The 1,153,433-nt window shown below is 40.7% G+C and overlaps 7 protein-coding genes across 23 annotated transcripts; 5 read left to right on the top strand and 2 right to left on the bottom strand.

Annotated features, from left to right (window-relative positions):
- The first annotated feature begins 189,428 nt into the window (after positions 1-189,428).
- On the top strand, positions 189,429-214,125 carry katnbl1 (katanin p80 subunit B-like 1). 4 transcript variants are annotated; one of them, XM_048537224.2, is made up of 10 exons: positions 189,429-189,667; positions 199,510-199,643; positions 203,273-203,316; positions 204,590-204,866; positions 208,646-208,761; positions 208,991-209,041; positions 209,121-209,210; positions 210,788-210,892; positions 211,704-211,890; positions 213,471-214,125. In XM_048537224.2, exons 2-9 carry the CDS (start codon positions 199,524-199,526, stop codon positions 211,840-211,842), a joined length of 942 nt encoding a protein of 313 aa, XP_048393181.1. In that variant the 5' UTR covers positions 189,429-189,667; positions 199,510-199,523; the 3' UTR covers positions 211,843-211,890; positions 213,471-214,125. The 4 variants fall into 4 exon arrangements, 3 of the variants coding, with proteins under 3 accessions (XP_048393181.1, XP_048393182.1, XP_048393183.1); XR_007248234.2 differs by having other exon boundaries at positions 189,430-189,667; positions 211,699-211,890; XM_048537225.2 differs by lacking the exon at positions 211,704-211,890 and adding an exon at positions 211,539-211,632 and having other exon boundaries at positions 189,433-189,667.
- Positions 214,126-220,011: 5,886 nt separating this feature from the next.
- emc7b (ER membrane protein complex subunit 7b) lies at positions 220,012-230,721 on the top strand. The gene is made up of 5 exons (XM_048537227.2): positions 220,012-220,254; positions 223,834-223,953; positions 226,452-226,590; positions 229,094-229,174; positions 230,091-230,721. Exons 1-5 carry the CDS (start codon positions 220,055-220,057, stop codon positions 230,235-230,237), a joined length of 687 nt encoding a protein of 228 aa, XP_048393184.1. The 5' UTR covers positions 220,012-220,054; the 3' UTR covers positions 230,238-230,721.
- An 8,736-nt stretch (positions 230,722-239,457) lies between these two features.
- zgc:194887 (uncharacterized protein LOC571819 homolog) lies at positions 239,458-246,725 on the top strand. 2 transcript variants are annotated; one of them, XM_048537489.2, is made up of 3 exons: positions 239,458-240,432; positions 241,118-241,313; positions 242,249-246,725. In XM_048537489.2, exons 2-3 carry the CDS (start codon positions 241,163-241,165, stop codon positions 242,941-242,943), a joined length of 846 nt encoding a protein of 281 aa, XP_048393446.1. In that variant the 5' UTR covers positions 239,458-240,432; positions 241,118-241,162; the 3' UTR covers positions 242,944-246,725. The 2 variants fall into 2 exon arrangements, with proteins under 2 accessions (XP_048393446.1, XP_048393445.1); XM_048537488.2 differs by having other exon boundaries at positions 239,483-240,432; positions 241,133-241,313; positions 242,249-246,724.
- Positions 245,570-298,225, bottom strand: LOC125455448 (uncharacterized). 7 transcript variants are annotated; one of them, XR_009446246.1, is made up of 6 exons: positions 297,650-298,225; positions 293,322-293,395; positions 253,243-253,317; positions 252,147-252,349; positions 246,537-247,415; positions 245,570-246,115 (listed from the first exon to the last, which is right to left on the bottom strand). XR_009446246.1 is itself a non-coding variant. In XM_059649218.1 (6 exons), exons 1-6 carry the CDS (start codon positions 297,767-297,769, stop codon positions 246,941-246,943), a joined length of 564 nt encoding a protein of 187 aa, XP_059505201.1. In that variant the 5' UTR covers positions 297,770-298,225; the 3' UTR covers positions 245,570-246,940. The 7 variants fall into 7 exon arrangements, 6 of the variants coding, with proteins under 6 accessions (XP_059505201.1, XP_059505200.1, XP_048393439.1 ...); XM_059649218.1 differs by having other exon boundaries at positions 245,570-246,958; positions 247,342-247,415; XM_059649217.1 differs by having other exon boundaries at positions 245,570-246,958; positions 247,350-247,415.
- On the top strand, positions 279,579-355,036 carry aven (apoptosis, caspase activation inhibitor). Its single transcript, XM_048537487.2, has 6 exons — positions 279,579-279,968; positions 282,778-282,943; positions 336,963-337,033; positions 349,028-349,123; positions 350,436-350,784; positions 351,371-355,036. The coding sequence occupies exons 1-6, from the start codon at positions 279,768-279,770 to the stop codon at positions 351,481-351,483; spliced, it is 996 nt and encodes a 331-aa protein (XP_048393444.1). The 5' UTR covers positions 279,579-279,767; the 3' UTR covers positions 351,484-355,036.
- ryr3 (ryanodine receptor 3) lies at positions 351,787-721,213 on the bottom strand. Of its 4 annotated transcripts, XM_059649213.1 has the most exons (105): positions 721,101-721,213; positions 658,252-658,371; positions 647,315-647,422; positions 640,133-640,183; positions 638,262-638,276; positions 633,268-633,342; positions 630,743-630,821; positions 626,782-626,894; positions 626,222-626,321; positions 625,832-625,928; positions 621,679-621,753; positions 619,924-620,080; positions 617,442-617,606; positions 613,661-613,782; positions 610,332-610,506; positions 607,991-608,126; positions 606,390-606,485; positions 600,198-600,316; positions 593,010-593,143; positions 591,835-592,076; positions 586,955-587,147; positions 578,861-579,077; positions 577,325-577,429; positions 572,448-572,551; positions 572,248-572,331; positions 568,825-568,984; positions 564,540-564,687; positions 558,935-559,140; positions 553,782-553,956; positions 550,999-551,207; positions 548,751-548,965; positions 546,142-546,211; positions 544,004-544,164; positions 542,371-542,536; positions 539,878-539,964; positions 538,457-538,683; positions 534,721-535,528; positions 531,132-531,332; positions 525,554-525,656; positions 520,711-520,848; positions 517,542-517,815; positions 514,815-514,929; positions 512,090-512,222; positions 511,200-511,303; positions 508,425-508,560; positions 505,019-505,199; positions 501,055-501,157; positions 500,703-500,823; positions 495,994-496,163; positions 495,005-495,225; positions 491,435-491,525; positions 489,692-489,832; positions 486,959-487,122; positions 484,015-484,093; positions 479,797-479,886; positions 477,875-478,012; positions 476,641-476,706; positions 472,203-472,278; positions 470,649-470,772; positions 467,738-467,853; positions 464,638-464,705; positions 461,174-461,295; positions 459,832-459,881; positions 457,727-457,787; positions 457,377-457,615; positions 454,089-454,170; positions 448,424-448,554; positions 445,234-445,548; positions 443,299-443,539; positions 437,900-437,987; positions 435,752-435,844; positions 430,113-430,283; positions 429,444-429,503; positions 428,070-428,201; positions 425,245-425,357; positions 423,455-423,551; positions 417,216-417,322; positions 416,182-416,233; positions 414,429-414,485; positions 411,718-411,817; positions 411,377-411,456; positions 410,986-411,062; positions 406,662-406,735; positions 405,777-405,794; positions 404,965-405,045; positions 399,295-399,383; positions 398,299-398,427; positions 394,899-395,003; positions 392,951-393,032; positions 391,119-392,428; positions 390,957-391,006; positions 390,692-390,860; positions 386,870-386,956; positions 384,921-385,097; positions 382,018-382,148; positions 377,453-377,495; positions 376,502-376,629; positions 374,358-374,418; positions 371,757-371,903; positions 367,891-368,025; positions 365,390-365,546; positions 364,063-364,127; positions 363,588-363,688; positions 359,431-359,482; positions 351,787-352,721 (listed from the first exon to the last, which is right to left on the bottom strand). In XM_059649213.1, exons 1-105 carry the CDS (start codon positions 721,146-721,148, stop codon positions 352,626-352,628), a joined length of 14,670 nt encoding a protein of 4,889 aa, XP_059505196.1. In that variant the 5' UTR covers positions 721,149-721,213; the 3' UTR covers positions 351,787-352,625. The 4 variants fall into 4 exon arrangements, with proteins under 4 accessions (XP_059505196.1, XP_059505197.1, XP_059505198.1 ...); XM_059649214.1 differs by lacking the exons at positions 423,455-423,551; positions 638,262-638,276 and adding an exon at positions 424,377-424,476; XM_059649215.1 differs by lacking the exons at positions 423,455-423,551; positions 638,262-638,276; positions 640,133-640,183 and adding an exon at positions 424,377-424,476.
- A 42,717-nt stretch (positions 721,214-763,930) lies between these two features.
- On the top strand, positions 763,931-1,153,158 carry fmn1 (formin 1). 4 transcript variants are annotated; one of them, XM_048537804.2, is made up of 20 exons: positions 763,937-764,035; positions 771,488-771,539; positions 783,681-785,755; positions 799,601-799,767; positions 826,810-826,924; positions 849,104-849,165; positions 935,522-936,303; positions 942,885-943,035; positions 966,575-966,662; positions 972,215-972,276; positions 988,064-988,152; positions 994,171-994,300; positions 996,383-996,529; positions 1,005,161-1,005,220; positions 1,007,023-1,007,143; positions 1,030,394-1,030,486; positions 1,059,380-1,059,431; positions 1,095,636-1,095,785; positions 1,137,398-1,137,479; positions 1,148,405-1,153,158. In XM_048537804.2, the coding sequence occupies exons 3-20, from the start codon at positions 783,805-783,807 to the stop codon at positions 1,148,447-1,148,449; spliced, it is 4,347 nt and encodes a 1,448-aa protein (XP_048393761.1). In that variant the 5' UTR covers positions 763,937-764,035; positions 771,488-771,539; positions 783,681-783,804; the 3' UTR covers positions 1,148,450-1,153,158. The 4 variants fall into 4 exon arrangements, with proteins under 4 accessions (XP_048393760.1, XP_048393762.1, XP_048393761.1 ...); XM_048537803.2 differs by lacking the exon at positions 771,488-771,539 and having other exon boundaries at positions 763,931-764,035; XM_048537805.2 differs by lacking the exons at positions 771,488-771,539; positions 1,095,636-1,095,785 and having other exon boundaries at positions 763,931-764,035.
- Positions 1,153,159-1,153,433: the final 275 nt, after the last annotated feature.

Raw genomic sequence — 1,153,433 nt, 5'->3', positions numbered from 1 at the left:
ACGAGGAAAGGTTGAGAGAGCTAGGGATTTTCTCTTTAGAACGATGAAGAATGAGAGGTGACTTGGTAGAGGTGTACAAAATGATCAGAGGTATAGATAGAGTAGACAGCCAGAGACATTTTCCTAGGGTGGAGGTAACTTTTACAAGGGGACATAGTTTTAAAGTGAGTGGAGGTAGATATCAGGGAGACATCAGAGGTAGGTTCTTTACTCAGAGAGTGGTAGGGGCGTGGAATGCATTGCCAAAGAGGGTAGTGGAGTCAGCCTTATTAGGGGCATTTAAGCGGCTATTGGATAGGCATGTGGATGAGGTATGTATAAGGTAGCAATGGAGGTTAGATTGACCGTAGGTTTCGGGTAGAAGTTTGGCACAACATTGTGGGCTGAAGGGCCTGTACTGTGCTGTACTGTTCCATGCTCTGTTATAGAAATGGGACAAAACTCCTCAAGCTGTAAGTAATGAATATTGCAAATGTTATTTATGATTGTAAATGTATATTGTATAATGCAACATTTCTGAAAGACTTCATGTGGAAAATGGATTAATTCCACCCAGGCTGATGATTTCACACATTCTTCAGTTGGAGAAAAAGTGCATTTGTATGAGGTTGCAATAACATTGACATGACAAACCTGGCTCCAGGTAATTGAAATTAGTATTCAATGTTAATTTTCCCAATTGTTTCACACAGCAATCCACAATTTGTTATGCAAGATAAATGTCTCTTCTTGTGATGGACTCAATATTGGTCTGTAATCTTGCACTGATGATATCCAGGTGCTCAGATTAGCAGAAAGACGAAACGGTTGTGATGATCTATCTCAACCACTAGCCACCAGTGGTTGGTAACCTGAAGAAATGAATGGCATGCAAATTCCACTTAGAACTGAAGAAAATACCAATGCAGACTAGTGGTATTATCACTTGTAAAACATGCTGCTTTAAAAAGCAACAGTCAATCAGCAACTGAAAATGTAAAAACCAACATGCAGTAAGCAGCAGTCATGGGAGTAGCAGTAGGGTAAAAACCAAACTCTGGAAGAAGATCTTTTCACTCTATTTCCTTCTCTATCTGGACTTTGTTCTATTTTTGTAAAGCTTCTCCCCTTTTTTCCCCTTTTCAGGGATATCTAACTTTACTTCTACAGCCTTCAATTGCTCCCTGATCAGCTTTCCTCTCTCTGCTTTTTCCCCCAGCATAGATAACCTCGAATCTTTTCCCACCTCTGACATATTAGGTAAGAGGAACAAGGAAATCTGAGTCGGCTTTACCATAATGCGACCTCAAGGGAGAGAGAGAGACACACACAGGCCTGAAGATCCATTTACGAGGCTGCACACTTTAATTTTGGTCATGAAAAGGCAAATTTAACAGATTGAATGAAAGAGCATAATAGAAGCCAAAAGTTTGAACGACTTAGAGAATCAGTACACTCAAAATTTAGACCATGAATTTGTCAGAAACATTTATTAAGGTTACAGTCAGAGATGTTCAGTTTAAAAGTTGTGCAGGAGATGTGCTTTATATGTCAGGTCATGGAAGACTTAAATGCAATGATTTTACCCAGGGGTGATGTGGTAAATCCCCCATCTTGGCTGCAAAACATGGGAAAGCCATCCAGAAGGTGTAGAACTCTGTTTTGATGCTTCATAAAAAGAATGCCACTACCAAACAGGACAGTTATTTAATATCATTTGAAACTTGAAAAAAGTAATATAACAAGTAATTGCTAGTTGACAGAATTTAAAAATTTATTGGAAGAAATATGTACAATATGCTTAAAACTTGAATTGGCTTTAAGACAACAGACTTCATTTAATGCAAGAATACAAACTGGAAGCTTAACTATAAGATGTTGCAGATTTAAATCAGCTTTAGAGAAATAAGCAAAATAAACACTTTAAGAAGAAATGGAAGCAGAAATAATCATTATTTGGTTCAATTACCAACACTCCTACACTGCATTTGGTGATGCTCCAACTCTGGGAAGAAATGGACTCTGAATCACAAACCTTCATGTCCACCATCCAATTATAGATGGTGAGCCCCTTCCTGAGGTCACAGCAAGCACTACCAGCAGTCCCACTAGCAGAGATGGGTGCTGCATTTTAGGTGGGGTCGACAAGGGTGCCTCTATCCTGGGGCATTCTCTGAAGATAACTATGCGCACAACTGGACCGGATCACTACTATGGAGGGAGAAGTCTTGTGGATCCAATGGGACAGGTAAAACTGTAGGAGGCCTGCTCAGTGGTATTATGCCCATCAAATTCATATGCAGGAACCAGGAAGTTCACCCTACCTTCACTAAAGTAATGAATATTTTCTTTTTGAATCCATTCCCAATCACAAAGCAACCAAAGTGCACAATAGAAAAGGATGAAATCAGATGTGCATTTTGCTGGATAAATTGTCCTGTGTGTCTATGAAAGGGCCAGAGGTGAAAGTCTATTCACCTGGCTTAAAATGCAGTGCTATGCAAATTGCCTTGATTCTCCATGGCCACCATCACCGCTATATGCATGGCCCACAGCATTGTCTACCCCTACGTAATTAATGAAGCTGGTGTTGTGCTGCTTGAAGGGGCTCTGGATAACAATTTTCTCACCCTTTTATTCAGGTACAGTACAAAATAAATTGATTGTCATCAAAAAATAAAGAAAAATGCATGTCATTGAATAGCATCTACTCTTCTGACTTAGCACTTTTGCTCATGATTGGACTTCAAAATTGCCTGGGCTAATTATGATTGTGAAGTTAGGTAATCTGATCTGATATCACCCAAAACTACACAATCAAAGAATCTTTAACATAAATGGCACAAATACAATTAGTTTAAGGCATAAACCTTCATTAAAAGTCTTCAGGTAGAAATTATTAAAACTCAATAGAAGAGATAGTTGCTTTAAGATTATTAATTACAGCAACATTGAGGATATAGCCTCAGGAATTTCATCAATATCTACAAATGTATTTTCTGTAGAGAGTTAAATTGGTCACTAATATGCAATGTTGCATAATACTTGTCTTTGTGTTTATTGGTGTGGTGCTGTTTCTTGACCAGACCCTTCAAATGAATACTTTTGTACATATTCTAGATTGGTGTCAGTAAGGAAAAGAAATAAAAATGAACGTATTTAAAGAGGATTTCTTAGAATGTTTTAGATCATGTACTGTTCATCCCTAACACTCCCCCACTCCTTGAAGCCACGGTCTTCTTCCAACCACCACCACAAAAATTACCTGTACCATATGTTCCTCTCCCAAATGCAAACTTTTCAACAGGTCTGGAGTTGGAAGTTAAAGTACAGGGCTCAAAGTAACCTGTTAGAAGCAGATCAAAGGATGCAAGCCAGACTAAATAAGGTGGCATGTGAACGAGTTTTTTTCTCATTTTTCACGTGGACAAAGTGGAAATTGAGTGAAGTATGTGAATCTTGTTTGCACTGCTTAGTTCCTGAATGTAAAGAAAGCTTGTGTCTTCTATGAGGAGAGATTGGACTTCGTTTGTTTTCATTTGAATATCGGAGGCCGAGGGGCAACCTGATAGAAGTTTACAAAATTATGAGAGATATAAATAGAATGGACAGTTGGAGTCTTTTTCCCAGGGCAGAAATGTCAATTACTAAGGGACATAAATTTGAGATAAAAAGTGGGGGCAGGAGTTTAAAGGAGGTATGAGATGCAATTTTTTACACAGAGGGTGATAAGTGCCTGGAATGCACTGCCAGAAGAAGTGGTAGAAGCAGACAATGTTTAAGAGGCATCTTGACAGATCTCTGGATAGGCAGGGAAGACAAGGTATGGATCATGCAGAGGCAAAAAGTTTAGTGTAGAAACGCAGCATGTGTCAGCACAGTCTGAGTGGGCTGAAGGGCCTGTTCCTGTGCTGCGCTGAATTATCTTGATCAACTGGGTGTGGAAGGGATGTTTCCTCATGTGTGTACAAAACTTGGTGACCCAGTTTTAACATTAGGGCCTGCCTTTTAGGTCAGAGACAAGGGGATTTTCTTTTATTTTCAGAGCATGTGGAATTGGAACTCTCTACTTCAAAAGGCAGTGGAGATGAGGTCATTGAATATTTTTAAGACAGAGGTGGACAGATTCTTGTTAGGAAAGGGAATGGGAGGTTATCAGGGACAGATAAGAATGTGAAATTTGGAACACAACCAGAACATCCATGATCTTATTGAATAGTGGAGCAGGTTTGAAGGACCAAATGGCCCACTTCTGTTCCTAATTTGTATGTTCATATATCTGTAAAATAAGCTTAACAATTTGCACTAGATGCTTGCTCAATATTGTGTTTCATAGTCATCCTTTTGAAACCTGAGTAAGTAGGAACAACTGAGAAAGTCACAATATTCTTGCTAAAACAGTAAGGCTTCAACTTGTTTCAAATTACACTGCTGTATATTTAAACATTGGACACAGTCTTGAAACTAAGAAACTGGCAAACTCAGCAGTGGAGTAACTGACCAAAAGATTACCTGCATTAGACCTTAAACTTGTAACAGTTAAGTTAGTAATTGATTTTCTTGGTGAAATGGTGACAGAAGCATATAATATTGAGAATTGCCAGGAATGTTATACAAAAGGAAGTTAAACTTTCCACAGACAAAGTTGAAATGTAGAATTTCTTTTCACAAACCATTATTATGACGGTGCCATATGATCATGAGATACTTCTGAATGTGAGAGGCCTTTACGTTCACTTTTGTTCACCCACCCAGAATAACTTAAACATCCTCCTCACTTTTTTGCTAAATATTTTTCAGATTTTCATTCCTTTATCAAGGTAGTTATCTCATGTCCTGAAGACTCTGTTTGAAAACTCTCTTTGATTAAGCAAAGTAGACAGACATAACAGATCAATGACCAGAATAAATATTAATTGGTAAAATAATGTTTATCATGTGAAAAAAACAAGTAAATGTGGAAAACTAAATAAAAGAGATGAAACATAGTCTTTAAAAATTAAATTTTGAAATTAAATGTTATTCTTCAATAAGAAGCCGCAGATGTTATATCATTACACTTTATAATGCAACGCGTTTTCTTTTCAGCAAAGTTTACAAAATTGCGCTACCAAAGTGGTTGGAATTACTTTCGTTTTTCATATGATGTCAACGTTTCTACTGTATGAACTGAACAATTTCAAAATGATAAGTCCTCGTGATATTTTCTCCAAAGACTTAATTACAGTCAAATGTAGAGCAGACTTCATTAAAATGCCACACCAGCCTAATAATTTACAAAATCACTGGTGCTATAAATCAAACTAGAGACCTTTAAAAATCCATTTTATCTATGAATTTTCTGGGACAGCGAGTTATTTATCCTGCAGTGTGTTTTTAGGTTCAGTATTATTTCTTACTTTGGCCAATATTTTGGTGCAGTCACAGAGGTACATCAATTTAACTTGTTTTTGGGGTCAGAGCCAATGCTTAGATGTCTTTCAGGACATGTCCCGAAGTGGGAAAACTGGAGACTTCAAGATAATTTTGGCTGGACTTAAAATTATCATTGGCTCTGGGGCCAAAGAGACGGCTGTAGAATTGGCTGTGATCCATGAAGTTGACACTATGGAGCCAAATTACAGCTCAGTTGAGTTAGACTACTTTACAGGTTTAAATGACCCTCTCCCATGACAGCTCTGTAACCCAGTAATATGGTGTTTAGGAGTCAGCCTCAGTATTAGTTGGAGTTGCTTGTCTTAGGACACTGGAAGGAAAGCAGTACAGAATCAAAAATATTATACTCAATAAACTGGTTGTAAACTATAATTTATGAGCTTGACTGAAATGTTTCCTTCTCTTTGTTGCTTTTTTTTGTCCATTGAAACAAACTAAACAGGAGCAGAAGTAAAACATTCAGTCCGTTGAGTTTGCTCTGCCATTCAATGAGATCATGATTGATCTGTTTGAGTCTTGAACTCCATGTTTCCATTTTGACCTTGTAACTTTTCAATCCCCTGCCTAAAGCGAATCTATCCACTGTTATATTAAAAATTCTCAATTGTCTTCTAAGGCAGAGCATTCTGAAGTGACACAAACTTCTGGGTGAAAAATATGCTTCTCATCTCTGTCATAGTTTATTTTGAGTCATTTATGGTTTTAGTGAGTGTAGTTTGCTTTTCTCCTAATCACCCTCCACCACGTGAATGACTTATTTCTTAGGTATTTTAAACGTGTCAGATACCTCAGCGAGTGCTGTTACTTTTGTGTTATTAAGTCACAGATTCAAAGGGCCAATAAGAGATATAATCTAGGCCAACACTCCCGTGCAGCAGCGAAGCAGTGCCACCTTTTTGTAGCTGTTGCCTTTTGGATGGGTCATTAAATGGGAATGCTTCCAGGTAAAAGTATTTCATGGTACAATTTGAAGGAACTGATTAATTCTCCTTGTGCCCTGGTCAACATTTCCCCTTCGACCAACAGCACGTCACGTAATTATTAAGCCATCTACTGAACCTTGTTGTGTACGGTTTAATTGCTGCATACCACAGTAGTGATGACATTGCTGAAGTAATTAATTAGTTGTGAAGTATTTAGCACAAATTCAAAGTTACTCACTTAGTGATGCTTCTTGCAGTGCTAAAGAAGCCTAACTGCAGAGTTGTAGCATAGTGTGCAAGCTTAATGCATGATTCATGTGTCACGTTTAACTGTTCAGTGTCTCATTATGAGAGTCTGGTGATCAATCTATACTCACAGTCCTTTATTGGTTGAGCCTGGATGCCCATAAGACCATAAGGCATAGGAGTGGAAGTAAGGCCATTCGGCCCATCAAGTCCACTCCGCCATTTAAATCATGGCTGATGGGCATTTCAACTCCACTTCCCTGCACTCTCCCCTTAGCCCTTGGTTCCTTGTGAGATCAAGAATCTGTCAATCTCTGCCTTGAAGGCATCCAATGTCCCAGCCTCCACTGCACACTGTGGCAATGAATTCCACAGGCTCACCACTCTCTGGCTGAAGAAATGTCATCTCATTTCAGTTTTAAATTTACCCCCTCTAATTTTAAGTCTGTGCCCACAGGTCCTAGTCTCCCCGCCTAACAGAAACAACTCCCCAGCGTCCACCGCTTCTAAGCCATACATTATCTTGTAAGTTTCTATTAGATCTCCCCTCAACCTTCTAAACTCTAATGAGTACAATCCCAGGATCCTTGGCCGTTCATCATACGCTAAACCTACCATTCCAGGGATCATCCGTGTGAATCTCCGCTGGACACGCTCCAGGGCTAGTATGTCCTTCCTGAGGTGTGGGGCCCAAAATTGGACACAGTATTCTAAATGGGGCCTAACTAGAGCTTTATAAAGCCTCAGAAGCACATCGCTGCTTTTATATTCCACTCAGAGATAAGTCGACAGACACAGCAGAAGCAACTTGAACCTGAGTGTAGACAGTTTGTGACTACAGAAATATTTGAAGTCTTTTGGAAAAAAAAACCTATGGCAGAATTGGAAATCAGTGTCATCTTCGCATCAGTGTCATCTTCAGAGAGGTATATCTCCACACAGTGGAGTCAACTGGAGTGATGAATGTAGGTACATCTCCTGCATGTGCTGGAAATTATTGGAACATGTAATATTATGTTGTCACTGATGTCAACAGTTTTGCTACAACAGGGCAATAAAATTATCTAACAGTTTTGTAGGTAAAGCCTCCACTTATCATTCCCAAAACATTTGAAAATGTTTAATAAAAAGAGCATTAAGTAACAATTTGGACCCTTTTTAGAAGTTATTTAAAATACCAAATCAAGTTGTCCTACTCTAACCAGTCGATACAAGAGAGGACATAAATGGTTGAGCAAGAGTTGTTTGATGATTGAATAACCTGCCACCTTTTGCAGCAAGATACCCAAGGTTCCCACAACTACAGAATGGCTTCCCAGCATAAATCGACAGCTTCAGGAAATATGGGGAGAAATCTGAAACTTTGAAACTTACTAGACAGTAAGGTTCTCCAAAAGCTCTGAGGCTTATTGAAATAATCAAACAAAATCTACGTCAGATGTTAATGTGGCATTATAGATGACAGCTTGTCCTCTCTTAACTTATTTTGCTTCAAAGGAAACAATTCCCATAAATTTGCCATGATGAGGAGGTGCCAACTTTGGGCCGGCTTAATTTCCTTGCACTTTGTTAAGACAAAGGAATAGAGGGGTTTGTTGACAGGGTTAGAAGGCAAAAGATGGGAGAAGGCTCAAGGAGTGTATAAAGACTGGCCCAATTATCAGAAATCCCTAAATGATGATTACTGCAAAGTATGGACACAGTCGGTCTTGTAAGTAAGTTTTCTTCTTATCCAGTGTTTTACAACACAAAATAGATCACCATTATTGCAAAACAAAAGATCATGGAAACTCAAATGCTACCAAGTGTAGCTTATGGTTAAAATCCTGCAATAGTTTGCACATGGTTGGACAAGTTGCATACAAATTCTGCCAAAAAAAAATGAAAACATAACCTCAGGGATACTCAAGCTGCACTGTATGAAGCTTAGCAATTCCTGCAATAATACATTGCCATTGAAACAGACTTGAAAGGAGACAGCCTGTATAATTCTAATAGTTGCTTATGTGAGGAGGCTAGTTTTGCAAAAGAAAGTAATAAATACCCAGTCATAGCTCATGCATGTCACAAAGATCAGTTTGGTAGCCAAGCAAGATCTTAAGGTTCCTCTGAGTCAAGCTGGAGGGAACTAGGCATGTTTGCTTCTCAAAGTTTTATACAACTTGGGCAACTACTGAGATTTTCTCTCTTCTGATTCTGAAAAAAAAACAAACTCTTGAGGAAAGAAGTCTTCTCTCCATCTTTGCCTTTCAGATCATCGTCAGCTGCAGATAGCTAAGAGCTGAACTCTTCAAGAGGAGGTGTAGATCTCCAAGACATGGGTAGTGCCTCAGACAGATCCAAATTTAATATTTAATCTTAGTATGTTGATCTGGATCTATTTATGGCCATGAAGCCATTCATTAGGCAGCCATCTGGAAGAAGTTATTCATTTTTCCCGTTTGATTGCTTACTGTTCCTTTTGCGTGAATTATGTCTTTCATCTGCAATAGTCTGAATCTATCTGCAGCGCCTCAAATTATTTTGTTGGGAATTGTCAGGGTTTTATTGAACCACACCTTTGTCCTCTTCAAATTTACATAATCAGAGTTCCTGGTAAGTTTTTATGCAGGGGAGTGAACAGCGTCAATGAGAAAGCATGGATGGTGAGAGTTAGCAGGAACTAACAAAATCCATTAGGCCAGAGTGTGAGCTGACTGCCAGTGCTGATGATGGTGGCAAAGAGGCAAGGTGCAGTGCTCAACATGAATGTAACCTCTTTGAACAAACAAAGAGATCTCCTGATGGGAAAATAAACTGGTCTAGTCAGTGGTAGGGTGAGGTCATGAAAATGACAGCTGGAATAAATGAGAACAGTTAATCATTGGGTTTTTGAATAATCTGGAAAAAATGCAAAATATTTGATACAATGGCTGTTCTGCGAAGCTACAGATGGGACTACAGCGAAGAGGAAGTGAGATATGGGTATAGGCGGGCAGACAGTTTAAAACAAAATTGAATGCTTTTGAAATAAATGACCATTTTTATCAAGAAACATGCATCAACATTTACCGAAATTAAATTCCCCTTTGACTAATATTACTCTGACACAGTTTTCCTTTCTGCAATGTTTCATTAACGTCTCATGGAGAAATAGATCAAAGAATGTTTTATGCTAACTTTCTTGTCCATATCTCTCTATGATATTACAAATAGTGAGGGGAGGATTCAATGGTGCAATTTGATTTGTTTTGTGAAATGTGGGCATCACTGGCAGAGTCAACAGTTTTCTCGTTGACGCTGTTCACTCCCCTGCATAAAAACTTCGCAGGAATTCTGGTTACGTAAATTTGAAGAGGACAAAGGTGTGGTTCAATAAAACCCTGACAATTCCCAACAAAATAATTTGAGGTGTTGCAGATGGATTCAGACTATTGCAGACAAAAGACATAATTCACGCAAAAGGAACAGTAAGCAATCAAACGGGAAAAATGAATAACTTCTTCCAGATGGCTGCTGCCCATTTCCAGTTGCCCTTGAATTATTGTGCCATTTCTAAATCAATCACATCGCTGTCGATCAGGAGTCATATGTAGGCCTGATCGGGTGAGGACAGCAGATTTCCTTCCTTAAATGGCATAGATGAACCAAATAGCTTTCTACAATAATTATGGTAGTTGCCATGGTCACCATTACTGAGACTCGATTTCAATTCCACCAGATGCAATGATGAGATTTCAATCTCATGCCCCCAGAGCATTGGCTGACGTCTCCGTATTTGTACGACCAGTAATATTATTGTTGGTACCACCACCTTCTCAATGGGGAAGCTCATTTACAGGACTTGGATTATCTAAGACTATGTCTAATATCTTGAATTCAGGTTACTAAATGGAGAACACATCCCCAAAACTTAAAAATATTACAATATGGGCATCAAGCACACATTGTAGGCACCTCATTCAGTGTCATTTGGGAAGGGGTTGCGTTTGCTGTTGGCAATCAGAAAGCGTAATTTTCCATACTTTATGGAGAAACGATTAATTCCTGGTGAGTGCTTAAGAATGACAAATCTACCTTTAAATTGAAGCGAGAATACAAGTCAAAACTCTATGCCTTAAGTTAGCAGCACTTCATTCTGAATGTGTTGCAGAATGTGAACGTTTGCTATGGCAGGAGAGAAGACAGTTTAGAGGACTCCAGAAAAGTGAATTGTAACAGAATGTAGGCAATAATTATGAAACATACAAATGTCAAATTATTACCTCCATGTTAAACAGTGTATAAATTAGACAGCAACTTTAATTTTTGAAATTCAAGGGCTTTCCCCAACAACAGAAACTCCTAAAGTCTTAACTGTACATAAAATTTAATTACCCTTCTTTGAAATCCAGACCAAGTTTTTATCATTAGAATAACAATTGTAATTCATCATGTCCTATTTGTAAGAACCGTTCTCTTGGATAATTACTGTGATGGGACCACAGATGTGCTACACTAAATGACGAAGAGAAAGTGGAGTTTGTTATCTGGACTATGTCAGAGTAATTACTTTTCCATTTGGTGCATAATTGACAAATCTGACCTGGATGATAAATCTTAAAGTGGGAATAGTTTACCATCATTCCATGTCGAATTCCATGATACCAAACTGTGCTTGGCTTGGTCAATTAATTAAGTTAAGCGCCAGGTAATTGTTTAGTAGGCGCCTGGTGGTACGCAAGGGGAATACAGTAAAAGCAACAGTCTGAAAGTTTTGAAAATAACTGGGCAAGTAGGGAATGCAATTATAGTAAATTGCAGACAATTGGATATAATTTCCACATGAAAATCACAATTAAAATGTGAATTTGCCAAGTGAATATTACAGTCAAGTTATTAAATGCACAGTATTATGAATGGTTGTTATAAGGTTTGTTCAGGTTTTTTTTATCCCCCTCTTATACTTCTGAAGTTAGTGCCATATTTGACGGTTTTATTCTCCATACTGAGTGCTAGTGACATTGGGTGTGTTGCTGTTCGGATGGTCAGTGCAGACTTAACGGACCAATTGGCTGGAGGATCTGTAGGGATTCATTGATTCTTCATCGCAATTAGATTTCAGACTACAGTATACGTAAAGACACACTTGGTAATATTAAGATTCAATCTTTAAAGGACAGTGGCAATGCATGACAACTTCTGCAGATTTAACAAAACCAGGCTATTTCATACAAGACAGGGCTAGATACTGTCAACAGTCAGGCAGCATTTGTGGAGAGATCTGAAAAATTTACATCTTGGAGAGGACTTGCTCCTTAATCCAAGCAGTATGTAAAATCAGACCAAATTACAGATGTAAAAATAAATTAGAGGAAGAATCTTAAAGGGCTCTCTGCGACATGAGATATGACTGAGAAATCTGTGAGAATCACATGAGAAGTCGGACGTGTACAATCTGGAAGTTGGGTCTAACTCATTCAAACAGATTTCCATGCTTCGAGGCAGGATTCGCACAAGGAAGCAGTGAGCTGCTTACTGAGAGATTATTTAGCCTCATTAGCTGCACATCCTTTCTCATTAATGTGCAATTTCTTATCATTTGCCACAAGGAAAGTAGACATCACAATTCCCGACATGCAAGTCAGAGTGAGTACCTGGTGGCTCCAGCTCACTGCCCAGTCTTCCAGAGCACCACGTTGGAAACCTGGCAACAATATTCAGGATACGGGTCAGGGTACCTGCTGTACTCATCCCAACCATGGCACGTGGTTGCCCGTCAGGACTTGTTGGGATCTTTCTGATTCAATCAAAGGACATTGCTGTATTTTTGAGCTGCAACTTTAGGCATTCTGACCATTTAACATTAAAATGAAAATGCAAAGACACTTTCCTTGCACGAGTGGGCATCCAACTCACAGAAAGGGCCAGGCTGCACCTCAGGGCTGTTTATTCGTTCTCATGGCACTCGTTCCCTTTGAGACCAACTGGATGCTTACAGGGATCACTGCCTTGCCTTGCCCTTTTTGCTGGCTCCTCGCCCACGATGAGGAGAGAATCCTGACCCTGACCACCTGGGTGGCCGACTGACAGTGCCCAAGCCTTTTGTCTAATATTGGAGCTACTGTTGGTGCGGTACTGGAATTTTGCCCCCTCCACAACCCTGGCATCCAGGCTCTGAGTACTTCTGTTTTGCCTTGCTGCTTAGCACAGATACTAAGTTTGAAGCTTTTGTGGTTGCCAGTCAATTTCAAGGTAGATGGCCTTCAACCAGGGCGTCCCAGCACCAAGCCAACAGCAGCCTTCAATATCAGAACAAAGGCTTTGGCCCAAACAGTTGGCGACTCAGGGTGGTCAGGGTCAAGGTTCTCTCCTCCTACGGAGTAAGGAGCTAAATGTTGGGCAGTCCATCATCCCTCTTGGCGCTTTCTTTCCCATTGTGAGCTGTTACCTCTAAGAATGAGAGAAAGCTAGGAACTGAGTGAGCTGAAGATGTGTGACACCTTCAGGTGTGATAGTACTGGTGCACCTGGGGCAAAAGTTGGCGAGTTGTCCAAAGTGAATGAGTAAACAGCACAGCAGTTAGGAGTGTGGGGCTGTCGGGTGAGTGACAAAGTGAGGGAAGATGTTGTGATGCTGAGAGTGGTAGAGAATGAGTCATGGTAAGATGTAGGTGAAGTAGCAGCGATAAATCAAATATGAGGTAGCAGGGAGAAGATAATGGTATTTACACTGGCCAAGTAGAGGCAACAGGTTCCCTATATCTGCCAAGGTCAGGGCAAATACCATGAACTATGCATGGTAGCTCCAGTATTATAATCCTTTGCCAGGTGCACACAATGTTAAAGATGGTGCAGGTGCCAGGGATGCCAATCTATTCTGTGACATCCCAGCAGAAATGAGTTCCTTTGGGTATGGAGGGTGGTGGGATCTAGCTAGCTGAAGATGAGAAGGAAGCCATAGCGATGGGATAGGTTGCTGCTGAAGTCAGATTGAGACAATAGTGTAAGGAAATGCATCAGGCCTCACAAAAAGACACTCTATGAAATTGGCACTTAGATAAAAAAAAATACAGCTACTAATTTTTGGTGATGAACATAATCAATATTTCAGAAATATTTAGGTTCCTGATTAGTAAGGGGATCAAATGATATGGGAAGCAGGCAGGAGAATGGGGTTGAGAAACGGATCAGCCATGATAAAATTACAGATCAAATTCAAAGAGGCAATTGGCCTGATTCTGGTCCTACATCTTATGGTCTTCTGGTTTAATAGACTATGAAACATAAGGTCTTGCTTTCTTCTTGATATTTATCAATGATTTCTCTTTAGTTAAGTATCGCCTACCTTGTTCCTATTCCTATTCGAAAATCAGACAGTTTCACAAATTTTCCTGCAAATATGCTATTTCTATCAATTATGATTTTCAAAATTACTTCAGTGAGGTGACTCATTAAAATTTTAATTCTACAATGACCGAGCTGCAGTATTTTGAGTTTCTTGGATAATTCAACAAATAATAAATGTCTCAATTTACCTGGAATGTTTCCTTTGTTTCATAATGCTTCGTAAATTTCTATTGTCACTTCTGAAGCTATTTCTTCAACGATTTTCAAATATTCTTTATTACATCAGCTATGCCTGGAGCTTTTCCTATGTTCATCAATTCCAAAGGATTCTACATGTCTAAGATCATAACATTTGTTCCGTTGTTAGCCTTTGAATCTTGAGTTCTTCCTTGATTTGGGCCATTTTACGTGTAAATCATCTATATACCCTGTCCATTAATTGATACTGCATCAAACAATATTACTCCTAGAAACAATATAACGCTACTTGTCACTTATTCAACCACAATTTGTTAATATTTCTTTCACTTTACCAGAATGTTTATCTTCATTGCATGGGTCACCTTACTTCCATCTTTGCCATAATTTTCCTCTACCACCCACAACACACACCATTACATTTCCAAATTCCTGCTTGTGAAGACAATGAACTCAAAATATTTCAAAGGAATACTGATCCCCAGGTGCATTACAATGCTGCACATTAGTTTATTTGGTATTCACATTTGGCTGACAACTCCAGAATTTATGAAGACAAAGCCTCAAAAACCAAACAATCAAGGCTACTATTGAATGATAACTGAAATCATCCAGATTTAATTTCTATGTAAACAATATTTTATGAATAACACGTTATAATTTATTTCATTATAACTAGTTTCATTGGTTTATGATGTCTGGACAAGTCAAATTCCTTTTTTATCAGCTTAGATCAAAAAGTTTTACTGGTGCATTGGGAATTATATTCTATCTGTCCATAAAGATCATGAAACAGTGATCTGACCAATTATTAATTACACATATCGTTGCTCAACATGTTTCTGATAGCCCAATGATAGGGGTGGGCAAAATTGTACATGCAGATTCCATTTTATCATCTTGTGTGCACCAAGTTCTGAATATTTGTAGCAAAATTACAATCCACTCAGGAATTAGCTTGGCCTTATGAAGCCTACTCTTAGATGTAGTTGACTGTAGATAGTTGTTTTTTAACATTATTCTATAGTTGGAACTGAAGTGAAGATTTACTGTAATAATTAATAAAATATGCAGAAAGACCCAGTGAGAAAGTTATTAGTTTCTTCAAAATGCTGCTTCATATTCTTCCAGTTGACTACAAGACCCAGGTGAAATTGTTAATAGTCAGTTGAACGGATTTATAGGATGAATTTACCAACCCCAGTATCTTCATTGTACAAATTCATACCAGAGCTTCTTGTGGTAAGCTTTTAAATTTTGTTCAATTATAATGTTTCCATTGGATGACTCAAATCAACAGTATTGTTCTATTATGCAATAGTACTTAAATGGTTCTTCCAGTTAAATCATAAAACAAGTAATTACCAATATTTAGAACAATTTACAGCAAAAGATTCTCTAAGATTCATTGTTTTGTTACTCATAATCCAATCTAAAATAAAAGTAAAACCTGAGTAACTGTGAACAACTTCAAATGAGACAGGAATTATTTTAAGGATGTGTTCATGCATAATGCATAACATAATGTATTTATCCAGGGAATTCAGAAGTGTATCATGTATAACATAATGAATAAATGTATAATATTGATTTGATAGTTATAACTAGTCATTCAAGAACTGGTATGTTCATTAAGCATACTTTTGTTAAAGGCATGCTTGCTTTCCACCAGAGACATACAGTGAAGGATATGTAAACATTAGAAGTGGCGCAGCAAAGGTCCATTGAATAGTTCCAAGGATAAGGAAATTCAGTTACATTAAAACATAACAAATAGATCCAGCAGGTTAATTCTTTATTCTTTTGCTTGCTGCTGTGCCATAAAGTATCTTCCATTGGACTTTTAATCTCATAGGCTTCAATACAATTTTCTCTTCAGTAAAATAGGAGTCTTCACCTCAGAAATGTATGTGTTATTTCGTGCAAGCAGGTATGGCCTGCACTGCTTATGCATGTCCACAGACAACATTCAAGTCTTGTAGTCTTTCAAATCGCCAACTTTAAGTACATTTAAGTCATCATTGGACAAGCATATGGACGTACATGGAATAGTGTAGGTTAGATGGGCTTCAGATCGGTTTGACAGGTCGGCACAACATCGAGGGCCGAAGGGCCTGTACTGTGCTGTAATGTTCTATCTTCTGCAGTTCTTTCTTTTATTCCTGCTATATTATATCCTGAAGCATGCAAGTTTGGCCTTATATGGTGGATGTTTTGGTGGTTTAATCAGTTGCTGAGAGTCTGCAGCTAAAATTAAATTTTATGGCTTGTGTCATACACCCAATAAATACATGTGCAGTTGTAATAACATGTTATGCATAGTGCTGTCAATAATGCTCTTCAGTGATGTTTTCCAATAGTTTGTGACCAGGTAGATGATGAACATACATTGTTATAAAAATTTCTTTCACAATAGCTAACATCTGTGCATAATTGTCCTGTACTTTAGTCATTTCTTAGGAAGTAATTATATCATTCAGCCTTTCAAATAGATCATGGCTGATATGTACCTCAATTCCATTGGCCTGGCTTTGTTCCATTTTTTCTGGTAACCTTAACTAATGTAGTCTTAAAGTTCCAATGGTTTCAACGTTCCAAACCATTTTAGGGATAGAGTTTCATTTTACCACTACTCTTTGTATGTCCTGAAAGTTTCCTTCATAGGGAGAAGATGGTGCGATAACAATGTCACTAGATTAATCAGCCAAAGGCCCTGCACTAACACTAATTCCATGGCAAATAGTGGAATTTGAAAAGTTGCCATACATAGCTGGTTTCAGCAATAGTTGACCAGGGAAACTAGAATTATTGATACACAAACCCATCTAGTTCATTAATATCCTTTGGGGAAGGAAATTTGCCACCTTCATGGTTAAAACAAAGCTGGTCAACAGAAAATTCAGTCATAAGCTAAGGGAAAGTTGTGAAAACTAGTGATAGGCCCCAGGATTTCATCTTTTAATGGAATGAGAGGTGAAAGACTAAAAAGCTAACAAAACGAGAGAAAGTTGATTCTTAAAATAAATTGATAAGAAATATCAACACAAACTGCAAGACCTGCAACGGGTGCATGGAAAGAAACAGAGCAGTGAAAGTGAGTACGGGACCCCCTTGGAGCTTTACACGGAGGAGTTAATAACAGGAAATAGGAAAATGACAGATAATTTAATCCAAAACTTTGAATTAGTCTTTCCGGTGAAGGACATGATAAACATCCCAAAGATAACCGATAAGTAAAGGACAAGAAATGGGAGGAAAAGCCTTGTAACAGTCTTTACCATGAGGGACAAAGTATTTGACAAACAAATAGGAGTGAAAGCAGGCAAGCTCTAGGAGCTGATGACCGACATCCAATGGTTTTATAGGAAGTGACAATGGCATTATGGAGGCATTGGTTGAAATATTCCAGACTTCACTGGTTTTTGGAAAGGTTCCAGTGGATTGGAAAATCAACAATGTGACATCCCTGTTTAAGAAGGGTAGGAGACAGAAAACAATGTGACATCCCTGTTTAAGTAGGTTAGGAGACAGAAAACAGGTAACTCAGAATAGCTAAACACAACTACACAAAGTTAACATCATTTTATGAAAGGGAAACCATTTTCGGAAATTTTTTAGAGTTCTTTGAGGAATTAACGAGCAGAGTTGATAAAAGAAAACTGGTAGATGTAGTGTATTTTGATTTCCAGAAATTATTCAACCAGCTGTCATATAGATGGTTTCTGCACAAGGCAGGGGCTCATAGTTATTAACATTGATTGAGGATTGGTTAATACACAGACGACAGAGTCAGGATATATAGGCATTTTTCAGGTCAGAAAGGCATACCTAGAGGAGTGCCACAAGGATCCATTCTTTGGCCTCAATTATTTATCATCTATTTTAGTGACATAGAGGTAGGGGCAGACTGTAATGTATCCAAATTTGTAAATCCAAAACTACATGGGAGGGCATGACCTGTTGAAGATATAAAGTTACCTGAAAGGTGATAATGGACAAGCTGAGTGAGTGGCAAAATTGTAGCATTTGGAGTTTGAGGTTGGCAAGTGTGAAATCGTGCACTTTGGCAGGAAAAGTCAAAGAACAGACCATTATTTAAATAGACAGAGGTTCCAAAGTACAACATAGATTCAATTATGTGTAGTTACATGAAGTGATAAAGAAGGCAAATGGAATTTTGATCTTTATTGTTTAGGATTTGGAGTTTAAAATTTGGGAAATCTCATTGCAATGGTACATGGAATCAATGAGACCATATCTAAGTATTGTGTACAGTTTTAATTATTATATTTAAAACAAAAGTATCTTGACATTGAAAGATACTCATCAGACTGGCTCCAGGGCTGAAAGAGTTTGCCATATCAAGAATGGTTCAGTCTTTATTAAGATAAAAACAAGTTACTGCAGATTCTGGAAATGTGAAATAAAAATGAGTGCTACAGAACGTCAACGGTCTGATAGCATCTGTACAGAGAGAAATAGATTTAATATTTCAAATCCAACATGATTCTTCTTTGGACTCTTTGGACTCCTGAAGAACAGACAAATTGCCCTCAAAATGTTACCACTGTTTCTCTCTCCACAAATGTTGCCAGCCTTGTTTAGTTTTCCTTTCCCTTAAAAACCTTTATTCATTAGAGTTTAGAAGAATGAGGAGCAGCCTTATTGAAACATAGTATTTGGGTTAGATGTTAAGAAGGTCTTTCCCATAGTGGGAAAGTTTTGAATGAGGAGACATATTTACAAAATAAGGGAAAGCTCATATTAATCTGAGATGCAAAGGATATTTGTCTTTCAGAGGGTAGCGAATGTCTAAAATTCTTCAGCCCAGAGTTGTGGAGGTTAGATCTTTGAAAGTATTTAAAAGGGAAGTAACTAGGTATATCAAGGAGGAGGGCTATGAGGAGCTGACATGGAAAAGGAGTTGAATCTAGAAGCACATTAACCATGACATTAGAATAACGGGGCAGGGTCAAGGAACAGAATGGGCTATTCCTGCTCTTATTTCTTATGTTCTTATTTAGCCTGGCCTACATGTGATTCCAGATCCACAGCAATGTGATAGAGTCTTAACTGCCCTCTGAAATGGCCGAGCAAACAATTAGGGATTGCCAACATTAGCCCACTTTGGGTGAGCCGACATAAAAATGACCTATTTACTTTTGTCCTGGAGTCTCCCACCAGAGGAAATAGCACCTTGCTCCATTGAAATCTGTTATCATATAAAAAGTTTGATATCTGCTGACATTGTTTTAACAAGTAAACACCGCTACTCTGGTTAACACTATATTTCTGCATGTTGCCAATCTTGGAGCCCAGCTTACTGTGACCTGATTGAGTGACATAACTTCAGAATGCTGCCTTCCTCCTTTTTACTCCACTGGCACAGGGATATTAGCAATTTCAGCAACTAAATGAAAGAAAGGGACAAGAATTAGGGTTTTGTGTCACAGCAAACAGAACAGACAGCAGTAAGCATGTGCTGAAAGCAACTGCTGTTTGTCATGCAGAGTCTATAGTGTGATATAGGAGTGAGAAAAGAAAAATAAGGAAAGCTGTGAAGAGACCCCAAGTCATATAATACTTTGTAAACTCTGCTGACATTGTTAAACATCTTTTTGAATATGACGGTTTTGTTCTGTGAACTAAAATCCTGATAATAACCTCAGTTATTTCTTCCTATTGGCAACTCAGATGCTACTGGGAGTACAGAGGTGTCCCTCATCTTGTACACTACCAGAACGAAGACATCAGAAAAGCTGAGAGCCCAAGCAACAGATTTTCTAGCCTTCCCTCTGTTCATAAGCAATCCTTTATATCTGCACCCACAGTGTACCTCCCATTAAAGGGTGCTAACTATCTACAACTATAACTGGGGAGGCAATGGTCTAGTGGTATTATCTTTGTGCTGTTAATCAGGAGACCTGGATAAATTTCTCGAAACCCAGGTTTGAATCCCACCATGACGGATGGTGGGATTTGAAGTCAATATAGATATCTGGAATTAAGAATCTAATGATGACCATAAATCCATTGTTGAATGTCAGGAGAAAAAAACCATCTGGTTCGTTAGTGTCTTTAGTGAAGGAAACTTCCATCCTTACCTGGTCTGGCCTACATGTGACTTCAGACCCACAGCAATGTGGTTGACTCTGAACAATGAGGGATGCTGCCAAGCCACCAATGCTGTCATCCTGTAAATGAGTAGAAGGACTATACACGCACACAGATAAAACATCAGAGGCTTCCAATTGCTCATATTTCTAAGAACAAGCTTGCAGGCTCCCCCATGACAATGAACTGTATCACAACCAGCATTGTCATTTTCACAAATCCATTTCTTTTGGTGCAATAAAATTTCTAGGCCACAAAGTCACTATTTCAATCGGGTTCACATGTTTCAATTAATTGGAATTGCCTTCACGTAATGATAGAAACTAAAGGGCATACCATGTCTCCTGACATGAGGAAAACATCTTTACTTACTTCAAGAAGAATGTATCTGACTGTTCTCCAGAATTCTAACTATTTCTTACTCACAGATCTCCCTTTAATTAACTTGACTTCCTCACAGTCTTTCTGTTGTTTCACTGCTCTTTACGGTTCTCCCTTCACAGATAGATAGAAGACTATTGCAACAGTATGAGTGTGAAGTATTCTCTGTTGTAGGAGACAACAAATTGCTTAATGTCTAGTCCTTGGGAAAATATAAAACTTCCATTTACACTCTTTCTTCTGGGAACTTTTATACTAGACTTGTGGAAATCAATTTGACTAGAAAGATGAAATGTTGTCACAAATAGTGAGTTTGTTTACTGTTGATGCTCACTGTGTTTGATGGGTTAAACCTGACTGTGGACTCAGGGATAAGTAAATTACTTTTGAAAGAGCTAAAAGCCACAACTGAAACATAGATTAGACTTTTTAAAACATTTTGAATCCATGCTGATGCTGGAACTGTTGTGGAAGGGAATCTGTGATAGTGTTAATAGTCTAAATTCTTTTCAGTAGCTATTAACTGTAGCAAAACACTCCAAACTGTCTGATTAAATGGGTATTTCAGAGGCTTCCAGGCAAAAGGGCATTGCGTAACAGGAAATTGAACTTTCCAGGCAATTCCTTCTAAATCTGTTCCATCAAAGATTTGGTAGAGCCCCAGGTAACTATCAATTCTCTCTGCCCACCTATGCTGCGGAAACTACTGCCTGGTCATTGTAAAATCCATGCCATGGTATCACACTTCCCTCTCGCTAGCTGGACGAAGTACCACAGCAGGAAGGAAGCAGCAGCCAACCAGCGAAGACATCATGTTCAGAGATAGTAAGAACTGCAGATGCTATGCATTCAGTTGTGCATAGCAAACTGATTGAAGCTAGCATCAGCCTATCTGCATAGTTGTGCTGGATGTCCCCAGTGTACATGTTATAACCCTCACCAAAATGGTCTCCAGCATGTCTCACACCAGCGACACCCAGGTACTGCAAATGCCATTTTCAAGATGTAATGTGACATTGAAAGAAAAGTTGCAAAGGAACTAGGTTTTGCAGCCCTAACCTGCTGAATAGCACCATGAGATGGTCCAAGCTGAGGTGTGTCATTCAGGTAACCCTTATGCTGTAAAAGATAATCAATGTTCACGTAAAAACAAGTCATAATACTGACCAGTGCTTCAGTTGAACACTTAAATTTATTGACTTGTGTTTAAGAGAAAATTCTACTGGGTCTCAAAACACACTGTATACATGGACCTCCCCGCTGTGTAGGATACTTGTGATTAATGAATATTCTCTGCAGACGTTTGTTCTCACCAAACTTCTTCAGAATGGCAAGTTGCCAATCAAAGCTAAATTTCTGATTGTGTCATTGAATGGGGGTGTTTTGACAATCAACAAGCTAATGGAAGCTGTGACTCAATATTTGCATCTCACTTCAGTTCCCAAATGTGTGAGCTGCTGCCACAGAGCGGGACTTTTTCAGCGTTAAGTCTGCCAGTGCCTGTGTGGCCTGAGACACTAGTATTGGTTGAAGAAACTGAACCAAAACCCCTATAATGAAACGAAACAAAAAGTGCTATCTTCGCAATCATATCAGTTATGAGTCTATCCGGAAACACAAAATGATTGAATTCAAGAATCTTTCTCTGTTCACAGACCATATGATACAGATTAGAAACTGGGGGTGGAATCTTACAGCAGTCTGAATGCTGTGGGATATGGTGAGATTTGTGGCAGAATGGGACTGCATGGCTGGTGAAGACTACCTTGATGTTGGGAGCATCTTATTCAATCCTTTATGCTTTTGCTGAGTGCCAATCAAGCTAAATATCAATAAATCTTGGCTTAGGAGTCAGAGTACCTGGAACTTCAGCTAGCTATTTGTTCCATGTTACACTGGGCACCAACAGGCCAAGGCATGATCCATGGGTATCAACTACATGCATCTGCATCCACACAAGCATCCTAAGAACTCTCACAGCCCACTTCTAAACCACTTTTGCATTTCAATGCTACACATCATTCTGCACCAGCAATTCTCATTGTGATGCTAGAGCAGGGACACGATGCATTGTACACGGACTAAGCAGGTTGCATTTCCAATCTGTTTGCTCATTGTCATGGCATTCATTCACTTGGAATCTATCTGGAAGCTCACAGCAAGCCTGACTTGCATTGCCTGGCTTGGCCTTTGGTTGCTTTTCCCCTTCAGCCAGAGCTACCTAGATCATATTACTTTTGTCTTGCCTTGCCACTTGTCAGAGACACCAAACAAAGAAATTGGCCATGGTTGTCAGCAATAAAGCCAAGAGGAAGATACTTCAATCAGAGGTCTTGGCTCAGTATGTCATGAGCAGCCTCTGATACCAGTCCAGAGTTGGGAGACAATCATCCACTCAGAACAGTCAGAATCAGCATCCTCTCCACAGAAGGAGTAGGGGGCCAAATGTTGGGCAGCCCACTACCTGTCTTGGTTCCCATTGCCTTTTTGGTGGCTGTGGGAGAGCAGATATTCTAGAAGAAGGAAGTGGGCTGGTGCAGCTAGGGAAGTGTCCCAAGCGAGCGAGTAGGCAACACAGAAGGCATTGGGGTGGTTGAGAACAAGAGAGGGAAAATAGTCAGAGTGGTAGAGTTTGGGCCTGAGTGGGAACTGAGATCAATAGCAGAGAAAAAGAAATGTGAAGTATAGAGGAGAAGATGACATTTACCACAGTAGAATTGAGAAGGGCATTGACCCTCCTTCTAAAGTGCTAGACATTGCTGTAGTTGGCTGAGATTGCTCTAACCTTGGGACAAGCTCGCATGGTTCAGTGGTGTGGTCTCTAATGCTGGTCCTTGGGGAAGGTGATGTCCTGCCCTCCACTACCCAATCCAGCAGGAAATCCAGGATCTTGCTTGCAAAGTGGGCATTGATATCCCCCCTGCCTACTAGAGCAAATGCCTGGAACAGTTTCAGACTGACAGCGCTTGTCCAGTGGCAAAATGAGCTTTGACAATAGCATGGGTGCAAACAATACCATTCTTTCAGCCGATATCCAGAGAGTTGTCCCAGCAATGGTGCATGGTAAGAGGAAGATAGAATCAAACATGAGGGCTATCACTTCGATGTAAGTATATTGATAAGGTATGGTGAGAAATACAACTGTGCCTTGTGGTGAGAGCGCCTCCAAGCTCTTGACACAACTCACCAAGGAAAACATAAAATTCAGTTTAATGGATTTGAAATCTTGCGTGGAATTTTCTTACTTTTAGTTAACATGTTTTGTCAAGTGAAATTCATGATGGCTGGTCTGTCATGGCTCAGAATGGCTTTTCTTATGCAATCTTCTACTGTCCAGCTCAGTAATTGCACGTCACAACACTTTGGTTCCATGTGTGCTGAGCTCTGTATAGCAAAGATGTAGGGAATGGTTTCTGAGCCTTACTCAAAGGCTAACTAGAGTTGTCCAGGCATTGTAACCTCATCTTACCAAGGCTCATAACCTGTTCCTCTATGACTCTGGTGGGAAGCATCAGTAGCATTGTCTCTTAATTCTGCACCAGTCTGATGATATCACGAAGGTATTGTGAACCGTATTAAGAGACGATAACATTTGTGTATGAGCAGCAATCCCTGTGTGGGCTGGAAGGAAACAGTAACCTGTGAATTCTCTAATGTGTGACCACTATGGCAGCTGCCAGTATATCTGCTGCAGACCTCCAAGATTTGGCATCAATGGTTACAGAGAGGTTGGACACTGCTGCAGTGGGAGTCTTTTCTGTAGATGACCTCCCAGCAATTTGGGAGCAGTCTGTAGCACCCTGCAACCAGGGAAGCCAGCAATGGTAGAGAATCCCTCTGTCTGAGCTGCTCACTCTTCTTGTCATGGGGGCAGGGTATTAACAGCTGTGACGGAGAGAAAATGACACTGGTGACAAAACATTTAAGGGTTGAGGACTGGGTGATACTAATTGGATCCTCAGATGCTCCTTGAAACAAACCACTGGTGTAAAAATTCCGGGCAGCTGTGACCTTGACCTAAGGGGAAAGAAGACCTCCCAGTCCTTCTGAGCACAGTTCCGGCTCCGGAAGAAGACATAGTTTGATGAGGATGGCCTAGGCGTCCCTTAGTCTTCACGTGCACTGTCATTCCGAGAGATGTAGAAAATGACAGTATGCCAAGTACATTTTCATTATCATGCAACTCCTCTACCTCCTTGCTGGATCTTCCCCAGCTGCTCCTCCCTCTCGAGGCTCTGTGGAAATTGCTAGAGCTCACAGTTCTTGCTGGACTTGCTTCCTACTTGTAATTGCTGCCAGCTTCTTTTGCTGCCTTCACATTTGAAGCATCACCTCGAGGACTCCAGCCAAGGAAATGCCCATCTCAGATGATGAGCAGGTCAGCCATGGGGAAGACCAGACAGATAGCACAACTTTTCAAAAGAAATTCACGAGCCCTCATCTTCATCACAATGAAGCCTCATGTCTTGCTGTCCCACAGAGTGGCTTGAAGTGCTTTTCAAGGAGGTCAATGTTACACTTTCATAAGGAGCAAAGAGGTATATGACCTTATTTGAATATTTACTGCACAACCAAAGTTTTCAGGCTACATTGTAAGAATAGTAGTTTCAGAGTAAGCCAACAGGACAGCTTTCCCTGCAGAAAGAAAAGCACCCTTACATGTCACAGATCATGACTGCATATTTACATTTCTGTGCGTGGATCTGGTTTAGCTCAGTTGGCTGAATGGTTGGTGTGTGATGTTGTCAGCAAGGGTCCAATTCCTGTACCAATGAGGTTTCCCTCTCAAGGACTTTCCTGTTGCCTTAGGCATGGTGACCCTCAGGTTAAATCACACCAGTCATCTGTCTGTGAGAGATAATGGGAACTGCAGATGCTGGAGAATTCCAAGATAATAAAATGTGAGGCTGGATGAACACAGCAGGCCAAGCAGCATCTCAGGAGCACAAAAGCTGACGTTTCGGGCCTAGACCCTTCATCAGAGAGGGGGATGGGGAGAGGGAACTGGAATAAATAGGGAGAGAGGGGGAGGCGGACCGAAGATGGAGAGTAAAGAAGATAGGTGGAGAGAGTATAGGTGGGGAGGTAGGGAGGGGATAGGTCAGTCCAGGGAAGACGGACAGGTCAAGGAGGTGGGATGAGGTTAGTAGGTAGCTGGGGGTGCGGCTTGGGGTGGGAGGAAGGGATGGGTGAGAGGAAGAGCCGGTTAGGGAGGCAGAGACAGGTTGGACTGGTTTTGGGATGCAGTGGGTGGGGGGGAAGAGCTGGGCTGGTTGTGTGGTGCAGTGGGGGGAGGGGTCATCTGTCTGTAATGGGAGAGCAGTGCTGTGGTCTGGTAAGGCTATAGTGACTTTGATATGACAGCTGTAAAACACTGTCCTCCTCTCTGAGCTATGGAATAGCTGTTTCTGATACAAGAAGCTCAAATTATGCTTTTAAATACATTTAAGACCATAAGACATAGGAGTGGGAGTTAGACCATTCAGCCCATTGAGTCCACTCTGCCATTTAAATCATGGCTGATGGACATTTCAACTCCACTTCCCTGCACTCTCCCGTAGCCCTTGATTCCTTGTGAGATCAAGAATTTATCAATCTCTGCCCTGAAGACATTTAATGTCCCGGCCTCCACTGCACTCCATGGCAATGAATTCCACAGGCCCACCACTCTCTGGCTGAAGAAATGTCTCCTCATTTCCGTTAAAAATTTACCCCCTCTAATTCTAAGGCTGTGCCCACGGGTTCTAGTCTCCCCGCCTAACGGAAACAGCTTCCCTGAGTCCACCCCTTCTAAGCCATACATTATCTCGTAAGTTTCTATTAGATCTCCCCTCAACCTTCTAAACTCCAATGAATACAATCCCAGGATCCATAGCCGTTCATCGTACGTTGAACCTGTTTGTTTGATTGCATGTGCTTAGCTGACATGACAAGAAAGCAATTAGTGCGCACAATGTGATGGTCATGTTTGTTTGAAGTTTTTCTTCTTAATGTGCATTCTTGCACAATGACTCACAACCTGCTGCTGAATTGCAAATTGAAGTAAATGGGTGGCACTAGTGAATCACTGCGGTCATGATCGCTGCAGTTGCCTTTAGCAGGGCATCATATCATTAACGTTTTATCATGCCCCTAAGGAAGAACTGGTAACGTACTTCACCCAAATTGCCCAAAAATATCAGCCATTTTGGGCACAATTGACTTTTGATGTGAGATGGCAAATTTCCAAGTTGGGTGTTTTGTGAGTAAATTTCAGGTTGAATCTGGAATGCAAAATGCTTCCCAATCTTTCACAATCCCTGTTGTGTTTCTGTTGCTGTGGCCTCCATAATCTTCCAGCCTCCTCCCACCTCCATTTCTGTTGGCCACTTTATATAACTATCAATGTCCCAAGCCCATGGCTTTGTAATTTGCCATACTTTTGTTTGCCCTATATGCTCATCTTGCAGAGACCAGTGTATCCAGAACCTATATAAACCCCATTCCCAGATTTTCTTGGTCCTCCTATGCTATAGATGATCTTACACTTCTGGAAAGAATTTCCCCCTTTCCTTTAGCGACCTAGTCCAATGAACTGCAACCCCAGAATAGAACTTGCTGATGACATAAAGATACTAGGGAAGTAAATTGTGAAGAAGATATTTGAAATTGCAAAGAGAAATGTTAAGCAAAAAGTTGGCAGATGGAATTTAATATAGGAAAACATTAACTTGTTCACTGTGACAACAAGTATAGAAAAGCAATGCATTACTGAAATGGACAGAGATTGCTGAGCTCTATGATACAGTGGGATCTGGGTGTCTTGGCACAATGAGTCATAGAGTTATACAGCTTGGCCCAACTTGTCCATGCCAACCAGTTATCCCAAATTAGTCCCATTTGCCATTCCTCCAACTCCTTACTTTCACATCCCCATTTAGATTCTTTTTAAATGTTGTAATTGTACCAGCCTCCACCACTTGCTTTAGGCAGCTTATTCCATACATGCACCACCCTCTGGGTGAAAAGGTTCTCCCTTCGGTCCCTTTCAAATCTTTCCCTCTCACCTTAAACTTATGCCCTCTAGTTTTGGACTCCATCCCCCACCACAAGGAAAAGATCTTGTCTATTTACCCTATCCATGTCCTTCATGATTTTATAGGTCACCCCTCAGCCTCTGATGGGAAAATATCCCCAAGCATTTTCAGGCTCTCCTGATAGCTCAAACCCTCCAAACCCGGCAACATCCTTGAAAATTTTTTCTGCACCCATTCAAGTTTAACAACATCTTTCCTATAGCAGGGAGACCAGACTGGATGCAGTATTCCAAAAGTGTCTTAACCAATGCCCTGTACAACCGCAACATGACCTAACTCCTGTACTCAATGCACTGAAATCACAAAACGGTTAGTGTCGCAAACAAGTAGGAATGTAAATAAAATATTATTTATCACAAGGAAAATGGTATATCAAAGTGAGGATCTATGCTACAGCTGTTCAAGACATTACTAAGTCTACATCTAGAATACTGTCTACAAGTTGGTTATCTTATTGAAGAAACGATATAATTGCAATAGAAGCGGTCCACAGAAGATTCACTTGCTGATTCCTGGGATCAAGGCGTTATCTTATGACAAAACGTTCACAGGTTGGTTCTCTAGAAGAATAAAGAGACAATCTTATGGAACATATGATCCTGAGGGGACTTGAAATTATGAATTCTGAAAGGATATCTCACATTTTAGTACAGACTAGAACGAGGGAACACAGTTTAAAAATAAGATGTCTCCCATTTAAGTTGGAGATGAATTTTTCCCCCTCAGAGGATCAAGGGTTTGTTGAACTCTATTGTCTAGGCAGTGAGGAATTCAAAGTCATTGAACATTTTAAGAAAAGTTAGGTGAATTCTCGACTAAGTAGGAAGACTAAGGTTTCTGGGGTGGATGAAAATGTGAAGTGAAAGTCACAATCAGACAACTCTAAATTTATCAAATGACGTAGCAGGCTTAAGGGGCTGAATGGCCTACTCCTATTCCTAATTCATATGCCCCTATGCCTGCAATATTTTCTATGAAGTAGAAGTTGAGCAGCTGAATCTTATATTGCTTTTCTGTTTCAAAGGCCTGAATTTTTGCCATCAAGTTGGGAGAGTGAAGTCAGGGAAAAATACCCAAACTGGCAGGAAATGTGCAGAAAATGTTCTAATTTTCATTTCAGGCTGTTAGGTGTTAGCAGGAGTTGGAGCTGCTAAGCCCCTAAATGTTACAGAGGCAGCCACAGGAGAGGGGAGGAAGTAGACTGTGAGAACGCAGAGACAGTGTGAACTGCCAATGCTAGAGTCTGAGATAACAAGGTATGGAGCTGGAGGAACACAGCAGGTCAAGCAGCGTCGCAGGAGCAGGAACAGGAAAGCTGGTGTTTCGGGCCAGAACCCATATTCAGAAGTCATTTTTGAAGAAGAGTCCCAACCCGAGACATCAGCTTTCCTGCTCCTCTGATGCAGGCTGTAAGAACTGCTGGCCTCAGTGCTCAAAGATTGCAACCCAACTACAAAAAAAGATGAATGGGATGAAAAGTTGCCCTCCTGCTCATTATAGACCACTCCCTCACACAATCCCCCATTCCCCATACACAAAGTCTATAAACCATCCATGCCACATGCTCCTATCCATGCCCACAGCCCTTTTTAGCTTCAGTGGATCTGATATGTAGATGATGCCTGTGTGATTATTTAACATGCAAAACAAGAAGAAACCCACCAACACATAAACAACATCCTTATTGGAATAAAATTCACAAAAGAAGAAGAGAACAACAACTGATTACCCTTCCCGGACATAATGGTAGAATGCAAAAGCATCACGGAACTCCAGGCTAGTGTATATAGAAAGACCACATACGGACCAGATACTTAATTACTCTAGAAACCACACCAATGCCCATAAAAGGAGCTACACCAGGACACTATTTAAATGAGCCACAACACACTGCAGCAACCCCAAAACTATGCAAAGCAGGACAGATCTATATGGTGTCTTCAACGGGAATGGATACCTGAAAAGCACAATCTGCAGTTACTTCCGAGACAGACCGCAATAGGAAGACACAACACTACCAGACTCACTGAGCACCCTACCATACATCAAGGACTTTTATAGAGATAATCACAAGACTACTCAGATCCCTAGGTATCAGAGTAGCCCACAAACCTATGACAGCTACTTACGAACATAAAGGATCCCATACCTAAGACCAGCTAAACTGGGGTGATGTTCAAAATACCATGTAAGAACTGTGAAAAACACTACATATGCAAACCGTAAGAAAATTGGCAATATGTATATATGAACACCAACTAGCCACCAAGAGACATGACCAATCCTCACTTCTTTCACTGCACACGGACAACAAGGGACACAAATGCGGCTGGGCCAATGCATCCATAATGGCACAAGCCAAACAGAGACATGCCAGGGATTTCCTGGAGACCTGGTGTTCCAACCGGAACTCCATCAACAAGCATTGAATTAGACACTGTGTACCAACCACTGAGAAACATAACCGGAAGCAATATCAACCACCCCAATAAACCGAGGCATATAAATAACAAGCGGGATAGAACACCGATGCTTCACCCAGAGGTGCACTGATGATGCTACTGAGCAGGGAGATAAAATATTTGCAACCGAAACCACTGGCTCAGCTAGCATGTCCACAATCTTAGAACTTTTTGTTTTTGCCTAATTTTGTCTCTTTCCATATTGATACTCATTCTAACACGATCTGCAAAATGTTCATGTTTTGTAATTTTACCTATGAGCCTGGCTTCACTTCTTAACACTAAGGCTTTTTTTAGGCTTGTAACACACTGCCAAAAAATGTTCTTTTGAACATAGTTCAAGAATTTTTTGCTCTCTGTGCCTTTCACAGTTTTTTAATCCAGTTGATATTTGGGTAGTTGAAATCTTCAATTATTACTACCTTTTTGTTTTTATACTCAGAAATTTACCAATATATTTGCTTCTGTAATTCTCTTTCACCATTAATGGTGTATAATACATATCTAGCAGTATGGCATTTCCTAATGGTTCAGAGGTCCTGCCTTTCAATCTCCATCCTCACTCCCTGAAATATACTTTCAGGATCATTGATATCAACGTGGAACTCAACCTTTAGCTGATCACTATCCTTCAAAACAATGCCCTATAGCTTATCCTTAACAATTTTTACACTGACAGCAATGCCCGAATGACCCCAAAATATTAGAATCCTTTTACAGTATTACTGTTCCATTTATCTCATTTTAACTACTTGATCCCTAATAAAAACAAGTGTTTTAATTTGTAAACTCACATCGAAGATTTATAAGTACTCAGCACTGTCAATCAAGCCATGAACTGACGGACACTCCACTACGATAATTTTAAGTTGAAAAATCAGTATTGCAGCACACGTTTCTATAACGATGACCCTGAGACTTGTTTCAATAATCAGATTGAAATTACAAGGACTTATTTCTAACTGAACACCTTTAAATTTAAAGGCCAAGAGATTTAAATGCCTCACAACTTCACAGTCGCACTGTTTACAAGCATTTATATCTACTTTTAACAATCTCAAAGAGAAATTGGCCTCTTCCAAAGGTTCCATGAACTTCCCCCTTAGTGTACCAAAGTCCCCAAAGAACATGGTTAGTTCAGACACTCTTCTGAGAGGCAATTTTCAAACATCCCACTCACGGCAACTGGATCTAATTGAAGATAGCTGCATTGTTTACATTTCCAGTTGCCTCCATTAACCACAAATGTGGAAATTTCTCCTCACATTTGGTCCCACCTCACCCCCATCACCCTGATAAAAATGGTGGGTGCTGTATTCAGAGGTGGAACTTCAGGGATCGAGACACTGGTGGACATTTCAGATAAGCCTGTGACCATTTCTATTGTTTTGGAAATTCAGGTCCTAGAACATGAAAACGACTGTAAGGTAGGCCCAAAATCCCCATCAGTTGTTGGACATACCATGGACGTAAAAACCTTCTGAAGGGAGAAGTTATGGGAGTTATAGTATACTGGATTAAAGTCACTGAGGCTCCAGGAACCATGGGCTGCAACTGAGCCAGGAAAAGACTGGCTGGAACAGACTGGGGAATATACAAGCCCAGGGGCAAATGTCTGGTACAGGGGTTAGCTAAGCAAAACCAAAGAAAACCAACCTCCCCGCCCCCCAATTCATGCCTCAGCTAAAACAATGCAAGCCAGTCTACAGGAAATATGCAACCCCAACAATTCCAGACCCTTTGGAGCCTACACAGATATTAACCCATTCAATTCCCAATCAGTGCTCAGGACAAAGGTACTGAACATTCATTGCATTATATGCAAACCTGTTTCACATTGGAACCTTCACACCATTACGCGAACTGAACAGATACCCATCCAAAGGAAATGCCGGCCATTCCAAACCCATCAAAATCATTCTTTTCATTCAAAAAATGATTGTCACCCACTCCAGCACTCAGCAAACCTTTTCAGCCCAGAAAAGAGGAACAATAGTTCACAGATTTGGTGGGAGATAAGGGGGGGCCTGCGGTGGGATTTTACTGGAGACCCCAAGCCCAGCACAAGAGAGAAAGTGAAGTGGAAGGGGCAGCAAAATGCAAAGGAAAAAGGAGAGAGAAGCAAGAAAAGAGAGCAAGAATCCTCGCTGTGACTAGGGAACCAGTACAGCGAGACCAATACAATGAGACCAACTACTGAAAACTAACTGTGAACATCCACTCGACATCCGGAGGTGACTGAAGGCATCCCGAGATGCCACACACCAACCGGGGCAACACTAGCGACATTCTCCACCAGTCGCATCAATAACCCACTCACAAAACCACCAGGAGGAGGAGAAAAATCAGGGTAGTCATCACGCTGGTCCCATACGTTCAACCACATTGACAGACTCCACCTGACTGACTATTATCAGTACCTGCGGCCCTTCACAGTGTCCCAGCTACGGTAAGTGACTAGGGACAGAGCCAGTCAAAATCGCGGTTTTCGCACCAGAGGTCAGCTTAAGGTCATTGAGGCTTCTAACCCAGCTGGGCTAGTCATGGACAGGGGAGTGGGGTTTGGGGTACCTCTAAGGAAGGGAAGTAGATTAGAACAGGTAACTATCTCTCTCTCTTCCCCTATTAGTATAGCAACAATCACCCATTGTATTTATTTTACCCACTGCATTAATTAACTGGGAGACAGTCTCAGTCAGAGAGAGGGGCAGGGTTTCAGTTTGAAATTCATTTTCTTGCCTTGTAAATATATCAATTCTGCTTGTTTGTTCAATAAAATCGGAGTTTTATTGGCCTCTGAAACATCTGCCTCCTCTGTTTTTCCACCACACCATATTGTACACATAAGCCCAGTGTCAGAATCAGGGAGCTGGTAATCCATGAACCAGGCAGGTCTCCCTACTCAGCAAAAGGATAAGAAATGATTTCTTATCAGAGGAAAACCTTAGAAGAATTTTACGTCTCCTCAAATAGAGAATTAACATATTGAATATCAGCACAAGCTTTTCTATGTGATTGCAGAGATGTTTGATGAAGTAGAAAAAAATGCTCATCAGGCTCTTTTAGTTTAGTTAAGGAGTTTATTCATGAGATGATTACAGGTGTGCCAGGTTCCCAAACTGAAGTATATTATAAGTTGTATCATTCTTTTCAGAACATCGAGTGCAACATATAGCATCTTGGACCTTAGTGAAGCCTGCAATGTAGGATAAAGCTAATGAACTCTAGTTTGGCTGCAATAAATCTGAAGCAAATGGCGCAGTGGCTCAGCAGTTAGCACTGTTGTCTCACCGTGCCAGGTATTTGGGTTCGGTCCCACCCTCAGGTGACTGTCTCTGAGGATTTTTGCGCATTCTGTTTGTGTCTACATGGGTTTCCACAGGGTGCTCTGGTTTTCTCCCACAGTCCAAACATCTGGGTTAGGTGCTAAATTACCTGTGGTGTCCAGAGATGTTTAGGTTGGGCGAATTAGCTACGGGAAACGTAGGGTTACAGGGGTAGGGGGTTGGGTCTGGGTGGGATGCGCTTTGGTGTGACAGTGTGGACTTGTTGGCCTGAATGGTCTGCTCCCATGCTGTAGGGATTCTATCATTGCACTTGGTACTTTTTTATGATCACTAAAACAGACTATTTAACATCTGTGACAAATAGTTTTCTGCAAAAGTGGTTTTTTTGTGTCAGATAGTGGTAGTGCAGCCTGGTTTTTATATAGCTACTTTTATGATAAGTAAAACATCCTACTTTTTCAAAGTTTCAGACTTCTGTATCAATGTTCAAGTGCATGTGTGTGTGTATATGCCACAAAAAAGCGAACTTCAGGCAGAAGCAATAAACTCAATATAGACACAGTGTCTTTTTTGATTTCCAGCTGATTTTTAGAGTTTTGTGCCTTTGGTTTATGTATAATCCATTTTATTATAAACTGTGAGGGTAATATTTAATGTCTGAAGAGAGAGAGGCCAGCAAAAAGCTAAAGCTGACTGCAGCTCAAAGGCAAGAGTTTGAAATTCCAAAGCATTCAGTACATTTTCTAATCTTTGCTAATTACCCTGACTGAGTTCAATGTATCAAAGTTCCATAATACCAGTGGAATTATATACTGCATAAAATATTCCAATTTTTTTTGTTTCTGTCATTAAGATCTACATGGCTCCCAGGTAAATAACAGCCTGAATTTAAAATCCTTATTTTTGTTTTCAAAATCCCTCCATGGCCTCTTCTCCAGTGTTACAGCCCTCCAATATGTCTATGCCTTTTGGCTTATGGTCTCTTTCCAGCCTATTGGCATCCTCCTATCTATTGAAGATGATGGCCATGCAAAAATTAATTCATTTCAATTAGGGTAACTTCATTTTGTGCAGCTTTGCTGATGATTGAAGAGGCCAATCCTTCGCAGAAAATGTCGTTATTTGTTTTCCCCTATCAGCAGCTAGTGACTTCTGAGTGGAATATAAAGATACGGTCTCTGTAGTATTCCTGAATATAATCGCTCTAGTGTACCCAACCATGCTTTCAGCTGCCTTCACCATAAATCCAGGGAATTCTCCTCCCTCTCCCACGTCTAAGCCTCTCCATCTCTCCATCTTTCTTTCCTCTTTGAAAAAGCTTCTTAAAAACTTGTCATATTAACCAATTTTTTTTGTCATCTTGCCATAGTATGAGGCCATCACTTTTTTTTTATAATGTCCAGTGAAGTGTCTTGAGATATTCCATTGTGTTAAAGGTGGTACGTAAGTACTAGCTGTTATTGCTGTTTTTAAAAGTTTCAACCACATTATTTACGTGATACCTATCTATCTCTGACTTTGTTGCTTTTAATTTTGTTTATCTCACATAGCCACCAATCTGGATGGAAACTCTAATCCTGTTTGGGCTATTTAATTTTCAGTTCCTGCTTTCAGATTTCATAAACTCTGGCAAATCTATTCCCTGATTCTCATCTGTATTGCTTTCAACTCAAGGTCCTGACCTTGTTCCTTCTCCATCTACTTTTCTTATAACAATGTGCTAGAAATTTCTAACATTTCCCAAATGTGATTACCCAATTAATTGAGAACAGAAAAGAAAACATCCAGCATGCAGGTTAGAGCAACGTTACAAAGCATAACTTTTAAAACAAGGCTAGAAAACAGAGAGGTACTATTCCAGATTATAGTCAACTTGCAATTAATGTTGACCAAGATGCGCCTGAGATTATTCAACTTTAGAATCCTTATAGTGTAGTAGGGGACCAATCAGCCCATTGTGTCTATCCTGACCCTCCAGAGAGCATTCCACCCAAACCCACTCCCCTACCCTATCTGCTTAATCTCATGCTTAGCATGGCTAATCCATCTAGCCTGCATATCCCTGGACAATTTAGCATGGCCAATATGTCTAACCTGCAAATATTTGGACTGTGGCAGGAAGCCTGATCACCTGATGGAAACTCACACAGACAAAGGAAGAACATGCAAACTTCACACAGATGGTCACCCAAGACATGAATTGACACTGGGCCCCTGGCACAGTTAGGCAGCAGTGCTAACCACCGTGCCAACTGCATCATTTGTGTTGCTGATAGTTGCACCTGAACATGACAAATAGAATTTTAAACAATGCTCAAAGTCAAAATTAGAAAGTCTTGCTGGAAATTTTAGTTTGAAGCAAAAAGTAGTATTTAAGCGGTTAAAAATTATGTTTCAATCCACATGTATTTAAGTCCATGTGTGTCCTCATAGGAGCTGTGGTAAGACATAACCAAAATATATCATCTCCATATGTCTGATCACATCCCTATGATTCTCACACCCTTTGGGAAAAATACATCCAATTCAGAATTTTGAAAACAGTTCCAGTTACAAGAATGTCGATCCAAAAGCTTATTCTCTTCAAATACAAATGTGTAGCCAGAAAAAAATTATCAGACTCCTGTGAAACACAAGACTTCACCCACTAATGGCTACAAATTGATCATTAGGTCAGGTCTTTTTGTCAAACTCTTTAGATATCCAATGGGCTTGAACAACATCCTGTATTAATAACACTATACAACCCAAACACAAAGTGTTCTGTTATAAAGCAGTAACACTTAGTTGCTGTTGGCAGTGTCCGTGACAACTCTGTAGATTTTTTTTAAATTCTAGCGCCTTTTCTTGAACAAGACTGATTTTCTTGTACAAAAACCTCAATAATCTTAATGTGGAGAAAATGTAAGACCCTTGATTGATCCAGGAAATGGATGATATATCTGCCACTTTGGTTCCAAAAGCTTGTGGTAAAAGGGTTCCTTGACCCACACTCCCCACAACAGAGCATGTTGGAAACTCGGAAGACTCAACAGAATTTTATCAATGACTTTTTAACCCACACACCTATATTTTTACCTGACCTCTGGGCTTTCCACCGATTATTCAGAAAAGCTTACAAGGATGTTGCCAGGGTTGGAGGGTTCAAGCTATAGGGAGAGGCCGAATAGGCTGAGGCTATTTTCCCTGGAACATTGGAGGCTGGGGGTGAGCTTATAGCAGTTTATAAGATCATGAAGTACATAAATAGGGTGAATAGCCAAGGTCTTTTCGCGAGGGTAGCGGAGTCCAAAACTATTTGGCATAGGTTTAAGGTGAGAGGGGAAAGGTTTAAGATGGACCTAAGAGGCAACTTTTTCGCACAGAGGGTAGTGCATGTGTGGAATGAGCTGCCAGAGGGCGTGGTGGAGGATGATACAATTATAGCATTTAAAAGGCATCTAAAATGATACATGAATGGGAAGGGTCTGGAGTAATGTGGGCCAAATGCTGGTAAATGGGAGTAGATTAATTGGGGATATGCAGTCAGCATGGACAAGGTGGATTGAAGGGTCTGTTTCCATTTTGTACAGCTCTATGAGTGCATGGCTCTAATGGGATGAAGCCACTGTGATCAATTTGAACTCAATTATTTAATCGATGTAGATGATTGATTTAGTTATTCATTTAGTGGGGCTCATGTGAGGATCGGAATTGGAGTTTGATAGAGTTTGTCTATTGCTAAAAAGTAAACCATGTTGCTGAAGCTTTTGTCTCACACTCATCGGACAAATGCAAGAAAGCCAAATTTCGAATGATCATAACATTTCAGATGTATTAAAAATTACAACTCTTTGACGGTTAGCATTTTTGCATTTGTTCTGATGAGTTTAAGATGAAAAGCATTGCAACATGCCCCATTTTACAGCATTTTTAAATTCTGTACTATCAGAATATTACATCTTAATGATATAAGATATTTTAGACTGGCCCTAGGCTGCAGAAACCGAGGCTCAATTTTAAGTCAGCACCATGCTTCAATGTTGTATCTGTGGATATGCTGCTAAAGACTGTGAGGGCCATCAGGAAGATTTTGATCCCTACAGATGGGAGACAGTGGGTTGCCTCAGAAAACAAGCAGGCATTGTTGAGAGCTATAATGTTAGTTAGCATGGTGTGTCAGTCACCGATATAATGCCACTCACCTCATGATTGGCAGGATTCCAATCCGGAAATGACTGAAGAACTATAATTCAGGCATCTTACTTGAGAGAAATGATTAGCAATCTTGTGAACTCATTTGTACAACTTATTTCTTTGCCCATCATTAATAACTTGCTCTTGAAATTTACCCCTGTTCCAGCGTAAACCATTGGTTTTCCTTTATCTTTCTGACACCCTAAGTTTTACTTTTGACCTTTAGTTTTGAATTTCTTTAATATTCCGGTTTATATGCACAATTCTCTCAAACATACCTTAGTTATGCAGGGATCCTTGCCAGTGGATCATTTACAATTCAATCTCCTGCCTTCACAAGTTAAGGAAAAATACATTTAAAGGAGGCAGTGGCCCAATCATAAAGCTATTAAACATTTTCTTTGTAATTCTGACATTAAATGCATGAAACATAATTTGTCTGTCATTTATTAAAGCCTGGCACCTTTGACAGAAGTTGTCCTTTACAAAAATAGCAGCTAAATTTAGTTGAATTGTGTCATCTTACTTTAGAAGAATATTAATATGTGTCACCTCTTTGCACAGTTCCGGGGAAAAATTTCATCTTCAGCCGAGAGCTGCTGTAGTCCCCTTGTCAGAATCAGCAGAGTGGATGCTGACGTATAAGGTCAGATTGCTGTCAAGGCAGCCCTGCTCATGGTTGAGGACCACACTGGAAAAGGAACTTGCACAAAGGGTGTCACAGCTGTCCAATAATCTGTACTTCAAAACATTACCATGAATGATAGGGGTATGGAAAGTGGCAGTGGCTCCATAAAGTATGAGCCTGATGTCCTCCTATTGAAATATAGCACTTGTCCACCAACCACTGTCACTTCATTAGTGTTGATATTGTTATCAGACTGCTCACACTGCAAGGTTTCCATGTTGATCTTCATTGCACAAGAAGTTGGGCGTTGAAAGGGTAGTGTTCAGGTGTGGAGATCTACAGTGCAGAGAACCCAGATAAAGTCAAGAGACAAATGGAAATGAAAAAGTCTTTGAAATGTTAAACAAACAGGCAGCAAATTTTGTTAGAAATAGGCCACGATTCAAAATGGCTCACTGGTTAGCACTGCAGCCTCCCAGCACCAGGGATCTGGGTTTGATTCCACTGTTGGACGAATGTCTGTGTGGAGCTTGCACATTCTCCCTGTGTCTGCGTAGGTTCCCTCCACGTGCTCCAGTTTCCTCCCACACTCCAAAGGTGTGCAGACTAGGTAGATTGGCCATGTTAAATTGCCCATAGTGTTCAGGGATGTGTAGATTAGGTGGGTTATAGGGGGGTGGGTCTGGATGGGATGCTCTGATGGTTGATGTGGGCTTGTGGGGCCAAAAGGTCTGTTTCCATACTGTAGGGATTCTATAAATTATAATTCTATGAAATGACAAATGATAAAATATATTAATTGATTATTATTATACTGTTAGTTTCCTAATTGTGGTAGCTCTGAAAGTGGGTATCGGTGGGTAAGTGAAAGTAGGGATTGAAAGATGGAACACGGCTTCAAGAGTTAGGTCAATGCTGTCAATGGTGGGTTTCTGAAAGCTGAATTCAGGGAGCTGGGTGATGGAGAAAACACTTACACTCAACGGTGGTCATTGTAATCAGTAAAAAGGCAAAGGAAACGGAAGTATAGCTTTACTCTAAGAATAACTACTGACCATGTTCAAAAGTAGACATGTCAAGTAATGTTAAATCACATGGAACTGGAGTTTGGTTTTCAGAGCTCCAAGTATTTTGTCCTCTCTTACTATGCTCTGTGTATGTAGCCAAGAAACACACATTCAGTGGAACCTGTTCCTGTACACTCAGAGTGTCTCTAATTACTACAGTCCACAGTCAGGATGGGGTGTTTGAATGTATCATGGGTTACAGGAACAAACAAAACTTGGAGAAAGATAATTAGAAAGGTCTGGACCAGAATGGAAATAGGAATTGTCATGATTGAAGGCAGAAGGAGGAAATGGTATGTGATTAGAAGCGGTAATAGGTCTCCAAGCAATGGAGGGAGGTTCATGGTTAACAGAGCTTGGGAAGTGGAAACGTTATTTTGGGCGAGAGAAGTGTGACTGGGGAAAGAGTGACGGATATTGCACCATGAAGAGGATTTGACGCAAGAGACTTCCATCTCCTCCTCCCTCTTGCAATATATGGACCTGCTCTGAATGCCTTTGCTTATATACATTTTCAAATTCATTCAATGGCTTGTGGGCATCGCTGGCAGGATCAACATATATTGTACCCACCTCTAATTGCCCTGGAGAAGGTGATGGTGAGCCATCTAATTGAACCCACAGTGCTCATAGGAAGAAAATTCCAAGATTTTGAACACAAAGAAATGAAAGTGTGCTGCTATAGTTCCAAGTTAGATCCTGGGTGAGCTGCTGCAATACATCTTGTACATGGAAACACACTGTTCACTGTGTGTTGATGGTGAAGAGAGTGACCATTGAAGGCGGTGGATGGGGTGCCAATCAACTGGGTGGCTTTGTTGCACATGGTGTCAAAATTCTTCATTGCTGTTGGCGCAGTTTTGCATTACACTCCTGACTTGAACCTTGTCAGCAGTGGATAACTTCAAAGTGCCAGGTGTTGAATTACCTGCCTCAGAATTCTCAGTCTCTAATGTATCCTTGTAGCCACATTATTTTTATGGTTGGACCAGTCCAGTTTCAGATTAATGGTAACCCCCCAGGATGTTGATAATAAGGGTTCAGTAAAACTTATGACATTGAATCAATTCGCAATGGCTCGATTCTTGTTGGAGATGATCATTGCCTGGCACATACGTGGCATAAATTTTTATTTATCTTCACTCATCAGATACGGTCATTGCCCATTCTTAGTTGCCCTTGAGAAGTTGGTGGTGAGCTGCATTTTGATGTAGGTACACCCACAGTGTTGTTAGGGACGGAGTTCTGGAATTTTGACGCAGTGCCACTGAAGAAATGGCAATATGTTTCCAAGCCTGGATGGTAAGTGGCTTGGAGGAAGACTTGCAGGATTGCTGCTTGTCACCTCAAGGCTAGATAGTGTCAGGTCTTGCTGCATTTGGATATGGACTGCTTCAGTATTTGAGCAGTTTTGAATGGTGTTAGCATTGTGAATCTGCAGCAAACATCCCCACTTCTAATGATGGAGCTAAGGTGAATAATGATGGCCCTTGGGTGTGCCTCTTAGAATAGTCTATGCAATATCATTAAGACAATCAGCATTGGCATTAATTTATTAACAACATGAAAGTGTGTATAAAAATTTCTGCCAAGTCTACCTTCTCTTTCTGCTGTGCAAGAAAGGGAGACAAGAAAAAATGATAAAATCAGTATTACCAGTAGTTGTGATCAGAGATAATGCCAACTGCAGATGCTGGAGAATCCGAGATAACAAAGTGTGAAGCCGGATGAACAGCAGCAGGAGCATCTCAAGCAGCATCTCCAGTGGTTGTGATTTCTTTGTTTCATTGAAGCTTGAGTTATCCGCTACTCTAGGCAACCAGAATGTCAGATCAAGACGTTCCAGGAGACCATAACATATTTCATCCAGTTGCACATTTGAAATTAATGAATTCCTAAAATTTAACTGGCACATTATTAAACTCAACCAACATTAGTTTACTCACATGCAGAACTTTATTGCTTCACAAGCCCCAGAATGTAGGCAAGTTGAAATAAAAGAAGCTCTGTGCCATTTTTGCTCATAAAATGAATGAAATATACTTAAAACTGAGGTTTCTTCTTAAAAAAAAGCTTCTTCTGTTTAAGAAAAAAATGTTTCTTTGGAATTAGTGCAGAGATGTGTTCTGCCTTTCCAGTGTAAGCTGTCACTCTCCGGCATACCAGTTGTACAAACAGAATATCACACATTCCACAATTTATGGAATAGAGGTGACAAAAACCACACAGCAAGTTTCATTCAGTGTGTACAATCTTAAATCTCCCATGTGAGGACAAGCAGCAGACTGCTATTGCCCTTAGCCTATCATATATTTACATTGACATTTTTTTTCTGCAGCTGATGATCTATATCTACCTGCTATTCACTTCACCACAGAATATAGTATTACATTTATCATTCCTGGTATGTTTTGCTGAAAAGTCTTGCATTGCATGTGCTGGTTTATTCCAGCCAGTGCCAGCCCAGACGGTACACCCAGAGATCTATGCTGCTGCAGTGACATCTCAAGCGAACTCAAACATATTAACAAAGCAAAATAAAACAACATGAACCAGGACCAATACGTTCAGGACTTGCAAGGTGCAGATCTTGTACAATGTATTAAGGATAAATTAATATATCGTTACCATTGGTCATTTTGAATCATGGGCCATTTCTTACAAAATGTGACTACCTGCTTATTTAATATTTAAAGGTCTTTTTCCTTCCCACTTGTCTCTTGCCTTTTTTTTGTCTGTCAATTGAATAGTGAATGCCATATTAAAATATCTTTCCAAGTATTTTTCCAAATGCAAATTTCAAAAGAAAATGAGGTCAAATTCATAAAAAATATCTAGCACTAGAAATGTGAAATGGAAAGTGAAACATGTGAAAAGAAATTTGCGGAAGTGTGAGCAAAGAGCAGTGTAGCAGGACCAGTTTGAAAGTTCTTTCAAAGAGCTAGTACAGGGACACTGGGCCAAATGGTCTTCTTTGGTGTTGTAGATTCTACTAAATGCTCACTGGAATACAGACTGACTCAAGCATTGTCCACTGAAGGGCTTTTCTCAATGCATTCCTCATCATGCATTGTCAAGGTCTAATTGCTGTTTGCTGTGCTCTGCACAACTTTGTGTCCAAGGTGAGGTTTAGAATAGCAGGAGGGCTGATTCACAGAGAGCAGCTCATCCATAAACTTCTCAGTGGAGAAGGACAAGAAAGAAGGAAAAACCTAGTGAAGTCATGCAGTGCCAGCTGCTTGCCCTGGCAACTGGAATGGTAAACATTCAAATGTAGGCTGCAGGGGTCTGATGTCAGGAATGCAAGCACATGTGACACCACCAAACGTCACCACCAAACGCCACCTCCATTCTCCTCCCATCCAATGCATGAATAGAAAACATTACTTTTAAAAAGCAGCCATCCATTGCATATCCTGTGATAGTCTCTGTCAATTCATGGCTCCCAAGTAAGTTAAAATGAAACTTGCAATGTGGCAATCAGATTGGGCAAGATAGGAAGCCAGTGAAATCTAATAAATTTGTTGTAATTGTACTGAAAATTAGAAACATCTTTATATAGTTATGCCTGTCCATATTAAACACTGTAAAGCTATTGCCTTCCAATGACAACCATTCCTACAGGGACATACCCTGTGTTTCCATTAGAGGTAAAGGCAGGCTACTGAGAACCTTGCAGGAATGCTTGTTGAGCAACGCTTTGAGTTTTGGAACACCGGAACTGAAGACTCATAGAGTCATACAGCACGGAAACAGGTTCTTCAGTCTAACCAGTCCATGCAAACTATAATCCCAAACTAAACTAGCCCCACCTGCTTGCGCTTGGCCCATATCCTCCAAATATCTCTTATTGATGCATTTATTTGAATATCTTTTAAACATTGTGACCATAACTGCATCGACTACTTCCTCTGGATCTTCATTCCACACACGAATCACTTTTTCTGTAAAATAAATTACCGCCCATGTCTTTTTTAAATCTTTCTCCTCTCATCTTAAAAATATGTCCTCTAGTCATGAAATCCCCCACTGTAGGGAAAAGACACCTTATCTACACCCGTCATAATTCTATAAACTACTATAAGGTCACTCCTCAATCTCTCACGCTCCAGTGAAAGTCCCAGCCTTTCCCTGTAAATGAAACTGTCTATTTCCGAAAAATCCTGGTAAATCTCTTCTGAAACCTAACCAGCTTAGTAATATCCTTCCTAAAGCACAGCAACCAGAACTGGACTCAGTACTCCAGAAGAGGCTTCAAAACTATCCTGTATAACCTCAGTATAACATCCCAACTCCTATACTCAAAGTCTGAGTAGTGAAGGCATTATGATATGTGACAGCACATCAGCTATTGGCTTTGGAGGGACAATATACAGTGCTCAAAGGATAAGAGGTAGAAACACTTTAACAGAGTCTCCATATCCATGTCTTCAAGTTTCATCACCCTTCTCATAGTTCAACTGTACTTATTACTACCATTCTTCTGGAGACCACTATGGTACAATGAAGCATTTAGGACCAAGGTTAAACTACCAGACATCCTATTCTATTTTAGGGGCTAGACATATTGGCACCAAGTATGTGCAAAGTCAAGGCCTCACAGGCTCATTTAATTGACATGTTCCAAGTTTGCAGCATTGACCATGTTAATAATGTTGCACTTCATTACGATATGGGAAGATAATTAGTTTATTAAAAAAAGTTGAGAAGGTGCCAATTTGTGATAATGATACATGTGAAATAATCAATTACAGTTGCTTACATAATTGTGCCAATTATTAAAACAAAAGTAATATATAAAATAATAACAGGACTGAGCAATTATCAGCATTACAGTATACCAATAATTGCAAAACATTGCAAAAGTCTCCCTAATTGACAGAATAGTCATAAAAAGTTTATTAGCATTCTGCACTGTATTAACATTTATCTATCACAGAGATTTTCTGTTTTTCAGCAAGGAAATACATACTTATGTCAGAGTAGTTTACACAATAGCTCAGTTTAGTGCTTGACTCCGAACATTTTTAAGCTTGTTCACACACTGTTTAATAAGTCAACAGTATCACTGTGCTCCTTGTTGAGTTGAGTTCGTCCATTCTGTCTGCAGTATGGTCAATGTGCTTTGAATGTTTGTTACTGCATCCTACATTCGTTGCTGTTCCTCAATGATTCTTCCATTAATCATTGGTTGTAGGGTATAATATCTGTGTGTAACTGAGAAGAGCTTAGTGTTATATGGAACACCACAACACTCAAGCAACCTTGCAAGAATGTCATGGAGCTGCAAATTATTGATGATAAATATCACAGAATGAATGGAGTTAGAACACTCTGAAAGAACTCCGGAGGCCACACCAGACTACACTTGAACTTTCTTATCTCCTAATGACAATCTTGGGGCAAATATATGTGAACACACAAAGGTAGATTAATCCTTACCGAAAGGAACTATGGACAGAAATCTTCTCATATTTTGGCAATGTGTCATTTCATCAAGACTCAACAATTACAACATTTAAAAGGCATCTGGCTGGCTTTATGAACAGGAAGGGTTTGGAGGGATAGGTGCCAAATGCTGGCAAATGTTCAGCATGGACAAGTTTGACTGAACGGTCTGTTTCCATGCTGTACAGCTCTATCACTCTGATTCATGGAGGGTTTCTCTCTGTGAGGCCTAGTGAGCTTATTCATACAATTGTCCCAATCTCACCTCATTCACTACCTACTCCATTCCTAAGGGGCTCCTCATGTCTAATGCTAAGCCAATTCCCACCAATCATTGTAGCTAGAAGTACTCACCACAATGAGGATGTCCTGTCAGAGTCCAGTATCCTTAACATTAGCACCATATTTAAAAAGCTGAGTACACCTAGTTAACTACAGGAATTCCAGAGCTGTCTTGCATGACTGCATACAGTTTCTTAGACACCTTTGCAGAGAAGGTTACATTGGCACCCCACTTAACAGGTAATGACCTGGAGGCCTTGGTGGGAGGGTGACATAAAGGAGGACCTTCCTCTTCTCTGATTAGGCTGTATCACCAGACATTGCCAGCTTGGACCAATGTCACCACCTGGATCAGTGCAGTCTCCACAGTTCAGAGGAATGCCCAGAAATGCCGCATGAAAGTCATTTACCTTCACTGCTTTGTGAGTCTAAATGCCACCATTTCCTCTCTGCTACCTCACACTTACATTATCTCAATTACTGTACTCAGTTCTCACCATGGTTCATGCTCTACACTCGCAATATTGAATGCAGAGACATCCATATCCAGAAAAACAACTAAGAAGCATTGCTGTGCAACTGTGTCATTCCCTCCACTGCAAGTGTGACCATAACTGGCTATAACTTCTCCTCTCTGGTTGTGATACATCTCTGTCTTGTGTCTTCTGGGTACAAGTTGTTCTAAAAGGCATCCTCTCCACAATCTCTGAGGAAGACAGCACTGATGCCTCAGATGAAGTGCCAACAAGACTACCTTAACTAGCTCGGATACTGACACCTCAGTGGGCATTTTATCTATACTAGAGGAGGGAGGGCATGTTGGGGAGTACATCACTGCCAAGTCTCTGCAGCTGGTCAAGGGAGAAATGCCACCAGGTGATTGGCACTGGGAGGACTTGCTGCAAACCAGACATAGCTTCAGCCCCAAGCTGGAGAGCATGGAGTTGGCAATTAGGGACTCCATACAAATACACCAGCAAACAGGAGCTCCTGGCAGGTTTGTCTTTAGGCACTGGGTTTGCAGCAGTATCAACAGGACCCTGTTGCCTTAGGTTGGCTGCCTCCGTGGTTAGACTCGCAGCTTTGCTGAAGAGCCAAGCCCTCAGAGCCTCTGAGGCTGCTAGACATTTGAATGATTCTGCACTTCTCAGCACTAACAGCAAGGCAACAGGCAGGAAAAGGGATATGTCCTCAGTGCGGATAAAGTGCTGTGCTCCAATCATCCTATTTCTTGTTCACATTGTTATCTAAATAAAACAATGGCCAACTGACTTGGTACTTCATCACTTATCTGCACCAAACTATATACAGTTCCCAGTGGAGAATTCCAGATACTTGCAAATCAATATGTCCAGACATATTATGACACACATGTAGAGCAGTTGAACCAGGTTCAGAGGTAGGAACACTGCCACTGTACTGCAAGAACCCTTGGTTGAAGATTCCATTCCCACTTCTCTTATCCCATTACCTAGCTCCTCAAAGAGTTAGTGGGCCATTACTTGGAGACAAATTATGTCCTGACTTCATACAATGCAGCATCACTTTGAAAATTGCCGGGTGTCTGAGAAGCATTGAGATTCAGAGATTTCCAAAATGTGATTTTTAAATTATGTTCACAATTATTCTTGGCTCCACCAGCAACTGAAGTGCAGGCCTCATATTTAACCTTGAGTTACCCCACCCTGAGCAGGGAAATCTGAGCCACTTAGTGAAAATACAATCATCTGTCATATTGTCTCTAGCAAAGAGCAAGTATCTGCTGTATAAGTGTGAGTCTTGTGATGTTGCTCCCTCAGAATCAGCTCTATGGAGGATTTATTACCTGAGAGGTCCCTGGGTAACTGCTTCACAGATATATAGCCTATGAGGGATCTAAGAAATGAATGGGTTCTGGCAAGATAAAAGTCATAGAACCATAGTATTGTCTGTATTAGTTCCCAAAAAGGCTACCCAGCAAATCTATCTCCCCAGACCTTTCTCCCTAACCCTCAAAATTCATCTTTTTAAATATATATCCAGTTCTTTTTTGAAACTTATGACTCCATTTCCACCGCCCTTTCATGCAGCACATTCTGAATCCTAACAACTCTCTGAGAAAAGAAGTTTCTCATGATCTCACTCCTAGCTATCTTGCTGAAGATCTTGAAATTGTGACCCCAAGTTACTCACATAACAACTTGAGAAAACGAAATATCTTGCTGCACTTAGTCAAAATTGTTTATAACTTTGAATGCCTCATTAATGTCACCTCCTAATTTTCTCTGCTCCAAAGAGAATACATCTAATTTCCCCAATCTTTCCTTGTATCTAAAATGCTGCATTCCTGGTATCATTCAAGTTAATCTCTCCAGGGCTTAACGTCCTTCCTTCAATAAGGTACCCTGAACTAAATGCAATATTCTAAATGTGATCTAATGACTTCCTCGCTATTATACTCTATGCCTCCATTTATAAACCCAATGATTCTATAAGCTGTCTTAATGACTATTTCAACTTGCCTAGCCACCTTCAGAGGATTATGCATGTGAACCCCGAAGTCCCTCTGCTGCTGTCTTGTTGTACTATTGACCCTGTATTGTCTCTCTCTTCTAACACAACTTATTACTTCACATTTCTCTGCATTTAAATTCATCTGCCAGGTGTCTGCACATTTGGCCAATTTATTACTGTCTGTTTGAAGTTGCTCAGCAGCATCCTCACAATTCACTAGTCTCCTTGCTTAGTATCATTTGCAAAATTAGAGACTTTGTCCTCAACACCCATCTCCAAATAACTTATGTAAATCAAAAAAAGCAAGCAGCCCAACAGCAATCCCTGGGGAACGTCACTTCCAACTCATCTCCAGTCTGATAAATGTTTATCTACACCTCCCCTCTGTTTCTTATCTTTTAGTCAATTTATAATCTGTGCCACTAAAGACCCATCAAATTCAAACATTTCTAACTTGCTAACCAACCTGCCATGTGGCACCATATCAAATGCTTTCTGAAAGTATGAATAGTACCTACTGATTGTAAAGAGAATGGTCCATTCACAGGGCCATGGAGTCACAGAGTCATACACAGAAACAGACCCTTTGCTTTCCCAAACTAAACTAGTCCTATTTGCCTGTGTTTGGCATTATCCCTCCCAACATTTCCTGTTCATGTACTTGTACAAATGTCTTTCAAATGTTGTAACTATACCTGTATCTACCATTTCCTCTGGCAGTTCATTCCACATACTAACCACCCTCAGTGTGAAAAAGTTGCCCCTCAGGTTCCTTATGAATCTTTCCTCTCTTGCCTTAAAAATATGCCCTCTAGTTTTGAACTCTCCTACCCCTAGGGAGATCAACTCAATATGACAGGGAACAGCACCAATTACTGAGCCAGCGTGGAGACAGTAGGAAGGTGACATGTGGGTCACTGATATTTGATTCTGTCAACAGATAGCAGGATCATCTACTCCCTCCACTGTGGCTCAGTGGTTAGTACGGCTACCTAACAGTGCTAGGGACCTGGGTTCAATTCCACCCGTGGGTGACTGTCTAGATTCTGTGTCTGGGTTGGTTTCTTTCAGGTGTTCTGGCTTACTCACACAGTTCAAAGCAGTGCAAGCTAGATGGATTGGGCATGCTAAATTGCCCCATAGTGCCCAGGGATGTGTAGGCTAGGTGGATTAGCCATGGAAAATGCAGTGTTACTGGGGATAGGGTAGATGGGTGGATCTGGGCAGATGGTCTTTGAAGGATTAATGTTTGATGGGCTGAATGGCCTGCTTTCACTCTATAGGGGTTCTATGATTCTAGGTGTTTCCTTCCTCCTCCTGTTAAGGAAGGTTATTTCTTTGGGCTCCTCATGGCAGGCAGCATTCCACCAAGGCAAGCATCACCCACATGGTTCCATATTTCCAGCAAATGATACATTATTGTCCTGACTCTCTATTCATTGCAGGTTTCATTGTGAAAGTCTGAAGGCGAGTGAAAGTGGAACATTCAACAGTGACCACAAAATGCAGGCCATTTTTTAAAAAATGTTGTCTCCAAAATAATTCAAAGCTTCATTAAAGCTTGCTGGGAAACCATACAATCAAAAGCAACAAACAGGCTCCTATTGATGATGTACATGTGGCTCTTCTGGGAGCTTGACCTTTCATCAACTTTGTATCTTGTGCAACTGCAGATTTAAAAAATCTGCTGAGTAACAATGTCACAACAATGCAATTAACACACTGTATCATGCCAAGTATTTCAAGCTCAGCAACCCCTAGTCAATAAATTTGAATCAAGAGCTTCATCAGAAATATGTGAGAATTTCTCTGCCTACTCTCAGGCAAACCACCAATTGTTCAGTGGTCAAGTTCCATTATATTTTTGACTGGATCAGGCACTGTCCTTTAATCCACCTCCCTTTCTGCTTTTCAAAAATGTTCATCAATTACTCCAACTGAATGACACCCCTGACTATTTAACGTTTTTTTTGTTGAAATAGGAGTTCATTTTTTCCTTAACAAAAATAGTGTGCGTCTCAGTTAGCGATCAGCAGGAGACTATGCTTACATTCTGTCAGAATGGGAAAATTACCTCACTGCCATGGGTCTCTTGGGTCTTTGCGGAGGCCTGGAAAATATACATTTTTGAATGTGTAGACTTTGCTGCATCTCGGAGAAATCCTTTCAGGATGTTTACAATAGAAATTAAATAAAAACACAAATATGGTATTTAATCATTTCTAATCTACACAGTGAAGGCTTCATGTACCGAAGATAAATGAGTCAAATCCATCTCCTGGAGCTGAAAGGAATCTTGGCAGTCCTCATCAAGACACATTTGAAATTGCTGTTTTATGGAGGGAGGGAATGGGAAGTGAATCGTCTCTGAACATTTCCTTTTCTGCATAAATGGATCCAGTATTGACGTTATTAAGCGCCTGGACCTCCCACTTGATGGCAACTTCACAAATCTAGGTATTCTTTGGAAGGGATGTTGGTTGTGCTCGAACATCTAGAAAGGAAAAGTTTTGTTTTCAGTTTTATGTTTGCCTCTGCCATCACTTTAAACTCACAGTGCAAAAACCATTTAGATTGTGGTTTCACCTCATTTCCATGGTAGCCTAACATTAACCAACCTTCAGAGTATTCACTTTACATTAATAATGTATTTAGTCAAAGATTAAGCATTTTGTTTCTGAAGTAGCTGAACAGCTTGGGATCTCACATGTGTAGAATCATAATTAGGTGCACCATATAATATATTACAAAAACAGAAACTTCTGGAAAAGCTCAGCAGGTCTGGTAACATCTGTGGAGAGAAATCACAATCCTGAGCAAGTTCACTGGATGCAAAACATTAACTCTGATTCCTGCCCATTAAATCCTCCCATATTATTTATTCGATTTATACAGCAGCAGGTTTGAATTGCATACAATTCTATCACTTGCAATGACAAAGTTTGGTGCTGTTTTCTGGTTTGACTGAAATAGTTCTCAGATTTTAGAAGGACAAGAGCAGCAGATGTATGGGAACACCATCACTTCCAAGTTCTCCTCCAAGTCACCCACCATCCTGACCTGGAAATATATCGCCGGTCCTTTACTGTCGCTGAGTCAAAATCCTGGAATTCCCTCCCTAATAGCATTGTGGGTCAGCCCACAGCAGGAGGACAGCAGCGGTTCAAGAAGGCAGCTCACAACCACCTTGTCAAGGACAACCAGGGATAGGCAAGGAATGCTGACCAGCCAGCAACGCCCACACCCACAAAAATGAATAGAAATAAAAAAGGCTAATTGCAAATGGGACAGTTTGGAAATGTGCAAATAAAGGAAAGCAACAAATCCAGCTTAAGGAAAGGGGATTAGTAAACTCAGGATTGAGGTAAAAGATGGAAAGGGTTAGATAATAGTGGTGTGAACTTCTGTCTGCAGACAGCTAAGGATGGAAAAAGACAGTAATTCATCTATTGTGGGGAGTGGGACATGACTTAAACCAGAAAATTTTATAAGAAATTAAGAAAACAAATTAGAGATAGTATGAACTGCCGATGATGGAGTCAGGGATAACAGTGTGGAGCTGGAGGAACACAGCAGGCCAGGCAGTATCAGAGGAACAGGAAAGCTGACAGTTTGGGATGGGACCCTTCTTCAGAAAGGGGAGGAGGGGAATAGAGTTCTGAAATAAATAGAGAGAGGAGGGGTAGGGATGGGGAAGGTAGGTGGGCTGGTGATAGGTGAGTGAAGGTAGGGAGCGGTGGGGATTGGCCAGTGAGTTATGAGGAGTGGATAGGTGGGAGAGAAGATGGACAGGTCAAGTAGGCAGGGATGAGAGAGGCTAGGGAAGGAGGATGGGATGGCGATAAGTGTATAAGGATATACCAGTTACAGTAAGAAATGGAGAGACTGAGAATCCATAGATCGATATCCTGATGAAGAATATTAGTTTTGGGACATGAAAATGACTGATATTCCTGTCGGACCAATGAAACCACCTGATTGGAAAATTAGTAACTCTGAGGCATTACTGTTGATGCCTGCTTACATTTGCAGTTAAGAATCCCATCAGGTCCACAAACAGAGATAATGGGAACTGCAGATGCTGGAGAATTCCAAGATAATAAAATGTGAGGCTGGATGAACACAGCAGGCCAAGCAGCATCTCAGGAGCACAAAAGCTGACATTTCGGGCCTAGACCCTTCATCAGAGAGGGGGATGGGGAGAGGGAACTGGAATAAATAGGGAGAGAGGGGGAGGCGGACCGAAGATGGAGAGTAAACACAAGTCCTCCTCCTGGACACCACCCCCAGGCCTCCTACCCTCCCTCGACCTCTTCATCTCCAACTGCCGTCGAGACATTAACGGCCTCAACCTCTCCACCCCTCTCACACACTCCAACCTCTCCCCCGCAGAACGGGCAGCCCTCCGCTCCCTCCGCTCCAACCCCAACCTCACCCTCAAACCCGCAGACAAGGATGGCGCAGTGGTAGTATGGCGCACTGACCTCTACATCGCCGAGGCCAGACGCCAACTCTCCGACACCACCTCCTACCGCCTCCTCGATCATGACCCCACACCCGAGCACCAAACCATCATCTCAAACACCATTCACGACTTCATCACCTCAGGGGACCTCCCACCCACAGCCTCCAACCTCATTGTTCCCCAACCCCGCACGGCCCGTTTCTATCTCCTTCCCAAAATCCACAAACCTGCCTGCCCTGGTCGATCCATCGTCTCAGCCTGCTCCTGCCCCACCGAACTCATCTCCACCTATCTGGACTCCATTTTCTCCCCTTTGGTCCAGGAACTCCCCACCTACGTCCGTGACACCACCCACGCCCTCTACCTACTCCAGGACTTCCAATTCCCTGGCCCCCAACACCTCATATTCACCATGGACGTCCAGTCCCTGTACACCTGCATTCCGCATGGAGATGGCCTCAAGGCCCTCCGCTTCTTCCTGTCCCTCAGGCCCGACCAGTCCCCCTCCACCGACACTCTCATCCGCCTAGCTGAACTCGTCCTCACACTCAACAACTTCTCTTTTGACTCCTCCCACTTCCTACAGACTAAGGGGGTGGCCATGGGCACCTGTATGGGCCCCAGCTATGCCTGCCTCTTTGTAGGTTACATGGAACAGTCCCTCTTCTGCACCTACACAGGCCCCAAACCCCACCTCTTCCTCCGGTACATTGATGACTGTATCGGCGCCGCCTCTTGCTCCCTAGAGGAGCTCGAACAGTTCATCCACTTCACCAACACCTTCCACCCCAACCTTCAGTTCACCTGGGCCATCTCCAGCACATCCCTCACCTTCCTGGACCTCTCAGTCTCCATCTCAGGCAACCAGCTTGTAACTGATGTCCATTTCAAGCCCACCGACTCCCACAGCTACCTAGAATACACCTCCTCCCACCCACCCTCCTGCAAAAATTCCATCCCCTATTCCCAATTCCTCCGCCTCCGCCGCATCTGCTCCCACGATAAGACATTCCACTCCCGCACATCCCAGATGTCCAAGTTCTTTAAGGACCGCAACTTTCCACCCACAGTGATCGAGAACGCCCTTGACCGCGTCTCCCGTATTTCCCACAACACATCCCTCACACCCCGCCCCCGCCACAACCGCCCCAAGAGGATCCCCCTCGTTCTCACACACCACCCTACCAACCTCCGGATACAACGCATTATCCTCCGAGACTTCCGCCATTTACAATCCGACCCCACCACCCAAGACATTTTTCCATCCCCTCCCCTGTCTGCTTTCCGGAGAGACCACTCTCTCCGTGACTCCCTTGTTCGCTCCACACTGCCCTCCAACCCCACCACACCCGGCACCTTCCCCTGCAACCGCAGGAAATGCTACACTTGTCCCCACACCTCCTCCCTCACCCCCATCCCAGGCCCCAAGATGACATTCCACATTAAGCAGAGGTTCACCTGCACATCTGCCAATGTGGTATACTTCTTCCACTGTACCCGGTGCGGCTTCCTCTACATTGGGGAAACCAAGCGGAGCCTTGGGGACCGCTTTGCAGAACACCTCCGCTCAGTTCGCAACAAACAACTGCACCTCCCAGTCGCAAACCATTTCCACTCCCCCTCCCATTCTCTAGATGACATGTCCATCATGGGCCTCCTGCACTGCCACAATGATGCCACCCGAAGGTTGCAGGAACAGCAACTCATATTCCGCCTGGGAACCCTGCAGCCATATGGTATCAATGTGGACTTCACCAGTTTCAAAATCTCCCCTTCCCCTACTGCATCCCTAAACCAACCCAGTTCGTCCCCTCCCCCCACTGTACCACACAACCAGCCCAGCTCTTCCCCCCCACCCACTGCATCCCAAAACCAGTCCAACCTGTCTCTGCCTCCCTAACCAGCTCTTCCTCTCACCCATCCCTTCCTCCCACCCCAAGCCGCACCCCCAGCTACCTACTAACCTCATCCCACCTCCTTGACCTGTCCGTCTTCCCTGGACTGACCTATCCCCTCCCTACCTCCCCACCTATACTCTCTCCACCTATCTTCTTTACTCTCCATCTTCGGTCTGCCTCCCCCTCTCTCCCTATTTATTCCAGTTCCCTCTCCCCATCCCCCTCTCTGATGAACGGTCTAGGCCCGAAATGTCAGCTTTTGTGCTCCTGAGATGCTGCTTGGCCTGCTGTGTTCATCCAACCTCACATTTTATTATCTTGGTCCACAAACATTTTCATTCTTATATTGTTCATGGCTTGCATTTGCTTCATGAGATGATCTTTTTACCAGCTTTGAATATTTTTTCTCTCTTGCACCTATATGTTCTAATCTTCAACTTTACCCATCAGATCAATAAATGGAAATGTTAATTTTGTTAAGGAGACGTGTTGCTGTTTGAATCTGAATCCTTAGACTGCAAACTTGTAATGGCCTTGACCCCTTTTGCATTGAAGTCAGGAGGGATCTGGACCATTTATCAATGTGACACTGCTGGTAATACTTCAAAGTGAAATCTTGTTCTGTTTGCTGATTACGCTGAAGCCCTGCAGCAGAGCATCACACCTTGGGTTCCATTTACATCTGGTTTTATGGGCTTATTTTAAATTTTAATCAGCAACCATTAAACATGGAGAGGCAAATACTTGCAAAAACCCATATCATGTTCATTGTTCATCAATGTGAGGCTCCCAGATGATGAAGAAGATAAGCTCCAGTTGCCTCACTTATTTTTTGGTTCTTGGTAATGGGAATCTCTTTAAAACATTTTCACACCATTGTAGCATTTAAAGACATTGTCTTCATGGGAAACAAATGCAGCAAAATTTGCCAAGCTGATTAAAGACGTTAAAAAACTCGGAGAAATACTTGTTACAGAAAGGATATTATTAAGCTGGAAAGAGTCCAGAGGAGATTTACCAGGGTTTTGTCGTGAATGGAAGCGGAGAGGGTGTTCTTTCACTGGAGGATAGGAGGTTGGAGGGTGACCTTATAGAGGTTTATTAAATCATGAAGGCCTTACGTAAGATGAATGGCAGGTATCTTTTACCCAAGATGGAGGATTTTAAGGCCGGGGGTGTATTTTTACAGTGTGAGGAGAAAGACATGAGAGCACTCTTTTTACACAGAGTGGTTCATGTGTAGAATGAACTTTCAGAGGAAGTGTTAGATGCGGGTACAGTTACAACATTTAAAAGCATCTACATAAGGACATGAATAAGAAGTGTTTGGAAGCATATGGGCCAAGCGCAGGCAGATGGGAATAGTTTAGGTTGGGATTGTTGTTTGCATGGACTAGTTTGACTGAAATGTCTATTTCTGTGCTGTATGACTCTATGGCACCAGGGTCCATGATTTCTCTCCTGGACTGTACTGAGATTAATTGAATTTAAATTTCACCAGCTGCTGTAGTGGGATTTGAATCCATACTCTCACTATCTCTGCCAAGTATTAGTCTGGTTCGCAACATTATTAATCTAGTGAGATTACCATTATGCTACTATGTCTCAAAAGGGGTAAACGTATTTCAGTCCTTTTTTTAAGTATTCTGCTTCAACCAAATAGTGGGATGAGTGTGAATTTCGGAGGCTGTGGTGACTTAGAGAGTAGGAAAACAAACAACAAATGAAAGAATTAATGTGGGAAATGAAAAACAAACAGTAGCAAGAGGGGTCAGAAAATATGGATCTAAGAGCAAATCAACAGATAAGACTAAAAGTTACATAAGTAATAAGAGAACAAAACTTAAAGCATTGTATTTGAATGCATGTAGTATTGGCTGCAGAAAGATACAGATTGGTATCTGAATATTGAAGGTATGTGAAGCAAGATAGGAAAGTGTGGAGAAGAGGCTCCATTAGTTAAAGATATTAACACAATAGGGAGGGAATGACCTAAATACAGAAAACCAGGGTTTAGAAGCAGTCTAGGCAGAGATGAGGAATGATAAAGGCAAGAGTTCACTTGTGGAACTTGCACAAGGCCCCCTCACAGCAATCATATGATACAACAGGGTTTCAAGGAAGAAATAATTGGAAATTGCGAAAGGTTAAAGCAGTTATCATAGGATGAGTTTTATCTATGTATTGAGGGAAAAATCAAATGGGTAAAGGTAGTCGTGAGGAGGAATTTACTGAATGTTTGTGGGAAATTTTTGGACCAGCATTTAATGGCATCAATCAGACAGGAGGTTGTACAAGACCAGTTTTGACCAATGGGATAGGATTATTTACTGAGCTCGCAGCGAAAGCACCTGGATAGCAGTGACCATTATATGATCACGTTTGCCTACTATTTCAGGGAGAGAAGTCTGGGTCCAACACTAGTATTTTGCATTTATACAAGATGGCATTTACTGACACCGACGCATGCACAGATAACGGGGGATGTGGCCGATAGGATAGGACGATTTAGTTGGGGAGATTGAGATGGGGGAGGAAGAATTCCGGTCTGGAAGGAGGGGAAGAGATCAAGAGGGGAGCTGTGGGGTTTGGAAGAAGGAAAGATTGGGACCGAGAGAAGTGGAGATGAGAGATTCAAAGGAGCCAGGAAGAGGGAGGGAAGCAGAAGGGGATTAGGACCTAGGAGAGAACCACAGAAGATTTGGGTGCACCTTCAAATTTAAGCTAACCCTAATTCAGAGGTAGTATCTCAAAAAATAATATTCTGGAAGAGAGCCAGGGAGATCACAGAAGAACAGAGACAGAGGGGTGAGAGAACCTCCTGGCTCTTGGGCCCTAGTTGTACACCAACCCCCCCCCTCTGGCCCGAGGTCTTCTTCCATTATCACTTGTGTCTGGCATCCCACTCCCTACTACCAAATCCCAGTTCAAAATTGCATGCCTCCCAGTATGAGCACTGTGCCATATTTACACAGAATGCTACTCATAAAGTCTAAGTGATGACATTAGTGTTTCGAACAATGCTCATGCGCATTCTTAAATGAGCACACATGACAGTTACTTGCAGCTGCTGGTGTTAGTAAAGATTGTCTTTAAGTAAGAGCAATTTTGAAGCTATGAAAGCAGAGCTAGCAAAAGTGAACTGGCAATTTAAGTTGAGGCAGAGGCAAACATTTAAGGGGATATTCTGAGAGTGCAGAATAGATACGTTGCAACAAACAAGAACTGTTCCAAAGGATGGGCCTGCAATTCAATGGTTATCCAAAAAAGTCAAGGAATGTGTCAAACTCAAACAAAAGACAGAAATTGTGCAGAGATATATGGCAAGTCCAAAGACTCTATCGAACATAAAAAACAGCGAAAAATTACTGGAAGATTAATAAGGAGAGAAAAATTACAGTATGGTAGAAAGTTAACTAAAACTGTAAAACAAATAGGGAAGTTCCTTCAGATACTTTTAAAAAAGAAGTGAGTTAACAAAGTGAGTGTGAGTCCTATAAAAATGAATGTGGGGAATTAATAATGGAGGGCAAAGAGATGGAGGATGAATTACATCACTCTTCACTAGAGAAGGTACAAGTAACATCCTGGAAATAGCTGGAAATTTAAACAGAGGGAGGAACTCAAGAAAATCACAACTTTCAGGAAAATACTACTGAGTAAATTGTTGGAACTGTGATTTGACAATTACCTGGCTCCAGACAAATGTCATCTTAGAATCTTAAAAGAAGTAGCTAGTGAGAAAGTTGGTGAGTTAGCTTTAATTTTCCAAAAATTCTTAGATTTGGAGGAAATTCATTTAGCTTAAAGTGGCTAGTGTCACTCCTGTACTCGGAAAGGGAGGGAGTCAGTAAATGGGAAGCTACAGGACAGATAGCTGGGCATCTGTAATGGGGAATAAGTCAGAAACTTATCAAAGATATTATAACAGGGCAGTTGGATGAGTTCAAGGCATAATCAGGCAGAGCCCAATGGTTCTGTCAAAGGGAAATCACTTCTAATTAATTTGTTGGAGTTCTTTGACAAAGTAAATTGTGCTGTGGGTAAAGGGGGACTGGTGAATATACTATAAGTAGATTCCCAGAAGGCGTTCGTTAAGGTGCCACCTTAAAATCAAAACTCATGTTATGGTGGGTTAACATATTGGCATGGATAAAAGACTGGCTGGTTAACAGGAAGCAGGGAGTATGAACAAATCGATCTTTTTCAGGCAAGGATGATGTCATAATTGATGTGTCACAGGGGTTGGTGTTGGGGGCTCAACTCCTTACAATTTATATAAATGATTTGGATGAATGGATCAAAGGTACAATAGCGCAATTTGCTGATGACATTGAAAAGGAGGAAAGTGATTAATGAAGAGGACTCTACAACTATGACGCTACAAAGAGAAAGGCAAAAGATCTGCGGATGTTGTCAATCAGGAACAAGAACAGAAGTTGCTGGAAAATCTCAGCAGGTCTGTCAGAATCTGTGAAGAGAAAAATCAGAGTTAACACTTCGGGTCCAGTGACCCTTCCTCATTAACTCTGATATTTTCTTCACAGAATCTACGAAGGGATATGATTTAGTGACTGAACAAGGATCTGCTAAATGGAGCATCATGTGGGAAAGTGCAAACATCCATTTTGGCAAAAAAAATCTTATAAACAATGAATTTTATCCAAATGATAAGATATTGCTGAGCTTTGAGATCTGAGTGCCCTTGTGCATGATTGGCAGAAGGTGAGTATGCAGGTTTAGCAAATAATCAGCAAATGCTATGGTTTATTTGAGTGGAGTTGAATGCAAGATTAGGAAGGTTATGCTTCAGTTATACAGAGCATTGATGAGACTGCACCTGGAGTAATATGTACAGCATTAGTCACCAGACATATGGAAATGACATTAAAGCAAGTCAGAGAAAATTTACTAGATTAATATGTGGAATGAATGATAGGCGTGTATCCTATGAAGTTCAGAAGAGCCAGAGGTAACAGCATTGAACCACGTAAGATCCTGACGGAACTTGACTGAGTGGATGTAGGAAGGATGTTTCCTCTTGTGAGAGAATCTAGAACTATCAGTCACAGTTTAAAATAAGAAGTAGCCCATATAAGACAGTGATGAGGAGAAATAATTTCTCTCAGACTTATGAGTCATTGGAATTCCCTTCCTCAAAAGGCAGTGGATGGAGACTCTTTAAATATTTTTAAGGCCAAGGTGCATAGATTGGTGGTTACCAAGGGGATGAAAGATTATCAGGGACATGCAAGAACGTAGAGTTGAGGTTAAAATCAGATCAGTTGTGATCTTATTGAATGGTGGAGCAGACTCAAAGCGCAGAGTGGCCTACTCTTGTTCCTTATTCACATGTCTGTAAGTTTCCATTCCAATACCTTATTTATTCCTATTGTTTCTTTCCATTCGGTTGGATTTCGTTACCTTAGAGTTATCCTTATATATCATTGAGCTTATGTTCATTCTAAAGCAAGTATCTACATCCACACAACCTAGCGAAATTCAAGTTAAAAGGAAAACGCAAAACCAACCTTCGCCATCACTTTGTCTAAACAGCTACTGTTGATTTGCATCACGCCTTTTCATTTTGCCGATATCTCTTTATCAAATCGATGACAGTGAAATAAATGTTAAGTTTTCAATGGCAACAGTATTGAGCTGGAGGAGCACAGCAGGCTAGGCAGCATCAGAGGAGCAGGAAAGTTGACATTTCGGGTTGGGACCCTTCTGCAGGAATGGGGAGGGGCAAGGGGGCTGGGAAATAAATAGAGAGAGGAGGGGTGGGTCTGGGGAATGTAGGTGGAATGGTGGTAGGTGAGTGCAGGTAGGGAGTGGTGGAGATTGGTCAGTGGCATGGGCAGATTGATAGGAGAGAAGATGGACAGGTTGTGTCAGGTCAATAAAGTAGGGATGAGAGGGAGGCTTGGACATGGGATGAGTCCAGGGGTAGAGAGATTTTAACTTTGGTGGATTCCATGTCTAGACCATCGGGCTACAGGCTCCCGAGGTGGAATATGAGGTGTTGCTCCTCTAGTTTGCGGGTGATGTCATTGTGACACTGGAGGAGGCCCAGAATGGACATGTTGCCCAGGAAGTTGCAGGGGGGAGTAAAAAAAAGTCTGCTTTCTGTATGTGATAAACGGCTGCACCTCCTGGTCACCAACCATTTTAACTCCCTCTTCAAATAAAGAATATATATAAAAAAAGGATGCAATTTAGGTAAAAATTGCACATATATTTGTTCCTTTTTGCCAAAAGGTAATCGCTTTTGACCCTTTCCTAGAATTTAAATGTTCCATGTCCCTTAAGTCTTCTCTGTGCTTATTTGGCCCTTGTCCGAATGGCTGCTCACTTCTCCTCCAGACTAATTAATGCGAAGAGGAAAAGATTTGCGGCTTGGTTCAGGAACTAGTGATAAAGGTCCAACTGGGAAATTGTGAGTTCTTACCTGCCAAATGAATCTCTATTTTTAATATGAGAGTGAATAGGGATTTATTAATTTGCAACTAAGTCATTTACATGTGAATTTTTGATGTCCCTGCTGGGGCAAATATCATTGAGGAGTGGTATTCTGAATCCATCAGACAAAGAAGAACTAATGGCTTCTGTTTCAGTCTGTTGCTTCATTCCAAAAATGACAGGAATATTAGGCTTCAGACTAGCAAATGAGATGGTTTTCTTGATAATGAAATCAAGAATGATAAAAGGTATCACTATCCATATTGGCAAAGGTAAATATACATCATAGCACTTCAGTTCATATTGTTTTAGAAGTTAATGGTTCTATAAGAATGAATGTCGGAGGATCTTGAAAGTTCCACCAAAATTGAAAATATACATGGGACAAGGCGCAACATTTCAGGATCTCATGGAGTACAGACCTATATCGACAGGCCTGCACCTCGTCTTAGTAACAGCATCAAACAAATTAATGTCATTTACATCTATCTGTTAACATGCAATAAGCTACATCTTCATTAAGCTGAGAGCCTTGTACACCAATGGGTGTTCTTCTACCACTGTTAAGCAAGTAGGCCCTTTAAACCTGTCAAGTGGAATGGTGCAGCATCTGTCTAGCCACAAATACCACATGTACACTATCTTGCATTCTAATCTCTTGTGAATAAAGTGTGAGAGTTTTCAGTGTTTCCACCAAGTTTTGTGTATTCAGCATTGATGCAGTATTAAAGTTATTAAATTGTGACAGGAAAAGTCTTTAAACCTTGCTAATTCTTTAGCTGAGGTGGCTTCCTTTAGGAAATGCTTGGCCACCGCGTTGGGAATCCCCCTGAGCTGTTACTGAAATAATAAATGAAAGGAAAATACAGCCCTCCCAGAGCACCACATTTTAGTAAACCTGTCAAGGAGCTAACTTAAATTACCCAACCTGACTCTCCTTGACATTATAAATATTATGAGGAACAAGTATGTTTCAACATTGCAGCCTTCTCCTCAGTACACCAGAGAGATTAATGTGCTCCCCTCTGGAGCCACATTTTTAGAATGCTGAATGGTAAACTGAATTAAGAATGTGTCCTCAGTGCCAATAGTGGTGCCACTCATTTGGCTTTGGATCAGCTGTCTGGGTTTTGACAGTACTGTCAACAACCTTGCCAGACAAGCAAGCCAGGATCATTTTTTTCAAATGAAACTTTTTTTTTTATCCTTCGGTGTCTCGTGATGTAGAAATGTTAGCTATTCAAGTTTTTAATTAATTTTAATCAACAACAAAGAAAATATTATGCCTTGAGTCTGCAATTCAACTCCTTCGTAGCACTAACATCTTCCTTGTTCAATTAGAGGTATACACTTACCAGGAACGTCATTGTGTAAGATTGTGAAACCCTCAAAAATGCATGTTTGCAAATTCATGGTGGTTAGCATGTCATTGCTGGAAAGGACAGGATCCGAGATTGCTACAAAACCCTCTGTCAAATTAGAGCCGGACTCATCCATACTCCGTGCCAATGGCAACAAGCTCTGTGTTCTGGCTTCCCAATACACGAGTCATCCCTGCGCAGATGTCCATTGCATTTTCTTGTTAGCAGTGACTCATTGGAAAAATATATTGTCCAAACGAAGCCTTTAGCTGTTGACATCCTCAAATTATCCTGAAAGAACATCCCTGGTTTGTTACTGTCCAAAATGGTGATGGCTAATTGAGGAAGGCTCCAAACATGTTTCATTTTGAACGCACAGGCGAAGTCAAGGTGTTGGAGAGAGAACAAACCCACCAACAACTCAGCTACCTGACCTTCCAAGCATCACTTGTCCTTCAAGTAACAGAGTCTGTATATTGGACCTGTTAACCATCTCTGAACCTTATTGAACTGGATTGGGAGCAAGTCATCCTCAATTCTGACGGTCTACCTAAGAAGAAAAGGTATTAGCAAATTAAAAAACTGCAAAACATTGAGAAAAGAATGGCTTGTATTTAAAAAAAATTTTTTTCAACCAATTATCACTTTTTAAGGTGTTTTACTAGGGAAATATGACAGTCAATTTGCACACAACTAACTCCCACAAACATGATTGTATATCTGTTAGTAAACATGTACAACAGATGCTCGGTTTCTTGTTGAGACAGATATTTGTAAGTTTATTAGCAACTAACTATGTAGTCTAAAATCGGACTTACTTATGGTTTTGATTCTATGATTACTCATATTACCAGCACGTTATATATGTAGTTGACTGACCAACTACATGCATACCTGACTGACAAACTATACAGAGCAAGAAACATCTTAAAATAAAGCATTCTATGTCATGATTTAATTTAAACATCTTAAAGCTATTCTCTCTCAGAGCTGTACAATAATACAACAATAACAATGACCAGATAATCTGATTTTGAAATGCTGATTGGCAAGGACACAGAGAATAACTCTCCTGTTCATCTCCAAAGTAATGTCATGGGATCTTTCATTTTTACACACATAGGCTGATATGTTGTTGGTTTAGCATCTCACCCAAAGACAGCATTTCTGACAGTACAGTGCATTTTGGTACTACTTTGGAATGTCAGCCCTCATACTTGTGCTTAAGCCCTGGAGTGGAAATTGATCTTGGAGCCTTGTGACTCAGAGGTAAAAACATCAACTGGAAACAGGCTTTGTACTCCAGTATATCCTGTTTTAATAATTACACTTACAATAATATATTGTTTTGTCTCCAGGCTGGTTATTTAAATTTGAATCATAAAGCTTTCACCTCTTTTGAAATGCTCAATGTCCTGACCCCCAGTAAGAAATTCCTAGCACAGTTAAATATAGCCCTGGAGTATTCACTGGTGATTATTAATGATTATGGCCGAGATTGTGGTCCACCTTCACATGTTAGCTCATAGATTTCTTTATATTCCAGATATATTGTCACACTTTGTCTGATTAACTTTGATTCAAGATGTCTGTAAAGGATAAGCAGTGTGTGTACACTAGCTTGACTGTATCAAGGAAGTTTCATATTAGAATTACAGAATCACAGAGTTCAGTTACAGCACAGAAAGAGGCATTTTGGCCCATGATGCCTGCATTGGAATTGCTATAACTTTAGCCTGAAGACTTCACCTGGTCCTGTAACTACTTTCTACATTGCCAGTCTGGTGACGTAACCTTGACTCATAGGCCTGCAAATGAAGCATCGTAAAGTGAAAAGGTGGGTGCATATAACCTGACTAATATTGACCAGTTTTCAGTAAGCCTTTTCGGGAACAGGAGTCAGGTAGGTTCAACACAATTTATTGAATACTTTATCAAAAAAGACCCAATGTTTATCAGACTCTCCTATTGTACTTTAACTATACTTTATCAAACTCTATTAATCCATTCTCAGGGTTCCAGTAAATAGTTCTAAATCTGAAAGTAAGCTGTCTAAAATTAACATGACATATCTACTTCTAACATGTTCTTGTGAGGATTTGTTACACCCTATCCATTGCTCCCTGTCACTGTATTTGAGCTTTTTGTCTGAAAGGACTGGTAATCCCCATTCAGTAAGGCTGGGACAGGCAGTTCCTCAGTCGTTGAGGGTTGGCTAATGTTTCAGGATCTGCAGTTGGTGATTTGGGCTTTCCCTCTTATCTAGGACTGGCTCTGGTCTTTTAGGTCATCTCACTGAGATTGTCTCTCTGGAGATGCTGTTGAAGTAGCCACAAAAAGTAGAGAGACCTGGGGCTCCAAATTACCCTTTTTCACCCTCTTCGCTTCCTTCTCAAAGATTTTGTGGTGTGTGTCCAACAGAAATTGGCAGGAAAACCCAATGAGGTGACTACTTCGGAGGTCACAGGACATGGTTTTGAACCTTCAACTGCAAAGTGCTGTCCTGTAATGATTTGCCACTTCCCTCCTACAGAGGTCAGTGCCACATAGTCTGTGTAGCATTCTTCTAACAAAGCAGGTTCACTGGAGTGGAAACAACAGGTTGTTCTGAAACAATGTAGTCACGAACACTTGTGGCCAGGCAGTACCAGGTCTGTTTGGTTTCAACGGGAAGTTGTTTGTCCAAAGTCTAGCTGCATGAATATTATTTGTTCCAGGTCTGCAGTTTGAAAATTGCTTAGTCCACCTACGTTTAAATTGGCTTCCATATTTTGAGATTTTATCTATGCTCATGAGAAAAAAAGAATGTTTCTATAACAATCCTGGATGTCATGGGTAACCAGACCACAGCAGGAAGAAAACTCCCACCCATTGGTCCCATGGCAAATATTTGAAAGAACTATCCAATTTCTATTTTCACATGACTCTGAATGTTTTTTTTTCCTTTTTATGTTTATGCCCAATTTAGGATTCTCACAGCATACTGGGCAGCAGGTCCCTCCTCTGAGCCGTAAGCCCTGCGTTCACGTTCCACTCCTGGGCTTTATGACCAAGGATGGTACGTTCATCATGCGGACAAGCAGGTATAAACTTGTAAATCCTTCCAACAAATGGGGAAGAGCAGGAGAGTTCCTGGTGAGCCATGAAATGAGACAAACTGGAGCCTGTATCATTATGATCTATGGATCCTAGCCACAATATGTTGGAAGTGTACGTTGCTACAATAAATTGGACTTCTTTGGGAGTTGTGGTTTTGTGATTGACTCTGTTAGTTGGACAACTGACATTCAATCCGATTTTAGCTGAGATGGTTTTGGGGCCAGTCTCCTCACCTTCTTCAAGGCAGTTTATGGGTTGGACCTGTCTTTGGGCAGAGAACTCAAGAAAAAGACAAATATCTGATTTCCTTTTAGAAATATTTGGAGAGAGTGGGGGAAAAAGCACTTCGTTTACTAAAGTCCTTCAGAGGGAAAAAATCTACTATATTTACTTGGTTTGGCTTATATGTGACTCCCAACAGTACGTTTGACTCTTCAATGCTCTCTGAACTGATCTAGCAAGTGACTGAGTTGTACCAAGCCAATTATATCATAATGCAATTACAATTACACAATTATATTGTGGAATCTCTCTTTTTATTTGGAATATCAAAATTTAATGGGAACACTCTGTGCTTCTTTCATTCAGAATTCTTGGTGGTGACCAAAGTCCACAATGCAGAATATCACCAAAGTTGTAAAATAGCAGAATTTGAGGTACCGCTGACAGTAGTAATGGGGTGGTGCAAAGCTTGGATTTTACACCACCAGTGTCCTTTCCACTTCAGAAGGTGATGGCTTGATTTATTCTATGCTTCAGGTTAATACTGCTACTCGTGTAGTTAGGTACCTTTCTTTAATATGCTGGGATTGTGGCTGTCAACACATACATTTAGGCATAAAGTCATACAGGATGGAAAGAAATCCTTCGGTGTAACCAGTCCATGCCAAGCATAATCCCAAACCAAAATAGTCTTACTTGCCTGCACTTGGCCCATATTTCTTCGAACATTTCCTATTCAAGTACTTATCCAAATATCTTTTAAAGGATGTTGCCAAGGTTGGAGGGTTTTGAGTTATAGGGAGAGCTGAATAGGCTGGGGCTATTTTCCCTGGAGTCTCGGAGATCATGGGGTTTTTCAAATCATAAGGGACATGAATTGGGCGAATAGCCAAGGTCTTTTCCCCAGGGGAGGGGAGACCAAAACTGGAGGGCACAGTTTTAAAGTGAGAGGGGAAAGATTTAAAAAGGACCAAAGGGGCAACTTTTTCATCCAGAAGGCAGTGCATATATGGAATGAGCTGCTAGAAGAGGTGATGGAGGCTGGTACAATTATAGCATTTAAAAGTCATCTGTATGGGTATATTGAATAAGTTTAGAGGAATATGGGCCAAATGCTGGCAAATGTGACTAGATTAATGTTAGCATGGATGAGTTGGACTGAAGGGTCTGTTTCCCATGTTGTACATCTCTATGACACACTCTAACTGTAAACACATCCACCACTTCCTCGGAAGTTCATTCTACACACGGATCTTTTTCAAATCTTTCTCCGCCCACCTTAAAAATATGCCCCAGTCTTAAAATCCCCCACCCTAGGGAAAAGACACCTGCCATTCACCTTATTTATATCCCTCACCATTTTATAATATAATAATAAGATCACCCCACAATCTCCTACGTTCCAATGAAAAAAGTCCCAATCTACCCAGCCTTTCCTTATGATTCATACCCTCCATTTCTGGCAACATCCTGGCAGATCTTTTCTGAACACTCTCCAGCTTAATAATATCTTTCCTGCAGCACCTTCCTGGAGAACTGCACACAGTACTCCAGAAGAGGTTTCACCAACATCCTGTACAGCTTCAACACGACATTCCAACTCATATTGTCAAAGGTCTGAGCAATGAAGGCAAATGTGCTAACCACTTTCCTCACCACCCTGTCTACATGTGACACAAACTTGAAAGAATCATGTACCTAAACTCCTAGGTATCTCAGTTCTACAACACTAACCAAGGCACTACTTTTAATCATGTAAGTCCTGCCTAAATTTATTTTCACCAAAATATAATTTCTAGTATTTATCCAAAATAAACTCTATCAAATAATCGTGGACCTATTTAACTAATTGTTCACAAGCACTTTGCAATCTTAGATAGCCTTCTTCACCATCCACTATGACACCAATTTTGTGTCATCTGTAAACTTACTAAATATGCCTTCTGCATTGTCATCTAAATCATTTATATAAATGGCAAACAAAAGCACCGATCCCTGTGGAACACTACTCGTAACAGGCTTCAGGTCCAGCAACCAACCCTCAACCCCCACTCACTGTCGCCTACTGATAAGTCAGTTTTGTACCCAATTTGCAAGCTCACCCTGAATTCCATATGATATACCTTTACTAATTAGTCTACCATGCAGAACCTTGTCAAAGGCTTTTCTAAAGTCCAAGTAAATAATGCCTACCATTCTACCCTCATCAATCTTCTTGGTTACTTCCTCAAAAAACTCAATCAAGTTGTGAGACATGATTTCCTTGGCACAAAACCATGCTAACTATCCCTAATCACACTTTGTCTCTCTAAATGCATATAAATCCTACCTTTCAGAATCATCGCCAATAGCTTACCAACCACTGAGGTCAAGCTTACAAGTCAATAATTGCCAGGCTTCTCCTGACATCCCTTCTTAAACAAAGGCACAACATTAGTCATTCATAGTTATAGATGGTACAAAATCTTCTGCAAGGAGCCCTGTAACTTCCTCCCTAACATCGCATAACATCTTGAAAGACACTGGATCAGCTCCCAGAGACTTACCCACCTTTATACTTTTAAAACCCCTACACTTCCTCTTCCGTAACGTGAACTGTTTTCAAACCAACAATATTTATTTCCCTGAGTTCTCTCGCCCCCCCAGTTCTTTTTCTACAATAAAAACTGATGCAAAATATTTGTTCAAAGTCTCTCCCATCTCCTGAAAGATGGCCTTTTTGATCACTAAGATGCATTAATCTTTCTAGTTGCTGTCTTGCTCTCAGTGTATTTGCAGAATCTCTTTGGATTGTTCTTAACATCATCTGCCAAGGATGTTCCATATTCTCTTCTTGCCTTCCTGATCTCCCTCTTAAGAATGGCCCCACACTATTCTAGAGATTCATTTGAACCGGTTGTCTATATCTAAATTGTGACTTTTTTTATTCTTGACTAGAACAAATATCCTCAATATCTTTATTCATCCATTGTTCTCCAATTCTATCAGCTTTATCTTTCACTCAAACAGGTACATAATGACTCTGAACTCTCATTATCATACTTTTGAAAGCTTCCTACTTGTCACTTGCCTCTTTACCTGGCATTAAAATTTGCTTTATCCAAGTAAAAACTTTAATGTTAATGGAAGGCTTATCCTTTTCCCCAGTTTTTTATAAAAACTAAAAGAATTATGATCACTAGACCCAAAATGTTCCCCTACTAACACCTCAGACTCTTGCTTTGCCTTATTACCCAAGAGAATATCAAGGTTTGCTCCTTCTCTCTAGGAATATTTGCACAGTGATAATTGGGGGTGGGAGAGGGGGATGGCCCAAGGTTGCAGCTAAAGTACAATCCCATTAAGGTGATTGTCCCTTTCTTACTTCTAATTTCAATCCATATATTTTCACAATTTTTCAGAAATAACTTCTTTAGATCCAGTAGTAATGTTTTCCTGAATTAAAAGTGCGTCCCTTCCACTTCTGGAACACTGTAACACTCAATAAATTGCAGGTCAGTAAGCATGGATCTCTGATGCAATGTCAAAATCCTTTCCCTTTGCAAGCTGCTTCTCGTCTGATGTCATCTCTCTTATTGATGTCAGAACCACATCTACTTTGTATATTCTATTAAATCACATGATTTACCAGTTTAGAGACAATGGTATGTGGTAAACATCAGGGGGTATCCTTGCCCATTTTTGACTTGAGATCTAATGGGGTCCAGAGCCAATGTTGAGGACTCCCAGAGCAACATGCTCCCAAGGTGCAGCTACCCCTGTTAGTGAGATTGGACATACCCAGGAATGTTGATTGTGGTGACTGGAACTTTGTCTGTAAGGAATGATTGCTTGACCATGACCGTGTCCAGGCTATTGGTTGGCTAATCAGTGGAATATACCTCCCAATTTTGGCACAAGGCTCCAGATGTTAGTAAGGAGAACTTTGCAGGACTACCAGGGTTAGGTACACCATTGTCATTTCTGGCCCCAAAAGTCAATGCTGGGTGACTTGTGTGACTTCATCCCTTTCAGACTTTTCTCTATGCAGTTGATACAGCTGGGTAGCTTGCTAGACCAGTTCAGAGGGCATTGAAAAGTCAAACATGTTGTTGTGGGAGTGGAATCACATGTAGGCCAGACTGGGTAAAAACAGCAGATTTCCTCCCATGAAGGACATTAGTGAGCCAGATGAGTTTTTATATCAGTCCAACAGTTTCGTGATCATCATTACTGAGGCATGAATTTAGTTCAGATTAATCAGTAAATTTAAAACCCCCCAGAAATGAGCAATTTGGCATGGCCACTGAGCCTGCACATCTTTGGACAGTGAGAGGAAACCGGAACACCAGGAGGAAACCCTTGTTGGTATTTCAGATCATGGGCAGGATTTTTCAGAAGGCAGGTTTTAAAAAAAAATCTTTAATAGGTTAAGGGTATCACGGGCAAGGCCAACACTTTTAGTCCATCCTTTATTGCTGTTGAGTGTCCGTGAACATTGTAGAATATATTTAAAAGCCGATTGCATTACAGTGGGCCTGTAAGCCAGACTGGGAAATACAGATTTTCTTCCCTAAGGAAATTTACTAACCAAATATAATTTTATGACATGGAACATAGGACGCAGAACAGTACAGCACAGTGCAGGCCCTTCAGCCCACGATGTTGTGCCGAACTTTTACGCTAATCCTAAGGTCTATCTAACCTCCACCCCGACCTTATACTGTTACCCATATCCTATCTAATAGCCGCTTAAATGCCCCTAATGAGGCTGACTCCACTACACTCTCTGGCAATGCATTCCATGCCCCAACCACTCTTTGTGTAACCTACCTCTGATGTCTCCCCTATATCTACTTCCACTCACTTTAAAACTATATCCCCTTGTAAAAGCTACTTCCACCCTAGGAAAAAGTCTCTGGCTGTCTACTCTATTTATACCTCTGATCATTTTGGACACCTGTATCAAGTCACCTCTCATCCTTCATTGTTCTAAAGAGAAAAGCGGTAGCTCTCTCAACCTTTCCTCGTAAGGCCGTCCCTCAATTCCAGGCAACATCCTGGTAAATATCCTCTGTATATTTTCCAATGCTTCCACATCTTTCCTGTAATGAGTTGACCAGAAATGGACACAATACTCCAGATGTGGCCGAACCAGGCTATTGTATAGCTGGAGCATAATTTCACGGCCCTTGAACTCATCCCACTATTAATGAAAGCCAACACACCGCATGTTTTCTTAACAACTCTATCCACCTGGGTGGCAGCTTTCAGGGAACTGTGGGCATCAACCCCAAGATCCCTCTACTCCTCCTTACTGCCTAGAATCTTTCCGTTAACCCTATATTCTGCTTTCAAGTTTGTCCTTCCAAAAGGAATCACCTCACACTTTTCAGGGTTAAACTCCATCTGCCACTTCTCAACCCAGCTCTGCATCCTATCAATGTCCCTTTGTAACCTAGAACAGCCCTCTGCACTGTCCACAACGCGACCCACCTTCGTATCATCTGCAAACTTGCTAATCCAGCCTTCCACTCCTTCATCTAAATCATTTGCAAAAATCACAAATAGAAGGGTACCCAGAACAGATCCTTGTGGTACACCACTTGTAACTGAGCACCATGTTGAATATTTTCCATCCACTACCACCTTTTGTCTTCTAAGGGTCAACCAATTTTGAATCCAATCTGCCACATTTCCCCCTATCCCATGCCTCCTTACCTTCTGCATGAGCTTCCCATGGGGAACCTTATGAAACACCTTACTTAAATCCATGTATATCTCATCCACTGCTTTACCTTCATCCACCTGTTTGGTCACCTCTTCAAAGAATTCAATAAGGTTTGTGAGGCATGATCAACCCCTCACAAATCCATGCTGTTAACACGAATCAAACTGTGACTTTCCAAGTGATCATAAATCCTGTCTCTCAGAGCCATTTCCAATAATTTGCCCACCACTGACATAAGACTAACCAGACTGTAATTTCTGGGGTTATCCCTATTCCCTTTTTTGAACAAGGGAATGACGTTTACCTCTCTCAAATCTTCCAGCACTGTATCCGTGGACAATGAGGATGAAAAGATCATCGCCAAAGGCCCTGTGATCTCTTCCCTTACTTCCCATAGAATCCTTGGATAAATCACATCAGGCCTGGGGATCTTATCCGTCTTCAACTTCCTCAAAATTCCTAGCACATCTTCCTTACCAACATTGACCTCCTCTAGCCTTCTCAGTCTGTTTCACACTGCCTTCCTCTACAACTAGGTCCCTCTCACTTGTGAGTACCGAAGAAAAGTATTCATTAAGGATCTGTCCTATCTCTTTAGGCTCCGTGCACAAATTCCCTTTACAATCATTGATCGACCCTACTCTTTCTCTGGTAATTCTCTTATTCCTCACTGAGGTGTAAAAAGCCTTAGAGTCTTCCTTGATCCTATCTGCCAAGGCTTTTTCATGCCCCCTTATAGCTCTCCTCAGCCCTATCTTCAGCTCCTTCCTGGATAACTTGTATCCCTCTAGAGCCTTTCCCAATCCTTGTTTCCTAAACCTTACGTAAGCATCCTTCTTCCTCTTAGCCAGTCATTTGACCTCTCTTGAGAACGTAGGCTCCCTCACTTGACCACATCTTCCCTGCCTGCTAGAGATAAACATATCAAGCACACGCAGCGTGCAGTCCTTAAACAATCTCTACATTTCAATAGTGCCCTTCCCTGACAGCATCTGGTTGCAATTTATGTTACCCAGTTTTTGCCTAACAGAATTGTAATTACCCTTCCTCCGATTATAAACCTTGCCCTGCTGTACGTACCTATTCTTTTCCATGACTGTTGTAAAAGTAACAGAGTTATAATCACTACCGGCAAAATGCTCTCTTACTAACAGGTCTAACACTTGGCCCGGTTCATTGCCAAGCACCAAATCCAAAGTGGCCTCTCCTCGTGTTGGTCTATCTACATACTGTGTCAGGAATCCTCCTGAATGCACTGGACAAAATCTGTTCCATCTGAACTATTACAGCGAAAATGTTTCTAATCAATTTTTGACTACGACCCTGTGACTTCTGCACCTTTCCAGTATCTGCCTCCCAATCCACTCCTCCACTTCTCTACAACTATTAGGGGTCTGTAAGAAAAAACCCCAACTAAATGACTGCTCCTTTCTTGTTCCTGACCTCAACCCAACTGACTCTGTTGACATATCATTCACAAGCTGCCTTTCAGTAGCTGCTATATTGGCCCTGACTAGCAATGCCACTCCCTCACCTCTTTTTCCACCCTCCCTATTTCTTTTAAAGCATCTAAATCCCGGAACTTCCAATAACCATTCCTCTGCCTGAATTACCCACATTTCTGTAATGGCCACATCGTAATTCCAAGTACCACCCACGCTCTACGTTCATCCGCCTCATTTCTGATACCTCTAGCAAAGAAGTATACACACCTCAAACCATCTCTGTGTCCACAACTACGCTCCATTGGCCATATTTCTTCATAAGCAACCTCACTCACCATTGTGTCTGTTGGAAGGCTAAATACCTCATCCTCTGAATTACAAATTTGGTTCCCGACCCCCCATCAATCTATTTTAAACCATCCCACATAGCTCGAGCTAACCTCCCTCTCAGGATATTTGTGCATTTCCAGTTCAGGTGCAACCCATCCTTACTGCACTGGTCCCACCTTCTCCAGAACATGCTCCAATTATCCACATAATGGAACTCCTACACCAGCCCTGTAACCACGTGTTTAGCTGCACTCTCTCCCTATTTCTTACCTCATTGTCCTCTGGCACTGAGTTAACTATCCTGTTTGTCCTGGACTCCAACTTCCAACCTAATTCCCTGGACTCGTTTTTCACATTCTCTATCCTTTTTCTACCCATGTCATTGGTACCGATGTGTACCATGACTGCTGGTTGTTCACCTTCCCCCTTAAGGATCTTGCAGACATGATCCGAGATACCACAGACCCTGGCACCCGGGAGGCAACATACCATCCGTTCATCTCTTTCACATCCACAGAACCGCCTGTCTGTGCCTCTTACTATCGAATCCCCCACTGCAATTGCTTTCCTATTGCCCCCCCTTCCCTTCTGTGCCACAGGGTTGGGCTCAGTGCCAGAGACCTGTCCGCTATGGCCTTCCCCTGGAAGGTCGACACCCCCCACCCCCAACAGTATCCAAAATGGTATACTTATTATTGAGGGGAATGGCCACAGGGGATCACTGCACTGTCTACCTGTTCCCTTTCCCCTTCCTGACAGTCACCCAGCTACCTTTTTCTTGTACCTTGGGTGTGACTACCTCCTTATAACACCTCTTCATTACCCCCACTGCCTCCTGAATGATCCAGAGTTCATCCAGCTCCAGCTCCAGTTCCCTAACGCGGTTTGTGAGGTGCTGGAGTTGGATTAACTTCTCGAAGGTGAATTCAGAGGGGACATCAGCAGTGACCCTTAGCTCCGACATCCTGCAAGAGGAGTATGCAGCTGTCCTAGCTTCCATTCCCTCTGATCTAGATTTCCAGAAGAATTAAAAAGCCTTACCTTACCAACCCTCCGCACAGTCTTTTTTTTTGGTTAGAGGAGGATGATGGGTGGGAGACGCTACGCATGTAGCCAATGCCCGAATATATCAGTTCCTTCCTGGCTCATGTTCTCTCCACACACCCACCGCTGCAAACGAGAGAGCCACTGCTGCACAAGGTAAATTTTTGTACTGGAGAAAAAATGTTGTTGACAAAATGATAGTCAAAGGGATTTTGAAGCCAACGTTAGATTTAAATTCCATTAGTATAAATTGAAATCAAGTTCTGACCTCAACATTTTTGTTAAATACCCTTGACCTGTAAAATTTCAATCCGGTCAATGCCACTGTGCCACTGTGCTGCCCCTTTGGTGGCATAGATTGTGTTGATCGAATCTGTAGAATTAAAATGGAAAAATAACCTTGTAACATTATTGATTTGTAAAGCAGACTGAAAATCTGTAGAATATTTTCCTTTGAAGGAATTATTCAGCTCTCATAATTTTCCTGCTAATATTTCCTTTCAGTACCTGTGCGAGTGATAACTCGAACCCACTTCAACAACATTTAATCAACACCCACAAATGCTATTTGGAAACATGAGCCAACTATTTCAAAGGTAAGTACTATTTGGAGACAAATATGCATAAAGAAATCATACAAACCATTCCCTCAGGAGAAAGGGATTATACAAACTGTTGGCCAAACATCTGGTGAATATAAAGATGCAGAGAACTTGGAACCAAATGAAAACTGAGGCTTGGAAATGCTTTATAATGTCAAATTTGAGACAGGCGATCACAACATTGTAAAATCAAATAATTAATTTAGAACTGTTGGCATAAGTACTATGAAACTCATATCATCTTTGACTCAAGACATGCATGTCAAGAATTTTTTTTCCCCATTTATTTGTGTTGTCTGAAGGGAACAGATAGAGCTGGAAGACAAATTCTAAAACGTGGGAAAGAGTTCTAATGCTGAGGCACAAAAATGAAATAACATCATAATCCCTATTCCTCTGCTTCTGTTCCTTTACCACCTTTAAAAGCCTCAGAAACTTGGAATTCTGAGACAACTCTCCAGGGCATGCTGAAGGCCCAACTTAGGAGTGGGCTGCTCTTTGGTCACCTGGATGTGCTGCTCCAACAAGAAGCTCAATAGCAGCCAGGACAAGGCAGAGCAGTTGATTAGCACTCCATCCATTAACAGTTTCTCGACCACCAGCACACAGTGGCAGCTGTGTGAACTGTCTACAGGGTGCACTGCAATAACTCACTGAACCTCCTTTGGCAGCACCCTCCAAACCAATTACCTCAACAAGCTACAAAAACAAGGGCAGTAGGTGCATGGAAACATTAACTCTCCAAGACACGGGTCTTGGAATTATATCTCTGTTTCTTCATTGTTACTGAGTCAAAGCCCAGAACTCCCTCCATGGCAGCGCTATGGGTACTATTATGCCATATGGACTACGACAGTCAAGATGCAGCTCAGTACCAACTTCCCAAAGGCAGTTAGGGATGGGCAATAAATGTAAATGTGGTAAGCAACACCTATGTCACATGCAAGAATCAGGTGTTCACCACACTTAGCAGTTCATGCCCTCAAACAACAATGGTGTGACACAGGCAGCATGTTCCGTGGATTTATTCTTGGCTTAATAAATAGACATCTCCAAAAATGACATATTAAATCAATTAGGTCTTTACAAAGAGTTAAAATTTCAACCATTTCAATTTTGTTAGTCTAATTAAGCCAATCTTTACATCCAAGTCTCTGCTAAATCCCACATCTAACTTTATCCCGGGAGATGGTTTATTCTGTTCTTCAGAAGCTGGGCCAAAGAAAAGCAGGAAATATAATTGTACATATTTTAGAAATCAGATCAATATTCTACATAAAACATAAAACTCAGTTACGACTCCCTTACTCAAGAGATTTGAAAATAAAATTGGAAACGTTGCAAAAATCATAAGGAGCTTTGTTCTCTACTCAAAATGACAAGATTATTTAGTCACCAACTGATGCAAATAGAAATCTCCATCTGAACCATCATTTACTTGTCAGGGAAAATTCTACATAGCATCTTCATGTTGCTGAGTGGTTCCAGTTAGCTAAGATTGGTATGGGATTCACTTCTAACACAAATGAACTGAGAAGAAGCATCTAGATTTTGTTTATTTTGCATGATCAATTTTGAAAGCATGATGTCAATACTTTTCTTAAGTTTGTCCAGCTGGCTGAATTGCCTCAATTCACATATGTCACCATGTTTATTCCCTATTCTCAGTGTGCAGATTGACGGACAATAACTTTTACCAAATTAGATGCAATATTGTAAAAATAGAGATGCCTATGCTGTAACTATTGCTGTATTTGGCATTCAAAGAACATTAACTTAATTATAGATCATGAGGGACATGACAGATGTTGAGGTTAGGGATAGATGTTTGCTTACTCTTGGTCAAGTTGACATAAGGAGGGAGGAAGTGTTGGGGATCCTAAAAGACATTAAGGTGGACAAGTCCCCAGGTCTGGATGGGATCTATCGCAGGTTGCTGAGGGAAGTGGGAGAGGAAATAGCCGGGGCCTTAACAGATATGTTTGCAGCATCCTTAGACACGGGTGAGGTCCCAGAGGACTGGAGACTTGCTAATGTTGTCCCTTTGTTTAAGAAGGGCAGCAAGGATAATCCAGGTAATTATCAACCAGTGAGCCTGACGTCAGTGGTAGGGAAGCTACTGGAGAAGATACTGAGGGATAGGATCTATTCCCATTGGGAAGAAAATGGGCTTATCAGTGATAGGCAACATGGTTATTGTACATGGAAGGTCATGTCTTACCAACTTAATAGAATTCTTTGAGGACGTGACAAAGTTGATTGATGTGGGACAGGCTGCAGATGTCATATACATGGACTTCAGTAAGGTGTTTGAAAAGGTTCCCCATGGCAGGCTGATGGAGAAAGTGAAGTCACATGGGGTCCAGGGTGTGCTAGCTAGATGGATAAAAAACTGGCTAGGCAACAGGATACAGAGAGTACTAGTAGAAGGGAATTTCTCAAATTGGAGACCTGTGACCAGTGGTGTTCCACAGGGATCTGTACTGGGACAACTGTTGTTTGTGATATATGTAAATGATCTGGAGGAAGGTGTAGGTGGTCTGATCAGCAAGTTTGCGGATGACACTAAGATTGGTGGAGTAGCTGATAGTGAAGGGAACTGTCAGAGATTACAGCAGAATATAGATAAACTGGAGATTTGGGCAGATAAATGGCAGATGGAATTCAATCCGGGCAAATGCGAGGTGATGCATTTTGGAAGATCAAATTCAAGGGCGAACTATACAATAAATGGAAAAGTTGTAGGGAAAATTGATGAACAGAAAGATCTGGTGTTCAGGTCCATTGTTCCCTGAAGGTGACAATGCAGGTCATTAGGGTGGTCAAGAAGGCATATGGCATGCTTTCCTTCATTGGACGAGGTATTGAGTACAAGAGTTGGCAGGTCATGTTCAGTTGTATAGGACTTTGGTTCGGCCACATTTGGAGTACTGTGTACAGTTCTGGTCGCCACATTAACAAAAGGATGTGGATGCTTTGGAGAGGGTGCAGAGGAGGTTCACCAGGATGTTGCCTGGCATGGAGGGTGCTAGCTATGAAGAGAGGTTGAATAGATTAGTATTATTTTCATTCGAAAGACGGAAATTGAGGCGGGACCTGATTGAGGTCTACAAAGTCATGAGGGGTATAGACTGGGTGGATAGCAAGAAGCTTTTTCCCAGAGTGGGAGATTCAATTACTAGGGGTCATGAGTTCAAAGTGAGAGGAGGAAAGTTTAAGGGAGATATGCGTGGAAAGTTCTTTACACAGAGGGTGGTGGGCGCCTGGAACGCTTTGCCAGCGGAGGTGGTAGACGCAGACACGTTGGCGTCTTTTTAAGATATATTTGGACAGGTACATGGATGGACAGGGAGCAAATGGACACAGACCGTTAGAAAATAGATGCCAGGTTAGACAGAGGATCTTGATCAGCGCAGGCTTGGAGGGCTGAGGGGCCTATTCCTGTGCTGTAATTTTCTTTATTCTTTGTTCAAGCATACACAATACTGTCTTTTTCTCACAACAGTAGCACACTCTGCCAGTTCTCTGGGTCGCCACAGATGCTGCCATTTCAAATATCAGCCCTTAAATAATGCAATGGAACCAGCAAAACTTCCAGATGTGTCTACTGCTGGTGGAATATAGGAATCATGTTCAAAATGGATTTGCAGTTGATAGTTACGTTTACTTTAACATTTCATTGAGCAATACGAGGTATAGACAAGTTATGAAAAGGATAGAAAGTGTACAAAATAAATTGCAAAACACCAATTTAAAACCTATTAAAATGGAAAGCTGAATTCCTAATTTCCATATAGCTGAATTATTTTCTGTGTATTATCTTTTTATCATTGCCTGAGTATACTTGCGGCGATAAATAGTAAACAATCTAATTCTGAAGAAGGGTCAGTGGAACTGAAATGTTAACTCTGCTTTCTCTCTGCCAGGCCTGTTGAGATTTCTCCAGCAATTCCAGTTTTTCCTTCAGATTTCCAGCATCCACAGCTGTTTGTTCTATTACATTTATATAAGATCTTTTACAATCTTAGAATGCTCCAAAACTCTCCAGATTTGGAAGTATGTGTTTGAAATATGTCCGTTGGAATAATGTTGGAAATACACAGGCTACATAGTTCCACAAAGAAAAATAGTGACCATCTGAACTGTAAAACGTAACCCCCATCAGTGCAATGCTCCCTTAGTACACACTGAAAGCAGCCTAGATTCTACATTGAAATTTCTGGCCTGCAACTAAAAAGCCACATCCTTCCAACTCCAGATCAGCCGTAACTGACACCGTAATATTGCTTCATATTCTTTCTATATATTGTTTCTCTGTAGTGATTTTATAATTTCTCATCCCTTGTTTGTTTTCTTGTTTTTCCACCAACTGAAAAGGTAGCCAGCCAAGACCACAGAATTATCCAGACCTTATATCCTGTATCAACTCAAATCACGATTTTGGGCAGAAAGCGATTCCCTATTTTGGAATTTTCAATCTCAACAGTGTCACTGGGAGATGTGTGGAGAAAAGTTATTTATTGTGCTGTTCTGAGTCTTCATTGCTGCTGGCTCACTGGTGCTTGTCTGTGACTTTTGAAATGGCATAAACATGCCTTCTCAACCATATAGGTGTCAATGTAAGATGGAGAGAAGCTTTGTTTTTTTAAAAAAACAGTCACGTAAAGTGAACAGTAGTATCTTCAGATTGACACGATCATCATCATTGCATTAATTTAAGTATTTTGGAGTGTTTAAAAACACAGAACCTGTATTGTGCAGGAAAAGAGGAAAATTATATCAGATCATCATCACCTGAGGTATACACTCCATAAACAAATAGTTTCACTGTCAGTGACAAAATTATCTACAAAATACTTTAATATAATATTGTATTTAGACATTGTTAATGTAGGGCACTCTGCCAAATCACATACAACACATTTCTCTGTCTGACCTGAATGATATGTTACTCTTGAACATGCTCAACTGTGGCTCAAGGGACATCTCAACATTGAAACGTAGCTTCTACAAAATGTCAGTAGCACATGACACAAATCTAAGAGCAAATATTTTATGCAGAATCATTGATGGCGGTACAAAATGTCAGCGCCTTCCAAATTTGGGATTCTCTGCACCTTTGAAGCTCAGTACAAAATATTGGAAATAGTTGGTAGAAATCAGTCAGAAACTCACCTGAAGTTAGTTGAAGATCCCGTTAAATGGCATTGGAGATGTGGGGGAGGAAGAACTATTCCCCTTATCCTTTTATGGGAGAGGCCATAGCTCCAAGTGGCCACAGTAACAGTTCTCACTCTCCCTGTCATTATCCCTCTCAAAGCAACATCTGACACTGGCTGCATCAGAAATGTGTCTGTGCAGAAGGACACTATTCTAGAATTAAATCCCAACAGCCATAATGCCCAACTAATAGGTGCGAGGGGTCTTATAGCAGAGCAATAGTGTCCCTACCTCTGAGCCAGTAAGGCCCAGGTTCACATCCTGCCTGCTCCAGAGTGTGTTTTTTTCCATCTCTGAGCAGATTGATTCAAAAATATCTGAACAGAACTGAATTTTATTGCCAAAAACCTGGGGCATTATCACTGTCTTTGTGTGATTTGATAATGAATGAATAGTTAAGGCAGCAATTGCAACAAGGGTCCAGGTCATCTGTAGCTACAGTCTTGAAATCACAAAATTGTCTACCTTTCTAGAATTTTATCACAAAGACATGAAATGTGGTTTAATTTTTTTTTCATTTAATGATGTCTATTATAGAAGGCATCAAACAGCTAAAGTAGTTAATGTCTTTGATGTAGGTAGACTATTACGTTAAATGGTACAAATTGTATTAGAATCATATAGGTTTATTGAATTATTCATTAATAGCTAATTAACTTGAAAGAACCAGTTTGTTCATAAATGATTAGGTAGATTGTACAAACCCAGAATCAGTGGACACCTTACGAGTTAAACAAATAGATTGCAAGACACTTCCCTTGATGAAATTTAAAATAAATATTGTCCAATGTAATTTGCAAGCCGAAAAATTTTCCTTCAAAAAGAAATACTTCTACAGAAGCAACAATACATTATTTTTAATTCAATGTTAGTATTCTCACTACAAATTTCCAGAAAGAAAGATGTTTTTACGGCAGTTTTAAATTGGCCGGATTCTACAAGATACAGATGAGTTTTGCGTCTAACGTAAATTAGTGTTTGCCACTCATCCTGACACGCTGTGCACTCATTAAATGTAATTGTCTTTTGAGTTTGAAAAAAATAAAATCTGCCATGGAAGAATAATGCACAGATTTGAGAGAAAACAGCCACTAAAAGCAGCTGTATTAATAATTTAGGCTGAAATGTTCATAATTTGTAAGGTCCAAAGTAGTGCAGGGGTAGAAGAGGTGTCAAGTTCGATAAATGTTTCGGTCATGAATGACTTGAAGATTTGACTATTTTTAGTCCTACTCCTGCTCACCTCTGAACTATTAAATAATTCTCCATTGGAAATTACATTCATATGCTTTTGTCTGTAAAGAAAACCTGCCACAATGTGTGTAATGATTCTTGGCCATTTGCAAAACCAATGAAACAGAATGAAAGGTCACTAATCAGAAGCATGCATGCTGAATTAAGAAGGATCCAGAGTTTAGTGCCTGATCATTGTCAGATACCAGCAAGACAGGAGCTGATGCAGCAAGATCAAGTGGTAGGTCCTTGTATGGTTGCCTCAATCCCATGTCCACAAAAGTCAGTCTGTTAATGTAACTCATTGTGCTGAAATGTACACGTACTTTTAAGGTTGTGTCATCTTAAACTGTTTATCGCTACCCAAATGAGACAGGAAATGACGCACAATCTCACGCTGACAAAAAAAATCGGCAGTCCTACAGGTCAGCCATATCTAAAAGCCTCAAAACTACCATTATTCCTTTGTAGTCTTAGCTTCAAATGAAGGACCTACGTTGTTGTTTTACCAATCTTTTGTAACAAATAGAAGAACATAGCATTCCTACAGAAGATTGAAAGTAAACTGAAAGTCCATGCATCTAAATTTCCACTGGGGCAATCTGGACTTCCTATTATAGCTTTAGCAAGAAATGGTGCCATTTACTTAAACTGATGCTGTTTCTCCTGGGTTCCATTGCTGTGTTGTGGTAGTTACAACAGGGATTCCTGAAAATTCAGCACTATCCCGGAAAATTCAACACTGGTATTTGTCAATTCCTTCTGCAGTTTATATAAATGCCAATCAACTTGGCTATCAAGTTTCTCTTCACATGAGATGTTTCAAATATTGGCAAAAATCATCTTGATGAACAGGAAGCAAAGAAACACTTATTTAAAAAAACTGAGGCCAAAGCAAACAACCCAAAGAAATGAGATAGCAAGGTGCAGAGCTGGATGAACACAGCAGACCAAGTAGTATCAGAGAAGCTGGAAAGCTGATGTTTCGGGCTGAGACCCAAAGTCACTTTGATTTTAGAATTCCTATTGTGTGCATAGTCCTAATTAAACTAGCTGACAGGAAGTTAAAAGTTTGAATCCAGCCCTCTTTGTATTGACTCATTCTTAATTTAAAGGCAACTTATGCAGAGTTTCAAATCAGGTGAAATACTAAGAGGTGTAGAATTAAAAATCATTTGGAACAATGGATCAACTTCAGTTCTGGGTCATACCTTAGAAAGGAGTCAAAGGCATTGGACAAAGTGCAAAATTGTGAAGAACACATTTGAGAATGATTCCATGGTTGAGGAACTTCAGTTATACAGATGGATTGGAGAAATTGGAATTGTTTCCCTTGGAAAAGATCAAGAGGAGATTTGGTGGCATATCTAAAATCAGGAGGGTCAGAAAGACTATCGAGAACCAGAGGGATGAGATTTAAGGTAAATGGCAAAAGAAGCAACGGCAATATGAGGAATAACTATTTAATTTAGCAAGTATTAGAAGTTAAAACCTAAATGCACAAAAGTACGGTGAGAACAGGTTCAATCAAGGGGAGGGTAGATTAGGTGGAAAACCTCACAACCTTTAAAAAGTACTTGAATAAATCCTCGGAGTGACATTACATCAAGGCTGTAGGCCTTATGCAGGACAGTGGGACTAGTGTAGTATATTTTTGTTGGTACAGATTTGATGGGCTGAAGAGCCTCTACAGTTGTATGATTCTATGATTTTATGAAAGCATTTAAGAGGGAATTGAATTAAAAAGGAAGAATATGCAAGGTTATAGGGAGGAAACAAGGGGATGGCAGTAGGCACTTCATTCCCTTGGAGAGCTGGCACAGACCCAATGGCTAAATGGCCTCCTTTTGTGCTCTAATAATTCTGTGATTCTGTTAGTGTATTCATCAATTTGTAAATCTCAGCTTTGTTGTGTGTATGAATAAATACATGAACTTGTTTGTGTTTCCTACGATGTACCTTATCACGGCACCACGTCAGTGAGCTGAAAATGACACTGGCTAAAACTTGGCACAGTTTGAAGTGAAACAGCTGCTGGTTACAGTATAAATGGGGCTATATAGGACATAAAAGTCAAAATAACTTCAGACACATTCTTATTTACTTAAAAAGCAGTTTTAAGTCAACCTTTTATTTTCGATCCTCTAACCGAACCATCAGTCAGCACCAGAGTGGCTTCCAAAGTCAACGCTCAAACTTTGCAAGAATGATTAAACTTACCAAATAGATGCCCTCTACTCTGAATCATACCAGCACCTTTTAACAAGAGCACATTTTGTAGATGTGAAGAAGGCTTTTGAAATTTTATCTAATAACACACATTTAACAAACTTTTCTACTCCTACGTTTAGGTCTAAATTTGATTTTTTTTCAGCTAAGTATCTAAAAGCAAACTTTTCTGAGGCAATTGCAGCAAGGTGTCTAACTTAGAATTTTTGCTGAATTCCCCTCAATGAAATTCACAAAAATATATTTATGAGCTTGCACATTCACTAATCGGGATTGACAAATTTAGTTGACTTCTTTTCTAAACCTTTAACTTCATAGCAGCAACATGTTGCATCTTTTCTGCAGAACAACTATCTATCACTTTTTAAGTTTATCTTAAATATCATAAAATTCCTACAGTGTGGAAAGAGGCTGTTCAGCCTATTGAATCTACACTGACCCCCTAAAGAATAACACACCCACACCCAAATCCATCCCCTTACCCTATCCCTATAGCCCCACATTTTACTATGGCTAATCCACCTAGCCTACATACTCCTGGACACAATGGACAAATTGGCATTGTTAATCCACCTACCTGGTCATCTTTGGACTGTGGGAGGAAATCTAAGCACCCAGGAAATGGGGAGAACATGCAGATTCCTCAGTATGATGTCCTCAGTTCAACTGTCTTCATTTACTTTTTTAAGATATTCACTTGTAGGAAGTGCGCATCACCGGCTGGCCAGCATTTATTGCCCATCCCTACTTGCCTTTGAACTGAGTGGCTTGCTAGGCCATTTCAGATGGCAATTGAGAGCTAACCACCTTGCAATGGATCTGGAGTTACATGTAGACCAGGCCAGGTGAAGATAACAGATTTCCTTCCCTGAAAGACATAAGTGAACCAGAAGGAGTTTTCAGACATTCGACAATGGTTTCGTGGTCATCAGCAGATTTTTAATTCCAGATTATTTTTGAATTCAAATTTCATTATCTGCCATGGTGAGGCTCAAACCCAGGTCCCCAGAACATTAGCTGAGTTTCTAGATTAATAGTCTCGCAATAATACCACTTGGCCATCGCATCCACTCATCTCCTATACTTTTTATGAGTGAATTTCGATCCAACATAAGGTCAACATTGGGAAAATTAACTCATGATTGCATAGTGTTCAGCTCTATTCAACTCTTTAAATAATGAAACAATCCACATCCAGATGCAGCAAAAGCTGTTAAGTGGTAGGTGAGAGTAACATTGCAAAAGTGCCAGGCATTGACTCCTCATTAACCACCATTGCTGAATCCCCTATGATCAACATCATGAGGAATACCATTGGCTAGAAATATAACGTTAATTGCCAAGTAAGCACTGTGGTAACAACAGTGGGTGAGAAGCTGGAAAATCTGCAGCAAGTAATTCACCTTTGGATTCCCAAACTCTGTCCACCATCCACATGCTTGTCAGAGAGTGATGGAATATTCCCCTTTGCCTGCATTAAAGCAATGCCAACAATGCTCAAGAAGTTAAGTCATAGAGAACAAAACAGCCAGCATAATTGGTGCCACATCCATCACATTCACTCCCCCCACTACTGGCACACTATGGTTGTGGTGTATGCTCTAGTGTATAGTATCTGGGGGAAAGTGCACTGCAAAAACTCAACAAGGTTCCTTCAACAGCATCTTTCACAACAATCACTACCACCCAAAACAAGGGCAGCAGGTACATATGATCACCAGCAGCACATTCCCTTCCAAGCCACACATCCTGGGTTAGAAATATATCGCTACTACCTCATTATCTTTCGGCCTAAAATGCAAGGACTCCTTTCCAAATGGAACTGTGATTTGATATGATCTGGCTTGTTTGTTTTTCAATTGTCACATGTACCTGGATACAGTGAAAAGTGTTGCTTTCTGTGCCATTCAGGTAAATCAGACCTATAAATGTGTACATCAGGGTTATAAAAGAAAATACAGAATGTAATGTTACAGCTGCACAGAAGGTGCAGAAAAAGATCAAATCTAATACATGAAAGATTCATTCATAAGTCTAGTAACAGTCGGGAAGAAGCTGCTCTTGAATCTGCTAATATGTGTTTTCAAACTTTTGTTATCTTCGGCCTGATAGAAAATGGTGCAAGAGAGTATAACTGGGGTGGGAGGGGCCTTTGATTATGTAGGCTGCCTTCCCAATGCAATGAGAAGTGTAGAGAGTCGATGGAAGGAAGGCTGGTTTTTGTTACGGACTCGGCTATATTCACAGCTCTCTGTAATGTCGTGTTGTCTTGGGCAGAGCAACAACCATACAAAGCTGTGATGCATCTGGATGATGCACTCTATAGTGAATCCACAAAAAATGTTAAGAGTTATTGTGTACATGGTGAACTTCTTTAACCTTCTGAGGAAGTAGCGATGTTGTTGTTTCAGAGATAGCAGGAACTGCAGACGCTGGAGGATCTGAGATAACAGGGTGTAGAGCTGGATGAGCACAGCAGGCTAAGCAGGCCAAGAGGAGCAGGAAGACTGATGTTTCGAGCCTAGACCCTTCTTCAGAAAATGTTGTTGTGTTCTCTTGACTGTAGTGTTGATGTGAATAGATCAGTACAGATAGTTAGTGATATTTATTTCGAGGAACTTGAAACTCTTGGCCACTTCCACATTCGTACAATTGACTTTGACAGGAGCATGCCCTCCACTCCACTTCCTGAAGTTAATGATCAGCTCCTTCATTTTGCTGACATTGAGGCAAAGATTCTGGTTTTTACACCATGCCACTAAGGTCTCTTTCCCTATCCTGTATTCTGTCTTGTCATTTTGAGATCCAACCCACCATGGTGGTGTCATCAGCAAATTGTATGTGGAGCTGGAGGTGAATTTTGTCAAACAGTCATGCGTATATAAGGAATACAGTAAGGGACTGAGTACGCAGGCTCACATGACACTGATGTTGAGGATTATTGTTGAGGAGGTATCGTTGCTTATCCTTATTGTGATCTTCAGGCCAAGAAGTCAACGATTCTGTTGCAGAGAAGGGAAGACAGTCTAACTGTCAGAGATTGGAGATGAGTTTAGTTTAAATTATGGTATTAAAGGTGGAACTAAAATCAATAAGTAGAAGTCTGACATAGATGTCCTTGTATTCCAGTTGTTCCGGGGATGAGTGCATGCTCAGAGAAATAGCATCTGCTATGGGCCTATTGCAATGGACTATAGTGGATCAAGTTAATCTGGGAGACTGGAGTTGATGTGAGCCATTCCTAATCTCTCAAAGCACTTCATAATGATGGATTTTAGAGCCATTGGGCTGTGGTCATTAAGACATATTGCCTGATTTTTCTTTGGCACCAGGATGGGAGTGATCTTCTTGAAGCAGATGGGAACCTCATATGGTAGTAGGAAACGTTAAATATGTCTACAAACACTTCCACCAGATGGTCTGTGCAGGATCTGAGGCCACGGCCAGGAACATTCTCCGAGCCAGTCACTTTCTTTGATTCACTTGTCAAGTCCATTCACATCATGGACTGCAGTGGTTCTTCAAGCTTGTTCTTCAAGGGTAATTAGGGGAGTCCAATAAATTCTGCCCTTCGCTGCAATACCCAAATCCTGTGAATAAGGAAAAAGAATATAGAGCAAGTAAAGAGTCGTGTTGCCTTGGAGATGACTAAGGAAGAACTTGAGAAGGCTATGAGGCGACAATTTGCTGAAGCTATTTATTAGTTTTAAATAAAGCAACAAGATAACAAACTTCAATTGATTTCATTCAAGTATACAAATATTATCATCAAGATTTAAATTAGAAACATCAAAAAATTAATTCAATTTTTCTTTATTTAAATGTATATTAATTATGATGGTTTCCTCTTGTTTACTTCCTTCTTCTCATTGTTTTGGTCAATGAATATTTTGATACCGTATTTTACTTTGCACAGTAATAATCCGTTGTGCTTGTTTTTAAAATTTGCTTTGGATAATAACGTGTTAACACAAGTTGTCAAGTTCACTGAAAGGTAATGTTATAAACAGACAGTTCATCATCCCAGTGTGATATAGGCCAGACATATTCTTGAACTGTTGGTATCTAGTTTGCATGAAAGTTCCTCAAAGCCTTTTGATGTGAGATTTTAAAAAGTAAATAAATGTGACCACTAACTTTGACAACTATATGGTTGATTTTGCTCATACTTTAAAGTTATGATTTTGTGGTCACTTAAGATCATGGTGCTATATACCAGTGGGGTTCAAAGGCACTTTTCTTCTGTGTTCTCCAATGAACAATGCCCATTTCTTTCACCAGAGATTTACAACTTGTAAGTAACTCAAGAATTTCTAGACTGAAGACAAGAAAGGAAGAAACCAAGGAAGTAATTTCTGCACATCTGGGGCTTTTGAATATAGCCACTTCATTATTATTTTACCCCTCCATGTCTGATACTGACTGAACTGCAAAAGGAATGAAGAAAATCTGCATGAGGCCGGTACATATAGGGGAAAAAAAATTGAGGGCTCTTGACGTGCAATGGTAGTTTCTCTACCTATGAAGTAAGAAGCCCAGGTTCACATCCCACATGTTCCAGGAATATGTAATAACATCTCTAAACAGGTTGGGCAGTGTCCATAACAATGCAATATAGTTGAGGGAACTTTCAGGTATCTCACTGCATTTCATCATTATTGCATTCTTCCTAATTTTTTTTTTCTTTATTCATTCACAGGATGAGGGAGTCACTGGCTAGGCAGTATTTATGCCCATTAATTGCCCAGAGGGCAGTTAAGAGTCAATCACATTGCTGCATGTCTGGATTTATATGTAGGCCAGATCAGGTAAGGATGGCAGTTTCCTTCCCTAAAGGACATTAGTGAACCAAGTGGGTTTTTGCAACAATCAGTTCATGGTCATCATTAGATTCTCAATTCCAGATTTTTTGTCAATTATTGAATTCAATTTCCACCATCTGCTGTGGTGGGATTCGAACCTGGGCCCCCAGAATTTTAGATAACAAGGTGTGGAGTTGGATGAATACAGCAGGCCAAGCAGCATCTTAGGAGCAGGAAAGCTGATGTTTCGGGGCCTGAAATATGTTCATCCAACTCCACACCTTGTTATCTCGGATTCTCCAGCATCTGCAGTTCCTATTATCTCCCCCCAAGAATGTTATCAGGGTCCCTGGATTGACAGTCCAGCAATAATAGCACTAGGCCATTGCCTCCCCTTTATTTGCTAATTGACTCCCCTTGCTAATTATATACCAACAATGAATTGTGGTTTTCTTTTTTAGCCATTAAACTGTTTGTAGGAACATTTTCAGGTATTGTTGAAAGTAGCTTTAAGCACTGTTGTATGTATGTTTGCTGCAATCTATCAATGCCAGTATACGATTGTTATGGAAGAATTCCACATTGATCGTTTCAAAATCTATAATATGGGACTGACAAACTGAGAAATCTTCAAAGTTGTGGCTAAAGATTATTAAATTTGATTGACATGAATGTAATTATGCCTAAATCACAATTTCCTCGTATTGTTTTAGTTCTAAAGCCAGACAATGATCTTCTATACCAGCATTTAATAAACAATCTCACTTTTACACGAGAAGCAAGTTCTTATGGAGGTGTTGAGTGTCTTAGCTGCCAAAGAGAGAGCAGGAATATCCACTCAGACATTTGTGCAGAGCGCCCTCCCTGGAGATCAAGGATCCTAGAGGCAGAGGTCCTGCCCAACAAAAGCTACCAACCAATTTGTGCCAGCTCTGTTAAATGGCAGCGTCAACTGGAGATGAGGTGGTCACTCCTGAACAACATCCATCTGATGCCTAGGATTGTCCCTGGAAGCCCCATGCTAGAATTGAATGGTATTGGGAAGCAGGTCATTGGGTGAGGCTTGTGAGAGGATGGGGTAGTTTGGAATGGTGATAGACAGCAGCAAGGGCAGGAGGTAACTCTCAGTATGCCTCTCCTTCCGATGCTAAATTTCTCAATCAGACATTGCGTGTTTTGAATGAGGGAAACCCACTACTTCCTATCTCAGGACATTACAAAAAACATCCCCAGGCCTCAGTTGACAGATGGATGGGAAGACCACCCATGAATGCAGTCCACATCTTGATATTTGAGGGAGATAATGGGAATGTGTTCAGATCCACAACTGCCATCCTTCTGCCTGATTAAATGCATTTGCACTGTCAATGTGGTATTGTGAAAGAATAATCATGAATGACAAATGTGTTGGCATTCTTTAAGGATATAACTAGCAAGCTTGAAAAAGGGAAACTGATAGATGTAGTGCATTTGCAATTCCAAAAAGCATTCAATTATGTGTCACATTCAAGGTTTTTGCACAAAACAGAAGCTCATGGTATCGATGGTATTGTATTAAAATGGGTTGAGGATTGGTAAACAACAGAAGACAGACAGTCAGGTATAATGGGACTTTTTCAGGTTATAACTACTGGAGAACCCTTAGGACCAGCCCCAGAACCTCAATTATTTACTATCTGTATTAATTACTTGCAGGACGGTCAGATTGTAATTTATCCAAATTTGCTGTTAATGCATAAATAGTTAGGAGGGCACGTTGCAGTGAGGATATAAGGATCTGCAAAGTGATATGGATAAGTTGAGTGAGTGGCAAAAACTTGAAATTTGAAGCTTACTGATGGAAGCATCAAAAGGCAGACTACAATTTAAATGGAGAGGGACACCAAATAAATGCACAACACAGAGAGGTCTGCGTGTTCTTGTGCATGGAACACCAGACGTTAACATGCAGGCTATTAAGAAGGCAAATGGAACTTTATTGTTCAGGGATTGGAGTTTAAAATAGAGAAGTCTTGTTACAGCCTTTCAAGGCATTGGTGAGGCTGCAATTGGAGAATTGTGTGCAGGTTTGATCCCTCCATTTAAGAAAGGATATGCTATCATTGGAATCTATTCAGAACAGACTGGGATATCTGGGATGGTAGAGTTTCAGGAACCGGAAAACAGGCTAGGTCTTTATTCATTAGAGTTCAGAAGAATGACGGATAATCTAATTGAAGCATACAAGATTCTGAGGGGGCTCGATAAAGTAGGTTAAGATGATGCTTCTGGATGCAAGGGAAATTTGAACTGGGGATATAGTTAGAGAAGACGGCAGCACTCATTTAAAACTGAGCTGCAAAGGAACTTTTTCTCCAACTGCGTAGTGACTTTCTGGAAAGTTCTACCCAGAGACTTGCAAAGGCTAGATCACCAGAATTATTTAAAGAGGAGGCAGATTGTTTTCTGAAATTCTGGGGAGTTTTATACCAGTTTGGATAAAAGAGGAACTGAGGCATGTGACAAATCAGCCATGGTCTTGTTGGATAGTGGGGCAAGCAAGAGAGGCCAATTGGCCTACCCCTCCTCCTATTTTGGATTTCCTGTGTTCTTATAGGGAGGCACAGGATTCTGACTGTGATTACTATATCAAGCACAACTGTGCTCACTGTCCTCTTATGCCTTGTGATGATGTGTGAAATTGGGAATTGGACCATGCTCAAAGTCTCCACCTGACCAATCACAGGAGACATAATATCTTTATTGACTGCATGTTATTATATCTGCATTTTAAAATATTACACATGGATACACATGATATTGTCAGCATTTCCTCACTAAAGAGCATAATTGTCCACTTCGGAGATTCTGTATCACTGATCATGGCTTCCTTGCATGGCTGATGAGCCCAATGCTGGAGCAGCATCTCTGATCACAAATTTCACAGGTATTTCTGGGAGCTGGAGTCAGTCCTTGGCATTGAAATCATGTGATTCCTTTCCCCAGTTCCTTTATCTTATTTCCTCTTGCGGACAGATGTTCTTGAAGAATTGTGTCCCTTCACACGAGATGGTTTCTCCTGATTGAGGGTCTCCCATATGTTGACATCTATGTTGTATTTCTTAAGGGGGGTCTTCAGGGCGTCTTTGAAATGCATCCTTTGTGCTCGTCTTGTTCAAGCACTTTCCTTGAGCCGGGAGAAAATGATTGCTCTAGCAGTTGGAACTCAGACATTCTAAGTGCATGACCGACCCAGCAGAGCTGAATTTGAATGTTTGTGGCCTCGATGCTAGTGCTATTAGATTAGATTAGATTCGATTCCCTACAGTGTGGAAACAGGCCCTTTGGCCCAACAAGTCCACACCACCCTTTGAAGTGTCCCAGCCAGAACCATCCCCCTATAACCCACACACACCCCTGAGCACTATGGGCAATTTAGCATGGCCACTCCACCTAGCCTGCACATCTTTGGACTGTGGGAGGAAACCCACGCAGACACGGGGAGAATGTGCAAACTCCACACAGACAGTCGCCCGAGGCTGGAATCGAACCCAGGTCCCTGGCACTGTAAGGCTGCAGTGCTAACCACTGAGCCACCGTGCTGCCCAGATGGAGTGCCTATTCTTATTAGGTGTTTCATGGGCGTTGATGTCAGTATACCTATCTGCCCAGCTGATGCAGAGAATCTGTCTTAAACAGCATTGATGGTACTTCTTAAGTGTGTTATGGTTTCAACTATTCATACTCTATGCTTCGGAGCCATATAGAAGAGTCATGCGGATGACTGTGTTATACACAAGAACTTGGTATCAGAGCAGATAGTATGGTCAACAAAGACTCTCATTCTTAGGCATTCAAAGGTAGCACTTGAGGGGGATCCTTGTGGGAAAGTGGCTGTGGCTTTATTGAAGGCTTCATCATCAGTGGTTCCGGTCTGTTCCTCCTGCCAGCAGTTTTAGCACCGGCCATAGCGGTGGCAGCATGGTGATTCCATTCAGTTCCTCATGGCTGCGGCAGCAACGTGATAGCTCTAGGCGGTGACTGAATTGGCAAGAGCTTAAGCCTTGGGGTCTTGGTGCGTCCAGTCTGGCCGCTCCTTGCTATGGCAGCAATGCAGTGGCTTCCTTGCCAGCTTCAGTCGTGGCAACGTGGTGGGTCTGGTTTGGAAATTCTTGCTTTGGCAGCCTTGGGGCGGCTGCAATGGTGCTCTCCCATTGCCACACCAGGTCACTGTGAAGGGAAGAAAAGATTAACTTTGTCCGAAATTTGTCTCAATTGTTCCATTTAATAATTTATATAATTAAAATTGTGCCAAATAATTTTGGTGACTCATACACATCTTACTGTATTTTCATAAATACAAGTGCCAATAAATTTCTATTCTATTCTATTTTATTCTATTGTATTCTGTTATATTCTCAGCCTTAAGTGAGAGAAAGCTTTCCAGGCAGGAGAAATGTTACTGTTTGGAGCAATTTCTCCATTGATCTTAATGGCCGATGAACCACAACTTGCCCTGGGATGGGTTGATAGAGGATTTGATCTTCCCAAGGTTGGGACTGAGACCAACCCTTCAGTATGCTTCTGCCAAGGCAATAAGTGCTGGTTGAACATTTCGTTGCAAGAGAGCACAGATGACATTGTGATCCACGTACTGAAGTTCCACAGGTAGGTTGGAGTCATTTTCTCTGGAATTTCAAGTTGTTGAAGTTGAAGAGTGTTCTGTCCATCCCGCGGATCAAATCACAACCATCAAGAAGCTTGTTCTTGACAAATTGAGGAATAATGGTGATGAAGATTGACGGCCAATATCAATCAGTGCTACTATGTCAAAGACTGCAAGCAAATGGAGAAAGATGATAAATACTAGTGAAACATGGCTATAGTCACGTAGGACGTTCTTATCGGCTTTTGAAAGAACAATTTCAGTACCACAGTAGGTATAGGGACTGATTGGATGGTTCACATATGGAGGCTGACATAAGGGTTGGGGAGGAGGGTGTAACATCTGACAGAGGGCATCATGCTTCTAGCCAACACACTCTAGTAGGAGCTTTGCTGGTGGCAGGGATAGTCACACTGCATGGCAAGTCTCTCAGGTTTACCCTGGCACAGCTTGTGGCCAACAGAAGATCCCAATGGTACTTTTTCCCTCCAGGTTGCAGAGCTCAGGATCCACCTTGCTGAAGCAAGTTAATATTGAACCAGTTCAGGAGTGCCTTTCAGTGGGAAGGTGGGCCTCATTCTAAATTTCAGCTGGAGTGCCCAGGTCAATACCAATCCATAAGAACAAAGAACAAAGAAAATTACAGCACAGGAACAGGTCCTTTGGCCCTACAAACTTGTGCCAGTCCAGATCGTCTATTTAAATCTGTTGCTTATTGTCCAAGGATCTATATCCCTCTGCTCCTTGCCTATTCATGTATCTGTCCACATATATCTTAAATTACGCTTTCGTGCCCGCCTTAACCACCTCCGCTGGCAATGCAATCTAGGCACCCACCACCCTCTGTGTAAAGAACTTTCCACACATATCTCTCCTAAACTTTCCCCCTCTCACCTTGACATTGTGACCCCTAGTATTTGAGACCCCACTCTGGGAAAAAGCTTCTTGCTATCCACCCTGTCTATACCTCTCATGATTTTGTACACCTCAATGAGGTCAACCCTCAACCTCCATCTTTCTAATGTAAATAATCCTAATCTACTCAACGTCTCCTCATAGCTAGCGCCCTCCATACCAGGCAACATTCTGGTGAGCCTCCTCTGCACCCTCTCCAAAGCGTCCACATCCTTTTGGTAATGTGGGGACAAGAACTGTACATCGTATTCCAAATGTGGTTGAACCAAAGTCCTATACAACTGTAACATGACCTGCCAACTCTTGTACTCAATGCCCTGTCTGATGAACGAAAGCATGCCGTACGCCTTCTTGACCACTCAATCGACCTGCATTGCCACCTTCAGGGTACTGTGGATATGAGCGCTCAGATATCTCTGTGCATTAATTTTCCCCAGGGCTTTTCCAGTCCACCTGAGTTGCAAAAAGGTTGGAGACTAGTTTGGGAGGTCCCAAAGAAGGACATTGGAGATGGCCCGTATTTGGAGGGACCTTGAGGTCAAGGTAGGTAGTTTGAGCAGTTCGATGATGATGACACACCAAAGAACCATTAGCAATATTGTCTAATCTAAGGTGCTAAGAAGCTGAGGGGTAACAGTCTTGTGAAAAAATATTGAAGAAGGGAGGAGAAAGGTCACATGTGCTAAGCAACCACATGATGAGACAGAGGATACACGCTAGAAAAAGAAGCAAGTGCCTTGCTACATTTCAGGACATGTTTGGCCTAAGTGAACTAGGAGAAGGTAAGGAAATACAAGAGGCAACCGATCAAATGCTCTCTATATTAGTGACAGAGAAGTTAATGAATTGCTTGCTGTTCTAGTCAGCCTTTTGCACATCAAGTTACCTGTCAAAGATGCAGTTGTCCATGAGGATATTAGTAGAAATCACCATCACCCGCTCTGTATGGAACATGAAGTCCCATCTTCACAATACAGACATCCTCCATCATGTTGTGCGGCACCACAACTATGCTAAATAGGATAGAAACAGAACAGATCTGGCGGCTGAAAGATGAGCATTCAGGAAGCACTCTGGGTATAAGTGGCAACAGAAATGCATTCAGGCACAAGCTGTTATGCTTCAGCTCTACCACTACCATTTTTGAACAGTTCAACCATTGTTCAAAGAGGAGAGCAGGTCAGATGCAGAAGCACACAATCAACCTGGTGAAGCTATATTACTGATTTCCAGATATTAGATACTGGAAGTAGAATGTGATAGAACTAATTAACAAACTCTGAAGACAATGTATCAGAATGAAGCTGTGCAGTCCTGAACATCCAGTTGGAAGACCGTAGGCAATTGTACAGCTAATGGAAGGAGGAGGCTCGATTTATACTTTATGCTCAGCACTGGAAAAGTCCAGCAAGAGAGTGCACAAGATGTGACTAAAGAATTTGCAGTCGTCTTCAGTCAGGCATGGTAATTCAGTTTGGCCTCCCCCAGAAGTACTTAGCATAAGAAACTCTATCTTCTGTCAAATAATAACTTCATGAGACATTTGGATGTGCCTGAGTACATTAGATACAGCAAAAAGTACGGGATCTGACAACATCCCAATTGTAGTGTTGAAAATTTGAACTCTAAAACTGACAGTACCTCAATCTAGAAAAACTGTTCCAGTGCAGCTATGATACAGACATCCACCTGATGAAATGAAAAATTACCTGGGTATGTCCTGTCTACAATGTAAGGATTAAGTCAACCTCATCAATTACTGTCCCCTCAGTTAATTCCCTATCAGCAAAGTGATGGAAGATACTGTCAAACATTACCAAAGGCAGCTACTGTTTACCAATGCTCATGTGTGTTCCACTAAGACCATTCAACTCTAGATCTCAATAAAGGCTTGGAGTGAATATAGACAGAAGGACTTAATTTCAATGAGTTGAGGTCAAAGTAACTTCCGTACCGCCAAAGCAGCATTTGACCAAGGGTGATACCATGGAACCCAAGTAAAATTGTCATTGGGAATCAGGGAGCTCATTGGAATGATACTCATTCAGTCGAGTTCAGGATATTCCATCAGGGTCATAATTTGTAGATAGTGGGCAGTTTTTGGGAAGTCAGAAAGTGAGTTACTTAGTTAAGAATTCCCAGCTCTGATTGCTCTCACAATGACAGAGCTCATATTTCAACGGTTTCCTGACCCTCAAATCTCAGAATGCTGAAATTGAAGCTATCAGTAGCTCAGATTTGACCTCTCCTTCTGTTGTGACATGAGTTTGACAGCTTTCCAGGCATTAGAAAACTCTGCAGCCATATGGACGTTACAATAACTGCCAGGTACTGTCAGATTCTTTTCTAGCACTGTTTATGGGTCGGGAGGGAGTACAGAGTTTACCCCACACACATCACCCCGCCAGTTCCCATGGCAAAAATGTTAACAACACCACACCTCAATCAAATTCCTTCCCAATGTTCTCCAAAGTCCTCATCCCCTAGTCCCCTGTCACCTCCAAAGACCTGCATTTTCTTTCGGCATTCTATGACCTCCTCCAATCTGAGCTCACAAATCAATGGCCTACTCATCCCTAATCTCCCTGTCATTGGTTTTCCCTCCCCTACAATTCCCAGCTGGGGCCCTGATATCAGGAAGACCTGTCGGAAACCCACTCTTTCAGGCTTTTGTTCGACACTATTGCTTCCCAACCGTTTTGTTAATGTTGGAATCTTACTCCCTAATGATTTTAGAGCTTTCTGAACCCTTCTACCAGCCTGCGCCACTTTATTTTCAACCATATTCAAATTAACTTGCAATTTATGTATCCATTCAGCAAGTTTTGTAAATTTGTTCTATGTTTTTATAGAACATATAACACAGGAGAGCACAGCACAGTACAGGCCGTTTGGCCCATGATGTTGTGCTGATCTATTAACCGACTCTAAGATCAAACTACCCTGTGTACACTACATTTTACTATCCTCCACGTGCCTATCCAAGAGTCGCTTAAATGTCTCTGTTGTATTTGGCTCCAACACAACCGCTGACCGTGCATTCCACGAACCCACCACTCTCTGTGTAAAGAAGCTATCTCTGACATCTCCTCTATACCTTCCTTCAATCGCCTTTAAATTACGCCCCCTTGTAATAGTCATTTCCGCTGTGGGAAAAAGTCTCTGACTATCCACTCTATTAATGCCTCTCATCATCTTTACATCACTATCAAGCCAACTCTCATCTGTCTTCATTCCAATGAGAAAAGACCTAGCTCCCACAAACTTTTCTAATTAGACCTGCCCTCCAGGCCAGGCAGCATCCTGCTAAATTTCTTCCGCTCTCTCTCTAAAGCTGCCACATCTCCCTATAATGAGGCGACCAGAACTGAACACAATATTCTAAGTTAATAAAATGTGAGGCTGGATGAACACAGCAGGCCAAGCAGCATCTCAGGAGCACAAAAGCTGACATTTCGGGCCTAGACCCTTCATCAGAGAGGGGGATGGGGTGAGGGTTCTGGAATAAATAGGGAGAGAGGGGGAGGCAGACCGAAGATGGAGAGAAAAGAAGATAGGTGGAGAGAGTATAGGTGGGGAGGTAGGGAGGGGATAGGTCAGTCCAGGGAAGACGGACAGGTCAAGGAGGTGGGATGAGGTTAGTAGGTAGATGGGGGTGCGGCTTGGGGTGGGAGGAAGGGATGGGTGAGAGGAAGAACAGGTTAGGGAGGCAGAGACAGGTTGGACTGGTTTTGGGATGCAGTGGGTGGAGGGGAAGAGCTGGGCTGGTTGTGTGGTGCAGTGGGGGGAGGGGACGAACTGGGCTGGTTTAGGGATGCAGTAGGGGAAGGGGAGATTTTGAAACTGGTGAAGTCCACATTGATACCATATGGCTGCAGGGTTCCCAGGCGGAATATGAGTTGCTGTTCCTGCAACCTTCGGGTGGCATCATTGTGGCACTGCAGGAGGCCCATGATGGACATGTCATCTAAAGAATGGGAGGGGGAGTGGAAATGGTTTGCGACTGGGAGGTGCAGTTGTTTGTTGCGAACCGAGCGGAGGTGTTCTGCAAAGCGGTCTCCAAGCCTCCGCTTGGTTTCCCCAATGTAGAGGAAGTCACACCGGGTACAGTGGATGCAATATACCACATTGGCAGATGTGCAGGTGAACATCTGCTTAATGTGGAATGTCATCTTGGGGCCTGGGATAGGGGTGAGGGAGGAGGTGTGGGGGCAAGTGTAGCATTTCCTGCGGTTGCAGGGGAAGGTGCCGGGTGTGGTGGGGTTAGAGGGCAGTGTGGAGCGAACAAGGGAGTCACGGAGAGAGTGGTCTCTCCGGAAAGCAGACAGGGGTGGGGATGGAAAAATGTCTTGGGTGGTGGGGTCGGATTGTAGATGGCGGAAGTGTCGGAGGATGATGCGTTGTATCCGGAGGTTGGTGGGGTGGTGTGTGAGAACGAGGGGGATCATCTTTGGGCGGTTGTGGCGGGGGCGGGGTGTGAGGGATGTGTTGCAGGAAATGCGGGAGACGCGGTTAAGGGCGTTCTCGATCACGGTGGGGGGAAAGTTGCGGTCCTTGAAGAACTTGGACATCTGGGATGTGTGGGAGTGGAATGTCTTGTCGTGGGAGCAGATGCGGCGGAGGCGGCGGAATTGGGAATAGGGGATGGAATTTTTGCAGGAGGGTGGGTGGGAGGAGGTGTATTCTAGGTAGCTGTGGGAGTCGGTGGGCTTGAAATGGATATCAGTTACAAGCTGGTTGCCTGAGATGGAGACTGAGAGGTCCAGGAAGGTGAGGGATGTGCTGGAGATGGCCCAGGTGAACTGAAGGTTGGGGTGGAAGGTGTTGGTGAAGTGGATGAACTGTTCGAGCTCCTCTGGGGAGCAAGAGGCGGCGCCGATACAGTCATCAATGTACAGGAGGAAGAGGTGGGGTTTGGGGCCTGTGTAGGTGCGGAAGAGGGACTGTTCCACGTAACCTACAAAGAGGCAGGCATAGCTGGGGCCCATGCGGGTGCCCATGGCCACCCCCTTAGTCTATAGGAAGTGGGAGGAGTCAAAAGAGAAGTTGTTGAGGGTGAGAACGAGTTCGGCTAGGCGGATGAGGGTGTCGGTGGAGGGGGACTGGTCGGGCCTGCGGGACAGGAAGAAGCGGAGGGCCTTGAGGCCATCTGCATGCAGAATGCAGGTGTCTCGGAACCGCCCAAAGAGGATCCCCCTCGTTCTCACACACCACCCCACCAACCTCCGGATACAACGCATCATCCTCCACACTTCCCCCATCTACAATCCGACCCCACCACCCAAGACATTTTTCCATCCCCTCCCCTGTCTGCTTTCCGGAGAGACCACTCTCTCCATGACTCCCTTGTTCGCTCCACACTGCCCTCTAACCCCACCACACCCGGCACCTTCCCCTGCAACCGCAGGAAATGCTACACTTGCCCCCACACCTCCTCCCTCACCCCTATCCCAGGCCCCAAGATGGCATTCCACATCAAGCAGATGTTCACCTGCACATCTGCCAATGTGGTATACTGCATCCACTGTACCCGGTGTGGCTTCCTCTACATTGGGGAAACCAAGCGGAGGCTTGGAGACCGCTTTGCAGAACACCTCCACTCGGTTCGCAATAAACAACTGCACCTCCCAGTCGCAAACCATTTCCACTCCCCCTCCCATTCTTTAGATGACATGTCCATCATGGGCCTCCTGCAGTGCCACAATGATGCCACCCGAAGGTTGCAGGAACAGCAACTCATATTCCGCCTGGGAACCCTGCAGCCTAATGGTATCAATGTGGACTTCACCAGTTTCAAAATCTCCCCTTCCCCAACTGCATCCCTAAACCAGCCCAGCTCTTCCCCTCCACCCACTGCATCCCAAAACCAATCCAACCTGTCTCTGCCTCCCTAACCGGCTCTTCCTCTCACCCATCCCTTCCTCCCACCCCAAGCCGCACCCCCATCTACCTACTAACCTCATCCCACCTCCTTGACCTGTCCGTCTTCCCTGGACTGACCTATCCCCTCCCTACCTCCCCACCTATACTCTCTCCACCTTCGGTCTGCCTCCCCCTCTCTCCCTATTTATTCCAGAACCCTCACCCCATCCCCCTCTCTGATGAAGGGTCTAGGCCCGAAACGTCAGCTTTTGTGCTCCTGAGATGCTGCTTGGCCTGCTGTGTTCATCCAGCCTCACATTTCATTATCTTGGATTCTCCAGCATCTGCAGTTCCTATTATCTCTGATACAATATTCTAAGTGTGGTCTAATCAGGGTTTTATACATCTGCATCATAGCCCCGCAGCTCTTAAACTCAATTCCCCTGTCAATGAAAGCCAACACACCATATGCCTTCTTTACAACCCTATCAACTTGGGTGGCAGCTTTGAGGGATGTATGGACATGGACCCCAAGATCCCTCTGTTCCTCCACACTGCTGAGAATCCTGCCATGAACCCTGTATTCTGCATTCAAATTTGACCTCCCAAAATAAACCACTTCACACTTTTCTGGGTTTAATTCCATCTGCCACTTCTTTGCCCAGCTCTGTATCTTGGCAATGTCCTGTTGCAACCAACAACAGCCCTCCACACCCTTCACAACTCCACCAACCTTAGTTCCATCGGCAAACTTACTAAACCATCCTTCCACTTTCTCATCCTAGCCATTTATAAAGATCACAAAGAGCAGAGGTTCCAGAACAGATCCCTGCAGAACACCACTCGTCACTGAGCTCCAGGTTGAATACTTTCCATACTCTACCACCCTCTATCTTCTATTGGACTGCCAATTCTGTATCCAGACAGCCAAATTTCTATGGATCTCATGCCTCCTTACTTTCTAAATGAGCCTACCATGAGGAACCTTATCGAATGCCTTGCTAAAATCTATATAGACCACATCCACTGCTCTACCTTCGTCAATGTATTTTGTCACATCTTCAAAGAATTCAATAAGACTTGTGAGGCATGATCTGCCCCTCACAAAGCGGTGCTGACTGTCTCGAATCAAACTGTTCTTTTCCAAATAATCATAAATGCTACCTCCCAGAATCCTCTCCAATAATTTGCCCACTACAGAAGTAAGACTGACTGATCTGAAATTCCCAGGATTATCCTTATTCCCTATCTTCCACAGTGGAATAACATTTACCACCCTCCAATACATTTATTGTAGTGTTCTTTAGTATCAACTAGATGTCCCAGTTAATTATCTTTTGCAAATTTCAATATTGTTCCTCTGATTCTGAAGTCTGAATCATTTATGTTGTAGTGAGCAATCCAGCTCCCAATAGTGATACCTGTAGAAGACCACTGCCCAGCTGCTGCTGATTTGAATGACTATCTTTAATCTCTACTCATTATTTTCTCTTTAGTAGAACATTTGCTAACCATTCTGCAACATTGTCCCATATGTCCACATGCTCTAAACTTAGCTCTATATAAAGGTCTTTTGAAACTTTAATTGTATCACATTTGCTGCATTATATTTGCCTACTTTTGAAGAATTCACGAAGATTGGTCAAGTATGAATTCCTATCTTGAAATCTGCACTATTTGTTATATGTTCAGCACTGAGAGCTTTTTTTTTTCTGTTGCACCTTTGAGTAAAGATTTTCTTGTCTTTCTTATTACTAGGCTTAAGTTAACTATCATTCCCTGGATGTGTTCCATCTCCCTTCTTAAATATACAAGTAATATTAAGAGTATAGGTGCTACTGTGAACCCTGTGAACACATCTTGAATTTTGTAGAATGAATTGAAATGAATTTGAAAATAAAACTGAGCAACTGGAGCTGATATTTTTTGCTGACTGATCACTTTTAACATAAATGCAAATTATTTTGCCTATGGCAAAATGTTAACTACTTAACCTTTCAGTCACCAATCCAATAGCTTAATACATTCTGTCATTAGCTGTGATAAGATATAACACATCCACTGCTAAACACTATAATATCTTTCTAAAAAAAATTATGAGATAATGATAATTCATAGTGTGGCATTTGAAATGCTTTATTAGTTATATTAGCATTTTAAGTCTTCTCTAAACTATTTTAGCTTTTTTAATGTGATAACATATTGCATAATGATTATTTATTACTGATGTCATGGTCATTCCTAGCCTGAGTGGTAAGCATCAAGCTGATGATTTAGACAAAATTGGCTTGATTCCCAATTGACAATTTATCAGGTTTAAGGAAGTCAGTGCATCAATCAAAATGGATGGTCTTTCAATTCTGTGTTTTTGGGTATGTTATCATAACTTAGCTTTCAAATATAGCAGCTCCCATTTATAACTTAAATATGGAGCAATTACACAACATTGACTGTTCTTGAAGCCTGGTCACCTCAGGACAACAACTTGAATCTACAGATGGAGCAGCGTCATTTCTGAATTTAATTACCCATGCTATTTCCAAACTACATAAAACCAAAAAAATGACTATTTTTGTCACAGTAACCTCATTATATGTTTTCACTCTACAGGCCTGGATCACATCTGCTTTTCTACGGTCAACTGAAATTAAAAAATCATTTCATATCTTTTAAATGTATGGCTGAACACATCATGCAACCAGTTTGTGCAAGTGAAAATTAGATCACTATGCCCTGACCACTGCAATCGCTCACCCATAAGTGCCATTGAATTATGCAGAAAAAACTGACAAAAATGATGATAGTTTGTACATTAAAAATAAAAAATGTTCCATTTACAGTAACAATTTACTATTCCAATCAGTCTGGAAGTTAGGTTAGTCCAGCTGGCAGATGTGGACACTTTCACTGCTGCTCTTTGGCAGAGCTATCGAGTACATGTCTAAAGGATGTGTTAAATCCTTTACCCAGCCAGCATGCCAACCTTTCAAAGAGTGAGACTCACCCTGGGAGTTCACTCGAGAGCAGGTGTCAGATGAGACTTTAATTTTTGTTGGATCTCCAATTCAGAGTGGAACAATCTGGCACAACAGCCACTGCACCACCCACATGATGTAATGCTGGAATAAGTAAATAGTTTCGGAAGCAGCATTCCCCTCAGACTCCATTTAACTGGTATTATTTTGATTTAGCAGACATGTTCTATATTCCTCAGTGCACACTTTACAGGGAGCCACTCCGCATTGGGCAATAGTGGAATCTCCCGACATTTTAATGGTGCAATTTCAATTCACATTCCGTCCCGTTGAAGTTTCTGTGTCAAGACAAGGATAAATTAAAATAGCAGTTGAAAGCAGCAAAGCAGAACTTTCTTAAGTTTTCAAGTTTTTAAACTGGAATAATTCGGCACATTTTTTCTTCTTTGATTGGTGGTGTACTTTAGCAAAGCAAGGTGCCGATCTATGCATCTGCATACAAATCCATTTCCTTTTTTATACTTTGGGCTTAGTGGCTGGAGACTCTTTGCAAAACAGTGTCGACAAGCAAAGCATTAAAATGAACATTTTCACATTTATCTGGCTGTTATTTATAGTTGGTTTAAACTGAATTAACTTCAATGCGTACCTTTCACTGTAAATACATTCTTGGTTTTGCTCTTAGGGCTTGCAACATGTGTCAGTAGCACACCCAAGTGGTTATTCATAAGTTAAAAACATATTTTTCCTCTCTAAATGAATTTGATATTTTTTAAAAGGCTGAATAAAAAAGAAGTGGTAAAATATATTTTGCATAACATGTTGCAGCTTTGAAATATTACCAAGTAGTGGGACAGATATCAGCAATAATTTATGTTAGTTCACTGTAATATATTAAATACATATTTATGCTGAAAGCCACATGAGATTAGTGTCTCACAATATAAAACAGTCCTTATTGAAATTACTGACACATATTGTATTGATAAGGAACTCAGAAGTCATGGAGCATGCTAATTGTATTGAAATACACTGAATTCCAGAGACAAGAATCATCCTCCAACATTTTCGACACCTACAATCGGACCCCATCACCAAAAAGGTATTCCCCCCCCCCCCATTGACTTCTGTCTGCTTTCTGCAGGGACTGTTCACTCTGTGACTCCTTCATCTGCTCCACACTCCCTGCCAATCCTTCCACCACACTCAGTACCTTTCCCTGCAACCACAGGAAGTACTACACCTGCCCCGACACCACTCCTCTCACATCTGTCCAAAGCCCCAAACGATCCTTTCAGATCTGGCAGGGATTCACTTGCACTTCATTGAACCACATCTACTGTATTCGTTCTCCCAATATGGACTCTTATATACTAGGGAGATAATACACAGACTCAGGGACAGGTTTGCAGAGCATCTCCACTCTGCATACACCAACCATCTGACTTTCCACTTTAACTCCCCGACGTTCCACTTTAACTCCCCCTCCCACTTCCCTGGTGACATGACCATCTTTGGCCTCTTCCACTGTCACAGTGAGGCCAAACATAAACTGGAGGAACAATGCTTCACAACGACAATTACCCACTACCTGTATCCACCTATCTCCATCTCACCTTCCTCCTGGCCTCACCCCCTCTACTTATTTCTGGGCTTCCCTCCCCTTTCCCCAGTCCTGAAGAAAGGTACACCAGTGGTAGATAGGTTAATGAGTGCATATTTAAGGTGATAAAAGCCAAAAAAAAATCTGCTTTGTCCTTGATAATGTCAAATCCTGAAGCGTTTTTGGAACTGCACTCATCTAAGCAAGTGAAGAGGATTCCATTGTTAAACTAATTGTGTTTATAAATCATGGAAATGCGTTAGGAATATCAGAAGGAGAGCCATTTGCTACAAAATACTCAGTGTCACAGCTGCCATGTCAGCCATAAAGATTGCTAATTTGAGTTTCTGGGCAACCCTAGTCTTGAAAGTCAAGACGAATTACGCTTACTCTCATGAAAGAAAATCGTTACTTCGAACATCTGTGATTGAAATGTCACTTGATACTTAACTATCCAATTAGTTATTGTCCAGATCTTGCTGCATGAAGACAAAGACTATTTAATCTCATGAATAAATTACAACTAGAGCTAAACACTATGCAATCATCAGTGAACAAACGTATATCTGTGTTATGATGGAACAAGGTAATTTTTGAAACAATTGGAGATGATAAGACTTAGAGTGCAATCCTGAGCAACACCCTCAACAATGTCATGGGTTTGATATGTATACTTTCTACCAACCACCACCATCATCCTTTGTGTTAGGTATTATTTTAGCCAATCAAGACTTTGTCCCCAACCCCGCCATTGATGTCTATGTAACCAAAGCTCATCAGTGCCATCTTGCCAAATGTTGCCTTGAGGTCAAAGAGCAGTTATTTTACCTTATCTCTGGGATTCAGATCCATATTGGACAGAGGCTATAATGAACTCTGGACTGAGCAATTCTGGAAGAATCTAGACAAAGCAACATTAAATTCATGTCATTTTAAAACTTTTTTGATGTTTATTTTCCATTCCATTGCCTCTCTGATATCTGGGAGTAGACTGTTAGGGTGATAATTATCTGTCTTTGAACCTTTCTGTCTGCTTTATAGTAAATGCGCATATTACTCAGGAAAATGTCAGTATTGCAGAAAGAAAGAAAAGAACTTTCATTTAAATTGCTTGTTCACAACCATTGAATGCTTCAAAGTATTTCATTGGTGTGAAGTCACTATTGTATTGTAGGTAATACAGCAATCAATTTAAGCCCAACAAGCTCCTACAAATAGTAATGGCTGAATAATCTATTGATCAAGTGGTAAACATTGGTCCAAACACTGGACCTTTTTTTTAAACTTTAAAATGATGCCATATGATCTTTTACATCCATTAAAGAGGGCAGGTAGGACTTCGGTATAACTTTGCAACTGAAAGATCTCTCTTCCGATGGAGCTGTATTAGTTTTACACTGGATTGACTCTTTCTTTTGTGTGCTCACTTTCTGGAGTGGTATTTGAATTTGGACCTCCTTGCTGTACTATAATAGCTGGGCTAGATGTCTAATGATGAAGCACAGCTCTTTGTTACTGCAGTTGGATGTTGTTGGAGCCTGTGATCTTCTTGTGCTGGTGCACACAACTGTTATTTGATAACACACGGGATGACTCAAATTCTCTAAACACTGGTACTTGTGCTGGAATGGGAGTGGAAGATTGGGGGCCTGGATGACCTCACATGGAAATCTTTAAGGATCATCCGATGTGTATTTTTGTTGGGGTAAAGATGGCTACAAATGGTCCAATCTGCATTTTGCACTCATGAGCTGGCTTTCACGATCACTGAGGGCAAGGATGTCCATACTTTGGTGCTTAATTATCCACCGCTATTTTGGGTCTGGATATGACAAAGCATTTAGATCTAATTGCAATCTATTAATATTCTGGATCAGAATTGAAAAGTTAAGGACTGCTCTGTGATGCAATAGCATTTGGATAACCAAGCAAAATTCACTGTCAAGGCTCATACATCAACAACTCATAACCTGCTCAAGGTACCAGAGGTGCCAATGAGTTACCACAAAAATGCTCTACAATAGAGTAAAAGCAGTTGCTTATTTGTGTACTGGAAATCTATTCCAACACAGCTCAGAACAGATGCAAATTATATTAAAAATGAGCCATTTATACATCTGTAATTCATTGAGGTTATTGACAAGTCACAATATTGCAAGCAAAGGAAAAACGTAACTTCACTTTTTTCATGAAGGTGCCTCTTAAAGTTCCATAATTGTTGCCGTCAGAAGCAGATGTCTAAGTCAATTTGTATGAATATCGTTGAAAATAAAGACTCTTTGAATGAAACCACTACTATTGTTTTTGATTCATAAACTGACAAATACACAGAATAATGATTTCTTCTGACTGCACAAATTAAATAAATTAAAGATAAACAGATTGGTGGTTGAAGAATCATATTGAAGAACTGTCATCAGAATCTGCCTGAATTGTTTCTCTGTTAGAATCAGGGGTGTGGTTCTGAAGGGCTTGACTTTTATACTCCTGTTATAGCTTCTGAAGGGTAGTTATCTACCGTATGGTTTCAGAAAATAAATGAAAATTTGACAAAGAGATAACATTTATTACATATAGCCATGTGTGGTCCAAATAATCATTAAGTAACATTTTAACCAGAGCTGATTCTTAATGGCCCCAATTCAAGTCTCCCACAGATACATGTACATTCAACTGTCACAGCCTTGCTCTCAGCTACACAGCTCAACACAAGATGGGGATTATTTTCTACTCAATGATAATATATATATGCCTAGGGGGTAAGGAAGAGAAACTCTACCCATTGCTTCATTTGAAGAATGTCTTGGCCCAGAGCACTCTACATCAAACACCAAACTTGAATATTTCAGAGCTTAACCTCAAAGTACAATATCAAACCTTCACCGATGCATGAACTTAGCAGCCAACATCTTAAATCAGCCGTTTAACTGCTTTTCAACTTCAGAAAATAATTAAAATTACATTTTAAAATAGCAGCTACAGATACTTAAGATAACAGTTATCAAACTGTTTCCGCAAAACTTTCTCACATTTTACGCAAGCACTCACTTCCTCTTCACTCACTTTACTTTTTCATACTTTCCTCACACTCAGTCTCTACTTTTCATACTTACTTTCTATTTTCTCACACTCTCCTACTGTTTCCTTTCTCACACCTACTCATTTCCTTTCACACATTCTTCAACTTGTTTACACTCAACATTTCATTTTCTCACTTAGACTCTGCTCCCTCACAATCACTCATTCTCCATTTTCCATTTTCCATTTTCCTCATATCCACCACCCAATTTTTCCCTCCCTGGAGGTAGCAAAGAAGATTGGAGGATGGGGAATTAATGAGGTGAGTTGGTCTTAGGGAGATATTTGTACTAGTCTTCCCAGGTCAGTTATTAACTGCTGGGTGAGAAAGTCCATTGGTGACCTTCTCAATTTACCAGCAACTAAAGACCTTGAATGTTTAATTCAAAGCCATTAAGTTCCTCAACTCAACAATGCCCTATCTGCCTTCTCACCAGTGAGAAACATGCCCACTGGGTTGGAGGGGCTGCCATTTTAACCCTCATCCATGGCCAATCAGGGACAAGGATGGATGTATTTATGGATAACACTCTGCAGATGGGGATTGTGAATTTCCTTGGTCTTGTCAGTTTCCCACTTCACTACTACTTATTTGTCTTGCACACACTGAGCTTTTCAGACATTCACTTTCTCACTTTTTTTAAAATCATGAACTCATTCATAAACATATGCAAAAAGTCAACTTCGGGATTAAATTTGATTTCTATGTTGAGTATGTTTTATTCACTGCCCTAAATACAGTGACCATTCCTGCAATATATCACTCCTCTAGAATTGCAATTGTTATACATAGATCTAAAATGGTTAATACTGAGAAGTCCCATAGCATCACCAATTATGATGCTGTCATATAGACTTGAGGGCAGAAGAGTTTATAATCTCAAGGATGTGAGACCTAATGTTCAAATGGACCTAATGGACCTAATGTTCCTGTTCAAATCCTCTTGTAACAATGTCCATAGCATTGAGAGGGGTAATGTTTGAAGGAGTTGTGAGGGACAAGTTTTTTTTTACGGAGAGAACGGTAGGTGCCTGGAGCATGCTGCTTGGGGTGATGGTGGAAGCAGATATAAAAGGGTTTGTTTAAGGGACTTTGAGATAAACATATGAATATGCCAGTAATGGGGCAGGCAGAAGGGATTCGTTTAATTTGATATCATGTTTGGCATAACATCGTGGACTGAAGGGCCCATTCCTGTGCTGTACTGTTCTATGTTCAATATGTTCTATAATATAAATACAACATGTAACTATCAACCGCTTCAAGCCTTTCTTTAAAGACCCTCTCCTTTAATCATTTTTATGCCCATTGACTCTGTTCTGAACCACTGACTCCACTGCCAAAGGTTTTAACGTTTATGTGCAAGCCAAGTTTCCTGAGATATCTTATTGTTTACAATGAGTACTGTATAAATATGTACTTTTTCTTTGAAATATGCATCCATGGCAGGGTAACCAAGACTTCAATCTGTTCCGTGTTCCTTCCTGTCCTCAAACTGACCGTGCAGCAGAAATAAAGACAAATATCCTCAATAAGATCATATCATTAAAAGGCTGCAAAGTAAAGTTGCAGAAACAAATCCAAACAGAAGCTACAGGCAGAGCAATATGATGTGGCCTCACCATGGTATTGGCACTCCTGGTATTCAACAACTAATCCTCAGGCTTCATGTGAAAATAGTTTAACATTTAACTCTGCAACTTCACTTTCAATCTGATCTTTTTGCTAAAAGAAGCACATGATAGAGTTGATTTTAAGGAACTGGTGGTTTATATATCGGACAAATAATTATCTTTGATAGTTTTCCCACCTTCCACAAAAGTTGCCTGAGCTGTCAAATTTAACCTAGTTTTCCAGTAATCAACGTATATTATCGTGTATGAATTTTTCATGTGTTAATTCATTCAAGTAACCACCTTTAAAACATATTAGAAGTGAATACATTTTTAAAGCACCAAATGTGAACTGTGTATAAAATTACTTGTATGCATATTTGGCTGTGTGAGGAATTTGCAAAAACATGCAGAAGAAATATACAATCTTTCAATATTTGGCATCAAAATGGATCTTGTGGCCAGTAAAAGTACATCTGGGAGTATCGTATAGCTGTTAACAGACTTGCACACAGTGAGGCATTGTACAAAGAGCTAAGGCATCTTTGACTAAACAGAACACTATTCATATTGAATGGAGAAAGTAGAATTTCAGAACAGCTGAAAACAAGTTCATTGTTGAATCAGACACCTTAGAGTTTAAAACATGTCCAAGTAGATTGGATTTTAAATATTTCACCAGTATCTGTTTGAGAAATTATTTGTTTCATGATGTAAAAAATGTCCATGTTCATTTGTTTTTAAAGAACTGAACTAATGGGACGTAAGCAATGCAATTAGTTATAAAGGGGAAAAGCTATGAGTATATGGATGTAACTTGATCAAATTAATCCTATGTTAAATGCTCACCAAGTTACATTGTAAGCTTTCTGAATGTAATGGATCTAGTATTGAGAATGTCTGCTGAGCACGTCACAAAAGCTCCCTTGCAGTCTGGTCACTTTTTTTTCCTGCCATTGAGAGTGTTTAAGATACAAACAACTTGCAAAATGTAGAATAAGCAGCCACGGGATGTACCAGGACAGACAGAAGCTGACCCACATTTCAAAGTGAGACAAAATACTAGAAGAGAATAACATATGATAAGTTCAGTGTTAAGGAAAGACATGAAACAGAATTATGGGTGGCAAAATGTTCCCAGGCAGACACTCTTTTTCTAGAAATAGGTTGGACTCTTCTTTGCCCATCATGATTTTGCTCTTGCAGAGAGCCAGCACAGACACAAAGGGAAGAATAACCTCCTTCTTTTATTCCCATATTACTAAGATAAATCCTTTGCGGCTTCCCATGGATATTGATATTAATTTCCTGAGAGATAAACTTGGAGTTAGCCAGTGAATGAGGAGTTATTTGACATCATGCAAAATCAGACAAGCAGTTTGATTATTTAGAATTGGCACAAGTGTAGTTTCCTTTCGCCAGCCAGAAACATATGAATGTTCAATATGAGGTGTTTGGGGACTGCACAGGTAGCGACAGCTGGCAAAGGAGGCTGTGTCTATGTAGGGAAGGGAATGCAGCAGAGCTGAAGGGCCAGAATGAAAAGACATTTTTCAAATAAACAGAGAAGCAGTTAAATCAAGTTAATTTGTATACATGGCAGGGAAATCAGAGTTAAGCAGATTGTTGCTGGAAAGGGAGTCAAGGGTTATAGGCAAGTAAGTGAAGTTAAGACTACTACAGGAGAGGTGGTGGCCTAGTGGTATTGCTGCTGGACTGTTAATCCTGAGACTCAGGTAACATTCTGTGGGGTCCAGGTTCTAAATCCCACCACAGCAGATGGAATTTGAATTCAATAAAATATTAGGACCTAAAAATCTAATGATGATCATGAATCAATTGTCAAAATAAAAACTCACCCGGTTCACTAATGTCCTTTAGGGAAGGAAACTGCCATTCTTACCTGGTCTGGCCTACATGTGACTCCAGGCCTACAGCAATATGTTTGACTTTGAACTGCCTGCTGGGCAATTAGGGATGGACAATAAACACTGCCTAGCCAGTGATGTCCTCATCCTATTAATGAATAAAAATACTATCACTGCCCAAGCAGGCTGAATGGCCTATTTCTGCTACTATTTTGTATGATTTTACAAACCCATATTTTGTCTATCTACAAAGAATCCATTCTCATTCCTTCTCCTTTTTTAAAATACCAGTTGATTCAAATTACACATATTTTGTTTCATTTTGTAGCTTTATGAGTCGAATATTAAAGATACTCACTTTCAGATCTAGGTTCAGTACAAGTTGCAAATGACTGTGTCTTCTTTGTAATCTCAAAGATTAAGTAAATATCCAGCATGTCCCAGAGCACAGGGGTAAAGGCCAGTCTTCCTCCACAAGATTCTTGAGTTGGCTACCTCTGATCTTTTGGGCTTTAGTGTAATATAGTCTGACCTTGATCTCACCAAAAATCCTTGCAGGGAATGCATTGAAGCCAAAGTAAACGTAAAGCTAATTTATAATGCAATGTGTCAAGCCAATATTATAAGGATAGCCACTGAAAAAATTCCTCCTCTGCAAAATTTCTTTTTCTTCCTATATTCCCCCAGTTAATTTGTATTAATTAGAGAATGTATTATTCATTTAATCCTTTATACCATTGATACAACAGATTAAATAGTTTTCATGGAAAGACATCATCTGATAAGTGTGTGCCTGAGTTCCTGTAAAATGGCTTGGGCAATATTAAAATCACAATATGATTGCAAGTTTGCGTTGTTGAGGGGTGATTAAAAATGTCTACTTTTAAAATAAATGGTTGGCTCCTTTCTTTCTGTTGTGTTACTTCCCTGCTGTCAAGATCCATCATTTCAAAAGTTTGGGAAGTACAAGCCACAGGTTTGTTGGCAGTTATCATTGGTATCCCATGATTCACCAAAGCGGCGTGGAAGTGCAGAGTGATGCAGAACCAAAAGGCATCGCACCTCGGACGGAGTCCTCTCAGTCGCTTCAGTTCACATCAGCTCTCCATCAAACAATCCAGTCAGGCCCATTGGCTCAAGTGCCCTGCAGCTGTCTCAAGAGCCCTACAACTTTATACCACTTATCTTCAGATTTCACACGCTGCATTGTGTAAATGTGCGATTTGTGCACTTGTCTTATCAAGTCTTGTTACAGAAATAAACAAATAGTTTTTAAAAAGCCATGTCGGAAAATGGTAACTTCAGGAATTTCTTCCTGTTCCTCATTGCTGCAACTGTGTAAATGGGTTATGGTGGTATTTTTAATGGCACACACTATGTCCTGTATTATTTCCCTCAACCATCTGTTCAAATTCCTTTTGAACTTATTGATATTTTCTACTTCCACTACCCTCATGGGCACCAAATTTCAGTTGATTCCTACTCACTTATTTAAATCATTCATCTTCTTCAAAGTCAATCTTCTCCCTGTAATCGCAGACCCTAAAAATAAAGATTTCAGTTCCCAAATCTATTTATGATCAGCCTCGAGGAACAGCTTTTCTGTGCCTATCTTACCTAAACCTGTTATAATCTTATACAACTCTGTCAAATCCCCTTTATTCTCTGATGTTCCAAAGGGGAACATACTCAGCTTCTTCAATTAAAAATTGTAAATAAAATGCCCCACCTCTGGAATCATTCTGGTAAATCTCCACACATTCTCAAGGGCCTTCCCACACTTCCGATGAGTGGTGATCTGAACAAATGCAATGCCTTAGATGTGGTCTAACCAGAGATTTGTAAAGTTTCAGAGTACCTTCCCTGCTTTACTATTTGATGTCTTTATTCATGAAGCCCAAGATCCGAAATTTGTTACAACTGCTATCTCGATATGCCATAACCACTTTAAAGAATCATAAATATGAACAACCATCCCTTACAATTACTAGAACTGTGCCATTATATCCATATTACCTCTCTTTTTGTCTTCTGGCAATTTGAATTACCTTATATTTCTCTGCATCAAATTTTATCTGCCCCTTGTCAGCCTACTCGGCTAGACTACCAATGTCTTGTTGCGCTCATTTGATGGTATCCTGTCTGCCTGTCACATTTCCAAGTTTAGTAACAACGATAAATTGCAATATTTTGCCCTGTATCCCAATATCCATCCCAATACATCAAAAAATGATGTGATCCTTGCAGAAAATTATTACCATTCTGAAATCTGAAAAATAACCATTTCAAACAATTCATTCTCTTCTATTCTAATTCCTTTTTCCATTGATTCAAGCTAAATTCTGTCAATCTATCCTTGCTCTTTTGCTAGGTTCAAGATGGTGCAAACTACTACTTCACGAGGACATGTCTTGCAGCCTGGTTGATAATTGGTTGCACTCATTCAGTGATGTTTCCCCAACCTGAATATGAATCAATATCATGAATGCAAGCACTCTATGATGTAAAGTCTTCAATGAGATGGTGTCATGTGGAGTTACATACTGTAGGCTAATGCTGAATGGGAGCCTCACCATACCACACTGCCCCTGTTCTCAATATCATTGGCTAGATCAGAAAAAGTTCTTATTCAGCAGTTCTGAAGTATATCAGAGAACAAAAAGTAGTAGGACCTAAGCTCGGCAAAAGTATTCCCCTCTTAACTCTTACAATTATAAGAACAAGAGTAGGTCATTCAGCCCATTGAGCTACTCAGTCATTTTAGATCGTAGCTGATCATCTCTTCAGTGTCATTTTCCCCATATTATCTTTATATCCTTTATACCATTAGCCTGCAGAAACCTATCAATGTTTATCTTGAACCAACTCAATGATTGACCTCGCAAGACCCTGTGGAATGGCCAATTATAAAGATTCAAAATCCCCTGAATGAAGAATTCCATCCTCATCTCTGCCTTAAATTATCTGCTTTTATCCTGAAAGTACATCACTGGTTCTAATTCTAATGCCTCCATTGCAGTCCCCTGTAGCAAGTAAATTTGACCTAAGATAAGGAAACACAAACTGTAAAAATACAATGGTTCATATAACTTCAGCAAGTCATCTTTATATGTGTCCTGAAACTGTCATGACCTGAATGCTAATGTACTGTTTGCCTTTCTAGTTGCCTGCTGTACCTGCATGTGAGCTTTTAGTAACTCAAATACAATGACACCCTAATCATGGGAGGAAATTGGTCCTCCCATTCAAAGCACTCATATAAATTGCGAACAGTGCCGACCTCGCACTATCCCATGCAGTGCCCAATAGCAACAGCGTACTATCCCAAGAATGATTCGCCCATTCCTACCATTTGCTGTCTGTGTATTAATCAATTCTCAAAGCTAACTAAAATATTCCCCCAAACCCGAGCATTCTAATTTTATGTACTTACTTCCTGTTGGCGACCTTATGATAAAAAGCCTCTGCAAATTCAAGCCACGGCGTGGGAGAGGGGATTAGCACTAATGTCTCACAGTGCTAGGGACCTGGGTTTGATTCCAGCATTGGCAATTGACTGTGTGGAGTTTGCACGTTTTCCCGATGTTTGCATGGATTTCTGCTGGGTGCTCTGACTTCCTCCCACATTCAAAATGTGCGCAGATTAGGTGGATTTGCATTACTAAATTGTTCATAGTGCCCAGGGATGTATAGGCTAGCTTGACTAGTAATGATAAATATGGTATTATAGGAACAGATCTGGCTGGGATGACCTTTGGAGGATCAGTGCATATGTGATGGACTGAATGGCCTGTTTCCACACTGTAAAGATTCTGTGTTCATTGTTCATTTTTGTCTCTGCAACAAGTAATTTCCTCAAAATAATTTCCTTTCAAAAGTCCATGTTGACTCTACCCAATTATACCGTTCTTTTCTAAATGTCTATATATCTCATCCTTTCTCCATCTCCCTCTTCTTCCCTTCTTGAACAGTACAGTTACACTTAATACAGCAGGAACCGTTGCACAATTGTCAAGTAGAATCACCAATACATTTGGTGTGTCTATTAGAATTAGCCTTTGTTGTCACATGCACTCAAAGGAGTGCAGTTAAAAGTTTGTAATGTTGTCTCTCGGTGCCATCTTCGGTACGGGGTACTTCAGTACAGGGTACTTTAGTAAGTGTTACAGATTTAAGAGAACCATAAATTAAAGTTCAGCATAAGAATAAAAGATAAAGAAGCTTTCTTTTAAAAAGTACTAGCACAATAGTCTTTTCACAAAGTCCATGCTAGCTTTCAGACCACCAGGCCAAGTGTATAAGAAATATTGGGCATCTATCCTGGATGCTTCGCTTGCATTCTCCAAGGGACTCGCTGCTGTCCCTGCATTGGCCTCTGCTCCATGGGGCCTGTCTTCATGCGAAGCTGTACTGAGACTTGCCTTTGGGTTTCACCTGGACTTACTGCCTCCCACATCAACCTGATCTGGGACTTGCCGCTGGCACTTACCTGGACGGACTGCCTCCATGGTGGCCTGGCCTGGACCTTGCCTTCAGGACTCGCCTGGGCTTACCACCTCCCATGCCAGCCTGGCATGGTCCTTGCCTGTGCTGGCCTGGCCTGGGCCTCATTTCTGGGAGTCACCCTGACTCTCTGCCTCCCACACCAGCTTGGCCTGGGCCTCACTTTTGGGACTTGCCTAGACTTGTTGTCCCCATGCCGGTCTCCTTCTGTCTCCATTATTTGGCATTGGTAAATAAAAGCTGCAAGTTTGAGAAACAAGGAAAGAAATAAAGGAAAAGAACAGATGGAGCGGAGCACCTCCGCTGGGCAGTCTCACTCTGCCACCATTTTGTTACTTCCTTCAACACTGTGGGATGAACTGGTGAAGGAGATTTATCAACCCTCAATCCAGCTAATTGTTCAAGTACTACTACTCTACTAATTTATTTTAGTTCTTCACCAACACAAGTTCCTTGATTCCTAATATTTCTGAGAGTTCTCTGTATGTATTTTTTATGTGAAAACTGATTACAAGTTACTATTTATTTTCTCCACAATTTCCCTGTTCTTCATAATAAATTCTCTCATCCCCACCTGTAATGGGGCCAAATATTGATTACTTTTACAATCTGCCTTGATGTTCCTCACTAGCCTGCACTCATATTGGCATTTCCTTTTGCTTTTTAGTTTCTTTTATTAGGTTCTGAATTGCTCCCAATCCTGAGGTTTACTGCTTTTTCTGACAATCTTATGAAATTATTTCTTTGATCGAGTGCAATTTTTAAATTCTTTCTTTAACCATTGTCACATTACCTTTCAGTTTGTACTAGTGAGTAATGTTTTAAACTTTGTAGTATTTATTTAAACACTAAGAACAAAGAACAAAGACAATTAGAGCACAGGAAAAGGCCCTTTGGACCTCCAAGCCTGCACCGATCCAGATTCTCTATCTAATCCAAGGATCTGTATCCCTCTGCTCCCTGCCCATTCATGTATCTGTCTACATACATCTTAAATGATTCTATCATGCCTGCCTCTATCACCTCTGCTAGCAACGCGTTCCAGATGCCCACCATCCTCGGTGTAAAGAACTTTCCACACATATGTCCCTTAAACTCTTTCCCTCTCACCTTGAAATCATGACCCCTAGTAATTGAGTCCCCACTCTGGGAAAAAGCTTCTTGCTATCCACCCTGTCTATATCTCCCAGGATTTTGTAAACCTCAATCAGGTCCCCCCTCAACCTCCGTCTTTCTAATGTAAATAATCCTAATCTACTCAACCTCTCTTCATAGCTAGCACCCTCCATTCCAGGTAACATCCTGGTGAACCTAGAGATAGTGGGAACTCAGATGCTGGAGAGTCCGAGATAACAAAGTGTGGAGCTGAATGAACACGGTAGGCCAAGCAGCATCTTAGGAGTACAAAAGCTGACGTTTCGGGCCTAGACCCTTCAGCCTCGAAACGTCAGCTTTTGTCGTCCTAAGATGCTGCTTGGCCTGCTGTGTTCATCCAGCTCCACACTTTGTTATCCTGGTGAACCTCCTCAGCACCCTCTCCAAAGCATCCACATCCTTTTGGTGATGTGGCAACCAGAACTGTATGCAGTATTCCAGGTGTGGTCAAACCAAAGTCCTATACAACTGGAACATGACCTGCCAACTCTTGTACTCAGTACCCCATCCAATGAAGGAAAGCATGCTATAGGCCTTCTTAACCACTCTATTGACCCACCTTGCAACCTTAAGGGTACATTGAACCTGAACATCCAGATCTCTCTGTGCATCCCTACCCACCATCAAACCCTTTAGTATATCTTCGCAATCAATTGTGGCGTCTCGTTCCTCATTTTCCTAGCTTCCTTAGCTCAGGAACAAGAGTCTTGTTTCAGTATGAGCGAGATTACATCTGAATTTCATTTAAAATCCTGTCACATTATATTCACTGTTCTCAAGATCTCATTTACATCAAATTTATTCATTATTCCTCTCTCAGTACAGAACACCAAATCCAAAATCGCTTGATTTTTGGTAGGCTCAATATATTGTTCCACATACCTATGTTTTACACGCTACATAAATTTATTCTGCGCAGCATTAGTGCTGACTTGATTAACCCAGGCTACGGGGAGGTTTCACTGGCTAGTCCAACATTTATTGCCTATCTCTATGTTATCAAATCTCCAACAGCAGGTGAAGACCTTGAGGGTAGATACCAAGTAGGTGAACAAATAAACAACAATTATCCTCAAGCATACAACTCCTAGAGCTTTGACTGACTAAGATTCCAGCATGGGTGATTCTCCGCAGAGCTCAGACCCTTGTTTTAATTCACTCATGGGATGTGGCTGGCTGGGCTAGCTTTTATTGTACATCCCTAGTTGCCCTTGAGAAGGTGGTTGTGAGTTGCACTCTTGAACCATGGCAGTCTATGTGCAGTTGGTAAACACACATTGCTATTAGGGAGGGAATTCCAAGATTTTTACCCAGTGACATTGAAGGTATGGCAATATGTTTTCAAGTCAGGATGATGAGTAGCTTGGAGGGGAGCTTGCAGGTAGCAGTATCCCCATGTATCTGCCGTACCTTTGACCTTCTAGACTGAAGAGGCATAGGTTTAGGGGTACCGTCTTGGAAGCTTTGGTGACTTTGTGCCATACGTCGTGTAGATGATACAAACTACTTCTACTGAGCATGATTATTGGAGGGAATGGATATTTGTGGATGTGGTGCAAATCAAATGGGCTGCTTTGTCCAAGATAACACTTCACGAGTGCTTTTGGAGCTCCAAATATCCAAATATAACTGGGGACTATTCTGTTAAACTTCTGGCTTGTGCCTGGCCAATGGTAGACTGCTTTGTTGGAGTCAGAGGTGAGGTGGCCACTGCACAGTTCCCAGCCTTTGACCTGCCCTTATGTCCATGATATTTATATGGCCAGTGAAGTTCAGTTTCTGGTCAATATTAACTGAAATAAGATAGCCATGAAAATGGGAAGGTGTCAGCACTGATAAGGGTCTGAGAAGATCTTGAGCAAATGATGGATATCATCCTAAGCCTTACCACTTTCCCAGATCAGTTGATGCAAGAAGAGAATTCTTCCATTAATGCCCAATCAAACACTCTAGCTATCATGATGCAATTGAACATGCTCATCACTTAACTGCTTAGTAAATGGTCAATGTACCATGTGTGTGTTCACCAAGAAAGCAGTTTTCAAGCAGCTCAGTATGAAATTAAACTGGCAGCAGCAGGGGGCGATGGTTAGGGAGGACAGCTTGAATAGTCAAACAGATTCCCTTGAAAAAGAGAATGTTTTGGGGAGGATGTCTGATGGGAAGAATGAACTGACAAAGCATTCCTCATTTGAATATAAAGCATAGGCTTCATTCCAAGCATCAGTTGTAAATACTTTTTTAAAATTAATTTCCTTCATATTTATAATGACCTGATGTAAGTGGAACAAAGTATCTTTGTTTCATGATTTCTGGGCATTCCACATGTCCATATCCCATATTAGATTTCTGGATTGTCGGCAGGATTCCACAGTGCAGACATTGAGTCTTGATGGCTGAAGTTGACTGATACCTGGATGAAGCTGCTCTGCAATCATGGGAAGCTCAAGTATTGGCTGAAGGAATTGGACCTTTAGACCAAATCAAGGTGGCAACTCGCATGTGCATTCCATTGATGCTATGAGGAAGGAAGCAAAACTCATGGTTAGATATTGTACTTGCCAAAGACCTGAAACACTCAATGACTGAAAACTGCATTGAGGACGATTAGCTGGTTCTGACATCCAGGGTCCTTAATGTGAGTGAGCAGGTGGCATTTGACATGTAACTACTGTACTGAAATGTCTGTCATTAAATACTGGGAAAAGATACAGATGTTCAAAGAGGTCAACAACGGAGTGGTGAAATTGAATACTGAGCAGGTAAGCTCAAACAGTTGTGCTGGATCCTCTATCAGCTAGTGGCAATAGTAGGAGAAGACTGCTGGAATAGTCCAACAGACAAATTGGTGTCTTTGGAAGAGGATACCTCACAGCAAAAAAGGAGCAGATAGATGCATTACTCAACCTACTGTAAAACACAGGCTGAATGCCATTGAATGCAATAAATACCCCCTTATGTAACTTTAATTTCCCTTCATGATGGTAATGGAACTGATACTTATTGAGTCATAGCATGGAAACCGACCCATTCTTCCATCCAGTCCGTGCTGAACATGATCCCAAACTAAGCTAGTCCCACCTGCCTGCTCCTGACCCATAACCCTCGAAACCTTTCCTATTCATGTACTTATCCAAATGTCTTTTAAACATTGTAATTGTAGCCACGTCTACCACTCCCTCAAGAAGTTCATTCCACATGCGGACCACCCCCTGTAAAAAAAAGGACTCTCATGCCTTTTTTATATCTTTCTGCTCTCATCTTAAAAATGTACCCCTAGTCTTGAAATCCCCCAAACTAGGGAAATGACAACTACTATTAACCCTGTCTATATGTCTCATTATTTTATAAACTTCTATCAGGTCATTTCTCAACCTCTTATCCTCCAGTGAGAAAAAAGTCAGAACCTTTCCTTATAATCAAACCTTCCATACCCAGCAACATCCTGGTAAATTTCTTCTAAACCCTCTCTTGCTTGAGAATATCCTTCTGACAACTGGGTAAACTGAACTTGGCATAGAATTCCAGAAGGGGGCTGTTGTGAAATATAGGATTCTTGTTTCATATTTTTGAACTTTCTATATATTTTCTATCTATATTCTATTTCATGCTAGACCTTGTTTTCCCTGAAAAGGTGATAGTGAGCTGCATTGTTGAATGTTTGCAGTCGATTTTAGGAACAGAAACAAAAGTAGACCATTCAGACCATCAAGCCCACCCTGCCATTCAATACGACCATGGCTGATCAAACACTTCAATGCCTTTTTCATTCTCAAAGACTGACCTTCCACAGCTTTCTGGGGCACAGAATTCCACAGATTCACACAATTCTGAGTTAAAAACATTTTCCTCACCTGGGACGTATGTGACATCCTCATTATTTTAAAATGGTATTCCCTAATTCGAGATTCCTCAACAAGTGGAGTCAGCTTCCCTGCTTCTGTTCTGACTACTCCTTTAGGTATTTTGTTAGTTTGCTCTGGGAACATCCATATTGCCGGTAGGGAAGGAATTCCAGGATTTTAACCCAGTGACAGTGAAGGAACAGAGATATATTTCCGAGTCAGGATGGTGTGTGTTTGGAGAGGAATTTACAGATGGTAGAGTTCCCAGGTATCTGTTGCCTTTGTCTTTCTATATGGAAGTGGTTTTGGGTTTGGAAGGTACTGCCCAGAAACTGTGGTGAATTTCTGCAGTGCATTTTGTAAATGGTACTCACAGTTGCTGCCGAACACTGGTTGTGGAGGGAATGAATGTTTATGGTTGTGATGCTTTGTCTTGGATGGTGTCAAGTTTTTTGAGTGTTGTAAATCAAAAACAAAAATAGATATTGCTGGAAAAGCTTAGCAAGCCTGGCAGTATTTGTGCAGAGAAATCCAAGTTAATGTTTTGGGCCAAGTTCTGAGGAAGGATCACGCAACCTGAAATGTTAACTCTGATTTCTGTCCAAAGATACTGCCAGACCTGCTGAAAATTACAGTAATTTATTGAGTGTTCTTGGAGCTGCACTCAAACAGGCATGTTGGGAGTATTCCATCACACTCCTGTCTTGTGGACAGGCTTTGGGAAATCAAGAGATGAGTTCCTTGCTGCAGCATTCCTATCCTTTGACCTACTCTTGTACACATGGTATCTATACATCTAGTTCAGCTCTGTTTCTGGTCAATAGTAACTCTCAAGATAATAATAGTGGAAATTTCAGCGATGGTAATGCCATTGAATGCCCAGTGAGGATTGCTTGTGTGGCATGAAAGTTACTTGCCACTTGTCAATCTAAGCTTGACATCATTCAGGTCTTGTTGCATTTAAACATGGACTGTTTCAATATCTGAAAAATCGTGAATGGTGCTGAATATTGTACAATCATCGGTGAACATCCCCACTGCTGACCTTATGATGGAGGAAACTGATGACAGCTTTGTTGCAAGAATACTCCTCATTTCTAACCTGATTCATTGAACAATTGAACAATTCTCCTCCCTCATCATGGGAGCAGGAATAGCCTAGGGTGTAAAAAAGGGTTGTACAATTTAAAGCAGAAGAAAGGTAAGTCTGAAAATTATTGCACATGTATTTCCTATATAACTATCTTCCTTTTTTAAAAAAACTTATTTTCAGCCCCACTCTGAGCTTTCCAATCAGGGAAATTTTCAACTTGCCTAGATTCAATCCATTAGTATTAGATACAGAATATTATAAATACTGATATATATTATATATAGATTATACATATATAATTAGTATCAGATTTATTTCCATGCAACCTGAGGGACCAATATTCTGATCGGAATCCTGGGTCAGTGTTGATCTGTGGTTACCATGTAGTGAATTCAAGTGACAAAGTAAGCTGTCCCAAAGAAACAGAATGCAGCTTGCACTTAGAAATCCCCATCAGACTGTTTCAGATTCCAGCTAAATCTTTGGGATGGGAGACATAAGACAAGGTGGCATTCTTTTGAAAGAGAGCTGAAAGGAAAATCAGTTTAAAAGTCATGACAGATTGCCGACATGAAGTTCCTTCATGTTTAGTTTTTTTCCCAACGAAAGAATGAACATCCACACTCAGCACTCGTTGCCTGTCAGTAACACCATACATCTCAGATTTTTATGATAGTTCATTATCACAAAAAAAACCTGCTTATTTACAGCATACTCAATGAGCCAAATGGTGTCCTGTGCTGAAATGACTATTTGACTCTCTACCTGGAACATTTAATTTCTTCCGATACTTATTCACAAATTTTGCAGTAATATGTTCCTCAAACTGTTTTGGAATATTTGATCACAGAATCTGCAGTCTCTGAAATAATCAGCACCAATCAGAGCTCGCAACCAAAAAAACCCCAAAGAACTGTGGATGCTGGAAGCCAGAAACAAAATCGGAAATAGTTTGAGAAACTCAGCAAATCTGGCAGCATGTGTGGACAGTAAGCAGAGTTAACATTTTAGGTTCAGTGATCCTTCTTTAAGATTGATTGTACCTAGGAAAAGATCAATGTTTCATATTAATCCATTACGTTAAAATTGAAGTCAGTAGCTGTCATATGTTCATTTCCTAAATAAAAGTTTTTGTTTACTCTTGCCCCCATATCAACGTATAGACCAATCTTTTGCTGCCAGGTTTGCTGAGTTTTTCCAGCAATTTTTGTTTTTGTTTCAGAGTGCTTCCTGATATTATACATAACTGCAGAAAGCATTGCTATAGATAATAAAATGTGAGGCCGGATGAGCACAGCAGGCCCAGCAGCATCTCAGGAGCACAAAAGCTGACGTTTCGGGCCTAGACCCTTCATCTCTGATGAAGGGTCTAGGCCCGAAACGTCAGCTTTTGTGCTCCTGAGATGCTGCTGGGCCTGCTGTGTTCATCCAGCCTCACATTTTATTATCTTGGATTCTCCAGCATCTGCAGTTCCCATTATCACCAAAGCATTGCTATATGTGGCTTGGCAAATAATTCTCGAAAAAAGAAGAAACAAATGGTGCAGAAATGCCAAGTACTTTCTGACTGTGCAAAAAAAAATCATGGCACTGACAGGATCCCTGCTGTGCAGAAAGAGGCCATTTGTCCCATTGAGTCTGTACTGAATCTAAGATTTGAACTCAGGTCCCTGATGCTGTGAGGCAGCAGTGCTAACCACTAAGCCACTGTGCTGCTCTATCATGGCCTCATTCCTGTCAAGGTCAACTGTTGAAATTAAAAATATCCGCGCCTTACATTGAGATTTCAATATTATTTTTTTTAAAAAGTGTATATGATAGCTACTGAGTTTGACTTTGACCTAATAACATAAAATTATCCCATTAATATTATCAGTGGCTTGAGAGCCCAGTCAGATCACATTTGGAAGCCCCCTGCATTGATCTATTGCAGGCCTTTTACAGAAAGACAAGAATGTTTGTCTTTTTAACTTTATTTCTCATTCTTCTATCTTGTATTAACTGTAACGTAATGTAACTTTTCTTTCTTTATTTCTCTATTTTGAAGCTAAGGTTTGTATCTAGGTGCCAAGGTGTGGGGCGACATTGTATAGTTTTCAATGTACTCCTATACTTCTGTATTTGAGCCGATGTGACAATAAACCAAATTCTGACTTTAATTCTAATCTTGAAAGTAAATTGACAACCCATTTTCTATCTCCTCTGATATTTATTTCCATTAGCTTCAAGGACAGCTAGAAAGGGGTCACTGATTTGCTGTTACCCTTCTTATATAATATTGCTCAAATTCAAAATCTACCACAGTGCCTTTATTGTATTTTTGGGCATTAATATTATTTTTCATTATTTCAGTTTCCAAACAGTGAATCAGTATTCAGGTTAAACTGTATACATTCATTGAAGACAGATGTTGGTCAGTCGTCAAACTTTCTCTGACCCAAAGATTGGAAACGGAAGGGGATGATAACTTTCAGCCGTGCTGGAGCACCATGTTGATCTTTAATCAGATGCAGGTTACTTATTGTTTTTCCATGTAAACGAAAAACAGCATTAAGTAAGAGTGACTGCTGCATCCCAGCATTGCAGCATTAAATTATTCCTTCTTCTTGAACAACAAAAGGCTGACATTGCCACAATATATAGTACTCTAAAAATATAGACAGTTAAGGTCACCTTGCTTTTACGTCCAATTCTGTATTTATAACATTTTGACTGTTTCGTCTCCTTATTAAACCTGCAGTAAATCTTTTGAGTTGTCATTGATTAAGTTGGTAACCTTTGTGCATTCCTAACTTTTCAATGGCTATTTTTTGTTCACTATTATAAATAACTGTGCTAAATTTTCTTCCCATTTCAAATATCTCATTTAAAAATCCATAAATTTGCAATGCAAACACAGGAGCTAGCCAATCACATTCCAGCAAAATAACATGCTCAAACATGAAACTGTTGTGACAATTCCTGATCCAAACACATGCCCTTAAAGTTTACCATGAAAGAGTCCAATAGTCCAAAAGAAGAATCACTAAGTTACCAATAAACTTCCCTGTTTCCCCCCCAATCTGTGACCCTACCATCTTTGTCCATTCAATTTTGATCTCAACCGGGTCTCTGAACAATTTGGAATCAAGATAGACCCAATCCTTTGATATCAATACCTTGCCAATAATAGCCTTACATTGTGAGGGTTTGAAACCCAATCTTAAGTACTTCCCATAATGCATCCACAGCCTAACAACTAGTTCCCAATATTTGAATATCTTGGTCATACATATAATTGCCAAAACAGTGCTATAGTTTCTAGGGAGCACAAGTCAGCAGAAGCTGTCGTGCCTGAGCTGATGAATGGAATTATCGCTCATGTAAAGACACCAACAGTATTTCCAACCAAAAATTCTCTTATTCAGTATGTCTTGTGCCCATGTATGTTCATTGCCACGTATTCCAAGTGTACACACTTTATAGTTTCTTTAATAGAGAGTGAAATGCCAGGACTTGAGTTTTGGCTATGTATTTTTATAATTGAGAGAAACATCAATTGTACAACCTCAATTGCAATAGGTGGTTCTAGAGAACAAAATGTCCTCTAATTTATTGGAGTTAATCAAATTGACAATGGGGGAGTATGAATGTATATCATTCTTTGTTTTTCTTTGGTTCTGGTAAAACATTCCTTGTTTTTGACTTAAGCAGAGCTTGTCGGCCTGCATGACATCCTATTCTATCCAGGACTTAGCACTGATTACAAAAGGAATAATAATTAACTACATCAGAGATAGTAGGAACTGCAGATGCTGGAGAATCTGAGATAACAAGGTGTAGAGCTGGATGAAAACAGCTGGCCAAGCAGCATCAGAGGAGCAGGAAGGCTGACGTTTTGAGCCTAGACCCTTCTTCTGAAGAAGGGTCTCGGCCCAAAATGTCAGCCTTCCTGCTCCTCTGATGCTGCTTAGCCTGCTGTGTTCATCCAGCTCTACACCTTGTTATTCAAAAATTAACTACTGCCAGCTATTGGCAATTCAGCCATGAATGCTGAATGTATTCTCATGGCCAAATAGCTCTATGAACATGTATCTTAACTGAAAGCACTTACAAGCTATTATTCAGTAATCAAAACTATAAATTGGAACATAAAGATTCCAACATATCCTAGTATCATGCAAGAAATAAAGTTTTTTATTGCATAGCATAAAGGAATTTGGCTTGCAGAAGTCATTAGGCCCATCATGTTCCTGCCAGACAAAACTATCCAGCCTCATCCCACAATTCAGGTTTTGGCCTGTTGCCTTGTAGGATATGATACTGCAAGCATTTATAGAAGCATTTTTTAAAAGTGGTAAACAAGTCTCCCTCCATGTCCCATTCAGCCATATAAAACTCTTGGACTTTGGGTGAAATAAAATCTCGCTTCATCCTCGAATAATCCTCCCTTTTAGTGGATCCAATCAAAGGCCCCAGTATTGTCTCTCACTGGTGACGAAATAAGATCTTTAGTTTCGACTCTACCTGGACTGTTCATAATTTTTGCACTACAATTAAATCTCATAGTTACTTGAATCTCAAAGAAAACAACCCTTTCAACCTAATTCAACTGCAGAGAGAAAAGTTTACATAAAATCTGTTACACCAAGTTTGGAAATGGGCTTCACTCGAGAGAGAGAGAGAGAGAGAGAGAGAGAGAGAGTGAGAGTATGCTACATCCCAGAAGTAGCTGCAGCTCATGAAACAAAAGGAAAGGAGGAGCTCAAGAAAATTATAGTTACCAGGGAAGAGGTATTGTTGCAATTGCATAGTGGCGAGTCCCCAGATTCTGACGAACTTCATTATAGGGTCTAAAAAGAGATGGACAGTGAATTATTTGTTGTGTTACATTTTTCAAAAATTTCCTAAGTTCAGAGAAGGTTTCATCAGTTTGAAAGACAATGGATGTAACTTCTTTATTCAAAAAGTGAGGGAGACCGTAAGCAAGAACCTATAGGGCAGTTAGTTTAATATCTGACACAGGGGAAATTGCCAGAAGCTACTATTAAATACAAAATAGCAAAGAACTTAAAAAAGTTCGAGGTAATCAAGCAGAGTCAACATAGATTTGTGAATGGATTTAACCAATTTATTGGAGTTCATTAAAGAAGTAACATGTGATGGAAGTAAATGCAAACTAGTGGATTTGCTGTGCATAGCTCTCCGAGAGCATTTGATAAATTCCCACGTCCAAGATAATGCAGAATTTAAGACTCATGTTGTCGGGGGAAACAAATCATCACAAATAGAAGATTGGGCATCTGCCACAAACCAGAGAGTAACCACAAATGGATCTTATTCTGGTTGGCAAGACTCAATAAGTGAGGTGCCAGAGGGAACAGTGCTGGAACCTCAACTTTTTCCAATCTTTATAAATCTGTTGAATGAAGGAACCATAGGTGTGGCTGCTAAATTTACTGATGACACAAATACAGGTAGAAAAGTCAGTTGTGAAGACTGCAAAAGTAGGTCACAAATGGATACAAGATAATAAAATGTGAGGCTGGATGAACACAGCAGGCCCAGCAGCATCTCAGGAGCACAAAAGCTGACGTTTCGGGCCGAGACCCTTCATCAGAGAGGGGGATTTGGTGAGGGTTCTGGAATAAATAGGGGGAGAGGGGGAGGCGGACCAAAGATGGAGAGAAAAAAAGATAGGTGGAGAGGAGAGTATAGGTGGGGAGGTAGGGAGGGGATAGGTCAGTCCAGGGAAGACGGACAGGTCAAGGAGGTGGGATGAGGTTAGTAGGTAGGAAATGGAGGTGCGGCTTGGGGTGGGAGGAAGGGATGGGTGAGAGGAAGAACAGGTTAGGGAGGCAGAGACAGGCTGGGCTGGTTTTGGGATGCAGTGGGTGGAGGGGAAGAGATGGGCTGGTTGTGTGGTGCAGTAGGGGGAGGGGACGAACTGGGCTGGTTTTGGGACGCAGTAGGGGAAGGGGAGATTTTGAAGCTGGTGAAGTCCACATTGATACCATTGGGCTGCAGGGCTCCCAAGCGGAATATGAGTTGCTGTTCCTGCAACTTTCGGGTGGCATCATTGTGGCACTGTAGGAGGCCCATGATGGACATGTCATCTAAAGAATGTGAGGGGGAGTGGAAATGGTTCGCGGCTGGGAGGTGCAGTTGTTTATTGTGAACCGAGTGTAGGTGTTCTGCAAAGGGTCCCGAAGCCTTCAATGTAGAGGAGGCCACAAAGAGAACAGTGGATACTGTATGCCACATTAGCAGATGTGCAGGTGAACATCTCCTTGATATGGAAATTCATCTTGGGGCCTGGGTTGGGGGTGAGGGGGGAGGTGTGGGGGCAAGTGTAGCACTTCCTGCAGTTGCAGGGGAAAGTGCCGGGTGTGGTGGGGTTGGAGGGGAATGTGGAGTGGACAAGGGTGTCATGGAGAGAGTGGTCCCTCCAGAAAGCAGATAAGGGTGGGGAGGGAAAAAAGTCTTTGGTGGTGGGGTCAGATACCCCTCCCCCACTCAATGGTCGAGAACACCCTCGACTGTGTCGACCACATTTCCCATAATTCATCCCTCACACCTCATCCCCGCAATAACCACCAAAAGAGAGTCCCCCTCGTCCTCACATACCACCCCACCAACCTCCGGATACAACGCATCATCCTCTGACACTTCCGCCACCTACAATCTGACCCCACCACCAAAGGCATTTTCCCATCCCCACCCTTGTCTGCTTTCCGGGGAGACCTCTCTCTCCGGGACTCCCTTGTCCACTCCACACTGCCCTCCAACCCCACTACACCCGGCACCTTCCCCTGCAACCGCAGGAAATGCTACACTTGCCCCCACACCTCCTCCCTCACCCTCATCCCAGGCCCCAAGATGACTTTCCATATCAAGCAGATATTCACTTGCACATCTGCCAATGTGATATACTGCATCCACTGTACCCGGTGTGGCTTCCTCTACATTGGGGAAACCAAGTGGAGGCTTGGGGACTGCTTTGCAGAACACCTCCGCTCGGTTTGCAGGAAACAACTGCACCTCAGAGTCGCAAACCATTTTAACTCCCCCTCCCATTCCTTAGACGACATATCCATCCTGGGCCTCCTGCAGTGCCATAATGATGCCATCCAAAGGTTGCAGGAACAGCAACTCATATTCTGCTTGGGAACCCTACAGCACAATGATATTAATGTGGATTTCACAAGCTTCAAAATCTCCCCTCCCCCTCCCGCATCCCAAAACCAGCCCAGCCTGTCTCCGCCTCCCTAACCTGTTCTTCTTCTCACCTCTACTCTCCTCCCACCTCAAGCAGCACCTCCATTTCCTACCTACTAACCTCATCCCACCCCCTTGACCTGTCCATTCTCCCTGGACTGACCTATCCCCTCCCTACCTCCCCACCTGTACTGTCCTCTCCACCTATCTTCTCCTCTATCCATTTTCGGTCCACCTCCCCCCTCTCCCTATTTATTTCAGAACCCTCTCCTCATCGCCCTTTTCTGATGGACGGTCTAGGCCCAAAACGTCAGCTCTTTTGCATTTAGATAGAGTAGGATTGGTCAAATTAATACAAGTGAATAAAGCAGGATCACAATTACCCTTTCGCTATTTTAAAACCATTGATTTCACTTTATTTTACATTCTGAACTCTAAATTGTCAGTCCTTTTAGGTCATTCAGATTATGTAGTATTTCTTGCGAAAAGTGGCAAACCTCTTTCAACACGGCTGTTCCAATCACCGGAAGATGATCAGAGATGGCCAAGAGTAATCATGCTGCTAATTTTACTGCATTATTTGCAAGCTTCTGTTTGTTTTCCCTGGATTCCCTCCTGATGTAACAGGCAAAGATTTCTGTCATATTGAATTACTTAAATTTGATTAATTAAATGTAATAAAATATGGGATCTGTGTTAGAAACTAATAGTTTGTGGTTTAGGCTTGAATGAGGAATGGGTGAGGTGAGGGCTTGATGGACATTAGAACATAGAACATTGAACAGTACAGCAGAGTGCAGGCCCTTTGGCCCACAATGTTGTGCTGACCTATAATCCTACTAAGATCAATCTACCATACATACTCTTTATTTTACTATCCTCCTTGTGCCTGTCCAAGAGTCGATTAAACATCTCTAAACATCTGACTCCACTACCACTGCCGGCAGCGCATTCCACACACGCACCACTTTCTGCATAAAGAACCTACTTCTGAAATCTCCTGTTTACTTTCCTCCAATCACATTTAAATTATGCCCCCTCATAATAGTCATTTCCGCCCTGGGAAAAGTCTCTAACTATCCACTCTATCTCTGCCTCTCATCATCTTTACACCACTATCAAATCACCTCTCATCCTTCTTGACTCCAATGAGAAAAGCACTGGCTCCCTCAAGCTTTTGCCATAAGACCTGCCCTCCAGTCCAGGCAGCACCCCGGTAAATGTCCTCTGCACCCTCTCTAAAGCTTCAACATCTTTCCTATAATGAGGTGACCAGAACTGAACAAAATATTCCAATTGTGGTTTAACCAGAGTTTTGTAGAGCTGCAGTATAACCTCATGACTCTTAAACTCAATTCCTCTGCCAATGAAAGCCAACACACCATGTGCCTTCTTAACAACCCTATCAACTTGGGTGGCAGCTTTGAGGAATCTATGGACATGGACCCCAAGATCCCTTTGACCCTCCCCACTGCCGAGAATCCTGCCACTAACCCTGTATTCTGCATTCACACTTGACCTTCCAAAATGAACCACTTTATATTTTTCTGGTATGAATTCCATCTGCCACTTCTGTGCCCAGCTCTGCACCCTGTCAATGTTCCATGGCAACCTACAAAAGCCCTCCACACTGTCCACAACTCCACCAACCTTAGTCCCATTGGCAAACTTACTAACGCACCCTTCCACTTTCTCATCCAAGCCATTTATAAAGATCACAAAGAGCAGAGGTTCCAGAACAGATCTCTGTGGAACACCACTGGTCACCAAGCTCCAGGCTGAATACTTTCCATACACTACCACCCGCTGTCTTTGATTGGACTGCCAATTCTGTATCCAAGATAATAAAATGTGAGGCTGGATGAACACAGCAGGCCCAGCAGCATCTCAGGAGCACAAAAGCTGACGTTTCGGGCCTAGACCCTTCATCAGAGAGGGGGATGGAGTGAGGGTTCTGAAATAAATAGGGAGAGAGGGGGAGGCGGACCGAAGATGGAGAGAAAAGAAGATAGGTGGAGAGAGTATAGGTGGGGAGGTAGGGAGGGGATAGGTCAGTTCAGGGAAGACGGACAGGTCAAGGAGGTGGGATGAGGTTAGTAGGTAGATGGGGGTGCGGCTTGGGGTGGGAGGAAGGGATGGGTGAGAGGAAGAACAGGTTAAGGAGGCAGAAACAGGTTGGACTGGTTTTGGGATGCAGTGGGTGGAGGGGAAGAGCTGGGCTGGTTGTGTGGTGCAGTGGGGGGAGGGGACGAACTGGGCTGGTTTAGGGATGCGGTGGGGGAAGGGGAGATTTTGAAACTGGTGAAGTCCACATTGATACCATTAGGCTGCAGGGTTCCCGTCCCCCCACTCCTCCAGTGGACAGTGCGGACGCAAAGATCATCGCCAAAGGGTCAATAAGCTCTTCCCTTGCTTCCTGAATTAACCTTGGGAATATCCTGTATGGCCCAGGGGAATTATCTATCCTCATGTTTTTCAAAATTTCTAGCACATCCTCCTTCTGAACATCACCTGTTCGAGCATATCTGCCTGTTTCATGCTGTCCTCACAAACGTCAAAGTCCCTCTCACTGGTGAATACTGAAGCAAAGTATTCATTAAGGGCCTCCCTTACCTCCTCTGACTCCGCACACAAGTTTCCTCCACTATCCCTGATTAGCTCTCCCCTCATTCTGGCCATCCTCTTGTTCCTCGCATAAGCATAGAACGCCTTGAGGTTTTCCTTGATCCTACCTGTCAGGTTTTTTCAGAACCCCTCCTAGCTCTCGTACATCCATTCTTTAGTTCTTTCCTGGCTACCTTGTCTACCTTGAGAACCCTGCCCAATCCTTGCTTCCTCAACCTTTAGAAAGCTTACTTCTACCTTTTCACTAGGTGTATAAATTAAAATGGTATTGGACACTTCTTCATGACTTGTAATGTCTGTAGGTTTAGCCATTGCTGCAGTCTGTGCCACCTACAAGAACAAATGCAGCTACATGGGGACATCACCTGAAAGTTCTGCTCCAAACTACATATCATCCTGACTTGGAACTGTAACAATACACCTTCATTGTCACTAGGTCAGTATCCTGGAACTTCCTTTCCTTACAGCTCTATGGATGTAACTAACTGCTGTGTGTTGAAAAAGCATCTTAACACTCACTTCTTAAGGGTAATTGGGGGTGGCCAATAAATGCATGAATGTGTAATGAACATAATAATCAAAGTAAGCTTATATTCTTTCATTTTAATTATTTTCAAGATTGTTCATAGTCCTTATTTCAAAGTCTGTTATGCTGATGTTACACTGTGAACAGAACTGATAGGAAGATTCATTTTGGTCACAGCAATATACAACACCTTCCTTGAATATCAAATAGTGTCTAGCTAACCAGCAAAATGAAATCTCTATGATACAGGCATTACTAAATTGTCTTTCAGCTTAGAATCAAGCTTTTACCCAATATGTTAAGTTAGCATTCATACCTTTGATAATGCAGGGATACCTTTTGGAAGGGGGAGAAAATGCTTTTCTGACAATGTTTTTGGCTAAACTAGCATTCCTTGTTGAAATGCAATAAAGGTATTTGTGTGGAGCACTAGCAAAGTGTTTCTTCATACATGAAGATCTTGTGGAAAAACTGTGGCTGGTTGTTTAAAAATTGTCTAATGACACTACACTTCATTCTGAGCCTAAGTAGCAGAGTGAAAACCATTGAGAAGAACGATGCTGTTTCCATGCAGTGAGTATGTTTACAACAGGCAGTTTCTGATGCTGCCAAGCAGCTATCTTCAAGTAACTAGTTAGTTGACAGAGATTTGAAAGCTGCCCAGATACCCACTGATAACTTACCATTGCAGCACCAGGGAGGTGGTTATCTTAACAGACTGAAGATTTGGGAATAAGTAATTCAAAGAAAAGCCACATTTAAAACCACAACAATATTCCAAATGTTCTTGAAGATTTTGTGTTTTTGTTGGAGAAATGTATTTAAGTTTATTAAATTTATTTGCAATTTATTTAAGTTAATTACGTGGGTATTGCCTCCAGCAAGGTATTTTGCCTAATGCAATAAGGCTTATATTATCCCATTGTAACACAAGGCTTGCACACATGATCAGCCCAAAGATCATGAGGCAGGGATTCTTTATTCCACTGGCATCAAGTCACTACAACCATGAAAAAAAATTATGGTCAGTTTAGAAAATAATTACAACATTTGCATGGAATGAAGGAGAAGTCTGCATAGGATTGGGGAAGCATTCATCTGTTTGCTTCTTCTTCCCACAAAGCCTCATTCCCCAAAGACACCTTTTTTTTCCCAGGGATGGTCTGTTTGACTACTTCAGTCATCCTTCTTCACCCACACCACTTGCATATTTTCTTGCATCTTCAAACTGAGCAAATGGTAAGAATTGGGGTGGTATCCAGCATTTAGTTGAGAAGAACTCTTCTGTCTCTATTTTGTACTGGTCTCTTCCAAGGGATCCAAGCTCTGTGGTGGATCACACACTCTGGTGTCCAGATTGTCAGGCGTCCAGGAGTTTGCAAGGGCCTACTACTTTGTTTGCTCCCTCTCCCGAAAGGCCTCCAGTGCACCGCTTTCCAGGGTGGAAGTAGACCTCTCCACACAGGATATGTCCCCTGAATTCACAACACACAGCTCACTTCAGGATTCCACATCGTCATTTGACTCCACTTCACTTGAGGCATCATGCACCAATATTTCAAGCTCTGCAATGCTGTCTTGCAACAAGGACATTAAACAGATTCCCGGCCTCAAGCAACTCCACTCTGCAAACCATTTTCCAAGGCTGACCTTAGCTATAGGTTCAACAAAATAGATGTGATTACCTGTATCCAGCTGCTTGATGTTTTGTGGTTCAGGGTCCCATACATCCTGCATGTTATTTTGGCCCCTTATATTCCAACTTTAGATAAGTATCCTTCTGCCAGCTTAGTAGTCTACCCACTCAGCCTTGCAACCTTTCAGTATATTTTCTTCTTTGTGCTTCTCTCAGTCCTATTGAACAGCATCTTATCTGCTACGATTTGATGATTGTTCTGTAGAATCCTGCTGAACACACCAGAAATGTCATGTAAGATTTGAACATGCAGGAGGCCCAAAGACCGTGAAGCAGCAGTTCTTTATTCCACTAGTATCAGATCATTACAAATATGATGGAAAATACAGGTTAAAAAAAGGAAGCACTTCCATGAAATGGAGTTCATAGTTAACATTGGGATGATGAATCTTTTGTCTGTATGCTCTTCTTTCTATGAGGCCTAATTGCCCAAAACACTCATTTTTCCAGTGTGTGTCCATTTCACTACTCCCACCTGTTGCTGATGGCCTCAGTATTACAGTTTGAGCTCCTCTGTTCAGTGCTTTCCCTCACCATCACCACCTGCTTCTGGAGGTTCCGTTATTCAGGAACTTAAGAAATTGGGTATATGTATCATGGCGCTGAAGAATCCAACAGACTTTATTACAGCTAGGTGTTGTATACAGCCATTATATTCACAGGCACCTATAGTTCGGGCAACTATAAAGGGGGTGGATAACAATAGACAGCAGCATGCTTCCACAAGTGTGAAGCCTCAGATGGTCCCGGTTGAGGTGAAGTTTGCGATTTATACCTGTTGGTTACATGCTTTGATACAGTGTGGTATCATGAGTATTTCTCTTAAAATTACACTGGCATACTGACTGAGAAACACAACTGAATGTTGAGGAGAGGTCATTTTTCATCTTTGCGTCAGGCAGCCATTTCCATAGAAAACTACCAGATACTTGCAGTTTAAAATTCCCTCAGTACTAGCCAACTGAAAACTACTACAGGTGAGATGCCCATGTGCCATTAATTTTGCTGAAATTCCCCGTCCTTTTCAACTGAGAGTTCTTGCCCAGATATTACTGAATTGATTTGATTTGATTTGTTGTAGTCACATGTACCTAAGTACAGTGAAAAGATTTTTTTTGTAAGCAGTACATGCAAATCGTATTAAGCAAGAACATACAGATGATAGGGTGCTTAGACACAGTGAGGCATACAGATTACATTGCGCAGAAGACGTGTGAAGCAAGATCAGCATTAACAAGGCTAACAAGGTGTAGAGCTGGATGAACACAGCAGGCCAAGCAGCATCAGAGGAGCAGGAAGGCTGACGTTTCAGGCGTAGACCCTTCTTCAGAAAATTTTCTGAAAGATTTTTCTGAAGATGGGTCGAGGCCTAAAACGTCAGCCTTCCTGCTCCTCTGATGCTGCTTGGCCTATTGTGTTTATCCAGCTCTACACCTTGTTATGTCAGATTCTCCAACATCTGCAGTTCCTACTATCTCTGAAACAGCATTAACAGGATCAGCATTATTTGAAGTTAGAGTCCATTCTTCAGTCTAATTACGGAAGGTTGGAAGCTGTTCTTGAACCAGTGTTCAATTCTGTATCTTTTGTCTGATGGAAGAGGTTGTAGGTGAGGATTATTGAGGTGGGAGGGGTCTTTGATAATGTTGACCGCCTTTCCATAGCGGTGAGAAGTATAAATGGATTCCATAGATGGGTGGTTGGCTTCTGTGATGATCTGGGCTGAACACACAACATTCCATAGTTTCTTATGCTCCTGGGCAGTGCAGTTGCTGTACCAGACCATTATGCAGACATTATGCTTTCTATGATGCATCTGTAAAGGTTATGGACATATCAAATTTCCTAAACCACCTGTGGACGAAGAGGCATCATTGTGCCTTTTTGACTGGTACATCTATGTAGGAAATCCAGGATAGGTTAGCACCCTAGGAACTTGATGCTCTCAACACTCCCAATCTTTGGTCTGTTGATGTAGATGGGAGTGTGTCCTCCTCTTTTCTTTCCGAAGTCAATGATCAGTTGTTTTGTTTTGCTGACATTGGGAGAAAGGTTGTTATCACAACACCATGACAACTAGCCCTCTATCTCTTTCCTGTATTTTAACACATCATTGTTTGATATTCATTCTATCACAGAAGTGTCATCAGCAAATTTGCATTTAGCATTCATTTGGAATTTGGCCACACAGTCGTGAGTGTACAGGGAGAATGCATCCGTGGGGGTGCTCCAATGTTGAGGTTATTGTAGAAGATGTACAGTTGTCCATCTTCACTGATTTCCGTCTATGCAGATGCAGAAGGCAGAACCAAGACCTAGGTTTTGGAGTTTTGAGATCAGTCTGGAGGCCATTATGGTGGTGAAGGCAGAGCTGTAGTTGATAAGTCCAGATATTCCAGGGATGAGTGGAGGGCTTGGGAAGTGGCATCCGCTTGTCATCCACTATAAGGGATCGAGGCAGGCTAGGAGGCTTGTGTTGATGTAGGCCATGAACAACCTCTCAAAGAACTCCATGATTATGGAGGTCAGAGCCACTGAGTGGTAGTCATTAAGCCAAGTTGCACATACTTTCTCTGTACTGGGATGATGGTGGTCTTCTTGAAGCAGGTGGGGACATTGGCTTGCAGGAGGGAGAAGCTGAAGATGTCAGTGAATACCTCTGCCAGCTGGTCCACACAGGGTTTAAGTGCATGGCCAGGGACATTGTCCTGGCCTATTGATTTCTTGGGTTGACTGTCAAGAAGATTGATCTGATATCTGCAGGGTGATAGAGGGAATAGGTGAGTCCTGAGCTGTTGGGACAGGTGACACCATTCCACTAGCCTTCTACTCAAACTGGGCATAGAAAGCTCTGAGTGCATCAGCGAGGGAAGTGTTTTTGTCTACTATTTTGCTCTGCTTCATTTTGTATCCTGTTGTTTAGGTGCTGTTGAAGGTGGTGGCAGGCGTCCATTTGGTTGGTTTGGGCCTCTAACTTGGTCCAGTACTATCTATTGGTATCCCTAATGGCTTTGCAAAGGTCATATCTGGATTTTCTAGGCCTAGGTTGTCTGGCTTGAATGCTGCATGCCTGGCCTTTAGTAGGCAATGGATTTCCCGGTTCAACCAAGGTTGCTGGTTGGGGAACACCAGAATTGGCTTTGGCATGGAGTCCTTGGGACATTCCATCTATGCATTTGCATCCTATGTGATTTTAGATGGATTATACTATTCATTTTTTACTTAAATTAGTGTTGACTTCAATCTTTCGAACACAATCTGGAGTCCACTAACAGAATATATACTTAAAGGTTTACAATTCTGAACTAATTTTCTCACGAAAACTTGCTCAGTTCACTATTAAGATGATAAAATGTGAGGCTGGATAAACACAGCAGGCCAAGTAGCATCTCAGGAGCACAAAAGCTGACGTTTCGGGCCTAGACCCTTCATCCTCTGATGAAGGGTCTAGGCCCGAAACGTCAGCTTTTGTGCTCCTGAGATGCTGCTTGGCCTGCTGTGTTCATCCAGCCTCACATTTTATCATCTTGAATTCTCCAGCATCTGCAGTTCCCATTATCTCAGTTCACTATTAAGTTTGTCCATGCTAACATCTTAGTTGCTTCATCTTTCCGCATGAATTGCATACATTCAGTGCCCTTTACAAGAAGTAGCAATACATGATTTTTTTCATTTTTCTTACTTGATATGAAGTTGTTCCCATGCTTTACGTTGTTGTGACCCAATCATTTTTAAGGATTAGAATATTGGTTTCCTTCAGGATATTTGAATAAGTCAATAGGATGTTTTTTCTAGTCTTCTTTAATGCAATTATGCACAGTTTCTTTCTTTCACACCAATGTCTAGCTTCAAATGTTTGAGCTGCAGACATCTGACCCATAAGTGTATCTTTCCTTTTTGTAATATGTTGACCAGGCTTACACTCACAATACACCTGATATGTACCCGTGAACGGTCGAGGCCCAAATCGTCAGCTTTTGTGCTCCTGAGATGCTGCTTGGCCTGCTGTGTTCATCCACCTCCACACTTTGTTATCATGTACCTGTAAGGATTCCTTTATCTATTGGCCCTGATGTGTCACTCATGGATGTACCAACAAATCAGCAAAAAGATGTAGTCTGGAATCCTGTTGTGTGAATCTTAACTCAAGCCAAAGATGCTTGTGTCAGTTTGGATATACAGTAAGATCAATAGGTCAAATTTTCTGAAGAGTGGCAAACTCATGCAAATTTTAAAATAAAATTGTCATGCAGAACTGTCAGAGAAAGGAAAGCCATGTTCCCTTTTCACAGCAGTCAGCTACTGAATGGGCCTACCTTTGGACAGAGTACACATAAATGAATGAATACGTGTATTCCTGGAATTGAAATTGCATTTTCAATTTAACTGAAATGTTAAAAATCTAAGTTTCTTGGTATGTTATTTTCTTTAAGCAAGCTGTTAAAACAGGTTAATTGCTTATGCAGTGTATGACGGGCAGTAAAAGACATTATTGTGGGACATATGTGAAAGAAAGACATTCCTACTAAATGTGTTTTTCCAAAATAAACCAGAAAAGTAGTTTAGATATTTGCTTGTGATTATTGCAGGTGCTTCACAAGTTCTTTGAGATTCTGATGTATGCCTCATTTGATTCCTGCTGAAATACATTAATGTACATTAAATCCCTTAAAATTATGAAATGCTCCGAATCAGTGTGGTAATTTTCATTCCATCTCTACTCATTCCAAAGCATGTAACATAGGTGTCAAATAATGTCAGGTAAATAAATCAGGTACCACAAGCCTGTGTTTCCTCATTTAGCGTTTCAAAGTCCAACTCTCAGAGGCTTGTGTGACTTTGATGGATGTATAGATATGTGTTTTTTAATGCTGCCATCGATGTGGAGAACTGAGGTTACAATAACTTTAAAGTGTGCAATATCCCAGCTATGTCACTCTATCATGCGCTGACGTGGTATGTGTTCTGCTAAGTTTCAATCTACATTGCATGCATTCAGTGCTAGTGTAAATCAGTGCTCTGCAATATAAATACAAGAGCAGCCCAGGGGATTTTCTTACTAGTACCAAAGGCTTTTGGAGTTGCCAAAGCCACCCTTGTCATTGGCAAAAATACTGCAAAGTGGGGAGGAAAAAGAAACAGGAAAATGTTTAAATAATCATAAAAGCATATGCCAAAAATACCACATCTAATCAAGGCCTAATTACAAAATGTGGGCTACCAAGCATCTCTCTTTCCAATTACCTGCAAACAATCTTAGATCTGCTGCTTAAACTACTTGCCCAGATTAACAGATTTAAAACAAATTCAAAAGTTGATTTATTATTTTAGAACATTCAAGTGAAAGTTGTGTTTCTACCTTTGAAGTTAAAGTTAGAGACTAAAATTCACAACAAAAATGTAGCCCAGTTCAGCCCAAAAAGGCGATGACGTTTCAGTGATAATGGGAACTGCAGATGCTGGAGAATCCAAGATAACAAAGTGTGGAGCTGGATGAAGACAGCAGGCCAAGCAGCATCTCAGGAGCACAAAAGCTGACGTCTTGCACCTAGGCCCTTCATCAGATGGGGATGGGGCGAGGGCACTGGAATAAATAGGGAGAGAGGGGGAGGCGGACCGAAGATGGAGAGAAAACAAGATAGGTAGAGAGGAGAGTATAAGTGAGGAGGTAGGGAGGGGATAGGTGAGTCCAGGGAAGATGGACAGGTCAAGGAGGCGGGATGAGGTGGTAGATAGGAAATGGAGGTGTGGCTTGAGGTGGGAGGAAGGGATAGGTGAGAGGAAGAACAGGTTAGGGAAGCGGAGACAGGCTGGGCTGGCTTTGTGATGCAGTGGGGGGAGGGGATAAACTAGGCTGGCTTTGGGATGCAGTGGGGGAAGGGGAGATTTTGAAGCTTGTGAAGTCCACATTGATACCATTAGGCTGCAGAGTTCCCAAGCGGAATATGAGTTGCTGTTCCTGCAACCTTCGGGTGGCATCATTGTGGCACTGCAGGAGGTCCATGATGGACATGTCGTCCGAGGAATGGGAGGGGGAGTTGAAGTGGTTCGCACCTGGGAGGTGCAGTTGTTTATTGCGAACCGAGCAGAGGTGTTCTGCAAAGCAGTCCCCAAGCCTCCGCTTGGTTTCCCCAATGTAGAGGAAGCCACACCAGGTACAATGGATACAGTATACCATATTGGCAGATGTGCAGGTGAACATCTGCTTGATATGGAAGATCATCTTGGGGCCTGGGATAGGGGTGAGGGAGGAGGTGTGGGGGCAAGTGTAACACTTCCTGCAGTTGCAGGGGAAGGTGCAGGGTGTGGTGGGGTTGGAGGGCAGTGTGGAGCGGACAAGGGAGTCGCGGAGAGCGTGGTCTCTCCGGAAGGCAGACAGGGGTGGGGATGGAAAAATAGCTTGGGTGGTGGGGTCGGATTGTAGATGGCGGAAGTGCCGGAGGATGATACGTTGTATCCAGATGTTGGTGGGGTGGTATGTGAGAATGAGGGTGATCCTCTGGGGGCGGTTGTGCAAGGGCAGGGTGTGAGGGATGTGTTGCGGGAAATGCGGGAGACGCAGTCAAGGGCGTTCTCGACCACTGTGGGGGGGAAAGTTGCGGTCCTTGAAGAACTTGGACATCTGGGATGTGCGGGAGTGGAATGCCTCATCCTGGGAGCAGAATGCGGCGGAGGTGGAGGAATTGGGAATGGGGGATGGAATTTTTGCAGGAGGGTGGGTGGGAGGAGGTGTATTCTAGGTAGCTGTGGGAGTCAGTGGGCTTGAAATGGACATCAGTTTCTAGCTGGTTACCTGAGATGGAGACTGAGAGGTCCAGGAAGGTGAGGGATGTGTTGGAGATGGCCCAGGTGAGCTTGAGGTTGGGGTGGAAGGTATTGGTAAAGTGGATGATCTGTTCGAGCTCCTCTGGGGAGCAAGTGGCGGCGCCGATACAGTCATCAATGTAACGGAGGAAGAGGTAGGGTTTGGGGCCTGTGTAGGTGCTGAAGAGGAACTGTTCCACGTAACCTACAAAGAGGCAGGCGTAGCTTGGGCCCATGCGGGTACCCATGGCCACCCCCACCACCCAAGCTATTTTTCCATCCCCACCCTTTGGGTGCAGTGCAACGTAATGTACAAATGAACAGGTTTTTATTTATCTTTTGTGATTGAAAACTGCCATCTACCATCATCAATGACCTTCATGGCATTGCCCAATCCATTCAGTTCCTTATAAAGCAGAACACCTTCATCACAAGGGTTAGGATCCTTACCACAGATCCAAAATAGACATTGTATTGGTACCAAAGGCTGCAGACTCCCTGGAAAATCTAGGAACTCACTACAACATCTCCTAAAGTACTCCACAGTATTTCCTGAGAGTTTACAGTAACAAAGATAAGTATAAATCAACTTATTTGCAAGATTGATGTTTGGCCTGATTATATAATGCTAGAGGTAAGTAGCTCTTGCATGTTCACAAATGTCCTTAGCTGAGTAATTGAATGGAGCCTGTGGTCCAAGTTGTTAGAATTGCAAATATGGAGTTCAAAAGTTTGTTATGTTTTGGGACTGACTGTTTACAGTAAAATAGAGTAGTGAATCGGGTCATGTGTACCGTCAGTCTTGTTTGATCTTGAGCCTGCTTGGCTTGGTTGTTGTGGGGCCAGTGAGGGCCAGTTTGATTTACTGGAAAGGAGATGCAAGATATTTTCACCTTTGGACAAGAATAAGGGTAGTCTTGATTACTCTAGGTAGACTGTTAATCCCCAAGTTTCACAATAGAGTGTTAGGAATATATGGTTTTGTAAACAGCAAGCTGCTTATTTAATTTCTGGGCCAAAGTGATAGCTAATTAGCATTCTACATGTATACAAAGCCATATGTTATGGGAATGGTCATTGAGAGGGCAAAAATCCACCCATTATAGCATTGGGTAACTGGGCTTTTCATGTAATATCCCTGAACCTCATAGGCCATTAATGGCCATGTCTTCATCTCCTTTGGTTCTAAGTTCTGAGACTTCCATCCCAAACCACCTCTGTTCCTAACTTTTCTCCTGTAAGGCAATTGCTAAGGCCTACTACTTTAATCAAACTTCTGCACATCTGTCCAAATCATTTTAATGCTACAATTTGCATTACAACTCTACTTCAAAGTATCTCAGGAAGTCCCCATAATTTCAGGAGAGGACAGAATGAAACTGGAGTTTGATGAAAGATTTATGGTGCTCCAACTTGCTCCTTACAAAAGACTTTTTCTGTGAATCAGGTCTTTTCTATCTTCTGGGTGATTTTTTTTTCCTTTAGTAGCTAAACTAGTTGAACAATGAACTGGAAGAATACTACAAGTAGTGTTAAATTAAAATGGCCCAGATTTTCCTGGAATGAGCCAAGTTAGTCAGAATTGTTCCTTTACGGCATTGTTTAAAATTATTTTGTTCTGCAACGCACTGGAAATGTGAGCTAATGACAGCACAGCAAAGACAATGAACATTGGAGTGGTGGGAACAGGGTTCGGGTGGAATTGTGAATGATGGCACCAATGTTGTATCCCCTTAATCAATGAAATTTAAGAATCTACAAAATGCATTGGAATAACTAAATACGAAGATGAATTAGAGTTAATCATCGGATGCTGAAGGGTGACACTGTAGAGATTTGTAAAATCATGAGGGCCATGGATAGGGTGAATAGCCAAGGTCTTTTCCCCAGGGTAGGGGAGTCCAAAACTAGACAGCATAGGTTTAAGGTGAGACGGGAAAGATTTAAAAGGGATCCAAGGGCAACATTTTCATGCAGAAGGTGGTGTGTGTCTGGAATGAACTGACAGAGGAAGAGGTGGAGGCTGGTACAATTAGAAATTTAAAAGGCTTCTGGATGGATAATTCAACAGGAAGGGTTCAGCAGGGTCTGGCCAAATGTTGGTAAATGGGAAAAGATTAGGATATCTGGTCGACATGGACGAATTGAACTGATGGGTCTATTTCCATGCTGTGCAACTCTATGACTCTAAGTCAAGAGAAGGGCATTTCAGGCCTGAAGTAGCTCAGTTCAATATCACAACATCGTACACTATTGCTCATTGTGAAACTTAAACCCCCATTGTATTCCATAGCTGAATTTGAATAGCATCCTCAGAAGTCGCTTCACAAATTGTCTATCCAATCTTCTTAAATAGTTAGAAGTTTTTTTGATTTTACCTGTAAACCTTTCACTTCTGTTCAAAGGTGTTCTTCAGCTTATCTGAAGCTCACTTAGGCAGGGATTTAAGGTGAAACATATGATCCTGATTCAGTCTTGACGATAATGCCTTTTTTTGATCATTCACAGAGTGTGCAATGTTACAGATCACTAGCTGGCTAAGCAAACATACTATTCATAGCAGAACAGGTGATCCCCTGGCTACAATCATAATTAACACAGCCCCTTTTATACACACCCTACTCATTTTGACTTCTTTCATCCCCATCTTCATCACTACAACATCACATCTCTTTCACTCTATCGGTGTTATATTCCGAATTTCTCATTTTTCACAGTACTTCTTACCAATGCAGGATGATATTCTTCTTCTCACTCCTGTTTAAGTCTTTTTGTTTGCTTCTCTCATCCTTTGTCTCTCTTCCTTCTCTTTTCTTCTATAAAAGCCTACGTCTTCTAGACTTCAGTTAATCAGAGGCCAGATATGTCTCCAAATGTAATAATCAGAGCCCCCAGAAAATCCCAACGCATTTATTCCCCAAGAACTGTCAGGGATTTTTAAACTTCTAATGGGCAATTACCCTGTGTCTGGAACCCTCTGAATTAGAGACAGAGACTTCAGAGACGTTGAATATCTTAGCTGAATACCTAACCGGGTATTGATAAAGACTGATGAAAACTATTTCTGACTCCTGGGTAATGGTATAACTGACCCCCTTCCCTGATTCCCTGACCCTCGAACTCCTGTTGACCCCTTGGCTCCTCTGCATATCTTTGATCCCATGTCCAATCTTTCATTTTCTTTTGATCCCTACTGACTTCCCAACAAACCCCTGATCCCTTATCATCCTCAACACTGTAAGTCACCCTAACATTTCCTAAGACACAAACACCATCAGCCCTCCAATACTTCCCTGAATCCCAACATCCCACAGCCATGCCTCCTTACCCACCTTGCCCAACTTGCCATCCTACCCATTGGTCTAACTTGCTGCCCTTCTCATCTGATTAACCAGTTTGCCCTTCCATCTATCCACACTGCCATTAGAGATTAACGTGAAGAATTGTAATTCACTGGGTTGATTGCAGTGCCTGATGTGGCTCAAGAATTGTTTGATAGACAGGAAACAAAAAGTAGAAATTTCTGAGTATACTTTTCTGAGTAAATGCAGTGACAAGTCGGGTACTGCAGGGAACAGTACTTGGACCGGCTATTCATAATATATAGTAAAGGTTCAGAAGAGGGAACTAAAAACATCTCCAAGTTTGTAGATGAGAGAAAGCCAGGAGGCTAAACTGTGAATAGGATGCAAAGATGCTTCAGTGTGATTTGGACAAGTTGAGTGATTGGACAAATACACAGCAGAATGTAGTATCATTGAATAAATGTGAGGTTATCCATTTTGGTAGCTAAAACAAGAAGGCGGATTATTATCTGAATAGTGATCGATTGGGAAAGGGGGAGGTGCAGCAAGGCTCGGATGTTCTTGCATACCATTTGCTGAAAGTAAGCATTCAGGTGCAGTGGACAGTAAAGAAAGCAAATGGTATGTTGACCTTTCTAATGGGAGGATTTGAGTACAGGATAGTGCCTTGGTGAAAACACACCTGGAATTTTATATGCGATTTTGGTTTATTTATCTAAGGAAGGATAATCTGGCTACTGAGGCAATGCAATAAAGGCTTACCAGACTGATTCCAGAGAATGCAAAAGCGATGCCTGAAGACAGACTGAATTTGTTTAATCTATGTTCATTGGAGTTCAGAAGAATGAAGAGTGACGAGAAGTCTCATAGAAGGCTATAAAATTCTAAAATTATCAGATGTGGTAATGCAGAAAGAATGTTCCTGATGACAGGAATCAGTCTGAAGATACAGAGCAGGCCATTTACGACTGGGATGAGGAGCAATTTCTTTACTCAGAGAGTGGAGAACCTATGGAATTCTTTGCAAAGGAAAATAGTTGAGGCCAAAGCATTGAGTGTTAGATTTAGTTCTTAAGCCGAAAGGGATCAAAGGGTATGGGAGAAAGTGGGTACAGGCATGAAGTTGGATGATCAGCCACTATCATGTTGAATAGCAGGCAGGCTCAAAAGGTCTACTCCTGCTCCTACTTCCTATGTTTCTACCTTTTGTATGTTGATATTAATTATCATGTCAGTTGCAGCTTTTCGTGAGTGTTGGCTTGCCTTATTAGATAATAAGATACTAATGATTGTAAAATCTTCCGATTGTCTACTAATTTGTGTGGTTAAAAATATAGAAAGCTTGTGCATCATCTGAAATTTAGCTTAGTTGACTCTGAACCTCATGGATATGTTTCTGTTTATGAATCTCCTTTACACTCTCTTTGCTGTCAAGGTTGCTGGTCACCATGGTTTTGTTCTAGGATCTGAGCTCGGCCTTTGGGCCTTGACCAGTTTTCCTGCACATGTGTGCCCAATGTTCTTTGGGGCCACATACTTCGTAGATATCAAGAAAAGCAGGACAGGTTTTGGAAGGTGCAAAAACACGCATCTGTTATAAATTTTATTGTTTACTATGGTTTGCAGACATAGTAGAAGTGTTGGCAGCCCTCATTGTTATCAGCCTGCCAATGTTGCTTCATACTTGTGTTGATGATCATGTAATTCTTTATTCATTCACAGGATGAGGGCATCATTGACTCGGCAGCATCTATTGTCTGTCCCTCAAAGCCCAGAGGGCAGATAAGAGTCAACCATGTTGCTGTCGGTCTGGAGTTACATGTAGGCCAAACCAGTTAAGGATAGCAGTTTTCTTCCCTAAAGGATATTAGTGATGCAAAATCAACACTGGATTTATGGTCATCATTAGATTCTTTATTCCAGTATTTGAATAAGCCCAAATCTTTGCAGAAAGGTGCGACTTTTCACTCAATAGCAGTCATGGCACTGGCAGTATTTCCAATGGCTGTCCAGGTAGGATGGCCCTTGATCTCACTAGACTACACACAGCCCTGCCAGGCTTAACCTGGTGGACCATCGCATGGCAAGGTACCTGTCAGCAAGATGTAGTCCTTGAGTGATCACATAAGGGAGCCAATAGAATCCTAGACAGAAAGCTACGACCATCTTGAATTTAATAGGTGGGAGTTAGCAAAGTCTAAGGGACTCAAGTAGCATATATTCACTTGGCTCCTTGCATCTGAGCAGGGGAATAAAATTCTTCCCATAAAGTGCAGGATAAGTTGAAGAACTTGCTAAAATTGTACATGATCTTTGGTTTTATACAGGAAGCATAAAACTATTCATGAAAATGAGGAGCTTTTCACAAATTTACATTTAATACAAAATCTCAAAGATCTTCAAAATCATGAGTGGGCTTGATGGGGCCAGTGGGTCGTTCATGTGTAGAACGAAATTCCTGAGGAAGTGGTGGATGTGGATACAGTTGCAACATTTAAAAGACATTTGGATAAGTACATGAACATGAAAAGGGATATGGGCCAGGATCAGACAGGTGGGACTAATTTATTTTGGGATTATATTCAGCATGGACTGTTTGGACTGAAGGGTCTGTTTCCATGCTGTATGATTGGGGCCGTAACAAAAAAGCATAAATCTAAGATTACTAAATAATTCCATGAATAATTTAGAAGCTTTTCTTATTATTATCCGAAAGAATTTTAGGGCAGAGAAATGTCAAAAAAATTGGGAGAAGGTCACGGCTCTTTCAAAGATATAATTGGCTAATTAACTTCAGCCTATTCTCTGAAAGGTTTTGTACTTCAAATACTGTCCACCTCTTCAATAATGCCCTCAGATATCAGCCTAGATCATAAAGTCAAAATCCAGAATGACTCAGGGAAGCAGTATTTTCTTATTGAGATACCCACCTATTTGTTTTTTTCTCAAACGTTTGATCAATTTCTACTCCTATTTCTACCTGTGGCTTTGTAACTTTACTACCACACAGCCAGGAAACCCCCCAGGATATACTTCCTATTTGGAGCGGCACGGTGGCTCGGTGGTTAGCACTGCAGCCTCACAGCGCCAGGGACCCGGGTTTGATTCCCGCCTCGGGCGACTGTACGTGTAGAGTTTGCACATTCTCCCCGTGTCTGTGTGGGTTTCCTTCGGGTGCTCCGGTTTCCTCCCACAGTCCAAAGATGTGTAGGTTAGGTAGATTGGCCATGCTAAATTGCCCGTAGTGTTGAGGGTTGTGTGGGTTATAGGGGGATGGGTCTGGGTGGGATGCTTCAAGGGGCGGTGTGGACTTGTTGGGCTGAAGGGCCTGTTTCCACACTGTAGGGAATCTAATCTAATCTAATCTAATCTAATATGTCTGTTGCTTGATTTTCCATAGGCTTTTCAACCACATGAGTCATCGCTCACACCTGTGATCAGGCTATATCATTAGCAAGGATAAACTGCATTCTGAGAAGTGAGCATTTCTCTGTACTCCTAGCACCAGTTCTCCACTTTTCACCAGACCCTCCACCCTCACTTTATATAATGGAACACTGCTCTTCTCACTACGAATTCCAAATATTATTACTTTTTTGACATTAGTCTTTTTGAATCATGAATCTTCTTATCTCTCACCATCAAAGATTGACTTGCTCCCATCTCTCTTAAAATCTTGATTTCCTTAGCTACTCCTCCTGGCACACATAAGCAAAACTTATCCATGCAAGGAACTTATTAAAAAAGACCTGACCCTTTCTTCTCAACCAAACCTTGAGCGGGCTGTACATTCTTTGCAGCTTTTTAGTTTTTACTGCACTTACCTTTACCACTCCAACAAATCTCAGATTATCCTATTTTCCCACATCTGTCTTCCCAGCGCTTTTTCTAAACCACCAATACTGAGACTTCATGTGGCCGGCTTTATTACAGTGGAAACACGTGAGCTTTTTACTTCTCTTTCCCCTCCATGGGTTTCCTCTTGACCCTACAGTAATAATCTTTTCTATCTTCAGTAAGATTTCCTTTTCCCTTTACAGCTGAGGATTTCTCTTTTCGCCAATTTTTATCTCATAGATTGATATCGATGTTAGAAGCCAAACTTTCATTGATGAACCAATTCATAATCATTAGCCATTTCATCTGATAATCTTGCAGTTTTAATTGTCTGATATTCCAGATGCATTCTCACTAATCTAGGAAGTGAATTTTTGAACTCTAAAATAATTTTCTCTCTAACAGCATTGTATGTTTGATCTATTTTCGATGTACCATTCTACCTGTCAAAATTACTCTGTTTGATCATTTGAAACGATACATATATTTAATCAAGTTCCCTTCTTAGATTCCTAAAATGTTGTCTGTAGGCTTCTGGCACCAGTTCATATGCACTTAAGATGGCTTTGATCACCTCTCCAGATATCTTCTTGTTTAGGTCAACAACACCTACATTATCACCGGCCATTTCATTTGTTTAGCTACTTTCTCAAATGAAATGAGAAAGGTCTCTACATCCTTCTCGTCAAGCTTAGGCAACACTTGGACATATTTGAACAGATCCCCACCAAACCTTTGGCTTTGTAGGGATAGCTCTCCATTACCATTCTCATCATGACTCCTACCTTTCACCTCTACTGTCACCATTTTAAGTCAACTTTGAGTTTTCAGTTTTAACCTCCAAAGTTCAAGAACACTCTGTTTCTCCCTTTCTTCTGCCTTAGAAAGTTTGGGCCTTTCTTCCCTTTCATGTTTGTTCTGCCAGTGCTATCCTCTCTTTTCCTTTTCCGCTGCTTTCAATCATAATTCAAACTGTTTCATTTCCTTTTCGTGTTTAACTGTTTTATTTGCAATTGAATTTTAGCCATTTCCAACAATTCCAATGGCATTCCCAGTAATTGTAAATGCTGAGCTATTGCTATAATTATCTCCCTTTTTCACTCAGGCAAATTCAACCTCATCGGCAGCTGGCCTGCCAATTCCAAAAGCGTTGCCATGCTCACTTTTGATAAAATTCCTTGTGACTTCTTCCGCACCCAATAAATTCTTAGTGACTTATTATGCAAGGCACACCTCTATTTACACCAACCAAATACGACTCCCGAAATAAACACCTATACTCACCACTCACTGCCTTAATCTTAAACCCAACCTGGAATTAGAGATTTTGATCTTTCCAAGAGCCCCCATTTTGTTATGATCCCAAGAGTTCAAAATGATCCTGGCCTCAAAATATTCCTCTTTGCAAAGCCAGAAGAAGCCATTCAGTGTAAAGGGGTGTCAATGAGAATAAACAGGGAAGAAAAAGTTAAAATTATGACAATTTGCTGCTCACAGCCTTATTGCTAACCTCACACCAGGAGGGTGAAGACTTCATTGAAAACCAGCAGTCAAGTTCTGAATGTGTAATTTTGTTTCCAATGCTGCTTTTATTTCTTGCCAAGAGGCAATTGGGTTAAGAAAATAGCTAGAAAGTTAAATCTTGACATTTTTGAAAGATTTTATTGCATGCCAATCAGAACAAGAGAGGGGTCTCCAGCAAGAAGACCTTGGCCCATCCCTGGACACCTCCACTGCCCCAAATTCCAAACATTGTCCCTCTCCAATGCACTCACCGGACCACCTTTCACATACCTTCTCACTGTGAATGCCCTCTTTATGTTTATCAAGGTCAAAGGGAGGCCAGGCCTATAAAATGATCCTAGCCTCACAATATGGTGGCTGATTTGTTGACCTCTCAACCAGAGAGAAAATTTGGCATCTATATATCTCTATTTCATTAAAGCTCTTTGGAATGAGGAGACTGTCACTGGGAGCATAGGACTCACTTTGCTTTCATGTGTTTTAAAAGAGCCTCGTTTTTATTTTTTTTATTATACTGGCAAGGAAAGCCATTTGGTTTAGGATAACTATTTTTGTAATGATTGCCAGTCCTGCATATGCCTAAACATTGACACGCTACTGCCTCACCTGGAGAGACGCTAAACTGGCAACATAGCTGATGATACTCTGATTCTGTAATCAGAGCCAAGGATCTCTGTTAAAATCTATCATTGAGTTTCAGGCAGCGTTATCCCAAAAAAAGAATAAAAATCTTTGACCTGCATCAAATTTCATTTCTTACAGAGGAATGACAAATTGCTATGAAGACTGAACGGTGGAAATGCATTGCATTATTTTTGGTTGAGGAATAAAAGATTGTAGAATGTTAAATTATTCCAGAGATTTCCCAAATGGTGCGTTAAGATTGTGGTTAATTCAATCCATGTGTACAGCATATTTTTGAGCAACATCCTCCCTGTTATGTTTTTATTGGCTGCCCAGATATTTTGCATGATTGCAAACTTGCTTTCCTATCGTTATTCCATGGAATAAAGGCTATTACTTTAATACTATTGCTCTGAATAATTTACATTTTAATGATTTTTTATATGAAGTTACCCTTGTCTCACAGTCATTGAAGAATTGTAGACTAAACATTTGGTGAAAATGACACTGTTGTATAAGTTAGAACTTAATGCATTTCTGTGGTTACCATGAAGGAGTACCTGCCAGCTGCCAAACTCTCCAGATGTAATTTAAAGGTGAATGAGAATTTTCAACATGAAGGAACTGCTTTGCTGAATGAAAAATAAATTCTAATAGTGAATGGAAACAGGTAATATTTTACCTGCATCGATCAAGAACCAAAATTACACAGATGGAGCGCGAGCAATGAATTGACAACAGTGACGTGATCAGATTTTTAACTGATAATAGCAGTTTGCTCTTTTAAGACAGATTTTTCACTAACATACCTGCTCCGGCAAATTAATCCAAACATTAATTTTGCTTTTCCTAATGAGAATTGGATGGGTGTTAAAGGATGATCGGGTATGTTGTGTAGACTAATTATGCAAAAAGGATCTATTAAACATAGGATTACTTTTTCAGACCTGCTGAGTTTTTCCAGCACTTCCTGCTTTTATTCTGTATGACGAAGTATAGTACATGATTTACTAAGGGGATAAATGTTGACTGCTATTCTGTGTCTCCCCATGGGTATGAAGGAATCTCTTACTTGCTGATCCTGAAACAATTTGAATCATTTCGACTACTTGCATTATCCAAACGTGAGAAGGCATATTGAGTAGAAGAAATAAATATTTCTGATATCCTTGCAATATATGACTAAGTGGCATAACTACATCGAAAAGCAGCATTGCAATACGTGCAACACCATGACAAAAACTTGTCATAGCTCCTGAGGCAATTTTTCTCCCTGGTCAAGTAAATAACTGAATATTGAAAATGACATTCCATTCACTAAAGTAGAAACTGACTTTATACAGTGCCTGAATTTCCTCAAAGAGATCTGTGAACTCACATTGCCTGTCGGCCAAGGTGTTCAATTTACTTTTAGATTCCCTGCAGAAGTTACTCTTCAAATAGTTGTTTTTAAATTTATGTTTGAACAATTAAATGACAAGAGACCAAGACTCACCTGTAGAGTACAGCAATCTTTTCATTTCTTGATGTGGTCACAAAAAAATCATTAATTTGATTTCACTTTAGTTACTAAAAGCAAAATGTAAATTTATATCTAGCAACACCATGCATGCATCTTCAAAACTCTGGGAATGCTGCTGGCAAGGGAGATTGTCAGGGGGAATAATGATTTCAGTGGGATACCTATAGGCCCAATGTTACAATGTTGAAGAAACTATGTTAGCTGTATCCCAAGGTTCTGATATGTGTATAGTTCAGCGGGCTGAACTATTTCTCTTTATTAGGATAGGATATTCATTAATTTATGTTCATGGACCCCATTATGGAATAGGTAGAATACAAATTATTCAGACCTTGACTCAGAAGGGAAGTCAGCTCTCTCTTGTTGAGCACCAGTACTGACTTTGAACAAAAGCAAATACCTTCAATTTATGCAAAATTGGATTTCTTGAAGTCATGATCCTACTGACCACATCAACACCAGAGCCAAATCTAAGATCAGCCAAAATAACCCAGAGGGGACTGCCATGCCAAACTCATAGAAGAGATCAAGGTATCAATGAGAGAAATGAAGATGGGGTCACTGGCCTATTCAGTCATTCTGTCATTGCTAAGTACTTTTGGGTGAAGCCAGCTTTAAGTGCTGGATTGAATAGTACAGAGTGGAAGCACTGTTTGCTGTTTTATTTTTATTTGTTTACTTTAATTTGTTCTTTTGGCTCTAGTTAAGGAGCAAAACTCAAGGCAAGTTGAGAACGCTAGAACTAGGTTAGCTGAACACAATAACTAATCCCTGAAAACTGGAGGTTAATGCCTTCCTTTAAGATTACTTTGGATGTGAGTGAGGTATTTGATATGACAGAATAATTTGATTGGGTCGAAAGGAATGCTAATAATAGCCTTCACTTTCCATCCCAAATTCAAGGCCTTAAAAGGGGTGACAATTCCTCACTTCAAGGATTATCGCAGATAGAGGCAGTGTCATGACATGCAGGAAGCCAGAATCAAAGCAAACCTGAGTGAGATTTCTTCTTGGCTCCTGGCTTGGGGGAGGGTATCCCTTAGTCAAAGGCATTTAGTGTCTGATCAAGACGCCCAGCATCCAGACAAGGATGCCCACTGACTGCTATCCTCTGCACTTGGCTCCTTTTTATACGCCTCTCACTCTGATTCTCACCCTCTTATTCTCCTTCTCTGTTTCTCCTCCTCTGATTCTTATCCTCGTTCTCATCCTCCATTTCAGCCTCTCTGTTTCAGCCCCTCAGTTTCTCATCCTCTGTATCTCACCCTCAATGTCTCCCCCTCCATGTTACACCCTCTGTCTCTCCCGCTCTTTGTCTGCCCCTCCATTTCTCCACCTTCACCTCTCCCCGTCAGTGTCTCCCCCTTAGTGTCTCATTCTCTGTTTCTCATTCACTGTTCTGCGTATTATTTTTATTTTCCTTTTCTCAGCCACTCTGCTTCTAATCTTTTGTTTCCAATCGTCTGATTCCCATCCTTTGATTCTCACCCTGTGTTTCTGCCTATCTGTTTCTCATCCTCTGTTTATCATTATCTATTTTTTTCATCTTCTGTTTCTCAACCTTGTTTTTCGTCCTCTGTTTTCATCCTCTTTTTCTCACCGTCACTTTCTCATCGTCTTTTTCTCCCACTGGCTATCTCCCAATCTCTTTCTTACACTCTTTTGATTCCTCTGTTTATCCCCCTCTGTTTTTCACCCTCTCTTTCTCACACTCTTTTTCTCATCCTCCCTTTCTCCCATTCTGTTCCTCTGAATGTGTTACTCAATGTGTTCCTCCTAATGTTTCTCCGCCTCTGTTTTTCATCCTCTGTTTCTCATTACTGATTCCCATTCTCTGATTCTCATCTGCTGTTTCTTGTCCACTATTTCTCACCCTCTGTATCTCATACTCTGTTTAAGACCATCTGTATTACTCTCTGTTCCTGGCCATCTATTTCTCCTCTCCTGTTTCTCCTCTGTTTCTCATCCTCTGCTTTTCATGCTGTGTTTCCGCCCTGCTCTTTCCGCCCCACTGTTTACATCTTTTCGTTCTCATCCATTGTTTCAGCCAATCGGTTTATCATTCAATGTTTCTAGTCATCTCTTTCTCCTCCTGTTTCTCCTCCTCTGTTTCTCTCCCTCTGACTCTCATCCTCTTATTCTCACCCTCCGTTTCAGCTACTCTTTCTTATCCTCTGTTTATCATCCTCTGATCCTCATCTTCTGTGTTGGTCCCTCCGTGTCTCCCCCTCTGTGATTCCCCCGCCGTATCTCCCACACCGTGTCTCCCATTCTGTGTCTCCTCCTCTGTGTCTCATTCACTGTTTCTCATATTCCTTTAGTACACCTCTTTTTGAAGCCAATCTATTTCTAATCCTCTGTTTCCAATCGTCTGGTTCCCATCCTATGATTCTCATTCTCTGTTTTGCATCCTGTGTTTCTACTCCTGTTTCTCAGCCTCTGTTTCTCTTTTTTTTCTCATTTTGAGTATCTCAACCTCTGTTCCTCCCTCTGTGTTTCTGACCCTCTGTTTCTGCCCTTCTATTTCTCACCCTCTATTTCTCAAACTGTAATTCTCATACTCTATTCCACATACTCTTTCTCATACACTGTTTGTCACCACCTGTTTCTCATCATCTGTTTCTCATCCCTGGCTTATCATACTCTATTTCACATCCTCTGTTTCTCATCCTGTTTCTTATCCTTTGTTTCTCACCCTCGGTTTTTCATCCTCCATGTCTCTCTCTCTCCATATGTCCCCCTTTGTTTCTCCCCCACCGCGTCTCATTCTTTATTTCTCATTCACTGTTTCGCATATTCTTTTTATATGCCTCTTTTTCAGCCAATCTGTTTCTAATCTTTTCTTTCCAATCATCTGATTCCTATCCTATGATTCTCATTCTCTGTTTTGCATCCTTTGTTTCTTGTCTACTGTTTCTCCCTCTCTGATTCTCATCCTCCATTTCTCCTTCCTTGTTTTGTATCCTCTGTTTTCTCATGCTCTGTTTCTCATACACTGTTTCTCATACTCTGTTTCTGCCCCTCTGTTTCTAATCCTTTTTTTAACATGGCTGTTTTGCACCCTCTGTTTCTCCCACTCCCTTTCTCCGAGTGTGGGACAGATTCTGTTTCTCCCCCTCTCTTTCTCCCCCTCTGTTCCTCCCCCTCTGTTCTTCATCCTCTGTTTCTCATTACCTGATTCTCATTCTCTCATTCTCATTTGTTGTTTCTTGTCCACTGTTTGTCCTCCTCTGTTTCTCATCCTCTGTTTAAGCCCATCTGTTTCTGTTTCTGGCCATCTGTTGCTCCTCCACTGCTTCTCCTCCCCTGTTTTTTCCCACCCCTGCCTCTCCTCCCATTTCTCTTATAGTGTTTCTCATCGTCTGATTCTCATGCTGTGTTTCTGCAATGCTCTTTCTGCCCTTTTGTTTCTACTCCTTTGATTCTCATCTATTGTTTCTGTCCATCTGTTTATCATTCAATTTTTCTGGTTGTCTGTTTCTCCTACTTTTTCTCCTTTGTTTCTCCACCTCTGTTTCTCTCCCTCTGACTCTCATCCTCTGATTCTCATCTTCTGTTTCTGCTACTCTGTTTCTTATCCTCTGTTTATCATTCTCTGTTTCGGCCTCTCTGTGTCTCCCCCTCTGTGTCTTCCCTTCCATGTTTCTCCCTCTGCGAATCTCCCTCCTTGTTTCCCCTGCCGTATCTCCCACACCGTGTCTCCCATTCTGTGTCTCATTCACTGTTTCTCATTCACTATTTCTCATATTCATTTTATACTCCTCTTTTTCAGCCAATCTGTTTCTAATCCTTTGTTTCCAATCATCTGATTTCCATCCTATGATTCTCATTCTCTGTTTTGCACCATCTGTTTCTACTACTGTTTCTCACCCTCTGCTTCTCATCATTTGTTCTCATTTTGTGTATCTCCACCTCAGTTTCTACAACTCTGTATCTACAACCTCTGTTTCTCATCTCTGTTTCTCCTCTTTGGTTTCTCCCCCCCTGTTTCGTCCCTGCTGTTTCACATCCTCTGTTTCTCACCCTGTTTCTTATCATTTTTTTCTCATTTTGTGAATCTCAACCTGTGTTTCTCAACCTCTGTTTCTCCCATCTGTTCCTCCCATCTGTTTCTGCCCTGTTTCTAATTTTTTTTTACATTGCCTGTTCTTCATCCTCTGTTTCTCTCATTCTGTTTCTCATTCTCTGTTTATCCCCTTCTGTTTCTATGCCTCTGTTTCTTGTACTCTGCTCTCATTCTCCGTTTCTCATGCTCTGTTTTCTCCACTATTTCTCCCATTCTGTTCCTCCGACTCTGTTACTCACTCTCTGTTTCGCATTCTGTTTTTCTCACCCTCTGTTTCTCCACCTCTGTTTGTCATCCTGTATTTCTACCCATCTGTTTCTTGCCCTCAGTTTCTGCCCATTCGTTTCTCATTCTGTGTTTCTCATCCTCTGTTTCTCAGCCTCTTTTTCTCAATCTGTTTCTCCCCCTTTTTTTCAATTCCTCTGATTTTCCCTTAATATTTATCATCTACAGTTTTCTCATTCTGTGTTTCTCTTCCTCTGTTTCTCTTCGTCTGTTTCATGTACTGTGTTTCTCATCCTCTGTGTTTGCTTGCCTGTTCCTCATTTTCTGTTTCTAACCCTCTGATTCTCTCACTCAGTTTCTCATCATCTTGTTATCCCTCCCCACTTTCTATACCTCTGTCACTCATTCTCTGTTTTACAATCTATGTTTCTCATCCTATGTTTCTCCAACACTGTTTCTCTGAATCTGTTGCTCATCCTCTGTTAATAATCCTTTGTTTCTCCCCATGTGTATTGCATCCTCAGTTTCTCCGCTTGCTGTCTCACCCTCTGTTTCTCCACCTCTATTTCACATTCTCAGTTTCTCATTCTCTGTTGCTAATCCTGTGTTTCTCATCCTCAGTTTATCATTCTCTCTTTCTCGTCCTGTTTCTCATCCTCTGTTTCTGCCCGTCTGTTTCTTACCCTCTCTTTCATTGTCTGTTTTCTCATTCTTTATTCCTCATACACTGTTTCACATCCTCTGATACTACCCCTCTGTTTGCAATCATCTGTAATTTCTGCCCGACTTTCTCATCCTCTGTCTCTGTCCATCAGTTTCTAGTCTACAGTTTTTCCTAGTCTGTTTCTCCGCTGTTTCTAATTCTCTGATTTTCACTGTCAGTTTCTACTACTCTGTTTCTCATCCTCAGTTTCTCGTTCTCTGTTCATGCCCATCTGTTTCTCAACATCTGTTTCTCCTCCTCTGATTCTCATCCGCACTTTCTTCCACTCTGTTTCTTATCCTCTATTTCACCTTCTCTGTTTCTATCCCTCTGTTAATCATCCTCACTTCTCATTCTCTGTTTCTACAACCTCTGTTTCTCATCTCTGTTTCTCCTCTTTGGTTTCTACAGTTCTGTTTCGTCCCCTCTGTTTCACACCCTCTTTCTCATTCTCTATTTCTCACTCTCTGTTTCTGTCCATCTGTGTCAACCCCTCTGTTTTAAACCCTCTGCTTCAGGCCTTCTGTTTCAGCCACTGTTTCTCGGACTCTGCTTCTCACATTCTATTTCATCCCCATTGATTCAGACCCTCTTTTCTCACACTCTGTTTCTTGCACTCTGTTTCAGCCCCTCTGTTTCAGCTCCTCTGTTTCTCACACTCTGTTTCAGCTCCTATTTCCACCCTTCTTTATCTTGCTCTTGGTTTATCACCCTGTATTTCTCACACTCTGTTTAAACCCCTCTGTTTCAGCCTCTCTGTTTCTTGCACTCTGTTTCTCACACTCTGTTTCAGCCCCCCTGTTTCAGACCCTCTGTTTCTTGCAATATGTTTCTCGCACTCTGTTTCAGCCCCTCAGTTTCCATCCTTCTTTATCTCGCATTTTGTTTCTCACTCTGTATTTCTCACACTCTGTTTAAGCCCCTCTCTTTCAGCGGCTCTGTTTCTCGCATTCTGTTTCAGCCCCTCTGTTTCTGGTCCTCTGTTTCTCACACTCTGTTTCTCAGTCTATTTCTTGCTCTCTGTTGCAGCTCCTCTGTTTCAGCCACACTGTTTCTTGTACTCTGCTTCTTGCACTCTGTTTCATCCCCTCCATTTGAGCCCTTCTTTATCTCACCTCTATTTCTCGCTCGGTTTCTTGAACTCTATTTAAGCCCCTCAGTCACTCACACTCTGTTCCTCGCACCCTGTTTCAGTCCCTCTGTTTTAGCAACTCTGTTTCTCACACTCTATTTCAGCCCCTTTGTTTCAGCCACTCTGTATCTTCCCCTTTGTTTCTTATCTGTATCTCTCGTTCTTCGTTTACCATTCTCTGCTTCTGTCCCTCTGTTTCTCATCCTCTATTTGATATCCACCATTTCTCATTCTGATTATAAACCATTGTTTCTTACCCTCTGTTTCTCATCCTCTGTTTCATAAAAACTGCTTCTGACACCGTTTCTCTTCCTCTGAATGTCACTCTTCGTTTCTCATGGTCTTTCTCATCCTCTGTTTCTCATCCTCTGTTTTTCAACTTCTGTTTCTCATCTTCTGTTTCTCTTTCTCTGTTTCTCCTTTTTGGTTTCACACACCTCTGTTTCTCCCACTCTTTTTCTCATCCTGTTACTCATTCTGTGTTTCTTATTCTCTGCTTCTGTCCTCTGTTTCTCCTCAAATGTTTATCATACTCATTTTCATTCTTTGTTTCAACTCATCTTTTCTGCCTCTCTATTTCTCATCCTTTGCTTCTCATCCTCGCTTTCTGCCTCTGTCCTTCACATCCTTTGTTTCTCATTTTCTCTTCCTGCCACTCTCATCCTCTGCGTATCTTTCTCCTCTGTTTCTCCTCATCTGTTAATAACCCTGCTTTTCATTCTCTGTTTCAACTCAGTTTTACCACCTCTCTGGTTCCCATCCTCAGTTTCTGCAACTGTCCTTTTCATTCTCTACTTCTCATCCTCTGTTTATGCTACTCAGTTTCTCATACACTGTTTTGGCCCCTCGGGTTTCCTATATTCTGTTTCTTAGACACTATGCCTCACTCTCTGTTTCTCATTCTCTGAGTCTCATTCTCCATCTCTCATCCTCTGTTTCTGCCTATCTGTTCCTCATACTCTGTTTCACCTCCTCGGGTTCTACTCCTCTGTTTCTCATGCTCAGATTTTCCTCGTCTGTTTCTGCTACTCTCTTTCTCCCCATCTGTAACTCAACATCTGTTTCTCATTCACTGTTTCTCATATTCTGTTTATACACTTCTTTTTCAGATAGTCTGTTTCTAATCCTCTCTTCCCAATTGCCTAATACCCATCCTCTGATTCTCATTACAGGATGCATTTCTGAAGAAGGGCCTAGGCCTGAAACGACAGCCTTCCTGCTCCTCTGATGATGCTTGGCCTACTGTGTTCATCCAGCTCTACACCTTGTTATCTCAGATTCTCCAGCATCTGCAGTTCCTACTATCTCTAATTCTCATTCTTTGTTTTGCATCCTGTTTCTACTCCTCTGTTTCTCACCATCTCTTTCTAATTCTTTGTATTTCATCCTCTATCTCAAACTCTGATTCTGAACCTCTGTTTTTCCCCATCTGTTTCTCTTACTTGTTTCAGAATCTCAGTTTCCCATTTTCTGTTTCTGCCACTCCGTTTCTAATTCACTGTGTCTCTAACTGTGTTTCTCATCCATTGTTTAAAATCATCTGTTTCTCACCATGTGTTTCTCATCCTCAGCTTCTCCCCCTCTGTTTCACATCATCAGATTCACATTCTCTGTTTCTCATTGTCTCTTTCTGCCACTCTGTTTCTCATCTTCTGCTTCTCGCCTGTTTCCACCACTCTGTTTCTCATCCTCTGTTTCTTCCACTCTGTTTGCCATCCTCTGTTTGTAATTCTCCATTTCTGCCAGTCTATATTTCTCACCGGAAGATTCTCATCCTCAGTTTTTTGCCACTCTCTTTCTCCTTCTTTCTTGCAGCTGCTCTGTTTCTCTTCATCAGTTTGTCATCCCCTATTTTTCATCCTCTGTTACAACTAATATTTACTGTGTCTCTGGTTCTCATCCTCTGTTTCTGCAGCTGTCCTTTTCAATCTCTACTTTTCATCCTTTGTTTCTGCCACTCTGTATCTCATACTCTGTTTTAGCCTCTAGGTTTCCCATATTCAGTTTCTCAAACTCTATGTCTCACACTCTGTTTCTCATTCTTTGTGTCTCAATCTCTGTTTCTCATTCTCTGTTTATCATCATTCCTTTCTCATCCTCTGTCTCTGCTCATCTGTTTCTCATCTTCACTTTCTCGTCATCTGGTTCTCATTCTCTGTTTCACCTTCTCGCTTTCTATTCCACTGATTCTCATGCTCTGAAATTTCATCATCTGTTTGTGATACTCTCTTTCTCCCCCTGTGTATCCTCTGTTTCTCATTTTCAGTTTTTCATATTCTGTTTATACACATCTTTTTCAAACCTGTTTATAAACCGTTTTTTTCCAATCGCCAATTCCCATTCTCTGATTCGCATTCTCAGTTTTGCATTTTCTGTTTCTACTCCTCTGTTTCTCAACCTCTCTTTCTCATCCTTTGTACATCATATTAAGTATCTCAAACTCTGATTCTCAACCTTTGTTTCTCCACCTCTGTTTCTCCTACTCTGTTTCTGCCTCTGTTTCCCACTCCCTTTTTCCTACCACATCTGTTTCTCACCATGTTTCTCATTCTCTGAGTCTCATTCTCTCTTTCTCATGTTCTGTTTCTCTTGCTCTGCTTCTCATTCTCTGGTTCTGCCCCCTTTTTCTAATTCATTGTGTCCCTTACTGTATTTCTCATCCTTTGTTTCTTATCATCTGTTTCTCACCATGTGTTTCTCATCATCTGTTTCTCACCATGTGTTTCTCATCTTCGGTTTCTCCCCCTCTTGTCTCCCCCTCTGTTTCTCCCCCTCTGATTTACATCATCAAATTTGCATTCTGTGTTTCTCATTGATTCTTTCCACCACTCCATTTCTCATTCTCTGTTTTTCCCACTCTATCTGTCATCCCCTATTGATAATTCTCCATTTCTGCCAGCATATATTTCTCATCCTAAGTTTCTCATCCTCAGTTTCTGCCACTCGCTTTCTCCTTCTTTGTATCAGACACTCTGTTTCTCCTCATCTGCTTATCATCCTGGTTTTCATTCTTTCTTTCACCCATCTTTTCTGCCTCTTTGATTCTCACCCTCTGTTTCTTCCACTCTGTTTCTTATGCTGTGTTTTGGCCTCTAGGTTTCCCTTATTCTGTTTCTCAAACTCAAGAAGGTTCTAGGCCCAAAACATCCGCATTCCTGCTCCTCTGATGCTGCTTGACCTGCTGTGTTCATCCAGCTCTACACCTTGTTATGTCTATGTCTCACCTTCTGTTTCTCATTCTCTGAGTCTCATCCTTTCTTTCTCATCCTTTCTTTCTCATTCTCTGTTTCTGCCCGTCTGTTTCTCATACTCATTTTCACCTCCTCGAGTTCGACTCCTCTGCTTCACCCCCTCGGGTTCTGATTTGATTAGGTTAGATTCCCTACAGCGTGGCAACAGGCCCTTTGGCCCAACAAGTCCACACTGCCCCTTGAAACATCCCACCCAGACCCATCCCTCTATAACCCACACACCCCTGAACACTACAGGTAAATTTTAGCATGACCTATCCGCCTAACCTGCACATCTTTGGACTGTGGGAGGAAACCGGAGCACCCGGAGGAAACCCACGCTGACATGGGGAGAATGTGCAAACTCCACACAGACAGTTCTGCTCTTCTGTTTCTCATGCTCTGATTATCCCCGCCTGTTTCTTCTACTCTCTCTCTCCCCGTCTGTTTCTCATCCTCTGTTTCTCATTCACTGTTTCCCATATTCTGTGTATAGACTTCTGTTCCAGCTACTCTGTTTCTTATTCTCTCGTTCCAATCACCTGATTCCCATCCACTGATTCTCATTCTCTGTTTCTCATCCTCTGTTTCTCCTCCTCCTGTTTCTCACCTTCTCTTTCTCATCCTTTATATCTCGCCCTCATACCTCAAACTTGTTTCTTAACCTCTGTTTCTCTCCCTCTGTTTCTCCTACTCTGTTTCAGCCTCTTTGTTTCACATTCTCTGTTTCTGCCACACTGTGTCTCACATTGTTTCTCATTCTCTGCATGTTATTCTCTATTTTTTATGCTCTGTTTCTCATGCTTTGGCTCTCACCCTCTGTTTCTGCCCCTCTCTTTCTAATTCACTGTGTCACCCACTGTGTTTTCCATACTTTGTTTCTTATCATCTGTTTCTGCCCATTTGTTTATCACTCTCTGGTTTTGGTCAGCTGTTTCTCATTCTCCGTTTCTCCTCCTCTGTTTCTCCCCATGTCTTTCTCATCCTTGGTTTCGCCCCTTCTTGTCTCCCCCTCTGTTTCTCCTCCTCTGCTTCATATCATCGGATTCTCATTCTCTGTTTCTGCATTGGTCCTTCTCATCCTTTGTTTCTCATTGTCTCTTTCTGCCACTCAGTTTCTCATCCTCTGTTTCTCTCCTCTGTGTCTGCCACTCTGTTTCTCACCATCTGTTTCTTCCACTCTATTTGCCATCCTCTGTAATTTGCTATTTCTGCCAGCCTATATTTCTCACCCTGTGTTTCTCATCCTTTGTTTCTCATTGTCTCTTTCTGCCACTCAGTTTCTCATCCTCTGTTTCTCTCCTCTGTGTCTGCCACTCTGTTTCTCACCTTCTGTTTCTTCCACTCTATTTGTCATCCTCTGTAATTTGCTATTTCTGCCAGCCTATATTTCTCACCCTGTATTTCTCATCCTTGGTTTCTGCCACTGTCTTTCTCCTTCCTTCTTCCAGCCATTCTCTTTCTCTTCATCTGTTTATCATCTTGTTTTTCATCTCTGTTTCTCCTCATCTTTTCTGCCTGTCTGGTTCTCATCATCTGTTTCTACAACTGTACTTTTTATTCTCTATGTCTCATCCACTGTTTCTGCCACTCTGTTTCTACACTTCTGTTTATCACACTCTTTTTCTCATTGTCTGTTTCTCCCATTCTGTTTCTCCCCCTCTGTTTCATTCCCTCTGTATCTTATCCTCTGTTTCTCATTGTGTGTTTTTAATACTCTGCATTGGTCCCCCTGTTTTGCTACCTCTGTTTCTCATATGTAGTTTCACATACTTTTTCTCAACCTCTGTTTCTCATCCTCTGCTTCTCTTGTCTTCCTCTCACACTCTGTTTCTCCCCCTCTGTTTCTCCACATTCTGTTTATCAACATCAGTTTTTCATTCTCAGTTTCTTATCCTCTGCTTCTGTCCCTCTGTTTCTCCTCCTCTGCTTCTGCCCCTCTGTTACTGTTACTCTATTGCTCCTCCTTTTTGCAAATGCTACCTCTTTCCTTCTGCTTCTCATTCTCTATTTCTCATTCTCTGTTACTGCCACTCTGTTTCTTGTCCACTGTTTCTCATTCTCTTTTTCTCAACCTTGATTTCTTCCCCATTGTTTCTGCCCCTCTGTTTCGCACCCACTGTTTCTGGCTCTTTATTGTTTCTATACTGTTTCTCCCCCTCTTTTTCTCACACTGTTTCTCACCCTCTGTTTCTCATTCTCTGTTTCTCATTCTATTTTTCATCCTGTTTCTCTCCCTTTTTTGTCCCCCTCTGTTCCTTCTGATCTGTTTCTCATCCACTGTTTCTCATTTTCCATTTCTCATCCCCAGTTTCTCACCCTCTGTTTCTCTTCCTCTGTTTTACATCCTCTGTTTCTCGTTTTCTGTTTCTGCCATTCTATTTCTCACCCTCTGTTTCTGGCTCTGTTGTTCCTCTCCTGTTTCTCCCCCTGTTTTTCTGACACTGTTTCTCACCCTATGTTTCTCATTCTGTTTTTTCATCCTCTGTTTCTGTCCCTTTTCTTACGCCGTCTGTTTCTCCTGCACTTTTTACATCCTCTGTTTCTGCACCTATGGTTTTCATCCACTGTTTCTCATATTCTGTTTATCCACCTCTGTTTCAAATCTGCTGGTTTCTCATTCTCTGTTTCTCATCCCCTGTTTCTGCTACCCTTGTTTTGCAAATGCTATTTCTCACTCTCTGCTTCTAATCTTTCAAATCTCACTCTATTTTTCCCATGACCTCTTTCTCATTCTCTATGTCTGATCCTCTGCATCTGCCCCACTGTTTCTACCCCTCTTTTTCACACCCTGTTTTTTATTCTGTTTCGCATCCTCTGTTATGTCCCTCTGTTTCTCATCCTCTGTTTCTCATCCCCTCTATCTCATCCTCTGTTTCTCATGCTCTGTTTATGCATCTGTCCTTCTCATCCTTTGTTTCTCATTGTCTCTTTCTGCCACTCTTTTTCTCTTCCTCTGTTTCTGCCATTCTGATTCTACACCTGTCTGTCAAGCTCTCTTTCTCATTCTCTGCTTCTACCATTCTCTTTCTCCCACTCTGTTTCATCTCCTCTGTATCTTATCCTCAGTTTCTCATTTTGTGTTTCTCATCCTCTGCTTCTGTCCCTCTGTTTCACATCCTCTGTTTCACATCCACTGTTTCTCATACTGCTTCTAAACCTCTGTTTCTCGTCCTCTACTTCCCATCCCCTGCTTCTCCTGTTCTGTTTCTCCCCCTGTGGCTCTCATCTCTTTTTCTCATTCTCTGTTTCTCATTCTCTGCTTCTGTCTCTTTGTTTCTCATCCTCTGGTTGACATCCATTGTTTTTCATCCTGTTTCTCAATCTGTTTCTTATCCTCTGTTTCTGCTACTCTGTTTCTCTTCCTCTGTTTTGCAAACACCATTTATCACCTGTTTCTCATTCTCTGAATCCCATCCTTTGTTTCTCATGCTCCCTTTCTCATATTCTATTTCTCCTCCTCTGTTTTTAGTCTTTTATTTCTCATTCTTTGTTTCTCCCACTCTGATTCACCCCAATCTGTTTCTCCCCTTTTCTCACCCTGTGTTTCTCCTCCTCTGCTTTTGTCTTTCTGTTTCTCATTTTCAGTTTGAACCATTGTTTCTCATCCTCACTATCTCATACTCTGTTTCTCATCATCTGTTTATGCATTTGTCCTTTGCATCCTGTTTCTCACTGTCGCTTTCTGACACACTGTTTCTCATCCTTTTTCTCAACTCTGTTTCTGCCTGTTTCTCATCCCGTTTCTTCCATTCTATTTGTCATCCTTTGTTTGTAATTATCTCTTTCTGCCAGCCCATATTTCTCACCCTGCATTTCTCATCCTCAGTTTCTTCCACTCGCTTTCTCCTTCTTTATTTCAACCACTCTGTTTCTCCTCATCTGTTTATCATCTTGTTTTTCATTCTCTCTTTCTCCTCATCTTTTCTGCCTCTCTGGTTATCATCCTCTTTTTCTGCAACTGTCCTTTTCATTCTCTACTTGTCATCCTCTGTTTCTGCCACTCTGTTTAACAAACTCTGTTTCTCATTGTCTTTTTCTCACATTCTGTTTCTCCCCCTCTGTTTCATCCTCAAGTATCTAATCCCCTGTTTCTCATTCTGTGTTTCTCATCCGCTGTTTCTCAACCTCTGTTCCTCATCCTCTGCCTCTGCCTCTTACCCTCTGCTTCTCACCCTCTGTTTCTGGCTGTCTGTTGTTCCTGTATTGTTTCTCCCTTTCTTTTTCTCACTCTCTGTTTCTCATTCTATTTTTTCATCCTCTGTTTCTCTCCTTTTCTTGTCTCCCTCTGTACCTCCCCATCTGCTTCTCATCCACTGTTTTCCATTTTCCATTTCTCACCCCTGGTTTCTCATCTTTTGTTTCTCTTCCTCTGTTTCTCATTTTCTGTTTCTGTCCCTCTGTTTCTCCCCGACTTTTTACATCCTCTGTTTCTGCACCTGTTTCTCATTCACTGTTTCTCATATTCTGTTTATCCACCTCTTTTCTAATCCTCTGTTTCTCATTCTGTGTTTCTCATCCTGTTTCTCCTCCCGTTTTTCTCTCTGTTTCTTCCCCTCTGTTTCTGCTACTCTGTTGCTCCTCCAATGTTTCATAAATGCTGCTTCTGTCCCTCTGTTTCTCATTCTCTACTTCTCATTCTCTGTTACTGCCACGCTGTTTCTGGTCCTCTGTTTCTCATCCTATTTCTCACTCTGTTTCTCATTTCATTTTTTCATCCTCTATTTCTCTCCTTTTTTGTCTCCCTCTGTTCCTCCCCATCGGTTTCTCTTCCACGGTTTCTCATTTTCCCATTCAAACTCCTGGTTTATCATCCTTTGTTTCTCTTCTTCTGTTTCTCATTCTCTGTTTCACATTTTCTGTTTCTGTCCCACTGTTACTCCTCAACTTTTTACATTCTCTGTTTTTGCACCTATGTTTCTCATTCACTGTTACTCATACTCTGTTTATCCACCTTTGTTTCCCAACCTCTGTTTCCCATCCTGTGGCTTCTCATGCACTATTTCTCATCCTCTGTTTCTGTTACTCTGTTGCACCTCCTCTATTTCACAGATGTTGCTTCTGGCCCTCTGTTTCTCATTCTCTGTTACTGCCACTGTGTTTCTTGTCCTCTGTTTCTCATCCTCTGTTTCTCAAACTCTGTTTCGTCCCCACTGTTTCTCCCCTTCCCCCCTTTCTCGTTCTTTGTTTCTCATTCTCTTTTTCTTATTCTTTGTTTCTGTCCCTTTCTGTCTCCCCCTCTGTTCAAGCCATCTGTTTTTCATCTTCTGCTTCTCATTTTCCATTTCTCACCTCCGGTTTCTCTTACTTTCTCTTCCTCTGTTTCTTATCCTGTGTTTCTCATTTTCTATTTATGCCCCTCTGTAACCCCACCACCCCCTGACTTTTTACATCGTCTGTTTCTGCACCTATGTTTCTCATTCACTGTTTCCCATACTCTGTTTATCCACCCCTGCTTCTCATCCTGTGTTTCAGATACTCTGTTTCGCAAATGTTGTGTCTCATGCTCTGTTTCTCCTCCTTCTAATCTCATCCTCTATTTCTTATGTTCTCTTTCTCATCCTCTATGTCTGATCCTCTATTTCAGCCCTATTGTTTTTACCCCTCTGTTTCTCATTCTGTTTCTCATCCTCTGTTACTGCCACTCTGTTTCTGCCCCACTGTTTCTCATCCTTTTTTCTGGTTCTCTGTTTCTCCTCCTCTGCTTCTCCCCTGCTGTTTCTCATCCTCTATTTCTCATTCTTTGTTTCGCATTCTCTGTTTGACATCCACGGTTTCTTATCCTGTTTCTCAACCTGTTTCTTATCCTGTTTCGCAAACACTGTTTTACACACTATGTTTCTCATCCAGTGAATCTCATCCTTTGTTTCTCATGCTCTCTTTCTCCCCGTTTCCCATTTTTTGTTTCTCATTCTCTGTTTCTCCCACTCTGTTTCACCCCCATCTGTTTCTACCCCTCTTTTTCTCACCCTGTTTCTCATCCTCAGGTTGTGTCATTCTGTTTCTCATCATTTGTTTCTCATCTTCTGTTTCTGATCACAATTTCTGTTCCTCTGTTTCTCGTTTTCTGTTTCTCAACCTGTTTTTCATCTCCTCTTTCTCTTCATCTGTTTCTGCCTCTTTGTTTCTCATCCTTTTTCTGTAACTTTGCTTGTCATCCTGTCTCTTATCCTCTGTTCCTGTCTCTTTGTTTCTCATTCTCTGTTTCTATCAGCCTATATTTCTCACTCTTTGTTTCTCATCCTCTATTTTCCCCACTCTCTTTCGCCCTATCTCTTTCTGTCACTCTGTTACTCCTCATCTGTCTCCCACCCTACGTTTCACATCATTAGTGTCTCAATCTGTTTCTCATCCTATGTTTCTACCATTTTTTTCTCGCCATCTGTTTCTGTCACTCTATTGTTCAACACTTGTTTATCATCCTCTATTTCTCATACTATCTTTCTCCCCATCTGTTTCTGCCTCTCTTTTTACAATCCTCTGTTTCTGCAACTGTGCTTCTCATTCTCTGTTTCTTTTCATCTGTTCCTGCCTATCATCCTCTGTTTCTGCCACTTGGTTTATCATCCTCTTTCTCATCCTCTGGTTCTTCCACTCTGTTTGTCAACCTCTGTTTCTGCTACACTGTTTCTCCTCATCTATTACTGCTACTCTGTTTTTTCTCATCCTCTGTCTTTCATCCTGTTTCTTATTCTCTCCTCTCTCTGCTTGATCCTTACTTTCCTGTCCCTCCCTTCCTTTCTCCCATCGCTCTCACCCCCCACCACTCCTCCCACTAGTCTCACCCTTCTGCCCACTTCCTTATTATCCTCTCTCCCTTCCACATGTCCCTCCATTCTTTCTGCCCCTTGGGCTCTCCTCCCTACTCCGCTCCCTCTCTCCTCTGTACTGACTCAGCTCCCTCACCCCGATCTCCTTCTGTCCTCCTTGACCTCCTTCTCTGAGAGCTGTGCTTCTGTCAGTGAATGTTCTTGTTGCTCAGTAGGTAAGTCAAATGCCTGGGTTCATTCTCCCCCGTAAAACAGTTTCACCCCCCACCTGTCAGAGTGGCATGGGAAAGGTTAGAGAACCATTAACATCTGTTGAGCTGCAGATATACACCATGGACGTTCCACTGCCACATGCTCCAGCAGCAGGAGCAGCTCCAACACCAGTGCAAGCTTCCTTCTGTCCAGCTGCATGACCACTATAAGGCAGGAGGGATAGCCCCGAGTGCTCAGGCCTCAGAAGGGTCAGACTCCGTTGGCAGCTTTATGTAGATATCTGCATCTTCATGGTGTCAGCCTGCCCTCCCAGAGGAGTCAGTGCCCATGCATTGCCAGGGCCCAACAACATGTTAGTCATTGGGGGCCCATTCCCAACTCCATTTATATAGGTTTACTGTGAGAGATGAGAGGTCATAAAGTAAGAGTGAGTGCAAATTGTTGGCTACTCGAATGTTGAAGTGAAGTACCTGAATAGAGGAATGAGCAGAGCTGCAAGATGTGTTGTCCTTTTAATATGCTTCGTGGTCTCCAGGTTAAAGGGCCCACACTGCTGCCCACCTTTAAATACTGCCTCCTTGGGTGAAGAAACTGTCATCATCCTTCCATTCATGAGAAAGCTCACCTCACTGCAGCCTCATGGATCTGAAGCAAACATCCAGGTAAAAGTGAGGCGTCCACAGCTCACCTCACCATTCCTCTAAATGCTGCGGTCTGTCAAAATCTCTGAGCTGGTAAGCTTCTCTGCAATATGCTACAGTTTCTGTGATTTAAAAAAACCTGACAAATTAGTCACAATACAGTTCCTATCCTTTGTAGTATTTCAAGAAGCCTAATGGTGAGTACTTAATTGGTATCCAATGGCAAAGAAAACCAGGACCCCCCCCCCCCCCCCCAACACCAAACCCCTCCAACATTCACTGTGTAGAAAAATTACAAGTCTGGATTGAAATTTTACTTTTATTTACTTGGGATTCAAAATAGTGAACTTGACTGATCCAGTTAGCAAACAAACTCAGCTGTCCCAAAATCTGCAGTGAAACAAAGGTGGCAACATTCATTCTATTCTTCCAATATTTCGTTCTGGTCAGCAGAAAATATCCAATTAAATTTCCTCATGTCAGGCAATAATTCATGTCAGAGCTTGACAAATAAAACTTGGGTAATGGAGTGCTAGCCTTCACATTTCAATCAACATCATTAAAGTAAGTGACTTAGTCCTTGTCATCATTGTACATATGGAGCTTCGCTCTGTACAAACTGTCTAATTGATTTCTCTACAAGACAACTGTGCTACATTAATTTGTAGAAAAATATTGTAATTTCTGGCATCATGAAAGTTACTATTCAAAGTGAGAACTTTCTTGATTACATTGACACTAATAGCCTTCAGAAACAGCAGTAGTCGTGTTTTTCAGAAATGCAGAGAAAAGATAAAGAGTTATATTTTGCGTTCTATGACCAATGCTGTGAAGGATCTCACTGCCATGTTAATCCCTATCATTTGATTTAAATTAGTTTCCCCAGGTGCTCGTGTTATGTCTAAGCAAGGATATAAACAGCAGCTTAGTGCCAGTATTACATATAGTTCTGGATTATTGTCATGAATGTAACATTGGTTTAATCTGCAAACTGAACTGTACCTTACAAAGTAAAGATTCAAATAGTTTGTGCTTCAAAGACTCCATTGATAATGACCTTTGATAATGATAATTATGATTGACGTATGAGGATTTTTTTTTGCCAATGCTAAATCAGTGGAAAAAGTATCTAATCTCATTCTTATACCAAAGACATTCACAGCTGTCATGGCCACTCCTACATTCACATGAATGGAACTGAGCCAACTCTGCACCAGTGAAAGTTGTTAAAGGAATTCTTCTCAATCGGGTATAAGATAAAAAAAACTTAGGAATGTAAGAACCTTTTCAGAGATATATCTGAAAATGCAAAGTACTCTCACACACATAACACATCCCCCATCGATATAAACAACATCCTGTTACCTACAGGCTCCATTCCTGTACCAATCTCAATTTTGGCATTCTATTGCCCAAGGATACAGTTCATAATTTCCTACAAATGTTGAAACAAATGTGTAACCACTTTGCAAAGTAATGAAAGCCAAACTCCTACCTTAACCACAAACTATCTACCTTTCTCCCTCCCAGGAACCTCCACATTTGGCTCTTCTATTTTGGTTGCATCTGGATGATATGCATTATCTTATTTACAAGTTCACATGAACTTTTTACACTATCCAGTTCTGAATCCGCGCTGCATGTACAATTGCCTGAGTGAGTTACGTTGCAGATATAAGAACACCCATTTGTTATTGAAGGGAGGTCTTGCTTTCTGTAGTCATCATATCACAGTTCTTAGTCTGTTGAAGTGAATCCTAAAGATGTCACCCATGAGGCTGATAACTGTTGTTAATCTTGCAGGCTACTTTTCATCATCCACTGAAATGGGTCATATGTAATACCAAAATGTAGTCAGTTAAAGCAATATCTCCACAATGGTGCAATAAAAGTCATAAGTAAGGATTCACAAGGGCCACTTATCTCCAGACCTCATTACAATCTTGGCCCAAAGGAGCTGAGCAATAAGACTGAGGAACACTAGTATAATTGAAGTCAATGGGAATCGGGTGGAAAGTTCTCCCCTAATTATACTAGGACAGGAAATGAGGGGTGCAGTGGTAACATTCCCATATCTGAGCCAAGATACACAGGCTCAAAACCCACCTGCTCCAGTGGTGCATAATAATAAGTGTTAATAGATTTAAGGGAAATTAGGGCTCTTGTGGCCCCTAATCCTGGGCCACATGCAGTCACAAATGGGGGTTTTGGGCAATTAAACAACACATATCCACATCCTCAACAATAAGGGAGCCCAACAAATTAGTATAAAAGACAAGGTTGAAGCATTTGCACACGAGTGGATGATCCATCTCAACCACATCCAACCAACTCAATTCACTCTATGTAATGTCAAGAAACAGTTGAAAGTAATGAAAACTGCAAAGTCAATAGTCCTTGACAACAGTCTGGCAATAGTACTGAACACTTGTGCTCCAGAACTCTGTGCCTTTTGTAAGCTGTTCCACTACAGCTACAACACTGGCATCTATCCTGTAACGCAGAAATTAAAAATATACGGCTTGTCCACAAAAACCAGGACAAATTCAACCCAACCAATTGTTGCCCCATCAGTTTACTCCGAATCATTAGCTAAGCAATGGAATGGGCCAGTCCTATCAAGCAGATCATCCTCAGCAAAGATCCTACTAACTGACATTCAGTTTGTATTCCATAACACCTACTCAACTCTTGGCTTTGTTACAGTCTAGGTAAGACATTGACAAAATAGTTGTTTGCTAAGGGCGCACTGAGTGTGACTGCCCTTGATATCAAGGCAACATTTGATCACATATAATGTCAAGGACTCCTAACAAAGTTGGAGTCAATGGGAATCAGGGTAAAACTCTACCAGTTAAAGTCATGCATTGCACAAAGCAAGATATTTGTGATTATTGGAAGCCTATCATCTTAGTCCATAAATATTGATGTCAGAGTGCCTCAGGGTTGCGAACTGGCCCAACCATCTTCAACTTTATCAGTAACCTTCCCTCCATTATAAGGTCAGAGGTGGAGATGCTCACTAATGTTTGCATAATGTTCAGTATTACTTGCAATTCCTCAGACAGTGAGCTGTCCAAGGCCATATGCAGCAAGATCGGGAAAATACCTAGGATTCAGCAATCATGGCAAGTAAGTTTAGCACCATAACAAGTGCCAGTAAATAGCCAACTCAAACAACAGAGAATCCAACTGTTGCATTCCTGAGATTCAATGTACTGACCATCATTCCATCTTCCACTATCAACATCATGAGAGTTATCATTGGCCAGAAACTGAGCTGGATGAGCTAGCCAAATATTGTGCTAAAAAAGCAAGTCAGAGACTGGGAATCCGACTGGGAATTCTTCAGCAAGTAATTCACCACCTCATTCCTGAAAGCCTGTTCACTATCTAGAAAGTTCAAGTCAGGAATGTGATGGCATACTTCTCACTTGCCAGGATGAGTCCAGTTTCATCAATGTTCAAGACGTTCGACACAAGTGAGGACAAAGCAGCTTGCTTGATCAGTTGGCTACCACTTCTACATTCGCTCCCTTTACCACCAATGCAAAGAGTAGCAGCGTGGACCAATTATGAAATGCTTTCAGGAACTTCAACAGGACCTCCTAAACTCCGCACCTCTAGCACCTAGAAGGTCAAGACAAGCATTTACATGGGAACATCAGCTCCGGAAAGATCTTTTCCAAGACAGATACCATGCTGATTTGGAACTATAAAGTCATTACTTCACTGTCACTGAGTCAAAATCATCTTAACCATGTTGTTGGTGTACCTAGACATCAAGTATTTCACTAGTTGAAGAAGGCATCTCACAAATGCATTCTCTATGGCAATAAGGGTGGACAATAAATGCTAGTTGAGTTAGGCACCCCTACATCTTATGAATGAACAGAAAAAGGAGACTGTACATTCCATGCTAGACCAATGAGAGCTTTTACCTTGCACATTTTGATTTCATTAGCCACGATATGACATGAATCATATGAATCATATGAGTCCTGCAGTTGGAGTAGCAGGAATGGAGTTGATTCTACATAGAGACTAAACATTGGAGAAAAGATCTCCAATCTTTTGGGCATTATTGAGGATTGAGAAAGACTGAGAAAGTCAGTGAGACTTTGTAATATGGATGTAGTGATGATCATGATTCTAGCTCTGTGCCTGAAAGAGTTGCATTCAAGGAAAGTAAAAGAAAGATAGATAAAATTTATTAACTCTGCTGCCGTAATCCTTCTGATTTTCAAATATTGATGCTGTTGATGACCTGTGCCCTAAATTTTCACACTTCACATTTACATTGCATTCAAGATTCAGGTGTAAGAGGTCTATGTTAATCTGTATTCTAGTCATTATATTTCAACTATCCTTTAGCGCTGGAGAGAATTGATGATTAAGTTCCACCACATTAAGTTTTAAAATTGGGTATAGTCTAGGTTGATGTGTGCCATTGAGCAAATAGTATTCAGATTGAGGGGGTGCCTCAGAAAGTGGCAGAGGGTCTGATGAAGGGTCTAGGCCCGAAATGTCAGCTTTTGTGCTCCTGAGATGCTGCTAGGCCTGCTCTGTTCATCCAGCTCCACACTTTGTCATCTTAAATATATTAAGATTTTTGTTCCATTCTTAGTCGCATTTCCCATGAGCACTGCATAGCAGAGCTAGCATAACTGAAAGGTGCATTTATAATGTGGTGAAAGATGTTGATGGTCAGCCTGTAAATCCTTCTACAATTTTATGGTAGGCAGTAAGATGGTTTCATGGTAAGCCACACTGTAGTAGGCAACAGCAAATCACTGCAGTATTTAATCAAAGCGAATCAGGGTAGATGGCAGTCTAGGATCATTAATGTCCTCTTAGGGCAACAAAGTATTGCAAGGGACTTAATAAAGGATAAAGGAGGACATTGAGGTGGCGAGGCACAAATAAGTACAATTAATAGAAAATTAGAGATGTCTTTTTTTAAAGAAACTTTAGAGGGGAGAGCAAAAATATTGGTATTATAAATCTCAAACATTTGTGTGTATCCTTATGTTTTGTGGCTCTTACATAGAAAAAAGAATGAGGTCATTCAACTCTGAAGCCTCATCCACCTTTGAATTAAATCATGGCTGATCTGTACCTTAATGTTACTTGAGTCATTTTACACTTATAATGTAAACATTTCAAGTTCAGTCATGAAGATTTCAAGTGACTGAGCCTTTTCGGACACAGAGTTCCAGATTACAACTTCACAATTTCTCTTTTGAATGGCTTGGCTTTAATTTTAATACGTTTGTTCTTTATATGCACATTTTATCTCTTATTCCATTACTTGTACAGCGTTAGGAACTAATCATTACAAGAATGTACATGCAGGAGCTACATTTACTGCAGTCAGGTGCTGAGAAATAATATAGAGGACCTCAGCTACATTGAGAACTTCAATAAATAAACTCAGTTAAACTTTTTTGAGTCTAATAGTCTGAATACTTCAAATATCTAGGAACAAGGAGATATAACATGGTGGCAGTCGGCATCAGTATTTAAAAACACAAATATCAACAAATTTAATGCTGAGGTAAATAGAATAAATCTTACATTTTTTGGCTATGTTTGAGTTGAATCAAGTTTTTTGGAGGTTTTGTGGCCATGAGACTTTGAGAGATTTCTCAATTTATCTTACCAAATTTGCCTCATTAATTGCATACAGTTACTATGCACCGTTACCAGAACAATTAAATACTCAATGCCTATCCCACTGCAGCATTGGCATCCAGTGTCCCTGCACCACCTTTTAACATGTGCTGTGCCCCCAGATGAATCCTGGCATTCCAAAGCTGCTCTGCTCAGTTAAGAACAATCTAAGGTCAGTGAGCATGACACGATCAAATTCAGCCTGTAGTTTAAAGGGAGAAGTCTGAATGAGATGCAATGCTAGTACAATTGAATAAAATTAACTACGTAGACATAAGGGAGGAGCTAGCCAGAGCATGAGTCATAACAATGTCAAAACCTTGTTAATGAAATTTATAATTCAAATTTACTCTGTGTAAATGATTCATCAGATATTGAAATACTCATTTTATTAAGTGAAGAAACAAACTCATGTAACCTGATAAACAGTGTCCACAGCAATGTAAGGTAACAAGCTTCTTAGCTCTGAGTTAATGCGAACTGCAAATGCTGGAGAATCTGAGATAACAAAGTGTGAAGCTGGATGAACACAGCAGGCCAAGCAGCATCTTAGGAGCACAAAAGCTTCATACTTTGTTATCTAAGCTTCTTAGCTCTAGCTGATTGAGAGGTGTTCATTGGCTGGATGGGTAGATTTACTATGATAGCTGTATAAGTACTTAATGTTTATTGCATGTTTTATGTAGTTGGAATTTATGACAAAACTTCCTTTTCCACCCTTGTATTTAGGAAAAATATAACTTTTTAACGTTTGTTCTTTGGCCAGTGTCTGCAACTTATTTTCTTGTTAAGACTGAAATCCCAAATTTATAACTCCTATTATCAAATGCCTGCAATCTTCCATCCCAAAACTTGAACAGTAAAGTTATCCTAGAAACAGAAATTTTTAACAAGTATGGACAAAATTGGGGGGAGGAGTTTGCATATGCAATGTATCACTGTTTGGTGTATGCTCCAATAAACACATTTCATTCTCAGTATCTCAAATTCACCATTTCTGATCAAAATGTCCTATATGATGTAACTTTTTACTTATCTTTGAACTGGACTGTAGTTGAACATAATGCTGTTGATACTCACAAACTGAGTGAGACAGAGGGGAAGAAAAAATGACAGGGCATTGAGTAGTTCATAAATTGCTGTACGTCCATTATGTATTTTACATTTACATTTTATACTTACACTTGACTTACACTGAAGGGATTTTTAAAATTATTTTCTATATCACACAAAAAAGATTTTTCTCATGTAAAAAACGAAAGTCAATTACCTGCAGCACACAGGCAACAAAATGACCTTTATTGACAACCAACTCGGAGAGGGTAAACATAGTGGAAGATTGTCAGAAATCGCAGAGAAATGGCACAAACTGCCTTATGCTATTTTGACATCTGAGTGACCATACTCTCAAACTGATCTTTGATTATATTTCAAAAAAAAGGTCATCAGTTAATGATTTGTTGGTACTGCAACCTACAAATTAAAAGGTCTTTCCAAATTGCAAAATGACTTGACAAAATATGAGTTAAACTCAACCCGAGCTTGTGCTTGCCAGTTTTCGTGTTATAACTATTAGAAAGAGATTAATTGTCACCTCAGTTATGTGAGCTAAACCATTCTTCACTGCATGGTAGACAGGGAGTAAAACCTGAAACAAATTTTAGCTATGTTGAATTGACTCTCATATCCAACACATGTCTTTACCATCAACTCAGTGGATTTTGTTTTGAAGATGACTGAAGTAACTTTCTTCTAAATTGCTCAACACATTCTTTGGCAGAAAGGCACTTTTATTAGGATTTAACTGCCTAAAGGCAGGTAATTTTGGATGTCATCAAATTTTGGAGTGGGGCAGTTCACACGAAGGAATGTGGAGAACCTGAAACCCAATTCTTCCTGCACCCAAACTGTTTAACATTTTCTGGAAAAAGCTTTTTCCTCAGTACCTGATTTTAATGAATGAACTGGCCAAAACTGTCACCTGTAGTCACTATTCAGTCCTTCACCAGTATACACAAACAGCATATAGTTATGGTAGTATGCATTTGATAGACTGCAATTGAATAGCAACAGAAAATAAACTATTACAGGCAATTTTAACTCTGTGACCATCCCTTATTAGCAGGATAGGTTAGCGTCATCTTTGTCTTTTGTCATTACATTGCCATAATAATAGAAAATCAAAATAAAGGGGAACAAATACTTCTACTGTATAAGAGAGTGCTGAATGGCTGGAAAGTAGACTCTGATTGGTAAAGATGCTGCCATGAAGAGGCCACAAGTTAATGATGATTGACAGTTAACTGCCGAACTCTGTTTCAATGTTAAAAAAGGCAGATTAACTCTGATTGATCAAAAACTTTCCTTGTAAAATGAACCAGGCTGTTATACATTTAGTTGCATTTAAACAGGTGTATTTTATGCATGTGTTTGTTCTATTTGCAAGAACAGGCCACTATTTACTGTTATGTGTAGCTTCCAGTATACACAAGCACATCACACTCCAAACTTCCAATAATAGATGTCTTTTCTCAGCAGTACTTGGATTCAAAACCATTCAGTGGCCTCAAGATAGAGGTACCCTGGCATCACCTCTCCTACAATTAGTGATTGTAGAATTGCATTAATCTTCAAAAAGACCAATCAGCAATGTTCACTCAATGCCTTTTACAGGCATCTGTGATATGCTAACATCTCTTCAATATGGAGCAACATTTATAAAATGAAAAATATAGCATTTCTGACTATTTTAAATTTTTAAAAGTAAGTTAACTACGCATAATCATCATTACACTTTGAAGCAACAGGTCTTCCCATTTCAAAAGACAGTATCTACGCTCATGGTCAACCGCGTAAAAACTATCAAGCAAACTAGGAAGAGATAATGGGAACTGCAGATGCTGAAGAATCCAAGATAATAAAGTGTGAAGCTGGATGAACACAGCAGACCAAGCAGCATCTCAGGAGCACAAAAGCTGACGTTTCGGGCCTAGACCCTGATGAACAGTCTAGGCCCAAAACGTCAGCTTTCGTGCTTCTGAGATGCTGCTTGGCCTGCTGTGTTCATCCAGCTTCACACTCTATTATCAAGCAAACTAGGAAGCTCTTTCAACTCTGGCTGCTTTTTCCCCCTGGAGGATGAAATTACTGCTGGTAGCATCAATGGCAGAAGAAATTAATGCTGTGTGGGTTTTGGGCAAGTCTAGAGAAATAGGATGTGAAATCATAAGAAACAATCTGGGCTCTGCTCAACAACTCACCGTAAGACTACGTCAGGGGACACATATGCATCTTGTCATTTTTGTGGTAGGTTATGTTACACACCACGGCATTGTATCATTGTTGTGTCAGCCCCCTGTCATCACATTACAATGTTTTTCTCTCATAGCTACTGTGAATTAAAAGCTATGTTGCAGGTTGTTTTTCTAATGCGTTGATTTATTAAGTGTAATTCCTCTCCCCTCCCTCAGAGCTATGGATATTGGGGACAAGAAGTTCCACACTTTGGGTATATTTTCTAGCGCTCAGTGCAAGAATGAGAGCAGTTTTGTGATCATGGTATGCTGGAGCATTTCAATGCCTAACCTTTCCATAGTAGTTTACAGCCACCTTGTGGAATTTAATGGGATTTTTTTCATAAAATGCTTTCCTTGATGTAAGCAAGAAATTCAAAAATGTCTTAACCAACTTAACTAAGAGTTATAGAGTTGTAGAGATGTACAGTACAGAAAAAGATCCTTCGGTCCAACTTGTCCATGCTAACCAGATATTCCATTTGCTAGCATTTGGTCCAAATCCCTCTAAACTCTTTCCATTCATGTATCCATGTTGAAATTGTACCAGCCTCCATCACTTCGTCTGACAGTTCATTTTATACACCCACTACCCTCTGCATGAATAAGTGCCCCTTAGGGTCCTTTTAAATCTCTCCCCTTGCACCTTAAATATATGCCCTGGGGAACAGACCTTGACTATTCATCTTATCCATGCTCCTCATGATTTTACAAACCTTTATAAAGTATCCCCTCAGCTCCAGGGAATATACCATCAGCGTATTCAGCCTCTCCCTATCACTCAAGCTCTTCAACCCTGGCAACATCCTTGTAAATTTTTTCTGAAGCCTTTCAAGTATAATTCAAAGGCTGCTAGCAATATTCCTCTCATCTGATGCTGGCTCAATTCTCCCATTCACCATAGGCATGGCTACTCATCATTGTCGGGACATAGTGGCATCCCTGGAACTGGTGCCTTACTTAGAATTTAGTTGTATACCCAGTCAAATGTTGTTAGTCCAGACTGCCCTGCACAATTGAAGCCATTCACCCTAGGTATGGGAAACAAAGGGAAATTGGTGCCCATCTTGTGGACAGGGACCTGAAAGTGGCATCACAGGTAGACAAGGTGGTGAAGAAGGCATTCGACACATATTGTTCAGAACATTGAGTATAGGAGTTGGGATATCATATTGTAGCTATACAAGACATTGGTGAGGTTACATTTGGAATACCACTTACAATTCTGGTCACCCTGCTCTTGCGAAGATGGCATTAAACTAGAAAGGGCATAGAAAATATTTGCAAGGAAGTTTCCTGAACTGGAGGGCTTGAGTTATAAGGAGAGCTTGGGTAGGCTGGGATGTATTTCTTCTAGAGGGTCAGAGGATTAGAGGTGATATTATGAGGTTTATCAAGCCATGGCGGGCATAGATAAGGTGAATAGCCAAAGTCTTTTCCCAAGTGTAGGGGAGTCCAGAACTAGATGGCATAGGTTTAAGGTGAAAGGGGAAAGATTTAAAAGGGACCTGAGGGATAACTTTTCCATACAGGGGGTGGTGCAAATATGGAATGAGCTGCCAGAAGAAGTGTAGATGCAGGTATAGTTACAACATCTAAAAGACATTTAGACAGGTACATTAATAGGAAAGGTTCAGAAGTATATAGCCAAGCACAGGCATATGGCACTAGTTGAGTTTAGGATACCCAGTCAGCGTGGACAAGTTGGACCGAAGATTCTGTTTGCTATGACTCTATGACCTGGAGATCCTGTAAGATGGGCTGATTCAGACGAAAGTTGTCCTCTTCCCCCAGTACTGACAAAGGAAGCCAAAATACCTGGCGGCATGGCCGAAGGTGGTTATCTGGGTCAGTGCAATGTCATTAGTATGATGGTAAGCCCAGCCATGCAGGAAGAAGATTGATGAACTTCTCTGCTCCTCCAGGTAAGTACCACTACCTGCTCTTGATGACTTCACTCACTCTCTCTCTGCTACTGCACTCACCTCCCACCAAGGCACAAGTGACTCTACTACACTCATTGTCGATGCAACATCCTCTCACACTTGTTCTCACCAACCCCTATATTACTAACTCTGCCTGCCCTACATGCAACCCCTGCATTCACTGGGACAGCTCATCACCTTTTCCAAACTGAGATAACAAGGTGCAGAGCTGAATGAACACAGCAGGCCAAGCAGCATCATCGGAGCACGAAAGCTGACGCTTTGGGCCTAGACACTTTTTCAGAAATGGGGGAGGGGATGGGAATTCTTAAATAAATAGGGAGAGAGGGGAGACAGATAGAAGATGGATAGAGGGGAAGATAGGTGGAGTGGAGACAGTCCAGTCAAAGAAGCAGCGATAGGGCCAGTAAAGGTGAGTGTAGGTGGGGAAGTAGGGAGGGGATCGGTCAGTCCAGAGAGGATGGACAGGTCAAGGGAGCCAGATGACGTTAGTAGGTAGGAGAAGGGGGTGGGGCTTGAGGTGGGGCATTGGGGATAGGTGGTAGGAAGCACAGGTTACAGAGGTGGGGACGAGCTGGGCTGGTTTTGGGATGTGGCTGGAGGAGGGGAGATTTTGAAGCTTGTGAAGTCCACATTGATACCATTGGGCTGCAAGGTTCCCAAGTGAAATATGTGTTGCTGCTCTTGCAACCTTCAGGTAGCATCGATGTGACAGTGCAGGAGGCCCAGAATGGACATGTCGTCTAAGGAAAGAGAGGGGGAGTTGAAATGGTTCCCGACTGGGAGATACAGTTGTTTCATGCGAACCGAGCGTGTTCTGCAAGCGGTCGCCAAGCCTCCGCTTGGTTTCCCAGATGTAGAGGCCACATCTGGAACAGTGGATGCAATATACCACATTAGCAGATATGCAGGTAACACCTGCTTGATGTGGAAAGTCTTCTTGGGGACTGGGTTGGGGGTGAGGGGGGAGGTGTGGGGGCAGGTGTAGCACTTCCTGCAGTTGCAGGGAAAAATGCCAGGTGAGATGGGGCTGGAGGGGAGTGTGGAGCGGACAAGGGAGTCACAGAGAGAGTGGTCCCTCCGGAAAGCAGATAAGGGTGGGGAGGGAAAAATGTCTTTGGTGATGGGGTCGGATTGAAGATGGCGGAAGTTTTGGAGGATGATTTGTTGGATCCGGACATTGGTGGGGTGGTACGTGAGGATGAGGGGAATTCTGTTTTGATTTTTATTGCAGGGAGGGAGTGTGAGGGATGAGTTGTGGGAAATGCGGGAGACACTGTCCAGGGCGTTCTCGACCACTTTGGGTGGGGGGGCAGGGGGGGAGTTGCGGTCCTTGAAGAGTGAGGACATCTGGGACGTGTGCGAGTGGAATGCCTCATCCTGGGAGCAGATTTGGCAGAGGCGGAGGAATTGGGAATAGGGGATGGCATTTTTGCAGGAAGGTGGGTGGGAGGAGGTGTATTCTAGGTAGCTGTGGGAGTCGGTGGGCTTGAAATGGATATCAGTTTCTAGGTGGTTGTCGGAGATGGAGTCAGAAAGGTCCAGGAAGGAGATGGAGGTAGTAGAAATGGTCCAGGTGAGCTTAAGGTTGGGGTGGAAGGTGTTGGTGAAGTGGATGAACTGTTCAAGCTCCTCTTGGGAGCACGAGGTGGCGCCGATACAGTCATCAGTGTAATGGAGGAAGAGATGGGGTTTAGGGCCAGTGTAGGTGCGGAAGAGGGACTGTTCCACATAACCTACAAAGACACAGGCATAGTTTGGGCCCATGCAGGTACCCACGGCCACCCCCTTTGTCTGTAGGAAGTGGGAGGAATTGAAAGAGAAGTTGTTGAGGGTGAGGACGAGTTCGGCTAAGTGAATGAGGGTGTCAGTGGAGTGGGACTGATCGGGCCTGTGGGACAGGAAGAAGCGGAGTGCCTTTAAGCCATCTGTATGGGGAATGCAGGTATACAGGGATTGGACATCCTTGGTAAAGATGAGGTGTTGGGGACCAGGGAATTGGAAGTTCTGGAGGATGTGGATGGTCTGAGTGGTGTCACGGACGTAGGAAGGGAGTTCCTGGACCAAGGGGGAGAAAATGGAGTCCAGATAGGTGGAGATAAGTTCAGTGGGCAGGAGCAGGCGGAGACAATGGGTCGATCAGGGCAGTCAGGTTTGTGGATTTTCACTTGGGAACTCTGCAGCCCAATGGTATCAATGTGAGCATCACAAGCTTCAAAATCTCCCCTCCCCCTACCGCATCCCAAAACCACCTCAGCTCGTCCCCACCTCCCTAACCTGTCCTTCCTCCCATCTATCCCCTCGTGCCACCTCAAGCCCCACCCCTATCTCCTACCTACTAACTTCCTCCCACACCCTTGACCTGTCCATCCTCCCTAGACTAACTGATCTCCTCCCTACATCCCCACCTATATTCACCTTTACAGGCTCCATCCCCACCTCTTTGACCTGTCTGTCTCCTCTCCACCTATCTTCTCCTCTATCCATCTTCTATCCGCCGCCCTCTCTCTCCTTACTCATTTCAGAACCCCCTTCCCCTCCCCCATTTCTGAAGAAGGCTCTAGGTCCGCAACGTCAGCTTTTCGGTTCCTATGATGCTGCTTGGCCTGCTATGTTCATCCAGCTCCCACCTTGTTATCTCAGATTCTCCAGCATCTGCAGTTCCTACTATCTCTGAAACCTTCCCCAAACTGCAGCTGAGCAAAAAGCTCTTGTCTCACTCAGTCCCTCCTTTTCTCTCTTTCCAACTGAAGATGTCCTCTAAAACAGCCAAACATGCCAGGCAAGTGGTGGGGTGCTGGGTATTCATCCCCTCACCTTCTGACGGAACCTGCTCCTGTAGAAATGTTGACAACTTCATGTTCCAGTAAACAAGTAAGGAGCTTCACTTACAGCTATACTACTCTCCCAACACCCTCACTATAAATTTATTATTAATATGCCATACCTCTTCCATTGGGACATGGCACATTCTCTTTTTAGTCTCCTGCAAGCACCAGTGGAACATCCATGGTGGTTGCAGTCAATAAACCAGCACTTATGACACTTATGACATATGCTCCACCACTCAGTTGTCTCAGAGGAAGCACCAATAAAGCACTCTTCAGGGGCCCAGGTACTGACACATAGATGGTTACGTTATCTATATTAGAGTCAAGAGCACCTACTAGTGTATGATTTACTGCCATGTGTCCATTCCTGACTTCAGGAGAAACACCCAGGTTACTAGCAGAGAACTGCCAGAGACCAGGCACTTGCTCAAGACCAGATGGAGAGGAGTCTCCTGCTGTTGGCAATTATACCTTCATACATGCACACCAGCAGATACAGGAGCAGCATACGGGTTTGTGAGGACACTGGGCAACCTAACACAAATGGCACAATGTGATTGGGATACACAAAGGCCCCTTAGACATCTCCTCTCAGGACACTGCAGACATGGCCGTACCTTCCAACTCCAATTATCCTGTCACCCTCTGATCTATGAGAGGTCAAACTGAGAGGCTGAACCTGCCTCTGGCAGGACTCATTCAACATCTCTGAGATCTCAAGCCAACAACATTCCCAGCATCACTTGACCAAACATTCAAGGCCAATGGGCTCTGTTGTAGGGCAGATTTCCTCTACCCCAGCTGCAAAACCAAGAATGCACTGTGACATAGTGGAAGGGAAAGAAAGAAGAAAACTTGAGCGCACAGAGGTGACACAGTCACATGATATTGTTTTCACATTTCACCATCAGCTGTGTGTGGGATTCTCTGTCTAGCTGCAACTACAGCACTGAGGGTACAGACCCACGCATCCTTAGCACCCACAATGTTCCATGGTCCAAGGTGTGAGGTAAGCAGCTCCAGCACTATTTGCAGGCTGTGGGTAGCTGGACTGTATGTTTCTTGGGAAACAAACTAGGCTATTACAACTCAGGTGAAAGTGGAATTCATTCGTTATTGTGCAGATGTCATGAGGGGTGAATGCAGCAAGGATTGGACTGCACTCTGCAGTTCAGTATTTAACGCTTGCAAAGCAGTCATACCGAGATACACATGGAAAAGGAGACAGCAAGAACTACCAATGCTGGAGTCAGAAATAACACAGCGTGCAGCTGGAGGAACATGGCAGGTCAGGCAGCATCAGAGGAGTGTCCTGACCCAAAACATCAGCTTTCCTGCTCCTCTGATGCTGCCTGGCCTGCTGGGTTCCTTCAGCTCCTCATTGTGTTATACCTAACTGTTCTAATCTCATTTACCAGCATGTGGTCCATAGCTTTACATGTCTTGACATCGCAAGTGTACATCTAACTACTTCTTCAAAGTTATGATGGTTTCAGTCTCTACCACCCTTATGGGTGAAAAGGTTTCTCCTCACATCTCCTCAAACCTTCTGCCTCTTACCTTAAACCTGTGCCGTTGGTCATTAATCCCTCTTGAGTTTATTCATATCTGTCCTATCAATGCCCCTCATTATCTTATGTAACTCAATCTTGTCCCCTTTCGATCTCCTCTGATCTAAGAAACAAACTCTCTTCACAGCTGAAACTATGCTTAGTCTATGGGTATCTGTGTAATGATGTTGCGCCCACAGAATGAAGCATTTCCACCACCCCCACCCTTACAGCCATTTTCAGTTCCATTTCAAACTTGTTGTTTACAGCATGATGGAAGGAAGCAGCGTCAAACCTTGGCCAGTGAGTGTCAGATTCAGGCACTCTTTTATAGAATCCCTTTTGTGTGGAAACAGGCTATTTGGCCCAACAAGTCCGCACCACCCCTCCAAACAGCACCCACCCACACCCGTGCTCCTACAACCCTGTATTTCCCATGTCTAATCCACCTAACTTACACACCTCTGGACACTACAGGCAATTTAGCATGGCCAATCCACCTAACCTGCACATCTTTGGACTGCGGGAGGAAACAGGAGCACCTAGCGGAAACCCATGCAGACATGGGGAGAATGTGCAAACTCCACACAGACGGTCGCCCGAGGATGGAATTGAACCCTGGGTCCCTGGTGTTGTGAGGCAGCAGTGCTAACCACTGAGCCACCGTGCCACCCCACTCTGTCTTGGCGAATCCCCAAATTTATACATCTCTTTCCCGATAGCCCTCTCTGTCAACCCCAAAGACTTTGCACTTGCCAGAGTCCCCATTCAATCTGTCTGTCTGAGTTTTCATCTGCTCATTTTGCCCTCTCAGCAACACTCCCGGCTAGTAGCTTGGCACGTACCAATGAATGGATTCTGTTTCAGAAAGCTGCTGCCACATATAGACCTCAGAGATCTATGTAACAGCAAAGTAAAATACAAGAAAGCTTGCCACCCAGTCTCAGGCATAACAAATATGCAGAACAAACATTGTTCCTGCAGACACCTGGATGCTGCTTACTCAATGACGTCCCCACCCTGACATGCTCCCTTTCCCTCTATCACCTCCCTGCCTTATATATTGAGTTGTTACTCCCTTCAGTACCTGTCTTTATATCCCAACATTCTGACTTAAATCTAATATCCTGAGCCTTATTCCCATAGCAGGGGCCTCTGATAAACCCTTTGACTTTTAGTGGATGAACACCCAGAACTGATCATAACCCACCTTTATTGAATGCTTTAGCTGGGCAACCCTGAACAATGAGTGACCAGACCTGTGACTGATATCTATACAGCTCCATAACTGTGCTCCCTTGACTCCTAGGACAGGTCGCACTGAACCCAGAGGGTTGACTATGGCCCAATCCCAGTCTGCAGAAGTACTCCGACTGCCCACCTGACCGAGCCAAGCCGCTGGACTAATATTTGCAGCCACCCTCGATTTACGGTGCTCCAACCTACCACCCGCAAACTGAAGGGTGTCTCTCCTGGGCTTGACAGACAACCACCCCATTGTAACACAACAGCCTTCCTGCACATGTAAGCAGATATTTCCCAAATCAAACTGTTCATCAATGCTAGTACACACTTCTGAAGCAGATGTGTTTTGGAACAGAGGTAGGATAGTACTACATCTGTGAAGACAAAAAACCGAGTTAATGCATCAAGTCCAATACCTATTTGTCTTATTGCCTTCAACTACTAGTACTTAACACTCATCAACAGAACTGGGTTCTTGTGGTGCAGTGGTAATGTTCTTGCCTTTGGGCTAGGAGATTGTGGTTCAAGTTCCCACCTGCTCAGGAGGTGGTGTCAAAACATGTCTGGACAGGTTGATTCAAAATTATTACCATCAACAGAACTTATCAGTTACTAACAATAAGCACCAAAAGAAATTGTGACTCATCCAGTACTGAGTGTTGGGCAAGTGATCTGACAGCACAACGGTAGTAAAGAGCTATCACTGATTTACAGTAATCTTTCTTTCAACCAGCACTCTTGATAAACTGGCAAGAAATATATACCTCAAATACCGCGATCTATTGCAAAGTCTGAGAATTTAGGCCGGGAAAAAAAAATTATGTTTCGAATACTTACTATGTGTTTTTACATTGAATTGAGCAGGGGTGTTGATGTTTTTACATAGATTCTTTGAGGTACATTGATGTCCTGAAACTTCGCTTGGTCAAGATTTACTGCAGTGATGTGTCCCTCTTGATTATCCAGAATATTTGATCAATGGCCACAGTCCTCATCCTACATGTGCCAGTTAAATAAAGTTTGCTGAACTTGTTAAAGTTGGCCCTTAGTCACTGGATCATATCTCCAAGACATCCCATATAGATGAGGATGGAGGGCATATAACTTTGGAAGGAAACCAGAGACAACATTGCTGGGTGGGAAGAAAAGCCATTGATGGAGGTGCAGTCAAATAAGTGGAACCCGAGCAAATTTTCAGATTATCATGATTTGTTGTATTGTCTTAATACCTTGGTGACTGAATGATATGACCTTCATATGAATGAGCTGTAAGAATAGTTAAAGTATGACTTTGAGAAACCATAGCAGACAGCAGCCTAAACATCTTCAGCAGCAGCAGCATCTATTTGCCGTATGTTCAATCAGGCCTCCTTCTATCTTGCCCTTCCTTCAGAACATCACAATAAGTCATCCTATTGATCTGCCATAGATAATGAAATGTGACGCTGGATGAACACAGCAGGCCCAGCAGCATCTCAGGAGCACAAAAGCTGACGTTTCGGGCCTAGACCCTTCATCAGAGATCTGCCAGTCAGGCCATACCTGAGAAAATGTTGGAGAATCTCAGCCTGTCCAGCACAACTGAGTTAATTCATCAAGTCCAATATGACTTCCTCAAAACAGAACTTCTGAGTTTCTCCAGCATTTTCACATTTTATTCCAGTAAGCAAATGTTGTGCTTTCAGTCGTGCAACATAGGAATTATTTTCTGAAGAATAAACATGTTAGTTTCATAACCATGGGAGTTTAGAAGAATGAGAATGCAAGTCATAAAACCATGAGATGACCGGATAAGGTAGATACTGGGAGGGAGTTTTGTCAAGGAGACAAAAATAAGGGAGAACAGTTTAAGAGAGAAGCTTAAAACAGAGATGAGAAGATATCTTTTCTCTTAGAGGCTTGTTGGAGTATGGAATGTGTCACCCCAAAAACTGAGTTCTCAAATGTATTCAAAGTTGAGTTTAATAGAATTTTGATCAGCAGGAGAGTCAAGATTATACAGGACAGACAGCAAAGTGGAGCTGACACCAAAAACAAAGCAGTTGTAATTTATTGAATGGCAAAAAAGTTTGAGGAGCCAAATGGTCCTCTTCCATTCCTGGGCCCTATGTCCGTACAGCTTCTATTCTTCACTGTGTAAACTAATGAAGGGAATCAGTCCATGGCTAAAGCCTGTGAGATGTGGAACGACTGAGAACTTTCTGGAAAGCTCACCTCAGATGCTGGACGTCAATCTGTTGCACTTGCTCTGGGGGTCGGGAATAACGTGACCTGACTTTTCAGCAGTGGGATGATTTGAATGATTTGCATTTGAGAAATTTTCAGACCCACGTGAACATTGACCTTTCTGTCATGCTCTTCACCCCAGTGTCTTGGATGTCTTCAAGCCACTTCCGGCCTCACATGATAGGATTGGTACTGACGGAGAAAGACAGATGAAGGGTGTACCTTTAAGGGATCACTTACAGTGGGTAGAAACAAAAGTGTTTTTTTGATCCTGGAGAATTTCTAATCTTTGAAATTGTCTTTACCAGAGAGCAGTGGAGGCTGGGTCAATGATTATGTGCACGGCTGAGTTAGAGGTTTATTTTCAATTCATTCATGAGGGCATTGCTGGACAGACCAGCATTCATTGTTCATTCCTAATTGCTCACACAGCAGTTAAGAGTCAACTACATCGCTGCACGTCTGGAGTCACACGTAGGCCAGACAAGATAAGGATGGCAGTTTCCTTCCCTAAAGGGCATTAGTGAACCAGATGGGTTTTTCCCACAATCGATAATGGATTCAGGATCCTCATTAGACTCTTTAAATGAGATATTGAACTTGAATTCCACCATCTGCTGTGATGGAATTTGAGCCCGGGTCCCCAGATCACTACCTGGTTTTGATCCATGTGAGAGTCAGAGGTTATGGCCAAATTTCAAGAAAGTACAGGTAAGGCCACAGTCAGAGTAGACATGATTTTATTGATTGGTAGAGCAGATTTGATCAGCCAAATGGCTGAATCATGTTCCAGTTCCTTATGCTGTTGTAGCTTACTGTAGCAAGATTTCAATATCTTCTCGATCACATGCTTTTAAGTTACTGTCAACATTTAAAGGCATAGGGATGCTCAGACCTCTCTCTCCTGGGTTGCATGCATTGGTTGTCTCTGGTAAAGTTCATTCAGGTACAGGCAATTCCTGTGCATTTCTGAAATGGACTGCCTCTCTCACATTGGAGTGAAAAGGAAACAGAAAATTAGCTCCAGATTCTATCCTTAATGTAGTATTTTTTTAAAATTCATTCATGGGATGTGGAAATTGTTCTTTCGTCAACACTTAGTTCTAATCCCTGGTGGCCTTTGAAAAGGTGGTGGTGAGTTGCCTTCTTGAACTGTTGCTGTTTGGTTTGGGGGTTAGGCTGTCTCCTAGACTTCTGCAGGGTACTGCACCAGAAATGTGTAGCTGTGGAGTTTAGCCTCTGCACCAGGCCCTGTGGTCACTGGCATCACTATCAGCCAGGTCCAAGACAGACAACCCAGGTATGTGGCAGTGAAGTGCAAGATGCTGTATGTCTCACGTTTGGGGTCAGTTTGGGTAGGTTCAGAGGAGCTTGACAGCTACCAGAACTAGGACACGGCTCAGTGAATGATAAAGGGTACTTTTATCATCCTGATATTTGTTGGGAGTAGGGGATGGGGTAGTGTGGATAGTAGCACGGCGGCTGTATTGTGGAGCTCGGCCACAGTGGGAGGTAGGGTTGCCATATCCCCTGGGTTGAAGTCTCCAAGAATTAAAGCTTAACTTCCTGAACACTGCCAGGCAGTGGAAAACATTACTGTGGCTTTAAGAACTGATCTTTCCTCTCTTAACATTGGTATATTAACGATAGAAATATTGGGAAAGGGAAAAACAGGCCTGTACGTGTGGGATGGTTAGAGGACACTCCAGGAATGGGAAAGTTAGCAGTCCTGGTTAGAGGAACAGCCAGATGTTGATATTGCATTTGAGAAGGTGAGTGAACTGCTGATTCTCTGGGGGCCTGATGCTGCAGGAGTGAATCAGCTGAAATGGAAAGAGCTAAGGATTGGGAGCCGCAGAGAGCAACCAAGGCCCATAATCAATTCCTGGACAGCCAGTGAGAGGAACTTGAGGGAGAATCCAGAGGACAAGCATCGTCTGACCCGCAGTGAAATCTCCCTGAGACTGAACACAGCCTAGAGACCATTTGTGGATGATAGGGTAATCTGGCTGAAGTATTTGAAGGAAACTGAAAACAGTAGTGCAACAGCACATGTATTTGCAAGAATCTACAAATACAATGCAGATGTAATGTTGGTAAATGAGGGGTTATCACATGTGAGGTAGCAAAAACAGAAAATATTATTATCTGAATGGTGATAGATTTGGAAACAGGCTGGGGTGGGTGGGGGGGGGAAGCTGTGCAATGATACCTGGGTAAATACATCAGTTGCTGAAAGTACACATGCAGGTGCAGCAGGAAATGAAAAAGGCAAATGGTATGTTGGATTCACAGCAAAATAATTCAAGTTACAGGAGCAGGAACAGACATGAGTTGCTTCAATTGTGTAGGGTCTTGGTGAGATTACTCCTGGAGTATTGTGAGCAGTTGTGGTCTCCTTATCTGAAAAAGGATGCTCTGGCTATGGGATGCTACTGCAATAAAAGTTCACCAGGCAGATTCTTGGGATAATGCGTTTGACATTGAAGGAGGACGGCATCAGTTAACCCTATATTCACTGGCAATCAGAACAATCTGCCCCGGCGTTCTCAAGGCCCAGTTCTCTTTCACTCCAACACAGACCTGATTTGCCTTTATCCACCTTCCCCTGCATTCCTGAATACCCAGTTCCTCACCAGTGGATCAGACTCCCCTGCCTGGGGACCCAACAAACAGCCCTCAGAACAGACCTATTATTGACTTCCCACTGACCTTGTGTAACAACTACATCACTTGCTTGGCCCCTTTGCCACCTTGCTCCTTACCCCCTACTTACTTGGCATACTAAACATCTGGCACCCTACTTACTTGCCATCCTACCCCCCACCCCTTCCTATTTGACATTCCACATCACTTCGCAGCCTACTTCACCCACCTCTCTACTGCATCACGCACCAACAGCGTCCTACACCATACCCACTTGACACCTTAACTTCACACGGGAAGTACTTGATCTTTGACATCAGCTCTCAAAGTGACTGTGATTGTGGGCTTTTCAATGCCAAATTACATCTTACTGTTGTGAAATGTGGGCATGGAATTCCTTTTCCTGGGCGAGACAGCTACTCCTCAGTAAATTCCGCTCACACGTTTTCCAAGAGCTTGTCCCACAATTACACCACTTGTTTTGCTGACTGTTATCATTTAAACAGCAGGAACGCTCCTATCAGGAGTTGGGGTAGGCGTTGCATTGGCCTCGTGCATTCTTAACGCTCCGGCTGGGAGGACTCTGCCATCCCGGCATGCCGTGGGCCCGAGTTGGCACGGTCCTCCGGCTGGGATCACACAGCCGTCCCGGCATGCCGTGGGCCCAGTCCTCCGGTTGGGAGGTTTCAGCCGTCCCGGCATGCTGAGGGCCTGTTTTGAATGGCGAAGGTTCAGGGAAAGGGAGAGAAGACCGGTGCGGCCTGTTAGCGCCTGAAAGGGGAGAGGAGGGGCAAATTCTAATCGCTTGCACTCCCACTGAAATGTTGTAAAATGTCCTGGTAAGTGGCCCCCTTGCTGTCCGTGGTGGCAGGAGACTCGGCTCGGGGCCTCACACTTGGACAGTTTCTGCTGGTTGGGACTTTGGGGTGGGGTGGATTGACATTAATTTTAAAAAGAGGGCTGTGTTTCTCTGCAATTCAAAATTATTTGCTAAGAAGCTCTTAAACCAGTTCCAACTAACTGCCCGCGTACTCGTAATCAATGCAAGACAACTCGTCGTTAACAATTAAAACTCAAACCACGACCTTTTATGTGACTTTATGGTTAATTTTATAAATTCTGAAAACGCTTGTTTGGTTTCAAAAATTGGGGATGGGACTCTTCATCTCGTTTTTATCCTGAAAGACGCGACGGATCTTATTGGAAAATCTAGCTTCGTTTGGATCCATTTTGTTTGCCTGGCTAGGAGTGGCATGAAGGGAAATCTGTTTAAAAAGGGTAAAGTTGTCAAAACCGCATTTTGTGGAATTGGTTGGCAGGCAGATTTTTACTGTATGACAACTGGTGATTTATTTATAGCTGCTGCGAATGTTAACTTGCAAAGCTACCTTACTATTTGAACAAGCAAATCTGTTCAGTTTTTGAACCTGGCCTCGTTTTAAGTGTGAAGTTGTTACTTCCTCGGAATCCTGTTTTGTGGGATGCCTTGAGTTTTGAATGATGTGAATGGACAGCACTGAATGGTGAGACCTGCCGATAATGGTGGCTAAATAAACCTACTGTATCAATAGAATGTTCTGTACCATAAGACTATGAAGCAGATTCTATGATTTTTCATTCTTTTTTTTTCAAAACACTTGATAAAAGAGGATTAGGATTTCTAAAAACTTTTTATTTTACTTGGGACATTTGTGAATGTACCTGGTAGAAAATCACAGCATGGTTCAGATTGGTGATATTGTTGGAATTATAGCAAAAAATATTCATGCTGATCAAGACTGTCAAAAATATTGAATGGTCATTAATCCCATTGAAATGTTATACAGTTGTACAACAATATTTCATTTGTCTGCTTCAGAGTCTCATTGAGCTTTTTTGCATTAACATTTTATAGGAGAGAGTTATTTAAATTCTTCCTGTACCTGTGATTTCTAAACATCAGGAAGGCAACATCTCCAAACCACTTCATTTATGGCCAAGTAATATCAATAAACAAAGTGTTTGTGTAGATGTAAATTAATTATTACTTGTCACTAATAAGTGACATTGCATTAATGAACTTTAATACTTGAACTGCTGTCAGGTCTAGACAGTGAGTTTTAAGAGAGGGTTTCCTGATTTTTAATGTCTTCCACTGACTTGAGCACATCTTGAGCTACACTGACATCATTCGCAATAATGTGAAAAGAACACACAAAACCTAACCTTGTATGTAATACTATTTAAAATGATGTCTGAATCCTGAGTTCTTGTAACATCTTCCTAATGGTTAAAGAAATAAATTCATACCACATTGTAATTACTGTAATTGAAAATTGCAGATGTTCCAAGATGATTGCAATATTATTGATTTTAAATTCTCTTAATGTTTTTAAGAATCCTTTCTTAACCCCTGTTTTGTTTGAATCATTATGTTAACTTCAAGAGTAATTTAAAAACTGGGGAATGTACTAAGTGTACAATAAAGCAGGATTCAGAGCTTGGCTACATACTACTATGTGACAAATTTCCACTTTAAGATCTTTTTCAGTATGCTATTTTTTTGGTTTCTCTTTCCTGGTTTTGAGTGTTTCGCATCTGTTCAATTGTTTTACTAGATACAGTAGTTCTTAATGCAAATCAAAATACTGTCATTTCTGGTAATACTCTGGTCTCACAACAGACCAGTATCCGGGAGAAGTCATTACAAGCGATACACTATGACCCAGGAAGAAAAATGGAGAGGGAAAGAATGATGGAATGGGAGAAAACCAAAAAAAAAGTTTAAATTATACATTCCTAAATTCTTAAATATTTAGGACCTTAAGCAATGTGCCTTATTACTGACAGTAGTTAATTGTCAGTATCGGGGAGCGTTTACAGTTATAAATAACACTTAGTATGCTGTTGACCTATAATGGACTTGATAAAAGACAAATTTTACTACATCTGTAAAGGGTCTTGGTAAAACCACATCTCTGAATATATTTCATATATAGTAGGAACTGACGATGCTGGAGAATCTGAGATTCCTGCTCCTCTGATGCTGCTTGGCCTGCTGTGTTCATCCAGCTTCACACCAAGGTATATGAAATATATACAGTTAGGTCTGTTTATTCGGAAGATATACAATTATGTTAGAAGCAATTCAGAGGTCCACTTGACTCATTTCGCAGAAGAAAGATTGAATAGATTGGGCTGTACCCATTGGAGTCTAGATGATTCAGAGATGATCTTATTGACACGATACTGAGGGCAATTAATGAAGTGGATGCTGGGAGGATATTTCCTGATACGGGTGAAGCTAGTATTAGGGGGCCACAGTTTAAAACTAAGAGGACGCCCTTTTAAGTTCGGGGAAAATGTTTTTTCTGTTGGATGTGGAACACTCTTCTGGAGAAAGCAGTGGAGGCTTGCACTGAGGCTAGTCAAAGTGGGTTAAACAGATTTTAGATCAACAGTGCAATTGAGGATTATAGGAGCAGGCTGGAAAGTGGAGTTTAGGCCATAATCAGATCAGCGATGACCTTACTTAATAGTTGGGCATGTAGTTGCAGTACTGAAGCAGTGCAAGTTCAAATGCATTAATCAGGACAATATCCAGGCTTGGGCTGAAAAGTGGCAAGTAACTTTCATGCCATATAAATGCCAGGCAATAACCACCTAACCACCATCCCTTGAAGTTCAATCATTTTACCATTTACTGAATCCCCCACAGTCAATAAGCTTGGGGCTACCACTGACCAGAAACTCAACTGAACTGCCCACATAAACACAGTGGCTACAAGAGTAGGTCAGGATTGAGGCATACTGCAGCAAGTAACTGATCTCCTGACTCCCAAAGCCTGTCTACCATTTACACGGCACAAGTCAGGATGTGATGGAGAACTCCCACATGCGTGGATGAGTAGAACTCGAACAACATTCAAGAAATTTGATACCAAATGGAACACAGTGGCCAGCTTGATAGTTACCACATCCACTCCCTCCGTAACTAATGCATCTCTTAAATAGTACTGCTGCTCCTGAGCAGTACGGCAGGTTGCCAACGATCCTTGCCACCTTCTAAATCCACGACAGCTTCTGTCTGGAAGTACAAGGTCAGCAGATGGAGTTGTTGGTTTGGTGTCCCAAGCTGACTGGTTTTCATTCAGACATTTCATGTCACCCCCTTCTAGGTGACATCGTTGATGCTGTGTAGTCTCCTTTTTGAAGTTTTTTTTTCCCGGGTCCTTAATGATTGCTCAACATCCATCATTTCCTTGAATATAGGATCTCTTCCAGACTTGCTGGGACCAATTCCCAGGTGTTGACCTCCTTACTAGCCAAAGTCTGCCATCTGTTTAAACAAAATGCTGTTCGCAGGGCAGCTGTGCCTCTTCAAACCCATTGAATCAAGAATCAGCCTACAGTTAACCTCCAAGTCTGCCATCCCAAATAAGCAAAAAAGTTTGTTTAGTCTGTTCGTTTCCTTTTACCAGGCTGTTTCCCAAAGTCCACTCGTCATTAGTTCCAATCAAAGTTAGTAAAGTAATAGCAGTAAAAATAATGAAAAAGCAGAAAGGTTCCAATGTTGCAAAATTCTGGAACTACATTTAATTCCAATGTTCAGTCTAAAGTTGAACAACAACTTGTGCACGATCTGCATGAGAGCATTCGAACTTTTGAGTTGCTGCATGGCCACAGCGGGGATGAAGGTTTTAAAGCGGCTGCATACTTGATCAAATCACTTGAGTAATCTTTTGAAAAAACAAAGAGGCTCCGTTGTTTGGCATGCCTAAATTAGCTTTAGGCAAATTTTTTTAAGGTAATTGTTCATAAACTTTTTTTTTGTTTTTGTTAACCTATTTTTCTAATCAACCTGTTCAGAGATGTTATTATACACCTCTGCTGCAGGTGGGATTTGTGGTTCGGAGATAGGGGCACCCAGTTGCATGGCAAGATTCATCCAGTGTTAAACTTACCTAATATGGTACCTTTTGAATATATTGTCAAGTATAGCAGACTGTTAAATTTATTGTCCTGTGATGCCACTGAGTAACAACTAAAATAAATGATGCAACATTGCAAGCAGAATTACTGTGCAAAATATGATAAGCTGTTGATGCATTTCTATAGGCCTTCATTTGTGGCTTATATGTATCAATAGTTCCTGAAATAACACCTGATAGTTTTGAAGGAAGCACTGTATGTTAATTAAAAAGGAAGTCTCAGGTGACACTGTTTAATTTGAGTTTAATTGGAGAGGAACTGCATATTCAAGAATAGTGATTGAGTATGTTTTTGATTTTAAAATCATAGATTTATATTATTTAAAAATCAAGGAAATCCAGATGCTGGAAATGTAAAACAAGTGTTGCAGAAACTCTGGCACCATCTGTGCAGAGAAAACAGAAATAAAGCGTTGAGTCCAGTGACACTTCGTCAGACCTGAAAATAGCTGGGATGTGGTGGAGGTTAAATAGAGCACCTGAAGATGAAACTGAGAAAGAGTGAAAAGGGATAGTCAAACAAAGAGATTACTCTTGGCCAACCAAGAGAAATTCTGGGTCAGGTGCTGATGAGACATGTAAATGGTTGAAACTGGCTGTACTGGGAGCAGCCCACACAGAACAGGATTTAAGGGTGTGAGGACAGGTCGTGAACATGGGTGGGTGGTTCTGAAATGTTGACATGGGAATATAGTGCTATATTGAAGTGGAAGGTGACCAGAAAGTCAGTCATTTTTACCACCAAAGTGATCACCCACTCTCCATTTCATCTTCCCAGTGTAAAGGAGGCCACATTGGAGGAATGAATACAGAGACTGGATTGAATGAAGAGCAGGCAAATCACTGCTTCACCTGGAACATGTATCTTGGATCTTGGGTCATTGGGAAATAAATGGACAAGTGCTGCATCTTCTATGATTGTATGGGCAGGTGCTGTACAGGTGTTGGGAGTGACTAAGGTGTCCTGGTGGGAATGGCCTCTGCAGAATGCTGACGGGAGAGAGGGAATATGTGTCCCATAGTGGAATCTCACTGGAGTTGGTGGAAACCAACTATGATACAGAGGCAACGTAGGCAGGTGAGAGGGGAACAAAATGCTGAGGGGAGTGCAGAAAATGAATAAGGCACACAAGGCAACACAGTGGTGGGGAACCCTTGACTGAGGAAAAGGGTGTTGTTTTTTTTTTTTGTTGGTTATAATTCAGGGCAATGGAACAGATGGAAAATTGGAAACCTGAGTGTGAGTGGGAGGAGGGGTGGAGCTGGTGTATTGTTATCTTGAGCATACAAATAGCAAACAGATGGACTAGAGGGCGTCTGAAACTGTTGAAAAGACTTAAATTTGTGCAGTGCTTTTCATACCAGCAGCTGTCTCAAAGTGCTTCAAAACATTTGGAGCCCTTTTTTAATATGGGGAACAACAACACCCATTTGTGCTTTGCCAATCCCACAGATTATATGATAACAACCAACTAATCTGAATTTGGCATGTTGATTGAGGGATAATTATTAGCTATTGGGAATAACTGCCCTGTTCCTCTTCAGAATAGTACCATGGGATCTTTTGCATGACCAGGTCAGGGGGCATGATTTGATGTCTCAACCAAAAATTGTAGTGCGTTAACTGCCAACTTCTTTACTTTTTATATTTCAACCTTGAAATGGCACTTGAACCCATAATCTTGTGACTCCGGCAGGAGCATTGCTGACTGAGCTGTAGCTGATGCTTATCTGGGAACAGCCAAGAATGTGGCCTGGAAATAACAAAGTTCAGGATATATGCTGAGCAGAAATTTGTAAAAAAGTCTGAAAGTGTTTTTACAATGAAATAAATTTCATAAAATCTGTCTGAACAAATATTACCAGCTCCTAATTTATCCATTTCAGCCTGGCTCCAAGCTTTGCAAGTCTACCTCCTTGAACGAAGTTCTGCATCTCCACTTTTATCAGTTCATCTGCCTGAATAAAGAACAATGGATTTCTTTTAAGATCTTCCCCTTCGTGCTCAGGACCTTCATCATCTTGCCCCATCTCACCATAATCACTTCCTTGAGCAATTAATTCACATAAGACTTGAGAGCAGAATTAGGTTATCCAGCCCACCATGTCTGCTACTTCAGTCAGATCCTGGCTGATCTGTTAATCCTGAACTGCACTTCCCTGCCATTCCCTATAACGTATGATTCCATTACTGATGTAAAATCTGTCTATCTCAGCCTACAGATTTAATGACCCAACCTCAACAACCTTCTGCAATAAAGAATTTCACAGATTCTCAACTCTCCAAGAGAAGAAATTCAACCTTCATTTTGTCTTAAATGTACAATGTGACAATACTACAACTTTAAGAGGTGTATTTTTGTCATTTTTTAAAAGATAAATGAAGAAAAATTGCGGCAGTTGGCGAAGGGTGGTCTCCTGAAAGTCAATAAAGTAAACAGCTTGTGAATTCTTGGGTTTTTTAAAGTTCGAACAATAAAAGCAGCCAGAATGGATGGGGTCAAGCTCCTACAGAACCAGGATTTTTAGTCGTAGCTTGCTTCAGTTGCTCGGGGTCTTGAAACAAGATGTGGAAGCTCTTTAATTCTGTGTTACAGCTAAAAGCTGGGGTTATTTCACTGCAACATTTGAGATAATCTATTTTACTGAATTTGCCTTTGCCAAGGGTGTGTTTATGGGATGTTACTATATCAGAACAGCTAATTAGTGGCCAATGTATATTATTTTGTTAACCATTTTCAATAGTTATAGTTAAGCCAATTATTTTCACTTTATTTTCTGTATTTTAACAGTAGTGTAAAAATCGTGTGTTTTGCTTAAAGTCAAGTAGGTTGACCAATGGGATTGCATCTAGAGTGCAAAACTTTACACTTAGCCTAGACCCTAACGTTTTCTTGTTTTTAAAGAGGTACATTCTAAATATATTTTTGAGGGGATTTGGTGTGGTCCAAACAGCATCTCCAATCTAAGATAATGCCCTCTGGCCTGAGGTTCGGCGAAGGGAAACAATCTTTCTACATCTATCCTGTCAAGCTCCTTTTTTTTCTTGTGAAACTTGTATGTTTCAATAAGGTCACCTTTCATTCCTCAAAATTGCAATGAGTTCAGCCCAAAGTACTCAACCTCCCTGCATAAGAACCCCTTTGATACCTGGTATCAGCCTAGTGAATCTTCTCTGGACTGCCTCCAGTCCCTCTCTGTGTATTTCTTTGGATAGCAGACCAAACCATTCACATTATTCCAGCTATGGTCTGACTATCACCTTGTAATGTTTTAGCAAAACAAATTGAGAATCCCCTAAAACCTCTTCTGTGGCTTTTCTCTATTTTAATTTATGTTTCTGTGTATTAAATAATCAGCTCCTCTGTTCTTCCTGGCAAAGTGCATAATCTCACACTTTCCCACCTTCTATTCCATCTGCAAAGTCTTTGCCCACTCACTTAACATGCCTGTACCTGTCTTCAGATTCATTGTGTCACTGTCATCTCCATGCCTTCATGTATTTTTGTCAGCCGCAGACTTGGGCTACAGTACATTCATTTTCCATGTGTCTGTGCGTGCAATGCCTCCCTTATCCATACTCTGACTTAGTTAACTAATCATCGATCCATGCTAACATACTACCTACAATACCCTGGTCTGTTCTAACTGCCTTATCAAGCAGCTTCTAAAAACCTAAATATTTCAGATCTATCGCTCTCCTAATAAATTGGTCAGTCATGCTGACTGTATTTGATCAAATACAATGTGGTTCTAAACACTGTGCTATTACATCCTTTTATAGTAGATTCTAACGACAATGTTTTGCTGAAAGAGTTGTCTCATTAAGTATCAACATATTTCTGTAGGTGATGTAACAATAATTTTGTTGTTTTATTAGATGTAGTAATTTTCCACTATGAGCTTCTTTCTTTCTGAGGAGTTTTCAGGCCACTATACATCATTAACATGAGAAGAGGAAAAAATTAAAAGTTCTTTCTTTTGAGTACTGTGATAAATTTCCACCACTCCATTTGACACAATTCACAACATTGATACGGTTCCGCATGGCAAACTAATTAATAAAATTGTAACATGGGATTCAGGGTGTGCTTGCCAATGGGATACAACATTGTCTTTGTGGTAGGAGACAGCTGGAGGTTCGTTTTTGGGCTGAAGAGGCCTGTGACCAGTGGTGTTCCATGGGTATTGGTACTGAGTCCACTTTTGTTTGTCATTTATATGAATGATTTAGATGGGAAGACAAAAGGCATGGTTTGTCAGTTTGTAAGTAAAGTTGGAGGTATAGTGAACAATGAAGAAGGTTGTCTAAAATTGCAGAGGTCATAAGTGGGCTAATGAGTGGTAGATGGAGTTTAATTTGGATAAATGTGAGGTATTGTATTTTGATAAAACAAACAAGGGAATAACTTGTACAGTTAATGAGAGAACCCTGGGAAGTATGGTAAACCAAAGAGACCTAAGGGTTCAGGTGTATAATACTTCAAAATTTGCATCACAGACGGCCAGGGTAGTTAAGGCATTTAGCATTCTTGCCTTCATTGCTCAGACCTTTGCGTATAGGTGTTGGGACATCATGTTGAAGTTGTTCAGGATTTTAGTGAGGCCTTTTCTGGAGACTGTGTGTGCAGTTGTGGGAAGGATATTACTACACTATGGAGAGGGTTCAAAAAGATTTACCATAATGTTGCTGGGAATGGAGGGTTTGACTTACAGGCTGGCATTTTTTTCATGGGAGCATGAGAGTTTGAGAGGTGACCTTGTTGAGGTTTATAAAAATCATGAGGGTCACAAGGTGAATACCAGAGGTTGTTTCCCTGAGGGGGGAGGGGCATTCATTTAAGATGAGAAGAGGAAAAAATTTAAAAAGAACGTGGGGGCAACTTCTTTTTTCCCCACACAGGGGGTGGCTCGTGTGCAGAATATACTGCCAGGTGGATGCGCGTACAGTTACAACATCTAAAAGACATTTGGAAAAGTATGTGAATGGGAGAGATTTGGAGGGACGTGGGCCCAGCGCAGACAGGTAGCGGTAGCTTACTTTGGGAGCAAAGTTTGCATGAATTAGTTTGCTTGAAGGGTCTGTTTCCATGTTGCATGATGACTTGCAACTCTATTTTCCCAATAATAGATGTTAAGCTAACTGGCTTATAGTTCTGTTTTTCTTTTTGTCTTCATCACTATTTATTTTATGTACCTTCTGCTTCTGGCATGGAAATTCTGTGTCTTTCATTTGCTTCCCTTGTCATCTGTGGCTTATCCTCCAATTGCTTTGGTCTGTTCAATAGAAAGCCTCTCCTGTATCCCTTTGCTATTCCTTCTGTAAGCTCAATTTTTGCTGCTTCGTCCTACTGCTTTTTTTGCCTTATGTAGTTTTCATGCAATTTTCTTATGTAAGAGATGCTATAGAAATGCAAAGTATACTCACTTCCACATTTATATTGCAATATAAGGAAAACAGCTTTCAGATTGTAGTTATTTTCCTGAGAAGATAATAGCCTATTCACCACTACTTGACATCCAGTGGACTGAGAAATTCAAACTTGAAACCGTTTGATGTCTATGGGGAAAAAAACATTTTCTCTGAATCTGAGGCAAAGCTGAAGAAGGACTGTGGGAAGTTAATTTTGGCAAACCGTGAAAGCTGAGTAGTTTGATGTCTTGCTGTTGTTTCGATCAATCAAAAATAATTTCATCTTTTTTGATTCTAGGATTGCAAGTGATTATGGCATCTAGACATAAAAATGTCAAGCAAGGTGTATTATTTGGCGTGGAAGATGAACTCATTGAAGGAAGACAACTTGGTAAAAGGGTGCATCCTAATTGTAATGAGACTATGAGAAAGGTCAGCAGAAAATATTTGTAGAGTTTTGTTGTGAAATGTGTGCTACCTCAAAGTTTTTACAGCTTCAGATTTTGTGCCAGCTGTTTGTGAATGGCCACTTTTTGACCAAAGTGATTGACATTTCTATCAGACTTTCTTAGTCTTTAGGAAGTGTAAGTGGAAAACCCCATATTGCTATGTATAGACATGCTTTGTGCTATCTCCCTTCTTGAATCTGCCTTTAGCCCATTTCTGTTAGTACCCTGGCCCTTTTGCAGTTACCCATAATGATAAAACCTCACTTTTTTTCCTAATCTTGCAAGAACTTCCTAATGAGACTATGTTCATGAAGCTAGCTAATTCTGAAGCTATGCCTGATTGTGAAAAAGACCTGGAGGACATATTGGAAATTGGATGTGTATTTGAGGTTTAGTGAATTAAATCATTTGCCTTCAAAACAGAAGAAGGGAATAAACTGTTAGACAAAGCTGAATATTGATGTATCTAATCAGTTCTCCTCTGGGTAATAAGAAAGTTTAAGTGAGCATGCCTCAGTCTTGATCTCCTAAGACTCTCAAGTACAGTTCCTTTCAATTATAAAATTAAGAGGAGAAACCGGGAAACTATTGATGTATTAGTATAATTCCAGTTGTGGGGATGTTGCGAGATTCTGAAATTAGGGGAGCAGTAACTAAACTCTTGGACAAATATGAACCGATGGAGGGAGCCAGCATGAAATTGTGAAGGAGCATCACATCTGTCTAAAGTAATTTGTTTGTTTATTTATTTTAAGGTTTCTAATATGTTAAATGACAAGATGTCTACGGCTGTTACTTAATGGACTTCCAAAAGACTTTGAGAGACTTGGATTATGTATGATGAGTATTTTTTTTTCCATTTGGAAAGCTATAATTAGTGCTACCACACAATGTTCTGCACTGGACCTCAGACTTTTAATATTTTAATTGTACCACAGAGAAGTAGTGAGCCAGATTTGTTGGTGACACTAATTAGGGTGTTGCAGGTGGGAACAGAACACTTTTTAAGGAATATTGATAAGTGATGGCTCACAATAGGAGTTCAATATGGGTAACTGCATGGTGATCTATTTGATTTTAGAAAATCTTTTTTTGTGTGGGTACTAACAAATCCCTAATGGTATTGAATTTAGTGCAAAATATTGCGGTTGCTTGAAATGCTCAGCAAGTCTGGGAGCATTTGTGGTTAGAGGAACAGTTGCTATTTCAGTTCATTTTGACTTTTTTACAGAAAGTATGACAAGTTAGAGATGTATGCTTTACCCGCCTGAAAAGATTAGGGAAAGAGTTGGGAAATGATCAGAAGGGAAGAGCGGAAGATTTAAGTGGCAAAAAGATTAGTGGTGCAAGGCCAATGGGATTAATAATGGTATAAGGAAAGAAATATACTTGTACCTGGAGCAGTTGTAAATGATGAAAAGAGGAACAGCTGTCAGCCGAAACGAAGGAGTGAATGAAATACCAAAATCAAAAAGGACATGAAACAAAATGGGTGCAGAGCTTGTAGTCAAAATCTTAAACTTGATTTCACGTCCCAAAGTCTGTAAGGAGAAAGATAATGTACTATTCTTCAAAATTCCATTAAACTTCATTGGAACACTGCAGGAAGCTGACAGCAAAGATGTTAGTGTGGGAGCATGGTGGAGAATTAAAGTGAAGGCAGGCCAGAATTTACATGCAATTTTAATTTTGTAGAGTCTTCCTGACTGTCGTGTAGCCATCCAGCATAATGTCATTTTCCAACTCTTGTTCCATAGACTTGTCATACAATCATTAAATGCACATTCAAGTATTTTTAAATATTATGAGGATTCTTGCTACCAAATTTTCAGAAATTATGTTGCCCCTAGTTTCCATGTTTCTCTGACTCAGGGCTTGAGAGTAACAGGTTTCCTATCTTGGGGCCACACACGGCACTCATTGCTTAACTGTAAGATTATCTTTCACTCACCATTCAGTTGCCTTCTGACACTTTGCCCATTCGGTGATTTGCCAAAACCAAAATGAATGTCAATGAATCGGCCACCACTCCTTATCCCTACACCCAAGAGCGCAGGTTCCAAAAGAAAGGTTCCTGAATAGACTGAGAGATTTGTGACAAACCGCAAACTGGCTAATCTGGTTTCAGATTCACAATGCATAGCCAATAATAAACAAACCTTTGTCTAAATAGTTAAAGTCCATGGCTGTTACAGATCTTGTGAAGTCACTCTTTTAAAGTATATCATTTATAAGAATCTACAATGAGTTATGTATAATAAGTATTTAAAGATCTTGAAACAGGACACTGAATTGACCACCCACTCACTTCCATGTATTTTTGTCTGAGTAATTACTTAAGTATTGATATTAATTGTGTCTAGAATGTATACTTTTTTTGTTTACTATTTGTCATGCTCATTCATATCCCAATCACAGCAGACATAAAAATAAACTGCTGGAAATCCTCAACAGGTCGACTGGCAGCTGTTGAGGGGGAAAACTGAGTTAATGTTTCAGATCAATGCCCTTTCATTGTAATAACTAGAAGAATGCTTTTGTTTTTTAAATTTATATCTTAACGTATTATGCAGTGGTTTTTGTCATCTAATTCTGGCAGTGTTTTGAAACAGCAAGATACATGCAAAATGATGAGAATTTATTTGATTTGGATCATTAAAGGGTTATGATGCAGAAGAGACCATTGAGCCCCAATGTTTTTAGATACTTTCCAATCGACCCATTTAGAAATACTGCTACACCTCTAAAGCAATTGAAATTTGAACTCAGACCAGCTGGCTGAGGTAGAGTCAGTATCACCATACTACATAAGCCCAACCCCAACTTGTTTTATGTTCAATCTTTAAGTTGTGTGGCTCATCTTATTCCTTCGTCTTTATCCCCTAGTCCTCCAGTAGTTTTTGCTTCAGCTAATTATTCAATTCCCTTTTGAAAACCAGGTTGAAATCATCTGTCTTGCCCCACGCCCTTAATTGCACATTTCTTTGTTCTTTTGCATGGTGTTTTTGGAAGGAAGGATTGATATTAGACAAATATAATCAAAGGGTGCGTTCAAAAATTTACTTTGCTGAATTTTTATTGATAGCATAATCCGAACAAGTTCTCTGATTATCTTCTTATTAAATATTGGAGTGCACTTTCAATAAAGTATAGGAGTACAGGTCTATAAAATCTGTTAATCTGCTTTGTATGTGTTAGTGACATATCTTAAATAAAAATGCGTGCTTGCACATCCAATTCTGCAAGTATTTTATGGACATTTTATCTGCAAAACCCAGTAGTTTAATAAGTGCTATATATTTAGTATTCCACTGGATCAAAACATTTAATTAAATTTAAAACAGAAATATTCCTACTTTCAGACAGTTACTTTTTTTAAAATCTGCTAACCTATTTGAACCTCACGTTTAAGTATTTGGAAAAGTTCAACCTCTGGATAACTAATTCTTGGAAGATGCTGGATAGGTGTTGCTGTATTTTGTTTTTAGTGATCTGTTATTGCAAAATTATTACCATTTTATTTTCCAATAAGTGAAATGGTCACAAACCTATTTGAGAAAGCTATTGCCAGAAATATAGCAATTTATAATCACTTTTTTCTTTTCATACCAGGTTAGGGTCCTGGAATGCAAAGAGGTGACTCCTAAAGTTAGAAGGTGAGATCAGTCTTTGACTAAACTTGTTTGTATGACAACGCTTGATTGTTAATCCACATACTTCACTAGACTTGCTTTAATTGATAAGTTTTTTTTTATTTGGCAGATTGTTGAATATGTTGCAAATTGATTTAGAACAGGGTCTGCTGCAAACTCCATCTATTTTCATAGTTAAACCTCATTGTAATAGCATAGTGAGTTGCTACAGCTGAACAAGTCTGAGTGGGCAACTTGTCGACTCGGGGCAGGTGTGTGGAAAAAGACTGATTTCTCTGCAGAGAGAAATCCAACTTGTTATTAAATTCAGGTTATGCTAGCATTCCATATATTTCTGGAATGGGGATGTAGTAAAGAATTCTTTAGGGGAAATAGGGAGACAAGTCACATTCTTCTCAAACCCCTCAAAAAAAAACTGAAAAGACGGTGTTTCTGTTGTGGTATCCCTACTTCCTGCAGCCAGTATCTAAAGATTCTTCAGTGAATAAAATGCTACATGTATTTCACCCAATGGGCGATTTAAAATTTAATTCTGATGCTAAATGGATCTTAGAATATTGTTCAAGATATTTTGAGGTTGTCACAATTAGAAGTTAGAAAGTACAGAAGACAGATCCAAAAGCAGAAGCTAAAAGTTTTTGTTTTCAAGTCCATCTTAATGTCCATTTCAACACACTCACTCTCCATTTGACTATAAGAAAGTCAAATGATTCAAAAACAAAATTGTTAGAATTTAGCAGTTCAGACAGCATCCCTAGTAGAAAGTGTTGACTAACATAACATTGCCTGCTGATCAGTTGAATAGCCAGTTACTAAGATTGCAGAACTAAAATAAAATGAGTAAGCTCCATCCATACTATTGCATATCTCATCACTGATTCTGAACTGGAAGTCATTCAGGAGCTTATAACCTTAATTGTCTCTTGTTCACAAATATTTTAGAAACTTTTAGAATCATAGCATTTTCCAGTACAGAAGACCATTCGACTCATTGTGTCTGTACACTGTCCCAAAAGAGTGATGCAACTAGTCCCACTCTCCAGCCCTATCTCCATAGCCCTCAGCAATGCCAAACAATGTTTATTGTGTCCTGTATGGAACTCTGCATATCTCTCGGTTCATGAGATGGAATAGTGAGTTGTGAGCTTCTGTTCCTTTGTTCTTAATAACACAGAAGCACAATAGAGACAACTGCAGTGCATTTTTTTTCTCTGCTTAGTGAAAATAGATTTGCTGGGTGCAAATATGCCTACAACAACTGGATTTATCTCAACAGATTATCTACTGGACAAACAAAGAAAACATTGCACAGAACATCCAAAACGACGTGCTGTAAAAAGAAGACTAGACGTAGAGTCCAAAGTATCGTGGGCAACGGGAAACAGCATCCAAACCTTTGGAGCTGTGACATGGCAAATAAAGAAAATGAAGTGGTCTGTTCAGGAGCTGTACCTAAATTATGCAATGACAATCGCAGCTCACAGCTGAACTCCAGTGATTCGTCTGCTTCACAGACTAGTACTTCTGTTACATATGCAGATTATTTTGCACAGGTAGGGTGTCATCAGTTCTCTGTTGCTAAGACTTAATTGAGTGTTTTGTTTCTTCTCAATGAAACTGAAAATGTCTGACTTAGTTGTGAGAGAACCACTTTTATTTCACCTTGTATTTATCCAGGTCCCTTTTTAAAATAATATTTGAAGTTATTTTTAATACAGTTTTGGACATGCACATTCCAGATCACCGTGATCCACCAAGCTCCTGAGTTAATTTGCCTGCTACCTTTACACTTTTTTTTTTTCCTCTGTTTACAAACTTATCTACTATAGGAAACAACTTCTATTTAACTATTTGGTCAAATCTTCTTGTGATTTTAGTCACCCTATTAAGCCTTCCTTTAAACAGCTCCTCTTTGAGGACAGTAGCTCAAATTTCTATTCTCTCCATATAGACCAGAAAGTGATTCTGCTTGACTCCTTTTTGAATCATACCCAGAATTTGACATGATGCTGCAACTGGGACTTACCCAATCAATTATAGCAGTGTAGCATGAATAGTGTATTTGTTTTTACAGTCCAAACCTGTCCTATCACACTGAAAAATCTGTGTGCATGTTCCCCCCCCAGACATCTTTATCTGAACCCTAATTGCTGTTTCTTTCATTTACCTCCAGTACTTTTCAATTGCCTTTTAAGTTGTTTATTCAAACAGACAATATGGTTTCACATACGCTTTATCCAAATAAACCCAATATATATAAGGGACTGGCATTTATTTTCACTTTTTAGCAAAGTTAAAACTTCTGAGACGTTTCCTTGGCATGTTACCAAACTGAATTTGACAGAAAGCCAAACTGAAATTAAGATAGGTGACCAAAAGCTTAATCAGAGATTTCAATCTGTCTTAAAGCATGAGAAAGGTAGGAATGTTCAGATAAAAATTTAGAATTTAAGCTCTAGGCATTTGACAGAATAGCTACTGATAGAATCACTCACAATTCACATTATTATTGCTTCACTAAGTTTGGAGTATTGCTGAGATCCGGGAAGGCTACAAGATTGTGTGTATGTTTGGGACAGGCAAGGATAGTTGGCAGGGGGTTGACTGGAGGTAGGATAAGGTCAGGCCACTGTTGTTATTTGAATACAAAGTTACAATATGAAACATTAGTGTAGATCGGCAGTCACAGATGAACAGAATTTGGGTTGAGTTAGGATTTAGGCTGCAAACATTTGGATTAAATAACTGGGTTTCAGCAGAAGAGGCAGTTACTTTCCATTTCAGCATTCGTTTGAAGGGGCCTTCTTACAGAGTAGTGGTAGCATCTCTACTCCAGGACTGTGTTCAAATCCCACCTGCTCCAAAGGAGTGTAATAACATCTCTGAACAGATTGAATAGGAAAATAGGTCATTAAAATTTATATAATGCTAGAAGTTAACCACTTTCTCGCAGCAGTGAAGTAATTTATTCTCTAGGTTATAAAGACATGACCCACAGTTTGTTTCAGTAGCTGGTAGGTTGAGATACAGGAGGAAAATCAAATGGCATGCATTTTGAAATGGAGATAATGGGAACTGCAGATGCTGGAGAATCCAAGATAACAAAGTGTGAAGCTGGATGAACACAGCAGGCCAAGCAGCATTCTAGGAGCACAAAAACTGACGTTTCAGGCCTAGACCCTTCTTCAGAGAGAGGGATGGGAGAGGGTTCTGAAATAAATAGGGAGAGAGGGGGAGGCGGACCAAAGATGGATAGAGGAGAAGATAGGTGGAGAGGACAGTATAGGTGGGGAGGTAGGGAGAGGATAGGTCAGTCCGGGGAGGACGACATGTATTACAGGAGAGTTGCAGTGGGAGAGAGATTCCCTGAGGTTGATTCTCTCTCCCACTGCAACTCTCCTGTAATACCTGTCCGTCCTCCCCGGACTGACCTATCCCCTCCCTACCTCCCCACCTGGTACTATCCTCTCCACCTATCTTCTCCTCTATCCATCTTCGGTCCGCCTCCCCCTCTCTCCCTATTTATTTCAGAACCCTCTCCCCCTCCCCCTTTCTGATGAAGGGTCTAAGCCCGAAACATCAGCTTTTCTGCTCCTAAGATGCTGCTTGGCTTGTTGTGTTCATCCAGCTTCACACTTTGTTATCTTGCATTTTGAAATAGTTTTACTGATGAAGAGAATTTGTATTCAGAATCTCAGCCGTATCTTGACTGACTGGACTTCATTCCTCTTCTCTGATTGAACTTAGTAGCTAGGAAGCTGTTTGTAGCAAGGCCTCAAGACCATGGCTGTTGTCTTCCTACTGTTTAGCACTCCAGGTGTCAGTGCTGTGGGAGCACTGCATTTGACTGAGTCCCTTTTGGATGAGAAGTTAAATTGAAATCCCAGTCTGCTTTCTCTGTTCAATGTGACAAATCTGCCCATTAGTATTTCAAACAAAAACAAGGGAGTTCTGCTCTGTTTTGGACTCCCTATCTCTCAATCAACAAAAAAAACTTGTTGTGGTCATTTATCACATTGTAATTTCTGGTTGCTTGTTTTACACATGTTATGTACATCATTTTTCTACCTTGCAACAGTGACCGCTTCAAAAAGTAGTAAAGCACTTTGAGCAGGGCATGGAAGGTTCTGTGTGACTGTGATGTCATTGTTCTGATCAGCAACTTCTACTGATCCACTACTGAATATCAGATGCACATCAATGGCAAGTCAAAGGCACGGAAAGAGTTGAGAAAAATGGCAGTGGTAAACCTTGCAAAAAAATGTACATTAGAGTCTAGCTTATCATTGCAGTATATCCTGATCATTCTGTCATCCAGCATCAACACATTTGCCTGAAAAGGAGTCACTAGAAGAGATTCACCCAGTGTTTCTCCAACAGAAGCCAGTCATAAAGTTCCTGTTGTTGCTAGACACAATTGAGCTACTGTCCAAAAGGGGTACTTTGGTGGCTTTGAGTTAGTACCATATTAGTGCATTTATCAACAGTTATCAGGAGGACCTGAATTTGGTCTTTTTGATTACGTTTATTTTAATATTAATGGTTTTTGTACAAGCCACGTCAGTATTTTCTATTCCATAGTTTACCCTAAACCAAGAGGTGGTAAATAGCTGATTTCTGTCTTACTAATCTGAATTTCTTTGTGGCTCTCTCCCCGATCCAGCTAGAGACTTTGTATGCCAGTTTAGTGTCATTTACTTAAGTTTTACTGCTGTCAAAAGTGACAGGACCATCTTAGAACGAATGCTTCTTCAACAAATACTAACTGGGTCAAAGAGGCAGATGTGGCCAGCATCCTTTTTGGCTGAACAGCTTTTATTTTGTTTGTTTCCATTGGGCACTAATTTGATTTTTTTTTAAAATAGCTATTTTTTGTATAGTGAAGTCTAATTTGTAGCTTCCTGAACATTGGTATGAATATTTTACAGTTGCTTCTTGCGGTATCTGTGGTATAAGTAAATAGGTATTTCCAACAGTGATTAATCATCAGTTAATATGTATTGCATGTGTCATGCAGGAAGGAGGAAGTAACAAAGCTTCAAGGCAATTAAGATTTTTAAAAAAGGTATTAATACCAAGTGCTTAAAATATTATTTGTTATTCCTCTTGGGTAACTTCGCAGAGGAGTGTTTCAGTGTCTCCATTAATATAGCGATTATGGAGACTGTTAAGCCGCTTGTTAAATTCTACTGTGTATACCTAGCCTTGAAACCAATGGAAATACTGCAAGAATTTGGGAGCCATGGAAAGTATTAAAGTGTGGTCAGCAACAAAGAAATTAACTGCTTTTAACACCTAACTCTTTTTCTCTTTCGCTATGTTAATACCACAGATTTCTAAGGATCATGCTACAATGACACAAGTACTATTTGGTAGAAACTTAAGACTGAACGTAGCTCTGACATTCTGGCAGAAAAGTGCAAGTGAGCTGGTAGCTTATCTGGTCAGGTAATAATCATATTTAATTGATCTTTAGCATTGTGCTAAATCAATTTTATGTAAATCAGTGTTATAAATTCTATCATAAACTTTGTTATTACAATATCGGTAAACTGAACACAATCTGCATTGGAACGGTAGAAATCTTCCACTTTATTTGTTGCCATGCATCGTTACTTTTCAATAATTTGTCTTAATTCTCATGTGATATGATGTTGAATCTTTCTGTCATCTGCAGGATACATGACATTGCTGTTACTGCAGATTGTCTACCAGTGCTTACGAAAAGGTAATATTAAAATAACTTGTTTTCCATCTAAAGTTAATATTTTATCAAATATTCTTTTAATATTTTTTTTTGCTTATAGTCTGGAGGAAGAGAAACAAAGCATCTCCGTAGGTTGTTGTGTTGACCTCTTACCACTAGCGCAGGAGTTATTAAGAAGCAGATATGAAGAGTAAGTATAATGAAATTACAGAAGCTACTTTACAGTATTTTGGGAGCCTAATGTCCTAGATCACAGTGAGTAATTCTATTGGATATTGTATGTGCAATTGAAAGAAAGCCAGACCAGTAGATGAGGAGAAAGAATTGGAGGGTTTCCGTTCTGGAATTAGAAGGGAAGATAGGAAGAACTTTGAGTAGGACAAAAACTGTATCACCTCCTCCCACCTCAAGCCGCACCCCCATTTCCTTCCTACCTAACCTCATTCCACCCCCTTGACTGCTCCGTCCTCCCCGGACTGACCTATCCCCTGCCTACCTCCCCCATCTATACTCACCTCTACTGGCTCCATCCCTGCCCCTTTTTAACTTGTTTGTCTTCTCTCCACCTAACTTCTCCTCTATCCATCTTCGATCCGCCTTCCCCCCACCCCTATTTATTTCAGAACCCCCCCCACCCCCCTCACCTTTTCTGATGAAGGGTCTAGGGGCCTGAAATGTCAGCTTTTGTGCTCCTAAGATGCTACCTGACCTGCTGTGTTCATCCAGCTCCACACTTCGTTATCTTGGATTCTCCAGCGTCTGCTGTTCCCATTATCTCTCACTCATTGGCCTCGTTCTGTCCTTTGTGGCCTTTTTTGTGCTGCCCTCTAATTTTTTGGTGGTTATTTGAGAAATTTAGTTTGTACTGCTTTAAAAGTGGTATACGAGTAATAAGTCCTCTCGATGGCCTTTTGAGCACTGCATCTCAAATTGGGCAATGGGAAAAGCAGCTTAAGCAGGAAACAAAAAATTTGCAGTTAAGGCATATCTCCAGCTCAATAAAAAGATTTATTAGGTTACATTTCAAATCCCAACTGTAATTGTTTTTAAAAGGTTAAAAGATTTATCTCCTACATCTTTGTTTATTCTGCTATTGCTTCACTTTTTTAGATGTAAACCAGAGATTAATGGAACTGAAATTGGTTTGAATTGGTTTTTGAAGGAATATTGGATTTGTTGTCATTTTGTTTATAGGCTGAGTATGGAACTGGGGTGATAGGGGCATGAAATCTGTATAAAATTTGAGTTAGTTGCCATTTTGGATCAAGACTACTGGAAATGGCCTCAGCTGAAACTGAGCTCAGATTATCATGTGAATGATGGGGTCCGATGAATTTGAAGATGGCTTGAGATTTTGTGCTGTGTAGGCTGAGCTTCCAAGTTGGGTTGGGCTAGGTTTTGGCTTCGTGGTTGTATTCAGACTTCTTATTTTAAACATCTAAATCTCATGGTCCTTCCTCATAGACGTGGAACTTGCCCCTCATGTTTGCACTAGGATTAAATCTGTTAACTGCTGGCTTGGTCTTGTTATGCAAAATGAGAAAGATAGGGCCCGCAATTTGTTTTTAATAAGAGTTTTTTTTTAAATATCTGTTGCACGCAAATGCAATAAAACGCACTTGATCCAGCGTGCCTGATACATCATAACAATTGGAAAGCTCAGGCTCAACATCCTGTTGCAATCACATCACAGGGTTCGTTGCATAGATTTGTATTTGTTTATGGCATGTTGTATTAAACCTATATAAAGGTTTTCAAATATTGCAGATATCTGATTGTTGGTTTAAACTGGCTCCGAGCTGTCCTTAAACAATGGTGGCCAGAGCTATCTGCAAATACTGCAAATAATGATGAAACTCATGTAGCAGATAGGTAAGTGAAATCATATTTTACTTGTTAATAAATGTGCAAACTTGTGTTTTAAATATCCCCAAAATGATTGAATGGGATTTTCCTTTATAGGATGTAATAGCAATTTCTCTTGGCCAACTAAAGAAATAAGCTATCTCATAACTCTCGTTTAACCGTAGATCAAAAATCTTTCGATTCAGTCTAGAAAATACATTGACCCTGCCCCTCCTGCTGTTGCTTATTGTCCTTATTCCCACTCCATTCCTTAAATGTCAAATAAATGTCAACCTTCAGTTATGTTGACTGCAATTATATGTAATCAGTTTATAATGTAGAGTCAGGACACAAATGATTGTATTAATCACTGATAATCTGCTTTTTCTTCTGCAGTATTTTTCTGACGCAAGTTAACATGCTGAAGTTATGTCTAGTTCAATCGCTTTGCCTAGTTTTATTGTGCAAAATAAGTGAAATGGTTACGACCATGCAAAATGAAGAGTGCTACAAAAATAAAAAGTGATTCAAGTTGAGATGTAGTTACATTTCATATTTTTTAAAGTTTAGTATTTCCTAAACTGTTGAACCCTGAAATTATTTTCCAAGCATTTTGAAATCTTAATATTAGTATTTGAAATATTAATATTAGTCTTTAAAATACTTATTCTAGAAACATTAAGGTTTTGAAAGATCAGTTACGGCAATTACGGGAGCAAGGCTTTCATTTATCTTCAGTTCCAGGGTATACTGGAAAAGTAGCTAAGGTAGGAACTGTTTAATCATTTCTTCCCTTAATCACTCAATTCTTTTGTTTCCACTCATCTGAAAAGTAAAGGCCTACATTTTGCAATCGGGGGCAAAGGATTCTCTTTCCAAGTAGCCTTGCTGTTAGCTGTCGGCAAGCCTCTGCTGAACTTTTAAGTGGCATCTTGCATCTTTTGAAGTCATTTTTTGCACATCAACCTCTCTTGTAGACTGGTTTCTGAACTGGGAAAGAAATGGCAAGACTCTTGAACCTTGAGGTATGCCCTAAACCAGGAACTCATAAGTGCAATTTAATTTTGCATGCTTAAAAAACATCTGGTGAGAGAGGTTAGGATTAAAAGAGTGTGTGCAACAAGAAACACTGCAAAAGTAGACAAATATTTTTCTCTTAAATTCCAACACTAAATCCCGAAGGAAAGAATCTCTGAACGTGTAAAACTTCCATTGCCACTGAATCGTTATGACTTACTACATTAAAAATTCACCTCAGCCAGAATACACCAGCATTATCTCTCCTTACCCCTCTACAGCCCTGTCCAATCTTTACTTCCTCAACCTTAAGCTTCCTGCCTCTTGACGAGATGTTCCACATGTCTTATCGACCAAGGTTCCTTATGTCGAACTGAAATCATTTGCTAAAAGATTGTGCCAAATTTCTTTTTTTAAAAAAAAAAGCTACTTCCATTTTCATCAGCTTGAAATCTTGTCCTCCTCTGTCCATACTTAGAAAAAAATTCAAAAGAACTTCACGTATTCGCATTTTGTATTTCAAAGTAACGAGAAATTACGTGTTCAGAATTTGCTCAGTGGTTAACACTGTTGCCTCGCGGTCCCGGGGATCTGGGTTCATTTCCACCTTCAAGTGAGTGTCTGTGTGCAATTTGTGCTTTCTCCCCATGTCTGCATGGGTTTCCTCCCACAGTCCAAAGATGTGCAAGTTAGGTGATTGGGCAATTTAGCATGACTATTGTGTCCAGGAGTATACCAGCGAGATGGGTTAGCCATGGGAAATAGGGTAGGGGGATGAGTCTCGATGGTTGGTCTGAACAGAATGGGCCGAATGGCATTTGAAAGAAGTTGTCATCATTGTTACAGATTTTCATTCTCTTTTATTGTCCCAAAATATGACTTCACCTGTTACATGAGTCCATACCAATGACCTATCCATGTTGATCGTTAATGTCGCTTCCTAGCAATTGATATTGGGTTACGTACATCTTATTTAATTGTCTTTCTTTTTCTTTTTCCAATGAAAATGGACAAACATTTAACTGCTCAACATAGAATGCCTGATATGGTAGCATACTTTTTTGGTTGCAATGCCTTATGCCTTCAGACATTTCCATTGGAATGACATTTTGACAGCTGTCGGGCATTGAGACTAAAGTTTTTATTTTAAATTAATTGGGCTTTTCATATCTAAATTATTTAATGCAGTTCTGAGGCTATAGTGACAAAAATTTCAAAGTTTGTTATCAAAATAGTTAGTTTTGTTTAATGATCAATCCTCCATAGGTTGTGTGAGAAATTGTACCTGTCAGATGTATTGTTCGACAGCAGTTGTGAAAAAGCTTTCTTCCAATCGAACAAGTATTATAAAATAGACAAGGTTTCAGTTGTTTAGAAGTCCTTTTCACTATTTTGCTATGATTCCTAATAATGACATTTGTGAATTGCTGATGTAGATAATCAAACTTTGTATTTTGGTGATGTGCAGCAACTTCCCAATCTTTTAATTTTGGATAGAATGCATGGTTTGTTGTTTCAATCTAATAATAACAAGCCTTGACTCATAATAGGAATGTTTTAACAAGCTGTATTTTTTTTGTTTCTGCAGAGTGTGGGAACCTACCTGGAGCAATTGTACTAAATATCTTCAGCATCCAGGGAGCTTCATTTTTCAAGTACTATCAGCAGTTAAAAGCTGCTTTGCAACATCATTTCAACCTCCTTATTTGTTTAAAATATTTGGGAGACCAGCACTGCAGAAAGTGATCAAAGTAGGCTCAGTACAAAATTGGTTGCAAAATATGTTCTAAAACCACTATTGAACCCAATGAAGCTACTTCACATTGAAGTGGTTTATTTGCCAAGCGGCATATACTCGACTCTGTGAGCTGATGATGTGACACTGTTTTGCATTCCAGATTCATGTAGCCTAACTTGACCAGAAGGTCTGTGTTCTTCAAACTGTCTGACTAGTGCCAATCATCTGCACTGAAATGCTGCTTCAGTGCTCTTGGACACTAAGAATGTATTTTCTGTATATTTGATTCAAGGTTGTAAAGTTTCATATGGCCATGCAACAATGATAAGTTATAATTTCAGTAAAGAAAGCACCATAGTAGAGCATGCAGCTGTTTACTAATATCAGTAAGGTGACATTAACAAAATGTGCATAGCACTGTATTCTTTTAATTGAAACATTAAAGTAGATATTTCTTGTGACTTTGCACTTAAATAAAAAATGCTATGTCTCTACATAGTACTCACCGATGACTTGTGCATCAATTTCTTTTTAGTGAGGTTATTCAATGAAATGTGGTTTGGATTGGATTGCTGATTTTTTTTTGCAATTTTCCTTTTTGCCTTCCTGTTGAAAAGAAAATGCATTTAAATACCCACTATAAGTAAGTGTTTAACAATACTGTTGCAAAAATGTGAAGTGATTAACACAGGACTGGTAATGGTACAACTTGGTTTGGATCTTTTTGCGAGATGGCTAACATTTCTTGGTCCAGATTGAATCCATGAACGATGATAGGGCAGGTTATAAATAAGAATATCAAAAAAGCAGAAAATGGTTCCTGACAGTACCAAACATCTTAGCTTTAATTTTATGTCATCCCAATCTGGACTTTTCCAAATGTGGGAGCATTTTCTCTGTCTACCTTCACGACACTGTTTACTGATCTTAAACATTTCAGTTGACTCCCCCTTCTTTTCACATTGTAAAGAAATATCTGACATCACCGTTTTTTAAATGTATGAAAGTAGAAGGAATAGAAAGTTTGAAGCTTTTACAGGACAGATATCAGGATATTGTTCACTAAGAAAATAACTTGCATTTATATAGTGCCTTTCTTATGCAATCTGCCTGCAAAACACTTCATTAAATGTATCAAAGTGTTTTTGAAGTATCAGCATTGTTGTTGTGCCGGGAAAGAGCAGCCATTTTGAACATAAGCAAGATGCGACAACAGTGTAATAGTCAGACAATTTGTTGGTTGAGGGATAAGATGGAGAACTTCCTTGCACTCTTAGAAATTGTGCTACAGAATCTGTTATATCCACCTGAGGGTGTAAGCTGTACCTCCATTTAATTACTCATTCAGAAGATGATAGCTCTTCAGCAGTGTACTCTTTTGTATCGCACAAAGTGCCATTCTAGGCTATGTGTTTAAGTCTCTGGAGTGAGATTTGGACTTCTGATTCTGTGATCAATGCATCAAATACATTCTCAGATGTAGTACGACTGGCAAACGTCTTAGAATAATTTAAAAACTGAGGGTTGTGAATGTTTTGAGTTATTCTGGATGGGCAAAACTAAGGTAGTCCAATGCTACTGAATGGGATCAGGCAACTTGTGCCTGCATGTATACTTACCCTTAAAAAGTAGTAAAAGGTGGTTGAGAAAGGAAATAGAATATTAAAAATATTAAGGCAAAAAACACTGGATCAAGAGCAATGTAAGCACAATTTTGTGGGGTTTTTGTTTTGCACCTTTTGTAGCATTGGTAGGTACAGAACTGACCCTGAAGGAATTTGACATGTCTTGGAGGAGGAAGCTGAGTCTTGTTACAAGGAGTTAATGGTTAATTGCTTTCTCCTTATTTCTTATGCATGCCTTTCTACTTCATGAGGACTTTGCAGAGGACATATCCTCAACTACTGTTTTCAGGTAGATGTCGAGGCTGACTGGTGTTGAATCCAAATAATTTCCCCTCCCTTTAGTTTTCTCTACATGAATTACAGGTGCAGTCTGGCAGCTATATTATTCAGGACTGAGGCCAGTAATGATACTATCAAGCAAATCTTCATGATTTAGCAAACACAGATACATTTTGTACCTTTCCTATTCTCTCAGAGCTTCCAAATGGTTCCAGATGTGTGCTCTTTGGTTGCTTGCCAATTCTAAATGGATTGCACCTTGCAAAAAAAGCTAACCACTCATAACAAGTTTAAAAACAACATCACTTATAACCACTGATATGGTTGAGGTGGCTAGCATAGATGCTGTGAAACATATGGAATAATGGTTGCTTTGATACAGCAAGGAGGAGTTGGGCAGATGTGCCTAAGGAACGTCAACATTAGGATGGATCAGTTGGAGCAAAGATGGTCTATTGATGCAATGTACGTTCTGTACTATTTGTACCATTTTGTCTTTCATATTCCAAGCTGTCTAGTCTGATAATATTCAAATTTACCACAGCATCAGATTTTACTTTCGGATCTAACTTTGTACAGTACTGCTTAAGTAAATGATTCAATCAGCTAAATTTTGGTACGGCTATACTTCTGTTTTTTTTTCTGAAAAGCAACATGTAATCAAGAAACTTAGTTGGAAATAAGATTTTAGCTGGATGCATATTTTGCCAAACTCAAACCCATTAGTCAGTGTTTACTGTTATGACTATTATTGGAGTCTGAAACAAATTCTGCGTAGTTGTGTAATTTATATTTGTAGCCCAATATTTAAATTTGAAATGTCTCAAATTTGGAAAAGGCTATTTTTCTTGTGTACTTCAAATTCCTATATAATTTGATGAAATGACTTTTGTAGGTTCATATACTATAGAATATTCAAGCTTTTTTGAAATGACAAAGATGAGATGATATTCTGACTCTGGAAGAAACAAGAATAAATAGCCCAAGAAGAGTTCAGATAACACAAATAATGGCAACTGACTTTGGGAGAGTTGATCAGTCAACATTAGAGCGAGTGGAAAAAATTAACTGATCTCACTAATATAGCGAAATAACAAATTTATCTGCTTGTGAAATAGTGCCTCTGCTCAACTCTTTCGTGTGACATGCGTTTTAATAAGTGGGAAGCTGAACAAGAGTTTGCCTATAAGTTAACCAAGTGTGAAGCTGGATGAACACAGCAGGCCAAGCAGCATCTGTGTTCCTGAGATGCTGCTTGGCCTGCTGTGTTCATTCAGCTTCACACTTGGTTATCTTGGTTTCTCCAGCATCTGCAGTTCCCATTATCTTTGCCCATAAGTTGGTTGTTTCATCATTGGTAAAATAGTTTTACTACAGCAGCATCTTCAAAAAGTTCTGTAGAGTGGTTAGTTTTGGCTGAATATTCGCAAGCAATTTTAAAGAAAATAAATTCTAGATAGTTGAGCTGAGTTGTTCTGAATGTTTTACAAAATGAGATGTTTCATCACTGATGGGACATAGTACAAAACATTCATCATTCTACCAGATCTGATGTACAAATCTCAGGCTCACCCAAACAATAATCATAGATCATGGAGTTGTACAGCACGGAAACAGATCCTCCTGTCCATGCCAACCAAGTTTCCCAAAGTAAACTAGTCCCACTTGCCTGCATTTGATCCATATTCCCTCTAAACTTTCCTATTCATGTAACTGCCCATTTGTCTTTTAAACATTGTAATTGTGCCTGCATCTACCGCTTCCTCTGGCAATTCATTCTACCCTCAATGTGAAAAGGTTGCCCCTCAGGTCCCTTTTTAAGGTGAAAGGAGAGAGATTTTTTAAAAATGCCCCCTAGTTTTGAGCTCCCCCACCCTAGGAAAAAGTCTTTTGTAATCACATTTTCTATGTCTGTCATGATTTTACGAATCTCCTTAAGGTCACCCCTCAACCTCCTACACACCAGTGAAATAAGTCCCAACCTATCCTTACAACTCAAATCCCCTAGTCCTGGCAACATCCTGATAAATCTTTTCTGTACCATCCAATTTATAGTAATATCCTTCCTTGAGCAGGCACACTGTAAAGCAAAATTGACTCCATAAAAGTTGCATTACGTGCTCCTATTTTATAAGTGTTAAACTCATGATATATTCATGATTCTGCCCTGTAGTTTGCATAGAGTGTAAACTGGTTATGCCCCTTTATCAATACATAGCAAATTGTAGTATTCTGTGCAGTAAGTATCTTCAATTGTGTGATGTTAACATAAATTGAATTGTCAATCAAGAAGATTTTTTTAAAGCTAAAGGTGTACATGTTAGTGATAACTATGCTGCATTTATTGCAAAAAGATTTGCTGACGTTGTTTACAATAAAGACATTAATGTTATAAATATTTAGAGTACTTCAATGATCTGTTTAATGCCTATGAATGGACTGCAATACCAAACAATTAGTAAAGCTCCTCTTGAATATAGTCATTGGTTCTTTAATTAACAGCTTTGTTCCAAAAGGATCACTTAATTTTTGTGTAAAAAAAACTGGATGTGTGTAGCCTAGTTATATTTCTAAGGTGCTGTGAATTGTTGCTAGAGGAGGTGAAATAGTTTCACGTTTTAGGGATTCACTGGCATGTATGGATCAAATTATCTGCATCAGATGTGGCTGTGTGCCAATGAGTTTTGTTAGATTTGATGTTTGTTTTTGGAACCATTCAAAATAAACCTTGAGTTGTACTGTAAATAACTTGCATCAAGTTGGGTGCCTTGAAACCAGTAAGCATCTTGGTATCAAGCAGTCCTTTGTGTGATTCTTTCTTAGTACTTTTTGAAAATCTAGATTCACACCAAGAATCCTTCTGTGGGATAATATAAAATGAGTGGTCACAGATTTAGGCAAAGGTTGGCAGATGTAAAATTTGAGATGAAGATGAATTACTTATCTCAAATGCTCATGAATCTGTGTAATTCACTATGCAAGAGTGCAATGTACTCCAAGACACTGAATAAATTTGAGGATGTAGACAGATTTTTTTTTTAAATTTTAACTGGTTTGAATGATATGAGAACCAGGCAGGAAAGTAGACTTGAGGCTGAGATAAAGTCACTCGTGATCATGTTTAATGATGGAGAAGGCTTGAGGGCTGAATTGTTTATTCCTGCTCCTAGTTTTTAACTAACCACACTTCATTCATTAACATTCTAACTTCAAATAGTAAAGTTAGTAGGATGTTACCTTGTTAACATAACTTTTCATTAGAAGAAAACGAGTTTATCAATATATTCAGACAAATCGAAATCCCCAAGATTTCACAAGAAATCTGTAATTCTCCTGTCTTTTGTTGAACAACCTACAACTATCAAACAATACAAGCCTATTTGAGAGAATTGCTTTGTTTTGGTAAAACTTGTCAATGCAAATGAAAATATTAGTTTATCAGTTAAATGAAAATTTTTTTTTTTAAAAAAACCTAATCATTAAACAGACAGTAGAATTGACCAGGAACGTGAGGGACTTCAAAAAAAAGGCAAGGTTAAATTAACATTGCTTGCCTGGTGAAATATCCAGTACTAAAACCTTAATAGGATGTGTTTTGCTAACAAGGCTAGTATTTGTCCCTTATCCCTAATTGCCTGGACACGAAGGTGATGAACTGCCCTCTTGAACCATCAGTCTACAGTTGCTGTAGAACTGCTTTCTCATTGAACCACTGTAGTCATCTCTAAGCTCACTTTCTCAGATGGAGGTACACCCACAATGTTGATGAGGGAGTGGTCAGAGCTAATGGAAACTGCAGATGCTGGAGAATCTGAGATAATAAAGTGTGGAGTTGGATGAACACAGCAGGCCAAGCAGCTCCTGCTGTGTTCATCCAGCTCCACACTAGGTTATCTCTTGATGAGGGAGTGTATGGTTTTTGACTTAGTGACATTTGGGAAGTGAGCCTTAAGGAATTCAACAGGCTCGCAGACTAGTGTGGTTTCCAATTCCACAACTACCCTGTACAAATCAGAATTTGTGGGGGTTGAGGGCCTATTCACGTTCAGGCATTTAGGAGCATAATGTTTTAACTCTGGCCCTGCTGTTTCAGAGAATTGTTCTTTTTATTGTTACGTGCTTAGGAATAAAAGTATAGGAATTCAGTGAGAAATGTTCAATGTCACCATGACATCATCTTGGGTACAAAGAACCTAGTTACAAATCTTAAATAATGAAAAAATGCTACTTGTTCTATATTCTACTTCCTAGCATAAAATTGGAAAATAAAGAAATACAGGAGCGCTATCTTGTTTTGTGTGGTGTGTATTTCTTGTATATACCCGTATAAAATAAATGAATAAATCCTGTCTGTTGAGCATAGTTGCATATATTTGGAAGATGTCATAATGACTTGTATCTCGCATCTTCACTGGGTGTAAATGCAGCTTGACGATGATTGACAGCTCAGACTGATTTTGGAATTTAGTGCAGGCGGGGCTCTGGGGTCACGGTTGAAAGGTGAGAGTTCACATCCTTCCTGCTGAAAGGATGATGGCGGTGGAGGTTGTTGTCTGCCGGTTCTTTTGTTTCCTGCTGGCTCTCAGAGTGGGCGCCGGCTCAGAAGCAGAGGGTGTCGGAGAGAAGTTCAAAATCGAGGGTCGGGCGGTGGTACCCGGCGTCAGGCCGCAGGATTGGATCCACACGGCGCGGGTGTTGGTGGAGGGAGAGGAGCACGTCGGCTTCTTCAAGTAAGGAGAGGCCTGGGGACTGGGTCCAGAGCTGGGGCCTTACCTGCTGTGCCGTGGTTTTGTCGATAAGGCCTCGACCCGAGCAGCCTGGGCGGGGGAGGGAGCAGGATCCGGATTGGATTTTATGCAACTTCTTTCACCACCTCAGGAAGACCCATCAGACAGAACTTATATTTGCATACCGCCTTCCACGATCACCGGGCGATTTAAAGTGTTTGGACAGTCAGTAAGAAGTCTTTGAAGTGTGATATTGTTAGAGTAGAGGAATTGCAGCAGTCATTTTGAGCTTCCCCAGTGATTGAGAGGTTAACGTTGGCATTAACTTATCTGCTCTTTCTTGAAATAGTACTGCAGGAACTTTACCACCCAGCCGAGCAATCAGATTAACCTCCGTTTAGTTTCTCATGAAAGGTGGCACCTCTGATAGTACAGTGCAGCACTTGTTCTGAGCACATAGCACTGTCAGCTTTGAGGTGTCTTCAAGCTGTGGGAAGTGGGCCTTGAACCTTATGACTCAAAAGGTTTCTTCCTAGGCAATCCCTCAAAACCAAAGATGACTTTCTTCCAAGATAATAAAGTGTGAAGCTGGATGAACACAGCAGGCCAAGCAGCATCTCAGGAGCACAAAAGCTGACGTTTCGGGCCTAGACCCTTCTTCAGAGAAGGGGATGGGGTGAGGGTTCTGGAATAAATAGGGAGAGAGGGGGAGGCGGACTGAAGATGGAGAGAAAAGAAGATAGGTGGAGAGGAGAGCATAGGTGGTCCGCATCCCAAAACCAGCCCAGTTCGTTCCCTTCCCCCCCCCCCCCCCCCCCACTGCTTCCCAAAACCAGCCCAGCCTGTCTCTGTCTCCCTAACCTGTTCTTCCTCTCACCCATCCCTTCCTCCCACCCCAAGCTGCACCTCCATTTCCTACCTACTAACCTCATCCCACCTCCTTGACCTGTCCGTCTTCCCTGGACTGACCTAATCCCTCCCTACCTCCCCACCTATCTTCTTTTCTCTCCATCTTTGGTCCGCCTCCCCCTCTCCATATTTATTCCAGAACCCTCACCCCATCCCCCTCTCTGATGAAGGGTCTAGGCCCGAAACGTCAGCTTTTGTGCTCCTGAGATGCTGCTTGGCCTGCTGTGTCCATCCAGCTTCACACTTTATTATCTTGGATTCTCCAGCATCTGCAGTTCCCATTATCTCTGATGACTTTCTTCCACTTTGGGGTTATGGGTCCTGATGTGATGGAATAGCCTAGTGCTGGATCTGCACATTTTGTGGCAGGTGATGTTTTTAAAAATAAAAAGGTGGAGTGAGGTGCTAAGTTTTTTTTTAAACAGCCAATTTATGCTAATTGCACTTGAAGTGCATCTGGGCCTGAATAAGATTTGAGATACTGATGCCTGATGGGCTTAGAACCCACGTCTTAGAAAACACTCTACAGTATATTAACCCATACCTTAGATTACTTGTCCGTTAAGTCAAACAAGAAAAAAAGACTTGGAGCCATTTTTCGAGCTCTCAGTATGTCCCAAAGAACTTTACAAACAATTAACTCTTTAGAAATTTAGCAACTATTGTGATTAAGGAAATATTGGCACACAGCAACTTCCCATTATCAATTATGTGAGAAATGACCTAGATAATCTGGGTGAATATTAGTCAAGGCACTAGAGATAACTTGCACATGGCTTTCAAAACTATGGCCGTGAGATATTTTTTGTGTCTGTTTCAGACAATGGATTAGGCTTCAGTTCAGTGTCTCATCTGAAAAGTGATGCCCCCAACAATGTATGTCTGTGATGAACTGAAACATCCACTTTTAGTTCATGGTTTTGGGTTGGGATGTAAATCCACAGTCATCTTACTCAAACAACATACATTCTGAAGTACCCCTACTGTTGAGCAGGTAAGACAGAAGAGAATGGTGTTTCTCTCCAGTGGCTCAGTGGGGAACAGGTTTACTAAAAGATTCAGTGGCACTATTTCATAATAATGGGTGAGCCATATCTACTGTTCAAATTATTACACATCCTGCTATATCACGAAAATTAATGACCTTGTTGTTATATTGTTGTTTATGGGGTCTTGCTCTGTGTGAATTGGATGCAGTGTTGCCGACACTGCAACAGTGATTAAACTTTGAAAATAATTCACTGCCTGTTATGCACTTTAAGATGCCTGGTGGTCTGTACTTATACACAAGTCTTCCTTTTTTTTGTTGTGGAATGGACAGCACTGTGGCCAAGTGTTGAATAGATCTTTTAACTTCAATAAAACGTTGGGCTATTTATAAATCTGTTTATTCCTCTTATTCTCATGGTTAATCCTTTATTGTTAGATATTTCCATTGTTCCGTCATCTACCTCAGCTGGTCTGTGTGGGCAGATTCAGAGCGTTGGTTGTGTTAGTTATGCAAATTTCTCACCTGATGCCCAAGCAGCTGCATTTTACAGAGGAGGTTGTTGTGTTGAGATCTGGATGTAATGAAACCAGTTATTGCCTTCCTATTGTCATTTGACTTGAAAGTCACAACTCATTTCAGACTAAAGATTAACATTAGGACTTTTTGATTTACTACCGTGCCAGCTACTGAAGAATGCTAATTAGTTTATTTTGACAGGACATTATTACCAATAATTTGGCTGCCATTTTACATGATCAAACCTAAATTTAGATATGTTTTGATGCATTAAGCATCTTAAAAGTTTGATACAATTATGCTATTTGGCCTATTGTATTGGTTAACCTGGGCCAATTTTGTGTTTATCTATTTCCTTGCCTTCTATTTATTTAAAATACATTAATTACCTTTTCAAGTATCTCACTTCTTAGTTTGCCACAAGTATCTAAAGACTTTTGCTTTATTATTGTTTAAAAAATAATTCTCACAGGGACAGCAGACAAGGAAGATTAGTTTAATCTGTAAGCATAGGGGCTCTTAGCTCATCTGCATGGTTGAGTTATTCATGAAGTATTAACAAACAATGGGTTAAAGTTTATGACTACATTGTATTAGAAAGAATCTTTGGCAAAATGGAAAAGTGGCTTGAAATGACTGTGGACTAAAATAATCATGGTGAATAGTATACAAAATAAATTTGGAAGTAAATCAATATTCTTCTGACACCCCACCCAAAATGAACTGTAGCCCTTAGGGTATCCAGGTGTATTTTAAAATAGTTCTCCAGAATTTGTGACTCAGTTGTTATTTCCTCAAGGTAAAATTGGGTTTAAAGAAATTATTTGTACTTACCATTTATTATCACCTAGCCCAAGTCTCAGTTGCCTGTTTTTTGAGGTGGAAAGGCCTGAATTTCTCTAATCTTTTCCCCAAAATCTAGTCTTCTCGCATTGCTATTGATCTTATCACCTTGTTCCGTACTTCTTTCAAAGCATGGTTGTTTCCTTTTTGCGTTCTGTGGTGACTCAGCATGTTAAGCAGCAAGTTCACTAATGTAATTGACCTCTTTCTACTTTATACTCAGTTATTCTGCTGTACATTGTTGCTGATAGTTACTTTTGGAGTATGCATGTGCTGTTTAATAAGCTGATGTTTTGAAGGAGCCTATACTTTTCACTTTACAGGACAGATGGAACTTTCACTGTAAATGATGTTCCTTCTGGTTCATATGTCGTGGAAATAGTATCACCAGCCTATCGCTTTGAACCTGTGCGAGTGGACATAACCTCCAAAGGTAAAATCAGGTAAGACTAAACTAATAATTAACTGAAGCATTTTTATTTTTAGTTCATTTGAAATTGCTTCTTGCAAGGCTTGCATTTTTTGATGTTCAGTTGTATTACCTCACATTACAGTAACTTTTCTTTGTTTCATATTCTTAAAGTGTGTGTGAATCCATTATTGAGACAGTTACTAAGATCTATCAAAAGGTTGGGCCATTTCAAAGGGTTGTAATTCTCTTTGCTCATGAACAGTTCTCACTCTTTGCCAGAAGTATCTCAATTCAGTGCCGTGCCATGTCTGCTTCATCTTCAAGAAACTCCCAAGGTAGAGAAATTTCTGTTGTCAGAATTCTGCCTTCTGCCTGGCCAGGAGTTGAGCAGTTACTCAGCTGCTTCATGCTGATTGTGTCCTCAGTCAGATTACCTGTCTGTGATTGGCCTCTGCTGCTCTCTATCACAATAGGAAAGTCAATCCAATTGGTGGCAGATACAGCAGAGAGGAACTGAGCGACAGTTCCCTCCACCACTGGGTCATCCACTGCCACCTCTACTGTGAGAGTCACTGCGGCTGGATGAGTTGGGAGACTGAGGCAGGGCTAGAGCTGGAGGGAAGATAGGGGTCAAATGCTGGACTAGTACCAGTGTGGCGACAGAGTTGGGGCGGAAGGCCAGAAGAACGGAAGCAAACTGCAGGACTGAAGAGAGGCTGGGGCTCGTACAGGAGTCAAAGGGATTGATAGTGGTTGTTATGGGTGGGAGGATTGTGAGAAGAACGCTGATTTCAACAGACTGGGTCCAAAAGTGGAGTATCAAAACCTATTTGAAGTTTCACAAATTTTTAGTCAGCCGTTTGGCTCAGGAGTTGGGTGGCTGGAAATATATAGAGAAACTTTGCATTTAAATGGGATATTTTAGTATTTGTTAATGTGTATTTTCTCACTTTTATATCTAATGTTGCCAACTTAGATTACATGCAAGTTCTGTTAACTGCCTCCTGTTAAAACAGTTCATGCCTGTTTAGTTTCCCTTCTCTTGTCAATTATTTACCCGTCTTTGAACTTGAATTTGTTCAAAAGCTGAATGCTTTTATATCTGGGTAATATAACGATTCTTGGTGAAATGTCAGCCAAACTGCGTTTAGATGAAGCAGTAATGGCAGTTGTCACACAGCCTACTCAAGCATGGATTTGAAGGGTCTACGTACATCCCAATTAAGAGTGTAATGGCTGGATCCAAGACCTGAAGTCTGGGCCTTGATAGTTCTTCTCCATCTTGTCAATCAATGTTTTGTCAAATTTTAGGTTTGAGTTTAACTTATAAAATGTTTCTCACTGTAATTCCACCCACCTGAAATAGCTTAGAAGTATTTCCATTTTTTTAATCAGATCATGAAAAGTGCTGCAATAATGTGATACCTTGTCAAAATTCTAGATGGTGGAGAGAGCAGAGGAGAGAATAGGTGGGATGCTGAGTGGGAAAAGAGACCACAAATGAGCAGGTTTTTGTTGGGTGGGAAGGCAGGTATAAGTGAGTGCAGTATTGAATGTGAACATAGAGCATGAGTGTCTGTTGAGAAGGGAGGTTGTAGTGATGTGAGATTTACACTTGGGTAATGAGTAACAGACTTTCACAAACATACGTACAGATCATGATTGAGCATCTTATTGTGATCCCTACTAACCTGTATACTTACTTTAACATTCTAAGGTGTACTTTCTTTACAGAGGGAAAATGTGTGTGTATTGGATCTGATTACAATGTGTGCATCTAGGTTAGGGGCAAGGACTTCTGAGTCTTCTACCTCCATGGTTCATGAAGAATTTAGCAGAAACATACCTGAGTATATTAAATAAGACCATTTTTACAATGCATTTTAAAATTATAGGTTTTCATTTATTTTATGATCTATTACTCACGCTAATTACATATAAAATGCATTACTGCTGTTTACTTTTGCTGCTGCCTAGAGTCGTGTTACTTTAGGAACTAAGTATACTTTAGAATGTTGATCTAAGTATAGCCACTGAGCATGCAAAAGGAGTTAAGTCAGCAAGACCTCAGATCAAAAATGCATCCATAGCTTTGACAAGAATAAACGTAAACAAAGGAAGGAAGGATATTTTAATCCACTTCAAAGCCTAATAATTTCACTCACCTGAAATAGCTTTGAAGTATTTGTATTTTTCCTCAAATCATGAGAAGTGCTACAATAACATGATACCTTGTCAAAAAAAGTCAGACTGCTCATCTTTGGTCATTAATTTTCAGACTACTTTGTCTTTTTCTGCTGTTGCCCCAGAAACCTGTGAAGGGTCTTAGGCTGTTTCATTATATTAAAGGAACTTTATAAATATAAAAGTCATTGTTGCTACCATGTCTGAATAATGTGATTAGTGATATTTGAAAGTTTTAATACTACTTGGCTTTGTGTTTGATTAAGGAAAAATTTTCAGGTAACTTCTGGTCATCAAGTTGTTCTACTCGTGAATAACTTTTTTTAAAAATTGTTTTCTTACAAGAGCAAGGCATGTGAACTATTTAAAGGCATCTGAAGTTATTAGGTTGCCATATCCCATACAAATCAAATCGTCTGGCCCTCCGCCATATTTTCTGAAGAGAGAAACATGGGGCTGGACAGATTTCCTCATGAATCCTATGGTAAGTGTTTGTGAATTGTATAACTATAATTTTAGCCCTTTTCTGTAAAGTACGTAGTGTAAATGTAACTATTGACTGGGGTGGGGGAGAGTAAACATGGCACTTTGCCAGAACTTTTCATCTTGTAGTCATCAAGGCAATTCAGAAGAAATTGTCCCTGCAATCAGTCTAGTTGACAACCAGTTAGCACTCTTCATTCATAAACATTGTTTTCCTTTTACATTGATATTTCTTGCAAATTGTCCTGATGGGTGCAGGATGAAAAGCTTTGACAAAATGCCCTTTTTTTATTTGTTCATAGTTTTCTACTTGGAAATCATTCTAAATTGTTGAAAAAAAAGTTCTGCATTTTTGCTTAATTTCCCCGTGACTGGCCAGCATTTATTGCGGTTGAAGGTGGTGGTGAGCTACCTCTTTGAACTGCAACAGTCCGCGCATAATGCATTCCATCATGCGGAACATAATGTCAGCATATTTGTTCCATGTATTTGGGTATGTATTATAAATAAGTTTAAACACCCAGTAGGAGGGAAAAAAATAGTCTGCGATTTGTGTGACTTTCTCTGAGATCTTGCAATATTCCTCAATGATAAATCTGTAAGCATCCTAACCAATAATTGCCTGTTGTTGAAACCTGTCAGGACAAATCAACTTGTCATGAGTTTCATTGTTTGTAGCAAGCTGTTATATCTGATTTGTGTATAATACTGGAGTGTTGCAATTTCAGGTAATTTGAGTCACCTGCTTGAAGGAGATTCTCAAACATTGTCAAATATTATACCAGACTGTTTAAATCTTGGCTTGGTGGTTAACAGTTGCTTTTAAAGTTTACAGGTATTATTTGCGTTCTAATTGATACAGCCTACTGTGGAAGGAGCGAGAGCTACTTTCAGCACAGCATCACCAATGCAATACCTTAATTATACTGAGATAGCAAGGTGCAGAGCTGAATGAGCACAGCAGGCCAAGCAGCATCAGAGGAGCAGGAAGGCAGATGTTTCGGGAGGCCCTCTGATGCTGCTTGGCCAGCTGTGTTCATCCAGCTCTACACCTTGCTATCACAGATTCTCCAGCATCTGCAGTTCCTACTATCTCTGAGACATTAATTATACTGTACACTTTCTTCAGTGAAAGTAGTTGAACAAGTCCCCCAATTAATGAAGCAGAGCCAGTATACAGATTGGCAGCAATGCTGAAGCAATCTCTGCTACACAACAGTATCTTCATAACTAAGCTATCTTCCGAGAAAGGTTTGTACATGCTAGGGCTGTTGTCTTTATCAGAATAATTTATGCTGAAATGCAAATACTTAATGCAGCATAATTTAACCTTGGAAATCAAAATCTAATGGCTAACTCAATTCATGCATATCATTAAATTTTGAATATTTATGCATGGAAACTCAATTTTTTTTAAAAGGTTGGTTCACATCTATTTTCTGTAGGGTGAATTGTGAAGAGGGAAAAAGAGAGGGAGTTTCTCCATATCCTTTAATTCTCATTCAATATTTTCAAGAGATGGTTTGCTAAATTGAATTTTGAAATCCCCACATCTAGGGGGTATTTTGAATGGTGTTGCATGGACATACACTGTTGTCATTTTACTTCTGAAAAAGTATCTTTTTCCCTTTTTTAATCTACCAGTTACTTATGTTGTAGATACCTGGCTTTGATGGTTGCGATGTTCTATATGCTTCATATTGTAAATTTACACATGTAATTTCCAGGAGCATAAATAAAAGCTGGCTAAGGCTGTATGGTCCTCAAACCTGCCTACCAAACCCAATATCCTTTGATTTGCTTGAGGTCCAGGAATCAATCTATCATTTCCTTTGAGCATCCACTCTCTTTCGTTTGAGATATGGACCCTCCTGTTCAGATGGTTTTCCCCTGTTGTAAGGTTGCTGTCAGATTCCACTGAGGCCGTTGCTTCCACACATGTCAAGGGATACTCCACTGGTGGAAAAATGCCAGCAATCATGCAAAAACACCTCCCAAACTAGGGCCCTAATCATTTTTATTAGTTGGTTGCTTCTGTAGTGTGGTCCACAGGTCTGGATCCTCTCACTTGTCCTGGGAAACATTGGCAGTGGGAAGTCGTCCTAAAGGAGCTCCAAACTATTTTCCTGCCCCCAGGCTCAACCCTATGTCCAAGACACTGGGAAAATCCAACTCTGTGTTCCCAACTGTTTATATGCCACCCTCCATCACCAAACTCAGATGCATTAGTCACTCCCTTCACCTAAGTCATGAATATAAATTGTAAATTGCTAATGCCCCAACACTGATGCTTGCAACACCTCAGCAGCAGTAGTCTGAAAACTTAAAAAATATACTTTTGGCTCGTCCATCTATACTAATGTATTATTTCCACATCAAGAGCCAGGAAGATACCTTGTGCAACAAAATATCTGAATAGTCTTTACTTTAAACTGCGCTGAATATTCACCTATAACCTAATTTGAGGTGATGTTTTTACAGTTTGATTGTTGCATTTTGTACAGGTCATGATGATGATTCTTCCTTTGCTAATCATCCTCCTGTTGCCTAAAGTGGTCAACACAAATGACCCTGAGATGAGGCGGGTACGTATACAGAGTTAAACTTGAAAAATCAATAATAACAGGAATTTTTTCCCAGTATGTTTTTCATCAAAGCGAATGATATCCACTACTTCTTTGTTTTAAAATTAGTGGAAATAAGTTTCACCTTGGTTGTGCTAAATCACAAAATGTTCAGACATATTACAAATGAATTTCGAAGAACTGATCCTGTTGCATTGTGTTAAATGAAAACTTTACTTGCATTTCGAGTGAAATAATAGAGTATACTTAGGTCATTGGGCACAGAACAAACTTCATATTAATTACTTTACATTAGCTAACTTAAGACCAATGCAAAATCAGGAGGATTTTTAAAGAACCATTTTGAGAATTCCACTTGTATTATGGAGTTACACAATCATCTGTGTTGCTTAACATAAGGTTTAACTTGAAAGAAGTTGCTGTCTAAAGAAAATCTGGCTTTTAATGTTGTAGATGGTTCTTCCTACTCACTTTATCTTATAGTGAAAGTTGTGCTGCCTGATTCATTCTGTCTTTGATATTGTTCCAAATGACCAATGCAGCTAGGAAATTAATATCCAGTCAGGCCAGTTTGTTTTACTCAAATGTAATCATAGGAACGAGAGTTCATTTTCCAAATCAATAGTTGAAACTGAAGTAAAAGAACGTTACTAACTGGATTTGTTACTCATGTTTTATATTTAAGGGGTAAAAAAGTGCATCTGTTTTAACTTTTGAAAATGTTTATATTGGTATACTCTAAATATTGGTTGCTCAAATACACAGTTTGAGAGTGTCTCAAACTCAAATAGCTTTTGTGTCTAACTGGTATCTGGTGCTTTTAAAAGCTCCACTTTATGATGAAAATGTTATATGAATGTAGAAGTGAGATACATCCTGCAGCGTCATCACAAAACATGTCTGCATTCTATTCTAGGAGATGGAGCAGTCCATGAACATGCTAAACCCAAACCATGAATTGCCAGATGTTTCAGAGTTCATGACCCGCCTTTTCTCTTCCAAGTCATCTAAATCTGGAAGTGGCAGCAAGGCTGGCAAAAGTGGTGCTCTGAAAAGGAGGTAGTCTTTCCTTCACCAAGTCATTCAAGGTTATTACGTGCACAAAATACCAGTTTATGCTCTTTCTAAGAAAATTGAAATCGCCAGTAGATAAAATACTGAAAGCTTCTTACAAAGAAAAGTAAAATTTGAAAAGAAGCATACTTGGCTTCTTGAAGGCAATGGGCTTGGTATTTATGTATATATGGAAACATCAAAACTTCTGTGTGCTTGCAGTGATTAGTGTATTCTGGAGACTTTCTTATTTAATTGAGTGTAACTCCGAATAATATTCCAGTTTATTTACTGCCACTTTTGGTAAGTATTTTTTAATACATTCACAGTTGTTCAAGAGATTAAAGTAATATAAAACCAAAATTGTTCAAATCTCTGTTCAATTTCTCAAGCATGAGGCAATGCTATGTCTCAAATTAATGAAAATATATTCAAGATAACTTGTTCTGAGCTATGTATATTTCAAGTGCGCACAATAAAGTAATACAAATAAACCGTATCTCAGTCATTCTTAATAAGACCAAATTTCAACATTAACAAGAACTTTGTGAACAATATTTAGGAGTTTCTACTCCTCATACTTTTGTCTTAGGCAAATTCTCAACATCTCACGAAGCTGATTATAACTGAGCATGATTATTCAGGTCAGTCTATCTAAGTCATTTTTACATTAAAACTTGCAGTTTCCTTGAAAAGCATTTCAGTCGAACAATTTATTTACTCTTCCCTTCTAGCTGAGGACCGTTGTGGAGATTAATTATTGCAGAAGGTAAAAAATGTTGATAGGGTTAAAATTTTTTTTGTTTGTGTTTGTTTCCACTTGTAGCTGTGGTTTAAATTGTAGCAGTGCATTGAGCTGAATATTTCCTACTCCTATTGGCATCCCGTACATCTCTGTATAATATTGATGCTTCAAGCATTTTAATCATTCCTAATATGTTTATATTTGTATGTTTTCTTACCCATTACAGATGTGTATAATTCTGACATGGAGCAGTTATTTTCATTTTACAGGTTATTTGCTTATGTTTTGTCAATTATAGTTAATGCCAGCAAACTTATTAACTGAAGCCTGTAAATAATACTCAAACAAAGCTTCGTTGCAGTAGTAATTTGTATTGCCAAAATCATAAAACAAAATTAATCCAAAACTTTATTTAAGGAGACCTCTTTTTGAATTTAAATAATTTTTGTGAAGGTTGTTTTGGTACATTTTATGAACAATAAATGTTTTTGAGCTCTGTGTAAAATCAAGAATGATAGGTGTAACGAAGAAAAAACATAACACATTGGTGTTTAATGCAGAACCTTTTTAAACAGCATACCCTGTAAATGGCTCAACTAAATCAAAATTTCGACAGTGCTGCCAGCTTGTTCAGCTAGCTGATATGACCCTGAGAAGCTTAAGTTTAAGGTTTCTCACATACATGCAGACATTGAACATTCAAAGGGCACTTAAAAATGCACAGTATTCTTTTCTGTAAATTCATTTTCTTGTAGAATTTTGTAAATTGTCAGGTTGTAAGTCAATTAATAAGCTAGAAGTTTAAGCTGGCATCCAAAACACAATCAACAGCTTGGATGTTTTGCTGTTTGTTTTTTGGTAGGCGCGTAGTAAATCCCCATTGTTTCTTTGAAACCAAATGCACTAAAAAAAATTGCACTTGGTTGATTTGCTGCGGTGTGTATCTGTCATTTGTAATAGGATCAAATCACAGTAAGTACTCAATATCACATTCCAGGAATGGTTTCAAATCAGCTGCAAATGTAGTCGATAATTTGGTAATTGCACACAATAATTTGAAGTCCGAATTTGCTGGTTACAAGACTTAGATGGTGTGGCATTATTTCAGACTTGCTTAACATAGTAACACTTCTGTTATATCAAGCAGTTGTTCCAACAGGAGATTCTTGCACATTTCTTTTCAAATATTTATGAAACTCTGCAAATATTGACACATACCTGGCCACAGATAGTAAGAACTGCCGATGCTTGAATCGGAGCTAACCGTGTGGAGCTGGAGGAACACACCAGGCCGAGCAGCATTGGAGGCATAGGAAAGTTGACATTTCAGGTTGGGACCCTTCTTCAGAAATGGCCCGGAAACGCCAACTTTCCTACTCCAGTGATGCTGACATACCTGGCCACCTCCATCCTAATGGTAGGAAGGATAGCACTTGCTGTCCGCTAGAAAATTTGTCATTTGCAGGCACCTTTTTAATAAATCTAAAAGAAACACTGAACAAGCTATAATGAGAAATTGTGAGACTGTACTCATAGCAGATGATAGTGGCTTTTGCTCATTTGAAGGGACACAACTTTTTTAGTTTGTTCCCAATCCCACACGATTGTAAGCCATGAGAGTGTATTAAACATGTGTTTGGGTAAAATCTTGATTTTTAATGCAGTAGTATTAAATGGATGTCCTTTACATCTTTGCTATTTGATTGAATTACAGAATACATTCAGTATCATATTTTCTACACTTTCCCAAGCCTTGCGTCTAACACAACCAAGTTTTAAATCACTGCATATAACCATGGTATTTGTAACTGATAGCTTGCTGTTTGGTGTAATGTTTATTGAAATCCTATTCATTTGACCAGTAAAAGTTGATGGAAATAAAAATCATAATAGATATGAAGCAGCACCTCCCACTCTTATTTCTTTATTCATTCACTGGATGAAGACGTTGTTGGGCTAGGCAGCAGTTATTGCACAGAAAGCAGTTAAGAGTCAACCATATTGCTGTGGGTCTGTGAGTCACATATAGGCCTGACAAGGTTAGGATGTCACTTTCCTTCCCTAAAGGAACATTAGTGAACCAGATGAATTTTTCCCCTAACAAGCGACAATGGATTCATAGTAATCATTAGATTCTTAATTCCAGATATTTATTGAATTCAAATTCCACCATCTGCCATGGCAGGATTCGAACTCTGGTCCCCAGAACGTTATCTCTGCCTCTGGATTAACAGTCTAGCAATAATACCACTCGGCCATCAATCTCCTGTGGTAAACAAAATACCTTTACATGTCCATTACTTCTGTTTGAAATTTCCCTTGATTTATTTTCAAAATTACCAGGATGTTTTCATATCACTGACAAAATGGCAGGAAATGCTTTTCAGTGTAACTTTCCAATTTTTCACTTAATTATTTTCAAATAAAATCCACAAATAAACATTCTAAGATGCTCACTGGGAAAACTAATATTGTCTTGCAGACACAGTCAACATTCACACTTATGTGACTTGTATTTCAATACTACCTATCTAACCATAATTGAATGTAATTATTTTGGAAATTGATGTATTAAGTGAAACTGCAGGTTAGTTCTAATTCATGCTATTTTATAAATGCAAAAATGTATTCATGGCGTTCCTTCAGAAAGATTTTTTGTATACTTCAGCAAATTGTTAAAAGACTCAATGCCTTTTGCATTATATTTTCTGTGCAATTAACGTAAATGTTTATCTAACTACTGAAGAGTTGTTCCACATCTGGAATCCATAACTGAATGAGACAGGAGAATTATTTTTCAGATGCATGAGCTGAAATGTGACAAACTCCTGTTCACCTCTATATTCAGATACATGACCTGAAATATTTAGCTTCGTGTTATAATTGCACAAATGGTTATTATCTGTTAATTTAGTGAATAATTGCCTCCCCTCGACTTTTGTCACCTCTTTACACAAAGGTAGATTTTGAATTTTTTAATCTATTGTATGGATTATGATGTCACTGGGCAAGGCCGGCACTGTGGCTGTCCCCATTTACCCTTGAACTGTGTGACTTCTTCAACCATTTAAGAGTCCAACTACATTCCTGTAGAATTGAAATCACATGGTAATGATGGTAGATTTTAGGGTGGTGTGGTGGCTCACTGGCCAGCACTGCTTCCTGACGGTGCCAGAGACTCTAGTTCAAAATCTGTATGGAGTTTGCATGCCCTCCCAATATTTGTATGGGTTTCCAGGGGTGATGTGTTGCTTCCTGCAGTCCAGAGGTGTGCAAGTTAGGTGAATTGGCCATGCTAAATTGATTATAGTGTTCAGCAATGTGCAGGCTAGGGGGATGAACCGTAGAAAATACAGGAATTGTGTAGGGGGCTAGGTCTGGGTAGGATGCTGTTTGAATGGTCAGTGCAGACTTGATAGGTTGAATGGCCTCTTTCTACACTGTGTAGGGATTCTCTGGTTTACATGTTAGATTTTCCTCCTTAAAGGACGTTGTGAACCAGGTCAATTTTTCACAACAACAATTAGTGATTTTGTGATCACTATCAGACTAGCTTTATGTGAAACATTTCTATTGAATTTAAGCTCCATTAGCTGTCAGTGGGATTTGCATTTACATTGGCAAAAATTCCAGTGACATTATATTACTGGCAGCCCTAAATTAACAGAAACAAATGCTGACCAAATGTATATGAATAGGCAGTGCCTGCTGGTGAGGTGTTCATTTAGGAGGTGTCACACACTAGCTTTGTCATTTAATCACCTCCTGTTAATGTGGCATACTTTCAGACTAGACACTGGATAACAAGCAAAACCAGGAAACTGATTATTCCTCTGTAGATTATCTGTTGATCAAATTTGCACTGAATTTAGCTATGGCATCAAGCCAGGGCTTTCCCAGTCTAACATAACAAAGTGGGAAGCTGGATGAACACAGCAGGCCAAGCAGCATCTCAGGAGCACAAAAGATGCTGCTTGGCCTGCTGTGTTCATCCAGCCCCACACTTTATTATCTTGAATTCTCCAGCATCTGCAGTTCCCATTATCTCTGATCACACTTTCCCAGTCTATACTGTTTTACCATTGCTGACTGTCTCCACTGGCTGAGGTCCTGGCACAGGGGAAAACCAAAATAATATCTTTAGTTATTGCAGTCATTGTTAAACTTTCCTTGAATTAGAAGGGAATCCAGTACAAGTCTACAATTACTGCCTCTTCCACTTCTTGGTGCCTTCATGACTGAATGTTCCCCATTTTAGTTTAAATGTCAGATCAAATTTAATGGGCCAAATGGCCTAAATCTGCTCATATCTAGTCTTATGGTTTATCCAGTCTTCTTTCCCATTCTTTGGCAAGGATGTTTTTTCTTTGAAAAGAAATCCTAATAATGGGACACATTGTGGGGCTGGGGGAACATAACAGACCAGGCAGCATCACAGCAGCAGGAAAGTTGACATTTTGGCTCAGGACCCTTCTTCAGAAGGGCCTTCTTTTCTGTGTTCTTCCAGCTCCACACTATTATCTCTGACTCCAGCATCAACAGTTCTTACTGTCTCCTAATAATGAGACGTGTCTTAAGGGTCAGTCATTGCCTATCCCCGCCTGCGCGTGAAAAGAGTCTTGTCAGAGAAAGTGCTAATCAAGTATTTAAGCAATGGCCTAATGATCCTCTTGGCCAATCAAATCCTGCAGTAGTAATGTGCCACCCACCTGAAGCTACTGGCCAATCAGAAGTCAGCAACCACTGTGAGGCGCAGCACTATGTCAAGGCTAAGGCTGTTGGCTACATGGCAGTGCAGAAGACTGAGACCAGCAGAAGGGTAAGAAATTTTGGAGGTAGATGTATCACAGTGGGGGTTTTGGGAGGACACCTAGATCCCAATGGAGGTGATTAGCTTTCAGCAGACACTGTTCAGTCTACCCAAACCATGTTCTCCATCACCCCAGACTGGAGCAAATCAAGAACATCCAGAACCCAATGACAGGCCACTCCTGCAGAGCTGCCGTTTCTGTTGCCTAAACCAATAAGAATAATCAGATCAATAAACGGTTCAAATACATAACAAAGTGGCCATTAATGTACCAACCAACCAAGGAATTCTGACCTAGAACTTAGTGGCAGGAAGGAGGAGGTAAGTATCTCCTGGTGCCAAACTTCTGCACCACCTCCCCCACCCCCCCCCCCCCCCCGCCCCCACCAAACACCCAAATTATTTGCCTTTCCATCATTTTTCCAACTAGTTCTAGAGAGGGAGGAAATTCCACCCTTTATTTCACTTTTTTTTTACCTGATTTGACATTTAATGAAAACATTTTGGTCACCACTCCCTGTTTCAGACACTGTGTTATCCATTAACAACTCTTCAGCCTGATTTAGATGTTCTTGTTGGTTACTGTTGTTTCCCTGGTCATGCAGACATAGAGGTCTGTATCTTTACGGTAGTTGGCTGGCAGGAACCTTCAATTCAGGAAAGTCTATAATGGAGTGGAACAGTGATAATGGGAACTGCAGATGCTGGAGAATTCCAAGATAATAAAATGTGAGGCTGGACGAACACAGCAGGCCCAGCAGCATCTCAGGAGCACAAAAGCTGACGTTTCGGGCCTAGACCCTTCATCAGAGAGGGGGATGGGGAGAGGGAACTGGAATAAATAGGGAGAGAGGGGGAGGCGGACCGAAGATGGAGAGTAAAGAAGATAGGTGGAGAGAGTGTAGGTGGGGAGGTAGGGAGGGGATAGGTCAGTCCAGGGAAGACGGACAGGTCAAGGAGGTGGGATGAGGTTAGTAGGTAGCTGGGGGTGAGGCTTGGGGTGGGAGGAAGGGATGGGTGAGAGGAAGAACCGGTTAGGGAGGCAGAGACAGGTTGGACTGGTTTTGGGATGCAGTGGGTGGGGGGGAAGAGCTGGGCTGGTTGTGTGGTGCAGTAGGAGGAGGGGACGAACTGGGCTGGTTTTGGGATGCGGTGGGAGAAGGGGAGATTTTGAAGCTGGTGAAGTCCACATTGATACCATTGGGCTGCAGGGTTCCCAAGCAGAATATGAGTTGCTGTTCCTGCAACCTTCGGGTGGCATCATTGTGGCACTGCAGGAGGCCCATGATGGACATGTCATCTAGAGAATGGGAGGGGGAGTGGAAATGGTTCATGACTGGGAGGTGCAGTTTGTTTGTTCATTGCATTTTGCGAAATCTAGCCTGATGTTAGCAGCCAAAGCATTATCTCTAACTGTAGGCTTCATCTGATGATTTCTTATTGCGAAGGTGAACTCTTATAAACTATAAACCTATCAATTATTGCACAATGACCTTTATTGAGGGAAACACTCCTGGTAGGCATTTAACAATCCTTAAATGTTTTTGGTCTGTGTTAAACACCTAGTCTTAAGAACATTGTTAAACCTTGTTCTAAACTTCATACATACCCACGTAGATTAGTAAGTCCCAGATGGCCGCCTAGAAATTTGTTTAGTAGTAGTGAGTTTCCTAAGTCTCGGGTCCCACTATCTGCCTGGGAACAGAAAAGTGTACCACCATCGCCCCCGCCATCCGTTCAAATAGCTCCACTCTCACAGAGCAGCAAGACCAACATAAAGGTTAAGAATTCTCAGTGTGGAAGTCAATAAGTACCTGGAGACTTCAGCTTGCATCCATTTGAAGGAGACTCACTATACAATAGCATCTCCGGATATGATTGTGGGTGCTTTCCCACTCTTCCCCCTCATGGCATACTTTTGATCCATTTACAGGACTCTTCTGTGTTCCATTGCTGTACCTTGGCCTAAATTTGTCATGCAGCACCAAGGACACTATGTGATCAAGAATATGCACCTAACTCATGGCCTGGACCAAGCTGTATCTCTAGGTTGTTCACTTGCTCCCTTAGCACTCACTCTGAGTCTATCTGAATGTTCACAGCATTTCAGTATTGCCTTGCCTCTCAGCCAGAGATACCTGGCTCAATGTACTGCTCTATGGCCATGCAATTTAGCACAAACTCAAAGCCAGAAACTTGTCATCAACAGTCCTCCGTTAAGTGAAGGGAAGTAACATTCTGTTAGAGGCTGCCAGTGTACTAAATTTATGAACAGCCTCTGATATAAGTCCATGGGCTTAGGTGTGCTAAGTCAGCCACTTAGCAAGGTCAGAGTCAGGATCATCTCCAGATAAACAGCAAGAACCCGAATCCCATATTGTGGTCTGCTTTCATCCTGAATGAGAGGAAGTAGGAACTAAACAGATGAAAGTGGTTGGCACAGCTATTACTTTTAGTGCAATAGGGAGGTGTTCCAAGTAGGGTAGCAGGCAGTGCAGAGGGTATGCAGGGCTAGTGGTGCTAAGGGTTCAGGTGGATAACAGTAGGCAGGGATAATGTTGTGGGACAATAGTGAGAATAGTGTGCCATGAGCCTTAGTGCGATGTGACTACACTAGCAGGGAATGAGCATAAGATATCAGAGAGAAGATTGTGGCACTTATACCTGCAGTATGGGGAAGGTCATTAACCTCTTTCTTATGTTGCTGTGCATTCCTCCAGACAGCAGAGGCTGCACTGACCCAGGTGGTAACCTCATACCAGACTGGTATGGTCTGGATTCATGGCCTCTATTGCTGGTCCTGGGGAAAGAAAAATTCCTACCTTTATACCATCCTGTCCACCAGGTTATCCCTGGGATGGAGATTGGCAACATGAGGCTACAGTCAGAAAAGGGTGATACTGCAGGGGAAGAAAATTTTGTGAGGTGAATTTGGTAAGACAGGGTGGGAAAATTATCCACGAAGTACAATGAAACTTCACTGAAATGGTCACTAAAAATGACATTTAAAAGAAAAAGCCTCAGTGCAAAGATACTGAAGTCCAAGGCTTCTCACGTTCACCGTGTGTAAACTTAACTTTTGACCAATACAACAAGATTTATGAGCTAATAGAACATAACCCCCAAAATAGGGTTGATTTGTGAAATTCCCAGCTAACTGGAAATACCCACCACATGCATAACCCTGCGTTATTGAGAAAACACCTCTTCGCAGAAAGGAAGATGCATTCACTATCACCACTGCCTTCAACCTTCCTGCTGCTAAGCCTATGTTCTATATTCCCCTCTTGCTCCTCCACGCCATGTTTCTCACATCTCCTGCACACGGTCTCCATGCAAATTTCTCCCCTAGTCCTGCCTCCTTGCTCACTCATTTCTAATCATCCCCCTGCATTTTAATCTGGATCTGAGTACTGCACTTGGTTTTGCCTCAATCTTTGTAAACCTGCAGAAGATTGATTAGTAACCATTAGTACTAAAATATGTCACCAATGCCTAATATTGAGAGCTTTACAAGATGTCACTGATGGGCTGTATATTTCAAACATTTTTGACATTATTTCAATTTAACTAGAACGAAATATGCTTGATATTATAGAATCTGATTATTACTGATAAGAAAGATGTGTTGCATTTCAGGACAAACACAAGAACGTCAACCTGAAAAAATTATACTTCAGGAGATAGGGATGTTGATTGGTTGATAACTTGATTGTGAGGACGTTGCTATAGAGAAAATAATGGGAGCTACAGTAACGTTTCTCTTTCTACTCATATCACTGAGCAGAAAGCTGTAAGTTCAAGCATCACTTCTAGTACTTCAGCATAAAATTTAGGTTAACACTCTAGTATTGTAGAAAGGGAGCATTGCGCTGTAGGAGCTTTTGCCTCTCAGATGGAACATTAATCTGATGCTTCATCTGCCCTTTCAAATGGATAGAAAAGGCCTCATTACACTGTACAAAGAGCTACACGTTATGTTCTCTATGGGAACTTGGTCAACATTTATTCTTATCAGCACCTTAACAATGAATGGAAGTGTTACACAATCACATGAGAAATCCAGGGCAAGACCTATCTCAAGTTGGGAACAAATCACTGCTAGTTTCTGGATATTGAACTGAGATTCTCACCAGTCAATGGAGACTTCTCTATTAAAAGGGATTATTGCTTGTTAATGACTTTATTAACTGTAGAGCTTCACAGTAATGTACAGCTTTTTATTGCAAATGGACACCAACATCACCAAATAACACATGTTCAGTGCTGTTCACTGAGCCACATAGTGAATCATTATATGCCACGTCAATGAATATGTTTCAGAAGTGTTTTGTCAGCTGTTAAGTGCTTTGAAATTTCTGAGATTGTGAAATGTATTATATAAAAGCCAATTACTTTCTTAAATGTAGTTCAAAGTGTATAGATAAGAGCATTTGTTGAAATCCTGCAAGCTGTCAGCGCTGGGATTCAGTAACTGATAGAAGCTTGGAGTTGAGAACTTGTTGCACATTGGACTGAAGTATCAGCACCTGCCAAAGTTCAGAGAGATATCGTGGAAACAAGGATAGCTGTGTTGTTTGAGAAATAATCTTTCTGCTAACCTGAGATTTGTCTGCATTGTATCAACTTGATTTACTTAATTTTTGAAAGGTAAGACAGAAGCATTTTTGCAGATTTTCGTTGGAATGATTATTTTGTTCAGAGCTATAATAAGGCCAGCATAGAAAGGTAATCCTTGAAATAATCAGTGTCCCATTAAATGCCATGCATAGAACATAATTCCTAACAGAAGTGTGATTTATAATTTGTTTGTATCTGAGATTGTTACATATATTCTGATCTAGATTCTTCTGTTTACCTGCAATTAATCATTTGATTCACAGTCTACCAGCTGAAAGCTCCGAATAAAAAGTGAATAATTATTAATTATCATTAATACCTTTCATACCTAAATTTGCCAAATGGATTAATTCATTTGCATTGTTGACTGCTCAATTAACTGTACCAGAAAATGTTCATTACTAGTTCATGGATTTTGTGATGTAGCCGGGGCAATATCAATTGTTCTTTCTTCTCCCAGGATTGGTATGGTAATCCATGAAGTTCCACAGAGGAACTTTAGCCAGAATTGCAGAAATTCATCAGAGCTCTAGTAGTCTAATTAGAGTGACAGGTAATTTCTAGACTCCACTTGTAACCATCTGGTGGTGAGGCCAAAGTTGTTACATGAGCTGTTAACAGCTCAAACTTCAAGTGAAAAGATAGTAAAAGGAAATGGCATGAATGGGAAAGCCTTTAATTCACCAACAAGTAGAATATTTGACACAAAACTCAGGTGTTTTCTTTTCAGTTTCCAAATTGACTGAAACAAATCACAGCCATGAATGTATGGAGCTTTCTCAACTGTATTCTACTTATGTTACTGAAGTGCACCATTTTGACAAGTGCGGAACTATCTGTGGAACTGAAAAATGCCCATCTACTAACTTCAAAGGATTATGCTCATATCATCAATATGAAACAAGAAGGTGGTAAGTTTAAATTAACTTTCAGTCGAAAGTACTGTGAATATCATTGTGTGTCAATTGAAAGTAAAAGCACTGGCTATGCTGATCATTATATCCTGTATGTCATTTTTACCACAGAAAAGTAACTTGTGACGACAATATACAGCATGATTGCAGATCAGGCTTTTATTGGCATGTTATTTTATCATTAACAAAGCCCCTAAGGATTAGCCAATAGGAAAATAAATTACTGATAATAAATTAATTTGTTTGTATGAGCTTATGTTAAGGGATTGAGCCGAAGAGGGTTCAGAAGAGATTTACCATGATGATGCTGGGAATGGAGGGTTTGAGTTATAAGGAGAGGCTAGATAGGCTGGGACGTTTTTCACTGGAGCATGGGAGGTCGAGAGTTGGTCTTGTAGAGGTTTGTAAAATAATGAGTGATATAAATAAGGTGAATGGCAGGTGTCTTTTCTCTCACATGGGAGATTTCAAGACCAGGGTACATATCTTTAAGGTGAGAGGAGAAAGATTTTGAGAAAAGACATGAGGGTCCATTTTCTTTAAACCCAGGGAGTGGTTCGTGTGTGGAATGAACTTCCAGAGGAAGTGGTGGATGAGGGTACAGTAACAACATCTAAAAGACTTTTAGATAAGCATATGAACAAGAAATGTTTGGAGGGGTATGGGCCAAGCGCAGGCAGATGAGATTGTATAGTTTTGGACTATGGTTGGCGTGGACTGGTTGGACTGAAAGGTTTGTATCCATGCTGTATGACTCTATATGTTAGAATAAATTCTTTAAAATGAGCTTTAATAGAATTAGAGAATGATATAGCAGAGAATTCCTTACTTACAAGAAATTTTCTTTGTTTTTGCATCTCTTGCACTTATTTTACAATGTGAAATTGTAAAACTGCGTTACTATGCTAAACAGATGTCTCTGTTTTATGTAGGTTTTCCAAATGATTGTTACGAAATTTTTCAACAATCAGAAGGTAAGGCTAAAGATGGCCTTTATATCATTCAACTAATGAAGGATTTTCTAGTTGTGTATTGTGACATGCACAGTGCAGAAGGCGGCTGGACAGTGGTCCAGCACATCACTGCCAATACTTCCTTGGATTTTGACAGAACATGGCAAGACTACAAGCAAGGATTTGGGTTGGTTAATGGCAATCATTGGCTGGGCAATGAACTCATGCACAGGCTTACTAGCAAGCCGGGAGCATACAAATTGGGAATAAAGCTAATTGGCATGAATGGTGAAATGAAATGGGGAGAATATGACCCATTCCTTATTGAACGTGAAGAAGCCAAGTACAAAATTAGGCTTGGTCTTTATCAAGGAACAGCAGCTGATGCTTTGACACAAGATACAGAAGCGTATATCCATGATAACCAAAAATTCACCACAAAAGATAGTGACAATGACAACTACTTTCAGAACTGTGCTAAACTAGAGCTCAATGGAATTTCAGGTGGAGGATGGTGGTACAATGCCTGTGCTGGAGCCAACCTGAACAGAAGAAATATTCTATACTGGCAAAATGATTGCAATAAAGAAAATCTGTGCAAGTATGCATGGATGATGGTAAAACCTAATAACAAGCAAGGTAAATGTAGTGATAGCTCACATGATGAACTATAATTTTGGCATATTAAGCAAAACTGCAAATCAAGCCAAATTATACTTTAAATTGTCATATTTTCCCTAAATAAATGTTGCATTTAAGTGCCATTTGCTGTAAAATTGCTAACAAATACATACCCAGTGCAATTTGAACCAACAGTTTATTTATTACACCTCTTGCTTACATGTATAAACTAAGTTTTATGGAAAAAATTGATAAATCCTATTCAAGACGTGACCCAGATTAAGTGGATCAGTGGGTCTGAACATGGGTTGTTTCATTTTTGGGAATATGATTCAAATTCAGCTCAGGTGAAGGGACAGATTTCTTTGTTGGATGTCTGTAACTAAATTACATTTGCAATGTTTCTGAGAAAGACCATCTGGCTGCCTAATATTCAAAGCTAACATGGCAAGAGGAGTGAGTTCAGGTTGACTTTGGGGTTAGAGCATGTTGTTGAGCAGAGTGAACTTTATCTCCAGGTTAACAGAGCATGTGTGATGTTGATGCTGGTTGGAAAAGGGAATATGAATACTTCTTAACAAGTTCAAAACTTCACCAGCACAAAGAAATAAATAAATTTCAGAATCAAATGCAAATACTGACTGTGAAATCCAGTGTTCATGACCCATATAGAAAAATAAAACAAGCTGAAGTAACCAAAGCAGAGGTTTTTCAAAATGCAATTCAAGGTCTCCACAATCTTTGCTGTATTTTCAGAACTGGATTCTTCTCAGTTGTACAACCTGTATCTCATCGTTTAATTAACACTTTTGAAGGACAAGCATTTTTTTAAATTGGTGAAGAGTTGAATTCAAATTAAAAATCTATTTGTTTAAGTTTCTTCAAGAATAATTGGAGCTGTATTACATTTATCCTTTCTGTTTTGGCTTCTAAATCTCCCCTGAAATGGTAACACTATTAATATCACTATCCTGTACTGAATCTGTATTTACAATCCATCAATAAAATCTCTGAAGGACACCCATTCTATTGTATTACATTTAAGATTGGTTTAGTGAGGATCTTGTTGTATGATTCATTAAGAACAGTGAAGTGAGCTGTTGATACATGATTCCCCCATTGTACAGACAATATGCAAAGACCTTCTGATCTTAAATTTTACTACTATTGAAGCCATTTGTTCAGCGACCTTTCCTCATGCCTCTTCCCTCAGCACATGCCCACTATGTCAAATATGGCTTCCCTGCAGTTGCCTTGAACCCCCTTCACAGTCTCATTTCTCTTTTACCTCCAACTGTGCCTTCTCCAGAATAATTTCATCCAGCACAAGCTCCCTTGACCTCTTTCTCAGTAAAGTACCAATCTTTCAACTTCCCTTGTTAGACACTATGTTAGCTGAAGTTATAATTGGCTCCTTCTCCTTAGGAACCGCACCCATTTCTTTCAACTATTCTTCAAGAGAAAATAAGAGCAAGTCTTTTAGTGTCGTAGTAGTATCCCTACTTCTGAACTAGAGATTTAAGTCCCACTTCAAGCATCATAGTGCTCCAAACAAATTGATCATCACCATATGCATATGGTAGGCAGCAAGAGTCGGAGAATTTTCACATCTGCCAGGACAACAACTCCCCACATTAAAAGACTCCACTGTTGCCATGAGCAAGAATCATCCTCATTCCAAGTGACTACTGCACAGACATACAAAAGACAATGTAAGAGCAAAGTACTGCAGGTGCTGGAATCTGTACTGAAAACACAAAGTGCTGGAGATCACAGAAGGTAAGGTGGCACCCATAGGGAGAAAGCAAGCCAACAGTTCAAGTCTAGACGACTCTTCATCAGACCTGACATGAAGTGTGGAAAGGGCAGCATTCATGTAATAGTGGTGGGGGAGAGAGGATGTTGATAGTTCAGATTAAATGATCAGAATGTGAGAACAGCAGAGCAATGGTGTGTCTAATCACCAGACTGGAAAGATCACAGGACCACTGGACAGGCGGTGGGGAGAAGGTGAGAGAATATATGGTGTCAGAGAATGTTACATGCAAAGCTAAAAGAAAGAAAAAGAATGGGTTCACAAAATACAATATTCAATTCTATGTCTTGACAAGGTATCATTTCATCTCCAAATTCTAAGTAGGAAGGTAGATGACTGACGTGTATAAAAATGTTTCCATGGGCAGTTTCAATATTGTAAGGCTCAATCGCGGTAACGTTCACTTTTGAGTGAAGTGGGCAGATGGTGACCGGTGCCAATGCCCACTTTGCTGCTTGGCTGAATATCTCAAATGGTTGTGTCATAACTATAGGGAAACTATGAGCTCCTTATATTATTGTTGGCATCTAACCTGCATGTACAATGGAAATACAACAATTAGTTTTATTACATTTGCAACTTGGACCAAGAGAGAAACTAACAGGATAAGATTGTGCCTGTACTTATGAGTAGCATTCCAGCTGGACCCAGAAGCTCGGTGAAAATTGTGATGCTGTTTTGTTATGGTCTTTCAGTTGTATAGCCCACTGGGAAACATTCAGGAGTTCATGTATATTGAGTGCCTAATTGGATGTAATATCATTCATTCTTGAATTATACGCTGATGTAAATTAGTATCAACAGGAGGCGAATAAAGCAATTAAATTGTTCTGTAACCCTTTCTAATTACATGAACAAATGCATAAATTGCAAAAACAAATTTATTTGTAGATTGTACACACATCACTATGAACCAGGCAGATTATTAAACTTTGTTGGCATCTGTATGAAACACTTATGGTGAAATAATTGCTTTAATCAACACAATAATGTACAAGCAGTTACATACCCACTGAATGTTTGTAATGCCAACATTTTTCAAATAAAATCCATCCATTCAATTTGTAAATGAGTTCAACATTAATAGACAAATTGTGGATCAATTACTTAGGTATCCAACAAAAAACTTCATATGAGGGCTAAACATTCATTATAATAGTTAGCATGTAAGTAGACCACTCTCACCATATATGTACATATATATATAGTTGCAGACTCTTCAAACATAGCTGGTAAGTTAAAAAAACTGTCCAGAAATTTGGAAAAGTACAGGCTTAATACAAATACAATTTCCACTGACCAAATAAGTCACAAGTATCCTAAATTTGATTACATTTTTTGTTATGTGCATGTTTCTATTCTTCTTGATTGTGGAAACCATTAGATGTGTGTAAGAGAGCACTCCCATGCTGCAGAAATAAAATTACTCTAGTTTAATATTTGTGCAACAGAAGTAAAATAATAATTTATGCAATTCATGAAATGAGAATGAATATTAAAATCTTTATTCTGTGACAAATCCTTGCTAAAATACCTCTAGGTTGACAACCTTTCCAAGTATAAATGATTTCTCAGTTGAACGGAGTTCAGTTAAAACTTTCAGGATTCCCAACATCATCATATCCTTCGTAACTCAACAAAGTACATAATGGCAACAGGAGAATGTGCTTTGTATCAAGCAAAAGCATTGGTATCAAGGGCAAAAACAGAACATCTGGGAAAGGGTCAGCTTGATTTGGAGTAAGACAACACACTTTCAATGAGCAATTTTACAAAGTTATAAACAGGATGGTCAAGTGCTATCTAAGTACGGAATAAATATATTCTTACTTTGTCACCACCAATATTTTTTGTGCTCATGAAACTGAGGAATCATCTTGCTGAAGAATGACATATTCTGCATTTCTGGCACCATCACATCAACGAGGTCCTTCTGCTGGCCAGATGTAAAGTTAAGCTTGTTCTATGTGGCTTAAGAATTGCTGTATCAGGAGACCATCCATTTGGTATCAATGGGATCTTTTACATATTCCACACCAGCCATCGGTATGAATTTTTTTTTCCCTGAAAGGCAGTGTTGATTTCTAAGTTACATGAAATCAACAAGAACGTTATGTGTGGATCCAATGCTGAGTCGAAACTGGATTGGTTTTACTCAGTGTAAGTTTAGTGCATTATCCAAAAAAAAGTAGGATAATTTTGTCCTTTCTCAGACTTGAACTTGAAGATGATTCTCAGAAGTGAAAAGACAGCTGTGATATTTTGGTTACAGAAGGGAATTAGAAAATAGTTACTTTGCATATTATTCTTGAAAAGTAAAAACATGAATTTTTGTTAAAGTAAAAAGACAAAATGTGGCTGAAGTCTTAATATATTGTTTTCCCATTGATTGTAATAAATAACTAATTCATTCCTTAAAAAATTAGACTCTTACTGAACAATTCTGCATGTGATAATCTTAAATGGCTTATTAATTGTGCTCACAATGTATCTTACTTATGCTCATTGGAAGCTATATATATTTATATACAGGAACCTATCCCCTGCAGGCAGGATGAATTTGTCCAGACATTGTATATTTGTTTGAATTAAACAATAACAACAATAACAACAATGCCTCAACTAATAGACTCACCAACCAACCATAAATATTTTCTTGTGCTGTATAAATTGTTGCTCCCACTGAAATGTGACATTCTTGTGTTTGTCCTGATGAACACAAAATAAAAAGTTTCAACACCACACTTCTTTTCAGCAAGACTCAAATTCCGTACAACAAGTTACTAATGGTCAGGAGTTGGCAAGCATCTTGCACTCAATATGCTAAGAAATTCCTGAACTTGAATGTTTTCTAGGAGTGATCTTGCAGCTATCCTCTTTGGTTGTGAACAGAGCCAAATTTAAAAAGTGTTAGAGAATGTGGCAGAACATACTGGTAATGAGTGCACATTTTGGGAATGAGTTAGATTATTTAAATCAAGCAAGGTGTGACACACTGATATGCAAAGTATGGCATATACGTTGCTTTTGTATAAATATATAAAGAGAAAACCAATTGAATTAAGTGAGTTTGATCAAAACTGTTGAGTTGCTTGTTCACTTACTGTGAAATAAATTCATTTTAACATTTTGTTTCTGGCCACATCTGCCTTGATGTTTCTTCATCTGGCTTCAAAGCACTTGGAGAGGCACATGAGGAAATGTGTAAAACATACAAATACCTGGTTTCAACCACAAAAGTCTAATATTGCCACCCCCTTGGGTTATGTGTCCTAAGGTACTCAGCAATGTGAGACTACAATGGTATGCATGAGGCATCACATCCACTATGGGTGATAACTACCATTTAAGATGAAAGGTATCTACAGCAGACGCTAAACTTGTACCAACCTAATTCTAGCACTCTGTACAATTGAATCCCGAGCTTAATCACTTAGGTTCAGGGATAAAAGTTGCATTCCAAAAGAGTACCATTTTTGTACTTGTAGAATACCTACTAATTCTGCTCACCACTAACATTTTTGGAGAACTTCACTCCTTTTCTTAATTTCTCCTGGTTACATAGTCTGTAAATGTGGAGACTGGTAACAGTGGCATCTTCCTATATTTTTCTTGGAGCAGTCTGAGCATCCATTTGTGATACGATGTTTCATCTCCTCTCTTTTTATCATTCTACTTCCTTCCTAGCAGGTGTTCTCTTTCTCTTCATCATTTATCTCAAAAGGAATTGTTATGAATATTCATCCCCTAACTGAAGAATCAGGTAAGAGCCCATGTTGCATCTCTTTTTGACTTGTATTAATGACTGTTCCAATATAGAGAGCAGAAAGCCCTGGGTTCATTTCCTGGAAGTGATGAGTTTGCTGATTTTGGTCTCAGTGACAAGAAGAGTATTGCAATTGACCTCAATACCCCTCGGTTAAAAAGAAAGACTTATATTTATATTGTAATTCTCAGAACATCAGGATGTTCCAATGTCCCTTTATTAAAAAAAATGTGAAATGCAGTCGCTGTTAAATGTTGGAAACCTGACACGTCCTCCACCTCCTCCAGAACTTCCAATTCCCCAGACCCCAACGCCTCATCTTTACCATGGAAGTCCAGTCCCCATACACCTGCATTCCCCATACAGAGGGCCTAAGGGCCCTCCGCTTCTTCCAGTCCCACAGGCCCGACCAGTCCCCCTCCACCGACATCCTCATCCACTTAGCCAAACTCGTCCTCACCTTCAACAACTTCTCTTTCAATTCTTCCCACTTCCTACAGACAAAGGGGGTGGTCATGGGTACCCACATGGGCCCAAGCTTTACCTGCCTCTTTGTAGGTTACGTGGAACAATCCCTCTTCCGTACCTACGCTGGCCCTAAACCCCACCTCTTCCTCCGTTACATTGAAGACTGTATCGGTGCCGCCTTGTGCTTCCACGAAGAGCTTGAACAGTTCATTCACTTCACCAGCACCTTCCACCAAACCTTAAGTTCACCTGGACCATCTCTGACACCTGTCTCTCCTTCCTGGACACCTCTGTCTCCATCTCCGACAACCACCTAGAAACCGATATCTATTTCAGGCCCACCAACTCCCACAGCTACCTAGAATACACCTCTGCCCACCCACCTTCCTGCAAAAATGCCATCCCATATTCCCAATTCCTTCACCTCCACCGCATCTGCTCTCAGGATGAGGCATTCCACTCCCGTACATCTCAGATGTCCTCATTTTTCAAGGGCCACAACTTCCCCCGGCTCAGTGGTTGAGAACGCCCTCGACTGTGTCTCCCACATTTCCTGCAACTCATCCCTCACACCCCCTTCTTGCAATAAAAACAAACCAAAACAGAATCCCCCTCGTCCTCACATACCACCCCACCAACCTGCGGATCCCCAACGCATCATCCTCCAACATTTCCACCATCTGCAATCCGGCCCCACCACCAAAGACATTTTTCCCTCTCCACCCTTATCTGCTTTCCAGAGGGACCACTCTCTCCATGACTCCCTTGTCCGCTCCACACTCCCCTCCAGCTCCAACACACCCGGCACTTTTCCCTGCAACCACAGAAAGTGCTACACCTCCCCCCTCACCCCCATCCCAGCCCCCAAGAAGACTTCCCACATCAAGCAGATGTTCACCTGTGCATCTGTTAATGTGGTATACTGCTGTACCCATTGTGGCTTCCTCTATATTGGGGAAACCAAGTGAAGGATTGCAGACCACTTTGCAGAACACCTATGCTTGGTTCGCACTAAACAACTGTACCTCCCAGTCACGAACCATTTCAACTCCCCTTCCCTTTCTGCAGATGACATGTCCATCATGGGCCTCCTACAGTGCCACAACGATGCTACCCGAATGTTGCAGGAACAGCAACTCATATTCCGCTTGGGAATCCTGCAGCCTAATGGTATCAATGTGTACTTCACAAGCTTCAAAATCTCCCGTCCCCCCCACCGCACCCCAAAACCAGCCCAGCTCATCCCCGCCTCCCAAACCTGTCCTTCCTTCCACCTATTCCCCTCCTCGCAACTCAAGCCCCACCCCCACCTCCTACCTACTAACCTCATCCCGCCCCTTGACCTGTCCATCCTCCCCGGACTGACCTATCCCCTCCCTAACTCACCACCTACACTCACCTTTACCGGCTCCATCCCCGCCTCTTTGACTGGTCTGTCTCCTCTCCACCTACCTTCTCCTTTATCCATCGTCTATCCGCCTCCCCCTCTCTCCCTATTTATTTCAGAGCCTCCTCCCCCTCCCCCATTTCTGAAGAAGGGTCTAGGCCCAAAATGTCAGCTTTCCTGCTCCTATGATGCTGCTTGGCCTGCTGTGTTATTTCAGCCAATTTGAACATAGCATGGCCCTACTCATACCAATGACCAGACTAATTGCATTTTATATCAATCAAGATAAACATTGTCCAAGACACTGGAAAAAAATACCAGTTCTCTTTCATAAAGTGCCATCTTTTATGTTATGGGAGTGTCCTTGTTATACTCACTCTACCAAGAGTGCTCCACAGCCTTTGGTTCTGCACTGACATCTCAACTAGATTATGTGCTCAAGGCTGTGGTGAAGGATTGAATATCCAGGAGCATTTTGTTTAAGGGATAAGAATGCTACCACTGAGCCACAGCTGACACGGAAGGGAAAGTCACCTCGAGTTTCCATTCCTGATTGCTAATCTAATAACCCCGGCTGGAAAGATCAGTTGTCTGGGTATTTGGTAAATGAAATGGCTACTGTTCCCCTTCTTTCCAAAGTTCTAAAAGCCTACTGACAGTTACAAATGCAGCTGAAGATTGCACATTGAGCCACAGGTAGCTGTGAAAGAATGTCTGATGGGAGTGACTGTGTTTCAAGACAGGAGGGCAAAAAAAAAGAGGGCGCAAGAAACTAGCTAAAACCTGGAAGGGCTGTCCAGCAAAGGTGAACTAAGCAATTTCCTGAGTATACTCCACTATGATACAATTTATAGCAAATAATTTTAGCGCTGAGGGTTTCATTTAATTGTTATTCTCATAGTGAAGTGTTTGCAAATGTGACATGCAAACTACTTGTGAATACTGAGCCCCAACAAATGGTACACGGTTATCACTGCCATTTTGGCACACTTTGCTTGAAATAAAACTACCACAGGAAAACCTGATTCATTTGTCGTGAGTTTTTATTGGCGTTCATGCTGGCCTGTTCCATTTCCATTCCCCACAAAACAAAAACTAATTATGTCTAGACTGTTATTTCAATTCTGGTTCTGACTTAGCAAACATAAAACCCTGCCATTAATCATGAAGTGCTGCTGATCACATTTTTTATAAAATGAATTGCATGTTTCAAATTAAATGTCGATTTTACTCTCTCATAAACATGCTGTGGTTTACTTGTTGGCAGCTAAGTATTGACTGTGGCAGCCTAATTTCTCTTCACTTCTCTTCCCCTTCCATTGAAATAATAACAACAGTTTGAATGTTTTACGAAATGTTTTGTTGCACAAAGCATAGCACATTGGGTTAACTGTACTGTTGACGTAGCACAGCCAGTATCCAAGATGCCACAATGACAATGGGATACAATTTGAACAGAATGTTGAGACTAATACCATAATGTTATAAGGTGTCCAAGTGATGATGAAAGCTAGTAGGATAGCACTAAGAGTCTGCGCAGCCTTTTTTTCCTTGACCAGAACCAACCGTTTTCTTTTGGTGATCTGGATACCAAGATTTTGGTCAAGATTTTTAATAGCTCGGCCTTCTGAGTGAGCAGATGAACAAGGCCTTACTTTTCCTTCTGTGCACTCATGGCTTGCATCTGGAGTTGATGAGAAACTTCGGTTTTTAACAGTCAATTTACTACATTTGTAAGAAATGTATTTTTTATCACTCTTTTTTGGAGAGGACATCAAAATATCTTGATTTTCATAATCACTTATTATAGAATGCTTACCAAAGATCATCTTTGTGTCATCTTCATCACCACATACATCATTCTGATTTTGCTCTTGAGACCCTGAGCTGTCTGATGTTGTGGTAAGCTTTTCGTCATCGCCTAATGCCGGGCAATGAACAACAGATCCTGTTTGGTTACTGCTTAACCATTCCTCTATGACGTTTGGTGTAGGCATGGACTTTAGAGTCACTGTTGTGCTCCTGTTTGAAGAAGACCATGAAACTTGGCATCTTTCCCTGTTTGAAAGCTTTTGTCCTTCACAACTAAAACAAGATTTCAAAAGAGTCTTTTTGGAACGCACAACTTCATTTTCAGACCCCAAATTAGTTCCTTGAAGCTCTGCCAGATCCTTAGTGCGCCTCTCTGTCTCTTTATAGATACGGCAATATAATATTGTCATCACGGACACAGGAATATAGAAAGCCGCTATTGCAGTACTAAAAGTAATAATGGGCTCAGATAAAAATTGTATCTGGCACTCATTTGGGTGCACTGTCCTTTCTCCAACCAGGTACTGCCAGCATACAATTGCTGGTGCCCATAATACAAAAGATATTAACCAAGCGAGTCCAATCATTATGCCAGCCCTTTTAGGTGTACGCTTAGCCCTATATGTCAAGGGACGCGTAATTGAGAAATATCTGTCAAAGCTAATGAGGAGTAAATTCATGACAGAAGCATTACTAGCTACATAATCTAATGCGAGCCACAAATCACACATCAAGTTTCCCAGCGACCAGTAACCCATTAGAATATAAGAAGTGTAGAGATTCATTGAAAACACTCCAATGATGAGATCAGCACAAGCCAGACTTAACAAATAATAATTGTTCACAGTCTTAAGTTGGCTGTTCACTTTGAATGAGACAATGACTAAAATGTTACCAATTATAGTTATAAAGCTTACAATTGCTGTAATGGTGGCAATTGATACTACTTTCAAAAGACTGCGTCCCTCCTCTTGATTGGAGATATTGCCATCTAGAGACGTATTCTTTAAAAGATCTAATCCCATGATTTCAGGAATGGGAGTTTACATTTAGAGTAAACAATGAGCATTTTGCTTCAATCTGCTAAATAATAGATCTCATACCCATGACATGAACTGGGGCTTATAATGGAGCGATTTCTTCTGTAGGTGTCTTTTCTGTTTGCCACATTGGTTCTTCTGAAAAATAAAAGAAAATGATTACTAACATTGTTTCCTTTCACAACCCATAATCTAAGACTCTAAGATCAAAACAGTAGAAGCAGAAGTACACCATTCAGCCCATTGATGTCTGCTTTACCATTCAATGAGGTCATAGCTGTTCTGATAATCCTCAACTCCACTTTCCTGCCTTTTCCCTATAACCTTTGATGCACTTACTGATAACAGGCCTGTCTGTCTCAGCCTTTAGTACACTTAATGATCCAGGCTCAATTGTCTTCTGTGGTAAAAAAAGTTCCACAGACTCACAAACCTATGATAGAAGATTTTTTTCCCCATCCCTGGTTAAATGCATGACCTCTAATTCTGAGATTATGCCATATGGTCCTAAACTTTTGCACAAAGGGGCTGAAATCCCTGGTAAGTCCTCCATCAGTATACTTCAATAGGGCTGTCGCTCATTCTTCCAAATTCTAATGAATATAGGCCCAATCTACTCAACCTTTTCTCGTAAGACAGTCCATCAGTACCTGGTACGAACCTTGTAAATCTTTTCCAGACTGCTTCCAATGCCAGTACATCTTTTCTCAGATAAGGGGCTCCAAATTGTTCACAATACTTTAGCTTCTGGGTTGACCAAAGCTTTGTCAATTTTGGTAAAACCTCCCATTTTATATTTCATTCCCTTTGAAATAAAGGCCCATGTTCCTTTTGCCTCCCCTATTATGTGGATGCAAACTATTTGTGATTCCTCAATACAAACTCCCAACCCTTCCTTTCTGTAGTCTTTCTCCATTTAAATAATGTTCAGCTCCTCTATTCTTCCTGCCAAAATGCATAATCTTTCAATGCCCTAAATTATATCCATCTGCTAATTTTTTTGCCCACTCACAATCTGTCCATACCCCTTCACAGATTTTTCACTTCATCCTCACCACTTGCATTCCTACTTTTTTTTGTGTCATCCACACCAATGTGGCTACAGTACATTCACTTCTGTCATCCAAATCGTTAATATATTTATGTAATTGTGGCCCCAGGACCAATTCCTGTATCACTCCACTAGTTACAGGTTGACATCCTGAAAAATGCCCCCTTATCCCAACTCTTTGTTATCTGTTAGTTAGCCAATCCTCTATCAATGCTAATATACTACCTTAGCATCATTAGCTGTTTTCTTATTAAGTGGCCAAATGTGTATTACATTGTCAAATATTTTCTAAAAATTCAAACGTATCCACTGCTTCCCCTTTACCTATTGTGTCTGTTACTTCCTCAAAGAATGATAGTAAATTTGTCAGACACCATTTCCCTTTCATGAAGCCATGCTGACTCTGCTTCATCATATTATGTATTTTGAAACATTCTGTTTTACACCCTCTATAATAGACTTGAGCATTTTCTCAAAAACAGATGTTAAGATCATTTGTTTTTCAGTATCCACTACTGTCTTAGATAGTCACTTGTGGTTCAATTATTTTGAATAGCCTGACTGCTTAAAAAGTAAGGGTCGGAAAGCTTATGGTCTTTACCTTTAAGTCAGGAGCTCTGATGGCCATGACAGGTGTATTCATAATGTGGCCAAACAGTAGCAATCAAAGTGTCCTTCTTGCTCTGAAAAACTTCCAGAGAAAGAAAATAAACTAAAGTAACTAAGACAAGTTAAAACACATTTTAGGTCCTTTTTCTTTATCCAGCCCAAGTCTATAAGTGGTCCTGGAACTAGTAATTCAAATGTCTGATATTTTATCAATGAACAAATGCAAAGGAATACAAAATATTTGATACAACATTATGTAAAACTGTTCCTTGGAGTTGAACACATTCCAGAAATATTGCCTTGCCACAGATAATGCAAGAAAATATCCCCCTTCAGAAAGAGAAAATAAAACATGCCCGGAAGTTGATCATACCATGAAAAAGCATTGTATTATAATAGAGTTTCTACTTTGTTTACAATCTTGAACTGCTTAGCTAGAAATGCCCGTGATTGTGATTTATGTTGGTCATAGAAGTCAGTTGAATTTTTCAGTATTATATTACCCATGTCTCACTGTTATGTTATGGGAGCTGACACAGGTATCACCGCATCATGTACAGATACCTCGCTGAAGATAAAAAGGTCATCATTGTATCTACAAGACATCATGAGGTCAGAATATATCTGGATAATAGTGGTGGGCAGGTACAAAGAAAAGACACCCAGACACTACATCATATCACTTAACACACTCTAAAGCTTGGTCTAGCCTTTGCAGATGTGCAGAGACATAATGGCGAACAATCCCTGCCTAAGGCCTTTCAGTCATAATACACCAAGGGGCTAGGAACTGTAGAATTCCACTGACTGTATATCTGATAAGGAATCTGCATTGTCACAATCAGTAGTATAAAAATTATATCGAAGTGCCTCAGGGCCGCGTAAAGGAAAGTTTCTTTCTATTGCTCTTCCTGTAATTTTCAATTTATAATCATAAATGTAAGGTGTATTACAATTGAATTGACACTCCTAAGATTAAACGTGCTGTGTTGTGGGAGTTGGGAGTTACATTTAGTTATTATATGGCAACAAAATATCTAAATATACTCCTTGGAATAGGTGTAGCTTCTGTTGGAACTATATAATTCATTTTGATACTCATATACAAATGAATGTAAAAGAATATTTGAGGATTTTTACCTACTTACATTACAGACACTTTGCACATGTTTTTAAGTATTACTCACTGTGTACGTACTGTATTAGTTTCATTTAACTTTGCAGTCTATTTTTAAAAGTAAGTAGCTATTTTAAAGTAACAACAGCCACGGTAGAGCATATTGCCCATTGGGTCACCAAAAACCAGATAGTTATTTGAAAGTGAATGATCTAATCAGATACAGTCAATCAGGTAAATATTTGATTTAATTAGAATGTCAATCAAAATTATCAAAATTCGAGACAATGAGCTATTCGTGCTCTCTAGCTGGAAGAATGGGCATCCGGAAATAACTGTGCATTGCTCCCTAGCTGAAAGGATGGACATCAGGAAATGACCTAGCCAGTCAGAATCTAAGTTATGTACTGTCTGGACCAATTAGACTTCAGGCATACCATTGGTACTTCCGTGATTGTGGTTTCTAAAGAGTTAACAAGACCTTGATCCAATAGTAGGCTGTGAAAAAAGCAGAAGGAAAACAGAACAAGAATTTTGGAAAAGAAGTACCCTAACCAACCAAGGATCAGTATTCCATTGTGAACCTGATAGCTCCACTGCCTTGTTAAGGATCACATTCACTGTACTTGTTTGATTGCTCAATACATTTGCAAATTTTGTCCAAACACACTCATAGCTGGAGTGTTTCTGTATTTGGTCAGACATGGAGTCTTACAAATGAGGATTTCAGAATTTTATAGTATGAAGTTAAGTCGAATTTTATTTAACTTCCTTTAAAAATTTGATGAATAAAAGTATATTTCTAGAAAAAAAAGTCTTTGTAAATAATTCATGTACCAGTAACCTCACAGTTAAATCGTGACTGTTTTCTCACATTTTCCAATGGAGATCACTGGAGAAATGGCTGCAGAGAACATCACTGTACAATGGAATGCAGCAATATGGATGATCTTTTGGCTTAATGGTTGTGCCTCCTGGTTCTGTGTTGAAAAATTAATGTTCAAGCCTATTCCCAGCCTATTCAAGCCTATCATAAAAGGAGTGTTCATGACATGGTCAAATAAATTGGGACAGATCTTCTGATGAAATAACAGCACCAGTGAGCTGCACATCCGCTGCTGTATCCATTGGAAATTCAAATGTATATACACACAAACATTCCACTTTCCTGGGAAGTGTAGCCTAGAAGAATATGTGAATATTTCTGACACTAAGGTTGGTTTTGAAGACTTGGGCTTGCTGCACAATGCCCACTCTAGAATTGTTAAACACTCTAATTTCTGGTGTACCTTAGTGATCAAGAGCAAGGCTCAGCTTAACTAGCTTCTGATCTGAGCTTCGCTCATTCACTCAACAAATTAAAATCTTTGAGGTCTTCATACACTTCCCTGGATGTTGCAGCTAATGTAGAAATAAAACAAAGGTACTTGTTCTATGTGCTCATATAGATGGCTGCATTGAAGCATTGCTGTTAAAGCAATTAGGGCGGCACAGTGGCACAGTGGTTTGCACTGCTGCCTCACAGCACCAGGGACCCAGGACTGATTCCAGACTCGGGTGATGTCTGTGTGGAGTTGTTCTCCCCCTGTCTGCTTGGGTTTCCTCTGGGTGCTCTGGCTTCCTTGCTCAGTCCAAAGATGTGCAGGGTAGGTGGATTGGCCATGCTAAAATTGTCCATAGTGTTTAGGGAGGTGTAGATTAGGTGGTTATAGAGGATGGGTCTGGGTGGGATGTTCTGAGGTTTGGTGTGGACTTATTGGGCCAAAGGGCCTGTTTCCACACTGTAGGGATTCTAATTCTAATTCTAGTTCTAATACAGGAAGACTCAACTAAAGTGATGCAACAAGATCTGGGGTGGAGAGTTGTGGGGAGTGATAGGAGGGTTGCAATGATCTTCATGGTCAACTACATTTACTCCATAATTATTGCTAACCAAAACATCTAGGCATGGGCTACAGGAGTTAATTATCCTGCAAATTCTTCTGACATGACCATGGAAACTTTGTTAGCCATGTCTGAGGCAGAGTGGCGCCTCTCAATCTATTATTCTTTGTGTCTCTGTAGTGGCAAGAGGTACTGAATGGAGAGATGCTCTCAATGGAATGCAACTTGTCGCAGATGGACACAACTAAGCACTGACAACATTTTGCACTTGAGCTCCCTATGATTACAAATATCACATCATAAATTACATTTACACCTGAGGAATGAATTGTAAAATAAAAATTGTTTTTTCTTTATTTATGAGTTGTGGGTGTCACTGGCAGGAGCAACAGTTATTGCCCATCCCTAATTACCCTTGAGTAGATGGTAGTGAGTTGCCTTTTTGACATGCTGCGGTTTTTCAGCAGTTGCATTTAGACATGGGCTACTTCAGGGTCTGAGGAATCGCGAATAGTGCTGACATTGTTGAACATCCCCACTTTTGACCTTATGATGGAAGGAAGGTCTTTGATGAAACAGCTGAAGGTGGTTGGGCATAGGACACTACCCTGTGGAACTCCTGTTGAAATGTCCTGGAGCTAGGATGCTTGACCTCCAACTATCACGACCATTGTCCTACGTGCCGGGTATGATTCCAACCCAAAAGATTTTCTCCATTTCCCATTAGCTCTAGTTTTGCTTGTGTTCCTTCATGCCATATGGTCACATAATATCTTGATGTCAAAGGCAATTAGTCTCATCTTTTTCTGGAATTTAGCTCTTTTGTCCATGTTTAACCCAAGACTGTAATGAGTCAGAAGCTGAGCTGCCCTGGCAGAAGTCAAACTGGGTATCACTCAGCAGGTTATTGCAGAGCAGATGCTGTTTGGTAGTGCTGTTGATGACACCTGCCATCACTTTAATAATAGTCAAGAGTAGACTGATGGATAATTGGCGGGGTTAGATTTTATGTACAGGACATACCTAGGGAATATTCCTCATTGTCATGTACATGTCGGTGTTGTAGTTAAAATGGAAGTGCTTGGTTATTGGTGCAGCAAATTTTGGAGCATAAGTCTTCAGTACTATTGCCAGAATGTTATTAGGGCCCATTGCCGTTGCACTGTTCAGTGTCTCCAACCTTTTCTCACTAACACATGGAGTGAATCAAATTAACTGAAGACTGACATTGCGATGCTGGGGGATGCCAAGATGGATCATTTATTTGGCACTTCTGCCTGAAAATAGTTGTGAATGATTCAGACTTGTCTTTTGCGCCAATGTACCGGGCTCCCCAGTCATAGAGCCATAGAGGTGTACAGCACAGGAACAGACACTTCAGCCCAACTCGTCCATGCTGACCAGGTTTCCCAAACTGAACCGGTCTCATTCGTGTAAACCTTTCTTGCCCACGTACCTGTTCAAATGTCTTTTAAATGTTGTAATTGTACTTGCCTCTGTCACTTTCTCTGGCAGCTTGCTCATATATGCACCGCTCTGTGAGAAAAAGGTTGCCCCTCAGGTCCCTCTTAAATCTTTCCCCTTTCACCTTATATCTAAGTCCTTTAGTTTTGGACTTGCCTAGCCTGGGGAAAATACCTCAGCTATTCACCTTATCTATGCCCCTCATGATTTTATAAACCTCTATAAGATGCTCTGTATAAATTTACCAATACTCCTTAGAGAGCATCTTTGAAATACAACCACCACCATCTAGAAGGACAGAGGGAGCAGATGGATAGGAATAGCTATAAGTTCCACTCCAGGTCCATGCCATCTTGCGTAGGAAAAGTATTGCTGTTCCTTCACTGAACAGACTCAAAATCCTGACACTCCTTCCCTAATCGCACCGTGGGTATACCCATATCCAAGGACTCCAGTGGTACACAAAGCCACCTCAGCACACTTTCTGAACAAGAGTAATGATGGGAAATAAATGCAAGTCTAACCAGTGAAGTCCACATCCCATGAAAGAATAAAAAGAAAACCCACAGGTGGCTCCTTTTATTCTATTTTCATTTTGAAGTCACTAGCTGACAAACTGGACAGGGGTCAAGAGATATTGCAATGCTTCAGCCAGGTCGATCAAAATAGTTTTTAACGAAGTACACAATTACTGTACATTCACCGTCACATTCAATCAATGGCACTGCCTAAGTACTAACATTTTGAATGGAACAAATTATTTCATGTCTTTCAAGACAAGTTTGCGACTCTTCATAAAATGCTGGTTCATAAATGCTGGCTGAATGCATGAATCTTATGAACTGTAATCATATGCATTTTACCTACAAAAATCCTTTTTTTCATTTTGGCAGTTGAACTGTGAGATAGAAAGATGGGAAAGTGACTGTAAACTTAAATTAATTTTCCGAGTGGTTAAATAGGCAAGTGTACAATTTACTATAGTATTCTGACAAACCAGGAAATCTTTGATGCAATCCTTGGTTTGTGAGCTTTAACAAATCTTAGCTAGATAACAGCAAAGAGGTCACAGTTGATGCTAGTCACAGAAAGACACAAGAATCATAAGAGTTTTTCAGTTTCCGGAGCTTCCTTCACCATTCAGTAAAGATCATGTCTAATCTGAACATTGCCTCAACTTACTTTCCGATCTGAGTCACCTCTCTACCCCTCTTTATAATGCTCAACTCTCTCGGCTCTTTGTCAGTCAAGAATCAAACCAATCCAGTTTCCACTGTTCTCGGGAGAACACAATTCTGCAGAATAAAGATAAAGTTGCCATAGTCCTCAAGATAGTAGGCCTGTTTTCTCATTACAGAGATGACTGGTAGTAGTTTAACCTAGGGGTCACTACATCTAAGGTGAGGACAGAAGTTGAGAAGGAGATTACTTCAGTGGTAGCTTTATCCAGTGTGGGAACTGAATCCTCGCTGTTGGCATCATTGTGCATCACAAAACATCATTTAACCAAATGAACTAAGTGGCGCCTTAGCAAAGTAACAGCCTTCACTGAGGTAGGGTACATTTGAGGAAACCCGTATCCCAATAAGTTGTCTAACTGTCTCCCACCGTTCATGACTAGATGTGGCAGAACTTCAGATCTTAGAGCTGACCCATTGTTTGTGAAATCACCTAGCTCTGTCTATCACTTGTTACATGTGTTTGGCTGCGAGTAGTCCTGTTTTGTAGCTTCACCAGTTTGACATCTCATTTTTACTTATTCCTCTTGCTGTTCCTGACATGCCCTGCTGCACTTTTCATTGAACCAGGGTTGAATCATAGCATGTCTAGAGTGTGGAAAGACACTATTCTGTCCATCGAGTCTGGACTGACCCTCTGAAGAGCATGACACCCAGACTCCAAAGCCTATCCCTGTAACCCCACATTTAGCATGGCCCATCCACCTAAATTACACATCTTTGGACTCAGAGGAAACCCACGCAGACACAGGGACAATATGGAATTGAACCTGGGTCCCAGGTGCTGTGAAACTACTGAGCCTATGTGTTGCCCACGGCTTGATCCCATGGCTTATTGGTAATCGTTATTGATTAGGTCCAGGGGTTAGTTTATGTAAAATTAGTAAAACACATGACAGTCAATTCTGCTATAATGTGATAATTGTGTTCCTGCACAACGCCACATTATAGAAAATTTCACTGTAGAATTAATGGGGCCGGTGGGATAAGTGGGGTTAGGGCTGACCACCACAAAATATCACTCAAAATCGCTCAAAGATCATGTATAAGTTTAACATAAAGGTTGGCGCAGCTTGAATAAATGTTTAATTCATATCTAACACTAAAATAAAAGTAAATTTAACACCTTATCTTGAAAAAATGTCAAAGATAACTTGAAGGGGGAGGAGGTTTTGAGGTTGCTCTGTTGTTAATGCAAGTGGCTGACGATCATCATCATTATCATCATCATCATCACCTGTAGGTGCAGTTGTGGTTGCGGGGTGAGGGCGAAAAATAATTAATCCAGAAGTGCATGGCTGTCGTTCATTGTTTTCTGACTATTTCTTGGGGATTGGCTTTTATCACCGGGCACTTCCTGCCAATATTCTTGTCACTTGTCCTCGCATTTTAATGGGTAACATGGCAAAATTTGAAAAGAAGAACAGAGTACTGTAACCTCTCACAGAAGTATCGATGATCATGTGATGCTAGCACAGAGGCACTAACATTGTACATGCTCAGGGCAAAGCCTGCAAAACAATCATGTGATGTTAATACAGACTCACTGGAATTGCATTATAGCCAACACAAGTTTGTGTTTTAGAAATAGCATTCCATGATTTGTCAATTGTGGTATAGCCAACTCGCATTGCCAGAACACGCGTTATAGAGAACCCCTGTACAAGTAATGAGCAGGCATTACTGCGTAATGTCATTACAACTGATTTCTGTGGTATATACAGCTGGCAGACCAAAAGCAAAGTAATTTCCAAGTGGATTTCCACATTGTATACAAGTAGCACGTGGAGACCTTGAAGGGATCACTTTTATAGGTATTATATACAGAATCAGAACCTACCTTGCCGTCTCCAGAAAAGATAAAATGGACAACCCCAGCTGTTCCCAGAAGGCACCCTTGTGTTAACAGCTTGTGCAAGCAAAATAACCTCAGCTGCAGACTTTTTGGGCAATCCATGAATAATCATTTTCTCCTAAGTTTAAGTATCACTTTGCCACAGTACTTTTAACATAACATTTGCTGCATTTTTCATTTTTTTGTTTCTCCCCAGGTTTGTGTGTGTGTGTGTGTGTGTGTGTGTGTGTGTGTGTGTGTGTGTGTGTGTGTGTATCTTTGTTTGAAAAAGTTTTAATTGCAATAAACTAGTTAATATTGATATAATTAACAATATCAGTTAAATAAAAACTTTGGAATGACCAATGGGAAAATGAATTAGTGCAGCCCTCCAATCTCGGTTGCAATAACAGTATACGTAAACTGTGTGGGAGGTAGGTCAGGAAACTCACATCCTAAAAGAATTGAATAGAATTGGTTACATTCAAACCTGAGCATTCAAAATGCTGCACTTATTGACAAATTATTGTTAGCCCAAAGATATTCTTTTGAATGATTGTTACGCTATATCTATTCAATGATAGTTTATTATGCTCAAAGGATCCTGCAAATTAGACTTAAAATTTTAGGTTTGACTTTTAGAAAGGCCCCCCCTGCTTCAAATGTCTCTTCAGATCAGCTGGAGTGACAGTCATGATAATTAATTACTTTTAACAATGATTAAGGGATACACAACATCGAAACATTTAACAGGTTGCATATGGCCGGGAAGCTTCGGCTAGAGTCTGCTTAACTGGCACAATTTCTGCTCCAGTTGTAATTCTTTTTCAAATGACACTTTTATCATTTTTCGGTCAGATCACAACATGGAATTCTTGTTCAAAGCAACAATAAAGTTGCTGGAAAAGCTCAGCAGGCCTGGCAGCTTCTATGAAGAAAAAATCAGAGTTAATGTTTTGTCTCCAGTGAAACGTTACTGTTCTGAGGAAGTTCTGAGGAAGGATCACTGGACCCGAAACCTTGCCTCTATTTTTTTCTGCACAGATGCTGCCAGACCTGCTGATCTTTTCCAGCAACTTTGTTTTTGCTCCTGATTTACAGCATCCATAGTTCTTTTAGTTCTTACAGAATTCTTGTTAGTGCTATAGTTTAACAGGGTACGACATCTGAATATTCAATTACTGGAAAATTTCTTCTCATTTTGATGATAAAAGAGATGAAGGGAGTAATACTGTTCCCATACTTGGAGCATACAAAAGGTATAGGTCAATATCCCCTTACAACCTGCTCTTCCATTCATTTAAATCATGGCTGATCTGTACCTCAACTCCATTTATCAAGTACATCCTTTATCTTTCAAAAATTTGTCAATTAATACTAAAGAAGAGGCTACAACAACAATACCTGAATTTCAGAACTCTCATATAGGTGTGCTAGGCCACCTCTGTAATAAATATTAGAAATGTACAGGCCTGATTTACCTTCCTCTGAACAAAAAAATGTTGAACCAGAAGAAAATGTCTGTTCCGCAATGGGTGGGACTTTTGTCTCAAGACTGCATGCAGATGCATCATTGATTTCGTTTCAAATGGAGGATTGGGCAAAAACGCATGCCACCAACACTCATGGGTTATAGAGTCAAAGAACATGCAACAGTACAGGCCTTTCAGCCCACAATGTTGTGCCGAACTTCTAACCTAAATCTAAGATCCTTCTAACCTCCACCCCTACCTTATACTATCATCCATTTGGCTATCCAATTGCTGCTTAAATGCCCCTAATGAGGCCGACTCCACTACCCTCTCCGGCAATGCATTCCATGCCCCAACCACTCTCTGAGGCATATGGGGAGTATTCCATCCAACTTGTGGGTGGCGGAGAGGGTCTAGGAGTGAGTTACCTTGTTACTTCTTTGCTTTTAAGATGGCAAAACGATACTGTGGTGAAAAACTGGAGATGTGTCATCTGGCTTAAAAATGCCAAATGTTATTGTATATGGCCAAATGCATGGGAGCAAGTATTTGTCCTCACTCATTTGAGATGTTATGAGGCATAGGCTGGATGGGTGGCCATTCAGAAATAATTTAGAAAAGGATCACAATCGTTTCTGAAGACTGTAGGAATGTTGGAGCTCCAAAAGCATGAATGCGAACATACTTTGTTTTCTTCACTGTTCCAGTCCTGTTGACAGATATTTGACCAGTCACAAGAGATATGACAAGAACAGCCATTAGGCAATTCAACCCAATGCTTCAAACTCTTGCGATGACATCACAACTCCACACAGGGTTAGCACAAAATATTCTATTTTGAGAACCAAATCCTTCTCTATGGTCAAGGCAGAACTCTATCACAAAAATGGACAAAGCGCCTATGAGACATGATTGACAACAATAATAAAATTGACAAAAAAGACGTGCTTTTACCATACCTTGACATAAAATAAACATGAATTTCATAGAGGCATTATCAAAACTATGTATGCTGAGACAAGGAGTGTGATGTTAGAAAGGTCAAACAGATGACTTTTAAGGAGGAAAAAGAAATGCAGGAACTGTAATACAGTGGTAGCATCCCTAACTCTGGGTGAGAACATTTGAAATCAAATTTTACGTGCTCCTGGAGATGAACATGTTTGGATCAGTGATAATGGGAACTGCAGATGCTGGAGAATCCAAGATAATAAAACGTGAGGCTGGATGAACACAGCAGGCCCAGCAGCATCTCAGGAGCACAAAAGCTGACGTTTCGGGCCTAGACTGATGATGAAGGGTCTAGGCCCGAAACATCAGCTTTTGTGCTCCTGAGATGCTGCTGGGCCTGCTGTGTTCATCCAGCCTCACATTTTATTATGTTTGGATCAGTTTGATTTCAAACTGACTATGAGAAATGCCAGTGAATTGGATCCCAGTGTCTGGTTGCCAAAGTAGGGTGAAAGGATAGAAGACACATCAAAGTCAATTTGGACAGGTAATCCATAGGCTATTGCTCAAGCTTGGAGGTCATCAGGCCATCTGAATTCTCTTCCAATCAATCTATCTTTCCCATACATTTCTCTTTCTAACCAGTCAAAAAGACCAAACTATGACTGAAAGGATTGCATCCATTTCACACAGACATCTTCCAAACTTTCTGCTCTTACAACATCTTTATCTTTCAGAAATAACAAAGTATGTTTTTGACATTGGACAGTTTCATGCCAACCCCAACTAATAATTGATGTTTTGTAATGTAACATACATGTACAATGTAGACAATTTAACTCTAAAAAAATTTAAATAAACTTCACACAAACAAAAGACAGAATAACTGAATATGACTTTTTTTAAAAAAAGCAGATGAAAATGGAAACAAAGAAAACAACTTTAATTGAATGCATTGCCATGTAATGCTTGAAGTAATCACAATGGTGCTTTTAAAATATTAATGTTAGTTTTTTTAATGCTAATGCTCATAAAAACATGACACAGACAAAACTTGTCAAATCTCAAGAGTAAAAGTTGCTCAGTTTTTTTCCCCCAATGTTTTCTATTATGTTCTTGCTATTACGTTTATGGGTTGAGGAAGGGTCACTGGACCGAAAACCTTAACTCTGATTTCTCTTCAAAGATGCAGCCAGACCTCCTGAGCTTTTCCAGCAACTTCTGTTTTTGTTTGCAATAGCCTTGATTTGATCCAGACTGCTAGAACTGCAGATTTCCCAATATGTGCAGGAACTCCATGTCTTTAAAGTTGGTGATAATTTGATCGGGATATGTTCATATTTCCTTGCTGTTCCTCCTAGTTTACATGTTGCTTGCCTCCCAATTTGCTGCACTATTTGCGGATTGGTGATGTCTGGACATTTCTGTTAATAGATTGTGTTGTGTTGCTGGTGACCTGTTGATCTGTGTGCTGTGATGATCCCTCTTTTGTGAGTGGTCTGCTTAGGGATTGTCTGGGGCTCAATCACTTCTACCGGGTTACAATAACCACCAGCACCCTCTCTAACCACAAATCCACTTGGGGTTATTTGTGAGCCATGCTGAATCCTCCCAGTTTAATTGCTATTCCTGGTCCTACCTCCATCTTTCTCTAAATCCCAGAGTACTTTGTTGATGTGCCCTTGGGTTTACATATTGCCGTTATCTCTATCCTGAATTTCAAAGACATTTTCAATATTATTCAAGCATAAAATCAGGGCCGTGTTTTGTGTTACCAGTCAACAGATGTTCCCATTGCATAATTAATGAGTATAAATTCATAATCAGAATTCATCTTTTCTAGTTGCCTGCTTGTCCAATTGCTTTCCTCTTGATTAACAGATAACAAGTTGAGGGCAAATGGCAAATTACACTTGAGCACAATACAGGTCGAATGGAAAATTAACTGAAACCTGAGGAAAGCAATTTTGATCCTTAAGACTACTGCAGCTTTTATCAGCATGGACTGCAGCCAAGAATAATTTTTGAGCAAGTTTCTATCGACCCTGGACAGAGTCTGACTTATTCTGGACTGGGGCATCAGGCGATTTAGCCCATACGCCCCTCGCACACCACCCCCCCCCACCCACCCCCACAGGACGCAGCTATGTGCCATTATCACAGAGATAGCATGGGTAAAATTGGAAGATGCAGTCAAGGATACTGAGATAATAACCACATCCCCAAATATTATACAATCAAAGAGGTATTTCTGAGAAGCTTTGTCTGAGGACAATGATGATCTGCAGAATGGTGGTTGTAATGAGATCCGTGGGGTGGACCTCATAGAATATAAGTTCCCTGATTGCAGCTGTAAACCTGGTCCAATCAGAGATCCCTGGCTGACAGATATAAACAGGAATGTCAGAGGTTCTGTTCACTCTGAAAGCAGACTCTAAGGAAGCCAGACTTGTGCCAAGTACTACGCCCTTGTAAATAAAGGATGACTTGGTGACGGGATACCGGCTTCTTTGGAGTTATTTCATGTAGCGATATTTATCTTCTTAGTCAGCCCTGTCTGTGACTATGAAGGGCATAACCACAAACAAAGTTTACAGCTCTAGGCAATAATTCAGGCAACCATGGTGATCTGTGTAATTGCACTCAGAGTGCCATTCAGGCTCATATTTGTCAGGTGACCGCTGCACCTTCCTACAGAGCCAAAGAACAGCTCTAATTTGGAATCACAGCAAGCCAGCATCAAGACCAGATTCTCCATTTCGATAACATTGCTGGTTATCCCAAGGATACAATTAATGCCATTTGCCTTAATCCCTCACATATCCAATAATTACTGTATACATTACTTCCAACTGTATCTCTATGATCCTATATTTAAAGAATGGCCTCAGTTCAGTTAATAACATTCCTGTCTCAGGTGGATCAAAAAGTCATGGGCTTTCTTCTACTCCAGACAGTTGACTGCGCTGTTGCAAGTGTTGTCTAATGAAGGAGACGTTGATTTGAAATCTCTTGCAAATAAACAGAAAAGTTCTCATGACATTATTTTAAAAAAGACAGGGAGTTCTTCAGTGACTTGGTCAATATTTATCCTTTATCCAACACCTTAAGAAAGATGATTGTTTGGCTATTAATTTCATTGTTATTTCTGGGATCTAAATATGTGTGAGTTGATCGTTACATTCTCTGTTTGACAACCAGTAACTGCATATTGGAATGCAGAGAAATATAGGGAGAGAGAAGTAACTGGTTGGCTATTAAGTTCTTGGGATGTCCAAGGATCAGAAGCAAGGCTTTATATACACAAAGATAGTGGGAACTGCAGATGCTGGAGAATCCAAGATAACAAAGTGTGAAGCCGGATGAACACAGCAGGCCAAACAGCATCTCAGGAGCACAAAAGCTGACCTTCCGGGCCCAGACCCTTCATCAGAGAGGGGGATGGGGAGAGGGTTCTAGAATAAATGGGGAGAGAGGGGGAGGCGGACTGAAGATGGAGAGAAAAGAAGATAGGTGGAGAGGAGAGAATAGGTGGGGAGGTAGGGAGGGGATAGGTCAGTTCAGGGAAGCCAGACAGGTCAAGGAGGTGGAATGAGGTTAGTAGGTAGGAAATAGAGGTGCGGACGAAGGGATGGGTGAGAGGAAGAACAGGTTAGGGAGGCGGAGACAGGCTGGGCTGGTTTTGGGATGCAGTGGGGGGTGGGGAGATTTTGAAGCTTGTGAAGTCCACATTGATACAATTGGGCTGCAGGGTTCCCAAGCGGAATATGAGTTGGTGATCCTGCAACCTTCATTTGGCATCATTGTGTCACTGCAGGAGGCCCATGATGGGAGGGGGAGTTAAAATGGTTCACGACTGGGAGGTGCAGTTGCTTATTGCGAACCGAGCGGAGGTGTTCCACAAAGCGGTCCCCAAGCTTCGGCTTGGTTTCCCCAGTGTAGAGAAAGCCACACCGGGTACAATGGATACAATATACCACATTGGCAGATGTGCAGGTGAACCTCTGCTTAATATGGAAAGTCATCTTGGGGCCTGGGATAGGGGTGAGGGAGGAGGTGTGGGGGCAAGTGTAGCACCTCCTGCGGTTGCAGGGGAAGGTGCTGGGTGTGGTGGGGTTGGAGGGGAGTGTGGAGCGAACAAGGGAGTCACGGGGAGAGTGGTCTCTCCGGAAGGCAGACAAGGGTGGGGATGGAAAAATGTCTTGGGTGGTGGGGTCAGATTGTAGATGGCGCAAGTGTCGGAGGATGATGCGTTGTATCCGGAGGTTGGTGGGGTGGTATGTGAGAACGAGGGGGATCCTCTGGGGGCGTTTGTGGCGGGGGCGGGGTGTGAGGGATGCGTTGCGGGAAATGCAGAGGACGCGGTCAAGGGCATTCTCAACCACTGCGGGGGGAAAGTTGCGGTCCTGGAAGAACTGGGACATCTGGGATGTGTGGGAGTGGAATGCCTCATCCTGGGAGCAGATGCGGCGGAGGCGGAGGAATTGGGAGTAGAGGATGGAATTTTTGCAGGAGGGTGGGTGGGAGGAGGTGTATTCTTGCTATGTATTAGAACATAGAACATAGAACATAGAATATTACAGCACAGTACAGGCCCTTCGGACCTCGATGTTGTGCCGACCTGTCATACCGAACTCAAGTCCATCTAACCTACACTATTCCATGTACGTCCATATGCTTATCCAATGACGACTTAAATGTACCTAAAGTTGGCAAATCTACTACCGTTGCAGGCAAAGCATTCCATTCCCTTACCACTCTCTGAGTAAAGAAACTACCTCTGACATCTGTCCTATATCTTTCACTCCTCAATTTAAAGCTATGCCCCCTCGTGCTCGCCATCACCATCCTAGGAATCCTACCCTGACATACAGCTCACATTAAAACAATTACACCTCAGACCAACATTCCTGCTGTGTTCAGTAATCTCTCCCTGTCTGTTCTTCAGGCCTTATTGGCCTTCGTCTGTAACTCCTTGGTCATTTTTCTTGCTGACCTACTGCTCTGCTTCCCACCCCCCATCATGCTAGTTTAAACTGCCCGAGTGACACTAGCAAACCTCCCTGCTGGGATATTGGTCCTTCTTCAGTCATTCTTCTACAGGTCCCTCCTTCCCTGGAAGAGATGCCAATGTTCCAGATAACTGAAGCCCTCCCCACTATAACAGCTGTTTAGCCACATATTTAACTGTGCAGTGTTCCTACTTGTAGCTTCACTGGGACATTGCATGGGGAGAAATCCTGAGATTACAACACTGGAAGTCCTGTTTTTCAACTTCTTACCTAACTCCCTGAACTCCTTTTGTAACACCTTATGTTTCTTTCTGCCTATGTTGTTAGTACCAACATGGATCATGACCTCTAACTCACTCTCCCCTTTCAGAATATCCTCTGACCACTCAGAAACATCCTTTACCCTGGAATCAGGGAGGCAACACGTCTTCCTGGAGTCTCGCATGTGGCCACAGAAATGCCTATCTGTGCCCTGACTAGAGAGTCCCCTAAGCTACCCCTCACCTACACGTCGATCCTCTCAGTTCTATGAAAATGTCAATGTGGTGCCACCGATCTGGCTGTTGCTCCTGCTTTCCCCTGAGAGGTTATTTTTCCCCCAACAAAATCCAACACCACATCCCTGTTTGAGGGGGAATGGCCAGTGGGTCTCCTGCACTACCTGCCCACACTCACTCATCTTCCTGGTGTTTAGCCAGTATTCTAGGAACCTGTTCTTCCTCTCACCCATCCCTTCCTCCCACCCCAAGCCGCACCTCCATTTCCTACCTACTAACCTCATCCCACCTCCTTGACCTGTCTGTCTTCCCTGAACTGACCTATCCCCTCCCTACCTCCCCACCTATACTCTCCTCTCCACCTATCTTCTTTTCTATCCATCTTCAGTCCGCCTCCCCCTCTCTCCCTATTTATTCCAGTTCCCTCTCCCCATCCTCTTCTCTGATGAAGGTTCTAGGCCCGAAACGTCAGCTTTTGTGCTCCTGAGATACTGCTTGGCCTGCTGTGTTCATCCAGCTTCACACTTTGTTATCTGTATATACACAAGCTTTTTTCTTTCTATTCATTTGCAATTGCTGTTAGTTCCAATTGCATTTGTGTTTCTGTATGAATCTTGACTGTGTTCAGGTTTCTGCCAGATCTTAACATATATGCTTGTCCTGCACAGTCTTTTATATAGGTTTGGGTCTTTATTGTCTGTATCTCTGTACTGATTCACCTTCTAAATGGGATTCCTCTCAGCTCTCTCTCCATCTCTGTTACTGTACTAAGCCCTCTATTATTCCTTGACTGTTACTCTGCATGTGTCTAGGTATTGTATTTATGGGTTGCTTCCAAAGCTGTGTCAATCTGTGCTTCTGTAATGATCTTTCTTATGTTTAAGGTTGTTACTATCTCTAACTGCATCAATACACTTGAATTGTTCCCTTTTTGGTTTCCAGATTGCTGGTGGAACTATTTCTACCTGTAACTCTGTGCTGTTTTCTTATGTTCGAGGAGTCCCACTCTCATCATTACTATCTCCTGGCTTTGTGGTTTGCTGTTAGTTTTGTGTTTCCATGCTTATCTTTCCCTGTGTTTGAAGCAGTTGCTGCTTTATTGGTGTCTGCGACTCCCCGTTGTTGCCCTTTATTGTGCTACTTTCATCTGTTTTTTGCTGTGTTTTGGCTTTGCTTGTAGACTGTTGCTGGCTGTATCTCTAGCCGTGGCTCTATTAAATTGTGCTTTGTTTTACTGTAGCTGCTAGCTCTTTCTCAATTACGAGATACAAAATGAAACAGTGTAAGAAAGCAGACTAAGACACATCCTTCCCTGGCACGGTCAGTGCCTTCTGTGCTTGGTTTGAGCAGAATACCGCCGACATGGCGACATCTGCCCCGACAGCCCCTGATACACCTGTTCTCTCTGTCACCACTTCAGAAGTCAGATCAGTCTTCCTGGGAGTCAACCCAAGGAAAGCAATAGGCCCATATGGTGTCCATGGCCGAGCACTCAGGTCCTGTTTGGACCGACAGGTGGAGGTATTCACTGACACCTTCAATCTCTCTAAGAATTTGAGAAAATTTGTAGCTCAGGTTGTGGATAAGATTGTAGACTTCCTTGCCATATCCCTAGCCCTTTACTCATCCCTGAAAGATTTGGCCTCTGTAATGTTTCATTTAGATAGGCCAAACTGGAAGAAAATTGACAATAAGGATACATGAACACCAACTAGCCATCAAGAGACATGACAAATTCCAACTGGTTTTGATACACACAAAGAAGGACACAAATTCCACTGGGACACTTCCATACTAGCACAAGCCAAACAGAGATAAGCCAGGGAATTCCTCGAGGCACGGCATTCCGACCAGAAATTCCATTGTCTCCTCCAGACTGATCCCAAAACTGCACGACCTTGGTCTCGGCTCTGCCCTCTGCAACTGGATCCTCAGCTTTCTGACACTAGGCTGCAATCAGTGATGATAGGTAATGGCACCTCCTCCACAATAACATTCTACGCTGGAGCGCCCCAAGGACGCATCCTCAGCTCCCTTCTGTATTTTCGGTACGCCTACGACTGCGTTTCCAAATTCTGAACGAATGCTACTTACGAGTTCGCTGACAACACCACCGTGGTGGGACGGATATCTAACAAGTCAAAATACAGAAGAGAGAGAGAGGGCTTGGTGACATGGTGCAATGAAAACCATCTGTCTCTCAAAGTTGGCAGAACTAAAGAACTGATCATTGACTTCTGAAAGAAAGGAGGAGAATGCACCCCCATCTACATCAATAGAGCTGAGTTTGAGAGTGATGAGCATCAAGTTCTTTGGAGTAATGATAACCAACGACATGTCCTGGACTTCCCACGTAAATGCGACAGTCAAGAAGGCACAACGCCTCTTCTTTAGGTGGCTCAGGAAATTTAGCATGTTCGCAAGGTCCTCCACCAACTTTTACAGATGCATCATTGAAAGCATACTGTCCAGGTGCACAATGGCCTGATATGGCAACTGCTCTGCCTAGGACCATAAGAAATTACAAAAGGTGGTGTGCACAGCCCAGACCATCATGGAAGCCAACCTTCTATCCATGGACTCTATTTACATGGCTCGCTGATTTAGAAACGTGGCCAATATGATCAAAGACCAATCGCACCCTAGTGATGATCTCCTACAACCCCTTCCCATCAGACAGAAGATAACAGAAGCCTGAACACATGCATGAGCAGGTTCAGAAACAGCTTCTTTTGGCCGTTATCAATCTATTTAATGGATTCTAGCCTCAAGTAATGTAACCTGCACTGTAACCTGTGTGCCTCTAAGGGTTTTGATCTGTTCATCCTTTGCTTGCTATGATCTGTCTGTATTGCTTGTGTATTGCTTTTCACTGTATTTCGGTACATGTGATAATTGATCAATCAATCAATCATATCCATTACACAAAGCAAAATGAACTATAGATGCTGAAGATCTGAAACAAATACAGAAATTCCTGGAAAATTTCAGCAGATCTGGCAGCATTGGGGAGAGAAAGCAAAGTTAATGCCTCAGGTCCAGTGACCTTTCTTCAGATCACACCTCTGGTTTTAGGTCAGTCATACCCATATTGTGGTATATGTGCTGATCAATCTTCTACCTCTCTTCGTTCTTCCTCCTTTCCTCTACTTTGTGTTTTATCTTTTTTTGTCTCCACCTTAATGTCTCCTATTGTTTCCTGTCCCTCTGCTTTTTCTTCCCATCTCTGTCTTTTTTTGTCTCCATCATTATCTCTGTGTCCTTTTTTCCTTCTCTCCCTGTCTTTTTTTTTGTTTTCTCTCTGCCTCTGCCTTTCTCTGTTTTCTCTCTCCTCTTCCTCCTTTTCTCTGTTTTCATTCCTTCTCAATTATTCTGTTCAGTTTTCTCTCCTCTTTCTCTCTCCCTTTATCTCTTTCCTGGTCACTGTGTCCTTTCATTCTTTCTCACTGTGTTTTCGCTCTCTTCCTCACTATGTTCTGTTTTGGGCCCCATATCTCAGGAGGGATGTACTAGCCTGGAGCAGGTTCAGGGGAGGTTCATGAGAATGGTCCCAGGAATGAAAACCTTAACATATGAGAATTGTTTGAGGACTCTGGGGCAATACTCATTGGAATTTAGAAGGATGAGGGGGATCTAACTGAAACTTACAGAATACTGAATGACCTGGACAGAGTGGATGTTGGGAAGATGCTTCCATTTGTAGGAGAGATGAGAGCACAGCCTTAGAGTAAAGGGAAGACCTAGTATGAAGATAAGGAGAAACCTCTTCAGCCCAGAGGCTGTGGAGGCCTAATCATTGAGTACATGTAAGACTGAGATAGATAGATTCTTGATTATCAAGGGGGATCAAGGGTTATGGGGAGAAAGCGAGAGGATGGGGTTGTGGAACTTATCAGCCATGATTGGATGGCAGAGCAGACTCAATGGGCCGAATGGCCTAATTTCTGCTCCTCTGTCTTATGATTTTATGTTCTCTTTCACTCCTTCTCTGTGCTTTCTCTCTCTCTCTGTAGTTCCTGCCTTTCACTGCGTTCTATTTGTCTATGTGTTCTCTTTCTCTCGCCATGCTCTTTCTGTCTGTCTCCCTCTCAGAGTGTCTTCCTCTTTCTCTGTGTTCTCCATCATTGTGTTCTCTCTTTCTCACTCTGCCCCCTCTTTTTCGCACTGTTCTCCTTTTGTGCATTCTCTTTCTGATCTCTCTCCCTCACCTTTTTTCTCCTTCTCACGGTGTCCTATCTCTCTGTGTGTTTTCTCTATCTCCCTCCATTCTTTCTCTCTTTCACTTTGGTCTCTCCCACTTTGTCTTTTTTTTCTCAGTGTTCTCTTTCCTTTACTCTCATTCTCCCTCAGTTTATTTTTTGTCTCATTGTGGTCCATCTGTGTGTTCTGTCCCTCTCATCCTATTTTTTTTCATTGTTCTCCTTCTGTCTGTGTTCTCTCTCATCCTCTCTTCTGTATTTTCTTTCTGTCACTGTATTTTTCTCTGTATGTAGTTCTCCGTCTCTCAGATCTCTCTCCCTTCCACTGTTTATTCTGTCTCTTTGACTGTGTTTTCTCTGTGCCCCAGTTATCTTCTCATTGTCTTCTCACTCTCAGTGGGTTCTCTCTGTGTGCATGTTCTCGGTGCTTCATGTTTTTTTCTCTCATTGTATTCTCAATTTCACTGTGTTTGCCTTTGCTTCACAATTTTTCTCTCCCTCATTGTGTTCTCATGCTCAGAGTTCTCTCTGTGCCTCAGTCTTTCCTCTCATTGTGTTCTCACTGTCACTGTACCTCACATTTTCTCCTCTCTCTCATTGAGCTCTCACTGTCACAGTATTCTCACTGTCACTGTGTTTGCTCTGTGCCTCACAATTTTTATCTCTCTCATTGTGCTCTCACACTCAGTGTTCTCACGCTGAGTGTTCTCTGTCACTGAGTATTTTTCGCTCTCATTGTGTTCTCACTGTCAGTGTTCTCACGTTCAGTGTTCTCACTGTCACTGTGTTCTCACTACCACAGTGTTCTCACTGTCAGTGTTCTCACGCTCACTGTGTTCTCACTGTCACTGTTCTCTCTGTGACTCAGTATTTTTCTCCCTCTCACCGTGTTCTCTCTGTGACTCAGTATTTTTCTCTCTCTGTGTTCTCACGCTCACTGTGTTCTCACTGTGACACAGTGTTTCTCTCCCTCTCAGTGTTCTCTCTGTGACTCAGTGTTTCTTCTCTCTCTCACTGTGTTCTCTCTGTGGCTCAGTATTTTTCTCTCACTCACTGTGCTCTCTCTGTGACTCAGTGTTTCTCTCCCTCTCACTGTGTTCTCTCTGTGACTCAGTGTTTCTCTCTCTCTCACTGTGCTCGCTCTGTGACTCAGTGTTTTTCTCTCTCTCATTGTGTTCTCCCTGTGACTCAGTGTTTCTCTCCCTCTCACTGTGCTCTGTCTGTGACTCAGTGTTTCTCTCTCTCACGGTGTCCTCACTGTGACTCAGTGTTTCTCTCTCTCTCACTGTGCTCGCTCTGTGACTCAGTATTTTTCTCTCTCTCACTGTGTTCTCTCTGTGACTCAGTGTTTCTCTCTCTCTCTGTGTTTCTCTGTGACTCAGTATTTCTCTCTCTCTCACTGTGTTCTCTCTGTGACTCAGTGTTTCTCTCTCTCACACTGTGTTCTCTCTGTGACTCAGTGTTTCTCTCTCTCTGTGTTCTCTCTGTGACTCAGTGTTTCTCTCTCTCTCACTGTGTTCTCTCTGTGACTCAGTGTTTCTCTCTCTCTCACTGTGTTCTCTCTGTGACTCAGTGTTTCTCTCTCTCTGTGTTCTCTCTGTGACTCTGTTTCTCTCTCTCACGGTGTCCTCACTGTGACTCAGTGTTTTTCTCTCTCTCTCACTGTGCTCGCTCTGTGACTCAGTATTTTTCTCTCTCACTGTGTTCTCTCTGTGACTCAGTGTTTCTCTCTCTCTCTGTGTTTCTCTGTGACTCAGTGTTTCTCTCTCTCTCACTGTGTTCTCTCTGTGACTCAGTGTTTCTCCCTCTCTCACTGTGTTCTCTCTGTGACTGTGTTTCTCTCTCTGTATGTTCTCTCTGTGACTCAGGGTTTCTCTCTCTCTCACTGTGTTCTCTCTGTGACTCAGTGTTTCTCCCTCTCTCACTCTGTTCTCTCTGTGACTCAGTGTTTCTCTCTCTCTCACTGTGTTCTCTCTGTGACTCAGTGTTTCTCTCTCTCTGTGACTCAGTGTTTCTCTCTCTCTCACTGTGTTCTCTCTGTGACTCAGTGTTTCTCTCTCTCTCACGGTGTCCTCTCTGTGACTCAGTGTTTCTCTCTCTCTCACTGTGCTCGCTCTTTGACTCAGTGTTTTTCTCTCTCTCATTGTGTTCTCTCTGTGACTCAGTGTTTCTCTCTCACTGTGTTCTCCCTGTGACTCAGTGTTTCTCTCCCTCTCACTGTGCTCTCTCTGTGACTCAGTGTTTCTCTCTCTCACTGTGACTCAGTGTTTCTCTCTCTCTCACCGTGTTCTCTCTGTGACTCAGTGTTTCTCTCTCTCTCTGTGACTCAGTATTTCTTTCCCTCTCAGTGTTCTCTCTGTGACTCAGTGTTTCTCTCCCTCTCACTGTGTTCTCTCTGTGACTCAGTGTTTCTCCCTCTCTCACTGTGTTCTCTCTGTGACTCAGTGTTTCTCTCTCTCTCACTGTGTTCTCTCTGTGACTCAGTGTTTCTCTCTCTCTGTGACTCAGTGTTTCTCTCTCTCTCACTGTGTTCTCTCTGTGACTCAGTGTTTCTCTCTCTCACGGTGTCCTCTCTGTGACACAGTGTTTCTCTCTCTCTCACTGTGCTCGCTGTTTGACTCAGTGTTTTTCTCTCTCTCATTGTGTTCTCTCTGTGACTCAGTGTTTCTCTCTCACTGTGTTCTCCCTGTGACACAGTGTTTCTCTCCCTCTCACTGTGCTCTCTCTGTGACTCAGTGTTTCTCTCTCTCACTGTGACTCAGTGTTTCTCTCTCACTGTGTTCTCTCTGTGACTCAGTGTTTCTCTCTCTCTCTGTGACTCAGTGTTTCTCTCCCTCTGTGTTCTCTCTGTGACTCAGTGTTTCTCTCTCTCTCACTGTGTTCTCTCTGTGACTCAGTGTTTCTCTCTCTCTCTCAGTGTTCTCTCTGTGACTCAGTGTTTCTCTCTCTCTCTCAGTGTTCTCTCTGTGGCTCAGTGTTTCTCTCCCTCTCAGTGTTCTCTCTGTGACTCAGTGTTTCTATCCCTCTCAGTGTTCTCTCTGTGACTCAGTGTTTCTCTCTCTCTGTGTTCTCTCTGTGACTCAGTGTTTCTGTCTCTGTGCTCTCTCTGTGACTCAGTGTTTCTCTCTCTCTCTCTGTGTTCTCTCTGTGACTCAGTGTTTCTCTCTTTCACTGTGTTCTCTCTGTGACTCAGTGTTTCTCTCTCTCTGTGTTCTCTCTGTGACTCAGTGTGTGTGTCTCTCTCTCTCTGTTCTCTGTGACTCAGTGTTTCTCTCTCTCTCTGTGTTCTCTCTGTGACTCAGTTTCTCTCTCTCTCACTGTGTTCTCTCTGTGACTCAGTGTTTCTCCCTCTCTCACTGTGTTCTCTCTGTGACTGTGTTTCTCTCTCTGTGTGTTCTCTCTGTGACTCAGTGTTTCTCTCTCTCTCACTGTGTTCTCTCTGTGACTCAGTGTTTCTCTCTCTCTCACTGTGTTCTCTCTGTGACTCAGTGTTTCTCTCTCTCTCACTGTGTTCTCTCTGTGACTCAGTGTTTCTCTCTCTCTGTGACTCTGTGTTTCTCTCTCTCTCACTGTGTTCTCTCTGTGACTCAGTGTTTCTCTCTCTCACGGTGTCCTCTCTGTGACTCAGTGTTTCTCTCTCTCTCACTGTGCTCGCTCTTTGACTCAGTGTTTTTCTCTCTCTCATTGTGTTCTCTCTGTGACTCAGTGTTTCTCTCTCACTGTGTTCTCCCTGTGACTCAGTGTTTCCCTCCCTCTCACTGTGCTGTCTCTGTGACTCAGTGTTTCTCTCTCACACGGTGTCCTCACTGTGACTCAGTGTTTCTCTCTCTCTCACTGTGTTCTCTCTGTGACTCAGTGTTTCTCTCTCTCTCTCTGTGACTCAGTGTTTCTCTCCCTCTCAGTGTTCTCTCTGTGACTCAGTGTTTCTCTCTCTCTCACTGTGTTCTCTCTGTGACTCAGTGTTTCTCTCTCCCTCTCAGTGTTCTCTCTGTGACTCAGTGTTTCTCTCCCTCTGTGTTCTCTCTGTGACTCAGTGTTTCTCTCTCTCTCTGTGTTCTCACTGTGACAGTGTTTCTCTCTCTCTGTTCTCTCTGTGACTCAGTGTTTCTCTCTCTCTCACTGTGTTCTCTCTGTGACTCAGTGTTTCTCTCTCTCTCACTGTGTTCTCTCTGTGACCTCTCTGTGACTCAGTGTTTCTCTCTCTCTCACTGTGTTCTCTCTGTGACTCCGTGTTTCTCTCTCTCTCACTGTGTTCTCTCTGTGACTCCGTGTTTCTCTCTCTCTCACTGTGTTCTCTCTGTGACTCAGTGTTTCTCTCTCTCTCACTGTGTTCTCTCTGTGACTCAGTGTTTCTCTCTCACTGTGTTCTCTCTGTGACTCAGTGTTTCTCTCTCTCTCACTGTGTTCTCTCTGTGACTCAGTGTTTCTCTCTCTCTCACTGTGTTCTCTCTGTGACTCAGTGTTTCTCTCTCACTGTGTTCTCTCTGTGACTCAGTGTTTCTCTCCCTCTGTGTTCTCTCTGTGACTCAGTGTTTCTCTCTCTCTCTGTGTTCTCACTGTGACAGTGTTTCTCTCTCTCTGTTCTCTCTGTGACTCAGTGTTTCTCTCTCTCTCACTGTGTTCTCTCTGTGACTCAGTGTTTCTCTCTCTCTCACTGTGTTCTCTCTGTGACTCAGTGTTTCTCTCTCTCTCACTGTGTTCTCTCTGTGACTCAGTGTTTCTCTCTCACTGTGTTCTCTCTGTGACTCAGTGTTTCTCTCTCTCTCACTGTGTTCTCTCTGTGACTCAGTGTTTCTCTCTCACTGTGTTCTCTCTGTGACTCAGTGTTTCTCTCCCTCTGTGTTCTCTCTGTGACTCAGTGTTTCTCTCTCTCTCTGTGTTCTCACTGTGACAGTGTTTCTCTCTCTCTGTTCTCTCTGTGACTCAGTGTTTCTCTCTCTCTCACTGTGTTCTCTCTGTGACTCAGTGTTTCTCTCTCTCTCACTGTGTTCTCTCTGTGACTCCGTGTTTCTCTCTCTCTCACTGTGTTCTCTCTGTGACTCCGTGTTTCTCTCTCTCTCACTGTGTTCTCTCTGTGACTCAGTGTTTCTCTCTCTCTCACTGTGTTCTCTCTGTGACTCAGTGTTTCTCTCTCACTGTGTTCTCTCTGTGACTCAGTGTTTCTCGCTCTCTCTGTGTGTTCTCACTTTGCGCGTGCTCTCTCCCTCACACTGTTTTACTCTCTGACAGTATCCTCTCCCCTTCCCATCAAGTCTTGGGGATGGAGCATCCTGTCCGAGTCGAGCGAGGTCGCGGCGGTGGCGGTCGCCGTGGAGGAAGGGGCCGGGGCCGGGGCCGGGGCCGGGGGCGAGGAGCTCGTGGTTTCGGGGAGCGGCAGTCGGAGCGGAGCTGGCGGGGATCCCGAGGTCGGGCCCAGACCCATACCCGAGACGGCGAGCTTCCGGAGTGGCGGCAGCAGCAGGTACAGGCCTAGGGGAAGGGAGTGGGCCTCGGCCTCGGCCTCGGGTAACCATTCTCCTTCATACGGAGCGAGGTGAACTGGGCTTAGGTTCCCAGTGTGGTGCAACAATCATTTGTATTTATATAGCGCCTGGCATAAAATATACAGGTTCCCTACTACCTCATAGAAACAGTCATAAAACAAAGCACAAACCAAATGATGAAATAATTTATCACAAAGACACGAAAGTAGCTGTGATAGAATTTAGAAAATACACTTCCACAAATATGGAATGAATAGACAATGAGATAGATTTCTTCCTCTATAGAACGCAAGTCGTTTATAAACATGGAATTAATTACTTTTTCAATCTGAAAATATAAAGGTTTTCATGCAGAATGCAAAGGACATTTCATTTTTATTCTGTTAAGGGGGCATGCATTTTTTGATGTGTTGTCATTGCTGTGCTGAAATGTTTATAAGTGTGCAGGCCTATTATTTATTCCTTTTCATTTGATAATTGTTTTTAACCATGCTGTACATTAGTATTATTTGTTTTATTTGCATGGTCATCCGTACTGATGATAATTCTCCATCTTTATAACAATGATACCAAGTCACATAAAATATTATCTCAAGATAATTAAATGTCAGTTGTTTGAAGAGGTAAGTTTTAAAGAACGTATTAATTGAGGAAAGCAGTAGAGAGACAGAACATAGAACATAGAACATTACAGCACAGTACAGGCCCTTCGGCCCTCGATGTTGTGCTGACCTGTCATACCAATCTGAAGCCCATCTAACCTACACTATTACATGTACGTTCATGAAGGAAGAAACTCGACAACTTAAGGAGCTGAAGGTACAGCCAAAAACAAAGATGTGATTAAAATTGGGTTTGTGCAAGAGTCCAAAATTAGAGGACCAGAAAAACTCTGACTTAGAAATTAGTCCAGAGTGTGCCCTTGTATGTGAATAGCTAAATGTCAGCAAACACAGCAAATAATTAGGAAGACATTTGAAAGGGGAGGCAATGGCCTGGTTGTACTGTCACTGGACAGTTAATCCAGAGACCCAGATCATGTTCTGAGGACCTGGGTTTGAATAGCACCACTGCAAATGGGGGAATTTGAATTCAATAAACACATCTGGAATTAAGAGTCTAATGATGGCCATGAATCATTTTCAATTATCGGAAAAACCCATCTGGTTCACTAATGTCCTTCAAAGAAGGAAACTACCATCCTTACCTAGTCTTGACTGTATGAGACTCCAGACCCGAACAATGTGGTTGGCCCTGAACTGCCCTCTGGGCAATTATGGATGGGTAATAAATGCTGCCTGGCCAGCGACACCCTCATCCCATTAATAAATAAAGAGAAAAAGAGAAATGTTGGCCCCTATTGCAAGGGGAATGAAATATAAAAGTACTGATGTCTTATGCCAGTTGTACAATAATAGTAAGACTGCACCAGGAGACTGCGATAAAAGCAAAATACTCTGAATGTTGGATATCTGAAATAATAACAACATGCTAGAAATATTCCAGTCAGGCAGCAGCTGCAAAGAGAATGGAGTTAACATTTTGAGTCAAGTATGGGTTTTGCAGAGAATTCAAGCAGAGCTATATTTGACTTGAAAATTTAACTCTGGCAACATCTGTGGTGAGAGTAACAGACCTGAATATTTCCAGCACTTTCTGTTTTTATTCTTAAAGTATTGGATACAGTTTTGGTCTTTATTTTAGGTCCATGTAAAAGTGAACCTAATATAAAATGTTGCAGGTGATTTTTGACCTAAAAACCCTTGTTATTTCATATTTTCACCTTGAGTATAAATTGACTCTAGTTTTTGACAAATTTTTTTAACAAAAAATAATAACATGTAGTTTTTCTGAAAATTAACATATTGTAACTGACATGATAGTTCACAAGCTCCAGTTAACTCCAGGAAGAATGTTTGGTGTGCAGTCTGTTGAATGTAAAATCACGATTTATGGTTTAATTTCTTTAGTACAATTTTATCTTCTTGTCAATGCACTTGATTTAGAGCTCTTTAGAAAATCCAGTTTCCATTAAGACATCAGTGATGCCTGAAACTGGACATTTTGTCCTCTTGCTGGCCAAAGAGTGTACAATAAACCCTTTTACCATTGACTAAGCTCCAGAAACTGTGTATGTTGTCAACATTCATTCATGATCTCTTCAAATTGATGGAATATTATATTGGCAATTGCATAGTCCAAGCAACATTATTCTGAATTTTCTTAAATAAGGTTACAGAAATATGTATAGCAGGTACAGTGTTTAGTGAAAGTGAAAGGCACATTGTTTATATTTCTATGCTGTCCAAATGTGGCATAACAATTGTCTTGTATATATCTATGGTGGTTTCAGAGTGTACAGATGCCAGATACATTAGGCTGTGAAGTTTAAAGTGACCCTCATGAAATTTTGTGAATTTCCAGTCCTTCACCTTGCAAGGGCTATTGTGCGAAGATTGTGGGTGGCTATGTACTAAATTTGTGTTAGATAAGTATTCATGTTCAGAGTCTACAAACTAATCCCATCCTATTATTCATGGTAGGCAGTGATAACAATGATGTCCCTTTGCCTGTAAGGGATTGAAGTAGCCCATATGGTTACATTGTAGTATTGAGCATAGATTATGAAATTGAACAAGATTGATTAAGCAAAAATATACATATAAAATACATGCAAAGAGATAGTAACAAGAGTCCTTGGCAGAACACAAGTATGTTACATGTTGGATATTGAATCTGTTAATTCAGTAAGGATTATATATCATAAACATTTTTTTTATTTGAAAGGATGAGGATGCCATTGGCATAAAAGAAGATTATGATCAACCAAATGAATTTTCTAGAAGACAAATAGTTTCAAATTGGGACAGATACAAAACTGAAGAAAAGGAGCCTGATGAAGGTGGTGAATCTTTGCGAGGTACAGATTTCAATGTGCTGCTGAGTTCTGCAGGTAGGACATCATTGATCTTCAAAGTGTGCAGAAATAGCGCCTAACAACGTTTAAACTTTAATCTCAAAAAGACATTCTGCTTAATTTGAAATGTGATCCTCAATCCTTCCTTTTAGTACAGAATAGTAGAAGTGAAAGATTAGTGAGTTGAAGCATCAATTTCTGCTCACATCTAAGGAATATTAGTATATCTGGTACACAAACACTCTTAACCATTCCTTACCATATCTGGTTTGACCATGCCAAGCACACCGCACTGTACATTACTCCAGAATAATCATGCAAATAATCCTTGGCTTCTTTATTGCGCTACCGATTATCTGATTAAAAAAGTTTCTGTTGACCACTCCACTCTCACCCACACATTGAGGGAGAAACATGTGGGCTCTTTGTTGCTAAGATTGAAACCATCCATTCAGTTGCTTCTTTTGCAGTCCCTCCTTTCCCAAGTGGCAAATCTGGTTAATGTACAAGAACTGATTGTACTACTTGAAGAAGAGACAAACAATGATCCAGTGTCTTGGCCAACATTCTGACTGTAACTAATATGGGCCAAGAAAAAAAGCTAAAGTTGGTTGCTTCATTTCACAGCTTAATAAGTCTTCTCAAACTTGGATATTTGTAACTCTTTGTCTTTTTATACATTTTCTTTGCTTCGCTGTACACTTAGCAGTTTCCAGGTTATTGAAGACAGGAATTCTTCATGTGTCACAAGTATATTGATCAATTGTTTCCATTCTACCTTCTGCCCCTTTTATTCAAATACTTGTGTATTTATGTCAAAAACATGTCAAGATCTCATTCTCTCTTTTCAGATGCTAATAGAAGTACTGCAGGATTTTCTATTTTCATTTTACATTTCAAGCGTTTGGATTTTTTAAAATTCATGATTACTACAATTAAGTCTTCAGATGTAGATGTAAAACTATATGCATAGATTGTCAAGAGGAGAGTATCAGCTTGTCAGCTGATATGGTTACATTAAAGTTAATGACAAACGACATATGTCATTTTAAGTGAAAAAGAAATTTATTTACATTCAGCCAAGCAACTTACTCACAAATGGGTGCCCTTTAGCTGGGGAAAAGGTCTTGGGGTAGGCATCAAACAATTATTAAATGTTCAGGAGCAATGCGAGATTGCTATAGGAAAAGTAAATAGGATTTTTGGCAATCCTGCTAAGTGCATAAAGTTCAAAACTAAGAGCGCAATATTTAAGCAAATAAGGATTAGATGCTCTGGCATTTGGAGTATTGTGTTTAGTTTTGGCCCACAGTGTTCTGTTTGACAGCCATGACCTTTTCTAGCTTGTCTTATGGGAGTTGGGGAAGGATTTGCTGAAATAGTTTCGCTTGTCTGTGTTGGGTTAAGGTTACCAGCTGTTAGGAAGGATGACACATGATTTTGCACTCTGCTGAGTAGTATGAGGCTGGCAAGCGTCATATCCCACCACGTTAAGGAGGTTCAGTTAAAAACTTATAAAATTGGATGCAGGCTATTAAAATGGCCACTTCCAATCATGTAATCTGTGGCACGCTGAGCTTTAGGCAGCCCTAATTTTCAAGCGGATGCCCAAATTAAGCATGAACATCTGTAACCGTTTGAGGACTATATATATCTTTCTGTTTGAGGATGACTCAGTTCAAAACGACTGCAGAGGTTCACCTAGCTTGTTGCTCTGCTTTCACCTTAGACAAAAGGAAACACTAAAGCTCTACATGTGTAAGGTAAATATGAATAAAACCTATCAACCGTCTACTGTATCTACCAGCCTTCTACTGGTGTGTCATCCCTAGTGCCTCACTGTGTCAAATGCCACATTGTATTTGGAATCAACATATATGTCACGTTTTCCGTTTGGAGTAAGACCTTTGAACAAGTCAAGTCACATGATAAGGGAAGCATTTTTATAATCTGCTTTTGAGTCATCTAGAAGCTATTTTGCAGACAGAGTTCCAGTGAGAGCCAAGAAAATAGCTGCAAGACATCTAAGCACCCAAGGTAAGAAACACCATGCCTTGAAAGTGGGGGACAAGGAGAAAGAATCTGACCAATCTATCCAAACCTACTAAGAATCCTATTTATCAGATATTCACGTCAACAGTAAAGCATTAACTCCATCTAAGAAACTGCAGACCTGTGTGAACTATAAGCTGTAACTATATTTTACCATCATCTATATTTAATCTTTGTGAGTATGTAGACAGCTGAGTGAAACATTGCGTTAAATCCAGGGTAAATGTTAGATCATTAAAAAAAGCTCTCAAAAAGCTTTTTGCTGGACTTAATGAATTGGTACTCACTTTGAAGGGGCAAAAGCATATTTCTTGTATACCTGGGCAGTAAAAGAGAACACATGCATTCTGACTGTGACAGAAGCCTGTTGCTTTTTAGTTCATTTTTTTTTTGCTGCTGGAATCAATTATAGCCAAAGAATGCATGTGTTAGCCTTCTAATAAACGCTTTGCAGGAGGAACTCCATCTGATTTCCTTCTAGCCCCTGGTGTCAATCCCCAGCAATGAGACCAGTTTGTAAGTTCCATTTGCTGCTCCAACTAAAAGCAGCTGTCACAATGAAATAGAGATGGCAAATATTTAAGCTTAATGAAGTGTCTGGGCAATTTCATTTAATTTCACATATAACACAGTATGATCTGGAGCAGTAAAGCAGGCCAGGCAGCATCAGAGGAGCAAGAAAGTTACCGTTTCGGGTTGTCCCCCTTCTTCAGATGCTGCCTGGCCTGCTGTGTTCCTCCAGCTCCACATTGTGCAATCTTTGACTGTAGCATTGGCACTTCTTACTATCTCATTTAATTACAGATACCTTTTATAGAAAAATTGTCTATCAGCTCTCCCAGTGATTGTGGTGTAACCGGGGCAGCAATAGCTTGTATCTGCTTTTGCAGTTAAGCACAGATATCCAGAGGTTCTATCTGATGCACTCATCTCCACACAAACTACACTATGTCACCACATTGTTGATAAACTTGCACTGGAATCATGTAAAACTGTGCATTTGCAGTATTTAGCCATGATTTAGCAACCAATCGTGACAGAAAAAGTTATGGCTGCTGAAGGAGTGACTGTATATCTCTAGCTCAGGCTGATTTATGATATGGAAAGAACTTTGCAGATGAAGATCCTCCCAATATTTATACAAGTCCACACTTATACATCTTGGTTTATCTTTCCCTTGCCTGTTTAAAATTATTCAATCGGATGGGTTGAAGGGACACGCTGTTGTTTTCTGTGTTCACATAGCTCCCAGATCCCCTATGGAGGATGTTGCGCTGTCTCAGATTCCCAATGACCGTAGCTTGGATTCAAAGGAGTACAAATGTCTCTGGAACACTGGGATTATTAAGATTGACAAGCACTACTAGGTTATGCTGGTCATAAAGTGTAGCTTTTGTGTGACTAAGTATCTTTCTGAAAGAATTCATTTCTGTCCTTAACAGGATTCCTCTCTTCCATCGGATTTTGTTTTCTGTAAATAATTGTTTATGGACAATTTTGAAGAGGGAATGTTTTAAAAACACTCCAAGAAAGAATGAACAATCCTGATGGTAGTTTTCAATTGTAATTGAACTTTATAATATAAATGCCTCTTGCTATGTCCAATGTTACTCCCTCCATATCCATCTCACCAATTTTACATTGTTATTAGATTGTTTAGGTTGGCTTAACTTTATACAATTGTTCAGGATCTTTACACTGCTTATTTTGTTACCAAAAAGAGAGAATACAATAATAAGATTAAAATATTCATGATAAAAAAGAAATACAGGTATCAAAGGAAGCAACAAAACAGGTGATGCAGTAGAGGAGATAATGGGGACTGTAGATGCTGGAGAATCCGAGATAACAAAGTGTGGAGCTGGAGGAACACAGCAGGCCAAGCAGCATCTTAAGAGCACAAAAACTGACGTTTCCGGCCTAGACCCTTCATCAGAAAAGGGGGAGGGGGAGAGGGTTCTGAAATAAATAGGGAGAGAGGGGGAAGGGGATCGAAGATGGATAGAGGAGAAGATAGGTGGTGAGGAGACAATCGAGTTAAAGGGATGGGGATGGAGCCAGTGGAGGTGAGCGTAGGTGGGGAGGTAGCGAGGGGATAGGTCAGCCCGGGGAGGACGGACAGGTCAAGGAGGCAGGATGAGGTTAGTAGGTAGGAAATGGGGGTGCGGCTTGAGGTGGGAGGAGGGGATAGGTGAGAGGAAGAACAGGTTAGGGAGGAGGGGACGAGCTGGACTGGTTTTGGGATTTAGTAGGGGGAGGGAATATTTTGAAGCTTGTGAAATCCACATTGATACCATTGGGCTGCGGACTGTTTTGCAGAACACCTTCGCTCGGTTCGCAATAAACTGAACCTCCCAGTTGCGAACCATTTCAGCTCCCCCTCCCGTTCCTTAGACATGTCCATCTAGGGCCTCCTGCAGTGCCACAATGATGCCACGCGAAGGTTGCAGCAACAGCAACTCATATTCCACTTGGGAACCCTGCAGCCCAATGGTATCAATGTGGACTTCACCAGCTTCAAAATCTCCCCTTCCCCCACTGCATCCCAAAACCAGCCCAGCTCGTCCCTGCCTCTGTAACCTGTTCTTCCTCTCACTTATCCCCTCTTCCCACCTCAAGCTGCACCTCCATTTCCTACCTACTAACCTCATCCTGCCCCCTTGACCTATCTGTCCTCCCCAGACTGACCTATTCCCTCCCTACCTCCCCACCTACACTCTCCTCCAGTGGCTCCATCCCCGCCCCTTTAACTTGTCTGTCTCCTCTATCCATCTTCGATCCGCCTCCCCCTCTCTCCCTATTTATTTCAGAACCCTCTCCCCCGCCCCATTTTCTGATGAAGGGTCTAGGCCCGAAACGTCAGCTTCTGTGCTCCTAAGATGTTACTTGGCCTGCTGTGTTCATCCAGCCCCACACCTTGTAATCTCCGGTGATGCAGTATGTCGCTGTACTGCATTAAGGAGTGGTGATGCCATGTCTATGAGTTTTCCTACAATCCTCACCTGATCCAGAGGTTAAATGGTGCCCTCTGGAGGTTATTTGTCAGTTAAATCATAAGATTAATCATACTGCTGTCCTATTCAAATTGTATCAAGTATCTGGTTTACAAGAAAATAAGCTTGTGATACAACAAAGAGGAAAGCAAGAGAAGAATCAAATGGAGTTAAAAGGTGAGATTAGGAGATAGAACATAGAACAGTACAGCACAGAACAGGCCCTTCAGCCCACAATGTTGTGCCGACCATTGATCCTCATGTACGCACCCTCAAATTTCTGTGACCATATGCATGTCCAGCAGTCTCTTAAATGACCCCAATGACCTTGCATCCACAACTGCTGCTGGCAACGCATTCCATGCTCTCTCAACTCTCTGTGTAAAGAACCGGCCTCTGACATCCCCTCTATACTTCCAACAACCAGCTTAAAACTATGACCCCTCGTGCTAGCCATTTCTGCCCTGGGAAATAGTCTCTGGCTATCAACTCTATCTATGCCTCTCATTATCTTGTATACCTCAATGAGGTCCCCTCTCCTCCTCCTTTTCTCCAATGAAAAGAGACCGAGCTCAGTCAACCTCTCTTCATAAGATAAGCCCTCCAGTCCAGGCAGCATCCTGGTAAACCTCCTCTGAACCCTCTCCAAAGCATCCACATCTTTCCTATAATAGGGCGACCAGAACTGGACGCAGTATTCCAAGTGCGGTCTAACCAAAGTTTTATAGAGCTGCAACAAGATCTCACGACTCTTAAACTCAATCCCCCTGTTAATGAAAGCCAAAACACCATATGCTTTCTTAACAACCCTGTCCACTTGGGTGGCCATTTTAAGGGATCTATGTATCTGCACACCAAGATCCCTCTGTTCCTCCACACTGCCAAGAATCCTATCCTTAATCCTGTACTCGGCTTTCAAATTCGACTTTCCAAAATGCATCACCTCGCATTTATCCAGGTTGAACTCCATCTGCCACCTCTCAGCCCATCTCTGCATCCTGTCAATGTCCCGCTGCAGCCTACAACAGCCCTCTATACTGTCAACAACACCTCCGACCTTTGTGTCGTCTGCAAACTTGCTGACCCATCCTCCAATCCCCTCATCCAAGTCATTACTAAAAATTACAAACAGTAGAGGCCCAAGGACAGAGCCCTGTGGAACCCCACTCACCACTGACTTCCAGGCAGAATATTTTCCTTCTACTACCACTCGCTGTCTTCTGTTGGCCAGCCAATTCTGTATCCAAGCAGCTAAGTTCCCCTGTATCCCATTCCTCCTGACCTTCTGTATGAGCCTACCATGGGGAACCTTATCAAATGCCTTACTAAAGTCCATACACACCACATCCACAGCTCGACCCTCATCAACTTTTCTAGTCACATCCTCAAAAAACTCGATAAGGTTTGTGAGGCATGACCTACCCCTCACAAAGCCGTGTTGACTGTATTTGATCAAGCCATGCTCTTCCATATGGCCATAAATCCTATCCCTCACAATCCTTTCTAACACCTTGCAGACGACAGACGTGAGACTTACTGGTCTGTAATTGCCGGGGATTTCCCTATTTCCTTTCTTGAAGAGAGGAATTACATTTGCCTCTCTCCAGTCCTCAGGTACGACTCCAGTGGAGAGCGAGGATGCAAAGATCTTCGCAAATGGCGAAGCAATTTCATTTCTTGCTTCCCAAAGCAGCCGAGGACAAATCTGGTCCGGGCCTGGCGAGTTGTCAATCTTAATGTTTGACAAAATTTTCAGCACATCAGCTTCCTGTATCTCTATCCATTCCAGCATACACACTTGCTCTTCAAAGGTTTCATTCGCTACAAAGTTCGTTTCTTTCGTAAAGACAGAAGCAAAAAACTCATTAAGGGCTTCCCCTACCTCCTCAGACTCCACACACAAGTTCCCTATGCTATCCCTGATCGGCCCTACTCTTTCTTTGACCATTCTCTTATTCCTCACATAAGTGTAAAATGCCTTTGTGTTTTCCCTGATTCCTTCTGCCAAGCCTTTCTCGTGCCCCCTCCTGGCTCTCCTCAGACCATTTTTCAGCTCCTTCCTTGCCTGCGTGTAATCCTCTCTAGCTGAACTTGACCCTAGCTTCCTCCACCTTATGTAAGCTACCTTCTTCCTTTTCACAAGAAGCTCCACCGCTCTCGTCATCCAAGGTTCCTTTATCTTACCCCTTCTTGCCTGTCTCAGAGGGACATATTTACTCATCACTCGCAACAACTGTTCCTTAAACAGTCTCCACATGTCTATAGTGCCCTTACCATGGAACAATTGCTCCCAGTCCATGCTTCCTAACTCATGTCTAATCGCATCATAGTTAAGATAAAAGAACAAAGTTTGAAATTAATTGATCCTAAGAATCAAAATAATTAAACAGGTATAAAAGAATTACATTAGAATATTTAAATTTTGTAATACTCATATTGTGTTACAATCTAAATGAAATAAGAGCAGAACTCTGCTTAACATATTTAAATGACTGCAGCACTGTGTTTAGTTAGCTGCAAATATCTCTCATGTAACGCTATCATAGAATCAAAGAATCCCTACAGTGTGGAAACAGGCCCTTCGGCCCACCAAGTACACACCAACCCGCTGAGCATCCCACCCAGACCCATCCCCCTATAACCCACCTAATCTACACATCCCTGGACACTATGGGCAATTTAGCAGGCCATTTGACCTAGTCTGCACATCTTTGGACTGTGGGAGGAAACTGGAGCAGTTGGAGGCAACCGACGCAGACATGGGAAGAATGTGCAAACTCCACAAAGACAGTTGCTTGAGGGTGTAATTGAACCTGGATTCCTGGTGCTGCGAGGCCACAGTGCAAACTGCTGAGCTACCATGCAGCCCACAATGGTTAAAGTAATGTATTCCTGGGATGTGGGCATCGCTGAAAAGACGAGCATTCATTACCCATCCCTAATTGACATTGAGAATGTACTGTTGAGCCACCTAATTGATCCATTAAAGTCCTTGACGTAAAGGGTCACTCAGAGCCTGAGAGAATCAGCCCAGATTTTAACTCTGACAGTGAAGGAAGACAATTATGTTCAAATGGTAGGATAGCGGTGACTTGGAAGGGGATAGTGTATTTGTCATCTTTGCTCTTCTAGGTGGTAGAGGTTGCAAGTTGGAAGGTGTTGTCAAGGAAATCTTGGTATGGTGCACACTGTTGCTATGGCGTGCCCGTGCTGGAGGAAGTGAATGTTTGAGATGGTTTATCAGTCAGTAGGCTACATTACCCGGATAGAGTGTTGAGCTTCTTCGAAGTTGGAAGCCAGTGGAAAATATTCTATTGCCTTCCTGAGGTTTGTAGTTTGTGTTGCCAAACATTTTGATGGTTGACAGTGGTTGGCATTTTACGTCAGAGGTGTTGGAAATATTTCTGTATCAAATTAACTTGGTATCACTATATTACCCATCATCAAATGGTGTTTCAGAAAACTGTGTATAGCTTGTGAAGAGTTCTAGACAAAAGCTTTCCCTACTTGGCAGGGTGGCTCGTGACTCACATATTTCCTTTCAATACAGGCTAAACATTTTTTACTGAATAGCTCTAGAACAAGTGAAGATGAATCATGGCACTAGTCATAGAGTCCTGTATTGGTTAGAGATCATGGTGACAAAACACCAAGGTGATAAGAAGGATGGGATGAGAGTTCTTGTAAAGAAATTAGGTACATTCATGTTGCTAATTATGATTGGGTAGAGACTGTTAATTTTGGAGGAAATCTGATTAATGGAGAGCACAGTAGCCCCCAAAAATGGAAAATCCTCCTACAGCTCCAAGTGTACATCACACAAACACTAAAGTGTTTGCTATCATGAACATCATGAAAAATAATCTTTTTGTTATTTCTTGTCATGTGTTGATATTACTCAATTGATATTGATCACGTATGTACTATTTGTAAGCTCAGTTTGTCATTTTATTTTAAGTGAGTCTGAGATACATTGTAAGACTGATAATATTGTGATACTGCCCTGTCTGTTTGATAATTGAAGTGTAGCTAATGTGGTAGAGTATCTTTCAATGTAATGCTGTTAGTGGCCTGGATCGTCTGAAGAGCTACAGTCATTTTTGGATTGCCACTCAAACGCTCCTGCGTCTGGACGCAGTTCTGCATTTTTGGATTCCAAGCTTGCCTTCTCCAGGAATACAACATGTACAGTCCATCAAAAAAATACTGCAGCTCTGTAACATGGTGGGGGAGGTGATGGCAGACTGGACATGCCCTGTATGATATTATTGAATATGTGATTGGATAAATGAATGGGTACATTTCTTGGATGTGCAACATCTGTGTATACGGTGACAGGTGGTTAATGGTTAGTTGGATTAGGAGTGTAGTCAGGTCTTGGGCATGATTACCAGATCTGGTGTAGTAGTGTGATGTGGAATTGGGGCCCACTAGTCATATCAGGAGTTAGGACAGGGAGTTAATCAGGCTGGGTTGGTGGAGCAAAAGAGCAGAAGTAGTTGGATTATGGTGGGTAGACAAGTCTGTTTGGCAGGGTAGTTAGATTGAGCTGTGATGGCTGGTCAGGGGTTTGTGAAGGACAGTTGGGTCAGTAAAGTTAACATGGGTGTCAGACCAACACTGGGGTTGAGTTGGGTCATAGTCTGAGCACTGGGGAGTTGGTGCATCATGATGATTATTTGAGGAATTCAGTTCTGTAGTTACCCAGCAGATAAACTAGGATTTTTCAGTCTTAACATTTGCTGGCTATTCAGTTAAGTACATCAAAATTCTCTTTGATTTTAACACTGAATCAGAGACTGTTATACAGAGCTCTAGAGCAAGGAATTACCCTTTGGAGGTTCAAAAGCCCAAGGCAATTCCTATGGAGGGTAGTGCATCGTGACCTTGCAAGGTCCTAATGTGCATCTTGGCTTGTCTGTCAGATCCGTGCAATCAAGTTAGTCTCTGTCCATTAGAATAAATAGATCAGTTTATCTAATTCCTTAGCCTTCACTCTAGTAATGTAGAACGGAACGTCAGTAGTGCTGAAAAAATAGGTACTGATGAAACTTTTCATCTTGCACTCCTCAGGACCATTTCAAAAATGCCTAATTTTAAACTTACACAGCAAGAATTGAAAAGTGAGAAGTCAATTAAAAAGCAACTACAAATGAATTGAAAGTGCAGGATTCCATCTATACCAGATTTGTGCTCTGAGCATCTACCTATAGAGTAATGAGGTTGTGAGGCATGGAAAGCACCTGAACTGCTTCCACCTCTGCTACCTCAGGTGAAAATTGGGATCTCCTAACAAGACAGTTTGCAGGCATTTCAATAACATGCATTATGGCAAGCTGGCTATCAGCATGAGATGCTGGTTCACTCACGTCAATGTTAGAAGGATGTCTTCAGCTGAGAATTCAAGTTGTCTGGGAATGGTGTTCGTGAAGGAAAGTCCTTGCTGCAGATTGGTGCACAGAGAGAGGCAGTCAGAAAGGGTGTGGAAAAAGCAGAGGACCGAAGAAATGGTATGAAAAAGAGAGCCCAGCAAGGAGAAAACATGGCAGTTGATTTTGAGCCAATGTTCTTTCTGTGCCACCTGCCGAGGGAACTGCCACTTATAAATCAGTCTCTATAATCACACATGATGTTTAATCCACAAGTGATTTATATCCTTTGCAGCCTGTGTGAATTGATGGTTTGTAAGGTTGCAACACTAGCGAAATACTATTCATGGTTAATCCAAGATCAAAAAACTAAAAATAATCCACTTACAACACGCTAGTTACTTTGCACAATAGTGAATTAAAATTCTCAAAAACGTGCCATTTGGTTCGTCTCTTATAATTTGCTTATTGCAAGTTGCCAATGGGAATTGGTTATGGTATCACACATGTTCTGTCATACAAATACACAAAAAATTTGTATAAAAGAATTTACATTTATATAATATGTATTACATCCTTATGTTGTTCCAAACTGTTTTACAACACTAGAATACCTCAAAAGCTCCATCTATGTGTTTAGATAGGTAAATGTGGCAGGCAATTTATGTACCAGGTCCCTTTTAAAAATGTTTGCATTAGTCTGTCTTTGGTAATGATGGTTGGGAAAGGAAAATTGGCCATGACATGTGGGAAAGCTTCCTGCTTCTCCTTAAGGAGTCCCATGCAGTCTTTTGCGTTGAAGTACTGCAGGCCAATGGGGCCTTGGTTTTAGTGTGCCATTCAAAGGACAATCCTCAATAACTCGCACCAATTTTAAGGAACTTTACCTGGAAATCTGAGGCAGAAATAAACAACAGGTGGAGTCACCGGATTAAGAGTCACTTCATGCAAAACGTTAGCTCTCCTTTTGTGCCACTGATGTCCTAGATGTGCTGACTTTCTCCAGCAGTTTCTGTTTTTGTTTCAAACATCCAACATTTGCAGTTCTTTGTCTTATTATAACAGACAAAGAATGCTATCCTGTAATATGATACACAGTGTTTCTCAAATAATTAAGCTATATTCGGCCTCAGAAGTAAGTGTGTTGATCCTGTTTGCAGTATTGTAATTCTGTTTCAACCAATTTTTCTCAGTTGCTTAAACTTCACTAATTCGGGGCATTTATTTACATTTTTTAAAAATGCAGGACCAGTTGCCACATCTTTCATGTCAGTTTTACTGCATCATTGACTCTCATCCTGTCACTTTGCTTGCTTTCCTTCCAAATTCTCCTTCATGGTCATTCAGTTCCTACTCAATCAATCTACTGAACTTGCAATCCCATGTTTGTTCTTTATCTTTAGCTACTGAGTTGTAAATGTAATCAGGCCGTTCTGATGTCCCTCAATTTTATATGTGACTTTCAGATCATAAGCAAATGCACACTGCATGTGACAAATGAAGCGATTTACAGGCTGTGTGGTATCATGTCTTTAGTGTGATTACTGCATGTTATTTCCTGTGTAAGCATTTGCTTTCAGGTTGACAGATTTTAACCAAATAAGTACAGCCTGTGCTTGGGCACCATGTCTCTTGGTCATAGCTAGTGTTGATAGCATAGTAGTTTGTCACCAATTATGGTTATTTTAAAATAGTAGTGATTTGTGGTGCATAGATGGTTGAAGAACCACAAATAAAGCTGCATGTAGTTCTAATGCTTCACAAAGAATAATTGTCTGCAAAATCATATGAAACAATTTGAATTTCTGCAGTGTTCTTTGTACGCTGTTTCAGTACACTTTCCGGGAGACAAAAGCAGGATTAAAGAGAAGGCTGTCGAAAATATCTGGATATCAACGCAGGTAGAATCTTAAAATACAAAAGTGTTAACTGCACAACCTCTAATGCTTGTGTGGGCTTTTTGTAATATTTGTCCAATTTAGTACTGCACCTCCGGATTTTTCCCATAATCATACAAGTTAATCCTATTCCAAATATATTTCCAGTTGCCTTTGAAATTACCTATGAAATGTGATTCCATCACCCTTTCAGGTACGATGTTGCAGATCTTAACAGCCTTCTAAATGAAGATATTTCTCCTTATTTTCCCTCTATTACCAATTATTTTAGACCGTAGACTTTGGTTCCCCAGTCCACTTCAGGAGCTTACAAAGGGCAAAGACATAGTAGTTAAAGGAATGAAAAGTCATTCATGTCACAAGGTTGCCATTCAGGTATGATTGACTAGACACAGACAACAGAGATCGAAGACAGGCAAGATCATGAAGTGATTTGAAAACAAGTACAGGAGTCTAACTGATTAATTAAATCTGGAAAATGAATGATTTGGATGTGAGTCTTTTATTAGCACTAGGGAGAGATAGAAAGGTAGCAATTAACATTGTATTGAAATAAAATATTTATAAAATGCTTGCTATAAACATTCAGTGTCATTCAAGTGCTGTGTTGAGCTTGCACAGAGAAGAAAATCAGTCCCAACACAATGATACTAAATGTGTGAAAATGTTATCTTTCTATTTTCTCTTCTATTGCATTACAGTAATGATTTCTTTCCGGTTGCTTTCAAAAGTGACAATTGAAGGATTTAATCCTTTTAAAGTATCCGAAATCCTTAGATTTTTCAATCTTCCCTCCTCTTGTATTTTCCATCCCTTCATGGAGCTAATGACTTAGTTTATGTAGTAGCTCTCACATTCTTCTGGACGTATAGCTAAATGATTGTGCTTCATACTTAAACCTGGACAAGAATATCAGGAGTATACTTGAAAGTAGATCTCTTCCACCTATGCACAGGTGCCCATGTCCAGAAGATGGCACACTGCAGTCAACAGGAAGAGGATACACTGGCCAGTTTCTTTTCATTGTGTTTTCTCAGTATTGCTGTGACTAAGATCAGTTGTTTCAACATAAAGCAGAGAACAAAGCAAACAGATTCTTATTATGTAGAGCTCAGTGCTGTCCACGCAATGCACTTGCTCCTGAGCTATTGAGCAAATATGCCTCATAATCTTTTTAAGCCACTCCAGTTTGAGTACAAGGTTGTATTTCATTAAGCCAAAGCTGTAGTAATGCTCAATTTGCATTTTTGGAGTTCATTCAGTTTAAATTATCCCATACCTTGAAGCAATGAGTTGTTTTAAAGAACTTTTAGAAATAGTCAACAAAATCTAACTCTTCTCTCTCACTGCAATCAGGCATTTCTGATATCCCTCAATTTTATATGTGTATTTTGATATTTCACTTCAGTATAAGATAGAGGATGGACCATGGAATTGCTGTAGGCATTTCTGAGGGACTAGAATAAAATTGCATTGACCGTTAGGGCAGTCAAGCAAAATCAGCAAGGAAAGGGAAAGGTATATAAACCAGCTGAATGTGTCAGGAAGGCATCATGAATATTTTGGTTCATTTTCTTCACTGACATGCATGAACAGCACCAATTATTTGTCTCATCTAGAACCGTTGTTTTTCAAACAATACTTTTCATTGTACCTTGGTACATATGACAGTAATAAATCAAATCAAACCTTCTACCTTTCATCATGAATAATAAAAAATAGACAGTATTAGTGTGTTTTAAAAGGATGGCAAAATTTAAGTTACAGGGTGAGTATTTCTGACGACAAGCTTTGCATACTTAACATGAAAAATTTTAAGAATAAGGCACCTCTGTATAATGTTCTAGTCTTAGCTGTATGCTAGGTTATATTTTCCTCTACAAATTTGAAAGTTTTATTAATGTCCACACTGTAATATGCCGTGCTGTGATAACAGAGAATTGGGATGTCTAAATGCCGCTTTCCATATAAACTAGGCTTTATAACTTAAAAATGTGTGATAATTATTTTGTAATGGGGTGGTCACTGAGCACAGAATTTTGCTAATTACCTAATGCGCTTAGTTGTAATGGTTACTTTATAGATTAATTTAAATGTGGCATTAAGTGTATACCCTTTGACTTAAATTAATTTTACCTCAAAAAACTTTTCCAAGCAGTTGACAGTATGCTTCTGTTTTCTACTTATTTTTCAGAATACAATATAATACAAAGTATTAAATAGCAAGAGTTTATTGTGTATGAGCAAGACAGGGCTGGTTTGAAATTAGGAATTAAAAAACAAATGCAAAATTTTTAAAATGCTATGGTGCTGGTTAAAAACACCATAATGCAACATACTATATGATAAATAAGTATGTTAAGAATACCATCCTTGCAAGTATTCTTTTATAAAATATATAATGATTTGTATAACAAAGAACCTACTTACAAAGTAGCAGGAAACATTCATACAGCATCTTCTCTGATCAGCCTCCTTCAATGCGAAATGCAGATTCAATAACAGAGTCGGAAGGTAGAGGCTAAACACAGGGCTGTAGTGGTATACCATCTGTCATCCTCTCTCCACCTCCCAAATCCATATATTATCAGATTATTTTTATAGATGATTTCCTTCTTCGTAAACTCTTTGCTCCTTTTGTTTTCATTTTTACTATTCACAACATCAGTTCAGACTATTCCCTCAGATCCTGCGTTGGATAACAGCCTTGACAGGTAGAAAATTAAAAGCTGTTACTTGTATTTACACCACAAGGCCAGATCAACTGACCTGAAACAATTCCAAGGTTCATGACAATCTTTTAAAAAGTCACCTATTGCAGCAGCTCACGTGCTACACTTTCCAGACCCTGTTTGCTCTATTGGTTACCATTGTCTTTAGCAATTAAAGCCTGATTCTCATCAGCACACCAGATCCAACCACACGGCTCTGTGGAAGTTTACAGCTTTGCATTTTCAGTTTGAAGAGACAGAACGGAATGGAGATGCATGTGCACCATGTTCACTGTTGCAGCTTCCATCAAGTACGTTTGTATAATATTTGGTCATGTGAAAAATGAAAAAAAAAGTCTTAAAAGGGCTAGATGTTTCTCAGCCTCTGGCATCAAGACCCTGCTGATATGAGCTGTTCAGTTCAGGCAATGATGGATGCTTTCGTACATAATAAACCAAGTAAATGCTGTGTCTGAAAGATAGCAATGTCTGCTAAACAGCAAAGCAACTAATATAGGTACAGATTTTTTTCCCTTTGTTTGGCCTTGAAACAATCTTTTGTAAAGAATTAATTTAAATTGTAGTTGGCAGACCTAACATTGTTTATTTTTAAACATTTCCCTCTTATAATTTTGAGACTTTTTATGGTGTTTCTGCTCTACCATTTATAATTGAATATATCAGTTTTTGACTGTTATTAAATTCAGGTATTAAGTGAAAATAATCATTTAGAAATGGCACAAGGCATCATCTGTCTCTCTCTCTCCCCCACCCCCCGCCGCACTTGTCCTGACTGCACTAGATGATCTGCAGCCAGTGTTAAGATGGCTGATTGGAGTTGAGAGTGCTAGGGATGTTTTTCTAGGAAATAGTTCTAAAACATAAGTCAAACTTAAAATTATCTCATCATTTACTTTTGCACAGAGCTGTGGCGACATATGGCTTAGATTCATTTAAGTTCTGTTACTTGATCATACAATGGATTAATATCCAATCATGCATTATGATAATCAGAATCACTTTCATGTTTGAGATTCAAATAAGTTGACTTCTTGTTTTTACACTATAAGAATGTACTTAATGTGAGAAAGGTAAGTTTACTTCTGTAGTTGCATCCTGAGTTAGTTGACTATATTTTGGAAGAAGCCCGAATTCAGTTAAATCTAAACTTACAGTTGTACACAGAAACTAGTTTCAATGCATTAAAAGTGAGCATCTGTCCCCAAACATATTATGCCACAGCTGAGCAGACACTGTAAATTTGGAAGGGGAACTGTGATACCCAGAGGTTGCTGAACTTAAAAGGCAGTTAGCTGGGCAATATTGAGTTTTTTTAATTCCCTTTGCCACACCTGCTCTGAGCATTGCCTTCTACTCGGTTCTAGTGAAGCTCAGCAGAAGGTAGACAAACAGTATCTTGTATTTCAGCTCGGCACTTTGCAGTGGTTTCGACTGAGCATTGTTTTCAACAACTTCAGTCGGTAACCAATACCGTATTGTTGGACGGCAGGCGCAGTCAATTGTTCAATTTTGCGTAAGTCCTCTAACCTTCTTGTTTCCTTGCCTTTTTGCTTCCACTTCCTTTTGTCTTGCACCACTCTCCAGTTTGCTACTTAGTCATTTCTGCCTTCCACCGTTTGGCATATCTCTCCTTTAGTTCTTTTTCTCTCCCCCCCCCCCCCCCCCCCCCCCACATTCCCTTTCTCTACCTTTGTGCTTGTTTAAAAATGTTTGCACTTCTAACTTTGTCCAGTTTTCATGACCGCTCATTCACCTGAAATGTTGTGTTTGTTTCTCTGCCCACAGGTGCTATCTGATCTGCTGAGTATTTACTGTTGTTATTTCAGATTTTATGCGTCTGAAATATTTGCTTTTGCAGAAGAGTGAGTTTCATTAGAGCGATCTGGGAGGTCAAATTGATTTTTTTTTAGGAGAGATTAGGGAAATTTAATAACAATTTCAGTGTGCATTACAGATCACATTGAGGAATCTTCGGAACTGTGCCTATAATTGACTTGATAACTTTATTGAATAGTGTGATAGAATAATATTCAAAACAGTTGCAGTCAATGTTCACCACAAATATTCAGTTTTCAGTTGGAGAAAAGCAATGGAAAATAGGGATATGAAGGTCAATGGGCCAAAGACTCAATTTATAGTCTAAAGGTCAGTTTGAGTCTAAGGAAGAGGATCAAAGAGTTAGGGGTGAATACTTGAAGAAACTGAGTAGCTTAAAATATCTGAGGTTACTGTTTACAGAAGATCAAAGTATAACAATGGAAATTAAGCAATTTATTGGCTTAGAATGGGATAATTGGAAGAAAGAAATGTTGTGTTATATTCTAGAAAATTATCACCAAATTCAAAAGCAAGAATCTTTTACACAGTTATGAGACTGGTCTTGTTAAACCAAATTGAGGGTGGAACAAAAAGAGAGGAATAATGATTAGATCCTAATTGGATGTGTATACTGAGATGGATATGTGGAGTAATGAGAAAGGATAATAACAGGAACTGCTGCATCAGGGGATCAGTCAGAATTGTGAGACTATCTAAGAAAATGCCTGAGAAGAAATTGAAGTGGTATGGTCCCCTGTTGTGGAGAGAGATGATGTGTGTGGTGAGTGCTGGAGATGGGACTAGCAGGATAAAGGAGAAGAGGAAGCCTTAAGATCAGACAGAAAGGTGCAGAGGCAAGTGTAAATGTCATGGCATTGGGAAAAAAAATGGATGACTGAAAGGAGGAACTGGAGAATGGTGACCAATTGACATTGTGGCAACTCCAAGAGAATTGAGAAGAAATTGTAAAAGAAAGGAAGATTCAGTTTTGAGCTCACATTCAAACAGTGTGATTTTCTAAAATAGGTTAATTTTTATTATTTATTATTTAAGTTTTTGCCACCATCTTTTTCCACATCACTTGCTTGTCAGTGTTTGCAGCTGGCTTTTCAAAAACCTTATAGATTCAATGAATTTGGAGCAGTGGCTGGTTGAAGGCACATGACATGGATAACTACTTCAGCTTCCAGCAGTAAAGTGCCAGGAACGTTTAATATCAAACTGAGTACTAGAAAGAGATTTTGGATTTGGCAGAGGTCATTTTTGAATTTAATGCCCTTATACTTCTGGCTGTGGAATGTCTCCTGCTTAGTGTACTAGGTAGTAGAAATCATAGACACCTTTCGTGCCCTCCCACAGGCACTTCACACCCATACACTGTCGTTTTCTTTCTTTATCCACCATGGAATGTAGCAATTGAAGAAATGCATGGAGAGATTATTTTCTTCAAAAGAAATTATCCATTGATGAAAGGCTGCAAAAGGGCAAGAAAATTTGTGCTGGGATCCATGTCATAGTGAATTGAATATTTAGGGCTCTTGAGAGGGCTTTCAGCTAATTAAATGGGGGGGATGTCTAGGGTGGGAGGATATGTAGGCCACAAAGAAAAAGGATGTGGTGACATTGCAGGGCAGTTAGCATGATAATGAAATCCAGAGTTGACAGAGTGTACTAACATAAGAAAGCAGCAAAAATAGGGTCATAGGGCTGGGTCTGGGGGGAGGAAAGGGTGGTGAGAGAATGGGGGGGTTGGTTTTGGGGAGGAATTGGGCAAGATTTAAAAGCCAACAAAAGATGACAAAAAAATTGTGGGCAAAAATAACTAAATGAGGCTAAACAAAAAAAGTAATGAAAGGTCAATAAGGACTTCTTTTAAAGAAACAAATGGAAAACAGAGACTAAAACTAACATAGCCCCCTCAGAGAAGGAGGTTGGGGAAATAATAATGGGAAACCAGAAGATAGAAGAGGAGTTGAATAAATACTCTGCATCAGTTTTCATGGCGTTAGAAAAATACAAAATCAAGGAGCCTAGCTGGGGTGGGTTGGGTGGAATGTATGCAAGGAAAACTTACTGGGGAAAATAATGGGGCTAAAGGCTGACAAGTTCCCTGCAACTGATGAGTTGCATCTTAAGATTTAAATAGCAGTAGCTATGGAGATAGTAGATGCATTGGTAGTAATGATCTCAGAATTCTTAGCTTCTGGAAAAGCCCCAGAGGATTGGAAAACTGCAAATGTGTCCTCTTTATTCGAAATGGAAAGGAGACAAAAAAAAGTAGCTTAGCATCTGTCATTGGGAAAATGTTAATGTCTGTCATAAATGTTGTAATAGCAGAGCATTTAGAAATGTATAATATCATCAAGTAGAGTCAGCATGGCTTCATGAATAAGAAATCATGTCTGACAAATTTATTACTGTTTTTTGAGAAGGTAACTGTAGTGTTTGTAATGTGGTCAGTTAGCTGGACCTCATGGAATATGAGTGCTGTAATTTGGGCTGTCAATCTGGTCCAACCAGGCAGCCCTGGCAGACATTAAAAAGTTGTGTCAAAAATACTGATATTCTTGTACTTGACTTTGTATGAGGCAGTACTATAATCAAGGCGTGTTTGTGTGTAAATAATGGGATACCAGTGTCTGTGGGGTTATTTCAGTGACAAACAGGCTAGATAAAGGGAGACAAGTAAACTTAATATGTTTCCATTTCCAAACAGCATTTGATTCAGATATTGCACAGAAGGCAAATTAATAAGGTGGTTTGGAGGTAGTTTGGAGGCATTGATAGAAAATTTGTTAACTTGGAGGAAAGAGAGAGTTGGGATAGAGGGGATATTTTCAGGATGAAAATCTGTAACTAGTGGAGTGCCACAGGGATCAGTGTTGAGACCAGAGTTATTTACAATATATATTAATGATTTGGATGAGGACATAATTGTCTTATTACTGAGTTCACAAATGTCACAAAAATAGGTGGGAAGGCAAACAATGAGAATGACGTACAGAATCTGCAGATGGATATATTAACATGTTGTGTGAGTAGGCAAAAACATGAAAGCTGGAATATCATGTGGGATAATGAGACATCTTGCACTTTGGCAGGAAGAGCTGAGTTTTATTTAAATGGAGAAAGACTGCAGAAAACTGCAACGCAGAGGGATGTGGGATTTGTATGCCTAAATCACAAAAAGCTAGCATCGAAGTTCAGTGGGAGGGAAAAAGGACTATTGGCGTTTATATCATTTGAAGTGGAGTATGCAAATAGGGAAATAGCTGAACCTATACAAGACACTCATCAGAGCATAATAGGAAGACTGTGACAAATTATGGAGTCCTTAATTAAGCAAAGATCTAATGACATTGAAGCAATCCAGATAAGATTTTCTTGGCTGATCCTAGGAATGGAAGGATTGTTTCATAGAGTGAAGCTGAATAGGTTTGGCTTGTACTCATTGGAGTTTAGAAGAATGAGATGCTACCTGATAGAAACAGGCAAGATTCTTAGTGGGCTGGACAGATTGATGAGGCAAGAATGTTTTCCACTTATGGGAGAATCCAGGACCAGGGGCAGAATCACAAATAAAGGAGTTGTCCGTTTCAGATGGAGATGAGGACGAATCTTTATCTCTGACAGTAGTGAATCTGTGGAATTCTTTTACCCCTTTGCGCTGTTGAGGTTTGGTCATGAAGTATATTCAGGACTGAGTTAGAGAAATTTTTAATCTGTAAAGGGTCATGGCGATAAGGCAGGAATCTAGAGTCGAGGATTATAAGGTAGAACAGACTCACTGAGCAGAATGGCCAACTTGTCCTACATCTTATGGTTTGTATGTTCTCGTTTTATTTTACAAATAAATAAACCTGTAAATCCCCATGTAGTGATCAGAACTGGGTGGACCTCATTGACTATGAGATCCTTGATTGGGTTTGTTAACCTGGGCCAATCAGGAAGCCCTAATTGACAGATATAACCAGCACGTGAGATTTTGTATTAACACTGAATGAGATGCTGAGAGACCCTTAGGTATTTGGGATTAATGATGTAACTTTGCAGAAGTGCCTATTAGCTGAAGCTCAGCTAGATTCAAACAAGCACTACAACTGGCTTTGTCATCAGAAAATGCGGCAAGTGGAGCATGGGAGTCACAAGACATCTCAATAGAAGTGGAAACCCTCAGCTGTCCAACTGAGCATGGGGAGCACCACTTCACATGGTTCCATGGAGTAGACTAATTAGTAAAGATATATCACATAGGATTTGGAGTGAGCTTGCCAATTGGATACAAAATTGGCTTAACGGCAGGAGACAGAGCGATAGTGGAGGATTGTTTTTTGAACTGAAGGCCTGTGACTGGCGGTCTTCCACAGGGTTTGATGCAGAGTCCACTTTTGTTTGTCGTTTACATAAATGATTTAGATAAGAATGTAGAAGACATGGTTAGTAAGTTTGCAGATGACACCAACATTGGTGATATAGTGGACAGTGAAGAAGGTTATCTGAGATTACAAAGACATCTAGATCAATTGAGTCAATGGGAGGTATTGCGTTTTGGTAAAACAAACAAGGGCAGGACTTATACAATTAAACATAGGGCCCTGGGTACTGTTATAGAACAAAGAAACCTGGGGGTTCAGGTACATAATTCTTTCAAGTTTATACACATATAGATGGGGTGCTTAAGAAGGTGTTTAGCATGCTTGTTTTCATTGCTCAGACCTTTCAATATAGAAGTTGGGATGTCCTGTTGAGGTTGTACAGGATCATGGTGAGGTCTCTTCATGAGTCTAATTCTTATCGCCCTATTTCAGGAAAAATATTGTTAAGCTGGAGAGGGTTCTGAAGGGAGCCAGGATGTTGCCAGTAATGGATAGTTTGAGTCATACGGCTAGATAGCTTGGATGTTTTTCACTGAAGCGTAGGATTTTCAGGGGTCACTTTATGAAAGGTGACTTTATAAGATTGTCAGGGGTATACATAGGTTAATGATAAGGGATGGAGGATTTCAATACTGGGGGTATATTTTTAAGGTGAGAGGAGAAAGATTTAAATATGACAAGGGGTGGGTTTTTTTTGACAGAGTGGCTCATGTATGGAATGAACTTCCAGTGGAAGTGGTGGATCCCTATACAGTTATGATGTTTAAAAGACATTTAGATAAGTACATGAATAAGAAATGAATAAGATATGGATGAAGCACGGGCAGATGGTACTAGTTTAGTTTGAGTTGTCTGGTCAGTCCAAAGGGTTTGTTTCCATGTGTGACTATGACTCTGAAACAGTAGGTTGCACTCAGAGGTACATGACTATATTTAAAACAATAAAACAAGGTAATTTTTTTAATGCAGTTATTACCTTAATAAAGTGTACGAGTACTATTAATCTTATTAAATAAGCAGAAACCTCATACAAATGCATTGTAATACCTCTTACAAACTTTTTAGCTGTGAGAACTTTTGCAATACTTCCGTAAATGGGAATTATTTGAATACAGAATACATAATAATCAGTTTTTTCAAAAATGAAACCAGATTTAAGAAAAAATACTCGAGCCTTGATGTGACCTGGCTATTATGCTCGTATTCACGTTATAGAACATAGAACAGTACAGCACAGGCCTTTCGGCCCATGATGTTGTACCAACCTATTATCCTACTATAAGATAAAACTACCATGCATACCCTTCATTTTACTATCATCCATGTGCCTATCCAAGAGTTGTTTAAATGTTCCTCATGTATTTGACACTGGGGACATTATATGATATCTATAATTTCTATCTTAATTAATAAAAGCTTGCATCCAAGATACTTTCCATCAGTCATTAGAATAACTTGCCGCCTCCAGAGTCTGAAGGACCTTTTGGTGAGGGTCCACTTGTTTCATTCTGTATCTCAGTGTGCAACTTGCTAATTTGCCTTTTCTATGTTGTGGGAATGACATTTGCATGGTGCAAGGCTGAAATAGAACTGTCAAAATAAATTTATTCTAGCATAGTTCAGCATTGCTCATGCCTCTTTGATAATATTGCTTGTTTTGTCTGCATCTCTAGTTTGTGTGCTGGCTATGATTTTTTTTCATTATTTGGCTGGTAATTGGTCTGTTTTTTGTTTGACCCAGGCTTTTTGAAATGTATTTTACAGCAATCAGAATTAAAAGAGTACATGTGCTGGATAAGTCCATTTAATATTATGCATAGGATATTTAACATTGTTTCATAAGTTGTGATGAAGGTTCATAATTTATTATTAATCTTTGGAAATTTGGATATGAAAGTGGACAGAACCACATATAGTTTTAAGTTTGATATTATTTCTATGTTGTGTGGGTTAGGAAGGCAAAGACTTGATTTCATTTTGAGTTCTGAGAGTGATGACTAAATGGGCGTCTGGAAATGTGTTTATGTGCATTTAAATGAGACGTTAACAAAAAATTGGGCTATTCCAGCGTTAATGTGACCTATGACACAGGGAGATGACAGTAGAAACTGAGAATGAAGGTTAATCTAGAAGATTAGTGAGAGCATAGATTTCTTTCAGTTAGAAACAGAACATCCAAAAGCTTGTAAGAGCAGCAGTGCAATTTAGCAATGTTCAGAAGTCTGAGGAAGAGAAAAGGTGTCCTGACTAGTTTACTGCCACTAAGAACTCCAGAAACAAGGCTGTGAAAGAGAATTTAAGGAATCTATGTTAAGAACTAAGTGAGCTATGTTGGCATAAACCTTCACCATCTCATACCTTCCAAACCAGTTCTGTGGAAGGTTCACCAGGCCCGAAACATGAATTGATTTTTCTTCACGGATGCTGCCAGACCTGCTAAGCTTTTCCGGGCAACTTTGGCTTTTGTTCTTTCCAAACCCATGTCAGGCTTGTAGTATTGTTTGCTTGCCTGTCTGCTTTTTATTTCCAGGCCTGCCACTTACCTTTTTTAAATTGTTTTTTCCATGTGTTAATTTTATCACCTTACCTTCTTTTGGCGGTTTTTGTTTTTTGAGGCGTGTTTTGGGCGGCTTCTGTGGTGACAGTGGTTGTTCCTCGTGGCCATTGCAGCCATGTCGTTGGTGGCCTGCTTCAACGTCTTTGGCGGCACAGCCCAGGATTCCATCAGTCTGGCTTGGTGACAATTTCGGTTCACCATCCGGCGGCCCAGGATTCCTTTGGGCAACTTCTGTGACGTCTTTTGGCCTGGGATCAGAGAGGCTTAGGGAGTCTGTGGAGTCTTGTGGCATAGATGGGCTGCTTTGGTCGCAGCCTTTGGCCCGGTATTCCAGTGGTCCAGCGTGGCAGGCTTCCACTTCAGCAGTGGCTTTGTTAGCTTTGTATGGTACTGTCTTAGAGTCCCTACAGTGTGGAAGCAGGCCGTTTGGTCCAACAAGTCCACACCACCCCTCCAAGAGCATCCCACCCAGGCCCATTCCCCTCCCCCTGCATTTTCCATGTCGAACCCACCTAACCTAAATTACCCTGGACACTACGGGGCGAATTAACATGGCCAATCCACCTAACCTGCACACCTTTGGAATATGGGAGGAAACCGGAGCACCTCGGAGGAAGCCCACGCAGACACAGGGAGAATGTGCAAACTCCATTACAGACAGTCACCCAAGGGTGGAATCGAACCCAGGTTCCTGGTGCTGTGAGGCAACAGTGCTAACCACCAGGAGATGTGAATTGAACTAAGATGAACTTTTTCTTAATTTTTTGTGTTTCTTTTCATAGCTATGCCATCTGTTACTAAAACAGGTGGCGCCAAATGGCGACTTAACCACTTTTTACTTTCCTTTGCAAAAAATACAAGTGACAATAAATTACTATTCTATCCGATATAGCACTACCTCCTCGCAGGACCTCCAACAATCACAGTGTTGTTGCCACCTTAGCAGCATTCTCCTGTCGTGCAATATAGACTTTGGTTATCCCCTTAAATTGCTATTCTTGTGAATTATCCTGGTATGTGCAAGACAGAAAGCTTTGACAAAATGTGTCTTATTCTAGCAATACTCAAGTTCTGTACTACCAAACAATAATGAACATGAGTATGTTAGCTGGTTGCTTGGCAGATCTGTGAGATAATTTTCCCAACTGTGAAACAATTAATGAGGAAAATACTGGATCGATTATGCTAGATCCTTGTGTCAAAATCCATGCCCAGATTGGTGATGGGTGGTTCCGTTTAGTTTTATTATACTTTACTATACTTTGTTGTTGAAGATTGATATAACTGAATGGCTTGCTCACATGTTAATGAACTAGATTGATTTACCAACAGTCAAAAGTTGCATGGTAGCCATGGTAAGTAAGATTTTCATATAGTTTCTAATTACTCTGTTCAGAGTCGTTATTACACCCCAGGTACGACTTGGAACCAGCTTAGTGATAGGGACACTATCACTGCACCACAATGGGCCTGTATTAGTCTTTTAATTACCTGAATTCAAAGTTCCCAGTTGCTGTGATGGGGTTTGAACTCATACCTTTTAACCATTAATCCAGGCCTCAGAAATACAAGGCCAGGCCTATATGAATCATTGTGTGCCATGTCTGATTGACCATCCCTGGTTGCTGTTGAAGAAAATGTGGATCTGCAAGATCTTCATAAAGCATCAAGTAAAAGGAAGTCTGATCTCTGCTTTAAAAATGTGCATTTGTCAAAGGCATAATTTATTGAGTGGTTTGAAAGAGTTCCGTCACCAGTAAGGTGCCACAGATATGTTCTGATTTGAACTGGAACGATCAAATATAGCACATGTCAGCATCAATTTCGTTTAGAACTCATTTTGCTTCCATCAGAGTACTCTTTCCTCAAAAATTCTTTGCTTAAGCCACATTCACATATACTGAATAGAATGAATAGCAGTTATACTTTCTGGACACATTCTTGGTAAAATTTACAATCTATTTTGACATGAAGCATTGCACTAATTAATTTTTCAGTCAGTTGTCATCACTTGTTATCTATGGATGCCACTAAATCTCTGCATCATGCGCTATATTCTGCCAGCTTAGATACTTTTCTGTACAGCGTCACTTTTCCTTTTCAGTTCTTGAGTATGACCCACCATTTTACCTGTAGGAATCCAAGTTATTTAACTCCACTCCCCAACCCAACTGACTCCAAGTTTGTTCTGTGGTTAAGTTGGTAGCACTCTTGTTTCAGAATTGCAAGGTTCCACATTCAAGTTGCACTGCAGAGTGTGAGCATAGAAACCAAAGCAGATGCTCCAGTGCAATGCTGAGGGAGTGCTGTGCTGTCAGAGGTCCTGTCTTTTGGATGCTATTAAACTAAGCCCAAATATCTGCTTCAGTGGGTAGTAAAGATTACATGGCTCTATTCCTATTTTGAAGAAGAGGAGTGGAGTTCCTCCTAGTGTCCTGACTAGTATATATCCCTCAAACTACATCACAAAAACAAATGATCTAGTCCTTATTTCATTGCTGCTTGTGGGCAGGTTTTTGCACAAGTTCACAGGTGGTAATCATGCATTTCAAAAAGTACTTTGTTTACTGTAATGCTGTTTGAGACATCTGGTGGTCATGAGAGGACCGTGTTTCCGTTTTTTCCAGAGTGTACTAATCTTGAACTGTAATGCCTGTCAATTGCAACCACCTAGCTGTAACTCATGTAGTTACCACATAGAATGATGTCTTTAGTTAACATCTAAAAAAATTGGCTTTAATTTTGTGATTGCTTATTATTACTAGTACTAACAATAAATTAGCACTCTGTATTAGTAGCAAACTGCATATTTTATGTCTAGCTAGCAGTTATAATTAATCTGTCTAACATCCATAAGCTTGACTTAATATTTAATGAACTCTTAATTCCCTTGCTATTTGTTGTTGAACTAAAAGAAATATTAATTCTCTGGCTTCTGTAACTATTATTTCTGTGTTAGTGCATCTTAGGAACCAATCAGTGCATTCAGTTAATTGAAAGCTATGCTCTTAATTGCTCCAATTTGGTAGTGTTTAGATTACTGATGTAGGGGCAAGTTTACTTGGTTTGTTCCTCCTAAAAATGTATGATGAAATAAGTGGCAAATAATAGTTAAAATTAGTCATTTATATTTGTTAATGTTAATTTGTTGTCATTATAGAAGACTTTGTACTTCACAACTAAATTCTATTCACAAGCTTCCCTGAACCTTTTTTTTAGCACTGTTCTCTGCTAGTTTTGAAACCTCTGGCCTGCCGATGAAGCCTGTATATGTTGAAATTATGATGTTTCAGTTGTTGTGCTACTTCCAGTTTTATGTATCCACTGGGAGTAGACCAGTTGAAACAAGTCTTAAATGTCATTTTTTTCATGATCTGTGCTCAAAGTCAAAATAGGCTATAAAGCGCTTTGATCTGTAAAAACTGATTTACGAATATTGCAATAAAAGTTTATGAAAAACAATCAAATTAAAAGAAGGTTCTCTGGAAGCTGTCTGACATCTGCTTGCGTAATTAAACAGATGTCATGGCAGAAGTAAGATAAGTGAGAGAGGCTTCTGTGGTCCAGTCTGGAAATTTGTCAGGTCTGCTTTTGCATGCGTACACAACCTGCCGGATACAAGTGTCATCAGTAATGTTTATTTGTTCACATTGTATAATTTCCCTGTTCCTCGTTATGTTCATTACCAAAGGTCTTACAATTTCTCAATTGCCTTGTTGAGAATATATTTGTCTTTATTATTGGTTGGAAGAAATTAAATTTAATAGCTGGGAAGTGGTGAAGAAATATTGTAATACAGAATAGAAGTGTGGCCCAGGGTTTAATATACTCATCCATGATGGAGTGCACAGAGTAATAATAGTTATGAAATTATAATTTCTGAATTATTTGTAAATTTAATCAGCACTTATTAGCATATAAACTGTATATATAAGATTGCCAGTTCTCCTTGGATACATTTATCTGAAAAAAAGTTTGCCCGTATTTGATTTTTTAAACTTTCTCCTGACGTGCCATATAGGAATTTGCCTTAGGGCAGTAGGTCTCAAACCTTTATTCTTCTGTAATGCATTTTAGTGTTCCACCATTGGTGTTACCAGATGCTGGCAAGGGACAAGTCACGGAACTGGTTGACAGTTAAAACGTCAGGCATGCAAGCAGAAAAATCTACTATTCTACGTCCACTATTTTCAGGCTGTAATGGTGTTAGTAATTGGGCTTCAGACTTTGTTGACAACACAGTGGGGAGCTGGAGGAACACAGCAGGCCAGGCAACATCAGAGAAACAAGAAAACTGACATTTTGGGTCAGGACCGTTCAGAAATGGGGAGATGGAAGAGAGCTCAGAAGTAGAGAGAGGAATGGTGGGCAAGGTAGGTGGGGTGGTGATAGATGAGTCCAAATAGGCAATGGTGGGGGTTGGTCGGTGAGGTGGGTGGAGCGGATAGGTGGGAGAGAAGACGAACAGGTCTGCTGTGTTCCTCCGGCACCATACTGTGTTATCTCAGACTCCAGCATCGACAGTTCTTACTATCTCTTCAGAGTTCGTAGAGTTGTCTTAGAATTATACAGTACAATGAATCATACAGTGCGGAAAAGCCTTTTAGCCCAATAAAACAGCTCTGAATCCTTCCCTTTCCAACACTTGGCCTAAAGCCTTGATTTCATGACATTTCAGGAGCTCATCCAAATACTACTTAAGATTGTGAGGCTTCCCGCCTCATTACAGGACACAAGCAAAAATAAATCTCTCTCAGTTAAAGGGGCCTGTCAGCTGATACCAAGAATATAAAATCTCAATCAGTGCTCCATAATCACCCTTAATGCTTTGGAGCTCATGACCTCAATTTCTCAACCCCACTGGGAATCACAGCTCACAATTTGGGAGCCCTTGCTTTCAGAATTTATTCTGAACATCTGAATTGTAATAGTCAGGAAGCACGTAGATAAAGTTATGATTTATTTATCGATTGTTACCTAATATCAAGAAAGGTACAGTGAAAAGTGTTTTGTCACCACAATCTGATGCCACTTTCAGTTACAAGAAATAAATTACATAAGTAGAGTTCATCTTCTGTACAATGGGTCTTCCAACAGAGCGACTGGGCTTCTGCTGGGTGTCCTGGGCCTCTAGGCCTACCACAACCAAGAGTCCCTGCTCCAGTCACAGCCTCTGCCATAGCAACTCAGACCGGGCACCACACCACCACAGATGATGACATGCTGAGTCCACGCTCCAGGCCTGTTGCGGTCGGGAGTCTTGCTCTGGGCATTGCCACGCCGCAGAAGATGAAGAAAAGATAAAAAGAGAAAGATAGAGACAAGAAAGGTGAGAAAAAGAAGTATGTTCTGGCCTGGAGTGGACAGTCTCAGGAACCTGAATGCTACCCACTGTGCCAACGCTAGCAGCTTGGAGACAGTTGTTTTAAATTGTTCTGAGATCTTGTGTGTACTAGTAATGTGCTATTTTTAGTTAGGGCAGGAGTATTATACCATTGAACTTTAGCACATCTAAAGTTGCATAGTTCAGTGAACTCAACCTCAGTGCTGGGATTGCACCCGATGAGAATCTCTGACTGGTCCGGACTTCTGACCCTGAGGTTCCTTGAGTAGATAGGGAGGTTACCCTCAGGAGTAATATTACATTTCTTTCTTTACACTGCTCTCTCATCAAACCATTCATGCCATATCTCCTTTAATGCAGTAACTTCCAGCAGAAGCTTTGAAATGTCAATATCCTAGTGCAATATATTTTCACAATAGTTTCGGATAATTCACTCCACAGGCTAAATGGTTGAAAAACACTTGCTAAAAATCCATTCGACTGAGAAGAATAGTTCACTACAGTAGGCACTTTAGGTTGCCCAGTTTTAAGCAGTTTCATTTCATTATTATGAAATTAATAGTGCCAGTATATGGGTTTGGTGTCAAGATGTTCAATTTAACATCAGTTTGCAGTAGGTGTGACCTAGAGTCACATGGCCTGATAGGCACCATTTTGGAGCAAGTGCAAGGAGAGTTGTTGGAGCACCTTCAAAGCAGTAGCATTTTTTAAAAACAGATGTAGCACAGTTTTTGTATGACAGTAATATATTCCCACAAGAGCTGAAGACTGGACTGCTCATTTTCAGTCCAGTGACCCTGTATTCCTATATTATGTTTGGTGCCCCAGTGTTCTTGCTGGGGACTATGTAGTGGGTAAGGTAGATACACTATTTTAAAGTCTGAGTGGCATTTGCTCCACGTAAAATCACTTTCCTTGTCTCAGAGCTTGTTTGGACAGAAAACTCAGGGTTCAGCTCTTGCATTTTAGGAACTTGACTCTGATAGAGTCCTAAGTGTGACTGTTCTTCATCTTTGCAGCATGGTATTTTGGAAGCGAGAGAGAGAGAGAGGTGCTGAAGTTAAAGCAGAGACATAATTTTTAAATTATTTTAGATTGTTTATTTCAGACATACGATTTGGCATTTTGATCATTTGAATCACTTTGAAACCTGTCAAAAACACACAACAGATTAAGCTATTGAGTCTACTGTGAAAAAAGAAAACAGCAATGAGATTGAATGGTTTTAAAACACTTAGAAAGATGCGGATAAGCAGTTCTTATTGGCATAGTATTTGCGCTACTGTCTGTGACATTGAGGATAATTATGGGAATTGTGATAAAATCAAAGTGTTCATAGTATGTACGTTTAAATTCTGGAAGGGTAAGATGGACGAGAAAGAGATCATGGAGAATGTGGAAAGACACTTGACAGTCTGGTTTCAAGACCGAAACCAGTGCCATACAGAATAAACATCTCCAAAGAGGTGAAGATAGCATCAGATTTAAACCTGCCAAAAACTTCCTGACTGTTCTGCTGGTAAGAATACTACAGGAGGTTTCAGACTTTAAGCCCTTAGTAGCACACCATTTGGAGACACCAAGGGCTTTGAGAGGTTACACCAAGGAACATCTGCATGTCAGTTGGTATTTTCATAAGAAAGCCTGGCTGGTGTTGTTATTCAAGAATGGATCTCTCTGTACGCAATTCCTGCTTGGATGGACTAGTTAAGCCATTAATTTTTATATTATTATGAAAATATCATTATTTCTTAGACTAGATGATGCCAGGGTCATCATATCAATCTTGATCACGTTGGCAAATGTAAATGTGATTTCCCTGCCACCTAAGATGACATAATTGCTTTGGCACATAGAACAGGAAGTAATAACATTCGAGGCAAACTACTGCACCTCCTCCCAGCTCATCAATGCTGCAGATGATATGAATGTGTTTAGGATTTTTGCAGTGTCTGCAGCATCCTCAGAAGTATCATTTCATATTAATGGAATGAAAGTACATCATTGCGTTTGATTACTGTGTGGCAGAAAGCATGGCGTGAATGTGTCAGTGATGAAGGAGAATCTCAGGACAGTGTTCCCAAAGTTCACTTGCAGATCGTCAATGTGGCAAGACATGTTGACTTAAATAAAAATGAGGTGTGGGAATTGCCTTCCTGTCACGAAGAGGAATTGTCCAATGAAAATTACAGCACGAAGGGAAATTTTTTTTAAAAATGTACAGATTAGAGTTCTTTGGTTGTTTTTGAGGTGTAAGATTTTAAACTGAGGTGAAAGTTAGCCAGCTGATTTTTTTTGGATGCAGTCAGCAGTAGCAAGTGTTGCAAACACAGGGCGTTAGAGAAACTCAGCAGTTCTGGCACATTTGTGAAGAGAGAAACAGAGCTGACGTTTTGAGTTCAGTTTTATTTTTAAAACTTATGATTCCCTATCGTTCACTTTTCTTGTGCATGTCACCATTGAATATATCAGGAGGCAGTGGCATAGTGGTAATATCACTGGGCTACTAACCCAGAACCTGAGGCTTATGTTCTGGGGACATGGGTTTGTATCACATCATGGCAAATGGTGAAATGTGAATTCAGTGAAAAAAAATGGAACAGTTTCTGTGGGAACAGGGTGCCATTTCTTTAGAAAGTGGAGTGGAGACAGTAGTTTCACTTTCAGCAATTGCCAAAGTTCTCAGAACATTCTTTAAGATACTGGTTCCAGTTCTTTTGCGTGGATCTATCTATGACGACAACCATGTGTTTATCCAGTACTTCACATTTGTTCATGTCTTCTTTAGGCTGTAATAGGATTAAATGGGTATGGATTGTAAGGAGTCCTTCATTTTGCATTCTTGCCTTCAAGAGCAAATAATTGGTTTCGTCACCACCTTCATAAGGTGGTTTTGCACTTTTATTTAATTTGGTTTTTCTCCAGCCAAATTTGCAACCGTCTGAATCATTTTGAAGTTTTAAAACTCGTATTCTCACAAATAGAGAGTAGGCCGTCTTAACAATACTATTAACTTATACCTTTATTGAATTTGCTTGTGCATGTTACCATTGAATATATTAGGATGGACAATAAATGCTGACCCAGACAATAACATCCACATGCCACGAATGGTTTAAAAACAAATGTTGCCACAACCCATTCAGGCAGTGCATTCCAGATCACAATAACATGCTGAGAAAAGGGGCACCGCGGTAACACAGTGATTAGCACTGCTGTATCACAACGCCAGGTCCCAGTTTGATTCCACCCTTTGGTGACTGTATGTGTGGAGTTTGCACATTCTCCCTGTGTCTGTGTGGGTTTCCTCTGGGTGCTCCGGTTTTCTCCCACAGACAGAAGATGTGCAAGTGAGGTGGATTGGCCATGCTAAATTGCCCTGTACTGGCCAAGGCTGTGAAGGCTAGCTGGAGTAGACGTGGTGAATATGGGATTATGGACATGGGGTGGGTTTTGATGGGATGTGCTTTGTAGGGTTGTTGCAGACTTGATGGACCAAAAGGCCTCTTTCTGTACTGCACTGATTCTATGATTTTATGAAAATATTCTCTCATATAACATCTGGTGCTTTTGCCATGAATCTGCGATTGCTAGTAATCAATCATTCTGTCGCTTGAAACGGTACCTTTTTATTTACCTTAATAAAAACATTCATGATTGAATCTAAAGAGAATGTTTCCATTTCTGCAGTCTGTTTGCATTCTGAAAACTTGTGATTGAAATCTGTTCAGTTCTAGAATGCTGGAAAGGATTTACTTCCATCCAGAGTAGAGATACTGTGTTCAGGGTAACATGGACACAGTCCTTGTCTCCCTCAAAAGCAGTTGGTTATAGGTAAAAAATGCTAGCGACTCTGGCATTTCATGAAAGAATAAAACAAAATACAAATATCTGATTGCTTTTAAACGAGAAAAACACAACTTCAGGTCATACTCAGAAATCAGTCATGTAACATTTATAGTGAGGAACATTCCCTTGGATGCAGTACTATGTATGGATGCAGATGGTACCTTTGTCAAGACTATGAACCTGTAGGGAAGCCCCTGATCTTGTATCACAGCATGGTGCAGTTAAGCGTGTGGGAATTTTGCCTCCTGCTTTTGGCATGAATTGTGTTGTGAGCAATGTATGGGCCTGTAGCTAGTATCCTGCAGATGTCAAGAGGTCAAATCTGTGTGGTCTTGGCAACAGTGCAAAATCCTAACCTAAACGTAGCAATGTGCCTACTTTGTATTTTTGCCTCGTCGAATATGGATTGTTCTTAAAATTCACTGTGCTAAAATCTGACCTTTTGGACTGCAATTTAAGTCTGGTTATTTTCTTTAAACTAAATTGTTAATTGGTTTCACTGACAAAGGTGAGTCTAGAAACTAAAGGGGGGTTGTGAAATTGCTATTTTACTATCCACTAATAAGATCCTATGAAAATCTTATTTACTTTCAAGTTGTTTTATAATGTGAGCTTTGATGAGTCAAGGTTGGCAGAATTTTAATTTACAAGGACAGAAGGAAAATAAATGCAGGAGCAAGTTCAATCCACAAAATCGTGGGCATGTCAGAAAAACAGGTTTTTTTAAGTAATTCATCGGATGTAGCGCTACTGGGCTAGGTCAACATTTATTGACTATCTCTAATTGGCCTTGGGAAGCTTCCTAGTGCTGCGTAGTATGTTGCGTTAGGTGGTGTAGGTGGTTGTGATGGTAGTGGATGCATCCACACAACTGTTAAGGAGGGACTATCAGAGATAATGGGAACTGCAGATGCTGGAGAATCCGAGATAACAAAGTGTGGAGCTGGATGAACACAGCAGGCCAAGCAGCATCTTAGGAGCATAAAAGCTGATGTTTCAGGCCTAGACCTTTCATCAGAAAAGGGGGAGGGAAGAGGGTTCTGAAATAAATAGGGAGGGGGAGAGAGGCGGATCAAAGATGGATAGGGGAGAAAATAGGTGGAGAGGAGACAGACAAGTTAACGGGGCGGGGATGGAGCCAGTAGAGGTGAGTGTAGGTGGGGAGGTAGGGAGGGGATAGGTCAGTCTGGGGAGGACGGACAGGTCAAGCGGACGGGATGAGGCTCCCCGGACTGACCTGTGAAATGTGAAACAAGTGTATCAAAAGAAACCTTACAGGTGGCAGGCAAAACAGCAGTCTTGTTTTGATGTTGTGAAAACGAGTTTTAATTTGGTCAATTAATTTAAACGGAGCACCTAGATACAGAAAGCCAGTTGAATTTACATTTGATGGTGTTGACAACCTGAAACCCATCATATTACAAGAATGTAATTATTTTATTATGGGTATAAAAGTCAAGCGCATCATTTGGAAAAGCAGAGAGAGCCGATTGCCATCTGAAAGAGAGATAACTGCTACCTGCCAGAGTTAGCAACGTTCAGTTCTCAAAGAAAGCCCATCTAATTAACCAAAGGTACCACGGTATTTTAGCTCAAAGTCCTCATTGAAGAAATTATTGAGATAAAACATTCCTGACAGCAGAATTGACGGAAGAAAGGCCGTTTGTGAAGAAAGCGGGGATGACAGAATATTCCAGAAGACAGTCTGTGCAAACTTGGAGAGATTAAGCTATAATTTATTACTTATTATTAATTGGGTTTATATTAGTGGGACTTATTAAAACAGTATTCCAGTAGAATTTAGACCAGTTGGGGAGTATATAGTAGTCTGGAGGGGTATTGTCAGTTTGTTAGCAATTTTGTTCATTTGTTCATTGTTGGGTTAAATAAATAAATTGTTTCTTGTGACTTGTAAGAGGGAGATCAAGGGTTTTCTTTCTTTTAACCACTCTTTTAATAGATTACAAGAGGAAAGGCGAGCTTCTCTGCGTGTTTAGTGGGGTAATTATTGGACGGGAAACCCATCTCATGCCATAACAGATAGGGGATTGTGTTTTTGTTTCATTATCAGAGGAGTTTGCCCATTCTCTGTCGTAACAACATGAATTAGCGACTTTGAATTGAGTGAGCTTTGAACCATTCTAAGCTAAAGTGTACTGTTTATAATTCTTTGTTCAAAGTTATTTGTCTTAAATGCATACAGACGTTTTTGAAAAGGTGGAATTTCTCATGATTGACTTTTTCTGTAATAGTTGTATCACTGCTGACATGATTCAAAATACTTATGTAATGCTGAGGCAGGTAACCAATGGAATGGCTCTGTACTGTTTTTCAAATTGATGTGCATCACAACTTCAACAGTTAATAATTCCAACAGTTATGTCCCTGCATCATTTGGTAACTGAATGTTTCAAGTTCATTGTTACGTAGAAACTGTTAAGTGTGGTCCATTGTGTGAAAGTTTAAAAGAATGTTTGTGGGTAACTGTACAATAGAATTTATTAAAATCCTTCAGGCTAAACCTGTGGACTGTTTCACTGATAGTTTGTATTGTGCGTGCAAACCTGATATTACTAAAAAACAGGAAATGCTGGAACATTCTGGATCATGTGGCATCAGTGGCAAGAGAAATAGAGATCCATAATGTTTGAGATCAATGATCTCTAGATACTCCATCCAGTAGCTTCCACAAAAATCAAAACTGATACCCCAGGTTGTTCTGCCAGAGCACTGAACTTTCAAAGTGCTAAGTTTTAGGTGAGATGTTAAATCAGGGCCCCATCTGTCTTCTCAGATGAATGTAAAAAAATCATTTGGCCATAACTTTGAAGAAGAGCAGAGGAGTTATCCCTAACGTCCATTTATCTCTCAATCAACAGTGTATCCAGATGTTATCACATTGCTGCATGTGGGAGCTTGCTGTGTACAAATTGGCTGCCACATTTTCCTATACAATAACAATGATTATACTTCAAAAAGTACTTCACTGACTGTAAAGCTTATTTGGCTGAGGAAGGGTTACTGGACCCAAAACGTTAACTCTGCTTTTTTTCTTCTCAGATGCTGCTAGGCCTGTTGAGCTTTTTCAGCAACTTCTGTTTTTGTTCCTTATTTACAGTATCCACAGTTCTTTGGGTTTTTATTAAGCTTATTTCGCTGTGTGGTCATTGTGTAAGATGACACATAAAGCTCTTTCTCTATAAAGACTGCCTATCCAGCTGTACATCCAGCATTTCCTGTTTATATTTTAATGTTCGCCATTCAAAGTACTTTAGTTTTGGCCTGATATTAAGAACTATTTTTATTTTTATAAGAATGAAGATCGCCTACATCACATTGCTAACGATTTAATATCAATAGGCAAGACAAAGCAAATGTTTTATAATATAGTACGAGTTATTCGATTTTGAGGTCAGACTCATAGAAGAAACTACATAATATTGTGATATGCAAAATATTTAAAATCTTAAATTCTCACTTACTTCTTCCCACCAGCCACCACCCCCCCATAAATAACATTATTGCCACACACCGTATGTTACATTCTGTATTCACTGGGTAAGGTGTGTTATAGTAAATCACCACAAGTTACTTTTAATTTGGTTACTTATTAAGAAATCTCACATATAAACAAGCACTGAAACAATAATTTAAACTTTATGGCATGTAGCAACCAAAATAGGATACCACCAGTAAGCAAGTTAAGCCTCACACCTCAATTTAGCTATTAATCGTGAAATGTAGCTACGATTACAACCTACAGTATCTGTCTCTGGATGCCACAAGGGTTTGATCCTTGTACAGTGTTGTTATTTCTAGTTCTGCCTAGGGAGAATTCTGGAGTTGCTTTCTTATACAATTTTACAACCTTCAGGTTCAAGATATGATATCATTGATTGTTTTAGATTCTTTCATCTACAGTATTGCAATTGTGCAGCTTTCTTGTCAGAAACAGCTTCCTCGTTACATTTGGAATTCTCTGTTTGAGGACACAGCTTTCCTGTAATTAACTCCTTAAATTCTTCTGTAGGGGAATCATTTGGTCTTGTGGCATAAAGCATCCACTTATCAAGTAGATGTTGTAAGGTTTTTGTTCATGTAGCTTTGACTCTGTTTTTGAGGCATGGCTAATAATTGCTTTCAATTCCTATGTAAGTTTGCCTTTACCCTTTACAGTTTATTCCAGATGGAAGTATTGTTTTTCTTTCAATCTATGATCAATTATTAAAGTTCTGAAGTTCACACTATCACAGGTGATACATATAGTATGGAGTTATATACACTGAAAGTGTACATGTGTGAATGTCTGGTGGAGTTTAGGTCCAGCTCCAATGCCCTTCAATGTTGAATAGCATGTTAGTTTTTTTGAAGCTGAAGGGCAGGTACAGGAGCAAAATACCAAACACAGCTGAAACCTGGACATGGATAAGAACTAGTATGCTTGGGAAAGGTGAAAGTTAGGGTAAAAGAACGTAAATGTTGAATGATAGAACCACCTTAACTGTGACTTCAGAAAATGGGTTTATTGCTGCTGTTCCAGCGAGATGTTCATACAAACGTCCAAAGTGGGCACACACCTGAGATTTATTTTCTAGAGGGTCTAGGGCACACTCTGTAACTTCATTTTCAAGTTGCCTCATTTTCTGCTGCTTATTCTACTTCATTTGGGGTGGCATGCAGATCCCAAGGAGGCGACTTGAGATTAACATGTGCCGACATTTGCAAAAGCCAAAGAGTACGTGCTTCCCAACAAATATTTAAATGCTGCTTTACTTGTACAACACCTGCAAACAGCTTCGGTTACACACCCACATTTATCTCTATTCTCTTTTGATCAGTCCATTTTTTACGTGCATTTATTTACTACTGGTGACAATCATTGATTTAAACCAATGACTAACTTGCTTCATGCAAATTACAGCAGATAAACCACCAACACACTTTTTATATTTTACATCAAACAGCTGTTTTGTGCTAGTGAGGCTTTTTACAAAGAACATAGGTGCAGTAAATTACTATTCTGCTGATGTCTGAGATTATTGTAGCTTGGTTTTAGAGCTCAATGAATCCTACTTGAGGGTTACTTCTAAATGAAGCCAAAAGAGATGCTTAGCCGATCTGTGTGGACTTGTGGTGGCATCACTCAGTCAGAGTCTGTCTTATTGCACCGAGATGTAGCCTGTAGTCTTATTTTAAAGAGGTTCACTGTCAGTTCAAATATATAACATTTGGAAGAGGCACAACGACCCTGTTCAGCTGGGTGACATAGATAATAAATGCTTGATCTAACTGCAGGTTACTTGTTCATTATTGTTGACATCTCTGAATTTCCATGTTTCCCAAGTAATTACTCCTCAGTTGTACAGAAAAGCAAGACTTGTATTTATATAGAGCCTTTGAGGACTGCATAAGATATGAAGACCTTTATAGCCAATTAGGATTCTATTGAAGAAGAATAACTTTTGTAAATTAGTAAATTTGGTGACCTCTTTGCAAATACCAAAGTCCCAGTAGTAGCAATGTGATAATGTCAACATTTTTTTTTTAACTGATGCTGAGATCTTGAATCCATCTGAGGGGGAAGACAGTACTTCTCCCTAACATCTTAACTGAAAGCTAGCATCTCTGATAATGTAGCATTCACAGGAACATCGGTCTAAATTTTGTGTTGAAGTCTCCTGAATGGAATACAATTCAAAAGGTTTTATTTAAGAGGTGAGACCGCTGCTAACTAAGCCATGGTTAATAACTAGTTGTACAACTAACATCAGAAGGAGTGTTTGTTTGATGTAATTGCTTAAAGGAACTAAACAGAAGATCTGCATGAAGATCTATACAAAACTGTTGGCCTTTTAGAAGAAGTCTTCTTTGTCCGTTATCTGCTGATAAGATCATAAGACATTGGTGCCCAAGTAAACCATTCAACCCATCGAGTTTCGAGTCTGTTTTGACATTTGGTGAAATCATGGCTAATCCGATAACGACTTTCCTACCTTACTGTTACAATTTTTGCTTGAATCACATGGCACTTTTGCACAGTGATGTTGTCATTCTTTCAGTTTGTGAAGCACGAGATAAATGAAGACTCTCCCCATGGCCAGTATACTTGCTCAGTAATTTCTGATACTCAACTGAAAACTTATCCCTTGCATTGATCACTTTTTGTGCAAGGAAGAATTTATTGACATCAGTTTTAATCTGCACCTGTATTCCCTTGTACTTTCCCCAATTTCAGCACATTTACAACCAGATATACATTTTCAACAGATCCCTGAAGATGGCAGAACAAGTTAATAAGATGGTTAAGAATGCACATGGAGCACTAGCCTTCATCAGTTGAGGCATAGATTACAAAAGCAGAGGTTATGTTGGGTATGCATAAAACTTTGGCTGGGTCACAGCTGGAGTATTAGTTGTCACTCTACAAGGATGTGATTGTACCGGACATGATGCAGAGGAGATTCACCTGGATGTTCTTTGGGTTGGAGCACTTTAGCCATGATGAGAGGCTGGTGAGGCTCGTTTTTTTTTCTTTAGAGATGAGGGTGCACCTGGTTAGGGTTAAGGTGAATAAGATTATGACGGATATGGACAGGGTGAATTGAAGGGTCAATAACAAAGGGGTGTAATTTTAAGGTTAAGGGGAGGAGATTTGGAGGGCATTTAAGGAAAATCTTTTTCACCCACAGGGTGTTGGAAAACTGGAATGCACTGCCTGAGAGGGCAATAGAGCAAGGAAACCTCACAGTCTTCAGACAGTACGAGGATGAGTGCTTGAATTGTCATAACATTCAAGGCTGTGGACCAAACAATGGAAAATGGGATTAGTATAGATAGGTTAGTGCAATGTCGATCAGCCAAAAGACCACTTCTGAGCTCCAAGGTTATGACAAAAGTTGAATATTTTAAAAAAAGAGATTGGTTTCCTGGTGATGTTGTTCAGGTTTTTGGGAGAAACTCAATTTCTATCCTAAGCTTCCATCTAGTGCTTAATTTTCTGTCAAAGCTGAATCAGTTTGTATGTCTAAAATGTTCCCAATTTTTACCTCATCAGTCAACCTCATGTGATACGTACCTTCAGATATTTGCAGACATGTGATAATATGGTGTTCCTAAGTTATTCACTCCCTTGATGGCAGTTCCATTTTATATGTTGACGTTGAATGAAACAGACCATTTTTAGGAGAACCAGCCTACTTTTTGGAAGGATCTAAATCAAGGCAGGCAGTGAACATGAACATACACAGAAAGTATGTCACTAGTGTTCAGTGACCCGCTCGTATGAGGAGGGGCATGCCCTGCCACCTTTTCTGTTGTACAGCATATCATGTGTCAATGCTAAATCTATAGTAGGGTGACTTAACATACTGCTAAGGCATGGGGTGACCATTTACCAATAGCTGGCAGGCTTCTGCAGGCCGAAAATTCACTTGCATAGCTCATCCTGCTATAAACGAAAACTGAGCTTAGATGATCACTGCTTTAGTTCTTTTGTCCTTTGTCATAGAATACCGCTGAAACTAACAGCCAGTTAAAAATGTTTTTGACATGACTGAATACACAGCACTGACAAAGATAGGGTCCTGCTGGACCCACCCCATCCCAGTACCCCCTGCCTTTCCTACGACTAATCCACCTAGTCTGCTCATCCTGGACACAATGGGCAATTTAGCATGGCCATTCCACCTAACCTTCACATCTTTGGATTGTGAGAGGAAACTGAAGCACCTGGGGGAAACCCACACAGATTTAGGGAGAACATGCAAACTCCACACAACCAATCACCTAAGGGTAGAATCTGTGAGGCAGCAGTCCTAACCACTGAGCCGCTGTGCTGACCATAGACAAGGTCCCTGATGTCATGTGATAGGGCAGGTCACAGGGACCATCTGCACACACACTAGGATATCCATCCTTGCATTCTATATGTGCTGCTGGTTCAGAGTTTGGGCAAGGAGAGGCAGAGGCTGGGGTCCTTGTGGGAGTAGAAACAAAGTCAAGGAGTGGGAGCACAGGGAGGTTTGCACTGGGATCAAGCAGGGAGAGAGAGATGTATTGTGGAGCCAGCCCCCATTTTCCATTTTGTGCATTAGTTTTTATAAATAGATTATTAAAAATGTGGTGAACCTTTCTAAATGTACACTTCTTGCAGTGCCACCTTTGAGACTGGCAGCTACATTCTGTTGCTTACCAATAACATCAGCTTTCTCAATTTGCTTACCTTTTTTAGCACCTATGGGTGCCACTTACAAGAATCACGGCCTAAAAAAAAGAAATTGTGATTTCACATGACAGAAGGTAGGTAATCTGTTGTTTGGAAATTCACAAGGTGGGAGCAAGAAGCTTAAGTTATCTGGGGGCGGTGCAGAAAAACTGAGTGAGTGTGAGTGTCAAGGAGCAAGGTAGAAAGAAACTAAACTTATTGGCAGCTCAAGGGAGAGTTCTGACAAGTGAGCTTCTTTTTCATAAGCATACCATAAGCCTTCAGTTTAGTTAGTCCAAGATCATGGCAAGGATTTTCAAACACAATTACTGCCCCATCAATCTACTGTCAGACATCAGTAAAGTGATGCAAGGTGTCATCAACAATGCTATCAAAGAGCTCCTGCTCAGCAGTAACCCGTGCACTGATGCCTACTTTGAGTTCCACCAGGGCCACTCAGCTCCTGACCTCATTGCATCCTTGGTTCAATCATAGAGAAAAAAGCTGAATTCCAGAAGTGAGGTGAGAGTGATAGGCTTTGATGTCAAGGGCACATTTGATGGAGTGATGGCATCTAGGAGCCTTGGCCAAACTGGAATCAATGGGTATCAGACGGCAGAGTCTCTGCTGGATAGAGTCTTCCCAGGCACGTGGAAAGATGGTTGTGGTTGTTGGAGGTTAGTCATCCCAGCTGCAGGACATCTTTGCAGGAGTTCCTTGGGGTAGTGGGCCCAACCATCTTCAGCTGCTTCATCATTGACCACCCTCCATCATAAGGCCAGAAGTGGAGATGTTCACCAATGATTCTACAATGTTTTGTACCATTTGTGACTCAAAGAACAAAGAAAATTACAGGACAATTCCATCAGCCCTCCAAGCCTGCGCCGACCCAGATCCTCTATCTAAACCTGTCACCTATTTTCCAAGGATTTGTATCCCCCTGCTCCCTCCCATTGATGTATCTGTCTACACACATCTTAATCATGCCTGTCTCTACCACCTTCACTGGCAGTATGTTCCAGGTACCCACCACCGTCTGCGTAAAGAACTTTCTATGCATATCTCCCTTAAATTTTTCACCTCTCACCTTTAAATCGTGACCCCTAGTAATTGAGTCCCACACTCTGGGGGAAAAAGCTTCTTGTTATCCACCCTGTCTATACCCCTCATGATTTTGTAGACCTCAATCAGATCCCCCTCAACCTCTGCCTTTCTAATGTAAATAATCCTAATCTACTCACCCTCTCTTCATAGCTAGCGCCCTCCATACCAGGCAACATCCTGGTGAAGCTCCTCTGCACCCTCTCCAAAGCATCCACTTCATTTTGGTAATGTGGTGACCAGAACTGTCTGCAGTATTCCAAATGTGGCCAGACCAAAGTCCAATGCAACAAGACCTGCTAACTCTTGTACTCAATACCCTATCCGATGAATGAAAGCATGCTGTATGCCTTCTTGACCACTCTATTGACCTGCATTGCCACCTTCAGGGTACAATGGACCTGAACACCCAGATCTCTCTGTATATCAATTTTCCCTAGGTCTTTTCCATTTACAACATAGTTCGCTCTTGAATTGGATCTTCAATCTTGGATCTTCAAGTACTGAAGCAGTCTGTGTTCCAAGGCAGTAAGACCTGGACAATATCCAGCTTGACCTGACAAGTGGCAAGTAACATTTGCATCAGCAAAATGGCTGGCAATGACCATGCCCAATAAGAGACCATTTAACCACTGTCCCTTGACATTCAGTGGTGTTACCATCACTGACTCCCTTACTATCAAAATCCTGAGGGTTACCATCAACCAGAAACTCAACTGAACTTGCCATATAAATACACTAACTGCAAGAGCAGGTCAGAGACTAGAAATACTGCAGTGAGTAATTCCCCTCTTGACTCCCCAAAGCCTGCCCTCATCTAGAAGGCACAAACCAGGACTGTGATGAAGTACTCACCATTTGCCCAGATGAGATCAGCTTCAACAACACTCAAGAAGCTTGACATCATCTAGGACAAAATAGCCCACTTCGTTGGCACTGCTGTGAAGTGAAAAACTCCAGGTAAGTATTACAATGACAACGCACTTTTCTTTTAAGTCAACGCTCAGAAATTAATCTCCGTCTATATAGATAAATTGTTCTGCAGCTTGTGACAAGGAAAAGGTAATCTACATTCTGAATTGCCACTTGCTGGGCAATTTCTGCTACTTCACCACCCACCTTGTAAAAACCATAACATCTCTGAATTTCATAAAGTTGCTGCATTTTTATTTTCAGTGACAATTAAACAATGCAGAAATATGAGTTTGCACTTAATCTGGTAAAAACCCTTTTTGAAGTGATTTATACTTCTGCAATTCTTATTAACCTCTCCAACATCAGGGAAAAAAAATCAAACTTTGGAGTTTTATTTTCCCCGGCCATTACAGTATTTTTAGAGATTATTAACATTTAAACATAACATTATAGGATTGTTATTTTCTTTCCTATCTATTTTCTTTTGTTAAGCCAGTATATTAAAAGATATTAGCCAAAGGCAGCTATATGGAGTTGAGCCACAAATCAGCCACGATCTCATTGCATGATAGAATAGGCTTGAAGGGCTGAATGGCCTCCTCTGTTTCTGTGTTCTTTGTCTTAATTTGGTCCTTCCTTTCTTTATTTCACCTGGCACATTTAACTTTAAATTCACCAACTTCTTTACATCTTATCTCTGGCTTTTTTTCCCTCAATCCTTAAATCTCACTGACTAAGGAGATACACTACTGATCCCAGATACCCTATTGTCACACAGATTGCAACATTTTTAAGCTGAGCAGTGACATAGTAAGGGGGCATTACTCAATAAAATCTGTGATATTATTAAATGCTTGTGTGCTATGCATTGCAAGAGTTGATGTATTTCTTTTAAACTCTGAAGCTTAGCAAGCACAACAGGAAATATGACATGAAATGTCTTATAAAGGCTGTTTTGCTTAATTGAAAAGAAAATGAGGTTGGTTGAACCCTGACTCCTTTAAATGGGATAATTTCTCTTGTATTTTTTTGTTATTCACATTATAATAGATTATTTTTAAATAGATATTTTAAATACATAGATACCTAGAGAATCGCCTGAAGCTGTAATATTCCTGTATGTTTTATGTGAGTAATAACAGAATTATAAAAAACATTTTGCCTTTCTATACAAATTGGGTCAAAGAACTTCTTGATATGATAAATTATTGCTCAGTGTTTAGAGTGTAGACAGATTTTAGGAGATTTTGGATGGATGGAAATTTTGTACATGAGTGTTTGTCCTTGGAGTTTCTCAACTGCATTCAACTGTTGTGATGATTAGCTTGAAGAAAAACTAAAGCTTTCATTTTATGTACAATGGTAACATGGTTACTAAAAACGCAGCATGCCGGAAGAAAAAGGCCTGTAGTGCAATTGATTTACTCCACTCTGTGGATGGGTACACTGCACAGCAGACAGCCAGCTGTCAGTGACAGGCATTGTGTTTGTAGAGCATGTCATTCTTCTGCAAATGTCCTTGGCATCTCTTTGTATGGAGTGGTACATAAATAATTAGTACAATGACAAGTCAGCACTGTAAAGCTGTCCTTGCTCAATTTAAAGTTTAATGTTAAGAAGTATTGCTTGTTCCAAATCATCTTTGTGAGCTGTTTGGATGTGTTCAAGGGCCTTTTAAATAGGTCAGGGCAAGTAAAATAACGTTGATTTTTGCTGTAACCTGTGGCACTAATCGTGGATGTTGTAGTTAGGAGAGGAGAATCATAACTGGTATAGTTCATATACATTTCAGGATGTGCATCTGAATTGCACACTTTCATGAAACCTTTGCTATGAAACCCAATAGTGAACCTTATTTGATTACTTGGATTTTTCCTTCCCAATTTACTTGGACTGGACATTGTATCATCTCCAGCCTTTATTGTTAACTAAGATTCAGTGGACAAATGCAACCGGTAATAACTACTCCATCAATTACTCCTGATCGTCAGCAAAGTGATAGGAGGGGTTGTATATTTTGTTATCAAGTGATAGTTGTAAAGCCCTGATCTTACTGTGCTCAGTTAGGGTTTTGCCAGGCCTACTCAAGTCCTGCCCTTATTACAGCCTTGGTCCAAGAGTGCACAAAAGAGCTCAACTTGGATTGCGTGTGGTGAGAGTGATGACCCTTGACATCAAGGCAAGATTTGACCAAGTACAGCATCCAGGAGCCCTTGCAAAACTAGAATTAATGGGGATGAGGAATAAAGCTCTTTGTTAGTTGGAGTCATACCCGGCACAAAGAAAGATGCTTGTGGTTGTTCGAAGTCAGTCATCTCGATTCAATGATATAATTGCAGGAGTTTCTCAAGGTGGTGTCCCAAATGTAACCATCTTCAGCTACTTCACCAATGACCTTCCATCAATAGTGAGTTCAAACATGGAGATGCTCACTGATGATTGCATAATTTTTTGCACCTTTTGCAACTCCTCAGACATTTGAAGCAGTCCATAAATGCAGCAAGACCCGGACAATACCCCAATATTGGCTGATAAGTGGCAAATGACATTCATACTAGGGAATGACTATCTTGAACATTGCCACTGGATGTTGAGTTGCATTATGATCACTGAAATCCCCATATCAATATTGTATGTGGTACATTTGACGAGCACTGATATGGTCCAGCCATATAAGTACTATTTCCACAAGTACAGGTCAAAAACTAGGAATCCTGCAGCAACTAACTTCCCTTTTGACTCCAGTGTCTTTGAAGCACAAGTCAAGAGTGTGATGGAATATTCTCCATTTGTCTGGGTGGGTACAACTCCTGCAACACATACCAAGACAAAGCATCCCATTAATTGGCACCGTGCCCATCACCTTCTATATTTACTCTCTTCATCACCAACATACAGTGGCAGCTTTTGTACCATCTGCAAGATGTATTGCAGTAGTTCACCAAGGCTTCTCCAGCAGCACCATCCAAATCTGCCAACCTTCCCATCTAGGAAAAACAAAGGCAGCAGATGCCTAGGGACAGCACCATCTGTAAGAACCTCCTCAAACCATACACACCATCCTGACTTGGAACTATATTGCCATTTCTCCCTAACCACTCTGTATCAGCTCTTCAGGACTGCAGTTTCAAAGAAGGCTGCCCACCACACTTACTTATTTACGGGCAATTAGGAATGGGTATTTAATATTGGATTAGACAGTGACAGCCATATCCTATGAATGAATTTTAAAAAACGGTAGCCATCCTCTGAGATCTCCAACTTCACTAGAATCCTAACTTTAGCTGACTTGTTTCAGTCCACTGGAGACAATAAAAGCTATCATCCTTAAGACTCTGTGCCCTTTGCCAAGCTGTTGCACTACAGTTAAAACATTGCCTAATAAAGTAGAAAATTGTCTGTGTATGTCTTGACCACAAAAAACAGGGCAAACATAATGCTGTCGATAGCTATCCAATAGGTAAACAGTCAATCATCAGGAAATGATGGAAAGTGTTGTTGAAATATCAGCAAATGGTTCTTGCTGAACAGTTACCTGCAAGGCCCGTTTCGGGTCTGCCAGGACTATGAGACTTTATTGCAGTCTTGCCTGACTCGGGCCAAAATTACTAAATTTCGGAGGTGAGATGACAGCCATCAACATTGACGTCAACGCAGCATTGTGGTACCAATGTGGTACCTGCAGAACTGAAATCAGTGGGAAGTTTCAACTGCATATAGTTATACCAAGCATTGGACAAAAAGTTGTAATTGTTGGAGGCCAATTATCTCAGCCGCAACATGCTATTGAAGGAGTTTCTCAGTTTGATGTCCTACGCTCAATCATTTTCAGTGTATTCATGAATGACCTTGCAGCCATTAGCAGGTCAGAGGAGGGACATTCACTGATGATTGCACAGTCTTCAATTTCATTTAAAAATACGCATGGTGAAGCAATAGGTGATTAAATGTAACAAATCTAGACAACGTTCAAGCTTTTCTGATAAGTGGCAAATAACATCAGTGCCACGCAAGTGTTAGACAATGTCTATCTTCAACAAGAGAGAATCTGACTGCCTACTTTCACCATTCAATACTATTTCCATTGCTGAATCCCCAACTATCAACATCCTGAATGTTACCATTGACCAGAAACAGAATTGGACCAGATACACATATTCTGTAGGAGCAGATTAGAACTTGATTCAAGTGTAGCAATTCACTCGGCTCCTGACTCTTCAGATCCTTTAAACACAAGACACAGGCCAGGAATGTGGCCGAATTATCTTCCACTTCATTGGATGCATGTAGTTCCATAGGACTCAATAAATTAAAAAAAAGACCTGGAGCAACAGTTATTCCTGAAAATGAATGTCAAAATGAATCAGTTTCCCAGTGATCTGAACATGGATTTTGAACAAGTGGATAAATCAATGATATATTAAACTTAATATGTTTGTATTTTGCTCTGAGTTTGCTTTGAGGAGAAACAGAACCACCAACTGCAGGATGAATTGTGTATAAGTAGGTAAAAGTGAAACGGAAAGATATCTTATGTATGATAATTGATTTGGTGCTTGACGCATCAATTCAACAGGACAGAAATAATCAAAGTGAACAGAACAGCTAAATCAATTGAAAGTAGGTTCAAAGATCTGTATTGAAACTGTAAACAGTCTGGCTTACTTTCTCAATTTTTGTCATAATGACATAAAGAAAACAGATAAGCGATGGAGCAGTGTGGCATAAATTCCCCCTGGCTCACACCAGAAAATTGAAATAAGTAGAGGCCAAGAAAGCAGAACTCTTTAGTCTTAAGAGGTTAGTGAGACGGAACATTCCTTCATTCTCCCTTGGGATAAGGGCATTGCTGGCCCATCCTTTAATGGCCTTGAACTGAACTTCTTGGTCAAATTAGGTGATAGTTAAGCATCAATTACATGTAGGTCAGACAGGTTATAGACAAGAGATTTCCTTCATTAAATGGCATTGGTGAATCAACTGGGTTGTTTATGATAATTGCGGTCATTTAATGGTCACCATTCCTGAGACCAGCCCCTGATTCCAGATTTTATTACTTACAGTGAATCATATTCCATTATGATTCCATTTTTAATTAGAGGCTTGATACAATGAACAAAGAACAAACAACAAAGAAGATTATAGTACTGGAACAAGCCCTTCGGCCTTCCAAGCCTACACTAACATGCTGCCTGTCACAACTAAAACTCTGTACCCTTCTAGGAACCATATCCCTCTATTCCCATCCTGTTCATGTATTTGTCAAGATACCCTTTAAAAGTCACTACTGCACTGACTTCTGTTGCCTCCCCCAGCTGTGAGTTCCAGGCACGCATGACCCTGTGTGTTTAAAAAAAAACTTGCCTTTATACATCACCTTTAAACCTTGCCCCTTGCACCTTAAACCTATGGCCCCTGGTAACTGACTCTTCCACCCTGGGGAAAAAGCTTCTGACTGTCCATTCTGTCCTAGCCCTTCATAATCTTGTAGACTTCTACCAGGTCGACCCTCAACTTCCGTCATTCCATTGAGAACGGCCCAAGTATCTCCAACATCTCATAGCTAATGCCCTGCATACCAGGCAACATCCTGGTAAGTCTTTTCTGTACCCTGTCTAAAGCCTTCGGTAGTGTGGCAACCAGAATTGAACACAATATTCCAAATGCGGCCTAAGATTCTGTAAAGCTGCAACATTACTTGCCAATTTTTAAACTAAATTCCATGGCCGATGAAGGCACGCATGCCATATGCCTGTTGACGACCTTCTTCACCTGCATTGCCACTTTCAGTGACCTGTGGAAGTCCAGATCCCGCTGCCTGTCAGTGCTCTTGAGGGTTCTGCCATTTACTGTATATTTTCCATCTGGATTAGACCTTCCAAAATGCATTACCTCACATTTTTCCGGATTAAACTCCATCTGCCATCTCTCTGCCCAAGTCACCAACCGATCAATATCCAGCTGTATCCTTGGATGATCCTGATTGCTGTCCGCAATTCCACCAACCTTTGTGTCATCGACAAACATACTGATCAGACCAGTTACATTTTCCTCCAGATCATTTATATATATTACAAATAGTAAAAGTCCCGACACTGATCCCTGAGGAACATCACTTGTCACAGCCTCTCATTCGGAAACACAGCATTCCACTGCTATCCCCTGTGTTCTGTGTTCAAGCCAGATTTTATCCATCTGCAAGCTCACCTCTGACCCCGTGTGACTTTACATTCTGTATCAGCCTGCCATGAGGGACCTTGTCAAAGGCCTTGCTGAAGTCCATGCAGACAACACCCACTACCCTACCCACATCGATCATCTTTGTCACTTCTTCAAAAAACTCAACCAAGTTAGCGAGGCACAACCTCCCCTTCACAAAACCATGTTGCATGTCGTTAATATGCCCTTTTATTTCTAAGTGGGTATAAGTCCTGTCTCGAAGAATCCTCTTCTGTAATTTCCCTACCATTGATGCAATGTTCACTGGCCTGTAATTAGCTGGATTATCCTTGCCACCCTTCTTAAACAAAGGAACAGTACTGGCTATTCTCCAATCTTTTGGGACTTCTCCTGTAGCCAGCAAGGATACAAAGATTCCCCTCAAGGCCCCGGTACTTTCTTCCCTTGCCTCTCTCGATATTCTGGGGTATATCCCTTCAGGCCCTAGGGACTTGAATACCTTAATGTTTTTCAAGACCCCAGTGTCTCTTGCCTTTTGATTTCAAATGACCCAAACTGTACACCCCCTCCCCCAGTATCATTGTGCACCAGGTCCTTCTCTATGGTGAATACTGATGCAAAGTACTCATTCAATACCTCGCCCATTTCCTCTGGCTCCACACATAAATTCCCTTCCCTGTCCTTGAGGAGGCCGACCCTCTCCCTGGCTACCCTCTTGCTCTTTTATATATGTATGAAAAAACCTTGGGATTTTCCTTAATCCTGTTGGCCAGTGACTTTGCATGACTCCTTTTGACACTCCTTACTCCTTGCTTAAGTTTCTTTCGACTTTCCTTGTATTCCACCCTTTGTGTGTTCCCAGCCTTCTAGCCTGATAAATGCTACCTTTTTCTTTTTGATTAGGATCACAATATCTGTCGTTATCCCTGGTTCCATAAACTTACCATACTTCTCCTTCATCCTCACAGGAATGTGCCAGTCTTGAGTTCCCAGCAACTTACGCTTGAAAGTCTCCCACATACCAGATGTTGATTTGCCCTCAAACATCCGCCTCTAATCTATTTTCATCGGTTCCTGACTAATATTGTTGTTATTAGTCTTCTGCCAATTTAGCACCTTCACCTGACAACTGCACCTATCTTTATCCATCAGTGTCTTAAACGTACTGAACTTGTGATCACTGTTCCTGAGCTGCTTCCCTACGGAGATGTTGTCCGCCTGGCCAGGTTCATTCCCCAGTACTGAGTCCAGTACGGCTCCTTTCCTAGTTGGACTATCTACATAATGTTTCAAGAAGCCCTCCTGGATGCTCCTTACAAACCCCCTGCCCCATCCACGCACCAAGCACTAAGCGAGTCCCAGTCAATTTAGAGGAAGTTAAAATCACCCACTACAACAACCTTGTTAATATTACATATTGCCAAAATCTGCCTAACATATCTGTTCTTCTATCTCCCAGTTACTGTTGGGAGGCCTATTGTGATTGCACCCTCCCTGTTCCTGAGCTCTACCTAGGGCCTGAAGGGATATACCCCAGAATATAGCCAGAATCATGGGGAAATTTCCACTTTGATTAACATGATAGGACTTTTCAGATCCACTTAAGAGGGCACACAAGATCCTGGTTTATCATTCCTCTCCAAAAGACATCGAACTGCTGACACTACAGAACTCTCACAATACTGAATTGAAAAATCAGCCTAGTTTTACGTGTTCCAGTCTGTTGTTTGAATTTGGCTAAAACTCATGATCTGAATTACTGACAGTATGGTTGAGTTCACTCTCAACCATTATAAGTGTCCTCAGCTTAAAAAGTTAAGATCATATTAATTATTTCTTTCATTTGTCTGCATGTTCTTACAAAATAGGAATAGCATGAATTCCAAATTATCATGCAGGCTGACATGTCATTAAACTCATTAATTAAATGGCAGGGTGTCGGTTTAAATCTGAGTTTGACAAAAGAGTTATTAGGAGTTTTTTGTGTTGTGCCTTTTATTATTTTCATGTGTTAGATGGTAGAATTTACAAATGTATCAAACTTTGAAACATTAAAAATGTAAGCAGAATCAACATGACTTTATAAAATAGCAAAAAGCATTAACACTACTTAACAGCCATAAAATTCACAGAAACTACAAAGAAGAAAGCTCCTGCATCACATACATTTGCTAACTGAATGTATATTTTACAATTATTAATAATTATTTTTCCCATCTGCACCATCGTAATTCCTTTGGGGTTGGGTCAAGAAGGTGGGTAAACAGCAAGTAGTCTTATATACAATTTAAATGATTTCTGTTCTCCAAGTTCTTGCTATTGAGTACAAAAGGCTGGAATAGCTTAACAGCAGAACATTCAACCAGACATCATCTGATGAAGGGTCTAGGCCCAAAACATCAGCTTTTGTGCTCCTGAGATGCTGCTTGGCCTGCTGTGTTCATCCAGCTTCACACTTTGTTATCTTGGATTCTCCAGCATCTGCAGTTCCCATTATCTCTATCATGTTTTCACTGCAGAGTTTTCTTATGACGTTGTTTTGTCCGATTCTTAGAGTCTGGTGTTTGTACACCAGGTTTTAGCATTTACAATGTTAAGTACACTTCTTATCTCAGCAGCAACCTTGCAGGTTGACAATAAGCTGGTTCCACCAGTATAATGCCCGGCCAAGGAAGGCAGATTTAGCAGTTGAAGTACCAGAGGCTGGCTCACGAATACCATTGTCCAAGAATCTGAACAACACCAATATAAAATGTATGAACTGATTTTTAACAGCAGACAATGTGCAAATACGTAAGCCAGTATTTCAAGTCTATTTAACACAAACAGAAGTTGCTGGGAAAGCTCAGCAGGTCTGGCAGCTTCTGTGAAGAAAAAAAGCAGAGTTAATGTTTCAGTTCCGGTGACCCTTCCTCAGAAGCTGTTCTTAGATGCTGCCAGACCTGCTGGGCTTTTCCAGCAACTTCTATTTTTGTTCCTGATTCACAGCATCTACAGTTCTTCCAGTTTTTTTTTCAAATCTGTTCCCTTTCACAAGGGTCTATTACGCTGACAGCTCAGGTCATAGAATCACTAATGATCTGGCACTTTAAATATCTAAATCAGCTGGATCATATTTCAACTTCCTTCAGTGTTTAGTACACCCAATTCATACAGGCAGGCACACACTCTGGTTTAAGAAGCAGTTCATATCTTTTGAGCTCAGACAAATAATAAGCACGGTCATGTTAGCCCACAGTACATTTTCTTTACATTCATTCATGCAAAGGTTATCATTGGCAAGGCCAGCATTTGATGCTCATCCCTATTTAACAAACCACACAGCTCTGGGTCTGAAGTCATATGAGGACGAGACCAGGCAAGGGCAGAAGATGTCCATCCGTAAACATCTTTGACAAATTAGAGGCATTTAACAAATGTAAACTGATGACAGTCTCTTGTTTCACTATGAATAGCTTTCAATTTCAGATATAATAATTTAATTTAAATTCCACCAGCTGTGCTGAATTTCAACCCACACTCTAACAGCATTAGCCAGGGCCTCTGGATTATGAATCCAGTAAAATTACCATTTCATTACAGGCCCAGACATGAAATGTGCTACTTCAGTGAGACTGTTTCGATACTAGTTGTGCCCAACATTCAGCACATCTCATTGCGTTACTTGTTAAGGAGAATATCACAACTGTACTGCGAGAGGACACCTCAGATGGCTCATAGCGAGGCAATCCTTCTTCCAACTGCACTTTATCGGCTTTTCTAATAATTTATCCATGCTATTTACTGGACCTAGATATGGATAAATTGGCTCTGTGATTTCTCAATAAATATACAACAGTGATTAAATTTCATCGGCTGAGAAACACTTTAGGACAAGATGTGAAAAGTGCAGTACAATATGCAAGCATTCTGTTATTCATCATATGCTATTTTGAACCTTTATCTTTAGAGCATTGGCATTCTGAGCCAAATAAAAAACATATTCTTTAACTGTAAACGTTTAGGAAAGCAACATTGCAGAGTTATAGAATTTGTACTGATTATACATTATTATAGTCAGTTAACTCTGTTACCTGGATAGCTAGTTTGTAATGCAGAGTTACGATAACAGTGTGCATTTAGTTCCCACACTGGCTGAGGTGAACGTGAAGGATTTTCCTTCACCACTCTCCCTTTACCTGTGGCATGGCGATCCTCAGGTTAAAGCATCACTCTCTCTAATAAGAGAACTGCTGTTTGGTCCTCTGGGACTTACAGCAACTTAACTTTTATTTAACCATTTCTGTAGTGTTATGTGAGATCAGTAATACTGTTACTCTTATGTTGAAAACCAAAAAATAATTGGACAGATATCTTCTGTTTGCATGCAGTGTTTAAAATTAAAGACTTGTATTTACTTAGTGTCTTACACAACCTCAGAGTATGTCAAAGCAGTTACATCCAATAATATATTTCTGAAATGTAGTTATTGTATGTAGGAAACTTAACTGTCTAACAAGCTCCCATAACCAACAATGTGATAATTTCCGTATCCTCTTTAAATGTTGAAAATGTCAAATGGTGAAATAGCTGTTTTACCTTTGGTATATTAATATTTTTACAAATAGAAACATAGCTGTGTTTGTCAGACTTTGGTGCAAATAAATTTAATTTTGTGTTTCAAACCAGGTGACTCGTTTGCACAGTTTCGGTTTGCTGAGGAAAAAGAGTGGGAAATAGAGGGGACTTCTAGTAAACAGGTAAGTTTTTGCAAACTTGTCCAGTAGAATTATTTTGCCATAGATCTTTAGCATCCTAGAAATTGCAACATCATAGATGAGGCAAACCCATGACTAATTATACAGGTGCACTGCAATTTAGAAATATCCTGTATGTACTCAAATACCATTTCTTGTCAATGCCCATTTCTCCAAATAAAAAGCAGACAATTTTCATGGAATTTGATATTTGTTATTCTTCTGCCCACTTTGACTCAAGTCACATCTAGGCCTTGTTGTGACATTTTCCTGATTCACATTGTAAACTGCATCTTCTATTTTGGCAAAATCATTCAGGGGTGTGAGGGCTATAGGGGAATGGGTCAGGGTGGGATGCTTCAAGGGGCGGTGTGGACTTGTGGGGCTGAAGGGCCTGTTTCCACACTGTAGGGAATCTAATCTAATCTAAAATCAAACTGCAAAACAGAAGTTTGAAGATGAGCATAAATCTGGTGATTTGTATACCTAACAAAAAAATAGGGAAACAAAAGTGATTTTTCTCACTTTCCCTAGTATAGTATATAATTAATTTCTGTAAATTTGGACCTCTTGACTTAATGTCGTGGCTCAAAACAATATGGATTTGATCTGCCCGTGCAGTAGCGTAGAAATATTAGTGTACAGGAGTCTTATGGCATTCCAGTAATTCAACTGTTCAAACTGTCGACAATTAAAATTTACTTATAAGGGGTCATAGAGTTGTACAGCATGGGAGCAGACCCTTTGGTCCAACTTGACCAGACATCCCAATCTGACCTAGTCCCATTTGCCAGCATTTGTCTTATGTCCCTGTAAACTGTTCATATATACATCCAAATGCCTATTAAGAGTTAAAAAGTGTTGTAACCGTATCTGTCTCCACCATTTCCCCTCAGAACTTGTTCCATACACGCTCCACCCTCTGCCCTTCTGATCCTTTCTAAATCTTTTCCCTCTCACCTTAAACCTATGTCGTCTTGTTTCGGACTCCCCCACCCCAGGAAAAAGACTCTGGCTATTCACCCATACCTGTCCTGATTTTATAAACCTCGATAAGGCCACCCCTCAGTCTCTGATATCACTAGGAAACAAGCCCCAGCCTATTCAGCCTCTCCCTGTAGCTGAAATCCACTAGTCCCAACAACATCCTTGTAAATCTTTTCTGCACCCTCTCAAGTTTAACAACATCCTTCCCATAGAAGGGCGACCAGAATTGTACACAGTATTCTAAAAGTGGCCTCACCAATGTCCTGTACAGCCTCAACATGACATCCCAACTCTTATACTCTGTTCTGACCAATGAAGGCAAGTGTGCCAAATGTACTCTTCACCACCCTGTCTACCCACTTTAAAGGAACTATGTACCTGCACCCGTAGGTCGCTTTGTTCAGCAACACTCCCCATTAACTGTATAAGTCCAGCCCTGGTTTGCCTTACCAAAATTCAGCACCTCTCATTTATCTAAATTAAACTCCAACTGCCACCTCTCAGTATATTGGCTCATTTGATCAAGATCTTGTTGTACTCTGAGATAATATTCTCCATCCATGACACCACCTATTTTGGTGTTATCTAACCATAAATGACAAAAAGCAGTGGGCCCAGCACTGATCCTTGTGGTATACCACTGGTCACAGGCGTCCAGCCCGAGAAACAACCCTCTGCCACTACCTTCTGCTTTCTATCTTCAAACCAATTTTGTATCCAATTAAAAAGCTTCCCCTGGATGTCATGTGTTCTAACCTTACTAACCAGTCAAATATTTTGCTGAAGTCCATATAGACAATGTCTGCAACTGTTCCCTAGCTTCCCACAAAGTTCTAGGAAACACGTGATCAGGTCCCAGGAATTTATCTACTTTTATACATTTTAAGATCTCCTGCACTTCCTCTTCTATAATATGAATTCTGTACTTAAATAATAAAATCAATCAGCTGTCAATAGGCTCTCCAGAGAAGAACATTTGATGTTGGCAGTAATTTTCTATAACAATGGCACTGTGTGCAGCTGTTTCATTAACATGAAATAATGCAGCATTTTTTAATTAACTTTTCACCATTTTGTCTTTCCCCTCTCCTCTCTTTGAAGGCATTGAGCATTCTCTGGCTTCATCGATATTAGTTCCCACTAATATGAGTCACTTAGCTGTTCCTTGTTTTTAGTCTAGGGAGTGATTGTCATCAGTCTGTTCAAGAAGTATCATAGCTCAGCTGAATACAATCTTCATTTCATATCTGTTCTCAGTAGGAGTCATGTCAAAGCAAGAAGTTAGTCTGTTTTTCACTTCCCAATGTAGAACTATTGTAATTAATAGCAAAAGGTCTTGATGCCACCTTAGCAGAGAATGATTTAAAAAGACCACCAGGATTGAAGCTTTTTTGTGTGCTTGAGCCAGCCAGACACTGAAGAACACAAGTATATAATGTTACTATTACCATTATGCAACTTTCTGGTACCCTAATGAGGAAGTATGTCAACACACATTATGGTTAAATTGAAGTATCAAGAATCTCATAGCTGAGGCAAGAGATTTTAATGTAGAACACAATTATCTTTCCATAGAGTAAGTTGAGGGTCACTTCTGAAATTTTGCCTTTTCTTCTCCCATTTTCTTCGCCTTCAGTCAAGTGGGGGGGCTCATAATTTAAATCAAAGACAGGTTGTTCTTTAGTGTTCCCTACATGGCAAACAATATTTTTACCAGTAATGATACATATATTTAATTTCAAAAAGGAGAAAAGATGGCATATCTTTGGCTGAGTATGAAACCTAAGGTTTTAAAGTGCAGTGGAGGGGTTTTTGATTTCTTGAACATGAAATGAATTGGCATTTGCACTTCAACAGCTTTCAAAATTGTTTTATTTTCTTGTTTTTAAAAGCAAAGTGGATTATCTCATAGGATCCCTACAGTGAGGAAGCAGGCCATTTGGTCCATCAGTTCCACACACAGACCCTCTGAAGAGCATCCCACCCAGCTTACGCTCTATCCAATCCCTGTAACCCTGAATTCCCCATGATTAATCCAGCTAGCTGCCACATCCCTGGACACTATGGGCAATTTAGCATGGCCAAGCCACCTAATCTGCGGGAGGAAATCCATTCCAAACACACACAGAATGTGCAAACTCCACATAGGCAGTCTCCCAAGAGTGGAATTGAACCTGGGTCCCTGGTGCTGTGAGGTAGCAGTTCTAACCACTGAGCCACCGTGCCACCCCTGAATTCTCAGCAGCACCTCTGCACAGAAATTATTTCAGGCCATCTGTACATGACAAAAGGTGTGCTTTAGATTGATGTTACCTGTTAGTATAGAAAGCAGTTCATCTGTTTTCTGTACCAGGAGGAAGAATAGTTTTTTGTGTCTCACCATAGCTTTAGTTTGTTTCTACTTATGTTTCCTAGTTTAATTGGTTTAAACCAAATTTCATAAATTATGTCAGAACATCATTATGAAAACATGAGATTCTTCAATTTATTTTACATGCTAATTAGTTGTGGAAATCACTGAATAGAGCGGCATTTACTTCCCAGCCCTAATTACTTGAAGGAATAGTGTCACCATGCTGCTGTGCAGCCCACCATTCTGTTATGAGGGAATTTCCAGAATTTTGGCCCAATGACAGTGAAGGAATAATGATTATTGCTTCAAGTAAAGATTTTGTGTTACTTGGAGGGGAACTTGTACGTGGTGGAGTTCCCATATATCTGCCTTGGTCTTTGTAGCTGGTAGAGGTCACAGGTTTAAATAGGTACCGTCGAAGGAGTCTTGGTGAGTTTCTGTGGTGTGTCTTGTGGGTGGTACACACTGCTGCCATTGTGCATCAGTGGTGGATAAAGTATCTGTCAAGCCAGCAGCTAAGCCCTGGATGATGTGGAGCTGCACTCATCCATGCAAGTGGAAGATATTCCATTATATTCCTGACTTGTGCCTGGTAGGTATTGGATAGACATTGAAGAATTTTGAGGCGAATTGCCTTCTTCAGAATTCCTCTCTGAGCGGCTCTTCCAGCCACAGTATTTGTCTGATCTAGTTTAATTACAGATCAGAGTAACCGCCAGGGTATTAATATCCCAGGATTCAGCAATTGTAATTCCATTTCATGTCAGTGGGAAATACTTAAATTCTCTGTTGTTGGATGGTCATTGCATGGCACGTTTGTCACGTAAATGTTAATTGCTCAACTTGAATCTAGTCCATGTCTTGCTGCGTATGGACAGGGATTGCTTCAGTGTCTGAGGACTTGAGAGTAGAGATAAACATTATGCAGTGAACATCCTTTTGACCTCATGAATGGAGGAAAAATCATTGTTGAAGTCATAGCTGAAGACAGTCAGGCATAGGACACTATTCTGAAGACCTTCTACAGTGATGTCTTTTCACTAAAATGATTAACCTGCAACAATCACACTGATCTTCCTTTGTAGTTTTCTACCGAATTCCTGTGGATTTTAGTTTTGCTTGGGCTCTTTATACCACACCAGATCAAATGCTGCCTTGATGTCAAGGGCACTCACTCTCACCTCACCTCACTACTGGAATTGAACTGGTTTGCCCATGCTTGGATTAAAACAGTAGTGAGTTCAGGCACTGAGTAATCTTAGAAGAATCCAAACTGAGAGCCAGTGAGCAGATTTTTGCTGATAAGTGCTGTTCGATAGCACTGTCAATGACAGCTTTCATCACCTTGTTGATAGAGAATGCACTGATGGGGTGGTAATTGGTCAGGTTGGATTTGTCCTTTTGTTGTGAACAGGACATAACTGGGTAATTTTACACATGACCAGATAGATGTTGCAGCTATCCAGGTGCAGCATGGCTAGGGGCATAGCTAATTATGGAGTGCATGTTGTCAGTTATCTGTGTCCATTGGCTTTCCAATATCCAGTGCCCTCTTAATGTAAGGTAGGATAACTGAATTGGATGAAGATTGGCATCTGTGGTCATGGGATTTCAGGTGGAGAACTGGAGGAATCATCCACTTGGCACTTCTAGATTGAATTTGGTTGTAAATAGTTCAGCTCTCTTATGCAATGGTTTGTTGGGCTCCAGCATCATCAAGGATAGGGATATATCCGAAGTCACCTTCAACAGTTAATTGTTTAATTGATCACCACCATTCATAGCTAGATATTAGTAGGGCTGTGGATTTTGAATCTGATCCATTGGTTATAAGATCACTTAGCTGTTTATACAGCATACATTGTTTGGCATACAACTAGCTCTGTGTTGTAGTTTCACCAGGATGACACCTCAGTTTTAGCTACGTTCATTGTTGTCCGTACTTGATGATGAAGTGAGGGCTATCCTGCGCCATTGAAGTGGAGTACAGTTCTGTTTTTGCAGATGGCCCACTGCCTCTTATTAGTGCCCCAATTTTGAATTATTAGGTCTATTCAAAATCTATCCCATTTAGTACAGTGATAGCACTGCACGACAAGATGATGCGTATGTAGGGATTAATCTTCATGGCTACAGTGTGTGATAAACGTTTCGGCATTAGGTAGATTGAGGATGAAACAAGTATGTTTTTCATTCTCAATGGTTCCTCATTGCCTGTTGCAGAGTCTGCCTGGCAGCTATCTCCTTGAGGACTCAGGCAGCTGAGTCAATAGGGTGCTATGCAGCCACTCTGAATGGGGAACTATTTTCCATCATTAAGATTACATTCTGTTCCCTTACCAACCTCAGTGCTGCATCCAGGTGAAGTTTAACATGGAGTAATACTGATTTATCACTTCAGAGAGAAGGGTAGTAGGTGATTATCAGCAGAAAGTTTCCTTGCCCACATTTCACCTGATGCCATCTGCATAGGGCCCTAAATCAGTGTTGTGTATTCCTAAGGCAACTACATCCTGACTGTCTTTATCACTGTGTCACCTCTGATGGATCTGGCCTATTGTTGAGACAGAACATAGACAGGAATGGTGATGGTTTTGTCTGGGATGTTTTCTGAAAGATATGATTATTGTCAAGCTGTTTTTTGACTGGTATGTGGGACAGCTCTCCAAATTTTGGCATATGCCCTCAGATATTTGGAAAGTTAAAATCTAATCAAGTACAGTCAGCATGGCTTTATGAAGGGGAAATCATGTATGACTAATTTATTAGAGTTTTCCAAGGAAGTCTGAACGAGACTGGATAAAGGGGAAACCAGCGGATATGTTGTATTTGGACTTTCAGAAAGTGTTCAACAAGAAATCTCACAAAAGGCAAAGTATAAGATAAGAAACCACGGTGTTGGATGACATGTATTGGCATGGATAGAGAATTGGCTAGTGGGCGGGAAGGAAACGGTGAGTGGGGATAAAGGGTTCTTTTTCAGATTGGCTTCCACAGGAATCAGGGAATGCAACTGTTTACAACGTATAAAAATGATTTGGAGGAAGAAATCAAATGTACTGTAGCCAAATAACACAAATATTCGTGGAAAAGCAAGTTGTGAGAAGGATATAAACAGTCTCAGAAGAAAAGGGTGCCCGTTTAAGTCTCAGATGAAGAGGAATTGTTTCTCTCAGTGGGTTCAGGTTCTTTGGGTGGCAAGAAGGGAGCTGTTCAATCTGTGCGCCTAGACATGCACATGGACAGCAGTGAATTGAGGGGAATGTAGCTTCGGTTATTTTATTTTTTTATGGATTAGGATTATTCCACGGCACAACATTGTGGGCCAAAGGGCCTGTACTGTGCTGTATTTTTCTATGTTCTATGTTCCTGTCCCCACAGACCTCATGTCTCCCTACCTCGAATTGGTCTTTTTTCCACTGATCCAGTCCCTGCCCATAACCTTCGTGTTAGGTTTTGTCAAAATCAATTCAGGCCAACAAGATCAGTTGGTTTGGCCACATCCAGTTTTATAAAAAATTGCTGTGATATTTAAAGGGACTTTGCATCTGTGAGCAGTTAGTTTGAGCTCTCTTCCAGCCATTGCTGCATCGGAGCCCACTAGTTTAAAACTTTGGGAAGCCCTGCCTTCGAAGGTACGCTGGAGGCTTAATATTTTTTTCCAACCTTATTCTGGAGATCCATATTAAAACTATGAACTGCTGCAGGCCCTCCTAACCCAACCTCCCGATTGCCTGCTTTCATGTGCTTTTCTGGCACCCTTCAGCATGTGCTTGAACCAGCTAACCTTGCTAGCACCTTGTGTGCGGTCTCGTGGCCACAGATGGTGCCCACTGTTCACAGTTATGTCCTTATGAGGCTGTTGTCTAAGATAGCACAGTCGTACCACAAATTTCATTAAGCAAACAATGTATTCGGATCATATCTCAGTTCAGGTGTCACGCACTTATAGGCCCAAGGGTTTCTTGTGGTATTCTTGTTCGATTGCTTGGCTTTGGTTGTAGAATTTGGAGAGTAACAAATCAAGAAAAGGTGACAATTTCCTGTCAAACCTTGGTGACAAACAGTTAGAGATGCAACCTGCTCCCTTTACCAATAAAGGTAACTATAAAAGCAGTAAGATAAAAATTACGCTGCTAATCTGAAACATTAATATTTTGCAAATGCATTCTTTAATTGAAAGATAGTCACTGGACAAACTCAACTGACTACTTTTAAGAATGGCAGCTGTTCAGGTAAGCTATGGCATTGACGTTCAGCTTTTCTGTTAATGATGTATAGGATGCAGATGTTTGCAAAACTTATATATAGGGTATTAAAAAATATAATTTGACAAATGTGTGCCTATACAGAGAGTTGTGGAAATATATATGGGTGCTGCAGACTGTGCTCAAGTCTTGAAAGCTCAAGTAATTATTAAAGAATACAGATGTTGGTACTTTCCTGTGTAGCCTACTGTGTATTGTGTAAATGCTATAGTTGAGCTTACATAATGAAACCTTTTGAGCTGTAGAGTCCTCTTGACACAGAAAGAGACCACAAGAGGGGCTAAAGGTAGACAAGTCTCCTAGCCCAGATGAAATGCATCCCAGGGTATTAAAACAGGTGATGGGGGAAATAGCAAATGCACTAGTAATTATTTACCAAAATTCATTTGACTCTGGGGTGGTTCCCGCAGATTGGAAAACAGCCAATGTGATGCCACTGTTTAAAAAAGGAAGTAGACAAAAAGCAGGTAATTATAGTCCAGTTAGCTTAACTTCGGTAGTAGGGAAAATGCTTGGATCTATCATTAAGGAAGAATTTGCAAGATATCTGGACATAAATTGTCCCATTGGAAACACCCAGCATGGGTTCCTGAAGGATGGGTCATGTTTAACTAATTTGGTGGAAGTCTTTGAGGACATTATTTGCATAGTGGACAATGGGGAACCCATGGATGTGATGTATCTGGATTTCCAGAACGCATTTGACAAGGTGCCACGCCAAAGGCTGCTACATAGGATAAAGTTGCACGGGTATTACAGGTAATGTATTAGCATGGATAGAGGATTGGTTGACCAGTAGAAAGCAAAGAGTAGGAGTAAATGGGTGTTTTTCTGGTTGGCGATCAGTGGCTAGTGGTGTGCCTGAGGGATCAGTGTTGGGACCTAAATTGTTCACAATTTACATAGGTGATTTGGAGTTGGGGACTACCTGTGGTGTGTCAAAATTTGCAGATGGCACTAAGGTGAGTGGTCAGTGTGCAGAAAACCCTGAAAGACGGCAGAGGGATATAGATAGTATAAGTGAGTGGGCAAAGGTCTGGCAGATGGAGTATAATGTTAATAAATGTGAGGTCATCCATTTTGGTAGGAATAACAGCAAAATGGACAATGTTTTAAATGGTAAAAAAATTGCAGCATGCTGCTGTGCAGAGGGACTTGGGTGCCCTTGTGCATGAATCACTGAAAGTAGGATTACAGGTGCAGCGGGCAATTAAAAAGGGAAATGGAATTTTGTCTGCCATTGTTAGAGAGATGGAGTTTAAAAACAGAGAGGCTATGCTGCTGCTGTATAGGATCCTGGTGAGGCCACACCTGGAGTACTGTGTGCAGTTTTGGTCTTCTTACTTGAGAAGAGATATACTAGCACTGGAGGGGGTGCAGAGGAGATTTACTCAGTTGATTCCAGAGTTGAGAGGGTTGGATTATGAGGAGAAACTGAATAGACTGGGATTACACTCATTGGAATTCAGAAGAATGATTAGATTGGATTAGATTCCCTACAGTGTGGAAACAGGCCCTTTGGCCCAACAAGTCCACACCGCCCCTTGCAGCATCCCACCCAGACCCATCCCCCAATAACCCACACACACCCCTGAACACTATGGGCAATTTAGCATGGCCAATCCACCTAGTCAGCACATCTTTGGACTGTGGGAGGAAACCAGAGCACCTGGAGGAAACCCACGCAGACACGGGGAGAATGTGCAACCTCCACACAGACAGTTACCTGAGGCTGGAATCAAACCCAGGTACCTGGTGCTGTGAGGCTGAAGTGCTAACCACTGAGCCACTGTATATCTTTTAGAAACATATAAGATTATGAAGGCAATAGATAAGTTGGAGGTAGGGAAGTTGTTTCCCCTAGCAGGTGAAACTAGAACTAGAGGACATTGCCTCAAAATAAAGGGAAGCAGATGTAGGACTGAGATCAGGAGGAACTTCTTCACCTAAAGGGTTGTGAATCTGTGGAATTCCCTGCCCAGTGAAGCGGTTGAAGCTACCTCACTGAATGTTTTTAAGGCAAAGTTAGATAAATTTTTGAACAGTAAAGGAATTAAGGGTTATGGTGAGTGGGTGGGTAAGAGGATGCTGAGTCTCAAATAGATCAGCCATGATCTTATTAAATGGCAGGGCAGGCACGAGGGGCCAGATGGCCTACTCCTGCTCCCAGTTCTTACGTTGTTACGCCTCTTATTTATATGTGGCTTCAAAAGTTTTTACTACATATCATATGATGGTTTGCAGCAACCTGTACTACTGAAAGTAGAAATAAATATGGTTACTAAGAGTCACAAATTGTCAAACTTTACTCTTAAACTGACCAACTTTAAGGCAAGTTGAGAACAGGAAAGTGTTATTTACCATTCCGTTAACTTCCAGCTCAGTTTGTCTGGCTTTTTGTGAAGGTTCATAACCTATACTGGGATATGGTTCCACAGCCAGCAAAAAGGCTTTGTACCAAAACCATATTTTGAATTGGACAACTCTGGGTTCAAAACTCACTGTCACTTGACATCTGTGTGCATTTCAAGCAAGATTCATTTAATCTTCAGGCGTTGGGTTTCGTGACCATATTTTGCTATTTGGTGGGTTCAATTACATGGTCCTGAATACTGTTTTGGCTGAAAGCAAACATACTATATATTGCAGGTACATCCTGAGTTGAACAGCTTGGTGCCAAATCACATGCTGTATTCATCCATAGAATCAATTTCAGGAACATATTATTTTGTTCTAACCAGTTGAGACAACTTGCTCTTAGCAGTGAGTCAGTGCTTTTTACCATTAAAATTGGAAGGTATATGTCTTTCTATGTAAGCAATTAGGTCGTCTTGAGCGAAAAACATGCATCAGCTACCCACCTCGAGATAAATAATAAAGACATGACATTGCAATACATGACCTTTGTGCAGTCTTGTGAGCCCTCACACGTGTAGAAGATAAGAGAGGATAATGTCCCATAGAAAAGGAGGGAAAATCGTGTACAGTTTTGTGCCCTTTGGCTGTTTGATCCTGAGACCACACTGATTAGTTTTGTTTTATTATGGAGCTCATCAGCAGTAGTGCTTATTCTGGTGTACTTTTAAGTTCTTCATTCCTAATGCTACTTTTCAGTCAGTACAATCCAGTTAGGTGTTCTTCTCTTGAGAAGTCTGTATTCTTGTTTGGCCTGTGTTCAGTATTACATTCTTCAACCTGTTTCCCCAAAGAACTCCTTAAGATTTAAATTACTTATATTTTCTATATCTGCTGAGGTAATTGTGACCAGGCTCAATAGTTGCAGGTAATATTCCATCTCCAATATTGAAGATTCTCATAATAGTGAATATGAGATAAGATGTGAGGATTTTTCATATGTTCCATGAAGACTGACTGATTCCATTGTCCTTGGCAAAAATGTTAACTTTAACTCAGACTGTAATACAATCAGTTTCGTGGGACTTGTCCTGCTATTTAGATCAGGTCAGTGCTTTGGTTTTTCTATACTGCAGTTTCCATTTTCGATATCCAAGTTTGCGTTGGCTATTGGAATTCAAAGATCAATTATCTGTCTTTTATATAGTCATGGCAATTTTAAGTGCCAACCTGTCTTAAGTTTTTAGTAATTTTTCATGGCTTTTTATGAGGAAGGCTTGGCTGAAGAGTCCAGACCAATAAAAGCATGAGCTCCTCAAGGGACTCCAGTTTGAAAGTGAATTGTTGATTTGGCTTAATTGGATCTTTAAGTAGTTATAGTAAGTTCTGTTTACTGATCTCTTTTGTCACTTTTTATTTGGATAAGGTTAAGAAGTGTTTGGAGCCTTTGTTCTTGATACTTTAACTGTCGATCTGTAGGAAGAGCAAGTTTTTTTTAATATGTGTGTTAACACTCACAAAGAAGGGAAGAGACATGAATTGAACAGTGGGTGTAAAGGGATCATCAGTTGGCATAGGGAGCATGGGGGCAACATTGTGCTCTGAGTTAGAATGGAGGGGCATGCAGTTGGCATGAGTAAGACCTTTTGAATTTAGCTTTCAACAGATTCTCAAATTGATGCATAGTCATAAGAGAGTCTGGTCTGATACCAGACATGCAGTGTACACGTTCACTACTAATATCCTTATGTTGTGCCAGTGACAATTAGGGGTGTTGGGAATGCTGGCTGCAAAGCCAGGGGCGTTACCCCTGACACTTTTAAATGGCTCCATGGTATTTCTGATGGAAAAAAACCCTGGACTGTGTTTTAGTACAATAATTCAACCATTATCCTTTTTAAATGTACTGTGTTGTATTGCTGTTTTCGTAGAGATAAATTTAATTTCTCTTCAGACAATCCATTGGAAACATTGTAATGCATATATTCTCCCTGCTTAATTCCTAATGCACCAATGTCCTGTTGTGCATTTCAGCTGTCACCTTTGTTTGTTGACTGCCAATCTCTGGCTCAATCCCTTCAAGAACTCCCCCTCTACCTTAGACTGAATGTGGAAGCTGAGCTGGTGCAGGTAGGATTCCTTTATTAAATCCATCTACAGAATAGAACAGTTGATTGAGAATTTTGTTTGTAGCCAAATTTCAAACATTTAAGTCAGTTGCTAGGAGATGTTTAAGAGCTGTGATAAATATCCTCCTCAGAATTCCCGCCCACAAGCAAGGAAACTGAAATCAGCAACTGAATTGTATGATTGATAGAAATCATTCTATTGTTTTTTGGGTTTCGAGGAGCATGTTTTACTTAATTGCCTCATTGGTTTTATGGAGTTTTACAACACACTGCTCACTTATTATGAATATCCGTTTGGCTTATAAAGATCATGACCTCTTGCTGTTTATCAGGTACTATAAGGTTGAATGATTTGTACCTTTTAGTTGATGACAGAATATGTAATGAATTGGAATTAGATCTTTGGAGAATTATCAAATGTTCCTACACAGAAGGCACTACTAAATTAGTTATACTTCCTCTGTTCTTTCCCCGTAACCAGATTCCTTTATTCAGTTTCCTTATGATCTAGAGTGGCAGAAACAGAGTTGTCACTTTCACATTTTGTGTTTCTTTTCCCCCTTTGTGTCACCTCCGGTTCTTTCATAAATTATTTTAAATCTGCGTCCACTGGATGAGTAAATCTCATTTGTATCCTGTCCAAGCCCTCAGTATCCTTTTTGAAGTATGTGTAGAATTGGCCACATAACTCCAGTTTGAACTTGGACAGTCCCTTATAAAAATCTAGCATGAACTTCTTGTTTTTATATTCTAAGCATCTATTCAAAAAGTTAAGGATCTCATGAACCTCTTCTACTTGTCATGGCAAACTCAAGATATATATGTACATTTCCTGAGTTTCTTTCTATCATATTGTCTTCATGAAATCCCTCTATTTTATCAGTAAAATAAATGAAGGTGATTTGGCTTTTACTAATGTATATTGTTATCTCAAAGTCGTCCTCATTTGAAATACCTATATTTATGTTTATTCTTGATGGTATTTCCAATACTATCCATTACGTAGGGAAAAGTGGAAGATCGTATAACAGCCTCCACATCACCCATGTATACTTCTCTCAATAATCTAGGTTGCCTCCCATCTGGCCCAAGTAACTCTTATACTTCTGGACGCTGCTAAAATTTTAAGTATGTTCTCTATTGTAGAAAGAAATGTGTGTGTGTGTATATATATAAAGTAAAAATACTGAAAAGTGTGAGATTTGTAGTTATCAAACACCAAATTTTTTCATGTCAAAATTTCTTAAACAATAAATTGTTTAGTCACATTGGCAAATTCAGTCTCTTACTTCTGTTGTTTTCTTCAAATTTAGATCACTCTACCTGCTGAGCTACCACAAGTGAGACTGAAGGGTTTGCATGATGGCCCAAGTAAATTTAGAGCACAAGCAGCACCTCCCAAGGGAGCTGTTAGTACCATGCCACTAAATGCAGTGGCAGAAGATCCAGGCAAACATACCTTCAATGTCACACTTAACTCTGCAATACAAGTACCTAAGAGTGCCCCTTCTGCATCTCAGCAAACACCAGATAAGCTAGACGAGGAGCTGGATATTTTACTTCAATTAGGGACACCTGCCAGTAAAAGTGCGGGTGATTTCCTTAATATAGCTCAAAATGCAGAAATTGTTTGTGATGCTGAAACAGTTACAACTTCAGCTGGTAAGTAAAAGCTTTTTTATTAAAATGAAGGAAATAATTGATATTGACCTTTTACTTAAATAGCATGTTTATATCTAATTTGGCATGTTTTCTATAGCACTCATCAAACTAAATTGTATTAACTAATTGAACATAAGATAACTAAATATATAATTACTGCAGATAAATGTAGCAATTTCATATTATCCAAGGGGGATATGAACACAGACCTTCCTCGAATATCAAAGAAACATAGATGCTGCTCAAATATAATGATCGTGGGAGCATAATAAAAACTGGGGTCTAGGGCCAACCTCATGAACCAGCAGATAACAAGGAGTAAGTGCAGTCGCGGTTACACTTTATGAAGTTAGAATTAATTGCTCCTGACATAAAAGAGGCTACATTTAAAATTGTAGAGTGGTAATATTGTGCATAAAACAAGGTGCTCTTTCTTCAACTGTCAGTTACCGCTAGAATGTACTAATGCTACACATTTTTCTTAACTTGGAGGTTGGTTCACCTGTGTGTTACCAGAGAAGCCAATTTGTATTTTACATGTGGACTTGTTGCTGCAATAAAGCACTATTTCTTTCCTATTAAACAGACTCCTCAGATACCGAAGTGGTAGACAACACAAATTCGCGACTAGCAGAAACGGCTAAGAAGCTTGACCCTGAAGAAGAACTGGAAGATTGGTTAGATAGCATGATATCATGATTAGAGTTTTGCAAGTAAAAGAAAATTAAAAGTACAATAACAACAGTGGCATCTTAACTTCCTGCAGCATTTATTCCAACTGCATTTCATTGCTGACAAGCTAAATACATATTTTTAAAAATGTGTGAAATGTTGGTGTAAATGTTTACCCCCAATGAAATTCTGTTGAATAGCTTAGATTTAGTGACAGAGTTCTAACTAATTACATGTAAAAAGATTGCAGAGTCAAGGCGTAATGAAAACTGTTGAAAACAGGCCTTTTTTTCCGTAAAGAGTTAATTCACACATTAATCACACGACTCATTTTAAGAATTTTGTTTACTTTGAAAATCTTTTTTATATAATCCATTTTCAACAACCTTGAGTCTGCACTCAGGGCCAAACATTTTCATCCCAACCAATGAAAGCAGAAGTGCTGTTGGTAATCAGTTAAAAAGAGGTAATCCTGTAAAAGGATATATTATTGAATTTAATTTGTTTTATTTCACAACTGTGCATCACATTGCAAACGGTCAGCACTGACCAATTCACTCGTGCCAAATGATTTGAAATTGAAGTTTTAAGGAAAAGTGTACAGACAGCCAATGCACATATAATATTAAGTGTTACAGAATTACAGAATTACATGTCTTATCCAGTAACAACTTTGTAAATTATCAGCTCAGCTGCTGCTGTGTAAGCAGAATGAGAACAAGCTTAAGGTCATACAGCACACGATAAGACTTGACATTGTGAACAGGAGAATAAATTCTAAGGTAGCTTTTCTGACGAGCATAAACTAAAAAACAGAACATTCACATTGTTGCATAGCTTTGGCTTATAGGTAAGGCACTTTTTTCTGCATATTTTCTTACAGTTTTAACCCTTGTTATACTTGTTGGTCTGTTTGTTCAGTTAACCAAAGTCACAGCAAAGGTTTATTTAAAGTCTGGTTATAACACTTCCAATTCTGATAAGTGTTGCACTTTCAGTGCTTAATGGTGAATATCACTGCATTTTAAGACAGTTGTATTTTTAATACCTTTCACATTTATTCTCATTTTGCCTCAACAATAAGTACCTGCTTACTTCATTTTCCATTCATATATTCAAGTAAACCTTTATGTGATCAGTCAGTAAATAAATTCAAGAAATGTTTCCATTTATCCAAGCTGATCCTCATACTGTTTGCGGAAACAGTCTCCAGCAGGGAAAAAGTCCCAGCAGCGTTCCTGGTACATCTTCCACACAAAAGATTCCTTAAATTGATGGGCAGAAAATTATGAATAAAGTTATTTGTAAATCATACTTGCAAAAATTAGACAGTTTTACAGTGCTTTATCCTGTCCATTCAAGTCTGCTGGCTCAGTAACAGCAATCTAAACAATGAGCGAGTCAGAAGGATCATGGCCACTCCAGAATGTGAGACATATTCTAAGTTGATTTTTCTATCCACTTTGAAAGTGTGCTATCTTATCAAAGGTGTGGCATTGACTGCCCCCAAGGCACTATATAAAGAGTGAGCACCTGCAGTCATGACCACCATTTATCTCTAACTGATTGTTTTGCACATGTTTGTTAGTTACCAAATTGCTGTTGTGGGACAGTGCTGTGTATAAAATGACTAACCCTGCCTGCGAACATTCGAAAAGAAACAGTTCAAGTATTTTGAGAGACCTTGAGGAAATGGTTGTAGTGTTTATGCCACACAAGTGTCAGTCAATGACCACCTTCAGCAAGAGAGAAACTAAGCATCTCCTTTTGATGTTCAATGGCATTACCATTGCTGAATCCCCTACTCGCAACATCGTGGGAACTACCATTGACCGAAATTTGAACTACGTCAGCCAGAAAGCTACAAGAACAGTTTGGAGACTGAGGATTCTGTGGTGAGTAACTCAATTCCGGACTCGACCATCTACTTGCCTGGATGATTGCAGCCCAACAGCCAAGAAGCTTGACACCGTTCAAGTCAAAGCAGCCTGCTTCATTGGTGCCACATCCATCAACGACGCTGGTGGCAGCAGTTCCACAGCATCAGTGGCAAGTTCTCCGAGCCACTCAGTATTCTGCAGTAAATCTGCATTTCTGTTCCTTCACTGTCAGTGGGTCGGAATCCTGGAACCTTGTCGCTAAGAGCACTGCTGTGGTGGTTTTAAGAATGGGCTAAACAGTGATATGTACATACCTGTGAATGAATTTTTCAAACTCCCAAATTATTTTTAAAGCTTTTCTTTGGAGTGTACTCTGTATTTAGAGTTTCAAATTGTGCTAATATCAGAATTATTTTAAGTACATGTTCACGACTGGATGCTGTGCACAAATGTGAATTATAGTTACGAAAAGGACCCTCTATTGTACAAAAGGAAGTAATTGTATCACCACTATGCAATGCTGTTGACTACCAGACTACTACAACTGGTCTTCACCTGACCATTGTTATTACACTACAGCAGAAATTCTTGTTTCACAGACATTTCCTTACCCTGCTGGGTAACACCACCAGTGCAGCCTCCAATGAAGCACTGTTGTATTTTCCCACCTGTTATTTCAACTCTGGTGTCCATTGAGTTGGATAACCTCACTTCTGGTTTTCCTTTGCAGTCAAGCATATATGTCGATGGCTTTCTTAGTGGAGAACCAGGCCTCCGGGAATTCTCATGCTTGTCTCTCTTTGGCCTGTTCTAGGATCCTGGTGCTGTTCCAAATCGAACAGAGTCAAGGGAATTCCTTCAGGTCTGGTTTTCCACTAAGAAGGCCATCAACAAACACAGGACCCTAGATATATGTATACAGCAAAAGAAAACCAGAAGTGAGGTAATCCAACTCAACAGACACCGGAGTTTAAGTACCAGGCGGGAAAACACAACGACAATTCATTGGAGGTTGCACTGCTAATGTTACCCAGCAGGGTAATGAAACGTCTGCGGAACAATGAACCAGCTCGATGAGTCAACTGGCTACAGCATCATAACCCGAGCTACAAATCTACTGAAAAACTTTCTCTAATGATCTTTTATATCTGTAAAATGTGAGTTTTCTAATACCCACCTGGTCAGCCTTCATAGTGTAGCCTTGTTCAACTTAGGGGGCCAAAGTTCTGCTGCCCATGTCTTAACTCATCATGTCCTTTCAACCCTTCACCTCTTTGCTCACTGACATATATTGTCTCTTAGTTAAGCAACACCTTGATATTAAAGTTTTCACCTCAGTTTCCAAATGATTTGATAGTGCACCTTCCCATCCCACACTCCATCTCTAAACATTTCCAGCCCTACACTCCTCATGAGATATCTGTGGTCCCTCGTTCATGCATCCTGACACCATGTCAAATTTTATCACTATACTATTAGAGGTTCAGCTCAAAACTTTGGAATTCGCTCCTTTTATTTCTCGTTCCTTCTTTAAGACGCTCCATAAAACCAACTTCTTTGACCAGGTTTGTGCCCATCTACCCGAATTTTGCCTTAGGTGGTGCAAAGTTTTGTTTGTGTTTGCAATATGTTCTGATATAAAGTTTCTTGGAATGTTTTACTATGTTAATACACCATATAAATAAAATATTGGTAAAATACTTGAAGTAATGTAAACTATCTTCTAGTGATTAAATTGTGATAAATGTGGCGTTGTGATTCTAGAGAAGTGCAGTTGGAGGGAAGTGATATGACTGCAAATGAAGAAAGAACTAGCTGCCTTATTGATTACTGACACCTTGTCCTGAAAATATGATCCTCTTATTCTAGACTCGGCAGGGGGAACCTACACATCTGGCCTCAAAAAAAGGCTATTTGCCTTCAGTGAGAACCCCTGGCACAGAGTCAGTCCCTGCTGCTCAGAAGGGAAGGGGAAGAGGAGCAGAGCAGTAGTCATTGGGGACAGATAGGAGGTTCTATGGGGATACGAGAGACTCATGGTTGGTGTGTTGCCTCCCAGGTGCAAGGGTGGGTGATGTCTCTGATCGTGTTTTTGGGATCCTTAAGGGGGAGAGGGAGCAGCCCCAAGTCGTGGTCCACATTGGCACCAACGACATAGGTAGGAAGAGAGATGGGGATTTAAGGCAGAAATTCAGGGAGCTAGGATGGAAGCTGAGAGCTAGGATGAACAGAGTTGTTGTCTCTGGTTTGTTGCCCATGCCATGTGCTAGTGAGGCGAGGAATAGGAAGAGAGAGGAGTTGAACACGTGGCTAGAGGGAGGGTTTTGGATTCTTGGATAATTGGGGCTCTTTCTGGGGTAGGTGGGACCTCTACAAGCAAGATGGTCTTCAGCTGAACCAGAGGGGTACCGATATCCTGGGGGGAAAATTTGTGAAGGCTATTCGGGTGGGTTTAAACTAATTCAGCAGGGGGATGGGAACCAAAATTGTAGTTCGAGTATAGAAAAGGTTGAGAGTAGGGAGGTCCGAGAAAGTTTCAGGGACGCAAGATGGCATCAGCAAGCAAGAAGTTGGTTTGAAGTGTGTCTACTTCAACGCCAGGAGCATCCGGAATAAGGTGGGTGAACTTGCAGCATGAGTTAGTACCTGGGACTTCGCTGTCATGGCCATTTCGGAGATATGGATAGAGCAGGGACAGGAATGGTTGTTGCAGATTCCAGGATTTAGATGTTTCAGTAAGAACAGAGAAGATGGTAAAAGGCGGGGGGAGGTGTGGCATTGTTGGTCAAGGACAGTATTATAGTTGCAGAAAGGATGTTTGGGGACTCGTCAACTGAGGTCGTATGGGCTGAGGTTAGAAACAGGAAAGGAGAGGTCACCCTGCTGGGAGTTTTCTATAGGCCTCCGAATAGTTCCAGATATGTAGAGGGAAGATAGCAAAGATGATTCGCGATAGGAGTGAGAGAGACAGGGTAGTTGTCATGGGGGACTTCAACTTTCCAAATATTGACCGGGGCCACTATAGTTCGAGTATATAGATGGGTCAGTTTTTGGCCAGTGTGGGCAGGAGGGCTTCCTGACACAGTATGTAGATAGGCCAACAAGGGGCAAAGCCACACGTGATTTGGTACTGGGTAATGAGCCCGGCCAGGTGTTAGATTTGGAAGTAGGTGAGCACTTTGGTGATAGCGATCACAATTCTGTTATGTTTACTTTAGTGATGGAAAGGGATACGTGTATACCACTGGGCAAGAGTTATAGCTGGGGGAAAGGCAATTATGATGAGATTAGGAAAGATTTAGGGAGCATAGGATGGGGAAGGAAACTGCAGGGGATGGGCACATTAGAAATGTGGAGCTTCTTCAAGGAAAAGCTCCTGTGTGTTCTAGATAAGTACGTACCTGTCAGGCAGGGAGGAAGCTGCAGAGCGCGGGAGCCGTGGTTTACGAAGGAGGTGGAATCTCTGGTCAAGAGGAGGAAGAAGGCTTATGTAAGGATGAAATGTGAAGGCTGAGTTAGGGCGCTTAAGGGCTACAAGGGAGCCAGGAGGAGACATGAGAATTTGTTGGTGGATAGGATCAGGGTAAACCCTAAGGCTTTCTACAGGTATTTAAGGAATAAAAGAATGACGAAAGTAAGATTAGGGCCAGTCAAGGATAGTAGTGGTAGGTTTTTTGTGGAGTCAGAGGAGATAGGGAAAGCGCTAAATGAATATTTTTCAACAGTATTCACTCTAGAAAACGACAATGTTGTCAAGGAGAATACTGAGATACAGGCTACTGGTCTAGGTGGGATTGAGGTTCACAAGGAAGAGGTATTAGAAATCCTACAGAGGGTGAAGATAGATAAGTCCCCTGGGCCAGATGGCATTTATCCTAGGATCCTTTGGGAAGCCAGGGAGAAGATTGCTGAGCCTTTGGCATTGATCTTTAACTCATCTTTGTCTACAGGAATAGTGCCAGATGACTGGAGGATAGCAAATGTGGTTCCCCTGTGCAAGAAGGGGAGTAGAGACAACCCTGGTAATTATAGACCAGTGAGCCTTACCTCAGTTGTTGGTAAAGTGTTGGAAAAGGTTATAAGGGATAGGATTTATAATCATGTAGAAAAGAATAAATTGAGTAAGTACGGTTTTGTGAAGGGAAGGTCGTGCCTCACGAACCTTTATTGAGTTCTTTGAGAAGGTGACCAAACAGGTAGATGAGAATAAACCAGTTGATGTGTATATGGATTTCAGCAAGGCGTTCGATAAGGTTCCCTGCAGTAGGCTATTGTACAAAATGTGGAGGAAAGGAATTGTGGGAGATATAGCAGTTTGGATCGGAAATTGGCTTGCTGAAAGAAGTCAGAGGGTGATAGTTGATGGGAAATGTTCATCCTGGAGACCAGTTACTAGTGGTGTACCGCAAGGGTCTGTGTTGGGTCCACTGCTGTTTGTCATTTTTATAAATTACCTGGATGAAGGCATAGAAGGATGGGTTGGTAAATTTGCAGACGACACTAAGGTCGCTGGAGTTGTGGATAGTGATGAAGGATGCTGTAGGTTGCAGAGAGACATAGATAAGCTGCAGAGCTGCGCAGAGAGGTGGCAAACGGAGTTTAATGCAGACAAGTGTGAGGTGATGCACTTCGGTAGGAGTAACCGGAAGGCAAAGTACTGGGCTAATGGTAAGATTCTTAGCAGTGTAGATGAGCAGAGAGATCTCGGTGTCCATGTACACAGATCCTTGAAAGTTGCCACCCAGGTTGACAGGGCTGTTAAGAAGGCACAGTGTTTTAGCTTTTATTAATAGAGGGATCGAGTTCCGGAACCAAGAGGTTATGCTGCAGCTGTACAAAACTCTGGTGCGGCCGCACTTGGAGTATCGTGTGCAGTTCTGGTCACTGCATTATAAGAAGGATGTGGAAGCTTTGGAAAGGGTGCAGAGGAGATTTACTACGATGTTGCCTGGTCTAGAGGGAGGCCTTACGAGGAAAGGCTGAGGGACTTGAGGCTGTTTTCATTAAAGAGAAGAAGGTTGAGCGGTGACTTAATTGAAACATATAAAATAATCAGAGGGTTAGATAGGGAGAGCCTTTTTCCTAGGATGGTGACGGCGAGCACGAGGGTGCTTAGCTTTAAATTGAGGGGTGAAAGATAATAGGACAGATGTCAGGGGTAGTTTCTTAACTCAGTAGTAAGGGAATGAAACGCTTTGCCTGCAACGGTAGTAGATTCGCCAACTTTAGGTACATTTACGTTGTCATTGGATGAGCATATGGACGTACATGGAATAGTGTAGGTTAGATGGGCTTCAAATCGGTATGACAGGTCGGCACAACATCGAGGGCTGAAGGGCCTGTACTGTGCTGTAATGTTCTATTCTTCTGCACTCCACAGAATGTAGGCCCGTTCAACTTGATCTGTCCCCATAGTACATCATTCCAATCCCAGAAACCAATTTAGTGAAAATAATGTGCACCCCTTTATGATAAGTATACCCTTTGAAAAGTAAGGACACGAAAATAACATTGCAGTTCTGATATTTCCAATTCCCACCATGAATTTCTTACTCTAAGTCTTTATTACAAAGGGGTTGGCATATAGGATACATTTAATTTATTACTTGCATTTTAAAACTTTCTGATTGGTGTACAGACACTCAACTTTCTCTGAATACCAACACTTAGAAGTGTCTGTTTGTCACTCCAATACAACCTTTGTGTTTTCTTCACAACTTACTTTCACACTAGGTCACTCTATTAATGTTACTCATGATCCCTTCTTCTAAGTGATTAAAATACAGATAGCCAAAGAACTGATCTATGTAGCATTCCGTTAGTTATAATCCTCAAAGATTCCAACAGGTTTGTCAAAAACTAATTTCCTTTCATAAAGCCATCTTGACTCTGCATAATTACTATGATTTTGGAACAGTTGTTAACATATGCTTAGTAACAGACTCTAGTTTTGTGTCCTTTATTCAATGCTCACTGTATGGGTACTGATGTTGAAACCCATTACAGCCTCAAGTATATCCTTTCTATTGCATGATTGAACAAACAAAAATTAACAGTTGTTTTTCGGATTCATTTTCATGATATTGCTCCTTACCTGACCAGTGTGTTCAGTCTCATCTTTGTTTATGAGGTACATCATGAAGAACCTGACAAACAGAAAACGCTTGTAAGTCTCAGTTAAATTACCATCTGCTTCTGACGTAACAATTGTTCAATATCATGAAAGGAATCTTTCAAGAGAACTCAGGGCAGGATTAAATATCACCATTTAGTATTTTGATATTTTATGGTCATAAAATTACCATCTTTTCTGCAGATGCAAGGTATTGTCAAGATAGGCAATCTCAGGTTAAGGGATGTTGACCAGTTACATTTACAACTCTACTACATTTGACATACACAAGGCCTTTCTCGAGGAATAGTAGTGAGGACTTTTTGCCATCCAGTCCCTTAGCAATATTCGGGAAAAGTGCATATGAAGTTGCTATCTCTGTTGTCACCAGTTTACTCCATACATATAAAAGGTACTGTTGCATGGTAAAGGATGTTTTTCTTCTAGTATCCAGATGCAAAGCTACCTAGTGTTATCAGCCATTCCTAAAAAATGCCCTAACTTACCCAAACTTACTAGCTTTCCTGTCTAGTGTCTTGGCCAAATCCTGTCCTAATTTCCTCCAAACTTTAAATGTTTTCAACTTCTCCTTGGCAAGCTTGCTAGAAGTAGCTATTGATTGGACATGAAGACTGTTTGAAAATCCGCACAAATTAAATGCTAAAGTAACTTCAGTTATTTCACATAGGTCTCAAAATACTGTCATATGCAATTCAACGTTGTGAGTATGAAACACTATAGGCTGTATATATCTGTAAGGTAAATATCCCTGCACGCATTATTCTTTGGAGCAGGTGCTGGAATGCACAGTTATCTTCCTACCATAAATAATAAGATTTATAGGAATTTGGATGAAATCAGCAAGATCTTGGGTCAGTGGAGAGATTTTATTTTGGTCTGTACATTACAAATATTTTATGATGTACGTCACAAAGAACCTGACAAACAGAAAACACTTGTAAGGCTCAGTTAAATTACTGTTTGCTTCTGATGTCACAATCGTTCAGTATCATGGCCTACCCATTACAATGCATTTACTTTTGCACCCAGCCCTTGCAAGAAAACATCATCCAATTGAGTTACAGCTGCACTTTCAAAATCCCTATTATCTAACCTTTGATCTTTTGTCCCACAACATTTTTGCAGCCGCTGATCCTCACCTTCACTTTATGTCCATATGAAATATGAGCAGGAGTAAACTATTCAGCCCCTCCAAGCAGGCCTGCCATTCAATAAGTTCATGGTCAATCTGTCTCCTCGCAGCACCCATCTCTCTGATGCTTCAGAATGTACCTTCTTGCTCTTTAAATACTTTTAGTATTCGAGACTCTAAATCTGGGACAGAGAATTCTAGGCATTCATTCACTAACTTCTGGGAGAAGAAATTCCTTTGCATGTCAGTTTTGAATGAGCGTTCCCTTAATTTGTAAGTATATCCTCTGGCTCAAAATGCCAGAGGAATTATATTTTTCCAGTTGCGGAACTATTTACCTGTCAAGCCCACTCAGAACTTTGTATGCTTCATTTTTCTAAACTCTTCTTACTAAAACTGTTCAGCTGTACTTTGTAAGTCAACCCCTTCATCTCTGGACTCACCTCAGTAAATACCTTGTGAACTGCCCCTAATTTCAGAATATCTTTTTTTAAAAATACAGATATTAAAACCGTACACAGTTATCCAGATGCAGCCTCAACAACACAGTACACAGTTATGACAAGATTTTCTTATTTTTAAACTATGACCCCCTAACAATAAAGGCCAATATTCCATTTACAGATTAGGTTCGATTACCCGCAGTGTGGAAACAGGCCCTTCAGGCCAACAAGTCCATACCGCCCCTTGAAGCATCCCACCCAGACCCATCCCCTTATAACCGACACACCCCTGAACACTACGGGCAATTTAGCATGGCCAATTCACCTAGCCTGCACATCTTTGGACTATGGGAGGAAACACATGCAGACACGGGAGAAAGTGCAAACTCCACACAGTCGCCTAAGGGTGGAATCGAACCCAGGTCCCTGGCACTGTGAGACTGTAGTGCTAACCACTGAGCCACCGTGCTGCCCTTAAGTATTTGCTGCACCTGTGTGCTAACTTCTTATGTTCTGTGGACAAGGGCACCCAGATTCCTCTGTGCTGTACTTCATTTCGAGTTTCTCTCTCTCTCTCCATTTAAACAATAGTCTGCCCTTTCATTCATCTGATCAAAATGTATGTAACCTCACACTTTCTGCATTACAGTCCATCTGTCAAGTTTTTGTCCATGTTGGAAGTGAGAAAGGTCAGAAAATGGTCAGGGGTGGTGGTGGCAGGTTAATAGGAGATAGAGTGGTCAAGGCTTATTTGGAGGAAAGAACTTCCAGGTTCTTGGAATTTGTTGCATATTAAGAAACTGGCAAGTGGCCGACCATTTCTAGATAACTCAGAACAGCAGTTCTGCAAGAACATCTGAGTAACGCAAGGAAGGATATGGGTCAAAGAGAGAGTGCCTTCATTGGCACATACAGTAGGGACCTGCTGTCGTTATATAAATTCAATAATTCTATGAAAATTGCCATTTAATGAGATAACTGTTTTCTTAAGAAACAGGAACTGGAATATGTGCCAGTCATAAATATTAGTGCTAAGCTGAATTCAGCCCAAGCTCCCCCAAACAATAAGATAACAAAGTGTGTAGCTGGATGAACACAGCAGGCCAAGCAACATCTCAGGAGCACAAAAGCTGACGTTTCAGGCCTAGACCCTTCTCTCTGATGAAGGGTCTAGGCCTGAAACGTCAGCTTTTGTGTTCCTGAGATGCTGCTTGGCCTGCTGTGTTCATCCAGATACACACTTTGTTATCTTGGATTCTCCAGCATTTGCAGTTCCCATTATCTCCCCCAAACACTAAGTTCACTGCACTTTCTGTTTCCTCTCAGTTTGGTTCATGTTAAAACTTGCTGGCAAAACCAACATGTGAAGTCTAAACACAGATTGGCACAAATGCAGCCTTCCTGTTGTCACCTTTACATATAATTGGGCACCAATTCTAAGTTCAAACAAGAGAGAGAGGATAATTGTCATAGTTTTGAGAGGCTTTTCATGAATATAGGGGAATTCTAGCAGTACCTAAGTGTTACTGATGTTACTATCAATTAGTGACGAGGTCAAGTTCTTCTCTTTGTCAACTGATCCCTGACCTTTAGGTTCCCCTCATTCTTGCCCTCAATTTCTTACCTGCTGACAGATGGCCCTGTGGAAACACCTCATATTATAGTGACTGGTGTCGAAACCGTGGGCAATAATATTCAACTGCAGGGAATCTACAACACCTAGAAGGACAGGAGCAGAAAGTACCTGGGACAAAAACCATCTACAAATCATTGTTCTCCTGCTTCACAGTCCTTTCATGGTCAGTGGATCAAACTCGTTGAATTCCCAATAACACTTAGCCTTTTGCAGGTAAAAGAGCATTTCCACCACTAACTTCCCAGAGGCAACTATAAATCAGGCAACTATAAATCAGGCAACTATAAATCAGGCAACAATTGCCAGCCAAGACAGTGATTGCCATTGGTGAGAAGGAAAAGAATGCAATAATGTTTTTAATGCAACACAATCTAAACTCCCAAGAATGCTTCCAGGCTGAGTATCCCATTTACAAACGCAAAATATAGCGGGTGCTGGGAATCTGAAATAGAACCAGAGAATGCTGGAATTACTCAGCAGGTCTGACAGCATCTGTGGAATGTGAAACAGTTAATATTTCTGGCCAATGACCTTTCATCATAATTCCTGGCAGTCCTATCTCAGAGTGACACGTTGAGAGAAGTTGGTGATTTCTGGAAATGCTAAAACCTTTACAGAATGGAATGTTAAATCATATAGATCCTTACCTAAATGGAACAAAAGTTCCCAGCTTCTAATATTCTACTTTGAATCGTCAGAGTCACCATGTGCAATTAGTCTTTTTTTTGAGCAATAAGTTGTTGGATCTCAAAATAATTCATTTTTAAAGCAATCTCATTCCTTAGGTATGATTCCAGTTATGAAAGTAAGATGAAAGCGAACCTAACCTGAATTTAATTTACAATGATTTTTATATACATCTTACATACACAGTTCATACATGCAGAATAAACAAATGAATACTCACAAGTAGTTTGCAAGGTTGTGTTCTTGTAAAGTGTGTATCTCAAAACCATGTGGTATAGTGTCAAAGTAATCGTTGCCGATTCCACAAATAAAGCATTTGGTCTGAGAATCAATAAAAGAACAGCCTATTTGAATCAGTACCTTAACTCCTTTTCAATATAAATAATAATTAGCATTTCTTTAACTTCTGAGGGACCCATTCTCATTTGGTGGGTATCTAACATTTCAGTAAATACTGACTGTCATGGTATCAGTACAATACAAGATCATGAGGAACAACAAGTTAATTTGCCAATATTCATTGAACTGCGCACTTCAGCACAGGAAAAAAAACATATTGAAGCAGAGGGTTGGTGGATGGTCAGAAGCCTGTCACAGTGTGGAATCCTGCTCAAGATTGGTATTTGAATCTATAGATTTGAGGTACAGAAAATGGGAGTCAATATTGATTCAATGAAATGGGAATAAAAACAGACCTCCATGTCTTCTCGCACTTGCTCCTGTTGGTCTCTCAGCTCACCAAAAGCATCAATAATCAAACCTAACCAGAGCAGAAAGAGTTAGTGTGAGCAATATTTCAGCAGTTTGCATTTTTCGCTACATTGTTACTGAAGTCTCATGCATACACATAATTGAATGTGCTGGGATATTACCAATATTATGATTTTTTAAAAAGATTCAAACCTTCTTGATCCAATTATTTAATTTTTGAACCATAGTTTAATATCCTTCTAGTCCTTTTAAACAATTTATCTACTTTTAATTATCAAACACACCTGTCCATGAATTATGCAATTCTAGGACAAATATCAAGAAAGATGTAGCGAGCATTTTAATTAATATACTCCCTTGATGATAAGTAGGATCACTGATTCATTTGGATGTTCACTTACCTATGTACCTATACCATTTAACATTTTATTTATTTGTTTACATATAAATAACTTAATGCAGATGTCATCAGATTGAGTTTTTCTACGTTTTATTATAAATAGTCAATACTAACAAACTTACAAAGTGTTACAACAGCACAAAAACAGGCTATCCACTCAAAATATCTATGCTGGCATTTATGCTTGACCCAAGCCTCCTGCCATCCTTCTTCATCAAACCCGAGGGACTTATGCTTGTATTCCTTTCTTCCTCAAGTGCTTCCCTAATTTCTCTGTAAATGCACCAACTTTATTCACCACAACTTCTACATATTGTAACCAGGATCTTTTCTTGAATTCCCTCTTGAGTTTATTAGTGATTATCTTATATAGTCTGTAGTTCTGGTATTGTCTTCAAATGGAAAGACTCTCTTCATGTCAACTCTATCAGATCTTTTCATGATGTTACAAACAACCTTTCATCAGGTCACCCCTCAGTCTTTCTCTTCTGAGAAAAAGAACATGGCTTTTGAATCATTCCTAATTGGTATAATTCCAGCAATTTTATGGTTTATTCCAGTAATTTTCTTTGTTACACCCTTTGCATTACCTCCATACTTGTAGATTGATGCTCCTCAGACTATATAAAAGCAATTTTCTTTCTCTGTAATGGAGAGAGATGCCTATGGTCCTTTGTGGACTCTTGCTAATTATGTATGTTCTTTTCATTATATGGAGATATATAAACTATGATATATTCTAAATGTAGACAACCAAGAGAATATCTAGAAGGTACTGGAACATAGGTCTCAAATTTTGAATATTTATCACATTTGGCATGTAAATCAGAAATTAAAAAGTGAATAGCCCAGAAGCTTTTGTATGAAAGAATGTATTAAAAATAAGATTTCTTCATGGTAAGAAGACATACCCTGAATAATGGCTAGTAGGATGACAATAACAAAGAAGAAGAATGTGATGTCAAAGATAATTCGATACATTTCAAAAGGATCTCCAGCAGGATCTTCAATTTCATCTCCAATGCCACCTCCAGCTCTGACACCCACATACATATGAAACAAGTAGCACTGAAAACCAAAGACAACAATATGTTACATATTGTCAGAGATTGAAATGTGTTACCAAGACAGGAAGCATTGAATTATGACTGGAAGGTAGAAAATGAGTCATTCACCATTCAATAAGTACCGCAGCAACAAGGTTCTTTAAAGATTTTTTTTAACTAATTAGTTGATGCTGGCTGGCATTCTAAGTTATCTTTACTGTTTCTGGGTTGGGGATGTGGGATTCTACCCTGATTGATTGATTGTTTTCCAGTGATCATCTGATGTATGAGGGTAGGATCAGTCTTATTTGCGATGTCCCATATGATTAAAGGCATACTGACACTTTGTGTCTAGCAGCTGGATACTATAGATCTTTGAGGTCTGTTTTCAGCTCAGAGGCATGTAAAATAGAATGCCAAGAACACCACTTTCCCAAACACCTCCATAACAGAGGGTAAGCAGGTCCCAAAATTGGTAAATTATCTACATATGAACAATTAATGTCTGTTAAGCTTCTATAAGCTCAGCCAACGTATCTGTCATGACATAATATGTTTGGTGTGGGCAAGTGAGTAACAGTGGGCAGGCTGTTACAATTATTTTAAAATATGGAGTACGATCTTCAAAGCCCCTGTCCTGTATACATCAAGTACACCGTACCACCCCCCAGAAGAAAGTACAGTAAACTCCTCAGTATCCAGTAATGGGGGCTGCTGGTTACGTGAATGGACAGGATCACTGATAAAGTCTGTCAGTGTGATTTCATCAAAAGGAGAGATAGAGAAAGGCAACATAATGATCAGTTCACAGAGTGAGGAAACTACTCCCATCAATAGCCAGGTGCGTGAAAATTTCAGATAACAGGGACTTTAATCTTGGTGGAAATGTTTTGGTTACAGGGATTGACATATGGAGTTCTGGGTAGAAATTTGGGGGCAACAACATATTCAAGAACTTTAGAGAGGGGATTTGGAGATGGGGCAGTACTTTTGCAAGGAGTCATGTGTTGATTTTACTTGAGGAGAGGGATGATGCCAGATTTAAAGCCCAGCACTGGAGCAGGGGAATCATTAATAGTATGAGCCAACATGGGAAGTAGGAAGGGAAGTCGGTAGGTCACCAGGTTTGTGGGAGTAGAATTGAGAGAACTGGAAGTGGTTTTCACAGGATAAGCTTGAATGGGACTTGAGGGGTATCAGTGGTTTATGAGACAGAGATACAAAGGAGACAAGATAGAGGAGAAGGGGTGAGGAAGATGGCTTGCAGTAAAGCAGTTAGAAATTCAGGGCCTAATGATATTTTCTGTGATCTGGCAATCAATGCTAAAATTACTTGGCTGACAAATCATTTTAAGTTTGTTTGTCTTGAACTTAAGTGACCAGAGAAAAGAGTAGTGCATGGGGAATGACCTGGATGAGAGTATGGGACTTGGAGGTTGAAGCTGGAGTTCAGGCTATGCTTAAGCAATTTCATGAATGTCAAGCAGAACAGAGGGCCAAAGGGGTAACCTGAACAAGGAGAAAAATGGCAAGAGCAGAACTCAGGTTGTTCGTCACAAACAGGTAACATTGAATTACCTTGATGAGCCTTTCAGAGGATGCAAAGAAGGGCTAAGGAGGAATCAGTGAGCTTATGTAAGAGGCAGTCAAGTCTGCAACTGCAGCCAGAGTATAGGAAGTATGAAAACTATTGAAAGATTGGGGGAAAAGATTTGGTATCAAGGAGGGAGACAAATTAAAGGAGGGATGACAACAGGAGAAGAGTAGTTGACCTGGAGGGGCTTTGTGGAAGAAAAGGGAGAAAAAAAATGGAAACAGAAGTTTAGTATTCCAGAGTGGGAGTTAAAATGTGCATGTGACTGCTCACAGGTAAATCCAGGTTATGTAGCAATGGAGCTACTAAGTTGTGCTTTAGTTGGAAGTACTCTCTTCTGAAAATGTGGCACTTGAAAATGTCAAATGTTCTTATGGTCTAAGTTTCTTTGGATGATCTGTTGTGAAACGTGCTACATAAATTCAAGTCTTTCTTTAAACCAATAGAAGGCTTAATCAGATTAAATAATAACAATATTCTTTATAATTCAATAATGAATTGGTAGCCACTTGAGGAAGACCTTCAAGAAGTTGTATCAGAGATAATGGGAACTGCAGATGCTGGAGATTCCAAGATAATAAAATGTGAGGCTGGATGAACACAGCAAGAAGTTGTTCTGTTATAAACACAAAGATGAACTGTGCCACTCTATGCATCACAGATAAGTGAGCAAATTAACGTAACTCTTTGTTCTGACTACACAGATATTACATTGCTGGAATTGGATTTCTATGGAATGTTCACCACCCTGACAAAGTGCACAAATAAATACCGTCATCATATCATCGCATTTCATGTCTGGTTCATCTTCATCCTCACTCTTGTTGTAGAATTTGCGGAAGAAATTGAAAGCAACCACTGTGTACAGGTACACCACGACAGCCAGGAGGCCAACAGTCAGCACAAGCTGCACAAAACAAGAAGCAATGTTTTCAAATGAAGGAATGCCAGTTTTCTCTAGGTACTTGACTAAATCAAGAGGAAAGGCTCAACTTGAATTTGGTCAGAACTTTAATTTAATGTACATGCAGAAATATACATTCTGTATCACATAATACACCTTCTCTTCCATGCTCTACATTTGGGCAAGTACTCATTTTCGAAAGTCAGCCTCCACAGTCAGACTTAACATTCATTATGGAAAGGGACAAAAAGAGAGCAGGAGTACAAGTTGTAAATTGGGGATGGGGAGGCAAACCTTACAAAGTTTACAGATGATTTGGAAAGATGGACTGGACACAGATACCTAAAGGAAAATCAGTTACAAATCAGTGGGTAGCATTCCACTGCAAGGTGCTATGGGTGCAGTGTAGTAGACATGTACAGACACACACAGAAAAAGTGGTGCTGCCAAATCTAGGGTCCCCTAAAGAAAGAGAAGTATACCTGGCAAAGACAAATCAGGGAATCAAATCACAATTTGAAAAACTGTAACTTTCTCAGAAGCTTAATGGAGTATAAAAATATGTAGTGCTCAGTCAGAAAGCAAAGAGAAGATGTGCAAATATATTCAGGAACAAAAACAAAGTTGCTGAAAAAGCTCAGCAGGTCTGGCAGCATCTGTGAAGGAAAAAAACAGAGTGAACGTTTCGGGTCCAGTGACCTTTCCTGAGAACTGAAGAACCTTTTCCTTCACAGGAACTGAGCAACTTTTTCTTTCACAGTTGCTGCCAGACCTGCTGAGCTTTTCCAGAAACTTAGTTTTTGTTCCTGATTTACAGGATCCACAACTCTTTCAGCTTTCACCATGTAAAATTAAGGAAAATCCAAAGATATTTTATCAGTATATTAAGAGCAAGTGGATGACCACAGTGAAGTTTGGGTCTGTAGGCGATGTATGCAGTAACTCATACATGGATGCAGAACATGTGAGCAAGGTTCTAAATGAGTATTTTGTGTCTGTCTTGACAAAGGACGGGGATGATGCAGGCATTCTAGTTAAAGAGGAGGATTGTGAAAATAAGCATAATGAGAAGGGAGGAACTAAGAGAGTTTGCAAACATTTATTCAAAAGGTTGTGAGGTATAGGCCGGTCAGTCTGCAGATTCTGGCCCAATGCTAGCACATCCTTCCTTAAATATGGGGCCCCAAACTGCTCACAGTAATCCAAATGCAGTCTGACCAGAGTCTTACACAGCCTCTGCTCTCGTATCTTAGCCTCTTGTAATGAATGCTCACATTTGCATTTGTCAACAGAACCTGCAAGCTAACCTTGAACTAGGATTCTGAAATCCATTTATGCTTCAGTTTCTGAAGCTTGTCACATTTAGAAAATCGTCTACCAACGTGTAGTCTCACAGCTTCCCTAAGCAGAGAGATCAATTATCGTAGGCCACAGATTTAAGGTGATTGCCAGAAGGATTAGAGGGGTCATGAAGAAAACGTTTTTTTCGCCAGACAGTGTTTGGTTTCAGGAAATTGGTTTCCGGTTAAAGTGGAAAGCATCAATGTGTTTACATGGAATCTTGATCTACATCTGAAGCATTGTTACCTGCAAGGCTATGGATCATGTGTAGGGAAAGTAAGTGTGATGAAATGGATAGCTAGTTTATTCAGCTGGCACTGACACATGAAGCTGAATGGCCTCTTTCTGTGCTGTAACATCTCTATGTTTATAAGATCTATTAAAGGAAAAACAATGAAGTAGATATAAACTGTGTTTTCCCAAAAACAACTATCCCTCCATCAGCAGTACTTTTTAGGCTGGAAAGAAATATGCAGTGGCATCCCTATACTCAGTATGGAAGCTGTTTTCTTCATGATGTATATTAAATGACCTGAATTTGGGTACACAGAATACAACTTCAAAGTTCGCAGATGGAACACAACTCAATAGTGTACAATATGTAGGACTGTTGCAGACTTCAGATGTCATCAAGTGGCGAAATGACCAGCAAAACGCCAAATAACGTACTGCAGAGGAGTGACGGATGAAGCTTTTTACAAAAAATGAATTCAAGGCAGCAATATAAACAAAATGGAGAAATTTAAAGGGATGCAGGAACAGAGAGAGCTAAATGTTTATGGATTGAAATCTTTAATGGTTGTAGAACAAGGTTACAAAATAAATAACTTTGTCCTGGGCTTTATAAACTTAAACGAAAGAGCACAAGAACAAGTTATGCTAAACCTTCATAAATCACTACTTAGACACAAATTTCAGTATTGTGTTCATTCCCAACATCACACTTTAAAAAGGATATCAATCTTTGTAAAAGGAGATTACAACGGATATTAACTAGAATAGTACCAAGGATAGGGATATTCGGTTAAATACAGTGAATGGAGATACTGAGCTTGTTCTTCTTGGAGAAGTTGAGGTTAAGGAGATTAAACAGAGGTATTCAAAGTTATTAAGGTTTTGAAAACATAAACATGGACAAAATGCTTCTGTTGACAGAAGAGATAGCTGTTGTAAGATATAGAACAAGATATAGAACCAGAATTAGACTATTCAGCTCAGAGTCTGCTCTGCCATTTGATCATGGCTGATATGTTTTTTCAGCTCCATTTTCTTGCCTTCTCCTATAACCTTTTATCTCCTTACTAATCAAGGACCTAACTATCTCTGTCTTAATGTGGCCTCCACGACGGTCTGCAACAAGGAGATGGCTGAAGAAATTCCTCTTCATCTCAATTCTAAAGGTTTGTCCCTTCACTCTGAGGCTGTGCCCTCATACTCTAGTCTCCCCACTACTAGAAACTTCTTCTCCATGGCCAATCTGTACAGGCTTCAGTATCCTGTAAGTTTCAATGAGATCTCACTCATCCTTTAACCTCCATTGGGGACAGACCAAGAGTCCCCTCCCACTCCTCACATGACAAGCCCTTCATTCCAGGGATTATTCTTATAAACCTCCTCTGAACTCACTCTAACACCAGCACATCCTTCCTTAGATACATTTTAATGATTCTAAACAATTTGGTGAAGTATGAAACTCGATGTTTGTTATGCTGCATTCTGCGAATAAACCTAACTTTTATCTGCTTCTGACCAGTGTCTCAACAGTCCTTTATCTAAGCTCACTGAACATTTAAGTATTTGCCCATCATCTGCATATTGTAACAAAATAAAAAACATACTGTTACTATCAGCAACTGGCACAAACAGCTGAATGGCCTTCTTCAACGCTGTTTTTTTCCATAATCAAAATATGGAACAGCCTCCCAGATACAGAAGTGAAGATGAATAATCATACATTCATAGAATTCCTACTGCGTGAAAGCAGGCCACTTGGCCCATTGAGTCAACACTGACCCTCCAAAGAGCATCCACATACCCTGCACATCCTGGACACTGGGCAATTTAGCATGGCTAATCCACCTAAACTGCACAAATTTGGACTGTGGGAGGAAACCGGAACACCTGGAGGAAAACCAAAGAGACACAGGGAGAATGTGCAAACTCCATACAGTCGTGTGATGGTAGAATCAAACCTGGGTCCCTCGCGTTGTGAGGCAGCAGTGCCAACCACTAAGTCACTGTGCTTCCCTCAAATCTCAAATACCTTTGCAACTGTTAGAATCTGCAATAGATAGGAGTCCATACACTTTCTGGGTAAATGAACTAATTTGGACAGAATGCCTTTCTCGCAACTTGAGGCAAACCAGGTGACATGATTTTTCTGAAGTTCTTACCTGCTTGCCATTGTGAGTTACAGATGATAATATGGTACGGAGTGTTTTAAATCCCATAGCAATATCCAATAAGTGAGCAGCAAAGAAGAAGTTGTTGAAGTGACCCAAAATGGACATGGAGGTGTACCACGCCAGGTACAAGAATGACTATAAATAGAAAATATAAAATTAAATATTGGCTAAATTACAAAATTTTGCAAGCATCAATTGCCATAAGTAAATTATTTTCATTTGCATAAAGTTACAAAAAAATTCCTACAACTTGGATATAAGACACGATTTGCTGTCTAAGGAAATGCTAACATTAACTTGCTATCACATTTCAATCCTTGGCAATTGCAAGGAAATAACAGTTCCTTGGGTCACAGCTGTATTTTCTTGCCAGACGTGTGGAACACAAATAGGTCAGTTTCTATATCTTTCTGAAGTCAGGAACTAGGGTGATGAATCACCAAATCTTTGTTTTCTTCCCTCAGTAAATCTAAATTTTTCAACTAGAAATTGACCCACAAAATTTTGCTATCATCAGGAAGTGATTGAATTTGAACACCATTTAGATGTTGACCCAGCTACAGTGAGACAACAACAAGATAGTTCCAAGTCAGGATGGTGAATGACTTAAAGTGGAATTTGCAGGTGATGATTTTCTCATGAGGCAGCGTCTCTTGTGTTTCAAAGTTACTGAGGTTGTCTACTCTGAAGATTCTGCCAGAGCCCAGTGAGTTAATGCAGTTAATCCTGTAGATGATACACTCTGTGGCCACCGAGCATTGGTGGCATATATCATGAACATTTATGTTGGTAGGTGGGTCAAGCGGGGGATTTCTCCTGGATGGTATTCGAGCTTGCGGAGTGTGGTTGGGACTGAACGCATCCAAACAAGTGATTAGCATTCTATCACTCTGAATTGTGACTGATAAATGATGGACTGGCACTGGGGGCACAGAAGGTTAGTTACTCAAAATCAATTCCTAGCCTTTGACTTGCACTTTTAGCAAATGTTATATGGTTAGTCCAGTTCAGTTTCGGTCAATGGTAACCACGACTATGTTGACAGTGGGGATTTAGCAATGGTGATGTCATTGAATGTCAAGGAGCAATGATCTGTTTCTTTTTTTGCTGGGCATTGTCATTGACACTTGTGTGACATGAATGCTACTTGCTACTTAGCATCAAAGCCTAGATGTGGTCATGGTGTGCTGTATACGGATATAGAATGCTTTAATACCTGAGGAGCTGTGAACATGTTGAACAGTGTACAGCCATCAGCAATTCTTCCCACATGACCTTATAATGGAGGAAAGGGAACTGATGAAACAGCTGCAGATGGCTAGGACAAGGACCCTGAAGAACTCTTACAGTAATGTTCTGGCTCTAAGATGACTAAAATCATGCATTTTTTTTTGTGCCAGACAAGGTTCCAACTAACGGTTAACTTCTCCCAATTCCCACTGGGTCCAGTTTTGTTCAGGATCCTTGTTGCTATGCACTGTCAAATGCCACCTTAATGTTAAAGACTGTCACTTTCACCTCACATCCAGAATTCAACTCTTTTGTCCACATTCGCCAACTTTAAGGGCATTTAAATGATCATTGGATAAACATATGGATGATAATGGAATAGTGTAGGTTAGATGGGCTTCAGATTGGTTTCACAGGTCGGTGCAACATTGAGGGCCGAAGGCCCGTATTGTGCTGTAATGTTCTATGTGCTATATTGTATGTTCTATGTTTGGACCAAGGCAATAAAGAGCACAGGAGCTGATTGCCCCTAGAGGAAGCCAAGTTGAGTATCAGTGAACAAGTTATTCCTTTGCAAGTGCTGCTTGGATAATACTATTGACAAACCTTTTCCTCACTTTGCTGGTGATTGAGAGCAAACTGATAGGGCAGTTATTGGTCAGGCTCAATTTGTCTTGGTTTTTGTGAGCAGGACATATTTGGGCAATCTTCCTCATTGCTGGGCTGATGCCAATATTATAGCTTCAAACCTGTGGAGAATTGGCCTTCTCCTAAATGGATTAAATTCCATTTTGTAAACTCTCCTGAAGGTTACACACTGTCAAATAATATATCAATGTCACTCTCAGCTGACTTCTTGAATTCAACTCCACTGTTCAAATTTGGAATAAGATATGATGAGGTCAGGAGCCAAGTAGCCCTGGTGGAGCTGAAACTGTGCATTGGTGAGCAGGTTATTGCTGAGCCAGTGCTCTTTATCATACTGCAGATGATATATTCTGATATTTTTCTAATAGGGTAGTATTTGGCAGATTTGACTTGTTCTGTCTGTTGTGGAGGGGACTTACTCCAATGTAATTTTCCATATTATTGGGTAGACGCCAATATTGTCCCTGTACTAGGTTAGCCTGTTAAGGTTGCAGTTAGATCTGGAGCACAAGTCATTAGCACTACAGCTATGATGTTGTCACAGTTTTTTTGCATTCAGTTTGTAAAGAGAATTAAAAAAAAACATTATATTCAGACTTATACATAAGTATTTTGACTCACTAAGTGGGAAAGGTGAGCGTATATAGAAATATATATGCTTATGTCATATATACTCATGTCAAATGAGTGATTGCATTTATTTCAACTTACATTGTCAGTGAAGACAACTCCAAGCTTCCAGATGTGATACTTTATATCAATAGAACTCAACCTACAAAAATAAAATGACTACTTTTAATGATCAAACGTATTTTGAATTTTGATCAAATTGTAAATTTTCTTTGAAGAGAAACATTTTCTGTTTTCATGGTGACTCCAGATAGGGCACAGGGCATCTTTTCGCTTCCCCACACATTAAATTAATCTTCATCATTAATCCATAATACTAATTGCTATAAATGTGATCTGTACTGCTGCTGGGGTAAATTTCTGATGTAGGACATCTGGTACAGTTTCTTACAATGGCCATTCCTAACAGCAATCGATCATGGAAGACAGCACAGTCATACACAGTTTTAAGATTATTAAAATTCACATCTGGTGTTAAGATATCAGAACTACTGGTTGGAGATTGCCTGGGAGCAAGAACAGAAGGTAGCTTTCCCCAGCCTTGAAGCCACACTGAGTTAGACCTCACTGTGAAAATAGTAGTGAGACTAATGCTATTAATGCACAAAACTGACAGCTACTTCAAGCTGCAAATGCATGGTTAAACATAATAATCTGAAAGCTGCTGTTAGATATGGAACACTTTGAACAAAAGTGACAGTCCACTGACTGGTTCCGCATTTGAATCATACGACTCCTGTACTTATACATTAAACTTGCCAGAAAGCTTAAGGTTTTTTTTCCAGCCTAAATATCCTTCGCATAATAGTAGTGTACTATGAAATAAATTTCTCTGGTACTGAAAATTACCTTCTTTACATGGAGAGTCTGGTTCCTTCTGCTTTGAATTATTGTACGTTTTTAAAAATGGAATGATGCTTTGTGACTTTTTAAATCTAATTTTTGTTAAATCACTGGTCAATTCTACTATAAATATCTTTTTAGCGAATTACAGAATGGTCACAGCACAGAAAGAGACCACATGACTCATCAAGTCTACATTGGCTCCCTGCCAGTGCAGTTTAACTTATCCTACACCATTCCTTTATTTCCATTGCATAGCATTTTTGTTTTTATTTTAGGCGCTTATGTAAATCCATAATGGAAAGCCATTATTAAAAGCCATAATGGAATCAGAGTCCATAATGCTCTCTGACAGTGCAGTATAGATCCTATATTCATTGCATAATGAAGTTTATCTTTGTGTCACCTTCGGTTCCTTTATCACTCGTCTAAAATTTGTGTCCTCTAATTCTCAACCTGTTACCACTGGAAACAATTTATCTTGATTTGCTCTGTCCCAGAACCCTCAACTTTACTGTCAAATCTCCTCTGAACCCTCTCTCTGCTAAGGAAACTAACTCTAAGCTTCTTCAATCTATTCATATAATTGAAACTTGCCACCCTCCAATCAATTCTCATAAATCTTTTATAGAACCCTGTAAAGTCATCCTGACATACAATGGCCAAAATTGGCACAATACTCCAATGAGGCTGAATCAGTATTTAACAAGTTAATCACAATTTCTTTCTGTTCTGCGTCTTTTATTTTATTTTGGTTCCATAGAGTCACACAACACTTAAACAGTCCCTTTGGTTCAACCAGTCCAGGCCAGTCCCTGCTTTTATAATTACTTCACTATTCAAGCTGGTGCTCTCTGGATGACACTGTCTGTTGTTCCTTGATACCTCTTTAGCCTGATTGTAGTTGCATCTCCTGTTCTCACAGGCCCTGGATGTGCTGTAGAGTACATTGCACTGTTTGCGCCTCCGGCTGACACAAACCTGCCTCGCAAAACTTATGGGAAGTCTAAAAGCAAGTGCAAGTCTAATACTACTGCTCACAAAAAAGAATCCCATAATAATTGATCCCAGGCTGCCTGGATCCATTAGTTCAACACAGTAGCATGGGACAACTGAAATGCACCAGTCAGTTTGACTTCACTTTAGGATAAGATTATGGAATGATTAAAAAAAACTCCCTTCATACAACTTTTCCATGTGCTTAAAACAAACTGAAAATAAAGTACCTTAATGCATCTCTCCATTTATCACATTTGGACAGATTTCCCACATTATTTGAAAGATAAATTAGGAGAACAGTCTATTTGTTCTGTATGCTAAATCACTTTTTGGATTTCTTCTCCATGAGTTAAGAGTTACAAATGGCAACAGATATCACTTACCACGATATTAGTGTTGCTTCTTGCTCTGGGGGCTTTTTGATGGGACTAAAATCTAACGCACTTCTGTCCACGCCCAAGAGCTCAGCAATACGTTCAACCCCATAAAGATCGCCATATTTGTTAATAACCTAATTAAAACAAAAAAGTCATACAGCTACACTGAAACATCCTCATGATAAATTCAACAAACCTACAGAAACTATTACAATTAAAATTGTAAGTGTCCTAGTTCACTTCATAATGTGGTGGAACAGGCCTGTTGAATACAAAATAAAAATTGGAGAAGGTGAATAATTTCACTGATGAAGAGCAAGGAAAATAAGAATAAGAAAGGTCCTCAGATGGAAGGAAAAAGATTAAGTTGCCAGCTGAATCAATGTGGAGAAGTTGAAGACAAAGAGGCCAAAGGATGTTGAACAGAGTTTGCAGTAAAAATAATGGCGAAGATTTCAGTGCTCATCTTTATTAACGTGTAAATTCAACAGTGATGTTGAGCAACCACCTATATCTAACTAAAGTGTATGTCGGCAAGTTATTCTTGGAGTGTTCTGCTCATTCAGCAGCTGCACTATGCTAGTATCTCACTGAGACAATGGGCTCTAATATACATTGGTCAAACAGAAATTGTATGCTATTACGATAATGCATGTTAAAATCATTTGAAATGTTAGGGATTGTCCATTCTAGTGTAAATAAATTGTTAATGGACTATGAATTACTATCAAACAACACACCAATACTATTTTTTGTTTTACATTTACATGGGGACATTTTCCAGCAGAATTTAAATGTCTTTGGAAATGTTACAAAATGCAGTCTTGTTTCTGAATTTTTTCTCATTATTCTCCCTCAATGTTTATTTCATGTTTAGTTTGATGTTGAATTCATTGTTATCATTGACATTTTCTGGTTCAGACTCTGCTTGCCTCAGTTAACAACTTAAATACTTACCTTTCTTTTAACAAACTTGTCCCAATAATTGTTAGGGAAGGATCTGTAACAGTTGTAGGAACATTTGTTAGAGAGAGATCAAAGACATTAAAACCTACTGACTTATTCTTTATATGTTTAAATTAAATAGATATAAATTACAATTAATCATGATGAATGTTAAAGTTTAAACAGTGGCAGACAGCATACGATATGGAACTGATTGCCTATCACAGACCCAATGGAGTGTAAGTAAAAGGAAAACAGATGGACTGCATAATGGTTGACCAACCTGATGTCACTAAGAATTACATACACCATCTTAACGCAGGTGATTATCTATCATAGATTCTACGCTTACCTATCATTAGACATTACTGGTGAAAATAAACCAACTTTTCCAAATCTCCAAGCATTCTCTTTACACAAAATCATTCTCTTGACTCACTTCATCGGTCATGAAAACTTTATCGTCTTCAGGAGCACTTCTGAGGAAAAGAAGTCCCCATTTCTCATCACCATGGAATACACAATCTCATAAGGGAAAATTATGGCTAATGCTTACAGGCTTGCAACTAAAGAAAAGTTCCATAAAACTTGCATTTAGCTTAGTTCCTCCCAAACAGAATGATTATTGAGAGGAAAAGGTTGGAATTTCTGATCTTGTAGTTCACACTCTTGAGTGACATTTGCATTGACATTTGTAAAATAACCTTGGGGCAATGTACTTGGGGAGGATCGACACCTACGAGTGACAATAAAATTGATGAAATAACAAGGTGTAGAGCTGGATGAACACAGCAGGCCAGCCTGCATCAGAGGAGAAGAAAAGCTGACGTTCCAGGCCTAGACCTTTCTTCAGAAATGGGGGAATGGAAGGAGATTCTAAAATAAATAGGGAGAGAGGGGGAGGCGAATAGAAGATGGATAAAGGAGAAGATAGGTGGAGAGGAGACAGACAGGTCAAAGAGGCGGGGGTGGAGCCAGTAAAGGTGAGTGAAGGTGGAGAGTTATGGAGGGGATAAGTCAGTCCATGAGGATGGACAGGTCAAGGGGTTGGGATGAGGCTGGTAGGTAGGAGATGGGGGTGGGGAGAGAGGTGGGAGGCAGGGATAGGTGGAAGAAAGGACAGGTTAGGGACATTGGGACAAGCTGGTGTGGTTTTGGGATGTGGTAGGGGGAGGAGAGATTTTGAAGCACATGAAATCCACATTGATACCATTGGGCTTCAGGGATCCCAAGCGAAATATGAGGTGCAGTGCCTGCAACCTACGGGTGGCATCATTCTGGCACTGCAGGAGGCCCAGGATGGACATGTCGTCTAAGGAATGGGAGAGGGAGTTGAAATGGTTCACGACTGAGAGGTGCAGTTGTTTAGTGCAAACTGAGCAGAGGTGTTCCGTAGAATGGTCCCTAAGCCTCCATTTGGTTTTCCTGATATAGAGGAAGCCACATCTGGAACAGCGGATACGGTATACCACATTAGCAGGTATGCAGATGAACATCTCCTTGATGTGGAATGTGTTCTTGGGGCCTGGGATGGGGGTGAGGGAGGAGATGTAGCACGTCCTGTGGTTGCAGGGAAAAGTGCCGGGTGTGGTGGGGCTGGAGAGGAGTGTGGAGCAGACAAGGGAGTCACGGAGAATGTGGACTCTCCGGAAAGCAGGTAAGGGTGGAGAGGGAAAAATGTCTTTGGTGGTGGGGTCGGATTGCAGATGGCAGACGTGTCGGAGGATGATGCATTGGATCTGGATGTTGGTGGGGTGGTATGTGTGGATGAGGGGGATTCTGTTTTGGTTGTTACTACGGGAAGGGGGTGTGAGGGAGGAATTGCGGGAAATGTGGGAGACAAGGTCGAGGGCGTTCTCGATCACTGAGGGGTGGAAGCTGCTGCCTGGACCAGTCCCCCTCCGCTGACACCCTCATCCGCTTAGCTGAACTCGTCCTCACCCTCAACAACTTCTCTTTCAATTACTCCCACTTCCTACAGACAAAGGGGGTGGCCATAGGTACCTGCATGGGCCCAAGCTATGCCTGCCTCTTTGTAGGTTATGTGGAACAATCCCTCTTCTGCAGCTACACTGGCCCTAAAGCCCACCTCTTCCTCCATTACATTGATGACTGTATTTGCGCCACGTCGTGCTCCCATGCGAGCTCGAACAGTTCATCTACTTCACCAACAACTTTCACCCCAACCTCAAGTTCACCTGCATCATCTCTGACACCTCTCTCTCCTTCCTGGACCTCTCTGTCTCCATCTCTGGCATCCACCTAGAAACTGATATCCATTTCAAGCCAACCAACTCCCATCCCCTATTCCCAATTCCTTCACCTCTGCCACATCTGCTCCCAGGATGAGGCATTCCACTCCCGAACACCTCAGATGTCCTCATTTTCAAGGACCACAATGTCCCCCCACTCAGTGGTCGAGAACGCCCTCATTTCCCGCAACTTATCCCTCACAGCACGTCCCCGCAATAACAACCAAAGCAAAATCCCCTTCGTCCTCACGTACCACCCACCAACCTCCAGATTCAACACATCATCCTCCGACACTTCCACCATCTGCAATCCAACACCACCGCCAAAGACAATTATCCCTCCCCACCCGTATCTGCTTTCTGGAGGGACCACTCTCTGTGACTCCCTTGTCCGCTCCACACTCCCCTCCAGTCCATCACACCTGGCACTTTCCCCCACAACCACAGGAAGTGCGACACCTGCCCCTACACCTACCCCGTCAACCCCCTCCCAGGCCCCAAGAAGACATTCCACATCAAGCAGATCTCCACCTGCACACCTGCTAATGTGGTATACTGCGTCCCCTGTGCCAGATGTGGCCTCCTCCACACCGGGGAAACCAAGCGGAGGCTTGGGGACCGCTTTGCAGAACACCTACGCTCAGTTTGCACTAAACAACTGCACCTCCCAGTGGTGAACCATTTCAACTCCCCCTCTCATTCCTTAGAGGACATGTCCATTCTGGGCCTCCTGCAGTGCCACAACGATGCCACCCGAAGTTTGCAGGAACAGCACCTCATATTTCGCTTGGGAACCCTGCAGCCCAATGGTATTAAATGTGGACTTCACAAGCTTCAAAATCTCTCCTCCCTCAATCGCATCCCAAACCCAGTCCAGCTTGTCCCCACCTCCCTAGCCTGTCCTTCCTCCCCCCCTCCCTTCCTTCCACCTCAAACCCCACTCCCATCTCCGAACCTACTAGCCTCATCAAGATCCCTCTACATGGACTGACCTATCCCCTCCCTAACTGCCCACCTTCACTCACCTTTACTGGCTCCACCCCGCCTCTTTGTCCTGTCTGTCTCATCTCCACATACCTTCTGCTTTATCCATCTTCTATCCGCCTCCCCCCTCTCCCTATTTATTTCGGAATCCCCTTCCCCTCACCCATTTCTGAAGAAGGGTCTAGGCCCGGAACATCAGCCTTCCTGCTCTTCTGATGCTGGTTGGCCTGCTGTGTTCATCCAGCTCTACAGCCTGTTATCTCAGATTCTCCAGCATCTGCAGTTCCTACTATCTCTGAAACAATACAATAGATCTCAGTATTTCAAACAATATCCATAATATGCAGCTAGACATCACAAACGTGGCACATTTTTGGTGGAAATATCACCAGATTGAACACCTTCAAAAATAACTAATATAAAATAATAGTCAAGTGGAACTGAGTACAAAAAAAATTGGATATTGCTTTTAGAAGCTAGTTTTAGGCCTTGCTCACAACTGTGATGATTTATTTTGTTTTATAGTGGTATGGTTAGCAATAGTAGAAGTTGGATATATTTACCATAGCTGAATGCACAAGACATGAAACTGCACTTATAACTAAATGTTGTAGTATGGGAGTTCGACCAGCACCAGAGTTGCTTCCTGCTCTCACCACTATTAGCAGATGACAAGGAGAGGTCAGGAGGGAAATTCAGATGGTGCATCTTATCAAGCTGCTCTTTTCCAGTTGTTGAGTGAGGTTACTGATAGAGATCAGTCGCAGGTTACCTTTCTATTATTGTGAACATGTGCAATCCAAAGAGAGCAAAAATAAGAGGGATAATAAAATGTGAGGCTGGATGAACACAGCAGGCCAAGCAGCATCTCAGGAGCACAAAAGCTGACGTTAAGGGTCTAGGCCCGAAACGTCAGCTTTTGTGCTCCTGAGATGCTGCTTGGCCTGCTGTGTTCATCCAGCCTCACATTTTATTATCTTGGAATCTCCAGCATCTGCAGTTCCCATTATCTCTAAAAATAAGAGGGAGGTTGTTTTTAAATAATGGAAAGACTCTTCCTAATTTAGAGATTTTTTTTTAATGCTGCTTGCATGACAGCAGTGATTTCAATAAGCAGTTCAATGTTTGTAAAACTCTTTGAAACTGCCTGTGATCAAAATGTATCATATAAGTGCAAGTCATTTATTTTTAAAATGATTGTTGAACTCAAATGATTGTTGAAGGCTGTGACAAAACTAAGCTAACCTGCTTCAGAACAGCAGTCTGTGGAACTAAAAGTTGACTGTGTTTTGAGCACAGGTACAAATGCATTATTTGAGCGAAATATTTGTTTTTACATACGGTGTGTTGATGACGAGACGATCCCATTGTCCTTTAATGTCATCGTCAGACGGCTGCTCGGTGATGTACAGACCATCAAACTCCAGCTTCCGGGCAATCTCCTTTTCACGTTTGAAGACCACAAGGGGAACCTTTGAACACATTAGCCAAGAAAATCAGCTCTAGCATTCTGGGGAGTGTAAAGAAATTAATGTAACATCAATGCTTTAGTGTCAGCTTCAAACGTTACTGGTTAACCACATAACCTACGGCTGTTTACATTTGGATAGCAAAAGGCATTCTTTGGTCATCAACTGAAACTGTTGGGGTGGTTTTAATGGTGTCCATCCCATGGCAGGAAACACAGCAGCTGGGACCCACTAATTGCCAGAGGGACCTCACATTTGTCTCGCCATGGAGGCAAACCCTGATTGAGTTAGTGTTCAGGCAGAAGACAGGAAGGGCTGAAATGCGATACTGGACTCATCACTGACAAATAAACTCCACAACATTGTAGCAGCCCAGGGATTAGCTGTGGGCAACAGGCTTTTCCGAACCCTTGGAAGTCTACCCAGCAACTTCCTCGGAGGGCACTGGAGGGAAGGGGGTAATTGTTGATAGTCCTTTGTAATTAGGCACTGTTCAATGGGAAGGTGGGGTGGTTGCTGAAAGACAAACACCCCTCCCACCCCACCCTTGTCCATGATTTTCTGTCACCGCTGCTCCATAATCCACATTCCATTTGAAGTTACCTTTGTTTTGGGGAGCCATGCTGACTCTGAGCCTCTGCTGGGTGCGTTACTGGCAACGAAATGTTCCCAGCTTCTGATGGGACAACAACTCTTGGCAAAAGGGACCTATTCTGCCAGGGAACCTCAATTGCCAGAGAGGCCCAAGAGGCTGAACGGCATGTTTCTGTCAGGTCTCCCGCAATGAACTGACAGAGATACCAATCAACCTGACAAATCCTAGTCAACACTGCTGAATCAACAAATGGACTTCGCGTAATGCCTTCGTATTTGCATCGCGTATTTAGAGCATTATCAGGCATCAACTGAACCAAGCTACAGAAGAAAGCATGAGCAAGGTGACCAAAAGCTTGAGTAATGAGGTAAATTCAAGGAACATCTCAAAGGAGCAGAGAAGACAGAGACACACATGGATATGTAAAGTGATTTTGGGCAAGAGTTCCAGAATTTAGAGCCTGGAGAGCTGAAAGAGAGATTACAAATAAGGGGATGAATGAAGTGCAAATAGACAAGAACCTGGGTTTGCACAACATAGTTGCCAGAGCTGAAGAGTTTTCCAGAAAAAGAGAGAGATGAGGCCATAAGAGATTCGAATACAATGACAAGGCTTTTCATACTGAGGCACTCACAGATTGGAAGCAAAGTCAGTCAGCAAGCACAGGGGTGTTGACTGAATGGGACTGGGGTCAAAGTTTAGGGGGAGATGTGAAATTTCTGTAAGAAGACAGAATGGAGAATTACCAGGAGAGAAATTGAATAGTTAAACCTAGAAGGTTTTCAGCATCAGGTGAACTGAGGCAGGAAAAGTGACGATGATAGCTTGGTGAAGGTTGTAGGCAGCCTTTGTACTGGAGAGGATAGGGCGTTGGTAAGTCAGTTCAGGATCAAATAAACTGTTAAGGTTGTAAACAATCTGGTTCAGTTTGTGGGTGTGGGTTGGGGTCAACGGATAGGAAACAGAACATTCAACGACCAAAGATATGTCATCATACTGATGTTTAATTGGAGAAAACTTTGGTTTGTCTCCAACTGGATGATGGACAAATGAACAGTCTGCCGACGAAGGTAGTGAAGGGGTAAAGAAATGATGTGGAGAGGCAGAGCCATGTGCTGTCAGCATACAGACAGAACATGCCTTTTTAGCTTAAGTCACCTCAAAGCAACACATTTGATGTCAAATAGGAATGAACAAAGGACGGCTCCTTGATGAAAATCCAGAAGGAACAATGCCAGAGTGTAAAGAAGAATCTTTGCAGGAATAAATGAACCCTATACAATTCAATAATGGAACAAAAACAACATATTTGGATATTATCATCTTAGTACACTTGCATTTCTTTTGTATTTACACATTTTAAACAGTGACCAATTTTGCTTCAAATCATAGAATGATAGGAACTGTAGAATTAGAGAGAGATTTAGGGATCTATGCATACAAAGAATATTAAAGTGCAGCAACCAGGCTCAACAAAACAACCAAGATAACAAAGTGTGAGGCTGGATGAACGCAGCAGGCCAAGCAGCATCTTAGGAGCACAAAAGCTGACGTCTCGTGCCTAGACCCTGGGTCCGAAACGTCAGCTTTTGTGCTCCTGAGATGCTGCTTGGCCTGCTGCTGTTCATCCAGCTTCACACTTTGTTATCTCGGATTCTCCAGCATCTGCAGTTCCCATTATCTCTGACAACAAAACAACCAACCTGACTAACGGAATGCTAGTCTCGATATCGAGAGAACTAAAATATAAAGGTACAAAATCTTATTGCAATTGAACAAAGCCCTGGCTAGACGCTAGCTGGAGTACTCTGTGCTGTTCTGAACAGCACACTTTTGAAAGGGCATAATGACTTGGAAGGAGTTCGAGATCAGTGCAGATTCACCAGGCCTTCACAAATTAAATTATGAGGAGAGACTCCATACACCAGGCATGTATTCCTTAACTATAAGAGGCATATAGATTATTTAATAATTTTGAAAGGATAGATAGGAACCATGGGAGACTCTATGACAAAGAATACAAAATGATTTCAGAATAACCTGATTGTTAAAATGAGTTAATTTTATCAATAGTGAGCCTGAAAATTTGAATGGCTGCAGCACTTCAAGAAATGATGTGAAGTGCTAAGTCTCTGAGCTGCATAGACTTCTTAAAGTGGGAGAGTTTGAAAGTACTATACCTTCAATATGTAGTACCCTATGATGCAAAGCATTGAGATGATGGTATGAATAATGGCAAGGAGTGTTAGTGTTGGGGCCATGTATCCAGTAGTCTCCTGTAACACGTAGTAATCTACATTATCATCATTCCAGAAACTAAAATCTCCCTCCTCATCATCTTCTGGAGGCTCAGTCACCTGAAAGTAAAACAAAAACAATAGAACACTTCTGGAACAATATATATTATGTATTTCATGGTAAAACAAACATTTAAAACACACTTTCAACTTCCTATTTTTATTCAAGACTGACCATTTCAGAAATAAACTACAATGGATAAAAAAATAGCTCTGACCAGAACTATTGAGAAGTTCATTTTACTTTTTTCGACTTTACGCTTCATTTTGAAAATTATCAGAACTGCAATGTATTTTTCTTTGAGTTACTATTCAAATTTGATTCTGAAATTGTTAAAAGGGTTAATTTTGGATGTGGACTAGAGTTTTGACACCATGATTTGAACTTACAGCTACACTTCCCTTGGACTGAGCTGAACATTCAGTGTGTTACAAAAGCCTTTTAATTAAGAGCAGTTAACTGGCTGCTTATGAACGATTCCTGAGATCAACTGTTTTAAGCTGATAGTGCCAAATGTCTGTAAGTTTCAATTCATAAAAACATAAAGTCAAGTGTGACAAAATGGCATCTAAGATACTCATCCAAAGCCAGGAAACACTTATTCAGTCATGAACATTTTTCCACATTTCCCAAGCAATACCAAATGCATCTCCCATTGCTCTTGGAGGGGAAAGAACACAAATAGGTCTCCCATTTGTAAAATCCTCAATATCTTCTCAATAGTTACCAAACATTTAAAAGTTGTCTCTGAGACCACTACTACCCTATAGTGAAAGAAACATTTTTCTTCAGTGTTTAATGCTGATGAAATTAATATTATTCTATTGTTTTGAGCCAAGATTTCTTCCTTCCTTCAATCATATTATTTAAAGACCACCATCTCCTCTCCACTCCTTAAGCATTTTTCCTGGGTTAATGGTTAAAGACTCAATATGTACAATTCAATTAGCAATGAGTTTCACAATCATCATGAACTTGTGAAGTAGATAAATTTTGTTTCTTTTTCAACTTTTTTTTCCTCCTATGAGTCAATGATGAGGCCAGATCGATGTTTCACTTCCACTCAACATTTTATGTCTCAAATTACTCACCTGACCATGGAAAAGTATTTAAGTCCTGCATAATTCATTAAAACTTCAAGTTGAAATTTCTGCTACAATTCTGATAAACATGTAATTTAGAAAATTATCTCCACTTCTAATAATCCACATTTTAATTTTTAAAATAGAAATGTTAATTGTTATTATAAGTAGCAATTTGAAATTCTATATACTTCTTTGAATTAAGCAACGTCAAATTATGAGGAATAACTTGAATTTAGCTTATACCAATATTGGATTGGGTTCTGCATCAAACCTGGCCCCAACTGGATCTGACCCTTGACCTCCACGTGCTGCACTTCAGCCATTTTTCTGTCATACCTAGAGGTAATACACATATTTCAGAATTCTAAATTCTTGTCTCGTTTTCTTGGACTGACCCTTTGGAAGCCTAAAGATCTAATAGAAGATTTTTTTTCCTGTAGAAATTGAGAGATTTACATAGCCAATCCCAATCATCTCCCTTTAATTGGACATGAATAAACCTTTTCTGTTCTTTGTGTTTGAATTTTCACCAGAATTTGGCAAATCTCCTCACAAATACCATTTATCTTAATTGATACGAACTTCCTTAATATCTATTGCAGAGAAACTTGGTACTGCTGCACACAGTAAGGAACTGTTATCTTGTCCTCCTCTATACTTGTGTCATTGCTTGCGGTGAATAAATTAGCATGTATTACAAAATTACATTATCAAAAGGAAAATAAAGTTCACACTCTTTGCAGTACCTTGTAGAAGAGCAGAATGAAATTGATAGCAAATGCCACAAATAGAGCCAACAATCTCAGGTTGTAGAAATTCCTGGCTAAATAATTCTGAAACAAGAATGATAAATTTGTGATATACCATTATGCACTCAGAGTCTCAGGCCAATTTAACTTGATGTTTTAACGTGACTTCTATTTTATCGCATTTCAATAATTATTTTGAAGAACTTCTATCAATATTGTAAAAACATTTATACTGAAGATCAACTTCTCTACCAGCTAAATCCATTTCAAATCATGGGAGTATCTTCAGATTCTTACTGATGGACAGGAGGGGTGGTGGATAGTGGATGGATCCATATTCTACAGTTAGCAGGTGTTTGAAGATGGCTCAGCAGTTTATTCAGCTTGTCTTCAATCAGTGAAATTAAGTCTTCAATCACCATGACATTCAGCTGGCAACCTGTCACTGTCTGCAAATAAAAGGTAGTGCACATAGGAGCAGAAGTTGGCCATTCAGTCTCTTGAGCCTGTTCCATCACTTCATGAGATGATGGCCTAACTCCATATACCTGCCTTTGGCCACCATCTTTAACACCTTTGTGTTTAAACAAAACAATAAGGTCTTTAAATTGAAGGCAGTAGGGAAAAATTACAGCAAGCACAATGTGATAGATCAATGGTGTTTGCTTCAAGTTAGGATGCAGAAAGTAAGTTTTTTTTTATTTGAGGTCAAGTCTAAGGTGAGTGGAAGCTGGGCAATATTGAAAAAGTACAATCTAGGATTAACAGAAACTTATCATAGAACATAGAACATAGAACATTACAGCACAGTACAGGCCCTTCGGCCCTCGATGTTGTGCCGACCTGTCATACCGATCTCAAGCCCATCTAACTTACACTATTCCATGTACGTCCACATGCTTATCCAATGACGACTTAAATGTACCTAAATTTGGTGAATCTACTACCGTTGCAGGCAAAGCATTCCATTCCCTTACTACTCTCTGAGTAAAGAAACTACCTCTGACATCTGTCCTATATCTTTCACCCCTCAATTTAAAGCTATGCCCCCTCGTGCTCACCGTCACCATCCTAGGAAAAGGGCTCTCCCTATCCACCCTATCTAACCCCCTGATTATTTTATATGTTTCAATTAAGTCACCTCTCAATCTTCTTCTCTCTAATGAAAACAGCCTCAAGTCCCTCAGCCTTTCCTCGTAAGACCTTCCCTCCATTCCAGGCAACATCCTAGTAAATCTCCTCTGCACCCTTTCCAAAGCTTCCACATCCTTCTTATAATGCGGTGACCAGAACTGTACACAATACTCCAAGTGCGGCCGCACCAGAGTTTTGTACAGCTTCACCATAGCCTCTTGGTTCCGAAACTCGATCCCTCTATTAATAATAATATTAATAACTCCATAGGATCATGGCAGATCTTTTCATGAACTCAGCCTCACTTAGCCACCTGCTCACCATACAAACTTTCTATGTTTAGAAGAATTAAGAAAACGAAGATGTCTTAATGCTATCGTTTATAACTAGGTATTTTGAACACTCACATTTGCTCCGTCCTTTTTCCAAGCCTTTTCCTGATAAGAGTATCAAACTTGGAATTTGTTAATTCTGTAGGAACCACTGAGTACCCCACAGTCCCTAAAGACTATATTAAATCTGCTCAAGGTCTGCTCGAACTTAAAGATTAATTTCTCATCTTTTGACAATGAACACCTCAGTCCTTTGTCCTACCTAGACTACACCTCCTCCCACCCACCCTCCTGCAAAAATTCCATTCCCTATTCCCAATTCCTCCGCCTCCGCCTTGTTCTTGCAAAAAAGAGAATTCCTTCTACTTGAAGAATAAATGCAACTCAATTCAGTAGTTGTAATCAAAATCATTCTCTGGGGACATCAGCAGATTTTTACCACTATTATCTGAACAGGAGGAATGTGTAACATTGCAGAGAGGAGGAGGGGGAATGGCAGTAACTCTCATTGTTCATTTCAGGGAGGTGCCCAAACACAATTAGCTTATTGGCCATCAGGACAGATTACCTAAAGATGCTGGGAGCATGGTTCTGAGGTGGCTCAGCAAAATCTTGACAGGAGCATATTAACAATATGAGGCAGAAACTAGGCTTATGGCAGCATCGTTCCTCCTCCATTCCGGGTAAGAAACCTAGTTATCAGGTGCAAGATTTTCTCAGTGTTGCTGACACAGGTCTGGACTGGCTCCTCAACCAGTACTTGCAGTCACCCAAACCACTTTATCTGGAGGTAAAAGATGGACCGTGTATGCAGGAACACCTTGTACAAAGCTCAGGATAAGTGGAGAATTGATATACCTAATGCTGCCATCACATCCTGATGGCCCCCTTTTTGTGTGGCTGCACCAAGCTGTGCATAGCTCCTCAGTAGGCAAAGGCTAAGTGGCAGTACATACTGAGGTTTTATCTGTGCCCGGTGTTACGAAGGAGGGTGGGGCCTCAGCACTGTGGAACACTCCAAGTAGTTGGACCATTCTATATCACCTGCTCTGCGTGGAAAAATTTGCAAAGAAAAACCCCTTTGACCACAAGTCCATCAGGACAGCACATAGGTTTCATTTTCCACAGGTCTTAAGAACACTGTCCGGTGGTTCCCTGAGCAGACTGTCAATATCATTTGGTAGACTGCCTCATCACCATAACTTTACACAAGCAACAAGACATTGCTTAGCTGGTGGTAAGCAGGGCACTACCCATTAGATCCTATATGCATGTATGGTCTCTGTTTACTACCACACTTTGCCCTCAAAGAGGTTGCAGGGGATATACAGACTGTCATATAGCTCCTTCTGGAATGCGCTTTGCACAGAAGGCCTGGAGAGAGATACAGTGGTTTATAAAAATTTGAAATCAAGCAGCTCTGTGATGCAGGGCTCTGTGCTTTACGGCCTATTCCCTGGGACACACACCAAGACAAATATTGTTATCCAGGCGCAGTCAATCAACTCAGAGAAAGACATTCCTTGGTCTATTCAAAACTTGTTGGTTTTCCAGGGCAAGGAGTTGACCTCAACTGACTGATGCAGACTGGCACATTCTAAGAACAAGAAGTCTGAGCTGAGGGATGCACTAAGGCTTGGGGAAGCTGTACCCTATGTGCAGTTGACAAAGAATACCTTCTAAGGCCTTACTGATGAAGTATAATGAGAGTCTTTTCAATCATCTGACCCTCTTGTTGCCCCAATGTGTGTAACTACTTTGCAACTGCAATGTATACAACTGCAGGGAAATCAAATTCCAATTTTGATTTTCTTTATCTGCAAAGACTATGTGGAACTGCTGTGAATATGAAGTTTTTTTTGTGAATAAAGTATACATTTGCAATTTAAAATATTAACTGAATGGTCACCCCCTGTGCAGTATCAATCCGGTGAATCTGAGGTCACTGGGCAGCACGGTGGCTCAGTCGTTCACATTAACGCCTCACAGTGCTAGGGATGTGGGTTTGATTTCAGCATCGGGCAACTGTCTGTGTGAAGTTTGGACATTCTCCCTGTGTCTATGTGGGTTTCTTCCCACATCACAAAGATGTGCAGGTTAGGTAGATTTGGCCTTATGCAGGGTTATAGGGGGTGGTCTGGGTGGGATGCTCTTCGGAAATGGTGGGCTGAATGTCCTACTCCTACACTGTAGGGATTCTATAATTTACTCAACTCCAGTATTAGTACCTAGTTTCTTAATACTGCTGCATTTAATAAAGAGAAAGTGACCAAAATTTAAGCTGGAAGTAATTTTCTTTATCGTATATTAAAGTACTGAATGCACAATATAAAAGCACAGGCTAGATACATACCAGAATCTTGGTTTGATAAATTTCCAGTCCCTCCCAGAAATTTGCCAAGAATGCCTCAGGCTGCTTCTTTTTCTGTCCACGGCGTTGCTTCCTTTCCTTTTGTTCTTTTCCCTCACTTTCAGCTGGCTGTTCCTCTTTAGCTTTGTCCTTCTTCTCACCATCCTCTGTGCTATCAAGGCAAGAGCACACCAGGAATCACTTACCTGGCAATAACTGATATTTGAACTGAAATTCTTTGCATCGATATTTTGCAAGCGAAACTTACTCAGCCTTCTCAGCCTCTGCTTTATTCTCAGCTTTACTCTTTTGTTCAATCTTGAAATTCAACAGAAAGCACAAAAAAAACATTCAGGCTGCAAGTTTTCAGAAAGTTTGAATATTTTGAAGTCGAAAGCTTTTTGGTATAAGAAATACTTTTACAACTTACCTGTGCTTTCTTCTGTTGCCGCAATGCTTTCTCAATACTAGGAGAGCTGTCTGCTCCTATGATTTCTGAGACATCACCAAGTCCTCCATACAGATCGCTCGCTGTTTTGCCTCCTTTTTTTGTACCTATACCAAATGCATCTGGCATCATGTCTGCTTCATTTTTCTCACCTTGAACTACAGTCTCAAGCTCTGTAGTAACACTTGCCTCAGGAATTTCAGCTCTTTCTGACTCTGCCACATCTCCGTGAATTCCAAGTTGTGTTGGATCAGGCATACTTGCTAAAAGATCTGTAACAGTGATGTTTTTGGCACCTTCAACCAAGCCACCACCAAACATAGCACTCCATACAATCTGGAAAAGTCCTTGGACTACATTAAAAACAAAGAACACAAGGCTAGTCAACAACATCCAGAAAAAGAAGAAAAATGCCATTAGTAACTCCATGGTTGTCAATCGCTTAATTTTTTTGTAGTGCCTTCTGATATTTTTAAATGTAAAAATGCAGAAAAACTTAAACAATCTGGTTTTGAAATCATGATAAGCTGCTGCAAAAGCACTGGAGGATTCAAGAACCTCTTCATCGCTCTCCTCTTCAGTTGGCTTAGGTTCATCTTCTTCATCATCGGCTCGCTCAGCTGAATCAGGCTCAGAGATTTCAGATGCTAGTTGCATTTCAAATATGGTGTCCTCACAAAAATTCACAAAGAGTTCCATTTTTTCTGATTCCCCTCCTTCATTCACAACATCGAAGATAAACTGCCTTTTGGATTCTTTGACTTGAGGTTTCTCCCATTGCGTTCTACTCGATTCACTGATTTCAAAGTAGACCCTTTCTATGCGCTTTGCAGCACCCATAATCTCAATGCGCCCTAAATAGGGTTCAAAATATGTGAGCACACTTTGTGCTGGTTGTAAAAGGGTCGCCAGGCGGCTGTCATTCGGCATATGTTCAGATAAGTTAGTCAGTAATACAACTACGTTAAAACCAATGTCCTTGGCTGGTTCATGGAATCGATCAATAAACTCTATGTAGTTAAACATATCATTTTCATCGGCTTCAACACAAGACAGTAGAAATTCTATTTCAGGTTGTGTGTATTTCTTCTGACTCTCTAAAGCCTTCTGAAATTCCTTTTTGGACATTATTCCTTTACCATCTGGGTCATAGACTTTGAAAGTATCAGAATTGGTTATCTCTTTTAATTTCAGAAACATATCAAAGAATTTCAGAATCATTTCCACATTGCTGGAAGACTCAACCAGCGTATCCACCATTTGTTTGCCTATCGTTCCATTTACGACATTACCTACAATTGGAGAGAACAGCACAATAAATTTAAATAGACACAAACACAAAGTTTGAATGGACTAATTCCTGAAACAAAGCATTTAAAATTTGAAATCAATAAGTCAATTTATGAGAAATGTTCTATCCATTAAAAATATGAAAATTATATAATTATATTTAAAAATAAATGCACTTTTCTGAGTATTTTTTCTAGGTATAGCTCATCCACATTCAAATAATTACCCAAAATAATTTAAACTGAAAACAGAGACTATGACAAACTTGTGTACCTTCAATTTGGGTGGCAATCATTAATAGAGTAGAATGACAATTTTTATAATCCCACAGCTATTGTTTTACTTGAATGGTTACATTTAGTGTAGCATCCTAATTTGCTGTGGAACTGGATGTACTTTCAGATGTAAAACATAAGAAATGCAAAAAATTGGCAGGAAATAGTACTTACAGCAATGGCTAAACATGCTACTAGTATTGGACCAGATGCTAACTAAATCTCTAAAACGTGCAAAAAAAAATTAACCTTCTAGCAGTGACAACAGCATCACCACCATATCCTTCTGGAGATCCAACAATTGTTTCAGCAATTCAATCTGGCTGGAATCCTACAATCCAAAAGTAAACATTTTACTTTTTAATTCATCTATTTTTATGTAAAGGGAATGAAACAAGCCTTCAGCTAGTTAGTTATCTTTTGTAATGGGATTTGACACTTGGAAAGGCCGAAAGAGGAGAAGAATTGCTTAGAAGCTAAAATTTATCAAAATATTTCAAGATCATAATGTTTTAACATACAAAAACATTTAAGCACTGGATGGAGATTATGTTAAATGACTGTAAAATGCTTTCTGCAAGAGGAGTCAAAACAATCTTAGCAAAATATGAATGTAAATTCCTTCGCTGTACAAAAATATCAAATTAGGTCAAAAGGAATTTCAATGCTGTGCCATAAGGATCTCTTGCCTTGTTACCTTAAAACAACCTACAATTAGAACAGTCAACGAAACCCATGGGTTGGAGAAATAAGGACCTTCAGAGATTTAACTATCGTGGAGGTGGGGGATGGTATTAATGGGGAGTGGTGGTGATGACGGGAGGCTGGGAACGGGCTAATGGTAGAGCTAAAACTCCCCCAGATGTTTCCATTGAGCACATTTGTGACAATGTTTTCCCATGCTGTCTGGAACAGTAAACTGTTCATGGAGTAATTGTGGTGAAATATTTGCCCATGCTGCACTTCAAATGTCAACTACTCTCCAAAATCACACTTCCTCATTTCACAAAATTTACTTCAAGTCTGAATAAAATCGTCTATCTTTCGTTTAGCTGTTATTATAAGCCCTGACTCTTATTCATAAATCAGACACATTTTACAAGTGAACTCACCACTTTGTGCGTTTTGCAACCCAGTTGAAGCATTTGGAAGCGGGAAGCCAGGGAAAAAGACTTTAAGATCAACAAGAACTAACTCAACAGAATTTATGGACAAAGACTACTGTTGCATCTGGGGACTACCTCAGTACTGGGCAGCACACCAAGTTTAACTCGTCATTGACATTTTTCTGTAGCAGTTTGACACAACTGAGATACAAACTGAGTTTGACACAAGGGTGTCAACTCTCACCCAAGCCCTCACACACTTCAGTGCCTTGTTAGGCCACTTCAGAGCCAAGTTCAAGCAACACTTTCCCTCTAATCAGGACAATCCCAAGGAACTTATTTGATTGGTACAACATCTGAATCTCTCTACTATAGGGTTACATAGAAATGCTGTCAATTCCATAAAGGATAGATATTAAATTTGGCAACTGGAAAAAAATGAACAGTTATATATAGATGCTGTGACACAGCACTGATTTACTTTTATGCTGGATCCAAAACATTTGGTGTTAATCCTCACAAAATTCACTGGATTAAAAGTCCCCCTGCATTCTTAATTGTTGTCATAAATGACGAATATGATGAATTTGCAACATAACTGACAATGGTCCCTTGCTGATCTAAAGACTTTTGGATTAGATCAGACCATATTAACCAGGAACAACCAAGACTTAATTTCAGGTCCTTGCTGAATTAATCATTATCTGATGGCTTTTTATTCCATATCAGCTCACTCAAGGTTCCCTGAAATTATAATGCAGCAAGGACTCTGTTTGCACATTATACTGATGTCAAGTTTTTAAAAATAGAAATATCGTAGTCCACTTTAGTATTCAGTAACAGAATATCTGACAACACTCATCATCATCTTATCATCCCCAAATTTTAAAATAAAAACACACAAATTGTGGGCTTTGTTACAGGACAGCTCAGTGTCATGTTTCATGTATTTAACAGATGTGAGCTGAAAGAAAAAAGTTTGTATGTGCAGCACTTTTAACTCCTAGTTAAGTGGAAATCCTACAGTTACATGCAATTTTAGCCTATTTTGCAGTATTACTGTGTTTATCAGTGATGTAGTGGGAACATACCTGAGAAAGCTTCATTTGCATATTAGCAAAGACATGAAGGAACCCAACCACTGCATCCCAGAGCCTGCTGTGAGCTAGACTCTGCTGGTTACCAATGCAAGGGCCCTACACAAGCAAAATCAGATGGATATATATCAGAACAGGAGGCCGATGACAAAACTTGAAGCATTTTTGGATGTGTTACTTTATTCATTACTTTGCTTCTCGCTGATTACATTACACACCTTAAACACTGAAGAATGCAAAATAAAAATCCAGATTTTTGTAGTTATAGAAATACGCTGAACATGCGGAAGTGAAGTGCAGTGAATACATTAAAATGACAACGCAAAAGCAGACCAGTCAGTCCAAACAGGACTTGAACCTGCAGCTCTGGCTCAGAGGCATTCACCGTGCCTCAAGGCCTCCGTCCATATTATTTTTGCTATTATTTAGCATGTTAGAAAAGTTATTTGCTGGTTGGGAAACATGTCCTTAAGATGTGATAGATGTTATAGAAATGTTTCTTTTTATTTCTTTCTGTAATTCAAACAGAAGCTAACCTTAAAAACAATCTTCTTCAGAAACCAATACGTAGGTGTCAGTGTATATACCTTTAGTAAGCTTTATGGTTCACTAGTCAGCACTCTTCTTAAGAGTTCAAAGATTTTGGATTCCTGTCCTGTCCAGAGTTCTGAGAACTAAACTGAGACTAATGTTCCAGTGCAGTGGTACATTTTCTAAGGTACTAGCTTTTGGATAAGATTAAGTGAAGTTCATCATCCCTCTTGGGTGGATGTTGAAGACCTCATGACATTCATTCACTGAAGAACAAGGAGTTCTTTGCTCAAGAATAACAACACTCAAGAAGCTTGACAGCATCCAGAACAAAGTAGCCCACTTGACAGGCACTACATCCACAAGCATCCACTTCCTCCCACTACTGAGGCTCAGTATCAGCAGTGTGTATCATCCGCAAGATGCACTGCAGAAATTCACCAAAGATCCTTAGATAGCACTTATCATCTAAAAGGACAAGGGCAGCAGACACATGGGAGCACAACCAATTGCAAGCTCCAATCCAGCCCATCACCATCTTGATTTGAAAATACGTTACTGTTCCTTTACTGGCACTGGGTCAAAATCCTAGAATTTCCTCCCAATGGCACTGAGGGTCAACTTACAGTATATGGAAGCAGCTCAAGGCAGCAGCTCACTACCACCTTTCAAAGGAAACCAAGGACGGGAAAGAAATACTGCTCAACCAGTAACTCGTGAGTAAATGAGACAAAAAAAGTGCACTCCTCAGCGAAAATCACCAGAAGCGGCTTATCTGGTCCTTCTCACATGGCTGACTGTACAACCTTACGATGTAAAAATTGCTGCATCGACACCTTTCAGACAGTACAACTGTCACTTAAAAGTGCTGCATCATGCACATGGTGCTTTGAAACATCCTGAGGTCAAGAAAAGTGCCATTTACATGCAAGTGTTTCCAATGTCATGTTTCAAAACATGATTTTCTAAAGGAAATCGATCTAATTTAAACAAATCAATATTATCTTTTCTCTGTGTGAAGATGATCTTCTTGTCTTTTGTTTTAAATTTCACACACATAATCTTCTTATCTACACTCCTTTCTTCCACCCCGGTTCTTCGCTATTGCATAAAGCCTGTTTCTGTTTGCCATATCCTTTCATAACTTGAAACATGTCGATGACAAGCACCTCTGTGAACTGCAATTTTCTAATTAAAAATACAACGTTATTAAGTTTTCCTTTGTATTTGTATTTCCTACTATCAGACAGCATCCCAGCGAATCCATAACGTGTCTTCAGGTTCAGAGCACAATGCAACACATCTTAATTTAAATGAGGCCTGAAGGTTTTGCCAAGATTCACCATAAGATCCTGCCTTTCAGAGTCAATTTTTCATGTTAAAACTTAGAACTCTCTCAGATTATCTTTCACAGCCTCAGTGGACATGGACCAGCAATAACCTTTGCTTTTCCATATTGCAATTCCAACTGGAGTACATATATTGTTGTTCCACCACACCTGAATTAAGGTTTCTGAATAAGGAGTATATTAGACTCAATTCTTATCTTTGAATCAAAGAATTAAATAAATTGAACAATAATATGACCTTGATTACATAGGCAGGTACTTGAAAGCAGTAACTTTCAAGAGTTTCAAAGTAGAATTAGGCTGGGAGTTGTATTCATGGTGAACTGGGAGGCCATCCAGCCCACTGTATGATTGGCACAGATTAAATTAATCAAATAGCAAATGGTTTGGCAAGAATTTCTACAATTCTGATTCCAAATGTCAGGTCTGTAAGGTGTGAAAGCAAAGTGCCATCCAATGTACGTACATGTAAAGTGTTGAGCATAGTATTCATGAAACCAAGGCTCCAATCAGCTGGTGTTCTGTCAAACTGTACAGTCACTGCTTGACTGGCTGATCAGATGATCCATTTGCCTTGGTGATCCACACAAACATTTGTTCGTGCCTCTGATTGTTCCAATCACGTATAACTCATCAAGTTTCAGCATTCCACAATCTCCCCACAAATATGGGGCTGAATTTTACTGCTCCCCAGGGGGATGTACGCAGACATGGGTGGCGCACACAAAATGCTGTGGGCACCATGTCTGTTGTCCACCTGCTGCAATTTTACCAGCAATAGGGTGAATGTGGTGGGGTAGGCCTCCCACTTGTGGCAAATTAGTAAAGTGTGGAGCTGGATGAACACAGCAGGCCAAGCTGTATCTTAGGAACACAAAAGCTGACGTTTTGGGCCTTCAGTTTTTCTGATGAAGGGTCTAGGCCCGAAACGTCAGCTTTTGTGCTCCTAAGATGCTGCTTGGCCTGCTGTGTTCATCCAGCTCCGCACTTTGTTATCTCGGATTCACCAGCATCTGCAGTTCCCATTATCTCTGTGGCTAATTAATGCCCACTTATGGGCCTTATTGGTTAAATTACAGTGGTGGCACAATGGGCAGAGATGATCATGCCAAACCTCCCACCTGGCAGCTTTCTCTGCACAGGCTGGTGGGAAATAAGGAGAATGCATATCAGAGGGACTCCCCCAACATCACTAAAAGTCTAACATCCATCCCCTCATCACCAGTTGCACTTCTCTACCAAGCTTGTCTACCCATATCCCCCCATTTCACTTGCAGTGGATTGTCAACTTGACAAGACCCCCAGATGTACTTTGTCTCCAGGCTCCATGCAGTGCACCTTTCTGCACCAATGTTCTCCTGATGGCACTGCTAATACTGGAAAGCTGCAACCTCTGATTTTCTAACCTGGGTGGCAGTGACAATAGCGCCCTGGTACATTCAGCCCATGGAATTAGTCTGATACTTAACGAGCTTTTTTTTTGCAGGACATGTGTAAGGAAGTTAAAGTTTTACCTGAATATACTCAGTAAGTGAGTTGAAGATTTGTTTGGCTACAGCTAATGCTTTTGAGAAATTGCGCTGGCCTTGTCCGTCCATGACATCTTTTCCTGAGTAATACCAATAGAAATCACTGATTGACTCCTGGAATTTAACAAGAGATGAGTTGTATCAGCTTTCTTTCTGGATTACAATTTAATATAACATTTCTGAATTCTCTTAATATTGAGTGAGTAGTGTTAAAATGCTCAGAATTTTGTCCATTTCTGTTCCTTTCTCTGGGCATGAATTTTGTTTGCTTTTGTTTTACATAGTGACATATGCTAAAAATCAAGTTTCTCATTCAAGAGGACACAGCACAGTCACAAGAATGGGTGCATGGATTTCCAATTCTCTTACAGCTCTTAGGAGCAGGAAAGCATTTGAATACAGAAAACCCAATCAAACAGCCAACTACAGTTCTGCACAATGAACAACTAAATACAGCAACAATCCTTAAAATAAGTTCTACCTTTTTCTACTAGACTGCATTCTTGGATAGTTTTTAGTTTTTAATTTCCCCTGATAGAGATCCATAATATTATAATGGGTTGGATGAGTGTTCTGCACTTATAGAGAAGTTCACTTGTCTCTAATAACCAAATTTAAAAGATGGTTGTGCATTAGTTACAGTTAGAAAGTCAACGGATTAACAAATGACAATCAAGAAATTATTTGTTCTAGGGTACAAACAGTTAATAAGTTTAACTTATTAGTTTTAATTTGGTATAATGGACCTTGAATATTGCTGAAAAAATGGTGCCAAAGCTTTTTCAGTATTGGCTTGCCAACTAATCAGCACCCTTTTCTCATGTGTATAAATCGTTGCTCCCTTTGAAATTTGATATTCTTTTCATCAGTCCTGATGAATGCAAGATAAACGCTTTGACAGAACAACTTTTTTCAGTAACACTTGAATTAACCAGTTTGTTCTAAATTTCACAAAAATTCATTGTATTATTTTGGTATTACCTGAAGGCGTAGCAGGTAGTCAACAGTGCTGATAATGATATTCACTGTTGTCGTGTTTCCTATTTGAGTTCTCAAATAATTCTGGAAATCTACAATTTAAAATAAAAATCTTTAATGAATCAGAGAATATATAATTGTGCTTTGAAAAATTGCATAGAAAATAGTGAATGAGTTTGTGTCCAATTTCATTGTTGAAGTATGAAAACATGATGATTGTTAATGAGGGCTCAACATGCCCTTCATTAGATTAATAGGCAAGAGAGTTGAACAAATTTTCCTCATGAATGGAAATTCATCTGATGGAGGTACTGCTTTCTAGCCCAAAATAAGAACATTATTTTATTATTAATGGCATATTTTCATTTTTCTTTCTGTGCAGCATTCCTGATGTTCACCCCCAAACTTAAGAACTTGATAAAGACACAACCCTATTTGAGACCTACACATTTTAATTATCCTTATGTTAAGACTCTCTGAGATTGGATAAGAGAAATGGCCTTTTAAGTTTTATTTGCAAAGCTATTTAGATTATCTCACCAGCAATACTTCCTGATAATGGATTGCTTTGCTCTGGAAATAGTGGATGAATGTGTACGCACTCCAGGGATTAGTCCATTGTACCTTCATGTTTTTAATTCAATATGAGATTGGTCATTTTATTTGGCATTACAAGGTTAATTTCTTCTGTTCCAGGTTGAGCTTCAGAAGAGAATGAAAAATATATCTTTGGCAACCTTCAAGAGTTAATGTCATTGAAACGAGAGCTTCTGAATTGATGGTAGTAACCTGACATCCCTAAAGGGAGTAGATTTGCACCGATGCTAACTCTACCATTTCATAAGTCAAGAGGTGGACTCTTAAAATAATCAAGAAGCTTGGTTTAAAAAATGAGTTCTCTTCTTTTTCCAAAAACATGAGCAAATATAGATTAATATTTGGTTTATAATTCTCATTAATGGCTTCTTTAATCTCAGATGTGAGCTCTTTACAAAATTACATTACTGCATCTGAAAATGCTTTCCATTATTACCTTTCTAACTTACCAGAACGTAAGAACGTAAGAAATAGAATTAGTAAGAGACCATCTGGCCCATTGAGCCTGCTTTGCCATTCAGTAAGATATTGGCTGATCTTGTCGTGGTCTCGCCATAACCCTTAATTCTTTTACTGTTCAAAAACCTATCCATCTTTGCTTTAAAAACATTCAATGAGGTAGCCTCAACTGCTTCACTAGGCAGAGAATTCCACATAATCACCACCTCTTTTGTAAAGAAGTTCATCAAATTAATCCGAAATCTACTCCTCCTCAGTTTGAGCCTGCCCCCAAGGCAGGTGAAAGTAGAACATGAAAGCAACCTTCCTGCTCCTACTTTATCTATTCTCCTTATAATTTTATATGTTTCCATCAGATCCCTGAAGCTGGAGCCTGAGGTTCCAACAGCTATGTTAGTCCCTGAAGTTGCTTAGATTTGGTATGTTAAATTTGAATTTGTTCTCTATTTAACCTCAATAGCAATTTTTAATCCTATGGATTAATTACCACTTGTTTTTATTAATCCCAATAGCAGTGTTGCTATAATCTTTGCACTTAGATTGTGGATTGATGACTGCTTTAATCACAGCAATGTCCTGAGACCTCATATAGTTAAACTTCACAGTATTTGATAATAGCTACTAGCATGTTGATGAGTTGTTAGCTTACCATTTATGGTGCTGCACGAAACAATTGTGAATTGATTGCTGTTTTAATCACAGTAACAATATGTGGCTCCCTAATGGATGCACTACTGTGATTCAGGCTCCAGGTTAAGGCACAAGTAGCAGGCAGTTTCAAGCGTGATAGGTTTCATTTTGCAAACTTGGCAACGCAATGTACTTTGCCACGTCCCACCCCTGGTTTCTCTGCAAGATTCTTTAGAATCTGGGCCACTTAGGAGCATGAGTGAACTGTGTTTAGAGTCCTAAACCAAGTGTGCATATGCAGAAGGACAGTTAACATGCCAAGATTTCAGCCCTTTCTTGCAACATCATAAATGACATTGAGTTAGACTTAAAAATTTCTTCTTTCATGCCAAAAATTTCATGCATGGGTTAGAGTTAAGCTTTGCTTAACATGAGAAATTACTATTTTAAAACATTTCAACCTGTGAAAAGGAAATTTATATTATTTTTATTTATTAAATTCTTTTGTGAAAATAATAAATCATGCTGAAAAAGGGATAATGTCTCATAATATAGGTGCATCATATTAACACTGATAGGGGATTCACCACCAGGAATCAGAGACTGCACACACAATGTGTAATTTTCAGATTAGCAAGATATGAAAAGTAGAGTGCAACAGAGATCGATATTCAGGAGTTAACTATTTACAACTTAACTCAATGAGTTGGTTGAAGGTATCAAATTATTGGTCTTTAAATTTGCTGATGAAACACAGATAGGTCAGGGATTAGTTTGCTAAAAGAACATAATAAGGAGGTTAAATGAATGGGTAAAAGTTTAGCAGATGGCACATAATGTGGGTAAATGTGAAGTTCTCCACTTTGGCAGAAGGAATAGAAACTCGGTATATTGTATTGATAGAAAGAGGTTGCAGAACTGAGGTATGGAGGAATTTAGGTGTCCTGCTACATTGAACAACAAAATGTTAGTAGGAGGATATAGCAAGTGATTAAAAAGGCAAATAGAATATAAAAGTAGGAACACTTTTCTCGAGCTGGGTAGGGCATAGTGAGACCACATCTGGAGTACTATGCACCATTTTGGTTACTTCTTTTTAAGAAAATATATCAATTGATTAGGAACAGTTCAGGGAAGGTTCATTTGACTGATACCCAGGATGGGAGGGATGGTTTTTTTTGAGGAAAAAGTGGGGCAGGCTGGACATGTAACCATTGGAGCATATAAACAATGAGAGATGTGAATCATTCAAGATCTCGAAGGGCGGATGTTGAGAGGATGTTTCTTCTTTTGGGGACAGTAGGGCTAAGGGGCACAGTTTAAAAATAATGGATTTTCCTCATTTAAGATGGGGATGAGGAGAAATGTTTACTTACGCACAGCTATGAGTCTATGAAACACTCTTCACTAGGGAGTGGAGGAGGCAGGGTCATTGAATGTTTTTAAGGAAGAGCTAGCTAACTTGTTGGCTATCATGGCAGTCAAAGGGTAAGAGGGGGCAGAGAGAGTATACAGTTGAGACCACGATCAGATCAGGCAAGATCTTATTGAATGATGGAGCAGAGTCAATGGGTGAACGGCCACCTACTGTTCCTAATTTGTATATGAACCAAGTTGTCTTGAGCCTGTGCTCTTCTGGTTTTACCAGAGTAGGGACAGGTGCTGGCCAGCCAATGTGTGCTGAGGTGGTGGGACCCTCACGTACATATGGTATGGAGGCTGTGTCTTTAAGGTTTTCACCAGAACAAATGAAAGACTATTGACTTTAAACACGAACAGTGTTTTTCTCCACAGATGCTACCTGACCTAATGAGTGTTCCCAGCATCTTCTGTTTCATTTCATACATTATACTAAATTAGTACAGTTTTAATTGCTTGGTAATAGAAAACTTGAGTCCTGCTGAAGAAAACAGTCACGCTGCATAAGTGTTTTGTCTTGCACTCATCATTACAAACACAAAAATAAGAAAACTTAAAAATTCTTAGCAATTACTGTTCCTTTTGCCATTTGATATTTGTGCATCTGCCCTGATGAGGCTTGATGAAAAGTTATCATTTAATTAATTGACTGATTTTAGAATTAGCATGAACACTAGACAATAAATGCAATGCAAATTCATCACCAACGGTTATGTCATCAAAATGGAAAAAGCCTGTGCTAAGGTTAATTAGCAGACAATTAGGAGACGGAAGGTGTTTGCTAACCACAGATCCTGTTCAGCTCCTGATGTTTGGAATGGGAGTTATGGGACATTTAGTTATATGGACCTTTTTATAGTTCTGTTTTTGGCAGAACAGAATTGCCTTTGCGTTTCTCAGTCTGAAGGGTCACTGATCCAGACAGTTACAGATGAACATATAAGTAGAAGAAGTGAAAAATGAACTATGCCTAACCTCCAAATGATATTCAATTTTCTACAGGTATTTATACACTATTTTTTGAAAGGAGCTTATTAAATAATTTTACTGGGAGCCACTTCCACAGATACGCCTCAAAGTGGAGGAACTAATCTAAGATTTAGCTTTGCTTCAGGCCTGTTAACGTTTAATCTGTGCTTTCAATCAATGTCAAAAGACTGGCTCGCAGCTAAACCATTTATGCTTCATAGCATTTAACTGACTTGCATCACGTCTCCCTCAGTCTTCTTTCCTCCAATGATGCTCAGTTCTTTAGAACTGCAAATTCAAAGTCTCAGATCATTTCTTGGTGTTTTTTCGATGATATTTAATAAATTACCGTGCTTTTGAAAATATAATTTTTAAAAATGCATCTAATATCAATGACCAGTGATCCACATCAAATTAGAATAATTTGATACAACTAACTAAAATGCTCAAAATGTATAATATTTGAGCAGTTTATTTGATAATGATTGATTAGAAACTATGCAAAGGATTAATAAACAGATCTGAGTCTTCTATATATTTTGTTTCATTAATAATACTTCCCACGTAGACAGGTTTTATCATTTGTCCTTTTCGTTTATCATATTATATACATATTCTCCTCTTCATCTGTCCTGACAGCATTGATTCCTTTCTGGGTACGCTCCTTGTGAGATGAATGCCTGTAGACACTTTTCTTAACTGACTTTCTTGTGTCACGACAGGAGTTATCTGCAGGCTACCCAACTACATGAGGTGCAACATGATCCCGTCTTCAGACGGTATAAATCGTTTTCAGATGTGCTCCAGGAAACAGAGTATGAGAGAAATATTTGCATGTCCTTGGATAGGGATTAGCAGCAGGAGCATGTGCTGATGTTACCTTGCCCCTCAAGAATGCCAGGACCATCCAGAGCATTTATTAATTAATAAGGCTGGCATTAATTAATGCAGTGTAATCCCAGGAATTTCCTAATCAGTGTAATTCAGCTACTTTGTCAATTATTTTTAGTTTATCTGTTTGGATGTCGTGGTAGGTAGCACGTGAACTAGGGCTTTCTGCCCAATAAGAGCTTCTCAGTGATCTTGTTAAACCAGGCAAGCCATTAAAGGAGACAATCTTACATCTACATGATATATTAAGTTCCATTGGCTATCCCTTACTCGTCTGCTTAGTCTTTACTCTCATTTGTCAACAAGTCATAACATATGTCATCATTGGTAGATTTTGTAACATAGCAAGAAATACTCTGCATTAAATCACTACTTAATACTGCGAAGAGCAAGTATCTCTCAAAGAAATGGAAGGAAAGCAGAATGTACCACACTAGTGTGGAATATCATTGCATGATTGTAGCACATAGTAAACCACATTCTTGTATAATTGGAAATAAATATATTACCATTCAAAATTAATCAACTTTGGCATGAACTCTGAGAAAAGAACAGTAACTTAAAGCATTATTGCACTAACTCAAAGTCATCCTTACTGTGAACAAATAAAGATAGCATGAAAATTATATTTCTCTTTTGTGTTCTTTCTTTTAAAATTGCGTTATGAAGGTCACTGTGATGAACTTCAGATGCCAGAACTAAACTCACCATCGTTATGTCCCTCACATAACAGTTGCAAAAACCGAAACAAATCCCGAGTAAATTCATCATTTTGTAATACTTTGTCACCTGAGAATATTAAAGAAAGTGATCGCACATGGTGAAAGAAATGCTAGCATTTGGTATGCCATTACAGAAATCAAATATAATCAGTATTTAGTAAATCATGGAAGTTAACAATCTCACACAGCTCTAAAACAAGCTCATCCCACATTACACCATTTTAATGTGTTTTGCATTGGTCTTCAAATAACACAAAATTTCACAAAGTAAATTTATGGCAAGACATTGTTGTCAGACTAATTTTTTCACAACAAAAATTTATTTTACAATCAGGTTTCTTGCACATTCTCACACAAGCTTAACTTATAATGATTTATGTAGTCATTGTCTGGATAACAATAAAAACACAAATGCAATGTTAATGCAAATATAAATTTTGTATTTTGATGCTTTTCAAAAAGAAGCATGTAAGTGTTATAGAATGCATACAAAGGTTTTTAAATCAAAAACAAAATATTATTTAAAGAACATATAACCTTTGTATTCAACTTTATTTTTAAGTGCATTCTTCATCAGTAACTACTGTTCCAAGAATTCTAACATACAAATACTTCCAAATGTTATCTTAAATGCAAGCCACACAATAAGCAATTTTAATGGACCAGAAAAAAAACCCTATATTTGTACTTCCATTGACCTATCATGGACCAAGCATATCCATGATTAATATATTTTTTTCTAGTCCACATTTTGTCAGTTGTGCCATTCAAAAATAAGTATTCAAACCATGTATTTACCATATTCACGAACAATAACTGTGGACCAATGATTTTAGGATTCAAGGTAGAGGAGAAGAATGCGAGGAAATAGTTTATTAATGAAGCATTTAAAGAAAAAAAAACTATCGAAAAAATGATGAATTCCAAAGACCAAAATATTAAATCAGCAATGAACACACAATTTTGAAATAATAAGAATCAATAACAGAATGTATTTTTAGGAAATAACAGGCTGAATTTCAGTTGCAGTATCCTGAACCTCGTGCTGAATCCCATTTCAGGATCCTGAAAGTGATTGTGGTGGAATCCTGAAGGAAATTTCCAAGGTGCCAGCTAACAGGTAACTCCATCTAGAAGCCCCTGAAGCTCTGAGCAGCTGACAGCTCCAGCGGGAGAGATGTACTGTGGTGCTGGAGGTGGTGCCTTAGGATGGAAGTGCCCTCTGTAAGCTTGCAAATCGATCAGAATATACCATGACTAAAATGACTGAGGCATTAGTGCAGAGAGGGATGTGCTTTCACAAGTTGGTTTGTGCTGTGCTCCATGCGGCCCAGAGGATTTATTCTGGACTATCACTAGGTGGTCACCGTTGTTGCATCTATAGGCTCCAGTCACACTGGGGCTATCTAGATGGCAAGCAAAAAAACTCCTCAATTATCTGTCCACTGCTGGTGAACAGTCAGCCAACATCCCTTCAGATGCCACCTCCATGAAAATAGACGGGATGTGGTAACATACCAGCAGACAAGAATGGTGGCTGCTAGCTAGAAGCTGCTGGTGCATCTGCCTCCAAATGTGCCTTAGCCTTGGGAAGAAAATTCCCATAGTGTTTAAAAACTATGTACTTGTACAAAACAACCTTGATTACTGTTGGAGTGAAAAGATAAAAGATGCCAATCTTACGTGTTCCATCTTCAGTCACCATTCCCAAACCTTCTGCTTTGTTTTGCCTCTCAAAAGCATTCAAGTCAAGGACGCTGAAAGAGCAAGAAGGAAAGAAATGAAACTTGTACATTTCTCACCCATCACTGATGGTTTAGGAAATATGTAAGTAAGACTGCTTCATCAGTAATACGCAACTTTTCATCGTATTAAGGACCCTGAATAAAGGATTTTTTAAAAATACATTGTGTGAGCTGTTTGTGTTGACAAAAAACCCTGTTATTGTGGCTCATCACAAACTGTTCTTGAACAGATGGTGCTGAGTCATAACTCGTGACTGATTTAGAATAGAAAAGTTTTCCACCCTTCTCAAACCACAAGGACATCCCTTTGGGCCACTAGGACTCATTTTATTGGTCTTCATTGCATAAGTTAACACCAGGCTGATGTGAATTAGCACATTATTTGTTCTCAGTGAGTGAGTATCTGGGAGTTGTTTAAAAGCCAAACACATTGTTGACACAGATAAACTGAGAGCAAGTTTCCTTCTCTTGAATCGACCATCTTTACAACCAGTTTTACGACTTTTATAACATTTCTGAACTTTATTAAACTGAATTGAAATTCTCACGTAGTGAAATTTGAATCCACGTTTTCCAAATTATCGACCAAGGTCTCTGGATTGGGTTGAGTGGACTGTTTCCACACTTTGGGTTTCTATGAACATCATAATAATGCCACTATTATATCTGTATTAGTGAGATGCGACAGTACAATTAAAGTAAAATAATGTGAGTCTGTGGGTTGCATTTCTATGTATATTCTCCTGCTTTGGTTCCACAATGGAACAATGGAAACCCCAAGGAGACCTCTGACATTTTTACTTTTGAGAGCCTTATAGAAACACACTTTTATTTCGGCTACATGAATTCTCATCTTTTCAATCGTGCCACATTTCCCAAATTTCTTGCCATGCCCACGTTATTCAAATGCTAGAAAATATTCCACCCCTACCATTTACTTTTAACTTTGATTGGAATGCAGTCTTAGTAACAATCGGAAGGAAAGAGACTCATTGCTCAGAAAGAAAAGCCTATTGGACTATTGGCTTTGTTGCTAGTCAGTCAGTGAGCTAAGGTCAAGCCATTTCAAATCAGGAAAGTACAGATATAGTCTTGAATCTATTATGAAGCTGTGAAATGTTGTGCAGTATAGTTTAGGTTACCACTCTGTCGATACTAATGCCAACTTTGTCAATACCAACGCCAACTACGTCGAAGCTTGTCCTAAAATAAGTGCCTTGCATTACTTTTGACTCAACTCATGACTTAAGAGTAATGAAATGTGAGGCTGGATGAACACAGCAGGCCCAGCAGCATCTCAGGAGCACAAAAGCTGACGTTTCGGGCCCAGACCCTTCATTAGAGAGGGGGATGGGGTGAGGGTTCTGGAATAAATAGGGAGCGAGGGGGAGGCGGACCGAAGATGGAGAGAAAAGAAGATAGGTGGAGAGGACAGTATAGGTGGGGAGGTAGGGAGGGGATAGGTCAGTCCAGGGAAGACGGACAGGTCAAGGAGGTGGGATGAGGTTAGTAGGTAGGAGATGGAGGTGTGGCTTGGGGTGGGAGGAAGGGATGGGTGAGAGGAAGAACAGGTTAGGGTTGGTTTTGGGATGCGGTGGGGGAAGGGGAGATTATTCCCCCACCGCATCCCAAAACCAGCCCAGTTCGTCCCCTCCCCCCAATGCACCACACAACCAGCCCAGCTCTTCCCCTCTACCCACTGCATCCCAAAACCAGTCCAACCTGTCTCTGCCTCCCTAACCTGTTCTTCCTCTCACCCATCCCTTCCTCCCACCCCAAGCCACACCTCCATCTCCCACCTACTAACCTTATCCCACCTCCTTGACCTGTCCGTCTTCCCTGGACTGACCTATCCCCTCCCTACCTCCCCACCTATACTCTCCTCTCCACCTATCTTCTTTTCTCTCCATCTTCGGTCCGCCTCCCCCTCTCTCCCTATTTATTCCAGAACCCTCACCCCATCCCCCTCGCTGATGAAGGGTCTAGGCCCGAAACGTCAGCTTTTGTGCTCCTGAGATGCTGCTGGGCCTGCTGTGTTCAAACAGCCTCACATTTCATTATCTTGGATTCTCCAGCATCTGCAGTTCCCATTATCATGACTTAAGAGTGCAGGGTCTCCATCTCTTGTGGCCAAGCTTGTGTGTTGGAGTGGACCCTCCAGTTTTGCTGAACATAGCATTAAGCATAAAAGGGCACACTGCCATTGCATGAAGCATTTGGTTACAGGAAATGTCTTTGGACCATTAGTGCAGACAATGAAAGTTCAGATTTCAGTGGTTTCAACATTTTAAAGCTGAAAACAGAGAAACTCGTCCTCACCCTCAACAACTTCTCTTTCGATTCCTCCCACTTCCTACAGACTAAGGGGGCGGCCATGGGCCCCAGCTAAGCCTGCCTCTTTGTAGGTTACGTGGAACAGTCCCTCTTCCGCACCTACACAGGCCCCAAACCCCACCTCTTCCTCCATTACATTGATGACTGTATCGGCGCCGCCTCTTGCTCCCCAGAGGAGCTCGAACAGTTCATCCACTTCACCAACACCTTCCACTCCAACCTTCAGTTCACCTCCAGCACATCCCTCACCTTCCTGGACCTCTCAGTCTCCATCGCAGGCAACCAGCTTGTAACTGATGTCCATTTCAAGCCCACCGACTCCCACAGATACCTAGAATACACCTCCTCCCACCCACCCTCCTGCAAAAAAAATTCCATCCCCTATTCCCAATTCCTCCGCCTCTGCCGCATCTGCTCCCACGATGAGGCATTCCACTCCCGCACATCCCAGATGTCCAAGTTCTTCAAGGACCGCAATTTACCCCACACAGTGGTCGAGAACGCCCTTGACCACGTCTCCCGCATTTCCCGCCACACATCCCTCACACCCCGCCCCCGCCACAACCGCCCAAAGAGGATCCCCCTCGTTCTCACACACCACCCCACCAACCTCCGGATACAACGCATCATCCTTCGACACTTCCGCCATCTACAATCCGACCCCACCACCCAAGACATTTTTCCATCCCCACCCTTGTCTGCTTTCCGGAGAGACCACTCTCTCCGTGACTCCCTTGTTCGCTCCACACTGCCCTCCAACCCCACCACACCCGGCACCTTCCCCTGCAACCGCAGGAAATGCTACACTTGCCCCCACACCTCCTCCCTCACCCCTATCCCAGGCCCCAAGATGACTTTCCATATTAAGCAGAGGTTCACCTGCACATCTGCCAATGTGGTATACTGCATCCACTGTACCCGGTGTGGCCTCCTCTACATTGGGGAAACCAAGCGGAGGCTTGGGGGCCGCTTTGCAGAACACCTCCGCTAGGTTCGCAACAAACAACTGCACCTCCCAGTCGCAAACCATTTCCACTCCCCCTCCCATTCTTTAGATGACATGTCCATCATGGGCCTCCTGCAGTGCCACAATGATGCCACCCGAAGGTTGCAGGAACAGCAACTCATATTCCGCTTGGGAACCCTGCAGCCCAATGGTATCAATGTGGACTTCACCAGCTTCAAAATCTCCCCTTCCCCCACCGCATCCCAAAGCCAGCCCAGTTCGTCCCCTCCCCCCACCTCACCACACAAGCAGCCCAGCTCTTCCCCTCCACCCACTGCATCCCAAAACCAGTCCAACCTGTCTCTGCCTCCCTAACCTGTTCTTCCTCTCACCCATCCCTTCCTCCCACCCCAAGCCGCACCTCCATCTCCTACCTACTAACCTCATCCCACCTCCTTGACCTGTCCGTCTTCCCTGGACTGACCTATCCCCTCCCTACCTCCCCACCTATACTCTCCTCTCTACCTATCTTCTTTTCTCTCCATCTTCGGTCCGCCTCCCCCTCGCTCCCTATTTATTCCAGAGCCCTCACCCCATCCCCCTCTCTGATGAAGGTTCTAGGCCCGAAACGTCAGCTTTTGTGCTCCTGAGATGCTGCTGGGCCTGCTGTGTTAACATCAGCTTTTATGCTCCTGAGATGCTGCTGGGCCTGCTGTGTTCATCCAGCCTCACATTTTATTATGTTGTAAAAACCCAGCTGGTTTACTAATGCTCTTTGAGAGTGCAGGCCTGGTATTCTTAACCATTCTGACCTTCCGGGGCCTCTGCTATCATACCAACACATTTAACTTTTAACATGGGCTTATGAAATGTGTGAATGAGCATGACAATACATAGAACAGTACAGCTGATTACATATCAAAGGCAGGAGCTTAAAAGCCCACCCAACACCATACAGATTATTGAAACTATTTTTTTTGACCTGCAAAAGCGCATTAATCCAGACAGACTTCTGAAAAAACCACTTTCTTTCTTCTCCTTCAAATAGTCCAACATTATCTGAAGAATAGAAAATGTATTACTTTAGTATTTGCTAGGATCAAATTTATGTAGAAGTATTAGCAATTAAATGAAGTCATCTCTATAGAAGTTGCTCAGTAAATTTCATTAATAATTTCTTAGAATGATTGTTACAAACATTCACAGTGTAACATGCTTTAGGATAAGCATTGTATAGTTGACATTAATTTTTAAAAAATACATAAGGAAAAGAATACTGTATGTTTGAAAGTTAAAAACAAACTTGTAAAGGATTAATACATTAGTCAAGTAAAGCTGATGCATGTATTATAATGTTAAGTAAACCCATTTACCCGTTGGACATCTGCATTACCACCATTCAGAATAGCAATACCAAGCTTTAAAGTTGTTGTCACCATCTTGCCTAATACACCTGTTAAACAGTTAAAATAGTAATATGCATGTCAAAACCAAGGAATAGTAGGATAAAGTAACACACTAAATCACAAGATTGGCATAAAATGCTACTTGGCTACTTTTGCACTTTAGTTATAAAATCTAATCAAAGTACAGTAATATTCTCAACTGGTTCAGTAAAGTCATCAATACAGCAGATAATTGGGCTACATTTTTTAGCAAATGGTGGGAAGTGGATATTCAAGCCTAGTGTAATATCCTGGTGGCTGTACACTACCTTTACTGGCACTAATCACTTGCAAAACCATTTCAGCTGCTGCTCGCTGGTGAAGCCTTGCCTGTTGATAAAGCGTCATCTGTTTCTCCATTTCCTTTTCCTTGTGGAACACACAATGCAAACAGTTTTAATGGAGAAACCAGGCAGTTATCATTTCATGTATCTAGAATACATTGTCTTTACAGAACATTTCAGCGTACAATTTGACTTAATACGCTCTAAAACAGAAACACTACAAAATAATAGTATAGTGGGTTCTCGATTATGAACATCTGACTTACGAGGGCACACACTTACCACTGCACGTATTTTACGTACACAATTCCATACGGGGTGTAATTTTTTAAAAATTTACATATAAATGTTTCCAGTACTTACAAACCAATACTTTATACTGTCCTGCATGGTGTTCAGCCTTTTGATCGGACTCATTCGCAACCCAAGGACCACCTGTACTTAAATATTTATGCCATGCCAAGTAAAATGGAGGTATTACGTGATTTAGATATGAAATAAAAAGGGATTTTCACAATGCCTGTCAGACCTTTCTTCTATCTGAAACAAGTGCTGAGGAAAAATGTAAAAACAAAAAACCCTCCAGTGTGGAAGCAGAATATTCAGCCCATGATGCCGACACCAACACTCCGAAGAGCATCCCATTCAGACCATACTCGCAACCCCCTACCTTAACCCTGTAACCCTGCATCTCCCTTGGCTAATCCACCTAGCCTGTACATTTCTGGAACTTACGGGCAATTTAGCATGGCCAATCCACCTAACCTGCACATCTTTGGACTGTGGGCCGAAACCGGAGAACCCAGAGAAAAAAATAACAGACACAAGGAGAACATGCAAACTCCACACAGGCAGTCACCCATGGCTGGAATCAAACCTGGATCCCTGGCACTGTGAGGCAGCAGTGGTAGCCACTGAGCCACCATGCCACCCACAATCAATACATTCACACGTATTGCATCAAAGCATAAGGAACCAAATCCCTTCAGGCAGCTCCTCTAAATGACAATTGCCAAACCAAAAAATGTTTCAGGAGCTCAACAGGCATTTTGGAGTCTTTTAATCATCCCATTCCAGCCACAGAAGTGGTCAGGGCAACATGGAATGGGAGGACATGAAAACTGTTAATGAGCTGCATTTGACAATACAACACTAAATTGATAACTTGTTTTATTTTTGTAAAAGAAAGTTTGAAGAACACTATTTTTCAAATAATTCTGCAGCATCACTTTTATTGCAACCAATAAAATATAAAATAGTTAGCAAATCTTTATCTTCAATTGGAACCTTTTCCATTTTCTGCTGCAGTTTGGGACCATAATGCACATGATATTGTTCAGAGCAGAACTGTGCACAAGGAAATGTGGAGCAATTCAACTATTTTGGAAATAGTATAAATGGGGTGACATCTAACTATCTGCTGAAGTACACACTTCTCAAATTTTCAATTCCAGTAACTTTAACATACTCATTAATCAGGAGAAGTGTATCAGTGGGAACTTCCTATAGCATGTAAGCTAATCTGATGTCACCTCATTTCACTATCAGTGGAAGTGAATATTTATCTCAATAAGTAGTGACTTGAGACAATGCTGTGAGGTTATTTTGACCTTTCACTTGTAGACAGGCTGTAGGGCAGGGGTGCCGAGTTGGCTAGTTAAGTTGAGTAAACAGCTAAAAAGCCTTTGTGTTTTCTGTTAAAAGCCCTGAAAGGATGTGACCAGCTCTCACAGATTAGGATTTCTGGGTTTTGGTTTATCAGTAGCAACAAAAGTTGTTGAGTTCTCAACAGAATTGGAAGCTTTTCTAAAAGTCTCTGAGCTGCTACTCTCCCTGAATTTTCTCGACTATTTTTTCCCGCTAGATTGGAGAACTCCATGTGAGAATCTGTGTCTGATTTTACCTTTTTGCCCAGGAGTTCATTTATGGGATGTTACTATATTCGAGCAGTTAATTAGTAATAATTACTAATTATCTGTTATTCGGTTAAGTTTTCCAATAGAGTCAAGTTAATCTAAGTTCCTCTCATTTTGATTGTATTTTTAACTATGGTGTTTAAACAAAATGTGTTTTGCTTAACATCAAGTAGTTTGACCTGTTGCATTGCATTTGGAATATGGCACTTCACATTCTCCTTTAAAACTAAGAAAAAAAGTTAAGGCCCTAGACTACCTTCTTAAAATATTTTGAGGGGGTACGATTCTGGTCCATTACAAATTGAACTGGAACTGTAAAGAGAGAGAATCCTAGGTTCATATAACTGTGGGTTTCACAAAAAAAACAAAGATCTGGAGGTGGGAATTTAAAAGTTCATTACTTGGGTCCAGGTGGAAAAAGAAATTGTACAACAGCTGATATAGGCAGTTAGTTATGTCTATGTATGTGTTATATAACATATTAATTTCACAAACTGATTAATATTAAAAAGTGACAGGTGATATTTTATGGAAAAATCTGAATTCAATTCCTTCACTTTTTTTTCTAATAAATGCTTTGCATAAAAAGTCAGTGTAACTACAGAGATAGGTAGCTTAGAGGAGATGCAGCAGGTAGCATGCTTCTGTCCTAGAAGCTCTGGGTTTGAGTCCAAGATGTCTATTAGTAGCCTCACGACGATGGAATGCCATTTTATTCAATTTATTCTGGAAAGCATAAAGTTAAGCTCCAGTTTTGAAACTTTTCTTTAATCAACTTACTTCAAAGGATTTTTCTTTTTCTTCGTCTTCCTCCTCTTCCTCAGCAACTTGGCAGCTCTAATTATTGAACCAGACATGAAAGTGTTAGGCTCACATGGTCTTTTCTTATAATCGAGATTTACCCAGCATTTTTGTTAAGCATTGTGATTTTTTAAAATTAATTTCGAAGGATGACGACATCACTGGCTAGCATTTATTGCCCATTCCTGATTGCCAAGAGGCCTTAAGAGTCACCTACATTGCCCGGTCTGGAATCACATGTAGGCCAGACCAGGTAAGGATGACAGATTTCCCTCCCTAAAGGACATTAGTGAACCAGATGGTTTTTTCCAACAATCAACAATAGATTCCCGGTCATTATAAGACTCTCAATTCCAGATTTTTATTGAATTCAAATTCTACCATCTGCTGTGGTGGGTGTTGACAAAGTTTAATAGTCTAATGATAATACTGTTCGGCCACTGCCTCACCTAATGTTTTCATAGACTAATATTTGCAAGGAGCAGGAAGTATTTCCTTCACAATCCTCACCAATTCTACCCTACAAAAGCAAAGATAGGGGGACAAGTATGCTCACAGTGCTGTGATCTGCCCCTTCCTAATGCTCAAAATACATAGGACAGAGGGTGAATCTCCAAAAGCCCTCAGATTTTGTCTGGAAAATTCACTTGACATCAACCAATTGGAGAGAAGTCACCCTATAAGTAAAATGGAAGGAAGCTTCTCCCCCAATCACAGATTTTTTTCTCCCCATGTTTGCTGTTTGTGGGTCAACTAATGAATCCTTCAGCAGCAGATGCAAGGATAAACCACTCTGTGGTTGTAAGAGTGGTGGGCAGCTATGTATATAGGTACTGGCTGAGCAGGGGTCATCAAGCCGGGGGAGGGTCTGATTGGGAGAGAAAGGGAGACTTTAAAAGGCAGTGATGCAGGCTGCAAGAGCTGGGAGGATTGAAGGAGGAGTTGTGGTGATGGTAATGGTGGTGAAGTGAGACATAAGGCAGGCTGCCAAGGCAAGGGGAGAGAGAAAGCAGCTGCAAAGAAGGGACAGCAGTTTCAATTCTGACAACAAATTTACACTGGGTTGGAATGATAAAAAAAAACTTGAAGGCACTGAGATAACAAAGTACTTTCCAATAAATGTGATACTCCTAAGGCTGCATTTGTTCAGGAGCTAATCAATGGGGAACTGTGTAGTGGATATTATTACAGCAAACATTGTAACAATTTTAAAATCCAAATCTGACGTTGAGGTCTGAGATCAGTAAAAGGGGTAGTAACTATCCATTTAAAATATTCTAGTTTGGGATTACAAGCTGTGACCTCACCAGTCTATGGAAGATATTTTCTGGATGTTGGCTTTTATTTATATAGCGAAATGTGTCAGCTCCTTTGGAAAAAAATATTGTGCCAACCTCTGCTCGCTTTCTTGAGCCAATTCGAATACTGTTGCATATAGAAAGTTAATGTCCTCTTTGTGTGTTGTGACTTTACATTTAATAGCGTAGATAATTATGAAGGACATTGATGAATGCTTCCAATTCTGCCAATTTCATATATATCAACAGAAATACAGAAGGAAATGTTACTGTGTGACTGCATCAACTAATAAAAGGCTTAATGAGAATGAAAGGTTGCCCCAAGACCAAAAGGTAGCCCATGAAATCAAAACATAGCTCTCAAGAGGGAAACCTAGGGGAAAAGGAAATAATTACTTTGCGCCTGGCCCTGCACCATTCTCCAGCTCACTTACCTTTGCCATCATGTCTGCATATGCGAGGTACAAAGGGTCATCTTCAATAGCACTGCGAAAGGTGATTTGAAAGCATTTAATCTGGAGAACTGAAGTTTTATTTTTATTTTGTTTACCTAAAATTCCTGACAAAAGCAATCCAATTGTATAAAATGCAATTTGGGATCAATGTTTTTTTTAATTGATCAACCATCAACTATGGTTTGCTCTGTTTTTTGATCAGGATAAACTCTGGCAATGAATGTGAAGGTTTAAGATAAAGACTACTTTCAGTACAAAGTGATAACTGTCTTCATCTCAACAGTAGCTGGTATAAAAATTTAAGCATCTCTCCATTTCTACCCTCATGATGATGAGATGTCTACATCTTTGCTTGTCTTAAGAACTGTTCCAGTGACACAGATTTTTGAAGTGGTTTGGGTACATCGTGAAGCAGGTTCAAAACCTGAAATAGAACCATTAGCAAGTGAGCATCACCACTTATTCAGAGGAATTTCTGGATCTAGGTGTGTCCAATCAAGACTTCACCTTATGTCATCCGAAGGAATGCCTAAGCTTGAATGGAGTGAAGGAAAAAGAGATGGACATGTAAATTAAGGGTTAATTGGCTGTGTGGGTTATATAAATATAAATATAGGGAGCTTATAATCAGTGCAGCATGAATTTTACAGAGTGTCATCATTTGAAATAAAGCTTGCAAAATGTGGATTTGGACTGTTTACAGTTTTCTTCTGCTTTACAGCATTCAATTCTGGAACAAAGGCTGGAAAGGTATTGCTCTGAATAAACTAGGAACCTCAACAAGTAAGCTTAAACTGTCTTGGAACAACTTGTAAAGGAATCCAGAGAACAGAAGGCTTTGAACCCTTTACAATCTCGAGCAACAGTGGCTTGTCTAACATGGCTGATGATTTAGTACATCTGCAAAACAAAGAATACTCCCCATTTACTTCATTCTTACCCAGTGATTTAGCAAGGAATATTAGATTGGCAGCAACAACTTACACAAAAATGCAAGGATATGCTGATTTTACCTTCGTTCAGTGAGGGCACTGCGGCTGAAGTGAAGTATAAGCTGATGAAGTGGATCTGGTTTCTTGTCAGATACTTCTTCCTCTTCTTCTGATATTTTAGGAGATTTCTAAGCACATTTAAAGACTTGTTTTAAATCAATGGACACAAGACCAAGTAATTAAAAGGTGAGTTGTACAGTCTTATAGAATGTCCAAAAGAAGAACAATCACATTTTGCATCTGAATGCCTTCATAAGTCATTAGTTTAAAAGTTAGACTGTTTACCTAATTAGATGGCAGTTAATAAATTACATGGCCCTGCACCACAAATTTTCTCTCCACTCTTAGTTTTAGTTTAGCACATGAAGCATATTAGATCATTGTCACAGGAGTCCAAAGATGTTTTATTAGTTTGAACAACAAACCTTTTTTGAAAGTCATGCTCATATATTAATGGCACAGCAGCAGTTTAATTTAAAACATACTATGACAACATTAATGAAAGAGCATAGTATGGGTAAGGAACAATACTTGAGATAAATTACAATAATATGAAAACAGCTCAGTCAATTTTGACCTTCAAAATTCAGTGAACTTTAGACTGGCAGAAGAAGTCCTTGACCTGAAATTAAATTGCCAAGTTCTTGGATGTGGGACAAAAATGATCAATCAGGAGAAGATTAATTCTCCTGCCAAATGGTGGAAACCAAGCTGCTAATTATACATGCCAGGTTTAATTTCATGTAAAAATTAAAACTGAACAATCTATGTAACTCTTTAGTGTCAATTAGCAACTAGCTACAGAGGAACACTGATAAAAGTATGAAAGTGGATAGCTGTCCAAGCTCTTAGTTTTTGTTTTCATTCTTCCATGGGACGTGGCTTTGCTGGCAAAGTCAGTATTTGCAGCCCGGGCCTAATTGCCTGTTATGTAAATTATTTTCATTTCACCAAAATGTACTTGTTCTCCCACCACCTCCCAGCCAAAGGTTCGCAGTGCTAGGACCCTGATCAGCATGCCTTTGAACAATGGATTCTCCTGCCATCACTCTGGAAGGCCACAAACCTGCCAGGGTTTGCCTGTCATGCTCCTTGCATGATTAGACATTATCTATTTCTGGGTCAGTACCAGCTGTGGTAGAATTAGGTCCTTAACTGGACCTATGTGCAACAGATTTAATCAGGATGGGGACAGGAAGGGGATGGGTGTTCCCCGTTCAGCCTCCTGCCAATTGCATACACATCTCTCAACAGCGAACATGAGGGATGGCACAAAATGCTACACTACTGTGCAGAAGTCATTATCTGCAATTAGCAGAAAAAAAATCTACATTTCAGAAATAAATTCTACTGTTATGACATACTCGAATTACTTGCATTTGTTTCCTTTTATATCTTGTATCAAAATATTTCATCTTTGAACAGTCAGGAAAGTAGGCTGATTTGATTTTAGGATGCAAACATCACCAAGCAGTGCATAATATGTAGACAAACAGGAGGCTGGAAGAAAACAGTGAGCCAGGCAGCATCTGGAAGAAAGGAAATGTCACATTCTGGGTATTACCCTTCTTCAGGACTGAATGTGGGGATAGGGGGAGCTGCAGATTATGAGGGTGGGGAGGGGGGTAGCAGTATGGTGGTGATAGGTGGACACTGGTAGCCGGTACAATCTGGTTGGTCGATGGGAGGGTTGAATCTAGTTGGTGGCTGGAAGTGAGGGCCAGAAGGTGGAATGGAAGGGAGGAAGTGGGGCTGGAAAGGCAGCCATGGGATGGATGGCAAGGTTATTTGAAATTAGAGAATTTAATAATAAGCCCCCCAGTCTGTAGGGTACTTAGAGCGAAGATTAGATTAGATTAGATTAGATTCCCTACAGTGTGAAAACAGGTCCTTCAGCCCAACAAGTTCACACCACCTCCGACACATCCCGCCCAGACCCATTCCCCTATAACCCACACACCCCTGAAGACTACAGGAAATTTAACATGGTTGAACCACCTAGCCTGCACATCTTTGGACTGTGGGAGGAAATCGGATCGCCCAGAGGAAACCCACGCAGGCACGGGGAGAATGCGCAAACTCCACACAGACATTCGCCCAAGGCTCGAATCGAACCTGGGTCCCTGGCACTGTGAGGCTGCAGTGCTAACCACTGAGCCAACGTGCTGCACCTAAAATAAGCAAAGATAAGGTGTTGTTCCTCAAATTTGTGTGCTGCGTTGCTGCAACATGGAGGATGCCGAGGATGGAGATGTTGGAGTGGGAGTTGGGGGTGGGGAAACGGGTGCAGAGTTGAAATGGGCAGTGACAGAGAAATTAGGCTGGCCATAACGAGCCAGGTGAAGATGCTTGACGAAATGATCACCCAGTATATGTTTGGACTGACTGATATAGAGGAGACCACATCGGGAGCACCGGATGCAATAGACTAGGTTGGAAGAGATGCAGATTAAATTCTATCTCACCTGGAAGAACTGGCTGAATGGTCTGGATGGAGGCGAGGGAGGTGACCTGTGGGCAGGTACTGCAACTTTTACAGTTACAGTGGAAGGCAGTGGGTGGGTTGGAGTGGTTGGTGGGGAATGTGGTATGAACTAAGGAGTGGCAAATGGAGTGGTCCTTTTGGAATGCAGAGAGGGCAGGGAGTGGAAGATGTTCTGGGTGGTAGGGTCCAATTGTAGTTGGTGGAAGTGTTTGAGGATGATATGTTGGATATGGAGGCTGGTGGAGTGGGAAGTGAGGACAATGGGGACCCTGCCTTTATTCTGTTTGGAGCGGGGGTGGTGGTTAAGGACTGTGGAGTGGGGAATGGAGGAAGCACAGTGAAGGGCCGTCTGGATGACAGAGGGGGAGAAAGAGCATTGTTTGAAAAAGACGGACATCTGGGATGCTTGGGAACAGAACGTCTCCTCATCAGAGCAGATGGGGTGGAGATGGTGGAATTTGGAAAACTGTATGGAGTGTTTGCAAGATACAGGGTGGGATGAGGTGTAACTTTGATAGCTATAGGAGTCTGTGTGTTTACAGTAAATGTCAGTCTGTAAACTGTTGCAGAAATGGAGGTTAAGAAAGGGGAGGTAAGTGTCTGAGATAGACCAAGTGAATTTGAGGGTTCAGTGGATGTTGTTAGTGAAGTCGATGAACTGTTCCAGTTCACCCTGGCTGCAGGATGCAGCACCGATGCAGTCATCGATGTAACGGTGGAAGAGTTGGGGTACCATACTGGTGTACATATTGAGGAGACACTGTTTGACATAACAGACAAACAGGCAGGTATAGCTGCATTTGGAGAAAGTGGGAAGAATTGAAGGAAAAGTTACAAGTTGAGGGCTAGTCCCGCGAGTCCTAAGAAGTGGGTATTGGTGTGGGGGTATCCGGATGGGTCTGTTGGAGAAGAAAAAAGTGAGGGCCTTTCCACTTTCCACTCCATTAGCCTCCATATCCAACATATCATCCTCAAACACTTCCACCAACTACAATTGGACCCTATCACCCAGAACATCTTCCACTCCCTGGCCCTCTCTGCCTTTCAAAAGGATAATTCCATTTGCTACTTCTTAATTCATACCACATGTCCTTGTGGGATATGGCCATGAATCGGGATTGCACGTCCATAAAAAAGATGAAGTGCTGGAGGCCAGGGAACTGGAAGTTTCCAAAGAGGTGGATGGTGTGGTTTGGTCCCAGGTGGAAGTGACAAGAGCCTGGATCAAGTAAGAGAGAATGGAGTCGAGGTAGGAAGTGATGAGTTCTGTGGGGCAGGAACATGCACAGACAATGGGTTGGCTGGGGTAGTTGGGCTTTGGATCTTGGGGAATATGGCAGGACTGGGCAGTGCAGGGCTGGGGGACTATAAGGCTGGAGGTAGTGGAGGGGAGGTAACTGGAAGTGATGAGGTCATGGATTGTGTGGGAGACAGTGGCTTGATGGGCCATGGTGGGGTCGCAGTTAAGAGAGACATGGTGTTGGAGAGATGACATTTGGCCTCTGCGACTTGAGGTCCATCTTCCAGACTAACAGCCCCCTGCCTTTGTCAGCAGGTTAGGTAGTGAAACAGGGATCGTTACGGAGAGACTGGAGTGCTGCATGTTCAGACAGGTTGGAATGGCTTGCGCCACACTCACCAGCAACCACTTCAACCTGACTGATATCTTCTCCTGTTACCGTAAAAGATGCAATACCAGTCCACACACCTCCTCTCTCACCTTCATACAAGGCCCTAAACAGTCCTCCCAAGAGAAACAGAATTCACCGGAATCTCCTCCAACCTAGTGCATTGCATCCGGTACTCCCGATGTGGTCTTCTCTACATCAGTGAGACCAAATGTGAACTGGGCGACCATTTTGCCAAGCATCTTCACTTAGCCCACTATGGCCAGCCTAAACTTGCGGTCAGTGCCCATTTCAACTCCCCACCCCAACTATCCCTCCAACACGTCTGTCCTCAGCCTCCTCCAGTGTCTCAGCAACTCAGAACGCAAATTTGAGGAACACCACCTGTCCTTTTCACCAGATGTTGCCTGGCTCGCTGTGTTTTTCCAGCCTCCTGTTTGTCTACCTCGAATTCCAGCATCTGCAGATTTTTTGTCTCTACCGAAGTACATAATATGAACTGCTCTGTTATGCCATTGACAAATGAAGTAGCAATCAACCTTAAAAAAAGATTTGAATAACAAATAACCTGTATCCTTATTCTTTCAACTTCAGCAAACCCATAGCACAAAATGCAAACACCGCCTAGCAATAAATACAGTGCATTTCAAATAAATTTGGGATTCTATAAAACTACATAACTCAACAAAAATATGATAAGCTTGTTACAAGGCTCCTACACAATGTTTGTGAAAGGATATTTGACAAAATATTTGCACTTCTGTCATATTTAGTGATATAACCTTAGCCAGTCAGAGCCTTATAACGTACTTGGGCAATCTGTTACTACATATTTAATACATGCAACAGCAGTTGTATAATGCACGTCAACATTCAGCGCCATGGATTCTCCCTCATTTAATTTAATGCATCTCGATGATGTTTGGGAAGTAATGGAAATACTGCACCATCAACATTCACAACAGTTTCAGGGTTTGGTTACTCTCATGACCTCTTTCAGGGAGAAGTGATATTTGTTTACTAGTTAAAGCCGATAAAAAGCTGGAAACTGTTTAGTTGTCCAAAATCTTCATTTTTAAAAAATTTTTTCATTGGACATGGGCATCAGTGGCAATACTATTTGTTACCGATCCCCAATTGTTAATTAGTGGACTGCTTGGGCTTTTCACTCAGTAGTTAAGAACCAGCCACGTTAAAATGAAAATCACATGCCACCCACAGCAGATACGAATGACAGATTTCAACACATAAATCTGGAATTGATAGCAAGTCTTGGTAATAGTGACCATGAATTAACATTGTCAATTGTTGTAAACACCCAACTAGTTCACTGAGCCCTTTGGGGAAGAAAAACTGTTATCCTTTCTTATTCCAGCCTTTATGTGACTTGAAAACCCACAAAAATGTGGTTGGCTCTTAACTGCCTTCCAGGGCAATTAGGGGAGAGCAATAAAAGATATAAATTTTGGAACAGAAATTTTGTTTTAAGTAGAAAGTAAATGGTATGAGTAGAAAAGTAAAAATTGCCATAGTCTTACCAGACCTTACGGCTGCTGTCTCACGACAGAAAGAGAGATGATTGGTAATGGTTTAACCTGGGGGTCACCATACCTCAGCTGAGAGATGAGGCTGAAAATGAGAATCCTTCAAGGCAACCTCAGGCAACGTGGGAAATGAACCCACACTGCTGGTGTCACTCTTTCACAAATCAGCCATCCAGCCATTTGAGCTAACTGGCTCAAATACAAGCACCACACAGTTTCTGGTTTCTGAATTAGGAACAGAGGGAGATCTTTCCATCCATTTGCAGCCTTGATAGTACATGCTAAAACAGCAGCAGTTAAGTATCATCTAATGATCGCTTGCTTAATACATTATCTGCACCAAACACAAGCTGATGACAGCTAAAGCCAATCCATCTTACATCAAGCTTGAAAGTGCCTGCCATTCACCAGAGCTAAGTCCCATTCCAGTTTCCCATGAAAAACAGCAGCAAAATATTTTCAGCCTCAATCCTGCCTAATATAACTGATATTGAGAAAATTTGTATATATTTTATTTAGCTTGGCAACAGCATGTCTTGTAGAATGCAGCATGGCCACTTGTACTGGAACTGGAAACCAGTCACAAAAGAGGCCAGTACTTACAGCTAAATCCTCAATTAGTTTCTCCTCAAATGTGTACTCCTCTGTCTCTATCCATGATTTCTGATAACTCTGAAGGAAGAGGTTAACAGCACGATGCCTAGGAAGCGGGAGGGTATAGTAAGATCAGGAGGAGTAGGAGGTGAGACACAGTTTTTTTTAGTAGATTAAGGGAGACTGTATTATTTAAAATAACAGATAAAAACCATTAGTAGAACTTTGTACAACTCCTGTTCTCTGATTGGTCAATGGTGTGTCATAATCTCAGATCAATTAGAAGTGCAAATTACTTTCTGATGCCTTTTAGGGTGTAGATGTTGAATATAGTAGGATTCAAATAGACAGAAAAAAAGAGATATGCTGACTTTCTCTTACTATGACTGTTATAACTTTCATAAATTCCACGCAGAACATTTGTTTAATTATAATCCATATTAAATTGCAACTAATTCAAGCAATTGAACAAATCAATTATAATGTCTTTAGGGACTGACTCAACCAAGTATCCCTTAATACACTTCTGTCAAAATCTCAGAATAATTTTGATACTCACCTTCAGGGTTAAAGTTGTTGGCATAATCTGTTTTACTGTTGTCCATTATATCTACATTCATACATATTGTCAATACACATCTTCAAATACATGGCATGGCAACAATAACTTTCATTTATATTTTGCCTACAAAGTGGTAAAGGCGTGCCAAGATCTTGAGCAGTTAAGTGCAGTGCAGATTATTTATACATTTAAATATTTGCACTGCTTTTTGCCTTTGCCACTTGGATGCAAGGTTTGCAGAGGCTTTTTATTGACTGACTGACCAATCAGATTCTGTAAGGCTCATTGTACAAACTGAAGACAGGAGATGCGTAAAGGGGAGTGTTTGAAAGGACAGAAGCTGTGCCTATGAAGCAACTGTTACTTTACCGTCAAATAGACGATAAGACTCTCAAAGTCAGTGTTCTTATATAGCTTTTCCAGCCACAGATGTTGATAGGAGTTCAGGAAGTAAATGTTAATTTTGTGTCTAAAGAAAAGGGATACATTTTTTTTGCATTGATCAACTGAAAGCATAGATATTTTCCCAGAGTTTTCTGTCGGATGCTGCACTAAACTGGGTAAATTAAGACAAAGCAGCTATAAATATTTACTTTGCATTAAGGCTTTATATATTATGATATTTTTATTTTTAAGTAGTACATAAATAAATGTTTGTCAAAGACCTCCATCTGATCATTCCATTCAATTATTCTAACTACTGTATTAATTATATTTTCAAGTGCACAGATGTTTTATATAACTTATAGTTAACAGGCATAATATCGTGACTAGCTTTATGAGTGCCCTTCAACACCATAAATGCAGTTTTGATACATCACACAGTTAAAATGAATATTTAAGGTGTGGACTTGCATGTGATTTCTCACATGCCAACCTGAGGTGGGGGTATTAGGCTACAGGGAGAAATGAGTCTTCCTGCAAGATAGGAGCGCAGGAAGGCAGATGCATGTCTTTAGCCAAACCACAGAGCAGCAGAACATTTATTTACACTTTGGATTGAGGAACACAGCACAACAGAAAATTTTAAGATGAGAAAACAATATGAGTAATGGTTGGGCATGATTGTTAAACAGTGTGGAACAAAATGCTATATTCAGAATACCAGCTTTCAAAGATAAGTTGTATATCCTAAATGAAAACTAAAATACAAGACCACATGATAAAGGCAAAATTGGAGAAATAGTTGCTAGTTTAATTTGTTTCTGAATATATGAACATGTAGCACCACTTCTACCTTGGCAGGTTATACAGTGGTGCCATCCTGAAGCAGGCAACAACTGCTCTTTTACGTTGCTTGGACAACAACTTGTGCCACCCTGTTTTCTTTGACCGTAATGGTTGCTCCACCTTTAAAGAAAAAAACAATTAATTAGGGATTTGCTATTATTATCGGTATACAAAAACAAGATAGAAACCAACTACTGAATTAAGGTAAATAAGAAATACACTATTCTTCAGAATTCACTGGTCAGTGTGTGTCACTCTGCTGTTTGCTTTACGTAGAAGCATCTTGCCTTAGACACTTCACTAAATTTTTTTAAAGAATTTGCTGGGTTTCAATATTCCTTACTTGCTAAATTTGCAATAGCAAGTTATGGCTGGAAATTAAAAACAAAAGTATCTCCTCATGACACGATGTTTATTAATGTTAGGTTGGGTACTTAAACAAAATACTTCTGTCTCTTTCCCTTAATCTGGTGTCTACTGTGTCATCTTTACTTTGCTTTCTGTATGTTAGCAGTTAAACATAACCATTATTTTCTGTTTAATAGTCCTTTGTTTAGTCTGTATGTGTCTCAGTTAGAGTTTTATAATCGCTCAGTTCACGAGTCCCACTGCTGTTTGACTCAGCATGTGTGCGCGCGCGTGTGTGTGCATGTCAGTGAGAGTTTTTAATCTGACCAGTTGAAGAGTCCCATTGCTGTTTGACCCACAGATGACACAAATCCATAGTAAAGGATGTCATGTTAGATGCAGGATGGGAGCAAGTCTTGATTCTAAAGCCCACAAGAGCCTTGAGAACAGCTGTCAGAGAGGTAAATGGTAAATGTTTTCCTTCCTCCTCAACACAACATCCTTGCCGTGGTTTACATTTGGTTTAAGCACATTTATATCAATTTTAGTTTGCTTTCAAATTTAGGATGGTCCATTTACACTGATAATAGGAACTGCAGATGCTGCAGAATCTGAGATAACAAGGTGTAGAGCTGGATGAACACAGCAGGCCAAGCAGCATCTTAGGAGCATGAAGGCTGACATTTTGGGCCTAGGCCATTCTTCAGAAATCGGGGAGGGGAAGGGGTTCCGAAATAAATAGGGAGAGAGGGGGAGGCGGATAGAAGATGGATAAAGGAGAAGATAGGTGGAGAGGAGACAGACACGTCAAGAGGCAGGGATGGAGCCAGTAAAAGTGAGTGTAGGTGGGGAGGTAGGGAGAAGATAGGTCAGTCCAGCGACAATGGACATGTCAAGGGGGTGGGATGAGGTTGGTAGATAGGAGATGGGGATGGGGCTTGAGGTGGGAGGAGGGGATAGGTGAGAGGAAAAACAGGTTAGGGAGGTGGGGATGAGTTAGGCTGGTTTTGGGATACGGTAGGGGGAGACTTTGAGGCTTGTGAACTTCATGTGGACTTCACAAGCTTCAAAATCTCTCCTCCCCCTACCGCATCCCAAAACCAGCCCAGTTTGTCCCCGCCTCCCTAACCTGTCCTTCCTCCCACCTATCCCCTTCTCCCACCTCAAGCCCCATCCCCATCTCCTATCTATCAACCACATTCCACCCCCTTGACCTGTCCGTCCTCCCTGGACTGACATATCCCCTCCCTACCTACACTCACCCTTACTGGTTCCACCCCCACCTCTTTGACCTGTCTGTCTCCTCTCCACCTATCTTCTCCTTTATCCATTTTCTACCCACATCCCCCTCTCCGTCGATTTATTTCAGAACCCCTTCCCCTCCCCCATTTCTGAAGAAGGGTCTAGGCACGAAAAGTTAGCCTTCCTGCTCCTCGGATGTTGCTTGGCCTGCCGTGTTCATCCGGTCCATTTACACTAATGTTTTGTCGGTAGTTCTTAAGCATAATTGTCTGTAGTTCTTAAGCATAATTGGCAATGAACGGCCAAGTTAGTCATAAACAGTGAGGCATTTGGATATAAATTTCATTATGAGCTTTTAAGTACCTAATATATCTCACCTTAAGCTATGGCAGCTTTGAGGAGCCAGAAAGGATAACTTGACATCTAGTACTTTGCTCTTTGGCCAGGCAATTATGTCGTGGATTTATATTCAGAGATCTCTCTATTGTCAGTATCTATTAACTTACCTTATCTTTCCAACAGGTGCTAGACAATTTTTAAAATATACCATTCAATACTACAGAAAATAGAACTACAGAACACTTGGCTTCACAAATCTGAAGATTTCCAACACCATTTCCTCTAAAGCAAAACAATCCTGTCAAATCCCCAGCAAATGAATAAGTAATTTTCCCTAAATCTGTTCAATAATGAGTCATTTCAAACTTGTCTTGCTTTCAATTATTCTGTCAAGGGTGTATTAATCTTTTGGAGATGTTAATTGCAGTTCTGTAGCCTTATTACAGTGAAGATTAAGCAAACACAGAATTTAATATATCCAGTTACTAAGTTTATCAAAAGCATACATGAGGTCGACAATGAGTACAAACTGCATGTAGAGCCCTCTACATATAAATCAGTGTTCCTTCCTGATGGGATATTTGCATATTTTTATACAACATCAATGGAAAAACCTTTGATTTTGTGAGGTGACTAAAATTCAATCTCATAGATTTAAAAGTGAGTACATTTCAGTTGACTTAATAATTAAAGAACTAAAAATATTTCCCATTTTATAATAGCTCAGTGATTATCCCAGAGTGTTGGATTCTGATATAATTAAGAGATCCATTCTTGCATTGCCTTTGCAGTTAGAAGAACTACTTCCATTTTTGCTAAGGGACTAACATTTGTATTTTTAAATAGTATTACCCTCTTTGGTAATTAATTCCTTAATGATTGCAAATGCTTTGTCTAAGTTACCTGTTCCAAATGGAATATAGCAGCTGAAATCTTTTGCAGACGCTCAACAATTTTCTGAGGATCCATCCTCTCTTCTGGCTTGGTAATATCTTTATATAGGTTAAGTTGCCACTTAAGTGCTGGGTCATCAGACTGCATGGGAGAGTGAAGAATCATTAATAACAATGGCAAGGGAGCAAAACAAGTCAGATGGAAATAGATTTTCCACCCAAATAAAATAGAACATCAATCTGTCCTTATTTCATTGGGCATAGCTTCAAAACTCTACTTGTGTAGGCTCACGATGTTTTGAAACCAGCAAATTTCCATCATCTAGGTTGATTATGTGAAAATGCACATTTAATTCCTTTTCTTGATACATTGGGCATGCCAACGGACCAGGAATAAAGCTGACCTTGCAGCCATAGCATGCTGCATGCAGGCTATTTTGCCAAATTGTGTGAAATGCACCCCTCATTGTGGAGGAAGGCCTGCCATGAGGAGCTGCCAGCCAATCTTAACCAGTAGATTCAGCAGCGCCACTAACTCAATAACGGTCACTGCCAGTACTGCAGGCATGTCCATGAAGAGGACAGCACAGGTCCTAACCTAATGTAAATCTAAGTTATTGGGATTTGGAAGCTTTGGGAGGGGTAGGGTGAGGAGGTCAGAGCTGAGATTTTTAAGGCGGGTAGTCTTGAGAAGGAGAAGAGAAACAGTGTCTTCAGGAGTTGGGGATGGGGACTCCCCATTGTGCAAAGGGCAACCCTATTATATCCTCCTTTCTTTATGCCATTGCTTGCTCATTCCCACTTGGCTGCCCATGCCAGAAAGAGTTTAGCTTTTTAAAATATCAATTGGCCCTTAATTTTTTATTTATATATGGTAGGCTGCCCCTTTGGTCATTGTTCACCCTCTGTATTATGGATTAGAGATCGAGCGTGGGTAGGAAGTTGAACAGCTGATCACCCAACTTCTACTCAACTTCCACCTGTTGAAAATACACCTAGGTAGATGCACCGCAAGTCCAACACATTGCCAAAGAAAATTTGAACTGCCAAGCAGCCAGCCAATCTGAGATTGCCTGGGCTAACTCTAACAAAATAAAAGGCTAGACTTTGGGCCCAAGTCCTTTTTTTGAAGACATTGGCAGTTATGTTTACATTAAATACCAGATTGCAACTTCTTTATTATGAAGTAGGTTAAGTAACAAACAAAATCAAGCTGGAATAAAAACAGCAAATACTGGAAGACGTAGAAGAGATTGAATCTGAAAGTTAAAGTCTGACTCACATTTTACGTGTGACCTTTCAATATAACTGAAAACAAAATATAGTTGTTGACAGGTATCACCTATAACCAAAGCTAAAAAAGGTATGCAAATGTTAACGTTACCTTATCCTGTAAATGCTTGTTATTTACAAGGAATTCTTTAACTTCTTCATCTGTGTCTTTCTGTTGGTAGATAACACATTGTATCATAATAATTCCATTGCAAAACTAAAGGGAATTCAAAAACTGTTTAAAATGAAAATAGATTTTAAATTATTAACCTGCATTCCCATAATTGTGAAACGGTGCTAATATAAAAATTTATGTACTGTACAAATGAAAGCTCAAAGAAGACATGGTATGAGTATTGCCAAAACCTTTTGATTTAACCTCCATATCTAGAGATACTTCACCACAACAATGAACAATAATAGCTAATCAGTCTCAGCTTCTGTTTTGTTTAAAAATGTACAAGACATGCTTGGCAAAAGAGCACCACACTCAAATTAGCAATGGGATTAATAGTATAAATCAAGGTACTGTTTAGATGAAATGAAATCATAACCTATATTGAAGCATTCTGTCCTAGGAATATTTGATATGGATTTTGAGCAGAAAAACAATCAGTAATTAATGTCATGAGTATTAATTGAAGCTAAATCTGAGAAAAAAAACACATTAGATGCAAGTTTGCTATTCCATCAGCCTTGCTGAGTCTGACAACTAATTAAGCTTATGATGAGTAAATAAAATTTGGATGGCATAGAACCAAGAAGAAAACTGGAACATTACCAGACTGTATCTCTGTTTGGCCAATGAGATTAATTCTTGGTCTCCTGCAGTGCACATATTTAAACCGATCGGAAGCAGTTTTTTAAAAGCAGCCACAATCAGGGACGTCCGTATTGAGTAGTAGTCACCTCTGCGTTTTATTTTTTTCCTTTCCTGGCCTTGCCCTTCAGCCTAAAAGAAATGAAATTTTGCACAGCAATGAGATGTTTTGAACTGATGTTGTTTATTAGTATAACTATATTTAAGATTGAGAACTTATATAGAGATAATGCCTTTTCAGTGGGTACTGTGTTAGGAAAACAGGAATATCATACTGCTCAAACTGGTATAGAGATGCTGTGAATTCAAAATATTGGCAGAAAAATATACATTTAACTCAATCACACATGTGGTGGAACCAGGATTGGCTTCTTCAGCCATTGGCAAAGCTGTGCGAAATGAAGACACATAATCTGAAATGGATTGCTAGCTGCATCCCAACCAGCTGATGTCAAAAACACCATTCCATGCAACCATTCCCTTCTGTTCCTGGTGGTGCGTTGAGCTGACACATAGATCCAAAGGCAGGAACTGCCTTTGAGCAATGAGTAGTCAATAAGTCTTTAAATAAGTCAATAATTTTTCCTAAACATATTCAGACAATGAATGCTCGCAAAATGTTTGACCAAAGGGACATTAATGTTGAGCTATTACTTACTGGACATCCAAAAACACAGGTCTTACACCAGAGATCACTGAAAATATGACTATACTTAGTGTCCGGTTTCATCACCTCTGTAACCAGAAACTAAGTGTAGTATTCCAAATGCTAGCTAAATCAGCACAGGCCAAGGATCAAACCTAGAATTTCCAAATCTGTACAGACGAGTTCTGTAACATCATGTATTAAGGCAATGGAAGAAACTTAGCATTTGAGAAATTGCACAGACTGCACGTCAGGCAGTATCATCACCAGGATCATTGCAGAATAATTATACATGTCTTTTGTATGAATTAAGTAATTAACACTGTGGCTATTATCTCTTTCATTAAAAACAAATTAAGCTAAGCTTATTTCATCCAAATTTCATCAAGCTACAGTGAAATACAAGGAACGAATTTCATAAATATCACTGCCATATATGCATAAAAGCATCATAAATATGATCCATAGAACCGTTAGCTCCAGACATGTATAAATGTTACATACCAGCGCAAGTAACACAAAGGTGTTAATACAAATGGAATGGATTGATAAGCTGTGATTGTGGTAGGTTAGCTACACACTAGCTTTTTTTCTTAATATGATGAACTCTCAGTATATCTCAGTCTCTATCAGGCTTATGCTCATGTTTTATGTCAGTACTGCTGCAGTTACGAGCACCCATAGCACTTTTGCATAGAAAGGAGGCCAAGTGGTGAAATTTATCAATAAAATAAAAGTTATATCATCACCAGTCTGCTTGAATAGAGTTAACTTTGGTGCAGTAGGCTACATTCTGGAAAAAAGCCTCAGAACTATATAATACATTATAGAGTGATACAGGTTAGGAGAAGGTTATTTGGTCTATCATTTCTGTGCAGGCTCTTTAGTAGATTCAGCCAAATAGCTCACTCTTGTCTGCTTTTCCCCATAGCCTTGACATATTTTTTTAAATCCAATTTCCTTTTGAAAGTTCCTGTTCAGTCTGCAACCAGCATACTAGCAGATCGTGTATTCCAGCTCACCATAAATACCGCTTTGCAGAAAAATCTCATGTCTTTTGCAAATTCCCTTCGATCTCTATCCAATGGTTACCAATGGAAGAAAGTTTTCTTTATTTACTCCATCAAAACTGTATCATTCGATTTATATTTCTACTACTCATTCTATCCAAAATATTCAAACATGTCACACTTCTCTGCATTAAATTTCTTCTGTAATTTTTCAATTCTATGATCTTTTTAACTATCTTGACACCATCCTTATAGCTCACACACAGGGCTGCAGAGGCAAAGCAAGGCATTGGGAATAGGAGACTTGCTGTTGCTGACATCTGTCGCTTGGCACCATGAACTGACTGGCATCCTTCAGTGCTGCAACCCTGTCATTCCAGAATTTCTGAGTTTTGTATCATCTGCAAAATTCAGGTGTCTACTATTTATCAAAGAGAGCTCAGGCCATAAAACCAAATCCCTGGAAATCCAAATGCATATTTCCCTTCAATCTCCTCTTTTTCCCACCAGTTCATGTTGAATGGCCACTTGTATCAGGCTTCCCATTCAGAAATGTAACTAGATTCTGACTGAGATCAGAGGAACTGAGGTTACAAGTATTTGACATCATTAAGGGACTTACAGGACAGAAAGAGAAAAACTGCTTCCATTGATGTTAGGATTGAGTACTAGTGGGCACAAAGTGATTGGCAGAGGAACTATCAGCAAAATGAGTAAAACTTTTCCTTTAGCACATTTCAGAAACATTCAGAGTGTGGAATGCACAGCTAGGAAGTGCGGAGAAAGTAGATTTAATCATGTCTTCCAAATAGAATTGGATTCTTATCTGGAAAGAAAACATTTATAGGGAGACTGTGTAACACAAAGGAGTGGCACTAGGTGAATTGTTCTTGCAGAGCACTAGCATGGGAATGATGGGCCAAATGGCTTCCTGCTGTGCTATAACCATTCCATGATGCTTGGATGTACAAGGCACCAGCTATTCAATGGGCGAGTGCCTCCAACCACGAAGACAGCTGGGAATCGCATTTCACCCTGTTCCCATCAGTTAATTTAAGTTAAACCTCTTTCCCTATGTCTTCTCCTCAGAGGCTGATCCTCTTGCTGGATATACAATGCCTCAGTTGGGTTTTCAAGTTCTCAAATGATATCCACTAGAACTACATTAGTTAAATAAGACTGATGACTTCAGAACCCAGAGGAGATAGTCCCACCTACTGTAAAGCAATTGGCTGACACACCAATCAGCTCACTTGAAATTTTATATTTCCCATTGAACTGATAACGTGATTTTTACCAAAATTTGAGTAAATCAATCATTAAACTAACTTTACTGCTTGAGAACAGTACAATATCCTTATTCCATTTTACTTGAACCTTGCTTACAGCTTCAAAAATCACAGATAATGGCAATATTTATTTCCCTTATGATCTTCTCCAGTTTTACAATGTTTATTGCACAACATACAATGTATCATATTTATTCTAACTTAAATGAGTAACTGATGATCACCTACAAAACCAGTCAGTTGATGTTGGCTGCATTCCCCTCCTACTTTAGTGAAAGCATTACTCTTACATTTTCCTTGGAATTGTTAATAAACTGTAATAAATAATCCAGCAGGTTTCAGGCAGCAATTCAATCTCATAGTCCTGGTCCTATTAATAAACAAACCATTTGATTGAATTACCTGCCCATTACTTATTCTATTAGTTTCTCTATAATTTGCTTTGAAAGCTATATTGTTGCTTATGGTACATTCTTCTTGGTAGCTGTACAATTTATGACAAGCACAGTTAGCCTTCTGCAAAGGTTTTAGACAGTGAGCATAGTGCAGTGCAGTATTCTGGGACCTGCATATGCTGTGAAAATGATCATTTTAGAAAAACACAACTGAATTTGCCAAGCCAGCTGTGGAGCTATTTGCATGATGAAACAATCATGCAGTCTGACCTTTCGGCCAACTTGTTTACACTGCTTTGAAGAAGAAAAACGTAAGGGAAGAAAATGAATACAAGAACGTTAGTAATGAGTTAACATAAAACAAAATAATTAAAACAGTTAACAGAAATATATCTCATACATTTTAACTTTATTATTGATCTGTGTTAAAAGCAAAACAAAAGATTAAGAATGTCAACTTGGCAGTTAATTGTATATCAATTGATTTTATTATTGCTGTAAATTAATGCAAAACACTAATGGGTGATTCACAATGCAATTTCTATTCTAACGGCTGGCGTAGTGACTCTGCGGATAGCACCGCTGCCTCATAACGCCTGCGACCTGGGTTCAATTCCAACCTTGCGTGACTGACTGCGTGGACTTTGCACATTCATCCTGGGTCTGCGCGGGTTTCTGCCAGGTATTTCAGTTTCCTCCTATAGGCCAAATGTGTATAGATTAGGTGGATGGGGCTGGGTGGGATGCCCTTTGGAGGATCATGCAGACTTGATGGCTGAAAAGGCCTCTTTCTGCACTGGAGGGATTCTATGACCTTTCTGTCTACAAGAAAGGAGGTGATATCATTTGGAAATAAAGCTTTCCATTCTTACACAATCACCATGACTAAGTTGTCTATAGAATGGTTGTCAGCAGAAAAATAGCTCCAACAACATTGCTTTACCCCAACCTCAGAAAAGTGACCAAGACAGTATTAGTTTTCCAAATCATTGTTATAGATATCCTTAGAGCCTTCCTTAGTAACATTTCTCAAAATTGATTAAAAATTAGTGATTGGTACCGTGAAGCTTGACATACAAGGGATTAGATCAAACATGTCTAATTTCTTTATGGATTTGACCTATAAGTTATAGGGAATATTAAATTACTAATATCTGCTACTTGAGCAACATAAAATCAGTGACATGCTTTCAAAATTTATCAATTCCTAACTGACCAGTCAGAGATCTTTCACAATGGAAATCTCACAGGCAACCTCAATTTGGTTTATAAATGCAAACAAACTATTTTCTATTTGGTATTTTCATATTGTCTATAAAAGCAGTAAATCACCTTGCCTTTTCAGCGTAATTTCAATGAAGCACATTCCCTATTACTGAATACAGGAAATATCTCTTTTCTTGAACTTAAAATATTATTTTGAGATTAAAATATGAACTTTCAGCTAAAGATCATATTTTGCACACTGAAGTAGATACCATGAATTCCTGCTAAGACAACCTTAGAATGGTTCCAGCAGTTGTACCTATACAAGGGCTAAGGCTATTTTCGCTGCGTAAGCACCATAAATATTATGGCCATTCAATATTACAGCTGTACATCTAACGTTTTATTTGCCTAGTGTTCCAAATACATCTTTCAAAAGGGTCGCTGGATAACAATTAGAAATCCCAACTGATATTTTTCCCCTTTTCGTTGCTTGAGGGTTACACTCAACTGCAGTGTCCCAAGTACTGCCTTGACTACATTATCTCATGAAAGACTGGGTCACCTTACCATGAGGGCAGACTCCTGGTTATCTCAACATCTGAGTTTTGGCCCATTACATAAGATGTCACTTTTCTTCATTTCATGCAACTTGAATTTGGACAATGATTAAACTGATTGCCTGGGCTTGGCAGTTCAATAAACATGATGTTCATTTTGATTGCCCTTATTGTGCCAAAATTGGACTGACATTACTACATTGTGATATTAATATACATTTTGGTGAGAGAGAAAACAAATAACTTCAAGTTTTGACTATAGTAAATAATGGCAATGTCATCAGGGTGTATTATGGAGAATGCTATGACAGGACTTTTAGTTTATGGAATTCAGTAACATCATTACAGTTATGCATCATTAAATGTTGCAGTTTCTTAACAGACATTTGGCAATTATACCACAGCATTGTTCAAACTTTATCTCAGAAATATCCAATTACAGTATTATATCCAGTAGATATGTCATGCAAGTTAAGTTATTTATTGATATTTACCTTGGACATCTTGCTCTTATTATCTGCAATCAGGAAAGCCATGTTGTTAATTTCATTTTGAACCACAAAGTTTTGTTCCTCTCGCTTGAAATTCTGTAAAACAGCCATTTATATTGAGATAAACTTAAGGGTGATCAATAAAATTATGTACAAAGCAACATGAGGATGCATAATTTATTTATATAAATATCATTTTTGGAATTTAGATTTCAAAATAGGTGAATGGTTACTTATGTAAAGAATTCCCTTTTTTAAAAGAGAAATACAAGGTCAGAGACTTCTTCTGAAACAGTGACTATTTACTACAAAGCAAGAATCTACTGGCACCCATGGTGCTGACAGAAGAATATTTACCCTATTTGGTTTATGACAGGCAGACTGAATAAGTTTTTGGCTCAGAACAGTATAGGATTGAGCAGAAGATACTGAGACTGGGTTGAAAAGTATTTAAGAGTTCTGAAGAAGGGTTGCAGGACTTGAAGAGTTAATCCTGCTTTCTCTCTACAAATGCTGTCTGACCTGCTGACTTTTTCCAGTGATTTTTGGTAAATTTGGTTTTTCTCCTATAAGGAGTACTGGGTAGTTCAAAGAACAAATCAGCCCAAAGAAATGTTTGTGAAGAGGAAGATTAGTTTTCTCCAAGTTACTGAGAAATAAAATCTCCCTAATTTGGGAAAAGTTCATTTCAGCAGATTTAAAAAGGACTCATCAATGGGCTAAATAGTCGATGGCAAAGAAACTTTGAAGAGTCGGTTTATTAGAAACTTAAGAGCTGAGATAGGGGGGCATTTTCTTTGTACTTGTCTCTGTAATGGATAGCGTCAAGAACCAGGTTGAGTCTTTAATTTGTGAGAGATAATGGGAACTGTAGATGCTGGAGAATCCAAGATAACAAAGTGTGAAGCTGGATGAACACAGCAGGCCAAGCAGCATCTTAGGAGCACAAAAGCTTTTGTGCTCCTAAGATGCTGCTTGGCCTGCTGTGTTCATTCAGCCCCACACTTTATTATCTTGGATTCTCCAGCATCTACAGTTCCCATTATCTCTCAAGCCGCACCTCCATTTCCTACCTTGTTAACCTCATCCCGCTCCCTTGACCTGTGCGTCCTCCCCGGCCCGACCTATCCCCTTCCTACCTCCCCACCTACACTCACCTCTACTGGCTCCATCCTATCCATTTTCGATTTGCCTCCCCCCGTCTCTATTTATTTCAGAACCCTCTCCCCATCCCCCTTTTCTGATGATGAGTCTTTACTTCGCTGTGTGTTTTAAGATCATTGTAACTGTCTCCTACATTTTTTAAAATTTCTTTTGTAAAATATTGTTATATTCTGTTGTGAAAGTCTCATGTCTCAGTACTAACCACCATGTTAATTAACTACACACAGAAGTAAATCTCTCAAGCCAGATTTCATTTTCATGTAAAATAGTGCTGTTCCATTAGTTGGGATCATAACAGATATTATACAACTTCACTCTGCTAGCCATGAATATTTCTGTATTGATAATCCCACAATGCTTACTGCATTCTCTCAAATAACCTTATTCAATAATGGTTTCTTAACCTGTTCTCTGGGCTAGCTGGCCCCAGCCATCAATGCTAATCACCTGCAGATGCCAGCTCTTGTGTACAGGGCAAGTTATCGATGTATATGCTTAAAATACCCTAATCTGTTCAGTCTCCTCTTTAAGTAATACATAGCAACAATGCACTTTGGTGTACTGAAATTCCCAACATGATCTATTGAACACACATGATAAAAGACAAAAGCAAAATATCTCACATACTGTAAACCCAAAATATAAACTGAAATTGTTGTCAGTATCTGCAGCATGAAAGATAGAACTAATTTCTGGGCAATGGCATCCATAAGAATTCAAGATCACAGGATTTCAATATCAAAGAATCACTTTCTGGAATTGACATTGGTGCTAAGTATAACAGGGCAATTTAACAAACCCCAGAAATGTTGTGAACATAGATCACAAGAAGTAGGACACACCAACTGATTGCACAAAAGAGTAGGTTAACATCTCAAGTTTGTTCAATGTTCCAGAAATTAATAACTCTTCTCAAAAGTGAGCAACTATTTATCTTATAGCACACACGTTTAAATCAGTTTGCAGATGAGTTTGTTGGTTACTTACATGTGATTTGCACCAATAGATGAATATCTCAGCCACCATATGGAACAGTTCATCAGCATCTGCATCTGGTTCCTTCATCCACTTTGGCCTGGGGGAAAATATATATATAGTAGTTGAAACAGATTATTTTCAACCTGATGCAAAAAAACTTCAAACTTATTTGGAAAAAAATAAAAACTTGCTATGAGAAAATCGATTTCAGCTTTAAGCACATCATTTACTCAAAATTAAAGGTGGCTGGAGTTATGCAAAGTGCTCCTCATTCCAGAAGTAGCCAAAAGCCAACAAAGCTGGAATAATTCCACCCTATCACCAGATCATGTTTTCATGGTGGAACATATTGGTTCAATTTCTGTTTCAATTTCAACAAACTTCTGTCCCTCAATGATAGGAAGACCCACCCTTAGAGGGTGGTAACCAGTCATCACTGCCTGCCAGGCCAGAGTTCAGTAGTGAGGCTGCAGGAAGGAGCATGAAGATCATGACTGTCCTGGAAAGATAACCGTTGAGCTTATAGGGCAGGGAGCAATCCTAGATTCGGAAGTAGGGGACTGGGTTTTGAAGGACAATTGGCAGGGGAGGGAGCAGGGAGTAATTATTTCTGGATGCTATGCTTTATTAGAGACTAAAACAGAACAGTACAGCACAGGAACAGGCCCTTGGCCCACCATGTCTATTTCAAACATGATGCCATTCTAAATCAATCCCATCTACCTTCATATCCATCTATTCCCTGACTGTTCATGTGTCTGTCTAAATGTCTCTTGAACTTTGCTAACGTATTAACTTCTACCACCACCCCTGGCAGCACATTCAGGTACCTTCTAATCTCTGTGTAAAAAAAAATCCATGCATATCACCTTTCAACTTTTCCCCTCTCACTTTAAACCTATGCCCCCTTGTATTTGATATTTCCATCCTGGGAGAAATACTCTGACCATCCACACCTCTCATAATTGTAGATACTTATACAGGTCATCTCTCAGCCTCCAAAGCTCTGGTATAAACATTCCAAGTTTGTCCAATCACTCCTTATAGCTAACACACTTCAATTTAGGCACTTCAATCTGGCAAACCACTTTTGCACCCTCGCAAAGCCTCCACATCCCTTTTATAATGTGGTGACTAGAACTGCACACGATACTTCAAATGTGGCCTAAATAAATTTTATACACTTCAACATGACCTACCAACTTTTATACTCACTGTCCTGATCAATGAAGGCAAATAGGCTATACACATTCTTTCCTACCTTATCCCCAAGCAGGTGCTCCACTCCCAGCTTTGAAATGGCAGGCAAGTCCCAAGTGGATAGAGGAAGTGCTTCAGGATACCTTCAAGGTTTCACTGGCAGTGCAGTACTCCCACAGATACTTGGGAATCACTGGCCCAAGACCATCCAAAGTGCAGGAGGAGCATCCAGGAATACATCGAACACCTCGTCACTTGCCATTGGGCAAAAGTGGGAGCCACCGAAAACAGCGAAAGGGAGTGCACTGCCACACCAATTCCCAACCCACCCCTTTCCATGACCACCACTTGCCCCAAGTGTAATAGTGCCTGCGGTAGCCGCGTTGGTCTGCACAGCCATCTATGGACTCATCCTGAGAGTGGAAGAGAATCATCCTCACTAGAAGGGACAGCCAATGATAATGATCCACCTATGTTGCAACTTTCAGAGAGTGATGGACACCGATCCCTAATCCCTCTGTACATCAATGCTCCTCAGGGCCCTGTCATTTACTGTGTGCTTTTCTCTTGCATTTGACCTCCCAAAATGCATCACCTCACATTTGTCCTGATTGAACTTCATTTTTCTGCCCAACTTTCTAAATGATCTATACCTGCTGTATCCTTTGACTGGTCACATACATCCAGCCAGGAAAGCACTCTTCTGAAGCTACCCACTGACTTCAATGACCAAGCCAATTTTGTATCCAACCCGCCAACTTACTATGGATCCCACGTGACAATCTTCTGTACTGGCCCAGACCAGAACACGAGGGAGCTAGTCAAATGCTTTAGCAAAGTCCATGTCGACAACATCCACTACACTACCCTCATCAATTACCTTCATCACCTTCTCAAAATACACAACCATGTTTGTAAGACAAGCCATGCTGACTATCCATAATAATTCTATTCTTTTCCAAATGCGAGTAACTCGCATTCCTAAGAATTTTCTCCACTAATTTCCATACAACTGAAGTAAGGCTCACTGGCCTATAATTTCATGGATCATCCCTGTTGCACTCCTTTATTAAAGGAACAACACTAGCTATTCCCCAGTCTTCTGGTATCTCTCCTGTGGATAAAGAGGATACAGAGATCTCTGTCACGGGCCCAGCAATTGCCTCCCTTACCTCCTTCAGTAACCTGGGACAGATCACTTCAGGTCCTGGGGACTTATCTAACCGAATGTTTTTCAAGGTACCCAATACCAACTCCTCCCTAATCTTACCATCCTCCATTTACTTCTCCTTGGTGAATATACATAGAACATAGAAAAGTACAGCACAGTACAGGCCCTTCGGCCCACCATGTTGTGCCGTGGAATAATCCTAATCCAAAAATAAAATAACCTAACCTACATTCCCCTCAATTCACTGCTGTCCATGTGCATGTCCAGCAGTCGCTTAAATGTCACTAATGACTCCGTTTCCACGACTACCACTGGCAAACTATTCCATGCGCTCACAACTCTCTGGGTGAAGAACCTCCCTCTGACGTCTCCTCTATGCCTTCCTCCTAACACCTTAAAACTATGACCCCTCATGGCAGCCAATCCTGCCCTGGGGAAAAGTCTCTGGCTATCGACGTACATTATACATGAAAGACCTCATCCACTTTCTCCGGCTCCACGCATAAAATCCCTCCTTTACCCTTGAGCGCACCTATCTTTTCCCAAGTTAGCCTCTTTAGGCTAATATATGTAAAAATGCCTTGGGATTCACCTTAATCTTATTTGCTAATGACATTTCATGGACTGTTCTCACCCTCCTAATATCTTGTTTACCTACTTTTCCACTTCCTCTATTCCACAAAGGCATTAGTTGATTTTAGGTTCCTGTATCTTCCGTATGCTGTCTTTCCATTTTTGACTAAATTTTCAACAATGCAGGGTTTTACATGTGCAGCTCAGTAAAGGAAAAATCTATTTGCTAAATTGGGGTGCAAGCTGATAGACTAGAATGGCAGTTGTGGAGTGGAGATTTGATGGCCCTAGGATTGGCTGCATGGTCCCTTTAAAGGCCCGCATTTTTCTTTGAAGTGGCTACGTTATAACAATGAGCTGTGAGGTTTGATACCTAACAGCAAAAAAGCCTGAAAAATTATAGCTGTCCAATTCCATCTTTCTGTGCCTGTATCCTTGATGCTTTGGATCTCCCAACCCACATGCTGTTCTCCAGCGCACTGAGGGTGGGCAGTTACTCTACTGCTAGCCACTCTACTTCTTCCTCAAACCCTGCATCAAAAGCTCTTTCCACCCCTCCCATCAATCAACAACCTCCTCCACTCGTCCAATTTTTGCTCTGGGGTCATAACGAATGTTTTGGTGGTGCAGGCTTGATGGGCTGAAAGGCTTCTTCAGTAATGCATGATTTTAAAGAAGTAGTATGAAAATGGGGTCACAGGGAATAAAAAATTTGGGAAGCACTCTTTTAATAAATGTTGTCTTTAGTCTATAGTTTCTACAGTCGTTGGAAACACTCATACTTAACCAGAGTGGTCATCGCATAGTTCTCTTAACATAGTGTCAGAAGAGTACTCGACAATCTCCCTCTGATCCTCATCACCTCTGGTACTTTCAAGAGAAATCTTTTATAGGCAAAATTTGTTGCATCGATTTTCTGCTGCTATTTAGGTTTAATAACATGTTACAATAATAATATCATTTTTGAACACGTTATTTTTTATAGAATGCCAGATAGCAAAGGATGGCAGGTAGCAACAAGAGTGGGATTTCTCTCATCCTAAACTAAATATGCCAAAGCCAAGTGTGATATTTTCCTTCTCAGAAAATGAGAATTAGACTGGGTAAGAGGAAACCAGTAGCTTAAGGATGAAATCAATGTTCTGAGACCATTGACAGTGATCTAGAGGAAGCCGCACTTTCTGATATAAATTAGATCAGCATAATATGCAGATATAACCAGAAGCCATCCTATTTGTACGACTCGGTTATAAACTCACCAACTTATTGGGGGGAGTCATTAACTCTCTTTACAAATGTTGTAAAATTTTAGATGATATTGATTTTACATGTGATGTTCTCATAATCCATTTTAATATCTAGATAAAGGTTTGGTGCTGAAATCCCATTTTCTGTGATATAATTGGTCCCCAGTAAACAGATAAATATCCATCTGATTGACCTACCCAATGCCTGGTTCCCACCATGCAACATGTTACTGCCCCTTGGCCTTCCATTGTACATTGTCTTGGAACTTGGGCCATAGAGTTCATCCCCCAGCTACTGGTTCCCTCATTCTCACTTTTATCATACTTTTCTCTGTGCACATCAACTTATTCAGGTGGCTTAAAAAATTGCTTCTGGAGTATCTGCACAAATGGCAACTTTAAGAAGGGCCTTGTACAGCCTTCCCCCTGTGAGTCGGAAGTAAAGCCTGGAAAGGGTTTTGCAATAACATACTGCTGTTAAAGTGGGAGGGGAGACCAGAGTGAGGCTCTGACCTGGGGATAGAAGGCAGGACTGCACTTAAAGAGGAATAAGGGAAGGAAAAAGAAAAAGAAGCATTACAGAAGAAGAAATTGGGACTGGAGAACAAAATCAAAAAGAAAGAAGCAGGAAGATAATGCAGGAAGAGTCAGTAAAGAAAAGAGAAAGAATTAAGATGAGGGACCATTAAGGAGAATTTGGACAGCAAAAGCAAAGAAAAAGGAACGACAATTCTTAGCTTTTAATTGAGTGGGGCATATTGGATTGGATTGGAGTGAATGGGCTCAAGTCAATAGATGAGCAGGTTTTCTATGTGTTATACACTGGAAAAGTGTAACACCAGCTGTTGAAATAGAATCAGAAACATGTTTGGCAGCTGAGTCCATTTACTGTAGGCCAGTAAGTGGCAGAAAAAGGATAAATGCCAGCTACAAATATTGTTTATTTGCACATTACACCAGTAGTGCTAGAAGTCACATGCCAGCATTATTGAACAGAAACAGGCCCAGTGAATTAGCAATGCAGTGTGAGTCTGTGTTCAAAAACAACACATCCTGCAGAACTAACAATGGTCAAAGTTTCATTCCAGTGCCCATATTACTAGCACGAGGAAAGTATACTTCAGCTACAACACTGAAGCAATCCCAAACAGAGTTCCTAGAAAAGTAAACCCTTTTTGCAGGAACATGTTACACAAGAATCACATTGATATTCTTGCCTGTTGTAATCCACGTAGCGAATCAAAATTGGATAGAAAGAATAGAGATCGCGGCAGAGAACAGCAAACTCATCCAGAATTAGTAACTCAGTTTCTCGGGTATCTGACTTGACTTCTGCTTTCATCTGTTCTTCCTCCAAGACAACCTTTATTACTTTCTTCTTTAGTTTCTCCAGGGTTGGTATGAATTGGTTTTTCAGCAATTCAGGTTTAGCTTTGCTTATGATTGGCTGAGCATACACTGGAAAAAACAAAACACTAACACAGTTAGTTGATGAGGTTGTTGACTTGCTCACGAAGCTGGCTTGTTTTCGTTCAGACATTCATCACCACGGTAGGTGACATCATCAGTGAGGCCTCCGATGAAGCAATGTTGTTCTACTCTGCTTGAAAGGCATGCTGTCTGGTCTGTTACGATGAGTAGTGTCATTTCTGGTTTTGATCTGTATGGGTTTGCATATGAGATCCAATTCTATATGTTTGTTGATTGCATTATGGGTTGAGAATCATGCCTCTAAGAATTCCCATGCATGGGTTGGATTACCATGTGCCAGTTAAACTGAGAGCCTTTATTGTCTGAATGAACTGATATTAAGGAAAGTTCCTTGTGCCTTTTTGCTGCTAGCTGATGCTCACGTATTCTGATGGCTAGTTTCCTTCCTGTCTGTCCAATGTAATGCTTGTGGCAGGCATTGTATGGTATTTTGTAAACCTCGTTGATTCTGCATGTTGTGGGAGTGGTGTCTTTAATCCTTGTGAGTGTTTGTTGTAGAGCGGTTGTGGGCTTGTGTGCTACCGCAATTCCTAGTGGTCTTAGGAGTCTTGTTGTCAGCTCTGATATGTTCTTGATGTGGGCAGTGCGGTCAGTGTGTTAGCACTGCAGATGCCTACTAAGCAGACAACAGGAAGATACAGTACGCCCTAACACGTTGGCTACACTGTCCTACATTAAGAAATTAAGAACATATCAGAACTGACAAGACAAAACGTCTGAATGAAAATAAGCCAGGTCAGCAAGCAAGTTGACAACCTTACCTACAACCTGAGCTACAAATCTTTGCCAAAACTGTAAATAGTTAATTAATGTAATACACTAACATTAGGGGATTGATACAATGATGGGTGTATGTTGGGAGATGACTCCACAGGTAACAAAAACCTCTTCACAGTCAATGTGCCTAATCTGGCTCAGTACAGTTGGCCAACACATAAAGCTTTCAGAATCTTTGGTTTGCAACGCTGATTAGGGAACTTTCATCATGATAATTGAGCCTGCTTCCCATTGTGTGGCTGGGACACATGCAATGAGTAATGTTCCACTTGCGTAATGCCCACCACAAAATGTTCACGGAAAAACTTATTATTATTTTATCTTTATTGTCCTGCACTTTGCCACAAGGGAGCAGAATCTTAAAATTAAAGTTGATCCATTCAGGAGTGATATCGGAGTGCACCTCTTCACAAAAAGGTTCATGGAAGTTTGGAATTCTTTCAGTCAAAACTATTGTTAGTTAACATTTCAAGATGGAGAGAAAATAGATCATTCTTATGCAAGGTCGTTAAGAGATACAGAATAACAATTGATAAATGGAGTTGATATACAGATTGAACATGATCCAAATGAATGACAGAACAGGTCCAAGGAGATGAAAAGGCACAAGTATGCTTGTAGTCATGATTTACTTTCAATGTAAAAGTGGCAGGATATCTGTGGTTTTCTGCAATTAAGTGATGTTTGATATGAATTGCTCAGTGTTTAACATCAATCAAAAATTAAATATATTTATGTATATGTTTCATTAAAACAAAATGGAAGTATTGTTTAATTGAATTTTGAGTGAAAAGTTGCACAGAAAGAATGGATAGATAAGTTTAGAAGACACTTAAGAAAAATTAATACATTAAAACAGGCTTCAAAGTATATTGTATTTTTACCTGCAAGTCTCTTCATCCAGGAAGCATCATCAATGCCCAGATTATTGTTCAAAATTTTCAGGATGTTGCCCAAGGTCACACTAAGATGTTCAGAAGTGACTACAGTACAGCAATTGCCAGTGGGTTTGTTCTCTGGCCCTCTTTCCCACCAGTACGACAGATAATTACATGACATGGGCAAAATAACTTCAATAATATGAGGTATTTCGGTATATCTAGCTCCAGATTCTGCCATATCAGTGATATCCTTTATTAGCGCCTCTAGTTGAGGCATCTCTGGGCATACTTCTTCCACTGTATCTGGTAAGCCTAGAACTAGAAAAGCAATCCAACTGTTATCCTTGCACTTCACGTTATAACTGCATTCCAGATTTATAAAGACAAAAACTGTAACTGTGTAAATAAAGAATATTCAGCAACAATAATTTGCATTCATATGGACATTTAATGGTCCTTTACAGAAGCATGTTAACAAGAAACCGTGACCAATGTTGAACTATTAAGTGAGGCAAGCCAAAGCTTCGCCAAAGAGTTTCTTTTTGAGGAAATTCTCATTGAAGTAAATGGAAGTGAATTTTTCTGGAATCTCAATGAAGCCAAGGACAATCAACCATATTGAGGACAACGTAGCAGGGAAAAATTGATGGAAATTTTTGGATTCTTGTCATTATGAGAACGTTGGGGTCAGGGGTAAAAAGGCCAGGTGACTGGGTATGACATGTGGAGGCAGGAAGTCATGTCATGGACACTTTCAGGAATACATCCAGAGTTTGCATCTTTAAAGGAGGAGGCGGCGTTTAGGAAAAGATTTCCAATAGATAGGGAGCAAAATGAAGGAAGGATGAACAAGGGATCAGAGGTTGAGCAGAGAGCTTCAAGTGGGATTCAAGACTCGGGAGGTGGCAGAGTTGGGGGGAGTAGAGGTCCGAAGAAATTTAACGGCGAGCACGACACATCTTTTTTGAGGCACTGGAATATCCTAGAGTTGTATACTGATCACTAGAGACAGGGGCGTTAGATAAATGGGATTTGTTGTGGGATAAGCCTAACAGAGGTTTGAATAAACTGATGTCTAATTAACTGATATATATATGATGTATACCAGTATGGAATCCTGGTCAAGTGAACAAAGTAAGAGCACATACCTAGGTCAGGATGTGCCAATAAAGGAACAGTTATAATGGTGACCAAAAGTCATGTGGCTCAACTTAACAAATACATGGTTAATGTAAAAGGCAAGGGCCCAGACAGTAGGGAAATGAATGGTTTCACACTGTGATATGAGGATTCCTGCTGAAAACTGGACAATTTCCATGTCATTGTGCTTGAAAACAGCACTGTTGCATGAGACTGCAGTTAGATCATGTCTAATTTTTGATCTGTCACATTTTCCAATTTCTGCTGGAGAAATAACTCTGCCTCTATGCCCCTCCTGCCAGTTGTACATGATAGGTAAGAAAGGGACAGTTAGCCACGATCCAATAATTTCAGGCAGAATGAGAGAAAGAGATTTCCAACCATAGGTTGGTGGGAACATGGAGCAGGATCTCATTGTGGAATTGTTCTCGCTTGGCGCATGGAGAGGTGGTGAGGGATTGCCACTGCCTGTGTTCAGGAACTACATGTAAATGAAGCCTTCCCATCCAGAACTTAAAGGAACAGCGTTCAGGTACAACACCAACACACTAAATTAAATAGCCTTCCCACCTCCAAGCTCAGCATCAGCGATAGCAGAAGATCTCACCCAAGGATCTTCTTGTCAGCTGAGGGGAACAAACTTGCTACTAGACAAATGTTTGACAGTTTATAAATGTACAACATTCTGTAAACTTACACTTCCACTGTAGCTTGGGCTCCTTTTCTGACCAATGTAATAATCTATACAAAAGAGAGTCAACTCATGCAGTAGCATCCCTATGCTGAGGCAGATTCTCTTGACCTGTACTCTGGAGGTATGTCAAAACTTATCCAAGCAGATCGATGATAAAAGAACTCTCATTTAAACTGTCAATTGAAGTTCAGGTTTATTTTCTGGCCAATGGGAATAATCTTTGGAAAAGGAGACAGAGTATTCAGAAGACTAGGTTCAATTCCACCTACCTTGAAAGTGTGTCATAACATGCCCAAACAGAATGATTAAAAATAACTTGCTTTGGATTTTCATATGATTGAATACTTGTGAATTTCAAATTGGGCATAAGGAATAGGAGCAGAGTAGGCCCCACCATTCAACAGGATCATACCTGATCTGATATTTCTCATGTCCACTTTCATGTATTTTCCTTGGAATCCTTGTTTCCCCATTGATCAAGAAACTATCCATCTCAGCCATAAACATACACAATCTGCACACCCCCACCACCCCTCACTGCTCTCTGTGGCAAGGGATTCCAAAGACTTTAACCCTCAGAGAAAAAAACAATCTTTCTCATCTCAGATAACACAGTGTGAAGCTGGATGAACACAGCAGGCCAAGCAGCATCAGAGGAGCAGGAAAGCTTGATGTTTCAGGTCGGGACCCTTCTGCAGACGCTTCTTCTGTAACAATTTTAACCCTGCTGCGAAACCTCTGTAACAATTTTAACCCCTTCTCATCACAGTCTTAAATGTGCACTCTGTAATTCTGAGACTATACCCTCTAGCTCTAGACTCTCCCATGAGGGGAAACATCCTCTCAGTGTTTACCTTGTCAAGCCCCTTAAGAATCCTTCTTGTTTCAATGAGATCATCTCACATTTTTGTGAACTAAACTGCATAGATTTCCAACATGTTTAGCTGATGCTCATAGGACAATCCTTTCATAATAGGGATCATCCTAGTGCGCCTTCTCTGAACTGCTTCCAATGAAATGTGATCTTTCCTTAAACAAGGGAACAATAACTGCTCACTGTACTCCAGACATATTCTCACCAGCACCTTGTACAGTTGCAGTAAGACTTCCCTATTTTTAACTCCAACCCCTATTGAAATAAGGGCCAACATTTCATTAGCTTTCTTGATTACCGGCTGTACCTGTTTGCTAGCTTTCTGTGTTTCATGCACAAGTGCCTCAAGTCCCTTTGTGTTGCAGCTTTCTGCATTTTTTCTCCAGCAAAGGCTGTTTAAAAACTAAACTACATAAAACTTAATAATTATTTTTCTATTATTGTAATTAACAGCAAAGCATCTTTTCTTCAAGACCAATACATACTGATTCGTTCTCGAGGTGTTTTTGTATTGAAAACCGACTGTGCATTGTGTATGTTGATGGAAGGTTCCAGAAAAGCTACAGGCATGGCTGCTGCAAGTGTAGCAAGACACTCCCCAAGAACTGGCCGCTGTCTATGACATAAGACAGAAAAAGAAACAGTAAAACCATCTTGATGTCAAATAAAGGGAATACAATTTAAAAAATACATGGGTATTCTCGCATTTACAGATATTACAGCTGAACACAAGACAGGGAGACCACAGTTCACATTACAATAACAAAAAGTTTGCAACTTGAATTGGAAACTCTATATTGGAACATTATAAAGCAAAGAGACAGCATCAGGGATAATAGAAGCTACCTTCAGAAGCCATTATTGGACCAGAGGGATTTGAGGAATGAGTTGATATGGCTCATCAAGATTATGAAGAATTACGGTGGATAATTGATGACATAGTAACTTTGTCTAGCAGTAGATAAGATAGTGGATTAAAGGCGAACAGTAAAAAGAAGAGAGATTAGAAAAACATTTTTTTACACAGTGGTGAACATGAGATAGTTGCTTGACAGTGAGGGATGTTAAGCAGTAGGGGGAGCACACAGGCATCCAGAATCAGGTTTGGGTCACAGTGGGTACATTACTGGCATGGACATGACAAATGAAAAGAGCTGTTTGAATGCCATTTTATGATTTAAAAGAAAATATATAATTGGCACATTAAACAAATTACACCTGTCATCATTAACACTAACTTAAGAGTAGCTTTCAAATTAAGCCTGGTTTTGTAAAGAAAGGTAGTAACTTGTGTGGAGATATAACTTGGGCAGGAACATTACAATGCAGTTAATCCCAATGATGTTTATGCCATAGCACTTCCTATCTCAAATTCCTACTTTCCTAATGCAGGGAAGATCTTTGTGCTCAAAGCAAAAAGCCTCTTTTACAGCCGTTCTATATTTTGAAGCTTCACTTCATCAAAATTGCAATCTGGTTTCCAAGGAAATGATGAATAGTGAAGTGCAGTGAAATGGATAAAGTTAAACATAACATTTAGAGTCAGAATTTTTGCAGAGAGAAACAGGCCCTTTGGCTCACCATGTCAATGCCAATCAAACATTCTACTCTCCTTTTCTTGTACTTGGCCTGCAGCTTTGTACTCTACGATGTTTCATATGTTTAAATAAATAGTTCTTAAATGTTGAGGGTTCCCACCATTGTTTTAAGCAGTGAGTTTTAAACTACCACCACTCTGTCTTTCTCTGAAATCCCCTCTAAAACTCCTGCTCGGTATTTTGAAACTGTGCCCCCTGGTTACTAACCCCGTACTAAGTCGAAAGGTTCCTCCTGTCTACCTTGTCTTTGCCCTTCAGAATTTTGTATCCCTCAATCAGTTTCACACTCAGCCGTCTCTGGCCCAAGGGAAACAATTCTAGCCTATCTGGTTTCTCTTCACAGCTGATTCACTCTAGCCCAAGCAACATTCTGGTAAATATTTTGTGCACCCTCTGTAATATAGAAGCATTCTTCCTGTAGAGCGGTGACCAGAACAGCACACGGTATTCCTGCTGTGGCCTAACAGCTATTGTACACAGCTCCATCATAACCTCCTTGCTCTTGTATTCAATGTCTTGCCTAACAAAAGCAAGTATCCTATACGCTGTGTTAACTCCTTATCTATCTGCCCTGATGCCTTCAAGGGTCTATAGGCTTCTTACCCTGTCTGCCATGCAGGCCTTGTCAAAGGCCTTAATGAAGACCACGTAGTCTACAACTACAATGTGACTCTCGCGTACACACATCATCTCCCTCTGACCAAGCTATACTCACTATCCTTGACAAATCCTTACCTCTCCAAGTGGAAATTAATTCTGTTCCTCTGAAATATTTTTTCTATAGCCCCCCTGCTCAGTTATTAGACGCATTGGCCTGTAGTTTATCCTGACCACCTTTACTGTACCATATTTAGTGCTATTCAGTCCTTGGCACCCTTTATGTGGTCAGAAAGGATTTGAAAGTTAATATCAAAGCCTCTGAAATCTTCTCCCTGGGATACATCGTTAATGGACCTGGGGATTTATTCACTTCCAAACCTGCTAAAATGACTAATACATCTTCTCTCTCAAAGCTAATTCATTTAAGTATATTACAAGAACCCTCTCTGATTTCTATGTCCACGTCATCCTTTTCTACTATAAATACAGATGCAAAGTATTCATTTAAAACTATGTCATCCAGCTAGAGACATGCATTGCCACTTTGGTCTCTAAACGGCCCTACTCTTTCCCTGTTTTGTTTTTACTTATGTATTTACAGAATGCCTTTGAATTTTCCATAACATTACCCATCGGCATTATTCACGTTCCCTCTTGGTTCAGCTATTTTGTATTTAAGCAACTCCCTGCACTTTTTATACCCTTCTATAGTATCTACGTTTGGTATCCACCATAAGCTTCTTTTTTCCTTAGCTAATCTTGTGCATAGCTTAGCATCTAGGGTTCTCTGGACTTGGATGGTCTCAACACTCAACTTTACAGGAACATGGTAGCCATGCCGTCTCACTATTAAGACTTTGAATATCATCCATTGTTCTGATGTGGATTTTCCTGCAAGTAATTGCTCCCAGTTCACTCTGGCCATACCCTGTCTTAAAATTGACCTTCCTCAATTCAGAACTTTCGTTCCTGGCCCATCAATGACTTCATCAATAATTATCCTTAATCTCATAGAACTGTGGTCACTATTACAAAAATGCTCTCATCCTCGTATGTACAAAAGCAATAATATCACATCCCCATGCTTTAATCAGCTGACCTGCCTTACACACAAGACTTCTTGCATTAAAATTAATCCCATCCAGCCTTGCCATGCTCCCTTGGGCCGAGGCTTGGCTTTTTTCACACTGCCTTTGCTCCTCCTCCTCAAAATACCCTGCAGCTATTTAGTGACATCTTGACCCCAGCCCAAAGGAGGCAACACACCATCCCGGTGTGTATGTCCATGGCTGCAGAAATGCCTGTCTATGACCAATACTACTGAATCGCGTACCACAATCATTCTCCCTCCCTTTCTGCTCCCTTTGTGCAGTTAGACTCTGGCTGCACTCCCAGACCAGAGGAACCGTCATTCTCACCATTTCCAAAATCTGTTCTTGAGTGAGTTGCATTCTGGGGCTTTCCTGATTGCCACCCTTACTCTCACCGGTGGTCATCTCTTCCCTCTCTGGCTGCAATTTTTAAAGATGATTTACTAATAAAGCCCTCCATCAACTCCATGAACTGAGATAACTAACAGCCATCCATTTAGCGATTCCCTGTCTTCTCTGTTTAAAAGGTAAAACAAAAGACAATGGTACAGTAAAGAAATTGGCTGAGGCTGATCATGATAAGTTACATAAATGGGAGATCTCTATTAAGAGCCGAGATGTTATGCCGATGGGTGGAGTGTTTTTCTCAGGACCAAAGAAGGCTGAGGGTGAAGAATCTTGAAAGAATAGATGTAAGGAATATTTTATTGGGAGAATTCTAAGCGTGCTCATAAAATGTAAGACAATTGCTAATGGATCTATAAAGAAATTAAGCAAAGCCTCTCCACTCAGAATTGTTAGAATGTGGAACTTGCACCAAATGAAGTTATGGAGATGAATGGCATGGATGTATCGGAGGGGAATATAAATAAATACATGAGGAAAAAGAAATGGAAGGATCTGCTAATAGAGTCAGATGAAGTAGCAGAGGAGGCTGGCACAAAGCACAAATATGGCCACCAACCTGTTGGCTACTGGCTGTCTAGATGGCAGAACTTTGCACTTCCTGTATTGATGCTAGGCAGCAGGACCAGCATCCTTTGAGCATAGCTATGCCAATACTGTCAATGGCATAATGGCAGATGCACATTGTCTGACTTTACTGCTTGTCAATCCCTTTAACATCTACCATCAGGCATCATTCGAATCGAGAAATGCTGTACTTGCTGTAGTTGAATGACAATCCCCATTACTAATTTTGAATTAATTTTTTGAAACCCTTCTATGTTGTGTCAGCTTATATTATGGTAAGATTGGTGTTTGCTTTTAGTTCCACCTTGCTCATTCTGCCTATGTTATCAATGCCACGGTTAGGGGATTGATTTTGAGTATTGTTTTCTAAATTACATAAGCTGATGAGAGCATGAGCACAAACATAGACTAATTGGGCAAAATGGTCTGTTTCTGAGCTGTAGATTCAGTGCGATATAGAGAATTGCCACAAAGAGAAGCCTTTGGACCTGCATTCCCTCACTTAATTATCTGCAAGGGAAGGTTGGCTGCACTGCCTCTCAACAAGAAGTTAGGAGTGCAAAGTTACGCCACTTCTTGCAAGGTTATCTGTAGTTAACTTGAACCATGCGGTAAGCAGGGTTGAGATCATCTCTTGCTTTTAATTTTCCAGGCATCATCTATAGTGTCAACTAGTACACTGTCCACAGCCACCAAATGGACGACTGTTTCTTAGCCTCAGTCTTCCCAATTAATTCACCTCATAGCGCATTACTACTGTTATTCTGTTGAACAAGTGCAGAAGATACTAGCTCCACTGAACATCTGTTTTGACTCAACCAAGCACTTGTGATCTGTCAATATTGCATTGCATGGAAGCCAGGAGAGAGTTCGTGGTCTCCCTGCAGGAAGAAGTGTGTATGGACACAGTCCGCAGGCAGAATTCCTCAATAAAATGATAGTTGGGATAATGGTAGAGTTTGAAGGCTAGCTCTGAAACCATCTGATTTCTATAGTTTATTTGTCTATATATCGTTATGTGGAATGCTGTGATGGCAGCAGATATTAACCTACTTGGCACTTAATATCCATAACAAATAGCCTGGCCGGAGAGTGGGTGCGTTGAAAAGCTCAAAGTAATTGTGAACTGCTGAAGATGTGCTGATTTTAATAAAGTCTTCCTGCCTTACAACTTCATCTCACAACCTGCACTGGAGAAAAAATAAATAAGTAGAAGTTTATATGTACGAGGAAATGGTGAAAGAGTAGGATTTCAGAATAGGATACTGTAGATTTGCTGGGAGGAATTTATATTCTCACATAACTTCAGTAAACAGGAATAGTCAATATATGTAAAATGGGACGTTTCATAAAATTTAACAAAGTACAATATGGTTTAAAAAAGGAGAGCTGTTATGCATTGATGGATTGACAATTAGGTAAAACCATTTGTCCTACACTGACACTATAGAGTCAAGCTGCACAGCTATTGTAACGGCACTGCTTTGCAATCAACACTTCATTACAAAGATACAATTAGAAAGGATGAAAAACACCTTGAATACAATAAGGTCAATGACCTGAATCACCAACTTTGTTTCTTCCCTGCACAGTTACTTTTGGTAGGTCTTGTAACCATCTTCTGAATCAGAGGCATTGGACTCAATTGCATTCCTGGATGAGATGACTATGGAAAGTAACCATAATACTATTACTAAAATCTGCTAAGAGCCTCTTTAAACCTAGGCATTTCTTTGCTGTCTTCAATGATAAGGTAATTGGGAAGATAGCAATTCTGGTGATTGGAGAATAGTTTAGATTGAACTGGATCCATTTGGACATCCATTTGTTGAAGCTTTATATTTCGTGATCCTAAATCCGATTTAAACCATATTTGGAGTTAGAATTACCTTTCAACATAGACATTCTTCCCAGTTCCCAAGGCATACAAGCTGCATAGGATTCGATAACATGACACTTGAACATCATCCACTGCAAACAGAACAGATCTGTGTTTAGACTCTCCAGCAAGCAATCTCCTATCACATTTAAAAGTGAAGTAAATTTTGATCAAATGCCAAAGTAAACCACAACTTCAAAATTGATCCAGCCATCCTTATTTCATAGCATGTTCCATTTTAGCTACAGCTCTGAAGAATCATTGTCCATCTCAGTTCGTGTGGTGACTGTACTCATTCTGTTTTCACTAACTCAATGCACTCATTATGTCAGGAACTAAAACAAAGAGATAGCTGCCTGAGCCTTTGTTGGTGAATAAAACTCTAAGATATTTTTGTTTACTGTCCAAGATGGTGCAGACCAAATGGAGCAGCTACAAAAATGCAGCACAAGAACAAAATATATTGAAGACACTTGTAGCTGGTCAGGCAACATCCACGGGGATATCTATAAGATATCCAATGGATAAGCATCTAAAACATAGACCCTTCTTCATTCCTGCCTGAGGTGTAGTACTAGACAAACCGAGTGCTTGAGCAATTTACTATGTACTTTTCCACATCATATTATATTCCAATAGGATCTTAGAGACGTATACTTTTCTTTTTGGACCAAATGTTTGGCTTCACCTGCGAGAAAAGGGAGCATGGGTGCTGTGGGGAGAGATAATGGGAACTACAGATGCTGGAGAATCCGAGATAACAAAGTGTGGAGCTGGATGAACACAGCAGGCCAAGCAGCATCTCAGGAGCACAAAAGCTGCTGTTTCGGGCCTAGACCCTTCATCAGAAAAAGTTTCAAGGCCGAAGAGATTACAAGAGAGTTGCAGTGGGACAGAGATCCCCTAAGGTTTGTCTGGACGGAGGAGGGATCTAGGCCCGAAACGTCAGCTTTTGTGCTCCTAAAATGCTGCTTGGCCTGCTGTGTTCATCCAGCTCCACACTTTGTTATCATGGGTGCTGTGGGGACCTCTTGCAACCACCACAAAACTTTTTGGATTTTTCTATCAGTGATGGCAATGAAAATGAAACCTGGCAAGTTCTGTTCTGGGCATGCAATCCTCGCTACTACCTTCCCTCTTTTTGTGCTCCATCTAGACTCCTTGGCAACAGTCATGAAAATATATTCTACTGATTTGAGGAATTTTCTAGCACAGAAGGAGGCCATCATGGGTTAGTGCTATAGGTGGTGGGATAGGGGGAAGGAGCACTGTTAAAAGTCTATCCATTTCCTCCTATTTTCTTGATTGTTGCTGATAGATGAGACATTTGTGAAAGACTTCCATCTGCCACTTGTGAGGACATAAGTAAAAATCCCAAACTAGAAAGAGTGTTGATCTGTCTACATCTAGATGAGATTCTGTGAATGGACAACACTTGCTGAACAATCCCAATTGCACCAACAGCTACTGTAATGACCATTTTATGACAGTCAGTCAAACACATGCCAGGGTTCATTTATGTTTGCTGGAAATGACATGCATTTATTTTCAGAGGTTTTTTCCCAGCGCCTAAAAGGGATACATTCAAGAGTCCATAGCTCTGAGTCTGGAAAAACACAGCAGGTCAGACAGTATCAGAGGAGCAGGAAAGTCAGTGGGTCAGTCCTGACGAAAGGTTTCAGTCTGAAATGTTGACTTTCCTGCTCTTTTGCTGCTGTCTGACCTGCTGGCTCTTCCAGCCTCAGACCTATAGACGCTGGCTTCCAGCATCTGCAGTTCTTATTGTCCCAAGCCTTGTCCCTATACTAAATTAGCAGCAATCCTAGGCAGTCTCTGGTTCCCTGTTGCTTTCTCTTTGGAAAGCCTTCAACCAATCACAGTCAACTTACCAACATATCAACACTCTTTGCTCCTACAATATAAATTTTTGTGACTATTTAAAATTCAGCCTTCTTGGATTTGTCATAATGAGTAAGCTTCAGTTTCTCATCTCTCATTTCAGCACTGTTCAGGTTCTGTAGTGCAAAGTAACCTTTTTTTAACATGGCCTTTCAACAAAACTACTTAAAAATTTAATTTCTAAGTGTTTAATCACCTCACTTCAACAAGTTCTCCTTTACCTGTCCTTTTGGGACGGTATTCCATGTTTAAGACCTGAATGTGTAAAAATAAATATGCATAACTTTTAATTTTCACTATCTACATTATCATGATTCTTTTTAAATTTTATGCTTACAGATCGCTTCTTATAATGAAAGAGTTTTAGTTTTTCTAGTTCATTTTCCCTTATGACATGTTACAGCTTTCCATCTGTGGTCTTTGCATCTTTCCGAAAGGCTGCTGTCCAATTCGGAACACAAGGAGCCAAAATTTGTTGTAAAACCACATTTGTGTGAATGTTTGCTAATTATATGCATGCAAATCAGACAGCAACTTACAGTGAGGAGGAAATAGCTAGTCAACTGAAAATCAATAGAACTTTCTGGCTAATTCATCCATAGCTTCATAAAATCGGATCTTTCCTTAAATCACCTCTGCAGTTTAATTAAACTGCTACATGAAGCTGCAAAATTAAGTCTAAAAAAGCATAAGTATTCTCCTATCAAATGAATCTGATTATCAATTATGATTGTCAATTGATCCCTCTACTATATTGAACCTCAATCTTTTAGAAAGTGATGCTGAAGAACTTAAAAATAATTTACATTTGTGCTTACTTAATTTCTGTTTCTCCCTCTTTCTTAACCCAATCTTTCCTCCTGTTTTATTCCCTTGAAAGTACCAGATTAGACTCTAATTCAACCACTTCTTCAGATCTTCCTCAAGTTATTTCTTAATTCTTAAATGTCATTAAGGAGATGTACTTCCTCAAGTTCTGATGAAATTTCAACTCTTTCTCTCTACACTGAAATTGGCTGAACTGCTCAGTCCTTTCAGCATTTCCTGCTTTTATTTCAGATCTCCAGTGTCTGCAGTATTTTATTACTATGGGGCTGCTGCTGATCATATCATTCACCAAGATCCCAGATAATCAATGGTCCATATTATGCTATTACCAGCTTCTGGAAACTTACAGAACAAAATACCGTTGGACTGAAGGGTGAACGGAAAAGTCAAAGTAGCCAGGTGCATTTTTTTCAGAAAATTCGGCTAAATTATTCAAACCATAATCTATTTCAGATTTTGCCCACTGCAGTTATAAATAAGGTGATGAGTCAGAGTAATGTGTTGAGTCAGAGTGAAGTGTTCATAGTCCAGATAATGAAGTTTATAGCAGTACTCAATTTTGATTACTCACAGATAATATCGACTCCAAATTGATGTTGACTAATGTGGTCAAAGATTGACGTCAGCACAGGTAACAGAGCGACGGTTGTGTAATTGATGTTCTGGGTAACTCCCTTGAGTTGAGATCGCGAATGCGTGAACTTTCCGAGTTTCAGATTTTCTAGTGTTTTTTCCAGATCTTCTGCTGCATTTTCAAAGAAAGATCGGAGGCCAGCTTTCACCAACTCTGATCCAGACTTCATAACAGTTCTAAAAGGCACAATTAAGAGAAATTGCATAACTCCAGCCAAAGGGTTCAACAACCATCATTCAAAATGATGAATAATGAAATGGCAACATGTAAAGAAGTGACAGAATTACCTTAGGTCCATTGTCCGTGCCAGGATGTGTAAACAGTTTACCATTGTACCAGAGTCACTGCCTTTAGAGATGAGAAATGAAATACACGAGAACATTAACCCATTACAATGTGGAGTTATGCAAATATAATTAATGTTGATTAATTTATGTAAATAATGTTGATGCCATAGACAGCAAAGAGATCTTCAACTGCAAAGGAACTGGACACAAGTTTGGAAAGCAGCTGCACATTTCATCAAAGAAGGTATCAGAAAACCTCAGTCTGAGTTAGGTTTGGGCCTAATTCAAATGTCACTTATGTGAGCTGTATTAGTTCATTATGTCTTGGATTTGATTCCTCTGTGGTGCCTTGGAAGAAGAGGAAGAGCTCACAACCCCAATTGCTCATCTCATGATCCCATTGCTAGAGTCGTAATTCAGTATTGCAGTAGAGGAACTTAGACCTGATACTGATCTGTCCAAGTCATATTGTTCCCAGGCAGGTCTGTCTGGAAAGTGTAATGGAGACAACACTTGCTAAATAATAGAAATGTTAAGTGAGTGGGCAAAATCTTGGCTGATGGAATACAATTTAGGAAAACATGAGAATATTCACTTTCAGAAAGGTAAAGCAACTAAATATTATTTAAATGGAGAAAGACTGCAGAAAGTTGCAACAGAGAGATTTTAGGGGTTCTTATGCATAAACTACAACAAGCAACATTCAAATTCAGTAAATATTAGGGAAAGCAAATAGACTGTTAGCCTCTATTTCAAAGGAGCAGAAATATAAAAATAGGGAGATCTGGCAAAAATTACACGGAGCACCAGTCAGACCACTGCTGAAATATTGTGAACAGGCTTGGTTCTCTCACTAAGAAAAACAATACAGCTGTATTCAAGGCAGCCCAACATAAATCTGTAGATGACATAAAACTAAGTGGAAATGTATGTTGTGACAAAGATGTAAAGCGGCTTTAAAAGGACTTGAACAGACTTGGCGAGTGAACAAGAACATGGCAGGTGGAAATGTAACATAGACAAAGTATCAGATTATACACTTTGCCGGACAAACAAATGTGCAGAGTATTTCTTATGAGAAGCTGGAAAGTGTAGATGTACAAAGGGTGTCCTTGTCAATAACCTACTAAAAACTAACCTGCTGGGGAAGCATGTTATTAGAAAGAATAATAGAATGTAAGTCTTTATTACAAAAGGAGGAGGAGTACAGGAGCAGTGAAGTCCTGTTTCAATTGTGGACAAGTTTGGCTAGACTGCACGTGGAGTACTGTGTACAGTTTTGGTCTCCTTATCTCAGGAAAGATATTATTGCTATAGACAGAGTGTGACAAAGATTCACCAGACTTGTTTCTCTGATGGCGGGACTATTTTTGCAGAGAAATTAGCAAACTGGGCCCATATTCTGTACAGTTCTGAAGAATGAGAGGTGATCGAATTGAAACTTGCAAAACACTGAAAGGAAGAGACAGATGGGTGAAGGTCAGATGTTTGGAAGGGGAGCCTAGAACCAGCACATACAATTTAAAAATAAATAAGATGCCAACTTAGGTTTGAGGTGTGGACAATTATTTTTAACTCAGGAGGTTGAGTGTTTTTGGAATGCTCAACTACAGGGTGCTACAGAAGCTCAGTCTTTGAGAATGTTTAGGGTAGGCATTGATAGATTTCTGGTTTCCAGTAGCGCATGGGATTATGGGGATAGGGCACGTGAAAGACATTATAGTGGTTGATTAACCTTGGTCAGGCTCAACAAGTTGAATGGCCTAACACATACGAAAGATTGGATTCGAATGACAACTTCTATTATAAGTTTGCTTTAAAATTAAAATCATATTTAATTTTCAAGAAATAAATTAATGATACTATATATCTCGTCGGCTTTTATGGTGCCAGGGTCAGATTCCATGTGCACATGGAGTATAAATTAATATTACTTAAAGAATTTACCAATTTCGCAATAGCTTTCTTGCCCTTCCCACCATCTCTGCAGACATTAAACCCACTACTAAATTCATGAGGTCTTTTCTTCAGGAATTTTGCACTTGATGCACTTTGGACATCCATTTAAAAAGTAAAGAGATTAAGGAGGTGAGAAGACTGCTTACCGAAGAGAGAGATTCTATGTCTGACGAGAGCGGCAAGTTTGCAGAAAATACTTGAACAGAAGAGCAAGGAAAAGAGAAACAAAAAGTAGAAAATTGTACCAATATGCCCATACTGAACTGTTAACAAAATCAACAAAAATTTTAGTGAATTGAAGTTTCAACCGGAGATATTTTTAACTTGAATCTCCATAAAGTTAATTTTGGAGTAATGATATTGAAGAAAACTTTAAATACGTAAAGTTCCTTCAATTTTCTTTGTTCACATGCCAGTTAAACTTCATTTTCTACTTCTCACAAATCAATTTTAACTGTAGTCAATATTTTCAATGCTTGAAGAATATTTTATCATCTCACGGTATTTTTATTATTTGATCATGGGATTAGAAGTTCACAGATTAGCCCAACATTTATTGCCCATTCCTAATTGCTTTTCAGATACTACAAGTGATCTTCATTCTTGAACTGCTGTACCTACATTTTGACCCAGTGAAAGGGCAACAGTATAGTTTTCAATCAGGATAGTCAGTGGCGTGGAGGCAACTGTGCAGGCAACCGGGCAAAGGCAAAGCCCAGTTGGCTTACCCTCTTGTTGGTTCCCTCACCACCTACCGCAGTTCCACTGTAGCAACCATCTCCTTTGGGACTCTGCCATCTCAAACAGTAGTGGCACTACAGCGTTATTTTTGGTGATGGACTTTGAATGTTGAGGGCGCCTAAGGCAATTCCCCTCTGAACGGGTACTACTGTTCTGCCAGATGCTGGTTAGACTGTCCTGCCAGTGTGCTGGAACATATCATATGATGGCGGTGTATGGGACATTGTCTGTATTGTTCGATTACATGGGAATAACTATGTCAGCCAGCCCACCACTATCTTCTAAAGGGTAACTGGCAATATACGGTGGGTGAGCAAGCGATACCTACATCCCAAGACTGAAATAAAAGAATAGTCTGCAGGACAGCTCTCATAATTTTGCTGGGTTTTCCTTCCACAGTTCTGACCCAGGAGTAATGGACACTTTCACTCTCACCCTTTAAAAACATTTCCACAGGACACTTCCATTCAGAAATGCCGTATCTCTCCTATATACCCTGGAGGCATCCATCTCTGATGGTGCGATTGGAAGGACTGCTATTAGCTCTCCAGCCAAACTCAAGCTGGGCAGTGAACGCACTCCCACTTATTAATTGAGCACTTGTAAAGAAGCACAATGGGTCTAGATGTGATACAAGTCAAGACCCAGAAATGCAGCCAATAGTGGGGTACTGACCCCAAATCTAAAATCCAAACCCTTAACACAGTGCTTAGGATAATATAGGTTTTAAACAAAATATCTTCCTACCTTACTATCATTTCCTTTTCCTTGTTAGATGCATATCCACTGCCACTCAGACTCTTGGTTGGAGAAGATAAGAAGTACATACAGTGATTCTTAAAATATTCATCAATAGAAGGGAGCAGAATCTGGAATAGAATTTTTTTTGAAATTTCATTTGCAGAACAATGATTTTAAATTGGATGCATTTATCCAAACTGTTTTTGAAACTGTTGGCTAACTACTCCCTTGAATGTACAGTAAATTCAATTCAGATAGTACAAAACAAGCCAACTTAAGAAGCAATGTGTCATTCTCGTACAAAATTTACATGGTATTTTTCCTATAGGATACTTACGTTCAGAAAAGTGTGAAATAGATTTGCCTTCCATGTGAAAATTGTCAATTTCTCGAATAACTTTTCAAAGTGCATAAAGAAGTCTGCTGCCTAACTGTTGTAGTTAAATCTTCAAGTGGTATAACTTGAGATAGTTGATGTTGTGATAATGGATCAAATAGCATTCTTTGACATATACTTTGTTGCATTTTGTCAACTGCATGTTATAGTGCATTTATCTTAACTCTTTAATCAATTTGATTGTCGCAGCCCAAGTCCTTGTCAGATGGTAGAGATAACAAAGTGTGGAGCTGGATGAACACAGCAGGCCAAGCAGCATCTTAGGAGGACAAAAGCTGACGTTTCGGGCCTAACCTCTTCATCAGAAAAGGGGGATGGGGAGAGGGTTCTGAAATAAATAGGGAGAGAGGGGGAGGCAGATATCGAAGATGGATAGAGGAGAAGATAGGTGGAGAGGAGACAGACAAGTTATTGGGGCGGGGATGGGGCCTGTAGAGATGAGTATAGGTGGGGAGGTAGGGAAGGGATAGGTCAGTCCAGGGGGGACAGACAGGTCAAGGGGATGGGATGAGGTTAGTAGGTAGGAAATGGAGGTGTGGCTTGAGGTGGGAGGAGGGGATAGGTGAGAGGAAGAGCAGGTTAGGGAGGCGGGGATGAGCTGGGCTGGTTTTGGGATGCAGTGGGGGGAGGGGAGATTTTGAAGCTTGTGAAATCAACATTGATACCATTGGGCTGCAGGATTCTGTCAGATGGTATCCTATTTTTACTAAAAACAACAAATGCTAGAGTTCTTCGTGGATCAGTCAGCACCCACACAGAGAGAGCGAGCTAACGTTTCGATGAAGAGTCATCCAGACTCGAAACGTTAGCTTGCTTTCTCTCCATGGTTCCTGCCCGTCACACTGTGATCTCCAGCAGTTTCGTTTTCAGCACAGATTCCAACATCTGCAGTAATTTGCTCCTTTGTATTTTTCCAGTCGGGCCCTGCAGCTATATGGTAATTTTATCATTGTTGTGAATCTGAAACTGCAGATTAAGGCATGTTTGACAAGTTTAGGTGCTACCATCTGTCATAAACTCCCTAAATCTGTTCTATGTTCTTAAATCTTTCCTTCCTGTCTAATTTTAAAAACCTCTTTGATATGTTTGCAACTGCATTGGTGATAAATTTCACAACTTTTGCTGCAATCACTCTGCATATTCCATCCTATGTGAATAAACTTGGGGCTTTTATTACATTAAAACTACTATATAAGAGGCTGCAGTTGATGCAAGAGTAAATAAACCAGAAATGTACTGATGGGAATAATATCACCAAAGTAACAATTACTTACACCTCCTATGCTGCTGTGTATTATACATCAAAGATGATATTCACAGGACGCACCTTTTATAATATACTTGAATCATTGTTTAAATCCTCATTTTTAATTTAACCATAATAGTGTAACAATCAACAAATATAAAAATAGGGTCTCTCTCATTCATCTTCACTTTCTCAGTTTAATTATCGTTCATCTTATCAATTCCCATTACACTTCCCTAATCATGTATCCTACTTGACTGTTTTTGCTTGAAATTATATTTGTGGACAGTGACCAAGCTGGCAGGGTTCATGCCTACCACAAGCTGGATGTCTGTGACCAGTAAGATTAAACAATTAAGAACTCATAGGATGAATGCAATCTTCATTTACTATTGTGATTCATAATGAAACACTTCAAATATATTCCTGCAGTTTGAAAAAACAGACCTAACAGTGAGAAATTGCTAAGTTAACTTTGGAAGTTACAACCTTAAAAGAAACTTATTTTTGTAATTTTTAACAAAATGTCGTAACTGGTTATTAGATTTTGACAAAACAATTTTGCAAGTCAATTTAACTATCTGGAAAAGGAAATCTGCTTTCATAAGGATCTCAGGAGCACAAAAGCTGACGTTTCGGGCCTAGACCCTTCATCAGAGAGGGGGATGGGGAGAGGGAACTGGAATAAATAGGGAGAGAGGGGGAGGCGGACCGAAGATGGAGAGTAAAGAAGATAGGTGGAGAGAGTATAGGTGGGGAGGTAGGGAGGGGATAGGTCAGTCCAGGGAAGACGGACAGGTCAAGGAGGTGGGATGAGGTTAGTAGGTAGCTGGGGGTGCGGCTTGGGGTGGGAGGAAGGGATGGGTGAGAGGAAGAACAGGTTAGGGAGGCAGAGACAGGTTGGACTGGTTTTGGGATGCAGTGGGTGGGGGGGAAGAGCTGGGCTGGTTGTGTGGTGCAGTCGGGGGAGGGGGCGAACTAGGCTGGTTTAGGGATGCGGTAGGGGAAGGGGAGATTTTGAAACTGGTGAAGTCCACATTGATACCATATGGCTGCAGGGTTCCCAGGCGGAATATGAGTTGCTGTTCCTGCAACCTTCGGGTGGCATCATTGTGGCAGTGCAGGAGGCCCATGATGGACATGTCATCTAGAAAATGGGAGGGGGAGTGGAAATGGTTTGCGACTGGGAGGTGCAGTTGTTTGTTGCGAACTGAGCGGAGGTGTTCTGCAAAGCGGTCCCCAAGCCTCCGCTTGGTTTCCCCAATGTAGAGGAAGCCACACCGGGTACAGTGGATACAGTATACCACATTGGCAGATGTGCAGGTGAACCTCTGCTTAATGTGGAATGTCATCTTGGGGCCTGGGATAGGGGTGAGGGAGGAGTGTGGGGACAAGTGTAGCATTTCCTGCGGTTGCAGGGGAAGGTGCCGGGTGTGGTGGGGTTGGAGGGCAGTGTGGAGCGAACAAGGGAGTCACGGAGAGAGTGGTCTCTCCGGAAAGCAGACAGGGGAGGGGATGGAAAAATGTCTTGGGTGGTGGGGTCGGATTGTAAATGGCGGAAGTGTCGGAGGTTGATGCGTTGTATCCGGAGGTTGGTAGGGTGGTGTGTGAGAACGAGGGGGATCCTCTCTCCCTATTTATTCCAGTTCCCTCTCCCCATCCCCCTCTCTGATGAAGGGTCTAGGCCCGAAACGTCAGCTTTTGTGCTCCTGAGATGCTGCTGGGCCTGCTGTGTTCATCCAGCCTCACATTTTATTATCTTGGAATTCTCCAGCATCTGCAGTTCCCATTATCTCTGCTTTAATAAGGCTTTGGAATGTCACTTACCTTGGCAAAAAACTTTATCTCCTGCTCATGAGGAGATTTATCTACTTTACCACTGCTGACAATGGCCTCTGTCAATATAAACACAGATTATTCAATCACAGCAAAACATTAGACAGAAACAAAATACTTGTAAATAACATGGAACAGATACAACTAACCTTTGAAAGATATAAATGTGTGATCAAGCACTTTCTCACTCAATAAATGTCACCGATCAGCTCAAAAGCTTTATTTATATTGAATAAAACATGTGTGAATGTTAACAGAACTGAAAACTTCAGGCAACAATGTAGATATGCGCTCCATAAATCAATTCCCTGAGTGGCTAGCTTTTGATCCAAGTTCTCCAACGAAGAAACAGAGGCCAGCTAAGTCCTCAGGGGAAGGAGAAACTGGATGCAGACTTCATTCAGCACATCTCCTCATTGTCAGCTACGGAGCAAAATGACCAGAGAGCAGGGACCGGTTTGCCAGCATACACTCACAGCTTGCTACAATTGCACATGATGAAATCTGCTTCTCTCAGGTGGTTTCAATGAATATTGAAAGGAGGCCAATTTTCCTCAACATTTGACAACCCATTAATTAAACTGTATTCTATGATCACGGTCAGCATGTTGCAGTTTCATTACAGAATCCCTAATTATAAATAAGAATCCGTCTTCCCTTGTCATTTTGTTTCAAGGGGAAATTTCATCGAGAAAACGCAAATCAAACACTTAGTGACTTAAACAGAAAGCATTTCATGGCATGATAAAGGGACAGCACTGATGATTTAATAATCCACTTATTGTTTCAGTTCAATTTTGTTTAGCATCTGAAACCAATTACCGGTATCATTATTGTTGTATGTTTGATATATTTGATTTGCATTGGAGCAACACAGCAATGACAAGTTTGTAAATGTGCTGTGGTATAAGTTAATGGTTCTGAAAGGTTTAATTTTGCAGACTGTATTAAGCTCCACATAATCTGATGATATCGTGCAGTGTGGGATGAGAAATTAGGAGACTCGCTCTGGATCTCAAAGAGGACAAATCTGTTACCTATGTGCCCGATAATCTTACTATAAAAAAAAGGCGCAATTGTCCTGGTTGACCATAGGGCTGCTGTCTCATTAGAGAGAGAAGGAAAGAGAGAGAGACAGATTGACTGTTGGTGGTTTAACCTCAAAATCATGACGGTTCAGGCAAGAGAAGAGATTGAGAAGGATAGTCCTTCATGATAACCTCAGCTGGTGTGAGAACTGAACCTATGCAGCTGGCATCACTCTGCAGGACAAACCAGCATCCAACCAACTTGTCTTAGTAATAATATCTATTTAGTTACACAACTGGTACTTTATCTCTATCATGCAATTAACCACATCTTGTTAAGATAAGAGCCTCTTCGTTTTAAGATTCTGTAATGGTTGTGTGCCTCTCACCATAAACAAAAAGGATCTTAGGCCATCTGAAGGAAAAAACTATTACATGGGCAACAAGTTTTATTACAGAGCTTTAAAATATCATTGGATACTAAAATATCCTTAATTAAATTTGGATACAGATATATCAGTATCACAGGAAAAACAGATGGGACAATTTCAATCTTCCTGCCCAATATAGAGCACATGAATGTGCAGTTCAATTCACATCCAATATTGCTAACATCAGGGATTTGTCAATCTCACTTTAACCTACTATACTAAGCAGGCAATTTAACATTGCACAGGTCACTTTTTTGAAAACCAATGCATGCCTAAACGTGCCTTCATTGAGAACACACTGAGAATGGCCTGGACGGGAGCCACAAAGAATAGCGTTCTCAGTCATGTTTTATTGTTCTAAGCTGAAATCACTGACGAGGCCTAGCAGCACCACTGGACGGCGACGTAGCCTTAATGGGTTGAACTGTGCTGAACCAGTAACGGTGAGTGATGGGGAAGGTGAGGATCAGGATTCAGAGGCTGAGTGAAGTTGACATGAATCATCAGAACAGCTGCTTAGTGCACTCCCAGTTCTGGCAATGTTTTCCAGCCATTCTCAAGGGTAATTTTCTCCTGACATTGTACTGTCCCACATCTCACTGTTGCATTGAGAGCCCAACAGTGTTGTAGAGACAGACAATTGCTGGTCCATCTGTGGCTGAATTAGTTGGTGACATAAGGGGCACCATAATATTCATGATGTTTCAGCAGAAGCTGCAGAAATTCTTCTGCAGGAGTGATCCCTCCATCTGACAATTGATAACAGCAGGAATAAGGGACAGGGCCTCAGTCTCAATGTGTGGCCAAAATATATTACCATCTGGGTTTGACAAGGAAAGTTTAGGCTTTTCTTAAACCAATAGGTAGTTAGATATTTTGTAATCAACGTGTTTATAGATATTATTACACAACTCAAAGTCAGGCAGGACTTGAACCCAAATGTTTCAGCTCAGAGAAAGGGTCACTAGCAACAGCAGCAGAAGATCCCTAGGTGGGAGTTTAATTTTTTTTATTACGTACATCCAGATGTGCTCTTACACACAATGGGACTTTTTTCCAATCATCAAATCACCTGTGATGCCTTTTCATCTATTAATTACCACCAGAAATTACTTGTATTTTCCAATTGATTAATTTACATGCAAAGTCCATTAATGGCAATGTACCAGTGGAGCTCAAGTGAGGGCAGTTGTTAAACTTCTGAGTTTATCTGCAAGAGAAAGCTACAAGGACCTGAATAGAGCTCTTGTGGTGCAGTAATAGTGTCCCTGACACTGAGTCAGGAGGTCTGGGTTCAAGTTCCAGCAACTCCTAAGGCATGTCATAACAGATCTGAACAGGTTGATTGGGAAAAACAAAATCTGCAATGAACTTAGTACTTCACAGTTTTCTGCCAGTAACTCATTGATTTTATGCATTACATGCAAAATATTAGAGTACAAATTTAGCACTTCATATTAGTGTAACAAATTTGTATTACCAGTTTTCTAGAACACTTTTTAAATAGTGATATGAATATTTCTGTCAAGTGTAGAATAGACTAGTAGTTTGTGTTTTAAAATGTAACTATTAGTATTGGAAGTGTTAATGAATTGGTATTGACTAAATATTGTCTAGAATGTAGTCACATACCTAAATGTGCAATAAACTCTTGAGCCGAGTCGACACATTGTAGTACCCTTACTAAGAATTTATAAGCAAATCGCTTCTCAAAAGAGGAGGAATCCAACTCCATATCCTTTAGGCCTCTGTAAACACAAGTTCAAATTATTGAGCTATGCAACTTCTGACATTAATATGCTCAGTCACGTTTTACCATTTCAGGCTGAAAATACTCAGGAGGCCTGACAGCCACCAGTAGACAGCGACATAGCATTAATGGGCTGAGCTCTGCTGAATCAGTGGTGGTGGATTGTGCGGAAGCTAGGAATCAGGATTCAGAGGCTGAGGCACTGAGGGGAGTTGGCATGAGTTGTTGGAACTGATCCCTGATGCTGTCTCAGTCTGATGACGATTTCCAGGGGTCAGCTGCCACTGGATTCAGTAGCCTGCTCCAATAAAGTTGACAGATAATGAAATAGTTTAAGGCTCTTCTCAAGGGTAATTTTCTCCTAACCTTGCAACATTTCCACGTTGCATTGGGAGTCCAACAACGTTATAGGGACAGACACTTGCTGGTCCATTCATGGCTGAATTAGTTGGTGATATAAAAGACACCATACTATTTATTATGTTTCAGCAGAAGCCACAGAAACTCTTCTACAGGAGTGATCCCTCCACTATTATCCAGGGGTTAATGTTTAAAACTACATTAAAATAGCTTTTATATTTAAAACAAATTGATGTAACACCACAAGATTTTACTTTTCTTTAATTAAGTACAAACTTCTATATACAAAAATTAAATAATCAACATATTATTGACTTAACGATATGTTTATAACCATCTATATTATGCACTTAGGTTTACCTTCTACTCCCCCTCCCCAGGATTCTCTTATAGACATGTTAACCTTAAAAGTGATTAACTTCTATAGGGGCTACCTATAATTAAACTACAGTCCTTTGGAGAAATATTTTCTCAACTCTAGCTATTCTCAGGTTTAAAACTCATTTTTCCCTCTCTTGGCTGTGGAAGTCTCCATTCCTTATCCTCAATACTTTTCCAACTGTTCCATCGTTACTTTACTGGTTACTTTATGTTGCAGTAAGACCCTATGAGGTCTAATTGTTGATTTTTCCACTAACATCAATCTAGACAATTTCCAGCTTCCATTCCTTAAAAGATTCAAACTAAGATTAAGACTGCATGATGTAGCTGGTGTTTTAAAGCATAGGTCTGTCTAACTGCCACTTAATATGACTAAGTTGCTTCTGTGAGCTACTAGCCATATTTGGTCCAAAGTGCAACTCAGACCCTCTCCTAGAGAGAGAACAAACAAATCAGTCAAATTGAGTGCCTTCCTAAACTGCACCCATCTTGATGATGTAGACTGCTGTGGGCTATTCTTAACCTGACCTTCAGGTTAATTCCTCCTAATTTACAATTTCTTCTTTGATCTGATCGAATTTAATGCATTTTTCACTGAGTCCAGGTTTACTGGCTACTTATAATCCAATGTAACTCCCAAACTACTTATAATCCAATTTAACTCCCAAACAAAACATCTCACCGGATTTCAATTACTGCAAGCTTTGCAGGCAACACATCTCCGGCTCTTTAGCTAAATAATATCACCTGCTGTTTCATAACTTGCTCTCCTCTGTTCTGACCTTTTTAAGATACAACCTAAAAGTTATATTCCTGAAACTAAAGTTATATTCTTAAACACATGAACCAGTGATTAGATATTCAGAACATCATGCTCAGGCTCCTGATAGATATCCACGATCCAATTACTCAACTGATTCCTGAAAAGGGATGCATGGGGATTGGTGGGGGAGAGGGGTTTGCTCATCTTATCAGAAATGGTTGGAAGGGCTGGACCTCCATCCATCAGGGCTTAGAGGATTGAGATGATGTTATCTAATCCTGAGGGGTTCGACAGAGTGGATGCTGAGAAAATGCTTCCCCTTGAGAAGAAACAGTTTTAAAAAGAAAGAGATGCATCTTATTGAAGTCAGAAAAATGGAAAGATATTTTTCTCTCGGAGTTATAAGACTTTGGAACTCTCTTCTCCAGTAAATTGTGAAAGCAAAGTCAGTGATTGATTGATTGATTTCCTGTCCGATGGAGTTTAATAGATTTTTGAATAACAAGGGAGTGAGAGATTAATAGTGAAAAATTAAAGACAGGAATGTGGACACATGCAGATCAAACATGATCTTATTAAGTGGCACAGCAACCAACTGGAAATGAATTGTTTGCTCTTGCTTCCTATGTGTATGCTTGCAAATCCGTTTTTACGGTTGAAGACTGGAGCCTTCATGAGCACCTCCATTTTGAGATGTCCTTGAGGGAGCTCTTCTCATTCATTGCTCACTTCTCCCAGTGGGAAAGATGTTGCCGTTAGGATATTGCTGCTCCTATCTGGCCTCTTGTTCACTTGGTCAATTCCCTCTCCTCAGTTGGATGGTAAAAGCTTAATTAGCCAATTCAGAGACCACCTCATATAAAGTTACTGGGGCAGTTGAACTAAGAACATATGCTGGTTTGTGACACACACATGCTTCCAATGTTAGGGTACAAATTCTCACAGGAAGATTCAGTCTAATGTTTCAGAACAACTGCCCTTTGCCAAGGTATGACTAATGGTCATCAACAGGAAACAGTACTATGTTTGTCTCCATTTAGACACTACCAGGCCTGCTGAGTATTTCCAACTAATTTGGTTCTTATTCCAAATTTCCAACATCTACAGTATTTTGTTTGCATTTTAATATTTTATTGTTGGTCAGTAAGACTATTGCTGGTTCTTTGATGCACATTTTAGATGGCTCAGATTAACATGTCAGCACCTTACCATGCAACATTACGAAATCAACATACTTTTCCTTTTTCATTCACTAAGTTCTTACATGCAGGAAGTTACACATTTATTACCTGGACACTGCATAGCCATTCACTTGAAGGAACTTGAAGAGTTCATGAGCCTTATCACGATCTCGAGCTTTCTCCTTGGCAGTCAAAGTGTCATAAGGCATAAGTGAAGTTTGACTGCCACCACCTATTATAATTTGACAGGTTGAAATACTGTGATAGTTACTTTGCAGTTATTAGCAAGTTTAATGTTTTAGCAAAGATTTTGAGGTTGTGGGTGATGTTCTTGACTTGCTCGCCAAGATGGCTTATTTTCGATAAGACGTTTTGTCACCATGCTAGGTAACATCTTTAGTGAGACCTCCAATGAAGCACTGCTGTTCTACTCTGCTTGGAATTTATACTGTCCGGTCTGTTGTGGTGAGTGGTATCATTTCCGGTTTTGATCTGTACTGGTTTGTATATGGGTTTCAATTCCATGTGTTTGTTGATTGCATTATGGGTTGAGAACTATTCCTCTAGGAATTCCCAAGCGTGCTTTTATTTGGCTTGGACTACTATGTACATAGTAACCAATGTAACTATAGTAGCTCGAGCCAAACATAGATACACATAGGAATTCCTAGTGGAATGGTTCTCAACCCATAATGCAATCAACAAACACATGGAATTGGACCCCATATACAAACCAGTGCAGATCAAAACTGGAAATGATACCACTCACCATGACAGACCGGACAGTATAAATTCCAAGCAGAGTAGAACAGCAGCGCTTCATTGGAGGCCTCACTGATGATGTCACTGAGCATGGTGACAAAATGCCTGAACAAAAACAAGCCAGCTCGGCGATCAAGTCAACAACCTCATTTACTAAGTCTTCTACCAGCAAAAGCTGAACAAAAGGCTGTGTCCTTGACCATTTATTCACATAAATATCACCAAACGAAAAGCAAATTGAATGGACTTCAAGAAGAAAAGAACTTATACAAAAACTTCACACTTGGATCTGCCACACATAAAAACTGCATGTTCAAAATTTTGTAGTGAGTCTTTTGTACAAAGTCATTAATTTATTTTATTGATTCCAAGCAGGATTGCAATGATTAGTTTAGTAAAATTGTTGATTATGAAACTGTTATGCACAAATGGATGTTTCCCCTTTTGGTGAAGTCTGTAACTAAGTGCCACAGTTTTAGAGCAAGCGTGTTCCCACTTAAAATCAAAATGAGGAATTTATTTTCTCAGTGCATGTTAGCTTTTGGATTTCTATTTCTCAGAAAGCACTGGTGGCTGAGTATTGAACATTTTCAAGAGGGAGTTTGATCAACAGATTGTGTTAGGGTTAGAAAGGATAGGCAAGAAATTGTTTTTATAGGTCAAAGGTGCCAAATTGCTTACTTCTGTTCTTATTCTTACAATCTTACCTCAGGTAATGATACCCAAATGCACTTTGGTTCCACGAGTTTTAGCATAGAAAGCATAGCAACAAATCTATTTCAATACAATGCAATTTCTTAACTTCATTGTTACTTTACCTCATGAGAGGGATCATTTAATAGAAAACAGTCCAAAAGTAACTTCATGGAATAGTACACAAATTACTTTAGTATGACGCACCTTTACTTTCTAATTCAGCTTTTCTCTTCTTGGCCCAAACATTATAATAATTTTCTGCCATAAGCTCAGTCATTACCTAGGTCATAAATGAACAATGACAAAAAATTTCATTGGGTAAATTATGAATTTTTGTGTAGAGTTGGAGTCATAGTTTAATATAAAACTTTGGAAAGTATGTGTGGTCAGAGAAAAGAAACAGGTTAGTTAAGTCTGGTTTCTAAAGAACATTGCAACAATGTGTAGCTGTTTTAAGAGAAACATTCAATCAGTTTAACAAAAAATTCTTTCACAGTATGTGAGCATTGCTGGCTGGGCCAGCATTTACCACCCATCACTCATTGCCCTCAAGGTAGTGATGGTGAGCTATTTTGTTGAATCATTGCACTCCATGTGACATGGATATTCGCACAATGTTGATAGAAGAGAGTTCCAGGATTTTGACCCAGCAAGATTAAAGGAAGAACGATATAGTTGCATGTCAGCATGCTGAGGGGCTTGTGGTAGCGGGGGCGCGGGAGCTGGAATAAGATTTTGCAAGTGATGATGTTCCCACATATCTGCTGCCATTGTCCTTCCACATGGAAAAGTTCATGGGTTAGAAGATGCTCTCAACAAAACCTGATGTGCCAAATTTGCAGGCTGCTTTGTTGTAGGTGGTGTTGAGGTTCTTCAGAATTATTGGAGCTTTATCTACCTATACCAGTGCAGAACATTCCATCACATACCTGATGACTTGTAGATGATCAACAGGCTTTAGGAAGTCAGGATGTGAGTTACTTGCCACAGAATTCTAAGTCTCTGTCCTGCTTGAGTAGCCATAGCATTTATATGACTGGTCCAGTTTCTAATCAATGGTAGCCCAGGTTGTTGTTAGTGGTGGATTCAGGAACACAAATGCCATTGAATGTGAACAGGAGATGATTTAGATTTCTTCTTCTTGCAGATGAATGTAAAATGAGACAAAGAGTGACTATACATAATGGCCTGGATTTCACAGTTAGCAATTGTGCTTGCCACTGCCTTCAAAGGAAGTTACCATAAAGATCCGGTGATCTCTTTGCCTCTATCTTTATGTCTATCTCTACATCTCAGTGGCTCTTCCCTTTCTAGTGGCAGGTGAAGGGGATCACTAAGTATTCAGCAACATTAAGGTCATCAAGCAGAATAAGCAGCCAATCATACTGAAGTATTCTCACTGACAGCAAACCAAAAAAATTACGAAGATTTTGAAGTAAATGATACAGGCATGATATGGGGATATACCAGAAATGGATTTTCCATGAGCTTAAAAAGTCATTTTAAAAAAAAACCACATTTGATAGTCCACAAATACAAAATAACTTGAGCAAGAACATTGACGTTATTGAGAAATAATTATGAATTTAGTACTCTTTTTAGAAAAAAAGTTACACCTCATTTAAAAAGATGGATTGAATCTTATTGTTGTACAGCTAAGTGAAGCTACGTTGAGTTATTTAGAGGATTTATCACTATGTGGCCTAATGAGATTTCTCCACATACCTTAGCACATTTGCCTCATTAACTATCTAGCCCACCCCTATAGCATTTCTGATTCTTTCCATATCTTACCACCCTCTGTTCCAAGAACAATTCATCACTTCATGAGTGTTTGCCAAAAGACCGCAATCTCTTGTGCCTACATCATCTTTTAAACTCCATTACGACAGACAGCATTTGCCCAGGGACAAGTATCATTCTACACAGTTTCTGATATTTACCCTGGGTCAGGGCAAATGGAGGATGTCATTTGAAGGCAGAACCTGGAGGTTTTGGATGTTAATGGAGGATGTGTGGATGCTGAGATATAACTTCCTTTTCCCTGAATGAGCAGTGGAGTCCAAAATTATCACCATGCCAGCCTGGTGCAAGATTCCTGCCAGGTCAGTATGTCCTCAGACATCTGGAGGAACTTACATGACTGCAGAAAGGAAGTCAATGCCTTCTCCACTTCATCAGGGAAAGGGCCATCATCTTCTCTCCCGTATTTCATTCCACCTCTGCTACTGGACCTACATCTTACCAACCATCATGCTCTCCCACTCTCACTATTGTCTGCAATATTTTCCCTACTCACGCTCATCCACCACAACACCCTACAGCAGTAACCCTGCATACCCTCTGTGCTGCCCACTTTGGACAGTCCCCGACCTATAGTGAAAATACCAGCTGAGCCACCACTTTCATCCCCCATAATACAGTCTTCTCTTTCTCATTCCAGGGGGAAAGCAGCCCACTGTAGGGCAAAATGATTCAAGATAGGTGGTCTGCTACCTGACATTCTGCTCCTCATCCGTTATGTGGAAAGCATCCTGATTCTGACCTCCCAAGCAGCTAACTCACCACATCCAAGCCCCTCAGTTGGTTTTGGAGGTTGGCCTTGAGTTACTACACTAGTGGCTTCTGAGTGAAAGATACCTCCCTTGGCTCAACGGAGGGCTGCTGGCAGTGGTCCTCGCTTTGTGTGTCTGTACTAAATGGGAAGGCAATACAGAAATAAGATGAGCCTGGTATTTCTGGCTGAGGGGGCAAAGTGCAATAAGGCAAGACGATGTCAGGTAGGGTTGCTGTGAATATCCAGGCAGATTCAGAATGAATGAGGACTATGGCAACAAGTAAACAGGCTGGAAGATACAGTCTGATGCAGCCCATGAGCTGGTTCTGTGTCCTTAATGTTGTGTCTTTTTGGCAACATTACAATAAGCATTGCCTGTGCAACACCAAAAAGTGCAGAAGCTTCCAATTGATTGAGATGTGCCAAGAACGTTCTTAGAGACAGGCACAATTCAGATGTCAAAGTTCCTGAGTGAAGGCGTGTCTGTGTTGCTAGTGCCCATGGAGCTTGCTTTGGGGTGTTTGTGCACAGCGTCCAACATGGACGTCCTTCGGAGCAAGCAGTGTGTTGAAGTCACCAGTTAATCTATTCTAACCTCATAGTAAGAACTCTTAATGTCTAGCATGCTTGCTAATGTAGAAAGCCGCACCTTAATGAGGTGAGTTGAATTCATGAGGCATGTAACAAATAAAAAAAGCCGTTAATTGGCAACTCACCACCCTCTAGGGAGAAACTCAGCAAAAGCTTAAAAGATGCAACAAAGTATTCAGTGTCAAGAAAGGCATCTGCAGATGTCTTGCCTGACTCTGCAATGAATCCTGGCAAAGCCCTCATCATTCAGATCTCTAAATGATTTTGTCCAATGTAACTTTGGCAAGGATTTTTACAATGAAAATTGTTGTGTAAAAAGGCAAAATCTCTTCAGTGCAAGATTTTTAATTGTTTACACTCTCAGGCAGTTCAACAGTGCAGCCTAGGGGAAGCACAGTATCAGTGATAGAAACTTTTAGATTTCTATAGAAATTGCACATGACTCCAGGAGTTGGGGTTATTCGAAGGAATACTGATGGTGAATGTGAATAATATCCCCATTATAACTACTGCAAACCCAGGACAACTGAAGCTGGTTCCCTTGACAATTGTTTTACTGATCATTGAAATAGCAGACTGTGATGTTTCTGGGGTTAAGATCAATTTTCAAAGAAATTTTTTTAACTTCAAATGTAAAACATCCTTGAAAGACAAGAGTGTCATGTTTAAAATACAGCCCACTCATGGAGATAGAGATTTCATAATGATGGAAGGTTGGAAATTCCAAGATTTTAATAAAAGCAAAGCACTGAAAATGGTAGAGATAACATCACACAGTCATTCAGCACATATGGTCCAAACAGACCATGCCAACCATAATCCCAAAGGGGAGGGATTGAGAAGGAAAATCCTTCACGTTAACCTCAGTCAGTGTGGGAGCTGAACCCATGCTGTTGACATCATACTGCATTGCAAACCAACTGTCTAACTAACTGATCTCCTAGCAACTGAGCCATTTCCAAACACCTTAATATCATATTTGATTCCAAAATGAGCTTCTGAACCTATATCCATGCCAGCACTCAAACTGCCTACTTCCACCTTTATAACTCTGCCACCAATTTAGCTCATTCGCTGCTGGAATTCTCATTGATACCTTTGCTGTGTCTAGACTTGACTATTGCTTTGTAATCCTGACCAATCTTCTTCATCCTAAGTTTCATGAATTTAACATCACCCAAAACTCTACTGCTGCTGTCCTAATTCACTCCAGTGACATTGCATTTTTGCTATGCTTGCTGACCCACATTGGTTCCCTTGACACCACCAACCTTAGCTTGGTGAGGATTCCTCAGTGATGGAATTACTTTAGTGTTGCAATTGTATCACTTTGGATTTTCCGCTCTTCAGTTTGTTCAAAGTCAAGACCATGACCAGGTATAGAACTAGAGTATCCTAGTAAAACACTTTCTGAACCTGGTCAGCAAGTATTATTTACTATTAAATGCTTAATAACTGAAAAAAGTAAACTATGATAAAAGTAGATCAACTAACCTGATTCTCTCTGGACAGCAAAGTATTAGACAAGTCAACAGGAACAGGGGTGTATCCTCCTGAATTCTGCAAGAAATGATACAAGAAATTTGCACAAAAATTCAGAGCCATTTTCATTCTAAATTTGAATAATTTACATCAAAGCACCTATACAATGATGACTGTCAGAATATTTAGCAAAAACACTTGAGCTACTTATTTAATTTCCAGTAATTGATTACCATTGGTGTGAAGTGCAAATACTTTCAAGGAAGTGAGATTTATTTGGCTCCACAGCCCATGCGTTTCCAGAGAGATTGGGAAAGTTGCGAGACTGGAAATGGCTGAAGAACTGGTTAAGGCTGTGGTTGAGGAAGTCCTGCTGAATTTGACAGCAGGACATGATCATCTTTTTATTCCGTTTCCGATGAGGTAGACAGTTAAGCTAACTGGCCGGGTCACTGTCAGGCAGCAACAGGCCAGTGCTGTACACAGTTCCAGGAGACTGAAGAGAACATTTTTGTGGTAATGGTGTGGAGTCACAGTCAGCTGGATGGAAGGACAAGGGGAAAATCAGAGCTTAAGGGGCTGGGAGGGGTGTGGCTGGTGGTGTTGGTCATTGATCATAGCAGCAAAATAGCCGCAAAAGAATAACTGCTTCTCCAGGCTCACAGTTTCTGTAAAAAGATTATTTTCCTTGTGGTATCAGAGATAATGGGAACTGCAGATGCTGGAGATTCCAAGATAATAAAATGTGAGGCTGGATGAACACAGCAGGCCAAGCAGCATCTCAGGCGATGCTGCTTGGCCTGCTGTGTTCATCCAGCCTCACATTTTATTATCTATTTTCCTTGTGGTGCAAGCTTCAGCCAAATTTTCCTCCCCGAGGATCAGAGTAATGTCAGTAAAATTTAATCTGGGCTCCCAATTGCAATGTAGGAACTCAATTAAAAAATGTTTTTGAAGTCTCCTGCCTCCCCCCCCTGGGAGACTTATAACATTTTCTTCTGCACAAATAAACCATTAATGGGTCATAAGAACATGAAAACTGGGAAAGGAGTAGGCATTTCAGCCCATTGAACCTGCACCACCACTTATTACCATCATGGGTGATCTCATCTCGGCCTCAACTGCACATATGTTCATTGTCACGTTCCCTTTTTTTTTCCAAATTTGCTCACCCTCCCTTCCCTGCCTGTCATAACAAAGTCCAGGAACAAGTTCAAAATAGACCATGGGAACAGCTTTACAATACCTGAGAAACTTTGCGCAACTTCTCACTTTCCAGGTGCTGGATCATGGCTTCGCTTTCTTTTGTTCTTTCAATGTTCCAATTCAAAGCCAGCATAACTCGAAAAGATTCCTTGGCTGGCCAGCGATAAAATTCTTTTTCCTGTGTTTGAAGAATTACATATATCACCAGTTGAACCCTGCATTTGCAAATATGCAGAATTAATTCTGAACACTTAGCAACTACTGTTAAGTGCCAAATGTTTGGAAACTGGATTAAATTTGAAAATTTCAAACATGGAATTGTTTTGAGGCTTAATGAGACAAGTCCCCAGGGCCTGATGGTACATACCCCAGAATACTGAGAGAGGCAAGGGAGGAAATTGCTGGGGACTTAAGGGAAATCTTTGTGTCTTCACTGGTTACAGGGGAGGTCCCAGATGATTGGAGAATAGCCAGTGTTGTTCCTCTGTTTAAGAAGGGTGGCAAGGATAATCCAGCTAATTACAGGCCGGTGAGTCTTACGTCAGTGGTAGGGAAATTACAGAAGAGGATTCTTCAAGTCAGGATTTACTCCCACTTGGAAATAGGTGGGCATATTAGCGAGAGGCAACATGGTTTTGTGAAAGGGAGGTCGTATCTCATTAATGTGGTTGAGATTTTTGAGGAGGCGATGAAGATAATTGATGAGGGTAGGGCAGTGGGTGTTGCCTACATGGACTTCGGCAAGTCCTGTGACAAGCTCCCTCAAGGCAGGCTGATACAGAAGATAAAGTCACACAGGGTCAAAGGTGAGCTTGCATCCTGTAAAGAATCCATCCCATTCTCTCAGTTTCTCTGTCTCCATTACATCTGCTCTGATGATAGCACCTTCTGCAGGGAGCCTCAGAAATATGCACCTTTTTCCCCCAATTAAGGATTCCCCACTACTGTGATTGACAGGACCCTCAGCTGTGTCCGGCCCATTTCCCACACTTCTGCCCTCGCCCCTTCACTTCCCTCCTAAAGCACGGTCGGGGTCCACCTGATCCCCACTTTCCACCCCAGCAGCTCCACACCAAAGGATCCTGAGCCACCATTTCTGCATCTCCAGTGGGATGCCACCAACTGACATGCACACCCCTCCCACGCCCTGTCAGTATTTTCCGCAGGCACTATTCCCACCTGGGCGTCTTGGTCCACTCATCCTCCGCTCCCAACACCTTCCACAGCCTGACAGCATGTTCCCCTACAACTGCAGAAGGTGTAACGCCCACCCAATTACTTCCTCTATTGTTGCTATCCAAAGCCCCATACACACCATCCAGGTGAAGTAATGATTTACTTGCCCTTCCCTCATTGTCATCTACTTATTCACTGATTGCAGTGTTGGGGAGATGAAAAGTAGACTGGGCAACTGCTTTGCAGAACACACATGTCCTGTCTGCAAAAAAGACCCTGAGCTTCCAGTTGCCTGCTACTTCAACACACCACCTTGCATGCAATGTCAAAAGATATTCAACGACCTCAAGAAGATGATGGCAGCTGGAAATTCAATTTTAAGATCAGGGAATCGATGCTCAAATTCTGCTGTCTTTGATAAAAGTAGCATCTGCATCCTTTTAACTACAATAATGCCAAACACAGCTGATGCATTACTAGATGTATCAGAAAATTGGTAACATGGATCTGTTAACTTTATTCTCAACATTTAATTTTGGTCAGCTGGGTATAGAACAAAGCACGTCCAAACTAAACTAGGGACAAAGCTACGGAGGTAAGGTTTATTTTTGTCTGACATGAAATGCACACTTTACTCAAGAGAGAAGCCCTTCAATTACCTGAGCATTTAGGTGCAAATTGAACAGAGTCACAGTGTAATCACAGGGCTGACGCAGTTTAACAATCAAAAACGTCCCTGCAATAACTATCTATTGAAAGTACAAAGCTCTCATTAGTATCCCTTACCCTTTCTGTTAAAGTTTTGTACGGTCTCAGTAATGGATGAGTCTTCATATTTTCATTGATTGAATCACTATACGTCCACCCATTTTGTATCTGTAGAACAAGAAGCACAACTAGAACAAAGAACAAAGAAAATTACAGCACATGAACAGGCCCTTCAGCCCTCCAAGCCTGCGCTGATCCAGATCCTCCATCTAAACTTGTCAAGTTTAGATGGAGGATCTAGATGTTCCAAGGATCTGTATCCCTCTGCTCCCTGCACATTTATATATCTGTCTAGATACATCCTAAATGACGCTATCATGCCGGCCACTACCACCTCCGCTGGCAATGCATTCCAGGCACCGACCACCCTCAGTTAGAGTTGCTGAGCTGAAACATATGTAGACATTAGCTTGTTGATAATATTCAGTTGTCACAAGCAGTCCAGTTTAGTTATTCACATCACTTTAAAATAATACTTGTGCATCCATTCTTCACTCCAGACATTATAAATTAGCACTCAATTCTCTTCCAGCAGCATTCTTTTCAAAAGTCCTATCTTCAATGTGCATTTGCTTCTTCTGATACAACACCAGCTCTCACAGAACAAGAATTCCCCATGGCCTTTAACTCCAATATAAAATTCACAAAGACTATCTCAGTACAACACAACCCTCATTAAAATTTGATACTTATTTGGCTTCCAACATCTGTTCAATCACAGTAAGATAATAGTCAAAAATGACAGAAATGTTAATTTCATGACAGAGAACGACCAGGGGTCTGGATTTTACAGAGATGGCAGAAATACTTCTTTTGAACTCTAAGATGGAAGAGAACTGTTTCAGCCAGCAGTGGGTCCAGGGGAACATGTTTCCCATCAGAGGGCAATTACCATGGCTACTGCCTGGGTCACCACCCTAAACCATGATAACATTCCACTCCCTCTCTCACAACCGTAGAGTTACCAGCTCATTCTGTCTTTTTTTATTCATTCAGTCATGGGATGAGTGTGTCGTTGGCTGGGCCAGAATCTATTGCCCTTCCCTAATTGCCCAAGGGCAATTAAGAGTCACCTACACTCCTGTGGGTCTGGAGTCACATGCAAGTAAGGATGGCAGTTTCCTTTCCTAAAGGATATTAGTGAACTAGATGAGTTTTTCTGACAATTGACAATGGATTCATGGTCATCATTAGATTCTTAATTCCAGATTTTTTTTGTTGAATTCATATTCCACAATCTGGCATGGCAGGATTCAAACCCAGGTTCCCAGAATGTTACCAGTAAAATTATCACAAGGCCATCGCTTCCCCATATTCACAATATGACAGCATGTCTGGCTGGTTAGCCACAAAAAGGGCTGTTGGTTTTGGTAGGCCAAGACCAGGCCCTAAAAACTAATGGGCGTAGGAAGGGGGAAGGGTGGCAGGAACGGCGCTCAGCAGTTGAGAGGCACAGATAGCAATAGTGCAGCAGGATCAGCCGTTGCCAATGTGGGGTCCCTCACTGTGCCACAGTGTCCAAAACAGATGGCAACCCCATATCCGGAGTCTTCAGGGAGGTCATCAGGTTTCCCAGTTTCCTACCAATACAAGACACTCATTAGGGATAAAATGTCCTGAGAGGTAAGTTGTGGCCCTTAATTAGTCACTTAGGAGGCTGAATTGGGATTGTGGCGGGTGCTTCGGGCTCTGTTTTTCTGCAGTTGGCAAAATAACGTGGCATCAGGAGGATGTTAGAGATGTAGCCCCTCCCGCCAGTGCCTGCCTGCAATATTTTGCCAGCCTTCCCATCTGTAGTATTACAAAGAGCTAATAAAGTTCCAGATAAAAACCAAAAGAATTGTGGATGCTGTAAATCAGGAACAAAAACAAAGTTGCTGGAAAAGCCCAGCAGATCTGGCAGCATCTGTGAAGGAGAAAACAGAGTTAACTGTTCTGAGGCAGGGTCACCAGACCTGAAACATTATCTCTGTTTTTGCCTAATAAAATTCCAGCCAGGTAACAAATTTGGAGTTGTCAGGGTTAATGGAGCAGCCAATTCCCATTATCACCTTACTTCAATGAGAGTCGACACACATTGTGTGATACATTATTGGGTAATAGTACAGTCCAGAGTCACAATACCACTCCAGTGTTAGTGCCCATCATGTACATGTTTCTTCAATTTCTCCAGAGATAGATTAAGCAAACACTTATAGAAGCACAACGTAAGAGCAAACTGACAAGCTGCTTTATTTCACAAGAACAGCAATCATGATTAGACTTTCTGAGTGAAACTTACAAGATCCTGAAAGGTCTTGACATGATGGGTGCTGAATGGCTGTTGCCCGAGGATGCTGACGGGAACTAGGTCACACAGTTTAAAAATAAGAACTATCCCATTTAACATAGGGATTTTTTTTTTAACCTCTCATCGGATTGAGTGTGTGGAGACTTCTCTTCCCCAGATACTGGTGGAGGCAGGGTCATTGAATATTCTTGAGGCAGGTTAGATTTTTGTCCAATAAGGGAGCTGAAAGCTGTCAGGGCTGGGCAGGAATGTGGATTTGAGGTCACAATCAGCTCAGTGTGATCTTCTTGAATGGCAGTGCTGGTCAAGAGTCAAAATGGCCTACTCCTGTTCTTAGATAATGAAATGTGAGGCTGGATGAACACAGCAGGCCCAGCAGCATCTCAGGAGCACAAAAGCTGACGTTTCGGGCCTAGACCCTTCATCAGAGAGGGGGATGGGGGGAGGGAACTGGAATAAATAGGGAGAGAGGGGGAGGCGGACCGAAGATGGAGAGTAAAGAAGATAGGTGGAGAGAGTGTGGGTGGGGAGGTAGGGAGGGGATAGGTCAGTCCAGGGAAGACGGACAGGTCAAGGAGGTGGGATGAGGTTAGTAGGTAGCTGGGGGTGCGGCTTGGGGTGGGAGGAAGGGATGGGTGAGAGGAAGAACCGGTTAGGGAGGCAGAGACAGGTTGGACTGGTTTTGGGATGCAGTGGGTGGGGGGGAAGAGCTGGGCTGGTTGTGTGGTGCAGTGGGGGGAGGGGATGAACTGGGCTGGTTTAGGGATGCAGTAGGGGAAGGGGAGATTTTGAAACTGGTGAAGTCCACATTGATACCATGTGGCTGCAGGGTTATGTTCTTAATTTGTATGGTTGCATTCTCATTCAAATCAGCATGACTCATCCTCATGCAATAATATTAAAGTAATGCTCATGCCAACCTTTCCTGGTGAACCAATAGTTGAACTTGCGTTACTTCAATAGATAGCTTCTAAATGTCTATTTTGTTCTCCATCCTTTCTTAACTACTATCTACCACTGCCTTTGCTTCCAGGTTCATTATTCTTTTTGCTCAAGCTCAAAACAGATCAAAGGCTTTGTCACTGAACACAGCTGTGTTCATCCAGCCTCACATTTTATTGTCTTGGATTCTCCGGCATCTGCAGTTCCCATTATCACTGATACAATTTTAACCTCACTGCGAAGCCTCTTCCAGGGATGCCTAACCTGAAGAAGTTACCCTCCTCCCTCCAGGCCAACCTCAGGGAATCTCTCTCCCATTGCAACTCTCTTGTAATCTCTTTGGCCAGAACCCTCTCCCCATCCCCCGCTCTGATGAAGGGTCCAGGCCCGAAACGTCAGCTTTTGTGCTCCTGAGATGCTGCTGGGCCTGCTGTGTTCATCCAGCCTCACATTTTATTGTCACAGATTTGACCAATGTTTCTTTAGCATAACCATTATCATTCCCTCTGTCTTTTGTTACATGCTATCTTTGTTATTTCATCTCTCCCACATTGTATCCTCTCTCTGCCTTTCCCTTCTGTGTTGCTGAGAAAAACACATTGGTCAAGACTTTATATCTTTGTGCTCATCAGGCCAATTCAGAGTCAATGCACCTGTTTAAAATTTAAACAAGCTTGGGAATTAACTTTCCATTATCATTTTTTGGTGCATTCACCATCAATCGGAGTCAACTTACCAACCAACAAGCAAGCTTCACTCGCGCAGTAAAATGGATTTGAGGTATTCATCAATGCTTAGGAAAGTTACTGGTTACTGGTAATTTTACACACTTTAGAGAAAACAACCATTCACAGCATATGAACCACCTGTCATTTAGGTGCCTTTATTAAAATCTTTTAAGAATATGCTAGTGTTTAAACCTAATGATTAAGGAAGCTCTTTTCCAATTCTTTTGTCTGATAAAATATGCTCAAAAGTTCAAAATATAAGATCTTAATAATTACCTTTTCAAAAGCCCACTTCTCATGTAGATGTTCTGCATACTTGTTGACAATATACTCCAACTTCTCTGGAATTGATATACTGGAACAAATCAGAAAAGCTAGTTCAAATAGTCCACTTCTAACATATAGAAAATGTTTTAGAAAACTTTATCAAATAGGGTCTATTATATAAGCAGATTCAAAATCAATCAATAACTATTTTCAATTAAAATAGTGAAAATCTATCAAATTTGGCTAAGAACTATTCTGCATTGGGTACTTTCTGCTTGTAAAACTTCATTTATTTCTTTGCTGGTGGAATGCAAATACGGCCATAAAGTTGTACAGCACGGAAACAGATTCTTTGGCTCAACTCGTCCATGCTGACTTGATAACCTAAATTAATCTACTCTCATTTACCAGCTTTTGGCCCATATCCCTCCTAAATCCTTCCTATTCGTGTAGCCATTAAAGTGTCTTTTAAATGTTGTAATTGTACTCACCTCCACCACCTGGTCTGGCAGTGCATTCCATTCACACACCATACTGTGTGAGAAAAAGTTGCCCCCAGGTTTCTTTCACATCTTTCCCCTCTCATCCATGCCCTCTAGTTTTGGTCTCACCCACCATAGGAAAAATACTTTAACTTTTCACCCTATCCATGCCCGTCATGATTATATAAATCTCTGTATAGTCAACCCTCAGCCTCTGACACTCCAGGGAAAATAGCCTCGGCCTATTCAACCTTTCCCTATAGATTAAACCTTTAACCCTAGCAACATCCTTGTAAATCTTTTCTGAACCCTTTCAAATTTCACAACATCCTTTTTTTAGTGGGGAGAGTAGAACAACATGCAGTACCTTAGGACCTTTGCTTAACAAAAATAAACTTATCTATAATAAAACCAAGAGCTAAGAAAGTTAGAATTCAGAAAAGAAAACAGAAATTGCCAGAGAAACTCAGGTCCAGTGACACTTCAGAACACCTCTTCCCAGATCTGCTGATCCTCTCCAGCAATTTCTGCTTTTGATAAAAAAAATCCGTGTCAAATTTAAAATTAGCAAGTGGTCCAGCATGCTCTGCCATTTGTGGTAAACACGAAGTGGGGAACTTGTCAGCTTGGACGAGTTGAGCCGACGTATCTGTTTCTGTGCTGTACAACTTTATGGCGTTATTTGCATCCCACCAGCAAAGAAATGTATAAAGTATTACTAGCAGAAAGTACCCAATGCAAAATAGTTCTTCGCCAAATTTGATAGTTTTTCACTATTTTAATTGAAAATAGTTATTGGTTGATTTTGAATCTGCTTATATAATAGACCCTATTTGGTTTTGGATGGGGTGGACAAGATCAAAAATAATACAATGCCAGGTTATAGTCCACAGGTTTATTTGTAAATGCAAGCTTTCAAAGGTCAGCTCCTTGCTCAGACTATACTCCCACTCCTAGAATCTCCAACCAGCGGAAATAGTTTTTCTTTATCTACCCTGTCTTTTCCTATTAATAGCTTGAAGAGTTCCATATTCATGAAAAGGTTTGAACCGGCTTCTATAGCAAAGTTTATGTTTGATATATTTCCTGACAATATCATTGTCTCCATTTAGATACAGAATACATTTGAATGGTTTGACTAATATTAAGTGCATTTGAACAATCTTCAAAATTATCAGTATTTGAAATTCTATAGTGGTTGTTTAGCAACTTTTAACTGGTGCCACTTTACAGAAAAATCTGAGAGTCCACTTGTACAAATACACCAATACGTCTGATACTCCATGAACTCTATCCTCCATTTTGCCTTTTTTTTAAACCAAGATTTAGTCTGCATCTTACTTTCATGTTATTGCTTTCAGATAGAGCTGTTTATTATTACAAAAATAACTTACACCTCTAATTTTTGTTTAATATCACCATTACTACTCCCTTTGTCTTTCATTATTTGCCATCTTTGTTATTTATTTTTGGTCACGTTATCCTATCTCTGCCTTTTCCTTCTGTATTGCTGAGAAGAGATGCATTTTACTGAAGGCTAACATTTTGCACTCATCGGGACAATTCAGCGTCAAATTGCCTTGTTTAAAATGTGTTGTTTTTCCTTTACATTGTTTTTCTTAAATTTCCCTGATGAGTGCATGATGAAAAGCTTTGACAAAATCTATCATTTCAGGAATACAAAAGTTCTGAGCTCCTACATGACCATTTTGGCCTTTATTCTGCTTCCTCCTCTCCCATTAACAGTGCAAATCCATTAATTTACCAACTTCCCTCAGTTCCAAGAAACAGTGAAATTCGACTCAATGCATTAAAGCTGTTTCTGCACAGATACTGCCAGACTTGCTGCATTTTGCTAGCATACTTAAGGTGCCAAACAGCCCCATCCTGTTCCTAATTCTTATAGTCTTTCTGTTTTTACTTCAGATTTTAGAATTCATCATATTTTGCTTGTAATAACTTAACACAAATTTCACCATCCAGAAAACACATTTAAAATAAGTTCTAAAATGGCTAAACATGATTTTCAAAATGTTCAGATGATAACAAAACACTTTATAGTAAATAGTAAAATTGTTTCGCTATAAATAGGCATGAAGGGTAAAATTCTAAGGTGCGCATCAGGATTTTTTGCTATGTAAAGCATTCAAGATAGATCATTTTCAGCCTTTTCAAATTGTGCAATTTGCAATTTGTTAGAATTTTGTATTTGAAATACAAAGAGAAACTTCAAATACACCTTCTATACCTGGGTAAAAGTTGGGTTTTTCAAAATCAGATTAATTAATTTTAAATTTACTAGTTATCTTCTAAAGTGATGACATAAGTTGCAGCACATAACCAGAGAAATGTGAAATATTTTTCTAAACCTTTGTCCTACAAAAGAACAAATGAAATATGCGGCAAACATGGTTTAAATTGATGGGGACCACGTTTAAAGAAAACCGTCTTTATTTATTTCAGTGCCATACTTAGAAGTGTTGATTGGTTTTGGGTCAAAGTTGCCTTCTTCATCCACTGAATTCTGTCTTTCCAACACATCAGAAAAGCTGGAATCCACATAATCAGGTGACAGAGCTCCTCCAATAGCACTCAGGCATGGCAAGGCAATTTTAAAGAGTTCAGGGTTGTATTTCTGCAGGAAAGATAGAGATTTGTTAAAGGAAAACATGGGATTGTTCACAGTAAAAAATGATACTTTTTTTATCAGAGCGAAAATACGATATTACTCAAAGTAACTTGAAACAAACTCCAAACAGATGACTTCCATATAACATTTACAGTAGGAATATAATGGGAGGAGGAGTAGGTATTAAAAGTGAAAAATATATTGCAAGCAAAATATTACATAAATAAATGGATAAAGTGATCACTTTTTCTAAATGAACTGTTCTATAGCAATCCTCAGGGACGATTTTACCATCTTTCTTTACCTTCAATTATTCTAAACAATCAAGCTGTCACTAAGAAGTTAACCTATTATTGGGCAATATTTCAAATACATTTAACATTACATCAAAATGGGGTATTCTGTCATGATGAGAAGAAATAAGTGGTCACACTGTGTCCTATATTTGACAGAAGTTTTCAGCTTAGTGAAGAACAAATATCATTCTGCGGCAAAGAGTTTCAAACTATGAATAGAAACTCATAGAACTCAATTTATTTTCTTGGAGAAAAGACAATTCAGAGGGGGCATGATTAGTCTTTAAGCCGTTAAGTAATATTAATAATATTTAAGTAGATTTCTAGCTTCCTTTTTGAAAAAGCTTCTCAAACAAATTGTATTTGCCATGCATTTAATATGTTTGAAAAACAGAAATGTTATATGATTCATGTGATGAAGTTTAATAAAATAAGGTCAAAACAGGGATAAACTTTGGATTTTACAATCTATAGCTTCAGCATTACAAATATTCATTATTGTACAAGGGAAATGCAAAATTAAATCAAGAAACATAAGTAAAGATTATGGAAATATAGAAAAGTCAGGAGTAATATTGGAATGAATCTACACATAATATGGCTAAGTGTCGTTTTCATTCAATTTTGTGGAGGGTTTCTCTCCTCAAGTCCTGGCTACTGTCTCATGTAACCATCTCAAAATGCCTCATTAACTACCAAACAAGGCTGATTGGATCCCAAAATCCCTTGTCCAATGCTAGCCCAATTTTACACTCAGCAGAGCTAGATGTACTTGTGCCTGCCAGAATAGTCTAGAAAATGTTGGCAGATGAGCAGAGAAAGGTTGGCCTCTTCCCTTAGGATCGGTCATGGATATCAGAGCACCAAATCCTGCTTGCCCAGTTTGAGATTGCCACCCCAGATAATGTGGTGTCCACAGTCCAGAGGAACACCAAGCCATACAGGAAGTAGTTCAACTTCCTTCTCTATTCCTCTGGGGTAAGTATGACACTCATCCACCTGCTACCTTGCACTCACTCTGACTCCGCTATTGCACCTACCTTCCACCAAAGCTCATGCCCTACCACTCTCGGGTATGCCTGCAACATCTTTCATCACTCACTCCCTCCCATCCAACCAGTCCCTCACAGTAAGCATCATTGCTGCCTACTCATTCACTCGGAACACATCAATATCTTTCACTTACTTGCACCAACACTTACAGCTGAGCCACTCACTATCATCTCACTGAATCCCTTCCTGTCCCTTGTTACTGGTGAAAATGATGTTCAATATTTGGATGTCAATATTGAGGGATCTTCAGATTTAAGTCTATAACTCCCTGAAAATGGATAAGATGGTAAAAAAAGGCTTATGGCTTGCTATTCTTCATCAGTTGGATCACTGAGTATAAAAGCTGGCAAGTCATCTTACAGCCGTTGACACACTATAGAAACAACATGGAGGCTTTAGAGAGAGCGCAAAAGAGGTTTACCAAGATGTCATCTAGAATGGAGTGCATTAACCATACAAAGAAGTTGGACAAGCTTGGATTGTTTTCATTAGAGCACGGGAGGCTTAGGGGCTACTTGGCAGAATATATAAAATTATCAAAGACATGGATAGGGTAGATAGCTGAAGTCTTCTTCCTAGGAAATGTCAAATACTAGGGAACATAGGTTTAAGGAGAGTGGGTAAATTTAGAAGGTGGTAGGTGCCTGGAAACAACTGCCAGGACAGGTAGTAGAAGCAGATATGATGGCAATGTTGAACAGGCATTTAGACAGACACATGAACAGTAAGAGAATGTAGAGATACAGACAACATGCAGGCAAATCAAATTTGTTTAGAAGGGCATCATATTCAGCACAGACATGGTGGGGCATGTCCCTGAGGTGCACTGTTCTATGCTCTGTGTGCACCTGGGACTTGGCTGGAAAATGCAACTTGTTGGACTCGATGTTTAGAAAGGTGTCACCCATGGGCCTACATCATTCAGGGTCTGGGAAAATTCAGTCGAATATACTGAATGATAAGTAAAGCGATAGGCAGGACCCACATTGAGTTGTTTCTGATAGAGGAAGCAATGCAATTTGAACATGCACTTACTTATCTACGTTTAGCTTTGCAACAACTTTAAATGTGAAGTCTCACATTTTTGAGGCACCCAATTAGGTGTATTTTTTTTGCTCAAGTACATAAATGGCACAAATTTAATTTATGGCTTTGAACTTCAATTTACCTCTTCCAGCCTGAAAGGTCAACAACCTAAAACACAATTTAGGTATATGTATTGTTACCTTTGTAGAGAGTGAATCAAAAATTCCCCAGAACAACTTTTTAGTGAGATGCAATTCTTCTTCAGATGCACATCCATAACTGCCCCATCCTGATGCCAAGCAATAGTACTTCCAACATTGCTCATAGTGACTGGCTAGAAGCTATAATTGATAAAAGAAAATAATATTAAATGACTAAAAGTAATACAGCAGAAGAAAACTGTTTACAAAATAATCAAATTAGTATTTCAGGGCTGAATTCATGCAGATAAAATAGAATAATAGAGGGGCATGATTTAATACAAGTTCTGTCTGGGATGAGCAAGAGTAGCCTGGTTACCTTGGGAGCAGAGACCCAGCTAATAAAATACACGTGTCAGCACAGAAAAAGGACAAAGCAGCTGCTTTTGCCATGGGAAGACTTACAAACTCAAAGCAGTCGGATTCAAACATGCTGAACTGACAGCGAGGAGAGAGAGAGAGAGACGCCTGATGGATTGGAGGGAGGTGGGGGCATGGTCAAGAGGGATAGGTAGGAAAACAACAAATATTTTGTAAAGCTTTATGGGCAAGTGTATTCCCTGTAACCACTCAGACAGAATGGCGGGAATTTGTGTTCACTTAAGGATCATAAAAGATTCATCCTGGTATGGCAAGGTGGAGGTATCTCCAAACAAACTTTTGCTGATTGAAGTCAATTTAGAGATTGTCAGAAAACTGAGAGAAGTGATTTTTGATGGAGACTGGATGCCACCCCTTGGCAAAACAGGGGTGAGATGAGCCAATCAGAAGATGGGAGTGTCATTGGACTGGCTCCCGTAAAGGCTACAGTTATTCTGACATTGACGCTATATGTGTGCGAAACAATTTCTAGCTTATAAGTGTGGTCAATAGAAAATCAGTGTCCTGTAGATTCCAATCTCATTCTCTTAAGGTCAATATGCAAAAAGTCAGTAAAATGAATTATTGACATACTGGTAGTATTTAAAATCCAGAGCTCAGATGTTCTGAGCATTTAGTGTTTGCTTTCTGGTTTTCCCTGAACAGGAGAGTGTGGGAAACGAATTTGAGACTGTTCTGCTAGACCCCACCACCTTTTGCACCGTTCTCCTGCTTGGCACATGCTGATTACTTGTGTCAGTTTGTATATATTAAATATTGTTGAGGACTAATACAGCATCTAGTGTATTTCTGAGTGTCATTGGTTCAGGAAAGCCATCATTTTACGCATGTTCAACATCATAAAGGCAGTGGAGTGGGGACTTCAAATTTGAAAGGTGGCACAGCCCTTGACATAAAGCTGGAAAACTAAGCTGTTTTCATATGTTTTGTTCTTAACTGACAACACCAGTTGTACTATAATTAGCCATTCCTAGTGATTTCACCCTTCCCTAGCTTAAACTGTGCAACCAAGATGAACAGAAATATCATAAGCAGGCCAACAAAAAATATTTCAATGAGTTTAGCATTGGACAGTTTAATGGGGTTAGGGCATAGGCCACACATTGTCAGAGATGTGTTAAGATTTTTGAGAGATTAGGAATCTAAACCTATATATCTTGGGAATACTTTGTAAATGTGATGGCATCGGTATCAAAATATCAAGATGATGGGCTGTTCAATGTTAACACTAATGTTAATTCTTCATGTAATACTTCATTATACTATCTGATCCAATATATCTTGCAATTGCTTTTCAATCAACTTATATTAACTAGTATCAAGTTCATAATTTATCCACACAAGATTAGTTTTTGCCAGTACCTTCAAAGGCATTTTACTGTATTCATTGAGAATGGGAACATCAAAAACAAAGCGACGCAGAAGTGGTTGCAACATCGAAGGTTGAAGGTGCCTGATGAACAACGGAAAATTACATAAATACAGAGAAACAGGCTCAAATGTAGATTCTTGTGATATATCATTCAAACATTCACCTGCGCAGAGGAATTAGGACGTCATTTTGGAGCTGTACAGAACACTGGTGAGGCCACTTTTACAATACAATTCTGGCCACCCCTTTATAGGAAGGATGTTGTTAAACTTGAAAAGATGCTGAAAATATTTACAAGGATGTTGCGAGGATTAGGTGGGGTGGATGATTGAGTTCCAGGGAGAGGCTGAATAGGCTAGGGCTTTTTGCCAGAACATCAGGTGCCGAGGGGTTACCTTGGAGAGGTTTATAAAATCATGAGGCACATTGATAGGGTGAATAGTCAAGGTCTTTTTCCTAAGGTGGGGGAATCCAAAATTAGAGGACATAGGTTTCAGGTGAGGGAGGAAAAATTTAAAAAGAGGGGTAATCTTTCAATGCAGAGGGTAGAGCACCTATGGAACAAGCTGATCAAGGCAGGTACAATCGCAACATTTAAAAAGCATCTGAATGGGTATACGAAAAAGAAGGGTTTAGAGGGATATGGGCCAAAGGCTGGCAAATGGGACTAGATCAGATTAGGTTATTTGGTCAACACGGACAAATTGGACCAAAGATTCTGCTTCCGTGCTGTATGAATCTACACCTTGCAAGCATTCAAATCATGGTCATCATTCCTCTGTAAATTTAGGTGGGAAGAAAGCATTACTGTCTCATTATCTATCAGCATCTAGGTACAGCTCAAGGGATATATGAGAACACTTGTTAGTTTTCTTGACTACTTTGATTCATAGCATTCAAATACAGGTGTAAATACAGACAAAGTAAATCCTTAACTGTCTGTAGGTCAGGCAGCATCAAAGGAACAGGAAAGCTGACATTTTGGGTCGGGACCCTTCTTTCAGAGGTGAAAGGTCAGCTTTCCTGTTCCTCTGATGCTGCCTGGCCTGCTGTATTCCTCTAACTTTATCTCTGACTCCAGCAGCTGCAGTTCTTGCTACCTGCTTAACTGTTCGTTGCTTTTAATTAACTGATGTTGTCTTCAATATGTGTTCTCTTATCTCTTCTTCTCTATCTCAACAAACATTTGGTAATATCATCTGCAGGCATCATCCTGGCCTCTTGCCTATCAAGGTGTTTGCCTGACATCTAAAATTGGATCACATTATAGAAACATACAGTCCAAACATGTGCAAGTTAGGTGGATTGGCCATATTAAATTATCCATAGTGTTCAGAGATGTGTAGGTTAGGTGTGTTACCCATGGGGAATATAGGGAATTGGTTTGGATGGGATGCTTTTCGGTGGATTGGTATGGAATTGCTGGGCTGAATAGCCTGTTTCTATGCTCTGGGGATTTGATTTTAAAAATATATAAAATGGAAGCAAGCCATGTGACTGTGACTCTTTGAAAGAATAGTCGCGTGCATTTTCCCACATCCTGCCACTTAAATGCAACTCTGCAAACTCCTCAGCAAGTGTCTATTCAATTCCTTTTCAAAATTAATTATGGGAACTGTTTCTATTAACTTTTCAGGTAGAGCATTCCACATGATGCTAACTCTTGAGTTAAGAACAAATTTCACATTACCCTTCCTCGTCTCTCTTGGCTGGTCTTGAACCATGACTTTACCTATGGACATAAGATATCATCCTGGGCACTAAAGAAACTCTACAATGTTGCAACAGCTCCAGTCTCCTTCCTGACATCTGATAAGAGGTTAAACCAGACCCTATATATTCTCTTCATCACAAAAATCCATCTCCTTCCACCCTACAACATTATTCAGATTTGCTTTTTTTTAAACCAATTTACTGCTGAAATACTCAACCATGTATTTGCCACCTCCAAGCTCTGCTGCCATGTTCACCTGATTAGCCAATCATTGTAAGGTCTAACTCTGCTGGCCATGTCCTGTACTACACCAAATCCTGCTCGCCCATCATCCTTTTATATAAAGTGTCGCTTGGTGCCCCAAAGCTCCATGTGAAAAATTCTGACGCTAATGTTGAAATGTTGAAATCCATGTCATTCATTATGTCTGTAACTTCTTACAGCCCTAAAAATCATTGCCACTCCCCCATCAAAGTCTCTATTCCTCTTACTCGAGTAATCTTCAATTCTCTCAGATCCATGGACTGAAAGTCCTTTATCTAACCTACCTCTCCTCCTTTTTCACCTTCCTCAAAACATACTTTGTTTATCAAGCTTTTGATTATTAAAATCTCTCCTCATTCTTCAATTTTATTTTAAGACCAATTTTTGTCTAAACAAACGTCTTTGAATCAGTTCAACTAATTTCCCTTCATTTTTATTGTTATAAAAGAGATATCACTAAATGTTACTATATTGCATTGGAACTAAAACAGAAGTTGCAAGAAAAGGTCAGCCGGTCTGGTAGCATCTGTGATGAAAAAAAAAGAGTTAACGTTTTGGATTTGGTGACCCTTCCTCAGAATCCTTAACATTAACTCTGATACTTTCTTTCCAGATATGGCCAAACCTGTTGATCTTTTTGAGCAACTTCTGTTTTTGTTCCTGATTCACAGCATCCACGGACCTTTCAGTTTTTACATTGCATTGGTATTCCTTTGCTGAAGATACAGTCTGCAAGTAAACAGAAGTTCTGGCCTTGATACAATTGTGTGAATATGTTTCAAATTTGGAGAGTGTGTTCTGGTAGGGTATAACAGTTCAATCACATCACAACATTCTTTTCACAATGCATGTTTCTAAATTTGTACAGTCTTATCAAGTCTCAATTGCCCGCATATCTAAGGACTAAACAATGAGGAAAAATTAGATTCACAATTTTGGCAGAATTCATCACAGTCAACCGGATGAAACAGAAAAAATATTAACAATTGATTTTTTTGACACAGTCCAGGAAGCTTGGAACATTTTCGGTCATTAGTAAATATTTTAACATTGTACAGTAAGTGCATCAAAATAAGAAAGTGATCACACACAAACACAATCATCAGGTGGTGGGTATGGGAGTTATCCACTTCTCCAATTGTCAGCCTTTCAATATCCAAAAATAACACCTTGTCTACACAAATACTATTTCCTGCCAGGAGCTGACATATCAAAGACATCATGGCCTCAGAATTCATTGATTCATTAGGATAAACTTAATCTGTCTGAAATCATATTAGATTGACTATTGTTGTATTGGTTTAGACTTTTCAACTTCATTCTGGTAGCAAACATTTCAGGGTTATTTTCAACTTTACAGTTTAAGCAGTAACCTGGTGCAGTCAAGTGTTAAAGAAATCAACGGAACAAAAATTGAGCTGGTATTCTCAAGGATGAGGGTTCTGTTCTCCAAAATTATTGTCCAGGCAGTAAAGCCGACAATTCCTAGAACACCTAATTTGTGTTCTTCACAACTTGCAAGTTACAAAAGATCATTGGTAGTGTTTTTAAAGATGACCATAAAAGTAAAAGATATCTGTACCGGCAGATAGACAACAAACATTCTTCAATTGACTCCCTCTGGGCTTTGGTAAGGCCAGGTCCTTTTGATAGTCTGTAAATTGTGTGCAGGGTGGAGTCTATCACAGAGGCAAAGTGCTCAGTTCCAGCAAATAGAGGTGCACATCTGGTGAGAAGAGGAAGGACTGCTGAACAGATGTATCTATTAAGGGCGAGAGCTGTCTCCGATGTGCTCAAAGCAGCCTGTTGGAAAAGACAAACAAGTGTTCAGAGAAAAGTATTACATTTGCTTTTTCTCCATTTACATCTATGAATAAGACAACAAAAATAAATTAGAACAAAAATCACTGGCCTGAATCTTTCACACTTAGATGCACCGCATTATGTCACTCTGATCATTACAATTTCTTCAAAGGTGCATCATGTGACTAGGATGACTGTATTTTAAATTGTTGCAACTAGGTTTGGTCTGGTGTATCAGTTTAGGTTGCTTAAAATGTAAAGTTTTTCCTTTACATTCAAATTCCACTGTCCCTCAACTAAGAAAACATCATGTAAGTGTTTCTGGCTGTTTCTGCTCTTCCATGTACTGTGAAACTAGTGCATATTTATTTGAGGTATGCAAGGTAAAGTCACCACAACCCCTCAGGGTTGCTCTCTCATTAGACAGACAATCATTGCTGAGTTTAATCCAAGAGTCGCCATGCCTCAGATAAAGAGAGAGATTAAAAAGGTGGGAGCTTCCTGGTAACCTCAGCCAATGTGGGAATTGAATGCATTCTGCTGGCATCACTGTATCACAAACCAACCACTCAGACAACTGAGCCAACTGACAGAGCGTCTGTCCAACATACACCACCTTCATTTAAAAAATATTCATTCGTATATCCACCATTATCAAACCTAATGAGCATAAGAAGCTTACAGTCATCTGAAAAAGTATAACGAACATTAACTGTTCACAACAGGAAGTCAAATATGCACAACTTTACAAGTTTTGCTTTGGCTTACTGATTCAAGGGAGGCAGATGCTCTTAAATCAGGTAAAAATCCAACTTCCAGCAAATGAAGCAGGAAACTTTGGTCTTCAATACCATAAACACGATCCAGAAACAATACCATGGGTGCCTTGTGGTCAGGGCAGAAACTTGCAGACATAGATGGCTCAGAAATAGTTCCATCTGCCAAAGCAACAAAATGTTGGTTAGTTGCAGTTTAAAAATAGTTTCAAGTTGTTCGGGTATTGTGTTAAATATGATCAAATTACTGATACCAGTCCAATAACAACAATTCTTCCAAGTCTCTTTTGCCACTTCGCCTTCTGAAGGTGTTGACTCTGCCTGGTTAACAGGGTTCATGAATGACACTCACTTTTTGTCATCTCACCCAGGCGTCAATTTTTCCTGTGGGAGTCCAGTCAAAATGGCTTGCCTACTAACCCATGACTTTTCAGGCATGTTCTAAGAACATACAGGAGTACAGAAATAGGAGCAGGCCATTCTGCCCCTCAAGCCTGTTCTACCATTCAAGGTGATTACAATTGATCTGCGGCTAACTCCATATAAGTGCCTTTGGCCCATATCCATTAATACCTTTGCTTAATAAAAAGGCATCTATCTTCTGAAATTAATAATTGATCCAGCATCTATTGCTATTTGGGGAAGAGAGTTACAAAGATCTTTGCATGTAGAAGTGCTTCCTAATATCTCTCTTGACTGGTCTGGCCCTAATTCTCAGACTGTGCCCCTTTGTTTTAGAATTACTAACCAGTAGAAATAGTTTATCTTTATCTACTCTGTCTTTCCCTGTTAATATCTTGATGAAGGCTTCGATCAGATCATTCCTTGAGAAAACAGGGCTAATTTGTACAATCTGTCCTCATAACTTTACTTCTCATGTCGAGATATCAGATTTATAAACCTATGCTGTACTCCCTTTAAGGTCAATATATTGCTCCGAAGGTGTGGTGCCCAGATTGCTCACACTACTCCAAATAGGTCCAAGTCACGATTTTGTATAAATGCAGCAAAGCTTCTGCATCATTGTACTCCAGTTCTCCAGATATAAAAGCCAACATTCTATTTGCTTTCTTCTGCTGTAGGATCCTCCACAACTCAACAAATGCAGGAATCCTCACAGGGAGCAGCACAATGAATCTTTGTGGAAGCCAGGCCAATTTTTTTAATAGAACTGTAGAATCACTACAATGCAGATACAGGCCATTCTGCCCATCAAGACTGTACGGATCCTCTGAAGAACATCCCACCAGACCTATCCTACCATCCCTCCCATCCCTAAAACCCTGCATTTCTCATGGCTAACCAGCTAGGCTGCACATCCTTGGACACTTTGGGTAATTTAGCGTGGCTAATCCATCTAACCTGCACATCTTCGGACTTTGGGAGGAAACCAGAGGTCATGGAGAAAACCCATGCAGACAAAGGGAGAATGTGCAACCTCCACACTAGTAGTCACCAAAGTCTGGAATTGAACCTGGGTCCCTGGGTCCCTGGCACTGTGAGGCTGCAGTGCTAAACACTGTGCTGCATTTGGCACTATTTTTTGTGGCACTAGTTGCTATATTCTGTGAAGTGATTACAACTTTAATGTCCAAAAGCCTCTTTGAAGGACTAGTCAGGTGAGTGTGTTATGTAAATAGGTGAGAAGGTAGGGTGATTAAGAAGGCACAGGAGTAGGTAGATGGGTGATGGGATAGGATCACAGATAGGCGAAAAGATTTCTGCAAGGCCTTTACAACTCCGGAACAAACTTTTCATGATGGCATTCAACCAATTGTCACTTGGAATAAATAGCACAGAGTGGGAGGAGTTAAGTGAGAAAGAAGAGAGAAACATGTGGAGAAGACTGATTACCATTAGGTAGTGGAGTTTACCAATTTAGAGCCTAGTAGACCTTTGATTACACTATGCTGCAGTATTTTGACGTAATATGTAATAAATTGTGTTACAAAGAAGGGCACAGTCAGTTCTGATCTTGTCTTCCCCTTGAGTAGTCTCTCTTGAACCCAAAACTATCAGTGTGAGCATAAAATTGCACAACAAACAAAGTGGGTAAAGTGTCAGGTGAGTGGGAGTTAGGTGGCACATGAGTGAAAGTGTATGATGGCAGGTGGGTGAAGTGGCAGGTAGATAAGTAGCTAAGTCAGGTCAGGGGGTACTTTGATCATGGGGAATAGTGAGAGCAGATGGGGCAAGAAACGGAGTGGTTAGGTAGGGAGTCTGGTCGCTAATTAGGATGGGTCAAGGGAAATTAGGGGTTAGAGATATGGATAGGTCATGGTAGTGGCTGGGGATCAGGTGGTAGTCACATCTGTTTTAAAGCAGTGGTGAGATGGAACAGAGGCAATACAGTGTGGAGCTGGACAAGCATAGCAGGCCAACCAGCATCAGAGGAGCAGAAAAGTTGACATTTCGGATCAAGACTCTTCTTCACAAATTTCTGCAGAAGGGTCCCGATTCGAAATGTCAACTTTTCTGCTGCTCTGATGCTGCCTGCCCTGCTGTGCTCCTCCAGCTTCACACTGTGTTATCTCTGACTCCAGCATCTGCAGTTCTAACTATCCCTGGGTGGAATAGGGCAGTTAGTTATAGTGGAGTCAGAGGGTTGGGGATTTGAAGGATTAGGACAGGGTATCAAATTGGATGATGTCCCATCCATCATCCGTGTTTAAGAAGGAGGGCGACAGAAGGCAGAAAATATTCTGCTCATTAGCCAATCTCAGTCGTTGAAAAGATTTCAGAGTCCTTATCAAGGATGAGATTGCAGAGTACTTGGAAGTATATGGTAAGTTTGGGCTGAGTAAAGGCAGATCATGTCTGACAAATCTGTTAGAATTCTTTGAGGAGGTAACAAACTATTTAGATAATGGAGAGCCAGTGTACATAATCTAATTGGATTTCCAAAAAGCCTTTGCCACACAGGAGTCTTCCAAATAATGTAAGAGTCCATGGTGTTAGGGACAAGGTTTTGGCATGGTTTGAGAATCACCTGACTGGAAGAAGGTAGAGAGTAGGGATAAAGGGGTCCTTTTCACAATAGCAGCCAGTGGCTCGTGGAGGTCCACAGGGGTTCATGCTGGCACCACTAGTACTAATGTTAGACATTAATGATTTGGATGAAGGAACTGAAGGCGTTGTTGTTAAATTTGCAGGTGACGCAAAAATAAGTGGAGAGGCAGGTAGTGTTAGGAAGTGGGGAGTTGCGGAAGAATTTGTACAGGCTAGGACAGTAGGCAAAGACGTGGCTGATGGACTACAATGTCAAAAAGTGTGACATTATGTACATTGTTAGGAAGCATAAAGGCATTGACTATTTTCTAAATGTGGAAAGGCTTCAGAAATCTGAAGTACAAAAGGACAAGGGAGTCTTAGTTCAGGATTATCTTATGGTTAACATGCAGGTTCACTTGGCACTTGGGAAGGCAAATGCAATGATACCATTCATTTCAAGATGGTTAGAATACAAGATCAGAAATGTACCGCTGAGGCTGTACACAGACCATACATAGAATATTGTGAGTAGTTTCAGGCCCCGTACCTAAGGAAGGATGTGCTGGCATTGGAGAGTGTCCAGACGAGGTTTACAAGAATGATCCCAGGGATGAAGGGTTTGTCATATGAGGAGCTTTTGAGTAGTCTGTAGTCAATGGAGTTTAGCAGGATGAGGAGGAATTTGATTGAAACTTGCAGAATACTGAGAGGCCTGGATAGAGTGGATGTAAAAAAGATGTTTCCACTAATAGGAGACAGTAAGACCCACATAGTCGCTGACTGATGGGATAACTGTTTAGAACTGAGATGAGGAGGAATTTCTTCATCCAGAAGGTGGTAAATCGATGAATTTCATTGCTGCAGAGGGCTGTGAAGGTCAAGTCATTGAGTGTACTTCAGGCAGAGATAGATAAGTTCTTGATTGGTAAAGGAGTCAAGGGGTACAGGGAGAAGGCAGGAGAACGGAGTTGACAAACAAATCAGCCATGACTGAATGGACCAGTTCTGCTCCTGTATCTTATGGTCTTAAGAACACTTATACAGGAGTTAGATGTGGCTTTATCTAACTTTTCCTGGGTAACACTCCAGCTCAGTGAATCAGGATCCTCTGAAGTCTCTTAAATCTAAATCACAGTTGGGAACTTTCAAAGAGGGTTCTACATACTGGGAAACTGCCCCCCTTGGATGTTTAAACATCACAGCCAACTTCCCTATAGTCACTGTGTCCTAGGAGTTTCAACGTGTACCTTGTGGGGCATTCACTATTCTCCAAAAGCCAGAAACTGGAAGACGTAGGTATAAAAGTGTCAAGATATTGCATCACAGGCAAAGATAGTTTGGTATCACAGCAAAGCCCATTCCTGCTTTCACATGATGTATGCATGTGTCTGGATGACACCCCTTTGTGAGCTAGAGTGCCATACTACTGAAGCTAAAATGAGAAATACACGAAATAAATATAAAAGATGGAAGACGGAGGTCGTAGCATAGAGAATTAAGTCGTAAAATAAGACAGTTAGAGGGGATGATCATTTTGTCTATAACCTATGCCACAAGCAGTCACATGTTCTACATTGTATAAGGCACAGTGTAATCCTCTAGCCATCAGAACATAATTTAGCATTTTACTACAAGGAACAACATGGAAATCTTCTGGTTTCTATTGAAAATGATATGGTTTACAACATTACATTAAGATTTATAGCATACCTTGGTTAACAACTGGCAATTTCAGTGGAATACTAATAATGCCCACCAGATCCTGAGTTGGCACCAGGGAACGGAGTATTGCTCGGATTCGAATAGCTTCACCTTTACCTGCTTGGATTAGCTGATAAAATAGTTATATAGCAGTTCTATATGTAACAACAAGGATATAAATTCAAAATCAAAATAAATTCAGGAGCGTTCGTGTTATTGTGCTTATGACTTTAAAATGTATCATTACCGCATGCCACAAATGTTCCTGATATGAAATACTTCAGAAATTGATACTTTACCCTTGATTCAACAGTCTGTAATCTCAATGAACGCAATAAACATGTTTTTTTTAATTACTTACATGCATTTCTGGAGCACATCGGCCAAGAAGATCAATCAGAGCAGAATAGAAGGTCATGATAGAATAACCCACGTGCACAACTTCTTCATCCTCCTCTTGACTACTGTTAAATAGGAGTTCATTTTACATAGGTTATTTGAATAAACAACAGTAAAATATGCAATCATTTAGTCCATAACTATAACAGTGCATTCATTAGGAAGGGAACACCTCAGATCAGAAGAAAAATTTGTAGAAATTGTTTGGATGGAATTCAGAAACAGCAAGGGACTGCAGACATTGGTTGAAGTGATTTATAGGCCATAAAATAAAAAAGACAGTGTGGGCATTGTATTAACAGGACGTGGATGAAGCGAATAGCATGGGCAATGCAGTTATTATGGGTGACTTCAATCTGTGTTTAGACTGGGTAAACTCGTCAAGCACTGATGCTGTAGAGCATGAATTTCTGCAGTGTTTTAGGGATGCCTTTCTAGAGCATGATGCTGATGAACCAGCTGGAGGGCATGCTTTTTGAGATCTAGTATTATGTAATGAAAAAGGACTAGTTAATATTCCTGTTGTAAAAGACTGAATAATCCCAATATGATAGAATTTTAGAGATAATGGGAACTGCAGATGCTGGAGACTCCAAGATAATAAAATGTGAGGCTGGATGAACACAGCAGGCCAAGCAGCATCCCAGGAGCACAAAAGCTGACGTTTCGGGCCTAGACCCTTCATCAGAGCCATCTGATGAAGGGTCTAGGCCCGAAACGTCAGCTTTTGTGCTCCTGGGATGCTGCTTGGCCTGCTGTGTTCATCCAGCCTCACATTTTATTATGATAGAATTTTACATTATTTTCGAAAGTGCAGCTGTTCTTCTGAAGAAAGGGTGCTAAATTTGATTATGGCAATTATTAAAACATTGGGCACAAATTAAGTGAAAAGACATAGGCAATGGATAGTCATTAAAAAACTATTACATTGCGTCATAGAAATGCGCAGCACAGACACAGACGCTTAGGTGGTCCAACTCATCTATGTGACCAGTCATCCTACGTTAATCTAGTCCCATTTGCCAGCATTATGTCCAATCCCCTCTAAACCCTTCCAATTCATATCCCCATCTAGATGCATTTTAAATATTGTAATTATATCAGCCTCCACCACCTCCTCTGGCAGTTCATTCCATACACGTACCACCCGCTACATGAAAAAGTTGGCCCTTAGGTCCCTTTGAAATCTTTACCTTCTCAGCTGAAACCTATTTCCTCACCTATTTCTTCAAGGTCCAAAACCTCAAAAAAAGTCAGTTAACCATATCTAATTAAGGAATATCAAGATTATATAAGATTAAAGAAAAGGCCCATAAAGTTGTCAACTTCTCAGTCGCTCTGAGAATTGGGAGGTATATGGGTTACAACAAAGAATGATCAAAAAACTGATGAAGAAGAGGAGAATAGAGTATCAATGCAATCTTGTAAAACACAAAGATAGATTGTAAATCTTGTATATGTATGTAAAAAGAAAATATTTGTTTAAAAAATGTGGATGCTTTACAGGCAGAGTCAGGAGGATTTACAATGGGGAAAGGAGAAACTAAATGATTATGTCATGTCTGTTTTCTCTGAGGAAAGTACAAGGAATTTGGAAAAGAGATCCAAGTGGAGAGGGAGAATTAGAATTGAAGGAAAATTAGTGTTAGTAAGAATATTGCACTGGAGAAATTAACAGGGCTGAAAAATTGTAAATCCCCGTGACATAATAGTTGACATCCCAGAGTGTCAAAGGAACCAGCTACAGAGATAGATGGTGCATTGGCGATAACCTGCCAAAATTCTGCAGATTTTGGAATGATTCTTATGGATTGGAAAGTAGCAAATGTGACTTTTCTATTTAAGAAGGGAGCCAGAGAGAAAAAAGCAGGGAACTACAGACCTGTCAGCCTTACGTCACTAAGAAGGGAAAATGTGCTATAAGGGATTGGATGAATAGATACTTGGTTGCTAATGAGATACAAATTTGCTGAGATGGATAGCCAATTGTGAATCTAATTATGAATGGACAATAGATTTGCAAATCTAATTGTTGGAGATTTTTTCAAAATCTTACAAACAAAATAGATAAAGGATGTAGCAATAATAAGAACTGCTGATGCTGGAGTCAGAAATAACACAGTGTGGAGCTGGAAGAACACAGCAGGCCAAGCAGCATCAGAGGAACAGGAAGGCTGATGTTTCGGATCGGGACTTTTCTTCAGAAATGCGGGAGGGGGAAGGGAGCTCAGAAATAATTTGAGAGAGAGGAGGAGTGGGGCTGAGTAAGGTAGGTGGGATGGTGATAGGTGAGTGCAGATGGGCAGTGGTGGGGATTGGTCAGTGAGGTTGGAGGAGCGGATTAGTGGGAGATAAGATGGATGGGTTGTGTCAGGTCAAGGAGGTGGGGATGAGAAGGAGGGTTGGTCATGGAATGACAGTGGGTTGGGTGGGGCAGGGCAGGGGGTTTGTGTGGTGGGTGATTTTGAAGCTGGTAAAGTCATATTTAGGCGATTGGGCTGTAGGCACCCAAGGCAGATTATGAGGTGCTGCTCTCCCAGTTTCCAGGTGGCATCATTCCCCACCACTGCCTACCCACACTCCACCTATGACCACCCCACCTACCTTCCCCAGCTCCACCCCTCCCTCTCTATTTATTTATGAGCTCCCTCCCCCCTCTCCCTTTTCTAAAGAAGAGTCCCGACCCAAAATATCAGCTTTCCTACTCCTCTGATGATGCCTGCCCTGCTGTGTTCCTCTAGTTCTATAATGTGTTATCTCTATCTGTAAAGAATTTTGTACACTTTGATTTCCAGAAGGATTTTAATTAATTCCCTAGAGAGGATGTTTAAAAAAATTAAAGTGCATAGGATAGGTGGTAATATACTGGCATTGATTAACGATTAGTTAAGAGACACAGAGAGAAGATCCAAATGGGTCATTGTCAGTCTGGTAGCCTATGATGAGTGAAGGTACCACAAGGATTAGGACTTGGACCCCAGCTGGTCATAATCTATATCAATAATTTGAAGTTAGGGACCAAATATAATTTTTAAAATTTGCTCATGATACAAAGCTAAGTGGGGATGTGAGTTAGAAGGAAGATGAAAAGCAGCTTCAGGAAGATTTGGATAAGGCTCAGTGAATGGACTAGAATATTGCAGAAAAATATAATGTGGAAGATGCTGAGGTATCCAATTTGCAAGGACGTGCAGAGTATTTAAGAGATTGGAAAGTTTAGATGCACAAAGGGGCCTAAATGTCCTTATTGATAAGCTAACATACAGGTGCAGAAAGCCATTAGGAAGGCAAATGGAAAGTTAACCTTTATTTCCTTCAGTTCAAATCTTTGCAAATGCAAATCAACATAGAATCCACAATTTGATCTGAAATTCAACTTTTTAGATCAGTGCCTCCTAAATGTATTCCCTAGTGTAGCTGGGGTGGGGGCAAAGACCTAAGAGAGAGGAGAGGGATGTTGTCAGCAACTTAGATACTCCAAATCAGAATTTCAGCTTTGACACCCGACTCCCCCTTCCCCACTGGCAACACTCACTTCAGGAAGCCTGGTTTCATTTGTTATTCTTATGATGAAAAGCATAGAAAGTTATTAAAAAGTCATTTATAATTCTTGCTTTTTTAAAAATTCCTGTTTTGCCATTCATGAGAATTCTTCAATATGATTGGTCGATAACACTCGGCTTGGCAGATAGTATCAGATTCAAAGTCATGTAAAAGTAAAGAATATATTGATGCTGTAGATCCTATTAAAATATTTGTGGGAAACATATTCTAGCCTTTGTTGCTAACTGCAAGATTTCAGTTATTATGTAATCAAAGATTTTGAAATGGATTGAAATTTTACCCAAATCGACAGCTTTATACATACTCGTTTTAAACAATCAAATATAGAACAGCAATGTGTGACAAAAGCAATGAGGACTCACCCAGCCTCCTTAGCTTCAGCTGGAGGGAGGTCACGGCATGGATCTTCTGAGATTTCAATCGCCTCTTTCATTGCAGCTAACAAACCATGTCCTCCTTCACCCCTCAGAGCAGGACCAAAGCACTCTGGACGACGAATCAACAACTTCACCACAACACTTGCATTTTCTTCAACACTTTCACCTTGAAGAACAGTAGGATTCATTTTTACACAACAAATTCACTAAAACATTTATGTTCAATCTAGAGAAGCAAAATGGAAAGGGCTTCAGACCAACAGCAACGCCTGTCTGAATATCTCACCTCATAATTCAATGGACATTAACTTTCAGAAGTGTTGAGCCTTGGATTGATGTGAAAAGTTGTATTCAGAACTCAGCACTCTGGACAATATCACAAAAATACTTCAACTCTTTCAATGGCTATTGTGGGCTTGGAAGGTTTACCAAACAGAAACAGACCTTTAAACAGTATGTATCTCTCATATCAGCTGTCTCAAAAAGGTTACCAGTTACTGCTTAAATTGTATAGGCGTTGTGATTACAGCAAGTGCAATTCATTCTATAGCTGATTCCAACTTAAAAGAGACTGAAGGACAGCAAAAACAAATGTCATACTATAAACTTCAGGACTTCAATAACTGTTCACGGATGGAAAGAAGCAACATTCCACACCATGGTTTAGGGTGTCTGGATCTGCCTGTGCTGCTCCTGATGGCTTTTAGTTGCGCATCGTGGACAAGTGGGTGCTGTGATGTTCAGTGAAGGAGGAAAGGGAAGGGTGTCGAATTACGAGAGAACAGAGAATTACTGGGTATGGTATTACACAACATTGTGTTCATTACAGAAGGTCCAGATTAATAAAAAGGATTGTTAATGTTGCGTCCCTCTCCCCTTCCTCCTTTACTACCATGAGCACATCCTTTTCTTTGCTCCGAGCACCTTCACCATCTCACTCATTCACTTATTCCTCTCATCCTTCTGTCAATAGCTTAAGAACTATTACTTTTCGCTTTCAGTCTGAAATAGAGTCAAAACATTAACTTTGTTTTTCTCTTTCCTTGGATGCTGCCAAACCTGCTGAGTTTCTCCAGCATTTTCTGCTTTTATTCTGGAATTGGAGCATCTGCACTATTTTGCTTTGGTTCATGCAGAGGTGCAATATCAGCAAAAAATACTCAAACTCCTGCCAAACTGGTTCCTGTAAACTAATGTAACAGCTGAAAATTCTAAAATCTTATCTTGTAGCAACAGCCATCAGCAATTAATTTTTAAGTCGACGGTCTCTTTAAATAGCACTAGTGTGAGGATGTGCATGACTGGAAACTGAACACTGGAATTGAAAATGATAGGACTACTGGCAAATCAGTAATTTATTTTGAACGAAATTATGATCTGCTTTTTTGCCCACCTCCAGTGGGCATTCACTGTATGCTCACTAATGCCCTTGCCAAAATGGCATCCACCATGTCTTGCCTCCAGAAGTGTGTTCTGTCTCCAATGTTATCTGGGATCTTAAATGATTCGTGTATCAGGCCCCACCAATCAATGTTTTTGCACCGTAGCTCACACTCCTTTTGCTAAAGCTTCCTCAAGAAAAGGTGTGGCACAATGGGTAGCATTGGGTGCCTCTGAACCAAATGCTCTTGGTTTAAGCCCCAGTATAGAACTCAATGCCAAATAAGTTCATAATGTAGCCAAAAAAGTTGAGTATTAATCTGTGAATCTCCCCAAATGAATTTCTAATGCAGCAAAAAAGATTGGTATTAAGCTGCAAATCTTTCCAACAAGTGCCAATGGAGACTGTGAAAAGCAGAAGAGATTCCTGGACAACCATGTGGCAAAAAAAGATGTTGGAACCTATTAATATCATGGCTCCAGGCTACATGCATGTAAGTGTACGCTGTCACAGCAATACAAACTCCTCACGGACAGAGGGGTTGAGAGCCAGTGGCTGGTGTGCATCAGATTATGCTAACAGTGCAGGGTTCAATCTCCATTCTAGCATGGGTGGATTCAAGACATACCTCATGCAGATCTGGTTTCTGTGGATGGTAGAACTCCCAAGAGTTCTACTCATTTATTCTGAGAATAGTACCCCTTTAAATGTTTTTCCTTTACAATTGCCAATGTTATAAAACAACTGCTCTCTCCCCCAAGCAGGGCTATTTCAGATTGAATTTGCCTTGAGTTAAGATTACAGTTATGTTAATTATTTGAAGTGACAATTTTCTTTTGTTGAAGGTAGAAATAGGCTATTTCGGGATGGATTGCAAAGTAATAGAATGAATGGTGGGACAAGAGAAGAGGACTGTGGTATCTCTAACGCTGTGCTTGATTTTAATTCTGTGCAAATGAATGGGTTTTCAGTGAAACTACATCTGCTCCCTCCCCCTAATCATTGTGTTTCAGTGACATATTTCTGTGATACATTTAACTCTCAACTGTAGTTCAGCTGCAAACTAATTCAGCAGGTGAACCTTTTCATCCCGTTTTTGCTATTGGTAATACTCTCTTGCAGCCAAACAGGAGAAATAGACAAAAATGGGAAAAAAAATTGAAAAGAGAAAAACAGTGGTGCAAAGGCATTAGATTTAAACCAAACGAAAGGACCATGTAAAGAGGCAGAGAGATAAGCAAGAAAAACTGAAATGACAATGGACAGAAAGCTTTTTGCTGAGAGAATTTTGCCACAGTGGATTTCTCAGCGCCGTTGCTGCTGACAACATTAATTTAAAGTCATTGATTTCCAAATCTAACATCATCAGCAACCAATCTTTTTGTCCATGTCATAAGTGTCTTTATCTTCTCCTTTCCTATTCATTATGGAAGTCTTGTTGTATGATTCGTAATGTTAGAGGTAGGGCCCCATTCCAAGACATGACATATCACCACTAATCAGGTTGAGTGTCAACTTCCAAATCCTTCTAACCTACAGTAGTGGCAATTAGTAACATAAAGAGAGATTCCTGGCCAGGCATGGAGGTGGAAAGAATGCTTGACCCTCCATCATCACCACACATAATCCTACGTTATAACTTGCATGCTATCTCAGCAGCCTGGACTCTGCGTGAACCACAACACATCACCACCATTATTTGACAGTAAATTGTTTTCTGGAGCAGCATGGCCCAGGGGAGATTGGTGACAAGGAAGCACAGTTATTGAAAACAATTCTGTTCAACGTCAGACAAAGATGAAGAGAGAATCTGCCAGAATTAAAAGAAAAGGGGAAACGGAATGGAAGGAGATCAAAAAAAAGAAAACTAGCAAAATATTGCTCCAATATCAAACCCATGCCTTTAAAGACTTATAATTTCCATGACTCTTATTTTACCATGATTAATCCAGATTTTTTTTCTAAAGCTTACTGTACAATTATGATAAGAAGTCAAAGGATCACACTTACCATTGACAAACACTGCAAATCGTAAGAAAAGCAGATAGCGTTCCCCTTCAATAGGATTCCAACCAATATCAGGATAACCCTTAGCCACTAACATGGGACAACTTTGTAAGCCACAGCCAGCCAGGTAAGTCACAACCTGTCAAATGTAATTTTTTTTGTCAGTTATGTCTCTTATTTAAATTACATAACAATTTTAGTTAAATGATTTAGTCATGAGATTTTAAAATCCCAGTGTTTCATCTTAAATCATCACAATGCAGGCCTTCACAAGTCAATATTCAGTCTAAAACAATAAAATTACTGGTGTTTCATATTACCCTGTTAACAAAGACCTTACAAGTATAAATTTTCACAACCTGTAAATCTACATACTAGTGCAGTTTGTTTTCTACATTTGAACTTGAACTGACATAAGTAATGGACTGGCTAAAGTTAATCGGTAGGGAATAGGTCCAATGGTCCGAGTGAAATATAATTTGTGAACAAATTAAAACATTTCATACTATATTAAAGATAAGTAGTTGCACATTCATGCTAGTAATTAACATTAACACTGTAAAAATGCAGAGAAAATGATAGAAAACAAATGATAGTTCTGTACATTTAGGATCTATCCACAAACATTTTATTAGTTCCTATATTTTTAGATTCTGCAAATAAACATTTGGTTAAAAATCCATTCTTAATGTGAGTGGTACTTTCGTAATTTGGATACCAGCAGATCGCTGTTATAGAATTGTTCCTCAAAAGCAGGCAAGGCAGGGGGATCTTTTTATTTATTTGTTCTTAAGCTGTACTGCACCTGTACTTTCTCCATAGACTTTTTCTCATGTCTGCTACTTTAAGAGGAGGCTGTCGCAATATACAGTTCAAATCTCTGACTTTAGATTACTTTATATATATAGATTATTCAACAATACATTTCAGGGCTAACTGCTGGCACAAACATTTCATGTTATTGATTTTAGAACTGCTGTTTAGCTGAAAATACATCTTAAATTCAGGCTAGTGTTGTCAAGATTGGTTGTAATATTTTACCTTGTGAGCAGAGAAAAAAGTTTTTCCTGAATTTGGGATAACTGCAGAATGTTATTAGTGTGTGATGGAAGCAGCAGCACTTTCATGTAAGTTAACTTCAACACTCTCTCCCATTATATCCCATCAACAATCTGTCAATGATTATGTGTAGGCAAAAAGGAAACAAAGACACACCTTTTAAAAACTTGTGTCACTACCTCTGGATTGTTTACAACCAATTAGTAATGTCGAAGTGTCGTCACTTTTTAAGACAAAAACACATGGTTGTCACAGTGACTGACAATTGAAATCATTCATTTAATCTTTCTTGGGTGATTTACCATCTCAGTACAGAAAGTTCATCCTGTCACCTTCACCCCCAAACCCGATGCTTCTCCCCACTCACCCACATCCAGCCAAGTGAAAACACTTAGCTGCTGCATGAATCCAGAACCAAAGGGGTACTTTAAGGTCGAAATTATTCTTCCTCTATGAGCGCCCTGGTACACTTGCCATGATTGGTCAGTACATTGAGTACATGAGTTGGGATGTCATGTTGCAGCTGTACAGGATTGGTTAGGCTACTATTGGAATACTACATTCAATTCTGGTCTCCCTGCTTTAGGAAAGAAGTTGTTAAAATTAAAAGGGTTCAGAAATGATTTACAAGGTTGTCACTGGGTTTAGAGAGTTTGAGCTATAGAGAGAGGCTGAATAGGATCAGACTATTTTCCCTGGAGTCTCAGAGGCTGAGGGGTGATGTTATAGAGGTTTATAAGATCATGAGGGACATGGGTAGGGTGAATAGTCAAGGTCTTTTTCCCAGTGTAGGGGAGTCCAAAAATAGGGCATAGATTTAATGAGAGGGGCAAGATATAACAGGGAGCTCAGGGGCAACTGTTTCAAGCAGAGGGTGGTGAGCGTACGGAATGAACCTCCAGAGGAACTGGTGGAAGTTGGTACAATTATAACATTTAAAAGGCATCCAGTGTTTGATTAGGAAGGGTTTAGAGATAAGGGCAAAAGATTAGCAAATGGAATTAGATTCATTTAAGATTTTTTTTGAAGAAGGGTCTTGACTCAAAACGTCAGCCTTCCTGCTCCTCTGATGCTGCTTGGCCTGCTGTGTTCATCCAATTCCACATTGTGTTATCTCATTTAAGATATGGATGAGTTGGACCAAAGGGTCTGATTATATGTTCTACAACTGTATGATGCATTTTTCTTCATATCGACATTTCACTTGTCTTTTGCTCCATCTACTGATTGACATAATTTTCTCCACCTTACTGTGCTCTCCAACAGATTGTAGTGTAGTTTAAGGAAGAGATGGCATTGAGTCATTGAACAACAAAATGGATTGTACCATTGGTAACAGAGTGTAGATTGAACGGATAAGTGAACACTGCTAGGATTTGGGGGAACAAATTGGCTGAGCAGAAAGAAATGTCCAAATTCAAAGAAACTAAATTGGTTTTGTTGAAAGAAAATGTAAACATTTCTTTGTGGTTTGAGGAGGCTTGCTACACAAAGATGGATGGACCCAACTGGCAACGATGGACCAATACTACCCCTTCTTTTTCTGATTGCAAATAGTGCAGCAGATGAAATCACTCTTTGCTTAAATTTGAATGAGGTTCAACAGTAGTTAAATTGTCAATATTATGGTATTGTTACAGTATACTTGCAGCTGGATGCATTCACATGGCTCTGGATAAAGGCAGAAAGAGAAACATAACTGGGTATTAGATGCATTACCTTATCCAAATCAGGTTCCTGCAAGTCCAGAGCAAGCTCATTGTTATCCATAACGGAGGCAGCTGCCACATCCAAAGGAGTAGAACCTCGCATGCTGGGTGATGCTACATGCAGAAAGCAAACAGGTTTAATCTGATATAAACTCTACCACTTACGTCAAATAAGTCAGCATTCAGCAGCCTAAATACATGGTGTGAATATGTGAGACCGTAGAGTTGACACAGAGAAATGTATTTGCGCTTTGACAATTCACACAATAGAGGGCAGTCTCTCCCAAATTTACCAATGGAATACAGCTGTCAGGCTGGTGGAACATGGCTCGAGAATTCCAGTGTCAAATCCACTAAGCAGCCAGGCCATCCATCATTCAGCAATATGCTGCTCAATTATTTTTCACTTTCTACTAATAATGTCGTCATGACATAACTATTTTCACTTAAGTAAGTGCTCATATTATATATTAATGAAGGAGGGAGAGAATGCATATTACATACTCGCGCTCCAATTTCTTCTACTTTGGAAAGTACAATCTGCACTAAAAGCTGCATTACAGGCAAAACATCAGGTGAAAGAAATAGGGGAGAAAACATCAAGAAAATATTGCATCTTTTTGAACCAGGTGCCCGAGCTGGAAGTTCAATAAAGAACTTTTGCAAAATCCTGTTACTAAAAAGACAATTTTCTTTTGTTCTAATCAGAATCTAAAAAGCATTCTCTGCCAGCTTTCCAACTATTTGAACAGGTGAGAAAGAAAGACCTCAGCCCTTGGCAAACACAGACTGCAGAAACCAGAGATCTTGTCTCCTCCTGACCTCTGAGCACAAGATCAGTGTTGTGACACCTATCTATTCACATGAAACGACCTCATCGGTTAAAATTAAACTAGGTACCCAGTCCAACGCTGCTATTTTCCAGCAAGTAACTGAGATGGTCAAACATGGCCTTCTGGTTCTGGCGGCTAATACGACAGAAGTAGCAGAGGAATCGACAGCAGCTAGCCACCATTTCAGGGAAAGCAATCTCCTAAGACAAAGACAAAAGTCAGATTTTAATAAAAACATTGCTTTGCACAAAGCACATAAGTAAATACTAAGCTTAAATACAGCCAAGTGAAATTCTTTACTTGCAGCCGAGTGTAAAATTTATTTTTTAAATCTATGAATATCGTAAAATATGAATTGGAAGGAATAAATGCCAAATAACCAGGGTACGTTATCCTCAGTAATACAGTTTTGATTAAAGTAAATCTCTTTTCAACATTCACCTTGTGAGACATGATGGCAGTTAAGTCAAGAGTTGCAGGGAAGTGTGGGAAGAATCTCTCAATGGGCTCGACTTTGATTTTGTACAATAGCATAAAAGGAGAGACAGTAACTCAACAATCTATTTCACACTGCTCCTGACTTGTGTAGCTTTTGTTTCACTATCTTCTGTTTCACATTAATGTTTTACACTGCATGTGATGACCTACCCAAACTAGCTTATCTTCCCTCCAACAGGTGACTAGCTCAACTGAAATGCTTGTCTAAGATTTTGGGATTGAACTTTGCTCCACCATTGTCTCATTTCCTTAAAACATTTAAGAGGGACAATTGCTATATGGCAAAGAAGGTGCATGTATTCACATGACTAGAGGAGTTGTATTGTCGGTGGATATCTTTTAGGGCTGGATTTTCAAGAGCATGGCATTTCCTGACTCAGCTGACCTACCTCAAGTTAGAGGGACACACTAGACCGAATCAAAATATGGGCAGCACTGTAACACAGTGACGAGCGCTGCTGCCTCTGAATGTCAGGGACATGAGTTCAAATTCTAGCTTTGGGTGACTGTCTGTCTGGAGTTTGCTTATTCTCTGAATGTCTAAAGTGGGTTTCCTTCAGGTGTTCCAGTTTCCTTCCACAGTCCAAAGATGTGTAGGTTATGTGGACTGATCATGCTAAATTGCTCATATATCTAAGGACGTGCAGGTTAGGTGGATTAACCATGGTAAATGTGGAGTTACAGGGAGAGGCTGGGGTAGCGGAAGGAGGTATGGATCTGGGTGGGATGCTCTTTGCAGGATTGGTATGGACTTGATGGGCTGAATGACCAGTTTCTGCACTGTAGGGATTTTGTAAGATAATCCTTATTCAAGGAAGTGGGAACAGGATTGAGCAGGCCCAGTGACCTTGTGAGTAGGCCCTTTGCAGCCATAGAGACAATCAAGAAATGTGTTGAACTGGGAGGTAGGCCTACCTTGGTTCTTTGCGACTTTGTCCCCAGTTTTAGAGATTTTTGACCCTCTAAGCTCAACTTTCACACCTTCTCACATGTGACCCACTGACTCACATCACTTCAAGATTGAAATCTGCTCTTTCACACGTTTCGCGACTCGAAACAAATTGGAACAGTTAACGTCAGGAGAAAACTTTATTTAGAATAATAGAGTTATAAATTCTAAGCTTTTAGAAAAGTGGCAGAAACTCTTTGAGAATGTAAACGATCACGTCAGGTTGAGCCATGTGTTTAAATGTGCTTTATTATCTTCTGCCATCCAGTGAAACAATAACATTAAGCAAAAACATGTTTCCGGTATCTCGCTTAAAAAGTGGAATGAAAATATTAACCAGCATGTTAGTCCATAACATTACCACAGTAAGAGCAGAATAGGATCAAACTCCTGAGATGAGAGGATTTTCCTATGTGGAAAGGTTGAGAGGGTCAGGTCTCTATTCAGGGTTAAAGAATGGGACATGATTTTATTGAAATGTAAGATTCTGAGGGGCTCCATGGCAATAGATGCTGAAAGATTATTGAGACCTGTCCCGACGGGAAAAATGCTTTCCTGGCCACTTTATCTACGCCCTCACTGTCTTATAGGGGTCTAGCAAGTACTTCTCACTTGCACTGATCCAAGAAAAACAACCAAAGCCTATCCAATCTTTCCTCACAGACAGCATCTTGGTAAATCTCCCCTGCAGTGCAATCGTATCCTTCCTATAATATGAGTGACCAGAGCTGCACACAGTTCTCCAGTTGCGACCTACTACTTCAGCATAATCTCTTTGTTTCTGTTCTATTCTTTACCTAATAGATGCAAGGATTCCCTTGGCCCTCTTAACAACCTATCTATTGTCCCTGCTACCTTGAGGAATCGGTGGACACATACACCGAGATCATTCTGATCTCCACTATATTAGGGTCCTACCATTCAAACTGTAATCCCCTGCCTTGTTAGCTCTTCCCAATCACATTACTTCACATGTTCCAGGTTGGACTTAATTTGCTCCTGTTATGTCTACTTGATCAGTCCATTGACACCCTCCTGCACTTCACAGCTATTTTCCTCACTATTTACCACCCTACTAACTTTCAATTATCTACGAACTGCTTGATCATAACCTCCACATTTGAGTCCAAGTTTAAGTCTGCTAAAAAGGCAAGATTTTAGCCCACTTAGAACCCATTCATCTACAGAGTTAAAATCAGACTCTTAATTCCAATGCTATCAGCAACTATTTTTCCCCACAGGCTTATTCACCAAATGAATATGGATAAATACTGTTGGCTCAAGTCAAATTGCTTTTCAAGCAATACAATTCTGTAAAGACTTTTATGTGGTCAATGCAAATTACCTGTGATTTATTTCCTCCGAGCACATTCACCATGACGTCCATGACTGTTTCATGCATGCCTAGCACTCTCATTAAATTTGGGTGTTGATAGAACACTTTGTTGTTCATGATATCCCTGAAGAATATGCAATAACAAGACTGAAATTAGTACATGTGAGCTTTGATTTACCTGAAATTAGGAGCTCTCTCTACTAAATCTGTTTTTTATTTTTAAGGTCAACAATTCTCACTTTCTCCCTTAGGGTGATGGCTGCCAGCTTCTACCAGCACTGAGAATTCTCAATAGAGACACTATTAACAACTGAGACATTGCAGTAAATGTTTGCAGACTGTTTGATCTAACAGCAGTGCGGCTAAGTCAGGTTCTATCTTTGCTTATCCTCAAACTTTCAGCATCTTGTGGGCAACATGGTGGCTCATTGGTTAGCACTGCTGTCTCACAGCACCAGACCTAGGTTCGATTCCACCCTTGGACAACTGCCTATGGGGAGTTTGCACATTCTCCCAGAGTCCTTGTGGATTTCCTCCAGGTGTTCTGGCTTCCTCCCACAGTCTAAAGATGTGTAGGTAAGGTGGAATAGCTATGGCAAAAGAGGGTTACAGGGATAAGGTGGAGGGTGGGTCTGGGTGGGACGCTCTTTGGAGTGTCAGTGTGGATTCAATGAACCAAATAGTGTGCTTCCATGCTGTAGGACTTCTATAATTCTACATGTGAAAGACAGTCATTAGTTGTCTGGTCAGCTTTTCCCCTCCAAAATTGAAAGTTAGACTGATTGTACCACTATCCCAATTAGCATTGATTAACCTGAACAAACCAGGCATCAAACATTAGAAAATCTCCTTGCTTACCCACTGGGAAGAGCTCCATCTTCTGTGATATGCCAAATGCCTGTCTGCTATAACTGGCTCATTTCTTACATCTCCATCTTTTTAACCCCTTATTTTCTCAGAGGAAAATCAGAACTCATTACAGTAAAACATAATCTTACTGACAGTTCCTCTTTATTATTCACTCATGGGATGTGGGTGTTGCTGGCTGGCCAGTATTTCTTACCCATCCCTAGTTGCCCTTGAGAAGGTGGTGTTGAGCTGCCTTCATTAACTACTGCAGTCCAAATGCTGTAGGTTCACCCACTATGCCCTTAGGGATGGAATTTCGACATTTTGACCCTAGCAACGGTGAAGTAACATTCATATATTTCCAAGTCAGGACAGTGAGTGGCTTGGAAGGAACCTGCAGGTGATGGTCCTTCCAGATGGAAATGATCATCATTTCGGAAGGTATTGTCTGAGGATCTTTGATGAATTTCTGTATTGCATCATGTAGATGGTACACACTGCTTCTAGTGAGTGTCAGTGGTAGAGGGAGTGGATGTTTGTGGATGTGATACAAATCAAACGGGCTGCTTTGTCCCAAATGGTATCAAGCTTCTCGGCTGTTGTTGAAGCTGCACTCATCCAAGCAATTCAGGAGTATTCCATCACATTCCTGGCTTGTGCCTTGGAGATGGTGGACAGACTTTGGGGAGTCAGTAGGCAGGTTACTTCACCACAATATTCACAGCCTGCTCTTGTAGCCGCTATGTTTATGAGATGAGACCAGTTGAGCTTCTGGTCAATGGTAAATTCAAGGAAGTTGATAGCAGGGGTTTCAGTGATGGCAACACCATTGACTGTCAAAGATCAGTAGTTAGATTGTCTCTTATTGGAGATAGACATTGCCTGGAATTTGTGTGTTGCACATTTTACTCCCCACTTGTCAACCCAAGCCAGGATATTGTCCAGATCTTGCTGCTTTTGAACATGGGCTGCTTCAGTATCTGAGCAGTCATGAATAATGTTGAACATTATGCAATCGTAGGAAAACATCTCACTTCTGACCCTATGTTGGAGGGAAGTCATTGATGAAGCAGCTGAAGATGGTTGGGAATGGGACATGACGCAGGGGAGCACCTGCAGAGGAGTCCTGGAGCTGAGAAGATTGACCTCCAACAACCACAACCATCTTCCTATGTGCCAGGTATGACTCCAACCATGGAGACTTGGCCCCAATACCCATTATCTCCAGTTGTGTTTGGACACCATGATGGTCGAGTCTGGCCTTGATGTCACGGATTGTCATTCTCACCTCACCTCTGGATTCAGCTCTTTGTCCACGTTTGAACCAAGGTTGTAATGAGGTCAGGAGATGAGTGGTCTTGGTGGAACCTAAACTAGGTGTCACTGAGCAGGTTATTGCTGCGCAGGTGCTGCTTGAAGCACTGTTGATGACACATTCCCATCACTTTACTGATGATCAAGAACAGGCGTGGAGTGGTATTTCACCGGATTGGATTTGTACTGCTTTGTGTACAATTGTGTACTTGGACAATTTTTCACATTGTCGGGTAAATGCCAGTGTTGTAACTGTACTGGAAGAGCTTGACGAGGGGCAAGTTGTAGACTGCACGACTTTAGCACTATTACCGGAATGTTGTCAGGACCCTTTATATTAACCGGTGTCTGAAACCATTTCCTGACATCATGTGGAGTGAATCGAATTGGCTGAAGACTGGCATTAGTGATGCTAGAGACTACTGGAGGTGGCCAAGATAGTTAATCGACTTGGCACTTCTAGATGAAGATTGTTGCAAATGCTTCAGTGTTATGTTAGATTACTACTTTGTTACAATAACATGCATCTTTAATCTGTACAAACCAATTGAAGCAACTGAAACATGTCCATACCCTAATCCACGTATCATAAGCATTTCTTCCTCCTTCCCCATTCTCACGCTGAGGAGAGATCGAATGCGCCCAAGGGAAACCAGCAGACTGACTGTTTCCTGGACAGAGGCTGCACTGATAGTATACGCTTTCCGCATAGCTTGCAGCAGCTCACCAATTGCATCGTATTGTCGCCGCAAAAGGCTAAACATGGTTTTAATCAGCTCTGGATCTTGAAGGTATGATTCTTGAGACCAATGCACTATAGTCTGAGAGATAAGTTGTGTCAAATTGGCTAAAAGGGAGATAAAATTCAGAATAATATCAGACAACAGCAAGGTAATCTCCAGGATTATGAACAAGCAAACAATCAAAATGTTCTCTCAGATGGTTGTAGGATACCACATTTTATTTTAAAAGATTTTCAAGGAGTTCTGGTGCTAATGACCCCATATATTATACTTCCTTAAAACCTGATACCTCTGAATCCACTAAGGCTCAGGACTTTACAAATGGAAGCGGTCACTCAAGCCAGTACAATGGGGACTAACAACCCATCTACTGATGAAGGTCTAACATTTGCACTTGGATAGCTCCTTCTGTCAAGCAATATTCCTGAAAGCCCTGTGCATGAAAAAGGAGACAAACTGGCCTCAAGTATGAAGTTAAAAGTAGAGGTTTAGAAGAGTAAAAGGTGTGGTAAACAAGATGTGGTTAAAGAAAAGGTTATGTTTTCACCAGGCTTTTGAAGTTAGCAAGAGAATTTAGCTGAATGGAGGGAATTAGGAAGACAATTCCAAACTCTCAGAATTTTGATGGTTGAAAGGTTAAGGGATAGTGAGGCTTCTGACATATAAAGGTAAACTTCCGGCTAAGTCTGCTCTTTTTTTAACTACGAATATCCTGTTAAGATATTTCAAATAGTTTCTGGAAGTCTGCATAGACAATTTGATGATATTAATATGAACTGCAGTGTCATACAGGTATGAAATGGAAACAAAAAGCATATCATATTTAGTCTCTGCCCTATTTGTCTCAGATGGTTGTAGGACTCAATGATAATTTTTTATCAGAGATAATGGGAACTGCAGATGCTGGAGATTCCAAGATAATAAAATGTGAGGCTGGATGAACACAGCAGGCCAAGCAGCATCTCAGGAGCACAAAAGCGCTGCTCCTGAGATAATTTTTTATGTTTCTTTTTAAATATCCTTGATAACTAATTCAAGTATTTTCCCAGTCACTAATGTTTAACTGGTAAGTCTGTTGTTATCTGGTTCTACTCTTTCCTACTTTGTCCCAATTCTTGGCACACTCCACCTTTCCAAGAGTTTATGGAAAAAGACACTGAGTTCTCTTTGTGGATAAATCAAATGAGTCTTCGTAAATATATTGCTATCTAATACATCAACTGATACAAGTTCCTAAACATTATTGCATGACCAATCCAAAGGCATCAGAATTGATAACTTCTCAACAGCCTTCTTGGAATAAGGTTGATCACTTTGTTACTCAACCCAATGTCCTTACTTTCTTAAAAGATGCTTCCAGGATTAAAAACAAGCAAACTATCAAGATGTTCTTTCAGATGACTGTAGGATACCACATTTTATTTTAATAGCTTTTTGAGGAGTTCTGGTACTAATGGTCACATACATTATACTTCCTTGGCACTTGATACAACTGAATCAGCTAAAACTCAGGAACTTTACCAGTGGGAGCATTCACTCAAGCCATTACAATCTACAGATGAAGGTCCAACATTTTAGAATATTATGGCTTGTCATGTGAACTGCAAATAGACTCCACAGGAGAACTGGCAGATAAAGAATAGTGACCAGTTAAGTCACTGTTGGGCCAAATTCTTGTTTAACTCACTTTCTTACTGTGAGTTTGGACTGCTGTCCAAGCTGTATTGTGCTGTGAAGTGAATGGACATTGTTCACATACAAATTTTCTGATGCCTCCCAGACCTAGAATGAATCAGGCAATGCCTGATTAAAGGATTAATTGTGATTGTGGGAGACACAGAGACAAGGACTGGAGATGATGTCCAGCTGAAATGCGACATGATGATCCGGTTTCTTTGTAATATCCTTGTGCAAGCATCAACCAACAATGAAAGAAGATTGGAACTCGAAAATTGAAAACACTGTCACCCAAAAGGATAGATTGGATGATCACCGAATTTTAAAAATTTAAACAGCAGAATTAGAACAAACCAACAAACCAACTGACAGATCAACTTGAAATCTGTGTGAAAACTTTTCGGAACATTGTTGGCAAGTGATGATTTTTTAAAAAATGAAAATGTCAGAATAATTCATTGCTTTACATGAAAAACTAATCAAATGTCTTAAGATGAAACTATGAATCAAGAGTTTGGTTAGGGTTTGGCAAGAATTGACTTTTTAAAAGGGAGCTTGATAGTAATTTGTCATGTTACAATAGAGAAACGTCAGCTTCTTTGCTTAATAAACCCTTCCGATTCTGTTGCTCCTGCAACATTAGCAATCTACCCAGTCTCGAAAATAAAAACACGACACATTCAGCTGTATAATTCATTAACACAACACCCTGCAGAATCAGCAGTACATACCCAGACTCAAAGGGTATATCACACACCAACTTCAGTATCACTTGCTATTGATATTGATACTGACGTTAGGGTGGAAATGGAAATTGATGTGAACCACCACAGAATTAGCCATACTGTAGTTGCTGAAGTAAAATCAGCAGGAATTGTAGAGATTGGATCCCAGCATTACTATAGTGTTCTACAATTTACATTCAAAAGTGCACAGCAGTGTGGATTCTGACAATTACATTTAAAAGAAGTAATTTAAGAAGTAGCATTTTCTCTGAGAGATAATGAATGAAATGTATTTTCTGTGCTGATCAAGGTGAGAAATCACATTTTGCATGCATTGTTACATCATTACATACACAACGTTGCCAAAACTTCTGTGTAATTTGAATGGTCAGCCATTTCATTTTTTTTCTCAAAATATAAAGAAAACCCAGTACTTTACGCTCAGTTTATTTCACGTTTATTATACACCTTAATATATGACTTCCATTTAAAAAACCCTATTGTAACTAAGTAGGCTGCTACTCTTCTGAAATAAAGGTTTTGAAATGGATTGTCCATAAAATTCATGTTATTTCAGTTAACAATGTTGGCACTTACTAGGGACTTTCTCTTCCTCCTCACTTGGAGTTTCTTCGACTTTCTTTGGCTTTCCTTTGATTTTATGCACTAGGTAAAGTAACTTGCCCATCAGAGATTCATCTTTATCTTCTTCCTCCACTTCTTCGTATGGAATGCCTAAAATCAGAACAACACTGTCAGAACAATACAGTTCATAGAAACATTAAATCCTAGAATCCCTACAGTGTGGAAGCAGACCATTTGGCCCATTGAGGTCACACTGACTCCCTGAAGAACATCCCAGCCAGAACCACACCTTACCCCATCCCTGCATCTCCCATCACTAACTCACTTAGCCTGTACATCCCTGGACACTATGGACAATTTTAGCATGATCAATCCACCTAAGCTGCACATCTCCGGACTGTGAGAATAAACCAGAGCACCCAGAGGAGACCCATGCAGTCTTGGGGAGAATGTGCAAACTCCACACAGACAGTCACCTGAGGGCGGAAGCAAATGCAGGTCCCTGTTGCTGTGAGGCAGCAGAGCTAACCACTGAGCCATCGTGCCATTCAGCTCATAATCCCTTACAGGTATATATAAAAAAAGTAGTCATCAACTTGGTCATAAAATTCAGACAACAGCAAGAAGTCAAAAAGAATAAAACAGCTTGAAGAACATGTGACTATTTCAAATTCAAATGTTCTTTACTTATCTCATCATCTCCACCTCACGGCACCAGTTTTTCAACTTTGCATATATTCCATAAAGTTGGCCCCTGTTTACTTAAATTTCAGAATGAATTCGAACAAATGTTTTAAGATGTGTATTGATGTGACTGAATCGCAACAAAAATTAATTCATTGGAATGGAATTTGAATATTGCTTGAAAAAGGGGCCTATTGCTAAAACTTTTCACCTGTACTCATATGGACAAGTACAAAAATAACAAATTTCAGATGATCACAACCACTTATATTACTAGAGTAACAGATACTGATTGATTGGCAAGTTGACTTGAATTGACTGAGATATTGTCAAATAGAAAGCTTGGGAAAGCTTTACTTTAAAAAGTATCATTTAGAATCCATATTTAATTGAGTTAAAGGGGTTGATCGATGAGAGAGATAATGGGAACTGCAGATGCTGGAGAATCCGAGATAACAAAGTGTGGAGCTGGATGAACACAGCAGGCCAAGCAGCATCTTAGGAGCACAAAAGCTGACGTTTCGGGCCTAGACCCTTCATCAGAAAAGGGGGAGGGGGAGAGGATTCTGAAATAAATAGGGAGAGAGGGCGAGGCGGACCGAAGATGGATAGAGGAGAAGATAGGTGGAGAGGTGAGTATAGGTGGGGAGGTAGGGAGGGGATAGGTCAGTCTGGGGAGGATGGACAGGTCAAGGGGGCGGGATGAGGTTAGTAGGTAAGAAATGGAGGTGTGGCTTGAGGTGGGAGGAGGGGATAGGTGAGAGGAAGAACAGGTTAGGGAGGCAGGGATGAGCTGGGCTGGTTTTGGGACGCGGTAGGGGGAGGGGAGATTTTGAGGCTGGTGAAATCTACATTGATACCATTGTGCTGCAGGGTTCCCGAGTGGAATATAAGTTGCTGTTCCTGCAACCTACGGGTGGCATCATTATGGCACTGCAGGAGGCACAGGATGGACAAGTCATCTAAGGAATGGGAGGGGGAGTTAAAATGGTTTGCGACTGGGAGGTGCAGTTGTTTATTGCGAACTGAGCAGAGGTGTTCTGCAAAGCAGTCCCCAAGCCTCCGCTTAGTTTCCCCAATGTAGAGGACGCCACACCGGGTACAGCAGATGCAGTATACCACATTGGCGGATATGCAGGTGAAGATCTGCTTGATGTGGAAAGTCATCATAGGGTCTGGGATGGGGGTGAGGGAGGAGGTGTGGGGGCAAGTGTAGCACTTCCTGCGGTTGCAGGGGAAGGTGCCGGGTGCAGTGGGGTTGGAGGGGAGTGTGGAGCGGACAAGGAAGTCGTGGAGAGACTGGTCTCTCCCTAAAGCAAACAAGGGTGGGGATGGAAAAATGTCTTTAGTAGTGGGGTCGGATTGCAGATGGCGGAAGTGTCGGAGGACGATGCGTCGTATCCAGACGTTGGTGGGGTGGTATGTGAGGACGAGGGGGATCCTCTTTTGGCAGTTATTGCAGGGGCAGGGTGTGAGGGATGAGTTGCGGGAGGTGCATTTGAGAGAGATCTGGATATATGTCATTTATTTTGGACATTGTATCAAAGTCAGCATAAGGGACACTGGCTCCTCCATGACTGACACACTCATTCTGGCCTTCAGATACATGTTGTTATGTTCTTGTACTTCAACATTTCTCAATTACAGCAAAGCCTTGAATCAACTGGTACAGAGGCATGATTGAACTGTAAACAACTCAGTGATAGAATGGACAGATTTTCACCAATAGCTGTAACAATGGAACGGTAGGCAGTCTTCACTTTCTGAACAATTTTCCTTTTTTGTTTGGTGACTTTCCTGTATGACCACAAGATTATAAATAAAGCAAGTACAAAACAGTCAAAATGCTGGATACTTCACTAAATTGTAAATAGATTAGCCAACTGTACACTCAGATGAGACTACTATACCTTAATAACCTACAAAAGTCCTTCTATAACAGACATTAAAAATGTTTGGCTTAGTAATGGTTGATTACATCCTCAGGAAGGGTATAAATAACTGAACGGGTCTATTTCACGCACTTATAATGTTCCTATATTAAAATTACTACAACCTGTTAATGGGCTGTTAACGTTTAGCACACCATAGACAAACTAGATTTGGAATATGACGATGTTCCATCTCCAGCATTTGGTAAACATTTTAAGAGTCGTCCTCAATGTGTCCTGGAAACGGACACAGAAGTCAGACCAAACAGACAACAACTCGAAGAGCTGCATACAGGGATTGAAAGGCAATGTCAGCAATCAACCAGAAATTATAATCTCTCTCATGTATCATAGTGCATGAGAGCTGTTAGGAGACCCACTTGTGCTGAGGAAGCAGCACTGATATCTTGAAAAAATTTGGACTTAGAAACTTAAATACTTTGAATGGGTTGCTAAGTGGTAGTTTAAGCTGGCCACGTTTCAGGTGAGTGATTTAACTTGACCTGTTAGACAGCAAAGACAGTATTTATTTGCAGGACATGCAGGTAGGATTGTTTTTCTGATGGGTCTCTTTAGAGGACAAGAAACAGCCAATGATTTGCATGGAATGTGTAAGCTGATCCTGCCTGAGGTAGGACAACTTGTGTTGCGTTGTGTGCTTTGATCCGTTCATTGTCACGCAGGCTTCAAAGTTCACAACTGACATTACTGTTTTCAGAAAACAAACAGACCTCACTCCTGGGCATGAAATATTGGCCCTACCAAGTTCAGAGGAGCCACAGCAATCAGATTCCTCAGTTCAGAGAACTTGAGGTGTGAGCATCTCCAAATTCAGAGAATGTGAGGTGCTCAAGTTTGCAAAGAATGCAGTACTGGGTTCCAGGGATGGGATGGGGCTGCGTCTGGGTTGGTTGCTGTTCAGAGGGTGGGTGCAGAATCAATGGTCTGTACAGCCTCTATTATACTATAGAGATTCCGTGATTCTATGTTCTATTTTAATTGAAACATGTTCTTAAGGAAACCAACCTGGTTTCTCTCATTGTCTCATGTAACCAAAATGCTCTAACAACACCTTCCATGACTCAGAGTCGATTCAGGGACAATCCGTATCTTGAATGCAAACATGCATCCATTTGAAAATTGTGTCTGATTTTGCATATTTGATCTTTAAACTTCTTTTATGACTTCATGCTACAGTATTAGAGAATTTTATACTTCATTTTGCCTTTTGATTTTTAATTTCTTTGCAAAAATTTTTGTTTTGCATTTCAGGCATTCTGTTGGCATTCAATACGGTTTACAACCAACAAAATACCATGAATACGTTCAATGAGAATAACAGCATAAAGAGAGAGCACCATATGGAAGGGCAATTATACCTCAGAATGCAGTTAGGGAACCATCAACTTTGCCCAGAGTTTTCGAGATTCCAACTATGGTATCAAAGAACCTTAAATGTAATCCATCCACACCACCATCTGCTTTAGGGACCTCTGGACAATTTAAAGAACTAAAAGAGTTCTTCCTGGCTGTGTTGCCACTTCTATCAGGCTGATTCCAGAAGGTCATAAGATACATTTGTTACACCAGCCAGTTTGCTGTTCACAGATATAAGAAAACTGAGAGACTATGCTTACAAGGGAAATACCTGAGAATTCTCCTTTTAAATAGGAGGCAGCCGCTGAAGAGGATGCATAATACATTTCTACGTGGCAAGTTTCCTGAGAGCCCAAGGTACATTAGATGAAACTAACATGGTCTCTTATAACTATCACTGTGCAAGTGTACTGCAAAGCAGCAAACATGCTATTTCTGTTGGCAGTATTTGCTCGTTCAGATTTGGCCTAATTCCTTCATTAACCTCAACTAATTCCACAAGGTGTTCTGCTTGACAAGTTAATTGAGCAGTTATCATCAAGATGAATCACTCAGTAAAGTGTAAACTGATGAAAAGCTTATACACCGACTCACTGATTTTGATATTAAATGTAAAAGTTAATTGTCTCAATGAAATGTACATCTACATTCTGCACTTTATTTCACTGCTACTTTTAATCTTTTTGGTAGTTATTTTCTTTATGTCATTTGTTGATTATTCCTGCAACAAAAATTCATTAGTTCAGTCATTTGGCAAGGAGGCACAGTAATAATACCTATCTCCATAAATAACTACCATTACGTGGCTCAACTCCGAGCAGTTGAAATGCCATACCCTGGGACCTCAGTATTTCATTACTCACCGCAATGTGTTTGAAGGTCATCATGGAAGTCACATAATTCTTCACGCATATCTTCTGGGCAAGTGGAAGCATCATCATTCCTAAAGTTCAGCAACATGTTAATCTGTAAGAAAATATTACAACTCAATATTAAAGAAAAGTGAGTGCAGAATATATTTTCACATTTCCCGAGAATCCGGGTTACAATACGTGGTACTAATATGGTCTTTTATACCTATTACTGTGCAAGGATATTGCAATGCAACAAGCATGCTATATCTGTTGGTAGTATAAAGGAAAGTAAGAAATGAAGTAAAAGCCGTTAAGGTACAGCTCCTAATCTGTCATTGCATAATTTGTGTAGGAACACAATTTATTTCTGTAAATTTGCCTTTTTTCAAGTCCCCTGCAAATACAATCTATTTTGAGGATACTGACCTTCTGAAAATGGAAAACTATTATCCTTTTCATCTTTCATTGAATTAACATTTGTAATTTTGTTAAAAAGGAAAGGATGAACACTTGGGCCTGGATTTTCCAGAAGAATCTCTCCACCATCTGAAAATGGTGGATATGGCTGAAAATCGGAAATCCCACATCCAAATACAGTATCTACCAATTTTCTGAAGACGGGAAGAGAAGCAAGTCACTTTTCAGGTTTTGGCATCTTACTGAGGCAGTTGCCTATATAAATCAATAGTTGCCTCCACTTGTGTGTTTTTGGTGACGTAGGTGTATAAAACATGAACTGTGGAGATTCAAATTGCTAGACGTTGCTTTGAACTTTGTGAATTCATTTGGATAGGGAGAGTGCAATTTTTGAGAGATATGGTAGCTCTATGGATGCGGTGTCCTTTGGAGGAGACCTAATGACTTTTGAGAGCGGTAAGTTGCCCTTTGAGAAAGGTCAGGTGATGTTTGGGATTGTTAAAAGTGCCATGTGTTAGAGCTGGCAGGTTCATTGGAATGGTAAAGAAGAAGTGTGCAACAACTGTCAATTGTGTAAAAAGGCTGTTAAAAGGAAAGCTAAGCTGTCAAGACATTCAAAACACCTGCTATATGAACATATGAAAATAAAAAAATGGACTGTTTAATAAAAAGAAGTCACTGCTAGCTACTTCATTTGCATGACTGATCTGACAACCTTCCACTGTCAATAAAGGGAGTCTGTTTTTTAACTTCATGTGGTTAAGAATCTTTGAATTGAGACAATTTATTCCAATGTTTGTTTTTATTAGACCAAATGCATGTAAGGGTATGTAAATACATTATTTTTTTTAATGAATAAGACATTTTTCTTCTAACGCACCAATGTCTACATTTGACACTTAAAACTTCATTTTGTTTTCATCTTTGCATAGGTCCTGGAGTCTCCTGTTTGTCTATCTTGGATTGCAGCATCTGCAGTTTTTTTGTCTCTGTCTAGACAAATACCTAGAATAGGAGAAGTTGCATTATGACAAAATGTTGTGCTGGCTAGGATGGTGTCCGCTGGAGTTTAGTGGAGTTAAGAGGTAACTTGACTGAAATATACAAGATTCTAAGGAGTCTTGAGAGGATGGATATTTTGAGGATGTTTCTTCTTGTTGGAAAATCCAGAGAAAGTCATCTCTGTTTAAATATAGGGGCTCTTTCATTCTTTGCCCCTCACAGAACTTCAATCCCCAAAAGCAATCATGCCATCTCATCCTATACATCCGAGCCTTTCAATTTCCCATGCCAATCCATGCCCTTGTATGCAAGCCATTTTTTTTGCTGTATGCTCCATGCTAATCTCTGATTTTCTGCTCACCCTTCTGGGTCTTTATTCTCCCAATGCTAACTAACTGCTGATTCATGCCAATACATGCACCACACACATTACCCTATACCCTACCATGTCATTAAATCTAAATTTGAGGAACAAAATCTTATTTTCCACCTGGGCACCCTATAGTCTGGAGAACTCAACATTGAGTTTGCCCATTTCAAATAACCTTCCCACCTATCCCCGCCTGCCCTTCCAGCCCCAATTCCTCCCTTCCATTCCACGTTCTGACCCTCCCTTCAATCCACCAACAGAATTCATCTGTTCATCAACCAACCATGTTGTAGCTTCTACCAGTGTCCACCTATCACCACTTCTACCCCTCCCTCCACTTTATCTGGAGCTCCCCCACCACAACATCCAGTCCTGAAGACGAGTAATACCCAAAACATTGATTGCTTCTTTCCTCCAAGTGCTGCCTGGCTTGCTGCGTTCGTCGAGCCTCCTGTTTGACTAGATACCCTTCGCTGAACTGCTTCCAAAACATTCACATTCTTTCTTAAATAAGGATACCAAAACTGTACACAGTACGCCAGATATGGCCTCACCAATACTCTATCTAACTGAAGCATATTCTTTCTACTTTGAATTGAATTTCCCTCTCAGGGAGCAATAACATTCTATTAGTTTCACAATGTCTTGCTGTACCTGCGTACTAACTTTCTATGATTCATGGTCTGCAATTGCTAATTATTTATATAACATGCATTTTTATTCTTCTTGCCAAAATTGCCAATTTGTAAATTCCTGCTTGCTGTTCCATCCTTTACTTGAATTAGGAGGGTTATTATCAATACTTCCAATCTAACAGAGCTTTCCCTAAGTCAAGGGAAATTTGGAAAATTAAAACCAATGTTAAAAATGAACTCATTATCCACTTCTTTTAAAACTTTACAATGAAGTCCATTAGGGCCTGGGAATCTGTCATCTTACCACTTCAACCATTTACTTAGCATCAGCTTTCTGGGTGATTATACTTTCAGGTTCTGCTCTTCCTTCCATTTTTGGATTTACAGCTATTTCTGACATGCTACTTGTATTCTCTACAATGAATACCTTTCAAAATATCTATTCAAGTTATTTGCCATTTCTTTAGTTTCCATTATTAATTCCCAATAGTCACTTTCTATAGGATCAATGCACGTTATAACTCTTTCCTTTGTTATGTATCTATAGAAGCCTTTTCTATCTGTTCTTATATTTCTAGATTGCTTTCTCTCATGTGAACTCTGACCCCCTATGAATCTTTCATTCATTCTTTGCTTTCTTTTAAATACTTTGTCTAATAATCTGAGGTGCGCTCATCTTCGCATAATTATATACTTTTAAAATTGATACACGTGTTAATTTTATTTTTAGATCACCAATGATTGTGGATTCTCTCCTTAGGATTCTTTTCTTGTTGGTATATGTCTATTCTGTGTATTCTGAAATATCCCCCACTACATCTCTACTGATTAATTCTTAATTTAAATTTATGATGACCGTCACTAAGACTGAGCTTTATATCTCTAATTCAGTAACAGGATTCAAATTTCACCTTTGACCACGGTGGGATTTGAACCTATGTCCTAGAGAATTGGCCTGAGCTTCTGGATTACTAGCCCAGTGACATCACTGCTAGTCTTTCAGCCACACATTTACTTCTCTAATCTTATTTGCCCTATGGCAAATTACATATTGCTCAGCTAATAATATGGCAATTATTATCTTTGAGATTCTGCTTCTTAATTTGATACCTCGCTCTCATACTCTCTATGCAAAACACCTTCTCTTAATCTGTACATCCTGTTGCTAGTTTCATTGACAACAACAACTGGATTTGCTCCCTCGCCGCAACCCCCCCCGTGCCCCGCCCCCCCCACCCCGCCGCGCCGCCCCCGCCCCCGCCCCTCCGAAACAGAAAAGAAAAAAAAATTCTCGAGCTATTACTTCAGTCAAGAATTTATTTCAGAATAAAAGTTTCCTCCTATCAGAACAGCAAAGATATAATTTAGGAGAACAGTAACCACTGCAGAGTGTTTTAGTTTGTGAAGTTGTAAAGTTTCCTGTTACATAGTTCTCAAGTCTCCTGAACTGACAACAGGTTTAGGCCTCAGAACTGAAAGCAAGTTCAGGCCAGCAGAATCGGAAACAAACACTCTGAATAACTGCCCCTGTATGTCCAGTTTTCCCTCTGGGGCTAGTCAGTTAAATAAGAATTTAAAACATTGAACTATGAGGGCTCTTCTCTTCGATTTGAGTATCTGCACTGGGGATTGCTGGCAATTAGGTTGAAACTTTGCTTTGCTATTTATGTTAAGATCCTTCAAAACTGTCATTCATGTAAGTATATATAGTTTATACGGAATAAGCCTAAATTCTATTGTGAAAGAATACTTTGCAGCCTCAAATAAATATGTCATTAACTAATCATCCTGGTAACCAAACTCTAAAAATTAACTAATGACCTATCAATCAGATTTCAATCTGGGATTTGACTTGTTCAGTGTTGCCATCAGGTGGGATTATATAATGCTCGTCATGAAAAGTAGTGAGGAGCAACAAATGTTGGCTGCATCAGTGATGCCCACATCCCATGAACAAAAGTACAGAGCTACCCAATTATCATGGACCAGAAACTCAACAGGTCCAACTACCAATGCTGGCCACAGTACAGCCCAGTACTTAGACAATTTACATCAGAAAGTTCTTATTGAACTTGTTCGACCGCCCTTTCAGGCTGTAATAAATTACAAATGAATAACTGTCCGCTGGAAAATCCACAACACTACGCATATTGAAAATGATGTAAGGAGGCCTCTTAAAAGGAGGTGGATGCTCAGTGCTTCAGAAGACAACGTATAAACTGTCTTTTTTGTGTTGAAGCATACCCAGAATTACTTTGCATTGCTGTGGAAGTGTATACATTCTGAGTGGATTGAATTAAAAACTTCCCAGTTACTAGAACTTTTCTGTTAACTAAGGAAAGCCGGTTTTGGATTCTAGGGAGAAAACAGCATTGACCTATTTACCTTGTAGTACCAGATTAGATTCCCTACAGTGTGGAAACAGGCCCTTCAGCCCAACAAGTCCACACTGCCCCTTGAAGCATCCCACCCAGACCCTTCCCCCTATAATCCACACACCCATGAACACTACAGGGAATTTAGCATGGCCGATCCACCTAGCCTGCACATCTTTGGACTGTGGGAGGAAACCGGAGCACCCCCACACAGACACAGGGAGAATGTGCAAACTCCACACAGACAGTCGCCCGAGGTTGGAATTGAACCCGGGTCCCTGGTGCAGTGAGGCAGCAGTGCTAACCACTGAGCCACCGTGCCGCCCTAAAGTTCTACTATCAAGATAATGAATATCAATGATGGGAATGCCATGAAGCAAGTGTCATTGACCCCATTATTTTTATTATTCTTTCATGGGAAGTGGGCACCAATGGCAATGCCAACATTCGGCATTCATCCTGAATTGTGACTTACTTGGCTATTTCAGAGGGCAGTTAAGAATCACTACATTGCTACTGGTCTTGAGTTACATGTAGGCCAGATCGGATAACAAAAGCAGATTTAATTTGTCAAAGAGAGCCTAATGTATCTTTAAGCCTATTGAAAAAAACACTGTTAACGAGATTAGCTTTTCCAATTCCAGGCTTGTTATGAGTTTAATTCTTTAAATTCCTGCCAATGATAGGGTTTACACCCATATGCCCAGCACATTAACCTGGACCTCTGGACTCCTGATCCAGTGACATTACTATTACACCAACACCTCTCCTTTAATGATAGATGTCACCTGCTCCTGAGGAGGTGAACGGAACTCTTTAGTCTTCTTGGCAGTTAAGGCCGCAGACATGTTGAAAGCTAGCATTAGTTCATCATAGCGAAACTTTTGGTTCCTCTGTAGCCTTGCAACAAACTTGTCTGCGAAAGAAACAATAGCCTCAACTCGATGTCGAAGTTCACAATCACAGAAGTAGTGCAGTAGTTCACACATCTGAAAAACAAAATAAATTACGTTTTTGACTAAGCGATCAATTAGTGGAAACAACAAATACATTTTTAAATAAATAAAAACACACACGTATATCCATGAGTTTCTCAAGTATCTGCTTAATTGAACAAAATCAAAGTTTGTTCCTTATTTACTTTTAAGTCTTCCAAAACTAAATGTAGTTTGTCCTAGGAGCAGAAAAAATATGCTGATGCTAATTATATATTAAGGTCATCCAAGTGAAGGGCATTCCACTCCATGGGTCTCCATCTTGAGAGATGGTGCCTTGAGCAATGCCACTGGAGCTCCTTGCTTCTGCTATGGCAACCTATAGTGTCACACTTAGAGGGGGACCTCTGACCTCAGACAACGTGTGGTCCAAATATTTCACAATGTCACATTATCGAAGGAAGACTGCGTGTCTCATCAACTGCAAGGGGGAGAGTAGCAGCAAGATGGATCTTGTCATTTTGGTTCAAAATATCACCAAAACCAACAAGATCATGTGGACAATGACAGTGTCACAAGATCTCCACATGCAATGAGTCACAGGCAGGCCTCTTCCTTGGGTCCATCAGCCATGATCTGTGGTGATGGACAGCTGGTGACATGGCCAGGGCTATGATTGCCCCCCCCCCCCCCCCCCCCCCACAAACCCGGAGTTCTCAGTCAAGTATCTGAACAGAGATGGAGGTTTATGAAGGTCATTTGACAAACACTACGCTGGGAAAGAGGTGTCTTTGGGTAGTCATTTCTGTGACTGATTAATCCTCTTTAGGACATCCCGCGCTTACATCATAGTCCAAACATGTACAGGTTAAGTGGATTGGCCATGCTAAACTGCCCCTAGTATTTAGGGATCTGTAGGTTCAGTGGATTAGACATGGGAAATGCCGGGTCATAGTGTTAGGAAAAGGGGGGGGGGGGGGGGGGGGACGGGCAGTGAGTCTGCGTGGGATGCTCTTTGGACAGTTGCTGTGGACTTGTTGGGCCAAATGGCCTGTTTTCACACTGTAGGGATTCTATGAATCCAACGATTAGCTTCACAAACAACCCATTTATCAGCTGAATTTGGAACAAAGGTCAATCATACCTGGTACACGAGACATACATTCACACATAGAGACCAGTCCTCAGGCCATACATTCCAAAAACTGGTTGATCAAATCAAACCACACCACAGGGTTCTCTGGCTGTCTGTAACAGACTGTATTCAAGTAACCTAGTGATCGCAAAACCCAAAACAAAACATCCACTGCTTTGGTGCAATTCCACAATTAGGTAACAGTTGCTGAACAATCCTGAATGTTCTTAATAGCTACACTAACAGCCCCTTAAGATAAAGATTGGAACCAGTAAGCATTGTACAGCATTTGCAGGAGTCCATTCTCTGCAAATAAAAAGAACATGTTCAAGTCTTGCACTCTTTACCAGTTTTATGATAAATGCTACTCTTGTCTTTCCCTTGTTTCTCCACTGATTCGCTGTCATTAAAATGTAGCAAATAGGAGGAATAGGCTATTTGACCCTTCACGCCTAATCCACCTCATTCATTATGCTCATAGTTGATCATCCTACTCAGAACCCTGTTCCCACTTTTACACCACATCCCTTTAGCCCTAAGAACTATATCTAACTCCTGCTTGAATGCTATCAATGTTTTAGTGCTCAAATGCTTTCTGTGGCAGAGAATTCCACAAGTTCACCAGTCTCTGGGTGAAGAAATTTCACCTCATTCCAGTCCTAAATGGCCAATTCCATATACTTAGACTGGGAGCTCTGGATCTGGATGTCCCAGTCATTAGGAACATCCTTTCTACCTTTACTCTGTCTAATCCTGTTAGAATCTCTTGGGTTTCTATGTGATGTCCTGTCATTCTTCTGAACACCAAAGAATATAATCCCAACCAATCCTGTCTCTGTTCGTATGTCAGTCCTTCCATCCCAGGAATGAGTCTGGAAAACGTTCACTGCATTTCCTCCACAGCCAGAACATCCTTCAGCAGATAAAGAGGCAGTAACTGCATACAACACCCCAGAGGTGGTCTCACCAAGGCCCTGTACAATAGCAGCGAGACATCCTTGCTCTTGTACTTGAATCATCTCACTGTGAAAGCCAACATACCATTTGCCTTCTTCACCTATATTTGCATACTTACTGTTAGTGACACCCTGTCTCATTGCATCTCTCCCTTTCGCAATCTATTATCATTCAGACTATAACCTGTCTTCCTGGTTTTGACACCTAAGTGGATAATCTCACATTTATCCATTCTATATGTCATTTGCCATGAATTTGCCCACTCACTCAACTTGACCAAATCACATTGATGCATCTCTGCACCCACCTCGGCTCACCTTCCCACCCGGCTTTGTCATCTGCAAATTTGGAGGTAGTACATTCGGTTCCCTCATCTCACATATAGAATGAATAGCCAGTGTTTGAGCACCTATCCCTGTGGTATCCCATTAATCACTATGCTGTTTCTTACCTGCCAAGCAGTTCTCTAACCATGTCTGCACATAATCGCAAATCCCATCTTCTTTACTTTTACATGCCAATCTCTCATGTGGGTCCGTATTGAAAGTGTTCTGGATGAACAAGTAAACCACACTCACTGGCTTCTCCTGACCAGCTCAACTAGTTACATCCTTGAAAACTTCCAGTAGACTTACCAAGCACAATTTCCCTTTCATAAATCCACAGTGACTCTAATTAATCCTACCTCTGTTTTCTAAGTGCATTCGGCTGATTTGTATATTCTGCCACTCTTCTGCTCTTGGTCTTTTTCTCTAATAAATTACTTTCTACTGTTATCCATCTTCGTAGATGACAATTTATGCACACTCATTCCTTGCGATTAGTTCGTGAATAAATTTTACGTAAACCTTAAACAAGTTACAAGACCACCCCCTTTTTTATTTGTATTGTTATGTAATATATTTTTGAAAAGTCCAGTTATATTTTCTAAGTTAATCAATTTCAGTACACCTCGTTCAACTACCTCTTCCTGTTCAACAAATTTTGGTTGAAGACTAGTTTACCTGCTCATAATCTACGTAAGGGAATCTTCACTCTATTAAATGTCCCCAAATTTATAAATCTGTTCAACTAATGCAATTATTATCAAATGAGCATTACCTTTACTTAGTTAAGAACTTTTGTATGAACAGACTTCCATTAAAAAGCCATTTTATTTAGTTTTATTTTTCAGGAAAGACCATTGTAGCAAACATCAACTTACTTGTATTGTGGGCATATCTCAGTGCCCCTAACTTTCCATCAGTGCGACACAAATGTCTTCTAATAAATGTTTAATTATGCAGTTGCATAAAATTGCCACATGGTGGAGAAACTGGCATTGAACTGAATTGCTACATAGTTTTATACCTGAAGTTTCACAGATTCTGGTAAGCTCTTTTCCAGTAATCCCTTTAAACACAACTGAGCTGCTGGTGTTGTTTCTTCACCTGCCTCTACAGCCTTTTCTTCGTTTCTGGTGGCCACTTCCTTTTCTGTTTTGTTCTCTTCTACTGTCTTTTCTTGGTGTTCACCAAACAAATCAGAGTCAATCAGAACCAGGATCTTTCGGACATCGTTATCATCAAACATGCCAGTGATCAGCATGGTTTTAACCAACTTGAGGATGGGAACAAGTTGAAACTTAACACTGCCCCCAACTGGATCTCTAATGTGTGGTCCACCACCTGTGACAGCTTCAGTGAGCATTTCAATTGCTTTCACCTTCAGAATTTCAAATGGTAGCTTTGGACTATATTGTTGCTTATTCTCACTGGTGGTGATGAAACATGGCATTGAGAAATTTAATCGGGGTCTTAAGCAAGTACTGAGCCCAACTCCAGGATGTCCATAGGTCCGACTTTTATCTGGAAACAATGTTATGCTCCTCGTTTCATCAGTTACAGGGATTATGAATTCATTGTTCATAATTAATCTGGCTTCTTTTGCTGATTCTAGGTGCATACTCAAGAGGAGATCATAGAATCCACCACGTAGAAGTCCTGGCAGATATTTGTTCTCAATTGTAAACAGAAGTTGAGATTGATCAACGTGACTGCAAAGTGCATGTGCAACACGATTATTACCCACAGCACAGAGGGCACAGTACAGTTTGAGCGTGTGGTAATGAAACTTCATGAGCTCTTGATTTTCAGCTAGTTCCAAAATATCTATACACCTGCAAAGTTCAAAAAAGACAATAATTTAAGACTTAGCTGAGAAACAAAATACATTTTCAAAACCTGACCCAAAGTAATAAAACTAAATTCAACTATCCCAACTGGTTGCATTGGATTCTGGTAACTAGTTGCTGAATTACCAAAAATAAAACATCACAAGCGCTCTTAAAGTAAACAATCAAGATAGTCCTTGTAAATATTTAGTTATAGTGTTGAAAGTGTAGGATACGCAAATCTCCCTAAAATAATACAAAGTCCTGCAGGTGCTGAAAATTTGGAATAAAAACAGAAATTGCTGGAGAACGCAACAGGTCTGACAGCATCTGTGGGGAGAAAGCAGATTTAACAATTCGAGTCTGCTACAATTCTTAAGAAGAGTTAGGATCATAGAATCGGTTACTAGACTCGAAACATGAACTCTGCTTTCTGTCCGCAGATGCAGCCAGACCTACTGCGTTTCTCCAGCAATTTCTTTTTTTTCTTGGGGTTCACCCCGTTGTGCTTAAATCATTTTCTTCATGGTGTGGAATTGACAATGCTTCCGGATATGAAGTAACTACATTGAAGTTTTGGCAAAAGTTTTAGCACGGGTTGTGGGTGAGGTTGTTGAATTGCTCGACAAGCTGGCTTGTTCTTGTTCAGACATTTCATCACCATGCGAGGTGACATCATCAGTGGAAGCTCCGATGAAGTGATGCTATTCTAGTCCACTTGGAATTTATAGTGTCCGGTCTGTTTTGGTGAGTAGTGTCATTTCCGGTTTTGATCTGTATTGGTTTGTATATAGGATTCAATTCTATATGTTTGTGGAGAGCCCTCTCCATCCATAATGCAATCAATGAACATATAGACTTGGACCCTATACACAAACCCATACAGATCAAAACCAGAAATGACACTACTCACTATAACAGACCAAACAGCATAAATTCCAAGCAGAGTAGAATAGCATCGCTTCATCAGAGGTCTCACTGATGATGCCACCTAGCATGGTGACGAATTGTCTGAACGAGCAAAAGGCAGCTCGCCGAGCAAGTCAACAACCTCGTGAAATAATCACTTTCTGAAACGTAACAATTTTCGCTTTGATGGCAAGTCAACTAAGATAATGATGTTACACTCAAAAGTTATACGAAAAAATACTTGGATAAAATTTCAAAACTACTTTACATCGATTTTTTCATTTCAAATATCCTTGCCAATTCTAATTGAATCTAATTCTTTAGAACAGTGAAGTGCATTGTTTCATCAAGTTAGTGAAGGTGCTTCAAAATTGCTTTAAATTGGCACATTAGGGGCTAGCCAGCTATAAACAAAGTAATTCAGATTCTTAATTTTAAAAAGGTAAAGTTTATTTACAAATTTACTTGAAGAATTTCTTTGCTATATTTCTGAACATGTAATTTTAATTTAGGTATATTAAACAAACATACAACTTAGTGGTATTACCCCTAGACTATTAATCTAGAGATAAAACAAAGAACTGTCAATGTTGGGGATCTGCTGTCAGTTCTGAAGAAGGGCCACTGGACTTGAAAAGCTGATGCTGTTTTCTCTACACAGATGCAGCAAGAAATGTTAACTTTCTCCAGCAATTTCTGTCTTTATATATCTTAATTTAAGAAATCAGGTTAATTTTCTGGAGATGTGCATGTGAATCCCACCATAGCAAATCGTGGAATTTGAATTCAATATAAATCTGAAATTAAGAGTTTAACGATGACCATGAAACTGCTGTCAATTGTCAGTAGAACCTGATGTCCTGTTGGAATGGAAACTCCCATCCTTACCCAGTCTGACCTGCACATAATTCCAGACCCACCTATGAAATGGTTGAGTCTTGGGAATGAGCAACAAATGCTGGCCAACTATGAATGCCCAAAGCCCATGAATGAACATACATAGATAGATAGATTAAACAGATAGATTGGACAGATATGAAAAGGACCAGACTTTGGATGTTTAACAATTGGGCAGTTCATCCATATGACCAGACTTAAAAATGCAATGGTTTATTATAAAATATATTCTATGCTATTTTGAAATACCTTTCTTTGAAATGAACATGTACAATTTGCAGCTAATCTTTGAGCTCTGGCGACAAACTTTTTTGCGGTATCTGGAAGCATTTTTACTTGAACATTAGGACTTATGCAAAACAGGTACTGTAAACCTAGGGAAAAGTGTGCATTTATGTAGATTTCACACACATTTTCTACAATTTGAAGTGGACCAGTTTATGCTAACATCACTTGCCTGCTACATGCAATGAATGTCAAAATTAATCTGAATGAGCCTAGACTTTAAAGTGGATATTGACACAATTTCATACTGAGCGTAGAGTTTCCAAATTTCAGATAATGTGAATAGTTGGTTGAACCTGCTGGAAATCTCTATCATTGTTCACATTAACTATAACCAAGCACAGGAAGCAGATGGAAAGAAGAGACTTTGGGAATATTCAAATAACTGATCAATTCATTGAATTGGAGATGAGGTCAAGATTTTCTAACCATAGGATCAGCCTTGTGTATATTCTGGCTTCAGATGCAGTACCGAACTAGACAAAATGGTTAACAAAGTGTGGGGCTGGAAGAACACAGCAGGCCAAGCAGCATCTTAGGAGCACAAAAGCTGACGTTTCGGGCCTAGACCCTTCATCAGATTTTTTTCTGATTTTTCATTTTTCTGATGAAGGGTCTAAGCCCGAAACGTCAGCTGCTGTGCTCCTAAGATGCTGCTTGGCCTGCTGTGTTCATCCAGCTCCACACTTTGTTATCTTGGATTCTTCAGCATCTGCAGTTCCCATTATCTCTGGACAAAATAGTTGTATGCTTATTATAGTGTTATTGGCACCATTCACCCAATACAGCCCTCTAGGTGGATACAGGAAGTTTTGGGAATTCAGCAGAACAATGTAAACTAACCTATTCTCTTCTGGAATATGCAATGCCATCATCTGCAATGGTTCAAGGCACTGCACTACCCAGCCATGGTGATCGCTAATTCGCGCTGTTTCAACATTGAGGAAGTCATTAGGCATTCTACTCCACTGAACAGGAGTAATCATCTGAACATCAAGTCGAGGAGGACATTGTGGAATAGGATTTTTTTCTTCGCTTTTAAATATAGCAGCAGACAAAGGCATGGCGTTCTGTACCAGAAGATAAATCGAAACATTAATGCACAATGACATGAAGGTAACACAACATTAGTTTATGTTATTAGTTCATTACAATTTAAGATTGAAGTAACCTATACTATTGTGATTGGAAACTAATGAACCTTTTAGCACACATTTTCAAAAAGATCAGCATGTCATTGGACTGCATTCCAATCACATTGGCAGCATTAAAAATCTGAAAAAATATGAAACAGGTCAAAATTATCTTTCATGAAGTGCTGCACCATTCCAGAGGATCCTCCACATCATAATGTGTATAATAATAGGAGTCCTGTGAGGTAGAATACAACAGAAGTGTACAATACTACATCTCTTCCTTCTTGGTGTTTAGCATCAGTTTCAATTTTGCACCAATGAGATTCTATTTTTAAGGAGGATTTCAATAGCCTGACCAACTGTGCTTGTCTGTCAACAAATCACAACTTTTTAACTATTACTAAGCTGCACTATAACAACGAGCAAGACTTGTTTGACAGCATCTTCCAATTTCTATTATCAAGAAGGACAAGGGCAGCAGATGCATAGGAACACTTCAAGATCCCCTCTGAGCCACACACCATGTCAACCATATTGAAGTTTCTTCTACTTTGGGAGATCCAGCAAAGCAGTGAAATTGCACTGCAATACCTTGGTGGCATTGCTATCCTGGTGGAAAAGGAGGTTAAATTATCAACTTTAACAACACTCCATTACCCGTTGTCTTAGTCTGCCTGCTGACATCAGATTATCTTTTTTCTGGCCCTATTCTGGGGATTTTATTGAGAATGTCCCTTCAATAGGTGGAGAGCTGTGAAAATGACCCCTCCACCAGCCTCTGAAGGATATTGTTCTTAATTATTACTAGAGAAGGGTTCCAACACCTTCACATGGAGTTGATAGCATAAATGACAGCTTTCTGCAAGTTTGTCTTGCTGGCAAATTGTCTGTCATTCTGTCCTAATTTTTTTTTCTCTCTTAAGTTAAGCAATTAGGATGCTAGCCGATCATTACTTTTGCATTGATCTATCAAATGACACTGCCTTCTGCAAATTGCAGATCGGTACACTTCCAACTGCCACTTTATGAAAACCCTGTTCATTAGACCCATCTTATTCAACTAGATTTCAACAGGAAGAACCGCACAACCTATTTATATATGACAGCAATAGACATGAAAACAAATACCTTTGATTTTCCGAGTTCAAACTGAAACATATTTGAACTTGTCGCCTGCATGAAAACAGCTGGGAATAACTTTGTACTTGGTTCAATCTGAAAAATAGTCACATATGTAAAAAGTATTTTTGTATTATCTTTAGAGGTTTTCAGTTTTTATAAAATATAGATAGAGAAAGTAACAGGGTGGTGGCTCTGTCTAAACACTGTAGGTAAATGTTTCCCCTCTGATAGTTGCCGAATGAAACAAGTGGAATAATCTTTGATGATCACCATTCTGTTTTGAATGAAGAAAAAAATCAAACTCAATTCTATTTATTGTTTAATCAATTTGAATCAGAACAACCAGATTAAGAGCTTTAAGACCATGGATGTGGTATAGCTGAGCTACCCCTTCTAAAGGTGGGTTATAAGAGTACTATTATGGCAGTTTATGAGGAGCTAAAGCACGTCAGAAATTTGCTTCGTGACTTACAACCAGTATCGAATGTGATGTAAAACTGGAAACCCAGCCATTCAAGTTTGGACTGAAAAACAGAGTTAATTAATAGTAAATGAGTTTCTGGGGAAGAGTAATCACTATATGATTGAATATTGACCTTGAGAATGATTTTATTATATACAAAACCAATGTCTTAAGTTTATTTTTAAAAATTACAAGTTGTAAAGTTAAGAACAGTGAATTTGGAAATGAAATTAAATCATGTGGCAATAGTAAGTAAAGGCAAACATTTGAAGAAATAATACACAAAATACAACTAGGAATCCTTAATTTCAAGGAATTAAAAGCTGTGCACAAAGTGTCATCCAACCAATGCTAATAAGACAATTTGAAGCATTAGAGTGGATGATTAGATGTATTAGTGTGTTATGTGAAAGGATGAGTTGGATAATGTTCCAAAACGAGCAACGTCATTGCCATATTAAAAATAAAAATCTGCCTCCTTGGAGAAAGTTTATCTACTAACCATCTTCTAGCATCATTTAAAAGGTGGGAAGTGAGCATATTGGATGAGGATTTGTGTTGATCATTCATATCTGGCTTTACAATAGAAGATACTAAAATAATCCCAGGAATAGTGAAAACCTAATGATGTAAGATTGAGGAACTTAAACATTTAGTATTAGTAAAAAGAAATGTTAGAGAAATTTCTGGAACTAAAAGCTGACAAATCCCTAAACCGGATGGCCTGCACTTTCTAGGTGGTACATAATGGAGGCTATCTTTACATTGACTGGACAGTCATCAAGAGCCCCATGCTAGGCTAGGATCAGGAATAAAGAACTCTCACTGTAGGACTTAGGTGAGACCATACCTGGAGAATTGTACATCATTTTGGTCTCCTTACAAACTGCAAGATATCTAACATTAGACAGGGACCACAAAAAATATTTACTAGGTTGATTTCTAGTGTGAAGGGATGATCCAAAAGAGACTGAGCAATTTCCTCGTGCTGAGAAGAAATAGAGAATCTTAAACAAATAGAGATAGTAGGAACTGCAGATGCTGGAGAATCTGAGAAAAAAAGGTGTGGAGCTGGATGAATACAGCAGGCCAAGCAGCATCGTCAGGGCGGCACGGTGGCACAGTGGTTAGCACTGCAGCCTCACAGCACCAGGGACCCGGGTTCGATTCCAACCTCGGGCAACTGTCTGTGCGGAGTTTGCACATTCTCCCCGTGTCTGCGTGGGTTTCCTCCGGGTGCTCCGGTTTCCTCCCACAGTCCAAAGATGTGCAGGCTAGGTGGATCGATCATGCTAAATTGCCCGTAGTGTTCAGGGGTGTGTAGGTTATAGGGGGATGGGTTGGGGTGGGGTGCTTCAAGGGGCAGTGTGGACTTGTTGGGCCGAAGGGCCTGTTTCCACACTGTAGGGAATCTAATCTAATCTAATTTTAGGAGCAGGAAAGCTGATGTTTTGGGTCTAGACCCTTCATTTTTTTTCCTCAAGAAGCGTGTTGGCCCAAAACGTCAGCTTTCCTGTTCCTAAGATGCTGCTTGGCCTGCTTTGCTCATCCAGCTCCACACCTTGTTATCTCAAACAAGTAACTTTCTTAATGGGTTTTTACAGGACAGGGAATGAAAATTTATTTCTTGGAGCTGATAAGTCTATAATATATGGCCATGGTCTCAGAATAAGAGATTGAGCATTAAAACGGAGATGCAGAGACATTTCTTCACCCAGCAGGTAATGAAATCTTGGAAAAAGAGCTATGGATACTCATTTGTCACATATATTAAAAAAAACACTGATAGAGTTCTGTATACTGAAGGAATCAAGGGATATGGGAATAGTGCAAAAGGTCAGAGTTGAGGTCAAAGATCAGTTCCGATCTTAGTGAACAGCAGACCAAGTCAAAGGACCTGGTTCTTCTAAATATGAGCTTTCTTCATTCTCATCCTTTTTATTAAGTAACTTTAGAGATCCTACAGTCAGCTCAGAGTTTTGTAAAACAGACGGAAATTCCAAAAATGTTAACATTAAACCAGACATCCATTTTACCTGGTAGTGAGTACTAAGGTCCTTTCCATTTGCTGTGAATGTTAACCGGCCTGTTGCTAGATCAATGAAACATCCAATTTCAAGGTCAGTACCACTGCTGTTTCTTCCCTTTGAGCTGCCGACAATATCTCCTCCCCAAATCATGAAACAATTACATCGCTTGACACTACAAAGAGCAACAGAATTTAACATTTTATGCCATTTTATTGAGAGTTATCCTAGAGACAGGGAATAACAATAACATTTTGCTGAGTAATCACACCTGTTCATGTAAATATTTTACTATCAAACTTAGGCTGAAACAATGGGGCTCAAATCAATTGCAAAGAAAAAGGAGTGGGGAGTTCTTTGATTTACGTGCACAGGGAGGTGGTGACGTAGTGATATTATTGCTAAACTGTTAATTCAGAGACCAGGTAATGTCTGTGGAAACTGGCTTTGAAATCCACCACAGCAGATGGTGGAATTTTAATTCAAAAAATATCTGGAATTAATGGTCTAATGATGACCAATGAAACCATTGTTGATGGTCAAAAAAAAAACCCCACCTAATTCACCAATATCCTCCAGGGAAGGAAACTTCCATCCTTACTTGGTCTGCTACACATGGTTCCCAATGTCCTGCAATATTGTTGACTCTTAAATGCCCTCTGGGCTATTAGCAATGGGCAACGGGATGGCTAGCCAGCAACAACCACATTTCAGAAATAAATATTAAAAGCAAATCCTGAATAATCTTGACAAGGTCGATAAGGATGTTTCCCCTCTTGAATGAGTCCAGAATTGGGCGGGACTTTTAAAATTAGGGATTGTCCTTTCAGGATAGTGATTGGAATATTTTGTTTTCTCTCAGAGGATTGGCCAACTTTGGAACTCTCTGCTTCCAAAGTGGTAGAAGTGGGGTCGTGAATATTTTTAAGACAGAGGTGGACATATTCCTATTAGGCAGGGAAATCAGGATTATTGAGGTAGATGGGAATGTCAAATTCAAAACACAAACAAATCAGCCACAATCTTGTTGAACATCACAGCAGGTTTGAGAGGCCAAGTGGTCTGCTTCTGTTCCTCTTTAATATGTTCATACGTTAGCTAGATATGATCCATATTTGCATTCATCAAACCCTAGTTGATAACCACTCAGTCAATGCAATGCAACTTTTGAAGAACATTGACAAATTTTCATATTAGGGACGCAATTGTTGGATTGCCTTTTTTATCCCAACAAAATTATAATATTAAAATAGGATTACGATGAAAGCACTTTTCTGTTTAAGAGGTAAATAAATGTTTTTGGAAGTACAGAAACAAATAGCCATAGAGTTATGAGCGGAGCAGTGATTCCTGGGTGACAATTTTGATGCTGAAGCCCAGGTCAGGAGTAATTCTACCTGAGGTTCCACAGGATGATACACTTTCAAACATTACATTTTCATTTGAAAAGACAAAATTGAATAATTCTGAATTTTTAAGATTTGCATCTTCCATAAAGTAGATTCTGTCATTTGGCACATATCACAATTAAAATTATAACTCACTTTTGATTTGTTAGAACTTTTGCATTGGCAACATACTTCACATAAAAGGTGAATTAACGGTAATTTATTACAGGAAGGTCTCAAATGGTAGGACTTACCTTTCATGTACTCTGCCTTTTTCATCGCCCAAGGTAACAGTGACTGTCCGATTTTTATTCATATCAAATGATTTTCCGTAGTAATGGTAATCAGGAGTTACCCAACCAATCCACACGAGAGATGGATCTTGTCCTGCAAATATTCTCACTGCATAACAATACTGCATGGCAAAAAGACAGGAGGAGCGCTTTATATCAAATACAATGAATAGACATTGTCAGAATTACTTATGTAGATCAATATGTGAGCAATATTTCAGAGAGATGGTTCACAAAACTTGCAATTTACTAATATCGTTTAAGTGGCAGAGACCACACACCATTTTCACTTTATTCTTAAGAGTTTTCTATTTTAAAACATATTGTAGATGACGCTCATTTGCAAATTAGTTTACAGATATCTTTTTAACGATATAAAACACACCTTTAGTTGTTATTCATACACATAAACTTACTTCTGGATCACAGTTGCAGGCACTGATTATCCTATGAACACAGCTAATTCAGAGGGCCTTGTGTGTCGATGAGTTAGATGGAAGTACAGAAAGTACATCCAAGTTTGCAAAATACACTAAGTAGGGACATTCAATAAATTGCATAAGAAGAGCAAGGAGGGCACCAACAGATGCACAGCTTGCATTTAACCATGGCAGTGCAGTTCCACATGGCCAAGTGTCAATTTGTAGAAGTAGAAGCTAGATAATTATTTCATATCAAGAAGCAAGGAACCAAGTGGAGGTTTTAGTGACCAGGTACAAAAATCTTTAAAATCTTTAAATATTGGCCAAACTTCAAACAGGCTAGAATACAAAGAGCAGGAAGGCATGTGTATAAGCTTGGCCAGCTACCATCGGGAACAACACAGCAGACAGGACATACTGGTCTTGGAAGGGGCGCCAAAATAATGCATTAACTTAAATTTAAACATGGTTTGACTGGGCAAAATTGCATGGTTATACTGTTTCACAAGACAAATCCCGAACAAGGCAGGATAATATTAAAATCACAGCATAACTTTCAGTAGTGAGATCTGGCTGCACCTTTTTCACATAGAAAGCTTTAAGGTTGGGATTAATAGATGTTGTTAGAATTTGGGGATAAGCATTCATGGCCAGAAAATGGAATTACTTCAAAGATCAGCTTTGAACATTGGAATGGAGTTAAGAAGATTAATGGCCTACTACATTCCTATGTTCCTGTGCCTGTTATTCAGTATTCAAAGGCCTAGCAAATGAATTATATCCTAAATTAGTCCACTGAACACGTTTAATTAGGCAAGTAGCAGAATTATGGAAATAGGTTAGTCAGCCCCATTTATTTGTCACAAGTAAACTTCAGGCACCTGTTATGACTCCAGAAACAGCTCACCAGTCTGAAGAGGCACCGTTATTAAGCTGCTTGGCTGCTGGTTGAGAGAGTCAGTACTGGAGGAGTAGTGAGAGAAGTAATACTGGCAAAATGTTGCCAGTTGAAACTGGGAAGACAACTCCTGTTTCACCAGCTCCACAAATCAATGAGAAAGAAAAAAACATAGCTATCCACTGGTAACTTGCAATGACAATTTTACAAAAGTAGCCTTAATCAGACACAGTTTAATTTACATATATGATTTGACTGAACAAAGACTAACATTTATTTCAGACAAAAGTACTGGATAGTTACGCAAGTTTTTCGATACATGATGGCCAGCATATTGACAGATGGAGGCATGAGCACTTTAGCTACCATACTGGACATGACATCTGCAGTTCTTTGCCTTATTATCACATTGGATACTTCAGTGTCCTTTTTACAGTTGTAAGACAGGGGTGGCATCATTGAATCTCTAGGCTCAAGTTTTGTCTGAAGATCAACTGAAGCTTCAGGGAAGCACTGGCAGGGGAACACATTGAAGTTTTAAAATAAACGGAGATTGGAACTCAAGTGCCACAAACTCAGGATGCAGGTCTATATTTTGAGAACATCAAACTGTAAAATTTCATTTTCACTGCATAACAATACAGTGGGCCTTCTGAATATTTGTACATCAATACTTTATACACAATAATCAAGTACTCAGTAAGTATATTTTTGCACGTTTCTGATATCATATAAAATGTGAAACAGAAAATGGTGATTTTTATTGCTTTGCACATTACCATTGTTGATTTTCTAACAACCTCTTGGCCATCTCTACCTCCGTGAAAATCACGACTGAGCTTTGCACTCCTACAAGCAAAACAATAAACTTCATCAATACATTTTGAGAGTTCCACATAGCCAGAGCTTGTTCAAAAAATTGCAATCCAAAAATTAGCTAATACTTAACAGGTAGAGGTACAGGGATTATATTGTATTCAAATTATTAACAAAACATTATGTAAATTACAGAATTCAGGATTGAAGATGTGAATTTTCAGGAAAAAAGGTCTATCTGAAAGTGCCGAACACTGCGGCTGTCAGTTTTGCTCAGGAGAAAATTTACATTGCACTCAACTCTCCATGCACTTGATTTTTACATTATAAAGCCCACAAGGCTTGGGAAACTACAATCACTTATTTCTACATAATATTTGTGTTTGCAACTTTAATGGGCACCGGCAAGTCAATTGTAATTAAAAAAATCACCTTTTATTAGATAATCAACAGTTCATTTGGTGAAACTGATTATTGGTCTAACAACTGTTATGACTACAGATCACTGTCCTGAATTATATATAGATAGATTGAACTTTTCAGTACACATGTTGTTTAGTTTTCAAAAACAGACAATACGCAAGCCAGGGATGGACAAAAATGCAGTTCAGTAACCAAGCAGAAAAATGCTTGTGCGAATTACACCCAGCCTCAAAAGTCTGAGCGAAAGACATGACTTGTATTAGTCCTGCCTGGAATACCAAAGAGAAGTAGTTAAAAAAAAACTACACCTCTGGACTCTCTGTCCTAATCTGGTTTTCTAGTGCTGTGAAGGTTAACTTTGCAGAACATCTACTGGATACCTCGACGCTTTCAGGTAAAAAGGAAAAGAACTGTATTTCCCTCTCTCTTTCAAGTTGCCAGTCAAAAAGCACAGTGGACCAGGTAAGCAGACAACTCCTCCCAATGAATTCGCAGAAACCTGAATCCGCAAAACAACTGTTCAACAGCTAGTGTCAAACGCCATTGAAATCAAACAGCTTAACAGTTGTGGTTCCTAAACTACATTCCACAAAAGACCGGTGTCTGAATAAAGAAAGGGAGTCAGTATTTCTATCTTTGTCTGGGGATTAGGAGCCGCTGTCTGAAGATCAGCCGTAACAACAATAGCATGATTTGTTTAGTTGCACTGAGCAAGTTTATCACAAGCAGTAGTAAATATTTATGATTGTCAGGTTTATTGCTAATGGTTTGCTTCCAAATCAGAAAGCTGTAGGCTTAATTCTTAGCGCCGACTTGGGGCTGAATTTTTTTTCCTTGCTAAAGGACAATCACAGGGTCAGTAGGACTACCTGCCAGTAAATGGGAGGTAACCAATTAAGGTTACCAAAGACCTATGAAAATCTAACGTCTGAGCGTGACTGAGGCTCCATCCAGGTTTCAAAGTCCTTTTGAAGAAGCATCACCACAGCTGAAACATTGATTCTGCTTTCTCTCCACAGATGCTGCCGGACCTTCTGAGTTTCTCCACCAATTTCAGTTTATTTTTCACATATGTACCATCTGCAGATCTGTTTTATTTGTTCCTATTCTTTCTTGCTGCTTGACTTTAGCTGCAGTAACAGGCAGTGACCCCTTGTTTTTAGTCTATTCTTATTGATCACTTTAAGAAGCTGGAGAGAGGATGCACTGTCTCACTCATTTGAAAAGCCAGCTTTCTGCTTACTCAGTGCTGAAGTGCTCCTTCCTGACCAGTTTAAGAGCACTTCTCATTTCCTTAATTAGATTGCAAGCTTGCCCACTCATCAGTCAATTCGCGGCAGATCACAGCAAATGGCTGTTCTCTGAGAACATGCATTTCTGACTCCAATTTCATTTTAGGGCTTTAGGGTCCTGAAATCCTATGGATAAAGTCTTATTCTACAGCACAGTACTGAGGGAATTCTACATTGTTAACAGACCTTGGGGTGAGATTCAACTTTAGCATTGACCAAAATGGGCAGCCCCATGGGCCTGCGCTGAATGTGAATCACACCAGATTGCCTTTCTGCTGACTTAAAATGAGGCAGTGGATTTAACCTCATGGAACTACCTGACTAAAAGCAGAGAGAGTACCCCAAGGTGCTAGTCAACATCTCTCTGTAAATTAAATTTGCCAAAAATATAGAGGTAACAAGCTGGATGAACTCAGCAGACCAAGCAGCATCTTAGGATCTAGGCCCAAAACGTCAGCTTTCCTGCTCGGCATCCAGCTCTACACCTTGTTATCTCGGATTCTCCAGCATCTGTAGTTCCTATTATCTCTGCAAAAGTATAATCTGCTTGTTTTCTCATCTGTTTTTTTGGCAATCTCGCTGTGTACAAAATTGGCTCATGCCCTTAGCTACACACATTGATTCATTAATCCATTAATTGTACAGTATTTTATGCACTTTGAGAATGTGCTGTTAATGCAGGTATTTGCTTTTGCAAGGTCGGCTACCGATTAAAAATCTGTGGTTAATTGCTATAATGTGACAATTAGTGTATACATACATCTTGCAAGCTAATATTTCTGGTAACAAGACAATACAGTCAGATATTTGAGCTTCTACCCTCTATAAAGCATCTTCCTCAACTGAGGTAAACTCACCTTAGTTTAGGTTTTCCTGATACTGTTTCCGCATTTTGAAGTCCATCATCATAAGCTATTTGTGGAATGCCTTCGTGTTTATATGCTGCGTGGAACTCGACAGGCACGCTCAAACGGTAGTATGTCATCTCAGTAATGCAGTTTTGAGTGCCAAAGGTTTTGTGAGTGACTTTTAAACAGGGTGGACTGTCAACAGTCCCATCAATCCTTGTTACCTGTAATTTGCATTTTAATTTTAGTTACTTAGGTAAGATTTCTCTACCAAAAATGCAACATTAACGTTTTATTAATGGCAAGTTAAAATTAGTCACAATTGCACTATAGCAGCCCAATTTAGGCATCCTGAAGAAGCACCCCATCTCACCATGTAGAGACATTCAAAGACCATTGGCAGACTCAATGGATTTTTTTTTATTTTTCATTTGTGGACCAATGCAGAATTTATTGCCTGTCTCCAATTGTCCTGGAGAGGTGGTGATGTGCTGCCTTCTTGAACCACCATAGAGCATTTGGCATAGGTATAGCCAATAGTACTGTTATAGGGTGGGATTTCAGGACTTTGACCCAGCAACACTGAGAGAATGGTGATACCTTTTCAAGTCAGGTTAGGGTTGTGTTTGTTCCTGGTTTTCAAATTTTTAAACAGCCTGCCCAACCCTCAAACAGAAGATTAATACTGAGGGTCTAGCATTAGCTTAATAACACAATAAGCAAAAGATTGTAAATTAACTGTTAATGTCTAAATGGATGTTTATCGGAATGTAGTTGTGGACCGAACAGTCTGGATTCAAGTCCCAGTCTGGGTTCAAGCTCCAGAGGCATCTAGTAATAATTTAGGGAGTTCTAGATACTGTGGCAATCTGCCCTTTCAAGTACATGTTGTAGTCTGGAGCAGTTGAGGTGCAGAAATCATTGTTCATTCTATCACTTTACTGAGCAGGAACCTCTTCTGCTATTTCCACTTGCTAATAGTATTTCAAGAATTAAAAGGTTGAAACTCAATCTGTTGAGGCATGTGATGCACTTAGCTTCCTGGTCTTCAAGTCCTGAGTGGTATTTAAACCTGGAGCTTCTACATAGAGGCAGGGATACTAACCACTGCATCACAAAACTACAGTAACCAGCATCCATTACAGTTATGATTAACTCTAACTGTACAAAACTCTGGTGCGGCCGCACTTGGAGTATTGTGTACAGTTCTGGTCACTGCATTATAAGAAGGATTTGGAAGCTTTGGAAAGAGTGCAGAGGAGATTTACTAGGATGTTGCCTGGTATGGAGGGAAGGTCTTACAAGGAAAGGCTGAGGGACTTGAGGCTGTTTTCATTAGAGAGAAGAAGGATGAGAGGTGACTTAATTGAGACATATAAAATAATCAGAGGGTTAGATAGGGTGAATAGGGAGAGCCTTTTTCCTAGGATGGTGACGGCAAACACAAGGGGTCATAAATTGAGGGGTAAAAGATATAGGACAGATGTCAGAGGTAGTTTCTTTACCCAGAGAGTAGTAAGGGAATGGAACGCTTTGCCTGCAACAGTAGTAGATTCGCCAACTTTAGGCACATTTAAGTCGTCATTGGACAAGCATATGGACGTACAAGGAATAGTGTAGGTTAGATGGGCTTCAGATCGGTATGACAGGTCGGCACAACATCGAGGGCCGAAGGGCCTGTACTGTGCTATAATGTTCTATGTTCTATGTTCTACCTAGTTCTAGTTTCACTTGCCAGTGGAAACAACCTCCCTGCTTCTATCCTATCTAATCCCTCAATAATTTTCTACATTTCCCCCTTATTCTTCTAAATTTGAATGAGTACAGTCCCTGTCTATTCAATCTCTCCTCATAAGCAAATCCTCTCAATTCTGGAATCAACTTAGTGAAGCTCCTCTGCACTCCCTCCAGTGCATCCCTTCTCAAATAAGGAGACAAAAACTGTACATGATACTCCAGGTGTAGCCTTACCAGCACCCTGTGCAACTGCAACATAACCTTCCTGTTTTTAAACTCCACCTCTCTAGCAATGAAGGACAATATTCCATTTGCCTTAATTACCTGCTGCACCTGGAAACCAACTTTTTGTGATTCATGCACAAGGACACCCAGGTCCTTCTGCACAGCAGCATGCTGCAACTTAGAATAGATTTTTAGGTTTATTCCCACTTTCATTTGCCAAAACAACATTGTGCATATAAGCCCATACTATCCTTAATGTATATATTTGGAGTTTAGTAAATATTTTTAAACTTACCTCAATGTGGTTGTGATCTCTCGGCATGGGGACAAACTGAGGTAATCGCTTACTGAACCACATGGCTACATCACGATTCATGTTTACTGCAAAAGGTTCATAACCTTCTTGTAAACCACACATTGTATAGTACTTGAAAGTGGTGGCATCCTTTCCAAAATTCATGCGACCTATCTGAGACAGGCCCAGACAACAGATTGGGATGAAACCTAGAGTTAAGGGAGGAAAAGAAAATCATATTCTATATTGGTTTGTTGAGATGGCCATTAAATGAAGTAAGAGTAATATACATATCAAAGTTTAAGTTGTCACGATAGAACAGTAAAGGGCATACTATAAATAAACCTGTGCTGATAACTATTAAGTGTGATAACATAGATCATCATGAAATATTCAAGATTTGATAAAAATGACAAATATCCAGGATACCCCCTGCAGACTACATAGTGTGAGAGTTGAAGTGAGTCCCATGGTACTGGTGTACTCAGGGACCCTGATTTGCTGCAGCAGCATACATATTTATCAGCAAATTGTAGCCTACAGCGATGGCTAGACATGGTAGAGACTCCAACATTTTTTTCCATCACATGGCTGGCCAGGAATCTCTACTGCTCTCACGACCTGCCACTAACATGTGTTGGAAGGATTTAATTTGATCTGATTTGATCTGTTTATTGTCATGTGTATCTGGTTACAAAATACAGTGAAAAGTGTTGTATGTGCGTCTCAAAATGTTTGGCCATTTTATGAACCAGCCTTGGTCAAGTACTAAGTTGAGACTCAAACTTGGGACACGACCAATTGCACCTCAAGACCTCCTCTGAGTCACAAACTGTCTCCCTAACACAAATCACAACCTCTTGGTTTGGTTTATTTCTGCGCTAACATTATTAAGATGAAAGGCAAGGAAACAAACTTTCCTCTTTGGGGCATAACTTAATCCTCATTTATGGGATGTAATTTAAATCAAACAGTTGCATACTTGTTGTAAGTGACAAGTGAAAGCACGTGTTCTTGGTATTGCATAAAAATGTCTGATCACAAAACGATAACACCAAGACCCTCGATGCATCACATAGTAAAACAGCAAAGTTATTTCTAAGTTCATTGCGATGATTTCAAAAGCAAGGATTCTGAGCTTTAAAACTGATGCACAGAAATCAATAAAACTGACCTCTCCTTCGTTTATTTTGATGTGCAATAGATGACCTAGGCTACTTTCATAGGCATTATCCTCTGCAAGTCAGCACCTCGTAATAGCAGTCAGATTCCAAGGCAATTTTAAAGCAAGATCCACCCATTGACATTTTGTTGTCTAGAGGTCCTAACCGCAGGCATTTCACAAAAAAAACTAAAGAAGCTTTTTGTTCTTTTGCTTACCCCAGAAGAAACAGCTCACCCAATTACCAACTTCTGCAGCCTTTCCTCAGGAACACCTGCACCTCACACTTCCCCTCCAACCCGAGCCTTCCAGTATTAGCTGAGTTCCACAGAGACATTCCCAGATTACTAAATCATCAGGGAAAGGAAAAGTTACCCAGATTCTTCATTCCAGGAGATAACTGCACCACTTAGGGTTGGGTTTTGTGATTTGCTTAGGGGTTGGGGTTGGGTGCGCGTGACCGCAAGTGAAACAGGCAAGGGGATGCAGTGGGCAGAAGTACCAGGTCTTGGCAGGGTCAACGTGGAAGGATATTTTCTCTTGTGGCTGAGTCCAGAGCTAGGATGCTAATTAGGTGTTGCACCGAGAGGAGAAGAATTTTCTTCTTTAAGCTTTCAAAGGTTTGTGTTACCTGAAAACTCTACCTCAGATTTCAGTGGAAAGAGGAACACTGAATGTTTTTAAGGCAGAGGTAGATTAATTCTCTTGCTAACCAAGAATCTAAGGTTATTGGGTGCAGATGGGATTATGACATTCCAAATACAAACATCATCAGGCATATTACTGAGATAACAAGGTATAGAAGTGGATGAACACAGCAGGCCAAGCGGCATCAGAGCAGCAGGAAAGCTGACGTTTTGGGTCTCGACCCTTCTACAGCATATTACACTATGGGTGAGAAGCCACAAGAGGCTGAATAGAACACAGAACTTAGAGTAGTACAGCACAGTACAGGCCCTTTGGCCCACAATGTTTGGCCGACCTACTAACCAACTCTAAGATCAAACTACCCTGCATACCCTACATTTTACTATCATCCATGAGCCTATACAAAAATTGCTTACCTGTCCATAATGTATCTGACTCCACTACCACGGCTGGCAGTGCATTCCATGCACCCACCCCTCTCTGTGTAAAGAACCTACCTCTGGCATCTCCCCTATATCTTCCTCAATTCACCTTAAAATTATGAATGGTCCACTTCTACTCCTATTTTGCATGTTTATGCATTGACAACCTTTATGATCGCTGAGTTGTTCTACCCAAACAAGTCACTGATGGAATTCAAATGAAGCCAGATTTTCAAAATGGCTTTGATTACCAAAGATGGAATTGCGTAGGTGTTGGGTTTACTATATTTGTCTCCCAGTAGCCAATGGCGTAATACTCTGGTTGATGAGATGAAATTGACCAAAGGGCTTTCTTCATTTAAATCTGTCTTGTAAATAATGCCCTTTAAATTAATGTGTGTCATGTTTTAGCTATGATAGCAATAATTTCACATTTTCACCTTAGTACTATGCAATTATGAAATATTACGATGGAGCAGACTATCAGTAATCCAACACATATGTCTAATTAAATTTTCAATGTTGAAATAAAATAAAAAATATTAACCTACCATCTTCAATATGGAAATCTGTAAATACGAGTTCTGAGCCACTATTAGTAATGAGCAGTTCTCCATTCAGAGTAAATATCATTGATTTATCATGCAGATCAATCATGCAGCCAACTACATCACCAGGCTGCCAGGTGCGGCCAAAGTAAGCTGCACCTTGGTGCCAACACTGAGCCTGGAAAAGATCATTACATCTTATTTTTAGTATATTACATATGCATGAACATTACTAGGAGTCTTCAATAATCAGCACAAATTCATGTTGCTAATCCACAATATTTTTAGTGAATTCATACTGAATTCTAACAAGAATAGATATAAACGATGCCCTTTAACTTAACACAATTCGACTCCATGGGGCAATTATTTGACATTAGAAATCACGATCTTTCTGTTGAAGAAATATCCACTCCTGGAATCAATCCTTAACCAATATATATTTCATGTAATGTAATCCAAGTCAAACAGAAAGAATTTTGCTTATTTTGCAAATTCTATGACACAATTATAAAAACGAACAGGATATTAAGATAGATTTACACAGAAGTTTTACCAAATCAATTTCTAAGAGCCCATTGTAATGGCTTAACAGGTCTTTGCAAGAACAAGCCATTAGTGATCAGTTCATTCCATCATGTTCTGCAGTTTTAGGGGAATGGGAAAACATGGTCCTAATCACCGGTGGCAAGAGTGCTACTTTTAGGAAAACAGTTTCTAATGCAATAGGGTGATCCTATGTTCATTATTGTGATTAAATGTAGCCTTTCATATTCAGACTGATTCATCCACAAAAGTTAAGAATTTCTTCATTCTCTTTGTCCCAGTCACTGCGGCCACTTATGTCTCATTTCAGTAAGATGCAGTGCTTTTAGAGTCAGAGAACTGTGCATCATGAAAACAGACCCTTTGTCCAACTCTTCCATGTCAACCAGATATCTGACATAAATCTGGTCCCACTTGCCAGCATTTGGCCCATATCTCTCTCAAGGATTTCTCTTCATATACCCACACAATGCCTTTTAAATTTTGTAATTGTACCCACCTCCACACTTTCCTGGGCAGCTCATTTCATTCATGCGCCACTCTTTGCTTGAAAACATTGTCCCTTAGGACTCTATTACATCTTTTCCCTCTTACCCTAAACCTATGTGCTCTGGTTTTGGACTCCCCCATGTTAGGGAAAAGACCTTGTCTATTTACCCTATCCCTGCCTCTCATGATTTTACAAACTTGCATAAGGTCAACCCTCAACCTCTGATGCTCCAGGGAAATAGCCCCAGCCTATCCAGCCTCTTCAAACTCTCCAACTCTGGCAACATTCTTACAAATCTTTTCTGAACACTTTCAAGATTCCCATCATCGTTCCTATAGTAGGGAGACCAGAATTACATGCAGTATTCCAAAAGTGGCCTAACCAATGTCCTGTACAGCTGCAACAAGTCCTCCCAACTCTTATACTCAATGCACCGACCATTAAAGGCAAACATACCAAATGCCTTCTTCACGATCTTATCTACCTGCAACTCCACTTTTAACCTGCACTCCAAGGTCTCTTTGTTCAGCAACACAAGTGTATTAGTCCTACCCTGATTTGCCTTTCCAAAATGCAGCAACTCACATTTATCTAAATGAAACTCCATCTGCCACTTCTATTGGTCTTTTTCATCAAGATCACATTTTACTTTGTATTTCTTCGCTGTACACTACACCTCCAATTTTGGGGTCATCTGCAAACTTACTAACCAAACCTCCTATATTGACATCCAAACAATATATACATAAATGCCAAAAAGCAGAGGACCTAACACCAATCCTTGAGGCACACCATTGGACATCTGCCTCCATTTTGAAAAGCAATCTTCTATCACCACCCTCTGTTTTCTACCTTTAAGCCAGTTCTGTATCTAAATAGCGAGTTCTCCCTGTATTCCATGTGATTAAACATTGCTAACCAGTCTACCATGAGGAACCTTGCCGAACACCTTACTGAAGTCCATATAAATCATGCCAACCGATCGGTACTCATTAATCCTCTTTGTGACTTCTGCGAAACGCTCAATAAAGTTAGCGAGACATGATTTCCCACCCAAAAAGCCATGTTGGCTATCCCTAATCAGTCTTTGCTTTTCCAAATACATGGGAATCCTGTCCCTCAGGATTCCCTTCAACAGTTTGATCGCGACCAATGTCAGGCTCATTGGTCTATAGTTCCTTGGGTTTTCCTTACTGCCCTTTTAAAATAGTGGCACTATGTTAGCCAATCTCCAGTTTTCCAGCACCTCACGTCTGGCTATGATGATACAAATATCTCAGCAAGGGGCCCAGCAGATACCTCCCTAGTTTCACACAGAGTTCAAGGGTGCATCTGATCAGGTTCCAGGGATTTATCCATAATTACGCATTTTAAGACATCCAGCACCACCTCCTCTGTAATATGGGCATTTTTCAAGATGTCTCTATTTTACCATGTTCTATATCTTTCATTTCGTTCTCCACACTAATGCAAAATGCTCATTCTGTATCTCCCCAGTCTCATTCAGCTCAATACATATCCAGCCTTGCTGATCTATAAGGGGCCCTATTCTCTTCCGAGTTACTTTTCTGTCCTTCATATATTTATAGAATCCCTTTGGATTCTCCTTAACCCTACTTGTCAAAGCTATCTCATGTTCCCTTTTTGCTCTCCTGATTTCCCTCTTATGTACGCTCCTGCTGCTTTTATACTCCCCTAAGGATTTGCTCGAACACTGCTGTCTACACCTGACATATGCTTCCCTCTTTTTCTTGACCAAAACTTTAATTTCTCCAGACATCCAGCATTCCCTACACCTACCAGCCTTGCCTTTCACCCTAACAGGAACATATTGTCTCTGGACTCTCCTTGTCTCATTTTTGAAGACTTTTCATTTTCCAGCCACCTCTTTACCGATAAACGTCCACCCCTGCTCCTCCATCAACTTTTGAAAGCTCTTGCCTAATACCATCAAAATTGGCCTTCCTCCAATTTAGAACTTTAACATTTCGATCTGGTCTATCCTTTTCCATCACTATTTTACAACTAATAGACTTATGGATGTTGGTCCAAAAGTGCTCCCCCACTGACACCTCAGGAACCTGCCCTGCCTTACTTCCCAAGAGAAGGTCAAGTTTTGCATGCTCTCTACTAGGTGCACCCACATACTGAATCAGAAAATTTTCTTGTACACACTTAAATTCCTCTCCATCCAAGCCCTTAACACTGTGGCAGTTCCAGTCTGTGTTTGGAAAGTTTAAAGTCCCTTCCATAACCACCCAATTATTCTTACAGATAACTGAGATCTCCTTGCAAGTTTGCATTGTCATTTTCCTTCGATCTTCTTTTCTTACAAGAAGAAAAGCAAGAAGGACTGCAGGTCAGTGAGCAACATTGCAGGCAAACGTCATCCACTTGCACAGGCACCCCTACCTCTGTATGACCAAGGAGCACCTCATATGCCAAGGTGTAGCTTTCAAAAGTTAAGTCATGTTATCAGTCAAGAGACAGCATCATTTAACTGCATGTATTCATTGACCACAGGCTGATCAGGTCACAACTACCCTTTATACCTATGTGCCACAAGCTATTCTACTCTTCTGCTGAAGATGGTACGAACATTTGATGGACCTCAGCTACATATAAATGCATTAAACACCTCCTGACTGAAATTTAGGAGCAAATTACTGTAGATACTGCAATCAGTACTCGGACCAAAGAAATGCTGGAGATCACAGTGCGTAAGGCAGTATCCACGGAGAGAAAACAAGCTAACGTTTTGAGTCTAGATGACTCTTCATCAAAACTCTGATGAAGAATCATCAAGACTTAAAGCATTAGCTTGCTCCCTCTCCATGCATGCTGCCTGACCTACTGTGATCTCCAGCATTTTTTGGTTTCAGCCCTGGATGGACTGTCTTTGAGAGTTGAACAAATTCATTACTTTCTCACAGGCAAATGGTGAATATGATCAAGAATTATCATTTTACACAGTGGCAGAATGTTCAAAGATTAAAAGAATCATTGATGCACTTTTATGGCTACACATATTCTCTTGTTCAATTCCTACACTGTGTCATTGACTGTCTGTATCAAGGTTACTGGTGTCCCATGCCCGAGTCACATCCTTCCAGTACTCATTTGCAGCTTTCACTGGTGTGTTGCTTTGTTCCAAATTGCTCCTGATTTCTCACAGATGCATGAATGGTTCTGGTGGGCCTCTGGCAGACAGTTGGCAACATTTGTTTGGAAACCTTTCAGTTCTGTTAAGAAATAAACCCATTTTGTTGAATATATCCACAATTAGGCAGTTATGGGCCTTCGGATGCTGAAGCTATGAAAAGAAAAATAAACCTAGCCTAACAGCAAACTGCCTACAGCAACACTTAGTTCTCCGAACCTGCCTGTGAGATGTTGGGAGTCGTTTTACTTCACATTAGACAGGCAGCTGTGACACATCACTTTACTTCAATTCAGCATTAACAACTGAAAATTTATTTCTGCCAACTTGTGACGTTATTTTGGGAAAGAGGTCAAAGGTTATTTTGATTGGCCGTAATTAAGTAGAATATGTATTAGATGTTTGACTGTACCAAGGAACATTTCAGATTAATCAGCTGACAAGCACAGAAGACGAAAATTGTTGAAGAGAGGAATATGTTGCTAAAACATTCTGTCTTGCAGACTTTGTGACATGTAAAAATTCCAAACAATCCAGCAAAATATTCTACCAGAGAAAAAGGTGTTGGCTGATGAGCAAGGCAACTCTGATTGCCCAATGTGTTGCCATGGAGAGAACAAAGCAATGAGAATTTGCTAACAAATCAGTACCTGTTTCTCCTGTAATATAAAATGTTGTGATTGTTTGACAATTTGTATTCTTGCATTTGACCTGATAAATGCGCAATAAAAAAATTTGGCAAAATGTCTCTCGTCAGCAACATTTTAGACAAGGGATAGTTTGATTCAAAATAGTTTCACTAAAGGTGAGAAATATTTTTCAAGTTCACTTATCAAAGTAAATAAGCTTTTTTTTCCCCAGTGAGAGTATTTGCATTTTTGAAAACTGAAGCCATCCTTAGATTTTGAGTAAGTTGACTGCTCACATTTTACAAATTTTACAGACCAGTAAATCACAAACCTTATAGCCATTAAATACAAAGGCATTACTGTCAGCTCCGAGTTCTAGGTCAGGTCTACATGATGGCCTTGCCCAGCCAACACGCATTTCTCCTGCTGTCACTGCCTCAAACTCAAAGTACCACTTTCCACTCTTGACTGCATAGGTCTCCTCAACTCGGAAGAAACGAATCTTGTCGATGCTAACTTTTTCCACAGTTTCACCAGCTTAAAATACAAAAATACCAAATTAAGTAGTTGACAAAAGCTATTCCGAGTGAAGTTTTTTTTCGATATCAACACATTGGTAGGTAAAAATTTTGACATAAAAGATTTCCCTCACAGTTATAGGTAAATGCTTTTCAAGTGGAACCAGATTCTGTTGGATTTCCTCACTATTTTGAGTTCTGATGGTAGGTTGGTTGCACACATAGGTAGGTTGGGAATGTTACTATTATCCTTTACACCACACATCAAAGACATGTCAGGCTGAGTTACTGGGTAACCTAATTTACCTTTCCCTTCAAAAAGCAAGGAAATAGATCCCAAAACTGTTCTATATTTGCTATTTCTTTAAAGAAACAAGATTCATTATTTTTATTGACTGCATATACAATTTTTTTGGAGCTAAGGATTTTCACAGCAAAGTTCTGCAGACAGGAAGGGTCTTTCTAGTGTATCTGTAGAACAGAATGGGCTATTCCACATGAGGGTGGCCATCTCTGAAGCATCCCCTTTGATCCCAGGTATATCAATGGATCTGTTTGTAGAATTTAGGAGGGAACCATAAAGTTTGTTCCACCTCATTTGCCCTGGTGAAATGGGCTATCACAATTCTGGATTACAAAACAACATTAATTTATGTTGAGGCTGACGATGTGCTGGGCAATTTTAAATGTTTACTGTATTGTTTATAACACCCTGCGTCACTACTGAGTACTTGAAGGTGGCAGTCTTGAGCAAGATTGTCAGTTGGTTATTTCTTTTAAACTTAGATGCAGTCAGCCGCACTAACCCATGAAAGGAAGAAATCAATAAAGTGAGCATCATATCAGTGGAGCAAGTTGCGTGACTTGATGTCAGATTTTCACTGCAACTGGCCAACATAATTTTACTTGTGACTTCAACTCCATATATAAACACCATACTGCAATTTTATTTTGAGTTTTAGACAAAAAAAATTATTTGCTCATGAAGATGTTTTCTTGGTCGTACAATTAATGAGACATACAGATCCAGCATGGTGGCTCAGTCCAGCATTGTTACCTTTCAGTGCCGGGGTCCAGATTTGATTCCAGCCTTGGGTGACTGGTCTGTGTGGAGTTTGTACATTCTCTTTGTGTCTGCATGGGTTTCCTCCAGGAGCTCCAGTTTCCTCCGGCACTCCAAAGATGCACAGTTTAGGTGGATTGGCCATGCTATATTAGCCCATAGTGTCCAAGGACGTGCAGACTATGTAGATTAGCTCTGATAAATTCAGGACTTTAGGGATAGGGTGGGGGACCTAGTCTGTGAGAGTTGGGCTTTGGTGCAGACTTGTCAAGCTGAATAGCCTCTTTCTGCAAATTGGGATTCTACGATGCTTCCTGTAAACTACCTTACTCTTTATTATCATTATTACTATTCTTTAAATATCCCATGTTTCTTCAAATGTATTTCAATATATCAATAACACAGTTTCCTGTCAGAAGATGCTGATAGAGTGGCATTAAGTGCCTTTCTTTGGCAACGAGTTTGGTGGGAAAGTAGCACATAGGGGCCCCCTCTGCCTTCCCAGCACCAGCCAATCAAGTTCTCGGTGAGAAGGCCCATTCATGATCTTCCCAGCCAACTGCTAATGGGTGCCCTTAAGTGGGAAGTTAAGCTAGCAGGGGAGTCACCACATGACAAACCTGGGCAGCTGTAGGTCTCTTATTGCCTGCTTGGTAGCAGGTAGTGGGGAGGCTGAGAGAGCTGCTTCCCTGCTCTTTTTTGCAAGAGCTAGCCAGTCCCCTCTTTGTAATCCCTACACACTCACCCACTGGTGGCCTGTACGCTTTGGCATCAGCAGGAACAGCCACTGTTTTTGGTGGAAGTAACAGATCATGAAGAGCTGTCAGTCAATCAGATGCCAGTAGTTGTCAGGTCTGGTATTTCCATGCCCAGGGTACTACATCCTGGGGAAAGCCTGACTCTGACTAATGAAGTGCATGATGGCTACTTCCCCAATGAAGATGGCACAGGTCTCATCAGTTCTCCAGCTGGCATTTGGCAGCCCTATTGCCAACATTAAATCCCATTTTTAATTTCTTAATGATTAATTACATACGTCATCCATCATTATGTGTATCCAAATGTAAAAACTTGGAGGGAAAACTGTTTTTGAATTCCCTAATGGTGACTCATGACATGTCATTACTTAAAATCTTCGGCTTTAAAACTGTGAAATCATAAATAATTCAAATGTTTGATTTGTATTAATATATTATGTGTGTTAAGAATTGAAAGACATAGGGTAGAATCTATCCAAGCACTTTATGCAACTGGCTTCTTCCAAGAACCCACTGGGGACCTGTGCGGGATCTCTCAACCCCCCAAGTTACAAATACATTAAGGCTGTTACCAATATGGTTTGTGCCAAATCACACTGCTTCATCTTTAACTCCACAGTGAAGCCAGTGTTGTAGTCTGAGCCATAGGCTTTGCCAATATGCACTCTAAGGTTCAGGATGATATAGATTGCCACATATTGTGTTGAAACACCATATAATGCAGCAGACATCAACAACACAGAAAGGTTCTATTCCATCAGTGCGTAAGTCATGTGTGATCGCTGTGACCAAATCTCCACAAGATGCCCTCAACAACCTGATTTTCCTCTTGTTTGTCAGATTAATTCTCCACCTTGCTCCAATGTTGACCATTCTATCCACAACCTGAAGTGTTCCAGTACAGCTCAATATAAACTCAAGGAACAACACCTTATCATTTGACTCAGCATTCTACAGCCATCTGGGCTCAACATTGAGTTCAACTACTTTAGGTCATAACTCATTCCTCCATCTTGTTCTGTGCACTTTTGTTTTGCTGAATTGATCTTCAAACTGTTTCTTTCTTTATCCCATCATGTTGCATTCAGAGATCTTGATATATAGTTTCAACCTCATTTGGCTATAAGACATAACACAGTGTGAAGCTAGATGAGCTCAGCAGGCCAAGCAGCATCAGAGGAGCAGAAAAGCTTGACGTTTCGGGCCGGGGCTTTTGTTTCTTTACTATATCAATTATTACACGCACAGGCTGGTACATCATGAAACTGTTCATCTCCCCTGGTCTCCACCCTCTCACGGACCTTCTCCTTTATTCTTCTTGATCCCACTCCCCTTCCAGCAGATGAATGACTCTTCCACATCTACTTCCCCTCAGTTCTGATGATCGATTACCAACATGAAATATTAACAGCAACAATACAAACAAAGTTGCTGGAAAAGCTCAGCTTTTCAGAGTTAACGTTTTAGCTCGGTGACCCTTCCTCAGAACTGTTAGAACCTTTAGTTCTGTGGAAGGGTGACTGGACCTGAAATGTTAACACATGCTGCCAGACCTGCCAAGCTTTTCCAGCAACTTTGTTTTTGTTCCTGATTTACAGCATCTGCAGTTCCTTCAGTTTTTATTTGACATGAAACGTTAATTTTCTTTCTCTTCAAAGTTGCTTCCAACTTGAGATTTATTCAGCTTTATTTTTAGTTCTTGTTTCAGGTTTCCAGGATCTAAAAATAGTAAATTTACTCTAAGAACCAAGTTACACAGCTTACCCAACCTTTGCCTCATTTCAACTTGCAATGCTGTCTAATTGAGTGCTATTCCTGCCACTCTCCCACCTCTTCAGAATCTATGACATCAATTCCTTGTCTGTTCCAGTTGTGAAAAGCACAGCATGCAAGAATTATGTGACACATCTGTTTAGATTGCACTGTAAAGTTTCCTCACACAGATTCAAGCATTAGAACCTCTCCTTCAGTAGTCCTACTGTCTGATACATATGACCCTGGTTGTACCTGCTGTCAGCTTCAGTCAGGGGAAGGGGGTCTATGTGACAGAATCATAAACCTTGGTTGCAGAGGGCAACACCCATCTCTGAGTAACCATCCTCGTAAGGAATCTGGCCCTTGAGAATATGAGCATCCTCAAAGATAGAGTCAGCACACAGCTCCAAGGGTACCTAGAACAGACTTTAAATATGTGATATCAATGATCACAGATAACTTACACATTGATGGAATGCAACCTTCAGCATTGGTGAAGTCAATTACATCATGAAATGGGCCTTTTAACACACTTCGTATATGGTCTATAATGCTCTGAACCTGGGAGAAGCCAGCCTTCTTTCCAAAACCTGCTGTCAAGTTGCAGCACTGATCCTTAACAGGAAATGAGATGAAGCTCTATTTCTGTCACCACAGATGCTAGCAGACCTTTTCTCCAGCCTTGTCCTTGTTTTTTTTCCCTATCACCTGCTTGATCACTTGCACTCAGTTATGAAGTACCAGTAAATGAAGCATGCATTCATGGTTTGATGAGAATATAGCATGCTATGACCACAAAGCAAGGGCTTATTTATATATATACCACTTTTGTGATGTGGTTATCTTATAACCACAATGATTTATATGCCATTATCTATGGCAACTGTAAATGTTGGCTTATGGGGTAAAATGCTATTAAACAAGGAAACAATGATATAAAATCATTTGTAAGTTAGAAATAAAACTGATAGGTTTAGGTTTTGTGTATTTTTTAATGTCTAGGGTAAATAGATGAGAACTTTATTATAATTCAAGATTGGAATAAATGACCAAACCATTCAGTTTACAATTTTTAGAACAATAATCATAAATTCAACAGGGACAGTTTCTCCAGACTCTCAAAATTCCTAATGCCCAAACTTAGCAAGCATATATATAACATTTCATGTTTCATATCTTAAGAGCATGGCACAAAGGAGAATTTAAAGTGCAATAATGGTTTAAAATTTTAAACACCCAGCAAATAAGCTAGTGGTGGTAGTATATCCTGTTGTTGCAGTTATGCCACAATGTCAGTGCTGAAACATTGCACCGTCAACCCAAGAAGTTGGTTGGTGCAAGTTTCATTTAGGCCAGAAATAAAATGCAACATACACACTGTAATTTTAAAAAAATTGCCTTCATCAAAAAAAAATCACAAAAAGGAATGCCTAACATCTTATCCCACCATGTGAAACAAGCAGATTAATTGTTTGTTTCATGGCGAATTATTTTAATCCGTATTTGCCTGTTCAATTTTTCAGTTGGAAAGTAAGAACGGACATCCACCAAATAAACCTCTTGCACAAACTACAGCCATTACAAAGAGTAAAATAACCTCAAGTGACAGTTAGCTATGACTTCGGACAAATCTTAAGCAAGGCACTAATGTAACAAACAGGAAAAGATACATTTTCGGAAATATTATCCAACAAAATCAACTACTATTAACATCAGGAGCCCCTAATTGCAGGAAAGTGATATACATTTTTAGAATAACTCTGATTACTGTTTCTACACTTTATAAACTTACAGTATTGTTATTATCAATTTAATGATCTAATCTGTGGTAGTTAAACTCACCAGTTTCCTGGTCAGATGGTTCAATATTGTAACCATAGCCAACTAAAGTGCGAATTGCTTCACGTAAACTATCTCTGTTTGACTTTTTGGTTCGTTCATCAAGGAGGCTATATGGCACCAATCGAGGGTTCCTTTTATTCTTGATATCCTACAGGAAGTGACAAACAATATTACAACACAGGTTTTTAGATAATTTTTATAAACATTTTCATTCACTTAGATTTAATTTTGTAGGTTGCAAACGCAAATTATTGCTCTGGTTCATACCCAAGTACTCATGTTAAAACATTCATAAAGAATACACTTAAACCTCCCTATTAATGTTCATATTAAATAATGTAGTTTACTGCACAATGGAATGCCATGAAGGCACACCATGTTTGTGCTGATGCTCTAAAAGAACAAGCATTTAGCCTTAGTTGCCTATCCTTCTTTCACATACCATGCCAAGATGTCGCCAGGACTGGAGGGCTTGAGCTATAAGGAGAGGCTGAATAGGTTAGGGTATTTTTCCCTGGAACATCAGGTACTGAGGTGACCTTATGAAAGTTTATAAAATCATGAGGAGCATGGATAGGATAAATAGCCAAGGTCTTGTTCCTCAGGTGGAGGAGTCCAAATCTAGAGGCCTAGGTTTAATCCAAGACATTACAACATTTAAAAGGCATCTGAATGCCTCAGTGAGTAGGGAGGGTTTAGAGGGGTATGGGCCAAATGCTGACACATGGGGCTAGGTTGGATTAGAATGTCTGGTTGGTACAGATGAGTTGGGCTGAGGGGTCTGTTTCGGTGCTGTATGACTATGATTCTATTGAACATGTGCTTTTCAAAGTTGTTGTAGATTCAACATTGATCACTATTTCCAGTCAGATATTCTGGCTCCAATAACTCTCAACAAAACTAATTTTGGGGCTTAGATAACAAGGTGTAGAGCTGGATGAACACAGCAGGCCAAGCTGCATGTTAGGAGCAGGACTAGGATGCTGCTTGGCCTGCTTTGTTCATCCAGCTCAACACCTTGTTATCTCGGATTCTCCAGCATCTGCAGCTCCTATTATCTCTGATACAATTTTGGGGCACAGTGGCTCAGTGGTTAGCACTGATGCCTCACAATACCAGGGACCCAGGTTCAATTCCACCCTTGGGCAACTGTTGGTGTGGAGCCTGCACATTCTCCCTGTGCCTGCATGGATTTACTCCAGGTGCTCCTGTTTCTTCCCACAGTCCAACGATATGCAGGTTGGGTGGATTGGCATGCTGAATTGCCAGTGGTGTCACAGGGTGTGTAAGATATGTGGATTAGTCATGGGAAATGCAGGATTACAGGAAATGGGTAGAGGGGTGGGTCGCTCTTCAGAGGGGTGGTATGGACTTGTTGTGCCCACTGGCCTGTTTCCACGCTCTCAGGATTCTAAGAAAACCAGTTTGCCTTATCTAGTGCTTTATTACAATAATCTGTTTCATTTTGCACCCTTATGGAATTGTCACACAAAGCTAATTGAAACATTTTGTTATATCGTATGAGGCTTGCAGCTAGAATTGTATAAAACTGGATGCAACTATACAGCACTAACATGCACAAATACACAAGATGTCACATGCACAACAGTTCCCATATAGGAATTTAGTGGTAATGTTAAAATGCTGTTGAAACTGAAGATCAAAGCAGTTGATGAACAATTCATCTCATGACTCCCCAAATCTTGTCCACCATTTGCAAGGCACAAGTTAATGGTATGATGGAATATTTTCCACTTGCCTGGATGAGTGCACTTTCAACAACACAGTCAACCTGGATACATGTTGGACAAGGAAGCTTACTTGTTTGGCAGCACATCCACAAGCACCTACTCCCTGCCACCACTAAAGCTCAGTAGTAGCAGTGCATCATGTACAAGATGTTCTTCAGAAGTTTACCAAGGCTCCTTAGACAGCACCTTCCAAACCCAAGTAAACTGTCACCTCGAAGAACAAGGGCAGCAGGTACATGGGAACACCAGCATCTCTAAGCCACTCAACATCCTGATTTGGAAACGTATCACTGTTCTTTCAGTGCTGTTGGATCAAAATGCTGGAACTCCCTCCCTAATGGCATTGTGTGTCTACTGAGCTCAACATAGACTGTAGCGGTTCAAGAAGGCAGCTTGCCAGCATCTTTGCAAGGGCCACTAGGGACAGTCAATACATCTTGGCCAGTCAGCAATGCTCATATCCCATGAATGAAGTAAAAAAACACATGTTTTTATCATGAGGGCCTTCTGTTTGTTATTGGTCTACCAACATGCACAAATCTAGGTATTATTACAATCATGAAGATAATAAAGCCATTATTGGCAAAACACAAGTCCAGAGTGCGACATCAATCTCATTCATTTTGGTTACAACTTGCTACATCTGCTATGCTTGGTTATGTCAGATGATGAACAGATGCAACAGCTCAAAAAAGATCATTTTTGCCTGGTGGTCTGATTATATCTAACAGGGCCCTGAGCTATCATGTTCTTTCCAGTAATTCAGATATGAATTATGACTCTGTAGGAATGTAACCTTAATACATGAGCAATTAGTAATATCACAAGCTCAATGTTGAGATATGCTTGATCATATATATAGGCCATATAGGTACATAACAAAAAAAAATTGTTGTGTGAATTCATTTCTTGATCCAATTTAAAAACCACCAACCCAAGTAATCAAATCGTGAGAAACATGTCAACTGTATCAATTTCAACAATTGGGAGAACTTTTCATCCCTCAGATTTCTTCCGAGTCTTCCTGCAAGATTATATTTCCAAAGACATGGTTATATTCTGGTCACTGAATACATTATCAAGTCTGAAAAGACACACAGACATACACAAGCACTCATTGTTGGCACATGGACCACCACATTTGTTATGTTCAATGTTCCTCAAAAATTGTTAGCAATACACTAATGCACCATTCCAATACATGTGAAGGAGATGAGGTAGTATAACATGTTACATCTTCTCCTCATAATCCTCAAATAGTCTCACAGACCATAATGTCCTTATTGTAAAATCCATGATAGTCAGGTGTAAACTGACTTGCAAAGATTTTCCTGCAGCTATGCTATATCTACTTGCTATTTCTCAAGCTAATGAATTATCCTCACCAGCAATTCTCATGTTGGAAGATAGATCCATAGAATTCTTCTCTCCCACACAGTCTTTCAACTATAGTTCCAAGTCAATTACTGTCCTAACGTGGAACCATTTCATCTTCCCTTCAATGTCAGTCGATGAAACATTCTCTGGAATATTCTCCCTCTAAACACCATGGGGTTACTTACAGCAAATACTGCAGTGGTCCAAGAAGGCAGCTCACCACTATCTTCTCAAGAGCAACTAGAGATGGGCAATAAATGCTGACCCAGGCAGCAAAGCACCCATCCAGTGAATGTATAGATAAACAGATATACAATATGTTATTGAAAAGAAGGGAGAAATGGTACAAGAACATAATCAATGAGCAGATAGACAGCTAACTTATCTTAAAGGAGAAAAAGCACAATAGTTTGAGATTTTTATATGAAGACATGGGTTTGTGGGAAGATAAAACATCTTTGTAGCTAGGCCATATGATGTTGTAATGATGCTGTAAAGAACAACGGTCATGAAACAGGCGACATATCCAAACAGTGTATTTTTAATCACCTGTCAATCAGGATGAAGACTCAGATCACATGCCAGAAAACATGCACGCATCTATAAAAAATGGTAAACATCCATCTGCAAATGACGGACAGCACCCCACAAGTTGTGATAACTGTAAAAGATTATGTCATAGGTCTAAAATGCTAAGTAAACATGTAGAGACAATTATCTTTCTGCAGCCTTGTACATTTCATCACAAAAGAGTCCCCTTTCTTTAAAGGGAGAAGAGAGTTCACACTATGTGTGAGCCTACGATACTATAGCATTGTAAATAGTTAGCGATGTTAATAAATTTCAAGAAACCATCTGAACAAGTCTTTGTTCTATAAGGTATGTGAGCTAAGATACAGAAAAGCACTCAGACCATATCATACTGGCGGTGGTGCTGGACTCTAGAAACCATGTCAATGTTTCATGCCTCCCCTCCTTTTCGTTTGATCTTAGTCAGTTTCTATGCCCCTGGAATTCTTTGCAAACACGACAAGATTGCAGTCCTATCGCAGTGAAATTTAATTATTGTCTCTCTGGCATCGTATATTTTGCAGCAGGATTTGATGATAAGGAGCTACGCACCATTTGTTACTTCAGTTATTTTGAATCATAATTACCTGTTGGATGCCATAGGTCCATCCTTGTTTGATTCTGTCTTTTGCCCAGACGTTGTGTGCATTTTCTGCCAATTTATCAACCAGAACATCTTGAGCAGTGAGCAGCTTGATATCCGAAAGGTCCAGCGGAGCGGGCTTATAGCCATTTGACATCATGTAGCTACCATTCATTAAACATTGATAATTGTAAAATTACAAGTACATTTAAATTAATCCACAAAATAAAATATTTTATACAGTCAGATAAAACAAGTAATACTTAATCAAAGAAAGCTAAATGGCTTTTAAATGTTTGATGATTAACATGAAGTACAAGCAGATTTCAGATCACAAATATCATGGCACTCATTTAATTAGATGTAGTTATGTTTTCTTTTCACATTACTATAGAGGCATGTGATTCAGACTGAGTTGCAGTTTGTTTTGAGGAAGCTACTAATTTGAACATATTCTCCAACCACAAAGCAGCACAGACACTCAGTGGTTAACACTGCAGCCTCACAGCACCAAGGACCTGGGTTCAATTCCAGCATCAGGTGACTGCGTGTGGAGTATGCACATTCTCCCTGTTTCCGTTGGGAGCTCTGGTTTCCACCCACAGTCCAAAGATGTGCAGGTAGGTGGATTCTAAATTTCCTCTAAAGAGTGGGGGTGTGTACATTAGGTGGATTAGCTAGGAGAAATACAGGGATAGGGTCTGGGAGAGACGCTCTTTGGAGAGTTGGTGTGGACTTGTTGGGTCAAATAGCCTGTTTCCATACTGTAGGGATTCTTTAACTGTTTAAAATAAGCCTGTGTATTTTGGTGTTAACCAATCTTTTATGCTGGTTTCTGAAATAACTCCAGAGGCCAGTATCCCACCACTAAGTCATCCTTTATGGTCATGTGGAAACTCCTTAACATAGAGCCAGCTCTCAGAATGAATAGGCTGTCTGACATGCCTGTTAATATATGTCAGCCAGGGCTCCCTGATTGGAACAGATTAACAGTCCCAATCAGGAACTCGTATTCTATACAGTCCACCTGGTTGACCTTGTTACAATCATCACAGCTGATGCCTCTTGTCAGTCTTTAACTCGGGAATAAAAAGCTAGTCTAATGGCAACCATGAAATAAACGATTGCTGATTATTGTAAAAACTGATCTGGTTCAATAAAATCCTTTAGAGAATGAAATCTGCCATCATTATCTGGTCTGGCCTACATGTGACTCCTGATCCACAGTGAAGTGGTTGACTCTTAACTGCTCTTTGCAGAATTAGCAATGAGCCAATCCAGCAACTTCCACATCCCATGAATGAATAAAAATAAAACAGAAAAGCACGTGGAGAAGAAACACACAAAAAAAATGCCAAATTTCTCTTTTGGTTTAAAGCAAAAAGAAAGAAGAATTTATTGCTTAAAATCATTCCTTTTGTAATATTTCATTTTTTCTCAAAGAATTACAAACAAATGTCTTTTTATTTTCTCCCCCAAGAAAGATGAATGTTTTGGCACACCCATTTCACCTGAAGGAAGGTGAATCAACTAGGGGCATGAACTGCCTCTTATCAGGAAGGCTCACTGGCCAAACAGAGAGTGGGAAGGCCATCAGCAGGACTTCCCTCAGAATCAAGGCTCCAGGGACATAAATCTCATGCACAGTGAGCTAATGCTTAATCAGAAGCAGGCAGTCCTTCAGTTCAGCAGTGTCACAGAGCAGGCCATACTTCTGCAGGAAGAACACTTGTGCAAATACTTAGAACACAGGTATGTTATATGAAGGTAGGGAGAGGGGGTTTTCTCAGAGTGGGGTTCACAGAACTATGGGTGCAACAGAGGAATTGGCATGGGCAGACAATGGCCTTTAGCAGGGTCCCCATTTTCCTGATGTCCCGACCTTCAAATGGCCCCTGACTGCCTTTGATCAAGGGGTCTACTCCCCCAAGGTGACAAGCTGGCCACTCAGTTTCAGCTGACGTGCACACTACTTGGTGCCAGGTCCATTTTGGTTAATACCAGGAGCAGCATTAATTGGTCACTTTAGCGAATTCTCTTATAGTTACCAATCTGGAATAGAGTTACTTAATTAATTAATCACAGTTTCTTTCCAACAGAGGGCTTATTTAGCCCCATCTTTGCCTGGAAGAAACCTTAAGCTTAAAACGGTAAAATGTCAACTGTTAATCACAAGCAAGCGATATCTTACTTTATAAAAAATAAATTAAGCCTTAATATTACTTCCTTGCTCACAAAAATGTAGATTTACACTCTTCCAGTTGCACTCCAGGAGATGTTCGGGTTTATTGCTTTCCCAACTAATTAAATGCCTTTTTTGCCTCTATTCTCACCACCAGCAACAGCAGAAGATTGCATTCAGGTTTTAGTCTGATTGCTTGAGCTGTGGTGTGCATCTTGAATAAAATATTGGTACCATAAAAGAAGCATCAAATTGGTTCAATAGGTGGCATTATGAACATTATTTTGAAAAGTTAACAAAATGGCTACAGAATAAGTAAAAGGGCTGAGAGCTGTATTATGGTATAAAAGACAGCCAAATATATTGATCTATGAAAACTGCAACAGGATCTTGATCAGATGGGCATAAGGTCAAGGAGTGGCAGATGCAGTTTAATCTGGATAAATGTGAGGTGTTGCATTTTGGTAAGGTATATCAGGACAGGATTTAATGGTAAGGTCCTAGGAGTGTTGCTGAAAAAAGAGACCTTGGAGTACAGGTTCATGGTTCCTTGAAAGAGAAGTCAAAGGGAAACAGGATAGTGAAAAAGGTTTTTGGTATACTTGTCTTTTCTGTATAAGAGTTGGGAGATCATGTCGCAACTATACAGGACAATGTTTAGGCCACTTTTAGAATACTGCATGCAGTTGTGGTCTCCCTGCTATAGCAACGATGTTGTGAAACTTGAAAGGGTTCAAAAAAAGATTAACAAGGATGTTGCCAGGGTTAGAGGGTTTGAGCTATAGGAAGAGGCTGAATAGGCTGAGGCTATTTTCCCTGGAGCATCAGAAGTTAAGGGGTGTCCTTACAGAGATTTATAAAATCGTGAGAGATATGGACAGCCAAGGCTTTTCTCCCCCTGGGGTAGAGGAGTCTGAAACTAGACAGCATAGGTTTAATGTATGAGGGGAAAGATTTAAAATGGACCTAAGAGGCAGCTTTTCACACAGAGGGTGATGCATGTATGGAATAAGCTGCCAGAAGAAGTGGTGGAGGCTGGTATAATTTAAAAGGCATCTGATGGGTACATGAATAGGAAGGGTTTACAGGGATGTAGACCAAATGCTGGCAAATGGGACTAGATTAATTTAGGATATCTGGTCAGTATGGATGAGTTGGACTGAAGAATCTGTTTCCATGCTGTACATCCCTATGGCTCGAAAAGAAAACTCCACAAGAACACTTTCATGACTAGGATAAACTTACTTTTTGGGAAGTTTCAATCTTTGTAAATCTTCTTCAGCTTTTGGCTTAATGTGAACCACATGACAGCCAAAAGCCAGTAAGGTCCTGTGAAGACATTTCAGTAAACCCCATGAACACATTGACAAAATGGAAATAAAGAGCAAACTTAAATAACAAATAGATTTTCCTCTTTAAATACTGAACAAAATTTTAGAACCTACTTTAAAGTTTCAAGGGACATTTGTAAATTGTAATTTCTCTCTTGTTCTGGTAGTTTGTCGAAATTCACCAGACAAGGGTGCTGTCTCTTGTTGTCATCTCGTACCTGAAGGAAACAGAAAAACACTGAGCTGAATCATAAACTCTCTACCGTGGCTTGGAAGGAATTGTGGGGGTGAGGGTTGGTGCTCATTGTTATTAAATGGCATAACGTAGCCCCCTCGCAGCTTGCCAACATCAAGTGTAAAAGATAGCTGTTCCAGGATGGATTTTCACAGTTTATCTTAGTGAAAGTTACATCTGATATATTTGCTGCTACGATCCTATTTTCTGGTTTGGATCTACACATTATGGTTGATCAAGCCGGGCTAGAGCACTTCCATTACAAGGATTGAAATGGTTGATACGATTGACTATAGATCTTGCCTCGCCGTGAGTGTTATTTCTGCAGGGTTCTTGAAGGCTCATCTCTTTCAATTGGTGCCTAATTGCATAAGCAGCTTTTATAGGATTCAACAGACCTCCACTGCTTGCTCCCTTGTTGGAAGGTGAAGCAATGCGAACTAGCACACTGTTGTACAATGGATCCTCACCACAGCTCACTTTAGTAAAAGATATTTCTGGGAAACGCATTTCCTGCTATCCTCTTCTTTCCTGGCAGGAATTTACAAGAACTGATTAGTCTGGAAGTAAATCACTTGCTAATCGCATGAGAGGAGGCTCTTTTCTTAAACAGGATGTAGTTTATTACACAATAGCATTGAGGTACAAGTTACATGCATAGGATAGACATTGCTACAAAGGCTATGAAGGAAACACCAAAGTTAGGTCTTACACCTCCGAGGTCCTGTCTTCCTGCTTGAGCGCCCATATGGCATCATTATATTGGATGGTGCTTAAAGTATTCCACTGCAGTAACCCTTTCAGACCCTTGTATAATACAGTGGTGAAACAGGACAGTCCATGCCAGTTGCGGAGCATGACAGCTGTGGTTACATGGGCTCGTGTTGATCACAGATAGGAGGACTTACTTTGTGAACCCCTTTGGCCACTGGAGGCACCCTCTCCAACTTCCCTCTCCCACCCAACCATCACATGAGTAATCTCACCTGGCAAGTACCTTAACCCAAGAGATTTTTGGGTTCTGGTGCCAGCACTGGACCCTTCGCAGTTTTGGTTGGCAGCTCTTAAATGTGCACCTCCTTCAGAGACTGTCGTGTCTCCAACTGCAACTGCTGAGGTTATGGGTAGGGTCCTCTTGGCTTTTCAGCTGTGGTGGAAAGACTAAAGCATTCAAGGGAAACAGGGCCAGGGGACGCAGTGATTAGGTAAGTGAGCTTATTTCCTTTACAATAATAAAACTATAAGAAATAGGAACAGAATAGCCATTTAGCCCCTTGACCCTGCTCCACTATTCAAAAGAACAAAGGCTGATCCGATATTCCTCGTATCTACTTTCCTGCTTTTTCCCCTTAAACCTGGATTCTCTACTGAACAAAAATCTACCTTGGTCTTAAATATACACAAGGGCTGTGCCCCCACAGCTCTCTATGGCAAGCATTCCAAAGAATCTTAACCCTCAGAAAATTCTCCCTCATCCCAGTTTTAAATTGGCATCCCTTTATTTTGAGGCTATATCCTCTGGTCTTAGACTCCCCCCATGAGGGGAAACATCCCCTCCACATTTACCCTGTCAGCCCCTTAAGAATCCTAAATGTTTCAATGAGATCACTCTCATTCTAAATTCCAATGTGTATAGTCCCAATCTACTTAATTGTTGCGAATAATGCAAACCCTCCATAACAGGGATCATCCTAGTTAAGCTTTTCTGAGCTGCCTCCAATGAAATGATATCATTCCCTCAATAAGGAGATCAAAACTGCTTACAGTACCCCAATGTGGCCTCACCAGCACCTTGTATGGTTGCATTAAGAATTCTCAACTCTTATACTCCAACCTCCTTGAAATGAGGGCCAACAATCCATTAGCCTTCCTGATTACCTACTGTACCTGTGTGCTAGCTTTGTGTTTCATATACAAGCTCCCCAAGTCCCCAACATGTTGCAGTTTTCTGATGTTTATCACCATTTAAATAACATTGTTCTTTTGTTCTCCCTCCCATTTGTCCACTTACTTAACCTACCAATATCTCTGTCAACTGTTTGTATCCCTCTCACAATCTTCATGGCCACCTCTTTTTGAGTCATTTTCAAATTTATCTGCAATACATTCACTTTCTTCCTCCGAGTCATTAATATATACTGTAAACAGTTGTGTAAACAGTTGTGGTCCCCCACCACTCATTATTTCCTACCCATGTGCCAATTCTCTATCCATACTTTCAATACTGTGGGCTCTTACCTTATGACTACACCTTTTGGCAGGTACCTTGTCAAACACCATCAGGAAGTCCAAATACAACACGTTTACTGGTTCCCCTCTATCCAGTCTGATTGAGACTTCCTTGGAAAACTCTAATAAATTTGCCAGGAACAATTTCTCTTTCATGAAGCCAAGCTGATTCGGCTTGATTTAATGATTTTCCAAATGTTCTGTTATGATTTCTTTTAATAATTGATCCATTCAGATTAAGGAATTGTGAAATAAATAATACATGACTGAGAATGGTGCATTAATTCAAGTGGATAAATTCAATGCTAAGTCAGGTACAGAAAGACAAAATGATGGGAAGATACATGACATTTTATGCTTGTTCATCAGTGCCTTGAAGTTCCATTTGATTGAAAAGTTTTCTAATCAAATGGTCCAGGTCTAGAATTCTGGGAGTCTCTCTCCATCTACAGCATCTCGATGACCTGGAACCTGGCCCAAACACATTTCTGTCATCACGGTAGATCATTATCAACATAAAGTGGACCAGCTCATGAGTTTACCAAGGTTGCTCCTGGGATGAAGAATACAGGCAAGGACTTCTTTATCTCAGAAAGCAGCCATTCTTCACCTTCCAACAGAAAGTAAGTGGAACGAACCCATCTGTAATTGATTGCTTTAGTCTGACGTAGGCCTCAAAACTTTGAAAGAATTTCAATGGTAATCACAACCTGTCTGAGAAAATTAAACCCAGGAATCCCTCAGACGTGACATAGAGATGAGGGGTGAAACATTTCCATTTCACTTCCTCTCTCATTTTGCTGAGAACAATAATGAGGCTTGTTTACCTTCTAGGTTTTGATTCTTTTGAAGGATCTACACCTAAATTCTGTCCCTTTACATTCTCATATACTGATATCAAAAAAAATGACAATGCCGGTATGGTAGGTAAGCTTTCGGGCTACTGTACCCATGCGGTCCAGGACAACTGTATACTTTCCATGCTCTCCTTGTCTTCTTTCTTTCTCCTCTTTGCAGCGGTGGTGGAGTGGGGACTCCTGGCTACAGTATCAGATCATCAGCCGAGGCAGTGTCAGTGCCTGGAGCAGAGATTCCTGGCTTCAGTAGGCGCACAGCAGGGAATTTTGGAGGCAGTAATGGGTTGTTGATTGCAATGGCATCGGCGCTGGAATGGGGACTCTTGACTTTGATAGCCCAGAGCAGGGACTCTTGGTGGTGTCGGTGAGATAGCAGAGGCATGAGGAGCCAGGATCTCCTGGGGAATTGGCGGCAGCAACGCTGTACTGGAAACGGTACTCCATGTGTTCAACCATGTAGGGGCACTGCAGAAACCCTGGAGCTGTGTTTGGGACACCGACCATTGATGAACTTTACTCAAGTGCTTTCTTATTATTCTTTTGTAACTAAAAGTGGTGCTGGACTGTGGCAACAAAAAACTTTTTACTGTATCATTCTAGATGGGACAACAAAATCATTCATTCCGACTGACGAGTCTGTTGTATATTTCTAGCATTTTATGTTAGACTACTGAAACAGAATTGATTTAACCCTTTTGGCAAAGGATCTGTAAAACACATCAAAATTTGTCCCTTCTCTTCACTACTGTCACCTGAACTTCTAATTTTACCAGCACTTTTAATTGTTCTTATGGCTTAAACCTCTCTCTGCTATTGATTTGCATTGCTAAATATTATATACTTGACCCAGATTTACCATGGGTATTGCATATGATAGCACCATCCTTCCTACATACAATAGCAATCTAACTAGATCAAATAGATAATAGCATAAATGAGAATAGATGACACTGTAGAAAAATTCAGTATGATATAACTGGATTCAGGCTGCCATTCATGCATCATTTCAGCCTCTATTTAAAATGGGTAGTGTTGTCTAAATTTTCAAATTGTAACCTTTGCCATTTATGAGTCATCAGATTATTTCTAAATTGGTTATAAATCTTGTACCACAAGCTGCCATCAAGCATCAGCACAGCCAGACGTAGCTGGGACATCTTCCAAATAAAAGCAATAGTGAACGTCCGTAACAATATCAACAAACAAGTTTCACAGAAACTACAGTGTGACCCTTGAGTCTATTACTGCACAGAATACTGTTAGAAAATAATATTTAAGTGACACATTACAACTGCTCTCTGTTACCATGGCTTAGGGTACAATATGACCATATTGTTCAATGTTCACCTATTTTTAAAACAACTTACAGGCAAGTAAACATTTTGTTGTAATAAAATAATGCAATGTGATACCATGTAGATTATCTTAGTTGACTCAATGCTTTTTTGCAGCTTATATTTTGTGCTGGTCTAAATTGATTGTGCATGCTTTACAATTCATACTAAAGATTTTAAATTAAATTTTATACACTGCAGTAGAAATTGATCCTTGTTGTATAATTAGAAATCTAGGCTCACACGGCAAGCCCTTTCTGGTCGGATTCCCAGCTAGCAATATTCCTTGCCAAGAGAATGGATTTCTGACATTACCTTAGAAAGTCACTTTCTTACCTTCCCATATGTCCAGCCAAGCTCAATTTTGTTCATTGCCCAAAGTTCATGAATATTTTCAGCCAGTTTACTCTGTACTTTCTCAAGATGTGAAGGTAAAACAATCTGAAAAGAAGAATGATCATAGAATCAAGTCAAAATTGTTTGCATGAACCATTTTAAAAATTTTCACCTCTTAGAATTAATGTTCAACTTCAGGCTTCTTGGAAAATCTGTTTTTTATAATAGTGTTGTTATCGCTTTGAGAAGGATTCAAAATTAGCCAACTATCTCATTTCCCTGGTAACAACTTAGCCACCAGTGGCCTCCACACAGGTTCAAACATTTCCATTTCATTTGTAGGTGCCCTCTGCATGATCCAAGTTGACAGAGTGGTATTGTAAACTAAGCAACCTCCCCTAGGGGAGATGCAGTCACTGTAAAAGGGAAGATGTAGTGGTGCCTTGAAGGTTGCTGAATAATAATAGCTCAACATTCAGAGAGAAGCAATGACACACCAGAAAAAGCAAAGGGCTCCCAAATATTGTCCCTGGTCTGGAGAGAAGGCAACATTTCCGGTGGGGAACAGGATGCACTTGGGACTTAGACTGCAAAGGGAATAGGAGCAGGTAGCAAGGGATGTGAAAGTCCACCAGGCAGGAGTGTCACCCTAAGTTAATGACTTCACTTAGGTGCATCAAGGTGTATTCATATCCCTCCCACCAGACCCCACTCCTCTCACTCTGTTCAATGCATCGCTCTCTTATCGTTCCGCCAGCAACATCGCAGCACTCAGATTTCACCCTTAACATCCTTACAGTAAACTTCATCCCAATATAGTAACCAATACTGTCAACTGCACATCCACTTCTCAGTGCTTTCTAGGTGGTGCACAGGCTTCCAGGACTCAGTAGGTGAGTTATCAACCCCAGAATTTTCAGCATCTAAGATGCTCTTATAAACACAATATTACTTAACAACCCAAAAAAAGAGTGTGTTGCAAATGGCATAATTTTTTCAATTTATTAGCACTGATATTCTTAAAGTACTGAAATAACAGAACTAAGATTATGGAAATGGGCAAAAAGAATTTTGTTTTAAATAATCAAATAACGTGAGGTTTGCAGTACCTTGCAAGTCTTTGATAATATCAAAGGCTCACCAGTAATGGCGGGGTCCATTTACACATCGGAACCTGAAAATCATATCTGTAATCAAATACGTCCTCATTGTCCTATCTCACATTCCGAGAACTGCTGTGTCACTCAGATTTTGTTAACTGGGCCAGTTTTTGGCTCGATGGGCCAGTTTTTGGCTCGACAAAGGAGGATGCCCAGGCCAAGCATCCAATCAGTTTGGAAAGGCCATTCTCACAATCACAAACTTAGAGTGTCAAAGTTACAATCTTTTATTACTATACAATTTACATTTACATTTGATTTTAATTTTTGAACTATAAATTAAAAAGTTTAGTTTTTTTTAGTATTATTTAGTTGCTAAAATCACAAAATCATAACAAATTTATTCATGGCGTTGCAGCTCAGGAGGTTTAAGTACCTGGCTGGTATCTACAGGCTTGGGGATGAAGGAGGCCTGGGAAAGATAGATTGTTGTCCCAAGGAGATCTCGAACACCATTATAATCTCTCTTGTATTCTTTGATTGGCTCCAATCTCAACTTCTCCTTTGGCAGTAATGCTTCATAGCAAGGTGCATATCCTGGGGGAGGCAAGAACCTAAAATCTCCATGGTGACCACCAATCAAAAATCGTACTCTTGAAGAAAGGACAAGAAAAGTAAAGGTGAATCACAGAGCATTCTTTCAAAATTGACAAGCCTAGAATGGTTCTTCATATCAAGATATGATTAGCATTCCTACACTGTAACAATCAGTAGCAATTTGGGGACCAATATATTTCTTTCCCCTTGCCTCCACTCCACACTCCAACTGCACTCCCCACACATCCTCCATGCCCCTCCACCACCACTACCAGTAAAAATCTCCCCTCCACCACCCCACCCACAAGTTGGCACAGAACACCAACTTATTCAGGGCAAAGTTATTTGCAATTCCTGAGTGCCTTCAGGGCTGTCCTCAGTGCAACAGGGAAAGGAACACATGAGAAGCCTTGGATGTGTCAATGAAATGGACAAACTGGCAGAAAGCTAGCCACCAGAATACATGAACATCAACTAGCCACAAAACAACATGACCCACTATCACTCGTATCCTTACGTACAGATGACGAAGGACACCACTTTGATTGGGACAACACATCCATCCTAGGACAAGCCAAACAGAGACACGCACGAGAATTCCTAGAAGTATGGCATTCCAACCGGAACTCCATCAACAAACACATTGATTTGGAGCCAATCTACTACCCTCTGAGAAAAAGAACAGGAAATGACATCACCAACACAGGAAATGGCATCACCAACCCAAGGAAACCTAACCAGATAAATAGAAAGCGGGACATGACACCAGCACTTTGTTGGAGGCTCACTGTTGATGTTACCTAGAATGGTGACAAAACATCTGGGAACAAACCTTCAAGCTCAGTGAACCAGCTTACATCTCGAACATAATAAAGACCCACTCTCTTGTGGACCGAGAGGAGGAGAGTGCTACCTTGGAGGTGAAAGGAGGACGTCGGGTTGGCTGTGCACCCTTGCAACCAGTGGATCTTAATGCTGGCTTCGGCCTAACACTGGTTCAGGGGAGCAGCCAACCTGCAACGATGGCTGCGGCAAGTGCTCGTGCCCCAGGTCAGGGGGTCCGGAACACCATCCGTGTTTCTGTAAAGAAGGTGGATGAAGGTGCACCTGTGGACCGCACCTTCTTCGTGAAAAGGGTCCTGTTGGACTGTTGTGGGTTTGCTGCTGCGGACATTTACTGCCTGCAGGATTTCCCCGGAGGAGGTTTTTACGACGTGACCTTCAGGAGTTCCAAGCTTTGCGAGCGCTTCCTGGAGGTTTAAGGAGAAAGGAGGTGAGGGCCCCCTCTCTGTATTGACCGCTGTCCCACTGTTTGTGATGCCAGCACAAAGGAGCCGTATGGTGACTGTACACATGTACAACCCGCATGTGCCAGCAGTTGATGTCCTGACCTTCCTCGGAAGGTATGTGAAGGTGGAAGGGGACCTAACTGACATCATGGACCCCTTTGGCATCTGGACGAGTAAGAGGCAGGTCAAGGTGACGCTGAGGATGGGCGCAGACGGGAATGTCGCACACCCACCGTCCAGCTTTGCGATCGGCGGGAGCAGGGGGTACCTGACCTATGCAGGGCAACCTAAAGTCTGCCATGCCTGTGGTAGGTCAGGTCACATGGCGGCCGACTGCAAAGCCACCATCTGCAGGAACTGCAGGGTGGAGGGACACCTTGCAAAGGATTGCCCACGAGACAGAAGCTGCAACCTTTGCGGGGAAGCGGGCCACTTCTATAGGGCATGCCCGCGGCGGGGTACCACCTACGCCCAGATCGCCGGCAGGGGAAATGCAGGGCCAGCCCCCCCGGAGGAGAGGAAGGCACCAGGGCCCAGCAAGGACCCCACTAATGTGCAGGAGGGCCAGGCCGTGCAGGAGGGCCCAGCCCTGCAGGATGGGCCCGAGGCCAGCAAAGCACCCCTGCAGGCTCCGATCCCCCCCGACAACCCGGAGCCAATGGAGGCGGGGACAGGCGACCCAGGGGAGTGGACAACAGTCCGGAAAGCGAGGAGGAAGGTGCGTCGACGGGCCCAGGAACCGCAACCATCAGGCGGGAAGAGGCAGCTACAGGGGGGCTATAAGAGCTCCTCTGACGAGGAGGATTCGGAGAGGGCCCACCTGAAGCAGAAGTTAAAGGTCTCGAGGGGGAAGGAAAGCAGCACCCCGCTTCCAGGTGATGGGAGGTGTCCTGAGGCTCCCTCCGACACCCAGTCAAGTGCCGCTGGAGCACCGGAGGGCCCCCCGGAACTTCCAGGCGGGAAGGAGGAAACAGCACGTCCCCAGCCTGACCCAGAGCCGGACCCTCCTGCCTCCGCACCCCTGACGGGGGGATGCCACCCGGAAGGCAGCACGGACGGTTTCCTGAGCCCGGAGAGCGTCCAGCAGTTAGCCCGGGCAATGGGCATGAAGGGACAGATGGAGGGGCTGGACCTTGGACTTGGGGAGGGTACTGCGGTCACTGCCCACAATGGGGGTACGAGTTGCGAGCATTAATGTGCGCAGCGTCAAGTCAACCGCGAGATGTGTGTCCACGTTGGCCTACCTGACCACCATCAAGGCGGACCTCCTGTTTCTGCAGGAGTGCGGGATACCGCACCTCGGCAGGTACGGGAAATGGTCCAGCGCCTGGACCTGTGGGCCTTCGATCTGGTCGGGGGGTAACGACTGTCGCTCCTCGGGCCTGGCTATTCTGCTGCGGGGGCGCGACTTCACCATCTCTCAAGTTCAGGAGGTGGTGAGGGGGGGGCGCCTCCTAGTGGCTGACATCACCTACAGAAATGCTCCCCTGAGGCTGATCAACGTGTACGCCCCAGCGGTACGGAGTGAGCGGTTGGCCGTCCTGCAGCGGCTTCCACCCCTGCTGGCTACGTCCAGGCCGCTCATCCTAGGCGGAGACTTCAACTGCATCATTGATGCAGATGGAAGATCCGGCGTGGGGACAGCGGGTGGGGGGAGTCAACTGGACGTCACGTCCAGATTCCTGATGGGCACAGTGAAGGACGCCAAGCTGCTCGACGTCTTCAGCACCCCTGCAGACGGAGCGCAACAGAGGTACACATGGTCGCGGCCAGACGGGTCTATCCGCTCAAGGATAGACTTCCTGTTTGTGTCACGGACGTTCTCGGTGAGGTCCACCGGCGTCGAGCCGGTGTTCTTCTCTGACCACTGCCTCCTGCTGGCCGACTGTCACTTACAGGACGACCAGCCGGCCGGCAAGGGGACGTGGAAGCTCAACACGACTCTGTTGACCCCAGAGAACGTCGAGGAGCTTAAGAGGGAGTACGCCGGTTGGAGAACCGTGAAACCCCTCTTTGAGTCTCCAGGCGACTGGTGGGAGACGGTGAAGGAGAACATCAAGAGGTTCTTTGTCCTCAAGGGTGTTCAGCAGGCAAGAGAGAGGCGGGGAAAGCTGTCGCGACTCCAGAAAAGGGTGCAGAACCTGCTCCTTCTGCAGTTGATGGGGGTCGATGTCACGGAGGACCTCCGCGAGGTGAGGGGCCAGCAAGCCTCACTCTTCGCCGCGGAGGCCTCCAGGATAATCTTCCGGTCCAGGGTCCGCTCCGTGGAGCAGGACGAGACATGCTCCCGTTTCTTCTTTCAGAAGGTGCACAAAGAGAGCTCTGTGCTTAGCTGGCTAAAGGAGGATGACGGCTCGGTGACGTCGTCACGGCCCGACATTTTGAGGATCAGCAGATCCTTCTATGCCGGACTGTACGACACGAAGCCCATGGGCAGCACGGCCTCCGAGTCGTTCCTGTCGTCTATCACGGAGGTCTTAGACGACGGCACGAGGGAAGTGGCTGGACCGGCCGATATCCCTGGACGAGCTGGCCAGAGCCCTCAAGTCCTTGCAGAGGAATAGGACTCCCGGAAGCGACGGCTTACCGGTCGAGCTGTATTCCGCTCTGTGGGGCCTGGTCGGCCAGGACCTGCTGGAGGTGTACGATAGTGCGCTTCGGGCAGGGGAAATGTGCAAGTCCATGAGGAAGGGCATCATCACCCTCATTTACAAGAGGAAGGGGGAGAGGGAAGAAATTAAGAATTGGCGTCCCATTTCACTTTTGAACGTGGACTACAAAATCCTGGCCAAGGTCATTGCCAACCGGGTCAGGTCTGTCCTGGAGTCAGTGATTCACCCTGACCAAACCTGTGCTGTGCCGGGCAGGAAGATCACTGAGAGCCTCGCGCTCATCAGGGATACGATCGCCTACGTACAGGACAGGCGGGTGGACACCTGCCTCGTCAGCCTGGACCAGGAGAAGGCCTTCGACAGGGTCTCTCATGCTTACATGAGGGACGTCCTCTCCAAATTGGGGTTCAGGGAGGGCATCCGCAATTGGATCCGGCTGCTCTACGCATCGTTAGCACAGTCTCGATCAACGGGTGGGAATCAGACAGTTTTCCTGTTAGATCTGGAGTCAGGCAGGGCTGCCCACTCTCTCCTGCCTTGTTCGTGTGCTGTGTGGAGCCCTTCGCCGCCTCCATCAGGAAGGACGTGAGCCTGAAGGGCGTGACTATCCCAGGCAGCAGAGGCCTTCAGGTCAAGACCTCCCTGTACATGGACGATGTCGCCGTCTTCTGTACCGATCGTCGGTCGGTGAATAGACTATTGGACATCTGCAGCCAGTTTGAACTGGCCTCGGGCGCCAAAGTCAATAGGGGTAAGAGCGAGGTCATGTTCTTCGGGAACTGGGACGACCGCTCCTTCATCCCCTTCACCGTCAGGACAGACTATCTGAAGGTGCTGGGTGTTTGGTTTGGTGGAGCTGGGGCATGCACTAAGACTCGGGAGGAGCGTATCGCCAAATTGAAGCTGAAGCTGGGCAGGTGGACGCTCCGGTCCCTCTCCATCGCGGGTAAGAACCTGGTTGTCAGGTGCGAGGGGCTTTCGGTACTGTTGTATGTGGCGCAGGCCTGGCCTATTCCCCAGACCTGCGCCACTGCGGTCACCCGGGCCATCTTCCACTTCATTTGGGGATCGAGGATGGACCGGGTCCGCAGAGACACCATGTACAAAGACCTGGGAAATGGGGGAAAGAGCGTACCGAACGCCACCCTCACCCTGACGGCTACCTTTGTGTGCGGCTGCATCAAGCTGTGCGTAGATCCTCAGTACGCAAACACCAAGTGTCACTACTTACTGAGGTTCTACCTGTCCCCGGTGTTGCGAAGGATGGGCCTGGCCTCGTTGCCGTGGAACACTCCGAGTAGTTGGACCGTTCCGTACCACCTGTCCTTCGTGGAGAAATTTTTGAAAGGATACACCTTTGACCACAAGGCCGTCAGGCAGTGGTCAGCACATAGTATCCTCAGGACCCTTCGGGAAAAGGAGAGGGTGGATCCCGTCGTGTGGTTCCCCACGCAGACTGCCAAAGTCATTTGGCAGAATGCCTTATCGCCAGAACTTTCAAACAAGCACAAGGACATTGCTTGGCTGGCGGTGAGAGAGGCTCTGCCAGCGAGATCCTTTATGCATGCCTGGAATCTCTGCACCACCGCACACTGCCCTCGAGGTGGCTGCGGGGGGGACGAGACTGTCGATCACCTCCTTCTGGAGTGTGCCTATGCGCAGGAGGTCTGGAGGGGGATGCAGTGGTATTTGTCGAGGTTCGTCCCGAGCAGCTCTGTGACGCGGGACTGCGTGCTCTACGGGCTGTTTCCGGGGACGCACACGGAGACCAACATCAACTGCGCCTGGAGGACCATCAATGCGGTGAAAGACGCTCTTTGGTCTGCCCGCAACTTGCTGGTCTGCCAGCTGAAAGAACTGACCCCGACCGAGTGTTGCAGACTGGCGCACTCCAAGGTCCAGGACTATGTGCTGAGGGACGCGCTAAAGCTTGGGGCAGCCGCCGCCAAGGCGCGGTGGGGAAAGACCACCGTATGAGCCCCCTCATCCAGAAAAGGAAAAAGAACCCTATCTGGTAACTGGGCCCAGCTGGCGCCTTCCTCAACTGGTCAGGGGGCCAACTGGGACTATGCGGGGTGACGACTGCCGGGGTGGTTTCTTTGCTTTGTTTTTTTTTCTCTGTTTTTGTTTTTTTCCTTTAGTTGGTGTACGTACCCCCGGGTAATCCGGAGTGGCTTGCATGACTGGGTAGGTGTATAAATGTTTTATTTTTTTGTACATTCTATGAATAAAGTATATTTTTTTCAAATAAAAAAAAGGTGACGAAGCGTCTGAAAACTAACCTTCCAGCTCAGCGAACAAACTCACATCCTGAAAACAGACTCTTGAACTATTACCCACAGTTCAAGGTGATCCAAAGGTGATGTTGAACAGAGGATAGTAATTTACTGATCACATCCAACCTACTGCTCTTCCATTTCTTTCAAGCATCCTAAAACCCTCAGAGTTTCCGCTAATCTACAGAGAGTCCTGGCACAAGCCTCAACATCAATCTTTCAAGGTATGCTTTCTTTTAGCTGCTGTCAGGCAGAGTATGAAATTCTCTCTCCCCAGTGCTTGTCCCATGTTTTGTATATGCCATGCCTTAGAGTCAGGATGGCGCAATCAGGACCAGATCCTACAAGTTCCCCCATTTTTCTCTTCAGCTTTGCATTTGCCAGGTGCAACAAAGAGAGAAACTGATTGCTGTAACTGTCCAGTTTAATTGGAACTGCTTGTTAAACATGGAATATCCTATGGTACTCCTTGCATTACACTGTGCGCAAAAATGCTTCAAATATAAAGTACTGGATCATGTTTCAATTTTTAAGTCCCTTCCAGAATGATGGGGGAAAGATTTACTTTGGCTCCAACATCACAACACAGCCTCATGGACAGGATTTACAATGGAGCTGTAATAAAGCACTGGGTCCACAACCACACACATTTCCAATTCTTCAAGGCAGCATTTGGTCTTTAAGTCACATCAGAAAAACATGCTGTAAATATGGCAGCAATCTTACACTCTGCCCCACCTCTCTTACCCCAGTAGCAATCTTATAGAGAGGGTTGGTGGGACTGGTCGGTGTAATGCAATCATATGGGGTTATCTTCCCACCTCTACTGGCATTTTACTTGCAGCCAGGAAGGTTGCAAACAGCATTGACGCTCTTTTGTTAATATTAGCCCTTAAGTGGTCAATTAAAAGTCAGTTAAGTGCCTCCTCTTGTTTATCACTGGCAGACATTCCATTTGCCACATGTGAAGGGCACCCAAGGCAACCTACCTGTTAGCTTTTGGGTAGCAACACTAAGGTCTGCAGGTGGGGTTTGGGAGTCACTTCTGATCAAGCACCCAGAGAATTTGACCCCTGGAAGTGAAGCCTGCCCATTGTTCAACCTCCACTTCATCCGATTCCAGTCCTCTGATTGATGGCACCCAACCCTTACAGGCGTCTTCCTGACTACCCCCAATGATCCCCAACACTCCACATTGTTTCTATTTGACTGCAACATGCTGCAGTACCAGCAGTGGCCATGGCGGCGCTGTAGGCACTGAAGAACTTCAGCTTTCTGGCCGGCGAGCAATTGTTGGAGGCAGGACATCCTGTCTTACAGCAGGAGGAGCACGGACCTCAGGCAACTAGCTACCTGTTCAATGTAAATTATAATCGCAGCTTCCAGTTTTCCAGCTTGCGGCGGGGGTGTCACTGCCACTGTACAAAATACCAGCATTTAGATACTCTGCATAATTTATTCATTTAAAACTAATTTTATCTGAAACTCTGCTTTCTAATTTTTGTCTGTCACTGAATCCACTGACCAATAAGGCCCCTCTCCTCAGTGCTTCGATGCATCCAAAGTGGTGTAGGTCCCACCACTTAAATGATGAGGAGCACCCCCTTGATGCTGGTAAGTCAGGGTTGAGCTTTCTTACAGGAAATATCCAAGTCTACATTGTGGATTGTATCTCTGAAGCTTTTGTCTGTAATTTTACGTTTTAAATCCAAACAGGCTTTTCATATCCTGACATGACAGAGAAGGTAAAACTTACTTGGCTCCTGCAGAAAAACTGACCACGGGGAAGAATAGGCCATCAGTGTTGAAGCTCTCAAACATCCCTTGCACTGGTTGTCCATTAATGCGGAAAGATATACTAGGAACACCCAAATCCAGGCAACAGCTAACTACATCATCAGAATTCAGTATATGCTGATTCGCTGATGTTACAGCTCTGGCCACTCGACCTGTTATGGAGGAAAACAGACAATGCTAATTGATTATGGAACATTGAGCTGTCATCATCAAAATTCTTTATTTAATCTGCTGTAACATTTTACTTCCAATAAGAGCTGGATGGCAGGAAGAGAATCATGCAAATATCTTAGGAGCTATTTAATTGTGATTATACATTCTTTAAGAAAAAAAAACACAAACAAGTATAACATTCAGAAACTAAGTCCACAATTATGACAATGTTCCATAAGGTAGCCATTCAAAAATCTCAGCCAAAAAAAATTCAAAGGAAAACATATTTTCATGTTCAGACCTTCTTTCAGACATTCAGAGGGTTCATTTGAGTGTCTCAAGTTAAGGGCATCTTTTCTGCTTTTCTGATCAAAAAAGCTTTTCTGATGAAGGGTCTAGGCCCGAAACCTCAGCTTTTGTGTTCCTCAGATGCTGCTTGACCTGCTGTGTTCATCCAGCTCCACACTTTGAGATCCCAGTTCAATGACTGGAGGCCAGATAGACATTAATGGATAAAGCTTTTCATATTCATGAATGCTGTTGGCTGGTGCTTGGATAGCTACTTGTTTGCAAACAATAACATTCAAGAAGTGACAGATGCCAACTACTGCTGCAAATCCCAAGCTCTTTCACATCAAGTGTCAAGGTCAATGGGATAGCAGTGAATAGGTTTGCCCTAGTAAGCATGACATTGGTGTCCTCCAGTACACATTTGCATTCTACAAACTGTGAAATGGGATTAAATGTTCACGTTAGGAAGGAGTGAGTGGCAAACAAGGTAAAGGCTGTGGTAACTTTCAGACACTGGAAAAACTACTTTTGCAGAGGAGCAGCCTCCTTTGCTCTGTCCTTTGTATAGATTCCAAGAATTGACAAGTGAATGCAGAAAACTAGGGAATGGATCAGTTGTAACAGTGATAATGGGAACTGCAGATGCTGGAGAATCCAAGATGATAAAATGTGAGGCTGGATGAACACAGCAGGCCCAGCAGCATCCCAGGAGCACAAAATGCACTGCACCACACAACCAGCCCAGCTCTTCCCCGCCACCCACTGCATCCCAAAACCAGCCCAACCTGTCTCTGCCTCCCTAACCTGTTCTTCCTCTCACCCATCCCTTCCTCCCACCCCAAGTCGCACCTCCATCTCCTACCTACTAACCTCATCCCACCTCCTTGACCTGTCCGTCTTCCCTGGGCTGACCTATCCCCTCCCTACCTCCCCACCTGTACTCTCCTCTCCACCTATCTTCTTTTCTCTCCATCTTCGGTCCGCCTCCCCCTCCCTCCCTATTTATTCCAGAACCCTCACCCCATCCCCCTCTCTGATGAAGGGTCTAGGCCCGAAACGTCAGCTTTTGTGCTCCTGGGCCTGCTGTTCATCCAGCCTCACATTTTATCATCTGGGATTGGATCAGTTGCCTGGTTAAATGTCTCATCCAAACTTGCTTTCAATAGAACAAATTCCTTCCTTTTCAACGTTTTGCTCAAAACATTTCATTTTCGCCTTTCATTAATATATGAATGTACAAAATAAGAGCAGTGGGAGGCCAAATTGCCTGTTGCATCTGCTCTGCCCCTCAGTAAGCTGGACTGCTATTTTTAAAAAATCATTCACAGAATGGGAGGTTCACCAGCTATGCCAGCGCATTTTTTGTCTATCCCTAGTTGCCCAGAGAGCAGTCACATTGCTATGGGTCTGGTGTCACATGTAGGCCAGACCAAATAATGATGGCAGTTTCCTTTCCTAGAGGACATTAGCGAACCAGTTGGGTTTTTCAATAACTGACAATAGTTTCATGGTTATCATTATGCTCTTATTTTCAGATTTGTTATTTAATTCAAATTTCAATATGCCATGGTAAGATCTGCATCCAGGTCCCCTGAATGTTAACTGCATCTTTTGATTAATAGTCTTGCAATAATACCACTAAGCCATTGTCTCCCTGATTATGGACCCAAATCCACATTTCCATCTATCCCTATCATTCAATTGTTATTCAATAATCAATCTACATCTTCTTTAAAAATAATCAAAAACTGCTTTCTCTGTATTGCAAGGGAGAGAATTCTAACTAATAAATCCTTAGAGAAAACATTTCTCCTTATCATTGATTTCTGAAGAAATCCTAGACCTGAAATAGCAGCTTTCCTGATCCTCTGATGCTGTTTGGCTTGCTGTGTTCATCGAGCTCTGTACCTTGTTATCTCCTTATCACTGCCTTAATTGGGAACCACCTTAGTTTTAAACACTGTACCTAGTTCAAGGCCCTTCCACATTGGGAAACATCATTTCAGCATACACTTTGTCAAGACCCCACAAGATATTATATGTTCCAATAAGATCATGTTTTGTTCTTCTAAATTCCAATGCATACAGGCTGAGCTTGTCCACATAAGCCTTATAAAATAAACCCTTCACCCCAGATTAGGCATTTGAGTGAAACCTTCTCTGGACAGCTTCTAAGGCATTTATATGCTTTCTCGATAACCTTTGATGGTTTGTCAATGAGTCGGCCAATCCCCATTACATTCCTCCTGGCAACTGTGATATTGCTGTAAGTTTGCCCTTTTTTGTTTAAAGAGAGGTTTTAAGACACAGGTGCTGATTGGTCTACTTGGAAAGTCGGTAATCAGGTTGTAAGGTCTTGGGTTTTTTAAAAAATATTGGATTAATCGAAGCAGCCTGAATGGTATGGCCATCACAAACCAGAATTTCTAGCTTTTTGTTGTAAGTTTTTAGGTTTAGCTTTAGGTTGTTGCTATTAGAGTCCCAATTTTGCAGAAGCTGTTGAAGTTTCGAAGAAGTAGAAGCTTTTTTCCCCCCCTTCTCTCAGTTACAGCCAGAAGTTGGGGTTTCTCTCTGCTGCTGCACTACCTGTGAGACAAATCTATTTTTCTGAATTTGCATTTTTACCAACGGATATATTTACATGATGTTACTGTATTAGAACATTTGATTAGTAATAATTTCTATTTATCTATTATTCGGTTAAGTTTTCTAATAGAGTTAAGTTAATCTAAATTCCTCTTACTTTGGTTGTATTTTTTAACTACAGTTTTTAAATAAATTGTGTTTTGCTTACCATCGAGTAGTTTGACCAGTTGCATTGCATTTGGAACACAACATGCTATAATTGCCTTTAAAATAAGAAAAGAGAGTCTATGCTAGCTTCTTAAAATATTTTGACGGTGTCTGGTCTGGTCCATAACACAATCCCCTAATCAATCACATGATACCTGCCTGGACTGATGTTAATCAGCAAGCTAAGATTGGCAGTTAACAGACCCTGCTGAATCTCTGTGCCAACCATGGTCAAACCAAACCAATTAGTACTGTCTTCTCATGCAGTATAAGAACATTAAAAACTAGGAGCAGAAGTTAGCAATTCAGCCCCTTGACCCTGCTCCACCATTTATGGCAACCATGGCTGATCTCATCGTGGTCTCAACTTTACTTTCTATCCCACTCTCCATAATGTCAACTTATTACCAATTAAAAATGTCTAGCCCCTGCTTAAGTTTACACAAATTGGTATTTCAGCACTTGTGCCTGGTTCTGATGAGTGTAAGATAAAAGTCTTCACCCTCTGTGTCATTTTTAAGCAATCTTTAAGTTCTTGCAAACAAGCAACGATTCATTAAAAAAAAACACTGGAACCCTTTACAGCCTTGAATGGGTCTCATGCTATATCTTTGCTAGAATTAGACAACAGAGAACACAGAGAGAAGATAAGGCCAAGGAAGCTGAGAATATTCCCTCAGCAGGATCCACTTATGTTAGAGAAGTAGGTGGTGATAATAATGCGAGACAGAGTTAATAATAATGTGTTCACTAACATTCACGTTAGGTTCCACCAAAGCCATTTGGCTCCTGACATTATCACATTCTTGGTCTAAACATGGAGAAAAGCACTATATACCAGAGGTGACATGAAAGTGACTGCTCTTGGCACCAAAAAAGAATTTGGCCAAATATAGCTTCAAAGAGCCTGAGCAAGGTTGGAGTTAATGACAACAAGTGGGGAAGCTGTCTACTGATTGGAGCCATCTTGCTTTGTGCTACATATGACTATGGTTGTCGAGTGTCAAACATTTCAGTCCCAGGACATCATAGAGAGAATTCCACAGGCAGTTGCTTCATCAATGACTTTCTTTCCATCATAATGTCAGCAGTGCAGAATTTTGCAAATGATTGCACAATGTTTAGCAGCATTTCTGTCTCTTCAGATCCTCACACAGTTCATGTCACTGTACACCAAGACCTGGACAACATTCAGGCTTGGGCTAATAAGTGGTTAGTAACATTAGCACCATAAAAGAACCAGGCAATTATTATTGCCATCAAGAGTGAATCTTACCACTGTCCCTTACCATCTGAAAATACAACATTTTTTGACCACTTTGATACAGAAATCGGGAGCCAAGTGGCCATTATTTGTAATCCACAAATTATTTTTATATAAATTAACCTTGCACCTATGGAATTGAATAGTTGTTACGACATATCCATGTAAAATATCAAATATCTATTTGCTTATCTGAGCAAATTAGATGTAAGTAATCATGTCTAATTGGTTATTGAGCATTCTTTATATCAAATTGCCAAGTGGAAGAAAATATTTCTTGTAAATTGCATTAATATTTGCTTTTAACATAGCTTAGAAATGTTTGTACAGGTACAAACCTGACCACAAATGAAGTCCATCAAATCCATAGGAATACAGATCATCTCCCACTCCATTGCCTCCCCATCCTTCCCCACCTCCTGGGTAGGGAGCATAGCCCTTTGCAGATGCCCATCCAACACGCAAGTGAATAGGATCAGCAGTCAAAAAGTGATTGACCTGATCAACAACCAGCTCATAATACCATTTCTTGTACTGAGCTGATCCTTCACTGGTTCCCAAGAAAATGTTCGGTCTTATGCTATATTAAAAAAATAAAATAATCATCAGTACTGTATCTATTTACTGATTTTCATGAAATGATAGACAAGATGCAAACTTAAATTATAAACACCATTTTCCACACATTTTCTCATAGACAGCATATTTAATGAGACGCCATTCATCAGCTCATTCACTTGTGAATTATTGTATTGCAGATATTAATTGTGCCTGCCCAGCATAAAAAGGTGGTGGATGGGTAATATTTATCTCACTCAAATTCTGAGTACCATTTTGACCTTTAAAAGGTATAGCATAGAAATTCCCCGACGCAGGGAAGGAGTGATAGGGTGAGGGAGGAAAATCTCTCCTTCACCCCCTCCCCTATGAAATGCCTGGGTCAAAAATTGCTGAGAGAAGTTCTGTTCTACAGTTATGCCTTGCCTGGGTCACAAATAACTGTACAATTTTTATTAGTTTGATCCTGATCAGACGTTCACAGTTTATTAAGATCTGAATTGATCAAAACCCTATGGAGGTGACTGGTCCTGATAACTGGAGAGTAGAAAAAGTAATCAGGTTAATTTTCAAATTATAAGAAACCGCAATACAGGGCATAGGACAGATCCATTCGCTTTAGCAGAGAAGTCAATAATCAGGGGCATAAGATATAAAGCAATTGTCAGAGGATTAACGGAGAATTAAGAAGTATTTCTTTCGTTCAGAATTTGGTGGTGGTGTGGAATTCTCTGCCTGAAATGATGGTAGAGGAATAAACTCTTATCAGGTTTTGAAAGATATAGAGGTAAGCATTAGAACTGCAGTGGATGCCAGGACCACAGACAGAGAGCTGGAAAGTGGAATCAGGATGGCTGGGTCTTTCTGACAAGCAGTGATGCTCCAGATTGCCTCCTTTGGGCATTAAAATTCTCAGTTTTTCAATTAAATAGAAATTAACATCAAGTTGCATTACCTTGTTACATTGTTAACTAAACGGGTTTGCAGAAGTAAATCACGACGAGGTAGTAGATTGTCACAGATCAGGTTTTGATTAGCTCGTATAGCAACACCATTGCATACACAAAGGGATGACAGCAGGTTCAATACCTGAACACAAACAGACAAACATCAAGGTCTAAACTAAAAAATCTGAGACTATAGTATCAACTAATACTTTATCACTAAACTAATATAGGCAACAAGATGCAGATACATAGTTAGGCACCATGACTGGGTCACTCACATTAAAATCATTTGAGGCTAAGACTTCAAAGTAAAAGGTAAAACTGCCATAGTCTTAGCAGACCAGAGGGCTACTCTCCCATTAGAGGGCGATGTCTGATAGTGGTCACTGTGCCTCAAGCAAGGGAAGAGGTTGAGAAAGAAAATCTTTCAGCGTAACCCCAGCTGGCGTGGGAATTGAATCCTCACTGTTGGCATCATCTGCATCATAAAATAAGCATCCAGTCGCATCATAAAATAAGCATCCAGCCAACCGAGGTCACTGAACTCCATTTTAACTGTTTTAATAATTTCAAAAATTAACTTTACTCATAAAAATATCTTCATATACATATTATATATATATATGTCACAAATACAGTTCAGTTCTGTACAGTAGCATGTAAAGAAAAGAAACAAACATTGGAGCTTGACTCAACAGACAAACCCAAGGCATTTCTCACTTGTGCAGGATCTTATTTAAATATATTTGAGGCCCCCATTTAACTTTGGCAGAAAGACATCAGACAGTGCCTTAATCATAACTGCCCCAACCCTTTAGTGCATCCTTCAACTTAGCACTGGACCTAGGGATGTGTTAATTAAATTGCTTTATCTGTTTCAGTTTCCTGAATTAGAATGTTTAAGAGGAAAGAAACATCCTGCTGTCAGTTCTAGCCCTGCCCACAGTAAGTATGGTGACAAGGAGTGGGGCAGGAGCAGAGAGATTTCAGTACAGTTCACTGTACTGTTTCCATTGAAATCTCATGAACCACCTACCCTCAGTTAGGCAGCAGAGGTTCCAGACAGAAAGCCAAGGAGCTCCAAGAGTTAATGCAAAGCAGGAGACTGATTAGACAATGAAACTGATTACATTTCCTGAGCAAGGAAGTTCCTGCAGCTTTCCCACCAGGTTAAGGTGGACCGGCAGCTTCCGAGAGCAATACAGGCTGAGCTGGCTGTGAACCTGCATCTGCTTTCCACCTGTCTTGTCCATTTACTAGCAGCTGAAAGACCAGATGTATTTCAGTCCAAGCACTTAAAGTAAGCTGAGCCTCTAATTCAGGCTGAAAGTAAGTTTAGCACCTGCTCACCATAAACTCTAAGGGAGTTAAAATTTAACTCCTGCCTCCAAAAGGTGATCAGGAGACTGCCATATTCCACTCTTTTTCCTATTCGCTGACACAGAGGGGCAATAAACTGTCCAATCCTCCTGCCTGAAGATGACTGGGAAAACTTTACAGAAATGGATAGAGAGAAATCGGGTGGCATTACTGGATTTAAAAAAACTGGTGGGAGTTGCGTTCAAAATGAGGAAAGATTGATGGATGACAGAACTCCTGGAGTACAGTCCATTTTGAAAAGTTACTCAGGGGGTTTAAGATTATGGCACAAAGCTGAACCAAATCCCACATTGATTGCTAATCTCTGTCAAGGAAGCTTTGGATTGCTGTGCTGGGAATTGGGCAAAATGGCACATTGGTGCATTAGCAAGTAGCAAGATGTGAACACACATCTTTATTCAGAATGTGGCTCTGCTATAGCTGACACGAGATTGCTTGAAATGGGATGCATTCCATCCTTCAACACTGACATGCCCCACCTGCTGTAGAGGGGATAAATGTTGGAAGCGTCCAGAAAAAGTTATATCAAAGAGAACATCAAGGAGAAAGAAGAAAATTAAACTCTGAATTGTTACCCGACATATCTGCATAGTAATCAAATCATGTTAATTTGAGTTACAATGCCCATATTCGGAGTATAGAGGAATTTTGACCTGCAAAGCTTTGATAAACATAAACTGACTGATAATCGAGTTATGAACAAAATAGAATGAAAAACCAGATTAATCAAGTATGACCATTGCAAATACTAGGAGATTTGGTTTTAGAAACCTCAAAGTGTTATAACCCAGGATATATACAAGACAGTTCAGTATTGTTAGTTGTTTTCAAAGTAATTTTTATATTAGATTTTAAATTAAACAATTGAAGTCTGCTAGGATTGAGAGCACTGGAAGTATTATTTAATATCATCTAGCTAAGAAAATTCCTGACAGCAAAAGATTTCAGAGTGGACGCTACAGTCTGACTAGCTGTATGTCTTTTTTGAAATAGGATGGTACCTTCAAAGTATTCATCTAACTCCATGGGGCTCTTTACTTTAAGGCTGATGGAGTTCTGCAGGTTTCTTAAAGCTAAATATTACATGGACTCTCTCTTCCGGTTTCAGTGTTGGAACATGCCCTGCAATGTTATCCATACCAAACCCCTCAAAATATTCAGAACTTTATTTGGATTTTAACGCAGAGCAGTGGCAGAACTTGGGTTACATTTTGGCTGCTCGCCAGGAAGAAGTAGAATTATAGAATGCCTACAGTGTGGAAAGAGGCCATTCAGCCCATCACGTCTGCATAAACCCTCCTAAAGGCATCCCACCCAGACCCAGACACCCCAGCATATCCCCATAACCCCACATGGCTAATCCACCCAGCCTGCAGATTCCTGGACATCATTGGCAAATAAGCATGGGAAACGCACATAACTGCATCTTTAGATTGTGGGAGGAAATCCATGTAAACACGGAGAGCATAAGTAAAACTCCACACACCCACCTAAAGCTGGGATTAAACCTGGTTCCCTGGTGATCTAAAGCAGCAGTGCTTACCACTAAGCCATCATGCTGCCCAAAAGCAGGAAATGTGATGGCCAAGGTACTTAATTAGTAGCCCAGCACACAGAATTCTTTCAAAGGTCAACCCTCTCCCTTTATACTGGGTCTGATTTTTGCCCAATGTTAGTTTGTGGATTTTCTCAGCACTGTGTCCTCAGTCCAACCATCTTCAGCTGGTCTGTCAGTTACCATCGTTCCAAGAAGGATTTCAGAAGTGAAGATGTTTCATTGATGATTACACTATGTTCAGTGCCATTCACAACTCCTAATATACTGAAGTAGTCCATGTCTGTATGCAGCAAGTCCTAGGCAACATCCACACATTGGCTTTTAAGCAATATCATCATCACACAAGTGCCCAATGATGACCATTTCCAACAAAAGAGAATCTAACTGTCTTCACTTGGCATTCAATGTCATTATTGTCATTGAAACACACCAACCCCCCGCCAACTCCAATACTACCCAAGGTCCTGGGATTAACATTAACATTGACTATAACAGCAGGTCAGAAATTCTGTAGCGAGTAACCCACCTCTTGACTCCGCAAAGCCCACTCACCATCTAAAAGGCAAAAGCTTGATATCATCCAGGCCAAAGCAACAACCAACTTTCATGGAACTTCCTCCAACACTGACACACAGAGGTAGTTTTGGTATCCTCTACAAGATGCACAGGACCAACTCCTCAAGGCTCAAGAAGCAGAAGGGGAGCAGTTTTACAGGAACACCACCACCTTTAAGTTCCCATCCAAGCCCCACACCATCCTTAGAAATGCATTGCTGTTCCTTCACTGTTGCTGGTTCAAAATCCTGAAATCCCTTCCTAACAGCATTGTGGGTGTATCTACAACACTGAGTGAAGCAGCCCACTCACCACTATATTTTCAAGCACAGCTGGGAACTAGTAACAAATGCTGGACTTGACAATGAAGCTCGCAAACTAAGGAATTTTTAAGAAGTCCAGGCCACGATGAAAGTCCAGACCCACAGGCATGCCTTTACACAGTATGCCTAGAACCAGTACAGGTCATTGAATTTGGTATAATGGCTTTTCCACGGAACTCGAGCTGCTGACATGAAATTTCAGTCCAGTACTAAGGGTCAAATTAATGGCAGAAGTCGGGAATTGACCTACCTGGAAATTGTCAACTTGGATGGATGTAATAAAGTCACTTGAATTACCATCACTACATAAGAAAAAAAACTGGAAAATATTAAATTTTGCCACTGGATGGTTTTGTGACTGTGTGCCGAGATTTCTGGTGAAATATTGTCCATCTTACCTGGCCAGATATCTTTATTCACATCCTTATATCAGATGGTTGTTCCATAGACTTATGTTGGATTCACTCTTATTTGTGAATGGTTGCTATTATTTTCAGCAGGATGGCTGGCCATTCAATCTCTTCCACTCTTACATCCTGCCTTCTGGATTATTGGAAGAATTTCAAGGTTGACAAACAACTTGTTTGGCCATGTAACAAACCTTCAATGGCCAACAAGTCATGATGAGGGACTTGTAGCCAGAGCTTCTAACCCAGAAGTAGGGATGATTCCATTGTGGCCAGATATCCTATATCAGTTTAGGGTCTCTGATCAATTCTTCACCACTAAAGGGTGATAGGTTAAAATATGTGCATAATTCAAAATTTTAGACAAACATTTATCCAAAGCAATCACCAATTAGAAAGTTTAATATCTGTTTCATTTCAGCATACTGTGAAAGCCTTCAACCTATAGTATTCTTTGCTTATAAGGAAAGGCCTTCATGACCTCAAAATGTGCATTCACTCAAGGATTATGCCCATTTTAATATCAGAAGCTGGCCATATTTTAAGCTGAAGCAGATTCTGAACTTGTGCCAAAATTTTCTGAGTATCCTGTCAAACTCTGGAGCATTAATATGGGAGGGCCAAACGCTGGAGTAAAGACGCTATATGTCCTAAGCTTTGTGGTGATCTGATGTATGGTTGGTTGAAGCATTTCTTAAGTCTGTGGATAGGTATAAGTCTTAGCTAGAGGTTCAGGCTTTGAAGAAATTTGGACCCCCAAACAGAAGGTTACATTTCTAATAAGTTAATTCTCACTGAGAGAAGCTGCTTCCAGAAACCTCAACATTATCCTCCTGGAACAGACCTCCTTGCCACATTTTCCAACTTATTCTTTATGGCAACTGCCTAATACAGCTATTGGCACATCTTATCATGAATCACTAAGTTATCCTCAACGCTGATCAGATTGTATTCATCAACGTACTGTTCCTGAATAGGATCATTTGGAAAATATTCCAGCCATCTTTACATACAGTACATATAGATTTAAGTACACTTCGCATCTGATTTTTGTGCAGTTTGAATTTCATTTTGCGTCTGTGTGATAGGGTTAGGGTTAAGTTTAGGGTTATTGGTAGATATTTAGTGGTCAATGAAGTATAGATTTTGACATCTTCAACAAAATCCTTGTATTCACATTCAGACTTTTTGACAGGAATATATAACAATGAAAGGTTTGTTGTAGTCTGCTTTCTCCTTGAATCAATCTAATCAATCCACAGCAAACTCTCTGCACTCTTGGTGCCCCATATCCTAAGGCCTTAGCGTTCAATAGAGCAACCAGTGATTTGTGATCTGTCTCAAATGTGAACTGAAGTCCTGAGACATAGTGTAATAGACATTACAAGCTTAAGTAATGGCTAATGCTTCTTGTTCAACTATTGTATATCTTAGTTCGGTTTCAGTCAAGACACATTGTGCACTGGCATTCAATTACCATTCCTGCAAATCTGAAAAACAATTGTCCATTAGCCATCATTTCTGCACTCCAATACTATTCATTTGATTCTGTAATTTTTCCCAGGAAAAGCACTTCATTGTCTTTGACATCTTCAGTGTTCTGAAAGCTACTGGCATTAATAGCTTTTCCTTTTAGTTTCCGAATTGGGGGACATTTTGCTGCATCTTACAGTTTTAAAATATCTCTTAGTTGGAACTGCAGATGCTGGAGAATCCAAGATAACAGGGCACTCTGCACTTTTGACATTTTTTTTGTGCTGATGATGCCTTTTCCATCTAGAGTGAGAATACTGAGTAGTGACGGCCATCGCTGCCTTTCGCAGTTCCTGCGTAAGTATGCTTCTACCCCAGTACCCCACAAATTACCCAGTATCAGTCATTTTGCTTCACAAAGTTTTCTGTCATTTTGCTTTCTGATAGCTTACTGCCTAGTTAACTGCACAAGCATTGATAATATAAAATTTTCCCTTGACTGCTGAAAATCTAAGAAAGCATCTATCAAGGCTTCTACAACTGTACGATTTAGAACCAATCCATCTTTCCAGGATCCATATTCACAGATTGTCACCATAGGTTGTTAATAAGGGAAAGAACATTCTCTTCTTATCATTAACTACATCCATTGAATGTTACCATTTGTGAATAGTGTTCCTCCTAAGGCTAAGGTATGTACTAAATGCTTTCATAACATCATTTTATGTCACTGATTTTTTCATTCGCTCCCTATGTATCAAATATAGTGAACAAATATGTCATCTGCAGTGCCTCCTATGACATGAAGAAGGGTATTGATCTTCTTCTTGCTAGGCTTTTCTGCTAATTCTAACACAGCTCTGTACAGCATAAATCTTCAATTCCAGTTCAGCTATTTCTTAGTTTGAATTGGGCCTCTCAAATTTTTGAAGCATTTCAGCAAGGGAGAGGTCTTCTCCATTGCTTCACTTCACTTAAGCCTTTCTATAAGCTTTGTTACCAGTTTTTGCACTGTCCTTGATTTGTAGCCATTTTCTTTGCTGCTTTTGCAGTGGCTGGCTATTTAATACCGTCTTTTCTCTTGCTTCAAATTTAATTTTCTTTTTCCATTTCATTGCTGTTCATTATTTTGGGTCTTAGTTTGGTTTGCGTAAAGACTACAGGAGGTAAGACTGTTCATAACCTTATGTGCATAGTATAACTACTTACAGGACAAAGCTCTGCCTGAGGCTTCACAAAGAGCCATGCTCAGTGAACTTTGTTATCATGTCATCGTGTATCACTGACAATGTAACTGCTTATGTACATATTTATCATTGACCCTTTATATTACATCGCTCAAGTATCTTTTTTTTAAGGCATTATTTACATTATCCTCCAAATTCTTGAACTTTTGTGCCTATAGAGGCAGCTTATGGCAGCAGAAATTGACAAATTATTATTTTACATTCTTAGACTTTAGGACTTTCAACACACATTGTTTTGTGATCATGTACGTACCTTGTGGTTTCGTCCATGTTTATCGAGTAATGAAATGATAGATTTGATGTGCCCTTCTTTGATCACATTGAGCGCCTCGGGACTTTCAATCAAGATACAATGCAATACCTCCAGGATACCTGTGTCAAAAAATACAAATCAAAATTGTCAAAGAATATCAGGTATTTTACAGCAATATGGCAAATACCTAGAAACATATAATGTTGATTTTGAAATACAGATATAATCAGTTTTTAAAATTATCATATATTGTTTTTTTTCTCCAGTTTTAAGGTCCCTGGCAAGAAAAAGCTATGCTTATTCTCATGCTATTTCATTTACTAACAAAATGAACTTTTTGTACAATTGAGCAAATTGCATTCTAAGTAGAAATTATTTTTTGATTGTCAATTTTGTAACCAGCTCATTTGGTTTTGATGGTTTCTGTGGGAAAGATGTAAAGATGTCAGCTGAGAAATCTTCCTGCCCTTCTCAATATCACAAAGCCTTTACTATCCATCTGGGCCATCAGCTCAGGTAGATAGGGTCTCCACACAAGTTCTCACTGTAAGGGCAGCACTGCCAAAATGTAATGTTTCCTTAAGTATGTGAGAGGCACTCCATTTTTCTGTCAGTCAAGTGTCTGACATGTTTGGACAAACGTACATTTGTACTGAGGGGAGGTGCCTGGTTTAAGGAAGATGATAAATATTACAATGTCTTCAATTTAAAGATTTGGAAATGAGTTATTCTTGTGTAATATTTACAGTGTTTACTTTAGCTTTACATTACATTTTGTCACTTAGACACAGATTTTAGATATCAAAGAAGAACTGCTTTTTAGCTCAAAAGTAATATTCATACTTTGGTTGGTATGATAACTAGGATCAAGAAGAGGAATCATAGGACTGAGCGCTTTTCCTGTTTCTGGCAACTCTATTTCACCTACACCCCTATACCTATAACCATCCCCTCCTTATCGTCTAGAATAGAGAATGAGTCAGAATGCCACCCCAAGTGCTTTTGGAGGCCTCCTTGAGGGTTACATCTTATTTGAAGTTTTTTTTTCATTCTAACTGATTTACTCAGTAATGCAATCACATAATGACAGCACTTGTTGTCATACTGGGCATCCGGAGTTGCGCAGATGCAGAATTAAAATAATATATCAATATTCAATATCCTCAATAATTTTTAACCCTCTATAAATATAAACCCACAATGCACAAAGAAGGCATTAAAGTCTGAAACGCCACAGTATTTAAATTGGCACAAGACAGCAAGCGTTTGTGAGTATTTTTTTTGTAAAAGAAATTACACACTACTGTAATGGCAATGCTAGCATTTACTGCCCGATCCTAACTGCACAGAAGACGAACAAGAGGCTGGAACAATCCAACAAGTATGGCAGCATCTGGAGAAAAGGAAAAGTCAAAGTTATCGCCCTTCTTCAGGGCTAGATGTGAGAGTCGGGGAGCTGCAGAAAAAGTGTGGTGGGGGTGGGGTGCAGGGTGGGGAATATAGTGGAATGGTGGTGATAGGTGGACATCAGTAGTAGATATGATCTGGCTGGTCGATGGGAGGGATGAATCCAGTTGGTAGCTGAAAGGGTGGGTTGGTAGGTGGAATGGGAGGAGATGGGGCTCAAAAGGGAGCCGGAGGATGGGTGGGAAGGTCATTGAAATTAGAGAACTCAGTGTTAAGTCTTGTGGACTGTAGGGTGTCCAGGCAGAAGATAAGGTGTTCTTCCTCAAATTTGTGTTCTGAATCACTGTGACACTGGAGGAGACTAAGGGTGGACATGTGGGCGGGGAGGAGGAGGTGAGATTGGTGCTGACTGGGAGGTTAGGCTGGTCATTACAGGCCAAGCGAAGACGCTTGGTGAAATGGTCATCTAGTCTACGTTTGGTCTCACTGATATAAAGAAGACCACATCGGGAGCACTGGAAGCATTAGACTAGGTTGGAGGAAATATAGGTGAAACTCTGGAGGAGAGGGAGGTGGCGTGCAGGCAGGTGTTGCATCTTTTATGGCTACAGGGGAAGGTTCCGGGGGGTGGGAAGGGTTGAAGTGGTGGGTGGGGAGTGTGGCATGAATTAATGAAGGGCGAAGGGAACAGTCCTTGCGGAAGGCAGACAGGAGTTGGGACTGGAAGATATTCCAGGTAGAAGTGTTTGAGGATGATACATTGGATGCAGAGCCTGGTGGGATGAAAATTGAAGAGAAGTGAGACTCTATCATTGTTATGTTTGGGGGTTGGTGGTTCAGGGCTGTGGAGCAGGAAATGGAAGAGGTGTGGTGGAGGGCTGCCTGGATGACAGACGGAGGAAAAGAACGTTGTTTGAAATAGGAGGACAGCAGAGATGCTTGGGGGTGGAACATCTCCTCGTCAGAGCAGATGAGACGAAGAAGGAGGAATTGAGAAAACGGGATGGAGTTCTAGCAGGAAATAGAGTGGGAGAAGGTTTAGTTTAGGTAGCTACAGGAGACTATGGGTTTATAGTAAATGTCGGTCCATAAACTATCACCAAAAATGGAAACAGAGAGGTCAAGAACCTAATTGCACAGCGTTCTTTTGTTGACAGGTTTAAAACCATTTACTCTGTTTTTTAGCTTTCTTCCGTCACCAATCTTCATTTAAACTCCCTTCCCAACTCTCTCTCTCCCCAATTTTCAGCCACTTCCTTCCTTTTTTTCTCTCCCCCCATACCAGCAGCCCCTCTCACTGTCTCTTTCCCCAAACCCTGCAGCCTTACCCATTCTCCCTTCCATCACCCCTGCAGCATTCCATCTCTTTCTCTCTTTCACACCCTGTCCACTCAGCCTCCCATGGTCTCTCTTACCCAACCCTGCAGCCTATGCTCTCTCTCTCCCTTCCTTGCCAACACTGCCATCTCCTCCCTCCCTTCTCAATACAACTCCTCTATCCTTAACTCTCCCTTGCTTCAACACCCCATTCCTGCAGACTCCCCACTGTCACTTCCTGTGACCCTGAGGCATCCACTCGATCTCCTCACACACCTGAAGTATCTAACCTTACTGGGCTGGCAACCAAAACTGAACCTGCAGCTTCAAACATGGGACAGAACCAATCTGTAGTTGGAAGCGCAACTCCTCAGAGGTTCTATCCCTTCAACTTAACCTGTATCTATCATTGAATTTTCCCAGATGTTTGGGATAAATTTGGCTTCTGCTTCCATGTGTTTTGAGTGCTGCTACAGGGCCAGTTATCCCAGGTCACAGCTGAGCATGTGATTAGCATTATGAGCATTCTCCCTCTCCTAGGCTCTGGCTATAGAAACACATTGGCACATTGATCTTAATGCTTCAATTACTCATTGTAGATGCAGTTCTAAGATGTTTCGCTGTTTATCGTGTCAGAGACATTAAACATCTTTAAATAAGAATAGATGTGTGAAAAAAAAGCTGCATCTTATTGCTGCCAGGGAACCATTCAGGAAAATTAAAACCAGTAGCAGTGTCATACAGAGATGAAAGTCAAGGCAAATAGATTGTGTTTCCACTAAAACATTACAATAGCATTAAGCTGGGGATCAGAAATGAACTGCATTGCAAAGTTTACAGCAGCATGCATTGATCCCTGCATAAATGGCATAATATTACCACTGTATAGATTATGTACAATTCAGTTGGTACTGTTTGTTAGACAGTCACACCATATTGGCCCACTTATTCATGTAACTTAATGTGAAGATATACCAACAAAAATATTTATATGCGTTTATTCTGTGTAACAAGCATTTAAGTTTCAAATACTCAATGGGCCAAAACTTCACAGTGTTATCCCGGTAGCAAATCATATCTGCTGGAACCTTTACAATAAGCATACACCCTGCTGAAGGTTACCTACCAAATTGCATTTGGCTGCTGTCAACTACAAAGGTGTTTCAACAATGCAAACAAAGTGTAGTGGCTTCTAACTGTTTTACCTATCATGTCTTTCCAGACTAAAGCTTAAGAATCTTTGGATCCCATATGCCTCCTGGCAGGAAATAATCAGTCCTCAATTGAATTGAATCAGAACAAATTTTTGTCTGAAGTGTCCCAAAATCAAAGGCTTATGAGAAATGTTTGCTTAAACAGTTAGTGTTGGTACTGTGAATGAACTGAGATAACATCCGAGCTTTCACCAGTTTGCAATATTCCGTGTCAGTTGCTCAAGGTTCCTCCCGTGTAATTTCCCATCTCCTGACTTTTTATGTCACTCCTACCACAACAGAGAGCTGGCACTGATCAGTGGGATCAGAAACTAATGAGAGATCAGGGCTCTAGGTGTTTGAAGGAGGAGTGTTCAGGGCAAGACAACGAATTGGGCATGAAGGCTCAAGAAGATGAAGGTTCATTAGAATGTCAATCAGGTTCATCAGAATGTACAAAATGCGGAGGAATGGAATTGTGGGAGATATAGCAGTTTGGATCGGAAATTGCCTTGCTGAAAGAAGACAGAGGGTGGTAGTTGATGGGAAATGTTCATCCTGGAGACCAGTTACTAGTGGTGTACCGCAAGGGTCGGTGATGGGTCCACTGCTGTTTGTCATTTTTATAAATGACCTGGATGAGGGCGTAGAAGGATGGGTTAGTAAATTTGCAGACGACACTAAGGTCGGTGGAGTTGTGGATAGTGACGAAGGATGCTGTAGGTTGCAGAGAGACATAGATAAGCTGCAGAGCTAGGCTGAGAGGTGGCAAATGGAGTTTAATGCAGACAAGTGTGAGGTGATGCACTTTGGTAGGAGTAACCAGAAGGCAAAGTACAGGGCTAATGGTAAGATTCTTAGCAGTGTAGATGAGCAGAGAGATCTCGGTGTCCATGTACACAGATCCTTGAAAGTTGCCACCCAGGTTGACAGGGCTGTTAAGAAGGCATACAGTGTTTTAGCTTTTATTAATAGAGTGATCGAGTTCCAGAACCAAGAGGTTATGGTGAAGCTGTACAAAACTCTGGTGCGGCCGCACTTGGAGTATTGCGTACAGTTCTGGTCACCGCATTATAAGAAGGATGTGGAAGCTTTGGAAAGGGTGCAGAGGAGATTTACCAGGATATTGCCTGGTATGGAGGGAAGGTCTTACGAGGAAAGGCTGAGGGACTTGAGGCTGTTTTCATTAGAGAGAAGAAGGTTGAGAGGTGACTTAATTGAAACATATAAAATAATCAGCGGGTTAGATAGGGTGGATAGGGAGAGCCTTTTTCCTAGGATGGTGATGGCGAGCATGAGGGGGCATAGCTTTAAATTGAGGGGTGAAAGATATAGGACAGATGTCAGAGGTAGTTTTTTTTACTCAGAGAGTAGTAAGGGAATGGAACGCTTTGCCTGCAACGGTAGTAGATTCGCCAACTTTAGGTATATTTAAGTCGTCATTGGACAAGCATATGGACGTACATGGAATAGTGTAGGTTCGATGGGCTTGAGATCGGTATGACAGGTCAGCACAACATCGAGGGCCGAAGGGCCTGTACTGTGCTGTTATGATCTATGTTCTATGTCACATAATCAGAGCTTCCAGAATGCTGCCAACCAGGGTTGGCCAATTAAGTCAGTCTGAGCTCAATTACGCCTTGGTAGAATACAAGATATGAAATTTCCAGGGTAATCTGATAACTCTACTGATAAACCTTTTTGACGAAGGGGCAACCTATACCTCTGGTATGTACCTGCTTTTTCACTACACTAGAAAATAGCTGGAGAGAAAACAAGGGCAGAATCCTAGTTGAACACAATGCTGCCCATTCACACAGAGCTAGCATTTCAGCACACGCGTTATTAGACACTCAGTTTCTTATTAAATAATGCTTTTAATCTTTTTTATTTATTCATGGGATGTGGGTGATTTTGACTAGGCCAGCGTTTATTGTCCATTCCGAATTGCCCAGAACGCAGTTAAGAGTCAACAACATTGCTGTGGGTCTGAAGTCAGATGTAGGCCAGACCAGGTAAAGATGGTGGATTTATTTCCCTGAAGGGCATTGGTGAACCTGATGGGTTTTTCAACTAATTGACAATGGATTAATTTTCAAAATAAGACTTTTAATTCCAGACATCTTATTGAGTTCAACTTCCATCATCTGCCATGGCAGGATTTGAACCCAGGTCCCCAGAACGTTTGTTGACTTTCTGGATTAATATCCAAGTGACAAATTGCCATTAGAGTAGACAAGCATCTCTTTCATACACAAATAAAATGCTCCATTACCTGAAGAAGATTCCAGTCTGTCTAATTTACTGACCAACCAGTCCAAGTTTTTCGAAAACTTGGCACAATTGCTACGGTTTCCCCGTATTAATGCAGCTAGAGAGAACAGACAGTATATAATGAATGAAAACTTATGTGAATTACAGTGCTTCTCAAAAGTTAACAATAAAATTAGAACAAAATGCACAGAACCATACATAATGTACAACAGAGTAACAGGCCAACTGGCCCAAATAAATTCTCTCGTGTTCATGCCTCAGCGAGCCTCAGTTCATTTGACCCAACCAGCAAATTCCCTTTATTGCTTTTCTATTGATATACTTCAGCGGAAGCTAGAAAGATTGAGTGTTCTATACTCATACAAATCTGGGTAAAGAAAAATTTCCTTCTGGATATATGAGTGCCTATCTCAATTATGACCTCTTGTTTCTGAAGGAACCAGTCCTAGCCTGCTCTATTATTCCTAAGATTTGCTCGGTTTAAGAATCTTTCTTATAAATTACGTTTGTACCATCTCCAGTCCTTCTGCATCATATTTATAATATGAAGGCTACAACTGTATTGCACTGAAATATGGCTTATCCAAGGTTCTATGGAAGTTCAACCAAATCTCTGGGCTTTTCATTCAAATCCCTTTAGAAGCTAAACCCTGAGTTTTGTTTTTAGAAGAATTACTTTCTTTTGCTCTTCTAAATATTTTGGGAAGCTGTAACCTGAGATTCTTTTGCACGTCTGTTTAAATGGACCTTTTTCCATTGGCACATTCTCTCATTGTTCCTGCAAAAATACGTGACCTCACACTTGTCTATTTTGAAATTCCTCAAGATGTACTAACTCTGCAAGTTTATTAACGTCTTCTCACATTGCATTGATGTTTTCCTTTGTTTAAACTATGCAGCCCACTTGGGTATTTGATTTAAGTATGCGAAAGAAAAATCTATTCACCAATATTAATTGACTCCTTAAGTGAATTAGTTTAAGGTTCCAATTATTATACCATTTTATTTTCAAGTGATTGTTTCCATTTGTATTTTGCTGCTCTCCTGATGCATTAATTTCTGTAAGAGTTTCGCTAAATTATTTGCTGTAGTCCAAAAAGGACCATTGGGCATCTGTCTCCATTAGAGAGAATCAATTGGTTGTGTATATAGATTGAGGAGTAACACTTTACATTAATCATGGGGCAGTGTGAAAAGATAGGCTTTCTTGAACCATCATAGCCATTACTGAATTGAACTTGCACTACTACTATCATTCTTCTCTACATTCTCACCATCAAGTTCAATTGGATTAAGCACCCCCAGGCCTGTTAGTTCAGTGATTTGATTTTTCTGAACATTATGATACAACAAAAAATTAAATCCATCTTGACATTCTACTCTTTGTCATTTTCAGCCAATTTCTCCATTTCTGCACAATAATGTATAATAATTGAAAACTAATAATTCTGCAGGGACCTTCACATTAGCCAAGAAAACTGCTCAGTGCATATTCTTTTAATTCTAAGTGGAATTAAAACTATGGCAGAGCATAGACACATCTGTCAGCACTTAAGAATTCCTTTGTTGTCTGTATTTTAAAGAGCTATTGTAGGACTTTACCCAGCAGCTCATAAAGCAAATTCAGGATATCTTTCCATGCTGCTCCAGCTTCTTCACCAGTGAATTCTGCAAAGTGTGCCGCACTGTGGTAGATATTTAGCCGGTCAATGCAATTCAGGACCAATCTCAGCATTGCCTAACAACATTAAGAGATTGAAGATAAGTCAAAGATATAAGACAAATGAAAGGGTGTGCATTATCTTTACTTTCTATACTTTCTTTCTAATGTTGGAACAACATTCAACCACAGCTACCCCTAATATATTTTGTTATGTAATTTATGATAATTACAGTATTTATGGATAAGAAAAGTAGCTAAGTATTTAAAGTTGGAACTAGGTGTGCACCTATTTTGGATAGATTGCAATGGTTCAAAAAGCAGCTCACCATTATCTTCCAAAGGACTATTAGGGATGGGCAACAACTGCTGGCCTTGCCAACAATGCTCACATAGCATAGAGGTATCATAAAAAAGTTAAAGCAACAACAGGATCATTGCATACAGACAATTGACAAGTGAAAAATTTATCAGTGAAGTTCTCCAGTCATTGGCAACCTCAATATTTTGGAATTTACCTTTGATTATTTGGAGCGAGATTATGTTCCCTCATGCAACTTGATCCTGAAATAGTTAGTGAATTGCATATCATCTGCTCATATTTCTTGAGTTAGAAACCTTGCCAGAAATTCCAGGGACTGTATGACTTAGAGAACAAAGATACTGTATGAATTGCATTCTAAGAGTGGGTTGTTCCAGAAAAAGGGTTTGCCCTATTGACTTTATGCTCTGTTGTTTACGGTTCCTGTGAATCCAACTGATCAAAACTACATCAATTGCAATCAAAAATAAATTCCACCTGTTATGCTAATTTATATTTTAAAGCAAGGGATTTAACCATGAGAAATATTTTGATTGTTTCTTTTCTGCAAGTCAAATTTAAGAAAATATACCTTCACCCTATATGCTGTTCTCTTATGCTTAAGGAACTTTGTATTTTTATAAAACAATATGCTTGATAAAAGTTGGTACAAAACATTCCTATCAAGCATTCCTACGTCAGAATCTGCACAACAAGCTACAGAAGAAAATGCCTGGCTATGTCCATTTAAATGTCAACCCACTGCACTAAGCTTCTCATGCCACCTTTTTTTTGCACTGAATGAGATTGTCAATTACAGCCACATTGAGAGTTGTTTGTGCTGCAAGATTGTCCTGCTCAGACCTATTAGAGCTATGTGTGAGGAGAGACAGTGCAGAAGCTAAATTTGCATGTCAGCCTTACCACTAACAGGAGATTTTAACCCATCAGTGTGCTAATCTACTATAACATATGATCCCATGGAAGAAGGTAAAGTTACTGAAAATATTTTCCTCATTTCAAAGCAATCGATATGTTTTTGAATCAAGTCAGTGATATGATTTTCAGGTTTTCTGTTCTTAACTGAAAAGGATGATGGCTCAATTCACGACAATATCAAATGCGTTACATGACTCAAGAGTGCATCACCTCCATGATGATCCCGCACTTAGACATGTCATCAAGGAAGGTGATAAATGGCTATATTAAGGATCTTATCACAGATAGTAAGCGATATCGGAGGAAAGTCATTTTAGGAAGTCTTACATATCATCTTGCAATGCTCAGGCAGCAGTAATAATAAGCCATTGTACTTGGGGATCAAAAATAGGTGAAAGGGTAGAAAAGTTAAAGTGACTTATGAAAAGAAGACTCATCATGTTATTTATAATATGTTTCAATTTAAACAAATTGTAATTGATATAATTTGTGCTGGCATGTGTTAAAGTGATTTTCTAATATAATTGTCAAACCGTTCAAAGGGGGATCTTCAAAGTAATCAGCTCTGAGAGCTTCAAGCAAAGGAATCAATTTAGCACCAAGAAGAAAATATCCATTGTAATGCTCAAACCCAAGATGTTCAAGGGCACCAAAATAATTTGCAAGGTAAACTTCAACAGGCAAGAGAATGAGAATATTTTGCTCTCTGCGAGAAAAGTTAGGAATTCTCTTCCGCAGATAGCAGTGGGGGCTGGATCATTTCTGATCAGAAGGGGAGGCAACAGTAATGGGGAGGCAGACAGGGAAGTCCAGCTGAAGCTGCAATCAGATCAGCCACGGCCTTATTGAATGGTGGAACAAGTTTGAGGTACTGAATGGCCTACTTTTGCTCCTACTCCTTCTTCTCATGCTCCTATGTCTTGTGATATTTAAAAAGCCAACATTTGTGAAAATAAATATTTTAGATCGATAAACACAATCACTAAAATATGGAGAGATAAAAATCTACTCAACAGCAAATACACCGCAGAAACATTTCTTACCTCTTCTTTGAATAAGTTCTGCCTGTTCCTAAGAGAGCGTAGCTTGTATTGCTTATCTTCATGTCTCAAATCTTCCTCTGGAGGATGGAAGTAAGTGATCAGGTCCACCAAAGCTTCCATAACTTCTTGAATAGGCAATTTGACTGCTGTACTTTTACCAAGACAATCAAGACCCCTGTGGAAACATGTCTGTGAGTATTTCTAAAGAAACTTAGGCATTATTCAGATAATCATCTGAATAAAACACAGAAATTGCTGGAAAAGCTCAGCAGGTCTGGCAGCATCTGCGGACTGAAATCAGACTTAAAGTTTTGGGTCCAGTGACCCTTCCAGTATCTGCAGTTTGTTCGGTTTTAATCCGAATAAAATAACTTACTTCTCTTAAATAACATTTATATAGCATTTTTTAACAGAGTGAAACACCACAAGATATTTTGAAAGAGAAAAATAAAAATGTTTTTCATTATAGGACAGTTAAGGGCTAGCTAAAATTTGGCTGAAATTTACAGTTTTTAAATTGCTTTTAAAGGTTGAGGAAAAAGATGATTGGTAAAATTGATGGAAAAGGGTGATTTGGAGAGTATCATGGAGGTAGGTGAAGGTTGTGCCACAGGGGTTGAGAGGAAAGGGGATCACAGAAAGTAAATGTCAGAACATTAAAATTGTGGCAAAAGTTACAACAATAAAGGAGATTTGAAAAGTAGGATAGGGTGAGGTCACAGATTTGGCAATGAATACAAGGAACATAAACCTAATGAGTTTTGAAAGAGGAATTATTGAGAATGATGACTAAACAGGATTTAGTGAAACATACTGAGTGCATTATATACATTGACAAAAGATTGTGGCAGGGCAGGCATTTTTTATTTTGGAAATTAGATTTAGAAATGATGAAAACATGGAGAAGATTTTCAGCAGCTGCACTGACAAAGAAAATGGGAGATGTTTGTGAGAAAGAACTGCAGAATAAACACTCACTTAACCTGATTGACATTGAAATACTGATTAAAACAGAGAACATCAAGAGGTCAAGGGAAGTATTGGAAAGTCTTCGTGAGTAAATACATATAACCCAAACCCTTATCTAAGAATTATCCCCCTAAGCTGCAGCAAGGAAGAAAAAGGTCAAATCGATTTACAAAGCAAATCAATAATATTTTATTAATTCAGCAACATTTATTAAAAAAAGTCACATTGCTTCTGCTGTATTAAAACAAATCGCAGTGATCTCCAAATCTCCCTTTCAAGAAAAATCCAAGGAGAAAAATTCTGCCCTTACTGCCAAATATGTGCATCTAACATTCACTTAAGCTTACAGTTAGATTTTTCTTCTGACTGTCGCATAGTTGGGTACTTGTGAATTGGAAGGCAGGATGTTAGAATTTGGTGTTTTTAAATGCTATGGGGAAAGCAGTGTATGGTCCCTTTAAAAGATGGTGTGCTTTTTCTGTGCTTAGAGATTCAAAAAGGATGCCTGTGGGTTTATAAGTGCACAGAGCACCTGAAATGAAACATTTATATCAAAAGACAGGCAAAGCAGCATTTTTACCAAGACAACAGGCTTTCGAGTTATCTAATTAAGTTAAAATAGGCCCTTAGAAGCCAAAAAACAATTTTTAAATTTAAATCTGATAGCTTTGACAACATAGGGCCAATGCTATTGTAAGAGATTGATATGTCATCAAGGATTTGAAAGATGAGGGCATTTGGAAAATCGGAGAACAGCTCTCAGCTCTAAAAGAAACAATCACTGGCTCTTGTAGAAGTCTCTAAGCTTTACAGTAAGCTGCATCTAAATTATTGCATAGACAGTTAAGGTTCCTGATAAAAGACTTTGACGAAGGCAGCATTCCTGACAGAAGGATTTACCGAGAAAGTGTTCCTATCAGAAGAAGTCATCGGAGAAGACACAGAACACTCTGGAAGACACAACCTGGCTGTAATTTTTGAGAAGCAAATTTTTTAAAAAATTATTTTTTATAAGTGGGACTTCTAGTTATTGGAACAGCATATCATTATAATTTTGTTTCATTCAGAAAGAGTTAGTAGTTGGAAGGGGTTTATTCAGTTTGTTAATAATTTACTCAGTTTGTTCACTGTTAGAATTAGATAAATTAAACTATAAAGAGAGTATCAGGGTTTTTTTTAATTTAATCACTCCTTTATAACAAATTGGAGGCTTATAACAGTGTACAGGGCGAGGCACATCTCTGTGGATATGTTGGTTTTAGTTATGAGATTGAGGTCGACCTCTGCTTTATAACATAACACACAGTAGTAATGTGAGCATGAGCCAATGATTTAACTATCCAGCACAGTGTTTAAACTATGTTTCTGACCAAACGAGAGATGTAGGATTTGTGTTTTTGTGATGTAGAATTTTGCATGGTTAAAGAATACAGTTATCCCTCATTTAATGTTATACCTGAAAAATGGATGCTAATCAAAATCTCACTAAGTTAAAACAATCTTATCTTAAGAAACTATACAAAATATCTACAGTTCTGAAGAGGTCAGAATAGTGTCCCACAGTTTACAACCTGCTCATTGCAACCATGAGAATGATCTGAATGGCATCAACACAAACACTGCTCAAAAAGTGGCTGCCAGAAATCTTCAATATCAAGCATGGAATACATTTACAGAACTGGAAGTATTTTTGGTGGCAGATGCTGTTCTGTACCTTCTTCCAACAGCATTTCTTCGACTTGGGGAACTAGGCTAATATTTGACTGTACACACTGCAGGGTTAATGCTGCAAGGTTCATACTGGGACCTATGGCAAACACCAATCTGGGTCTAAGTGGTATCCCAAAGTACCTACACCAGCCAGACTTGATCGGCTCCAGGGTACTCCTCATAGTTACCAGTCAATTAACCACTCGAGCTGCCTCCACCACTTTGAGAACACGCCTATGCAATGAGCTTCTATGTCTGGGATAGGGAAAAACTGGAGAAGTGATCTTGCTGAAAAAACAAGACAGCCTGGAGGTTTTGGTGAAAACGATGGAAGGGGAAGGTGGGTGGGTGGCAATGTCATGTGGCCCAGCTGCTAGTCGTGGATGTTGATATTGCCAGCTTGGTGGCTAACCAGTAACTCACCATCAACTTTACAATATTTTACCAAAACTAAGGGATTTGCCAGAGCTGAACATTTTGAAACTGCCATTAAATTTTTCTTTAATTTTTCACAGTTATAACTCATCAACTGCACTGGGATGAAAATTGAATTTGTATCTAGCAGCATTATCTGAGAACAGTTCCCTCTATTTTCAACAATATCATCAATACAGTTATCCAAGAATGATCTTCATCAGTCAGTGAAATACCTGATAAACTGATTAAATAAGTTGGTCGTTTGGCGTATAATACGAGCTGCCCGAGATTCCTCACTTTGACAACGTTGCAAAATGATGCCATCATCCATGTGTCCTTCTTGATGTAATATGGCCTGAAAGCATGAAACTGGGTTCTCAAAATCTTTTCCAACAATTTTTCACATTTACAAAAACACACACAGATTAAAAAATGAAATCATTTAAAACATGAATTTGCTTTCTTTTTGGGGAGATAACATGGCCTTTTTCAGGTAAGGGTCTATTTTCTTCCCCCAATATGGGGATTCATGCATGGGAATAATTGTGTTGGTGTTGACAGCTCTCTGGGACTTCAGGCAGTCCTATCTTGTTTTGGAAACCAGAGAGAGATATGTGTCCCCCCTACTATAAAATTGATCATTCAGATGAACCCCTCCACAGTAGAAAAATGCCAATTTTCATTTCTACTCTTTTCAATGGTGCCTGTGACAGGGATGCATCATATTTTCCCAAGTATCTGAAACTCTGTTCAAAACACGTTCTGATGCTTGCATGGATGTCACATTTATGGCTTGCAATTATCCCAGAGGCTGTCCTCTAACAATCATCTTTGAATATTTCCTTCTTTGCCAAATATTCCCAATCATTCGTATAATGTCCTTCCTTTATGGTGACAGCAAACTTTGTGTTAATAGAGTGGACTCCTTTGTTTCTCACAAAGATCATGTGAGCACATCGCGTGCATGACACAAAAATAGTTGGAAAGGCAAGTAATGAGAATGGCATAGAGTCAGTAGAGGGACACAGATAGGTTAAAGATGTCGGCAAAATCTTGACAGATGGAACATAACATGGGAAATTGTGAGGCTATGCACCTTGGCAGGAAGACTAAAGTGACTAAATGGAGAAAGACTGCAGAAAGCTCGAGAACAAAGAGATTTAGAATCCTTGCACGTGAATCACAACAAGCTAGCATCCAAGTTCAACTGATAATAGGGAAAGCAAATGGACTATTGGGTTTTATTTCAAGGGAAATGAAGGATAAAAGTAGACAGGTTTTGCCAAACTATATAAGGTAATAGTCAGACCACAGCTGGGATACTGTGAATAGCTTTGGGCCCCTTATCTAAGGAAAGATATATTGTTATTGAAGACAGTCCAGAGACAGTTCACCAGCCTGATATCAGCTTTGGAGGGACTGTCTTATGTAGAGAGGTGAGTAGTTTGGGCTCACTGGAGTTTTGAAGAATGAGATGAGACCTTATTGAAAGATATAGAATTCCTAGGGGATTAGATTAGATTATCTACAGTGTGGAAACAGGCCCTTCAGCCCAACAAATTGACAGGCTACATGCAGAAAGGTTGTTTTCCCATGTGGGACAATTGAGGCCCAGAGAGGGTAATTTCAGCACAAACGGTCACATGCCTAAGTCATGTACTTAGAGATTAGGAGAGGTTTCGTCTCTCTGAGGGCAGTGAATCTGTAGAATTCTTTACGACAGAAGTTAGTCGAGGCTGGGTTTTTAAATATATTCAAGGCTGAGACATGGATTTTTAATCAATAAAAGAATCAAGGGTTATGCAGGAAAAATGCAGGAAAACGGAGGTGAAGATTGTCAAATCAGCCATAATCTCATTGGAAGATGGAAATGATTTGCTGGGCTGAATGGCCTACTTTTGTTCCCAAATCTTAACGTCTTTGGCCATTTATGTTCTATCAGTGATGGCATGGACTTTGGTGAAGCAAGCTGAAATCCTCTCTTCCTGCTATTGTCTGCCTATGGCAATAGATGAGATTCTGTACCCTGATAAAAAAAGAATCAGTGTTCTCCAGGATATGTTTATGAAATGTAAATTACCAACATTGTTGATGTGTTCTATGGATTGCTCGGACTGAATGATATGCATAAAAAGTTCAAGTTCGGGATAAATTGACAACCAGTGCAAATCTCTATTGGAATCTGATATCCTGCTGGCTTCCAAAACAGAATACATCTCTGTTACTGATATGCTCTGGGACTTTACCTCATAAACTAGATTGATACTTGGCAGTAGTATTCAGGGAAAGCTGCATTGATGGGGTATGACTATAAACTCTGTTTCTACTGGCCTAGAGTCAACATTCAAATAATGCTGGGAAGTTTATTTTGTGTCTGGCTCAATGTTCAACTCCCACCTAATGGCATCACCAGTGCTCATCCTTCTGCACTTTGCAATGGGCAACCACATTCATCAACACAATAGTAGTCATTGCACTTCAAATGCTATTAGTTGAATGCAATGTGCATTGAGACATGTTGTGCTGCTATGTAAACACAAGCTCATTCTTAAGAACTGAACACTGTTCCGATAAAGGTGTGCTTTGGGCTGCAGTCACAGCTTTGGGGACTTCAGCAATCCATCTCTGATTCAATTTAAACTGACTTTAATCCCTTCCTTTAACTTTGCGTCCTCATTCAAAAAAACACAAAAGACAGCAACCCACATTTCCAATACTTTGATAACAGCTGCTAACAATCTCTCAGGGAAAATTATTGGCACTGAAATTTTCATAGAATCCCTACAGTGTGGAAACAGGCCATTTGGCCCAACTAGTCCACACCACCCCTCAGAGCATCCCACCCAGGCTCATCCCCCTAATCTACACATCCCTGAATACTACGGGCAATTTAGCATAACCAATCCACCTAACCTGGACATCTTTAGGGAAGAAACCAGAGCACCCAGGGGAAACCCACGCAGACTCGGGGAGAATTTGCAAACTCCGCATAGATAGTTGCCTGAGGATAGAAGTGAACCTGGGTCCCTGTTTCATGAGACAGCAGTGCTAACCACTGAGCCACCATGCCATCCCTGCACCTTCTTCCTTTAAAGATAACAGTTCCCTTTTGAATGCTTCAATTGAGTTTCTTTCATCATACTTTCATCATCAGGGAGGCAATGGCGTAGTGGTATTATCGCTGTACTGTTAATCCAGATAATGTTCTGGGGACCTGGGTTCAAATCCTGCTGTGGCAGATGGTGGAATTTGAATTCAATAAACATCTGGAATTGAGAGTTTAATGATAACCGTGAAAAGCCTATCTGGTTCACGAATGTCCTTCAGGGAGGGAAACTGCTATCCTTACCTGGTCTGGCCTATATGTGACTCCAGACCCACAGCAATGTTGTTGACTCTTAATTGTCCTCTGGGTAATTAGCGATGGGCAATAAATGCCACCTAGCTAGCGACACCCCCATCCCGTGAATGAATAAAAGAAAAAACTCTCTCAGGAAGTGCCTTCCAGTACATTACTGCTTGAAAAAGTTACCTCATAACAACTCATGATTCTTTTACCACCCTTTAAACCAGTACCTTGTCATTACGTAATACAGGAGTGGAAATAATTTCTCCTCATGATTGTAAATACCTCTGTCAAATGAGGACTTTCCAACAAGCCAGAATGTGACTATTCCTTCGGTCTATTTAGTCAGTTGACTCAGAATTCAGCACAATTTGATTCAGAATTCCAAACTACTGCCCAAGAACTTACATGATTTGGTTTACAAGAGTTTTAAATGTGAGAGCTCTTGTGAAATTGGTTTAGTTTTCAATGGCTGGAAAGTGCAGCACCATATACGTAACATTGTGAGATTCACTGCCCTGTCTTGAAACCCCAGTCACAGTTTGCTTCTAGCACAGCAGCCAAGGCAAACAAAGCATTTATTTTTAAATGAATTACTAGTGTGTTTGCATGTTCCTTATATTACATTGCACTGTGCTAAACTTATTTTTTTTAACCTTAGTACCAACCTTCCGTTTCAAAGGTCCCAAACGGGCTGATTTGGCTTCTGGAGCCCTATAAGTCAGCCAAAGGCCACTAGCAACGTGTTGAATAATACAAATCGAATCACCATACTTAATTTCAGGGACGCCCATTCCTTCCGTGTCTCGCTTCGGGTGAGAATCTAATTTTTCCTTTGAGAGTTTAAAAAAAAATTGACAAAAAATTGTTTAGTGACATTACATTGCTTTTTATCGATAATATGGTTACCTATTTTATTTATTGCCATAAGATCCACTGTGTCACAAATATAAGCAACTCAGAACATAGGCCTGAATGTTACAAAGAGCTCTGATGAAGGGTTTAGGCCCGAAATGTCAGCTTTTGTGCTCCTGAGATGCTGCTTGGCCTGCTGTGTTCATCCAGCCTCACATTTTATTATCTTGGATTCTCCAACATCTGCAGTTCCCATTATCACTGTTACAAAGAGCTGTTGGCCAATATACATCAAAATTTACCAGACCTGTATTATCCTTATTTTCCCGGATCAGCTCATAACTGCTTCTTCTAACTATACCTGAGAATTACGTAGGAACTAAAAACGGTTCCTTCAGCTGCATTTTCAGAATATATGGTCAGATATCTCTGTTTTGGGGAAGAAGGAATATTAGAGTGATTGTAGCACTATTCACTCAGCAGCAGAAAGTGGATGGACAGCTGGACATGCAAAATAGCCCTCATGACGGGCGAGTAGCCAAGGTCTTTCCCCCAGATGGAGAGTCTAAACTACAGGGCATAGACTTAAGGTGAGAGGGGAAAGATTTAAAAGGGATCTAAGGTACCTTTCCACGCAGAGTGGTGTTTTTATGGAATGAGCTGCCAAAGGAAGTGGTGGACGCTGGTACAATACCAAATTTAAAAGGCGTCCAGGTGGTTTATGAATAGGAAGGGTTGAGAGGGATATGGGCCAAAAGCTGGCAAACGGGACTAGATTAATTTAGGATATCTGATTGGCATGGAAGAGTTGGGCTAAAGGGTTTGTTTCTATCTGTACAACTCTTTGACTCTCGACATTACTGCCAGAAAGTTCAGCAATTTTCATGTTCTACCTAGGCAACTGAACAGACAGCAGAACAATTCACCAACAGTCTTTATTGATGTACAAGGGTGAGGATCCAATGGCATTTTGGGGTCTTAAATTTTGCCTGAGCAGGAAGCCTCTTTGCATCTCCTTTCAGGCTATATCAGGTCTGAGGAGAATCAAGGCATTAAGAAGCATCCTTGACAATATTATACCAGAGTATCAATTGTAGTTTTGGTCATCTTACCTAAAGGGCACATGTATGAATTGAATGAAAGAATATCAGGGATATGTAGGAATGTTGAGTTGAGGTTAACATCAGATTAACCATGATCTTACTGAATGCTGGAACAGGCTTGAAGGGCCGAGTGGCCATTTTTCATTCCTTCATCGTATGTTCACTTTACTTGCACTGGAAACACTTCAGAGAAGGTTCACTAGGCTGATTCCTAGGATAAGAGATTGTCTTATGTGGAAGAATGAGTTGGTTTGGCCTATATTCATTGGAATTTAGCAGAATGAGAAGTGATCATATCGAAGGATACACGATTCCTAGGTGGCTAACAGGGCAGGTGTATAGAGAACATATTTCCTTGTGGGGTAATACAAAATGTCGAAACGATTTAAAAATATTGGCCCTCTCATTAAGGTGATGAGGAGGAATTTCTTCTCTCAGAGGGCCATCAGTTTGTGGAATTCTTTTCCCTGGTGAAAAGCGGGGTCTGTGTCATTAAATATATTCCAGGCTGAGTCAGATAGATTTTTGATTTACAATGGAGTTCAGGGTCATTGCTGACAGAAAAGTGGAATTAGGGCCACAATTGGATCAGCTATGGACTTATTGAGTAGGGCAGCATGCCTAGCTAGAAGGATAAAAAGATAAAACTGGTGAATGAGACACACTAGTCAGGCTTGTCTTGCAAACTTCAAAATGAGAGGTATGATGAATCTACTTATTTCCAAAAATTCCTGGCTTTGTCCTCTGGACATTGGGCCATATGGCTTACTCCTGTTTCTTATGTTCTATGTCCCTGTCATGTCATGGCCTCTCCATGCTGTACATCGCGATTTTAGACCTACATAATCCAGACCTGCCTCTCATTTTTGTGATTCTTCCCACTCCTTCCTGCTTGGGCAGCCAAAGGCTTCAAAAATTCTGCAAAGTTGGCAGGTCTCCTGCCTATTTCCTACACATTCCAGGCGTGATGTAAGCAAGCCATATCTTACTAAGGTCCAGGAATGACAATACACCATATTGCGCTTCTGCAGGCGTGCCTGAGTTTTCAAGTCACCTCAACATCCCATTTGTGCAAAACATTTCTAAAGTAAAAATCAGGAATAATAATAACAAAGAAAAAGTTGAGAACAAAATTATTGATTACTGTATGTTGTGTTATAATAGAGCAAGTATACATTAATTATTACAATACCTTAGATGTTCTTAAACAGAATGATGTTGCTTTAATGTCTGATTTAGTTTGATCCAGCAGCACTAGACCCTGATCTTCAACTAACGCCAGGTACAGACCTGATGTGAGGTGTCGTAGGCGGAAAGACTGGCCCCACTTAATATGACTGCCACTCCAACTAAATAAGGGGAAAAAGTACAGGAATGTTGTTGTTATTTACTATGGTTAACTAAAACCACAGTGAAAATGACATATTTTGAAGAAATGAAAAGTCTTCAACATCATAATAATGCTTCAGTTCTTGCTATTTTGTTAACGATGAAGTATCAGGAGCTGTCTGGGAGTATAGATACAGGAATTAATCAGAGTGAGAGAGAGCACTGACAGAAATGCCAATGAAATATTGGCCATTATTTCAAAAGGAGCTAACATACAAGAGTGAGAAAGTGATATTCCAGTTGTACAGAACTTTAAAATGACTCCACTTCATTAAGCTTTGGGCACTGACTTTCAAAAAGGATAAATCAGACATGAAATAGGTACTGAAAATATACTAGTTTTCAGAGAGTTAATTTAAAGAGCAGGTTGCATAATCTTGGAGTTTAGTTCTTCAAATTTGGAAAGTGATCATATGGAGATCTTTAAAATGATAAAGGGATTCAGTAGAGTAGGTCCAGGGAATCTATTTCCTTTGATGGGATTTTCCAGAATCATAGGGTATGATCCTCAAATTAGATCTCAGCCCTTAAAGGTGAATTCAGAAATCATTTCTTCAGTTTTCCCATTGGAGGGAGGAATCAGGCAATAGGACTGTGCCTGAATCATGCTTCTGACTCCCTCTTCAGGCTGTCAAGAAATGAACGTGTTTTTCCTGGCTTGATGCCCCAATTGGTCCCTGACTGATTCAGCAGACCCAAGGTAGAAACGGATGTGAGACAGGCTGGAACAGGGTTCCCAACAGGCCCAACTCACTCATTGTTTCTTTCAAGATTTCTGATGATCCCCCTTATAAGAAACATTCTGGTACTTCAAAATGCAGATATCAGCCTTCTCAGAGAAAGCCCATCAAATTCTATGCTTCCCCAAAATTTGGCCTTTGTATTGAGTCACTTCCCTGTCTTTGCCCACTCTTGTCATGAACTCCCATCCCTTTAGCTTGTTGCCATCACACACCGCAGCCTCTAAAAATCCTTAAATTTGACTCTCAAGTTGGTTTTGGGGTGTCATCTGATCTCTGTGACCAATACCACCTCTTCCCACTTGGCAGGGTTGCAATGAGTTTCTGAAACTCACTTACCCCAGTGAAGCTCTGCTCCTTCAAGTTCTACTTCTAGCCCTCTGGAGATGGGTAAGCAGGCTTCCTTCCCCCATTCTCTGCAAAATGACTGCCAAGGAAAATGGAGGCAATGGTCATTTGTTTTTGGCTGTTCTTCCTCCCTATTTTGGTCCTATTTTGGGGACTGCAAAATCTGGTCCTTTCAGTTCTGAACAGCAATGTTCTCTTTGTATTGGTCTCAACACTCCATTGTGCTCATAAAGCCTCACAACATTCACCGTGTATACAAAAAACTGTTTCAACATTCGCATTAACATCTGACCCACTATTAACAGAATGAATTTCGAGAAATACTGTGCAAAGGAACTTAAGATATTATATAAAAAGATGACCAGGCAGCATTTCAAGGGATCTTTCAGAACTGACATGTCAATGTTAAACAACATTTTCCTATTTTAAAAAAGAAACAGCCCTCAAAAGTTTGAAGTCTTTTATTTTACCTTATCCGAAGAGGTTCCACACGCCATAGTGACCTAGCATAGGTCCCTGCTTCTCCACTTTCATAGTTAACTGTTCTGCAAACAGATTACAAATGGCCACAGTATTTAAATATCCAAATGATTCAGACATTTTCTTGCTAATTAGCTAATTAATATCTGTCATGGGACCAAGCCAATCTTTATCGAGATCAAATGGTAGCTTTTTATTATGGCCTAGCTGGCTATATTAATCAATGATGATCAGTTCATGGAAGCCCTTTCAATGTAAAACTAACTCAGTTTAATGGGAAAACATGGATCTGTGTTCAGGTTCTATGCACGATGCATTACCATCCAAGCTGAATCACTACAGGGGACATGCTGTGAAGAATTTTAAATCAATTCTTCCAGTGAAAATTGAGTGGTAAAAGAGTTAAAAATCACCAGTGTAAACAGATAATTGTTGGGCTGTAATGGCGACGTTATTTTATTTTTTAAATCTCATTTGATTCCAGTCTAAGCCAAGACAATTTCTGTACTTTTCCTGTTTGATGAATACCAAAGGGAAGAGGATCAGAAACAGAAGAGGTCATTTGATCAGGAATCCTCTTCTGGCTCCTTCTTCTGGAGATTGTTCAGTCTCCATTACCTTGGACTGCACCTGCCATACCCACATTTGCCTGTACTCCTTCTTGTGGGATCCACCAGAACCCTTGCCCCGCACGAACCTCAGTGAGCAAAGGCTACCAGCAATATGCACAATGGCCACATTCAGCTACAGATGGGGAAGCAATCAGTTGATTCCTACAATTAAATCTGTTCGAATTTCAAATCATCTCCACCAAATGGGAGCTGTGAGCTGGTTTCTACAGTGTTACATTGCTTGATTTATTTAAAATTTAATACCCTCTTATTTGCTCCAAGAACCATAGAGCTCATGGGAACATTAAACTTCATGTCTTTCATTTTGGCACGCTGCTGGTTCATGAACTATAAAGTGTTGCTATAACATGCATAACATTGAAACAAAGAAACCATTTAAATTACAAAATCCATAAACTAATGCAGTGTCAATATATCTCAAAAAGTACACTAAAATTACACTTCAATAACTTATTTTGGAACTTGGACTTTGTGTACATTCAGAAATTTGAGTTAGTTTCCCCTAATTTACATTATTAATGCACATTTACATTATCATGCAAATAAACATCCTGTCTTTTATGCCACACTGATTTCCTTATTACTTGAAATCGTACAAGCATAGGGTCTACATTTATACTTGTGATTCTCTCCACAGAAATTTTGCAATGCCAGTCAACTATGTTCCAGAATACATAAAAGAAAGTATTTGAATCCACAGGGCCATGGGTAGCTTTCCTAAACTTCCCGACAGCCAGATGTTCAAAGCTCCACTGACACGTGACTTAACACTGCACAGAAGGGATAACTAGCCTGCGGCTGGGATTGAATACAGTTGCAAGGGTGGCGACATTTCCAATCTTACCAATGGGAAGTCCAACTCCATTAAGTCAGTGGTGGGAATGAACTGACACAGGCAACCTGGATAGTAGGCTCATTATTGAACCATTTCAGGGTCATTCCTTATTCCATTGATTTTTGGTGTGGATAGATTCATGTTTAAGTTCTACCTGCTCCTGGGGTTTACAATATCTCTACCTATGTGGGTTAGAAAATATCCATCCCTGGAATTTAGTAGTGGTTCAGAGGATTTTTCCCCATTTCTCGAGCTTCCTGAGAGAGTGCCCAGCTTGCTGGCTACCTACCAGAGGGATCCCTTCTTCAGAGAGATTTTGGCATCCATCGAAGATCCAGCAAGTGGAAGGAGGAACTGAGTACCACCCTTCTGTCCTTCCTTCTGACTTCCCACTTTTCACCAGTGAACGCCTCCCCCTAACCTACCCAACTCAAAGACCTCACTGTATGACTGGCAGTGGGAACAGCTCCTGGTGCTACTGGTAATGGAGAGCTGCTAGCCTCTACTTAATTGTTTGCTCTTGTGGGCAGGATTTCCATATCTACCTGATCCTGAATCCCAGGGGACGATTCAACACTGAGCAGTTCGATAACTGACAGGCAATTAATTCAGAACTTCCCACTGGAAACGATGTGGGTTTTCCATGAATTCTCCAACCCTGTGATTGTGATCTCCAACCCTGTGTGCTTAATGGGCAGCTGATCTCATATCACCTGTTTTACACCATTAGTCAATCCTAAAATTATCCCTTTCCCATCTGTGTCAATATGTTGGTTTTGACTTTTGCTTCAGTCAGTTCCTGAATATTGTATCAGAAGAGAGTAGGAACTGCAGATGCTGGAGAATCTGCGATCACAGGGTGTAGAGCTGGATGAACACAGCAGGCCAAGCAGCATCCTGCTCCTGTGATGTTGCTTGGCCTGTTGAGTTCATCCAGCTCTTCACCCTGTTATCCTTGATATTTGTGTTTGGTGGAGGAGGCAGCGAAGATCCTGTTGTGCAGCATCAAATGTGAATTGCTGAGTGGCATAATTTTGTAACAAAAAAACTGTCAACATTGTTGCAATGCCTTAGTAAGTGTATTGGAGCCAGTCTGTAGATATATTTCAACATTACAAAATTTTGAAGATGAAACTAATGATAACTAAACAATGTAGTGAGAAGAAAGTGGGATTTTGTTTTCAGTTAGCTGTTAACAGAATCCTAAAACATTCAAAAGTCATGGCGCCTTAGCTTTCATAGAAATACTATGTGGCTATAATTAACTGAGTTTAATTTCCAATAATTGCTGTTTGGTGAGCCATCTGTCAAAAGCTGTTACTGCTATTTTAAGTATAGATAAATAAATTCCAATGAAGACCTAAACAAGGTTGGCGTACACTGTAATTATACTGCATTCTCCTGTATTACAATTGCACTATCAAATTACCATCAGTAAATTTAAAACAAGGTCTGAATCTCATGCTTACAATACAATGGTTTTGCATTCTACTGAGAGCACAGCCACAACACGATAATGAAGTTCTGAGGAAGGGTCACTGAACCCAAAACGTTAACTCTGTTTTCTCCTCCACAGATGCTGCCAGACCTGCCAAGCTTTTCCAGCAACTTTCTTTTTGTTCCTGACTTACAGCATCCGCAGTTCTTTTGGTTTTAATTAAGATAATGGATAGTTTCAGCTGCAAAAGCGTTTAAAAGTCTATAAAATATTACCTATAGATTAATGAAATAATTACTACAAAGGTCAGTTATGCATATTGACAGGTCCAACAATAGCACGCTTGATCCCAAGGCAGATGCTGTGGTTCTAGGCTGGCTTCTGGTGATTGAAAATAAAACCTAGGCTGTCAATCAAATATACTGAGGTAGCCGAAATCTCATGCAGACATAAGGAACGGCCATGGCATTATTTTAAAGGAGGTCAAAACAGCTCTCCCCAGTGACCTAGTGAAGATTCATGCTTTAATCAGCATTATAAAAAGATAGGTTATCCGCTCCATCATATTGCTGCTTAGGATACCTTGTCACATGCAAGTTGATAGCCACATTTCCCACAGCGATTACACATCTGAAGTACTTCTTTAGCTGTCAAGCACTTTGAGATGCCCTGCAGTTGTGAAAGTCGCTACACAAATCTAAGTTTTTTCTTGCACAACTTATTTTTTAAAAACCTATTTAAATAGTGCCTTCCATAATCTCAGGATGCACCAAACCAATTTACATTCAATGTAATAGTTTTGAATTACTGTCACAATCTTATTGCAGGAAACAAAAAGCCACTAATTTGCATACCTCAGCTAAAGCAATGTGATGATGTTTAAATGAAAAATCTGTTTATTTTGTGCTTGCGTGTTGTCCAAGTGATAAACATTGGCCAGGACACTGCAGGTAATTCTCTCAGCCTATTCAACATTGTGTCAGGTTATCTTTCCCCTTCATCTGAGAGGGTGGTCAAAGCCTGCTTCTAATGCCCCAACCAAAGAGTGAACATCTATCAGGTTAGCACTCCCTCAATGCTCAAGTGTAAACCTAAATTTCAATGTTCAAGCTCTGGAGTGGGAGTGAGCCACAATCTGCCATCTCACCTTGATTAAATTTCTGTAAAATGGACAGAGATGATACTATGCGAATGTATTTAATGTTGTAAGATAACATAGTAATTTCAATGAAACTTACACATAGTCCCCCTCATCTTTCTGGTCTGTAAAAGGGATAGTCAGACACTCATCGTGACCATGAAAAAGGCGCAGAACATGTCCACCAATTAGAAAACCTTCAGGAAGTCAAGACGGACACAAGTTAACACAAGCAACAAATTCCCGTCTTCAATAACCTAACTGAGTTTATTCTTGCAAAATATCAAGTCCTTGACAATAGGATGTCTATCATATAACTAATTTGAAAATGTGACACCAGCATGTATGTTGAACATAATTTATACAATTGCTGCAAAAAAAATCACAAAAGGGGCAGAAAGAGAGAAAACAAATAATTTAAATAATATACACGATGCAACACAGTCAGACTTCATGTTACAAACATGAAATAAACTAATGAAGATCCTACCTTCTGCAACACCACTTCCTGAGCTTATGGGGTGTACATTCCATAGTGTCTGGATGAAGGATGCATCTGCCTGTATACTGCCATTGGAAATAGAAAGGTGCTGCCAATAGAACAAAACTAAAATCAACTGAGCCGTTTCTACAACCATGTTACAAAAAATCTCAGCAAGGTGGCGCTTCACAAAAAAGTAACTGATACAGACACATATTTAACATGTAATTCTAAAAGACGCAATCTCAAAAGTTGGAGTTCCAATTCTTTTTAGTCAGCTGCTCCAGTGTTTGTCTCATTACATCAAATCACAAATCAAAAAAAAGTGCTAATTTTACTTTTATGCAAATAATATATTTGTGGAATGAAGCTAAACAAGAAAAAAAAACAAAATACAGCAGCTCCTGGAATCAAAAATAAAAACAAAATATGCTTGAGACACTCAACAGGTCGGTCAGCATTTATGTTTTTACTTTTAATAAACTAATGTATGTTGTGAAATATATCAGTCTAATGCAAATTTTAGTTACATTCTCTTAAAAATCTGGAACACATTGAAGTTTACTCACCAGATAGCGCTCTGATGAAACACTGACCAAGATAAGGTCATCACCAATTCGTACCTTCTCTCCTTCAGATCTTTGTTTGGAGGCAGGGTGTATAGTCCACCAACATGCCTCACCTAAACAGTGCATCAAAAATGAAAGGTTCTATAGATTTGGAGTCTTTTTTCAAATGCTACATGGAGAAGAACTTTAGTAAGTGTTATACAAACACATCAGAAAAGCTGATTGTCGACAAAGGTATAGGATTTAATTCAATTGAATACAAAGACAAAGCATGAAGGAGATAATGGGAACTGCCGATGCTGGAGAATTCCAAGATAATAAAATGTGAGGCTGGATGAACACAGCAGGCCAAACCAGGTACCACAGCCACATCACCTTCCTCAGGTACCACAGCCACATCACCTTCCTCAGCACCTGCCTACGGAACCAGATCATCCCCAATGGACTACAGTCTACATTTCAGCCTTCCCAATTTGGCCCCAACCGTGACCACCTCTACACCCAGAATATTCAGACCCTTCAGAAGCGTTTCTCCCTGCGAGTCCTGAAACAGACACTCGCAGCCATGCGCCGGCACCTCCACACAGTGCAATCCAGCCTGCCCCAGCTCAGAGCCTCCCTCTCCCAGACCTGCAAAGGACCTCTGCTGTTTTTTATCCTCCGCAGGATCCACAGACTGAACACCCAGTTCCACTCAGCTTTACTGGACACCAAAAATCGTAAGTACAACAAACTCACTGGCCCCTGCCACCCACAAGAGGATTCCTGCACCTCCCAAATCCCGACTCTGTCCCTGCCCCTCCCCCACCATGCACCCGCCGCCATTGACCATGAGGACACGGCCCGAGACCCCACGGATGACGTCACATCCGCCTCCGCTGGCCACAGAACTTCCGGAACCGCTGCTGCAGTCACCACCTCCACTTCCAGGTACAACATCTCACACACCACCCTCACCGCAGCTGCTGCCGCCCACCCCGATCCTCCCACCGCCGACGGAACCCCGCCCATGGCCGACGCCGACGGAACACCGCCCACGGCCGACGGAACCCCGCCCATGGCCGACGCCGACGGAACCCCGCCCACGGCCGACGGAACCCCGCCCACGGCCGACGACCTCATCGCGCTGCCCACAACCTCCACAGCCAGCAACCCCAGAGAAGACAGCCACACTGAGCCCTGCTGCATTCTTCACCATCCCCCCAGACCTCCCACTGACTGAGGACGAACGGTCAGTCCTTAGTAAGGGGCTCACCTTTGTCCCCCTACAACCACACATCAACGAATACCAGTCACGGTTGGACACAGCAGTTTTTCCGCCGTCTTCACCTCCATGCCTACTTCTTCAACCGGGAACCTAACCCTCCTTCCACTGACCCCTTCACCCGCTTCCAACACAAGTCCTCCTCCTGGACACCACCCCCAGGCCTCCTACCCTCCCGCGACCTCTTCATCTCCAACTGCCGTCGAGACATTAACCGCCTCAACCTCTCCACCCCTTTCACCCACTCCAACCTCTCCCCCGCAGAACGGGCAGCCCTCTGCTCCAACCCCAACCTCACCATCAAACCCGCAGACAAGGGTGGCGCAGTGGTAGTATGGCGCACTGACCTCTACATCGCCGAGGCCAGACGCCAACTCTCCGACACCACCTCCTACCGCCCCCTCGATCATGACCCCACACCCGAGCACCAAACCATCATCTCCAACACCATTCACGACCTCATCACCTCAGGGGACCTCCCACCCACAGCCTCCAACCTCATTGTTCCCCAACCCCGCACGGCCTGTTTCTATCTCCTTCCCAAAATCCACAAACCTGCCTGCCCTGGTCGACCCATCGTCTCAGCCCGCTCCTGCCCCACCGAACTCATCTCCACCTATCTGGACTCCATTTTCTCCCCTTTGGTCCAGGAACTCCCCGCCTACGTCCGTGACACCACCCACACCCTCCACCTCCTCCAGGACTTCCAATTCCCTGGCCCCCAACACCTCATATTCACCATGGACGTCCAGTCCCTATACACCTGCATTCCGCATGCAGATGGCCTCAAGGCCCTCCGCTTCTTCCTGTCCCGCAGGCCCGACCAGTCCCCCTCCACCGACACTCTCATCCGCCTAGCTGAACTCGTCCTCACCCTCAACAACTTCTCTTTTGACTCCTCCCACTCCCTACAGACTAAGGGGGTGGCCATGGGCACCCGCATGGGCCCCAGCTATGCCTGCCTCTTTGTAGGTTACGTGGAACAGTCCCTCTTCCGCACCTACACAGGCCCCAAACCCCACCTCTTCCTCCGGTACATTGATGACTGTATCGGCGCCGCCTCTTGCTCCCCAGAGGAGCTCGAACAGTTCATCCACTTCACCAACACCTTCCACCCCAACCTTCAGTTCACCTCGGCCATCTCCAGCACATCCCTCACCTTCCTGGACCTCTCAGTCTCCATCTCAGGCAACCAGCTTGTAAATGATGTCCATTTCAAGCCCACCGACTCCCACAGCTACCTAGAATACACCTCCTCCCACCCACCCTCCTGCAAAAATTCCATTCCCTATTCCCAATTCCTCCGCCTCCGCCGCATCTGCTCCCACGATAAGACATTCCACTCCCGCACATCCCAGATGTCCAAGTTCTTCAAGGACCGCAACTTTCCCCCCACAGTGATCGAGAACGCCCTTGACCGCGTCTCCCGTATTTCCCGCAACACATCCCTCACATCCCGCCCCCGCCACAACCTCCCTAAGATGATCCCCCTCGTTCTCACACACCACCCTACCAACCTCCGGATACAACGCATCATCCTCCGACACTTTCGCCATTTACAATCTGACCCCACCACCCAAGACATTTTTCCATCCCCACCCCTGTCTGCTTTCCGGAGAGACCACTCTCTCTGTGACTCCCTTGTTCGCTCCACACTGCCCTCCAACCCCACCACACCCGGCACCTTCCCCTGCAACCGCAGGAAATGCTACACTTGCCCCCACACCTCCTCCCTCACCCCTATCCCAGGCCCCAAGATGACATTCCACATTAAGCAGAGGTTCACCTGCACATCTGCCAATGTGGTATACTGCATCCACTGTACCCGGTGTGGCTTCCTCTACATTGGGGAAAACAAGCGGAGGCTTGGAGACCGCTTTGCAGAACACCTCCGCTCAGTCCGCAACAAACAACTGCACCTCCCAGTCGCAAACCATTTCCACTCCCCCTCCCATTCTCTAGATGACATGTCCATCATGGGCCTCCTGCACTGCCACAATGATGACACCCGAAGGTTGCAGGAACAGCAACTCATATTCCGCCTGGGAACCCTGCAGCCTAATGGTATCAATGTGGACTTCACCAGTTTCAAAATCTCCCCTTCCCCTACTGCATCCCTAAACCAGCCCAGTTCGTCCCCTCCCCCCACTGCACCACACAACCAGCCCAGCTCTTCCCCCCCACCCACTGCATCCCAATACCAGTCCAACCTGTCTCTGCCTTCCTAACCGGTTCTTCCTCTCACCCATCCCTTCCTCCCACCCCAAGCCGCACCCCCATCTACCTACTAACCTCATCCCACCTCCTTGACCTGTCCGTCTTCCCTGGACTGACCTATCCCCTCCCTACCTCCCCACCTATACTCTCTGCATCTATCTTCTTTACTCTCCATCTTTGGTCCGCCTCCCCCTCTCTCCCTATTTATTCCAGTTCCCTCTCCCCATCCCCCTCTCTGATGAAGGGTCCAGGCCCGAAACGTCAGCTTTTGTGCTCCTGAGATGCTGCTTGGCCTGCTGTGTTCATCCAGCCTCACATTTTATTATCAAAGCATGAAGGATCAATTTTTTGAAATACTCATGTGAGAAGTAACTTAACTGGCTCTTTTCAACATTTATAGCACTTTTTGTCCTTTTGTGAACATAAATCTGAAGAATTTTATTGCAATTAATGTACAATACAGTCATCATATTCCTTTACCTGTTGAATCTTCTTGCAGCCCAACGTCAAAAGCAAGTTTGTCCGTTGAAGATCTTGATGTAGTCAAGCAAGTCAAATACTGTGTGGAAAGAATGTTAAATATTTTAAAATTAACGTCCATTTTCAATTTTCAAGATCATAAGCTGAAATAGCTCTCAGAAACTGGACAGGTAATGAATTTAAGTACCAAAATATTTATTGCTTTTAGTTTGCTTGAATGCATATACATTTCAGCATAACAGATAAATATAAATGTGAAAAAGTCATCTAATGTTACATTTTCAACTATACTATTTACTCTAGTGTGGTTTCAGATGTTTTATACGATTTTCAAACTCTGAAGCATTATTTTTATTCATTTGTAGGAGTGAGCATTTGTCGCCCATCCCTAATTGGACAGAGGGCAGTTAAAAATCAACCACATTACTGTGGGTCTGGAGTCACATGTAGGCCAGATTGGTTAAGAATCGCAGATTCCTTCTCTAAAGGGCATTAGTGCTCAGAGATAATGGGAACTGCAGATGCTGGAGAATCCAAGATAACAAAGTGTGAAGCTGGATGAACACATCAGGCCAAGCAGCATCTTAGGAGCACAAAAGCTGACGTTTCGGGCCTAGACCCTTCATCAGACAGGGTGCTCAGATGGTTTTTCCTGGCAATTGACAGTGGATTTATGGTCATTAGACTTTTATTTCGAGTTTTTTTTATCGCATTCAAATTCCACCATGGCAACTTGAACCCAGATCCCCGGAACATTATCTGAGTGTCTGGATTAACAGCGATAATACCACTAGGCCATCCCCTCCCTGTACTGCATTACATACAGTAGATATAATACAACAGATCATAAGTACCCTGTCTTGAAATACTAACATAATCCTTATCCATATTATGAAATATGGTAACAGGAATAGAGTGATCCACCCCTAAATTCTGTTCTGATATTCAATGAGAATAAGATTGATTTGAACATCAACTCCAGTTGTACTCATGGGTAACACCTGCCTAAATATTCTTACCTAGCAAATCTATTGGTCTCTTACATTTGAAATTTGCATTTGAACTAGTGGAAAGGGTTTAAGATTTACACAGTTTTTAAAATGAGAAAATGTTCCTGACATCATCATCAATGACCTAAATCAGCTTTAAGGTTGTGCTGCCTCACTCTCAATTTCCCCAACAAATTAAGTATCTTTAGAATAGCAACAACAAAACTGGATGAAGACGACGGACACTTCGGTAGGAGTAACCGGAAGGCAAAGTACTGGGCTAATGGTAAGATTCTTGCTAGTGTAGATGAGCAGAGAGATCTCGGTGTCCATGTACACAGATCCTTGAAAGTTGCCACCCAGGTTGACAGGGCTGTTAAGAAGGCATACAGTGTTTTAGCTTTTATTAATAGAGGGATCGAGTTCCGGAACCAAGAGGTTATGCTGCAGCTGTACAAAACTCTGGTGCGGCTGCACTTGGAGTATTGCGTACAGTTCTGGTCACCGCATTATAAGAAGGATGTGGAAGCTTTGGAAAGGGTGCAGAGGAGATTTACTACGATGTTGCCTGGTATGGAGGGAAGGTTTTACGAGGAAAGGCTGAGGGACTTGAGGCTGTTTTCATTAGAGAGAAGAAGGGTGAGAGGTGACTTAATTGAAACATATAAAATAATCAGAGGGTTAGATAAGGGTGGATAGGGAGAGCTTTTTTCTTAGGATGGTGACGGCGAACATGAGGGGGCACAGCTTTAAATTGAGGGGTGAAAGATATAGGACAGATGTCAGAGGTAGTTTCTTTACTCAGAGAGTAGTAAGGGAATGGAACGCTTTGCCTGCAACGGTAGTAGATTCGCCAACTTTAGGTGCATTTAAGTCATCATTGGACAAGCATATGGACGTACATGGAATAGTGTAGGTTAGGTGGGCTTGAGATCGGTATGACAGGTCGGCACAACATCGAGGGCCGAAGGGCCTGTACATTGCTGTAATGTTCTATGTTCTATGTTCTATGTCTTTGGTTTCTACCAATTCCCATCTCCAGCTCACAAATCTTCAAATTATTGATCTCATTTAACAATGACTCGTTTCATTCTCTCTCTGTAGTCAGCTCCAGCCCAAATAACAATCTACAATTTTGGCATCTGTGACTGATGTGTATTTCCTCCTACCATATCATTGGGAGTAAGTTTTGGTAGTAATTGGTAGTACTCCTACACTCTGGATTACGGTGCCTGAACGCTTCACTGTGCTACATAATCTCTCCAAATGTGCATTTAGCCACTTTGCCTAAACCATTTACAGTTTCTGTATGTCAAATACTTTGGAATATTTCATTTGTTTGCATTAAAATCACTGAAATCATAAAACAACAAGAAACCTTGAAAATGATTTTTTTCTGGGGTCAAATGATGGAAGTGGGAAACACCTCTGCTTTTTCTGTTGGCTTTGTAAAACATAAATTGACATCAGTCTTGTGTACATGTTGCTTTTGAATGGAAATATCACAATTGTCGTCATTCATATTGCTATTCTTACCATTCCACTGTATGCATGCCGGAGAAGAATGGCATGACCATAAAGAAGGGTTCTGTGGCCACCTCCCTGAGCTGCCTATAAAGAAAGAGAATATTAGCTTCCAACCAATTTACTAAATACCAGTGATTTAAATCCTACAATGAGGATGTCTTCTGCTAGAAAGTGCTCCTGCATTCTGCTTTGAAATTTACTCAGTGACAAGATATTAGGAGCAACTGATCCAGGTAGAATAAACAGTGGGGTAATCTACTTTAACCAGTATTGTTAAATGAAACTTTGCAAAGTACTACAATAAATTAGAAAGAGTTACTACAACAGGAACGGGAGAATACTGGAGTAGAAGAAAACAAAAAGAGATTAAAATCAATGTTAAAATGACAAACTATTAATGCTCACAGTTGTTAATTTCCAACTAATAATCCAGAAAAAAAATACCAGTTTTCAAGATTGAATTGCATCCATTACTAGCTAAATTAGATAAACCAAAGCAAGTCATTTTCTCGTTTAAGATTTCCACAGCTACACCAAATATAGAACATAACATGTGCTCAAGGGTAAATCATTTCTCTGTATTAAATAGTCATTTAACAAACAATATCAATGTGACAGATTTCAGATTTTTGATTGACTGAAATAAAAGGTTACAGGGAATAGGCAGGAAAGTGCAATCAGGCCACATAGGATGTGACGACATTGATGAGGATTAACGCTCGCTAAAAGTCTGGCCAACGGCACAACTTACCTCATTAATATTCAGCCTCCCATTTTACAAAACTTCTTGAACTAGCCAGATGTTGAGAAACTTAATAAGGAAGTCAGAGTGGCAAATTCCATGCTGGAAACAGGGCAGCAATATTTCAAAGTATTCTCCATGGGCACCAACTATACGCACCCTTGATCACAGGCAGTGGCGTCTGACATGTACCAACATTATGGTATATCTCTGTTCCAGTTACAGGACGCTTCTACACTTCAATGCTGCACCAGCAATTACATTGTAATGTTGCTTCAAGACCACTGTGGACTCTCAGACATGCATCTAGCCCATGAACTGGACCAAGTTGTAACATTAGGCTCTTCACTCACTGTCACAGCACTCACTCACTTTGACCTGAACTGGATGCTAGCAATATTTATGTCTTGCACTGCCTTGCCCCATCAACCAGAGACAACAGGATCATATTACTAGATAATAAAATGTGAGGCTGGATGAACACAGCAGGCCAAGCAGCATCTCAGGAGCACAAAAGCTGACGTTTCGGGCCTAGACCCTTCATCAGAGATGAAGGGTCTAGGCCCGAAACGTCAGCTTTTGTGCTCCTGAGATGCTGCTTGGCCTGCTGTGTTCATCCAGCCTCACATTTTATTATCTTGGAATCTCCAGCATCTGCAGTTCCCATTATCTCTCTCTAGGATCATATTACTGCTATCTTTACTGCACAAAGCCAAGAAGCTTGCTAGAGTTGTCTGCAGGTCACAGTCAAGTCAAAGGGTAGTCCCTCGCTCAGGGGTTCTGGCACAATAACTCAACTGCAATCACTGAAACCATTCCTGACCCTGGAGTAGTCAGTCTTCATGGCGACAGTAGCACACTAAATATGTTGACTCTTTCTGCCCTATTGAAAACAGTTTTCCGCATGGAATGCAAGAGAGTCGAGCATTATGGAAAACACAAGTGAATGACACAGCTATTACTAGTGGTGCAGATGGGAAGGTGACCTGATGAAGGCATCCGTAGATCGTGTTATCGAGAGTGAGTTGGGTGTAAGCAAGTGGGGAAGACATTGCAGGCAGTATTGAGATTTTTGTCTCCTCACTCATGGAATGTTGGTGTCCCTGGCTAGGCCAGCATTTATTACCCAATGGGCAGTTAAGAGTCAACCACATTGCTGTGGGTCTAGAGACACTTGTCAGCCAGATCAGGCAAGGATGACAGATTTCCTTCCCTAAAAGACAAAGTGAACCAGGTGAGTTTTTCCTGACGCTCAACAATGGCTTTATGGTCACTGTTAAACTCTTAATTCTAGATTTGTTTTTAAAAAATGAGTTCAAATTCCACTGTCTGCCATGGTAGGATTTGCACCCAGGTCCCAAGAACATTAGCTGAGTTTCTGCATTAATAGTCCAGTGATAACAGCCATGCCTCCCCTAGTGATAGAATGGTAGAGTGTGTGCCTTAATGGGAACTGAGAGATAGAGTGAGTAGGAGGCAGAGGACTGAAGATGGTGGCACTTATTCTGATGGAATGAAGGAGGAGATCAACCTTTTTTCCTGTATGTTGGGCATTTCTCCAGATAGCTGACAGTATTCTGACCCGGGCTGCAACCTCACACCATGTGAAAACTCCTCCAGTGCTAGGAAGAGCAAGTCCAGCTTGTGTCAATATGTGTCCAGCTTGTCCAGTACTGTGCCTACAAAGCAGGTTGCCAATTTTACCCTATCTGCTAACGTCCAAAGCAAATGTTAGGATCTGCACAGACATCTCAGGACTGACAGTGCTTGTTCAGGTGCACACTGACCTTATCAAGATTCTGCAAGAATAAGGAATGCCAGTAGATTTCAGGATATCCAAGTGGTGAGTTGTACTAGGAAGAGCATGCAGTGGATGGGGTGGAAATCTGATTTGACTGATGCTGTAGGGGTGGGATAGGTCATTTATGAGGTGAGTTCAGCAAGATATGGGGTGGTGCAGTGGCTCAGTGGTTAGCACTGCTCCCTCAGTGCCAGGGACCCAGGTTCAATTCAACCCTCAGGTGACTGTCTGTGTGGAGTTTGCATGTTCTCCCTATGTTTTCCGCCAAATGCTTCAGTTTCCTCCCAGAGCCCAAAGATGTGCAGATAAGGTTGACTGATCATGCTAAATTGCTCAGTGTCCAGGGATGTGTAGGTTCAATGGGTTGCCATGCAAAATGCAGGGTTACAGCAGTAGGATGGGAAATGGGTGCGATGCTCTTCAGAGGGTCAGTGTGGACTTGATGGGCCAAATGGTGTGTTTCTACATTGCAGGGATTCCATGAACATAAGAAAACCTCCAAAAAAATTCAACACCACTCAAACTAAACAAAATGAACGCAAAATTCATCCCTACATCTTTGTCGCTCTCTGTATTAATTTGATATTCAAAGTTTACAAACTCCATTTAAACAACAACATTATCAATCTATCAGAGATAATGGGGGAACTGCAGATGCTGGCGAATCCAAGATAATAAAGTGTGAAGCTGGATGAACACTGCAGGCCAAGCAGCATCTCAGGAGCACAAAAGCTGACGTTTCGGGCCTAGACCCTACATCAGAGAGGGGGATGGGGTGAGGGTTCTGGAAAAAATAGGGAGAGAGGGGGAGGCGGACCGAAGATGGAGAGAAAAGAAGATCGGTGGAGAGGATAGAAAAGAAGATCGGTGGAGAGGGTAATCCTCTCCACCGATCTTCTTTTCTCTCCATCTTCGGTCCGCCTCCCCCTCTCTCCCTATTTATTCCAGAACCCTCACCCCATCCCCCTCTCTGATGAAGGGTCTAGGCCCGAAACGTCAGCTTTTGTGCTCCTGAGATGTTGCTTGGCCTGCTGTGTTCATCCAGCTTCACACTTTATTATCTTGCATTATCAATCTAGTCTGGTTTTGTTGTTTTCTTTCATACATACAGTCATTATTATTTTTAAAATAGAAGATTGATTAAAGCTTTCGCAATACGTCTAGTTTTTTTTTCTGATAGTAATCTTGAATGAAGACAAAATAAATTTTGTTGAAATTTGACAGAAGTCTTTTTTTAATGATTTGACCATGCTATCACTACTCTCTAGGATGCTGTGTACACTCTCCATTGCTGGATTTTCCCAGTTTTGTACTCTTGTATTTTATTTTATAACTTTAAACATTCCTATTGTTTTATTGTATCACTCTGCTTCTTCTTTTCTTATTTTGTAGTATATGGGCATCCCAGCTTTTGTTGCTTATCCCTACACTATTTTCTTTCAAACTCAAAATCAATCACTTGGTTTGCACTTTGATTTTGTCATCTTTCTGTCTGCTTTCTATTGTTTCCTCTCTGTTCTTGTTCACCAACAATCCTAGCTCCTTCTTCTGTGCTCTCTCTACATTCAGTCCTGATGTTCAGCACTGGTCAATGGTGGTTCTCCTATTTGTTTGACCTGGGAATTGAATCCATCTTCCAGCTCTGCTCTCCTGGTGAACAGGGCTGTTCCAAGAGGAGAAAATATTCTAATCCAACACTCTTGCCTGGACAATTCTCCCTCTCTGTCTCCCAATTCCCTCAAAACAGGAACATTCTTTCCCAATGTCCCTCATTAAGCAGGACATGTTCAAACACAGGTGTAATGGTACGCCACCAGTCCTTAAGCTCTACACTTTTTCAAATACTCATTGGAGTAATCAGACAGATAAACTTCATTGAGATAGTAGGAGCTGCAGATGCTGGAGAATCTGACAAAACACCGTGTAGAGCTGGATGAACACAGCAGGCCAAGCAGCATCAGAGGTGCAGAAAAGCTTGATATTTCAGGTCGAGACCCTTTATTTATCAGTATAAGACCTCAGTTCATTTCAATGGATCAAAGAAAGGAAACGCAACAGATACATTTGCTACAGAAAATACAAATATTTGTGGCATTTAAAACGAAAAAAAATCACTCATGGCACATGGATGTCATTGGCTGGGCCAGCATTTATTGTCCATCCCTAGTTGCCCTTGAGAAGGAGGTAGTCTTCTTGAATCACTGCAGCCAATGTGCTTGCAGCTAAATTACCAAAAAAGGTGATCTATCAAACGGAGCTGCACTGCTGATTATCAAAATCCTTTACAATACAGATAAAAGCCCAAGCAAAATATAAAATAGAATAGAGATTTCTATTCAATTTTGACATCATGCTTCACATCTTAAGGAAAGGATTTGGAAATTAAGTGTAGATGCAGCTATCAGGTAACTGGTATTGTTTTGCAAAGGAGTATAAGTTGAAAATAAAAGATCGACTTACCTTCTTCATAAACCTCTAGAAAGCAGAAAAGATCAAAGCAAATAAAATGGATTAACATTAATATGTCATATTTGCATTTACATCAAGTTGATAATGCAAAATCTTTGCAGTCATCTCAAAACGTTCACTCATTTTAGTCAACCTTTGAATAAAGGTCATTATGTTGAGGCACATATCATCTTTAAAAAGTTAGTTTATATGAAACAAAGTCGCAGCATTAAATGTGAAGAGATATAACCTTGCTTTTGGATTATATTCTTAAATTTCTGTACGAAATCAAAGAAATCGCTTTTACTGCGAGTCAAACCAATTACACCCTAAGCCACACACATTTTTCTGTTTTTTAGAAGTAGAAATTTGTACTTAAAGTGAATTGATAGTTAAACAGTGAGAAAACAGAGAAAATCCTTGAGGGAACATATTAATCCCATTTCTGATCTTGTAACATTTCTGTGACAATTACGAAGGAAAGTAATCTTAAGCAATTGTCCACTTGCCTCAAGGTAAGTCATTTGCCTCTGATTTAGCACACGAGATTTAAGCCCATGAGAAAAGTAACTTATACATTCAAATATCATTCTCACACATGAATTTTATATTATTTAGAGCTAATTTACAAAACTTAAGTAAGCAGGGAAATAGGGTTGGTTGGAGCACACAAGTTTCTTTGTAGTTCAGACTGAAGAGCTGGGCAACATGCAATGCAGAATATAGGAATATCACTGCTGAGAGAGTATAAAGGTAGTATGATAGTTTATAAAGGCAGTTTTTGCTCAAAATGGAATATAACCAGATGATATTTGTGCAAAACATTTCACTTAAGGGAGCAGCACTAGAGTGTATATCGTTAACTACATAAAAGATACAATTTAAAATTGAGTACAAAGTCATCAAGATGCATTTTGCTTCAGATGAGAAATTAAACGACTTGCCTATTGAGGCTCATGTAAAAGATCCCAAAGCTCTGTTCAAACAATGGTAGGGAATGTTCCTGATCCACTTACTCGCTTGACATATTCAACAATAGATTGTCTGATTTTTTAAAAAATTTTACAGTTTGCAGACTACCTGCCTTCCTTGCTGTCAAAGCAACTGTGGTGGCACTTCAAAAAAATGATTCATTGGATGTTACTGCATTGAGATCAGCTCAAGGTGACCAGGAATTATATAAATGCAAATTCCTTCATCTTTTAAAAAGTGTTATTATTATTGATACAGATCATGAATTGATATTGTGATGCAAACCTGCATATAATTAAACACACTTTGCAAAATAATATTAAAATCGTGAGTAATCCCAGGCATCTATTGTTAATTCGATCCTGAGCTAGTTAATGAACTATGGAAACAAACATCTATGTAAATTAATACTTTCCCCAATAATGTATTTATTTACAGAATTGAGCATTACATGTCTACTTCCTGTCTACCAGCCCTGCATTGCAGCGATCTCTCTTTACAAGTGCTCTACTTACTTATACAATGCTCTTCGCTTATGCATCATATCACATAATTAATACACCATTTACATCTCAAATGTTGGAAGAACTTATTATTTCTGGCACTGCACTGATATAGTTTGCTCCTACCTGCACCTTGGTTTTCTGTGAAGTCCCTTTCCCCCTTTCCACAATTAGTGAGTTAGATATGAAAAAGGGAGTTTAGTGCATCAATTAGTCAATTACACATTCTTTACTCAGAAATGTTTTTTCTGTAAAGCCACACACTGCCTGTGGTTCAGTGAAAAGTTTTGATTAAGTATAATTACACTTATTTTCTATTAATAGCATCTGCATAATAGTTGTAATTTTTAGTGTGTCTTATTTGTAGTTAATTCCTCATAATAGAAATATCAGAGCAACAATAGTTACCCTCAGAGAATTTGTCTTCTTGGCACTGATGCAACTTCTTTTGACAGAGCCCTTAATACAATAAGAACAAACACTATTAAATATCTTTTAGCTGTGTTCTTCTGATTAAAACCAGGAGTCTTATTACTTCAGGGCATAAAGTTGATGCTGAATGTAATGTTGACCACCATCCTACTATATTGCAAACACTAATACTAGATGACATTTTCATAATGTCTGAGGACACAAGATGTGGTGGAGATATGCATACCAGATGTATGTGAAAGCGTTTGCTTATCAAAGAATGAAAACACCAAATGGTGTAGCTTTTTCCTAGAGCATATGCAATCACTAATCTTTACAAGAGATATGCTTACATATATTGTTGCAAAGGAAGTTACATAGATATAAGACAATGAGTAGCAAATGGATACTATGTTGAGGTAATTTTCAAAATTTAAAATCACAGAATTCTATTAAAAGATCCTTAACCTTTCCACAAACAATAATTTGGAATTTTCTGATTTCTATTCCTTGAACAATCAAAAGAAATCACAGTGGAGTGTGCCTTACATTCAATATAATTATCCTTTCATGGTATTCCTTTCAGAGAAATTGAACTGTTATTTTCATAAACCCTTGCATGTGCCATGCCAACTCATTGCATTTAATGCTGGCCAATTTATAATCTTCTGCATTGTATCTGCCTCTTTAAAAGACGTCCCCAAATCTAATACTCAACTATGAAGCTTTAATTTAAACTGTGGCATTTGGGAGAGGGGTAAGGGCCTCCATCTTTCACAAGCTGCTCCCTTCTCATTGTCTTCTTACACCATGTAATATTTATGGTCAAGACAGCCGGCAAAGACAGCATGCTTCAAACATTGGTTCCTCTGACATGAAAGAGACAATGGCAGAGATAATAATAATTTGACTTAGGATTTATCATTCCTTTTTTTTGGAAATGCTTTTGCATGGCCTTGGTATAATGGCAAACTGTATTACTTCCAATGTGCTCCAAAACTTCATTAAATTATGGTAGTTACTTAATACAATAAAACAGGAGATATAGATATGGGTCTACAAGAATGTAATTCATCAGATTTTCTATTTCTTTTCTGAATATTCAATGCTTTTGGTTCGGTTGTCTCAGAATTTTTTTTTGTTTATAGCAAGATTTTATTTTAAATTTTATTTTAAAAATATTCTAGGATCACCAAGCAGAAGAATTGGCCCAAGTGACATGTGCTCAAGCTGATCTGACTCAGATTTTAAGTCATGAAGATATGCAAAGAAGGACAATGGATCCTGGAACATATATGTTTATTCTATTCACTAGATACTACAATTTTAAGTGATGCACTCCCTACCTGCCAGCAATGTAAACTTGGAGATGCCAAAAAATGCAATAAAAATCTTGTGACTAATTTCATAAAGATATTCCAGCAAATTCATTCCCAACTTGATAAGGGAATCAAGCGAAGATTAGGGAACGAAAGTAATTGGCTAACTTGATTAATTCCCGTATATTCATCATGCATATGCTAGTTTCGTAAATGTTTGTGAACGGACAATTGTGAATATAAAACCTGAATGTGATAAAAGGAGCATCTTATTCACGTACACGAAAGCCCTTTTCCAAAATAATTCAAAATTAGAGCTTTATGTAAAGAATGGCAATCTCAATGCTGTCTGTTAAAACATAAATCTGAAATAATTTTCAAAAATTTCTTTTAACTTTTTAAATGATACCTTATCCAGAAGCTTTGGCATAATATCAATGCTAAAATTATTTATGCTGGGGTATGGGTGTTATAGACTTGCTTATGTTTTAACATATGTAGATGTTGCCACAGCATACTGGACAATTCAGATTCATTTATTAAGTGATATCATGTAACATTCTCGTAACTTAAAGTAAACTCTTGAAAATAATCAATGTGTACAGAATCCTTAAAAGTCAGAATTCAGGATATTTGAGGTAACACCATGCAAGTGCGTTACAAAACTCATTTCCAGCTCTTAATTCCAAAAATGGTATCGCAGGTAAAATTTTTCAGAATTCTTGTGCTCAGCAGTTATGATACACTATGTCATTGTACAAATATATTAGATTATAGAGGCTGTATGAGAAAGCTATTTGCCATTACGATTTTAAAAACTGTTTCTCCCATTCATTTCCACAGACCCCAGAAGCATCACAGCTATAACTTAGAACAATATAAACTTAAATTCAGAATTTCTAAACTCTATCAACAAATATATATTGTTAATACATCTATTTCCCACTTTTCTCTTGATGCATGTGTCAACCTGAAAGCAGATGCTAGTAGATTCATTGAGATAGCTTCATATAATGTAACCTGTGTCACATGGATGCACATATCAGGAGCAATAGTCAACCATTCAGCCCTCAAGCTAGCTCGGCCAATTAATATGATCATGACCAATGTGACTGTAACCTCAAATCCACATTCCTACTCACCACAGATAATATTTCCACCCTTGCTTAACAAAAATCTAGCTAACCCTACCTTAAAATATTTGAGGATCCTACTTCTAATCTACTTTCAACAAGAGTTCCAAAGGCTCATTACTCTCATGAGAACAAAAAAAATCAGCTAACTTCTGTTGGAAATGCACGATCTCCTACCCTAGATTTTCCTTTGGAAGAAACATCCCCTCCACAGCTACCCTGTAAAACCTCCTCAGGATTTTACAGATTTCACCTTTTACTCTTCTCCACTCCAGTGGATAAAACTGTAGCCTCTGCAAATTTTCTTCACAAAAAAAACAAGTTTTCCAGGTATTAGTCAAATAAATCTTCTCTGAACCGCCTCCGTTTCATTTACATCACTTCTTAAATCTGGTGACCAATACTGTGCACAGTATTGAGAGTCTGATGTACAGACATCTAGACTCGAAACATTCGCTTGCTCATTCTCCAAGGATGCTGCCTGACTCACTACGATTTCCATTTTTTTTGTTTTCAGTACAGATTCCAGCATCTGCAGTACTTTGCTCCTACTCTAGAGGACTCTTAATAGTTCTCTGTATAACTGAAATGTAACTTCCCTACTTTGATGTTCAATGCCCCCATAATAAACAACAAATTCTATTAGCTTTTCTAGTTACTCGCTGGGCCTTCACACTGTCGTTTTTTGTTTCATGTGTGAGGACAGCTAGTATCCTCAGAGCTTTGCAATCTCCCACCATAACATAGCTCTTTATTTTGTTCTTCAGGTCAAATGAACAATTTCTCACTTTTCCATATCATTATCAACTTGTCACATCTTTGTGCATTCACTTAACATATTAACAATCAAGGATAACGGATATCCAAAGAACTGGGTCAGAAGATGCCTACACGAATAACATCAGAAAGATACTACATGCCCCGACACACTCATCATACTGCCCTACATCAGGAAAACATCGGAGCTCACCACTAGACTCCTACGAAAACTGGGCATCAGAGTGGCACACAAGTCCACGTCAACCCTACGACAACTGTTCACCCGAACTAAAGACCATCTCCCCGGCATGAACAGGACCAATGTCATCTACAAGATCCCCTGCAGAGACTGTGAGAAATACAACATCAGACAAACAGGAAGGAAACTAACAACAAGAGAACATGAACACCAACTGGCTACAAAAAGACACAAGCAATACTCACTCAGCTAAATCCACATGGACAAGGAGAACCACCACTTCGACTGGGACAACACCAAGATCCTGGGACAGGTTAGGCAGAGACAAGCACAAAAATTCCTGGAAGCATGACACTCCACGAAGCAGGCTATTAATAAACACATTGAACTCGACCCCATGTACATTCCAGTACGAAGGAAAACCGGAAGTGAGGCAATCTGTCTCAATGGACCCCAGAGTTTAAAAACCAGGCAGGAAACACATCAATGCTTCATCGAACGCTGCACTGAGGATGTTACCAAGCACGATAACGAAATGCCTGCGATACAAGAAGCCAGCTCGGCAAGCCAACCAAACTTAAAACCACAACCCATGCTATAAATCTACTCCAAAACCTAAGACTATTATTAACCTTTTTGTTATGCCCTTGTGACCTCACAATTCTCATTCCTACCCATCATTGTAACATCAGCAAATTTGGCAATCATTCTCTATTTCTTCATCCAAGTCCTTCATATAAACTATAGTTGATGTGCCCGCACCAACATTGATGGGACACCATTCTTTGGAACTTGCCAACTTGAAAATGACAATTTTATACCTGTGCTCTCATTCTTCTTAGCCAGCCAATCTTTTATCTACATCAATGTGCTACTGACTGCAGAATGAGCCATTACTTTATCCAATAATCTTTGATGTGATTCCTAACCAAATGACTTCTAGAAATAGAAGAACAGCAGACCCAGCAGTTCCCCTTGTCCATAGCAAGTGCTGTCCCTCAGCGTTGTACTTTAATTGTACTTAGAATACTGAAATTTTAGATTCATTACATTGATGATCCTTGATGCAAAACAAGGACTACACTGCATAATTTTGTGTGGCTACACCTGTCTCTCAATGGCAACTGAAGTGTATCCAATATTATGTTGATTCAGTCACTAACAAGCATTCCTCACATGTATTTGGGACATATCTTATGCCTCTCCATAAACAGGTGAGGAGTTCAATGCTCACTTCAGAATCTATCTTTGGAAGTGGCTAGTGATGAGTGAAGCAGGTGGAATTTCTGTCCACTCCCTATTGAGTTGGTGATACAAAGAGAATTAAAATGCAAGCAAGCTGAGCCTACGCTGAGAGTTTCCTAACTTAAGTGGGCCTAAAGCTAACAAATTGCGTGAAGTCCAGCTACAATCCACTTTTGGCAGTGAACCTGCATTGAAAGGAAATCCAGACTACATCTCCATTCACGTGCATCCTTGCAGCACTCCAAATAAGGCTAGAAAAATAGCAGATAAATCCCAAGTACATGTTCCACTCTACCACACCTTATTGATGTGACATAGACTGATGCTGCAATGCATTGCATAGTGCAAAAAGCATGCAACTTTGAAAAAAATCACTTTAGCACATTTGCAAAAATATAACTAACTAACTGAGACTTTCCTGTAATCAGCGCCAGATTATTTGATAAACTTGCTTCATACATCAGAATCTTTAAATCTTGAATGATTATGAATCGACTGAATATGACTTTAAGTAGATATCATGAAATGCCCCAATATGCACTGTTAAGTAGCAAAACAAAAAACAAAATTTAACACAGCCAGTGCTATCATCATATGGTTTAAGACAAATAATAATAAACGTTCTTCAAATGATGCGCATCATCTGCTGGTTCGACATTCTTGGCCTTGACGGCATTATCGGCTTCACTTGTTAAATTCAGTCCAGTTGATCATTATTTTGTAATAAAATATGTTCAATAGGAGTAGGGAATAATTTAATTGGTGAGGAGTTAAATTGCCTTTTTTCAACAAAAAAATACTTCTTTTTAAGTGTGGAATCTACCAAGTAAACTATTTATAATCTCATATTTTAGAGAAGTTAAACATTGACACACACATGCAAGGGGAACCTTAGCGAACATTTTCTTACAAAAGTATCTTCAGAGTTCAACATTTTCACCATGTGCATGCAGGAACGAAAAACAAAACAGATCATGAACATATCCATCTGGTGAACTCTATTGGCTAGCAAGTTAAAAGAAACAGCAGTGAGAAACAATGAATTACAACACTATATTTCAACATCTCTCACATTTCTTGTAGATGTGTCCGTGATTTAACATTTGAGCTGTTGCGGAGTTAAATATAGAACAAACTACTACAGTAGTCACTTGGAGTGCGATCCTATTTTTATCAAGAAACAGACAAAAAAACGCAACTGATCATCACTTCACTTTACAATGGGATCCTTGAATAGCCATCCAGTCTTGGCATATTCTGTGAATAATTAAATTAACCAAATAATTATCCAACAGCTGGACTATTGGCAAAATCACATCTATGTGAATACACAACTACTCAAGCTGACAATATGCTAGTATGTAATACCAAAGGTCAATTACATGCCTGTCCTATTTTCCTAGCATTAGGCGGTAGGACTTCTATTGAAGCAGTTTACGTTTATGGCCAAAGTACTGCCATGGTTTGTCTTTGCCGGAGAGCTGACCAGGAAATTCTCCCATTCTTTCCACTTGCGATCAGGTGTATGGCAGGGTTAACAATCAAACTGCTTAACCAAATTACAAGCATTATCCTCATACAGAACTCCTAACCTAGAGATAGGGATATTTCTACTGCACCACAAGACACCGTGCAATACCTTTGAGTCATCTTAATCTTTCTCTCTTTTCAGGCACTGCAACTTATTGGATTCATCCATGAGTATTCTTGAAATGTACTATAATGCCTTCTATCGCCTTCTGTATTGTCGCAGACCAGGAAACTCTCCCACACTTAACACCTGCCCTCAGATATACTGGAAGGAGTTGCACCATAAGACCTACCCTCCGTGTTAAACTTTGGAATTCTGAAAAAGCAGAAATTGCAAACATCTGCATAATGAATACTTAAGGGTTATAACAGAAGAACCCTTGAAGAAAATAATTCAGAGATGAACTAAAATGAGAAAATTATACATGGTACAGGTACTTATTCTATTTGACTCTGAAACAAGAGCTACTCGCAGAAACTGACGTCAACTTACAGAGAATTACATAGAGTCATTAGTCGAGGAACATGTCAATATATCCAACAATATTTATGTACCCTAGAAGTTTTCTTAATATAATTTGATGGGCATAACCCTGTATTCAGTGTGTTTTTTCATGTTTTTCACACCTTTTCCAGTGTACCAATGTCCTAATCATAAATATGCAGACAAGAACTGTTCACAGTACTTGAGCTGTGGTGTTACGAAGATGCGAACTTAATTAGTCAATGTGCACAATGTACGCAGTAGTCAGTAAAAATCATTCTGTGCTGCAATTTGCAAATTAAATAGTGACATTACGTGTTTCAGGTCTTAATTCACAACTCCACCCTGTTGGGGTAAAACCAAAAATACCATCTAGACTGAAAGAATAGTAGCAACGAATGCAAATAATTCCAAACAATGATATTAAACAGAAAATAGTACATAATAAATCAAGTTGCTAAATGAGTGACATGCTACATTATTTCAATGTCCATTGGTGCCAATACTTACACCGTCATTGCTCTTTTCAGTTGTACTGGTCAACATCTCCTGCAAAGCTCTGACTGACAGTGACTGCTCCAGCACAAAAACACAGATGGAGAGATCAGGAGGGACATACTGTGAAAAATGAAAAATATTATAGTCATCGGCTGATTATTTTTGTTTTGTTTATGGTTTAACACCTTTTAAACTTTTGTGTAAAGAACAATTTTTACATAAATTGAAATCTGGCAAAAGCAGATCATCTAGGAAAAAGGAAATGATTTAACCAGTTTAACAAGGCAATTTTATTTTGCTCATTTTGTTTATCTGGAATCAAATCCAAGTCACACTCGAACTGGTTTAGTACCAACAGGACAAGAAGTGCACTGTTTATTTAAAGGATGATAAAAACTTGCACAAACTCTACAAACTTGACTGTCGCAGTGACATTTCAGCAAATCCTATGTGGTCTGATGATATGTTCTGTGCAAAGGTCAGTTCTAAGATCCATTTGCTTGTGAAATATACCATTGTTGAGAGTGCTGACTCCCAAAAAAATGACCAGAGCTGAAGCTCATGAGAAAATGATATTAACAGCAGAACAGCTACAGCCTCTTCCTGTAAGCAGCACTTGTAGGATGTTCGATTCATAAGGGCATCAACATATCAGGAGACTCCAATCAATCCTGAAACATATGCATGGATTTGAGTAAAGGTTGTTGAATATTCAAGAGATGAAGAAGAATGAGATCTTTCCTTACTAATCCAGAGGCACTGAGACCAAATGAAGCATACTTCTGACTTTCAGTGGAGATCATCACACACTAGAAATCACACCCAGAAGACCATTGTTGCATCTTTAATGTTAGTTGGGCCTGTATAAGGGTGGAAAAGTTTTCTTTTTCTACTAATTGAATAGAACCTTCTTAAGACATCACTCAAATCCACGTTGCTTGGAGAACTGCAGGAATGCTAACATAACCCAGATTGACTGGAAATTACAAAGGCCAATATTAAACAGAAAAGATGCAGTGGCATTCTAACGCCTTCAAATGACCACGCAATTCCTGAAGGAAAATGAAACACTGATAAACAGAGTTAATACTTCAAGTGTGGAATAACTCATTTTGAGAACTGAACGGTGTCGCAAGTTTATTCTAATACACTTTTCAAAGAGGCAGAAGCCCCATGGGAACAATAAATGGGTTATTTGTGCTGGAGGAAGGGAAAAAGAGATTTAAAATGAATGCAAATTAAGGTGAGAAAGGAAGAGAATGGGTCCTCTGTGCTCAGGGCAAAGTAAGCAAGACAAACAAGTCAAGGCTGTGGAGTGGGGAAGAATGGGAAGGAAAATGAATAACAGACATAGCACAATCAGCTTCTGAATTTAAGAAATTCACTATTGAGATGTCAAGGCTGCAAAATGGCTGAATAGAAAATGAGCTGTGGTTCTTCAAGGCTAAATCGGAGCATTGCAGCAAGCCCAGGACAGAGATGTTAGTACAGCAGCAAGGAGGTTCAGTTAAGTAGCAAGCAACTGAAGGTCAGGGTCATTCCTATAGCGAGGGTGGACGTGTTCCACAAAGCAGTTATCTAGGCTCCATTGAATCTCACGAATAACTGAGAACAATATGTACAGCAGACTTGATTGAAAGAGGGACCTTGAACTATGAGGAGAGAGAAGGTGAATGATCAAATTTTTTGCCATCTGTGATTGCATGGGAAATGAGGAAGCATAAAACTAATGGAGGGGTGGATCAGGGTGTTGTGGAGGCAATGGTCCCTGTGCCGTGTGGAGGGGAGGGCAAGATGTGTTTGGCATTGGCATCCTGCCAGGGATCGTAGAAAGTGCAGATGTACAATTGAGTGATGTACAACTGACATCATGCCTTATTAGTAGCGAAAACCCATTCTCTCCCTTTGTCACTTTAATTTATACCCATGCTATATCTGTATTTCTTTCTCTACCATTAAGAACCCCCTTGTCTTTTGCACTGGGCTTCTGCCTCTGTTAAACATATAGATTCTCAACTGTACATTCACCAGTTGAAGTTTCACCCTTTCAGTATTTTATTCCTGATCCACTCTAGATTCAGTTTGATCCATGAATATCGACTTACCCTGTGACTTATTAACCATAATTTGTAAATGCAGCCTTAGAACTGGTATATTGATTAATGTAATGCAACACAGTATAAAAAGAAAACTGTGCTTAGTCAAGTGTTTGTGGATCAATTTGATAGTTGTGCTAATCCATCTGAAAGATTAAAAAAAGTCTAAATTGCATTTGTGTGAATGAGTAACGTTATTTAGCACAAGGACAATTCATTTTTTAAAAATTTCACTTTCTGCAAAAGTAGCAAGATGATGCTTAAAATGAATTATGGCCACGTAGATGTTGATCCTAGGCAACACAGTTCAAATTTAGCTTCAATGAATCCACTCAACACAGACAGAATGCGATCATCACACAAGATTTAGGTCAAAAGATTTGCCTTGCAAGTGAAATCAGAAAACAGGTTTGGAGTAAAAATTAAAATATGTACGATCTTTCAACAAATAAGCATTGATTAGTGCAATAGTTCAGACATGTTGTTGTACATACCAGGCTATATTATTATTTAAAGGGGTTAGGTGGGAAATTTTAATAACATCGCTGAAAAAGGAAATGTGTTGCAAAAGTTTTTCACCTTGTAATAGTCAGTACAAACACAAGAATGCCACATTTGAAATATCCATGAACTTGGGGAGCCCATAGTTCTAATTTCTTTCTCCAAGTTTTGACTTTCCAGCCAATCAGCGAACTCGTCTACAGTGCTATGAATTATGGTCATTTGAAAATTGGCTATTTTGTGCTTGTTCTAATGAGGGCAAGGCAGAAAGTTTCAGTAATGTGTCTCTCCTTTCACCAATATTCAAGTTCTGTATGACTCGATGAGTTATTATAAATTTACTGGTGGTCCCTGACACAGATTTGATTATCTTTAGTCACAGTCACATTGTCAAAACTTGGTGCTATGCCAATTCACATAACCACTACTCAATCCTGAGTCTCAAACAACCAGTTCTCCTGAGCTTCTGCTCTTTGAATTATGCAGTGCTTTTCCCAAGTTGGGGGCAGCAGATGGGTCTTCTGTCTTGTCTCTACAAACCATGACTTATCACAACAGTAAATCTGGAGTTGTTCCTGGATGCCACCACCACCTCCTAGGGGTTTGGCCTGCTGTAATAATTATTAAAGATTCCTTTGCATTGATTGAAGGTAAGCAGGAAGTTTCTTCTTCAAACCCAACACCAAGAAAGATTATAAATTGCTGCAAAATTCTCAGCAAGTCATACAGCATTTGTAGAATGAAAATATGTTTGAGATCTGTGACTATTCATCAGCTCATTTAGTCATGAAAGAACATAATAGTGAATCGTTCCAATACCTGTTGAATATGACTTCTAAACTTGTAAGGAACACACTTTCAGGTGGTTCTTCTGGGAAATGTGTTGAATTTTGAGAACAAAGGCAGCGCAAAGTGGTCCAACAGCAGTGGGCAGGATTCTGATCCAGAAATGAACAGCTTACTGATTCAACCTCCTATTATCCAGGAGAATACATCTTGGATCAATACGTGGCTTCTGGTCAAGAGCAGAGACAGGCAGATGGTGGACTGTTTGCCCGTTGTGACTTGGAGGGCATGAGGTTAAGACGCAGAGCTGATAGTTGTAACCTGGAAAGCGGTCACATCCATTGTAATGAAGGGGCACTTGGTATGGGGCTGAGATAATGGGAACTGCAGATGCTGGAGAATCCGAGACAACAATGTGTGGAGCTGGGCGAACACAGCAGGCCAAGCAGCACCCCGGGACCACAAAAGCCGACATTCCGGACCTAGATCCTTCATCGAACTCTAGGCCAGGAATGTCGACTTTTGTGCTCCTGGGGTGCGGCTTGGCCTACTGTGTTTGTCTGGCTCTGCTCTGTCTGGTATGGGGCTGAGTCAGGTTCAGCACGGGTAGGAGCTTTCTGGAAGAAATAGTAATTTCCTGGATTTCATTAATACTTGGCCAACTTAGCAGAGGTGTTTTTTTTTCATTTACTAATTGCAACTTCAAAAAAGCATTTCTGAACTTTAGCAGAGAAGGCCAAACCATAGAATGCTTTGGCAGCATAAAAATGATGAATATTGGGGCAGATGTAGCTGGTATATAGCAATAACTAAATTTATCTCTGTATGGATGACCAAGAGAAGAGATCCAGGAGACAGAGAGTCTGACCAAAGCTGCCTGGACAGAGGTTCCAGAGGAGGTCAGCAGGCCTGTGGCCATTCAGAGAACACAGACTCAGGATCTGAAATTACTTAACGCCCTATTGAACTGTGCAAGGTTAAGTGTCCATTCTGGAGATGAATATGCACACAAAGGAATGGGAAGGCATCATCTGTATTTGGTTTATTTACTGCCCTGAAGTACAAGGTAACATGATCCACAAATGTCAATTAATGTGTCCCTGAAGTCTATGTAGTTATGGTTTCAGAGACTGTAGGAACTGCAGATGCTGGAGAATCTGAGATTACAAGGTGTAGAGCTGGATGAACACAGCAGACCAAGCAGCATCATAGGAGCAGGAAAGCTGACGCTTTGGGCCAAAATGTCAGCTTCCCTGCTCCTATGATGCTGCTTGGCCTGCTGTGTTCATCCAGCTCTACACCTTGTTATCTCTTACGTAGGTGTGGCATTTTGTTGGTTTTAGACAGTTCAGGAGACATTGGAGAGAATACAGCTCATTGTCTGCCTCCATAATTTGCAAAATGATTGCAATGACAATCCCTTAGAATCTATATCATTGCTCAATTACAGATCATCACAGGAGGAAAAGATATAGAATGCCAGAGAGCGAGGAGCAGAACTGAAGAAGTGGTGAACGTGACCTGGTTTTGGAGTTATTTGCAAATACGAATGGAGTTACTTCATCGGCACAGGGAAGCCTGAAGGGACCAAACAGGATGATGAGATTGCAAGGGCCTTTAAGTACAGGAAAGAGAGCAGCCAAAAGGGTTAGGAGAAGGCATATCATGACAGCACTACTTATATAGAGTATCATTTGATCAATTGTGATTCTAGGGGCTCTATAAGGATGATTAACAAATTTTTTTGTTAATGGGGTGTGACTATCATTGGCTCAAGCTGTGTTTACTCAGTGCAGTCAATAGTCAACCACACTGCTGTGGATATGGACTCACCAATAGGCCAGACCAGGTAAGGATGATGGATTTTCTATCCTAAAGGGCATTAAAGATGCTTTTATGACAATTGACAGGGTTATAGAGTCACCATTAGGCCAACCTTTCATTCTAAATTTTTACAGAATTAAAATGCCACTATCTACCATATTGAGACACAAATCCATGTGCTTGAACAGCAGTCTGGTGTTTTGGATTACTAAGCCAGAGACATAAACACCATACAGTTGCCTCCTCCATGCATGCTGGAAAATGTGAAAATCAAACCCTTTAAATTGTCTCAATGTGCTTTCAAAATACTGCCGTTGTGGACTGCTGAGTGTTCACAATCATCATTAGTCTGGAATATAGTCACAAACCTCCCCTCTGTTATCTTCTACGCAGGAGTGTGCACCATAAAGTGCCCCAGTCATGAGGAAACCATTCAAACCACCGACAGGGAAAGATGAGGCCTCAGATAGTGTAGCAGCACCAGTGCAAATACTGGCACCTCAGGAGATTATTGTGAAATAGCACAATGGAACACAATATTTGGTGAGGGCAACTAAAACAGAATTTGTTGGAAAAGCTCAGCAGGTCTGGCAGCATCTGTGGAGAGAAATCAGAGTTAACATTTTGGGTCCAGTGATCCTTGAAGGGATTGGAAATAACTGGACCCAAAGATTTAACTCTGATTTCTGCCCACTGATCGTGCCAGACCTGCTGAGCTTCTCCAGCAATTTAGGTTTTTGTTTCTGGTTCCAGCATCCACAGTTCTTTCAGTTTTAATTTGGTGAGGGCACTTCAAACCAGCACAGTCTGCTGCCAGAAGAAAGCAGTTGGGCTAAGCTCTGGTATTTGGGAGATTTCTGAATAGATAGAGTCTAATGGTAAGATGGTAGATGCTGGGCATTCAACGTGTGGCGATGTGCCTTATAGAAGGAAGACAGGCTTTAGGAAGCAAGGAGGAGAGTTGTTTTTGCCACACAATTCCTGGCAGTGGTAAATTCTGCAATGGTTTTGCCATTGCACATCAAAAACCTACTCACAAAGTTGGCTACACTTTATTTGATGATTTGAATAGGGTGGACCAGTGCCCAATTGAGGGCTACCTGCCCAGTGCACTACTGCATACCAGCATGATATGTCAACTATATAATCCAATGTCATCTCAGCAGATTTTACATAGTTGCGGGTGCAGGTTAATTTTTTTTAAAAGAATATGTACTGGAAACAAACTGATACTTGGCAGATCTTGGCTTTTTGGAATCCTGTCAGAAAGGGCAGAGAATAGGGTGGTAAAATTGTTCTATAACTATCTGCCACAAATATCCAATGCTCCTGGATCATTCTAGAGAGCAATTAAAATTCCTGTCTTCATATATGCATGCTTCAGTTGTATAGGCATTACATCTGTACTAACGAACATCTATATTTCATTAATGTATTTACAAACATGCCTAACAATGGGATAATAACCTGACAAGTTCTGAGGAAGGGTCACCAGACCCGAAAAGTTACTCTGGCTTTTTTCTTCATGGACACTGCTTTTCCATTATCTTTGTATTTGTTCCTGATTTACAGTATCCACAGATCTTTTGGTTTTTAATAACCTGATAATGCCTTTTCTTGTGTGATATTGGCTGTGTCACCAAGGTTAAGAGCTCCAGTCTTTAAAATAGTGCAAAGGGTTCTTTTATATTGTATCCAAGGACGCAAACACGACCTCAATATAGTGGCAATTTCACAGTGTAATGCTTCCTTCGTATTACACTGGATTGTTGATCCTTTGCTGCACTCCAACCCTGGATTATGACCAAAAGCTAGAATCCTGTGCTTCAGGGACAAGAGTGCTATCTAATAAACTATAGCTTTACATTACCCATCTTTATCTTAAATTCCTCTGCCCTGCCCTGTTCTTTCTCACCTCAAATGATTAAGGACAAACGCTGACAGTGATCCCACTGAAGACTGAAATGAATTCTTAATGATCCCCAAAAGAAAATGCAGTAAGGTTGTGCAAAATCAAGTGAATCATAAAAACATCATTGAAAAGGTTGGGAAAATTTTGAAGATAAACTGAAATAAGCACAATAAATAGAAAAGAAACAATCCGACAAGAAGCACAAACATTGTTAAATGCAAAGAAAAATCTTCAGATGGCAAAATGAATCAATGTAGCAATAGGGATAAAATGAGCAGCACTGGGGATAGCCCAATGGCTAAGTGAGGCTGGTTGGTCTAATGAACAAAAGCATTGCACTTTCTTATCTGGGGAGCTTCATGCCAACCCTTAGCAGGTGCAAAGTCTTTATGCCATTCTCCTGTGGGCATCAACAAACGAAAATTACTACGTGACTCCAATAAAGAAACCAATGGACAAAATGTCATTTTTACAGCTTTTTACCTTATCAAAGCAGAATTAATATTAAAAACGACTAGGCAAATTACAGTCAATGTAAAGCACAAAGGCAGACCTTACAGATTCAATCCACTCAATATATATGAAACCAGTTTCTGCCACAAAGGCCTTCCAGTCTTTCTCAAGCAGAATACCAAATCCTCTTCTCCGCAGATTTAGCCACAAATTCTCACCTGACAACAACTCCCAGTCAACCCAGGTTCACAGGTACAATCTTCAAAAAACAATGAAGTAGTATACTTCTCCAGAACGTCTTCAGTGCTGCTCATGGCAGGCTTGATGGTGTGAATTCATCATCATTACTTTTATCCAAACTCACAGTGACAACCTGGTGCATTGTGTTACTGGATCAGGTCACATCAATTAATTAACTAATGGAAATAGCTTCATCAACCTTGTATTTGTTTACTTCTACACACTGAAACTAATTTTTATTTTCTTCAGCCTGTGTGATGGGAGCCTAGATGGCTCTAAAACTGCAACTAGTTACAAGCTAGTTTCAGTTTCCGTCAATTTAAAAGGTGAAACTAAAAAAAAAGCTTTTTAAGGATTTGTGCAGCCAGCATAACATTCAACAAATAATTTCTTTGGACAGCTGCCCACATGCACTCCCTCAATGGTCCGAAAACCACAATTTCTGTTACATACAACAAATACAAGATCGCGTGAATTGTAGATTTTCACTTGGAGATAGTAGGATGACAGCAATTGGTAATTAAGCGGCCCAGGCAAAAATCTGTGGACATGGATTCAATCCTACTACGGCAGCCAACGGCATGTACATTCAAATAGTTTTATTTAGAAAGAAAACTAAAATTGAAAGCTAGTTTAATTAATATTAACCATGAAACTACCATCAATTACTATACAAGCCCAGCTGGTTCACTAATGTGATTTAAAGGAGAATGCAGTGTTATTATGGCAATATCACTGAACTAATCATTCAGAGACCATGGATAATGCTCTGGTGACATGGGTTTGAATACCACTCTGGTTATAGTGAAATTTAAATTCAATACAAAAATAAGTTTGAATTAAAAGCTAATGTAATGGTGACCGGAGCTATGGTTGATAATAGTAAAAATCTTTTTGGTTGACCAATGCCTTTAAGGGAAGGAAGTCCATCAGCCTCACCTGGTCTGATCTACATGTGACTGCAGAGTCACAGCAATGTGATTGACTCTTACCTGCCCTCAGAACCAGGTCACTCAAGGGCAATTAGGAATGGGCAACAAATGCCCACATCTCATAAACGAGGTAAAAGAAATGTAAAAGCTACCATTCTTACCTGATCCTCCAGTTCCACAATAACGTGGCTGTCTCTGGTATGGCTCCATAAGCCACTCAACCCAAGGGAAATCAGGAAATTAATAACAATAAATGGCCTTGCTAGCCACACCTACATCCCATGTAAGAATTTAAAAAAAGACACCGACAGGGCTTCTGAGATTGAGTTACTGAAGATGGCTGTGTTGAGTAAACTTCATATCTGACCTAAGGTACTGCTGGTAACTTAACACCTTATCAACTTAGCTTCTTGGAAACAGGACAGGAAGGACGTATCCTTAAAAGGTAACTTGGATGTGGTACAGCAAAGGTCAATTTTATATGTTTCTAATTTTCGAAGAATAAAGTCTCTTCACTCGACAGCTATTCAGAAGTATCCTATTTAAATGTTTCTCAATTTTAAAAATTAATGAGATGTACATCAATTTTGTTTTTACAATTTCTCAGACAGTTTGTCTTCGTTAATATGCTTTGTGCTGAAGTATTTCATACACCTTTGATCTGTTTATTAGCTGGAACATGTACTCAGCTACAAAAGCTTTTAATTACAATTTCTGCAAATTGTTATAAGGAGAATGGTTCCGGACTCACCATCACAAAATCCATTTAAAAAGACGAAAGATCCACTTTATTGACCGGCAAGTTGTCAGCACATTAGATTTGATAGCTCCTCCTGTTTATTGGCTGATAATCTATGATGCCTTTTCTGTGAACTCATGCTCAGTCAGCATTCAAACCAATCCAATCCTTCTTTTCTAAAACTACACCTCCTTTCATCGCCACTCATTTTGCTTAAGATGGTCATTCTTGAGTTAAAATGATGATTTTATGATGAAGTTACATAACAGACCCATCTATTTGATTGTGTTTCAGAGGGGGTTGGCCAAGAATTGCCAGTATTCATTGTCCTTGCCTCTCTGAAACTGACTGCAATGCATTGATCTCAGAAATGCTTTGATTAGCATGAAAACTCTGCAGTTGCACTCTGCATTAAGTTCCCTTACCACAGAAAAAGCCATGGGGAAATCTCCAAGTATTCCAACTTCTCCATACAATGTTAAACATTATACCTCATGCTTTAACGTCGACGTGAATAAGAGTGCTTGATGAACACAAGCTCTAGGCCCATAAAAGTAGTTTGGTAACTGCAGACTACTTTAAAATCCAATAATTTGTCATTTATGAATATAATATTTGAAAATAATATTTTTCATAACTTTGTTCCACATCAGGCTTTCTACTGAGCGCTCAGTATCCTTTTTCATATTTCATCTTTTAACTCATGGAAAAATGTGGGGTCAAACTATTTGCAAAGAGAAGAAATAAAAGTTTATAAAATATGCAAATTCTGAAATTGAGCAGATATTTTACATTATAAGATCCGTATTCACCAAATGCTTTCTGTATTTAGTGTTGCTTAATTGAATCATTAAGCTTCAGCAATAACTTAAGAATAATGTGTGTAAACACTTGGTTCTTGCTCAAGTAGGACAAAGAAAGAAAGTAGAAATGAGATTTGGAATGAATTAATACTAAACCGGAGTTTTATTTGCATGAGTTAGCATACTTAGTAGCCTGCATAAGCTCAGACAATTCAGAAATTCAAATTACAGAATGCATTTAACATACATAGCTTTTGACAAGCTGTACTTCAGAAAGAATGTCATTATTGAAAAGGAACACACTGAAACATGTATCAGAGATAATAGGAACTGCAGATGCTGGAGAATCTGAGATAACAAGGTGTACAGCTGGATGAAAACAGCAGGCCAAGCAGCATCATAGGAGCAGGAAGGCTGACGTTTCAAGCCTAGATCCTTCTCCTCTCTATCTATCCTCTCCTCTATCCATTTTTGAACCGCCTCCCCCTCTTTCCCTATTTATTTCAGACCCCCCTTCCCCTCCCCCATTTCTGATGAAGGATCTAAGCCCGAAACGTCAGCCTTCCTGCTCCTATGATGCTGCTTGGCTTGCTGTTTTCATCCAGCTGTACACTTTGTTATCACTGAAACATGTGTTTTGAAATTTTAAATTTGAAGAAGTACCTTAGCTTCTGAAGTGGGCTCAAGAAAGCACAAACGACTACCAAATCCCTCAGCTGAAAGGCAAAATTTACGTTGTTCCTTTTGGATGGTGGCAGTAGACTGAAGTACAACTTCATCATCCTATGAAAAGAAAACAAAGTCTGGTAAGAACAGCTTTTAATTTAGCTAACATTTTGATTGACATGCAAGAAAACATTTGCAACTTAATCGTTAAAAAGCTCCACTTAACTTTCTGAATATCCATATATAATGTTCTCAAATAAACCTTTTTATTGGCTTGGCATCATATGTAACCAAAATAACTAGACTGAAAAATGATACAATGCAAGCACTATTCCAATACATGCCTTTTAGGATACTATCCTGTATATATCTGAATATTAATAATGCAAGCTTATTGCCCTACAGTGCAGGTCTAGAATGTCATTTCAGTAATTAAACATAATGCATCGTTAATCCCAACAGTTTTGATGTCTATGAAAATCAATTTAAAGTCTAATCCTGAACTCCCACTGTTGTCATCTAGGGATCCCCTTATTGACTGAGTTTTCCTGCAAATGGTCATCAACTGAATCACTGCTAAAAATTGAGACTGATGGAACAATAATCCATGAGTCAAAAGTACTCTTCAGGTCTTCATACCCGAGTGTTTGAATGCTCCACTTAAGCAAATAATTTTTTCGTATTTTGAGTACTGTCCTTTTTCTTTAAAAATAAGAATGTCAAAACAATGATAATTGGTGAGATTGTTGCATATTTGCCATATGATCTTGCACTATATTTGCCAACTGCAGTATAATTTGATGACTGAACAAAGAACTCTCTCAAAAATGCTATGTTTATCTTCTTTATGCTATTTAATATTTTGTATGTCTGAATAATTTACTTTCAGACTAAATAACTCAAAGTTTTCCAATAGCTCCCCTTACACTTGACACTAATTTTGTTCTTCCTCGTGTATGATTTTGGGCTGCACTTTAATTGTAAAACCCAAGTCAATTATAATTACAGTGACTGCTGAGAGAGCCAATCTCAGAGATTACTCGTCATTATTAGTTACAAAGATTAATTCCAAGTATAATTGAGTTTCACAAGCTTTAAAGTTTATCGTAAAGGAAAAGTGCAGTGTTTTAATAAAATCAGTGTTTTTCAGGACTTTTCACTTCAGGACACTAGTTCATGACACTGATTGGCAGGACTCTTGTTCTGTTCTGTAAAATAAAGTTCTCCTGTTTCCAGTCTTCCTGTCTTGTGCACTGAACCACACAAATATCAGGCCTCAGTAATTTTTATTAGCCACTACCCTGCACACATCCTGATTTTTAATTGGCTTAATACTTCATGAACAGTGCATGAAAAAAAATCATGGTTAATTTGTGTCTTTGAGTAAATACGATGACTTCATATCATGGTGATGAATATTCCAAATATTACGATGTTACAAAGAATAATCTGTATAGCACAATTTTTCATGTTTTCTATCTCAAATTCTATGAGTTGACACCTATCTTGTTAAAAAATAATTTAACCATATTTGAACAAAACGAACAAAAATATTTCATTGCAACAGAAATGTTATTGTTTTCATAAGTGACTGAGCAGAAACAATTTGTATTTTTTATTTATGCAGTAAATAAGACGTAGACAAAAATACATCCTTTTTTCAAGCAAGACATTGATGTATTCTTGCCTTTCTATAAATAAAGCTTGCGAAATACCAGGATTCTTTTTTATAGTTGCAACTTTTAAAGCATTGTATCCATACGTCAGCCGAAGCCATTTTTATTTAAAAATTATATAATATTAACAGAGCAAACTAGGGAACGCTTAAAACTAATAATACATTAAAGGGTTTCATCTATTGAAATGTATTGGGGCAGCACACTCCTGAAATTTCAAAAAATACCGAAACTTATGGATATTAGGAAAATCTTTTATATGCAAAGGATGGCAGAAGTTAAGAACTGCTTCCACATTTGACAATTGATGCTAAGACCCAAGGACCAAGAAGTAGTCCATGCATGTTAGCTGTCCTGCCTGATCTGCGCCATGGCTTTATGTTCAGTTGTGCCATATCCCATCTTAAACTCTGATTGAAATTTAACACCCCACCATATTAGATGCACTGAAATCCTCACTGATTTCATTTGTAAGTAACAACTTTCAAATAATGCTCTCTGCTTAACAGTGTATCTTTGAAGTGTAAAACTCCCACAAATCACCTGATAATCGTCAAGGAAACATCAGTATGTCAAATAACATTCAATCACGACTAAATTGCTCATTGGCCCTCGGTTTGACAGAGCTACTCAACATTAGACTTGGAAACAGTCTTCACTGAGAAATGGATATTAAGAATGATTGTCAGAGAAGAGGCAAGTGTATAGCTACTGATGTCAATGCAGCTTTTAACAGAGCTTAGCCCACAGATCCTAAGAGATTAGGATGATAGCGGGGGTTAAAAGAAAACCTCTCAGCGGTTAAAGTCATAAATAATGCAATGTAATATTTTTGTAGTTGGTGCAAGCCATAAAGATCCAAAAGAATGATCATCGGCCAAGTATTGTTGCAGAAATTCGAAGGATTATTTCCTTTGGCAATGTTATCATTGGCAATCTTGCTATCATAATGTCTATAATGAATACACGTACAATTGTAAAATAATTAATCTTAATTTGTATCCCCTTCTTTGATTAAATAAAATTTATGCCAGCCATCACTGGACCAGGACACTACCTTGACTTGGCCTAGTGAATGTTAAGTAACATTTAAGCCACATGAATGACAGGCAATGACCACATAACCATTGTATCAGACAGCACTCAAAAGAGGCTGGTTTGCCAGTTAAGCTCACTCCCTGTCCATTCTTCATAATTCTCTGAGTAACAAACACTTGCAACTGGTACTTCGGGTAGTTCACCACCCATCCTTCCTTCAATGTTGAGTCTAAAGGCTGGCATAATTACCAATGATAGAGGAATCACTGAAGAGTTATCAAGAAGTCGCATGTGTCTTACCAGCTTGTAATTTATTGCATGATAGCAATACATATACGTCACTTTAGGTAATTAGAAATAATGACAACAATAAAAAGGAGCCAGGTATGTCACACCTATCTCCATCAAGACACCGTTTTTCTGTCCAAAGAAGGAGTGTCATCATCAGACTGGCAGAGTTAATGTAACGTTAACCTTAACCCTTTCACCACAATTATCCTACATAACAGCACTACATTGTATTTATTTTTCAAGCATGTACACAACTGAAATGGACTTGCACCATCCTTTCAGGCAGTGCATTCCAGAAAAATAAAACTCCCTTTTGATCTTTGTGCTATTCTCTTGCCATCGTCAACAAGCGGAAGATAATAAAGTGTGAAGCTGGATGAACACAGCAGGCCCAGTAGCATCTCAGGAGCACAAAAGCTGACGTTTCAGGCCTAGACCCTTCATCAGAGAGGGGGTTGGGGTGAGGGTTCTGGAATAAATAGGGAGAGAGGGGGAGGCGGACCGAAGATGGAGAGAAAAGAAGATAGGTGGAGAGGGGAGTATAGGTGGGAAGGTAGGGAGGGGATAGGTCAGTCCAGGGAAGACGGACAGGTCAAGGAGGTGGGATAAGGTTAGTAGGTAGGAAATGGAGGTGCGGCTGGGGGTGGGAGGAAGGGATGGGTGAGAGGAAGAACAGGTTAAGGAGGCAGAGACAGGCTGGGCTGGTTTTAGGACGCAGTGGGGGGAGGGGAAGAGCTAGGCTGGTTGTGTGGTGCAGTGGGGGGAGGGGACGAACTGGGCTGGTTTTGGGATGGGGTGGGGGAAGGGGAGATTTTGAAGCTGGTGAAGTCCACATTGATACCATTGGGCTGCAGGGTTGCCAAGCGGAATATGAGTTGCTGTTCCTGCAACCTTCGGGTGGCATCATTGTGGCACTGCAGGAGGCCCATGATGGGCATGTCATCTAAAGAATGGGAGGGGGAGTTGAAATGGTTCGCGACTGGAGGTGCAGTTGTTTGTTGCAAACCGAGCGGAGGTGTTCTACAAAGTGATCCCCAAGCCTCCACTTGGTTTCCCCAATGTAGAGGAATGTAGGACACACACCTTCAACAAACGGAAGCCAAGTTACTCATCAACATTCCAAAAATCTGAGCATTACATAACCAGTGCATGTGACCTCTCAAATCCTCTCTAATTATAAGTTGCCAGTGTAATGGAATGCTCACAACTTGCCTGAATTGATTCAGCCATTCATTCAGGATAAAGCATTCTATTAGATTCAGTGCATACCAAGAAGCTTAATATCCTCCGGTGTCTGTCTGTGCACTATAATTGTAGCAATGCAGCAATTCACCAAATATTTGCTTCAACTATACTTTCTAGCTCCACTCTATCTACCTGAGAGAAGAACAAAAGTAGCAAGATCATAGAGACACTGAGATGTGCAAAAAAATTCTTCAGTTAGGAGCTCAGGAGTCTTTTTTTTGTTCTTTATTCATGGAATATGGACATTGCTGGCTACGCCAGCATGTATTGCTTGTTCCCAGTTATCGTTAAGAACACGGTTAGCTGCTTTCTTGAACGGCTACAATTCACTTGATGTATACAGACTCCTACAACACTATTTAGGTGCTAGGAGTTTGACCCAACAATACTGGGAAGTACAGTGATATATTTATAAATCAGGATACTTAGTAGTTTGGAGGTGAGCTTGCGGATGATGCTGTTCCCATGTATCTGCAGCCCAATCCTTCCAACAAAAGTGATCATGGATTTGACAAGCACTATCTAAGGGCCCTTGGTAAATTTCTACAATGCAGTCTTGTAGATGGTACACACTGGTGCTACTACTGTGTGTCAGTAGTGGACAGCGTGCCAGTCAACTGGGCTGTTTTGTCATGGATGGTATCAATCTTATTGAGTGTTGATGGAGCTACACCTATTCAGTTCTGTGGGGAATATTCCATCACACTCCTAACTTGCGCCTTGTGGATGGTGCACAGGCTTTTCAGAGTCAGGAGAGTTGCTCTTTACAGGGTTCCTGGCGTATACCTGCTCTTGTGCCCACTGTATTTAGATGACAAGTCCCATTCAGTTTTTCGTCAACAGTAGCTCTAAACTGGATTTGAAATTCTCTGTCCCTGGGTCTGTAAAACATCATCTTCAGTATATCCAAAACTGGGACATTTAGGTACTAAGAGAATTTATGAATATGGGAGATCATGCAGGAGGAAGTCAAACTGAAAATTTAGCCATGATTATATCAAATGGCAGAGCAGACACAAGGATCCTTGTGGCCTTCCAAATTTCTTCTCTTCCGGTTTCTTATGTTTTTAACAAAAATGTTTTTTTTCTAAACATAGAAAATTATTTCTCTCAAGATACGTTCCACCACATTTGTTTTGTAAAAATTATATTAAATGAGTGAACCTTTACAAAAGCTGAACACTACAGATGCTGGAAATCTGAAATAAAAACAGAATATGCTGGAAACTGTCAACATGTCAGGCAACATGAGACCATTCATGGAGTACTGTGTACAATTTAGTCACTTACTAGAGGAGGGGTACAATTCCACTGGAGGCAGTTCAGAGGAGATTCGCTAGATTGATTTCAGAGATGACGGGTTTGTCTTATGATGAGAGATTGCGCGGTTTAGGCCTGTATTCTCTGGTGTTTAGATGAATGAAAGATAATCTTATTGAAGTGTACAAGGTGCTAAAGGGGATTGACAAAATAGGCAGACAAAGGATGTCCTCCAACTGGACCCCTTTCTCTGACCTTTTACATCATCAATTTCTCTGCTCGTCACAAATCCCCTCCCCACCACACATCCCCAATTCCAACCTCTCTCTCTCTCTCTGAACCGACTGCATTCTGTGCTCTCAGATCCAGTCCTTATTTGCTGACAAGGATGGAACTCTTGTTATTTGGCAGACTGAACTCTACATTGCAGAGGCCGAGCTCCAGCTTTCAGATACCTATTCCTGTCTCCCAGGCCATGGTCCACCATGGAACACCAGGCTGTGTGCACAGTGCTCCAGCAAAGCTCAGCACAAGCAGAAAGAACATCATCTCATTTTCTACTCGGGGACCCTGCAACCCACAGGATTCAGTACAGAGTTCAATAATTTTAGGGCCTAAGCACCTTCTGCCATGTCCTTATCTTAAATCCCACATGTCAGACCTTGTCATCACATGAACTATCTGTTGTCAGCCATTAATGATTCCCATTAGCAGTTATCCAATCTCCCAAGATGATCTTTTAGCCCATTCTGACTTTCCTTCTAGACTCCATATCCACCTATCACGTACTCCGCACTGCATCTCCACACCCCCCCCCCACCACGCACGCCACCTTCAGCATAAATACCATCTTTTCCCGGATTACTGGAACTGAAACATCACTCTCCTTTCTTTCCACAGATGCCCCCACACTTGCTGATATTTCTGTTTTTATTAGAGAGGATGCTTCCTCATATGGGGCCTTTTAGATGAGAAGTCATAGCTTTAGGATAAGGGGCAGCAGATTTAAAACAGAGGTGAAGAGAAATTTCCCTCAAAAAGTCACAAATTTATGAAATTAATTCCCTCAGAGTAGTGGATGTCGGGGTATTGAGTAAATTTAAAGGGGGAGATTTTTTTTTAAGAAAGGGTAGTAGAAGATTGAAGAGTTATGGGGAGATTGCAGGGAAGTGGAGTTGAGGCCAAGATGAGATCATCTATGATTGTATTAAATGGGCAGAGTAGTCTTGATGAGCTGAATTGGATAGCGCTGTTCTTACTTCTTGTGTTGTCACATATATGGAGAGAGAAATGGAATTAACATTAAAAGCATATCAAATTAAAATACAAACTGGAAGAAGTTAGAGGTGTAACAAGTTTTAAGCATACAGAGACAGGGCAAGGGCGGGCTGGAGAAAATGCAGCTAATGTAAAGATCTGTGATGAAGTCAAAGGCAGGAGAAATTATAATACTGAAGGAAAGATGGTGCAAAAAGTGAAAAGGTGGTAATGGAGCAAGAAACAACAAATTGGGTCTCGAGGTGGTGCCGAATCAATAGCAGTCCAGAAAAAAATGGGAATATGTTACAATCCATTGGACTTAATGTTGAGATAGAAGGTTGTGATTTAAAATCCAAATTCCAGGATTCCAAATTCCATTGCGTTTCATCAGAATAGTGCAGAAAGAAGATTTGTACCAGGTCTTGAGAAGCATAGACTGTGGTGTTCAAAACATACAAGTGAAAGAAATTCTCCTCCTCATTGTTAGCAATGTTCTGGCGGTGTCAGTGGTGGACTGGGATGGATAAAATCAGACATTCTTCAGGACTGAGACTCTGAAAGCTTGTGTTTTCAAATAAGCCTGTTGGACTATAACCAAGTTTCATGTGACTTCTGTCATTGTCAGCAGCATCCCCTCAATTCGAGGGCCATTTCTGTTCAGGGTTGCGAGTGCCTGCTGTTAGTCATCATATGGCTGAACAGGTTGAATCCCAATGTACGGATCTTTGGAGGTAGGATATCCTACAAGATACGGAAATCCAGAACGCAGAAGTTGCTGCCTTTACTTTCATACTCTGTTGCCACACAAGACATTATCGTTCAAAGTGTGATGCAGTCTGATGAAGAAAGTGTAGGGTTTTGAATGATTGGGAACAAGCTTCTCACCATTATTAGTGTGCTTCAAGGAGCATTTCAGAGTGTCTTTGAGAAGTTCTCTTCATTCTTCCTTGGAAAGTTGGTCAGTTAAGAGCTCAGAAATCAGAAGCTCTAGGCATTAATACTACTTGGTCATTTGGAAACAGTGTCCGGTTCACGGTAGCTGATTTTGCAGAAGCTTTGCTTGAATGCTTGAAGCACTGGTTTCAAGAATACTAGCATTTGAACAATGATCCTCCCATTAAATCTAAAGGATGTGCCTGAGGCTTTGCAAATGGAATTTCTCTACTGCTCTATGTTTTGTGTATATAGAATCAAGGTTCATGACAGTGTAGGAGTTTGACGAAGACAATTGCTTTGCATATACAAGTTCAATGACTTGCAGAAGTTATCAAACTCTCATTGCTATTGTTTGTCATCCTAATGTTGAATGGCCAACATCTTATTCTTATACTTCGATTCCTTATTCCAGCAAAAGAATAAAAACCTTTCGCCATCTACCCAATTATGACCTTAAGAATTGTACATATTTCAATGATATCACTTCTCATTCTTTTAAATTCCTGGGTCAATACATTATTCTGCTTGATTTCACCACATAGGTCAGCCCTCATGCCAGGTATCAATGTAATGAACGTTTAACCTCTCCAAGGCAAATACATTGTTCTTCAGATAAGGAGACCAAAATTGTAAATGATACTCCAGATGTGCTCTCACCAAGAAGTCTTAATTTTAAAATAAGTATTTATTTGCGCATTACAAACCCCTTGCAATAAAAGCTAACATGCCATTTGCCTTGCTGAGATTTGTATACAGCTTTCTTCTGAATCACAACATTTACCATTTATAGTGTTCTGCTTTTCCACTGTCTTTTCAAAGTGGATGCTTTCACATTTTCCCACTTTATCTTGTCACTTTCTTGCTCAGTCACTTAACCAGTCTACATCCATTTGCAGTTTCTCCTCATTATTGCTGTAACTTATTTTTTTATTTATTGCTGCATCATCTAAGCCATTGATAAAGATTGTAAAACACTGAGCCCTTGCGCTGATCATCCAATCACTTGATTGGTTCTTTACTGCTATCAAGAAAGTGACCTACTAATTAGTATTCTCAGCTTTCCATCTCAAGTAATCCTTAATCCATTCTAATGAACCTCCAGCCCACAAGTTCTAACCTCATGTAACAACATTGTGGGTTGCACATCATCAAATGCATAACCACAATAGAAACATACTCTATCTACTAATGTTCCTGCATCTACCTTACTAATTATATACTTAAGTAACTAAGGGCTTTGTCAAACAACTTTCCTTTTATAAAGCAGTGTTGACTCTGAAATTATTCATCAATCTTTTAATGTTTGAAGTGTTTGCATTTTCTTCAAAGTTAATATTTTCTGAGGGCTGAAGTTAGTCCCATTTATTAGCACATCAGCTGTTAGGTGACAGACAGGGTAACTCTATTTTTAATCAGTCAAATTAGCCATTCAGCACTTGGCCAACATATCGCCAAGTTACTAACCATGGAGAAGATGGAAGCTCAGAAATATAGAGAACTTAAGAGATAAATATGAGCTCAAGCGCTAATCACATAGAAAATGGCAAAATATTGCTGATGCTAAAAATGTGAAATAAGACAGCAAAGTTGGAGAAATTCTACAGGTCTAACAGCATCTGTGGAGAGAGAAATATGGTTAATGCTTCAAGTTCAGTATGACTTCTCTTTGGAACTGATAATGGGAACATTTCAAGAGCGTGCATTCCTTTCATTTTGTTTATGTGTCAGACTCCAAGATGTAATTAGTTTGAGTTCTCAACTCAGTCAATTTTCTGTAAACTGATCTTGCACTGGGTGCTTATTTTTTGAAACATGAATACCACCACTTGAGGAGAGGCTATGTTTAGAGCGAGGAGTTTGCATCACCCATATGTTAGGCTAGATGTAAACTGCAGGCTTGGAAAAGGTTTTTAGCAACTTAAGTAGAGGGTTGTTTCACTAATTATTCATAGAACATAAAACAAACAACCAAATTATCCCCTAGAAGCTTGCAAGCATGTAAATATAACTTTAATTGTTTCCAACTGATTTTAAAAACTCCACAGTGAACCTGGCAAGATTGTATAAACAAATGAGCAATATTCTTTCCCTTTACTGTAAATATTTCTTACATTAACAAATGACTGGGCATTTAGAAACAGATGCAATGAGATGCCAGCAAGAGCTGGTCAGACAGCCCCATAAACAGTAACCCGAGAGGACTAAAATATTAGCTTAGTCTTTAATCTTAACATGTTTTCGGATTAGGATTTCATTTCAAAGTACGTTTGGCTCAATTGTCTTCAGGAAATAACAAATTAATTACATTCATTTCTACAAAACATTTAAATAATATGTATTAATTAGACATGCTTTCTTTTAAAAAAATGCAACATCTGTAAACCTGTCAATTTGGTAAAGAACCAAAAGGTTAATACATGATGTTTTTGATTCTCTGCTCAGGTGAATCCACCAAGACTGAAATGGCCTGAAACGAATGTGACTGATTCAGCTTTCGTCCATTATTCAGCATATGAATCAATTGAATAATTAATTGAAATAAAAGGGCTATAACTGCAAATGCCTAACTTTATCTAGAATCTACCATCACTTTATCAGGTGCCAATTGATGATTATTACAATGGATGCAGAACACAAGCAGTGACAAGCAGACAAGTCATTTGCATTATTAAATAGTTAATGCTTATGACTGTGACGCATAGGAAGGACTTCATGTGACATAATTCTAAGTTTCTGACACCTCTACAGGCAATGTTGATCTAGGGCATTTTACTCATGGTGTTAAAATACAAGTGATTTGAGCCTCAGCTCTTTTAAATATTGTCAAAGCACTCAGTCTGTCAAGGATAAAGGAGGCAATTTATGAATTCAAAAGCTGGAAACAAATTTCCCAGAACACAAACTCTCAAAAAAGTTATTAACACAAAACTAGCTAATGATTAACAACGGAACAGATCAAAAAAATTAAGTACATCTCATAATTTTGTTCATATCACTTAGGAATAGGAATAGACCATTTGGCCCTTCAACCCTTCACCATCATTCAATAAGATCATAACTGATCTGTTTATGTTTTAAATTCCACATTCCTATCCATCTCCAATCATTTTGATTCCTTTCCTATCATTAATCTATCTACTGCAGTGTTACAAATATTCAATGACTCCATCTCCACTGCCTTCTGAGGCATGGTGTTCACACAATCCAACAGAGATAAAACTTTTGTCACAGAACCCCTAATTTTAAAATGGAGCCTCCTGGTTATGGAGTAACCTACAAGAAGCAACATCACATCTACGTCCACCTTGTCAAGGTCACCTGGAATCTTATAAACTTTAATAAAATCACCCTTTGCTCTTCTAAACTCCAACAAAAACAATTCACTGTTGTGTCATTTTTGCTGAGGGGATAGTAGGAAGACATTTCAAAGCGTAATATTATGATAGAATTTAATATGGGTAGCATGGGGTCCTTTGTCTGCTTCAAACATTTGGTGGCACCTCAGTTAGACAACATCTCCAGAAACTCAGACTGAAAAAAAAGTCCTACTGGCAATGGAAACCTACTGCTCAGGCTCCTGGTTGTCCCAGGGTCGTTTAATTACTGCACATCCATGTCTCCAGTGCTTATGCTGCCACTGAGAGCTCTAAGCCAGAGACGAGCAGCACTGACAATGCCACTGGGTGGGGAGACCACCACATGTTGCACTGAAGATTGGCAACGGGCTTCCTGAAGTATGTGATTCCTGGGGAGGTGGGGGGAGCCAACTGGCAGTATAAAAGCTATCTTATTAAACATTCAGATTAATTTGGAAGGTATCAATGATAGCATTCCAGCTACAGACATACATGCATAGAATATTGAATTGTGTCTTGAATCCAGCAGAAGGTTTGGACACTCAAGAGAGCGGGTGAGATGAGGGCTGTGTAAAACGTAGTCAGCGGTAACAAATGGAACAGATAAAGCCAGGGCCCTGTGACCGGAAATCAGCATCACAAGAAGAGTGGGTGGGGTAAGTGCATTAAGGAAGAAGTATTGAAGGGCAATTGTGGAAGGGGATTCATTCATGAGGGGAGTAGTCAAGCACTTCTGAGAACATAGATGTGACTTGAGCATCTTACGTTATCTCCCAAGTGCCTGGGTTGAGGATGTCTCAGAAAGGCTGCAAGGCATTCTCAAGGGCAGAATGAACACCCAGAGGTGTGGTCCACATTGGGACCAATGTCACAGAAAGAAAGAGAAATTAGGTCTTGCAAGAAGGCTTTAGGCAGTTAGTAGGAAATTGAAAAGTAGGATTCCAAAAGGTAGTAATTGCCAGATTACTATCACTGCCACATAGCGAAGAGTATAGAAATTAAGCAGAGTAGCAAAAGAGAAGGGAAGTTATGTTGGAACTGTATAAACTGTTGGTTAGGCCACAACTGGAATACTGTATGTAGTTGTGGTCACCACATTACGGGATGTGATTGCACGAGAGAGGAAATTTACTGGTCTGGAAGGTCTGAGTGATTAGCAAAGATCAGATAGGATGGTCTCAATGTGGACTTTACTAGCTTTAAAATCTACCCATCCCTGGCCTTATTCCATGACCAACCCTCCCTTTGATCCCTGCCTCCTGACCTATCCGTCTTCTCTCCCACCTATCTGCTCCTCCCCCCTCACTGACCAACCCCCAACAATACCTACCTGCACTCATGTACCACCACCCCAGCTACCTTCTTGAGCCTCACCCTTCCTCTGTCTATTTATTTCAGAGCCCCCTACCCCTCCCCCATTTCTGAAGCAGGGTCCCGACCCGAAACGTCAGCTTTCCTGTTCCTCTGGTGCTTTTTGGCCTGCTGTGTTCCTCCAGCTCCACACTGTTATCTCAGACTCCAGCATCAACAATTCTTACTATCTCAGATAGGATGGAGTTGTTTCACCTGGAATAGTGAAGGTTGAGAAAGGACCTCACTAGGGTGTATGATTATGAGGAGCCCAGATAGAATGGATACGAAGGCTCATTTTTCATTAGTAGAGGGGTCATAGATTTAAGGTAAGAGGTGAAATGTTAAGAGAAGAGTCAAGGAGAATTATTTTTCTTGCTTCAAATATTTATTGAAGTGGTTGCCCATTCCCAGTTGTCCTCAAATTTGGTGGTGAGCTGTTATCTTGAACCACTGCAGTCTGTGTGGTGTAAGTACATGCATAATGCTGTTCAAAAATAGGTATACATGTGCTCAGTCACTCAAAGGGCAAAGATTGTTATGTCAAATCAGAGTTTAATTTGATTACAAACATTGTGCAGAGCAATATTTAATTGCCTGAAGAGTATCCTTGAAAGTAAAATGTGGGAGTGCAATATGGCATGCTGTTACTTAGAATAACTACTTCTGAAGCACAAAAGAAATTATTTAGCTACCCAGTAAAAATATTTTCTTTATCACAAACAATTTATCCCAACACTTTAGGACAATTGTTTCCGCCACAATAGCACTTTCTAAATCCCTATATTTGCAAAAACACTGTTTGATTTGATTAAATTGCCCACCTCATATTCATGTGTAATGCCGATGTCTCCAAATATACATTTACTCGTGCTCTCAGATTCAATCAACACAGTCTTGAAACGTAATCACATACCTTTACTTTCATACTTCACTGAACATATCCAAGGCAGAAATTGATAGATTTCTACAGAACAAAGCTATCGGGGATAATGCAAGAGCTTACTGAGGTAGAGGATCAGCTGCAATATATTTGAATAGTGGAGAAGACTCTCTGGAATATGTGGCCTGCTCCTGCTCTATTTCCAACATTCCTAATCTGCCAGTTCCAAACCCTTTGCAATTGTTCCCTCAGGCTGATTGAAAATTAATCCCAGCATTTGTTTTGCTTCTTATTCCTCATTCTCTCCATTATATAGGCTACCAACTGCCTTCTCCGAAAGCTCATTCACTAAAATTGGTTCCCATTTTAGCTTTAGCTCAGCTTTCTGTTAAAAAATTCACCCCAATATTTTTCACCTCTATGTGTCATTACTCTGATACTCACCAGGCTGCGGATTTCCCATTGTCCATCCTCCATAAACTTCAAAACTCTACAGCTCATTTCCCAACAAGATTCTACACATCTATTACTAATTGTTCACTGACCTACATTAGTTAGCAGGCAACTGATGGCTCCAATTTAAGATTTATCCTCATGCGGAGGTATAATGGGCAGCAAAGAAGGTTGCTTTAGAGTACAACAGGATGTTGATTGGATGGGCCAATGAGCTGAGGAGAGGCAGATGGAGTTTAATTTAGATAACTGTGAGGTTTTGCATTTTGAAAAGGCAAATCAGAGCAGGCCTTATACATTTAATTGCAAGGTCATGGGGAGTGTTGTTGAAAAAAAAGTTTGGAGTGCAGGTTGATAGTTTCTTAAAAACATAGTCACAGATAGATAGGATAGTGAAGAAAACGTTTGGTATGCTTGCCTTTATTGGTGAGTGCATTGGGTAATGACGTCAGGAGGTCACGTTGGAGCTGCACAAGACATTGGTTTGCCCACTTTTGGAGTACTGCATGCAATTGCAGTCTCCCTGCTATAGGAAGGATGTTGTGAAACTAGAAAGGGTTCAGAAAATATCTACAAGGACATTGCCAGGGTTGGAGGGTTTGAGCTATATGGAGAAACTGAATAGGCTGGGCTGTTTTCTCTGGACGGTTGTAAGCTGAGGGGTGATCTTATAGAAATTTATGAAATCATGAAGACCATGGATAGGGCACATGGACAAGGTCTTTACCCCAGGGACAGGGAGGCCAAAACTAGAGTGCATAGGTTTAACGTGAGAGGGGAAAGACCTAACATTTCCTCTGTGCTATGTGGCTATATAAGACAATTGTATACCATAGTTTGCAGCATTGACTTCCAATTCTTAAGTTGTATCTTTGGAAGTTGACTTTGGAAGTCTGCACAGATGAAAACCACATTAGCCAGAATGATAATGGACGCATCTCTCCACATCGGTGCCATCTCCTGAAGCTCTAAACTACCAAATGTTTTGTTTCTCAGTCTCTTTATTCAACACTCGCTCCTCCTTCTTGGCCCCATCACTGATTGTTGTGCTGTCAACTGTCTTCTCTTACAAAATCACCCTTGAAGCCAACTCTTAACAAGTGTTCAGTCAATATTGTATTTCTTTAGCTTTGTCTGCACTCTATATTAGTTGCACATGTGAAATACCTCAGAATATTTTCTTCCATTCAAAATGACTATACAATTGGAATTTGTTTTTGACGACAGTAACTAATCTTTCTTGTTACGATTACCTCAGCAGAAAGATCAGTGCTGTCAGCAAAAAGGACGCTGATGTTACCACAGTATTCAGCCCCTTAAAAATGTTATTAGCTGGCAAAGCTAAATTGTTTTTATATTTTAATGACAAATATTGTGGTGAGAATATTGTTTTACTATTCTGCACTAGAATGAAATATTTTAGCAAAATGATTTCTCAATTACTGAAAAGCAATATTTATTAATGATTCCCAAAGAGTCTTAAATAAAAGATAAGGCTTTTTAATCTAATGGCCACCAGACAGTATAGAATTCTAATACTGCTGTGTAAGGAAGCATATTGTTGAAGCTTGTCATCTTGCACTCATTAGGCCGGATGCAAGAATTCCAAATTTCAAAGGGAATAATTTATACTGAGATATACATGGACGCTGATTGGTTGGTAAATCAACTTTGTTTGGACAAGATGGTGAATGTTCCATGGAACAATCGTCTCCAGGCTTTTGTTTAATTAAAAATGCTGCAATTCTCACACACATAGCATACCAGGAGACAAGTCCCTGAATGTGAACACACACAGATTGTAGCAAACATTAATGAAGTGCACTGTCAGCCCTCCAGACAATCTCAAATTGGTGTTAGTGTCATTCTTAACAAATACAGGATTTTTCAGAAATCATGTTAGACACTACATTCTCAGCTGATTCAACTGCCAAGCATTCAGCATCTGTTATACATACTGTATAAATCACTGCTCATTTTGAAATGTGTCATTGCAGTGCACAGCAGTTTCATATTACTAGACCAGTAGTAATACTGTTCAGCTTCAAAACAAAGGTGCAAAGAGATTGAGTGCCATTTAAATGGTGTATGTGTTATTTCACCTATTGACTGTAAAACCAGCAAAAACCCCACAATGCCTCTTTTAGGGAGGTCTTCCATACTGAGTGCCACTTTATGATCAAATGGTCAAAAGCGGCAAAAGCACATGAGCAGAATATTTTCATGCAGGGAGTGGCTAGGATCTGCAATGCATTGTCCAAGTGTTTGGTGGAAGCAGAATCAATCAAGTATATAGAAAGATTACTGGATAATTAAGATTAATTCCAAGAGAAGAGGTGTAGAGTGGGCCTAACTGTGGTGAACTTAAGAAAACTGACAAACATAATGAGCTGAATGGTCTCCTGTACTGTAACTACAGGAAGTCCCACACCAATAAAATACTTAAGTGTAGTCAATATTGTAATGTGAGAAACAAAGTCAGCCAATATCAATAAAACATTCATAGCTATGAGGCAAATGATGAGATAAAATACTGGGAAGGAGGGAGGGGAAAATTGGTGGACAAAGTACGGTAATACAGGTACTACTGCTAACATTAGAGGTCCAAATGGTGTCCAAGACAGTTGTATGCATTTCTGTTGTGAGTTGTACTAGATGACATTGTGGTGAGGGTGTTACTTTGTATGGTGAGCATTTGACAAAATTATGCAAAATAGACAGATCATGAAGTCATCGACGTGCCATACTGATTCGATGCCAGTAGAGGCATTTTAGGGCCAAAGCTCAAGTTCTCAGTCATACCTAGTTGAACATCATTTCAGTTGCAAAAGGGATTCCATACCAATGTGATTGAAAAGCATCAATTACTTTTGTTGTGACAATGATAAAAATAGACTATGAACCATCAAATTTTAATCTTCACCATCTGATTTTAATACCCAGGACTGTTCATAGACCAAAACAGTTTTAAAAATAGAAAACAAAATTCAATTGCCATAACAGAGGTGAAACTTTAACTCTGTTTCCCTCTCCACAGATTCTGCCAGACCTGTCAAGTTTTTCCGGCAAACTCTATTTTTGGATCATCTGACCAGGTTGACCTAAGCTCACAAAACCATCAATAAACAAGACACAGTTTCACTTGAAATTAGCATATGATCAAAATAATTAAAAACTAGTCATTCAGTTTTGTATCACATGTTTGCTTTACACCTTTATCCCACTATGCTGAATTTTACAAATATTATAACCTTACCAAAATGAAAAGGCCTGATATATTGTTCATTGCTGACAGTCAGGTCTGAGAATTATTTCTGTCAGTCAAGATGTTTGTGCATGTTAATTCTGGTATTGTTTAATTTCTCTTCTGGGATAGTAAATAATAGAATTCCTCCTTCTTTCACTCAAGGGAATCTTGAAGTGCAACATAGCTTTGTGATAAAAATAAATGAGAAATCTTGCATCCGTCTTGGGGAGGGAATAAGTAAAAGATGGGAGTTGATTCACACCTCCCCTCTTGGATATAACACATTCAACTTAGGTGCTGATTATTTTTTCCACCAGTGGCAAACTTCTTCAAGTACTTGATCATTCAAGTCTCTTCAATGGGTGATTTGGCAAGTGCTGAAGAATGTGACCCTAACTTCACAACTTCGGTAGGGCTGTATTAAACCTCATAAAGGAGAGCAAGCAGAGACCACATAAAGCAGGGCAAGCTGCTGGAAAAGGAGGGAATAGGAGTGTGAGAATTGTCCTCAGCAAGTAATTCTTGTATCTGAGCCTCTGCCACCTCAGAGAAGCTTGAGGACTGCATGGTCAGCAACCTCATCAATTCACCTTCCAGGCTGAGGTTGAAAACATTTGCAACATTTCTGTTTGTTATTCAGTGTTGTAAAAGGGCTTACTGCCACCTTCCATTCAAAGGCAACAGACTAATGTTCATTCTCCCTTTCCAGATAGCAGCAAATGGACCGAACATCTGCTGAGCTTGCTGGTTTCCCCAAGGGAAAGGGTGACATTCACTGCAGTGCACATCATTTTGTGAGTACTGCATCTCAACTCTAACACACCACTCCTGTGTACGCAGCAATGCCCAGAAGCCTAGCAGTCATGATGCCTTCATTCTGTGGTGGTCTGTTGTGCCATCCATAAAACAAATGTTAGTTGTTTCTCAACAGTCCCACTGCTTGGCTTCCACTGTCTTTATCAACGTCCTCTCTTGCAAGAATACAAAAAAATGCCAGCACAAAACAAACAATTTATTCATCAACAGAGAGGAGGAAGGAAATATTCAACCATGTTCCACACCTACTTTTACTACCTTTCCTCACACTCTGCATCCCATTAGTCCAGTTTCCCAATCTCAGTTGCACGTATTCAGATGATGCCATCTTTAACAACTGTGATTCTGACAAGTCTTCCTTTGTCTTCAACCAAGAATTCCCCTTATTATCATGGACAGGGCCCTCTGTAATGATCAACCGATTTCATATTACTCTGTCCTCATCCTTTCCTCTCCATCCCAGAATTGTGATGTGTTCATCATCCGTACTTTCTACCCAACTAGTCTCTGTATAGAAAGGATTATCCTCTGTCATTTTCACCAGATCCAGCATGATGCCACCAAACAAATCATGACTTCTCCTCTCCTGCCAGCATTTTGAAGGGACTGTTCCCGCCAGGCTATCAATATCCACTACTCCATCAAAACCCCTCCCATGGCCTTCCCTCAAGCAATTGCAGGAGATGTAACAGCAATTTCTTCCCCCCCTATTCATTTGTGGGATGTGGGCATCGCTGACTGGCCAGTATTTCTCGGCCATCCCTAAATGCCCTTGAGAAGGTGGTGGTGAGTTGCCTTCTTGAACCGCTGCAGTCCATCTGCTGCAGGTTGACCCACCATGCCATTAGGGAGGGAATTCCAAGATTTTGACCCAGCAGAAGTGAATAAAAAAAGAGATATATTTCCAAGTCAGGATGGCGAATGTCTTGGAGGGGAACTTGGAGGTGGTTCTGTTTCCATATGTTTGCTGCCCTTGTCCTTCTAGATGGAAGTGGTCATGGGTTTAAAAGGTGCTGTCTGAAGATCTTCAGTGAATTTCTGCAGTGCATCTTATAGATAGTGCGTGTTGTTGCTACTAAGTGTTGGAGGTGGAGGGAGTGGATGTAGTGTCAAATAAGCTGGTTGCTTTGTCCTGGATGGTGTCAATCTTCTTGCATGTTGGTGGAGTCGCAGTCATCCAGGAAAGTGGAGATTATTCCATCACACTCCTGACTTATAGATGGTGGACAGACTTTGGGGAGTCAGGAGGTGTGTTACTCACTGTAGTATTCCTAGCTTCTGACCTGATCTTGCAGCCACTGTGTTTATGTGGTGAGTCCAGTTTGAGTTTCTGGTCATTGATAACCCCTGGGATGTTGATAGTGGGCGATTCAATGATGGTAACACCATTGAATGTCAAGAGGTGGCAGTTAGATTGTCTCTTATTGAGGATGGTCATAACCAGGCATTTGCATGGCATGAATGTTACTTGCCACTTATCAGTCCAAGCCTGGATAATGAGCAGATCTTGTTGAATTTGGACGCAAACTGCTTTGGTATCTGAGGGGTCACGAATGGTGGTGAACATTTAGCAATCATTGGCGAACATCCCCGCTTCTGGCCTTATGTTGGAGGGAAGGTCATCGATGAAGCAGCTGAAGACAGTTCAGCTGTGGACACTACCCTGAGGAACTCCTGCAGAGATGTCCTGGAGCTGAGGCGATTGACCATCACCAATCACAACCATCTTCCTACGTGTCAGGTATGACTCCAACCACCGGACAGTTTGCCCGCGATACCCATTGATTCCAGTGTTCCTAAGACTCCTTGATGCCACACTCGGTCAAAAGCAGCCTTGATATCAAGGGCTGTCATCTTCACCTCACCTCTGGAATTCAGCTCTTTTGTCCAGGTTTGAACCAAGGCTGTCATGAGGCCAAGACCTGAGTGGCCATGGCAGAGCCAAAACTAAGCATCATCGACCAGGTTATTGCTGAGGAGGTGCTGCTTGATAGCACTGTCGATGACACTTTCCAACACTTTACCGATGATTGACAGTAGACTGATTGGGCAATAATTCACTGGGTTGGATTTATCCTCCTTTTTGTGTACAGGATATACTTGCGCAATTATCCACATTGCCAGGTAGATACCAGTATTGTAACTATACAGGAACAGCTTGGCTGGGGGAGTGGCAAGTTCTAGAGCACAAGTCTTCAGTATTTTTGCTGGAATGCTCTCAGGCCCTGGAGCTTTTGCAGTATCCAGTGTCTCCAACCATTTCTTGATATCACATGGAGTGAATTAAATTGACTTAAGACTACTATCTGTAGTGCTGGGTACCACTGCAGGAGGCCAGGATGAATCATCCACTCAGCATGTCTGGCTGAAGATTGCTGCAAATGCTTCAGCCTTATCTTTTGCAATGTGTTGGCTCTTCCATCACTGAGGATGGGGATATTTGTGGAGCCTCCTCCTCCAGTGAGTTATTTAACTGTCCACGACCAGTCACAACTGGATGTGGCAGGACTGAAGAGCTTAGATCTGATCCTTTGTGTGAAGGATCGCTTTGGTCTGTCTGTCGCTTGTTGCTTTCACTCTTTGGTCTGCAAGTGTCCTATTTGGTGCCCTCCAAGTTGCATTGGCCTCCAAAACCCAATGCAGGTTCGAGGAACAACATCTTATTTTCCATTGAGGTGTGAGTTCAACAACTTCAGACAATGAACTCTGTTCCCTTATTTTGTTTCCCTTGCCTCCCTCCCCCAAAAGTCTGGTTTTCTCGGCTTTATTTCAGCAGTGCTGATCTGTATTCTACAATTAACACATATTCTAACCCTTGCTTTTATTTTCAATTAATTTTGCCTTTTGCTTTGTGACATATTTTCTAATCTTGCATGCCTGATAACTATTACCTAACCTTCCCTCCTGTGCTACTTCTTCCTGGTCACCTTTTCTAACAGTGTGAGGCTTGCTGTTCCACTTCTCGCTTCAGTTCTAAAGTAAAAGAGTCACAGCACTTGAAGTGTTAACTCTGCTTTTCCAGCGATGACGACAATTCTGCTGAGATGTCCCAGCACTTCCTGTTGTTATTTCCGTTGGACAAATGCTGTGTTCTTAAGAGAACTCTATAGGTTCATGTTTCACTGAGCACATATCCCCCCAGCTTAGTGTCAAAGGAAACCTAGTGATTCATTGAAGAACAGATTGGTGAAGTGCTGGGACACCCTGAGAACCCCTTTTGAAACTAATACGCAAAGTCACACTGGCAGATGTCTAAGCCTTCATGACAGCAAGCTGAGCTTTCCAAATTACAGTACGCGGCACCTTACATCCATAGAAATAGCTACATCTAGAATAATAATCATGAAAAGTAATGTCAAAATCATCATTCTACTTCTCTTTATTAAGGAACAATAACATCTCAAAATAAATCTTCAAAGAAGTAAAATGTCAAATCTTCCTCTCAAGAGAGACAACACTGACCAGTTATTGTTAATAAAGCAGTTTACTCAGGAAGACACATTAGTAAGTGTTAGTAAGAGTATCAGGGTTGGCACATCATGTCGAGGCTCTACAGAAGCTTAGTAAGGCCTCTTCTGGAATCCTGTGCACAGTTCTGATGGCTCTCTTGTAGGAAGGTTATTATTAAACTGGAGAGGATAGAGAAAAGATTTACCAGGATGTTGCCAGGAATGGTGGGTTTGAGATATAAAAACAGATCAGAAAGGCTGGGGTTTTGTTTGACTAGAATATAGGAGTTTAATGGGTGACTTTTTTTTAGGCTTATAACATCATGCATAAGGTGAATGACAAGGGTCTATTCCCTAGGATGGAGGGGAGGGTTCAAAGCTAGGGGACATATTTTTAAAGTGAGAACAGAGACATTTAAAAAGGTTTGACAGGCATCTTTTGTGTGTGGAATGAACTGCAAGAGAAAGCGGTGGCAGCAGGTACGGACACAACATTTAAGAGACATTCGGATAAGTTCATGAATAAGGGAGGTTTAGAAGGACATGAGCCAAGTGCAGGCAGGTGGGACTAGTTTCGGAGCATGGTGGGTGTGGACTGGTTGGACTGACGGGTCTGTTTCCATGTTGTATGACTCCTTATTAGATTCCAAATATGTCATGTTAGCATTATCTTAGCTTTTTATTTAGTTAACTTAGAAAATTGGACTTAAGTCCAAAGCATAATTTTAAAATTCCAGTTTTATTTCCATGCCATCTAATAAAAATAAATCTGAGGAATTTTTGGAATTAAAAAGACAACTTAGTAAATTGTACGATTGAAATTATAATTCTGAAAACACAAGTAATAAATTGTGAGAGATAATAAAAATATATACACCAGCGATTCAAAAGATTGATTGCGGACAGGTTGAAAAGTCGGATTGCATATCTTGAATATATTTCAGGGAAAAGAAATGTTGACTGTAGCTTTTTGATAATTGACACTTGTAACAAATTAAAAGTTGCTCCACATCTCATCCAACATGGCCACAATTGCATTAGATAGTTTGATTGCACAGTGCCAGACAAACCCACAGTTTTATTAATCGTCTGCCTTATGGAAAGTATCCCACTTCAATTCATGAACATTACAAAGCCTAATGTGTTGGAAGTATCCCAAATATGTAGTCCATGTTAATGAACATGTATCAGATGAATCTCTTGACAAATTATTGTTCATTGACTGATCTAGATCAATCAACATCAGGACCAGAATTTAGCAGTGAGTGAAATAATATCTAATCCAGACTGGCCGAGAACAAGTTAAAAGGTGAGATGCATAATTCACCTCCTGACTCCCTAAATCCTGTCCACCACCTAAAAGACACAAATCAGAATGTGATGGAACACTCCAGTTTAAACAATGAGTGCCGTTCCAAAAACACTCAGGAGGGGTGACATTAAAGTGGACTGCCTTGTCCATAACATTGACATCACATAAACAAACATTCACGCACTCCACCATCACCATTCATAGAACATAGAATATTACAGCACAGTACAGGCCCTTCGGCCCTCGATGTTGTGCCGACTTATCATACCGATCTGAAGCCCATCTAACCTACACTATTCCATGTACGTCCATATGCCTGTCCATTGACGACTTGAATGTACTTAAAGTTGGCGAATCTACTACCGTTGCAGGAAAAGCGTTCCATTCCCTTACTACTCTCTGAGTAAAGAAACTAACTACCTCTGACGTCTGTCCTATATCTTTCACCCCTCAATTTAAAGCTATGCCTCCTCATGCTCACTATCACCATCCCAGGAAAAAGGCTCTCCCTATCCACCCTATCTAGCCCTCTGATTATTTTATATGTTTCAATTAAGTCACCTCTCAACCTTCTTCTCTCTAACGAAAACAGCCTCAAGTCCCTCAGCCTTTCCTCGTAAGACATTCCCTCCATACCAGGCAATATCCTAGTAAATCTCCTCTGCACCCTTTCCAAAGCTTCCACATCCTTCTTATAATGCGGTGACCAGAACTGTACGCAATACTCCAAGTGCGGCCGCACCAGAGTTTTGTACAGCTGCAGCATAACCTCTTGGTTCTGGAACTCGATCCCTCTATCAATGAAAGCTAAAACACTGTATGCCATCTTAACACCCCTGCCGACCTGGGTGGCAACTTTCAAGAATCTGTGTACATGCACACCGAGATCTCTCTGCTCATCTACACGACCAAGAATCTTACCATTAGCCCAGTACTTTGCCTTCTGGTTACTCCTACCGAAGTGCATCACCTCACACTTGTCTGCATTAAACTCCATTTGCCACCTCTCTGCGCAGCTCTGCAGCTTATCTATGTCTCTCTGCAACCTACAGCATCCTTCGTCACTATCCACAACTCCACCGACCTCAGTGTCGTCTGCAAATTTACTAACCCATCCTTCTACGTCCTCATCCAGGTCATTTATAAAAATGACAAACAGCAGTGGACCCAACACCGACCCTTGCGGTACACCACTAGTAACTGGTCTCTAGGATGAACATTTCCCATCAACTACCACCCTCTGTCTTCTTTCAGCAAGCCAATTTCCGATCCAAACTGCTATATCTCCCACAATTCCATTCCTCCGCATTTTGTACAATAGCCTACTGTGGGGAACCTTATCGAATGCCTTGTTGAAATCCATATACACCACATCAACCAGTTTACTCTCATCTACCTGTTTGGTCACCTTCTCAAAGGACTCAATAAGGTTCGTGAGGCACAACCTTCCCTTCACAAAACCGTACTGACTATCCCTAATCAATTTATTCTTTTCTAGATGATTATAAATCCTATCCCTTATAACCTTTTCCAACATTTTACCAACAACTGAGGTAAGGCTCACTGGTCTATAATTACCAGGGTTGTCTCTACTCCCCTTCTTGAACAGGGGAACCACATTTGCTATCCTCCAGTCGTCTGGCACTATTCCTGTAGACAATGACGAGTTAAAGATCAATGCCAAAGGCTCAGCAATCTCATCCCTGGCTTCCCAGAGGATCCTAGGATAAATCCCATCTGGCCCAGGGGACTTATCTATCTTCACCCTCTGTAGGATTTCTAATACCTCTTCCTTGTGAACCTCAATCCCACATAGTCTAGTAGCCTGTATCTCAGTATTCTCCTCGACAACATTGACGTTTTATAGCGTGAATACTTTCGAAATATATTCATTTAGTGCTTCCCCCATCTCCTCTGACTCCACGCACAACTTCCCACTACTATCCTTGCTTGGCCCTAATCTTACTTTCGTCATTCTTTTATTCCTTAAATACCTGTAGAAAGCCTTAGGGTTTACCCTGATCCTATCCGCCAACAAGTTCTCATGTCTCCTCCTGGCTCTTCTGAGCTCTCTCTTTAGGTCTTTCCTGGCTACCTCGTAGACTCAAGTGCCCTAACTGAGCCTTCACATCTCATCCTAACATAACCCTTCACCCTCCTCTTGACCAGAGATTCCACTTCCTTCATAAACCACGGCTCCCGTGCTCTACCGCTTCCTCCCTGCCTGACAGGTACATACTTATCTAGGACACACAGGAGCTTTTCCTTGAATAGGCTCCACATTTCTAATGATCCCATCCCCTGCAGTTTCCTTCCCCATCCTATGCTCCCTAAATCTTGCCTAATCTCATCATGATTGCCTTTTCCCCAGCTATAACTCTTGCCCAGTGGTATACACCTATCCCTTTCCATCACTAAAGTAAACATAACAGAATTGTGATCGCTATCACCAAAGTGCTCACCTACTTCCAAATCTAACACCTGGCCGGGCTCATTACCCAGTACCGAATCTCATGTGGCTTCGCCCCTTGTTGGCCTATCTACATACTGTGTCAGGAAGCCCTCCTGCCCATACTGGCCAAAAACTGACCCATCTATAGTACTCGAACTATAGCATTCCCGGTCAATATTTGGAAAGTTGAAGTCCCCCATGACAACTACCCTGTCTCTCTCACTCCTATCGAGAATCATCTTTACTATCCTTTCCTCTACACATCTAGAACTATTCGGAGGCCTATAGAAAACTCCCAACAGGGTGACCTCTCCTTTCCTGTTTCTAACCTCAACCCATACTACCTCAGTTGATGAGTCCCCAAACATCCTTTCTGCAACTGTAATACTGTCCTTGACCAACAATGCCACACCTCCCCCACTTTTACCACCTTCTCTGTTCTTACTGAAACATCTAAATCCCGGAACCTGAAACAACCATTCCTGTCCCTGCTCTATCCATGTCTCCGAAATGGCCACAACATCGAAGTCCCAGGTACCAACCCATGCTGCAAGTTCACCCACCTTAGTCCGGACGCTCCTGGCATTGAAGTAGACACACTTCAAACCAACGTCTTGCTTGCCGGTGCCATCTTGCGTCCCTGAAACTTGATTTCGGACCTCCCTACCCTATTCAGTAAGCAGCAGTGTCCACAGTCTACAAGTTGCACTGAAAAATCACCCAGGCTCTTTAGCACCTTCCAAACCCATAACACTACCAACTAGAAGGATCATGGCATCAAATACACAAGAACACCAGCACCTGCAAGATCCAATCCAACCACTCACCTTTAGCCATCTGAAGAAGTGAGTTCAAACATCCTCCCACTATTTGCTTGGGAAAGCATCTTGACAACTCATATCTTGAGTTGGAAATTCATCTCTGTTATTTCAGTATCATTGGGTTCAAATTTCTGGAACTCTCTCTTTAATGGCAATATTAGCCCCGCCAAACCAAATGGACTACAGTGTTTTAAACTGGCAGATCACAACCACCGTTTTCATAATGGCCCCTAGTTTCAAAACTATGCACTGTAGTTTTGGAGTCATCCATAAGAGGAAGCAATCTTTCTGGGTTCTTTTTAAAGACTGTTCAAGATCTTATACATTTCTCTCAAGTCATTCCTCATTGTGCTGAAGTCCAGTGAAGCCCAGATTGTCCAACCCATCCTAAGACAACCTTCTCATTCCAGGTATCGATCTGGTAAACCTTTACTAAAGCAGCTCCAATGCATTTATCTTCTGTCTAAAGCAAGGAGATGAAAATTGCACATAGTATGAGCAATGTGGTCTCATCAATTCCTGCAATATCTGAAGCAGAACATATTTACTTTTATTTTCAACTTCTCCAGTAACATCCGCTCAGCCTTCTTGCCGTACCAGTGTACTAACATTTTCTCGCTGATGCCCTGGAACACCTAGGTCACTCTGCAGCTTGGAATTCTGCAAGTCATTCTCCATATATGTAATACTCTGCTTTGTATTTCTTCTTGCCAAAGTAAACAACTCCAATTTTTGTCATATTATATTCCATTTGCTATTTTCCTTCCACTCACACAACTTACCTGCATCTGTCTGCAAACTCCACATATCCTCTTCACAACATATACTTTCCTATCCATTTTGAAAAGCTAATGTAAAACTACTCAGATTCATGGTACAAGTAAAAATGTTGTGTCCATTCCCCAGTCACTTCAATACAGTAGCAGTTTCAATAACAACACTTTGTATTTATATCGCACTTCATGCGACTTAGACACCTAGCCACACAAGGAGATACTGATCATTGCCATCGGTTTTAAGGGGCGTCTTAAAGCAGGGAGAAGAGGTAGAGAACAGAAGCGCGAGCATTTCAGATCTCAAAGTCTTGGCAGCTACCTCCACCAATAACAGAGTGAAAAATATTGCAGAGTTTTAGGCTTGGAAGACAAAAAGTTAGGGAGATGAAGACCATGGAATTGAGAGCAAGGATGAGCATTTAAAATTTGCAGTATTATTTCACTGGGAGCCAATGTGGCCATTGACAGCATGATGATGTGGAAATAGAACCTTGCACTATTGCACAACACACAGAATTTTGGAAGAGGGTATTTTATTTTAGGGAGGGTACAAGTTGAGAGACTGGCCAGGATTGTATTGGAACAGTCAGGTTTAAAAAGTTTTCAGCAGTAGACGAGCTGAGGCAGGTGTGGAGTTAAGTGACAACACAGCTAGAAGAAAGTCCAGATGTGTATCCAAAAACTCATCACAGGCTAAGATGTTACAAGATTCCAAACAATCTGCTTTAGTCTCAGACTACCAGACCTTTGAACAGTGAATTTGGAAAATGCTTTTCTATACAAATAATGAGAGATTGTTGAAATTCGCTTCTCCAGATGACTAAAGGTGTCAAGCTAACTGTTAATTTAAATTAAAATTTGTAAGATTTTAGTGCTTAAACATACTAAAGGTTGTTAAGCGAGGACGGTAATCTGGATTTAAGTTAGGCATGATCTCAGTAAACGTCAGAATACCATTCAAGGGACTGAATGGCCTACTCCTGCTCTCATATAACAAGCTAGTTGTTTTGAACATAGGTACCAAGTTCCTCTGCTTCTAAAGTGATTTCAGAATTGATCTTGCTCCAATTTCTAATTTCAGCTCTCATTTAAAAAATTTGTGGGACAACAGCTAAAGTCTTCTGATAGTACGTAAAAGTCACCTTACAAAATGTCAAGCAAAGTAGAAGTGCTCATTGCATGTGAAACTCACTATTATTAGAAGCCGTTACAAAAACAGCCACATTACTCATTTATTAGCATGCATTGATTGCATACACCACCGCATGGGAATACCCAGGAATTCACAGGGAACGGCAATGTTGCATTTGCGCTTTGAAAGCTAATGATAATGCAACTAATGGAACACGTTTGATGCTACCTTATGATATTATTGAGTGTCACTTGATCCTTTGTTGCAAGTTATGCCATTGAGAAAGCATGTCATTTTAAAATGCAAATAATTTTTTGCTGCAGAAAACATGGTGGAAGGATATGCTGAGGGTAGAATTTACAAGAAAATGATCACAATACTAAAACATTCTTTTTTTTCTTGTGGAACATAAAAAGCAGGTTATCATCTCACATTTACCATACTAGAATCACAAACCTGTGCCAATTGTTTCCCTTCTGATAGATTTTTTTTGATGTCAGTATAACTAGTCGACTGCATTGCACAAAAAATATTTTTTTAGCTTGAATTTATTGGTGCATATTTTAAATGTAACCCATATAATGTTCCATAAATCAATGGTTTCACAGAAACAAGAATGAAATGATCAAATTGATTTCTTTCCAACAAATAAAAATTAAAGATTTCATTAATTGATCCCATTTGCAAGGTAGAACTGGAATGCACCCAAAATCTAAGAGATGCTGCTGAGCCTGCTGTGTTCATACAGCCCCACACTTTGTTATCATAGGAACCAGGCATCTCCTTAAGCAGTGCTTTCAGAACTATTGATAATGGGAACTGCAGATGCTGGAGAATCCAAGATAACAAAGTGTGAAGCTGGATGAACACAGCAGAAGATGCTCCTGAGATGCTGCTTGGCCTGCTGTGTTCATCCAGCTCCACACTTTGTTATCTTTCAGAACTATTGTTGACTTTAACTCAATTCTTGCCTTCTGAGTCTTTCCTACTTTAAAATAATATGTTATAATTACAGTTCAATACTTTGTATTTCTCTCAAAGCTTCCAACTGAATCACTTTCATTTAAACTTTGGAATTCGAGTTCCTCTAACCTTCTTTCTATCTTCTCATTCCCTCCACACTTTATGAGAGAATGTGTAAATGACCAACATAACCAAATGACGTTGAGCTACCCCTGTAATCCCCAGTTACTTTGTTAAAAAATTTCTCAGTATGGCTCATGTGGGAAGAGGCAAGGGATAAAAATTAGATTTAGTGACCTAGAAACTAGATCATCTACACTGACTTTTAAGCAAAACACGAGTACAATTGGGTCCAATACATGAACTCATGCTGCAACACATGCTACATAATGTGCGGTCTGTAGTTACCCCAGAGTTTGTCCACCCAAAATTGCCACTAAGCATATGCAACTAGGATTTACTATTTATTTCAGGTTCTTTTGAGGAACTGATTCCCATTTGGCCACTTAAGCATGACCACTTCTACCAAACTAACAATGGTTCCAGTGTCAGAATCCCTACAGCCAAAATGCAACCTTTTTGCAGATAGACCACTGCCTCATGGGGCATGGCTGACTAACAGTCCAAGCATTCCACTTGTATTTTATAAGTATTGATTAGCTCAGTTAGTTAGACAAGTAGAGCGGAGCAGTGGAGCTGTTTTCAGCGGTGGCCACGCAAGCCAGAGGGCCGATGGGAAGAGAAGGTTGTTTTTTTTCTCCAGTATAAATACTTATCTCGTGCAGCAGTGGCCCTCTTGTTTGCAGCGGTGGGTGTGTGGAGAGAACATGAGCCAGGAAGGAACTGATATATGAGATAATTGGCTAAACCCGAAACACAACACGTGTAGTGTCTCCCACCCATCATCCTCCTCTCACCAAAAAACTGTGTGGCGGGTCAATAAGGTAAGGCTTTTTTTTTAATTCTTCTGGAAATCTACAGTAGAGGGAATAGAAACTAAGGCAGCTGCATGCTCCTCTTGCAGGATGTGGGAGGTAAGGGTCACTGCTGGTGTCTCCTCTAACTTCACCTGCAAGAAGTGCACCCAACTCCAGCTCCTCAAAAACCACGTTAGGGAACTGGAGCTGGAGCTGGATGAACTCTGGATCATTCAGGAGGCAGAGGGGGTGAAAAAGAGGTGTTATAGGGAGGTAGTCACACCCAAGGTACAAGAAAAAGGTAGTTGGGTGACTGTCAGGAAGGGGAAAGGAGATAGGCAGACGGTGCAGAGATCCCCTGTGACCTATCCCCTCAATAATAAGTAAACAGTTTTGAATACTTTTGGGGAGAAGGAACCTACCAGGGAAGACCATAGCAGACAGGTCTCTGGCACTGAACCTGGTCCTGTGGCACAGAAGGGAAGAGGGGAGAATTGGTGACCAATTGTAGTGGGAGATTCGATAGTAAGAGGCACAGACAGGCGGTTCTGCAAACGAGATGAAAGGATGATATGTTGCTTCCCGGGTGCCAGGGTCTGTGGTGTCTCGGCTCGTGTCTTCAAGATCCTAAAGGGGGAGGAAGAGCAACCAGCAGTTGTGGTACACATCGGTACCAATGACATGGGTAGACAAAGGACAGAGAATGTGAAAAATGAGTACAGGGAGTTAGGCTGGAAGCTGAAGTTCAGGACAAACAGGGTAGTTATCTCTGGATTACTACCAGTGTCATGTGATAACAAAGTAAGAAATGGGGAGAGAGTACAGCTAAGCACATGGCTACAGGGCTGGTGTAGGAGGGAGGGCTTCCATTATGTGGATAATTGGAGCATGTTCTGGAGAAGGTGGGACCTGTACAGTAAGGACTAGTTGCACCTGAACCGGAAGGGCACAGATATTCTGGGAGGGAGATTTGCTTGAGCTATATGTGATGGTTTAAAATAGATTGGCAGGAGGTGGGGAACCGAATTTGTAATTCAGAGGATGAGGTATTCAGCCTTTCAACAGACACAACAGGGAGTGAAGTGGTTTATGAAATAATGTGGTCAATGGAAGCGTAATTGTGGACACAGAGATGGTTTGAAGTGTGTATACTTCAATGTTAGAAGTATCAGAAATAAGGCGGATGAACTTAGAGCATGGGTTGGTACTTGGAACCATGACATTGTGGCCATTACAGAAATTTGGGTAACTCAGGTAGAGGAATGGTTATTGGAAGTTCCGGGATTTAGATGCTTTAAAAGAAACAGGGAGAGTGGAAAAAGAGGTGAGGGAGTGGCATTGCTGGTCAGGGCTATTACATCAGCTACTGAAAGGCAGTTCAAGAATGATATGTCTACAGAGTCAGTTTGGGTTGAGGTCAGGAACAAGAAAGGAGCAGTCACTTAGTTGGGGTTTTTTTAAAACAGACCCCCTAATAGTTGCAGAGAAGTGGAGGAGTGGATTAGGAGGCAGATACTGGAAAGGTGCTGAAGTCACAGGGTTGTAGTCATCAGTGACTTCAACTTTTCAAATATTGATTGGAAACATTTTAGTTGTGATAGTTTAGATGAAATGGATTTTGTCCAGTGCATTCAGGAAGGATTCCTGACACAGTACGTAGATAGACCAACACGAGGAGAGGCACTTTGGATTTGGTGCTTGGCAATGAACTGGGCCAAGTGTTAGACCTGTTGGTAAGAGAGCATTTTGGTGGTAGCGATTATAACTCTGTTACTTTTACAATAGTCATGGGAAAGAATAGGTACATATAGCAGGGTAAGGTTTATAATCGGAGGAAGGGTAATTACAATTCTGTTAGGCAAAAACTGGGTAACATAAATTGCAACCAGATGCTGCCAGGGAAGGCCACTGTTGAAATGTGGAGATTGTTTAAGGAATGCATACTGCGTTTGCTCAATAGGTTTGTCCCTAGCAGGCTGGGAAGATGCGGTCAAGTGAGGGAGCCTACATTCTCCAGAGAGGTCGAACGTCAGGTTAAGAAGAAGAAGGATGCTTGTGTAAGGTTTAGGAAGCAAGGAACGGAAAAGGCTCTGGAGGGGTACAAGTTATCCAGGAAGGAGCGGAAGAGCGAGCTTAGGAGAACTATAAAGGGGCAGGAGAAAACCTTGGCAGATAGGATCAAGGAAAACTCCAAGCCTTTATACACACACTGAGGAATAAGAGAATGACTAGAGAAAGGGATTGTAAAGGGAATTTGTGCACAGAGCCTAAAGAGATAGGTGAGATCCTTAATGAATACTTTTCTTCAGTATTCACAACTCAGAGGGGCCTAGTTGCAGAGGAGGACAGCGTGAAACAGGCTGGTCAGCTAGGGGAGGTGGATGTTGGGAAGGAAGATGTACTAGGAATTTTGAGGAAGTTGAAGGTAGATAAGCCCCCTGGGCCTGATGGGATTTATCCAATGATTCTATGGGAAGTGAGGGAAGAGATCGCAGGGCTTTTGGCAATGATCTTTTCGTCCTCACTGTCCACAGATATAGTGCCAGGAGATTGGAGAGGCAAATGTCATTCCCTTGTTCAAAAATCGGAACAGGGATAACCCCGGAAATTACAGACCAGTTAATTTTCCATCAGTGGTGGGCAAATTATCGGAAAGGGCTGAGAGATAGGATTTATGATCACTTGGAAAGGCACAGTTTGATTTGTGATAGTCGGCGTGGATTTGTGAGGGGTAGATCATGCCTCACAAACCTTATTGAATTCTTTGAAGAGGAGGCCAAATAGGTGGGTGAAGGCAGAGCAGTCGATGTGGTATACATGGATTTAAGTAAGGTGTTTGATAAGGTTCCCCATGGTAGGACTATGCAGAAGGTAAGGAGGCATAGGATAGGGGGAAATGTGGCAGATTGGATTCAAAATTGGCTGGCCCTGAGAAGACAAAGGGTGGTACAGGATGGAAAATATTCAACATGGTGCTCAGTTACGAGTGGTGTACCACAAGGATCTGTTCTGGGTCCTCTTCTACTTGTGATTTTTGTAAATGATTTGGATGAAGGAGTGGAAGGGTATTTTAGCAAATTTGCGGACAATACGAAGGTGGGTCGCGTTGTGGACAGTGCAGGGGGTTGTTCTAGGTTACAAAGGGACATTGATAGGATGCAGAGCTGGGCTGAGAAGTGACAGATGGAATTTAACCCTGAAAAGTGTGAGGTAATTCATTTTGGAAGGACAAACTTGAAAGCAGAATACAGGGTTAACAGAAAGATTCTTGGCAGTGTGGAGGAGCAGAGGGATCTTGGGGCTCATGTCCACAGTTCCCTGAGAGCTGCCACCCAGGTGAATAGAGTTGCTTAGAAGGCATATGGTGCAGTAGCTTTCATTAATAGAGGGATTGAGTTCCACAGCCATGAAGTTATGCTCCAGCTGTACAAAAGCCTGGTTCGGCCATATCTGGAGTATTGTGTCCAGTTCTGGACACCTCATTACAGGAAAGACGTGGAGGTGTTGGAAAAGGCGCAGAGGAGATTTACGAGGATATTGCCTGGAAGGTCTTACAAGGAAAGGCTGAGAGAGCTAGGGCTTTTCTCTTTAGAAAAACGAAGGGTGAGAGGTGACTCTTGATAGAGGTGTCCAAAATAATCAGAGGTATAGTTCGAGTAGACAGCAGAGGGTGGAGGTAGCTATTACAAGGGTGTGTAGTTTTAAAGTAAGTGGAGGTAGATATAGGGGAGATGTCGGAGGTAGGTTCTTGACTCAGAGATGGTAGGGGTGTGGAATGCATTGCCAAACAGGGTAGTGGAGTCAGTCTCATTAGGGGCATTTAAGCTGCTATTAGACAGGCATATGGATGAGGAGTAGAGGTTAGATAGACCTTCGGACCAGGGTAAAAGTTCGGCACAACATCACGGGCTGATTGGCCTGTACTGTACTGTGCTGTTCTATGTTCTATGTGTAATAATGCAGAGTTCAATCTTTGCACTGGCTGTGATGATTCATGGAAGCATATTTCCTTAGTTCTTTGCCTTACGTCAGCCTCCCTGCTCCTCTGATGCTGCTTGGCCTGCTGTGTTCATCCAGTTTACAGAGTTATTTATTCTTTAAGGATCAAAGATAAGTTTCAAATCAATGCATCAGATCCAACAAAGTATCCGCAAACCTCTTTGGCAGATAAAGTAGAAGCAATAACAAATGCAGTGGAGGTCAGAGAGATGGAATCCCCTCTTATTCGTGGATGCAGGGGGAAACAGAGGATAAGCTTACTGAAAATTAGTGCTGTTTGAAGTTAGTAAATTTGGGGTTGGTGGTTTCTATTGGTGTCACTATTGACTTAATCCATATCAGCTATTTTTCTTGTTCAAGTTTCTAATCATCTGTTTCTTGATATTTAACATATTAAAAACCACTTGTTGGGCATTTTATGACACACTGTGAATACAGGTGAAATTTGAACTTCAACCTTCCACTCCAGAGGTAGAGAGACTATCATGGTCCCATAAAACCTAATCATCTATTTCTTGTTAACAAACAATATCTAAACAAGAGATGGATTGGAGTCTGGCCCTTGTTGATCTGCATCAATATCATGTTGCATTTTTAAGCTGCAGCTGTCTCAAACGTTACAGCCAGATGCTGGCAATTTTTATGGCTTCTTAAGGCTACTGATATGTTAGCATGCATCTCTCAAGTGCTTTGGCTGTAAACTGAAACTAGTTATTTTAACCTTGCACAGTTCATTTGCAGGGCCACATTTGGCATATGAAGTAGCTCTCTGCACACTGTGCACTATCAGGCGTTGTGCATTGGAGAGATGAGTTATGACATCGACATCAGTTTCAAGCTGCATGCTAACATCTAGCACTACCTTACCACTACATCTCAAACTTTCCATTGTTGTCAATTTTTCACTTTGGTTTTCCGTGGAGCAGAAGTTTTATCAGCTAAATAATTGTCTTTGGTCACTTCATCTATTCCTCGCGCCATCAACGCTACCTCTTTTACTTGCAACTGTGTAAGGTTAAATCACACTGTTTATAATCATGGTTTCACACATCTCTTCCATTCTATAACATTGATGGTGTTTTCCTTTGTGTCACACCGATCAGCTACCAACAGCTTCATTAACTCTGGTGTCACTCAGAGTCTGAAGTGGGGCGTAGACAAGTTAAGTGAGTTGAAAAAAGGTTGGTAGGTGGCGCATATGTAAAATTTGGAGGCTGTGCACTTTAGCAGGAAGAACAGCACAGCCCGTTATTTAAAATGGAGAGACACCACACAAGGCTGCAGCATAGTGAAGGGGGTCCTCCTCATGAATTAGAAAATGGTAGCATCCATGTTCAGCAGGTAGTAGGGAATGCAAATGGGCTGTTGGCCTTCAATTCCAAAAAGGGGGGGGGCGGGGAAAAGAAACAACTAAAATGGGAAGCTTTGCTCAAACTCATGCAAAACTTGAATTAGATCATACAGAATACAGTTAACAATTTCAGTCCACTTATCTCCGGAAGGAATAGTAAGAATTAGAGGTGATCCAGAGAAGAATCACTTGGTAGATGCTAGACAGGGGGATTTTACATGGAGAAGTTGAGTAGTTTGAGCTTGTAGTCAGCGGAATTGAGAAGGAAAAAAAATATCTTTTTGAAACATAAAAACAGTTCTTCACGTCCTGACAGCGTAGATGTAAAGGGTTTTTCCCCCTTATAGGGCAGTTTAGTATCAGTGGGAATAGCTTCAGAGTAAGGGGTTATCCACTCAAGGCAAGGCAAAATGATTTCCACCACCTGGAGGAGAAAAATCAGTGGAATTCCTTTGTCTGAGAGTTGTGGATGCTGGGTCATTAAGAAAGTCAAGTCAAGGCAGAAATATTTGGAAATAAGTACGAGAATCAAAGTTTGTGGAAATAAAGCCAGAAAGTGGCATTGGAGATTAATGGATCTGAATTTTTCATTGAAGTACACAGCAGACTTGGGGGTTAAACAGCTTACTTCGGCTCCCACATGTGTGCTTTTTGTAGGGTTCACTGAAGATGTTGCCTACCACAATTCTTACATTACGACTATGGCTACACTCCAAAAAGTACATCAGTAGTGCTGCACTTCAAAACACGCAATGGTCATGAACACGACCATGTATGAACAAGTCTTTCTTCCCAGACTTGAATTCTATTGTACTTCCACTGCATCTCCTGTTTTCCCCCCAAACTACTAAATATGACCTTATTTTAAAACAGAGAAAACAAACTCTGCTGCCCCAATTCTAACTTGCATCAAATCCCGTTCATCTGTTATCCTATTGCTACAGGCCAACATCTTACTGTCCTGAAAACACTTCTAGTTAAGTTTATTTTCTGAAATCCAAAAGTACTGTCACAAACAATGACAGTGTCTTGCTGCAGGTGATTTGGTCACAGCTCTTCCCATGACCAAATCACCTGCAGCAAGACACTCCCTTTTTAAATTCTCACTACTAAATGAATCCACTCTGCAGCCTCACCACCTTCACAGCCTCTTTTCACATTACAATCCTTCAAAGATACCAGCACTGAAATTCTGGGGTCTTGCACATTCCAGGTTTTAGCTGATTCATTATTTCTGGTACAGACTTCAGCCTCCGAGGCCTAAAATTCAGTTCTAGCTTTCACCTAAATGTTGCCTCATCTAATTCACTGCTAAATAGCAGCAACTATTTACAAAAGTCCCTTACCCCTAAAACATATCCCTGCTCACAACCAGGGTAAAAATAATAATCAATTATACTTTCTTGATGGTTCTCAGCATGCTAAGCCCTGAAACTAAAGTACATAACACACAAATTCAGCATTAATCTCAGTAACCAACTGAATTGTAACCTTGTTGGATTTCTGCTGCTGTAATTACCTTAAATTCTGTTTAAATTGTTTTAAATGCAGTCCATTTTAGAGGAACACCTGAACTACTTTAATAAACTGCTGTGCACTGTTCCTTTGGACCAAGGGACTATCAGTCAATTGAAGCCACTTAAAGCTAATATCAAGTGCATTACATCAGGCAGTCAGTTAAAGATTGTCTCTTCTCCTACCTTTCCCTTATCACGATGTGGCATTGGAGGATGCCTTGCTTTAGTTCCCAGATGATCAGAATTGATGACTGTGATTTATGGCCGATATTAGATTCAAGTTCATACAAATTTAAGCGAGGTTTACACAAAATTATGATTTCATATTGGCCAAACCAGCTGTGCCCAGCACACTCTCAGCATATTTAGCTGATTGTAGTCCAAGCAGAAACTCCTCATTGAGCTGTCTATTCACATGTATAGCAATCAATATGTGGACTGATTAACAATCATGAAAAAGGGCTTGGTGGAAGGGTTGCCATAAGTATTCACCCTTTGCTGGAAAAGGTTACTCAGCGGAAGTTTCTTTTACTTTAAATGATATATGTTAAGGTATTCATAAGGCTGCACTTGAGGAACCTTTTACAAGAGTCCTAATTGAATATGTAGGACGCCTACCTAAAACAAAAATTGGGAATCAGTATTTGTTGCCACAATGGATGTGTCCACCAAATTCCAGAGGTTATTTCATTACACAGTATCACAGCTAAAAGGATTATAGAAGAGTTGCTCAATTTTTTTTTACTTGATATGGACTACCCACAGAGAAACAGTTGGATCAAGTGTCAAACTTTACATCAATGTTATTCAAGGAAGTTATGAATAGCTTAAGAATGAAACAATTCAATTCCACTGCATAGCATCCAGAATTGCAGGGAACATTAGAGCAGTGGTATCAAACTTTAATGACCATGTTAAGGGCTTATAGTCAAGACTATCCAGAAGATTAGGACAAAGGAGTTCCGTTTATACTTTTTGCAATTAGGGATGCACCTAATGAATCAACTAAATTCAGCCTATTCAAATTAGTTTTTGGGCATGAGGTGAGAGCACCACTTAAATTAATTAAGTTCAAGTTGGTGAGTAAGGGTTCAGATTGTGTGTCAAATTTTAGGAAAAGAATAAATAGTGCCACTGAATTGGCTAGACAGCATTTGAAAGTAGCACAGCATGTGATGCAACAAGAAGCAGATCAAAAATTGCAATTTTGCTAGTGGAGGAAATATGTTATTGTTACCTCTGTGGTAGGTAAACTTTTAACAGCAAGATTTAATGGGCCTTATCAAATCAAAAGGGAAGTCAATGAGGTGAGTTATTTGATAAGAATGCCAGATAGAAAGAAATCTGTTAGATTGTATCATGTGACTTTGCTCAAAAGCTATTTTAAACAAGAAGGAATACAAAAGGTGAATGTGGTACTTACAACAGAGTTGAGAACAAAGTTCAGATGATTCTGAATTGAACATTCCCCAAATTAAATTGGACAATGAAGAAGTTCTCAAAAATTAAGATAATTTATTGAATTACTTTCCAGAGGAAAATCAAAATAACCTGAAAAAGTTATCACAATCACATGGAGACATATGTGGGTATAAGCTAGGAAATTGCATATAAACAGATGTTTTCCCAGTCACCATCACCTCTGAGGAAGGGTCACCAGACCTGAACCATTAAGTCTATTTTCTCCTTCATAGAAGCTTCCAGACCTGTTGAGCTTTTCCAGCAACTTTTGTTTTTGGTCATAAGCTAAGAAGTACTGATGGTTATGCATGATGTAGATATAGGAAATGTTGTTCCAATTAAGCAACATCCTTATAGACTTAACTCTCTAAAGCTGGCACAAGTTCAAAAAGAGATGCTCAAAGACAATACAATTGAAGTGAATTGCAGCAAATAGAGCTCACCCATAGTAACGGTGTTAAATCAAGATGTCATCCAACAATTGTGTGTGGATAGTTCCCAAATCTGATTCATGCCCTATTCCGTGGTTGGAAGACTATACTGAGAAGGTGGGACAAGAAACTGATATTTCAAAGTTTGACTTAATCAGAGGATACTGACAGGTACCTTTATCCAAAACAGCAAAGGAAATCTCAGCTTTCAGGATATCAGTTTAAAGTTATTCCATTTGGTATAAAAAATGCACAAGCTACATTTCAAAGACTAACCAATAAAATCATTTTGGGATTATCCAGGTGTGTGGTGTACATTGATGATCTGGTGATTTTTTTTTAAAGTAACACAGAAGGAATGTTTAGAACATCTATTAGAATTGTTTGATCGACTTCGGAAGACAAGCTTGGTGATAAACCTAGCTAACAGTGAGTTTGCAAAAGCCCAAGTCATGTTCCTGAGCTATGTTATTAGATATAGACAAATGGCCCATGGGTTGTAAAAACAAAGGTTATTGGGGAGTGTCCCAGATCATTAATGAAGAGGAAGTTCTACAATTTCTGTGATTGAGCAGTTTTTCTCAGAAGTTCACACTAAATTTTAACTGTATGACACAGACTGACTTGATGAAGAAGTGCAGAAATTTTCAGTGAACAGAAGAATGTCAGAAGGCATTTCACAACTGGAAGCTGTGTTAACCACTGCCTAAGTGTTGGCCACACCTGATTACACAAAGCCATTCAAGGTGGCTATGAATGTCAGTGATGTGGGTGTTGATGCTATACTCTTGCAAGATGACGATGAGAAGATAGGAAGATTTATTGGGTATTTTTTCCAGAAATCAGAATAATCTTCAATAGAAATTTACCACAATTGAGAAGGAGACCTTGTGTTTCGAGTTGGGACTGATTTTTTTGATTGATTTATTGTCATTTGCACTGAAGTAGAGTTAAACGCTTTGTTTACGAGCAGTACAGGCAGATCATAGTAAGCAAGCATGTACAGATGCAAAAGACTTAGAGGATACAGGTTACATTGTACAGGGTGCACGCTAGTCAAGAGTAACATTAGCAAGATCAGCATTATTGAGGCTTGAGAGTCCATTCATCAGTCTAATAATGGCCAGAAAGGAGCTGTTCCTAAACCTGCTTGTATGTATGTTCAGGCTTCTGTACCTTTTGCCTGACAGCAGAAGTTGCAGGAGATCATTACCAGGGTACATTGGACGTTTGATGATGTTGGCCATCTTTCCACAGCTGCATGCCATATAAATGGAGTCCATGGATGCAAGATTGGCTTCCGTGATGGTCCGGACTATGCACACTACATTCTATAGGTTCTTATGGTCCTCGGCAGAGCCGTTGCCATTACCAGGCCATTATGACACAGGCAGTATGCTGTCAATGATACATCTGTAGAAGTTGGTGAGGAACCTTATTGACATACCAAATTTCCTGAGCCACCTGAGGATGAAAGGGTGTTGTTGTACCTCCTTAACTGTCACATCTACGTGGGAAGTCCAGGACAAGTCGTCAGTTTTCGTCAGTCCAAGGAACTTGATGCTCTACGTCCTCTCAGCCTCAGCTCTATTGATGTAGATGGGGTGTGTTCCCCTCCTTTCTTTCTGAAGTCAATGATCAGTTCTTTAGTTTTGCCATTGTTGAGAGAGAGGTTGTTTTCATTGCACCGCATCACCAAGCCCTCTATCTCCCTTCCGTGTTTTTACTCATCATTATTAGATATCCATCCCACTATAGTGCCGTCATCAGCAAACGTGTTGATGGCGTTTGTTTGGACTTTGGCAACACATTGGAACATTTCAACATTTATATTGCTAATAATGTGTTTGACACAATTGTATATACTGATCATAACCCCTTAAAGATTTTGGAAAAAAATTAGGATAAAAATTCCAGACAGTTTAGATGGAGCTTGTTATTGCAGCTATTCAATTTGAAAATTATACACATGGCAGGAGATGCGTTGTTGTGACTTTTTGAAGGAATATGGAGGTGTTCGGCAGTGGGAAAACTGGGCTGAAAGGGACTATAGTAGTGAATGTTTGTATGCTTACAGTCCATGCAATGTCTATGAATTATTGTGTATGAATAGTGTAAGGCTAAAGATGTTTGAAAGTAAAGTCATCTTTGTGTACTGAGGGTTTTTTTTATAGGGGACAGGCATGATGGTACAATGGCTTTAAGAGTTGTGTTTTGTTCTTTTTTTATGAAAAAACATTGAAACTGAGGTACTGAGCAGTCTGCTAAAATTAATGGTGTACAAAATTCCTTCCCTCGTGAACATTTTATTAAAAAGAGAATGCCAAATAGCAATCACTTGACTTTCCAGGTAATGGGATATATTTAGTGGGATTTTTCTTTAAAGTTGGAACATACAAGCAGCCTGAATGGGTGGCGTCAAGTTCTTACAGGACCAGGATTTTAGTTTTAGCTTTCAGCAGGTGCTGGGGCCTGGAAGCTCTTATTCCCCTCTCTGATCCAGCGAAAAGCTGTGGCTCTCTTCCTGCTGCTACAATTGCATGCAAAACAATCTATTTTACGGAACTTGCTTTTGCCAAGGTTGTGTTCATGGATGTTATTATATTGGCACAGATCATCAGCAGCAGTTAAAGCAAACTTTTTTGTTAAGCATTTCAAAAGAGATACAGTTAAGCCAATTCCTCATTTTTATTTTTACTTTGTTCGTATTTTAATTAAGTGGTATTAAAGCGTGTTTTGTTTGAAATCTGGTAGTTTAACAATCAAATCGCATCTGGAACGCAATGCATTACAGTTACTTTTAAAATAAGAATATGTTTAGGGTCTAGATTATCTTTTCCATATAGTTTGAGGGGATTTGGGCTGGCCCATAACACACATTAATGCACTTAATCGACTAGTTTAGACGTGCTACAACACACTTTATGGGTAGGTGGGTCTGGAAGCTAGACCTTCTGGCATAAAGACAGGGACATTACCACTGTGCCACAAAACCCTATTAACAAATTATACCTTTAGTTTGCTGATGCTAACAAAAAGTGTAAAGCACTTGCTTCACAATTTCCTTCCTTTCAAGCATTTTGGACTGAAGCCTTAGCAGCTACATAAACAAGATATTAGATAACACCTTGCTTAAAGAACTTGACTCCTCCATCAACGATAAACTGGATCAACTAATTTTGTTCATTGTGCAAAAAAATCCACTAAATATATTCCATTACCTGGAAAGTCAAGTGATTACTATTTGGCATTCTCTCTTTTTAATGGAATGCTCAATATGGAATGAATTATGCACACCATTTATTTAAGATATGTTTTTATCCTCCACCAATTGCCCTCCTGTACAAGTTGAAAAGAAATGCCATAACACAGCTGTGGAGCAGGCAGAACTTGAACATGGACCTCCTGTCTCAGAGTTGGGACACTACCACTGTACCATATGAGACCTTTTTCATTCAGGTCTGAGGCAGGTGGAACTTGAACCCAGACCTTAGGACCCAGCAATAGAGACAATACCACAATGCCCACACAAAGGTCTCATACTGATGTTCAGTTTTTAAAAATACCCAGTTGATCCTCGCATACATTACACAAGGGGAGTAGATGCAACATTTATCTCTTTGCTTCTACTTCTCCTTTTGGCCAAAGCCAAAAGACTCTCGTGTAAGATAGCTAGTCACGTGCACTTGTTCCAATTGATTATATTTTTTAGTACAATAACATGTCAGTATTGTGAACAGAAAATATAGATTTAATAACTTTTTTTAAAATCGGATATTCCTATTCTGTCCAAAGTTGTAACCTCGCTGCAGTTGGCCATTTTAATTCTCCCCACAGTTCCAACTCTGACCTTTCCATCTTTAGTCTTCTCTGACACCACAGAAGCAGGATCTCATCTTTCTCCTCCGAACATTACCATTGACTTGACCAACTCTGAATCTCTAGCTCTCTCATTTACCTTGTACTTCACTTTGAAATTGATGGTATTCTTTTCTTGGCTTTACAATATTCTTGAACAAAATTACTAAGATTTTACTCACAAGGTGAGTTTAAAAGATTGTTATATTAGATAAAATGGAGGGACAAACAGGGTTTGATTGACTTTTCCTGAAATCTACCTAATAACAAGCTAGCCTGGATTGTTTTTTAAGGTTAAAGAGGGCTCAGATTGTCTCACTGAAAAGAAAGTGCAGAATATTGGCACCTTTAGAGAATGGCAAGTGTAGCTGTGCAGTAAGATAAGAATTTATTATAAAGCTTTATATGGACCTGTTAAGAATGCCGGTTTTATAAATGGTTATAATTTATACAGATTATTTAATTTCAAGACAAAATGAAGGTTTGAGTCTGAAAAGCAGATTATTGCTTAATTTGCATTTCTACAACACCAATATGATTCAAGTGGCCATTGAATGGACTTCAGATTTGAATTGTTCACAGGAAGCCATTCCGGCATTTGATTTCACATTTTGATCTCACAAAACATTGCAGAGCCCCACAAAGCAAATCAACCTGCGAGATTTTAAAAAGGATGAGACAGGGAGTGAGTCTCCATTGTCCACCATGCATAATGTAGGTGGGGACATGCTTAGGTTGAATGGATCAAGTTCATGGGGAACTAAATTAAGTTGAAAGTTGTGCCTCGCAGTGGCTACTGAGAGGAATCTCCAGGATAATTTGCACCATGAAATTCGCTTAGAGGATTAGAAGGAACCCAGCTGGATAAGGATAAGGGAAACAAGCCCTCTGAAGCTAAGAATAGTTTTGGATCGGTTCCCGGAGTATGAAGCATCCACTTAAAGGTAGAATAAAGTATAATCCTGGATAGAACTTTTGTTTATAATTTTAGTTGTAAACTGGACATACTTTTCAGTAGTTTAGAGTATAAGTTGCCTCAGGAAATATTGTTTAGTTAATTTTTTTGTTATGACAAAGGTTTTAAAACTAAATCTTGTCATGCAATCTTTGCAGTGAATCATTTAGAATTCTAATATCTTTCCTAAATGCTATTGGTCTGCAGAGGCAATAAAGTGATACTATTTTTCATAATTTTTCAAGGTTTAACTGAGTGGTTGCTTGCATTTCATCCAAAATTTTTAATCTTTTTCAAATTGTTTAAAATCTTGTTAACTAGATTCATATTGATGATCTTGTTGCAACATCTATTCCCATTCACTGATTTTTATTAGTCACGTCAAGGCGCTTGCTTACATTATCTGGCATACTAAAACTGTGTGCGTTGCAATATTAGTATTTTCTTATTTTACTCAAGAAACTAACAGACATTAAAGGGGAACATTGGTTTATTTTGGAGAAACCAAAGTTTCTTCATTATCACATCTCATTAGTCCTTGGAATTTATTGTTATGTTTTGTACATGATCCAAAGGCAATCAAAAAGCAAAACATGCAGGGAATTTACAGCTCGCAAAGCAAGAATTCATCCTTGTAAATTAAGTACTGGTTTGGAATAGCAGAAATTGCTGAGGAAATCTGAGTGTCAGCTTTACATTTACATATTAGCTGATCTCTTGGGGCAATGTACGTGGGAAATCAAGATAAAGTGTGGCTTCAGGTGAATTGGAAATAATTAGAGAGGGAAAAGTAAACATGTCAGGATGTACTAGCATAATTTAGTCTCATGTCAAAGTTCCACAACTTCATTCAAATTTTTATACCTTCATTACAAATTCTGCATTTTGCATTTATGGCAGAAACAACACAGACATGAGAACTGCAGTTGCGCTATCACCTCTGAATCAGAAACATTTCAGCTTCTACTCTGATTCCGAATGTTGATCCCAAAGTTCTAACTCAATATTTGAGCTAAGTGTGGAGAGAGTTCTGTACTGCTGGAAGTACTGTCTTTGGATGAGATGTTCAATCAAGCCCCTGTCTGCCCTCTCAAGCTGTCATGAAAGTTTCATAGTCAGTGTGAAGTAACCGTGTTTGTCATTCACATTGAAGAAAGCTGCGTACAAAAACCTAGCATTCTCTCTAGCATGGATTTCCTTTCTCCCAATGTCTATTTGAACCTGGTGCCAACAACAGTGATTCCACAAGTAGGTTGGACAGTAAAAGATGTTGAATTATTCTCATGGACAGCAAACTGGCAAGTACTTTGTCTGCATCAAAGACAGCATAATAGTAATGGGGAATTTCAACGTTAACATCAATTGAGAAAGGCAGGCAGGCATCTGTCAGAAAGTCAGTGAATACTTTCCTCAGCAATATGCCTTGGTTGCAAGATAGGACAAGCAATATTGGATTTAGTTATGAATAATAAACCAAGTTTAATTAGTTACCTAAATAAAATCTAAAAGAATTGCATGATACTGTAAATCAGAAACAAACCAGTTCTGAGGAAGGGTCACTCGACCCAAAACATTAACTCTGATTTCTCTCCACAGATGCTGCTAAACCTGCTGAGCTTTTCCAGCAATTTCTGTTTTTGTTGTTAATTTGTAATCTAATTATGTGTGAATATTTATCAATTTGTAATCATAACATGATTAAGCTCAAGTCCTGCTGAAATTAATAGTGGATCAGGAACACAGACTGAATAAAAGTAATTAAAGTCAAACATCAGGAATGAGGAAATTAATGGAATTGAAGAGTGACAAAACTTGAGACCTGACAATTTCCATCTGAGGGTGTTAAATGAAGTAAGGGAGAACATTGTTGACACCCTAGCTATAATATTTCAGAGTTGCCTAGAACAGTGTTTGTTTCTCTGGATTGGAAAAGTGCAATTGTGATTCCACTTTTTAAGAAAGGTTAAAAGAGGAAAGCCAGGGAATTACAAACTAATAAGCCTATCGTTTGTGGTGGGAAAATTGTTTGATTCTATAAATAACTGAACAGCTTGTCTATTTTCATTTAATTAGGGTGCGCCAGCATAGCTTCATGGCAGGTAGGTCATGCCTGATAAACCTCATTGAATTTTCTGAAGAGGTGGCTAAGGTAATGGATAGGGAAATTTTAACAGGTGTTGTTTATATTGACTCCCAGAAAGCATTTGATAGAGTACCACATAAGCAACTAAGATAGAAGTCCATGCAATTGAGGGGAAAATTACTGACATGGCTGGGAAATTGATTGAGTTGCAAGTGATGAATGTAGGGATAATGGGTAGGTAATTACACTGACTGGTTACGACCAGTGGTATCCCACAAGGAATTGTGTTATATCCTCAGTTGGAGGCAATGGCCTAGTTGTATTATTGCTAGACAATTAATCCAGAATCTTAACTGACATTGGGGGCCTGGGTTCAGATCCCATTATGGTAGGTGGTGGAATTTGAATTCAATAATGAATCTGGATTTAAGTGTCTAATCACGGTTATTATCAATCGTCAGGAAAAATCCATTTGCTTCACTAGTATTCTTCAGGGAAGGAAATCTGCCATCCTTACTGACTGGCCTACATGTGATTCCAGACCCACAGCAATGTGGTTGATACACAACTGCTCTCTAGCCCATAAATGCTGACCTAGCCAGAGATACCCACATGCCATTAGTGAATTAAAAAAACACACAATTTATTAACAACTTGGATGATGGCACAGAAAGTAATATATCTAAATTTGCTGATGGCACTAAATTAGGCAGCATTGTAGACTGTATAGGGTTAGGGTAACATTACACGTGGGGTATTGATAGACTAAGTGAATGGGCATAAGTGTGGTAGATGGTGTTTAATAAGCAAATGAGAGGTTATCCATTTTGAATCAAAAAAGGATAGATCGAGGTACATTTCTGGATGCCTTGGGTTTAGGTGTATATATGATTAAAATGTCACAAATAGGTGCAGAAAATAACAAAGAAAGTTAATGGAATGCTAGCTTTTATATCTGGAGGACTGGAGTATAGAGATACAGAAGTTATGCTGCAGTTATACAAAACCATGGTTAGATGCCACTTGGAGTGCTGTGAGCAAACTGGGCATCACATCTTCAAAAGGATGCACTACCCTTTGAGAAGTACACCAAAGCTTTACAAGAATGACACCTGAATTTCAGGGATTATGTTTTGAGGAGAACTGACACAAATTAGGCCTGTTCTCCCTAGAATTTAGAAGATTGAGGGTGATCTGTGTGAACTCAAAATGACATTAACAGGAAAACACTGGGCATGTGAAGACAAACTATTACCACTGATTGGAGATTCTAGAACTAGGGGACACAGTCTGAGAATTAAAGCCAGATCATTCAGGAGAGATGTTAAGAAGCACTTTCTACACATAAACAAGTTGAGAGACATTTCAATCTCTCTTTGCAAATGGCAGTGGATCTCAGTTGTTAATTTTAAATCTGAGATAGGTAAGGTTTTGTTATGCAAAGGTATCGAGGAATATGTGTCAAAGGCAGATGTATGGCTGATAGGCCATTATTTCATTAAATGATGGAACAGACTTGAGGGGCTGAATGACCAACTGTTCCTATGTTCCCACTTAAGTGGATTTTTCTCACTTTTAGTTAGTAAAGTGAATGATTGGGGAATAGACAAGGGATTAAGGTAGAAGCTGAGATATCAAACCTTTAAAAAGTCTTCAAAATGAAGATTTTTATAATATGGGAAAGTTTGGCATTCACTTTATAAAATTAATTTCCAGGCACAGTGAAACTATTCAACAGTTATATGAAATGTGTAAATTATTAATAATACAGTTGCACTTTATTCAACAAAATACAGCTATTTCAATTTTACAGCAAGATTAATGCTGGTAAAGGGCTAGGTTGCTCAGTTCAGTGATATTCAATGGATTGCCATCTGGGGAGTCCCTAACAGTCCATTTCATGTGGGAGCTTGGAATCACTGACAGCACTTCTGGATTTCCACATTCAAGAGGAGGCAATGGCCTAGTGGTATTATTGGTGGGTTCATTAAACCGGGGCCCGGGTTCGAGTCCTGTCACAGCAGATGGTGGAATTTGAATCCAATAACAAAAGAAATCTGGAATTAACAGTCTAATGACCATGAATCTATTGCTGATTGCTGGGGGGGTGGGGGGTGTGCAAAACCCTTCTGGTTCAGTAATCCCTTTTAGGGAGTGTGACCCCAGACTCACAGCAATATGGTTGACTCCTAACTGCCCTCTGTAAAATTAGGGATGTACAATAAATAAAGCCAGTGGGGCCCTCATTCCATGAAGGAATGAAAAAACACTGCGTGCGCCCAGGAGCTGCTGTTATCCTACAGTAATGATGGCAGATACCAAAGGTTTCACCAAAATTAACACTGCAAAATTTCAAATCAGAAGGGATGCTCTCCTGATGCCTCAGTCAGTAAAAATCTGATCATTATTATGTTGTTTTTGTGGGAGTTTGCTGTTTTCAAATCAACAGCCACATTTCCTTTCTGGTACCTTGAACATACCTAACTGGATGTAAAAATAGAATGTGCTGCAGTGAGATTTGCAATAGATAATTACCATCCCATGGCATTGTACATGGTAAGTCAGAAGGGTCCCAAGCCAAAACATCAACTTTCGTGCTCCTCTGATACTACCTGGTATGCTGTGCTCCTCGAGCTCCACACTATGTTATCTCTGACACCAGCACTGGCAGTTCTTACTATCTCTGAGAGAATATGTCCTGTCTCTCTTCTGTATGTGTCTCTCTTGACATCAATGTTTCTTTTTCTTTCTAATTCTGTCCATTTCCTTTACTCTCTTTATCAATGTGACAATAAGAGGGAAATTCAAGACTCCATTGCTCCAATTGAAGATTTAGACAAATGAAAATCTCCTAAACTGTAATATTTACAATTCAAGAGTGACGATTCACCTCATTAGTTGTAATACTTCTCATAAAATACTCAAAATGGACCAGGTATCACATAAATGAACAACAAATAAACTGGTCATAAATACTTCAAACACTCAACAGGTTATAACAGTATCAGTGAAGAAAAACTGAGTTGATATTTCAAGTTGATGACCTCTTGTCAGATAAAATATTCAATATCACTGATGTGGTGATATTCACTTTATAAAAGCCACTGTTCAGCACAAAAAAGAATTTTCATAATTTTTAGGCTAGCTTGAGATGGTTCCTGGCTCTGATAACTTGATAGATTACTTCAGCACAACCACAATTTTTCTTTTCAAATAATGACACTTCAAAAACAAATCCTTTGATTAATTTCAAGTAAGAGAAACTGAATACATTCTATTGCTGTGGAGAAAACGTAAGAGATTGTTTTCTGCTGTTCATAAAGAATAATTTTCAATTGAAAGAAAATTAAAAATTATATAAAGTATCTAATTTAGAGTAACAGCAAGTCACAACAGTAAGTGATTACATTTAATCTGATGCCCAATGTTACATCAGCAATAGCTGAACTTGAAAAAGCTGTCCTTGCTTAAAGAATATAATAAAAACTTGTATCTACGTAACAGGATTTATGTCAGAAAGGGATCTCAAAATATTTCATAGTGATACTTTAAAACAAGCTATGACACAGAACCACTTAACAGGATGTCATGACTGAACAGTTTTGTCAATGAGCTAAGTAGCATCTAAGATGGTGACATCCTACAGGATAAATGTGAGCTAGAGGGGTTTTGGGAAAGGAATTTTTATGACCTGCCAACTGACACTGCAGCATTAATAGTGGAGTGATTTTAATCAGGAGTGCTCACGGGTTCAGAATTAGAGGGATGCAATTATCTTGAAGGTTAGTAGAGCAACAGAAGATTACAGAGATTTGGAGGGATGAGGTTCTGGAAGGATTTGAAAGCAAACATGAGAAATTTAATGTAGAGTCACTGCTTTATTTTCTTGAGTGTTGCTAACTTTTTTTAACATTTTAAAGTAATAAATTTTTACGTCAGATACGGTTATTTTTAAACATTTTTTGCTGTGAAGAAAAATTAACAAAATACAACTGCTGATTTGGAGTATTATATAAAACTAGCTAATTTATGAAATACAAATGATCACTGGTAGCCTTTACTCTTTAGCGTTCCAGTATTTTGATACATTTTTGAAACAAAACACTATTTTATGATACAGTTATAAACTGATATATTTAATCATGGTTTCTCAGAAATAAATGTAGTCGTAATGTCATGATCTAATTGCTATTCTGAAATGGGCACTTCTTTAGAATCCTATCTCGCATCCAGTTAGCATATGTCATCACTTTGCTGATATAGTGGTGCTGGTGCAATGCCCTCAGAAGGCAGTTAAATCTTGGCAACATCAGCTATTCTACATCTAATTTTACAGCAGGGACAACCATGCTGGAATGCCATATTGTCCCAGAAGAAATCAAAGTCCAACTAAGAGTTGCCAGAACATACTGTTAAAAAATAGATAACCTTTAACTTACACCCTTCAAAGAAAATGAAGTGATCCTTATCTTTGCTAATTTTTATAGTTACCTTTATATTTATGAATTCAAGAATGTGACATCAAATATTATGCTTCCTTCACAATAATTATTTACTATCTCTGAACATCTTTTCCTGGATGAAATACATTAAAAACAATTGTCTTCTGTACAGCGATTATAAATCGAATTACATTTGTGTTCTAATTAATTTTCAACAAAGTATCATTGCTTTACACTGCCAAGCAGCTGTCTTCAAGAATGAATTGCAGATGTTATTCTCAATTACTGATATGCTAACAGTGACCACAAAAAAGAGGTACCGTAATACTTAGATCTGCAATATTACCTAGCTGGTAAATAAAGGTAAATCACGTTACAGGTGTTGATATTGCAATATGGCTTGCACTGTGGCTCATAGGGAATCACCCTTACTTCTGGGTCATAGGGGTTCTGAGTTCAAGCTGCACTCCAGAGACATGAGCACAGACGTTTAGGCTAACAAAGATGTATCTCTGAGTAAATCCAGTAGTGTCAGGAATATTATCCATTGGATGAACTGTTAAACCCAGCTTACTTTACTATCATAGGTATAGATGAAGTGTCCCATGGCACCATTTGAAAACATGAGCAGTTTCTCTCTTGATTGAACTTTCAATAACATTGGAGAAATAGTATTTTGTTTATGATCAAATTACTATTTATGGGAGTTTACTTACAAATATGGCATTGAAATTTCTCCCATAGTTTGTGGCTATGTAGCACTTTGGGACATTTTGAGGTTGTAAAAGTACTATCTAGGTGTAACTTTTTCCTTCATAGGGTAAACTTTAAAAATGCTTGAAATCCTAACATGAACACTAGAAGATTGAAATTTTTTTTATGTTTAAACAATTAGAGATTTTCAAAGCCACAAGTGTATTACAAAGCAATAGCATTTCATATTTGAAATCACTTTTAACAACCACTTAAGCTTTACATATTGTTTCAACTCCAAAATCTATTACTGCGACAGAGCACAGATACCTAGTGAATTATTCTATATATACCAAGAGGTTACTAATATTTGAATTCATAAAATAAATCCTATGGAACTATTGCCTTTGGTGAACTAAATGTTTCTGAATTCTATCTGAGAAATTTGTGATTGTAAATATAGAAATCTTACAACTAAAAATTATCAATTGTTACCTCATTGATCAAAGTTTCACCAATATTTCACACTGATTTCCATTTCTAGTTTAGTCAGAAATTCATAGCCAATGGTCTTAGCAACTGGCCTATCACAACACTTTAACTAATGTTCACATAGGCAAAAGGTTACTACACTTGGAATATGTTAAATGAATTATTGGTCATTTTCATTTTGCAGTAGGCTTTTTACGGAAGAATGATAACATCCTGTGTTGCAGAATTCTAGGCTGATCAATTGCTATGAAATGGTTCAATTTCAATTTGTTAAATAGTGGCCATTATTTTAATGAAACTGAGTATTTAAGATTTTAAATAATTCAACAAGTAATCCAATTACAAGTTATTTCAGTTTTTATTAAGTAATCCAATTAGTTCATTATAAATTCTTATTTAATGTCTGCCTTGGATATCCAATTGACAGGTGTTCTCTTTTAATTACTAACATCTAAGCCAACTGAAGCTTATTAATTAAATTAATCCTAATACATATAAATATGCAACATTGTTGTACAATCACATACAACTATTCTCATTTTGAATGATTACACACTGCATCTTTTTTATGTTAAAAGAAAAGAAAATAAATAAAATACTGCTTACATTCCACACTATGTTATATGACAAGTTCTTTTTGACACAATTTATGGCTTCTGATGAAATTGAATTCTCAGGAAGAACAAATCTTAAAACTTAACGTTCCTGCTATAGTGTTGCAGCAAATGAAGAATAAAAAGTCAATGACTAAACACCTGTATTCTTCCTTTGGTTTCCAGATATTTAATTATCTATTTGAAAGATTTTCATAGGTTCATAGATACAGGAGTAGTGTCAAGAGACCAATGTTCAAGATCTACCTACAGAGATACGTAACAGAACTCTGAATAGGTTGATTAGAAAATATCTAAAATGTTTTCTTAACACAACTACAAATTAGCTTTCAATCCATCAACAAGATCCCCCATTAACTTGTGTTCATTGTGAGTGTATTCTCTCTAAACTCCCGAGTTATATCATTAATTTTGATTAACTGCAAATAAAACAATGATTTTTCATCATCAATCTGAAAGTAAACTGTTTCTTTCTCCCCAGATTCTGCATGAATGACTAAATATTTCCAGCATTTTTTTAATTCAGAGTTCCATCATCTGCAGTTTTTTGTATTTGTGCATTAACCGATAATTTATTGCATTAGTATTTTTATATATTCATCATCAAATTAGTCATGGTTGATCATGTAAAGCGCCTAATGAAACAATCTGCATTTAGGGGTAGGCGGTGACTTCATGACCTAGCTAATGCTCTGGCGTCCCAGATTTGAATCCCACCGTGACAGATAGTGGAATTTTTAATAAGTCCAGAATTAGGAATTTACTGATCACCGTGAAATCATTGCTGATTGCTGGGAAAAGCCTATCTGGTCTACTGATGTTCTTCAGGGAAGGAAATCAGCTCTCCTCACCTGGCGTGGCCCACATGGGATTCCAGACCCATAGCAATTACCCTCTAAAATGGCCCAGCAAGCCACTCAGTTGTACCAATCACGATAAAGTCCCAAAGAAATGAAACCAGATGTATCACCTGGCACCGACCTAGGCACCAGAAAAGACAATGGCAGAAACAGTCCTGTCAACCTTGCTAAGTCCCCTTCACTAACATCCAGGCGTTGGCGCCAAAATTGGGAGAGTGTCTCAAAGACTAGTTAAGCAACAGCCTGACAGTCATACTCTCAAAATCATACCTTACAAACAATGTCCCAGACACCACCACTAGCATCCTTGGAAATGTCCTGTCCCAACGGCAGGACTGACCCAGCAGAAATGACAGCACTGTGGTGCACAGTCGGAAGGGTGCTGCTCTGGGAGTCCTTAACATTGACTCTGGATCCCATGAAGCCTCATGTCTTCAGGTTAAACATGGGCAAGGAAACCTCTAGCTGATTACCACATACTGTCCTCCCTCAGCTGATGAATCAGTACTCTCCCATGTTGAACAACATTTAGAGGAAGCACTGAGGATGACAAGGACACAAAATTTACTCTTGGTGGGGGATTTCAAAGTCCACAACCAAAAGTGGCACAGCGGCAGTACTACTGATCAAGCTGGTTGGGTCCTAAAGGACATTGCTGTGAGACTGGGTCTGTGGCAGGTGGTGACAGAACCAACAAGAGAGAAAGACATACTTGACTTCCTCCTTACTAATCTGCCAGCTTCAGTTGCATGTGTCTATGACAGTATCAGTAAGAGTGACCATCACACAGTCCTTGTGTAGACAAAGTCCTGTCTTCACGTTGAGAATAACCCATCATGTTGTGTGGCACTATCACTGTGCTAAATGGGACAGACTTTGCACAGATCCAGCAACTCAAGACTGGGCATCAATGAGACGCTGTGGGCCATCAACAGCAGCAGAATTGTACTCCAGCATAATTTGTAACCCCATGGCCCAGCATGTCACCCACTCAACCATTGTCACTAACCCAGGGGATCAACCCTGGCTCAATGGAGAGCGCAGGAGGGCCTGTTAGGAGCAGCACCAGGCATACCTGAAGATGAGGTTTCAACCTGGTGAAGCCACCAAACAGAACTACATGCACGCTGAACTGCGAAAGCAGCCAGTGATAAACAGAGCTAAGTGATCCCACAACAATGAATCGATCTAAGCTCCGCAGTCCTGCAACATCCAGTCTTGAATGGTCATGGACAATTAAACAACTCGCTGGAGGAGGAGGCTCTGCAAATATCCCACCTTCAATGATGGAGCTGCCCAGCACATCAGTGCAAAAGATAAGGCTGAAGCATTTGCAGCAATCTTTAGCCAGACATGCTGAGTGGATGATCCATCTTGGCCTCCTCCAGTGGTCACCTGCGTTACAGATACCAGTCTCAGCCAATTTGATTCACTTCACATGATATCAAGAAATGGTTGGAGACACTGGATACTGCAACAGCTATAGGCCCTGACAACATTCCAGCAATAGTACTGAAGACTTGTGCTCCAGAACTTGCTGCTCCTCTAGTAAAACTGTTCCAATACAGTTACAACACTGGTATCTATCCAGCAATTTGGAAAATTGTCCAATTATGTCCTATACACAAAAAGCAGGGCAAATTCAACATGGACAATTACCACCCCATCAGTCTACTCTTGGTCATCAGAAAAGAGATGGAAGGTGTCATCAACAGTGCTATTGAGCAGCACCTCCTCAGCAATAACTGGCTCAGTGGTTTGGGTTCCATCAGAGCCACTCAGGTCCTGACTTCATTACAGCCCATGGGCATCAAGCAGAGGTGAGGTGAGAGTGACACCCCTTGATATCAAGTCTGCTTTTGACTGAGTGTGGAATCAGAGTCCTAGCAAAACTGGAATGAATAGGTATCAGGGGGCAAACTTTCTGGTGCTTGGAGTCAAACCTGACATAGAAGAAGATGGTCGTGGTTGTTGAATGTCAATCATCTCAGCTCCAGACATCTCTGCAGGAGTTCCTCAGCGTAGTATCCTCGGTTCAACCATCTTCAGCTGCTTCAACAATGACCTTCCCTCCATCATAAGGTCAGAAGTGTGGATGTTTGTCAATGATTGCACAATTTTCAGAACCATTCTTGACTCTTCAGTTAGTGAAGCTGTCCATGTTCAAATGCAACAAGATCTGGACAATGTCCAGGCTTGGTCTAACAAGTGGCAAGTGACATTCGTGCCATGCATATGCCAGGCCACGACCGACACCAATAAGAGGTAATCTAATCACCACCCCTTGACATTTAATGGTGTTACCATCACTGAATCCCTGACTATCAAAATCCTGGTGGTTATCATTGACCAGAAACTTAGCTGGACTCACCACATAAACACAGTGGCTACAAGATCAGGCCAGAAGCTAGGAATACTGCAGTGAGTAACTCACCTCCTGACTCCCCAAAGCCTGTCCACCATCTACGAGGCATAAGTCAGGAGTGTGACAGAATACTCGCCACTTGCCTGGAAGAGTGCAACTCCACCAAGAAGCTTGATACCATCCAAGACAAAGCAGTCCACTTGATTGGCACTACATCCACAAGCATCCCTACACTGACGCTTGACAGCAGTGTGTACTATTTACAAGGTGCACTGCAGAAATTCACCAAAGATCCTCAGACAGCACCTTCCAAACCCACAACCACTTCCATTGAGAAGGACAAGAGCAGCAGACATATGGGAACATCACCACCTCCAAGTTCTCCTCGAAGCCATTCACCATCCTGAGTTGAAAATATATCTCCTTTTATTGTCACTGGATCAAAATCGTGGAATTTCCTCCCTAACTGCATTGTGGGTCAACCTACAGGAGGTGGACTGCAGCGGTTCAAGAAGGCAGCTCACCATCTTCTCAAGGGCAATTCGGGATGGGCAAGAACTGCTGGCCAGCCAGTGATGCCCACACTCCACAAATGAATAGAATAAAATAGCAGAATCTGTACATCAAAGCACATTTCAATTTCCTATACAAATATTTGCACCACAACATGAAATTAATATAGCAATGCTTTCGACTTTCAAGCTAAATTTTCTGTTTTAGTTATAAATAATTATGTCTTGTTTTGCTTCATTAACTTTCAAATATTAAGCCTCACATTCATTATTTTATTTCCCAGTTTGATCCATCACTGATGCAATGATGTCCTCATTATGGGCATTATTGCATAAAATTGCAAATGTTATGAGGATGGCATAAGGTGCTTAAAAATCAATTAGTTTAAATCATTTTAGGAATGTTACTGGAGATAACAGAGTTTATTTATAATGCATGTGATAATGTCATTTACAAGGCATTTGTCCATTTCACCTTAGTTAAATTTCTTTGAGGTTTAATTTATCATAAGAAAAATTAAAATTACTTCCATCAATATTTCAATGTTTGGAAAAAGTCTATGGATGATTAAATGAAATGAATCTTAAATTGACATAAAAATATAATCTGCTCACAATATTTGCCTTGAAGGAAGATAGTTGAATTCTCATGTTTATTTCTCATCCAACATCACTTAGAAACAACAGATTACCATATCATTTACTTCATTGCTATCTGTGGGACCTTGACTACAAATTGGCTACACTCACCACTTCAAAAAATAATACTTGAATCACTTTGTACTTTCTTGTGGCACTACATAAATGAATGTTCTTTCTTGTCATGATGTGTTCATAGAAGTCCTTTTTAGGTCCATAAATGAGTCCATAAAATTAAAGTTTTTAAGAATGTGAACTTTGGGACAATGATAAGAGTTAATACTATGAATCATAACTGTTTATGACAGCACACTCAGGCACAAACTTTTCTCAACAAGAGTTGGGAAAGCTACATGGTGAAATTTCAGATAGTGCATACGTCAGGTATCACTTTCATCTGTTCAGTTTTTGTAGTTACACAAGCTAAGAAATCAAGATAATTCACAGGCCAAGAAGCACACCTGACTTACGAAATAAGAATGAAAATTAATTTATTACAATTGCTTGGACTGAATCAGTTTAAGATGATTGATACCGAGAAATGCAAATGTTTAAATGGCATCCTCTTTACTCCTTAATAGGACATGGATATCATTGGCCAAGCCAGTAGTTGTTTCCAATCGTAAATTACCCTTGAACTCAATGGCTTTATCGAGAATTTCTAAGTACAGTTAGTATTCAGTCAGATTGCTATGAGTACAGGGTCACATGTAGGCCAAACTAAGTAAGAACACTAGATTTCCTTCCCTAAAAGGGATTTAATGAAGGGACGAGTTTTACAACAATCAATTATATCTTTATTGTCACCTTTACTGAGACTAGTTTTCAATTCCAGGTTTTCTTTATTCAGTTTAAATTCCATATTTTGCCATGGTGGGATTTAAACACATGTCACATAGCATTAGTTTGGTTCTCTAGATTGTCAGTGAAGTGACATTCCCACTATGCCACCATCTCCTCAACTCAGGTTGGTTACATTTTATGGCGTTTGTTTAATTCAAAAGAAGAAGGAGGAGGTTGCGCAAGGAAAAGAGGTGTAAAAAAAAGACTTGAATCTGAGTAAAATATTTTCACAGGTCATAGAAGCTAGAGCGTAGTGAAGGAATGTTTCAAAAGACCATGCAAATATAGGAAACTGACATGTGTCAGCTGTATGGAAGGGATATATTCCTTAGAAAACAGGATTGTCCCAGAAAATAAAGTAATGCAACTTAAAAGAGCTAAAATAATAGATTTGTTACACAAAGTTCTAATCTTTTTCACTGTACAAGAAATCCAGTCACAATTATGCTTGCCACATTTCTGCCAATCATTACTTGTGACCTTAATACAGTTCCATAGTTTATTGTTAAAATAATGGTAAATTTCAACTGTTGCAAACTTAACATAAAATGCCAACAAGCCTGCACATGACATTAAATGCAACAATGGGGAAGTTAATGCCACAATTTGCTGCAAGCACAGAAATGAAGCCATTTGGTGCATGGGAAGACCTCCACAAACTAGTTCTACACCAACTCGTTCTCCATCCTGACTTGGGCCTGTGATAACAAGGTGTAAAGCTGGATGAACACAGCAGTCCAAGCAGCATCAGAGGAGCAGGAAGGCTGATGTTTTGGGCTTAGACCCTTCAGAAAGAAAATTGGGACTGTATCATCTTTCCTTCATTGTTGCTGGGTCAAAATCCTGCAACTTACACCATACCAACAAGGGGTTTGTGGGGGAGGGATTCTTCACACCATGAAATGCAGCAGTTTGAGAAAACGGTTCACCATTCCTTATTGAAGGGCAAACATAGATGAACAACAAAGACCCCCTGGCTAATGATACAGGAATTCCATGCACAAATAATCAGAACTAAATTAAGCCTACTTCACTGCTATGGATGAAACTCATGAGTAAAAAGAGGTTGTGGCTGTTCCAATATAAATGCACTGTCAAGGGTATAGCAAGTTTTAACTATTGACATATAACTTCATTAGTTCTGAAAATTTATTCTTACAAGTCTAGTGTCCTATTACTTTGACTTCTAATTATTGTTTGGGATCTAATTGTCAGAATAAATTCTTCTTTCTGTCTCTTCTATCAATCACTCAATTTCTTTCTATCTTTTAACTTTGCTTTCAGTGTCTGACGTAACTTTTAAGTTACTGCTGACACTTATCAGTTTCAGCAAACGTGCAGCTCATTAATGCTTATGTAATCTATCATTTAAGGAAAGACATGGTAGTTTGCTGTTCAGAGGTTCCAGATGCAGTGTGGAAGATACGGTACTTTGTTTCAAAAGGTTGACTGACAAGAACTTGCCATGCAAAAAGCTCAGAAGTAGTCAATGAGCAAGTGCAAATTTAGTGAATAGTAACAGAGCAAATCATAGTCAATAAACTTTTAGTAGGTAAACCCTTGTTTATACTGAGTTAACGATGTACAAACTCTTTGTGTAGCCTTAAGTTTATTAATAACTCTGTTACTTATATCTGATTAAATATTTTCTATATTTTTAATGCTTACTATTGAAAAGCTGCCAAGTGTACTCTGATGCATTTATAAAAAGAAGTTTCTGATTTAATTGTCTAATTCAAAGATGACTTGTTACGTAGTGGTTAGTTTACGCACTCCGTAGTCCACTAATTCCATGCACCATGGTTGCCTAGATGCCAATATAGTTTGGACAAGCCCTGAATATAAGTATCATTGATAAATAGGCAAGTGAATTGAATTATTTTAAGATCCTCATCTTCTGTTTGTAAGCAGAAGTGATTTTGATTTTGTCTTTTGTCCCGCTTTTGAAATATACAGCGGTTTATCTCACCAAAGCCCTTTATATGTAAAGTCAAATCCTGGTGTTGTGCCTCATTATAACAAATTTAGGATTGCCAGAAAGTAATCCACAGTTGATATTGTTGTCTTACAATGTACAGATTATAGAAAAGTTGTGAATGATGTCTGCAATGAGCTTCTACATTATGATTAACAAAAACTAATATTAAAGTTTTGTTTGAACTGCTTACTGGGTAAATCTTCATCACTGTGGCATATTGATATCTATCCCGTTGTCAAGCCTATTAAAAGTGCAATACACAAATACACTTTGAAATTGACTGTACAGCTGTGGAGTGCAACAAAAGTTGTAACCTATAGCCTGACAAGCATATAAAATACACTTTTCACTAACGTTTAATAAGTCATTTTTTGAAGTAACAGGTATTCTCAGGTGAGCATCTAATTTTCATCTAAATTGGAAAGAACTAAATTCATCACCAGCTTCATACATTGAACCAGTTTCTTTCAGGAAAAGACTGTTATCTGTCTTGTCCATATTGCACTCAAAACTTCCAAAAAATTAACAAATTAACTATATGTTTATGATCAATATTAAATAAATTTAAATGTTTTAGACTGAGAACACAACTCCACAATCATTAGACCTACATCTAGTTCAGCTCCTATTAAACGCAATAAGGTTCAAGCTCTAAAATGAAAAAGTGAACTTTTATGTTTAAGATTTATGCAAAATATTCTTTCAATAACACCTTCAAAAAAGTGAAAACAAACTCATACTGTGACAATGAGAATTTGAAACTTGTTTCTTAAAATATCAAATAAAAATTATCAGTAACAACAGGAGGTCTGTGAGGCAGTTTGTAGCATCTTTGCCTCTGAGCAAGAAGCTTAGTGTTCAATTGCACTCCAAGACCAGACAGCCAAGAAATGTATGGTCATAATGCAGCAAACCAGAGTTAGTGTTAACCTTCCAGGCTTTCCAACACATGCCAAAGGCAGCCAATAAAAGTAGAAGAGATCAGCCATGTCATGGGAAGAAAATTGTAGCCTTAGGTCCAGACTGCAAAAATGTGTGGGGCCACACCAAGGCAGGTTTCCCAAGGGTGGCACAGTGGTTAGCACTGTTGCCACCCAGTGCCAGGGAACCAGGTTCAAAACAACCTTCGGCAACTGTCTGTGTGGAGTCTGCACATTTTCCCCTCGGTCTGCATAGAGTTTCAGTGGTGCTCCGGTTTCCTCCCACAGTCCAAAGACGTGCAGGTTCAGTGGAATGGCCTTGCTAAGTTGCTCATAGTGTCCAGGAAGTGTGGGCTGTATGGTTTAGCCATGGGAAGTGCAGGGTTACAGGGATAAGCTAGGAGTGTGTTCTGGGTGAAATCTTTTTGGATGGTCAGTGTGGACTCAATGGGCTGATCAGTCTGCTCCAATGCCTGAGGGATTCTATGATTCTGAGGCAACTGTAACATACCACCAGAACCCATCGTAACAGAGATTATGCTGTTCAAAGTAGATTAAAAATATCACTGTTACACCCTTGCCATACACTGGAAAAGGCGCTGCAGTCACTCCAAAGATGCTCCCGGACGTGTTGAATTTTCCCCGCAATTTCTGTTTTTGTTTCTAATTTCCAGCATCCACAGTGCTTTAGGTTTGTTTTATTCCAAATTATCTTCTCCAAGAGCTTAGTAAGGAACACAATATCTTGTTAGTGACTCCAGCATCTCAATTAAATAAAATACTCTGAAAGAATGATTCTGCCTTGTGAACAGCAGTGAGACAGAAATCTCCAATTAAATTGCACTCTCCCCATTTAACCCGCTAATTTCTACAACACTTAAGCATATATTTTTGTTTAGTCTCATATAAGTGCAGTGCTTCCACTATCAGATTAAGAAAGAAACGTAATTATTTCTCAGGGCATATATGTTCAAGACTTAAGTTTCGGTGCTTTTCACTTGTGGAGATGGAGGGCAAGGGTTGTGATGCTAATGTCTGATAAAGGAGGATGCAGGCATACTCAAGCACCATCTTCCCAATTTTTCTTGACTCATTGATGACATGTAGGGATCGCCAGTAAGTCCAGCATTTATTGCCCATCCCTAATCACTCTTATGAAATGCGTGGCTTGCTGGGCCATTTCAGTGTGTAATTATGAGTTAACCACATTGCCTTAAGGGCAGGTGTCATGTGTAGACCGGATCAGGTAAGGATGGCAGATTTTCTTCCCTGAAGGACACAGCAAACCCAATTTACAATAATTGGCGATGTTTTTAGGGCACCATTACTGAGTAGCTTTCCTAGATTGTATTAATGTGTGCAGCTGTGTAGAATTTCAGTTAGGCCACATTGGGAATATTGTGTATAGTTCTGATGCCACAGAAGGATGTGAACACTTTGGAGAGGGTACAGAAAAGCTTCTGAGGAAGGGTCACTGGACCCGAAATGTTAACTTTTTTTTTCCTTCACAGATGCTGCGAGACCTGCAGAGCTTTTCTAGCAACTTTTTGTTAAACCAGCATGCTGCCTGGTTTGGAGGGTGTTTGCTATGAGGGGAAATTGGACAAAATTTGCATTTGAACTTCGAGGCTAAAGAGTGACCTGACAGAAGTTTACGAACTAAGGACAGGCAGGGGTAGAATGGATAAATGGAATTCTTTTCCCTCAGATTAGAAATTTCAACTATTAGGAGACATAAGTTTAAGGTAAAGGGGGGGAATTTGAAGGAGATATGAGAAGCATTTTTTTTCACAGAAGGTGGTAAGTGCCTGGGGAGACAGCCAGAGAAGGTGGTAGAAGTGGATACAGGAAGCATCTTGACAGAAACATGAATCGGTTGGGAGGAAATGGGGGATATTTACTGAGCAGACAAAAAGATTTTTAATTTAAAAAGGCGTCATGTGTCAGCGCAGGCGTTGTGGGCCGAAGGGTCTTTTCCCGAGCTGTATGATTCTTTGAGTGAAATTTGAAGCCGTCTTTACATTGGACTGTCCCAATGGCACTGAAACTTCACCACGGTCTAAGTGAAGTTCGCATCACCTCAACCTTACAAAGAACAAAATTAAAAGCTGCTACTCCTGAGTATTTCTCTTTCTCTCCCTCTGTCTCTCTGTTCCCAGAGCCGCTGAGCAGTGCGTGGTGTTACAATCCCTAGCGAGGGGGGAGTACTCGATACAATGCACCTGTTGAGCGAGTGTGCTCTGCCAGTCCGTATCGCTTACAGTCCAACTGTGGGGCGGCACATTCCGCACATAGACCACAGTCACCTCTCCAAAAATAGGCACCGCCGCTCTAGCACTGATGAACTTCGAGCTCTGTATCGCTACCTCTTAGCTGGGGAAAGCCCAGTCAGTGCCTGAGGAAATCCAGTTTGTGTAAGAGTTAGCCTGAATTAAGTCTCCACAGCTCTGCTTTCGGAAACCACCGTCTTCCACAGATGCTACCATGCGCCACTCGTTATAACTTCGAACCTGATCTGATTAATGTACATTAAAAAAATCATTTGCCCTGCCTGTTAACCAAATCTGCTGCGTGACAAACTTCAAGCCGGTGTTAATGCATTACCTCGGTGGATAAAGAATCTTTGCTGAGATAATCTCCCAGAGGCAGAGAGGAGAGAGTTCAAGAAAGACGCTGTAAAAGTTCACGGCACGGCATGATCCCAACGGAATGGGAATTTATTGTTGGTGTGTGACAGAAGCGTCCAGAAATAGGGTTGCGCCTATCACACCAGGGTAGGGCGAAGAAGTTCACTAAAGGCGAATACAATTAAATGTAAAACTGCTCGGCTGTCCGACAATTTCTCACTACATTCCTGCAGCGCCGGAATCTATGTTTGCTGGACAGCATCAGATCGAACGACTTTAACCGCTCAAGGCGTCAGACTGCTAACGAGATTGGAGGCAAGAGACAGGAGTTGCTGGAAAAGCTCAGCAGGTCTGGCAGCATCTGTGAAGGAAAAAAAAGAGTTAACGTTGCAACCCAGATGAGTTCTGAAGAAGGGTCACCGGACCCCGAAATGTTAACTCTGATGTTTTTTTTCTTCGCAGATGCTGCCAGACCTGCTGAGCTTTTCCAGCAATTTTTGTTTCTGTTCCTTATTTACAGCATCCTCAGTTCTTTCGGCTTTTATTTAGATTGTGGGCAAGTCGTTTACTCACAGTTCGGAGGAATTGAATTTCATCTTCCCCTTCAGTCCCTTCAGCCATGGCTGTTTGAAGAGCCGGCTCCGCTCACACGCTGGACCCTTCGTTCCCTCTGCTGTCAGCACACGGCTCCTGTTCCAGTATTAGCGTAGACCGATCCATATACATCCTTATAGGGGAGGCTGGTCACGCCGAGTGCTATAGTAACCCACTGTCAATCAGCCCACTGTCCCTACCCCTGTGCCTGTCCTTCCATGGCAAATTCCGACAGCAGCAACGTACACTCCGTGTTGACTTTTTCACATTAAGGGGGAAGTTGTCGGTAATCCAAATATAATCCCAAAATCCACTCACTGCAGAGTGAAGATAACACGCTGTTCTTTGTTACTATTTATGATCGAGGCACCTCGCTCGCGATGTTATCGGTTATTAAGGAACAAAGACGGTCAACACTATCTATTGCATGGGTTGGCAAGTTCAGCACTTGTTTACCGTCCTTAATAGCCCATGAGTAGGTGGGTGGGTGAATTTCTTGAACGGCCACGGTCCCCAGGAGCTAGGGACACCCACAGTGCAGTTAGGGAGAAAGTTGTAGGATTTTGACCCAGTTAGTTCCAGGTGTGCCCTTAAATTTCTCCACAGTAAAAGTCACTTATGTCAACTAATTGGAGCCTAGGAAAGTTGCTGCAGTTCATCTTATAGACATGATCAAAGCTGTATGTGAGGATGAGCGAGAGGCGAGTGACGCTTTAAGTTACAAGGTGTAGAGCTGGATGAACACAGCAGGGCCAGCAGCATCAGAGGAGCAGGAAGGCTGACATTTCAGATCTAGACCCTTCTTCAGAAATGGGGGAGGGGAAGGGGCTTCTGAAATAAATAGGGATAGAGGGGGAGGCGGATAGAAGATGGATAGAGGAGAAGATAGGTGGAGAGGAGACGGACAGGTCAAAGAGGCAGGGATGGAGCCAGTAAAGGTGAGTGTTGGTGGGGAGGTAGGGAGGAGGTAGGTCAGTCCACTGAGTACGGACAGGTCAAGGGGGTGGGATGAGGATTGTAGGTAGGAAATGGGGGTGCGGCTTGAGGTGGGATGAGGGGATAGATTAGATTACCTACAGTGTGGAAACAGGCCCTTCGGCCCAACAAGTCCACACCGCCCCTTGAAGCATCCCACCCAGACCCATCCCCCATAACCCACACACCCCTGAACACTACGGGCAATTTAGCATGGCCAATCCACCTAGCCTACACATCTTCGGACTGTGGGAGGAAACCGGAGCACCCGGAGAAAACCCACGCAGACACGGGGAGAATGTGCAAACTCCACACAGACAGTCACCCGAAGCAGGATAGGTGGGAGGAAAGGCAGTTTAGGGAGGCGGAGACAAGCTGGGCTGGGTTTGTGATTTTAGTGGGGGGAGGGGAGATTTTGAAGCTTGTGAAGTCCATATTAATACCATTGGGGTGCAGGGTTCTCAAGCGAAATATGAGGTACTATTCCTGCAACCTTCGGGTGGCATCATTGTGGCACTGCAGGAGGCCCAGGATGGACATGTCGTCCAAGGAGTGGGAGGTTCACTTGTCGAACAGAGCGGAGGTGTTCTGCAAAGCGGTCTCCAAGCCTCCGCTTGGTTTCCCCTAACAGGGGAACATCTGCTTGATGTGGAAGGTCTTCTTGGGGCCTGGGATGGGGGTGAGGGGGGAGGTGAGGGGCAGGTGTAGCACTTCCTGTGGTTGCAGGGAAAGGTGCCGGGTGTGGTGGGGCTGGAGGGGAGTGTGGAGCGGACAAGGGAGTTACGGAGAGAGTGGTCCCCCTGGAAGGCAGATAAGGGTGGGGAGGGAAAAATGCCTTTGGTAGTGGGGTCAGATTGCAGATGGCAGAAGTGCCAGAGGATGATGCACTGGATCTGGATGTTGGTGGGGTGGTACGCGAGGATGAGGGATATTCTGTTTTTGTTGTTGCAGTGAAGGGGTGGGAAGGATGAGTTGCAGGAAATGTGAGAGACATGGTCAAGGGCGTTTTGACTACTGTGGAGGGGAAGTTGCGATTGTTGAAAAATTAGGACATCTGGGATGTCTGGGGGTAGAATGCCTCATCTTGGGAGCAGATGTGGCGGAGGTGAAGAAATTGGGAATAGGGGATGGTATTTTTACACAAAGCTGGGTGAGAGGAGGTATATTCTAAGTAGCTGTGTGAGTCAGTAGGCTTGAAATGGAGAGAGATAATGGGAACTGCAGATGCTGGAGAATTCCAAGATAATAAAATGTGAGGCTGGATGAACACAGCAGGCCAAGCAGCATCTCAGGAGCACAAAAGCTGACGTTTCGGGCCTAGACCCTTCATCAGAGAGGGGGATGGGGAGAGGGAACTGGAATAAATAGGGAGAGAGGGGGAGGCGGACCGAAGATGGAGAGAAAAGAAGATAGGTGGAGAGAGTGTAGGTGGGGAGGTAGGGAGGGGATAGGTCAGTCCAGGGAAGACGGACAGGTCAAGGAGGTGGGATGAGGTTAGTAGGTAGCTGGGGGTGCGGCTTGGGGTGGGAGGAAGGGATGGGTGAGAGGAAGAACCGGTTAGGGAGGCAGAGACAGGTTGGACTGGTTTTGGGATGCAGTGGGTGGGGGGGAAGAGCTGGGCTGGTTGTGTGGTGCAGTGGGGGGAGGGGACGAACTGGGCTGGTTTAGGGGTGCAGTAGGGGAAGGGGAGATTTTGAAACTGGTGAAGTCCACATTGATACCATATGGCTGCAGGGTTCCCAGGCGGAATATGAGTTGCTGTTCCTGCAACCTTCGGGTGGCATCATTGTGGCACTGCAGGAGGCTCATGATGGACATGTCATCTAGAGAATGGGAGGGGGAGTGGAAATGGTTTGCGACTGGGAGGTGCAGTTGTTTGTTGCGAACTGAGCGGAGGTGTTCTGCAAAGCGGGCACCACCCAAGACATTTTTCCATCCCCTCCCCTGTCAGCTTTCCGGAGAGACCACTCTCTCCGTGACTCCCTTGTTCGCTCCACACTGCCCTCCAACCCCACCACACCCGGCACCTTCCCCTGCAACCGCAGGAAATGCTACACCTGTCCCCACACCTCCTCCCTCACCCCCATCCCAGGCCCCAAGATGACATTCCACATTAAGCAGAGGTTCACCTGCACATCTGCCAATGTGGTATACTGCATCCACTGTACCCGGTGCGGCTTCCTCTACATTGGGGAAACCGAGCGGAGGCTTGGGGACCGCTTTGCAGAACACCTCCGCTCAGTTCGCAACAAACAACTGCACCTCCCAGTCGCAAACCATTTCCACTCCCCCTCCCATTCTCTAGATGACATGTCCATCATGGGCCTCCTGCACTGCCACAATGATGCCACCCGAAGGTTGCAGGAACAGCAACTCATATTCCGCCTGGGAACCCTGCAGCCATATGGTATCAATGTGGACTTCACCAGTTTCAAAATCTCCCCTTCCCCTACTGCACCCCTAAACCAGCCCAGTTCGTCCCCTCCCCCCACTGCACCACACAACCAGCCCAGCTCTTCCCCCCCACCCACTGCATCCCAAAACCAGTCCAACCTGTCTCTGCCTCCCTAACCGGTTCTTCCTCTCACCCATCCCTTCCTCCCACCCCAAGCCGCACCCCCAGCTACCTACTAACCTCATCCCACCTCCTTGACCTGTCCGTCTTCCCTGGACTGACCTATCCCCTCCCTACCTCCCCACCTACACCCTCTCCACCTATCTTCTTTACTCTCCATCTTCGGTCCGCCTCCCCCTCTCTCCCTATTTATTCCAGTTCCCTCCCCCCATCCCCCTCTCTGATGAAGGGTCTAGGCCCGAAACGTCAGCTTTTGTGTTCCTGAGATGCTGCTTGGCCTGCTGTGTTCATCCAGCCTCACATTTTATTATCTTAGGCTTGAAATGGATATCGGTTTCGAGGTGCTTGCCAGACATGGAAACAAAGAGGTCCCGGAAGGCAAGAGAGGTACCAGATTTGGTCCAGGTAAACTTAAGGTTGGGGTGGAAGGTGTTGGTGAAGTGGATGAGCTGTTCAACTCCTTTTTAAGTTGTTGCTCAAGATGGCTGCTTTGTTTGGATGGTGTCAAGCTTCTAGATTGTTGTTGGAGCTGCACCTATGCAAACAAATGGAGGGCATTCCAATGCGCTCCTGACTTGTGCCTTGTAGGTGGTGAGCAAGTTTTGGAGAACCGCATTGCTTGCTGTCCGTTTCACTCACGAACTGAACAAAAGGCTTAATTTACACAGTGATAGAAAACAGCTGGAAGTATGAGCGAGCAAAAAAAAACTTCTCCTTCCGTTTTTATCTCAGAAGCTAATTTGCCCGTGAGTCGATACATGCTTTTTTAAATCTAGACACAGCAGAGCAGGAACGTGCTCAGATCCAAGAGAATGAACACGTGTGTACTTGCTAACCAAGTGTGAAGCTGAATGAACACAGCAGTTTCATCCAGCTTCACACTTTGTTATCTTGGATTCTCCATCATCTGCAGTTCCCATTATCACGTGTCTGTTTGCCACTGGATTATTTTTGTGCTTTTTTTTCCAAGTCTGACTTGATTAAATTAAAAAAAGGTCGGATTGTTTCATTACTATGCCACTAATCAGTCAGCTTTCTCAGAGGCAAGAATATAACAAATGTGATAAATAGAGAAAAATAGGTAATATGTTGAAACAGGCCATCAAATTAAGATCATGATGATGAATTGATTGTCCCATCCATCTGTATCTGTTGCTTGAAAATAGGCAGTTGAGTTTACTGAAGACATTAAACTAGATCAGTCAATATAAACTATAAGGCTCATAATTCTGCAGCGATTAACTCACAGCAGGCCCAGCAGCATCTCAGGAGCACAAAAGCTGACGTTTCGGGCCTAGACCCTTTATCAGATGAAGCTCTCTGATGAAGGGTCTAGGCCCGAAACGTCAGCTTTTGTGCTCCTGAGATGCTGCTGGGCCTGCTGTGTTCATCCAGCTTCACATTTTATTATCTTGGATTCTCCAGCATCTGCAGTTCCCATTAAAACTGGAAATCAGCTGTTTAGCAACCCACAGAAGCTAAGTTACTTTCCGAGCAGACCAAATCTACCTTTGGATCATTTAAGTCAAGGGTTGCTCCTATTTGGTTATGGATCTTGATGCATCCGGAAGAAGGACCCCTCTTAGCATAGTAAATTATCTAAAGTGTATTTTTCTAGCTATGCCTAAATCTAAAGCAGGGTTGTAAATCGGCAAAGGTAGTGACGTTTATCGGGTCACGTTTGTTCCGTAGTTAGCACTGTTGCCTGATATCGCCAACGAATTTGGGTTCGATTCCATCCTCAAGACGATCAGCTGCGTGGAGTTTGCTCATTCTCCCCATGTTTGCGTGTGTTTCCTTACACAGTCCACATGTACAGGTTAGTTGGATTGGCCATGCTAAATTGCCTGTCCTGTTCGGGGATGTGTGGGTTAGGTGTATTAGCCTGGGGAAATGCAGTGTTACAGGGTTGGGTCTGGTCTGGAGGCTCCGGGGCTTATAGATTTATAGAGAAATACAGCATGTAACAGACCCTTCCATCCAACTTGTCCATGCTGACCAAATATCCTATGTAGATCTAGTCTCATTTGCCAGTATTTGGCCTATATCTCTCTAAATCTTCGTTTTCATTTACCCGTCCAAATGACTTTTCAATCTTTTAATTGTACCAGCCTCCACCACCTTCTCTAGCAACTCATTCCATATACGCACCACTCTCTGCGTGAAAACGTTGCCCCTCAGATCCTTTTTAAAATCTTTCCCCTCTCACCTGAAACCTTTGTCCTCTAGATTTGAACTACCCCCATCCCAGGGAAAAGACCTTGCCTATTTACCATATCTATGCCCATCATGACTTCATAAATCTCTATATTTCCACATTTGTAGGGAGTCTTTGGTTCTATACTCTTTAAAAAATCGAGCTGGTCTGGCAAAGCCTATGAAGAAAGGAAACAGGTCAGGTACGATTTCAATACAAATATCATTCTTCTTCTAGCCTGAATGAAGGGTGTCATGTGATGTGCTCTGAATTCTGCCCGACAACAAAGGTTAAGATGGGGGTCGCTGGGGAGAGGATGGCGTGCTCCTTAATGTAAAGAAGGTTTGAAATATTCCCGTGTGTGCTGAAAGATGAGCCACTGTGCTGCTCGTGGATAGGTTGGGAGTTTCTAAAATGCAGAGGAAGGTGATTGAAAAATGTCTGATTTAGGTCTACAAAATCATGAGAGGTATAGACTGGATGGATAGCAAGAAGCTTTATCTCAGATTGTGGGACTCGATTACTAGGGGACATGATTTCAAGGTGAGAGGGGAAAAGTTTAAGGGAGAAATGCATGGAATATTCTTCACTCAGAGGGTGGTGGGTGTCTGGAATGCATTGCTAGTGGAGGTGGTAGGGGCGGCACAATAGTGTCATTCAAGATGTATGTAGACAGGTACATAAATGGGCAGGGAGCAGTGGGATACAGATCCTTGGAAGATAAGGAACACATTCAGATAGAGGATCTGGATCAGCGCAGGCTTGGAGGGCTGAAGGGCCTGTTCCTATGCTATAATTTTCTTTGTTCTTTGCCTTTGTTTCCCAAAATGGCTATAAACCATCTATTTAATTATAAGTTAAGATGGATTTGAGGATCTAAAGAATAGCCAATTAGAAATTCTGTGGGTACAAGGCCTAGGTGATCATGTTGCCATGGGAATGGATCTGAGAGAGAAAGAGTCCAAAAAAAGAGCTGTCTTAATATTGGGTTATAAAAGGTTTTTCCCAAGAAATTTCTCAATCACAGACTGGGTCAGTCTGCACAAATTTGAAAGAGGTAGTCTATTTCTTTAGTTCACCACACGGAAACCAGTTGGAACCATTTACAAACGCTAGAGAAACTAAATTTGTGAGGATTTAATGGAGCAAGAAGTTTTTTCATACCTTTTGACTAGACAGGAAAATCTTCAGAGTAAACCTTACCATGTGGGCCAGTTCGGCAATTAAAGATTAGTAGCACTTTGAAAGTCATTTCAATAACAGTGATTTCAATTAAAATAAATTATCATTAGTCTTCACATCAGCATTGAAGCAGTTTATACTCTGCCTTGGATTTCTGCTGGGGCACGAGACGAGCAGCGTGGCAACACTAACAGTTGTCTTGTCCTCAATTGCTCACTGCTCCACAGGCCAAAGAGGATAAGTACACAGTTTCCATAATGCTTTGTCAGATGTCGGCTTTGATGGCAAGGTTAGTGTTTAATAACTGACTCTTACTGCTTTGACATGATGGTAACAAATCTTCTTCAATCACAACAGTTCCTGTGGTATCAGTATGCCCGCTGTTGTGTTAGGGGGATATTCGGTGATAGTGAAGAAATGATGATATATGTCCAAGTTAGGATGGGGTATGTATTGGATGGAAACTTGCAATTGATGACTTTCATCATCACTTGCTGTTCTTCTATGTCCATGTGATAGAGTTGAGAGGGCTGGAACATGCTTTTGAAGTAGCCTTAGTGAGTTTCTGCAATGTATGTTGTGGCTAGGATACACCATGTGCAGTCATGAAGAGTTTGGGCCAAATCCTTTGGTCTCCAGATCATCATCACCTTTGTGGAATACATGTCACTAGTCACTGATCAGCTTAAGTATAATACTGTCCAGGTTTTGTTACATGCAGAGAAGGAACAGGTAGTTACTTGTACTGAACACAGTTCCATCATCAGCAAACATTTCCACTTTTGACCTTTATCATATTATGTTTTCAACTGATGTTACTACTTATTATTAATTCTCATTAAAACTTTGTCTTTCATGCAAGAACATTCAGGTATTTCCTCTGATTCAATTTCTGGGTAGGTAGTTTAGTATAATTCTTTTTCCAATCTATTTATTATATAAATGTTATTTATTAAAGCAGTTGGGACATAAGCCTCATTCTCTTTACCTTCATCCATTTTAATCTTCAAAAATTATATCCAATAATGAATTTTAAGTTCACATTCCTATGTCATAAACATTTTTCCCTCTTGCCTAATTCCTCAGGATTAGATTCCCTACAGTGTGGAAACAGGCCCTTCAGCCCAACAAGTCCACACTGCCCCTTGGACCATTCCACCGAGACCCATCCCCCTATAACCCACACCCTGAACACTATGGGCAATTTAGCATGGCCAATCCACCTAGCCTGCACATCTTTGGACTGTGGGAGGAAATCGGAGCACCCAGAGGAAACCCACACAGACACGGGGAGAATGTGCAAACTCCGCACAGACAGTTGTCCGAGGCTGGGATCGAACCTGGGTCCCTGGTGCTGTGAGGCTGAAGTGCTAACCACCGAGCCGCCCATTCAATGGGCCTAAGACCTCATCCCAATGCTGTCAGGAAACAATCAAGCATGTTCTTCCTGTAACATTTCTTAAAGTTGCTCCGTTGCCTTTGAGGTCAATACTCAACCTGCCAGTTAATTTCCCAAAATAAAATCAATCACTTTGATCTGAATTTGTTTCACTACTTTTACTGCAATTTCTCCAATTACCAAATCACTCTTTCATTGAACTTTCTATAATGCACTAACTTGTAACCTCATTGTATGCTTTCAATTAATTTCTTTTCCACTCACCACTCTGGTAGATAAATAGTATAATTAGCTAGAACCAATAACTGATTTGCATTGGTATCTCTCCTTGACTTGCAATCTAAAGAAATGCCTTCGCTTTTGAGACAAGTCCTGCAGTTGATTTGTCTATACTCAGAAAAGAACCTTCATGATTGTCCTGAGCTGTCTCTCATTTCTTAATACATTCAAAGGAAACATTATCTTTGTACGACTGCTCCAATTTTAATACTTGTTTCAGGTGTAGGTTAGCTACATTGGCTGGATGGCTCACTTGCATTGTAGTGTGACATCAACAAGATAGGTTCATTTGCTATATCATCTCAGGTCATTGCCTTCTCAACCTCACTCCTCAGGTTCAACAACGAGTCATGTATCTCTCAATTGTTGTCTGGGAAGATGGGGACTTTACATATTCCTATTGCTTTTCACTGAGGCCCACTTTTTGAAGATTCCCTCACATTTGTATTACTGCCATCAGCCTCCCATTTAATTTTCAACAATTGGCTGTGCTACAATTACAATTATTTATTACAATCACTATTAATATTAGCCTGGATTTGCAGACATTCATTACTCCAGCATAGATGAAGGAGCATACAGGGGCCTTAACAACATCCTTATGATAGTACACTCCAAAGGAATTTCCCAGGGAATAGAATTTTCTCCACATTTGTAACCCTTCAAAATACTGTATTTAATTTGAAAACTTTGGAGGGTTCCAATGAAATAAGTCTATTAGTTACTCAGGCAAAGAAAAACTATTAAATACATAGTCTAACTCCTAATAACTGTTCAACAGATCCCATACCCATAATCCCCAAACTACACCTTCCGTAGATCACTTGCAAATCCCAAACTCTGACCCAATAACCTCCTGGTCCAAAACCCCAGGGGCACAACAGCAGCCCTACAGGGAACCAATATGTCCTAGACACAATACTCCCAACCCTGGCACACAACACCCCAGGGTACACTATGTAAATGGCAACCCTATTCTCCAGCACCCTAACATCACACTTACCATACGGGACTTACCCTTTGACGATAGCTGTCAAAGCAGTTGTCTCAAGGTTTAAACTTGTAGAATGCGATAGCTGAATGCTACGAAAGGAGGCGTGGTTTCTTTTCCTTTGCAAGTTCTACACTGGTGGCAAAAGTATCAAAGTGGAATTATCACAACACATTTCTGAGGGAGCCCTGAGCAGAATCTCCTCTCGGAAAAGCAGAGCTCCCTTCTACCATGAAGTAGAAGAAGTGAGATTGCCACACCTTGGAAAATCTAGCCCATTATTTTCATTGAATTCAAACTTTACTGTCAGCCATAGTGGAATCAAACCCGTGTCTCTCAAAAGTTAGCTTAGTTCTGGATGACTAGTCCAGTTACATTACCATATACCACTACCTCACTATTTAATTAAATAATTAATGGTAATCAGCAGCAGGTTTAATTGCCCATGTTTCATCTGGTACAATGAGTTTTCCTGGGGCATGCAATCAAAGTTGAGCACTCACAGGGCAATTTCCTATAAGATGCACCACCACCTCCACTGGGTCTGTCCAGAGAGTAGGACAGGACATAGCAAGGGATGGTAAAGAAGGCATCTGTGACACTATTTGTAAGGTACAAATTGCTGAGTACGAATATATTTTGCAGATCACGTCATATCACATTGTGCAGATAGTTATATTTCAGTTCCTGATTCAATAAGAGTTCCCCATCTCTCTATTGTCCATGGCAATGCCCTCTGACACTGCTGAAGCCCAGTGCATCGTTATCTTCATTGTCAGAATGTATTGCTGGAATGCCCCAACCAATTGACTAGAGCTCCACATGGAATTCTGAAATGTTTTCTGCAAAGGGAGGGAATATGAAATATGTGAAATAGAATGTAGTGAACAGTGTTAATGCAGGAAAGGTGAAGGATGTTCCTGATGACAGAAGTCATTGTCGAAGGATACAGGTTGGGCCTTTTAGGACTGAGGTGAAGAGAGATTTCATCACCCAGAGACTGGTGAGCCTGTGGAAATCTCTGTCACAGGAAGCAAGGCTAGAACATTGAATGTTTTCAAGAATCGGATAGCTAAAGTTCTTTGGATTAAAGAAATCAAAGAAATTGGGCGAGAACAGGTTATTAAGTTGGACAATCAACCATGATTGTATTGAATGGTGCAGCAGGCTTAAGTAGGTCGAATCTGCTCCTATTTTCTATGTTTCAAGTAAGACTATGAGGTATGGTAGAAAGGTAAGGGTGAGGCTTGGTCGTAGCTGTTGAGATGGGAATTCTTCAAAGACAAAACTGGATGGAGTTGAAGCTTCTACTGGTCTGAGAAGTGTGCTGATCAGTATGAGGGTTGACCATTGATCTTCTCTGTCCTGTTGAGGTCATTGAACATCCACTGACACTGCATCCATGTCCAAGGTGCTACATTGTTGCTGTGATCTCCCAAACCATTTCTAGCCACTTCTTGATTTCATAGACTGGACTTTTCTCCTATCAATTGAAAAGAGTATTTATTCTTGGTGTCCTATCCATCTTAGATTCTTAAGTATCTTCAACACTTGGTGAGGGAGAACCCACAAGTTTTGTAAGTCAAAAGGCTGTTGAGGAGCCAGGCATGTTTTGTTCCTGCCACATATGGGTTTGCAACTTTCATATGCTCCACATGTTTGTTCAGGACCATCACACCTACCTGAATTTTATACATCAAATGGACCTGACCTCACATTGACCATAGCTCTTACCCATGCAGGGCCGTACCAGTGGTTCCTACACCAAACTTAGTTTACTTCAGGAAGCTGTCTCTCTCGTGGAGCAGGGTCTTTCCTCTAGCACTGGCATTCATAATGCCATTTCACCCTCCCCCTTCCCAGGTCTGGGAAAATCAGATTTAACCTGGTGTGAAGTCTTCTCCCCTTTAGCCACTGTAATGGAACTATCCCAGTAGTTGGATGAGGGGTGATCCTATAATCAAACAGGAACCAGGACAGTTGGTATCTAGTGATAGTTTGCTACTTGGCCTCCCACTTGGTGCTCAAACTTGTAATTATACATACTTAGTATTATAACCCACCACTGAATTTGTCCTGAAGTCATGGGCAACATTGCTTTTTCCTCCTTTAGTAGTCCTAACAGGTGTTTGTGTTCCATTACTGTTACAAATATATACCCATAAAGGTATTGGTGGAAATTCCTGACGCCAAATATGACCACTAACCTTCCTGCTGTATCTCAGCATATTACAGTCTGCATTACCCAAAGTCCTGGATGTGTATTCTATTGGGGTTCCTCTCCAATGGGTCACCTATGAGTTCAGACTACCCTGAAGCCGTACGGTTTGGCATCGCGTCTAAACACCAGGTCTTACTTGGGATCATAATGTGCCACCACCTTAGAGGATGATAGCTTTATCTTCACTTCCCTGAAGATTATGGCCTTCAAAACCATTTTCATGGCTGTCACTTGAGTCGATGCAAAGGTGCCAGGATGGAGGCCTAGTTATCCATGAACTTTTTGTTATAATTCACTGCCCAATATCAACATGGGAGTCGGGGCACCTTTGATCATCCTCACATTATTTTCCACAGGTGTAACTGGTTTTGACAACTCTGTAGGCCCAAGTAGGTCACTTGGAGGACCTGGAACACAACTGTTTTCTTCTTCGGCATATGCACATCTGGGAGAAATGAGTAAGCTCTATGTCCAAGTTCCCGATGTACCCCTTATTAGTCTTTCTTATTAGCATGTCATCTAGATAAATGGCAATCAGGTGTAGGCCTTGTGAAATGTTCCCCACTGTCCACTGAAAAATTGCACAGCCTGACAATATCCTGAATGGCAGTCTCATATATTGGTACAACCCTTATGGGTATTAATTGTAGCATACTTTTGGGAATCTTCATCTAACTGCAACTTCAAATATGCTTGGCTCATGTCCAGCTTTGTCAAGGGCAGCATCCCCCTACCAGCTTTGCACATAAATCCTCTATGTAAAGTTTTAGCTATAGAACCAGCTGTGAAGAGCGGTTTACCATTTGTTTAAAATTCCCACAAAGGTGAACCAACCCCCAAGCTTCACATCTGGTACAACCGGTGCTGCCCATTCCGCAAACTGGACAGGTTTGATAATCCCTTCACCTTCCAGACTTGTAATGTCTGCCTCTACTTTTGCCTGTAAGACAAATGGTGCTGGGCTGGTCTTGCAGAATTGTGGTCAACTTGCAAGGTGGCCTTGGCCCTTTTGATAGTCCTTGGACCTTCCTGAAACATGTTTGGATATTTAATTAGAACTTCACTCAGGCAGCCATTTTCTCATTGAAAATAATTGAAAAAGATTCACTTTGGTTCAATCACCAAGCTTGGGCCTGAGCTTTTTACCATGATCAGTGTAATGATTCCCTGGTATAGATTCTCAGTCCAGCCAAAGTCTTGCATAAACTTAAGGGTTGGAGTCCAGAGTAAATTTTGTCCAAGACTGATTCTGCAATCAATGAGACAGTCACGCCAGTATCGACCTCCATTGGAACCGATGACCATTTAACCAGACATTTATTTTGAATGTTTCAGATTTGCATGTTGCTAAGCAATTTAGCTGTTCCAATCCAGAAGTACTTGGAATTTCCAGGGTGGTGCACTCTCCTGGATACCAGTCTGAGTTCTCTTACTCAGTTTAGGCAGTGGGACTCATTTCCTGTCTCAAATCCACATAGCAGCAGCAACTACAATGGCTTGCTGGCTCAGATCCTGAAGAAAATTACTACTGTTTGACCAAGGCTTGGCTTTGTTTTGGGGTTTTGCTGTGGGCTGATCTAGAGAGTCTCAGTTCAGGATATGTCCTGAGTTAGGCTATGCAATTGCCTTTACTCAAGTGGTATTCACCAAGCTGAGTTGGACTGGTAAGGGAGTTCACTTCCATCAGAACACCCTGCAACTCAATACTCCACTTGCTGCATTTGTAGTTAAAGGCACAGTTGTAGTGCCTGGTTGAAGTCCAATTGAGTTTCAATTAGTAGGTGCTTTTATATTGTTATGTCATTAATCTCACAGACCAAAAAGTGTCTCAGCATCTCATAAAGGATTAACCCAAAGTCACATTCATCTGCCCATCATCTTAACCTTGTCAGAAGACCCCATATGGATTCCCTTGGTTCTTGAATTACCAGGTAAAATCCATAGTATCTAAGAATTAGAGGAAGCTTGGGGTCATAATCTTCCTCAACTAGATTCACAACTCTTGAAAGGTTTTAGTTTCTGGTGCCTCGGGGGAAGTTAGGCTCCTAATAACTGAAAAAGCTATGGGTCCACAAGCTGTCAAGAGAATTATTAATTGTTTTTCATCTGCTCCAATGTCATTTGCTGGAAAAAATAAAGCATTATTTCCACATACTAGGCCTAGTCTTTGATAGCAAGATCAAATAAGTCAAGCTTCCTGGCATGATGCCAGAAATGCTTACCCCAACTCAAAGATGACTGTTTTTAGCAAAGTTCTTCAGAAATGTACTTTTGTCTCATCACCACTGAAATAATTCCCCAGAGGTTGGTACCCCTGTCATCAAGTCACCTTTTATTTACACATGGAAAGTCCTTGACACTGATCCAGCTTCCTTAGAGCTGGCTTTCAGAGCAAGCAGAACCTCTGATACTCCTGTTCTTGTCTATCAGTCAGGATTGGCATTAACAGGCTCAAACTGGGAACTTGTATTCTATGAGGTCCACCTGGCTGATCTTGTTACAATCGCTATCACCCCATCTAGATGTCCTCCTCTTTCTTGCATGTGGTTCAAACTCTGAGAATATCAGAGGGTAATTGTACTCCAAAAACTTCTTCTGGCTTTCTGCTTTTTGTCACAAAGGTTACCAGGACCATAGTCTTGTTTCTGAATTTATCTCCTTGTATCATCAGCACCTGCTCCCATGATTATTTTTCAAGAAGCCAATTGTCTCCCTATTTTAGCATTCAACCTTCACTTTTTGGCAACTAACAGCTGCTACTGTGTTCTATTTTAGAAAGGCAATTGGTGGAGAATACGAGTGGAGCCAATCCTTACTCAGTCTTACAGTTACTTACAGAGTAAGACATTAATCCAAACCCTTCACAGTTTAAGTAAGTCCCTTTTTTATAGCCTTTTAAATAAACAAATGTATTGAATCAAATCAACCAAATTAAGGAGAAAGAGACACTTAAAGGTACATAATGCTCATAATACTGTTTTGAACAAGCCAGATCAAACAAACAAATTGACTAATGAAAGCTCCTTAAAATGTTACCGTAACACAATTCCAAACTTCAATGCAAATTTAGCAAACTAAATTAAACCAATATTTTTGGGGAAATGATGTTCTCAAGCCATGTAGTTTATGATGTCACAGTTTTCCATGAAAATTGTCAAGACAACTGCAGGTCTCCTCATAAATAAGACTTATGATGCATAAATGAACCCACTGTGAGTCAGGAGGAATAAGACTATCCAGGTGAGACCCTGGAAATTATCTGGCTTTGTTAGCACATGATCAAGATGTTATAAATCAACCTGTTCCGATACAATGAGACAATTGAAATTAAAATGAAAATTAACATATTTTGTGACCAAAATATTAAAACTCATCATTTTTAGTCATACTTCATGAACTTATCTTCCTCATGCATATTCAAATGCATATTGGCAAACTTTAAAAAATAAATGTGTTTTAAATGTAATTTAGTTGTACTGCTTCTTGTGAAGGAAGTGGAGATTGAATTCTATTTATCAAATACTTTAATGCTGTCCTGACGTACTGTGACATTCCTGGGGAAGGTAGGACTTAAAGCCCAGGCTTTCTTACTCAGAGGTGGAGACACTACCACTGTGCGATATGAGCCTAAAGTGCATGTGCTCAAGTGAACATGCAGTTATTATACCATAATTGCATGCAGTAACAGTGGTAGCTTCTACCAGGCTGAAGTAGGCGACAACTGAAATATTTCTCAGTTTGTAGTCCATTGATATATCAGGGAAGCCACTGCTGAGAGGAAAATAATCAGTAAAACTAACAAATGGGAAATGTTCACCGAATTCCCCTTTTATCCTTCAAAATATGGACCAATACATTCATTTCCAGGTTCTACTAAATTTTACTGTTTGTTCCCTCTGTGTGAGGCCCACTATATCAGGAGGAATGCCAACATCTTTGTATCGATGGATGGAGTGCAGCAGGTTTAAGAGAAGACAGTATCACATAATTCTGAAACATCTTAAATAACATTTACCCTGCTTTGCATGACTGTCATCATCAAGATGGTATCCACATTATTGTTGAATGTTCCATAACTTTATCATGACAGCATCAAACCCCACCACCACCTGGAAAGCTGAAAATGCAGCAGGAATCGCAGGAGTAAAACCAGCATGAAGAGGAGGGAGAGTAGCCCCTTGCTACCTGAGTTTCCAGAAAGCAGCTCAACCAAGAATGCTTCACATGAATCATTTTTTTACCATTCTCAATGCACTAACAACCCCTATCACCATCATCCTTGCAATCAATATCGGATTACTTCCTTTTTTGTCAGCCTTATGGCTCTTGCTTTCACAGCTTTAATCACTAGAAAATTTGATTTTCAAAAGACTTCAATCCTGGTATCTAATAGTTAATAAAAATAATTCTCAACTGCCCTCATGCAAGCTTTTCTTAATGTCAGCCTTTGGCGTTTATTTACCCATCCTACTGCTCCCTTGGTGAGTATCCTACTGACTGCAGCTTATGAGGTATAAGACTGTTGCACCTCCAGAGCAGACATATTAAATGTTTATGGTGGACAACTGTGAGCAACTGTGCTGCTTGAGATGACAGCATCTTGATATAGACCAGGTCAATCTAACCCATCGCGCTGACTGGCACAAGGGCAGCAGTGGAATAGGTGGTGAGCTAAGTTTCAACACTTCTTACATGGTACATTAGTCGACTGTCAGTGATCATACTATATTTAAAACTTGTGGCTGTTTGTTGGTTTAATATTTCTATTACAGCTGTTGAGCTTTCAAAGCTTGGCCAATCAATGATATAGCAGAATGCTCCACATGCACGAAAAGGGGTAAAATGTCCTACAGTTCCCTCTAGTGGAAATAACATAAGTGGCAACCATTGTGTGGAAACATAGAGAGCTATATCTCATCTTTCAGGCCGTATCGTACATATTCTGTGTGAACTGCCTCCAATTTTGACGATGGCCCTCCAGGTAACGTGCAGTTTCTGCTTTTGAGTTCTTAACATCATGACAAGCTTCTGAGAAAATCACCTCTGCATATTTGAAAGTAATTACAGGTGGAAAAATAATTCCTGACTACAATGTAAAACAATGTTGTAACAGTTAACTCTGATTTGACAATAAAATTGTGGGTTCAAAGAATAATGTGCTACTAAAGTAAATGCAAATGTTTAATCATAATAGTGTCCAAATATACAAAATAAATGCTTGTCTCCAGGAAACAAAAAACATTGAGTAAATGTCTGACGCATACAATATAATTAAAATTGTCCCTAAATGCAAACTAAATGATCAGAAGTCTTCTTGCAGTTTAATGTTGACTGCTGGTTAGCATAACAATTTAAAAAATAAGGTCAATGATTTGTAGTGGATGTAAGACAGAAATTGGAGGATGTTTAAAGGGAGCTTGATGTTAAGGGATGTGATGTGTATCAAACAAGCAGGTTTACCTGACTATTTAAGATCGGAAAAGGATTGGACAAATTCAGAAATTGTTTGGAATATTTCTATTATGTTATGACAGCATTTTACCTTCTGATCATCATTAAAATTACAAAATACACATGTAAAGATGGTAAGTAATACACACTTGATGATTTAAAGAAATAAATCTGTTTTAATGGTCCTTATTCTAACCAGTTTCAGCCGACACCACTCAAATACATAAGTAAAATGTGAAGATTTAAATACGAAAGAAATACTGCTAGATTGAAGAGGTAAGCCACAAGTTATTGTAAATTTGACGAGTGCATGTGAATGTATTAATTTCTTGTCTCCATATTCAGAAATATAAATTAATATCCTGCATTGGATTGTGGTTCTAATTTAGCTTTTTTCTCCATAAGGCCACTCTGATGAGAAGGAAAAACAGGATTGTTGTAAATACACCTTGCTGCTCTTCTATTTCTGTTCTGTTATTCAAGTAATTGTTTTCTGTGTTATTTTAAACATGACATTTTTACATGGCTAAGCTCAGAAGCTAGCAAAACGCAATGATAGAAATGAAATACTTTTGGTGCTGCGTCAACAATGTGTGTCAACAAGCCCTTGCATATGGGTTTTGTGCTACATTTCATTTGCATTTTCTTGGTAGAGTGCTCCTAATAGCATCCTTTCCAGTAGGAAGGTTATTCCCTTCAAACAATCCACTAGGGCTTCAGCATAACACAGAAAATGGGAGGATTCAATGCCAACATAAAGCCTTGTTTGTACACAATTGGAGGTTAGAAAAACTGAAGCATTTCGTGCAGCCTTTTAATAAATGACTTAAAACTGTATAATATGCAAATCTTTTTTCTGCCTTTCTCTGACAATTTGAGATTGGAACCAAATTGAAACCATACCTAATATACCAGCAGATATTAAACATGAGAATGAGAGAGAAGAAAACACTATAGTTAGACATGATGATTTGACACCGCAAACATACATGTTGACAGTGTTATTTGTTACAGATCATTAATTAGGATATGATGCTATTGAAGTAGAATCTGGGGTCTCATTATCCCCAACCTGGAGGTGTCAAAAAAGGAAATAATGTGATGAGTTGACCCCAAAGAGAGATTCTCCCCTTTCTCAGCACGTCAGAAAGTTCTGGTCAAGAAGGACAATGGGTGACCTTCTCAAGCTTCAATTACAAATTCAGACCCTTGAGTGTTCAACGAAGAGCCACTCAAGGGCTTACAAGGTCTTCTTGTTCTAGACCCGAAACGTCAGACTTCCTGCTCCTCTGCTGCTTCTTGGCCTGCTGTGTTCATCCAGCTCCACACCTTGTTATCTCAGATTCTCCAGCATCTGCAGCTCCTACTATCTCTGAAGCCATTTAAGGGCCCCAACTTACCACCTTCCCCAAACACTTGCCTTCCTGACAAAAACAAGGGAGAAAGGTGGCAATTGGAGGTATGAATGTAGTTGTAAAAGGGTGGGTTCTAATAGCCACCTCCTGATACCTTCTCTCCCTGGAACGCTCATCCTGCAGGAAAAGTATAAAACAGCATTACATTTTTCTTGATGGATCCTGTGATGAGCAGACTTTAGGACCCAGAAGCTTCTGGCCTCTGATTGGCTGGCAGTGTGTGATGACTCAGGATGTTAGTGTGGAGGCCTGTGAATCACTGAGAAACTTACTTCCACTGCCTCTCAACTCTTAATGAGCTGATGGACTGCTGTACAGTGAGTTTTCTCAGCACTGGGAGGAGATCGTGCGGTAGTTCCAACCTAACATGCTTGCGCCCACACTTAAAAAAAGGAAAATTTGTGCTATGTCATAAATTTATCAGGTTAATCCACCTCTGCGCTATTAATCAATTTCCATGATTTGTTAAAATTCTGTAAGAGTTGAACTTCTGCAAAAAATTTAGTTTGATTTGTGGGTTTCTTCAGTCCACTGTTTGTAACTTTGCCTGAAACTTTAAAAAATTAGATAAATGACCAATGAGCTGGGCATCTGACACACCAACTTCTACTCCAAACAATTCACCATCCAGACTTGGAAATATATAATTGTTCCTTCAGTGTCACTGTGTCAAAATCCTGGACCTCCGAGTCAACAGCATTGTGGGCCTACTTAGAGTGCATGGCCTGAAGTGGTTCAAGAAACAGCTCAGCACCACCTGCTGAAAGGTGACTAGGGACAGGCAATTGGCCAGCTAGCAACACCCACACCTAATAAGTGAATTACAAAAGAACTGCCTAAAACAGTGAGGGAGGCAAAAGTGCCTAGCTGCTTTCAAAAAAAGACTTGGATACATATTTGTGATGCTGTGACTTACAGAGCAATAGGCTAAAAGCTTAAGAGTGTAATGTGACTGGATTTTTTTTGTCTGCTATGGGACGTGAGAGGCCAGATGACTGCCTTCTATGTTCTAAATCTTTGTATGTTTTATGTATGTTTCTGTTCTACTGTCTCATCTTTTTTTCTGGAATATTATATCAGTATATTAACAAATATACATGGAAATTGAATCTTATATAAATAGTGCCAAATTGTAACTAAATTAAACTTTTGTTTTTCTCTTTCATGACCCTGTAAACAAGCTAATAGCTATTGGTAAGGCCTTGTGATGTCTACGGTCAGGGTGACTCTGATGTTTTGCAGTCTGAGTCAAGGCAGTACAGTGATCTCCACCACAAATGGCACATCTGTATTTATGGAACATTGCTTTATCGCCGAGGCAATGTTCTATTGCTGGAAGAAATGAATCACAAGGATTCATTTGTTGAAGTGAAATAACATGAGCATTATGCATAATCATCTGACTTCTTTTCAGTAAAAATACAATGATGTGGTTTTGCCCACTTTGCACATTACCTATTTAAACTGTTATGCTCCATATTTTTAGAATCCTACAGCGCAGAAGGAGGCCATTTGGCCCATCAAGTCTACACTGACCCTCTGGGGAGCACCCCACCCTAGCCTATATTTCCCAGGCTAACGCACCTAACCTGCACATCTTTGGACTGTGGGAGGAAACTGGAGCACCCGGAGGAAACCCACACTGAAATGGAGAGAATATGCATAATCCACACAACGCACCCGAGGGTAGAATTGTATTCAGATTCCTGGCGCTATAGTGCAGCAGAGCTAATTACTGAGCCACCTTGTCACCCTAATGTTTTCATCATTGCAATTTGCTGTGAGTTAATACATATTTGTTCTGTTTCACTACTGACAACTCCCAGCAATCACACTTTTACACATATGGATATTGCATTTCTTGGAGGTCTAACAATGTCACCTTGAGAGGATAGTTGGGAAAGAAATTTTCTCATCCTTTTTTACCTATTCCCTCCACTTTCCAGAGGCATTGAATCCTCTACTGCTGTTCTGAAGGCTGGGTAACTGAATGCATGTAGCATTCAAAACGAAATAGATAAATTGTAAGTGCACTGCGATAGCCATTACAGAGATATGACTGCAGGAATACATGGATTGGAACCTGAATATAGAAAGCTACATGATATTTAAAAAGGATAGCAGCTCAGAAAAAAGTGTAATGGTTGGTCTGTTAATTAATGGATGGAATTAGCACAATAGCAACAGATCTTCGAGTTCAGGAAATCAGGATGTAGGGCTGACTTTTATCAGAAACCAACTAAATGTCAATTTCATTAGATTTCTCGGAGGGTTTCTCACCCTGAACTCGAGCAAGTTTTCTCAAATTATTTTCACAAATTGCCTTGTTACCAATGAGCCAGGCATCTTAGTCACCCCGTTTGTCTCATCTTCCATCTCATGAACAGCAGAGCTACTCACCAATGCCATTACCTGCTGTGGTTCCCAGAGCCAGTGTCATTTTCAAAATCCAGTCAAGCCCTGAGGGCAGGAGTTTCTCTTCACTGTACACATAGTCGAAGGGGATTCAGGGCACATCGGTGGTACAGCTGACACCTCATTGAAAATACAGATGCATTTGTAAATGTAGTGTTATTTTAGAAACAAACAAAGTACCTGTCCTTAGCAAAAACCCATCTTAGACCCCAGCCTAACAGAGTACTACTCTTCCTCCAATGCCTGATGTACTCTAACATTTTCTCAGTTTACAATGTGGGACTATCACATACTGGAAAGCCTACAACCACTAGAAAATGTACACTTTTATTCAGCAAGGACAAAAGCAAAAAAAAACCCAAAGGTCTTATTTGCTTCTGAGAACAGACAGGGACTGCTTGCCTTTTGAGTAGCAACAAAATTATACTCAAGAACTGAGCATTGCACTCAGCTCACAAAGAACTATTGTAAAAACATGTTAAAATAGGAACAGGAGTAGACCATTTGGCTCATTACGCCTGTTCTGCTATTCAACACAATCATGGCTGATCCTTTATCTCAACATCATATTTCCACTCTTGCTTCCCTATGCCCATCGACACCTTTAGCTTTGAGAAATTTATTTCTTTCATCAGTAATTGCACCTCCACTGCCCTTTGTAGCAGAGAATTCCAAAGGTTCATTAGCCTTTGAGTGAGGATATTTCTCCTCATCTCAGTTCAAAATGGCCTGCAATGTATCCTGACACTGTAACCCCTTTTTCTGATGCCCCCAACCCCGACCAGGGGAACATTATCCCCGGATCCAATCTGTCCAGCCCTGACAGCCTTTTTATACATTTCAATGAGGTTCCCTCTCATTCTTCAAAACTCTAGTGAATGCAGGCCTATTTGAATATGTCTGTGAAAAGCCTCCAACAGAAGCATCAGTCTGGTGAACCTTTGTTGCACTCTACCTATGGTAAGTGCATTTTTTAGAGTCATAGAGTCATACAGCATGGAAACAAACCCAATGTTCCAACCTGTCCATGCTGACCATCATCCCAAACTAAACTAGTTCCACCTGCATGCGCTCGGTAAGGAGACTAAAACTGTGCAGTCTCATCCAGGCTCTGTACAGCTGCAATAATATTTCAGTGCTTCTGTACTCAAACCACATTGCATTGAAGGCCAATGTAACATTTGCCTTCCAAAATGGTTGTTGCATCTGCATGCTTTTTTTCAATAAAAAGTCTACAAGGACGCGTAAATCCATTTGTACATCAACTTTCCCCAACCTGTTGTAATTTAAATAATCCTCCGCCACTCTGTCTTACCTGCCAAAGAGAACAACACACTATACTGCATCTGCCTTGTAATTGTCCAACCACTCAACTTGGCTGCACGCTCACCCCAGTGAGGTCAAAGAGGTCATGACGAGTGAATGTTGAAATTCCTCTCATCCCAATTCTTGTTCCCGTGACATCCTAGCAGATGGACTCCAATCCCCAGAACTCACTTCCCCAGATTTCCTACTACAGCAGTGACCCATGTTAAACCCATTGACTTTCACTGAACTGCTACCCAGGACTGACTGTAGCCCAATTTCTGAGCATCTAGGATGGATAGCCCCAACTGATGAGTGTACGGGCCCCTGACTGATCTGTGTTCAGCTCCCTGAACAACTTATCATGGCAGCCCCGACTGGTTGCATTGCACTTGCAGAACTAACCTTGCCCCACTCCATGGACTGCAATGATATGGACTTCTTGAGCATGACCACCCCAAATGGTCAACTGACCACGCCCAAGCCTTGAATTGACATCAGATGTTGCCCTTTACCTACTGAGCCAGACTCCCTGACTGCAGGTTGTCTCCCTCAGCCTGACTGAGAACTGCTCCCTTGGAATTGAAACATGGTCACTGGTTGAACCACACGTGTTCTGTCTGTGTGTGTCTGCACTAAACAGCAAGGCAAGACAGAAGTATTGGGAGCCTTTAAGGCATAGCTGAAGAAGCAAGACATCAAAAGGCAAGTCAAGGCCAGGGATAATGTTAGCAGCCATGTAGGCGCTAAATAAGTAAGCACTGAGAGAGAGAAATTGAGCAACCCTGAGATTAACCCAGGTCTAATCCATGAGTTGCGTGCTCATACCTGTGTATAATGAAAGGTATCAGTGATAATGGGAACTGCAGATGCTGGAGAATCCAAGATAACAAAGTGTGAAGCTGGATGAACACAGCAGGCCAAGCAGCATCTCAGGAGCACAAAAGCTGACGTTTCGGGCCTAGACCCTGATGAAGGGTCTAGGCCCGAAACGTCAGCTTTTGTGCTCCTGAGATGCTGCTTGGCTTGCTGTGTTCATCCAGCTTCACACTTTGTTATATTGAAAGGTACCTGTGAACTTCAAAAGTTCAGTATTGAAGTCCAGAACTGTATCAGCATGGGTTGAAGACATCCCGGTGAGAATCCAGGTTAGAGCATGCCCCATGTCAATATCTGTGGACAGGTGAGGGATTTAAATAGACCTCTTGGCCACTCACTAGCCAGATTCCTGTCTCACAGATCAAAACTTGATTGCCCGTAATGAGGTGGACTTGATTAGAGAGCTTAAGGTGAAAGAAACCATAAGACGCAGTGACCATAATAAGATTGAATTCACCCTGCAGTTTGAGAGGGAAAAGGTGGAATTAGATGTAACAGTATTACAACTGAGTAACTACAAAGACATGAGTTGGGAGCTGTCTAGAATTGATTGGAAGAGGAGCCGAGCAGGGAAGATGGTGAAGCAGCAATGGAAGAAGATTCTGAGTTAATTGAGGGACACTGGAGAAAGTCATCCCAAGGAAGAAGACACATACGAAGGGGAGGATGAGGTAACCATGGCTGCCAAGGGAAGTTGGGGACCACCATAAAAGAAACACAAAAGCATCCAATGTGGTAAAGATTAGTGGGAAATGGGGGCTGGAGAAAATTAAATTTGAGGGTAAACCAGCAAGTAATGTAAAAGAAGACTGCAAGAGTTTTTTTTAATGTACATAAAGGTAAGGCAAGAGTGGACATTGAATCACTGGAAAATGAGGCAGGAGTTGTGGACAAGAAATAGTGAGGGGACTGAATAGTTACTTTGCATCTTTCTCAGTGGAAGACACCAAGAGTACACAAGAACTTCAACAGAGTCAGGGAGCAGAGATGAGTGTAGTAACCATCACCAAGGAGAAGGTGCTGGAGAAACTGAAAAGACTGAAAGTGAATAAATCACCCGGAGCAGATATACTGTGCCATGGACTTCTGAAGGAGATAGTTGAGGAGACTGTAGAGGCATTGGTGGTGATCTTTCAGGAATTACTTGAGTCAGGGAGGGTCCCAGAGGACTGGAAAATGGCTCATGTAATATCCCTGTTTAAGAAAGGAGGGAGGCAGAAAACAGGGAGTTACAAGCTTGTTAGCCTGACCTCAGTCATTGGTAAGATTTTAGAATCTATTATTAAGGATAAGATTGCGTACTACTCAGAAGTGCATGTTAAAATAGGGGTGAGTCAGTATGTTTTCAAAAAGGGAGATGATGCCTGACCAATCTGTTAGAATTATTTGAGGATATAATGAGAAAGTTAGCCGGAGAAGAGCCAGTGGGGATGATCTATTTGGATTTCCAGAAGGCCTTTGACAAGATGCCACATGGAAGGCTGCTAAATAAGAGCCTGATACATGATGGGCAAGGTACTGGCATGATACAGGATTAGCTGACTGGCAGAAGGCAAAGAGTGGGAATAAAGGAGTCTTCTTCAGAGCAGCATCCAGTGACAGGTGGAGCTCTGCAGAGGTCCACGCTTGGACCATAATTATTCAGATTATACAATAATTATCAAGACCAAGAAAGTAGAGGCATTGTTGCTAAGTTTGCAGATGACAAAAAAATTAGTGGAGGGACAGGTGATGTTGAGGAAGCGGTGGGGAGTGCTGCAGGCTAGGAAAGTGCTTAAAGAAGTGGTAAATGGAATACAACATGGAAAACAGTGATGATATGCACTTGGTAGGAAGAATAGAGGCATAGACTATTTTCTAAATGGGGAAAGGCTTTGAAGATAAAGGGATCACATCTGGAATATTGTGAGCAGCTTTGGGCCCCGATTTTAAGGAAAGATGTGATGGCACTGGATAGGGTCCACAGGTAGTGTGGTAGAATAATCCCGGGGCTTATTCTTTGGATAATTGGACAGCAATTTTGAATACAAAACTGGCTGTTCAATAGAAGGCAGAGGGTGGTAGTAGATGGAAAGTGTTCAGCCTGGAGCTCGGTGACCTGTGGTGTTCTGCAGGGATCTGTTCTGGGATCTCTGCTCTTTGTGATCTTTATAAATGACTTGGATGAGGAAGTGGAAGGGTGGGTTAATAAGTCTGCTGATGACATGAAGGTTGGTGGAGTTGTGGATGGTGTGGAGGGCTGTTGTAGGTTACAATGGGACATTGACAGGATGCAGAGCTGGTCAAAGAAGTAGCAGATGGAATTCAACCATGAAAAGTGTGAAGTGATTGATTTTGGAAGGTCGAATTTGTATGGACAATACAGGGTTAATGGCAGGATTCTCAGCAGTGTGGAGGAACAGAGGGATCTTGGGGTCCACGTTCATAGATCCCTCAAAGTTGCTAACCAAGTTGGAAGGGGTGTCAAGAAGGCATATGGTGTGTTGGCTTACATTGACAGGGGAATTGAATTTAACAGCTGAAAGGTTATGCTGCATCTCTCTAAAACCCTCGTTAGACCATACTTGGAATATTGCGTTCAGTTCTGGACACTTCATTATAGCAAGGATGTGGAAGCTTTAGAGAGTCCTGGGGAGACTTACCAGGATGCTGCCTGGACTGGAGGGCCTTATGAGGAAAGGTTGAGGGAGCTAGGGATTTTTTCATTGGAGCAAAGAAGGATGAGAGGTGACTTGATAGAGGAGTACAAGATGATGAGAGGCATAGGTAGAGTGGACAGCCAGACACTTTTTCACAGGGAAGAAGTGACTATTACGAGAGGACATAATTTTAAGGTGATTGGAGGAAGGTATAAGGGAGATGTCAGAGGTAGGTCCTTCACACAGAGAGTGGTGAGCGTGTGGAATGCACTGCTGGAACGGCAGTGGAGTCAGATACTTTAGAGACTTTTAAGCCACTCTTGTATAGGCACATGGAGGATAGTAAAATGTAGAGTATGTGGGGTGGTTGAACTTAGTAGGATAATAGGTCAGCACAACATCGTGGGCCGAAGGGCCTATACTGCGCTGTACTATGTTCTATGAAGGACGTGTCATATGAGGAGCAATCAAGGTCTCTGGACCTGTACTAGATAGATGTAAAAAGGTTGAGGGGGGATCTCATTGGCTTAATGTAAATCATCCAGAAATTTGTCTAAGGAGCCATGACTCACAATGAGGATGGCTTTCATCTCTTTGCTGTCTACTTAGATCTGAAATTTGACAATAGCAAAGTGGAAATCAAATGGACAAAACTGTTAACTTGCCACTGTTTGCCACTTTACGTTGGGTAACTGCACTTCCCACCAGAAAGAGATTAGGGGTGTGATGAATATGTACAACACAAGACGAAATGACACTATTAATGTGCTTAACTCCAATTTGGTTTCTGCCTACATTACTGCTACCAGTTCTTCACTCTGCGTAGTATGTGTTCTGTAAGGGCTTCAGTATTACAGATTACAGTCTGGATAGAGTATATATGGAGAAGATGTTTCCACTAGTAGAAAGGACTACAACCTGAGGGCACAGCCTTAGAGTAAAGGAATGTCCCTTTAGAATTGAGACGAAGAGGAATTTTTTCAGCCAGAGGGTAGTTAATCTGTAGAACTCATTGCCTCAGAAGGCTTGGCGGCAAAGTCATTGAAAGTTTTTAAGAAAGAGATAGATAGGTTCTTGATTAGTAAAGGGATCAAGGATGAGGGGGGAAGGCCCACGAATGGGGTTGAGAAGGAATATCAGCCATGGTCAAATGGTGAAGCAGACTCAAAAGGCACTAATGGACTAATTCTGCTCCTGGTTATATAGGTAATTGGTGACATCACATCTGGAGTTCTGTGTACAGTACTGACTTGCTTCTTTTAGGAAGAATGCAAATGCATTGGAAGAGGTTGACAGAAGACTCATTAGACTGATAGCTGGAATATGTGGGTTGTTTAATGAAGAAAGAGTGGAGAAACTAGTCTTTTATCTGCTTGAGGTCAGAAGAATAAGTTCGTATATTTTATTAAAACATATAACTTCATGAGGGATCCTGACAGGGTGGATAAGGAGATGACGCTTCCCATCATTGGAAAATCTACAACAAGGGTAACTATTTAAAAATAATGTAATGCCCATTTAACCCAGGAATGAGGAAAATGTATTTTCTCACAGCGGTTTGTGAATCTTTGGAACTATCTTCCTCAAAAGACAGTGCGATGAGATTCTTTGCATAGTTTTCAAGCAGATGAAATTTGGTTCTTGATAAGAAAGGTAGTGAGAACTTAAAGGTAGACAGGCATATGGAGGTATCACATCAGTCATGATCCTGTTACCCAAGTGGCCTACTCCTGCTTCTAACACATGTGGTTCGATGTAAATCTTCCAGTCACTTGTCCAAGCAATCATTACTCACGTGGATGCTTTCCATCTCATTGCTGTCTATTTAGATCTGAAATTTGACAATAGCAAAGTAGAAATTAAATGGACAAAACTGTTAATTCGTCACTGTTTGCTACTTTAAGTAAGCTGCATTTGCTACCAGAAAGAGATTAGGTGACTGATGAATATGCTAAACACAAGACCAAATTTCATTATTAAGGTGCTTGACTCCAATTTGGTTTCTGCGTGCATTGCTTCTACCAGTTCCTCACTCTGCCCACTGTGTGTTCTATGAGGGCTTCGGGACCCCAGAGCAACTTTGCAATGATGTCACGGAGAGAAACATTACAAAACATAACACTGTCCACATAGAGTGTTATTTAACATGATACAACACGAGATGGCACAGTGGTTAGCACTTCTGCCTCAAAGCAACAGGGACTGCAGATGCAGTTTCTAATGGGAACTGCAGATGATGGAGAATCCAAGATAATAAAATGTGAGGCTGGATGAACACAGCAGGCCCAGCAGCATCTCAGGAGCACAAAAGCTGACGTTTCGGGCCTAGACCCTTCATCAGGCCCATTCGACCCTTCATCTCTCTCTGATGAAGGGTCTAGGCCCGAAATGTCAGCTTTTGTGCTCCTGAGATGCTGCTGGTCCTGCTGTGTTCATCCAGCTCCACACTTTATTATCTCCCTGTGTCTGTGTTGGTTTCCTCTGAGTGCTTCAGTTTTCTCCCACAAACCAAAGTCATGCAGGTTATGTGGATTGGCCATTGCAAAATGCAGGGTTACAGGGATAGGGTAGGGGGCCGGGGCTAGGTGGGATGCTCTTTGGAGGGTTGGTGTGGACCTGATGGGCCGAATGGCCTGCTTCCAGACTATATGGATTCTATGATCCTACGATAACAGACACTACAAATACTACTATGTCAATCTTGACTCGAACTAAGAAAATCTTGACGGCATATGGACATGAACACATGAAAAGGATGGATTAGCCCTTACCCAATGGAATGATAGATCAGAATCTAATATATCTGCGATTAACATGTACTGTAGTATTTAATAATGTGTATAATAAACCATGTTATTTTGACATCTCAGCCTGAAGAGCGTACTGACAGCGCCTTCTCTTCAACCAGTCTATCTTGAACCCAAACCCAGTATGGCATCAAGCCACGTGATAAGATGCCTAACCATGTCAGGACATGGACATATTCCATTGCATTTAAAGGGAATTGCTGTACTCACTATTGGAGATATTTTGCTTGTACGACATCATTAGGTCAGTCCAAACTCCCCATTGTTTTTACAGAGATTTCCAAATCTTTAAAGGATTTAGTCACGTGAGCCTGGCTGGCAATTCCATACTGTCAAAAGAACAAGGAGGTAGCGAGGTGAATCAGTAACAGAAAGCAGATACAGAGAGCTGCAACTACAGATCAGCCAAAAACATCACTTTCTTTTATAAAGCGCTCTGAGTAGCAGCTAAAACTGGCTTGTACTCTTTAAATCATATCGATAGTGCATAGTCCAAAGCAGCTGTGTTTTCAGAGATCTGTTTAGTTATTCCAAATCCTTTGCTCTTTTGCACCAACGTCCACTCCACGTACCCAGTCCATGACATTATCGTGCAAATCCACAGCCACTTCCAACTCTGCTCGCCAGTTTCCTTCCTTTACCGTTCTTTTTTCTTCTTCTCTCTCCTCTCTGCAGTAATTATACCACCACCCCCCGCTCCCACCTACTACCCTTTTACCTACCTACCTACCCTACCTGAAGAGTCAGGAAGGAGTCAGGTCACGACCAGAAACTGCATAGTGGGAGCTGAACGCAATGGTCATGTCCTGCAGCGATGGCGGATTGAGCATGTGCCGGACTGATGTTGGCAGTGCGAGCAGGACAGTGAGGCACTGACAGTGAGAGTGGGCCCACGAGGCAGCAGGGGTCGGCAGTGAGATTGCGCCGGAAAAGTGGCGACAGCGGCCTGGTGGTTGGAGCAGCATCTGCACCATTGTGGAGTTGGGATTTGGGGCTCTGAGATCTGGGCTTTTTTCTCTTGCTAACGTTTTGGCTTTATTAAATTTTTTAATTCCAGTTTTTGTAACCAGGTGGGTACAAGTGAATGATGATTTTGTGCACTTTTTGCCGAACTATACGTTCCTATACTTAATACATGTGACAAATAAATCTAAATCTAGAAGGAGAAGGGCAGCAGATACATGGGAACACCACTGCCAGCAAGCTCCCCTCCAAGCCACTCACCATCCTGGCTTGGAAATATATGGCCATTCATTCTCTGTCACTGGATCAAAATCCTAGAATTCCCTCCCAGAGTGCATCATGGGACAACCTACAGCACATGGACTGCAGTGATTCAAGAAGTCAGCCTATCATCAGCCTCTGAAGAGAAATAGGAATGGGCAATAAATGTTGACCAGCCAGTGGTGCCCATATCAGATGACTGAATTTAAAAAAACTGAAATATTTTCCACCTCAAGTATTTATTCCATTCCCGATTGAAATGATTAATGAATCCACTTACACCCATCATTTCAATCAGGGCATTTTAAATTATAGGAACTAACAGACGTATTTGTTTCAATTCATGTTGTCTGTTGGTATTTTGCCAAATACCTTAACTCTGTGTCCTCTGATTTCTGTTCATTGTACCATCAGAAACTGTTTCTCCTTATTTAGTCCATCAAAACCCATTGTTATTTTGAACACTGATTGAACCTTTCCTAACTTTCTCTGTTTAGATTAGATTAGATTCCGTACAGCATGGAAACAGGCCCTTCAGCCCAACAAGTCCACACTGCCCCTTGAAGCATCCCACCCAGACCCATCTCCCCATAACCCACACACACCCCTGAACACTATGGGCAATTTAGCATGGCAATCCACCTAGCCTGCGCATCTTTGGACTGTGGGAGGAAACCAGAACACCCAGAGGAAACCCACGCAGACACGGGGAGAATGTGCAAACTACGCACATACGGTCACCTGAGGGTGGAATCAAACCTGGGTCCCTGGTGCTGTGAGGCTGCAGTGCTAACCACTGAGCCACCGTGCTGCTCCTAAGGAGAAGAACCCCAGTTCCTCTTGTTCTTCCTTATAACAAGGGCTATTCTAGCTGATCTGTCCTGCCTTAAGGGCTTGTCATGCTTTGTAATGTGATATGCTTCAGAATAGGTCACGACACTCCATCTAGACTCTAACTAGCTTTTTTTAAAAAAAATTAGTGTAACATCCTGCTTTTGTGCTGTTGCTTGTACTTATAAAACTAACAGATCTTATGCATCTTACTACCTTATTCAGGGACCATCAGAAGTGCCTCTGTTGCATGCAAACTTTAAAATTACACACATCAGTTGATACTGCTTCTCCTCTCTCTTCTCACCAGAATTGATCAATGTACATTCTACTATTTAAAATTCAATCTGATATGTGTCCACCATTTCATGATTTTAGGTTCTCTTGTGGTTTGTTGCTGTCCCCACTGTTCATTACATTTCTGAGTTTTACATCATTTGCTAAATTTGAAAATGATGGTCTGTATGCCCAAGTCCAGATCATTACTTTAGGCAGGGGAAATGGGGAAACTTGCTGTTTCTTTTCTTCCAGTCAGAAGAGTAACAATTCAAGATTACACTCTGCACCTGAATAGTAACTACCCATTTAATCTCATAGGGTCCTCTGCGAGCTTTGTCACCAGGTCATGTCACCTCCTGCCATAGCAATACCTGTCGCAGTCACAATTAATGCAAGCCTCAACTCTTGTTTGCTTCCTCTCCTTGAGTCTGTTGCGGAAATCAATCAATGGGCAGTTCATTCTTGCCTTCAATGAGTGACTAATGGCATGTTTTCCACTGCAAACATTTTCATTACTTCGTTCATATAAAATTAGGAAATGGTGGTTTAGAATTGGAGGCCTGAATAAATTACAGGCTTTCTAAAGCAACTTTGGAACCCACAGCACGCTGTAGACTCCATCAGACAGTACAAGCCTTCGTCATTGCAAGGAATTCCATTCCTCTAATTGAACTTAATGTATGATGACCAGCAGTACACCATGCAATTCTGTGCCTGCTTTCCTGGCGGCTGCCTTGATATTTTTATCCTGCAGCAATCTACCATCTGCCCACTGCACAACTAATTAGACGTCGGCTGCTGGGGGACTTATGCTATCAGCCACAGAGCTGTTTCATTTCCATAAGGTACAGCAACAGAATTAGGCCATTCAGCCCATCAATTCTGCTCCACTGGATGAGAGAGTGGGGCAAAAACCACTGGACCTCATCTTCAATGATCTACCTGTTTCAAATGGATCTGTTCTTGACAGTATCAGTATGAGTAACTGGCACACCTGCCTTGTGGAACTGAAATCCAGTCTTCATATTAAGGGTACTCTCCAGCTAGTCCCATGGCATGACACAATGTTAAATGGGATAGATTTTGCACAGATCCAGCAATTTGAAACTGGGCATCCATGGGTAGCTGCAGAATTGTACCCAACAATCTGTAACCTCATGGCCAGGTATGTCCTTGCCACAAGGATGCCTTGAAGATAAAATTATTTATTTTCTCTTTCCTGGCTGGATTTGTTAAAGCCCAAGAGCTGGGTAAATATTCTACGCCCGGAACACTCCAAATGTCTCTATTTAAAAGCGACTCTTGAATCAGACAGATTTCCTACGAAATGAAGTACTTACTCAGGAAAAGATAGACTATTAAGTGCATAGTACAACGCCTGACCGACAATTAAACTGACCCCATATTTAGCTCACACTCCTACAACCAACTGCACTACCCCCAGACCCCTTACAACTCCTAGACACTGACCTGACACATCCCAGGACTCAACCTGGCTCTGCCCACACCAGCCCAGAGCGAATCTCATCCTGCTGCCATGGGACCTGACCTCGACATTTCCCTAAATCTACTGCCGGACTCACACCCCCTACAAACACCCTTACCTCCAACCGCCGCCAGACACAAACAAATGAGAACCACACCTGACCCCCCAGCCTGGCTATACCCCACCCAACCTGACCCTCTTGTCACTGGAGCTCTACCAACCTCTGACCTGAACAGAATCTGACCCATCTGTTTCCACACCTCCCACACTTCTGCCAGATCTGGAATTAATTCCTCATCACTGCCACTAGGACAGACAAAATTCACCCAGCCTGAGCCTTACTCATCGGACATCCTAACCCTGGCACCCTACCACCTCCCTGGCTGATCCAATTCCCAGCTGGTATCCCGCTTACCTGGCACCTTACCCCCTCATATCTAGTAGCCTAACATCACACTTGCCTGACCTACTTCATGACTGTCAAAGTAGTTCTGTCAGGAACTAGTCTTCAGAAGATGGAAGCCAGCAGCTGAGGAAAGAGGGCATGGTTCACCTTCCCTGGCCATTGTGCACTGGGGAACAATTGCCAGGCTGGAAACCCAGCTCTGCATTTCCATGGGAGAGCTGAGCAGAATCTCCTTTCAGCAAAAATAAAAGGCCAAGAGTTGCAACCTGTATGAGATTGCCACTCCTCAAAGAATCTGGTTCAGCATTTTTGAAGAAAGATTCTGCCAGACATACGGAGTAGTGTAAATTCCACTATTTCATATCCCAGCAATTGAGATCAAAACAGGCAATCAAACCCCTGGAGGCCATCTCACAGCACCCTGAAAACTTTCAAATGCTTCTGAAATGAATCAAAAACTCACCAACCCGACCGAAGCAATAAATGCTGCATACAAGGACTAATGACATTTCCATGGAAAATACAAATGAGGAGACTGCTTAAAGGGCCTCACAAAAACAAGGAAGGATTAAAACAATACTGTTTTTAAGATAACTTGAAAAACTCTCTGACCCTGTCTTTGGAAGTTGTTGCCCATCTCTGTAAAAGAAATGATCAGTCCTAAGAGAATACTAACTACAAACCAAGATCTTTTATAACAAGTAATCCGTTAGATACAACCTGCATCCAGGAAAGCAACTGAACAAGACTGTTATTGATCTCGCTGCACTGAGACCAGCGAAGGAGTCATGTAGCACGTACTCCTTTGGATTAATTTATACCAACTGTAAATCCCTCGTTAGCCTGGCCTCTTACTGTGTCAATTATGTTTGTGTGTATGTTTGTGGGCCTGGATGATTGTGCGCTGACCACACAAATTGTTTTGTGTTACTGAGACTTTCTTAAGTTGGGAAAAATAATTTTCAATAACCTTCTTAATACGTCATTTAACCAAAGTAAATTTGTTTGAGTAAACTCATAAATAGTGATTAGATGAAGGTGCCAGTATTGGACTGGGTTGGACAAGGTCAAAAATCCTGGTCTTGTGACTTTTGACCTCATGGATACATACAGAATTGGCAATCACCTAACATCTAACTTGAAAAGCTAAAATCTCTTACAGTTGAATAAATCGTGGTATAATTAGGGGATTAATTTCACCCTCCTCACCTGGTCATAACATTCTCCACTCTACTATTATCAATCTCTTTGTTGCAGATGTACCGGTCAAGACAGTATTGGTAGGAGTGACCACTGCAAAGTCTACGTGGAGACAAAACAGCCAACTTCATATTGAGAATACTCTCCATCGTGGTGGGCTGCCACTATCACCTTGACAGATTTTGAATAGATCTAGCAGATCAGCTCTGAGGAAGGTTCACTGGACCCAAATCTCTTATTTACCTCTGATATTTTCTTCTCGGGTGCTGCCACACTTGCTGAGCTTTTCCAGCAACTTCTGTTTTTGTTCCTGATTTACAGTATCCACAGTTCTTTTGGTTTTTATTTAGTATCCAATTCATCCCATAACCAATGGATTGAACCATGGAAAGCATCTTACCTGCATTTACCCTGTCTAGCCACTTGAGTAATTTGATCAATTAGTTGGGTAACTTGCAGGTTTCAATGAGTTCGCCTCTTATTCCTCAAAACTCCAAATAGTACAGGCCCAGTTTGCCTAAACTCTTTTCACAGGACACCATCATGGGGACAAGTCCAGTGAACAAAGTTTTCTCAAAGATTTGTAGCTCAAGTTGTGGGTGAGGTTGTTGACTTGCTCACCGAGTTGGCTTGTTTTCATTCAGTCATTTTGTCACCATACTAGGCGACATCATCAATGAAGTGAAATTGTTCTATTCCACTTGGAATTTATACTGTGTGCTCCAATATGGTAAGTAGTGTCACTTCCAGTTTTGATCTGTATGGGTTTGTATATGGGATCCAATTCCATATGTTTGTTGATTGCATTAAGAGTTGAGAACCATACCACTGGGAATTTCCATGCATGTCTATGTTTGGGTTGGGCTGTGCTATGGTTTCTTTGTCCCAGTTAAACTGGTGGCCCTCACCTTTTGAGTGCCGAACTAACGTGGTTTACAAAATACCATGCAACGAGTGCCACAAACATTAAATTGGAAAGACAGGACAGAAACTCGCCATCAGAATACATGATCATCAGCTAGCAGCAAAACCGCATGGCGAACTCTCCTTAATATAGATATAATCAGACAATGAAGGCTAACAGTTTAACTGGGACAAAGTAACCTTAGTAGCCCAAGCCAAACATGGGTATGCATGGGAATTCCTAGAGGCATGGTCCTCCACCCATAATGCAATCAGCAAACATATAGAATTGGACCCCATATATACAAACGCATATAAAATCGAAAGCAGAAAGGACAGTACTCACCAAAATGGACCGGGGACAGTATAAATTCCAAAAGGAATAAAATAACATTGCTTCATTGGAGGCCTCACTGATGATGTCACTGAGCATGGTGACAAAACGTCTGAACAAAAACAAGCCAGCTCGGTGAGCAAGTCAACAACCTCAAGTCCAGTGAACCTTTGTTACACTACACTGGCAATAATATCTTCGCTGAGATAAGGAGACCAAAACTGCAACACAATATTCCACATGAGATCAAACCAAGTTCCTCTACAATTGAAGACATCACTACTCCTGTACTCAAATCCTTCTGCAATAAAAACTAACATTCCATTTCTGTTTCTATTAGCTTGTCAGACCTGCATGTTAGCCTTCAGTGACTTGTTGACAAGGACATAGAGGTCCATTAAGATGTCTAAATCTTCTAACTTCTCACCATTTAAGAAACACTCTGTTTCTCCTACAAAAATGGGTAACCTCAAATATTTTCATATTATTTTCCATTTGACCTGTTCCTGCCCAATCACTAAGCTATCTGAATCCTTTTAAACTCACGGCAATCTCCTCATAATACCCATTCCTGCTTAGCTTTATGTCATCTGCAAATATTGAAAAATTACTTTTGTCTACACATCCACATCATTAATGGGTATAGTGAACAGTTGGAGCCAAAGAATCCTTACACTCTCCCCCATTCAAAAATGTCCCATTTATTTCTACTATTTTCTGTCTGTTAGCCAATCCTTTATCTGTGCCAATACATTACCTCATATATCATGTGTTTTTACTTTACTAACCAAAGCCCTGTGGGGGACCATATCAAAAGCCTTCTGAAAATTTAAATGTACTACATCCTTCAACTCCACTTCATCAGTTTTGTTAGTAGCATCCTCAAAAATGCAAACATGACTTCTCATTCAAAAATTCATGCTGACTATCCCCAATCAGACCATTTTTATCCAAGTGTCCACTTATCATGCCCTTTATGACTTGTTCGAGCATATTACTGACGTAAGGCTAACAGCTCTGTCATACCTGGTTTTCTATCCTGCTCCTTTCTTAAATGTGAGATAATAACTGCAAGCTTCCTTATTGCAGGAGTTATTCCAAAATCTTTAGAAGTTTGGAAGACAATTATCATTGCATCAACGGTCTGTTTAAAAACCTCCTACAACATGCTGGGATGTGGACTATCGGATCCCTGGGATGTATCAACATTCCAGACTTAGATTTAGGTTTAGGTTTTATTGTCATGTGTACTCAATTATGGGGTTCAAGAGTATTGTGAAAAGTATACAATGTCACCACATGGCACCATCTCAGATATGAAGTACTTAGGTACAATATCTTTTGCAGAAATATAAAAAGAAAGAAATAAGTTAAAAAGTTCAGCACTGCAGTCTTCTCGGTACAGAAATGGAAAATTTAAAAAAATGAAAAAGTCAAAAAGTCAACAGTTGTTTCTTAAACTATGAACCTACAGATGCTCCAAGCTAGGCTTTCCACAAAAGCTCTCACTCTCCCCTGTACTGGGCATGCTTTCCCATACTGGGCTAAGACCCGCTTGTGTTTGCCTGCTGCCCTCGCCACTGACTGCCACTGCCACCATCCTTTGCTGCCAGCTACAGCTGCTGCATCTGGGCCCTCACTGGGCCAGGCAGTGCCACACTCTGTTACTGCATTAACCACCTCACTGCAAAATCCTATTCCTGCACTGCTCCAAACGTCAATGAAGCCATGAGACTGCTAACATCAGCTGCCTCCATGACCAAGCTCCAAAGACCAAAGAACTAAAAGGAAGAGAATGAGAGAAAAGAAGAAAGAAAAGCAGTCAGAGCAGTTGAGCTCTGGTGAGGAGATCCACTTCACTGCCAGCTTGGAATTTCTGCCCCAGCACACTCTTCTTACTAATATTAAGATCATAAACTGTTCTTTCTCCATTACCACTTTGATGTCTAATTCTGGGAGCTTTTTATATCTTTCTCAGTGAAAACACACAGAGTAATCATCTAGCTTCTCTGCCATTTCTCCGTTCCACTTTATAAATTCTTCTGACTTTACTTTTAATGTACTAACAATTGTCTGAGCAAAACATATTTATGTTTTGTTTTGCAAAACTGCATTCACATTCTATTCTTCCTTTCTTCAACAGTTTATTAGTCCTGCTTTCTAGTCTAAAAGCTTCTCAATCATCAGATTTTTTTTTACAATTTTTGGCTACATTATAAGCTCTTTCTTTTCATGTTGTGCAATCCTTAACTTCCTTTCTCAGCCATTTTTCCTTTTCCTGCACTGTAGTCCTTTATGAGTCTATTGGAAAATGGGATTAGAATAGTTAGATGGTTGTTTTGACTGGAGCAGACTCAATGGACTGAAGGGACTTTTTTGTGCTCTAGACCTCTATGGCACTAATACTATTTTTGTGATTTTGCACTTTGATTGAATGTATTATTGCTGTAAGCCATGAAATTGTTCTTTAAAAACTGTTATTGCCTGTATACCTATCTACAATTTTTAATGTGTTTTCTCAATCCAGCTCAGCCAACTGTGCTAGATGCTTTCATAATTTCTCTTATTCAAGTCTAATAGCCTTGCTTCAATTTGAACTATCTCACTTTCAATGTAACATAAAATGTTATCATATTATGGTCATCCATCCTGAAAGGTTCTTTTAGAGCAAGATTATTAATTTGGTATCTTTTTATTACATAATACTAGATCCAAAACAGCATATCTTCTAGTTGACTCCTCAACATACTGCTGTAGAAAACTATGCTAAAGACACTTCACAAAGTGGTTTTCCGTTTTGTGCTCACTTGATTTATCCAGTCTACATATAGATTGAATTCAACCATATTTACCACCCTGCACATGCTACATTGCTTCTCTTTGAAATGATATGGTGCCCCACTGCCATTTGTTTGCCTATAAATAATTCCAACTAATGTTTACTGCTTCTTAGTTCCACTCAAATGGATTCCACACATTATTCTTCTGACCTGAAATCACCCCTTACTTATGTACTGACACCATCCAGTGCAAAGCAGCTTTCATGGCTGACACCCAATCTAACACATTCAACACTCACTCACTTCACCATGGAAACACTGTGGCAGTGGAGAATAGCATCTACAAGATGTAGTATAGTAATTTATCAAGGTTCTGTCAACAGCACATTCCAAACATGACCTTTATCACCTAAAAGGAGATAAAAACAGATGCATGGGGACACTACCTTGTGAATTTCCAAATCACATACTGTCCTGACTTGGTATCACAACATTGTACCTTAACTGTTGCTAGGTCAAAACCCTAGGACTCCCTTCTGAACAGCTCTGCAAGCCAATAATTGCAGTGGTTCAAGAAAGTACCTCATCATCAATGAGGGGCTTTGCCTGAGGTTTTCATCAAGCCAGTCTATAGCCAATTTCAGGGTTTAATCCATGTGAGATCAAGAAGCAGACACTCATCACAGTCATCAGCAAGTAACGGAAAGGGTTGTCCTACAAGTCATCAAGCAGCACTTGATCATGAATAACCAAGTCACTGATGCTCAGTTTGCGTTCCACCATGAACTCATGATTTCATTAAACCCTTAACACAACAGTTTAATTCCAGAGATCATGTAAGAATGATGTCCTTAATATCACGACAATATTTGATGAAGTATGGAATCTAGAAACCATAGCAAAACTGGAGTCAATAAGAATCAGGTGGAAAATGCTCCACTTACTGGACTCTTACCAGGCACATAGGAAGATGGTTATAATTATTGCAGGTCAATCGTCTCAGCTCCAGCCCATCTCTGTAGAAGTTCTTCAGGGTAGTGTTCTTGGTCCAACCTTCAGTTGCTTTATCAATGCCCTTCCCTCTATCATTAGGTCAGAAATGGGGATATTGGCTGATGATTGCAGAATTTTCAGCATCATTTGCAATTCCTCAGATACTGAAGTAATCTGTTCCACATGCATCAAAATGTGAATCATATCCAGGCTTGGGCTGATAAATGGCAAGTTAACAATTGGAGGCAATGACTATTCCAAACAAGAGAGAATTTAACCGTTATTCCTTGACATTCAATGACATTATCATCAATACATGTCCACTTGCAACATCTTGGAGATTAGCATTGATCAGAAACTGTACTGAATCAGCACACAAATACATTGGCTGTAAGAGGAGATCAGGGCGAGAGCTTATGTGAAAAATAACTCGCCTCCTTCCTGCTCAATGCCTGTTCACTATCTATAAGGCAAAATTCAGGTGTTCAATGCAATACTGTCCAGCAACAAAATTCAAGAAGTTGAACAGCATCCTAGACAATGCAGCCCATTTGATGAGCATCCCAACAAGTAATTTAAACATTCACTCCTTCTACCACCAATACACAGTTGCAATGATGTAATCTACTATGAGCAACAAGTTCTACTTAAACTTTTGGCAGCTTCTTCCAAGTCGTGATCTTGACCACTAAGACGATAAAAGCTAACAGACTCATGGAAACACCACTACCTGGAAATTCTTCTCTAAGCCAGACACCAGCCGGACTTGGAACTGTATTGCTGTTTCTTTACTCGCTAGATCACATTCCTGGAACTCTAACAGGCACTCGCTGCAGCATGCAGCATGGCTGTTGCAAGGCAAATTGCAGCAACCTTGTGGCTGGTGCCATCTGTCATTGTGCGATTTCACAGGCACCAAGGATCGCAATATTGTCTCATCCTGAGAGATGGCAACATGTTACCGTTCCACTGCAGTTACTTCCATCACTAGGTTGAAATCCATTAATCTGGAGGAGGGCCTACTCTAGAAGTATGATCCAAATGAAATCCTTATCCATTTGCATTTCTAGTCTGTCCCAGGCTGAGGGAAATTTTTGAGCTCACATGACACAAAATGATGCCATTACTGGTGATAGAAACTTCTGCAGGTGGACCAAGCTGTGCCATTCATTGAGGTGACTACATAATCCATAGTTGCTTTTAGAGTTTTGATATTGCTCATCAGAACTCCGCAGAAGTTGCAGTAGCTCTCCTCTAGCAAGTAACATGGTTGTAAGCTTCTCTGCCAGTGCACAGGCCAAATTTTCTAACGCACATAATATGCATCCCTATAAGGACTTTCCTGTTCTCTTTAGCAAAATTAGACCATGACGTTGTCCTCCACTGAATTATTTCCAGGGCTGGCCTCTTAATTTGCACTTGTTCCTCTCAACCAGGCTCAATGTAGAGCACAGTGTTACATCATTAGTTATATGCAAACATATGAACTAGGCCATTCAGCCCCTCAAGTCTGCTCTACCATTCAATAAGATCTTGGCTGACCTGACTGTGGTCTCAACTGTACTCCTCTTCTAACCGTATGCCCTTTGAAAAGTGAGTCAATCAAAAATCTAAAATAACAGCATAATATATCAGCTCCTGGTGATCTAATTAAGAACAGAAACTGCTGGAAAAACATAGCAAATTTGGTAACATCTGTGGAGAAAGAACAGAGCTAATGTTTTGAGTCAAATATGATTTCTTCTAACTCAGCCTTAGAAAAGAATCATATGAGGAAATGATCACAAACTGACAGTTTCTACTCTTATAAACTTTAAATTAACAAAAATGAGCTGACTGTTTCTATACTGATTCTCAAGAAGGTGAAAACAAGTGACAATGTACTTTCAGGAACATTCTTTCCTCCAGCCTGTGATTTTTCAAATTCCAGAGTATCTGTTAGGTAAGGGTTAGCATGTAGACGTAAAACAGTTGTAGATGAGAGACAGTGTGATCCACCATGATGCCATCATACTATGTGTCTCTGTGTGCAAGGGGTAATTAGAAAGAGAAAGAATGGCGCTTGTCTAAAACAATTTGACCTCCGACCTCCAAGATTTAACAATATGAAAATAGCAGTACATACAGAGAATTGACCTACCAGGTCAAATTGTGCTGATACTAACTGCATTCATCATTATATGTTCTAGGTCTTTGTAAATATTTTCTAATCAATCTGTTCAGAGATGTTATGACACATAGCTGGAGCTGCTGGGACTTGAATCCAGAACTGCCTAGTTCCAGCTGGCCTACTGGAGATCCTCTAAACCAAGTTTTGTCCAATTGATGTAGCAAGTGCTACTTATACGGACAATGTGTTACTGCTACTGAAGACAAGTCAGTTAGCATATTTAAAAAACTAACCTGCGAAGGCAAAAAGAAATCTAAGGGGAAAGAGCATTGGGACAAGGTCAATCATATCTGGCGTGAACAGAGGCACCTTAAACCAAATGGCCTCTTTCTGCAAAGTTTCTATCATTTTAAATATCATTACTATAAACTGACCAAATTCACTTAATTTCATTCTCCGCCATTCTTCTTTCTTTATCTCTATCCTTAAACTGAATTTGTTAAAGAGGTAGATTGTTGTCCCTAGTGTTCCGGAAGGCACAGATGCCTCATTGACGCCACCGCGACTCTTACTTCCAGCGAAATGCGGCGTTAAAAAAATTTGAATTGCAGAGTGAGGAAATTAATCCCAAGTAAAATAATCCCAAGTAAACAGCAAATGCTGGGTCGATGAAGCGAGGTGATCTTCGCACTCATTACAATCCGTTTTCCTGTAAAAATGTAGGGCATATTCATTCGATTTTCACCCATTTCGGGAACAAACACTCTTCCAGTTCATATCTGCTCAGCTTTGTCAGTCACTTCAGACAAATGCTTTTATATTTGCTTCCATGTAAAAGATGACAGTGAAGTTGAATCATATAACATTAAACTCGTGTGATTCATATGTACGTTTTTGAATGTATGCTGTAGTGTTTTGGAAAAGAAGGCATCACTGTGGGCCCTAGCTGCAATTTGCATTACTGTATTCATTAAGGAGATGTTGCCTTTGTTGGCTGGCCCAGTATTTGTTTATTTGAGTTTAGCTGGCCTTGGGAAGGTGGCAGCGGGTGTAACAGAGAACATACATCATCCCACTGAATATACTTTGGAAGTTACATTACTATTAGCAATTAGTCTTCGAAATATTAAAACAAACATATATAATTAAATATGTAATTAGAAATATGATTATATATCATGCCATAACTAATCCTAAAGTTCTATAATCGATATTGATCAATGTAAAAATCTGCCCTCAGGATGCGCTACCTGAAATCGACTGGGAGATTTACCCTGCACCCACAGATGTGCGGTGTATTAATAAAAGGAGCCAGCAGAGGAGCGTGTTCTTTTCGCTCTCAGATTGTCATCATTTTCCCCTCCTCTTCTATAAATAACCCGTCAGATTAACTCACGACCGCTGAATCCTTTCCAAGGACCGTCACGCCAAGTTCCAGCCCCCAATGCCAAAATGATACGTCGGATGCCACCAGGAAGGGCGATCTGTTTGGCTGAGCTCGCTGTCACTCTCTCTCCATCGCTCCAGCTGCCGCCGAAGTGGGAAGCGAAGCGAGAAAATCCTGTTGACGAGGTAGCAACATCTCTCCCCAGCCAAGTGAACCCTGTACGGCTAGTCGCATCTCTCTCATTACACCAGGTAAACTGTTTAAAAATTATAACCATTCACTTTGAAGACACATTATAAACAGGTGGATTGCGTAACGCAGAAAGAAAATAAACTAATGAAGTTATTTTGATCGAATATTGCCGCAGATAATCTGGGTGGGTTAACCCTTTCAAGTAATTTGCTCAACAGTGCAAATCGTATTTTTGCCCATTTCTTTTAAACAATGAGTTAACAGATGAACTGTAGGACCATGAGATATTTCAGGGATAAGTATTACATTTTAACTTGAGTCGTCTTTGTTACTGTTGATAAAGCTTAGCTCTGTTAAAACATTTTTTGATAAAATGCTTACTTGACTCAAGATGTGGCTGTTCTCTAAAAGTTTTATTTCATCTATAATTTGAGCTTTGAAAGTATAAAAATGGTATATTACTTGTTGCTCGGGTTGATGCATTTTTTTCAGTAAGTGAAACAAATGTGGGCCAACAAATTGTAGAAATATTCCTGTTACCCTAGTACCAAGTCTGAAATAGGTTCCATCAAAGTACTGTCACTGAATTTGAGTTGGGCACGGAGTCAAAAGTGTTTGACTCAGATATTTACTAAATATTAACAGAGAACTTGACAGGGTAGATGCTGAAAGGATTCTTGTAGTGAAGTATAGAATGAGGGAACACAATTTGAAAGTAAGGAGTCTACCATTTAAAATGAAGATGGAAAGAATGTTTTGTTTTGTAGGGGTCGTGGGTCTATGAAACCCTCTTCCTGAGAGGGTAGTGGAGGAAGAGTCTTTTAATTTTTTTTTAAGGCAAAGGTATATGTATTCTTATTGAGAAGGGAGTTAAAAAATGCAGGGAAGTAGGCAGAAAGTAGAGTTGAGGCCATAATCTGATCAACAAGGACCTTATCAAAAAGCAGAACGGATTCATGGGGCTGAATGACTTATTTCTGCTCCCAGTTTGTTTACTTACATGGACATGTCTTTAACACATTAATGGTTCCTATATGGACAGAAATTTGCTTGTGAAAGTCTAAATAACAAAGTTAATTGAAATTAGAACAGAAGTTGCTGAAAAAAGCTCAGCTCAGAACACACTCCAGATTTGTGGAAGGGTCAGTGGAACTGAAATGTTAACTCTGATTTCTCTCCACAGATGCAGCCAGACTTGCAGAGCTTTTCCAGCAAGTTCTGTTTTTCTTTCTGATTCACAGCAACTGCAGTTCTTTCAGTTTTAATCAGAAATCATTTAGACTTTGAGTATGTGTCGGCTGGTCGTTTAACCATTTTAACTAGGAAATATTTTCACTTTACACATATACAGTTAATGTACCACATTTTGCTGGAGCAGGAACTGCCTCTTATGCTATCCCTCCTTAGTTACATTTTACAGGTTTAGGTGTTATAATTTATGTTTCCTTGTAATTTTCTGGAAGAGAGAGCAACTATCAGCACTGTGAGAGCAACCGGACAACTGGGGCTTTGGTAAAGAACTGGATAAATAATCTTTTAGTCAATGTGATTACAAGATTTAGAAATAAACACAGGAAGATCAGAGAAAGGAGATACATTAGAAACTGAGCACAACTACACTCCCCCATCACACCACATCCAAACTTCACCCATCACATGCTATCATCTTCCCCACTCCTCTCCTTCAGCCTCCTTGAGAGCCCCCAAAACCACACTCATGAACTTTGCTGCATACTCACCATTTCACCTGACCTCAAACTGAGGCTGAACAGTCTGTCCTCAGTAAATGGCTCATGTTCATGCCCCTCCTCAATGAGTTTCATGCCCTCCATGACCTGGAACTCTTCTTCCACTACCTCTACCTTCATGCCTTCTTCTTCAGTGAAGACTCCAACCACCTTCCTGGGACTCCTTCTCCCGCCTCCAATCTTTGTCCTCCTCTTGGACACCCCCTGCCCTAGACCTCTTCATTGCTAACTGCCAATGTGACTTCAACTGTCACAATTTCTCCACACCCCCTTACTCACTCCAACATCTCCCCTTCCAAACGTTCAGCTCTCTACTCATTCTGCACCAATCCCTAATTCACTATCAAACCCGCTGACAAAGGCGGGGCGATGGTAGTCTGGAAGACAGACCAATAAGTCACAGAGGCCGAATGCCAACTCTGACACAATGTCCTACATCCCCCTTAACCGTGACCCCACCATAGCCCATCAAGCCACCGTCCATGACCTCATCGCTTCTGGCTACCTCCCCTCCACTGCCTCCAATCTTACAGTCTCCTAGCCCCACACTGCCCGGTTCTACCTTCTTCCCAAGATCCACGTGCCCAACTACCCCGGCTGACCCATTGTCTCTGCACGTTCCTGCTCCGCCGAACTCATCGCTTCCTACTTCGACTTCATTCTCTCCCCCTTAGCCCAAACAGTCCCCACTTACATCCAGGACACCCTTCATCTCCTTGGTAATTTCAAGTTGCCTGGCCCCCGGTGCTCAATTATTACTTTGGATGTTCAATCCCTGTATACAGCCATAACCCACAAGGATAGCCTACAGGCCCTCAGACTTTTACTCCCCAACAGACCCATCCAGTCACCCACCCCTCGTCTGCCTCGCTGAACTAGTCCTCACCCTTAATAACTTTTTCTCCAATTCTTCACACTTTCTCCAAATACAGTGGGTTGCCGTGGGCACTCGTGTGGGCCCCAGCTACGCCTGTCAGTTTGTCAGTTATGTCGAACAGTCCGTCTTCAGTACATACACCACTACTGTTCTCCAACACTCCTGTCACTACATCGATGCTTGCATTGGTGATGCATCCTGCACCCAGGGTGAGCTGGAGCAGTTCATCAAATTTGCTAACAAGTTCCAACCCACCCTCAAATTAACTTGGTCTATCTCTGACACCTCCCTCCCCTTTCTTGACATCTCTGTTTCCATTTCGGGCAACTATTCACAGACCAACATTTACTGTAAACCCACAGACTCCCATAGCTACCTAGACAACAGCTCCTTCGACCCAGTATCCTGAAAAAACTGCAACCCAGGTCCTCTGTCTCCACCTCATCTGCTCTGACGAGGAGATGTTCCACTCCCAATCGTCTTGGATGTCTGCCTTTTTCAAATAATGTTCTTTTCGCCCCTCTGTCATCCAGACAGCCCTCCACCAGGCCTCCTCCATTTCCTGCTCCACAGCTCTCAATCACTCCCCCCAAACATAATAAAAACAGGGTTGCTCTTACCCTCACTTTGCACACCACCAGCGTCCGCATCCAAAGTATTATTTTCAAACACCTCTGCCAACTTCAATCAGACTCCACCACCCAGAACATCTTTCACTCTCAACTCATCTCTGCCTTCTGCAAGGACCATTCTCTTTGCTGCTCATTAATTCGCACCACACTCCACACCAACCACATTAAACACCATCCCTCCCTCCTGTACCTTCCCATAGTAGATGTACACCACCTCCCTCTCTTCCTTCAAGGACCCTAAACAGTCCTTCCAGGTGAGACAGAATTTCACCTGTAACTCCTTCAAACTGGTCCATTGCATCCAGTGCTCCCAATGTGGTCTTTTCTACATTGGTGAGACCAAACATAGATTAGGTGACCATTTTGCCAAGCATCTTTGCCTGGCCTGTAATGGCCATCTTAACCTCTGGGTCAGTGCCAATTTTACCTCCTTCTCCCTCCATTCCTGTCCACATGTCCATCCTCGGCCTCCTCCATTGTCACAGTGATTCAGATCACAAATTTGAGGAAGAACACCTTATCTTCCACTTGGGCACCCTACAGTCCACAGGATTTAACACTGAGTTCTCTAATTTCAAATGATATTCCCACCCATCCCCCGGCTCCCCTTCTAACCACACTTCCTCCCTTCCATTCCACCTTCTGACCCTCCCTTCCAGCCACTGATCAGATTTGTCCCTGCCATCAACCAATCAGGTCGTACGTCTACCAGTGCCCACCTATCACCACCATTCTGCCTGCACACCCCCTCCCATCCACTTGCAGCTGTCCCTACCCCCACATCCAGTCCTAAAGAAGGGTAACACCCAAAATGTTGACTGCTCCTTTCCTTCAGATGCTGTCTGGCCTGCTGTGTTCCTCCACCCACTTGTTTTTCTACCTTGGATTCCAGCATCGTTTCTAACTTATCTTTATAGCTCCTTTTCATGTAATAAAACATTCCAACATCTATGAGGCAGAACAGTAGGGAGGAAGAACGAAAATGAAAAAAAAATGCAACGTCCTGGAACTTTTTCCAAGCTACCATCAGTTATGAAGGAGAGTGATTTCTCTCCACAAATCCTGCCAGACCTGCTGAGTTTTTCCAGCAATTTCTGTTTTCTGATTTCTGGCATCTGCATTTTTTGGTGACCCATGGGTGTAGGGTGGGAGACCCTGACTCAGAACCCAACCAAAGGATCCAACATCAGGAAGCGGGAGAAGCTGCTCGGAGTTCCTTCCCTGCCCTTGCTGCTGATCCCATCTCCATGTTGCCATCAGTCACCTGAGCTTGGCTAATCCTAGACCTCCAGTGGATGTCTAACCGTTCAGCCATGTCTGCCTCCCCTACACCTGACAGGCCAGCAGCTCTCAGTATCTCCCATCCTGATATTTGATTGGATCCCTGGAGAAAGTGTGCCACTGCCTCATTTTGTGCCTGAATGATACCCTTGCCTGCTGTTCAGTTGGTGGTCAAAACCTCTATTACCTCATTTAAAAACTCCCCAAGGAGACAAGAGGTCACTGTTTTGAGGACCGTGTTAAAGAAAGAGGGGTGCGGAGGTATCGGGTATTCCAAAGCTTAGAACTTGGGGAAAAAGTCCAAGACTCTGTCAAATCAAACATTAAAAGTGGGGAACAATTCAGAAGAAAGGTTAAGAAACAAAATTAAAATGTTAAATTGAGTTGTAAGTTAATAACTGCCAATCCAGAGACTTGTATCAGCAAAATGCAGCCCTTTTGTGGTAATATTGCAATAGTAGATGTTTTTCTTTAATTATGTTGGAGAAATGACATACATTAATTGTTAATACATTTCAGTACACTTAGTAACCTGATAATGTGTCTCTTGGCAAGCATTCAATAGCTTTGAGGTGAACATTTTAGTATCTTACTCAATATCTGGACATCTAAAACGCTTTACACTCAATGAAATAGTTTGAGTGAAGTGACAGTAGTTGACTAAGAAACGCATCAGCCAATTTCTACACAGGAAGTTCTTCAAAATGAAATGTATGAACAGATCATAGGTCATAGAGAATCATACAATACGAAAACACATCTTTCAGTCCATCTTGTTTATACCAGCCAGGTTTCCCCAAACTAAATTAGTCCTTTTGCCTGCATTTGATCCATATCCCTCTAAACCTTTCCTATTCATGTACTGGTCCAGTGCCTTTTAAATGTTGTAACTGTCCTGCATCTACAACTTGTTTGGGCAATTCATTACAAGTACAAACCAGCCTCTGTGTAAAACATTTACCCCTCAGGTCCTCAAATCTTAAAATTATGCCCTCTAGCCTTGAACGCCCCCCCCCCCCCCCCACCCCCACCTTCAGGAAAAGATCTTTACTATTCATCTTATTTATGTTCCTCATATTCTTATAAACTGCTACAAGGTCACCCCTTAGCCTCCAGTGCTCCAATGAAAAAGGTCCCAGCCTATCCAACCTCTCCTTTTAAGTCTAACCCTCCAGTCCCATTAACATCTTTGTTAATCTTTTCTGTGCACTGTCTAATTTAATAATATCCTTCCTATAACAGGACAGCCAGTCTCAGAACCATTATTTTTGTTCAATAGTTGCAAGTGGAGTGAAACAACAGCAGAAATCCAAGTAAAATGTTGAAAAATTTAGCCCATGTATTTAAAGTCAAATCATTGTACCCATGGATATAAGTTTCAGGTGAACTGAATTCGAATTGAAGGTCTGAGGCAATCATCAACTGAGAATATTGATAATTTCTTAACCACTCTGAAATATAAAAGGTAAATTCAAGAACAGAGATGAAAGGGTGCCAGATCACCTCATGTGTCACTTTAGACTGTGAAGTCCAAAAAAGATTTAGCTGGAGATAATTTAGCATATAGTTTGATACCACCATAGGAGTTTGGGTTCTTTATAGACTGTCTGAGGCAAAAGCAAAATCAAGGACTGTCTGCAGGTTTACAGGTAAAGATGACACTTTTTCTTACACATAATGCAAAATATTGCGATGCAAAGTAAGCGCAGATGTACCAGGCCTTGATTTATATCTTCACCAGATAGTGTCTGGTATTATTTGAAGTAGTTCCTCCAGAGTGTTCTGACAGATGGACATTGGTTTAACATCTCCAAAAGCTGGCACCTGTCATAATGAAATACTTGCTATACGTGGCATTAATCTGGATTATGTCTTTGGGCTGGGGCTTGAAGTCAACTTTCCAACTCACCATTTCTGGACATTGCTGTTTATAGGTAGTCTGAGGGTAGATTTCCACTGTCCAATAGCTCCAGGATGAAGAAAATACAAATATGTCCACTTCACTTGAGCATTCCCAGACCAAATTTAAATAAAACGCGTGACTCCTCTAAAAAGTTTCAAAGTAGCCGATTTGGGCTGGAATTATATATGTGTGGACTTTCCTGATATTCTGTCAATCTGATACTTTCAGGATTATAATTTGATAGTACCTAAAATACTGTATTTCCTAGTGGAGTCTGAAAGTAGCTTGTGGTTATACACATATGGAAATGAAGTGTAATTTTTAAAAGCACAATAATAGATGTAAATCTCATCTATAGTGAAAACTATTCTCATATATTGTATTTTAATAATATTATCTTTATTTTCTGTTAGGTTATGACACATCACCACAAATACTGCTTTTGCTATGAACTTTAATTTATACAAGTATTATATGATTCTGTATTCCATGATTAATATATTTTTGTGCTTACTGATTTTATTTGAGGTAATTGATCTTCCAGAAACCATACAATAAATAATCTGTGAAAACAAAGAGCTAAATCCCATTTGTTAAATCCCATATCAATTTGTGTGAAAGAATTCTGCAGAAGAAACTGCACTTATACAAGAACATGTTTGATAGTACAGACAGTTTGTGACACTTTATTCATTTTTATTAATCACTTCTAATTTGGTAACAGCATGATAATAAACAGTGAAAAGAAAGAGTCTCTGTTGTCAGGATTTCTTCACTGGAACCAGATAGATTCTTGATCTTGCATTTTATGATTGCTGCGCCCTTGTGTTCAGATTTAGAAGTTATTATTCTCCATGAAATTTCCAAGTACGTTACGCTGTTATATTGCTCCTGAGAAGAAATACATGGAAGTTAATGGGTAAACGCTACGATCATTAGGATGAGCAATGTTCATGTGAGGGGCTCTGTTTTCTTTTTGAACATCTGATACTTGGAGGACAAATATATAACCATTGCTTAAATTAGAGAAAATTCATCTGTGCACTCAAAATGTGTATTTATTTTGGCAGTAATTCCTACAAAGTTCGTTTCTTTGACAAACAATCCTGCAATCTCTTGGAGGTATGTGGTGATTCCATTAACTTATACTTTTTAACAACTATTAACACAAGGTAAACAAGCATAATATTGTGTCCTAGAAATTGCATTTTTTCCAAATTGGGAGGTGTATTAGGCAGTGCATGTTGTACACACCTAATGGGACTGTTGACAATACTGTGGCAACTTTTGTTGGCTGTTTTGTTTACTATAGCTATAATATATACACATGTGTATGTATATATAAAAGAGCAAGAGGGTAGTCAGGAAGAGAGTTGGCCCACTCAAGGACAGGGATGTGAATTTGTGTGGAGCCAGAGGAAATAGGCAATGTTTTAAATGAGTACTTCGCATCAGTATTCACCATAGAGAAGGACTTGGTGGATGATGAATCTGGGGAAGGGTGTGTAGATAGTTTGAGTCGTGTTGAGATCAAAATGAAGGATGTACTGGGAGTCTTGAAAAATGTTAAGGTAGACAGGGCCTAATGGGATATACCCCAGAATGCTGAGAGAGGCAAGGGAGGAAATTGCTAGGGTCTTGAGGGAAATCTTTGTATCCCCACTGGCCACAGGGGAGGTCACAGAAGATTGGAGAATAGCCAGTATTGTTCCCCTGTTTAAGAAGTGTGGCAAGAATAATCTAGCAAATTATAGGCCGATGAGCCTTATGTCAGTGATAGGGAAATTACTAAAGAGGATTCTTCGAGACAGGATTTACTCCCACTTGGAAATAAGTGGGCGTATTAATGAGAGGCAACGTGGTTTTATGAAGGGGAGATCATGTCTCACTAATGTGGTTGAGATTTTTTGAGGAGGTGACAAAGATGATCGATGAGGGTAGGGCAGTGGATGTTGTCTACATGGACTTCAGTAAAGCCTTTGACAAGATCCCTCATGGCAGGCTGATACAGAAGGTAAAGTCGCACGGGGTCAGAGATGAGTTTGCAAGATGGATAAAGAAAACTGGCTCGGTCATAGAAGACAGAGGGTAGCAGTGGAAGGGTAGGTTTCTGAATGGAGAGCAGTGACTAGTGGCATTCCTCAGGGATCAGTGTTGGGACCTTTGCTGTTTGTAATATATATAAATCATTTGGAGAAAAATGTAACTGGTCTGATTAGTAAGTTTGTCGATGACACAGAGGTTGGTGGAATTGCGGATAGTGATGAGGACCATCAAAGGTTACAGCTGGATATAGATCGGTTGGTGACATGGGCAGTGAGGTGGCAGATGCAGTTTAATCTGGAAAAATGTGAACTAATGCATTTTGGAAGGTCTAATCCAGATGGAAAATATACAGTAAATGGCAGAACCCTTAAGAATACTGATAGGCAAAGGGATCTGGGTGTACAGGTACACGTGTCACTGAAAGTGGCAACGCAGGTGGAGAAGATCGTCAACAAGGCATATGGCATGCTTGCCTTCACCGGCTGGGACATTGAGTTTAAAAATTGGCAGGATAACAGTATAAGGTAGGGGTTGAGGTTATCTAGGCCTTAGGTTTAGGGTAAAAGTTCGGCACAACACCGTGGGCTGAAGGCCCTGTGTTGTTCTATGTTCCATGTAATGTTACAACTTTATAGAACCTTAGTTAGGCTGCATTTGGAATACTGTGTTCAATTCTGGTCGCCACACTACCAGACGGAAGGATGTGGTGGCTTTGGAGAGGGTACAGAAAAGATTTACCAGGATGTTGCCTGGTAAGGAAGGCATTAACTATGAGGAGATGTTGGAGAAATTTGGGTTGTTCTCACTGGAACAACGGAGCTTGAGAGGTGACCTGATAGAAGTCTACAAGATTAAGAAGGGCAGTGTGGACAGGGTGGAAGAGTCAGTTACCAGGCGCCATGGGTTTAAGGTGCGAGGTACAAAGTTTAAAGTGTGATGTAAGAGGCAAGTTTTTCTTTACATAGTAGATGGTGGGTGCCTGGAACTTTCTGCTGGTGGAGGTAGTGGAAGCAGATCTGATAGTGACTTTTAAAGGGTGTCTTGACAAATATATGAAAAGGATGGGAATAGAGGGATACAGACTCCAGAAGGATAGGGGGTTTTAGTTATGATGGGCAGCATTTTGGTGCAGGCTTGAAGGGCCTAAGGGCCTGTTTCTGTGCTGTAATTTTCTTTGTTCTTGTTTATAACAATTGCAAAGCAGCTATGCAGTCTGCACCTGAATAGCAGCAGAGGTCATTCAGAGAGCTTGGGAGCACAGAGGGGCAGGAAAATAACTGGAAGGGATGATGACCCCTCAAAAGGTCGATAATCACTCAAGAATGGGGAGCCACACTAAGGTAAGATTGAAAAGGAAGGTTCAAACAAAGCTATAAACTGATGGCAAGCTGCAGCAGTCTCTTTAAGATCCATTGGTTTGTCAGCCCAACCATTGAAGGAATTGATAGCATTAAATTTTGTTAAGAAGGCTGCAACTTGTAACGGGATTTTTGTAGAAGAAAATAGAGGCCTAAATACTTCTTTCAGGGACCTGAAATAGTTGCCACTTGATGGTTCTGAATACCTATGGATTTTTGTACAGAATGAGCACTTGTGCATTACCCACAATGTTGACCTTTTGTACATCTACTTTCCACACATGAAGCAGTACAGTATGAACAATATTTTGACCTGTAAACACTGGTAACAGGCCATTTTTCTTGTTGCAATTTGTGCTTGCATTTACTTTACACCCTTCTAATGTAGTGAAATATTCCAAGTTTTATCAAAGAAGATTTAACACCAAACCAGATAAAGGAATGAAAAGACCAAAGATGAAGGCTTGTAAGAGTTTCATATACAAAACAAATATACAATTTAGGAGCTGGAGTAGACTATTCAGCTTCTTAAGCATGCTCTGCCATTCGATAACATCAACATGGCTGATCTGATTATAGCTTTGAATCCATATTTCTGCTTACTCTGGATAATCTTCATTCCCTTGTTTAACAGGAATCTATCCACGTCTACATGGAGCTTTTCAGGAAGACTTCCGAAAGCTTACAGCCCTCTCAGCAAAATAATTTTTCCCAATCTCTCTTTTAAATGGGTGACCCTGATATTAAGCAGTGACCCCTCAGTCTAGATTCTCCCATAAGAGGAAACACCCTGTCCATATCCACCCTGTCAAGATCATTCAGGATATTGTATTTTTCAATCAAATCAACTCAATGTCTTCTAAGTCTTTGTCTCTAGCAATTACAAACCTAACTGGTTCAACCTTTTCTCATTAGACAACACTCTCATTCCAGGTGTCAGTCTGGTGAAGCAACTCTGAACTACATTTGCAACCTTTCTTGAAGAAGGTGATCTGTGCACAGAACTGTGTGGTCTTACCAGACCCTTGTATAGCTGAAGTATAACCTCCCCTGCTTGTGTATTTGACATTCCTCATCATAAATGATAAAATTGTATTCATTTTTCTAGTGACTTGCTGTACCTGCATGCTAATCTTTTAAGGTTCAGATAGTAGGACACCCAGATCTCTCTGCGATCCCTCATCATTTAAATACTGTACATTTTTTATTTTTCATGCAAAAAGGGCAAATTTCAAATTTTTCCACGTTTTACTCCATTTGCCATTTTTTTCACTACTCATATAATCTGTGAAAAGCTTTTAAATTCCTTCTTGTATTCAATTCACAACTTACTTTCCGACCCAAGTGTGCATCATTAGCAAATTTAGCAACCATTCTGTCATTGACCTCATTTCTAAAAATGCCCTAAATCATTGAAGATCCATCTCCGATCCCTTTGGCACACCATTTGTTACATCTTACCATACTATAAATATCCATTTATGCTTACTCTCTACTTTTGGTGGGCTGGCTAATCCTCTGTTCATGCTAATATACTACTTTGGTCAGTTTGCTCAGTTGGCTGGTTGGCCAATTTATGATGCAGAGTGATACGAACTGTTTGGATCAATTTCTGCAGCAGTTGAGGTTACCATGAAGGTTGTATTGTCTGAAAATCTCTCATTAGCTGAGGACTGGTGACCTCAGGTTAAACCCCACCCAGTTGTCCCTCTCTGATGAGAGAGCATGACTATGGCAACTTTACCTTTTACTACCCTTCTGTTTTACTTCTATTTTCTGCAAAAATTTGGAACCCTATTAAATGCCTACTAGAAATAAAGGTACAATATATACATCTGTCCCCTTTGTCCGCAGTGCAAGTTACTTCATAGAATCAGAATCCCTACAACACGGAAGCAGGCCATTCAGCCCATTGACTCCATATCGACCCTCTGAAGAGCATCCCATCCAGACCCAACCCCTATCTGAGGGAAATCTTGAGTATGAGCTGCAAGTTCCATCTTCAGCAAATTCAAGTGTTAAATGGCTGTGGAGCTACCACTATCAATGGGGATGTGTTTACTGCCATCTGAAGCCTCCTGGCAATGAACTGTTTTGCTCTCCAAATACTGCCAGGCCTCGCTGAATTTTCTAGCATTTTCCGTTTCAGTTCTAATTCTCAGCATCTACAGTGATGCGTTTTTAATTCACTTCTTTTACATTGTCATAATGTTGAAGATCTTTATCTCTGTCGTGAAGACCTTGTTACTCTATCTTTCTTTGTTGTAGCAAAAGTAAAAGAACTCACCTCTGTAGCCTGACAACCAATATCCTTCATCCCTGGTTTATGGGAATCACATTTTCCTTGCCTATATAGTTACGTTTTTCTCCATGTTCAGGTAATCCTTGCACATAAATACACCTTCTGGCCTCATGCAATTTCTCCTCACATAGTGACACAAACTGAGTTTTCCACTTGTTATATATTTGTTCCACCAATTTAAACGGGGAGACTTCCACTGAAATTCCCCGTCACTGATCACAAATTGAACTGTGGATTCTACCAAAAAGGGAAGCCCTGACTGGGGAAGGACATAACACAGTGAGAAATAATAAAAACAATTTTCCCAACACTTCTTTTAAATGCATTGTGCTTCACCTTCGGCTTTTTTTCTGCATTTTAAAAGTGCTCATGCAGCATTGCAATGTTGTAAGTTCATCAGGTGAAGAGAACTGATTACACGAAAGGTCGAGTGGCGAGATACACAGCCCATTTTGGATGTAAGTTTGCTCGCTGAGCTGAAAGGTTTGTTTTCAGACGTTTCGTCACCATTCTAGGTAACAGCATCAGTGAGCCTCCGACGAAGCGCTGGTGTTGTGTCCCGCTTTCTATTTATGTGTTTAGGTGTCCTTGGGTTGGTGATGTCATTTCCTGTGTTGGTGATGTCATTTCCTGTTCTTTTTCTCAGAGGGTGGTAGATGGACTCCAAATCAATGTGTCTGTTGATGGAGTTCTGGTTGGAATGCCATGCTTCTAGGAATTCTCCTGCGTGTCTCTGTTTGGCTTGTCCTAGGATGGATGTTTTATCCCAATCAAAGTGGTGTCCTTCCTCATCTGTTTGTAAGGATACTAGTGATAGTGGGTCATGTCTTTTTGTGGCTAGTTGATGTTCATGTATCCTGGTGGCTAGTTTGTCCAATGTAGTGTTTGTCATAGTTCTTGCAAGGTATTTTGTAAATGACATTCGTTTTGCTTGTTGTCTGTATAGGGTCTTTTAAGTTCATTAGCTGCTGTTTTAGTGTGTTGGTGGGTTTGTGGACTACCGTTATGCCAAGAGGTCTGAGTAGTCTGGCAGTCATTTCCGAGATGTCTTTGATGTAGGGGAGAGTGGTTATGGTTTCTGGGCACGTTTTGTTTGTTTAAACACTCTCCCCTACATCAAAGACATCTCGGAAATGACTGCCAGACTACTCAGACCTCTTGGCATCATGGTGTTCTTCTCTGACCACTGCCTCCTGCTGGCTGACTGTCACTTACAGGACGACCAGCCGGCCGGCAAGGGGACGTGGAAGCTCAACACGACTCTGTTGACCCCAGAGAACGTCGAGGAGCTTAAGAGGGAGTACGCCGGTTGGAGAACCATGAAACCCCTCTTTGAGTCTCCGGGCGACTGGTGGGAGACAGTGAAGGAGAACATCAAGAGGTTCTTTGTCCTCAAGGGTGTTTGGAAGGCGAGAGAGAGGCGGGGAAAGCTGTCGCGACTCCAGAAAAGGGTGCAGAACCTGCTCCTTCTGCAGTTGATGGGGGTCGATGTCACGGAGGACCTCCGTGAGGTGAGGGGCCAGCAAGCCTCACTGTTCACCGCAGAGGCCTCCAAGATAATCTTCCAGTCCAGGGTCTGCTCCATGGAGCAGGATGAGACATGCTCGCGTTTCTTCTTTCAGAAGGTGCACAAAGAGAGCTCAGTGCTTAGCTGGCTAAAGGAGGATGACGGCTCGGTGACGTCGTCTCGGACTGACATTTTGAGGATCAGCAGATCCTTCTATGTTGGACTGTACGACATGAAGCCCACGGACAGCACGGCCTCCGAGTTGTTCCTGTTGTCTATCACGGAGCTCTTAGACGATGGCACGAGGGAGTGGCTGGACCGGCCAATATCCCTGGACGAGCTGACCAGAGCCCTCAAGTCCTTGGAGAGGAATAGGACTCCCGGGAGCGACGGCTTACTGGTCGAGCTGTATTCCGCTCTGTGGGATCTAGTCAGCCAGGACCTGCTAGAGGTGTATGATAGTGCGCTTCGGGCAGGGGAAATATGCAAGTCCATGAGGAAGGCCATCATCTCCCGCATTTACAAGAGGAAGGGGGAGAGGGAAGAAATTAAGAATTGGCGTCCCATTTCACTATTGAACGTGGACTACAAAATCCTGGCCAAGGTCATTGCCAACCGGGTCAGGTCTGTCCTGAAGTCGGTGATTCACCCTGACCAAACCTGTGCTGTGCTGGGCAGGAAGATCGCTGAGAGCCTCGCGCTCATCAGGGATACGATCGCCTACGTACAGGACAGGCGGGTGGACACCTGCCTCGTCAGCCTGGACCAGGAGAAGGCCTTCGACAGGGTCTCTCATGCTTACATGAGGGACGTCCTCTCCAAATTGGGGTTCAGGGAGGGCATCCGCAATTGGATCGGGCTGCTCTACACCAACATCGTTAGTGCAGTCTCGATCAATGGGTGGGAATCGGACAGTTTTCCCGTCAAATCTGGAGTCAGGCAGGGCTGCCCGCTCTCTCCTGCCTTGTTCGTGTGCTGCGTGGAGCCCTTCGCCGCATCCATCAGGAAGGCCATGAGCCTGAAGGGCGTGACTATCCCAGGCAGCAGAGGCCTTCAGGTCAAGACCTCCCTGTACATGGACGATGTCGCCGTCTTCTGCACCGATTGTTGGTCGGTGAGTAGACTGTTGGACATCTGCGGCCAGTTTGAACCGGCCTTGGGTGCCAAAGTCAAAGTCAATAGGGGTAAGAGCGAGGTCATGTTCTTCGGGAACTGGGACCACTGCTCCTTCATCCCCTTTGCCATCAGGACAGACTACCTGAAGGTGCTGGGTCTTTGGTTTGGTGGAGCTGGGGCATGCACTAAGACTTGAGAGGAGCGTATCACCAAATTGAAGCAGAAGCTGGGCAGGTGGACGCTCCGGTCCCTCTCCATCGCAGGTAAGAACCTGGTTGTCAGGTGCGAGGGGCTTTCGGTACTGTTGTATGTGGCGCAGGCCTGGCCTATTCCCTGGACCTGCGCCGCTGCGGTCACCTGGGCCATCTTCCACTTCATTTGGGGGTCAAGGATGGACCGTGTCCGCAGGGACACCATGTACAAAGACCTGGAAAATGGGGGAAAGGGCGTACCGAACGCCACCCTCGCCCTGACGCTACCTTTGTGTGCGGCTGCATCTAGCTGTGCGTAGATCCTCAGTACGCAAACACCAAGTGTCACTACTTACTGAGGTTCTACCTGTCCCCGGTGTTGCGAAGGATGGGCCTGGCCTTGTTGCCGCGGAACGCTCCGAGTAGTTGGACCGTCCTATACCACCTGTCCTTCGTGGAGAAATTTTTGAAAGGAAACACCTTTGACCACAAGGCCGTCAGGCAGTGGTCAGCACATAGTATCCTCGAGACCCTTCGGGAAAAGGAGAGGGTGGATCCCGTCGTGTGGTTCCCCACGCAGACTGCCAAAGTCGTTTGGCAGAATGCCTTATCGCCAGAACTTTCAAACAAGCACAAGGACATTGCTTGGCTGGCGGTGAGAGGGGCTCTGCAAGTGAGATCCTTTATGCATGCTCGGAATCTCTGTGCCACCGCACGCTGCCCTCGAGGTGGCTGCCGGGGGGACGAGACTGTCGATCACCTCCTTCTGGAGTGTGCCTATGCGCAGGAGGTCTGGAGGGGGATGCAGTGGTATTTGTCGAGGTTTGTCCCGAGCAGCTCCGTGACGCGGGACTCCGTGCTCTACGGGCTGTTTCCCGGGACGCACACCAAGACCAACATCAACTGTGCCTAGAGGACCATCAATGCGGTGAAAGACGCTCTTTGGTCTGCCCGCAACTTGCTGGTCTGCCAACTGAAAGAACTGACCCCGACCGAATGTTGCAGACTGGCGCACTCCATTGTCCAGGACTACGTGCTGAGGGACGCGCTAAAGCTTGGGGCAGCCGCCGCCAAGGCGCGGTGGGGAAAGACCACGGTATGAAACCCTTCGGCCAGAATAGAAAAAAGGGCCCTATCTTGTAACTGGGCCCAGCTGGCACCTTCCCCAACTGGTCAGGGGGCCAACTGGGACTGTGCGGGGTGACGACTGCCGGGGTATTTTATTTGCTTTGTTTTTTTTTCTTTTTTGTTTGTTTTTTCCTTTAGTTGGTGTACGTACCCCCTGGGTAACCCGGAGCGGCTTTCATGACTGGGTAGGTGTATAAATGTTTTATTTTTTGTACACTAATGAATAAAGTATATTTTTTCAAATAAAAAAATGGTGATGAAATGTCTGAAAACGAACCTTCCAGCTCAGCGAGCAAACTTACATCCAGAACCTCAACCTGAGCTACAAATCTTCTCAAAACACACAGCCCATTTATTGGGAAAGAGTGCAATCCACTCAATACCTAGGTAAAACAGCACAATGCAGCATGTTTACCAACTCTGTTATACTTATTGCCCAGGAAACAAAATAAGCTGCATCTGTTTACTCAAGGTCATTGATCGATTGCTCTTTAAAATCAATGACAAGCACAGGTGTGTGCAAACACCCAAAAGACATTCAGTATTTCTCGATTTCTATTACTATCCATGTGGAATATGCGTAACATCTGTCTTAAAACCTTTCTGTTGTTTTACCTCTATTTGTAAGACTGAATTAATTAAAATACGATGGTTGTATTTTGTACCAGTCCTTCTAATGTTACAATCAATTCTCTCTACATTTGTCATTCACTTTTTCCAAGAGTTAACAACTAAATAATGTTTACCTTTGCATAAGCATCACTCTATTTGAAACTGTAGCTCCTACTACAGTTTCTTCCCTATCTTGACTGCTGTGGATGGTTATGGTTCTGATCTTATTTTATTTTGCTCTCTACTGCTCTCAACAATTCTTTTATTGATACCTCTGCTTTCATTACTAGTATAAAATATTGTAATATTTTCTCATCTGGTTGGCTTAATGAGACCTTATGCAAAATGTTGCTAAAGTTCTTTTCCTTATAGTTAGAATAATATAACAACTTCTACAATTATGTATTTTTAGGGGGGAAAAGCCATATTTTGTCACTGCTTTTCAATTTACACCCATCATGGTGTTTCACAATTCAAGGTTAAAGCCCACATTTATGCTGCTGATTGGTTGGCAAATGGAATCTGGTAAAGGTGTTACCATGTCGAATATACCCATTAAACCTGATTGATTGAGTGATCATTAAAAATTTGAAATTTTAAACCAGGCAGGTTGATTTTGGTTAATGAGGATATTGCCCTGAAAAATGAACCAGTGAATGGTTATCACCTATTTTGTTGAGTTGAAACAGGCAGTGTGTTCATACTCATTCTGTCAAGGAAGAAGAGATCCCTGATAATCACCTGAATCGTAACCTTAACTATAATATTAGTGTCTTGAATTTCTTCTACAGGTAAATCAATGCTTTCCTTGCTAACTCATGTAGCTGACCCATAACATCATTTGGGAGACCTATAATCTCATGAATGTAAATCAAGAACAATTGCAAGAACGTTGCTGTTGCAACGAATTCTTCCTTCCTTGCAGAATTTTGTACTTCTGAACTGGGTGATTTCTAGTTTTAACTACGTCATAAATCTCTGAATGTTAATCTAAATTCAGTAGCTTTGTTTACAAAGGTCATCTCCATTTTGTTGAAGCAATTCTTTACTCCTAATCTGCCTATACATCTGAATTATTCAACTTGTTCATTAGGCTGAACATCTTTGTTTGCCGTCTGAAGTTGTTTCTCTGATGAACTATATGTTATCAAATGCTTAGTTGCATTACTTGAAGGGGATTATTGCTCAAATAACTCCATTTCTGTCACTGGCACTGGCACTTCTGCTTTGAGAGACAATGGATTGAAATGTTCCTTAGTGATGGTAGGACTGGTAGAAATGTTTTCTATTCCTGTAAATCTTAACTTCCTTCCTGTTCTAGATGGTATTCTTGTGACAAAGGGAAAGCAACGATTATGGTTGATCTTAATCTACACGTAAACTGGAAAATCAGATTGGTAATAGGAAATTTGACAACTCTTTGGATAAGTTCTCCAAACCATTCTTAGAGAATCACATTCTGGAAATCAGTCATAGAGCAGGTTATATTAGACTCAGAGGATTAATTAATAACCTCAGAGAGAAGATAGATCTAGGTGTCAGTGATCACAATATGGTTGAATTTTATGTCCAGTTTGAAAGGGAAAATAGGAGGTCTAAGACTAGCATTTTAAACCTAAACAAGCACAAAAATGTAAGCATGAAAGTTGAGCTGGATGAAGTGAATTTCCCGCTTGTTGAGGTCCATTCCCCTCGGTGCTTTGGGACCAGCTTGTTTACCCAATTTTAATGTCCTGGCTGATGCTTCTCACTGACCTTCCAAGTGTTGTGTTCATGAATTTGAGAAATGACCTGTTCATGAGACTCTGTCTTTTAACTTGGGTTAGTCATCCCTATCTTTGCTCCTAGATGGGCTGTCCACTTGCATTGTTACTTTCCCACCCGGGAGTTTAAAAAGGCCTTATGTGCATGTAAAGTCATGTTGTCTTCTCTGCCTGGACTTCTAAATATTACCAGTTAATAGTAAAGTTGTGATGAGATTTGTACTGTTGGTCTTCCCGAACACAATATAACTGATACTGATCAAGGTGATTTTGTGTGTTATCTGTGTTTTCATTTAAGATCCTAAATGTGAAAAGACATTCAAGAACAACCCATCCCTAGATCCTCTAATCTATCAGTCTGATGTAATATGTGTAAAAATATAGAAATACGGAAAAAAGCCACAATTTGTTGGCTCACAATCATAAAAGATTAGCATAAAATGGAAAATGAGACACCTCCTTGCAATTGAAAGTATTTGGACTACGCTGAGACATTGCTCCCCATGTAACTTACTGACAATTGAATATCAAAGTGGGAAAGTGAGTGTTTTCCAGAACTATCATCAGTGACTTCTTTATCCAAGAAAAAGTTAGGGTAGATAAGAAACTACTTTTTTCCATTAATGGGGGGCGGGGTCAATAGCCTGTGGTATAGATATAAGTTCAGAGGTGGAAGGCCTCAGTGGGCGGTGGGAGTGTTGAATGTACTGTGTTCACACATAGTTTGAAAGAATAGTTGAGTCAGAAACTTTCAACATTTAATTGGTGTTTCAATATTCACTTGAGTTGGAATGGTCTTCAGCGACATGGGCCAAACCTGGAAAATGGAGTTTGCGTAGTCAGACATTTGTTGACTGGCCCAGACATGATAGGCCAAATGGCCTCCTTCTGCACTGTAAATGTTTATGTCTACTATATACAACATATTGCCACTCTCCACTATTTTTAAATTTTTGATCTTTCAACAAAGAATGATGCCAATAGTTTTAGCTGAAGAAAGGCTTTGTTTATTGTTGCTGTTTTATTTCCTTAATAGCTGTGGCCATTTCATAGTGATATTATGATTCTTGGTGAACTGCGTCTAGATTGCATTTCTAATAGTATCACACACAAATATGAAATGTCAATTAGAAAATGCACACAAAAATATAAATATAATATTTCAAACCTGAAACCTTTTTCTAGCATTGAATGACAATGGTGTTTACTATAGTAAAAATGTTATTAAATTATTTTATAGGATCCTGATGCAACAAGGATGGAAATCAAGTTTTCAATGGAGTCTAATTATGATACAATTTGTATTGGTGAGACCTTTCAAACACTGATCACTCAAATTAAATGAGTAAATAGCCTTGTACATAATGGAAGACACTCACACTGCCCATCAATTGCATAAACCTATCAAAGAACATTGCTTTATCAGCTTCTATTGCCCGGGGGGAGAAGCCAAATGGAGCATGTACAAGTGCAGTACTTTGCTAGATGGCTGTATGAAATGTCTTCCAAAGTACAAACAAGTGAAGGAGGAGCCAGAGATCGGGAAACAGAAAGGCTTGTACTCTGACAACACAGCCTACATTCAGAAGCAAACTTCCACAGCTAACACTGTGAAAGAACTGTGTGCAGGCTCCTCACGTACAGTTGAAAAACAATCATTATTTCCTGATGTGTTAAGGCGAGCTTGCAGCCAAACTTCAAATATGGGAAATCAGGATGGAAAATTGGAGGATGTTCTGGAGACAGAAAATAAGCAGCATGAACGGGAACAAGATTGTGGTGCATTCGCTCTACAGCATTCGTGGTCTTCTGAACGAAAGAAAAGCGATGGCAAAATCAAAAAACTGAAAAAGCTTGGCAGAAGAAGAGAGAGCACTGAGGAACCTTCGTGTAAAGCTGTAAAAAGTAAAAAAATTGTGGAATCAGATCCTTCTATTGTATGTGCGGAAGAAATATCACTGCTGAGAGATGAGATGTGCGCAAATAGCTCTGTAAGCAATTCTCCTAATTCAATCAATTATAGCAAAAGCAAAAAACTCCAGCCAGCCATGGACAGTATTGACTTGCTGCCAGGAATGAAAACGGCCACGTCAGAGGTACTGAGAGGGAACTCAAATTTTCAGAAAAACACCGGAATAGCAGGGTTAAATACTGATTGCAACTTTAAGTCAGAGTTCAATGATGAATTTCTTACTGAAGATTTAGTAACTAGTAGTACCAGTTTACTGGATGATTTACAAGGTACCATAAAGCTCCTGCAAGACCAGCATGATAGTGACTTGCAAAGAAAGCAGATGGTTGAGAAGTTGACAGACAAAATCTGTGCTATTAAGCTATCAACAAATTTACCTTCAGATTACCAACATCACTTTGAAGTTGAACTAACTCATGAGGAAACAGTAGACACAGTGGTTGCCAAAATACATGATGCAGGAATGGTTGTGCAGAACATTGTTCCGTCTACTTCAAGACAAGAACAAAGTCCAAACCACGGACCTTTTGCTGATCAATCAGTGCAAAGTTGTGGCAAGGAACAAAATATCTCCACAGTGGTTACTGAAATACAGAGTGAAATTCCAGCTGTTTGTCACGTTGTCACAGTACCTGTGACAGATGTGGAATGCAAGAAGATTGTGATGTGTGGCCGAGAGTCAGACAGTGGTAGAAAAGTATTTAAATGTGAAGGGGGAGAAATACCAATGGTCTCAGATTCAGAGGCATTTACTGGGTATGTCCACAAGCATCTGAGCAATACTGTTGAGAATGACCAGTTTTATGGAGCAGGTGAATGGCACAGAATGGAAAATGGCAAGTCACGTGCAAATAGAACTAATTGGACTTCTGACAATAAAAAATTAAGGTATGGAGAATTGAAAGAAAAGCTGTTCCCAAATCCACTTCAGTCTGCTGATGAAATTTCCTTGGATGACACTTTGAACAAAGACAACAAGACTGCTTCTCTACCTTTACTGACAGCTGTTAGTAATATTTTTAACAGTCCATGCCCTGCTAATAATACTCAGCTTCATGTGTCACCTGTTGCATCCCCTTTGACTTCAGGATTACCTAGTCCCCAACTCCATCACAGGATTGTCCCATTACCTGTATTAGAAACAGAACAGAAAACCACACAAGAGGACTACTCAAAGCCCTGTGCATCCATTTATAACTGTACTGCGTCAAAAGAAAAAGAAGTGGGACGAAACTTAGAAGAAGGAAGTATTTTGCAGCAAAATCTCAGCAATGCAAATGGAAAGTTTCAGCAGCAACACTGTGTGGAACAAGATGCATCAGCTCACTATCTGGCACTACAAGGTTTGTCTAAACATTTTTGAAAATTCTTTTAATTGCTTCATTTTGACTGTATTAAGTGCATTAACTTTTTGTACAGTTATGTGATTAAGAAAACATAAACTGGAAGCCTGGCAGAGGAAATAAAGAGGATGCATTGTTAAAATTCTATGCAATTTTGTAATCATCACTGCCAATCCATAGATTGTATTACTGTTTCTGTGGATCAAGTGAAATGTAACATTCGTAATACACAAACAGTTTAAGTGCAACCAATGCAGATTTCCCCAGTTAATTTCTCTTGCGTGGGGTGCTCATGCTCAGCTTTTGTTGGGTCCTTGAGTTGACCACCACAGGTTTTTACAATGTGGCAATTAGATGATGCCATAAAAAGCACTTCCCAACTGGATTTTCTTTGTCCCAGTGTCTTATGGGTAATACTCTGACTACTTGCATAAACCACCCTCCAGGTTGTTGTTGGGAACTAGAGTCCGTTGTGACGTTCATGATGGAGAGGTGACTGGAAATTTCTGGAATTAGATCTCTATTTTTGTTTTCCTAAATCTTTCTCTCTCTCTCGTGCACACATACACATACTCAATCGTAAGCAGAGCTACGTCCTTTGGGATCTGGCTGTTTGTGATGTTCGCAGTTATGGTGCTTTGTCTTCCTCCACATTGAGTCCCACCAAGAGACCTTTCCAAGATGCATCAAAACTGGGGTATTAGTTCAAATAGTTGACACCTCTGGATGTCTGGTCAGAACAAGAGGTCAGCTGTTACTGCAGAGGGTCCAAAGTTCTTCTTTTTAGGCTCTTGCTGTCTGTTGCATTACCCTAACAATTTGCTGTGTTCAACAGTCTGCAGCATCCCTTGGAAGAGTTGGCATCAGTGAATGCACATGATTCAGTGGGATGAATGTCTTGTGATCAGTTCTTTCATCTCATATTTTTGCAATGGGAAAGCTTCATATAGCAAAACAAAGCTCCCTTTGATTATTATGGATGAATGAAATTTGAAAATGTCTGTGATTTGACTTGCATTTATATTGAGATGCTGCTGGGTACAACACCATTTTAGAAGTGTCAGTAATTTAGCTATTATAACATTTGCACTGTACCAAACACTTTTTTGTAGCCTTCATGAGGCAGCATTTTTTGACTGCTTAGCTGTGCTTACCAAATCCAACCCGAAGATACAAATACAATTGGTATGTCTTCACAGCATGAAGTGCCTTGAACGAGTACAGTTATGTAGTTCAGCAACATGTGATTCAGTAGACATCCATGTGAGGCAAATCGGGATAAAGAAGTAGCAGTTTAGTACCTCATGCTGATTCGTTTATTAACAGGTTCCTGTTTGAAGAGTTTGGAACTAGTTTAATCAGAGTCTAATTATTGACCTTATAGGGTTGTGCCATGTCTTTCCTGCTGATGATTTACCCATTCTGTGGTTCTGCTATATTCTTAATCTTTTGGTGTATGAATTATCCACATATTTTCACTTGTGATTTAACTTTTCAGGAAGACACAAGATTCTGGAAATATGTTGTTTTGAGAGCAAAACTTACATTAGACATAATAGAAAAATAATAAGACTGAAGAATGTTGAGTAAATTTCAAATGGCCAAAGTAATTAAGCTGATAAATGGATGGAGTCCCGTGACCTGTTCTGAATTCTGTTGATTGCTAGTCTAGTTGCTTGGGTGTTTAAAAATTAAAAATACAATCATTGAAATTGCTTTTAGTCAATCTTGCTTTTAATTTTTGTCACAGTAAGTGTCTTGCAACCCTGCCTTAATTTTTTAAAAGGAAATTTGAATATTGGGCTCTGTTGTTTGGAGTACCAGGAACACTATAAATGTAAGTTTATTCACTTCAGAAGCAGAAACAAGACAGCAGATTTCTACCTGAATGCCTGTAAATTGGGAGAGGGGAATGTGCAAAGGGGCCTGAAGGTAAGCATGCAGGTGGTAAAGAAGGCAAATGATATATGTTGGCCTTCCTTGTGAGAGGTTTTGAGTACAGGAGCAGGGATGTGTTGTTTGTTGTACAGGGCCTTGGTAAGACTTAGATTAATGGGTGCAGTGTTGGTCTCCTTTTCTGAGCAAGGATGATCTTGCTCTTGAGGGAATGCAGTGAAGGTTTACCAGGCTGATTCTGGGGATGGTGGGTCTGATGTATGAGGAGAGATTGACTGGGTTGGGATTTTTTTTCACTAGAGTTCAGACAAATGGCGGGGTGGGGGGTGGGATCTCATAGAGATTTATAAAATTCTAACAGGACTGGATAGGGTAGATGCAGGGAGGATGTTCCTGATGGCGGGTGTGTCCAGCAGGAGGGCTCAAGTATGAGGATTCAGGGTCATACAATTTAGGATAGAATGGGGAGACATTTCTTCACCCAAAGAGAGGTGAGCCTGTAGCATTCATTACCAAAACGTTGAATTTATTCAAGAGGTGACTAGATATAGCACTTGAGACAAATGGGATCCAGGGTTATGGGGAGAAAGCAGGATTAGGTTATTGTATTGGATGATCAGCCATGATTGTGAAGAATGGTGCAGCATGCTTGTAGGTCTGAATGGTCTCCTCCTGGTCCTATCTTATATGTCTCCATGTCTGGAATCTAAAGAGGCCAAGATTAAGAAAACAAAAGCAGGGAGGAATATAGAGAACTTATAATAAACAAAGCAAAAATTCAAGGTAGTGAGTAGAAAGATGAGGACAAGATGATATGACTATCAGAGGAAGTGATTTGTGTTTGAAAATAGCTGAGATTGAGGAGTTTGCTACCATCGGAATAAAATCTTCGAAAAGCTTGATATGATCTATGATCAGATCTGGCAGAAAAACTGTGGATCAATCTTAAGTCCATCTTGAAACAAAATATGTTGGCCACTTTTTAAAGAATTGAATTCATCATCATTTCCTTGAAGAACTGAATTACCAGCATTAACTGATTATTTTGAAGCACTTTCTGGTGAGAGGATACGTAGATCTAAAAGAGATGAATGAAAAATCTTGTTCAAATCTTCCTGCTTGTTACTTGACAAATGCAGTGTACCTAACTTTGTAAAAATGCAAAGTTAAAATTTCAATATTTTGATATTGCTTTTGATGCAGTACAACATGGCCCATTGAAATTTTGTTTCTTTTTCCTTTTATTTTCATAAACTATATATGGAGCTTAGTGAAAATTCAGTTATAGACTTCATGGATCACAAAATCTTTGTCAAATCTAAAATGAGAATTCAAAAATTAAAATAGCTCAAAATTTATTTTTATGCAAGATCTATTTGTAACAGGTGGTGGCTGAATCCTTTTTAAAAACATCTTTACTTAGATGATTCAGACATATTTTGACATGGAGCAGGTGGGACTTTAATCTGAAGATTCATGAGAGCCCCTCAATACATATTCTATCCATATACTGTGGAACAAAATAGTAGAGCAAAGGTTTGCATGTGGAAGTAGTAAGTGCAAGTAATACTAACTAGATCAAGCAGCAGAAATAGTAGGAACTGCAGACGCTGGAGAATCTGAGATAACAAGGTGTAGAACTGGATGAACGCAGCAGGCCAAGCAGCATCAGGGGAGCAGGAAAACTGATGTTTCAGGCCTAGACCCTTCTTCAGAAATGGGGGAGGAGAAGGAGGTTCTGAAATAAATAGGGAGAGGCAGACAGAAGATGGATAGAGGTGAAGATAGGTGGAGAGGAGACAGACAGGTCAAAGAGGCGGAGATGGAAAGGTGAGTGTAGTTGGGGAGTTAGGGAGGGGATAGGCCAGTCCAGGGAGGACGGACAGGTCAAGGGGGTGGGATGAGGCTAGTAGGTAGGAGATGGGGGTGGGGCTAGGTGGGAGGAAGGACAGGTTAGGGAGGCAGGGACAAGCAACATCATTGTAGAGAGAACTAAAATTCGTATTTCATGCAGATGGCCTACAGTATTAACTAGTAGGCATTTGAAGTGTATCAAGAGTAAAGATGGACAAGGTGTGGGTACAGCGAGAGATGTTCTAATGAAGTTGACCATGGTTAAGAAACAGCACTTCATCTTTCAGTTGGCACTTGATATTATTTGTGATTAGTTGTGTGTAGATGGTGGACATTAATTGGGATTCTGATGTTCCTACAACAAGAGGTTTTGTGGTGTATCAGTAGTGTCCACACCTTGGAGCCAGGAGACCCAGGTTCAAGTCCTACCTTACAGGTTGATTCAAGAATATCTTCCTCCATTGGCAGCAGAGCATGATTGTCATCAAAAATCTGTGTTCTAAAACAAAGGTTTTTGCGGTGTAATGTCCCTACCTCTGAACCAGGAGGCCAGGATTCACGTCCCACCTGCTCTAGAGGTGTGCAAATAACATCTCTGAACAGGGTGATTAAGAAATATCTGAATAGAGACATACAGCTGTAAAATGAAAGAGGCAATTGGACATATAGACATTTAGAGTTTAGGAAAAGACATTTCACCTCATTCTGTGCTGCTGGAAAACAATGCCATGCTCCTAATACAAGCCACTTATGGTTGGTACTGTTACATACAACCCTTGTCATTCAGTTGAGTCCCATTTCTACCAACCAATTTAAAAACAAAAAACAGCTAACAAATTGAAACTGGTAGTTGGATGTAAGACCCCCTACCTAGTCTAAAGGTTTGTGGTCATACTCTGAATACCAATGGCAGACATAAAATCATATACTGTTCAACTGTAGTTGCACCTTTTATTAAGGATCAGAGCAATTGTATCTATTCACAGTGATGCTAGTTACTTAGTGGTCCTTTGAACTGGAGTTTGTCTTGGGCAACTGATCCCTCAATGGGGCCTTTCCATCCTCTTGGGCTAGTTGATCAGATCTTCCTACCCAACATTGCCTTGGTGACTTTGTGATTTCTAAAATATTATTACCTAAAAATACCACAAACAATGAGACCCTAATAGAATTTACTTCTTTTTGCAATCCCTAACAATGTCAAAAGCAATTGTCACAACATTTGCCACAGAAAAATCTATGCTACTGTTTTAATAGTTAATAAATTATAAAGCTATATCATTTAGATTTTGTTTATATTCCCAGAGAGATGTTTCACCGTTCATAATGCAGCCTACAATGTAGTAAAACCAACTTGGAATAGTGCTGCTATTGGCATGATCATTGATTTGTGCCCTTTAAGTAAATCCAACATGTTCAAAACAATTACAAATGCACATTCTGAAACAAATGATAAATAATAGCATACCATGGAAAGGGAAAGGAGCAGTTACCAGGGGAAGATATTTAACTGGGGTAAAGGAAACTACGACACTATCAGACAGGAGTTGGGAAGTACAGATTGGGGGCAATTGTTCCACAGAAAGGGCACAGCAGACCTGTGGAGGCTGTTTAAGGAGGAGTTGTTGCGAGTGATGCATAAATTTGTTCCTCTGAGACAGGTAAGAAGGGGTAAGATTAAGGAGCCTTGGATGACGGGTATGGGGTGCTTCGTGTCAAAAAGAAAAAGGCAGCGTACGTAAGGTGGAGGAAGCAAGGGTCTAGCACAGCTTTAGAGGATTACAGGCTTGCTCGGCAGGAGCTCAAAAGTGGATTGAGGAGGGCCAGGAGGGGGCACGAGAAAGGCTTGGCAGGAAGGATTAGGGAGAACCCAAAGGCATTTTAGTCATACGTGAGGAATAAGAGAATGATCAGGGAGAAGGTAGGGCTGATCAGGGATAGCATAGGGAACTTGTGCGTGGAGTCTGAGCAGATAGGGGAAGCCCTAAATGAGTTTTTTGCTTCAGTTTTCACTAAGGAAAGGGACTTTGTTGTGATTGAGAACTTTGAGGAGCAGGAAAATAGGCTTGAACAGATCAAGATTGAGGAAGTTGATGTGCTGGAAATTTTGGCAAACATTAAGATTGATAAGTCCCCAGGGCCAGACCAGATTTATCCTAGGTTGCTCCAGGAAGCGAGAAAGGAGGTTGCTAAGCCGCTAGCGAAGATCTTTGCTTCCTCACTGTCCATGGGAGTCGTACCGGAAGATTGGAGGGAGGCAAATGTTGTTCCTCTTTTCAAGAAAAGGAATAGGGAAATCCCTGGAAATTACAGACCAGTCAGTCTTATGTCTGTGGTCAGCAAGGTTTTGGAAAGAATTCTGAGGGATAGGATTTATGACTATTTGGAAAAGCATAGCGTGATTAAAGGGAGTCAGCATGGCTTTGAGAGGGGCAGGTCATGCTTTACAAATCTTATTGAGTTCTTTGAGGAAGTCACGAGACAGGTTGATGAGGGTCGAGCAGTAGAAGTGGTGTACATGGACTTCAGCAAGGCATTTGATAAGGTTCCCCATGGCAGGCTCATTCATAAAGTCAGGAGGTATGGGATACAGGGTGATTTGGCTGTCTGGATTCAGAATTGTATCAGTGATAATGGGAACTGCAGATGCTGGAGAATCCCAAGATAATAAAATGTGAGGCTGGATGAACACAGCAGGCCAAGCAGCATCTCAGGAGCACAAAAGCTGACGTTTCGGGCCTAGACCCTCTCTGATGAAGGGTCTAGGCCCGAAACGTCAGCTTTTGTGCTCCTGAGATGCTGCTTGGCCTGCTGTGTTCATCTAGCCTCACATTTTATTATCTTGGATTCAGAATTGGTTGGCTGACAGGAGGCAGAGAGTGGTTGTAGATGGTAAGTATTCTGCCTGGAGGTCAGTGCTGAGTGGTGTCCCTCGGGGCTCTGTTCTTGGGCCTCTGCTCTTTGTAGTTTTTATAAATGACTTGGACGAGGTGGTTGAGGGGTGGCTTAGTATGTTTGCTGATGACACAAAGGTTGGAGGAGCCGTTGATAGTATCGAGGGCTACTGCAGGCTACAGTGAGACATTGACAGAATGCAGAGCTGGGCTGAGAAATGGCAGATGGAGTTCAACCTGGATAAATGCGAAGTGATGCATTTTGGAAGGTCGAACTTAAATGCTGAATATAGGGTTAAAGGCAGGATTCTCGGCAGTGTGGAGTAACAGCGGGATCTTGGTGTTCAAGTGCATAGCTCTCTCAAAGTTGCCACCCAGGTGGATAAGGTTGTTAAGAAAGCATATGGTGTTTTGGCTTTCATTAACAGGGGGATCGAGTTTAAGAGCCGCGAGGTTTTGCTGCAGCTCTACAAAACCCTGGTGAGACCACACTTGTAATATTGTGCCCAGTTCTGGTCGCCCTATTATAGGAAAGATGTGGAGGCTTTGGAGAAGATGCAACGGAGTTTTACCAGGATGCTGCCTGGACTGGAGGGCTTGTCTTACAAGGAGAGGTTGACTGAGCTCAGACTTTTCTCTCTGGAGAGAAGGAGGAAGAGAGGTGACCTGATCGAGGTGTACAAGGTAATGAGAGGTGTGGATAGAGTCGATAGCCAGAGACTTTTCCCCAGGGCAAGATTGACTGCCATGAGGAGTCATAGTTTTAAGGTGTTAGGAGGAAGGTATAGAGGAGACGTCAGAGGGAGGTTCTTCACCCAGAGAGTTGTGAGCGCATGGAATAGTTTACCAGTGGTAGTCGTGGAAGCGGAGTCATTAGTGACATTTAAGCGACTGCTGGACATGCACATGGACAGCAGTGAATTGAGGGGAATGTAGGTTAGGTTATTTTATTTTTGGATTAGGATTATTCCACGGCACAACATGGTGGGCCGAAGGGCCTGTACTGTGCTGTACTTTTCTATGTTCTATTTGATGTTCAGATATAAACACCTGAGGATCAAGTGGCAGAAGAATTGCCAAGCTTTTTCCTAAGCATGCCAATGATTTTTTAGCATTTCTCATTATTTACTAAAAGGTAAATTTGTTTCCCATTAATCGCTTGTAACCATATTACATTTGAACCGGTCACGAATGAAAAGCGCCAATGTTTCCAATGTTATTTTACATAATCTCCCTATAGAGGGCAGTATTTGCTTAATTTTACTCAATTTGGTTGCAGTACATCCAGGCTGTATTCAACAATCCTCAGTGCCATTACTGTGTATGTCTTTTTAAAAACAGAGTCATTACAGTGCTTGCTGGCAATCAATCTCAACCCCCTGCTTTATCCCTGGGATATCGTGTAAGAATGAATATCTCTGTAAGCATATGAATAGCTCTGTAAGCATATGTTTTTCAAGTGACCATCCAATTTCCTTTTGAATTCAGTCATTGCCTCTGCTTACACCACCCTTACAGGACAGTTGGTGGTACCTGTGAGTGCAAAAACAAAGTTCTTCCTCACACATCCCTGCAACTCTTACCCCAAACCATAAATTTGTTCTTCAACCTTAAACCTTATGGTATTCACAAATGGAAACAGTTTTTCTTGGCTTATTTTATCTGAACCAGTCACAATTTTCAGTCAAATCTCCACTCAATTGCCTTTTGTACCAAAAAGAACGTGATCGGTTTCTCCAGTCTAAGACTGTAGGCAAAATTGAGCAGGTTCAAGGGACCAAACATCTTATTTCTGGTCCCAACTCATCCCTTCGTTATCTTGGATTCTCCAGCATCTGCAGTTCCCATGATCTCTGATCATAATTTTAACCTCACTGCGAAGCCTCTTCCAGGGATGCCTAATCTGAAGAAGTTACCCTCCTCCCTCCGGGCCAACCTCAGGGAATCTCTCTGCCATTGCAACTGTCTTGCCTCTCCACCTATCTTCTCCTCTATCCATTTTTGGTCCACCTCCCCTTCTCTCCCCATTTATTTCAGAATCCTCTCCCCATCCCCCTCTCTGATGAAGGGTCTAGGCCCCGAATGTCAGCTTTTGTGCACCTGAGATGCTGCTTGGACTGCTGTGTTCATCCAGCTTCACACTTTGTTTCCTATCATCCCTTTGAATAACCATGTTGGAGTAGATCGCGAAGGGCAACCCTTGGATTATCAGCGACTATCAGATTCACTGCCCAGTGAAATGTTGCTACTGGCAGGATATGTACAGAGTGATTTGGGATATCGTGTAAGAATGAATATCAAAATGATCTCCAAATTGGAGAGTTATTGGTCCAAAGAACCCCATCGGAAAATAATATTAAGGGTCAAAAACACTCACTAATCTTGATTTTCTAAAGATATGTATTTAAAATATTTAAATATTAAAAATGACATTAAGTACCTTTTAAATTGAAAGAATTTTTTTGAAAAAAAGCCTTCATTGTATCTGGCTGCCTCATATGCAATTAACATGCAGCAGATTGAGAATATATTGATTACTCCTGTGCGTATCCAATTAGCTAGGGGACTAATTAATACATTCTTAAGCTAGTTAGTATTTTAATTTTGCAGAAAATATGCAGATAGTCTGAAATTAAAACAAAAATGTTGGAAATATTCAGCATATCAGGAAACATCAGTGTAGAATGCGACTGAGTTAATCACCCAGATACTGCAACAGTTATTGCAGTCACATATACGAGAGTCAACTTGGGATCATGCACAATCTCCGTTGCACCTGAGTCTGTGGGAATTGCGTGGGAAGGTAAGACTTCCAGTGGCAACAAACCGGCTTGAACCTACAAGAAACATCCCCAGTTCTGATTTAGAGTTGTAGACTTCAGATGGTTTCAACTCAGCTAACTGCTCAGATAAGAAGTTTTGTTTTACAAAAAAGAAAGCATGATTTCAACACTAATCTCTCCACTTGCTGGCTTCAGTTTGTGAACTGCTCCTTTGGCTGGAAAGACTCCTGGTCGAGATGTCTGCTGAACAAAACAAAGACTACAAAGTTTCAGACATACAGATCGGGTAAAGATAAAGACTAAAAAATTATGAATGCTTTAAAAAAGTATCAAAATCATTTGAAGAGTTAGTTTAAAATCAGTTAATGAAACATTTTACTATATTGCACAAAAATAAAACTAATTATTGAAATAACTGCACAGAAGCCAGTATCCCATCACCAAGTCACCCTTTACTTGCTCGCAGTACACTGGCTGTGGCCAGCCAGCTCAGAGTCAGTTCCCGAACTGAGGAGATTGTAAATCTGTGATAATGGGAACTGCAGATGCTGGAGAATCCAAGATAATGGAATGTGAGGCTGGATGAACACAGCAGGCCCAGCAGCATCTCAGGAGCACAAAAGCTGACGTTTCGGGCCTAGACCCTTCATCAGAGAGGGGGATGGGGTGAGGGTTCTGGAATAAATAGGGAGAGAAGGGGAGGCGGACCGAAGATGGAGAGAAAAGAAGATAGGTGGAGAGGAGAGTATAGGTCAGTCCAGGGAAGACGGACAGGTCAAGGAGGTGGGATGAGGTTAGTAGGTAGGAGATGGAGGTGCGGCTTGGGGTGGGAGGAAGGGATGGGTGAGAGGAAGAACAGGTTTGGGATGCAGAGACAGGTTGGACTGGTTTTGGGATGCAGTGGGTGGAGGGGAAGAGCTGGGCTGGTTGTGTGGTGCAGTGGGGGGAGGGGACGAACTGGGCTGGTTTTGGGATGCGGTGGGGGAAGGGGAGATTTTGAAGCTGGTGAAGTCCACGTTGATACCATTGGGCTGCAGGGTTCCCAAGTGGAATATGAGTTGCTGTTCCTGCAACCTTCAGGTGGCATCATTGTGGCACTGCAGGAGGCCCATGATGGACATGTCATCTAAAGAATGGGAGGGGGAGTGGAAATGGTTTGTGACTGGGAGGTGCAGTTGTTTATTGCGAACTGAGCAGAGGAGTTCTGCAAAGCGGTCCAATTGTAAATCTGTTGTGTTTTGTGCTTAATTTCCCCCTTGTGTTGTGTGAGTTTGAGAGTGTGCAGGGATTCAGTGAAGACAGTGTACTTCTACCACCAAGAAAAGCACCTGAGCAGCCAGGGAACCAGTAACAAGCAAGAGTTCAATAGGGATAATACTTACGTGATAAAAGTGAAGCAGGAGGGTGTGGGTTAAATCAAAACAAATTGGGGAGGAGGAAATAAAGCACTCCATCCCCTGCAGTACCTACCTCTCCCTAAAGGCTTTGAGTGTATAGGTGGGCACTGTGTTCCCTCTCCAAGGACACCCAGGCTCAAACATAGCTGCCAAAGAAGGGTATACAGTCAGCTGAAATGACCCCCATTATGTTCCACTGCCTGAACCTATTTATTGCCAGCCAGGCCAGGCCCTGGACCAGACCCCTGGGGAGATTCTCTGACGTACCTGCACCCCTGCACACCAGGTGTCCAAAGATCAGGAGCGCAGAGCTGAAGTGCAACCAAAAACAGAGCAAAACATTCTCCAAGTAAATAATAAAGGAGTGCAAATGTCCATAACCAAAATAGTCCACAGTGTTACAAAACAAACAGTTGTGCTGGGAGTCCATGAACCACCACAATCTGCAGGTAATCCTCATTTATACTGGTTAGCCAGGACTCCCTAATTGGGCTGAATCAAGGATCTCAGTCAACAAGGTCCACTTGGTTCCAATCATGATAATCCTCCCCTCCCAAGTCAGGGACGCAGGCCTGGTCTTTCTCCTGTGCTTTTCCTGCAACATTTTTGACCTAGGCTTGGTTCCTCTGATTTGGGCTCTGACATGGGCATCAAATCCTAGACCTTAGACTGTCTACTGCAACTGGAGTGTCTTGACAACGTGGACCCTGAGGTTTCCTCGATTCTAGGCGGAGGGGGAGAACCCACAGCTTCTGACAGATTTTCTGGCTGCTCTAAGGGGCCAGCTATGTTTTGTTTCTACTCCATTAACCTCGACAGGGCCATTCCCATGTTTCAGCACCAAATTTTGTCCCCCGAAGTAAATTGTTCCTCTCTCTTCAGGGAAGCATGTGGAGGGCTTTGGCGTTCTTGCTGCCATTTCACCCTCCCCACCAGGTGCAGAAATATCAGGTTTAACCTGGTGTGGAGTCATCTACCCATCCTCAACCAGCTGGAACTATCCCTGTAGTTGCGTGAAAGCGGTCATATAATCGAACAGGAACTGGGACAGTTTGGTATCAAGTGACCCCAGTGTAGGCTTTAAACCTGCCTCGAACAATTAGACTCTTTTCCAGACCATCAAACAATGGATGGTATGGAACAGTCCTCATGTACTACAAGCCATTTGACTTTTGGAAATACTTGCATTCCCTGCTGGTAAACGACATCCCATTGTCCATGACCAATACTCTTGGGAGCCCGTGTACTGCAAACAATGCTCGCAGCTTCTCAGTCGTCATCCCCAAGTTTGCCACATGAACTTTCCACACATCCAACCACTTTGAATGAGCTTCCACAATGACAATGAACATTAAGCCCATGAAAGGCCTGACAGAGTTGATGTGTAAGCGAGTCCAGGGTGAATCTTGTTAAAGACAGGTTCTGTAACCACAGATACAGCTAAACCAGTATCAGCCTCCATGAGAACTGGGTGACCATTTAACCAAACATTAATTTTAATTGGCTCTGATTTGAATGTTGCCAAGTATTTTAATGGTTCCAACCCACATGTAGGTGGACTTCAGACAGTGCTCTCTCCTGAATCCTAGGCTAAGAGTTCTCTTGCTCAAGACAAGCCTTCTAAGACTCCTTTGCTGTTGAGAGTCCACATTCAGCCATCAACTACAGTGGTTATCTGGATCCAATCCTGAAGACCTTTTTAGCCACATGGCCAAGGCACAGTTGTTGCATTTTGCTATGGACTGGCCTAGGATCCATCTGCTCAGGATATGACTTGCACGAGGCTTTGCAATGGCCTACACTCAAGTGGCATTCCCTAAGCTCAGTCAGAGAGGCGAGGGTGTCCTTTTCCCTTTCAGATGCCCTGTAGCTCCAATGGTCCACTTGCTGCATTTTCTAATGACAAAGGCAGTTATAGTGCCTGTCTGAAATACAGTTGGGCTTCAGCTAGTAGGCACTTTTGCAGCATTACATCATTCATTTCACACACCAAACGGCCTCTCAGTCCGGGTTAACCCAAAAGCACATGCCTCTGCTAGTCATGTAAACCTTGTCAAAAATCCTGATACAGATTCCCTGGTTCTTTAACCAAAAATGCTGCAGACCTCCCAAGTAAACAGAAGGTGTACTGATTGCTTTTCATCTGCCCAAATGCCATTTGTCTGGAAAAAAAATACCAGTCTAGCCTGAAACAGCAGCATCAAATGGGTCACACTTCCCAAATAAAGGCATGGTGCCAGAAATGCTCATCCAACTCAAATGTTCTTCAGGCTCATACTGCTTTTTACTGTTACCACTGAAATAACTGTACAGAAGCCAGTATCCCATCACTAAGTCACCACTTTTTATTTATGTGGCACAGTACATTGGCTGTGGCCAACCAGCTCAAAATCAGTCCTCTAAACTAAGGAGATTCTGAATCCCCGTTTATATCTATCAGCCAGGGTTTCCTGATTGGCCCAGGTTAAAAATCCCAATCAAGGATCTTGCAGTCAATGGGATCTATCTGATTCCAATCACTGCACTTATCCTTGGCTTGTCCTATTGCTTGTCAAATTTTATAAATCCCAGTTTGCTGTTAAAAATTGTATTCCACGTGTTGAATGGTTGGAGGAGCAAAGCTGAAATTTTCTCCATTTCCATGATTGTCAACTCTGCTGGGAGGGTCTAAGTTCAAGTCCTATCATGACAAGCTGTGAAATGGAATTGACTAAATCTGACACACTTTTGATGCTGTTAAATTTATCATACAAAACTACTGGATTATCATTATGATAACCAACTGGTCCACTGATATCCTTCAGCTAAGGGACTTTACTATCTCTGCCTAGTGTTATCCATATTTGCCTCCATTACTTAATAATGTGGCCAGCTGTCCTCTGACTTCAGGGCAGCCAGATAAGAAATACTTGCCAATGCTTTTGCAAGATGGCACCAAGTTTAGAACCAAAGAAATGTGAAAGTTCAGGTTACAATGTATTTTTTTAAAGGTTTGAATATGCAAGCTTCTTTTTATTTCAGAGAAGACTTCTCTAAAACGGCAGCATACCGACCTGGCAGAAAATGGATCACATGTGGAAAGAGACTCGACAAGCATCAGGCCACAATCTTTGGATCTTCAGCTGTTTATTATGGATGAAGAAAATATTGATGTCAATACTGAAATGTTCAGTTACATGGAGGGTTACGTAAGTTACAAATTTAAATTATTTTTAGAGGTTAATTTTTGTCAATAAAGTTCTAAGGATGTGTTTGAGTTTAAACAATTATATAAGATCAGTTTCAGCCCGTAGTATTTAGAGTAAAGATTATTCAGATTGCTGAGAGTTGGTTCAAAAGTGTTTTAATATTTAATAATAATTAATATTTAATAATATTTGCTATCTTGTTATAACTAATATTTAATTTAATAATATTTGTATTTAGGCTTTGGCATATTTGTGAGTCCAAAAATAGTTGTGTAATTCAGAATAAGATTACATGCAGGGAAAAATTATTTGTGTGATCTTCTACATAGCCTCATATTGTTTCCACAATTACTTTGCTGCAAGGTTGTTTTGAATGCTCATCAGTATCTGAGAAGCCAAAGGTAGAAAGGCAAAAGGGAGTTGTGGAGGTTGGATCACTGAAAGTATTTAAAATTTTTGAAATATCAGGGAATTGAGAGATACGAGGAGCTGACAAGAAAGAGGACTTGAAACCTGGGCATTTCAGTCATGATCTCATCGAATGTCTAGTCAAGCTTGAAGGACTCAATGATCCACTCCTGCTCCTAGTTTTAATGATTGTTTTAGGTAACTTTGGTGCAATTTTTGAAATTTTCTCATACCCCATAAAGTCAGAAATATTCTAGCTGCGGCACATCAAAAATTGCATGTTTGTAATTTCTATGGCAATCTTTCATTTTGAAAGATGATAGTTTGTACAATAGTGGACATTTTTCTGTGTTGAGCATCGCCTAGTGTGGTTGAGGAGCCCCACTCTGACATGATGGCCTCTGCCATATTTACTGCTGGGGAAGACAGTGGGCTGAGATGGTGCATGACTTTCTGGCCTAAGTTTTCTCTGGGCCCTTTGCTCTCCAACTGGGCCTTCAGTCTCTGTTCACTTCTTCAATTACCCTATCTAACAGTCAATCTTCACCAAGTTACAGCCCTTAGCGATTGCCTCCCAGTTACCTATGGAAATGCCTGCAATGCTCATGTCTTACTCATGTGCCCTAGTAGCAGAGGTGTAGATGCCCATGACTAAGTAGCCAGTTTACCATGCAGAAGGTCTCCAGGTATATTGTTGTTTACAACAGTAAGCAGTTGTTTATCCAATTAATGTGGCTGAGCCAGTGCAAATATTGGTGGCTTAACAATCAATGAGTGCGTGCATGCTAATTGAAATAGCTTGCTCTGCGAACTCTGAGGTGGTTATCTCCTCCTTCCAAGAGGTGCTGAGTATAAAAGCTGAGACAGCAAAAGTGGAAATTGTTCAACCTTTTCATCACCCTGGTATATGTTGTTCAGGTCTTACCACTGGAGAGCAATGTACTGAAGACTCATGCATGGCAAAGTTACTATTCAGGTTGCTGTTACTCCATGATCTCTGATTAAACACAGCACAGTGTCACAGTGGTTAGCACTGCTGCCTCACAGCACCAGGGACCAGGGTTCAATTCCACCCTCAGGTGACTGTCTCCGTGGAGTATGCACATTCTCCCCGTGTCTGCGTGGGTTTCTTCCGGGTCCTCTGGTTTCCTCCTACAGTTCACAGATGTGCAGGATGGGTGGATTGGCCATGCTAAATTGCCCCTAGTGTTCAGCTATGTGCAGATTAGGTGGGTTTTGGGGGGATGGGTCTGGGTAGAGTGCTCTGAGGGTCAATGTGAACTTGTTGGGCTGAAGGTCCAGTTTCCACACTGTAGGGATTTTATGATGACAAACACTGGGTCCGATTGCATGTTTTTTTGATTAGCCATCAAAAGGAGGATTCTGCTTTCACTTGGGTCTGTGTCACTGGACATCAACAATAAGGAAAAAAACCAAAAAGAACTGTGGATGCTGGAAATCAGAAATTGCTGGAAAATCTCAGCAGGTCTGGCAGCATCTGTAGAGAGAAAGCAGAATTAACATTTCGGGTTCAGTGACCCTTCCTCAGAACGGACTTTCATTCTGATCTGAAGAAGGGCCACTGGACCCAAAACGTTAATTCTGCTTTCTCTCTACAGAAGCTACCAGACCTGCTGAGATTTTCCAGCAATTTTTGATTTTGTTTATAGACAATAAGAACACAGCTTTGTTGGAGATGATGCGCTGACATGTGCAGAGTCTGGACTGTATTTCTCTCTCTTCCCTTCCAGGCCAGTTTCATTTCTCTTCTGCATTACAGATTACATTTAAGGTCCAATATTTCGCCGCAGATTAATAGTTAAATAGGAGTAAAATAATCATCAAAGTAGTTATTCTATGAGGCTGCAGGACCTGAGTGGATGATTATGTATACTGTTTCCCTGAAATTGAGCTAACAGGCCTAGATATGGGGATGAAAGTATCTCCCCTGATCTTATTAGTTCCCCTAAATGATTGGTGGGCTGACCTGGCCAAGTGCTGTCTATCTGGGAGAACGGCATCACCCCTGGCTCATGATCACTACCCTTTTAAAAACTGATGAGTGTTTCAGAATAATTATGGGTACATCATCTATCCCATTCTAAAATGCTTTACATTGGTACTATTTCTACAACACACATCGACCTTCACAAGGTTTACAAAGGTGATAAGTGCCCAGCTTTCAGTAACCTAATAAAAATAGCATTAACTTCATTATCTGCACATTCAGACTTTGGAATGAGATGAGCAATCATACGCCATCTTCAGGTTCTGGGGAGAATGACTTTCAAAACTCGATTTACACAGTAGAAGTGAATCCTCACGCATTGTACAACATTATTTATATATTGTTAATTTATTTATTTTTGCGTGTTTGTTAGAAAATGCAGTGAAAAGTTTTGTATAGTATTGCCACTCTCTGGCGCCATCTTAAATCAGAGAATCCCTACAGTGTGGAAGTAGGCCATTCAGCCCATCGAATACACACCAAAGAGTATCCCACCCAAACCCACTCCTCCATTCTATCCCTGTAACGCTGCACTTCCCATGGTTAGTCTATCTAGTCTGCTCATCCCTGAATGGATAATTTCATTGTGGCCTGTCCACCTAACCTACGTGTCTTTGGACTGTGGGAGGAAACTGAAGGAAACCCATGCAGACATGGGGGGAGTCACCCAAGGGTGGAATCCAACCTTGATCCCTGGTACTGTCAGGCAGCAGTGCTAACCACTAGGTCCCAATACCGCCAGGGTAAATCACAGAAAAATAAAGAAAAATATTGAAAGAAGAAATAATGAAAGTGTCCAACTTGACGGTCCTTCTCATTAAGTAGTCCTCCAAGGGCCATGGGCCTGGTGACCAGACATGAGTACTCTTCGCCATGCCACCGCCCCTGGACCGAAAGTCACCACTCTTCACTTCCATCTCAATACAGCCAATACAGACACTACCATTACTGCAGGGTATCACACCAGCCCAAACTTGATTCTATCTCCGCCATGAGTCTGCTTCAGGCACATCTCACCGAGGCAGTTGCTGCTGATACGACTGGGCCTCTTATTTGGCCCAAACCCACCAACTCCATGAATCTGCGCAGGATACAGACGCTTCTGGGACCCCCAAGCTCACCTCTGCAGCGCCGGCAGCTGTGAGTCAGTGCTAGGTCTGCTTCGTCAATTGGGAAGCTGCTGGAAACCAAAAGGTGCCACTGCCATCCATCTGCTGTGCTGGGCCCACTCACCACTGTTAATGCCATTGCCGTGACTGAGCTCTTCACCAACAAGTAAGTAAAATATAAAAAAAACGAGAAAAATGTCAAGAAAAGAGAAACGTAAAGAAAAGAACACGGAGCAGACAGACTCCAGATTCAGAGCCCTACTCCACAGCAATCTTACTGGTGATGCAGCAGAATCGACTATTTAAAATAACAAAGTGTGAAGCTGGATGAACTCAGCAGGCCAAGCAGCATCTCAGGAGCACAGGGTTTGTTCACGTAACCCACTCCTCTCCTCTGTGTCTGACCATGCCAGCATATAATGAGATTATGTATCATGCTGGGAGAAACAGCGCAGCTCAGGAAGAATTTCAGCTCAACCTTGTCATATTTTGATCCAAATATTGATTTTGTCAAGTTTCATGGAGGTTCTGTCTTCCTGAGGCCCAGTGAGGCATGTCAGCATGTTGTCACAAATTTGCCTCAAGACAAAATACTCCTAATGAATGGCAATGCTCTTGATAGTTCCGTGTCCAAAACAACTTGTCAAAGCCAGGATATCCCAGAAGAGACCAACATCCATGGCACCATGTTCTAAAATCCATTATATACCCACTCAAGCACTGTCAGTCCGGCGTTCACCTTGCATGGTGACTCGATTTGTCCCAGATAGGTCAGAGAAGTGGAAATTCTTTGGCCCACTTGCAGACGGGGACCTGGGTGTTTTGGTGATCAACTTAATGCGAAGTAGAGCTGATCCCTTCCCTTATGACTGGCAGTGGGGGCTCTGACACCGCACCCTGCCAGCGATTGCTACTTGGGTCGGTGTAGTCTCAGCCATCTGAAGAAATGCACAGCACTGTAAAAACAAGTTATCCACTCTGCCAGGGTTAGTGCCACCATCTTCCCTTTGCTACCTCACCCTCATTGTATATCTGCTACTGCAATCCCACCAAGGCTCCTGCTGTACCATTATCTCTATGGCATACACCTCTGCTCTCACCAACCCTAGTAAGCCACATCATGCCCTCTGTGTTGCCTACTTACTCACTTTGACTAACTCACCAAGTTTTCTCCCACATTGATCTCCTGAATAACTTCCTTTGTTTCATTCCAGAAGAAACAGCCAACAATAGGGCAGGTGGTGGGCTGCCCATCCTTTAGCTCCTTATCCCTTGCAAGAAAGGGACCTTGACCCTGACCACTCTGAGCAGCTGACTGACTATGCCCAAGCTCCTGGACAGGTATCTGAGGTTGTGGTCAACTTAGTATGCCAGGAATGTTCAACTGAAGATGGCATTCCTTGGCATGACCAGACTGCTGATGACCATGGCAAGATTCCTGGCTTCAAGTCTGCACTGAAAGGCACAGCAAGAAAGAAGTACTATGAGGTCAGAAACTCCGGCTGAGGCGTCAATAGGCCAAAGGATGAGGCAGGGCAGAGTTACTATGAGCATTCAGGTGGGCACATAGTATGAGAGGGCTAAGATGAAGCCTTGTTCAGTCCATGAACTGGATGTAGGCCCCATTGTACAAACTATCCTTGCTGCAGCATTTTAGTGTTAGTTGCCAGTATGTTTGAGGTGCAGCAATGAGCACAACAGCATCTTGGTAGTGGATACAAGGGTTGGCATGAGGATCCTGAGACTCTGGTAGGTATTGGATGCCAGTAAACTTGGAGTATGTGTGTCTGATGTACTGGAGCATGTCCTAAGGCATTGCTAGGTTTTCCCAGAGGAGCAGGCAGTAAGCTGGAGTTGCCAACTCCCTGCTTTGACTTTCATGTCAGAAAATCTTGGCATCTCATTTGACTTGCAGCAGGTGATGGCGTATTAACATGGTGAGATTTGGTGTTAATGCAGCTGTTAACAAGCAATAATTCTGAAAAATTAGCAATTTGCTACAGTCAGCAAAAATCTCATCTTGACACCAGTTAATGTCAACATAGTTAGAAAATGCTGCCAGTTGCTCCTGATATTGGGATAGGACTCAGTGGACTTCTTACACAATTTGCTGAAAATTTCACACTGTAGCTGATATTGTCCTCTCCTGCGGAGCAGTGTCCCTTCGCATTCGTTAAAATATTATCACTTTTTCACTTTTATTGTGTGAAGATTTTATGCTTGCTATAAAATACAGCTTGCTATATTTATTGAGTGCTACTTGGTGAATTTATAAAAATATTTTTCCCAAGACAAAATTATTCTAATTTGAACACTACATCTATTTTCCTTTGTTCACTCACTGAAGTAAGTGCACGTTTGTAAATTCTGTTTGTACAGCCTAGAGACTCAGAGTTCCTAGTAAACACTATTTATATCTGATGGGAGACATCATCAAAATGAAGTCATACCTTTTCCTGCTGTGACTTTTCACCCTACAAACTTTTGGACCTTTGTTTTGTAATATTATTCTCAACAAATCATAATTGATCAGTCTTAATGCTGGGGTGAAGTCGTTTTCAAGAAATTGAGCAGTTCTTTCTGATGTGTGGTAGCATATTGGGATTTCTTCGGTCTAGTACAATATCGAAAGGAATAACTGCCAAAGAATTCTGAATAAACAGACTGGAAACATTAACTCTGATTTGCTGTCCACAGATGCTGCCAGGCCTTCTGAGTTTCTCCAGCATTTCCTGCATGTTTGTTTCAGACTTCCAGCATTTTGTCCTTATTATCAAACTGGGAGTTTTTTTCTTAAATTTACTCATGGGATGTGGGTATCGCTGGCTAGACTAGTATTTATTGCTCATCCCTAATTGTCCAGAAAGCAGTTAAGAAGCAACTACATTTCTGCTGGTCTGGAGTCACATGTAGGTGAGGTGGCAGTTTCCTTTCCTTTAAGTCATTAGCAAACCAGATAGGTTTTTCCAACAATCTACAATAATTTTATTCTCACCATTAAACCTTTACTTCCAGGTTCTTTTTGTTGAAATGAAATTCCACCATGGTGGGACTTGAACCCTGCGCATTAGCTGAGTTTCTGGATTAATAGCCATGCGATAATACTACTAGGGCCATTAACTCCCTGACTTTGATCACTGGTGATGAGTCTACCTGATTTCTCTGTCTTGTAACATTAATGGATGGGAAACTGGAAACATTTGTACAAATATATGCCAGCCCCCTCCCATTGCCCATAGGTGCTCTGCAAAATTACAAGCCAGGTGGCCATATGCTTGTCAAAGTTACCACCACATCCAGGCAGAATTGATGCTCATTGCATGGAACCAATTTCACATTAAATAAGTGAAACAATTTTTGAATTTATATATGCCTCATTCGGTCTGATTGAGAACTACTGTCACATGTTCACCTTTGTAAATTATCATTTTCAAAGAAACTGAGTTGTGCCAGACAAGATCTTCACGTTCTTAATCCATTTTAACTGATGCTTACCTGATTGTTATTTATACAGATGATTTTCAGGTTTACACTGTCTTACAAGCAACAAAAAGTAAGAATAATACATGTACAGTTGCCCATGTCTATTTCATCACTCTTCCTCAATGCAGTGACCACATTAACCTGTTATTAGTCTTCTGGTACTTCTGGGTATACACCAATTCCCTAATAATGAGTCAGTACTGCAGAAAATCTTCCCTTAATCTCTTCCAGCAATGCTGAAGTCAATACTTTCTTTCAGGATCACAATATCTATACAAATTAATGTTCTTCATTTGTGACTTTAAATGTTAGGAAACTGTTTCATCACATTCTCAAATCTATGCTCATTGCCTTGGGTAACTCCATTCTCATCCAGTAAATCGGAAGCTTGCCCCTTTCCCATTTCCACCTATTTAAACTTTGGCTCCACTCCCTAAGCTGTTTATGGCTTTCTTATGCCCTTCATTAATTCATCATCTGTTGACTGTGAACTTCTCAACTTTCAGTGTGACAAACACATGCAAACAGATATATCTCAAATGCTGAGCAGGGATGATAGTGCTTTTATTTCCACACAATGATTGTTTCAACACAATTATCCAGTGCTAGAAAACAAAAGATTCTGAATCAAGCTATTTTTCCAATTACTTTTGAAATGAACAATTGATTGAAGACTTCTATATTTTTGTGCAATGTACCACATCCTGCTATCGATTCTTTGTGGCCTTTGAATCTTATCTTTGCATCTTGCAAGGTGTTGATTTTCCCTAGCCTGAAGTCCAGATTTGAAGGAGGAAATTTTGTGAGTAGGAGTAAGCCATTTCGTCAATCCAGTCCTCCCTGCCGTTCAAAACGATCATGGCTGATCAAACACTTCAATGCCTTTTGCCCACTCCATCTCCATAACCTAGCTGACCACTGGTAATCAGAAATCTATCAACTTCTGCCTTAAACATACTCAAAGATTCAGGTCCCACAGCCCTCTGCAGTAGGGAATTCCAAAGGTTCACAACCCTCTGAATAAACAAATTTCTCCTCATCTCAGATGTGAGTGGCAACTCCTTATTTTTAAATTTGTCTCCTGATCCTGGACTCCCCCATCAAGGGGGAATCATTTTACTTGCATCTACCCTGTCAACCCTTTTAAATATTTTATAAGTTTCAATGAGATCATCCTCATACTTCAAAACACTAGAGAATACAGGCCCAGTTTACCCAGTCACTCTTCTTAGGACAATCCTGCCAGTCTGTTGAACCTTTATTGCATTCCCTCTTTAGGGATAGGGTATCTTTCCCTCAATGTGCAGACCAACATCACACATGACTCACCAAGCTCCTGCACATGAAGCGAGATTTGACAAACTAGGGTTAAACGCCCTTGGATTTAGAAGTCTATAGGATGATTTGATTAAAGGTTTCAAGATATTAAGGGAAATATATAGACTAGATTATGAGAAACCTATTTATGCTAATTGGACAGATCCAAGCTCTGGGGGAGAGTCGGAAAATTAGAACCATACCATTTCAGGGATGAAACCAGGACAACAATTTTCACACAAGACATTTAGAGTACTTGTACACAAATGACAATAGATGCCAGAACAATTTTCATCACTGAGATTAGTAGACTTTTGTTAGGCAACTGTATTTTGCACGATCTCTAGGGGAGCTGAATAAAAATATGTATTAAACTTGGGTCACTTCAAAAATGGTGTGGACCAAACCAAAGAGTTCACAAATTTAAGCTTGGATGCTTCCAAGCAATAATTGTAGCTTCTAGTATTCTGAGAAGTATGCATTGAACTGTCCAGAAGCTACAGGCAATGATAAGGTTAAAGTGGAGAACCTCCTGCCTCACAACGTGAAGGCGGAAAAGGATGGAGACTAGATCAACTGCAGGATACTACAGATTTAACATGGCAATCCTGCAATATGTTAATGAGAATGTTGAGGCTTTGCTTTGCCTGTGAAGGGGAGGAAAATCTTTCTACATCAGGTATTGTTTTCTGTCAAGTTGAGATTGCTTGAGCATTTTCAGAAATGCAGGGCCAAGTAAAGTTTTCATAAACTAAAAGTAGTGCCTGCAGTTCTTACACTGTTTCATTCCCTGCATTTAAAAAAGACTTCTCTGAACACTAACGCATAATAACATTTTCCCAACATTGAGCTGCCCCATTCCATCTTCAATTATCCATTGTCCTTTTTTTTGTTACCCAACTTGATTAATGTGATTTTAAGAAAGGGTTTTAATTGGCTGGCCACCGAGGCTATTTCAATCCAACTACTAATCAAAATAAATTGAATCAAAATGAAAGCTTGGGAAAGTGCAACTGACCAACATAGTGCCTATTCAAACAGTAAATGATTCTGTGGGGCTCACCAGGCTAGAATAGCATTATTAATCATCCAAGTTGGCAGTGGAGTAAGAACTTCAGCCAGATCCTGTGCGCTGTCTCTGTTTCTTTTTTGCTCTTTTCTCTTTTATTCTCTTTTGTGTTGTTTTTTCTCACTCCTTTCTTCTTGGTGACTTCTTGAACTTTCAGCTTCAGTGCAGACCCAGACTCTCTGCTTCAGCACTGAGCCTGCATGGTGTCCTCTCAGTGGTACATGGTGTTCTCTTAGCCCAGAATTGCATCAGTGTGGACTTCCGGCTTCAAAGTGGTTCTAGACGAATTTCCTGGCCTCAGGAGCCTCAAGGTGAGGCTAGACGCCACTGTGGATTGGGTCAGAAGGACAGTTGTTCTAAACTTGTTATTTCCCTTTTTTCTAATTTATTCCTACGATTTGTAATGCTAGACTTATTTCTTTATTCTTTTAATTTTTTTCCCTTAAGAACTTGTATTGAAGAAACTGTACCTAGGTACCTTGTGGCTAAGGTGGTGCTGTAGGTGACAACTTGTACCCTTTTCACTACTCATTTGAGTATGTGTCAATAAAGCTAATTTATTCTTTCAATCATGTTCTGAACTGAAATAGCTGACTCAATCATAGTTTTAGCTGCAGTGATTTTTCCAAAGGTCTATACCACTTGTTAGTGATAGAATCATTTGGAAAAGATGAATGGACCACAATGTTGTTTTGTAACCTGTGTTTTTGCTTATAAATATATTCTGTAATGCAAACATCTGATAACAGTTGGCCTTCAGGTCTTTGTCCTTTTGATAATTTGGAAGATAAAAGCATATATGTTGCTTCTGAGATAGCAAAAACTGCAGATGCTGGAGTCAGAGCCAACACAGAATATCATTCTAGCGGTGCCAACCCAAAATGTCAACTTTCCTACTTCTCTGGTGCTGCCTGGCCTGCTGTGCTCCTGCAGCTTCATGCTGTATTGTCTCTATATTTTGCTTCTGTTATTTCTTGAAATATCTGATTTAAATTTCATATTAAGCAATTGGCAATGGTGTTAGAAATACTTTCTAGATTTGTAAAAGAGAGAATTGACTGGGTGGGAGTACAAAAAAAATGACAATTCCCCAATGAATAATTTTTAAAAATGAGACTTCTGCACAATACAAAATATTTAACTAGTTATGCTCTGGTATGATTGACTTGAACATGCTAGAAAGTACTGTAGAAAGATTTCAAACTGTTTTTGTTATTTGATTTTAACTAGGTCATCATGACTCCATTGAAATGGAATGCAGATCCCTTTGGTGACACACCCAGAAGCCAGTCTGTAACTGGATCCACCCAATCCAATACTGTTTGATGCAATCAATGGTTGCCACTTACTAGGCAAAAAAACACTATTTTTTCCTTTAAAGAATAATCTTATAAATGTCATAAGTGGTTTCAGACCAATTTACAAGAGGCTGTAGTTTGTTCTTTTAGTTTATGGTCATGTTTATTTCTTTGTGAAATTGTTAACTGTATTCTGTGTATTGCAAATGGAAGTTTGGGTGTGTGACATTGTTTTAGAGTTACAAGTAGATGGCCCATGGTTAATATTATTAAACCTAAATGCTAATTTTCTGGTATAAACACTCAATCAGCCTCATTCAGACTATTGCCAAGGGATTTTTTTCTCTTTTTTAATTCATTCATGGGATGCAGACATCACTGTCTAGGCCAGTATTCATTGCCCATCCCAAATTGCCAAGAGGGCAGTTAAGAGTCAACCACATTGCTGTGGGTCTGGAGTCAAATGCAAGCCAGACCAGGTAAGGACAGACTTCCTTCTCTTAACAACATTAGTGCACCAGATGGGTTTTATCCTCGACAATTATTTTCAAGGTGATCAGTAGACTTTTAATTCCAGACTCTTCGTTGAATTGAAATTCCACCATTTGCCATGTTAGGATTTGAACCCAGGTCCCCAGGACATTAGCTGAGTTTCTAGATAAACAATCCAGCAATAATACCACTAGGCCATTGTCACAACCTATCAGCATCAAAAGTGATTATCCTTTTGCAGATTTAAAAGAATTTGAAGCCTCTTTTGTCTACAAAGTCCTGTCAGTGGCAGCAATGTTCACTGCTAAATTACCCCAGAGAGCTCGTTGCTTGCCAAAGCAAGAATTGGTCAGTAAACAGTGTTAAAGTGGATTGCCTCAGTGAATCAGGAGGGTGTATTTCACTGATCTAGTTGGAAAGTGGATATTATTACTGTCCCAGAAGATCTGGGTTTGTGTGTGCCACTATAGATTTGATGTCCAAGGAAGGTGGGACAAAAAACACAGTTAAACAGATAGAAACCAATAGCAGGCAGTCAGAGGGGGAAGACAAAAGTGAATTATTCTGATTCTTGGCAAGAGAAAGATGAGGGTAAGAAGTCAGATAGGCATAGTCAAGGCCCTATCAATGCAAAGTCAATGGGAATTCTTGGATAGAAGAGAGGGGCCAATGATATAGCATTTACTGGAGATGTTGCATAAATGATGGGAATTCGTAGGATTCCAGTCGATAGAAATATTGAAATTGGAGAAATGCAAAGCAGGATTTAATGCCCTTTCCTGGAATGTTTAGACATATCAACAAATGGAATAAGAGAAGTGGTCTTCCACCACTCAAATCTCTCCTACCATTCATCATCGTGACTGATCTGTTTTTATTTTGAATTCCACGTTCTCATCTACCCAGTCTAACTATTGGTTTCCCCTGTCTTACAAGAATCTATTCACCGCCACCTTAAAAATATTCATTGACCCTGCTTCCACTGACTTCTGCAGCAGACAGTTCCAAAGTCACACAATTTTCAGTGAGACAGAAAGTCGCCTTATTTCTGTCCTAAATGGATAATCCCTAATTTTAAAAAAGAGTATCCTAATTCCTGGACCTACCCTTAATCGAAAACTACTGTCCACCTTGTCAAAACCATTCTGGATTTCATACACTTCAATCAAATCACGCCTCAAGCTTGTAAACTATGGTCAAAACATGTCCAGCCGTCTATCTTATCCTCTCAAGATAGTCTGCTCATTCTAGGTATCAATCTAGTAAACCCTTGTGAACTATCTACAACACATTGAGGTTCTTCTAGGAATAAGGGGATCAAAGTATTAAAAATATGGGGATGAATCGTACATTTTTTTGGGCTACGTACAAATTGGGTCATGTTTCTTCAAGGGATTCCCAGCAAGAGGCTGAACAAGTATAATTGCCAAATCTTACCAAACTTGTTGCATTACCTGCCATTTGATACCATCCAAAAACCACCATATCATACCATTCACGGAACAACTCGTCACTCACCGGGATACTCTGCAAATGACCAGCCTTCCTGGCGCCAGGTGCCATCTTTAAAAAGCAGTAGCACCTGGGCAAGCAATATCGGTCTAGAACTTGCCTGCATGATTGCTAACAATTACCCCAGACATGGCAGACAGGGGTAAATCTGCTACTTTTCAGTCACGTTCCTGGAGTTCATGCTGGATAGGGTGGTGCACAAGTGCAACTTCCTCCTTTTCCAGGACTATTCATGGGAGTTGACAGGTTGGGTTGGATAAGATGACTAGATTTAGTCAAAACCTGACCACATTGATCAGATCCAGACTCATGAAGTCTGAGAGTCTATGTCTTTGCACTGTACTCCAGTTTAGTCGCTCCTGCAGCTTTATTGAGTATTTTTACCAGGACCTCACCACTCACTGCATATCTTCAACTGTCAGCGAGCTCATGGTGATTCAGAGAAAATGTCAACATACAACTAGGACAGTGACTCGGTTGACTGCTGCATCTTCTCTGTTTAGACTCTGGTTCCCATGTTGCTGCTGCATTGTTTTCATCGACAATCGTTTAAAGGTTACCTTAATAAAACAAACATTGAAAGACAGGTTGAACAATATTCTGGAAATTGTAAGGTCAACAGGCTATTTAATGAAGATCTGCAACCATCCCAGAAGAAACAGATATGTCTGGTCACCCTATAATTGTTGTGTCAATAAACAAGCATAACAATTTTGAAATGCAACCCTAGCTCTCCATCACATTTTTAACAGTTCACAAAAAAAGCCTTACAGGTGGAAAGTTGAATAAGTGATCAAAAATTAGGATAATTGACATACAGAATAATCAAGGTTACACTGATTTGATTGATTTATTGTCTTGTGTATTGAAATACAGTGAAAAGCTTTGTTTACAATTGGTACAGGCAGATCATAGTAAGCAAAGGATGTACAGATCAAAAAGACTTAAATAGAAGCAAACAGTTACATTTCTCAAGGCATGCACTAGGTGAGATCAATGTTAGCAAGTTCAATGTTATTTGAGGCTAGAGAGTTCACTCATCAGTCTGATAACAGCTGGGAAGATGCTATTCCTGAACCTGCTCATACATGTGTTCAAGCTTCTGTATCTTCTGCCTGATGGAAAAGGTTTTAGGAGAGGATTACCGGGGTGCAGTGGGTCTTTGATGATGATGGCAGGCCTTCTGTAGCAGCGAACTGTGTAAATACAGTCCATGGGTAGAAGGGTGGCTTCCATGATTGGCTGGGGCTGTGCACACCACATTCTGTAGTTTCTTATGGTCCTTGGCAGAGCATTTGCTATACCATGTCATTATGCACCCGGCCAGTCTGCTTTCAGTGCTGCATCTGTAGAAGTTGGTGAGGGACCTTACGGACATGCCAAATTTCCTGAGCCACCTGAGGAAGAAGAGGTGTTGTGGTGCTTCCTTGACTGTCACATCTACGTGGGATGTTCAGGACATGTCACCGGTTATTGTCACTCTGACCAACTTGATGCTCTTCACTGTCTCAACCTTAGTTCCGTTGATGTAGACGGGGACATGTTGTCCTCCTTTCTTTTCTGAAGTTAATGATCAGCTATTTAGTTGAGAGACAGATTATTTTCTTTGCATCACATTACCAAGCCCTCTACCTCCCTCTCACACACAACAAAAACAAAGTTGCTGGAAAAGCTCAGCAGGTCTGGCAGTATCTGTGAAGGAAAAAAAAGAGTTAACCTTTCAAGATAACAAAGTGTGGAGCTGGATGAACACAGCAGGCCAAGCAGCATCTCAGGAGATGCTGCTTGGCCTGCTGTGTTCATCCAGCTTCATACTTTGTTATTTCGGATTCTCCAGCATCTACAGTTCCCATTATCACTGACACAGTTAACCTTTCAATTCCGGGGACCCTTCCTCAGAACAGATCCATCTCAGACAGATCAATCTCCCTCCTGTATTTTGACTCATCATTGTTAAATATCCATCCCACTACAATGGTGTTGTCAGCGAACTTGAAGATGGCGTTATTTTGGAATTTGGTGACACAATCATAGGTGTACAGGGAGTACAGTAGGGGGCTGAGAACACATCCTTGATGGGCTCCTGTGTTGAGTGTTATTGTGGAGAAGGTACAGTTAGCTATCCTCACTGATTGAGGTCCGTGGGTCAGAAAACTGAGTTGCAGAGGGCAGACCGGACACCAAGATCACGGAGTTTTGAGACCAGCCTGAAGGGGTTACATTGTCATTACATTAAGACTGAATATCCAACAGTAAATTTGAACCAGCATAGAGTGTTTGAGCAGAAAACATTACTTGATTCAAATTTTGTGCACAACTATGCACAAAGCCGTGTGTTTTTAAATTTAGGGGAGTTTTTTGTTGTTTTGTAGTACGACCTATTAACTTAAAACTTCACAGGTGTTGACTTTTCATCAAAACTCAATATGTATTTACGAAGTCAGGAGCTGCCCATTCTTCAAATATGCGCCATCCCACTCTTACTCAACTTGGAGAAAATTGCACCTTTGATCATTTGTAGCTGCTCATTTACATATTCATTGAATTTCATTGTCTGCTTTTTATCTCTAAGATCAGTGCTTACCCATTCTTATCGTATCCTCCTTCACGATTAAGCTAGAACATCTAGTTACACTTTAACTATGATTTATTCTGATTTCGTAGGTAAGGCGATCACTCTATTGATAGTTAAAAGAAACTGCTCACAAAAGTTCCAGCTGAAACAATGTGATTTCGTATTTGAGTGAGGACACTATGAATTGCCGTGCTTTCTCCTTTAAACTGCAGTACGTAGCACATTGAATACTTTGACAATAAAGTTGCTCAGCGCACTGTGAGCTCACGACTAACATGCTTCACATTGGGTGGGGTGTTTTGATAAGTACCTGCCTGGACTGCGGAAGTAGCTGGGAGTTAAAGAGAAATATGAAACTAGTGCTGAGGACTTTCTTGCTTCGCAGTAAAGCCGGAAACCGACGTTCCAGCTAGAAGGCTGGAACTGCCGGGGGAGGAGAGTTGCTTGCGCTGTCATTCTCTCTCGAACTTTTCAACTGCATTTCACTGAGTGAAGAGTCATCTTGTCTTTTCAGGCCTGCTGTTCAACACTTTTAATACGACGTAAAACTGATGGCTGATCGGGGATACTTGAAGCCTGTTCAGTGGTAGCCTCATGAGATTTCTGGTTCCGGAATGCCTGCAAAGAAAGTCAGAAGACTGCAGAAAGCCGAGGAAAGATGTTTCCCGAAGATTATTCGTGTTTTGACATTGCACTGGAGCACTCCCAGACTTGGATTCTGTCAGCTTTGAGGTTTACTTTACAAATTCAGGCCTTCTCAGAGTATTTCTTCATAGTTTTTCTTTAAATTTTGACAGGAGCAAGTTGTTGTATCACAAAAACTGGGATTAAGTTGACTTCATATTTAGAGAAATGTCAATTAGATTTAAGATGAAGTTTATGTAACTTCGTAGGTCTATAGTGTTGGTAAATAGCTTGCAAATGCTTGAAGACACTGATTGCAATACGTCCCGTCCACACAGAATTTGTTTTGGTTCTGAGGACACTCTGATCTAAAAGCAGCTAGGAGGGGAGGGAAAGCTTAGAGTCCAGTTCAGACGTTGGTTTGTACAAATTTGAAAACTGATACTCTGTCGGCAGTTGATAGACATGATGTTCTAAATTCACTAAACAGCCAAATATTTTCAGAGAGGGGAGTAACAGTCAATATAAGGAGCAGCAGAATGACAGAGAATATAAACAGTGGAAATGGCGCTAAAGCAGGACCTACAGAGAATTCAGCAACACCAGCTGCAGAGCGTTCTTCATTGTTATTTTCTACATTTGCAATGAAAATGCCATTCCTGAATCGTCGGAGTGGGATCAAGTCTGTTTCAGAAACAACGAAGCCAAACAATGACCAAGGAAGTGCATGGTTGACTTCCTTTCGCTCTTTAGATTCTGATGGCAATAAGGGGAAGGATGCTGCAACTGTCTCTGACAAAATTATGGATGAAGCAAAAGAGGCAGAAAAGCGAGCTGATGAGAAAGTGGCTCAAGAGCAATTAACAGGGCCCAACATTCCAACTGGAAGCACTGAAAAGGCAAATGAAGACTCTCATGCCCCTGAAAGTTCTTTGGAATCCCACTCTCCCACAGATCTGTCAGGGAAAGACCAAGGTGAAGGTACAGTACATGTCATTCTTGTTCAAACCACAAGTGACACTGAGTCAGAGGAAGAAGCTGGATCAGAAAAATTACAAATGAATGAGACTGAAGTTCCATTGTCAGTTGATGAAAATTCAAAGCACATTTCAGAACAAAGCCTGCCAAAAAATAATGAGTTTACATCAAGTCAGCAACGAGAAAACATTGTAGCTGAAGAGGCAAAGACACTGTCTGAACTCAAATTGTCACAAGAGGATTTAATCTCACACATGGAATCCAGTAAAGATCTTACAGAAATCTTTAATGACGGAAACAATGAAACAGAACAGAATGCGTTGAAGGAGCCAAACAAAGACCTAAAATCGTCCACATTAACTGCTGATTCAAACAATTTTCCTAATCAAGAAATTCTACCATCACAAACAAAGCAGACATTTCAAATGCCGGCCCTCTTTAGTGGATTACGGTTACTAAAGAAAGATGCTGTAGGTGGGGACAGGGACACTATTGCAGAGATCAAACAGAAGGATGTGGATTTAGCAATGTTAAAATTGACCACACCGGGTCAAAAATCTGCAGCCAAGCTGTTAACAGAGTCTTTTCCAAAGGGGAAAGATGATAGGAAACCACCAGAGCTGAAAACAAATTCTGGTTTTTTGGATCAGCTCAGTCAGTTAATGAAACCAAAACTTGAAGATATTGTGGATACTTCTGACCAGCAATCGCAACACACCACTGTGACAAATGAGGCACCACCACCAGACCAGATACCAGTGGTAGCTACTTCTGAGACTGCTTTGGAGAGTTTGAAATCATTCTTTATGGCAAAACCTGGAAAAAGGGATGCAAATAATACAGAAGAACTGGAACAATTGAAAAGGAGGAAAAAGCAGGAGAAGGAGTCACTTAAAGCAATTTTTGAAAGGCCTTTCGCAAAGCAACCAACTGAGCAGAAACGCCAATTAGGATCTACAGAGTTAAAATCTGTATGTAGAAAATATATTTATAAATATATAATGCATTGTATTAGCAAATGTTTAAAACTAGGTTACAATTAATTGCTGAATAATTTTAAATGTTTTAGCTTTCTGTTTGAAAGACTTCCATATAAATATAGAAAACACTTTTCATGAGATGTGGAAATGCCACATCATTTCACAGCCAGTGAAGTACTTTCAAACTGCTATCACTGTTAAAATACTGGACATAAAGCAGCCAGTGTGGCTTGCTGTAAGCCCCAAAAACAATATTGTGGTAATGACCTAATGATCTATTGATGCAGTGTTCATTTGAGTGATAGCTACACAGCAACCACCCCTGCTCTTCAATATAGTGCCATGGTATCTTTTACATGCATCTGGAGAGTAGGCCTCATCTTTTATGCCTCATCTAAAAGATTGCACACCTGATGGTGTAACATTTCCTTAGTAGAATTTCAGCCTAGATTCGTCTCTTGCACTCAGGTTTCTGGAGTGTGCCTTAAACTCTGGAGCGAGTGCAAAGCAAGATCAAGTCTATTTTGTTAATTGGTATTCTCTAAAATAATATTGTAAAATAAAAATTCAGGGCTCCTATAGTTTCTGATATAGACGTGTATCATTTTTTGTTGCACCTTAATTGCTGTGGGTCATAAACAGGAATATTTGATTTTTGGAATAATGAGATGGAATTTTTCTCACAGGGGTGTGTTCCCCACCCCTTTACCAGAGAAGTAATCAAGGCTGGAGGTGAGACTCGCTCCCCAGGTTGATTGGCAACTTTGTAGCCCCACTGGGAGCAGTGGCTACTTTTGAGACTGTGAGCAGTCTCCAGTGTCAGTGCGGGAACCTACACAGGGCCATTTAGGCCAGTGCAGGAAGTGGATACTTGAAGGGGTGGGAGATGGTAGTAGGGATTATAATTTGTAGGGCAGCTAAGGAGGAAGCATCTAGTGTCCCAAATATTAGAGAGGTGGTTGGGGCACCTGATGCCAAAAGGAGGCCACAGACGGAGGTGCAACACCTTCAACCCCCCCAAAACACACACACACACACACACACACACTCACTATATGAAGCTCTTATACACACACACACACACTATATGAAGCTCTTATAGCTAAGAGCAGGAAGCAGTTGTCAAGCTAGAGGGTCATAATTGTAGTGAGGGTGGTGGTCAGGCATTTTCTGTTGAAAATAATGCTGCCAGTGTCTTATTTTTTTGCAGTTGTAGTTATCTGAATATTACTTCATTGACATTTTTAAGTTTGCAAAATAACAAATTCTTCAGTCGAATATTAGTGAATACTGTCTTTTTATAATGTAACATGGTTTGTGTTGGATAATAAAATGTGAGGCTGGATGAACACAGCAGGCCAAGCAGCATCTCAGGAGCACAGCATCCAGCCTCACATTTTATTTTCTTGGAATTCTCCAGCATCTGCAGTTCCCATTATCTCTGGTTTGTGTTGGATGTTGTGTATTCTGTATTTTTCAGTCTGGAAGACTAGCACAGCCAGCTGTAAAATTAGCCGTTAAACCATGTGTTGAAGTTGCGTTAGCTAATTAGCTGACTAGCCTTAGCAATATAGCTACAAACCTGATGCATTGAATCTGCTGATGCTTGTCTTTTTCATGCTGGCTGCTGACGCAGAATTGCACTACTGTATCCCAGGCTTTCTGGAATTCAGGACTTCCTGCCTTTAGGCAAAATGTAATCTTGGAACAAAAATGCAATGGAGATTTAACTGGAACCGTTGGTAGAGAATGTATCAGGAGAGTATGGAGATTATTTCACATCTGGGATGAAGGAGATGTAGCAGGAAAGAGCTACCACCCAGGGAATGGAGGCTGGAATACAAGAATCTCTATGAGAAAGAAAAACAATATATACTGATGTTACTTCTGGAGATATAATTTTGAGTTGGAGGTGGGTGGGAAGAATTGCTTTATTTTTACATGTGTCATTCCTTAAGAGCTTGATATAGGTAAACTCCTTTTGCCTTTGTAGATTTTGCAAATGTTGTTGCATTTGCCTTATATGAAATTTAGTTCTGCCATTAAAAATACCTATCTTTGTTTCTGATTCCAGTGTTGGGTAGGTTAAGTGGATTGGCCATGCTAAATTGTCTATAGTGTGCAGGGATGTGTAGGCTAGCTGGATTGGCCATGGAAAACGGGGAGTTACAGGGATAGCGTAGGGGGCTCTTCAGAGGGTCGGTGCAGACTCAATGGGCTGAATGGCCTCCTTCTGCAATGTATGGATTCTATGATTCTGTGATTAATGCTGCACTTAAAATTGGTTTCTTCCCACCCATGATCATGCTGTTTTGCTTTGTTACTAAATTTTCTGTCCCCCTGACATCTTCTCTTGATCTATGTGTCCAGTTTTGACTCCACAACCTAGAGCGATAGTAAAAACCAATGCTAGAACAAGAATGAGATTACGCCTGACCGAATTCACTTTTATAACTTATGTAGAGGTTTTCTCAAGATGTAGTGATGCATGACACAGACAAAGCAAATACCTATGTCTGTTTTCACTGCTTATTTTTCAGGAAGCAGGTTGCTAACTTGTTGTCAGACAGCAGCATCACTCTTTATCAAGATTGGCAAACTCTCCTGTTTTTACTGTCTGCCATAGGTATGCTGGGGTGATTTATAAGTTGATAAATAACTAGACTGGCCATACTGTGAGCACAGCTTCCACAGCCATTGAGTTCTGATTGGACATGAACCCAGAGTTTTTGGCCGTTGCCATTGTTTTACAAGACCTGTGTCCTTTTAACTGAACAGTTTCAATACACATCCCAGGGTTTCCTCCTGCACCCCACATGTTAGCGTGTCTAAGCGGGGAGTGGCCTGATATATATTCTCATTCTTGTGATGCTGGAGAAAATTATAGCTGAGCTCAGATCTCAAAACTGAGGTAGTGGTAATATTTATAATTATTCTACTTGCTAATGAATAAAAGTGACTAACCAATGTCACTTTTCAGTGTGGACTCACTGGTTCTGAAGCTGAATTCACATCGGTTCCATTTCAGAGACTTTCTCTGAACATTTCTGTTGTGTCTTACTCCTGCTGAATGAACAATCCCAAAAATGGAATGTCAATGCTGGCCGAATTTAAATGAAATTAGTCAAGCTTTGGCCGTTCTTTGCAGGAATTGTTCCCTGGATGTGGGTTGGAGGAGAGAGTTATGAAATTTCAGTTCTTAAAGACTTATAAATGTACCATTTTTCTTTATTTGTTCCATCTTCCCTGAACGCATGCAGGCAAGCCTCATGCGGATAACTCTACATTGTCAGTTTCAAGGAACAGAAATCAACTGGAAATTATTGTGTGTGATCGTATTTTGACTATGGTTCTTAGGGCATATATGTAATCTTAAATCATAAATTAGGGTAGGGCAGTTAACTTTACTGTAAAATTACGTTCATCTTCCTCCCCACCCACTTAAAGTATTGAATTGTTCCAGACACAAAACACAAGGAAATAATTGTAATTGTTAGATAAGAAAATGCACTTTTGCAGATGCCTTGCTAATTCCTCAAGAGCTCACTCTTCATCTCTTTGCTCTGAATCAATGTCAGACCCAAATCATAAACTGAAACCAGCCGCAACAACTTCATATAGTTCATTCACTTAGGTCAAATGTAATGATTAATGTTGCTCATGAGTCCCATATATTTAATTTGGTTTCACATTTTTCATTATGCTGAATGTATCAGTTCCAGAATTTATTATTTCATCCAAGAGCTTCACATGGCATTCGCACTTTCATTTGCCAGCTTGCCAGCTGAATGACCCCAATTTCAATTTCATAGAAAAGTTGCTTATATACGAGGGGCCATATTATAATTCTCAAAATAAAACTGTAGATATCAGCTTGATTACAGGTAAATGCAAGAAGCAAAAGCTGTATCCTCGGATTGGAAATTAACCCAAACAAAATGCAGACCTTCAAATTAAGGGTAGGTGTAAGCCACTCAGACCTTCAAGCCTGCTCTGCCAAGTCAGATTCTTTGGTGCACCATCTGCCTTGGTTAGTTGAGTGATGAAAATTAACCAGGAGACACAGTAAACTCCGCTGGTCCTCAGTGCCATGGGATCTGTGACATACACCTCGGGCAAGTTATACTGGATCTCAGAGTACTTTGTGCTGCAGTGAAGTAGATAACAGACTCATCTCAGACTTACACCCATTACCTTGTTTACTTGGAGTTAATACCACTTCTGAGGGCTTGTTAGCTCAGTTGATTGATGTTTAGTGTGCAGTTTAGAATAAAGCCAACATTGCAGATTTCAATCTGAGTTCTAGATGATGTAGACTTGGGATCTCCACCTTGCCCTGTCCTGTGGTAAAACTGTGGCTTAAGTGGTGGTTTAATGATCTTTGAGGATGTTACTTAGAGGACAACAGCACTGAACCAAGGCAGACAAGTTCTTTGGAAAATGCAGTTGGTTTACTTTGCGTACTTCTGTAAAGGCAAAGGCAAATTTTAATTTTGACAGGATAAAGGCATATTTCCCAACCAATTCAACTTCCAAATTCTTATAAATGCATGCTAAGAAAGTCAATAAATCAAAAATGCTAAAGATGTTCTGATGTTTACTGGGAGATTCTGGCTCTTGTACATCAAAATATTATACATCATTAACTCTTCAGTTCCTAGCTCTATTAATAGGTTCAGCAAATAGGCATCAAAGATGTTTCTTTGAGCAGAGGGCTCTTGATGATAATATTTTTCTTACATGAGTCTAATGTTTGCACTTTTTTTTAGCCTGATTACTTACTGTTTTAATTCCACAAAACGGGCACAAATAATCATCTGGAAATGTAAGGGAACCAAGGATCTGGTGAGAGAGTGGAATTGGAGGAAATCAGTATCCGCAGGAAAATAGTACCAGGAAAATTAATCAGGTTAAAGGCTGACAAATCACCAGGGCCTGGTAATCTGTATCCTGTAGTCCTAAAGAAAGTTGCCCTAGAAATGTTGGATGCAGAGGTGATCAACTTCCAAAATTCTATAGACTGGAACAGTTCTTACAAACTGGAGGGTGGTAAATGTAACCCCACTATTTAAAAAGGGAGAGCAAAAAAAAATCATCACAGAACAGTTAGCCTTAATATCAGTAATCACAAAATGCTAGAGTCAGTTATAAAAGATATGATAATGGAACACTTGAAAACCAATATCAGGATCGGACAAAGCCAATATGTTTATGACAGGCAAGTCATACTTAGCAAGTCTGCTGGAGTTGTTTTAAGAATGCAGCTAGTTGAATAGATAAGGGCAAACCAGCGGGTGTGATCTATTTGTATTTTCAGAATGCTTTAGATGAAGTCTGAAATAAGAGGTTAGTGGGCAAAGTTAAAGCACATGGGATGGGGGTAATGCATTGCTAAATGAAAAAATAGTTTGCTCAAAGTGTAGTGGATAGGTACCGTTGCTGAGATTTGTTGATAGACAGAAAACAAAGAATGGGAATAAATAGATCTTTTTCCCCCAAGTGGAAGTCACTAACTAGACAGTGACAGTGACATTGACTTATTGAACTGAGAGATCGATGTTTGGACCCCATCTATTCACAATATATATAAATGACTTGGGTGAGGGAACCAAATGCAATATTTCTAAGTTTGCTCATGACAGGATGCTTAGTGAAGTTGTGAGGAGGATACAAGGAGGCTTCAGTGTAGTTGAAACCAGTTGATTGATAAGGAACACACTTGGTAGTGCAGTACAACATGGCTAAATGTGAAGTTATACACTTTGGCCTAAAAGACAGAAAGGAATAGTATTATTTAAATTATTTTAACGGTGATATATTTGGAAGTGTGAATGTACAAATGGATCTTGGTGTCCTTGCACACCAGTCAATGAAAAGAGACAGCTAGGTGTAGCAAGCAGTCAGGAAGGCGAATGATATATTGACCATCATTGCAAGAAGATCTGAGTAGACAAGTAGGGATGTCTTACATCCTGTACATTCTGAAGTAGGAAAATGTTGAGATAGCAAGAACTGCAGATGCTGGAGTCCAAGATAACAAAGTGTGGAGCTGGAGGAACACAGCAGGCCAAGCAGCATCAGAGGAGTGGGAAAGTTGACATTTCAGGTCAGGACCCTTCTTCAGAAATGTTGACTCTGCTTTCTCTCCACATATGATGCCAGACCTGCTGACTTTCTCTCTCAATTTCTGTTTTTGTCACTTCTAACTGTTCCAATAACATTTTGGAACACTTGGTCCATAGCCTTGTGTGCCTTGCATACAGCTTTGACCTCCTTGCCTAAGAAAGGATGCTGTAAACAGTTTGCAGCAGAAGTTTACTAGGCAGATACCAGGAATGGCAGATAATAAAATGTGAGGCTGGATGAACACAGCAGGCCAAGCAGCATCTCAGGAGCACAAAAGCTGACGTTTCCGCCTAGACCCAGGGTCTAGGCCCGGAACGTCAGCTTTTGTGCTCCTGAGATGCTGCTTGGCCTGCTGTGTTCATCCAGCCTCACATTTTATTATCTTGGATTCTCCAGCATCTGCAGTTCCCATTATCTCTGATACCAGGAATGGCAGCAGTGTCCTGTATGAAGAGACAGGTTCGACTGGGCCTGTACTCACTAGAGCTTAGAGGATGAGAAGATGTCTGATTCAAATGTATAAAATTCTAACAGGGCTGTACAGACTTGATGCAAGGAGAGTACTTTCCTTTGTTGGAGAGTATAGAACGAGGGCATATAGCCTCAGGATAGAGGATAGACCATTTAGGCCAGAGATAAGAAAAAATAGTTTGCTCAAAGAATAGTGGATAGGTATTATTGCTGGAATGTTTTCAGGGGCCCATATTCTTTGCAGTATCCAGCGCTTTCAGCCATTTCTTCACATTGCATGAAGTGAATTGAATTGGTTGAAGACTAGGATTCTTAAATGGGGATCTCAGTAAGAGGCTAAGATCGAACACACACTAGGTACTTCTTGCTGATGCTTGTTGCAAATGCTTCAGCCCTGACTTTTCCACGGATGTACTAAGTGCCTCATCATTGAAGATGTGAATATATCTCGAGCCTCCTCCAGTGAGTTGTTTAACTGTCCATCACCATTTAGAAATGGATGTGATGGAACTGCAGAGCATAGATCTGACCCATTTGTTGTGGCATTCCTGTGCTGTATCTGCCAAAAACTGGTAACACATTCCCAGTCAAGTACTCATTTGTTCTGGCATCAGATTACCATTTCAATCTTCGGAATACCTGCTGTTACTCCTGGCCTGTCCTCCTGTGCTCTTCAATGTGCCAGCATTGATACCCTGGCTCGATAGTAATGGTAGAGTAGGAGCAATGTCAGAGTATGTGATTACAGATTGTGGTTGAATCCAATTCCAGTGCTAACAATGGCCCGCAGCATCTCATTGATGCCCAGCTTTGCCAGCTCTGTTCAAAATCTATTCCATTTAGCACAGTGGTAGTGCCACTCAACATGCTGGAGGGATCTTTAATGTGAAAGCAGGACTTTGTATTCACAAAGGTTGTGATGGTCATTCCTAGCAACAGTGTCATGGGCAGATGCATCAGTGACAGGTATATTGATGAGGATTGATGAACCAATTTTGGACCCAGTTTGTGAACTTGAGATCAAGTTGGCAAAACTGGGTTACAAATAGAATGCAAAAAGTGGTGGTGAAGGGTTGTTTTGGAAACTGGAAGCCTGCGACCAACCCTGAGTCCCTTATTATTTGCTACATGTATTAATTACTTGGATATGAATGTAAAAGGTCGAATTAGTAAGTTTGCAGACAACATGAAAATTGGTGATGTTGATAGTGAGGGGGATGATCTCAGGCTACAGTCTGATATTGATCAGTGGTCAATTGGGCAGAGCAATGGCAGATAGAATTTACTTATAATAAGGGAGGGATGTACGTCAGGAATGGTAAGTCCCTACGGAGTACTGAGGAACAAATGGACTTTGACATTCAAGTCTGCAGATCCTGTTGCTATCAGCAGAGGAAGACAAGGTGGTGAAGAAGCATGCAGGCTGCTGGCCTTCATTAGCCAGGCTTAGAATAAAAGAGCAAGGAAGCCTTGTTACAACATTATAAGTGGCAGTAGTTTTCCTTGCCCGTGTTTGACCTGATGCCATGAGTCTTTGTGGGCTGAGAGAAAATGTTGAAGATTCCTAGGGCAACTATCTCTTGACTGTGCACCACTATGCTGCCATCTCTGGTGGTTCTGGCCTGTCAATGTGACAAGAATACACGCAGAGATAGTAGGAACTGCAGATACTGGAGAATCTGAGATAACAGGGTGTAGAGCTGGATGAACACAGCAGGCCAAGCAGCATCAGAGGAGCAGGAAAGCTGATGTTTTGGGTCTTTTCTGAAGAAGGGTTTCCTGCTGCTCTGATGCTGCTTGGCCTGCTGTGTTCATCCAGCTCTACACCTTGTTATCTAAGAATACGCACAGAATGTTGATGTTGATGGTTTAGACATAACCATTCTGATAGAATCATGCAGTTATAGGCAATGTTCGATTGTTGCTTAGCTAATCTGTGGGACAGCTCTCTCAATATGAGCAATTTTTCCAGCTGTTGGCAAGGGAGAATTTTGCAGGCTCCCAACAGGGCTGAGTTTGCCATCACTGTTTCCAGAGACTATGTTAAATCTTGGCAGTCCATCTCGTTTCATGTCTTAGATTTCATTGCAGTGTGATCTAATTGAATGGCTTGCTAGGCCATTTGAAAGTGCATTTAAGACTCAGCTACATTGCTGTAGGATATGTCTGAATTTCAGACTTAAAAATTTGAATTGAAATTCCAACATCTGACCATTAACCTGAAGAATAGTGGAAATGAGCTTAAGTACAATGGCATTGTAGTAACCTGCCCTGAATTTTCCTTCGGCTGTTAGGAACCCAAAAATACTGGGAAAATAGAAGTATGACAATCATAAATTAACTGCGACTAACCCTTTTATGTTTGTCCAATAATTAAAAAACAATTTTCTTCATGAAACTAGTATTTGCATTAAAAATGGAAGGGGTCAAAGTGAAAGATAGATATTCAAAAAGAGATTGTTCTTGACTTAAGCCAGGACAGAAGGTTCTTCATTGAATATGTCATTAATAAGGTTGAAATTAGATCCATTTTTCAATGTTTATTTTTTTTCCTCCTGTTTTTCTTGACGTTCCACTTCATTTTAATCGTAGGATTTATCTCCATCAGAATTTGAAGATAGAACTCCTGGACGGCTCCAGGCCATATGGCCACCTCCCAGACCAAAAGATGAGGAAGAGAAAGTGGGTTTGAAGTATACTGAAGCAGGTAAGAATCAATACCGTCACTGGTCAACACTTTGTATTCCTTAAGAAAATGGGCAGATAGTGCACTGATGTATTTGTTTTACCATATTTAACCCGATCTGTTTCGTATGATTTGGAATCATTGTGACATATCTGTAAAATGTAGATTCTATAAATTGGAATGCACCTTTTTGTGCCGTACTAACATCCACAGATTTAGTGCAATAAACAGCCACAATCTGGACCTGAAAAGATATGGTAAGCGGAAGCTGAATTGAACTTCAGTGATCAGAAACATAAAGCTCATCTAGTAAAATCTTTCAGGGTATAGTCGAAGTATTATTATTATGTAACAGACCAAACTTGTGGTAAAGCTAACTAAAAGAACTGCAGATGCTGTAAATCAGGAACAAAAACAGGAGTTGCTGGAAAAGCTCAGCAGATCTGTGAAGATAAAATCAGAGTTAATGTTCTGGGTTGAGGAAGGATCACTGGACCCGAACGTTAACTCTGATTTTTTTCTGAGCTGAAAGATAAGCCACCCACCTCCGGATACAACGCATCATCCTCCGACACTTCCGCCATCTACAATCCGACCCCACCACCCAAGACATTTTTCCATCCCCACCCTTGTCTGCTTTCCGGAGAGACCACTCTCTCCGCGACTCCCTTGTCTGCTCCACACTGCCCTCCAACCCCACTACACCTGGCACCTTCCCCTGCAACTGCAGGAAGTGCTACACTTGCCCCCACACCTCCTCCCTCACCCCCCTTCCCAGGCCCCAAGATGACTTTCCATATTAAGCAGATGTTCACCTGCACATGTGCCAATGTAGTATACTGTATCCATTGTACCCGGTGTGGCTTCCTCTACATTGGGGAAACCAAGCGGAGGCTTGGGGACCGCTTTGCAGAACGCCTCCGCTCGGTTCGCAACAAACAACTGCACCCTGCACCCCTTGACCTGTCCGTCCTCCCCGGACTGACCTATCACCTCCCCACCTATACTCTCCTCTCCACCTATCTTCTCCTCTATCCATCTTCAGTCCGCCTCCCCCTCTCTCCCTATTTATTTCAGAACCCTCTCCCCATTCCCCTGTCTGATGAAGGGTCTAGGCCCGAAACGTCAGCTTTTGTGCTCCTGAGATGCTGCTTGGCCTGCTGTGTTCATCCAGCTTCACACTTTGTTATCTTTTCCAGCAACTTCTGTTTTAGCTTGTGGTAAAGCAGTTACTTTTTCATTTGTTTTGCATAATAGCCATGCAGGTAATTAGGTACTTAATTTTAAGTTTTACCTTCTACATGCTTTAAATGTCAACATATGCGACGAGAAGAAAATCATGTTCAGCAAAGGATTGCGCTGGAGAGATCACAGATGAGATTTGCCAGCTTCCTGCCTGGGCAGGAGAGTCTGTCATGCGAGGAAATATCACACGTTCTGGGGTTGTTTTCTGTGGAACAGCAACGGTTCACAGAGAACCTGATAGAAGTGTATAACGTTATGAGGGATGTCAACAAGGCGGTTAGGAAGGGACTTTTTCTCTATATATAATGGTCAATAACCACGGGCAGAGATTTAAGCCTAAGAAAGTTGAGGGAAAATGTTTTCCTTTAGAAGGTGGTGGGAGTCTGGGACTCATGGTTGAAAGTGTAGTTGAGTCTGAAACTCTTGTAACATGTAAGCAGCATTCAGATATTCACTCGTGTTGCCATAGGCCATATGGGCCAATGGCAGGAAAATAGAATTCAGGAAATTAGAGCTTTGTTGACTGCAATGGGCGTGATGGGCTGAACGGCGTCTTGTGCTGTAAATGTGTAGGGGTCGACATCACATGAATATTCAGTTGCTGTCTCTGCATGATCGGACACAAAACAGGTTAACACTCCTTGATCATTACTGACCATCATCTCTAACACCATTCATGACCTCATCACCTCAGGGGACCTCCCACCCACAGCCTCCAACCTCATTGTTCCCCAAACCCGCACGGCCCGTTTCTATCTCCTTCCCAAAATCCACAAACCTGCCTGCCCTGGTCGACCCATCGTCTCAGCCTGCTCCTGCCCCACCGAACTCATCTCCACCTATCTGGACTCCATTTTCTCCCCTTTGGTCCAGAAACTCCCTACCTACATCCGTGACACCACCCACGCCCTCCACCTCCTCCAGGACTTCCAATTCCCTGGCCCCCAACACCTCATCTTCACTATGGACGTCCAGTCCCTATACACCTGCATTCCGCATGCAGATGGCCTCAAGGCCCTACGCTTCTTCCTGTCCCGCAGGCCCGACCAGTCCCCCTCCACCAACACCCTCATCCGCCTAGCCGAACTCGTCCTCACCCTCAACAACTTCTCTTTCGACTCCTCCCACTTCCTACAGACTAAGAGGGTGGCCATGGGCACCCGCATGGGCCCCAGCTATGCCTGCCTCTTTATAGGTTACGTGGAACAGTCCCTCTTCCGCACCTACACAGGCCCCAAACCCCACCTCTTCCTCCGGTACACTGATGACTGTATCGGCGCTGCCTCTTGCTCCCCAGAGGAGCTCAAACGGTTCATCCACTTCACCAACACCTTCCACCCCAACCTTCAGTTCACCTGGGCCATCTCCAGCACATTCCTCACCTTCCTGGATCTCTCAGTCTCCATCTCAGGCAACCAGCTTGTAAACCATGTCCATTTCAAGCCCACCGACTCCCACAGCTACCTAGAATACACCTCCTCCCACCCACTGTCCTGCAACAATTCCATCCCCTATTCCCAATTCCTCTGCCTCCGCCGCATCTGCTCCCATGATAAGACATTCCACTCCCGCACATCCCAGATGTCCAAGTTCTTCAAGGACCGCAACTTTCCCCCCACAGTGATCGAGAACGCCCTTGACCGCGTCTCCCGCATTTCCCGCAACACATCCCTCACACCCCGCCCCCACCACAACCGCCCCAAGAGGATCCCCCTCGTTCTCACACACCACCCCACCAACCTCCGGATACAACGCATCATTCTCCGACACTTCCGCCATCTACAATCCGACCCCACCACCCAAGACATTTTTCTATCCCCACCCCTGTCTGCTTTTCGGAGAGACCACTCTCTCCGTGACTCCGTTGTTCGCTCCACACTGCCCTCCAACCCCACCACACCCGGCACCTTCCCCTGCAACCGCAGGAAATGCTACACTTGCCCCCACACCTCCTCCCTCACCCCTATCCCAGGCCCCAAATGACATTCCACGTTAAGCAGAGGTTCACCTGCACATCTGCCAATGTGGTATACTGCATCCACTGTACCCGGTGTGGCCTCCTCTACATTGGGGAAACCAAGCGGAGGCTTGGAGACCGCTTTGCAGAACACCTCCACTCGGTTCGCAAGAAACAACTGCACGTCCCGGTCGCAAACCATTTCCACTCCCCCTCCCATTCTTTAGATGCCATGTCCATCATGGGCCTCCTGCAGTGCCACAATGATGCCACCCGAAGGTTACAGGAACAGCAACTCATATTCCGCTTGGGAACCCTGCAGCCTAATGGTATCAATGTGGACTTCTCGAGCTTCAAAATCTCCCCTTCCCCCACCGCATCCATAAACCAGCCCAGTTCATCCCCTCCCCCCACTGCACCACACAACCAGCCCAGCTCTTCCCCTCCACCCACTGCATTCCAAAACCAGTCCAACCTGTCTCTGCCTCTCTAACCTGTTCTTCCTCCCACCCATCCCTTCCTCCCACCCCAAGCCGCACCCCAATCTCCTACCTACTAACCTCATCCCACCTCCTTGACCTGTCTGTCTTCCCTGGACTGACCTATCCGCTCCCTACCTCCCCACCTATACTCTCTCCACCTATCTTCTTTTCTCTCCATCTTCGGTCCGCCTCCCCCTCTCTCCCTATTTATTCCAGAACCCTCACCCCATCCCCCTCTCTGATGAAGGGTCTAGGCCCGAAACGTCAGCTTTTGTGCTCCTGAGATGCTGCTTGGCCTGCTGTGTTCATCCAGCCTCACATTTTATTATCAAAGAAAAGTGTTGCTGAAGGTTTGTGGCCTGTACTCTTTGGGACAAGTGCAAGAATGACCAATTCGCTTCTGAATGGCTTGGTGCAGTATAATTTGCAGGTTTATAACCAAAACTTCATGCTATTAAGCATGTTTGCAAAATCTGCTGTTTGTTATTAGATTCATTACATGATGGGATAGCAATGTAAATTCCCTGCAATAATGATTACTCCTGTTGGTGGCACCATAAGAGCACAATCTGGTCTACAGTTGGTAATAAATCGCTCAAAATACTTCTTGGCATTTTCTCGTCAATTTCTATTATCCGTCAGTATTTTTAATGTCTAATATCCAACTTAATTGTTTAGGCATAAAATTAATAAAAATCAGAAAATGATATATCACGTAATTGGATGTATTTCCTGATTCCAGTGCAAATTTAGTTTTGATAGATATTCCTTGATACATGCAACACTAGCAATGTGGGAGGCTTTGATTAATACAACTGAAAAACAAGTCACCACAAAAATTAAATATTGTAATTCAGGGTGAGTTTAACGTGTATGATTGGCCTGATTTTAAATAACTGAAAACGAGTTTTAAATAAACATCAATTTTCTACTGAAGCTACTTTCCAGAAATAAACAATTCCTTGGTCATTTTTATTTTAAATTTCAAAATCCTTCCAAAATAAACCTTTTTTTAAACATTTGAAAACCAACTTGAAAGCCTGAAAACCTGCCCAGTTATTGGAAACTCCCAGTGGTGATTAATATCTCTTGGGTGCCTGATCAGCCTTGTTATCCTGATTTTATGATGACAGGCTTGATTTTGTGAACCCCTCCACTTTATAACCTTAAAGCACATGGTTTTCCCACTGCCTTCCTGCTCACCCAAGCCAATCTTCTATATTAGGGTAGGTGGGAGGGAAGGCAGTTGTGTCTATTGAGGCTGTTTGAGGTCAGTTATAGGCCACTTTAGGTTCTCATTCCAGTTCCTCTCTAACTTCACCCATCGCAGGGCAGGTCAGATAAGTAGGCCCAACAGCTGTTTCTGCACTGGCAGCTGCTAAACAAAGAGTTGGGGTGGCTGTGGAGGCGGGAGGCCATTGGAGCTTTTCCCAGCCCTGCCAAGCATTTATCCTCCACCCCCCCCCCCCAGTCCCGTCTCTCAAACTCCGAACACTCCCAACTCCAGGGTCTTCTAGCTGGTCCCTTTCAAAGCTTCCAACTTAGGACCCCTTCTTCTCAATGATTGCCAATGGTCCTAGCAGTGGTTCCTGTTGAACCTGCCACTGTTGGGTCTACAAGAATTGATGGCCAATCAAATTGGCTGGCTGCGCTCCAAGGTGGAATTTGCTCCCAACTGAGGTAGGTTTCTCTCCCTGGAATCAAGTAAGGAAGATCCCAGTGTGAAATTGTTATGGGTCAGCTGGCTTGTGGGGGACTGGACTGATGATATATTTTTCATCTGGTGGAGAGGAGGTTAGGAAATACAACTCCCTGTAACATCCAGCCCAAAATAACTTACTAAAAATTAGTGCAATAGGTGGAAAAGACACTGTATTGAATACAACTTGTACATATAACTCAGCATTTTTTTTACTCGTTGTGGCAATATTTAGGAAACTGCACCAAGGAAACAGTGTAGCCAAATTCAGAAAATTTTCTGAAGAGTCTAGGCCCGAAATGTCAGCTCTCCTGTTCCTGTGAAGCTGCTTGGCCTGCTGTGTTCATCCAGTTCTACACCTTGTTATCTCAGATTCTCCAGCATCTGCAGTACCTCCTATCTCATCTCCATGAGTGATATGGCTTGTGGTCCAATTTTTATCAATCCTCAGTCTCCTCGGTTTGCAGCTTGAAAAACAGGACTCAACTATGTTCTAGGCTGTTATCATTCCACTGGGTTATAGAGTCATAGAGATATATAGCACGGAAACAGTCCCTTCAGTCCAACTCATCCATGCTGTACGTGTATCCTGTATAAATCTGGTCCCATTTGCCAGCGTTTGGCCCAGATCCCTCTAAACCCTTTCTATTCATATACCCATCCAGATGCCTTTTAAATGTTGCAATTGTACCCGCCTCCACCACTTCCTCTGGCAGCTTATTCCATACACACAACATGAAAACGTTGCCCTTTTTATATCTTGCCCCTCTCACCTTAAACCTATGCCCTCTAGTTTTGGACTGCCCCGCCCTGGGGAAAAACATTGCCTATTTACCCTATCCTTGCCCCTCATCATGTTATAAATCTCTATAAGGTCACCCCTTAGCTTCTGATGCTCCAGGCAAATTAGCCCCACCCTATTTAGCCTCCCCCCATAGCTCCAACCCTCTAACATGGGCAACACTTTTGTAAATCTTCTCTGAACCCTTTCAAGTTTCACAACATCCTTCCTATAGCAGGGAGACCAGATTGCATGCAATACTTTAAAAGTGGTCAAACCAATGACCTATACAGGCGTAAGATGACCTCCAAACTCCAGTACATAATACACTGACCAATAAAGCCAAGCATACTGAACGCCTCCTTCACTATCCTATCTACCTGCAACTCCACTTTGAAGGATCGATGAACCTGCACTCCAAGGTCTTTTTGTTCGGCAACATTCCCCAGAATCATACCATTAAATGTACAAGACCTGCCCTGATTTGCCTTTCCAAAATGCAACACCTCACTTTTATCTAAATTAAGCTCCATCTGCAACTTCTTGGCCTTTTGGCCCATCTGATCAAGATCCCGTTGTACTCGGAGGTAACCTTTTTCACTGTCTACTACACTTACAATTTTAGTATCAACTGCAAATTTACTAAACATACTGCCTGTGTTCATATCCAAATCATTTATATAAATGACAAAAAGTAGTAGGCCCAGCACCAACTCTTGTGGCACACCACTGGTCACAGGCCTTCAGTCTGAGAAGCAATCCTCCATCACCACCACCCTCTGTCTTCTTCCTTTGAGCCGGTTCTGGATCCAAATAAGTAGTTCCCCCTGTATTCCATGTGCTCTAACCTTGCTAACCAGTCTACTTTGTTGGAGGAACCTTGTTGAATGGCTTACTGAAGTCCATATAGATCACATCCACCGCTCTGCCCTCTTTAATCCTCTTTGTTACTTCTTCAGAAAACTCAATCAAGGTTAGTGAGACATGATTTTCGACACACAAAGTCATGTTGACTATTCCTAACCAGTCTTTGCCTTTCCATATACATGTATATCCTGATTCCTCTGGATTCCCTCCAACAATTTGCCCACCACCGACATCAAGCTCACTGGTCTGTGGTTCCCTGGCTTTTCCTTACTGCCTTTCTTAAACATTTGCACAATGTTATCCAATCTCCAATCTTCTGGGACCTTGCCTGTGGCTGTCGATAATACAGATATCTCAGTAAGGGTTGTGATTGAGCGTTTAGATTTTACATTGTGTGGTGTGATCAGATACATTATACCCAATGTCTTCTAGTGCATTTCTGTTGTTCAGTCCTTTTCACTCTTTGATTCTTTGGCTGTTCTCTCATTCCTCAGTAATTACAAATAATATGGAAAAAAGTTTAATTTTGAAGTAGCATCTGAGACGTTCTTTCTCCCCTCTGTTAAAGCAAGAAGGGATGTTGGTTTGGGGGAAGGAAAGTTGGTATGTTGAGTTTAGGAGTTTGTAGAAGTATGCTACAGTTTTTTTTTAGTTCAGTTTGATTTTGTTTAAACCTAGACTTTCAAACATAACAAAACTTATGAGGGAAAATTGCTGGAAGGAGGGTAGATAGAATAGAGATGGAGATTCCATGAGGTTAAAAGGATCTCTGCCCTTTCAGCGTACATCATTTTGAATGGGAATATAGGATGAAGTTGAACCTGTTACCTGTAGACCGTGGGAAAGGGCAAGATAGATAGAAAATTTGATAGGGGTAGTGGTGACAGTGAGGAGATGTTTAGGAAGATGAATGGGCAGTATAAAGTGGTGTAAGTTTCAACAGGGGGTGTGAGAGGATGTAAAGATTTCCGACCAGGAGATAGAAAGGGTGCTTTCTGCTGAAGCTCGCTTCCTGCCAAAACCGCACCGCATCATTTTGAGTCTTCCAGTCAAAAGGAAAAAAAAGTGCTGAAGTAAATAGAGAGAAAGAAGAAGAAGAAGAGCTCGGACTTTTTTCGTTGGAGAAAAGGAGGAGGAGAGGGGACCTAATTGAGGTATACCAGATAATGAGAGGCATAGATAGAGTTGATAGCCAGAGACTGTTTCCCAGGGCAGAAATGGCTAGCACGAGGGGTCATAGTTTTAAGCTGGTTGGAGGAAAGTATAGAGGGGATGTCAGAGGCGGGTTCTTTACGCAGAGAGTTGTGAGAGCATGGAATGCGTTGCCAGCAGCAGTTGTGGAAGCAAGGTCATTGGGGTCATTTAAGAGACTGCTGGACATGCATATGGTCACAGAAATTTGAGGGTGCATACATGAGGATCAATGGTCGGCACAACATTGTGGGCTGAAGGGCCTGTTCTGTGCTGTACTGTTCTATGTTCTATATTCTAAATGTTAAAAGGAAGAGAAGTAGCAGAGCGCAGAAAGACCAAGCACAGAGGATACTGGACAAAATAAATAATACAAAGAGTTGAGAGAGAAGACTGGATTATTTTCTGACTTCCTGTAGGTTGCAACTAGTTAATTATAAATAGGAGTTCGGTGTCATTTTCAAGAAGGGCACTTGCTAATATCGCTCACTTCAAGACTTCTGGATATCCAAAGCTTTTTATGGCCAATGAAAAACTTCTTTTAAATATAGTTGCAATGTAAAAGCAAAAGTCACAACAAGCAGGTATTGACTAGGAAATCTGTTTTAGCAGTGCTGAGTTACATCTCCCAAATGACAGCATATTGGTTATTTCACTGTAATGGTATGGGTAATTGGAACTGTGTTGCGTTTTGGGCATCATAAATTAGCAAGGAATCACCTTTGGAGCAAGTACAGCACAGATCCAGCAAATGATATCAGAACTTAAAGGACTAAATTATGTAGAAGTTAGGAGCCTCCTCTCCATTGTAATCACCTTCAACTATAGCGAATATATACAGCATGTTAAAGATACTCTGAAAGCTCGAACTGGTTCTATTTCACAGTTCCACCAGGTTTACTCAGATATCTGAGATCAGACTCATTAGAATTCTTGTAGTCTGTGCTGTGATGCCATAGAATTATGGTAGGTTACATCGCAGATGTTTGGCACAAAGGCAATGCATGCTCGCCAAAGAACAAAACAGGCAGCTGCACTCTCCGGCTCTATTCCTCTCAAGATGTATTATTTCCTTCAAATACCCATCCTTTTCATTCTAAATTCATACATCGTGTCTGCTTCCATCACCTTCATAAGCAGCAAGATCCAAGTAAATGTACCTCAGTGCATAATTTTCCCCATTCTGTTTGTAAAATCTTATTGGTGTCCTAAGCCATGACTGCAGTGTAAAGCCCTGATCACCAATCAACAATTCTGATGTGACTCCAAATCAGGTGGATTTGTAAACTGAGTTGCCTAATAATGAAAATATCAGCTTTATGGTTACATGTGGGGGGAAGAAAAAACATAATTGGCAACTGCGATTTAATAGAATAAAAACATTTTCTTTTGATTGCATTGGAAGAGGATGTCATATCGATATGGATGATCTGATGTATCATGTCAATTGCTCCTTGTATCTTTTGGAATCTCATCAGTCTGTAAAACTGGATTTTTTTTTATCTTGTTGATCCACTTCCGTAAAGAATGATCTGAATTGTTCAGTTCTCCTCAGTGCTTTCAGCGCTGCTGTGCAAAGCTGCCTGGTGTTCCCTCTAAGGATCCATGTGCAAAAACAAGTTGGACGCAGTAGAGGCATTGCTGGTATGGATAATGTTTTTTCTCTTGGATGAAGTTCTTGTCTCTTCCATACCAACTGCACGGTTATTTCAAACAGTTGACATATTTCTGAAATGGCAGCGTGAGTGCTGACACCCACAACTGCAGACAACTGCACATGCACACAATTCCAGAGCTGCTAATGTCATCCAAAAGCCTCCTGAAATAACCTTTGGGAGAAATGTCATTGTCCAAGGCACTGAGCTTTGTCTGTGAATCCTGGAGTACAGTGGTGCATTTGCACAGGCAGTTTGCATAGGCAGTCATTCATCATAGTATTAGATTAACATTTTCTTCCATTTCCGAAGGAACTTTTAGGAATTTTGGCAGGAGTACCATTTATGCCCATTAATTTCCAATTGGCTAGGTGACACAGTGCAGCATGCATTTTGTTTTATTGAACTTTGCTTTTAGCCCTTCCATAAAATCCCTATATCTTTGTAATTTCTTCTATCCTTAACGCACTGTCATTGAGCAGAGACACTTGGTTCTGTGTTATTGGATTAGGAATTCAGAGGTCTGGGCCAACAATTGGAAGCATACATTCAAATAGCACCTGGAAATTGAACTTATGTTGCCAAATAAATCTGGAATGGAAAGCTTCTAACTGTAATGGATGTGTCACAACCTTTTGTTAAAACAATGCTTCAGTAATGTCCTCAAGGTAAAGAAGTCTGACCAATGTGACCTCAGTTCTGCAGCAAGTGGTAGTCGGCTGTAACTAGCTTCCTACATGACCGAGCAGGCTACGTGGCTCGGGCTATTAAGCATGGGCGATTAATACAGGGTTTCCCAGTGATAACAACATCTGGTGAATTAATAAAATCATTATTTTAAATTATGTATTTTCTATTTCCAGCCTACGTTCATGCCCCCCACTTTTCATTCCGTCATAGGTGGCTACCCACTAGTTCTCAGACACTTGTTTCCCTTCCTCTAATTCTCCGCCTAAATCTCTGTACTTCCCACTTTATTTAGATTCAACTTTGAAATATTGTCACTCTGACCAAGGATTCATTACCGTTCATTATCTTTCCTTTTTTGGTTCACAATATTTTTCTTTTCAATGTATCAAGTGCTTTGAGACATTTTCCTCATTAAAGGCACAAGACCATGATGATTGTTGATGATGATGGTACAGAATATTGCCTAAATGTATTCATCCTTTTGAACCTTGGATTTCCTTTCCTGAATAAGATTATAGCTTAATCAGTTGGAGGATAAGGATTCATAAGCATGTTTTGTTATGCATTGCTATTAAGGTTGTAAAATGCTTAAATCAATGAATAACCATTTCTTGCAGATTTTTACAAAACTGCTCCAATGGACTGCAGTGAACATCTAAACATTTATTATTCCCAGAGATTATGTTGAGACAAAAAATGTTTTGTTTCCATCAATGAGAATAATTCATTCCAGCCCAGTGAACTTTAAAGGGAAAAAGCATTTGACAGTCAATTGTTTACCAAAGAAAAGAATAATTTTGCATATTTGCACACTGCATGAACAAAACTTATTAATGTTTCTGCAAATTGCACTGGTCATGCTGTTGATAAAGGTATTGATTGCTGAATGAAGAAAGGTCTTTTTGTTGTGTAGTTTCAGTTGGTGTAATGTACACCAAACAAAACCCAATATCAACTACAGAGCTGTGAACAAAAGAAACCACAAAGCACTTGCTAATCAGTAACGACAGGTAACTTGACATGGATTGGTACAAAAAGCTAGTGTTAGAATGCAATCTTACCATCCCTCAACGTTCAGTGGCATGGTCATTTCCCTATCCCCCACTATCCACATTCTGGGAGTTACCATTAGCCAGAAATTAAAGTGGATCACCCTCATAAATATTTGACTACAAAGCTTGGTGAGAGCCTGGGATTTTTGCAGTGAGTAACTCACCTCCTGTTTCCCCAAAACCTGTCCATCATATACAAAGCACAAATCAGGAGTGTGATGCAACATTATGTACTTGCAGTTCCAACAACAATCACGAAGTTTGATACCATCCAGGACAAAGCATTCCACTTAATTGTTAGCAATGTGTAGCATCTACAAAATGTATTGTAGGAACTCAGCAAGTCTCTTCAGACAGCACCTTTTAATCCCGTGGCCTCTACCATCTAGAATGACAAGGGCAGCAGAACACCACCTATATGTTTCCTTCAAGCCACATACCATCCTGACTTGGAAATACGTCATTGTTCCTTCGTAGTCACTGGGTCAAAAACCCTTGTCTAGGCCTGAAACGTCAGCTTTTGTGCTCCTGAGATGCTGCTGGGCCTGCTGTGTTCATCCAGCCTCACATTTCATTATTTTATTTTAATGTTCTCTTGTGGTGTGATGGTTAGGAATCAGCACTTCAGTCACCGCAGCCTAGGTTTGTTTGCGGCACAGTGGCTCAGTGGTTAGCATTGCTGCCTTACAGCTCCAGGAGCCTGGGGTTGATTCCACCCTCGGGCGACTATATGGAGTTTGCACATTCTTGCCACGTCTGCGTGGGTTTCCTCTGGTTCCTCCCGCATTCCAAAGATGTGCAGGCTAGGTGGGTTGGCCCTGCTAAATTGCCAGTCGTGCTCAGGGTTGGGTAGGTTAGGTGGGTTAGAGGGGGATGGTCTAGGTGGGATGCTTTGAGGGTCGATGTGGACTTGTTGGGCTGAAGGGTCTGTTCTCACATTGTAGGGGCTCTAAAAAAACATTTCTTGTGATCGTTGTGAAATAGGTTCAGGACTAGGCCATTTGCCCCATCAAGCCTGCTCTGCCGTTCAATAAGACTACAGCCGATTTGATTGTCGCATTAAATCTATTTCCTTGCCTGGCATTGCAAGCTGTCCCTTCCCCTCCCTTGTAAATCAGAAATCTGTCTAACTCAGCCTTGAAAAATTCAATAACACAACCTCCATTCTGAGGAAGAGAATTCTGGTCTGTTGATATTCTGAAAGAAAGAACGAAAGAAAGAAAGAATCTCCCTTCATCTCCGTGTTAAATGGGAGAGCCTTTCTGTTTGTACGGTGACACACAGACACACAATACACCACCTCCAAGGAGGAACATTGTACCAGTAGAAGACTCAGGGTTTCTTAAGATACCAAATGCGTTTACTTAAGATATTCAAATTCTGAATTATCAAGTTATAGCTATGGGACCTTGACTTCAGTTGTGCTTGATCTAACAAGGTACAAATGACTGGTGATTATGAATCAAGTAGAAATGATTAAGCAGGAAATTATAAATACCCAACTAACAGTATTGACAGCACAGCAGGTTCATTTCCTTCAGGGGCTTTGGGTTCCTTGGCTGTGCATTCAATGCCCACTTTCTTCAGTTCCTGAGGCAATTTTGAGATTTGTCTCACAATTATACCTCAGGAATGTGGCGTAAAACTGTACCAGCAAATGCTCTGAATATCTTGGCAACAACAACAGGCCAAGCAGCATCAGAGGAGCAGGAAAGCTGACATTTTGGGTCTGGACCCTGCTTCAGAAATGGGGGAGGGGAAGGGGATTCTGAAATAAATACAGAGAGCAGGGGAGGTGGATAGAAGATGGATAAAGGAGAAGATATGTGGAGAGGGAACAGATAGATCAAAGAGGCAGGGATGTGGGGTTGAGGTGGGAGGAGTGAATAGGTGGGAGAAAAGACAGATAGGTTAGGGAGGCAGGGACAAGCTAGTCTTGTTTTGGGATGCGGTCGGGAGCGGGGAGATTTTGAAGCTTGTGAAGTCCAGGAACTCCCCACCTACATCCATGACACCAGCCACGCCCTCCACCTCCTCCAAAACTTCCCTTTCCCTGGTCCCCAACACCTCATCTTCACCATGGACGTTCAGTCCCCATACACCTGCATTCCGCATACAGATGGCCTAAAGGCCCTCATCTTCTTCCTGTCTCACAGGTCCAACCAGTCCCCCTCCGCTAACACCTTGTCTGTTAGTGGAACTTGCCCTCTCCCTTAACAACTTCTCCTTCAATTCCTCCCACTTCCTACAGACAAAGAGGGTGGCCGTAGGTACCTGCATGGGTCCAAGCTATGTTTCCCTCTTTGTAGGATATGTGGAACAGTCCCTCTTCCGTACCTACACTGGCCCTAAACCCCACCTCCTCCTCCGTTACATCGATGACTGTATCAGTGCTGCCTTGTGCTCTCAAGAGGAACTCGAACAGTTCATTCACTTCACTAATACTTCCACTCCAACTTTAAGTTCACCTGGACCATCTCCGATACCTCTCTCTCCATCTGAATTAAATGTTTTCATGATCTAACATTTTATGTTAACAATTAACACATTCTTTCAGAAACACGAAAATTGACAAAAATGTTATATCCTCGTAACAATCAGAACTACTTCAATTACCCGAAACTATTCATTTTTAACTTCCTGGGTACTAAAGGGAGCTTAAAAAAAGTTTCTAGCTCAACTTTACAGAACTTTCAAAATATAGACAGTTTGCTGTACAGATATGCGATAGATAAAACTACTAATACTGGATGTATTCTTAAAAAACCTTGCCTAAATGTTCTGATGGCCAGATATTCACGCAGAGGACATCTAAAGGTAAGTAGAAAAATTTTAATCTGTTCAATGATTGGAATTTCTAGACTGAAGTTCAACCTGTGGTTCTCAATACTTGTTTCTTTGAAGCTGATGAAGGAATGTTAAATTGCACCCAGTCATTAATATGGACACAAGGCAGCCAGTTAGCTCAGGTATAATAGGAACTGCAGATGCTGGAGAATCCAAGATAATAAAATGTGAGGCTGGATGAACACAGCAGGCCAAGCTCAGTTAGCTCAGGTGGCTTGTTTGCAATGCACCAACAGTACAAGCTGAACCTTATCTTAGGCCAATGACCTCAGATTAAACTCATTGCCAGTTTGTCCATCTCCAGTGAATGAACAGCTGAATGACACTATGGCAACTTTACCTTTTACAGGCACAATTGCTAACATTTGGACTTTTTGGCACCCTTCGGTCTTCACATCCAATTTCTCACACGTACCTGCCCTAACTGTTAATTGTCTAACGAGCAAAAATTCAACCTCAGCTGTTTAAAAAGATATGGCAGAAATATTACTTCAGGCCTAAAGGTTAATAGTGTTATCCATGTTTTATATGAAAGAAGTGGGAATTTTCTTCACAGAAACGAGCAGCCTAGATTTCAATTTCTTACCCCAAAACAAAAACCTATTTACTTAGATATTCTAATTTGGAAAGTTGTTTTGGAGCTTTTAAAAAATAAATTGTACAACCTTTGAGTTCATTCAAAAGCTTTTCCTCATTGTGAATTCAGAATGATGTCAGTGGGTTGTGTGAAATACAAAATATGATGTAATGGTGCAGAGCAATGATGTGATGACAAGGTGAAACAGTGTAAAATTGTAGTTACAGATGGATTTTCATTCTAGTGGAGACTTTAAAATGCAATGACTTATTAGTGGAACTTGCTGTATTTATAATCTATATTAATTACGTAGATGGGGGACTGAATGTAATGTGCTGACCTGCTGTTTGCTGATAATGCATATTCATGTGGGAAACAAGCTGTGTTGAGGACACAGGCTACAGAACAGATTTAGACATATTTTTAGCATTTGAGGAGGTGTCAGTTTATTTTTTTTTCAGTTTGGTTTAGCCCACCTAATTAAAAATCTTGAATTTAACCCCTCAAATACATTCTTCAAAAGTTTCGCAATAACAGATATACCATCAGACAGGATTAGCAAGCTGAGATATCACAAAATATCAGTTATTAAGAATTATCAAGTATAATCAAGTTATATAACAGACTTATCTAACAACTAAGAACTATTTAAGTCACAAACAAAAGAAAGATAGATGTTATGATTTTAAGAAATACAACACAGATTTCAGATTGGACATCTAGAACCCAGCCCTCAGACAGGAAGATGCTTTTTTTTCTTTAAAAAAAATTGAAATTTTCATGTTGACAAAACTCCCAAGTCTTTGAAAACTGCCAAATTCTGGACAGAAATCCCTGATTATTTACCATGACTTGAAATTTCCAGATTTATAGAAAACCCCCACAATTAAACTGATGCCTTTCAACCTATCTAGATTCAACCTGGGTCAAGACCATATTTTACCTGCCCTGAAGATTCCTGACACATAAAAATGTGAAACTTGGAACCTTTATTTTATAGATGGTTTGGGATTACTTTTCCTTAACAAAAGTTGTCGTGAAAATTCATTTTGCCAATAAAGCAGTAATGGTTAATTTCATCAGTCTATTCCATTTGTGTAAATTTCCTTAAGCATTAGACAGTGGATCCTTTCAGTCTGGCTTGCTTCATCTCTTAGAATAACAGGCCTCCATTTATACGTTTATAGCTTCAAACCTCAAATCTATGGATGCGTTTTTGTCTCTCCCATTCCTACAGCTTGTTTTTCATAGTTCTTTTGAAAATGCCAGATTAACTAAATCTTAAGCTAAAATCCAAAACGCAGGTTTACTTAGAAGAGTGTGGCAGATGGAACGTAATGTGGAAACACATGAAGTTGACCACTTTGGTGGGAGGAATAGCGAAACAGTATTTACTAAGTGGTGAGAGACTGGGAAATGTTGGTATTCAGAAAGATCAGGATGGTCCATCACAAATTGCATTGCTACCACGAAGGTGCAGCAAGCCATTGGAACACTTATAAAATAATAGCCTTTATTTCAATGAAATTGAGATATGAATAAGGAAGTTTTACTGGAGTTATCTAGGATCTTAGTGAGTCCACATCTGGAGACCTAGGCATACCTCTGGTCCCTTTACACAGGGTAAGATATACTTGTCTTAGATGAAGTACAACAAAAGTTCTCTAGACTGAATCTCGAAATGAGGGGATTGTCCTTTGAGGAAAGATTGAGTTGATGCCTATATTTCTAATAGTTTGGAAGAATAAGAAGTGATTCAAGGACTTATATAAAAATTACAGGGTTTTACAGATAGACATTGAAAGTGTATTTCCCCTGGATGGAAATGTCCAGAACTAGAGGCTGACCATTTAAGGTGACAAGAAATCTCTTCACTCAGAGATAATGGGAACTGCAGATGCTGGAGAATCCAAGGTAACAAAGTGTGAAGCTGGATGAACACAGCAGGCCAAGCAGCATCTCGGGAGCACAAAAGCTGACGTTTCGGGCCTAGACCCTTCTTGTGAATCTTTGAAATTCTCTTACAGGGAGATGGTGGTTTGAGGGCCTTAAATGGCCATTAAAGGACCACATAAGGACCTTAATTGCTGTGGGCTGAAGGGCCTGTAATTTGCAGTGCTGTTCTCTGTTCTCCATTCTATTCCCTTTTTCCCTTTTTGCTTGGTGAGCAATGACTGAGGTAGCAAATGGGTCAGTTTCCTCGCAAGGTCAACTTGTTCAATTATTTTCCCTTTTTCCCACTTCCAGGGAGGGGGAAGGATAAAAAAAAATTGATATTGAACTTTAAAATTTTTCTTTATCTGTAATATCTTAAATTAGGTGTATACCCTGTAATTGTCACTTTTAATTGGACCTCTTTCCCTAACACGTACTGGCGATAACACCACTACTGTATCACTGACTCAACGTATAAACAGACATGAAGTGCTCTTCTAGTGTAATGATAGTCTCCGTACCTCAGTACTAAGTGGCCTGGGTTCAAATCCCATCTGCTACAGAGGTGTTGTACTGTGTTTGATCAGGTCAGTTAAAAACATCTATGCACAATGTAACACCAAACTACTCTTTTTTAATTTGAGTGTGTGTAACACTGATCTAGAATAAGCTAGCTTTATTAGACACTTTGCATTGACAAAAAATTGTGTTGCATTTACAATAACACAAGTTGCTGCATTACCAAAGCCTGAAGCAATTCCAATTTAATTCAGATGGAACATGAAACTATTTTCAAGGGGTACTTGCATGCTGTTTACCATTTACACTGATTGCTGCATCTAAGATTACTAAAAACGGTTTTCTTGGTGATAAAAGGACTGACATTGAGTCTGCTTCAGGACGCAGGTAACTATATGAAGTAGAATTCCACCTGCTGCTCGAGAATGGAAGTTCAGAGCAGCAAGCATTAGCTTGTGCTATTTAACTGTTGCCTGTCTTGGAAGTGATGACATTGCATGACCCTGGTCTAGCTGTTGACAGCGGCTTGGTGGTGGGAATGGCCATCAGATTGGATTTCTGACTTTGGGTGTTTCTCCCGAGGAAGGATTTGTGGGCAAGTCTGTGGCTGAGGATGTTGAAGCTTAGCTTGTGGAATCTAGAGCTGTGTTTCTCTTGCTCTTGGTCCCATTAGAAGACAACACGAATATTAAATGTAAGACCTGCTCCTTTGGGACACTCCTGGCCCAGATCCTTTTGCTTCTTGTATTTAGCCATCATGAAAGCTATTGTGTTTTCCAGCCTGAGCTGCAAAGTTAGAATTGGCATGCATGCATTCGAAATAATGAACCTTACAAGCTCCATCAGATGGCCACACCACCTGCACAACCTGGTGAAACTCTGTAACAGTTTTCGCTGCAGTTTCTGAATGAGTACATGACCATGGAAGATTTTAACTGTCCACCCACAGAGTCACAAAATTAATAAGAAGGAGGACATTTGCTCCATCACTTATGCACTAGCTCTTCAAGTTAGCATCGGTACTAAGTGCCATTCTGTTTCCCTTTCCCTCTAACACTGTATATTGGCATTCACAAGGATATTAGATAATTTAAATAGAAACAATACTCTGGCCCATCAGACACAATTTACATAACTATTCAGCACACTTGTTTCCCCGGTTTATTTTATTGTGATCATTTGAGATGTGGTATTTTTGCATTTGCCCTGATGAGCGCGTGACAAAAAGCTTCATCAACGTCTCACTTTTCAGCAATATTCAAATGCAAGGGGTGACCTTATCGATGTTTATAAAATCATGAGGGGCATAAAGAAGATGATTGACGCAGGTCTTTTTCCAACATTTGGGGAGTTCAAAACTAGAGGGCATATTTTTAAGGTGAGATGAGAAAGATTTACGAAAAGACACGAGGGGCAAGCTTCATTGCACAGAGATTTGTGTGGAATAAACTACCAGAGAAAGTGGCATATGCAGGTACAATCACAACATTAGGGCAGCACAGTGGCTCAGTGGTTAGCACTGCAGCCTCACAGCGCCAGGGACCCGGGTTCAATTCCAACCTCGGGTAAGTGTCTGTGCGGAGTTTGCACATTCTCCCAGTGTCTACGTGCGTTTCCTCCGGGTGCTCCGGTTTTCTCCCACAGTCCAAAGATGTGCAGGCTAGGTGGATCGGCCATGCTAAATTGCCCGTAGTGTTTAGGGGTGTGTGGGTTATAGGGGGATGGGTCTGGGTGGGATGCTTCAAGGGGCGGTGTGGACTTGTTAGGCTGAACTTGTTTCCGTTGGGCTTGTTTCCACACTGTAGGGAATCTAATCATTTAAAAGACATTTGGATAAGATCATGAATGATAAGGTTTGGAGGGATAATGGCCAAATATAGAAATGTGGGACTAGTTTAGTTTGGGAACATGGTCAGCATGGACTGATTGGACCGCAGGGCTGTTTCCATGCTGTATGACCCTGTAAATCTTTTACTTTGTGATCTTTAAAATAAGCTGTCCTGTAATGCAAAAAAAAACCCAAAGTAGGAGATCTATGTAGGTTTAATAAATCTGAGAAGTGACTCTTCATAGCGCAGAGCAAAATGGTGTCCAGATTTAAGAGAATCCAACCATCTCCCTGTGACATTGAATGACATTACCATCATTATATTTTCTACTGTTAATATCCTGAAGGTTATCATTGGCCAGAAACTGAATGGAAAAGCCACGTAAAACTGTAGCTACAAAAGCAGGTCAGAGACTGACAATTCTCTGTCCCTTCCCCAAAGTAAAGACCAATAAAATGAGTTCAGATCTGTATCATATTTTTCAAGTTTAGTTAGTTTTTCATTCTGGGTATTGACTTCCCAAACCCTGTACACTGTCAACAAGGTGCAAATCAGGAATGTGGCAGAATGCATCCTATTAGTTTGCATGAGACAGTTAACAGGCTCAAAACCATCCGGGACAAAATCTATTTTATCGGCACCCCATCCACCAGCTTCAGTGCTCACTCCATTCTCCATTGATGCACAGTGGCGATGATATGCACCATCTACAAGATGCGCTAGTTTGACTCACCCAGGTCCTTGAAAGCCATCTTCCAAACTCACTATCACCTGGTAGGACAAGGGCAGCAGTGATAATGGGAACTGCAGATGCTGGAGAATCCAAGATAACAAAGTGTGGAGCTGGATGAACACAGCAGGCCAAGCAGCATCTCAGGAGCACAAAAGCTGACGTTTCGGGGCTAGACCCTTCATTAGAGGGTACCCGCCGCCACATAAAAATTCCCCTCCAAGCCACACACATTGACTTGGAATAAAATTACTGTTCCTTCACTGTTGCCAGATCAACATCCTGGAATTCCCTCCCATAAGCACCATGAGTATACCTGCACTGCCAAGAAGGAGGCTTACCACCACCTTCTTGCGGAAATTTAGGGATAGGCAATAAATACTGGCCTGGTCATCACTGGTCACATCCCACAAACAAATGAAAAATCAAGTTTATTCTGTCCTTTCACTCCAGAGAAAACATGAATGTGAAGGCCCACAATCCATAAGGGATAGAAGTGAAATGAACAATAAAGCAGTATTGCATTTAGTATGAACACAGCAGGCCAGGCAGCATCGGAGGAGCAGGAAAACTGACATTTCGGGTTGCCGTCAGAGAAAATAGGAACTGCAGATGCTGGAGAATCCGAAATAACAAAGTGTGGAGCTGGATGAACACAGCAGGCCAAGCAGCATCTTAGGAGCACAAAAGCTGACATTTCGGGCCTAGACCCTTCATCAGAAAATGATATTCTAATGAAGGGTCTAGGCCCGAAACGTCAGCTTTTGTGCTCCTAAGATGCTGCTTGGCCTGCTGTGTTCATCCAGCTACACACTCTGTTATTTCGGGTGCTGTGTTCATCCAGCTCTACCGTTTGTTATCTCAGGCTCCTGCATTGGCTGTTCCTACTATCTCTTTGCATTTTGTATGAATGATTTATGTTCAATTGGCACGTAACAAACTGATTCCTGCATGTGAAAACTAAAATGATTTTTCTAGTGATAATGACCACACACACACACACACACACACACACACACACACACACACACAGACATACACACGGACAGCATGCTATAACTAAAGAGTGGATGAGTGAAGATTTAAGTTTATTGTCCGGTAGGAAATGTAATCTGTATTACACCAATAGGGGGCAGTAGCATTCAATTTTCATCTTGTTCCAGGGAAACTGCATTCCATTAAGATCCAACAGTAGCAAATAAAATACAGTAGAAAATTGATGACTGTGTCCTAGGTCAGAGGACATAGTGAATATTAGAAAGAACTAATGATAAGCAATGTTCTTTACGTAAAATGTCACATCAGTTGAACAAGTGCAGAAATGAAAATAATGTATCCATCCACTGCTCGGGGAAGTATGGCTTTCTCTCCACATCCAGCAAATTCTTACATTGTCTATTCTTGATAAGTAAGTTATTCTTGTACTTAAACATACCTGAATGATCTGAAGTCGTAGGGGAAAGAACATTAATTAAGAACATAATATGGGTATCCCCATATGAAATGGTCTAAAGCACATAAGAGAACATTTCTTACCAAGATTTAATCTTTGTGCTGGATTCTATGTTGCACAAAGCATTCTCTTCATAAAAGTTGTCATTCCTAAATGATATTCTTTATTTGGAAATAATTGTAATGAGAGGTACTTTTTCTTTAAATTTCAGAAACATGTATTTGGATCATCAGTTATTTCTGTTCCTGTATGTAGCCCTTTTATATGCATTATCTTCTTCAATAAGATTTTGCACAAGTGGTATTTTGCATCTCAAACAGAATGTTAACAACTGGCTTTGATCGTGAACAGAAAAATAACAGCCGACATCTCTTCTTTTATGAAGACAATACCTTTTACGCAAGCTTCATATTGTACCTGTTTTAGGGAAAAGAACTTTATTCAAGAACATTGATAATAAAATGTGAGGCTGGATGAACACAGCAGGCCAAGCAGCAGTGATGCTGCTTGGCCTGCTGTGTTCATCCAGCCTCACATTTTATTATCTTGGATTCTCCAGCATCTGCAGTTCCCATTATCTCTTATTCAAGAACATTAGTGTTTTCAATTCCTGATATGATTTAATGCAATGTTATATTATTCACACCATTAAACAACGTCAATTAGACTAATGCTATTTTTATTTTAACAGAATATCATGCTGCCATTTTGTACTTGAAACGAGACCACAAGACAGAAACAGAAAATTTGCAGGTAAGAATGTCTATGTAGAAGCAGAATCTCTCTTACCTGACATGCGCTAATCCACTTAAAATACATTAAGGAGACTCCATCCACTTTTGTGAAGTAATAGAGGGAGTAAAATCCAACTTTGGCAGTGGGTAGGGGGAGCCAAATTCTCAGTTGTGGACCAGCTATCCTTTACTTACACCAGTTCAACTTACCTGACTTTCTTTTCCATTGAAGTCAATAAACAGGAAAAATAGTTGGAGATTATAGTGAACGATAAGCAGTCATTTTCTAAGCCTACTGAAGTTGAACTTTTTCCCCTCAGTAATTCAACTTAAATGAGGTACAACTGATATAATAACATTCTTTTTTGTCTCATACAGAAATGAATATCTAATTTCACAGTTCAAATTTTGGACAAATACTGAAGCTGAATATTTTAAGATTAATTATTTTATGTGATCATTGGTGGTTGTTTGAGTAAAACTCAGGAACAGGAAGGGTGCAAACACAATTTTGGAAGTGTACAACAGACCTTCCAGCTGTTAGTGAGAGATAGAGGAAGAGATATGTAGTCAGATTCTGGAAAGATGCAATAATGTCCAGGTTGCTGTGGTGGGTGATTTTAACTTTCCCATATTGACTGGGAATCCTTCGTGCTAGGGTCTTGGACGGGGTGCAATTTGTTAGATGCGCACAAGAGGATTTATGGAAAAGATATGTGGTTAACCCAATGGGGAAGGGGGCCATACTGGACATGGTATTGGGAAATGAGCCCGGCCAGATCATCAAAGTTTCAGTGTGGCTGGATCTTAGGAATAGTGACCATAATTCTGTAAGTTTTCAGATATTTTAGGATAAGTACAAGAGTGGACCTTGGCCTTCTCCTAGTTAAACTAGGAGAAAGTGGATTGGAAGTGGCTGTTTGAGGGTAAATCCAGAAATGTCGTGGAAGTCTTACAAAGACCATTGATTAGAGTACAGGACAGGTGTGTTCCTGTGGAAATGAAGGAAACATGAATGGCAACTTTCTGGAGCCTTGGATGGCCGGGGGGATTATTAGCCTAGTCAAAAAAAAGGAGGCATACCTAAGGTCTAGGCAAATAAAAACAGATAATATCTTTGAAGAATGTAGAGAAAAGGAGCTCCAATAGGCAGTTAGGAGGGCTAAAAGGGGTTATGAAATGCCCTTGACCAGCAGGGTTAAGGAGAATCCCAAAGCAATATAACATATATAAGGAGCCAGAGGGTAGCTAGGGAAAGAGTAGGCCCACTCAAGGATAAAGGAGGGAGGCCATGTGTGGTGCCAGAGGAAATGAACGTGATCCTTAATGAATACTTTACATCGGTATTCACCAGTGGGTGAATGAAGGATGTTGAAGTTAGGAAAAAGTCCTGGGCAGGCTAACATAATGGAGGAGGAAATATTGTGTGATTTAAAATGTATTAATTGATTGATTGATTGTCACATATACCTAAATGAAGTGAAACACAAGAGTGGTACAGGCAGATCAAAATAAGCAGATCAAAAAGACTTAGAGATGTACAGGTTACATTTCACAGGATGTGCACTGGGTGAGATCATGTTAGCAAGATCAACATTATTTGAGGCTAGAGAGTCCATTCATCGGTCTAATAATGGCTTGAAAGAAGCTGTTCCTGAACCTGCTATTGCGTGTGTTCAGGCTCCTGTCTCTTATGCCTGATGGAAGAGGTTGTAGGAGATCATTACCAGAATGCAATGGGTCTTTATGTCAGGCTTTCTGTGGCACTGAGCTGTATAAACGGAGTGTATGGATGGAAGGTTGGCTTCTATGATGGCCTAGGTTTTACACACCAACTTTTCTAGTTTCTTATGGTCCTGGGTAGAGCAGATGCCATACCAGGCTGCTATGCACCCAGACAGTCTGCTTTCAGTGGTGCATCTGTAGAAGTTGGTGAGGGACCTTATGGATATGCCAAATTTCCTGAGCCACCTGTGGAAGCAGAACCATTGTTGACGCCACACTTACATGGGAAACACAGGACAGGTTGTCGGTTATCGTCACTCCAAGGAACGTGATGCTCTTCATCCTTTCAACATCAGTTCCACTGATGCTGATAGGAACGTGTTCTCCTCCTTTGTCTCTGAAGTCAGTGATCAGTTCTTTAGATTTGCCGACATTACACCACATCACCAAGCCTTCTGTCTCCCCTCTGTATTTTGACTCGTCGTTGTTAGATATCTTCCCACTATAGTGGTGTTGTCAGCAAACTTGTAGATGGCATTCATTCAGAATTTGGCAACACAGTCATAAGTATACAGGGAGTACAATAAGGGGCTGAAAATGCATCCTTGATGGGCTCCAGTGTTGAGGGTTATCATGGAGGAGGTGCAGTTACCTATCCACACTGATTGCAGGATCAGAAAGCTGAGGATCCTGTTGCAGAGGGCAGAGCCAAGACCAAGATCCGGAGTTTTGAGATCAGTCGGGAAACGATAATGGTGTTGAAGGTGGAGCTGTAGTTAACGAGCAGGAGTCTGATGTAGGTGTCTTTGTTGTCCACATGTTCCTGGGATGAGTGTACAGCTAGGGGTATGGTGTCCTCTGTGGACCTGCTGTATAGGTAGGCAAACCATAGGGGATCGAGGCAAGTTGGGAGACTGCTGTTGACTTGGGCTATAACATGTCTCGGGAAGCACTTCATGATTATTGAGGTCAGAGCCACTGGGCAGTAGTGAGTAAGGCATGTTGTCTGCAGGGCCAGACAGGATCTAACCCAGGATACTGGGAGAGGCAAGGGAGGAGTTTTCTCAGCCTTAACAGATATCTTTGCATCCTCTTTGGCCTCACGTGAGGTTCCAGAGGACTGTAGAATGACAAATGTTGTTTCTTCCTTTAAGAAGGGAAACAGGTAAAATGCAGATAATTACAGGCCGGTGAGCCTAACATCAGAGGTGGGGAAGTGATTGGAGAAGATACCGAGAGACAGAATTTATTCATATTTGGAACCGAATGGACTTGTTTAGTGATAGGCAGTGTGGGTGTGAGTGGGAAAAGTCATATCTCACCAATTTGGTTTGAGTTTTTTGATGAGGTGACAAGAATGATTGATGAGGGAAGGCAGTGGATGTTGTCTACATGGACTTCAATAGGGCATTTAATAAAGTACCTCATGGCAGGCTGGTACAAAAGATAGAGTCTCATGAGACCCTGGGTGAGCTGGCTAGATGGATACAAAACTGGCTTGGTCACGGAAGACAGAGTAACAATGGAAGGGTGCTTTTCAGAGTAGAGATCAGTGGTATTCCGCAGGGATCAGTGCTGAGACCCTTGAAATTTCTAATATAGATAAACATATAAAAATGACTTGGAGGAAAATGTAGGTGCTCTATCAGTGTGTTTGTGGACAACACCAAATTTGGCAGAGTTGCAGATAGTGAGAAGGATTGTAAAAGGATACAGCAGGATGTACATAGATTGCAGATTTGTGCAGAGGAATGCCAGGTGATGCATTTTGGAAGACCAAATTCAGGTGTGAATTATATGATAAATGGCAGAACCCCTAGGCGTATTAACATTCAGAGGGATCTGGTAATACAGCTCCACACATCCCTGAAAGTGGCCACGAAGTTGGATAGGTGGTTGAGAAGTTTCTAAGTACATTTGCCTTCATTGTCAGGGACATCGAATATAAAAGTTGGCACGTTCTGTTACACAGAACTTCACACCTGAATTTTACCTTGCAAATAGCCTCACCTTGCATTTGTCCAGATTAAACTTCATCTGGCATTTCTCTGCGCACATCTGCAATCTATGTATATCCTGCTGTATTCTTTTACAATCCTTCTCACTATCTGCAACTCCACAAAATTTGGTGTTGTCTGCAAACTTACTGAGAGAGCACCTACATTTTCCTCCGAGTCATTTTTATACAAAAGTTTAGTTAGGCCACATTTGGAATATGGTGTGCAGTTCTGGTCACCACACTACCAGAGGTTGCAGATGCTTTAGAGAGAGTGCAGAGAAGGTTTACCAGGATGTTGCCTGGTCTGGAGGGTTTTAATGATGAGAAAAGGTTGGATAAACTTGGATTGCTTTCACTGGAAAGATAGAAATTGAGGGGCGACCTGGTAGAGTTCTAAAGACTTATGAGAGACATGGATAGTGTGGAGAGTCACCAGCTTTTTCCCAGGGTGGAGGTGCCAACTATAAGAGGGCACAGGTTCAATGTGAAGAGGGGGAAAGATTAGGGGAGAAGTGTAGGGAAAATCTTTCACTCAGAGGGTGGTGAGTAGCTGGAATGCACTGCCAATTTAGGTTCGGGATGCAGGCAGGTTAGTAACATTTAAGGCCTGTCTTGATAGATACATGAACTAGAAACATGCAAGGGCAATAAGTAGCAGGTCTAAATAAGGAACATGAATCGACACAGGCTCGGTGGGTCCAAGGCCCTGTTTCAGTGCTGTATTGTATTGTATCGATACCATAGCATTTCAACATAGAAACATCCATTATAAGAAGTCATATATTATAAAATGGCAGATACCCTCTGAAGAAAGCACGGGTTAATCTTTTCATTTTTGGCATGAATGTGCGTTTGTAGTTTCAAGACATTTATAGTTATGGCATCGTACATTACAAAAAGCTGTGCTAATTTATGATTACAAACTATTTCCACTCGACTTTTGAAGAAACGTAAAAATGTTAGAACTCATTACGAAAGACTTGCGGTTGTACAGTTGCTTCATCAAGATTAATTTTTCTGAGTACTTTCGTCAGTATATAAATGGCTTATGATTAAAAAAGCAATATTTCATTGCACAAATTTACAAACATCTGTTCAGTGTATGAAGTACCTAGTTCTCTACTGCTGAGAATTTGTGGGAATTCTGCTTGGTAAATTGGCTTGATGTGTTTTGGTGTAGTTATGTTTTGATTGAATTAATACAGAATACAGAATAAATTGTGACAGCAGAGAGATAGCTTCAACTTCTCAGCCATCTCACAGGCTTTCATATTAGATAGACAAAGAGTCTAACATTTTGAAATCAGAATTACCAGAAACAGTTAAATGGTTATTTTCAGTCAGTTATTAGGAAGCTTACGGATATGCTTGAAAACTACAAACTGATTGAGTCTTCCATCCGTGCATGAGAAGTATGTGTGGGGGATTTATGTGTTGACACTGTCAATTAGAATCAGCGCAACTGTCCCTGAACATAATCTTGTCACCACATTAAACCACAATACTGTCAAGATATCAGTTAACTACTTTTTATGTGCATTTTGAAGTCTGCCTTCACATCCATTTATGTCTTGCAACCATTTTTCTGTCACCTTAATAATTTAGTAAAAGCACGTTGCAAGATTATTTTTGGGTATCTGGCTTATATTAGTCTTCACTGAATCTGGGAACATGCTATGAGTGATAATTGACTTATTACAATTAGCTCAGTACAAAAATTGGATTTCTGACTCATGACTGTCCATGAATGGCAGACTTAGTTCACCTTTGAAAGCTCAACTTAATGCTGGAAAAGATAGTAATAAAAAACAAACAAAGTACTATGGATTCACTAACAGACTGATCTCTCAGTGACACTGAAGTCGAACAACTTAGTTGTACTAATTAGGTAATGGCTCATTTTTTCTGCAGTCAGACTAATGGTAAGATGATAAGCATCTTTAGCTGCAGGAAAACACATTTCGATAAGTAATTAGCATATTTATGCCTAATATTCTCAGGTCAATCCCAAATTTTGTCAAGAGATTTGGTATTTATGAGGTGTGTGTGCTTAACTTTCAGGCCCTGAGTGAATACATTAGAATATATAGGATTTATCTGTTGGAGTAATAAACCTGAAATGATATTTGAAGGCATGATAAGTCAGAATTGTAGCCAAATAAGTTCTCTGGCTTATTAATCGATTCCACACCAGTTGGAGAGAATGAAATCAAGACACATATATGTGTTACTTCTGAGTGGATAAAATTTATTGACTTTCTCAGCCTTAGTAAGTATCTCACTCCGACCAGTTGGCAGCAAGGTAAGTCACTTCAATTGGAGCACCAGTCTGCTTGCCCATTCTCTTTCTCTTTCTTTCTTTGCCCCTTTGTTTCCTCCTTCCTTTTCTTTCCCTCTGTGGTGATTGTATCCTCCCACCCCACACCTATCCCTTTTAACTACCTATGTGAGGAGCCAGGAAGGAGCTGCAGTGACAGCGGATCAAGAGTGAGCCAATGAGGCAGTGGTAGCGAAGAGCGGGCTGGTGAGGCAGTAATACCAGGGCCGGTGAAGCAGTGAGAGCGGGGCTGGTGAGACAGCCGAGATTGGGGCCGGTGAGGCAGCAAGATCAGGGCCGATGACGCGGTGAGACCGGGGCCGGTGAGGTGGTGAGAGTGGGGCCAGTGAGGTGGGGAGAGCGGGTCCGGTGAGAGTGGGGAGAGCGGGGCCGGTGAGGTGGGGACAGCGGGGCCGGTGAGGTGGGGAGACCGGGGCCGGTGAAAGTGGGGAGAGCGGGGCTGGTGAGGCGGCGAGAGTGGGGCCAGTGAGAGTAGGGCCAGTGAGAGTGGGGCCGGTGAGGTGGCAGTGGCCAAGAGCCGCCCAGTGAGACAGCCCAAAGCAGGATGCTGACAACAGCATGGCCTGGGCTGGAAAGCCCAGAGAGGGACTGCGGCACTGGAAAGGAAAGTAGGACTATCAAGCTTTTCTTTCCTTATCTTATTCTAAGTTAATGTGAATGGTGCCATGTATGTACGGCAAACGCTTTTCACCATATTTTTACATTGATTACACATGACAGTAAATGATTCAATTCAATTCAATTCGTTCTCTACCTGATGCTTCCTAGAAGTAAATGTTCCCAATCAATAGCCACCGTCTGTTCCTTTTAAATCTTAAATAGTTTAATAGGTTTCCCTGTTGCCATTAAATTGAAACTTTTGCTCAACTTTCCAAAACAAAAATCAGCATATTATTCCTCTGTCATACATTCTAATAAAATCAACTATTCACAGACCTGATATTTCATATTCTTCTTAAAAAATGTCCACATTATTGCAAAGTCAGTAAAGAGAAAAAATTACCCATATTCTTACAACACAGTATTCATATTGTTATTTCCATATTCCACATTCTCATCATAACACACCATGCCCCTTTTTGAGGACATCTCGTAATTTCTTAGGGCAAGCAATTCTCTTAGTAATGATCAGTGCCTTGAGTTAACCAGTTTTACTTGAACAGTCTCTTTACAACATTAACTTCACGCTGGCAAGATCAATTCTCAATGTTTACTCTTTGTTGAATAAATATTGCCCCAAAGGAAACGGTTAGCCACCTAATATTCTATGAGCTGATGTTTTTTCTCAGTTTTCCCCTTGCATAGGATTTCCTTCATAAAATTAAATAAGGGTACCCCATATCAATTGCTTCTACTCATACCAGTTTCAGCAGCTAAGGTGCTTTGTACTGCCCTTTTCATTTTCTTGGCTTCCCATAATGGACAACATTTATTGTTCTTTCCTGGCAAGAATATGTGATTCTGGAACATCCACTGAGGACTATTTTGTGAAGTCTTGCGAAAAATGAGTATTTTTACATCCTCTGGCTGGTTCCAGCCCTTCAGTGCCCATTGCTCTGAATTTAATTTCTTAAATGTTTTAAATTGCTCTCGGAGCCTCTTCAAGTGCAGCCTACCTTAACTTGCTACTCCATCTCAATAGATCATAACTGGTATCAGGTCTAGTCTGAGAGCACAGCAAATATAACTGGCCATAAGACTCCTCAATTGGTTTGTTTCAGCCTTGGATGGGTGACTCTCCACATATGAGGACCAGGCCCTATTTATTGGATACAATTGACTTGTTCTAAATATGACTTGATTGAGGATCACTCCTGACTTGTTCTGCTTCGTATCTATTCCTATGTATTTTTAACAATCCCTGAAGCTTCACTATCCATCTTAAACTTCTATTTTACTTTGTCATGGGCTGCTTGATTCCTGTACAGCCAACCCACTGAAAAACGCATCATTTCTCCTTGTGATATCAGTAAAATCTTGCTGGATCTACTTTTAACTGTAGATGCGCTTTCAACAAGATGGACTTAACTGAGAGGTAGACACACTTAATTCTTCATGCAACCATAATCACATTTATTTAATTTCTACAATTTCCCTTTTAAATCACCAGCTTCTTTTGATAATTTTAAAAAGACTTCGCTTTTTGATTTTTTTCCCCTTATAAAAATACAGCATTTATGTAATTTGGTTTAGTTCCCCAGAAATATGTGGCTTTGAGAATTAAGAACAATATTCGTGATCACTTTTCCCACTGTAAGGAATTGACCCATAACTGTGTGATAAGACTGGCTGTCCAATATCTGCTGTGTCAGCGTAAATACCAAATATTTCCAACCATTTTTGTTTAGAATCTTTTATCACCTCATCTTATAATTAGTTGCTAGCTACCAAAACTTAGAGATCATAATGATTTAAACTTCTCGTTATAAACCTGACATGTTCTTTGATCCTTATTCTTGTCAAATTATACCCCCTACTCACCCTCCTATCTTCTTCTGAAATATTTCTTGTCATGCCTCGCTGTCATACATACTGTAAATTGAGCCCTAAACATTTTGCAAAATATGCAAAGATCCCCATTTGTATGACTCTATTTGCCTTATGGCCTAATCTCTATTTCTGTGTATACACAATTTCTCACTCTCACTCACACACATACACACACACACACACACATATAAATACACAGACAAACAGACAGGGTAAAATGGATTATGAGTAGAAGGGAGAAAACTGGAAAGACAGTTCATTGGTCTTTGTTCCCAGGTACTGTTTTTGAACTGATCTTCATGAGTCTTCTGCTAGTCAGCACATGGCTTCAGTTATCTTTCTGCAGATGCTTCCATTGGTTAATAAGAAGCACAAGCTGACTGGTTCACCTTTTAAAAAGTCTCTGACTTCAAGGTCAAAAGTTGTTCTTACAACAACTTTTGCAGGGAAGATAAATTTTATTTTTCACGTTTAAAGTTAGTTTTGACTGCAGAGAACAGGACGACTGTTTCTGAGCTGGGGCAAAACCAAACCCTTCTCTCTCTGAAAAACTTGTTGCCAGCTTCAAACTGTTCAGTTACTAGAAAACTAATCACACAGTTGTTGGCAGGCAGAAGGACTCTGTCGTCAAGAATGATCACCAGTCCAAAGATCAATCAGCTTCTTAGATTGCAAACTAGAGCTGCATCAGTACATTCCCACATCCAAAATAGTCTGCAACTCAATCCACGATTACTGCTTGTTCAAATACCCACTCTTTCAAACACTGGTTTTTAAAATAGTTCTTTCTCATTTTAATCCACAATTTTTAAAAATACATGGTCCTTACATGCTGCAAGATCTCCCTGTCTTTAGTTTGGGGTTCCTTTCACCAGCCTATGACCATGATCATATGACTATCCTCACTTCCAGGCTCTGTTCAGGCCTCCCACTTTTTTTCTAGCTTTCCACATCTTAACCTCATTTTCCAATCTATCTGTCTTAATCTCTGTCACTCATCTTTCACATGTAACCAACGCTGTATTTGCTGGTGGTTTTCTCTGTTGTCTCTGTGCTATGACTAGACTATGGTAAAATCACCCCCCTTTGTTCTAGATGGAATACCACAAATTGTTAAGCCTCAGGCCTGAACACCCAGAAGGTGGCAACACAGCTCGATAGAGCGATCAAGAAGGCATACAGCATGCTTTCATTCATCCCACGGGGTATTGAGTACAAGAGTTGGTAGGTCATGTTACAGTTGTATAAGACTTTGGTTCGGCCACATTTAGGGTACTGTGTGCAGTTCTGGTCGCCACATTACCAAAAGGATGTGAATGCTTTGGAGAGGATGCAGAGGAGGTTCACCAGGATGTTGTCTGGAATGGAGGGTGCTAGCTATGAAGTGAGGTTGAGTAGGTTAGGATTATTTACATTAGAAAGACGGAGGTTGAGGGGGGACCTGACTGAAGTCTACAAAATCATGACAGGTGTAGACAGGGTGGATAGCAAGAAGCTTTTTCCCAGAGTTGGGACTCAATTACTGGGGGTCACGATTTCAATGTGAGAGGGGAAAAGTTTAAAAGAGATATGCGTGGAAAGTTATTTGTGGGGGTGCCTGGAACACTTTGCCAGCGGAGGTGGTAGAGGTGGGCATGATGGCGTCACTTAAGATGTATCTAGACAGGTACATAAATGTGCAGGGAGCAGAGGGATACAGATCCTTGGAAAATAGGCGACAGGTTTAGATAGAGGATCTGGATCAGTGCAGGCTTGGAGGGCCGAAGGGCCTGTTCATGTGCTGTAATTTTCTTTGTCCTTTGTTCTGGATGAGCTGAGATGAACTGATTCCCCATTTATATTCACCAGGTCCTTTGGTTGATTGCAAAAAGATTAACTTAAAACAAATTCCTTCCTTTTTGGGTTGCATTTTTCCATACTCAAATGAACTTACGTTTTTAAAGGATCCAATTTAAACACACTTTCCTCAGTTAACAAACATTGAACTTTTAAAATGACTGAATAGGTTACCAATCCTCCTTCAACAAACATCCATAAAGATTGGAAATGAGAGGTGAATCAGATTTTTTTTAAGAATAGATCAATTTCTGAATTGTTCATGAAGACCAGATGCTTGAAAATCATGGCCATTGCAATGGATATTACCAGTAACATTAGCATTGGTAGTTGAACAATTTCAAGGTTCTTAGTTTTCCAGATTTGTTGAGATTCTATTGTTCTGATTCCTTTCAACTGTTACTGAGTTTCAGCTTTTGGGATGAGAGAGATCCCTTTTTTGCTACTTCTGTGCTTGGAGTAAGTGACAGTCACTTCCCCTAGTCAAAGGGCTAACATCTGAGGTTTGTGGAAGGCCCGCTCCAATTCACCACATTTTGTAATTAATTTGAAATGCCTTAGGAAACTTATGCAAAATGCCTTGGGAAGATAAAAGGGCTGAGGATTCCCTGGCATATAAGTGAACTCCCCAGTTTTCAAAGCCTATGCAGTATCTACTATGCACAAGGTAGGAATGTGACAGAACATGCTTTACGTCCCACACATGACCTCTACCACCTAGCAGCATGCACATGGGAACAGCATCATCTCCAAGATCCCCTTTTAGCCACACAACATTTTAACTTGGAACTGTCTTGCTGTTCCTTTGCCGTTGTTGTTTAAGAATCTTGCAATTCCCTCGGTAACTATGCTTTGGATGTTCCTACACTACATGGATTGCAGCAGTTAAAGAAGGCAGCTCACCCTCTCAATGGCAAGGGAAGATTGGCGATAAATATTGGCCATGTCAGTGATGCCCATATCCCATGAACAAGTATATAAAACATTGTGTTTAACCTCCTCTGGAAGATGAATATCATGTCTATGGCTTTTCTGAAGCTCCTCATTTAAAGCCAGGAGTAGGTCCTAAGCAGTTCTAGTTCTAGACAGTTCCACAAGAGGAAACAACCTCTCATCATCTACTCTTTCAAGTCCCCTAAAGATCTTATTATTCAATAAATACAGGCCCAACATACTTATAAGACAGCCTCCATTGACTGTGATCAACCAAGTGAACCTTCTCCGGACTGGCTGCAATGCCAGTCTGTCTTGCCATTAGTAAAAGATCCTAAACAGTTCACAGTATTCCAGGTGTAGTCTGAGTTGTGCCTTATATAGGACATTGTGGCATCTGTTACTGCGAAGGAGAAGGGCGACAGATACATGGGATCTCCACTACCCGCAAGATGCTTTCCAATCCACCTACTATCCTGACACAATTCCTTTGCTGTCACCAGGTCGGTACCTGATATATGCTTTCTCCTTTTCTTGACCAGACCCTCAGTATCTCTAATCATTTGGTGTTCTCTACTCCTGCTATCTATCACACTTCACACTAACAGGAGCATGCTGTTCCTGAACTTTCCTTATCTTGCTTTTGAAACCTTCCTACTTGCCAGATATCCCTTTACTTGTGAACCACCTCCCCCAGCAACGTTTAAAAGTTCTTGTCTAATACCACCAAAATTGGCCTTTCCCCAATTTAAAGCTTTAACTTGTGGACCTGGTATAACGTTTTCCCTAACTATTTTAAAACTAATAGAATTATGGTCAATGGTCCCAAAGTGTGCTGTCCCTGACACCCCTGTTACTCTGCCTTATTTCCAAGAGGAAATTGAGTGTTGTCCCTTCTGTAGTAGGGCCGTCTTGATTGAGAAACTTTTCTTGAACACGTTTAACAAATTCCTCTCCATGAAAGCCCTTAAAACTGTGGCAGTCCCAGTCTATTTTTGGAAAGTTAAAATTCCCTACTATTACAACTCAATCAATCTTACTGCTGTCCGCAATCTCTCTTCATATTTGCTTCACCATTTCCCACTGACTATGACGGGGCTCATAGTATAATCCCATCAAAGTGATCACCCCTTTTTTATTTCTCAGTTCCGGCTATATAGCTTCACTCAACGATCTCCTAAGAATATCCAGTTAACTACTACCATGATGTTTTCCCTGATCAAAAATGCTTCTCCTCTCTTGCCTCCTCTTCTACCCTTCCTATAGCATCTATATCCTGGAACATTGAGCTGCCAGACCTGTCCCTACCTCAGTTATGTTTCTGTAATAGCTGTGATGTCCCAATCCCATGTTCTCATTTATGCCCTGGGTTCATCTGCCCTACTTGTCAGGCCTCTTGCATTGCAATAAATACTGTTGAATTCATCAATCTTCCTTCAATCTCTGCTGTGCTGTTGCCTGTCTTGTCTATTTAAGTTGCTGTCTTTAACTTCTGTGCGAGCCTCGACCTTCTGTCTTGTCAGACTACATGCTCAGGGTTCCATCGCCCTGTCAGACTAGTTAAAACTCACCAGAATGTTTCCATGCGTATGTTTGATCTGATGTCGTGAGAGATCCTGGAATCTCGAATGAAAGTTTAGGACTCCCAGGAATCACTCTGACTGTGTAGTAATGGTGCCATCACTCCATAAATATGACTGTGACAGGTTCTTGCTTGATTTGTCTGCTAGACAGCTGTTTAAGTTTCGATGGAAATTTCCAAGTAAGGAGAATGTTTGCAGGGTACTTCAGAATAGCTTGTACCTTTATTGTTTATGGTGCATGGTTCAGTGCTACATCATCCATGTGGTTTTATTCTTACTGACTTTCATTAGTGATGTGATACACTTGGTTTCCCTAGGCTTATAGAGGACATTTAAGATTCAACCAGGTGCTGAGATTCTGGAGTTAGATATCGAGTTTTCAGACAGTTTGATTATGCGTGTCTGTCGACTATCAGTGCTTATTGGGTATGATTAGCTTGATCTGGTATGGACTCTGAGAAAGGTAAACAAACTTTAACTGGATGCTGGAAAGAGCTGGAAGCCAAGAGCTCCTAAGTCTGCAGTAGATATTTTAAAGCATTGAATAGAACTCTTGTAAATATAGCTTACACTAAAACTGGTGTCTGATCTCTGCATTGTTTTAAGGCACATAAAATATACACCATTTAGACTAGACTAGGTAAGGATAGCCTATCTTCTTTCCTTCAGGACAATAATATATTGGAGACAGGGAAGTTTCTAAGTGTTCGCTATCTAAACTCGATGGCTTAAAATTGAAATTTTGCAATGAGAAGAAAAGCATAGGCCACTTACGTTTCTTCTTTGAAATATTGATTATAAAAAAACAAAGAAGTTCCTACTGTGCTTTACAGTTAACACTTCACTTTATGTTTAATTTATGAATGCAGTTTCGTTTTTGCTTGGTTTATTGAGAGGCTTTCTTTTTTCACGAGTTTGTGTTTCAGTATATTTAGTCGTTAAGTGTTGTCTAAATTGATGTAAAATTTGACAAAAACTGCATCTATGTTGCCTGAAGGAAATTCGAACATATTTAAGTTTCATGTCAAAAAATTACTACAGCAGTTGAGCAGATGGAATCTTTGGTTAAGCAGTGCTTCAGTTTTAAAATTCTCCTACCCACCTTCAAATCTTTCCACAGCGCATGTCTCTGTTTTTACTCCCTCCCAAACCTCTAACTCCATGAGATCTCTAAGCTTATTCAATACTAGCCTCTGGTGCTTCCCCAATTCTAAGGCCATCTCCGTGGCTGTTGTCTACAGTTGCCTAAGCCCTTAAGTTTTCGAATTCCCTCCCTCAGCCTCTCAACTCTCCTTGGAGACCCTCCTTGAAACCTTTTTGACTGAACATTTGGTTACCAGCCCTAATACCTCCTCATGTGATTTAGCATCAACATTTGGTTAATGCTTCTGTAGAGCGCTTTGGGATGTCTCACTACGTTAGTGGTGTTATATAACTTCAAGAAATTATTGTGGAAGTTGTGTTCCATTTGTAGCCTGGAACTGATTTTTCTGATCAGTTGATGTTTCTTGTGAGTACATTGGGCACCAATTCGAATTAAACAAGTCCAGATGTTATCTTAGAGAAGGAGCACACACTGGTAAAAATCAATATTGAGTGAGCGTTGCTGTACATTCAGCCAGAGTGAAGTACCAGTGAAGTTCTTTCTAGTTTGTCAGAATCACCTGGTCTTCATTGTGGAGAAAGGTAAAATTGAGGAGAAATGAAGTGCCATAAATCATAATATTTCTCTTGTGAAATATTTCTAACATTACATAGAGGATAAACACACTTTGAAAGGATTATATTACATCGCAAATACTCTTCCCCAACTTAGGATTTTAAAAGACTTTTTCTATTGTGCTTAATGTGAATTTTGGAGTTCCCACATCTGGATGACATCTGCCAGGTCTTACGCAATATTAAGTCAGATTTCTGTAGACTGGCAGCAGACTTGTACACCCAGAAGTTGAACCTACAGATCTACCACCAATCTCTGAAAATCAGATGTGATGACATAAATGCTGAGAGCTGACAGATGGATGGTCAGTACTCTGTATCCAGTTGGAATGTAGACTAATACAAAATCATTTGGAATTTAAGACTAGCCTGGAAAACAGTAACAATGGACAGAATCTTCTCACGTACTGACTAAGAAAGTTTTCAAGAAAGTTGAGAGAAGAGAGGTTGGCAACAAGAAAGTTCCCAAAATCAAATGTCCAAGTTTCCAATTAAATGATGAGGTAAGATTCTCACTAGTGAGTAGCAAGAGGCCTACTAGCATGCATTAGCTATGCATTAAATTCTTACTGTTATGTCATCTCATAGAACATAGAACAATACAGCACAGAACAGGCCCTTCAGCCCTCGATGTTGCGTGGGTCTGCGAACTAATCTAAACCCATCCCCCTCCAATATCCCATCATCATCCATATGCTTATCCAAGGACTGTTTAATGTCCCTAATGTGGCTGAGTTAACTACATTGGCAGGCAGGGCATTCCATCTTGTTGATACATAGCTTTCTGTTGTTCCGCCCAACTATGTGAAACTGGATGGTAACAACTCAGGGCATGAAAGTCAGAACAATAACTGGGTTAGTCCAGCTTGCGACTTGCTTCTGTGGGCCTGCAACATGCACCAACATTTCAGCACTCACTCCATGGTCAGCAACTTCACATGCACCTCCATCCTCCAGGACCTTCATGTGCCCATTGGCAAAGCAGGCTACCAGTTTCCATCTATCCAATATACCTAAACAGGAACCGTGTGGGGCAGATGCTGACTGTGTTTGGCTGGGTGGACAGCTGGCCTTTAAAGATGGTGCCAGTGCCAGGAATCCTGGGATATCCCAGCAGTGGCCAGTACATCTCCTTGCGGTGTATATAATGAGCAGGGTGCCATGGGGTATGGTACACTCGTGACGAGGTGAATTTTTCAAAAATAACATGGGAAAACTTGCTAAGCCTCATGGAGAGAAACATTCCATGAAACTCATGAAAAATTGCACTTAGCTGCAACTCAGCAATTCAAATCAGACTTCTGGTCAATTCAAGATCCAAATCACGATCAACAGATCCGTCGTTCAGTGGACATCTAAGCCAATGATGCAGAATTTGTTCACCTTGAAATACTAGAGTGTTTTAGTTATGGAATGCACCATTGAAGTGCCCTTATCCACAGTGAGGTATAAAAGTATAGCATGAATGATTAACAAATTATCTTCCTTTATCTGGCTAAACATCTAAACATCACATGCAACTCATAGACACAGATTTCCTTCCTATCACTTTGTGGCAATTTGTTACTGATTGACCCATCCTCCTCTTCATTTTATTTTTGTAACTCCCTCCCTTACCTCTCTTATCTGTTCTCCTTCCATTCCCCTTATTAGTGATCATTGTTTTTTGTTTATAAATTCTGAATTTCGCTTTTTCCCTCATTCGTGTTTCTTCTCTCTTTCTGTCTGTTTGCTTTAATTTAGTTCTTTGTTATAAATAGTGTGCAGACTAATTTTGTAATGGAAACTGTTCAATGTAGATAAATCCTAATTTGAATAACAGAATCCATTAATAATCATAAATTGGTTGTTCAATTATTGATTTTTGATAATGAAATTCTCCATGATTATTCACATTATGTGGCTTAACTTCAGTTTTACAAAGTTAAAACTTACATTACATCAATACATCTTGACATCAGATGTGAGAGCTTAGAAAATTGATGCAAAGTCTATCAGCCTGGATTTGATGACAGTCAGTATGCAGTGCGCAATTTTTCACTAGATGGAGAACCCTTCTAATGCATTGCACAGATTTCACTCTTGTTATACAGCTTCCAAAAATGAGCTGCTGAAAAGTCACTTTGAGACTCTTGCTGGTATTCTGAATGTTTAGCTGATGTGAAAGAAGAAGGAAAACAACAGAACAAAGTAACAAATAGAGTTGTAGCTGCAGGAAGAGCACTGGGGAACCTGAGATCAGGCTGAAATACATGCCATTTCCTAAGGAGGCTGCATTTCGCTAGGAAGGACCAGCGTTCTGTCAATTCTTGATTGCAGCCAATTGTTGCTTGTCGTAGCCAAGGTACTTACAGTTTTCATCTCCTTTTCCTCTGCTTCTTCTGGTGTGTCAGAGGCTATATCAGTAATATCCCTCAGTCTACAATTAGATCTTGCAATATGCTATGTTCACTGAAGCAGATACTTACATCACTCTCTCCCTGGAACGCCTGAAGCAGGAGGACTGAATTCTGAGGCATATATTATCCCTCAGACACAGGTCCTTACTGATTGTGTCTACTACCTCCTTGAATTTGTAAAACTTTCCATTTCACTGATGAGCAACTGGCATGCATCATTTTACAGCATTGAGCTGTGTGCCTATTTTTGTTGGAGCTGCCATAGTGTTATTCCCACTGCCAACTTCTCGGCAGAAGTTGAGCTAGCGGTAGGCTGGCTGCTTGAAGATGAGGACAATGCCATGCACAACTAACTCACCTTCCACCCCAACCTCAAGTTCAACTGGGCCATCTCCAACATATCCCTCACCTTCCTGGATCTCTCAGTCTCCATCTCAGGTAACCAGCTAAAAACTGATGTCCACTTCAGGCCCACTGACTCGCACAGTTACCTAGAATACACCTCCTCCCACCCACCCTCCTGAAAAAATTCCATCCCCTATTCCCAATTCCTCTGCCTCCGCCACATCTGCTCCCAGGATGAGGCATTCCACTCCCGCACATCCCAGATGTCCACGTTCTTCCAGGACCGCAACTTTCCCCCCGCAGTGGTCGCTAACACCCTTGACCGCGTTTCCCGCAACACATCCCTCACACCCCGCCCCCGCCACAACTGCCCAAAGAGGATCCCCTCGTTCTCGCATACCACCCCACCAACCTCCGGATACAACGCATCATCCTCTGAAACTTCCGCCATCTACAATCCGACCCCACCACCCAAGCCACTTTTCCATCCCCACCCTTATCTGCCTTCTGGAGAGACCACTTTCTCTACGACTCCCTTGTCCGCTCCACACTCCCCTCCAACCCCACCACACCCGGCACCTTCGCCTGTAGCTGCAGAAAGTGCTACACTTGCCCCCACACCTCCTCCCTCACCCCTATCCCAGGCCCCAAGATGATTTTCCATATCAAGCAGATGTTCACCTGCACATCTGCCAATGTGGTATATTGTATCCATTGTACCCATTGTGGCTTCCGCGACATTCGGGAAACCAAGTGGAGGCTTGGGGACCGCTTTGCAGAACACCTCCGCTCAGTTCACAACAAACAACTGCACCTCCCAGTCGCGAACCATTTTAACTCCCCCTCCCATTCCTCAGACGACATGTCCATCGTGGACCTCCTGCAGTGCCACAATGATGCCACCCGAAGGTTGCAAGAACAGCAACTCATATTCCGCTTGGGAACCCTGCAGCCCAATGGTATCAATGTGGACTTCACAAGCTTCAAAATCTCCCCTTCCCCCACTGCATCCCAAAACCAGCCCAGTTCTTCCCCTCCACCCACTGCATCCCAAAACCAGCCCAACTCGACCCCTCCCCCCACTGCATCCCAATACCAGCCCAGCCTGTCTCCGCTTCCCTAACCTGTTCTTCCTCTCACCCATCCCTTCCTCCCACCTCAAGCTGCACCTCCATTTCCTACCTACCACCTCACCCCGCCTCCTTGACCTGTCCGCCTTCCCTGGACTGGCCTATCCCCTCCCTACCTCCTCACCTATACTCTCCTCTCTACCTATCTTCTTTTCTCTCCATCTTCGGTCCGCCTCCCCCTCTCTCCCTATTTATTCCCGTTCCCTCTCCCCATCCCCCTCTCTGATGAAGGGTCTAGGCCCGAAACGTCAGCTTTTGTGCTCCTGAGATGCTGCTGGGCCTGCTGTGTTCATCCAGCTTAACACTTTGTTATCTTGGATTCTCCAGCATCTGCAGTTCCCATTATCACTGACTCACCTGGCAGCCTGCTTCAGCAGCCATACTGCTTTAGAGTCTGATGCCAGCCCTTGCAAGTGTAGTGGGGACTGCTGTTGTTTTTGAATTGTGTGCCACTTTATGCCAGAAGAACAGCTGCAGTAGACCATGTGAGCTGTATTAAAGGGTTTTGAAAATGATTCGGTAGTTTAGCATAAGGTGAATGTTGAGAAAAAAACAGCAAACGTGACAAAAGTATGAGGCCAGATTTCTGAGCGCAAGCAGAAAAAAAAGGTGATGTGTATTGTGTTTCTTAGAGAAGCAATGAAGATGTGGCCCAGAGCTGAATCATTACATGTCCAAACAGGTTGAATAAAATTGCTAGTGCTCTTGTGGTGTAGCGGTAGGTATCCCTACTTCTGGATTAGAAGGTCCTGCTTCAAGATTCCCCTACCCCTGAGTTGTGTCATAACAATATCTGAACAGATTGACTAAAAATAAATTTGTGACTCTTGTGGCACAGTGGTATTGTCTCTGCCTCTGGGCCTGTAGTTTCATCTTCAAGTCCTGCCTGCCCCACATGTGTGTAAAAGCATCTCTGAACAGGTTGATTGAAAGCACCTATTAAAAACCAGCATGGATTCATTGGGCAAATAGCATCCTTCTGCAGTGTAGTGGCTCAGTGATTCTGATGTGTTTGATTTCTATTTGTATGTAAATTTTCTTCTTTCCGAGATGTTCACTCTTCCTGATGCTTGATCCTTTATTTTCTTTCTCATTATTGTGAAAGATCTCTTGAAAGATTTCAGAGTATTCAAGGAGTAATCAGATACTATGCTATGAAATTAATAACATATGATCTGACACAGCAAGGTTTGAAGTTAATATCCAACCTGATTTGTTGTGATGCATTTACTTTTACTTAGCAATTGTGTTATGCTTAACTTGTCATGTTGTTTTACATGTGTATATCATCTGTCTTCGAAACAAGCTTGGCTCTTACGACAGTTTCGACTGGATGAGTTGCCACATGGCTTGCTCCTTCCTTTTATGCAGGAAACATTATTGACGCAATTGCGTCTTACTGGCAATAGTGCAAGAATCAAGAGCAGATGCAGAAGATGATCTTCTGCTTTTGTTTAATGAATGTATGACTTACTTTCTGGATTGCCTCACTTTTGACAGTTTCTTGGTGTAAGTTAGTTGGTTTGATATATTAACCTACCAGGACAGCAGTGGCTGAAGCAAGAATAAGCTGCAGAAATTTGCCTGAAAATGGACCGAATTGTCGTCATAATGTGGAGTTTGATTCATTTTTCAATAACTTAATAGCTAGACACCAACTGGCATTGATAAAGGATATGCATTTGGAGAAGTGGAAGTGAAGACTATTCCTATTCCATAACCTTTAATTAAAAGAGGACCCAGTCCCCTCCTTTCATCCATTTCACTTCCCCTTTTCTCTTTCTTCACCATCAACAACCTCCTTGCCTTGTTCATTAAGCCTCTGCCTCTGTCAAAAGTATTTAAAAATATTTCCAACACCTTTCAATTCAGGAGAAGAATCATACCAGACTCAAAACATTAATGCAGTTTTTCGCTCCACAAACACTGCCAATCCTGCTGAGTTTCTCCAGCATTCAGTGTTTGTTAAGGATTTAGGGAAAACTGGCAATGACCAAAATGTCAAAACTCAGACAACAAGGCGAGTTAAATATGATTCAGCTATGGCTTGAACTTGAACATGCAGTTTTGGTTGCAGTTCAATATTGTGTTGAAGATTTACAAAGCTGCGTGTTTCCAGCAAGTCCTTAGCCCACATCTTAGGTTTAAGCATGTATTTTACCATTCTTTAAAAGAAATTAAACTTTCCAAGAAGAGCTAATTAGTTGTCAATCAAAGTTGGAATATGATTTAGAAACCATGTTTGAAACATTTTTGTTGCAGTGGGCTTACTGGCAAAACATAATTCAATCATTAATCAATTTAACATGCTGTATTGTCTGAGATGTTCCAAGCGTACAAATGTCAAGAGTGTTGCTAGCCAAAAACAATGTAATAGCTTTTGATGGGTCAGTACCTGCCAAATTACATTAAATTTCTTTTTGGTCATTGTTTAGTTCCCAGAACATCCCCCGTCCCCTGTAATTCTAAGCTTTTATTTTAAAAAAATTATGTTACTAACAACAAACTGTGGACAGGAAGGGAATCAAAGACTGCAACGTCAGGTTTTACACCAGCAACAATTGTTTTATTGTATGTAGCAGTCTTGAGTGTGACTGTTACTAGTCTACTTAGATATTTTCTCAAATACAGCAGGTCAGTGCCTCTATCTGTAAGCTAGCTGAATGTCCTGTGTTTCTGTGGGCACCTGATAAAGCAACAAAAACATGCTCTTATTAAATGTAAAACAGACCCAGGGCTCTTTAGAGGAGCTGCACCAAACAAGATTTGGCACAAAACCAGTTAAGAAAATATTAGTTGGGTCAAAATCTGGGTTTAACAAGGAAAGAAAGACAGAGGGAGAAATTTCCAAGGCTTGGGAATTGTAATTGGCAACTGAAAAGACAGCTGCCAATGATTGTGTCATTAAAAATGAGGATACTCAGACCAGAATTGGAGGAGTGCAGATATCTTGAAATGTCGTCGGACTGGAGGAGAGCACAGAGATAGCAAGGGACGAGTCTGTGGAGAAAGTTGAAAACAAGGATGAGCATTTTAAAATTGCGTCTTTGATTAAATGTGAGCCACTGCAGGTTAGACTGCATGAGGAAGACAGATGAATGGAACTGCATATAAATTAAAACCTGGTATAGAGATTTGAATGACCTACAGCTCTAAGAGATAGAACATGAGAAGCCAACTAGGAGTGCATTGGTTAATCAAGTCGAGAGGCAAGAAAATCACAGATGAAGGTGTCAAGACCACATGAGAGGGTTGTTGATGCTTTGGAGGTGAAAGTAAGTTTTTTTTCACTGATTGCGCAGATGTATGATTGATACATCCTTTTATGTCAATTATGACAACAAAGTTGTTATTCAGAGATAATGGGAACTGCAGATGCTGGAGAATTCCAAGATAATAAAATGTGAGGCTGGGTGAACACAGCAGGCCAAGCAGCATCTCAGGAGCACAAAAGCTGACGTTTCGGGCCTAGACCCTTCATCAGAGAGGGGGTTGGGGAGAGGGAACTGGAATAAATAGGAAGAGAGGGGGAGGCGGACCGAAGATGGAGAGTAAAGAAGATAGATGGAGAGAGTATAGGTGGGGAGGTAGGGAGGGGATAGGTCAGTCCAGGGAAGACGGACAGGTCAAGGAGGTGGGATGAGGTTAGTAGGTAGCTGGGGGTGCGGCTTGGGGTGGGAGGAAGGGATGGGTGAGAGGGAGAACCGGTTAGGGAGGCAGAGACAGGTTGGACTGGTTTTGGGATGCAGTGGGTGGGGGGGAAGAGCTGGGCTGGTTGTGTGGTGCAGTGGGGGGAGGGGACGAACTAGGCTGGTTTAGGGATGCAGTAGGGGAAGGGGAGATTTTGAAACTGGTGAAGTCCACATTGATACCATATGGCTGCAGGGTTCCCAGGGGGAATATGAGTTGCTGTTCCTGCAACCTTCGGGTGGCATCATTGTGGCACTGCAGGAGGCCCATGATGGACATGTCATCTAGAGAATGGGAGGGGGAGTGGAAATGGTTTGCGACTGGGAGGTGCAGATGTTTGTTGCGAACTGAGCGGAGGTGTTCTGCAAAGCGGTCCCCAAGCCTCCGCTTGGTTTCCCCAATGTAGAGGAAGCCGCACCGGGTACAGTGGATGCAGTATACCACATTGGCAGATGTGCAGGTGAACCTCTGCTTAATGTGGAATGTCATCTTGGGGCCTGGGATGGGGGTGAGGGAGGAGGTGTGGGGACAAGTGTAGCATTTCCTGCGGTTGCAGGGGAAGGTGCCGGGTGTGGTGGGGTTGGAGGGCAGTGTGGAGCGAACAAGGGAGTCACGGAGAGAGTGGTCTCTCCGGAAAGCAGACAGGGGAGGGGATGGAAAAATGTCTTGGGTGGTGGGGTCGGATTGTAAATGGCGGAAGTGTCGGAGGATGATGCGTTGTATCCAGAGGTTGGTAGGGTGGTGTGTGAGAACGATCAAGCTAAACCACCTAGCTGAACTCGTCCTCACACTCAACAACTTCTCTTTTGACTCCTCTCACTTCCTACAGACTAAGGGGGTGGCCATGGGCACCCGCATGGGCCCCAGCTATGCCTGCCTCTTTGTAGGTTACGTGGAACAGTCCCTCTTCCGCACCTACACAGGCCCCAAACCCCACCTCTTCCTCCGGTACATTGATGACTGTATCGGCGCCGCCTCTTGCTCCCCAGAGGAGCTCGAACAGTTCATCCACTTCACCAACACCTTCCACCCCAACCTTCAGTTCACCTGGGCCATCTCCAGCACATCCCTCACCTTCCTGGACCTCTCAGTCTCCATCTCAGGCAACCAGTTTGTAACTGATGTCCATTTCAAGCCCACCGACTCCCACAGCTACCTAGAATACACCTCCTCCCACCCACCCTCCTGCAAAAATTCCATCCCCTATTCCCAATTCCTCCGCCTCCGCCGCATCTGCTCCCACGATAAGACATTCCACTCCCGCACATCCCAGATGTCCAAGTTCTTTAAGGACCGCAACTTTCCCCCCACGGTGATTGAGAACGCCCTTGACCGCGTCTCCCGCATTTCCCGCGACACATCCCTCACACCCCGCCCCCGCCACAACCGCCCCAAGAGGATCCCCCTCGTTCTCACACACCACCCTACCAACCTCCGGATACAACGCATTATCCTCCGACACTTCCGCCATTTACAATCCGACCCCACCACCCAAGACATTTTTCCATCCCCTCCCCTGTCTGCTTTCCGGAGAGACCACTCTCTCCGTGACTCCCTTGTTCGCTCCACACTGCCCTCCAACCCCACCACACCCGGCACCTTCCCCTGCAACCGCAGGAAATGCTACACTTGTCCCCACACCTCCTCCCTCACCCCCATCCCAGGCCCCAAGATGACATTCCACATTAAGCAGAGGTTCACCTGCACATCTGCCAATGTGGTATACTGCATCCACTGTACTCGGTGCGGCTTCCTCTACATTGGGGAAACCAAGCGGAGGCTTGGGGACCGCTTTGCAGAACACCTCCGCTCAGTTCGCAACAAACAACTGCACCTCCCAGTCGCAAACCATGTCCACTCCCCCTCCCATTCTCTTGATGACATGTCCATCATGGGCCTCCTGCAGTGCCACAATGATGCCACCCGAAGGTTGCAGGAACAGCAACTCATATTCCGCCTGGGAACCCTGCAGCCATATGGTATCAATGTGGACTTCACCAGTTTCAAAATCTCCCCTTCCCCTACTGCATCCCTAAACCAGCCCAGTTCATCCCCTCCCCCCACTGCACCACACAACCAGCCCAGCTCTTCCCCCCCCACCCACTGCATCCCAAAACCAGTCCAACCTGTCTCTGCCTCCCTAACCGGTTCTTCCTCTCACCCATCCCTTCCTCCCACCCCAAGCCGCACCCCCAGCTGCCTACTAACCTCATCCCACCTCCTTGACCTGTCCGTCTTCCCTGGACTGACCTATCCCCTCCCTACCTCCCCACTTACACCCTCTCCACCTATCTTCTTTACTCTCCATCTTCGGTCCGCCTCCCCCTCTCTCCCTATTTATTCCAGTTCCCTCCCCCCATCCCCCTCTCTGATGAAGGGTCTAGGCCCGAAACGTCAGCTTTTGTGCTCCTGAGATGCTGCTTGGCCTGCTGTGTTCATCCAGCCTCACATTTTATTATCTTGGAATCTCCAGCATCTGCAGTTCCCATTATCTCTGATCCTCCGACACTTCCGCCATTTACAATCCGACCCCACCACCCAAGACATTTTTCCATCCCCTCCCCTGTCTGCTTTCCGGAGAGACCACTCTCTCCGTGACTCCCTTGTTCGCTCCACACCGCCCTCCAACCCCACCACACCTGGCACCTTCCCCTGCAACCGCAGGAAATGCTACACTTGTCCCCACACCTCCTCCCTCACCCCCATCCCAGGCCCCAAGATGACATTCCACATTAAGCAGAGGTTCACCTGCACATCTGCCAATGTGGTATACTGCATCCACTGTACCCGGTGCGGCTTCCTCTACATTGGGGAAACCAAGCGGAGGCTTGGGGACCGCTTTGCAGAACACCTCCGCTCAGTTCGCAACAAACATCTGCACCTCCCAGTCGCAAACCATTTCCACTCCCCCTCCCATTCTCTAGATGACATGTCCATCATGGGCCTCCTGCAGTGCCACAATGATGCCACCCGAAGGTTGCAGGAACAGCAACTCATATTCCCCCTGGGAACTCTGCAGCCATATGGTATCAATGTGGACTTCACCAGTTTCAAAATCTCCCCTTCCCCTACTGCATCCCTAAACCAGCCCAGTTCGTCCCCTCCCCCCACTGCACCACACAACCAGCCCAGCTCTTCCCCCCAACCCACTGCATCCCAAAACCAGTCCAACCTGTCTCTGCCTCCCTAACCGGTTCTTCCTCTCACCCATCCCTTCCTCCCACCCCAAGCCGCACCCCCAGCTACCTACTAACCTCATCCCACCTCCTTGACCTGTCCGTCTTCCCTGGACTGACCTATCCCCTCCCTACCTCCCCACCTACACCCTCTCCACCTATCTTCTTTACTCTCCATCTTCGGTCCGCCTCCCCCTCTCTCCCTATTTATTCCAGTTCCCTCCCCCCATCCCCCTCTCTGATGAAGGGTCTAGGCCCGAAACGTCAGCTTTTGTGCTCCTGAGATGCTGCTTGGCCTGCTGTGTTCACCCAGCCTCACATTTTATTAAAGTTGTTATTCATCTGTTTTCACCTGTTGTCTGTCCGGGAGAGGGACTTGGTACTAGGGCTGTGGGTTTACTCTGTGGAATCCAGGGCAGTAGTTAGACAAAATTCCTGCTCATTAGTACTAGACGTTGGGCCCACAGTGTTGTAACATAGAAAACGTGCAGGACCTATGGTTTATGGGACTAAAACTGAGCTGTACTGGTGACATGCCCATAAAATCTGATGCTCTGTTTGCAAATGATATTGTTGAGGTGTAGAATGTAGTTGAGAAATAGGAATAAGCTAACAATAGATCCTGAGTGAACAGAAGAGCAAACAGTGCAGAAACAGAAAGAGTGGATGATGGTATGGTTACGGATGTAAAAGGCTGTAAACAGGTTGAGAAATATGGGTAGGGTAGGCTCACTATTACATAGGATGTCATTTGTGCATTTGCCATTTACACACAGTTGCAAGTGAAACATCAGTAGGAAGGATTCAGACATGGAGTTGTAGGCAACATGGTCATGGGATTTTGTAGGCATTTGCATGTTTAAATACTTTGGAGTAGAAAAGTATTTTGGAGATGCATGACCAATCACAATGATGGAGGGGTCAGGATTGATTTTTGTATGAGGTGCTGCTTTGAAGAGATGAGAGCTGTACCTAGGGGAGAGGATCATTAATGTTATTGGCTAACATGGGAGCCAGGAAAGGAAGTTGAGTGATCATCAGTTTGATAGAAGTGGGGTCAGGAAAGCAGGTGACAGGTCTGATAGACCAAGTTCAAATCAGCGAGGACCTGAGGGGGATTGAAGATAAGTTAAAGAAGGATACATATTCGTATCTAGGATGGGGAGAAACATTCAAATGGAAAAGAAAGCAAAATAATACAAATCCTGATGAAAGCAGAAAATATTTTTAAAAATCTGTTCTGAGGAAAGACTAGTTTGCCTGAAATGTTGAGTTCTCTTGCATTCCAGATTTCCACTACCTTCTGAGTGAAAAAGGCTTTTTCTGAATCTTCTGACCTTTATCCTAGAATAATATCCCTTCATGATTGATCCCTCAACCAAGAGGAACAACTACTCACTATTCACCCTGTCTATACCTCTCATAATCTTATACACCTCAATCATGTCTCCCCTCGGTCTTCTCTGTTCTAAGGAAAACAATCCAAGCCCATCCAAAGCTTCCTTATAACTCAGTTTCTCCATCCCAGGCAACATTGTGGTGAACCTCCACTATACCCTGTCTGGTGCTGTCACATGCTTCTTGTCGTGCGGTGACCAGAACTGCACGCAGCTGTGGCCTAACCAATACTGTGTACAACACCAACATTACCTCCTTGTTCTTGTACCACATGCCATGACTGGTGAAAGCAAGTGTCACCATTTGTGGCCTTAACTATCTTATTCATGTGCTGTGCCGACTTCGGGGCGATCTGTGGAAAATTACCCAAGATTCCTCTGTTCCCCTAAGCTACCCAGTGTCCTGCCATTTGTTAAATACTCCTTCATCTTGTTTCATCCAAAGGCGCATCATCTCGCACTGATCAGGGTTAAATACCATCTGCCATTACTCTCTTCATCTAACTGACCCATCTGCATCTTTCTCCAACCTAAACCACCTTCTTCAATATTAACTACCCTCCCAATCTTGGCGTCACCTGCAAACTTGCTGAACATTCCCCTCACATTTTTGTCCATATCATTTTTGTACATAACGAACAATAAGGGTACCGGTACTAACTTCTGTGGTACACTGCTGGACACCAGCCTTCAGTCAGCCAAACAGCCTTCTCCCACAACCCTTTGTGTCCTATTACTAAGCCAGTTTCTGATCCATCTTGCCAAGTTTACCTGAATTCCATGCGTTTAAATCTTTTCAATCAGCCTCCCATGTGGGACCTTATAAAAAGCTTTGCTAAAATCCATATAAACTACATCAACTGAGCTTCTGTCATCCACACACTTGAGCACATTTTTGAAAAAAATTAACAAATTTGTTAGGCATGACATCCCTCTGACAAAGCCATGCTGACTATTCCTAATCAGCCCATGGCTTTCCAAGTTGGTCTTAATTCTCTCCTTTAGAATGTTCTCCAACATTTTCCCTAAGATTAACATAAGACTCATGGCCTGTGATTTCCTGATTCATCTCTACCACAACTCTGGAAAAGTAAGACCATAAGACCATAAGACATAGGAGTGGAAGTAAGGCCGTTCGGCCAATCGGGTTCAATCTGCCATTTAAATCATGGCTGATGGGCATTTCAACTCCACTTCCGTGCACTCTCCCCGTAGCCCTTGATTCCTTGTGAGATCAAGAATTTGTCTATCTCTGCCTTGAAGGCATTTAAAGTCCTGGCCTCCACTGCACTCCGTGGCAATGAATTCCACAGGCCCACCGCTCTCTGGCTGAAGAAATGCCTCCTCATTTCCATTTTAAATTTACCCCCTCTAATTCTAAGTCTGTGCCCACGGGTCCTAGTCTCCCCGCCTAACGGAAACAACTTCCCAGCGTCCACCCTTTCTAAGCCATACATTATCTTGTAAGTTTCTATTAGATCTCCCCTCAACCTTCTAAACTCTAATGAATACAACCCCAGGATCCTTAGCCGCTCGTCGTACGTTAAACCTACCATTCCAGGGATCATCCGTGTGAATCTCTGCTGGACACGCTCTAGCACCAGTATGTCCTTCCTGAGGCGTGGGGTCCAAAATTGGACACAGTATTCTAAACAGGGCATAACTAGAGCTTTATAAAGTCTCAGAAGCACATCACTGCTTTTATATTCCAACCCTCTCGAGATAAACGACAACATTACATTTGCCTTCTTAATCACAGACTCTACCTGCAAGTAGAAGCGCATTCGCTGTCTTCCCATTCTTTGCCACATCCCCAGTGGCCAGAGAGGAGTTAAAAATTTATATCAGAGCCCAGTAATTTCCTGCTTTACTTCCTACACTAGCTTGGGATTCAGTTCATGCTGCCTGGGGAATTTGTCCAGTTTAAAGCTGGGAAGAGTCTCCAATACTTCACCATTTCCTACGTCAAGCAGTGCAAGTTACTCACTGTCCCTTTTCCTGAATTGTGTACCGACGTTCTCGTTTTCCAAGGTGAAGACCAAAGAAATATTCATTTAACACTCTTCCAGTATTCTGAAACTTCACACACAGGTTGCCCGCCTTTGTCCCTAATGGGCCGTACTCTTTCCCTAGTTAAGCTTTTCCTTTTTAATGTTTTATAAAATATCAAAAGATTCTCCCTGATCATGTTCGCAAGCTCTTTTCATGCCCTTGTTTGCTTTTCTGATTACTTTCTTAAGTTCTCTCTTGCACTTCCAATGCTCCTCTAGGGTCGCCACTCAGTTGCTCCCTTTGGACTTGCTAAAAGCTTTCCTGTTCTTCCTCGTCCTGTCCCGAATTGTCCGAGACGTCTGGAGTTCTCTGAACTTATTGCTGCAACATTTTCCCTCAAGGATAGTTGTCGGACCTACTTTCTCCCCAGCTCCTTTTTGAATGTTTGCCGCTGCTCTGCAGTAAACTTATCTGTAAGAGGCTGTTCCTAGTCAACTTTTGCCAGATCCTACTTTATTTTAATAAAATCTTGCCCTGACCCAAAGCTGTGTTTTTCAGGCCATCTTTATCCTTGTCTAGAAAAAATTTGCTAAAACATTCCTCCTCTACCACATTGCCTGGCTCCCTTCCCCCGAACCAGATGCAGCATAGCACTATCACCCTAAACCCAAGTTTAGGGCAAGTGTAGCACTTCCTGCGGTTGCAGGGGAAGGTGCCGGGTGTGGTGGGGTTGGAGGGGAGTGTGGAGCAGACAAGGGAGTCCCAGAGAGTGTGGTCTCTCCAGAAGGTACGGGCCCCAAGATGACTTTCCATATCAAGCAGATGTTCACCTGCACATCTGCCAATGTGGTACGCTGTATCCACTGTACCCGTTGTGGCCTCCTCTACATTGGGGAATCCAAGTGGAGGCTTGGGGACCACTTTGCAGAACACCTGCTCGGTTCGTAATAAACAACTGCACCTCCCAGTCGCGAACCATTTTAACTCCCCCTCTCATTCCTTAGAGAACATGTCTATTCTGGGCCTCCTGCAGTGCCACAATGATGCCACCCGAAGGTTGCAGGAACAGCAACTCATATTCCGCTTGGGAACCCTGCAGCCCAATGGTATCAATGTGGACTTCACAAGCTTCAAAATCTCCCCTTCCCCCACCTCGTCCCAAAACCAGCCTAGCTCATCCCCGCCTCCCTAACCTGTTCTTCTTCTCACCCATCCCTTCCTCCCATGTCAAGCAGCACCTCCATTTCCCACCTACTAATCTCATCCTGCCTCCTTGACCTGTCTGTCCTCCCCGGACTGACCTATCTCCTCCCTACCTCCCCAGCTATACTCTCCTCTCCACCTATCTTCTCCTCCATCCATCTTCGGTCCGCCTCCCCCTCTCTCCCTATTTATTTCAGAACCCTCTCCCCATCCCCCTCTCTGATGAAGAGTCTAGGCCTGAAACATCAGCTTTTGTGCTCCTAAGATGCTGCCTGGCCTGCTCTGTTCATCCAGCATCACACTTTGTTATCCTTAATTAATAGTGCTTTGCCACTGCCCTTTTTACCATCTCCTCTGTTTCATCTAAAGATCCTATACCCCAGAATATTGAGTTGCCAGTCCAGCCCTGCCCTCAGTCATGTTCCTGTGATGTCCCACCTTGTGACTGTCTAATGCTTCTCCATCAGTTTAAGGACATACCTGGTGTGTGATTCGGCTGGACGCTGCTGCAGTAACGCCATCAGAAACGTGATAACATCCAGAACATCAAAGCCCATTCATTGTTAGATTATCCATTGCCTTATATAATGCAGTCCTTTGAGAGGTGCTGGCTGTGTTTAAAAGCTGGTATTGATGTGTAATCTCTGATTGACAAGCTGCTAATTCATGCATAATGCTGGCAGCTCGCCAATCACAATCAAAGGAAGCACAAGCTCCAAATCTGTTTTCTCCCCTTTTCTGGAGTTGAATTTCTCTTTCAGACTGCCTAAACTCTTCCCAATTCTGATACTGAATAGAAATGGGTGCGGTTTATCCAATCAATCTGGATTAGATTGTAAACAAGATCCAAGTGATGAAAAGACGTTTTCAAATCTACTGTACAATGCAGTCACTTCTGCATTTGGACATTTGTTGTGTCATGAATTAATTACTGAGTCCCAATGTTTATTTAAGATCCTATCTGGTGTTTATATGAGACAAGTACAGGAGTTCTGTAAAGCTTTTGAATAAAGCTTTAGATTGTTAAATATTTTGTTTTTGTGGTTCAAGCTGTAATGCTTCATAACACTTGGTCAGAGACCCTTTTATGTAAAATAAATATAAAATGATGGCTTAATACATCATAGATCCAAGCCAGTAAGTGAAGACATCTTTTCGTCACTTTGTGAGATCTGTTTGAGATAAGGTTGTCAATACAACTTGTGTAATGTCAGGGCACTTCACTTAGGATATTGAAATTTAAATTATTTACTGGTGAAGATTTCTGATTTCAGCTGCTGTCACGGGTCACTAGATGTCACTAAACATCAATCCATGAACAAGGGCTTGCCATATCTAATAAGCCTTTCCGTAACTGAAGCAAATAATAGCATTATGCTTGCAGAAGGAACTGTGTAGAAAAATGCGCAGCTTCACAGAACAGTTGTTTACAACAATTGACTGTAGAAGTTCATAAAATCTCAGGATTGTCATGTGAAGAAGGAGGTGATTCAGCCCATCATTTCCAGCGCCAGAATGTTCTCTGTCCTAAATGGCCTACCTCGTATTTTGAAACTGTAACCTCAAGTTCTAGATTCCTAAGCTAGAGGAACATTCTCCCAACATTGACCCTGTTAAACCTCTTATCAGAATTTATTTTCATACGAACATATGAGTTATAATTAGGAGTAGTCCATTCGGCCCCTTGAGCTGGATGTGCCGTTCAGTAAGGTAATAAGGTCGTAGCTGATCTGATGACTTCATATTCCTATCCCAATAACCTTTCAGCCCATCTCATCAAGAACCGATGTGACTCTGCTTTAAAAATATTCACAACTCTGATTCCACCATTTTTTCAGAAAGAGAGTCTCAAAGACACTCAACCCTCCTCGAGAAAATAAATTCCCTTCATCCCTGTCTTAAATGACTGGCCTGTTATTTTGTTAAGAGTGATCACTAGTTCTGTGTTCTCCAACATAAGGCCATATCTTCCCACATCCACACTCTCAACATGACACAGGAGCTTCTCTATTTCAATCAAGATGCCTCTTACTGTTCCAAATTGCTGCAGATTCAAAGCTAGCTTGTCCAACCTTTCTTTCAATAAGACAGCTCAGATGTGTAATGAATGCTGATCTTTCATTTGCCTTCCTCATTACCAACTGAAACTACACGTTAACATTTAGAGAATCCTGAACTAGTAATCTGAAGTCCCTTTATGCTTCAGATTTCTGAAGCCATTCCCTATTTAGTAAATAGTCTATACCTTTATTCTGTGTACCAAAGTGCACAACCTCAGAGTTTCTCACATTGTATTTTATTTGCCACTTCTTTGCCCACTCTCTTAGCCTATGCAAGTCTTCCTGCAGTATCCTGCTACCTCAATACTACCTGTCCCATCACCTATCTTTGTGACATCTGCAAACATCAGTATCAGTTCCCTCAGTTCTTTTAACCAGATTGTGAATGTATAATACAAAGCATTGTGGTCCCAACACAGACCTCTCTAGAACTCCACTAGTAACTGATTGCCATCCTGAAAAAGAACCCTTTTATCCTCACTCTCTACCTTCTGCCAGTCAGCCAATCCTCTGTCCATGCCAGTACCTTGCCCCAAACACCATGGTCTTGTTTAGCAGCCTCCCGTACGGCACCTTGTCAGAGATCTTCTGGAAATCCAAATAGATCATGTCAACTGGCTCTACTTTGTCTAACTTGCTCATTACCTTCTCAAAGAGTTCTAACAGATTGGTCAGGCATAACCTCCCCTTGATGAAGCCATGTTGATTCAGCTCTGTTTTACCATGCACTTCCCAGTACTCCTCAATCTCATCCTTCATAATGGACTCCGAGATCTTATCAATGACCCAGAACTGGGTAACTGACTTATAATTTCCTGTCTTCTGCCTCCCTCCCTTCTTAAAAAGAGGTGTGACATTATCCATTTTCCAGTCCTCTGGGACCCTCCCTGACTCCAGTGATTCCTGAAAGATCGCCAATGCCTCTACAGTCTCCTCGGCTATCTCTTTCAGAACCCGGAAGTCCAGTCCATTTGATCGGGGTGATATATCCAGCTTCTCTAGCACCTTCTCCTTAGTGATGACCACTGCACCAGCATGTGCCCCGGGACTCTTGAAGCTCTGGTATGCTGCTGGTATCTTCAACTGTCAAAACTGATGCAAATCATCTATTCAGTTCCTCTGCCATTTCTTTATTCCCAACTTCTTCTTCTGCAGCCTCATTTTCCAATGATTCAGTGTCCACTGTTGCCTCTCTATTACCTTTCAGATAGCTGAAAAAAAATCTGTTACAGCCTTTACTTAATACTACTAGCTGCTTTATTGTTTCTCTGGTAATCCTCTGCACAGTTTTAAAGGCTTCCCAGCCTTTGGCTTCCTATTAATCTTCAACACATTGTATGCTTTTTCTTTTGCTTTTATGCTGTCCCTGACTTCCTTTGTCAGTCATGGATACCTTGTAATCCCCTGAGCATGTTTCTTCTTCCTTGGGATGTGTTTTTGGTATGCCTCCTGAATTACCCCCAGAAACTCCTGACATTCCTGTTCCACTATCTTCCCTGCTAGACTCCTCCCCGAATCAACTGTGGCTAGCTCCTCTCTCATGCCTTTCTAGTTACCTTTTACTCAGGTGTAATACTGCTACATCTGAGTCAAGCTTTTCTCTCTCAAACTGTAGGGTGAATTCTATCGTGTTGTGGTCACTGCCCCCTGAGGGTTCCTTTGCCGTAAGCCCCCTAATTAGGCCTACCTCATTAGACATCTCCAAATTCAGATTTGCCTGCTGTCGAATGAGTTTTTCCACAAACTGTTCCATAAAACCATCTCATAGACATTCCACAAATTCCTTTACTTGAGGTCTGCTAGCACCCTGATTTTCCCAATGCACTGCATATTGAAGACCACCATGATTATTGTGATGGTGCCTTTCTCACATGCCTTTTCTATCTCCTGATCTGTTTTCTTCACCAGATTCTGACTACTGCTAGGAGGTCTATACACAACTCTCATTGGGGTCTTTTTCCCTGTGGCACCTCAACTCTATCCACACAGGTTCTACACCTTCTGACTCTATATTACGTTTTGCTATCGATTGAATTTCTTGTCTTACTAAATGGCAACCTCATCCCCTTTGCCCATCTCCTTGTCCTTTTGATAGGATTTATATCCGTGGATATATAGTTCCCAGCCCTGATCCCCTTGAAACAGTGTCTCTGTGATATCCACGACATGTATTTGCCAACGTCAGCCTGCATAACGAGCTTATTAACCTTGTGAATTTAAGTACAGCACCTTCAATCTTGCATTGACTGTGCCCCTTCTTATCATTGTCCCCTTATCTGCTGTGCCTGAAATTAGATTCCTGACTTTTTCCATCCTCTTTCTCCTATTAATTGGTCTAGAAACATTAATAAACTCTACTGAGTGCTCTACCCCTTATGTTTATCCATGCAGTTGAAAGCATTCCGCTACCCTAGGCTATTTCGTTTAAAGCTCTATCCATAGTCCTAGTTATGTGATTCACTAGGACTCTGGTCCCAACATGATTCAGGTGGAGCCCGCCCCAATGGAACAGCTCTCTCTTTCCCCAGTACTGGTGCCAATGCCCCTTAATTCAAACCTGTTTCTCCCACACCAATCTTTTGAGCCATCCTCTTTGTCCCAAGGCGTTCTTGTACATCAATCAATGAAAGCAAGCATGCAGGTACAGCAGGCAGTGAAGAAAGCTAATAGCATGCTGGCCTTCATAACAAGAGGGATTGAGTATAGGAGCAAAAAGGTCCTTCTGCAGCTGTACAGGGCCCTGATGAGACCGCACCTGGAGTATTGTGTGCAGTTTTGGTCTCCAAATTTGAGGAAGGACATTCTTGCTATTGAGGGAGTGCAGCGTAGGTTCACGAGGTCAATTCCCGGAATGGCGGGACTATCATATGTTGAAAGATTGGAGCGACTGGGCTTGTATACACTTGAGTTTAGAAGGATGAGAGGGGATCTGATTGAGGCCTATAAGATTATTAAGGGATTGGACACCCTGGAGGCAGGAAGCATGTTTCCGTTGATGGGTGAGTCCAGAACCAGAGGACACAGTTTAGAAATAAGGGGTAGGCCATTTAGGACAGAGTTGAGGAAAACCTTCTTCACCCAGAGTGTGGTGGATATATGGAATGCTCTGTCCCAGAAGGCAGTGGAGGCCAACTCTCTGGATACTTTCAAGAAAGAGATAGATAGAGCTCTTAAAGATAGTGGAATCAAGGGTTATGGGGATAAGGCAGGAATAGGATACTGATTGTGGATGATCAGCCATGATCATAATGAATGGTGGTGTTGGCTCGAAGGGCCGAATGGCCTACTCCAGCACCTATTGTCTATTGTCTATTATCATTAGTACCTACCTGGGTCATCACAACTGGATGTTTCCTTTCCCATTCCAAGATCCTCTGCAGCCCAAATAAGATATCCTGAACCTAGGTTGGGTAGGCAACACAGCTTTTGGAACAGAGATAATGGGAACTGCAGGTACTGGAGAATCTGAGATAAGAAAGTGTGGAGCTGGATGAACAAAGCAGGCTAAGCAGCACCTTTGGAATTCTCAATTCTGGCCACAGATAACAGTCTCTATTCCACTGACTATACTATCCCCAATTACAATGAATTTTTTATTTTCTCTCTTCTGAATGGCTCCCCATATCATGGCACCCTTCCTCCCTGCAGCTCCCGCTGTCATCCACAAAGGGAGCAGGAATTTCAAACCTGTTACACTAGTCTCAAGGGCTGAGACTCCTTCAGCACTACCTTCTGGATTCCTCTACTTGCCTTCCTCATTGTCACATCTTTCTGTCCCTGACCATTGACTGAATTCGAGGTAGTTAATTTAAGAGATGTGACTATCTCCTGAAACACAGCTTCCAGGTAACGCTCCATCTTCCTGTTGTTCAGAGCTCAGACACCAGCTTATCAGCTCTTAGCCAGAGTTCCTTGAGCAACCAACACTTGGTAGAAATGTGGTCACTATGAACCACAATGGAGTCCATTGGCTGTCACATCATGCAGTTAGAACACATCACCTGGCCTGGCATCTCTATTATATTTACTTAGTTCTTATTAAAGGCCAACATACAATTTGTATTTCTTACTGCATGAAAGTAACTTACTGCACTTTGTGCACAAAGACCATACGATCCCTCTAGATACCAACATTTTTCAGTTTCTCTCTTGTCTGTTTTTGTTACAGAATTGCTTATATGTCATTAGCTGAGACTTATACTGTCCTGATGCGTAGGCTTTGATAGTTTTCCATAAGGAGCTATGGTAATTTGGTTGAATACACTACCAATTTTATTAGGGGGTTGGAGGGTATGGATTTGCCTCTCTGATTCTCCACGCAGCAGATTCCCGCCATGATATAGTCAGCTGGAGTTTGAAGTCAGACAATTCCCCACATGATAGACATTAAAATCGATAGACAAGTCATCACTGCTATTTCTGTGCATGCCATCTTAACAGGTTACAGAATTTCACTGCCAGAGGCCTAGTTTCTTCTGGCAGGCAATTGCGCATAATATTAAAAGAAAGGAGCTTGGAGTAATTAGCTTAAAATTGTGAATGAAATCCAAATTACAAAATAAAAGTTAACAAAAATGACTTGCAGAGCTCTGACTCAGCAAACTCAGAGACTTCTAATTCTGTTCGCTTTGTGACTTGGGAGAAAATGGCCCATTTAAACAAAAACAAAAATAATTGCAAGCAAACGGAACTGGTTAAAGAAATACGGATTGATGAAAATATACTTCTGTGTGATAGTAGGGGAAGTGTATATCAGCACATTCTGAATTTTGAAGAAGGCTTTGTGTTGTGGCCTGTTGCAGGAATTTTGCAAAAACTCTTGTGCATTTAAATGTCAGATCAGATGTTTTTCTCAGGCTTATCAGTGTTTAAAATTAACTAAACCTGAACTAATAGCTTAACAAAAATCAGGTTAAAAATTTATCCTGAATATATGAGATTAATATGAAGCACTGAATGACCTGGGGTTGTAACTTACTTTATATGTGAACACTACCTACTCTGTACTCTTATTGATGTCCATTTATTTATCTGGAATTTATATGGATACATCATATCTGGAATTTTTTACCTCAGTCTCTGCATCTCCCAACCTCTCCTTCAAACTTACATCTTTGACCTAAATCCTGGGCCCTGCCTTAATATTTCTTTAAGTGATGCACTGTCAAATTTTGTGTGATAGTGTTTCCATGAAACACATATTACTCTGTAAAAGGATTAAAAAGGGATTGCATGTACGTAAGCTAAATATGTTGATTTGGGTATATTTTGGGTAAGTATATATACACTTATATATTTGGATGAAATGAAAGTATGTTCTATCCAGAATTTTTTATTTGATAAAATTTCTAGCAATTACATTGAATATGGATGCTGTTGTTGCATATTATTCTCTTGGGAAGTGTCAAGAGAAATGATGAGAATGGGAACTAACTGGCTGAAATACCTGCTCTTTCTTGCCAATTAAGTTCCAAGCAACGGGGGACTTTTGTATTCAGCCAACAATTACAGTTTTTCAAATGTTTAATGAATGTTCACTTAAGTGCCATGACTTGCCACCTGCCTGATTGGGTGGGTGAAAAAAACGTGGCTGATTTCTGAACGAGGAAACCAGGGTGACCCACCAGTTGGGTTAGGTGGGAAGTATCCAAATGTCACAATCTGTAGTCAGTGTGGATGGGAAATACAGATGGTTGACAAGGGGATAACTTCAAACCCCTATTGTCCGCACTTCTCATCAAGAAGTTAAAGAACAGTTGCAATCCAGTGGCAAGAAGGCTGTAAGAACAAGCTTGGACTGACAAACTTCAGTACCTTTAGAAGCTGCCAGCCCTTGCATGAGTGCACAGTATGCGGTGGGCCAGCATTCCAGGGTTGAGGCCTGCAATAGACTATGCTCTGGACAAGTAATAAACGAACATAGTGGTGCTTAAAAGGATTACAAAAGGGATTGCATGTATTTAAGTTAAGTATATTTATTTGGGTATATTTTGGGTAAATATATTTATTTGGGTGAAATGAAGGTATGTTCTACCCAGAATTTTTCATCTGATCTTTGACCTGATCTGTTTCTGTCATAGCCACAATACCGTCCACCCCAGAGCCAATCCATGCTCAGAGCTCATCTGCTTTACCAGTCAGGCCTCGTATGTTGAAATGAATGCACTTCAAGCAGAGGTCTTTTCCCTCCCTTTACTATACCCCTGGTGATCCTTAATAGTAAACCTGCTCTCGATGACTGACTTCTCCATGGCCCCTCTCTTAATCAGAGTCCCACCCCCCCCCCCCCCCGCAAACGAGTTTAAACCCTCCTGGGTAACTCTAGCAAATCTCCCCATGAGGATATTGGACACCTTCCTGTTCAAGTGCAACCTGTCCCTCTTGTATGGTCACCTCTGCCCTACAAGGGATCCCAGTGATCCAAGAACTGAAAACCCTGCGCCGTACACCAACTCCTCACCCACACATTCATTTTGCCTATCTTTTTATTTCTATACCTTTTGAGGCCTTTATATTTACATTCTTTCCTATGCTCATTCAGCAGGACCCAATCCCTTTGTCTACCTATGGCAGTGTACTGATGTGCACCACTCAGAGACATTTTTGACCATGGCACCCAGAAGGTAACACACCATCCTGGTGTCTCATCTGCAGACACAGAATCTCCTGTCTGTCACCCTCACAATGGAGTCTCCTATCAGTATCGCTCTGTCTGACTGCATCCTTTCGTTCTGAGCCTCTCAGCCTGTCACAGTGCCACAGACCAGACCGCTGCTGGGAGCCCCTGAAAGGTCACCCCCCCCCCAACAGTATCTAACACACTATCCCTGTTATTGAGGGGAAAGGCTAGAAGAGAATCCTGCACTATCTCCCATGCCCCCTTACCTGTTCTGGTGGTTACCCAGCTATCTGCAGCCTGCACTTTAGGAGCGTCAATTCTCTAGCATCTGCAGTTCTGACTATCGCTGCACCTTAGGAGCGTCAAGTTCCCTATAGCTCTTATCAGCCATGTTCTCTGCATCCAGATCCAGTTTCCAAGTGGGGTCTGTCAGGAGCTGCAGCTTGACAACAGTTCTGTCTGACCTGCTGCGCAGTCACGATGACCATGGTAAGGTCTCCCAGAATTCTTCTGTGATGATTCTCAGCCACTCTCTGATTCAGTGCCCTTCTTTAACGTCTCATGGAGGGTGTCTTGTGGAGGGTTCTTGTAAAGGCCTCTATCCGACAGACCCCTACCTGCTCAGTCAATCGACCAGCATATCTGTGAAGTGTCCCTGTCCTGTCTGCCAAAGGCCGCAAGTTGGCCAGGCCTTTTGACAAATAACCCTATACAGTTTTCTGAGCTCCATTTCTGTCCATCGAAGGCTTCGATACGATCTGCCAAAGGCAACTATCTGATGTTAAAGGTCTCTTCTCAGTCTGTCAAAGGCCACTATCAAGTCCGTTAAAGACCCTCAATCCTGTCTGCGACAGAGACACTTATATACTCTGTCAAAGGCTCCTGTCCAGTCTGACAAATGCCAGTGTCCAACAACAAACGCCACTGTCCTGTCTGTCAAAGGTCTGTTATCCGGCCTGACAAAGCCTCTGAGCTGCTCTAATAAATGTCCATATTCGGTCTGACAAAGAATCCTATCCAATCTTTCAGAGGCACCCATCCAGTTTGGTAAAGACCCTGACTTGCTCCATCAAAGTCCTGTCTATGGTCTTTCACATAAGATCACAAGAAGTCTTTGATGATACTATAAGTTAGGGGTGGAGGTTAGATAGACCTTAGGTTTCGGGTCAAAGTTCGGCACAACATCATGGGATGAAGGGGCAGAACTGTGCTGTCCTGTTCTGTGTTCTGTGTTCTATGTTCTATGTTCAATGTTCTAAGGCTTGCCACAGGTCAAATTATCTCAGCAGTCGGATTGGTTTGTCAGTTTCCATGCTTTAACTAAAAGTGGTAAAATTGTGCGCTTGTTTTTCATCTATAGAGGCTAAGATGTAGGCTCAATTTTATTAAACAATATTTTATACTTGTCATTATAAATCTTAAAACTTAGTGCACAGTTTCATCAAACATTTGTATGGTAAAGTCATGACTTACTTTGTTATGAAAAATACCTGTAACAGCATAAACTTGCTAAGCTGCAATTACAAAATAAAAATTGAAAGCATTGCAGATGCTGGAAATCAGAAACAGAAATTGCTGGGAAGGCTCAACTTGCAGCCTACGTGGAGAGAAATCAGAGTTAATGTTTCAAATCAGGTATGCCCCTACTTTCAAACTGATGTAAGTAAGGAAAACGTCCCCTCTCTGGTTATCAAAGATGCCCTCAATCGCATCCATTGCATTTCCTGCACCTCTGCCCTCACATCCCCTCCTGCCAACAAAAACAGAACACCCCTTGTCCTTACGTAGCACCTCACCAACCTCTGCATCCAACGTACCAGTCTCTGCCACTTCTGCCACCTACAATCCAACCTCGCAACCAAAAATATAGTTCCCTCCCTACCCCATCTGCCTTTCATAGATACCACGCTGTCTGCGAATCACTTGCCCACTCTACACTCCCCACTAACCCCACCACCCCGGCATGTTTCCCTGCAACCGCAGGAAGTGCAACACCTGCCCATACACCTCCCCCCTCACCTCTATTTTAGGCACAAAACAAACTTTCCACGTTAAACAGGGGTTCACCTGCGCATCCATCAGTGTAGTCTGCTGCATCCACTCCTCCCGATGTGGCCTCCTCTATATCAATGAGACCAAGCAGAGGTTCAGAAACCGTTTTGTTGAACATCTATACTCTGTTTGCGACAAACAACAACATCTTCCAGTCATGAACCATTTTAACTCCTCCTCCCACTCCCTGGGTGACGGGTGTACATCCTGGGCATCCTTCAGTGCCACAATGATGCCACCCGCAAACTGGAGGAGCAGAACCTCATATTCCACCTTGGGAGCCTACAGCCCAATGGTCTAAATGTAGATTTTACCAAAATTTCAAAATTTCCCCACCTCTGGCCTCATCCCATAGCCAACCCTCTGATCTCCGCCTCCTCGACCTGATACAACCAGTCCATCTTCTCTCCATCAACAACAAAAACAAAGTTGCTGGAAAAGCTCAGCAGGTCTGACAGCATCTGTGGAGGAGAAAACAGAGTTAACGTTTTGCGTCCGATAACCCTTCTTCAGACTCTTCCCCATCTTCTCTCCAACCTATCCGGTCCTCCCACTCACTGACCAATCCCCACCACTGTCTACCTGCACTCACCTATTGCCATCCCACCTACCTCCCCGAGCACCACCCCTCTCTCTATTTACTTCTGAGCTCCCTTCCCCCCTCCAATTTCTGAAGAAGGCTCCTGACCCAAACGTCAACTTTCTTGCTCCTCTGATGCTGCCTGGCCTGCTGTGTTCCTCCAGCTCCACACTGTGTTATCTAACTCCAGCATCTGCAGTTCTAACTATCTTGTAGCAAGGATGAGGGGTTTTTTTTGTAGAAGATAGGATAAGGGGAGAGGGTAAGGCATAAATGATAGCTGGAGATGGAGCCCAAAGAGAGGAAAAAGTCACTTAGACAAAGGACTAGGTACTGGAGATCACAGCAGGTCAGGCTGCATCGATAGAGAGAGAGCAAGGTAATGTTTTGAGTCTAGACAATGAGTTCAAATGATCTCCAGCATTTTTTGTTTTAAAATAACTGGGTAAAGATCAGCATGGGAAAATAAATAGCTACTACCAGGGATTATTAGTGGCTAACAATGGATTGTGTGTCACAGAAGGCCATGTGATAACAAGGGCTGGTGTGTGGGGTTTTGGGTAAGGACATGGGAGAAGGTGCCTCAAGCCTTAAATTTGTTGAACTTGATATTGAGTCCAGAAGGCTGTAGAGATAGTTCCGTAGGGGAAAAAGAGATGCTGTTCTTCAAGCTTGTGCTGAGCTTTGGTAGAGCACTGCAGCAAGCCTGAGAGAGAGATGTTGGCCAGGGAACAAAGTAAGGTGTTGAAATGGCAGGCAACTGGAAGCTCAGGATCGTTTTTGTAGAAAGTACGTAGGTGTTCTGCAAAGTGGTCGCTGCTTCACCTGGAAGGTGTGTTTGGACCCATGGATACTGAGGAGGGAGGAAGTAAAAGGTCAGGTGTTACGTCTTCTGGCGCTGCAGAGGAAGGTGACATGGAGCTGTGCGGGGTGTTAAGAATGAAAGAAGAGTGGACCAGGATGTACTGGAAGGAATAGTTACATGGAAAACTGACAAGGGAGGGAAGGGGAATAAGTGCCTGGCAGTGGCATCCTGCTGGAGGTGGCTAATGATGGCTACTAATAATCCTGTGGATGTGGATGCTGGTGGGATGCAGGGAAGGACAAGGGGGACCCTATTGCTGTTGTGGGAGGGAAAAGAAGGGTTGAGGACTGAAGTACGGGAGATGGGATGGACCCAGCTGAGGGCCTTGTCAATCACAGTGCTGGGGAATACTCCATCGAGGAAGAAGGTGGACATTTTGGAGGCTGCCTTGTCACAGTTGGCATCATCAGAACAGAAGCAATGGAAACGGAAGCACTGGGAGAATGGAATAGTGTGTTTGCAGGAAGCAAGGTGTGAGGATGTATAGTCAAGGTAACTGTGAGAGTTGGTGGGTTTGTAGTGGATATCGATGACTAGCCTATCCTCAGAAATGGAAACACAGATAACAAGGAAGGAGTCAGAGATAGACCAGGTGAAGGTGAGTCTGGGGTGGAAATTGGAAACAAACTTGATAAATTTTTTCAGTTTCCGATAGCACCTATATTCTGTCTGACATGAAATGTGAACTCTCCACAGATGCTGCAAGACCTGCTGAGATTTTCCAGCAATTTCTACTTTTGTTTGTGTTGAAGCCACAATCACATCCTACCTCTGTTAGTGACTTTGAGTACCACCATGGGTAGAATAAACTATTAGAATATGCCAAATTTGAATTTAAAGAAGCAGCATCCATCATGATTGGTGGCACAGAAATCTATAATGGGAATTTTCAAAAGCTTTAGAGAGCATAGAAGTGGCCAGTAAAACGTAAGGACCAAGAACATAAATGACTAAAAGAGAGAATTGAAAAAAACTACAGGAGTAAGAGAGAGATTACATGAGCAATTTGTCAAACAACATTTAAGGTGAACATTAAAACATTTCATAAACATAGAAAATGTAAGAGTTAGCTAAGAATTTGAGCCTATTAAGAACATAAAGGGATGCCTTCATGTAAGATTGACAATGTAGCTAGTAATCTGCATCTGGCTTCGCAAAGAAATGTTACACGATAAGAGAAAAGAGAAGCTCTGGACTGGATATTACTAGATAGGGAAGGTGTACTAAAAAGATTAGTAGTTATGAAATTTGATAAGTTATCTGGTCCATATTGGAATACGTCTCAGGTAGACTGAGAATGGTTGCAATCTTTTCACCCTCATTGGATGCAGAAGGCATGCTAGAAGATTGAAGGATTGTTAATTGCTGTTCAAGAAAGTGGAGTGGAATAAACCAGGGAATTACAGGAGAGTCAGATGAACATCAGCAGTTGGAGTTTTACAGAAAACCATTATTGGGGTCAAAACCTTTATTTGGAAAGCACTAGTTAATCAAGGAATGCCATCACAGATTTGTTAAAGGCATATAATGTCTGACAAATTTCATTGATTATTTGATGAGGCAACAGGCAAGTTTGACCAAAGTAGTGCAATGCTGTGGAATTTAAGGTGGCATTTGACAAAATGCCTCAGGAAACTTATTGAGAAAAAAGAATCCTGTGGAATTATAAATGAATAAATAAGAAGGACATGGAATCGGCTCAGTGACAGGAAGTGAAAAGTGAAGGTGGATGGCTACTTTTCAGATGGGAAATAATTTCTTATTGTGTTCACAAGCATCGCTTTTGCGTCTGTAGCTCTACTTAGATCTTATTACTGACTTAGGCTGTGGTGTAGGGAGCATTTTAAAGTTTGAAAATGAGACAAAACTTATCAAAGTAGTACACATAGACTGTTAGTTATGCACCTCTGAATGACACAGGCAGCATGGCAAAACAGACAGAACTGCACGCACTGATCTAAATCAGGAAGGCTACTGTAGAGAGACAGAACACTATCGTTGCACGATTTTGAAAAGTGCACGACATCAGAGAGATCATGTTGTTCATTTACACATATCCTTAAAAGCCATAGGACAAGCTGATAATATAATTAAGACAAATGTATATTGTCATGACTGAGAAAAGAAGAATATTTAATTTCAATGTTCCGTATTAAAGTATAGTATAAAAACAAAGTACAGCATGAACTTCATAGGAATCACTGGTTAGGCCTCAGCTGTAACATTGTGGTCTGTTCTGGTAGCATTAATCTGGGAAAGAAGTAAAGGTCTCAGAAAGAATAGAGAGTTGTTTATTTATCAACATTGTATCAATGATGAGAGACTGGACAGATTAGGGTGGTTTGCCTTGCAATAGAAGAGTTTAAGAATTGATCTCACAGAGTTTCTCCAGATGATAAAGGTTTTGATAGAGCAGATGCAGAAACGCTGTTCCCTCTGATGAGTGGGTCCAGAACCAACATAAAATATACAGAAGGAAGATGAAAATTTTTCCACTCAGAATTGTTGGGATCTGGAAAGTTGTACCTGAAATAGCGATTGAAGTAGATCCAAGAAATAATTTTAAAATGGATGTGAGCTGTACTTAAGGACGAGGAATTTACAGGTTTGCAGACAAAGTGATTGCCCATTTGATGAATCAACACAAACACAGCAGGGCAAGCCTTCTTTGGATTTCTATGATTTTCTGAAATGCAAGTTGTCACATTCCTCTTAATTTTAATGACAGTCCTATCAGTACCAATTCACCAATCCTGATCACCTCTGGTGCCAGGCTCAATACAATTTGACAGCTGGCAATAAGTAAGTAATGCAGTCCAACCTTTGAAAATGCTGTGATACTGAAGCAAGGAGACTTGATCAAGCTTCATCTCACTGCATTACTACTCTCTGCTTTAGCATACTTCATAAATATTCAATTAAGTTACTGTTATAAGCTCCAGCATTTTCAAGCCATTTTCCAAATAAGTACAAATTTATCAATGCTTTGACAGTGAGAGTTAAATCAGAATCATCTATCTCCTTTGGAAGTTGTTCTGTGTTTCAGTTAATTTGTGAGGGATTTTTTATTCCTGGTGTATAAATACACTGACAATTTGTAAAATTTATTATTGCATTCTTTACTCCTAGACTCACTTTTGACATTAAGTGACTATGTTTCTTCTATCTTAACAATAGTTTAGATTTTGTGGTCATGATGACAGCAGAACTGTTGGTATTCACCATTACTCCCCTGAAGTGAACATTAACTTTTGGTGCCTATGTGCATGCCTGGTTAAATATGAAAATCCAGATGTTGCTGTCAGTAATTTATGTTTCCTTATTGGACATGTAGTTGAAGGCACCCTAGCCTACTATCAAGAAGAAATCATTGAATTAGCAAAACATGCCTCCTTTTCCTATTAGACAGTTGGAAAAAACATCCTTGAAAAGATTGTAACTCATTGAAAGATGGTTAACTGCTTTTTTAACAATGTATTAAGTTCATAATTACTATAGCCTCACTGTCCATGTGGACACCGATCTTATATTCATAGAAGGTCAAATTTTCTTTAATAAAGGAAAAAACTCTGTTTTTAAATAAATTGATATGTCAACTCCCTTAATCCAATGGATATATTCTAATCATTGATTTTGCTCACTCAGTAATGTTTATTTTGAACACAAGAAATAGGAGCGGGAGTAGGCCATCTGGTCCCTCGAGCCTACTCTGCCATTCACTAAGATCATCTCTAATCTTTCCGTGGACTCAATTCCACTGACCTGCTCACTTAGAAAAGGAAAAATAAGCAGTGCATTTTACTACCAGGTTTGCTACCTGTGAGATACTTAAATATGACTGGCTGTTTAGCTTCCTTGATGGTATCAGTGCTGCCCAATCCCTAGAGATAGCTTTGACTTGATGTCATAGCCAAACTGATGATGGGATAGGGAGAATTCACACCACAGAGATTGCTAGATGTTGGTAGACAACTTCCTTTGAGGTCAATAGCAATCACCATTGTTTTGCCATTGGCTATGAAATCAGGGTCAATGTAATGTACTGTAACATGCTTGTATTCAAATACAGAACTAAGCCTTCATGACAGTGACAGACTAAAACCAATCTGATTAGATAAGATCTCTTTTAATTCTATGGTGTCCTTATATTTAGCATTTTCCAAATTAGCTCAGAATCATTAGTGAGAATTATGCTTCTCCAAATTGCTTATGTATAATGTAAGCAGCAGGAGACAGAGAAAAGACCTTTTTCTAACCCTGTTAGTTCATGGCCTTGCAAGCAAAACGTTGCTTTACACTTGTCATTACTTTTTCTTTCTAGTGCCAACATAGTTTGCTTAAAAATCAGTTTGGCTTAGATATCTGAATATATGATACAGATTCGGAGCAAAATGCCTAATATGTCAGCCATAATGCAAGTACTTAGTTTCATATGATGCAAATCATAATAATGACGTAATTATATTGTAACACTGATTTGCTTTTAAATAAAAAAAATGGCTAGGACAGCAATTGTGAAAAGCTGTGGCATTTTTATAAAACAGTCATGCATGTACGAGTTTCTGACTGAAGTTCCATGTCTGATTGGTGCCAGTGGTATTGCTGCCACTGTATTATTTTCCATTGATTTTGGTGTTCCTTGCCAATGGCCAAAATCAGGTTGTTCCAAATTAACCCTGCAGAAATGGTTCAACATTTGTTTCAACAATTTTTCAAAGAAACTGGGTGGCGTATGCAGTGTGTGCATGCTTTGAGTAATTTGCCTAGTTTTATAGCGACTCAACCAGCTGAACTGAAGGGTCGCTGCAGGTTTATTTCTTAAATATTAACTCGCAGGAAACAAGACGTGAGGGACTGCAATTTCATGGATGTGAACTGATGCCAGTCTGACTGGCCTTGCTGCATTTTTTGTACTGCCCACCCCATAACCCTTTTCCCCTAACCTCAGTAGTCTTGTATGTCCAATACAGTAGAGGCTTTACACCCAAATTCGCTTCCCTCTGTTGGACAGTCTACTTAGGAGGGGAAAAAGCTCCTGGTCAAAATGAAAATCAGATCTCCATTTTGAGAGAGCTTTGGGCCTCAACTTCAACAACCTGCCAGACATTTTTCAAAAAATTACGTGGGAAAGGAATGAGTTTGGCAATGTTTAAGACTTGATCTTATAATGATAAGGTAAACTACTCGAGCTTTATTTGATTTATTAGCTAATCTGAGCCTTTTGGTGGGTTTTAATTCATTGCAAGCATACTATTTTTATAAATAACGACCACTTGGAAGAGTTATTCAACATATTGTCCATCGTTTTAAAGAAAATTGATCTAAATTCAAAAACAGTTTGGATTTGCATCCTGAGATATTATCTTTTGCCAAGTGATTTTAAGTACATGCTACTATGTTATGAAGAAATCCAGCTGGGTAATATTCAACAATGATGTCATGCTGTTGTCCTTTAAAACTTTAATTAGGGTTGAGGCTCAAACATAAACGTATTTTTGAAATGAGATGTTACTACTAAAATGTCACTAGTGAACACTATTCTCTCAATGGACTACGACAAATGTGGGTTGAATTTTTATCAGCTAGATATTAGGTGCCTTTCTTTCATGGTGCTTCTTTATTTATCCTTGAACGCAATAGTTGAGAACCAAACTGCTGATTTGCAAGGTTAATCCATCTATTAATTAAAGCAAAGGCTGGCAAATTGAAATAAACATTCAAAAGATTAGAAGGTGAATGAAACATTCAGTATTTGAAAATAATGACTGTTAAGTTTCTGGAACATTTCAAGTCACTGTGCATTTGTACTTTTTATGAAAATTTCAATTGAAAAATTCTATTTTACACATTTGCTGGAAATGTTCAAAATTTCCCTGGAACAGAAATGCTCTGATAATGCAAGAGAAAAGAAACTTGAAATAAGAATTTAACTTAAATGAACTTATTGAAACTTAAGAGCAAGTCAACCTTCTCATTCAGGGTGCAATTGGCTGTGATGATATAAACTGGTATGAAACTTCTGCTCTGCCAGCAGTGGGAGTTGGTGGTGCAATGGAAGTGATACTCTGGGGACATGGGTTCAAATCTCACCATGGCAGCTGATGGAATTTAAACTTAATTTGATTTCTGGAATGTGAAGCTAGTGTTTGGCGATGCTGTCTCTGAGCTCCCTGGCCACAGGGAGTTCTGTACACGTTAATCAGAATGCTGACCTTAGAGGACCACACAGTGGCGAATGTGGAATATTGGTGGTTGGCATGGAAATTTATATCAGTTGTCATGAAGATCCATCTACATCGTTAATGTCCTTGAGAAAGAAATCTGCCATCTTGACCTGGTCTGACCTACATTTAACTTCAGACCCAAAGCATTGTGGTTGATCCTTCATTGCCCTCTGAAATGCCTGCAAGCCAGCCATTTCGAGGATAATTTGAGTTGGGCCCCAAATGCTAGCCTTACCCTCTGCATCCCATGAAAGAATAAAAAAGAATAAAAAATTGTCAAGACCCAGTCGAATAGTTCTAGAGAATGCAAAACCTTTGCAATCTTATTGTGTCCAGGAGAAGTAATTCCAGATAATCGGTAGTACAAAATAAAGACACTGCAGAAATGTGTACTGGAAGAAAAAAATGAGAGAAACATTTATGATACCTGGCAGCAGTTGTGTGAGACAAACATTTTGGCCTCATGACTTTCATCAGAATTGGTAAAAGTTGAGGGTGTGACTGGAATGTGATTAATTATTGGAAGAAAAACTCCAATTGTGGATCTACAAACATACTTTTTACTTTTTTTCAGTGTAACTTTGCTTCAATGAGGGAAAGATCCTGATCATTATAAACAATGACTCAGGCTGCAAAAACCATGGAAGATTTCTAGAATTTATGAGGGAAGTAAATTAGCCTAACTGTCATGCAATATGTTTGTGGGATTTCAGTTTTTTTGCTGAGGTTTTATTTCCTATTGACTCATCCCATGAGTGCCACGATGTATCAGCACTGGACAACATCAGTACAGGGCCTTTGCATTCAGGATGAACCCCTACAAGCCACTTCAGTAAGCTTTAATCTCTCCTGCCTTGACTTGTCAACCTTCTTTCATCTGTGCGGGTCACTGATAGCCTCCTGTGCTGTACCATTCTGTGTTTCTACAGGGGCAGCTGAAAGGACTGAGAAGGTATTATTCTGGTGCTGCTCCCCTGCGCTGCCACACAACGTGCTAACAAAACATGGTTGTGATTAACTTGCAGGCTAGCAGACTTTATAGAATTGCTCTTTTTTATTTGTTTGTGAACGCATAGTTGTGAGACCTGTGGAACTAGTGGCTTAGAGAGCTCAGAATCCAGTTGACATTGCTGTCTCTATTTCATCACTCATGGACAAAGTGCTAGTTGAGTGCAGTATAGAGGGCCTGGTTTGTCTCCAGGTTGCTTTAGTTTGTGAAACATTAGCAGAGGTTTCCATAGTTGAATGACTTCTGGACTATGGGAGTGCTCTCATCTGCAGCTAAATCTGGAAAGCCCTGATGTAGGCAGCCATTTGGACTGGTGTAGGCCCAGCAGATCTGCAGCTACACTTAGGCTTTCCACCCAAGAAGGAGGGCTGTGCTTGGGACCTACTTAATGTGACCATGGAGGAAAAGGAGGGCAGCTGTTGCAGCACTGTAGCTGGCACTGCATAGCATTATCTGAGGTTTCTTCACCAATTTTGCTGTCCAACCCTCTAGTTGCCTATGAGTTTTAGGTGCAGAATAACACCGACGGTGTATTTTCAGTCCCAATTTTAGCTGAGCTCATCCTGTTTCCTTGCCCTTCTGCATAGTGATATCATGGCACATGCCTAACCAAACTTGCCAACAAGCCACCTAGATTTTTTGCATACTGCTCACCCCGAGGATGAAACAGCTACAGAGTGGGCACAGCAACATGGACACTTTCTCCACTATAAACATTTTCCTTCATATGGATTAGTCTGTGACAAGTGTCACTGTTGATATCATTTATAGCTTTGATCTATACACAATGTTGAGACTTCTACTGCTACAACTGTTTTCTAATCAGATGAGAATTAGTGCCATGTTGGTTGAGATCTGCTGGGAACTTATTAGCCTGCATTGTTAGATTGGAACCATCTGCACCAACTTCTTTTATTTAAAGTATTTGCCCACTTACTTCACAGCGTTCAGTTGTGAACTGTATTCACGTTGCAAACATGCAGTGCTCATTCTGTCAATCACAGGGCCTATCCTCGTTCCATGCAGCTTAATCCAAACCATCATCATTCCACTGGCAAACTCTGGGCAGCAGTGCAACCAAATTCTCATTTTGTTTTAAGCTTTCCTTGATAGATTTCACATAATTTGCAGTTATCATTTACCTAATACATCCATCAGGAGCAACCATAGCGAATTTGGTAAATTTGTTGACGTTCATTTTAGCTGAACACAATTTCAGTGTTCTAGTTCTGCAACAGAAAATGTACAGCTGTGATGACCAGTAGGCACCAGTTCAGTTTGGACAGGATGCTGTTGTTTCCTCCTCCCTGTGCTATTTTTTTCTTTCTACTGTCTTCAAACTATCCAAAATTATTAGACCAAAGCAGCATGGATCAACTTTTGTGAAACCTACTGTCTATTACCTTCTCTAGAACTTTCTTCAAAACTTATTAGATGTTCTGGATGTTTTGTTTCTGCATTGACAGGACTTAAAAGTTTCAAGTGTAAAATGTCCAATGCTGTGTCACATTCTTTCTGTAAGACATATTGTAAAAGCCAACCAGCTTATTGCTTTCTGTACCCCATGATCAGTTTCACATTCCCCTTGAAAACAGCCTTGACCTTCATAAACTACTTTCAGGGAGATTACTGAGTTGCCTATTATTATTTAGATTATGTTTTATAATTACCCTATATAGATACCTTACAACACACCCTGGAGCACGTGGGACTTGAACACAACCTTCTAGTCCAGAGTTAGGGGGATGACCACTGCGCCATAAGAGCCAGAGCAATGGACATTATCTGTAATTTATACTTGGAGTTCTTCCCAGCTGACCAACCTATCCATTGTAATGCCTTATCAAAGTATTAGACTATAGGATGATTAATTAAAATAATGTCTAGTCTCCTTCCACATAATACCTTTAATGTTCCAGTAGGTATCTTAACAAAGCTAGGTTAATCAAATATCGTAACATAGCTTTGAAGTATGATTAGTTGTTATAAACATCTATTAGAGAGGTTGCGAAATATTGGTATAATGGTATATGGTTATAAACATCTGTCCTGTTGCAGTCCCATTATGGGCCTCATCTGGCAGTGGCCCCTTTTTGAGCTAGCTACAGCTGTCAGCACCTAAAGAATAATTATCCCACCAGTTTTGTTTCTAGAGAAACAAAATAAGCAGTTTCCAGTAAATCACTTACAGCACTAATGTATTCCTTAGCCTATTCCAAGTTGATTGGGCATATTGCTAATTTCTAACAGACTGACCACTCCACATTAGCAAAACGTAAGACCACACTGGTTCAGGACAAACTCACTCACCCTCCTCTGTAATATTGTCTTTCCCATAAGCATCTTGCACCTTTCAAAGAGAGGGGAGCTATCAGATTTAAATATATTGTTAAATAAATATGACCTTAATGACAATAAGCCTAATAAAGGCCATTGATTTCTATTTTTCACTTTGCAAATAATGTCCCCAAAGTATGAATAAGAACCTGAATAAGAAAACTAAATGATTTGTATTTTGTAAGCAGTAAGAAGTCCCAAGTGTGTTTCACAGACAAACAAAACTTTTGACACCAGACTATAATATGAAGTATTAAAACAATCTAAGGATGCAGGTTTTAAAGGGTTTCTGAACAGAGGAAAATATGGTAGAAAAGTGATGTGGGTTAGGGAGAGATTCCAAGAACTTAAGGCCTTGGCAGCTGAAGGCAAGCTTGCACATGGTGATGTAGAGTAATGGTACAGGAATTTATATGATGGCCTAACAGGTGTTATGACAGAGTAAGGAGGGGTGAAATGGTTTGCCTCCTTTTAACCACACTCAGTTGGCATAACAAATACTTTTAATTTTAGCATGCAACTTTATGATTTTGACTTTATTGTCATTTGTACTGAAATATAGTAAAAATATTTGATTACGAGCAGGATAGGCAGATCACAGCAAGCAAAGGATCTACAGATTAAAAAGACTTGGAGGCAGACAGATGACATGGCAGGTTGCATTTTTTGAGGCTAGAGCCCATTCAACAATCTGATTATAGCTGGAAAGAAGCTGTTTCTGAACCTGCTTATGTGTGTTCAGCCTTCTGTATCTTCTGTCTGACGGAAGAGGTTCAAGGAGGTCGTTACCAGGGTGGGACAGGTCTTTGATGATGTTAGCCAACTTTCCCATGGCAGTGGGCCATATAAATGGAGTCCATGGATGGGAGGCTGGCTCCCATGATGATCTGGGCTGTGCACACCACGTTCTGTAGTTTCTGATCGTCCTGGGCTGAGCAGTTGCCGTACCAGGCCGTTATGCACCCAGACGGCATGCTTCTAATGGTGCATCTGTAAAAGTTGAAGAGGGACCTTATGGACAGGCCAAGTTTCCTGAGCTGCCTGAGGAAGAAGAGGCATCGTTGTGGGAAGTCCAGGACAGGTTGTCAGTCATCGTTATTCCAAGGAATTTGATGCTTTTCACTCTGTCAACATCAGATCTGTTAATGTGGATGCGCAAGTGTTCTCTTTCTTTCTTTCTGAAGTTGATGATCAGTTCTTTAGTTCTACCAACTTTGAGAGACAGATTGTTTTCGTTGCATCATATCACCAAGCTCTCTATCTCCCTTCTGTATTTTGACTCGTTGTTAGATATCCGTCCCATTATGGTGGTGTTGTCAACGAACTTGTAGATGGCTTCTGTTTGGAATTTGGCAACAGGGAGTAGAGTAGGGGGCCAAGGAAGCATCCTCGGGGGGGTTCCGGTGTTGAAAGTTATTGTGGAGGAGGAGCATTTACTTCTCTTCACTGCGGCCTTTGGCTCAGAAAGTTGAGGATCTAGTTGCAGAGGATGACATCAAACACACACATACAACACAAGTATAAAGATTAAAATGAGGAGAGCGTATAGTACAAAAAGGAAGATTAAGAATAGTTCGTTTTAAAAGACCTTAGAATCCTTGAGTTGTTAATTTTAGGACCCCAGCTTTACAGTTGACAACTTGTAGTTTCTGCTGGTGAAATTTTTAGGCAACCTTGACGTCTCGATGAATAAATTTTTTTTTTCTGATTTGGTTTTCACTGGACATTATCTCTACATAGGTTGAGAGGAAAACAGGATGTGAGAGCACAATCATTCCAGTTCTATTGTTACAAATCCATCTCTCTGCTTTACCAAAAAGCTGTTGACTGAATTCGTGTTCATTTGTATATTCCCATGTATTGCCGTTTTTCATTTTCTTTAAACTGGATCTCCTTCAGGCGAGTCTTTCATCCCAATATATGAAATCTTCTAAAAAAGATACAAGTTCAACATGAGATATATATCTGAGGTTTCAGTCATTTTAATGACCTGTTAATTTCAGACTGGATCTTGTTTATTGATTGCCTGGACAGATGATAACTGGCCATCTTAAGTCAATTTTTTAACTTTTTGAGACACATTTTAGCCCATGTGGAGTCACACATATTAAAATCAGATGATGGAAGTTAAAAATTAATAGTCCATTTTTCCCACTGTCATAATGCAACAGCATCAGCAGCCATGTGCTAGACTGAAAAAGAGAAGAAACACCCTGGTGCCTCACAGTGAAATATGTTTCATGTTGTAAAAAGAAGGACCTTTGCAAAAACCAGCCAGAGTTAGACGCTCATTATTCTTCGTAAAAACTGGACTCAGTTACCTGAGGAGACATCCAAATAGGATCCAAATTAGGAGTCAAACCACAAACTAGATGGAGTGATCAAAATTGGGGATGCTCAAGGGCCTGAGTGGATTTTTGCAGATACCAGAGATGATTATATAGCTGTGGGACCTTCAGCGATATTGAACGATGGGACATGTGAAATATAAAATGAAGGATAAGACTATTGCATTGTTTATTCAAGAACAACTAAGGTAACAAAAAGCTTTTATTATGAATGGAGATTGTTGCAGAAATCAACAATATTGGTTTGGTCTTCCCAATATTTGATTGGCTGCTATCTCAGTTCATGTCTGTGCTCCTTGGATTTGGGGGAGTAGTGATGAGGGCTGTACTGGAGGAATGGCCTGAGTGAGAGTTATTATGGTGTTTTATAGAGAGAGAGATAAATGAGGATAAGAGAACCATGAACTCAGAGGATTGAGAACATGATAACTTGAGGTGGAGCTTGAAATTGCAGAATCACGCTGTGACAGCACAGAAGGAGGCTATTCAATGTTTCATGTGTGAACTGGCTCTTCAAATGAGCAGTATGATTGTGCTATTCTTCTGCACTTGCCTTATACCCATGTATTTTCTTACTCTTTCCATTCAAATTATCATTTAATGCCATCTTTCAATGCTTCGGTTGAACCTATCTCCCTCGCACTTTTAGCCTGTTCACTCTAGGCCCTACTGACTTGCTGTGTGAAAGCTTTTTCTCCCATCACATTTGCTTCTTTTGAAAATTGCTTTAGATCAGTACGCTCTCTTGGATCTGGAGTCAATGATGGGGGTGGATGGAATGGAGAAGAAAAGGAGTTTTAAATGCTGTCTAGATTCTATGACTTGATGATGCATTTTGCATGGCATGTTCAAGCTCATTTTTAACAGGCTTTTACAACACCATGTTAAACTCTCATAGATGGAAATCAAGCTGATTTCAACCAAGGAAATTGAGTTCAACAAGTATTTTTCTTTGTCAGCACCAGTAGTCATACGTGAAATGAGTTTGGACAGTTTCAACCTGCTTTCTAATGGGTTTGAGTTCATAGGACAAAGCTGCTTATAATTTGGTATCAGCAAGATTGTTTTCTGGTTGTCGTGCTGAGACAATGGATCAGTGTGCTACGTGCTTTGCACCTAAATCTGTTTGAAGCTGTTAACCTTCTACAGTCATCTGGGGATCAGGTTTATTAGTTACTTGTGGGGAGCCCTTGTATGTATCGGACCCGAACGGGCACCTACTTAATGCAGGGACAGAGAAATCTGGCACACTGTCAACTCATAAAGGAATTAAATGGAGGCAGGCACTGAAAGGTAAGTATCCACATGTGGAGCCGAAGCTCCTGAATTGGGGAAAGGATACAAAGTTGCTTTTTCTCTAAGAAGGCAAGATTTTGAGATGAAACACAGATCTGTTAGCTTTCTAATTTGTTTCTTTCAAAAATCCAAGTTGTCGTGGTGAGGGTTTTGCTCTTCAGACTGGAGACATTACTAGCTTATCCTGCGAGTTTTATCCAGTCTGCAACTTGATTGGCCTGGTAGATTTCATGTCTTTTAAATTCAGAAAAAGATGTTTCGAATGGATCTTTATGAATGCTTTAAAACAGAGGGAATGTTGCTCCAAAGGGATCAGTTTTCCAGGATCTATAGGAAAAGGGTTACTTCAAGGTAACTGTCTCGATCGCTCCTCAAGGGCGCTTGGAGGATGTTTTTATAGGCTACGGGAGGTACAGTGCTAATTTCCCTAAAATCAGTGTCAGTTTGAAATTCCACCTACTGCCGGAGAATTTTTAAAAATGTTTTAATGCATAGTTATTTTCTATTTTAACTAAGAATGCAGGATTTAACAGATAGCAGACCTATTTCCCAAGCTGTCAGCAACTTGCCAGGTCACTGAGGTAAGCGTAGTAGGAGAACTTTGACCAATGAAATTGAAGTACTGTCACCAAAAACTGGTGCATCATTCCTTCTCAGAGAATGCCTTCAATGGTTCACAAGTCTGTATCATCTTCTGTTTTACACTGTTTCACACTGTTTTACAACTCCTTCCCCTTCAGTTGTACTTTCCTTTTGCTATCCTTCACCTCGGCATGGGAGCATCTTCTTAGCTCTACCTTCCACCTCTGATGAGGAACAAAAAGTCACCAGTAGTTACCTTCTCCTACGCCAGAGACCGGTGCATAGAGCAGAGGATATGAGCATGGAAACGCAGCATGAAGGAGTCAAGACCCTCCTCCCCCAACTCAGGATCGACAGTAGAACAGTAACCCCCTTGGCGTGTAAACCTCAGAAGAATAGATTTTCATGTTCCTGGCATCTGCCTCCTGGAACGTGTCAATTTCCAGTGGGTTATGTGGCTGCACATTGTCAGTGGCCGGTGAGGTGCTGTTCACTGAATGAGCAATGCCATTCAACTCAAACTTTAACGCTTAAACTTTACTTTGGTCCCCTCCCCCTTGCCCACTACCTTTCTCCCACACTCAGTGGAGATCTCTGTGTCTCCTTTTGGTTGTGCTCGCTCTCTGCTGCAAGGAAGGAATGCATGTGTTAGCCATGGCCTGTGTGTTTAGCAAAGAAGGATAATATTTCTAAAGAGTGACCTTGAAGCATGTGTGCCAGACAGTGACTCTGAATTTTCAGATGAGGATGAGAGGTTCTTGGAGATGGAGTGGATTGAATGGAGCTGTAAAGTGTGTTGTTCTGAGGAGTGCTGTGTAGTAACCTGCTGGGAATGTTCAGGAACGGGTCTTGGCACAGGATCATATTATGCCGCTTGCTGTGGCCCTGGATCCTCTTTGTGCACTGTGTCCCGATTGGAGGGGACCACACACTTGCTGCCGCATTCTTTGCTCTGGAGGGGCAAGCCTCACCTTCCACGCCCAAGAGCTCATTCCAGTGCAATCCCTCAGATTCTGCAGCAGGACCTGCAGGGAACAGTGCAAGAGCTAGGGGAGCAACAGTCCCAGGATCTCCATACAATTCTTGTGGTTGTAACCTTCAAAGGTCCACATGCAACTGGGCCATTGTAACTTACTGTGCCAGCTCCCGTTACTTGGTAATCCTTCCTTTGACAGATCCTGCACACTCCTTGCCATCAGTCCCTTTCCAATTGGTCAGGGAAGCCTGAATCTGGATGCTAATACTGTGGCTCAGCTGTGCATATGGAATAGTCCACAACAAATTCCAGCTCATAGTGCTGTTGTTTGGGAGACAAAAATTCTAAGGATGATTCATGGAAACAATGAATTGGGCGCTTCTATCTGAGCCTCAGAGGGTCACACTGATTTTTTCAGGATGTGTGAGTTTCTTGTATCTCCTAAGACTCCAAAGCTGACCAGTGTCCATTTTGCTGTTTGAAAAATCTTTCTAGCGTGGGAGATATGCCAAAGAAATAGCAGCATACCAAACATGGTGACAGAAACAGAGCCTGTGGGAGGTGATGTCTGTGGGCAGAATACCCTGAGCGTTCTTGTTTATTGGCTATTTTTGAACATGCTGTCATGTGAGGAGAGGTGCCAGTTTCATTCCCTATGATGTAGATGATTAGTCTGACCTCTAAAAATCTGCCAAAATAAATAAATCTACTCAACGCCACCATTTATCAGAGATCATATCCAATACGCAAGCATAGGAAAGATATTGTGAAACTTGAAAGGGTTCAGAAAAGATTTACAGGGATGTTGCCAGGGTTGGAGGGTTTGAGCTACAGGGAAAGGCTGACTAGCCTGGGGCTGTTTTCACTGGGGCGTCAGAAGCTGAGGGGTGACCTTACAGAGGTTTATAAAATCAAGAAGTGCATGGATATGGTGAATAGTCGAGGTCTTTTCCGCAGGTGGGGCAGTCCAAACTAGAGGGCATAGGTTTAAAGTGAGAGCGAAAAGATTTAAAAGGGACCTAAGGGGCAACTTTTTCACACAGAGGGTGGTGCATGTAAAGAATGAGCTGCTGGAAAAAGTGGTGGAGGCTGGTACAATTACACCATTTAAAAGACTGGATGGGTACATGAATAGGAAGGGTTTAGAGGGACAGGGCCCAAATACTGGCAAATGGACAAGATTAATTTAGGCTATCTGGTCAGTATGGATGAGTTGGACTGAAGACTCTGTTTCTGTGCTGTACGTCTCTATGACTCTACAACAATAACACATTACTGTCAACCTGTTTCTTTATTTTCATGATTGACTCACATCTGTCTCTGTCACAACCTTACACTTGATTCACCTTTTAACTGCATGTAACCAAACACTAGCAGAGCAAACATTGTTGACACATCTCCCTGTTCTTCTGATTTTTTTTTGCAGCTCTAATGAAGTCTTGCAGATGTTACTATTGTGGTGCTATTCTGGTGATTTTATTGTCATTCACCTCTTTGTATTTCAGTGAACTGTCCCTGCATGTTCTGGGATTACCAAAAAAAACCACAGTAGAAAAGTAGTGAAATGTGGTTTTAAGAAAAGTAAATCGTAAGTAAAATCACTAAAACATTACTGGCAACATGAAAGAAAAATATGTCCAAACTGAAATGAGTTCCATTGAACTCTGAGCTTATTGAAGAAGTGATACTGTACTAGTAATATCTGTGGACCAGTGCCTTATAAGTCAGTCTAATACTCTGCTGATAATAGTTCATATCCTACTTTAGTAGCTGATAAAATTTAAAATCTGGAATTGAAAGCTAGTCTTTGTATTATTGCCAAAGAAAACCTCCTTGACATGACCCAGTGAGCCACTCAGCTCAAGGGCACTTAAAGATGGGCATCAAGTGCTGACCTTGCCAGCAACCCACAGAGAGTAAAAAGAAAACCATTTTCACCCACTGCAGTATTTAATCCTGACCCAATTCAAAAGAAAGTTGCATTACAACATATTAAAATATTTAAATAATGAAATTTAGCTGAAAGTTCTTGATCCAGAAATGGTGCTTCCCCACTACACCAAGGACGCATTACGTTAATCAGATATACCCTTAAATTACTAACTATGAGGAGTTTCCCTATGTGTGGACAATTGAAAATTAAAATTGGTTTTGTGGAGACTTTTCTTATGAGGGCTGGAATAAAAAGCATTCTCAGTAGAATAAAGAGATTTTGTCCAGAAATTAGTTTCCCTCTAATTTTGGATCTGCATTCGGGAGAAAATGCAAGCCACTATGTTGCACCTTTTGGGCAGGAGCAAATTTGTCTTTTTGACAGCCGGGCATACCTGCAGTGCCCCAAAAGGCAACAAACCAGTTGCACAGCAGACTGAAGAAAGACCAGTAGGAATGCAGGCACTGGAATGCAGGTGTGAATCCAGGTTGGGCTGTGAGCAGCAGCTAGCAGCAATTTTAATGTTGGGTGAAGAGGATTACTTCTACTCCTTTTGGCTTCTTAGACTTAACAAGCCATTCTCTTACTTAGTCTTTTTGGTGGTAGCTTCCTTGAACACTGTGAGTTTAGTTGCATCCTGTCTACGATAATAAACTATGCATGCACGATACATACAGTAATCAGTCAACTACTTTGGTCAGTATTGAAAATAGTATCACCCCCACCCCTGGCCCCCTCTGATTTGCCAAACTACTTAATGGGCTTTGGACAGTCTCAGGAAGACATTTGAGTAAATATATTTTGGTTCTTCACTGGTGAAGATTAAGGATATGCAAGGTGCATCCCAAACCGTTCAGCACCAGTTTACAAAAAGGTACTTAAAAAATCCAGTGTCTAAAACCTTTACTCCTTCCTGCAGTATTGCTGAAATGGAAAAGGGAAATACCTGCCCTTAACAAAAATTACTAAGTGCCTGAATCATTTCTTCAAGTTGTAATGTTAATTTGTAGTGACATTGGATATAAATGGCAAACTATGAATCATTGTTGGCTCCACCACTTAAAAGAAAACTTGTCAGATCAGAGACTGAACAGTTTAGGGTCTCAGCTGCTGACAGGAGAGCTGCTTCACCTCATTCCAAGAAGACCCTGCGTCAGGCTGTTTTCTTGCTCAAGCAGTCAGCTGGCCTTCTGCTAGGTCTTGGAGCCAGTGACTGCTGCATTCATACATAGGTTTATAGCTGGACTCCACAACAATGCTGAGTAGTGGTGGGTGAGACATTGTGGGGTGGGTCTTGTGGAGGAGTGGGGCTCTGTGGCAGCAAGGGCAAGAAGTGGCATTTAGCAGATTCCCCATTCTCAATCAGGCACTGAAAATCATTGAACTCAGGACTGCCTCACCACTCCCATTGGAAATCCTGCATGGTTTGCTTGGAATACTGCTTGCAGAGTGAACCCCTTTTCGTGAGCCCTTTAAATAAGCACTAATTGCCGAATTGAAAGCTTCATTTGATGGTGGGGAGTGAAGATCAGATTGCCACCACCAGTACACACACAGACACACTTACACACACATACATACATGCACAAAACATGCCACGAGAGAGCACACAAGATTCCCCAAGTTGATTCTGTTAAGACCATTTGACACAGCTGTCCTGTGGTGTGCATAATTGAGTTTGCTTTAATGCAAAACATTTCATATGATTGTATAAAGCAACTAACAATGAATAAGGTGCTTTTGGAGCAGTAATAGTGTCTCTACATGCGTGCTAAAAACCTGTGTTCAAGTCTCATCTGATCACGACATGAGGCATAAGCCCTTTGAGCAGTTTGATTGGAAACTATCTATGAAAAGTGAAGATTTTAGTTAAGAGATAATGGGAACTGCAGATGCTGGAGAATTCCAAGATAATAAAATGTGAGGCTGGATGAACACAGCAGGCCCAGCAGCATCTCAGGAGCACAAAAGCTGACGTTTCGGGCCTAGACCCTTAGTTAAGACCTTTTTAAAATATGTGGCGGAGTTCATTTCTTTTTAGTTGCTTTCGCCCTCCATGTTCTTAAAAAGCCCTATAACATTACACATATACATTGCATCATAGTTATATTCTTTTGTACAGATGTTTTGATGTTGTGATAAAGTAAAAACACCATTCTGAAGCAGACTTGCCCGTCAGTTCAATAATTGGGCCATCAGAAACGCATTGCATTTCATGTTTTTTTCATGGTCCCTGAAATTTAGCTTAAGAATAGTTTAGGTTTGACCAGCTCCCAAAATGTCGATGTTTCTGAAGATAATGGAAGACTGCTTGGTGTTAATGATGATAATTATTTGGAATCACCACTATTCAGAAATTTTCTGTAGCTGGTACCATGTTTTCCCGCTCTCATTATTTAATATTGCCTTACTTTACACAGATCAAAGGAGATGTGTGCTGTGTAACAGAAATGGTGTTTTGATTGTGCCAAAAGGTTTGCCAGTGATAAGTGTTTGGTAAGTTAAAATTTTAGTAAAGGCTGTAAAGAATCCAGGGTTTACATTTCAAAGCTCCTTCTGCATGAGATCGTATTGTTGAACATTCAATTGAGAATGGGATCTTCTACTCCTAGAAATTTAATGGCTTTGGAATCATTTCTGGGGCTTAACACTACACCAGGCAGAAGTATGCCAACTAGGGTAATCTTCTGGGCAGTGGCCAATTACATTTACATTTACCATTTTATGCCAGGGATTTGTTTCCAGAGCAGAAGGATCCATCAGATGTATGTAACACTGAGTGCAGCTAAGGCATCAAAGAGAGCATGAATCCATCCTAGCAACCTTTCCGAATAGTACTAAATGCATGGAATACCCACAGCTCATCACCATCACCGTGGGTGTGGTCTTTGCATCCATGCAGCTCGATAACAGGGTCCAATAAGTTAGATTCAATTAGATTCCCTACAGTATGGAAACAGGCCCTTCGGCCCAACAAATCCACACCGCCCCTTGAAGCATCCCACCCAGACCCACCCCCCCATAACCCACACCCGTGAACACTACGGGCAATTTAGCATGGCCGATCCACCTACCCTGCACATCTTTGGTCTGTGGGAGGAAACCGGAGCACCCGGAGGAAACCCACGCAGACACGGGGAGAATGTGCATACTCCGCACAGACAGTTACCCGAGACTGAAATTGAACCCGGTCCCTGGCGCTGTGAGGCTGCAGTGCTAACCACTGAGCCACCGTGCCGCTGTAAAATGACTGGTCCTCCGACATCCTGCTAGGATACTTCCCTTTGAGTATGAGCTAGGTTGTGAAGTACTTTCTGAACCTCAGCCCTCAGTGGGTCTTCACCTGATTCCAATGGGCTAGCTGCCCTGTAAATCTCTTAAAATTTCTGATTGTTCAGAAGCAAAATGTATTGGTGAGTTGACCCCAGACTGGAACTTTGAGCTTTGCTCTCCGTCCATCCCCAAGCTTCCCTCTATGGGACTAGTGTAAGTATTCTTCTTTTGGATCTAAAGATTCTGCCTAGGTGACTGTGGCAAAACAATTTGGATATCATTTCACTTAATGTGGTACACCTTTATTACCCCACTAAGCAATAGTACATACTTACAATGAACGTCGCTTCCTCACTTAGAAATCCCACAAACGAGGGTCTGCTTCAGCTGTCAATCAACACATCTCCTGGTGTGCTTTTAGAGCAGCTAACCAAAGTGTTGTACCTTGATGAAGTAGCAAGTTATTTATGATTTATTTTTCTACATACTCTTCTTTTGCTGTGACGTTGCAATGTAAAGTAATAACTGTCTTAAGCCCGTTTAATTTTATTTTAATTACATCACTTTCCTGTTCAAAGCTGTCAGCCTCTGTACTTTAACATTGCGCTTTAAAAAATGCACAGCTGCCTGGGGTGTTGCTACAATTCCCTTATTCTTATGGTCACAGAAAAGGATGAGGTACAGTTCTCCAACACAGTGTTTTTACTTTGCAAACTTTTGGCAAAAATCTGTGTGTATTCCCATCTTGTCTTTCTGTTCTAAGACCCACAGAGCAGCTCTTCAGCCAGGGTACTGATTTCTTCTTTAATGCCCATGAGTGAAATGCACCATAAGACTAACTCAGCAGAATTTGTGGAGAGAAAGCAGATTTAAAGTTTCGAGTTACAAGAGTTTTGCAGCAATTTCTGTTTTTGTTACTGCAAAGGTTCTGTCCATTCACCAGGGGAGGCTGTGTAATTTGGGAATTGTCACAGTGTTTTTGCCTTGATGGAGTACCTCATCAGAGTAGAAGGCTAGATTTGCAAAATGCAATGCATTTTCAGCATAAGAGGTAGATGCAGAGAGAAATAATTCTTGGACATGAGACAAAATTCTTAAATATAGAAATCTTCTTCACACTGGATTTTTAATATTTGTGATAGCCATCTTTCTTCATGTCCCACTCATTTAAGTACTGCGATCAGCTGTTTTCTGTACTTCATGAGATGGTCGGACCAAGATTGCATGCAAATTTCCAGATGTTGTCTCACCATGGCCAAATAAAATTGTTTGCTTTTTTAACCGACTTGGGCAATTACTGATGGTTTTACGGCGTATCTACTAAAATATCAACGCTTCTGTCCATTTTCCTTGAAGATCACACATGTTACCTGCTGGAGCCTTTAGCACATGGCATCTTGGTTTCCTAAATGTGGCTGACCTTCCTCTTTTTTTTTGTAGTTCTCTCTCTTTCCCCAGCACTTTCTCACAGCCTCTGAATGATGGTGTGTCGTTGAAGTGCTGAGCTTACTTTTTTGCTTATTCCATAGCTGCTGCTGTCTCTATCTGTTGATAATGGTGTTCAGCTACTGACTGACTGTGCTTTCCAAAAGTGATAATGCACTTAAAATGGTAAAGTTGCTTGGTTTTTTTCTATCTTCTGGTTCTTTATTTTGTCTTCTCGAGGTTAGAATTAGACCTCTACGGTTTTAGAGTAGAATTAGATTGGAATTAGATCTGTAACGCTGTAGCCATGTGGTAATTTTCCAGATGCTCATTGCTGGCATCTTGAGGTATTTGTCACCTTTACCAGTACTGGGAAATGGTTGTTTTAGATAGTTCATTGCCATTGGTCTTCCTTTGTTTTTGCTCTGCCTTGAGCTTATCCAGTGATTAGTGATAGAGGACACATAACTGTAGAGTATCTGCAGAAAATGTAATATTCTTAGCTAACAAAAAGATTTATGCATGTAACAATAAGTGTAATCACATTTGGTCAGACAAAGTTACTGGGCGTGGAGATATCCAGCATAGATATATCTGCTCTGCCTGAAAGTTAGAGTCGAACTCTTTGTCTCTACCCACAACCATGTGTGATATGAGTAGAATGTGTGTATCCCATGTATTAGAACCTTCAGAACCATTACCTTAGCCAACAGATGTTCATCACTATTTTGCCAAAAATTGGTTTAAAATAACTTCTTACCTTGCTGCTGATTATTATTTTACCATGTTGGTCCTTTCCCTCTGTTTAAAGGTACCTTATTTTGCTAAAGTTGTGGCGAGTAGAAAACTGTTTGATTCCAGCCTCATGAGTTTCCTTTGTGGATTCATTTGATATCCCAAGGATTGGCATTACTTTACATCCTGGATGGTGATCAGGACAATCCTCTTTTGCTCAATAGCTGGGGATTTAATTTGATAAGCCCTGGCATCTCTCACCTACACAGGAAATGACAATTATGTTGATCTTTATATCAGGAGGTTTAACTCAACCTCTTGAAGTGGTGTCCACCTGAATACTTCCATGCATGGTGAGGTTGAAAGTGGCAGAAATTTTGGCAATAGTGGAAATAGGAAATCACTTTGTACCCATCTTTTTTTAAATATTAGATATTATATTTATTAAATATTAAGAATACTTTCCTGTGCATTCTTTACTTAACTCTGAGAGCTACGTTAGAATTTAGACAGCAGACATGTTTTATGCAGACCTCTGTGATTGTAAATATGTTGTTTTGTTTCTCAGTTTCTATGTTAAATTAGTCTGACTTCAAATACAACTTTCTCCTTCTATATAGTCCCTCATCTAGTAGTTCAGATGAGAACTGGGTAATCTCCACAGCAATAAACAAATTACTCAGGATAACCTACTGTTAATTTATTTGACTTATACTATCTTATTGCTATCATTTTATTTTGATCACTTTATTTGGTATCAACTTTCAAACATGTGTTCTTCTGAGGAATCTATTTTTCAGTTACTGGTAAGACTTGAAATAAACTAATGACTGAGGTAATAAATGATCAGATTAAACAGCAAGATTATGGGGTATAGAACCTGCTCCAGACACACAAACAGTGGGAGCCAGTCTTTGTTTGTCGAGGAACTGACATTATACTTACACTTGAATTAGTTTATTCATTGAAGATTGTGGAGCGGATTTTCTGTCCTCACTTTTTTCATTGCTACTATCCTTTGTTCCTGCAATATAAAATAGCAGGTAGTACTAGCTGTGTCTTCCTTTTTTTTAAGAGGACAAGTTATAATTTTGATTTTAAAGAAGAGAAGATTGACAGGAGGCTTAGTCGAGGTATTCAAAGTAATGTAGGGTCTGTACAGAGTTGATAGAGAAAAACTGTTCCCGTTGTCGGCAGGATTAAGAACAAAAGGGCATAGATTTAAGGTAATTTGCAAAAGAAAAAAGCTTTCACATACGAAGGCTTAAGGTATGGAATGAACTACCTGAAATGATGATGGAGGCAGGCTCAATCAAGGTATAAAGAGAGAATTTGACCGTTAACTGAAATAGAAGAATGTGCAAGGCAGCAAGAAGAAGTTGGAGAGTGACATGAGGTAAATTGCTCCTACAGAGATCCAGGCTGAAAACAAAGGGCCAAAAAGCCACCTCCAGTGATGTAACAATTCTGCATATCTATGATACTGCTCAAGTTAAGTAATGGTACTAAACATGTTTTGTTTTTAGTTACTTATCTTTTTATTTTAGTCATCCTTTTAAAATGCATGCTAATATCGTTGAAGTGAACAACAGAGTAAAATTTAACTTAATAGAGATACAAGACTGGCTTTCAAGAAACATCCTAACATTGTGCACCCCACTACTTGTTTTCCTCAATGCATATACAATGGAATCAACTATTTCTTGATTCATGGTTATAAATTGTAATTTGGTTGTATGGAACTTGAGCATTACAGAAAAATGAACACATCTTGTCGAAGCTTTTCATCTTTCACTCATCGGAACAATTCACTGTAAACACTGAATTAAAGCGAAACAACTTTTAGCCTTAATGGGGTAGACACTTGATTGGCTGGCAAGTAGAGTCTAATTGCTAAAGGCAATGTCATCTGTGTTACATCAGAAAATCATGATTGATCGTTAATTGCCAAACTGTCCGTTTAAATTTTAAAACAGATAGCTTGACTCTGGCTGGTCAAGGCAGTCCCTGGAAAATGAACCAAAGAATGATGATCACCTATTTCAATGAGTTGATATGTGTAATATATGTAGCTTCCAGTATCTACAAATGTGCTATCCTATGAGACCAACAAATGCATGCTCAAGATTATTTAGCAAATGTTGTTGAATCAGAGTCACATCTAATGTTGGACGCTATTGTGAGTTTTTCAAGTGTTTGCTGGTTGAATGGTCAATTCTTTACTTTTTGCATATAGTTGAAAGGAGATGCCATTTGATGCAATATACTTTGTGGTATATGACTTGAATACTTAATATCACACCTGTACTGTCGTTTTTATACTGCATTGCTAATTTTTGTGCGGAATGCCTTTTTTGCTTGATGATAGCATCCTGTAAGTGGCAGGTAGCACTCGTGTTGCTACATCAAGTAAGAGTTATCTCTGCCTGATGCTCCAACCTTTGAGATACTTTACTCTTCCTGGGATCATTCAGGGTAATTCTGCGTGTATATATATATGCACATAAACATGTGTTTTGCAAACAGAAATAAAATGTACATGTCCTTAGCTTACTTCAACTCAACACAATAGATGACAGTCACTTATGCATTCATTTCTCAGGCCAATATTTTGACCAATCAGGGCTAACTGTCTGCTTTAAATTTTTTAATAAAAGTTGACAGTTGATTGCCAGTCATCATGAACTGGTAAATTTTCCATGGCATCACCTCCAACAATTAGACTTTGCCAGATAAGAAGCACTCTCCTCATATAATATGAATGTTGTTTTCTCTCTTGTCATTTCTTGTAAATTTTCCTGATGAGTACAAAGGGAAAAGCTTTGATGAAATGCCCCTTTTGTTTTAACAATATTCAATTTCATGCATAATTATACTGTCAATTATGTTGCTTGAGAAAAAGTACAAATGACATCATTTTACAATGACAGATGAAAACCTTAAATCAAAACAAACATGCCCAAGCTGTGTAGATTTAACTGAGATATGAACAAGAAGGTCTACCCTTCATTATGGGCTTCATCCAATATGATAACATGGCAGTAGAATCTACTCTGCGTCAAGCAAGTTTTGATATGATTCACATCGAGATGTGGATTGAGGTATCTCCAGAGTAAATTAGGATTGAAATGTTCTTCCATTGAAAGAACAAAGACTTTCTAGGATAACATGATGTAGAGCTGGATGAACACAGCAGGCCAAGCAGCATCAGAGGAGCAGGAAGGCTGATGTTTCAGGCCTAGACCCTTCTTAAGAAATGATTTCTAGGAACAAGTTTGCCATCTGCCAATCGCTCATTATTCAATTTTCAACTACATATAAATACAGAATTTGTTTTGGTGGTTGACTTGTACAAAGCAATTTCTCTGATCTTTGACTTCAGCTTTCACCATGAGGATAAAATGGCAAACAATATGTCCTTGTCATTCATGAATGGCATCATGTACTTTCCATATCCTCAACTGAAGACCTGACTTCTTCTGATCAACCAGAAGCATTTAACTAAATACAATTGTCCCAGCTTGATGAATCGCTAAGTACCTTAGTAGTGACATTTTTTTGAAACTAATATCAAGTACAGGTTTAGTTATATGAAAGGCAACTTTAAGTGATCTCAAGGAAGATGTTCCTACCTCTCACCCGTATCTGTCATTCAGTCAGAAGATCCAACGTTCACTTGTCTTTAGACTAAGTGTATAATACCTTGCACTGCAGAAAATCCAGCAAGCACAGTTCTGTGCTGCACAATTATGAAACTTTATTGAATCCATATTGAAATCAGTTGTACCAACCTGCTATCCTGTTGCCAGTTTGGCACTGGAAGTTAACATTGGCTTATGGCCCATGTTAAAACATGGGCCATAACAAAGGAAATACTTGGTGCAAAGTCCAAAGAAAACAATGGAATGATGGTATTTATCTTGATTCTTAAAGATGCTGTAATTATCTAGAAGTACATGCCTAACATAGGCTTCAAGCAACATTTTTTTTGGCATACCTTTGGCCTTCGTTTTGAGATCTGCCTGTTACTATAGTTGAAATAGTGACATTAAAGATCATAATTGCTTGGAAATTGTCAGAAAACAAACATTGCCTGCCAAATGTATTTTCAAACTGTAGAAGGATCAAACATTTATGGTAAATAACTTTTTTCCTGGAAAAGCCACTCATCAATATGGCATCAGACTTACAAACTTAGAACAAGACACTTGACTCTCTGAGTTTTCTCCACCATTCAATAAGATCATGGCTGACCTGATTTTAATCTCAACTCTACATTCCTGTTTATCCCTGATTATCTTCTATCTCTTCTCTTAAAAATGTTTAACGATTTTCATTCCACTGCCTGTTGAGGAAGGAATTTCAAAGACTCACAGTAATCTGAGGGAACTTCATTTTTCTTCATCCCTGTCTTAAAAATAGCAACCCCTTATTTTTAAACCAAGACTCCTAGTTCTATAGTCTTCCACCAAAGGAAACATCCTTTCAACTTCTGTCCTGTGAAGTCCCCTCAAGACCTTATATGGTTTGAAATAGCCACCTCTGACACTTCTAAACTCCAGAGGCTACAGTCCTAGCCTAACTAGCCTTTCTTATAAGGCAACTTATGTGCTAGGACACCCAAACCACTTTGTACCTAAGACCTCTGCAGCGTCTCAACAATTAGATGGTATGCTTCTTCTTTATTCTGTATGCCAAGATGGACAATTTCATTGAACTGTACTTATGATGAACAAAAAGATAGCTATTTAGGAGAAAAAAAAGATACAGCTACCTGAAAGATTAAAATAGAATCCCTCGTGATGGAGATGAACAATAATAAGGGGCCTATCACACAATGGATATTGTCAATAGACCACTGAATACTGGAATAGAGGTGGACGAAGCTGGCATGCATGTCTAGCAAGTATTTGGAAAAGGTTGAAAATATGTTGTTCCTTCTTACAAGGGGTCTGGAGTACAAGAATAAGAAAGTCTTGTTACAAACTTACAAAGCTTTGCTAAGACCACTCTCTGAAGTACCGTGTGAAGTTTTGGTTTTCATATTGGAAGAAGGATATATTTGCGTTAGAGATGATACAACAGTGACTCACTCGATTGGTTCCTTGGATCAGAGTTGCTTTATTTTGGGTTTACCAGTACTGCTACCTGCACATTGGTGTCCTAGCCTGGAGTATCTTGGGCCATGGACATGCATTGCCCCTGAGGTTGCTTGCTGCATATCACTAAGAAAGGGTTTTCAACAACTTAAGTATAATAACACTTTATTTACATCTGTAGTAGATTCTCAAGTACTCTAGTATAGTGTCTAAGTCCTCTTTTCTTAACTTGGTGTCTTCTCTCTTACTAACGTCAGTCATGTAATCAGTTCCATCATTGTGACGATGTATATGAACTTCATTGTACATCTCCCCTCCTCCTGAAGCGTCTGTCTGTTTAGTCTACATTATTTCACTAGTTTGGCTTCTACTTGCTTACGTCGTCTTTGTAATTATTAACATAACTATTATGATTTTCAGTGTTATCACCATTATGTTCATCTCCGCCTAATCTACCCCACGCCCAAATTTCATGTATTAAGTAGATTTGAATTGCGACTGGATGGTTGATCTGGTTGACTTTGAGTTCAACATAAGGGTGATGATGTTGGACTATGTTTGGAATAGTTGTAGCAATCTCTATACTATCTGATTCATTATAGGCATGACTGTCTCATATCCTGTGACAATATTACTCTGTCTTGGCTCTCAATTTCCTTAGTTTCATGGCAGGTTTATTTTTTCCCATGAAGCTAAATGAGTTTTCTTGCACTGTTGTCTCAAACATGCCTCATTAATAATCTCCCCTGTCCATATGGCACCCTTTACATCCCACACCTGTCCAAATCTACTACTGTCTGCACCCAGAAAAACATGCCACTGCTGGGATATCCCAGAATAAACTAGCATCCTTAGTGACCTCGCCATCTTAAAAATGCTGCTGTGTACTGAGACAACATTGGTAGACTAGAGCTGCCCAGTTCATGACATTTGCCTTGGTTGTAATGGATGAGGGGAAATTGACATCCCGCTTTGCAGACAGGCACCTGCAGGTGGTGCACAGACGGGGTGTATCCTTCGCCAAGGATTGTCAGAGGAGGTCATATCGTTAAATCCTGCCAGCCTGTTTGAAGGTTTCCACCTGGGCAGTCTGAGATGTCTGCAGGAATACCCAGCATAGGAAGGTCAATGACCTGCTCCACTTAGTAAGGGTAAGTGCCACCATTTCCTCCCTACTCACTCAATGTTTGATACTGCACACACCTCTCACCAAGGCTCATTCTCTACCATTTTCACTATTTCATGCAACATTTCACCATTCGCTCTGACCTGTCAGATCTCCTGACCCTCCAAACACTGTATGTTCTACCTACTGATATACTTTGGGACACCTCACCCTTTTTTCCACCACCAGCACCAGCTCTAATAATTGTACCACCCAGTTTCATCTCCCTCAGTTCCTCCCTGTCTCACATTTCAGGAGAAAGCATCTTGTTCTGTGGAGATGCCTGGATAGTTTCTTTTTTCCAAAAGATCAGTGAAAAGTCATTTTGGAACATTTTTCCAAATGAGTCATTACTTGGAATCTATGTGGGTGAATTACTCAATTTGAGGTCACCTGACTGTGTTTTATGGCTGTTTTATTTGCAGACAATTGGAGTTTTTTTGGAGGTCTTCCCCGGGGGGTTTTGTTGAAGCACCCATGTTGTGAAACCTGATTATCTTGTTGAACAGCAATTGAACAATGTCTTGATCATGTGTTTCCTGAGTAACTATGTCTGCCAACACCATTAGAGACAACCAACTTTGTATCTTCTGAGCTGCCTACGTATTTCAAAACAAATATTTAAACATACCGTGCATTAGCTATTTTTTGCTTCAGGAACTAACCATTATAGGCCTAGAGTCTATTTTCCCTTTAACGTGGTATGTGTGTGGGTGTGAGTGTCCGCTGTGGATTATTTGGATGGATACATGTTTACACTGTCATATTACAAACTTTGTGTTCATCAATATCATTGTGGAATGAGTTTTGATAAATAGCTGTGGCTGAGATGAAAGGAGAACAGTGTGCTTCTCTAGCCTTGCAGCTCTATGGGATTCCAACATAAAGGTCATCACCCTCCGAAAAGCATCCCACCCAGATGAACCTAACTAACCTATCCCTGTTATCCCGCATTTCCCATGACTGATCCACCTAACCTTCACGTCCCTGGACACTATGAGCAATCTAGCATGGCCAATCCACCTAGCTATCACATCTTTGGACTATGGGAGGTAACTGGAGCACCCGGCGAAAGCCCACGCAGACTTGGGGAGAAAGTGCAAACTTCACACAGACTGTCGCCTGAGGGTGGAATTGAATCTGGGTACCTGGTGCTGTGAAGTAGCAGTGCTAACCACAGAGCCACCGTGCCACCCATAAGAGTTAGAATGATAGTTTTAGATGCATAAAGATGAGAGGAGACTTCAGTGGAGCATAGCTTCCAGTGTGGACTGGTTGGAGAACATGGCCCGTGTCTGTACTATATACTGTATCTTAAGTGGCATATCTACACTTGCCTGGCTCAACGAAAAACATTTCAAATTTTGAGTTATGCTGAGCTCATCTACATCAAAATTCTCCAGTGTTAACTCAGCAGAGGTTGCGGGATCAGTGAGAGGGCATTCAGTTTACTTCAGGGATACAAAGACCAACATAATGCAAGCTCTGCATCCCGCTCCGCGCACCCCACCCTTAATACAGCTTTATCTTCGTCAGCCCCTTGTGTAAGGCAAATGGATCTCTATCTTCGCCATTTTAGTCCTCCCTTTGAAATTTCAGGCTTCTTCTGTGCTAGTTACTGCCAGGCGGAGAGTATCCCTCGATCACTTTGTTTGTCTCCTCCAGAGACTTACAGAACTCCAAAGGAGTTAGTGACACAGACTTTTTGAGTGTAAGGAGTGTGAACTCTGAGAATAGACAATTGCTGATCTTTTACAACAAATATGCCATATTTTTGCAACCATGTTTATTGGATCCTGTTGATGCCTTCCTAGAGCACACTGCCATTACTTCCACAAATTTCAGCTGGATGTTTGAAAGTAGGAAAAAGAAACAAACTGATTCTACATAATGTAATATGGCTGCCACACATGTACTGATGCGGCCAGTGTTGTCACCTGGCCAGGACAGGGCAGGTCACAAGAAACTACTGCACATGATGTCTGTGTGTTTTGGGTGTGGTGACATCAATATCGCTGCATGTACTACAGACGAGGAGTCCGGGAGGGTGAGGTGGAAACTCTGGGCCCACCTGGAACAGAGAAGGGGCTGACTTTGGCGAGTGGCAAAGGATGGGGCTGGGGATTGAGGCCAGAATTTAGACTGCCTGTACTTGCCAGCCACTGATACCTCACTTGGGTGGGGAGGGCCCCTCCTGGAGCCAGGAGGCCATGCCCAAGGTTTGGGAATGCTGCTGTGCATGTTGCCACTCCTCCCCCCCAACATGTCCCTCTGACCCCAGGCAGGTAGTCACATTATTTGCTTTTATCTCACCAACCCTTTCTTCTGTTGGTCAATACTGTTCCCCAATTCTTTCAATTCCTGTTTGCATATGATATTCCAGTGCACTCAGTGTTACAGTATGTTTTTTCAGGTGCCCTGAAGAACAAACTCTGCCTAATCGATTAACATTTCCTCAAACAAAAAAAAAAGAAAAAATGTGACCTATATTTTTATAGTTTGCATTTGAGATAGTTAAATATTTTAAATTATTCATGTGTTTGACAAACTAACTAGTTTGTGTGAAATCTGCGCAATGTTGATTAGCTACTATAAGTTAACACATTTAAAGCAGACATTACTCAATTAAACCTGCACTGAATTTCAGTATTTACATTGCTAAGACTTTTTTACATTTTACATTGCTAAGACTATTTGCGACTTACTTAAGCCATAAGAAAGCAAAATATATTTCAGTAATAAAGCATGCAAATAAATAGCTACCAAAGTAAGCTTAATATGGCTGTAGGTGCCAATTGTAAATCACCTGATTATGTACGTTAAAATTGTTTTCAGGTTTGAAACAAAATAAGTACATTTTGGAGCTAATGGTTTCCAGATGGAAACTGTTTCACCCAATGCAAGAACATTACCATTAAACTACATCTCTGCTTGATATTGCACAGATGCCATTTATAATAAACTATGCCATTTAACAAATGTAAGTTTCTATATTAGCAAATATAAATGTTTGCTTTAACCAAAATGAGCAAGAAATGGTATGAATATGTTTGACGTTAGTTTTCTTATTTTGAAATTGGAAACCCACTTATTATTGCATCACACAGATGCATGTAGGCCAACTTTCACACGTCATTATCAGTAAGCACTTTGAGGTTTAATAATCAGAATAAGTGAAAGAGTTTAAAAGCACCAAATGTCAAATTCCATTCTTTTTGCAGCATGGACTTATTGCCCAATACATCAAATGCTCAAGAACCACAAGTAAATTCTCTTTCAAACTATATTTATACCATACTAATATGGTGATCTTGTGAGTGAAACAATGTTGAAAAACTCAATTCCTTCTACCTAACAATGGAATGTTTGAATTCTTTAAAACTATTGAAGCCTTTTTGTTAAATTAACCAGTTCCTGAAAAATATATTTGTTACACTTCTGTCATGAATGTGCATTTTTGTTGTCAGAATAACTAGGAAATAATCAACAATGTCAACATCAAAAAGTTCGTTGTTCGCACTTGTTTATGATATATATGAGACAATTTTGAATTCTTCAAGATGATGTGAGAAAATAAAAAGACACCATATAGAACCGTACGAGTCATTTTGTAACAACAGTTTTGGCACACAATTTAGAAATCAGCTAGTGGCTGTGCCTTTCATTTCCAATTGCTTGCAAAGCAAAAGATCTTCTGTAATTTACTGAACTCATACCTTTCATTAGGTGCTTTTCTGTAAAGTTTTTCTCACTGTTCTTTCACCTTTGATAAATTTTCTTCACCTACGTTACTAATTTAGCATCTTTAATTAAAACTCTGCAACAACACATTCCTTGCATGCAAATTGAAATATATTTCCTATTTGCCTATTCGTCTTTTTAACTCATAATACTGTTTCAGGTTGTTTAGACCTGACAGTCTCTCTTGTATGATGTATAGTTAGTGATACACTATACAAGAATGTAAATTTATTTGGTTTCAAGGTAAGGTTTGTCAACACTTTGAGAGTACATTCAAAAAAGAGACATAAGCAATGGGGAGATAGCAAGAACTGCAGATGCTGAAGTCCGAGATAACACAGTACGGAGCTGGAGGAACACAGCAGGCCTGGCAGCATCAGACGAGCCGGCAAGTTGACATTTCGAGTCAAGACCCTTATTCAGAAATGAGTAATGGGAATTTATTGTTCGATCGTTTTCTTCTATAATAAATTTTGGCAGTCGCTTTGATTATAGAACTGTATGGTGGTTGTAAAAGTACAGAACTACCAGAGGTGCTAAACGCTGCCTGCTTAGTCAGAGATGACTACTAGGCTCAGTACAGTAGCCACTGTCCAGAAGAGCACAACACAATGCCACTTGAAGGTTAATGATCTTCTGCACTCCTCAAGTGACAGAGAGAGGGAATAATTGATGGATATATTAATGAAGATTTAATTGGCTTTGAAGCGCATTGCGCTTAATGGGTTTTGCATGTAAATTAAACAGTTGGAAAGCATGGGTGATTTACTGGTGGTGATTAATGGATTAAAAAATACCAGAAGTGAATGGTGAGAGAAAAAAAATGTTCAGTTGTGTATAAGAGCACTTGCGGATATATATAAGAAAAAAATTTGCTTTGAAGTTGTACAATGGGGAGATAGCAAGAACTGCAGATGCTGAAGTCAGAGATAACACAGTACGGAGCTGGAGGAACACAGCAGGCCTGGCAGCATCAGACGAGCCGGCAAGTTGACATTTCGAGTCAAGACCCTTATTCAGAAATGAATAATGGGAAGGGAGACCCAGGTTCAAGTCCCACCTGCTCCAGAGGTGCGTCAGAACATCTCTGATCAGGTTGATATGCCATTGGGCTTGAATTAGTTGCATAAATATTGGAATGAGTAGCGTGTGAGTTTTATGGAGTGTGGTAAACTGAAATAAAGCTCTTAACTGAAAGTGTGGGCTTGAATTCTGTTTAAAGACATATATCTTTTGGAGTATAACGTATGACTTCCTCTGTTTGCTTTCTCTGTTTGTGCAGAGGATAGCATTGCAGGATTATGTATGAACTGTACTGCACTGCCACTTCAGATAGATCCAAGCATCAGAACCCCATCTTCAGTAAGCCTGTTGTCTATTCAATGATGGGCTTGGTGTAAAGTGGGCTACGTTGTACCTGCATTCTTCCTTGGCCAGGGATTCCTCTGAGGAATGATCAACCAAAGTTGGAGAAAGTATTCCCTTTGAATATTCCCTTATTTCCCTTTGAATGAAGCAGACATTTGCGTTATCAGGCATCATGGCAGCTTCCAGAGTACACAGCATAGACTTCTAAGATATATTAGCAATGATTAGATGATTTGGGCAATAGTCGAATAGTACCCTTTTCTGTTCATGAGTCTAGCCACATTATAATATGATTCACCCAATGCATGTGTACAGTGCTGTGCACTGGGGGAAGCTACCTAGGTTGTAAATTCTATTGCTCGCTCTGTAGCACTAACCTCATCAAATTTGTAATGTCCTTGGTACATTTGTATGTTGAGAATTGGCAGATTCCACACAGGTCCCCAGTGCATGTCTGTAATGAATCAGTTGCTTATAAATGAAGCGTTGCTGTCATCTTGATGGCTACTGGGATGAGATGACCTCCTTCAGAACACAAATCTTGCCTCAGCAGATGGCACAGCTCTGTATGGTGTCCCAGTATATCCTCAGTCTGAGCCTACACTGACCTTCAGTCAGCATAGACTGTGATACAATAGGACATGGAGGCCTTGCTGAAGGGAGGACCTTGAGGTGCTTCCACATTGACCTGTGATCTATTACACCGTTGGTTCTGCTTTACAAAGCTTATTGGCATTAATTTGTCATGATCAAAGACATCGCTAGTGACCAAAATGTGTTTATTATTGCTCAATGTATGATCTGCACACACACAGTAATTTAATAGCAGATGTGTGTCATCACTGAGTTGCTGGATGCCTTACTATGTAATTGCCCCTTGAAGGACCTCACATCACCATCTGCTCCCACAGACAAAACAAATATTAATTTCATTTTGCCCACTGAGAGTCTGCCATTTTTCAACATAGCCATGCCCGAGTTCACAATCCACTGCATCCCATTGCTGAAGCCACAGTGGTGATAACTTACAAACTATCGCTCATTGCAGTGCGCCATTCCCTTTCATTCACCCTTCTCCCTGGACTTGTTCCCCCGTTCAGCGAAATTGTCCCCTTTGCATCCAAGTACAGTGGTTCCAAACTTCACACTTACTCCAACACAGTACAGTCTAGAACAAAGTTGCTGGAAAAGCTCAGCAGGTCTGGCAGCATCTGTGAAGGAAAAAATAGAGTTAACATTGCAGCCCAGTTGAGTTCTGAGGAAGGGTCACCGGACCCGAAACGTTATAACTCTGTTTTTCATTCACAGATGCTGCCAGACCTGCTGAGTTTTTCCTGCAACTTTGTTTTTGTTCCTGATTTACAGCATCCACAGTTCTTTTGGTTTTAATACAATATACCCTAGCCTTGATACCCTCCTTGACTCTATTACTCAAATGCCTTGGGTAGACAGGGGATTTCCTACCCAACTGACTAGTGAGGATAACTCCAATTTAAAATCACCTCTGACTGATGCCTGTACAATTCTCTGAATTATATCTGGTCTTCTGATGGTTGGACTTGACCTGCAGGAAGAACCCTGCCCCAAAACCTAGAATGTAGGGACACGTATCTCATGCTGCTCCCTCCCCACCCCCACTTACCCCTCCTCACCACCAACACCATACCCCAAGATCATTATTGCACCAAGTGACTGACTAACCATCAGAAAATGCCCTTGACAGACACTTGGGGCTCTTCTCAACTGACCATAATTTTCTTCACTCAGTTAATGACTCCTTTTCATAAACTTTTAGACATGGCCAGTTGGTCAAAGCACATGCACAGGCATGATAGAGATACTGTGAACATTGGACTAAGTGGAAAGTAAATGAATGCTAAAAAAGGCAGAGCCCTGAGGCGTATCCTGTGCAGGAGCATGAGAGATGTGTGTTCCTGTGCACAGAGCGACCCAGCAGGAGCATCGCAGTATAACATATCAGAGAGCTCCAAGTGCAGTGTGGTTAAGATTTGAAGTCCTTTCAAACATTGTCTAAATTAGCCATGGTTATATGGTGAGGCTGGTGTTTTGCTGATACCACTTCCTGTGGATGGTTGTTGCCCACGAGCATGAGATGTTCGGTAATGATGGCCAACAGGGAGACCTGGAGAGCATGTTGGCAAGCTGCAGCTGCCAGGTCATGTTGGAATTGTCGCCACCCAATTTCTCACCCATACCTGGGAGAATCACACACAGCTCTGAAATGAGGCGAGATTAATGAATAATGAGACATTAATGCACACTAGTGAGGTTCTCACCATTGACTTTTGAGATTCTTGACTAGCCATTGAAACTTTCAGGGGAAAATCAGGCTACTTTTTCTCTACAATAAGCATCTCATATTTCCCATTCTTATCACATTCACACAAATTTCTCACCATTGTCCATCTGCTCAAGGGCTGGGAAAATTCTGCCCTCTGTATGGCATGGAGCTAAGTTGTTCAGATCGGGGACATGCAGCCATCCACCCTTGTCACTGCTATGTTCCTTGATCTCAGCTCAGTGGCAGTACAAACACTATAACTGATTACTGTGAGCTGTGCTGTTCAGTTTTCATCACCAGCTTATGACTACATTTGGATCAGAGATAATGGGAACTGCAGATGCTGGAGAATCCGAGATAACAAAGTGTGAAGGGTCTAGGCCCGAAACATCAGCTTTTGTGCTCCTAAGATGCTGCTTGGCCTGCTGTGTTCATCCAGCTTCACACTTTATTATCTATGACTACATTGGCTCAGGTTTTGTTGACTTCTATGACAAACATGTGTTCAAATAATCATGAAGTTTTTCCACAATGATAAGCCGCTTACATGAGTTATTGGAATCATACCAGAAAACGAATCACTGACTCCAGAAGTTCAGAGTAAAAGGATAAAAATTTGGGGTGAAGACTCAAAATAAATACATGGTAGTAAAATGTTAAGTCCAAAAGAGATCACTGTAGATCTGGGTAAGCCACACTCTCTATTGGCTTATACCTATTGATAAAAACACAGATGCATTAAAATACATCAAAAACAGGTACCTACAAATACATCAGCATTTATTTTCTTGACGTTGACATATAAGAATCCATTCTTAATAGCATGACCTATGAATCACTTTATATTGTTGAATATGGAAATTGTAAGAAGGAAGTCGCCATCCCATCATATTGATAAAAATGGCATTAAAAACACAATTCTTTTTGTTTGCATAGTATGTAGCGGACAGGTGTTATTGGAGTTGCAGTTTTTATAATGCATTCTTCATAAAGTTATCTTAGTGATGAGATTCCTAACCCTTTTCCGGTTCCAGAATTATTACACATACAGATTTACATCTCTAAGTGTTATTTAATACCTGTAAAACAGATTAATTAATGATTTCTTATTTGTTATAATGATGGTATAGTACTTTGTTTTATGGTACAATTGTCAATGGTTATATTGTTACTTGGGATTGAATGACATTTTCAAGAGGGAGGAGGAAAATCAAACTGTGCATGGGAAGGGTTGATGCAATAGAAATTCACTGAAATAAAGACATACAAAATACTGTCTTTGCCTTAGTAATCATGGTATATTTTCCATGTGCTTACTGAAGTTGATGGAAAGAAACACCAGCAATGCAGCTCATATACCATATGTTTTACAACGTAAGCTTATACATCACAAGCTGTTGTGGCAGCCTTTGTTTTCACCAGTGGCTATACTGTGGTGTTAGACAGCCAATAAGGTGGCATTTACCACAGGCTTATGTTTAAAAAGCCACTGGAAGTCACCATTAGAAAATTGATTGATGTACAGGGAGAAAAGCTATTTTACGAATAGTAAGTACTTAATAACACTGCAGCAAAAAATGTTTTTATCGTTTTACTGTAAGTAACTTTACCTGTCTCTTCCCCCTTTTATTTCCAAAGGCATTGATTCATCATTGGGATACTTTTGCCCGGGCAGTGTTTTCCCAAACAGTCAGTCATTTCCAGCATTTATGCTATTATTATGTTAACACAAGTTTTCCATAGTATTTGCTTCAGCTCACCCTTCTGTTCCTGTCTCTGTTCAACTATCCACCTTCGTCTCAGACATGCCACTTGTTGCAAGCACACCATGTGGTGTTGGGTTCCATGTTCTCATCACTGAGTCACGAAATATATGTTGCCGTCGTCAAATCATTGAGCTTTTCTTCCAGTCATGTGCCACCCTGTGGAATGACAGAGCCAGCATTTTGTGCTACTGTTACCGCAGATCTGACTCAAAATTCCACAGATGTTGCTAGACCTGCTCAGAATCTCCAGCACTTTTTGTAGAAAATATTATTACCATTCTTACCTCCTTCTGTGTGACACCTGAGATGCTTTCCCCTGGGTTTCCTGCCAAGGATAGCCAGCTGTGTGGCTGTGCCTCCTCTTTTCGTCTCTCTTCACTTTGGTACGTTTAATTTACAGACACATATATCTGGATCACAGTGAAATGGTGTGTGCTTCCACCTTTTTCAGTCCTCTGCTCTTTGGGAATTATTGTTGGGTTCCTGTGCTCCCAATGATCTGAGGAATGAGGCCATGCTATAAAAGTGTCCCCAAATCTTTCATAAGTCGTATATGACCTATACCATACTTGCATTATGTTCAGTGCTTACTGTCAATCATCATTCTGCTTTAGCAAACTGCATCCTTTTCTTTAAAAAAAACAAACAGGTTTCCATTCCACACAGGTTCCATCTATATGTGGTATGCCCAGGGTCTTCTGGAGCTGCACTGCTGAAGTGATGATAGCATATAAATTAGTTGGCCTCAAAGGGTGATTTCAGGTGATTGATGAATGCAATTTAGTTTTCGCCAGGAATATCATGACTGTTCCCCTCACATCCCCACCCCCACCACATCTATAGCATTTAGGGAAATTAACAAAACAGGTAATCAATGATTACCTCGCCATCTTTCTGCCCATCCCTAAGTTGTGTGGTGGGCAGGTAAGATATTAACCAGCCTGTCCATCATTGTGCCCTATTAGACCCAAAACTGAACAATTAATGATCAGCAAAGAACCTGTTCCCACCCCCTGTTATGGTTGCACCTGTAACTGGGGGCGGTGGAATCGAGGAGACCAGCCCAGTTGTTCACCATCTTGGGTGAAACATTAAAGAGCTGGGACAGGGTACCTCCAGGTCTGTCCGGTGACTGAACCCAAGATATTGCTCCCCTTTGTGACCACAAGTGTCACCAGAACCACAATTCTCAGACTTTTCCTCCAGTCAGATTGGCTGGTAGCTTTCCTTTCTCAGTTCATTACTGCCATCATCAATGTGTTGTTTCTGGGGGAGGAAGTGGGAGCAGTTGGCCATTTTTGAAGTAGGTTGACTCACAACTAACCTTGACTGAGGGAGGGGAACAATAAGCCACATTCTGACGTTCAGGCCCTGCTCTGGCACAGCACCAGTTTATTTTGGCCCAATGTTTTGTCGATGCCAACGCTTTCTTTGTGAATGTTTCCTTTTAAAATGTTACCCTCCTGAAAGCAAAACTGGCTGCCAAATGACAACAAACAACTGCACCTCCCAGTCGCAAACCATTTCCACTCCCCCTCCCATTCTCTTGATGACATGTCCATCATGGGCCTCCTGCACTGCCACAATGATGCCACCCGAAGGTTGCAGGAACAGCAACTCATATTCCGCCTGGGAACCCTGCAGCCATATGGTATCAATGTGGACTTCACCAGTTTCAAAATCTCCCCTTCCCCCACTGCATCCCTAAACCAGCCCAGTTCATCCCCTCCCCCCACTGCACCACACAACCAGCCCAGCTCTTCCCCCCCACCCACTGCATCCCAAAACCAGTCCAACCTGTCTCTGCCTCCCTAACCGGTTCTTCCTCTCACCCATCCCTTCCTCCCACCCCAAGCCGCACCCCCAGCTACCTACTAACCTCATCCCACCTCCTTGACCTGTCCATCTTCCCTGGACTGACCTATCCACTCCCTACCTCCCCACCTACACTCTCTCCACCTATCTTCTTTACTCTCCATCTTCGGTCCGCCTCCCCCTCTCTCCCTATTTATTCCAGTTCCCTCCCCCCATCCCCCTCTCTGATGAAGGGTCTAGGCCCGAAACGTCAGCTTTTGTGCTCCTGAGATGCTGCTTGGCCTGCTGTGTTCATCCAGCCTCACATTTTATTATCTTGGCTGCCAAATGAGATGGATAAAATTCGCATGCTTGGTAAATCCTTGGTGGATTATCACCAGATTCATTAAATAAGCAAACAGCATTCCAATTCTCTACTCTGCAGTTGACAAATAAATTCTCTGAAGTTGTTGTTCTATAATGTAATAAGGCACCAATTTAATAGATCAACTGAAGAAAGCTGGATAGCCATACTAGTTTAATTATTTTCCATTCCTTTGTTATACTTTTTGTCATTTCTGTTCATTCAGTGGATCAAGTTGTTCCAAGTGGGTGAACTGTACTGTTACCTCTATGCTTTGCAACCAATTTCTAGAGAATAGGGAGAGTACAGAAGGACAGTTAAGTGTATGCCCCTTCTGTGAGCACTTTGCAGTTTAATTTTTGTGCCATTCCAGTCGCCAGACTCCTGCAACAAATACTTTTCACGTGCTTTTCCTGCAGCTCTGCAACTGACCACTCAGTGGCGCAGTATGTTAATGCTTCACTCTGCTCAAGTGGAGACTGGCTCACTTGTCCCACATCTTCTTCAAATTAAACTCACCAATGGTCCAAATCACTCCTGAAATATTATTCAAATGGTCAAAAAAATTATAAAAAGATCGTTTTACTATATAACTGTTTACTTCCTTTGAAATTGAAACCCAATATAAGCCATCTAGTGATGCAATATCTGTAATGGGGAACATAGAAGAGGCCTATGCGTGAAGCATTTTGATTCTAAATCACCCAAATTTTAGTAAATGCATGATTAAAACCCATACTGGACAGCTTCGAAATAGCAGCAGTTCAATCAAAATCCAGCAGTATTTCAGCATGTAAAAAATAAATTTTTATTTATGGAAGCTATTTATTTTAATTTGTAAGTTAGAATTAGGTACCATGATTGAAGCATGTGCCCTGATTTACAGTACTCTTCCTGTCTTCAATTTCTCAAATAATTGGATAGTGTAGTAATGATGAATAACTATTTTCTTGAACAAATACAGAACAATATGGATAGAATGATATGGCACAGAAGGACATTATTTGACTTATTTGTGTCAAATTTGTAGTAGAGATTGTACCTCCCTAATCCAGCAATCTGGGGTCTTTGGCAGTCCATCCAGCTCCAGCCCAGTTTAGGTCCATGTAAAAGTCACTCACAAAACATTTATTTTGCTGATCTGAAATAATCTAAATTCTCGTCATTGTGCCCTTCGGTACAAAGACTTATTTTGTTGCTTATAGCTGGGTGTAGGAGATACAAAAAATGACATTCTCAGCCAAACGTGGGAACAAATGGTTTGGGTGCTGATGAGAAGCTCCCATATTGATCTTGATTCGTGACTTCTTAGGGCCTGGCAAATTCAGTCGGCCAGCAAAGCCCCTGTCCCAAGGCTGCTGGATGACGGAGATATTACCTTCAGAAATATTCAATCATTCCCATTCCCCTGGACACTTATTGGAACAAAAGACAATCATGGCCTTATCACAGCTTCTCTGAGCCTCTGTATGTCTGATCTGTTTGCATCTGTACTCTCTGCATTTCATTATCTCCCACCAGTAGAAACAATTGGTCAGGTGGAGGTTTCATGAAAATTTCAAGATATTCTAGACGTAGCTGCAATAGATTTGTCTCCAGGAGTGCAGTAAATTGACACGTTGTTCTACTGTCACGGCATTTCTGCCCTTGCTGACACAAAATGGGTTTCATGAACTTTTAATACCATAAGCTTCAAGATTGGGGGAGGCGATGGCTGAGTGATATTATTGCTGAACTGTTAATCCAGAGACCCAGATAATGTTCTGGACCCAGGTTCACATCCCATCATGGCAGATGGTGGAATTTGAATTCAATAAAGCATCTTGAATTAAGAATCTAATGATGACCATGAATCCATTGTTGATTGTCATGAAAAACCCATCTGGTTCACTAATGCCCTTTAAGGAAGGAAACAGCCATCCTTACCTGGTCTGGCCTACATGTGACTCCAGACCCACAGCAATGTGGTTGAGTCTTAACTGCCCTCTGGGTAATTATTGATGGGCAATAAATGATGACTAGCCAGCGATGCCCTCATCCTGTGAATGAATAAAGAAAAAAACAATCATACGTTACATAGATTAGGCGTATTCCCATTGTAAAACAAACTGTTTTTACCTTGAACTGGGACTGAAAAGATTTAAGTAGTAGTAATAAGATGGATTTTATATTGAGTAAATGCCAAGTTGATATCTAAAGTGAAAAAAAAATTTGTTTTGCCTGTTTCATTCAGATTTCACAGAGACCAATGGAAAAAAAACAAGCACTTCAGTTTCTGAGTGCACTTCTCATAAAATTTTTCCCCATCTCTTTTTTCTGAGTTCTGCTCCTAAACTTAGAATTATAGAATCCGTACAATGTGGAAGTAGGCTATTTGGCCTATGTAATTCACACCGACCCTCTGAAGAGCAACTCATCCAAATCCACACCCCTACCTATCCCTGTAATCCTGTGTTTCCCACGGTCAATCCACCTAACCTGCACATTGTTGACACAAAAACAAAATTGCTGGAAAAGCTCAGCAGGTCTGGCAGCATCTGTGGGGGAGAAAACAGAATTAACGTTTTGGGTCCGGTGACCCTTCCTCTGCACATTGTTGAACTGTGGGAGGAAACCAGAACACCCAGAGGGATCCCATGTAGACATGGGGAGAATGTGCAAACTCCACGCACTCCAAGGGTGGAATTAAACCTGAATCCTTGGTGCTGTTGGGCACTATGATTCTAAGTTTCTTCTATGATCCTAAACTTCTCCAATGCAACAACAAAACTCCAACTCACTATTAACAGTGACACTGACATTGTGTAGTATTTTGTTAGTATGTCCTATACACTTCCTTCCCAGCATCACTGATTATCCATTTCTCTTATTTTGTTTCACTATTAGTGTTCTAACATCAGTAATTTTTTTTCTGACTTGAGCACATTAACCATCTTAGGTCCAGGTATGAATGCAATCATGGGCTGAATTACTTCAAAGGTTTGGCCATTATTTAGGCTTCATCAATAAATGCATGCAGTGTAAGGGAACCTCACATTGCCTCTGGTGCCAAAATACTAGTCCTCCTGGGGTCTGTGGAGTTAATGAGAGTGTATCTCATTAACAACATTACCTGATAGTTCAAGCTTCATTTTGGCAAACACCCATTGTTCCTGATAAAGGGAACTCAGTTGCATAGCTGAAACAAACCTTGAATACTCAAGAATAAAGTCTGATTGTTTTGGTTCCCACTATTGAGACTAATACACTTCTATTCACTTAGCGTACTAGCATTAGTACAATATTGGAACCTGGTTGAAGAATAGAAGTGGGGATTCTTTTCTTGGGATGTCAGTCCCTGGCCTAGACCCTCGCTCAATATTAAATCTGTAAAGGCCAGACTGAAATTCTGCTGCTTATCAGATGGAGATGAAGATCGAGCAAAAATTGTAGATGCTATTTTCGTGGATATTCTGCTTGAGGTCCAATGTGAGACCTGGAAAGCCCCTGAAGAATTTTAAAGCTGTAGTTTTGAAAGTAATAGAGGGCCAGAAAAAAAATGACAGTGTTTTAATTTTGAAATGTGATCTACCTCATAAAGTCTATTATTTAGCTACTGCCAAGGGAAAGTATTTCTAATGCAAGTAGGAGTCAAAGAGCCAAATTGCAACATCAAATGATATGAAGCCAGTGTATGCGTTGACATATTTAGGCCAAAGTTTTATTGCACTACAATCATTTAGCATTGGATAAAATCATAGATGGGTGAAGAATAAAAATAGAACAGTGCTGTATACCTCCAGATCTTAACTCCAAAACTGTTAACCGATATTTTTCTTCTCTCTTACCTCCCCAGCAGGAAGCTTGCTTGCCTGACCTTTCATCATCCTGCCTTTATTGTAAAAATAGTGGGAGTGGTCTGGGAAACAATGAATTTCCCTGCTATTTGGTTTGAAGCGACAGCTACCATGGCTGCTCGTAGATAGTGGGACATGAGAGAGTACTGGAATGAAAGCTATCAATAGACAACGAGGTAGAACACTGAAGAGGTGCTGCCTCATCCACTTTTTTTTTGCCTTATTATGTGATCTAGAAGCAACATTTGTGGAGGAAAAGTCTTTGCTGAAAATTCTGAACCAAAATTACATCAGTGCCAATTCTGTTTCCAAGAACGCTCCCACCTCCAGTTCTGGTGTGACAATGACTGATCTATTGAAGCATTTCTACAGATTCCATCAGAGCACTTGTCACAAATTTCACTGGGGCATCAATGCCACCAGGAGAATATCCTGCATTTTTAAAGAACCCTGTCCTCAGAAGCAAGTTCAGTTCATTGCAGTCAACAGAACATATATGATGACCCAATAAAGCTATGTTGGAGGCCAGTCTAGTTACCAGAATAAAGTAAACTTAAAATGTGAAAATCTGGAGTAGTAAATCTCTAAGTGAAGCACACCGACCATTATTATATGCTCAGTTGGCATATTTAATTAATGTTGATATTAATGCTTATATTGTTTCTCAACAGAATGAATTTGAATTGAAACTTTTCCATGTACGTGGGGAACATGCTGAAGAAATAGCTAAATTTGAAGAAACCATTGCACAACTACAGAATAAATTGGAAAATAAATTGAAAGAGGGAAAGTCTGAAACAAGGGACATTGCTGTTTCTACTGCAGATGAACTTGTGTCAAAAACATTTCGCAATGTTTGCATTCAGACTGACCGAGAAACGTTCATACAGTTGAATCAAGATGATAGCAAGACAGGTAAAAGTAATCTGAGCACCCCAGGAAAGCTGAATCTTGCATCCTTGACCTTGAATGGTCAGTCAGCTTGCTGTCTACATGCTATAAAGGAGGAAGCTTTACCATCTTCACAAATCTCATCACCACAAGAATCTCAGCCTGCATCACTTCTTCCGTTACCATCAGTTGCTGAGGTATCTCAAGGTTCTCCTACCTCACTCCCAGGTTGTCCATCAGCTCCAGCTCCACCTCCACCACCACCACCACCACCACCACCTTTTCCAGGCTGTGGACCTCCACCACCACCACCTCTTCCGGGCTCTGGACCTCCACCACCACCTCCTCTCCCAGGCTCTGGACCCCCACCTCCACCACCTCTCCCAGGTTCTGGACCCCCACCTCCACCACCTCTCCCAGGCTCTGGACCGCCTCCACCCCCACCGTTTGGAGTACCTAATTTCAATTTGTCAACGGACAGACCTGCACGGAAGCCTATCATCGAACCACGCCGCCCAATGAAGCCTCTATATTGGACAAGGATCCAGATAAAAGATTCCAGGTACCATTAATAAATGCTGATGTTGTCAGCATGTACATTTCTGTTTATGTTTGGGCTGCTGTTACATCCCTATAATAAATTAGAGCTCTGCATTTACAATGACATTACACAAATTGGCAAAATTCACTCAATACCATGTCATTAGAAAAGGAAAGAATAAACTGTGTCCATCACCGTCTCAGTGATATCTGCCAGTAGAGATCATCTTCCTGCTTTAGAAACTAACCCACGAATTTCATAGAATGAAATTGAATGGGTTCTATATGTTGTAAGTCCTTTGCTTTGTCATCTTACTGACCGTGACGACAGAAATTTGCTCTTTTATGAACATATCAGTAGAAGTTGAAAAAAAGTTTCAAAATTTTATTCTTTAATTTTAAACCAATGATGTAACAGCAATGAATCAAACAACATTTGTTGACTGACTTTGCTCTTATTCTTTGAGTGTTAACTAGTTGTTTTTCACTGTAATATACACATTCAAATTTTGTCAAAACAGCGTTAAATTTTATTAACTCCAGACTAACTCTAATGCCTAGGGTATTAACTATGATTATGTTTGAGTGACCAGACAAAAAGACATGAGCACAATTCTGCCATAGAACACTTTAATTGTACCCTGTTGCTTTTTACCTATAATGTTAATACAATAACATAAGCAATAATTTGAGGCATTTTAAGCAGTAAATATGAGGGAATCTTGAAAGCAAATTGGATTCCCCTAACCTGGCTGCCGCTTATGCCTTCTGGAAGTAATCACAATTCCCTCCTTGCAGTGGCGACAGTAGTATTTTGAAATTAGGTTGATTTGGCCTTTTGCCATTTTAAATCAAGACTTTGCCTTATTCCTGTCAGTCTCTCATCTCTGAAAGCTAATGTGCAGTTTACAACCTAAATCACTGTCAAGTTATCAAATCTCTTTGCCATTTTTAGGACTCTAAATCCTGTAAATTTTAATGTTATTTTTCAATCCATAGTGTTTTTGTAATCATTGAAGTTGTTTATGATGGTAAATTTTAATTATACTGGCTTAACCTCAGTTTTTTTTCTCAGATTCTGTTTTTCAAATTGCTCCAACTTCTGCTTAAATGGTGCCAAAAAGATGGATTGTGGGGGGGCATTTGTCATCTGGACACTAATATGAGAATCACTGCAGTGTTTAATTGTCAGAGAGTTGAACATACTTCTCAGTTATATCAGTACTACAACAGAGTGGGAAAACTAATTTAAGAAAGGATTATTGAGAATCTACACTTCCTCCTACTCCATTTTCATCCAAAAAAAACCCCAAAGAACAGTGGATGTTGGAAATCAGAAACAAAATCAGAAATTTCTGGTAAAACTCAGCAGGTCTGGCAGCATCTGAGGGTAGAAAACAGAGTTAATGTTTTGGGTTCAATGACCCTTTTCAGAGGATCACTGGACCTGAACATTAACTCTGTTTCCTCTTCACAGATGCTGCCAAACCTGCCGAGTTTTTCCAGCAATTTCTGACTTGTTTCCGTTTTAATTAAGTTAAAGTTTGTAACAAAGTGGAATGATAATTTGTATACAAGTTAATTTTCCCCTTTCTTTCATGGCGAAACAGTGTAGACAGCAATATATTATTTACTTTCTTTGTCCAAATATAGGGAAAGTGGGGCATTTGAGTTCTGACTGAGGGGAGTAATATTAACTTTGTTGGGAATTAAAAAGAAGTAATGTACTGCAGATGCTGAAAATAGCCTTAGTATCATAGTGGCATGGAAACAGACCCTTGTGTCCAACTAGTCCACACTGACCATGTTCCCAAACTAAACTAGTCCCACTTGCGAATCTTAAATAAAAACAAAGTGTTGCAAGTACTTATCAGGTCAACAGTATCTGTAGAGATAGAGAGAGAGAGAGAGAGAGACAGACAGAGAGAGGCAGAATGAATGCTTTCTGTCTTCAAACATACTACTATACCCACTGATCATTTATAGCAATTTTTGTTTCTATTCCTTGGACATGGTTTAACTATTCTGACAGTAAAGGATATGGAGTCGACATAAATATTTTCTGCTGCCTGCTCAAAGGAGGAAGCTGCATAAATATTAGGACATTGTAGATGGATGGTTTCTGAGTAGTAATATTTGTAACCGCACCATAATTAAGTGGTTAGCAAAATACATGTGGGACAGCCTTCTGCTTATTTGCTGGAAATTTACAATTAAATAAAATACGATGGAATGTGATTGGAAAAAATTAGCAGTCTATTCAGTTGTCTTTCAGTTGTTCATAGATTCTGTATCCCTTCAAAATTTTATGTGAAATTTTATGTTGATAATCCGATTTTCATGAAGATCACTGCCAAGCAGCTTCAGGATTCTCTGTGTTAACCTGAAATCAGGTAAGCTACAAAAGTAAGAGAATTTTAATTTAACTAATTAGTAAATTGATGCCCTTCTGTTCAACTCTCGTCACAATGTGCCAGTGGCAGGAGATACATAGATTGAAGCAGTGATTATATTCGAATGCATGATAATCCCACTCAATTCTCCCTTCCTTTATCTACATGATATCTTTATTCTTTTTTATAATTTCATCGTCCTGGGTCAGCATTTAAGTCCAGAGTTTCATAATTTTAAGTGTGTATTACCAGTGTTATTTGGGTACAATTTGTGCAAAACATTCCCACGGGCCAATTATTCCTTTCAACAAAGTGTTCTTCTCATTTCAAAAATAGCTACCTAAATCCAATACTGATGAATAGATTATATGAAATAATATCTGCATCATTTTTCTTCAATAAAATTTGAAGATAGTCAATAATTTTAAGGTCTCATCTCCACATAATATAATCTCATCCCCATATGCAAATTGCAACAGTTAACAGCAATGAAGCTTAATTTAAAAGGTGGGAAATAGCTGTATCCTGCCTGAGGAGCTTAGAAAGACAACTTTACATTCAGTTTTTTATTAGTCCACTGAATATATAAATACTGACTGCTTATGAGCTAATGGAAGTCTAACATTTCAATTTATTATGCAGCATTAACATTTCAGATGGAAGATAATTTGATCAATTACAATATTGAACCTGCTGTCCTTGTCATAAGTTTCATCATTCTCTCTGATACACAGCAGACCACTTTACATGCACTTTTTCAAGGACAGTATATATTAAAAATATGTGTTTGGTCTATTTCACTTCAAAAATGGCTTTTATCTTATTCATTTGGAAGCAAAGATTTTTATCATAGTTTGGTTACCAAAGGACTTGTACTAACCTTGCTATTAGCATATCAACAGGTGCTCGAAGCATGAGCTACATATAGGAATTTTTAGAAAACAGTAAACATTTAATGTTATTGCCGCATGTTTTAGTGGGAAGAAATGTGTTTAACAATTGTTTTATGGTTCAAGCTCCCTAATCACAATTTTTTTTTGTATAAGAAAATAGATAGCCCAAGGTCCAAGTTATAACAGGACACTGGACTACACGAATAACCTGCTTAACATATAATTACAATTTAAAAACCTCAGTTGCCTAAAATGGATTCAGTCAATATGTGAATTCACATATAGTTGATATATTTTTGTTAAGAGCTGAACAGTAGCTAGTAATATTGGACAAGATGTTGATATGCTTGAGAACAGACTTTGCTGGATTCATGCTGAAAAATATCTGTAACAATACCATGCTAAGTTGAGTTATTTTGCATTTTTTTGTTTTGTACAAAATTTGGATTGCAATGATTCTGGTCAGCACAAATATTTGAGAAAGGCTTTCGCTTCCAGTCTTGGTTAAAGTCTACTTAAAATAATCCATGTGATCTTCTGTGGTTTACTACAGGATTGCTTTTTCCTTAATACCTCCCAAGACATGTTGCTTCAGGTTGCCCAACACTGCTTCAGCCCACCCAGTCCTCCTTGCTCCACTTGTGATCTGTAGATAGTAGAGCTATCCATAGCTGTACAGGCACCAGCCTGCATTAGAGTAGGAAGCCTCAGCCTGAACTTAGGTTTCTCATTGAGTCAAGAATGGAGTTCAGCAACAGTTAATAGCCAGCACTTGCACTCGCAGTCTTGCACATTTTTATGGCCTTTATAAATTGAATGAATGCATGATGACAGCCTTGTTGCCAACTATCAGTTCATCCTATACATCAGTAAGTGACCTTGCAATATGCAGCTGGGTTGTGTTAAGATGATTTGTTTTCTAAAGTCTTTTCAAGATGCCAAAGTGTTAGCGGATTCAGTTGAAACGCCAACATTGTGTGCTTTGATAGAGTATCAGCTTATATGGAAACAGTGAAAGAGTTTCAGGGTTTTTAGTGGACAGCCAGAAACACATATTCTGTTAGAAGATAACAATTTACAGTATGCCCAGTGTGTTATCTAAGTGTGTACAGAGTTTCAGGAGTACACCCTAACTGTTATATTCAGATTGATCCGTTTTCACACCCTGAGGTTACAATACACACTGTTGCCTCTGATCTCCAGCATCTGCAAGGCATCTTGTATTCCATAATGGGACAGTTTGATAATTGAAAGCAATGCTGCCAGCTAACAAAATAAATATCATTTTATTTACTTATTGTACTTCTTTGTAAGTATGATGGATTTACTTCAAAGATTAGAGCTATGTTTATGATTCTTCTATTATTCATTCATGGATGTAGATGCCACTCAAGCCAGCATTTATTGTTCGTCCCTAATTACCCAGAGAACAGTTGAGAGTCAATCACATTGCTTTGGGACTAGAGCCATATGTAGGCCAGACCAGGGAAAAATGGCAGTTTCCTTCCCTGAAGGATCAGATGGAATTTTCCAACAATCAAGAGATAGGGGAAATTGGAAAGTTCCCCAATCCCATGCTGGCCTCCCTGAATTACTATCCAGGAAACTGTTTTCCTTTTCTGCACACTGAGGAGGCAGCTACTTGGGGAAGTGGCAATTTGAGGCCCTTAGCTAGCCATTTATTGACCAGCTTAATGATTGCCAAGTTGAGAAAGATGCACATGGGTCTCTGGTCCCATAGCTTATTAATGATGTGGCAAGAACAAATAAGATTTTTTCCAGGGCCAACTCGCCCCACTATTCCCCCTTTTAACCATTTATCTCCCTACCTCCAGGAGGGGAAAGTCATATTTGTGTTAATTATAATGCTATGTGTTAATCCTCCACACTTTAATGCCCTCGAATATGTAGTTGACAAGTGACTATGGATACAATTCCTTTAGTGTTAATATATGCGTGTTAGGATTTTGTTCACTATTTGACCTGTCATTTTGATTTCTCTCTTTCTCTCTCTTTCTCATAATCAAAGTCATGATTGAATGGTTACATAGTGGCAGAAGTTGGCAGTATGTCCTGGACTTCAATACTAGTATTAAATTTCTTTCCAAATTGCTTGAGCAGTGCTGTTTTAGGCTATTTCCTCTAAATCTCAAAATTGCAACCCTCCTCAGCCTGTCCTCATAAAAGATGTTCAAGTGTCTGAAACATCAGTAACTCTCACATTTCTCGTGGTTGTTATTAGCATACATATTTACAGATAGTTTCTCTTTGAAATGCAACCTGTCCTTAACTTGTGATAAATTTCCCCTCTGTATTAAGCTTCCCAGAGTTACAGAGGTATTATTGCCCTGTTGCTTGAGAAGCTTAAATCTATATAAAAGCTGCAAGAACTGCAGACGCTGTAAATCAGAAACGAAAACAGAAATTGTTGGAAAAGCTCAGCAGGTCTGGCAGTATCTGTGGAGACAAATCAGAGTTATCATTTCAGTATTGAATAACCCTTCCTCACCTGACCTAAAACATTAACTCTGATTTCTCTCTGCAGATGCTGCCAGACCTGCTGAGCTTCTCCAGCAATTCCTGTTTTTGAAGCTTAAATTTATGTTCTGCAAAACAAAATTAAAAAGAGCCAAGCATTTCCTCCTTGTAGGGTTGGGGAGGGCAGGGGGAACAATCCCTGCACCTGAATGAAGGAGCCTGCTTCAATATTGAGTGTCGATTCCATGGGACTTGGAAGTTGCATAGTATTGCTGGCAAACAACAGTGGGCCTCTAGGAAGTATCAGCAGTCCGTGGGGGAAACAGGCAGGATGCAGATAGGGTGAAGTGTGATCATGTGAAGGGTGTCAAACATGATTTGAACTTCAATCCTAAATATATGAAAGGTTGACTCCTGTTTCAAGTAGGAGTACTGGCTGTTTATGTTTTGAGTTTCACAGTTATGGTGGTTGGGGAAATTGTGGAAGATGAGTTTCTTGCCCGTTGTATTGGAAGCCTTGGATGCTGTTTTGCCCATGAGAAAATGGCAATACTTCACTATATACAGACCAGTGTATGTCAGATGTATATAAATAAAGTATGATTATCGATTGCCTGCCTTATCCAATTTATTGAAATTATCCCAAGGTTCCGCGTTACATGTTTCTTTAAAAACCTAAACAACAGGATTTTGTGCTGCTGATCATGATCATTTGATTTAGATGTTAAGCTCAGTTTACAAACCTTTGTGTTGAATCAACCTGGCAACTTCCCAAGTTAGTTACTGTGTAAATGCAATGGCTGAATTTATGAATGGGTTATTTCTCTTGTAATTTCCAGCAATGACAATGTCTCAACCATCTGGGAATCACTGGAAGAGCCTCATATCCAAAATGCTGAAGAATTTGAAGAACTATTCTCCAAAGCAGCAATGAAAGAAACGAAGAAGCCATTATCGGACAGCTACCAGAAGACAAATAAGACAAAAAAGGTTAGATTTACCTATCAAACACATTTTTTACCAGGTATAGTATTAATTTTACCATGGATTCTTGCCTACAGAAAAAATGATATCTACAAATTAACCAATGATAAGCAGCAGTCAATATTTTAAGTTGTTTCTGATAATCTTTAGGACACTAGCAGGATATAGTGACATGTGATGTTAGATTTCAGTCACAGACATTTCAGATTTAAATCAATAGATTTGAGGCCTAACATTGCACAGTGAGATTTTACTTCCTTACATTTTAATATTTAAATATACATTGTTGGGTGAAAAAAACAGTATTGAGAGTATTGTTAAGTGCCAGTACATCAGGAATTAGATGCAGGAAGAAAGTTCCATATCTAGTCTGTCTGAATAATGTACGTTACCCTCCCAACCGCCACAACTCAGAAGAGTAACCTCCACTGAGCCACTGTAGATTTTACATTTCCTTACATCCTCTGGTCTCCCTTATGTCAATAGTAGTAAATAGTTGCAAATTGTTTTTTATTGTGTGGGCCTATGTTCTCTAAAAACCAATTTAAAATGAGTAAATTGATTTTTAAAAGAAGTAGTTCGACAGCTATTAGAGAGATGAAGCGGTCAACATTTTGGCTGGGTATTTGACATGACTTGACTGCTAAATATGTCTTGTTTTTACTCTTTTGTTTTGTAAACAAATACCAATAATACTACTTAATGCTTTAGAATGTGTGTATGTAGAGAAATGTAAATTGTATACATTGAGTTATTTGTGCTTTTGTTGCCAAAATGGGATTTTAAAGAATAGGCCAAGAGTGTTCCTTATTTTTATGTAGTTAATGCATTGGACAGCACACCACCTTTTATTCTGCATAAGTGAATAAGAAATTCTGGTGCAACTGCAAATTTTGATTCACTTTTAAACAAAGCTAAAAGTAATAATGTTTTAACAATCTATAATTACAGTTCAGTAACATCTGCACTTTTAAGTGATTTTGAAGTATGAAGAGGAATATTGCATTGCATGTAGGATTTCATTAAATAAATCAAAGGCGGCATTTTATATTTAGCAGATGTAAGTAATTCAGAGCATAAGGGTTTTAAATTTGATCAAGATGAATTTTATTGTCTCGTCTTGGATTGTGATATTATGACTGTGTAAGTTTATTTTAATTCAAATGCAGATGATCGAGGGTAAAAGTTATGTAGGATCAAGGGAGCAGGAATGAATGAAGTGCAATTAAAATAGATCCATTGTGACCCGCAGTTGACCTCAGTTGAACTTGAGGACAAGGACATCATTTAAACATTTGGGACCGGTACCAACATTTATAATGGCATATAGAGGCCATCATGTACTATGACAGAGGTGCAAATCAGATGGATCACATCTGGATTGGACGGAAGAGGAGAAACAATCTAAGCTGCTTAATTCCTCTGATATGTTTACACCGATCCACTTGGAATCCACAGCGCAAGTACAGAATTATACAGTTAGCAATCAGTTTTGACAGCCTAAAGACCATGAGCAGATTTTCTGGAGGAGTTCACATCCTAAGTAAACACTGCTTGCCAATCCCATTGGGCATCCTCTTGTATATTGCTCGCGGGAATTTGAAGGAGCACGATAGGGAACTCGAGGGGCTCTTAATAAGAGGCATAAAGCACATGCTATGAACACTCTGCCTTTGACTCCTTAGAATCATATCCCAAATAGGAGAAGTGCACTCTCTCCCTCTAGTTCCTCTACTCCGGTGGACACAAAGCAAATTTAGATACTCCGGTCAGCTACCAAAATATTCAGTTATATACAATATCTATGTAGAATTTAAAAAGTAATCAAAAATGTTCTTCTAATAATTAACAAAATTATTAATTTTTGTTATGGAACCGAGACTTATTTTGAAAAGATATTAAGCTAATTAAGATTGAGTTTGAAAGATGGAAATATCGCTACCTATCCTCCTAAATAGACACACAAACAAATAGGAAAGTAGATTTCTCTTTAGAAGTGCATTGTGAAAAAAGTAACAGTTTGACCAATAAATGTAAGTTCTTGAAGGCAAAGGGATGAGGCGTGAAATATTCAGAAGGCTGTTGGACTGGTGTTCTGGCCTGTGCGGTCAAGTCACTGGACCACTAGAGCTGCCTTTCCGATCCCACTGAAATGATTTGACTAACACTCCTTATTTAACCCCACTCCCAAGAGGAGGATAAGCAAGTGCAGGCATGTCTTCTAAGAATGGTAGAGGTGAATGTGATAGTGAGAACAAGGGAGAAGGAAGCCTAGGAAATTTCCAGATCGAGTCTCCTGATATCTGGCTAGCTAGCTTTGAACTATTAGAGATGCTCGACACTATGCTTTCACATCTATCTGTAGAACAGCAAGTTAGTGTATAATAAGGCTGCTCACAGAATTTAAAGGAGGCTTTAGAAAGAAACCAGGGTGTACAATCTTTGCCAAACATGATGTGGATGCAGGAGAATCCTCTCCCATAAAACAACACCCTGATCACTTCCATCCAGGGAAAGTGGCCTAAGATGAGAACACAAATGAAAACTCACCTAATTGAAGTCAAACAAAGAAACTGGCAATCCCCAGTAGCGTTAGAGCCTCAGATTGATGGTTTAATGTGGGGCATCAATCAAATAATTGACTTGACCTGTCCTTTTATTCCTCCATATGGGACACTGAACTATGCTCCTCGTGATTCATCAAGTAAATGTTTGGTCTTGACATGTTTGTCTACCCATTTATTCTTGATTGTGAAGAAATGTCCTCAGTTGTCCCTGAGCCACCTGTTAGCTTCTTATGATCGGCTCCCAGAACATGATTATATAATCTAAAATGCAAGTTTCATCACTCTCTTTCACTGTACCTGTCATTTCACATCTATAAACTAATTTAAAAAGACTGAAAGCTATCAATTCACTTGGTGAATCTCAGGTAGCAAGGAACAAAAAAATGCCCAGCCTTTTGTTCTGATTATGTTCTAATCTAATTCATTACAGTATTCCCTTATCATAATTTTGAGGATTTGATGGTACTGTTCCAAAGCCACTTGTGGCTGTGGGCGGTATGCTAAAGATTTTAACTGTGTCTTACTCAGATTGCTTGTGGCTTCAGAAAAATTTTAAATTTAAAATTGGAACCTTGATCCAGTAGGATGTCTATTGATAATCCATACTGAGTGATGAAATGGGTTAGATTTGTGGCTTCAGAAAAATTTTAGATATAAAATTGGAACCTTGATCCAGTAGGATGTGTATTGGTAATCCATACTGAGTGATGAAATGGGTTAGATTTTTCACCACCACCTTCGAAGTTATTGTTCTCAAAGAAATGACGATTGGGAACTGACTGTCCGTAACAGGAAGGATGTATTGGTGTCCCACTTTTGTTTTCAGTAAAGCTTCATCCAGTCTACTAATACCTTACTAAACAGCTTCCTGAAAACTAGTAGGGAAGTGGATTGTTGGCTGTGCCGCATATACCAGGCCATGTGTGGCACATCTTTCAATACTGTACCGTTTTGAAATCCTTTTCCAATTGAAATATTAAATCACACGTTCTTGAGTCTTCCAGATTCCTACATGTCCTACCATAGGAATTGCATGAGCTATCCTTCATATTTCTTGATAGCAATTGGGCAACACAATTATCTGGTGAGTGATTGCCTATCTTTCATCCGCAGGTCTGTGAGGCTGTCTCCAGTTGCTCTTCGGATCCTTATCTTAATATAGTAGCATTGCAGAAATCCTTTGCTTTCAGTTTCAGTTTGTGCTGATTATGAGATTTAATGGATTGGCCAGCTGAACCTTGATATAGAGGTTTATTAAACATCTCTTTGGGTTTATCCAAATCCCCAAAGTATGTTTCAGACAGGCAAATGCCTGCCAGTGGTGCCACTTTGTCCTTGATCTCACCTGGCCTTTCAGTAACTACGAGAGATGCTACTACCCTTGAAATTTTGGGCCAGTCATGGTTGCAAATACTTGAATGAAGTGCTGAGCTCCACCATCACTGAGTTTGGAACCTTTACTGAGCCTTTTCTCCCTGTTAATTGTTTAACTGTCTGCCACTAATCACAACTGGATGTGACAGGACTGCAAGTCTTGTATCTGATCTGTGAGTGGTGATATTGCTTATCTCTCTTTATCACACGTTGCTCTCCCAGTTTGGCACACTACTAATTCTATGTTGCAGCTTCAACAGTTGCCACCTCTTTTTAGATATGCTTAGGCATGGCCTCCTGCATTCACCTTTGAACATCGATTGATCTAATGACTTGACAGTAATTGTAGATTGGCAATTTTCTGGGCCACAAGGTCGCAAATTATGGTCGAATACAATTCTGTCTGCAGTGCCTCGTGAATGCCCAGTTTTGAATTGCTGGATCTATTCAGAATTTATCCCATGTAGCACAATAGTAGTGTCACGTAACGCACTGTGAAAGTTTTCACCGTGAAGATGACAAGGACTGTGCGATGGCTCCTTTTACCAGTACTGGCATGGATATATGCATCAATGACAGATATATTGGTGAAGATGAGGTTGAGCAGGTTCTTCCTCTTATTGGCTCCCACAATGCACTCATGTTGTCATGTTTCTTGTTGTTGAAGACAAGTGCCTCTTCTCATACGAGTCAATGGTGTTTATCTGCTAGCACTACTGGTTAGATAAGCCCTTAGATACAACATAGAAAGGAGGATTGAGGACTCTTGTGGTATGGTTATAGTGTCCCTATTTTAGTGCCAGGAGGCCTAGGTTTAATTCCCACCTGCTCCAGAAGTATGTCATAACATCTCCGAACAGGTTGATTAAAAATAACTGGGAAGGATAATTGGTGGCAACGGTCTAGCTCAACCACAATTATGAAGCTGCAAAAGTTGGAAAGGAAGATTTTGTCAGAATGTCCAGGCAGGTGGTCATCCAGTTGCATTCCTTTAGAATTTTCTGAAGCAGTTTGATACAACTGATTGCCTTGCTCGGCCATTTCTGTGGAGATATAAGAATCAAGTATATTGCTGTTGGTTTGGAATCATGTGTAGGCCAGGTCAAATAATCTTCCTTCCCGAAAGGATCGTAGGAATGTTTCTACAACAACACTTTATAATCATCACTAGTAGTATTAAGTTTTAATTCCAGATTTATTTGTTAAGTTTTAGTTCCACCAGCTTCCATGGTAGGATTTGAACCCCTGTCCCTAGACAACTCTGATGAAAAATCATCTAGATTTGAAACGTGAGTTTGTTCTGTCTGCATGGATGCTGCCTGACTCACTGTGATCTCCAGCACATTTTGTTTCCAGTAATTTCCTACCTTAAACTTAGACATTAGCATGGATTACTAATTGAATGATATCAACACAATGCCACTACCTCTTCTGAAGCAAATATCAGCAGAACAACAGTGCTGCTTTTCCTATCCAGTTCTAACTAGCATCAGTAACAAAATAACGTATACAAGTATAATCAATGTTATGACAGTTTAGCTATCCACCTACTATTTGCACCAGTGATAATGGGAACTGCAGATGCTGCAGATAACAAAGTGTGAAGCTGGATGAACACAGCAGGCAAAGCAGCATCTCAGGAGCACAAAAGCTGACGTTTCGGGCCTGGACCCTTCATCAGAGAGGGGGATGGGGAGAGGGAACTGGAATAAATAGGGAGAGAGGGGGAGGCGGACCGAAGATGGAGAGAAAAGAAGATAGGTGGAGAGGAGAGTATAGGTGGGGAGGTAGGGAGGGGTAGGTCATTCCAGGGAAGACGGACAGGTCAAGGAGGCAGGATGAGGTGGTAGGTAGGAAATGGAGGTGCGGCTTGAGATGGGATACAAAACCAGCCCAGCTCGACCCCTCCCCCCACTGCATCCCAAAACCAGCCCAGCCTGTCTCCGCTTCCCTAACCTGTTCTTCCTCTCACCCATTCCTTCCTCCCACCTCAAGCCGCACCTCCATTTCCTACCTACTACCTCATCCCGCCTCCTTGACCTGTCCGTCTTCCCTGGAATGACCTATCCCCTCCCTACCTCCTCACCTACACTCTCCTCTCTACCTATCTTCTTTTCTCTCCATCTTCGGTCCGCCTCCCCCTCTCTCCCTATTTATTCCAGTTCCCTCACCCCATCCCCCTCTCTGATGAAGGGTCTAGGCCCGAAACGTCAGCTTTTGTGCTCCTGAGATGCTGCTTGGCCTGCTGTGTTCATCCAGCTCCACACTCTGCTATTTGCACCATATATTTCTGCCTTACTAGACCTTGATGGCAGAAGGAAGTTAATCAGTTGTAGTTAGCTACAGATGCTTTACAATAAGGAAGCTTTTGAGACTTATCTCAAGGCAGCTTGTTTCTCAGAATGAAGAACTGCTGGCTTGAACCTGAGCAGCCTGCTTTCACCTCCCTGCTTACACCCACCAAGTGCTTCTAAAAGAAAAGTTACCGATGTACTTCTGCCCCAAGTAATATTAGTGTCCAACAGAGTTTTATTATTGTTTTGTTTTAGCCCTAATTTCGTGGCCCCATTGATGAACAGAGTGGCTGGACTGAGAACAACTTTCAGATCTTTCTAGAACACAGCAAGCATACTGATGAAGAAGCATGTTGTATTTCATTCTTGCCCCATTGACTCGAGAACTGTAATCTCTACTTCAGAGGAGGTGACAGGCGGGCTGATCTCTAGAAGCCTCTTAATCTAAGACCTTCAGATTCTGATGAAGTTGCTGTTTGGTTCATTGGTTTCTGAAAGGAAGGCCAAATACTTGTGATGATCCTCCTCCTTCTTCATTTGCTTCTCTTTCTCCACCTTCTTCCAATATCTACACATCACTACACGTATGATCGGTGTGCAGGAAGAAAAAGTAGAAGGTAATAATAGGGGACAAATATCCCCTTGAGGTTAATGAGACAAAGAAAGGGTTTTTTGTTGAAGAAGGTAGTTTATGGTCTTGTGGGGCTGCCAAGGCAATGGCTACTAATGTTGCACTGATGAGATATTGACGAACTTTCAATCTCCCAAGCAAGAGCTGAGTGACCTTCGCCAAGTTGCATGTTTTAAAGGGCAAATGGGTTAAAGGCGGCTTGCTTAATAAACAATTGCTATTACACCTCCTTTAAATTCACCTTCAGTTTCTTTGTTTGTCCCATTACCAATCTCTTTGGCCCACCAAGCCTTTTGACATTTAATCTCTCCTGCCCTCCATTCGATCTCAGATCCCCCCTCCTATTACAACAAGGTGTAGAGCTGGATGAACACAGCAGGCCAAACAGCATCAGAGGAGCAAGAAGGCTGACGCTTCGGGTCCGGACCCTTCTTCAGAAATGGGGGAGGGGAAGGGGATTCTGAAATAAATAGGGAGGGGGGGCACGGATAGAGAATGGAGAAAAGAGAAGATAGGAGGAGAGGAGACAGGCAGGTCGAAGAGGTGGGGGTGGAGCCTGTAAAGGTGAGCGTAGGTGGGCAAGTAGGGAGGGGATAGGTCGGTCCAGGGAGGATGGACAGATCAAAGAGGCGCGATGAGGCTAGTGAGTCACTTCCGTGACATCACCCACGCCCTACACCTCCAAAACTTCCAATTCCCTGGTCCCCAACACCTCAGCTTTACCGTGGACATCCAGTCTCTATATATTTGCATTCTCCATGCAGAAGGCCTAAAGGCCCTTCGCCTCTTCCTGTCCCACAGGCACGTCCAGTTATCCTCCACTGACACCCTCATCCGCTTCGCTGAATTCGTCCACACCCTTAACAACTTCTCCTTCCATTCCTCCCACTTCCCACAGACAAAGGGGATGGCCATGGGTACCCACATGGGCCCAAGCTAAGCCTTCCTCTTTGTGGGATACGTGGAACAATCCCTCTTTCGTACCTACACTGGCCCTAAACCCCACCTCTTCCTCCATTACATTGATGACTGTATTAGTGCCGCCTCATGGTCCCACAAGGAGCTTGAAAACTTCATCCATTTCACCAACACCCTCCACCCCAACCTTAAGTTCACCTCGACCATCTTGGATACCTCTCTCTCCTTCCTGGATCTCTCTATTTCCATTTCTGGCAACCACCTGGAAACCGATATCCTACACCGACTCCCACAGCTTCCTAGGATACACCTCCTCCCACCCACCTTCCTACAAAAATGCCATCCCCTATTCCCAAGTCCTTCGCCTCCACCGTGTCTGCTCCCAGGATGAGGCATTCCACTCCCAAACATCTCAGATGTCATCGTTGTTCAAGGACCGCAATGGCCCCCCTGCAATGGTCAAGAACGCCCTTGACCTTGTCTGCCGCATTTCCCGCAAATCATCCCAAACAACCCCTCCCCGGAATGACAACCAAAACAGAATCCCCCTCATTCTCACGTACCACCCCACCAACCTCCGGATCTAACACATCATCCTCCAACACTTCCGGTATCTGCAATCCGACCCCACCACCAAAGACATTTTTCCATCCCCACCCTTGTCTGCTTTCTGGAGGGACCACTCTCTCCAGGACTCCCTTGTCCGCTCCACACTCTCCTCCAGCTCCACCACACCCGGCACTTTTCCCTGCAAATGCAGGAAATGCTACACCTGCCCCTCCACCTCCCCTCTCACCCCCATCCCAGGCCCTAAGACGTCCTTCCACATCAAACAGATGTTTACCTCTACATCTGCTAATGTGGTTTACTGCATCCGCTGTTCCCATTGTGGCCTCCTCTACATCAGGGAAAAAGAGTGGAGGCTTGGGGACCACTTTGTGGAACACCTGTGCTTGGTTCGCACTAAACACTGCAGCTCCCGGTCGCGAAACATTTCAACTCCCCCTCCCATTCCTAAGACGACATGTCCATCCTGGGCTTCCTGCAGTGCCACATCAATGCCACCCGAAGGTTGCAAGAATGGCAACTCATATTTCACTTGGGAACCCCATAGCCCAATGGTATCAATGTGGACTTCACAAGCTTCAAAATCTCTCCTCCCCTCATCCACATCCCAAAACCAGCCCAGCTTGTCCCCGCCTCCCTAACCTGTCCTTCCTCCCACCTATCCCCTCCTCCCACCTCAAGCCCCACCCCCATCTCCCACCTATCACCCTCATTCCGCCCCCTTGACCTGTCCGCCCTCCCTGGACTGACCTATCCCCTCCCTTACTCCCCATCTACACTCACTTTTACTGGCTCCAACCTGGCCTCTTCGACCTGTCTTCTTCGACCTGTTTGTCTCCTTTCCACCTATCCTCTCCCTTATCCAAGTTCTATCCGCCTCCCCCCCTCCCTATTTATTTCAGAATCCCCTTCCCCTCCTCCATTTCTAAAGAATCATCCAGACCTGAAATGTCAGCTTTCCTGCTCCTCTGATGCTGCTTGGCCTGCTGTGTTCATCCAGCTCTACACCTTGTTAGCTCAGATTCTCCAGCATTGGCAGTTCATACTATCTCTGTACAATTTCTCCCCTTCTGTTCCTGTTCTACCATTCCACTCCATTCCCTACCACACCCATCTGGCCTCCTTCACCTTTCATTTGTTTGAAATTTTTTATGGCTTGAGCCTTTTCCAGTTCTGAAAAAAGATCAACAACATGAAATATGAACTCTTTCTCTCTCTACAGATGTTGCCAGACCTGCAGAGTATTTCCAACATTACTTATTTCAGTTTCTTCTTACAGCTGCAAAATTTTGCTTCTGTACAGGCTTGCTTTAAAATGATCTATATGAGTTATTGCTGTCAAGCAACTGAGCTAGTACAGGATGCTGAGAGCTGGAATGTGGTGTGGAGCTTTGTTTACAGATCTGATATTTTAATAGGCAATAGAATATGTTAATATCTCACGTGTTCAAGGAAAACTGGGAGTACTGAGTCTGTTATTTTGCCATCATCGACATTTTAAGTTTGTCCTCAACTTGGATATTCTGGCTAAACCAAAACTTGACGTTTTGTTTTTAAAGGATGCATGCCTTCTAGAAGAGAATTATGTTTCCATGTGAGCTACTTTAAAGTATAACCAAAATTATTTCTGAGTAACTATTTGTCACCGTTTTTGCACATCACATTGCATGTTATAAATATGGAAAGAATTCCAAGTGTATATGTAGTTATGTATCTCGATTGAATTACATTTTCTCCTTTTAATGCGTCATTGTTGCTTAATTTGTATTACTAAACACTGCCAACCACATACTTGAGTGGCTTGCAATGCTTTGGCATTAGTCCAAACTTCTTAACTAATATTTCACCAGAGATTAGATGTCACCTATCAGTGGTACTTGTGGAGTTTATAGTGTAGTCTGGTTTCTGAAGTATGCAATTTGTACCTCTGCCTGTCTCTTGCTGGCAATGCAATCTTCTACAAACTTAGTGGACTGTGTACAGACAGATATCATATATCCGACCATTGATTCCCTTTTTTTTAAACACTCGAATTATATTATCAGATTGCTGTGAATTTTAAAAACTTGCTGATTCCACTTAACGAATACAGGAAATGCATGTAGTGGCCTTGCTACTTGCAGTATTATCATTTATCTATGATATTACATGGTTTTTACAAAACAATGAATTAACAAACGTTGAATCCTGACTGATTTAAGTAGTTCGAATATTTAGCTGTGATAAACTTTTACCCTTTTAATGACCATCCTCTTTCCTAGTTTGGTGTGAGCTTTCATTAAGTTTTCATATCTAGTTAATTAAGAAAATTTCAAGGTTAGCAACTAAACACAGAAAGAACTGTGAAGGGTTTGAATTGTGGACATAAATTCAATACCACATCAGATACAGAGAGGGAAAAAAATGATTGGGTAAGAGTTGAAGAAAATAATTAGGAAATGCTAGACGCAAAGTTTTAAAATTTAACATTTTTAGAATCTCCCTGAAAAATTCAAAACATGAGTGAATGAGGATCCAAACTCCCAAACAGTTTCAGTAACAGAGATGTTAATTGCCTGTGATCTATAATTAGCATGTCATTAAAACATACTTACACTTTCAGTAACAAGCTTTAACTTCTTGTGGTGAATACTGCAAGTTTATACAGCAAAATGCTGCAAGTTTCCAAGTAAACAGGGAGGCCGAGGGAAAAAAATGCGCTTTAGTGAGGCTAGTGTGAGAGCGACACATGTTATAGCTTTTGAATATTCACATTTAATACTGCTTCTGCTCCTTGATGAAGTTGGTGTTCTGTTTATCCATTGTCAATGATACACAATATTTATTGATTTTCCTCTGCTGAATGTGTTCCCTGCTGCAGTACAGAACAGAGGAATTCTATATAACTGCATTAAATATTTGCCAACACATATTGTCATTTATTGTAATTTATTGTGTCATTATTTTTGCAGCAAACTCTAACACAATAAATTAGAAATCTTTTTGAGTGATAATGGGAACTGCAGATGCTGGAGAATCCAAGATAATAAAGTGTGAAGCTGGATGAACACAGCAGGCCAAGCAGCATCTCAAGTGCTCCTGAGATGCTGCTTGGCCTGCTGTGTTCATCCAGCTTCACACTTTATTATCTAGAAATCTTTTTGGATTTTTATCAAGTGATTGCTTAAATTTGAAGATGTTAGTTTAGGGAGAAAAATCGACTGTGAATAATGATGTTATTTTAAGTTAAATTCTGTTTGAGTTTTACTTACACAATTTAGCTAGTATAGCACAAAAAGTACTGATAGAGACTTATTGGAAATTCCAGACAACTTAAAAATGAATTACAGGTTTGTCAGGCAAGTATATCAACTTACAAAAAATGAGTTTATATAAGCATTAATAACATAAAAAGTCAATCCTGATAACAGGTGAATCACATATAAAATCACTTAATGTATGCAAATAAACTTTTCACACTGCAGGAACAGTTTAGAATTTCTTTCTCTGTTTCCTTAGTTAACCACTGGAGATCTGCAAAGCTCTTTCCATTTATATGGTTGTGGGTGCAATTTATTCAGAAAGCTGGTCGATCTTGTTTAGGCAGATTATATGTGAGATCTGGCATTAGTTTGGAGGTCAACCATGAAGTACCATTAATTAGTGTATGTGAGCCTCACTGGAAAAGGAATTATTTTGGTTATAAAGTCATAATGACCTCCTTCTTAGATGATCAATGGGGGAGCACGGAGGCTATTTCACAGCCCACTCCCTTAAACTCTGAATGGAAACTTGACACTTAATGTTCCAGTGAAGTGACGCTCATATGAGCTAGAGATGCAGGACTCTGACAACCTGTACAAATAATTTGTCCCTGCCATCCACATCCTTAGCCTTATTCTGACATGGTCATCAATAAGAAGCATGGTAGAATACAACTTTGCAGATCGGGTCATCGGTCAATTAAATTTGGGCCTTTTTTTATTTTGGTGCCGAAGTGAGTGAAGCATGAAAATGATTATTGGTATCTGAACATTGCATGATAAATTATTTTCTGGAATTAATGTCAGCATATTTTTCAAATGCTAGCAAATATTGATTTTTCCCAAGTAAGATGCATACATTGAATTTAAGTTTGTTTCGCGTGTTCTATTCTTCATATTGAACATTATGAATATATTGGATCTATTGATAATGGGTAGATACTTATCAGGATAGGCTGACTTAGGTTTCTGGCTTCGATGGTTCTAAAAATTGAATTATTATTCTCAGCTTGCCCTGTATGATTATTATAGTAATAAGTGCTGTGGAGCTATAAGATATATTAATAGTAATTTGAAAAGTTAGCTGAAAAATTGCAATGCCTCATATTATGTGCTTCTCTTTCCTCTGCTGAATGTGTTCCCTGCTGCAGTAGGGAAAAGAGGAATTCTATATAACTGCATTAAACATTTGCCAACACATATTGTCAAAAATAACTGATAAAATTATAGTGTGGCATGAATTAATGTGGTTTAACATTTTTTCTCACATTGTGCAATACATTTAATTATCTAAATGCAACTCAATGAGACCTTAATGTAAGTGTTTACCGAAAGGAAGCATGCAGAAAGGGCACAGAGTGGGAAAAACTATTATAGCATGTAATGAAAGTATGTATACACATAAATTATGGAATAGCTAGCAGCATTTACGCAGTAGACGCTTTTTGAACCCCTGTGGGAATCTCTAGGAAGTACTTTGTGTTTGAATTATGGAAATCATTTTTTATTCTGGCTGGCGCTAGGGCTTGTAAATAGAAAAATTCCAAGTTAAAACTAAAGATATAACTGCTCTATTTATTGATGCATGAATACAAATCCAAAATTATCAGGCAATACTTCAATACATTCAGGAAAAATTTAAATTTACTAGTCACATTTGATGTACATTAGCAGAATGATTATCATATCAAAGGCATTAAAGGTAATAACTTTTCTGTTGTCTTTTTCTTTGAAACAGTTTGAAGTAATTAATAACACATGTTTTTATTTGAGGTCTAATGTAAATTGTGCTCTTTTCAGACATAATTTTCATCATCCTTATTATGCATACTTTAAAAATGCGTTAGCGACCAGAAATTTAATGCTTTTCACAGAACTGTGGTTGGCACGGGAAGTGAATAGAATGAAAAACCACATGAGAAGTATAGTATTTGACATTTATTCTTAAGTTTTATGTTTCAAGATTTGTGGCCTGTAAGCAAACAAAATAAAAATCATCTATATGTGGTGCAGAATAATAATAAAGAATGCAAAGTTAGTAAATTAGCTGAGATAATTATGTTTGCGCCTTAAAGTTTAATTTTATCTGTTTAGTCTAAAAATGTTTATCATTGTATAATCTTAATCTATTTAAAGTTATTAAGATGCATTGATAGCCAGGCTTTGAATCTGACAGTGTTACAAATTCATGTAACAATGGAAAGTATTATCTTCTGTTTCACTATTAATGTGCTTTAGATTGTTACAATAACAAATGTTTAAGATATTAGTTGGACTACTAAGCATTATTCCAACGGCTTTATTTACAAACAGTTTAAAATTATTTCTGTGTTTATTGTTTCTTTCAATGCCAGATTAGGCTGTAAAAGACTATAAACGTATTTTCCTGTATAATTAATACCACTTCAATCCTTCATTGAAAGTTAAGTATGTTAATTTGTATTTCATTGATTACATCTTTTTAATCTAAATTATATCTGTGTAAATGCATGGTCTCAAACAAGGCATGTCTAATAGGATAGGGACAACCTAGGTATTTGCCCCAAAATTAGATCAAACTGAAGGTCATTAAAAGGTGTACAAATTACATACAGTTAAAGACTGTAATTATCCCTTTGAAAACATATTCTGTTGCAAAGTATGGAAGTTCAGAAAGCACACGTTCAGCTTTCAATGATGACAATTCAAATTTACTTTATGGTTGCTTTGATACAAGACTGAACTTACAAGTAATAGTACTTGATAACGTTTAGTATAAAGACCTGCATTTTCTAAAGCCTACATTGGCAGAATTTTTAGCTTTCGATTTTACAGATTATTGATTCTTATGTCAACCATCTTTTGAAATGTGGATTTCAATTTTGTATATGTTATTTCAACTGGGTGTATGTGACATGCTGTTAACCCTTGGTGATTAACTGTCTGTGGTTTATATTGAAAACTGCTCTATCTGTGGTACATTGTATTGTATAATACTATGTGCTGAAGCTTAACCCCTTTCTGCCAATGTTTCCTCGCAACACTATATATACTAGTAAGACTACAGGAACTCTTGTGAATTTCACATGATTGTGCATCGAATAATTTAAACTGGAAGTGCAGTGCTGTGAAATAAAGCTAAGCAAGTACAGAGTTTTAGTTCTCATAGACTTTATAGACAATTAGCAACTATAAGGTTGTTTAACTGGCTGGAGAATGAAATGTTGAATAGGAGGGAAAAAGCTTTGGGTTAAAAGAACTCAATATCATTGGATTCAGCTAACAAATAACTTGCCTTATAGGGTGGGAATCTACAGGTGACGTTGACACTAGTTATAATATTACAAGGTTGCTTGTACATTCCATTAGTAAGGATAATACACTGTCACAAACACTATGAATTAAGTTGATCACATTAAATGCATTCCAAGTGTTATAACCTCTTGTTTGGATTTTTACAATGGACCGTTCTGTTCGCCCCACACTTCTCAGAAGAAAAGTGGCCTTGGGTGACTTGACTGTGAAATGTCTTTCAGTGATAACCTGTTGTCTGAGGGCTAAAAAGGCTCAGGATCACCCTTACAGCTCTCAGCGGTCAAAAACAGCCACCCTCAAGCCACGAGTCAGTCTGATTGGCTGAAAGCTGTCGCAGCACCAGAACTGCTGGGATTAGAAGACCCACAAAAAAGAGCAATGGTCCCTGGAATAATGTACATCTCAGAGTTTTGGAGATGGATGGGATCAGGCACCCTGTGGAGGTGGGAGGGTGGGAACAGGCAGCCTTGGAGGCCAGGTAGGAAAGCACAAAGTGAAGGGTGGTGGAAGGCAATGAAATCTTATTGGGGGGTGCCTCCTATGAGTACATCACCCCCCTCCAATTTTATGCACCCATATCAAAAATATCAGTTATAAAATTAAAATTGTAGAATCCCTACAATGTGGAAGCAGGCCATTCAGCCTATTGAGTCCACACCGGCCCTCCTACCCAGACCGATGACTGTGTCCCTGTAACCCTGCATTTCCCATGGTTAATCCACATAACATGCACGTCTTTGGACTGAAGGATGAAACCGCACCTGGAGGAAGTCTACACAGACATGGGGAGAAGGTACAAACTCCACACAGACAGTAGACAAGGGTAGAATTGAAGCCAGGTCCCTGGCACTGTGAGGCAGCAGTGCTAACCACTGAGTCACCATGCCAGCGTTTGCACTTGGACCTCCCGGCCACTGCTCAACAGTTTAAGGCATTGCAGATGGATTGAGGCCCTTAATTGCAACTTAACCAGGCATAAAAGGCCTCTATAGGCCTAAGTATGGGCAACAAAGTTGGCATTTTATCCGACCCAGGTATCATGGGGAATGCTTTAATGTGCCCAAGCCCAACTCACTGTAAACATGACGGATGGAACAGAGAGGTGTAAAATTCAGCTCTATGATTCAATTATTTTAAAATCTGGAAATTGCAGTTAAAGTGATAATTATCAACAGACCATAATTTTGTAAACTTTAGTAACATGGTAATGCAAGTTCTGGACCCAGTTAGAGGATGAGCACATTTTAGTCCTGCACATGTATGCAATATTTCCAAGCGTATTGTTCTCTGGGTTAATAAATCTTATAAACAAAATCATTGTCTTTTTAAAGGACAGGAAAAATATCTCGGCCTTGGGGCCTAGATGATTATTAGGATACCACCATGGATAAGGAACTTCAGTGGAAAGCTTGCAAAAGCTGGGATTGTTCTCTGCTCAGTAAAAAGAAATGTTTAGTTTGTGAAAGGTTCTTAAGGAGCAAGAGAGAAGCTATTTTCTCAATCAAACGTGTCAGTAACCATAAATCAGACATTGGAAGTGATTGCCCAAGGAACAGAAGGAGAAATAGGAAGAAATATGTTCACATAAAGTGAAGAAGATAAGGAAGCAGCTAAATGTATGAACTTTCCAAAGAGGATGGATATTTACTTGAAGAGGACTATTTTTTATATAACAAGGAAACGCCATGGATGTGGAACTCCATCAGACTTTGAGCGTGATAATACGTTGAAAAATCTTTCCTGCTGTCAGATCCTAAATTGTATGGTGCGAGATGTGGTGTGTTATGCTCCAGAAATTGTCCCAGCAATATTCTATTGTTTAGCTTACTGTGAGGAACACCAGAGACTTCCACATAATGCTTGCTTTTCATATACTGAACCTTTTGCTTTTCACAAAGGGGCAAAAAAAATTCTTCTAAAAGTAAAGGAAAAAGAAAGTCAGTCAGTGGGACCTGAAATTCACAAATAGCTGTAACATCCCTTTGACTCCAGCAGCTTGTAAGGAGCTGGAATTATCCAGATTGATCTGTTTCGAGCTGTGGCCTTAAAGGGACATCTCCGATTTGCACTTATACCTCAGGTTCACACTAATTGCAGAAAAATCGGTGAGCGATACTGTGAAAGATGAACTAGTGATTTGGGAAAGTTCCTCACATGAAGTGGCCAGGGCTGGAATTTACAGGCCTGATTTGGCTCAACTACCTTCCACACTCCCTCACCCTCTGTGAATTTTAAGTACGGGATACTGACCGTGTTGGCAACATGACATCGTTTTGCCAGAAACGAAAACAGAAATTGCTGGAAAAACGCAGCCAGTCTAGCAGTATCTGTTGAGAGAAAGCAAAGCCCAGTGACCCTTCTTCAGAACTGGTGGTAGCTAGGAAAAGGTTAGCATTTACACAGAAGATGGGGTTGGGGGTGGTGGGGAGCAATAAACAATAGGTGGAAATGGAGCCAAAAGAGAGAGAACAACAATTGGATAGACAAAGGAATTGGAAAAGGTCACCCTGGGAGAATGAATGGCTACTAATGGGGACTGTTAGTGGCTGACAGTGGGTTGTGTGTAGTAGCATCCCGTGTGATAACAAGGCCTGGTAAGTGGAGATGGGGTGGGATAAAGACATTGAGGAAAATGCTCAAGCTCTAAAAATGTTGAATTTGATATTAAGTCCAGAAGGCTGCAGGGTGCTCAAGTGGAAAATGAGATGCTGTTCTTCCAGCTTGCGCTGAGTCTCAGTGGAGCATTGCAGCAGGCCTGAGACATAGATGTTGGCCAGGGAACAGCATGGTGTGGTGAATCGATTGGCAACTGGAAGCTCAGAGTCATTTTTGTCAGTGATGATGATGCCATCATGATACTAGCCTCTGACATGAGCATGTACCAAAATCTTTAACAACCCAATATTTCAAAATACCCCAGTAAGAAACTATTGCCCTCGTTAAAGAGCCCTTGAGTGCAATTTTTCATCATTTTCGTCTGAAATGAAAAGGTTTGGTCGTGCTTTGTGGCAGATATGATGAGACGGCATAAGTGGAGATGGGGAAGATGCCTTGAAATTCATTCTTTTCAGAAATAAATTGATTTTATTCACAAGGGCCCTTGTTAATAGTGACCGAGGATGGGTAATAAATGTCAGGCCAGCCAATGAACCACACATCCCATGAGTGAAATAAAGGCATAAGGAAAGTTCTTCCGTTGGAACCATAGCTGCAAGCAGCTTCTGTTGGTCAAGGTTGCAGTGTCTCAATAATGTTTTAGCTTCCTTTTATTTTACTGTTTTGAGTCTGCCATTAGAAGAAAGAGAAATTGAGAGAGCAGGAGGCTTTTAAATACGTCACAGACTTCCTGTTCATTGTATGACCCTTCTGCACAATATCTTACCCTGTAGGGTAAAAATGCATAAGAAGTGAACATTAATACTTGGAATTGACCGTACTGGAGCACATTTTGCATCATACAGGACGTGCCGGACCTGTGTGTCTCATTCACAAGTTTTATGAGGTTTTCTTCCTGGGGACTTGGATTCCTTAGACCCTTTCATATTTCTAATTGGCTGTCCTGTCAGTGAGGTGCTGCTAATTGTGGTTCACTGCTTGATTGACTGCACTGAGACAGTGAGATAGAAGTGAGCTGACCACTCTCACTTCCACCTCATTGATACATATAAAATACAGCTCTCCATTTTGCTTTTGAGATTGCCTGTATCTGACACATAGCTTCAGTGTTCACTTTCAAACTCCATTGTTTCTTTTCAGAGGTCCTTGAGTAGATTTGTAGCTCGGGTAGTGAATGCTGTGGTTGGTTCTCTCATCAAGCTGGCTCGTTGTCACTGCTGGGTAACATCATCAGTGCAACCTCCAATGAAGCGCCGTTGTGTTTTCCCGCCTGATATTTAAACTCAGGGGTCTTTTGGAGATGATTATTTCATTTCTGTTTTTTCTTTGCAGTGGTGCATATATAGGGTCTAATTCTATGTATTTATTCATGGTCTTTTTGGTAGAGAAAAAGGCCTCTAAGAAATCCCCGTGCTTGCCTGTGTTTGGCTTGTCCTACGATCTTGATGTTGTCCCAATCGAACTGGTGGTTCTCCTTATCCGTGTGAATGGAGAAGAGTGAGTACTGGTTGTGTCTTTTTGGTGCTCGTTGATGTTCATGTATTCTTGTGGCCAACCCAGAACGACACCGAAACAAAGAAGAATACCTCTACCAAATATTTAAACACAATGGATAACCGAACAGCTGGATCTGATGATGCCTATCACACAAACAACAACAGGAAGATACAGTACACCCTGACACACTCATCACATTACCATGCGTCAAGAACATGTCCGAACTGACCACAAGTCTCCTACGACCGTTGGGCATCAGAGTGGCACACAAACCTACATCAACCCTACGCCAACTGCTAACTTGAACCAACTATGGACCATGATATACAAGATCCCATGCAAGGACTGTGACAAACATGACATTGGACAGACACGAAGGAAACTGGCCACAAGAGTACATGAACACCAGCTAGCAACAAAAAGACATGGCAAATACTCACTCATCTCCACAAAGATAAGGAGAACCACCAGTTCGATTGGGACAACACCTTGGACAGGCCAAACATAGACAAACACTGGAATTTCTGGAGGCCTGTTCTCCACCAAGAAAGCCATCAATAAACACGTCAAATTAGACCCTACATGTACACCACTGTGAAGAAAAACCAAAATGAGGGAGTCAACTCTAACAGACCCTGAGTTTAAATATCAGGTGGGAAAACACCACAGCACTTCATCAGATGCTGCACTGATGATGTTACGCAGCAGGGTAATGAAACGTCTGTGAACTAACAAACCAGCTCGGCGAGCGAACCAACCACCGCATGTTTCATTTCAGTCTAACAAAATTTTGACAGATAACTAATGCACATGAAAGTGAGCCAGAAGAAAATGAAGTTTAAACAAAACAATCCATTGAATTACCTGGCATGAAGCACGTATTACACATTTGTTTGAACATCTAACCCTTTCAAACACACTGTGTCTTTGATGTCTCGACTACTTTCAAGGCAATCTCAAACTCTTCACATTCCCAATGGTTAGTATTCTCCCTCTGCCGTCTCAAATCTGATGCACAAAACCTTGTCACTGACAAATTACAACTGAAAATGCTATCTATTGCAAGATTAGTTTTGACCATATGAAGTACTACTGCTGTTGGGTTTCCTCTGCTTCATCCTCCCACTATTGCAAGATAATCTTGGAGAACCCCTGGCTCCTTTCCTAACAGTCTAATGCCTTTCTTCAGACCTCCTTCCTCATCTCTCTACACCCACCCTACCCCCTCTCATCTCCAGAAACTATGTGAGGAACTCTTTTGTTTTGGAAATAAGCAGTGCCACTTTCTTTCCTGCCCCTGACGTCAGATACTCTAATTGTAGGACCTTTGACATCCCAACTCTGAAGTTCCTTCCCTTTCTGATTCATGTGCTCTCCATCTCCTGCTTTTCACTTCCACAGTCTATTCCTGTTCCCTACCTGAAAGCTCAACTTGCTTTCTTGGCCCATGCTGGTAGATATTAGAAAAATGCCACTTAAAATGCCAGCATCCATTTCCTGTCTGAGGCCATCACCTCCATATTATCTGCAACTCATTTGAAATCCTGCATTCCACGTTCTGCTTCTACCTGACAGAAAGTCATGCACATAATCGTCAGTTGCTATAGCATTTAATTCCTCATTCTTCTCCTTGACTTTTCCTCAACATTTGACACAGTTGATCACATCTCGCTCCTTCTGTGTTATTTCGTTTCATTTGTAGCCCCATATGCATAACTCATTAATTCTAACTCCCCACAACTTTCCTGAAACTCTCATAAGTGCCTTTGTCACTTCCAGACATAACTATTTCAATCCGTCCTTATCGACCTCCAACATACCAACATTTACAAACTCTAGCATATACAAAGCTCTTTTGTTGGTATTCTATTCCGCACTTGATCCTAATTTCCAAGAACTCCTGTTCTCACTGGCCTACCTAGACTTTTAGTTCCCATTAGAAATTGCGAAACTTTAAGACCCTGACTTCACCCAGCCCTACAACCTGAACTCCATGCCTCCAAGTTTGATATGTTATTCCTTACCCTTAAACTCGAGCTGTGCTTCTCACTTTTGTTTCTCCATTGGTGTTGGGGATTTTAGCCACCTAAGTCCCACCCATTTAATTCTGTCATGAAACTTCTCTACATTCTGAACTTTCTTTTCTTTTTTTTTAAGAAGCAATCTCACAACCCATCTTTTGATGAGTGTTTAGTTCTACCAATCTTTACATGTTTGGATCAGTACATTAATTATATTTAATGACTTGGATTATACTTTAATGCAAAATAGAAACGGAAGTTGTAGATTTGCTGATGCATGACTGATTGTCTAAAATAAGTGTCTATCTGTTTATACCATCTCCACATGTTGCACACACAGACATACTGGAAAGTGGCACGTAAGAATAACTACACGCACTTATTTGAATTGACATGCAATTACAATGTACGGATTGGGTTGTCTGTAACACTGTAAAACTCTTAATGAAGTATGCATCTATTGCTGCCAGGCAGAACAAGTACCTTACACAAGCGGTTGTTACTTGCCTGTATATGTGGGTCATTTAACAACAGGGCCATCACAAGTCTGATCCAAATGTCAAGAATTACAATGGTTCAGAAATATACATTTTTCCCCCAAAGACACACTATATTCAAAAAGTGAATAGTGACAGTATATTTCAACTTGAAAATTACAAAGAAGCTGCCAGAACACTTGTTGACATCCAGCATTTCCCACTAATACATATCTCAGAATGATTTTTGTACATATGTACATGCCTGAAAAATGTCATTCCATGTCAGGGATAAAGCCAGAAAGAAAAACATTTCAATTTAAAATTGTCAGGAAGTGCAACAGAAATGAATAGCTCTTTTTTCACCTTGTTCCAGTCTGAGGTACAGAGCACATTTTCAATACTCTTGATATTCAGAATGTGCATTCGTTGTCAGATAAACAGTCCAAGGGGTTCAACAGATTCCAGCCCTTTAATTTTTTTTATTTGAAAAAATATACCTTATTCATACAATGTACAAAAAATAAAACATGTTTATACACCTACCCGTTCATGCTAGCCGCTCCGGGTTACCCAGGGGGTACGTACACCAACTAAAAAGGAAAAAAAAACAAAGAAAGAAAGAAAAAAAACAAAACAAAGAAAAACCCCTGGCGGTTGTCTGCCTGCACAGTCCCTGTTGGCCCCCTGACCAGTTGGGGAAGGCGCCAGCTGGGCCCAGTTACCAGATAGGGCCCTTTTTTCTATTCTGGACGAGGGGTTTCATAAGGTGGTCTTTCCCCACCGCGCCTTGGCGGCGGCTGCCCCAAACTTTAGCGCGTCCCTCAGCACATAGTCCTGGACCTTGGAGTGCGCCAGTCTGCAACACTCGGTCGGGGTCAGTTCTTTCAGCTGGCAGACCAGCAAGTTGTGGGCAGACCAAAGAGCTTCTTTCACCGCTTTGATGGTCCTCCAGGCGCAGTTGATGTTGGTCTCGGTGTGCGTTCCCGGAAACAGCCCATAGAGCACGGAATCCCGTGCCACGGAGCTGCTCGGGACGAACCTCGACAAATACCACTGCATCCCCCTCCAGACCTCCTGCGCATAGGCACACTCCAGAAGGAGGTAGATTCCAGCCCTTTAATGTGCTATGGTTATAAAGCCTTTGAACAGTTTGGGCCATATCCCTCTAAGCGTTTTACATTTATGTATCTGGCCAGATGGCTTTTAAATGTTGTAACGTACCTGCACCTACCACTTCCTCATACAAACCTAAAATGTGAACTTGTCCACTTTGGCAGGAAAAATCAAAAAACAGAATGTCATTTGAATAAGGAGGGATTTGATTGAGTTCCCGAAGAATCTGGACTCACTGTTCATTCAGATTGGTTCCTGACGCCCAATTCAACTGGTCACTGATGCTCATTCGTCTGCACCATCAGCAGATCCGAGCAGAACATGTCATCCATATACAGGGAGGCTTTGACCTGAATTCCTCCATTACCTGGGTATTATCACCAATCTTCTGCTCACATCCTTCCCAATGGTCTCAGCAAGGCGTTCTATGCAACAGACAAGCAGGACGTAGAGAGACGGTAGCCGTGCTTGATACAACCATTTAGTATCACTGGCAATGATCATTAGTGGGCTCATTCTCCTTATTTTAAAGCATTAAAACTGCTGGTCATGCGGTCATTGTTGCTGTACCTGAGATCAACTAATTAATTCAACCATTTCCACTTCCACTACCCTTCCAGTGCATTTATTAACAAATCATGCTAATATAAATTTCATGCTTATTGGTATTTTGCTAACAGACAGAATTCAGTTTTTTTTGGAAATGCACCAGAATGACCATGAAGTGCCTTTTGAGGAAAGAAACATATCTCTCTTAGGTCTGGCCTAAATATGACACCAGTTGCTCGCTTTGTTGTTGACTGTTAATATCATAACTAGGAGTAAGCAACTAATACTATTTTACCAGCATTATATGCATTCCAAGAACAATTTTATATTGACATTCTTAGGTATCAAATATTTTTATTCAAACTTTCCGTTTCAATTTGCAGATTATAAAGTTACTGGATGGCAAGCGTTCACAAGCAGTGGGAATTTTTATATCAAGTCTGCATCTAGAAATGAAAGACATTCAACAAGGTATGCTTTGGCTGCTTGAACACCTTTATAAATACAAGATCCCAGCAACATCATGTACATGAAGTTACTTGTGTTGAATGAAATGTTTGCTTAGTGCAGGATAAGGGACATTCTTCTGCATTGTCTAAGACACCCACTTTAACTGTGTTCCGAAGAAGTAGGTACATCATCTTCACCATTCTAAATATTCCACTCATATCCTGGTTCTGAGAAACTTCCATTTGCAACCTCAGATCTGCGCTCATCTTCAGTAGGGAGAATAAATATTTGAATCTAACTTGATTTGCATTTTAATGGCTTAGATTTAATTTTGTTTATGCTACTTCGTATGTTGATCAGTTTATTGTTCTGTCCATACTCTACATTTTCATGCTACTTTTTAAATATCTAAGAATATTTTATGTGCATCTATGTTTCATAAGATTAAGAATGAAAACAAGGTAGATAAATCCAATTCAGTGATAATGGGAACTGCAGATGCTGGAGAATCCAAGATAATAAAATGTGAGGCTGGATGAACACAGCAGGCCCAGCAGCATCTCAGGAGCACAAAAGCTGACGTTTCGGGCCTAGACCCTTCATCAGAGAGGGGGATGGGGTGAGGTTCTGGAATAAATAGGGAGAGAGGGGGAGGCGGACCGAAGATGGAGAGAAAAGAAGATAGGTGGAGAGGAGAGTATAGGTGGGATAGGTCAGCCCAGGGAAGATGGACAGGTCAAGGAGGTGGGATGAGGTTAGTAGGTAGGAGATGGAGGTGCGGCTCCTACCTCCATCTCCTACCTACTAACCTCATCCCACCTACTTGACCTGTCCGTCTTCCCTGGACTGACCTATCCCCTCCCTACCTCCCCACCTATACTCTCCTCTCCACCTATCTTCTTTTCTCTCCATCTTCGGTCCGCCTCCCCCTCTCTCCCTATTTATTCCAGAACCCTCACCCCATCCCCCTCTCTGATGAAGGGTCTAGGCCCGAAACATCAGCTTTTGTGCTCCTGAGATGCTGCAGATAAATCCAATTAATGACTTTGCATTTGAGTTTTACAAATCTGTTGCCACCTAGCTATTTATTCTATCTGATTCACATAATGTCTAAGTTAATATACTATCTGTGAATGACTTGAATGCAATGAGTTGAAGGAAGATTCATGAAATTATATGGGAGTGGGGGATCTGGAATCCTTATGGCAGAAATAAAAGGTCGAATTAAATAGCAAGTGGAAAGACAGTGGCTAACAGACCAACATGAAAATGTCATTTAAGACTAAGAAGACAGCTCAGAGATATTTGCATCCTGTTGAATGCAACTAAATAAGCCTCTCAGATTTAAGTGGGGATCATGGACCGTTAGATTCCTGGCTAGTGACAACTGATGGGGTTGAAGAATGATGTCTCTCCAAGTTAGACACTACCTGCTGCATGAGGATAGAAAGGATTTTAAAAGATTATAGATTGAGGAGAAGAAACCAGAGGAGGGCTGTTGATAGAGGCTGTGGAATATAGATCTCAATGTGGGCAGCAAGTGTACATTCTGAGGGATGTAGATTAGAGGACCTGATGGCTGAGCTTGAGGTATCAACATTGTTGTGAAAGAGCTAAAATCAGACCTCGCATGATTACAAGCCCAATGTTGTTAGAAACATGAGCATTGAAGGAGCTGTGCCTATTGAATACCAGTCAGCTCCTTAAGATCTGACAGGTGAACATAGCGCCTGTTGCTCAGTAAAACACATGTTTCGATACTGGTGTTGGGGTCTGCATTAGCTGTTTAGCAGCTTGCGGGTCCCATGAACTGCAGTTGAGGCCTGCTGTTTGCAGAATCCAGACAGTAAGTCATTTTTTTAATTTGTCACTGAAATAACTCCACTGAGGCCGGTATCCCATCACCAAGTCACCATTTATTTACACTTGGGGGATGGCCCTTGACACTGATCCACCTGCCTCAGAGACAGCTATCAGAATGAAGAGAACCTGTGACACTCCTGTTTATATCTACCAGGTAGGTCTTCTTGATTGGACCAGTCTCAGTCGCCTGGCTGACATTGTTACAATTACTACAGTCATTTTTTGAGGGATGTTGTTTGGAGGCAAAAGCAGAGAAGGAGGTAGCTTCTGGAGTGCATTCCCTTGATCCTTCCACCAATAGCTCCCAATTACCTCAAGATTGAGTCTGTCCCAAAGCCGTCATGCAAATCACCCCAGTTTCCCAGTCAGGAAACCGGATACTTGCTGGGAAGGCAGGTGATCAGTGTTATGATTCACTGAGGTAGTGTGCTGGAAAGTGAGCCTTCCCCATGGTCGTCACCAAAGTTAAAGATTTTTTTAAAGTCACTAAGTTAACAGCTCTCCTAACATTCAGACCCTGATTGATGACCAATATGGACCAGGCTTCTGCATTGAACCATCAGCATGTAATAACTACTCCATGATATCTCATACATTATCATACAGACAAACAACACACACACATACACACACTATGGGCAGAGGGAAGAAGCTGGAAAGACATTTAGAAGTCTTCCCAGGTTCTGTTACTGAAATAGTCTTTCTAACTTTTCTGCTGGCCAACACGTTGCTTCAGTTGTTCACTGTTGCTTCCACTTCTTGGTAAGAGGCACGAGCAGCACCAACACCATATGAATGAATTATAAGAGAAAGTCTTGGTGGCCTTTGTATTTTGCTGTAACTGTCCAAATTCCCTGCCAAACTACCTGGCTGCGCTAATTTATAATGCTTAATGATAGTACCTGTTCCTAGCAGCACCGAGCATTTTAGCTTTACTATCTCTTTATGACATTAACACTCCACGTATCCAGTGAGCTTTCTATTTAAGGTATTTTAATTTCCTGATGAGCCGAGGGTTACTGAAATGCAGTTTCTAGTTTTTGTGGGATATCTAATGAGTTTCCATATATTTCATTCCTCAATATTAGCAGTGATTGATCCATATTATTGAGTTCACTGGCAGTCTTTGGACACTGCACTTGATCATATGTTCTTGTCTTATTTATGGATTGTCTGAATTTGGGGAGGTCTTAATATCCAGGTACTATATTTTTATTCCTACCTTTTAATTTTCTATTTGTACCATGAAAGAAATATCCACTTCTTTGAATTCAAAGTAAGCACCATGTGTAGTTGCCCCTTTTCTTAGACCCAGTCTGGCTGGAAATATTGCATTGCTTGTCTCGTGTGTTCCAACATGTGCTTTTTCCTTTTAATAAGTGTATCATTGATTTCAACATTACATATTAATTACTAAAGCAGTTTTGATTACCTACAATCTGCATTGAATTGTCTATAAACTGAGACAAATTAATTGGAAACTAATCATTGATATTTGCCTAAGAGTGAAACTACAGTACAATATTCTTCTTAAATGCTTTTGCATTTGTTACATTCTAATGGAAAACAGTAAATTAATAGGAATACATAGCCACATTTATTATTCAAAATATTTTGACTGAACTGGAGAATGAACAATTGAATTAGCCACCTTTCTTTTACTAAGCTACTGAGAAAGCCGAAAGGACAAAAAATTGCAAAAAGCTATATATCAAAAGACGAAGTGTCTGAGATAACCACAATGTATCATGACTTTATGTTGTTACATCTAAAGAACGTTCAGATGTTTCAACGCTTTTGCTTCCTGCCCACCACGACCTCGACAGAAGTAAATATGATGTGGCTGCTTTAACTTTAGGTCTGTTTTGCCAGTTACCAGACAAAGAAGCCTGCTTTGTGCCACAAGACATGCCCATTGTGTTAGTGTCAATTTTAGTTGATTTTACTTTGCATTCAATCTGAATAATGGATTATAGTTTAAAGTTTCTTTGCATTAGTTTTCACTACACCCTGCTAGACCAGAATTGCTGACCCAACACTGAGCAAATCTAAGAGCTTAAAGAATATTTTCTTTGTTATGAGTAACTTATAACATGTGTTCTTTTGAATTTGCCTTGAAGATCAAGGGATTTAGTCTGATGAACCTAGGCCAGATCTGGTGCCAGAACCATTTTGCTCATGACTTTGTGGGGCATAGGGTTCTGCTAGCCTCTCAATCGTATGTCAATCCTATCATAATTGTGCATCACAAATCACAGAGTAATTGTGGGCTAAAGGAAAGTCAGTCAGACCAGGGACATCCTCCAGGGATTGCTGTTTGGATGGCTGACATGTCCTATAAAGACTGGTGCAACAGGTCACGGAGTTAAGCCAAGAGGGATTTTATCACTGCGCTCATATTCCTCTGGCTAGCTGCCTTGGTGACAGTCTCCTCTGAACTTTACAAATGAAAATATAATTTTGTTCTCCTCTGCTGCCACATGAAGCATAATCCCTCAGAAAGATTTCCAGCTAGAAAAAAAATAGATTGCATTTGAATGGTCCCAGAAAGTCTGAGGCAAGTGACTTTTGTGCAGTTGAATGATTTTTCTAAGTCACTAAATCAATAAAGAAAGTCTTGGCAAAGGGGAGAAAAGCAGATTTTCCTAGCTGAATGTCAAAAGAAATAACAAACAAAAGAAGTGCTGCTTTGCTGTGGCTACCTGTGTAAAATATCTAAAAGAAAATGCTCCCCAACAGAATCTACTTTGAATACAGCAGAATGACATATGAGCCTTTATGGATGGGTTAGGCTAAATGTCTTTCGAAAATAATTAAGTTTGTCTTCAGGCTCAGGATAGCATAAGTTCACACAATCAGTAAATTAATACAACCAAACCAAGAACATGTGGATTCCAAATACTCTATTTGTTTTATGTGTCACAGTACATGAATTTAGTAAGAAACTGTTTTAATGCGTGTGCCTGCTAGTTTGTTAAGTGCACGATGCTGATCTGTTTTTTGTCGTCAGTGACGGTTATTATAACCAAATGGGCGCAATGCTACACTAATGATCTTTCTGTATATAAATTCTTGTTTTTGTGAGCGGACACCATAGTGCCACAGGAAAATGTTTGCCTTAAATTACCTCAAAATAGATTTCAAAAGCCAGACTTGGCTGAGCAACAGTTTTTTCTAGTTACAAGAATCCAATAAAATTACCAGTTCTTCACAGCATGTGTCTGCTTCCTTTCTATTTATCTTAAAGTTTCAATAAAGTGGAAAATCTGAGCAGACAGTGTATGTTTAGATTGCTAATAAGGATTTGTAACGCATTAGATGGTGAACGTGCTGACAATGCAATTAAACTTTTGTGGGTGCAATTCCCTAATCTTTCTTGCAACAATGTTACATGTAACAATATTCAGAGCCAGAGAGAGTCTCATTTGAATCATTTTGATCTTGTAGTACTAGATAAATAAGTTTATCTGCAATTGAGACACTGTGTTATTTTAACTATGCTTGAGCAACCATTGTAGATAGGATGTACCAGTTAAAGGTTCTTTAATATTACACTGATTTCTGTAAAGCAAGTCATGTGGCTTAAAGCCACTGATATTTTTATATGTATTTGTCTGTTTCTGTGAACGATAAAGAGGATTGGAATTAAGTGTTATCCAACACAACATTGATCATTATAGGTTAATATTTTTCGTACATTGTCATTTCAGCTATTTTACATCTGGACAACTCGGTGGTGGATTTGGAAACACTTCAAGCGTTGTATGACAATGTAAGTACTGACGCCATAGAAATCAGAAGAACTCATAAAAAGGAACTTGACTAACTCTTAAAAACATATTGTAAGAATTACTGGAATCCATTTCACATATTAGTCTATTATTCATTTTGGTTTGGTACTGGATGCAATAAAATTTTATAGTATTTCTACCATTGGAAAGCAAGTGAACACTTAACTGTAAATAAGTATTATCATTAAACTGTTGAATATTGCTAAGTTTAGTAGTTCTGCAGTAAGAAAGACTTTGATCCCAAATTTATTTTTGTTTTATTTCTTGAATTCTGTAAACTGAACGATGAATGGAAGATTGCTTGGGTGGGTGGAGGTGGGGAAGTCCTATAGCTATTGAGCTTAGCCACTAATACCTTTGCTGCTATTTACAATACATTCTGCAGTGTGTGTGCTGATGCTGCCCACAGTTCAGTGGAATACATGCTATTAACTGGCAAAACCTGATATATAAGCTGCCATAGCACCATTTGTGACAGCAAAACAAAGAATGACTATCGTTTATTGTGAGCATTACCCGCTGTTGTTGGAAATGAAGCAGTCTCACTGCTAGGAAAGCAGAGGAATACCTAGTGCATTTTCAGTAGGGCTAACACTTGGAAGAGTTCTCAGCAACAGGTACAAGAAAGATCCAGAATTAAGCTACCATTGAAGTGTCCTCATCTGTTTAATCATTTCTGTTTGCTGCTGCTGTCATTACACCATTTCCTCTGTTATTACACCATTTCCTTCTGTTCATTGCATATCCTCAAATCTCATGATCCCTCCCTGCTCCAATAGCCAGTGAAGGACTTTAGATGTATAAATATGTTTGTACTGTAGGAAACATGGCAGACAATTTGCACACAGCAAACTCTCACAGGGGAAGCAAGAGTGGCTGCATTGTCTTGGGGTTGCAATCCAAAGACTCAGGTAAATGCTACAACAGCCCTGGATTCAAATCTCACCATGACAGCTGTCGCAATTTGAATTCAGCATTTGTAGCAATTAGATACAGTTGAGTGATTTTTTTTCAACATTTTCAGAAGGCACCTCAGATTTAATCATATTGCTGTGGATCTGAAGTCAGATGTAGGCCAAATTTTCCTTCCCTTAAGAACTTTGGTGAACCAGATGGGTATTTAAGACAATCACCTCTTATTCTTCTAAACTCCAATGGATAAAAGCTATCCTTCACAAGATTGAAACCCCCATAAAGGTATCAGTTCAGTAAAGCTTCTTTGAACTGCTTCCAATGTATCTATATTCTTTCTTAAATAAGGCGACCAAAACTCCTCACCCTTTTCTACAGAATAAAACGCATTGCTTTTCCAGTAAGCTAAAGTTTTGAAGAAGAGTCTTATTGGTCTTGAAATATTACCTCTGTTTGTTTCTCCAGAGATGTTGCAAGACCTGTTGAATTCTCAGAATTACCTGTTCTTGTTTCCTATCTCCAGCACACACAGCACTTTGCTTTTATGTAATAAGTATCCCTTCCCTTTCAGTGCAATTGCTTGTGGAGTCATGGGACATCACCTCTTACTTCATATCCTGCTCTGCCTGTGTTCACAAAGCAATGTCTCTCCAAGATGCACAATACAGACTAAAATCACAGACAGTTAGCTGGTCCTACATTAAAAATGGCTTGAGGGTCTTCACTGGTCCTTCTGCAATGATAATCTGGTCAAAGATAGCACACTCTGCTACTGGAAATTATTGATCATCTGCTTGGTCAGTTTGCTCTTGTTCCTGATATCTTGATTGTGTGTTTGTCTGAATGAATAAACTAGAATCCTGACCTGTCCTTCAGGAGGTGAAACCTTGTGCTTGTTAACTTCACCATTCTACTTTGTCTGCATCTGTTTGTTCATTACTAGCGGAGCGCAGCTCAAAAGTCTTCGATCAACTCTGAGGTATCAGCCCTGATGCAGATCCTAAATATTTGAAAGCCAACATATAGTTCAGCAGGTTCCAAGATGATGGCAGAGTAGGATGTTTCAACCAGAGCTCATCGCTCCATCTGTTTCCTTTTCTTTTCTCTATGTTTTCCTTTTGAGTGTTTTTTTTTCTCTCTTTTACCTTCCTGACAATGTCTTGAACTCCCAACCTCAGCGTGGACTCAGACTTCCAGCCTCAACTTGGACACGAACTCTGAGTCTTGGCACAGACCTGGCCTGGTGATTTTTCAGCTGATATGGCAGTCTCCTGGTCTGGCATTGGCAGTCCTTCGGCCCAGCGTGCTGGTCTTTCAGTGGCCCATGGTGTTCTTTCAGATTGGCGTGGCATCAGCATGGACTCCAGGCATTAAGGTGATGCTAGGGTGGCCTCCTGGCCTTGTGAGCCTCGAGGTGAAGCTCGGCATGGTCTGGAGTCAAGACCCGATGGGGTCTGGAGGTTAGGTGCCAGGGTGGACTGGGTTGGAGGGACTGTTTTTCTGAATTTTTTAGTTCCCTCTTATCGGTTTTATTCCTACGATCTATAATGCTGGACTTTTTATTTCTTTATTTTTCGAACTCTTTTTCCTAAGAACTGGTGCTGAAAAATCTGCATCTCGGTAACTTGTAAGATGGTGTTGCATGTGGTAACTTGTAAACTTTTCACTGTACTCATTTGAGTATGTGACAATAAGGCTAACCCAATTCAATTCAATTCAACAACCCTTTGGCCTGTTTCATTGTTGTCAAATCTCCAATATCAAGTGTGATTTTTTTTTTCTCTGGCTTCTTCATTCTAACTGTCCATAAACTTGCCTTGTTAAATAAATGAGTTCATGAGGTTCACATTTGCATGTGGAACCAGGAAGCTGATTTAATTTGAGCATTTAATAGTACCCTATGTTTTATGAAATCTTATGATGCAATGGTAATATCACTACCTCTGAACCAGGTGACAGGCTCAAACCCCATTTGCTCCAGAGGGGTGTACCAAAATTTTTGAACAAGTTGACTAAAAATATCACCCCTGGGTTTATAAGACCTTTCTGCCAGTACAAAGTTTGTGTATCCCTAAATCATATTGCAAAATGTTGAGATAACAAAGCGTAGAGCTGGATGAACAGAGCCGACCGAACAGCATCAGAGGAACAGAAAAGCTGACGTTTTGGGTCTGGATCTTTCTTCAGAAATGGGGGAGGAGAAAGGGGTTCTGAAATAAATAGGGAGAGAGGGGGAGGCGGATAGAAGATGGATAGAGGAGAAGATAGGTGGAGAGGAGAGTATGGGTGGGGAGGTGCAGTTGTTTATTGCAAACCAAGCATAGGTGTTCCACAAAGCGGTCCCCAAGCCTCTGCTTGGTTTCTCCGGTGTAGAGGAGGCTACAGCAGGAACAGTGGAAACAGTATACCACATTAGCAAATGTGCAGGTGAACATCTGCTTGATGTGGAAAGTCTTCGTGGGGGCTGGGATGGGGGTGAGGGGGGAGGTGGAGGGGCAGGTGTAGTACCTCCTGCGGTTGCAGGGAAAAGTGCCGGGTGTGGTGGGGCTGGAGGGGAGTGTGGAGCGGACAAGGGAGTCCCGTAGAGAGTGGTCCCTCCAGAAGGCAGATAAGGGTGGGGAGGGACAAATGTCTTTGGTGATGGGGTCGGATTTCAGATGGAAGTGTCGCAGGATGATGTGTTGGATCTGGTGGTTGATGAGGTGGTACATGAGGACGAGGAGGATTCTGTTTTGGTTGTTACTGTGGGGAGGGGGTGTGAGGGATGAGTGTGAGGGAAATGTGGGAGGCACGGTCGAGGGACACACAGTTGAGGGCATTCTCGACTACTGGGGGGGGTAATTTGCGGTCCTTGAAGAACGAGGACACCTGGGACGTTTGGGAGTGGAATGCCTCATCCTGGGAGCAGATGTGGCAGAGGCAGAGGAATTGGGAATAGGGGATGGCATTTTTGCAGGAACATGGGTGGGAGGAGATGTATTCTAGGTAGCTGTGGGAGTCAATGGGCTTGAAATGAATATTGGTTTCCAGGTGGTTGCCAAAGATGGAAATGGAGAGACCCAGGAAGGAGAGAGAGTTACCAGAGATGGTTCAGGTGAACTTAAAGTTGGAATGGACGGTGTTGGTGAAGTGAATGAACTGATTGAGCTCCTTGTGGGAGCATGAGGTGACGCCGATACAGTCATCAATGTAATGGACAAAGAGGTGGGGTTTAGGGCCAGTGTAGGTACGGAAGATGGATTGTTCCATGTAATGTACAAAGAGGGAGGCATAGCTTGGGCCTATGCGGGTACCTATGGCCACCCCCTTTGTCTGTAGGAAGTGGGAGGAATTGAAAGAGAAGTTGTTGAGGGTGAGGACGAGTTCGGCTAAGCAGCTGAGGGTGTTAGTGGAAGGGAACTGGTCGGGCCTGCGGGACAGGAAGAAGCAGATGGCCTTTAGGCCATCTGCATGAGGAATGCAGGTGGATAGGGACTGAACATGCATGGTAAAGATGAGGTGTTGGGGACCAGGTGATTGGAAGTTTTGGAGGAGGTGGAAGGCGTGGATGGTGTCACGGACGTAGGTAGGGAGTTCCCGGACCAATGGGGAGAAAATGGAGTCGAGATAGGTGGAGATAACTTCGGTGGGGCAGGAGCAGGCAGAGACAATGGGTCGTCCAGGACAGTCAGGTTTGTGGATTTTGGGAAGGAGATAGAAGCGGACGGTGCAGGTTTGAGGAACGATGAGCTTGGAGGCTGTGGGTGGGAGTTCACCTGAGGTGATGAAGTTGTGGATGGTTTGGGAGTTGATGGTTTGGTGGTCGGGGGCGGGGTCATGATCAAGGGGGCAGTAGGATGAGATGCGGAGAGTTGGCGCCTGGCCTCGGCGATATAGAGGTCAGTGCGCCATACCACAACTGTGCTGGTGTTGGAAAGACCTTCTCTTGCAAAATGTTGAGTTCTCATTCTCCATTGAATATGGACAATCAACTGTCTGCTAGTGTCAATTATAGAGAAAAAGGACAGTGGCTCGTCTGTTACTCTACCTTCTATGTCAGGTCATAGAACGTCTTCTGGCACATCTCTGTAGGGAGCAGTGATGTGACATTCCATTCCTATTATCTTTCTCTAAATGCACTGCAGTAAGCCACCAAAGCTCCTTTGGCAGCACCTTCCAAATCTGTGACTTCACCCATGAAACACAAGGGGAGAAGATTCATGGAATCACACCATTAGCAAGCCCGCAGCATTGATGAGAACACACCTGCAGTACTGTCTTCAGTTTTGGTCGCCTTATTTAAGAAAGAATGTAGATTCATTGGAAGCACTTCAGAGAAGCTTTTTTGAACTGATACCTTAGTCTTGGTCAGCCTTGTGAAGGAGGACTTTTATCCATTAGAATTTAGAAGAATGAGAGGTGGTCTTATTCAAAGACATAGGATCCTGATGGTGCTCGACAGGGTGGATGTTGGAAGGGTACTTGCCTTTGTTGGAGTTACTATAATGAAGGGAACACAGTTCACATAAAAGGGGTTTTCCCTTTCCATAAGACAGAGATGGAAAGATTATTGACTGACAAGGGCCCAAATATTATTGGAGTTGGACGGAGTTGAATGTGGAGTTGAAGTCACAACCAAGTCAGCCATGATCATATTGAGCTGGGGAAGCAAGATGGTGATGCTGATAAACTCACTTTATTTTTACCATATAGTTTGGGTCACCATCACCAAGGTGAAGTGATGTACTGTACACACAGTGGAAAAAGAAACCACTCTACGTTAATAGTATTCACTTATGACACTTTGAATTATAGATCAACAAATGAATGGATTGTTAAAGGTTTCATGTGCTCAGCTGAAAGAGGGTATACTCAGGAACTATCCGTTTCGATCTTCAAATAATGGTGGCACACTACACTGGCAAAAAGGATTCAAGGGCTTTAATGGTAACAGAAATAGAAAATGCCAGGATCACCCAGTGGGTTAGAAAGACCTTGATGCATTGATAACCTTGAGAGATGTAGACTTGAAAGAAATTGAGGCCGTAAAGAGAGAAGATGGACAAAGATGGCAATTATGTTGTTTCATTATATAGGAAATAGTACAGAGTAAATAAACAATTCTCATAAAAATTGGGATGTTTATGTGCAAGTTCAAAATACCATGGAGGAACATTCTAGCTAACATTGATAGGGCAGTAGCATGAAGGGCTATGGTATCTTCTTCCCACCCCCCCCCCCACCCCCCCCCCCCCGTAAACCTCCCCCCTCAGTATTCCAAATCCAATTTCCTGATCGCAATCCCCACTATTGGAAGAAAGCCCACCAAAGCAGATGAAGGTTGACCTGTCAGTTCTGCACCAGTTTCCTCTGAGGTGGGAGATGCAGCACAAAGGTAAAAGGATGGCAGCGACCAGGACAGTGAAATGGAGATCAAGTGGGAAAAACAGTGGTGGACTTCATTACATTTCATTTAGTAACATTTTATATCGCACCTGACTGGGGGGAAATTCAGCTCACCATTATTCTTTTAGTTTATATTTCAAGGAATGCATTTACAGCAGCACCAGAATTCTGACAATGTAATTTGTCTCATTAATAAAATGTGTGATTTCCATAAAACACAAAATTAGCCAACTTGACAAAAATTTTGAGGGATAATTTACAATATTAACTTTTCCAACCTTATAGATGTTTTAGTGTCTGGAATCAAGGCAGGTTAGAATATATTACAACGTGCAAGAGTGAAAAGAACTGGGCTGAGCATTTTGCGTGTATTTTTCTAATCATCCTGAAGGTGGATTTCCTTAGAGACATGAATGGCTCTGTTTGGCACAAGCACACTTCTAATGCACATGGTGAGGAACAGTTTCACTGTTTCTCTTCAACAAACAGGATAATTTTATTTGGTTTATTGACACTAGAGTGTGGGGAACTTGACTTTCTCCTCCAGTCTATTTTCAAGGCTTAAAACCTGGTTATTTACAAAGTAGAATATGTTTTTATATTTGAAAACTAAATTATAAATGGCCTGCTCTTTGGAGAAGCAATTAATTATCTTGCTAAAATGTGGAGTGATGTTGCTCTGGTTTAGATGGGATTAAAACTGTGAGCAGGTTTGCATAACTGCATCTCTACATGATCAGCTGAAGCCAATGTAACATGAACCTGACAATTAACTAAAATTTGGCACCATGGTGGTTCAGTGGTTAGCACTGCTTCCTCACAATGCCAGGGACCCGGGTTCCTTTCAGGCGACTGTCTGTGCGGAGTACATACATTCTCCCCGTATCTGTGTGAGTTTCCTCTTACAGTCCAAAAGTGTGCAGGGTAGGTGGATTGGTCTTGGTAAATTTCCCATAGTGTCCAAGGATGTGCAGGCAAGTTGGATTAGCTATTGGAAAAGCAGGTCTACAGGGATAGGATAAAGAGGTAGATTTTGGTGGGATGCTCTTCAGAGCGTCATTGTAGACTTGACAGGCTGAATGGCCTGTTTCCGTGCTGTAGGGATTCTATGATAAAAGGAAAATGGCAATAGGAAATACATGTATTTGAAATGGATCCTTTTTCACTTGTCAGGAGTACAACAACTGCATGGCCACAGCAACTGATTTTCCACAGGAGGGAGACCATTTATCCACTCTTTGCCAGGGAAGCGTATGTTAGTCAGTCAGAAGCAGTTGTCAGTGAATGATTGCCTCCTATTTGGTATATTGTATCACAAAAGAAAACTCATGGCTCAGATTCTCCAGTCTTTGGGTAGTCAGAGCACCCTGAAAGTTACTCAACAGGACACCACAGATATTCTGATGCACTGTGTGAGAATTCCCAGGGAAGTTTTAAACAGTTTAGACTCCCACAAAACAAAACTGCAGCCCTCATTTTTCGTCATAGACCTCAGGCAGTTCTAACTTGCCTATCTGGAAAGTTAGCCAGGAAATGTTAAGCAGGTATAAACCACGACTAGTTTATGGGTAACAATAAAGCTGACACCTCCCGCCCCGACTCATTTAGACTTCTCCAGATTCTTTGCCCCACCCTGAGACTTCCAGCTATCCCAGCGCCATCCAGTTCCCCTCCCTGATACCCCATCCTAACTACACCCTGACCTGACTTATCCCTTCAATTAATTGCCTGCCACTCTAACCCCTCACCTACCTTTTTTTTAACGTTACTCTTTTATGGGATGTATGTCAGTGGAAACTTTGGAATCAAGTCACATATAGACCACACTAGGTTATCGTGGCTGATATCCCTCTCTAAAGGATATTGATGGGTTCTCTCAACAATTGCTGGTCATTTCATGATGCCATTACTTTAGCTTTCAATTCCAGATTTATTAATTGTATTTTAATTTCACCAACAACTGTGGTCAAATCTGAATTTATATCTCCATAGCCAAATGTTAATATCACTGCCTTTACCATCTCATACACTTAACTTACATATTTGTTTTCCATATTTACCTTCCTCTCTTTAAATACTTCGAGTATTTAAATTGTGTTGTTACCAAAATAAGACAGCTAATGCCATTATAAAAGGTGTGAGTGGCTTTCACAAGCATTTTTTGTGCTCTCCTCTGTGAAGAACCCTGTATTTGGTAAATTCAACAGGATCCTGCCTTGGAAGACAGGCCAGAAAAGTTGCAGGTAAGTAATTATGTAATAGCTTGTCTGATCGGTAGCAGAACTAGACAGTCTGACCCAGATCAGAAAAACTAAGCCTCAAGACTTTGGACTCATAGATATGGTCATCTACAAGCAAAATCCTTGGAATGAATTTATTCAGAATTCTTAAAGAATTGTTGTGTGATTCACCACTGATTTTTAAGGTATGCTGGCCTTACATGGGATTCCCCTTTAGTCCACTATCAGGATCCTGAAGCTAATGGAAATAGACCTGCCCTGCCTGACTCAACTCATTGTGGTTGGAGAGTCATGCTGATGCTAGCCCTTTCCATGTTCCCTATAAAGTGCACAGTATTGTATTAGACTGCCAACGACTCTAAGCTGATGTTCAATAGCTCACAAAAAGTCTTGAGGCAGTGTTAACCGTATATAGCCACAAAACCTGGGTTATTTAAAACAATGTGTTTCCAACTGCTGCTCTTCACCTGCACGCTACAGACTCAACATGAGGCTGAGTGACATTTACAGATATACAGCTTTTCCCTTTTTCATCTTCTCCCTCCACCCTTTTGAAACTTAAATCCTGCCTCCTAGGTCTTCTACCTTAAATGCGAGCTGTTGCTGAGTTCAGAATTTAGACTCCTTGTGCTTAGACCAAAGTACAGGCAGTAGTGTGAGCTCACCTGGATTGGCAAAATACATGCTCCACTATACTTTCCTACTGATGAGGTGGCAAAACGAAACAATTTTCAGAGAATGAGTTGTATTTTGATGGAAGTGGGAAGAAGTTAATGCTGTTTTCTGAAACATATTGCTGAGTTCTCGTGTCCGTTTTCCTATTAAGTTGGAGAATGTAGTTTATTCGGATGTTATTCGCAAATCAAGCTCATGGTTGACAGCTTAACTGAAACTCTTAGTTTAATTGAATTTACCCCTCAATTTAGGAAACTTATTATTTCATAAATTAATAGTGAATAATGGAATTCAGATTTTACTTGATGACAAGGGTAGCTTCACATACAGACTGTGTAGTGCTTTCTTTAAAAAAAAGGCAAGTTTGATATTAGTGATGAGATTCTACCAGTAAAGAAGAATCTTTGTCCTTCATACTGACAACTGATCCTCATTGGAACAGACTGCTGTATTCTCTAAGGTATTCCATGATATGGCAAATGCTCAGGGCTGAGAGATGAGAGCTTCATTTTAGGAAGCTCTCAAGATGCATTGTTGCAAATAGTTGTTCAGAAATCCACACACAAATATTAAAGCTTATAGCTGATTGGAGCACTTACAAAATCTTCTGAGCTGAGAAAAGATTACAGGCTGCAAAAGGTCAACTCAGCATTCTCACCTTTATTTCGAAGACAAATTCCTTTTTGTAAAATGCAGCTGTAACTACCAAGTTTGGACAAGGAAATGATAATCCAGTGGTAAGTTAATTACTCATTCACAGGTTCAGACTGATACTTTGGGGACATAAGACATTGAGGATCTCAGCTGGAGAGCTAGTGAGAGGTGCACAACCCCTTCTTTTCAGGAAGACCCACCAAATCTTTTTCCATTTGACAGGCCAATAGTGGGACATCCCCCAGGATCAATAGTCCCACAGCCTGAAGCTCCACGTGTTCTTAACTGCCGGCCCAGTGGTGGAGGGTAGGCATTCTGAATGCCAGTAGCTGTTGTCAAAATAGTACCCACCTGAGGTTTGAGATCGCTACTGGATCCCAGGCCAAGACATTGCTGCTGGATTTCCTTCAAATGCCCTAACCATCTTCAGTTGCTTTGTCAGTGACAACTATGAGATCAGGAGTGGGAATGTTCACTAATGACTACATAGCCTTGTATTTGATTCGTGAGATCATTGAGCAATCTGTGTCCTCACAAAGAAGGATCTGGACAAAGTCCAGGCTTGGGATAATTAGTGGTAAATATCGTTCAAGACGCTCAAGCATATGACAGTGACCATCTTCAATGAGACAGAATACATCCATGTGCCCTTGTCATTGAATCGTATTGCCATCACTGGAAATTCACCACCCTGGATGTCACCATTATCATACCCGAACTAGACGAGGCATATCAATATTGTGGCTACAAGAACAGATTAGAAGTTGCGGATTCTTCTCTGCAATTAGTAACTCATTTCCTGACTCTCTTAAGAACTGTCCACTATCTACAAGGTGCAAGTCACGAGTGTAATAGAATACTGTCCAATTGCCTGGTCGGATGTAACTTCAACAACAACTCAAGAAGCTTGATACCACCCAAGATAAACTTAACTGCAAGCTCAGTTACGTTTTTTGGAATGTTTCTCACTGTAAGGCCCCGTGAAACTTCTCGCTGTGTCTTACTGATCTCGCTTCAATAACTACATATCCCACCCTTATGGCATTCTTAAGGTCTGATTGTGCCCCATCTTATCATACACCATTCTCCGGGTAACTCAACGCTCAGTGGGTATCCGCAGAAAGACCTGGTGCATCCATGCTGTATTTAAAAGGTCACTGAGTGCTCAGACAAGCTCTGGCATTCTGAAACTGTCATACCCATTGACACACAGATTCTGAACACGTTGGAGAAGGGAAAGATGGCGCTGCATTCTCCAACAGGCAGCTGGATGACCTGCTGGAGGGAGAGGTGCAAAGGAGGGGCACGCTTCCAGATCCTGATCCAAGGTCGCCCGTTTGGTTTCTTTGGTCTTCATAAGTCAGAGGTTTGAAGCGTGGTAAGAAGCCCGTGACCTTCTGTGCTGCACCAGTCTAAGTACCATACTCTTCTCTTTGCTCCCTCCAACTGACTCTACTCCTGATCACAGTCTGCCACTCTCACTATTGCCTGCAACACACTTGCTTGAACCCCTGCAAAAAAACCTTAAAACCTCCCACACCACTAGCCCTGCCTGGTCTCTGCACTATGTATTCACTGCTTTAGAGCACCACAACACCTTTCCCCCACCTGGTACCAGCCCTGACAGCTGTGCCACCCACTTTCGGCTCACTCAGCCCCTCCTTTCCTCTCATTGGAGGAACACAGAGCCCACAAAAGAGCATAAAGGATTTAGAAGGTTGGAGGGGTGCCTGATACCAAACTCCTCAGCCTCTACAAGGAAAAATTCCTGTCTCTCACAGGAGAAGACTGGGACTGCTCCTGCAGGAATCCCAAGAGATCCATGTGCCACAAACCGTGTAAGGACCACTCTTCACTCCATTGCGATGCTCCCACAATCCTGTTGTCAACCTCATTCATCACGCACCAATTCTAACCACTGGCTGTGATGACTTCTCTTTGTCAGACAGGTACCACTAGGACGTCCACCATCTCTGCAAGAAGCAGCTTGCTCCAGCAGTTGTCGCTTCCTTGACTTCTGAGGAGTACCGAATCCCCAGTGCAACCATGGGCAAGGCTGCCTCCTGCAACTCTCTCACCAGCTGACATACTGACTCCCCAGTGGGAGCATTAGCCTTAGAAAGTTTGGGGGCACAATCTGGTGAAGCATCTTACTGTGACAGTTCCCTAGCTGGCTGAGGGGAAAAATAGCTCAGGCCACTAGCACTCAGAGGACTGTCAGAGACTAATCTCCTACTCAGTACTAGGCAGGAGAAGACCCTGTGGTGTCACCCATCAGGGACTGCATCCCCCTGTATAGGGAGGAACAGGAGCCGCAGGCAGGAGTGTGGGAAGCAGTGGCTCTCATTGTGCAAAGGCTTCAAGAGTACCACTACACAATGCTGACCCAGAAACCTCAAGCAAACATTTCTCTCTGTGGACAGGTTGACAATTGTCAAGTAGAGCTATGTCCAGCACCCTCAGAGCCTGCTAGTTAAGGACACACGTATACACTCCGTCACTCCAGCCATTTGTCGTCAGGACCGAAGGCATGGCAGCAGGGAGCTAGGGAATCTGGCGTTAGCACTGCAGGTGCCCCTTCCTCACAAAGAGACAAGGCATTGCCAGCAGACACCCAGATGGAAAAAGAATCACACAGCGGCCTCTCAGGAGTTGTCTCTCAAAATGCTCCGTAGATGGCCCGGTCCTCCAATCTGCATGCCCCCTCCAAACCTTCGAATTTGAAGCCAAGGGCAGTCCATTTGCCTCAGGTAAGAAGATCCTCAGATGTCCATATCTGTGATGATATATTTAGTCATTCATTTTTACTGCACTTGGTCAAGGCCACAACTGTTCTACATTGGTCAAAATGCCAGTTGCAAGTTGAAACATCTGTGAGATGCTGCTTGGCCTGCTGTGTTCATCCAGCCTCACATTTTATTCTCTTCACAAATGAGATCCGGCATGTGTTAGAAAGCTTCTCCTTTCATCCAGCTTCGCTTGTCAGTAATCACTCTTTACAATAAGTGTAATGAAGACCTTTGCCTTGCCATGTCATGGTAGATTTCTTTATAGGTTGGCATGGAGTAGTGAAATCCCTTTAAAGCTTTGTTGAGACTTTTTCGAACTGTGCATACTGTCAGTTTTCCAGATTTTTTTAATGCAGCTGCGATGCTACTACACAGTCTGTGGGAGTTATCACTTCCTTGGTTACTGTCTTTTGCAGCCCTTTTATCTCGATTTTTGGGCTGGACTTGGTGGCAACTGGAAATTTCTTCAACAGAAGCTGCATTGATCTCACACAATCATTCACTCTGAGATTATATTCACCAGCAGATATCTGAGGCCTGTAAAACAACTTCTTAATCTTCTAGGCAGTTTGGTAGCTGATGGGTTAGTGGCCTGTCAGATGCTGCAAATTGCTTCTGGCGTGTTTATGATTTCTAGTCCAAGTGTTAGACTTAACCCAACTGAGATAAGTGATTTTGTTTAATGTCTACAATTTGGAACTTCAGATTTTCAATTTTTGTTCCACATCAGGCTGTCAGTTTAATTTGACATCTTGGCATGTGAGTCATTCCATTATTTAATTCCAAATTTACTTTCAAGAGTTGCATTTTTGAGTCATTATTTTCAGTCATGTTGTACTGGTCTGCAAAGCTGCAATGCTACATGAAGTCTGTCTGTCATTTCATATTTACTTGATGCTTGTTATCTGTAGACATTATTGCTGTAGTCACAACCATTTCCCACCTTAAGACCTGATGGTGTTTATTTGTTGTATTGTGTACAGTCACTCATCGTAATAATTTGCAAACATCTCTCCAGCAGCCAACAAATGGATTTGATTTGCTACTTTCTGGCCAAGAACTTGCATACAATATGATTCAACTTCTTACATTTAAATCACTGTTTTCCCCACAGTGGACGTGCTTTCCTATCTTTAGGGTGTTATCCTGCATAATGTTTACATTGTTTCTTCTGGTCTTAATTTTTGTGTTTTCTTTTCTACAATTATTTCTTCACTTTCACAAATGCATTATAGATTCATTGAGTCAAATAGCAGAGAAATAGACGCTTCGGTCCAACTCGTCCATGCTGACCAGGCTTCCCCAAACTAGACTAGTCCTATTTGCTTGCATTTGGCCCATATCCTTCTAAACCTTTCCCATGAATGTAGATGATTTTTAGGTGTTGCAACCATACCTACATCTTTCACTTCTTCTGGCAGCTCATTCCACATACACACCACCCTCTGTGTGAAAAAGTTGCTGCTCATGTCCCTTTTAAACCTTTCCCCTTTCACCTTAAAATTGTGCCCTGTAGTTTTGAACTCCCCTACCCTAGGGAAAATACCATTTCTATCCACCTTATCTATGTCCCTCATTTTATTAACCCCTATTAGGTCACACCTCCGCCTTCTACACTCTAGGAAAAAATGTCACAGCCTATCCGCCATTTTCTTATAACTCAAACCCTTCAGTCATGATAACATGCTTGTAAATCTTTTCTGCATCCTTCCCCGTTTAATAATATCCTTCCTATTGTTTTCATTCAGCCTATAAAGCCTTGGCTGTTCTTCCATTAGTTTTTTTCAGGTGCTGATTGACAATCTCAGAACTTCTGAATATGTCCGAATATGTTATTTCTGTCTCAGTAGATATGCTCCCTCAGCAGGCTTCCTTATGCCTACGTCAATTCCCATTATTGATGAAGGTCAACTTACAGTTTTCTAAATTCTCGTGACTTAACTAATCTATCAGTGCAGTCACATCAACAGTCAATAGTCTCCCTCTTTCCTTGAGTTCTAGTGCTGAACACATTCTATTAGTAAGTAAAATTATTAAGAGGCTTACTGTGTGTCTTCAAAGTCTTCAACATCTTCTGTCTAGCTTTTCTGTTCATCAGTGAGATCTAACCTGCAATAGAGCGTTGAGCACCCTTGTATTCTCAGCAATGATTACGTGCTCAGTTTTATTTAAAACACAATTCTATTGTTGTTTCATATTTTCTCCACTCTCAGTGGCAAGCCTTCAGTTCTGTTTTTCGTTCCTTTCATTTCCGCGGCACCAGGGGGTAGAAATTTCATCCCCATATTGTCTTAACCCAGTGATTCAAAGTTGCAGACTGTTGTTATTTTTGTAATTCTTCCATTTTGTTTCTCTTAATGGCTTACTCTCCTACAGCCCTGAAAACCCGTTTTCAGATGCACTTGCCTGACGTCATATTACAAATGACATATGTTTAATGGTTCCCACAGACTGCTCGCAAAGCAGCTTGCTGCAGAGGTAGAGGCCAGGTGATTGTAGCAAGGATACAATAAGGGCAGCCAGTGTACTAAGTACAATTACATATCTTCAAACAATACTAAAATATTCCACTAATCAATATTTTAATGGATTGCAGTCTCTTTGACATGATTCATTGCTTTTAAATGTGTGTTGAGATTGGAGCCAGTGGTAGAGAAGTGGAATAGCAATGATGAGCATCACAGGAAATCATGAACATCAATCCAGAGACCACTGGACTCATGCTATATAATGGAACAATTATCCAGTTACGAATACAATTTATCAATGATTGGACTTACCCTTTAAAATGGACAAGACAATTTGTAATAATCTTATAATATTTGGATTACTCTCTTCTATTGTTGTGAAATTGCTTGGCTCTTCACAAGCAATTGTGGGTGGAAGTGACAAGTATTCCTGAGTATAGACTTAAGCACTACAAAATTCTTAGCATAAAATTTAACATATGTTTGCCTCAGGTATCTTCTGAAACATAGTACATGCCTAAAGGACCCTGCACTGATACAACATTCGTTCAGATATTGGACATACAATGCATTTTACCCATTTGTTCCTGTCCTAAAGTGATTTAATTGTTGTATGATCATTTTACCCATGTCCCTGTGTTACAGAGAGCTCAGGAGGATGAACTGGCAGTGATACGTAAATATTATGAGAAGTCAAAAGAAGAAGAAATAAAGCTCCTGGATAAGCCAGAGCAGTAAGCAATTTATTTTTGGTATATTAGTGAACACAGCAGTGAAGCCGTATACTTCAGCCGGGAACTGCATTCATGAAGAGCATGGGTTAGAGAGCTGGGTAACAATCTGGTAACTGCATCTGTGCTCTATGCAGGTAAAGCTTCCACGCTTAACAGAATTATAGCTTGTACGTGATCATCAACTGTATTGTTGAACAGTAAGAATTATTAATGCCCATTTCCATGTAGTAGAGCAAAATAAAATAAAATGTGATATTCAGGGCACAATAGTTAAAAGATACTGCATTTAAAAAGTTTAGTTAAGTTTCAGATTTCTTCATCAAACATAGTGCAATATTTTCGTGATGGCTGTGATAGTGCAAAGAGATTATTCTGCTCAGAATATTAATACTTTCTTTTAAAAAAATTTAGCCATTTAATATAACTTGGTTTAACACGACTTTTATTTTAGTATCTGCTAGTTTACATGTGAAAGTCTAAGCATATTTTTTTTGATACTAAAGCCTACTTAGTTATTTCTACATCATGTAATTTTCTGAAGGGCTGTCCTTCTAAAACTTTCCCCGTGCCTGAGGTGTGGTGGTCCTCAGGATAACCACCTCTGGTGCTCCATCTCTAATGGGAGAGCAGACTGGTAGGACTATAGTGACTCTACCTTTTCAATTATTGAATAATTGTGCCACAAACAAACCTTTATTTGTTATTATTCTGCATTGATAAGCCTGCTTGACAATTAACAATGGTTAACTTTGTCTTTAAAGTTTGTCGGATGGAGCAGTTGATGTTTTGCTCCCTTGTGTACAAAGTATGGTTATTTAGCAATTGTTTAAACTTATCATTTAATTTTTGAATACGCTGCTTCCAAAATACAACTTTTTTTTGTTGTTGGAATCTTCTCCATGTACTGCCTTGTTCTTAATTACATGAGAGTGACCAGCAAAACGTGTTTTCTTATGTGAGAGTCCTCGCAGCAAAAATCAATTTGTCTAACTAATGTTCACCAAATCAGTTACATGCAAAGAATAATTTTGAAGAAGTAAGCTTCATGTGTTAAAGTCAGTGTTTTTCAAAAGTTCCAAAGGCTCGGAAACAAAGGCAGAAATTGTTGAGAAAGCTCAGCAGGCCTGCCAGCATCTCGGAAGAGAAATCAGACGTAACATTTTGGGTCCAGTGCCACTTCCTTCAAGGATCAGATATGTCTTGCTTTCCCTTTCAATCTTTCTCAGACTTGATGAAAATTTCACACAGCAGACATTTTCCTGTCTTCGTATCATTTTTGATGCTGTTTAGATATTTTAAATCTCGCGTGATGATTTGACGGCAATCATCATCAGGCCTCAGATTAAGGTGAAGGTGAAACAAGGATGTTGGCAATAATCCACTCAGTTAGGTCTGTATTCAGAAAGATGGAGCAGGGTACTCCCAGGCTAAGCAGGACTAAGTGAAAAACAAAAGAACTGCAGATGCTGTAAATCAGGAACAAAGACAGAAGTTGATGGAAAACCTCAGGCATGGCAGCATCTGGGAAGAAAAAAATCAGAGTTAATGTCGGTGACCCTTCCTCAGAACAGATGGTAGCTGGGAAAACGTCACTTTATATGCAGAAAATAGTGAGTGGGATAGGATAAAGGTTAGAGCCCAAAGAGAGAAAAGGGCAGTTTTATAGACAAAGGAAGTGATAACGATCTGGCAAGGATGGTAAATAGCTGTAAATGGAGACCATTAGTGACTAACAACAGGTTGTTTGTAATGACAGGCTGTATAATGACAAATTCTAGTGTGTGGAGTAGGGGACCAGGACATGGAAGAGTTACGGCCCTAAAATTTTTGAACTCGATATTAAGTCTGGAGGGCTGCAGAGTCCCCAGGTGGAAAATGAGGTGTTGTTCTTCCAGCTTACATTGAGCTTTGCTGGAACGCTGCAGAGACAGAGATGTTGGCAGGGAACAGAGTGGTGTGTTAAAGTGACAACTTTTTTGCGAGCAGACTGTAGATATTCTGCAAAGCGGTCATTTCCTGAATGTAGATGACACCACATTGTGAGCAGCGAATGCAGTAGACTAGATTCTGGGAAGTGCAGGTAAAGTGATGCTTCACCTGGAAGGTATGTTTGGGCCCTTGGATACTGGTGAGGAAGGAGGTAAATGGGCAGGTGTTGCACCTTCGCTGGTTACAGGGGAAGGTGCTGTTGGGCTGTGGGAGGGTGTTGGGGGTGAAGGAAGTGTGGACCAGGATCTCCCAGATTGAACAGTCCCTGCGGAAGGAGGACAAGGGAAGGGAGAGGATTATGTGTCTGGTGAAAGTATCTCGCTGGAGTTGGCGGAAATGGCATTTGATGATCTTCTGGATGTGGAAGCTAGTGGAATGGTAGGTAAGGACAAGGGGAACCATATCGCAGTTGCTGGAGGGAAAAAGGGGTTGATGGCGGAAGTGCGGGAGATGGGTCGGACTTGGTTGAGGGCCCTGTCGACAATGGTGCTGGGGAATCCTCTGTTGAGGAAGAAGGTCGACATTTTGAAAGCTCCCTTGTCGAAGATAGCCTCATCTGAACATGTGCGATAAAGATGGAGGAACTGAGAGAATGGAATGGAGTCTTTACAGGAAACATGATTTACAGCCCAGGTAGCTATGGGAGTCAGTTGGTTTATAATGGATGTTGGTGGCATGGCAATCCCCAGAAATGGAAACGGAGATGTTGAGGAAGTGAAGGGAAGAGTCAGGAGACAGTTCATGATGTCTGGATTGAAAGTTGAGTTGGAGCAAGCATAGAATATCCCAATTAAGAAGCTCAGAATTTAAAGTTTGAAAAATCACCCGCGATTCATAATCAGAAATCGCTGGATAAAACTTAAAACTATGTTGTCAACAGCTACCAGATAAAGTCATCTGAAGTCTAAAAGGTAAAATGTGAGTGATCCTTTGTAGCAACAACCTGGGAAAAAATATCTCTGGAAAATTGCTCATGTAGGGAAGGTATTTTCAACAGTGCTGAAAAGAGTGATATGTTGCCAAAACTCTTGGTTTTGCACTCAGTGGAATAAATGCTAAAAAGGCTAAATTTCAAATCGTCAGAACATTTTGTACCACATGTGAAAGGGTGGTCTAGATGTTACCATGGGGAACTGGGGAGTAATCCCTCAACATAGTCAATTTGTCGACAAATCAGCATCTGTTTTATTCTGCAATGTAAATTGATGTGATGGTTTCAGTCTTGGCATTCTTGCACTTCTCCTGATGAGCAAAAAAATAGAATGTTTCAGCAACACAACCCTTTTGAAAACATTCGAGTTTTGTGCAAGCTAAAGAAACAATTTGAAACAGTTTCAGGATGAACAGAATTTTCAATCCTTCAGGATGGTCCTGAAGTCTGTTGAAATGGAAGATTATTCTCCTGAATGCTCTCTTGAATATTGCTATATTTTTAAATTCTTTAAACTTTTTTCTCTCTTGTGACTGACCAAGGAGGCAGTGGTACAAGCCATGTGATGGCAAGAATGGGAATGGTAGCAGATAAGAGTTTGTGAAGTTTACATTAGAAAGAATTCTAAATTTGAAAAGTAAACAAAATTTGGTGTCCCTGTGTACAAATCTTATTTGAAGATACAGATTAACTGAAAAAACAGTGGCATGCAACTGAAATCAAATTGAAATAATTTCACCAATTTCATCATGAATTAGCCAAAATGGGGCCATGGCAAATTCAGAATTTAGCAAAGCTCATAACTCTAGGTATACAAAGCGTAACCTCAAGCAAAGTTAACTTTGATTCTCCCAGAAATTTGTTGAGATGTGATGACATTATGAAGAGAACCTTAATAATAAACTCTCTGGCATAAACCTCCCATTTGGGCCATAATCGCTATTTCTGATCCGTATCAGACTAAAGGTTCCCGGCTTACCTTTATTGGAATTTTCCCGGTCAGGTACCTTCCCAGCCCAATTAGCATATTCTAGTCCAGGAACAATTGCAAGTAGCAGTGGAGTGGGCTGACACTGAACCCGTGACACTCTTTCACAACAATAGTTGCAGTAATCTGTGGTTTAACAGTCCAAAAACCCCTTTGACAGCTACTGAGAAAAGACACACATGTTAAGTAAGTGAGGGGATGGAGTAGCAGGCAGATGGGGCAGGGCATCAGTTGGACAAGAGGGTAAGTTGCTGGATGGGTAAGGGGGTAGAATAGCAGGTAAATGGGTAAGTGTTTAATGATGGCTGACAGCTGTTGGATTGGTTGTCGGGTGGTGTGGTGTTACGGGGTGACCATGATGTGCGTTGCAACCAGTCAGGGTGGAAGTCATGAGTTTGTTTTACAGACCAAGGAGGATGGGTCATGTCAGATTCGAGGTGTGCAGGTTGCACGCGGGGAGTGGGGAGGGGATGTCAGGTCTAGGTAGGTTAGGACAAGGAGGTTGGTGGAGGAAGGTGTTGGGTTCAGGACTATCCAAGGTGGCAGGGGTGGAAAGGTGGGGTCCAATGGTGATTCAGGGTATGTTTAGAATGGTGGGGGGTGAAGGGTCTATAAGTGCTGACTGGAGATTGGTTTTATATTTAGCCAGGAATTAGAACAGATTATAATTTCTCCATTTCCTCCTCATTAACGAATCACGTAAGTGAGTTGGAACTCTCTGACTCCAAGTCAAGTTGGGGTCTTTGTCAAGGGTTTTTAGGTACAGACTCAACTGCACTGGGACTTGTGCTTGGTCCTGATGTGCCATTCCAGTCTGCTTCAACATTTTCTATCTTTCTATGAGAAGATCTGAGCTCTTCTGTTTTCAAAAAATTGATCAGTTTGTAAAGCAGTGTAAGAGAGAACAAAGCTTTAAATCAGTACAAGGTCCTTGGAACCCTGATTGTTCTGAGACTGTGGCAGTGGAATTGGGCTGAGGAACTCCTGTATCTAGGAGTTTCTGATCTAATGATTTAAATTAGTCTTCAACGCATTGAAGGACTTAAGTTCGAAGGGCATTCTTTTCAGTTGGTGTTGTATCATAATGTGATACCAAGTTTTGTGGTATAAATAGAGATCATGCTGTAAGCACTAGCCATTATTAATGTGTAATTCAGACGGTAACCACCAGTCAATGTACTGGTACAGATAGGTATGTATGTTCAAAGTTGCTGTTTAAGATGTTCTCTACCTCTGTAGAGTTCTAACGGTGAACAGTTTTGCACAGCAGAAGAACATGGACACTATGGACAAAATCAGACACAGTAAACACCACTCAGTACCCCCCAGTATGGCTTGTCATCCTGGGAGGACTGGTATGCCAGGTTTCCAGCGGTATATCTGGGGCTATCAGCATTGTGATTTGGAGGCACCAGTTTGTGGGGAGTGGCTCATGATAGCCTGGGTTTGTTTGTTTTCCTTCTGGAGCCATCAGGAAATATACTGCTGCTTCTTCGGATGACAAAAGTCTTTTTCTGAATTGCTGACTGGACTGCTTAAGAGACAGAAATGCAAGTCAGCCACAAAACCTGACAAGGACAAACAAATATCCCAATCCAAATCCAAGAAGAGACTTGAGCTCACAAGTGGTGGCTGCTAGGAGCCCATTGATAAAAGACAGTGACTAATTTAACACTGGCCTGAACATTCCTGTGGATCGGAAATGAGCCCCTGCCTGCTCAATTAATTTTAGGCCTACAAAAACAGGCACAACAATGTTACATTTAGTTCCATATAGTGATCAATGAATCACAATAAAGAGAATGGGTATGAAATTGCCAATGTAAAAGCAACTTGGCTTTTAGCAACTCATTGTGCGACAGCTTGAATTAATCAGGGCACTGGCTTTCACTCATGTTATAATAATTAGTCCATCTTTACTCTGCTGTGTTAGTGATTGTAGCGTTTAGATCCTTGGAATTCAAAATCACAGATGTATTCTTAATAACCTCAATGAAATATTAATGTCATTGCTTTTCTTATCATCCATTTACATGATCTGCGTTATTTAAAATTTCTTAAGATTCAAAATGCCTTTATCTGATACAGGTCATCTCTCACTTTTCAATAGGTTCTTATACGAATTATCACAGATACCTAACTTTGCTGAACGCACCCACTGTATCATATTCCAGTCTGTTTTTATGGAAGGAATTTCCACACTACGACGCAAAGCAGGGAATGTTCTACACCTGAGCAAGGTATGATTATCATAATGAATCCAAGAATATTGACTTGCCCTCAACCACCTGCTGAGATCTGTTTATTTTGTTTAGTTTTGGAATGAGGGTGACAACGACACAAATATATTTGTTGCCCATCCTAGCTACAAGTGGTACTAGTCTGTATTCTTGAACTGCTGCAGCCCGTCAGATGACATTGTTTTACTTGATATTTCAGTATTTCACAAAATCTAAGAATTGAATAAGTTAGACTCAGAGTTATTCTAACTACATTGAATGTTCTTTTTGTAAGAAACATGTGTTGTGGATATAAGAGAAGCAATAAATATAGTTGTTCATTTGCTTGCCAAGCCAATTTTTTCATGGTGTGCAGTCATTTCATTACCATTCTAGGCAGCATCATCAGTGCAACCCCTAATCAAAGCGTTGGTGCTGTGTTCCATTCCAAATTTATGTAATCCTCTGGTGTTGTAGGTCTTGTCATTTGCAGGTCTGTCTTTTTTTTTAGCAGGGGTCTGTATACGGGGTCGATTTCTATGTGTTTGCTAATGGAGTCCCATGTTGAGAACCAATCTTCCAAAAATTCCTTTGCATGTCTGTTGTTCACTTGTCCCAATACAGTCAGTTTGTTGCAGGCAAACTGTTGGCCTTCATTGTTTATGTGTATTGAGGCAAGTGAATATTGGTCATGTCTTTTTCCTGATGATGTTGCCTAGAATGGTAACAAAATGTCTGCACACCATGGAACAACTGGCTGGATGAGCCAACGAACAACTGCATCTACAACCTTAGCTACAAGTTTTCGCTAAGACCAATAGATACAGTTATTGATTTCTGGAAAGCATTTGATAGAGTGCCTCATCAAAGTTTATAGTGGACACTCAAAGCTCATGTTGTAGTGGGGTAGCATATTGGTGTGGACAGCAGATTGACTGGCTAACGTGAAGTTAATCGAGTGAAACAAGACTGGTTTAGAATACTCCCAAATTCCCTGGATGGGTGTAGCTCTATCAACACTCAAGAACCTAGATACCATCCAGGACAAAGCAGCCTATTTGATTGACACTTCATCCACCACCAACACTCGGTAGCAGCAGTGTATACAACCTACAAGATGCGCTGCAGAAATTCACTAAAGACCTTCAGACAGCACCTTCCAAACCCATGACCACTTCCATCTAGGGGAACAAGGGCCGCAGATACATTGGAACACCACCACCTGCAAGTTCCCCTCCAAGCCACTCACCATCATAACTTGGAAATATATTGCCATTCCTTCACTGTTTCTGGATCAAGATCCTGTAATTCCCTACCTAAGGGCGTTGTCGGTTAACCTACAGCTGGTGGATGCAGTGGTTCAAGAAAGCAGCTCACCACCACCTTCTCAGGGGCAACTAGAGATGGGCAATAAATGCTGGCCCAGGCCACTTACATCTAATAAGCGAATAAAAATGAATTGTAGAACAGTTGGAAGTCCAACTGACCCCCCTTCTCACAGCATTCAGTTGGATTCTATAATTTAAAATCACAGACAACACTTTGACATCTGCTGTCAAAGGCTGCGTTTGAGGGTAGAGTGCCAGGTAGGTTTGGGTGCAATGTGCCAGGTAAGTCAGTGGTAGATGGGTGGGGTGCAAGGTGGAAAGGGGGTTTAGTACCAGGTGGAAAGGGGGTTTAGTACCAGGTTGATAGGGGTTATGGTACCAAGTGAGTAAGATTCTGGCACAAGTTGCAATATTTATATGCCGTAAGCCAAGATGCTTCAATGTGTAACTTTAGTTTTTATGCTGTTTTACAAACCTATTCTCCCAATTATCATCTGTTCAAATGACCTGTCAATGGTTATATAATGGGGTTAGTTGATTACCACTTTGTCGAGTGTACTTTAGGAATACTTACTTGGAAGTTTAAAATGTAAGGTTATTCTGAACTAAGAACAACTTTATAATTCAATCTGTGTTCTCAAATACCTGCAGAATTTGGCTCTTTGTGTAAGTAAGAATGAAAATTGCAGTACTGTGGTGAGCTACTGCCATATCATGAATGACTGAATATTAAAAGAAAACACGACCTCACCGGCTAGCAATTTCTTCTGTGCAGACTTTGACAGATCAAAAAAATGTGAAGATTATACTTGGACTCATCCTAGCCTTTGGAAATCACATGAACGGCGGAAACAGAACACGTGGCCAGGCTGATGGATTTGGTCTAGAAATTCTTCCCAAATTAAAGGATGTCAAAAGCAGGGTATGTTATATGTCAAATTTTGACCATGATCAATATCCAAAGATAAATAGCTGTCTTTGATCAAACTCTGTACATGTGTCAATGTGAAAATTGTAACGCATTAGTTTTTTTATGATTTTGTTGATGATAAGAGAAAGCATATATCTGTGATTAAATCCCACATCTGCAACTGAAACTCAACAATTTGATCATTGCACCACAGTTTAATTTGAGTTATTTACTAAGACAACACATTTCTGTTATATTGAACTTGGTACCTTGACTAGACAGTAGTTCTTTTGTTCAAAAAGATGTTCTGTCGTGCTTAATAGAAGAAATTAAACTGTGTGGTAAAGTTTAGAGAAAAGATTTATCCACATATTGTTCAGAGTAGAAATAGTTCTGCATTGTAAATTGGATGAGTGCAGCTTGGAAAAGGGAGTCTTTGATGACACTAGTTCAATTATCAGGTAGACCACTTTCCAAAACTCTGTCCCAGATGTTCATTGTCATGTGGAGAACATACATATATATAGTGCACCAGAGCTTTATATAAATGTAAATAAAGAAATACATGACTAACACATGAAGCCCTAGGATCTACAGTGTGGTTGTTGTAATGAGTAATTACAGGCCAATAATGTTTTAATGAAAATAAACTACAGATGCTGTAAATCAGGAACAAAAACCGAAGTTGCTGGAAAAGCTCAGCAGGTCTGGCAGCATCTGTGGAGAAAAAAATCAGAGTTAATGTTTCAAGTCCAATGAACCTTCCGCAGTTCTGACCCAAAATGTTAACTCTGATTTCTTCTCCACAAATACTGCCAATCATGTTTGAATGTTTCAGCAAATGACTTCTTCAAGTTATTAAATGTATTAAATTAACTCGTTCATAATTGGTATCATTGCATTCAGTGTTCTGGCACAGGAAGCTAAAGGGCAAAGGAGGGATGCCAGGGTAAGCTGCTCACAGCAAGAGCTGACTGTCTGCATTTGCCATTATCCAAGCAGTTACCTTCATGATTCCAGATGCAACTGGCTGGTAATGTTTAAGAATTGGCTTCAAAAGTTCACACTCAACAGAGGGCAGTTATTGAGCTGAACTGTCTACTGTAGACAACTTTCACCTTCAGAATATTTTAGGTATGCATTTGTCATGCTACGGCGTTGAAAGCTATGAGAAAAGTGCTGGAAAATACAATTAAAATAGTTAGGTAACTATTTTTGACCTGCATGGACATGATGGGCCAAAGATCATTTTTCTGTGCTTTCAATCTCTATGACTATAATACCATTGCTGCTACACTTGCAGCTTGCTCTAGGATTATGATGTTGAATGCACTGCCTGAAAGGGACTGTAGACAAATTAATAAGTAATTATTTTCAAGCCCAAAGGAAGCAGTAGGAAAATAGGATGATGGCTCAGTTGTGTGAGTGTATTTTTTTCATTTATTCCTAGGACGTGACCCTTGCTGGCTGGCCAGCATTTATTGACATCCCTGTTGCCTTTGAGAAGGTGGTGGTGAGCTGCCTTCTTGAACTGCTGCAGTCCATGTGTTGTGGGTTGACTCACAATGCTGTTAAGGAGGGAATTCCAGGATTTTAACCCATTTACTGTGAAGGAATAGTGATATATTTCCAAGTCAGGATGCTAATTTACTTGGAGGGAAACATCTGGGCGGTGGTGTTCCCTGGTCTCTGTAGCCCTTGTTCTCTTAATTGGTGATGGTCATGGGTTTGAAAAGTGCTATCTAAGGATCTTTGGTGAATTTCTGTTGTGCATCGTGTGGATAGTACATACTGCTGCTGTTGAGCTTCGGCCGTTGAATGATTGATGTGCCAATGAAGCAGGCTATTTTGACCTAGATGGTGTCAAGCTTCCTGAGTGCTGTTGAAACTGCAGTCATCCAGGAACTCTCCCGCCCTGTATGATTCTGTGAACAACAACTTGACTGTACTGTGCTGTTAGTTTGCATTGTGCCAAGAGGATAAATGGCACATTTTGAAAAATCTGAGCTCTTCTTGAAAGACATTGCTGGACAGTGAACAGTAACACTATATTGAAATATAAGTGTTTTCTTCGCTAGGCTTAGACATTATGCTTTCTTTGTAAGTCATAACCTTGCCATTGGTTGGAGTTGGAGCTAGGATGCCGAATACCTCTTAATCCTTGGCTATTGGCATTTTTGCACCAGGAATGGTGCATTACAAAGAACACAGATGCAATGAGAAGTTTAGGAGATGCTTTAATAGTTCAACCATGGCAAGGTCACAAAGATCATTACTATCTGCTGCAAGCTGTACAATGTTCACTGCTATAATGAATTACAATGGAAACAGAGGACAAACTGGAATTAAGAAAAGACCGGATTAAGATATTTTCTTTAATTTTGGACTAAAAGGAAGGTACTGCTTTAAACCAAGGAAACTGCAGAAAACAAGCCCAAAAAAACTGCGGCTGCAGTAAATCAGAAACAAAATCAGATGTTGCTGGAAAAGCTCAGCAGGTCTGGCAGGATCTGTGAAGAGAAATCATAGTTAATGTTTTGGGTCGAGTGACCCTTCCTCAGAACTTACAAATGCTGCCAAACCTGCTGAACGTTCCTAGCAATTCCTGTTATTGTTTCCGAGACTGTGCAGAAAAATTGCTGCAGTTTTTTTGTTTAACAATGTCATGCTTACAGGAGCAGGTTGTAAGTTGTATACAATGTCGTTGTACAGCCACTGGGAAGCTCCCAGAATGTCAGTCAAACTGCAGATGAATGGCATCCACTTCTGGAAGCTACTTCTGCTCATGGACTTCGGAGATCTACACTACAGAGAAAGAAGTTACAGGGAACATCATGCCCTGACCAGGTGATCCTGCTTTATATGCAACCAGTCCTGTAGAAACATCTCAGCAGCAAAGAAAAAGCAGCAAAATCTTGTTGTGTCTCTCTGCTGTCGAATTACCAAAATATCTCCAGCAACAATTGCTTTCCTCTGCAACTGCCTCTGTAGAGTCCCTTGTTGAAAATAAAAAAGGAAAATCTGCCTCAGAGCCTCTGAAAAGGGTAAATTCTCAGTGAGAGAATGAAAGACTGAACATCAGTAATGCAAAAGATCTTGTCTTAACATTAAAGAATTGCAAAGAAGAGAAATAAATGAATTCATTGATTCCTATGCTCCGAGCTGATAGGACTTCAATAGAACTTTACTTCCTTATTTTTTTTTCTTTTTCTATCCTTAATTATCATGCCTTGTCAGTTTTTGTGTTCCTGTGACCGGAGTACAGGTAAATGGGATTAGTGTCATGTGGTGCCTGTTGATCAGCGTAGTATTGGGCTGAAGGGCCTGTTTCTGTGCTGTATGATTCTATTCCATACAATTAAAAACAAACCCTTCAACAGATTTGAACTATACTGCAACTGATTAATTGCCTGATTTAGTTTGATGTGAGAGTGATTTGGTGAGTTTTATCATTCAGCTTCTCATTAACAAGGTCGGGCAAACGGCCTGATGGTATTATCACTGGGCTCTTAATCCGAAGATCCAGGGAATGTTCTGGGGACCCAGGTTCAAGTACCGCCATGGCAGATGGTGGAATTTGAATTCAATAGATATCTGGATTTAACTATCTAATGGTGGCCATAAAACTATTACCTATTGCTGTAAAAGGCCATCTAATGTTACTTAGGAAAGGAACCTGCTATCCTCCCTGATGTGGTCTACATGTAAGTCTAGACCCACAGGCAATGTGGTTGACCTTAACTATCCTTTGGGTGATTAGGGATGGGCAATGCATGCTGGCCTAGCCAATGACATCCTCATCCAGTGAATGAATAAAAATGACGTATGTCACATATGCTCTCTGACTTCCGTTGTACGCTTTCTTCTATGTTATTGTCCTGTGTAAAGGAGTAAATCTGCTGTCTGCTCATAGGACTCCAATGGCAAGTGATTGGAGTTCACTGGCCTGTTATCTTGTGTGATGTTTGATCAGATGGATTAACTTGCCAGCTGAAGATTCCTCAACAAGAATATGGTGGTGATTTTCTTTACATTGACCAATTAACTATGTAGGTTGGGAGACTGTAGGTTTCACCAAGGAAATGGGCAAGTGATTCCCTAAAATCCAGTGATACACAGTAAATCCTGAACCAGTACTAGATGTAGATTATAGACAGTTGTTATGATTGATTTTAAGCACTAGTGAAGCTCCTGAATTTTGAACTTCCTTATTTCAGCTCTGAATCTATAATTTTCCGAACCATTCACACCTGAAACCAAGAAAGGTCATTTGAATTAATGAGATTTCATCCCGAGCTATAAAGTAGGTAGCATATTAAAAAGCTTGTCAACCCAGTGCAAAAACAAATCCTGCAGTGTCACAGTATTCCAGATAAACCGACGTGGCCTCACCTCCACCCACCATTGCTTTTTCTTTTCTTCACTTTCCTTGCTATGATGCTTTACTGTATCATTTGGCTTTGTAGTCAGAGCACATATATAAGATTTGAATCAGCACAGCAGTGTTGTATTGTAGTAGTCTTAAAATATTGTCTTGATTAATAAATCTCACTGTCTGAAGGAGACAGCAAAATTTACTGAACCTTTAAAATTATAACAATTTACAATACAGCAACAGAGGTTAATCTGATGAACCCACCATGTCTGTACTGGCTGAAAACCAGCTATCCAGCAAAATCCCATTGTTGGTGGTATTTGTGAGGCTTCCAACACTTGTAAGTGTACGAACAGGTATTGCTAAATTTATGTTACCCAACATGCACAGAGAATGCGTGGCACCAGGAAATCAAAAATGCTGATTAACGGTATACCCTGGCAGCATGATCTTTAGCCTCACCCTCTCTTCCCGCAAGCTTCTTTGCTGTACAGTTTAGTCCCACTTTAATCTCACTGAAATAAGTTAATTAACAAAGCCTCCTATTCAAAATCATCTGACCCAACCTGTTTATTTTACATTGAAAACTGAAAATCATTATAGAATTGGTGCTCTAAAACACTGATCAGACTTTTATATAATAAAAATGGTTTTACTAACGCAAAGGCTGTTGATGTGAGAGTTAGACTGCGCCTTTGACAAAAAAAAGGCTATTTTTACCATTCTCTCTCACAGAAATGCCCCCACAGACCAGTTATGATCTAATGTCATTCCCATTCTCACGAGCCCTGCTCTACTGGAATAGCTGGACAAGACCTTGTATACATGGAACTTGGGTGAATGACCTTTAAACCTGTCACTTAGTCTCACCAGCTTCTTAGTTGAGCTGTATGGAAGTGAATGATGTAACTGTTCAGTTGACCCAGTAATCTTCCTGAAGTTAAATTTGTTAGAGTTCACCTTCATGATTCTGACGTGCTTCCTCCTTTTGAGCTGAGCAGTGCCAGAATGAACCTCAATTTTTAAAGAAAGAATGTGTAGCAGTCTCAGATGAGAAATGTTGGTTTTAGGGGCATTCTGGTTGGTAAGGTGAAAGATAATACAAATTTTACTGGACATTTTAGATGTGACTATGGGCTGTGTCGAGACCACCCTTTCAGGCCATGATTTCTTGGTCACTATGGTTCACTGGGTGAAAGGTATTCCCCTCTACTCCCATCAGAACATTCCAGAAATTACCTTTAATGAATGTCCCTTTGTAGTAAAGTATCACACATGCACTTTAATTATCTTATCTACTTGTATTGCTTTTCTCAGAGGTATGTGGACATATATTTTAAAGTCACATTTCTCCTCTACACTTCTCAGTTTTGCTTTTTTTTTGTGTGCTGTTTTGGTTTGTTTTCCCTTCCCAAATGCATTACCTCAATCTTCCCTGGATTGAATCCCACTTTTCACTTTTCTGGGCGCCTGACCAGTCCATTGATATCCTACCCATCTCTGTAATCTCCTCCAGCTGCGTAAATCTCAGAAGCCTATACACAACTAATTTGAGCCTCTTGAGCATGCTTGAATTTAATTATTCCACCTTTGGTGGCCGTGTGTAGACCCTAAGCCTCTGAAATTCTGTCCCTTAGCTATTGACTCTCTAGCCCCATTTGTCATTCCTAGATAAAATGTCTGGAGGTGGAAGAAGTTACAAATAGTCGCCCATGCTCATCATTGTCAGCCTGTGATGTGAGCTGGGTTTAATTCAGGCTACACAGCCCAGGATAGGCTGAAGAGACTGCCAGACACTGAGGCTAATGGCTGGAAAACATACCTCAGTGCTCAGGCACCATGTTGAAAACTTAAAACTTAAAGAACAAAATGCAAAGCATTTCTCCAGTCCTCACTCTTCACAGCCACCTTCCAACCCCCAGCCCCACACACTCCACATGCTTTATCCATGCCACTGAATGTCCTTCGCTCACTCCCTGTGACCCCATGCCACCCTGTGAACCTCTAGCCATTCTCACGTCCAAGCATATGCTCGAGCCAACCTATGTTCTTCTCTAAGGGCGTCTGACATCCCCACCGCAAATGCATGTAAAAGTAGAAGCTTGTATACATGATATAATAGAATCCAAGCAGCCAAGATTTTCAAAGGCCCTTGTATATTAAGCGGTTTCATGATGTAGCAAAGAGCATTTCTGTTGCTGAGATCTTGTTTATACCTCCTAGTATCAGTATAAATTGGGTATCTGGTGAAACTTAGTTGGTTGGATTAGATTATCTTAGTTGGTTGGAAATAATTCAATGTACTGCATTATATAAAAAATTATATGATAAAACTGTAAGACTATTATCAAGGTGCAAAATGTAAAAACAACTGATAATAGAAAAGACACACACGGAAGATGTTTTGGCATGGCAATTGAGGCTCCAGACTGGTTAATAAGAGCCTTCTTGAAATGTTTTACAAGTCTCTTTAGTACATTCACAAATACATTAAATTTAACAAGAATTATCAAAATGGATTTAAATTGTTTTTATCTTATGTAACCTTACTTTTATTACAAATAATTGTAAAGGATGGCATTCTTGGTATGTTGGGAAAGATTCCCTGTGCCAACAAAACTTGATTTTTAATAGGTACTGGACAATTTGAGAGGCCAGTGCCAAGATGAATTACATTTGCAGACTTGTGAACTGCCACATTGGCACAAAACAGGAAATTGAATGTCTGATGGTGTTTTACTTGGGGCAGGTGTGGCTTGGGAAATCAGGCACATAATGTTGTGCCTAGATCATAGTATGCTGCTTTTTGTAAGTTTGCAGTGTTTTGGAATAGTGGAAGGTGGAATTCAGGCAAGTGTAATCCTCATTTATTTCAAGTTGTCTTTCTTATGGAACGACACGGTTTTGAGTTTCTGCCCTTTTCATGAGCACCAAACTTGGATAAAATGGTGATCCTGAAATCTGACTTGCTCATGCACAGGGACTTTTGTTTCTTTGATGTTGCAACATTTTTACAAAATCTCTTTTGCATTTACAATTAGGTTTTAGGGCATTTTTCTCCAAGTATTTAGGTTTTTTATTGGGTCGACCAACGTTTTTGATCTTTTAATATTTCACAATACTTGCTTCATTATTTTCCATTTAAATTGCAACACACTCGATAGTAAAGGTCCTCTGCCCTAATTTGCTTGATTTTTAGATGTGAAAGAGGAGTACATAAGAGGGTAAATGCTTAATCTGTTGTTCTGAAATTGCTGTTTTAAGTACTGGTGTTAAGCTAGTTATTTTAGAACTGCCAACTCCAGATTTTCTCAGCTGCACTTATGGACTCACTTGTAACTTTGACAGGAGTCTATAAAACAGCTAAATATTTGACTTGAAGTTTGATAAGATGAACCGTGCCTTTGTATGCAAACGTTTGGGATATCGTTGAGAGGGAACAACTTTTGTCTGTCTTTATGAAGTCATTAAGCTTGACGACTAAAGTTAGGGCACAAGTGGGCGATGAATATAGAAGTTCACATGTCTTAAGCTTTTCTTTAGGATTTGACTTATGGTCAGCGCAGATACTCAATTATTTGTAGCATGTGAGAATCCCCCCACTGATTGTGAAGCCAACATGAGAGACCCTGGGCTTGTGACACAGCCTGGCTCCTTAAAAATGTTGCTATATACTTAATTTGATTTTGTAAGGAAGCCTGAATGGTATCTGAGAAGTGGGTAAGTGCAATGCAACACTGTCCCGCACACTCAGCTCCACATCCAACCAGGTTATTCCTGATGATGGCCTGTCATTAGGTGGGATCAAGGAAGGGCAAATGTCCAAACATACACAAGGCTTTTAAATGAACGGCCTCGCCTTGCTTTATGAATTTAGTGGAGTCCCCAGCAGAGTTCCATGGCATGCCACAGAGTTTTTAGGAGCTGTTAATTTCTTTGCTGAATCTTAAAACAGGAATTTCAAGTAAATTATTTATGTTCTTAGTTGCAAAATTTCTACAAAAGACTTTTTGTTTTTATGATAATAGTATGTATTTTGTACAGCGAGAAGCGAAGACCCGGAATTAAAACTTGAAAGAAAGTGATTATACCAGTGGTGAGCTGTTTAAACAAAAAGCTATATGATCTTTGATAACTCAACCAAAAAATACTGTACTTTTCATGGTCACCTAACAAACAATAGAAAATTACAAGAAAAATAAACTGTTTTGTTTTGCACATAATTTTCAGTGTTACTTTACAGCATTTGTCTCTACTTACTGTTTTAGGACAATCGAATTAGTCTTGTGGATTTTGTTGCATCCTATTACTTGCATCATTTTGACAAGGTAATTGTTTGATCTTTCTTTGAGCTTTTGCCAAACAGATTTTCTAATTCAATGTAATATACCCGAAGTAAAGTAATTGTTCCAATTAACTTCCTATTGACTACAACTGTTACTTCCTAGTTTGTTTTCTTATTTAATCAATCTTTTCTGAAAAAGTGTATGAATTAGTAAAGCCTTCAGTGGAAGTGTTTTTTAAAATAAGTGTCAAATTAATTTGATACTTACTTGAAAAAAAGCACCTCTACAATTGGAGAGAGTTTCAGGTACATTGCTTCAATGATAATTGGGAAACAGATTTGAATTGTTTTGAGTGAGTTTTATTAAAGCATGCAGAGCTGAAATGTTCCTATTTCTATGTAATTGTTGCAATGACAGACTTAAACGAAACTGGATATTTATCAACAAATCTCTGTGTCAACTCTCGCATTATATCAGTTACATGTTTGAATATATTGGGCTAGTAGTGAGGCAGGAAAACTCCAGATGTTTCACATTGAGAAGGAGAGTGTGTTAAATGGGGTCCAGCAAATGTTAAAGTTTTTGTAGAGATCCTAACGGTGTCTCAACTCATCATCATCACAAAGGTACGAGATATTAAAATAAAGTTAAAGCACAGGAAAATTGAGGTGTCAATGAGAGGCTGCAGGCCACGGCTGGTGCAGTCTGGTGTGCCAACCGATTGTTTTGAAGCTGTGGATTTGACCAAGCATAGCTAATTAGACAATGCTGACTCTTGGGCAGCCTGTAGTGATGCCTTTAGTACCTACTGATAATGTACATCATGTTGGTTTGGTATGCTTCTGAGGAAATAGCTAATATTCGAGTTGGCATTCACAGTCCAAGTTACTGAGTCTTCTGTTCCTGCATCATTTGAGAAGTGAATTTCCATTAGTGCTCATTGTTTAGGAAAGGGAGATATTTTCACTTCTGCCAATGGATGTGGGTGCTTAGGTATTCACTGATATCTTTATACTGCCTGCTCTGCCTAGCATACTTCCATTGATATATCAGACTTATCATGGAGGGCTCCTTAGGAAATTCATAGATGCCACAAAGAAAATAAATTATTTCCATCAGTTGGTACAGTCATTGCTGCTGACCAGAGAAGAGTTGGGGAAGGACAATATTGGTTGAGAAATGCTGAAAGCATACAACTTTACAGTTCAGTGTCCTTGTCATATTTTAAATAGTATCCACCACGAATTTCAAACTGATGGTTCTTTCCCGGGAACATTGAACACCAAAATTATGTGAAGTGATGTGCCAAGTTGGACAGCAACCAGAACTGAATATTAAAATTAAGTGCCACCATGCTCCCACTGTAATAGTTCCACCTTCTGAAAAATCCGTCACTCCGCAAACGTACTTATGACCATTAATTAGATGTTGGGAGGTGAGGAAAATTACACCTTTGTATTTCTGCTCTCTTATTACATTAAATTACACCTGATGCCTCGCAGTGTCAGAGACTTGGGTTCAATTCCAGTCTTGGGTGACTTGTGGAATTTGCATGTTCTCCTCATGTCTGCATGGATTGCCGCTGAGTGCTCCGGTTTTCTCCCACTATCCAAAGATTTGCAGTAGAGATGGACTGGCCGTGTCAAATGATCCGTAGTGTCCAGGTATCCATCTAGGTCGATTAGCCATGGTAAATGTGGGGTTAATGGGGATAGAGTAAGGGCCTGGTTCTGGGTGGGATAGTCTTTGGAGTATTGATGCAGATTTGGTGGGCCTAACAGCCTCTTCCACATTGTAAGGGTTCTGTGATAAATTTTAACAGTTGTTTTCTCCTTGCTTAACAGGATGCAGGAACAGACAGGAGTGTATATCCATTACCAGAACCCCAGGAGTTGCTGCGAGCCTCTCAAGTTAAATTTGAGGATCTCACTAAGGATCTTAGGAAGTTGAAAAAAGACCTGGAAGGTATTGCAGCTTTTCAACATGTAAAACGTTAGATGTTTCCAAGTTGTGTAATAAGAAAATGAATTTATTAACCATGGTACTTATGTGGGGGTAGAGGTTGCTGTGTGGTGTATTCAGGAAATTGAGTAACGGAGGAATAAAGCAATTAGCTAACATAAAAAATGAGCAAAACTGAGATTAAGTGAATCCCATGCACCATTATGCCATGCTTGAATGTTCTCAACACTTTAAACCCACCTCTTTCTATCAGCACTGAAACAGAATAATGGCTTCCTTCCCCTGATAAAGAGCTGTATGTGACCAATTCTGCCAATGCAGCTTCAAATTGAATTTCAAATTATAACTAGCACTTTGGGTGCAATAGGAAATATAATCATGTTTATAGCAATTCTTAAGATTTTGCTTTTGAAAAAGATGAGTCCTGCATTGCATTTTCTGTTTCTGTGGGCTGAATTTTCCCTTTTATTTTGGCAAAATGTTTTGCTGTTTGAGATCTTTGCACCTAGTCTGTAATGATGCACTTTTGCATACAATCATCCACTCTTCATCCTATTAGTTAGGCAACTGACCTCTTTGGCACCCATCCCCATGGGAGTTGTACGACAGGAGGGGTGCAAATGCTCACCATTACCAGAACTTTGTAGTGCTCTCAACATGAGCGCCATGTTTAGATCCCAGCTGCACAGCTACAAGCCAAGAAGTGCCCCTCACACTGTGATGCCCTAATATTATTACCAAAGGCATGGCCCAGGAAGGAAAACTTACACCCTGCTACATCAATACTGACCGGAAGGATACAAGCCAGAGGCATTGACAGTCTCCAATAAGCTTGAAGTGAGCGAGTGCTCAGAAAGTAAGCCAGACAGAAGAATTACTTTGTGCACAAAGACAAACGCTCAACATGCCAGAAGCACAAAATAGTCATAAATCTGCTAAACTACCAAAATAAATTCTAAAGATCAAAAATTGTTGGCTGAAATTTACAGGAAGTCAGTGTGATGTGAGCTGAAATAAGATGTGTGGCAGAATTGGGTTACATGTGTGGTGAAGCCCATCTCAATGTCAATTCACTCAATCTTATGCTTTTTCATAAATAGTGCAGCAAGATTCTTTTGAGGCAGTGATGAGATGCCAGTTGACACTCATCATTGTTTGTTACTTCCCTTGTTAATGCCATCCTTTGCCTCATCAATACTCAAACGCTCATCTTAATAAGCTCACCAAAAGAATGCCAATGAATGATTGTTAGTTGGTTTTAACTTTAATTTTCATTATTAAAGAAGAAGATATATTGAGTCCAGCCCTTCCCTCAGGCTTTGGTTGTTTGCACTGATTTTTGTTTGTTTATTACAATTTTAACATTCAGGGTACGCTAATCAATTAGACCTGAAATTAGGTATAAATTGAAGTGAGCAAATCCAATGCAGGAGTAGATGCTATTTTGAATATGGTTTGATATCGTGATGCTGAAACTCAATAAATAATCTTAATAATTAAAAAAAGTAAAGTACATACATATTTTACCCAAGTAACTGTAACAGTAATTTTGAAAAACAATAATATTGGAACTTCTTTTGTCAATTATGTTTTGAAGTAACATTTGAAAGCTTCTCAAAGAAAGGGTTTGGGCTGAATGCCTAGCAAACTTAAAAATATCTGTGCTCTGTTAAGTTGAAGTCTTTACCAGAATTCTGCTGTTTGAATAAATTTGTAAAATGATATATGGAACAAAACAAAAACAGTCAATAAAACATTTTTGTTGACCCCAACACTGTAGTGGAAAGCATCAGTTGTTGTTTGTTCAACTGAGGGTCACAGGAGTGTTCTTATCTTCTCTCATCCCTTGGCTCCCACAGAACCCTTGCCCTCCCCTCTCTATTGGTAGCTTGTGCAGAAATATGATCTGTGTTTGATCTTGTCTCCCCTGTCAGCGTGTTTTCAACAATACGTGTAGCTACTGTGTCCCTTGGACCTACGTGTAAGCAACATCCACAACTAAATTATAAATTAAAAAGATAAATGGGTCTTATTGATAAGATACTTCAGCTTTTAGCTTTCAGCTTCACCTTAAAACCTTTTATTTAATTTAATCTGTTCTGCTTTGAAAATGGACAGCATTCTGTAAAACCTAACATCGAAATAGGTTGCGAAACTGCAAAACTTTTGAATTGGCAAAATTAAACCTATTTGTTTACATGTCATATTCAGTAAAAAAAATCTTAGATTGTACCCAGAATTGAATTTCATTTAGTGTACTATTTTCACATTTTACAGTCATTTTAATTTATTGCGGCTATTAAAGGTTGTGGCTGCTGGCAAAATATCAGTGAAAGTCTAAAGCTAAACCAGATGTGATTAGAGACTGACTCCCAAGAAGCATCAGGCTCAACTATCCAGACAGACGCATTGGCTTCAGATGTGAATGATTTAAATAATTTTAACTAGTGTTTCCCCTACTACAGGGTGCAGAAGATTTATTTTATGCTTTGGTGGTATGAGTGTTGTGTGTATCAATTCAGTGAAAATGTTTACCTAATTGTTAAAGGAAGTAATTATAAGATTTGTTTTTAAAATATGCTAAAGGATTATTACCAGTCTTCAAAGTTGTCATTTTTACTTCCCATTGCAAAAGCCAGCGAAATACATAAAGAAAACCCTTTCCTCCAATATTATAGTTATTTCCTAAAACTATGTCAACTCTTGGTGCTAGCTGAATTGCTTGACCTCTTGCTCTGCTACTTCTGTGAGCTGCTCCCCACTTAAGACAATGTTAAACAGTGGGTGACTAAGGTGGTTTCCTAATGGTACTAGAAACTTGAAATGACTCTTCTCTCAGCAAAACAGCTATTCTTGAGGTCTCAAGCAGTCATTCCTCAACTGTGAAAGAGAGGTCAGGTCCACGTTTGAAACACTTTGATGCAGAAATAAAAGCATTGGAAACAGGGTCAGCAATAAGCCATGGGTATCTCAAACCCGTTTTATCATTCAGTAATATAACGGCTGAGTTACAATATCCACCTCATCCTTGAGAATCGAAAACATTCTTTGTCTTGAATGTAATTAATGCCCATCCACACTCTTCAGATGTTCATGGTGCTTTGAAGAATTCTCTCCTCTTCTCAACCATAAATGGTCAAATCCATATTCTGAGATTGTGGCTTATAGCTCTAGACTTCTAACCAGGGGAAATATCTTCCTGGCACTAACCCTACCAGTCTCTTGAGAATTCCTTATGTTTTAATGTGATCATTTTCATTCATCTAAACTCCAGACATTAATCTACTCATTTTCATGTAGAATGATACATTTATCCCAGGAATTTTAATTGTGCACTCTTAAGGAAAGTGTAATCTTCTTTAGTTAAGTAGACCAAACTGCACACCATACTACAGGTAAATCTCACCTTGGCCTCTCCAGTTGCAGTTGTGCTTCATTATTCTTGTAATTCAGTCCCTTTGTGATAACGGATAATGTAGCTGCTTTCCTAATTGCTTGCTGTACCTTTGAAATGTTGTAATTTGTGTTCAAGGATCCCACTGAACAATAGATTTTCCAGTTTCTCTCTAAAATAGAGCGAAATTACTTTCCTTCTGTCAGTATGTGGGTTCACATTTCTGCACATATTATGCCATCCAACATGTTCTTGCGCAGTTACTTAATTTTTGGAGCCCTGTTTACATTATCTTTGCCAGTTATTTTTCTACTTAGCTTTGTATTATTGGCATCCTTCAAAATATTTCATTTGATCGTGTCATCTAAGTTATTGATGTATTTCATAAATATCTAAGACCAAAGCACCATACTTGTGCTATCCACTAGTTACAGGTGGGAGGCGGGAGGCAAACTTCTTTCTTCCTTCTACTGTCTGTTTTTTAACATTAACCAATACGGCAGGAAATGCTAATATGTCCCTTGAGCTCTAATTTTGTATAATCACCTCCTATGTGGCAATTTGGTGAGTGCAATTTGAAAATCCAAATACATCAACTGATTTCCAACATTTGTATGCTACTAGTTATAATCTGAAAATACTTGAAATGATTTGTTTTAAAAAAATTATGTTTTATTGATCCATGTTTCCTAATTGTGTTGAGATTTGTTTACTGCCTCCATTGTCACTGTTCTAATAATATTGTCTGGCATTTTATTGACTGCTGAGTGTCAGGCTAGCGAGCCTGTAGTTTCCAATAGAGGTATGATGTTCAAGTTGAGCTGCATATTATCTACTGAACTGGTCTCTCTAACTGCCAACCTTTTAACTCCTCAGCTTTCTCTTCTGTGCAAATGCTGGATTTTGAGTGGTCATGTTCTTGATCATGATACATTTCCCTGAGATTCAGACAAAGAAACAAAGAAACCTACAGCACAGGAACAGGCCCTTCGGCCCTCCAAGCCTCCGCCGATCAAGATCCTCTGTCTAACCTGTCATCTATTTTCTAACGGTCTGTGTCCATTTGCTCCCTATCCATCCATGTACCTGTCCAAATATATCTTAAAAGACGCTAACGTGTCTGCATCTACCACCTCCTATGGCAACGTGTTCTAGGCACCCACCACCCTCTGTGTAAAGAACTTTCCACGCATATCTCCCTTAAACTTTCCTCCTCTCACTTTGAACTCGTGACCCCTAGTAATTGAGTCCCTCACGCTGGGAAAAAGCATTTTGCTATCCACCCTATCTATACCCCTCATGATTTTGTAGACCTCAATCAGATCCCCCCTCGATCTCCGTCTTTCTAATGAAAATAATCCTAGTCTAGTCAACCTCTCTTCATAGCTAGCACCCTCCATACCACACAACATCCTGGTGAACCTGCTCTGCACCCTCTCCAAAGCATCCACATCCTTTTGGTAATGTGGCAACCAGAACTGCACACAGTACTCCAAATGTGGCCGAACCAAAGTCCTATACAACTGCAACATGACTGCCAACTCTTGTACTCAATACCCTGCTCAATGAAGGAAAGCATGCCATATGCCTTCTTGACCACCCTATTGACCTGCGTTGTCACCTTCAGGGAACAATGGACCTGAACACACAAATCTCTCTGTGCATCAATTTTCCCTAGGACTTTTCCATTTACTGTATAGTTCGCCCTTGAATTTGATCTTCCAAAATGCATCACCTCGCATTTGCCCGGATTGAACTCCATCTGCCATTATCTGCCCAACTCTCCAGTCTATCTATATTCTGCTATAATTTCTGACAGTCCTCTTCACTGTCAGCTAATCCACCAATCTTAGTGTCATCAGCAAACTTGCTGATCAGACCACCTACACCTTCCTCCAAATCATTTACATATATCACAAACAACAGTGGTCCCAGCAGAGATCCCTGTGGAACACCACTGGTCACAGGTCTCCAATTTGAGAAACTCCCTTCTACTATTACCCTCTGTCTCCTGTTGCCCAGCCAGTTTTTTGTCCATCTAGCTAGCACACCCTGGACCCCATGTGACTTCACTTTCTCCATCAGCCTGCCATGGGGAACCTTATCAAACACCTTACTGAAGTCCATGTATATGACATCTACAGCCTTTCCCTCATCAATCAACTTTGTCACGTCCTCAAAGAATTCTATTAAGTTGGTAAGACATGACCTTCCCTGTACAAAACCATGTTGCCTATCACTGCTAAGCCCATTTTCTTCCAAATGGGAATAGATCCTATCCCTCAGTATCTTCTCCAGTAGCTTCCCTACCACTGACGTCAGGCTCACCGGTCGACAATTACCTGGATTATCCTTGCTGCCCTTTTTAAACAAGGGGACAACATTAGCAAGTCTCCAGTCCTCTGGGACCTCACCCGTGTCTAAGGACACTGCAAAGATATCTGTTAGGGCCCCGGTTATTTCCTCTCTCGCTTCCCTCAGAAACCTGGGATAGATCTCATCCGGACCTGGGGACTTGTCCACCTTAATGTCTTTTAGGATACCTAACACTTCCTCCTTCCTTATGTCAACATGACCTAGACTAAGCAAACATCTATCCCTAACCTCAACATCCGTCATGTCCCTCTCCTTGGTGAATACCGATGCAAAGTACTCGTTAAGAATGTCACCCATTTTCTCTGACTCAGCGCATAATTTTCCTTCTTTGTCCTTAAGTGGGCCAATCCTTTCTCTAGTTACCCTCTTGCTCTTTGTATATGAATAAAAGGCTTTGGGAGTTTCCTTACCCATGTTTGCCAGCAATATCTCATGACCTGTCTTAGCCCTCTTAATCCCTCGTTTCAGATTCGCTCTACATTCCTGATATTCTTGCAAAGCTTTGTCTGTCTTCAGCGGCCTAGACCTCATGTATGCTTCCTTTTTTCTCTTGGCTAGTCTCACAATTTCACCTGTCATCCATGGCTCCCTATTCTTGCCTTTCCTATTCCTCATTTACCAATCTTTTTCTTTGCTTGGTAGCATGCAATATAAAGGGAATTTGACTACTGGGCACAATTGTGTCCCTCAAATAAGTTCATATATTCCATAATAGTGAGTCAGAGGTACTTTCTGCCTTTTAATTGTTCCTTTACTTGGTATAGAAATGGGCAAGAGAGCTTAGTGGAGGCAGATTCAATAAGGGCTTTCAAAAGGGTTTTGGATAACTGCTTAGAGAGAAAACATTTACAAGTCTACAGGGAAAAGGGGCGAGAGTGGACTTGGCTGAGTTGCATTTGTAGAGGGCTGGCACAGGCAAGATGGGCTGTAGAGCCACCTTCAGTGCTGCAACCATTCTATAGTTCTTTATCTACATGTGTTGGCCATTTTTGTGGGTCTGAGAATGGAACCATGACACTCTATCTAACGCGTAAATGTCTCCTGTCACCCAGCAACCAAACTCAAATTTATAATGGTGGCTCACATTCAGGCACAAAGGACTGTTGTAAAATGAAGCAATTGTGATTACCGTCAGGATAATGCCATTCCTCTGATTAGGCATTGCTCATTGACACATATTAACTGCACCTTGAAGGAGTGAAATTCATTTCAGTCCACGAAAATTGCCAAGTTCATGTGAGGTGCACGTAAAACAAACTTTGTTTTGTCAAGTGCATTATGTACAGTGGGAAAGGCTGCACTTGAAGCAAGTTCTTGTGTTCACCCAGTCTGTTTGTTTCTAGTAAGAAGGATGAGGTGAAGAGAGACTCAGTGGGCCTTCCTTACCGAACAGTGTAGGGCAAGCTGCAAGATTGTTTTAATATCAGCAGCAGTAGCCTGGAAGGAGACAGCCATATAAATGCTAAGACATACAATCATCTCGGGACTCACAAGAATATAGTTCTTGCATTGTTTTGAGGCGTCAGGCAACAATAATTGGCAGATTTTAGTCTTGGCATCTTTTCAAAAGTGAAGTCAACTGAATCATTTGTCATTGCTGATATGAAGGTAAAAGGACTGCTCCACACAGCCCTGGATAGCTATGACCCCTTGTTCAGCATGATTCTTCCCTCCTCTTCCTTCACCTCGCTGTCAGTCCTCTTCTCTTCATTCCCCTAGACCTGCTCAATACCAAAGGGAAGGCTTCCTCAGGACATCCATGTCAGGAAACAGCTCATTTCAGCTCAGGCTTTTAAACCACCACAAAAATGCTTTAGCTCCCAAAGGTCATTCCCTTTAGACATGAAACTTGAAACAAATAAAACACAATTTTGAAGACACATGGAACTGTAACAGTAGCCAGGAGGCATGTACTAGCAACCAACACAGTTGGAGTGCTTTCTTGAAGTAACCCAGGTAAAAGAGTTCTTTGTGTAATTGTACCTACTTTCAGCTCCAGAAATTCAAGAAAGGGCAGTAGTTTGAGAATGACATATGAAAACACCAGTAGGAGTGACAAATCAAATTGCACAATGCTCGACACCATGTTCTACCTGCTCCAGTGGAGCTGTTGATCATTGGATGCATCTACACACACAAACTACTGGTGTACGAAGTGTGCTCTCCTGTCGAACACCCAATTAGGAGACCTGTTAGCACCTAAAATGTGAGCACTGCTCAGCTCAATTTCTTCCTCGAGCCAGTGGAAAGTGATATCATGCATCAAACTGAAATCTTAGTTAGCAATCCCAAATAATCTCTTTTAGACTGTTCACTCTGTTTCAAAACAGTGCTCATCTTGTTGTCTTTGATTATTTTACATTAGGCCTTGCCAGAATTTCACTGTTCTCAGTTTGATAAAAACTGAACTGGCGCCTGCAAAATTGATTTATGCAAGCAAATCTGATGTTGTAAAGTTAAGGATCTCCCAAATAAATTTTCACGGAGCAAAGAATAATACACATAAATCAGCACTCTATGATGTAAATAATACATTTGGAAATGAATCATCTGTTTATAGGAAACATACTTCACAACAAATGCTGATTACAGTTTTATTTGTGTTCTGAATCAATGCTGTTACTCAATTCAGGTTCTCTGTGCATTCAGAGATAATGGGAACTGCAGATGCTGGAGATTCCAAGATAATAAAATGTGAGGCTGGATGAACACAGCAGGCCAAGCAGCATCTCAGGAGCACAAAAGCTGACGTTTCGGGCCTAGACCCTTCATCAGAGAGGGGGATGGAGGGAGGGAACTGGAATAAATAGGGAGAGAGGGGGAGGCGTACCGAAGATGGAGAGTAAAGAAGATAGGTGGAGAGGGTGTAGGTGGGGAGGTAGGGAGGGGATAGGTCAGTCCAGGGAAGACGGACAGGTCAAGGAGGTGGGATGAGGTTAGTAGGTAGCTGGGGGTGCGGCTTGGGGTGGGAGGAAGGGATGGGTGAGAGGAAGAACCGGTTAGGGAGGCAGAGACAGGTTGGACTGGTTTTGGGATGCAGTGGGTGGGGGGGAAGAGCTGGGCTGGTTGTGTGGTGCAGTGGGGGGAGGGGATGAACTGGGCTGGTTGAGGGATGCAGTGGGGGAAGGGGAGATTTTGAAACTGGTGAAGTCCACATTGATACCATATGGCTGCAGGGTTCCCAGGCGGAATATGAGTTGCTGTTCCTGCAACCTTCGGGTGGCATCATTGTGGCAGTGCAGGAGGCCCATGATGGACATGTCATCAAGAGAATGGGAGGGGGAGTGGAAATGGTTTGCGACTGGGAGGTGCAGTTGTTTGTTGCGAACTGAGCGGAGGTGTTCTGCAAAGCGGTCCCCAAGCCTCCGCTTGGTTTCCCCAATGTAGAGAAAGCCGCACCGGGTACAGTGGATGCAGTATACCACATTGGCAGATGTGCAGGTGAACCTCTGCTTAATGTGGAATGTCATCTTGGGGCCTGGGATGGGGGTGAGGGAGGAGGTGTGGGGACAAGTGTAGCATTTCCTGCGGTTGCAGGGGAAGGTGCCGGGTGTGGTGGGGTTGGAGGGCAGTGTGGAGCGAACAAGGGAGTCACGGAGAGAGTGGTCTCTCCGGAAAGCAGACAGGGGTGGGGATGGAAAAATGTCTTGGGTGGTGGGGTCGGATTGTAAATGGCGGAAGTGTCGGAGGATAATGCGTTGTATCCGGAGGTTGGTAGGGTGGTGTGTGAGAACGAGGGGGATCCTCTTGGGGCGGTTGTGGCGGGGGCAGGGTGTGAGGGATGTGTCGCGGGAAATGCGGGAGACGCGGTCAAGGGCGTTCTCAATCACCGTGGGGGGGAAGTTGCTGTCCTTAAAGAACTTGGACATCTGGGATGTGCGGGAGTGGAATGTCTTATCGTGGGAGCAGATGCGGCGGAGGCGGAGGAATTGGGAATAGGGGATGGAATTTTTGCAGGAGGGTGGGTGGGAGGAGGTGTATTCTAGGTAGCTGTGGGAGTCGGTGGGCTTGAAATGGACATCAGTTACAAGCTGGTTGCCTGAGATGGAGACTGAGAGGTCCAGGAAGGTGAGGGATGTGCTGGAGATGGCCCAGGTGAACTGAAGGTTGGGGTGGAAGGTGTTGGTGAAGTGGATGAACTGTTCGAGCTCCTCTGGGGAGCAAGAGGCGGCGCCGATACAGTCATCAATGTACCGGAGGAAGAGGTGGGGTTTGGGGCCTGTGTAGGTGCGGAAGATGGACTGTTCCACGTAACCTACAAAGAGGCAGGCATAGCTGGGGCCCATGCGGGTGCCCATGGCCACCCCCTTAGTCTGTAGGAAGTGGGAGGAGTCAAAAGAGAAGTTGTTGAGTGTGAGGACGAGTTCCGCTAGGCGGATGAGAGTGTCGGTGGAGGGGGCCTGGTCGGGCCTGCGGGACAGGAAGAAGCGGAGGGCCTTGAGGCCATCTCCATGCGGAATGCAGGTGTACAGGGACTGGACGTCCATGGTGAATATGAGGTGTTGGGGGCCAGGGAATTGGAAGTCCTGGAGGAGGTGGAGGGCGTGGGTGGTGTCACGGACACTGGCCCCCAACACCTCATATTCACCATGGACGTCCAGTCCCTGTACACCTGCATTCCGCATGGAGATGGCCTCAAGGCCCTCCGCTTCTTCCTGTCCCGCAGGCCCGACCAGGCCCCCTCCACCGACACTCTCATCCGCCTAGCGGAACTCGTCCTCACACTCAACAACTTCTCTTTTGACTCCTCCCACTTCCTACAGACTAAGGGGGTGGCCATGGGCACCCGCATGGGCCCCAGCTATGCCTGCCTCTTTGTAGGTTACGTGGAACAGTCCATCTTCCGCACCTACACAGGCCCCAAACCCCACCTCTTCCTCCGGTACATTGATGACTGTATCGGCGCCGCCTCTTGCTCCCCAGAGGAGCTCGAACAGTTCATCCACTTCACCAACACCTTCCACCCCAACCTTCAGTTCACCTGGGCCATCTCCAGCACATCCCTCACCTTCCTGGACCTCTCAGTCTCCATCTCAGGCAACCAGCTTGTAACTGATGTCCATTTCAAGCCCACCGACTCCCACAGCTACCTAGAATACACCTCCTCCCACCCACCCTCCTGCAAAAATTCCATCCCCTATTCCCAATTCCTCCGCCTCCGCCGCATCTGCTCCCACGATAAGACATTCCACTCCCGCACATCCCAGATGTCCAAGTTCTTTAAGGACAGCAACTTCCCCCCCACGGTGATTGAGAACGCCCTTGACCGCGTCTCCCGCATTTCCCGCGACACATCCCTCACACCCCGCCCCCGCCACAACCGCCCCAAGAGGATCCCCCTCGTTCTCACACACCACCCTACCAACCTCCGGATACAACGCATTATCCTCCGACACTTCCGCCATTTACAATCCGACCCCACCACCCAAGACATTTTTCCATCCCCACCCCTGTCTGCTTTCCGGAGAGACCACTCTCTCCGTGACTCCCTTGTTCGCTCCACACTGCCCTCCAACCCCACCACACCCGGCACCTTCCCCTGCAACCGCAGGAAATGCTACACTTGTCCCCACACCTCCTCCCTCACCCCCATCCCAGGCCCCAAGATGACATTCCACATTAAGCAGAGGTTCACCTGCACATCTGCCAATGTGGTATACTGCATCCACTGTACCCGGTGCGGCTTTCTCTACATTGGGGAAACCAAGCGGAGGCTTGGGGACCGCTTTGCAGAACACCTCCGCTCAGTTCGCAACAAACAACTGCACCTCCCAGTCGCAAACCATTTCCACTCCCCCTCCCATTCTCTTGATGACATGTCCATCATGGGCCTCCTGCACTGCCACAATGATGCCACCCGAAGGTTGCAGGAACAGCAACTCATATTCCGCCTGGGAACCCTGCAGCCATATGGTATCAATGTGGACTTCACCAGTTTCAAAATCTCCCCTTCCCCCACTGCATCCCTCAACCAGCCCAGTTCATCCCCTCCCCCCACTGCACCACACAACCAGCCCAGCTCTTCCCCCCCACCCACTGCATCCCAAAACCAGTCCAACCTGTCTCTGCCTCCCTAACCGGTTCTTCCTCTCACCCATCCCTTCCTCCCACCCCAAGCCGCACCCCCAGCTACCTACTAACCTCATCCCACCTCCTTGACCTGTCCGTCTTCCCTGGACTGACCTATCCCCTCCCTACCTCCCCACCTACACCCTCTCCACCTATCTTCTTTACTCTCCATCTTCGGTACGCCTCCCCCTCTCTCCCTATTTATTCCAGTTCCCTCCCTCCATCCCCCTCTCTGATGAAGGGTCTAGGCCCGAAACGTCAGCTTTTGTGCTCCTGAGATGCTGCTTGGCCTGCTGTGTTCATCCAGCCTCACATTTTATTATCTCTGTGCATTCATCCTGGTTGTTTTTCTTTTCATACAAAGCTTCCTATCATAAACCTCTTTGACATCATAGATAATTCCTTATCAAACTGTTCTTTCATGTCTTTGATGTCTGCTTAAATGTGTATTTAATTGCTAAGGAAGATGTTTTGGTTTATGGCACAAATTAGATCACTATTTTGTTGTTTACTGCAAATAGTAAGGAATGAGATTTCGGTCACTTCCATGTGTAGCATTCCGTGTTATTTGTTAATGATTTCAGTCAGTCATTGTTTAAGGTCTGCACAATATTCAAGATTTATGTACAGTAACAAAACAATTATCATTTTGACCCTGATAAGTCGTAACCTTTAGATTGGTCCTAAGATAATGAAATTATTATGTCTACAGCTGGCGACTGCTTCCTAAGAATTTTCTGATTGTAACAGCATTGGAATAAATAGGAGAACAATTAAAGAATGTTGTGTAATCGTTGATATTGACTAATTCACTTGGAGTGCAGTAAAAAGCACAGACATTCAGCTGGGACACACATATGTCAACTCATGGCCTTTATTGGCAGTTTTTTAAAAAGTGGAAAGTGGGAGGACCCAATAGTTGTGTGTTGCTTAAAGTAATGGTTCTAAAGAGGTCAATAACACATGATTATAGTGGTGTGGATATGAATCCTGCTGTGAGGAAAAGAAATTCAAAAGGTAAAAACAAACCTTGAAGCAAATAAGTTTGCCACTTTAAGAGCATCTGAAGTTTAAGAAGGAACAGTCAGTCAGCAGCTGAGTTGTGATTACTGACAGACCAAGAAAATACAGAAGCCATGGAGTCAGCAACATGGAAAACTCAATACTCAAAAGTCAAACCTTCAACAAGAAGAGGTAGGAAGTACAGGGAAAAGAGTCTGACTTAAGGAGATAAAGAAGAGGCTGCCATATTTAGAAAAAGGCAGGTGGCGCGGTAGGAACAGGAGCCTTCAGGAGTAAAATCAGTTATTTATAAGGGAAATACGTGGAAAATGTCTTGGTAAATAGGAGCAAAGACCTTATAAAAGAAAGGCAAGATGAAAAAGACAGTTTTCACCTCTCACAGTGAGCCCTGCTGCCAACCAGAACCTACTTCACAAGGTACAGCTGCAAGGCTTGGTGAAGGGACCAGGGGTTAAATTTATACTGAGGCAGCAGAATTCAGAACACCTCCAAATTTATCTGAGCAGTGGAAAAGAAAATATAAAGAAATTGAATGAAAGAGTCCAACAGAAGAAATATTAAGGGAAACTCAAGCTTTAAAAGGTCTGGGATGCAGTAATCTGTGATTTCAGTGGTAAAAGGCTGCAGCCAGAGAACTTTCTTTAAAAATGTATGTAAAAATAATCGCTTAATGTTTTAGACTGTGAAAAACAGAGAGATGTCCAGTTTACCTGGAAAAAAAAGTGCCTGTGTTTGTGAAGTCAGAGACTTAGGGAAGATGAGGCAGTTAAAAATGTTGTTAGTTGTACACATGTTTGTTTAAATATGAAGAAAACTAGCTTAAGGTGAGATGTTGTATCAGATAATAGTGCCAAAGACGATAATGTTCATGTTACATAGACTCTACTCATTCTACTGAGAGTAGAAGTTCTATCCTAGCTTTAAAAGAGTGCATAATTGATCTGAACCAGCATTCTCGAATCCTAGTAATTATGCATGATCAATAAAAATGTTGTACTCATTTTTATCATGCAGTAAGCCATCCTAGAACTGGTCTTCCTCTGTAAATACGGTACATTGGTGTTTCCTCTACTACTAACCATTAGATAGGCCCAAGGTAATTAATAACTCTGAATTGAATAGATTTAATTGAAAAGCCATTAAAGTGATTAAAGTGGCAATGTTACAAAGTGGTCACAGTTGGGAACATAATTTTCCAGGTAGTCCTGATAACAATGGGAAGCATAAAACAGGAGATTGATTGGGCCATGGCTCAGCAAGTCAAGAAATAGGATCAGTTTGAGTTTGTTTTGAAGACTTTCTTTAATTCCTTGGGGAAATAGTTGGGAAATGTTGAAAGGTTCAACAGCCTGATAATCAGCCTATGTCACAAATGCCAATTCCATTGCCAACAAATCCCATGTTGTAAATCCACAAACCCACACCACTAGACACCAGCTATATGAGCTATCCAGGATATTTGCTACCACCACTTTATTTTCTGTTAAGGATCTGCAGGGCAGGCTTGATCTAATGTAGTAGAGGAAAACCACAAGGTAATCAAACGAAAAGCCATACTTGCCTTAAACAAAATGTAGCTGTTTGCATGATCGCAGCTATTTACAAGTTATATTAATACAATAAACTTTCTTACACATTATGGGGAAGAACCACTTGGTGTGTCATATTAATTTGACAACCTTAGCATTTCTGTCCAACCTTTTTCTCCCATTATAAATTTTACACAATCATGTGATTAGTTGATTTTAACCCTATCCCCAAGTATCTGACTGCACAAATTCAGGGAGTCTGGCATTTACACTATACTCCAAACTGAATTTTCTTCAGTCTTGAAAGATTGGTAGATCTTTGGGTTGAAAACTGTTCACTTTGATATTGTTCCTTAGGTCTAAAAGTCCCTTGAAACAGACGGACGAAAAACATCAAGAATTTCTTTTATAGAGAATGTCTTTCTCACTGATATAGGCAGTTACTTCATTATAATATATATAGGACATTTAATTTCATAAATTTCCTTCATAGATACTCACTGGACTGTTGAAACAAGCATTGTTTTCCAGTATCCTACATCACCAGACCACACAGTTTCTCCCTCATAGTATCCTGGATAGTTCAAACAGGCAACTACTTCTTGACAGCGTCCTAAATCTTTGAAAATTGGTTATCTCTTCTCAGTGGTGGTCTCCATTTTCAATCTGTGTCAGCAAAAATATTCTCAATCTACTTGTAAATCTGTTCTGAACTGAGTAGACTCTTCGCCTCAACTTAATCATTAAGTTGGACATTTTTATTCAACCTCAGTAATTGCATTACTGGTGAAAACAACATTTTCACCCTCTCAGCTCCATTTGAGGATTGGTTTGGCATTAGCTCTTGTCACTGACACTGAGGGTTCTTTCTGGGATTAAAAGGAAATGGTAAATTCTACTTGTACTTATGTCTTCTCAGTATCTGACATCAGAATTATATCTGTTGTTACTCTTGTTCACTGTGATGAGTTACATCAGTTAAAGATTCATCTGTGAGCTCAAGTAGAGTATACTATTCAGCGGCTATCTGATTTCTTGAGGTTCTGAAACCTTACTGACCCTTGCAGCCTAAACTCCTTTCAGTTTTAATAGCAGTAAAAAATCCACTATACCAATCCACTGTAGTCACTGGTTTCCATCTATCTAAGAGTATGATAAAAATTTCTAATACTAGCAGATCTAAACTTGATGAATTCTGGCTTCTGGTTTGTTTTGCCATAATCCCAGGGAGTTCTCTGAAATCTTCAGCTGGTTGTCCTTTCACTAGTTGTTCCATGACCAGCTGAACTAAGCCAAATATTCCTTGTCCTGTTAGTCTTTGTATGTTTGTACCTTGATCAGTCATATCATGATTTTAACTAATTTGATTCCTGCTGCCAATTGAAAATTTCTCAGGGCAAACATACATTCATGTTCTTGAGAGTTCTCGATCATGAACAATGCTTAAGTTCTACTTAGGAGAGTAGGAGAATGGAGAAACTGCATCTTAATAAGGTGCAGTTTAGTTATAATAAGATATTAATGCATGCTAATACTTTACAATAGGCCTCTTGCCACTTCATAGCAAATATTAGCATTTGGTTGAGAAAGGAGTTTGTTTGTTCTCAAGACCAAGAAGGTCCTGGATTGAATTCTCACCCAACGTTCTCATCATCGCCCAAGTCTTTCAGGAGGCTGCAATGATTGCCCATAGTTTCCTCACATGTGACTAACACGTGTTCCAATGTTGTAATCTCAGTACCATGCCCTGGAATATCAACCCTAGAAGGGATGAAAATGTATAATATTTTCACATTTTCTTTACTGTATTACTTGAAGTTGCTGTAATATTTATTGTGGCCTTAGCTGTCTAGGCTCGACTGATATTTGACTCCACTAACTCCCTCTTGCAATGTTAATTCTATTTCAATCCTAAAATTCTCATCCACTATTTTGGTTCACACTCGTTGGCTGGCTAAAAATGTTCATGTTAAAGCATACAGTTAAATGAATATTATTATTATAAATTAACAGGGTAAACATTTGGAGCAGAATGTTTCCGGCCCAGTGGGGAAAGTGCTTCAGGCAAAATTTCTCAAAAAAAATTGCCAAGTTTCTGATGTATTCCTGGCTCCTTTGCAGTTTTTTCCTGGAGACTGGTTTGCAGAAGTAATGGCAACCAACCCTGCAGCAGAAGCATACCAATTAAAACATTTATTGAGCCATTTGGGGCCAACTTTACCATAACAATGCCATCCCCTGAGCATTGTATAAGTCCCCAGTTCTATCAGTGCTTTGCTGGCTGTGCAGGAAGAAGTCAGATTGAAAGCTTTTCAAAGCATAGCTGAACAAAATGGCATGGGTATTGTCTTTCAAGGGCAGAGGCTTCCCATTGCACTGGGATCTCCTGAAGATTGATAGGCCTGACATGGGACTGATACAGTGGTAGCTGTTGCTGTGTAATGATGAGATCTCCATTAGCTCCTGCTGAATATGCTGTTTGGCTCTCAGCAACATTCTCACCAGTCAGTTATTGGTCACACTCGCAATGGTCTATGATGTGGTAAACTCTGGCCTCCAGACTGTCCCAGATTAGATGATGGAGGCAGCCTTCTAATTGGTTCCCTCCAGCAAAATTTCACCAATGGGACCACTGCTGCAATGATTGGTATTGGGGCCCAGAAATGTTCCTGTGCTCAAAAGTATTGAAATAGAAAAAATGCTCGACTTGTTGTCTGTAAGCCCTATTGAAAATGTATGCGTAAGTAATAACTAGATGTTAATCGGACATTGAGTTCATTATAAATCGCTGAATTTGCTTTCTCTATTTTGAAGCACTGGGACCACTACAGCAGAAAAAAGTGGGTTGTGGTCTGCTTTCACAGTACCCGAGTAAATAATAGCAAAAATATCCTTCTTAAAAGCCATGAGATGTAATGCTTTGCATGTAAGTGTAGCTCAGGCCTCTGCAATCTCCTTAATTGTACTAAAAATCAAATGACAGTTTATTAGTGAATCATATACAAAAGCTGAAGGCTTTAGAGAGGCCTTTGAGCTAAGATGTAGAAGCAAGGAAGTTTTTTTTGTGAGCAGGGATGTGGAAGATTAACGAAAAAGGCACCAGGTACAGCAGTGCGGTAGGTCATGGCAATCAGGTTATGTCAGAACCAGGACAGAGCTGACCATTAGAATGCAATAGCAAATACAGTCAGAAACAGGGGTTAGGGAGAGCAGTATGAAAGGGATTTTATTTTATCAGAATGCAGCTGGATGACAAAATGGATGAAGTAATAGCACAAACAAACATAAAGGAGAATATTCTGATAGCCACTGCAGAGACTTTACCAAACTGAGATCCAAAGTATTTGTAGGAGTAAATTGCTGCAGATGCTGGAATTTGTACTGAAGGCAAATAATGCTGGAGATTGTAGCAGGTCAGGCAGCATCCATGGAGAGAAAGCAAGCAAACTTTTTGAATCTCGATGATCCTTCATCAGAGCTCTGATGGAGGATCATCTAGACAAAATGTTAGATAACACGGTGCAGAGCTGGATGAACACAGCAGCCCAATCAGCATCAGAGGAGCAGGAAGGCTGGCATTTCGGGCCTAGAGCCTTCTTCAGAAAATCAGTTTTCCGAAAATCTTTTCTAAAGAAGGTTCTAGGCCTGAAATGTCAGCCTTCCTTCTCCTCTGATGTGGATTGGCCTGCTGTGTTCATTCACCTCTACACCTTGTGATCTCAGATTCTCCAGCATCTGCAGTTCCTACTAACTCTTAGACAAAATGTTAGCTTGCTTTCTCTCCATGGATGCTGCCTGATTCACTGTTACCAAGAATGCTTGACCTTTAGAAAGAACAGGAAGAAAGGAAAAGGAAGTGGGCATACTCTTAATAAATGATGTACTCTCGTGAGAGAGAAATTGCTTTGGTTTGGAAAATCAAAATGTAGAATCACTTTAGTGGAAATAAGAAATAGAAATAAGAGTCATAGAATCCCGACAGTATGGAAACAGGCCCTTTGGCCCAACCCTACCCAGATGCATCCTCTATAACCCACCTAATCTACACAGCCCTGAATACTATGTCTAATTTAGTATGGTCAATCTTTGGACTGTGGAAGGAAACCAGAGTATTGGGACGAAACCCACACAGACATGGGGAGAATGTGCAAACTCCACACACAGTCCCCAAATGTGGAATCAAACCCAGGTCTCTAGCACAGAGGCAGCAGTGCTAACCACTGAGCCACTGTGCCGCCCCCAAATAAGCAATAACAAAAGACAGAAGTCACTGCTGGGAGTAGCTTATTGGCCTTCTGATCATAGCCATACTGATAGAGTATCAAAAAGCAATGGGAACTTGTAAGAAAGATACTACAATGGTCATGTGAAACTTTAATCTTCATACAGATTGGATGAATCAAATTGGTAACATCATCTCGGAGGATGACTTTCAAAATGTATTCAGGACAGTTTCTAAGAACAATATTTTGTGGATCTAACAAGAAAACAGGTTATTTTAGACCTGGTAATGTTGAATAAGACCAAGAATAACAAATCTTATAATAAATGATCTTTCACATAAGATTAATCATAACATAGTAGAATTTCACTTTCAGTTTGAAGTTGAAGGTCTGAAACTATTGTCTTAAACTTAAAAGGTACAAGTATACAAGATAGAATTGATTAAAGTGTAATGGAAAGATAGGTTAATGGATTTGTTGCTAGAAAATCTGTGATGGACAACTAAGCAGACATTTCATAGCTATTAGCAAAGATATATTCTATTGAGAAATAAAGGTGAGAAGCATGCCCTGTTCATGGCTAACTGAGGAAGTTAAAGATGATATCAAGTTGAAAGAAAACATGTAAATACTACAAATGTTAGTGGAAGATTGGGAATAGTTAGAAACCAACAGAGGATGACTAAGAAATAAATGAGGAGGGACAAATTGGTAAGAGGAGATAATATTGGTTGGAAATGTAAAATCTTCTCTTTATATAGAAGAAAGGAGAACAGTTAAACTGAGCATTGATCTATAGAGGGTGAGGCTGAGGAATTAATAATGGGAAGCAAGTAAATGACAAAAGGTTTGAACATATCACAGTAGAAGACACATACCAAATCACAAGGATAGTATAGATCCCAGAGCCAAAACGGAGAGAGGAACTTAAAATAATCACTACCACTAGAGGGGGGGAAAAAAAACTCCAGTATCAATCATATGGCTGCACATTGGGGTGGGAAAGGCATGGGGCTAAGGAGGAAGATGACTGAGCCCTTCACTTTTATAAAAGATGGTGTGATGCCATTGGCTGAGTAATCAGTCATCATCCTGCCGGTCTCTGATCATATGGAAGCTGAACAAGTGCTGAAATTGCGTGTTTGCCAGCCATTTCGAATCAATAATTAATAGGTGTTGAGCTTCTTAAGAGACCAATTAACTGCAACATTTCAGTGCCTACTTCATATTTTGGTAGTTGGTTGTGGGAGAAAGTGCAAACAGGGTACTGGATGATCAACCATGATTGCATTGAATGATGGGGCAAACTCAAAGGGCCAAATGATCAACTGCTGTTATTTTCTATGTTTTGCAATAAAACAATAATGTTGACATTAATTAAAGAAACCTGATTGATAGATTATTTTGTTGTAAACCTAATATCGTTAAAGTATTTAATTGGCCACATTGATAACTGGGTAAAGCATGCAAATATATATTGTGACTAATGGAGTGGCTGGGTGAGTGAGCAACAGTGTGGTCTACCACTACTGGTTGTAACAAGCCATAAAAGTAAACGCATAGGAAAAGTTAACTTGACACTTCAGCTTGAGGGATAAAATGTTTTAAATTCTGGATGGCAACAATGTTTCAAGGTTTGACAAGAAAATTGAAACATGCCTACCACATGCTTAATGCAAGATTGTATGTAGGTAGTCATAGTGAGACCACATGCTTAGGGTACAATGTGTCATTAGTCATACGTGGGTTGTTTAAATCATTCTCAGCTGCTGGCATTTTTAGCCAGCTCTGTAGGAGGTTCTGACAGGTATGTAAGGGAAATCATTAAATACCTTAGAAGCTGAAACATGATGTGAAGTCTATTTGTTGCTGTTGCTGTGGAAGGCAAGGGCTGCATAATTTCATCAATTTTATGGCTTTGTTTTATTGAGTGTATGCAAAAAAAAAACATTATTATGTAGAAGACACTGTTTCAGATTTAATGGTGGTAGTTTTAAAGGTACAGAAGAAAACCATGTTCCCAGTGAAATGTATGAACCCCCTACTGTACTACCATTGTCTATTGCACTTTCAGTTTGGGGCCTGGATTTTTCTTTTGAGGTATGTTCCCCAACAGCTGTGCAATTGAGCATGGCTTCCATCCATCCAATATGCTGACTGTTGATCCCACTGTCTTTGAGGGTTAGTTCATTTTGAATATGCTATGTGAGCTCTAGGCACTGGGAATGCTTTGGTCTGTGAATTTTACTTTACAAAGAGCAAATGGCAACATGTTGCAGCATTTAAAGGTCTGCAATGAGTGTTTCTTCCCCTTTTCATCAGTTCTCTGACTCTGAGCACTCCCAGCAAAGTGGGATCTATTGTCCCTGTCTGTAATTTCGCTTGAGAAGATTATGATGTTGTTTCTTCTTTAATTTGCCTGCAGACTCTTTTATGAAACTTCAGGTGGGTGGGAGTTACAGACATTTAACTGCAATGTGGAAGATACAGTTATATACATCAATAAAATTGTGTCTGCCTCAGTGTAGTAAGTGACTTGGATCGGGACATAATGACAGTGTTCATTTGAATCATCTGTTCCGTGTTCTCCTAGGTTGTTGGAAATTTAGGTGGTGCTGTCAGTTAGACATTGGCAAATTGTTGAAGTGTATCTAGTAGAAAGTATACTCTCCAGGCATGGTCTGCTGTAGGTAGTAGATGTGCTGCAGAAAGTAAGAATTGTTTTCTCCTGGATGGTTTTGTTCATTTTGGGTACTGTTGGAGCTGTAACCATCGAGGGAAGTGCAGAGTACGTTTTCATTTTATTTTTGGGAATTGGAATGGGGAGAAAATGCCATTAGGGTACTGGATGATCAACCATGATTGCATTGAATGATGGAGTAGACTCAAAGGGCCTAATGGTCTGCTGTTCCTATTTTCTACATGTTGCAATAAATCAATAACTTGATGTTCATTTAAAAAAAACCTAATTGATGGATATTTTCGTTCTAGATATAATATAGGTAAAGTATTTAATTAGCCACATTAGTACATATATACAGTGACCAATGGAGTGGTAGGCTTAGTGAGCAGCTGGACTTTGCAAAGTCAGGAAGTGAGCCACAAGTTATCCAGCTCCTGGAATATTGAAAGGTTAAACAAGGCAATCCACATTATTTCATAGCTACACCATTTCTGTTATTAGTTCTGTTGTGCTAGATAATTGTTATGCCATTGACTCTTGTTGGGCATTGGCACATGTGATGTAAGCATTATGTGACTCTTCAAGGCCCAGTTTTGTGGCATGCATGGATTTTTGGAATGATGAATTGAGCTGTAGTAAACATTTTGACCTTATGGTACAGGGTCATCATTAAGGAAGTGATCACCTTGAGTATTTCCTCCAGCAGGATCCTAGGACTGAGGTAATTATAGTCTAACAATCTCAACAATTTTCCTATGTGACAAGTATGATACTAGTCACTGAAGTATTCCTCCTCTAATCCTCACTGAGTACAGTTTCATGAGAACTCCTTGGTACCTCACTTGTTCAGATGGTTTCTTGGTGTCAAAAACAATTGCTGAGCGCACCTCCCCGTCTCCTTAAAGAAACAATACTATGGGAATACTCTCCTGCTGTGACCAAACTATAGAAGCATCACACATTGTTGGAAATTCTGCTGGAATACTGTAGAACACACAGCCCTCCCCTCCTCTCCTCAATCTGCTAAAACAGATGCACAAGTAAAGAACAGAGAGTTGAAGAACAGTAGGAGGATGAAAAAGGAAGTAGAATCACACTCTAAAATACCAAATGCTGACTCAGATGAAAAAAGATTAATGATCCTGTCAAATCAGTTAAAGCAAGAACAGTCAGGCCTATGTTCTTAAGTGCTAAAATGTACTAAACATGCGTGAAACTTATGTGACATTGGCAAACACTTTGGCAAGGTCTTTCAATCACTTATTGCCAATTCCCTCAAGGACCGTTTGCAGTAAAGTTTGCACATAATGTTTGTGAGTGGTTTTGATGAAGTGTCCTGAGTTGTTGAGTGACTGTGAATGAACAGAGGATGATTTACAAAATGGAAAAAATGGAGTATACCAAGCCCAGTTCATCATATCACTAGTATTTGCATGCACCTATCCAAAAAAATTGGCAGTAATCCTTTGGAAATAATGGGGTTTGGAGGAAGAACATTATAATATGATGAAAACCGAAAGCACTGCAGATGCTGTAAATCAAGTACAAAAACAGAAGTTGCTGGAAAATCTCAACATGTCTGGCAACTTCTGTGAAGAAAATTCAGAGTTAATGTTTCTGAGGAAGTGTCACCGGACATGAAACATCAACTCTGATTTTACTTCACAGTTTCTTGCCAGACCTTCTGAGCTTTTCCAGCAACTTCTGTTTTCGTTCCTGATTAAAATATGATAGTAGTCCATTTTAGGCATGTGTATTGTACTGCAGAGTGCCACATCAGCACAGAGAACCTTCCTTACATATGTTTTGTCATTTGTTCAATTTTGCCACAAGTTATATAATTTCTGAATTGTTGTTGAAAGCATTTAGTTTTGAAACTTACATTAATGATGTAACTTTGACAAGAGAGCTCGTTTCAAAAATTAATACTTTCTTGATTGTCAATCTATCTTTTAGCATGTGAGAAAGAAATCACACTTGTTTGCCAGAAGTCATCAGAGCAGGACCTCCAACCTTTCAAAGAAAAAATGGAAGAATTTATTCAAAATGGTAAGTACACACAATTGTGCAATGTACTACCATCAAATTGCAAATCACACTACCAGACTCCATACTGTATTTGCAATACAAGTGCAATCGTTCATCTGCAATAAAAGCTGAAATTTGTTGCTAAGTGTCTCAAACTATGGATGAGAGGTGATTTGATAGAGGTGTACAAAATGATCAGAGGTATAGATAGACAGCCTGAGACTTTTTCCTAGGGTGGAGGTAGCTATTCAAGGGGACATAGTTTTAAAGTGAATGGAGATATATATGGAGGAGACGTCAGAGGTAGGTTCTTTACTCGGAGTATGGTTGGGGCATGGAATGCATTGCCGGAGAGAGTAGTGGAGTTGGCCTCAGGGGCATTTAAGTGGCTATTAAATAGGCATATGGATGATAGTATGAGGTAGGGTTGGAGGGTAGATAGACCTTAGGATTAGGGTAAAAGTTCGGCACAACATCGTGGGCTGAAGGGCCTGCACTGTGCTGTACTGCTTCCAGTGTTACAGTGAGACATCAGAGAGATTCCACCTTTCCTGCATTGGAAGCTGAGAGAGTGGCCAGCAAATCCTCCATCGTTGTTCAGTCTGATAATGCTGTCATGGAGTTGGTCAGCATTCCCAATCTGTTGGAAACAGACTCCAAGTTCTGCTACACTGGAGCCAGATTCACAATGATCCAGCACGCTGATAGGATACAATCCAGCAAGCCTCCTTAAACTTCAAGTATCTCAGTCTGCATTGTCATCCGTGTTCTATATACCACCCCATCAATGTGCTTATTTGAATTATTTGCAGCAGAACTTATCTGCATCCTTGATCTCCTGGAATGTTGCTGACAAAGTTCCCATCCTCCCAATCTGGCTACAGTCAATCTTGCCTGCTGAATCACCATTTCCAGATCTCAAACCATGCCTGTCAGGCCCTTGCAGTCCACTTTCAGACTTAGTTATTTGGAGTGTAAGATCAAGTGTTGGTGCGTCCTGATCACTTCCGTGGGAGAGCGCTCCTTCCTCTATCACCCTCTGAGTTTGTCCAGGCAATAGTTCTTCTGTATCTCCAAAGTAAAAGCAGAAGAAAAGGAGTTAGAGAAGTCAATGGTTAGGGAGAAAACCAGAACTTCCATGATGAGTCCATCTTCAGCATGCACTTGATGCCACATTTCAGGCTGAGAGGAGGAAAAAGAATAAAACATTCATTTCCCACCATCCTCAGTAACCACATTAGTTTGGCTGCCTGAAGTAGCATGCCATATCTTGCACAGGTCTCAGGTAATGGATTTGTGGAAACTCCCTCTCTGATTTTGTGGCTCCACTTAATGTTATGGACAACCTTCTGCCTTTGAGAGAGCATTATGCCAGTGATTGTGAGTAATATATTTGGACAATGTACCTGTCATTACTGACTAGTTGGTGGTATTTGAAGTCGGGGGTGGTGGTTGTGATGCTGAGAGCATTAGTAAACATATGTATGATACTCTAGACATCTCTACCCTGCTCCAGAAGATGTTTTTCATGACGTCACAATCGCCTAACAATTGGCAGCTGGTTTGAAAGCTCACCTGCTCTTTGACAGATCTTACAGGAGCCCCAATAACTCTACTAACTAGTCAAATCTGGTTTGGGAACAGTTTAATCATCCATCATGAGACAGGTTATACAGGTCGACATACTACTAGTCACAGGAACTCCATTTTTCCCAACCTTATTATTGTCTGATATGGTGCAAGTAGTGAAATGTTTTTATGGCCACAATCTGTCTGTGTCCAAAAATACCTCTGTTACTGAAATTAAAAATTGAAGAGAGTGTCTTACAAGGCCTGTCATTCCAGTTTAGTTTGTTATGATCCCCGTAAAGACAAATAATAGTTTTTAAAAGGAATGGAATACTTACAATACTGATAGAAAAAGTTAGACAAGATTTCACTTTTTAATCTTATACTTTTACAAATTAGCTTAAAAACATCGTAATTCAAACATTATCTTGAAGGCAATGCATATTTCCAAGAAAGAGATCATTTTGCTTTAAATAGTTGATACAATAATGATAAACCTCACATAATTGCAAGCATTCACTTTAGTTCTCGCACAAATTTGGGATCAAATGCAGTTTTACAGTCTTTGCAACTTACTTCCTGTTTTGTAGCATTTTTCACTTCACATTCAATCATTTGCGCTCAAGTCTCAATTACCAGTAACTATATCCAGGGACTTCAGGGTGGGAATATAGTTACCACCAACAAGGCATGTGTCTCACTCGGATCATGATAGATCTGATTACAGAAATCCTAGGAACTTCTCTAACCTCTTTAACTGGTCTTATGGACTCTAGCAACAGCTATGGATCATGTCCAGGCCAGAATGCCTTGCCCTTTCTGTCTTTCACTTTGTGCTGTTTCCAATTATTTGACGTAGTTGCATAATCATTATTCTCAGATACCTCCTTCAACACCGGACTTTGTTCAAAGACAGAAGAAGTCTGCCAAAGAAGTCAAACAGAAAAAAATGTTTCACCCAGTGAGAACTTTGCTTGTCTACACTTTACACAAGTTTTCAGTGTTTTAAGTATAAGACAAAATAAAACTGCCCAATCCAACCTCACTGTGATTAGCTTTGGTTCCCAAAACGCATTAGTCATCACAAGTTGTTCAGAGAATCAGTCACCATTACTCTGGATAAGTGAAAGTCTCTTAGAATGTAAAATGTGTGTTGTCAAAAAGTTTTTTAGCTGTTCCAGTAAGATGATTTCCCATCCATATTAACAGTTGTTAACCTGATTTATGTATAGTAAACTGTGGTTTAAACATTAAAATAAAATATAGCTTCAAATGACCAAAGCAGCACTTCAACAGTGCTATCTTATCTGCACTTTAATAATGACAGGAAGATCTGAGTCATCAACATTTTGTTTTTGGCATGTGCTCTATTTCATATTCATACATTTCCTGACAAACCAATATTGTTTTTTAAACATTTGCTCAATTTGTCTTAATGGATGAGTGATAAGCATGATCCCTAAGAACATCATATTCTCATAATTTTTGAATATGGATTGCACATCCCCATAAAATTAGCAGGCGTTTGTCAATTAAATATTTGTAACTGAAATATAAGAACATAAGAACTAGGAGCAGGAGTAGGCCATCTGGCCCCTCGGGCCTGACCTGCCATTCAATAAGATCATGGCTGATCTTTTTGAGACTCAGCTCCACTTACCCGTCCACTCACCATAACCCTTAATTCCTTTACTGTTCAAAAATTTATCTAGCTTTGCCTTAAAATCATTCAGTGAGGTAGCTTCAACCACTTCACTAGGCAGGGAATCCCACAGATTCACAACCCTTTGGGTGAATAAGTTCCTCCTGCCCTCAGTCCTACATTGGCTTCCCTTTATTTTGAGGCTATACCCCCTAGTCCTAGTTTCACCTACCAGTGGAAACCACCTCCCTGCCTCCACCTTATCCATTCCCTTCATAATCTTATGTTTCTCTGAGATCTCCCCTCATTCTTCTGAATTCCAATGAGTGTAATCCCAGTCTACTCAGACTCTCCTCACAATCCAACCCTCTCAACTCTGGAATCAACCGAGTAAATCTCCTCTGCACCCCCTCCAGTGCTAGTACATTTGTTCTGAAGTAAGGAGACCAAAACTGCACACAGCACTCCAGGTGTGGCCTCACCACGGCCCTATACAGCTGCACCACAGCCTCCCTGTTTTTAAATTCCATCCCTGTAGCAATGGCAGACAAAATTCCATTTCCCTTTTTAATTGCCCGCTGCACCTGTAATCCTACTTTCAGTGATTCATGCACAAGAACACCCAAGTCCCTCTGCACAGCAGCGTGCTGCAATTTTTTTACCATTTAAACATTGTCCATTTTGCTGTTATTCCTAACAAAATGGATGACCTCACACGTATCACATGTATTGTACTCCGTCTGGCAGACCTTTGCCCACTCACTATGACTATCTATATCCCTCTGCGGACTTTCATGGTTTTCTGCACACTTTGCTGTACGACTCACCTTAGTGTCATCTGCAAATTTTGACATACCACACTTAGTCCCCAACTCCAAATCATCTGTGTAAATTGTTAACAATTATGGCCCCAACACTGATCCCTGAGGCAGTAAATATATTTAGAGTGGATGTCAAGATGAGCATCTAAACAATAGTCATTATTTGAAAAGGCATAAATGAATTCTCAGGGCTAAACTGCTGCTGCACGGATGGGGTATTTTGATCAATTGCAATACTTTTTGACCTGTGTCTAATATACAGGTTTTTTGTTGTTTTATTTAAGAATTTTATTTTAAACTAGATAAAAGGTATAGATTTGGTCTAAACATTAATTCTGTGGGTGTTGTTCATAAGTGGTTACTAAGACACCTTATTTAACAAGGTGTAGAGCTGGATGAACACTGCAGGCCAAGCAGTATCAGAGGAGCAGGAAGGCTGGTGTTTCAAGCTGAGACCCTTCTTCAGTCTCCAGTATCTGCAGTTCCTACTATCTCTGAACCAAGACACCTTGACTGTTTTGTATGATGTGTGAATGATACGAATTTAATGTAATCAATTAGATTTTGAACAGATCTTTTAACTACAGTTGACTTTAATTCATATTCATCAGTGCAGTTTAAAGTATGTTGATGCCAACAATTTTATTTTAATGCAGGGTAAATAACAATGCTAGTCAGGCAGTAATTTTCTGAAGTTCAGTTTTTCAACACTAGCGTTCCATGAGGATTCTGCTAAATATCTCGAACCGGACCAAATTAATATTAGGCTATTAAACGCTTAAAAATGTACAGCAATTTCCAGCAAAAGAGTCATTTATTTTCTTATTTTGGGATGCAACTTTGAAAAAAGATTGCAATCTCCCTTCAAAGAATTTAAACATGACCACTGCATGAGCCCCAACAAGAGGCGTGGGAATGCAATTAAGCCGCACCCACTCATTTTATTGCAAGTGCATGTTAAGTACTTGCAGCCTGGTGTTTTACATGATTGTTGCTTGTAACCTGTGCTCCTTATGTTGTGCATCGTCTGCACCCATCCGCAAGGAGTCCAACTTTTCAGGTGACTAGCGATATTGAAGGCACCCTTAAGTTTTTAAAGGAGATGTGCACCGTGGCTGAAAGGCATGGTGTTAGTATTTTGTAAATTGAACTTATAAAGTTAGAGAGTCATAAACAACTTGTCCATCCTGACACGATATCCTAAATTAATCTAGTCCCATTTACTAGCATTTGGCCCATATCCCTCCAAACCCTGTCTATTCATATACCCATCCAGATGCTTTTCAAACGTTATCATAGTACTGGCCTCCGCCATTTCCTCTAGTAGTTCACTCCATACACGCACCACCCTCTGTATGAAAACATTGCCCCTTAGATCCCTTTTAAATTCTTCCCCTCTCACCTTAAACTTATTCCCTCTAGTTTTGGACTCCACTCCTCTGGGGAAATGACCTTGGCTATTCAGCCTATCCATGCCCCTCATGATTTTGTAAACTTTGATAGGGTCACTCCACAGTCTCCATGTAAAGTAGCCACAGCTTAATCTGCGAACCCTGGCAACATTTTTGTAAATCTGTTTTGAACCCTTTCAAGTTTACGAAACATTTTTCCTATAGCAGACTGACCAGAATCGAATGCAGTATTCCACAAGTGGCCTAACCAATGTTCTGGATAGCCACAACATGACACCCCAATTCCTATACTCATTGCACTGACCAATAAAGGCAAGCATACCAAATGTCTTTTTTCACTACCTTGTCTGTCTGCGACTCCACTTTCAATCAACTATGAACCTGCACTCCAAGATCTCTTTGTTCAGCAACACCCCCCAGGACCTTACCATTAAGCGTGTAAGCCTGCCCTGATTTACCTTTCCAAAGTGCAACACCGCACATTTATCTAGATTAAACTCCATCTGCCACTTGTTGGCCCATCTGATCAAGATCATGTTGTACTCTGAGGTAACCTCCTTTGCTGTCCATTACACCACCAATTTGGGTGTCATCTGCAAATATACTAACCGTACCTGCTATATTCATATCCAAATCATTTATATAAATGACAAAAGCAGTGGACAGATCACAAAGCCTTGCAGCACACCATTGGTCACAGGCCTCCAGTGAGAAAGGCAACCCTCCGCCATCACCCTCTGTTTTCTATCTTGGAGCCAATTCTGTATTCAAATAGCTAATTCTCCCTGCATTCCCTCCATGTATGCTGTAAATTATTGAAAAACCATTGAAGAGATGAGAGAACCAAGGCTGGGACATGTGGTTTAAATGCTTACTTCAGCATTGGTTGTAATGCCAAGAATATAAATAGACTAAACCTAAGAGAATAACTTGTGTTCCAGGTTTGTAGGGTTCGATAAATTATTCTGCAGGAGGCCAGCAACTTGAGAACATCCTGCAGCATTGTCTTGTTTCTTGGCAACCCCCTTAGGAAAGACAACAATACGTCTGCTCTTGTTGAAGAGTACACCAGTTAACCTGCCTTGTAAATTCATAGATATTGTGAGGTTCTTCCATGGCTGTCTGGTCCTGAGAATAGAAATTGAGACCAAGTTATCTTAAATGTCAGAGCTTTGGTGTGCATACCACACTGCTAGGCTTCTGTTATTGCTACAGCTGACATAACTCAGTCATAGCCTTAATATGTCCGCTGTTCACTATATGAGTTAGAAAATCCTCCTGAGGAAAACTCTGCTGCTACTCCTCATTGAACTATGTCTTCCTTTATCCTTTTGTGCCAGCAGCTGCAGGTATATGCTGTCATGCATCCTCTTCTTCTTGGGGAAGACCCAGCAAAGCATCCAACTTTGCACAAACAAAATGCTGCAAAAAAAGTTACTTTTCAGAAAGATTTCTTCGCCACAGGAATCAATAGACTTCCTTAAAAGCCCACCAGCAGCTTCAAAGTATTAAGTAACCAGAGTACAGCTGAACAGATCTTTATAGATATACAAAGGGAATGGTGCTTGAGAAACAGAATATGCCAGTGTTGTTTGGTCCAGCTTGTATGTGCCGTGGGACCCATCACAGTGCAGTTGACATATTAACTGCCCACTCAAATGTATTCAAGTTGGCTGAACAGCACTTTTTGTAGATAATAAATACTGGCCTTGCCAGCGCCATCCATATCCTAGGAATTAATTAATAAACATTGTCATTTAAATTCTCTATTCCTCTTGCCCCTTTACTGCTCTGTTAAAGCTGAGATTCTTATTATTTTGGATCATTCTATGAATGAGGATTATAAAAATACTTAAGCAATCTAACTGAATCCAAATATAGGTATAAAATTGTTACGTAGTCCCAAAGTAGAAGTTCAATTGCCTAGTAATATTTTGTCAAATAACAAACTCTGCAATAAACAAATTCCACTCGAGGTCGGCTTTCAATTGACTGCTCCCATTGTAGTGTTTTATTTACTTGTGTGCTTCTTTATAAAAATTTAATAAGTACTATAATCCATTGATAAAGTTAAGAATCACAGTTGACTTGGCCAAAAATAACTTGCGTATTCCAATAAACACTTTGATTAGAGGCCTCAGTATTTATTCAGTTTGCAAAATCCATTTATTGCTTGTATGCTTGGGGATTTCTATGTTTATCGCACATATTTAACACAATAGATTTTATTTTGATTCCAGAAGCTGTGAACCTATTTTATTTTCAGTTGCCATCTGTGGATGTTTTGGGCACCATATTTATATTGAACACATTTATGTAAATAAGTAAGCATTTAATTCAAATGGAAACGAAAGTTTCCAAACAAATTTAGATAGTTTGCAATATATGTTATGCCAATTTTGAATAATATTGCAAGTGTTTGGTTCACGATTGATGGCAATGAATTCTAAGCTCAAGCTTTTGTGATAATTTGCTGCTTACCCTAAGAATCACAGCTTAGGAATTGTGTTGGAGTGGTTAAACGTGAACTGTCAGTACATGGTTCAGTGGCCCCCAAATAATACAAAATACATCTCTCTCTTTCTCTCTCTTTCTCTCTCTCTCTCTCTCTCCTCTAAGATACAACAGCAGCAGAATGTGAAATTTGTAAAACAAAAACTCTGACTGGATTGTGAAGCTTTTAACAGATGTGGACTCAAAACCACATTAGTCTAAACTGATGACATGTTAACTCTAGAAAGCTGTAAAGTTCCTGATCAGAAGATGACGTGCTGTTCCTGTAACTTAAATTGTGCATCATTGAAACATTGCAGGGCACATGCATAGTTATGCCTGTCTTTTTTATGGAAAATAGGCCAGCATCCCATCACCACATGCCCCTTTATTTGCTTGTGCACAGCACACTGGCTCTAGCTGGCCAACTCAGAATCAGTCCCCTGACCTGTGAGGACATTCCAAACCACCTGGTTATCTTGCTCAGCCAGGGCTTCCCTGATTGGCCCAGGTTAACAACCCCAATCAAGGATCTCATAGTCAACAAGATCCAGCTGGTTCCAAACACTGCACAGTCTGACTCAGACTCCCTCCCACAATCTTTTCGTTTTATTCTTGTGCATCAATGACTCTATTGGTTCTGCTTCCCACTCTGTTACTAAACAGGAAAAATACACCAGTTTTGCTTTCAATCCCCACCCTTCCTTCATCTTCATGTAGTCACTGCCTGACACATCCCTTCCCTTCCTAGAAAATTCTATCTCCATTTCCATGGATAAGCTATCTACTAAAATTTAATCCCATTGCTACTTCGACTACAGTACCTCACAGCCTGCTTCGTGTTAGGGCCGAATTCCATTGTCCCAATTTCTCCATCTCTCTTGCATATGTTCTGATGATGGCATCATTCACATCAGCATTTTCGACACGTCTTCCTTTTTCATCAGATGAGGATTCCTCCAACCCTCGCCCCCGACTGCGTCATAACCCCTATGAAGTTAACAGAGCCCTCAACCTGTCTGATCTGTTTCCTGAACTGCTGCTTTCACCCCTTTCCCTTCCTCCCAGAATTATAGTAGGGTTCTGTTACGTCTTCTCATTGCCTGTTGGTTGCCAGATATTTAAAATAATCACATAGTTAGCTTGTAAAAATGAGAGGCCCTTTTTTTTATTCTACCTTGCTATTCTGACCTGGGTGGATTTGCCTTAGACCAATGTCATGTTAGACAAGAACTGACTCTTCAATGCAGCTATAAATGTGGCCCTCTGGAATGTTCTCACATTCAATTTGTTCATAGTTAATTAGTTCCTAGCTCTTTACATTCAATACAACAGATTCCTCTTGCCCCTATCTTCTACCCAGCAGCCTCTTTTTGTATCGAAATGATCACTCTTCACCAATGTTGCTACCAAATGAAACTTCCTCTTCTCTCCCCTGTCAAAATTTCAAAGGAGTTGTTCCCTTATCAATACACTGGTCCCACCCCCTCTATCACCTTCCAGTCCTCATCCTTCCCCAAAGCACTTCCTGTGCAACTGAGAATGTATAATACTCTTTACCCACTGTCTCCTCACTGCTCAAGACTCCGAGTATTTCTTTCAAGTAAAACAGTGACTTACTTGCATCTTCTTCAATCAGTCTATTATATTCTCTGCTCACAATGCAGTCGCCTGTGTACTGGGGATACCAAATCCAGATTGGGTGACCAGTTTGTGACAACACCTCTGTTCAGTCCTCAAGTAAGACCTAACGCCATCTACTCATTTGCCTCTTCAGTTCACTATCTTGCTCTCACACTCTCATTTCTCGCCATAGAGTTGCTGCAGTGTTCCAAAGAAGCCCAACACAATCTGATAGAACAGCACCACGTTTTCTGATTAGGCTCTTTACAGCCTTCAGAACACATCATTGAGTTCACCAACTTCCAGGCCCTTCACTCTGTCCTTCATTCTAACTTTTCTCTTATCTTGTGTCAGTCTACATCTTGTTTCTGTTTGCAGACAGAGCCATTCTGCTAATAACATCAACTCTGGACCAAATGCTTTGCATATTTGCTACAACTATTCCCACTCCTTTTGACTTTTGTTCTCCTGACCTGGTCTTTATTCCACCTGACCTTTCCACCTTTTTCAACATCAGAAAATCCCATCATTATTCTGTTCCTTTTTTGGCTCTATAGAAGAGTATTGGAATCAAAACATTAACTCCAGTCCTCCAAAGATTAATTCCAAAGATGGAGAGTTTTCCAGCACTTTGATTTATTCTCACTCTCGAGCATCTTCAGTATTTTGCTTTTTGTTTTGCGCAGCTCAGGGAGGCATTAGCCTAGTGGCATTATCGCGGGACTGTTAATCCAAAGTCCCAGATACTGTTCTGGGGATCTAGGTTCAAATCCTGCCACAGCAGATGGTGGATTTTGAATTCAATAAATATCTGGAATTAAGAAGCCAATGATGACCATGAATCCATTGTCACTTGTTGGGAGAAAAGAAACCCATCTGGCTCACTAATGTCCTTTAGGAAAGGAAGCTGCCAACCTTACCTCGTCTCGCCTAAGTGTGACTCCAGACTCTCAGCAATGTGGTTGATTCTTAACAGCCCTCCAGGTAATTAAGATTAGCAATAAATGCTGCCTTGCCAGTGAATGAATAAAGAATATATTTATCGGGTAGATATTCACTTTATGCTGAAGTGTAGAGTGGGTGATAAGCTGTTCTGCATTGCTCCAAACTCTTTATGCATTCACTTCATCCAAGCACATACCATATAAACATGGCCCAGAGGTGATAGTTTAAAGAATTGTTACCCTTTTTCATAGTATTGAACTATTGTCAAAATTTTTATATGGTCAGGGAACATTTGCTTTATAGGTTTATAGCTGTGGTTCAGATCACAGCTTGTCAGAATTCTTTTTATGTTGCTTGTTTCCTGCTTGGTTGGAACTTTTACTATTGTGTTTCCATTTGAGCTACATGTACTACTGGACATGTACATATGCATACTTCATGCACTGTGAGAAATTTAAACTTTTAGAGAGCAAGGATAGGATAACTCCTACTCCAAATGCTTACAGTCTGCTGGTCGAGATTGAAAATAGACCCAGATTGTCTAATTCACCTCATTCTTGCTTTGTAAGGTAAGGCCTAGACCTTACAGTCTCTGGATCGTCAGAGATTGGAAATACCCCACGAGATACACAACAGGTCCCTTCCAACATGCCAACACAATGAATACTAGGGAATTGCCCAAGACATTCAGATGTCCAGTGGGCAATTCGGCTGTGTCTGGATCCCTCAAAAGTCTCCAAATATGAGTAGGTTGGAGACTGAGGATTCAGACTCACTTATCAGGATAATAATCCTAGAGATATTGGACAGATAAAATCTGTTCCCAATTCCTTATAGTTGTATATCTGCTTCTACTGACCTTCTGCCCTCTACTCCTCACCAACACCCTGCTGAACAATTAACCCAAAATGACTATCAACTCTGATGTACCAACTCTGATCTTCTACCACAGTGCCATTTTTTGGCCAATATGTTCTTGAATTGTGATTCCTCTTTAAACTGAATCCCAGAATATGGGCTGCTAAACCCAGATCAAGTCAACTATCTCTTCATCGCCTCTCCACCCAAGCACCCCATTCCCCTACAAAACCTCCAGGTTAGTGTACTCTACATTTTGCACTCGAATATATCTCATATTCCACAATTTAGATTGCCCTGATGTGTATATCTAGATTGCTGCTTGGTGTCAGGTACTGTGATGTGAATGATGAATTTTTTTATAGGAATGCTCTTGAACTACTTGGATCAATTAATAAACCAATTATTCTGTAAATAATCAAAGCCCATTAAGGTTGCAATATTCATTTGCTTGAGGGAAGATTATTCTTGCTTACAGTTCAGAAAACCTGACTGAGCAATGCTCAGAGACTTTTCAGTTAATCTGAGTGGCTGAAAATCACAACAGCTCTCAGTCCATTCTGTCACCGAACTCAGCTTGGCAGCTGTTCTCCAGCTTCTCCATCCACTATCATCCTTTGTGAGTGCGAGATGATGGTGTTGAGTGAGTAGCACAAAATTAATAATCCAGAACCCACGCTCAGATTCTGAATCATGACTTAAAATCCCACCGTGGCAGATGATAAAATTTGGATTCATTGACAATCAGGACTGAAAAAACTAGGCCAATGGCAGTCATGTAACTAGTGAAACAGGTCAGTTTTTAAAGGAAACTGCCATCCTTACCTGGCTTGGTTGATTCACTGCAATGTGGCTGACTCGTTATGGGCTATTAATGTGCTGGAATACAAATTCTGGCATAGCCAGATTTATCCCGTGATTTAATGAAAATGGGGTCTGCCTAGGATATACCTCATTAAGCATTTGATGGTATCCCTGCTGCCACTGCTGTTTTTTCCTTTGGAATTATCAGGAAAATATAGAAAACTAAAGGTGACTATAAGATGATACTTTCAAGTGCAGGCAGGTTATCTTTAATGCCCACACAAACTCCATTAGCCTTGCTCTCACTAAATAGAATAAAGAATAGAATGATGGAGTGGAAAACATGGTTCAAGTGATAGGAATTGTTGGTAATAGCTCTTGTATTGTTAACAGCAGTTTTATCTTTCTACTTAAGTCATGTGTGCACTCCATAAGGACTCAGAAGATATGAAGGTTAGTTATGTTCTCAGGGATATCCCAGATCATTCATGCATTCACTAACCTTCTCCAGTTTAGTTTTCTTGGGACAGCTTTGACATCTCTGAAATGCATGGACTGTACCAACCTTCATATTACCTAATCTGTGCAGTTGTTGGCAGTTCTATCTTCTAATCAAATAGTTTCTCTCTGTCCTTATCTCTCCACCGTTGTGAAATTGCTTTCTCTCCCTAAACTTCTTAACCTCTTTCTCTCTCGTTTCCTCTCTCCTCACAGATTTCTATTGAAGCTTTTCTATTCCAATAATCTTTGACCACCTACCCTACTATCTGTTTATGAGGCTCCTATCAGATTTTGTTTGATGATGCTGCTCTGAATCAACTTGGAGCAATTTAGCATGTTAAAAACATGGCATAAATGCATGTTAATAAAATGTGAGGCTGGATGAACACAGCAGGCCCAGCAGCATCTCAGGAGCACAAAAGCTGACGTTTCAGGCCTAGACCCTTCATCAGAGAGGCTCTCTGATGAAGGGTCTAGGCCCGAAACGTCAGCTTTTGTGCTCCTGAGGTGCTGCTGGGCCTGCTGTGTTCATCCAGCCTCACATTTTATTATCTTGGATTCTCCAGCATCTGCAGTTCCCATTATCACTCATAAATGCATGTGGTGGCTTTCCTTTTGCTGAAGCTCAAACACCTTAAAGCATCAATTGCCTTCTGGCTGTATAAATCTTAAAACTACTGCATTGAAGCCCTATTTTCCTTTGTCACAGGGGCTTGGAGCCACTTAATAGCAAAATTCCCATATTTAACCTTTCCTACATTCGCAGGTAGCTTCCAACTTGAGAAAATGAAGCAGAATCATAGAGGTGGGAAAGGATTCTATCGTTTTTTTTCCCATAAGCCAAGAAAATTCCTACGGCTTAGTTCTTCTTTCTGGCAGTCTAAAAATGCACCTAAGTGTTGAGTGTGCTAGGGCTGAATTTAAATCTGATTTAATTATTCTGTTCGGGGCGACTTGCTGAGTAAATGTCAAGTTCCTGCCTGTTGTCATAGCAAAGAAGGATTTGTCATAAAATTCTACCTCGCTTAAAATTTTATGCTTTTAAATCTGTACTCTAGTTAAGTAAATGTGTATTTATTTTCCAATGGTATCCAGGCATTCATTCCTAGCCAAGCGAGCGACAGATGTGCCAATGTAAGAAGCTCTTCGCCATCTTTTCGATCTTTCCTTTCTAAAATGTGTCATAGTGGCACAGAACTAAACTGCATTTTTCAAATTTTCCTATTGAACAAAGTAGTTAGTGAAAATGACAGTGGCCCTATGATCAAGTAGCTGTCCTCATGTCATAATTTATTAGGATTTTTTTGACAAGATGTCAAGAGTTGTCCAATACTGCTGCCACATTAATCAAATAAATGGATGGAAGCAACAGACAAGCAGCAGTCAGCTGATTTATGTTCAAATTGGGTAATGCAGTGCTATACCATTCTAAGGTTTGGTAAAATTTGTCTCCCCAAAGGAGAATAGATCTAAAATCTTTCAGGTACTGCCAATATGGATAGGGTAATGGAAGCTCCTCCCTGCTAAGTAGATGTTATTTGGGATGTTGATGTCTTGGCCTGATGACAAATAGGGAACCCAGTCCAGTCCACAAACCAGGAAAGCCTGGGTTTTGGTAATGTTCACCTGTCAGATTATTGATTAAAACATCTGAATCTTCTGGTTTGACGGGAGGCTGACAGAAAACCATCAACGTCCACCTTTCACATGAGAACGTCCTTGACAATATCGGAAACTTCTTGGGACAGGCAGGTTAGCCATTAAAATATTTTCAGTGGTCATCAGTTGCTGCTTTATTCCAGGATTCTAACTTTAATTCAGTGCCCACGGATTTTTCAGACATACCAGGGAGGCAATAGACTGTTAATGCAAGTAATGTTCTGGGGACCTGGATTCAAATCCCACTATGGCAGATGGTGAAATTTTAATTCAGTAGAATTAAGAATCTAATGATGGCCACAAAACCATTGCTGGTTGTTGGAAAACCCATCAGGTTCACTAATGTTCTTCAGGGAGAGAAATTGCCATCCTTACATGGTCATGGCTTACATGGTCAGACCCACAACAATGTGATTGAATTGTAAACTGCCCTCAGGGCAGTTAGGGATGGGCTGCCTAGCTAGTGATGCCCATGTCCTGTGAATGATCTAGAAAACTGTCAGTGGGAACTGATGCATGCTAATTTTTATCATGTCCTGTTGGGGTTTAAGAGAGTCTTCAATACGGAGATGTATCATTTATTTCCTCAATTAATTGAAATGCTTCTGTTCACTGAATGTGTTCTGAGAGTGTGTTTTCACACTTTCGAACTAATTTCTGACTATCTGGAGATGATTTCTACAATAAGTACATCTCAGAGGTGACAGCTGCTGATTAGTTCAGCTGCTTGAATTAGCTTTTCTGACTGGGTTTGGGGAACACACACTTTGTATGTAGATGGCCATTAACCCCTAAACCCCTGAAGATTATTTTAGAGTGTTAGTCAACCATTGTATTCCATCAGTGTTCTACTGATCTCTAGGTACCAAAAGATGATTGTGTATGACTATGCAAAACTTTTGCATTTACCTGTAAATTGACAGAAATTTGCTGATGTTGTGATAAAGGTGTATAATAAACTATCATCCCTTGGGAATTTAATTTTAAAGTACCTGTAGCTATCCTAGACCTGGTCCTGTGCGGTGAGACAGGAGTAATTAAGGATCTCATAGTTGGGGATCATCTTCGAAGGAGCAATGATTAGATTCTGAATTTAGAATACAGATAGAAAGTGAGAAGATAAAATCCATTGGCAGGGGTCTGTGTTTAAACAGAGGAGACTACAATAGAATGAGGGAAGAGTTGGCTAAAGTAGACTGGAAGCAAAGGTAGGACAGTTGAGGAGCAGAGGAAGACTCTGAAGGCAATTTTTCAGAGTGTGCAGAATAAGTCTATACCAGCGAACAGAAAGGACTGTAGTAAAAGAAGTAATCAGCCATGGATGTTGAAGGGAATAAGGAAAGCTATCAAACTGAAAGATAAGGCATACAAAGTGGCAAAGACCAGTGGGAAAATAGAAGACTGGGAAAACTTTGAAGTTTTAAAGGTCAACAGAAAGTCACAAAAAAGCAATAAAGAAAAGTAAGATAGGTTATGAGAGTAAAATAGCTCAGAATATAAAGACAGACAACAAAAGTTTCTACACATATATGAAACGAAAAAGAGTGGTGAAGGTAAACGTTGGTCCTTTTGAGGATGAGAAGGGGGATTTAATAACAGGAAATGAGGAAATAGCCGAGGCATTGAACAGATATTTTGCTTTGGTCTTCACAGTGGAGGACACAAATAACATGCCTAGAATTGATGACAAGGAAGCTATAGCAGATGTGGACCTAGAACTGATAATTAACATGAAAGAGGTAGAGTTGGGCAAGCCAATGGAGCTAAAGGCCCCGATGGAATGTATCCCAGGGTACTAAAAGAGATGGCGAGAGAAAAAGCAAATGCGCTTGTAGCAGTTTTCAAAAGTTCACTGGACTCTGGTGTAGTTCCAACAGATTGGAAAACAGTAAATGCGATATCACTGTTTGAAAAAGTAGGTAGACAGAAGTTGGGGCCTTATAGGCCAGTTAGTTTAATTCCTGTAGTGGGGAAAATGCTTAAATCTATCACCAAGGAAGAAATAGCAAGACATCCGATAGACATTGTCCCATTGAGCAGACGCAGCATGGGTTCATGAAGGGCAGGTCATGTTTAGCTGATTTACTGGAATTCTATGAAAACATTGAGTGCAGTGGACAACTGGGACCCAGTAGATGTGGTGGATCTAGATTTCCAAAAAGCATTCGACAAGGTGACATACAAAAGACTGCTGCATGAGCTGAAGGTGCATGGCATTACAGACAATGTATTAGTATGGATTGAGGATTGGTTAATTAACAGGAAGCAAAGAGTGGGGATAAATTAGTGCTTTTCTGGTTGGCGATCAGTGACTAGTGGTGTCCCTCAGGAATCAGTGTTGGGACCACAATTGTTTATAATTTACATAGACAACTTGAAGTTGGGGACTATGTGTAGTGTGTCAGAATCTGCGGATGACACTAAGATGAGTAACAAAGCAAAGTGTCCAGGGGACTCTGAATGTTTCAAGAAGTATATAGATAGTTTGCGTGAGTGGACAAGGGTCTAGCAGGTAGAATACCATGTTGATAAATGTGAAGTCATCCATTTTGATAGGAATAACAGTAAAAAGGACAATTATTTGAACGTTAAAAAATTTCAGCATGCTGCCGTGCAGAAGGACCTTGCACAAGAGTGTCCTTGTGCATGAATTGCAGAAGGTTGGTTTGCAGATGCAACAGGTAATTAAGAAGGCAAATAGAAAATTGTTCTTCATTGCGAGATGGATTGAGTTTAAAAACAGGGAGATTATGTTGCAACTGTACAGGTGGCTGGTGAACCTACAGCTGGGGTGGTGCGTGCAATTTTGGTCTCCTTACCTGAGAAAGGATTACTGGTAGTGGAGGGTGTGCAAAGGAGAATCAACTAGGTTGATTCCAGAGTTGTGAAGGTTGACTTATGAGGAAAGACAGAGTAGACTGGAATTATAGCCATTGGAATTTATAAGAATTAGGGGGAGTTCTTATAGAAACATATAAAATTACAAAACAAATAAGTAAGATAGAAGCAGTGAGGATGTTTCCACTTGTGGGTGAAACTAGAGCGAAAGGGCACAACCTCAAAATTACAAAGAGCAGATTTAGGAATGAATTGAGGAGGAACTTCTTCACCCAAAGGTTTATGAATCTCTGGAATCCCTGCCCAGTGAAACAGTTGAAGCTCCTTCACTGTTTTTAAATCTAAGATAGATAATTTTTTGAACAGTAAAGGAATTAGGGTAATGGTGAGGGAGCGGTAAGTAGAGCTGAGGCCACAAAAAGATCAGCCATGATCTTATTGAATGGCAGAGTTGGCTCGAAGGGCCAAACGGTCTACTTCTGCTCCTGTTCATATGTTCTTTAGTTCAGGAGAATCAGACTTCATATAGAGGAACAGTTTTGCATTAACACAAGAAGAGGTTAGTTTAGACATAGACATAGAACATTACAGCACAGTACAGGCCCTTCGGCCCTTGATGTTGTGCCGACCTGTCATACCGATCTCAAGCCCGTCCAACCCACACCACTCCATGTACGTCCACATGCCCATCCAATGACACCCCAAATGTACCCAAAGTTGGCAAATCCACCACCGCTGCAGGCAAAGCGTTCCACTCCCCCACCACTCTCTGAGCAAAGAAACCACCTCCGGCATCCGCCCTACATCCTTCACCCCTCAATCCAAAGCCATGCCCCCCCGTACCCGCCGTCACCATCCCAGGAAAGTGGTTTGCTTACTGGATTGGGTATATTGATTTGGGGTGTGTGGCTAACAATGACAACAATATTGCATGTAAATAACACCTAGCGAATGGAATAAAAATATCACAATCAGCCAGGGAAAGTCTGAATGTCATTGTCCACTCTTCCAATCTGAGCTGTATTTAAGAGGGGAATTAGGCCTCATGTGAAAGCCAGGTTTGGAGTGGACTCTGGCCTCTCTCACACATGTGGTAACAGAGCTCTGAATAAAAGTCGCTTGTACAACTGAACACAACACAAACTTCTCCCGACAACAATGTGGCACTGGGTGTAAGCTTGACAATACTACATTTGAGATCTCGTATTTTAGTGTATCTCTTAACTTCCGATCTTCAGCTTTCAGGTCCTCCTCCCTTGGTTTTCCTATGTCACTGGTACAATCGGATATTCACCCTCCCACTCCAGAATGTCCTGAAGCTGCTCCATGTCATTGCTAATCCTGGCACCAGGGAGGCAACATAACATCCTGGATTCATGTCTCTCTCTACCCCTTACTATTGAATCCCCTGTCTCTACAGTCATATTTATCGTTTCCCTCCCCTTCTATGCAGCGGAGTTACTCCGAGTGCCATGAACCTGACTGATGCTGCTTCCCGAGTGGCCACCCCAACATCCCCCACCTCTCTCCCCCACCCCCGACCCCCCAACCGAACAGTACCCAAAACAGTATATCTATTTGAGGGAGATGACTCCAGCACTTCCTTTCTGAGCCTTTTACTTGTCTGATCGTCACCCATTCCCTTGCTGTCTGTGTAATCTTCACCTGCTGCGTGACCAGTCTGTTGAGAATGCAACCACAACCTTCTCAGTTACCATGGATGCTCCATACTGACTGCACCCACAGCTCAAGCTCTGAAAAGCAGTTAACCAGTAGCTGCAGATGGACACACTTCCTGCACAAATAGCCAATAGGGACACTGGTAATGTCCCAGAGTTTAATGCGGAAAACTGTGAGGTGATTCACATTGGAAGGAGTAACAGGAATAGAGAGTACTGGGCTAATGGTAAGATTCTTGGTAGTGTGGATGAGCAAAGAGATCTCGGTGTCCATGTACATAGATCCCTGAAAGTTTCCACAAGTTGATAGAGTTGTTAAGAAGGTGTACAATGTGTTCGTTTTTATTGATAGAGGGATTGCGTTTCAGAACCATGAGGTCATATTGCAGCGGTACGAAACTCTGGTGCGGCCGCACTCGGAGTTCTGGTCACCGCATTGCACGAAGGATGTGCAAGCATTGGAAAGGGTGCACAGGAGATTTACCAGAATGTTGCCTGGTATCGAGGGAAGGTCTTATGAGGAAAGGTTGAGGGACTTTAGGCTGTTTTCGTCAGAGAGAAGAAGGTTCAGAGGTGACCTAATAGAGACATACAAGATGATATGAGGATTAGATAGGGTGGACACTGAGATCCTTTTTCCTCAGATGGAGCTGGCCAGCACGAGGGGACATAGCTTCAGACCGACGGGTCATAGACACCGGACAGACGCCAGAGGCAGGCTCTCCACCCAGGGTAACAAGGGCGTGCAATGCCCCGCCCGCAACAGTAGCAGACTCGCCAAGTTCAAGGGCATTTAAGTGGTCCCTGGACAAACACACGGATGATAATGGAACAGTGTGGGCCAAACGGGCTCCAGTGTGGCTTCACAGGTCGACACAACATCAAGAGCCTATGTTCTATTGTGCAAGAGGAGCACACCACAGACGTGATGTCTTCTGTTATGACTTCTCTCCAGATTAAGCCAGTTTCTGCCTTAAAAAGAATTTAATTAAACTAGGTCCTCCCCCTTCATTTCAAACATTACTATTATAAACCTAAAGCCCCTAACTTTATTTAAGCTAATATATACTTTAAAAACTGTAAGAAAATTCTTTACGGTATCAAATATCAATTGGCTGTTTCCATTAGGACTGAGAGACTTTCTGAACTGCCCAAACTGAGACTGAGCATCACACTCAATCTTTCAGTTTCACTTTCTGTTTCACCCAACTCCAAAGCACTCTCATTTAGCCAAGCAGCACTCACAGTGCAGCCTTTTCATTTTCATTGTCTGCTCACACCCACTCTGATCTCAGCCTCCCATACTGTTTCAATGCAGCTCAATGGAAGCTCAGGGAACAGCATCTTCACGTTAAATGCAGTAATTTATAAACCTCAGGAATCAACACAGACTTCAGCAGTTTCAGGATCAATGGAGTTGTCAGGAAATGGAAGATTCCACCTGGAGGGGTGCTGGAATTTGTGCCCATCAGGAATTTTAAAAGGAAGTTTGCAGGTATTCAAGAATGAAAAATGGATAGACTAAAATCATGAAGTGGGCGATTGGGACTAAATATGACAGTTCTTTCAAAGAGACGAGATGTTGTTTGGACAAATCTACCCCTCTCAGGCCAATATCTCCTTTCTCAGCTGCAGGGTATAGAACTGAACACTTATCCCAGAGGTGATCAAACCAAAAATTTGAATATCCTGCTTTCAAGTTACAAACTTACCAGGAGTATTCTCCCATGCATAGAATGGTTAAACCTCTTTCCTTTCACTGTTAAGTGTCAATGATACTCAGATCCTGATCACTCCGCTTAATGGAGAACTTGCATTGGGATCCTGGTCTGCAAATTATTCTCAATAAATATCCTCATGAAGTCTCCAAGCAGTTTGATTTCATGTAGACATTTTCAAGATGTCAGAACTGAAAAGAGGTTTAAGTCATTAGTTCTGGAAAACAATCTAAGCCTCAAAACTCAAAACAGCCAGTTAAATAAGAAATTCAAAAAAGTTAGGAGTGATACTGCATTAGGTTAAGTATCTGTAAGGGATATTGCAGACAGCAATGTTTAATCTTTTTGCTAAATATGCTCAGATCTTTCTGAACAAGCCTGAATGAATGTAGCCATATTTATACTTTATCTAATAATAGACATTGCAGGTATTTTTGTGAGTAACCACAATGGCAGAACTAAAACTTAAATCAGGCTAGATTTTGCTCTGGGATCTGACTTGTCAAGGCTTATCACCAGCTCTATCAAAATAATGTACTATCTTCAAGTGAGAGAGAAAAGCTTTAGAAAAAGAGAAGAACATATAGCTCAAACAGAAAAAAATCAGTTGAACGGAATAAAATAAGACTACATTAAATTCATATATCATTTTGGAAGATGATATGACCACTATGAAATGAATGTGGAACATTAAGGCCGCCTCTTCAAATTATGTGCATATGCTAATTTTTACAGGTTTTTTTATGTTTCCCTACTGCGTTGATTTCCAACTGAACATAGAGAGAATGCTGAAGTCTGCCAGTCCCAAATCATTTCGATATTTTGCAAACAACTGTTCCAGGAAAAACATTGCCAACAGTTCTGAGTTTTTAATCAGCAAACAGCTCTGTATTATGGAATGTAATACTGGCAACTAGTAACAGTTCTGTTTTCTGCTCACCAGCAAGGCATCAAGGTGTGAATTCTGCTCATCAGAAGGTTGTTCTGCTGACCTTATCAGGCTCATTAATAGTTTATTGGCGACTTCTCACAGGGAGTCTGCCTGGAGGGTGCAGAGATCGACTGCAGCAGGCCTTAACATAGCTGGTGGCCTCTTTGACTTAGCTGAACATAACAGGAAATATCTTCTCAAAAATAAGAGTCACCTTGCCCTGTGCAAACATATACCCTGCGTTCGTTGACATAGGTTTTCCGGTCATTCGATTTTGCGATTGCTGTCTTCTGCCTTGTCTTCCCCGAGAAACGTAAAAGCCGGTCATTCTATTTAATGTTTCCAGCATGCATCAAATCTTAGCTGAAATATTGCCTTCAATTGCATGGTGTTTGAACCCAGCAGTCTGTGTTTGGGTGACGTTCAACATTTCCATCACTTCTAGAGGGAAATCATCACAAATGGCAAACAGAAAGAGGACAGTCCTGCCCACTTCTCTGTGACATCCTGTTGAAATTTTATAAGAATGACAGCATAGTTGTATTGGAAGATCATTCTCAAAAGTGTTTCTATTGCTGTATTAAGTTATGTTTCATATTTTATTTTTGAATGCTGTAATGTTTTATTGAGTGTAATAGTGGTTTGCTTGTGGCCTTGCTCGTAATAAGTGGCTGGATTAAGGTTCTTGGGGTGAGGTCCCAGACTTCTGCCAAACCTGGAATTCTGATCCAACCTCAGTGCAGACTGCAGGTCAGCTTCATTATTGTAAGCACAGTCCCAGTAGAATTGGCACCACCAACAGACGATCTGACTTAATTCCCAAGGAAAGTGTTAAATTGGGTCTGCTGCTTCAGCTAAAAAAGAGAAGTGTTAGAAATTCCCAAAATGACAGAATCAGCCGCTTTGGTAAAGGCCTGCGTAGGCAAATCAGAAAAACAACAATGCTTGCATTCATGTAGCACCCATTGTGAAACTTTCTACTGTGTTTCACAGGAGTGTTATCAAACGTAATTTGATCCAAAGTCACATTTGGAGGTATTGGGCCAAGAGAGCAAATGTTTGGTGAAAAAGCTGGGTATCAAGGAATGTGTTAAAGAAAGAGAGAAGTGAATTTTAGAGAAGGGGTTCCAGACTTTAGGAACTGGTCAGTCGAAAGAATAGCAATAAATGGTTCAGCATTGAAAATTGATATCCACCTGATGTCAGAATTAGAGGAATGCAGATATCCCGAAACAAACTGTAATTAGTGGAGGTTACAGGCATAGGGGCAGGGATTTCGGTTCTCATGGGGGACGAAAACAGGAGCAGGCTCACTCTGAAAGTAGATTTCATGAATGGCACATATTAATATTCTAAACCTTTAGGCTGAGCTGCTATTTTCAATGTGAGAACAAGGTCATGAAGGGAGCTGAGATCACACTTGTCTCCAGTGAACTGCTTATTACCTCCTTGAGGAGGTAGTTAATAAGCTTTGGAGGGCCAAAATGTGATCTTCAAAATGATGTCACTGAATCCAAACAATCTGGATCATGTTATTGCACAGTTGTTGGGTTCACTAAGGAAAGCAATGATTTATTTTTAATGAGGAAAAGCAATTGCCACTGGAGATTTTTGTGTAAGATTGTGTGCAGTAACTTTCAGTTTGTTATATAACCACATCTCTGCACCATGAGGCATGGCCATGCTCTGCGGTTGTCAATAGGGCCTGTCATGGCAATCACCTCCTTTGTCACTAATTGGCTATTGAATCCATCCTCACCACAGGCCCAGTTGAGGATTGCATTGTGGAGTCATGTCCTAATGTAATGTTCAATTCTTCTGTGTTTAAAAATGAGAGTCTGGTAACTGACCTGTGCTTACTGTGCTTGATTGCGTATGCTTGGTGAAGATTGGTGTGGACTTAGCGTAAAGTAACAAACTGGAGAAACACACACAAACACTTACACAGATGATATTTTTGCATTGATCTGAGACACAAAATATATAACAGAAGGAATTAATTCAGCCGTTAGTTTCTGTCCTGAATTAAAAATCAAGCACAGAATGTTAAGACTATTGGAGGCATTTCAAACAAGGTTTTTTTCTAGTTGATGTGTTGTCAAGCTATGACTCAGAGTTGAGAGTGAATGGGATTTGCTAAGAATTTTGGATGGCTTAGGAAAGGATGCAAGATGAAAGCCAGGCTAGTTGAGTCTGGAGGTGAATAAGGCATGGAAGATGTATTCAGCAGTAAACGTACTGAGGCGATGATGCCGAGGTGAAAGATGTGATGTTTGCTAGCCTCGTAGTTCAGCCTCTGCCAGTTGCCAGAAAGAGGGTCGAAGTTTATGGAGAGAGAACAAAGTTTGTGGAAGGAACCACATGCAGTGGTTTCAGTGGTCCCGATGTTGAGCTGAGAAATGCTTGCTTATTTGAAGCAAGATATTGGATAAGCAATGTGACAAGTTACATAAAGACTGTTAGGAACAGAAGTAGGCAATGGCCTTTCAAGCAATTACATACCCATTTAGTTTAATTTCAGAGGTGAGAAGTCTTCAAGAATCAATTATTCAGGATAGAACTACTCATTACATGGAAAAATGTAGATGGATTCAGAAGGTTCAGCATGAATTTGTTAAGAAAAATTATGTCAAACTAGTTTGCTGGAGTTCTTTTAGAGAGGTAGTAAAGGTTGATGAGAGAAAGGCTGTTGATTTGATGTACAAGAATTTCGAAAAGGCATTTGATACAGTGCCAGGCATCAGACCTTTAAGGAAAGTATAGGGCGTGGATTAAGAGGGATGGTAGCATCGTGCAAAATTGTTGAGTAATGGGAAACAGAGGCTAATTGTTAATGGGTAGTTTTTGGGATGGAAGCAGGTTTGTAGCAGAGTTTCCTTGGGATTGGTATTAATACCCTTACTTTTCCTGATATATATGGGAACAATGTCAAAGTTTCTGGATGGCACAAAACTAAGGAGAATTTAAAAATCTGTGAAGGATGAGGTTGAACTTTATAATGACATTGCAATATTTGTGGAGTGAGTAGATATGTGGCAGATGAAGTTCAATGTAGACAAGTATGAGGTGATGCACTTTGGTACAAAGAGCATGGAGAGACAATACAAAATATTTTTCAAGAGCAAAGAAGTCTGGGTGTATATGTAAATAAATTATAAAAGGTGGCAGGACAGGTGATATTTGTAGATACAGCTTACAGTATTTTGGGCTTTATTAAATGTGGCACAGAATACAAGAGCAGTGTGTTTATGATGAACTCATATAAGACTGCTTTGCCACCCTGTAAGATCACAACTGTTCTATTTGTGTTTCAAATTCCACATTTCAATCTACCCTCCACCATCTTTGATAGCCTGGCCTAACATTAATCTATCTGCATCTACCTTAAACATATTCAATTAGTCTTCACTGCCTGCTGATGCATAGAATTCCAAAGCACACAATATTCTGGGAGAAAATACATTCCCACGTCTCTGCCATGTAATAGTAACCCCAAAAGTAATATCGCCTAGATCTGAACTCACCCACAACAACAAATATTATTTCCTCTCCACCTTGTCAAGACCATCCAGGATCATTAAAAAAAACTTCAATCAAATAACGCTTGACTTTTCTGGAATCTGGTAAAAGAAAGCTCAACCTGTCCTATCTTTCCTCATTATTCAACTCATTCATTCCAAGTAACAATCTAATAACCCTTCCCTGAATAACTGCCAATGCATTTACATCCCTAAATAAAGAGACCAAAACCGTACACAGTATTCAAGAATGTGGTCTCACAAATGCTGTGTATGACCAAAGTGAAACATCTTCACTTTTATGTATTACAAAAAGTTCTGAAGAAGGGTACAGGACTCGAAACATTGACTATGTTTTCTCTCCACGCATGCTGCCAGACCTGCTGAGTTACTCAAGCAATTTCTGTTTTTGATCCTTAAATGTTCAATTCCTCTTAGAGTCATAGAGTCTTACAGCACAGGAGCAGACCTTTCAGTCCAACTGGACCATGTTGAACATTATCCAAACTAAATTGATAGATGGGGCTATTGATTTTTTTTCCAATGGTGGCACTGCCAAACCACCAAATCTCTGGACCTACCCCAACCTATAAATGCCTAGAAGGAAATGATAATGGAATTGAATAACCAGTTTTACATCTGATTAATTTAAAAATAGAGTAAAAATTCTTTACAGCACTTACCCAGGTTTATTTTCTTAGATGTTCATCCAAAAATGAATTTAAAGCTCAATATTATTTTATAATATTACAAGGTAATTTATACCTTAACAAAGGCTTCACCTTGATGAAGGAGCAGCACTTTGAAAGCTTGTGATTTTAAATAAATCCACTGGAGGATAACCTGGTATCATGTGACTTTTGACTTTCTCCACCCCAAACCAATACCAGCATCTCCACACTATGGGAAAGAGTAGAAGTTCAACCATTCATTAATTTGATTCAATTCTATAAATGTCACTGCCTAAATGAAAATTATAGACTTAAACTATTATAGACGTGTACTTGCATTTTTTATTGGAAAGACTGCCTCATTTAACAGTTTAATGTGACCCTTTCTATCAAACAGTAATATATCAAACTCCCTCATTACTGGTTTCTAAGTAGTTTAATTGGTGTAATCTTCCTCAGCTTTCCTTGAGCATTTCAATCTTCTCTACTATAGCACCATCACTCACCTCCCTGTGGTTTTACATTAACTAACATTACCAAAACATTGTAGATAATTATGAGGATAATTATCATGGCCTTGAATTTTGTCAGGCATCAGGGCAGCATTATCAGAATAACTGGATTACATGAGGCATAAACTGCAGTAGATTCTGGAAAAACGTATTATTTGCTCTAAAGACCTGAGCACATTCTGTGCTGCTAAACTGCTGAGAACATATGATGGGGCTAAAACCCTATTAACATATCTATGACTGCTAATCATGGCAGAGCATTGCTGCCAATGCTTCTAATACATAGAACATAGAACATTACAGCACAGTACAGGCCCTTCGGTCCTCGATGTTGTGCTGACCTGTCATACCGATCTCAAGCCCATCGAACCTACACTATTCCATGTACGTCCATATGCTTGTCCAATGGCGACTTAAATGTACCTAAAGTTGGTGAATCTACTACCGTTGCAGGCAAAGCGTTCCATTCCCTTACAACTCTCTGAGTAAAGAAACTACCTCTGACATCTGTCCTATATCTTTCACCCCTCAATTTAAAGCTATGCCCCCTCGTGGTGGCCGTCACCATCCTAGGAAAAAGGGTCTCCCTATCCACCCTATCTAACCCTCTGATTATTTTATATGTTTCAATTAAGTCACCTCTCAACCTTCTTCTCTCTAATGAAAACAGCCTCACGTCCCTCAGCCTTTCCTCGTAAGACCTTCCCTCCATACCAGGCAACATCCTAGTAAATCTCCTCTGCACCCTTTCCAAAGCTTCCACATCCTTCTTATAATGCGGTGACCAGAACTGTACGCAATACCTTATCACCAGAGTACCATTGCCTTTGTGGCCTTCTTTCTGTGATAGAGAAGTAGTGCATTCCTCCGATGCATTTAAGATGTTGCTAAAATGGGCCCAGAAATTACCTACCAGACAGTTTAACTTCAGAGGTGGGAAGTCTTCTGGATTCGATTATTCAGAATAGAATTAACAGTTACATGGAAAAATGTGGGTGAATTCGGAAGAGTCAACATGGATTTGTTAAGGAAAATTATTTCAAATTAAACTGCCGGAGTTCTTCAGAGAGGTAATGAAGAAGGTTGTTGAGGGATTGGCTGTTGACGCAGTGTCCAAGAATTTCAAAAGGCATTTGATACAGTGTCAGACATCGGGATTTCAAGGAAAGAACAGTGCATGAATTAAACAGGATGGTGCAACAGTAAAATTTTTGGGTAATAGGCAACAGAGACTAATATTTAATGGGTAGTTTTTGGGATGGAAGCAGGTTTGTAGTGGAGTTGCCTTGGGTTTGGTATTAACACCTTTACTTTTCCTGATACATCTGGGCACAGTGTCAAAGTTTGTGCCTGGCATAAATCTTGGGAGAACTATAACTGTGCGCAGTGCAGTGTAGAAATTTCAAAAGACTTTGGAAAGTTTGTGTAGTGAACAGATAAGCAGCAGATGAAATTCAATGTGGACAAGCATGAGGTGGTGCATTTTCATACAAGGAGCAGGGAAAGATAATATAAAATAAAGTATTTTCAGGAGCAGAGAAACCTGGGTGTACATATAAATAAGTTGTAAAAGATGGCATTACAAGTTGAGAGTTGTAAATAAAGCATACGGTATTCTAGGCTTTATTAATTGTGGCATAGCACACAAGAACAGGGAGGTTATGATGAACTTATATTTTACAACTTATGTGAGAACCTCTGCTACACTGTCTCCATTCTCTCACATCCCTCCAATAGTGTGGTGCCCAGAACTGTACATAATATTCCAGCTGAGGTTCATGAAACTCTTCAGTAATGAGGAAAGATTACAGAGGTTGGGACTGTTTTCCTTGGAGAGTAAGGCGAAGAGGGGATTTTATTGAAGTTTTCAAAATCATGAGTAGATAGCAAGAAACTGTCTCCACTTGTTAAAGGATTGAGAACCATAGGACACTGCTTTAATGTGCTTTGCGAGAAAGTAAATGTTAGATGAGACAAAATTTTTCCACGCAGCAAACAGTTAAAGTCTGGAATGCAGTGTCTGAAAGTGCAATGGAGGCAGGTTTAATTGACGCATTCAAGACGCTATTGGATGTTTATTTAAATGGAAATAATATACAGGTTTACAGGGAAAGGGCACTGTGTTAAAACACTCAGAAGGCCAGTGGGCCAAGTGGCTTCTTTCTGCACTGTGACAATTTTGTAATACTATGAAATAAATCTTTTGTTAAAACACCATTATTTAGTTCATACAAATGCTGTTTAAAAAATTTGAAGCCACTGTATAATAACTGTATAGTAAACTTTATGGTATAACTTCCTGAGTGTGATTTTAAGAAATGATCTGGTCAAGGTTTCTAGTTGATGCAGTAAACCTCAAGAGCAAAGTTGGAGTGCTGGACAACAGTTATCTGAGCATTGACATCAGCCTTGAAATCTGCTTTTTTTTAATGTCAAGTAATCTTCATCTTATAATGTCATTGGCGCTGGTTCTAGCTATCTAGCTATTGTTTATGTATGATGGCTTAATGGTTACTTCATGTCTTTTGGCATTATTGATGCTAATTAATAGATCCCTGTTTTATTTCCCAATTTATTGTCTCAAAAGTACAAAACACACTACAGCCCTAACTCAAGAATAAAACTTTAATAGAGCTGCATCTTTATGGCACTGTCACTATGACAGTAAGGTATTTATTTCTGCAGTTGCATAATAACACCTGTTTTTGTTTTATTCCTAGCAAAAAATGATCTTAAGGTAGAAGAAGCACATCTTGAGGAATCACAGAAAAGGTATCATGTTTAGTATCTTAGCTAATTGTCGAGCATGTTGCTGTAAGACTGTTTTAGCTGAAAGATAAAATGCCAGATACTTCACATTTTGTTAGATGTTTCATAATTGTACGCCTGTAAGAATTTTTTTGAAATTTTCTCAGTATATGATCACATTATAAAGTATAATCTCAAGCATATTCAGTAAGCAGAAACCATGATCAATGTTGAAAAGCATTTGCACACTTAATTATTTGTGAAAAATTACCCTTTCTATGTCTAAAGCAAAAATGCTGCAGCTTTACATGAATCTGGCATGGATCCAGCTCTGATGGAGACCAGATTGAAATGAGCACGTGATTCGTGTCAGAGACCAATTAGTTATGTTGCATCGATATTCTCCAGTGCTAACCACTCCAAATTAACAGGGACCACTGGAAAGCATTTTACTGGCTTGGGAAGGCACAAGTCCACTTTTCGATTTACCTATGTCAAATAGAGTATCTTCAATCTTCCGGAAGGTTCTATCAGCATCCCACAATGTTACAACAGAAGTTCAGTGTTTCAGTGTTATGGTTTACTTCAGTTGTGGTATTTTCTGCATGAATAATTTTGTCCGTTCAGTACAAAGGAAGACTGTAAATTTGCATGTAATTATTTAGGCTTCAAAAATTCCTCACCCATTGGTGCGAATGATAAAGTATATTATACTTAACTCCATATAACCAAGCAGTTCGTATTGTGTACATGATTATCAGAAGATTAAACAAAATGTATCAAATATTTAATATTGAGGGTGCGATTAAATAGTGACAGAAACATATCAGATACCATATAGGATCCGACACTTGTAAAAACGATATATTTTTAGCATTTTTATATTTTTGTTTGAGGACTGAAATAGAAAAGAACTGTTTTAATGGTTGCTGCACTTCTTAAAAGCAAAGTAATCGGGACTCAATGTTAGTGCTGTTTACACAGCTATGCTGGTTTGCAGGCAAATTGGAGCCAAGTTTGAGGATAAATCAGAGTTGTGTTGTGTATGGAAGGACATTTAGCGGGTAAAAAGGTAATTGATTGGTCTGTGAAATAGTGATTAGTTATCAATGACAAAGTCTTTCTGCCTTCCAACATTAGTACAATTGGTTTTCAGGTAGCTGAGCAACATGCGATTATGAATCTTTTGGCAGAAGCCATCGGAGTTCTGGAGAAGAAGGAACAGTTTTTCTTGACAATAAAAAAACATGAAGATACCCAGTTTATTTCCCCTTTCTGGTTGCTGTAGGCTGTGACTTTTTATTGATAAATCAAAGACCTTTATAAGTTGGAACCAGTTACCCTGTGCCTTCTACAAACAACTTCTGGAGAAGGCGGATTGAGAGGCACCATTGTTCTGACCAGCGCAAATCTATAGAAAGGGACCATGAACTGTGTCTACTTTTGGCCTCCCTGTAATGGGAGGGGTATAATTAGCTGGAGATGGTTCAGAAGAGATTACAAGAATTTTGCCAGGAATGGAGGATTTGAGTTATAGGGAGAGGCTGGATAGGTTGGGAGCTTTATTATACCAGAGTGTAGGAGTTTGAAAGTGACCTCAGAGATTTACAAAATCATCAGTGGTATAGATAAGGTGAATGCATGTGTCCTTTCTATAGGGTGGGAATCTCAAGACTAGGAGGCATATTTTTAAGGTGAGCAGAGAAAGATTTTAAAAAGACATGAGAGGCAACTTTTTTAAACTGAGAATGGTTGATGCATGGAATGAACTTCCGGAAGAGGTGGTGGATGCAGATACGGTTAGAATGTTTTAAAAAAAATCTAGGTAAGTACATAAAGAAGAAATGTTTGGAAGGATATGGGCCAAGCATGGGCAGGTGGGATTAGTTTAGTTTGAGATTATGGTCAGCATGGACTGGTTGGACCGAAGGGTGTGTTTTCATACTGTATGACTCTATGACTCTAAGTATCGTTAGTTACCCCAAATGTATTCTTGACATCACCTAGACACTAGGGTCTAAATTTTCACCTTGCCAGAGAACCTCTTTGTCATGATGAAAATGGTAGAAGTGGCTAAAAATTGTAATTCTTTGAACATAATGTTTGCCAGTTTTAAAAGGAGTATGAGTGGACTTGAGTCAGGATTTTTGTAAGAGCAGTTCACAGAGGCAATTGTCGTATAAAATATAAGCTGTGTTCACTAAAACAGGAAAATGGAAGCTTTTGTTATGATTCTGAGAGAAGTGCATTGGTAACCAAGCCCCACTACTCAGCAAGCCATACCAAAAGCCTAAATGTCTTATTTGATCACCAAAATTGTGAATTTGTTTCTCTTTACTCCTGTTGCCCAGACAAAAGAAATCTTTGCCAGGTTTCTTCAACTAACACACTTTACTCATTCATTAAAAGTAAATTTATTCTTCAGACAAGTGCTGAAACTTGCTAATTACTAAACTTCTGTACAGAATTAAACTATATCCCTTCATTCCCAAAAACTCACATTCATACACAGACAAGGCAGGTCAACACAGCTCTACGGTTATTTTGTGGGTTCGGAGGGAAAAAAGGCAAGTAAGAAATAGCCAAGAGTACAGATTCAGAAAACAGAATGGGGCATCTTCTAACAATTTCTTTAATTCCCTGTCAACAAAACCAAATTGCTGGCAGTTCCAGAATTATGGAAGACCTTGTGACCAAATTTCAGATACAGATGAGAGACATTAAAATAAAACAAAGATCTGCCAATGCTGGAAATCTGAAACAGATCTGTGGAGAGAAAACAGAGTTAATGTTTCAAGTCCAATGACCCTTCTTCAGGGCTCAGTTCAGAACTAATTCACTGAAAGTGAGTACTTTTAGCAGGTGAGAGATAATAGGAATTGCAGATGCTGGAGAATCCAAGATAACAAGATGTGGAGCTGGATGAACACAGCAGGCCAAGCAGCATCTTAGGAACAGGAAAGCTGATGTTTTGGGTGGTTTGCCTTGTACATACTGAGAGAGAGATTTGCTTTCTGCTGCCAGCTTCTTCAAGAACTCTTATATCTAGGTCTGTGAAAACCTAAAACTGGTGTCTTATTGATTTATAGAGCTTTGCTATTGACCAATCCAGATTTAGTTCCAAACACTTCGCAGTGTAATCCATAGCATTTTGATTCAATACATCCTGAAGTCAACATTGATCTGAGAAGGGAAAAGGGAAAAGAAACAACCCTGACATGCCACGCATCAACTCACAATCAAATTTAACATGAAACCTCTGAGCAATACTTTGCATCGTTACCTTAATGAACGCTAAGTTTAGAATGCTTCCTTGAAATCAAGATTCAGCTATGATTTTCTCTGACAAGAATTTATTTTCAGCCTTATCAACTACAACGACAGACTTCAATGGATGCTGAAACTAAATTGTAAAACGAATGGCCAACCAAGCAATCCAATTATATTTATGGTGTACATTCTCTCCAAAGTTTGAGCATTAGTGATGTCTCTGTGCTTGAATTGATAACTGAATTGTAAACAGCAATTCACTTGAATTTTCTAACAATATTATCCAGTTGAATACCTGCCAATTTACACTCTAAACATCAGATGGGATAATTATTGAATGGGTATATTCAATCGGTTTCAGTTGACAATTCTTTTTGTTGAATACTGAAGTAGTATTCACACTTGGAAATTTAAATTGCATGCTTAGAATGCTAAATTATGCGCAGAGTAGGGCTAAACAGATCACATAAGAGCAAAAATCTAGCAGGAATGTCACAGCAATGCAGATACTGTAACTAGTGGTGGCCAACATGGAAGATAGAAGCAGGAGGAGACCATTTGGCCCTGCTCTGTCAAGCCTGCTCTGCTATTATTCATGATCATGGCTGATCGTCGAATCAGTAGCCTAATCCTGCTTCCTCCCTATAACCTTTGATCCTATTTGCCCCAAGTGCAATATCTTGTCCCTTCTTGAATATATTCACTGTTTTGGCATCAACTACTTCCTGTGGTAATGAATTCCACAGGCTCACCACTCTTTGGGTGAAGAAATGTCTCCTCTGTCCTAAATCGTCCTACCCCAAATCCTCTCACTGTGACCCCTGGTTCTGGACACACCCACCAATGGGAACATACTCCCAGTATCTACCCTGTACAGCCCTGATAGAATTTTATAAGTCTCTGTGAGATCCCCCCTCATTTGTCTGAGCTCCAGCAAAAGCAATCCCAACCTAGTCAATCTCTCCTCATTGGTCAGACCCGCCATCCCTGGAATCAGACTGGTAAATCTTCAATACATTCCCTCAAGAGCGGGAGCATCCTTCATCAGAAAAAAGATACCAAAACTGCACACAGTATTTCTGGTTTGGTCTCACGAATGCCCTGTATAACTGCACCAATATATCCCTGCTTCGGTACCCAAAACCTCTCACAATGAAGACCAACATACCATTTTCTTCTTTACTGCCTGCTGCATCTACATGTGCACCAGTCACTGAAGGTAAACAAGGACACCCAGGTCCCGCTGCACACTCCCCCTCCCAATTTACAGCCTTTCAGGTAGTAATTTGACTTATTGTTTTGGCTTCTGATGTGAATAACCTCACGTTTATCCAAAGTAAATGGCACCTGCCATTGATTTGCCCACTCACCCAACCTGTCGAGATCATGCTGAAGGTTGTCTCCATCCTCGTCACAGTTCAGCTCAACTCACCTTGGTATCGTCTGCAAACTTTTAGATGTTACATTTTGTTCCTTCATCCAAATCATAAAATATATTATGACCAAACAGTTAGATGAGAGTAAACCGGTTGATGTGGTATATATGGATTTCAGCAAGGTGTTCGATAAGGTTCCCCACAATAGCCTTTTGTACAAAATGCAGTGGAATGGAATTGTGGGAGATATAGCAATTTGGATCGGAAATTGGCTTGCTGAAAGAAGACAGAGGGTGGTAGTTGATGGGAAATGTTCATCCTGGTGACCAGTTACTAGTGGTGTACTGTAAGGGCCAGTGTTGGGTCCGCTGCTGCTTGTCATTTTTATAAATGACCTGGATAAGGGCATAGAAGGATGGGTTAGTAAATTTGCAGACGACACTAAGGTTGGTGGAGTTGTGGATAGTGACGAAGGATGCTGTAGGTTGCAGACAGACATAGAAAAGCTGTGGAGCTAGGCTGAGAGGTGGCAAATGGAGTTTAATGCAGACAAATGTGAGGTGATGCACTTTGGTAGGAGTAACTGGAAGGCAAAGTACAGGGCTAATGGTAAGATTCTTAGTAGTGTAGATGAGCAGAGAGATCTCAGTGTCCATGTACACAGATCCTTGAAAGTTGCCACCCAGGTTGACAGGGCTGTTAAGAAGGCATACAGTGTTTTAGCTTTTATTAATAGAGGGATCGAGTTCTGGAACCAAGAGGTTACGGTGAAGCTGTACAAAACTCTGGTGCGGCCACACTTGGAGTATTGTGTACAGTTCTGGTCACCGCATTATAAGAAGGATGTGGAAGCTTTGGAAAGGGTGCAGAGGAGATTTACTATGATGTTGCCTGGTATGGAGGGAAGGTCTTAAGAGGAAAGGCTGAGGGACTTGAGGCTGTTTTTATTAGAGAGAAGAAGGTTGAGAGGTGGCTTAATTGAAACATATATAATAATCAGAGGGTTAGATAGGGTGGATAGGGAGAGCCTTTTTCCTAGGATGGTGACGGCGAGCACGAGGGGGCATAGCTTTAAATTGAGGGGCGAAAGATATAGGACAGATGTCAGAGATAGTTTCTTTACTCAGAGAGTAGTAAGGGAATGGAATGTTTTGCCTGCAATGGTAGTAGATTTGCCAACTTTAGGTACATTGAAGTCATTGGATAAGCATATGGACGTACATGGAATAGTGTAGGTTCGATGGGCTTGAGATCGGTATGACAGGTCGGCACAACATCGAGGGCCGAAGGGCCTGTACTGTGCTGTAATGTTCTATGTTCTATGTAATAGTTGGGGACCCAGCACCAATCCCTGTGGCACCCCACTAGTTACTGCCTGCCAATTTGAAAAAAGACCCATTCATTCCTACTCTTTGTTTTCCCTCTACCAACCAGTCTTCTATCCATCTCAATACACTTCTCCCAATTCCATATGCTTTAATCTTGCACATTAACCTGTTATATGGGACTTTGCCAAATGCTTTCTGAAAGTCCAAATACACTACATCACCTGGCTCCCCCTTGTCGACTCCACTAGTTACATCTTCATAGAATTCCAACAGATTTGTCAGGCATGATTTCCCCTACATAAATGCATGCTGACTCTGTGTGATCCTGCCACTACTTACTAAATTCTCTGTTATCCTTGACAACAAATTCAAAAATTATCCCCACTACTGATGTTAGGCTCACTAGTCTGTAATTCCCTGTTTTCTCTCTACCTCCCTTTTTGAATATTGGAATGACATCAGCCACCTTGCAACCTGCAGGGACTGTTCCAGAGTCTATAGAATCCTGGAAGATGACCACCAATGCATCCACTATCTCCTGAGCTACTTCCTTAAATTCTCTGGGATATAAATTATCAGGCCTTGGGGATTTATCAGCCTGCAATCCCAACAATTTTACCAGCAGCATTTCTCTACTAATATTGATCTCCCTCAGCTGTCCCCTCTTCACTAAATCTTGCATCCTCCAACAGTTCTTGTATGTGATTTGTGTCCTCTTTTGTGTAGAGGGAACCAAAGTATGTATTTAGCTCCTTAGCCATTTCTTTGTCCCCTGCCATAGATTTCCCCATTTCTCTATATAGGGGACCTGCATTTGTCTTTACCATTCTCTTTCTCTTCACATACCTATAGAAATTCTTAGCGTCAGTCCTTATGTTCCCTGTAAGCTTACTATCATACTCTATTTTCCCCTACTTAATCAATTCATTGATCCTTCTTTGCTGAATTCCAAACTGCTCCCAAGCCTCATATTTATTATTTTTCTTGGCCAATCTGTATACTTCTTCCTTGGATTGGATACTGTCTCTTATTTCCTTTGTCAGCTGTGGATTGTCCCTCTTTATCCATTTTTCTTTTGTGACAGACAGGAATGGACAGTTGTTGCTGTTCCCCGTGTGTTCCTTGAATGTTTGTCATTGTCTATCCGCTGACATCTCTTTAAGTAACTCTCCCCAATCTATCAAAGCCAATTCACACCTCATATCCTTGCACTTTAATTCATTAGGATTCAGCACCCTAGTCTCCGCATCAACAACTTCACTCTCCAACTTGATGAAAAATTCCAACATGTTATTGTCAGTCTTCCCCAAGGAGTCATACACATCAAGACTGGCAATGATTCCCTTCTCATTACATAGCACCCAGTCTAAAATGGCCTGTTCTCTAGTTGATACCTCCACATATTGTTCAAGAAAACCATCCCATGTACACTCCTGGAATTCCTCCACTCCACATTATGGCTAATTTGATATCTGCATCTGAATTGTAACCATTGAGGTTCAGAATCACCCCTAGCAAGACCAGAAATAGAATACACTACCCTGGCTAATAGCTGGTACTGTGGAACACAGGATACACCAATCTGGCTGATAGCTAATACGCTAGCATCACCGCAAATTTGCATTCAAATGACAAGTTACAGTATTCTGTATTACTATTACTCTTATTCAACTCCAATTGTTTCTATTCTCTGAACCTAATATAACTGTCAATCCTTCCAAAGTGCATAAAATAGAAAGTAAAAAGGAATTTTAAATCAATGTATTTTGTTTGTAAATGGATACTAAATATGCCTTCTGTGTGCAAATCTTTATCTTCACCATGATACTATTTTCCTTGTTCCAATCTCAGTGTAAGTTCTAGTTTGGCAGTGTAGATAATCCTGAAATCAACTGTTATCCCAGTTAAACTATAATGGCAACCAATTGGTGGCAGCATCTTTTTTTCTTCCCTTCAGGTTTGAATTGTGGTGTGGCAATTATATGCTCTCTCTAGTTGCTTTGATCACATTGATGTTTAGTTGTATCCTGCCAAATCTGTGTCTCAGCTATAATAGTATCTGATTCATTTTTCATTTTGGCCAAGTCCAGTTTCCAAGATTATAGTTTGGGACTGGATAGAGTGGAGGGGTATTTGGATTCTAATGTCAAATGTTAACACCTTTAAAGTGTTTTTTTTCTTGTACCGTAAAGATCATTACTAAGTCAAACAAAATATATCATTCTGATTTTATATGCCATTAGTTTCCATATTTTTCTGTCTTCACATCTGAATTACTCTATTCAAGATATCAAAAAAGTTTAAAATGTTGTAATTACTTATTTAGAAGAGCTTCATTCTCATGTAAATAGGCTCATAAATGCATGGATGGTATTTGGGTCATTTGGTCTTTATAAAGTCTGTTGCTATCCTCTGTGTTCATTACTTTATTTCCAAATTTTGCACCTTCCACACACTTTGAAAGTAAGTATAGCTCCAGTAGAAACACTACTGTCTCTTTAGTTCTATATTTCTCTGTGTAAATTTGTTTTATTTACGTTGACAGAAAAATTAGGCAGATGCTATTTACATCAACTTTCCATCTCAAAATTGAACCCTCTGGATATCCAAACACAATTTGATTTGTCTGTCCACTCACCAAGTCATCTAATGAATTGGAATGAGCAATATTTCAATGAGAGTCATTGACAGTGTTCAAAGTTTTCTGGTTTTATGATATGTTTGAGGCAGTTTAGAATGGAAGATAGGCACTGTTCCTTCTGGACCAGGTAAAAGACTAGTAGAAGTAAGGAATTCCCAAGTCTGAAGATTGGGAACAGTTTGAAGAATGATCAACTTGTTGGTAATTTGGCATTGTGTATAGGACTTAGCCTTGACTGCTGATGGAAGTGTGAATTAAAAGGATATTTTGTCTTTGTTCACACATCGTGAAGGCTCCTCAACAGTTGACATTTCCTTTATGCTTTTTATGGTGAAGGAATTGAAGATGTTGGAACGAGAGAGAGAGATAAGGCACAAGTAAAATGCAGCAGATGCAGAAAATCTGAAATAAGAAAGAAAATGCTGGGAAAATTTACCAGGTCAGGCAGCATTTATGGCAACAGCTAGCGTTAATGTTTCATGTCACTGAAAAGGCAAGTTTGTCCCATGCTAGATAATAAACCCCACAGCCTGACACTCATCAATCTGCACTTAGATAAATTGTAAATGTGACCCTTGGTCCTCACCACACTATCCAGCTGAAGAACTTATCGACATTGCTATATTACACAGTGACTATACATTTCAAAAGTATCTAACTAGATGCAGTCTTCATTTGCTGCATATCTTTTGATACTGTGCTCACAGGTGGGGAACAGTCGGAGATATTTTGTGATCATTCTTCACCATTGTTGCCTGGGATCTCCTGGTGAAAGTTTGAGCTAAGGCAGAAGAGGCTTTGGTAAATCCTCTCTATGTGAATGGTAATCCTATTAGCGTCACACCAATCTTGTATCCAAAAACACACATACGACACTATACTCCCTTTATCTCCGAATCATCCTCCAGCATGTACTTCCACAAGTTATAGCTTTTGATGAAGACTAAAAGTTCTTTCTTTTCTGCATTGTTTTCCACCACTCTGCCCTTTTAATGCCCCTGATAACCTTACCAGTGCTGCAGAAGTGGTCATATTGGACCGTTTGTCACCTTCAGCAGTAACAAGCTCCCTCTTGTGGTGGCAATCTCATAAGTGTCCACCTTCATGACATCTGACCCATGATCAAACTGAAAAGGTGAGATTACAATGATGTCAGGCCACAAGCTGCCACAATACCATTGCAATGAGAATCAAGGCCTATCCATCAAAGAATGCCAACAGCAGCATATTTAAGAGCCTTATGAACCCACAATCTGGATTACATTGAATGAAATGGGCATGATGGAAATAACCATAAATATTACTTGTTAAGTTGTAGATTCTAATTTTAGAGAACATTGTGATGAATTTGGTCATTCACCATATATTACTTATAATTTGACTATTACATTTTATTTCTGAAACAAGGTTATTAGCCCAATATCCAAGACTACCCAGGGTTGCTTTAATTTATGGTCACAATATATGCACAATGATTTAACTATGACAGGAGAAAACTCACAACACATTTGTTATAGCTGTGATATTTTAGTATTGCGTGTTAAATCTTTTTAAAAAATGACAAAACTTATGGAAAGAGTAAAATGTAATTGTCTCAATTGAAGCAAAGCATATGGTGCTGAATTTTGCATACATATTATATATTCTCAATACCACATTTAACTGTGTTAGCATGTCATTTTAATAGTTGGAACATGGTCACTTGCCATGGCTTTGCTCAAAGTCAGCAGTTGTCTCTTTTTTTTTTACCATGTTAGTCTAGCTTAAAATTATTCTTAGTCATTTTCTTAGTAACTATTCTTAGTAAAAGTATTCTTACTGAAGTTATTCGTTCTTGCTGCCGTTTTTGGTTCATGTTCAATCTCCCCTTTTGGATTATATTTGTAATACATTGGCTCTCCTCTTTCTGACTTGCAAATTGTCCAGTTTCTTTTTAATTGGAAAAAGATCTTGCTATGACATTGCAAAGCTCCCAAATGTCTATTTAATTATTTTACATTTTACTTGTCTGCATCCAAATGCCAAGAATGTTGCTGTACCAGAAGTGTAAGACCTCGCAGTGATGTGTTCATTATCCGCGATAAGAATCCCTTCCATCATCATAACTGATACTATAATACCCACTCAAGTACTTGTTTCTGACAGGCAATAACTGTTCTTCAGCCCTTACCAAGACTGATATATAACTTTCCATTCAAATTTCAACTGTGTTTCCCTTGACACACCTTCCAAATTACCTCACTCACTTGTCATCTTTTACAATGGAATGAACTACCAGAGACATTACTTAAAATTATTTTTAGTAGCAACATGAGTTAAATCTTACAGGAATAAAGAATGGGCAACTCTACTTTATACGCATTGCTCGTAGCATAGTACACTTGGCAAGTTTCAAAGTGTCCATGTGACATCAATTAAATTGTATTTTACTGCAGTGAAACCTTTTTTTTATAAAGTTGTCAATGTGGGTTATGCAATCTCAATAGTATTGAGTATGATGTTATAGAGAGGATGATTTATAGGGTTTTGCTGTTAATAAGAGAGGCATAAACAATATGTATGGTATCAAAGTGTATGGTATATCAGTATCATAGTGATAGCTACTGGTATTCATTCATGACAAGTTTGTATTTTACACATGCTCAACCTTGACTAAGCATTCTTTGATCTTGTTTGTTACATGCACATAGTTTCTGAATGAACATCCAGATCTAAATGACCTTTTTCTGCTAACATGCAATTGCAATTTGTTATTTTTCAGTGGCTTCTAAATATATCAGAATTTTATGGGTCATTACATTTTCCACATTTATGATGTTCACCTCTGTATGGCACGCAGGTGTACTTTACTTATACAGCCGAATGAACTTGAGGTTATTGAGAACATAAATTTCCATTGTGAGAATTTGAGCATTATTAGTTTAAAGGCATTCTTGTAGCTTTCATGTCATACATGAAAAATGTTAGGTCACATCTTGAAACAGCAAAGCTCAAATGTATTTCATTGCTTTGCTTCCAAAAGATCAAAGATTTTTCTTGAGTTGTTCTTTTCTAAGGAAGAATCGAGCTTTGACCAGTAGTTGAAGTATTTGAAGCATATTCCAAATGGTGAATTGTTCAGTTAAAAGAAAATTGCTACATTTTAGGAACAAATAATCCAAAGAAAAATTCAAGGAATATTGTGAGACGGGAAAAAAATGGGCAAAAACTTAACATGTGATATTTATCTCAGCAGATGTTTGAACAAGTATAAAAATATTCATGGAAGAAATGCATTAAATTGTAAAAGGTGCATAAATTAATGTGAAGATAATGCAAGCAAGTTTTGAATAGGATTTGTGAAAGAATTGATTTCCCCCCCCATAACAGTGTTGCTGATGAGTTCTTTTTACAAGGATTTATGACGTTATTACATACTAACTAAAACAGTTCTTCCCCACTGTATTCAAAGTGCAGCAAACTGTTAACTAGCATTACCTCACAGGATTTGGTTAAATCCTGCTAGGTGTATTATTAGTTTCAATAATCTATAATTCTCATTAATTTGGCATTTCAACTTAGCAGTCTGACTAGTATTTTGTTTCATTTCTTATTAATTAAGGTTTTATTCAGGTAATGAAAGCTACTTTCTATTTATGTATCAAGCATTCTAAGGAGAAATCAATTAAAAGGTATTTTGGTTTGGTTTCAGAGCCATGGAAGTTTAAAATAATAAAAATTCCAGTGATTGTTTGTTTGTATTCATTTAATTGTGGTTAAACATCAGAGTGGTAAATCTCCGGTAAGAACTTCTGAATCTGGAGCACTATGCACTGTATTGTACAAAGAACAATGTAAGTGAGTTTGAGGTAGTTCAAAGAAAGTTTACTCAACTAATACCAGGAGTGGGAGGTTTTCTTACGGTGGAAAGTTGGACCAAGGCTTACATTGACTGAATTTTAGAAGAACAAGAGTTGATTTAATTGAAACATTGAAGTTCTCAAGGGGAGTTGACAGGATAGATGTAGACTGGAGAATATAAAACCACTGTTCAGGTTTGCTGTTTTAAAATCAGGGTTTGCCCATTTAAAATAGCTGAGGTAAAAAGTACAGATCTCAGAGGATTGAGAGTCTTTGGAACTGTCTTCCTGAAGCAATGATAAAAGCAGAGTATTTTTGAATACTTTGAATATTTTTAAGACTCAAAGTGGATAAATTCTTATTCAGCAAGGGGTTGAAAGGCTGTAAGACGTAGACAGGATAATAAAATGTGAGGCTGGATGAACACAGCAGGCCAAGCAGCATCTCAGGAGCACAAAAGCTGACGTTTCGGAAGGGTCTAGGCCCGAAACGTCAGCTTTTGTGCTCCTGAGATGCTGCTTGGCCTGCTGTGTTCATCCAGCCTCACGTTTTATTATCTTGGATTCTCCAGCATCTGCAGTTCCCATTATCTAAGATGTAGACAGGATGCAGGTTTGAAGTTGTAATCAGAGATCTTCTTAAATTAAATGTTAAATTGCAGATTGACATGCTCTTCACAAAGTTTCCTGTTTATCAATGATTATCTTTAAAGGACAATCATTTATCAGATTTATCTCAGGTTCACATCAAGCGTGATTGCTGTGTTGAAAGCAGTCTTCTGCATATGATTGCTTCACAGTGACTTAAATGTATTTCCTGCATGCAAGGTTCCATAAGAATCCTTGTGTGGTTTCTCCAAAATATTTCAAGCTTCTATCTTCTCGGTAGTAGAGGCTGTGGAGTCCTAGGGAGCTGAGGTTTTTGGTGGTAATGCATATTGCACATTGTCACACATGAAGGTGAAAGCAATTGTTGTAAAACTAAACTTGACATCATCTTGTGCAATGTGTATTTACTACATTCCTTTTAGTACATGCAATTATATTTGACAATCATGGGTAAGAAGTCATACTTCCTACTGGTACTCTCAGCATAGTGGGAATTGTTTGACTAGGCACAAGGTGATATTTTCTCTGGCTAATTGACAGCCTGTAGCATATTCGTGCAGAGTTCCGGTTTTGAAAAATTTTAAGATATGATTATGCCCCATGTGGAGGCAAAGGGTCATGGTTTCAAATATGTTGATCACGTTGTCTTTCAGTTTGTACTGTTGGTTTTCTTTCTTTCTACAAATGAGCATCTCCCAAAAGAAGTTTGGTTCCTATACTTAAAGTTTATTATGTGAAAGATATTAACCAGGAACTGGCTCAGAAAAGTTATGACGTTATGTACGGTGTCTCTGGTGACTTTGTTCCTGCAATGAATCGCCATGGGTACATAGCCCTATCTTTCAGCCGCTTTGCTGCTGTTTTCCTCCCCCTCCTCCTCCTCCATGTAAGACCCTTCATCTTGGACTGGGACTGCCTCCTCCCTCTGCACTTCATCTTCCTCTCTTCATCCTAATCCTCCTCTGTTCTACGTTTGGGAAGGAAGCTACCCACTTTAGCACCTAAAAGTTATCAAACACAGAGTATATGACGACACTCCTGGGGACTCAGGCATGTGAATACTTCAACCCTGTTCAGAAATTGAATGTATTTCTTCAGGATGCCAAGAGACAGCTTTATTTGGCTATTGGTGTGGTCTCAAGGGCTCTGTTTGCAGCAGTCTAAAAGGTTATCGTCCACTTCCTAGCCTCCCAGAAGCTAATCGTAGTCCTGTGTTGGTGTTTGCAAATGCTGAAGCTGCAAAGTACTGTGAATTCCTCAGAATAAAAGAGTTAGGCAGCTTCAAGGGTATCATGCAGATACCTGTTCCAACTTCTTGCTGTGGTCACAAACCACCAGCATGTGCAGGGAAGCAAAAGACTTTTGGTGAACATACGTTGATGAATTTGTGTCATTATGGTAAGATGGGTACACTCTGTTCCTAAAGAAAACAAGGTTTCTGTGCAAGCTGTTCAGAGATAGTAGGAACTTCAGATGCTGGAGAATCTGAGATAACAAAGTGTAGAGCTGGATGAACACAGCATGCCGAGCAGCATCAGAGGAGCACGAAGGCTGACATTTTGGGCCTAGACCCTTCCTCAGAACATTTTTTTCCTGTTCATCCTCCTCTATACCTTGTTTTCTGTGCAAGCTCCCTGGTCCCCTTGATCTATGTTGTTCCATGTCCTTGGCGGGGTGAATCTGCTCCCCAACTTGTGCGAAGATGTAATTGCCTTTTTATATGTGGGGTTAATGGGGAGATGCCACAGAGATTTCCAACTGAATCTTGGAAATACCTGAAAGTGTAGACATTCAGAACAACTTCAAAGCAGGGCACATGGTGCAAAAGTCTGAGGATCTGCCATTTCTCACACCATAGCACAAATGTTGGCTGCTAATGCCCTGGTCAATTGGAACTGCCTTCTGCACTGGATTTCAGTCATATACAGATACAACATAGTTGGTAGACTTTTGTTTTGGGTTAGAACTGAGTAGTCTTCCACCTACCCCTACCTCGTGTTCTCTGGGATGCTTCCAATTCCTCAACTTGTGCTCTCTATCTGGCTGCATGACCATGTGCCTCAATGGTGTGTATCCACTTTCCACATTTTGCACTTTATTTTGTATCACTTTCATTTGTCTGGCACCCTCTCCTTCCTCTCACTTGGATCCTTGAGGTTACAAGAGGCAAAAACAACTGCCAATTCAAGGCTTCAGGCCCCACTTTCTAATTTCCCTGAGTATGAAGCACAGGCCTATGCTTGATTTTTTTGCAGGCCTCTGACATTTATTTAAACATTTTAAAGCTTTCCAATAAAGCTACCTGAGCTCTCCAAAGGGTGGATACTTGGACTTCCCAAAGCACTCTGGCAGTTTTCAGCCTTTTGCCTTTAAGAGTGTAAAGCTCACAAACCATGTTCCAGAACACCTACAGACAGAAGTCGCTTCTCAGTGAAGGCAATGGAATATTGAAATGTGCCATTGCACTTGGGTGATACGCATGCTCAAGCTTTGCACTGATCCCTTTTCACACCTCTGCAGAAATTGGGTGGATTTCTGGATTCAAGGATCCATTACCATTTTGGACAAGGTACAGTGGTTCCAACTGCACAAAGGTTCAAAACAAAGAATCCCATGAAACTGTACAAATTAAAGCAGGGGAGTTCTCCCTGGTTCCTGGCCACTGTTTTTTTAATTGCTGTTTGCGCTGTGTGCATACTGGCAGCCACATTTCCATATTTACAAGTACACTTTGAAAGTATTTTGTTGGACAGAAAGCATTTTGGATAAAAAGCACATTGGGACATCCATAGGTCATGAAAAGGTGCTATAAAAATTCCATTTTTTTCTTACTTGTACCATTGCTAAGACTATTTAAATTGTTAGAGTAATTTAGAACACAAGTTGGTCATAGCAGTGCTATTATTCGCATGTGGCAACTATCCACAAGACAGCGCTGTTTCCAATCAGTGATTTATTCAAAAAGATGTTCTTGATTCAAAATTTCCATCAGGTCAGTGCCAGAGTTCCTGTGGAGTGAAGGTCACGTCGCAAGAAAATCAATTATCTTTCCCTATCATTGCTGTTTCAGTCTACCCATTGAAGACCTCAGCCATGCCACTTGTGTTCTCAGACTGACTTTTTTTTAAACCAAAGCTCTGCTGCTGACTTTAGAAAGCTGACTTTCTAAAGTGTACTCAACAAAGATTTGCCACTGGATTTGTACCTGAATGGGTCTGGGACTGAGTTCTTTGTAGGACATTTGGCTAGTGCCATTGGGAGCACTTTAAACTAACTTGGGCAAACCAAGAGAGAATAATTGAGGGAGATACCAGGATTCACAAAATACTTGAGAGACAGCTGGCACTAACATAGAGAATAGAAAGTTGATGAGTGAAGCCAGAGTAAAGGAGGAAATCTAAGTCAGACTTAGTGTCTATGTATGTGGAGTACAGTGAATGTGATTGGGAAGTTACAGGCACAGATTGTCATGTGGAAATATGGTGTTCTGGTGATAACAGCAACCTAGCTCAAGGAAGAATAAGACTAAGTGTTAAATATTCTGTTACTAGGTGTAAAGAAAAAGATAGAAAAGGTAGGGAAGTGGAGCTGTGTTATTTGTTCAGGAGAACATGGCTGAGCTTAAGAAAGAATGTCTCAGATAGTTCGAGGACAGGATGAAATTGGCCAGAGTTATGAAACAAAAAGGGGACAAATAAATTACTAGTTATAGTCTACAGACCACCAATTAATGGAAAGAGTGTACAGGAACAATTCTGCAGGGAAATTGGAGGACCATAAAGTTTAAAAATCTCAAGTCTTCTTGCACCTGCCCAGAATTTTGAGAAAACTGAACAATGATGTCCAGCATCAAGGGATTTCCCAAAGTCTTCCACAGTCATATAAATAATAAAAAGAGAGATATTAGGAGGAGTAAGAGTGATTAGAGACCAGAAAGTGGATTTAAACATGGATATAATAGGCATGGCTGAGGTGTGAAATGAATAATTTGCATCTGTCTTTGCTGAAAAGGGAGTTGCTACCCAGGCCATGACTAGGTTACTGAAGAGGAAACCATCAGCAGAAGGATTCAAAATTTGCAAGGAAGAAGTATTAGATAGACAGCCTGTACTTAAAAGTTGACAAGGGATCAGAACTGAGTGAGATGTATCCAAGGATATTGAAGGAAGTGAAAGTGTAAATTGTAGGGACATAGGCCATCATCATTTAGTTTTCCCAAGACTCTGGGGAGATGCTTGAAGACTGGAGAATTGTAAACATTATTGCTCTTTTCAAGAAAGGAAACATTAGAAACCAGTCAGTTCAACTTTGATAGTGGAAAAACGTCTGGAAATTATAATTTGGGGTAGAGTTAGTTTTCACATTTCAAAAAGTTGAGTTGATTAAGAGGAGTCAGCCTGTTTCTAAAGGAGAAATTATGTTTTACCAACTTGCTGGAGTCTTTTTTTGAAGGGGTAACAAAAAGGCTCAATGAAGATAATGTCGCTGATGTGATAAACTTTAATTTTCAGAAGGTATTTGATGCAGTGCTACACAACAGGTAAGTGAAGAAAGTTATAGCTCACGGAATAAAAGGGACAGCAGCAACATGGATATAAAATTGGCTGAGTGACGCGAAGAAGAGAGTAATGGTCAATAGATGTTGTTCAGGCTGGACACAGGTTGGTTGTGGAGTTCCCCAAGGGTCAATATTGGGATCCTTGCTTTTCCTGATATGTAATCAACAATTTAGATAAATTGCTGTGCCAAGGACAGTTTGAAAATTTGGAAGAATTGTAAACAATGAGGAGGATAGAAAAAACTCCAAAAGGAAACAGTGGAGAGAACAAATAGGTGGCAAATAAGGTTCAGTGCAGAGAAGTGTGAGGGGAAGCACTTTGTTATGAAGAACATTAAAAGACAATATAAATAGGGGAGTATAATTCTAAAGCGCAGAGGAACCAGGCTGGATATGTGCATTGATCATTGGCATTGGTAGGACAGAGAAGTAAGTAAAGCATACAGTATCATTGGCTTTGTTAATAGGGGCATGGAGTACTAGAGCAAGGAGGCAATGTTGAACTTGTATCGCACTCTAGTTAGGTGTCAGCTGGAATATTGTGTGCAGTTGTGTATATCATGTTATTAAGAATGATGAGAATGCATTGGAAAGAGTGCAGAAGTAATTTACAAGAATGGTTCTGGGGATGAGAAATTTCGGTTATGAGGATACATTGAAGAAGCCAGGACTGTTCTCTCTGGTGAAAAGACATCTAAGAGGAGATCTGATAGAGGTTTGCAAAAGGAGATGGAGGAATTGTTACAACCTTCAAAAGCATCAAGAACCAGAGGGCACACATTTTAAATGATTTGCTGAACAAGCAAATGCAAGGTGAGAAAATCTTTTTCACATTAGTGAAATGAGTTGTTATAGACTCATAGAGTCATGCACATAGAAACAGACCCTTCAATTCAGTCAGTCTATGCTGACCATAATCCCAAACCAAACTATTCCCATCTGCCTGCCCTTGGCCCATAACTCTGCACACATTTCTCCTTCATGTGCTTATCCAAATTAAACTTAAACATTGTAACTGTATCTGCATCTACCACTTCCTCTGGAAGTTCATTCCACACATGACCCACTCGAAGTGTAAAGAAGTAACCCCTCGTGTCTTTTTAAATCTTTCTCCTCTCACCTTAAGAATATGCCCCCTAGTCTTGAAATCCCCCACCCTCGCAAAATAACACCTGCTATCACCTTATCTATACCGTTCATGATTTTAAGATCTCTCAACCTCCTACATGCCAGTGAAAGAAGTCCCAGCCTATCCAGCTTACCTAAAACTCAATGTTCCATTCCTGACAACATCCTCATAAATCTTTTCTGAACCCTGACTAGCTTGATGACGTGCCTCCAATAGCAAGGAAACCAGAACCGGACACAGCACTCGAGAAGAGACTTCACCAACATCCTGTACAGCCTCAACATGACTTCCCAGCTGATATACTCAAAGACCTGAGCAATGAAGACAAGCGTGCTAAACGTGTTCTTAACAACTCTATCTGTCATGTGACACAAGCTTCAAAGAATTAAGTACTTGAAACCCTAGATCTCTCTGTTCTACAACACTGTCCAAAGCCCTACTTGTAATTGTATAAGTCCTGCTGTTACTTGTTTTACCAAAACGCAATATCTCACATTCATCCAAACTAAACTCAGTCTGTCACTCCTGAACCTATTGACCCAATTTCTTTGTTATGGAATGCTTTGCCTGAAGTGTGGTGGAGGCAGGTTCAATTGAGCATTCAAGAGGCTTGGATGATTATTTGGATAGAAGTAATGCCCAAGGGTATGGAAGAAAGGCAAGAGATTGGCAGTAAATAATGATGCCCATTTGAAAAGCCTGAGAAGACATGATGGGTCAAATGGCCACCTTCTGTGCCATAACACTTCTGTGATGGTGTGATATGTTGACTGAAGCTGTAAAGAGGGCTAAACCAAACGCCAGTGACAGAACTCAAACGGATCATCAGTGATCAGGCTAGTGCTGAAAATGTGCCACTTCATCGCATTATCATTGACACCTTCTATGACTTTGCTAATGAGTGGAATTATACTGATGGGAGGGGACAGGGTGGACAATTGACAAGATTTGACTTGTCCTCCTTTTTTATGGAAATGGAATATCCAGACAATTTTCCTTGTTATCTCATAGATATCAGTTTTTAACCAGATAGTACCTCAGAATGAGATGAAATCAGTAACAAACAAATGGAATTTGTGGGAGAGATTTAAAGACAGTAGTCTTCCACTTTTAAAATTATTTAGTTTGAACATATGTTCTTATCACAAATGGCATTTTTAAAGGTACTATATGCATATGATACATGACACAATAGCATTTCCACTCATCAGTAATTTTTCAGAATTATTTATGGAGCAAGTAGTCAAACTAGAGGGATGGAAGGAAGAAGAAGGAAGGATGGTTGAGGAACACTGAAATTACTTACACAAACAGATCAGTAAGTAATCATTTGGTCATGAAACTCAAGTAACTTAGAGAAATTTATACAAGCTTTGCTGAAGCAGTAGATCCTTTGTGCTGCTGAGATTAAGCAGCCCATATAGACCTATAAATTCACTGTAGGTATTGCAAAAACTGTTAAGTCAGTAATAACCATTCTATTATGAGTGAATCTGCTTGGAATGTTTCTTCACATCAAGCTCATTTTAAAGCTAATTGTGCAGCCACGTCAAGGTTGAAAAGTTTTTATTGTTATGTTTTACCGAGGTTGATAGCATACAAGCGAACTATCAACATTTATTCCTGATTGTCAGGCTTTGTGTAAAACAATCAAATTTTGCTGCCAGAATTGACATTCTAACAATCCATGTTCTCTTCTCTAAATATTTCCCAATATGCTGTTTGTGTACCATTCCTTAGACGACATGTCCGTCATGGGCCTCCTGCAGTGCCACAATGATGCCACCCGAAGGTTGCAGGAACAGCAACTCATATTCCGCTTGGGAACCCTGCAGGCCAACGGTATCAATGTGGACTTCACAAGCTTCAACATCTTCCCTTCCCCCACTGCATCCCAAAACCAGCCCAGCCTGTCTCTGCCTCCCTAACCTGTTCTTCCTCTCACCCATCCCTTCCTCCCACCCCAAGCCGTACCTCCATTTCCTACCTACTACCTCATCCCACCTCCTTGACCTGTCCATCTTCCCTGGACTGACCTATCCCCTCCCTACCTCCCCACCTGTACTCTCCTCTCCACCTATCTTCTTTTCTCTCCATCTTCGGTCCACCTCCCCCTCTCTCCCTATTTATTCCAGAACCCTCTCCCCGTTCCCCCTCTCTGATGAAGGGTCCAGGCCCGAAACGTCAGCTTTTGTGCTCCTGAGATGCTGCTTGGCCTGCTGTGTTCATCCAGCTTCACACTGTTATCTTGGGTTCTGCAGCATCTGCAGTTCCCATTATCACTAGTCTGAATCTACCTGTTTGTCTGCATTTAATCAGTGCACTGAGATTGACAGTTAGCAGTTTCTGCTGCATGTCCATGCCCACCGTAGCCCAATTAATCGACACCCTCTACTTTCGTGGTGTAATTTTGTGTTGCCTTTTTGTTTTTTTTTTGTGTGAGTCCCGATGCTTGCAAATGAAAAGCTGAGATTTTATGCCTCTTTTCAACAACTTCTCGATTCATTTCTTTCATTCAGCAAACTATTTCTTCAGCTGATTTTTATTCTTTCCATGGTTTAGTTTTGGTGTAGCCATTGACTTTCAACTATTTAACATTAATAGAGTTCTCTCAAGTTTCTAAAATTAATGTTCTGCATCTCATGCTAGTGCAAGTTCATATCTCATCGAATTCTCATGTCAGAGATAAGGACGTTGATTTTCGGTTTTCTTTCTACAAACACAAACTGAATTGTGGAATGCCGTTCCATTATCAAATTTAAATTTCAAAACTCCCAACTGACAAAAGGTGAAGTTAAAATGAAGTTTTATTTTGCTTCAAAACATTGTCAGTAGCCATTGACCAATATGGTTTTAGGATGCGGTAGGGGAAGGGGAGATTTTGAAGCTGGTGCTTTTGTGCTCCTGAGATGCTGCTGGGCCTGCTGTGTTCATCCAGCCTCACATTTCGTTATCTTGCAAAGATATTTCTGAGTTTTTGGCTCTTTTGTGAGGTAATCAGCATTTTTTGGTATGTGTTTTCTAAATAGGTATATGTGTGAGAAGAGAAGTTGAAGATATTTAAGAATGGACTTTAGATTAGTTATGCTAAAGCCTTAATAGAGACCAAAATTCACTGACTACTTAAAAGCTGGAATGAGATTTCCTATTACGAAAGAGCACCTTAGTGTTAGCTGGATTTCTGAGACAACCTGAGTCCATAATTATTCTTCCTGAAATATATATTTCAAAAGTAATTGACTTTGGAATCTTATTCAAGCCAATCATTCCATAAGTGAAATGATGATGGTTTATGAATATCATTGATAATTCAAATGAAGAGAAATTATCCAAGACCCCATGGCATCATTGAGATTCATATAGAACAAATGGTTTACTAGAAAACGATTGTGCAGTGTGATTTTCTGACCAGTCTCCTAATGACCTCTAATTTGTGTCTTTAACTCCCCAGTTCATTTATATCTGTGTATTTACTATACATACAGTAATCTTGACTCAGACTTGGTAACTTCCTTCTGTACTTTGATTCTACCCGCTAATTTATTATTTCATATAGTGACTGTCACTGTCTCCCAGTACTCTGTTTGGTATTACCTTGGTATTGTGCTCTGATATTATTTCTTGATTCCCACATGCCTGTCAGATTTGTTTAAATCCTACCCAATAGCACTAACAAATCACCACAAAAAGGAGCTCAGTGTCCATCTATTTAGATGCAAACCTTCTAGCCTATGCATGTCCCATCCCACACCAATCTAATCTCAATGTCAAAAGAATCTAAAGCCCTGTTTCCTGCACATCTTTCCAGTAAAGCATTCATCTACTTTATCTTCCTGTTCCTAAATTTACTCGTATACTCCAGAGATTTCTGTTTGAAGTCCTCTTTGGAAATGTATTATCCAGCTCCCTGAAGTGTACATCACAGTTTCTGCCTATCATTCATACAACCATGGACCATAACTCCTTACTGTTCACTTTCTCAGCTCAGAGCTCAGTAGCTACTCAATCATATTGACCCCAACACCAGGAAGGTAACAAAAGATCCAGGGTTCATGTCTGTAGCCACAGAAATGCCTATCTATTCCCCTATCACCATTGCTCTTCCAAATTTCCCTTCACCCTACTGCACTAACTACGTATTCATTTTTGATTGCCTGGTGGCTACACTTACTTCTGTCTCTGCAGAATCTTCAACTGGTAGCTTTTCTTTCATTCATGGAATGTGGATATTAATGGCTGAGCTAAAATTTATTGCCATAAGACCATAAGACGTAGGAGTGGAAGTAAGGCCATTCGGCCCATCAAGTCCACTCCGCCATTTGAATCATGGCTGATGGGCATTTCAACATCACTTCCCTGCATTCTCCCGTAGCCCTTGATTCCTTCTGAGATCAAGAATTTGTCGATCTCTGCCTTGAAGGCATCCAACGTCCCGGCCTCCACTGCACTCTGTGGCAATGAATTCCACAAGCCCACCACTCTCTGGCGGAAGAAATGTATTCTCATTTCAGTTTTAAATTTACGCCCTCTAATTTTAAGGCTCTGCCCATGGGTCCTAGTCTCCCCGCCTAACGGAAACAACTTCCTAGAGTCCACCCCTTCTAAGCCATACATTATCTTTGTAAGTTTCTATTAGATCTCCCCTCAACCTTCTAAACTCTAATGTGTACAATCCCAGGATCCTTAGCCGTTCAACATACATTAAACCTACCATTCTAAGGATCATCCGTGTGAATCTCCGCTGGACATGCTCCAGGGCTAGTATGTCCTTCCTGAGGTGTGGGGCCCAAAATTGGACACAGTATTCTAAATGGGGCCTAACGAGAGCCTTATAAAGCCTCAGAAGCATATCGCCGCTTTTATATTCCAACCCTCTTGAGATAAACGACAACATTACATTCGCTTTCTTAATTACAGACTCTACCTGCAAGTTAACCTTTAGAGAATCCTGGACCAACACTCCCAGATCCCTTTGCACTTCTTCTGATTTGCAAATTTTCTCACTGTTTAGAAGATAGTCCATGCCTGTATTCTTTTTTCCAAAGTGCAAAACCTCACATTTACTCACATTGAATTTCATCAGCCACATCCTGGACCACTCTCCTAAACTGTCTAAATCTTTCTGCAGCTTCCCCACCTCCTCAGTACTTCCTGCCTGTCCACCTATCTTTGTATTATCGGCAAACTTCGCCAGAATGCCAGTCCCTTCATTCAGATCCAAGGTGAACAGCTGTGGCCCCAACACTGAACCCTGCGGGACACCACTTGTCACTGGTTGCCATTCCGAAAAAGAGCCATTTATCCCAACTCTCTGCCTTCTGTCAGACAGCCAATCCTCAATCCAAGCCAGTAGCTCACCTCGAACACCACGGGCCCTCGCCTTGCTCAGCAGCCTCCCGTGAGCCACTGTATCAAAGGCCTTTTGGAAGTCTAGATAGATAACATCTACTGGGTTTCCCTGGTCTAACATACTTGTCACCTCTTCAAAGAATTCTAAAAGGTTTGTTAGGCATGACCTCCCCTTACTAAAACCATGCTGACTTGTTTTAATCTGACCCTGCACTTCCAGGAATTTAGAAATCTCATCCTTGACAATGGATTCTAGAATTTTACCAACTACCGAGGTTAGGCTGATCGGCCTATAATTTTCCATCTTTTGCCTTGATCCTTTCTTAAACAAGGGAGTTACAACAGCAATTTTCCAATCATCTGGGACTTTCCCTGACTCCAGTGACTTTTGAAAGATCACGACCAAAGCCTCCGCTATTTCCTCAGCCACCTCCCTCAGAACTCTAGGATGTAGCCCATTACGGCCAGGAGATTTATCAATTTTTAGACATTTTAGCTTTTCTAGCACTTTCTCTTTTGTAATGCCTACCATACTCAACTCTGCCCCCTGGCTCTCCCTAATTGTTGGCAAACTACTCATGTCTTCCACTGTGAAGACTGACGCAAAGTACTTATTAAGTTCTTCAGCTATTTCCTTATCTCCCATCACTAGCCTTCCAGCATCAATTTGGAGCAGCCCAATATCTACTCTTTCCTCTCGTTTGTTTCTTATGTATTAAAAGAAGGTTTTACTATCATTTCTAATATTACTAGCTAGCCTACCTTCATATTTGATCTTCTCCTTCCTTATTGCTCTCTTTGTTATCCTCTGTTTGTTTTTGTAGCCTTCCCAATCTTCTGATTTCCCAGTGCTCTTGGCCACTTTATAGTCTGTCTCTTTTTCTTTGATATATTTCCTGACTTCCTTTGTCAGCCGTGGCTGTCTAATCCCACCCCGGATATTCATTCTTTTCTTTGGGATGAACCTCTGTACTGTGTCCTCAATTACACCCAGAAACTCCTGCCCATTCATAGTTGCCTTTGAGAAGATGGTAATGAGCTACCTTCTGGAACCACAGCATTCAGTATGCTGTAAGTATACTCACAATGTCATTAGGGAGAGAGCTCCACGTTTTTGATCCTGCGATAGTGAAGGATGCTTGCGGATGTCATGCTGATCACTTAGGCTGCTTTGCCATGGGTGGTGTCAAGCTTCTTGGCTGTTGTTGGAGCTATAGTCGTCCAGGCAAGTTGAGGTATTCAATCATTCTGGCCGTTATCAGACTGTTGAATGGACTCTAACCTTAAATAGTGTAAACTGCAATGTAACCTTCATGCCTCCAAGTCTTTTTGATCAGGTCATCTTTTGCTTGCTGTGATCTGCTTGTGCCGTTTGTAAACAAAGCTTTTCACTGTATTTCGGTACATATGACAATAAAATCAATCAATCACCCAGTCAATGACTTGTGTCTTGTGGGACTTTGGGGAGTTTGTGCACTCTTGATGTTGATATTACCTCAGTATTTCCCTGCTAGTTAATAACCTTGCTTATGCTAGTAAACCTTATTTCTACTAATAAACTTTTAACAATACTAATAAACCTTTCTACTATCAATAAACCTCACCAGGAACAATAAATCTTCCTAACATTGATAAATCTTCCTAATATTTGATATGCTGAACTCTTGCCCTGGCTGTTCATAGCCCCAGTGGTCTTTCTCTTCAACTGAACTCTTGCCCTGCTTCTTTACTTGTTTATAGTCCCCCTGGTCTTACTCTTCAACATCAATTTATTGCCACTAGTTTCTCCAGTATGTTTTCTTTATAATTAGTGACTTTATATTCCTTGGTGGTAATGTGTCCTGCTTCTCATTATTTCTGGTCTGTCATTTTGTGCCTTTTAATTATTTAATGCCTTTGCCATTTCCTTATTCCCCATTAATATTTCTCCTGCCTCAGCCTCTGAAGGAGCTACATTTACTTTCATTATTTTCTCTTTTTAAATATTTGTATAACCTTTTATAATTTGTTTCTAAATTTCTGTCCAGTTTACTCTCATATTTATTTTGTCCCTCTCTATGAAACTTCTAGACATCCTTTGCTGAAATGTAAATCTCTCCCAGTCCCCAGGCTTACTGTACTGTACAATAATGTTGTAAGCCTTGTCTTTCACTCTACTACTATCCTTCCAACTCGTTATTTTGCCATCTTTTACTATTTGATCCTTGCTTCTCAATGAAATGTAGAACTTCTGTGGATTATGAATTATGTATTTAAATACTGACATGACTGATCTACTGTCAAAACCTTCCAGATTGTCTTAATTAATTTGCCGTAATCCCTAAGTAATTGATTTTATTGAATGCAGTACTTTATTTTAACTCATTAAATAATGCAACAGCTCCAGAAGCAATTTTGCATTTGTTAAGCATTTTGGGGCATCTCACGTAAAAGCTGCTGTATCAATGCCAGTTCGTTATTTTTTCACAGTGCAGTTAATTTTCTGATAATGTAACAGCAGAAAGTATTAAATTGCTTTATTTACTTAATTACCTACATTTTAAATACAGTATGTGGTGTGTAAATAAGTTAAATGCTGCAATATTTAGCCAATAATATGGCTCCAAGGTATAATACAGATTCTGGACTCTGAATTTGCTGTGAATGATTTCAGTGGAGTATATTCCCTCTAACATTCATTCAGCATCTCCACTTAGAGGTAAAAAACATGTTGCCTCCTTTACCAGTCACCTCACACTATACAATGCCCTATAAAGAACTGTCATGTTTAAAATAGAAGACATGTTTCCAAATTGGCCCGAGGTGGATCCAGTTCATCCAAACACAGTTATAAATATAAAATTTGCTGATTGTCTGTAGCAAAAGGAAACTAGATTTTAATGGTAAAAATTAATTACTTTTCCCCACTTAAACGAGATGCAAAAATAGTCTTGGACTGCAGAAGCTGCATTACACAAATTCCAAGTATAGCATTTCAACATTGCATTTGGTCATGAGGCAGTCAACTTTTAAAAAAAAAAGTATTTCAGACTATCTAAAAAGATGCAAAAATGATTTTTTAAAAAATCAATAAAATGAGAGTGTTGACTTCTGCAGATAAAATAAAAACTGCAAAAAATATTATCATCAAATTTGATCACAACTCATGTCAAAATCACTCTCCAAATGAAAAAAATAACATTTTAAAATAAAATTATTTTTACATGTTAAAACTAATAATAATTTAAGATAACAAAGTTTTATAAAATTTAGAACAAATGTTATAGTAAGATTTGAAGCAATAGTCTTTTGGACAGTGAACTTTAAAATTGTTTTTCTTGCCACTAAGTTATCAAAGCAACTCTGCTCTCAATTCTCTCTGGGTTTTGATTGTAAATATATTCTGATGTGGAAAAAACCGTTCCTTCATATTATGAATGTGTTGTGGGGTTACAATGTCTTTCATTTAAGCTTTATTGACTGAAAACTTAAGACTTTCCCACCGGTGGTATTCTCTTTAGTATTCAAATTTCCCCACACCCACCATTGTATATCATTATTTCTGAAGCTGACTGTGCTTCACAAGTACTGCGTAAGTTTTCTTTCATAACAGCTTAATGTAACATGAATATTATATTAGGTAGAATGCAATAAAATATGTTTTCACGCATTTTGTTTGTATTTTACAGTTCATACTTTCAGTCACTATAATGCTTTAGTATGATATTTTTAATTACTTGGATGTAACTTTCTAGACTTTTGAAAAGTAGTATTAAATGATGAAATGTAGAATATTTAAAATATCAGACCCATCAAATTTGCAAATCATGGCGGACAATTAAACAATCCATGATACAATTAATTTGAACTTCAAAGCTGTGGGTTTCCAAAAGACTATACTAAACAATCATACCAAAAGATCTGAGAGTTTATTTGAAAATCACTACATTGTTTGAAGCTTCTTAAAGGGACAGAAACCATTGATGCAGATCTGCAAGTGGGGCTGATACCTGATGTCCAACTATTTGGTTTCCCCCTAATTTGACCCTAAATCCCTGGAAGACGGTCATTTGGTCTAAGTGACTTGGCAGCCCATACCAACACAATGATAACAAAGATATCTGACCTGTTTTATCATCAGAAACTTTCAAGACCTGAATAGGACAAAGAAAAACAAAAGGAAAATAGATTTTTCCAATTTATGCAACTCTTATGAAATACCTTGGAACATTTTATTACATTGAAGTTGCTATCCTCGTATTCATTTACAAAGATCCTTGTCAATTAGAATCATATGTTCAAATGTTAAATCTTACTTTTTGTGGGTACCCTGTTTTTTGAGTGTGCACATAGCTAGTATGCTAAGTTTTGTTTGATAATAAAGCAGTAAGTCTTTCATTAAAGGAACTTGATTGATAGAGCATTTTGTTTATCAATCTTACAAAGATAAGAAAATAAATTGAGCGCCTTGGTAACTAGGAAAAAGTTTCTTTGTTTTATTTTGTGAGCTGTGGAGTAATGATACCAGATTGGCAGTGGACTGCTCCAGCCTCAGTTTTCTGAAATTACTGGAGTATTCTTCCATGCTGAGGGTTGGCACAAGGGTTTCTTTTGTAGCACTCTTGTGTCTGTCGCTGAATGAGTGCTGTATGAACAATGCTTATATGACAATCTGAAGATCCCACTGATCACCATGTGTTGCATGAGCAGTTAAATCAAATCCCTGCCTACGACATTGTAGAGGCATGCCACCTCACTAGGCTGTATGAGCTATTTCTCACGATAAAGATTCACAACACTATCCTCTAAGTGCCATAAAATACAGGGCCTGCTTGGTCTGTGATGGAAGAAAAAACCACTTCTGTAAGTGTTCCATCTAGTTAACAAGATATAGCTTATTGTATGTTAGCAACCACTTGCAGGTTATATGGACATGATAGACATTGTTTAAAGGTCGCTTCAGTCTGGACGTTAGGTCTCACAATCTCACAAAAATAACCAACACTTTACCATCAACTGAGGTAAAATCCACACAACTGCGTACAAATCTCAAAAACTTGTCATCAAAGTGCCCAAGAGTCAGACAACTCTGTCTACAAGTGTATTCAAAATGTAGCTCAGCAGACCATATGCTTAAAAAGATACCAGGTGTAACTTGATAATAGTAGATTTTTCTGTGTGTGACCATAGAATGGTTAAAACAAAGTCGATGCAAAGAGAAATCCAACAGAAAATCTGTTGGGGACATCTGGGCATCACAAAGTGCAGAGCAGGAGTACCAATTGATCTGGTAGCCAAGCTTTTCAAAAAATACATAGGATTACATTTTGCTATGGCAGATGTGTACCATACTAGTTTGAGAAACCATGGTTGGCATGGATGTTTCCATACCATACACCTCCATGACTCTAAGTGCCAGCAAAGTCATAATGATTTCATTAAGGATTCCAGAAAGGCTAGCAATGGATTTGTTTTATGTCAGAGGGAAGATGTATTTAACTATTATTCAAGATGAATTGAAGTGGAAGACTTCATTCAAACACAGCAGACTCAGTGGTCAGAACGTTGGAAAGGATCTTTGTGGTACATGGTTTAGCACAGGCATTAGTATTGGACAAAGACCTCAATTTATGAATAAAAATTATGTGAAGCCCAGTTCAGAGGCAGACTTCAGTCAAATGACAAGTTCTCTCCTCAATCCTCAGTCAATCAGGGTGAAGAAAAGATCAGTCAATGCTATGATGTCACTGATGCATAAGAATCCAGACTCAAAGTGAGCTCTACTCAATTACAAAGTACCACCATTGAATAATGACTCCACACCAGTGGAATTGTTAAGGCGGAGAGATTAAAAATACCAGTTTCAGAACACAACTTCAATGCAAATATAATCTCACAAGACCAAAAGAAGGTAAAAGAACCAGAGAAAAACCTCAGCAAAAATTAACCCAAGTGGTACAATTCTAGATACAGGGCAAAAATTCTTATGACATTAAAAACCAGGGTGGAAAGTCTGGTTAAGTGCCAGGAACGCAGAAGCCACAGTTATCATACAAACAGATTAACTGAGGTCTTATATTGTCAGAGACATGAGGAGACGTTCACCAGGAACAAGAAGGTATTAATCTTACATGAGCCAAGACAAAACTGAGTATGATTATCACAGAATATGGGAGATCTATACCTAGACTACATCAGATAGCATACAGAGTGGTATGCCTATTCCAAACATGTGCAACACCATCAGCCTAGAGTTGACCTCAAGTGAACCAGTTTAAGACACTCAGGCAGAGTTCCAGATCAAATGTTGACCTGCGAGATTCAGGCATTGAGAAGGTGGCCGAGATGGTGATAATAGCAATAATAATGTTAATTATTACAAAGGCCGTGTAATTAAGTAAAAGCAAACTTTTGGAATAGTGTAAACCAAGTAGGGAGAATCTCAAGGAGGGGACAGTTTGTGGAAATGTGGTACAATGAGATTTTACGTAAATGATGATAATGTAACTGATCACATGACTTTGAGGTTAGGCAGAGGGAAAACACCAGTCTGGAATGAGCATATGAAGAGAGAATCTTAGATATTACACTGCAAATTGTTTTTAATAACCTCCAATATGCAGATGTAAATAAAGATGCATTACACGGTACTTAAGAACTTGAAGAACTTTACTTAGTGATGAGGAAAAACAACCTCGGGACAATGACTGTGCAGACACTGTTCAGTCCCTCTACTGCTGGCTTATCTGTCCAGTAGGGTGAGTTACTGCAGGCAACCTGTCGCATCAGGCTCTTCCTCCAAGACTGTAGAGCAGTCCTCACTTTCCTCCTCCTGACACTCTAGTCCTCTTTACAGTGTTATGTCATATAAGGTACAACAAACCACCCCCATTCTGGACACCCTTGCTGATACACCCAAATGGATTCATCCAACTATGTCCAGGCACCAGTTTCATGTCATCAACAAACAAGTGACTTACACGATAGTGTTCACATAACTATTCGTAGCCGTCCTCTACATCAGTTCTAGTGCTGCTGATTGGTACCATTAGCCGCATTCTTAGAGGGTAGTCTTTGTCTTCAGGGAGACAACTAAATCTGCTCGGAGTCTGAAAAGCTATGGGGGGATGTGACTGGTCAGAATTGAAGCAACATGACAATTCCTGGAATATCTTGCACATGTATGCAAACCTCACATCGATCACGTATCAGCTGCTCATGTGCTACTGTCTCTGTGGGAATCTAACAAATGCAAAAGCCCTGTTATTCTGACTGGCCCCAAGTGGCAGCTGTCAAACATGGCAGAAGCCATCTGGAACATACGCTTGCGGTAACAGATTGTGAAATCCTACAGATTTCTCCAGCAAATCTCTGGAAGTAACCTGAGGTGTTGAAATCCAGGCCTGTGTTAACCTTCACAGTCTTTGGCAATGCCTGCCCACCTGAACCACTGGGAAGGAGGAGCCAGTAGACATCAGCAACAATCTGCCATGAAAATCTAAGTTTTCTTAGGCACTGCTTTTCTTTCAAATTAAGAAAGTGAATCTGCTACCTGCATGTAACCTGTGCTGTGATTTTCATGTACTTTAAACTGGAGTCTTTGTTCATCCCCTCTGTCCTATGGAGGTTACAAAGAAGGCAAATGTTATCGCTGTATTGCTGTAGATGTTATTGATGTTGCTGCTTGTCTTGTTCCTATTCAGAAGGCCAAGGTAGAGCTGTTTAAATTGTTCGTGTACTCCTGACATGACTAGGACATGCAGTGCAGTCCCAGATAGGAAAAATTATTTCAAAGATATTCAAATCCTGTGAACACAAAACATTTTATCAAGGCAGGGAGGCAGCTAAGCAGTTTTATACTTTAAAGGCTTTCCAGCCAATTGGCTTCAGGGAGAATTCCCACATTGTCAAACAAAGAGATGGGAACAAGAGTGAACCAATCAGCCATTCAATCCCATTTGTTGAGATTGTGGCTAATCTTCTCCTTTAACACCATTTTCTTTCTTTATCCCAGTGTAGTGATGTTTTTACTACATTGAAATCTGATCTCGGTCAATGACTAAGTCTCCACAACCTCCAGCACAGAGAATTGTAAAGATTTCTGTTGAAGAAATTCTTGTCCATTTCAATCCTAAATGCTTTGCCCCTTGTCCTGTGACCGGATCCCCTGATACTAGATCTCCCAGCCAAGGGAAACATCCTTCCTGCATATACCCTGTTGATCCATGCAAGAATTTTGTAACTTTGAATGAGATCACCACTGAATCTCATAAACTTCATTGACTGAAAACTTAAGACTTTCCCACCAGAGGTATTCTCTTTAGTATTCAAATTTCCCCACACCCACCATTGTATATCATCATTTCTGAAGCTGACTGTGCTTCACAAGTACTGCATAAGCTTTCTTTCATAACAGCTTAATGTAATATGAATATTATATTCAATAGAACACATTAAAATATATTTTCACGCATTTTGTTTTCACCTTACAGTTCACACTTTCAGCCACTATAATGCATTAGAATGATATTTTTAATTATTTGGCTGTAACTTTCTAGACTTTTGAAAAGTAGTATTAAATGATGAAATGTAGAAAATTTAAAATATCAGAGCCATTAAATTTGCAAATCATGGTGGACAGTTAAACAATCCATGAGGATATGGGTTCAAGCTATTTCATATTTCCTCACAGGAAATCTCTCCATCTCCCTTACTTAGTTCAGAAAGCCTTTTCTGTACTCTTCTAAGGTAGGCATATCTATCAGTAGGTGAGGAGACCAAAACTGCACACTGTACTCAGGTTGTGCTGTCACCAAGGCTCTATGTAGACATTTTCACTTCTATACTCAAATTGTACTGTAGACAACACAGGAAAGGTCACCTGACACAAAACGTTAACCCTGATTTTTGCTTCATAGAAGCTGCCAGACCTGCTGAGCTTTTCCAACAACTTTTGTTTTTGTTCCTGATTTACAGTATTCACAGTGCTTTTGGTTCTCATTTTTTTTCTTATCATCTTACTACTTGTTGTATCTGTGAGTTAATTTTCAGTAATCCATGAACAAGCCCCTTTGAAGTTCAACATATCCCCCAGGCGCCTCAACATTTAAAAAAAACTCTGAATTTATGTTATTCCTACCAAAGTAGATAACCTTACATATTGTCACATATTTCATCCGCCACATTTTTATTCATTATTTAACCCCTTAAAACCCCTTGAAGTATTCTTCCAATCTCATTAATTCATATTTCCCGCTATTTTGGTGTCAATATGATGAGTTTTGCAGTTTGGGGACCCCCCAAGTTGGCTACTGGAGCCAGATTACTGTGTTATGATAGATGTAATTGCCACTTTTAAATTAGAAACTCAACATTTCCATATTCCCCTTTGTTACTAGTGCATTTGAAAAAAGAAGTCAGCAAGGTCAAGTTGCAAGATCTGTCATGCTGGCATTTTTGGGTGGATTTAACCCCATAAAGTCTGAACTCAAAGCTGCCCACTAAAGCTTGCCAATTAATATTCTGTCTAATGTTTCCGCAGCTGGAAAAAAGTTGGCAAAACAATAAAAAAACTGATACAGCATGAGACTTTTAAAAGGAAGGAGTGGACGATTGGTGTCATTCATGTTATGGAAATAAGTTCAAAAATTTGGGGGGAAAATGACGGATACATTTCCTGTACCTTCCAAAAGTTAGGAACATAACAGAATTTTCACCAGTCTCATAAGGTTGAATTTTTGGAAGGTTTATGTTTTTGAGGGGTTAATTCACATGCTAGCTTTGGTCCCGAGTGAAACCCAAGCAAGACTGTTGCAATAGATTAAAGTAAATCGCTTTAATATTTTGAATACTTAAAAGTAAAACTTCAATGTATAAATGATTCAAGGAATTATTTATTAGTTCTAACTTTCATTTGTATTTATATATTTATGATGAAATTAAAATATTATATCTGAAGGATTACACATATTTTGAAATCAAGCTTTGTCAAAGGTACCTGAAAATTACAGGTTTTAGACCCAACATCATGACATTCACATTTACAAGAGACTGACTTTAACTCAGATATTTGTGATGCTAGTTGTACTTATCGCAGCACCACCTACACTAGAGAGTAACATTTGAAATATGTATATGAGTGCTTAATTATGGTTTCATGAAGAAAAATCTAGACAAGACAGATCTGATCATTCCTGGAAATTTTATGGTGGTAAACTGTGTAAAATGTTCGGTTTTAAAATATACCTTTTCTTGATTCACACACTATGGTACACTGTCCATAAATTTCTAAACTTGCAAGCAGTTACTCTATCGGCCATTCTTATGTACCCTTCATTTTCACTGCTTCCTTGCCTTTTTTTCTTATTTGTGGACTTTGATTCATTTACACTTTATGATTTGCATATTGACAGAAGTTTCAATGTGTGACACACCATGATACTTTTAGGGGTAAATACAACCTGTCTGTGCTAAACTGTGAGATTTTTCATCAATTAAGTTTGATGTCACGAAAAATAATCAGCATCAGAAACTAATTGTTTTACCCCTTTATAATTTCACATGCAATGTTATACTCTTAACCTGTGGTTACATCTTACAGAAAGAAGTAAGCAGAATCAAATACAGCTATTTTGGTTGAAAAGTTTCAAGCATCTGTTTCCTTTATTGAAGATTTAAATTATCAGCCTATTCATCATTAATATCACATGCACTTTTTAACGTTGAAAGTGATAGGTGATAAAGTGGTGTCCTTTCATGTAATTTTATTTAAGCTATTAAAACAACATGGTTACAATTGTTATTCAAAGAATTTTAAGTTGATTACACAAGTGACTAATTAATGATCTAATTAATGCACCCTGGTGTTTATATAGACATTTTTACTATAGTGAACCCTTTGAAACACTTTTTACTGCAAATTAAAAGTTCTTTTTCATAATTTTTTTTGCATTTTTACTGCTATATAAACCAATGCTGATGGTCTCCATTAAAATGATGTAGATCTATGTGTAAATGTTTAATGTGTTATTCTCTTGAGGGACAGTAAAATGATCATTATTCAGTTGCAGACTAATGCGAGCTCGAGGGACCAAGACTCATCAGCTAATGAAAATTAAGCTGCTAAAAGTTTATCCCACCTTGAAGTAACTTTGCTGATTAAAGAAAGATGCAAGTCCTGCAGCATTTTATAGTTGCTCTGGTACAATGCTAAATGTTTGCTTCATAATTTAAATAGATATGAAAGACAGAGCTGACAAAGTCCAATATAAAATTAAAAATAACCTTCAGAGTTCAGTTGTGTCAAAAAGCATCATATATTAATGGAAACCAATGTGTATCTTCAGTGAATATTTACCATGTTGAAAAGTGAAGGAGAAGACTGTTTGAAAATGGAACTTGTGTCAATAAACAGGAATGATGAACCAAAAAGGAGAAAAATAAGAGACAAATTTGCATTACATAAATAAGTCACAAAGTTGCTATTCTGACCATATTAATTTCTGTGGAGTATGTGAATTACATTTAAAGTATAGTTGTCAACGAAATTCCAATGAGAAAACAATTCAACATATTATTTCTTTCCATTATATTGAATTTGTGTCTGACATTTATGTAGATATTGAGATCAGTAACACAATATTGTATTTCACTGCATTTCAACTGAATGGCACCTTAGTTGTCAAAAACAGCATGAGTTTAAACAGATACCAACTATTTGAAGTGCATGAATGAAAGCGAAAGTGTGCAGTTCAGATTTTATGTGTCTGTACTTGTTTATGTTAGTGCCTGGAGTCCCTCACTTTTGGAGACTAATGTGGTCTTGATTTCTTACTATACTGAGTTTTTTTTCTGTAATGTAGAGGAGTGGTGATATGTATTTAAATCAGGGTTTTTATAGCTGTTAGTGCAAAACCAGGTTTGTGGGCATGGTTATGTGGCCATTCCAGATATCTCCGTCTGGAAAGACTGTAGGTGTATGAAGGTTACATTATACTTGACAACTGTTGCTGCCATGAATGTTGAAGCTCAGGGAAGTCACAGTAATTATGGAGTATTGGCTACTGACTTTGGAACTTGCCCTCAGGGAAACTACAGCCACTAGCAGGTTTACGTGTTGACAGTTTTTTTTTCCCCTTCTTTTTCCCTTAGCTTTGACGATACAATAAGGTTCTTTGGAGTGAAACCAAAACCTGGGGGGAAAGATATTACTCCAAACTACATATTCATGCTGTGGTTTGAATTCTGTACTGATTTTAAAAATACTTGGAAACGTGAGAGCAAAAAGATCTCCAAAGAAAGGTAAGAAAGAGATTAAATTATTCATAAAAAGCCTATTCATTTCAAGATTAATTTATTTTAATTTTTACATATATATTGAACCACTGTATTACACTCTATTTACTTTATTTGTTTTTTTTATTAACTTGGCTTAAAGAAGTTCGATCCCCTTGGGCATATTGAAAAAGTTGCCAAAGTCTGTTATACCCACAAGGAAGATAAACACACATAATCTGATAAATTAGACTTTCCCAACTCCTTTCAATTACCTGCCAATAAAGTGGAATGAGAGCTGTGCTAATTTGTAACAGATTGCTTCACTAGTGCATTTTTATGTTGAACCAGCCTAAATGAGCTGATATTACTGTCGCAGACAGTACCGACAAATAAAAGCAAATGCTTTTCTAGTTATTAAACTTCACTTGCATCAAAGAGAAACCCCCCAGACCTAGGCCACACTTAGCACAATGTCAAAGCCCCACATTGAATTTACGGCAGCACATCTGACCCCAGGTACCCTGCTGGGGACATCAAACTGCGTGACACTGCTTCTCGCAACAGTTTCCTGATTTTATTGGTTTGAGAAAGAATAACCTTATCCCATATATGCTTTTAGGTAAGGTTTCATGAAGGAACTTTTATGTGAAGGTGTCATTATGACCAAAAGATTACCATTTTCTCAGTTTTATGACAAAATCACTTTTTGCACTATTGTATTTATTTGCTATGATTTAACATTTCAACCTTCTACCAAAATGAATGGTGAATGTTGAAAATATTAAAGCTGAGCCTTTGTATAATAGCTGTTTAATAACAATGAAGCAAGTAGTTGAATAGTTTGTAAATATTCAGCTGTTTTCCAGTGTAAAGCATTACTTTCTGGTCAATTTGTCTGTGTGGATTTAAACATTCATCTGTAGTTACAGTTGTTTAGTGGTTAATGAAAATACCATTCATAAAACTTGCAGTGTTCTGCAGAAAATGATATTGAGGAAATTTTCACAGCATTTGTACTTTGTACTTAATACAATTGCCTGGAATTTTATAAGCTTGGTAACTATGGAAGTAAAAACAAATATTATTTTCTTTAAATTCTTTTATTGACATATGTCTCAATTAGTGCCTTAAAATTACCATTCAAGGGAGACCAGATGGATTTAAAATGTTTACTGTCTAATTCCACAGACACTCTTGGGAAAAGTTTTTTAAAAATTGAAAAATGTGAAGGTAATGTAACACAACACAATACTGTAAACTCATTAAGTTTAAAATTACTTCACTGCAAAGGCTTATTTGCAGAGGTTAAGGCATAGCTACCTTGTACTAAGTGGCCGTGCCTACTATAAAGCCTGAAATGGGAAACTAAGTTTTCCTCCTTATCCTGTTCTGTAAGGATAATAAGAATCTTATGTTCAGCTGCTACTTTAGGGTTAAAGATGGAATTTATCAAAAACAGAAGGAATCCATTAGGGACATAACTAAAATTGGGAGTTCCTTGAAATGTTGTTAAATGGGACAACAGAAAAAACATCCACATCTAGAATGTCTTGTAAAGTCATGACCCTTAGCGACACTGTTTTCCTAAGTGTGAAACCGTTGATTTACCACCCAGTTTACTAGAAATGGATCAGAATTAGATTAATTGGTGTAATTCTACATTCCCTGCTCAAGCATTTTTTTTGCTGCAATCTATTTCCTATTGTTACAAATGAATGTTATAAAGTATTATAGGACCGAATTTACTCGAGTATTTATCTCCATTACACCACATTTTCCTCTCATAAAGGTTTAAAAACAAACAGTGAGGTTGATCTTGACTACGTCATAGTGGAAGACAGTCCGTAGGGATGGCAAATGGGCTGTTGACTCACAATTCTTCCATCTTATGCTATTGGACAGCATCAAGAACCACCATAATTAAAGAAAAATTAGCTCTGCTTTCAGTTTCTAGCATTCAGTTTTGTAATTTTTAGCCTCCAAATTTTGATCCAATATGAGATGATACTGAGCTTGGACATATGGAGCCACTGTTGTAGTCCCTGTTCATTTTTCTTCCACTCACAAGAGAGAAGATTCATTAGGCAGATTTTCTGCTACTCTGGTCACTCAATAGAAGTACTGGCCCCACACCATGCCCAGAAGCAGAGAGGTGTTCCGTCTAAAGGCAAGAGCCATCCTAGCTATGCCCAGAGGCAGCAATTAAAGCCTTCAGCTCTACATCATGGGGTAGAGACTGAGATTTTCCGACTACAGATGAAGAGCTGCACCTAGATTGTCTCAATTAAGTTCTAAGATCCTCAAGAAGATGGAAAAATACAGAACTCTGGCCCGGTAATGGACTTGAGCAATTGCCTAGATGACTGGAGCCTTGTAGAAGGTCACCTCAGCATATTCTCTGGGAGTCTTCATACTTATGCACTCCTAAGTAAATTACATCTCTTTTGGTTGGCCTCCATCAGCTTTGGCCTTATTACTGGTAGAGGGCAAATTCTACCCCTGCCAAACCCCAGACTGGGAATGAAATCTTGAAAAAATGTAAAAACTTGGAGATCAAGCAATTTGCGTCGCTTCCACATTTTTTTCCTGAACTTTACCTCTAATGTGAAACCCCTCTCCCTGAAAAAAATCAGCCCTGCATATTCACACTGAAATATGAACGTACTGTCACACTTTCTCAGAAGGACAGAGAGACAGACAAACAGGAATTGTCACTTTAGAAGTAATTCTTCAACATGATAATGTCTATAGTCTTGATAATCCTATGATTGCAGTTCAAACTGCCAGGTCAGAAGATCATAATTGTCTCTATATGCATCCAGAGAGCTATCACAAATTACTCAGAGCTTAAGTCCAGAAAAGGGCATTCAATGTATGTGATAAGCATTTTAGTAGACAAGTACGCCTTACAATATAACATTGAATGGTATAGATCAAGAGGTTAGTAGAGATTGTTCACTACTTAATCTATACTTAAGAGCCAATCTCACGACGATGCTACAACTTGCTTGATTGCCTCTCTTAAGAGAGGCAAGTCAAACTCTCAGTAAGCAGGAAGTATTCAAATATAATTTAGTGCAACAAATAAATAGGGAGTGATGGGGTAAGACTTACTATATGATGACAGTATTATAGTTTGCAGTGCTGGTCCCCTTTAAACAGCAGGCTTCAAGATCAAAAGACCTGACTGAGTAGTGTTATTGATCCTGAAAATAGATATCGTCATGAACCAAACATTGCTTCTTGCTCTTTCACTCTAATTGTATATAGGAATCCAGTTCATTTGAAACTGCTGGTAGAGTATCGCTTGGAAGAGAGTTCCCTGATGATATCTCAGAAATTAGCATTCAAACAGAAGAATGTCATTAAAAGCTGTTTGTTAGTCATACTTCTTAGAAAGCAGTTAGATTTTTGGATTTTATTGTGATAACAAGTCATTCAAGGTGAAGCCACTTTAATTCATCTTAGTACAGTTTTACATTTGTTATTTGTCATTGAAGATTAATTAAATGTTTTAATCAATAATTTGCCAGATTTAAAGGCCTAGCCTACCAATTCTTACCAATCTGTGTGTTGTAGTTGAGACATGGGCTCTTTCAAACACATCTGCAAGGTCACAGAGTTATTGGAAGTAAAAATACCAAAAGAGTTTCACTAACAATGATGGTGTTCAGATCTGAATAATTCCAAGCTCCCTTGGACATTATGCAGAAAATAATTTTAGTTTCTGTTGACTCAAGCTGAGCAAAATCACACAATTAAACTACAAGAGAAACAAAAAGCAGCAATAGATGAAACAAGTGCTATGTAATGAGGGTTGTCTTAGGGAGACCGCGATGAAAGGCAACCAGTCATTTCAGACATGAGAAAGTAGGCGTCTAGTGGCAGACCTTTCACTTGATTTTATAGAGTCTGAATGAAAAGCAGGCTGCCAAGGACCCTGATTACTTTCTCTCTGGGAAAATATTCAAAATGTGAAAGGTGAATTGATTCATGTCTCTATTTGCCTGCAATTATGGGAATGTGTTAATTTATAAAGGAAGCAATGGTAAACTGTTCCCTAATATATTTACAGATGAGAATGTTACTTACAACAGTAACAAAACAATTTGTAACATTGTTTGTTTTTGCTATCCATTTTAATGCCTTTTTTTATTCTACATAGCTACAGTTTATTTGATACATTCTTAGAAGTAATTACTTTAGGTTTATAACAATTGCTGAAATGCATTGTAAATATTGTGCCTTGATTCTGAGGAATAGTTTATCCAATCTACATTGGTGATAGCATCTCAACCCTATACCTCAATCAGGTCAAAGAATTAAAAGCTTATATCCAATCTGAGTTCTGTGAATGCAATTTCTTTGCCAGAGATGCAAAATATCAGAAACATGTTTATCAAGAGCAGGATACATCAAAATATTATTTCCACTTCAGAGTTAATGATCGTCCCCTCCCAGCAGAGAGATTTACTGTGTAGAAGTATAGATCAGAGAGTTGAGGGCTGATGTCTCATTTTGATCTCAAACCCAGGATATAGCTTCCTTGTTGGGAATCATCATAGATTTTCTTTCCTGCATCAATGGCTTACCCATACAGAATAGGTGAGCAGAGTTGAATATGACATGAAGATGATCTCGAGCAATCATATGAGTAATCCTTAGCCAAAGTGGGATTAAGCTTCATTTCAATGCAAAAATCATTGTAAATTATTCTCAAGGATATGGCTGGGTTCAAGGAAGTTGGGTGCTCATCTACATAAATTACAGTAGGTCAGGTGGGGTGAGAAATATCAAGTGGCAGAAGGGAAGCAAGTATGAGGTGCAAGATATTTCACATTCCGGGTGTGTGTGGTTGTGGCGTATGGGATGGGCAGCATATTGGGTCTGGCAGCAGGTTAGGAGTGTCAGAACAGGCAGATGTGGGGAGGGTGTTTCAGCTCTGGGACAGAGAATTAGAATATCCTTTACTGTCATGTGTACTCAGATACAGACGTAGAGGAGTACAGTGAAAAGTTTTACAATATTGCCTCTTATGGTGCTATCTTAGGTCCAGGCATCTCGGTACAAATCTTAGATACAAAAACAGAAATTAAAAAAACAAAAAGTAATTGTATGAATTTACAGAAATAGATATAGTTAAGAAGATAGTCATTACAATCATACAAACAAATTACATAAAAACATTACATTGCAGTAGCTGAGCACAGTGGCTTCCACATGTGGTCTGACTGCTCACATTATACCCCAGTCCAACAACCATCCCTGCTACGTTCGAAGCTTCCAGTCCACTCCACAGTGGCTCTCGGCTGCTTCACGTTTTCTCCAGGACTCTTTTCCCCTCACTAGCCCTGCTCTGGAACTCACTTCCCCTTGCCGACCTCTGCCCAAGACTGCTCTCTTCGCCAGCATACCATGGTCTGGGTGGGGTGTAAAGAGTGTGGGAGATGTGTCTGTGGGGTTATGTCAGGTAAGCTGGGCATCAGTTGAACAGCTACTCAGGAGTTGGATTTCCTGAGTAACTTACTTAACTGCAGCAAGACTCTTTGAACCTTTGGATTTAATCAAGACTTTCAGAGGAGTCCAGGCGTCAAGGAATAGTCCAGCAGTGCCTTTCAATTGCCCATGCAGTTCCCTCAGAGTTTACTACAAAAAGGATTCCACAGGGTCCTCATTCTGAACTCTCACTTGTGCTTCAAAACTTACTATCTCGCCGAAGCAAAATCGGGGCCAATTGTTTGTTACATTTTGGAACAAAAAAAGTGTTCGATACTTATGTAGAATTGATGAATCAATTGATGTTGACTGTTTCTTTAACCATAAATCTAAACTGGCCTAGAACATTGTGTTTTCGTAGTGGTTGACTTCTTAGCTTCTCAAAGCAGTTTTTGTTGTGTTGTTGGACACCAACCTGTGGCTTTTATTACTAATGCCCTGTTTTCCTGTACTACCTTGAAGCCATAATCGGAGGCAAGGAAGGAAAGGAAATGAGTATATTATGCAATATTGGACAAATATTTATAATGTATGTAAAGTAGCAAACAGTGTGAGGATAAAACATGTGCCATTTTCTCTTTTTCTGTAATTCATGCTTTGTCATTTTATTTTGCGTTTCAGTTCCTATTCCTGCTACTTGTGTTAATGCTTATGATTTCTTTAATCTTGATTCAAATGGGTCCCAGGTTAAAAGGAAAAAACTGAGAAAATAATTACTTTGCAAAACACAAACTTACAGCTAAACTGCAAAGCAAAATATATAGCATATTTTTGATATGAAGTTTTAATCCGGGCATGATTTGAATGTAAATGGTTGAAATATTTTTCTTGGAAAATGAATTTTTTAATAACATATTTGTTTCAGACATCATCAGTACTGACATTTTATTTCTCCTATTAATCACGTTGAATTGATAGATTCAGATTAGCATGTTATTCACCATTTCTAGGTGATGAGTGATGATCAAATCTTTCTTTTAAAGGAACGCTTATTGAACTTGGTTAGATTTTATATTTCCCCAGCCAGGTTTGTGAGGCTTCACACCAAAAAAGATATTTTACTGATGAAATTTCATATCATTTTTGCCTTGACAATATATTAAATAAAAGGTCTTTGGATGCTCTTGAAGTAGCCCCTAATGAGGATAATAAAATTTTTCACAAATCAATCCAGTGTAGTGTTTCTATAATAATTACTTTATGGGGAATGAGAATACCCAGATTGAAAACGGAAACATCAAAAGCATGCTGATGTGGACACTGTTCTAAAATTAGGGTAGGACACTACGAAGAGATAGTCACTCATTATTAAAATCAAGCAATATGTAAAGAGACTTTATTCAAAAAGCATTACATAACTTTATATTCGTCAGCACTGACTTTGCTTATTTGGAGAAGTGTCGAATTCACCCTGAAAAAGTACTGTCAAAAACTTCAATGCTATCTTGCGTGGGCTAGTTATTAATGTTGCAGATGTCTTTTATGCACTTAGAGACAATTAGTAATAATTATTTCCTATTTTTTGCTAAATGCATGAACTATGATCTCATTACAATCACAATAGCTTGCATGCCAGTCCACAACTGACTTATCACCTGAAGGTCATTTGTTTTTAATCATTGCTTTTTTTTTAACCTTTCAACTGCCTTTGCCCAACAGAATTGGAGAACGAGTCAAGGTTAGGAGAGGATTCACAGATTCAAGGCCATCAAATAGAGCCAAGAATGAAACTCTGTTTATTAAAAGATGGTATGATCTGGAATTGTGGTCAAACAAATAGATAGCGTTTTTTTTTACATATAAAGCTAGGCAATAAATCAAATAACTTGTAATAGGGTGAAACCAGGTAAGGAGGAAAATTGCAGGACTTCGGGGAGTGTGGCAGGGAGCCTTAACAGGAATTACAGAACTGGAGCAGAATTGTTGAAAGTAGCAACCTCAGTTTTCAGGGAACAGAGATGAGAAAGCTAGAATAAATGAATAGAATAACTATGGCTAGAAATGAATAGCTAGAATGCTTGAGTGTAGCTAACTAGCTGGAAGGCTTGCTCGTGGGGTGTTCCAGAACCTGGAATCATTATGCCATGCTGAAGAAAAGGTCACTTATAGCTGAGGGAGTAATCAGGCTGATTGAATCAGATCCAGAAAAGCACCGCAGGGAAAGCGGATCTAGGAGTGCTCATTATTCTTAGTGGAACTCAGAGAGGAAATAGAGAAAGTGAATCCGAAATTGAAAATGAACCAACTGCTCTGGTCACTATCTTGGCAGTGCAGCACCAAACTTGAAAGAATATTATTTTCTTGAGAGAGGATTTTAATCTAAAATACTGCCTTCAGAATTAATGTTGAAAAATATATTTAAGGCATTCCTTATTTGAAAGGAGAGAGCAGCAGCAATGTGAAAGAAAGAGTCGTCAACAGTGCTACCAAGCTTGCTATGAATAACTTACTCAGTGATACCCAGAATGAGATTTTCCAGAGCCACGCAACTCCTGACCTAGTACAGCATTGATTCAAACATGGACAAAGAGCTGCATTCCAGAGATGAAGTAAGGGTGATCATCAGGGCCAAGTATCATATTAAGGAGCCCTAGCAAGACTAAAATCAATGGGAATCAAGGGGAGGGTCTCTCTGTTGGTAGGAGTCATACTTGGCTCAAAGGAACGTGGCTGTGGTTAATGGAGGCCGGTCGGTCAGCTCCAGGACATTCCTATGGGTGTTCTTCAGGGTCATGTTTGCTAGACCCAGCCATCTTCAGCTGCTTCATCAATGGCCTTTCCTCCTTCATAAGGTCAGAAATGGGGCTGTTTGCTGATGACTGCACGATGTTCACAATTCTTGGTATCTCAAATACTGAGCCTATTCTTAACCTTGACAATATCCAAGTTTGAGCTGACGAGTGGCAAGTAACATTCATGTCACTCAAGTGCCAGGCACTGACCATCTCCACAAAGAAAGAATCTATCATCCCTTAATGTTCAACAGCATTACCATCACTGAATTCCCCCACTATCGACATCCTGAGGATTACCGTCGACCATGAACTGAGCTAATTAGCCGTATAAATACTGTGGCTGTAACGGCAGGTCAGGGGGTGGGATTTTTCAAGCAATTAGAGCAGTACAGTGGCTCAGTAGTAAGCACTGCTGCCTCACAGTGCCAGGGACACAAGTTTGATTCCACCCTTGGGCAATTGGTTGTGTGGAGTTTGCATATTCTCCTTGTGTCTCCGTGGGTTCTTTCCAGAGTCCAAAGATGAGTAGGTGAGGTGGATTTGCCGTGCTAAATTGCCCATAGTGTCCAGAGATGTGCAAGCTAGGTGGATTAACCATGAGAAAAGCAGTGTTACGGGGATAGTGTAGGGAGGTAGATCTGTGTAGGTTGTTCTTCAGAGGGTTTATGGACTCATTTGGCCGAATAGCCTGCTTCCACAGTGTAGGTTTTTCTACTTTGAAAAAAAGGTAACTCACCTCCTGCCTCCCCAAAGCATGCCCACTGTCTACAAGGCACATGTCAAGAATGTCTTGGAATATACCCACTTGCTTGGATGAGTGCAGTTGCAAAAACACTCAAGAAGCTTGACACCATGCAGGACAAAGTTACCCATTTGATTGGCACCACATCGATAAAAAATTAACTCCATCCGTCATTGATTCTAAATATTAATAGTGTACGACATCCACAAAATGCATCACAGAATCTCCCCGAGGCTGCTTCGGGAGCACTTTCCAAACGCATGACCAGAAGGATAAGGTCAGGAAATATATGGAATACCACCACCTGCAAATTTCCCTCAAAGCCACTCACCATCCTGACTTGGAAATATATTTCTGTTGGTTCAGTATCATTGGGTCAAAATCATGAAATTCCCTCCCTAACAGCATTATGGGTTTACCTACATTAAAGGGACTGCAGTGGTTCATGAGTGATTCTCCCTAGTCTTGAGGACAAATAAGGGATGGGCAATAAATGATGGCCGAGCCAGCAACAACCATATCCCGTGAATGAATAAAAAATGTGCAAAGCTGTGCCTCCCTGCCGATAAGGACTCACAAGTGAGATGTATTCTCTGTACCATTTTTGTCGCACAGCAATTACTGCACTCTTTAAAAAATCAATTTATTTTCAGTCTTCATGTCAAAGTCAGGAAATGTACATTTAAAAAACATTAAGTATTATTGCTTACCATGTCTGCAGGAGAGATATTTCTTAGCATAAAATAGTGTCCCTTAATATTTTGGCTTAAAATAACTGAAAATATGTGAGCATATTGCAATAAATACAAACAGTCTTTGTGAAAAGTTTCTGGCCATCTATAAATGGTAGGTGGAAAGGATCTGCCAAACATTTACCAAATTCTTCACTTAGAAGAGAAAAGTTTGTCCAGCTGTAAATGTATCAAGCTCCAGCTTAAATAAATATCACTTTCTTTTGCACCTTTGAAAGTACAGAGTTATAGAAGTCAAGATACACAAGAAGGATGTCTGATTCACAATTTTATGTTTGTATTAGTGTTAACTCATCAACTAAAGCTATCTATTTTAATTAAATTAACTTCCCTCATCCTTTATCCTTTTATGTTCTTACCTTCAAAATTCTTGTACAATTCTATGTTAAATCAAGAAATGTTCATTGATTGGTACCATTGCTACTTTTGGTAGAAAATGTCAAATTTTAATAGCTCTCTAGCTTTCCCTTCATTCTTCTCCTTGTTTCTGATTCACCAGCTCCCTGTTCACTATTTCCCTTTTTATAATTTAAACAAAAGATATCAATTTTCCATTTGAGAGAAGGCAGAATTTTTAGTCGTTTTTACAACTCAACATCTCAACATCTACCTCATCTCTAGATCCTGCAGTAGTTTCAGTGAATCTTCACTGCGTGCTTTCCATACCCCGAGAGCATTTCTATAATAGAGAGCCCAGAAGGGCACATAATTTTCTGCAGATGTGGCCTAACCAATGACCTCTACAAATTCAACATTATTTCTTTCCCTTTGTGTTCAGTTTCCCTGTATATAAAAGCCATAATTCCATTTGCCTTTTTATAGCCTTTCCTATCTCCACTTCAAACTTTAAAGAACTTTGTAAAGAATCTTACCATTTGGAGTGTAATTCTCTTCACTTCTTTTTCTCCTGAAGGTTACTATTTCCCATTTCTGTGCATTGAACGCCATCTGTCATTTATCTCCACACTCCACTAATCTAATTTTGTGCTTCTGCCAATTTTTGTAGTCTTCCTTAAAACTCATCCATATTAAACTAAATACATCTATTAATCAAAACTAAATGTCTATTAGTCAAAAAGAGTAAGGTAGTAACTATAATTAAACAAAGATCTAAAGAATAAAGTCATTATGCAATATTTTACTTTGGAATGAATACAGAACAAAAGTCAAGGATACAAAAGTAGAGGCAACAGAGACACGTTATGTAAACACATTTATCATTGATGTTCAAATACAAGAATGGTTTGGAAAAGATAGGATTTACATTTGAAGTGAATGTTTAAACCTTTAATTTTTAGAGGGATTTCTCTGTGTGTCTGTTTTCGAAGTACACTACATGCTTGATTAATTTCCACTATTCGTTCCATTATTCCATTATTTTTCCATTATTCCATTTATTTTTCCATAAGATTATGCATAGCACAGAAACATATCCTTCAGTCTAACACATGCATGCTGACCAAGTATCCTAAATTAATCTAGTCCCATTTGCCAGCATTTGGCCCATATCCCTCTACACCCTTCCCATTCTTGTACCCATCCAGATGCCTTTTAAATGTTGTAATTGTACCAGCCTCCATTACGTCCTCTAGCAGTCATTCTGTACACACTCTGCATGAAATGTTGCCCCTTAGGTCTCTTTTAAATCTTTCCCTTCTCACCAGAAACTTATGCCCTCTAGTTTTTGGACTGCTCTACCCTGAAAGAAACACCATGACTGTTTACCCTCTCCATGGTCTTCATGATTTTACAAACCTGTATAATTCCTCAGCCTCCAGTGCTCCAAGTAAAATAGCCCCAGCCTATTCATCCTCTCCTGATAGTTCAAACCTTTAAACACCAGCAACATCCTTGTAAATCTTTTCAGCACCCTTTCAAGTTTAGCAATATCTTTCATAGAGCAGGGAGACCAGAACAGAAACTAGTATTGCATTGGCCTTACCAATATCCTGTGCAACTACAACATGACTTTCCAACTCCTATACTAATGCACTGACCTTTAAAGACATGCGAACTAAACACCTTTTCACTATCCTGTATACCAGCGACTCCACCTTCAAAGCGCTGTGAAACTGTACCCAAGGTCTGTTCCTTCTGCAGCACTGCCCAGGAGCCTACCATTAAATGTTTAAGTCCTACCCTGATTTGCCTTACCAAAATGCAGCACCTCACATTTGTCTAAATTAAATTCCATCTGCCACTTTTCGGTCCATCAGCCCATCTAATCAAGGTCCCATTGTACGCTGAGATGACCTTCCACAAACTTACTAACCATTCCTCCTAAATGCACATCCAAATCATTTATATAAATTACAAAAAGCAGTTGACCAATCAAGTTAGTGAGACACAATTTCCCATGCACAAAGCCATGTTGACTATCCTTAATCAGACCTTGCCTTTCCAAATACTTGTAGATCCTGTTCCTCAGAATCCCCTCCAACAGCTAACCCACCACTGATGTTAAGATCGCTGGTCTAAAGTTCTTTGGCTTTTTCTTACCCACTTTCTTACATAAAGGCATCATGTTCGTCACCCTCCAGTCTTCTGGCACCTCGCGCATGGCTATTGATGATACAAATTTCTCAGCAAGGGGTCCTAGCTTCTCACAAAGTTCTAGGATATAGCGATTAGGTCCTGGGGATTTATCCACCTTTATATGTTTTAAGACATTCAGCACCTTCTCCTCTGTAACATGGACACTTTTCAAGACATCACGATTTATTTCTCCTAGTTCTCTAGTTTCCATGTCCTTCTGCACAGTCAATACTAATGTGAAATACTCATTTAGTATCTCAACCAGCTCCTCTGGTTCCATACTTAGACAGCCTGATTGATCATTAATGGGCCTTAATCTTTCCTTAGTTACTGCTTTTCCCTTAATATATTTGTAGAATATCTTTGTGTTCTCCTTCACACTATCCGCCAAAGGTATCTCATGTTCCCTTTTTGCCCTCTTGATTTCCTACTTGAATATCCTCTTCCTGCTCTTAAACTCCTTGAGGGACTTATTTGACCCCAAACTGTCCATACCTGCGATATGCCACCTTTTTCCTGACCAGAGCCTCAATTAAAGAAAGGGAGGGATTGTTGGTTCTAAGAAAGAAAAGGTGTTCAAAATAACTAAGGGATGCAGTTAAAATAGTTTCTGGTGTTTTTGTAAACCTGATACTAAACATTTAATCACAGCAAACAAAAGGACAAATAATGTGGTGAGCATTGTAGCCAGACCAGTTAGTTACAAACCACAGAAACCTGCAGTCAAAAGGTCAATCAGACCGAGTGTACTGGTCCAGTCTGGTTAACAAGGCAAATTTTGGGCATCAGAAAATGTTCAAAAATAGCTATGAGCTTGATCACTTGTGTCAGAGTTCTGAGTTATGAAGAACAACAAATTTTATCTTTCTAACCTTAGAGAAAGAATGCATTATCAAAACAGAAGGTTCAAAACCTTATTTCAAATAATGAGAGAGACTGGAGAAAGAATTCTGAGTTTAAAGCTGATAAAATTCAGATGGAAATCTAATTCAATAAGTAACTCAGTGATGGCAAATGCATTGATGGATACTCATCAGTATTACCTCTCCATTGATGTATTTCTCAGGGCAATGCCTCGCCCAATCAAATTTAATATGCCTAATTTAAAATGTAAACAAGGCCTAGCAATTAACTGTCACTCATCATAAACTGATGCATTCCCCATGACAATGCTACTAACAATCAAACTTCACATTCCGACCATTCAGCAATCTCCTCTCATACATACAGTATAAATACTTGTTTTCCCGTTAAATTGTCATTCGTGTAAATTCTTTTGATGAGTGTAAAAGGAAAATCTTTAACAAACTTTTTTTTTGTAATGCTTAAATTCAGTACTAGCAAATGACTATGTATCCCAGGCCATTCTGGGAATTTGAGGAAGAAATTGTGGGGCCCCAAGCAGAAGTTAGGTGCCAGAGCACTGGAAGGTGGCTACTCTTGTGCCTTTATTTATGAAAGTCTGCAAGGAGGTGCCTAGGAACTATAAACATGTGAGCCTGACATCGGTGGTGGGTAAGTTGGTGGAGGTGATTCTGAATGATAGGATTTAACACGCTCATGGGGAAGTAAGGACTGATTAGGAATAGTCAGCATGGTTTTATGTGAGGGAAATCGTGTCTCACAAACTTGATAGAGTTTTTTTGAGGAAGTAGTCGTAATGATTGATGAGGGCAGAGTAGTAGATATTGTTTACATGGACTTTAGTAAAGCCTTTGACAAGGTTCCACATGGTAGACAACTTGGAGAAGTTAGATCATCTGGGATTCAGGGTGAGCTTGCTAATTGGATGCAAAATTGACTTGGCAGTAGGAGTCAGAAGGTGGTGGTGAAGGGTTATTTGTCAGATTGGATGCCTGTGACCAGTGGTGTTCAAAAGGGATCAGTTCTGGATTCATTTCTATTTGACATTTATATAAATAATTTGGATGAAAATAGAGGAGCCACGGTTATTAAGTTTGCACTGACACCAAAATTGGTAGCACACTGAATAGTGAAAAAGGTTATCTAATATTATTGCAAAGAGATCTTGGTCAACTGAGTCAATATACTGAGGAGTGGCAGATAGAGTTTAGTTTAGATAAATGCAAGATATTGCATTTTAGTAAAACAAACAAGGGAAGGATAATGATAGAGCTCTGGGTTGTGTTGTAGAATGGAGAGACTTAGAGGTTTGGATGCATAATTCTTTGAAATTTGCATCACAGGTAGACAGGGTGTTAAAAAAGATGCTTAGCATGCTTACCGTTATTGTTCACACTTTTGAGAATAAGAGTTGGGAGGTCATGTTGAGGTTGCACAGGACATTGGTGATGCTTTTTCTGGAGTAATGTGTACAGTTCTCGTCGCCCTGTTATGGGAAGGATATTATCAAATTGGAGAGGGTTCAGCAGGAATTGAGGGTTTGAGTTATGAAAATAGACTGGATAGGCTGGATACTTTGTTGACTGGAGGATAGGACGTTAAGGGATGACCTTATTGAGTTTGTAAAATCATGAAGCGCATAGATAAGGTAAATAGCAAGTGTCTTTTCTTTACATTGGGGAAGTTTTTAAGGTGAGATGAAAAAGTTTTGAAAAGGACTTAAGAGGCAACTTTTTATACACAGAGAGTGGTACATTTGTGGAATGAATTGCCTGGGGAAGTGGTGTATGCAGCTATGGTTGCAACAGTTAAAAGACAATTGGACAGTTACATGAACAGGAAAGGTTTGGAGAGATGTGGGCCAAATGCAGGCAAATGGGACTTGTTTAGTTTGGGAACATGGTTATTGTGGACCAGTTGGACCAAAGGGTCTGTTTCCATACTGTATAATTGTTTGTAATCGACAGATTATTGACTGTAATTGTTAGTGAACTGTAACGTCTGTCTTGGTGTGCATAAAGTGCGATGAAAGGCATTGCCCAATACATTTTTTTTTAATATTTACTCTCATTTTATTACGAACCTGGAACTTGGTAATGGACCATATTTCAGATAATAAATGTCCCAATAAGAGTGTGAATGACTTCATACAGAAGGGCATATACAACTTCAAGGAGGTTAACAGCTGTCACAGAGGAGCAATGGTGTTTCAGCACTACCTGACCAAGCTCTCCCCCATTAACCCATTGCTCAGCTCCCATTCAAAGACCACCTTACGTACTAGGTAAGAAATTGAACAGACTTGCTCCTGTGGCTTACTCAGGAGTCCACTCCTCTTGACTTGAAGCAAAGGTTATCAAACAACAAATGCCTGGCTGAAGAACTTATCAAGAACACAAGACACATGCATGTGGGCACCTAAACTCCCATATTTTCCCTCCAAAACTCTGTTCCCCAACATTTAAGAACATAGAACAGTACAGTACAGGCCCTCCGGCCCATTATGTTATGCCAATCTATCATCCTCCTCTAAGATCAAACTACTCTGCATACCCTACATTTTACTATCATCCATGTTCCTATCCAAGAGTCGCTTAAATGTTCCTAATGTATCTAACTCCACTATCACCACCAGCAGTGCATTCCACGCACCCACCACTCTCTGTGTAAAGAACCTATCTTTGACATCTCCTCTCTTTCTTCCTCCAATCACCTTAAAATTATGACCCCCTCATAATAGTCATTTCCGCCCTGGAAAAAAATGTTTCTGGGTGTCCACTGTATCTGTGCCTCTCATCATCTTGTACACCTCTGTCAAGTCATTTGTGATCCACATCTACCCTGGATATCTTGTCTTGTAGATTTCAGGGAGAATTTTCGTTTTGTTTAGCTGAAGAGCTGTGTTGTAACTTGTGCCGCTCACAGAGGACGCAGCACTTTTAATGATCTCTAGGAACCAGGGATTACAGCTTAAAAACCTGCAAAAAGTTTGTGGGCAGTTGTAAACATGATGAATGCACACCACTCCTTATCTAGCACAAAATTTATCATTTTTCACTAAAACCTGTATTACACTGAAAATGTTTTGGTAGATCATTTTACTTTGAAATGTAAATGATGATGAATATACTTTATTTCTCAACAAATAAGTGCCTAAAGATCAATCTAAGTCAGTTCAAACTTGTGTTTCATGAACAAATCTTAACGTACTGATAGGCTTACAAAATTTTCAATGTGTAAAGCATTGATTAACTTAATAGCAAGGCAGCATTGCTTGCAACCCCATGCAAAATAAATTGTTTGCTGGAGATGTGTTAACATGATGGTTTGCAGTCACTTTCAGTCTTATAAAGCTGCCTGTGGTGCACATTGTGTTCCCCTGCCCTGGCTGTCATTCCTCAACACACATGCTGCTGTTATGGTGGAGGCAAATACAATTGATTGAGTGTGTTTTGTGGTTTTCATACTGAATTCTTGAGTTTCCTCTGGAATGGCTGACCAGGGGCATAATAGTAAGAGATTTATACTGAGAATAATTTGTAGGTTCTAATCGCTACACCCTTACACACCAACTTTATATTAACTCACTCTCTTGGATGTATTATAAATATTTTTAGTCAAATTCTTTATCCAGTGATTAAAAGTTTTCTTTACCTTCATCCCCATCATTTTTCAGACCATATCAAAGTAAATCATGCAAGCAGGGCATTTAGTTTAATTATATTTATTTGCAGGAAATTTGCCTTTTTAGCAGCAAAAGATACCAATTTAGCTGAAGTTAAATAAAGTCCAGAGCTGCACATCTGTTGTTTATACAATATGCTCGCATTGTGTTCAGTCCAACCTTTTATATGTTTCTGCACCTCTGTCCCTCAGCATTCACATTATCAATGCTGATGCTACTTGAGCATCTCGGCAGCCTGTCATTTAAAATAACTGCAGCTCAGCAGGTGAGCTCAGCATGCCCTGATCATATTCATGCCAACCAGCTGAAAACAGCAGAAGCTACAACAGGCAGATCATTAAAAGCGCCTTAATTGGCCTTAACAATCAACAACAGGCTTTTCTATGAAATTTTGTTGAATGCTTCACTCTTTTTTAACAGGCATAAAACAACAGGTATTGCTGAAGCTGTCAAAATTATCCTTGTTTTTATTTTGGCTATCTGCTGTTTTTAACATACTCCTTGCAGTTGTTGCTGTTTATTAACAGTAGATAACACACACTGTTCGGATAATTTAGGAAATAGAACAGGATGCAATAAATTGCAGAAAACTAATAAGTCAGGCAGATTAAATAACTAACATGTCTTTAGCATCATGAGGCTTGATTTTCATAATTTGCCACTTTTCCTGTGAATATAATAAACGTATCCTGTGGTGGGGTTGCGAAGCCTACATGGTGGTGTACAAACAGCCTAAATAATATGAGTGTTTGATGAAGAAGTGGTGCTGACTGTTACTTTATGTTTGTCTTTTATTTTACCATGAAGGAAATCCTACACTAAACATAGAGGAAATAAATTTCCACGAATGTGCAGCAGGCCAAAGCAAACCAATTTTATCATTCTTTAATCTACATATGTGACAGAATTGTTTATTCTTTTTCACACTTTTGAAAAGTAGCCATTCCTTCACATCACCTCAAATTATATCTCATCCATCGTAATTTTATTTAACAACGATTGTGACTACTAGAGTCATCTGTCATTGAATGCACTTCACAGTCAGTAGACGCAATCTCAGCTGCCACCTAGAAATTGCCACCAGTCACATTGCAAAGAGACAATGTTTGGATACATGCAGAGTTTGGCTTTACATATGGCTCATTTCTTATGTGTGAGAGCTCACGTTATTTTCTTCTACCTTAAGAACATGAAAACATCAGTTTGCGAAGTTTTAAGAGAGTTGAATAAACTCCTGAAACTTGTAAAATATGATTTCCATATGGTGTTGGATCAGATTGAGTTTGATACTGCTTCAATTGACAGTGGTTTCATATTGATAGAAAAATGGTGGCATGTTTGTATTCCAAAAATTTTTGTTTTTACATTCGTATCTGGATCCATTTTAGGAATGGAGAAATATCAAAAGCTCACAGAACCAACGTAGATCAAATGCATGATCAATAAAGTGGTAAGTTGTGAAAAGAGAGGGAGGATGGTCATCAGCGGGGGATGCGTATAACTGTTGTGAAGTAACTTCAGCAGTGACACTAAAGACCTATAAATTGATGCAGTAAACCCAAATGTGCAATATAGAATTATTCTTTTATACATGGTAAGCCATTAGCAAGTATAGCTTTAATTTTTATTGCATTAAAATAGATTTTACACATCAAGAGAGAAGTGTCTCATCAAGTTAAAACTGAATTTTATGAGGGATAATATTGTGTTTCTTCTTCAAGAAATGGTTCATTGGTTGTGCTTGTAAACACAAGGCACATATGGTACCTATCTATAAATCACATCCTGTTTTTAAATGCCTGGATGTGTTAGATCTACACAGAAGTCATTCTGAAATATAAACCATATCTCATGCCTTAAATGATCGGTACAACTTTGCACGAAATTAATGCAGTAAATCCCTTCAAATTATTTATCTACAATTACAATAAATTTTGAATATTCCTTATTGGTTTATGTGAATGTGTACAAAAGGTTATTAGTTCATCATTTTGATTAATTATAAATTGGTAATCCAAGTTACATACATGGTTATTAAGAATAATGAACAAAGGTGAAAATAGTCATTGTTTTACACTTTCAACATAAATGAATAAGTGCACATGGTGCTTAGTACAAGTTCTAATTCTAGCACAAAATATATATCTAAGATTGCATTTAACAATAAAAACTGCATTAGTTGAGAGTAACCTCATGCGATAAGCATGTGTTTATGTTCACATTGGTTAAGTTAATTTTTTTTTAAATTGCAAGTATTCCCTTAGACTAGGTCAGAAAAATATATTATATTTATTTGTTGAGCCTAGTGCAAGGAATTGATTTGGAAATCAGGAGCAACAGTTCCATTTTCCCCTTCTGCTTTTGCCTCCTCACTGCAAATAGATCATCATGGGCTTTGCTTTGTAAATGGGTCATTTGAATTTCAAAATCTGTGCATGATGTCTGTCAGCATGTTTTATCACTGTTTAAAACTAGGTTCTCAGCTGGGCCCTTGACATTACCATTTTTTTTGCCTGCTTAATATTTGGTAGTTTTTTGGCTAAAAGCTTGGTATGTACTTTAAGTCTGTAAGTTTAAAAAAAAATTGGAGGAAGGAAATCTAGTCACACTTCTGTTTTTATGTGAGCTTAACAAGGGTTTTCAGTTGCTTTCATATTGCATTTAACACTTCCTTTTGCTGCACTTCTTTTAAATGACATTTATACATAGAAATTAAGTTCTAAATGCCATAAACTCTTGATTAGTAAACCTTAAACTATCCATTTTACACCAATTTTGTGCAATTGAGGTGATTATTGCTTCAGACATATTACAATCTGGAGGGAAGTAGTTCGTAGTTAAATGTGCTGATGCATGTAACTTTTCTTTTAGAAGCTATGCTAGTATAAAAGTAGTCAGTCTGATTCATAGTTTGCCTGTTATTTAGTTTCCAAGTACTCATCATGTCAAGTACAGTATTTTCCGTTAACAAATAATAAATATCTTTTCTTCATCTAAGTGTAAAATGTGGCCGTAAGATTAAGTATTTCCTTCAGTAGGTTTCTGAAATATATTCCCTTACAATAAGAAGAGGATTGCGCAAAGAATCAAAATCAGTTGAATATTCACACTGGGGAAAAAAAACTGAAGTATAAAAATAACAAGGATCTTTTTGCAGTCTCAAGATACAGGGATTTATCCCTTTCAAATGGAAAACGTATAAAATTGAGCTTCAGAATTTCAAGCAATTATAATAAATCTTACAACAGAAATTGTGCAAGCAATATTTGCTCAGAATTTTACTAATTTAACGCATTTCAGTCCATTGGAATGATTTGTTGAGGTATAAAACAGAGCAAGATTTCTGAGATGAGAAAGTTTAATGGCACATTATCTTAGGTTCATTTTCAGACTTGACACACATTTTAGTATTGTGAGAAGCAACTTTGGTTTTGTATCATTGTTCAGCTCATGGATTGTGAGTGTACCAGAAGGAGCAAATTATTGAAGATCTTGAAACTTTCATCACTTCTAGTTAGTGGTTGAAGCTTACTGATTCAATTATATCTTTTGCAGCAAGCATTCATTTGTGTCATTCATTGGTTTTTATTTTCTCTGGAAGCAATCCACATCAGAAGAAATGCTTCATTAATTAAAGACACAAGGGAGTAAAGCTTTATGATGAGGTTTTATTTTGTACTCATACACTGTCAGATGACCTAGATAAAGATTTTGTTTTAGCCTGCCTTTGCTTTCAGCCACGTTTGGTTACTTAAAGCTACAGTACAGTGTTAAGAATCAAGAACTATAAAAATGATACTGATATTCAAACAAGCGCAAATGGGTGATTTGTGATTTTGAATTTTGAGAAATTTAAGAATGAATTAATAAGTTACAGTAATGCATAAACGTGAAGCCCCTCCTCATTAAAATGTAACTGAAGCATATGGACTCACTACCAGCACCCCTGATGCTGATGAAGACAACAAATTTTGAGATAATAGACGCCATTGCACATTGCAACCCAAAGATGCTTTTGAAGTGAGCACATGTGGGGTGCTTAAATGCAAAATGTAAGCCTCTGATGTGCAGAGACACACTGCCCAGATCCCTCCGTGGAAGCCACTGACCCCCCTGCTGGAGACTTTGGCTGGCTGCCTTGACCCTGCCCAGAAATTTACTCCTGAGATACTAACACTAGTTAATTACAGGTGTAGGACTTGGGTTGAAAGTGATTAACAGCAGAAGTTGTATCTGGAAGACCTCAAAATGTATTTAAAACTAAACTTATTGAACAATTAATAACCCCCCACTGCTCCATCCTTCCTCATTTAGGGTCCTCTTCTACTATTGGAGAGATTTTTAGCACACTTGACTGGGGTTAGATTTGCTCCACAATCTCCACACTTGACTTACTAACCCTTGAACATGTTAGAAATATCAGTCACTTAAAGTGAATTTCTATTTCTTGGCAACTGGTGGTTTTGATTGTTGTCTGAAGTCATTTCCTGGTGATTGGATCTTCAATTATCAGCTTTTTTTCTGCTTTTGCTTTTAGTTTCAGGTCATCGCACTCTGTAGATAAACACCACGAACTTGTCTTAGCAACTTGTCTTTTCAACAAAACCCATTTGTTTATTTAACTGATTTGTTGTCTGAAATACATCTTGATTGCTCTCAACCAATATAAATGTTGATACACGGGAAGAAGATATGTTTAAGCGCCATGGTGAAATGTTGAGTAAATCTGCTAAATGCTGTACAGTTCACTATTCATTCACAAACAAAACAAGCATGTATCAGGTGACCAGCATGGAACTCACTTGGGAAATTCTGGGTCGAGCAATCTGTGCTATTGAAGGAAAGTAGCACATCAGTTTATTCTCACCTTTATGACTCAGTTTTCCACACATTCAGAAACTTTTGCTACATGGGCAGTGCATGATGGATGATTAGTTAGTGGATCATTAATTGTACCAAACTATAGTACAAAATTTAAAAGGGCAGCTTTGGTGAGTGGACTGCATTGTAGCTGAAAAGAATTGATTATACGTAATTGGTTGGGATTTACTATGTCCAGCAAACAAACTGAGCTCATTGTTTGTTCAACTTCCTCTTGCCCATTTAATTGCTACGATCTTTTGCACTAGAAATTTCTGTAAGCTGTAGATCCAAACTGTGTGGCACCATTCACAGGCACGTGGAATGCATGTTAACAAGGCAAATAATTGCATAATGAAAGCAAAATACTGTGGAAGCTGAAAATCTGAAATAAAAACAGAAATGCTGAATAAACTGTTGGCAGGTCTGAAAGCATCTATGGAGAAAAAGTTAATGTTTGAGTTGGTTGTAATCCCTTTTCAACTAGCCACATGTCTCCTTTCAGGTGAAACAGTGGTTTACTTGTAGTTCTTTCAGTTTGGTAAATTGTGTTCACTGTTCACAATGAGATGTGCTGCGCATTGGGGGAAAAAAAGCATGTTGGCTGATCGTTTTGCAGAGTACCTCCATCCAGTTCTCAAATGTGACCATGAATTTCCTGTTGCCTGCTTCTTTAATTCTCCAGATTGTTCCTTATCCAATTGTGCTGTCCTTAGCATTCGGTGTAGCAGTGGGACCTAAATGTAAGACCAAGAAACAAGATGCATGTCATTTTCTAATCAGAGCCTTCCAAACTCAAAATGAGTTCAACAATTTTACTTTGTGACCTCTGACCCAATTTGTTTTGTTTATTCACTAATTCGTGGGACATGACATCACTGGCTCGCCAACATTTATTGCCTGTCACTAGTTGCCCTTGAGAAGGTGGTGGTGAGCTGCCTTCTTGAACTGCTGCAGTCCATGTCCTGTATGTTGAACCACTATGCCCTAAGAGAGGGAATTCCAGGATGTTGAACCAGCGACAGTAAGGGATAGTGATATATTTCCAAGTCAGGATGATGAGTGCTTTGAAGGGGAACTTACAGAGGGTGATGTTCCCATGCATGTGCTGCCCTTGTCCTTCTAGATGGAAGTGGTTATGTATTTGGTAGGTGCTGTCAAAGCATCTTTAGTGAATTTCTGCAGTGCATCTTGTAAATAGTGGAGACTGCTACTATGGAGCGTTGGCGGTGGAGGGAGTGGATGCTTGTGGATATGGTGCCAATCAAGCGGGCTGCTTTGTCCTGGATGGTGTCAAACTTCCTGAGTGTTGTTAGAGCTGTATCTATCCAGATAAGTGGAGCATTTTCCATCATACTCCTGACTTATGCCTTGTGTATAGGCTTTGCAGAGTTAAGAGGTAAGTTACTCGCTGCGGTATTCCTGGCCAGTGACCTGCTTTTGCAGCTACTGTGTTTATGTGGTGAGTCTAGTTCAGTTTCTGGTGAATGGTGCCCACCAGGCTGTTGAGACTGTGCAATTCAGTGATGGTAACACCACTGAATGTGAAGGGTAGTGGTTAAATTGTCTCTTATTGGAGATGGTCAATGACTGATAGTTCTGTGGCATGAATATTACTTGCCACTTGCCCTTACAAGCTTGGACATATTCTACAACATATCGCCTTTGAACATGGACAATTTCACTATCACAAGAGTCATGAATGGTGCATAAGGTTGTGTAATCATTGGCAAACATGCCAACTTCTGACATTGTCATTGAGGGAAGGTCGTTGATGAAGCAGCTGAATTTGGTTGAGGCTAGGACACTACCCTGAGGAAGATCAGCAGAGCTCTTCTGAAGCTGAGAAGATTGACCTCCAGCAACCACAACCATCCTTCCATGTGCCAGGTATGACTGCACCCAGTGGAGAGTTGTCCCCGATACCCACTGAATCCAGTTTTGCTAGGCTCCTTGATGCTACACTTTGGCAAACATGGCCTTGTTGTCAAGGGCGGTCAGTCTCACCCTACCTCTGGAATTCAACCCCTTTGTCCATGTTTGAACCAAGGCTATAATGAGGTCAGGAGCTGAGTGGCCCTGACGGAACCTAAACTGGGTGTCACTGAGCAGGTTATTGCTGAGTAGGTGCTGCTTGAAGCACTGTTAATGATACTTTCCGTCACTTTACTGATGATCAAGAGTAAACCTACAGAGCTGTAATAAGCCAGGTTTGATTTGTCCTCATTTCATGTACTGGACATACATGAGCAATTTTCCACCTAGTCATGTACATGCCAGCCTTGTAGCTATAGTGGAACAGCTTGATTAAGGGAATGGCAGGTTCTGGAGCTCAGGTCTGCAGTACTATTGCTGGAATGTTGTCAGGGTCCATAGCCTTTGCAGTATCCATTACCTTCAACCATTTCTTGATGTCACATGTTGTGAATCAAATTGGCTGAAAACTGATATCTGTGATACTGGTGACCCTGAAGGAGACTTGAGATGGATCATCCACTCGACACTTCTGGCTGAAGATTGTTGCAAACATTTCAGCCTTATCATTTGCACTGGGCTGTTCTCTCTTTGAGAATGGGGTATTTATGGAGCCTCCTTCTCCTGTGAGTTGTTTAAATGGCCATTGCCATTTGTGACTGGATACAACAGGACTGCAGAGCTTAGACCTGATCTATTGGCTGTGGGATCACTTAGTTCTGTCAGTCATTTGCTGCTTATGCTGTTTGGTATAACAAACAGTAGTCCTGTTTGGTGGCTTCACCAGGTTGATGCCTCCTCTTTAGGTGTGCCTGGTGCTGCTCCTGGCATGCCCTCCTGCACTCTCTACTGAACCAGGGTTGATTCCCTGGCTTGATGGTTTACTCTTTATTGGTTGTGTTTTGTTTTCTATTGCATTTTGCTTTTCTTTTTGCTTTTGGACAGAAATCATTCATGATTTTGACATTCACATGTCTTTTAGACATATCTTTTCTCCACAAATCATTCCACTTGCTTTGAGCTTAAACCATTAACTGTCCTGTCATTTAATATTTCCTGCTTACCATCCTGTCACAAACTGCCCTTTTCTTGATTTTCCTACCCTCCCCCTTTCACTTATTTTGAACGTAATACATCTCTATTTCCCAGCTCTAATGTAAGGTATTTTGAGTTGAAAAATTGGGCAGGAATTTTGTTTCAAAGTCCCAGTCCTGCCATCAAAGTGAAATGTGCTTAGGGAGCCACACATCTCAGGGTGTAATCCAGAGGATGGCGAACAGGTTCCCAATCAGACACTATCCAGCACTGAGCCTTCGACATCACTGCCAGAAATGTGCCCACAGCTCCTGGGCCAGCGTTTTAGAGATGGAGCCATTCCAAATAATAGCCTGCAGAGTTAGCCCTGGGCCCACTAGAAATTACAGCGACAGGAGGAAGATGAAATGATGTGTCACTGGATCCCTAGCTTGCCCCTGTAGAGTACATTGATCCATCTGTCAGGCTTCACCTACAATGGTTGGCCGTATATCACATAGAAAATTCCATATTCCTGTAATAGATGCTTTAATTGGTAACCCTCTGCTGATGGATATGTATGCTGCCAGTGCCCAAAATTTCTGCAGTGATGTTGACTCATAGCTGGTAAGGAAGTCATAAAGTCATAGAGTCATACAGCATGGAAACAGATCCTTTGATTCAATTTGTCCATGCTGACCAAGTTTCCGAAACTAAACTAGTCCCACTTGTTTTGCATTTGGCCCATATCCCTCTAAACCTTTCCATTCATGTACCTGTCCAAATGCCTTTTTAAATCTTGTAATTGTATCTTCATCCACCACTTTCTCTGGCAGTTCATTCCATAAACAAACCACCCTGTGTGCGAAAAAGTTGCTTCTCAGGTCTCCTCTAAATCTCTCTCCTCTCACCTTCAAAATATGCCACCTAGGTTTGAACTCCACCACCCTACAGAAAAGATGTTTAGTATTCACCTTATCTATGCCCCTAATGTTTTTATAAACCTCTATTAAGTCACCCCTCAACCTCCTATGATAGAAGTCCCAGGCTATCCAGTCTGTCCTTATAACTCAAACCCCCCATTCCCAGCAACATATTGGTAAATCTTGTCTGAACCCTGTGTGATTTAATAAAATCCTTCCGAAAGCCGGGCGATCAGAACAGTATACAGTACACCAAAAGTAGCCTCACCAACATCCTGTACAACCTCAACGTGACATCAACTCCGACGCTCAGTGCTGTGAGCAATGAAGGCAAGTGTGCTAAACATCTTCTTAACCACCCTGTCTACATGTGATGCAACTTTCAAAGAACTATGTACCTGAACCCTTCCGTCTCTCTGTTCGACAACACTACAAGGCTCTACCATTCATTGCCTAAGTCCCACCCTTGCTTGTTTTACCAAAATGCAACATCTTGCATTTATCACATTCCGTTTGTTTGCATGTGTTTTTGGGCCAGTTTACAGAGGGAAGATGATAGCTCAGAAAGCAACTTCAAGATTTTCAGGGTTAAACGCAAATGCGCACTTACCTGAAATTGCTATCTAAGACATGCAGTAACTGTCAGCATTTGTAGTCAATTCTAACACATTGGCCCAATCCCATTAGAAGTTTGTAAAAATGAAAAAAAGGAACAAGTGTGCATCTGAGTAGATCCAGGTTAATTTTCAGTGCTGTGCTGTCTATTTCTAGGTTAAAAAGATAATGTACAAGCAAGGTATATTGCCACATGGAACTCTTTATTCTACAGCCCTAATTATTTTCTGACTGCCCAGTGAGTCTTTTGATCTGTCAGTTCCGCGTACTGTGTGCTCAATTTAACACTTGACTAACAAGTAAGATCAAATAACAAGATTAAGTGGATAATTTTAGTAAACCTGCATTTGTATTTAGTTCGCCATTACTCATGAGTGCACCGGAATACTATCGTTAATCACATTAAATTGAAGTCAAAGCACATATTTATATACTATTTTTAAGTACCTTAGTCATAGTGCTTGTTCAACAGATTCAAGTCCTACACCTGCCTTCAATAACGATGGATTGCACCAACCAGTTGTGTTAACACACACATTCTAAAAGCCATTCAATATTCGGAGACTGAATGGCTGTTGAGTGAAGCAAAACAAAGTTACTTATCACAAATATATAAACAACAACTATGTTATTAAATATAAGGATGTATCACATGAGGTCTGCAATTTGAATTTGGATTTGCTAATTTAGCATAAGCATTTAATCTTGGATCTTCAAGAAGACTAAAATATTGTGTAGGTTTTATCGCTAATCTGAAATTTAGCTGTGTTTTTCTTCTGGTAAGTAACTAGAGGGACAGGTCTAAATTTGTATCAACTAGATTTTGGTTCTTTGCTGGATCTTGGGCAGATACACTTGGAAATTTGAAATATGTAGACATCCAGAGAAGTGTTTGTTGGCAACTGTAGAATTCCACATGAAGGCAGAGTGATCAACTTCCAGGGGATTTTTGTGTAGGAGAATGACTATATAGTTGGGTGTTTTTGGATGAAACTACAGGACCTTTGTGGAGCTTGCTGTCCAGTGTGTGCTGGAGGGAGGCATGGTTGTCTAGACTGTGGAAGCAGAGGTGGAAGGGCTCGGGTAAATCTGTAGGATTAAGAAGAGGGTGGGAGAGTGCTATCCAAACTATGAGAAGTAGATGTGTGGATTCTGGAGAGCTGCTCGGATTGGAGAGGAGAGCAGTGTGAGGTGCTGTCCAAAGTCTGTGGCCTAGGAGGTGGGGTTTCTGATAAATGTGTGGAAACCGAGGTTAGGGGTTTTTCGAATCGAAGAATCCCTACAGTGTGGAAGCAGGCCATTCGGCCCAACAAGTCCACACTGGCCCTCTTAAGAGAATCCCTCCCAGACCCATCCCCCTTTCCAGTCGCTATAACCCTGCATTTCCCATCGCTATTGAGCCTAATCTACATATCCCTGAGCACTGTGGGCAATTTAGCATGGCCAATCCACCTAGTTTACACATCTTTAGACTGTGGGAGAAAACCAGAGCATCCAGAGGAAACACACACAGACACAGGGAGAATGTGCAAACTCCACACAGACTGTCACTCAAGGTTGGGATTGAACCTTGGTCACTGGCGCTGTGAGGCAGCAGTGCTAACCACTGAGCCACTGCAATGAAGGAGGTGATATCGAGAGTGTCCAGGGGATTGCTGGTGAGCCTATGGGAGTATGCCACCAGGAGGAAAGTGACATGTGCCAGGTGCATACCACTTTATGCGGGAAAGGCAAAGAGCTAAACAATGGGACCAAGGCCATTCTAGCAGCAAAATCCCAGTTCATCCACCTAAAGTGTGAAATCCAGGACAGTTAGTCACCCTGTGTGACACTGTCCTCTAAAATATTACCCAGGGGTTGCATTCTACTGATTTATATGTTCTATGGATAAGGAAGCTGCAGAAAACATGCAGAATATTCACTCCGTTTTGGAATATTGAACCATAATTTTTCAAAGTCTTCATGTGTCTTTAACGCACATGTGCATGGATTCAGATCTGCATTGGCCTTTGTGTTCTTACTCAGTTTCCTTGTAATTAGAAGGAGCTAAATTGACAGATGTTGATATAGCAGTGTCAGGGAATCATCATTGTTAAGGATAATTGATTGAAATAATAGGCATTGTAGTGATACCAGATAAATTCTTGAAGGTGACTTGATCCTCATTGACACAATTAAAGTTAGGTTGCAGTCACTTTGGGAAACAAATATTGCAACGTGTGATGGAAAATGTTGAAACCATTCAACAGATTAGGCAGAGACTTGGTGGAGAGATTAGGTGGAGAAAGTAAATAAATTAACATTGAAAGTCGGTGAAATGTTGTCAACCCTTGAGACAATTTAGAGATGGAACACATTTTTGATGAAAGGGAAGCGGGAGAAACCAACAAAATGGAATATCTGGGATATGATGGAAGGCAGGAGAGTTTTAAATGACAGAAAGGATTGAAGTTCCTCTTTTATTTCTTCACTTTTCATCACCCAGGGCTCCAAACAGGTGAAACAGCAACTCAGTTGTACTTCTTACAGCATCTCATCCTTCAGTTATGTGCTTTACAGAAAGTGTGCTCTACTATTCCCAAAGTCATCACAAAAGTTATAGGTTTTCTGAAGTGTACAAGGAATCCCAATATACCTGACTTTCGAACCTACTTTGATAGAAAAAATGGACCAGGTTTCTGCACTGAACAAGAATTATTATGCATTACAAGAAGGGTAGGAAGCCTCAGTCATAGCTCCTCTGTTCACCAGTCCCTTTACCTTTTCTTCCCACTTTCTCTCTCTCTCTCTCTCTCTCTCTCTCTCTCTCTCTCTCTCTCTCTCCTCTGTGCTTTTCCCATTCTTCCCTACCGGAGAGTGGAGTTGCGGAGTGAGCAGGCCAAGTCTGGTAGCGGAACCAAGTGAGTGGTCCACGTCCTGCGGCAGACTAGAGGGAGCAAACTGAGTCCTGGAGCGGGCATGGGCTGAGTCCCAAGGAGGTTGGAAGAGAGCACAGCTGAACCATGCAGCAGAACCAGTACAGGCAGCATGGTCTTGTGCTCTGGGGCCTTCGGGCACGTTCTGTGAGTTCCAGAGCACCGGGATCAGTGAGCTCTGGAGCTGCACGCAAGCAGTGATTTCTGGACAGAGACCGGTGTGAGGGGCAATCCTTACTTTGGAACTTACCTTAGAATGCTGTAATGTTGACCCCTTAATATTTTCCTGTTTTTAACTTATTTTCAACTCTGCAATTAAACAAATACTTCTTTCCCTCTGCTGTATCCAAGATTTGTACCTAACATGTCGCAGTAAGAAAGCAGACATTGTAAATGTTTTTCACGATACTCCTACAATTGGAGTACATGTGTCAATAAAAGGATGTTGTATTACGTTAATAAATTAGATTTTAGCTACTGCTAAATAATTATAAATCAGCAACATCTAACATTACTATTTAAAGCTTTAATCCTCTTATGAATTCTCCTTACACATGCACATACAGACAGGGTTAAACAGATCATGACAGAGGGGAAACAATGAACAACCCAGACTGACCACAACCTAACTTTAATTGTGTCAATGAGGATCAAGTCACCTTCAAGAATTTATCTGGTATCATTACAATGCCTATTATTTCAATCAATCCCAGGCTCTATTGTTGAGATGATGCTTCTGACTCTTCCACTGATCAGCATGATGCTTCAGTCATCTTTCTCTAGATTCCTTCGCTGCTTAGTAAGAAACTCAAGGTGACCAGTGCATTTATCAAGAGTCTCTGACTTAAAAATTAGAAATAATAGCTTACAACTGTTGCAGGACCGACAAATTAGTTTTCTTCAGGTTTAAAGTTAGTTTTGACTGTAGAGAGCAGAGAAACCACTCCTAAACTGTAATATCACAGGACCATGGAGCTAATCAAGTTATAGAAGAGATTGGGTTATTTAGCCTATTTGTCTTGGTATTCTGTATTTGAAATTAAGTGCAAAACCACAACTTTAACTTGTCAGCGGTTTTGGGGCTCATTTTTTCATCTTTACAACATTATGAAAGACTTGCCTGAATGCTTACATTAAAGATTGCCTGTGCTTGCCTGGATGTGTTTCTTTCTCTGCTAATGAGATAAGTGGAAGGTGGAGTTGCAGCTGCCAATTGAATATTATGTAGACATTGGCTTAATGACAGGAGACAGAAAGTGATGGTAGAGAATTGATTCTCAAACTAGAGCTGTGTCACCAGCGGTGTTCCACGAGGATCGGTTCTGGGTCCTCTTTTGCTTATTATTTATACAAATGATTCACTTGAGAATGTAGAAGGCGCGGTTAGAAAGTTTGCTCTCTACACCAATGTTAGTGACATAGTAGACAGTGAAGAAAGTTTTCTAAGATTACAAAGGGATGGGACATTTCAAGACTATGGGGCACATTTTTAAGGTGAGAGGAGTGAGATCTAAAAAAAATGAGGAGCAAATCTTTTGCACAGAGTGTGGGTCTCACGTGGAATGAACTTACTGAGTAAGTGGTGAATGTGGATACAGTATACAATGTTTAAAAGACATTTAGATAAGATCATGAATAGGAATGGTTTAGAAAGGTATGTGCCAGGAGCAGGCAGGTGCAACTACTTTAGTTTGAGATGATGTTTGGCATGGACTAGTTCGACCGAAGGCTCCGTTTCTATGCTGTCTGACTCTATGACTCTAGAAGTCTCAGTATCTAACAAATGCAGTAAATAGGAGCAGGGAGGGTTATCAGTAAATTACTATTTCTGGTGATTTTTATTGCTTTAAGAAAAGTATTGTTTATTTAAAGCAAAATCAAAGGAGTTACCACATGTCCCATCCTACTGCAAGTCACAAAGAGGAGATATTAACCTTATATTAGCAAAGTTTATCCCTTGTATGTGAGTGGAAAGCTTTGGTGAATACAATAAGTTTACACAGATTCCACTTTTCATTTCACATTCATCTAACTGCATAGCAGGTAAATCAGATGAGCTTGGATTACTGCATGGAATTGTCATGTTATTACCATTACAGAGACGCAGTTAAAGGAGGGACAAGACTGGCAACTTAACATTCCTGGATATTGTTGTTTTACAAGGGACAGAAAGGGATACAAAAGGGGTGGGTAAGTTGCAGTGCTGATTATGGATCACATCACATCTGTGTTGAGGGAGGACACATTGGATGGATCTTGCATTGAGGCATTATGGGTGGAGCTCTAGAATAGGAAGCGTGAAATCATAACGTTGGGAGTTTTCTATAGACCTCCCAGCAGCCCATAGGAGACACAGGAGCAGATATGTAGTTAAATATTGGAAAAGTGTGAAATGAGCAGGGTAGTTGTGGTGGGTGACTTCAACTTTCCTCTTATTGCCCGGGAATCCAGAGATCCAGGCGCTTGGATGTAGAGCAATTTGTTAGTTGTGTCCAGGAGGCCTTTTTGAGGCAGGATGTTGTCGATCCAACCAGAGAGGAAGGCAGTATTGGACTAGGTTCAAGGGAATAAACCATGACAGGTGATTGGTGTTTCAGTAGGAGAGCATTTCAGCCTTAGTGACCGTAACTCCGTAAGGTTTTATAGTCATGGAAAAGGACTCAAGTGGCCCTTGGGTGAGGTGCTTAGTTGGGCAAGAGCCAATTACACACAAATTAGACAGGAACTGGAGAATGTGGATTGGAAGCAGTTATTTGAGGGAAAATCTACCTCTGGCATATGGGAGGCTTTTAAAGACCAGTTGACTAAAGTGCAGAACGTGCATGTCACTGCAATACTAAAGGATAGGAATGGCAGGATTCGGGAATTGTGGGTGACAAGGGAAATTGTAAGGGAAGCATGTGACCAGTCTACGCAGCTACAAACTAATGAAGCCCTGGAGGAGTACAGAGAAATTAGGAATGAAATTAAATGCACAGTTAGCAAGGTAAAAAGGGGCCATAAAATGTCTTTTGGAAACAGGGTGTAGGAGAATCCCAAGGTTTTTATGCATATGTTAGTAAAAAGAGGGTAACAAGGGAAAGAGTAGGCCCACTCAAGGATGAAGGAGGGACGTTACATGTCAAGGCACAGGAAGTGGGGGAGATCCTCAATGAGTACTTTGCATTGGTTTTCACCAAGGAAAAGGAGGTGACTGATGTTGAGGTCAGGAATGTGTGTGTGAATACGCTAGAAAATGTCAACATATTGAAGGAGGAAGTTTTTGGTATCCTAAATTACATTACGATAGACAAGTCCCCAGGAACAGATGGGATCTACTCCCATTACTGAGAGTAGAAAGAGAGGAAATAGTTGGGGCCTTGGCAGATATCTTTACATCCTCGTTGACCACAGGTGAAGTTCCAGAGGACTGGAGATTAATTAATGTTGTTCTCTTATTTAAGAAAGGAATCAGGGATAATCCAGGAAAATATAGGCTGATGAGCTTGACGTGTGACAGGCAGCATGGTTTGTCTGGGGAAGGTCATGTCTTACCAACCTGATTGAATTTTTTGAGGAGGTAATGGGGGTAATTGATGAAGGAAGAGCTGTGGATGTAGTTTATATGGACTTTAGTAAGGGATTTGATAAAGTCCCACATGGCAGGTTGGTACATAAACTAAAATCACAAGGTATTTGGGGTTGCCTGGCTGGATGGATAGAAAACTGGTTTGATTGTAGAAGACAGAGGGTAGTAGTGGAAGGTTGTTTTTTTTTCAGAATGGAGACCAATAACTAGTGGCGTTTGTAGTATATATAAATGATGTGGAGGAAAATGTGGGTGGTCTGCTAAGCAACTTTGCTGATGACCCGAATGTTGGGGGAGTTGCTGATAGTGCCAACGGTTGTGAAAGTATACAACAGGACATAGAGAAATTGGTGACCTGGACACAGAAATGGCAGATGGAGTTTAATCCAGACCAATGCAAGGTGATGCATTTTGGAGAATCAAATTTAGATATGAATTATATTGAAAATGGCAGAATCCTTACGAAAACTAACATTCAGACAGATCTGGACGTTCTGGTCCACAGTTCCCTGAAAGTGGCAACACAGGTAGCCAAGGTGATTAAAAAGGCATATGGCATACTTGCCTTCATCGCCTGGTGAATGGAGTACAAGAGTTGACAAAACATGTTGCGACTATATAAAACCCTTGTTAGGCCTCGTTTGAAGTATTGCGTGCAGTGTTGATCCAAGAACAAACCTGCCATTTTTCGATCCATATCCCTCTGTTCACTCCCTATTCATTTACCTGTGTAGGTGCCACTTAAATGTCACCTGCAGAAGGATGCAGAAGCTTTGAAGAAAGTTCAGAGAAGCTTCATCAGGATGTTGCCTGGTCTCCAAGGCATTGCCTATGAGGAAAGGTTAAAAAGACTAGGATTGTCTTCACTGGAAAGACGGCAGCTGAGAGGAGACCTGATAGAGGTCTACAACATTATGAGAGGCATAGATAAGGTGGATAGTCAGAGGCATTTTCCCAGGGTTGAAGTTTCAATTACAAGGGACCATAGGTTCAAGGTCAGATGGGGAGAATGTAAGGGAGATATGCGAGGGAAGTTTTTATGCAGAGAGTGGTAGCAGCCTGGAATGCACTAACAGAGGAGGTTAGGGAAGCAGGTGACATTTAAGTGACACCTACACAGGTACATGAATAGGGAGTGAACAGAAGGATACGGATCGAAAAATGGCAGGTTTGTTTCTAGATTAATTACGGCATGATGGTCATCACAGGCTTGGAGGGCCAAAGGGCCTGTTCCTGTGCTGTACTTTTTCATTTGTTCGTTTGTTCATTAACTGAATTCAGATGCAAAGTTAAACAATGGGACGGATTGAGACAACTACTTGCCATGTTGAAATTATGTTTATTTCTGTTTCGTGCTTTCTCCTGCAGGGCAGAAAATCTCACACCCTACCTGCATAATCATTGCATTCATACTTCGACTTCTGATTTTATCTTAGCTTTAGCTACCAATAGAATAAGAATTTTATTTCTGCTGTTTTGTATATTTTTGATGTTAGCAGACAAGTCAGTAGCTTTCAGTCCTTAATACACGTAAAGAGATTATAGAATCATGAAGAATGTGCTACAGGCTATCAACATGCACAGTTCAATCCCAGCCTAGATTTCCTTAATTTCAGAAAAATGCACTTGAAGATGCATTCTAAATTTCAGTTCTTCTTACCTCTCTGTCAAGAATTTAATCGTTTCCTCAGTAGCAAAATCTATCAGTTTTGTCTGAACTCAACAACCCCATGTAACCTGTTGCATCATCTGGACTTTTAGAAGCACAGCAGTTTTATATAAAACCTATAAATCCTTTACACAATTTGAGCCAGTCTTTCCATTTCTTTTATGGTTTAAACTGCTATTATAGTGACAGTATGTATTCATCTTCATCATTTCCAACTGCTGTGTTTTACATTAAATGCTCACTGCTGAAATCTGACATTCCTTCCGTAAGTTGCCAAAGTTAGCATGGATTGGCAAATGTATGATCACCTGCTTTAAATAAGCTCTGTTTAATATCTTCTGAGTTCTATCCTGAAAGAGTTTTTTCTTATGTTAAACAGAGGATAAATCAGTATATGAAAATTCTGTAACTCACATATGTTGCAGTGTCCATAGCACATTTAGAGGTAGATTTCCCAGTTTTTTAGCTTGGGTTTATTGGATGTCTTGAGTGTAGAATTTAGAAAGGGGTTCATGTTCCATTTAAAAGAACCTGCCCTTTTTGGAACCACTTTGAGAGGTGTAACTTTGATAAGCTGTGTCATTAAGTTATGAGTTGCCTGCCTGAGTTTCCTCCAGTTTCTTCAGTCTGCGGTTCTGAACAACAAGGAAGAGAATCATCTTGTTGGCCCAGATCATCTGTTGACCAGATTGTCATCATTCCAGCATTGATTGAAGTTGACACCCTACAAATCTGACACCATACCGATTTGGCATACTACCCCCTCCCTAGCTAGAACCTACTCTCCTGGCCTTCCCTCTCCTAACTATCTGGCAGCCTACCTTCCAGTACCCTAACATTGTACCTAACTTGTCGAAAAGATGGCGTAGTGGTATTATTTCCAGACTGTTAATCCAAAGACCTAGTAATGGTATGGGAACCTAAGTTCAAATCCCACCATGGTAGATGGTGGAATTTGAATTCAATAAAAATATATGGAATTAAGAATCTAATGATGACTGTGAAACCATTGTCAATTGTTTGGAAAGCCTACCTGGTTCACTAATGTCCTTTAGTGAAGGAAACTGCTGTCTTTACCTCGTCTGGCCTATATGTGACTCCAGATCCACTGTAATGTAATTGACAGTTAACTCCTCTCTAAGCAATTAGGGATGGGCCATAAATACTAGACTAGCCAGTAACACCCACATCCTGTAAACGAATACAAATGTTTAATCCATGACAGCAGCTTTGAATGTCAGAATATAGCACCTCACAGCTACAAAAGAATAAAAGCATGCCTCAATATTTCTGAGGAAGAAATGGGTGGAATTACCTTGCAGAATCTCCTATTTTTTAAATACAGGAAGTCTGCATGAGATTACCAGTCACTAGAAAACCTGACCCAATATAATTAATTCAGTTAATCTTACGCTTGGGGCTCCTTTGAGATCAATTTGTTTTGATTGTGACATTGTGGATCAGTTAACCTGCTTTGTGGGCACTTGGCGATTCAGAATTCTGAGTGAGGTAGTTTTGCAGTACTCGGGGTGCTTCGATGATTAACCAAGCTCTAGTTCTATCAAGAATATTTGAGATTCTTCCCTCATAGCAACTCGCTGCAACCTGATGATCTGTTGGTATAATGGTGTTGGTTTAATATCATGTGGAATCTCAATAGTGCTGTAAGCCATGGTATTTGGGTTGGGGGTGTGATGTTTTGGAGTTGCATTTCTACAGAACCCATGTACACATTTGGGGGTTTTCAAACCTTAGTTCACATCACCACCGACGTTCCCTGGATTAAGCAAGTAGTGTCTTTTTTTACAAGGAAAAATGAAATGCTTTGTAATTAGCAAATGGGAATTCTATAAATGTGAATTTCTCATGCATTCAGTTTGGTAATTTTTAAATATAATTTTTAAAGGCCAGATTTCACTCTAATAATGGTCAGGCAGTTGGCATTTGTTGTTGTTACACAGTGGAGGTGACAATCACTCGTACATTTACACACTTGTAAAAATGTATACCATGTCAATATACAATGCACCTCTGTAGATTGTGTTGCTGCAGCCTTCGTCAATGGTTTCCATGTAGAAATCACTATCATTGTGTGAAGTACCTACCCGTCGTCTTGTGTTGCTGCAATTTGGTGTAGTTTAGGCAGTTATCACTTGCATGTTTAAAAACTATATACAACATCTCTGGATCTGAAAAAAGTATTTTTCTACATGCAACGTCCCATCCTTTCAAAAGGCAATTAATGTTGTGGATTTAAAAAGAAACTAACTAAATAGTTTTAGGTTTTCTTTTATCTCTTCCTTAATCCTATCAATATTTCTCAGTATATTACATTTACTCGAGCAAAATACTGCAGGTGCTAGAAATCTGAAATTAAAACAGAAAAAACTGGAAGCTGTCTGCCACTCGGGCAGCGCCTGTGGGAAGAATCAGCATTAGTCTTTTCAGGTCAATGACCTTCCATCAACAGATTTGCTGTGTGCGCAGTAATTTTGTAGCCATTTGCATTTCATGTTTTTTTTTTACTTGCTGCTTTTCCATCTGCCTAGTTTGTTGAGGAATCTTTCATCTGATTTGTTGGAAAATGTCTCTCTGCTTACTGTGTTTACTGATGACATGGCACCTCTGCACCCCACCAGACTGCATGGGGAACCCGATTACTGGTAACTGCACTGAAAAATCCACAGTGGGGGCTGTGGGAAGGTGAAAGGTGAATATTGTACTTGCACTGCTCAACAAAATGCTGGCTGCTAAGTTTTATGCCGCTGACTGATAAAAAATGCTTTCACCTGTCAAACATAGTAAATTTTAATCTGAACATTTACATCTGCTTTCAGTTTTGAGCAAACTTTAGAAATTCAGACTGGAGAGCAAATGCATTGAAGTAATATTGGACGCAGTAATGGCAAATCATTCCAATGGCATGCATTGGAAGAATGTGGGATTTGTTGACCTGCTTAATAAAACTGGATGAGCTGCTGAAACTTATCAATGAATGTTTAAATATCTCCACATTTGCCCGTGCAATCTTCTATAGAAAGCTATTTTAGATGCCATATTGATGAGGGCAATAGTACATGCACAATAAACAGATTGTGCTATCTGTCAGCATGTTTGATATCAGTGTCACCATTACAGCATTTCATGCTCCAGCAGAAATTGTCTCTCGATCTGCACATGGTTTAGGAGGGCAACCTTGAAGAGCTCTGAGCCTTAAGTGACAGCTTCATAATGCACCATCTGAACATGGGCAGGTGCTTGCTGGAAGGCAGGTAACAATGAGGGTACTAATGGTAATGGTATGATTGTGAATGTTGTCCAGCTGAGAGTGCACAGTAGATTCATGCCCCACAGAGCAGCTGTCACTGCCTTGGATGGGGGCTTGACAGACCTAGTCACCATTGTTAGACTGTTGCACACCCTTTCAAACATTAATGTTCCCAGGTTTGATAGCAGCAGTCAGAACTTGAATAATAAACTGAGCTTGCACAAAAGTCAAATTGAGTTCTCAGTGCATCTCATAGTCATTGATTGGTTTCCGTTTGTGTTGTAATGGGAGCTGAGACTGTGTCTCGGAAACGACGGGCTCCAAACTCTTTGCATTGCCCTGTGCTGAGTTGGTACTGAACCACTCTGTGCTCCATGACATTACTTCCTATTCCATCAAGCATTTCATTGCACAAAGTAAAACACAGTGGATGCTGGAACTCTAAACTCTTAAAATAAAGTGGAACACTCAGTGTATAAGGTAATAAGTGGAGAGAGAAACAGGTAAAATTTAAAGCCATTTGAACTTTCATTGGAACAGAACTAGAGATTCAACAGCTTTTGAACAGGTATAGAGGTAGGAAAAAGAACAGAACAAACAGGAAAGTCTGTAATTATGGATGGCAGGAGAGATTGATGCAAAAGAGATGATGCTGCAAATCAAAAACAGATTATGATTATTATTAATGTAAAGATACAAAAAAAAATGTTGAACAGCTGCTATTGAGAGTGGCAGAGTGATAACCTGTATCTCCTCAAAACATTAAGACACAGATAGAAGGACAAATTTTGCGTGTACTACACTTGCATGGAAAGGTGCCATGAGAAGTGAGATGTTGGGGGTGATTAAGGAGTTATCAGCCACTGCTACTCCAGCCAGATCTCACTCCATTATTCAGACTGCTTCATGCAAAAGATCAGAGTAGCATCTCTCCCTTAACTGTGCCAAATTCTCCCCAAATTCCCCAAGATCAGTGTTTCAACAACATGGGCTTCAAAACTACTGACTCCAGAAAGGTACAAAAAGAAGGTTTTGGTAAGGTGCGGTGAGGGAGGAAAGCCAGATATGCAGATTATCTACTGTTTATAAATCAGAAGAGATTCTGGATAAGAAAGCTTTAATTCTTTTGGGTTGCTAAGGTACCCGTTTGCAGAACTAAGATATTATTTTGGATATGGTCCTGCAACGCCTTGGGGAGGAAAAGTACCATTTGGAATTTTTAAAAGTAGGCATGAATATGCATAAAAAATGCATTACAGACCTGTCAAAATGGCCTGTCATGAGAAATTATTACAACTACCAGAAGACCTGTCAAGGGGAATTGCTAAAGTGTCAGATGGACCTGGCGAATGGAACTGCCAAGAGAGAGCATCTGTCAAGAGGAATTTTCAAAAAGAACTGTTAAAGTGTCAATTGGAACCATCAAAAGGAGCTAAGAAAAAGAGCATTAAGCCATTTAAATGTTCAACACTTTAAATCTTTGAAGCAAAAGTCTTGGTTGTTATTTTTAAAAAGTTGCTACTTGCTATTTCACTTTGTCTTTTGATATAAGTACCAGTACTAGCCTGGTACAGCATGACTGATTTCATATTCTTCCATTGTCGCAGTAGGATGCCTGCCGTTTTACAGTTTGATTGACAGCTAAAAATGGTTATAGACTCTTTGAAGTGGGACAATGAAACAAATATTTATCATTGTTAGGGATTGCATACTTTAATGAAATGTTTGTTATAAAGCATTAGCTGTTGAGGAATTTAAAAGCATATTTTAAAGAATGATTTTTTTTTCAATATAGTGGTCCGCAATAAACACTAAAAAATCAATTTTATTTCATCTTTAATGGTTCATATAATGGGTGCAAAGGCCAAAGGGTGGGGAGTATGGGTTGACATGCATTGGTGCTAGGTGGCGACCATAGGTTTGAGTACTGGGAAACTGATTGGTTTGAAGGATATGAGGGGCTCTTTGGGGTGAATACAGAAGAACAGTTTCACCTGGAGGATATAAGGGTCATGGGGTTATGAACAAGGTCTGTGTTGACATGGAACAGGTTATGAGAGGTGACGTGTTACATGGATGGTGTATGGTGTCTATGATGAATGAGTGGTAAAGGATGCTTTCCTGGTTCATTTTTCTCCATAGTTTCCACACGGTACTGCTGTGTGGAAGCAGGCCATTCACACCCATCTCTTTCCTCCTGACAACTTCTGTTCTCTTTCCAGGGCCAACTGGCCTATCCCCCTGGGAACCCTGCCGCAGTGAAATGAAAACCCCAACTTCCAGGCTGCTTTCCGATTCTATGCTCCCAACTAGAGACTGAAAATGCAAGCCTTTGACTTTGAATTTCACCATGATTTGAACCATTTTGCACTTTAAATATTTTGTTAATCAGAATAAATGTCTATTAAGTTACAGCATCTGGATGTTGTCACACTAATAAACCAGAAATTATTGCGCAGTTTCAGCTTTCAGAAAGGCCAAAAACATTCTTCCTTTTTCTTCACAGATAAAGCCATGAGAATGATTCATCTCATGAACATCTTTTAGATTAGATTAGATTAGATTCCCTACAGTTTGGAAACAGGCCCTTTTGGCCCAACAAGTCCACAGCACCCCATGGAGCATCCCACCCAGGCCCACCCCCATCCCCCTATAACCCACACACCCCTGAACACTATGGGCAATTTAGCATGGCCAGTCCACCTAGCCTGCACATCTTTGGGCTGTGGGAGGAAACTGGAGCACCCGGAGGAAACCCACACAGACACGGGGAGAATGTGTGTCAGACTGTATTGATTGTGTTTTTCAGGCAAGGTCCGAGTTGCAAAGTTTCTAAACCAAAATTCCTTTTCCAAGTCCTTATTTGTCCTTTGTGACTTTTCCACTAAGTGGGAAGTGAGGATTGGTATTATTTGTATTAATTTAATCGCCTATAATTATCTTCTGGAGACACTGAAGTTTTGAAGAGAATCACTGTCAGTCATGGACTTTTCTTTTAATCTTTCTATATTTGTGGATTGATGAGTGATGAGGCTACTTTCATGTGTTCTGATGTTAAAATGCGTGCAGCTAGCATTGCATCGTTGGAATTTGTACTGTCTGTTATTTGTGTACTCAGTTTTATGTATATGTTATAGTTTGCAGTGCTGCTTATTTGGTAATCACTGTTGATACTTGAAATCATTTTTATTCTGGAACCTGGCATTCTGTAATTAATGCTCTGGAATGTGGATAGAGCCAGAATTCTCAATTCATGAGAAAAGTGCTTGGCCAAATTGAATCTGATATCAGTCATTTGATCTGATACAATACTGCTGCAGGCAACGTGCCTTTCTAATTCTGAGGTGTCAAATGTGTGAAGGCTGAAATTCACTGCAATTCTGCTAAATCTTGGCTGAAATAGATGATTGTTTTCAACAGAACGTAGCAATTGTAGTGAAACATTCCAAGGGTCTTTAGTATATTATTGCACTAAGAATATTGCAGACAGCTGGATTAGATAGCCCATCATATGCTTTGAGTCTGCGACTATAACTATTCTGCATGTAATGTCTTAATCCTTGTGGGTGCCACATACTCTGAATCAGTTGTAAAATGATAAAACTGTCCAAGAATTGGTCAAAGAATGAGGAGAGTGCAAGGAACAATGGATAGTGAAGTTTCAAGGTACTTTCTCTCCTAATGTGATCTTTGTTTACTAATTTCAAATTCCCCAAAATTTAATTGAGTAATATGGTTTGTGAAAAGTTGAGCTTTGAATCTATTATTATTTTGAGAGTTGTTTGAGATTCTGAAAATAATTCTGATTTCCTTTAATGACAACCTTGCATGCATTTGAGAAAATATACTTTTGTCACCTATGAGGTAAATATTCATTGTTTACAGCAAAATCATAAACATAAGCATTGTGTATGTATTTGCAATGTGGCTTTAAACATGTACTGAATGATTTCATCATAGTTAATGAAAATATAGGCAATGACTTGAAATAAATTATTAGTTTCTTATGAACTTATTTCAGGTTGAAGGAGGCTCAACAGTCTGTAAAGAGGATAACTTCGGAAAAGAAAGTAGAAACAAAGAAAACAAATCCTAACAGCCTGGTAAGATTGTGATTACTGATTATCTATGTCAGTGTCCCTAAAGCTATTTGATGCTGATTCAGCATTCAAATACAATGCTTAAATACAAATGCATCTAAAACAAATTCCATATCCTGCTCATTTTTACGTAAACATTATATTAACAAGATATTTAAAACAAGAATTTAGTTGAATTTGTATTATACAGCATAGCCAGCCTGAATATTTCCTGGGGAAATGATACCAGACTTATAGATCGTAGAATCCCTACAGTGTGAAAGCAGACCATTCAACCCATTGGGTTCACACTGACCCTCCAAAGAGCATCACACTCAGACTCACTCTCTTAACCTACCCCTGAAAACCTGCATTTTCCATGGCTAACCTACCTAGCCTGCACATTTTAAGACCGTGGGAGGAAACCGGAGCACCTGGAGAAAACCCACGCAGACCCAGGGAGAATGTGTAAACTCTACACAAACACAGACCAAATAGAGAATCAAACCTGGGTCCCTGGCATTGTGAGGCAGCAGTACTAACTACTGAGCCACCGTGCCATCCCAAAGGAAAGGATTCCAGAGGCGGAAACCGGGAATGAATGTTCAAATCTGAATTAAAATTATGAGGCTTTTAAATCGGAACAAAAAGGTTTAAAATAAGATGTAATAGAGATTTTAAATAATGCAATTGTTTTACCAGGGTAAATGTTGAAAGAATTGCTGGTTGTCAATTTATTACAATCTAAGAAATAAAAGCAGAACTGAACCTTCGAGTCCCTCAAGCCTGTTCAGCCATTCAGTAAAATCGTGTTTGATCATCCGCCTCACATCCATCTGCCCACTTGCACCTTGTATCCCTGAATTTTCCCAAAGGCCAAAAATTTGACTGCCTCAGAGCTTAAATATATTCAAAGAGGGATGGAACATCCACAAACTTCTATAGTAGAGAATTCCAACGCTTTACAACCTTCTGTCTGAAAAATGCCTCCTCATCTCAACCCCACTAGATCAGCCTTTTATCCTGAAGCTGTGGTCCCATGTTTTAGATTCCCCAGCCAAAGCAACAAGAGAGCTCTCTGATGAAAGGTCTAGGCCCGAAACATCAGCTTTTGTGCTCCTGAGATGCTGCTTGAGATGCTCCTGCTGTGTTCATCCAGCTTCACACTTTGTTATCACGGATTCTCCAGCATCTGCAGTTCCCATTATCTCTGATCACAACCTTTCATTGTCAACCCTGCTAAGCAGCTTCTGCACCTTGTATGTTTCAATAAGATCATCTCTCAGTCTTCTTAACTCCGTAAAGCATAGACCCAATTTCTGTGTCCACTCATCACAAGACAACCCATTCATCCCGGGAACCGTTCCAGTGAATTTTTGCTCTCATACTCCAATTGAAGTATGTCCTTCCTTATATATGGAAACTAAACCTGCACACAGTGCCTTTGCTGTTGTCTCATCATTGCCTTGCACAATTGCAGCAAGACTTCCTTTTCGTGTACTTAATCCCCTTGTACACTTACACCCCACAGCCTTCTAAACGCTCAAGTTTTCAAATTTCACTGCTTATAAAAATATTCTGCTGCTTTATTCTTTCTACTGAATAACTTCACAATTCCCTACATTTACTTCTCTGACACTTTAGACAGCATAGCGAAATGGACAGGTTATCTGTTTCCTCCTTACAGCTTACATTCACACCATAGTTGTATTATTGACAGAATTAATACGTCACTCTCAATCTCTTCATCTAAGTCATTTATATATAGATTGTAAATAGCTGAAGCCCCAGCACTGATCCTTATGGCACACCACCCAGTTTAGTACTGTAAGCTTCAAGACAAATTGTGACCTAATCTTGTCCTATTTGTAGACATTGATCTAGCTACAGTTTAATCTACTCGAATGCCATTGTAAAGTACATTACAACATTGACTACACATGAAAAAAAGGTCACAGGCTGTAAGGTACTTTGAGATGTTCTGAGGTTGTGAAACACATTGTAAATACTAATCTTTTTCTTGAAGTAAATAAGTTTGTAAAACTGCCTCGATAGATTCAGTTGTTACTAAATTAATATTTTACTTTTTGTTTAGCTTGTCATAGAGTTGCAAGCAATTATTCTGACCATTTGATGTAATGGAATTGTCTAATTTTATCCAATGTCTTTGAATTATCTGCTACAAATTCCAGATACGGTAAAGAATTCTGTGCTCTGAAGTGTGGCTCATTACTGTCTTGGGAATACAGAACTTTGGTTACAGAATGTTCTAGTTAATTGTAGCCCTGTTCAGATAATCAAGATAAACTGTTAAAAGTTTGGAATTTTTAATTGTTTTGTGTGACTAAATGCTAGTAAATATATGCTGCAGCATTTGAACATGTGGACAGTTTGTACCACAAAGGATTTGGAGTGTTGCATAATCAGTCTCGAGTAAAGATACAAATAAGATTAATTTCAATAATCAATTCAATTAAATTCAATAATCAATCTGGAAATTATGCAATACATCTCTTATTTTGTAAGCATGCAATATGTGGGTTAATTTCAACCTAAGTAGCTGGTGAGATGGATGCAGGAGCTGGGAGGCGTATCACTAAAAATGAGCATTTCCTTTATTGACCAGCTGGAACCATGTCTGCCACATTTTCTGTGTTCGCTAAATTGAGATGCTCGCTGGAAGCAAGAGGATCTGTCATGTCCACATTCAAATCAGGAATTAATGGTGCATTTAAAGTTTTATCAGAGGCACACAGTCCAAAACTTAACTCATTGGGTAAAACATGTTGGAATTCACCTGGTACACTTACTGACATATTATTTAAAGGGAATATGCCTCTCCAGGTAGTCTGATCATCGGGTCTATGCTCACGATTCAGTTGGGAGGAGTGCACTAATAATTGAGCTCCATTATCACACAAAGCATCACAAATGTGTAACTATTGAATTGGGTAAGATAATTAATTTGACTGTCTAACTGCTGTTCAGGACAAATACAATTCACACCAGATTTTGTCAATTTGCAGGAAACAAACTTTTCTTTAACAAATAGCAAAAAAAATTACTAATCTATTTCTATACACTTAAACTATGTTCCTTTAAAATCATTCAGAAATAGGAGAGAGAAAAAAAGAAGCAGAAGGCTTGACATGAATACTATAATTGGAAAAATATAGCAGAAAAAGTATGTGACATAGTTCAAGAGCCCATACAAGACTAAAGTGTTATTTCTCACGATTCTTTTGATTAAAGAAATAATGATACAACGTTGACTGCATCACGGTGCTTGAACTTCGATTGAGTAGCTGATTATCTCTAGATGCATCCTAGGTATTTCTGTGGGAGAATTTTTTTCTTTAAAGTCTGCATTTTTTCCCATTTTCACAGGGGGAAATAGTGACGATGCTTCTTGTTTTCAGGCTTTTGGATCTCTAGTTTCACTGCTCTGCCAGGACTGTAACAATCTGAAGGTTATCATTAAACAGATGTCCTTAATTCCTAGTGCCACACTGTCTCATAAAGCATCCACATCACACTACTTCAAAAAGTACTGAGAAAAATCTTTCCATCAAGAAAAGATGTTTTGCATGCATTTATATCTGATTATTTCTTATACTCACCTCATTTACATATAATTTACAATTCTCCCATGCAGCAGAGAGAAAATAGACAGTGACAGTTCTCAATGTGAAAGTCATAGCAGATACCTGACAGCTCCAGCTCTTTCTCCTCCAAACTGCCATCTCGCCAGTGCTCCCCAACAACTCAGGGTATGCTCCATGGGCAGCAGCTGCTGTATCCTTCGCCTGAGAAAGTTGCATCAGATGCACACCGGCCTCACCACATTATAATGGCACATCTTTGACCCACTTAAAGCAGAGTTGTGAACTTGGGTATTCCACTATGGAGCACTTTAATGCTGCCACGAGGCCATTTAACACACAGGATTAGCACGCATATGTTAATGTAGATCTCTGTATGTGCCTCCTCGGCAAATGTAACATTGTATCCTGCACTCTGTTCTGTTATGGTTGCACTTTTATAGTAGGATCTACCTGTGAAGCATGTAAGGCAACATTTTTCATTGTACCTCTGTACACATGACAACAATAAAGTCATAGAGCTCCACCGCATGGAAACTGGTTCTTCTGTCCAACTCGTCCATGTCGACCATGTATCCTAAATTAATCTAGTCCCATTTGCCAGCATTTGGCCCATATCACTCTAAACCCTTCCCATTCATCTACCTACCCAGATGCCTTTTAAGTGTTGTTATTGTACCAGCCTCCACCACTTCCTCTAGCAGCTCGTCCTACACACGAACCACCCTCTGTATGAAAATGTTGCCCCTTAGGGCCCTTTTTAATCTTTTCCTTCTCATCTTAAATCTACGCCATCCAGTTTTGGACTCCCTTCCCTAGGCAAAAAAGATCTTGGCTATTCATCCTACCTGTGCCCGTCATGATTTTGTAACCCTCTGTAATGTCACCCCTCAGCTTCCAACTCTCCAGAGAAAATAGCTCCAGACTATTCAGTCTCTGCCTATAATTCAAACCTTTCAATCTGGCAACATTCTTTTTGAAGTTTCTGAACTCTTTCAAGTTTTGCAACATCCTTCCTATAGCAGGGAGACCAGAATTGAACGCAGTGTTCCAAAAGTGGCCTCACCAATGTTCTGTACAGCTGCAATATGACCTCCTAAACCTATACTCAATGCATTGACCAGTAAAGGCAAGCATACCAAATGCAGTTGAGGTGGAGGGAGTTGACCTTGGAGTTTCGGTCAAGAGACCTTGGGGGCATTTGATAGTGTAAAGGTTCACCTTCCTCTACTTAAACACCCACAGGGTTAGGCACTGCAGGCAGGCTGGAGCTGGATGGGTTTGTCCTGAGAGGAGACCTCTGGGTGCTTGCATGTGATTCTTCCTCCTGTTTCTGTTGTACTCCTTGTGTTGAACAGGCAACTGGAGTGAGGTCAGATCACTCCATACCCCTGTTACTTTGCCAATGATGACGAGTATTAGTGACTGCAGCAATAGAGTGTAGATCAGTGCACATATCCAGCCCCACTCTGCGTGTGCTGGACCTGGATCTCCATGACAACTGCCAGCCTGACCTCAGAGCCAGCCAGATGCCCGCATGCTGTGATGCGTCGATCAACATGTGCTACCAAGTCTAATCCAGCCAATGTACATACTGCAGAGGAATCAGTGACTGCTTCCTCGGAGGTGAAGGGGCCCTCTTCATCGCAGAAACTGTGCAGAGGCTGCTAGTTCCCAGAGGAGAAGAAAGGAAACGGGTTGCAAAATGGGATTAGAAGTTGGGCATGTCAAGATTACTCTGACAGTGCTGGTGATAGGAGAGTCACTCAGCCCTTGACAATGAGTCTTACATGATTTCCAGGCCATAGACGCCTCAGGATCACTGCATGAGCAATCACAGCCCTGTCCCGCAAACACAAGGATTCTGACCTTGTACTGGGTGATGAGACAGAGGTCAAGCCCAACACCCTCCTTGATTCTTGCCATGCTATTTTCTCGTGGAATGAGACAAAGGGATGGAACGAGTGAGAGAGAAATGGCTGGCACAGCTGTTAGGAGAGGTAGGAGAAAGGCGGTGAGGCATCTGAGAGTGTAAACAGGCAGCACGGAGGGAATTCAGGATTAGTATTATAAGGGAGTTGGGCTGGGTGAGGACACTTAAGGGAAGGTTTTGAATTTATTTAAGAGAATGAAGGACAATGAGCCTTTGTGGAAAGTGGGTATCCTAGCAGAGAGAAAGTAAGTGTGACTGAAAAGAGAGAAGATGGTGGCGCCTACTATTGAGGAGTGCAGTGGGTCATTAGCTTTCCTCCTACTGCACTGATCTTGGTCTTTGGACTAGCCATGCAGGCTGTATACTGTGATCTCCTCAGGCATCCCATTCACCAGGACCTCCAGGTCCCTGTCAGAAAATCAGGCTGTCAACCTGCTTCTGTTGGCCATTGGTCCATAAAATATCCCTAGAGATGCAGGTTCAAATCTCACCATGGCAAACAATGGAATTTATAATAAATTTAGTCTTAATTTCAAAAACTGGTATTAAAAGCTAGTCTCCGTACTGGTACATTGGAACTTCCTTTGTAAAAACCCTTTATGTTCTCTTATACTTTTCAGAGAATAAATCTACTCTCCTTTCCTCATCTGGTCTATTTGTGATTGAAAGCAACACAAATGGCCTAGCAAGCTGCTCAATTATACCAAACTGCTACAGAAATGTCAAAATAGAATAGTACAGAATGGACCACCTTGCACTGATGGAGGCATGACAAACCAAATGACACACCCAGCCCTGTCAACACTCCAAAGTCCTCTTCACTAACATTTAGGGGCCTTGTGTTAAAATTAGAAGTGCTGCCCCACAGCCAAAATCTCAGACATCACCAAGCAACAAGATGAACCCAGCAGAGGCAGAAACAGTTGTAGCATTTATTTCCAATTTCTAATTGTCCTTGAAGAAGTAGTGGTATCCATCTGGTGAGGATACATCTACATTGCTGTTAATAAGGAACTTCCAGGACTTTAATCCAACAACAATGCAGGAACAGCGAAATAACTCAGGATATTGGGTGCCTTAGAAGTGAGGTGTTCCCATGCATCTAATGTCCTTGTCTTTCTAGGTAGTAAACATGAGTTTGCAAGGTGCTGCAGAAAGAGCCTTGGTGAGTTGCTGCAGCTCATCTTGGATATTGTACATACTGTAGTTATGGTATTCTGATGATGGAGCAATTAAATGTTTTCCGTGGGGTACACATGGACTTTTTTTTTTGGATTGTTGGCACATTTGTTGACTGTTCACATGAGCAATCACAGCCCTGTCCCACAAACACAAGGATTCTGACCTCATACTGGGTGATGAGACAGAGGTCAAGCCCAACACCCTCCTTGATTCTTGCCACGCTATTTTCTCCTGGAATGAGACAAAGGGACGGAACGAGTGAGAGAGAAATGGCTGGCACAGCTCTTAGGGGAGGTAGGAGAAAGGTGGTGAGGCATCTGAGAGTGTAAACAGGCAGCCTGCACTCATCCTGACAAGTGGAGATGGCACCATCAGACTCCTGACTTGTATTTTATAGAAAATGGATAGGATTAGGGAAGCTGAGAGGAGACTTACTGAGAGGAGAACTTCCAACTCCCTGACCCCCAACGCCTCATTTTCACCATGGACGTCCAGTCCCTTTACACCTCCATTCCCCATGCAGATGGCCTTAAGGCCTTCCGCTTCTTCCTGTCCCGTAGGCCCGACCAGTCCCCCTCCACCGACACCCTCATCCACCTAGCCGAACTCGTCCTCACCCTCAACAACTTCTCTTTCGATTCCTCCCACTTCCTACAGACAAAGTGGGTGGCCATGGGTACACACAAGGGCCCAAGCTATGCCTGCCTCTTTGTAGGTTATGCGGAACAGTCACTCTTCCGCACCTACACTGGCCCCAAACCCCACCTCTTCCTCCGTTACAGTGATGACTATCGGCGCCGCCTCTTGCTCCCAAGAGGAGCTCGAACAGTTCATCCACTTCACCAACACCTTTCACCCCAACCTCAAGTTCACCTGGGCCATCTCCAACACATCCCTCACCTTCCTGGACCTCTCTGTCTCCATCTCAGGCAACCAGCTAGAAACTGATGTCCACTTCAAGCTCACCGACTCCCACAGCTACCTAGAATACACCTCCTCTCACCCACCCCCCTGCAAAATTTCCGTCCCCTATTCCCAATTCCTTCACCTCCACCGCACCTGCTCCCAGGATGAGGCATTCCACTCCTGCACAGATAATAAAATGTGAGGCTGGATGAACACAGCAGGCCAAGCAGCATCTCAGGAGCACAAAAGCTGACGTTTCGGGCCTAGACCCTTCATCAGAGAGGGGGATGGGGGGAGGGAACTGGAATAAATAGGGAGAGAGGGGGAGGCGGACCGAAGATGGAGAGTAAAGAAGATAGGTGGAGAAGGTGTGGGTGGGGAGGTAGGGAGGGGATAGGTCAGTCCAGGGAAGACGGACAGGTCAAGGAGGTGGGATGAGGTTAGTAGGTAGCTGGGGGTGCGGCTTGGGGTGGGAGGAAGGGATGGGTGAGAGGAAGAACCGGTTAGGGAGGCAGAGACAGGTTGGACTGGTTTTGGGATGCAGTGGGTGGGGGGGAAGAGCTGGGCTGGTTGTGTGGTGCAGTGGGGGGAGGGGATGAACTGGGCTGGTTTAGGGATGCAGTGGGGGAAGGGGAGATTTTGAAACTGGTGAAGTCCACATTGATACCATATGGCTGCAGGGTTCCCAGGCGGAATATGAGTTGCTGTTCCTGCAACCTTCGGGTGGCATCATTGTGGCAGTGCAGGAGGCCCATGATGGACATGTCATCAAGAGAATGGGAGGGGGAGTGGAAATGGTTTGCGACTGGGAGGTGCAGTTGTTTGTTGCGAACTGAGCGGAGGTGTTCTGCAAAGCGGTCCCCAAGCCTCCAGCCCAGTTCATCCCCTCCCCCCACTGCACCACACAACCAGCCCAGCTCTTCCCCCCCACCCACTGCATCCCAAAACCAGTCCAACCTGTCTCTGCCTCCCTAACCGGTTCTTCCTCTCACCCATCCCTTCCTCCCACCCCAAGCCGCACCCCCAGCTACCTACTAACCTCATCCCACCTCCTTGACCTGTCCGTCTTCCCTGGACTGACCTATCCCCTCCCTACCTCCCCACCCACACCTTCTCCACCTATCTTCTTTACTCTCCATCTTCGGTCCGCCTCCCCCTCTCTCCCTATTTATTCCAGTTCCCTCCCCCCATCCCCCTCTCTGATGAAGGGTCTAGGCCCGAAACGTCAGCTTTTGTGCTCCTGAGATGCTGCTTGGCCTGCTGTGTTCATCCAGCCTCACATTTTATTATCTTGGAATCTCCAGCATCTGCAGTTCCCATTATCTCTGCCACTCCTGCACATCCCAGATGTCCACGTTCTTCCAGGACCGCAACTTTCCTCCGGCAGTGATCGAGAACGCCGTTGACCGCGTCTTCCGCATTTCCCGCAACACATACCTCACACCCCGCCCCTGCCATAACTGCCCTAAGAGAATCCCCCTTGTCCTCACAGACCACCCCACCAACCTCCAGATACAATGCATCATCCTCCCACACTTCCACCGTCTACAATCCGACCCCACCATCCAAGACATTTTTCCATCCCCACCCTTGCCTGCCTTCCAGAGAGACCACTCTCTCCATGACTCCCTTGTCCGCTCCACACTCCCCTCCAACCGGGCCATACCCGGCACCTGCTACCGCAGGAAGTGTTACACTTGCCCCCACACACCCTCCCTCACCCCCATCCCAGGCCCCAGGATGACTTTCTGCATTAAGCAGATGTTCACCTGCACATCTGCCAATGTGGTATACTGTTTCCATTGTACCCGGTGTGGCTTCCTCTACATTGGGGAAACCAAGCGGAGGCTTGGGGACCGCTTTGCAGAACATCTCCGCTCGATTCACAATAAACAACTGCACCTCCCAGTCGCGAACCATTTTAACTCCCCCTCCCATTCCTTAGACGACATGTGCATCATGGGCCTTCTGCAGTGCCACCATGATGCCACCCGAAGGTTACAGGAACAGCAACTCATATTCCGCTTGGGAACCCTGCAGCCCAATGATATCAATGTGGACTTACAAGCTTCAAAATCTCCCCGTACCCCACTGCATCCCAAAACCAGCCCAGCTCGTCCCCTCTCCCCACTGCATCACACAACCAATCCGGCTCGTCCCCGCCTCCCTAACCTGTTCTTCCTCTCACCCATCCCCTTCTCCCTCCTCAAGCCGCACCTCCATTTCCCACCTCCGAACCTCATTCCACCTCCTTGACCTGTCCGTCCTCCCCAGACTGACCTATCTCCTCCCCACCTCCCTACCTATACTCTGCTCTCCACCTATTTTCACCTCTATCCATCTTCGGTCTGCCTCCCCCTCTCCCTATTTATTTCACAACCCTCCCCATGCTCCTCTCTGTTGAAGGGTCTAGGCCTGAAACATCAACTTTTGTGCTCCTGAGATGCTGCTTGGCCTGCTGTGTTCATCCAGCTTCACACTTTGTTATCTAGGATTAGGGAAGCTAGAAGGTGAGCTATTGCAAATTTCCCAGCCTTGACTTGCTCCCGTATTCTTGGTGGCTATATGGCTAGTCCATTTAACTTTCTGGCCAGTGATAACAAGCAATATATTTATGGTGGAATATTCGGTGATAGTAATGCATTGAATGTGAACAGATGATTAGATTTTCTCTCTAGTAGATGACACTTATTTTGTGTGAATGTTACTTTCCACATATTAACCTGAACATGAGTGTTGTCTGGGCCTAGCTGCATATGAAAACATGCTTTCGGACCTGAGATGTACATATGGTGCTGAACAGTGCTGTCGCCAACAAACATACCCATGCTGATCGTTCATGGTTGGAAGCAAGCTTATTGGTGAAGCAGCTGGAGATGGTTGCCCTGAGGAATTTCTGCAGCACTATTCTGGGGATGGAATGATTCGTCTCTAGCAACTTCAACCAATTTTAAAATGTGTTAGCTATGACTGGGTAATAAGAAGACAAAAATTATGTTAAGTCATAGCCACAGCCTCTAAGTCTGCAATGTTTGTTGTTTTAAAAAAAAATCACAATGCTGTGTCTTCCTTCTATGATCTTAATATAGGAATAAAATGTAAAAGACAAATAATGAAATCAGCATTACAACATTGCAAATTAGTTATTTTGGACATATGCCATTTGAGTTGAAAGGCAGTTTTCAATCTTGGATTGTAAATGTAACTATTTTTCAAATCCAGCTGAACAACCTAGTTAATTAAATCAATGTGGATTTTGCAATTCACAGAGTTGTAGTCCAAGGTTTGTAAATGACGATGAGCTTTTTTGTTGTTTTATGAAACAGAAAGAAAGACTACGCCAAAGGGAGGCAAGTGTCATCGCTGACTGATGGAAACCTCAAAGAAAACGTGTCCTGTGACTCGATTATTGAATTCGTTCAGAATTTGAAGGATATTTCTTCATGCTGCTTATTCCCCAATGTCAACATGCCAAGGAAGTTTCTAATTCCATGATGATGTGTATTGAGCCTTCATGCATTCTTGATTATATTTATCACAGGATGTATATGTTCTACTCTCACCAAAGTGAAATTTCAATGTTTAGTTCGAGTTATGTCTAATTATGGTATATCCTACAGAAATCCAACAAAGGAATTCTGAAATCTATAAAAATTCAACATACTATTGCTTCCAAAAGATGTTCTGTCTCTTCGAGCCTCAGTGTATTATAATATATTGTACTACAAGGTGACTTAGGGTTAGACGCAATGTTCTTAAAAATTTAATCAAACATTGAAATTGTATATTGTTCTAGCTGGAGCTGCTACAAAGTTCAAGAACAATGTAAATGTTAAGTTTTTTTGCAATTGCTTATTCTGTTTAATGTTTCCTGCATCTCATTGTAACACAGGACAAAATCTGTTCGACCAACCAATTAAATAAACCAACTCTGTAATATCCCCCTCAATACAATGCAAATTGGCTTCCAGGATATAGAGTATCTACTGTGCACCTGGAAACCTATTGAAAAAGTAAGTCAAAGTCAAACCTGTTCGTGTTTCAAGAAAAAAAAGGTGATTTGGAATTGAAACACATCAATGCCCACTGGGTATTCTTTTTTCTTTCTCTCTTTCAGCTCTGTCAAGAGGTAATTCAATTAGAACTGAATTTTTTGCCTGTAATATCAAGGAGTAGTGTGAATAACGTTAAAGCCAACAGTTACATGAAATGTAACGAGCTTGAATGGTCACTCACATTTTGAGCAAAGGCAGTTTTCAACAGGATCTGAGGCCTGGATGGTCACCAGAGTTTTTTCAATGCCCCATTACCCAATTTCTCATTGTTTCTCCATCTGATTGAAAGTGGGCTTTTGGCTGCCACTCCCATAAAAGATTGCTTCATAACTGCTAGTCTGGATGGTGTACTAATCATAGGACAGGACTCTAGTTTGTCTCCAGGCAACAGTGAGTGCTAATGATAACTTGTAGGATCTAAGCCTGATGAATATAAATTGTTTCCTTTATACTATCACTGATGCAAAGAAATCTAGGAATTTTGGAGAGACCAAATTTACTGCTGGCGAAACTTTGTGTTAAATTCACAACTACTGCCTAAAGCTAATACCTTTGTGCTCATCATTCATGTTCTCCCTGCTTTTCATTCTTAGGAATTTCAATCCTTTCAAACTCTTCAATATCTTTCTTCCTTTCACGAAAACTTTGAATGCACTTGAGATCTTGACCTTCTGCCTTTGTGAAAATCTCTAATTAACATGTCAGCCTACACAGCTTCCAACAATCAGATGTCAGCTATATTGCAAACTGACCCTAACCTGTAGAAGATCTACAATACTTTTGAAATGACCTGGCAAACAACTGTATGTATTCTGCAATTTGAAGATGTGGAGCTCCATGGCCCAAGGGTTTTGTAGTAATTCTTATACAATGTTAAGAAGGCTTGCAAATATTCTTTTATTATTTTATATATTCTTGATTTTCAACTGTAGACCTGGTTTTGCCAATATGTTCTGGCCAAAATTAATAAGTAAAATATTTGATTTAGTTCCCAGGAAGATGGATGCAGGGCAATTGTGACAGTGTGAAGTAGAGCGTAGAGCTAAGTAAATGAAAATGGAGCTTAATAGCAATAACTATTCAATTCTTTATATTTTACAGCCCCTAAAATAGATTTTGCTTCAATCTTTTTAAATTTATTTTGGTATACTCAATTGATCTTAGCAAGATTTTGAGAAAAAAAATGCATTGTTAATGTTTGGGAGGGAAAAAAACACCTTCTACTATTAGCACATTTATCAATTTAAAATTCGGATAACAAATTCAAAGTCAATAAATCTATTATTAACAGCTGTAGTTTTACTCCACACATAAAATAGTTATCTCGTTATTAAAGAGCTAATATATATTGTGTGATGAATTAATGAATGCAAAAGAAATACAGAAGGGAGAAGTAGCCATTCAAAAATAAGTAGATATAGCTAGATAGCACTATATTGCATTTTGTTCAGCAAAATCTATTGCTGAACATTTACATCTAATGTATTTTTGTATAGTATACATGTCATATGAATGACATAGCAGCTTGATTCATCTACCAGAAAGAAAACAGATTAATAGATAATATTTACTATACCTTTAGAATTAAGAGTATATTTTATAAAAATATCAATTTGGACAGTTGACTATCTCGAAGTGTTTTAAAAATGATTATTCAAAATAGAATTATTTTAAGTAAAACAATGTGATATACAAAGGATAGAAATCCAATATGTGTAATATATATAGGATTATAGTAGTGAACGTTGCTTACTATATTATGCCTTTACAGATCAAGTCAGAACCTCTGAGTTCCTTTCATGGTTAAGTGCATTAATAACCACAGAGAACATGATTGCGCCAGATTCAATTCTTGGTTTGTTTTAAGTCTGCTGTCCACAGACAGGGTAACAGGAAGGGTACTGGAAGAGTCCAGTGTCTTTGAGCTGATGAGGGGTAACACTAGCCTGAATTGTCACGTATGATTGCTAAATGGTGACCCCTTCTGGAATGTGTGAGAGCAGGACTGATCTCAGCCATGAGGCCTGTCATTGACCTCTCATAACCTGCCAGAATTTACTGTCTCGGCTTGCACTTTAAAAAAAAGCATCAGTTGAACAACTTACTCACCATATCTAAGGAATTCGGCCTTCCAACACAAAGCAAAGAAATTGTGAATGAAATGTGTTGAATTAAACCTCATCAAAATGTTTTTCTTATTTTAATTTAGTAAAGAGGCCTGAGCATATCACTCTAATCAATTTAATTGATTCTTTCTTCTTCACATGTGGTGACATTTAGTTATTGATTTCCTAAACATGTGGTTTCTTGATGAAAAGATGTTAATTTTATTCATTTTATACAATTAACATTCTAACCATGATGTACAATTAACATTGTGTGGTAAAGAAATAGATGTTTTGTTTAAACCTTATTATGCAAACATAAATACTTACAGTTTTTATTTTGGGCCAAAAAAATGTAATTCAGATATACTGTTCCAAAAAATAATACACACTGCAAGAGGTAATAGAATATATGTTCAATCACCAAAGAAAATGGGACAAAATCCTAGATCTTTGCAAACATAATTTTCAGCAACACCCAGTTATAGTCCAATTAATTTCTTTGTAATCACAAGCTTTCGAGTATTACTCCTTCGTCAGGTGAACCACCCCAGTCCAACACCAGCACCTCCATATTATAATGTTAAACTGCATTTTAAAGATTCTTTACATTGAAATATAGAACACTAATAATATAAGGACATAATCATTATAATTTGTATGAACTATTTGGCAATATTAAGTAAAGATCTTCTATGTGCCAGGTGCAGCAAAATTGTAAACTGTCTCTCATAAACAATATTATGATGTTAATCCACACGGGTAATTTCCTACAGTTGGCTGAGTATGTTAATGTGTGCTGTAAGCAAGAATACTGCTACTGTATTGCTGCTATTGACTTAATCTTTTTTATGCAAATGTATAGAACGTTAATGAAATGGCTATGGTATGTTTCAGTTGGATAAGCTTCTAAAGTTAACACATTTGATGTCTCAGTTGCACTGTTGGGAAGACCCACGTTTTCTTTGGCTTATATAAAAGTAATCCATTCGTGTCTGTTAACAGTGTAGCAAGATCTGTTACATTTCACTAAGAAATCATCGTGGATTTACGATTGTCATGAAATGCCCCTATCAGGCTTTTGTTGCTTTCAATCAAAAGCATTGTCTGTAGAGATTTCTTGGTGCACTTTAGAATAAAATTACCAATTTGTTAACATCTATGTTTATCAGCTTATGCTTCTGTTACAGTTGGCATAGGAATATAGATTGGAAGACCCAGGTAAAGAATAACAAATGTTAACAAAATTGACAGTAAAACAATGGCGATAGAAATGTGTTATGCCTGAACATATTGAATCACTGCTGAAGAGCAGTTCAGCGAATGTCATCGTCCTTTTAGTTGCATATTAAATGTTGTGGATAATTTTGCACAATATTTTGTGTTAGTAGTTCTGGATAGTGTTGCACAACACCACGTTGATTTGATCTCAAAACACTGAATAACGGCATAGCCAGTGCTTTAGGAGTATGAAGAAAATAAATAGAAATGTAACTATTTTCTTCGCAAAATATAAACAGAATTCTTATGGTAAATTGTTGTGAAGTGCATCCTGTAGTATTGAAAAGAACATGGTGGAGGTTTGGTAGCATCTGTTGAGAAAAAAAGTCAGAATTAATGTTAACTCTGAGGGAGGGTCACCGGACCTGAAATGTTAACTCTGATTTTTTCTTCACCGATGCTGCCAGACCTGCTGAGCTTTTCCAGCAAATTCTGTTTTTGTTCCTGATTTACAGCATCCACAGTTCTTTTTTTTGTATGGTGGAGGTTTGATATATAATTCTGAATTGGAAACTAAACTTGATCAAACTTTTGTCATGATCTTAATTGGTTCCAGTAAGTAATTGAAAAGCGACTGAGCTAGAATTGTTGCCGAGAGCCTGTATTCATTCGACCATCCATCGTGCAAGTACCTTCTTCAAAAAGACCTGTTACCATTAGCAATACAAGTTAGATGCTCACAACAGGCCACTGAGCTTGTAAGTGACCTGGGAGCTGCTAAGTTTGGCTAAGAGTTTAAACTTTAGCTTGGACAAGTTCTAATATTTGAAAACTACTTGGAATCAGAATAAGTACAGAAAATTAAATCAGGTCGATACACAGACTTGGTCTAACTTCAAAAGCATGTCAACCATGATGTACGTGTTTTGATACAAACAATTCTAACATAAATGTTCCAATTGAGACATATTGAC

Source organism: Stegostoma tigrinum, chromosome 10 (assembly GCF_030684315.1).
Source record: "Stegostoma tigrinum isolate sSteTig4 chromosome 10, sSteTig4.hap1, whole genome shotgun sequence".
NCBI classification, from domain to species: Eukaryota; Metazoa; Chordata; class Chondrichthyes; order Orectolobiformes; family Stegostomatidae; genus Stegostoma; species Stegostoma tigrinum.
This window is presented reverse-complemented; position numbering and strand designations above follow the sequence as displayed.

Bases quoted from the DNA above. Each gene is read 5' to 3' on its own strand.
- katnbl1 (XM_048537224.2), top strand. From the start codon at position 199,524: ATGGCATCTAGACATAAAAATGTCAAGCAAGGTGTATTATTTGGCGTG. The intron at 199,644-203,272 runs GTCAGCAGAAAA...TTTTCATACCAG, and splicing joins GTAATGAGACTATGAGAAAG to GTTAGGGTCCTGGAATGCAA. The intron at 209,042-209,120 runs GTAATATTAAAA...TTTTGCTTATAG, and splicing joins CTACCAGTGCTTACGAAAAG to TCTGGAGGAAGAGAAACAAA.
- emc7b (XM_048537227.2), top strand. From the start codon at position 220,055: ATGATGGCGGTGGAGGTTGTTGTCTGCCGGTTCTTTTGTTTCCTGCTG. The intron at 220,255-223,833 runs GTAAGGAGAGGC...TTCACTTTACAG, and splicing joins GAGCACGTCGGCTTCTTCAA to GACAGATGGAACTTTCACTG. The intron at 223,954-226,451 runs GTAAGACTAAAC...TTTTCTTACAAG, and splicing joins ACCTCCAAAGGTAAAATCAG to AGCAAGGCATGTGAACTATT.
- zgc:194887 (XM_048537489.2), top strand. From the start codon at position 241,163: ATGAATGTATGGAGCTTTCTCAACTGTATTCTACTTATGTTACTGAAG. The intron at 241,314-242,248 runs GTAAGTTTAAAT...TGTTTTATGTAG, and splicing joins CAATATGAAACAAGAAGGTG to GTTTTCCAAATGATTGTTAC.
- aven (XM_048537487.2), top strand. From the start codon at position 279,768: ATGGAGCATCCTGTCCGAGTCGAGCGAGGTCGCGGCGGTGGCGGTCGC. The intron at 282,944-336,962 runs GTAGGACATCAT...GTTTCAAACCAG, and splicing joins TGTGCTGCTGAGTTCTGCAG to GTGACTCGTTTGCACAGTTT. The intron at 337,034-349,027 runs GTAAGTTTTTGC...TGTGCATTTCAG, and splicing joins AGGGGACTTCTAGTAAACAG to CTGTCACCTTTGTTTGTTGA.
- LOC125455448 (XM_048537482.2), bottom strand. From the start codon at position 297,769: ATGGTATACCACTACAGCCCTGTGTTTAGCCTCTACCTTCCGACTCTG. The intron at 253,318-293,321 runs GTGAGTGAACCA...TTTATTTTTCAG, and splicing joins GACATCCTTCTAACATTGAC to AAGAACCAATGTGGCAAACA. The intron at 247,416-252,146 runs GTAAGCATTCTA...TGTGTTCATCAG, and splicing joins TGACACAAAGATGATCTTTG to GACAAACACAAGAATGTCAC.
- ryr3 (XM_059649213.1), bottom strand. From the start codon at position 721,148: ATGGCTGAAGGGACTGAAGGGGAAGATGAAATTCAATTCCTCCGAACT. The intron at 395,004-398,298 runs GTAAAACTTTAA...TTGCTTGTGTAG, and splicing joins CACTTACTGAGTATATTCAG to GGCCCTTGCATTGGTAACCA. The intron at 376,630-377,452 runs GTAAGTATTTAA...TGTTTTAATTAG, and splicing joins ACAAGTTTGTTAAAAGAAAG to GTTATTAACAAATATGGCGA.
- fmn1 (XM_048537803.2), top strand. From the start codon at position 783,805: ATGGAAGACACTCACACTGCCCATCAATTGCATAAACCTATCAAAGAA. The intron at 966,663-972,214 runs GTATGCTTTGGC...TTGTCATTTCAG, and splicing joins AATGAAAGACATTCAACAAG to CTATTTTACATCTGGACAAC. The intron at 1,137,480-1,148,404 runs GTAAGATTGTGA...TTTATGAAACAG, and splicing joins AAACAAATCCTAACAGCCTG to AAAGAAAGACTACGCCAAAG.